Here is a 1,153,433-nt window from a genome sequence, read left to right on the forward strand (position 1 = left end):
TTCAAGATGGACCGAATCACAAGAAGATATGCTCCCTTGAGCCGAGATCACATCCTTGGTTTTCCAAATAAAATTCCAAAGGTAGATTGGTCAAGGAATCTGCCTATATTTAATGATGATAGTAAGAAGGATGCTGCTCTACATCTAGTTAGATTTCATATGCATATTCGCAAGTTGAAGGTGGTTTTTCTTGAAGATTGCTTGATGAAGATATTCCTGGCCACTCTGGAAGGTGCAGCTCAATCCTGGTATGAAAATTTGCCGCAGGCCTGTATTTATTGTTTAAAGGATTTTCATGCCTTGTTCATTGAACGATATAAGGACTCTTATCCATCATTAAATTTAGTTCAAGACTGTTGCAAGCATGCTTATAGTTTTATTGAAAGCCTTGAGAAATATTATGAAGATGATAATTTTATGGATGTTGAGATCATGGAGGCTCTGTACGAGAATCCATTTCAGCAACATGAAGAGAACCTAGAGGATTCCCATAGAGACGATCATGAAAATTTGCAGCAGGACCAAGATCTTAGTACGGTGGGAAATGAAACAATTTCGCATCTTGACAGTCAACAGGAATTGCATGAAATGGATCAACAGTATGAGGAAAATCTGTATACTCCTTCACTTGAAATCAATGAAGACACTCACTGTGTGAACAAAAGAAAACAAAAGGTATTATCTCCTCTATCTGAAGATGAGATAGATCTACTTTTGAGAGGTCTTGTTCCAGCTCAAGTTAACGCAGATCTGCAGTGTGCACATGGTCAAGAAGGTGATGGTGGACCTTCTTCCTCTTCTGAAAAGGATGACAACCCTATAAGCAGCTTTATAGATCAGCAGGTTGAAATTCTCTATATGGCTGAAATTGATGAAAGAGAAGAGCTTATTTCAGATCTGCCCACAGAAGAAGACAGCATGCAGATTGAAGAAGACAGGACAGCTACTTCAGTTCTACATTCAGATTGTGATGACCAAGCATACCTTATGCCGAATCCTGAAAAGGAGGGTTTTGTTGTTGAGACCATAGACAAAGTTTTTGATCCAAATGTTCTCATGCCATCAGAACAGAGCCTGCATGAGGAGGTAATTCAGTCAGTTCATGAAAAGCAAGATGACATCTTCATTCAAGTAAGTGAAACTGTTCCTTTGGATGAATTTATGGTAGATGATAGAAATGTCATTTTTGCACTTCAAGAATCAGCTGAAGTTTCTTTCCTTATGATTGAATAATGTGATAAGGATCTTGATAATTTGGTTATGATATCATATGAAGATGACCTACCATATTGTCAGACTACAGAAGATCAGAGCATACAGGATTACCTTTCAAATTCTTCATATGTTTTATGTGCTGAAATGTTTTTCCAAGAAGAGATCTGCTCGTCCATTTGTTCGGAGTTTTTTGAAGCCAATGAGCATACTTTTACCGAAGCACATGATGAAGGCAGATCAGAATTTGAAACAAAAGACACCTTGCTCTTTCAGCAGGAGGAAAGACTTTATGTTTTTCAAGATCCAATGGCAGATCTCTTGCAGTCAAAAATTAAGGTGTTTATTGCAGTATTCAGTGATGAAGGAGAATATGGTCAACTATGTTTTTGGATGCCCAGTGATAGGTTTTTACTGTTGACCAGAAGATCTGATCAAGAGAATCAATCAAGAAGGCATCTGCTTGATTGGTTTCATTGGCATTTTGATATAGTTTGATGGTATATTGTCTTGTAAGAAACAAGGTGGTTGTCATCATGATTTCAAATCTTGATGGACTGCTGCCCTTCAATAAGCTTTGTAAGTTCTTGTTTTCTTTAAGTCAGTCATGAGTCATTTTTGAGTCAGTTTTCAGTCATGTAGGTTTCATAATTGTGTCGGCTTGAGTCAGGTTTCAGTCAATAAATGAGTCAAATTTTTGTATTGTTTTTCAAATAATGACTCCATTGCCCAATGGTTGAAAGCACTGGTCTGCTCTCCCAGAGGTCTGCGGTTCTTGGCACCTCCAAGGAGCTACCATCCCCATTGGAGCCGATGTTAGTGTCAGTCTTTCCAGCCTTCCTCCAGTGATCAAATATGCTCTTACAAAGTGATTTTGAAGTGTCAAGGTCAAATTTTGTCATTTCAGTGAGTCTTCAAGCAAAATTTGGTCACTAGGCATTAGGTCTAGGGTTTGCTCTCACTCTTTTCAAAGTTGCCCAAATGCCAATCTATGTCACTATTCAGCTGATTCTATCATCATTCATAGGGTTTTCATTATCATGTCAGTGTCTAATGAGTCATTTTACACCTTGTTCATGCTTCAGTTGCGCCTAGGTAAGGTCATTTCCCTCTCCTAGGGTTTTGAAGGCAATTTCTCTTGGGACGGCCAAATCATTAGCAAAACTTGTATCCAGATGTTCATACACCTTCCCCTATCCTTCATGTACCTTAGTAAACACTTCCCATCCCTTAGATCCGCCAAATTCCTCATTTTTGCACAAACCCTAGTTTCTAGCTACAACCTGGCAATTTTCTAGGTTGGGCATGTGTTTTGCCCTTTTGGACCCCTTCCCCTCACTCAATCTCTGAGATTCCACTTTCCCCTGCTTCCTAACATCCCTCCCTACTTCCAAAAATTTCCCCAAGAATTTAGAAGCCCCTTATCCCCTTCATTTCGCTTCATTTCGACAAAATTCCTTGTTTCACACATCGGGACAAGTTTCACTCAAAAGATGTTTCAGAGAAATCAAAGATGAATTTTGCAAAACTGAGAGGTTTTTATCCAAAACATGCCAAAGAAGAAAAACGTCCTTCACTTTTTGCACAGGTGTCATGGTTTGAGAGAAATGTCAAGAATACCGTTGCCTCAGGAGAATCAAAGACACCTCTAAAGTGACCTTGGGAAAATCAATTTTTCTCCTAGCTTGGTTGGCCAAATGATTTTTTTGATGGATAAACTAATAACTAGACACAAAGATCTTTCCAATGAGCTATCATGAGCTCAATTTGGGGTTGAGGAAGGCATTCAAAAGTTGACTGCAACAACACTCTTCCTTGAGGCAGCCTCATTTGGCACTTTTTGACCAGTCTTGGGAGATTTGATTTTTGACAGCACAAATGAACTCCAAATTGAAAAATTCCAGTTGGGTTGGAAAGTAGACTCGAAGGTCTTTCCAACAAGCTATCCTGCACCCAATTCCGACACTGGAAAGGCCTCCAAAAGGCTCCTGCAAAAGCGCGTGACCTGTTGGGTGCGCGCGACCTATCAGGGGGGTTCAACCAGTTGAAAAAATACACTGGCGCGACCTATTGAGCACGCGCGACCTATCAGCACCTGCGCGCGACCTGTTGGGAAATCATCCACAAAAAATTGCCTGTGAACTGCAAATTGACCCCAAATCTCTTCAAGGTTGCTGGTAGGCCTCTAATCATCAAGGTTTATTGCTTGCTAAAGCTTGCATGAGCATGAAAATGTGTTTTAAAAATGTCAAAGTGCAAGTAAAGCTAGGGTTTTGTTTTACTGCTCTCAAGGTCATCCCTTTCACTCCCATTTTTTCCCCCACATCCCAACCATCTCCCTTATCATTTTTACCTATTCTTCTTACCAAAAATATCAAAGTCCCCCTCCCTAACATCTCCCTTGTGTTTTTTTCCCCTTGGAGTAGCATTTAAACAGTCAAAACAGCAGGGTATCCCATGGGAGGATTTTATCTCTCGGGAATTTTTCACAGCATCAGCATCATTTCCCCCTGAGGTTGTTCATGAGGAGGGAGGGCCTTCACAGCAGCATGATAGTCCTGAGACCGGACATGACAGCTCTCCTCCATTGGTCACTTATCAGAGAGGCCACAGAGCCTTATTTGCATCAGCTAGGCGAGTATTATCTCCACACCAGGTGGAAGGGGTCTCGCCTTCTTCATCAGCACCACGAGTGTTATCTCCACACTAGGTGGAAGGGGCATCGTCGCCGATAGCAGCACAGGTATCAGAGAGGGGAAAATAGCCCAGGATTGATGAGGGGCCATCAGGTGTTCCAGACATAGAGATTGTTGACCTTGATATCAGTTCTCCTAGTCTAGAGTCAAAGGAGATCATTCAACACCTAAGAGCTGAAAATGATTCATTGCAGCGAATATTGAAAGGAGCACAATTGACGATCACATATTTAGAGCAGCGCAACAAGCAGTTGGAGGATGAGCACACTCTTGATGAATTGCGGAGGATTCATGAGGACCGCAACTTGGCTCGAAAGAGACCCGGTGATTTAGTACCCGTTGAGCGAGAGGCTATGCTTCTCCGGGTCAATGCTCATTTGGAGAGGCTGCTGGCTAAGGCCAACAAAGATAAGGACTTGCTCAGGAACATGAAAAATCACTATTGGGCCCGAATGCACGTATGCAAGGCAAAAATGAAGGTGATTCAAGGGTGGTTGGCCAAGGCACTAAAACGACGAAAAAGGCCCGATCCCCTCCACATCTTGGCTGAGGCTTCCTTGAAGGAGCATGATATTAAATGACCTCACTAAAACACAAATTTCAAAACATTTTGAGCATTTTTGGTCATTTATGAATTTTTGGGCAAAAAACAGGTTTTTCTCCCTGATAGGTCGCATGCTGCGCGCGACCTATTCGATGGGCAACTTCATTTTGGGAAAACTCAGCATTTCTAGATTTTTCATGCACAGATACACCTACTCAGCAATTAACATGAGATTTCATCAAGTTTTGAGCCTCTAGAAGGTCAAAAAATATGCAAAAATTGACTTTCTGCCACCTTTTTGATAAACAGGAAGGAGTCTTGGGAGATTGCAATTTTGGAGGGGCCAATGGCCACCAAATTCCGAAATTCCACTTGCGTTGGAAAGATGACATCCATACCTTTCCAACAAGCCCACGTTTGTTTCATTTGGACACCTGGAAGTGCCTCAAACGGAGCTCCAAAGAAGCGCGACCTATCAGGATTAGGGCGCGACCTATCAGACAATTTTCATAATTTTTCATCTACAGCTCAGGAATTCCCCAGCTTTGTCCAGTTTTGACTTGGGATGGGATTTTTCACCCTCTTTGATGTAATTAATGTATTTTCATGTTGATATGACACTTATTTACCTATTCTAGAAGATTCATTCATGAAATAGCAAACATTTAATGAATGAATTGGTTTCCTAGCTTATAGAGGCAAGTTGTTTTGACTTCCTAGATTTTAGTGCTGAGTTTAGAATTGGTTGAAACAGCTCCTAGAAGGATGAGCTCGACCCCTAGAGGCAAGGAAAGATGTTAGATTGCCTATATTATGTACTTTCTTGGTCATTTTCATGGTTGGACTCTTGAGGGAGAAAGCTCTATTGTATTATTCATTGTATCTCTGCAATTTTGGCAAAGGAAGAAAGACCAGGGTTTTGCAGTCTTTTTTGGGATTCCTGTGGTTACATGTATTGATGGTGTGCTTCTCTTTGTACTTGTAAGTGTGTTATGTGAAATCATCCTCTTTCTTTTTCTTCTGAAATTAGGCAAATGAAGTGTTAAAGTAGAATTCATGATTTCCATGCTCTGATTTTAAGTTTGCTTAATATCAATGTTTTCATCTGTTTAAGGAGAACTCAAGGTGATTGCTTGCTCTCCTTAGCTCCTCACCGGTCATTCATACCCATTCACTTAATTTAAAGGCATCAATACAATCTCCTACCTTGCCCCAAAGAACCCCCTGCAAAAACTGTGTCCAATCCCCGCACCCAAAATTGCCTTTCCCCAACTTTCCACCAAAACCATAAAAATCCCAAATCAAAACTTTTCATCAGTTTACTAGCCTAAAATCAGTGTTTCCTCATTGGTTATCTCGCCCGTTGAAGATCCCTATCGAGATAGACTGGAGAGAGCCCTCTCCTACCTCGTAGGGCTAGCTACGAGGCTAAGTGGTTTGATGTTGCCTTGGAGTTTACCTTTCTCAACCTGAGGTGAAATTTCAAGCGCTAAAACATACTTTCATCTTTACCCTTCTTGATTTCCCTCAACTTATTTCTAAGAAACAAAACTTGATTTGCATCATGAACTTTAAATAAACTCACCAGTCTGTCATAGATTTCCTTGGAGGTGTCTAGATCAGAGATGTAGGCCACAAGCGCTTTTCGATAGAGTCCCGGATGATCTTCTTTGTTTTGACTTCTCCATTTTTCCATTTGTTCCAGGCAGCAGCAGATGCATTTGATGAAGGCTCAACAATATTGCCTCTTACATGGTCCAGCACTCCTTGATGCTCAAGGGTTAGATCGATAGACATCTTCCATCCATGATAGTCAGCTTTCTCACGGAGCTTGTCTTCGGCAGGAAAGAGTGTTGAGGACCCCATAGTTCTTTTAGGATAGCCTTGCCAATCTTCTCTTAAATGATTGTTGTTGCTCTTGCTCAGGCTTTGTCTTCACCTCAGCTCCGATACCATGTTAAGTTATGGTATTTTCTATGCTTATAACAGTTTACTTCTTTTTCTTATTATATTCCACCAATTAGCAATCACATGTACATAAAGTAAAGTGTAGATAGAACATTAAACAATCGACAGAAAACAAGCCAAGACAAGAGACACAAGATGTGGCGGCTAGCCAGGGACAAACCCCACAATGTGTGGGGAAACCCTTTGATCAAATCTTCTTTTATCTTCAATAATTCAGCAGAAAGAAATAGTACAATAAATCTGATTCATATCAGCAGTAGCAAACCCTAGATCAGTAGCATCAGCATTAGCGGCTTCATTATCAAACTAGGGCAGACCATATCTCACAAACCGATAGTCGGATTGACTTCATTCCACCACCAAAAGTTTCAGCTTCCAGAGGAGGTTCAGATGAACCTACAACACAGTTCAGATGAGGATATCTTCTAGGCCACGCAAGTCAATCTTTGCTTCTACAGTTGCAGCTTCAGTTTCAGCAGTTTCCGGCTTCAAACTAGGGCAGTCGATATCTTGCAAACCGTTCGTCGGATTGACTTCATTCCACCACCAAAAGTTGCGGCTTTCAGAGGAGGTTCAGATGAACCTACAGCTCAGTTCCAAAGAGGAGATATTCTAGGCCACGCAAGTCAACCTTTACTTCTGCAGTTGCAGCTTCAAATTCAACAGCTTCCGGCTTCACATGTGCGAGAGAGAGAGACCCATTTCAGCGCAGTAGAGAAGAGACTCATATCTGCGCAGTAGAGAGAGAGAGATGTGATGAGATGAGTGAGTCCAAATGAGGAAAATTCCTCTTATATTTATACACAACATTGGTGGGTGAATAGATGCGACTGTTGGGCTTCTGAGCCTACATGAGTTGTAGGTCGGCTTGATAATAATTCCATAATCAAAATAAATTCATATCTCCATGAATACTTATCGGAATCGGATGATCTTTATATCGGATGATGAAGAAAATAGGATGATGAAGAAAATAGGAGCATCCCTTTCTTAGACATTCTTATCATCAGAAAAGAGGATGGCTCTTTGGGCCATAAGGTCTTCAGGAAATCAACTCACACAGAAAGCTACCTTCATGCGGATTCCCACCATCACCCAGCCCAAAAGCTTGGCGTTCTGAACACTCTTGCCATTAGAGCCCTTCGAATTTCTGACCCAGAACATATAAATGAAGAGAAGAGGCATTTAGTTTTAACTTTCAAAAATATAGGCTACAAGGATCATGAGATTAAAAAAGCCATAAAGAAAGCTGAAAAGAGGTTGTCATCTCCCAAACCCAAAGAGGAGGATCAACCTCATGGTGGTAAGGTTTTTCTACCTTATATCCATGGGGTCACGGACAAAATGGCAAAGATCCTAAGAAAGAAAAACATTCTAACTCAATTCTCAGCTCCTGGCACCATCAGACAAAGTTTAAAATCTGTTAAGGATGATATTGACAAGCAGCAGCTTAAAGGAGTCTATAAAATAGACTGTTCATGTGGAAAAAGCTACATAGGTGAAACCGGTCGCTCCCTCCAGACAAGACTGAAAGAGCATGGCGCTGACATCAGGAATGGTAGATCTCGTACCTCAGCCTTGGCAGAGCACTCCTCGAAGACCAAACACCACATCTGCTTAGAAAGCGCATCAATTATCGCGAGAGAGGAGCAGCATCAGAAACGGAAAATCAGAGAAGCCCTCGAGATCCTGAAGCATCCTTGTAATCTGAACAGAGATAGTGGTTTGGAGATTAGCGGAAGCTGGCTTCCCCTGATCAGTGAAATCAAGAAACGTCAGCCCGGCCCCAGGTAAGTTGTCGATCAGGTAAGATAGTTATCAATATAGATATTAACATTAGTTCACACATTATTATAAGCATAGTTTTGATTTTAGTATTAATGTGTCATTAGGTTATTCATATTTTATTAAATCTCTAGTAATTATTAAAACAACTACAAGCTTGGATTTTAATTTAGATATTATTGTTTGTTTTAAAATAGTTAAGATTTTTTTTTTTTTTGTAAGCTGGGGTGGGACTCATACATCATTACTCGCCTGCCTCGGCAGGATTTGAACCTGGGTGGGGGGTGCTACAGCGCACAGCCCTCACCATTACATCGTGCACCGAAGTGCAAAATAGTTAAGATTTTAATATAGGATGAATTTAGAATTTAATATAGAATGGATATAGAATTTAAGTTATATTAATTAATTTATTTATTTATTAATATAGATATTAGGTTTTGTTAATATTAATACTTTTATTTATATTAAGTTTTATAAAAAAAAAAATTTAGGTTAAATATTGGTTAGGTAGGGATCAAGTTTTATAAATATATTAAGTCTTATTGTCTTTAGGTTATAAAATTTTTAATATTATATAGGTATTAGGTTTAAGATTTTAATTCTAATATTCATTTTAGTTTCTTAGATTTTAATATTAATTCAGATTTTATGTTATATATAAAGGATTAGGATATTAATAAATATTAATAAATTTATTAGTTTCTAGACATTGAGATAGATAAATTGCTCTATTCATATTATTCTATTATTTAAATTAAGTTATATATATTTTAGGTTATATAAATATTATATAAATATTATGTTTTTTAGTGAACATGTAATATTAGGTTATATTATAATTTTAAAGTCATATTTTAGGATTTATGATGTTAATTTTAATATATATATTAGTTTTAGATATTATTATCAAAGATTTTAAGTTATATAATGTTTCATGATATTAATATTATAATATATATATTAGTTTTTTAATATAAATATTAATTTAGATTTTAGTGTAATGTTTTTGGTTTTTTAGGGATATTAAATAAGTGATATTATTAATTTTAAAAATTAAAAATAAAAATTAAATAAATGATTTTATTTTTAAAATTAATATTAGGTTTCATTATAAATTTCTCTGGCCGACCTGTGCTGCTCCTTTAATATTCGTCCCTCATGAGTATTTATTTCCTCCATCTGGCTCTTCTTTTTCATCTTTCTCATCATCTTTCTCTTTACCCTGATGATGGATCCCATTTGGGATTTGAAACGTTGGTGTAAAAATTCTACTACTGTGGATTCTCCGGTCAAAAATTCAAGAAGCACAAACCACAGATCTCTGAAATCCAAGATCTTTATATCAATCCTACACCTCTCAACGAGAGGAATCTAATAAAAATATTATCAGCCATGAATAAGATGACCCACATGAAGTTTTGCCCTGGTTTCCAATTTTAACAATTACACTACCCATATTCAGAGGAATAGGGAATGAGGATCTAGATCAGTTCTAGTTTGTGGTAAGAGCAGTGTGGGAAGCACAAGGGGTTATGGACGATAACATTAAGAAGGCCACATTAGTAAGCATGCTACAAGATCGCGCATTGACATGGTATATCAAGCATTCCAATGATCACCCAAATGTAGGAATAGCGAAGATCCATAATATGCTGAACAGAGAATTTAGCGAGCTAAAATGAGAAATGCAGTCAATCATTAGATTTAAAGAGATTGCGATGCTACCAGGCAAGGCCCCATGGGATTTGGATTAGTGACTGAATAGTATGATCTGTGAGGCTAATATGACGCTAATGGATGCGCAGCACTGCGCATGGTTTGTGGCATCTTTGACACCCCACTTGAGGACGGCGCTATCGTAGTATAAGCTTTCAACCCAGGCTGAAGCATTAGAGATGGCGATGAGGTTGCACGAAACACCGATATAGGACCTAGGGTTGGGAGTTCAACAAGTCCACATGCAACTACAGAATCTATGCTTGGAAATGCAAAGTTTGAAGCAAAATAGGACACAGCAGCCAGAGGCGCGCAATGAAGTATGGTGTATAAAATGCAAAGGTCAGGGCCACGACAAGGATCACTGCCCAGTATTCGTGAACTACCTGGCAGGAGGGCGACCGATGCTGTTAAGACCAAAAGCATAGGTAGGGCCGAGTATGACACCCATGTTAATGTGCCTGATCTATTAGAGAGGAGGAAAACACACGACAGACAATTGTCATCTGTTGTAGAAGTATACACAGACTCCATAGTAGCTATTTTGTAATTTCTACAGTTCAATAGGCCACGACGAGCGTAATTGTTGTAGCTACGAGTTAATGATTGATCAGCCCCTAGCATATAGAATGCAGATAGAAATGCAAGGCCTTGACATAGCTGCAGGGATAGCATGCGCTGGATTTCAGGGGTGAGGTCGAGGACAAGGAGGGATGGGCCTAGGAAGGGGCCACAGACAATTGATTTGTTACAATTGCAGAGGACTAGGGCACTATGCCTGTGATTCTACCAACCGAACAAGAGTATCCTATTCATACTATGCTCAATTTGATCATGAAATGATAGATTGTCCTATGTTTATCGCACAGATGCATGAGAAAGGGGTACTCCAACCTACTCCGACCCAAAATATCCAAATGATGAGATCTGAACCATGCGAAGAAGACCCAAATGTGAATATGGTTCTCAGAAGCGGTGTGACCACAGGAGAGGATAAGGGGAAGCAGCCCGAGCAAGATACATGGGTTCGTAAGGCTCCTACAAAGGAACTTGAGTTTGACTTGGAATGTGCAAAGGATACATTTATGGAAGCTAAGAAGAGCTTTGCAGAGGCCTCTACTTCAGGTAGTAAGGATCAACCAGAGCCAGGAATGGATCCTTCTATGCTTACTACCTTTTTAGAGACATGCATGAAACTGCTATGTGATAATAAGACAGTTAAGGAACTACAAGAGTTGATCACCAGGTGCGCGGGATCAGGGGAACCGTGCATAGTCCAGAAATTGGGGAAGCATGAATTGTGCACTGGGAGGGAAATGAGATTAATGGTGCAAATTGGCGAGTACGAAATGGATCAGGTAATCCTAAACTTGGGATCCAATGCGAATGTGTTACCAAAATAGAGATGGGAATGTATGGGCAAGCCCACATTACAATGGTCCCCTATTCAATTATGAATGGCGAACCAACAGAAGATTTTTCCCATAGGGAGGTTGCAAGGGGTGACAGCCGATATTGAAGGCATGAGCATACAAACAGGCTTTGAAGTGATAGAGATTGTGGATGATAGAAATCCTTATCCCGTGTTGCTAGGAATAGACTGGGCCACCGATATGAATGGATTCATCAACCTGAAGAAGTGGAAGATGATATTTGAGAAAAAGTACCTATGCGTAGTAGTTTCACTAGATCCAGCCAAAGAAGCACACTACACTGACCCTGTGCATGACGATGATAGTGATGATGAGTTATATTGTGTTTACCAAACAACAATGCAAGACCAGGATCGGGTGACCCCGAGTGCAGATGGGAGAATATCGCGGGAATGCGATAGTTATTGTACTTTGGATTCAGATGAAGAGGTAGAAAGTTGGCAGAACCGGATGCACGAAGTGACAACGCTGAATTGCAACATGATGATTAGATCACTATGGTGCATGACGAAAGAAGAAAGGGAACTGCCAACCCATGATGGGATAATAGTAGTGGATGAATTATTAGACAAATTTAAAAGGTAGTATTGGAACAACAACGGTACGGTGCGCTGGAATGGGCGTCGAGCACAACACCCACATGATGGTGGAGAACACATTAGAAGACCATGGGGAACTGGCGTGAATGTAGAATACAGATGCACTTATAGTTTGGAAGTCTCCATTGTCGAATGAGAGCTAGGCAGCCAGGATGAAGCATTTTGCACATCCACCTGTGTTGATGGGTTCAGACATGTGTTGTGCAAGCACATCCCAAACTAAGGATCGAAAATCAGAACCAGACACGGCAGCAGGAAAAGAAACATGCACCACAAATATTCCACGTTGAAGCATTCAAAAAGTTATTCGGAATCATGAACAGAGTTTACCAGGTGGAATGAACTAATTGGGACCTGTGCATACCAGCAATCTGATGGGCCTATAGGGCCATGCACAAGAACTTGAGCGGAGGAATGATTCTGAAGATGACGAGTAGAGTCTAGGCCATAGCATGGGAAAAGAATCCTCACTCAATAACTTCCATAATTGGTATAGAACACGAGGACCAGAGCGAAGAGATTATGTAGCCATGCAAGTAGTAACATATGCAGATTCAAGAATCCATTCGGCGAGGGGACATTGAGCTTTGCGAACTCAAAGAAGATCGGGTATGAATGAGGTAGAAGAGCATGTTAATGGACGCTGATATCAGAAAACTGGAAACCGAAATCATGCAAGCATTACGCATTGACTGAAGGATAGGACAATGTATGGGAATCCCTACCACCACACTAGAAGATTGTCACCGAGAGTTTCTAGTTATACTACCATGGTTGTGACTGCACCTTATTAGACAAAGTAACTAGGGAAGTGCACCGCATAAGGAAGAACGAAAGGCACGGACTAGTGCGAGGGTGACTAAGGAAGGCCCACAGATCGGGTTGGAAGGTGACGAGAAGCCTCGCACCGGTGGTGCGACCACCTAACTATCCATAGGAAGCATAGTCTCAGAGCTCCCAGCAGTTGAAAGAGAGCATGGGACTATAAAAAAGTCTGTAGGAGAGCTGCATGGGAAGGAGGTTACGCGCAGGGTCAGTATGTCATAGGGGTCGCAGTCGCGCATAAGGGGCTGCGCAGCTACATGGGTAGGTTCGAAGGTGACCATTGATGTCATTGTTCATGACAAGAGGTCCAATTTAAAGAAGAAAGAAGTCGGCGATGGGAAATTAAGATTTAGATTCGGGACTATCTACCATCAATAAGGTATTAATGACTCAGAAGTGGAGGGAATGGTCGAATTCAAATTCAAATGATACTATAAAATCCCTTAGGTTAGCCTCGAGGCAACACTTAATTGTTTAAGATTTGAGCTAGTACAGAGCATTAACCACCAAGCACTCTTGCCACCCCTGGGTACATGACCAAATGGCTCCAGTGTAGGCAATATGACGGCTGCAAGAACCAGAGTGCGATTCACAGAAGTTACCCCAGAGCACCGTATGATCCAAGAGGAGCTTGGAGAGGTGGCAGCTGCACCAGAGGTTCCAAAGTCACCATGCACACCCCGACCACAGAAATACAAGCAAACAATGGGACCAGTCTAGGTATCACCACGAAACCCATGGTTCAGTAAATTGTCAATGGAAGAGAAGGGCAAAGTCATCACCTTTGAAACAGAGGAGGAGGAGAAAGATTTGCAAGACCTGATCACCCAAAATGAAGCACAGAATGATGAGGCAGAGAATGTCTCCCAAGTGCCTTCAATGATAAAGTTACCCCCCTACATCCCTCTGTGGAAGGGAAAAGCCAAGATACTAAAGGACTTGGAGGCCACGAAGAGTGTGCTCCAAACCCTGCTCCTTCCTAACGAAATAAGGCTTGAAGGTTCGCCATTGGGATGGGTACCTAATATGAAGTTCAAAGATTTGGACCTTGCGGATAGTGAGAAGTTCCCATAGTTGGCCGCGGAGAAATAATTAAAGCAAAAATGGCTACACGGCATAGAGAAGTCTAGGCTACTCCATCTACGATGGATACCCCACTACCACTACGCGCCCATCACTATTTTTGTCATCCGGCAGCTACTGTGCCTAGTACATGATGGGTATCTCTAGCTAGAAGAGCTGATTCCCATCACAACCGATCTAATTCATCGGATTTATCAGCTGTCCATCAAAGGAAATGAACCCACAGCCATAGTAGGAAAGAGAAGCAACTTGGCCCTCGCAAAAGCTATGAAGGCCAAATATAGGCTGGAGAAGATGAAGCGAGGGTACGTAATCACAAGCATCAAAGACCAAGGGGTGTGCCTAGCCACCTAGCTGCTAGTTGGCAAGATGATGAGGAAGTGCCACTCAAATGAGGTGCCATCGTTTGTAACTGCATTAACAGAGCAATGCGCAGATGGGGTCTAGTTCAACTGGGCGCAGTTCCTCTGTGACGAGTTTTTGACAAATTTCAGGGAGGCCCAGGAGCAGGGTAAGACCTTCCACTATGCGTGGTTGCTCTTATCCATCCTATTGGTTGCAGGAGAACTACCAAAGGACAGCCAGTTTCCCACAGTTGAGGGTGACCTACCCGAAGCCCCGTAGTACACCTCACTCTAGCAACGAAAGACACGATGAGGATTCGCAAGATAAAGATGTTTTCGATGTTTGTAGAGTCTAGCATACGAACATGGATCAATCGCAAGCCGTACTTATCTCCTACAGTCCATAATAGCTTACAGAGCATGGTAGAGTTCAAGGCAGATATGCATAACCTATATATCCAGGCACGCAATGACCCCGTATGAACATGGGAAAAGCTCTTGTTCATCGCTACGGATGATGTGATCTTTGTGGTAATGGAATCCTGGCCTCTAGATTGGCATGCCTCGAACTTGGTAGAAATGGAAAAGATCTCAGCACAACAGCGAAAGAGGGAGACCAAGCTGCGTATCGCGCAGCTGGCAGAAAGAAGGTGATAGGAAGAAGAAGTGGCTATGCAGTAGAAGGTGGCTGAGGTAGCAGCAACAACACAGATAGCAGAAACCACAACCGTGGCCACTAAAGAGACCGAGGAAGGCCAGGAAATGTCCATAGCATAGGACATACAGGGGGAGGTAGAGATAGAGGAATGCATGAACCTGGCACCAAAATCAACCCAACTCAAGAGGTCGCGCATCCATGAGAAGCTAGCCTCACGGAAAAAGACAAGGGCCACAAAGACCTCCACCGACCCAATCTAGCTCACCGAGGGAGACCTTCTTGACATTCGTGAATCAGTTTGCGATGTCACTAAGGATGATTTTGACGAACTAGTGATGGAGCATGGGGGCACTTAGAGCGTAGTTGTAGGCATTATAGGTGTGACCCCCAAGAATGATGGAACCACACATTGTGGCAGGTACATCGGAAGTTGAGCCGATGTTGTGTGCCCGCACTATGAACACTCTTGTATTACTAGAGGGTGCATTGTTAGCAGCTGCTGAGTGCGACAGGGCCATGGAAAGTCAAATGAAGGGTCGGGGGTTGAATTTGGCCTCCCTTCCCAGAGAAACCCTATACCAACTATAGGGTGGGGTAACTGCTAAGCTTCATGCCAGGGAGGCCCACGCCCTCCAGTTCTTGAGTAAGTAGAAGTTAAATTTAGAACAGCTCAACCTACAGTGTGAAAACCTAGTTGCACACACCCAAGGATTGGAACAGGCCGTGGAGGAGGCTTGTAGCAAAATATTGGAGTTGGCTTTGCTGGAGGTACCCCCAACAGCAGAAAAGATTCACCAACTAGTGGTTGGAGTCTGCAAGACCCAGGAAGAGGCCGTGAAGGTTTAGTTGGAGTTGAACTTGCAGATTGCTGAGCTGTGGGTGAAGGCGTAGCCCTTTACACCCCCGGAAGTCAGAGAGTAGTGCCACCGTACCATTCAATCGGGGTTGGAAGCGATAGAGCACATTGTACAAGACTGAACAGGATTTTTGGATCAATCCCTCTTCACGCTCACCTTACTGTAGGAATATCCAACCATATAGCATCTAGAGATAGAAGCATGGTAGTTACAGTAGGCCTATGACAATATTAGGGGGACTGCACAGACGGTCGCCCTTACTCAATGACTTGCCAAGATGAAGGAGGCCCAAGCTCTAAAGGAATAGGTGGATGTCGTGTGCCAGAAAGAAGCAGTGCTTAAAGCGTGCATCTAGCCTTGGCTCGAGGAAGCATTCACGATCACCACCACGGTTGAGGAAAATTTGTTACAGATGCAGAGTACATATGCACTAAGGCAAGAAGGTGCCCCTGACAACAATGCATCAGAGATTCGCACACAACTGATATAGTGGACGGCAGATGAGTGTGTTGTAGACATAAGTGAAGCACAGAGGTTTTTAGATGGACTCCATGAAAATATCACGGCACCAGCCGAGTGACTTGAGACGAGTCACGATGATTGTGTTGGGGGCGTATTGGGTAGCGGATCCCCCCATAGCAAGGTTTTGGGGCTTAAAGCCTGAGTTTTTGTCAACGTAATGTAAAGACCCCACAAAATGTGAGCACGGAGCATGAGAGTCTAGGGTTGTCCACCCTAAAATATTATAATTTAATGTAAAATGTGTTGTCCTACCCATGGTCCACAAACCATGGGATTGTATAAATAGAGTGAGGCTCTAAGTGTAAAGTCAGTTTTTTTAGCTTTGAGAAGTAATATGGGTTTTGAATGAGGAAGTAAGCTCTAAGTCTATAAGTCTGAGTCTTGGGTTGTAGTAGTAGGAAGAGGCTCTGCAGCTAGGTGCGTAGAGGCCTAGTAGAGTCTGTAGTTATGTGTGCGGACCCCTGCAATTGAGTGTGCAAGGTGGAGTTGAGATTGTATCTTAACAGAGGATTAATAAAAAGATAATTTGATTTTGAAATATTGTGCATCTGCTCATAAATCTGTGTCTTTATGCTTCTGTTGTATTTATGCATCGCTTTACAGTTTTATGATTACGTGCACTTGTTATGAATGTTGAATGGATGATAAGAATATTGTGTACACACAATTATGTCAAGATCTATAATAATAGCCTAGTAAGGATACAGGATCTAGATAGCACCTCATAACACTCTTTACAGAGCTGCATGGAAGTAGTCGCACAAGGTGCGAAGGTCAGACAACTGCGCGGAGCACCGCAAGCGCGCAAGTTGGGTTCGCGAAATTCCTAGACCTCATCAAGACATCCCTACGGTGTGGAAACCTAGTTTGAGCACCCTCCCATACTACCTCAGGTGAGACCTCAGTCCGCACAGCATGGGCTATTGCTGAAAGGGTCGGTAGTTTCAGGATTTGTTTGGCTAACTCACTACTGAACCTGGGTCAGGCCCCAACAAGCCAACAACTACAATAGGGCTCTCCATAACTCAAGTAGCCATAGCCCCTTTCAGGTGGGATTAGGATTCCAGCCACTATGTCCCATTGATGTTTCCGTACCATTTGCGGCTACTCAGGCAGATTTGAGTCATGTCCAGTCTAAAGCTGATAGGGCTAACCAATTCATTGAGCACATCCAGAACATCTATCAGTAGGTTCATGACATATTGAACAAATCAAATGATAAGTACAAACAATGTCATGACCAGCATTAGGTACCACACAAGTTCTAGGTGGGTGACAAAGTTTGGTTACATTTGCAGAAGAAGCGCCTTGTTTGGGTGCACTGCAAGCTTCTTCTACCTTTCTATTATACTTACACCATCAATAAGGCTATAGGGGACAATTCTTTTGATCTCTACATTACACCGTTCCTTTGCCTGCACCTAGTATTCAATGTGGATTGGTTGTGGCCATAATTTCCCCCATTATTGGACACATTTTATGTTGTTGAGCAGTTGAAACCAACAGAGCTCAACCCAAGCTGTATCAAATAAGCCATAACTAATAAGATAATGGACACACAAATCAAGAACACTTTCCAAGAGAGGATCCATCTTTATCGAGTTGTCAAATCAGGTTAACTCCTTCACCAGGGCAAGTGGCTCACTAAGGACTAGGTGCAACAAAAAATTACTCACCTCATGGACGCTCTACACGCAATGGGGACCATTGCTTCCTAAGGGGGGGAGGATTGATCCAGGTGAATATTGGTGGTCACCCGCCTATTCCACCTAGACCTCTAGTTGGTTTCATCATTTTACTTTACTATAACAACATTTAATATGTTTAGAATTTTTTTGGATCCTAAACTTCCAGAGCTATTTTGACCCCCTAAATAATGTTTTTTTGAGGTCTGCACCACGTAGGCATGGGCCTGCCACAAATCCTGTACTACTTAGAGAGACCTTTTAATGAGGTATCATATACACCAAATGGAGATCATATTACCAAGTTACGACCCCAAGAAGTTAGCTACCCAACTAACCCCAATGGGGCCGACAATTTTTTTATGTTCCATCTCCTATGGTTAGGGTTTTGGTTGTTTAGGGTTTCCCTTTGTTGTTTAATAATGAAAATGCCCTTGAGCCTCATTGTGAAAATATTTAGAGGCATGTAGCCACCACATCCTTTCTCAGAGATAACCTATCATCGCCTGAGCTAGTTTATTTCCATTCAATATGTAAGCATATTTCAATTCTTTGATATTAATGAAATGAATATTTATTTTTGTTGCATCTTTGTGTTTATGTCTATATTCGTATTCTAATACATTCCTGCATAATTCCAAATCAAGATACTCTGGATGATCGTGAATAAAATCCTCATCCTCAAAAGAAGCCAAGAGACTCCAAGTATGAAGGTAATGTCACTACTTGCCAATCTGAATTCGTACCATAGCTAGTTGGTTGATAGTGGGGCTTGTAGACACCTCACCAGGTATAAGAAATTTCTCTCAAATCTCATTGAGAGGGAGACAAGTTTTAAGATTATTGTTTTGGAAAAGTCTACATATTCAATGATGGGATTTGATACTGTCAGATTTTACTTGGACTATGGAAAATTAATTATTCATCATGATGTAATATATGTTCTAAAATTAAACAAGAACTTGATAATTATTTCTTCCCTAGAAGATAAAGGTATGCGAATAGCCTTCATTAATGGAAAGACCCTCTCCTAGCCAAAGGGATCCTGTATGAAAGATGCCTTTACTTTGGGATCTAGAGTGGGAGGACTATATAAAGTCATTGGAAGACCTCTTCTATTAAAGGTCCATGACTCCAATCACCAAAGTGAGATTTGACACCAAAATAAAAAGATGTCTAGGGGACCATTCCCCTTTAACAGGATCAAGTCCAATGATAATTTAGAGTAGGATAATGGAGTAGTAAGAGAACAAGTTGTTGAAAAATTGACTAAACTAAGGGATGGGGGTGAATTAGTTTAGTACATTCATGGAAATTAAAACTATTTTCATTAAACTCATTAACTGAAACATTACATGAGCAACTTAACAAATAATGACAAACATATTGGACATGTGAACAACAAGTAATAAGTAAACCAAAAAATCACATGAACACATAATAACAATGTATATTGACACTGGATATAAATGGAAACCCTTAAAGGGAGAAACCTATGATTTTATTATTGTTGTGAAGCAAAGGAAAGCTCCTACTCCTTATTACATCTGATTTTTTGTAGGCTCCAACCTACAGGAGGCTACTACCTCAATTTTTCTGCAAGCTACAACATGCACAGAATCTCCACCTCCCATATGTTTTCTACAGGATACAACCCACAAGATGCTCCTACCTCAACAAACTCCAACTCAATATTTATCAATCCATAACATGAAAGGAGACTCCAATCCCTTGATACAAACAAGAAAAAACAATGTGATGGTTTACTTGGTCATAAATTCTACATATCTCCATCTTCATTTCTACCTCTTCTTCCCTTCAAATCTAGTTCACATAAGCTTCATATGTGCCAGGTAAATAATGCATAACACCTCAATCAAATCTCACACCTTCTCCAACTCTCTAACCAGTTTTTCCTCCAAAATCACATATTCTATAAAGATAGTTTGATGGTTGTTTGTATCCCACATAACAATATGAAGTGGGCATGATTGACTCTTTTCCTTCCACTCATTCGTTTCCAAACTCTTCATATTTTGAATATTAGAACAGAAAATAAATACTCCACCAAATATTATTTTCAACCACATGTAATGATTAAATGCATCAAAATAATGTCAACATCTTGTAAAATTATAGGAATAACATGTGAAAATTCATTCCTCGTGATCAATAACAACATTTACCATTAATGCATCAAAACAATCTTCATGTCATTATCTCAACAACCTTGCCTTTGTTTTGATGGAGTCTTGCCTTTCCTTTGTTGTCATGCAGTCTTACCTTGCTTTTGTTTTCATGGAGTCTTGCCTTGCATCACAACAATTTTCTCCAACAAACTAGTCTTCAAATCAGCCTTATACACAACACATGGAAGCATCAATGTTCTGATAATCCATCAAGGTATTTGTTGCTCCTTTTTTTTACTATCATCAAGCATATCAAGCATAACTTTTTGCTTTGATATTGCTCCTTTCCTTCTTGTTTCTCCTTTGTATTTATTGTTCTTGTGGTTGCCTTGTTGCTTCTCTTTTACCTTTATTTTCCCTGTTGCTTCTTGCCTTGTTGTTGCTCCTTTACCATCACCTCCTTTTTTCCTACTTCTTTGCCTTGCTGCTCCAATCCCACCTCATCTTTTGCTACTCTTTTCCATCAATGAAAACATTCCCATTAATCTCCTCCTTTGGCATTTATGGCAACACATTCCCCTTTTATTCTTGAGAAATATTTATCCTTGCTACTCCTAACCTCTTCCTACCCCCCCCTTTGACATCAATGGCAAGGGGGTTTAAGAAAAAATTCCCATAATGGTTTTCATACAGGTGCTAGATTCTTTGAACAAATACTTTGACAAGCATAGCTCAGCAAAGTTCAAATATTTTCATGTTTGTAGTAGCAATTAGAGGTTGAACAACCACAACATAACTCTGAGATGTTTTCCAATAAAATCTCTAGATGGTTGCAGTAAATAAGTCATATGATTGTTGGGCGCGGGATCCCCCAAGGGAAGTTTGAGGCTTAAAGCCCATATTTTGACTAAATCCAATGTAAAGACTCCACGTTTTGTGGGCGCGGAGCATGAACTTGTAAATGAGTCATAGGGTTGTCCATCCTCATTTTTGTAAATGTGATGTTGGCTTTAGAGATCTACCCATGGTCCACGGTCCATGGGATTGTATAAATAGAGCGAGGCTCTAAGTTGTAAATCACCGAATCAATGGAGGAATGAAAGATGAAAAATTGAGTCTTATCTAAGTGTAGTGTCGACTCTTGGTTCGTAGAGTAGGAGTAAGCTCTGCAGCTGAGTGCATAGAGACCTAGTAGTCTGCAGCTAAGTGCGTGGACCCCTACAGTTGAGTGTGCATGGCGAGTCGAGTCTATAACCTTTGAGAAGTAATAAAGAGAAGTTTCGTATCATTTTTTGTATCTTTTTCATGTTTTGTGCATTGAATGTATTGGGTATAAATTGAAATTTCACTTCTTATATGGTGTGCGAACTTATGTGATTGTGTTGATTAAGTAAATATAAGAGAAAGTATCTTTTTACGCAAAGTTAACTAACAATTATAAGAAGATAAGTCAGATTTGTGGTGTAACTTCGGGAAATAACACAGACCACTACCTTAGCAGCGTGAAAGCACCTCAGCCCCTGGTTAGGGCTACGTGAAGGTGATTATAATAGATCATGAAGGCCTTGGAGGTCATGGAAGTGTGAGAAATAACTTGCATGAAGGTTTTCACAGTTGGACAAAATCGACCCCTTCAAACATCTCAAGGGTGTGGAAACTTGGTTCCAGCATCCCCCCATACTACTTTGGGTGAGACTTCAATTCGTGCTCCACAGGTTGTTGCCAAAAGCGCCAGTAGTGCAGGGATTTGTTTGGCTAATTAACTCTAAACCTGTGTCAGGACCCATCTATTAGGTGTGGAGCTTTCTTATATTCTGTATTCAAAGGTATCACCACATTAGACCCCAATTCGTAATGGGGTAGCAACACCGCCTGTAAAATATTCGCAGAAAGGGGGGTCTGGGGGGGCAGCTACGACCTTTGGGAGCCCCCTCCTGGTGGGGGGATTGGAGGCAGTGCCCCTGAAGCTAAGAACATATGTAAAATTTCCTTGTAAAATGTTGTAATTTCGTAGTCAATCTAGGCCATTCATTAGGCGGAGATCTGACAGTATAAGTTATGTTTAATTTAGGTTTTTTTGCCCTAGAAGGGAACCCCTCGCTATATATGAGGGAATTGTATTGCATCTATGTAGATCTGTATTCTGAGTGAGGAAGAGTGAGGAGACTGAGAGCAAAGAGAGAATTATAGTGGATCTTCTATAGGTTGTATCTCTTCAGTTTGCTGGATAATATAAAAAGAAGGACTAGTTATTTCTCCGTGTACGTAGGCCAAACTAGGTGAACCACGTATATCTATGTCTCTCTTGTTTTATGTGTTTTCTGTGTTTATTTTTATGCAATATTTTATGTGTTCCATTGCTCTGTAATATATAATTTTCTAACAACTAGTATGAGATCCGAAGGTCTATTTGGCTAATAAACTCGCAGGAGAGAAGGGTTCCTGGTTCGAGTGGGAAAAATGGCGGAAGATGGTAGGTTTAGGGTCGAAAAATTTAATGGCCAAAACTACCAGCTATGGAAGATGCAAATGGAATATTATTTATACTAGAGAGATCTGTACCAACCATTGAGCAGAAAGGAAAAGAAGTCGACGAGTATGATGAACACAAAATGGGATATTCTCGACAAAAAAGCACTTGGAACAATACGGCTCTGCCTAGTGGCATCGGTTGTGTTTAATATTTCAAAGGAAACAACAACAGAGGGTTTAATGTCGACATTGGCCAAACTATATGAAAAGCCCTCAATGTAAAATAAGGTATTTCTTATGAAGTTTTTATTTAATATGAAGATGTCAGAAGGTGGATCTATTGCTGATCATTTAAATGAATTTAATACAGTTACCAGTCAGTTAAGTTCTGTAAGGGTAAGTTTTGATGATGAAGTTAGGGCTCTGTTATTTCTGTTTTCATTGCAAGAAAGTTGGAATGGTTTAGTTATGGCCATTAGTAACTCTCTCTCTAGATCTAATACTTTAAAGTTTGATGATTTTTTCGGTGTAATCCTTAGCGAGGAAATGCAATGGAAAAGCTCCAGTGAGACATCAGGTAATGCTTTGACTGCAGAGACTAGGGGAAGAAAAATGGAAAGAGGAAAGAGCCTTGGATATTGCAGTAAGTCAAGAAAAGGCAGATTCAAGTCCAGATCTAGGATAGTGTGCTAGAAATGCGGGAAGAAAGGACACCTGAATAAAGACTGCAAGTCTTGAAAGGGAAAAGAAGGAGACACGCAGCAAGAAACTAATCATGAAGTGAATGTAACAGGTGATGTGTTGCAAGATGCTTTGATTCTTTCATTAGAAAATATTATTGATGCCTGGGTGGTAGATCTAGGGGCCTCATTCCATGCCACGCCTTATAGGAAACATTTTTATGATTATGTTCAAGGAGATTTTGGACAGGTTCAATTGGGTGATGATAAAACCTATAAAATCATTGGAATGGGTATAGTTTTCATAAAACAACAAAATGGAAATCAGTGGCTATTGAAGGAGGTAAGGCATGTTCCAGATCTGAAGAAAAATCTGATTTCAACAGGGCAGTTGGGAGGTGAAGGTTGTGTAACTACTTTCACAGATAAAACCTAGAAGGTCACTAAAGGATCCCTGGTAATAGCGAAAGGAGGAAAGGTTGGTACATTATATTTATGGAATGGTATTTCTAATTTTGTTAATGCTTTAACCTCTATAGGAGAAGATATGGCATTGTGGCATCATAGGATCGGGCACATGAGTGAGAAGGGGATGGAGATTCTTCACTTAAGAAATTTGTTGCCAGGTTTGAAGCATGTTGATTTAAAATTCTATGAGAATTGTGTTTATGGGAAACAAAAGAGAGTTAGATTCCTTAGACTTGGGAAAGAAAAGAAGAGTGAAAAATTAGAGCTTGTGCATATAGATGTATGGGGACCTGCTCAGGCATCATCTCTGGGTGGCTCTCATTATTATGTTACTTTTATTGATGATGCAACTAGAAAAACCTATATTTATCGTATTCGAAATAAATTTGATGTATTTGATGCTTTCAAGAAATGGAAAGCTTTGGTTGAAAGTGAGATAGGAAAAAGGTTGAAGTGTCTTAGATTAGACAATGGAGGTGAATATTGCAGCAAAGAGTTTGATAGGTATTGTTCAGAGAATGGAATTCATAGAGAGAAGATAGTTCTAGGAACACCACAAGAAAATGGTGTGTCAGAAAAGATGAATAGGACAATCATGGAGCGTGCAAGGTGCATTAGATTGCATGTAGGATTGCCTTTACAATTTTGGGCAGATGTTATAGATATTGTTGTTTATCTAATAAACAAAGGGCCTTCAAGTTCCTTGGATGGTGATATTCCAGAGGAGGCATGGACAGGTTAAAAGGTAAACTACTCTTTTTTAAAGACTTTTGGTTGTGAAGCCTTTGTCCACATTAATAAATAAAATAGAACAAAGCTTGAGGCAAAATCAAAGAAATGTACCTTTATTGGATATGGTGTTAATGATTTTCGTTATCGCTTTTATGATTATGAAAAACAAAAAATCATTAGGAGCAGAGATGTCATATTCAATGAAAAGGTTTTGTATAAGGATCAGCTGCAGGAAAAGAATAGGAAAAAAAAACAGAGAATACACAGTGCTTGACGAGATCATAGGAAAAGTGATGGTGCCTAAAAATCATAATGATCAATAGCCAAAACAACGACTACAACAATAACAAGCACCTCAAACACCTTTAAGTGGTGTTAGAAGATCTACCAGGATAAGTAGACCCCCTGAACGATACTCTCCTTCATTATATTATGTATTGTTGACTGATTCTGGTGAACCAGAATGTTATGAAGAAGTAGTGCAGGTAGAAACCAAGAAGAAGTGGGAGCAAGCCATGAAAGAAGAGATGGACTCCTTAGCACATAACTAGGCTTAGAACTTAGTCAGGTTGCCTATAGGTAAAACAACATTTCAAAATAAATGGGTTTACAAGTTGAAGGAAGAAGATGGAGGTAGGAAAAGGTATAAAGCTAGACTTGTGGTGAAAGGATTTTCACAGAAAAAGGGTATAGACTTTGATGAAATATTTTCTCCTATTGTTAAAATGACTTCAATCAGAACTATTTTAAGTCTAGTAGTAGCTGAAGATTTGCATCTTGAGTAGTTAGATGTAAAGACAACCTTTCTCCATGGGGATTTGGAGGAAGAGATATATATGCAGCAGCCACAAGGATATGAGGTAAAAGGGAAGGAGAAACTAGTGTGCAGGTTGAAGAAGAGCTTGTATTGCTTAAAATAGGCTCCAAGGTAGTGGTATCTAAAATTTGACAGGTTTATGTCTGAACAAGGTTATATTAGATGTCACTCTCACCATTGTGTTTATCTCAAAAGGAAAAATGATGGCAACTATTATATTGTTATTGTGTGTAGATGACATGCTTGTTGTAGGTTCTAACATGTAGGAAATAAATGTGCTCAAAAGAAAATTGGAAAACTCATTTGCAATGAAGGATTTGGGTGCTGCAAAACAAAACCTTGATATGAGAATAACTAAAGACAGGAAGAATCACAAATTAACATTGTCTCAAAGTGAGTACATAGAAAAGGTGTTGAAAAGGTTTAATATGGAGAATGCAAAACCAGTTAGTATACCTTTGGCTAGCCATTTCAAATTAAGTAAGGAGGAGTGTCCCAAGACTCAGGAAGAAATGGCTCATATGTCTAAAGTTACATATGCATCAATAGTTGGAAGCTTAATGTATGCAATGGTATGCACAAGGCCTGATAATGCACATGCAGTGGGAGTTGTAAGCAGGTACATGAACAATCCAGGAAAAGAACATTGGATGGTGGTGAAGTGGATTCTCAGGCATTTGAGCAGTACCACAAATCAAGCATTATGCTTTGGTGGTTCAAACATTGATCTATAGGGATATGTTGATGCAGATATGGCGGGTGGTAGAGATAACAAGAGAAGAAAAACAGGGACTGTGTTTACTGTAGGTGGAATAGTTGTCAGTTGGGTCTCAAAACTGCAAAGTGTTGTTGCACTCTCAACAACAGAAGCAGAGTATGTTGCTACTACAGATGCTAGTAAAGAAATTATTTGGTTACAAAGGTTTTTAGATGAATTGGGTAAGAAGCAGGACTTGGGAAAGTTATACAGTGATAGCAAGAGTGCCATACATCTTGCAAAGAACTTTGCATTTCATTCCAAGGCTAAACATATACAACTCAAGTACCATTTCATACGGTCAGCATTGGAAGATGGACAGTTGAAGCTGGAAATGATACACACTAGCCAGAATCATGCTGGTATGTTAACAAAAGTTGTAACCAGGGAGAAACTGAGAATTTTCTCAATTTCAATTGGTCTTCAAGTATGATGAAGAAGACGAGAAACAGCTAGGTCCAAATTGGAGTCATTATCCAACAAATGAAGCAGCGGTGGAGTTGCTATAATCAGTCTCCAGGTCAGAGATTGTTGGGTGTGGAGCCTGATTATCTTCTGTATTCAAAGGTATCGCCGCATTGGACCCTAGTTTGTAATGGGGCGGCAATGCTGCTCATAAAATATTCGCTACAAGGGGGCTCTAGGGGGGATGGCTGCGACCTTTGGGAGCCCCCCCCCGGCAGGGAGATTGGGGGCAGTGTCCTCGAAGCTAAGAACATATGTAAAATTGCCTTGTAAAATTTTGTAATTTCGTAGTCAATATGGGTTGTTCATTAGGCAGAGATCTGACGGTAGAAGTTATGTTTAATTTAGGGTTTTTTGCCCTAGAAGGCAACCCCTTGCTATATATGAGGGAAGTGTATTGTGTCTATGTAGATATGTATTCTGAGTGAGGAAGAGAGAGGAGATTGAGATCGAAGAGAGAATTACAATGGATCTGCTATAGGTTGTATCTCTTCATTTTGCTAGATAATATAAAAAGAAGGACTGGTTGTTTCTCCGTGCACATAGCCCAAATTGGGCAAACCACTTATATCTATGTCTCTCTTGTTTTATGTGTTTTCTATGTTTATATTTATGTAATATTTTATGTGTTCCATTGCTCTACAATATACAATTTTCTAACACCATCAAGCCAACAAATGGTTCTGTTGTCGGGATTGGAATCTGCATAGAGATGTCTGATGTTGTATCATTGGAATCCAACTAAGAAGGAAATTGAAGGCTAGCTGGATAGGAGAATTCATGAGTTTGCAATGGAGGAGAACAGGAATCTGTGACTGACAAAAGAAGAGTGGTTAGATTTCTACCTGTACACAGAAATCCAAGAGATCTTTTTTGCATCTTTCCCTACTGAGTTGTACGAGTGGATCACGAAGCTAGCAGATAGCCAAGGAAGGTGGAAGCTCGATAGTCCTATTGTGTGGACCACGGAGTTGGTGCATAGAGTGGAAGCATCAGAGGATAAGATCTCGCATGATGTTGATCACTGTCTAGATCAGATTATAGAGGGATTCATTACTGAGTTCACGGTAGACACTTCAGTCAGCTATAGCAAGGTAGAGTGATGCTTTCTCAAAGGATCGTGAGGTAAGTATGTAAAGTCTCTGAATACTTGGATTAAAATGCTATTGTGTGAAAATATGGTTATGCAATTACCTTGATGCTCAGAGCTACACGAAGTGGAAAAACCTATAGATACGAAGGAAGTAAGGGACCAGAGAATAGCCCTTTGATTTCACCTCCACGAGGGGACGAAGAAGAACTCACGAAGGTATCTCTGCAAAGTGTGATCCATTTGATAAGGCAGAGGATTCCACACATACCACCCACACCCACACCGCCACCAGCTTCACCGCCTTCACCTCCATCTTCACCCGTACCACCTCCACCACCACCGTGAGTCAATATGGAAAGTGCGATAAAGTTGATTGTGTTCAAGGGAGTAGGAAATGAAGATCTGAACCAGTTTTGGTTTATGCTAAAAGCTGTATGGGAAGAAATAGGAGTTACAGATGATAATATAAAGAAAGCAACACTATTCAGTGCTCTGTAGGATCGTGCACTGACCTGGTATATTAAGCATTCCAATGATAATCTGAATACGGGAATCACGGATATCCAAATTGTGCTAAATAAGGAATTTAGTAGACCGAAGTCAAAGGTGTAGTCGATCATTAGATTCAAAGAGATCACAATTCTACCAGGTGAGACTCCTTGGGAGCTGGATCAGAGGTTGAAATGCATGATTCATGAAGCTAATATGAATCTGATGGATGGATAGCATCGCGAATGGTTTTTAGCATCGCTAATGCCACATCTGAGGAGTGTGCTATTGCAACAGAATTTAACGACTCAGGCAGAGACCTTAGAGATCATGATGAGGTTGCATGAGACCCCGATGCAGGATCTTAACTTGGGAGTTCAACAGATCCACGTGCAGTTGAAAAACTTATGCCTTGAGATGCAGAGTCAAGGTAATGATAAGGATAGCCCGACCAGAAGTGTGGTGTGTAAAATGCAAGGGTCGGGTAATGACAAGGACCACTTCCCAGTGTTCACAAATTACCTCATGGGAGGAGGACCAATGCCGTTAAGGCCAAAAGAACAAGAAGGACCTAACGCAGTGCTTGCTTTGTGGTGCGCGATTTGTTAAATAGAAGGGAAACACACTACATACAACTACCATTTGTCACAGAAGTATACTCAAAATTCGCAACAATTGTTCTGTAACTTTTGTAGATCAGTGGGACACCATGAGCGCACTTCTAGAAGCTATGAGTTAATGATGGATATAATGTTGGGTGTGGAGCCTGATTATCTTCTATATTCAAAGGTATCGCCACATAGGACCCCAGATCGAAATGGGGGCGGCAACGCCGCCTGTAAAATATTCGATGCAGGGGGGATCCAGGGGGGGCGGCTGCGACCTTTGGGAGCCCCCCCCTGGCGGGGGGTTTCGGGGGCAGTGCCCCTGAAGCTAAAAACAGCTGTAAAATTGCCTTGTAAAAGTATAGTAATTTCTAGTCAATCTGGGCCGTTCATTAGGCAGATGATGTGACGGTAGAACTTATGTTTAGTTTAGGGTTTTTTGCCTTAGAAGGCAACCCCTCTCTTTGTATGAGGGTATTGTATTTTGAGGCTATGTGATAGATGTGTATTCTATGAGCAAGAAACAGAAAGGTGAGACTGTGGGAGAAAACAGAGGATATTACAGCGGATTTGCTGTAGGTTGTGTCTCTTCATTTTGCTGGATAATAGAAATTAAGGACTGGCTGTTTGGGTGGACGTAGCCCAAACTGGGTGAACCACGTATATCTGTGTCTCTCTTGCTTTGTGCGTTTTCTGTGTTTATATTTTTGCAATATTTTATGTGTTCCATTGCTCCGTAATATATAATTTTCTAACATATAACTCCTACCTACAGAGTTTAGGCTGAATCACGGTCCCTAGACCCGAATGTAGGAGTGGCACGAATAAGATTTCAAGGGCACGGATGAGACCGAGGTGGAGGAGGACCTAGAAGAGATCACAGATAGTTGATATGCTACAATTGCGAAGGGCCAAGACATTATGCCCATGATTTTATGAACCCAACGCATCCATCATGTCTGTATTGTACCTTTTTGATCATGAGATGGAAGATTGTCCTATGCTGATAGCTAGGATACACCACAAGGGAGTGCTACCGCCTCCTGCGACTCAGAACCTGCAGATGATGAGGTCTTAGCCATGCGAGGAAGATCCAAATGTGAACATTGTGCTCTGAAGTGGAATCGCGATGGGAGATGATAAAGGAAAAAAACCTAAAGATAGTACTTTGGTTCACAAGGCTTCGACGAAAGAAGCATAGTTTGATTCAGAGTGCGCTAAGGAAGCCTTCATGGAAGCTAAGAAGAGCTTTGCTGATGCCTCCATTTCAGGAAGCAAAGATAGACCGGAGCTAGAAATGGACCCATATATGCTTATGATGTTCCTAGAAACATGCATGAAGCTACTTTGCGATGATAATTCCGTAAAAGGATTGCAGGAACTCATTAACAGATGTGCTAGGACCGTGCCAGGAGAACCACACATAGTCTGAAAGATTGGAAATGACAAGACTAGGACAGGGAGATAAATGAGGCTAACCACATAGATTGGAGAATATGAGATGGACCAAGTAATTCTAGACTTAGGATCGGATGCAAACGTTTTATCGAAGCAGACATGGGAGCACATGGGAGGCCTATGCTGCAATGGTCTCCTATTCAACTACGAATGGTGAACCAGCAAAAAATAATACCCATGGTGTGGTTGTAGGGAATCACTGTGGATATTGAGGGAGTGAGCACACTAGCATACTTTGAAGTAATAGAGAGTGTTGATGACAACAATCCCTATCCCACGCTCTTAGGAATTGATTGGGCCATTGACATGAATGGGGTAATTAATCTGAAGAAGTGCAAGATTATTTTTTAGAAGAATTCTTTGCGCGTAGTTATACCCTTAGACCTTGCTGAGGGATCGCCCTACACATAGCCGGTGCATGACTATGAAAGCGACAACGATTTTGACTACATCTATAAGATAACTGCGCGAGAGCAAGACTAGGTAAATCCCACCCCGGATAGATGAATCTCCTGGGAGCGCGAAAGCTCCTGTACTTTGGAGTCAGATAAGGAGATAAAGCGATGGTAGAATCAGTTACACGAGGTAACCACACTTAATTGCAATATGATGATAAGATCACTGGGCTACGTATCGACAGAAGTAAGAGCTATGCCTACTTATGATGGGTTAAGTGAGGTGGATTCCTTCTTGGACAGATTTGAAAGGGAGGTGTCAAAAAAAGAACGTTTCTAGGCCTTGAATTAGGTACTATGTACTATGCCGCAAAGTGGTGGGGTATGCACAGAGGAATCTTTGAATACTGGCGTGCATGTAGGAGGATGATGCACACATGGTTTGGGAAGCCTAGAGTGAGATTGACAGATAAATACAATGGGAAGGATGATCTGCACATACATCTGGACAAGTGGATGCAGGCCTATGGGGAGAAGCCACAACCGGAGTGGGTGCACTTGTTCTGTCACACCCTGGATGTTATACCAATGAATTGGTACATAGAAATAGAGATCCACCATAAGGTAGGTGAATGAGATGTCCTACACGAAGGGTTCGTGATGATATTCAACTTTGAGGATGGATGGGATAGTATTGATGAAGCGCTACAAGAAGTAAAAGAACCCATCCTTAGGATGTCGCAGGAGTTAGTAGAGATGATTCAGCTTGAACGGGCTGCTCAGTTAAGTTGTGCACTGAAGTGTTATAATGTAACTATTGAGGAAGAGGATGAAGATCTTAGGAACATTGATATTCCCAAGATAGAAGGCCAGTGTGAGGTTCAAGGACGACAATTCGAGAACCCTGATATAACCGCGCCATTAAAACTAAGAAGGTAAATATTGGTACAGAGGCAGAACCTAAATTCACGAATATTGGGGACTAGTGGGACGATGCGATGGTGGACAAGATCACTGAACTACTCCATGAATATCAGGACTTATTCCCGACCAAGTTTACAAACTTAACAAGAATAATCAGAGATTTAGGGGTAATGAGGATCATGTTGAAACCTGATGCAAAGCCAGTTAAGTAGAGGCCATATCGCTTAAATCTGAAATACAAAGAAAAGGTCTATGTTGAATTAGACAAGATGCTCACGGTAGGCATCATTGAGCTTGTAAAGGAATCGGACTAGGTAAGTCAGATGGCAGTACAAGAGAAGAAGTAGAAGGATGAAATAAGAATATGCATGGATCTTAGAAAGTTGAACGACGCGTGCGTACATGATCCCTTCCCGACTCCATTCACAGATGAGGTGCTAGACAATGTAGGTGATCAAGAAGCATATTCTTTTACCGATGGGTTCTCAAAGTACCATCAGATTAGGATCGCACCAGAATATAGGAGCACGACAACCTTCGCAATGAAGTGGGGTTACTTTCAATACACTGTCATGCCATTTGGATTGAAGAACGCGCTGGCCATTTTGGCATGTGTAGTTGTTGCGACATTCAGGGAATATATTCATAAATTCTTGGAGGTCTATTTTGATGACTGGACTATATTTGGGTTGGTTAGTAGCCATGTAGTGAACCTGTGCTTGATATTGGATACATGCTGAAGATACAAAATCGTGCTTAACGTCAAGAAGTGTATGTTCCTCATTCCTTTTCAGAACTTGTTGGGACATGTGGTTTGTAAACAAGGGATGATGGTAGACCCCACGAAAATCGTGGTGATTATGAATTTGGAAGAACCGCACAATGTGAAACAGCTGTGCGCTACCTTGGGACATACATGGTACTACAGAAATTTTATCAAAATTTATGCCCAAATCACCGTGCCGATGGAAAAACTATTGAAGAAGGATGTCACATTCTGCTGGGACGATGAGTGTAAAAGAAGCCTGAATATCTTGAAGGAGAAGATGGTGATTGTGTCAATTCTTGTCTTCCCAAACTGGAAGAAATAATTCCATGTTCATGTTGATGCGTCGTGTATAGCACTGGGGGCAGTTCTCATGAAAGATGGAAGAGAGGGCTTGGAACACCCTATTTCATTCGCGAGTCACAGATTATCTAAAGTAGAAAAGAACTATTACACCACCAAATGCGAGGGACTGGCTATGGTGTATGCGCTCCAGAAATATCGACACTATTTTCTAGGACACTTCAAGATGTATACAAATCATTCCGCGCTAAAATACTTGGTCAATAAGCCTGTGTTTGGGGGGCGCATATGCAGGTGGCTTTTATTGTTCCAAGAATACAATTTTGAAGTCGTTGTGAAGCTTGGATGACTGAACGTGGGACCTGATCACCTGTCACGCATTGAGAATGGGGAGGAACCTAACAGCTTGGAGGAAGGACTACCTGGTGTGCAACATTTTGTTGTGCGCATAGCGGATGGACATTTTGAAGATATAATTCACTTTCTAACAAGTGGAACTACGCCAGAAGGTTACTTTGTCTAGTAGAAGAAGGAGCTAGTGGTGCACGCGACAAATTTTTCTGTCATTGCGAGGCAAGATGGGGAACGATGAGATACTGCGAAGATGTGTACTAGAGTTTGAATGAAGTAGTATCCTCGCGGATGTGCATGGGGGCCCCGTGGGAGGTCATTATGCAAGGAGAGCAACTGCGTAGAAGGTTCTCCGTGCAAGGTTGCGGTTGCCGACCCTTCATCAAGATTCAAAAGCACATTGCAAGGCATGTGATGTATGTCAAAGAACACGTAAGCCATCGTGGAGGGATGAGATACCCTTGAATCTGCAAATGACGTTGCAGCCCTTTGAGAAGTGGGTGATCAACTTTGTAGTACTTGTTAAACCGCAAGAAAAGACAGATGCGAAATATATTATTATTGCGACAGAATGCCTGACACATTGGGTAGAAGCATAGCCAGTAAAAGATTGCATGGCCGTGATAGACACGAAGTTTCTACTTGACCACATACTGACACGAATCGGTTGTTCGAAGATCTTGATGAGTGATCATAGTACACATTTCCTAAATGAAATGATCAGCACGCTGACGAAACAGTTTCAGGTGTATCATCAGTAAAAAACATTGTATCACCCACAAGCTAATGGGACCGTAGAAGCATTTAACAAAGTATTGGAAACTGCACTGTCAAAAGTATTCAATGCGCAGCGTAGTGACTGGGACCTGCGCGTACCCACAATATTATGGGCTTATAGGACAACATCGAAGAAACTAACAGGACAGATGCCTTTTAGGCTAGTCTATGGGGTGGAAGCCGTAATTCCAATGGAGTATATCATGCCTAGTCTATGCATAGCAGTGCTCATAGGTATGATGGATTGCGATTCCGTAGAGGAAAGGCTCATGCAGTTGGAGGAACTCGAAGAAGAATGGTTTTTGGCTAGATTCCATTAGTAGGTACAAAAGTAGCACGAAAAGGCCTAGCACGATCGACATATCAAGTTGCGCACTTTTAAGGTAAAGGATTTAACGCTATTATATGACTGCAAGTTTGATAAATTCCCGAGGAAGATCCAAATGCATTGGATGGGACCGTATGCTATTAAGGAAATCACAGATGGTGGCGCGGTGTAGTTGGTGAAACTTAACGGTGAACTCTTCCCAGGAAAAGTAAATGGTAGTCGATTGAAACCATACATAGGTGGCCTGGGCATCTGACTAGCCGCAGGAGGTATAACAGCCAGCCGCTTGGTGTACTGCTGACCTTGCAGCGGTCCTGGCACAGTTGGGAGTTCTCTGCGCGAAGATCTCCACATTGACAGAGTAACTCGAGCGTGAGTCACGATGTTTGTGTTGGGCCCTGTTGGGCCGGGATCCCCCAAGGGAAGTTTTGGGGCTTAAAGCCTAGATTTTAACTAAATCCAATGTAAAGACTCCATGTTTTATGGGCGCGGAGTGCGAACTTGTAAATGAATCATAAGGTTATCCACCCTCATTTTTGTAAATGTAATGTCGGTTTAGAGATCTATTCATGGGTTGCGGACCATGGGATTGCATAAATAGAGTGAGGCTCTAAGTTGTAAATCACAAAATCAATGGAGTAGTGAAAGATGAAGAATTGAGTCTTATCTAAGTGTAGCGTCGAGTCTTGGGTCATAGAGTAGGAGTATGCTATGTAGCTGAGTGCGCAGAGGCCTAGTAGTCCTCAGTTGAGTGCGCGGACCCCCGCAACTAAGTGCGCAGGTGAGTCGAGTCGGTAACCTTTGAGAAGTAATAAAGAGAAGTTTCATATCATTTATGTGTATCTTTTTCTTGTTTTGTGCATTGAATATATTGGGTATAAATTGTAATTTCACTGCTTATATGGTGCACGAACTTATATGATTGTGTTGATTAAGTAAATATAAGATAAAGTATCTATTTATGCAAAATTAACTAACATTTATAGGAAGATAAGTCAGATCCGTGGTGTAACTTGGGGAAATAGTGAAAATTGATGCCTTAGTAGTGCGAAAGTACCTTAGCCCCTGGTTAGGGCTGCGTGAAGGCGATTATAACAGATCGCGAAGGCCTTGCAGGTCAGGGCAGTGCCTGAAGTAACTTGCACGAAGGTATTCACAGTTGGACTAAATCAACCCCTTCAGAAATCTCAAGGGTGTAGAAACTTGGTTCCAGCATCACCCCATACTACTTCAGGTGAGACCTCAGTCCGCGCTCCGCGCGCTGTTGCCGAAAGGGGCAGTAGTGTAGGGATTTGTTTGGCTAATTAACTCCGAACCTGGGTCAAGCCACAACATAACTCTGAGATTTTCTCCAATAAAATGTCTAGATGGTTGCAGTAAAGAAGTCATATGCTGCAAGAAAAAGAAGTTCAATCCATCCAAGGGAAATAATATTGGACATATGGACACAGAAATATAAAATTTGTTACTTTCTCTCCTTATAATGCACTTTTTCATCTCGACCATTATTAATATCCTCTAAGAAAATAAATAATGTAGATATGAATGTCCTTTGTTAGATCCAGGTCTTTTCCTTCAAAAATACCTCTTTAGATTAGATTTTATAAGGCACCATTTCATGAATAGACTTTGAGACTCCCAAAACTTTAGTTAAGTATTTCATAGTGATGTAATAATCATTGTGGCATATTGATATAATAGTGCATGATGTTGGCACTAGCATGTAGATATAATAACCTTGGAACACCAATATAATATATGGCTTGAACGCAATATAAAACTAGGAACAACAAAAAATATAATATAGCACTTTAAATGTAATATAAGAGAACACCATGTCATGCTATTGAAGGAAATATAATTCCATTCCATACTTTTCAACCCAATATAACGCCATTGCATACCATGATCAAAACTTGACTAAACATAATCCCATTTTATTCAAGGATGTTAAAGGGCTATGAATACATGATATGATGCTATATTATTCTCAAAGTGAGATTCTTAATGCATAAGCAGTAAAATGATTGCCCTAAGTGACAACAACTTTGAAATAAGTCACTGGTCATGCACACATTACTATTCATCACTGGTCATAATAACAAACCACTAATACAAGGTGATGCCTGTAACCTTGAGCTAGTCCCCGATAAATGACACCCACAACAATTTTTGTCATGATGGAATCTAGAGTAGCCAATATTTCCTCGACACTTTCACAATTATTCTGCTAGCCCAAAACAGTGGTAAAAACATGTGGCGATGCATCCACTAGTATCAACATCACATATTAATTGATGATTCATGTCCACAAGTGCTTGCTACAACTAGGAACTCCTCTTGGAATATCCTCAAAAGCCAAAGTTGTTGGAAAGGCAGAGGAGACAAAAAATGAATTCACACACAAATCCATGAGTTGTGGCTCTTTTATTGATCACACAAAACATGATACATACAATGAACTCAATGAAGGGTATTTATCCTTTTCCAACTACCGACTTTCCTAAAATATCTTGATATGCAATCACACACTAAAAGTCATCTATCACTTAACTTGACTTGACTCAACACTAAAACACTCAATCACTCAATCACTCAATTAATTGACTCTCTATGTTTAGCCAGCTCCTCATGCAGGAGTAATTATCTTATTTTAACACACCCTCTTAATTACGACTGCTAAACTACAACTTAACTCATGACAACTCAAACATGCCTACTAGTCTATGTCTCAGCTAGGCTTACAACACCCAAGTTTCTTCCATGAAACCTAAACACATCTTTTGCTAACGACTTAGTAAATATATCAGCCAATTGATCACTAGATTTACCAGGCTTCAAGTGAACTCCATTACTCACAAGTTCGCTAATAAAGTGATATCTAGTATAAATATGCTTTCTCTTTTCATGAAACACACTATTCTTGGATAGTGCAATCATTGAGGTGTTGTCACAATATATTGTTGTTGATCCTTGTTGTTTCTTCTTGAGTCCATCAAATACTCTTCTTAACCATACTACTTGACATGTTGTTGATGTTGCTGCTACATATTATGCTTCTGTTGATGAAAGTGTCACAATGGGTTGCTTCTTAGATGCCCATGAAATCACACCTAAACCAAGATGGAACACAAAACCAAAAGTGCTCTTCCTATCATCTAAACTTCCTACAAAATCACTATCTATGTATCCAATCAAATCGTTCTTTTCTGTGCTTGCATACATTATGCCACAATCTCTAGTTCATGTTATGTATCTCAGAATTCTTTTTCCTGCACTCCAATGTGTGTCTTTTGGAGTCTCCATAAATCTTGAAATCAAACTCACTCCTTGCATGATATCTGTTCTTGTAGTTGTGAGATACATGAGGTTGCCAACCAATCTTTTGAATAGATTTGGATTGACATCTGATCCTTCACCATCCTTGCTTAACTTTGTACCTATTACAACTGGTGTAGGGACAGGTTTGCAATTTTCCATCCTAAATATTTTCAACAAATATTTGGCATATTTATTTTGAAAAATAAAAATTCCTTTTTTAGATTGCTCAACTTCTATGCTAAGAAAATATTTCATGAGACCAACATCTTTCATCTCAAATTCTTTCATCATCGTTGCTTTAAATTCATCTATCTCAAAATCACCTATAAAATCATGTCATCAACATATAAGCAAACAATCAAAATCTATCCATGCTCATTTAGCTTTGTGTACAAGGTAGGTTGAATGTTGCTTCTGCAAAATACATTCTTGATTGTGTAGCTGTCAATTCTACTATACCAAGCTCTAGGTGCTTGTTTGAGTCCATAGAGTGCTTTCTTCAACCTGTAAACTTTATCTTCGTTACCCTCAACTTTGTATCCTGGAGGTTGTTGCACATAACTTTCTTCTTCTAGAATACATTCTTAATTGTGTAGCTGTCAATTCTACTATACCAAGCTCTAGGTGCTTGCTTGAGTCCATAGAGTGCTTTCTTCAACCTGTAAACTTTATCTTCGTTACCCTCAACTTTTTATCCTGGAGGTTGTTGCACATAACTTTCTTCTTCTAGAATTCCATTCAAGAAGGTTGATTTCACATCCATCTGATATAATTTCCCCTTGTTATGAGCTTCTATGGCTAGAAATGCTCTTATAGTAACTAATCTGGCTATGGGAGCAAACGTTTCTCCAAAATCTATTCCCAATTGTTGCGAGAATCCTTTTGTTACAAGTCATGCTTTAAATCTGTGAATTTCACCTTTCTCATTCAACTTTGTCTTGTATACCCACTTCACACTAGTGAGATTTTTTTCCTTTGTAAAATCAACCAAATCCCATGTATCATTCTTTTCAATAGCTTGAATTTCTTCATCCTTGCACCCAATTTTCATCGTTGATTGCTTCTTCAAACAAAAAAGATTGGAATGACAATAATGAAAAATTTGAACTAACGTCCAGATCATCATAAATATCTTTCAAACTTATCATATTTCTCTTGATTCATCACTTGATTGATTGCTAGGAGAATCTTGATCTGTTGATCTTCTTGAAGATCCATGTTGCTCTGGAAATATTGGAGTCCTTGTTGGTGTGTCTTTGTTTGGTGTTTTCACCTGTGATTCTTGTTGCTCATTTTCTGCTACATCATCTTCTTTCATCAGTGGCACTTGTGCATCAACTGTTTTGTCTACAATTCCATTCCATGACTCTTGTTCTTTGAACACAACATCTATGATAATTATGGTCTTGTTTGTGATAGGGTTATACAATTTGTAATATTTTCATTTCTCACTATAACCAGTAAATATGCATTTTTCACTTTTATCATCCAATTTTCCTCTTCGCTCTTTAGGCATATGTGCATAACCTACACATCCAAATACTCTGAGATGAGATATGTTGGAAGACATACCTGACCATTCTTGTTTTGGTACTCTATTCATCACACTCTTTGTAGGAGATATGTTGATCACATAAATAGCACATGCACCTACTTCTACCCAATACTCACTAGACAAGTTTCTTCCTTTCAACATGCTTCTTACCATGTTCATAATTGTCCTATTATTTCTCTCTGCTACACCATTCTGCTGCGGTGTGTACTTGGTTGTAAATTGTCTTTTGATTCCATGTTGTTTGTAGTAATCATGAAATGCCTTTGCATCATATTCTCCACCACGATATGACTAAAATACCTTGATCTATCGATCACTTTGATTCTCTACTAAAGCTTTGAATTCCTTGAACTTTGCAAAAGTTTCAAACTTCTGCTTCAAGAAGTAAACCCAAGTCTTTCTACTATAATCATTAATGAAAGTGAGGAAGTAACAACTTCCACCAATCGACTGTTTCCTCATAGGTCCAAACAAGTTTGTATTCACTAGCTTAAGAGGTTGCTTTGCTCTGTATGCAACACCCTTTGGAAAACTTTCATAGTGTTTCTTTCCCAAGATGCAAGACTTACAAGTACTAGTGAGTTCTTTGATGGGAGGTAATCCTCTGACCATCTATTTCTGCTACAACAATCTTAAACCAGAAAAGTGCAAGTGTCCAAATCCAAAGTGCCATAACCAATAATCATCAGAACATGCAACTGTAAAAGATCTGACCTGATCATTGTAATTCATAACTAGAGGAAATAGTTTGTTCCTCGTCATCTTCACCTTTGCTATTAGCTGTTTACTTGGGGAATTTTCATATATAACACATTCTTGACCTTGAAAGATAACTTTGTATCATTTTTGTGTCACTTGACCAACACTTATAAAATTATGTTTGAGACTAGGAACATAATATACCTCTGAGATTGTATTCAACTCCCCTTGCTTGGTCAGAATGTTAACCACTCATTTACTGTCTACTTCCACAGTCTTTTCAGTCCACAACTTCACCTATGTTTTCACGGATTGATCGAAATTTGCAACCTAATCCTTGTTGCCTGTCATATGGTTACTGCAACCACTTTCTAATAGCCACACACTAGCAGAAGGTTCATGCATGGTATGGAAAGCTAGGAACATGGAGTTAGTACTCTCTGTAGTGACATTAGCTCTCTTGTTCCCTTGATCAGCTATCTTCTTCCTGCAATCATGAGTATAGTGACCAAATTTATTGCAACAATAACATATCACCTTTGATTTGCCAACTCTTTGATTATTGTTGAAGCTTTTGTAGTTGCTTCCACTTTCATGTTCATGCTCTTCTCGATCATCTCTCTGACCACCATATCTTCCTCTTCATCCTCTGCCTCTCGATCTACTTCTACCTTGACCTCTATCTCTTGAAATAGAAACATGACTTTTGAAAGTGGTCTCTAAAGTGGAATCCTTATTTCTGTCTAACCTTGCCTCATGCAATAGAAGTGATCCCATCAACTCATTAACTGTCAATGGTACCAAACCCTTGGCTTCTTCTATGGCTATTACCACAACATCAAATTTGGTAGACAAAGATCTGAGGACCTTCTCAACCACTGTTTGATCTTTAATTTCTTCACCATAAATCTTTAACTGATTTACAACAGTTATGACCCAATTCATGAAAGAATCAATGTCCTTTGTCTCCTTCATCTGCAAACTTTCAAAATCTCTCCTAGTATTCTGTAACTTAACAATATTGACTTTGGCCATACCTGTATAGTTTTTCGCCGAAGTTTCCCATGCTAATTTTGTTGAAGACATGATCATAATCTTCTGGAACACTCCTTGGTCTACTCACTGTTGGATAAGCTGCAATGTTTGTGCATTATTCTTCTTGTCTTTCTTCCACTGTTCCCTCTCTGTATTACTGAGAATGTGTTCTTCTGGTTCATTCTTAGGTTCTAAAAACCCAAACTGGACATAATCCCAAATATCATGTGTCTGCAACATGGTCACCATCTTAATCGCTCACACATCATAATCCTTCCCCATAAACGGTGGAAACTGGGACTGGAAATTTGAGAAGTCCATCTTTCTCTAAAAAGTTATCTTCAAAAAAAATTCCCCTTTAATAAACATTTTTAACAATACCCTTAAAGAAACCCTAAATTTTAACTTTATAAAAAAAACTTATGCAAAAAAATCCTTTTTGAAAATCTCTTAATTATTTTTTATATATAAACGAAATCCTTAAAAAAAAAATCTTTATACATAAATAATAATAATAATTAAAAAAAAAAAAAAAAACAAAAAACAAAAAACCAAAGCCTTTACAATACGCCCCCTTTCACGAATTAAAATAAACTTAAACAAACTCCGTTAAAACTTAAGTGTCACCTTAAGAATGTTTTTCTTTTACGAGACAAAACTTTTTAACTCCTTAACAAACCCTCGTAAAATATGTTACTCCGCTTTAAAACAAACAAACTTTCGAATGTTTTTAAATCGTCGACTTTTTCCACACTACCACGCTAACGCGTTTCTCGTTATGAGAGCATGCGACAAACGCATGTCACGATGATCAGCTATAGTGTTAGTCCGCTAAGGCCACGAAAAGAAGCTGACCCGCGTTTAAATGGTGTAAGTTAACCATGGTTAACGCCGCTCTCTTCTGAGGTCACCAACGTTATAACGCCCTGTAGATAACTTACAAGTGCGTCATAGCATTAACCAGCAGAAAATATGAATTTTTCTCCTATCACACGGATTACTATTGATCTTTTTGTAACCTCGTTTACTACTGATATTTTTGTAACCTTGTTGGGATACCAATTTATGGGAAAGGCTAATGATACAAAAAATAAATTACCAAATGTGACTGTGACTGATGCATAAAACATGATATATACAATGAATGAGGTATTTATTCTTTTTAAAGTAGCGACTTTTTTAAAATATTTTGACATGAAATCACAAACTAAAAATAGTCTATCACTTAATTTGACTTCACTCCACATTTAAGTTAACTGACTTTCTGTGTTTAGCTAACTCCTCAAACAACAGTAATTATTTTATTTTAACAAAAGTGACTGTATGATGACATTAAAGAAGCAGTTACATTCCCAGAAGCATATGAATGTTTGGGCTCAAGCTCCAATGTTTGAGACTGGTAAATCGAATACGCGAGCGGTGTGTGCGATGCCTTGAAGTTGCGCTTCATCGTGGTTTTGATTATGTTCCTACAATTCGTGGTCGTGCCCTCACAAACATGGCTCAATATCTAGAGCTGCTCTCAGCTAATTTGAGGCATCGTCTCTATTTACAAGCATTAATGGGCTTACAACATATTTAATTTACAATCCTTTGCACTGACATAACCGAAACAAAGAATTTCACATCAAATTCCTTCGGTGAAGCTCGAATAAAAATCATATTTTGGACATTTCCCAGATTGTAAAGAAAACTTGAGACAAATCAAAATCTCGACCTTCGAGGAATGATGAAAATTCAGCGATGTATAGTGGCCTACCGCTCTTCAATTGTGACGCTGGACCATGTAAAGCATTGAAAACACTAGGGCACAAAACCCTAATCTACAAAAGTACTTCAACGCTCTCCGTAATATATCATTCAACGAATTGGTTGTCCGACATATGTACCATTAAGTCAATCTTGCCATAAATTATATAATCAATTTCATTTATATCAACGCCATATCAATATACTATTTGTAATGATATAACGTGCGACAACACCATATAATTTCAACGCCATGAATAAACGTTAGAGATAATAATATGTGTAGCATTGTGCTGATACTAGGCAAGACTTGAAGGTATTCCAAGATCACCCAACGATATCAAAGTTATTCAATAATTAATGTTCTGACACCATTGGCACCTGATTCAACGGTTTGATAGAAGAAAACTTTTTCAAGGCACCACAAGCAATGACCTATGACGGTATCTTCAAGGCCATGCTAAGAGAAATTTTCTTCACACCCAATCGCACTCTATCATCGCCTCAACGATTGTTCATTTTCCTCCACAATTTTTCCATGCTAATATGCTTTCCAACAACATTAATTCCAATATTGCTACTCCAGGTTCAATGAGTTGTATAAGAGGAAATAGGTTGTTGTATAGAATGTGAATAGAATTTGTTTTTTTTTTCTCTTTTTCCTTTTAAAGGAGCACTTATTGTTGTAACTGAATCTTGTCCCAAGATCTGGATTCACTGAGAAGGAATAGTGGTTTTCAACCATGTAAATGTTGAAATGAAGTTAATTCCAAGTTGTCGTTATAAATATATTAACCATATAATGCCATATCACTAATGCAAATCCAATAGATATTATCACTAACCATAGTTTGTATCACTACCAAATGATAACGTTGTCGTTGTAACATATTGTGGAATGTGTAAGAAAGAAATCCATGCGTGTTTGTTGTGCAACATCCTATTGTAATAACTCTGACACTGTTATGGCGCTTTAACCAGCAAGTTATGTAACACATTTCATGCATGTGTTTCCTCAGATCTAGAGTTAACGCATATGTAGATTATTTGTCATAACATACTTATTGTTGTAAAATTAATAACGTGTAAAGAACCTCTTTCATTTGAATCTGCTTCATCTGCAAAAGATTTGGGATATCATTGCAACACATCCCAATTTATCGCATAATCTAGCACCTCGAATATTATCAAGGCATCCATAATGTCTGCTCTTCATGTATTGAACAATGCTACTCAATTATTTCCAGCGATGCAATATCATAACACTGCTACCCTCTTGTGGATGCCAACCTGAGAATGTCATATTATGTGAATATGTGACTGATATATCGCTGGAAAATTCCATCCATTGAGAATAATGTGTAGCATATCGTTGGCCATTAACGCATTGGCTCTATAACTGGCACTGGTTATGTAAATGTTCTGAATACAAATTTGAAATGCCAAGTCTATCTCTACTGCCAGAGAAACCTGCTTCCATAATTTCGCCAACTTTCTCTCTACTAGGCAATGTAACATACTTCGACAGATAATACTTTAATATCCATTACTCCACTACTATGCTAACCTCAACCAATTTAGCATACATAACTTACTCGACTTCCTTTGCTAGAGATGATACAGATGTATGTGATGCTTGCTCATCAGATTGTTTGACAAGGGTTACTAGTACATTCAGTTGATCACTTAGACTGCATAGATCCCTTTTGTTTCTTGCAGCTTCCTTTTTATATTACTGGCTTGATATTCTAGAAATTGTTAAAGCTTAGTGGTTCTAGTTATTGTAGATTTTGTAGTAGCCTTTTTGAAAAAAAAAATCTCTTGTTATCTTCCAGCTTTTCTTTTGGATTGCTTCAAGTATCACTTACTATTACAAGTTCTCAAAGAAGTGTCACAGTCCCTTTTGTAACTTGCTTCTTTCCAATATAATGATAAATTTCTACATTGGAAAAAATCAATTCCTGATTTAAAATCCAGTTGGTGTAGCCCAAACCTAGTATAGCTCCTCAATTTCTTATTAAAATTTGAACCATTCATCACTCTGCAACCTTTCTTTTCCTTTCTTTTCTAAGCATTGCATTTGAAGATGATCTTAATTATTTGAAACTAGATAGTGCTTCCTCAAGCACAATGTTTGCCTCTTTCATCTGCTGCAACACCTTGTTTGACATAGTTGTTTCAGAAGAATTGTGATGATTTATTTTGCAATTAGTACAACCTTCTTTTTCCTTACAAAAATATTCAACATTATTAAATTTGTGATGGAGCTACTATACACAGCTTTTAGATTCTATACTTATGTTTGCCCAACATATTGCAAAATTGTTAGGCCCCTATACTATTAGTGTAACCCCTTATTGTTATTAGTATAACCCACTTATTATATTGATGTACCCATCTAGTGCCCATATTGTTACTATTGTGCCCATAGAAGCCCACTATTGCTATTATTGTGCCCTTACATTATTATTGTTATGATTATGTTATGACCCCTTAGACTCCTATATATAGAAAGGAGGTCTTTTCATTTGTATCATCCAAGAATTGTTCATTTATGTAATGTAAAGGAGGTTGCCCCCTCGAACAGCCTGAATCTATCTTTTCTATCTTTTCTTTTCTATCCTTCTCTCTGAATCCTTTTTGAGATATTTCTGAATTGATGGAGGATGCATCACTGAGTTCAAATTATTTCTAAACATTATTTCTAAGACATTAGAGATAGCTTTGCAGTGGGGTTATTTTTCTTTTTCTTTAGGTGCAATTTAGATATAGTATAGTGAAAATTCTATCCACTAAATCGTCTTTTATTATCCAATATGTTTTCAAGAGTATAAAAGTATTTCACACTTACATATTGAAGGCTTTATTGTCAATATTGGGGTTTCTCTCCCCCTCAAGGTGTGCTAGTGATCTAACACTGACAGACTCTTGCTTTCTTTCTTGAGTAACTCCCCCTGACACCAAGCTAGGTCAGTGGTTGTTATTTATTCTTTGTTTTCCACACTTTGGTAGGTCATATTCTCTTTTTTGCATTTATTTCATAGTTTTCTCTTCTTGAAGTTGATCCCATATTTTGTCTAGTGCTCTTTAGAATATATGGCAGCTTAGCCAATATTATTTGTAGAAATTTTGAATAATATGACACATATTCACAGAGATTATCCTGATCATACAATTATAAGCGGAACATGTATAATACATAATCTCCTCTACGTTGATCATCAATTTACAGAAGCAGAAACATTCACAGGCACACATAGAAGCATCAATCAAACTCATAAACACAGTATGTATCCAGGGAAAGCATCTCGCTAAAAACCCCAACTATCTGTATATTATATTGATTGAATCATGTAACAATACATAGTACAATACTCATCCCAAGTACTCAGTACTATCTCCTCATGCTACACACAATACAGCTCAGATTTGATCTCCAAATCTCCCCCGCTGCTTGCCTGCCTCGCCAGCTCAATACCTGCTCAAGAACTGATGAGAATGGCTTACCAAACTCGTATTTCACCTCAAAATAATCACTCACACTTTGTTGGACGTGAGCAAAGGCTATAATACTGGGCAAATACATGAGCAAACTCATTGGCATACTCAATCCCTTGATTGTGCAAGATCTGGTGCACAACTATAGTCACAATTGATAGCAATCTGATTCTCTACCACTTGTCCCTATTGAACTAAACATGCACTGACATGCAACTGAGTTAACTGATGTATTATATAGTTGTATTATGAGTTAATAATTAGTTTAACAACTCATCATTAGTCTATCTGCAGTTAGACTAACTACAACTAGTTTAACTAAGTCAAACTGAACACAACTCCATCAACTCCACAATCAACTCCACCAAACTCAACTGATTGAGTTCTAACTGAAGTCATGCATGCAACAACTCAACTGAGTCATAAGAAAAGCGTATTTCCTTCTGACAACTGCATGTGCCACCTCTGTAGCTCAAACTGAAGTGCTCCAAGAGAATAAGATCAATTTTATAGTCCAAATATTATTATGAGACAATAATATTTGACTTTTCTATTTTTGACAACCAGTCTAAAAATAGACTTTGATCACTCACACTGTGATCACTCACACTTTGATCAAAAATAGAAGTCCATCTATTTTTCCCAACTTGACCAATCATCCATAAACAGCAACCTGCAATCCATAGACATGATCCATATGTCTAAAAATAGACATAGTCTAAAAATAGACTTGCGCCAAAAATAGCCTGCGGGCCCACTTAGTGAAGGTGAATCTTTTCACTAAGCTCCATCATCTTGTTGCACTCTCAACAAGCATTTCTTGTTGCACACTTTTCAACACTCCCTCTCAACAAGAAAGGCTTCCTCTCAAACCCGATCCTGTAACTCTATAATGTTCTCCATGCAACACATCTGGCCGGTCCACTTGCTCTGTCATCAAAGTCTCTGACTGCTATTGCCTCTGTCGACTGAAACTCTGCATCTCTGTGCTCTTCAGTATCTGACTGCTCTAGCCTCTGTCACTTTGATCTCTGACTGCATCCGTGCTACTGCCGGTTCTATCTCCCAGCATTGCATCCACACTGCACCTCCCAACTGACCTCCCTGTTGGGATAGAAACACCCTCTGATGCTGAAGCTCTACCTGCTGCTGACAAGTGCTCCCTCTCTGACATCTGCGCTACTGCAACATCTCCATGCATCTCGCACCATTGCACACCTCTCTATGCCACCTAGCACTATGCAAAACACTTGTGCCTCTTGCATTGCTACAGCCTGCTAGCTATGCGCTGTCCTGGGATTCCCTGCATTGTCACTCTCTCTGCCGCTCCATCTGCATCTGTCTCTACCCAATCAGTCAGTTCCTGCTACTACACATCGGGGCTCCCGTAGCAAGGTCTCATCCAAGAGGTTGGGTACCTCAAGGATCTTGCCCCTCCTCCTTGGGACAATCAATCCACATCACCCCACCTCCTACCTGGAGGTATGCCTGCATGCAATCCTTCAGCCCATCTGGCTCGAAGTTTCCCCCTACTGGAGGTCTCTGGATGAGTAGATGTCTCTACTCTATCTCCTCTCAGCTTCCCTTGTTGTGGCTCCTCCACAACCTCCTGAAGCTGCTGCACCAATCGTGGCTCCTCCACAATCGTCTGAGACTTCTTCTGGCTCTGCATGTTGAGAGGTAATATACGCTCCCTCTCAACCACCAAGTCTCCATCAGTTGCCTCGCTGCTCAAGGCTTCACATGCATCTTGAACCTCAAGAGCATACAGGTTCCTGACCCATGAACCAATCTCATGACAATGAAAGCATCTCACCTTCAACTTGTCAACCTTCTTCCCATCACTGGAAGAACAAGATTCGGAAAGAGAAACCTTCTCCTTTCCCTTCTTCGCCTTACTCGCTAAGGCACAGTTCTCCTCATCATGCATAGATGAAGAACTGTCTCTGGTGCTCCGTCTAATCTCCTCCTGCATCAAATCCGACCATAGTCGTTCCAAATTTTGCAGTTTCTCCCTTCCATTCACCGAGTCCTGGTAGCTATGACAACTCTTAGGAAGGTCAAGGAGTGCTCGACTCACCATCCTCATCCGACAGTCACCCCCACACTTCCCAGCTCATCCCGGCATTGGGTGAACTTCGTGAGATATTGGGGCATACTGTCTTCATTCTCACACTGAATGTTTCTGAGTTTCGCTCCTGCTTTGGAATTTAATTCGAATTCCACCAGCTCAAAACTCAACCACTTCCGATCTAGAATTAGTGAGAACAAGGTATTTCTTGTACAGAGATTGACTGTATGGGCATTCACCGGATATCTCATCTTCCAAAAGAAGGATGAATCCAGAGGCTACCAGGCCCGATTACAGAATCTGCCTGAAGAAATAAAATGTAAACACTACCTGAATAGTAGATCTGATGATCAATCCTCGCTTGATATCCTGTAAAAATCTCCTCTACAAATCAAGCAGCTTTGATACCATGTAGAAAATTTTTCTACAATTATCTAGCTCCGATACCATGTAGAAATTTTGAATAATATGACACATATTCACAGAGATTATCCTGATCATACAATTATAAGTGGAACATGTATAATACATAATCTCCTCTACGTTGATCATCAATTTACAGAAGCAGAAACATTCACAGGCACACATAGAAGCATCAATCAAACTCATAAACACAGTATGTATCCCGGGGAAAGCATCTTGCTAAAAACCCCAACTATCTGTATATTATATTGATTGAATCATGTAACAATACATAGTACAATACTCATCCCAAGTGCTCAGTACTATCTCCTCATGCTACACACAATACAGCTCAGATTTGATCTCCAAATCTCCCCCGCTGCTTGCCTGCCTCGCCAGCTCAATACCTGCTCAAGAACTGATGAGAATGGCTTACCAAACTCGTATTTCACCTCAAAATAATCACTCACACTTTGTTGGACGTGAGTAAAGGCTATAATACTAGGCAAATACGTGAGCAAACTCATTGGCATACTCAATCCCTTGATTGTGCAAGGTCTGGTGCACAACTATAGTCACAACTGATAGCAATCTGATTCTCTACCACTTGTCCCTATTGAACTGAACATGCACTGACATGCAACTGAGTTAACTGATGTATTCTATAGTTGTATTATGAGTTAATAATTAGTTTAACAACTCATCATTAGTCTATCTGCAGTTAGACTAACTACAACTAGTTTAACTAAGTCAAACTGAACACAACTCCATCAACTCCACCAAACTCAACTGATTGAGTTCTAACTGAAGTCATGCATGCAACAACTCAACTGACTCATAATAAAAGCGTATTTCCTTCTGACAGCTGCATGTGCCACCTCTGTAGCTCAAACTGAAGTGCTCCAAGAGAATAAGATCAATTTTATAGTCCAAATATTATTATGAGACAATAATATTTGACTTTTCTATTTTTGACAACCAGTCTAAAAATAGACTTTGATCACTCACACTGTGATCACTCACACTTTGATCAAAAATAGAAGTCCATCTATTTTTCCCAACTTGACCAATCATCCATAAACAGCAACCTGCAATCCATAGACATGATCCATATGTCTAAAAATAGACATAGTCTAAAAATAGACTTGCGCCAAAAATAGCATGCGGGCCCACTTAGTGAAGGCGACTCTTTTCACTAAGCTCCATCATCTTGTTGCACTCTCAACAAGCATTTCTTGTTGCACACTTTTCAACATTATTACACACAAAACATCTTGTGTGGCCAAGAAATGGAGAAAATGATGTGTTTTTTTGCGTTCATGTTTTTCTTCATATACACTTTGAATTCAACAAATAATGTCCAAATTCATTACAGAAATGACAGTAACCATAAAATTGATTTGTGTACCTAGTAGTTGATTAGCTTTTGTGATTGTTTTCCTAAGGGATCCTTCTGGTTTGCTGCATCTCCTGATTTATTTTGATTTTATTTCTCTTACATTTAGCTATCCATATTCATGGTGAGGAAAGAAATTTGTGTTCTTCAAGGGAGCAAAAAATCTCCTTTGGGATCTTCCAGAATTGTTCAGCTTCTCATTAGGTGCAAATAACCTTTTTGCAAAGGACATTTTCTTCAATTCATTCTTTCCACTTTGATTTTGTTGCTTATCCTTGCTTATTTCTTTTCCAATCATGTTGTTGTTGGATTCTTCTCCTACAGGTCCTTTATGGTTTCCTTTGAGTTATTGATCTTATCTTTTGAGTCCTTCATGGATACATTATCCTCTTCTAGCTTAATACACAGAGTTTTATTTTCATCTAGATCACTTCTAGCTAAGACAATCTCAGCGTCTAATCTTCCATATTGTACCTCTTTCTCCTTCAGCTGATTGTTCATAACCTCTCCTATTCTCCTTGCTTCTTCAAGACATGTCTTTACTAACAATTTCTTCCTTGTACTCATGCTCTTTCTCATAGATATCTCCAAAACTTTCTTTAGGTCTTTGATTTCATTCTTTAATATTTCTATTTTATTTAAGGCTATGTCAAGATTGGCTTGATCTTTTGCTAAATTTATTTTTGACAAGAGTTTTTCTTCTTTCTCTTTTCCTTCTCTTTTTCGATAGTACAACTAATAGTGTCTACATCATGCATGAGCTACAATCTATCCCAAATTTCTTTTACAGAATTTAAGTCTATTACTATATCAAAATCCTTATTATGAAGATTTTTATACATAACACATTTTCACTTACAATTCCATTGTTGTTCTTGTGCAGAGGGAGAGTCTTTATAGTAGCAATCACATACTAGTTTCCGTACACTAGACCCATAAGCTATCAATTCAAATTTTACGTTATCTCCCCATTCATGAAATTGTATTGCATTCAACACAAATACACTTTTATAGTCCATGACTCAACCAAAAATACCTTCACAATATTAGGCTTACACCAAAGGAACTTGGCTCTTATACCAATTGATGAAAACTCGACTAAACTGAGAGGCTGGGTGAATCAGTTTAGTCCATTCATGGAAATTAAAATTCTTTTCATTAAACTTATTAACTAAAACATTACATGAGAAACTTAACAAATAATGACTAACATATTGAACATGTGAACAACAAGTAATAAGCAAACCAAACATCATAGAAACACATAATAACAATGCATATTGACACCATATATAAGTGGAAACCCATAAAGAATGAAAAACATGATTTTATTATTGCTGTGATGCAAAGGAAAGCTCCTACTCCTTATTACATTTTATTTTCTATAGGCTCCAACCTATAGGAGGCTTCTACCTCAATTGTTTTGTAAGCTACAACATGCAAGGAAGCTCCAGCACCCATATGTTTTATGCAGGCTACAATCCACAAGAGGCTCCTCCCTCAACAAACTCCAATTGGATATTTATCAAGCCACAAATTGAAAGGAGACTACAATCCACTGATACAAACAAGAAACAACAATGTGATGGTTTACCTGGTCATAAATTATGCATATCTCCATCTTCATTTCTACCTCTTCTTCCCTTCAAATCTAATTCACATAAGCTTCATATGTGCCAAGTAACTAATGCATAACACCTTAATCAACTCTCACACCTTCTCCAACTCTCTAACAAACATGCCCTCCAAAATCACATTTTTTTAAAGATAGTTTGATGTTTGTTTGTATCCCACATAAGAATATAAAGTGATCAAGCTTGACTCTTTGCCTTCCACTCACTCGTTTCCAAACTCTTTATATTTTTAATATTAGAAAACAAAATAAATAAGCCACCAAATATTAATTTCAACCACATGTAATGATTAAATGTATCAACATAATGGAAACATCATGTAAAATTATAGGAATAACATATGAGCATTCATTCCTCAAGATCAATAACAACATTTAACATTAATGCATAACAATAATCTTCATGTCATTGTCTCAACAACCTTGCCTTTGTTGTCATGGAGTCTTGCCTTGCCTTTTGTTATATACCTAAGGGGGATAATATGGGGTACCAAAGGAGGTACCCAAGGTAATAATGTAATAATGGGATGGCCATAGTAATAAATAAGGTGGTTAACTCATATCATGTAAGGGACCACAAGTAGTTAATAATAATGTAATGGGCCCATGGTATTAGGGAACCATGGTAATGATCCATGGTATTGTATGTATGAGGCCTATATAGAGGCTAGAGACTGCACATGGAGAGATAGTCAAGGATTATTGTATGAACAGGCATATGGCTTGTGGAGTATTCTCCTTCCTTAAGGAGTGAATGTATGGTGTTGCCCTACCTTAAGGGTTTGATCAATAAAGAAGCATTTCTATCTATTTTGATCTTTTTATTCTTAGGTTTATTTATATTATCATATATTTTTGGGTTAGATCCATAACAAGTGGTATCAGAGCACTTTCTTGGGCACAAAAGTGGAGAATTTTTTTTTTATTTCTTGCAGGATTGCGGGGGCGGCGAGTTTGCAGATCAGATCTGTATGTTTTGGTGAAAGATCTGCAAAATCTAATTGTAGATCTGTATTCTTTGTGAAAAAATAGCTGATTTCAAAAAAAATCGGTTGAATCGGAGTCCAGATGAAGGAGATATCGCTGATCTAAAAATCAGTGGGGTTGTAGACAATTTTTCAAGACAGCGAGTTTTCAGCACAGATCTGGATGTCCTGGTGCAAGATCTACAAAATATAATTGTATATCTGGATTCTATGGGAAAAAATAGCCTATTTCAAAAAAAAAATCGGTTGAATCGGAGTCCGAATGAAGGAGATATTGCTGATCTAAAAATCAGTGGGGTTGCAGACAATTTTTCAAGGCAGCGAGTTTGCGGCACAGATCTGGATGTCCTGGTGCAAGATCTCCAAAATATAATTGTAGATCTGGATTCTATGTGAAAAATACCCGATTTCAAAAAAAAAATCGGTCGAATCAGAGTCCGGATGAGGGAGATATCGCTGATTTAAAATCAGCCCTTTTTGCAGAAATTTTGGTGACGGCGGGAGATTTGCAGCGCAGATCTGAAATTCTAGTGCCTGGATCAGGATTTCTAACACATGGGCAGATGCAGAATGATTGTTCCATTTCTGAAAACAGGTCATAATAGGGATTCTGAGCAATATTGACGAAATTGTGACAATTTCAAATTCTCGCCAAGTAAGTGAATTTTTCTCAAACCTCTTCATGGAGATGCTATATTTTACAGGGAAAGATAATGGTCCTACTATTGAAGAATTCATACAGAGATACAAGTACATACATGGGACACATTGGAAGATTCTAATGAAGCTTAATATGAGAGATGAGGCTGAAAAATGGTGGTTATCACTTGACCACAAGCAGTTGACCAAACTTTCAGATGCAGAATTTGAAAAACTCTTTTTGGACAAATGGTCTCGGGCTAGAAAAAAGGAGAATGAGACACATAAGGGGTTATTTGCTACAGGTGTCTCCTTATTGCAGGTTCATGGATTGATTCAGAAAGAGAAGATCATTGTTTCTATAAATCCTAGTTGCAAGCATAATTTTATCAATGTTAATTTGGCAAAAAATTGCAAGTTCCAGCAAAACAAATTGAAAATACACAGGTTGATCATGAGGCTGTTCAAATTTATAAGGATTTGAAGCTTTCTATGGATAAGTATGTGTTGCATGGTGATTTTTATACTTCAGAGATGGATGATAGGGATGTTGTTTTGGGATACCCTTGGATGGAAGCAGTGGGTACTATCAATATTAATGTACAGAAGAAATTCCTGAAGCTCTGGTATAAAAAGAAGAAAATTACATTACATGATATTTCCATTAATAAACAGGTAGAGTGCAAGGAGGCTGAAGCAAAAGATGTTCCAGGGTCTGACATATTAGATGATGAGCCAGTGATGATAGACAATCAAACACAAACAGAGGCGGAAGCAGAAAAAGTTACAGGTGCTGATACATCAGAGGAGGGCTTAGTGGTTGAAGTCATATTGGAAAAGAAGACACCACAACAGACACCATAGCAGGGTGAATTAAAGAAAAAGACACCGTGGGTTAAAACTTCATGTATTAATTTCAACCACATGTAAAATTTAATTTCACCAAGACAACCAAATATTAATTTCAACCACATGTAATGATTAAATGTATCAACATAATGGAAACATCATGTAAAATTATAGGAATAACATATGAGCATTCATTCCTCAAGATCAATAACAACATTTAACATTAATGCATAACAATAATCTTCATGTCATTGTCTCAACAACCTTGCCTTTGTTGTCATGGAGTCTTGCCTTGCCTTTTGTTATATACCTAAGGGGGATAATATGGGGTACCAAAGGAGGTACCCAAGGTAATAATGTAATAATGGGATGGCCATAGTAATAAATAAGGTGGTTAACTCATATCATGTAAGGGACCACAAGTAGTTAATAATAATGTAATGGGCCCATGGTATTAGGGAACCATGGTAATGATCCATGGTATTGTATGTATGAGGCCTATATAGAGGCTAGAGACTGCACATGGAGAGATAGTCAAGGATTATTGTATGAACAGGCATATGGCTTGTGGAGTATTCTCCTTCCTTAAGGAGTGAATGTATGGTGTTGCCCTACCTTAAGGGTTTGATCAATAAAGAAGCATTTCTATCTATTTTGATCTTTTTATTCTTAGGTTTATTTATATTATCATATATTTTTGGGTTAGATCCATAACAAGTGGTATCAGAGCACTTTCTTGGGCACAAAAGTGGAGAATTTTTTTTTTATTTCTTGCAGGATTGCGGGGGCGGCGAGTTTGCAGATCAGATCTGTATGTTTTGGTGAAAGATCTGCAAAATCTAATTGTAGATCTGTATTCTTTGTGAAAAAATAGCTGATTTAAAAAAAAAATCGGTTGAATCGGAGTCCAGATGAAGGAGATATCGCTGATCTAAAAATCAGTGGGGTTGTAGACAATTTTTCAAGACAGCGAGTTTTCAGCACAGATCTGGATGTCCTGGTGCAAGATCTACAAAATATAATTGTATATCTGGATTCTATGGGAAAAAATAGCCTATTTCAAAAAAAAAATCGGTTGAATCGGAGTCCGAATGAAGGAGATATTGCTGATCTAAAAATCAGTGGGGTTGCAGACAATTTTTCAAGGCAGCGAGTTTGCGGCACAGATCTGGATGTCCTGGTGCAAGATCTCCAAAATATAATTGTAGATCTGGATTCTATGTGAAAAACACCCGATTTCAAAAAAAAAATCGGTCGAATCAGAGTCCGGATGAGGGAGATATCGCTGATTTAAAATCAGCTCTTTTTGCAGAAATTTTGGTGACGGCAGGAGATTTGCAGCACAGATCTGAAATTCTAGTGCCTGGATCAGGATTTCTAACACATGGGAAGATGCAGAATGATTGTTCCATTTCTGAAAACAGATCATAATAGGGATTCTGAGCAATATTGACGAAATTGTGACAATTTCAAATTCTCGCCAAGTAAGTGAATTTTTCTCAAACCTCTTCATGGAGATGCTATATTTTACAGGGAAAGATAATGGTCCTACTATTGAAGAATTCATACAGAGATACAAGTACATACATGGGACACATTGGAAGATTCTAATGAAGCTTAATATGAGAGATGAGGCTGAAAAATGGTGGTTATCACTTGACCACAAGCAGTTGACCAAACTTTCAGATGCAGAATTTGAAAAACTCTTTTTGGACAAATGGTCTCGGGCTAGAAAAAAGGAGAATGAGACACATAAGGGGTTATTTGCTACAGGTGTCTCCTTATTGCAGGTTCATGGATTGATTCAGAAAGAGAAGATCATTGTTTCTATAAATCCTAGTTGCAAGCATAATTTTATCAATGTTAATTTGGCAAAAAATTGCAAGTTCCAGCAAAACAAATTGAAAATACACAGGTTGATCATGAGGCTGTTCAAATTTATAAGGATTTGAAGCTTTCTATGGATAAGTATGTGTTGCATGGTGATTTTTATACTTCAGAGATGGATGATAGGGATGTTGTTTTGGGATACCCTTGGATGGAAGCAGTGGGTACTATCAATATTAATGTACAGAAGAAATTCCTGAAGCTCTGGTATAAAAAGAAGAAAATTACATTACATGATATTTCCATTAATAAACAGGTAGAGTGCAAGGAGGCTGAAGCAAAAGATGTTCCAGGGTCTGACATATTAGATGATGAGCCAGTGATGATAGACAATCAAACACAAACAGAGGCGGAAGCAGAAAAAGTTACAGGTGCTGATACATCAGAGGAGGGCTTAGTGGTTGAAGTCATATTGGAAAAGAAGACACCACAACAGACACCATAGCAGGGTGAATTAAAGAAAAAGACACCGTGGGTTAAAACTTCATGTATTAATTTCAACCACATGTAAAATTTAATTTCACCAAGACAACCAAATATTAATTTCAACCACATGTAATGATTAAATGTATCAACATAATGGAAACATCATGTAAAATTATAGGAATAACATATGAGCATTCATTCCTCAAGATCAATAACAACATTTAACATTAATGCATAACAATAATCTTCATGTCATTGTCTCAACAACCTTGCCTTTGTTGTCATGGAGTCTTGCCTTGCCTTTTGTTATATACCTAAGGGGGATAATATGGGGTACCAAAGGAGGTACCCAAGGTAATAATGTAATAATGGGATGGCCATAGTAATAAATAAGGTGGTTAACTCATATCATGTAAGGGACCACAAGTAGTTAATAATAATGTAATGGGCCCATGGTATGAGGGAACCATGGTAATGATCCATGGTATTGTATGTATGAGGCCTATATAGAGGCTAGAGACTCCACATGGAGAGATAGTCAAGGATTATTGTATGAACAGGCATATGGCTTGTGGAGTATTCTCCTTCCTTAAGGAGTGAATGTATGGTGTTGCCCTACCTTAAGGGTTTGATCAATAAAGAAGCATTTCTATCTATTTTGATCTTGTTATTCTTGGGTTTATTTATATTATCATATATTTTTGGGTTAGATCCATAACAAGTGGTATCAGAGCACTTTCTTGGGCACAAAAGTGGAGAATTTTTTTTTTATTTTTTGCAGGATTTCGGGGGCGGCGAGTTTGCAGATCAGATCTGTATGTTTTGGTGAAAGATCTGCAAAATCTAATTGTAGATCTGTATTCTTTGTGAAAAAATAGCTGATTTAAAAAAAAAAATCGGTTGAATCGGAGTCCAGATGAAGGAGATATCGCTGATCTAAAAATCAGTGGGGTTGTAGACAATTTTTCAAGACAGCGAGTTTTCAGCACAGATCTGGATGTCCTGGTGCAAGATCTACAAAATATAATTGTATATCTGGATTCTTTGTGAAAAAATAGCCTATTTCAAAAAAAAAATCGGTTGAATCGGAGTCCGAATGAAGGAGATATTGCTGATCTAAAAATCAGTGGGGTTGCAGACAATTTTTCAAGGCAGCGAGTTTGCGGCACAGATCTGGATGTCCTGGTGCAAGATCTGCAAAATCTAATTGTAGATCTGGATTCTATGTGAAAAATACCCGATTTCAAAAAAAAAATCGGTCGAATCAGAGTCCGGATGAGGGAGATATCGCTGATTTAAAATCAGCTCTTTTTGCAGAAATTTTGGTGACGGCAGGAGAGTTGCAGCACAGATCTGAAATTCTAGTGCCTGGATCAGGATTTCTAACACATGGGAAGATGCAGAATGATTGTTCCATTTCTGAAAACAGGTCATAATAGGGATTCTGAGCAATATTGACGAAATTGTGACAATTTCAAATTCTCGCCAAGTAAGTGAATTTTTCTCAAACCTCTTCATGGAGATGCTATATTTTACAGGGAAAGATAATGGTCCTACTATTGAAGAATTCATACAGAGATACAAGTACATACATGGGACACATTGGAAGATTCTAATGAAGCTTAATATGAGAGATGAGGCTGAAAAATGGTGGTTATCACTTGACCACAAGCAGTTGACCAAACTTTCAGATGCAGAATTTGAAAAACTCTTTTTGGACAAATGGTCTCGGGCTAGAAAAAAGGAGAATGAGACACATAAGGGGTTATTTGCTACAGGTGTCTCCTTATTGCAGGTTCATGGATTGATTCAGAAAGAGAAGATCATTGTTTCTATAAATCCTAGTTGCAAGCATAATTTTATCAATGTTAATTTGGCAAAAAATTGCAAGTTCCAGCAAAACAAATTGAAAATACACAGGTTGATCATGAGGCTGTTCAAATTTATAAGGATTTGAAGCTTTCTATGGATAAGTATGTGTTGCATGGTGATTTTTATACTTCAGAGATGGATGATAGGGATGTTGTTTTGGGATACCCTTGGATGGAAGCAGTGGGTACTATCAATATTAATGTACAGAAGAAATTCCTGAAGCTCTGGTATAAAAAGAAGAAAATTACATTACATGATATTTCCATTAATAAACAGGTAGAGTGCAAGGAGGCTGAAGCAAAAGATGTTCCAGGGTCTGACATATTAGATGATGAGCCAGTGATGATAGACAATCAAACACAAACAGAGGCGGAAGCAGAAAAAGTTACAGGTGCTGATACATCAGAGGAGGGCTTAGTGGTTGAAGTCATATTGGAAAAGAAGACACCACAACAGACACCATAGCAGGGTGAATTAAAGAAAAAGACACCGTGGGTTAAAACTTCATGTATTAATTTCAACCACATGTAAAATTTAATTTCACCAAGACAACCAAATATTAATTTCAACCACATGTAATGATTAAATGTATCAACATAATGGAAACATCATGTAAAATTATAGGAATAACATATGAGCATTCATTCCTCAAGATCAATAACAACATTTAACATTAATGCATAACAATAATCTTCATGTCATTGTCTCAACAACCTTGCCTTTGTTGTCATGGAGTCTTGCCTTGCCTTTTGTTATATACCTAAGGGGGATAATATGGGGTACCAAAGGAGGTACCCAAGGTAATAATGTAATAATGGGATGGCCATAGTAATAAATAAGGTGGTTAACTCATATCATGTAAGGGACCACAAGTAGTTAATAATAATGTAATGGGCCCATGGTATTAGGGAACCATGGTAATGATCCATGGTATTGTATGTATGAGGCCTATATAGAGGCTAGAGACTGCACATGGAGAGATAGTCAAGGATTATTGTATGAACAGGCATATGGCTTGTGGAGTATTCTCCTTCCTTAAGGAGTGAATGTATGGTGTTGCCCTACCTTAAGGGTTTGATCAATAAAGAAGCATTTCTATCTATTTTGATCTTTTTATTCTTAGGTTTATTTATATTATCATATATTTTTGGGTTAGATCCATAACAAGTGGTATCAGAGCACTTTCTTGGGCACAAAAGTGGAGAATTTTTTTTTTATTTCTTGCAGGATTGCGGGGGCGGCGAGTTTGCAGATCAGATCTGTATGTTTTGGTGAAAGATCTGCAAAATCTAATTGTAGATCTGTATTCTTTGTGAAAAAATAGCTGATTTAAAAAAAAAATCGGTTGAATCGGAGTCCAGATGAAGGAGATATCGCTGATCTAAAAATCAGTGGGGTTGTAGACAATTTTTCAAGACAGCGAGTTTTCAGCACAGATCTGGATGTCCTGGTGCAAGATCTACAAAATATAATTGTATATCTGGATTCTATGGGAAAAAATAGCCTATTTCAAAAAAAAAATCGGTTGAATCGGAGTCCGAATGAAGGAGATATTGCTGATCTAAAAATCAGTGGGGTTGCAGACAATTTTTCAAGGCAGCGAGTTTGCGGCACAGATCTGGATGTCCTGGTGCAAGATCTCCAAAATATAATTGTAGATCTGGATTCTATGTGAAAAACACCCGATTTCAAAAAAAAAATCGGTCGAATCAGAGTCCGGATGAGGGAGATATCGCTGATTTAAAATCAGCTCTTTTTGCAGAAATTTTGGTGACGGCAGGAGATTTGCAGCACAGATCTGAAATTCTAGTGCCTGGATCAGGATTTCTAACACATGGGAAGATGCAGAATGATTGTTCCATTTCTGAAAACAGATCATAATAGGGATTCTGAGCAATATTGACGAAATTGTGACAATTTCAAATTCTCGCCAAGTAAGTGAATTTTTCTCAAACCTCTTCATGGAGATGCTATATTTTACAGGGAAAGATAATGGTCCTACTATTGAAGAATTCATACAGAGATACAAGTACATACATGGGACACATTGGAAGATTCTAATGAAGCTTAATATGAGAGATGAGGCTGAAAAATGGTGGTTATCACTTGACCACAAGCAGTTGACCAAACTTTCAGATGCAGAATTTGAAAAACTCTTTTTGGACAAATGGTCTCGGGCTAGAAAAAAGGAGAATGAGACACATAAGGGGTTATTTGCTACAGGTGTCTCCTTATTGCAGGTTCATGGATTGATTCAGAAAGAGAAGATCATTGTTTCTATAAATCCTAGTTGCAAGCATAATTTTATCAATGTTAATTTGGCAAAAAATTGCAAGTTCCAGCAAAACAAATTGAAAATACACAGGTTGATGATGAGGCTGTTCAAATTTATAAGGATTTGAAGCTTTCTATGGATAAGTATGTGTTGCATGGTGATTTTTATACTTCAGAGATGGATGATAGGGATGTTGTTTTGGGATACCCTTGGATGGAATCAGTGGGTACTATCAATATTAATGTACAGAAGAAATTCCTGAAGCTCTGGTATAAAAAGAAGAAAATTACATTACATGATATTTCCATTAATAAACAGGTAGAGTGCAAGGAGGCTGAAGCAAAAGATGTTCCAGGGTCTGACATATTAGATGATGAGCCAGTGATGATAGACAATCAAACACAAACAGAGGCGGAAGCAGAAAAAGTTACAGGTGCTGATACATCAGAGGAGGGCTTAGTGGTTGAAGTCATATTGGAAAAGAAGACACCACAACAGACACCATAGCAGGGTGAATTAAAGAAAAAGACACCGTGGGTTAAAACTTCATGTATTAATTTCAACCACATGTAAAATTTAATTTCACCAAGACAACCAAATATTAATTTCAACCACATGTAATGATTAAATGTATCAACATAATGGAAACATCATGTAAAATTATAGGAATAACATATGAGCATTCATTCCTCAAGATCAATAACAACATTTAACATTAATGCATAACAATAATCTTCATGTCATTGTCTCAACAACCTTGCCTTTGTTGTCATGGAGTCTTGCCTTGCCTTTTGTTATATACCTAAGGGGGATAATATGGGGTACCAAAGGAGGTACCCAAGGTAATAATGTAATAATGGGATGGCCATAGTAATAAATAAGGTGGTTAACTCATATCATGTAAGGGACCACAAGTAGTTAATAATAATGTAATGGGCCCATGGTATTAGGGAACCATGGTAATGATCCATGGTATTGTATGTATGAGGCCTATATAGAGGCTAGAGACTGCACATGGAGAGATAGTCAAGGATTATTGTATGAACAGGCATATGGCTTGTGGAGTATTCTCCTTCCTTAAGGAGTGAATGTATGGTGTTGCCCTACCTTAAGGGTTTGATCAATAAAGAAGCATTTCTATCTATTTTGATCTTTTTATTCTTAGGTTTATTTATATTATCATATATTTTTGGGTTAGATCCATAACAAGTGGTATCAGAGCACTTTCTTGGGCACAAAAGTGGAGAATTTTTTTTTTATTTCTTGCAGGATTGCGGGGGCGGCGAGTTTGCAGATCAGATCTGTATGTTTTGGTGAAAGATCTGCAAAATCTAATTGTAGATCTGTATTCTTTGTGAAAAAATAGCTGATTTAAAAAAAAAATCGGTTGAATCGGAGTCCAGATGAAGGAGATATCGCTGATCTAAAAATCAGTGGGGTTGTAGACAATTTTTCAAGACAGCGAGTTTTCAGCACAGATCTGGATGTCCTGGTGCAAGATCTACAAAATATAATTGTATATCTGGATTCTATGGGAAAAAATAGCCTATTTCAAAAAAAAAATCGGTTGAATCGGAGTCCGAATGAAGGAGATATTGCTGATCTAAAAATCAGTGGGGTTGCAGACAATTTTTCAAGGCAGCGAGTTTGCGGCACAGATCTGGATGTCCTGGTGCAAGATCTCCAAAATATAATTGTAGATCTGGATTCTATGTGAAAAACACCCGATTTCAAAAAAAAAATCGGTCGAATCAGAGTCCGGATGAGGGAGATATCGCTGATTTAAAATCAGCTCTTTTTGCAGAAATTTTGGTGACGGCAGGAGATTTGCAGCACAGATCTGAAATTCTAGTGCCTGGATCAGGATTTCTAACACATGGGAAGATGCAGAATGATTGTTCCATTTCTGAAAACAGATCATAATAGGGATTCTGAGCAATATTGACGAAATTGTGACAATTTCAAATTCTCGCCAAGTAAGTGAATTTTTCTCAAACCTCTTCATGGAGATGCTATATTTTACAGGGAAAGATAATGGTCCTACTATTGAAGAATTCATACAGAGATACAAGTACATACATGGGACACATTGGAAGATTCTAATGAAGCTTAATATGAGAGATGAGGCTGAAAAATGGTGGTTATCACTTGACCACAAGCAGTTGACCAAACTTTCAGATGCAGAATTTGAAAAACTCTTTTTGGACAAATGGTCTCGGGCTAGAAAAAAGGAGAATGAGACACATAAGGGGTTATTTGCTACAGGTGTCTCCTTATTGCAGGTTCATGGATTGATTCAGAAAGAGAAGATCATTGTTTCTATAAATCCTAGTTGCAAGCATAATTTTATCAATGTTAATTTGGCAAAAAATTGCAAGTTCCAGCAAAACAAATTGAAAATACACAGGTTGATCATGAGGCTGTTCAAATTTATAAGGATTTGAAGCTTTCTATGGATAAGTATGTGTTGCATGGTGATTTTTATACTTCAGAGATGGATGATAGGGATGTTGTTTTGGGATACCCTTGGATGGAAGCAGTGGGTACTATCAATATTAATGTACAGAAGAAATTCCTGAAGCTCTGGTATAAAAAGAAGAAAATTACATTACATGATATTTCCATTAATAAACAGGTAGAGTGCAAGGAGGCTGAAGCAAAAGATGTTCCAGGGTCTGACATATTAGATGATGAGCCAGTGATGATAGACAATCAAACACAAACAGAGGCGGAAGCAGAAAAAGTTACAGGTGCTGATACATCAGAGGAGGGCTTAGTGGTTGAAGTCATATTGGAAAAGAAGACACCACAACAGACACCATAGCAGGGTGAATTAAAGAAAAAGACACCGTGGGTTAAAACTTCATGTATTAATTTCAACCACATGTAAAATTTAATTTCACCAAGACAACCAAATATTAATTTCAACCACATGTAATGATTAAATGTATCAACATAATGGAAACATCATGTAAAATTATAGGAATAACATATGAGCATTCATTCCTCAAGATCAATAACAACATTTAACATTAATGCATAACAATAATCTTCATGTCATTGTCTCAACAACCTTGCCTTTGTTGTCATGGAGTCTTGCCTTGCCTTTGTTGTCATGGAGTCTTACCTTGCCTTTGTTGTCATGGAGCCTTGCCTTGCATCACAACAATTTTCTCCAACAAACCAGTCTTCAAATCATCCTTATGCACAACACATGCAAGCATCAATGTTATGCTAAGCCATCAAGGTATGTATTGCTCCTTTATTGTACTATCATCAAGCATATCAAGCATAACTTTTTTCTTTGTTATTGCTCCTTGCCTTGTTGTTTCTCCTTTTCCTTTATTGTTCTTGCTATTGCCTTGTTGTTGCTCCTTTGCCTTTATTGTTAGTGTTGCTCCTTGTCTTGTCGTTGCTCCTTTACCATCACCTCTTGTTTTCCTGCTTTCTTGCCTTGCTAATCCATTTCCACCTCATCTTTTTCTTCTCTTTCTCGATCAATGACAACATTACCATCATGGGTTTGGAAGGATACTATGGCCGAAGAATCTATTATGAAGAAAGACTTTTGGGATATTGGATTTTAACAGAAAAAGGAGGACGTATGTATCGAATGATCTCAAAGGTTTGATGTACATGATAGGAGGTCTCTCATTAGTAGTTTTAAGAAAGCACCCTGAATCTATGCATGTATTAACAGTTACTTGGTGAAGCTTGATATCACATGAAGCAATATGTTCTAAGGTATGACTTTGACTTTGATCTTATATATTGACGATCTATTCTTGATAGATAGCAAGCCTTTGATGATCAAGCATAAGAAGTATTGTGGTCGAGGACATATTTACAAAGATATGAGTCTATATAGACACATCATATTTCATCATACTTCGATTGATGAGCATATTGCAACATGGATAGATGTGACCCTTCTAAGCAAAGGGCTGGGGTGATTGAGGACATTGATCTAGATCTTCCCCCATGTCTCAGCTCCAAGAGTGAGGAATTGAGATTTAGGGTTCCTAGGGTTGAGGGATCTCTAGAAAATAGAGTATCACCCCTATCTATCACCCATACAGTCAGAGATTTTTCTCCCATATCTTGGTCTAGGCATAGTATACTTGAGTTGGCATTTTTTTCCCACCCATCTAACCAATGGGTGTTGCCTACCTGAGTTAGGCGTGATCCTTACGACTTATGGTAAGTGCCATCTCGCTCAAGCTAGAGATGTAGGTGTTCTACCACTTGACTCTTCAGGGTCATGTTGGGAAGGTTAGCAGAGGTTTCTCATGTTGTAGCATTGGCTTCCCACTGGCATAGGCATTGGCACCCAGCTAGTAGAGGTTTCATGGGATGTAGCATTGGCTCCCTGCTAGCATAGGTTTCCCAAGTTATAGCATTCGATCCCCACTAGAAGAGGCTTCCCTGGTCATAGCATTGGTTCCCCATTGGCAGAGGGTTTACTGGGTTGTATCATTAGCTCCTGGTTGTCAAAGGTATCCCAGTTTGTAGCATTGGCTCTCCATTGGAAGAGGTTTATTGAGTTGTAGCATTGGCTCCCCGATGGTAGAGGTTTCCTGGTTCGCAACATTAGCTCCCTATTAGAAGAGGTTTCCCAGATTGTAGCATTAGCTCCTCATTGGAAGTGGTTTCCCAGGTTGTAGCATTGGCTCCCCACTAGCATAGGTTTCCTGGGTGGTAGCATTGGCTCCCCATTAGTAGAGGTGTCTTCTGTCATAGAATTGACTCTTCGCTGGCAATGATTCCGGGTGGTAGCAGTGGTTCCCTGATGGATAGAGTGTGGTGGTAGCTAAAGCTCCTCTATGATTCTTCTTCCTTAGATTCGAGAATGTTTCAACTAATAGAGTCGAGTAAAGATGAGACATGATAGGATGACAATGTACTTGCGATGATTAAATTATGCAGTTGGAATTTCTCCTTAGCTAAGAGGGAGTTTTAATTTTTGGCAACTCAGTGATAAATTCCAACCATGGAATGGAATTCCGCTTTTCGAGAGGACCAATTTTGAATATTGAAGCACTCAACTTGGACAAGGGAAAGTGTACTTTTGAAGAAAATCCCACATGTGCACATATGGATAGGTCAGCCCTAACAAGAAAATGGAAACCCTTGGAAGTCTTTAAATATAAGTGACCTAAAGCTCATTTGGACATCATGAAGCATCTTATTCTTCTGTTCTTCATTTACTAGTTTGCATAGGTTTGAGATTGGGCCAAGAAATTTGGTTCATACAAGTTTGAGATTACAAGGTTTCGAAGCTCACACATGTTTTAAGGTTTTTGTTTTTTACTGCAGGTTCCACATGAGAAATTTTCAACTACAACCACAAGCTGACAAGCTCGTCCATGCAGTTGGAAGGTCTCAACTACATGCATACCTCTTTCTCCATGTGGTTAGACTCTACAATCGAATTTTGGCATTTGATTGCAGTTGATCAAAGGAAGGACAAGTTGATTCTAATATTGCTTGATGTTAGGAACATATTTCTAAATATTGTTGGGTTAATCTTGCTAGATGATTCTGTATTTGGCTCATTGCACTCTTTGCTAGACATTTTATGATAATCTAATAATAAGAAGAATTTCAAAGGGTTTTCCTCGTAGTGAATTTTTCCCTCGTTTTTGACCAATTATGGTGTCTCTTTTTTATGTGTTGATTGTCTCCTTTATCATTGCATTTATTGTTCTATCTTTAATTATTGTTGATTTGGAATACTATAAATATTAATTACTTTTGAAAGATTGCTAATTGAAGAATTGAATTGGGCTAAAGTAATTGAAACAACATAGAGCAATGTGAAAATTAACAAGGAACTATTTAACCAATGTGTCAAAATGGACATCACAACCCCTCCAATGAAATATTACATTGATGAATGGCTAAAGAAATTTCCCCCAAGAAGTCATCAATCCAAGTTAAATTTCAACTCGTTATCTTAACGACTTCCACAGTAGCAATAAAAGGCAATAGACACTTCAACAATGAGAATCCATTGTTCCGCATTTTGTGAGTATTCTTAAATGTTGAAGCATTCCCTTTTCTTCTTCCTAGTCTTTGATTATTCAACTTTATTCTTTGTTTTATCCATCACTTAAGTCGATCCCTCATTGGAGTTCCTCCTTTTTCTTCTAGGTACCTTATTTACATTATGTTTCATGGGATCCCAATCCCACCCCCCTTGAGACAAATGCATTTAATTTTTTGATTAAGTATCAAGATTTTGATGAGTGTTTTAGGCACCAAACATTTTAACATTTTGAATTTATAATATTTTCTACTCTTACAAAGAGCTCCCTTTCGAAGAGGAATTTAACTTATGATTCATAAGCTTATTTAAATTTGTATGAGTCTTGTGCATGTTTTCCTATGCTCTTTATGATTTTACTTGAATGAAAACATTTTTTAGCTCTCTCATATTTGAAACATGTTATCTCATGCCTATCCTTCTATATGCTTCAATGATATGTTCTCACTATCATGGAATGGATGGATGTCACACTTAAATTTTCATCATTATATATTTTACCATTTTCTTTCTTTGCATATTTGAGGAAAAACACATGGTCCACTCATAGGCACATGGTTTAATGTTTTAATTCCATTTCAATTAATTGCGGGTGTCCACAAAGAGGAGTACCACCTCTATTAAAACATACATGGACTTCATGTCATACCCTAGGAGATTGACTTTTTCCTTAACATGAAAAAGGTCAACAGGAGAGCAATACTATGATTTACATATATGGATTTTAAGATAATCCATTAATCTTGTCCAATTTCTTTTTAGTGAACTATTTTGTTGTAGAGTATTTGTAGATAATACCACCCATGGTTAAGTTTATTAGAACAAACTTAAGAAAAATAAATTCATTTCCTTGTCAATTTTTGTTCGAGAAGTGATTGTAAAGAATGGGATCCACCTTGTATAGTTTGCATAGTCTTTAAATTTCTTTAATTTAAGTGAAGTTGAATTCATTCAAGGTTTTGATCTAGAAGGGATATTTAGTAGGCATCTGGCTATAGTCATATGTGGGAATTTGTTTACAAGGACTATCTCAACAATTATCTAAAGGTAGTGTATACTTCAATAACATGAGATCCATATTTCCACATTTTGTAAGTATTATTAATTATTAAAGCATTCCATGCCTTCTTCTCAATCTTTGATCATTCAGTTTTCTTTGTTGTGTTATCCATTATTTAAGTTGATCTATGATTGCAGTTCCCTTTTTCTTCTAGGTATCTTATTTATGCTACGGTTCACAAGAGCCTAATTCCAGCCCCTCTTGGGACGAATGCATTTACATTTTCGATTAAGTATCAATATCTTGTTGAGTTCTTTAGACACTAAACATTTTTAAAATGTATATTTGTAATATTTTTAACTCTCATAGAGAGTTCCTTTCGAGGAAACAATTCATTTGTGGTTCAAAAACTTGTTTAAGGTTATATGAATCTTGTGAATGTTTTCCTATGCTCTTTATGATGTTACATGAATAAAATCATTTTATATCTCTTTGACATATGAACCTTGTCATTTTGTCTTTGTCCTTTGATATGCTTCAATGATATTTCTCTTACTGTGATGGAATGGATGGACATTTGTATTTAAATTCTACTTTTGACTCCTTATTATTTATTTTGGTTGCACTATTGAAGACACCTAGTCTACTCATAAGTGCATGTGTTGAAACTTCAATTTTATTTTTGTGAATGTTTGCATAAAGAGGAGTACCACCTCTCTAAAAAAATAGAGGGACCTGCATTCAAGCCCTATGAAGTTAACTTTTTCCCTTAACTAGAAAAAATATCAATAGTTCTGAGCAATGGAACCTGCCCTTTTACCTTCACCCATTCTTTGCCTCCGCACATACTTTACTTCCACATAGACTTTAGCTCTGCACATGCCTTCCTTAGTATATGCCTTTACTTCCACCAGTTTTAGACTTGGTAAGATTTTTCCAAGCAGGAGACTTATCATACATGCCTATAAACATAAATATATGTGCATACATATTTCTATTAATGCATCAAACTACTTAGTTTATCTTCATGTAACCCGAAAATGAATTCTATGACTGAGAAATCATATAAGTGTGGTATTTATTAATTCCTTAACATATCCATAATATGCCTTAATTTCTCCCAATATACTAGGTGTGAGATCAAATGAAATAAAATAAAACATAAAATATTTTAATTTTTTCATGTTTTTGGAATATTATGGAAGGAGTCAAATGATACTTACCCTTTTACCTCCACACATATTTTACTTATGCATAGACTTTAGCTCTGCGTATCATGTGCATTATTTCTACATATCCCTTAAGTCCACCAAGACTTATGACACAAGTCCATAGAAATTAATATATGCACATATATATTTCCATTAATGGAATTAATAAATCTCATTTCCATAAATTAAAATTTTATTTCATAAGAATAAACTTTCTCTAATTCTTAGCAAGTAAAAACACAAAAATTACATTTTGACATACTATCTTCTTTTACACATGGAATAACTTTAGCTGACCAAAAATATGGGAAAAAAGAAAGGCTTCCACCAAATGAGGGAGAGTGTCATTACTCACTTTATGCTTGATTTTCATATAAATACAATTGGAAATATTTTCGCTGCCTATATCAAATTTAATAAATTCTTCCAAATAAATAATTAATGTGAATTTAAATCAAATTTACTACTTTAGGCTCTATATTTGTGTTATATGCATCGAAGTACCTTCATTTATCTCCACATAACCAAAAAACGAGTTCTATGACTAGATAAATCATATAACCATGATATTTATTAATTCCTTAACATAGGCATAATATGCTTTAACTTCTCCCAATATATTAGGTATGAGACCAAATCAAGTAAAATAAAACACAAACTATTGTGACATATATGCTTTTACCTCCGCACATGTTTTACCTTCACCCATACTTTAGGCTCTATATTTGTGTTATATGCATCAAAGTATCTTCATTTATCTCCACATAACCAAAAAACACAGAAATAGATAGACAACAAACATATTTCCTTTAATGGAATTAATAAATCTTGTTCCAGAAATTTAACAAATACGAAAATTACATTTATGTTGAACACTCCATGCTTTTCATCTATATGTTATATTTTTTTTCCATATTTTAATTGCATTAACTTTATAAATAAATTTCTAGCTACCTTATTGTATTATGTTTTTGCCTATCCAATCTATTTTTTTGCACTGTCTTTGTTTTTCTATCAAATCTTAAAATCATATAATTGATTAAACAAATTATAACAATTTTTTTTTTTTTTCATTCTTATCAAATTACAAATCATAATCTAATGATAAAATTAGCACTTTGTAACTTTTATTCATATTTGGCTATTATATTATTTGTTGATATCAAGCATTCACTTATTTTATTAATATTTAATCGTTTTCTCATATTTTAAATCTTCTATTCGTCGTTCACTTTTAACATTTTTCTCATTTTTATTTTTACTTTAGTAATTTATATCTTTAAATTGATTTGTCTTACCCTCTCTTATCCATATTTTAATTATATTTTCGCTAAATAATAACAATCTCATTCCTTAAATAATTTTTATTACTAATTCACATCTATTTTATTTTATTAGTTTTTAACAATATATCCCAAATCCTAAATCATATTCAACTCCGAAAATCTCAAACTCTATAATAACCAACTCTACATACATTTGGATTTTTAATTCAATGTTCAAACATTAAAATCCATATTATTAAACCATAAATATTCAATAAACTATGAAAAAAATAGCTTTTTCTAAGTCAATATTTAACCTCGTTCTAAATCCATTTATCACATTGTATAATATATATAAATAATACTTTATATACGAACAATTTGATACTTATATTTTATTTGAATTTTATATTCATATAATTTTTTATTTTAAACGTTATTAATATAATTATATAAATTGAATTTGTCTAAATTTATTTTAATTTTAGATTTGTCTAGTGCTAAGAGGGAATTTATCCCTTGTGCAAATTTATTTTTCAATACAAAAGCAATTTACCCTTAGACACTTATGGATCCAGAGTTAAAATAGATCTAGGCTAGTTTAATTTTTATAAATAAACAATCTCTCCCTTTAAATAAGCTATATTCTATATAAATACTATGGGTGAATAATATGGATCAATATATTATTTTTATTTTAACATCAAGTTAGTTTGATTATTTTTGTTTACATAAGATAAGATAACATAATATTACAACATATTGGGCTTAACGAAATGTTTAACATTTTAACTAAGTCAAATTACATAATAAAAATAAAACGAATTAAATAAATAAAAAGATTAATGTAATGTAATATAAACATTTTAACTTGGTCAAAATAATATAAAGAAATAAAAATAAGCCTATAAAAATAAAATAAACTTAAAAATGATCCATGCTATTCACTTTTAGTATTGAGAATCCATGGTATTGACACATGGTATTCATTTGGAATGTAGCCTATTTAAAGGGAGAAATTAAACCAACCTAGATCCATCTTATCTCTAGATGGTCCATGGTATTCATCTTTGTTATTGAGAATCCATGGTATTGACCCATGGTATTCATGTGGAACGTAGACTATTTAAAGGGAAAGATTAAACCAGGCTAGATCCATCTTTCCTCTAGATCTACCAAGCCTCGAGAGGGACCAAATATTCATAACATATCAAGAGATTTGATCCCTCTTAGGACTTGGTAGATCCAAAATTAAATTCGAATTCTTCTCATCTTATTTTTTGAATCCTTATTATTATTATTATTTAACAATGGTTAATTATTATTATTATTATTATTATTATTATTATTATTTAACAATGGTTATGGAGAGCAGCGTTATAACCCAATATGTAAGAGATGATGTGATATCTTGTCCTATAAACATTTTGAATCACTCAAATTACATTAAAAAAATGTGTATTGTAATGTAATATAAACATTTTAACTTAATGAATATAAGATAAAAATAAAAATAACCCTACATAAATACTTTTACTCGGTCGAAATAAAATAGAAATAATTAAAAAAAATAACATTAAAATAAAAATAACTTCATGATATTCACCCATGGTAATGACCATGGTATGAGAACCCATGGTATTCATGTGGAATATATCCAATCTAGGCCAGTTAATAAAATAATTAATCATTTCTATTGCAACACCCAAATACTATATTTTATTTTTATGTTTATTAATTATTATAATTTATTATTATATAAAAATTTCATATATAATTAAATTATTATTTCAATATTTAATTTTTATTTAATTCATTTTTTAATAATTTATTCCTAATTAATAATTTATTATTTTAATATATATTTTTAATTACAACTAAGTTTTAGTTGGGAAATGAATGATAGGTATTTAACACTCACAAAATATCCCAGAATATTCTTAGTAGTAGTCATATATGAAAGGTTGAGATTTATCTGAAAATTAATTATGCCCTTCCATCCTTTTAATTAAATTGATTCATTAAAAATTTTAAGTCATATGGAAAAAAATTATTATTTGTTAGACATATGGTATTATTAAGCCATGGTATTGTAATAAAGCTTATTTAAAGGTTAAGAATCTCCATGATAAAGTGGCGATGAACCTCTATGGTTAAGAATCTCCTAAGAGGCCCTCTCCAACCCAGTATGGTAGAGGCATTGTAATGTAATGTAATGTCTTGTAAACATTTTGACTCAGTCAAAATAAAATAAAAATAAAAATAATGCTATGTTAAAATAAAAATAACGTCAAAGTAAAATAGTTAAAATTAAAAGTATACATTATTTTACTATTATTAATAATTTTTGATAGGTGGTTAAGGTAAACTTGACTTAGTAAAGTTAGCTGAAGGGTTAGATCAATTGGTTGAGTCCTTGTGATTAAAGTACTTTTTCTATTGAGAGGTCACAGATTCAATTCTCTCAACACCCTCGAGGTCTAAGTGTTATCTTTGGGTGGATTTTCCTAGCATAAATATTCTATGAAGTCGTGTTCACATGGTTGAGCCCATAAGAAGTGATCTCTGTGGGTGCTTGAGCCCATAAGAAGTGATTTCTTTGGGTGAACACGGTTGAGCCCATAAGAAGTGATCTCTTTTGGTGGATTCCCCTAGTACAAATATTCTATGAAGTCACGGTCTCTTTGGGTGGATTCTCCTAGTACAAATATTCTATGAAGTTGCGATCATTGATAATGACATGACCTCTGGGATGGTTGAGCCCACAAGAAGTGATCTCTTTGGGTGGATTCTCCTAGTACAAATATTCTATGAAGTCACAGTCATTGATAATGACATGACCTCCCGGTCCATGAACCACATAGAAAAAAATCTCTCGAGTGATCTCTTTGGGTGGATTTTCCTAGTACGGTGGATTCTCCTAATACAAATATATTATCAAGTCGCGGTGATTGATAATGACTAGTACAAATATTCTATGAAGTCGCGGTCATTGATAATGACCTCTGGGGTGATCTCTTTAGGTGGGTTTTCCTAGTACGGTGGATTCTCCTAGTACAAATATTCTATGAAGTCGTGGTCATTGATAATGGCCTCTGGGGTCCATGAACCACATAGAAAAAAATCTTTGGGGTGATCTCTTTGGGTGGATTTTCCTAGTACAAATATTCTATAAAGTAGCAGTCACATGGTTGAGCCGACAAGAAGTGATCTTTTTGGGTGGATTCTCTAGTACAAATATTTTATGAAGTTGCGGTCACTGATCTCTGGGTCTTGAACCACACAGTAAAAACTCTTTGGGGTCCGTGAACCATGATCTCTTGGGGTGGATTCTCCAATACAAATTTTTATGAAGTCGCGGTCACCAATCTCTAGGGACCTTGAACCACACAATAAAAACTCTTTCTGGTCCATGAACCACATAGAAAAAAACTTGACGAACCACATAGAAAAAAATCTCAACCCATGGTATTTAAAGGGGGAAATTAAACCAGCTTAAATCCATCTTAACTCTGTATCTACCAAGCACCAAGAGGGGTAAAATATCTTGAGATGCAAACTTATTTTAGAGTGAAAAAATATTTGATCCCTCTGGCACTGTAGATCTAAATATATACATGTTTAACTCATACGAAAATTTTTGTTTCTATTTTTTTGGCTTGGCCCATAAGGAATTTGAGCATTGAATCTCATGGTTTTACATAATGCTTCAAACATGGTGATTGCCAATTGAACTACACCATGTGGGTCATACATTAATTATTTTTATAATTAATAGTAATTGAAAATAAGTTATAATTTAGTCAACTACTTCGATATGCATGTATGATTTGGAATAGGACCTCCTGGGAAGTCCTGGTTACCGGGTGCAAGCCCCGGAAGTGATGATTGATGCTATGTGATTCATTCTCCACATTTCACTAGTTTCAATCCCACTTCTTCACCCATGTGAGCATCACCCGATGCAATGAGTGCTAAGTGAACTATTCAAAAATCATGAGAAATTAGTCAGTTACGACTACCTCTCATGGAAATGGTCATACGTTTGAATGACTTACTTAACGCAGTTGAATCCCAAAAATGATATCTAATATAATGCACTGCGTAAATCCCCCAACTTAAATTCAAAAAGAGTCAAGGGATCTCTACTTGAATGGTTCATGAGGCACAATACTTGCTAAGGTTTTGCAAATGGGGTAGCAAGCTAAGTGGGCTTGATTGTGGGGAAAAACTCCACAGTTAAGCGCGCTTGAGCCAGAGGAGTTCTGGGATGGGTGACCTCCTGGGAAGTCCTGGTTACCGGGTGCAAGCCCCGGAAGTGATGATTGATGCTATGTGATTCGTTCTCCACATTTCACTAGTTTCAATCCCACTTCTTCACCCCTGTGAGCATCACCCGATGCAATGAGTGCTAAGTGAACTATTCAAAAATCATGAGAAATTAGTCAGTTACGACTACCTCTCATGGAAATGGTCATACGTTTGAATGACTTACTTAACGCAGTTGAATCCCAAAAATGATATCTAATATAATGCACTGCGTAAATCCCCCAACTTAAATTCAAAAAGAGTCAAGGGATCTCTACTTGAATGGTTCATGAGGCACAATACTTGCTAAGGTTTTGCAAATGGGGTAGCAAGCTAAGTGGGCTTGATTGTGGGGAAAAACTCCACAGTTAAGCGCGCTTGAGCCAGAGGAGTTCTGGGATGGGTGACCTCCTGGGAAGTCCTGGTTACCGGGTGCAAGCCCCGGAAGTGATGATTGATGCTATGTGATTCGTTCTCCACATTTCACTAGTTTCAATCCCACTTCTTCACCCCTGTGAGCATCACCCGATGCAATGAGTGCTAAGTGAACTATTCAAAAATCATGAGAAATTAGTCAGTTACGACTACCTCTCATGGAAATGGTCATACGTTTGAATGACTTACTTAACGCAGTTGAATCCCAAAAATGATATCTAATATAATGCACTGCGTAAATCCCCCAACTTAAATTCAAAAAGAGTCAAGGGATCTCTACTTGAATGGTTCATGAGGCACAATACTTGCTAAGGTTTTGCAAATGGGGTAGCAAGCTAAGTGGGCTTGATTGTGGGGAAAAACTCCACAGTTAAGCGCGCTTGAGCCAGAGGAGTTCTGGGATGGGTGACCTCCTGGGAAGTCCTGGTTACCAGGTGCAAGCCCCGGAAGTGATGATTGATGCTATGTGATTCGTTCTCCACATTTCACTAGTTTCAATCCCACTTCTTCACCCCTGTGAGCATCACCCGATGCAATGAGTGCTAAGTGAACTATTCAAAAATCATGAGAAATTAGTCAGTTACGACTACCTCTCATGGAAATGGTCATACGTTTGAATGACTTACTTAACGCAGTTGAATCCCAAAAATGATATCTAATATAATGCACTGCGTAAATCCCCAACTTAAATTCAAAAAGAGTCAAGGGATCTCTACTTGAATGGTTCATGAGGCACAATACTTGCTAAGGTTTTGCAAATGGGGTAGCAAGCTAAGTGGGCTTGATTGTGGGGAAAAACTCCACAGTTAAGCGCGCTTGAGCCAGAGGAGTTCTGGGATGGGTGACCTCCTGGGAAGTCCTGGTTACCGGGTGCAAGCCCCGGAAGTGATGATTGATGCTATGTGATTCATTCTCCACATTTCACTAGTTTCAATCCCACTTCTTCACCCCTGTGAGCATCACCCGATGCAATGAGTGCTAAGTGAACTATTCAAAAATCATGAGAAATTAGTCAATTACGACTACCTCTCATGGAAATGGTCATACGTTTGAATGACTTACTTAACGCAGTTGAATCCCAAAAATGATATCTAATATAATGCACTGCGTAAATCCCCCAACTTAAATTCAAAAAGAGTCAAGGGATCTCTACTTGAATGGTTCATGAGGCACAATACTTGCTAAGGTTTTGCAAATGGGGTAGCAAGCTAAGTGGGCTTGATTGTGGGGAAAAACTCCACAGTTAAGCGCGCTTGAGCCAGAGGAGTTCTGGGATGGTTGACCTCCTGGGAAGTCCTGGTTACCGGGTGCAAGCCCCGGAAGTGATGATTGATGCTATGTGATTCGTTCTCCACATTTCACTAGTTTCAATCCCACTTCTTCACCCCTGTGAGCATCACCCGATGCAATGAGTGCTAAGTGAACTATTCAAAAATCATGAGAAATTAGTCAGTTACGACTACCTCTCATGGAAATGGTCATACGTTTGAATGACTTACTTAACACAGTTGAATCCCAAAAATGATATCTAATATAATGCACTGCGTAAATCCCCCAACTTAAATTCAAAAAGAGTCAAGGGATCTCTACTTGAATGGTTCATGAGGCACAATACTTGCTAAGGTTTTGCAAATGGGGTAGCAAGCTAAGTGGGCTTGATTGTGGGGAAAAACTCCACAGTTAAGCGCGCTTGAGCCAGAGGAGTTCTGGGATGGGTGACCTCCTGGGAAGTCCTGGTTACCGGGTGCAAGCCTCGGAAGTGATGATTGATGCTATGTGATTTGTTCTCCACATTTCACTAGTTTCAATCCCACTTCTTCACCCCTGTGAGCATCACCCGATGCAATGAGTGCTAAGTGAACTATTCAAAAATCATGAGAAATTAGTCAGTTACGACTACCTCTCATGGAAATGGTCATACGTTTGAATGACTTACTTAACGCAGTTGAATCCCAAAAATGATATCTAATATAATGCACTGCGTAAATCCCCCAACTTAAATTCAAAAAGAGTCAAGGGATCTCTACTTGAATGGTTCATGAGGCACAATACTTGCTAAGGTTTTGCAAATGGGGTAGCAAGCTAAGTGGGCTTGATTGTGGGGAAAAACTCCACAGTTAAGCGCGCTTGAGCCAGAGGAGTTCTGGGATGGGTGACCTCCTGGGAAGTCATGGTTACCGGGTGCAAGCCCCGGAAGTGATGATTGATGCTATGTGATTCGTTCTCCACATTTCACTAGTTTCAATCCCACTTCTTCACCCCTGTGAGCATCACCTGATGCAATGAGTGCTAAGTGAACTATTCAAAAATCATGAGAAATTAGTCAGTTACGACTACCTCTCATGGAAATGGTCATACGTTTGAATGACTTACTTAACGCAGTTGAATCCCAAAAATGATATCTAATATAATGCACTGCGTAAATCCCCCAACTTAAATTCAAAAAGAGTCAAGGGATCTCTACTTGAATGGTTCATGAGGCACAATACTTGCTAAGGTTTTGCAAATGGGGTAGCAAGCTAAGTGGGCTTGATTGTGGGGAAAAACTCCACAGTTAAGCGCGCTTGAGCCAGAGGAGTTCTGGGATGGGTGACCTCCTGGGAAGTCCTGGTTACCGGGTGCAAGCCCCGGAAGTGATGATTGATGCTATGTGATTCGTTCTCCACATTTCACTAGTTTCAATCCCACTTCTTCACCCCTGTGAGCATCACCCGATGCAATGAGTGCTAAGTGAACTATTCAAAAATCATGAGAAATTAGTCAGTTACGACTACCTCTCATGGAAATGGTCATACGTTTGAATGACTTACTTAACGCAGTTGAATCCCAAAAATGATATCTAATATAATGCACTGCGTAAATCCCCCAACTTAAATTCAAAAAGAGTCAAGGGATCTCTACTTGAATGGTTCATGAGGCACAATACTTGCTAAGGTTTTGCAAATGGGGTAGCAAGCTAAGTGGGCTTGATTGTGGGGAAAAACTCCACAGTTAAGCGCGCTTGAGCCAGAGGAGTTCTGGGATGGGTGACCTCCTGGGAAGTATTGGTTACCGGGTGCAAGCCCCGGAAGTGATGATTGATGCTATGTGATTCGTTCTCCACATTTCACTAGTTTCAATCCCACTTCTTCACCCCTGTGAGCATCACCCGATGCAATGAGTGCTAAGTGAACTATTCAAAAATCATGAGAAATTAGTCAGTTACGACTACCTCTCATGGAAGTGGTCATACATTTGAATGACTTACTTAACGCAGTTGAATCCCAAAAATGATATCTAAATAATTTAGTTATCAATAATTATTAGATAGATGGTAGAAATTTAATCTCCACGCAATAATTTAGAATATTCTTTGTAGTAGTCATAAATCAAAGGTTGAGATTTATTTCAAAAGTAATTATGTTCTTTTTGTCTTTCTAATTAAATTAATTAATTAAAAATTGTCATATGAGCACGTGCCATATGAACATGACTTATGGTTTTTGAGCATGTGGTATTAGTAATTCATAATATTGGCTCATGATATTGTAACAAATCGTACCTAAAGGTTAATAATCTCCTCCATCTGAGTGAATCTTCATGGTTAATAATGTTTAATTCATATATTTATCCTTTGATGATAATGATAGTAATAATAATTCAAAATAAAATTATGATTTTTTTTTTAATTTTCACAAGGTGAAAGTGTATCATGAGGTAAGTGTTTTGATGTTTATCTATATTTACCGTCTATTTAATCTATATAGTTGTGCTAGTTTATTTTTTCTTAATCTTGGAAATGTGAGATGTGTCATAATGTAAATGTTTTGAATATATATGGACATTTATTAGTCATTCAATTTATATACCTACCATAGTTTTATATATTAAATATTTATCAACACTAATTATAAAAAGTAAATCAATTAATTTGTATAAAATTTAATTGACATTAAATCAAAATTAAAATCCTATAAAAAAAATTGAAAATAAGATTAAAAAAACCTCATAATCTTAATAACAATATTTACTTATTTTAAATTATTATTATTATTAACTATAAAAAATAATATATAGCTTTGAGGGTTAACCAATTGGTTGATTCCCATTATAGGGGAGATGTGTAGGTGTAATGTAAGAAAGTAAACATTTTACATGTTGGCTCACTATGTTGAATTTATATCAATATGTTCAATCTATATGAGGTAAAATATTTGTAAATATTTACATGTAACTCAACTAAATAATAAAAATGTTAAAAGTTATATAAAGCCCACTATGGGGAGATATTGTAGTGTACTAAAAAATTAAAAATAATAAAATTCAATTTATTTTATTGTAATTTTGTTTTTATTAATTAAACTATGAATAACATTTTATATATATATATATATATACACACACGTACTTACCATATTTAAACTTAAATAATAAACACATAAAACTTTAATACTTATAATATAACGATACTTTTAACCATGGATATTCACGTCCACTTTACAATAGATATTACTAACTCATAAATAGGCTTTGTTACAATATTATTGGTCAATACCATGGCTCATCAATACCACATGTCCGAAAACCATCTCTGATTTCACAATGAAATTATTTTATTTGAATTTAATTGTATATTGTTCTTTTAATTAAAATATAAGATATAAATATGTAGCTATAAATTAAGATCCATTTTACCATATAAAATTAAAATAATAATTTCATAACTATATTCAAATTTCATTAATAAGAACATAAGGACTTAATACTTACAATATAACAAAAAATTTAACTATGGATATTCATCCCTACTTCAGCATGGATATTACTACTTGTAGATAGACTTTGTTACAATACCATGAATCATCACTACTACATGCCCAAAAACCATCTCTTATTTCACAATCAAAATATTTTATAAATATTTTCTTAAACTTAATTTTATTACATTTTTGGGGCGAGAGACTCTATCTAGCCCAGTATGGAAGAGATGATGTAATGTCTTGTTATGTTATGTTATTTAAACATTTTGACTCATTCAAATTACATTAAAAAAAATTATAGCTATAATTATTAATTAAAACATTTTCAAACATTGAAATTACATAAAAATTAAAAATTAAATAAAAAATAAAATAAAATAAATGCTAGATCTTAGACTTTTGTGATCCATAATGATAATGATATTCTTGATAGGATTTGTATTTGTTGTTTTAAGTACCCTAAATTAAATCATCAACCAAGGATCATAATCTTTGAGTCACACTACGTTCTGATTCAGGTTCCAAAATTAAGTACATAATTCTTAATTCCTCCTTTCCATAAGTGCCACAAGATGAAGTGAAGAAACCTATTAAATCCAAACTTTATCATATTTAAAATTTCAATAATAACTGACCTATACTAAGAATATGCTCATAAATGAAATAGACAAACAAGTCGATGCAAAGGCTTTATATAAATTGCTTCAGGATTTACAATTCAAGTAATATGGATCATTTTTTGTAAAAGAATGTCAATCATTATTTAAATAACCCAATCACTACATAAATTGAACCATGATATCAAGGTTGACTTTACTAATCATAATGTAAACAAAGGAGAAGCTATTGCTTAAATTAAAAGATCCTAATCACCACCTGAGAGAAACTTATCACTAATAACTACAGTTCACCACTCACCACTCAGAAACCTTCTAATCACTACTCACAAATTAAAAGATTCTAATCACCACTCGGAAATCTTCAATAAAGAAATTTTTGATTCAAAAAGGATAGATCACTCAGAAAGCTTAACTTCTTCGAAATAATGGAAATAACACAACCCAAACTCCTATTGTATTCATGCATTTACTATAGAACCAAAGCCACATCAAATTTAATCCAAATACAAGTGACACTCGGAAAACTAAATGGACACTCATTACAGACTAGAACTCTTACAAGCCACTTAGAAAACCTTGCATGATAAATATTAAACTACAATCTCAATTCAATCCTCTTCAATCTGTGTTAAGTTTAGAATCAACAAATCCAAACTTCATTATCATGAGCATTTTTCGTATAAGCATAATGCTACAAGATAAAATTTGAACAGAAAACAAAATTAATTTCGAGACTTAAACCATGATGGTCAATCCCTGTACCTTTCCAAATTAAATGCATTCCTTAAACATTTTGCGACATGCAACCACATTAAAGGACCATTCATATGTCAAAAATAATCATTCAACGAAATCCTTACTGATTTTTAAGAGATCTGTGGCTTGCATCTTTTGAATCAGTGATCAGAGAATCCACAGTTTGAGCATTTTTATACCAACGTTTCGAATCCCAAATGGGATCCATCATCAGGATATGAGAATGATGATAAACGAAGAGCAACTCAGAAGGAATAAATAGTGATGAGAATTAAATTTTTGAGAACAACACACTGTCGGCTCTAATTCATGGCAGTATCACCTGTAACCATTCAAAGAATGTCAACTGCGCAGATAACCATTCAATCGTTGTAAACCCTGGAGAAAGCTACGCAGTTATTAATATGACACCTGTTCATAATATATTGAGTGGTCATAATCCGAAAATGAGTGGCAGCCACACCTACGACAGCAATTCAAATGCTGTCCATTTCGAGAGCGTAACCTTGAAGAAGGGCAGTAATAAACCCAAGGTCATGAGCTCCGGTTACAATAATTTAAAGAGTATAGACTGTGCAGGTATTAGGATTAATAAAAACGAGTTTTCAAATGATGTAAACTGCGCAGACAATATTAAGTGTAACACGTTGATACCTGGACTAGACACGTTGAGTGGCAGCAAAATTCACGAAGATATGAGTACCTATGATAACCATTCAGATGTTGTCAGCACTAGAGAAAATTGTGCAGTCATCAGTATTAAACATAATAAGTTGATACCTGATCTTAGCACGTGGGATAATAATTCGAAGGAAGAAAACTGCGTAGATATCATTAAACCTGATCCAAATATGGGGATAAACAGTGGTATTGGTTATGATAACAAGTTGGATAGGACGCAGAATGCTGAAGCCAATTCGTTGAATTCCCATATAGATGACAATCACAACATAGGTGGTAGGAGGCACTCGACAGTAGCAAACACTTGTGAGTCAAAATCAAAAAGAAAAGTGGTCAACCTGTCCTCCCTGGATTTAGATCCTGTAGTCATTAATGTTCTCAGCAAAGGTTTGGGGTTTGCGGTGGTTCCTAAAAACCTTCCCATTGAAAAGATGATTTGTAGCATAGAGGATGGGATCAGTAACCTTACTGTGGAGGATAAAGAAACATTGAGGCAAGAATTTTCTCTCATCATGAGGAAAGCCAAAACTCCCAAAAGCAACCTGAGTAAAGAAGAACATAAAGCCTTCAATTCCTTGCGAAGCAATGACAAGGTTGTGGTTCTTAAAGCAGATAAAGGAGGAGCAGCGGTCATCCTGGATAAAGAAGACTATGTCTGTAAAATGAATGATCACCTGAATTGTGGCAGTTACAAGAAGCTGAGCAGTAATCCCATCCCCAAGATCATGAAGGATGTAAAAAAGATCATCTCAGACTCCAACCTTGACGAAAAATTAAAGAAGAAGTTAATCCCCTCTTGTGAAACGGTCCCTAGAATCTATGGATTACCCAAGATCCATAAGGAAGGGGTCCCCCTTAGACCAATTGTTAATACTATTGGTTCCCCAACCTATGAACTTGCTAAATATGTTGCTAAAATTCTAAAACCCCTTGTCGGAAATACTGATTCCTTCATCAAGGACTCCCAGGACTTTGTGAATCTTATTAGAAATGAGAGGTTGGAACATGATGATATCCTGGTCAGCTTTGACGTAGTATCCTTATTCACAAAGATCCCTCTTGATGAAGCCATTCAGGTTATAAAAGATGTGACTGATCCAGGGACTGCAAAGCTAGCTGAGATTTGCTTAAGGTCAACAGTGTTCACTTTTCAAGGAATATTTTATGAGCAGACTTCCGGTGTGGCAATGGGATCACCCCTTTCGCCAATCGTGGCCAACCTATACATGGAATACTTTGAAAAGAAGGCCCTGAATTCATATCCTTTAAAACCAACCTGGTGGAAGCGGTTTGTCGATGATACCAATATAAAATGGACTCATGGTAAAGCAGAACTCGACAAGTTTTTCATTCACTTAAATTCTATCTCTCCCGAAATAAATTTTACGATGGAGCTTGAAGAAAAAAAGAGCATCCCATTTTTAGACGTTCTTATCATCAGAAAAGAGGATGGCTCTTTGGGCCATAAGGTTTTCAGGAAATCTACCCACACAGAAAGTTACCTCCATGCTGATTCCCACCATCACCCAGCCCAGAAGTTTGGTGTTCTAAACACACTCGCCATTAGAGCCCTTCGAATTTCTGACTCGGAGCATCTGGACGAAGAAAAGAAGCATCTAGTTTCAACTTTTAAGAGTATAGGCTACAAAGAGCAGGAAATTAAAAAGGCCATAGAGAAAGTTGAAAGAAAGTTGTTATCTCAGGAGCCTACGGCTCAAGACCAACCTCAAGACGGTAGAGTTTTTCTTCCCTATATCCATGGAGTTATAGACAAAATCGCTAAAATCTTAAGAAAGAAAAACATTATCACACATTTCTCAGCCCCTGGTACTATCAAGCAAGGTTTGAAGTCTGTAAAAGATGATATTGACAAACATCAGCTTAAAGGAGTCTATAAAATAGATTGTTCTTGTGGAAAAAGCTACATTGGTGAAACAGGTCGCTCCCTCCAGACAAGACTCAAGGAACATGGCGCTGATATTAGGAATGGAAGATCTCGCACTTCAGCCTTGGCAGAGCACTCCTCGAAGACTAAGCACCATATCTGTCTGGAAGGCGCATCAATTATTGCAAGGGAAGAGCAGCACCAGAGACGAAAGATAAGAGAAGCACTTGAAATTATCAAGAATCCTCATAATCTGAATAGAGACAATGGTATGGAGATCAGCGGGAGCTGGCTTCCCTTGATCAGGGAAATAAAAATCGCAAACACATCCCCAGGTAAACCCCTCAACATGTAAGTTTTTCCCTTTCCCTCTCCTTTCTTCTGTTTTAGTCTTTCCTTCTATTAATATCTAAGTAGATTAACTTCCATTAAATTCTTTTATTATATTAATTTCTATAGAACCTTTAAGTAATATATTAATTATTATATTAATTAATTATAAATATTAGTTATTTATAATGGTTAATATGATTTATTTAATATATTAAATAAAATTATATAGGAATTAATATATTTCCCTAGTTCTTATATAAAAATAAAAAATTAATATTTTAGCCTAATTTTGTTTTAGATGTAACCTTAATAGTTAGCTTTATATTGTTGTAAGATAATCTTCGGCAAAATCACATAGCGAATCTTTTGTCGACGCGTTTCGAACCAACCAGTGTGGTTCATCGTCAGGACAAGTTGAAGAACCAATCTAGCTTAGCGTGAATAAATAGCTAATTCTCTAAGAATATTTAGATTATTATTTACTTATATAACTGATTGATTTAATGGACCAATCTAACTAAAAATATTAAATATGATATAGATCTTACTTACCAAAGACCATGAATTAATGACCCCATCTTAATTAAATATGGACATAATAAGAATAATACACCTAATGATTTACCTAATTATTTTAAAATTTACCAAATATTTACCTATTTTTAACTTTTTAGAGAAATATTAATTGAATAATTTAATAATAATTTTTTAATAAAAAAAAAATAAAATAAAAAAATTTTAGTAGTTTGACCAGGGTCTCTTGGTCAAATTAGCCGTTAGAAATGTAGCGTTGGGATCTCTGCACACTCTATTTATTCACGCTAAGCTAGATTGGTTCTTCAACTTGTCTTGACGATGAACCACACTGGTTGGTTCGAAACGCGTCGACAAAAGATTCGCTATGTGATTTTGCCGAAGATTATCTTACAGCTTTATATTGATTGAATATATTAATTTCTATATATCTATTAATTAATGTATTAATTATTATATTAATCAATTATAATTATTCATTATTTATAATGGTTAATATAAGTGAGTTTAATATATTATTTTAATTTATATAGAAACGAATATATTTTAGTTTAATAAGCTAATCTGAGTTTTTAGTTCTATCCCTAGTTTAATCTTAGGTTTGTACTATATATTAACTCCTCCAAAATTCTTAATAAATTATAATAAAATAAAAATAATAAGTAATTTATTAAAGCAAAGCAATATTAGTTTATAAAAATTAATTAATTTTAGAGCCGACAGTGTGTTGTTCTCAAAAATTTAATTCTCATCACTATTTATTCCTTCTGAGTTGCTCTTCTTTTATCATAATTCTCATATCCTGATGATGGATCCCATTTGGGATTCGAAACGTTGGTATAAAAATGCTCAAACTGTGGATTCTCCGATCACTGATTCAAAAGAAATCCTTACTGGTCTTTATAGATTTGAGGAATGAAATCTATTACATTCGGTTCAGACTTATGAAACAGGGTAAAGATTTTAAGCATGAAATGAAATAGAAATTCTGAAATCCAAACAAGATTCACGCTGCTAAAGGATGATCAAATATAATTCTTAATATCTATACTAAGTACAAAACTTGTTTCTAGGTGGTTGTGGGCCCTTGCCACACCTGGAGCAAGCTTAAATTAATTTAATATTGGTTAAAGAATGAATGAAACCATGACACTTATAGGAAGCTTAATGCCGAATCAAAATTATATTGAAGTTCAAAATGCAGTTTCAAATGTCATATACATCATTATATTGTCTCCTGAGCAAAGCATACTGGCATAAAAACTAATCAACAATATGTTTGATTACTCCTTTTGTTAACTTAGATGCAGAGCACATCGGGCCTTAAAAAGACTGATCGATGGAAACTAGATCTAACTAATTAACCATAAAAAGTAAATGGATAATAATCAAAACTAATCTAGGCTATATGAAATCTCTGTGATCGATTCTCCAGATGGATCTCAGATTAACTAGGCTGGGTCCTGTTTTGGAAAAACTGATCTTTTTTTTCAAACATGAAGAGATTCATCTTAAAATGTTTGATATATCACTTGAATATCAACTGCTAAATAAGGTACAAAATCATAGCGCAGAGTTAGGTGCAGAATGGTGGATGATCAGTTGGGTGATGAGCTATCCATCTTCATGTGTGAGACTTCTATTACCAGTCTACATGCTTCCAAGTCTACAAGTCCAAGTAATAATTAGTTTGAAATAATCCAATGGATGTGATCTTGTTAATATCTACGTAAACTTAATCAAAAGCAATGAAAATATCACTAAGTAAGTATTCTACCTCTAGTTACAAAATATCATAGTTTGATGATGATGGTGAAGTACAAAAAGGGTAAAAATGGACTAAATGTTGGTAAAAAAGGTAAGGAAGTAGGTGTAAATGGATACAAAAGTGGGTACCAAAATCCCCCTATGCCTAAAGGGATGCATGCCCTCATGCATTTTTCACTTAGTCACTCTGCCAACTTTGACTAAAAATTCCAAGCCATGATTGTCTTTTACCAAAGGTTTATGAAAATATAAGAATACCTTCTTAGCATTAGGCTTCTTGACAAGCCTAATCCGAGCCAACTTCCAATGAACTAGATGCTTGTTTCTTAACACGAGTGCATCATTCTTGGACACCAAGGAAAGGTTCGTGTCTCATTATTGGTTGTTGACATCCCCCACATAGCGAAATAAGATCTTATACTTATGTGCCTTGTCCTTCAGTTTCATATTCTTCTTTTGTAGTTTAGCCACAAGGAGTTTCAGATCCTCTTCATCATGAATAGAGGGTGTTTTGACTAGTATCATGGGTTGTTGGGAATTACTTTAACCATGAGCAGAGCTGATGTTACTCCTGTTGGGGTTAGATCCCTATTTATTGTTGCTTGCACTTTTGCTGGGTAGGTTTTCAGGTGGGGAACTACTCAGCAGATCCTGGTCAATTGCCTGTGGGATACGTTCCTCAAATAGGTGATATTCTACTTATTTATTCATTGCAAAAGACTTCTCAGTTTCCTAATCTGGAGGAGACAAAACATCATCAGGTTCTTGGTTTTGACTACCCGAAATAGACAACCCTTGTCTATACATGCTCCTAGTATGATGCCGATTTTGGAAGACAGTCAGGTTTTCTACTGCTTGTTGAAGGGGAGTAGAAGACACAGTTGTTGATCCTAAGTCAACATGGAAACGTTTTCGCTTCCTTTTAAGAGTAGCTTTAGCCTTTTCGTCTCGTTATTCAGTGGCTTCAATAATGGGTTCAATAGCCTTTGGGGAAGGTTTCTTCTTTCTGTTGACTTGCGATTTCTTAGCAAGCACTTCTTTATGTCTAGGTTTGCATTTACATTCCTTATTCCTCTTACATTTCTTCTTCTTCTCGAAGGTTGGGGCTGCTTTCTCAACCGAAATACTAGGATTTACTGATACCCCCAGAGGTTTTTCCACAAAGTTTCCTTCTACACTGGTGGTAGGTACTATTGTTGGACTAGGGTCTTTGCCAAAAGCTAGAAATTTAAGGAGTCTCAACCTTAAGGCTTGAGTGTTTTGACACAAGACTGATAAGTCATTGTTGCCCCTTCATTTGCGTTTCTTCTCCTGGGGAATTTTTGGTCAAAAAGTCTTCCCAATACTTTTTTCTTTTGCTCAACTCTGCTACCAGTAACATCTTAATTAAGCTATGGTGGCATGTACCAGTCTCAGTATTTTTACTGGATGATTAAACCCCTCTTGCCATGTTATGCAGACTCTTATGCAAAAAGAAGGGAAAGTTAACCTCTCGGCTCTCTATGAAATGTAATAGCCACCTGATATGGTAGAGAAAGATAGTGGTGTACCTACCTTCTCATGTGATGAACCTTTGTAACACCATGACCAACAGGTACCAATTTTCATTGAGACAGTTGCGCAAGACCCATTTGACCAACTCACCGTTGGATATGCAGGTTTAAGGAATTTCGCACAATTTGATAAGTCTATGGGTCCTCCCTTAAAGAACCTTTCACCTATCAAATGTAATCATGTTACTTTGCTGATAGACTCCTTTGTAATTTTGAATTTAAGGTTCATTATCTCCACAACCTCTGCAAGAAGGCCCAGGCCACTTTATCATTATACCCTTGAAACTTCCAAAGAAACCTCATTCAACTGTCCTCTTCTAATAATTATCTACAACTCTCATATTCTAGGCTCCTGGAGAATTGAAAAAAGGTGGGCTCATGTCGATCAACCCCCATGCCTGAGTGAAGACAAGTTCCAGGAGTTTTTGTCACAATAATGGATACTCACAGTCATCTTCTTTATCACCCCGAGCTGAAAATTACCATATTGATTCTTCGACCTTGAAACATTTTAAAAGGAAACTGTTTGGAAGACTAAAGTGACAACCTACATTATGATGATCCGGTACTCAACAAGAAACCGTACGAGTGAGGGGATGGACGAAATGGCAGTGGTAAGGGAAATAGGGATTGGTTGTTATGATGGTAAATTGGCAACCAACGGGTTGTCCCATATTTGAAATTATAGGAAAGTAGCTGTGATAAGGATAAATCAATGACTAGCATGTGGCATTATAATTAGAACAAGCAGAAGGGCGAATGGGGATTAATCATTCATCGAAATAGGGAAGGATGGTGGAATGATAGTGGATAATGGAGATAAATTACTATGTAGCGTATAATTCATATGCTTCTAATTTAGCCTAAGTAAATAAACATTCACATACCTTGGTTCTAACTTATAATAATGTTGGATATCGAAAACAAGGATAGAAATAGCAATTTCCATTGTTGAAGATGCATGAGCCTCATAACTGAACTTGTAATGATGAATTAGCTCAGGGTACAAAAATAGTACCAAAATGTCATTACATTATCACCTGGAGTGCTGCTGGGCAGAAATTATTCTTTGTAATTCTTTTAAACCTTTTTCAAAATTTCTAGGAGAAAAAAACTTTCGAGCCCTTTGAAAATTCTCACCGGATCAGGAGCTCTATTTCGTTCATAACAATGCCATCTTAAGTACATAATCCATTTGAACTGAATTGAAAATGACAAAAATTTCTTCTTGGAATATCCCATGCAGCTTGACTGGAGACTTTGCCTACTGATACTTATTCAAAACCTGAAAACATCATCCCATGGACTTTTAACCGGGCCTGTAATGATTATTGACTGGGGCATTTCATTTTTAGAGAGTTTGAAATGCACAAAAGAAGACTCCGAAGTGTTATTTTCCATCCTTATTTTGTTGAGCCTAAAAAAGGATAATTCAATGTTCAGCATATCCCTAACTATTGCCACCTCATAAGTTTATCAAGCTTGAGTTAGCCATTGCTCAGGGTATTCTTGTTTAGAGAGTCTAAAAAACCCGAAGTAGACTCCAAGTGGTTTATTTTCCATAAATATTTTGCTGAGCCCAAAAAAGAATAATTATGTACTCAACAGATCCCTAGCTACCATTGTTCCATTAATATTTACGATCCTGGATCAGTCTTTTCTTGGAACATTCAATTTTTGGAAATCTGAAACATTTAATAAAGCCAGAAGGTCCTTTTCCATAAATAATCCGCCAAGACTGGTTAAAGGAATAAACTTACCCTTGACAGATTTTCCTTTTATTTATGTGAGCTGTGAGGGAAAACAAAAAGAGTCAATACACTATTATTTTATACTATGTACATAAATATAAATGTAAATATACAAAAAATCAATTTGAGGAACCAATAGGAACTCGATCCTTTCCTTGAACCAACTCCATATCTGGATCTCCTTTTACTTTCTGCAAAAATTCTTGGCGAGAGAGCGGTTTGTGGAATATATTCAAATGATGACCATTCACCACAAATGGGGTTTGATCAACATCAATGATTTTTATTTTAATAGAGCCATTATCGAAGACCTCTTCCACCTCATAAGGTCCATCTAGTTAATTTAAAATGTTTAAATTTATTGTCATATAATAGTGCCCAATCTCATGATCGAAAAACATTCTTCTTGATGTACTTATCATTCCACCGGGCTCTCTCATCCTGTACTAACATGGTTCACTGAAATGCATCCTGCCTGATTTCATCAAACTCATTTAGTTGTAGTAACCTTTGCTTGTGGGCTTCATTCAGATTCATTCCCAATTGAGTGGCAGTTCGGAATGTTTTTACTTGAAATTCAATGGGGAGCAGCACTTGTTTCCCATATACTAACTCGTAAGGAGTGTGTCCAATCACATTCCTCCAAGTTATCCGGTAAGCCCACAATGCATTGGGTAGCTTGTCAACCCAATTGCCATGGTGAAGCTAAATTGTCTTAGTGAGGATAGACTCCAAGAATTTGTTTGTAGATTCCACCTGTCTGTTTTCTTGGGGGTGGTAAGGGGTAGACTTCCGATGCTTGATCTTATATTTTTCAGTAAGAGACTTCACTAGTTTGGATGTGAATTGTGTGCCTTGATTTGTAACTATCTCCCTAGGCACCCCAAACCGAGTGAAGATATCCTCAAAAAGGAAATCTACCACTTCTTTCTCTTAAGCAGAATACAAGGCCTTGGCTTCTACCCACTTTGTTACATAATCAATGCAAACCAATATGTATCTATTTTTCTTGGATGAGGGAGAGATGGGCCCCACAAAATCCAATGCCCACTTCTCAAAGGGTTGGATAGATATTTGCATTTGAAGGGGCATTTCATCTGCCGGAACTGGTATTCCCATTCTCTAACAAGCATCACAATTTGAAACAAACTTTCTAGCATCCTTGAAAAGTGTGGGCCAATAGTAGCTTTCATGTAGGACTTTGTAGGTTGTTCATTTATCTACAAAGTTCCCACCATAGGTCTCACTGTGGCAAGATTTAAACACATCAACAATTTCATCCTCCCGCACACACCTTCTCATGATCAAATCGGGTCCTGTGTGGAACAAGTCCCCATCTATCCAAGAATAATTGGCACTCTACTACACAATATTATGTTTTTCTCTATTGGAAATATTTTGGGGCAGCCTCCTTGTCACTAAGTAGTTAGCCATGTCAGCAAACCAGGGAGTGAATGTTGAAATAACAAACCTATCTTCATTTGGAAAACCATCTAGAACTGGTACTAGAGCTGGATTTTGGGAAAGATTCATTTGGGATAGGAAATCCGCAGCCAAATTATCTCATCTGGGCCTATCAATCACAATAATGTTAAATTATTGTAACAAAAGTAGCCATATTGTAATTCTTCCATTAGTAATAGGCTTATTCATAAGAAATCTAATGGCAAAATGATCAGTATGGACAAAAGTCTCATAGCCAGTAATATAATGTCTAAATTTGTTAATGGCATGAACAACTGCTAATAATTCCTTTTTAGTAATTGTATAATTTAATTCTGTAGGTGAAAGATTCTTGCTAACAAAGTAAATAACTTAAGGAAATGTATCCTCCCTTTGACCCAACATCGCTCCAAGAGCAATGTCTGATGCATATTTACAAATGTGGAACGGGAGAGACCAGTTAGGCCCTCACAACACCAGAGAAATAGTCAATTTATCCTTTAGTTCCTGAAAAGCATTATGATAGTCAGTATCCCATAAAAAATCAGCATCTTTGCTAAGCAATTTAAACATAGGTGTTGCAATTTTAGTAAAATTTTCGATAAATCTCCTATAGTACCCTGCATTTCTAAGGGAACTTCCTACCTTATTTTTTTACGTGGGAGATGGGATATGTGATATTACCTCTATTTTCGTTGGGTTGACTTTTATCCTGTCATGTGATATGTGATGTCCCAAGACAATCCCCTTAGTTTGCATCATTTTACATTTAATACTACTAAGGGCCAAATGGGCTTCTTGACAATGAATCAATACCTTTTCCAAGTTTTCCAAGGCTTGATGAAAATCATCCCCATATACCGTGAAGTCATCCATATAGAGTTCATAGCCATAACAACTCACTGAAAAGTAGTTGGAGCATTTCCTAGACCAAAGGGAAGAACTCAGTAGGCATAGGTGCCCCATGGGCAGGTAAAGATGGTCTTCTCTTGATCTTTCAGGGCTATTTGAATTTGACTATAGAAGCTATATCCATCTAGAAAATTAAAATACGTCTTCCTTGATAATATATCAAGTACTTGATCAATAAAAGGTAAATGAAAATAGTCCCGCAATGTATCCTTATTCATCTCTCGATATTCTATGCAAATTCTCTATTTCCCAGATTTCTTTGGGACCACCACCAAGGGTGACACACATTTTCTGTCGGAAATAGGGTAGTTGAAATTTGCACTCAAGAGTTTCTGCAACTCATCTTTAACGATCTCTTTTAGAGCTAGATTCATACAACTCTGTGGCTGCCTAATAGGTCTAATTTATTCATTTGTATAAATATGGTGTATACATGTGTCTGGATGAATACCTTTCATGTCTAAGTAATCTCAGGCAAATGCTTCGGATTGCGTTTGAATCATGCTCAATACTTGCTTCTTCTATTCTATACTTAACTTAGTGCCAATGTACAATGTCTTTCTGCTCAATAGGTTTAGTACTTATTTCATTGCTACCTTCCAATGATGCCATAGTGAATGTTGCAAATACAGCTGGATGACAGGTTTCCTGAAATTCATTGCTAAAAACATGTCGATAACCATTAAAAGAAACAAGATAATTAATGCAAGTAATATCAAACAAGAACTATTGTAAAACATGATCTTATGATTGTTCCTAGAGTCCCCGTGATTGTTCTAAAGTTAATAAGGGAAACATACAGTCTTCGTCCCCATAAGGACTTTCCAACCATAGAGGTACTTCAGCAGCCATTTGGGTAGGTGGAAAAATAGTCAATGTCTGATTGTGTGATCCATTTGAAATAATCATTTCTCCATTTCTGCACCCAATGACAGCATCAACAATGGCCAACCAAGGTCGTCCTAAAACTACTGGATGTCTGGGTTTAGAAGTTTTTGGAGAAATCACAACAAAATCAATTGGATATTGCTAGGAGGCTATTGTCACCACTATGTCTTCTAGGATCCCCATGGGTTTGACAATGGATTTATCTACCAATTCCAGTACTATAGGTGTAGGCTTAACTCCTTGTAATTGTAATAGTGTCATAGTATCGACTGTCATAGCATTAATGGTTGCTCCTAAATCTACAAGGGTGTTTGGTAAAAGATTTCCATTGATTTCTATTGTAACTACGGGGTTCCCTGGATCATTATACTTGAGTGGAAAATCAGATATCATCTCTGTCATTTGACTCATTATTTTAACATTCTGATTTTTATGTCCCTTCCTTCCTGGTTTCTTTATGCATATATCCTTGATGATCTTGGCTTAAATAGGAATGTCTTTAATAGCTTTCAACAACAATATTTTGATACAAACATTTCTTAATTCAGATTCTAGACCATATTCCAAGGGACTTTCAGTTTTCTTAACAAACAATCTTTCTGGGTAGGGAGGCTCCCTTGGTTCTTCTAGTTCACTAACTTTTTTATTTTTTGTTTGTTGGTGAATTTAATCCTTAGGTTTCACTTGAGGATCCTCCTCTTAAGTGATTACAACCGATTTCTCTTTGTTGATTGTTTTCCCTAATCTTAATTGAATTTCATTGACAGGGACAACAATAATAACATATGTAGGGAAAGGTTGTAATTCAATGTTTTTCACAGGTTGTGGAGTGTTAGATAATCCAAAAATAAAATATTATCATAGGTTATAAAGTTGGAATAAAATAATTATTAATTTAAGATATTAAATTTATAATTATTATTCTAGATATTTAGAATTAGTATATTGTTGTAACAAGGTATGACTCTTCAAATGTGTCATATCTTAGGTTCTATTTTAGGAGATTTGTTAGCTAGTTGTCTGAATAGAATTTATTGTAAGTGGACACTTGTTATTTAATAAGTGATCCATAATTAGAGGTATTTAGGAGATTTGAGCTTATAAATAGCTCATTGCAAGAGTGTTTTGTTGTTCGGGTGTGAACTCTTGCAAAATCAATATGTAATTGTTTTTTTTTTTCTGATTAATAAAATTACGTGTCTGAGGACACTTCTGCCATTATTGTGGTATTAGAGCTCCAGTAATGCTGCAGTGGATGTGAGAAGGAGATTCCAGCTCTACAAGTTTTTGGAAAACTCCATTGAATTGATCAACAAATGATTGGTATGAAATTGTCCAATTTTGTGTTCAACAAAAAAAAAAATTATTCTTATTGATTTTAGATTTTTAATCTGCAAATCAATTTGTATTATAATTAGATTTCTTTTACTGCTATTGTGAAATGGTTGTGGAAATTGTGAGCCGATCAACCTTCATCCTCGCAAGGCATTCCGCAAGACACATCTGGCGACCCTGAGGCCCATCGCTTTGACCCTTCTAGAAAATCACCTTTGAATTTATCACTTTCACCTTTAGTGTATGTCCGTATGTGCCTGGCCACAGCTCCTCAACTTTGATGAATTCTGGTTTTTGAAGCCCTGCATTTGCCTCAGCCATTGTTCTTCGTAGTTTAACTTTACCAACTTAGAAAAGCAGATCTCAAAACCGGCTCCCTTACAAACTAGAAAAATAATAGAACACAACCAAATCAGTGTGAAGGATACTATATATATTTTTCTATATCTGGGATTCTAGATCTTCCATGCCCTCAACACAAATCAAGCATAAAACCCCTAAAACGACAGTAAACATAAAAATCCAGACAACCCACACTACATTTAGCATTGGCAGAAGCGAGTAGATGGATAAATTCCCATGGTTAACGGGTCATCCTACGAATATGTACAAGCTATAATCACAAGAGTCATGACGTTGAAGGGATGAAGTTGATTCTTCAGGGCACTGTGGTTTAGTTCTTTACAACTTTCTTTCTTAGAAATGGTTCCACATCCCGAGAGCCAATTTTTGTTGCAAGTATAAAGTCGTTTTCAGATTAACCCACCTGTCCATAAAATAGTGAAAATTGCTTTCATTGTTCTTCATTGGAATACTAGAGGTATATTGTGATCACCAAAGTTGCTATCTGATGCTCATGGGAAAGGATTAAGTGAAACTATATGGAAACAGAGTAGTTTATTGTAAATTTTGCTTGACAAAGGTTGTGAACAACTATCAGCTTTTTGCGTTGATTTCCTGGGAGATTGTGAAAACAGAAATCTAACAAATTTTAAAGTGATTTATATAGTTCTTGGTTTTGCTATTTGAGAGACTCCGGCACCTTTTTTCTGGACATCACCATGGGCCTGTAGCTTAGTGGCAGAGCATTTAACAGCTTCATATTTTTCTGATTTATCTTCTGACAGAGGAACGACCTGCTTTTCGTGTGACTCAGGGCACTTGCTTATGACATTCTCCGGTAGATCTCAAGAACTTCTCAGTCTCACACTTGCACCTCATTCATTTTTAACGCAGGTTTTAAAGACTTTCATAAAGTTTTAATGGAGAAATAAAGTTGTTTTTGGTCTATAATATGTAATATTTTTTTTGGAGAAATAAGGTGTAAGCAAGTGTATTGTTTATTTATAAATATTGGGGATATTACATTCAGTAAATTTTTGGAGTAATAAGGTGATTTTATTTGTAATTTATTTTTGGAGAGATAAGTGTGGCATTGTAACTCAAAGTAATTTTACTTTGAAGGGGGGTAACTTTTTTACCAGGATTTGCATGAGCATTGTAAAAGTCAAATTTCGAAAGTTACCTTGTAATTTTTTGAGAAATTGACTAGAGCCAAGTGCAAATCTCAGTCATTTTTCTCCTGTTTCAATGACTATACGAGGGTCAAGGCCAAGCCCTGATAGATCGTTTTTTTTTTTGCATAGTGTGTTGTGTGTTGTGTTGCCCATCTTGATATTTTTTCTCTGAGCCTGATTCTTGGTGCGAAGCTTCAACACTACAATGTCAAAGTTGATTAATTTGTTTTCTAATTCCAACAAACTTGAAGGTTCAAAATCTTATAAAACATGGCAATGCCTCATCGAAAGCACTCTCATTTATAATGAATTATGGCAGGGTATATGTGGTGGTGATATTAAGCCAAATAAACCCACAGATGCAGCTGCGCTAGCAAAATGGGAAGTTAAGAATGCCAAAGCATTAGTTCTCGTTAAATCTTCTGTTAATGATGAAATGTATGTCCATATAGAAAATGCTACCAATGCATGGTCTGCTTTGAGAAATTTTAAAGACTTCTTTGATACTCAGCCTAAATCAGAAATTTGATCTACAATTAAAATTGTTGCAACAAAAATTGACTGAAGGAGGTGATGTTCTTGAATATATCTCAAGACTTAAGAATATTAGGCATGGAATCATTAATGTTGGGTTTCCAACAGTAGATGATAGTTTGATGGTCACAATTTTAATTGCTAGACTTCCTTCTTCCTACACACATTTTTTGGAGAATCTACAATTAACTAGAAAGTTAGAAAAACTAAAGTTTGATGAGCTCTGTGAAATTTTGACCCAACATGATAAAACCTTTGGGAAGAAAAAGAAAGTTGGTGAATATGTTTTTTTCACAAAGGCCAGCGCTAGTAAATCATCAACTAACAATTCTAGAAACATAGGCAGAGGGAATTTCAATCAGAATCAAGCCGCACATAATGTACAAAGTCGAGGTTGGAGCCAAAGCAGAGGAAACAACTTTAATAGAGGCAATAGTTTAGGCAAGAGTAATTTTCAAGGTATAGGAAATAATCAAGGAAGAGGCTATTTTTAGGGACAAGGAAATAATAATCAAGGTAGAGGACAACCTCAAAATAGAAGTCAAAGCAAAGGCAAAGGAAAATCTTCAAGAAGAGGAAGAGACTTAAGTCAAATTGTGTGTTGAATATGTAACAAAGTTGGACATCATGTTGAAGATTGTCGAACTTCTCTTAATCAAATTCCCAAGTTTCATTAGCACTCAGCACAATTTGTAAATGATCAAGATGATGATAACTCAAAATATGGTTTTACTTCCTCGTCGGCATTACAACTTTCATCCCATCTTAGAAGTGATTATGAAGATGTCTGGATCTTGGATTTAGGGGCAACTCAACACATGACTTGTCGACGTGATTTCTTTTGGAATTATTAAGATTGCCAACTTAATTCCATTTTTCTTACAGATGATACAAAACATACTCCTTATGGAAAAGGAGCAGTTAAATTTTTTCTCCCTCGCATTAGAGAAAAAATGATTTCAAATGTATGGTATGTACCAACCTTTAAGAAAAATTTGTTATCTTTAGTCACGATTCGACAAGCAGGACATCAGGTCATTATGGAAGATGGCCTAGTTAAGATTAATTCAGTCAAACAGAGCTTGAAAACTGTGATGATAGGTTATGAAGATGGAAAACTGTTAAGGATGAAAGGGATAGTTATTCCAAGGCATTCTGATTTTGTAGGGGTGGTGACTACAGGAATTTCACCTTTAAGATTATGGCATGTAAGATATGGACATTTAAATTTTGATAGTATTTCTCAATTGCAGAAACACGGGATGGTTAAAGGACTTCCCACTTTCAAAAAGGAAAATGCAAAATGTGAAGCTTGCATTTATGGAAAACAAATTCAAGAAATCTTTCCAAAAAGTTCATGGCACGCAAACAGGCATCTACAAATAGTTCACAGTGATGTTTGTGGACCACTACAAACTTCATTTGGTGGTTGCAAATATTTCTTACTATTCATTGATGATTTTAGTAGAATGACTTGGGTTTATTTCTTAAAGCAAAAGTCAGAAGCATTTGAAAAGTTTAAAATTTTTCGCCAACTTGTTGAAAATGAAGTCAAAGAAAGCACTTATTGGGGTTAGTGATAGGTTGTGTAGTGTAGACATTTTGAATAATATGACACTTATTCAACAGAGATTATCCCGATTATACACTATTGTGGAAAACATACATAATACATAACCTCCTCTACGTTGATCATCAATTTACAGAAGCAAAAACAATAACATGCGCACATAGAAGCATCAATCACACATATCAACACAGTATTTTCCCGGGGAAAGCATCTCGCTAAAAACCCCAACTATCTATATATTATATTGATTGAGAACATGTAACAATACATAGTACAATACTCCTCACAAGTATCCAGCACTATCTCCACCTGTTACACACAATACAACTCAGATTTGATCTCCAAATCTCCTCCGCTGCTTGCCTGCCTCCACTGCACAATACCTGTTGAGAATGAATGAATCCAAACTCGTTCCAAATTCTATTTACCTTGGAGAAAATCACTCACACTGGAAATCACATGAGCACAGGCTATATTACTGGGCATTCTCATGGGCATACTCAATACATTGCTTGTGCAAATCCTCATGCACAACTATAGTCACAACTGATAGCAATCTCAACCTCTAACACCTGTCCCTATTGAACTGTACATGCACTGAGTTAACTGATGTATTCTTCAGTTGCATTATGAGTTAATAATTAGTGAATTAATTAATAACTATTTCACACAACTCATCACTTAGTCTATTGATCAATTAGACTAAATACAACTAGTTCAACTAAGTCAAACTGAACACAACTCCATTAACTGCTCATCCAACTCCACAGAACTCAACCACTTGAGTTCTAACTGATGTCCTGCATGCAATAGCTCAACTGACTCATAAGAAAAGCGTATTTCCTTCTGACAGATGCATGTGCCACATCTGTAGCTCAAACTGAAGTGCTCCAAGAGCATAAGATAAAGTTTATAGTCTAAATATTATTATGAGAGAATAATATTTGACTTTTCTATTTTTGACTAGCAGTCTAAAAATAGACTGTGATCACTCCTGCTGTGATCCAAAAATAGAATTTTCACCATAATTTTCCTGCGGGCCCACTTAGTGAAGGCGACTCCTTTCCACTAAGCTCCATCATCTTGTTGCATTCTCAACAAGCATTTCTTGTTGCACACTTTTCAACACTCCCTCTCAACAACAAAGGCTTCCTCTCAAACCCGATCCTGTAACTCTGGAATGTTCTGCATGCAACACATCTTCCCAGTCCACTTTGCTCCAACAACACTTGGAACAAAAACACTCCCAACTGACCACTCTGTTGGGCTAGGAACATACTCTAATACTGAAGCTCTACCTGCTGCTAACAAGTGCTCCCTCTCTGACATCTGCGCTACTGCAACATCTCCATGCATCTCACACCATTGCACACCTATCTGTGCCACCTAGCACTGTGCAAAACACTTGTGCCTCTCGCATTGTTGCAGCCTGCATGCTATGCGCTGCCCTGGGATTCCCTGCACTGTCGCTCTCTCTGCCGCTCCATCCGCATCTGTCTCTACCTAATCAATCAGTTCCTGCTACTCCACATCAGGGATCCCGTCGCAAGGTCTCATCTAAGAGGTTGGTTACCTCAAGGATCTTACCCCTCCTCCTTGGGACGATCAATCCACATCACCCCACCTCCTACCTAGAGGTATGGCTGCATGCGATCCCTCAGCCCACCTGGCTCAAAGTTTCCCCCTACTGGAGGTCTCTGCATGAGTAGATGTCTCTACTCGATCTCCTCTCAGCTTCCCTTGTTGTGGCTGCTCCACAACCTCTTGAAGCTGCTGCACCAATCGTGGCTCCTCCACAATTGTCTGAGACTTCTTCTAGCTCTGCATGTCGAGAGGTAATATACGCTCCCTCTCAACCACCAAGTCTCCATCATTTGCCTCGCTGATCAAGGCTTTGCATGCATCTTGAACCTCAAAGCATACAAGTTCTTGACCCGTGAACCAATCTGCTTCACCTGTCTAGTGATGATGTGTCTAAGGAAAACCTTTCCCTTACTGAAGACTACATCATAGCCTCTGTCTTCCAGCATCGCAATCAACACCAAGTTTCTCTTTAGTCTTGGTACATCCTTGACATCGGTCAAGGTAAGGCAAGCTCCATGCTCCCTCTAAAAAATAACCGTGCCTACACCTGAGACACTATACTTCTCATCATTACCCATCGCTATGAGTATCTGGAGATCTTTCTCCTCCAAAGTACTGAACAAACTTTTGTCACCGGTCATGTGGAAAGAAGCTCCACTATCAAGAAACCAACCACTTCCCACCATGGATGAAACCATGCATGTGAAGAGTGTGAAATCCAACTCAAACTGTGAAGTAAGTGCCTCACCTTCAGATCCTTCCCCAGATCCCTTCTTGAACTTCTTCTTTGGGCAATTAGTAGCATAATGGCCCAACTCATGACAACGAAAGCATCGCACCTTCGAATTGTCAACCTTCTTCCCATCATTGGAAGAACTGGATTCGGAAATAGAAACCTTCTCCTTCCCTTTCTTCGCCTTACTTGCTAAGGCACAGTTCTCCTCATCATGCATAGATGAAGAACTATCTCTGGTGCGCCGTCTAATCTCCTCTTGCACAAGATCTGACCAAAGTCTCTCCCATCCTAGCAATTTCTCCCTTCCATTCACCGGGTCCTGGTAGCTATGCCAACTCTTAGGAAGGCCAAGGAGTGCTAGACTCACCATATCCTCATCCTCAACAGTTACCCCCACACTTCCCAGCTCATCCCGACATTGGGTGAACTTCGTGAGATACTGGGGCATACTGTCTCCATTCTCACACCTAATGTTTCTGAGTTTATCCTTGAGCGCCAACTTCCTCTGGTTGCTCTTGCTTTGGAATAATTCTACCAACATTTTCCACATCAAATATGGAGAAGCCTTTCCATGGAGGCTGGACACAATGTGATCCCTCACACCCTCCAACAGAATCCTTCGACACTTTGCTATTTTCTTTTGCCAATCCCCGACTTGAGTAGCATCAGTAGGTTTTGGGACATCTGCATCTATGAACTCCTTCAACCCATTATCATCTAACATTGCCTCCATCCTATCCTTCCATGCAATATAGTTCAAGCTGCCCTCAAGGGCATACCTCAATCGCAATCCGTTGAAAGACATTTCAACTTTGACACCAAGAAAACACTGCTACAAATTCGAATTCCACTAGCTCAAAAAAATCAACCGCTTCTGATCTAAAATTCATGAGAATAAAGTATTTCTCGTACAGAGATCGACTATATGGGCATTCACCAGATATCTCACCTTCCAAAAGAAGGATGAATCCAGAGGCTACGTGGACCGATCACAAACTCTGCCTGAAGAAATAAAATGTAAACACTTTATGAATAATAGATCTGATGATCAATCCTCATTTTGATATCCTGTAGAACTTTTTATACAAATCAAAGAGCTCTGATACCATGTATAAATTTTGAATAATATGACACTTATTCAACAGAGATTATCCCGATTATACACTATTGTGGAAAACTTTCATAATACATAACCTCCTCTACATCAATCATTAATATACAGATAGTGTGGGGTTTTCAGCTGTAAGCTCTCCCCGGTTACATACTGTGTTAATGTGTGCATGCGATTGATGTTTCATTGTTTTTGATGTTGCTAAATTGATGATCAAAGTAGAGGAGATTATGTATAGTGCATGTATTCCGCAATAGTGTATAATCGGGATAATCTCTGTGAATAAGTGTTTATTATTCAAAATTTCTACATGTAGGAAGATGAGTTGCTTGAGGTGAATTAAATGTTTGAGGTACCTGTTGTGGGGGGAAATTAGAGCTCGAAGGTAGAGGTAGGAGTTGTTGTAATGGAGGTGGTGGCAATGAGGGTTGCTGAACATAGGTTAGATTATATGCCTACTGAAATGGCAAAATGTTGGATGCATAAAGCATATTAGGTGTGCATTGATACTTGGAGTATGGTTGATTTTGTGGTTGGAATAAATTCCCATAAAAGTTTCCTCTCCATCCCTAGTTCCAAGGTGAGTTTTGAGGTGGTTGTGGAGGCCATGGAGGGTATGATGGTTGAGAGTTCCAAGACTGATTTTGGGGAAACCCTTGTAAATTAGGTTCTTGAAAATATTTTGGTTTGACCCTCTCCATGTTGGCTTCCTATTTACTTGTGGTAAATCATTAGTTTCAACACCTCCTTTGAAAATGGCTTGTAGACCAGGAAGGGATGGGCATTGATCGATGGTATGTTCTCATGTGAAAATTCCATAGACCTCAACCATATTAATAGGACATTCTCTTTCAGCATGCTTATGCCTACATTTAGGATAGAAAATTTCCAAAGCATCTTTTTCCTCTTCTTGTTTTCTTTTGATTTTTAAAGTATCAAGTTGGTCACTGATGGTGTTTAAGATGTCTGTTTTAAATTTTTCCAAAAGGTTTCCCAACTTAACCCTAGTGACAACATTTTGTACAGATTTTGAATTCTTAGGCACATAATCTCTTGAATTGTCTTGGGTTCTTTTGCCTACCTTAGCTTGGCTTCTAGAATAAGTTCGACACAATTCAACTATTTCAGCAAAAGGATTTTTATAAATATCCCTGGAACCTAGAAGATTAAGTGTTTCAATGCACTCTTCCCTTAACCCCTTCAAAAAGGCAGTCCTAATAGTTTTCTCATCCAAACTTCCCATTCGTGAGTTGTGATAATTATAGAGGAACCTTTCTAGATATTCCTCCAAATCTTCTGACTGTTGCATCCTAAAGATATCGTTAACATCTCTACTTTTACAGTAGTCTTGGTATTTCTTAAGGAAGACAAATTTCATATCATCCTAGGAATAAATGGTATGTTCTCCTAGGGTCATGAACCATCTTAGGGTTGAGTCTTTTAGGGTGGTAGGGAATAATTTCAATTTGTGTGCATCATCATAATAATTGTAGCTTCTGCAAAGAATATCAAATTCAAATAAAAATGCGTTGGGGTCTTCGAAAAACATGCCATGAAAAAGTGGAAGTGATGCCAAGGGTATATTCTTCATGGTAATATTTTTGGTAATGTCCAAAATAGGAAATCAAAAAGTTGATATGCTTCGTCTTCTTGGTCCTTAGGACCTCCTCTTGGTCCATCCCTCTATTCATTATTTCCTCCAAATAAGGTGTGTACTATGTTGTTATCTCTATAATTTTCCCCAATGTTTTTGTTTTCCTCCCCTCCTCCATTGTTAGCCATTTTTAATATAGGTTTACGAGCAGTCTTTGGTGCAGTGGTTCGATTGAAAGAAGATTCAGCTGGGTTGATCTTGATGCCACCCAGCCCTAGGTCCCTGCGAGGTCCAGAAGCTATTGATTCTAGGTGTGGAATTAGTACCGGTCTTGTGCCCATTATGGTTCCTAGAACATTTTTCACCAGCTATGGAAAAATTGGTGGTTGTTCAAGCCCCTTTCGAAGCAATATTTCTTTCGTTGATGCCACCTTGTTGTTGGTGCCTCCTCCCTCTCTAATACTTATATAACAATTAACTAGATTATTCAGGCGTGTTTTTGTGGGACCAAATAGTTCTAAAAACTATTGTGTATTTGAAATAAACCTACCCTTTCTATCCCTATGCCTACTTCTACTTCTATGCATATGAAAAGAGAATACTACAAAGATTCATTAGAAACAACCAGACTTTGGGGCAACCCCACCATAGTGGATGCATGGCTCTTCACTCACATCTTACCATACACTCCTCACCCTCTGCTTGTCCTACAAAATATTCAACACTCACGAACTCAAAAACACAAATTGTTACCTCGACCATTTGCAACTCCCCGACAATGGCGCCAAAAATGTTAGGAGTTTTATTTTTTGTTTTAAGTCCCCTAAATTAAATCATCGACGAAGTATCATAATCTTCGAGTCACACTACATTCCAATTCAGGTTCCAAAATTAAGTACAAAATGCTTAATTCCTCCTTTCCATAAGCGCCATAAGATGAAGTGAAGAAACCTATTAAATCCAATATTTATCCTATTTAAAATTTCAATAATAATTGACCTATCTTAATAATACACTCATAAATGAAACAGGAAAACAAGTCGATGCAAAGGATTTATACAAACTGCTTCAGGATTTACAATTCAAGTAATATGGATCATTGTGTAAAATAATGCCAATCATTATTTAAATAACCCAATCAATGCATAAACTGAACCATGATATCAAAGTTGGCTTTACTTAATCATGATGTAAACAAATGAGAACCCATTGCTTAAATTAAAAGATCCTAATCACCACCTGAGAGAAACTTATCACTAATAACTATAGTTCACCACTCACCACTCAAAAATCTTCTAATCACCACTCACAAATTAAAAGATTATAATCACCACTCATAAATCTTCAATAAGGAAATCTTCGATTTAAAAAGGACAAATCACTCAGAAAGCCTAACTTCTTCGAAATAATGGAAATCACACACAACCCAAACTCCTATTGTATTCATGCATTTACTATAGAACCAAAGCCACATCATATTTAATCCAAATACAAGTGACACTCAACAAACATATTCTTATGCTAAGAAAACTTGAAAGATTTAACTAAGTTGAACTCTATTTGTTGGGCCTAGATCCTAGGACATATGAAATCATGACTTTCCATCTTAAAAACTAAATGCACACTAACTTTATTTAATTCCACACTAATTGTATTTAACTCAAAAATTCAACCACTCATTCTAGATTAAGGCTATTACAAGCCACTCAGAAAACCTTGCATGATAAGTATTAAACTTCAATCTCAATTCAATCCTTTTCTATCTATGTTAAGTTTAGAATCAACAAATCCAAACTTCATTATCATGAGAAATTTTCATATAAGCATAATGCTACAGGATAAAAAATGAAAAAAACACAAAATCAATTTCGAGACTTAAATCATGATGGTCAATACATGTACCTTTCCAAATTAAATGCATTCCTTAAAAAATTTGCAACGTGAAACCACATTAAAGGACCATTCATATGTCAAAAATCATCATTCAACGAAATCCATACTGGTCTTTGCAGATTTGAGGAATGAAATCTATTACATTCGGTTCAGACTTATGAAATAGGGTAAAGATTTTAAGCATGAAATGAAATAGCGATTATGTAATCCAAACAAGATTCACATTGATAAAGGATGATGAAATATAATTCCTAAGATCTATAAGATCTATACTAAGTACATAACTTGTTTCCAGGTGGTGGTGGGCCCCTTCCACTCTTTGAGCAAGCTTAAATTAATTCAATACTGGTTAAAGAATGAATGAAACCATGACACTTACAGGAAACTTAATGTTGAATCAAAATTATATTGAAGTTCAAAATGCATATTCAAATGTTATATACATCATTATATTGTCTCCTGAGAAATTAGTGTATTGGCATAAAAACTAATCAATAGTCTGTTCAATTACTCCTTTCACTATCTTAGATACAAAGCACATCGAGCCTTAAAAAGGTTGACCGATAGAAATTACATCTAACTAATTAACCATAAAAAGTAAATGGATAATCATCAAAACTAATATGGGTTGTATGAAATCTTCATGAGTGATTCTCCAGATGGATCTCGATTAACTAGGTTGGGTCCTGTTTTAGCAAAATTGATCTATTTTTCAAGCATGAAGAGATTCATCTTAAAATTTCTGAGATATCACTTGAATATCGGCTACTAAATAAGGTATATAATCATAGTGTAGAGTTAGGTACAGAATGGTGGATGATCAGTTGGGTGATGAGTTGTCCATGTTCATGTGCTGAGACTTTTGTTCCCTATCTACATGCTTCCAAGTCTACGAGTTCAAGTAATAATTAGTTTGAAATAATCCAATGAATATGATCTTGTTAATATCTACTTAAACTTAATCAAAAGCAATGAAAATAGTGCTAAGTATTCTACCTCCAGATACAAAATAACATAGTTTGATGATGATGGTGAAATAAAAAAAGGGTAACAAGGGATAAATGTTGGTAAAAATAGTATTAACAAAGATGTATCTAATTCTACAGTTAGCTCTTAAGATTAGTCATTATGAATTAGTTGTTAAGAATTAGTTATTGAATTAATAAATTTATTTATTTATTTATTATTTTTTAATTAAAATAATATTAAATTAAATTAAATTAATAATAATAGAATGAGGTCTGCCTCGGGTAGCTCAAGTGGCAATGGCCGAGGAATGAAGTATCACCGAACCGGAGATCTCGGGTTCGAATATTGTGCTGCCCTCCCTATAGTGTGGTGAATAATGTACATGTAAACTTGAAAATCAGAGAGTCCTACCAAGTTCACAAAAAAAAAATAGAATGAGAAATATATATTTATAAATGTATATTAATAATTAAAAATAAGTTTAATATTTTTTTAACAAATATTTTTTAAAAATAAGATTAATATTATTGAACAATTAGTTATACAAATTATTATATTAAAATATTGGAGAATAAAAGGATATATATATAGACACACACACACACACAGTAATAAAAAAAATTCAAGAAGAGAGGGCAGAGATCTAGCTCCAACTTAACTTCCAACTATCTTCCTTATTTATGGATTTCTGAAGATTCATAAGGCTGGGATCCCCCTGAGACCTATTGTTAACACAATAGGTGGGCCCACTTATCTTCTTGCTAAATTCTGGCTTAGAAATTCAAACCTCTTGTTGGTCACACATATTCCTTTGTTAAAGACTCTTCTTCCTTGGTTAAATATTTGAAGGCTAGAACGTGGGGATCTGTTACTAAGCCTTGACATTATTTCCCTATATACTAAAATCCCTTTTGAGGAGGCCATCGATGTCATTAATCGGATCACTAATCATGACACTACCAAATTAGTTGGGCTATGCCTTACCTCTATTTTTTTCAGCTTCCAAGGTGAGTTCTATGAACAAAATGTTGGGGTAGTGATGGGTTCTCCCCTTTCCCCTATAGTTTCCAACTTATTCAACGAATATTTTGAGACCAAAGCTTTGGCCTCTGCTCAATTTTTCCCTAAGCGATGCAAGAGATTTGTTGATGATACTTGCATTGTGTGGCCCCATGGTCATGAAAAAATAGATTTATTTCTCAACCATCACAATTCTCAATCTAAATTCATCAAATTGACGATGGAAGTCCAAGTATATTGGGTCCTTCCTTTCCTTGATATTCTCCTCTCTAGAATGAATGATGGTTTTGTTTCTCACCAAGCTTTTTGCAACAAAACACACACATAACAATATCTTCATGTCATTTCTCATCATTTTCCGGCACAAAAACTCATAGTTCTTAACACCCTTGTTACTCGTGCTTTAAGAATTTCTGATAAGAATCACTTAGAAGAGGAAAAATCTCATCTTCTGAAGATTTTTAAAATAATGGTTATAGCAGGCAACAAGGCTTCAAAGCTTTTCAAAGGGTTAGTAAAGAATCAAAGGTTAAAAGTGCTCGTGATGATAAAATCTCCAATGTTCCGCTTCCGTTTATCCAGGGAACCACCGATAAGATTTCTTATATTCTAAAAAATATTAAAGTTTCTACTACCTTCAAACCCCTTAATACCATTAGAAATTCTCTTATATTTGTTAAATACCATGCAAACACTAAATACATGAAAGAGGTCTACTCAATTCCTTGTTCTTGTGGGATTCCCTACATCAAGGAAATTGGTCACTACATTAACCAAATAATCCAAGAACATGCAGTAGATATTAAGGGCAACCATTCATGTTCCCCAGCTGTTAGCCTCCTATACCAATAGGTTTCATTTTTCATGATTGGCAAGGGAAATTCCAAATATGTTCTACTTTGATGATGCAAAGATCCCATATTTCTGTGGAAGAACATGTCTGTATATAGTTTGGATAGTGTCTTACTTCTGGATGGGTGATCCAACAGCCTAATCTGGATCATGCCATGTTTAAATTGATGTTGTAGAATAGAGAAAGAGAATCTGTCCAAACTATCTAATCTTGGCAGATTAGTAGATTAGATAGAGAATAAAGGTTCCCAACTGCTTAATCTGGGGCCTTGGAAGTGATAAGGGTAGTTGTAGATAGAAACTCAAAAGGAAAAGAAAAGAAAAGAAAGAGAGCAACTGAGGGTTTGCAAGTCTAAATGCACCCTCCTTGAAGTAATAAAAAATTCTAGGCACTAAGATGGGTAGGTAGAAAGGGGTTGCAGAAGCTTGTTTTCCTTTATATTTGCTGGCCTTGACACAAAGCATATATTGGCAAGAGAAGGTTCACCTATTTCAACATTTTGGTAACAACACAGTGAAGCATGTCTAACTCCCCAATCATTCCTCACAAAACTTCTTTCTAACATTCCCTAAAGGTCCAATGGGATTTCCTCATTGAGTACTAACATCACCTTTTGATTATGGCAACATCAAGCCAAGGTGTTGATTCCTATTACACAAGAAAGCCACACTTCCTGTGTAAAATCCTTGATCATTTTCATCTATTTCTGCACCTAAGTTTACTCATCAAACTTAGTATTCAGTTCCTCTCTCTCATCTCAAATCCATATTAACCCCTAATTTTACTATTTAGCTCCCCAATTTTCCCCTTTTCCCTATTATTATACCATTTTTTGTGCAAAAATCCCATAAAATATATATCCCCCCCCCTCAGGAAATATAGCCTTAATACTCTAAAAGGCGAAGGCATGATAAAGTCGGGCGCTAATGCAAATGTGCATGCATAGGTTATTTTGGGGGATTAAAACAACATCTGGTTGATCTAATAGCCCTAGCGCACTTTATAAACCTGTACATAGTTTACCCGCTGATCCCTAAAACTTCATAAAACCCACAAATTCGGTTTATCCAAAGTTTATCCCGGCGCAATTTTCCAGAAATAATAAATGTTTATTGGACGGGCCCCGCCGTATCGCTCTGCCATCTCCGCGTCCCGTCGTCCGTCGGATCCGGGCCCTCCCATCTGACGGTCCTCGACGATTTCGGACCGCCCCCGATCGATGTCCTTTAGAGCCCGATATTGTCAGAATGATGACGTCTGTCCGTGGATGCGTGTCGACTTTCGATTGTATCGGGCGGCTTCCGACACAAACTGAGCCCGTACCAAAAGCGGTCCGATAAAACTGCTTACCACCATTGCCTTTCCACCTTACGTCATCCTTGCATCACCACCACGTCATTGCCGCATCAGCGTCATGTCAGCTCCCGTTTCGCCATGGTTCTGACAGCTCCGCCACGTCGCTCGTCCAGGTCAGCCCACTCACCGGTTGACACGTCATCCCGCCGTACTCGACCCCACCAGCGACGTCATGCTGACGTCATCCGTCAAAAAGGCGCCAAAAAACTAATTTTTCCATATTTTGCCCAAAAATCATGTTTTTTTGTATTTTTCATGAGTTGGAGCACTCTGTTGATTGCATGCATTTTACGACGTTTTTCCGCCAACCTCCATAAATTCGTCCTTGAGCTGCTGCCGCCCAGAATTCCGCATGGTCATCCCTCCCCGTCACGTGACAACCAGGTATTTACCCGTTTCTTCCACGAACTGGTTTTTCAGTCTTCCTCTGCTAAAAATACAAAATAACCAGTTTCCAACATTCTGAACTCCTGTACCTTCAAAAACTGAACTAGTATCCATTGGAGGGCCCAAATTCATCTAATCCCATCACTCACTGCATTGTGCTCAACCCAGACCCGTTGCAAAGTTTTTTCGTGTCACAGGGCGCACCACAGCTAGATAATTCACCCTGTTTCACCCCCTTTGGCAACATTTCACCTTAATTTTTCCAAAGCTACCCTGTTTCTCTCTGTAAATCTCTTTCTCTGTCAAAATTCACCACATTCATCCACAATTCAAGTATAAATCTAGTTCAAAGGACAAGTGAAGCATGGAGACCCCTGTGGCCTTGAATATTACTCCTCTGAGTGCCCCACAGAGGAACCTAGACTGGCTGGCCCTTGCTGACCGGGATCATCAAATTAAAGAAACAGTTGAGATAACTACCAAATATCACATACACATTGTTTGTGAGCTGAAGGAGAAATACATGAGTGGTGCTGATGACATAGGTATCTAGGAGTCTAACTTGCCCATTTATTACCTACCTCAAGTCAATGTGTTCCCAGACCTCATCCATCAGTGTTGTGAACACTATGAACCCTCACAAAAAGCAGTTTTGGGTTCATCTAGGAATATTTTATTCCACATCACTCCTCAATCCATAAATCAGATGGTGAACTTTAAGCCAACTAAACCTCTGGTCCCCCTATCTATGAATTTTCTGCTCCAAGAAGCTTCCAAGTTGCCCAGCTCAGAGGTCACAAAGATTGGCCAGTTATTCATGAAGCCAGAATATCAGCCCCGGAAACCTCCTCCTTATCTACATGTCTAGTTCAATGATACAGGGAGACTGCTAGTGGATATGATATCCTGCATTCTAGGATTCAATACCAGTGAGTTTGTGGATGATACAACCTTGGTAATGTTATCCATGTTCACTCCAGGGCAGCCTCCTGCTGCCCAGTATGATTTTGCCACATTTATTGCTGACAAGATTCATGAGAAATTCATGAATTTGTAGAGGGAAAGGGTATTCAAGTACACCTCCTACATATATCACTTGATATTATATTTTCAACCTGATAGTTTCCCTGTTTCCTTGAGAAAGCTGGATGCAAAAGGAAACAGGAGGTCAGTGGTATTTTGGTCATCAATTTGTCACTATATCTCTTGCTCCCCATACAGCTATTGTGAGTTCATTGATCTGTTCATCTATCTGGCCTTGTCTCTGCTACAGAGTTCTCCTCTTCCTAGACTCACCGACGAAATGCAGAAGATCCTCCAGCTTTCAAAGAATTATAGCATTAGAGATTGGTACTTCTACCAAGACCACACAGTAATTAGAATATATGGCTGTGAGCTAGCCCCTTACAGACTGCCAAAGTATGTCCCCATGAGACTTTTTGCATTAGAATATTTCCGGCAATTTGGAAATGCAGACATGATTCATTTTCATAGTAGAAATAAAAAAGCACAGATGAAAATCAAACACCAACTGGGCCCATTCATTTTCAACAAAAGAGAAGAAGCATGGCAAGAAGCAGATAAAATTCTAAAGAGCTTCCAGCTGCAAACAAGCTTCCTTTGGTCACCCTATGACCCCAATCATTTTATAAGTCTTAGAAGAGTCAGATACAGACTTGCCAGCTATGACCATGTCAGAATCCCACACATTGAAAAATATGCAAATCAGTTAGAATGGAAAGAGGGCACCCTAGTGGAGGCATGTTCTAAGGAAGAAATGGCACAAATAACAATGAAGCAGTTAGAAAAAGCAGTTGACTTAGAATTTTTTGGACAGGTTTGCTCCCCAGTACTCAAGCATCTTGGAGTAGCTGCTTCCTCTTCTACTACTCCCCAGCAATCTGCCCAAGCCACTACTCAAGCAGCAACTACAGCTAAAGGAAAAGAGATGCAACAAGAGGAGCCACTTCCTAATGTAGAGCAGCAAGCAGAACAACAAGAAGAGATGGCTGAGGCACCTTCAAATACAGAGCAACAAACTCAGGAAAAGGTCCTTCCTAGACAGGAGGTAACAGTGGAAACCTCGGTGCTACAAACTCCAGCTAATGAAGAGAGAACCAGGAAGAGAGATAGGCAAGAGGAAACTCCTCCCACTACCTCAACAGATCAGCAAGGTGAGAAAGGTGAGAAAAGACAAAGGCTGAATCCATTTTCTGAGGAGGAGATGCCTGAAAGACCCACTGATACCATGCTCCCTCCCAACATTGAAACATCGGCCAGTTCCTTTCAGCAGGAATAAGAAATGCATCATGGAGGAGAAGTTAGTTCATCAGGACAGCAGACAAGATCCGAGCCTAGCATCAAGAAACAGTTTATAGAGATAAAAGCAAGAAATGAGCCAATCAGAGTCCAACTCTATAACCAGCTGCTCAAGATTGCGCCAACTAATCAAGAAAGGCTTATGTCGGCCTACGATATCCAAGAGGGAAAAATGACTTTTAGTCATTTTAGGCCCACCATGCTGTAGCCCCAGTCAGCTGCTGACTATATCAGGACTAACCTAGAGGTCTTTGCCAAGGACATCCATCCCATGGATCAGATAGAGCTGCACAAACAAACAGGGGAGATGGTTTATGCCACGTTGGCTGATAAGACTCTATTGGCACATAGGTTGCAAAAATCCCTAAATAACACTACTGCTCAATTGGAGCTAGAGAAAGCTTCCTCTCAAGCCAAGGACAACAGAATCAAGTCCTTGGAAGAAATTATCATAGAACTGGAGCATGATCCAAATGACCCTAAGGGAGTGCAAGCATTAATGAAGAAGAAAGATGAGGACATAGCAGCTTTGAAGAAGCTGGTTAAACTACCACCAACCCTTCACCCTCAAACTGAAGATGTTCCCCAACAAAGAAGAGATCAGGATGTGACGGCCATGCTGGTGGCCTTGCACAAAAGGCTAGTGGAGACAGAGGGTGCCTTGGAGGCGGCCCTAAAGCAAAAGGAAGGAGAACAGGTGTCTCAGCCACCTCAGCAAGTTATAAATCTTGAGGATGCTCCTCAAGTAATAATTCCTCCCCCGGAAAAGACATCAGAAGCAGGCCCTCCAACACTAGCACCAAATGTGGTAGCACCAGAGCAGGCACCCAGCCTTGACATGCAGAATATGAGGAAGGAACTGGAGGCTCTTGAAGCACAGATGGCAGAACTAAAGGTAGCAAAAGAAAAATTGGCTAAACTGGAAGAAAAATATGATAAATCAAAGCAGAATGTGGCTGAAAGGACAAGAGAAATAAGAACCCTGGAAAGGAAGATAAAGGAGATGGAAAATGAATTGACCATGAACAAAACTATAGCTGATGTGAAGAAAATTTTATGGGCTAAAATTGGCCAATCCATTACAGACCAATGGCAGTCCATTGAAACAATTCATGAGCAAATGGATCTTCTAGGCAGAGCTCAAGCTGAAAATCAAAGAGACAGGGCATCTTTAGGGAGTACGTCTGAAATAGCCAACAGAATTATAAATGTCCTTAACAATCGGACTGGCCTTCAGCTAGCAGGAATGGGCATTAGAGACAGGACTGATACTATTCTGCTGATAAAAAGAGTGCTTACCCTGAGAAATTATGTCCAGACATTGGAGAGAAAGTGTCAAGAAATACAAGCAGAAGTGAATGGATTTATTGCAAAAATCACAGTTTTACATAACAGGGGCCTCCCCAGTTTGGTGACTAGTGCAGGGAGATTGTTATCACATGAACATTATGCCAAAAGGGTCAACAACTTTGCAACAAATCAAATAACAGCATCTGCAAGCACTCCAGAGGAAGCAGGGCCCCCATCTGGGCAGGATCTTTATGATAAGCTAGAAAATCTATTTTTTATTGAGCATGAGATCAGGCACCTTTTTGCAGTTCCTCCCAATTATTACAAATACACTAAAGCTAATGAAACTCTAATCAAAATACAGAGGCACCAATTGCCCACTGAAGAATGGTGGAGGAGTATGATAGAAACTTTACTTTGATAAATTAATTTTGGCCTAAGGTCAGCATTTTCAAATGGCTCATGTATTAAATCTACCTGGAGAAATAGTGGGAGACAATTAGATGAAAAGGAAAGTGTCTGGGTACAGCTGGATAATGCAATTGATGTGTCCAATGCAGCAACATCATGACAGGGCAGCATAAACACAAGTATTCTCAAAATCAATGCAAAGGTGCTCAGCCGTCCCAAGACGCTCCAAAAGTCAAGGATCTCTGACAGGAATGACTAGCTGTAATCAACCTGCTTTAATAGCAATAACTATTGTATCCACTATTTCTGAGAGTTGGTAGAGAAAGTTATGAGTCAATGACTCATTTTTGAGATATTTTGTAAAGATAATTTTGTATATATACGCCCCGCTTAGCTTATTTGGGGGTTGTTGTTTATTTGTTCTGAAGAACTCGGTTGTATATTCTGAGAAGTATAATACAAGAAGTTGCTGGTTTTCTCAACTTGGCTATGCTTGGACGTGTTGTGATGGGATTGTTGGCTGTTGCAGAACTCTCGTGTTTTCTCATGATGCAATAAGTGTTTTCCTAACTGTGTCTATGTTTTATATGTTTACATAACTCATCTATGCTATATGTTTGATAATCTTAGTAGGAAGGAAAATGAATAGTTCAGGATTTGTCCAGTAAGACACCCTAAACTCAATCATTCCTGCTAACTATGTTTTCTTCAAGATTAGCTGTAAATATGGAATTCTTAAATGCTCCTGTTTACTCTAATTTTATGGTAAATTCTATTCGGGAATTCTCTTTTGCTCTTGAATAGGATTCAGCCCTTTATTTCCTGTATCACCAAGAAAGAAATCTTTGTTGCCTTTCATGGTGTGATTCTATACTGTTTCTTCTTAAATCAAAAGTTCGTATCATGAATACCTATCTAGCTCTACAGTAACACTCTTTTTATCACAGGCACTAAGTAAAAATCAGTCATGGACTCCAATTGCTCAATGGAATAAACCCTCTTTGATCATTGCAAAACCTTCTTCAGACAACAGATGACAACCAAAATTTAAACAAAATTTTATACTTCATAACTAGCCTAAAATCCCAAACAAATAAAGCTAAGAGAGAGCCCTCTCTGATTGCAGGTAGGCTAGAACCTGTAATCCAAAGTTGGTTTGTGGTTACCTCGGCCGTATTCCCTTGGGAGTCAAAGGGAACAACCTAAGTGTTAACACCAGCTTTAGCAAAACATGTTGTAAAATCCAAGCATCATGTTTTCATTGAGAATTCTCAGGTCATCATAAGAGTTGATCACTTCCATCATAGGAAGCTAAGAGAGGCCATTGAGATTGAGAAACACACATCATAAGAGTTGATCACTTCCATCATAGGAAGGTAAGAGAGTCTTAGGAAGCTAAGAGTGTCCATTGAGATTGAGAAACACACAATTAATATTAACATGGATGATGGTTGGAAGTTGAGTAGGAGTTGGATCCCTACCCTCACTTGGATTTATTATTATTATTATTATTATTATTATTATTATATATATCTTTTTCACTTTCCTATTAAAATATTTTCCAATATTTTAATATAATAATTTTTATAATTATTGAATAATATTAATCTTATATTTAAAAATATTTGTTAAAAAAATATTAAACTTATTTTTAATTACTAATATACATTTATAAATATATATTTATTATTCTATTATTATTATTATTTGCTAACATGGTTAATAATCCACCCAAAGGGATCTACCCTACATCCATAGGTAATAATTCGTGCAGATCCACCCGAAGGGATCTAGTTGCCGCCTTATCTAGTTGGACCTAACTCGAAGAGCGTCGGGGAGATTTGACCCCGTGACCTCCCAATTGGAAATGTACTTAGCAACGGGAACTCGACCAAGTGAGCTATCCTTGGGGCTACATATTTGCTATTTAAACATTTGGATTGATTGATTTTTTTCACCTTTGTCTAGAGGATGAACCACATTAGATGGTTTGAAGCCTCAACCAAATCTTAATGATATGATTAATTGGAAAGACAATCTCATTATAAATAAGATTAGTACTTATAATTATTAATAATTGAACCAGCTTAAATCTGTCAAATAATAATATTCAATTTGTTATATTGTAATTTTTTTTAATTAATAAAAAAATAACTTATATGTACTAGCTATAAGTTAAGATTCATTTTATCTTATAAATGAAAATAATTATTCTCTAACCATATTTAAACTTAGTTAATAAACACATTAAAAAATTAATACTTAAAATAAACTAACAATATAACAATATTTTTAACCATGGATATTCATGCTCACTTTACCATAGATATTACTAACTTGTAAATAGGTTTTGTTACAATACTATGGGCCAATATCATGGCTCATCAATACCATATGCCCAAAAACCATTTTTCACTTCACAATCAAAATATTTTATAAATATTTTATTTGAATTTAATTTTATAACATTTTTTAATTAATTTTAAAAGCAAAAAGTTTATAATTACTTTTGTGATATTCTATCACATTAAAATATAAGATATAAATAGTAGTTATAAATTAACATTCATTTTACCATATAAAATTAAAAAGCAATTGTGTAACCATATTTAAACTTCATTAATAACCACATTACAACTTAATACTTACAATAGAATAAGATTTTTAACCATGGATATTCATCTTCACTTTACCATGGATATTATTAATTTATAAATAAGCTATGTTAAAATATTGTGGACCAATACCATGGCTCATCAATACCACATGTCCAAAAATAATCTCTCAGTTCACAATCAATTTTTTTTTTAATTTAATTTTATTACATTTTATAATTATAATTATTAATTAATTAATATATATATATATATATAATAAAAAAATAAAATAAAATTAATACTTATAATTATTAATAATTAAATCATTATATATTAATTCCAAATCTATCAAGCCTTGAGAGGGATTAAATCTCTGGAAAACTTTTCCTCGGGTTTTACTCAAAAATGAGGTGTCTTATAGGCTATCTGTGCACATTAAAATAATTTCTTCTTTTTAGGCGTTTGACAGATCCATCTTATAAATCCATAGTTAGGATAGATCTAAATTGGTATATAAATTAAACATATATATACATTTGAAAAAACATGAAACAAGATTCTTATCCATAAAGATTCTTACTCCACTTTACCATGGAAATTCTTAATATGTAAATAAGCTTTGTTACAATACCATGGCCTAATAAATTATTAATATCATAAATTAATAATATCACATGCCAAATAATCTAGTGCCCAAATAATACCATGGATTAAAAAAACACATATAAACTCTATATTCAACAAAAAAATCACATAATCCTCATACTAATTTAGAATGCACCTCTTTAACACTCTCTCTACCTTCACATGTTTTACGTCATTCACATCCAAGCACATTGTTTTCTCCAGCGAGTGGCTTGTCCATCACAGCCATCTTTAAATCAATTACAGATTCCCCAAATATTTGAGAATTCAACAAACATGAGCGCAGTCATCAATTTTTTTTATCGCACCTATATCCTTAAGATTCCCAAATATTCGGGAAATCTGCCATGCACTTAAACTCACCGCTCAATCGCAATTTCTTACGTCGGCCCAAAACTGCGGGCTAACTCCTCCATTTATTGCTCCAACCTTTTCTAGGCCTACATGGTCGTTCCAGGACTCTCTCGATGTCACGCTATTTCTACTAGTCATTCATCTCCCTCTCATGCGCGCGCTAGAGTACCATGCAAACCATGTACCCGGCGGTATATCCATTTGGCTTGATTTAAGGCACCGACTAGTTCATTTGATCATATGAAAAAAAACCATGTCAGTGCTTCCGTTTTATGGACACTTTACCTCATCATACTCTCACGACACGACGACCATTTCTGTATAACATCCTCTTTTCCTTGAACTGTGAGACTATCTAATTTTTTATCCATTCTGTGCAAACGGTAATGCAGGCAGCGAATCTGCTGCACACGGATTGAAGTTTTCTCATAAGGAGAGAGAAAGAGATGTGTCTCTGTTAACGTAGATTTGTGCAGACATCCGTAGATTTTAGGCAGAAGGTATCGCTATCTGTTATAGCCATGGACGAAAGCGGGGCAGAAAAATGTCTGTTTTGCGTTTGTTATTTCCGTGCACCTCATGAATTGTGTAATCTGTCCCCACTTGGCGTTAATGAGTACAACCGGTGAATGAGACCCAAAATCTGAACACCACGAGATTTACAGTCACAGTTTGCCTTTAAGGGAAAGGGCTGTGCTGCTAGGTCATCAGCTATCTATGAATCATGAATGAATGGATCTCTTTTGCTTTTCGTAGACAACGACCCCACATTCACGCTCGCTACTACCTCCATTAATTGAAACCTGTAGCAATCAATGACGATACATTAATCATGAATGTGGCCATTAACAGTGATGGAGATGGACCAGCAGGTTCCCACTCCGTCTCCTGTTTCATTACCTTTTGAACAATTCATAAATAGAGCCTAAAAAATTTGTTGGCCTGTCTATGTACAGGCCAAAACTATACATAACTTTTGAAAATTTTAGGCGACCAAATTTTATATTTTCTGCAAAAATCTAAGTACATGGCAGCTTTATAATTTAAAAGAAATCCCTTATTCATTGTAGACAAGACTCCAACATCCAAACACCATATTAGACTGCATATTGGACTGCCATAAAGTAAAGGTGAAACGCACATCTCTACCCACTCACAGGAGTGTTTGAATATGTGAACACCCCAAGTTCAACTCCATGCTTGACTAAATCATATCTTCCATTTTGTGGGTCAAATATAAAGCTGATACAATTTTGGGTCAAATATAAAGCTAATGCAATTTTGGTTTCTTAGTTTTAGTTAACAATTGTGTAGATTTTGAGATATTTTTAGGTAAAAATAGTATCACAGAAATTATGTTTATTTTTTAAATCATTAATTGTGTTTCATCTTGAGGAAAAATTATTAAATTTTATGATAAAGATATATTGACTAACTTGTTACATTAATCACATAATTTTTTTAATGATTAAAGAGTAAAAAAATATTGTTCGCATCATAAAAGGAGGGAGATCCAATATTAGATCTATTGAAAATTAAACACACTTGTTTTTTAGTATAGGAGTAGATTCTTACAAATTGCTTATTCAAGAGAATAAAGGCAACAAACAATTCTAAGATTTGAGCAAAATTGACCCCCCACTAGATTTAGTGGAGGGGAAAGAATGTTTGTGGGCATTTCTTGCTTGGATCTTTTCTACTTTTTGTTAATTGAAAGAACCTTCAATGTCTTTTAGAACATATGAATAGGCACGAGATTAAGAGGAGAGATTGACCACCTCTTTTTCATTTGCTCTTAGCTTCTACTTCCTTCTTTTTGAAAGATGCAGGTTCTTGTTGTTTTTCCTAAATGAAACCTCTTTCAGTGAATTGATGTTCTATGTTAAGACATTGTTGTTCTCTGTTAAGACTTGATTTGCACTTGGTTTTTCATATAGGGGTGCTAAATGAGATTAGGCTTCTTCAACCTTTACTTTTGCCCCTAAAGGTTGCAAAAATTCAAATCTATTACTAGAGGCAGAATGCTAGTGAGACTAGAGCTTACTAGAATGAGGCCTCTTAAACAATGGATTATAGTCTTTCCTTGAAACTGGTTTGAACACTCCTTGCTCATCATTATTTTGAGAAGATGAGGATAGGATAGAAGGAATTTGAGATGCTAGAGATTTTGGAAAACTTTTTCCAAAATGCCCATGCTCTATCACATGGATAACATATAAAAGGAACTTGCTCATAATCCAAACCATGAAGATGTATCCAACATTCCAAGCCACGTTGAATTACCTATGGGAGTCCTTTTGTAAAATAGTTTTCAGCACAAATTCTTGCACATGAGAAGTATTCTCAGTGGATCATGAACTAATAATATAGTAGTCCAATTTGTCACCAATGGCTTAAAAATACCATCACCTTAGGAAAGAAGAGGAAGATAAGAAAATCTAATCCAAATAGGCATAGAAGAAATTTCCATGTTGGGATTAAAATTGAGAATCCTTTGAGTGAGAGAAATACTCGTAGTGCCCATGAAATATGGCACAGATCTAAAGACGAGATCCCTATCATCCTTGCTTTCAAAAATAAAAGCATAACAATTGTTTCCATAGTGAAGAGTACAACTCCGCTCATATTTTTGCCTAATTATCAGAAATTCATTTTAAAATAAAGCTATAACTAGGCCAAAGGATGGTAAACTTACCCATCAACCATTTTTATTTTAGAAATATGAACATTTTTCTTCACAAAAGAAAAAAAAAAATCTCAAATCAAGAAAAAGATTTGTATCCACCCTTTTTATAAATCTACTTTGGTAACTCACTAGCCGCATGACAAAGTCATGATCATTCACGCCAAAATTAGAAAGACCATCCATTAAACCTTCAAGAAAATCTTCAAATCAACCAATCTAAATTAAAAACAAACTCTTAATCCTAGGCCACGTAAAACTAGGTTACATAAATTAAGAACCACATAACAAACACTACCCAAAAAAAACAATAAAACTACAAACCATAACCTGCACCAAATAGAGAAAACCTAAAGTGGTGGCTAAAACTACAAACCATAACCTGCACCAAATAGAGAAGACCTAAAGTGGTGGCTAAGGTTACCTTAGCTATCAAGTGTAGAGCCACTCCTTCAAACCCATCGTTTCTAAACCCAATATTACCTCCCCCGATACAAAGTTTCCTTATATCGTTTCCGTTTACCATTGACAGAGTTTACTTAAACCATTGGTAGAGTTTATTAAACCATTTCCATTTAGTTCTGTTTAATTAAGAATGGGTAGAGTTTATTGAAACCATATCTATTTAGTTGTTTTAATTAAAAATTGTATATTTTTGAGTTGTGTAATTTTGTATGTGAGTGATCAAAATTGAAATTTTGCTCATATTAACCAATATTAAAAATCTAAAAAATATTAAATAATCATACAATAAGTTTAAATAATATTGAGTCCTATTAAATTATATTTAAAATAAATGAGTTAAACTCCTATCTTTTAAATTATTAAACTTTATCAACCTAAACTAAACCATTTAAACTAATAAAATAATTACGTAACAAAGTATCAACATTGCATAGTTTATTTCCATCTCAAACTTCAAACTAAGATGCTGGAAATTAAGAGGAAAAACTTACGTTTTTGGTGTAACTCGGTAGAAAAACATGGTGTAAGGATAATTTTAGAATCAAACATGACGTGGTCTAATTACGTACTGTCGTATATGCTTTAGTTTAAAAATTGAGTAAATATATTCTCCTCAAGTTCAACTGACTCTTAAATTTATCTTTTTATATTTTTCGTATAATTAATAGACCATGTAATTAATAAACCATGGCCAGTTTTTACTTCGTTGTTCTTCAAAACAGAACAGGATTAAAGTGTCATTTCAACTTGATTATTCTTCAAAATACGATGTGAAGATGATTTATTATATATAATTTATAAATTATAAATGGGAGGTTTTAGGTTCAAGTTTATAAATCAATATAATTGAATTTTAATTCATATTGTAAAATAAATTAGGCGCTGCATACTTTATTAGAGGGTGGATGTGTGGGTATTAGATGTGAGATGTTAGATGTTAGATGTTAGATGTTATATATAGGTAGATGTGTAGGCATGAGATGTGATATATTTTTTAAATTTAATTTTTTATATTGTAGTTTTATTTTTTATTAATAAAATTACGAACATCCATGCTCCTGAACACCCATGCATGTGAAGCCTGTAAACTAGTGATGAACTGTGGGAGTTCCTCATAGTTCCAGATTTGACTCTGGATGCGTGCCTTCAACTCCACCGCCTTCGACTTCATCATCTTTGGCAAGTGAAATGGGGCTCCCTTGTACCTCATTGTCCATTTTTGCATGTGCTCGACAGTAGTGTGCAAATCTAACAAGATGCGTGCTCTCTTAGCATAATGCTGCTGCCAATTGTTGAGATGGACAACTGACTTATGCATGGTGATGAATCTGGAATACAACGCTCGCATGAATGTCTCAAGAGATCATTTAGTATCGCTCTCCTCAACTCTGCTCTAGTAGATGTTGTAACCTGTTCTCCTCCCTACTTGGCCGCTTGTAATTCCTTAGCCATGCACTCATTCTTAGCTATCAGGAATCTAACACTCGAGTTGGTGGCTTTGGCATATGCTTTGGTAGCACTGTCCAATGCAGCTGGATGCTTGCGCACATCAAACAATCACTCACTCTTCAAACTGCGCAGGACATACATGGGCATCCGGAGTAGGCACTATGCATGACTGCACAACTCTGTGTTGTGACTTGTTGAAAGATATGTTGTACATCTCCACTTCCGGATTGTCTTGAAGGATCTATGTGTCTCCTTGATCGCTTGGGACTTGCTCTGCTTTCGGATCTGTTGAAGTTAGTGGGGTGACCTCTTGGTCTTGAGGCATGATGTCAATATCCTGATCTGACTCTCGCTAAACCAAATCCATGTCCATCTCCTCTACCATTTGTTCAATATCTTGAGCAAGGTCCTACTCATGTGACTGCTCACTTTGTCTGCTTTGTGCCAGCTGCTCGTATGAGTCTATAACATGTATGAGCGCAATTTCATTAATCTGTGCATGTTGCACCTCCTGTTATACCTGTTCCTACTGCGCTTCCCTCTCTCCTCTGCGTAGATCCTGTTCTTCCCTAAGTTATCGCTTCAACTCCTGCAACTCCTTTTTTGTTTCCTCCATCCTCTGTTTCCCTCTTTGCCTTTGTGCAATCCTTGTATCACACTGTCACCTCTTAGCCTCAATCTCCAAAGTTCTTTTCAACACAAGTGGATCTTCTTTGAACTTGCAGCTTTGCTCTGCCTCTACGTTGTCAACAACCTTTCTCTTACCTTTGTCACGCATAGGTCTGCTACCCTCTGTTGCTACTAATGATGCTGCTCTCTGAGATGTCGCCGCCTTCTGCTTTTCTAACAGCTATATAGCTATGTTGACCGGTTCATTGAGCCTGGAGAAGCTATAGTGGTATCTCCATGAGTCTTCCTTAGGCCAATGACACACCTCGTGGATCCAAGGTTGTTGCACTCTCACACACTGGTCCTTCACTAAGAAGTGTGGGTCATACGAATTGAAAATTCTAGTGTTGAAGGTGAATCTTTTGAAATCCTCTGTCTCAGCCTCAGCATGCTTGAGATTTCGTATCTCATACAACTTGATCCGCAAAGGAAAAGCGGGCCAAGGTGCCTTCGTTTTCATGTGCAGTCTCGCTAGAAACCCTGTCGAGATGTGATATGACACTTCTTGCATGACGCGCTTGTCCATGGAAAACTTCGGCAAAACATGCGGAGCCTTCTCTCCGTTGTTCATCCGTATGAAGGTGCCAAGGGGTGAGGCATACCAATCTGTTATATCGATCAATGCCTCCATCATTGCCTACGACATGCAAGGTGGATCTTGCTCAAATATCATTGTGTACATCAGGGTGACAAAGTGGTCTGATAACTGTATGATAACTCCATGGAATCTACATTCAGAGAACAACTTGCAATAAGTGTGCATAGAGGTTTTCGAAGGTGTTTATGCCCAACCCAAGCCCGGGAATTGCTGATGGGCATAGACTACATCGAGTATGTAAGCGGACATGTATATCTTTGCTTGTTGACCCTTGGGTGGATGTCGGGCTTCTGTTACCTGTTCCTTCAACCTGATAACCAACATGTCAGACCAGTTGCAAGGTATTCCTTTCGTTCACCAATTGATCCAACATGATCACCCAACTTTGCGGGAAGGTTTCTGTGCTCTCTTGGCTGTATAAGCGGCATGCAAAGATAACCAAGAGCTTATATTCCTTCTGCAGTATCTTCATCTTGTAAAACTGGCTAGGTGTTGTCCTGAACTTGGCTAGCTCTTTTACCCATCTCTTCAAGATATCTCTTGAGTTTGCACTGCTGCTGGGTCTGCTGAAGGGTTTATCCATCGCGATCATCAGTTGTGGCAAGTGATAAATCTCCTGAAAGTCCTTCACCTTGAAGGTAGCAAGTTGTGTTTTACTGACAATACTCAACACCATTGTCTCTGGATCAATATGTGAGACAGTCTAGTGGATCATGTTTGTGCATGGAAATGTGAGATACCTGCATGCAATCTGATACAAGCCAGACATGTGAATGTTGACATAGACCCTGCGGTCTTCCAAATCTTCCTCAAATGTGCCCAAGAAGGTGTCATTGGTTTCCTGCCATTTCATCTTAATATCCTTGTCTATGAACAACTTGATGTCTTCATAGATGTTCAAGCTCATAGACACTTTCTCAACTACATCTCTAGTTGCACTCTCAATAATGTTCTTTGACCCCGCTCTCTTGGAAGCCATCGTACCTGTATTGGTGAGAGACAAACGAACACCTGTGATACCTGGAGACATAGAAACACTCATGGAAAGCAATCTATTAGTTGAAAACCAAAAGAAACCTGAGGGCTGTCATGCAACACACCTCGGTGACTAACTGGAAAGATTGCGTAATTTTCACCTGGAGGCTAGGGGACTGTCTACCAAAACTATGAAATGCATAGTTCAGGTTGTTAGGAGGTTGATTGAATGAAAAAACTACGCAATGCATAGTCCAGCCTAGCCTGTTGAGGACTAAAATTGTAGAATGTGCATTTTCAGTCAGCAATGATTGCAAACCAGGAACTGCATTTGCGCAATTTCTTGGGCCAACAAGGCATTGCCTCTCAGAATTGCATAGAGAAAGCATGTAGACTAGTGTTGGGCCATCTTTGCGCAATTTCCTGGAGGAAGGTTGATCCTTCACTCTTAGAAATGCACATTTCCAGCTGGGCAAGGCAAGGTCAGGCGAAGGCAGCCCAAACCCACCGATAAGTGACTGAAAACATGAAAAGTATGAATGCATGGTGAAGCTGAGTGCAAACAAGAGTGAATGATCATGCATGCAAACAATGAGTGCAAGATTCAGAAAATGAGAAAACAAGCATGTGTGTGAATTGAATCGCCGCAAAGGCAACTGTAAGTGCAAAAATAGTTTCATGCATGCGACAACAGTGAGATGTGATGAAAAAATTGAGACAATGTTTCTACAAGCTAGCATGCACTAAAATGACAACAAGCATTCAACAAAACCAAGCAGACAACATTCACACAAAAAGAAATACAAAAAGCGATAGAAAAGAAGAAAAAGACGTGAAAAGTGGACTTACCCAGAAAAAGCTAAGTTGAATGTGCCAAATGGTTCTAGATGTGATGTGGGATGTTGAGCTCTAAGATCGATGTGAGGAATGAGCTCTGAATCATCGAATAAATAAGTTTTGATAAGGTCGAGGCTTATGGCGCGTGATGAGCCTCATCATTGGGTAGCTATATGGACTTTAATGCACCTCCTAGGTTATTTAAATCAACTATTCTCATAATTTATTACATATTTTGATTGTATTTTTCTTAATGAGATGAGTCAAAGTGAGATATTATGCCTAGAGGACTAATATACATTGATTGCAGGTTTTTGAGAGAAAATCATGGAAATTTTGCCTAATTAAGGGCTGAAACTTGAATGAGACAAGGCGGAGAGATCGTAGGAGATAGTTCCTCCTCATTTACTCCTCACTCATTTGAATATTCCTCCATCAATCACATTAGCTTAGAGTTACAAGCAGCCAAGTCATGGAGATCAAAAGGCAATCGAGAAATTGACAGTTAAATAGCCAGTTTATCTCGAGTTCTGGAGTCAAGCCTCCCTAGATTTAAGGAATTCATTGGAGACTTCAGTTGTATAAGTAAAGAGGCGAAGAGCCTCATTAGGATTCAAATTTTTGTTGTAAAAACATTAATCATTTTTGAGTTCAAGACTTGTGGAAGACATTGTTATGTAATTTTATGATTTGATAATGAGAATGAGAATTTCCTTGATCTAGCACTGAGTTGACTCAGAGGGTTGAAGCTCTTGGGTTAGGGCCTAACCCTACAATAAAATGCTCCTCTTCTTGTATTTTTATGCTTAGTTGATTTCATAGATTAATGGTTGAATTGTCTTTAGAATTATTTCATTGCAAGTAGTTTTAAATTTGATTAGTTTGCTTCCATTTGTGCTTTACTTCAGTAGTAGCTTAGAAGAGATAAAGGAACATCAAAAGGCTATTAGTGGGTGGATTTGGCCTCACTCCTCCCTTCAGGGATCATGGTTTGAGGATAGAATCCCTATGCAGCCCCAAAAAGACAGAAATATAGTTTCTCATGGAATTTAGGGTTTTCTGTACTTAGGCCAGCATTTGATCAGTTTTCCAGAATAGGATTTAGTCATAATTTCTTATATATTTAGTCTTACATTAGATCTCATCAATGTTTCATATTATTCAGCAAGTTTTCACATGCATGAAATAAGCAGCTAGCTCATGAAATAATGTTTTCCTTAGTTAATTGAAATCATTCTTGTTTATATGATTTTTGGATAAATGTCAGTGGTTGATCCAGCGCAGGATTTTCAGAAGTACAGAGAGATTTCATGATCAACAACCTCATTCCAACTTCATCCATCCATGGCCATCACTTTCTTTCACTACAACCCTCACCAATTTCATCATTTCACAAGAATACTTCTCCAAGTTTGTTGAACAAATCCAGCCATCTCCCTGTTAGAAACTTATATATTACAGAGCAATGGAACACATAAAATATTGCAGAAATATAAACACAGAAAACACATAAAACAAGAGAGACACAGATATATGTGGTTCACCCAGTTTGGGCTACATCCATGGAGAAACAACCAGTCCTTCTTTTATTATATTATCTAGCAAACTGAAGAGATACAACCTACAACAGATCTGATGTAACACCCTCTTCGCTCTTAATCTCCTCTCTCTTCCTCACTCAGAATACCGATCTGCATAGATGCAATACAATTCCCTCATATTTAGTGAGGGGTTTCCTTCTAGGGCAAAAAACCCTAAATTAAACATAACTTCTACCGTTAGATCATCCCCCTAATGAACAACCCAGATTGACTAGAAATTACTAGACTTTTACAAGGAAACTTTACATCTATTTTTATCTTCGAGGGCGCTGCCCCCAAAGCCCCGCCGGGGGACCGCTAGTCCCTGGACCCCCCAGCTGGGGGGGATTTACCCCCCCCCCCCCGCACCCCCCCACGTGGAGGGGTGTACAGTCTTCCTGGGGTATACATCTGGCTTAAACCTTTGAATACAGAAGATAATCAGGCTCCACACCCAATAATCTCCCACTTGGAGACTGATTATAGCAACTCCACTGCTGCTTCATTTGCTAGACAATGACTCCACTTTGGACCTGGTTGTTTCTCATCTTCTTCATTATACTTGAAGACCAAATGAAACTGAGCAGGTTCTCAGTTTCTCCCTGGTTACAACTTTTGTTAGCATATTTGCAGGATTCTGGCTAGTGTGTATCTTTTCCAACTTCAACTGTCCATCTTCCAATGCTAACCATATGAAATGGTACTCGAGTTGTATATGTTTAGTCTTGGAATGAAATGAAGAGTTCTTTGCAAGATGTATGGCACTCTGGCTGTCACTGTATAACCTGCCCAACTCCTGCTTCTTACCCAATTCATCGAAAAACCTTTGTAACCAAATCATTTCTTTACTAGCCTCTGTAGCAGCAACATACTCTGCTTCTGTTGTTGAAAGTGCAACAACACATTGGATTTTTGAAACCCAACTGACAGTTGTTCCACCTACAGTAAATACATATCCTGTAGTGCTCCTCTTGTTATCTCTATCACCTGCCATATATGCATCAACATATCCCTGTAGAGAAATGTTTGAACCACCAAACCATAATGCTTGATTTGTGGTACCTCTCAAATACCTGAGAATCCACTTCACTACCATCCAATGTTCTTTTCCTAGATTTTTCATGTACCTTCTTACAACTCCCACGGCATGTGCTATATCAAGCCTTGTGCAGACCATTGCATACATTAAGCTTCCAACTGCTAATGCATATGGAACTTTAGACATATGAGCCATTTCTTCCTGAGTCTTGGGACACACCTCCTTACTTAATTTGAAATGGCTAGCCAAAGGTATACTAACTGGCTTTGCATTCTGCATATTAAACCTTTTCAACACCTTTTCTATGTACTCACTTTGAGACAATGTTAATTTTTTATTCTTCCTATCTCCAGTTATTCTCATACCAAGGATTTGTTTTGCAGCACCCAAATCCTTCATTGCAAATGAGCTTGCCAATTTCCTTTTGAGCACATTTATTTCCCGCATGTTAGAACTTGCAACAAGCCTATCATCTACATACAATAACAATACAATATAGCTTCCATCATTTTACCTTTTGAGATAAACACAATGATCAGAGTGACATCTAGTATAACCTTGTTCAAACATAAACCTGTCAAATTTTAGATACCACTGCCTTGGAGCCTGTTTTAAACCATACAAGCTCTTCTACAACCTGCACACTAGTTTCTCCTTCCCTTTTACCTCATATCCTTGTGGCTGATGCATATATATCTCTTCCTCCAAATCCCCATGGAGAAAGGTTGTCTTTACATCTAACTGCTCAAGATGCAAATCTTCAACTGCTACTAGACTTAAAATAGTTCTGGTTGAAGTCATTTTAACAACAGGAGAAAACATTTCATCAAAATCAATACCTTTCTTTTGTGCAAACCCCTTCACTACAAGTCTAGCTTTGTACCTCTGTTTTCCTCCATCTTCTTCCTTCAGCCTGTAAACCCATTTATTCTGCAATGCTGTTTTACCTACAAGCAACCTGACTAAGTCCCAAGTCTGGTTATGTGCTAAGGAGTCCATCTCTTCTTTCATGGCTTGCTCCCACTTCTTCCTAGTTTCTACCTGCACTGCTTCTTCATAGCATTCTGGTTCACTAGGATCAGTCAACAATACATAATATAATGAAGGAGATTATCGTTCAGGGGGTCTACTTATCCTGGTAGATCTTCTAACACCACTTTCAGGTGTTTGAGGTGCTTGTTTCTATTGTGGTTGTTGTTCTAGCAGTTGATCATTATGATTTTTAGGCACCATCACTTTTCTTGTGATATCGTCAAGCATTGTGTATTCTATGTTTTCTTTTTCCTGTTTCTTTTCTTGTAACTGATTCTTATACAAGACCTTTTCATTGAATATTACATCTCTACTCCTAATGATTTTGTGATTTTCATAATCATATAAGCGATAACCAAAATCATGAACACCATATCCAATAAAGGTACATTTCTTTGATTTTGCCTCAAGCTTTGTTCTATTTTCTTTATTAATGTGGACAAAGGCTTCGCAACCAAAAGTCTTTAAAAATGAGTAGTTTACCTTTTTACCTGTCCATGCCTCCTCTAGAATACCACCATCCAAGGAACTTGAAGGCCCTTTGTTTATTAGATAAACATCAGTATCTACAGCATCTGCCCAAAATTGTAAAGGCAATCCTGCATGCAATCTCATGCACCTTGCACACTCGATGATTGTCCTGTTCATCCTTTCTGACACACCATTTTCTTGTGGTGTTCCTGGAACTATCTTCTCTCTGTGAATTCCATTCTCTGAATGGTACCTATCAAAATCTTTGCTGCAATATTCACCTCCAATATCTAACCTGAGACACTTCAACCTTTTCCCTGTCTCATTTTCAGCCAAAGCTTTCCATTTTTTGAAAGTATCAAATTCATCAGATTTATTTCGAATACAATAAATCCAGGTTTTTTTGGTTGCATCATCAATAAAAGCAACATAATAACGAGAGCCACCAAGAGATGATACCTGAGCAGGTCCCCATACATCTGTATGTACAAGCTCTAACTTTTTGCTCTTCTTTTCTTTCCCAACTCTAAGGAATCCGACTCTCTTCTGTTTTCCATAAACACAATTCTCACAGAATCTTAAATCAACATGCTTCAAACCTGGCAACAAATTTCTTGAGTGAAGAATCTGCATCCCCTTCTCACTCATGTGCCTGAGCCTATGATGCCACAATGCCATATCTTCTCCTGTAGAGGTTAAAGCATTAACAAAATTAGAAATACCATTGCATAAATACAATGTACCAACCTTTTCTCCTTTCGCTATTACCAGGGATCCTTTAGTGACCTTCCAGGTTTTATCTGTGAAAGTACTTACGCAACCTTCACCTCCCAATTGCCCTGTTGAAATAAAATGTTTCTTCAGATCTGGAACATGCCTTACCTCCTTTAATATCCATTGATTTCCATTCTGCTGTTTTATGAAAACTATACCCATTCCAATGATTTTATAGGGTTTATCATCACCCAATCGAACCTGTCCAAAATCTCCTTGAACATAATCATGAAAATGTTTCTTATTAGGTGTGGCATGGAATGAGGCCCTTGAATCTACCACCCAGGCATCAATAATATTTTCTAATGAAATAATTAAATCATCTTGCAACACATCACCTGTTACATTCACTTCATGATTGTTTTCTTGTTGCGCATCTCCTTCTTTTCCCTTCCGAGACTTGTAGTCTTTCTTCAAGTGTCCTTTCTTCCCACATTTCTAGCACACTATCCCCGATCTGGACTTGGATCTGCCTTTTCTTGACTTACTGCAATATCCAAATCTCTTTCCTCTTTCAATTTTTCTTCCCCTAGTCTCTGCAGTCAAAGCATTACCTGATGTTTCACCAGAGCTTTTCCGTCGCATTTCCTCACTAAGAATTGCACCGACAACATCATCAAACTTTAAAGTAGTAGATCCAGAGACAGAGTTACTAATGACCATAACTAAACCATTCCAACTTTCTGGCAATGAGCACAGAAATAACAGAGCCCTAACTTCATCATCAAAATTTACCCCTATAGAACATAACTGACTTGTAACTATATTAAAATCATTTAAATGATCTGCAACAGATCCACCTTTTGACATCTTCATATTAAATAAACACTTCATAAGAAATACCTTATTTGAGGCTGAGAAATTTTCATATAGTTTGGCCAATGCCGACATTAAACCCTGTGTTGTTGTTTCCTTTGAAATATTAAACACTACCGATGCCGCTAGGCACATCCGTATTGTTCCAAGTGCCTTTTTGTGGAGAATATCCCATTCTGTGTTTGTCATACTCGTCGGCTTCTTTGTCTTTCTTCTCAATGGTAGGCACAGATATCTCTGATACAGATAATCTTCCATCTGCATCTTCCACAGCTGGTAGTTTTGGACATTAAATTTTTCAACCCTAAACCTACCATCTTCCACCATTGCTCCCACTCGAACTAGGAACCCTTCTCTCTTGTGAGTTTATAAGCCAAATAGACCCTCGGCTCTGATACCAGTTGTTAGAAAATTATATATTACAGAGCAATGGAACACATAAAATATTATAGAAATATAAACACAGAAAACGCATAAAACAAGAGAGACACAGATATACGTGGTTCACCCAATTTGGGCTACATCCACGGAGAAACAACCAGTCCTTCTTTTATTATATTATCCAGCAAACTGAAGAGATACAACCTAAAGCAGATCCGCTGTAACACCCTCTTCGCTCTCAATCTCCTCTCTCTTCCTCACTCAGAATACTGATTTGCATAGATGCAATACAATTCCCTCATATATAGTGAGGGGTTGCCTTCTAGGGAAAAAACCCTAAATTAAACATAACTTCTACCGTCAGATCATCCCCCTATGAACGACCCAGATTGACTAGAAATTACTAGACTTTTACAAGGCAATTTTACATCTATTTTTAGCTTCGGGGTCACTGCCCCCGAACCAGCCAAGGGGATTTTACCCCCCCGCACCCCCCCTCGTGGAGGGGTGTACAGTGTTCCTGGGGTATACATCCGGCTGAAACCTTTGAATACAAAAGATAATCAGGCTCCACACCCAACACTCCCAACTCTGGTTTTGAGTGTTGAAGTGGTCCTAGGCACTCCCTTGCCTCATTCCATCTACCATCCACCTTCCCTAAGCCTTCCATCACCTTCAGCATCCATCCTTTTTCTCTTGGTTGTATCTTGTAGAATACAGGGGATCCTGTAGAAATTCAGGACATCTTGTAGAATGCGTTAGGACATCCCATAGGTTGACCTGTAGTGGCCTGTTTTGAGGCCAAATTGTGGAAAAAGACCCTAGGAGGCTAGAAAAGGACCCCTACTTGTCTCCCAAAACTTATAACCATTCACCATCATCCCTAAGCCCCCTGCAACATCACCAAAAGAATTTAGCTTTCACACTTTCACACAAACAAAAAAGATGGAAAGAAAAACAGAGTTATTTTGGTCATTTACATGCACAACAGTACTATGTCTGATGTTTCAATTTACATGCTTAGGATAGTGGGATTGCATACATGTTAACTTAACATTCTTTTGAAGAAAATCCTCTTAGTAGTTAGTTAGAAAAATGGTGTGTTTTATCATTTGATTTTAGTCTTTTTCTTTACTGCAGTAGGCAAGGTTTCTCTTAGTGTCGATTTCTCTTTTCCTCATTGGTAATCAAGCTTCTTCTGAATCCATAGAAATCTAGTTTGAAAAACCTTAGTGTTCTTTCACCAACTTAACAGTGACAAAGAGCAGACCCATCACATTTACTTGTGTATACAACATTGTCACCTCCAAGTTTGTACGGACGCCAGGTTGATAAAGTAAAGTTGGTATCCTTAGGAGTTGTAGAATTCTTGTTGCAATACTGGTGCATATCACTTTTTGGTGCCAGGGAGGTGTCTGAGTAATATGTGATTTCTACTTTCTTTCTTCCATTTCTTATCTCTGACATTCTGTCGTTAGCTTCATTTCTGCAAAAGTAATCTAGCTTTCTTTCTTTTCCATTCTGCAAGTGAGATTTCATTCAAGCAATTAGTTTTCATTCAGTCAATTAGTTTCCATTTAGTTTCTAGTTTCAATCCTGCAATTATTTTCAAAGGTTGAGAAAAACGCAAAACAAAACAAAAACATTTATTTCATGCCTCATAGGAATATGGATAACTTAGGGAAATTTCTACCAAATACCCCCACGACTTCAAATAGCCAACCTTCCCTCTTCTTCGGTGGCTGTGAATTGGAGGAACCCTTATGTGAACAACCTAAGATATTTGAAGAACCTACATGGGGAGAAGAAGAAGAAAAACCCATTCCAACTGACCTAATGGCTGAAAGTAGAAATGACTAAGGAAATAGAGAAAGAGTTGAGGGTGCCTTTCCCATCAGAGAAACTAATGGAAATACCAATATGAAGAATATAAGCCCCTATGCTATTTCTCATTTCCATGGCCTGACCTCAGAAGATCCATACACTTTCTTGTTTGAGTTTGTTGTCATATGCATAACCTATGATTACACAAATCATGAGTAGAAGTTGAAACTACTCCCATCCACTCTCAAGGATGCAGCTTTGCGCTGGTTCATGGGTTTACCGGGGGATAGCATCATAACCTGGGCTCAGATGCAACAAGCCTTCATAAACAAGTATCGAGACTACTATAGGTCCAAAGACACTAAAGAAGAAAGTTTTAGGATGACATTAGGGCATGATGAATCCCTAGAGGATTATAAAGAAAGATTCCAGCTTAGCTATAAAAGGGCTAGGTGCACACTTAATTCTGAGTCACTAAAGCTAGTCCTGCTTAGAGGGGTAAGGGAAGATCTTCTGGATACCATAAACCTGCTAGCAAGAGGGTCTACCAGCTACCCTATGAAGATATCAAGATTTTCTTTAGGAACCATTCTAGGGCAGCTAGGAAAAAGGGTAGGGGTAGTCAACCTATGGTAAGTCCATCCTCTTCCAATATATCCATCAAGGGTGAAATTTGAAACATGCTAGAAGATTTTAAGAGTGATATGCTGCAAATCCTTCCCCCTATAGATGGACACTATGCACATCAAGAGAAAGTAGTGTTTGTTAATCTAGGTTGTCATTGATGTCAATATAGCAGTGTTTGTGATGGCAAATTCCCATTGATGCCCAGTGATCATAATGCTCATAGTGATGAAATTTTGATATGTGATGATATGATGAGATGGAGGACCCAAATCAATTGAACAACAAATGACGCGGGAGGTCAATTGACTAGCAATTGAACAACAATTGAACATCAAGTGACGTAGGAGGTCAATTGATCAGCAATTGAACAACAATTGAACAATGATAATAGAGGAGTAAACAGAATAACCCAACCCAACTCAATCATGGTGATGGAGTGAAAGTGTCATGTTCAAGAGCGACCTGCTACCAATAAAGTTTCTTCAAGTTTTCTTCCAAAATTTTCCCCAGTCATTTCTGACCAGTACCTCTTTATTTTTGTCAAGCTTGAGGAGGATAACATATGCTTGTTCTATACTTTGCCCTTCGGGAAAACCCGTTGCTATGTTTTAATGAGTCTAGCGACAGCGAGACTCGCTCTTGTCTGCATGGACAAGTTTGTCGCTATTGTTTTAACGAGTTCAGTGACAAGGATAACTTGGTACTTTTCAATTTTATAGAGTCTGAAAAGAGACGGAAAGGAAACTCCAATATTCCCTTTTTGTAATATAACCCCTTAAGTCTGAAAAAGTATAAAATAATACGAAAGGGATGAATTTCTGATAGTTTTAATGAGCCGAACAAGACAAGCTCTCAATCTTTTTGTGTAATGATCCCTCAGGTCCAAAAAGATTAAAATCTAGAGGAGGGATAGCACTTTCGATCGCTTTAATGAGCTAGAGAGGCCAATTGCTCAGTAATCTTTTCGTATTTTACGAGTCAGATGAAAAGAGCTTAAAGAAGACTCATTTTTTGAGGAATGACTGATATTTTCGGGTAGTAGCTAGTTCCAGGTGAGGTTTGGAACTTTTCCAATCATGGCAGTGTAGAGAAGGAGGCTAATAGGATCACTCATCATAGTTGTTCCTCAAAAGGGGTAAACAATCATATGGAGGCATATGATCGGCTAAAAAAGAGTGGAGGTGATGGTAAGAACACGACCAAGGCTCAAAAGCTGATAATAATGCGATCACAAATAGTGATATGCCATGTTTCTCAGCATATTTTTCTTGTTGATGGCCTTCTCTAGCACCCTCTCTAAGTCGATATTAGTCCTCTCCAACCAAGACTCACGATCAACTTTGATTTCTTGCTCAAGTGTTGTGAACTTAACTTTCCTCCTTTTGGGATCTTGCTGGTTTTCTTGTATGTTTCTTAGCTCCATTATGGTTTGCTAATCCTATAGTTGTTTGTTTCTTTGCTCCAGATATTTGATGATCCACTTGGCTCTTTGTAGGTTGAGAGACAAATGTTGAATGTCATCTTGTTGCTCCTGAATGACTTCTTTGGGCTTTAAGCTTTGTGAGCCCAAATATGTGTCCTCATCCTGAAGGAGGATGAAATCTGCCTCTGGACCTCTTGATGGTCCCTCGTCATGCAAGGACTTCTTACCGTTGTCCTGTACCTACTCCACTGATGACGAAAACAAGAACCCTTCCACCCCGGGTGGGGATAGTACTCGTTTTGCTGCCACCGCAACTCGGCAAGTGAAGTGGGCTCCTCCCGATTATGTTTTCCACTTTTGCGAGGCCTCCTTGGTGCATGCATTTCTCTAGAAGAATCACTGACTGTCTACTCATCTTTGACTCCATGTCTGCTAATGTGTGAGTTTTCTTGATGAGTATGAAGAGATTTATGGTGTTTTTAGTTTTCTGCTACCAAGGATGATAATGTATGAGGGACAGTGGAGGGAGAGGGTATGAGGGGTTTTGGGAAAGTTATTGACAAGTTTTTTGGGAAATAGGGGGTTTAGGGAATAGTATGTAGCCTTAGGGACAACAATTAGGGTTTAGAAATTTGTAACTAGGGTTTGGGATAGTGGGAGTTTGGGATATGGGTTTAGTGAATTTTAAGAATATGGGAATTAGGGAATGAGTAGATGAAACTAGAAAATAAATAGAGGAGTCAAAAAGTGAGCAAAAACAAAAATGCAAACCCTAGGCAATTGTTTTTGAGCAAAAATTGCAAGGAGGTAGGGTTTGAGTTTTATCTCACTAAATCACCATAAGCACCAAGAAAAATTCATTCATTGGTCATGGAGGGATGTTAACTTAATTTGGGCAATGAAGAATTTAGCAATTTGAGAGTCTTTGGAGGAAAATTTGAATGGATTTTAGGCTTTTTAGCACAATGCGCTACACCATCTCAATGCGTCGCGCGAGTTCATTTTTTACATTGCAGAGGGTTGCCCAATGCGCCGCGCCATCTCAATGCGTAACACCTTTTTGCAGGAGAATTTTGGAGGGATTCCGGTGTTAAAATTGGGTGCAGGATAGCTCGTTGGAAATATTATTAATTCTACTTTGAACCCAACTTTAATTTTTCAATTTGGAGTTCATTTGCCTTGTCAAAAATCAAATCTCCCAAGACTGGTCAAAATGTGAAAAATGAGGCTGCCTCAAGGAAGGGTGTTGTTACAGTAAACTTTTGAAGGTCTTAATAAACTTCAAATTGAGCTCATGATAGCTCATTGGAAATATATTTGTGTCTATTTATCATTTGACTCATCAAGAAAGTGATATGGCCAACCAATCTAGGATAAAACTTGATTTTCCCAAGGTCACTTCAGAGGTTCATCAACTCTCCTGAGGCAACTGTATTTTTGACATTTCTCTAAAACCATGACACTTGTGGAAAAAGTGAAGGAGGTTTTTCTTCCTTGTCCTATTGTTGAAAACAACCTCTCTCAATGTTCCCAAATTCATATTTTCTTTCTCAGAAACATCATTGAAGTAAAACCTATCCCAATGTGTGGAACAGGGGATTTGTCGAAATGAAGTGAAATTAAGTGGATAAGGGGCTTCTAAATTCTTGATAAAATTTTGGGAAGTAGGGAGGGATGTTAGGATGTAGAGGAAAATGGAATTACAGAGATTGAGTGAGGGGAAGAGGTCCAAAAGGGAAAAACACAGGCCTAGCCTAGAAAATTGTCGAGTTGTAGCAAGAAATTAGGGTTTGTGTGAAAATGAGGAATTTGAGGGATATCAATGATGGGAAGTGTTTAATAAGGTACATTAAGGATAGGGGAAGGTGTATGAACATTGGGATACAAGTTTTGCTGATGATTTGACCATCGAAGTGAAATTACCTTCAAAACACTAGGAGAGGGAAATGAACCTTACCTAGGCACAACTGAAGCATGAACAAGGTGTAAAATGACCCTTTGGAAACTGGCATGATGATGACAACCCTCTAAACTATGGTACACGCAGCTGAATGGTGACATGGACCGACATTTGGACAACTTTGACAGGAGTAAAAGCAAACCCTATACCTAATACCTAGTGACCAAATTTTGCTTGAAGACTCACTGAAATGACAAAATTTTACCTTAACACCTTAAAATCACTTTGTAAGAGCATGTTTGATCACTGGAGGAAGGTTGCAAAGACTGACACTAACATTGGCTCCAATTGGGATGGTAGCTCCTTGGAGGTGCCAAGAACGACAGATCTTTGGGAGAGCAGACCAATGCCTTATCTATTGGGCAATGGAGTCAAAAACTCAAGCCAAAATGCATGACTGAAAACTGATGACTTGACGACACAAAGTGACTCTCACTCAACTAAAAACTGACTCAATACTTAAAGACAATCGACAAACTGGAAATGATGCTCAAAACAGAGCTTATTCATCAAAATCTACTCTAACAGTTTCATTCATCACCTAATCGAGTGAAATGAAACAACCAATGCAACCAAGTAAGTATTCGGCTGCTATTTGAATTCTCTGCAAGTGCTTGCTTATGAAAAACAAGAGAGAACTACTAAAAGGCAACTCCAGTGAAAACTTGTGAACAGATCTGTTGAATGATATGGATTCTCTATTTGCTTCCAAAAACACTACATAAGGATCTTGAAATTCATGCACACTGGGACTTAGCTCATCCAATGGATTACTTTTCTTCTTCTCGTACCCTGAATGCAATCTTTGATCTGAGCTTTGTGACGAGACTCCTGCTGAAAATGACAAAGAAACCAGTTGTCGGGTCAAGTTTATGTCAATACACGTTTCAGGCTCACATGTAGTCAATGGAGAAGGACTTTGACTACAGACATCATATAAAACATCAGCTATTGGATCATGAAAATCATGAAAAGATTGTTGCAATCCATTTTCTATTGGATCTGATGAGATTGCATGATTTTCTACAGGCTACTCATTTGAAGATATACTATGCAAATTTCCCTTCAAAAACTGAAATGATTCAAAATAGAATGGAACAGAATAATCTTGCATCATTTGATCATATAGTCCAGTTTCCAAGTCTTCATCTGCAGCTTGACAATCAATGGCATTTAGGGGATACAAATCTGGATATGAAAATTCTTGAACAGGGTTTTCATTGCTCTCATGATGGTCCAGAACAAGACTTGTCGACAGTTGATTTCTGATTGCATGAAAGTTGTCTCTAACGAACTGAAATGAAGCAAAACAAAAAGGCAAAGACCCTTCACTTACTTCAAAGTTTTCTGCACTTTCCTTGTCATTTTCAAAGTTGATAAATGATGGCTAAACATTGTATTCGAGCTGCTGAAAATGAACTTCCTCCTTCCACAGACTAGCTATTGATTTGTCTGCAAGATTAGCTTCTGTTTGGAGAACATAATCATCATCATACTGATCAAACTGAGGCAAATCATCAGTAAAAAATACATCATGAAGCATACATGTCATATCAACAGATCTCTCTTCTCCAAGATGATCTACAAAACAATCATTATCAGATCTATGACAACTGGTATAAGAAAGAAGATGTTTTGGATCAGCAACTTGTTCTTCTTCAATCAGCGAGCGATGGGCTTGAACACTATACTCATTCCTTGTGATGATATTTTGCATCATCTCTTCCACGACACTTACCAATATGTCAAGCTTTACCTATAGAGATGTCGATTCCTCTGGATCTATGTTTTTCATCTCTTTTTCCTTCAACTTTGCCCTTCTGATCAGAAAATGAGCCTTTACATCTACTGCACTATTCTGCATCTCTTCAAGTGTTGCAATATTCCTTTCTCTCAGCTGAAACTCCATTTCTAGATCAAAGGCACCCGGGTAGTGCAAGAGAGCGGATCCAAGAGGAGGTCTTATATTAACTGGCATTGAAAAATAAACTTGGTTAAATCTGGCAGAAAATTGGTGTACTGTCTCCCCTGGAAATCTTTTCAGCTGGTTATACTCTTCTATAATCAAGAAAGGGTTTTGTCTGATCATCCACCTATCGAGGAAAACTTTAACAAACTGCTGGAAATCTGAGATGCTCGCATCAGGCAAGGTTTCGAACCAACTCTTGACTTTTCCTTGCAAAGAAAGAGCAAAAAGCCTAATACTGACGTCTTCTTCATCAACTTCAAAAAGTTCGAGAAAAGAATCAAAATTCTGTACGTGTCTCTCAGCAGTGATGTGGTCACATTCACCATCAAATCTTGGTAGATATAGGTCATGAGTTTTAGGGAAAGCATGGAATATAGGAGGTAAAATCAGAGGCTTGTATCGATCTGGAATTTTACAAGGTATAGGGGTATGTATAGAAGGTATAGAATCAATCTTGGTCTCTTGAGGCTCATCAGTTTGAAGACGGTCATCACAAGGTTCAGAAAAAGGGTCTTGATCAAGCTCAAAGGCATGCAAATCTTTGGTATTCAAAATATTCAAAGGGAAGGAATCAAATGCAGGCTGAGGATCTTTTCTCATATACAATATACTTTGCAAAGCCTTCTTGACATTCTTGGGAAAAGAGAAGAAATAATTTATGACAAAGAAAAAAAAAATTGGATGAAATTCCAACTTGAATACCTGATCTTTCCACATTGTCCTTTCATGTTTTTGTTGGTCGGGTTAATCCTCCAGTGGAGTCCTTGGATCTGATCTTGGAACTAACTTAGAGTCACCAGGTGAATGATTTCAGCCTTGCGGTGTCTAATTGTTTTCCACCATCAACAATCAAATTTGAAATTGATTACATTTTGTTGAGGAAACTAGATGTTCAGTTCATAAACTAGAACGGAGATTGACTGAAGCAACATTCATCTACTTTCGCTAATGCAAAGCAAGAGCATTTTGAAGGTTACCTGGCTAACTTCAGGTTTCGTCTGTAGTTTATAAAGCAAACAACAAACTTTTCTTCCCCAATATGGTCGCCACTATGTTAGTGCCTAAATCTACCTCAGGCTGAGAAAGGTAGGATCTAGGGTAACATCAAACCACGCTTAACCTGGTAGCTAGCCCTACCAGGTCGGGAGAGGGCTATCTCCTTATCAATCTCAGGAAAAGATGGCTACTATAGCTTGAGATGACTAATGTGATGACTGATTTTAGGCTAGGTATGAGTACAAAGGTGTTTGTTTGAATTTAATGATGTTTTATTGGCTCAAATGTGAAAGGCATATTTGGGCCTGGGGAATGAGGCTCAGTTTTGCAGAGATCTCTATGGGACGAGGTAGGAAAGTGATTTGGTACTTCAAATTGAGTGAGACAAAGAGGTTTTAGATAGATGAGGAGTTGAAAAGGGTATGAAGAGCTCAAGAATCCTTTTCAATCAGCTGAAAACATAGATAACTAAGAAAACCCTAGGTAGAGCACTGCATTTTCAATGTATTCTACCTTTATCCTTGTTTGTTTAGTTAAGAAGAAATAAAGAGAGATATGGCATACATAAAACACATGTAAATTTACAATTATAGAGGAAAGCACAATAACAAAGTAAAATTCCACATGAATCCCATAAAGTGCTGCAAACCACTGGTCTATTCCTTAGCCAAACTGCTGAAATGAGTATACAATGAAGCTCCAATCTTTCCCAAAAGTCCAACCATGCTAATGACTGAAAATTTACAAGATATAGGCAACCAAAAAATCATACTAGCCTATAGGGGTCGATCTCATAAGATTAGGAGATGTTCCAACAAAATCTAAGCTGAGAACTAAAATGTAGGCAGTGGAACAACTTGCCTCTAAAAACTAGGAAACTGATTCATTCAGTTGTAAACTACCTTTTGATGGATGAATCTACATCTAAGAGTGAAAATGTAGCATAATTACATCAAAATCCATCAATTCATATTAAATTACATCATGAGTTTTACATTTAGAAGAATAAAAGTCAAACTATCAAGAAACTACAAGAAAAACAGAGTATTTTTGGTCAAACTGAGCAAAATTCCTCCAATGCGCCGCACTGATTTCCCTATGTGTAGCGCCTTTTGCAGCTACTTTTGGAGGCCTTTCCAAAGTCCAAATTTTCTCCAAGTGGGCGTGTTGGAAAGGTCTACCTGTATATTTTCTAACACAAGTGGAATTTTTGAATTTTGCCTCCATTTTACCTTCCAAAACTGAGTTCTCCCAAGACTGCTTCCTTTGTGTCAAAAAAGGGGAAGAAAGGTCATTTTTAGGGTGTTTTTGACCTTTTTGGGGGCTCAAAACCTGTCAAAATTTCTTGGTCATTGGTGAGCATGCATATTTTTTCATGAAATATCCAAAAATGCTGAGTTTTCATCAAAAGGAGTCCCCCACCAAAAGTGAGCGCCAGGTGGCGCGGCACATTGGGCAGAAAAACCTGTTTTTTGGCCCAAAAATTCCAAAAATGAAAAAAGTGTCCCAATTTTTTTGAAATTTGGGCTGAGTGTCCTCCATTAGGTGCTATGCTGGGCCAAGGAAGCCTTGGACAAGATCTGAAGTTTATCTTGCGCTTTTTGCCTCCTCGATATCTTCTTCAACTTGGCCTTCAAGTTCCTGATTCTAAATTGGCACACCATATTCCTTGACAAATAGTGATATTCCATGTTTCTCAAAATATTTTTCTTGTTTATGGCCTTCTCCAGCATCCTTTCCAAGTGGATATTAGTCCTCTCCAACCAAGACTCATGATCAGCATTGATTTCTTGCTCAAGTGTTGTGAACTTGACTTTCCTCCTTTTAGCAGCTTTCCAGTTTTCTCGTATGTTTCTTAGCTCCATTATGGTTTGTTGACCCTCTATTTGTTTTTTTCTTTGCTCCAAATATTTGACGATCCACTTGGCTCTTTGTAGGTTGAGAGACAAATGTTGAATGTCATCTTGTTGCTCCTGAATGACTTCTTTGAGCTTTGAGCTTTGTGAGCCCAAATCTGTGTCATCATCGTGAATGAGGATGAAATCTACCTCTTAAACTCCTGATGGTCTCTCATCATGTAAGGACTTCTTACCCTTATCCTGTACCTACTCTACTGTTGGGTTGGGTTATTCTGTTCACCGGTTAGGAAACCACGCAGAGTGTGGCTAAAGTAGTAGTTGTGCAGGTGGAGTTGGGGGATCTTCATAGCAAGATCACCACACCAGCCGAGTAACTCGAGGGAAAGTCACGACCTTTGTGTTGGGGGCCTATTGGGATGGGGTCCCCTGGGTCAGTTTTGGGGCAAAAGCCCAAGCTTTGATGTATAGTATGATGAGAAGATGTAAAGTCTTCGTGAATTGTGGATGCAGAGTGCTTAGTTAGTTAGAAGTCAAAAAGGGTTTTTACCCTTGTTTATGTAAAGTTGAGTCGGTTCTTGAGATCTACCCATGGTCCATGGACCATGGGATTGTATAAATAGGTGTGTCTTAGAGAGTCTGAGGCAGATCTATGTCTTTGCCTATGGGTACGATGAATGGATTCTTAGAAAATTAGTGCAAAGAAGTAAGTCTTAGAAGAGGAAAAGGCTCTACAGCTAAGTGTGCAAAGGCCTAGAGTAGTTTCTGTAGTTGAGTGCATGGACCCCTGCCATTGAGTGCGTAGGGAAGTTTTGAGTCTGTAACCTTATACTGAAGATCAATAAAGAACATTGTTGGAGAAATTCATATGTTTTATCTGTTTATTTATATTGTTATGTTTACGATATATATTATGGTGAAGAAATGTCTTTATGAATTAATGGTGTATTGATGCATGAATATATTGGATGAATCTCTTTAATTGAACATGATTCATGTTAAGTGTTTACGCGAAGAATATAATACCTTTTGTTAAGTTTATTAAGCACTGAAGAAAATATGTGTGGAGTTTGATCTAAGATTAGTCTATGATGCGTGTAAGTAAATAATGTAGTTTTTAAAGATCCACAGAAGTTGATCGTAGACCTTCGCGGAGGTCTAGGGGCCAATTGAGGCAAATTACAGCGATAATCCTTAAGGGCTTAAATATCTGTGCAAAGGAAAATCTAGGTCATAAAAGGACATCACACTAATCTTAGGGTGCGGAAACTTGGTTCCAACATCCCCCCATACTGCTTCAGATGAGACTTCAGTCCCCGCAACATGGATTGATACCGAAAGGGCTAGTAGTGTAGGCTTTTTTTGGCACAATTAACTCTAAACCTGGGTCAGGATCCACTAAGCCAACACTCTTTCACACTGAAATCTAAAACTAAACATTGTTGAAGTGAAATACTTGTCACTGCAAATTAAAATAATCACAAGAGTGCCTAATTCATCGAGCTAAGGATTCAATTAGTTAATCAACAATAATTTTACTCCTTTTAATCCCTTGGAAGTCATTGCACTCAACCAAACCAAACTTGATACTGCAAACTTGAATCATAACTGAAACAACTATTGATCACATTGAAAATGAAAATAACTAATGAATCCCACACACCTTTATCTAACTGAACTGAAAAAAATTACACTGTTAGGTGTAATCTGCTTTCCAATGTAACCAAGTGAGGAGTGGGTTTATTGACAAACCACATTTCCAGTAGCTAAAAATCTGAAATATATGTACAATATAAACATCAAATCCCACATGAAACTTATACTCATAGGTGATCTTTAACAGTTGCATCCTCTGTCGACATCTTAGATTTATAATCATGGCTAAGAGGAAAAGAGATATATTGTTGATTGCAACTATCAACGAACCTTTCATAGCAGCAAAAGCAGCTAAAATCTTGAAACAGTGGAATCGGTAATCCAGTGGAATCGCCATATGACAAAGTGGAGTTTCCAGGTGAAATAAATGCAACTAGTAACAAATTCCTCTCCTTGTTCACTAGCAATGAATAGATCTAATCTTTATCGTTCTCCGGAGAAAGATCTCTTCGTTACTTCACTCCTCGGTAACGGTGCCAAATGTTGTATGTGTTTCACATAGACAGTCCTTGGCTGCAAAAACTACGCCAGGAAACCAACTCAACCAACCTTTAGGTTCAAGTTGGCCCTTGAATCAGAGGGGGCTCCCTTAATTGTTACGAGGCTTTGTTTAACATTGTTCACCTGTCACTTAACAACAGCCTTTGAAGCACAATGGCCAAATTTATGGTTTTAATAGGATTCAAGATGATGATGTCAACCATGGGGGATGATTCACCATTTTTGGAGTAAAAAAGTACAAATATTAAAAAATAATAAAATAATAAAACTACTTTTTCAACTCGTATTTTGTACTTATATCCCTAAGCTTTTACTCAAATTTTGAGTGGGAGTACTCATTGGATGCAAAATTTAATTCCTCATCCAAGGAGTGCCCATGCTGCATACTTTTGATGGACTCTACTACACAAAAAATGAGAAATACATGAAAAAACGTGATTGCAATCATGTTTTTCATGTATTTCTCATTTTTCATGTAGCAAGGCCCATTGAAAATATGCAACATGGGTACTCCTTGGATGAAAAATCAAATTTTGCATCCAACGAGTGTTTCTGCTCAAAATTTGAGTAAACCCATATGGAGATAAGTTGAAAATACGAGTTGAAAAACCAGTTTTGTCTTTTTTCCCTCTAAAATTTGTTGATCTAATCTAATATTATTTTATTATTTCCAATATTATTTTATAATTTCCTTAGGAGACCCATTTTAGACCTCAAAAATCCCCTAATGGGGCCTCTCTCACAGGGTCCCTTCTCAAAGTGTCAGCTTCTAGCCTCACATAATGACTTAGCTTTTCAAGGATTATGATAGAACAATGTACGAAGATTCCTAATAATTGAGCAGTGAGCCTGACTACTTAACAACTAGGGAAATTTGGATGCATGTAGAAGATTTCTACAGCCCAACAAAACATATTCAGGAGAAGATAAAAGGAAAAACAATAATTATTTCAATGAAGAGCTAACTCAGACAAATGGTCTAATACTCTAATCTCTTTAAATGATTATTAATCTGTAGGGGATTTCAGAGAGATTGAAAATCAATCTATTCTTACCCAGATCGTATACAATACTTTGAACATGTTCAGAAAACAAGTTATGGATACATTAGAAAGACATAATAGAAACAAAAATTCTGTCATAAACTAGAGCCGTAAGGCTTTCATTAGAAATACTATAATAGAATCTATTACAAAGTCAAGAGCCTTGGCATCAAAATCCAACCACTATCACTTCAATTGATGAAGTATTTATACCATTGCTTCACACAATCTCTTGATAGAAAATATCAAGAGCTATTAAAAATATTTGAAAAATGTATTACAAAATTAGAACACAAATAAAGGAAACTATAACTATTTGAAGAGTTCTGGCACTATTTCTAGGCATTCTGGTGGTAAAGAAGAGAAATTTGAATTTGATTGCAACTCTTATTTGATGATGTGGCATCCAAGTCACTAATTGTCCATGAGCGTTTTCCTCCCGAAATTCTGAAACATACAGTCCAATGATCCATTTTCATATCCCAAACCATAATAGATATTATAAACCTGAGAGAGGTTGTTGTACATGAGGATGTTAGAAACAAAAACCTATTTCCGTTATTGAAACTTCATTTCCACCTGCTCAGAAAATGCATTTGAAAACACTAACTAAACATAGGAAAATTCAGGAAAATATGTCTGCGAAGATTCATCTGAATCTCTGAAAATATAATAGATGTTAGAAAAATGAGAGCGGTTTTTGTACATGAGGATGTTAGAAACCAAAAAATATTTAATATTTTGAAATTTTGTTTTAATTTGTTTTCAAAATATGTTTTAATTTACTGTTTTGTGTAAAAAAAAACCATACTTTTAATTGATCATGAAACGAACATATGACATGGAGGCGGGAGGAGATATGGAGGTGGGAGATAACGTGGAATCACATGGTTGGTGGAAATAGTTGACATGTAAATGTGGAAGGAAGGTGCAGGATTAGAGATGTAGCGGGGAAAATGATGTGACCAGGGGTAAATAGATGTTGGCGGGAAGGAGAGGGTTAGGTAGTTTTCAGAGGGAGGGGGAGAGTGTTTCAAGTGTGGGGGTGTGAATTGATAAGAGGACACCACGTTGCATGGGGCCCACAAAAATCGATACCACATTTTGGACCCCCCCCCCCTTAACGAGGGGGTGTGAAATAGCTTCCTCGTCGTTGATCTGGGCGGGGAAGATCTTAACTGTGCAAAAATGCTCAAACTTTTGTGAAAGCAACAAGATGTCTTATCAATCCTTGATCATAGGTAAAAAATCAGATTTAAACATTATTACAACATTTAATCATGTTTGGATGCATGATTAACTAAATCAACCTACTAATGAAACTTAAATTTACAGTTTTGATGGCGCATTTACTCTTGCAGACCCATTTATTATTTCTAAACTACTAAAACCTATCCTATCAACTACTTTAGATGGAATTTGACTGATGATTTAATTTATTCCCTAGTCTAAATACATAAAATTTAAAATCGTTTGATCATGATTAAACTATATGATACAAACAAAATGTTTTTCTAGTGGCATTTTGGCTTGTTCACTGATACATTTTCTTTTCTTTTCATGGGGTTTCTTTTCATCATTTTTTATTCTTTTGTTTTATTTAGTTTTTATCTTTTATACCCTCTTTTATAAGAATAAAAATTATCAAAACTTATCATGTTACAACAGGTATTATCATTGAGTCAAATGTTGCCATGTCATTTTTTTGTGTCGCCAATATGTTCAAGAGAATTCTAGACCTTAGTTCAAATTACCTTTCATTTGTAACCTTCAATTGCGTTGGCCATCCATGAGTCAGTCCTTGCAAACTATTTTCCAAAACTTGACATTGTGTTTCGCGTCGTAGGCTTTCCTGCGACAGATCGCTTCCTATCGACTTCAGCGCATTATCTAGGAAGTTGTTCTAGAAACCTTGAGTACCTTGAGTCCTACATGCCTTAATGGCAAGTTTCTCAGCTTCGATGATAGGATCTCATCATTAGCCTTCGATCAAATGATTATATGAGTGTTCAACTTTAGATCACCTATTCACACTTCATAGATTGTACTGGGAGTACCTTGAAATCCATTGTTATTATTGGTGGTTTCTCTCGCACTTGTTAATGATTCACGTCATTGACAGGTAATCACGTGGTTTTTACCATGTTATACTTTGATACATTTACTCACATGGTTAGATTTGTACTATGGATCAAGAGATCAAGATCAAGACTGTGGATCTAGTTTCATCCATCCAGGTTGCGAGCAGTTTTGTATTCATGATTATATAGAGATTTGTATGTTTGATGGTTGCGTCTATCCCATATCTACTTTGACATGATATATTTCCATATTGTGCTTTAGACTTTCATGTTCTGAGTATGGGAATGCCTACCTTAGTGATGATTATTATATTTCATTGTATTCCTTGATTGATTGTTGCAGGTTTCCAACCATGATCTCCAATCCAATCCTTGATATGATAAATTACTTTAGTCCTCAAACCTTTTGAATTTGCACTTTAGGGGGCCATTTTTTACACGTCATTTTGTCGCATTAGGTAAATAATCATCAAATTGGATCTCTCACCATCCATCCAAGTCTCATGAAGCACTCCCTTGCAATTCAACAACTTATATACCTGTAATAAAGTGGAATTTCTGGATCTCATGGTACAAAACCCTGTTTTTGAACATCTGCGTAGTTTTTTTGAACAAAAACCACACATGTGCAGTTTCTTCCACTATAAACTGTGTAGATCTGTGCACTTTCTTACACTATAAACTGCACAAATCTATGTATTGTCTTCCACTATAAACTGTGCAGGTAAATCAATAAAAAGTAAAAATAAAAAGTGAGATCTAGAAGCATTGTTGAGCGAATCATTCCAAATAGAAAGCCTTGAAATTATGTTTATTTGAGCCTAACCTCATCTTTTAGGGAACTAATTACCATTCTTCAAGGATCCCTCGTCCCTCTTTTAGTGGATCTCATCCTTGGACTAAGGATCTTAAACTACTTCCTTTTGGCCTATTAATCAAGCCATAGGTGGGGGAATGGGGAGGGGCTGATGAGAATAAGTTTATGCTGGTGGGAAACAGGTTGGAGAGCTTATCATTCTTGGACAGGATTGAGATTAATGGGAGGATCTTCACAACATCAAGGCACAAGTTTTGTAGCTCCTTTATGTTTCTAAAATTAATACAAACAAACATTTCTTCTCACTTCATTGTTTAATGGATTAATTGATGAATTTCATGGATGGTTTATGTTATTAATATTTGTCCACTAGAATGATGTTATTTATATTTTTCCATTGGAATGATGTTTGTTACTAGTCTCCTTGATCACTAGTTTGATTTCATGAATCATTTATGTTGCATATGCCTTTCATCCTTTGTTGTTTCCATGCATGCAAGTCTAGATTCAAGCATAGAGGAGATACACTAAAGCACAAAGGGGGATCATCACCAAGCATGTCATAATAAGGTATGAATTTCCTTTAACCACCTTGTTAGGTCATGATTCAAGAAATGATAGATTCAGGGATGGAATTAGCTTGATTTTTTGTTTGTTAGTAGTTTACTTTTAGGATCTAGGGAGATCTCTCCTGTCTACAAGAGGGATTTACCTGTCAAGTGGTTTCTGTCGTGTTTGATTCGTACTATGGATCGAGAGATGGAGATCAAGACCCTCAATCTATTTTCATCCATCTAGGTTGCGAGGATTTTTATATTCATGATTATACATAGAATTTTGTGTTTCATGGTTGCATCCATCCTATATCTACTTTGACATGATGTATTTCTATACTATGCTTTAAGACTTTTATGTTCTGAGTATGGGAATGCCTACCTTAGTGATGGTTATTATATTTCATTGTAATCTTGGATTGATTGTTGCAGGTTTTCGAGCATGATCTCTGATCCAATCCTTGATATGATAAAGTGCTTCATTCCTCAACATTTTCTGACTTCGCACTTTAGGGGGGGATCTGTTACACTTCATTTTGTCACCATGACAAATAATCATCAAAATTGGATCTCTTGCCATCCATCCAAGTGTCATGAAGCATCCCTTGTAATTCAACAACTTATTAACCTTGAATAAAATGGAATTTTTGGATTTCATTATACAAAACCCTTTTTTTATCATTTTCGTAGTTTTTCTCAATAGAATCAACACATGTGCATTTTCTTCCACTATAAAATGTGCATATCTATGCAATGTATTCCACTATAAACTGCACAGGTAAATCAAAAAAAGTGAGATCTAGAAGCATTGTTGGGCGAATCATTCCTAATAAAAAGCCTCAAATTCATATTCATTCGAGCCAACCCTCATTTTTTATGGACCTAATTCCCATTCTTCAAGGAGCCCTCATCCCTCTTTTAGTGGATCTCATCCTTGGACTAAGGATCTGAAACTACTTCCTTTTGGCCTATTAATCAAACCATAGGTGGGGGAATTGAGGGAGGTTGCTGAGAGTAAGTTTATGTTGTGGGAATCAGGTTGGAGAGTTTATAATTCTTAGAAAGGATTGAGATCAATGGGAAGAGTTCACAACATCAAGGCACAGGTTTTGTAGCTCCTTTATGTTTATGAAATTAATGCAAACAAGCATTTCTTCTCACTTCATTGGATTAATTGATCAATTTCATGGATGGTTTATGTTATTAATATTTTTCCATTGGAATGATTGTATTTATATTTGTCCATTGGAATTTTGTTTGTTACTAGTCTCCTTGATCACTAGTTCGAATCATTGAATGATTTATGCCATGTATGCCTTTGATCCTTTCTTGTTTCCATGTGTGTGGGTCTAGATTCAAGCATGGAGGAACTTCAGTGAAGCACAAAGGGGGATCTTCATGAAGCATGTCATAATAAGGTATGAATTTCCATTTCTCACCTTGTTAGCTTATGATTCCAGAAAAATAGATTCAGGGAAGGAATTAGCTTTATCATTTGTTTGTTTCTAGTTTCCTTTTAGAGTCTAGGGAGATTTCTTTTGTCAGCAAGAGGGATTTATCCTCCTGACAATTATGCCTTCAATATTGCTACTACAAGACGTCTTTGAAAAATGATTCTATATTTCTCATAAGATGTTTTCGACTTGCTCCAAAAGGGTTCCCAAAGGTTTCTTCTTGAGCTCTAGACTTCAAGAAGAGATCTGCAACAAAGGACTACTTCAAGGTTTGCAACAGGTCTTCAAATATTCCCTTAAAAATGATTTACTTCAAGATTCTTCCACAAGATTATTTAAGTGTTAACATTAAGATGCTTCACTTTAAGAAACTCCAGCAAAATTAAAAAAATTATTTTCCTCTATTGAGGATATATGCCAGCTGCTACAAAAGAATCAGTCAATTCTGCAAGGTCTTCTTCAAGGATTCTTCAAAGCACAAATTTTAAGAAATCTAACACTAGCTTACTTCAACAGATGCCTAATAGAACACTTCAAGTATACTCCAAATAGTGTCTTCAAGTGAGCTGAAAAAACTATCCTTATAATTGTAAGTTCGTCACTATACTGCTCCAACATAATGTCCAAATGACTACTCTTAAAAAAAAAACAAATTGTCAACCAGGTGCTTCAGATGTTATAGGTCCAGTTGATGCCACAATTTGTTTTCCTTATGCTACAAGTATATAGGTATGCTTATAAGTTATCACATGTTTGAAATGTTTAAGAATAAATCATAACCACATTTGGTCAAGTATTATAGGAGAATCAAGTCCAAATTGCAGGCCTATTCTAGGAAGATTTCATATCCAAATTGCAGGTTTGTTACAGGTGAATTGAAAGTCCAAATTGCAGGTATTCCATAAAAAAGTTGCAAGTCCAAATTGCAGGTATGCCACAGAAAAGTTGCAAGTTCAAATTTTATTTTGTCTACATATGTCACAGGTCCAAGGATACTGGGATTTCTGCAATTGTGTCACAGGTCCAAAAACTTTTTACCACTGGCCTGAAATTTGTTGTACATTCAATCTCATTTTTTCTTCAAACAAAAAATAGAAAAATCCAATGAAAACCACTTCCAAACTCTTCCCGAGGTGTATATTTTTTACTCTGTGCTTGACCGAATTTCTTACTAAACTTGATCGAAAATCTTTGTTGAAACGGATGAGTTTTAAGTTGTGTTTATAGTGGTTTTCCCATATTTTGAATAGACACATCCTTTGGTTATGGAGCCGACACTTTCTAGTGATCCTACTCAAGTCGACTAGCAATCTTTTAAATTTTTTAACATACTCAGATTTAAAAACTTAAAATCTCTATAATTACAAGGAATTAGGAGGTGTACAAATATTCATTCGAAATAGGTGAAAGCCCTCTATGAGATGGTATAAGACTCACTTCAAGATGATGTGTCTAATGAAAAGAGAAATTTTCTTTTATGATAGATCTTAGGATTTATGACAACTTATTCGAATTAGGTATGGTTTTCTAGATTAGGGTTCCTTCACATGGCATGGTCTTAGGATATTAGGATTAGGGTTTTATACATCTTCAAAAATGCCATATTGACATCAATGACAACTTTGACCAACAATTCTACCATTCCAAATCTTTCTAGTAGCTTAACAACATATTTCCCTTGAGAAAGGAAAATCTCACTAGGTCTCTGCCGCACCTCTAATCCCTAGGATGAGTGCATCAAAACAATATATTTCATTTCAAATTTAGTGGCTAACTCCCTCTTACACTCGAGAATAAGAGGCTCTCCACCTATCACGAATAAATCATCAACATATAATACCAAAATCAGCGACATACCTTGGACAACTTTAAAGTAGAGATTCTAGTATGCATTTCTTCTCGTAAATTTAAGCTTCATCAAGTATATCAATGTAGGAATAACAATCCCCGAGCGATTGCTTCAATCCATAAAGTGTTTTCTTCATTTAACACACATGAGTCTTCCTACCATGCTCCTCAAAGCCCTGTGTTTGGTCAAGAAATACTTCTTCACTAAGAATGCCATGTAGAAATGAAATTCTCACTTCCATTTGGTGAAGTGTCCATCCCTGGCTAGTAGCAAGGGAAATGATAGATTGAATAGTAGTGTAGTGGAAAACTAGTGAAAAAGTGCCATCATATTCCTCTCTCTTTCTGGGAGAAACCTCTAGATACAAATCTCTCCTTGTCTTTATCGACACTTCCATATGCACCATGCTTAATCTTGTAGAACCATTTGAATATTATAAGAGAATTTCCCTCGGGTCTTGGAACCACTTCCCACACATCGTTATTCATGATGGATTCATATTCCTCTGCCATAGCATCCTTCCATACTTTTTCTTTCATTTCTTCTTCAAAGGTTCATGGTTCAACTTGTATCATGTTGCTCACTACTACAACATATCCCTGATATCATCATGGATTCTTGTTTTCCCTAAAGGTTCCTCTTGTAGTAGCATGTCTCTCAGCATCTTGTAAAGTGTCATGAGGCCATATTGGTCTCTCCCTAATGGGAGGATCACATATAGGTGGATCTAGGGGGTCCATGGGTTCCATGAGATCATCAACATGTCACTCTCAAGCTCAAGAATAAGAGAGTCTTCCATGGCATCATCCTTTTTCTCAACATTGGTAGGGGGAGGAGTGTCCCTTAATTTCCCAAGGGTAGCATATTCATTAAATGTCACATATATACTAAAATACATACTCCTTTGACTAGGTACATATATTCTATAATATTTAGAATTCTCGCAATAACCAACAAACACAACTTTCTTCCCTGAAGCTTCTAGCTTTTTACTCTTGTCCTTTGGCACATGAAAGTAAATGGGGTGGCCAAAAATCTTCAAATGTACAACATCTAGTTTTACACTTGTGAAAACTTCTTTGGGAGTCTTTTCACCCAAGGTTTGATGAGGAGTCCTATTTTGAATGTAGACAACAATGTTTTCAACTTCTCCCCATAGAAACTTTATCAAATTTTGATCATGCAACATGGCTTGAGCAACTTCTATGAGAGTCTTATTCTTACTTTCGAACACATCATTTTATTCAGGGTTGTAAGGCATGATGGTCTCCTTCTTTATTCCTACTTTCTTGAAAAAATCAATGGACTCAACTAAAATTAATTTTCCTCCATTATCAAACTTCAAGATTTTGATCCTTTTCCCTATTTGACTCTCTATCAGGGCCTTGAATTCCTTAAACATGTCAAATGCTTGGTCCTTGTGTTTTAAGAAGAAAATCCATGTCTTGTGAGAGAAGTCACCCACAAATATTATGTAGTACATGTAGCTACCAAGAGAATCGACTGGCATGGGTCCACATAGATTAGAATGTATGAGTTGAAGTATATAACTAGTCCTACTCCTGCTTGAAGAGAATGGTCCCTTCTCCTTATTTCCACTTGCACATCTCAAAAAATCCCCATCATGGTTTATTTGAACCTCAAGCATTCTGAAAAACATATTTCCTACCTTAGGAAAGGATTCATAATGAGGGTGAGTGAATATTCAGTGTCACAACTCACATTGATGATTACTATCATGAACCAAGGCCCAGATCGGTCTTCCATTGAATTTGTAAAGGCCTTCAATTCTTGATTCTAGGTTGAAGGTATCCCTAAAGTGAGAATCCATTGTCCAAGTGAGGACCTTCCCATTTATGAAGGCAAATTTCATTCCTTTGTCTTCCAAGGAAGATATAGATACAACATCCTTTTCAATCACGATACATATAGAACATCTTGTATATGCATAGTTTGACAATAATCCAAATGAAATGAAATAGAATGAGGGACCCCAATAATTATCTTCAAATTTTTCTCCCACTTCACGATAACTAATAAAGTGTCTAGAGGCCTCACTATCCACTAACCAATTATCAAACAAATTAGGATTAGAGGAACTTAAAAGTATAAAAATGAGAAAATATTCAAGTTGAGTAGTAGTTGCATTATTTTCATACCTTCAGTTCCTTGATCTCTTGGTTTGACAATGGATTTATTCATGGGAAGCAATGGATTCTATTTTTCTTCTATCATTAGACCTGTAGTTGTTGTAGCCATGATTGTTGTAGTTGGACCTTAGAGAAATTCACTTTTCCAAAAAATCTCAGGCATAGTGACCATGCTTGTTGCAATTGTAGCATTCAACTTGTGGCCTATCCTTTCTATATCTTCTCTTGGAGTCCCTGTATTTAGGAGCATGATTTCTTTAATTATATGGTGTTCCTCTTCCTTTTCTCTTCATCTTTAGTAGAAAATTCAAAGCGCTATCCTTCTTCTTGATTTTGAATTCTTCCTCTAGAAATCATCCTAGTCTCCTCTTGAGTACACTTGTCCAACAACTCATCAAATGAAGGAAACTTATCATTATTTCTAATATTTATAACGAATGTATCCCAAATCAGAGGAAGAGCTCCAAGTCATTAGCGGAATTTTGAGGTCTAAAATGGGCCTCCTACAAAAAATCTACAACCAAAATAAAATTAATAAGAACCAATAGGATTGAAGAAGATGATGTCAACCATGGGGGCTGATTCACGATGTTTGGAGTAAAAAATTAAAAAGATTAAAAAATAATAAAATGATAAAACTATTTTTTCAAATTGTATTTTCAACTTATCTCCCTAATGTTTTACTCAAATTTCGAGTGGGACTTGTTAGTATCAGTCTTTGCAGCCTTCCTCCAGTGATCAAACATGCTCTTACAAAGTGATTTTAAGGTGCTAAGGTCAAATTTTGTCATTTCAGTGAGTCTTCAAGAAAAATTTGGTCACTAGGTATTAGGTCTAGGGTTTGCTTTTACTCCTGTCAAATTTTTCCAAATGTCGGTCCATGTCACCATTCAGCTGAGTGTACCATCATTCAGAGGGTTGTCATCATCATGCCAGCTTCCAAAGGGCCATTTTACACCTTGTTCATGCTTCAGTTGTGCCTAGGTAAGGTTCATTTCCCTCTCCTAGGGTTTTGAAAGTAATTTCTCTTGGATGGTCAAATCATCAGCAAAACTTGTATCCTGATGTTCATACACCTTGCCCTATCCTTAATGTACCTTATTAAACAATTCCCATCATTGATATCTCTCAAATTCCTCATTTTCACACAAACCCTAGTTTCTTGCTACAACTTGACAATTTTCTAGGCTAGGCCTGTGTTTTGCCCTTTTGGACCTCTTCCCCTCACTCAATCTCTGAAATTCCACTTTCCCCTGCTTTCTAACATCCCTCCCTACTTCCCAAAATTTTCTCAAGAATTTAGAAGCCCCTTATCCCCTTCATTTAGCTTCATTTCGACAAATCCCCTATTCCACACATCATGATAGGTTTTACTTCAATGATGTTTCTGAGCAAGAAAACATGAATTTGGGAAAAATGAGAGATTTTTTTGTCCACAATAGGCCAAGGAAGAAAAACCTCCACTTTTTACACAGGTGTCATGGCTTTAGAGAAATGTCAAAAATACAGTTACCTCAGGAGAATTGATGAACCTCTGAAGTGACCTTGGGAAAATCAAGTTTTCTCCTAGCTTGGTTGGCCAAATGACTTTCTTGATGAGTAAAATGATAAATAGACACAAATAGCTTTCCAATGAGCTATCATGAGCTCAATTTGGAGTTGAGTAAGACCTTCAAAAGTTTACTGTAACAACACTCTTCCTTGAGGTAGCCTCATTTTGACATTTTGACCAGTTTTGGGAGATTTGATTTTTGACAAGGAAAATGAACTCCAAATTGCAAAATTAAAGTTGAGTTGGAAAGTAGACTCAATAATATTTCCAACGAGATATCTTGTGCCCAATTTGGACACCGGGAAGGCCTCCAAAAGTCTCCTGCAAAAATGCGCTATGCATTGAAATGGTGTGGCACATTGGGCAACCCTCTGCAGTGTAAAAAATGAACTAGCGTGATGCATTGAGATGGCGTGGTGCATTGGGCTAAAAAGCCTGAAATCCATTCAAATTTTCCTCCAAAGACTCTCAAATTGCTAAATTCTTCATTGCCCAAGTAAGTTAACATCCCTCCATGACCAATGAATGAATTTCTCTTGGTGCTTATGGTGATTTAGTGAGATAAAACTCAAACCCTACCTCCTTGCAATTTTTGCTCAAAAACAATTTCCTAGGGTTTGCATTTGTGTTTTTGCTGCCAAGTCCACTCCATCACTCCCTCACTCTTTGACTCCTCCATTTATTTTCTAGTTTCATCTACTCATTCCCTAATTCCCATATTCTTAAAATTCACTAAACCCATATCCCAAACTCCCACTATCCCAAACCCTAGTTACAAATTTCTAAACCCTAATTGTTATCCCTAAGCCTACATACTATTCCCTAAACCCCCTATTTCCCAAAAAACTTGTCAATAACAGTCCCAAAACCCCTCATACCCTCTCCCTCCACAGTCCCTCATACATTCTCATCCTTGGTAGCAGAAAACCAAAAACACCATAAATCTCTTCATACTCATCAAGAAAACTCACACATTAACAAGCATGGAGTCAGATATGAGGAGACAATCAATGATTCTTCTAGAGAAATGCATGCACCAAGGAGGCCTTGAAAAAGTGGAAAACATAACCGGGAGGAGCCCACTTCACTTGCCGAGTTGCAACAACAACAAAACGAGTACTATCCCCACCCGGGGTGGAAGGGGTCTCGTTTTCTTCATCAGTATAGTAGGTACAGGATACGGGTAAGAAGTCCTTACATGATGAGGTACCATCAGGAGGTCAAGAGGTAGATTTCATCCTCATTCAGGATGATGACACAGATTTGGGCTCACAAAGCTCAAAGCTCAAAGAAGTCATTCAGGAGCAACAAGATGACATTCAACATTTGTCTCTCAACCTACAAAGAGCCAAGTGGATCGTCAAATATTTGGAGCAAAGAAACAAAAAAATAGAGGATCAACAAACCATAATGGAGCTAAGAAACATACGAGAAAACCAGCAAGCTGCCAAAAGGAGGAAAGTCAAGTTCACAACACTTGAGCAAGAAATCAATGTTGATCGTGAGTCTTGGTTGGAGAGGACTAATATCCACTTGGAGAGGACGCTGGAGAAGGCCATAAACAAGAAAAATATGTTGAGAAACATGGCATATCACTATTTGTCAAGGAATATGGTGTGCCAATCTAGAATCAGGAACTTGAAGGCCAAGTTGAAGAAGAGATCGAGGAGGCAAAAAGCGCAAGATAAACTTCAGATCTTGGCCAAGGCTTCCTTGGCCCAGCATAGCACCTAATGGAGGACACTCAGCCCAAATTTCAAAAAAATTGGGACACTTTTTGCATTTTTGGAATTTTTGGGCCAAAAAATAGGTTTTTCTGCCCAATGCGCCGCGCCACCTGGCGCTCACTTTTGATGGGGGACTCCTTTTGATGAAAACTCAACATTTTTGGATTTTTCATGAAAAAATATGCATGCTCACCAATGGACAAGAAATTTTGACAGGTTTTGAGCCCCCAAAAAGGTCAAAAACACCCTAAAAATGACCTTTCTGCCCCTTTTTTGACACAAAGGAAGCAGTCTTGGGAGAACTCAGTTTTGGAAGGAAAAATGGAGGCAAAATTCAAAAATTCGACTTGTGCTAGAAAATATACAGGTAGACCTTTCCAACACGCCCACTTGGAGAAAATTTGGACATTGGAAAGGCCTCCAAAAGTAGCTGCAAAAGGCGCTACACATAGGGAAATCTGTGTGACGCATTAGAGGAATTTTGCTCAGTTTGACCAAAAATACTCTGTTTTTTGCGTAGTTTCTTGATAGTTTGACTTTTATTCTTATAAATGTCAAACTCATGATGTAATTTAATATGAATTGATGGATTTTGATGTAATTATGCTACATTTTCACTCTTAGATGTAGATTCATCCATCAAAAGGTAGTTTGCAACTGAATGAATCAGTTTCCTAATTTTTAGAGGCAAGCTGTTCCATTGCCTACTTTTTAGTTCTCACTTTAGATTTTGTTGGAACATCTCCTAATCTTATGAGATCAACCCCTAGAGGCTAGTATGATTTGTTGCTTGCCTATATCTTGTAAATTTTCAATCATTAGCATGGTTGGACTTTTGGGAAAGATTGGAGCTTCATTGTATACTCATTTCAGCAGTTTGGCTAAGGAATAGACCAGTGGTTTGCAGCACTTTATGGGATTCATGTGGCATTTTACTTTGTTATTGTGTTTTCCTATATAATTGTAAGTTTACATGTGTTTTATGTATGCCATATCTCTCTTTATTTCTTCTTAACTAAACAAACAAGGATAAAGGTAGAATACATTGAAAATGTAGTGCTCTACCTAGGGTTTTCTTAGTTATTTATGTTTTCAGCTGATTGAAAAGGATTACTGAGCTCTTCATGCCCTTTTCAACTCCTCATCTATCTAAAACCTCTTTGTCTCACTCAATTTGAAGTACCAAATCACTTGCCTACCTCATCCCATAGAGATCTCTGCAAAACTGAGCCTCATTCCCCAGGCCCAAATCTGCCTTTCACATTTGAGCCAACAAAACATCATTAAATTCAATCAAACACCTTTGTACTCATACCTAGCCTAAATCAGTCACCACATTAGTCATCTCAAGCTATAGTAGCCATCTTTTCCTAAGATTGATAAGGAGATAGCCCTCTCCCGACCTGGTAGGGCTAGCTACCAGGTTAAGCGTGGTTTGATGTTACCCTAGATCGTACCTTTCTCAGCCTGAGGTAGATTTAGGCACTAACATGGTGGCGACCATACCGGGGAAGAAAATTTTGTTGTTTGCTTTATAAACTACAGACGGAACTTGAAGTTAGCCAGGTAACCTTCAAAATGCTCTTGCTTTGCATTAGCGAAAGTAGATGAATTCTGCTTCAGTCAATCTCTGTTCTAGTTTATGAACTGAACATCTGGTTTCCTCAGCAAAATGTAATCAAGTTCAAATTTGATTGTTGATGGTGGAAAAAAATCAGACACCGCAAGTCTGAAATCATTCACCTGGTGACTCTAAGTCAGTTCCGAGATCAGATCAAAGGACTCCACTGGAGGATGAACCCAACCAACAAAAACATGAAAGGACAATATGGAAAGATCAGGTATTCAAGTTGGAATTTCATCCAAAAAAATTTGTTCTTTGTCATAAATTATTTCTTCTCTTTTCCCAAGAATGTCAAGAAGGCTTTGCAAAGTATATTGTATATGAGAAAAGATCCTCGGCCTGCATTTGATTCCTTCCCTTTGAATATTGTGAATACCAAAGATTTGCATGCCTTTGAGCTTGATCAAGACCCTTTTTCTGAACCTTGTGATGACCGTCTTCAAATTGATGAGCCTCAAGAGACCAAGATTGATTCTATACCTTCTGTACATACCCCTATACCTTGTAAAATTCCAGATCGATACAAGCCTCTGATTTTACCTCCTATATTCCATGCTTTCCCTAAAACTCATGACCTATATCTACCAAGATTTGATGGTGAATGTGACCACATCATTGCTAAGAGACACGTACTGAATTTTGAGTCTTTTCTCGACCTTTTTGAAGTTGATGAAGAAGATGTCAGTATTAGGCTTTTTGCTCTTTCTTTGCAAGGAAAAGTCAAGAGTTGGTTCGAAACCCTGCCTGATGTGAGCATCTCAGATTTCCAGCAGTTTGTTAAAGTTTTCCTCGATAGGTGGATGATCAGACAAAACCCTTTCTTGATTATAGAAGAGTATAACCAGCTGAAAAGATTGCCAGGGGAGACAGTACAACAATTTTCTACCAGATTTAACCAAGTTTATTTTTCAATGCCAGTTAATATAAGACCTCCTCTTGGATCCGCTCTCTTGCACTACCCGGGTGCCTTTGATCCAGAAATGGAGTTTCAGCTGAGAGAAAGGAATATTGCAACACTTGAAGAGATGCAAAATAGTGCAGTAGATGTAGAGGCTCATTTGCTGATCAGAAGGGCAAAGTTGAAGGAAGAAGAGATGAAAAACATAGATCCAGAGGAATCGACATCTCTATAGGTAAAGCTTGACATATTGGTAAGTGCCGTGGAAGAGATGATGCAAAATATCATCACAAGGAATGAGTATAGTGTTCAAGCCCATCGCTCGCTGATTGAAGAAGAACAAGTTGCTAATCCAAAACATCTTCTTTCTTAAACCAGTTGTCATATATCTGATAATGATTGTTTTGTAGATCATCTTGGAGAAGAGAGATCTATTGATATGACATGTATGCTTGATGATGTATTTTTTACTGAAAATTCGCCTTAGTTTGATCAGTATGATGATGATTATGTTCTCCAAACAGAAGTTAATCTTGCAGACAAATCAATAGCTAGTTTGTGGAAGGAGGAAGTTCATTTTTAGCAGCTCGAATACAATGTTCAGCCATCACTTATCAACTTTGGAAATGACAAGGAAAGTGCAGAAAATTTTGAAGTAAGTGAAGGGTCTTTGCCTTTTTGTTTTGCTTCATTTCAGTTCGTTAGAGACAACTTTCATGCAATCAGAAATCAACTGTCGACAAGTCTTGATCTGGACCATCATGAGAGCAATGAAAACCCTGTTCAAGAATTTTGATATCCAGATTTGTATCCCCCAAATGCCATTGATTGTCAAGCTGCAGATGAAGACTTGGAAACTGGACTATATGATCAAATGATGCAAGATTATTCCGTTCCATTCTATTTTCAATCATTTCAGTTTTTGAAGGGAAATTTGCATAGTATATCTTCAAATGAGTAGCCTGTAGAAAATCATGCAATCTCATCAGATCCAATAGAAAATGGATTGCAACAATCTTTTCATGATCCAATAGCTGATGTTTTGGATGATGTCTGTAGTCAAATTCCTTCTCCATTGACTACATGTGAGCCTGAAACGTGTATTGACATAAACTTGACCCGACAATTGGTTTCTTTGTCATTTTCAGTAGGAGTCTCGTCACAAAGCTCAGATCAAAGATTGCATTCAGGGTACGAGGAGAAGAAAAGTAATCCATTGGATGAGCTAAGTCCCAGTGTGCATGAATTTCGAGATCCTTATGTAGTGTTTTTGGAAGCGAATAGAGAATCCATATCATTCAACAGATCTGTTCACAAGTTTTCACTGGAGTTGCCTTTTAGTAGTTCTCTCTTGTTTTTCATAAGCAAGCACTTGCAGAGAATTCAAATAGCAGCCGGAATACTTACTTGGTTGCATTGGTTGTTTCATTTCACTTGATCAGGTGATGAATGGAACTGTTAGAGTAGGTTTTGATGAATAAGCTCTGTTTTGAGCATCATTTCCAGTTTGTCGGTTGTCTTTAAGTATTGAGTTAGTTTTTAGTTGAGTGAGAGTCACTTTGTGTCGTCAAGTCATTAGTTTTCAGTCATGCATTTCAGCTTGAGTTTTTGTCTCCATTGCCCAATAGATAAGGCACTGGTCTGCTCTCCCAAAGATCTGTCGTTCTTGGCACCTCCAAGGAGCTACCATCCCCATTGGAGCCAATGTTAGTGTCAGTATTTGCAGCCTTCCTCTAGTGATCAAACATGCTCTTACAAAGTGATTTTAAGGTGTTAAGGTAAAATTTTGTCATTTCAGTGAGTCTTCAAACAAAATTTGGTCACTAGGTATTAGGTATATGGTTTGCTTTTACTCCTGTCAAAGTTGTCCAAATGTCGGTCCATGTCACCATTCAGCTGTGTGTACCATCATTCAGAGGGTTGTCATCGTCATGCTAGTTTCCAAAGGGTCATTTTACACCTTGTTCATGCTTCAGTTGTGCCTAGGTAAGGTTCATTTCCCTCTCCTAGGGTTTTGAAGGTAATTTTTCTTCGATGGTAAAATCATCAGCAAAACTTGTATCTTGATGTTCATACACCTTCCCCTATCCTTAATGTACCTTATTAAACACTTCCCATCACTAATATTCCTCAAGTTCCTCATTTTCACACAAACCCTAATTTCTTGCTACAACTCGACAATTTTCTAGGCTAGGCCTGTGTTTTTCCCTTTTGGACCTCTTCCCCTCACTCAATCTCTAAAATTCCATTTTCCTCTACTTCCTAACAACCCTCCCTACTTCCCAAAATTTTATCAAGAATTTAGAAGCCCCTTATCCACTTAATTTCACTTCATTTCGACAAATCCCCTGTTCCACACATCGGGATAGGTTTTACTTCAATGATGTTTTTGAGAAAGAAAATATGAATTTGGGAACATTGAGAGATGTTTTTTTCAAAACTAGGCCAAGGAAGAAAAACCTCCTTCACTTTTTACACAGGTGTCATGGTTTTAGAGAAATGCCAAAAATACAGTTGCCTCAGGAGAGTTGATGAACCTCTGAAGTGACCTTGGGAAAATCAAGTTTTATCCTAGATTGGTTGGCCAAATCACTTGCTTGATGAGTCAAATGATAAATAGACACAAATATATTTCCAATGAGCTATCATGAGCTCAATTTGGAGTTGATTAAGACCTTCAAAAGTTTACTGCAACAACACTCTTCCTTGAGGCAGCCTCATTTTGCACATTTTGACCAGTCTTGGGAGATTTGATTTTTGACAAGGCAAATGAACTCCAAAAGTCTCCTGCAAAAAGGTGCTACACATTGAGATGGCGGGGCACATTGGGCAGCCCTCTGCATTGTAAAAAATGAACTCGTGCGACGCATTGAGATGGCGCAGCGCATTGTGCTAAAAAGCCTGAAATCCATTCAAATTTTCCTCCAAAGACTCTCAAATTGCTAAATTCTTCATTGCCCAAATTAAGTTAACATCCCTCCATGACCAATGAATGAATTTCTCTTGGTGCTTATGGTGATTTAGTGAGATAAAACTCAAACCCTACCTCCTTGCAATTTTTGCTCAAAAACAATTTCCTAGGGTTTGCATTTGTGTTTTTGCTGCCAAGTCCACTCCATCACTCCCTCACTTTTTGACTCCTCCATTTATTTTATAGTTTCATCTACTCATTCCCTAATTCCCATATTCTTAAAATTCACTAAACCCATATCCCAAACTCCCACTATCCCAAACCCTAGTTACAAATTTCTAAACCCTAATTGTTGTCCCTAAGGCTACATACTATTCCCTAAACCCCCTATTTCCCAAAAAACTTGTCAATAACATTCCCAAAACCCCTCATACCATCTCCCTCCACAGTCCCTCATACATTATCATCCTTGGTAGCAGAAAACTAAAAACACCATAAATCTCTTCATACTCATCAAGAAAACTCACACATTATCAAACATGGAGTCAGAGATGAGGAGACAGTCAGTGATTCTTCAGTTCACAACACTTGAGTAAGAAATCAATGATGATCGTGAGTCTTGGTTGGAGAGGACTAATATCGACTTAGAGAGGATGCTAGAGAAGGCCATCAACAAGAAAAATATGTTGAGAAACATGACATGTCATCAATTTGGATAGTCTTGCCTATAGCATGACTACCCCATCTACAATGACGCTTATAAAACTCCTCAATATTCCTCCCACGAGGTAGCACTAGATGTATCTCCCATACCACCCCCAAGGGGGGTTGTCCAATGAAAAAGTATATATCCTGGATCGTGAGCTCGATCTGGTGCCCTTGCACTACAAAGGCCTCCTGATCCAGATCCCAATAGCTCACTATCCTCGATAGCAAGGGCTCACCAACCCTCATCAGTGGGTTCTCCAAGAACTTTAGCACGCCACATCATGTTAGTATCCCTCTCACTACTTGATTCCCCTGAATCTCAGCACAGAGGGTATCAAACTCTCTTTCTTGCCATGATATCTTTAACTCTACCATACCTACAAGACACCATTAAGTTTTGTCAGTTCAGAATACAAAAGACAGTCATGGATGCACTTAACCTCAATTCCCAGCAAACCACAGTCCTACCCACCCTCTCAGTCTAGAGCGTGGTTTTTCCCTCAAAAATTGCGTTGAGTTCACTTGTAGGCCCCATTTATACACTCCAAAGTACATATTTGGCCCCAAAATGTGTGTTACAGCCATAATGGAAGGGAGGGGTCTCCCAAAAAAAACTGAGGACCTAATCTCAAAATCTAAACCACTAAAATTGATAACTATGGTTACACCACCTACCTACAACTCGTAAATCCTATTTCCGATGGTTGGTTTACTTGCTACGATCTCCACAAGATTTAGGGCCTTCTCATCCTCTCCAAATTCTCCACAACTCACTATGAAAATGAATTGGATTTGTAGGTAAGAAGCCCTTTTATACGAAAAACCCTAGTTTTTTCCATCGACCACTGCAACCAAACCGTAGCTTCACTTGAAAAACCATCAACACTGTTGGAAATATCTCACTGAGTTCTATAATGGGTCTCTCTTGGCTTTTGGTAATTTGACTCTTCACTAGGAAGCCATTTTTTCCATGAAGTTTCACTTTGTCGCCCTTTAAAATCGAATCTCTTCATTTTAGCCACCTGTTCTTTGGTACCACTTTACATTTGCATTGGTTGACTTTCATGTCAATTGTTTTCATGAGTAACCATCATTTACTCATGTTCTTATGGTCCCAAATGGGCCTCCCCCATGTGGCATCATCATTGAGTCACCCTTGTTCAGAGCATATGAGATGTGTCACCTTTATACTTATGGAGTCTGTTATGAGTCCACATTGCATCCCATTACAACGTTTCATTTTTCATTATGCTGCATTTCTTCCATTATATTTATAGTTGGCATCCAATCCTTCTACTTCATCTTTTCCGAACCCCTGTTTGAGTCATTAACCATCCCCTCTAGATTCAATTCATTCATTTCTGGGTCAACCATTTTTATTATGTTCTAAAAAGGGAAGTTGTCAGTATGCCATCCATCATTATCATCCCTGGTGTTAGTCCATCAATCATTATGCTATGTTACCTCGTGCCTTTGTTGAGGATTCTTCATTGCCTCAACTCTAGCAGGCCCTCTTTTGTTGACTTCAGTACATTTATTCTAAAAGAGTAGTCTAGAGGGTGGTGTACTTTGATTCTAGCTTCCATCATTATTTAGTGTATGGGATCAGGAAAAGGGACTCATTATTGCCCTTTGACTTTGTTTTTTCTCACATGCTCGACATCACCTCCTTATCCTACAATTGAGATTCGTATGCTTGCCAGTTCAATGATCCAGACGATTGTCCCAGTGATTCTCGGGTGTGTGTGAGATGTTCCAAACCTCATGAGGGAGTGGCCCTTTAGGTAGGCCCCCACATGCCCGAATGACCACATATGTTGATCTAACCTCTGTATAGGTTTTAACCCCATACAAAAATTACCTACATACGAATTCTAAAAACTAGAAAATAAACAATGGTGAGAGCATAACCCATAAAACAAATATACACAGAGATTGTCCCCTAGATCCGAAAACTGGGACTACCATATTGATTTTTCATTATTTTCATTTCAATGTTACAATACATATATATGCATGTCAAAGCATCCATAAAACCCAATCCATTAACCCTGGATTAGAATATAATCGTAGTTCCCTTGACCAGATCTACAAAATACCATGGACCGAAAACCATCACACCCAAAACCATGTACGAGAACCATGCACAAAACCATAGGTAGGCCTGCCCACCTAATATAGGGTCCAAAAAAAATTTCCCCAAGGGGCTATTGCCCCCCCCAAACCCCCTGACAGGAGGGGATGCTGCCCCCCCATGACCCCCCCGTTGTGCATCGGTGCAACAAAGGGGGGGCTCCACCCCCCCTCTAACCCCCCAGTTTCACTGTTGGGGCTAGTCGTGGAAATAATATAACACAACACAACACAACACTCCAATGCAGTTCTATAGATTTTATGGGTTCATTTTCCACCACTTGCAGCACCCACAACATGCGTGTCTCCTTCAGATGATGCATTCATATTTTCAAAGCCCTTTCCTATTCAATAGGGCTTCCTTGGTTGTGATCCCCCCTCCCCATATTAGTTTGAGGGGCATTGTATCTCATGTACTCATATATTATTGTATTCAATCCTAGCCTATGTTTTTTCTAGGTGCATTATGTATATGGATTCGTTGTATTATTTTCTGGCCCATTGATGCCAGTGTATCATGTATCATGTATCATGTACTTTATAGCTCAGTCCCACATTGTTGGGCTCACCATTATTCTTTGTACTCAGTTATCTTAGTGGGTATGGGTATGCCTCCCCCGCCTCATTTGAGATCATGTACTACCACATAAAAGGAGACTTCTATCAGTATTGTAGGTCTCACCTCCTCCGTTATTTGTCCATCCTTGATTCAGATCTCTCTCTCTCTTTGACTCCCATTTTTGGTGTCTTTTGGAAGTGTAATCTACAGTATTTCAGTCATACGATTTTCTCCTAACACTCATATGTGTGGGGGCAATTTGTTATCAAAAAAAATGATTACCTAGCCATTTCTAACTAGGTGGATCGAAATACATCATGTGGATTTAATTTTACCATAGTAAAATCAATTTCACCATAGTAAAATCAATTTCACCATGGAAAATAGTTCAGTAAACCACTTAATTTTTTTTTTATTTAAATCAAAAAACACATGGGAATAATTAGATAAATCATTATTTATAATCATTATTTAATAATTATTCCTTGTCCCATTTGACTAAATCCCTTAGGAATATTTAAAGAAATCATTATTTATTTGAATTTCCTTATTTTTTTATTAGAATAATTATTAAATCACTATTTAATAATTATTTTGATTTCATACCTTTCTTTTTTCTCGCTAAATAGTTAATAAATCATTTTATTTGTTAATTATTTCTAAATAAAGGAATTTAACCATTTTAAATTCCTTTTCCCTCTCCAATAAATATAATAAAGTATTCCAAGTAGTTAGATCTAAATTTGTTCAATAATGTTTTATTATTCTCCATTTTCGAGATTAACTCCATACTTTGTTATGTAAAGGATGGTTTTTCATTCATTCTTGACCATGATCATTATCATTGTCAACATTATTGTCATTTTTTTTCTTGAGCTCCCACTTGAGTTATTCACTTTGTTTGCGTTTTTCACATGATTGAGAGAGAGAATCTACTTCTGAAGCATCAAGGATATCAAAGAACCCATGCCACATAAACCTATCAAATTTTAGATACCATTGCCTTGTAGCCAGTTTCAATCCATATAAGCTCTTCTTGAATTTGCCCACTAATTTCTCCTTCCCTTTGACCTCATAACCTTGTGATTTCTACATATATATTTCTTTCTCCAAATCCGCATGGAGACAGGTTGTCTTTACATCTAATTGTTCAATATGAAAATATTTTGATGCCACTAAACTTAAAATAGTTTTGATTGAAGTCATTTTAACAACAAGAGATAAAATTTCATCAAATTCTATACCTTTCTTTTGTGCAAACCCCTTCACCACAAGTCTAGCCTTATACTCTATTTACCCCCATATTCTTCCTTCAACTTGTAAAACCATTTATTTTACAGTGTTGTTTTACTTGTAGGAAACTTGAATAAGTCCCAAGTTTGGCTATGCATCAAGGAGTCCATCTCTTCTTCCATGGATTTCTCCCACTTCTTCCTATTTTCTACCTAAATTGCTTCTTCATATATTTTTGGTTCACCAAAATCAATCAACAATACCTAATATAATGAAGGAGAGTATTGTTCGGGGGTCTACTTATCCTGGTAGATCTTTTAACACCACTTTCAGGTGTTTGAGGTGCCTGTTTTCGTTGTGGCTTTTTGTTGTTGTTGTGGCTATTGATCATTACTATTTTCAACCACCTTTACCTTTTCTTTGTTTTCCTTTTCCTATTTCTTTCCCTGCATTTGATCCTTATACAAGACTTTTTCATTGAATATGACATCTCTACTCCTAATGATTTTGTGATTTTCATAATAATATAAGTGATAACCAAAATAATTAACACCATATCCAATAAAGGTACATTTCTTTGACTTTTCCTCAAGCTTTTTTCTATTTTCTTTATTAATGTGGACAGAGGCTTCAGAACCGAAAGTCTTTAAAATGAGTAGTTTACCTTTTTGCCTGTCCATGCCTCCTCTAGAATACCACCATCCAATGAACTTGAATTCCCTCTGTTTATTAGATAAAAAATAGTATCTACAACATCTTCCCAAAATTTTAAGGGAAATCCTATATGCAATCCCATTCACCTTGCATGCTCCATGATTGTCCCATTCATCCTTTCTGATACACCATTTTCTTATGGTGTTCCTGGAATTGTCTTCTCTCTACAAATTCCATGTTCTGAATGGTATTTATCAAACTCTTTGCTACAATATTTAACTCCATTTTCTGATCTGAGACACTTCAACTTCTTTCATGTCTCATTCTCAACCAAAGATTTCCATTTCTTGAAAGTATCAAATACATCAGATTTATTTTGAATACAATAAATCTAGATTTTCCTAATGCATTATCAATAAAAGTAACATAATAGAAAGAGCCACCAAGAGATGATACCTAAGAAGTTCCCCATACATATGTATGCACAAGCACTAATTTTTCACTCTTCTTTTCCATCCTAACTATGAGAAATATGACTCTCTTATGTTTTCCATAAACACAATTTTCACAGAAACCCAAATCAACATGCTTCAAACCTAGAAACATATTTCTTGAGTGAAGAATTTTCATCCCCTTATCACTCATGTGCCCGAGCCTATGATACTATAGTTTCATATATGCTCTTGTGGAGGTTAAATTATTAACAATATTAGAAATAACATTGAATAAATACAATGTACCAACGTTTCTCCTTTTTCTATTACTAGGGCTCCTTTAGTGACCTTCTATGTTTTGTATGTAAAAGTAGTTACACAACCTTCACCTCCAAATTTCCCTTTGAAAATATATTTTTCTTTAGATCTAGAACATGCCTTACCTTCTTTAATAGATATTGGCTCCCATTTTGTTGCTTTATATAAACCTTACCCATTCCAATGATTTTACAGGGTTTATTATCACCCAAATGAACCTGTCCAAAATCTCCTTGAACATAGTCATGAAAATGTTTCCTATCAGATGTAGCATGGAACGAATCCCCTGAATCCACCACCCAAGCATCAATAATATTCTCTAATGAAAGAATCAATTCATATTGCAACATATCACCTATCACATTTGCTTCATGGTTGTTCTCTTATTTCCCATCTCCTTCTTTTCCCTTCCAAGATTTGCAGTCTTTCTTTAGGTGTCCTTTCTTCCTTCGCTTCCAGCACACTATCCCTTGTTTGAATTTGGATTTTCCTTTTCTTGAATTATTGTGATTTCTTGGGCTCCTTTATCTTCCATTTTCCTTCCCCCAGCCTCTACAGTCAAAGCATTTATCAATGTATCAATGGAGCATTTCCATCACATTTCCTTGCTAAGGATGACAACAACAATATCATCAAACTTTAAAGTACTAGATCCAGAGAAAAACTTACTAATAGCCATAACTAAGCCATTCCAACTTTTTGGAAATGACCACAAAAATAGCATAGCCCTAACTTCATCATCAAAATTTATCCCTACAGAATTTAATTGACTAGTAACCATGTTAAATTCATTTAAATGATCAGAAACATATCCACCTTCTGACATCTTCATATTAAGTACACACTTCATAATAAATACCTTATTTGAGGCTGAGGGTGTTTTTTATAGTTTGGCCAATGTCATCATTAAACCTTCTGTTGTCATTTCCTTTGATATTTTGAATGCCATTAACGCTACCAGACACAACCATATTGTTCCTAATTCCTTTCTATTGAGAAAATTCCATTCTTCATTTGTCATATTCATTAGCTTCTTTGATTTTCCACTCAATTGTAGGTAAAAATATTTTTTATATAGATAATCTTCCATCTGCATCTTCCACAACTTGTTGTTTTGGTTATTAAATTTATCGACCTTAAACCTACCATATTCTGCCACTCGAACCACAGACCCTTCTCTCCTGCGAGTTTATCATCTAGATAAACCTTCAGATATGATACCAATTGTTAGAAATTAATTAACGAAGCAATGAAACATATAAAATATTGTGGAAACAAAAATATAGAAATAGATAAAACAAGAGAGACAAAAATATGTGTGGTTCACCTAATTTAGGCTACATCCACAAAAAACAATCTAGTCATTCATTTTATATTATCTATAAAAATGAAGAGATACAACCTACAACAAATCTTTTGTAGTTTTCTCTTCACTCTCACACAGTCTCCTCTCTCTTTCTCACTAAGAATAATAATATGCAACCGCAATACAATTCCATCATATAAAATGAGGGTTTACTTCTAAGGAAAAAACCCTAAATTAACATAACTCTTACTGTCATATCATCTGCCTAATGAACGACCCAAATTGACTATGAAATTACAATATTATACAAGGAATTTTTTCGTCTATTTTTAGCTTCAAGGGTTCTTCCCCCAAACCCCTACCAGGGAGGGCTCATAAAATCATAGTCGCCCCCCCTATACTCCCCTGACAATGATCATATGGGTGGTGTTGATGCCCTGTTAGGAACAAGGATCCAACACAGCTGAAATGAAAACCTCTGAACACTCAGGAAGATTATTAGGCTCCTCACCTAACATGTATCTAGTCAACACTAGGCCAGATATATGCTTTCCAGTCAATACTCTAAGTCAGTTTATGGTGGAACCAAATAGAGTGCATTAGAACAAGGCACATTTTGAGGTATGTTTGCAGCACAATAGAGTTTGGGTTGAAATATGCTTAAGGGGATGGCGTCACACTATGTGGATTGATAGATGCAGATTGGGAAGGAAATTAGGTGGACAAGAAAAGTACCTTTGGGTATTGCTTCGACGTTGGATCAGGCTTGGTTTCTTGGTGTAGCAAGAAACATAAGTTAGTAGCACTAATCTCTACAAAGGCAGAGTATATGGCAGTTACCACATCTACATGCAAATCTATATGGATTTGGAAGTTGCTTGTAAGTTTGTTTAGAAAGAGGATGGAGGTGACCAATGTCTATCGTGATATTCAGAGTTGCATCAAGATCTATAAGAATCCAGTGTTTCATGACAGGTTGAAACACACAGATGTTCGATGTCATTTCATTAGAGGTTGTGTGCAATGTGGAGTAGTCCAGCTATAGTATGTTCCCATAGAAGAACAGGTTGCAGATATACTCATGAAAGCTCTAAGGAGAGCTAATTTCATCTATTTCAGAGAACAAATGGGTATAGTGGAGAACCCGTTTTAGTATTAGGGATAGAGTATTTTGGATTTTTCTCAGTTGTAGTTGTTACAATAGAAACAACAGCTTGAGAGGGAGTGTTAGTGGGGTTGTAGTGCAGATGCAGAGTTGTCAACAGTACATGATGTATAGTGTAGTTTTAGTAGCATAAAAGACACAACAATGTGGTTCAAATACAATTAGTGGCAAATGAATTAGGGTTAGCGCAGTAGTCGGTGGATAGTGTCAGGAAACTACAGTTTTCACACTTCAACAACGTGGTTGGAGGATGTTATAGAGCCATGGTGTTGTGACAATTGTGCAACCTAGTTGGATAGAAAACCTTCCTTGCTAAGCGGGAGTGTTATTTTTTGTAGCATCATATGGTGTTGTAGTCTCAAAAAATTGTGGAGGGGCTAAACCATATGAGTTCTCCAAAACCTAGACATCGTTTCTAGAAATTCCACCTAGAGATAACTCAACTAAATTAATTGACCATAGTTAAAAATTTCCTAAGTATAACTTAGGAAAAATGGTCAATTAATAGTAATTAATTGAGAAAGGTGAGAACTCTCTAGAAGCTCACACATAACAACTTGGTGATGATCTCAACCATCGATTAAGTTTTAATTGCGACCATTGGAGTCCCAACTAGATATTATAAGAAGAGTTCGATGGGTAGATGCAGAACACACAAGTGCAGATACTCAGTTTCCTAGGCATTTCGAATTCCCAGTAGCAGGAGTTATTCAACAGTGGATATCGAGCCACTGGGTGAGTAGCAGGTGGTAAAGGAGCAGTACAGCATTATTCCGGAGGAGGTTCCACTTCCAAAGAGTCAGAAAGAGGAGGTTGAAATTTTCTCCAGAAAGCGGTGCAGGAACTACGCATTTGCTTCAACAAACTAGGTCAATTGGGTTGAAGGGAAGGCCGTTTTCAGTTCCAGAGGCTAGGAATATTTTCCAAAGTGTCAGAGAGATAGTTTCTCAGTTAAAATCAAGTAGGACAACTTGATTTACAAGAATTTTGAGCTGAGCATGTAGAATATTGTGTAGGAGTGACGTAGAGGCTACGCAAATCATCTTAGATGACTTGCTTTTTAGAGACATTCAGGTGTCAAGATTGCTTGGAGAGAGGGTAAAATCCCCTCAATATATTTTTTCCAGTATTTCTCTTAGCTATAATCACTAGTTTGGCAACATTTTTTATTATGCTCATAATTTTTGCTACAACATAATAAGAAAAACCCTCGCTACTGCTTTGGTTTTCCCACATTGGGTTTTTCCGGGGACATTTATCCAAAAATAACGATGTCATAATTTGTGTGTGTGTTCTAGAATTTCTTAGTTTCCAGTATTTTTTATTTACGCAAAGTTTATTTTATTTGGTGAAAAAATTGTAGTGTGAATATTTCGTTATTTTGTCTTTTACAAAATAAATTGCATAATTAATTTATCAGTTAGAATACATATTTCCAGTTTTTTCATTTGAAGGACTTTTCACATTCCAACACTTGTAATGCCTATGAAAACATTAAAAACACCTCAATAACATGTCACCAAGCCTCTGATCTCATGAAAAGACCTCCAAACTTGTTAACATCAATTCCAACACAATTAACTCTAGGATTGAATCCTTAGGTAGACATCCTAGGTTGACATAAATTCCAACACCATGAGGCAAACACGCCCAACATGCTCCCCCTTTGGTTTTGATTTTTACCTACAACCACAACACCAAGATGATCTCCATAATACACTAATTGTTGGTGTCAATATCACTCAAGTGGTTGTGTAACTCCCCCCCTGTGACATTAACAGAAAAGGGTGGACAAGTATCGTTGATCCATATGTTGAACATGGCTGATATCAATTGATATGCAGATGAAAAGTGTTCACCTCCTCATGTAAAAAACCCAACACAATGCCAAAAAATGATGCCTCTATGCCAACACCATGTGCTTCCTTCTGTTGCTAGGTTGAACATGCTCCCCCTGAACATGTAATGGGGCTACAAAACATCTATCCTTGATTGTGCATGTTATTCACTACTTCCATTTCTTCCTTTTCATATGCAAGAGACTACACCTCAACATGGGCTAAATCTTCAAACAACCATGGAAGAGTGATATACAATGCATTATAGGGCTTCATGATGATGATACATGGCTATATCAAAGAGATATAATAACCCACAAATGGCTGAAACAAGTTACATCCAATAGCACATCCATGGTTGAACAAATTTCAAGACTCTTTCACATGCTTGACTAAGACTCATATCACTCAACCAATGGCCCATAAGAAAAACATGATAGTACATGGTTAGAAGAAATAATTTAAGCTCTCACATGCCTGAAACACATGACATCTACTAGCCCAAACATGGATGTAACATGACTCTAAAAATCCATACATGGCTACCACAATACTTAAGACTCTCTCTATTGCATGCTAGGCATCAAGATGACTCCATGGAAAAAGCATGACTCTCACTCATGACCCAACTATAGAATACTCAACCACAATATAAAATGAGCATATATGGCTAAAGAAAAATCTCATGAAGACACTCTTCAATGCATGCTTAGACCAAATTACTCTTAAACAATAGGCCCAATGATGAAAGAACAAGGAACATGGCTTCATAATGTGATTACATGGCTGAAATAGTTTAAAATGATGATATACAATGTGAAACACATGGTTTTTACATCATGCTCATGAAGGTGTTTTCATGGCCAAAATAATGTCTCCTCATAATGCATGCCAATCATCAAGTGCTACTAAACTAATTATCCAAATAAAATGCATCTACATGGGCCATTTCACCCTAAATATCAATGAGAACATGTAGAAACATATGGATTAAAGTATCACCTTCTTCTACACATGGCTAGATCAAAGATCATCTTCTATGCATGGTTGTACATGAACTTTTCAACCAATTGTTAATAATAACCAAGAACATATATATGGCTCAAAATTGTACTCTTTCACTCATAAAAACATATGTAAGACAACTACCAACAAATGAGTGAAAACAATGAGAAAAATGTATAAAAATCGTGAAACTCTAAAACCATGCATAGCTCCCCCTGAGCTCATTATACGTCCAACAGGTAGGTTGATCCCGTGGACTTGAATGTGCATGAGGCTCATGAATATACAATATTGTTGCTAGTCATCTCCATTAACTCATCAAGCTTCCATGTGCTCCCCCTGAGGCTACACACCTCCCATGTACTTTTGAAGTCAATCATAAATATGCATCATATAACTATTGATTGCAAAGGGGGTTAATCCTTCTACTTCACTGGTTGTTTTTCCTTCTTCTTCCACATGGTCCTATACTTCTTATTTTCTTGGAAATTATCCTTGGTCTTCCTACCAGGCCTACTCTGAATCTATTGTTACTTTTGCTATTTCTACCTTGAAGAACTGAATAACATGTAATATCTCACTATGTGGCTGAATTTGTGGCGTGTCTAACACTCCACATGACCAAGATACAATGCAAGGCGATTAAATCTTCTGATAACCATGTTATATCTCTACCTTTCATAAGGCATGTCTCTCCTTCATGGGCTAGATCTACAATCGATTGCCTTACAACTAAATAGGTTACATGAGAAAAAAAATCCATTAAATGCATAGGTATACCTGATGGTTGATCTCCTTGGCTTTTCATATTGTTGCAAGGTTTGTTGACTAGATATGTACACTTTTCTCTTATAGTTGGCTGCAACATGCCCGTAATTCTTGTAGGCATAATGTTACACTAAAATTTGTCACCATGACTATTTGCAGTTACTATGGCTCCATCAACTGTCATACTATCCTCCTTGGCAAGCCTCATACCTCTGCTCTCCATGTCAAACTCCAAGAAAGAGAGAAAGTCATTAAAAATCTATATATCTCTGGGTACGCAGTTTCTCTTAGCCTTACCTGCGTGTACGCACCTCAAGTTCGCAATACCTGCGTACTTGTACGCTCTGTATATAAAGCAATGGGTGCGTACTCCTGTAAAGGTCAAAAGGCGCAAGTTTCACTCCAAAAAAGTTACTTGTGGTCATTTCTAGAGCATTCTAGAAGCTTGTTTGACGTGTATGGAGCGCCTCCAGATGGTTCATGTATCCCTATCAAAGAGGAACTTATCCCATCAAGAGGGGAGCTATCCCATCCAAAGAGGGGCTTATCCCATTGATGGTGGACCTGAATAACTTCCTCTAGAACACTATAAATACAGGTATTGGGCCAGAGGGAGGGAAGGTTGAAGGCTGAACATTCCTAAGGGTAGATGCTACTGGAATTAGGACTCCCTTATAAAGCTTGAGAGGAGAGATTCCCATCCTTTCCTAGCCTTATTTGAGAGTGGGTGAGCTGATCAAAGTAAAGGAAAACTCTTGCTAGACCCTAGGAGGGACTTGCACAACACCAAGGCTCAGGTTGTAATGGTTCCTTTTGTTTCCTCTTAATACAAATGAACTCATTTTTCTCAACAGATTGTTATTCATGATTTGTTTCATATACTCCTTGGTCTGTATGGTAGATATGTATTGTTTTATGAGTTTATCAGGTGCTATTTAATCTTTTGGCTTGTTAGTGAATGCAGGTTTCTAAGAGAAGGAGGAGCTCATCTGGATCGGCGAGACTGGACTACTACAAAGTGTTGGACTAAAGGTATGTTAAGATGCCCTGATTACTTGTATTCTCAATGCATGTTTAGAGAAAGGTAGTGTTTATTTGTCTTGTTTGTCACTAGAAAGCTTTTGCTTCTAGGGAGGTCGGTTGTGTCCGCACTATCGACTCTTTCCACATGACAAAATGGCGACTCCGCTGGGGAATCCATTGATGTGAATGATTTTTCCTTTGTGTGAAACTTTGATTTGAGAAAAGTCGTTTGTTTTCTGGTTTTTGGCTATTTGACTGTGTATTTGGGTGGGATAGCTTAAGGTTAAATTAGATTTTAGTTTTTCTTGGTTTTGCTAGCAGTACGCACCCTCTGAGTTAAGCACAGTGCGTACCTGTACGCAATGCAGCTTTGTGCACAGAGCGTACACGCACCTGTGCAAATAGGCTGCCTGTGTACCCCTGTCAAAAGCCTAGAAAATTTCAATTTCTTCTTTTTTATCTTTTAGATTTTGTTTATAGCTTGTTTTTGCTGCCCAGATTCATTGTTCACCTGTCAGAAGCTTTCATCTTGGCTAATTTCATTGGCATTCCTACTCTAAGCTTTCATCAATTGGGTGTTTTGAGTCTCTTTTGAGAAATTCTTGATTTGTTTTCCTTTGGTCATTACTTGGAGGTTTGTCTCAGTATTTTCACAATTTTGCATCTTTTTGCTTCTGTTTTTGCAAAAAAATTTCCCCCTCATTCGCCGGGGGGGGGGCTAAATTGTGTATGAGTGTTAATTGCCTTTGAGTGTTTTTATTTTTTGATCTTTGGAACTCTCACCCAATTTTCTCGACTTGCACTTGATTGATTCTTACATTACATTAGAATCATCTTGTGTTTGAGAATTCTCTTGCATAGATCACATTTGCGTAATTAGAATTCTCATTTTCAGAATATGAATGAAAAATGTGCATAGATTACATTTGCATACTTTTCAAGTGAATTGTGCTTAGATTACCATTGCATAGTTTACATTCTGAAAAATCAATCGTAGATTTAGATCAGCTTTCTTTGATTTGAATTTACACAAAAAAAAATATATATTTTGGAATTGATTTGCATTAGTTTTTCTTGATGAAATTAGTGCATTAGAGAATTTGTTATATTTTCTCTTAGTGATCAATTTTTGCATTGTTGGAAGTGAATGGAAACTCTCTCCTTACTTTAGTTAGGATTCATCGAATTGAAAAGATCACATTATCATACTCGATTGCATTCAGTTGAGTCGGGTCATAACACCATTGGTTTCATATCCATTTACCCCTTTGAGTAATAACAGCCTTAATAACACAACGCTTAATTAAAATTCATCTATTAATTTTTACATTTCTAGGGCTCTGATACACCAACATAGCTTAGGCTAGTGTCTTGGAGTAGGAGAGTAATTAACTCTCCAAGACAGCAAAACCAAAAAAGTAGCTCATCTTGTGGTAGGATAAATCCAACTGTTACATTTACGCTCTGGGAAAGCTCCTCTTAAAGGAGAAGCACGAGACCGTGTCCGAACCAGTGAGGGGATCAATTCTCCTTCATTGGGAAAGACGCCAGATACGCACGTACTACAAACGGTAAACCTCGGATTATTGTCGAGGAGCCTGGGGTCACTTGTCGGTAAACCTTGGATTATTGTCAAGGAGTCAGCAAGGGGATTGAGCTTGTTACTCTGCCCTTGCATGCTATCGGGTCGTAGACTGTTCCCCCAGGTGTATTTGTTGCTGTTGGTGACCTTAGTGACCATTATCTTTAGGGTTCTACCCAAGGTGATGGTGGAGGGAAGATCCCACTGTACCTGGAGCAGACGTCGGCTAGACTCACTTGGATTTTCTGGGGGGTTCACTTCACTGGAGACGGTTAAAGTGGAGGAACTTGGTCCAGTCTATTCATTAAGCAGGTTGCCAGGGTAACTGTTCCACCTGCCACTTCTGTACTGAATTCTGCGATGTTGGATTTCATCCCCAACTAGTGTTTTCGGTCCAGAAGGTTACTGTTTGTGTATGGTTTGACTCCTAGATTTGATAGCGCGTGTTAATTTGTTTGTTTTTATTTTTAGAGACCATAGGTGTGAATTGTGAGTTTTAATTGTTAGGTGTGAATTGTGAATTGTTAATTTTAGTTTTAAATTGTTAATAAAATTCACTAAAGTTGAATATAATGGCAAACGTTCCGAAATTTACCAACCTAGGAACCCCTCCTAACGAGAATCCTAGTACTTTTCCTTACTTTGGAAATGTTGGTCCTCCTTATATGGCTACTTTGTCATTACCTGGATTTACAATAGGATTACCGATATGGTTATTTTCAACTTCGTTGGCCCAAAGTACTCCAATTGTTCCACCTCAACCGGATGCTTCACCTCAACAGAGTTCACCATCTCAACATCACCAACCTTCTGTTGACCCTTTACCTTCTTCGCCTAATTTTTCTTCCTCCATTTCTTCCTCTTCGCCTGGTAAAAGCCTTGATGCTAGTAACCAGGAGGCTAAGAAGAAGAAGAAAGGGAAGAAGAAGAAGAAGAAGAAGAAGCAAGATAAGAAAGAAGTCAACCAACCAACCACGACTGTAAGTGTTAGTTGTGTTGAGGAAAACTCCGACATGCATCGTAAACCCAAATACCCTTGCAGGCTTTGTAAGGGTGACCACTTCCTTGTCAATTGTCCTGGTATTCCAAAGGTCTTGGAAGTATGGTCAGAAAAATCTCATCAACCTTCCGTTGATCCATCAACCAGTGATAGTCAGGTTCCTGGGAAAAAGGGTAAAGTTAGGTTTCCTTGTAAGTTATGCAAAGGGAGTCATCAAACTCACATTTTCCCTCACATGGATGAAGCCTCAAAATTGTTGGAAAACCTTACTGTTCCATAGCAAGAATTTCCAACTGGTTACCGTAAACTTTCTCCCAACCTACCATCAAATGACGGAGTGATTGATCTCATTTCAAGTACAGTAAATCACTCTCTTCAATTGGAGAGTGAAACTCATGTCACTCAGGTTGATGATCCATTAGTTGATAAAGTGGTCGATTCAATTTCATATTCGGTCGATCCCACTTTCCCTTTAGAAAGTGAACTTCATACCACTCAGGTTCTTCTTGTTACATCAGAATCTTCTATGTCGGGGGGCATTTACCTGTTTCTACAGAACCCCCTCCAAGTACTGAGGTCTTTTCCTTTGATTGGAATAGACTGACAGAACCTCGTCTTCCTTCCTCCATCCCTTTCCAAATCATTGTCAAGGTTGGTGGTAGGGACATACATCGTACTCAGGTAGATGAAGGTGCTTTTGTTAGTATTTTATCCTCAACTGTTTGGAAAGCTTTGGGTTCCCCTCAGCTTGCGCCTATTACGTAGAATCTGAAAGCTTTTAACCAAACCATTAGTGAACCTTTAGGGATCCTTCCTAAGTTTTCTATTACCTTGGAAGGTAAAACTGTCTGTATTGATCTTATGGTAGTTACAGGTCCCTTGGATTTCAATTTACTCCTTGGACGAGACTATGTATATGCAATGAAAGCTGTCGTATCGACACTCTTTCGCATGATGTCTTTCCCTCACAATGGCAGTATTGTGACTGTAGACCAGCTTTCGTTCCCTAGTCTTGTTTCAACTACCAATAATATGACACCCCTAAATGTTCCTGATTCTAAAGTGGTATCTACCCTGCCACGGGTTAATTATGTGGCAACTGGTCCCATGTTTTCAGTTACCGATGTAAGTGAGCCTCTCACTGTTTGCTCATCTTCCTTTGATTTAGATCCGGTAATTGACATGGAAAACTCTATGGGATTACTTGAACACGATTTTCTTATCCCTTTTGAGTCCCTTGACATGTGTTCCTTCTAGAGAACTATTCTTCCTTCTGATGAAGACCTCTTGGAAGCCATGATCAAGGTGTGTCCATTGACATGTTTTTCTTCCAGTTGGAAGCCATGATCAATGTAACAAGGATTTTGAGGATAGTTCCTATTACTGAGTCAACCTCGTTAAAAAATGAATCAGGTATGAGGATAGTTCCTGTTACTGAATCAACCTCGTTAAAAATGAATCAGGTATGAGGATAGTTCTTTTCTTGTGTCAACCTCCTTAAAAATGAAACAACTCCCTTTTCAAGTTAAATATTGAAAGTAAACCTTCATTCCATCCATCTGGTTGAATGCAATGAAGCCTGGGGGGGCATGTACCTCGCTTTGCATCATTATACTGGGGGCATGCGAACTTTTTCAGCATAGTTCTTTTCCAGTGTCAAGCTCGTTAAAAAATGAAACAAGGGTAGGTTAAGTAGGTAGATTGTAGAGAGTAGTCAAGAGCATAGTTCCTTGTCTTGTGTCAAGCTCGTTAAAAAATGAATCAAGGATTTTAGAGCATAGTTCCTTGTCTTGTGTCAAGCTCGTTAAAAAATGAATCAAGGTTTTTAGAGTAAAGTTTTTGTTAGGTAGATTGTAGAGAGTAGTTATGAGCATAGTTCCTCATCTTGTGTTAAGCTCATTTAAAAAATGAAACAAGGGTTTTGAGGATAGTTCTTTTCCTGTGTCAACCTCACTAAAAAATGAAACAACTCCCACAAGTCTTTCCAAGATCTTGAAAGTAAAGCTTCATTCCATCCACCTCATTGAATGCAATGAAGCTTGGGGGGCATGTACCTCGTTTTGCGTCATTATGCTGGGGGCATGTGAACTTATAACAAGCATAATTTTTCGTTTCAAGCTTGCGTAAACATGAAACCGAATCCGAGCATAGTTCTTTCCCTGTGTCAAGCTCATTAAAAAATGAAACAAATCCTCCTCTACTTGAGTCGAGAGTTTGACTAGATCTCATAAATGTTAAGTTTAGGTTAGTTATTTTAGTTTTTGCATAATTTTCTTACAGTTTTAGGTCGAGTCTTTCAAATGATCTCGTAACTGAACCTTCATTTCATCCAACTGGTTGAATGAAATGAAGCTGGGGGGCATGCGCTCTAACAGTTATGCTTAGGGGGCATCAAGCACAGTTTTCTCTCTGTTTCAAGCTTGTGTAAAAATGAAACTACTTTGAAGCATAGTTTTTCTCTGTTTCAAGCTTTTGTAAAAATGAAACCTATCTCGAGTCAATTTCAGTTATTTTCAAGACTCGTTAAACTCATGAAAATCCCGAGATTATTTTGCTATCTTTCATTCTCGTAAAACAAATGAAAATACCGAGTTCTTTTCGTCTTTTCCTGCTCGTAAATTAAATTGAAAGTCGGCCATATGAGTACATTTTTATCATTTTTTCGAACTCATTAAAACTTACGAAAAAGTGAAAACCATGAGTACATTTTTATCATTTTTTCAAACTCTTAAAACTTACGAAAAAGTGATTCCTTGGAGTTCTCTTTTAAGCCCTTTTCAGACTCCTAAAACATGAAAATATTGCCGAGCGTTTCTTTTACACTCGTTAAAACGGAATTAAAAGACGGTCCCCTTATAGCCCTTTTCTGACCGTAAAAACAGGAAAAGATTGTCGGGTTTTTGTCGTTTCAAACTCGATACTGGAAATAAAACGACGTGTCCTTGATCGCTTTTTACTTTTCAGGTCAGAGGCACTAATCATGAAAGTACTCCTTGGTCGCAAGATCAAGCGGTTCTCTCAAGTATTATTTTATACTTTTTCGGGCTTGGGAGACACAACTTTACGAAAAAGTTCAACCTGGAGCCTTCTTAAGTTTTTTCAGACTCTCTAAAAATGAAAAACACCAAGTTTCTCCTATACTGGACTCATTAAAATTTCACAGTAAAGGACCTGTTCGATTACAAACAGGAACGGACCACTCCTTCTTATGGTTCGAATCAAAACTAAGTTGGACTCATCCGAAGGATGAGCTTATAATCAAGCATATGTTATCCTCCTCAAGCTTGTAAAAAATAAAGAGGTACTTGCCAGAAATGGTGGGGGAAAAGAGAGAAAAACGAGCCCATTTGTTATCCATTGTCTCAGAAGAAGCCTTATTACCACTCTTGAACACGACACTTTTCATTCACCTGGGTTGGGAAATCCTTTGCCTCACAGTTAATCAAACCACATTGAAAGTCTTTAGCCGGGTATTAACTTTGGGTCAAATGTCACCAAGCCATCTGTCGTGTCGTTATGTGTTCAAGAGGTCTCTGCAATAAACATTCATCTGCAAAATACTCGTCATCTATTTTGACCATCCCTGAGTCAGTCCTTACAGCTACATTTCTTCAACTTGATCTATGATTTCGTGTTGTGGGCTTGCCTGCAACGGGTCGCTTTCTATCGACATCAGCACATTATCTAGAAAGATGACCTAGGAATCGTCAGTACTTTGAAGTCTGCATGCATCAATGGCAGGTTTCTCGCCTTTGACGACAGTTTACATCATTGACTTTCGATCGAAGGGTTCCATGAAATGTTCGACATCAACTCATTCATTCACATCTCATGGATTGTACTGGGTACTTTGAGAACCATATACATCACTGGTGGTCTCTCTCACGCTTGTTAACAGTTTACATCATTGACTGGTAATCAAGTGGTTTCTACCATGTTCGACATCAACTCATTTATTCGCATGGATAGAATCGTACCTGTTCAGGAAGTAGAAATGAAGACCCTGGATCTAGTTTCCACCATCCAGGCTGTGAGGAGTTTTGTATTCGTCATACAGTAGACTAACTATAAACAAATGGCTGCGTCCATACTGTGTCTACAAAAGTCTATGATTATTATGTACTGCAGAATCATTCCTGTATCAGAGCAGTAGATAGTCAATTAGTTAAAGTTTTCAATCTGAGTATGGGAATGCCTACCTCAGCGATGATATGATCTTATATATGTATTTTGTGTTGAATAATTGCAGGTTCTGACTGGGATCTCCACAAGATAATCCTTGAAATGATAAAGTACTTCACCCTTCCTAGATGATATGAAACCCTTATCTACTACAGGCTTCGCACTTTAGGGGGCAATCTGTTACACTAAAATTTGTCACCATGACTATTTGCAGTTAGTATGGCTCCATCAACTGTCATACTATCCTCCTTGGCAAGCCTCATACCTCTACTCTCCATGTAAAACTCCAAGAAAGAGAGAAAGTCATTAAAAATCTATATATCTCTGGGTACGCAGTTTCTCTTAGCCTTACCTACATGTACGCACCTCAAGTTCACAATACCTGCGTACTTGTACGCTCTGTATATAAAGCAATGGGTGCGTACTCCTGTAAAGGTCAAAAGGCGCAAGTTTCACTCCAAAAAAGTTACTTGTGGTCATTTCTAGAGCATTCTAGAAGCTTGTTTGACGTGTATGGAGCGCCTCCAGATGGTTCATGTATCCCTATCAAAGAGGAACTTATCCCATCAAGAGGGGAGCTATCCCATCCAAAGAGGGGCTTATCCCATTGATGGTGGACCTGAATAACTTCCTCTAGAACACTATAAATACAGGTATTGGGCCAGAGGGAGGGGAGGTTGAAAGCTGAACATTCCTAAGGGTAGATGCTGCTGGAATTAGGACTCCCTTGTAAAGCTTGAGAGGAGAGATTCCCATCCTTTCCTAGCCTTATTTGAGAGTGGGTGAGCTGATCAAAGTAAAGGAAAACTCTTGCTGGACCCTAGGAGGGACTTGCACAACACCAAGGCTCAGGTTGTAATGGTTCCTTTTGTTTCCTCTTAATACAAATGAACTCATTTTTCTCAACAGATTGTTATTCATGATTTGTTTCATATACTCCTTGGTCTGTATGATAGATATGTATTGTTTTATGAGTTTATCAGGTGCTATTTAATCTTTTGGCTTGTTAGTGAATGCAGGTTTCGAAGAGAAGGAGGAGCTCATTCGGATCGGCGAGACTGGACTACTACAAAGCGTTGGACTAAAGGTATGTTAAGATGCCCTGATTACTTGTATTCTCAATGCATGTTTAGAGAAAGGTAGTGTTTATTTGTCTTGTTTGTCACTAGAAAGCGTTTGCTTCTAGGGAGGTCGGTTGTGTCCGCACTATCGACTCTTTCCGCATGACACATAACATTCTACATCATTCATAAAAAGGAACAAAGGGGCTTTTATTCCTTTGAAATTTGACATATCTACCACAATATTTAACCCTAGGAGCGAAAAATATTCTATTGTTAGATTCTCCTTGAGGTTTTCATCTCGACTCTTGATGGATCTGCTGCTTCATTCCTCCTTTTCTATTTTTGTTGTTGTTATTGTTTACTACAGGCCCTTTTTCTATACATAGTTGTTCTTGCCTACATGCATGTTGGACTCTACCTTTTGAAAATGAATACTAGATCTATTCAATGGAGACCTTTGGTTCTCAAGAAAATTGTCCAAGGCTATGGTGCTATTTTCCATCTTTAATTTCTTCTCTTTTTATTCCAATTTCTTCCTTAACATGATAGCTTCACCTTCAAGTTGGCCAACTCTACCCTCCACTTTTTGATGGTTGGTCATAAATTTTTCAACTCTTTTCGATTCTTCCAACTGCGTCCCCAAACTGATAATCTCCTCCTTGAGGTACTTCTCCTTTTCATCACAAATATGTAAAATATTATCTTGATCTTTGCATGAAACTATTAACCTATTAAATTCAATGGATAATTTTTCAACAACACCCATGGAAGACTTATATACATATTTAAGAAGCTTAACATTATCCTCATCTTCACTAGGTGACTTAGCATGACTAGAATAGAAACCATCAAAAGCTTAACTCAAAATAAACTCATTAGTATTTATACCTTTAGATTTGTTGTATGGGAGAAAACTATGTTTTGTTGAAGCTTCATTTTTTGGATTTTTAGCTCCACCATTCACACTAGGGGGATTGATCTTCTTGGGCTGAGATTCTTGGTTCTGTGAAGCATTCTTCTTTTTCTTATTCTTACTCCTCAACCTCTCCATTTTTTTGTTATCACTTCCAAACAATTATTGTAGTATATCCCATATTTCCTTGGTAGATTTTAGATCTCCTATTTTCTTCAAATCTGCATTATGGATATTTTCATAAATAATGCATCTCGCTTGAGAATTTTGTTTCATCACCTTAGGTTCAAGTGGATCCTCACCACATCCTTAACATGCTAGCTTTAAAATTTTAGAAGCATAAGATAATAATTGAGATTTTACATTTTCATGCCATACCTTGAAATTTGTAGTAGTGAGGACAAAATATCTTGGAGGATTCATTTTGGAAAAAGAAATTCAAATTTTTACCAACATTCCCTAGATCTACTCTCCAACAATTAAGTTGCAACCAATATCCCCTACTTTGATACCAATTTTTGGAAGTGTTGACGGACAAACGTGGCTCCTAAGGAAACATTAGAGAGTCTCTATATTGAAGAGACCATGATAGGTAATACAGACAAATGAAAGTCTCATCAAGTGAGCAATATTAGCCATCTAAAGAAGTTTTAGTATGATGGGACCAACCCAACACTTTATAAACTGTCGTAATTGAAATGATGTTGTAATGTTTATATGTTTGATTGAATCATTCGGTGGTGTTTACATGTGGATGAAATGCACCGTCGGATATTTTGGGTTTTATATTATATGGCATTCAATTACACAGTAATGAATAGGTACTTGCCTCGGTTTTTAGATTCCCACTCAGTCCAATGCTTGAACCCTTTGTTCGTCATTCATTTTGGTCATTTGCTGTTGGTTAGTCGAGGGTTTCCTTCACTGTGCTCTACAAGGTTTTGGTGGGTAGCTCTGCTGCAAGTCTTGGGCGTGCCTCTGGTTGTTCTTTGCTATGAATGTGATTGTCCTTAATCCTTGGTTTTTTGGCAGTTTTGGTTTGCCCTGTAGCTGCCTGGGTAAGTGACCTCTGTTGTGTTTCGTTTTCCTTCCGCCGTGGGTTCAACAGGCTGCCGTATTTCAACTCATGCACTGGTATTTCCCATTCTCATTGGCAACTCAATGTTTGCTTGTTTCCAGGTTCAGCTCGATGGCTTTCTTTCATCCTCGACTTAATACACAAGTAATTCCTCTTTCTCTATTTCAATTTATGGGTCTCTGTCCATAGTTTCTGACTTGGTCTGCTCCTTCGTCTCCACAGTTAGTCGAAGCTATTGGTGGAATACTGGTCTTTGGTCTCACTGCAAACTCTTAGGTAAGACGAATGCAACTTTCACTGTTTTTTTCCCTTTCCAGCTCTGTATTTCACTTCTGCTACAATTTATGCTCTAACACCTGTGTATCATGGTTGTGCAAGTGTTAAGGGTTTGCAGTTGGAGGGTTTGGCCATATACGTCTCGGTCTTGTCCGGTAGACTCTGCCTCTTCGAATTTCTTTTAGTGTTCGTTTTGGTTTTTAACTTACGCCTTCGGGTTGTATGTATTTTCACCCACGTTGCTTGTCGAATGGCTCACATTGTGAGTGATGCTCTGCTACTTTGGAATTTCGGGCTTCCACTATGTCTTGATTACAATCTTCTGTTTATAGTTGCAATTTCTACCGAAACCCTCACCTAGGGTTTGTCGTTCAAGGGTCTGTGTGTCTATGGATGTGTATGAATATTTGATTGAAACCCTCACCTAGGGTTGGTCGTTCACGGTTTGAGCATTCATGGCTTTGTTTTTTCAGTTCTATTATGTAACTGTGATATGTTGGACTCTGCAATTTTTGAAAGGAAAATTCTTCAAGGAGATATAATAAGATTAGGTTTGATTTACTTGAATAACGTTCGTTGTTATGATTCTTCTGTTTTCTTGAGATTTGATGTATAACTGTGCACGAACCTTGTAGTTATGCTGGCAATTTTATATGGCTGTCAATTTAAATGTATGGTGGAAACTTTCGTCCGGCCTATGGGTGTTTGGCCTATACCGAATTCTGGTTGTATCACTCCTAGTTTATTTTCGTTGTTTGCTTCAAACGAATTACAAACCCTCGTATTGTATTTGCTCTTCGGCCTCGCTATGAGAACTGGTTCTTTCTCTCAGGAAACAAAAAGAATTTATTATCAAGAATCTGTGTAGAGTTAGTTGTATGCTGAGATAGTCATCAATTGGAAAACATAATAAATTACAATAGACATACAGATGGACAGAACTTAATTTCTCTATTCTTTCTATTATTTGAGTGCGAGAGGTACTGAACTCCTTACATGATTTGTCCTGTTACATTTATATGTTCCTTGTTCCAGTTAATGAAATTGTATAGTTGGTTTTCAGTTATAGACTTTACAGTTACATGGTTATCAGTCATTCATTATATCTTATGACAAGATTTTCCTTTAATATACATTTGTCTTTTTCCTTTTAAAATAGTAGGACAATCATTAATCCACGACTTGTTAACAATAGACAAACAAATAATCCTAACTGATCAACTACCCTTGATTAATTTAGAAATTAAGATAAGAATAAAAAGTTCTACCTACTATTCTGTCAACTAACTCAAAGACAAATAAAAGTAAACTCAACTCTTTGACCTGGCAGAGACCGACACCCGGTCATGGTGCCTGAGTTGGATGCTCCTGCATCAGGCTCTCGGGCAAAAGAAAATTATGACTCCGGTCCATGAGCTCGTCAACTGAAGAACCTGTCTGCTCAATCTGCCTGGCATGAAGCCATGAACTCTCCTCAATAGGACGGTTCTTCCACTTGACCAGGTATTGTAGATACTCCTTCTTCCGAGTTCGTTTGGCCACCTGAGTATCGAGAATGCACTCGATCTTGGGAGGCTGAACGTAAGGAATCTGTCTCATCCAAACTTCTCCTCCATCCTGGGTATTCCATGTAGGCCGCTTGGTTCCATCTTCTTCCTTCACCTTTGGGTCAACCATGTAGGGAAACAGGTCTGCTATGTTAAAGATAGGTGAAATGCCTATTCTAGGTGGCAACTATATCTCATAGGAATTTTCCAAAAATTTCCGGAGGACTTTGCAGGGTCCTATCTTCTTATACTTTAATTTATTGTATGTACCCCTAGGGAAGCGTTCCTTGTGCAAATGCGCAAGGACTTCATCTCCCACATTAAACTGTACTTCCCTTCTCTTCAAATCTGCTTGCTATTTATACTTTAGGCTGCTATCCTGTAATTTGATTTTTACCTGCTCATGCAAATCCTTCATCGTGTTAGGGAAATCTTCTCCATCTGCGCTTCGCCTTTCTTACAGTCCAAGATCCCGCAACTCATGCACTCCGCGAGGATGCATGCCATACAGGATTCGAAATGGACTAAAGCCTGTGCTACAGTTAGGTGAGTCGTTATAAGCGAACTCTGCCTGTTCTAGCACTCGATCCCACATCTACTAATTCTCTCCAACCAGACTTCATAGCATGTTTCCTAGACTCTTGTTCACAACTTCTGTTTGTCCGTCAGTTTGCGGATGATAAGCAGAACTGTAACTCAACTATCTATCCATTTTCTTCCATAGGGTACGCCAAAAGTGTCCTATAAACTTCACATCCCTGTCTGATAGAATAGATTTAGGCAACCCATGTAACCTAACAATCTCTGTGAAAAACAAGTGGGCCACGTGAGTGGCATCACTGGTTTTCCTGCAAGGGATGAAATGCATCATTTTCAAGAATCTGTCCACTACCACCATCACCAAGTCATAACCTCTCTGTGTCTTAGGTAGGCCTAAGATGAAGTCCAAGCTGACTGAATCCCACAGTCTGCCTGGAACAGGTAACGGTGTGTACAGTCCCGTGTTTTCACTATGACCCTTTGCCAACTGGCACACTTTACATCTGGCCACAAATTACTGCACATCCCTCCACATATTTGGCCAAAAGTAGAAATGACTAAGCTGCTCGAGTGTCTTTTCCATGCCGAAATGTCTGGCTAGACCTCCACCATGCTTCTCCCGAATAATATTCTCTCTCATCAAGCAGTCAGGTATGCATAGCTGTCCTCCCTTAAACAACAGTTTCTCCTATAGGTTGTAGTCCAACCATGGATTGTTATCTCTCACCAAGGGATTTTGACATGCCTCGTAGGCCTCCTTAAAATCTGTATTAGTCTAGTATAAGTCTTTTAAGTGCTCAAAACCCAGCACTTGCACAGTACTTTCTTGTAGAAGTAAAGCCCTTCTACTTAGTACATCCGCCACCTTGTTGGCCTACCTGCTAATATGCTTCAATATGAATTTGAAACTCTGCAAATACTCCACCCATTTGGTGTGTTTGTGGTTCAACTTGTGTTGTTGCATTACATACTATAATGCAGAATTATCTGAGAACAACACAAATTCGTTTCCCAACAGATAATGCCTCCAGTGTTTTAATGCCTGTATAACAACATAGAACTCCTTATCATATCATGAATATTTCTGTCGACATTCATTCAGCTTCTCGCTAAAAAATTCTACAGGCCTATCCCCCTGGCTGAGTACAGCTCCAATAGCCATACCGCTAGCATCACAGCGAACCTGAAAAATCTTCTTGAAATCTGGGAATCTCAAGATCGGCCTCTCAGTAATCTTCCTTTTTAATAACTGGAAACTTCTCTCTGCTGCATCTATCCATCAAAAAGTTTGACTAGCCTTTTTAATGGTGTCCAACATAGGTGCACAAATTTCATTAAAATTCCTTATGAATTTCCGGTAAAAACTCGCTAGTCCATGAAAGCTACGTACCTCGAATAAATTTTTCAGAGATGGCCAATTAACTATCGCCGCAACCTTCTCCGAATCCATCTTCAGTTCATTTTCTGTTATTACAAAGCCCAAATAAATCAATTCCTTCTATAGAAAAGTACATTTCTTCAAGTTTATGAGAAATTTATTCTGCTGTAATTTTTCCAGCACCTTCCATACATGTTGAAGGTGTTCTTCCCTTGTCCTACTGAAAATTAGTATGTTGTCCAGGTATACTATCACAAATTTCCTGATGTGCTCCTTCAACATCTCATTCATCAACCTCATAAATGTATTGGGCGCATTTCTCAGTCCAAATGGCATGACCAGCCATTCGTACAACCCCTCATTCGTCTTAAAGGTTGTCTTCCATTCGTCCCCCTCTCGTATCTGAATCTGATGGTACTCGCTCTTCAAGTCTATCTTAGAGAAATATGCTGCCCTTCTTAAACAATCCATCATGTCATCCATCCATGGTAATGGGAACCTATACCGGATGGTGATTTTGTTGATGGCCCTTGAGTCCATGCACATCTGCCACACTCCTCCCTTCTTAGGGGCAAGAACCATTAGGACTACACAAGGGCTCAAACTTTCCCTTATCAATCCCTTGTCTAACAATTCTTGCACCTGCTTTCTAATCTCTTCATTGTCCTTGGGGCTCATTTGGTATGCCGCTTCGTTCGACAAACTGGCTCCGGCTATGAAGTCAATATGATGACTTATGCTTCTTTTGGGGGGTAATTTGTCTGGCAAGTCATCCACCACTATATCTGTAAATTCCTGCAACATCTGCTGGATTTCTATAGGTAAATCTGATACCTCTGTATGCAACAACATTGTCCTTGATTTCTTTACAACTACGTAACCCATCTCACTGTTTCAGAAACTATTTTCCACTAACCAACAATGCTCTTCATTCACTTGTCCCTGCTGTCCCTTCTTCCTTGATGGGCACAAGCGTATGCTTGATTCCATCCTTAACAAACTTATAACAGTTCGTCAATCCATCATGTACCACTTTCCTATCATACTGCCAAGGCCTGCCTAGCAGTATGTGACATACATCCTTCAGCATGATGTCACAAACAACTTTATCCTTATATCTGCCTATTTGAAACTCCACCTCGTACTGTTCATCCAACAACAACTAATGGCCTTTTTGTAGCCATGAGACTCTGTAAGGGTTGGGATGTTTCAAGCGCTTCAACTCTAACTTTTCTACCATCTTTGTAGACACTAAGTTATCAATACTACCACTATCAATAATTAACTTACAACACTTACCTCGTGACTTACAAACTTTTCTAAACAAAGGCTTTCATTGTGTTTGTTTGATGACCTCCTTGACTGGTTTTAATAATACCTTGTGTAGCACCAGGGCTTCCCCTGTCTTTGGAGCATTTTTTGCTTCTTGGGGAGGTGCCACTGCTTCTTCTGGTTATGCAACATATGCACCCCGCTGTCAAGCTTGTTCTGCTTCTAGACATTCAAATGATTGGTGTCCCCTTTTATGACACCTGTAACATTGATAACCAGCCCCTCTTCCTCGGCCATTTCCCCTGCCTCGTTGGGATGACCTACCGCCTCTCGCATTATCACCTTTGTCCGCTGATCCAAAAGCTCTAGAACTATTGCCTTCCTTATTATTATTAGCAATTTGACCTCTGCCATATGACTGGCCTCTTCCCCAGCCGACTCCTCATCCTCTCTGGGAATTCTGCCTTCTAGTAATTTTCTCTTTAGCTTTCATCACACTCTGATACGCTTCTTCAGTGTTCTTTGGAGATAAAATACTGATTTCATCTAAAAATTTTAATCTTAACCCATTCACATACCTGGCTGTTCTTTCCGTGGTATCCTCTGTATATCCGGCTCGCAAGTTCACTCGATAGAACTCCTTCATGTACTCCCTTACCGTCAATCCTTTCTGTCTCAGATTCTGCACCTGCCTGTGCAGTGCAATCTGATAGTCTTTCGGCAGAAATCTACCCTTTAACTTGGCCACCATCCTTGACCAGGTTTTAATCGGTGACTTGTTCAATCTTTTTATCTCCGTCTGGACACTATCCCACCATAGGGCTACGTGTCCCTTCAATTTCGTTGCAGTGAACCTAACTCTGCGGTCTTTTTTGACTTCCTTGCACTCGAAATACTTATCCATCTCGCTGATCCAATCCAATAAAACCTTGATAGACAGACTGCCATCATAGGTTGGGAGTTTTGGATTGGGTTTACTGCTTGCCACTAAAACAGATCTCAACAATCTCACTTCTGGGCTCTCACCCTCTGGTCCATCTGTTACTGCTTCAATTTCCTCTTTGCTATCATTACCTATCTTCGGGTCTCTTCTTCTCCCTGCCTCCACTGCCTCCAAACGGGCAGCAAGAATTCGGATCTCCTCTCTCAATCCTTCCTCCACTATCCTTCGAGCACCTCTACCATGACCTCACCTTCCTATTTCCATGTCTTCAATCAATTTCACCTGCTCTGGTACCACTTTGATGGGACCAGCCCAACACTTTATAAACTGTCATAATTGAAATGATTTTGTAATGTTTATATGTTTTATTGAATCATTCGGTGGTGTTTACACGTGGATGAAATGCACTATCGGATATTTTGGGTGGTACTTGCCTCAGTTTACGGATTCACGCTCAGTCCAATGCTTGAACCCTTTGTTTGTTGTTCATTTTTGTCATTTTTTGTTGGTTAGTCGAGCGTTTCCTCCACTATGCTCTGCAAGGTTTTGGCGGGCAACTCTACTGCGAGTCTTGGGCACGCCTCTGGTTGTTCTTTGCTATGAAAGTGATTGTCCTTAATCCTTGGTTCGTTAGCAGTTGTGGTTTGCCCTGTAGCTACCTGGGTAAGTGACCTCTGTTGTGTTTCATTTTCCTTCTGTCGTGGGTTCAACAAGCTGTCTTATTTCAACTCATGCACTAGTATTGCCCATTCCGGTTGGCAACTCAATGTTTTCTTGTTTCCATGTTTAGATCGATGGCTTTCTTTCGTCCTCGACTTAATACACAGGTAATTCCTCTTTCTCTATTTCAATTTATGGGTCTCTGTCCATAGTTTCTGACCTGGTCTGATCCTTTCTCTCCACAGTCATTCGGAGCTGTTGGTGGAATGCCGGTCTTTGGTCTCACTGCAAACTCTCAGGTAAGATGAATGCAACTTTAACTGTTTTGTTTCCCTTTCCAGCTCTATATTTCACTTCTACTACAATTTATGCTCTAACACCTGTGTATCATGGATGTGCAGGTGTTAAGGGTTTGCAGTTGGAGGGTTTGGCCATATACATCTTGGTCTTGTCCAGTAGGCTCTGCCTCTTCGAATTTATTTTAGTGTTCGTTCTGGTCTTTAATTTACACCTTCGGGTTGTATGGGTTGTCACCCACGTTGCTTGTCGAATGGCTCACATTGTGAGCGATGCTCTGCTACTTTGGAATTCTAGGTTTCCACTATGTCTTGACTGCAATATTTTGTTTATAGTTTCAATTTCTACCGAAACCCTCACCTAGGGTTTGTCGTTGAAGGGTCTGCGTGTCTATGGTTGTGTATGAATATGTGATTGAAACCATCACCTAGGGTTGGTTGTTCACGGTTTGAAAATTCACGGCTTTGTTTTTTAAGTTTTGTTATGTAATTGTGATACATTGGACTTTGTAATTTTTGAAAGGAAAATTCTTCAGGGAGATATAATAAGATTAGGTTTGATTTATCTGAATAACATTCGTTGTTATGATTCTTCTGTTTGCTTGAGATGTGATGTATAATTGTGCACGAACCTTGTAGTTATGCTGGCAATTTTATATGGCTGTCAATTTAAATGTATGGTGGAAATTTTCATCCGGCCTGTGGGTGTTTGGCCTGTACTGAATTCTGGTTGTATCACTCCTGGTTTATTTTCGTTGTTTGCTTCAAACGAATTACAAACCCTTGTATTGTATCAACTCTTTGGTCTCGCTATGAGAACTGGTTCTTTCTCTCAGGAAACAAAAAGAATTTATTTTCAAGAATCTGTGTAGAGTTAGTTGTATGCTCAAATAGTCATCAATTGGAAAACATAATAAATTACAGTAGACATACAAATGGACAAAACTTAATTTCTCTGTTCTTGCTATTATTTGAGTGCGAGAGGTACTGAACTCCTTACATGATTTGTCTTGTTACATTTATATGTTCCTTGTTCCAGTTAATGAAACTGTACAGTTGGTTTTCAGTTATAGACTTTATAGTTACATGGTTATTAATCATTCGTTCTATCTTATGACAAGATTTTCCTTTAAGATACATTTGTCTTTTTCCATTTAAAATAGTAGGACAATCATTAATCCATGACTTGTTAGCAACAGACAAACAAATAATCCTAACTGATCAACTACCCTTGATTAATTTAGAAATTAAGATAAGAATAAAAGTTCTACCTACTATTCTATCAACTAACATAAAGATGAATAAAAGTAAACTCAACTCTTTGACCTGGCAGAGACTGACACCCGGTCATGGTGCCTGAGTTGGATGCTCCTCTATCATAGTACCTTCAAGACAAGTCTAAATTGATCTATGAACAAACACATTGAGAAGAAGTTTTTTTGCATTGCGTGGAATTCTTGTTTGGTAATTTGGAGGAGCACAAGTCTAGCAAGGACCCTCAAGTCTATTTTTGAGAAAAGAAGGAGCATTGTATCCCTAGTAAAGGGTCGTAAGACCTTATAATTCTGCCTAGAGGAGGCAGAAGTACTATACAGGTACATCGAGAAGATTATCTCCATTCGTAAGAGGGTTTAGACCAGGTTGAGAAACCTCAGGGTCTAAGACAAAATCTTTGAAATATGTTCTGATGCAGGTTGAGGACTCTTACAACTAGTCGAGGATCATGAGACCATGTGGAAGGATGGTGTAAGGTGTTTTCCGAAGATTGTGTGGATAGTAGCAAAGACTGAGTGAAGAGGGATAATGAAGGAGGTATGTTAGGTCAAAGGAGAGACCTAATAACAAGGTTGAATGCTAATATATGCAGTGAATTTGAAGGGATTAATTCACTGTGAGCAGTTGGGTAAGTAGAGAATTGCCCCCGAGGGATAGCTCAAATGGTCGAGTTCCCGTTGATAGTACTCTCCCGGTTTGAGAGGTCACGGGGTCAAATCTCCTCGACGCCCTCGGGGGTAGGCCTGATGGCCGTGCCTGTCTACGTGGACGTAGCGGCCCACCTCCGGTGCCCCGTGAACCACATCGAAAAAAAAAAAAAAAGTAGAGAATTTAAAGGAGTTATTTCTTTCGTGTTTTTGGAGTCAAAGGATAGTTATGTAGATCAAGTGCAATATGATAGAAAGGGATGTAAGGCAGGGGTTGCTACAACAAGTAAGTCAAGTATTTTCTTTCGTGTTGTTTTGGGAAGATTGAAGGTCAAAGGTAGTTGACCTGAAGCCTTAGGAGAATATTCTTGTTTATTATGTCATGTATCAGGTTTCTAAAGGGTCGTAATCCTTGGTACGTGAGCCCTATGTTTGTTTTATTGTAGGAAAAATGACAACTTTTTGGCCATATACATATACATATACATATATACATAGATATATATACATAGATATATATATATATATATATATATCTATATATATATATATATATATATATATATATATATATATATATATATATATATATATATATATGCACTTTAGTTTTTCACTGTTGTTATATTTCCATTGTTCAAAGTTGGCTTCGTTGAATGCTCCTAGTGTGTTTGAGTGGTAGTCTAAGCATAGACCAGACCATAGATGCAAGTAAAATTCAACAAACTCTATGAATTCGACTTCGCTTAAATTGATTTTCTTTTTCCAAAGGCGAAAGGGTTCTTGATTTAGGAGGAAGAATAGGGAAAATGGTGAGAGAAAAAGGGAGATGATTTTGGGAGACGTGTGAGAGGAAACTAGGAGAGAAAGTAGGATAGAAAATAGGGAATGAGGAGAGAAAATAAGAGATAATTTAGAAAAAGAAAATGAATAAGGAGAAACAAAAATATTTTTTCTCAATTTCCATGTCAATTCATCCTATGCTATGTCACTAATGAGTCATCTAAATTTTCACTACCTATGCACTCTAAATTATTATGATGTGTCAACCCCAAAACTACCACCTCATGCTCCTAAAAATAGACATGCCAAAAATAGCCCCCCCCTAAGAACATTAAAAGGTATCAAATGTCTAAAATAGATAGAGGGACCCTATTATATTTTGTTAGGTAAACTTGACATAGGGAAAAAGTCAAAGTTGATTGGGTCAAATGGTAGTGGTTTCAAGCACATTGTTTTGTGTACCCAATGTTTTCTACCCATGGATTTCATGTAATGGATCCTTTAAAAGGCTGGGAATCCTCTAATGTAAATTAGCTAGGGAATGTGAGCAACGAAGATTCACTTGGCCAGATTGACCAAATTTTGGCCACATGATCTAATGAAATTTCATTATTTAGGTTTTTCCCTGGATTTGAGGTTGTCCAAGGGACATTGTGTGCATTATGTTTATGCTATATGCTTAATGTTGGTGTAATGTTTCACTCAATAATTATTTTATGTCTATTTGGTTAATTCTTTAACAATTGAAATAAAAGCCAAAGGTTTAATTATATCTTCAGTACATGAATGTGATGGATATATCAAAGTTGAGTTTTGGCTTCAAGAGGATGCCTTTGTTGTCAAGGTTTTATTTGGCTTGCTAGATGTCAAGGTTAAGAACCACAACTAGTGATATGAAGTGGTTGTTCTATTGTAGATCAAAAATTTTGCATGGATCAAGTGATCAAGGAAAAGGTTTGATGATGTGAGAAGAAAGTGGAAATTACATTGAAGTTCAATTGGGTTTTGATGAGTGGGCATGTTGCTACATATTGAAGTTAGGGTAATCATTGTGTGAGAGGATATTTTAATTGCACAATGAGAGAATGGAATTTAGAATAGAAACAACTAAAAAAAACTTATAATGGAGTTGAAAATTTATTGCATGTAAATGGGAATATGAATATAAGATCTCATAGGGAATACATACTCTAAAGAGATTATTGGTAAATTCTATTGTTATACTTAGGTGTTAAAGGGGCATGCAAATACCCTGGGTATAAAATTTGAGGGGGTTAAGGAGTGGAGGTGAGTGTTGTTGACTTGTTTGGCCATTTTGACTGCGTTTGGTCAAGGAAACCCCAAGTCAAGGTTTAAGGGGGGATTGTTAGGTAAACTTGACTCAGGGAAAGAGTCAAACTTGACCAAGTCAAAAGGTAGTGGTTTTAGTCACATGGTTTATCATACCCATAATTTTATGCCCATGGATTTCATGTAATGAATCCTTTTGAAAGGTTGGGAAGACTCTATTATAAAGAGGGAAGGGGATGTGAGTGGTGAAGGCTCGCTTGTCTAGCTTTGTCGGGTTTTGGCCAAGGAATCTAAGGAATTTTGTTAGATCGGTTTTCCCCAGAGTTGGGGGTTTTCCAAAGGTAAACATTGTATGCATTGCGTTCATGTTTTATGATTGTTGTCAGTGTAATGTTTCTCTTAGTATCTATTTATGTCTCTCTAGCTAATTTTTTAACATATATAGTACGCATAAAAATATGTACTGCTAAAAACAAAAATCTCAATGAATGCCCACAATATTATTCTCATTAGACTTAGAATATGAATGGGAATCCAAATACACTATCAATACTCCCATGACATCAATGCTAAAAATAGAAAGTACTCAAATTCTAATAAAACCACCACCATTAGACTCATATTTCAATGAGAATCTGATAATGTTATCACCACTATCGTGCATGATTTGTTAAAAATAAAACTATCTCAAATTTGGATGATGTAATTAGAATTTGAATGTTGTGGGGAACTTGAATGTGTAATCATAGCTGATATGCCACCCATGCAAAAAATAGAACCATCTCAGAATTAGATGAAAACAATGCCATTTGATTCAGAATACAATGGCAAATCTGAATATGTAATTAGAGATCATGTGCGATTGTCAATAAAAATAAAGTCCTTGGAACCTCATGAAATCAAACTCATTGGATTTGAATTTTAGTAAGGAATCAAAATCCATAATTAGAATGTACATGCAAATATTGCTAAAAATAGAAAGTTATCGCATGTCACCTCTAGGTAACCCATTGGACTCAAAATATCACAAGTATTCCAAATATACCATTATATCCGAGAAGTAAATCTTCAAACAAAACCTACTAAAAATAATAAGTTACATATATGTCAATTAGAGAAGCCTCATTGGAATCTCGAGTTCATAAGGAATCCCAATATGTGATCAATATTGTTGTACCATCCCTAGAACTCTACCTTCTACAAAGTAGGGGACCTACTAAAAATAAAAACTTTCTTCAATCCACGCAAAAATGTGCCTAAATCATCATTGAATCAATCTAAAAATAGTTTCCCTAAGAACCAATACATAGTATGTATTTGCATCTGTATATGAGCCTCCAACCTAATGAAATGTATGGGTAATTAACCCTCCAAATTTGTAAAGGGAAAATTAAGGGGTTAACACCACCCCTTTACAATTTTCTTTTCTTATTTAATCTATTTGGATTTTTTATTTTTATTTTGATTTTGTTTCACTTATTCATTTTAGATATGCATTCATTGCATAGGACTTAGAGTAATGGTCTCATAGCAAGGGGGCATTACTGATGCTTAATTTTCCTATTTTTTAACATTTCTTCATTTATGTTAGACCGAGTCTAATTGAACACAAGAAATAAAGCATGGAATATATTTCCTTATAATACTCCTAATATGTTTGTGTGATAGTCTATCCATAAACCAAACCTAGGTTATAAGGAAAATAAGCATGATATCATAGCCAGGATTGAAGGGAAAGTTGAATCACAATGTGCATGGGAAGAAACCTAAGAGGGAGCTAGATCCTTTTTTGTGGAAGGAATACCATGGAAAAGTTGATTTCTAGTCTAAGGTATGAGGATGGTTTGGATGGGTTGTTCAACTATAGCCCTTGGAAATAAAGGATCGGGATGGTCTTATTAGTGAACAAGATATGAGAGTTTGCTCACAAGGATATTTCTAAGCCAACAACTCCTAAAGAGTTGGCTGAATTTGAATAGTTGGATGCGAAGGCCAATATGATCATCCTAGATAGAGTAAAGGATCACTTGTTACCTCATATTATAAAAAAGAACAATGCAAGTGATATGTGGAAGTCTCTTTAGGATTTGTTCCAGAATAAGAATGAGAACTCGTTAATGGTATTGAGAGAGAAGCTCAAGAACACCAATATGTTGAATGGCAAGAGTGTAGATTCGTATATAATGAGGGTTTTTTAAGTTCGTAATGATATTAGTGCCATTCGTGGTAACATTCCTGAGTCATAATTACTAAGGACTACCTTGAAGGGCTTCACCGAGGAATGGAAGCCATTTATTAAAGGAATAGTTGCTTGAGACAAGTTGCTAGGTTGGAATAGGTTATGGGATGACTTAATCCAAGAGGAACTATAGGACAAAGAACTTCATAAGAAGAAATATGATGTATAAAATGCGGTTCTCAGTAGTAAGATGAAGGAAAAGTGAAGAAGGACTTGGGAAAGGTGAAGTGTTTCACATGTGGCAAGCATGGTCATTATGTAAGTATCTGCATCAGCAGAAAGGAGATAATGAAAATAAGAAAGAGATTGTGATGGCTGCTACATCCAAATATGAGTAAGATGACTTGACAAGAAGGTTATAAGAGGATTTTTCTATATTCTCTCATTTCTCTGAGGGTACCATTCATGAGGGGGCATGGTTCATAGATAGCAAAAGCATTGAAACATATGAAAATATCACAGGAAGTATTTGAGACTCTAATCGACGGGACTCTAAAATGAAAGTGGAGGTTGGTGATATGAGTCAAAAGCCTATCAAAGGATCATGTATGGTACTGTTCAAGATGGAGTTAGGATGGTTGCTACAAGTTTAGGATGTATTGTAGGTACCAGAGCTCAAGTGAAACATGTTATCTGTCTTAGTGATTGAGGTTAAGGGGTTTGCAGTATTGTTCTGGAATGAAAAGGTGATGCTCAATCACAGAGGCTCTAACTATACAGGAGCAGTTATTGTACTTATGGAGAGTGGTCTATACAAGATGAAGGGAAATCATATAAATCAAGGGAAGACATAATTTTTTGAGTCTCAAAGGAAGTTGAGTTTGAGTGAGATTTTCTAGAGTGAGAGGGAGGCTCCAGAACCCAAGAAGAGTGCATGGATAGTGGGAAGTAAGGAGACTTCTATAGTTGGAAAGAAGGAACCTTGGAATGGCCTGAAGGCCTATTAGCCATAGAATATGTGAGAGGCTTCTAGTGGAAGAGACACTTTTGAGGAAAGTGTTGTACATTCTACAAGATAATGTTGTAGTGATGGATGCCAAATATTGGGATTGTGTTACCTACCTAGTTACTTTTGCGGAATGGAAGTACCTCCCTCACTTAGAGGGAGTGTTGAAAATAGTGTCGATTGGGAAGTACTCCTACAAGTCATTGGTACTTGACTTGTGAGTATTTGACACACTTTGTGGAAATAAGTACCAAAGCCAGTGGATTTTGGAACGAAAGTCATGGGCTTAGAACCCAAATAAATTATTTTTTGATTATAATTGTTGTGGAGGACACCTTTGATGGGCAAAAGCGGTTCCTAAAGAAACATTAGAGAGTCTATATATTGAAGAGACCATGAGAGGTAATACACATGAGTGCAGGTCCCAGCAAGTGAGCAATATTAGCCATCTAAAGAAGTCATAGTACCTCCAAGAGAAGTCTAAATTGATCTATGAACAAAGACATTGAGAAAAATATTTTTTACATTGCATGGATGGTTTGCTTGGTAAATTGGATGAGCACAAGTCTAGCAAGGAGCCTTAAGTCTATTTTTTAGAAAAGGAGGGTTGTATCCCTTGTAAAGGGTCGTAAGGCCTTAGAATGCTTCCTAGATCAAGCTGAAGTAGTGTACAAGTAGATCGAGAGGATTATCTCTAGTCATAATAGGGTTTAGACCAAGTTGAGAGATTGCAGGGTCTAAGATAAAAGCCTGGAACTATGTTTCTATGCAGGCGAGGACTCTTACAAATGGTCGAGGATCATGGGACCATGTGGAAGGATGGTGTAAGGTGTTTTCTGAAGATTGTGTGGATAGTAGCGAATACTGAGTGAAGACAGATAATGAAGGAGGTTTGTTTGGTCAAATGAGAGACCTAACAACAAGGTTGAATGCTAATGTATGTAGTGAATTTGAAGGGCTAACTTCACTGTGAGAAATTGGGTATGTGGAGAATTTAGAGGAGGTATTTCTTTCTGGTTTTTCAAGGCAAAGGAAAACCAGGCACATCAAGGGAAAGAGGATAGAAAGTGATGGAAGGGAGGGGATGCTACAACAAGTAAGTCAAGTATTTTCTTTTTTGTTGTTTTGGGAAGATTGAAGTTCAAAGGGAGTTGACATCAAGCCTTAGGTGAATACTGTTTTATATTGTTTCATGTATCAGGTTTCTAAAGGGTCATAATCCTTGGTACGAGAGCCCTATGTTTGTTTTATTGTAGGAAAAATGGCAAGTTTTCAGCAATATATCTATATATGTACTTTATTGTTTCATTGTTGTTATAATTCTGTTGTTCAAAGTTGTTTTGGTTGAACACTCCTAGTGTGTTTGAGTGCTAGTATATCCATAGACTAGACCTAAAGTGTAAAGAAAATTAAAAACAATCTCCTATATGAATTCGACTTGGCTTAAATTGATTTCTTTTTCTTTTCCAAAGGAGAATGGTTTCATAATTTAGGAGGAAGAATAGGGAAAATGGTGAGAGAAAAAGGGAGATGATTTAGGGCAACGAGTGAGAGGAAAATTAGGAGAGAAAGCAGGATAAATGATAGGGAATGAGGAGATAAAATAAGAGATAATTTAGAAAAGGAAAATGAATAAGGAGAAACAAAAATAAATTTTCTCAAGTTCCATGTCAATTCATCCTCTACCATGTCACTAATGATTCATCCAAAGTCTTACCACCTGTACACTTTCAATTATTATAATGTGTCAACCCCAAAACTACCACCTCATGCTCCTAAAAATAGACATGCCAAAAATAGGGGTCCCCCTAACAATAAAGAAAAGGTATCAAATATCTGAAATAGATAGGGAGACCCTATTATATTTTGTTACGTAAACTTGAATTAGGGAAAAAGTCAAATTTGATTGGATAAAATGGTAGTGGTTTCAGGCACACGGTTTAGTGTACCCATGGTTTTCTTCCCATGGATTTCATGTAATGGATCCTTTAAAATGCTGGGAAGGTTCTAATGTAAACTAGTTAGGGAATATGAGCAGTGAAGATTCACTTAACCAACTCGACCAAGTTTTGGCTAAGGGATCTAATGAAATTTCGTTAGCTAGTTTTTTCCTTAGATATGGAGTTTTTCCAGGATAAAAATTGTGTGCATTATGTTTATGTTTTATAATTGATGTTGGTGTAATGTTTCTCTCGATAACTATTTTATGTCTCTCTTGTTAATTTTTTAACAATTGAAATAAAATCCAAAGGTTTAATTATATCTTGACAACTATAATGTGATGGATATATCAAAGTTGAGTTTTGGATTCAAGGGGATGCCTTTGTTGTCAAGGTTTTATTTGGCATGTTAGATGCCAAAGATTAAGAATCAAAACTAGTGATAGGAAGTGGTTGTTTATTGTAGATAAAAAAAATTGCATGGATCAAGTGATCAAGGAAAAGTTTTGATGATGTGAGAAGGAAGTGGAAGTTGCAGAGAAGCCCGATTAGGATTTGATCAATGAGCATGTTGCTACATATTAAAGTTAGAGTAATCATTAGGTGAGAGGATATTTTAATTGAAAAATGAGAGGATGGAACTTAGAATAGCAACAACTAAAAATAAATTATGATGGAGTTGAAACTTTATTTCATGTAAATGGGAATATGAATATAAGACCTCGTAGGGAGTAGATACTCTAAAGAAATTATTGGTAAATTCTATTCTTAGACATAGGTGTTAAAGGGGAATGAAAATACCCTAGGTATAAACTTTGAGGGGATTATGGGGTGGATGTGAGAGATGCTAACTCACTTGGCCATTTTGGATGCATTTGATCGAGAAAATCCCAAGTCAAGGTTTAAGGGGGAATTTTTAGCAAAACTTGACTCAGGGAAAGAGTCAAAATTAACCAAATCAAATGGTAGTGGTTTTAGGAACATGATTTAGCATACCCATTTATGCCCATGGATTTCATATAATGGATCATCTTAAAAGGTTGGGAAGACTCTATTGTAAATAGTGCATGGGATGTGAGTGGTGAAGGCTCGCTTGGCTAGCTTGGTCAAGTTTCGGCCAAGGAATTTAATGGAATTCTGTTAGTTTGGGTTTCCACATATTTGGGGGTTTTCCAAATGTAAACATTATATGCATTATGTTTATGTTTATGATCATTGTCAGTTTAATGTTTCTCTCAATATATATTATGTCTCTCTAGCTAATTTTTTAACATATATAGTACAACTAAAAATATGTATTGCTAAAAATAAAAATCTCACTGGATGCCCACAATATTATTCTAATTAGACTTAAAATATGAATGGGAATCAAAATACACTATGAATACTCCCAAGGCATAACTGCTAAAAATAGAAAGTACTCAAATTCTAATGAAACGATCACCATTAGACTGATAATTCAATGGGAGTATGATTATGTTATCACCACTACCATGCACCAATTATTAAAAATAAAAATATCTCAAATTTGCATGAAAACATTGTAATTAGACTCAGAATGCAGTGGAGAACTTGAATGTTTAATCACCGCTAATATGCTACCTATTGTCTCTCCTAGAGACAACCTTGGATTGCTTACAAGACCAGTTCCTGGGCACATCTAAATTATGTGTATCTCATATGATCCTCAAGAAACCGAAGGCATCATATGCATCTTCTACACATAGTAATTACAAATATACAAATATACACCTGACAACATGGGTTGGTTCCTTCATCCAAGCATATAAGCCATGTATTTATGGTATCCTTTCACATATACAACTCACAAGAATAAGGCAAAAACAAGTGGAGGCTGAGTAATCAAGGATTTACAGTTTAATTAGATTTTGCAGAATAATGAAAGAAGAGAAAGAGAATAATAACTCATCACATAGAGCTTGAAACATCAAGAGTTATATACTTATCTGAGCTAAATATAGATAGGTGGATGTAAGAAGAGTGAATTCTATGGTTTCAGGCAGTGAATATTTAAAGATATAATCTCAAACTTGCATACAGGCATATGTATTAACTAGTTAACACCAATGAATTTGTAAGAATATAAGATATATTTCTGGTAGCTACAATTGCTTGAAATCAGAGAGGAAGTGCGAACATAGTGGAAGTTTAACAAAGAAACAACATATTGTAATACTCGAACATGGGAATCACCACTGTTTCATTCATATTAAGTAAGATGTAGATTTGGAATCCATACAACTTCAGAAGTGTTAGTGCCTACATCTACCTCAGGCTGAAGGAAGGCAGGTCTAGGGTAACATCAAACCAGGCTTAACCTAGTAGCTAGCCCTACCAGGTCGGGAGAGGGCTCTCTCCTTGTTAATCTCAATTAGAATATTTGCCAATTAGGGCTTGAGATGACTGAAATGAATGTTTATTTTAGGCTAGGTATAGTAGATTAGGGTTTCTGGTTTGATTTTAGGTTTTGGTTGTTGGATCAATTGGAGAAGGCAGATTGGGTCTGGGAAATCAACTCAGGGATACGGTCACGTTTTGTGGGGCGAGGTAGTCAAGGGCTTATGTACTAGAAATGGATTGAGATGGTAGATTAAGAGAGTTGAGGAGTTGAGGAGGGCATATAAGAAACTATGAATCCTCTTCAAACAGTTGAAAACAATGAAAACCAAATGCATTCCCTAGACAAAGCACAACAGTGTATTTTGTCTATTCACCTTGATTCATTTAGTTTTAGAAGAGAAAGATAGATTTGGATACATATAAAACATAAGAAAAACTCATTACAAAGAAGAAACAATACATAAACTCACTGTCATAAGAATCCCACAAAAATAGCTATGAAACCTAGTTTTATTCCTTGCCAAACTGCAGATACAAATGTTCAATGAGTGCCACCACTTCCCCAAAGTCCAACCTTTACAAATGAATCGAAAAGTACATGATATAGGCAAGGAAACTAATCAAGCTAGCTATCAAGGTCGAATCCATGAGAAAAGGGGTGGTTTCAACCATATCTAAACTAAGAACAGGAATATAGGCAGTGGAACAGCTTGCCTCTAAAACCAAGGAAACCAACTCATTCAATTCAAAACCACCTTTGACTTGATGTATCTACCCTATTAAGTGTTTTAAATACATAATTTCATTGAGTTACATCATTTACCATGCTAATTTCACCAAGAGAGCAAGAAAAAGTCAACTGTAGAGAAAACTAGGCGAAATTTGGAAAATCAAGCAAAACTGGCAAAATTCATCCTATGCGCAGCGCCACTGATCCTATGGGTAGTGCCTTTTCTAGGCCAATTTTGGAAGGCTTCTCGGAGTCCAAATCAGGTGCAGGATAGCTCGTTGGAAAGCTTGATGAGTCTACTTTCTGGAAACACTTGAATTTTTGAATTTGGAGTCCATTTCCCCTCCAAAAAGTGGTTCGCCCAAGACTGCTTCCTGTGTGGCAAAAAAGTGGCAAAGAGGGCACTTTTCGGGTGTTTTTTGCCCTTTTGGAGACCTAGAACTTATCCAAAATTCTAAGCCATTTCCAAGCTTCCATATTTTTCCATGCTAATTCCAAAAATATAAATTATTTTGCAAGAAAGTGTCCCCAACAAAAGCACCTATTGAAAAAGCCTATTTTTTACATTAAAAATTTCAAAATTGACAAAAATTTCTCCAAATTTCTTGAAATTTGGCATGATTGACCCCTGTTAAGTACTTTGATGAGCCAATGATGCTTCACCCAAGATCTTGAGTTTATCATGATCTTTCTTGGCCCTCAAGGCTCTCCTTAACCTAGCTTTTAGCCTCTTTACCCTTGTTTTGCAAATTTTGTTCTGAGTTAGGTAGTGATAGGCCATATGACGCAACATTTTCTTCTCTTTGTTAGCTTTCTCAAGCATCTTCTCAAGGTGAATGTTTGCTCTTTCCAACCATGATTCTCGGTCAGCTTCAATTTCTTGCTCAAGGGAAGTCATCTTAATCTTTCTTTTCTTTGCCTCTTGCCTATTTTCTCTAATCATTTGCAGCTCCATAATAGCTTGCTTATCTAACAGTTGCTTGTTTTCCTGCTCAAGAAAGTTGATGATCCATTTGGCCCTCTCAAGGTTAAGTGATAAGACTTGAATTTCAGCTTCCTTCTCTTTGATAATCATGTCATTGAGTCTTGAACTTTGAGAGCCCAAATCAGTGACATCCTCCTCAATCAAAATAAAATCCCTATCTTTCCCTTCAGGAGGGCTCTTCTCATGCATCTTTTGCTTTTCTTTGTCTCTGCCCTGTACCTGTTTAACTGGACAAGAAGGCAAAGCCCCTTTCACCCCTAGTGAAGATAGCATCTGCCTGTGACATCTAGGCTTAATGTAAGGCTCATAATGTTCTCTGTCCACATGCTTCCCCTTTTTCCACTGTTCACCTACATTAGGGATGCCTGTTGCTGCTGAAATGGTGGCAAGTTTCAAGGTGAAAGAGACACCAGCAAGGTTCACATATCCATTATGCAGATGAATAATAAACAACCTAGCAAGCTCATGATGAAATTTCACCCTCTCTACCATTTCACAAAATTGATAACAAGACTGGTGTTTAAAGCTAGTTACATCAAGAGGGCAAGCAAGTAATTCTGTAAGAGTGGTGGGATCTTCCCGAATGATCTTTCCCCCTTTGTGTGGCTTCTTCTGCTACAAATTCCTTTCCCTAGAACTATCACTAAGGGTATCTTCCTCTGTTTCATAATCACTATCCCTCTCCATTGATTTTGATGACTGTGAATATTAGTGGTGGAATGAAGACAAAGGGTGAATGAAGATGAGTATGAAGAGATTTAAAAAGGAAATTAGGTGAGGCGAATAAGGATATGAAAGGGATTTAGGGAGTGAAGGATTTGGTATGTAGGGTTTAGGGTTCTAGGAATAGTGCGTAGAAGGGTTCACATGTGGAGGGTTAGGGTTTAGGGAAAATAGATTAAGGGAATGGAAACAACAAAAAACAAGTACCCTTTGCAAACCTATGAGGCAGTTTGGAGGATACCTAGGGTTTAGTTTTTTGAGATATGAAAATCACCACAATTGATGAAAAACCCTTCCTAAACTAGGTGGGAAGATTTACTTACTTGATGAGAGGCCAATTAAGGAATTTGAAGTGAATTAGGGTGACTTGAGTCGTTTTGAAGCTCAGTGGACAGGTGCGCAGCGCTGCCTCTCAGGTGCACAACGTTCTTTGTATGCGCAGCGCCCGTTCAATCTTCAACTGTGAGAACTCTACAGGTGCGCAACGCTCTTTGTATGCACAACGCCAGCTGCCAGGTGTGCAGCGCCTTCTGTTTTTCCACAAACTTCTATAATTTCTTCCCTTAGCCCAATAACACTCAAAATCGTGTTTTTTTCTCTCCTTAGCACTTACAATTTCAAAAATGAAGTGAGATAACACATGGATGACCTTTTTATGGCTTTCATTTTTTTTATTTTCATTAATCAAAACCCACTTTATAAAGTTCTTGGGCTTTGTCAAATGCTTTGTTTTTTAGTTGTGGATGCTTGACCCTTTTTCCTTGAAATCTGATAGGCTGATGTTTTGATTTCTTTGACTTTGAGGCAGCAGGAGTTGGCAGTGTGACCAAGAGTAGCTTATGAACACTTATTACATATAGGAAACATAAAATTTACAAATATAAACAAATGCTCTGCTTTCACCTCAAACTGAGTTTGAAGTGAAAAACTTATTAAATTTACAAATTATGAAATTTAAAGCTTTTCCAATAATTTTTGTCTTCCTCAAGTGTCTGCTTACCATTATTCATCAATGATTTTTGGACATTTGACAGGGTGAAACCTTAATACCTAATGAGATTGAAACCCTAAAACCTGATTTTTATAAATGAAGTGAAACAGGATGACAACAAATGACCTAAAAAAAATGTGTGAACAAGTCAACAAGTGAATGTCATGAGGAAAATTGACATGAAACCACTACCATCAGTTGATCCATGACCTAATGGAATGTAGATGATCGGATGAAACACCTAATATGTGTGCAAAAGAGAAATTTAATCACTGATGGAAGTGTGAAGATACTAACACTAACATTGGCTCCAATGGGGATGGTAGCTCTTGGGAGGTGCCAAGAACCACAAATCTTTGGGATAAGTAGACTAGTGCCTCTTCCATTGGGCAATGGAGTCAAGATACTTCAAAAATTAAAACTGACACTATGACTCAAAATGACTCAAAACTGAACTAACTAAAACAAAAAATGACTCAAGACTTACTTAACTGAAACAAGAACTTACAAAGCTTTTTAATGGCAGCAGACCATCGAGATTTCAGAGCTTCAAATCATGATGAAAACCACCTGCCTACTGATGAAATATGTACAATCATGTGAAGTGGGCCTTCTAATGTAACCAATCCAGCAGATGGATACATACTGAAATTCTGCTCTCATTTTCCCCGAGCAGGTAGAACGATGTACATGTAGGAAAATCACAATAACAACTGAAACCAATTCTTATGCTAACGAACCAGGCAACATTCATCTTTTCTAATACTTGCAAAAGAATGCCGAAGGGATCTTGAAAATCCTAAAGCACTAGGTTGTCTTGAGACCTAGTAGCAAAAATACAAGTACTCCCTTCATTCTGATCTAAAAGAAAAATTGGTTACTGATTGATAGGAAGGCATAGAGTAGTATAAGCTTTTTCTATCTGAGTGTTGGCTGTAAATTCCTCGACCATGAGAAATTCTGACTCAAATTCTAGCATATTATATCTCTCAGGCTCATACTCCTCGATTTCATAGTCTAAGCCTTTCTTAAACAGAAAACAATCTTCAAGATTATCAAACATGATAGCCTTATCATCTTCATGAAGGAAAACAATATATGTTCATTGATCTATAAATCTAATTTCAAGATTTTCCTCACTTTCAAAAGTGGAAGAAGCTTCACCAACACCTTCTTGACCATGTGCACACTACAGACCTGCATTAGCTTAGGCTCTAACATGACCTTTCAGGAGTTGATCTATTTCATCTTCAGACAGAGGAGATAAGACTTTTTGTTTTCGTTTGCTCAAACAAATATTGTCTTCTTGAAATAGCATTTCAAAACATGAAATTCCCTGGTCTTCTGTAATTTGAAAACATTGTTGCTCATCTTCATATGACATGGCAATCAAATACTCATCAGAAGATTTTTCACTTACATGAACAAATATCTCATCTTGCTTTTGATAAAAGGACTGGATTACCTCCTCATGAAGACTATGTTCTAATGAAGTGAGAAGACTTGGGTCAATAACTTTGTTTTATTCATTCCAGATGATCTCATCAATAGAGCTATCTTTCATGGGATTCAGAACAAGGTATTCTTGATCATCACAATCTGAATCTAGATCTGAAATAGCCAACCTGATTTAATCACAATCTGAAATTGAAACTTGATTTCCCTACATACTATCTTTTTCTATGCGCAGATCTGAAATAAGCCCTTATCTTTCATCATTTTCACTTGTACTAAAATCTTGAACCTGCTGCAAAGTTTCCTGAGCATTTTGATAAGTGTCCTCTAAGCTCAGTTTATGCTACTGAAATGGATTTTCGTACAGAGCCTCCATGATCTCATCATCCATGAAGTCATCATCTTCATAAATTTTCTCAAGATTTTCAATAAAACTATAAACATGTCTACAACAATTCTGAACTAATTTTAAGGATGGAAAAGATTCTTTATACCTTTCAAAGAACATGGTATGAAAATCCTTCAAACAGTAAATACTAGTAGGCGACAAACTTTCATACCAAGATCGGGCTTCACCTTCTAGAGTGGCCATGAATATCTTCATCAAGTAGTCTTCAGGAAAATCAACCTTCAACTTGTGAATATGTATGTGAAATCTAACCAGATGTAAAGCATCACCATTCCTATCATCATCTTTAAACATAGGAAAATTCCTTTGCCAATCTACCTTAGGAATTTTATTTGGGAAACATGGAATGTGATCTCGGCTCATGGGAGCATAACTTCGAGTAAACAAATCCATTTTGTTAACAATTAATTCACCAAGAAATTCTTTAGGCTACTGGTTCTTGAACAGTAGAGCTTCCATAAAAATTTTGAACCTTAGGATTCTTCGACACTGGAGTCGCCAGGTGAATGATTTCAGCCTTCCAGTGTCTGATCGTTGTCCACCATCAACAATCAGATCTAAAATTGATACTTTTTACTGAGGAACATAAAACTACGTTCCCCACTATGGTCTCCACTATGTTAGTGCCTAAATCTACCTCAAGCTAAAGGAAGGAAAGTCTAGGGTAACATCAAACCACGCTTAACCTGGTAGCTAGCCCTACCAGGTCGGGAGAGGGCTCTCTCCTTGTCAATCTCAATTAGAATATTTGCTAATTGGGCTTGAGATGACTGAAATGAATGTTGATTTTAGGCTAGGTATAGTAGATTAGGGTTTCTGGTTTGATTTTAGGTTTTGGTTGTTGGATCAATTGGAGAAGGAAGATTGGGTCTGGAAAATCAACTCAGGGATACAATCATGTTCTGTGGGGCGAGGTAGACAAGGGTTTATGTACTAGAAATGGATTGAGATGGTAGATTAAGATAGCTGAGGAGTTGAGGAGGGCATATAAGAAACTATGAATCCTCTTCAAACAGTTGAAAACATTGAAAACCAAATGCATTCCCTAGACAAAGCACAACAATGTATTTTGTCTATTCACCTTGATTCATTTAGTTTTAGAAGAGAAAGATAGATTTGGATACATATAAAACATAAGAAAAACTAATTACAAAGAAGAAACAATACATAAACTTTCTTTCACAAGAATCCCACAAAAATAGTTGTGAAACCTGGTTTTATTCCTTGCCAAACTGCAGATACAAATGTTCAATGAGTGCCGCCACTTCCACCAAAGTCCAAACTTTACAAATGAATCAAAAAGTACATGATATAGGCAAGGAAACTACTCAAGCTAGCTATCAGGGTCGAATCCATGAGAAAAGGGGTGGTTTCAACCATATCTAAACTAAGAACAGGAATATAGGCAGTGGAACAGCTTGCCTCTAAAACCAAGGAAACCAATTCATTCAGTTCAAAACCACCTTTGACTTGATGTATCTACCCTATTAAGTGTTTTAAATCCATAATTACATCGAGTTACATAATTTACCATCCTAATTTCACCAAGAAGCAAGAAAAAGTCAACTATAGAGAAAACTAGGCGAAATCTGGAAAATCAGGGAAAACTGGCAAAATTCATCCTATGTGCAGTGCCACTAATCCTATGTGCAGTGCCTTTTCTAGGCCAATTTTGGAAGGCTTCTCAGAGTCCAAATCAGGTTTAGGATAGCTCGTTGGAAATTTTGATGAATCTACTTACTATAACAACTTGAATTTCTAGATTTCGAGTCCATTTTCCCCTCCAGAAATTGATTCTCCCAAGATTGCTTCCTGTGTGGCAAAAAAGTGGCAGAGAGGGCACTTTTTGGGTGTTTTTTTCCCTTTTGGAGCCCTAGAACTTATCCAAAATTCTCAGCCATTTCTGATCTTCCATATTTTTCCATGCTGATTTAAAAAATATAAACTTTTTTGCAAGAAAGTGTCCCCAAGAAAAGCGCAGCGCCACTGGCACTGCACACCTATTGAAAAAGCCTGTTTTTTACATTAAAAAATTCAAAATTGACAAAACTTTCTCCAAATTTCTCTAAATTTGGCATGATTGACCCTTGTTAAGTACTTTGATGGGCCAATGATTCTTCAACCAAGATATTGAGTTTATCATGCTCTTTCTTGGCCCTCAAGGCTCTCCTTAACCTAGCTTTTAACCTCTTTACCCTTTTTTTGCAAATTTTGTTCTGGGTTAGGTAGTGATAGGCCATATGGCGCAACATTTTCTTCTCTTTGTTGGCTTTCTCAAGCATCTTCTCAAGGTGAATGTTTTCTCTTTCCAACCATGATTCTCAGTCAACTTCAATTTCTTGCTCAAGGGAAGTCATCTTAATCCTTCTTTTTTTTGCCTCTTTCCTATTTTCTCTAATCATTTGCATCTCCATAATAGCTTTCTTATCTTCTAGTTGTTTGTTTTCTTGCTCAAGAAAGTCGATGATCCGTTTGGCCCTCTCAAGGTTAAGTGATAAGGCTTGAATTTCAACTTCCTTCTCTTTGATAATCATGTCCTTGAGTCTTGAGCTTTGAGAGTCCAAATCAGTGACATCCTCCTCAATCAAAATAAAATCCCTATCTTGCCCTTCAGGAGGGCTCTTCTCATGCATCTTTTGCTTTCCTTTGCCTCTACCCTATACCTATTTAGTTGGAGAAGAAGTCAAAGCCCCTTTCACCCCTGGTGAAGATAACATCTGCCTATCATATCCAGGCTTAATGTAAGGCTCATAATGTTCTTTGTCCACATGTTGCCCCTTTTTCCACTTTTCACCTATAGTAGTGATGCCTATTGCTGCTGAAATGGTGGCAGGTGTCAAGCTGAAAGAGACACCAGCAAGGTTCACCTGTCCATTATGGAGATGAATAATAAACAACCTAGTAAGCTCATGATCAAATTTCACCCTCTCTACCATTTCACAAAATTGATAACAATACTGGTGTTTAAAGCTAGTTATAGCAAGAGGGCAAGCAAGTAATTTTGTAAGAGTGGTGGGCTCCTCTCAGATGGTCTTTCCCCCTTTGTGTGGCTTCTTCTGCTACAAATTCCTTTCCCTAGAACTATCACTAATGGTATCTTCCTCTGTTTCATAATCACTATCCCTCTCCATTGACTTTGATGACTGTGAATACTAGTGGTAGAATGAAGGAAAAGGGTGAATGAAGATGAGTATGAAGAGATTTAAAAAGGAAATTAGGTGATGTGAATGAGGATATGAAAGGGATTTAGGGAGTAAGGATTTGGTACATAGGGTTTAGGGTTCTAGGAATAGTGTGTAGAAGGGTTCACATGTGGAGGGTTAGGGTTTAGGGAAAATAGATTAAGGGAATGGAAACAGCCGAAAAAAAGTACCTTTTGCAAATCTATGAGACACTTTGGAGGATAGCTAGGGTTTAGTTTCTTGAGATATGGAAATCACCAAAATTGATGAAAAACCCTTGCTAAACTAGGTGGGAAGCTTTACTTACTTAATGAGAGGCCAATTAAGGAATTTTAAGTGACTTAGGGTGACTTGAGTCATTTTGAAGCTCAGTGGACAGGTGCGCAACATTCTTTGTATGTACAGTGCTCGTTCAATCTTCAACTTTGAGAACTCTACAGGTGTTCAGTGCTCTTTGTATGCACAGTGCCAGCTGCCAGGTGTGCAACGCCTTCTGTTTTTCCACAAACTGCTATAATTTCTTCCCTTAGCCTAATAACACTCAAAATCGTGCTTTTTGCTCTCCTTAGCACTTAAAAATTCAACAATGAAGTGAGATAACACATGGATGACCTTTTTATAGCTTTCACTTTTTTTATTTTTCATTAATCAAAACACACTTTATAAAGTTCTTGGGCTTTGTCAAATGCTCTATTTTTTAGTTGTGGATGCTTGACCCTTTTTCCTTGAAATCTGATAGACTGATGTTTTGAATGCTTTGACTTTATAGTGGCAGGGGTTGACAATGTGACCAAGAGCAGCTTATGAACACTTATTACATATAGGAACCATAAAATTACATAAAATTTACAAATAGTAAACCAATGCTCTGTTTTCACCTCAAACTGAGTTTGAGGTGAAAAACTTATTAAATTTACAAATTATGAAATTTAAAGCTTTTCTGATAATTATTGTCTTCCTCAAGTGTCTGCTGACCATTATTCATCAATGATTTTTGGACATTTGACATGGTGAAACCCTAATACCTAATGAGACTGAAACCCTAAAACCTGATTTTTATAAATGAAATGAAACAGGATGATAGTAAATGACCTAAAAAAAAAATGTGTGAACAAGTCAGCAAGTGAATGTCATGAGGAAAATTGACATGAAACCACTACCATCAGTTGATCCATGACCTAATGGAATGCCGCTGATCAGATGAGACACCTAATATGCATGCAAAAGAGCAATTTGATCACTGATGGAAGTGTGAAGATATTGACACTAACAAGAAGCACATATATTTTTTTCCTAAAATTCATAACATATCTTCAATGTCTCTTCCTCCCTTTTATAATGAGAGGGAGGGTAAGAAAATCAATTGCAGAAATATCTTCAGGTGGAAATTTACAAACGTCTGTATGAATGGTTGTCTTGGCGTAAATCCTCTAACTACTATAGCAGTGAGATTCCTTTCTTGAAGGAAAAACAGAATAAGAATAAAATGATCAAAACAACAAAACAGAATTAATTCATCGCAACTGAAATGATGGTTTTTGGAAATATATTCATGTCACTCTTCTTTGCTGGCATTTGGTCCTGGTGTGTTCTTGCTAAGTCATGGTATGTACCTATAGACCAGTAGTCTTTCCTTCCATTGGGAATGGAGTTATTCTTAAACAGAATATAATTCCATGAAAAGGAATTTTTTGAAAGTAAACTAAAAAATTCAAATAACAATCTCAACATACACATCAGATATTTACAATGAGAAAGAGACAGATATCTCTAATTCTAAAAATAAAGTTTGAGAAGCTTACCATTTACAGGAAGTTCCAGCAGTTCACCATCCAATTTTTCAAACATTTAGGTGTTGTTTCCCCTTTCTTCTGTGATCTTGAAAGGGTCGAACCATAGTGGATCAAACTTCCCATGTTTTCCTTTGTCTTCTCGCTTGGCATCCCATCTAAGAACTAAATCTCCTTGCTGAAGAGGTTTTTCCTTAGCCTTCTTTTCAAACAGATATTTCATCCTTTATTGGAAGTTTGACAGTTTGGTCCCCACCTATTCTCTGTTCTCGTCAAGCTCCACCAGCTGATTCATTCTTCTAGTTAAGGTGCTTGGTTCTTCCTTGGCTTCTTGTAGCAACTTAGCTGATGGAATTGCTAATTGGATAGGAAATACAATAACCTTACCATATACTAGCTCAAAGGGTGATTTCTCAGTGGATATTTTGGGTGTGATATGGTTAGCCCACATAGCAAACTTTAGTTGAGCGTCCCAGTTCCTTTGATTTTCAGTGATGGTATTCTTTAGAACTCTCACCACAGTTTTATTATAAGACTCAGCCAAGCCATTCACTTGAGGTTAGTATGTAGTGGAGTGTCCATTAATGATGTTGAATTTGTGGCAGAAGTTGGTGAACTTGAAATATTTGAAGACCTATGCATTATCAATGATTATTTTAAAAGGAAACCTGAAAGATGACAATATCTTCTCCTCCATGAATTTTATCACCACTAAATCAGTAGCATTCCTAGCTGGGATAGCCTCTACCCACTTAGCGAAATAATCAGCGGTTGTTAAAATCCATTTGTGTTGGCAGCTAGAAGGTGGGTTGATTTCTCTAATGAAGTCCAATCCCCACTATCTAAAGGGCTCCTCTGCATGCACATGACTCAGGGGGAGAGGAGCAAACTTCTGTCTTTCAATAAACAACTGGAATTTTTGGCATGACCTAACCTTAGAATAAACATCTCCAAACAGTGTGGACCAGTAAAATCCTGTCTTGAGCATTTTGTGTGTTGTTTCCTTCCAACTATAGTGTTCGCCAAAGAATACCCCATGGAAATTCTCAATCACTTCATGGTTTTCTCCCTCAACCAAACACAATACTAATACCCCCACCGGGTCCTTCTAGTAGAGTAGTCCATTGGATATAATTTATTTTTGTGCCTACATTCTCATACTCTGGTATTTTGATCTATCCAGTCCCAATGGGCATTTTAGAAATAAGAGGTAATGAACAATGTTCTTATACCTGGGCGATCCCTCATACTTGGCATAGATATTTTGTTCAACCATTTTAATTCTACTATGTTCATCATATGGGCTACCCTCCTCTGTGATCAGGCTTATCCCTAGAGCTTGGCAGTTGGATTCAGACAAAATCTTGGCCAACCCATGGCCTTTGATGGGCTTGGGAGGCTTGATTTCCATCTCATATTCTTGTATTTTGGCTATCCATATACCACTCTTTCCTTTGTTGTCTCCCTGCATCATAATGTCTTTGACTACAGTCGTTGGGACAAATGCTATGATTTTGGATTGCAGTATATACATACGGAATGACTTCAACACCTTGACCATTGAATAATCTTGCTTCTCCAATATATCATACTTTAGCTTAGCATCCCTTATGACTTGGCTAAAAAAGGATATGGGTTGCTCGTAACCTTCTTTATTTTTCTGTAATAGCACAACAACAATGGTATGTGGAGAGGCGAAAGAAAATATGTAGAAGGGCACTGAATAATTGGGGTTGACTAGCATTGGGGCCTCAGCCAAAGCTTCTTTGATCCTTGTGAAAGAATCACAAGGGATGGAGCTCCACTTAACTTCGTTCTCCTTCTTGATCATATATGTGATACCTTTAACTATCTCAGCATAGTTGGGTATGAATCGCCTTAAGAAATTTATCCTCCCCAAAAAGGCTTGGACTTCTTTTTTGTTTCTAGGCAGGGGAATAAGGCTGATGGCTTTGACTCATTCAGGATCAATATTTACTCGTTCCTACGCTACTATGTGTCCAAGTAGCATCCCCTCACTTAGGGAAAATTGAGATTTCTTCGGATTCAAGTAGATGCCATACCTTCCTGCGCTTCTCGAAAGTGACTTTTAAATGAAGGATATGCTCTTCATCAGTGTTAGAAAAGATTGTGATGTCATCTAAGTAGAATACCACAAATTTATCTTTCTAGCCCATGAAAGATATGTTCATTGCTCTCTGAAATGTGGCCCCTGCATTTATCAACCTGAATGACATGAGCGCTTACATGAAGGTTCCCCATGAAGTGGTGAAAGCAGTCTTTCTCTGGTCTTCAGGGTAGACCACTACTTGGTTATATCCTGAGAATCCGTCCATCATGGACATTCTAGCTGCACCTACTACCTTCTGAAATATATTATCCATCTTGGGTAGAGGGTAGTTATCTTTTAGAGATGACCTGTTTAAACTCCGGAAGTCTGCGCATAACCTTATCTCTTCACTCTTTTTATGGATAGGGACCATATTAGCTACCCACTCAAAGTATCTTAGAGGGACTATGATCTTGGCCTGCAGCAACTTCCTTAACTCCAGAGTAAGAGTGGGTTTATTTGTCTGAGTTTCTATTTGCATGGCTTTATCCCACCCTTAAGAGGAATTTTATGCTGAATAATATTTGTATCAAATGATTTCTCATCATTATAAGACCAAGCAAATACATCTTTGTAAGTTTTGAATAGATCTAAATACTTTTGTATGTATTTCAAGTGGATTTCTTTCGATAGCCTGATCATCTAGGGTTCCTCGTTTGATCCGATGTTGCAGTCCTCTACTTGCTCATCCTTATCTAGGGCCATTTGTTTGGATGCTATGTCATCTTTATTGAAAATTCTTTCAAGTGGAACAAGTCCACAAGGGATGGTGTTCGCTTTTAGTTGCAACTTCTTTCCCAGCCACAGTGTCTTTCCACAAAGTGGCTTCTTGTTATGCTTCTTCTTCTTGGTCGATGGTGGAGTGGGAAAACTCCCCAGCAAATTCTATGAATATTTTGACCTGCTCGTCATCTTCGAATCCCTACCAATGTTTGACATTATCATGTATTGAAGGCTAGTGTCTGACTTCTATCTCATATCTGAGGAGTGGATTATGTGGGGGCCTAAAAGTGCTTGCAGCTACTACAAGAGAGTCAACCATCTTGTTTTATTCCTTGGGAAAAAACTAGATGTTAAAGGCCAGGAAGACATTGTCGATTAAGTCCCACACCTCATTTTGGTACATCCTCAGCCTAGGGTGTTTTGCCTGGCATTGATTTCTAATTTTCCTTACAACCAGTTTAGAATCTCCATAGACTGTTAGGCATTCAATATTCATCTTTTTTTTTTTTGTAACCCCAGGAGCAATGCCTCATACTCCACTACATTGTTGGTTGCCTCAAATTCAAGCTTGAACGAGAGGGGTATAATGCTTCCTTCTAGGGATACCAACAATATTCCAGCTCCATTTCCCCCTTTTTAGTTTGCTCCATCAAAGTAGAATTTCCATACTTCATTTTCATTTAAATGTTGGTATTTCAACTACCTTGTTAGGTGCATTGATGCTTCTTCTAAGAGGTTCTCATCTTCCTCTAAGAATAAGCAGGAGATGTCAGTGTCTTTCCCATGTACTGGGGAGTTTTTTGAGCCTTTAGCTCAGGTCACAATTTTCACAAACCAGGATTCTCTGTAAAACCTTCTTTGTTCACCTCCAAAAGTGGGAATGGTGGCATAAGTCAAATCTAGTTTGATAGAGTCACGCACCTTGGAACCCCAATATCTAGATAAGAGAATTCCAAAACGAGGAGGTATATTGGCCACCACTATATCCATAGCCACACTTTTGATCGGGATCTAAGCCAAGTTTACCACCAGATCCTTTATCATGCCTAAGAACTTGACTCTCTTGGAGTCAAAGGAGTACAAGTCTTTGTATGGTCTAATGATCTCCAAACCTACTTGTTCCATTACTAATAACGGCATGAGGTTGTGGGAAGATCCTAAATCCAGCATGAAATTATGCAGTAAAAGGTCATGGATCATCAAAGTCACATAAAAAGGCGTGGTAGAAGGATCCAACTATTCCACATGCGGTCCAAAAACAATCATTGGCCTCATTTTATTACTGATAGAAAACTGGTAATTACAAGAACACTCGAAGAGTCATCTCTCCCTTGAGAAATTACAAGATTTAGAATGACAACATGATCCTTAATGAGATTGACTACTGTGGCATTTAACAGATATATATCCTTGCATAGAAAGAGAAATCTGTAGGCTACCTGGCACACAAATCAGACTCAATCTAAAGATTGAAACAGACACAAAACATCCTAAAATGATTCGGCCACTTTAGGTTCTTACCAATGCCAAGCACACTGGTACGCAGGCTCCCAAATCACCTAATGACTTGAGTTCTTATCGTGATGCAAGTAGATCAGACTGAATGTCCGCAGTTGCAGAGCAGGAGAGGTTCTCGACACAATGACTTCCTAAAACACTCTAAGAATAGATCCAAATGCCTTCATCTGGGCATTCCCCTTCTTTATATAACCAATTCTTGGAGAAAAATCTTCCCTCGTGAAATCCCTAACTTCAAAAGTAATATTCCTTCATATTGATTTTCCGTGCAAGGAAATCGTCCAAAGAAAGAAGGATTTGATAGTCCCATGCAAGGGTATCAGAATCCTTGCAATTATTATTTGACATAAAGAAAGTAAAATGTCAGGAATCATTGCTTTTGGGTAACCTTGGAAGGACATCCGCACAGAGATTCTCTGATATATCTAATACTATGTGCTGATGTGTACAAAATGGAGATTCTTTTATGAAGAACCCATGAAAGAAATGTCTAACACCATTGTCGGTTGGAAAGACTTTACAGTACAAAAAATGACACCTGTGGGTGTGTATAGTAGCTATGTCGGAAATGATCGATGAGACTTGTGGAGAAGAATTGAACCATAACCTCTTTTTCAGATTCCCAAATCTGATCTTCATGATTTTCTGGTGGTTGAAGAAAGTTAATTTCTTCAAAAGGATTATTGTCTAGATCTGATTGATGATGAAATTCATTGTATTCCATTATGGTCCCATCAGTGCTGGAGGCAAGTTGTCTCGCACAAATTCTCTGGCTTACGAACCAGTGAGTATGACCACATCTCCTTAATGCATTTAGGAAAGTGAGATCTTCTATTTCCTTGACATCTTTAAGACTTTTATACAGAACTCTAGTATGGAGTGAGCCGGGTACTGAAAAACCATCAATCTTCAATCGTGTAAACTGATAGGGCATGGTAAGGATAGCACTGAGACCATAGATTTTCCACCAATCCATAAACCAATCTGGGAAAGGATCTTCACGATTCATTCTTTTCGTTGGCCAATCTTCATAGGTAAAATCAAATTGGAGATGATAGAAAAGATTGGAGGAGATATTTTCTAAATTCATCATTTGGAAGAAAGCAGACCTTTGTCTCTCTGGATCAAAATCAGCCCTTCTAAGAGGATTGTTGAATTGTTTAATTGTGAGTTTGCAATTTCCAATCCTGTTATCATCTTCATAATAAATTTCATAAGCGATGTTTCTGATATGAGCCAAATAATCAAGTTCTTGAATGGCCAGATCATTTTCAACTTCTTGATCATCCAAGTCTAGAGATTAGGAATACCTTCTCTCCACCTTATCTCCTTTACTGGGTACCATTCATCATCATGATCAAATAGCATGGTATGACTAATATTGGGATACCTGACCCATCCATAAGGGGTTTCAATTTCAACACAATCTTCTACTCTTCTTATGAAATTGCAAGTTAAAGAATGAATAGAATTCTTTTCTAAGAATTCCCTGGATAGCATATCAGCAAAAGAATTCTTGTGGCCAGGGATGAATTCAATTTCAAAATTATATTGACTGAGTGTCATCATCCATCTTACCATTGCAACATCTTCAAAATCACATCTTTGGATGGAAAATTATAATGCTTGACAATCAGTCTTTACCAAAAACTTTGTATAAATAACAAAATCTTTGAATTTTTCAATTCCCAGACAGATTGCTCTGAGTTCTTTCTTGAGGCTTCCCTAGTTTTTTTGAGTTGTAGACCATAATTCAGAGGCATATTAGCAAATTTCTAGAGGTTCTTTCTTTTTCTCTGGATTTTCTTGGAAAAGAACAACTCCCCATCCAATATTACTAGCATCTGTCATGATTACCTTTTTCCAGTTTTCTTGTATGGGACTTAAAGGCTGGATTCTGCGGATCCTTTTTTTTATTCTCCGGACAGCTTTGGTGCATTCTTCATTCCATGGGATTGATTCTTTTTGTAACCTTTGGTTCAAAAGTTTTCTTTCTTGGGCACAATGCTAAACAAATTTAGATACACAATTAAGGCTTCCTAGAAACCTCTGCAGCTGTGTCTTATCTAAAATTTCATCAGGAAAATTATCAATAAAATCCAGACACCTCTGGATTACATGGTAGGAGCCAAACTGTACATTGTATCCCAGAAAATCTATCATGTCTTAAATAATTTCATCTTTGATTCAGAAAGAACTATTCCTTTTTCTTTCACTCTCTAGAGGAACATATTCAAATGCTTGATATGAGCAGGAATATCTTCTGAATGAATTAAAATATCATCAATATATTTCTTAAGAAAATCTTCCATACCTTCAAAGGTTTCATCCATAATGCTTTGAAAGGCCGAAGGGGAATTTATCAATCCAAAAGGCATTATTTTCCATTCAAAATGGCCTTCTGGTACAGAAAAAGCAGTCTTCCATTTGTCTGATTCTTTGATCCCTACCTGCCAAAATCTTGATTTTAAGTCAAATTTAGAAAAAATATTTGATTTAGAGATCTATGCCAAGATGGTGGATGGTTTTGGAAGAGGATAGGCATCATAGTCAAGTAAATTTTTCAGAGGTTTATAATTTACTACTAGCCTAGGCTTTCCTCTGGCAACTTCAACATGCTTTTTAACATAGAATGCAAAGCAAGCTATTTAACTCTTACTTTTCCTAATCAAACCTTTTTGTAAGAGTTCTCTGATCTCTTTCTTGTAGAGAGTTAACTACTCCTGATTCATTGGAATGGCCTTTGATCTTCTGAGTTTTCCATTAAAATCCTTTTTTAATGGTAGCTCAACTTCATACTTATGTACATGCCAAAAAGCATTAGGATCTTCTGAGAAACATTCCAAAAACTTATTTCGAAGACTCATTATTTTAGATATCATTTTTTGGGATTCAACTGCGTTAAGTAAGTCATTCAAACGTATGACCATTTCTTTATCAAACTTTCCCTGTTCCATATTTTCATCTATCCTTAGGATTTCTTTCTTCTTTTCCATTTTTTCCAACAAATTCTCTAATCTTTCAATTCGTTTTATCCTATTAGGGGAGCTTGAATTTATGAAAGGGAAAAATAATTCCTTACCTTCCAATTCCAGAAAATACCTGAACCTCTTTGTTTGCTAGTCAAACTTTGCTCCATGCTTCTGGAAATTTTGAAAGAAAGGTGTTCCCAAATACATTGCACAATCCATACCTGTGACAATTAGACAAACAACTTTGATTCTAATGGATTCTGTAAGAAAGATATCCACTGATACTTCTGAAGTGGTCTTGGTATCTCCACTGGCTGTCGTGACTTTTGGACAACTTGTAGGCCTTAAAAGATGAGATTCTACAACTGAATTATTTACAATATCAAGCCTAGAACCAGTATCCATGAGAAATTTCCAGTATTCAAATCTAGCACCAATTCTGACTTTAAGCTTAATACAATACATCACACCTCCAGTGATTTGATTGCATCCTAGACCAGCCCGATCTATTTCTTCATCATAATTTTTCTCATGAATTTCTACTCCTTTAAACGATTTCTGATGATAAGTATAATTCTGTGTCTGGGCTGAGAAAATAGGTTGCTTTGAACTGGATCCTTGTTCATTCATTCCTCTAAGTTGATAGTCCTGATGAATTTCAATACAAAGCCTTCGATTCTCCTTCAATATCTTTCTCAATTCCTTTACTGCTTTATGGATGCTAAGCAAGGTTTGTGGTAGATCTTCACCAAAGTCTTCATGCCTGAAGTGCGTTGTTAAAGCTTCTACTGAGAAAAGAGAAGCTGGTGGCACATTCCCTCTGTTAGGATTATTCTGCTTTTCTGGTTTTGAACTTAACTGATTTACCAGCAATTCTTTATACATTTATTTCAACTGGGGATCTGTGGCTGCCATCATTTGTGCGAATAAATTCCTAGTTTGTTCTTCTGTCTCAGGCTGCTTAAACATATTAAGAGAATGACACTAGCAGACATCTGGATCGCTGCAATCACAATTGTCTTTGAAACATTCTACACAATGGGGATCATTACAATATTCATCCTCAGAATCAGAAGTGTTAGAGTCAAAATTAAATTTATTTACATAATCTGATTCTTCTTCACTAGTGATTTCTTCACAACTTTCAGGCAAATTCAAATAATTTACCTTTCCAGATTTATTTATGTAGAAGATTTTTTTCTTACCTTTCTCTAGTTTATTTTTCTGTAAGTCTAGACAATTTGGAGAGATATTTCCTTTCTTATTGCAATGATAGCATTTGACTTCTTTCTTTCTGGAGTATAGTTGTGTCTTTTGTAGTCCTTTGGTTTTTTCTAATGGATGACTCTTTTACTAGAAAAATTCCTTGAAGAGTGCTTCTTTTTCTTGTAAGCACTTTGTTCTCTCCCCCCTAAATTTTTAGGGGCAAAAAGATGCCATTTTTTGCATAATTATTGATAGCCATGCGGATTTCTTGGATTTGTGGCTGCTCTTGCAATCTTCATTTGTGAGTAGAGTTCAACAATTATTGCCTTAATTGCTTGCCTTATCACTCCAAATTTGTAGTCACCAATTTTTCCAGGTAATTTGGTGACTATGGCTTGTGAAACCCATAATGGTAAAGGGGAGATGAATATTTCTTTCCATTTTGGTTCAAGGATGAGTTCAGGGGATAAAGTATGCAACCTGTGTAGGAACTCATTAAAATATTCATCAAAATGCTGCATGTTATGGAGTTTCATAGCAACCAAAGTGATAGCAATTAAATCATTGTTAATCTGTAGAAACCCAATGAAATTTACAGTAATGCCATAAAGTAAACAACCAATCATATTGTTTACAGGGAGTGACGTTGTCGGGTCCATGTACACACTTCCATCTGCATATAAAACCTGTGAATTTTCCCACATTTTTAATAGGGCAGGATCTTTCAGTGTTTCAACTTTTAACCATGAGTCTAAAGATCCTTCGAACCCACCTATAATTTTTCTGGTAGAAGTAATGGGTCCAATGTCATCAGCCAAATAAGTTCTATAAAAAATAAGCATAGAATGCATGACTGACAGAATTTCTGCCTCAGTGCAATTATCTATATTCCACGAATATGTGGAAGATGTAGACCAATCTTTATGATATTCAAATTTCATCAAATCTCTTCTGTCTGGGGCAGGGCTCTAGGTAGAGTTCCAGGTAGATCTGAATGTGGTCGCATTGACTATATGGTCTTCAGGAATGTTAAACTGAGCTTTATCTTGAGGAGAAAAATTCTGTACATACTCCTCAAGTTGTTCTAGGGAAGGTTCTTCATCATCTACCTCTATCTTGTGCAACTCGGTAGCTTCTTTTTCTTCCTCATCATACCACTGTCTTCTTCCTGTTTCTTCCTCTTTTACATTTTCCTCCTCTTCTTTCTTCATTTTAATCCATTCTGTCAGAGAGGAGCTGGTTGATGTACTAGAATGTGAGGAAGTTATGGGATTGGATTTTAAATGTCCAAAATAACTTGGGGTAGCAAAAAGACTGTATCGATAAGAGGTTCCTGGTTTGGGAAATTCTATTTCTACAGGCTGCTTTATAAGGCTTGATACTGAACCGGAGATAGTGTAGGGCATCTGTGAGGATGTTTCACTGAACAAGTTAGTGGATTTGTAGGAATCTGATGAAGGTTTTTTCTTCAATAATTCAATAGAATTGGAAACATTCAAAACTTGCTTCTTTATAATTTCAAGACTAGAATTTACTCCAACAATTTCTTTTCCATTGACCATAGCTGCATCAACTATCTTTTTTTCTGTAGATATCCTAAGTTTATCCAAATTTGCAGCTATATGTTTATCATTTTCTGCTAGAGTCTTGACATTATCATTCAGACAAACCAAAGCATAATCCTGATTTTGCAACATTCTATTCATTAAGTCTTTCAGAATGTCATTCATTTCTTCTATGGACTTATGCCGGTTTCTCAGATATTTTTCCAAACTAGAAAGAGCAAGATTAGTCCAATTTGTAGCAAGGATGGAGTCTTTCACAGAGTCCTCTGTCTGGATTGGGAAAAGTTTGAATATTTTCCCATCATTTTTTCTGATGACAAAGTTTTTCCAAGGTGGAAAATCATTGTCAGTTTCATAGATTTGTCCATCAAAAAGTTCCCATTTGTGTTTTGCAGGGGAACCAAATCTGATCATGTTTACCTGCAAGCAACTGCAGATATCTCTTATCAATTTTTCTCCTTTCACCCTTATGGCCTGAAAATCCCTGGGCAGGTTGGGTTTGGATATCATACTTTGTATTTTTGGAGAAAATTCTGGAGCCACAAGGGAAGATGGAATAGTAACAGGATTGGATTCCATCTTTTCTGCTACAAAATCATCAACATTTAGAATTCTCTTTTGCTTGGCTTGATTTAAGAAACTTTTTCTCAAGGATTCCTTTATTTGATTAGAGGCAGGATAATACCATTCATAAAAGGAAATCCATTGATTGTTGGATTTCATCCATTTCTTCCATTCTTCATTTTTCTGGATGTTGAAATTTTTCCTTTCTTCTTTAGGCAGCAGTCTGAGTTCTTCAACATATCTGCTTTCAGATTTATGTGTGAAAATGTCCCAGTTAAACATTTCCTTTTTCCATTGATTGTCAGGATCATATGGACTAATTCCTTTATAGATTTTTAGAAAGGAAGAACTTTCATTATCTGAAGGAATTTCCACATTCCTTGGAATTTTGTTTTTGGGAATTTTCTATATGATGGAATTTTTTATCCATCCGTGAAACCTAAAACCTGATGGCTATTTTTCTTTGTTGACTAAATCATTAGTTCTTCATGGATGCTAAAGAAATTTGTCTTAGTATATTCTTCTTCAGATTTACTTTTATCTGGTATAAAAGTAATCATGTTTATTCTCCTTCTGTCATCTTCAACATCACCATGTGGATTTGGTGGAGGTGAAGAAAATTGACAGAAAGTTTTAGAAAAATGTGGATGCTCATAGACAGCAGCGAGGGAATTACTGGAGGAAGCAATTTCACTCAGAACTAATTTTTTATAGAATGGAGAAATGTAGGATCAACTGAAAATGTGGGACTAGTATCTACAGATGTGGAAATATTTACAGAGCGTCCACCACGCTCAACTCGTGACTCTGGAAGGATAGTATGGACATTACCATCTTTGGTGGTAAATATTGTGGAGGAATTGATAGGAGAAGGTCGAGTTGGTTTTCTGATGGATTCCCATTTAGTAACCCATTCGGAAGGAGGTTTCAATTCAGACTGGGGAATCATCTGGGGTGCAGTAAGATTCATGCCATAATCATGGGTGATTAAAGTGGTGAATTCAGATTGTGATGAGATAGATTTAACCATAGAAGGAGTAGTCTTTTTATAGAATTTGACTACTGAGGACCACCATATGGCTATGTTTTTACTATCATCCTCAAAATCCTCATAACCATGTGTTTGTAAGCCTAACATCAAAGCATTTATAGCATTTGGATCTGTCAAGGCTATGGAGAAATCAGGAAAGCATGACCATGAAGTTGGGCCATAGGCAAGGGTCCCTCGGCATCCACCAATAAGGGCTTTAGGGAGAGTTTTCCATCGTTGATAAAAAACACAGGAGAAAAATGCAACATCTTGGCCTTTCCGGTGTAGAGGCTGGATACCTATTTGGACAAGGCCAAAATGGGAAAAATTATAGCCTACTTTTCTGGCAACATCAAACTCAGACTGATTTATGATATTCAAAGAATGGAGGATATTGTTATTTGAGGTTGTTTGCAGGACTTCTTCTTTGACCTTATATCTCCAGAACTGGATGGAGTCCAGTAATCCTAAGTTTTTGTAAACATTTTTCGGGTCTACTTTTGGAAGAGTCCAAGAATTAGATGCAACAGGTTCTGAAAATAGATTAACAGACTTATCAAGAACTATAGACTCTGTAACAGATGATTTTCTTTTCCCTATATTTGCTTCTTCTTGTTCTTTTAGAATTTCTTCAAAGGATCTATCCCCAAATTCATGACGAGAACTAGATGCAGATAAAGAGTCCATGACAGCGTGAAGAAATAAGAATAGTGGAAAACAATTAAATTATGCAACTTCAGAGTAATAGATATAGATCTTCAGAGTGTTGTGTACTAGATTTATCAGTATTGCGATCGTAAGTAGAGCAGGCTTCGCGGCTCCTCCTAAAAAGAAGTTCTAATCTCCTAGGCTTCAAATGCCATAGATGCCATCTTCGGCTTTAACAGGCAACAGACATTATTGAGACTCAAATATAGAGAAAAGAAACTCATATAGTTTTGAATGTTTCCAATTCTATTGATTATTATTGAAGAAAAAACTTTCATCATATTCCTACAAATCCACAACCTTGTTCAGTGAACCCTCCTCACAGATGCCCTACACTATCTCCGGTTCAGTATCAAGTATTATAAATTAGCTTGTAGAAATAGAATTTCCCAAACCAAGAACCTCTTATCCATACAGTGTTTTTGCTGCCCAAGTTATTTTGGACATTTAAAATCCAATCCCATAACTTCCTCACATTCTAGTACATCAACCAACTCCTCTCTGACAGAATGGATTAAAATGAAGAAAGCAGAGGAGGAAAATGTAAAAGAGGAAGAAACAGGAAGAAGAAAGTGGTATGATGAGGAAGAAAAAGAAGCTACCGAGTTGCACAAGATAGAGGTAGATGATGAAGAACCTTCCCTAGAACAACTTGAGTATGTACAAATTTTTTCTCCTCAAGATAAAGCTCAGTTTAACATTCCTGAAGACCATATGGTCAATGCGACCACATCCAGATCTACTTGGAACTCTACCTAGAGCCCTACCCCAGACAAAAGAGATTTGATGAAATCTGAATATCATAAAGATTGGTCTGCATCTTCCACATATTCGTGGAATATAGATAATTGCACTGAGGCAGAAGTTCTGTCAGTGATGAATTCTATGCTTTTTTTTATAGAACTTATTTGGCTAATGACATTGGACCCATTAACTCTACCAGAAGAATTATTGGTGGGTTTGAAGGATCTTTAGACTCATGGTTAAAAGCCAAAACATTGAAAGATCCTGCCCTGTTAACAACATGGGAAAATTCACAGGTTTTAAATGCATATGGAAGTGTGTACATGGACCCGACAATGTCACTCCCTGTAAACAATATGATTGGTTGTTTACTTTATGGCATTACTGTAAATTTCATTGGGTTTCCGCAGATTAACAATGATTTAACTGTTATCACTTTGGTTGCAATGAAACTCCATAATATGCAGCATTTTGATGAATATTTTAATGAGTTCCTAGACAGGTACCATACTTTATCCCCTGAACTCATCCTTGAACCAAAATGGAAAGAAATATTCATCTCCTCTTTACCATTATGGGTTTCACAAGCCATAGTCACCAAATTACTTGGAAAAATTGGTGACTACAAATTTGGAGTGATAAGGAAAGCAGTTAAGGCAATAATTGTTGAACTCTATTCACAAATGAAGATTGCAAGAGCAGCCACAAAACCAAGAAAGCCACATGGCTATCAACAATTATGCAAACAATGGCATCTTTTTGCCCCTAAAAGATCAAGGGGGGAGAGAACAAAGTGCTTACAAGAAAAAGAAGCACTCTTCAAGGAATTTTTCTGGCAAAAGAGTCATCCATCAGAAAAAACCAAAGGACTACAAAAAGATACAACTATACTCTAGAAAGAAAGAACTTGCAATAAGAAAGGACATATCTCTCCAAATTGTCCAGACTTATAGAAAAATAAACCAGAGAAAGGTAAGAAGAAAATCTTCTACAGAAATAAATCTGGAAAGATAAATTATTTGAATTTTCCTGAAAGTTGTGAAAAAATCACTAGTGAAGAAGAATCAGATTATGTAAATAAATTTAATTTTGACTCTAACACTTCTGATTCTGAGGATGAATATTGTAATGATCCCCATTGTGTAGAATGTTTCAAAGACAATTGTGATTGCAGCGATCTATATGTCTGCCATTGTCATTCTCTTAATATGTTTAAGCAACCTAAGACAAAAGAACAAACTAGGAATTTATTCGCACAAATGATGGCAGCCATAGATCCCCAGTTGAAAGAAATGTATAAAGAATTGCAGGTAAATCAGTTAAGTTTAAAACCAGCAAAACAGAATAATCCTAATAGAGGATATGTGCCACCAGCATCTCTTTTCTCAGTAGAAGCTTTAACAAGGCAGTTCAAGCAAGAAGACTTTGGTGAAGATCTACCACAAACCTTGCCTAGCATCCATAAAGCAATAAAGGAATTGAGAAAGACAGTGAAGGAGAACGAAGGCTTTGTATTGAAAGTCATCAGGACTGTCAACTCAAAGGAATGATGAACAAGGATCCAGTTCAAATCAACCTATTTTCTCAGCCTAGACATAGAATTATACTTATCATCAAAAACCGTTTAAAGGAGTAGAAATTCATGAGCAAAATTATGATGAAGAAATAGATCGAACTGGTCTAGGATGCAATCAAGTCACTGTATATGTGATGTATTTTATTAAGCTTAAAGTCAGAATTGGTGCTAGATTTGAATACTAGAATGTTCTCATGGATACCGGTTCCAGGCTTAATATTGTAAATAATTCAGTTGTAGAATCTCATCTTTTAAGGCCTACAAGTTGTCCAAAAGTCATGACAGCCAGCGAAGATATCAAGACCACTTCAAAAGTATCAGTGGATATCTTTCTTACAGAATCCATTGGAATCAAAGTTGTTTGTCAAATTGTCACAGGTATGGATTGCGCAATGTATTTGGGAACACCTTTCTTTCAAAATTTCCAGAAGCATGGAGCAAAGTTTGACCAGCAAACAAAGAGGTTCAGATATTTTCTAGAATTGGAAGGTAAGGAATTATTTTTCCCTTTCATAAATTTAAGCTTACCTAATAGGATAAAATGAATTGAAAGATTAGAGAATGTGTTGGCAAAAATGGAAAAGAATAAAGAAATCCTAAGGATAGATGAAAATATGGAACAAGGAAAGTTTGATAAAGAAATAATGAATCTCTGAAATAAGTTTCTGGAATGTTGCTCAGAAGATCCTAATGCTTTCTGGCATGTACATAAGCATGAAGTTGAGCTACCATTAAAAAAGGATTTTAATGGAAAACTCAGAAGATCAAAGGCCATTCCAATGAATCAGGAGCAATTAACTTTCTGCAAGAAAGAGATCAGAGAACTCTTACAGAAAGGTTTGATCAGAAAAAGTAATAGTCCAATAGCTTGCTTTGCATTCTATGTTAACAAGCATGCTGAAGTTGCCAGAGGAAAGCCCAGGCTAGTAGTAAATTATAAACCTCTAAATAATTTACTTGACTATGATGCCTATCATATTCCAAAACCATCCACCATCTTGGCACAGATCTCTAAATCAAATTTTTTTCTAAATTTGACTTAAAATCAGGATTTTGGCAGGTAGGGATCAAAGAATCAGACAAATGGAAGACTTCTTTTTCTGTACCAGAAGGCCATTTTGAATGGAACGTAATGCCTTTTGGATTGATAAATGCCCCTTCGGCCTTTCAACACATCATGGATGAAACCTTTGAAGGTATGGAAGATTTTCTTAAGAAATATATTGATGATATTTTAATTCATTCAGAAGATATTCCTGCTCATATCAAGCATTTGAAGATGTTCCTCCAGAGAGTGAAAGAAAAAGGAATATTTCTTTCTGAATCAAAGATGAAATTATTTAAGACAATGATAGATTTTCTGGGATACAATATACAGTTTGGCTCCTACCAAGTAATTCGGAGGAGTCTGGATTTTATTGATAATTTTCCTGATGAAATTTTAGATAAGACACAGCTGCAGAGGTTTCTAGGAAACCTTAATTATGTATCTAAATTTCTTCAGCATTGTGCCCAAGAAAGAAAACTTTTGAACCAGAGGTTACAAAAAAAACCGATCCCATGGAATGAATAATGCACCAAAGTTGTCCGAAGAATCAAAGAAAGGATCCGCAGAATCCAGCGTTTAAGTCCCATACAAGAAAACTGGAAAAAGGTAATCATGACAGATGCTAGTAATATTGGATGGGGAGCTGTTCTTTGCCAAGAAAATCTAGAGAAAAAGAAAGAACCTCTAGGAATCTTCCAATATGCCTCTGGATTATGGTCTACAACTCAGATAAACTGGGCAAGCCTCAAGAAAGAACTCAGAAAAATCTATCTGGGAATTGAAAAATTCAAAGATTTTGTTATTTATACAAAGTTTTTGGTAAAGACTGATTGTCAAGCATTAAAATTTTCCATCCAAAGATGTGATTTTGAAGATGTTGCAATGGTAAGATGGATGATGACACTCAGTGAATATACTTTTGAAATTGAATTCATCCTTGGCCACAAGAATTCTTTTGCTGATATGCTATCCAGGGAATTCTTAGAAAATAATTCTATTCATTCTTTAACTTGCAATTTCATAAGAAGAGTAGAAAATTGTGTTGAAATTGAAACCCCTTATGGATGGGTCAGGTATCCCAATATTAGTCATACCATGCTATTTGATCATGATGATGAATGGTACCCAGTAAAGGAGATAAGGTGGAGAGAAGGTATTCCCAATCTCTGGACTTGGGATGATCAAGAAGTTGAAAATAATCTGGCCATTCAAGAACTTGATTATTTGGCTCATATTAGAAACATCACTTATGAAATTTATTATGAAGATGATAACAGGATTGGAAATTGCAGAATCACAATTAAACAATTCAACAATACTCTTAGAAGGGCTGATTTTGATCCAGAGAGACAAAGGTCTGCTTTCTTCCAAATGATGAATTTAGAAAATATCTCCTCCAATTTTTTCTATCATCTCCAATTTGATTTTACCTATGAAGATTGGCCAACAGAAAGAATGAATCGTGAAGATCCTTTCCCAGATTGGTTTATGGATTGGTGGAAAATCTTTGGTCTCAGTGCTATCCTTACCATGCCCTATCAGTTTACACGATTGAAGATTGATGGTTTTTCAGTACCCAACTCACTCCATACTAGAGTTCTATATAAAAGTCTTAAAGATGTCATGCAAATAGAAGATCTCACTTTCCTAAACGCATTAAGGAGATACGGTCATACTCACTGGTTCATAAGCCAGATAATTTGTACGAGACAGCTTGCCTCCAGCACTGATGGGACCAGAATGGAATACAATGAATTTCATCATCAATTAGATCCAGAAATTAATCCTTTTGAAGAAATTAACATTCTTCAACCACCAGAAAATCATGAAGATCAGATTTGGGAATCTGAAAAAGAGGTTACGGTTCAATTCTTCTCCATAAGTCTCATCGATCATTTCCGACATAGCTACTATACACAACCACAGGTGTCATTTTTTGTACTGCAAAGTCTTTCTAACCGACAATGGTGTTAGACATTTCTTTCATGGGTTCTTCGTAAAAGAATCTCCATTTTGTACACATCAGCACATAGTATTAGATATGTCAGAGAATCTCTGCGCGGATGTCCTTCCAAGGTTACCCGAAAGCAATGATTCTTGACATTTTCCTTTCTTTATGTCACATAATAATTGTAAGGATTTTGATACCCTTGCACGAGACTATCAAATGCTTCTTTCTTCGGACGATTTCCTTGCACGGAAAATCAATACGAAGGAATCTTACTTTTGAAGTTAGGGATTTCGCGAGGGAAGATTTTTCTCCAAGAATTTGCTATATAAAGAAGGGGAATTCCCAGATTAAGGCATTCAGATCTAGTTTAGATTGTTTTAGGAAGTCATTGTGTCGAGAACCTCTCCTGCTCTGCAACTGCGGACATTCAGTCTGATTTGCTTGCATCACGAGAAGAACTCAAGTCATTAGGTGATTTGGGAGCCTGCGTACTAGTGTGATCGACACTGGTAAGAACCTGAAGTGCCCGAATCATTTTAGGATGTTTTGTGTCTACGTCGATCTTTAGACTGAGTCTGCTTTGTGTGCTAAGTAGCTTATAGATTTCTCTTGCTATGCAAGGATATATATCTGTTAAATTCCAAAGCAGTCAATCTCAGTAAGGATCATTTTGTCATTATAAATCTTGTAATTTCTCAGGGGAGAGATGACTCCTCGAGTGTTCTTGTAATTACCAGTTTTCTATCTTTCCTCCTAGAGGTTTAAACTATCATGGACTGGTGTTGAGATAGAAGGATGCATAAATTGAGAGACTTGAGATTAATAAATAGGCTTCTTTGGAAACTCAGTCAAGGGAACATGATTTTTTACCTTCTCAAGCTCCTTTTGGAGATTGAATGCAAGTTGGACCTTTTCTGTACCTCCTGGCTCTGTTCCTTCTTCCTTACCACAGGCAGGTTTTGGCAGAATAGGTGTCTCTTGTTCTATGTGTCCCTTTGAACTAGTTCTTTACTCATTAGAGGAGACTTTTATCTCGGAAGGGTAAAGATTCATCTTACCCTTCCCTTTATTTAGTACTGGGGGAGAAACTTGGGGAGTAACTTCCCTTTGTTGTTTTGGTTCTCTAGTCTGGTTGACCTCCTGGTGAGCCATAGTCTCATATTCTTCTTCGGTAAAAGCATAATACATATTTCCTTACATCTCTTGTGTATCCGATGATTATTCATTGGGACCATCTTCTAAGTATAAAGGATGATGGATCTGATCAAGTTGTTCCTTTCTATCCCTTGAAAGTAGCTGTAATGGAGGCCTTCTATATTAAGAGTTATAGCCCCAATTGTTGAATTGAGCGTTCTGTCTAGAAAGGTTCTTGTTCTCAATTTCAATATTTCCAACCTTTTATGTTAAACTCCTGATGAGTTTCTCCATCTCATCCCACTTCATTTCTGATGATTCTTTATCTTGACCAGAGGAGGATGCCTCCTCTTTCCATCTTTTGGGTTCAGTAGTTTCTTGCTTTACCCTTGACTTTCCTGCCGAGACCAGATTGGCATCCACTTCAAGAGCATTGATCTGATGTTGGTCTAGAGTGAGAGACTTCCTTTATCTCAGGGAAAAACCAATGTTGGACTCAAAACCTCCCAGGAAAACCACATGAGCTACAGTTTTAGAAGGATTAATGTCAGCAGGTAGGTTATTGTACTGCTTATTGAATCTTTTGATAAATTCTGAAGTATCCTCCTTTGGATTTTTTTCTTAAGGCACTAAACTCAGTGAGGATGTACTCATGATCCCTCTTTTCTCCCCATTTTTGGCTGAAAGCATTTTCGAGCTCCTCCTAGGTCGCGATGGAGGCATTGTGTAGATCTTTGAACCATTTTCTAGCTTCTCCCTCAAGACTTTTTACAAAAAGTCTCATGACCACCTCTAGCTGATCCACATCTAGGATGTGAGTAAAAGAATTGAAGGCTTCAATGTGACTCTTTGCAATGCTATCGTCTTCCCCATTGAACCTAGGAAACTGCTTTAGGTGGTTCTATGGTATGGCATCACACTCCGAGGCTGAGGTAAATTAAGAGGTGCATATTTATTTAGAAAATATCTCAGAAGAGCCATTTGGAGGAGGGGGATTAAAATTTTCTTGAGGAACTGGGGTCAAGACCAAAGTGGTTGGAGGAGAATTAGGTTATGTCAAGGCCTTAGGAGTAAGTCCTGAATAATGAGCAATAGTGGGCTGAGAATTGGAGGTGGAGATGGCAGTACAAGCTGGGGGAGTCTTCTCTTTCCTGACTTTCTTGGAAAATAACTTTTCTGGATCAGATATAAATGGGAATTTCTTTTGGGATGTATCTAAACGATTATGAATCCTTTTAAAAGCCAGGGTTATGAATGATAATATTGGGGGTGTGGAGTTGCCAAGGTGATATGAATGAAATCATAACAGACTTTTCTCACCTACATGAAGGGTGTTCAATTTTTCATATCACTGGGGAAAATTCCTTCAATAAGCTCCTTGACAATGGCGTCAAAATATGTTGTCTCTCCAAGAGACATCCTTGGATTTCTTACAAGACTAGTGCCTGGGCACATATAAATTCTGTGTATCTCATATGATCCTCAAGAAACTGAAGCCATCATATGCATCTTCTACACATAGTAATTACAAATATACAAATATACACATAACAACATGGGTTGGTTCCTTCATCCAAGGATATAAGCCATGTATTTCTAGTATCCTTTCACATATACAACTCACAAGAATAATGAAAAAACAAGTGGAGGCCAAGTAATCAAGGACTTACAGTTTAATCAGATTTTGTAGAATAATGAAAGAAGAGAAAGAGAATAATAACTCATCACATGGAGATTGAAACATCAAGAGTTTTATACTTATTTGAGCTAAAGATAGATAGTTGGATGTAAGAAGAGTGAATGCTATGATTTCAAGAAGTGTATATTTACAGATATAATCTCAGACTTGCATACAGGAATATGTATTAACTAGTTAACACCAATGAATCTGTAAGAATATAAGAGATATTTTTGGCAGCTACAATTGCTTAAAATCAGAGAGGAAGTGAGAACATAATGGAATTTTAACAAAGAAACAATATACTATAACACTCAAATATGGGAATCACCACTGTCTCATTCATATTAAGAAATATGTAGATCTAGAATCCATACAACTTCAGAAGCACATACAATTTTTTCCTAGAATTCAGAACCTTTCTTCAATGTTTCTTCCTCCCTTTTATAATGAGAGGGAGGGTAAGAAAAGCAGTTGCAGAAATATCTTCAGGTGGAAATTTATAGTTGTTTGTATGAATGGTTGTCTTGGCGTAAATCCTCTAACTATTACAGAAGGGAGACTCCTTTCTATAAAGCAAAACAGAATAACAATACAATGATCAGAACAACAAAACAGAATTAATCCATCACAACTGAAATAATGGTTTCTGGAAATATCTTCATGCCACTCTTCTTTGCTAGAATTTTGTCTCGGAGTGTTCCTACTAAGTCATGGTTAATCCTCTCATGGCTAGTTCTGGGTCACTCCCAATCTTTAACATCCTCTGACACAACTACTAACTCATACGCCCTTTTAACTTTCTGTTAGATAATATCAGTGCCCTGAAAAGTCTAGTGTCATGTTTCATGGAGTACCGTAGAGCCTTTCAAACACTGGCCTTTTAACACAGGAACATTGTGAAATAGGCAAGCCCGATTACCCCTTACACCCTTGGGAATATAGTCCCCTTCCTCTTCTTCTTTTATGCGACAGAGGGCTTGAACCGAACACTTAGTCCTTTGGGCACTAAGGCTTTCAATTGTCGTGCAGGAGCCTTTTCCTTTGTTACTTGAAAAACATTTAATAAACCCTTACATCGCATCAGCTTATATCCCAGACATGAAAACCTTATGAAATACAACCTATGGAACATCGCATCTAGGGGGCCCTTTTTCTTATTGCAATCGCAATCTCACATCTGACACTAAATACATTTTCCCTTTAGTTTTTCTGCTAAGAATTTGCGATCATCGATATGTGGGATGATGTCATCTTTGCCACGTGTCACCCTATGAGTGGTGACATGTGTCACCTGGAAATGGCCCCATAAGACACCTGAAAACGCTAAAACCAAGTGACACATGTCAGCCTGCCACGTCAGCATCTGTACTGCCATGTGTCCTCGATACTACCACTTGTCATCCATCCTGCCACGTCATTGGTAACATCAGCTACCATGTCTGCTCCGAGGACCAATCAGAGGTCGCCACATGGCCCCCGGGAGGAGAGAGAAAAGGGTCTGCCTGACCCTGTTTTTGTTTGAAATACTGAGAGGGGGGTGAATTAGTAATTATTTTCAATTGTTATTATTACCAGTTTAGATTCTTTGGAATTTTAATCAAAGAAATGATTTTATTAAATATAGAAAAAGATTGAATACAATATCTGATGATTTTTTCCGAGCACCAACTTGGACTTTGATGAGGATCCAACCTCTAGGGATCCAACCTTATCTTACTCCAACTCTAGGAGCACCAACTCCAAGGACACCAATCCTTCCAATTCTGAGGCACCAACCCCAAGGGCTATGACCCTATAGATTTATTATCTCAAGAAAAGTTTGATTGTAATATACTACTTCCAAGGACTTCTTTACAACATCTTGTCCTTGTATCCTTTGTAACAGGTCACTTGTCTGCGCTATGGGTTCACTCCGGGTCTAAAACTTCGAAGATGGATCAGTTCAAAATATTGTCCTCCCACTCTATCTTCTGCTTCCTTCTTCATGCGACCTTCGGCTTCTGGTGCACCTTCATCATTGACTAGACCTTTAGCTTCTCGACCTTCCACTTCCTTTGTCTCTTCAAGTCCACAAGTTGTGAACTTATTTAATTATTCTTTGTGATGATGCCCAAACTCTCCTTAAGGTGAGGGTTTATAACTTGTATTTATATGGGTTTCCCCAATACTCAAAAGACACATTCATTTGAAAGGAGAGGATGAATTATGGATATTAATCCAATTACTCATAAGCCTGTTTTATTTACAAAAGATTTCATAGGAGAGACCGTACCCCAAATAGGTCCCAAATCCACGTCATCAATCGCAATCGCAACTTTCGGAGGTCCCACAATCGCAACTCTTAACATCACCGATGTAACATGGCCGATATTCATACTGTCGATGAAATGAACATGAAATAATATTAAACCATCGTCAATATATATTTCAGGTCCATAGCTAATATCGCAATCGACAGCTGGGTTCACAAGACTTATCACAATTATCGGTTGGGTTCACAAGTCTTCTCGCAATCAGCAATCTAACGGTAACAACCCTTATGATTTGCATAACTTCCCTGGTACCTGGATGTAATATTACATAAAGTATATTCTATGGAGATATCAGGTCTACGTATTATATCGCAATCGGCGGATTTGTATGTGACAAGGTTTTAAGGTTTAGCGATATGGTGGATGCAATATTTTTTAGGGCGTGTTGTAATGGGACTAACGGGTCTGTAACTCATATCACAATCAGGGGTTTGAGTAGTGCTTACATAACTTAATATAATAAAAAAATCGATAAGATTTTTTCGGATATTATATACTGTCACTTCCTCCAATATGGCTCTTACTCTTGGCATATGTGATTGATCTACATTGTCTTGGCTCGTCGCTCTTGAGGTTTCTCTTTACTCCTATGACTTCTAATAAACTGATCCAATAGCTCTTCTTCTCATTAGCTCTTCTCTGCTCCAATAGGTCTTCTTTGATGTATTCTGATGAACTCTTTCTGCCCCTGTTACTTCACGGATCTGCTATGCTTGGCTTCACATCATTATTTACTGTCCATAATATTTCGATATTGACATCAATGACAATCTAGATCAACAATCTCCCCCTTTTTCATTGGTGGCAATATTCTTCTTCTCTCCCCCTTTGACATTAATGGCAAAGGAGTGCACAAGGACTCCCCATGTCGAACTACTCCCCCTGTCATGTGGCATCTTAAGAATTGGTTTAGTGTGATGCTAAAGCAATAACCCCCATCTTTTGACAGAGATGTTCAAATGATTCTCAAGGAAGAGGTTTGGTGAAAATATCTGCAATCTGTTCCTTGGTATTGATATATTCCAACTTGATGTTTTATTCAACCACCTGTTCATGGAGAAAATGATACTTGATTGGTATATGTTTGGTTTTTGAGTGCGTCACTGGATTTTTATTGATACTGATAGCACTTGTGTTATCACAATGGATGGTGATTCACTGTTTCGTTTCTATGTTGACATACTTCAAAGCTTCCTTCATCCGTAGTGTTTGTGTACAACAGTCAGTTGCAGCTATATATTCGTCTTTAGCTGTAGAGAGAGATATAAATGATTGTCTTTTGTTGAGCCAAGCTTCCAGGAAATCTCCCATAAAAAAATGCATTTCCACTGGTGCTTTTATGATCATCCACGCTTCCAGCCTAATCAACATTATTATAAGTTGTCACTGTAGTATTTTTGCTTTTGGGAGACCAAAGGCCAAAATCAGAAGTTCCTTTCAAGTATCTAAGAATTATTTTCACAACCAACATGTGGGATTTCTTAGGAGCTGATTGAAATCTTCCCACCATTCCCACTACTTGCATACTATCGGGCCTTGTAGAAGTTAAGTATAAGAGAGCTCCAATTATTGACATGTAAAGAGTTGCATCTACCGAGGGGGAACCATCGTCTTTGCTTAATTTGCAGTTTGTGGTCATCGGAGTGCTCATAGGTGCACATTCTTTCATTCCATAGCTTTTAAGCATATCTTTGAGATATTTTGTTTGATAGATAAACATGCATGTTGTGGTTTGCGATACTTGTAGTCCAAGGAAGTAGGATAGATCACCAATCATTGACATTTTGAATTCTTTTGACATATTTTGAGAAAACTCATGGCTCATTTCATCATTATTGCTAGCAAAACTCAGATCATCAACATATACAAAGGTTATTAGTAATTTATCCTTAAACATCTTCATGTAGAGATTACTTCTCGCCACCCCCTTTTTGAAGTTTTGTTGTTGTATATAGTGATCCAATCTTGCGTACCACGCTCTAGGAGCTTGTTTCAAACCGTATAATGCCTTTTTTCATCTTACATACAAAGTCTTTTCCTTATGCTAGATCAAAACCTTTTGGTTTCTCCATGTAGACTTCTACCTTGAGTTCCCCATTCATAAATGATGATTTTACATCCATTTGATAGACTTTGGATCCTTTTGAGCATGAAAATGGCAAGAAAATCCTTATAGCTTCCATATGAGCTACTGGTGCAAAGGTTTATTCAAAATCAATTCCTTCAATTTGTGAATAACCTTTATAGACAAGTCTTGCCTTATTTCTGAAGATTTGTCGATCTTCACTCATTTTGTTTTTGAGCACCCACTTAGTTCCAATTATATTTTTATCCTTTGGACGAGGTACTAGCTCCCATGTCTCATTTTTCTCGATTTGAGACATTTCTTCTTCCATGGCTTCCACCCAATTAGGATCCTTGCTTGAGTAAAAGTTTTTGGTTCTATCATAGATGGGAGAGCAATGCCATTTCTTTTTGGTGTACTTGTCATCCTTATTTGGGTATGTATTCCTTCATCTACATTTCCAATAATATGTTCTTCTAGGTGATTATTTTGGAGGAATTTCACTTTTAAAGGAGTTCGAGATGATTCTTTTTCTTTTTCTTTTTCTTGATATTTTTCTTCCTTTTTAGGTTCTTATTCACTTTCTTCAATAAAGGGGTCAACTTCATGATCTTCAATTTTCTTTTCTGGAAGCTCTTCATCAATCTTCACATCAATACTTTCCATTGTTTTCCATAGTCAATTATTGTTGCATTTGTAAGCTTTGCTTCTGGTAGAATTCCCAAGAAATATTCCTTCGTCAACCTGAGAATCAAATTTTTCCTGGTGAGTCATCATTGATCTTTAGGAAGAATTTACTTCCAAAAATCTTGAATTATTTTACTGAATCAGGTTTTCCTTTCCATAATTCATAAGGAGTCTTCTCATTTTTTGGTCTTAGTTGAGTTCGATTTAAGGTATAAACTATTGTCCCGACTGCTTCCTTCCAAAATTTTGGTTGTAAGTCAACTGCTAGTAACATAGTTCTGGCCATTTCTTGAACAGTTTGGTTTCTCCTTTCAAATACCCCATTGTTCTTAGGTGTTCTAGCATCGGAGAGCTCTCTTTTGATTCCATGTTCTTTACATAATTCATCAGATTCTTTTGATGTGAATTCTCCTCCTCTATCCATTCTAAGACATTTAATTTTGGAATCCTTTTCATTTTCTACAAGAGCTTTAAGATTCTTAACACATTCAAATGCTTCAGATTTATATTTTATGAAATATACCCACATCATTCTAGTATAGTCATCAATAAATAAAGCAAAATACATTTTTCCTTGGAGTGCTAGAGTTCCGGTTGGCCTACATAAATCTACATGAATGATCTCTAGAGGATTTGATGTGGAGAACTCCTTAGTCTTGTGGCTGGTTCTAGTTTGCTTACCATGTTGACATGGGCCACATACAACTTGATCTAGTTTTGACATCTTTGGAATGTCCCTTACTGCATTGATTTTGCTGATATTGATCAAGTTATCAAAACTTATATGCCCTAGTCGTTTATGCCACAACCAACTTTCACCTGTTGACTTAGATAGCATTTATCTTCTTGAATTTTGTTCAAAATGTAGACATTAACTGATGTTCTAACTCCTTTCGCCACAAGTTCTCCTGAGGAAGAGTTCCTTATTTCACAATTTTTAGTGTTGAAGACAACATTATGTCCTTGATCACAAATTTGGCTAACACTCAATAGATTGTATTTGAGCCCATCTACCAGCAAAGCATTTTGAGCCTTTCCTTTTCCATTAATAAGGGTAATGGTTCCTTTTCCAGCAATTTTGGCAGACCCACTCCCAAAGGATGCATTTCCTTCCCTTTTTTTTAATGAGACAAACATCATTTTGTTCCCTGTAATATGTCTGGATCACCCACTATCCACCAACCAAAGATTTTATTCATTGTGAACACATAAATCCAGACCACATTTATCCATATTGGGATTTTCATCTTTTGCTTCTCTACTTTTGAGGGGGGAATTTTGTTCGCTATGTCCATTATCATTACATAATAATCAAATTGGATCAAATTAGGCGAAAGGATCAAACAAGTTGAAAGTCTTCATTTGTCCTTGTCATTTGAGACTACATGGTTTGTTTGTCTGATTCTTCAATATTGGTGCTTCATTCTTACAAGCCATGCAATGTTTAGCTTGATGACCTAAATTTTTACAATAATAACACTGTCCAAGAAAGATAGTTTGGTACCAGTTATAATAGCCAGGATTTGAATAAACCTTCTTCCTTGGAGTTTCTCTTTCTTCATTCTTTGGATTTGAATCGGGCCTTTGATGAGATGATTTTTCTTCTTTTGGATTTCTGCAAAGTACGTCGGCATAGATTCTGGTATTATCCTTGGCACTTGATGAAAAACCGATCTCGGACTTGTCACTTTGATATTTTTGAGTGTTGAGAATGTGATCAAATGTTTGAGAACTTTTCCAAATTCTTTTGATTTGTTCCACTTCCTTTTTGAGAAATACTATTGCAACTTCATGTCTTTCACATATAATGTCCTCCCTTCTTTTAGCTTCCTCTTTATCTGTTTTAAGAGAGATAGCCTTCTTTTGTAACTCCTCATTTTCTTCAATGGTACTTATCACTAATTCATTTGTATCTTCCTCGTTTTCCTATCTTGGTTCATCATCTTTAGTGAATGCCATAAATAGTACTTCCTTTCTTCCAGCATAGTCATTTTCTTCATATGATTCATCATTACTTTCTGTGATGGAAGATATCTTTGGATGATTTATTCTTGATGACCACATATTCATCCTCATCAAATTCATCTTGTGTAGAGAGGAAATTCTTCTTAGTAAGTCATTTCTTTTTGTATATCCTTCCTTCCTCATTATCACCGGCATGCTTATGAGGACATTTTGTCGCATAATGACCTATTCTTCCATAGTTGAAACAAATAAGAGGATGCTTACCTTTTAGCTTGAATCCTTTCTTTAGTCTTCGTACAAATTGCGCCAATTCGAATTCAACATCGAAGTCATCACCACTGGTAATCCGCCCAGTTACCTTTTTTTGATTTTGAGGCCTTGAATGCTACATCTTTGGAACTTTGGATTCCTTTTCTCATCTCATAGGCAGTGAGGATTCTATGAAGTTCATCCATTTTGAGAGTGTCTAGTTCCTTCGTTTCTTCTATAGCACTTTTTTGGAGTCAAATATGTCTGGGAGAGATCTTGTTGGACACCTAATCCTCAATGGGTTAGTGTGGAAGTCGAATGGAAAAAAGCAGTCCAAGAGACCTTGGGATCTGAAACCCAAGAGTCACATAATGTACTATAAATGTATATCTCCTGTTAATAAAAAATGTATCACATGATTTATCTTTCATATCTTTCTTTGCTGTCCATGTGTGTTTAACATGGTATCAGAGCAGGCGAATTCTGGCCCTGCTCATATTTGAGCCACTTGTTTTTGTGGCCTATGTAAACCAACGCTTCTATGTCTTAATGAAGCTTGTGGGTTTGTGATTATTTGTTAGGATAAATTCATATTTCTCATTGAGATTGAAGTGTGTAGTATGGCGTGAGTGCTGGTTCATTGGTTCAAATATGCTTTTCATATCTGTGTTAATTGATTTGCATAAAACGTTCTCTGCAATTATGCGTACAGAAATCTTGGGAAATCAATGCGCCCAAATCTGAGGCACACGTTGCACTGCCAGCCACTCCATATTCAAAACGTTGCACTATCCTCATTCTGCCATTTCTGTCTACAAACGCAACGCATCCGCCATCCTATCAACGAGAAGCTGGAGAGCCACCTTGCTGTTCCTGGTTATTTTTAAACTGAAATTATAACACCTCTGGTCCATGTCTGCTCCTATTTCATTGATGCGCAGAGAAACGCTCCTTCACTCAGCGATATTTGTGCCATACTTTACCTGTGCCCTCTGTCTTTTACAGTCCAGACTCTTGAAATTTTACCTGCGCTCTCATTCTCTGCCATTTCCTGCGCTCTCTGTCCATAAACGCTCCATTTAAAAGCACTGCTCCATCTGCATTCTCTGACATTCATCTGACAGTCATACGTTTCATACGTTTGAACGCTGTTGTAATTGATTGTCCTTAACGCTTGCTCTTAATCGAGTGGCCAATTCTTCACAACCTTGGCTTTGTGTAATGGACGAAATGGAAATACTGTGGAAAATCTTGTTATCGCGAAGACATTTCAGCTCCCTTTGGTTGCATTGATGAGCTCTCTGAATTCAATTCTGATGCCACTGCGATGTTGTATGCATAACTCATGGCTTTGCTTCCAGGCTAAGGCCGTGGATTGGGTGCCCATTTCTTCAAAGAGTTAAGGATCCGAGATTGTTGTGCGAATGCTTCAGTTGAGAGGCCGAATGCCATTCTCTTCCAGAGCAGAAGCCGCATCGCTGGTAGAGGAACGAATTAAAAGCAGGGGACCGAGTTCTTAAAAGAAGCCGAGTTCCAATTGCTTTCAGTGGCTCGAATTGAATTGCTCTTGGGAGGATCGATCTTCCTCAACGTAGGGTCGTGGGGATTGTGATTGTAAGCTGGTTCTTTTGCGGCGTGTCTCTCTCTAAATTTCACGCACAAGATACCTGCTTTCACACACAAGATACCTGGGCATATTTTCTTTGTGGATAGATTAAGGTTCCACGCATATTATGAAAGCGATTTTCATTGTATGGCAGTCAAAATTATTTAGATTGAAGCCACTCTCTCTTTATCTCCTGGGCCAAGTTATCCACAGAGAAATTCTGAGCATATATCTCATTCTCAATCAAACATTCCAGATTTGAGATCAAAATCGTGAATTTTGAGGCACATTTCTTGAACACTGTTGAGACAGTCCCTCATAGCAACCGAATTTATCTTGCAAGAAGAAATTATCCTTTTCATGAGGTTGAATTATTAGCTCAAAAGGGAGACGAGTTCTTCTATTTCAGAGTCACGACCACCTGCAGGTCCTAGTCCGATTTATGGCATCTGAACCACAGTCATTTCCATGTGCTCTGACTGAACGTTGTCATTTAAGGGACTGAGTTTAGTTCTCTAAGAGCTGTGTGGGACAAATTCCGTTGCGGAAGGTTGCTGGAAAATTCTTAGTTGGCCATCGAGATAGCTGCTAATACCATACCTGTGCGTATAGAGCCTAAAGGCCAGATTTCCAGTGAAGGCTCGAGTTGCTGGGAGCACACTGCTGAGGAAGAGAAGACTGATACGCAGAAGGGAGATGTCTGGAGCAGAGTACAACCAAGCTGAGTATTATTCTTCATTTCCAGAATTGCATGGACCAAACACGCAGTTGAATAAGTGGTTCGACTTACATCAGTTCCTGCTTGCTCCGGCTCTTGGCCTCATCAAGCAAATCTACAAGGCGAACGACCTCTGAACTACGAGTCCGAAAGCATTTACCATCTGAACCAAGAACTAGGCCAAATCCAACCTGCCTTGCTTTTGGATATGGTAAATGCAACGATTGACCAACATCTGTCACGTATATGATCCACTGTGCCTTCTCTTCATTAAGCCGCTACCACAGTGCTGTCATATCAGTCGAAGCATAGTTGAAGCCACCATCCCTCTTTACAACAATTAATGGAATGTTTTGCCCTTCGATTTGGATTACTTTGGCACCGTCACTTTCCATGCTGGTAACAAGTTAGTGAAGGATTGTTGCTGATTAGTGGAGGTCAAACTACCCTATGAAATGCCCATTCGAGCTGCCTCTTAAATCTGGGTTATTTGCTGAAGTTGGGGTCTCTGATATACATATATTTCTTGCTCCAAAAGCTTGCTGCTGATTCTATAAAAGGAGGACTATAAACTCAGATCTTTATAGTGCCAGAAAGTGCCCAGTTGGATCCTACTGAAGAATGGAGCTTCTTTGATGTTATAACACTTATCTACAGCCACTGTTCTTCCTAACATTTGCTGGTATATTCTACTTCAGATCTCTGTTAGAGTTGATATATCAGAGGTATATGTAATCCATTCCTGTAGTTGAAGTTCGAATTTCAAAGAAGGAAGAAGTCATTTAATTATGCATCCATACAAAGCGTATCTTGGTATACCTGAGCATTTTAAGGGTGAAACATATCTATTGTATCTGTGTTGGAAGGACTTTGAGCCTCTTATTCTTGTTGGACACAAATCTATTAGTGATTGGCTAAATTCTTAGCTGGAATTAGTTGAGTGCCTTTTCAATAGCTGGGGTTTGTCTAGACTTGCTGAGTGTTTATTTCTTTGTTAAGACAATGGCTAGATTTGATGATGTATTAGAGTTACTGAATACACTAATACACTCCACTATTGGTGGGAAGGTAAATCTTAGCAAAGACACTCTTTGTGACATTCAGACCTGCCTGCATGATGCACAAGAAAAGATCGATTTTTTGCAGCTTGAATCACAGCTACAGCAAGAAGAGCTACGTCAAAATAGACACCATTCTGAACCTGTTTCTGTTCAGAACATTGAGACAACCACCCATCAGCAGCATATTAATAATGGTACAGTTCATTCAAGTAAAGCAGCAGTTGTATATGCAGATGCAGAAACTCAGTCTGCACTTCCCAAGCCCATCATCAGACCTTGGGAACAGCTTGTCCACAACAAGCACAGAACTGGTCTTGGATATGACAAGGACTTGTCCTTTCATATTCCAGACTATGCCAAGCCCATTCAGTTTCAGAGTGCTGGATTCATTCATGACAGTTCAGCTGCTCCTCATGACAGTTTAGCTTCAGCTGTTCCAGACTCTGCCCCTCTTCTACAGCAACAACAACAACAACAACAGATTGTGAAATGCCAACACTGTGATCGAGTTGGCCATTTGAAAGATCACTGTTTTGATCTTCATCCATGTAAGCACTGTCATAAAACTAGCCATTCTTCACATAGATGCTTCAAAAACAAACGTCCTGCAAGAACAAAGATTCATCTTGGATGGATCGCTTCTTGGCAATGGGCATCAACAGCCAAGAAGATATTTCAAACACATTTCAGAACTTGTTCCAGAATATTGAACAGTCTTGCAGTTGAGTTTTCTCCATCTTCTCACCTTGTATCTGACAGGGGGGGAAATGATGGTCATCTACAAGCTTCAAAGCCACATCAAGCGAGCCTGAGCCACAACCTGCCACACCAGTTTCAGAGTTGTAGCCAGAGACAAGATGCCTGAACATGCCTTCAGTTGGCAATCTGGGACTTCCTCTAGCAGAAGACTCCAGCTTCTTGCCAGTTTTGGAAGAGTTCCAGGAATTGCATTAAGCATTCTAGAGTTGTTGGTCATCCTTAAACCATCACAGATTAAGAACACTTCCTCTAGCAGAAGACTCCAGCTTCTTGCCAGTTTTGGAAGAGTTCTGGGAACTGCACTAAGCGTTCCAGTGTTGGTGGTCATCCTTAAACCACTGCCCTTTATACCAACATTTCATAGAGCACATTCAGCCTAGTGCTGCCATGCATTTTTTGCACATTTTGTATTACAGCTCTCTTCTTGGACTCATACATAACCCTTCGGATTAAGGGGGGGAATGTTGGACACCTAATCCTCAATGGGTTAGTGTGGAAGTCGAATGGACAAAAGCAGTCCAAGAGACCTTGGGATCTGAAACCCAAGAGTCACATAATGTACTATAAATGTATATCTCCTGTTAATAAAAAATGTATCACATGATTTATCTTTCATATCTTTCTTTGCTGTCCATGTATGTTTAACAGATCTTAAGACCTTTTGAACAACAATTCTTTCTTCAATCCTTTCTCCCAATCCTTTAAGAGAGTTGACTACTTCAGCTACTCGAAGGAAGTATGATGCAATATCTTCTTCATCATCCATTTTCAGACTTTTGAATTACCTCCTATGAGTTTGAAGCTTTTCTTTCTTAACCTTGGAGTCCCCATCATATAAGCTAACCATTTTATCCCATACTTCCTTGGCCAAGTCACAATTCAAGACTTTCGTAAACTCAGAATGAGTAATTCCACTGGTAATGGAATTTAGTGCTTTGGCATTGGCAATGTGCACCCTCCTTTCATCTTGATCAGTAGGTAGAGTGGGAGGGGAATTGTACCCATTCAAAACAACATTCCAAACTTTAGGTCCAATGGAAATTAAGTATTAAGACATTCTCTTTTTCAAAACGCCAAAATTAATACCTTCGAACAAGGGAAGCCTTCCTGCCATCATTTCTTGATTCTTCATTGTAAGTAAGAATCCTTCTTCCAGATGTTAGGTTGATTCTGAAGAAGCCGTCTCTGATACCAATTGTTGGAAATACTAAGAGGGCAGTGAATCATTATTTATTTCCAATTGTTATTACTACTATTATGAAACTAGCTCACAAAAAGATGAAAATATAGATCAACGCCTTATAATTCAACCTCTTCGAGGGGGCAACCTCCTTTACATTACACAAATGAACAATTCTTGGATGATACAAATGAAAAGACTTCCTTTCTATATATAGGAGTCTAAGGGGTCATAATATAATCAGAGGTGACATAACAATAATAATGTAAGGGCACAATAATAACAATATGGGGACTACATGGGCACAACAATATAATAAGGGGGTTGTACTAATAACAATAAGGGTTTACACTAGTAGTATAGGGACCTAACATGCCCCTCTCCTTCAAAAAGTGTTGTCCTCAATGCTTGAGTAGTTCTTGATGCTCCTGTATAAAATTTTTGTCCTCCCATGTGGAATCTTTAGCTGGTAAGTTCTTCCACTTGATGAGATACTCTGAAATTGATCGATTTCGTAGCTGTCGGGTTCTTATTTCTTTGATTTCTCCAGGATCCAATATGATTTTTCCTTCCTCGTCATGTTCTGGAAATATTGTTTGAATCGGGATCATACCTTCTTCATCCTTCTTCCACTCATACCTTGTTTCATTTATCCAATCTGGTTGGATAATAGAAATAGCACAAAACAATGCTTCCACATCCTCATCCTTTCTTGAGAGTGCACCTGCCACAAAATTTTGCTTCCCTTTTTCATAGATGATTTCAAAGTCATAACCTAACATCTTTGTGGCCCATTTTTGTTGCTCTTCAGAGGATAATCATTGTTCTAAAAAGTATTTAATACTATCATGATCTATTTTTACCTTGAAGAGTCTTCCCATTAGGTAAGGTCACCATTTCTTAAGTGCATGTAGTATTGCCAACATTTCCTTCTCATAAATAGCTTTCTTGAGGGACATTTCTTTGTGTGTATGTAACCATAAAAATACCCAATCACCTACATGAAAACTGCTTTCATTGTGATGTTGATCTGCCTGTTGTTTCATTCAGTTCTGCACCAAAGTGGCGTTATCCTTTAAAAGTTGGAGAACTTGTTGTTGATGCTCGATGTGATCTTTCACTGCTTGAATCTTTTTATTCTTGATATGTCCTTCTATATTGACAGTTTTAGGAGTGGTAATTTCATCCAGTGCATTACAACATATGGTCAGATTCATTTCTTGATGCTCTATGTGATATTTCACTTCTTGAACATTTTTCTTCTTGATATGTCCTTCTATCTTGATAGTTTGAGGAGTAGTAACTCTGGCCATTGCATTACAAGATATGGTCAGATTCATTTCTTCTTTCTTGATGTGGTCTTTCACTTCTTGAACCTTTTTCTTCTTGATATGTCCTTCTATCTTAAGAGTTTGAGGAGTAGTAATTATTTCCAATGCTTTACAAGATGTGGTCGGGTTCATTTCTTCTTTCTCCGGGGTTGGTTCCTGGAGTATATATTCTTATTTTGACGTTTCTTGATCCTTTTCTTCCTCCTCTCCACAATCAATGTAAAATAATTTCTTCTCAGCACACTTATGACCTTTAATGTATTTTTTATCAAAATTGTAACATAGCCCTTTTTCTCTTTTTTCTTCCAATTATTGTGGTGTAACCCTTGTAGGTTGTGGAAGGCTAGGAGAAACAACACTTACATCTTTATAGTTGTGACGGGTAGACTTCCTTGTTGCCATAATTTTTCTTTCCACTTTGTAACAAAGACCCTTTTCTCTTTTTTCTTCCAATTTTTGTAGTGTTGCTCTAAAGAAGGTGTTGCTCTTTGTATCCTCATAATGTGCTATAATTTCCTCCATGAAAATTGACCATGTAACAAGTGGTTTACGAGAACAAAGCTGTTAGGATATTCCAACACATAGGAAATAGTTAAGTTCAACTTGGTCTAGTATAGAGTTAGGTATAGAGTTAGGTAAGTGTGTTTCTTTACCGTTGTACATTTTGTAACTTACAATCCGACGGTCACGATATGTAGTGATCCGACGGTTCACTCTCTCCTTGGTATTACCGACACTTGATCTGTGGCCTGACACCCGATTGGTCCATGAGTTCTATTTAAAGCGCATGGAGGGTCATTGTTCGGGTAATCCGTGCATGAGAGCAGCTTATGTAAATTTTCATTCTTTGATTAATAAATTGCATGTAGTAGCCACGTTGGCGCAGGCCGTGGACTGTTTCCCTCTTTGAGGGTTTTAACCACGTCAAAAATACTGGTGTATTGATCTGTGATCTGGTTGTGAGCGGTGTCCTTTTGGTGTTCTTTCTGAGGAACTTACCCTGTAAATTCCTACATGGTATCAGAGCTATTTGAGGGCCGCGTCCGTTGGTGATCCAAATCTGAAGCCGGTAGAACTGCATCCGACTGCCGTTTCCTAGATTTGCTGTTTCTGACTGCTTTCGGGTCGAGAGGACTGCTCTGTTGTGTTCGGAGCATCTGTTCCAGTGAGGAACCCCTTTCGTTTCACGCGAAAAGGTTTCCGGTAGCCCTAGCTGCGTCATTTTTAAGATCTGGAGGTATACAGTCTTTATTTGCAGTTTACTGTTATTTTCTCTCTGCTTATTTCGGTTTCAGTTTATTTAGCTTTTTTTAACCGGATCTATACCTTTCATTTCTGCGTATGCTCTTTGCCCTGCGACTCTGTGCGATCTGGGCAAATCAGAAACAGAAAGGAAGAATTTTTCTCATGTGTATGCTCTTTTCCCTGCACCTCAGTGTGATCTCGGAAAATCAGAAACATTGAGAAAAATATTTAGTTTTTCGGCTAAAGCTAACTTTGAGCCGCAAGGTTCATTTTTTAAAAAATATCTAGTTTTTTGGCTAAAGCTAACTTCGAGCCATAAGGTTCGTTTTCTTTGCATGTCCGTGTTGGGTTTTGTGTTTTGTGTTTTGTAGGGAAAAAGAGCTTTCTCAAGGCAAGCACGCAAACCAAGGCCCCCCCCCCCCTCTCTCTCTCTCTCTCTCTCTCTTAAATTTTTTGTATAGATCAATTGGTTCAAAGCTATTTTAAGAGAGTAGAGGTCTTGGGTTCAAGTCTCCATTTTGTGGGGGCGGATTATTTCATTCCCGCACATTCGCGCACTTTGCCGACAACTTCAACAATTTTTTTTCAAAAAGCCATAACTTCTTCATCCGGAAGCCTTTTTCAGAGCCGTTTTTTTTAAAACAGCCTAATTTTTCGAGATCTATCCATTGGAACACTTACTTTCAACATCTTCAGCTTCAGTTTTTTTTAAAAATGGAAAGTCCATGCCAAGTCATTCTTGACAGCACTAACTACTTCCAATGGATATCCTACATGGAAGATTTACTTAGAAGTAAATGTCTCTACAGAATAGCCACAGGCCAAGAGAAGAAACCAAAAGATGAAGACAAGGCTACAAAATGGGAAAATAGACAAGATCAAGCACGTGGTTTGATAGGGATGTCTATTTCTCCTGATCTTAGATTCCATATTGCAGAACTTGATACTCCTCATGAAGCATTGGAACAAATCACTAAAGTTTTTGGGATTAAAAATGAAATTAGAGCCCATCAACTTGAAAATGAGTTGCTTACATTGGATCCTAATAATTTTTCTTGCATTGAAGATTTCTTGTCCAAATTCAAGACCCTTAGATATCTCTTGGAAGGTGTTAAGGTTAAGAAAGAAGATAGTAACCTTATTTATTCCATCCTTACTAAGTTGGGACCAGCATACTTTGTATTTGTTTCCACTTTCCATTCTACAAGGGAAGCCTTCATTTGTCAAGGAAAAGACTACAAGGCCCCTTCCTTTGACTCTTTTTGTGATTCTTTAATAAGAGAACAAGAAAAACTCTTACACCTTGGTCTTCTCAATCTTGGAAACTCTTCCAAGAAAGCGTTAGCCGCCCAGCAGCAACCAAATTCAAAGAATCCTAAGAAGTCCTATCCTAAAAAGAATGGTCCTAAACCAAACAAGGGTCCTAAGCAAACTCAGCCTCAAACTGAAAGATTATTTCAGCAAAATGATAAGACCAATAAAAACAAATGGAAGAAGACTTATAGACATTGTAACTTTTGTAATCGAGATGGCCACTTAGAATCTAAATGCTTTAAGAAGATGGAAGCCTTGGAAGCCGCAATGAAGAAATATAACATCCATGTGGAGCATACTTCAACTTCAACTTCAGGAATGGCACTTTCTGCATGTTGTTGTCAATCATCTCAGTCTGGTTATGCATTAAATGTATCTTCTTCTTCTCATTCTCATGAGTGGCTCATCGATTCTGGAGCCTCTTATCACATGGCCAAAAACCAAGCCATGTTTTCTTCTTTAAATGATTGTAACACCAAAAATATATATGTTGGTGATGATAGATCTCTTAATGTTGTAGGGACTGGAACTGTTCATCTAGACAATGGTCAGTTTAATGATGTATTATGTGTTCCAACCTTATCCTGCAACCTTCTATATGTATATCAGATAACTCATTCAGGTGAAGGTAAAATTGTTGAATTTTCACCTCATGATGTTGTAATCAAGGATCTGAGAGATCCTAAACAGATTCTAGCTACTGGTATTGCTGATGATTCCACAACGTTGTATAAATTTCACAACTTTGGGTCATCAAATCTTCCCTCAGTATTTGTTGCTCATAATGATGAAGTGAGCAAACTTTGGCATGAGCGATTTGGTCACTTAAACTATCGCTCCCTTCAACATCTATGTAAAGAAAATATGGTGACAGGTCTTCCTATGGTATCTTGCAGAGATGGTGTTTGTTCCGGATGTGTACTCGGAAAACATCATCAGGACAGTTTTGAAAAACGTGCCTCTTGGCACGCCTCAGCCCCTTTACAGCTTGTGCACAGTGATTTATGTGGTCCACTCCCTGTTGCTTCATTCTCTGGCTGCAAGTATTTCTTAACTTTCATTGATGATTTCTCCAGACGCACTTGGGTATACTTCTTAAAACTCAAGAGCGAAGTATTTAACACATTTTTGGCCTTCAAAGCCTTTGTTGAAAAACAATCTGGACATCAAATTCTTAAGCTAAGAACTGATAATGGTGGAGAATATGTTAAAAACACATTCATCAACTTTTGCACCGAAAATGGAATTCAAATGCAACATACTGTTCCATACACTTCACAACAAAATGGTGTAGCTGAAAGGAAAAATCGCACCTTAAAGGAAATGGCTAATTGTATGCTGCAATCTAAAGGACTCAGTCTTAGTTTTTGGGCCGAAGCAATTAATTGTGCAAATTATATAATCAATCGCACTCCTACTAAGGTTCTAAAGAATATCACTCCAGAAGAAGCTTGGAGTTCCATTAAACCAGATGTAAGTCACTTTCGTGTTTTTGGAAGTGAAGCATGGGCCCATATTCCAGATGAAAAGCATAAAGCTTTAGAACCTAAGAGTGAGAAATGTACTTTTGTTGGATATTCTGAAGATGTAAAAGGTTATAGACTTATTCCATTTAAGTCCAAAAATGTTATCATTAGAAGAGATGTAAAATTTGATGAAAATAAATCGGCCTGCGAGCCTAGTCTGGCGGATGTGCCACCTCTTCCTATCTCTTATACTTTTGAAAACATTTCTTCTTCAGATGATGAAAGTGAGGATGACAATCCTCCCCCACCTTCTCAGGATCCTCAACTTCCAAGATGGGTCCGTGCTACTCGGGATGCAGCAGGTGATCTTGCCGGTGATCCTACAGATCAGCGACGTACACGTTCTCAGTTTGAAAGAGCCTCTTCTTTACTGGCTCAAGCTCCAGTAAATCATGATCCTGACACTTTTGCAGAAGCTTCAGGCCATCCACATTGGGAAGCAGCTATGAATGAAGAATATCATTCATTGTTGGCAAATGATACATGGGATCTTGTTCCTCTACCAAAGGGACGCAAACTTGTTAGATGTAAATGGGTTTACAGAACCAAGTATGGACCAGATGGGAAAGTTGATAAACATAAAGCTCGTCTTGTTGCTAAGGGCTTTTCACAGGTTGAAGGCATTGACTACACTGAAACCTTCTCCCCTGTTGCCAAAATGAACTCTATCCGCCTTGTTCTTTCCCTTGCTGCCTCTTTAAAATGGGAAGTCCATCAGATGGATGTTAAATCTGCCTTCTTGCATGGGGACTTGCATGAAGAAATCTATATGGAACAACCCATTGGCTTCATCCAAACAGACTCCAGCCTTGTATGTCGACTTAAGAAATCTCTTTATGGTCTCAAGCAAGCTCCTCGGGCTTGGTATGCCAAAATGGATAGCTTTCTTTTAGAATCTGGCTTTTCTAGGTGTTATTCTGACAATACTGTCTACACCAAGAAAGTGGGCAACTCTCTTATCATCCTTGTTCTTTATGTTGATGATCTTATTCTTACTGGTAGTGATCCCAACCTTATAAACCATGTGAAGTCCAGCCTTAAAAAGAAATTTGAAATGACAGACTTAGGACACTTACACTATTTTCTCGGTCTTCAAGTCTTGCAATCCAAGGAGGGTATTTCCCTTTCCCAGTCCAAGTATGCTTGTGATATTCTTCGTCATTTTCACATGGAAGACTGTAAGCCAGCCCCTTCTCCCTTTCAGTCTGGAGTCAAACTTTCAGTCTCTTATACTTCTCCTGAAGTTGATGCTACCTTATACCGTCAACTTGTAGGAAAAATCTTGTATTTAACCCATACTCGTCCTGACCTTTCCTTTGTTGTTGGCCTTGTTGCTCGTTTTATGCAAAACCCCCGTGAAAGTCATTGGAAAGCAGCCAAAAGAATACTTTGTTATGTTCGAGGTACAGTACAGTTTGGGATTCATTACAGTGCCAAAGCAGCTCCTCTATTAGTTGGTTTCACTAATTCTGATTGGGCTGGTGATCCTGATGATCATAAGTCTACTGCCGGTTATGTCTTCACTCTTGGTTCAGGACCTATTACATGGGCTTGTAAGAAACAGGCTGCCATTTCTCTTTCGTCAGTAGAAGCAGAGTATCGTGGTGCTGTGGAAGCGAGTAAGGAAGCCTTGTGGCTTCATCAGATCCTATCAGAGTTTGGCTTTGAGCAGCAGCATCCAACCACACTTTGGTGTGATAATCAAAGTGCCATTCAGCTATGCAAAGATCCAATCCAGCATCAGCACAGCAAACACATTGAACTACACATGCACTTCATCAGAAAGCTCATTCATGACCATGTTCTTGAAGTGCAATATTGTTCAACAGATGATCAGGTTGCAGACATCTTCACAAAGGCTCTCACAGAGGCGAAGTTCACTAAACTTCGATATATGCTTGGAGTTCAGGAAGTTGTCACTAAGGGGGGATAGGCTCTAGTGCCTCCTTCCTTCTCCTATTGTGTCATATTTGTAAATCCTTCAATCCTATCCCGAGTTGTTCTTAAGGGGGGATGTTAGGATATTCCGACACATAGGAAATAGTTAAGTTCAACTTGGTCTAGTATAGAGTTAGGTATAGAGTTAGGTAAAGTGTGTTTCTTTACCGTTGTACATTTTGTAACTTACAATCCGACGGTCACGATATGTAGTGATCCGACGGTTCACTCTCTCCTCGGTATTACCGACACTTGATCCGTGGCTTGACACCCGATTGGTCCATGAGTTCTATTTAAAGCGCATGGAGGGCCATTATTCGGGTAATCCGTGCATGAGAGAAGCTTATGTAAATTTTCATTCTTTGATTAATAAATTGCCTGTAGTAGCCACGTTGGCGCAGGCCGTGGACTGTTTCCCTCTTTGAGGGTTTTAACCACGTCAAAAATACTGGTGTATTGATCTGTGATCTGGTTGTGAGCGGTGTCCTTTTGGTGTTCTTTCTGAGGAACTTACCCTGTAAATTCCTACAAAAGCCCTTTATACCATAAAAATTGATCTTTTTCTAAATATGAAGAAGCAACACATACTTTTTGTAACAGTGGTACACCATGTAGATCAAAATATTTCTCCATCTGTAGTATCCAATTTACCAGATCCTTGCCATCAAACTTCCTCATCTCGATTTTTCTTGATTTTAGGAGCTCAATATTGAAACGACTGTAACTTTGTAATTTTAGATCTCCAAGTTCTGAAATTTATTCTTGTGGTAGCTCTCTAAGTTCTCTTTCTAACCCCGCAAGTATGGTCAGAATTTTATTATCCAAGAAATAGGCATGCCAAATCTCCCACGGTGACCTGATTATAGACTAGTTTAGTAGAGCAAACTTGTATGACATGTCACATGTCACTGTTTTGAGCTTAGTACCTGAAATTGATACACAGAAAAATACAGGAAGTCCTCTTTCTGAAAATTCTTACGAAATTTCAATTTGATGCTCAAAACAAAAGTTATCATGATTTTCCCTCGGTCACCTGTTTGGAATGTAATTCGGGAGTCTGCAAAATCTCTAACTTCCTCAAATCATATCTCTGCAAATATAGCGAGACAAGCTCTAAAATTCGGACCCAAAGTTCAAAACGATTTCGGCTGAAATGATTTTTTTTTGTAGCTTCTAAAATATCGCAGAAAAAAGTTATAGCAAAAAATGCCACGATGACTTGTTTGGAGCAGCGAAACCCTAGAATCCAAAGTTCTGATACCAAATGTTATGAAACCAGCTCACAAAAAGATAGAAAATATAGATCAACGCCTTATAATTCAACCTCTTCGAGGGGGAAACCTCCTTTACGTTACACAAATGAACAATTCTTGGATGATACTAATGAAAATACTTCCTTTCTATATATAGGATTCTAAGGAGTCATAATATAATCAAAGCCGACATAACAATAATAATGTAAGGGCACAATAATAACAATAGTGGGCTTCTATGGGGCAAAATAATAACAATATGGGGACTTCATGGGAAGAAAAATATAATAAGGGGGTTGTACTAATAACAATAAGGGGTTACACTAGTAGTATAGGGACCTAACAACTACCAGTTTAGATTCTTTGCAATTTTAATCAAAGAAATTATTTTATTAAATATAGAAAAAGATTGAATACAATATCTGATGAGTTTTTCCAAGCACCAACTTGGACTTTGAGGAGGCTCCAACCTCTAGGGCTTAGAACCTATCTTACCAAGGCACAACCTTGAATTTAAGAGCACCAACTCCAAGGACAACAATCCTTCCAATTCTGAGGCACCAACCCCAAGGGCTCTGACCATATAGATTTATTTTGTCTAGAAATGTTTGATTGTAATATACTACTTCCAAGGACTTCTTTACAAAATCTTGTCCTTGTAGTGTTTGCAACAGGTCGCTTTTCTGTGTTATGGCTTCACTTCATGTCCGAACCTTCCATGATGAATTAGTTCAAAAGATTGTCCTCCCACTCTATCTTCTGCTTCCTTCTTTGCTCAGCCTTCAGCTTCTGCTGCACCTTCATCATCTGCTAGACCTTCAGCTTCCTCTGTCTCTTCAAGTTCATGAATTGTGACCTTATTTAATTCTTCTCTATGTCGATGCCCAATCTCTCCTTAACGTGAGGTTTTATAACTTGTATTTATACGAGTTTCCCCAATAATCAATATACGCGTTCATTTGAAAGGAGAGGCTGACTTATGGATATTCATCAAATTATTCATAAGATTGTTTTATTTACGGAATATTTTATAGGAGAGACCGTACCCAAAGAGGTCCCACATCCACGTCATCAATCACAATCGCAACCTTCGGAGGCCCCGCAATCACAACTCTTAACATCACTGATGTAACATGGCTGATATTCATACTACCGATGAAACATACACGATATAATATTAAACCATTGTCAATAGATCCATCAAGTCCACGACTAATATCAAAATCAGTGGTCGGGTTCACAAGACTTATCGCAATCGGCAATCGAGTTCACAAGTCTTATCGCAATCGACGATCGGGTTCACAAGTCTTATTACAATCGGCAATCCAGCGGTAACAACCCTTATGATTTGCGTAACTTCCTTGATACCTGGACGCGATATTACATAAAGGTATATTCTATGGATCTATTGGTTCCGTGTATTATATCGCAATCGACGGATTTGTATGTGAAAAGGTTTTAAGGTTTAGCGATATGGCAAAAGCGATATTTTTTAGTACGTATTGTAATGGGACCATCAGGTTCGTAACTCATATCACAATCGGGGGTTTGAGCAACGTTTACATAAATTAATATAATAAAAACACCGATAAGATTTCTACCTATATTATATATTGTCACTTCCTCCGATATGGCTCTTACTCTTGGCATATGTGATTGATCTGCATTGTCTTCGCTCATTGCTCCTATGATTTCTCTTTACTCCTATGACTTCCAATACACTGCTTTGATAGCTCTTCTTCCGATTATCTCTTCTCTGCTCTGATAGCTCTTCTTTGATGGCTTCCAGTGAACTCTTCCTACTCCTATTGCTTCACAGATCTGCTCTGCTTAGTTTCACATCATTATTTACTATCCAAAATATTGCCATATTGACATTAATGACAATCTAGATCAGCAATTTTTTCATGTTTTTCCTTTATATTTGGTTTTCTCAACCCCCTGGTGATGCACCACTTTATCGTGATATCGGCGGTTTGTAGGTATTTTTAAGTTTAAACCCCATCGATCCGCCGATCTTCGATGCCATGTGGAGGAGAGAGAAAGTGGGCTGCCCACATTGGTTTTGTTGATCGTTTCCTTTGTTAACATTTTCAATCCTTTCTAGATGATAAAACATTATATCACAGATCGTCCCCCATAAGTCTTTGAAGTTTTGGATTAAGAATGTCCCCTGGGATCCTAATGATAGCCAATTTTCAATTGCGATCGGCTCCTCGGACCTCTGATTGTAATTTTCCCACCGTACTCAATCATTTTTGGTTTGCTAGGCTTCTCCAAGCTAGACCTTCAAAATGCTTTATCTTCTTCTCTAGGAGTCCATTTTTGGACTTCCATATACCGTTGGAAAGGTATTTCCAAGCACTACGCAATGGAGAGGGTTTGATTCAGCTCTGAGATCTTCAGTGGCCTAAGAAAGGGGCTCTAAATTTCACTACACTTGGGAAACTTTGACCATTTGAAACCCACAATGTAGTGAGTGACAACACCATCCCTGTAAAAATACAACCATGTCAAAGTTGGATGAAAACACTGCCATTGGATTCATAATACAATGGGGAATCTGAATATGTAATTAGAGCTAATGTGTGATCATTGATAAAAATAAAGTCCTTGGAACCTCATGAAATCATACTCATTGGATTCATATTTTAGTAAGGAATCCAAATCCACGGTTAGAATGGACATGCAGATACTATTAAAAATAGAAAGTTCTTGCATGTCACCTATAAGTAGCTCATGGGACTCAAAATATCACAAGGATTCCAAATATACCATTATATCTGAGAAGCAAATCTCTAAACAAAACCTACTAAAAATAATAAGCTTCATACATCTCAATTAGAGAAGTCTCACTGGAATCTCGAGTTCATAAGGACTCCCAATATGTGATCAATATTGGTGTACCATCCCTAGTACTCTACCTTCTACAAAGTAGGGGACCTACTAAAAATAGAAAGTCTCTTCAATCTATGCAAAAATGTGACTAAATAATCATTCAATCAATCCTATCACTAGTTTCCTTAAGAATCAATACATAGCCTATATTTGCATCTATATCTGAACCCCCAACCAAATCAAATGTACAGATAATTAACCCTTGAAATTTGTAAAGGGAAAATTTAGGATTTAACAACAACCCTTAAATTTTTCTTTTCTTATTTAACCTATTTGGATTTTGGATTTTGGATTTTATTTTGATTCACTTATTCATTTTAGATATGCATTCATTGCGTAGGACTTATAGTGATGGCCTCATAGCAAGCGGGCATTACCGATGCTTAATTTTCCTATTTTTTAACATTTCTTTCTTTATGTTAGACCAAGTCTAATTGAACACCAAAAAGAAAGCATGAAATATATTTCGTTAGAATACTCCTAGTATGTTTATAGTCTAGCCATAAACCAAACCTAGGTTATAAGGAAAATACAACATAGTATCAAATCTAGGTTTGAAGGGATAATTTAATCATAGTGTGCATGGGAAGCAGCCTAAGAGGGAGCTGGCTTACTTGTTGTTGAAGGAATACCATGGAAATGTTGATTTCCAGTCTGAGGTATGAGGACGAGTTGGATGGGTTGTCCACCTATAGCCCTTGGAAATAAAGGATCAGGATGGTATTGTTGGTGAACAAGATATGGGAGTTCACTGACAAGGATATTGTTAAGTCAACAACTCCAGAAGAGTTGGATGCGAAGGCCAATATGATCATCCTAGATGGAGTAAAGGACCACTAGATACCTCATCTTATCGAAAAGAACACTGCAAATGATATGTTGAAGTCTCTTCAGGTTTTGTTCCAAAATAAGAATGAGAATTGGTTAATGGTATTGAGAGAGAAGTTCAAGAACACCAAGATGTTGAATGGCGAGAGTGTATCTTCGTATCTAAGGAGGGTTTGTTAAGTTCATGATGATCTTAGTTCCATTTTTTATAACATTTATGAGTCAAAATTACAAAGGACTACCTTGAAGGGATTCACCGAGGAATGGAAACCATTTATCAAAGGAATAGTTTCTTAAGACAAGTTTCCAGGTTGGAACAAGTTATGGAATGACTTCATCCAAGAGAAATTGTAGGATGAGGATCTTCATCAGAAGAATTATGATGGAGAGAACGTGGCTCTCACTAGTAAAACGAAGGCAAAGTGAAAAATGACTTGAGCAAGGTGAAGTGTTTCACATGTGGAAAGCATGGTCATTATGTAAGTGTCTGCATCGGAAGAAAGGAGATAATGGGAAGAAAGATATTACAATGGATGCTACATCCACAACTGAGTAAGATGACTTCACAAGAAGGTTTGAAGAGCATTTTTATCTAGTCTCTCATTTCTCTAAGGGCACAATTGATGAGGGTGCATGGTTCATTGATAGCAAAGAATTAAATCATATGAAAAGATCACAGGAAGTATTAGAGACTCTTATCGATGGGACTCTAAATTGCAAGTGGAGGTTGGCGATATGATTCAAAGACTATCAAAGAGTCAGGTATGGTACCACTTAGGATGGAGTCAGGAGGGTTGCTACAAGTCCAAGATGCATTGTGGGTACTAGAGCTGAAGTGCAACATGTTGTCTATGTCAGTGATTGAGGTTAAGGGGTTTGAAGTATTGTTCCGGGATGAAAATGTGATGCTCAATCCCAGAGGCTCTAACTCTACAGGAGTAATTATTGTACTTATGGATTCTAGTCTATACAAATTGAAGGAAAGCCTATAGATAAAGGGAAGACACAAGTTTTTGAGACTCAAAGGGAGTCAAGTTTGAGTGAGTTTTTTCAGAGTCAAAGAGAGGTTCTGCAACCCAAGAAGAGCACATGGATAGTGGGAAGTGCAGGTTAATTGATAGCAAAGCATTGAACCATATGATAAGATCATAGGAAGTATTCGAGACTCTAATTGATGAGACTCTAAATTGCAAGTGGAGGTTGGCGATATGAGTCATAATACTATAAAAGGGTCAGGTATGGTACCGTTAACAATGGATTCGGGAGGGTTTCTCCAAGTCCAGGATGTATTGTGGGTACCAGAGCTCAAGTGCAACATGTTTTCTGTCTAGGTGATTGAGGTTAAGGGGTTTGAAGTATTGTTCCAGGATGAAAAGATGGTGCTCAATCCCATAGGCTCTAACTCTATAGGAGCAGTTATTTTACTTAGGGAGAGTGGTCTATACAGGATGAAGGGAAAACCTATAGATCAAGGGAAGACACAAGTTTTTGTGACTCTAATGGAGTCAAGTTCGAGTGATATTTTTCAGAGTCAGAGGGAGGCTCTACAATTCAAGAAGAGTTCATGGATAGTGGAAAGTAAGGAGATTTCTATAGCTAGAAATAAGGAACCATGAAATGCCATAAAGGCCTATCAAGCATAGAATAAGTGAGAGGCTTATGGTGGTAGAGACACTTTTGAGGAAAGTGTTGTTCATTCTACAAACTAATGTTGTAGTGATCGATGCCAAAGGTTGGGATTATGTTCCTAATGAGTTACTTCTGAGGAATGGCAGTCACTCCTTCACTAAGAGAGAGTATTGAAAATTTTGTAGCTTGGGAGGTACTCCCACAAGTCATGGGTACTTGAATTTTGAGGATTTGACCCACTTTGTGGAAATAAGTACCCAAGCCAATGGGTTTTGGAATGGAAGTCATGGGCTTATAACCCAAAGAAATTATTTTTTGATTCTAATTGTTGTGGAGGACACCTTTGATGGACAAATGTGGCTCCTAAGGAAACATTAGAGAGTCTCTATATTGAAGATACCATGACAGGTAATACACACAAACAAAAGTCTCATCAAGTGAGTAAGATTAGCCATCTAATGAATTCATAGTACCTTCAAGACAAGTCTAAATTGATATATGAACAAACACATTGAGAAGAACATTTTTTTGCATTGCGTGGAAGGCTTGTTTGGTAATTTGGAGGAGCACAAGTCTAGCAAGGACCCTCAAGTATATTTTTGAGAAAAGAAGGAGCATTGTATCCCTAGTAAAGGGTTGTAAGACCTTATAATTCTGCCCAGAGGAGATGGAAGTACTATACAGGTACATCGAGAAGATTATCTCCATTCGTAAGAGGGTTCAAACCAGGTTGAGAAACCTCAAATTCTAAGACAAAATCTTTGAAATATGTTCTGATGCAAGCTGAGGACTCTTACAACTAGTTGAGGATCATGAGACCATGTGGAAGGATGGTGTAGGGTGTACATATTAGCACCAACAAATAGCAATATAATCTGAAACACAATCATGTTAGACATATAGATACACTACATCTCCATCATCTTCTAACATATTCTCCAAATTTGATCTTTGATTTGCACATTATCTCTGCATTTTTGTAGCTTCCTTTCTCATACTCTCTAACCCATTTTATCACACACTCTGACATTTTATCAACGATGAAATATGAAACCAATACAAAGGTCTAATCCTCATTATCTTTTACTTGATCACCTTCTAGAATGTGGAGAAACTCAATTTGACTCTAAACCATCAAAAATCTTATGCAAATACTCATGGGAAATTATGTGTGTGCACAAATCATAATTTTCCCTATACAGCTATTTTTGTTGGGACAGTAAAGGCATCCCATAGAATATTTCCACTTGGATTCTATAGGCTTCTCGATGAAGATAGAAACATCTTCGCTCTATGTGTAACTTCATAGAGAATATGCCCTAACTCATGCAAAATCATCTCCTCTTTCCCTAGAATTTTTCCATTTGTCTTCAATTCTTCTCCAACACATGTAGATCATATGCAAACATTAGAAATAGCTCAAAAACATTTCATCAAGCCTCTGATCATCATGACAAGGCCTCCAAACTTGTTGACATTAATACCAATATAATTAACTCCACGATTGACTCCTAAGGTAGACATCCTTGGTTGACATCAACACCAACACGATGAGGCCAACATTCCCAACAACACCTAAAAAATATAAAAAAAAAGATGTAAAAGACATAGTAGAGGGGTGGAAAAGGAAGATGGAGGAATGAGGTAACTCATGCGACTAGGATTCCTCCCTCCTACATCTATAAGCTTGGGGCATATTTAACACTTATGGAGGATGACGTCATAATTGAGGATGTTATTTCCTACATGTGTCAACTATTTTGGAATTTATTGTGATGTTTTTGAACTATATTGAGTCCCACTTGTGAACTCACACTTGTTGAACACTTAATAAAAAATTGTTAAGGTATTTTCTTGAAAAAGTATAAAAATAAGAGTTGTCAAATCTCATATAAGTAGAGGTAGCCTTATTTCATTTTCATCATCACTCACTCAGGTAGCCTTATTTCATTTTCATCATCTCTCACTCATCACTCTTCTAAAAGAGTTTGAAGTAGTCCTCTTGCTTCTAATTAAGTTGAAATGTTATATTTTATGGTGCAAGTTTCTCTTGAAGATGACTTTTGCATGGCAATGATTTTTTATAATAGATTGAAGTGCTTCTCTTAGAAAATTTTGTAAATTTATTGTCTATATTCTATATCTTGCATTTTGTATTTGTGCAGTAGGGTTTCTATTTGTGCCATGAACTATTGCTTAATTTATAGTGAAACCTTACTCTTCTATGACATGTAAAAAAATATTCCTAAAATCCTTTAGGGAAACTCCGAGTTTATATTCCTTAAATTTAAAATTTCTCCTCACAAGGAAATTGCTAGGGTTTAAAGTGGATTCCATAGTCATCCTCACATACTCGTGAGAAGGTTGTTCTTATCAATTTAGCCTTAGAAGAATATATTTTCCCATTTAGGACAAAGCACTAGCCAAAGAAGTGTTGGAAAACCCTCTTTATTTTTAAGTTTTCTCCTCCTTTTATTTAATTCCTAGATACCTAGGGGTTAAGGCTAGGGTTTTATGTCAAAAACTACTATATATATATATATATAATCTAGCATTATGGCATGTTAAAATCCTATATTTTAGGGTTGACATAATCATTCCCTTACTATTTATGCATGATTCCAGCCATAAAATTCCATTCAAAACCTTGTATCCTAAGTATATATTTGAAGGTCTTGCCTCCTTTGTTAATTAACCATTACATTCTCTCTAGGCTGTTATAGGACATGACACACTTTATCATTGAAAAGTTGCAAACTCTAACTTATAACTCTCTTATTGGTCTACAAATAGAGTACCTGCAATTTAACATAGATTACATAGGAATTCTAGGCTTTGTTGGTACTATATTCCAATTAGTATACCTTATATTATTCACCTTGAGCTATTCTCATTGAATATATTTTGGGTGATCATTTAGGGAAGCATACCTTGTGGAAAAACATCACTAAAGAGTAGAGGAAATGTTTCTAAGTTGACAATGGAAATGAATTCTCTTGTTTGCCTTAGGTATAGTTTCGCCTAATGGGGATTTTCCCTAAGTTGGGTAAATTTTGCAACAATAGGGACTAATTTAGAAAATTCAACTTAAGTTTTTTAGTAACATTTCCTCATTATAAAAATACTCCAAGTGAATTTATACAATTTGATTTGGCTAATTTTCCTCTAGAAAGTTGACTTTAATTTTCTCTTCTGCTTTTTCTTATCTATTTGATTTTTCTTAAATTTCTCCACTCCGTTGAAAATAGTGTTGCTTGGGAGGTACTCCCCTAAGTCATGGCTACTTGACTTGTGAGGATTTGATCCACTTTATGGGAAAAGTACCCAATCTAGTGGGTTTTGTACCCAAAGTCGTTGGTTCAAAACCAAAAGGAATTATTTGTTTATTCTAATTGTTGTGGAGGACACCTTTGATGGACAAAAGAGGATCTTAAGGCAACATTACAAAGTTTATATATTTAAGAGACCATGAGAGGTCATACACACAAGTGAAAGTCTCATCAAGTGAGCAATATTAGCCATCTAAAGAAGTTGTGGTACCTCTAAGAGAAGTCTGAATTAATATGTGAAGGAAGAGGTTGAGAAGAAGTTTGTTTACATTAAATGGAAGGTTTGTTTGGTAATTTGGAGCAAAAAAGTCCAACGAGGATCCTTATGTCTAGTTATAAGCAAAGAAGGAGGGTCGTAACCCTAGTAAATGGATATAAGGCTTCAAAATTCTAACTAGAACATGCTGAAGTATAACATAGGTAGACCAAGAATAGTTTGTCTGATTGCATGAGCGTTTAGACTAGGCTGAGAGACCTCAAGGTCTAGAACAGAAGGCCCGAATTATGTTTTTAGATAGGTTGAGGACTCTTATAGTTGGTCAAGGATCATTAGACCATGTGGAAGGTTGCTTTAAGGTGTTCGTTGATGAATATGTGGACAACAACAAAGGTCGAGTGAAGAGGGATAATGAAGGAAGTCTATTAGGTCAAAGGAGAGACCGAACAACAAGGTTGAATGTTGATTTATGCAATGAATTTGAAGGGCTAAATTCATTATGATAAATTGGGTATGCAAATAAGTTAAACGAGTTATTTATTTATGGTATTCAGAGGAAAAGGACAACTAGGTACATCAAGGGAAAGAGGATAGAAAACCCTAGAAGCAAGGGACTGCTGCAACAAGTAAGTCAAGTATTTTATTTTTTGTTGTTTTAGGTAGATTAGAGGTCAAAGGGAGATGAACTCAAGCCCTAGGTGTATATCGTTGCATGCTTTCTTATATGAGGTTTCTAAAATGATATGAGCCCTAGTATGGGATCCATATGTTTGTTTTATTGAAGGAAATATAAAAATAAATTTTGGGCCATATATCTATCTATGTACTTATTATTTCACTATTGTTATATTTCCACCATGAAAAGTTGTTTTGTTTGAATACTCCTAGTATGTTTGTGTGATACTATAGACATAACCAAACCTAGGTTATAAGGAAAATACAACATGGTATCAGAGCCAGGTTTGAAGGGACAATTGAATCATAGTGTGCATGGGAAGCTAAGAAGGAGTTAGTTGATTTGTTGTTGATGGAATACCATGGAAAACATGATTTCCAGTATGAGGTATGAGAACGGGTTGGATGGGTTGTCCAACTATATCCCTTGGAAATAATGGATCAGGATGGTCTTGTTGGTGAACAATATATGGGAGTTTGTTGACAAAGATATTTCTAAGCCAACAACTCCTAAAGAGTTGACTGAGTTCGAAGAGATGGATGCGAAGGCTAATATGATCATCCTAGATGGAGTAAAGGATCACTTGATACCTTATCCTTTCAAAAAGAACACTGCAAATGATATGTGTAAGTTTCTTCAGGATTTGTTCCATAATAACAACGAGAACGCGTTAATTCTATTGAGAGACAAGCTCAAGAACACCAAAATGTGGAATGACGACACTGTAGCTTCATATCTAATGAGATTTTCTTAAGTTCGTGATAACATTATTGATTCATAATTACTAAGGACTACCGTGAAGGGCTGCACCAAGGAATAGAAGCCATTTATCAAAGGAATAGTTTCTTATGATAAGTTTCTAGTTTCAAATAGCTTATGGGATGACTTCATCCAAGAGGAACTGTACAATGAGGATCTTCATAAGAAGAAGTATGATGGAGAGAATGTGAATCTCACTAGTAAGATGAAGGCAATCTGAAGAAGGACTTGAGCAAGGTGAAGTTTTTCACATGTGGTAAGCATGGTCATTATGTAAGTGTCTGCCTTGGAAGAAAGGGGATAAGGAGAAGAAGAAATAAATTGCAATGGATGCTACATCCATAGATGAGTAAGATGACTTCACAAGAAGGTTCGAAAAGGATTTTTCTCTAGTCTCTCATTTCTCTGAGGGCACCATTGATGGGGGTGCAGGTTAATTGATAGCAAAGCATTGAATCATATGACAAGATCATAGGAAGTATTCGAGATTCTAATCGATGAGACTCTAAATTGCAACTGGAGGTTGGAAATATGAGTCAAAATACTATAAAAGGGTCAGGTATGGTATCGTTAACGATGTATTCAAGTGGGTTTCTCCAAGTCTAGGATGTATTGTGGGTACCACAGCTCAAGTGCGGCATGTTTTCTGTCTCGGTGATTGAGGTTAAGGGGTTTGAAGTATTGTTCGAAGATGAAAAGGTGGTGCTCAATCCCAGAGGCTCTAACTCTACAGGAGAAGTTATTGTACTTAGGGAGAGTGTTCTATACAGGATGAAGGGAAAACCTATAGATCAAGAGAAGACACTGGTTTTTGAGACTCTAAGGGAGTCATGTTCAAGTGATATTTTTCAAATTCAGAGGGAGGCTCTGCAATCCAAGAAGAGTTCATGGATAGTGGGAAGTAAGGAGACTTCTATAGATGGAAAGAAGGAACCTTGAAATGGCCTAAAGGCCTATCAGGCATACTGATATAAAATGAGATCTAAAAACAATTAATAAGGTATTACAAACTTATATGCATGGATTAGTCTATGTCATTATATGCAATGGATCAATAAGATTGCAAAATGAACAGACAATGAAGCAATAAACATACATAATAGATAACACATGACACAACAAATTTAATAAGGAGTTCATCCAATACTCCTAGGCTACATCTCCTGGTCTAGCCTGTGGAGTACTAAAGAAGGTATGTTTTTGGTGATTATTTCAGCATCTTTTCATTAGAACTTACAAACCTTTTGCATCATGAACTAGGAAAATGATAAAGGATTGTAATAAAACTTGTGAGATTAATGTGCAAAACAAAAACACTGACAATTTTCATTTTCTTATGTAGGAAGAAGGAAAAATGAAAAGTTGTCATTCCAAAGGAGAGGACAAGGATGGGTTAACCGCTGTCCCTTTGACAGGGAACCGTATGCAAACAAGGCAAAACAAATCAAAGCGAATCAGCCCTAGAAAGGAAGTGGAGATATCAGATCGGCGCAAGAAAGAAAAGAGATAACTAAGGACTAACAATTCGGTGAATCCCTCAAGATCCCTTGATCCTGAGGGATCTCTCCTTTAACTATTTTTTGCACCTAGACATCTCCGCCTTCACCATTATAGAAGGGGCAACACTATTAGCTCGGGGGGTCTGTCGAGTCCTTATGTTTTATGTAATTTCTCTTAAGATTGAAACTTTGATCATCGAGTCTCGTTGAGAACTGATCTGTTGTAATTCCGCCTTATGCATTAATACAAACTCGGTTGCTATTTCATCTCTGAGTTTGGAATAACTTCAAGCGGTGTACCCCTGGAGGACACTTGCTCCTGTACTATTATGTTTGGTTTATGCGTGGTTTTATTATCAGCGTTATTTGGTAATCTGATGTGTTTTGTTAGTTTACATCACATGCTCTGTTATGTTTAATTTACTAAGGTTTCTAAAGACAGAACTCTTGCATTAACTCTGCAACGTATCACTGTTCTTTGAAGTGTTAATATAATATTGTCAGTCTTTATAGAATATTGTTGCTGTTCAATTATAGAGCCTTTGTGCTATGCACTTATTCATTGATATTACGGAATTCATCTTAGTGATTATGTTCTTTGCGATTGTTGGATATATAGACATTGTTGTTCCATTCTGAAACACAGTCGTAATATCTTATAACTGAGATTTATAACTAGTTTACCAAGATCAGGTTACTATTAAGGTGTGTCGTGTGCATATATGGTTTTCAAGCGTTGTTCTATAATTCATCATTAATTAGTGTTGTTCCATTTTGGTGTGTTGTTCAATTCGTCCTTAAGAGTGAAGGATTGCCATTTGATTCCTGTAGGTCACTATTCGTGCATTTGATCCTGTAGATTAAGGTGTTACTGCTTGTTAGACTTAGTTGTTGTTATAGTTTCCTGTTTGATGTTCCATTTCATATTTGTTGTTCTATTTCTTATTTCGTTATTCCATTTCTTATCTACCGTTCCATTTCCTGTCATTTGTTATTTTGGTGTGAAGAACGATCCAAGGCTGTAGTGAGCACTGAAATTTACTGCCTGGCTCCCAGATCCACGATCTATTCTTTGATTTACTTTAGTTCCATAAGTTTACAAAGGGATGAGTTACTGCTACTGAACCGTTGACTGATAAATTGCTTAGTTTTCCGAATGTGTGGTTTAATCTTTTGAAGTAGTTTATTGAAAACAAGCATCCGTTTACTCTTGTATTTTTGAGCACTGTACTACTAGCATTACTCTGGCAAATGATAGCCTTAGACTGAGACACTCTTTGAAATAACAAAACGTTCCTGGATTGACAAACTAATGTGAGGTAATTAGAGGTGAAAGAGACCCTTTTTATAGCTCGACATTTTGGTGCCATTGCCGGGGAAAGAGTGTAGCCATTTGTTTCTTTCCAGAGTAGTGTAAGAACCTGTTATGGAAGAATTGGGTTTTAAAAATGGAAGGTAAGAACCTACGTGTGGAGCATGTAACAACCCTGCTCCCCTGCTCGCTTTCCTACAGATTTGTTGTTATTTTGTTTGGGTAGAATCTAGCAGTTGATTTGTGTGCATGACTAAGCAGAAAAAGCCAGAAAAGAATCCCAAACCTCTACCCAAGCCAGAAAAAGCTAAGGGGCCAGTGACCCTTGGCCGATCAACCTTCATAGACGAAATCTTCAAGAAAGCAGAATCTCAGCCTTCAGTAGGACCCAGAAAAGTTATTTCTAGACAGCCTACTAGTTCCCTTCAAGCCACAAGATCACCATCTGTAGCCTTTGCTGAGGTGCATAGTTAAACTAAAAAGCAGGACTTTCAAGAAATTGAAAATTCTACTCCAAAACTATTGCAAGAAGGGAATTTCAGCAGTCTTTGTGAAGGAGGAGGAGAGATAGGGGAAACTGAAGAACCGAGGAATCCTCTTGGGACAACTCAGCCATTGAACAGCCCAGACAAGGGAAGTGCTGCAAAAATCATTATTGAAGAAACTAAATCTTTGCAGACATTAGGCACTCTCATTATCCCAGACAGAGGAAGTGCTATTAAAACCATTCCTGTTAGATCCATTCCTTCTCAACCTAGGAATACCCTCCTAGATATCCCAGAAGGTTATTGGCATATATTCGACCAAATGGCTCAAAACCAGCCAAACACCCAAACCTCTACATTGCAATACCCCCCAGTGGATACTGCAGCAAATGCGCCCATGAAAGCAATCCCTCTTCAACATATCCCTACATTCCATGGTCTTACATCAGAAGATCCGAATGCATTTCTATTCGAGTTCGATGTGCTGTGTAGGGGATATGATTACACCACCGACCCCTAGAAACTAAAATTATTTCCCTCTACACTAAAAGGGGCTGCCTTAAGATGGTTTATGGGATTAGGTGGCGGGGTTATAAATAACTGGGATCAAATGAAAGAATCTTTTCTAAAAAAATATCAGGACTATTGCAGGTCTAGAGAACTGAAGGATGAAATATTCCAGATGGTAGCTAGACCAAATGAAACATTAGAGGAGTATGTGGAACATTTTCAGTATAATCTTCAAAGATCTCCTTTTGAATCACTACCTTTACCTGATAATGTGTTAAAAAGAACATTAATTAGGGGCATGAAGAAACAATGGATTGAAACATTAAACATTATGGGAAAAGGAGATATTTATGAGGAAAATTTTGCTGACATTATTGACTTATGTATCAGGAGCTCGAGAGGCAGCACAAGATTAAAACCAGCAGAACATGATCGGTTTGTAAGAGATAATAAAATTTCGACAGAAGGAGTAACGCGTGCAGAAATTGGAAATCTATTGGAAAATTTTAAAACTGATATACTAGGGACGCTAACTACACAACTTGATGTTATGCAGGCCAAGCAGAAGCAAATGGAGGCAGAGCAGAATTTGGCAATCTTCTGTCCCCGATGCAGGAAGAAACATAGCCATAAGGAGTGTCCACTAGATGTAGTCCAAACATGCGCCATCTGCACAAAAGATCACCTTACGAAAAGTTGTCCCTCACTTCCCGGATTAAAAGCAGTATATAAGGAAGCAGGAGAAGAGCCAGAATCGATATATTTGCTCAACCAATGCCATCAATGGAAGCAGCGACAATCTGGTATGTTTTCGGATGCAACCTCTTCTTTTTAGTCTCCGTAGTATAATGCTCAACAATATAATATGTGGCAAAGTCAATCCAAATCCCCATTTCCAAACTGGTCACCACAATCGTTTCCTTCATCAACCCCATGGCTGAATCAGGCAAGCCAATCCGATTGGCCGAATCTTCCCTATACCCCTCCATATTGGCAAAGTAATGCATACCCACCACAATGGACTCCCCCTACTTCACAAATTTCAGCCTGGCAGACAAATTGGAAAAAATCGATGCATCAACCAGTAGGAACCATGCCGCTCCCTCAACCTACAGTGCCAACCTTACAACAAAATCCCCAGTGTAATTTGAGACCGCAACTCCCAACCCAACCCAACCCCAATCCAAATAACAGACCAGTCCAATCTGTCCAAATAGTAGAAACATCAGAAATAGGAGCTGATCTGAGGGAGTGTAATGATCTTCAGCTAAGATCTGGGCGTATTATTGAAACTGAGGGAGATACGACAGCCCATGTTGAAAATCAGTTACTAAGAGAACATCTGTCACAAGAAGAGGATGTGAACAAACAACAAACTCATAACCAAACAATCGCATCCTCTCCCCCGTTCCCAGAATGATTAATCATACCTTGACCTACACAATATCCTGATTTTGACATTCTAGGAGAATTACAAAATTTGTACATAAAAATTCTATTCCTCCAAGCCATTCAAGACATCCCGATATATGCAAAGACTATTAAATAATCGTGTGTAAAGAAATCAAGGAGGAATATGGCAAATAATCCAAGAGTCCAAATAGTTGGCACTCTATCTGACTTGTTATCAGGAAAAGAAACACCCATTAAATACGAAGACCCAGGAAATCCAATAGTCACCGTGCAAATTTATGGTCAAACCTTCCCTAATGCCTTAGTTGATCTAGGAGCTACAATCAACATATTAACAACTACTACTTTCCAAAAGCTAGGCATTACATCTATAGAACCCACTTCTACTTTGCTAGAGTTGGCTGACCGATCTATGGTTAGGCCAGAGGGCACACTACATGATGTCATGGTATCTGTTGACTCCTGGGAATATCCGACAGATTTTCTGATAATAAATCCCAAAAGCCGACTTGATGGACACCCATTGATTTTAGAAAGACCTTGGCTTGCAACTGCCGATGCTTATATTGGCTGCCAACAAGGTAATATGACCATAACGAGGGGAGCGAATATCAAGAACTTAGCCTTATATCCTCCAGTACAGCCAAGTGTCACAATGATCAAAACTAATAAGCACCCTGTATCATACCTTACTGACAACATTAGATCTCCATTAACTATACAAGAGGCACTTGATTTTAAAGATTAGACAGAGGACAATTCCATTAATAAATTTATTAGTCAAACTGAATTCAGATCCCGCACACAGTGTCACATGATAGAGGCAACATTTGATAACGAATTAGAAGAAGATCCTCTTAAAGATACACATGATCAAACGATACCTGTTACCTCTGTTGCAAATAGTAAAATTGTGGAAATCGAACCAGGAAAAACCTTAAACATTATTGCCAAGCTCACCTCTGAACAAGAAACGAAGCTCATCCATCTGTTGAGGAAATATAAGGAAGCATTTGCATGGGACTATCCTGATATGAAAGGAATTGACCCCCAATTATGTACCCACCACATTTATATAGAAAAATATGCGAGACCTGTTCGCCAGCCTTAGAGGAGACTTAATCCTCATCTAAAAGATGTGGTAAAAGCTGAACTTCAAAAACTTTTAGATGTCAATTTCATCTATCCTATTTCCGATAGTAAATGGGTCTCTCCACTTGTGTTGGTACCAAAAAAGAATGGGAAATGGAGAATTTGTGTGGACTACAGAGAACTAAATAAAGCAACACAAAAAGACCACTTCCCTCTCCCATTCATCGACCAAGTATTAGACACTTTGGTAGGAAAGAAATTCTTTTCTTTCCTTGATGGCTTCAGTGGATATAATCAGATTCAGATTTCCCCTGAAGACCAAGACAAAACCACTTTTACTTGTCCTTGGGGAACATTTGCCTACAGAGTTCTACCTTTTGGCTTATGAAATGCTCCTGCCACATTCCAAAGGGCTATCCTCAGCATTTTTGCAGACTTAATAAATGAAGGAATTGAAGTATACATGGATGACTTTACACCGTATGGAGACGATTTCGATCCAGCACTGGATACACTAGAAAAAGTCCTACAATGCTGCATTGCTACCAGGCTTTGTTTAAGCCATGAAAAATGCTATATGATGATGACTGAAGGACTTATTCTAGGACACTATATTTCAGCAGCTGGCATTCAGGTAGACCCAACCAAAATCCAAATAATTTTTCTTATTCCCACTCCTACCACTCAAACGGAGGTACGCAATTTTCTTGGATTTTCTGGTTATTATAGGAGGTTTATAGACCATTTTTCGTATATTGCTGCACCTCTGTATGCATTAACTAGTAACATTGATTTTCTTTGGACAGAAAAATGTGAACGTGCTTTCCAGGATCTAAAGAAGCTTGTGTCCACAGCCCCAGTCCTTCGAGGACCAAATTGGGATTTGCCATTTCAGATATCATATGATGCCTCAGATACAGCCATTGGAGCAGTCCTTATGCAGGAAGAGGATAAAAAACCATATGCAATTTATTATATTAGAAAAAAATTATCCCCTACTAAATTAAATTACACTGTTACTGAGAAAGAATTTCTAGCTATAATACATGTTGTCAATAAGTTTAGACATTACATTACTGGATATCCTGTTATCTTGTATACAGATCATTCTGCCATCAAATATTTAGCAAGCAAGCCTATCACAAATGGCAGAATAACTAGATGGCTGATTTTATTGCAGGAATTTGATATTACAATCAAGGATCGACCTGGAAAAGAAAATCCTGAAGCCAATTTTCTCTCAAGGATGCCAAAGCCAATCGATGCAGCAGCAGTTGAAGATCAATTTCCGGACAAGAATCTGTTTGTTGTGGCTCTTCAAAAACCCTGGTATGCTGATGTTGTCAATTACCGAGCAATAGGTAAACTATCGAAACATCTAACCCCTAATGAGCAGAAACAAATTGTTCAAAGGAGTGCTCGATTCTCGTGGGTTGGAGGCTACCTGTTCCACACAGGGGCAGACATGCATATCAGAATATGCGTTCGAGAGGATGCAATATTCGACATTTTAAAAGCCTGCCATGACGGACCATGTGGCGGACATTTCGCTGATCGCAGAACTAGACATAAGGTGCTGCAAACAGGGTATTATTGGCCTACAATTTTCAAAGAAGCAAAGAAATTCGTCCAAGCTTGTGACAGTTTCCAGAGAGCAGGACGCCCTGGTCAGTCCGATGAAATTCCCTTGAACCCACAGTTAGTCATTGAACCATTCGAACAATGGGCCCTTGATTTCGTTGGACCAATTAACCCACCCTCAAACCAGAAAACATATATTCTGGTGGCAACAGAATATATCACCAAATGGGTTGAGGCAGAAGCGTTGCCGAGAGCTACAGAAGATTCTGTCATATAGTTCTTGTTCCATATATTTGTGCGTTATGGCCTTCCAAGAGATATAACTACAGATGGTGGACCACATTTTGCTGGGAACAAAATAGCTGCAACACTCAAAAACTATCATTTCCAACATAAAATCACTACTCCATACCACCCACAGGCAAATGGTCAGGTAGAAAGTAGTAATAAAATAATAGAAGAAATCCTAACAAAAACAATCGCGTCACATAGATGTGATTGGGTTTCCAGAATACCAGAGGCAATGTGGGCTTATAGAACAACATGGAGAAGTACCACTGGTTACTCACCTTATCAATTAGTATTTGGCAAGCAACCCATTTTTCCCATAGAATTCGAAATCCAAACACTGCGAACAGCACAGGAAGTTGGCTTAGATTTAACTAAGGCACAGATCAATCGATTGCAGAAGATCAATGAGCTCGATGAAATCAAGCTCTCTGTACTCCAAAATACTACACTTATCCAACAGTAGCGAGCTAAATGCCATGATGCTCTCATTAAAAATAAAGTCTTCCACGAAGGAGACTGGGCACTTTTGTACGATTCCAGGTTTCAGGACTTTCCCGGGAAACTCCAGATTCGTTGGTTGGGACCTGTTGTGCTCCACAACAACCCCCCATTTCATAACATTTTTATTCCCAAAATTATCATATGAAATGGGTCCCTTAGAGTTTAATTGGTATCAACATTGTATCTTTCAAAATGGTCCGAAAACCAAATGAATACATTATAAAAAACCTTTTGAAAAACCCATGTGATCAAATAAAACAATCCTTTTTCATTGCGATAAAGCGATCGCAAGATCGCATATCGCAATGACATAAGGGAGCATAAATAAGTGACATATGGGTTCTCGCCGATGCGATAACACAATCGGCAATATCCTATGCACAATAATAAGGCGCCCAGGTCATACCCCCGATGCGATGCGATATCGCAATTGGCAATCGGTGATACACTATCTATGCACATTGTTATGCCCATTCACCCCGATGCGATGCGATTTCGCTATCGGCGGTTGGTAGTATGCTATCCATATGATTATATAACACCAATTCTCCCGATGCGATGCGATATCGCTATCGGCGGTCGGGGTTTCATAATTGTCGACATAAGGATTTAGGTGTTCCCGACGCCCGATTATGATATAGCGCGGATTTCAAAAAAAGTCGTTAAATGGAGGGATATTACGATCCATGCATATTTAAAGCTTGTTCTCTTAAATAGTCGATCACCTGCACTCACCCACCAAAATATCCATAGCACGCTTAAGCGGGCCATTCAGCCGAATAATGGTATAATGAGCATTTAAAGGATGGCGGGTCTTAGACGGCCATTTAATGTAATTGTAAGATCTTCCCATGGATTGTATCCGCAGCCATTTTTAAGAGTTAATCTCTCAGCACGCTTTGATCAGTATATCTTTCCCATATTGGATTTTTCATTAGCATATCTCTGTGTTACGTTTATTTTCGCTGCTGTGCAGAATTCATCCATAGGAGAAAGCTCAAGCAAGATGGGGAAGAAATCTAAGAAGACCACAGGCACTTCCGCTACACCAGCTGCAGGACAAGCTGTTGTGGACAAAAAGAAGGGCTTGATATCTGATACTACATGTACGGGTCTCGTCAGAGTTACTTGGCAAGGCACCTACAACCTGATTGAAGCCGAAGAACCAGTAAGGACAATAATCGAAGCTACTATGGATCCAACTCGAAAGTCTGAGAGTACTCTCAAGGATTTAGCTGACTCTTTCCTTCACAGGATAGTGGCCAGGGAGCAAATTCTCCCATACACAGATGTAGTGCGGTGGGCGATTGAAGAAATTCCAATCTTGGATAGAACCTTCAGCACCAGATACGGGAGAATTTTCGAGTCATTCAGGGCGGATGATCTAAGGCAAATGTATCATTTGCCCGAGCCAAAGAAGATATATAATAAGGCGTTCCTGGAGAAATTTGCAAATGAAAATGAAGTTGAATCCGAACCCATCCGGGATTGGAGACAAAATCCGGCCAAGCACAAACACGAATCTTCCGGTAAGTACTCGGTTGATTCTCTAGCTTCGCCTTATTGCTATGCTGGAATAATGATGTGTAGATTATGGGGATTGCATGACTCTGCTAATTTTACCATAGAAATGGTCCCTCTAATGGAAGCAGCATGCAACAGTATAATTATGGATTGGGCCACTATCCTTTCTGACAAATTAGCACAAGCTGTGCTTGAGTTTAGAAGCAAAACCCGTGTTTCCGAAAGGGTAATTCCCTCATTTTATTACAGTGCCTATATTCTAGATACACTCTGTTTTAACTCTGAATTCCTCGTACTCGGCTGGAGGTGGACTGCACAAGACCCCACGCCTATTCATATATATCATCAGAAACTGTTGAAATCTTCTTATAAACATCATCTATACCAAGTCTGTAATGGCTTTATGTTGCCCATTTATTATTCCATTTTCGATAAACCTCCTCCCAAGATTTCTTATCAAGCCCAATTTGATTTAACCACATTAGGTAGATGGTTTGGAGAGGAGAGATTTACCTACATAAGAGTTTTCGGCAGCAAAGCCAGCCCCCATGTCCTCCCTTTATACATACCTGATAAACTGCTGGCAAGGGAAATCGCTTACCAGATTATGGCTGAGAGTGTTACACAGACTCTCAAGAAAGAAAAGAAGAGGGGCTGGCCCTCCTTTCCCTTGAGGTGTGGTGTCTATACTCTGCATGATCTCAAACATGCAGAAAAGGAAGCCACAAAGATTCAATCCTTAACTCTGGCGACTATCCCAAATAGGCCATTTGATCCAAACAAGGTTGTCTATAATGCACTAGAACAGGCCAAATTGACAAGATTTGACCATAAGGAAGATATATTTGACGACCTGTTCTCTTCAGCTGAGTCAATAAACCAGGTTAGAGCATTCGCCAAGGAAAAATATAATGATGAAGGGTTAACTGAATTTAATAAACTTAGAGAACAGAGGTTGCAAACTCTGCCTCTAGATTTACTAGCAACAACCCCAGCAACATCATCAAGCGAGCCTGGTCGGCAACAGAGAAAAGAACAGGAAGAAAGTCAACAGAGAGAACAGGAGGAAAGACAGAGGAAAGAGAAAGAGGAACAGCAAAAGAAAGAGCATGAGGAAAGGCAAAAGAGAGAACAAGAGGAACAGTAGAAGAGAGAGCAGGAAAAAGTACGGAAGGAGTCCTAAGCTGAAAAGGAAAAACAAACCACCATTGATGTCAATATAGATACTCATATTGACCCTAAATTGCTCCAGGAGTGGAAACAGTTTGATTCCATTATCAGTGGTTTGGAATGTTCAAAAGATACAGACACTTCCAAGACTACAGACACACCGGAAATCACTTCATCACAGGTTCTGAGTGGAACCAGCGGCCCACCCATTTCTAAGGATGTTGAGGTAATACCAAAAGACCCCTCCGACCAAATCATTCTCCAGGTAGAAGATATTCCTCCCCTGGATGTTTTCTACAGCCCAAGGCATAAAGCAGTGGTTAAACGACAAAGGAAAAGAAGAAGGATTGATCAACCTTCCCTTTTCCCAGAGCAAACTGTTACGGGCAGCGTGGTTTGGAAGGAGGAATTCGACCCCTTCGATGACCTGACAAAACTATCACAGTATGCGGGAGCCTATTCGGTAGTGATAATCGATAAGGCATCGGAGGTAAGTCTTCTACTAAAAACCAAGGATCAAGAAATTTTCGCATTACAGGCAGAATTGGCTGAGACAAAGCAGAAGGCAGAGCAGGCAGAATAGCAATTGTCGACACAACAACAAGTGAACAGTCAATCAACTCAGCAATTGCAGGCAGAAAAGCAAAGGATCGACCAAAGCGCGATCCAGAAACAGAAGGAATTATTAGAGGCATTGGCACAATTAAGGGCAGCAAACGAGAAAATGATGAAAACAAAGGATGAGCAAATCGCTCAATTGTCATCGCAGCTCGAAATAATAAAGGGCGCTCCACAAGTGGCTGAATTCAGAGCATAAGCATTACAAATAAACACTGCATTAATATCTCAAATTAGGCTTCTGTGTCAACAAATCGCTCAGGCAGAGCCACTCTGTGAATTAACGACATCCATAAATCAGCAGGTAGAGAAGGCCAGAAATGAATTAGATCAAGCCGAAGAGATCATAACTGCATTTCTTGACTGGAAAGATTCTAATCAAGGGAGAGCAGCAAATTTTCCCAGGATCTCAGAAACACATAAAGATATACTCTTCACAGAATGGCAGTCTCAGATGATGAAAGCAGAGAGGGCAGCTTCAAGATGTAAATCAACGTCCAACAATTTAGTTGAACTAGTTAACAACACTCTCTACTTATCAAATATGATTTGCCAATGTACACCAGGAAAGTTGACAACAACAAACACATTGGAGCAATCATGTTATCCTGATTTAGAGGAAAAGGGGAGATTAATCGTTGGGATTAACAGTTTAACTATGGAAGCATATTGGCTCTTCCTGGTAAAGCCGCATACACAGAGAGCCGCCCTTAAGTGCCTAACAGATGCGATCGGGTATATAATTCCCGATATTCAGGATGCCACCTATGCTGCCCAGCTCAGTTCGCGCCTCAACAAACCTCCTGAAGTAGAGCCAATGCTTGCGATAAGTCAGCTCAGATTTAAAGGCAAGCAGCCTACTTGATGAATCATGCCGCCGATTGCCAGATCGCTGAGGAAAATAGGATCAAAATTTATTGATACCGATTTAGTAGGATTTCAGTTTAGTAGATATTTAGATTAATTTAGTATTTATAGACCCTTTCATTGTTTTGGAAAGGGTCGTAAAGTTTTGTACCAGACTTAAAGACTGAAGTTTGCACTATTGTGCTTCAGTCAATATTCTTTTATGAAACTGGACCAGTTGTTCTTAATTCAACAAGGACGCTTTTTATGCAATTGTGCACTATTGTCTTTGTTGAGAATGTTTCTGCGTTGAAGAAAGAATTACAAGTAGCAATTGATATCGGGAGTGTTAAAGCAGCTCATATGGTATTTCTATCTATGTCTGAATTCATTCCTGTTATGTGAATTGTTATTTGATTATCCTTGCTATTTTTTATTATATGCATGCGCTTTAACAGCAATTCTACATTCTTTCCACTATTGGATGTTTTACGATATGCTTTCCTTTTAATCATGTATATGTCGATAATATAAATGATGAGTGTGGTAATATCACTTTAATCGCTTTGCTTAACTATTTAGGCACAGTAATCTTGAATGAATTAATATCTATGTCTGTTAGATTGAGTCATCTATATGCCTGTCTTTAGACACAGACCATCAAATGCTACACTTTAAAGCTCAATAGATTCCCGGGATAGTTCATAATTTTTGTATTCTTGTCAATAGTTTAGTTATTTGCTCACCGCTAGCTTAGTTTATAAATCATCCATTCATCCCGTTTATCCACTTCTGGGAAACTGGTCCCATTTTCCCCAGTCGGAGCCACTATTCCAAACGGAAAAGGAGTTGTACTAAGGTCCGGACCGGGTGGTTATCCCCGATGTTGTTGCAGCGATTTTCGAGGCCTCAACATTTTTGGCGCTAGAAGGAGGGCTGACTGTGAATGGAAAACAAACCCAAATCTGTAAGCCATTCTATGAGTAATTCTCCCTCCAAATCCCCTCGATCTTCCTATTTGCATACTGGTTCTCCAGTATCCAAACAAGAAGAAGAGGAATCAACTACCACTGCTCAAACCCATCATACTCCAGAACAATTAAGTCTTGAATCACCTGAAGTACAGTCTCTTATCCACAAACTTTAGAGCTTCTCGATTTCACCACAGAAATCTGAGGTATCACAAAGCAGTGCGACTTCGCAGTTCAATTTATCTCATCCTCTCACCAGACTTCAGAGCGAAAAGCTCGGTATTGAACCCACTGAGTTCCCTTTACCCAAAAGGAAAAAGGCGAAGAAAAATACTGAAGGATCTGACAGTGAAGAACTTTCATCCATATCCTCCATTGCATCTTCCCCTCTGCAAAGTCAACCATCCACTCCCCCATTACATATTGTTGTTCACCAGGGATTAGAAGCTTCAACATCCTAGCCTGCTCACTCCTCAACATTATTTCCTTCCCAGACATCTGGAATTCCAGCGGTAGTATCAACCATTACTGCTATTGTAATGGCAGATCCATGGACCAGACCTGGTGCAGTCAATATGCCTGCGCCATTGCATCCATTACCAGATTATCCTGAAAAATGGCTACCCAAGTTTAATCCAGATGATGGAACCCAGGCTGAGGAACACATCAATAATTTCATGTTAGTAGTCAACTTGAAAGGAGTAACAGAACAAGATGTTGTTGTTAGACTTTTCCCTTACACCTTGCAAGGATCAGCAGGATCCTAGTATTTCTCTTTTCCCTCTGGTTCCATTACCAGTTGGAACACTTGCCAAGAGCAGTTTCTTACCAAATATGGAGATGATAGGTCTTTGGCTACTTTAATAAACGATCTCTCCAATCTGAGAATATAGCATAGGGAACCAATTAAGGAATTTAATGCTCGCTTCAATAAACTCCTGAACAAAATCCCTACAACTTCCAAACCAAGTGAACAAATTCGAAGCGAATGGTATATCACCGCCCTACCTGCCAATATAGCCATTTTTGTAGATAGGTCTGGGAAACCTACCTTAGCCGAAAACATGAGAGAAGCACTTGCTGTGGAAAAGCGCATAAATGCTCTAGAGAAGAAGGCTGCTCTGGAAGACAGAAAAGCCAAAAAAGTCTCTTTTAAAGATGACTCGAAAAAGAAAACCCCAAAAGACCCATACGACATGGAAGGTTTGCAAAAGGTCCTAAAAACTTTATCAAATGAAATGGTTGAAATAAAGAAACAGGTGGCCGAAACCTCAACCAAAAGACCCTTTAGGACTTATAAGAAAAATGAATCAAAGCCCCCAAATGTCATATCTAATGCAGACTCAGAGCAAGAAGAAGAAGAGGAAGAGGAAACAATCACACCGACTGATGATGAAGAAGAAGTAGTAGAATGTCATGGAATGTGGGATTTTATACTCCCCAACTCCGATACTGATAATGAAGAAGAAGCGTTCCCGGTCACTACTAGGAGCAAAAGTACTTCTGAACCTGTTCAGGTATCATCAAAGAAAAGGAGTGCAGGTGCCGCTACAACCAAGGAAAATGTACTTGCAAAGAAATCGCCTGCAACAGTTCCCCAAAACCAGCCTTTAACTTCTAATACTCCTTCAACATCTAAAACATTAGTGGTATCCGATTCAATGGAATATAACATTGTTGATGACATGAAGAAAACTAAAGCAAACATTACTATGTTTGAGCTTAGTAAATTAAAGCATCAGCAGAAATTACTTCTTAAGGAATTGAATGTTGTTCCTTCTACACCTCTTCCCAGTGCAAAAGCTGCTAATGATTCAGGCCAACCTCCTCCAGGTATGGTTGAAGCTACCGATTCAGTTCTGATTGGAGATAGATCAAATTCTCATACTCCACCCTTCCTTCTAACCTATGAAATCTATAACAGAAACTTGCACAACTGTTTAATTGACTCAGGGGCATCGTCCAACATAATGCCAGCTTCAGTTTGTTCTAAACTGAACATTGAACCCCAGAAGTCTGCTATCCATATTGTACAGTTAGACAGGACCAAAGTGCAAGTTGTGAGAGAAATTAATTCCGTAACTATCAGGTTGTCTGCTGATCCCAGAGTAGTACAAAGGATTGACATCCTAATAGCCGATATACCTGAATTTTACGGTCTAATTTTGAGTAGGGATTGGTCCGAAAAATTGCATGGGTATATTTCCACTGATTGGTCACATATGTGGCTTCCCTATAAGGGTAAGCCAAATCAAATAAGGATCGATCGAGAAAAACATATGACCCATACAGTTACTGAATTTGAGCAAGAAAACCAACCCGTAGCGTTCAACAACAACATTTTGGGGAATTATTCATCAGAGTCATTCTTTTGCAACTTTGTTGCCCAGCCATCCCCTTTCTCAGTCAATCATTTTACATCTCAGATTGAGAATTTTCCACAAACAGATAGGTCTATATGTTTCAATGATACTGAGAAAACTGTAAATACAATTGTTAATACTTCTTTATTTTGGTCTTTATATTTTGATGGCTCTAAGTCCAGCGAGGGCTCAAGAGCAGGTTGTATTTTGGTTAGTCCACAAGGAGAAAAGACAATGCTGTCCTGTAGGCTGGAATTTGAATGCACTAACAATACAGCCGAATATGAAGCCTTAGTCCAGGGACTGTATAAAGCGATCGGTCTTAAAGTACAATATTTGAAAGTATTCGACGATTCTGAAATTATTGTTAAACAGGTGAGGAATGCAATCCATTGTCTTTCAAATCACCTCAAGCATTATCAATCGCTAGTACAAGAACTTACTTCGCACTTTTCCGCATTCAACATTTCCTCCATCCCCAGGTCTCAAAACTCGGCAGCCGATCTCTTAGCCAATGCAGCTTCCAAGCTTCTACCTTCTGAAGACTACAACCTAGATAGATTTTCCGTAGAATTGCTTTTTAGGCCCTCAATTCCTGACAATGTCACTAATTGGAGAGTATTCAACCATGATGAGGATATTTTACAATTTCTAACTTCTGAAAAGTCCTATGACGATCAAATTATTGAGGAAAATGACCATGATTTACAAATGAAAGAAACACCTCAGGAAAATTCCATTCCTAAGCCAGTGGTAAAGCTCGAAGATCTTTATGATATCAAAGACAGGTTTAAACCTGTAACTAATGCAAAGCTCCAAAGTTCTACCCTTAGGTTTGAATTGATAAATCTAGGTACTGAGCATGCTCCTCAAAATATTAATTTAGGATTAGGACTTTCCTTGGAAGAGAAGGAGGCATTCATAAGACTATTAAGAAAAAATAAACAGGTCTTTGCTTGGAGATACGATGATTTGAAGACATATGATACATCCATTATCCAGCATACCATTCCTATGCTTCCCGATCAGAAACCGATTCAGCAGAAGTTAAGAAAAATACATCCAAACTTAGAGAGCCAGATAAAATCGGAACTTAACAAACTCTTGAAAGCCAAGATTATTTTTCCTGTCCGACACTCAAACTGGGTCTCTAATATGGTGCCAGTCAGAAAGAAAAATGGCGACATCCGAATTTGTATTGATTTCAGAAATTTGAACAAAGCGAGCTTGAAAGACAATTTCCCATTACCTACTATGGAGCAAATACTCCAATCAGTAGCAGGTTCTGAATTGATGTCCTTTCTTGATGGTTTCTCAGGATATAACCAAGTTTTGGTTCATCCTGATGACCAGCTTAAAACCACATTCAGAACAAAATGGGGAACATATGCATATCAGAAAATGCCTTTCGGACTTATAAATGCAGGGGCAACATTTCAAAGAGCGATGGATACAGCTTTTAGAGGGTTGATTAATAGAACAGTAGTCATCTATCTAGATGATATTACTGTATTCTCTAAGGAGAGGTATAATCATTTGCATGATCTAAATCAAATCTTTCAACGTTGCAAAAGATATGGTATTTCTCTTAACCCTAAAAAGTCTTTCTTTGATCTTGATCAAGGGAAGCTCTTGGGTTTTATTGTGTCCAAAAATGGCATTTATATTGATCCTGATCAGATCAAAGAAATCTCTGAAATCCCTTTTCCACACAATAAAAAATCGATGCAGTCATTTTTAGGCCAGATCAATTTTGTTAAAAGATTTGTCCCAGATTTTTCTCAAATTATTTTGCCACTTCAAATAATGATTAAGAAAAATTCAGTCTTTAAGTGGGGATCAGCAGAAAAAGAAGCTTTTGATCTAATCAAGCAATCAATAATCAATGCCCCAGCATTAAATACTCCAAATTTTTCTAATCATTTTACATTGTATACAATCGCATCCAACTTGTCTTATGCTGCAGTACTCACGCAGCTAAATGATCACAATCTTGAAGCGCCCATTTCGTTCTTTAGTTCAAATCTTCAGGGTGCCGAATTGAATTACTCCAAAGTAGAAAAACAAGCCTTTGCTGTATTTAAAGCAGTCAAACATTATAGACCCTTCCTTTTGAAAACTCACACAAAAGTTATAGTTCCTTTCCCAGCAGTTAGGCAACTATTAATCCAAAAAGAACTAGGTGAGAAAAGGGCAAATTGGGTCACAGTGCTTCAAGAATATGACTTAGAAATTAGGCCAGCAAAGATTGTTAGGGGCCAAGGTTTTTGCAGGTTACTGGCAGGAGCATCCAATATTCCAGAATCAAGTGATACAGGTCAAACTGAAGAAATCAATCAGATAAGTGTTACTGATTCTGAATCTCAATATGCAGATTTAATCTTTTATTTAAAGAATGGTTATGCACCTCCAAACCTATCTTACAAGAACAAAAGGGCCATTAGGTTGAAAGCAAAGAATTTTACAATTATTGATGATGTGCTTTTTAAGCAGAATTATGATTCCATCTTATTGAGATGCCTTGAGAAAACTGAAGCACAAAAGGTTTTGCAGGAGTTACATGATGGACCAGCAGGAGGAGATTTTGGAGCTGGTACAACAGCTCACAAAATTATTCATACTGGTTACTATTGGCCCACTTTGTTTAAAGATGCCCACGAGTATGTAAGGAAATGCCTCAATTGTCAAACTTCGAGTGGAAGACAACGTAAACCAGCTCTCCCTCTGCAACCAGTCAACATTGAACAACCATTTGAGCAATGGGGATTGGATATCATTGGGGAAATTACTCCATCGTCTTCCAAACAACATAAGTATATCCTTACCGCTACCGATTATTTTACTAAGTGGGTTGAGGCAATCCCTTTAAAGACAGCAAATTCTGAAGCAATTATTGGATTCATAGATCAATTCATCATTACCAGGTTTGGTGTCCCAAATGCTCTTGTTTTTGATAATGCATCTTACTTTTCAGGCAATGCTATGTTTGATTTCGCTATTAAAAGAGGATTTAAATTAAAATATTCTGCTAATTACTATCCCCAGGGTAATGGTTTAGCAGAGTCTACTAATAAAAATCTGATCAAGATCATTAAGCGAACTATCAAACAGAATCATAAAAACTGGCACAAATCCTTAATGTTTGCATTATGGGCTGATAGCATAACACAGAAAGCTTCTATAGGATCTTCTCCGTTCAATCTTGTGTATGGAAAAGAAGCAGTGCTACCCACAAATCTTATTCTTCCTTCACTAGCCCTAGTTCAATTCATTGAGGAATGTCCTTCCTCTTCTATTCAGCTTAGACATGACCAAATTCTAAAATTAGAAGAGGAAAGAGAAAAAGCCAGGGTTATTCATGCCAAACATCAGCAAGTCATCAAGGCAGCTTTTGATTCAGTCTCATCCGGTTCAAAACAATTCCAAGTCGGTGATTTAGTTCTGAAATGGGACAAAGCCCATGAGGACAAGGGTAAACACACCAAGTTCCAGAAGATGTGGCTTGGACCGTTTCAGATCTGTGAAAAGATAGGCCATTCGACCTTTATATTGCAAGATTTATCAGGTTCGAGAGATTCTCTCCCTGTTAATGGCCTGATCTTGAAAAAATTCTTCAATTGAGGAGGTAACCCCTTCTCCTTTTATTTTAATAGGATTTTGTAGTTTGTAGAATTTTTAGGAAATAAAGTTGTAAGGTAACTTCCATTGACCTTTTGCTGTGTTTGAAAAGTTGTCCCACAGAAGTAGTATGGATATTTGCTTTTAAATAATAGAACTCTTAACCAAAAGGGATAATTTCTAGAAAATTAGGTATCATTGTATTCTGAAAACATACTTCAAGTTTTGTGAACTCCTTGAAAGTATAGAAGTATTGTAAATCATTTTCTGTTTTCAAATTGGTCTCAAAAGGTTATCAATATCAAGATAGAAGCTAATCCAATTTCAGCATCTTCAACTCTTACCCTGTCATCCATTTACTCTTAAGGAGAAAATTGTTCATCCCATTCACTAAAGTTTATGATTACTCAGAGTGTAATTCTAAAATATTTGATAGAAAAGATAAGAGGTCTTATTACAAGCCTACTTACCATGTTCATAGGGAAATAGTTTAACCGACATTACCAATACTGCACACCAAAACAGGGTAATGGCTTGAAATTATAAGACAAGGGGTCTCATCACGAGCCAGCTTGTTCGGTTAGATTACTACCAGTGAATGGCATTGTCAATAGCTGGCCACCAAACCAGGACAATGGATTTTTATCTTATCAATAACAGAAAAAGGAAATGAAATACAAAATATGAAAACATGTTTTGAATTCATTTTGTTAATCACACTCTTAATTGGATGGAACAATGGACAATAGCATGGTTAAAAGGTATCCCTGTCGAAACCATAAACATTTGCTGGCAACAGAGGCTCTACCTATGACAAATGAGTTTACTATAAAAGCCGATTTGGAAAGGTTTTCTGTTTTATCATTATAAACCAATAAAGGCCTATTAAAAACTTAGAATGTATTTATTTTCTTAAAAAAGAAAGGAAGTTAGCAAAATAGTTTCATTTTACTCGGAATGCATATATACCTAGTTATATTAGAATTTTCCCATTTGATTAGAACTCTATTGTGAAAAAAGTTTAAGTGTTTCTATACTTTTCAGAGATAACTGTTTCTTCCAGCGAATCGCCAATTGTTGTGCTCCACAACAACCCCCCATTTCATAACATTTTTATTCCCAAAATTATCATATGAAATGGGTCCCTTAGAGTTTAATTGGTATCAACATTGTATCTTTCAAAATGGTCCGAAAACCAAATGAATACATTATAAAAAACCTTTTGAAAAACCCATGTGATCAAATAAAACAATCCTTTTTCATTGCAATAAAGCGATCGCAAGATCGCATATCGCAATGACATAAGGGAGCATAAATAAGTGACATATGGGTTCTCGCCGATGCGATATCGCTATCGGCTATCGGCAATACTCTATGCAAGTCTTAAAGCACCCCAAGCCTTTACCCCCGATGCGATGCGATACCGTAATCGGCAATCGGCAATCGGCAGTATCCTATGCACAATAATAAGGCGCCCAAGTCATACCCCCGATGCGATGCGATATCGCAATCGGCAATCGGTGATACACTATCTATGCACATTGTTATGCCCATTCACCCCGATGCGATGTGATTTCGCTTTCGGCGGTCGGTAGTATGCTATCCATATGATTATATAACACCAATTCTCCCGATGCGATGCGATATCGCTATCGGCGATCGGGGTTTCATAATTGTCGACATAAGGATTTAGGTGTTCCCGACGCCTGATAATGATACAACGTGGATTTCAAAAAAAGCCGTTAAATGGAGGGATATTACGATCCATGCATATTTAAAGCTTGATCTCTTAAATAGTCGATCACCTGCACTCAACCGCCAAAATATCCATAGCACGCTTAAGCGGGCCATTCAGCCGAATAATGGTATAATGAGCATTTAAAGGATGGCGGGTCTTAGACGGCCATTTAATGTAATTTTAAGATCTTCCCATGGATTGCATCCACAGCCATTTTTAAGAGTTAATCTCTCAGCACGCTTTGATCAGTATATCTTTCCCATATTGGATTTTTCATTAGCATATCTCTGTGTTACGTTTATTTTCGCCGCTGTGCAGAATTCATCCATAGGAGAAAGCTCAAGCAAGATGGGGAAGAAATCCAAGAAGACCACAGGCGCTTCCGCTACACCAGCTGCAGGACAAGCTGTCGTGGACAGAAAGAAGGGTTTGATATCCGATACTACATGTACGGGTCTCTTCAGAGTTACTTGGCAAGGCACCTACAACCTGATTGAAGCCGAAGAACCAGTAAGGACAATAGTCGAAGCTACTGTGGATCCAACTCGGAAGTCTGAGAGTACTCTCAAGGATTTAGCCGACTCTTTCCTTCATAGGATAGCGGCCAGGGAGCAAATTCTCCCATACACAGACGTAGTGCGGTGGGCGATTGAAGAAATTCCAATCTTGGATAGAACCTTCAGCACCAGAGACGGGAGAATTTTCGGGTCATTCAGGGCGGATGATCTAAGGCAAATGTATCATTTGCCCGAGCCAGAGAAGATATATAATAAGGCATTCCTGGAGAAATTCGCAAATGAAAATGAAGTTGAATCCGAACCCATCCGGGATTGGAGACAAAATCCAGCCAAGCACAAACATGAATCTTCCGGTAAGTACTCGGTTGATTCTCTGGCTTTGCCTTATTGCTATGCTGGAATAATTATGTGTAGATTATGGGGATTGCATGACTCTACTAATTTTACCATAGAAATGGTCCCTCTAATGGAAGCAGCATGCAACAGTATAATTATGGATTGGGCCACTATCCTTTCTGACAAATTAGCACAAGTTGTGCTTGAGTTTAGAAGCAAAACTCGTGTTTCCGAAAGGGTAATTCCCCCATTTTATTACAGTGCCTATATTCTAGATACCCTCTGTTTTAAATCTGAATTCCCCGTACTCGGCTGGAGGTGGACTGCACAAGACCCCACGCTTATTCATATATATCATCAGAAACTGTGGAAATCTTCTTATAAACATCATCTATACCAAGTCTGTAATGGATTTATGTTGCCCATTTATTATTCCATTTTCGATAAACCTGCTCCCAAGATTTCTTATCAAGCCCAATTTGATTCAACCACATTAGGTAGATGGTTTGGAGAGGAGAGATTTACCTACATAAGAGTTTTCGGCAGCCAAGCCAACCCCCATGTCCTCCCTTTATACATACCTGATAAACTGCTGGCAAGGGAAATCGCTTACCAGATTATGGCTGAGAGTGTTACACAGACTCTCAAGAAAGAAAAGAAGAGGGGTTGGCCCTCTTTTCCCTTGAGGTGTGGTGTCTATACTCTGCATGATCTCAAACATGCAGAAAAGGAAGCCACAAAGATTCAATCCTTAACTCTGGCGACTATCCCAAATAGGCCATTTGATCCAAACAAGGTTGTCTATAATGCGCTAGAACAGGCCAAATTGACAAGATTTGACCATAAGGAAGATATATTTGACGACCTGTTCTCTTCAGCTGAGTCAATAAACCAGGTTAGAGCATTCGCCAAGGCAAAATATAATGATGAAGGGTTAACTGAATTTAATAAACTTAGAGAACAGAGGTTGCAAACTCTGCCTCTAGATTTACTAGCAACAACCCCAGCAACATCATCAAGCGAGCCTGGTCGGCAACAGAGAAAAGAACAGGAAGAAAGTCAACAGAGAGAATAGGAGGAAAGACAGAGGAAAGAGAAAGAGGAACAACAAAAGAAAGAGCATGAGGAAAGGCAAAAGAGAGAACAAGAGGAACAACAGAAGAGAGAGCAGGAAAAAGTACGGAAGGAGTCCCAAGCTGAAAAGGAAAAACAAACCACCATTGATGTCAATATAGATACTCATATTGACCCTAAATTGCTCCAGGAGTGGAAACAGTTTGATTCCATTATCAGTGGTTTGGAATGTTCAAAAGATACAGACACTTCCAAGACTACAGACACACCGGAAATCACTTCATCATAGGTTCTGAGTGGAACCAGCGGCCCACCCATTTCTAAGGATGTTGAGGTAATACCAAAAGACCCCTCCGACCAAATCATTCTCCAGGTAGAATATATTCCTCCCCTGGATGTTTTCTACAGCCCAAGGCATAAAGCAGTGGTTAAACGACAAAGGAAAAGAAGAAGGATTGATCAACCTTCCCTTTTCCCAGAGCAAACTGTTACGGGCAGTGTGGTTTGGAAGGAGGAATTCGACCCCTCCGATGACCTGACAAAACTATCACAGTATGCAGGAGCCTATTCGGCAACGACAATCGATAAGGCATCGGAGGTAAGTCTTCTACTAAAAACCAAGGATCAAGAAATTTTCGCATTACAGGCAGAATTGGCTGACACAAAGCAGAAGGCAGAGCAGGCAGAGCAGCAATTGTCGACACAACTGAACAGTCAATTAACTCAGAAATTGAAGGCAGAAAAGCAAAGGATCGACCAAAGTGCGATCCAGAAACTGAAGGAATTATCAGAGGCATTGGCACAATTAAGGGCAGCAAACGAGCAAATAATGAAAACAAAGGATGAGCAAATCGCTCAATTGTCATCGCAGCTCGAAATAATAAAGGGCGCTCCACAAGTGGCTGAATTCAGAGTAGAAGCATTACAAATAAACACTGCATTAATATCTCAAATTAGGCTTCTGTTTCAACAAATCGCTCAGGCAGAGCCACTCTGTGAATTAACGACATCCATAAATCAGCAAGTAGAGAAGGCCATAAATGAATTAGATCAAGCTGAAGAGATCATCACTGCATTTCTTGACTGGCAAGATTCTGATCAAGGGAGAGCAGCAAATTTGCCGAGGATCTTAGAAACACATAAAGATATACTCTTCACAGAATGGCAGTCTCAGATGATGAAAGCAGAGAGGGCAGCTTCAAGATGTAAATCAACGTCCAGCAATTTAGTTGAACTAGTTAACAACACTCTCTACTTATCAAATATGATTTCCCAATGTACACCAGGAAAGTTGACAACAACAAACACATTGGAGCAATCATGTTATCCTGATTTAGAGGAAAAGGGTAGATTAATCGCTGGGATTAACAGTTTAACTATGGAAGCATATTGGCTCTTCCTGGTAAAGCCGCATACACAGAGAGCCGCCCTTAAGTGCCTAACAGATGCGATCGGGTATATAATTCCCGATATTCAGGATGCCACCTATGCCGCCCAGCTCAGTTCGCGCCTCAACAAACCTCCTGAAGTAGAGCCAATGCTTGCGATAAGTTAGCTCAGATTTAAAGGCAAGCAGCCTACTTGATGAATCATGTCGCCGATTGCCAAATCGCTGAGGAAAATAGGATCAAAATTTATTGATACCGATTTAGTAGGATTTCAGTTTAGTAGATATTTAGATAAATTTAGTATTTATAGACCCTTTCATTGTTTTGGAAAGGGTCGTAAAGTTTTGTACCAGACTTAAAGACTGAATTTTGCACTATTGTGCTTCAGTCAATATTCTTTTATGAAACTGGACCAGTTGTTCTTAATTCAACAAGGAGGCTTTTTATGCAATTGTGCACTATTGTCTTTGTTGAGAATGTTTCTGCGTTGAAGAAAGAATTACAAGTAGCGATTGATATCGGGAGTGTTAAAGCAGCTCATATGGTATTTCTATCTATGTCTGAATTCATTCCTGTTATGTGAATTGTTATTTGATTATCCTTGCTATTGTTGATTATATGCATGCGCTTTAACAGCGATTCTACATTCTTTCCACTATTGGATGTTTTATGATATGCTTTCCTTTTAATCATGTATATGTCGATAATATAAATGATGAGTGTGGTAATATCGCTTTAATCGCTTTGCTTAACTATTTAGGCACAATAATCTTGAATGAATTAATATCTATGTCTGTTAGATTGAGTCATCTATATGCCTGTCTTTAGACACAGACCATCAAACGCTACACTTTAAAGCTCAATAGATTCCCAGGATAGTTCATAATTTTTGTATTCTTGTCAATAGTTTAGTTATTCGCTCACCGCTATCTTAGTTTATAAATCATCCATTCATCCCGTTTATCCACTTCTGGGAAACTGGTCCCATTATCCCCAGTTGGAGCCACTATTCCAAACGGAAAAGGAGTTGTACTAAGGTCCGGACCGGGTGGTTATCCCCGATGTTGTTGCTGCGATTTTCGAGGCCTCAACATTTTTGGCGCTAGAAGGAGGGCTGGCTGTGAATGGCAAACAAACCCAAATCTGTAAGCCATTCTAAGAGTAATTCTCCCTCCAAATCCCCTCGATCTTCCTATTTGCATACTGGTTCTCTAGTATCCAAACAAGAAGAAGAGGAATCAACTACCACTGCTCAAACCCATCATACTCCAGAACAATTAAGTCTTGAATCACCTGAAGTACAGTCTCTTATCCACAAACTTCAGAGCTTCTCGATTTCACCACAGAAATCTGAGGTCTCACAAAGTAGTGTGACTTCGCAGTTCAATTTATCTCATCCTCTCACCAGACTTCAGAGCGAAAAGCTCGGTATTGAACCCACTGAGTTCCCTTTACCCAAAAGGAAAAAGGCGAAGAAAAATACTGAAGGATCTGACAGTGAAGAACTTTCATCCATATCCTCCATTGCATCTTCCCCTCTGCAAAGTCAACCATCCACTCCCCCATTACATATTGTTGTTCACCAGGGATTAGAAGCTTCAACATCCCAGCCTGCTCACTCCTCAACATTATTTCCTTCCTAGACATCTGGAATTCCAGCGGTAGTATCAACCACTACTGCTATTGTAATGGCAGATCCATGGACCAGACCTGGTGCAGTCAATATGCCTACGCCATTGCATCCATTACCAGATTATCCTGAAAAATGGCTACCCAAGTTTAATCCAGATGATGGAACCCAGGCTGAGGAACACATCAATAATTTCATGTTAGCAGTCAACTTGAAAGGAGTAACAGAACAAGATGTTGTTGTTAGACTTTTCCCTTACACCTTGCAAGGATCAGCAGGATCCTGGTATTTCTCTTTACCCTCTGGTTCCATTACCAGTTGGAACACTTGCCAAGAGCAGTTTCTTACCAAATATGGAGATGATAGGTCTTTGGCTACTTTAATAAACGATCTCTCCAATTTGAGAATAGAGCATAGGGAACCAATTAAGGAATTTAATGCTCGCTTCAATAAACTCCTGAACAAAATCCCTACAGCTTCCAAACCAAGTGAACAAATTCGAAGCGAATGGTATATCACCGCCCTACCTGCCAATATAGCCATTTTTGTAGACAGGGTTGGGAAACCTACCTTAGCCGAAAACATGAGAGAAGCACTTGCTGTGGAAAAGCGCATAAATGCTCTAGAGAAGAAGGCTGCTCTGGAAGACAGAAAAGCCAAAAAAGTCTCTTTTAAAGATGACTCGAAAAAGAAAACCCCAAAAGGCCCATACGACATGGAAGGTTTGCAAAAGGTCCTAAAAACTTTATCAAATGAAATGGTTGAAATAAAAAAACAGGTGGCCAAAACCTCAACCAAAAGACCCTTTAGGACTTATAAGAAAAATTAATCAAAGCCACCAAATGTCATATCTAATGCAGACTCAGAGCAAGAAGAAGAAGAGGAAGCGGAAACAATCGCACCGACTGATGATGAAGAAGAAGTAGTAGAATGTCATGGAATGTGGGATTTTATACTCCCCAACTCCGATACTGATAATGAAGAAGAAGTGTTCCCGGTCACTACTAGGAGCAAAAGTACTTCTGAACATGTTCAGGTATCATCAAAGAAAAGGAGTGCAGGTGCCGCTACAACCAAGGAAAAGGTACCTGCAAAGAAATCGCCTGCAGCAGTTCCCCAAAACCAGCCTTTAACTTCTAATACTCCTTCAACATCTAAAACATTAGTGGTATCTGATTCAATGGAATATAACATTATTGATGACATGAAGAAAACTAAAGCAAACATTACTATGTTTGAGCTTAGTAAATTAAAGCATCAGCATAAATTACTTCTTAAGGAATTGAATGCTGTTCCTTCTACACCTCTTCCCAGTGCAAAAGCTGCTAATGATTCAGGCCAACCTCCTCCAGGTATGGTTGAAGCTACCGATTCAGTTCTGATTGGAGATAGATCAAATTCTCATACTCCACCCTTCCTTCTAACCTATGAAATCTATAACAGAAACCTGCACAACTATTTAATTGACTCAGGGGCATCATCCAACATAATGCCAGCTTTAGTTTGTTCTAAACTGAACATTGAACCCCAGAAGTCTGCTATCCATATTGTACAGTTAGACAGGACCAAAGTGCAAGTTGTGGGAGAAAATAATTCCGTAACTATCAGGTTGTCTGCTGATCCCAGAGTAGTAAAAAGGATTGACATCCTAATAGCCGATATACCTGAATTTTACGGTCTAATTTTGAGTAGGGATTGGTCCGAAAAATTGCATGGGTATATTTCCACTGATTGGTCACATATGTGGCTTCCCTATAAGGGTAAGCCAAATCAAATAAGGATCGATCGAGAAAAACATATGACCCATACAGTTACTGAATTTGAGCAAGAAAACCAAACCGTAGCGTTCAACAACAACATTTTGGGGAATTATTCATCAGAGTCATTCTTTGGCAACTTTGTTGCCCAACCATCCCCTTTCTCAATCAATCATTTTACATCTCAGATTGAGAATTTTTCACAAACAGATAGGTCTAGATGTTTCAATGATACTGAGAAAACTGTAAATACAATTGTTAATACTTCTTTATTTTGGTCTTTATATTTTGATGGCTCTAAGTCCAGCGAGGGCTCAGGAGCAGGTTGTATTTTGGTTAGTCCACAAGGAGAAAAGACAATGCTGTCCTGTAGGCTAGAATTTGAATGCACTAACAATACAGCCGAATATGAAGCCTTAGTCCAGGGACTGTATAAAGCGATCGGTCTTAAAGTACAATATTTGAAAGTATTCGGCGATTCTGAAATTATTGTTAAACAGGTGAGGAATGCAATCCATTGTCTTTCAAATCACCTCAAGCATTATCAATCGCTAGTACAAGAACTTACTTCGCACTTTTCCGCATTCAACATTTCCTCCATCCCCAGGTCTCAAAACTCGGCAACCGATCTCTTAGCCAATGTAGCTTCCAAGCTTCTACCTTCTGAAGACTACAACCTAGATAGATTTTCCGTAGAATTGCTTTTTAGGCCCTCAATTCCTGACAATGTCACTAATTGGAGAGTATTCAACCATGATGAGGATATTTTACAATTTCTAACTTCTGAAAAGTCCTATGACGATCAAATTATTGAGGAAAATGACCATGATTTACAAATGAAAGAAACACCTCAGGAAAATTCAATTCCTAAGCCAGTGGTAAAGCTAGAAGATCTTTATGATATCAAAGACAGGTTTAAACCTATAACTAATGCAAAGCTCCAAAGTTCTACCCTTAGGTTTGAATTGATAAATCTAGGTACTGAGCATGCTCCTCAAAATATTAATTTAGGATAAGGACTTTCCCTGGAAGAGAAGGAGGCATTCATAATACTGCTAAGAAAAAATAAACAGGTCTTTGCTTGGAGATACGATGATTTGAAGACATATGATACATCCATTATCCAGCATACCATTCCTATGCTTCTCGATCAGAAACCGATTCAGCAGAAGTTAAGAAAAATACATCCAAACTTAGAGAGCCAGATAAAATCGGAACTTAACAAACTCTTGAAAGCCAAGATTATTTTTCCTGTCCGACACTCAAACTGGGTCTCTAATATGGTGCCGGTCAGAAAGAAAAATGGCGACATCCGAATTTGTATTGATTTCAGAAATTTGAACAAAGTGAGCTTGAAAGACAATTTCCCATTACCTACTATGGAGCAAATACTCCAATCAGTAGCAGGCTCTGAATTGATGTCCTTTCTTGATGGTTTCTCAGGATATAACCAAGTTCTGGTTCATCCTGATGACCAGCTTAAAACCACATTCAGAACAAAATGGGGAACATATGCATATCAGAAAATGCCTTTCGGACTTATAAATGCAGGGGCAACATTTCAAAGAGCGATGGATACAGCTTTTAGAGGGTTGATTAATAGAACAGTAGTCGTCTATCTAGACGATATTACTGTATTCTCTAAGGAGAGGTATAATCATTTGCATTATATAAATCAAATCTTTCAACGTTGCAAAAGATATGGTATTTCTCTTAACCCTAAAAAGTATTTCTTTGCTCTTGATCAAGGGAAGCTCTTGGGTTTTATTGTGTCCAAAAATGGCATTTATATTGATCCTGATCGGATCAAAGAAATCTCTAAAATCCCTTTTCGACACAATAAAAAATCGATGCAGTCATTTTTAGGCCAGATCAATTTTGTTAAAAGATTTGTCCCAGATTTTTCTCAAATTATTTTGCCACTTCAAATAATGATTAAGAAAAATTCAGTCTTTAAGTGGGGATCAGCAGAAAAAGAAGCTTTTGATCTAATCAAGCAATCAATAATCAATGCCCCAGCCTTAAATACTCCAAATTTTTCTAATCATTTTACATTGTATACCATCGCATCCAACTTGTCTTATGCTGCAGTACTCACGCAGCTAAATGATCACAATCTTGAAGCACCCATTTCATTCTTTAGTTCAAATCTTCAGGGTGCCGAATTGAATTACTTCGAAGTAGAAAAACAAGCCTTTGCTGTATTTAAAGCAGTCAAACATTATAGACCCTTCCTTTTGAAAACTCACACAAAAGTTATAGTTCCTTTCCCAGCAGTTAGGCAACTATTAATCCAAAAAGAACTAGGTGAGAAAAGGGCAAATTGGGTCACAGCGCTTCAAGAATATGACTTAGAAATTAGGCCAGCAGAGATTGTTAGGGGCCAAGGTTTTTGTAGGTTACTGGCAGGAGCATCCAATATTCCAGAATCAAGTGATACAGGTCAAACTGAAGAAATCAATCAGATAAGTGTTACTGATTCTGAATCTCAATATGCAGATTTAATCTTTTATTTAAAGAATGGTTATGCACCTCCAAACCTATCTTACAAGAACAAAAGGGCCATTAGGTTGAAAGCAAAGAATTTTACAATTATTGATGATGTGCTTTTTAAGCAAAATTATGATTCCATCTTATTGAGATGCCTTGAGAAAACTGAAGCACAAAAGGTTTTGCAGGAGTTACATGATGGACCAGCGGGAGGACATTTTGGAGCTGATACAACAGCTCACAAAATTATTCATGCTAGTTACTATTGGCCCACTTTGTTTAAAGATGCCCACGAGTATGTAAGGAAATGCCTCAATTGTCAAACTTCGAGTGGAAGACAACGTAAACCAGCTTTCCCTCTGCAACCAGTCAACATTGAACAACCATTTGAGCAATGGGGATTGGATATCATTGGGGAAATTACTCCACCGTCTTCCAAACAGCATAAGTATATCCTTACCGCTACCGATTATTTTACTAAGTGGGTTGAGGCAATCCCTTTAAAGACAACAAATTCTGAAGCAATTATTTGATTCATAGATCAATTCATCATTACCAGGTTTGGTGTCCCAAATGCTCTTGTTTTTGATAATGCATCTTACTTTTCAGGCAATGCTATGTTTGATTTCGCTATTAAAAGAGGATTTAAATTAAAATATTCTGCTAATTACTATCCCCAGGGTAATGGTTTAGTAGAGTCTACTAATAAAAATCTGATCAAGATCATTAAGCGAACTATCGAACAGAATCATAAAAACTGGCACAAATCCTTAATGTTTGCATTATGGGCTGATAGGATAACACAGAAAGCTTCTATAGGATCTTCTCCGTTCAATCTTGTGTATGGAAAAGAAGCAGTGCTGCCCACAAATCTTGTTCTTCCTTCACTAGCCCTAGTTCAATTCATTGAGGAATGTCCTTCCTCTTCTATTCAGCTTAGACATGACCAAATTCTAAAATTAGAAGAGGAAAGAGAAAAAGCCAGGGTTATTCATGCCAAACATCAGCAAGTCATCAAGGCAGCTTTTGATTTATTCTCATCCGGTTCAAAACAATTCAAAGTCGGTGATTTAGTTCTGAAATGGGACAAAGCCCATGAGGACAAGGGTAAACACACCAAGTTCCAGAAGATGTGGCTTGGACCGTTTCAGATCTGTGAAAAGATAGGCCATTCGACCTTTATATTGCAAGATTTATCAGGTTCGAGAGATTCTCTCCCTGTTAATGGCCTGATCTTGAAAAAATTCTTCAATTGAGTAGGTAACCCCTTCTCCTTTTATTTTAATAGGATTTTGTAGTTTGTAGAATTTTTAGGAAATAAAGTTGTAAGGTAACTTACATTGACCTTTTGTTGTGTTTGAAAAGTTGTCCCACAGAAGTAGTATGGATATTTTCTTTTAAATAATAGAACTCTTAACCAAAAGGGATAATTTCTAGAAAATTAGGTATCATTGTATTCTAAAAACATACTTCAAGTTTTGTGAACTCCTCTCAAATTATAGAAGTATTGTAAATCATTTTCTGTTTTCAAATTGGTCTCAAAAGGTTATCAATATCAAGATAGAAGCTAATCCAATTTCAGCATCTTCAACTCTTACCCTGTCATCCATTTACTCTTAAGGAGAAAACTGTTCATCCCATTCACTAAAGTTTATGATTACTCAGAGTGTAATTCTAAAATATTTGATAGAAAAGATAAGAGGTCTTATTACAAGCCTGCTTACCATGTTCATAGGGAAATAGTTTAACCGACATTACCAATACTGCACACCAAAACAGGGTAATGGCTTGAAATTATAAGACAAGGGGTCTCATCACGAGCCAGCTTGTTCGGTTAGATTACTACCAGTGAATGGCATTGTCAATAGCTGGCCACCAAACCAGGACAATGGCTTTTTATCTTATCAATAACAAAAAAAGGAAATGAAATACAAAATATGAAAACATGTTTTGAATTCATTCTGTTAATCACACTCTTAATTGGATGGAACAATGGACAATAGCATGGTTAAAAGGTATCCCTATCGAAACTATAAACGTTTGCTGGCAACAGAGGCTCTACCTATGACAGATGAGTTTACTATAAAAGCCGATTTGGAAAGGTTTTCTGTTTTATCATTATAAACCAATAAAGGCCTATTAAAAACTTAGAATGTATTTATTTTCTTAAAAAAGAAAGGAAGTTAGCAAAATAGTTTCATTTTACTCGGAATGCATATATACCTAGTTATATTAGAATTTTCCCCTTTGATCAGAACTCTATTGTGAAAAAAGTTTAAGTATTTCTATACTTTTCAGAGATAACTGTTTCTTCCAGTGAATCGCCAATTGTTGTGCTCCACAACAACCCCCCATTTCATAACATTTTTATTCCCAAAATTATCATATGAAATGGGTCCCTTAGAGTTTAATTGGTATCAACATTGTATCTTTCAAAATGGTCCGAAAACCAAATGAATACATTATAAAAAACCTTTTGAAAAACCCATGTGATCAAATAAAACAATCCTTTTTCATTGCGATAAAGTGATCGCAAGATCGCATATCGCAATGACATAAGGGAGCATAAATAAGTGACATATGGGTTCTCGCCGATGCGATATCGCTATCAGCTATCAGCAATACTCTATGCAAGTCTTAAAGCACCCCAAGACTTTACCCCCGATGCGATGCGATACCACAATCGGCAATCAGCAATATCCTATGCACAATAAGAAGGCGCCCATGTCATACCCCCGATGCGATGCGATATCGCAATCGGAAATCGGTGATACACTATCTATGCACATTGTTATGCCCATTCACCCCGATGCGATGTGATTTCGCTATCGACGGTCGGTAGTATGCTATCCATATGATTATATAACACGAATTCTCCCGATGCGATGTGATATCGCTATCGGCGATCGGGGTTTCATAATTGTCGACATAAGGATTTAGGTGTTCCCGATGCCCGATTATGATATAGCGCGGATTTCAAAAAAAGCCGTTAAATGGAGGGATATTACGATCCATGCATATTTAAAGCTTGATCTCTTAAATAGTCGATCACCTGCACTCAACCGCCAAAATATCCATAGCACGCTTAAGCGGGCCATTCAGCCGAATAATGGTATAATGAGCATTTAAAGGATGGCGGGTCTTAGACGGCCATTTAATGTAATTGTAAGATCTTCCCATGGATTGTATCCGCAGCCATTTTTAAGAGTTAATCTCTCAGCACACTTTGATCAGTATATCTTTCCCATATTGGATTTTTCATTAGCATATCTCTGTGTTACGTTTATTTTCGCCGTTGTGCAGAATTCATCCATAGGAGAAAGCTCAAGCAAGATGGGGAAGAAATCCAAGAAGACCACAGGTGCTTCCGCTACACCAGCTGCAGGACAAGCTGTCGTGGACAAAAAGAAGGGCTTGATATCCGATACTACATGTACGGGTCTCGTCAGAGTTACTTGGCAAGGCACCTACAACCTGATTGAAGCCGAAGAACCAGTAAGGACAATAGTCGAAGCTACTGTGGATCCAACTCGGAAGTCTGAGAGTACTCTCAAGGATTTAGCCGACTCTTTCCTTCACAGGATAGCGTCCAGGGAGCAAATTCTCCCATACACAGACGTAGTGCGGTGGGCGATTGAAGAAATTCCAATCTTGGATAGAACCTTCAGCACCAGAGACGGGAGAATTTTCGGGTCATTCAGGGCGGATGATCTAAGGCAAATGTATCATTTTCCCGAGCCAGAGAAGATATATAATAAGGCGTTCCTGGAGAAATTCGCAAATGAAAATGAAGTTGAATCCGAACCCATCTGGGATTGGAGACAAAATCCGGCCAAGCACAAACACGAATCTTCCGGTAAGTACTCGGTTGATTCTCTGGCTTCGCCTTATTGCTATGCTGGAATAATGATGTGTAGATTATGGGGATTGCATGACTCTGCTAATTTTACCATAGAAATGGTCCCTCTAATGGAATCAGCATGCAACAGTATAATTATGGATTGGGCCACTATCCTTTCTGACAAATTAGCACAAGTTGTGCTTGAGTTTAGAAACAAAACCCGTGTTTCCGAAAGGGTAATTCCCCCATTTTATTACAGTGCCTATATTCTAGATACCCTCTGTTTTAACTCTGAATTCCCCGTACTCGGCTGGAGGTGGACTGCACAAGACCCCACGCCTATTCATATATATCATCAGAAACTGTGGAAATCTTCTTATAAACATCATCTATACCAAGTCTGTAATGGCTTTATGTTGCCCATTTATTATTCCATTTTCGATAAACCTGCTCCCAAGATTTCTTATCAAGCCCAATTTGATTTAACCGCATTAGGTAGATGGTTTGGAGAGGAGAGATTTACCTACATAAGAGTTTTCGGCAGCCAAGCCAACCCCCATGTCCTCCCTTTATACATACCTGATAAACTTCTGGCAAGGGAAATCGCTTACCAGATTATGGCTGAGAGTGTTACATAGACTCTCAAGAAAGAAAAGAAGAGGGGCTGGCCCTCCTTTCCCTTGAGGTGTGGTGTCTATACTCTGCATGATCTCAAACATGCAGAAAAGGAAGCCACAAAGATTCAATCCTTAACTCTGGCGACTATCCAAAATAGGCCATTTGATCCAAACAAGGTTGTCTATAATGCACTAGAACAGGCCAAATTGACAAGATTTGACCATAAGGAAGATATATTTGACGACCTGTTCTCTTCAGCTGAGTCAATAAACCAGGTTAGAGCATTCACCAAGGAAAAATATAATGATGAAGGGTTAACTGAATTTAATAAACTTAGAGAACAGAGGTTGCAAACTCTGCCTCTAGATTTACTAGCAACAACCCCAGCAACATCATCAAGCGAGCCTGGTCGGCAACAGAGAAAAGAATAGGAAGAAAGTCAACAGAGAGAACAGGAGGAAAGACAGAGGAAAGAGAAAGAGGAACAACAAAAGAAAGATCATGAGGAAAGGCAAAAGAGAGAACAAGAGGAACAGCAGAAGAGAGAGCAGGAAAAAGTACGGAAGGAGTCCCAAGCTGAAAAGGAAAAACAAACCACCATTGATGTCAATATAGATACTCATATTGACCCTAAATTGCTCCAGGAGTGGAAACAGTTTGATTCCATTATCAGTGGTTTGGAATGTTCAAAAGATACAGACACTTCCAAGACTACAGACACACCGGAAATCACTTCATCACAGGTTCTGAGTGGAACCAGCGGCCCACCCATTTCTAAGGATGTTGAGGTAATACTAAAAGACCCCTCCAACCAAATCATTCTCCAGGTAGAAGATATTCCTCCCCTGGATGTTTTCTACAGCCCAAGGCATAAAGCAGTGGTTAAACGACAAAGGAAAAGAAGAAGGATTGATCAACCTTCCATTTTCCCAGAGCAAACTGTTACGGGCAGCGTGGTTTGGAAGGAGGAATTCGACCCCTCCGATGACCTGACAAAACTATCACAGTATGCGGGAGCCTATTCGGCAGCGACAATCGATAAGGCATCGGAGGTAAGTCTTCTACTAAAAACCAAGGATCAAGAAATTTTCGCATTACAGGCAAAATTGGCTGACACAAAGCAGAAGGCAGAGCAGGCAGAGCAGCAATTGTCGACACAACAGCAAGTGAACAGTCAATTAACTCAGAAATTGCAGGCAGAAAAGCAAAGGATCGACCAAAGTGCGATCCAGAAACAGAAGGAATTATCAGAGGCATTGGCACAATTAAGGGCAGCTCAATTGTCATCGCAGCTCGAAATAATAAAGGGCGCTCCACAAGTGGCTGAATTCAGAGCAGAAGCATTAAAAATAAACACTGCATTAATATCTCAAATTAGGCTTCTGTGTCAACAAATCGCTCAGGCAGAGCCACTCTGTGAATTAACGACATCCATAAATCAGCAGGTAGAGAAGGCCAGAAATGAATTAGATCAAGCCGAAGAGATCATAACTGCATTTCTTGACTGGCAAGATTCTGATCAAGGGAGAGCAGCAAATTTTCCCAGGATCTCAGAAACACATAAAGATATACTCTTCACAGAATGGTAGTCTCAGATGATGAAAGCAGAGAGGGCAGCTTCAAGATGTAAATCAATGTCCAGCAATTTAGTTGAACTAGTTAACAACACTCTCTACTTATCAAATATGTTTTCCCAATGTACACCAGGAAAGTTGACAACAACAAACACATTGGAGCAATCATGTTATCCTGATTTAGAGGAAAAGGGGAGATTAATCGTTGGGATTAACAGTTTAACTATGGAAGCATATTGGCTCTTCCTGGTAAAGCCGCATACACAGAGAGCCGCCCTTAAGTGCCTAACAGATGCGATCGGGTATATAATTCCCGATATTCAGGATGCCACCTATGCCGCCCAGCTCAGTTCGCGCCTCAAAAAACCTCCTGAAGTAGAGCCAATGCTTGCGATAAGTCAGCTCAGATTTAAAGGCAAGCAGCCTACTTGATGAATCATGCCGCCGATTGCCAGATCACTGAGGAAAATAGGATCAAAATTTATTGATACCGATTTAGTAGGATTTCAGTATAGTAGATATTTAGATTAATTTAGTATTTATAGACCCTTTCATTGTTTTGGAAAGGGTCGTAAAGTTTTGTACCAGACTTAAAGACTGAAGTTTGCACTATTGTGCTTCAGTTAATATTCTTTTATGTAACTGGACCAGTTGTTCTTAATTCAACAAGGAGGCTTTTTATGCAATTGTGCACTATTGTCTTTGTTGAGAATGTTTCTGCGTTGAAGAAAGAATTACAAGTAGCGATTGATATCGGGAGTGTTAAAGCAGCTCATATGGTATTTCTATCTATGTCCGAATTCATTCCTGTTATGTGAATTGTTATTTGATTATCCTTGCTATTGTTGATTATATGCATGCGCTTTAACAACAATTCTACATTCTTTCCACTATTGGATGTTTTATGATATGCTTTCCTTTTAATCATGTATATGTCGATAATATAAATTATGAGTGTGGTAATATCGCTTTAATCGCTTTTCTTAACTATTTAGGCACAGTAATCTTGAATGAATTAATATCTATGTCTGTTAGATTGAGTCATCTATATGCCTGTCTTTAGACACAGACCATCAAACGCTACACTTTAAAGCTCAATAGATTCCCGGGATAGTTCATAATTTTTGTATTCTTGTCAATAGTTTAGTTATTCGCTTACCGCTAGCTTAGTTTATAAATCATCCATTCATCCCGTTTATCCACTTCTGGGAAACTGGTCCCATTATCCCCAGTCGGAGCCACTATTCCAAACAAAAAAGGAGCTATACCAAGGTCCGGACCGGGTGGTTATCCCCGATGTTTTTGCAGCGATTTTCGAGGCCTCAACAGGACCATACAAAATCCAGAAGGTACATGACAATGGTACTCTTACTCTAATCACTATTGACGGTTCTGGATATGCCTTCAAGGAAAATGGCCACCGAGTTCGCCTTTATCGCAAACCACTCACTCAGGAGTCCTTCTTCCAGTAGCTACGCCAAGACTCTGATATGGAAATTTTGGGGGAGGGAGAGAAGTCTTCCTCACCTGTGATTCATTAAGTAATTTATCTCTTTTCATAGATTGTACATAATTTCTTTTGTTTTGTTTTTGTACATATTTTTGAATCAAACGCTTTGCCGTTACTTTTTGAAGCAGCAGCAATGTTATTATTTTTGTTGTTCCTTTTCTCAAAGGGAAAACATTTTTCGTTCTTTTGTTCCTTTTTCAAAAGAACAACACCTGTTGGATCAACCATCATTCTGCTTTAATTTTGTTCTTTTTCTTTATTTTTGCTTTCTGCTGTTCCAAAGGAACGCCATTTGGGTATTTTGTTGTTCCTTTTCCAAAGGAACAACATTTTTTATTTTCACTGTTCCTTTTCCAAAGGAACAACATTTTTTATTTTTTTTGTTCCTTTTCCAAAGGAATGACATTTCTGAGTTCTTCTGTTCCTTTTCCAAAGGAACAACATTTTTTATTTTTGATGTTCCTTTTCCAAAGAAATGGCATTTATGAGTTCTGCTGTCCCCTTTCCAAAGGAACAACATTTTCGATTTTTGTTGTTCCTTTTCCAAAGGAATGACATTTCTGAGTTCTGTTGTTCATTTTCCAAAGGAACAACATTTTCGATTTTTGTTGTTCCTTTTCTAAAGGAATGGCGTTTGTGTGTTTTGATGTTCCTTTTCCAAAGGAACAACATTTTCGATTTTTGTTGTTCATTTTCCAAAGGAACGACATTTGTGTGTTTTGTTGTTTCTTTTCCAAAGGAACAACGTTTTCGATTTTTGCTATTCCTTTTCCAAAAGGACATCATTTGTGTGTTATGCTGTTCCTTTTCCAAAGGAACAATGTTTCCGATTTTTGCTGTTCCTTTTCTAAAGGAACGACATTCGTGTTTTCTACTGTTCCTTTCCCAAAGGAACAACATTTTTGATCCTTGCTGTTCCTTTTTCCAAAAGGAACACCACTTGTATTCTTTTGCTCTTCCTCTTCGAAACAGCAACATCCTCGTATTCCTTTCACTTATGCTTGCTCCCCTTGCTGTTTTAAATCAAGGATGTTTACTGTTCCTGTTCTTTCAAGTCTTTTGGAATACAGCTATGAACTTATGCAATGGATACGAAATCGCAACATACTGAAATCAGGTAAATTATAAAATCATTATTTTTATAAGAAATTGCTCTGAATTGGTAAAAGGGCAGAGGGAAGGACACACTTACTCATTATCTTTTGTTGTCATTGTTTCGCTAACTCTCCTCTGATTGGTTATCTTTATCATGTTGGTTCCTTTTAAATCCTCTTTGATTATTATTCAGGAATAGGAGCAAAGGGTTTATATCTTCCTATTGAGATGTTAAGACTTCTTCCACCATTCCTACTCTTAAGGAGTGTTGAACCACCCTTTGTGTATAAATGGGAAAGTACTTTTAAAAAAAAGAGCAAACTGACTTGTTTATATAAATATGTCAAATGCAGGATAGGGGGTCTCATCAAGAGCCAGCCTACCATGATCATGAGGAAGAAAGCGAAGTGGCATTCCCACGATGGCCACCACACCAAGGATATGGTCCAAAAGGTATATCAAATAAAGAACCCTTGGAACAGGAGGTCTCATCACGAGCCGGCCGGCCCCCCTTTCGCTCCTTCCTCGTGAATGGCATTATGGCTAACTGGTCACCAAGCCAGCATAATGGCCTACATTTTGACATCACACAACACTTCCTAAGCATACACAAAGGATCATGGTTCCATGGGTGAAATAAACAACTCTGCCAAGGTTATGGACACCTGTCGGCAGCAGAGCACTGTTAATGGTATTGAAGTCACATTATTTACACCAATAGGTAGTTATTATCACTCTTCTGTTTCTTATACCTTAGTAATCAATCACATAAGATGAATGCATATTATTTTCCGAACCATACAACGCATGTAAATATATTATCACCAATCATGACAGAACAATTGACAATGACTGCATGAGACTCAGTATGTATGGTAGATGTCCTATCCTCCCAGCCTCGCATCATATCACAACAGTCTCTTACGTATTAAGTGATCCAACTTGACACCTCGATTTCAGTAATCTGCTACTTTTGTAAACATGGCATATTGCCATACGCTGTTCCTTTATGACTCTACTTCAGAACAAAACGGCACGCCACTCCTTTATTTGATGGCTAGGATGGCCTGTCACATTGCGGGGGCGGAGGTTAACCTCATCATTCCTTGGATGACGTGTCAAACAGTTATTCGGGAAACTGCATACTTGGGAATAGCATGGCTCAATGATATACTATTTTTTATTTTTTGCATGACTTGTTGTTCCTAAGCCATTTCCATTGTATATCCTGCAGCATTAGATTTTGAGCGATTCTTGCGTCTGTCAGCCTCTCTATGTTTTTAACAGCGTGAACAACTACCGTTCCATTATCAAAATTCTGAGATTTTACAGCAAAACCATAAACATGGGAGGTAGATAGATTCGGAGAGAACCACTGGTGTTAACAGTCTCTGATGCTGCATGGGAAATCCTAGCAAGAGCCGGGTGGCTAACTTATCTCAATCGCTTACAGGAATCCAACGAGACTATAGCAATTGAATTCTTGTAGAACTTGCAAGAGGATCACTCCACAGTGAGGGGGAGACACATAGCAGTCACTGATGACATAATCGCAGAGGTCTCGGGATTGCCAGCCACTGGACTTGTATGGACGCTAAAGAAGGAGAGATTGCAGAAGATTATAGAAACCTTCCAGGAGGAAGGCCACAGCATGAAAATTAGAGGAAAGGGGGTTCTACCAGCAGCATTAGGAGAACCATGGGTGGAATTGGCAAAGACCATTCAAAGCTACATCACCTGTGAAGGAAGAAAAGACGTGGTAAGACCACGGCACCTTAGACTTTTAGCTGTGTTAAAGCAAAAATGCTCCGTAAATTTAGCTGCATTTTTGAATTCATTACTGCATGATGTTGCATGAAGTATGAAAAAGGCACACCATGTAGAATCAGTTGTTAGCCATCATGGGTTGATACACTTAATAGTCAGCCATAGCCTTACCCAGCAGCAGAGCAACTGAGAAGATGTTAGGCCCCTATACTACTAGTGTAACCCCTTATTATTATTAGTATAACCCACTTATTATATTGATGTACCCATGTAGTGCCCATATTGTTACTATTGTGCCCCATAGAAGCCCACTATTGTTATTATTGTGCCCTTACATTATTATTGTTATGTTGGCTCTGATTATGTTATGACCCCTTAGACTCCTATATATAGAAAGGAGGTATTTTCATTTGTATCATCCAATAATTGTTCATTTATGTAATTTAAAGGAGGTTTCCCCCTCGAAGAGGCTGAATTCTAAGGCGTTGATCTATCTTTTCTATCTTTTCTTGAGCTGGTTTCATAACATTTGGTATCAGAGCTTTGGATTCTAGGGTTTCACTGCTCCAAACAGGTCATCGTGGAATTTTCGCTATAACTTTTTTTCTGTGACGTTTCAGAAGTAGAAAAAAAAACCCATTTGAGAAGAAATCGCACTGAACCTTGGGTCCGAATTTCAGAGCTTTTCACGTGATATTTGGGAGATATGATTTGAGGAAGTTGGTCTTTTTGCAAACTCCTGAATTACATTCAAAACAGGTGACCTGGGGAAAATCGTCATAACTTTCTCTCTGGGGATCGAATTGAAATTTCGTAAGAAGGTACAGAAAGAGGACGGACTCTAGTTTCTTGTATGTGTTTTCAGATCCAAAGGTTGAAACAGTGACTCGTGGAACATCGTACAAGTTCGCTCTACTGAACTAGTCTATAATCAGGTCATCTTGGGAGATTGTGCATAACTCTTTCTTGGAGAATCCAATTTGGATCAGACTGGTGGCATTGGAAAGAGGACACAGAGGGCTACTACAGGTCATAATTTCAGAACCTAAAGGTCCGAAAGTACAAAGTTACAGTCGTTTCAAGGTCGAGCTCCTAAAATCAAGAAAAAGCAAGATGAGGAAGTTTGATGGCAAGGATCCGATAAATTGGATACTTCAGATGGAGCAATATTTTGATCTACATGGTGTACAACTGTTACAAAAGGTATGTATTGCATCTTCATATTTAGAACCAGATCAATTTTTATGGTACAAAGGGCTTTGTTCTCGTAAACAACTTGTTACGTGGTCAACTTTCACGGAGGAAATGATAGCACATTATGAGGATACAAAGAGCAACACCACAACAATTGGAAAGAGTAAAAGGGCTTTGTGACATAGTGGAAAGCAAAATTATGGAAACCAGGAAGTGTACCCCTCACAACTATAAATATGGAAGTGTTGTTTCTCCTAGCCTTCCACAACCTACAAGGGTTACACCACAACAATTGGAAGAAAAAAGAGAAAAATGGCTTTGTTACAATTGTGATAGCAAATGCACTAAAGGTCATAAGTGTGCTCAGAAGAAATTATTTTACATAGAATATGAAGAGAAGGAAGAAAAGGATCAAGAAACAACAAAAGAAGAAGATATACGCCAGGACCCCACCCCAGAGAAAGAAGAAATGAATCAGACCATATCCTGTAAAGCATTGGCAAGAATTACCACTCCTCAAACTCTCAAGATAGAAGGACATATCAAGAAGAAAAAGGTGCAAGAAGTGAAAGATCACATCGAGAAAGAAGAAATGAATCCAAAAATATCTTGTAATTCATTGTTCGAAATTACCACTCCTCAAACTATCAAGATAGAAGGACATATAAAGAAGAAACATGTTCAAGAAGTGAAAGATCACATCGAGCATCAAGAAATGAATCCAACCATATCTTGTAAAGGATTGGAAGAAATTACCACTCCTCAAACTCTAGAGATAGAAGGACATATCAAGAATAAAAATGTTCAAGCAGTGAAGGATCACATCAAGCATCAACAACAAGTTCTCCAACTTTTAAAGGATAACGCCACTTCGGTGCAAAATCAAACGAAACAACAAGTAGATCGACATCGTAGTGAAAAATGTTTTGATGTAGGTGATTGGGTATTTTTACTGCTACATCTCAAGCAAGCTATTTATGAGAAGGAAATGTTGGCAATACTACATGCACTTAAAAAATGGCGACCTTACCGAATGGGAAGACTCTTCAAGGATGAGGATGTGGAAGCATTGTTTTGTGCTATTTATATTATCCAACCAGATTGGATAAACGAAGCAAGGGATGAATGGAAGAAGGACGAAGAAGTATGGCCACTTATTCAAAAGTTTCAAAAGATCCCAATTCAAAAAATATTGCCAGAAATTGAAGAGGAAAGAAAAATCATATTGGAACCAGGAGCAGTCACAGAAACAAGAACCCGACAACTACGAAATCGATCAATTTCAAAGTATCTCATCAAGTGGAAGAACTTACCCGCTGAATATTCCACATGGGAGGACAAGAATTTTATACAGAAGCATCAAGAACTACTCAAGCGTTGAGGACAACGCTTTTTGAAGGAGAGGGGCATGTTAGGCCCCTATACTACTAGTGTAACCCCTTATTGTTATTAGTATAACCCACTTATTATATTGATGTACCCATGTAGTGCCCATATTGTTACTATTGTGCCCCATAGAAGCCCACTATTGTTATTATTGTGCCCTTACATTATTATTGTTATGTCGGCTCTGATTATGTTATGACCCCTTAAACTCCTATATATAGAAAGGAGGTATTTTCATTTGTATCATCCAAGAATTGTTCATTTATGTAATGTAAAGGAGGTTGTCCCCTCGAAGAGGCTGAATTCTAAGGCGTTGATCTATCTTTTCTATCTTTTCTTGAGCTGGTTTCATAACAGAAGAGCTAATTTCCATGATAGATGGAGGATTGACCACATCATCCCCAAAACGTAAACATGCCACTAGTACACCTGAGCGTCCAGAAAAATGAAGGAAATCAGTCCGACTAGCACGAGTACGAGGGAGGCTGGAGAAGCCCCAAGGAAATACCAACCAACCAGTAGAGATAGAAGATACAGGGGATGAGCAACCCCCATGATTAGAAGGAGAAGACAATGAGAAAGTAATACAGGAAAACGAGGAAGGAGAAATGGAGGAAGAAACCGAGCAATCTGAGCAGGAGGAGGAAACGAAATAGCAAGAAGGCAGCCCAGTGCAGGATCCATTGGGAGAAGACGAATTGGCCAAAGTTTTGGCCAATATGGGTGAATATGGCCAATATTCCAGCCCATCAGGCCTCCATGCTGAAGAAGAACCAAAATAACACTCTGCTCAGGAGGGAAATGCACTTGAAGAATCACATGCAGAGGAAGTAGAAGAGGAGAGTCAGCCCCTTCATGATGAAAACATGACAGGAGATGCAGAACAGGAACAATCTATTCCTAGCTAGATGACACCAGAGGGAACTCCAGAGGAAGGGGGGGCAGAAAAGGAAGTCACCCAAGAAATAACAGAACCAGCTAGGGTTCTTGCCCTGGAGCAGCCAGAGTAGACCAACAAAGAAGCACCCCAGAGAGAAAATCAAGAAATTAATCCAGGTCATAGTCCAGGCCGCAGCGAACATTTTCTTGTTCCCTCTAAGGGAATTAAGGAAATTAGGAAATTATGGAAAGAACATCAAAGACTACTGAATGTGATAGTTCAACTTCGACAGCAGATTAGGATTTTGAAAGCAAGGAAAACGGTAAAAACGACTTCAGGAAGGAATCATGCAATCGCTCCAGCAAAACCCCTCAAGACAAAGGATCGAAGGACCAGAGTCAACCCTGCTATTCAAAACCCTGTCGAAAAGTGGGCTGATGTTCCAAGTGTTGTTGAGAAGCAGATTACCGTTCAAATTAAAAAGGAAAAACATTTGACTGATACCCACGTTAAGATAGAAACGGATGATATATTGACCTGCGATAAGGAAATTCAGACAGAGGCACCACCTTCAGGAGTGATAAGGGCCATGAACACAAGACAACGCAATAGGAAAATTCAGGTAAAACTCCCGGTCTCCACTGCCGCATGGGAAAGAGATCCGAGAACGGTAGCCCTACGGGAGGGTTTGACGCAAGCCCAGCAAGCAGCAGAAAATCTCATAGAGCCCTCAAGAAAGTTATGAAGAGCTATAGTAACAGCTTAGGAACATCAATCTATCCGAAAGCGAGGCCTTTGAAGGGTGGTAAAGGGAAGAAGAAAAAGTCGCGAAGGTAACTCGTAGGTTAGATATAGTTATCAAGCAGATGGATACCTTATGTTCTTTGTACAATGACATCCTAGCATGTAGAGCCCCTGCTAAGAATTATGCCTTGTTTTTAATGGAACGATATTTGCAATTGAAAATAAAGGCTGTTAAAGTAGGTGCTCTCATACAAATTAATACCATCGATGATTTTATAAATTGCTGTAAGCACTATGGGATAAAAGTTCAAAGACTACTGTGTGAGTTTTATTTACATAACCTTATATTAGACCAGGAGACCGAGCTGAACCCTGGCCCTTTTGTTGGGGATATCCAATTATAGGCATTTATTTTGTTTGGGGTTAATCAAATTAAATGGCTTAAAGCCTATAATGCTTTCCAAAGGCAAGAAAACGGATTAGATTTGTGGGTAAGAGCTGAGCCTAGGAATCTAGTACAGCTGTGGAGAGAACATTGGAACCTCATGAAGACTCCAGGTGTAATTGAAGCATTAGGACCCATTCATACAACAATCAATCAGCAAGGAATAGAATACTTTTTCACTATTAAATACCTTGCCATTGATGCGGCTAAATTTCGATATCAGTTCTCTAATCCGAATATCCAACTCATGGAGCCATTTAAGTATGAAAATTTTAAGTTAGCCACCAATCGCTTGCACCTCTATGGTGAAGTCATTTTGAGGGCAGGGCCATCCTGGTTAGGATATAGGTTCCAGAGTCCAATTATTTGGAACCTTGCACCTGGGTACCAAGCCCTGTATGAGATGCCTGAGGGTCAGACAGGCCATTTCTTTGAACACCTAGTTACGCATCATGGTTGTAGACCTCCACATGAGATTCCATCTCCAGCCTACTCTCTCACTACCTTACATGTCAACTACAATGTTTTCATGAGGGCATGAAAAGGGTAAGCAGGGGGGTGTGTGGAGTACTAAAGAAGGTATGTTTTTGGTAATTATTTCAGCATCTTTTCATTAGAACTTACAAACCTTTTGCATCATGAACTAGGAAAATGATAAAGGATTGTAATAAAACTTGTGAGATTAATGTGCAAAATGAAAACACTGAAAATTGTCATTTTCTTATGCAGGAAGAAGGAAAAACGAAAAGCTACCATTCCAAAGGAGAGGACAAGGACGGGTTAACCGCTGTCCCTTTAATGGGGAACCATATGCAAAAAAGGCAAAACAAATCAAAGTGAATCAGCCCTAGAAAGGAAGTGGAGATATCGGCTCGACGCAAGAAAGAAAAGAGATAACTAAGGACTAACGGTTTGGCGAATCCCTTAGGATCCCTTGATCCTAAGGGATCGCTGCTTTAACTATTTTTTGCACCTAGACATCTCCACCTTCACCATTATAAAAGGGGAAGCACTGTTAGCTCGGGGGCTCTGTCGAGTCCTTATGTTTTATGTAATTTCTCTTAAGATTGAAACTTTGATCATCGAGTCTCGTTGAGAACTGATCTGCTGTAATTCTACCTTATGCATTAATACAAACTCGGTTGCTATTTCATCTCTGAGTCTGGAATAACTTCAAGTGGTGTACCCCTGGAGGCTAAGGGCCCGGCCCTGGAGGACACTTGCTCTTGTACTATTACGTTTGGTTTATGCATGGTTTGCTTATCAGTGTTATTTGGTAATCTGATGTGTTTTGTTAGTTTACATCACATCCTCTGTTATGTTTAATTTACTGAGGTTTCTAAAGACAAAACTCTTGCATTAACTCTATAACATATCACTATTCTTTTAAGTGTTAATATAATACTGTCGGTCTTTACAGAATATTGTTGCTGTTCAATTACAGAGCCTTTGTGTTGTGCACTTATTCATTGATATTACGGAATTCATCTTAGCGATTGTTGGATCTATAAACATTGTTGTTCCATTCTAAAACACGGTCGTAATATCTTATAATTGAGATTGATAACTAGTTTACGAAGATCAGGTTACTATTAAGGTGTGTCGTGTGCATATATGGTTTTCAAGCGCTGTTCTATAATTCATCATTAATTAGTGCTGTTCCATTTTGGTGTGTTGTTCAATTCATCCTTAAGAGTGAAGGATTGCCATTTGATTCCTGTAGGTCATGATTCGTGCATTTGATCTTGTAGATTAAGGTGTTACTGCTTGTTAGACTTAGTTTCTGTTACAGTTTCCTGTTTGTTGTTCCATTTCAGATTTGTTGTTCTATTTCTTATTTCGTTGTTCCATTTCTTATCTGTCATTCCATTTCCTGTCATTTGTTATTTTGGTGTGAAGAATGATCCAAGGCTGTAGTGAGCACTGACATTTAATGCCTAGCTCCCAGATCCACGACCTGTTCTCTGATTTAGTTTAGTTCTATCAGTTTACAAAGGGATGAGTTACTGCTACTGAACCCTTGACCGATAAATTGCTTATTTTTCTGAATGTGTGGTTTAATCTTTTGAAGTAGTTTGCTAAAAACAAGCACCCATTTACTCTTGTATTTTTGAGCACTGTACTACTAGCATTACTCTGGCAAATGATAGCCTCAGACTGAGACACTCTTTGAAATAAAAAACGTTCCTGGATTGACAAACTAATGTGAGGTAATTACAGGTGAAAGAGACCCTTTTTATAGCTCGACACAGCCTTCAGTGGTGGCCTCTCTATTATGTCTTCAAGTGGAGTTTTGTTTACAATAGTGAGCTCAGTTTGAGCCTCACACACAAACAGATTACAATAACAAGAGCTTCACTTGAATCCCTCAAGCTTCCTCTAAGTAAAAAGACTCCCACACAGCTCTCAATCTGCCCTAAAACTTTGTCTCGCATTTGCTTTTGAACACTGCCTCCCCCATGCTCTCTGTCTGTGGCTTTTCTTAAAGCCAATGGTGCCTGTTCGTTTCATCTCTTCAGTTTCTTGGGCCTCTGTCCATTCGAATCCCTCTTCCAGCGTTTCCCCAAGTATGGCATAATGCCTGAAGGGGAGGTGGCCACCGATTTCGTAACGTAAGAATGCCTGGGTCCCCTTGAAATCCATCGGATTCCCAAACGCGGCCATTTTTCAAAAACACAGAGAAATATGCATAAAACAGGAAAATTCACCAAAACTCATATATCGAACTTGAAAAGTCCTTAAATATGCTTCATTACCCTATCGGGTCCGTTCATAAGTCACAATCGCATCCCTGAAGGGCTCCATCTCTGTGTATTTTGTTTAATACGAAAATACACTAAAAGCACTGTAAATCCCCGCCTTCTGGATTTGAAATATTGTTTAATATGGTTAATAAACCCTTTTGGGTCCACAACATCGCTGCCTTTATTGTTATTGGCCCCACTCCACTGCATAGTTCTGATGCGATGTGGTGACGCGATATATCGCAATCGCTCATCGCAACAACCCTTAGGCCATTATAAAGCGCTCCTATGCATGTTTTGACAGTGATCCCGCGATGTGATATGGGTTGTCAATCTGTGTGCTTGATCAACAGTTCAAATTCACATCGCCATTCGCTCATTGTAGTTATATACATACATATATATATATATCTATATATATATATATATAGATATAGATATATATATATATATATATATATATATATATATATATCTATATATATATATATATATATATATATATATATATATATATATATATATATATATATATATATAGCGTCGATCCCCGCTGATAGTCTCCACTGATAGCAATCCGTTGATCGCAGTCGCAAGACCCTTGTGGATCCTGCCAATCTCTGTCAAAGGTCACTGCCAATTGCGATTACCGATCCGATCTGGACCGTTGATCGGCCAGATCAGACGGTTACTGTGCATCACTTATTCCACTTGTCTTTTTATTAATTTCATGGGTTTTGGGCTGTCCGAAAATGTTTTTCCGCCCGACCAAGGGTGTCCCTCTTTCGTTGTTTTCAATCGTTTAAGGGATTTTTGGCTTTGGCATGATTTTTTTAATAATTTTATGAAGACTTAGAGGCATTTTTGGATCCATTTGGATCACATAGAATAATTGAGAGGCTTATGGTGGTAGAGACACTTTTGAGGAAAGTGTTGTTCATTCTACAAACTAATGTTGTAGTGATGGATGCCAAAGGTTGGGATTATGTTCCTAACGAGTTACTTCTAAGGAATGGAAGTCCCTCTCTCACTAAGAGAGAGTGTTGAAAATTTTGTAGCTTGGCAGGTACTCCCACAAATCATGGGTACTTGAATTTTGAGGATTTGACCTACTTTCTGGAAATAATTACCCAAGCCAATGGGTTTTGGAACGAAAGTTGTGGGCTTATAACCCAAAGAAATTATTTTTTGATTCTAATTGTTGTGGAGGACACCTTTGATGGACAAGCGTGGCTCCTAAGGAAACGTTAGAGAGTCTCTATATTGAAGAGACCATGACAGGTAATACACACAAATGAAAGCCTCATCAAGTGAGCAATATTAGCCATCTAAAGAAGTCATAGTACCTTCAAGACAAGTCTAAATTGATCTATGAACAAACACATTGAGAAGAAGTTTTTTGCATTGTGTGGAAGGCTTGTTTGGTAATTTGGAGGAGCACAAGTCTAGCAAGGACCCTCAAGTCTATTTTTGAGAAAAGAAGGAGAATTGTATCCCTACTAAAGGATCATAAGACCTTATAATTCTGGCCAAAGGAGGTAGAAGTACTATACAGGTACATCGAGAAGATTATCTCCATTCATAAGAGGGTTTAGAGTAGGTTGAGAAACCTCGGGGTCTAAGACAAAATCTTTGAAATATGTTTTGATGCAGGCTGAGGACTCTTACAACTAGTCAAGGATCATGAGACCATGTGGAAGGATGGTGTAAGGTGTTTTCCAAAGATTGTGTGGATAGTAGCAAATACTGAGTGAAGAGTGACGATGAAGGAGGCATGTTAGGTCAAAGGAGAGACCTAACAACAAGGATGAATGCTAATATATGCACTAAATTTGAAGGGATTAATTCACTGTGAGCAGTTGGGTATGTAGATAATTTAAAGGAGTTATTTCTTTCTGGTTTTTGGAGTCAAAGGACAGTTATGTAGATCAAGTGCAAGAGGATAGAAAGGGATGCAAGGGAGGGGTTTCTACAACAAGTAAGTCAAGTATTTTAGTTCGTGTTGTTTTGGGAAGATTGAAGGTCAAAGGTAGTTGACCTGAAGCCTTAGGAGAATATTCTTGTATATTATGTCATGTATCAAGTTTCTAAAGGGTTGTAATCCTTGGTATTAGAGCCCTATGTTTGTTTTATTTTAGGAAAAATTACAACTTTATAATCATATATGATCATCCTAGCTAGAGTAAAGGATTAATTGATACCTCATATTATCGGAAAGAACAATGCAAGTGATATGTGGAAGTTTCTTTAGGATTTGTTCCAAAATAAGAACGAGAACTCGTTAATGGTATTGAGAGAGAATCTCAAGAACACCAATATGTTGAATGGAGAGAGTGTAGATTCGTATCTAATGAGGGTTTCTTAAGTTCGTAATGATATTAGTGCCATTCATGGTAACATTCATGAGTCATAATTACTAAGGACTACCTTGAAGGGCTTCACCGAGGAATGTAAGCCATTTATCAAAGGAATAGTTACTTGAGACAAGTTGCTAGGTTGGAATAGGTTATCGGATGACTTAATCCAAGAGGAACTGTAGAACAAGGATCTTCATAAGAAGAAGTATGATGGAGAAAATGTAGCTCTCACTAGTAAGATGAAGGAAAAGTGAAGAAGGACTTGATAAAGGTGAAGTGTTTCACATGTGGCAAGCACGGGCATTATGTAAGTATCTGCATCAGAAGAAAGGAAATAATGAAAATAAGAAAGAGATTGTGATAGATGCTACATCCAAAGCTGAGTAAGATGACTTGACAAGAAGGTTAGAAGAGGAATTTTCTCTATTCTCTCTTTTCTCTGAGGGTACCATTGATGAGGGTTCATGGTACATTGATAGCAAAGCATTCAAACATATGAAAATATCATAGGAAGTATTTGAGACTCTAGTCGATGGGACTCTAAATTGAAAGTGGAGGTTGGCGATATGATTCAAAAGCCTCTCAAAGGATCAGGTATGGTACCGTTTAGGATGGAGTTAGGATGGTTGCTACAAGTTTAGGATGTACTGTAGGTACCAAAGCTCAAGTGAAACATGTTATCTGTCTTAGTGATTGAGGTTAAGGGGTTTGAAGTATTGTTCTAGGATGAAAAGGTGATGCTCAATTCCAGAGGCTCTAACTATATAGGAAAAGTTATTGTACTTAGGGAGAGTGGTCTATACAAGATGAAGGGAAAGCCTATATATCAAGGGAGGGCATAATTTTTTGAGTCTCAAAGGGAGTTGAGTTCAAGTGAGATCTTTCAGAGTCAGAGGGAGGCTCCACAACCCAAGAAGAGTGCATGGATAGTGGGAAGTAAGGAGACTTCTATAGCTGGAAAGCAGGAACCTTAGAATGGCCTGAAGGACTATTAAGCATAGAATATGTGAGAGGATTCTTGTGGAAGAGAAACTTTTGAGGAAAGTGTTGTACATTCTACAAGATAATGTTGTAGTGATGGATGCCAAAGATTGGAATTGAGTTACCTACCTATTTACTTGTGAGGAATGGAAGTATCTCCCTCACTAAGAATGAGTGTTTAAAATAGTGCTGCTTGCGAGGTACTCCTACAAGTCATGGGTACTTGACTTGTGAGGATATGACACGCTTTGTGGAAATAAGTACCAAAGCTAGTGGGTTTTGGAACGAAAGTTGTGTGATTAGAACCCAAATAAATTATTTTTTTATTATAATTGTTGTGGAGGACACCTTTGATGGAAAAAACATTTAATGGACAAAAGGGGTGCCTAAGGAAACATTAGAGAGTCTATATATTGAAGAGACCATGAGAGGTAATACACATGAGTGCAAGTTTCAGCAAGTGAGCAAGATTAGCCATCTAATGAAGTCGTAGTACCTCCAAGAGAAGTCTAAATTGATCTATGAAGAAAGACATTTAGAATAATTTTTTTTGCATTGCATGGATGGTTTGTTTTGTAAATTGGAGGAGCACAAGTCTAGCGAGGAGCGTTAAGTCTATTTTTTAGAAAAGGAGGGTTGTATCCCTTGTAAAGGGTCGTAAGGCCTTAAAATTCTTCCTAGATCAGGATGAAGTAGTGTACAGGTAGATCAAGAGGATCATGTCCAGTCATAAGAGGGTTTAGACCAAGTCGAGAGACCTCAAGGTCTAAGATAAAAGCCTTGATCTATGTTTCTATGCAGGAGAGGACTCTTACAAATGGTCGAAGATCATGAGACCATGTGGAAGGATGGTGTAAGGTGTTTTTTGAAGATTGTGTGGGTATTAGAAAATACTGAGTGAAGGGAGATAATGAAGGAGGTTTGTTAGGTCAAATGAGAGACCTAACAACAAGGTTGAATGCTAATATATGCAGTGAATTTGAAGGGCTAACTTCACTGTGAGAAATTAGGTATGTAGAGAATTTAGAGGAGGTATTTCTTTGAGTTTTTTCAAGGCAAAGGACAACCAGGTACATCAAGGGAAATAGGATAGAAAGTGATGGAAGGGAGGGGCTGCTACAACACGTAAGTCAAGTATTTTATTTTTTGTTGTTTTGGGAAGATTGAAGGTCAAAGGGAGTTGACATCAAGCCTTAGGTGAATACTGTTGTATATTGTGTCATGTATCAGGTTTCTAAAGGGTTGTAATCTTTGGTACAAGAGCCCTATGTTTGTTTTATTGTAGGAAAAATGACAATTTTTCGGCCATATATCTATCTATGCACTTTATTGTTTCATTGTTGTTATATTTCCGTTGTTCAAAGTTGTTTTGGTTGAACACTCCTAGTGTGTTTGAGTGCTAGTCTAGCCATAGACTAGACCTAAGGTGTAAGGAAAATTAAACACACTCTCCTATATGAATTCGACTTGGCTGAAATTGATTTTTTTATTTTTATTTTTTTGAAGGAGAATGGGTTCGTAATTTAGGAGGAAGAATAGGAAAAATGGTGAGAGAAAAAGGGATATGATTTAGGGCAACGAGTGAGAGGAAAATTAGGAGAGAAAGTAGGATAGATGATAGGGAATGAGGAGATAAAATAAAAGATAATTTAGAAAAGGAAAATGAACAAGGAGAAACAAAAATAATTTTTCTCAAGTTCCATTTCAATTCATCCTCTGCCATGTCACTAATGATTCATCCAAAGTCTCACCACCTATGCACTTTCAATTACCATGATGTGTCAAACCCAAAACTACCACCTCATGCTCCTAAAAATAGACATGCCAAAAATACGGGTCCCCTTAAGAACAAGAAAAGGTATCAGATGTCTGAAATTGATAGGGGGACCCTATTATATTTTGTTAGGTAAACCTGAATTACTGAAAAAGTCAAATTTGATAGGATAAAATGGTAGTGGTTTTAGGCACACAATTCAGTGTACCCATGGTTTTCTTCCATGGATTTCATGTAATGGACCCTTTAAAATGTTGGGAAGGCTCTAATGTAAAATGGCTAGGTGTTATAGACATATTTGGGCACTTCAACCCCAATCTTATATACCGATAAACTAGGGCTCTTTAATCCCTAAAGGAGTTGTTTCATACCTTAAAAGAACATGGTCATCTGATTACATCATTCCCCAAAAGTTCCACCTAAAAAGCCATCCAAAAATGGCCTAAACTAGACCATACTGACTGCTCCACAGTCAGGGTGTGATGCATACTGACTTCTACACTAGCCAAGTGTGATGCATACTGATGAGGCCTTCTATAGGGTGCAATGAGCGAGGATGGACAAATGTCCGGGACAATTTTCTTAGTGGATGCTCATATAATCTTCTAGAAACTTCCCCTCTGACACTTACCTTTCTGAATTCGCCCAAGGATGAGTAAGAGATCTAAACTTCAGTTATCTCCCCTCTTGTGGAACCAAATGTAACAAGTGGAATGACACTAACCAAACCCTAGAGATGACTCACACCCTTGCACACATCTATAAATAGATCCCCCATCTAAGAGATCCAACGGCTCGAATATTGTGAATTGCAAGTAAGTGCTGATAGTTTGAGGAAAGAGAATTGTATTTTTGGTGTGATCTTGATATTTCATGAGGTGAAGAGGGCTTGATGTTGGGAGGATGATGCTGGATTAGACAACTAGGTTGTAATTCTCCCTTCTATTTAATAAAGTTCTTCGAGTTTTCTTCCATATAACTGTGCAATTGTGAATGTTATTATTTGTGAATTCCATTGTATGTTCATTATATTTCTGATTCTATAATGATTATGATATAATAGATCAAGATGCTTTGACGGTTCTTTGTTACTGTGTTTCTACAAGTACTCTCCAAGCGGGATAAGTACGGAGAGGAGTTACAAGTTCTGTCAAGGGGGAGAGAGATCAAGCAAGGAGTTAAGTGGAAGATCTAGGTCAGTTCCTTTGTCCTTCTCTTATCTATTATACATAGAAGAAATCATGAATTGTTTTAAACTGTTGTTTCTAGGATAGCTGCCAAACCTAGATGGCTAGTCGATCGAGAAGACACTAGTTTTCTTAGAAACAAATTGGCGACTCCACTGGGGATCGAATAGATGTTTATTTGTTGTTATTGTTTGTTTTATAAACTATAGATGGAGCCTAAAGTCAGCTAGGTAACCTTCGAATTTCTCTTGCTTTGCAATTGCATAGTAGATGAATGCTGCTTCAGTCAAATTCCGGTTTAGTTTATGAATTAAACATTTGACTTACAAGAATTCTAGATGCCCTTTTGGTAGCTCAGTAACCTCTCAAGATCATTCCTCTGTACTTTTCTCTTTACTGTCCATCATAGCTTAGCTTAACTCACTGAAATCAACTGCAAATTTGAGCCAAAACCCAGTTCAATTGTGCTCCCTGGCCCATCGCACTGTCTGTCACTGTGAACCAGTATGAATCACACTTCCCAAGTGTAGCAGGTGCGATGTGTTATCACTCAAGTTGTCTCTTGGCTCCTTAAGGGATACGGCCAAGGTAACCATAAACCAATCTTTGGATTACAGGTTCTAGCCTACCTGCAATCAGAGAGGGCTCTCTCTTTATAATTTAGCTTTGTTTTGATATGATTTTAAGCTAGTTATGGTGTACATGGGTTTTGTTTAAGATTTTTTGGGAAGGATGATGCTTTTCAAACAGAGTTGGACTGCAAAGTGTGAGAAGTTCAAACCATTGGGAATGGAGTCAAGGATAAGGGCTGCTGGTGCGTTTTCTTGGTCACAAGAGGAATACAGAGCAGGATAGGTACACATAGAACAATATCAAGCTGGAATAAAGATGGAATGAAGGTCAGAGATGAAAGGCAACTAAGAATCTTTCATCAACTAACAGAAGGAGGGAGAATGAACTTTATCTAGGAGCAGTCAAGGATTCCTAAACCATTATTCATAAATGAGAGAAACAATGTAAACATGATCATTTAAGTATGCATATTCATAACTATTTCTGAGGAAAAACATGTAGAAATAACAGAAATTGAGCATAGAGTGTTGCTAAGCAAAGTCTAAGCTATTCTTCTTTCCTGCTATTTAGATGGTGACACAATGGTGGCATAAACACATATAAACTGTAAACAGAGGTAAGAAACACTTATTGGGCCATGTAGAAGCATTAGAATTCCATAGTTCACTCTTCAGCCATTAAAACACAACAGACAGTTCATCATCCAAGCTTTCCAGTGATCTTTGATTATAGAGGCTCTCAAAGAATACAGAGCAAGTCTCGAGAGGAGTTATCAACCAACCAACCCTTTAAACAATGAACAAGGTGGTTTATATAGAAAAAATATTCACAAAATATCTACAATCAACAGATCTTAAACAGATCTCAGGGAATAAGTGCCTTTAACCTAACTTATCCTGAAATAAATGCATAAAAGATCTATCTAACTGCTGCACTGGGGCAGCTGCCTCAAAAATGAGTAAATATGATGTCCTTTGAGCTCTGTGCTGTTCATTTGGCCATTACTGTGCCTCGGCTTTTGATCTGTTCCTTTTAGCCGGTTTCAATGTTCATCGATCCTGATTAGATTTAGCTTTTAATAGCCTTTAACTTTGTACTGATACTCATTGACTTTGCTGGATGTTCTTTAATGTTCCTTTGATGTGGCTTTAATTTTCCACTGATTTTCTTTAACTGATACTCTTTGCCGCTTCATTGATACACTTTTAAACTGAATCGGGGCCTTTTCTCTCCACTGATACACTTTGCCGCTACAAAATTGCCCTTGCCTACCACTTTATGGCGAGATTTGACTGCTGTTGTGCCTTCCGTGGCCTTTAGAACTGTTTTGACGCTTGGCCAATCAAAACATTATCAAAACTGAAGAAATATTGCAAAAAAAAAAGTAGGAATGGACGCTGATAGCCTGTTGAGGCAAAAATCCTGTTGTTTAGAGCCAATCTGTGATGGAGCGATCCAAAATTGATGCAGAATGATCAAGCTTCCTTTGGAGCTGAAGCACGCGCGGGCGCCGAACAAAACCATGAAGAAATGTCCTTTTCCCTATATAAAGTGAAAAACCACTTTAAATGTGAAATTTGGTGAAAAATAGGGCGGGAGCGACACTGTAGCAAAAATTAAATCTGGGCCGTTGGATCGCACAAAGGTAGATCCAATGGTTGGTGCACAATCGGCGATCGGCGAATCTCCAAACCATAATGCCTCCGAAATGCAATGAACCCTGCAGACCCGACGCACTATAGGCTTTCTTTCTTATGATTTCGGGTACGGCCTATCGGCGATCCCTCATCGGCGGATTTATAATGAAATGGGTCTGCGGACCCGATAGCTCCTTCAAAACTGTTCTTGATAGCTTTTTGGCTCTGGAATATGGAGCGCACAGTGCCAATCCCTTGTGGAACCAACACCCATTAATCTCCATTCTATAGTATTTCGGCTCCGGAATATCGGAGCACTCCCACTTTGCTGTACAAAGGCTCCTTTCAGACTCGAAATTTTTTGTATGCTACACTTTATAACACTTCGGCTCCATAATATCGGAGCTATATATGGGGCCGCGACTTAATGAGGACCATTGATCTAAGGGCCCGAATGGGTGGCTGTGATTAAATCGGCATTTTGCTATCGGCAGGGACATGGGGGCGGGGCTTTATACATATACGATTACCGAAATGGGAGCGATGCGATAAGATCTGGGCCGTTGGATGGGCGGGGTGATCGGATGGCTGGCTTGCAATCGACATATGGCATCGAGGAAAATGGATCGGAGGAATATTTAAAGGGGCCAATACTTGTGACTGCCACCTCCGACAGCGATATCGCGTCGCAAGGGGGGGGAATGCAATCGGAGGCATGCCTTATGAGTCGGCAAGGGCCACTTGTGATCAGAGGAAGGAAATAATGGCATCGGAGGGGTTTTTGCATGATTGGAAGGGTTCCGTTAACAAAAAGAGGGTTTATATGCATCGGAAGGGGTCAGAAGCATGGAAAAGAGGATTTTTATGGAGCAATAAAGGGGTATTATGCATTGGAAGATGGTTTAAGGAGGAAAATGAGGGTTCTTACTAAGTTTCAGGCAAACTTAGTAATTCCCAAGCATACTTATGGTTATTTTTCAACCAGAGGGAAGGGATATGTATATGAGGGGATATTTAACATATTTTTAATAGGGGAAGGGGAAATAAGAAGGGATTTATATAATAGAGTTAGGAATTAATATGGATCTTGTGAAGAAAGCACTAATTATAGAAATATTAGGCTACAAAGGGGAAATAGGACTTGTAGAAGAAATAAGAGCACTCCTAAGCGAAGTATACCTTTACTTAGGCAAATGATATGAAAAATGATGATTTTTTAAAGATATCAAGCAGATCTTGACCTCTTTAAGGGAAGTTAGTGAATGATTTTGGGGAAAAGGAAGAAGGGGAAGTTAGACACGCCTCTCTTGAGCTGCTCCAAATGGATTTTGCCTTATACTTGTGATCTGAATAGATTTAACACTTGAAATACAAATTTGATCACACTTATTGATTCTGCAACCTCAAAAACTACCTACCCAGCCTACTTATCCTAACATTTCTTCTTCTTTTTGTTTGGGTGCACTTAGACTAGCAAACCCAGCTTTTCATCTTTTCTTTTGGCTATCCTCCTATCTAACTCTATCCTTATTTCTGCCAGGGGCTCAGATTAAACAGTTGAGCACCCTTGTTTCTCTACCTATCTAATGATCTGCCAAGATTAAACAGTTTGGACAGATATTTATTCTCTATCTCTACAACAAGCAATTTAAACCTAGGGAAGCCAAGATTAAGCTGTTTTGCCTTCCCTTAACTGTGAAATCCTTAAAAAATGGAATAGTTCTTCAAAAATGGAATATAGTAGTGGCATTTGAGCTAGCACACTTTCCTGGCCTTTTGTTTGGAGTTCATTTCATTTATTTTTCTCTTTTCCCAATTTATTCTTTTTGCCCTTTGATTTTTCTTTTAGGGCATACCCTCTTTACATTTTTTAAATTTTCTGAGTTTTCTTGGAAATATGGAACCTTTGTAGCATGGAAAGAATGACATATTTGGCATGTAAACAGTCAATCATGAAATATGAAACCTATTGCAATAGGAGGCTAACAGTGGCTCCACTTGGGGATGGCTTTTCCTGATGAAAAGCCAAGAACAGTAGGTCAAAATGCCTTGGTCTTCAATTGTTGTTGTAATCTGAAAACTTCCTTCATCTTTGATGCTTTTGACTGGATTCTTGTAAGCTGTTATGCAGTATTATTTTGAGCTGATTTGCAGAAAAATTATAGCTCTGCTTCTTGCCTTTTGGGTGCTTGTAAACATATTCAAATCTGCCTGAGCACTTATTTTTGAAATTAATTCAAAACAGAGATCAAATGGTGCATTTGCTTTGATCCTTTCTTCAAAATTTGCTGCGTTATTCCCTTATCGGACCGCTGTAAATGAAAATGCTGAAAATACAAATAATAATGTACAAAAATAATATACAGCAGCATTATGTACATCAAAAGGGGTCATGATAGTGCTTGAGCATTCGGCCATTGACAGGGCCTTCTTCAGCTTCTGTGCCATCCAAGATCTTGATAAAATATGTGTTATTGCCTTGCACATCTTGAATAACATATGGCCCTTTCCACAGGAAATTGAATTTGCCATGCTTTCCTTTGTCCTCTCTCCTTGAATCCCACCTTAGCACTTTGTTGCCTATGTAGAAATCCTCGACCTTTGCTCTTTTATCAAACAATTTCTTCAACTTCTCTTGTAAAAGCTGAGCTCTGATATACACTTGCTCCATTGTTTGTTGTAGATGGATGGTTTGATTGATTCTTCTTTGGATATCATTGGGCTCAGCCTGAATCTCTTGCAGTAGCTTGATCACAGGGATCCCCAAAGATGAAGGAAATCTTGCCTCCATTCCATAAACTAACTCATATGGGCTTACTCCAATGGATCTCTTAGTTGTCAATCTATCAGCCCATAGTGCATTTGTGAGCTTCTTGTGCCAATTCTTTTTATTCTCCTCCAAGACTTTCTTGATGATATTGATGAGGCTTTTATTGGATGACTCGGCTAGGCCATTACCTTGAGGGTAATAGGTTGTGGAGTGACCTAAGGAAATGTGGTATTTGTGGCAAAAACTGATCATTTTCTTGGATTTAAAGGCAACAGCGTTGTCTGTAATGATTTTTTCGGGACAGCCAAATCTGGACAGAATGTTGGTTTCAAGGAATTGGATGATGGTGGAGTCATTGGCTTGCCTACATGGGATGGCCTCAATCCACTTGGTAAAGTAATCTGTAGCTGTTAAAATCCACTTGTGCTGGCCGGAAGAGGATGGGTGGATCTCACTAATGAAGTCTAAACCCCACTGTTGGAATGGTTTCTTAGTTGAAATGGGCTTAAGGGGTAAGGGCAGCAACTTTCTTTTGCCTTCAAAGATCTGTCACTTATGGCATGAAACAACAAATTTCTTGACATCGGCAAATAAAGAGGGCCAATAGTAACCAACCCTTAGTATCTTATCAACAGTAGACTTCCAATATAAGTGCCCTCCACAGTCCCCTGCATGAAATTCTTTCATAACATTGCCAGTTTCATTAAAAGTTAGACAATCAAGCAATATTCCTTCATGATTTTTCCAAAACAGGGCACTATCTAAGACACAAAACTTTGATGCTTTCATTTTTAAGAATCTCTTTTTGGTTCTGGACAACCCTAGGGGAGCAAACAGGTTTAACAATATAAAACAAATATCAGCATACCAAGGTGATTGCAAGAAAGCTTGACTGCTCTGTGGAGTCGCCAGATCCTGTTCGTTGTCCAGTTCGTTTATGTCTAAGGCTTGGAAATTTGTTTCAAACATCAGTTCGGCTAAAACTTGTCCCTTTATCAGTTTAGTGGGCTTTATCTCAATGTCATACTCAAGGATATTGGCAATCCATTTACCTCTTTTTCCTTCAATCCCTTCTTGAGTTAATATGTCTTTTACAACAACATTTGGCACATAAGCAATCACATGTGAATATAAAATGTAAACTCTGAAATCTTTGATGGCTTTTACAAGGGCATATGCTTGTTTCTTCATGATTTGATATTTCAAGGGGACATCTCTAAGGGCTCGGCTAAATAAAGAAATGGGCTTTTCATTTCCTTGGTCATCTTTCTGTAATAGGACAACAACAATGGTGTGTTGAGAAGCAAAGGAAAAAATAATGAAATCTTTGTCAAAATTGGGGCTTGTGAGGACTGGTGCTTAGGTTAATGCATTTTTTATGCCCTCAAAGGCTTGCTTAGCTTCTAAAGACCATTTAACTTTAGAATCTTTCTTTAGCATGTTATTTAACAGTCTTATCAGCTCAGCCAAGTTTGGGATAAATCTTCTTAGGAAATTGATCTTTCCTAGAAAAGCCTACAGTTCTTTGATGTTTCTTGGATAAGGGATTTGAAGAATGGATTGAATCCTTTCCAGATCGATTCTAATTCCGTCTTTTGAGATAATATGGCCCAAAAATTTGCCTTCTTCTAGGCCGAAGGGAGACTTCTTAGGATTTAAGGAAATGTCATATTTCCTACAAGTTAGGAATACTTGCCTTAGATGCTTTAGATGTTCTTGGTCTGATTTTGAAAATGGGGTAAGATCATCAAGGTAGACCACTAAGAAATCATGGATTTCTTTGGCAAAGGCTATGTCCATGGCCCTCTGAAAAGTGGCACCTGCGTTTTTTAGTCTGAAAGGCTTTTTGACATATTTAAAGGTTCCCCACGGTGTTGTAAAGGTTGTTTTATCCTGATCATCTGGGTGAACTAATATCTAATTGAAACCTGAGAAGCCATCTAACAGTGAAATTATGGAAGACCCCACTACCCTTTGTAAAATATGGTCCATCTTGGGTAATGGGTAGTGGTCTTTGAGAGAGGCTTGGTTCAAATTTCTTAAGTCAACACACAATCTAATCTCACCTGTTTTCTTCCTTGTGGGCACTAAGTTGGATACCCATTCTGAAAATCTGATTGGTGCAATGATACCTGCTTCAAACATTCTCTTCACTTCTTTCTCAATCAAGGGGAGAAGCACATGATTGATTCTCCTTAATTTCTATTTGAAAGGCTTTTGATTTGGTTTCAAAGGGATAGTATGTTGAATGAAAAAGGTGTCATAGGACTTGAGGTCCCCATAACTCCATGCAAATACATCTTGGAACTCTTTTAACAAGTCAACGTATTTTGGCTTTTGATCGGGAGGCACAGATTTGGACAGTTTAATCATTTTGGGCTTTTCTGCTGTCCCAATATTACAGTCTTCAATTGCAGCGTTTAAGGGTTGCATTTTTGGCATTTTGGGAATGTCATTTGAATCGAATATGTCTTCTAAGGGAGTCAAGCCTGTGGGTAGGAAATTGTCTTTCAGTTCAATAACTTCAGCCTCTTCCTCAGCTATGTCATCCAAATTCATTTTTTTCAGCTCTTGTATGTTTTTGTCATCAAAAATGGTTGGGTGCAGCATTTGATTTGCTGCTTCAGCTGTTATAGTCTGCTCATTTTGGCTCATTTGCTGTTGTGGGTCATCCATGGCATCTGTATCAATCTTTAGGCTTGAAAATTCTTGCTGTAAAGTGAGGAAATTATTGATCTGTGCATCATTTTCAAAGACTTTCCAGTCTTTGACATTGTTAGGGACAGCAGGCCTGTGCTTTATCTCAACTGTAAAGTGGTGATTGGGCTCAAAAGGCAGCTTACAAGTGCTAGCAAAAGTAGCTAGACTATGCGCATGGAGATTATGGCTTCTTGGAATTTTGGCAAGTTGGGATTCTGTGAAGGTATTGAGTATTTCAGTGGCTGCCTTCCTATAAGCTCTTAGCCTATTGTCATTTATAAGAAAGCTGCCTTTCATCTGTTGTATAATCAGGTCAGAGTCTCCTAGAATGGAAACTTTTGCAGCTCCTTGAGATTTGATTAGCTTGAGGCCTAAAAGGAGGGCTTCATACTCTGCCATATTGTTGGTACATCTGAAATTTAATCTATAAGCATGACCCTTTGCATGGTTCTTTTGCTTTTTGTGAATCCATACTCCTGCCCCTGCTCCTAGCTTATTTACTGAACCATCAAACTCCAAATACCATAGGATTTCCTGGTCCTTACTAGTATTGGGAATTTTAGTCATTGTCAGAGTGGGCAGATTTGAATTTTCTGTTTCGTTGAGTTCTTCTTGTGTGCTAGTTTCATTGATTGTTTTGACAGTTTGTTGGGTATGGGAAACCGATTCCTTACTTATGCATGTTTCTTGTTCTAAATCCAAAGGCTTATCAATAGTGGGAGGAGACATATCATCATTAAACAAGATAAATGAATCCCTATCAGAATGGATTGAATAAATAGGAAAGTTTTGGTGCTTTTCCTCACTACTTACCACATATTTCATCAGTGTTTCCTTATACAGTCTCTTTGGTTGCCCAAAGACTGATATAGTGGCATAAGAGAGGTCTAATTGGAGAGATCCTTGGAGTTTTTCTCCCCAAGATCTTGATAAGAGCATGCCATACTTTGGTGGAATGTCAACAACCACCATGTCCATTAGGATTGTTTTGTTGGGATATTGGACTAAAGACACACATAAGTCTTTGATTAAGCCTAAACACTTGACTTGGCTAGAATCGCATGAGAACAGGTCTTTGTATGGTCTAGTAACATCAAGGTTTAGATTCTCCGTTACAACTTTGGGCATTAGGTTGTGTGAAGCACCTGAATCAAACATTGCATTGTGCAAGACTTTATCATGTATGTGCAAACTGACATAAAAGGGTAAAACAACTCCATTTGCTAATTTTCCATCGACTTATGGACCAAAAAGTAGCTCAGGTTGATCATCTAGGAAATTAACATCATCCCTATTCTCTAGCATTTGCAGCGATCTCTTGATTTGCTGTCTGTATACATCATGTTTAGCAAGCTCAGAGAGAGGAATAGGTATCTTTAATTTACCAATTTCTCCCTCTAAATCGAAGGGTTTCTCTGATTGGGTTTTAGTATTGTGACTGGCAAATTTTCCCTTTTCAATTGCACTTTCAGCGATTTTCTCTTGGTCTTGAGTGTTATCTTGAAGTATTTCTGCTTTGGAAAGGCTTTTAGGAGTGCTGTTTGAATTCTCTTTTGAGGGAAAGGATACAAAAGGCTGCTTTTTAGAGGGCTGCATGTCAGATACATCCTCTATGGTCACTTCTTTTAATTTTGGGTCTGTTTTATCAGCAGGTTTTGTGATAACAGCCTTGTCTTTTGCTTTCTTAGGCTGCTTGGCATCCTTTGGCTTGATGGGATCAGACACATCAATGGTTCTTGTTCTCAATTTGTATTGTTTGTGGACTTCATATATTGCTGCATCATAGCCTTCTCTAAAGTCAAATGACTGTCCAGATTTAGTTTGAAATTGATTGATGTCATGATCATCTTGGTCTTCTTGGGTTAGAAAAACTTGTTGCTCACTCTTCAAACCCATCAAGTTTATGTGAGAGTCCTCGGTTGGCTCACTAGATGTGGATGCTTCAGCATAATTATCTTGAAAAGGAGGTCTTATATCATGGTCGGGGCTAGTCCTTCCAACGTTTGGATTTTGGTTTTTTCTAAAATTTGGGTTTCTGATAGTATTAGCTTGTTATCCATCCCATGATGTCTTTCTTTCAATAGTTTCCATTCTATCTCGAATACTGTGCACAGTATTGCTGATTGCATCCAACTTTTGCTCAAATGCTGAAGGTTCTTCTTTAAAAGTAGTTCTTCTCTCAGCTCTTGCTCTATTTCTCTTGGCAATTAGGTTTGCCTCCACACTAATAGCTACATTCTGCATGTCTGCTAAGCTTTGAGGGGCTCTTTCCCTCAGTTGATATGCCATGTCAGAATCAAATCCATCAGGGAATTTGTATAAAGCTAGATCAGGTGGAGGTCTAAGGTTTTGTGGAATAGCATTGTAAACATTGTTGAACCTAGCACAATAGTCTAAGACAGCTTCTTGAGGGCCTCTTTTGATAGTGTCATATTCGGATAATATGTGCAGAGGGTCCCTCTTCTTCTCCCATCTGTTGAGAAATGTTTGGTAAAGGGCCTCTGGATCAGCTATGGAATTTGCAGGAAGAGCTCTAAACCAAGGCCTTACATCACCTGTTAAACTTTGGACAAAAATCTTCATTCTTACATGATCATCATCTATTTCATAACTCCCAAAATAGTCCTGCATTTTCTTGGTATGTTGCAGGGCAGTGTTAGAACCAGTACCATCAAAATAAGTGATTTTGGTTTGATAATCCTGAGGCATAGCCCCAGGATTTGCAGGTAACTGTAAGGGTGCATATCTATTAGCCATATTTACTGGTATAAGTGGAACAACAGGGATAAATGGAACGACTGGAACATCAGTAATAACAGTGGTAATGGGAGTAGTATTTGTAGTGAATGGAGGAGTGGAAAAGGTGCTTTGAGAGGTGGATGATGAACTCGGGGAGGTGGGGGCTGAACGAAATAAAACTTTGACAGAGGTTAGAATATAGCCTTGGGGAATTGCTTCAGGACTCGATTCAGCAATATCCTCTTTTCCCTCTTGTTTCCTTAGAAACTTTGGGATTAAATTTGGAATTTCAAAAACAGCTGGGGGATTTGGGTCTGGATTTGACCTTGTATAGCATGATTTCTTCTTGGGAGCCAACTTCTAACTTGTTTTTTGGAATTTTCTGAAGATTGTCCCCAGCGGAGTCGCCAATGATGTTATCACTCAGGTTGTCCCTTGGCTCCTTAAGGGATACGGCTGAGGTAACCACAAACCAATCTTTGGATTACAGGTTCTAGCCTACCTGCAATCAGAGAGGGCTCTCTTTTTATAATTTAGCTTTGTTTTGATATGATTTTAGGCTAGTTATGGTGTACATGGGTTTTATTTAAGTTTTGGTGGGAACGATGATGCTTTTCAAATGGAGTTGGACTGCAAAGTGTGAGAAGTTAAAACCATTGGGCATGGAGTCAAGGATAAGGGCTACTGGTGCGTTTTCTTGGTCACAAGAGGAATACAGAGCAGGATAGCTACACATAGAAAAATATCATGCTGGAATAAAGATGGAATGAAGGTAAGAGATGAAAGGCAAATAAGAATCTTTCATCAGCTAACAGAAGGAGGGAGAATGAGCTTTATCTAGGAGCAGTCAAGGATTCCTAAACCATTATTCATAAATGAGAGAAACAGTGTAAACATGATCATTTAAGTATGCATATTCATAACTATTTCTGAGGAAAAACATGTAGAAATAACATAAATTGAGCATAGAGTGCTGCTAAGAAAAGTCTAAGCTATTCTTCTTTCCAGCTATTTAGATGGTGACACAATGGTGGCATAAACACATATAAATTGTAAACAGAGGTAAGAAACACTTATTGGGCCATGTAGAAGCGTTAGAATTCCATAGTTCACTATTCAGCCATTAAAACACAACAGACAGTTCATCATCCAAGCTTTCCAGCAATCTTTGATTATAGAGGCTCTCAAAGAATACAGAGCAAGTCTTGAGAGGAGTTATCAACCAACCAATCCTTTAAACAATGAACAAGGTGGTTTATATAGAAAAAATATTCACAAAATATCTGCAATCAACAGATCTTAAATAGATCTAAGGGAAAAAATGCCTTTAATCTAACTTATCCTGAAATAAATGCATAAAAGATCTATCTAATTGCTGCGCTGGGGCAGCTGCCTCAAAAATGAGTAAATATGATGTCCTTTGAGCTCTGTGCTGTTCATTTGGCCATTACTGTGCCTCAGCTTTTGATCTGTTCCTTTTAGCCAGCTTCAATGTTCATCGATCCTGATTAGATTTAGCTTTTAATAGCCTTTATCTTTGTACTGATACTCATTGACTTTGCTGGGGCTCTTTAATGTTCCTTTGATGTGGCTTTAATTTTCCACTGATTTTCTTTAACTGATACTCTTTGCTGCTTCATTGATACACTTTTAAATTGAATCAGGGCCTTTTCTCTCCACTGATACACTTTGCCGCTACAAAATTTCCCTTGCTTGCCGCTTTATAGCGAGATTTGACTGCTGTTGTGCCTTCCGTGGCCTTTAGAACTGTTTCGCCGCTTGGCCAATCAAAACATTATCAAAATTGAAGAAATATTGCAAAAAAAAAAGTAGGAATGGACGTTGATAGCCTGCTGAGGCAAAAACCCTATTGTTTAGAGCCAATCTGTGATGGAGCGATCCGAAATTGATGCAGAATGATCAAGCTTCCTTTGGAGCTGAAGCGTGCGCAAGCGCCGAACAAAACCATGAAGAAATTCCCTTTTCCCTATATAAAGTGAAAAACCACTTTAAACGTGAAATTTGGTGAAAAACAAGGGGGGAGCGACACTATAGCGGAAATTAAATCCGGGCTATTGGATTGCGCGAAGGCAGATCCAACGGTTGGTGCGCAATCGGTGATCGGCGGATCTCCAAACCACAATGCCTCCGAAATGCGATGAACCTCGCGGACCCGACGCACTATAGGCTTTCTTTCTTATGATTTCGGGTCCGGCCTATCGGCAGTCCCTCATCGGTTGATTTATAATGAAATGGGTCTATGGACCCAATATCTCCTTCAAAACTATTATTTATAGCTTTTCGTCTCCGGAATATGGAGCGCATAGTGCCAATCCCTTACGGACCCGAAACCCATTAAGCTCCATTCTATAGTATTTCGGCTCTGGAATATCGGAGCACTCCTAATTTGCTGTACAAAGGCTCCTTTCAGACTCGAAATTTTTTATATGCTGCACTTTATAACACTTCGGCTCCAGAATATCGAAGCTATATATGGGGCCGTGACTTAATGAGGACCGTTGATCTGAGGGCCTGAATGGGCGGTTGCGATTAAATCGGCATTTCGCTATTGGCGGGGACATGGGGGTGGGGCTTCATACATATGCAATTGCCGAAATGGGAGCGACGCGATAAGATCTGGGCCGTTGGATGGGCGAGGTGATCGGATGGGTGGCGTGTAGTCGGCATATCGCATCGGGGAAAATGGATCGGAGGAATATTTAAAGGGGCCAATACTTGTGACTACCACCTCCGACAGCGATATCGCGTCGCAAGGGGGGGAATGCAATCAGAGGCATGCCTTATGAGTCGACAAGGGCCACTTGCGATCGGAGGAAGGAAATAATGGCATCAGAGGGGTTTTTGCATGATCATAAGGGTTCTGATAACAAAAATAGGGTTTATATGCATCGAAAGGGGTCTGAAGCATGGAAAAGAGGATTTTTATGGAGCAATAAAGGGGTATTATGCATTGGAAGATGGTTTAAGGAGGAAAATGAGGGTTCTTACTAGGTTTCAGGCAAACTTAGTAATTCCAAAGCATACTTATGGTTAATTTTCAACCAGAAAGAAGGGATATGTATATAAGGGGATATTTAACATATTTTTAATAGGGGAAGGGGAAATAGGAAGGGATTTATATAATAGAGTTAGGAATTAATATGGACTTTGTGAAGAAAGCGCTAAGTATAGAAATCTTAGGCTACAAAGGGGAAATAAGACTTGTAGAAGAAATAAGAGAACTCCTAAGCGAAGTAGACCTTTACTTAGGCAAATGATATGAAAAATGATGATTTTTTAAAGATATCAAGCAGATCCTGACCTCTTTAGGGGAAGTTAGTGAATGATTTTGGGGAAAAGGAAGAAGGGGAAGTTAGACACAACTCTCTTGACCTACTCCAAATGGATTTTGCCTTATACTTGTGATCTGAATAGATTTAACACTTGAAATACAAAATTGATCACACTTATTGATTGTGCAACCTCAAAAACTACCTACCCAGCCTACTTAGCCTAACATTTTTTCTTCATTTTGTTTGGGTGCACTTAGACTAGCAAACCCAGCTTTTCATCTTTTCTTTTGGCTATCCTCCTATCTAACTCTATCCTTATTTTTTCCAGGGGCTCAGATTAAAAAGTTGAGCACCCTTGTTTCTCTACCTATCTAATGATCTGCCAAGATTAAACAGTTTGGACAGATATTTATTCTCTATCTCTACAACAAGAAATTTAAACCTAGGGAAGCCAAGATTAAGCTGTTTGGCCTTCCCTTAACTGTGAAATCCTTCAAAAATGGAATAGTTCTTCAAAAATGGAATATAGTAGTGGCATTTGAGCTAGTACACTTTCCTGGCCTTTTGTTTGGAGTTCATTTCATTTATTTTTCTCTTTGGCCAATTTATTCTTTTTGCCCTTTGATTTTTCTTTTAGGGCATACCCTCTTTACATTTTTTAAATTCTCTGAATTTTCTTGGAAATATGGAACCTTTACAGCATGGAAAGAATGACATATTTGGCATGTAAATAGGCAATCATGAAATATGAAACCTATTTCAATAGGAGGCTAACACGATGCATCCCTATTTCTGTTAAACCCAGGTGCGATGACTGATTGAACCTATTTCCATTCTTGAAATTTGGGGGTTTTGTCCTTGTTTTCAGTTCTGTTTAGATGATTTGCTGCTCATGAACAATGCCTCCTTACTGAAGCCTACTTACATCACATAGATCAGCCTCCATTGATTAGGATTAGTAAATGTTTTTATGTATTTTTCCATCATTTACAATCCTTTGTTGAAAAGTTGCTTAAATCGATCTGTCGTTTTGGTACAAAAAGTGTCGTAACTGTCATTTTGTGTCAAAAAGAGAAGTGTCGTGGAGTCTTCCTTCCCTGGATAGTCAATTGAACTTTTCTTCAAGTATTTGATTTGATTTTTTGATATTTGAAGTGTCGAAAACATTTTCTATTTGAAATTGAAAAGTGTCGTTTAGTCTTCCTTTCTATTTTGAAAAAGAAATTGTTGAAAATGTCGCTTTGAAAGAAATATTTCAGATCTTTGCTACATTTAGTTTTCCTTTTTGGAATTTTTCACATTAAAGAGAATGAAAAACAAATACATGCATTTGCATTTGCAATTAGTTTGTGTGCGAAATATGATTTAGGAAAATGCACTAGTGTGTGCTCTTTGCTATTTGTTTGAAATAATTGTAATCTTCTTTCCCTAGTAGCTAGGATTTTCAATGATCGAAATAAACATAATTTGTTTATCATTATATATATTGCATTTTTAGGAATTTCAAATCAACATCACGTGGTGAACCATTGAAATGAAAACTTTAAACAAGATCAAATCTAAAATAAATTTCAATGAACTTAACAACGCTTTGGAACTTAACGCAACATATCTAGAGGTCTAGGATATAGAAGTGTTTTGGCGTCGTAAAATCTAGTAACTATCATTTTCATTGAAGGTTGGGTGATTCCTCCTCCTTGATACGACAAGTGCTAGCATGGACTTGTGCTCCCCGTACCATCGCGTATATATTAGGAGAATATAATAGGCTTATATCCTTTATCCATTAATTGCAATGCACTGAACACAACATTCAGGAAGATTGACTGCCGTACATAAGTCCTTGGTAATTCCTCTTTAATTTATCACCAAGGTGTATTTTGTAGTTTTATGATTTGTTTGGTAATCCCTCTGTCCATATTTTCCAGAGTAGTCACTTTCGTTTCTTTTCGACTCTTTAAAATAAAAGGTCCATCTGAGCACTTGTCACTTCAGGCTCATTAAAAATCGGAGGGGACTAGAGTCATATTTAGCTTTTTCTCAACTCTTAAAAACTAAAAAAGCAAAGTTGTGTCAAAGCTTCATTAAAATTTATTAAATTCGGAATAACATCCTTGTTCCTGCATTGATCTTAGGTTGAGATAATGGAGTCCACCAATCAAGGAATCCCTTTTGAGGGGAGTCCTAGTCCTTTTACTTCTTGGGGAAATATTGGTGCTCCTCATACGGCCACATTGTCCCTTCCAGGACTTACCATTGGCCTGCCAGTATGGCTGTTCTCAACCTCTGTGGTTTAAAATACCATGATTCCTCTGCAATCGAATCAGCATCCAGTTGATACTGAAGTTGACCCTTCACCTTCTTCTTTGTTTGTTTCTCCCTCCCCTTCTTCCTCTTCGCTTGGTGAAAGTAGTGATGCTAGTAACCAGGTGGCTGAGAAGAAGAAGAAAGGGAAGGAGAAGAAGAAGAAGAAGCCAATTCAACAAGGGGGCAACCATGAATCATCTGGTGAAAATATGCACATTAAATCTCCTAAACCCAAATTCCATTGCATAAATTATAAAGGAGACCATTTTCATCGAGACTGTCGTTGCCTTCCTCGGATCTTGAGAGAATGGTCTCCTCGTTCACACCGTCAGGTGTCATCAATCTCTGGTGATCATGTTGATAGCACACCATCAACTAGTAATAGTGAAATTCATGGACATGAAGGAAAGGTCAAAATTCCATGTAGGTTATGTGAAGGAGACCATACCCTTCACTGTTGTCCTTTTTTGGATGAAGCCAAAAGAGTCTTGGATAATCATCCTGCTTCACCGTAGCGACTCTCATCTAGATACAAAAAACTCTCCCCAAGTCCTTTACTAGTTGAAAAACCGACTGACTTAACTCAACCATTAGTCAAAACACCTATCACTAAAAGTGAATCTTCTGAGTCCATACCCGACAAAAGTCAACAGGTCGAGGTGACAGTTGACCCAATTTTACCTTTAGAAGATCATACCCTTCCCGAAGAGAGTAAGAACGATACTGTTCACATTCTTTTTGTTGCTTCAGAGTCAGATGAACTTGGGGGAAATCCACCGGTTCCTTCACAACAAAAGAAAATCCCCCAGTTCCCGCTACTCAAGGGGTTAATTCAACCATTTATTCGATACTCCCTCCAAGCAGTCTAGTCACTTCCTTTGATTGGAATCGACTAGCAAGATCCTGCCTTCCATCTTACGTGCCTTTCCGAATCATAGTACAAGTTTACAAAATGATCCTGTTTGCCACTATCATAGATGAAGGGGCATCAGTGACTATCCTTTCCTCAACTGCTTGGAAAGTGCTTGGTTCACCATCGCTTATACCTATTACATAGAATTTTTCAAGATTTAAAAAAGGAACCAGCCCACTGTTAGGGATCCTTACTAAGTTACAGATAACTTTGGGAAGGAAAACTGTTCACCTGAACATGATGGTAGTCCCAGGGTCGTTCGATTACAATCTACTCCTTAGACGTGACTATGTTTATAACATGGAGGCTATCATTTCAACACTCTTCCGGGTGATGTGTTTCCTGCATGAAGGCAAAATTGTCATTATTGACCAGCTTTCATTTCCCAGTTCAAGCATAGCTCCAAGTCGATCATCATCCCTAAATGGTCCTTATACATCAGTAGTGTCTCTCGAACTTCCATTCCATCCACCTAATTACCGCGAGTAGTTTGGTGAATGTAACGAAGCTTAGGGGGAATGCACCCTTGTCTATTTGGCAAATGAACCTAGCTGAAAAGATAAGTTTCCCTGTAGGTTATGTGATTGGTCTGACACACCATTCACCTTTGTCTATTCTGCGGACAAAGCCAAGGAAGTGTTTTGTCTATTCTACGGACGAAACCATCCTGCATAACCATAGTAAGTTTCCATATAGCTACTAGAGACTCTCCTTTTCACCATGCTGGGGGCATGAAAACATTTCATTTCTTTTTTCAAATTTCATTTTCTAGCTTTTTTTAGCTTTGTTGTTTCTAGCTTTTTAGTTTTAAGCTTGCGTAGAAATAGAAACTTAACCAAGAATATGTTTGTTCATTTCAAGCTTATAAAAACAATGGAATCCACACCAAGCATATGTTTGTTCGTTTCAAGCTTGTAAAAACAATGAAACCCACACCGAGCATAGTTCCCCCCATGGTTCAAGCTCGTTAAAAAATGAACCCACCTTCAGTAAATAACCTTTGTGATTGCTATGCTATCAGCCTTTTGAGCCTTGGCTATGTACCTTTCATCACCTCCATTCTTTTAGCTGATCATATGCTTCCACTTGGTTGTTTACGATTTTGAGGAACAGCTGCGACGAGTGGTCCTGTTAGCCAACCTCTTCCCAGAAATCACCATTTTTTAGAAGTTCCAAGCTTACCCGGAACCAGTTGTTACCCTAAACACCACTTGTTCCTTAAAATTGAGTCCCTGTTAACCCCTTTTCAAATTCATTAAATATGAAAAGATTGTCGAGTCCCCGTTAAACCCTTTTTAGACTTGTTAAATATGAAAGATTGTCGAGTCCTTGTTAAACCCTTTTCAGACTCGTTAAATATGAAAATATTGTCAAGCAATTGGCCTCTCTAGCTCTTTAAATTGATTGGAAGTGCCATCCCTCCAGTATATTTTAATCTTTCTCATACTTGAGGGATTATCTCACGAAAAAGTTCAAGCGCTTGTCTTTTTCAACTCGTTAAAGTGATCGAAAAGTCATCCCTTTTGTATTATTTTAATCTTTTTAGACCTAAGGGATTATTCTACGAAAAAGAACTTCTGGAGTTTCCTTTTCGTCCCTTTTCAAACTCTCTAAACATGAAAAGGATTGAGTTATCCTTGTCGTTAAACTCGTCCAGACGAGATAGAGTTTCCTTTTCATCCCTTTTCAAACTCTCTAAACATGGAAAAGACCGAGTTATCTTTGTCGTTAAACTCATTAAAACAATAGCGACAAAGTTTTCCACCTAGACAAGAACGAGTTTCATTGTCGCTAGACTTGTTAAAACATAGCGACAGGTTTGTCCGAAGGGAAAATTATAGAACAAACATATGTTATCCTCCTCAAGCTTGAAAAAAATAAAGAGGTAGTGGTCAGCAATGACTGGGGAAAAAGGGAAGAAAACTTGAAAAATTTATGGTAGCAGGTTGCTCTTGAACATGACACTTTCACTTCATCTTCGTGATTGAGTTGGGTTGGTTTATTCCGTTCACTGGTCGTCTCACCATTGGTCTTTCACACCATACATTTATGGGGTTAACGCTACCAATCCATCTCAGTGTCGCTGATATGTTCAAGAGAAGTCATTCAGTTGAGAATTCACCATCCAGTTAATGCCTCATCCACTACAATACCTTCAACCTCCATTTTTCATGACCGCCATTCCTGAACCTTGTGTCGTTAGATCATTTTCACCTCCAGAAAATCATTTGCCTCGTTTCGGGTCGTAGATGTGGGATACATCAAGGCCCTCCTACAATGAGTCACTTCTTGTCGACATCAGCTCATTATCCAATAAGTTGACTTAGAAACAACCCTTTCAGTGCTTTGAAGCTTGCATGCCTCAATGGAAAGTTTCTCACTTTCGGCGATAAGTTGACATCAATGGCCTTCGACCGAAATATTTTGCATGGTGTTTGACATCGAATCATATATTCACACCACATGAATTGTACTATAGTACCTTGAGGGTCATCATCATTATCAGTGATTCCTCTTGCATCTGTTAATAGCTCACATTATTGGCTGGTAATCAAGCGATGTCTTTCCATGTTCAACTTCAGAACATCTTTTCACATGGATCGACTTGTACATTGGGTGAAGATTGAACGAGTTTAAAGATCCCAGATCTAGTTTCATCCATATGGGCTACGATATATTCATGGATATAAAAACATCAAATGTACAAAGCTGCAACACAGATGGTCATCCAAACCAAGGATGATGACTCTACATATGAAGAATCCCCAGTCTACATCTGTCGAGGACTATCCAATCTATGTACATGAAATGAATTTATAAAGCTAAGCATGGGAATTCCCGCCTTAGCTAGATCATGAAAATTATATTATGATGATGTATTATATTGTATCTTATACAGGTCACCTTCGAGTTTTGAAACCTTGGATCCTCATGATAAAGCATTTCACCAGACATCAAAGATTTAGGACTTCATGCTTTAGGGTGCAACTGTTATAGACATATTTGGGCACTTCAACCCCAATCTTATATGTCAATAAACTAGGGCTCTTTAACCCCTAAAAGAGTTGTTTCATACCATAAAATAACATGGTCATCTGACTACATCATTCCCCAAAAGTTCCTCCTAAAAAACCATCCAGAAATGGCCTAAAATGGACCATAATGACTGCTCCACAGTCAGGGTGCGATGCATACTAACTTCTACACTAGCCAAGTGTGATGCATACTGATGAGGCCTTCTATAGGTTGCAATGAGCGAGGATGGACAAATGTCCGGGACAATTTGCTAAGTGGATGCTCATAGAATCTTCTAGAAACTTCCCCTGTGACACTTTCCTCTCTGAATTCGCCCAAGGATGAGTAAGAGATCTAAACCTCAGTTATCTCCCCTCCTGTGGAACCAAATGTAACAAGTGGAATGACACTAATTAAACCCCAGAGATGACTCACACCCTTGCACACATCCATAAATGGATCCCCCATCTAAGAGATCCAGCGACTGGAATATTGTGAATTGCAAGTAAGTGCTGATAGTTTGAGGAAAGAACATTGTATTGTTGGTGTGATCTTGCTATTTCATGAGGTGAAGAGGGATTGATGGTAGATCAAACAACTGGGTTGTAATTCTCCCTTTTATTTAATAAAGTTCTTCGAGTTTTCTTCCATATAACTATGCAATTTTGAATGTTATTATTTGTGAATGCCATTGTATGTTCATTATATTTCTGATTCCGTAATGATTATGATATAATAGATCAAGATGCTTTGATGGTTCTTTGTTACTGTGTTTCTATAGGTACTCTCTAAGCGGGATAAGTACGGAGAGGAGCTGCAAGTTCTGTCAAGGGGGAGAGAGATCAAGAAAGGAGTTTAAGCGAAAGATCTAGGTTGGTTCCTTTGTCCTTCTCTTATCTATTATACATAGAAGAAATCATGAATTGATTTAAACTGTTGTTTCTAGGATAGCTGCCAAACCTAGATGGCTATTCGATCGAAAAGACACTATTTTTCCCATAAATAAATTGGCGACTCCACTGGGGATCAAATAGATGTTTGTTTGTTGTTATTGTTTGTTTTATTAGCTATAGATGGAGCCTGAAGTCAACCAGGTAGCCTTCGAACTGCTCTTGCTTTGCAATTGCGTAGTAGATGAATGTTGCTTCAGTCAATCTCTAGTTTAGTTTATGAATTAAACATTTGAATTACAAGCATTCTAGATGCCCTTTTGGTAGCTTAGTAACATCTCAAGATCATTCCTCTATACTTTTCTCTTTACTGTCCATCATAGCTCAGCTTAATTCACTGAAATCAGCTACAAATTTGAGGTAAAACGCACTTCAATTACGCTCCCTGGCCCATCGCACCATCTATCACTATGAACCAGTATGAATCGCACTTCCCAAGTGTAGCAAGTGCGATGCATCCCTATTTCTGTGAAGCCCAGGTGTGATGACTGACTGAACCTATTTCCATTCTTGAAATTTGGGGTTTTTGTCCTTGTTTTCAGTTTTGTTTAGTTGATTTGTTGCTTATGAACATCGCCTCCTTATTGAAGCCTACTTACATCACATAGATCAGCCTCCATTGAGTAGGATTAGTAAATGTTTTTATGTATTTTTCCATCATTTACAATCCTTTGTCGAAACATTGCTTAAATCGATCTATCGTTTTGGTACAAAAAGCGTCGTAACTGTCGTGGAGTCTTCCTTCCCTGGATAGTCGATTGAAATTTTCATCAAGTATTTGATTTGATTTTTTGATATTTGAAGTGTTGAAAGGATTTTCTATTCGAAATTGAAAAGTGTCGTTTAGTCTTCCTTTCTATTTTGAAAAGGAAATTGTCGAAAATGTCGCTTTGAAAGAAATATTTCAGATTTTTGTTGCATTTAGTTTTCTTTTTTGGCAATTTTCACATTAAAGAGAATGAAAAACAAATACATGCATTTGCATTTGCATTTAGTTTGTGTGCGAAATATGATTTAGGAAAATGCACTAGTGTGTGCTCTTTGCTATTTGTTTTAAATAATTGTAATCTTCTTTCCCTAGTAGCTAGGATTTTCATTGATCGAAATAAATAAAAATTGTTTATCATTATAGATTGCATTCTTAGGAATTTCAAATCAGAATCACGCGGTGAACCATTGAAAGGAAAACTTTTAAAATCAACTCTAAAATAAATTTCAATGAACTTAACAACGCTTTGGAACTTTACGCAACATATCTAGAGGTCTAGGCTATAGACGTGTTCCGGCGTCATAAAATCTAGTAACTATCGTTTTCATTGAAGGTTGGGTGATTCCTCCTCCTTGATACGACAAGTGATAGCATGCACTTGTGCTCCCCGTAACATCACATATATATTGGGAGACCACAATAGGCTTATATCCTTTATCCATAGGAAGCCGAGTCTGCCGCCCTATCGATCGCAATGCATTGAACACAACATTCAAGAAGATTGACTGTCGTAGATAAGTCCTTGGTAATTCCTCTTTAATTTATCACCAAGGTGTATTTTGCAGTTTTGTGATTGGTTTGGTAATCCCTCTGTCCAGATTTTCCAGAGTAGTCACTTTCATTCCTTTTCGACTCTTTAAAAGAAAAGGTCCATCTGAGCACTTGTCACTTCAGGCTCATTAAAAATCGAAGGGGACTATTGTCATCTTTAGCTTTTTATCGACTCTTAAAAACTGAAAAAGCAAAGTTGTGTCAAAGCGTCATTAAAATTTATTAAATTCGAAATAACATCCTTGTTCCTTCATTAATCTTAGGTTGAGATAATGGAGTCCACCAATCAAGGAATTCCTTTTGAGGGGAATCCTAGTTCTTTTACTTCTTGGGGAAATATTGGTGCTCCTCATATGGCCACATTGTCCCTTCCAAGACTTACCATTGGCCTGCCAGTATGGTTGTTCTCAACCTCTATGGTTCAAAATACCGTGATTCCTTTGCAATCGAATTAGCATCCAGTTGATACTGAAGTTGACCCTTCACCTTCTTCTTAGTTTGTTTCTCCCTCCCCTTCTTCCTCTTCACTTGGTGAAAGTAGTGATGCTAGTAACCAGGTGGCTGAGAAGAAGGAGAAAGGGAAGGAGAAGAAGAAGAAGATGTCGATTCAGCAAGGGGGCAGCCATGAATCATCTAGTGAAAATCCCCACATTAAATCTCCTAAACCCAAATTCCATTGCATAATTTGTAAAGGAGACTATTTTCATCAAGACTGTCCTTGCCTTCCTCAGATCTTGAGAGAATGGTCTCCCTATTCACACTGTCAGGTGTCATCAACCTCTGGTGATCATGTTGATAGCACACCATCAACTAGTAGTAGTGAAATTCATGGACAGAAAGGAAAGGTCAAAATTCCATGTAGGTTATGTGAAGGAGACCATACCCTTCAATGTTGTCCTTTTTTGGATGAAGCCAAAAGAATCTTGGATAACCATCCTGCTTCACCACAACGACTCCTATCTGGATACAGGAAACTCTCCCCAAGCCCTCTACTAGTTGAAAAACTGACTGACTTAACTCAACCATTGATCGAAACACTTATCACTAAAAGTGAATCTTCTAAGTCCATACCCGACGAAAGTCAACAGGTCGAGGTGACAGTTGACCCAGTTTTACCTTCAAAAGATCATACTCTTCCTGAAGAGAGTAAGAACGATACCGTTCAAATTCTTTTTGTTACTTCAGAGTCAGATGAACTTGGGGGCAATCCACCCATTCCTTCACAATAGGAGGAAAATCCCCCAATTCCTGCTACTCAAGGGGTTAATTCAACCGTTTATTCAGTACCCCCTGTTACACAGTAATTTGTCACTGTCTCCCTGTCAGTCTTCCTACTGTGTCATGAGTTCAAATTAATCATGCTCATGCTCTCTAATGTTGCCAAATGACCCACTTTGCCAAAGTTTTACTATCATCGCGACTTTTGTCAAAATAACCGCGCTGACTGGCGCCTCATAATACAACGAATGCGCTGCCAGCATGGAAGCACACGTGTCTCCCGCGCTGGTCGAATTTCATGAACTAGCGCATCTTCTATTCATATTGGGTCGCGCTGACATAACCTTCCCTGTTATTCAGATGCGATGTCAGCGCTCCAGTGCAGTTATACACCCGCGTTGATCTTGTTTGGGCGAGTTTGTTCTAACAGTCAGCCTTCCAGATGACTCCAGACCTGGTTGTTGGCCTTGTAAATGTCGCCCTCCCTTCTCTGGCATGTCTGTTTCATCATTTGAGCCATATTCCTTGGAGATAAGCTCATCCTCCCACCATTCATGGAGACTCCTTCTCCTATTTCAGCCTCTACCATTTCCATGAGTAGCTAGTTTTGGATAGTGTGGAATTGATAGTGCTTAGAGTGCTGCTGCTAGTAGGTAGTTGGTGTGACAAGTGTGGGATTGCTAGAGATCTTAAGGAAGGTTGTGAAGTATTGCTTGTGTGAGAGAGAGTTTTTGTCTTGGGAGATCTACCTCCAAGGGTGAATGCTTAAGAGACTTGCTGGCTGGACCCTCCTGAGAAGGATTCAACGTCAGAACTTTGGTTGTACTCCTCTCTGTTATTGATTAATAATAGATGACTACTATTATGGTTCCACTCTCATTTGTCTTTGTAATGGTTAATGTGAGTTATGTCCTTTCTGACTGATGTATAATTGCATTTATTAGATTTCACGCTTGTGTTTTTGTTTCTCTTTGTGTGTGCAGGTGTCTATCCACGAGGATTGTGGAGGATCGTGACCGGCCAAAGCAAAGGAGCGAGAGCGGCATCTCTTCATCAAACAATAGCGTTGGAATCCAAGTAGGTGTTCATTGCCTATCTTTTATTTGCAATTAGGAACTTGCAATTACGCGTGGTTTCTGGTCAGCGCTCTGTTGCTGTGTATCACCCGCGTTGATCCTGTAGAATTGAATTTTTTTTCAATTTTGCCTCCTGAGCCTGTTGGTTTGACTACCCCCTGCTCTTTCCACCTGGTTTATGACTTGATTTCTATTGTCTGAACATTGAAGCATTTGCTTGTGAAGTCTTGTTGGGCGGATCTTGTTTTGTGTCTTGTGACCTGGTGTTATCATCCCGATTTCGTTGGATTGGCTTTGTTTCGTTACTCGTTCACAAAGATTCGTTACTACTTGCTTTTGCTTTTGCGAAAACCTTCCTCTTTGCTTTCTTTGCTTGGTTGTTTGGGTGATTGTTATTGAATCAGTCTTTGTATTGTTTTGATTACTTCTCACTACCCAGACACGGATTACAGTTGATTGGGCTCAACCGGTTCTTTTCACATTTTTTGTGTTTTTCATTGAGTGATTTTATATCTTTTACTCGGTGTTGTTGTCTCTCAAAATTCATTTTAAGTGCATTGTGCCATTGGAAAAAGAAATCGAACTAATATCTTTTGCATTCAATAGTTAATGGGAAAAAGAGCATTTCGTTGATTTGTGTTCTCAAAAGAAAAAGTTTCATTTCCTTGCCATTAGCTGCATTAGATTGTTTGATTGATTGTGTTCATTTTGTTTGATTGAAAATTCTTAACCCTCTCATAGTTAGAATTCATCGAACGAAATGGTATTCTTTGGCATGTAGTTTGCATCTAGGTAATTGTGAGAGATCACACGGTAGGACTTGAAACCGAAACTTAATTCAAGATCAACCGTAAAATGAACTGAATGAACTTAAAAACGCATTGGAACATAATGCTCACTGTTTAGAGGTCTAGGCTAGAGATGTGCTCCGGCGTCGTTAAACCTAGTCACTGTTGTTTCACATTACGGTTGGGTGATTCCTCCTTTTGTGACTCGATAGTGGTCTAGCACGGACTTGAGCTCCCACGTACCGTCGCGTATATAGGGGAGACCCCACTAGGTTATCATCCTTTATCCACAGGAAGCCATGTCTGCCGCCTTACAAGCTGTAACACACCGAACACAGCATTCGGGAAGATTGACTGTCGTACGGGAAGTCCTTGGCTTTCATATGACTGCCAAGGTGTATATGCAGTTTTACAGATTTGTTTGGTAAACCCTTTGCCTAGTCTCTCCAGAGTAGTCACTTTTGATCCTTTTCGGACTCCTTAAAAGAAAAGGCTCACTTGAGCAGTTTGTCACTTCAGGCTCACAAAACATTCGAAGGCGACTAGAGTCACCTTTTTGTCCTTTTCTCGACTCTTAAAACATGAAAAGGTCAAGTTGTGTCTTTGCGTCTTAAAATTTATTCGGCCACGATTAACGTTACCTGGTTAGATATTGTGTGCGTTAGCTTGAGTAAGCTTCTTTTTGTTTGCCATGGCAACTTTTCCGGGGTTCACCAACCCAAGTTCCCCTCCTGACGGGAATCCTAGTCATTTCCCTCCTCTCGGGAATGTTGGTGCTCCTTATATGGCAACGTTATCCCTTCCGGGGTTAACTGTCGGGTTGCCTGTTTGGTTGTTTTCAACCTCTTTGGTCCCTGCCGTATCGGCTGCTAGTCCATCAGTCCCTCCACCTGAACAACATCATGTTGATCCTAAGGTGGATCTCTCCCCTTCGACGCCTACTTCTACGTCTTCCTCTTGTACTTCGCCTGGTGAAAGTCTCGATTCGAATAACCGGGTGGCTAAGAAGAAGAAGAAGAAGACCAAGAAGAAGAAGTCTCCTAAGGGAGAGGCTACAAGTATAACTGTTACTCCCTCGAGTACACCTGAAGTCGGGCCCCCTTCCACTCCTCTGCGGAAGGTTAAGTTTCCTTGTCGATTATGCAAGGAGGACCATCTTCTTCGCGATTGTCCTGGCATTCTCAGGGTACTAGAAGTATGGTCTCGTGATCCGGCCCACCCCTCATCGTCCTCTGAAGCTCACAGCGATGATACCTTATCAGTTGGGAATGATAAGGGAAAAGGGAAGATTCGAATCCCCTGTAGACTTTGTGAAGGAAATCATCCCCTTCACCTTTGTCCACTCATGGATAAAGCCTCCAGTGTCTTGGAAAGTCTCCCAGCTCCCTCACCCCAACTCCCCGTTGGATATCAATGTCTTTCTGCAGCTGTAGATCATTCGCCTCCCGACAATGAGATTGGTTCACATTCTTCTCTTCCCGAACCCGGCTGTGTCCAGCCTGTTCCAGACCAACCATTGGTCGGAAAGAGTGTGGACTCGAGTCCGCCGCTCGCTCACTCTGTCTCGGAAGAGAATCACGCCCATGTTCTTCTCGTCTCTTCAGATTCTCCTGAGTCCCGAAATGACTCTCCTAACCCAGCTACTCCCGAAGATTCTCCTTCGGTTCCTTTAGCACATGGGGGCAATCATACGAGTCCCCCACCAAGTAGTCTGGTCGCTTCCTTTGATTGGAATCACCTGATCGTCGGTCGCCTTCCATCCCATATGCCTTTCCAGATCACAGTACATGCCTGTGCTAAGGCAGTACCTGGCACTGTCTTGGATGAAGGGGCGTCTGTCAGTCTTATGTCGTACACTACTTGGCAAGCCTTAGGTTCCCCGCAGCTTGGGCCAGTCACTCAGAATCTGTTGGCCTTCGACGGAGGAGCATGTCCATCTCTAGGAGTTCTCCCGAAGTTCCCTATTACTTTGGGAGGAAAAACCGTCTATATAGACGTCTTGGTTACCGAAGGTGTTTTAGACTTTAGTCTTCTCCTTGGTCGCGACTATGTTTACGCCATGGGGGCCCTCATTTCTTCGCTTTTCCGTGTGGTTTGCTTTCTGCACGATGGAAGAATTGTGACTATCAATCAAGTGTCATTCGTTAGTCCCCCGATGCCTCCTGCGTCGTTGTCGTCCCCTCCTAGTTTTCATCCACCAGTTGCATCTCCCCCACCACAGATCAACTACGTGGCCACCTATCCCATGCCTGGATCCAGTGATGCCGCCATCGTGCATAATGTCTTGGGGGAATTGGGTCCCGACATCCAAGATGTTTCCCTTCCACCAGGAGTGACAATCTTGGAAGCCCCGACTTTCTATTCATTATGATGAAATTCGGGTGGAGCATAGTTCCTTTCCTATGTCAAGCTCCTTAAAAAATGAAACTAGGCTTGGTCCGAGCATAGTTCCTGATCTTGTGTCAAGCTCATTAAAAAATGAAACAAGGGTTATGAGGATAGTTCTTTTATTGTGTCAACCTCATTAAAAAATGAAACACCTCCCTTTCCAATCGAGTCTTTTGATTAAGATCTCCTAAAATACAAGTCGAGTCTTTCATCGATCTCGAGAGTGAACCTTCATTCTATCCACTTTGTTGATTGCAATGAAGCTTGGGGGGCATGTACCTCGATTTGTGTTATTATGCTAGGGGCATGCAAACTTATAACAAGCATAGTTTTTCGTTTCAAGCTTGTGTAAACATGAAACCGAATCCAAGCGGAGTTCTCCATGGTTCAAGCTTGTGTAAAAATGAACCCATACCCGATTTACATCTCGTGATTGCCATTTTTATCTGCTGAATTCTGCTAGATGAGCCTTGGTTTTTTCATTCCATTGCTACCATCTCTTTGGCCGATCACATGCTCTCACTTGGTTGTTTATCCTTTCCTGAGGAACCGCAGCGATGAGTGGTTTTATTAGCCAGCCTCTTGACCATTATATGTTTGAGCAGTTCCACCATTGCTGGAACCAGTTGCTACCTTTTATACCACTCGTTCCTCTAGGATGAGTCACCTCTAAGCTCTTTTCTGACTCGTAAAATGTGAAAAGATTGCCGAGTATTTTTCCCTTTTTGACTCGTTAAAGAGAATAAAAATGGAGGTCTGCTTTCAGCCCTTTTCTGACCGTTTAAAGATGAAAATATTGCCTAGTCCCCCTCTCGACTCGTTAAAGAAATGAGAGGCGGTCACCTTTAAAGCTCCTTTTTCGACCGTTTAAACTAAAAAAGATTGTCGGGTTTTTGTCGTTTCGAACTCGTAATTGGCTCCAAAATGACGTGCTTCTCATCGCTTTTCTATTTTTTCGGGTCGAGGTCACTACTTACGAAAAGTACTCCTCGATCATACTGGTCGAGCGGTTCTTTCGAGCATTGTTTTATACTTTTTCGGGCTCGAGAGACACAACTTTACGAAAAAGGACCCCCCTGGAGTTTTCTTTTCCGTTGTCTTTTCAGACTCTCTAAATAAGAAAAGACGCCGAGTTCTTCCTTTGTCAGACTCGTTAAAACTTAATGACATCGGACACCGTCGAAATGACGCTTTCCAAGCATATGCTATCCCCGTCAAGATTTTCATCCAAAAATAATCGGGGTACCTGCCATAAATGGTGGGGAAAATGGAACTGTAATAATCGTCGTGTCGGCAGTATGTCGCTCTTGAACATGGCACTAGTCTGCATTAGTGTCTAGGTGGGGATTTCTCATCTTGGTTTAGACTAGCCTCCGTGGGTTTAGGTTATCCTATTTGACCTCTCATCTACTCATTGCCTTGTCGCCATGACCTTGGCTCATTTGACGTCAGATACTGCCAAATCCACTGTCGTGCCGTTGATATGTTCAAGAGAAGTTGACCTCTGCATACTTACAACCTCCTTCTGATACCTCACACAAAATATTTTATCCTTCTCTGTCTCGTGTCGATGATGTGGGAAACATTATGGCCCACCTTCGATCAAGGTTACCTCCTGTCGACTCTGTTAGTGTCAGTCTTTCCAGCCTTCCTACAGTGATCAAATATGCTCTTACAAAGTGGTCTCAGAGTGTCAAGGTCAAATTTTGTCATTTCAGTGAGTCTTCAAGCAAAATTTGGTCACTAGGCATTAGGCCTAGGGTTTGCCCAAATGTCAGTCCATGTCATCATTCAGCTGAGCCTATCATCATTCATAGGTTTTTCATTGTCATTTCAGTGTCTAATGGGTCATTTTACACCGTGTTCATGCTTCAGTTGTGCCTAGGCAAGCTCATTTCCCTCTCCTAGGGTTTTGATGGCAATTTCTCTTGGGTGGTCAAATCACCGGAAAAACATGTTTCCTGATGTTCATACACCTTCCCCTATCCTTAAAGTACCTTACCAAACACTTCCCATCCCTTAGATCCGCCAAATTCCTCATTTTTGCACAAACCCTAGTTTCTAGCTACAACCTGGCAATTTTCTAGGTTTGGCTTGTGTTTTTCCCTTTTCGACCCCTTCCCCTCACTCAATCTCTGATATTCCACTTTCCCCTGCTTCCTAACATCCCTCCCTACTCCCCAAAATTTCCCCAAGAATTTAGAAGTCCCCTATCCCCTTCATTCCGCTTCATTTCGACAAAATTCCTTGTTTCACACATCGGGACAAGTTTCACTCAAATGATGTTTCTGAGCAATCAAAGATGAATTTTGAAACATGAGAGAGTTTATTGTCCAAAACATGCCAAAGACGAAAAACCTTCTTCACTTTTTACACAGGTGTCATGGTTTGAGAGAGATGTCAAGAATTCCGTTGCCTCAGGATAATCAAAGACACCTCTAAAGTGACCTTGGGAAAATCAAGTTTTCTCCTAGCTGGGTTGGCCAAATGATTTTTTTGATGGGTAAAATGGTAACTAGACATAAATATATTTCCAATGAGCTATCATGAGCTCAATTTGGGGTTGAGGAAGGCATTCAAAAGTTGATTGCAACAGAACTCGTCTTTCAGGCAGCCTCATTTGGCACTTTTTGACCAGTCTTGGGAGATTTGATTTTTGATAGGTCAAATCAACTCCAAATTGAAAAATTCCACTTGGGTGGGAAATTAGACTCAAATACCTTTCCAACGAGCTATCCTGCGCCCAATTCCGACACCAGGAAGGCCCTCAAAAAAGGCTGTGAATGTGCGCTACCCGTTGAGAGGTGCGCTACCCGTTGAGAGGCTGCCCGCAGTGTTAATTTTGAACTGGCGCTACCCGTTGAGAGGTGCGCTACCCGTTGAGCTGTAAAAGCCAGAATCACCTCAAACTCACTCAAATCTTCTTCAAATTTGCAAATTGGGTTGAGGTAGGCTCTATACATGTTGTTTGATGGGTTGATGATGGTTATGGGTCTACATGCTTGCGATTATGCCTCCAAGAATACAAGGGAAAAAGATATTTGTAACTGTTTGTCAATGTGGGCAGAATGTTAGGGTTTTATGTTTGTTTCAAGGTTTTTTGGTCCCATTTGATTCCCTCCCTTGTTCCCCCTTTTCTTCACAAAGTCATGCTTATGTCTCTGCCCTTATTATTTGCAAAGAAATGTAAATTTCCCCCCATGGCCTAATATGTAAACCCTATCCCTCCCCCAAGTCCAAAGAAGGTTGTCCGAGGCCCTCAAGAGGAAGAAGAAGACCAACCCACTCCGTATCTTGGCCGAGGCTTCTCTCACTCACCATGATACTCATTAGCCTTTTCCTAGCAGCTAGCACAAGAAATTTTGAAAGTTTTGAGGCATTTTTGGCATTTTTGGGAAATTGACAGGTTTTGGCCTTTTAACGCGTAGCGCCCCGTGCGCTACACTACATGGGGGCAACTCAGAACGGGAAAAACTCAGAATTTTTGGAATTTTCATGCAAAGTTACACCTACCTATGGATGGACTTCAGTTTTTATGGAGATTTGGGCCTCCAAAAGGTCAAAACACACGCAAATTTTGACTTTCTGCCCCTATTTTGAGTTGCAGAAAGCTGTCTTGGGAGAATTGAGTTTTGAGGGGTCAAATGAACTCCAAATTCAAAAATTACGGTGGGGTTAGCAAGAAGACTCGCAGACCTTTCTAATGAGCTAGCTTGCACCTGATTTGGACACAGGGAAGGCCCTCAAACAGGCTTCTCAATGTGCACTACCCGTCAGGCACATGTGCGCTGCATGTCAAGGAATTTTGCCTATTTTGACCAGTTCGGCCAGAAAAGTACAGTTTTGACTTGGGTTACCTTTTTGGGCATGTAAATCATGGATTTTTATGTAACTTTCATGGCTCTAAGATACTTTTACTCTCCTTGATCACTTCTAGAAGATTCTTGAATGTAAATGGTAAAAATTTAATGCATGGATAAGCTTCCTAAGTTTTAGAGGCAAGTTGTTTTGACTGCCTAGGTTTTAGGGCTCAGTTTAGAATTGGTTGAAACAGCTCCTAGAAGGATGAGCTCGACCCCTAGAGGCAAGGGGAGAGGTTGGACTCTTGAGGGAGAAGCTCCTATTGTATATTTTACTTGTATCTCTGCAATTTGAGGAAAAGGAAGACCAGGGTTTTGCAGACATCATTGGGATTCTTGTGGACTCTTGTGTTGATGGTGTGTTCTCTTATTGTAATTGTAAGTGTGTTTATGTGTTCCATCTCTTTCTTTACTACATCTTATTAAACAAATGAAGTGATAAAGTTTGAATTCATGCTTGCCATGCTCAGCTTTCAAATTTGTTTAATGTTTATGTTTTCCACTGTCTAGAGAGGATTCAAAGTCATTGTTTGCCCTCTTTAGCTTCTCTTTTTTCTTCCTTGATCATCCATCTCAGCTAAAGGCATCAGCACAAACTCCTACCTTGCCCCAAAGACCCACCTACAGAAACTGTGTCAAATCCCCGCACCCTAAAATTGCAGATCCTTAATTTGCCACCAAAAAACCCCAAAAACCCCCAAATCAACCTTTTAATTAGTTTACTAGCCTAATATCAGCGTTACCTTTTATTTGGTCATCTCATCCCATTGAAAATTTGCCGAGATAGACCGGAGAGAGCCTTCTCATACCCCGTAGGGCTAGCTACGAGGTGAAATGGTTTGATGTTGCCTTGAAGGTTTACTTTCCTCAGCCTAGGGTGAAATCTCAAGCGCTAACAGACTCCAGCTCATTATCTAGGAAGGTGACTTAGAGACTCCCTTCAGGTTCCTTAGAGCCTGCATGCCTCAATGGCAGGTTCTTCGTGTTCGACGTGAGGTTTTCATCATTGGCCTCCGATCGAATGATTCTGCGGGTGTTCGACACCAGCTCATTGATTCACACGCCGCGGATTGTACCTAAAAGTACCTTGAGGACCATTGTCATTATTGGTGGTACCTCTCGCATCTGTTAACAGTTTTCATTATTGGCTGGTAATCAGACGATGTTCATGCATGTTCGAATTCAGCTCATGTATTCACGTGCTTGGACTTGTACTTTGTTCGGGTCGGGTTGGAGCGCAAGACCCTGGTTTTTGTCTGTTGCAAACCAGGTTGCGATTTTGTGGATTATTATTACATGACTCATTGATGGATGGCTGCGCCCATACCTGAGTCTTTTGGGATGGTTGCGACCATACCTTATTATCATCATGGTCTCTTCAGCTGGGTGGCTGCGTCCATACCACAGACCTTCTTCGTATGTCTTTTGGATGGCTGCGCCCATGCCTGGACTACGTGTGATAGAGATATCAGTTGTACATACGTGCAGATTCTTCCTGGTGGTGTTCCAGTTCAGTGAGTTTTGTAAAGAATTTCACCCCTCCCACTCTCTCGGGCTTCATGCTTTAGGGGGCATCTGTTACACAGTAATTTGTCACTGTCTCCCTGTCAGTCTTCCTACTGTGTCATGAGTTCAAATTAATCATGCTCATGCTCTCTAATGTTGCCAAATGACCCACTTTGCCAAAGTTTTACTATCATCGCGACTTTTGTCAAAATAACCGCGTTGACTGGCGCCTCATAATACAACGAATATGCTGACAGCGCGGAAGCACATGTGTTTCCCGCGCTGGTCGAATTTCATGAACCAGCGCATCTTCTATTCATATTGGGTCGCGCTAACATAACCTTCCCTGTTATTCAGATGCGATGTCAGCGCTCCAGTGCAGTTATACACCCGCGCTAATCTTGTTTGGGCGAGTTTGTTCTAACATCCAGCCTTCCAGATGACTCCAGACCTGGTTGTTGGCCTTGTAAATGTCGCCCTCCCTTCTCTGGCATGTCTGTTTCGTCATTTGAGCCACCTTCCTTGGAGATAATCTCATCCTCCCACCATTCATGGAGACTCCTTCTCCTATTTAAGCCTCTACCATTGCCATGAGCAGCTAGTTTTGGATAGTGTGGAATTGATAGTGCTTAGAGTGCTACTGCTAGTAGGTAGTTGGTGTGACAAGTGTGGGATTGCTAGAGAGCTTAAGGAAGCTTGTTAAGTATTGCTTGTGTGAGAGAGAGTTTTTGTCTTGGGAGATCTACCTCCAAGGGTGAATGCTTAAGAGACTTGCTGGCTGGACCCTCCTGAGAAGGATTCAACGTCAAAACTTTGGTTGTACTCCTCTCTGTTATTGATTAATAATAGATGACTACTATTATGGTTCCACTCTCATTTGTCTTTGTAATGGTTAATGTGAGTTGTTTCCTTTCTGACTGATGTATAATTGCATTTATTAGATTTCACGCTTGTGTTTGTGTTTCTCTTTGTGTGTGCAGGTGTCTATCCACGAGGATTGTGGAGGATCGTGATCGGACAAAGCAAAGGAGCGAGAGCGACATCTCTTCATCAAACAATAGCGTTGGAATCCAAGTAGGTGTTCATTGCCTATCTTTTATTTGCAATTAGGAACTTGCAATTACGCGTGGTTTCTGGTCAGCGCTCTGTTGCTGTGTATCACCCGCGCTGATCCTGTAGAATTGAATTTTTTTTCAATTTTGCCTCCTGAGCCTGTTGGTTTGACTATCCCCTGCTCTTTCCACCTGGTTTATGACTTGATTTCTATTATCTGAAAATTGAAGCACTTTCTTGCGAAGTCTTGTTGGGCGGATCTTGTTTTGTGTCTTGTGACCTGGTGTTATCATCCCGATTTCGTTGGATTGGCTTTGTTTCGTTACTCGTTCACAAAGATTCGTTACTACTTGCTTTTGCTTTTTTGAAAACCTTCCTCTTTGATTTCTTTGCTTGGTTTTTTGGGTGATTGTTATTGAATTAGTCTTCGTATTGTTTTGATTACTTCTCACTACCCAGACACGGATTACAGTTGTTTGGGCTCAATCGGTTCTTTTCACATTTGTTGTGTTTTTCATTGAGTGATTTTATTTCTTTTACTCGGTGTTGCTGTCTCTCAAAATTCATTTTAAGTGCATTGTGCCATTGGAAAAAGAAATCGAACTAATATCTTTTGCATTCAATAGTTAATGGGAAAAAGAGCATTTCGTTGATTTGTGTTCTCAAAAGAAAAAGTTTCATTTCCTTGCCATTAGCTGCATTAGATTGTTTGATTGATTGTGTTCATTTTGTTTGATTGAAAATTCTTAACCCTCTCATAGTTAGAATTCATCGAACGAAATGGTATTCTTTGGCATGTAGTTTGCATCTAGGTAATTGTGAGAGATCACATGGTAGGACCTGAAACCGAAACTTAATTCAAGATCAACCGTAAAATGAACTGAATGAACTTAAAAATGCATTGGAACATAACGCTCACTGTTTAGAGGTCTAGGCTAGAGACGGGCTCCGGCGTCGTTAAACCTAGTCATCGTTGTTTCACAATACGGTTGGGTGATTCCTCCTTTTGTGACTCGATAGTGGTCTAGCACAGACTTGAGCTCCCACGTACCGTCGCGTATATAGGGGAGACCCCACTAGGTTATCATCCTTTATCCACAGGAGGCCATGTCTATCGCCTTACAAGCCGTAACGCACCGAACACAGCATTCGGGAAGATTGACTGCCGTACGGGAAGTCCTTGGTTTTCATATGACTGCCAAGGTGTATATGCAGTTTTACGGATTTGTTTGGTAAACCCTTTGCCTAGTCTCTCCAGAGTAGTCACTTTTGATCCTTTTCGGACTCCTTAAAAGAAAAGGCTCACTTGAGCAGTTTGTCACTTCGGGCTCACAAAACATTCGAAGGCGACTAGAGTCACCTTTTTGTCCTTTTCTCGACTCTTAAAACATGAAAAGGTCAAGTTGTGTCTTTGCGTCTTAAAATTTATTCAGCCACGATTAACGTTACCTGGTTAGATCTTGTGTGCGTTAGCTTGAGTAGGCTTCTTTTTTTTTTCCATGGCAACTTTTCCGGGGTTCACCAACCCAAGTTCCCCTCCTGACGGGAATCCTGGTCATTTCCCTCCTCTCGGGAATGTTGGTGCTCCTTATATGGCAACATTATCCCTTCCGGGGTTAACTGTCGGGTTGCCTGTTTAGTTGTTTTCAACCTCTTTGGTCCCTGCCGTATTGGCTACTAGTCCATCAGTCCCTCCACCTGAACAACATCATGTTGATCCTAAGGTGGATCTCTTCCCTTCAACGCCTACTTCTACGTCTTCCTCTTGTACTTCGCCTAGTGAAGGTCTCAATTCGAATAACCAGGTGGCTAAGAAGAAGAAGAAGAAGACCAAGAAGAAGAAGTCTCCTAAGGGAGAGGCTACAAGTATAACTGCTACTCCCTCGAGTACACCGGAAATCGAGCCCCCTTCCGCTCCTCCGCGGAAGGTTAAGTTTCCTTGTCGATTATGCAAGGAGGACCATCTTCTTCGCGATTGTCCTGGAATTCCCAGGGTACTAGAAGTATGGTCTCGTGATCCGGCCCACCCCTCATCGTCCTCTGAAGCTCACAGCAATGCTACCTTATCAGTTGGGAATGGTAAGGGAAAATCGAAGATTCGAATCCCCTGTAGACTTTGTGAACGCAATCATCCCCTTCACCTTTGTCCACTCATGGATAAAGCCTCCAGTGTCTTGGAAAGTCTCCCAGCTCCCTCACCCCAACTCCCGGTTGGATATCAACGTCTTTCTGCAGCTGTAGATCATCCGCCTCCCGACAATGAGATTGGTTCACATTCTTCTCTTCCCGAACCCAGCTGTGTCCAACCTGTTCTAGACCAACCATTGGTCGGAAAGAGTGTGGACTCGAGTCCGCCGCTCGCTCACTCTGTCTCGGAAGAGAATCACGCCCATGTTCTTCTCGTCTCTTCAGATTCTCCTGAGTCCCGAAATGACTCTCCTAACCCAGCTACTCCCGAAGATTCTCCTTCGGTTCCTTTAGTACATGGGGGCAATCATACGATTCCCCCACCAAGTAGTCTGGTCGCTTCCTTTGATTGGAATCACCTGATCGTCGGTCGCCTTCCATCCCATATGCCTTTCCAGATCACAGTACATGCCTGTGCTAACGCAGTACCTGGCACTGTCTTGGATGAAGGGGCGTCTGTCAGTCTTATGCCGTACACTACCTGGCAAGCCTTAGGTTCCCCACAGCTTGGGCCAGTCACTCAGAATCTGTTGGCCTTCGACGGAGGAGCATGTCCATCTCTAGGAGTTCTCCCGAAGTTCCCTATTACTTTGGGAGGCAAGACCGTCTATATAGACGTCTTGGTTACCGAAGGTGTTTTAGACTTTAGTCTTCTCCTTGGTCACGACTATGTTTACGCCATGGGGGCCCTCATTTCTTCGCTTTTCCGTGTGGTTTGCTTTCCGCACGATGGAAGAATTGTGACTATCGATCAAGTGTCATTCGTTAGTCCCCCGATGCCTCCTGCGCCGTTGTCGTCCCCTCCTAGTTTTCATCCACCAGTTGCATCTCCCCCACCACAGATCAACTACGTGGCCACCTATCCCATGCCTACATCCAGTGATGCCGCCATCGTGCATAGTGTCCTGGGGGCATTGGGTCCCGACTTCCAAGATGTTTCCCTTCCACCGGGAGTGGCAATCTTGGAAGCCCTGACTTTCTATTCATTATGATGAAATTCGGGCGGAGCATAGTTCCTTTCCTATGTCAAGCTCCTTAAAAAATGAAACTAGGCTTGGTCCGAGCATAGTTCCTGATCTTGTGTTATGCTCATTAAAAAATGAAACAAGGGCTATGAGGATAGTTCTTTTGTTGTGTCAACCTCATTAAAAAATGAAACACCTCCCTTTCCAAATCGAGTCTTTTGATTAAGATCTCGTAAAATACAAGTCGATTCTTTCATCGATCTCGAGAGTGAACCTTCATTCCATCCACTTTGTTGATTGCAATGAAGCTTGGGGGGCATGTACCTCGATTTACGTTATTATGCTGGGGGCATGCAAACTTATAACAAGCATAGTTTTTCGTTTCAAGCTTGTGTAAACATGAAACCGAATCCAAGCAGAGTTCTCCATGGTTCAAGCTTGTGTAAAAATGAACCCATACCCGATTTAAATCTCGTGATTGCCATTTTTATCCGCTGAATTCTGCTAGATGAGCCTTGGTTGTTTCATTCCATTGCTACCATCTCTTTGGCCGATCATATGCTCTCACTTGGTTGTTTATCCTTTCCTGAGGAACCACAGTGATGAGTGGTTTTATTAGCTAGCCTCTTGACCATTATATGTTTGAGCAGTTCCACCATTGCTGGAACCAGTTGCTACCTTTTATACCACTCGTTCCTCTAGGATGAGTCACCTTTAAGCTCTTTTCTAACTCGTAAAATGTGAAAAGATTGCCGAGTATTTTTCCCTTTTTGACTCGTTAAAGAGAATAAAAATGGAGGTCTGCTTTCAGCCCTTTTCTGACCGTTTAAAGATGAAAAGATTGCCGAGTCCCCCTCTCGACTCATTAAAGAAATGAGAGGCGGTTGCCTTTAAAGCTCTTTTTTAGACCGTTTAAACTAAAAAAGATTACCGGGTTTTTGTCGTTTCGAACTCGTAATTGGCTCCAAAATGACGTGCTTCTAACCGCTTTTCTACTTTTTCGGGTCGAAGTCACTACTTAAGAAAAGTACTCCTCGATCATACTGGTCGGGCAGTTCTTTCGAGAATTTTTTTATACTTTTTCGGGCTCGAGAGACACAACTTTACGAAAAAGGACCCCCCTGGAGTTTTCTTTTCCGCTATCTTTTCAAACTCTCTAAATAAGAAAAGACGCTAAGTTCTTCCTTTGTCAGACTCGTTAAAACTTAATGACATCGGACACCGTCGAAATGACACTTTCCAAGCATATGCTATCCCCGTCAAGCTTGTCATCCAAAAATAATCGGGGTACCTGCCAGAAATGGTGGGGAAAATGGAACTGTAATAATCGTCGTGTCGGCAGTATGTCGCTCTTGAACATGGCACTAGTCTGCATTCGTGTCTGGGTGGGGATTTCTCGTCTTGGTTTACACTAGCCTCCGTGGGTTTGGGTTATCCTATTTGGCCTCTCATCTGCTCATTGCCTTGTCACCATGACCTTTGCTCATTTGACGTCAGATACTGCCAAATCCACTGTCGTGCCGTCGATATGTTTAAGAGAATTTGACCTCTGCATACTTACAACCTCCTTCTGATACCTCACACAAAATATTTTATCCTTCTCTGTCTCGTGTCGATGATGTGGGAAACATTATGGCCCACCTTCGATCAAGGTTACCTCCTATCAACTCCAGCTCATTATCCAGGAAGGTGACTTAGAGACTCCCTTTAGGTGCCTTAGAACCTGCATGCCTCAATGGCAGGTTCTTCGTGTTCGATGTGAGGTTTTCATCATTGGCCTCCGATCGAATGATTCTGCGGGTGTTCGACACCAGCTCATTGATTCACATGCTGCGGATTGTACCTAAAAGTACCTTGAGGACCATTGTCATTATTGGTGGTACCTCTCGCGTCTGTTAACAGTTTTCATTATTGGCTGGTAATCAGACGATGTTCATGCATGTTCAAATTCAACTCATGTATTCACGTGCTTGGACTTGTACTTTGTTCGGGTCGGGTTGGAGCGCAAGACCCTGGTTTTTGTCTGTTGCAAACCAGGTTGCGATTTTGTGGATTATTATTACATGACTCATTGATGGATGGTTGCGCCCATACCTGAGTCTTTTGGGATGGCTGCGACCATACCTTATTATCATCATGGTCTCTTCAGCTGGGTGGCTACGTCCATACCACAGACCTTCTTCGTATGTCTTGTGGATGGCTGCGCCCATGCCTGGACTACATGTGATAGAGATATCAGTTGTACATACGTGCAGATTCTTCCTGGTGGTGTTCCAGTTCAGCGAGTTTTGTAAAGAATTTCACCCCTCCCACTCTCTCGGGCTTCATGCTTTAGGGGGCATCTGTTACACAGTAATTTGTCACTGTCTCCCTGTCAGTCTTCCTACTATGTCATGAGTTCAAATTAATCATGCTCATGCTCTCTAATGTTGCCAAATGACCCACTTTGCCAAAGTTTTACTATCATCGCGACTTTTGTCAAAATAACCACGCTGACTGGCGCCTCATAATACAACGAATGCGCTGCCAGCGTGGAAGCACACGTGTTTCCCGCGCTAGTCGAATTTCATGAACCAGCACATCTTCTATTCATATTGGGTCGCGCTGACATAACCTTCCCTGTTATTCAGATGCGATGTCAGCGCTCCAGTGCAGTTATACACCCGCGCTGATCTTGTTTGGGCGAGTTTGTTCTAACAGCCGACCTTCCAGATGACTCCAAACCTGGTTGTTGGCCTTGTAAATGTCGCCCTCCCTTCTCTGGCATGTCTGTTTCGTCATTTGAGCCACCTTCCTTGGAGATAAGCTCATCCTCCCACCATTCATGTAGACTCCTCCTATTTAAGCCTCTACCATTGCCATGAGCAGCTAGTTTTGGATAGTGTGGAATTGATAGTGCTTAGAGTGCTACTGCTAGTCGGTAGTTGGTGTGACAAGTGTGGGATTGCTAGAGAGCTTAAGGAAGGTTTTGAAGTATTGCTTGTGTGAGAGAGAGATTTTGTCTTGGGAGATCTACCTCCAAGGGTGAATGCTTAAGAGACTTGCTGGCTGGACCCTCCTGATAAGGATTCAACGTCAAAACTTTGGTTGTACTCCTCTCTGTTATTGATTAATAATAGATGACTACTATTATGGTTCCACTCTCATTTGTCTTTGTAATGGTTAATGTGAGTTATGTCCTTTCTGACTGATGTATAATTGCATTTATTAGATTTCACGCTTGTGTTTGTGTTTCTCTTTGTGTGTGCAGGTGTCTATCCACGAGGATTGTGGAGGATCGTGACTGGCCAAAGCAAAGGAGCGAGAGTGGCATCTCTTCATCAAACAATAGCGTTGGAATCCAAGTAGGTGTTCATTGCCTATCTTTTATTTTCAATTAGGAACTTGCATAGTAGCATTGACTGATTGTTGCTAGACCCATTCTGGGCTAGTAGGGATCGCCTCTATCCGTAGAAGGGATTTACCTCTCCAACACCCCCTCCAAGCAGTCTAGTCACTTCCTTTGATTGGAATCGACTAGCAAGATCCCGCCTTTCATCTTACGTGCCTTTCTGGATCATAGTAAAAGTTTACAAAATGATCATGTCTGGCACTATCATAGATGAAGGGGAATCAATGAGTATCCTTTCCTCAACTGCTTGGAAAGTGCTTGGTTCACCATCGCTTATGCCTGTTACATAGAATTTGTCAGGATTTAACAAAGGAACCAGCCGACCATTAGGGATCCTTCCTAAGTTACCGATAACTTTGGGAAGGAAAACCGTTCACCTAAACGTGATGGTAGTCCCATGACTGTTAGATTACAATCTACTCCTTGGACGTGACTATGTTTATAACATGGAGGCTATTGTTTCAACACTCTTCCCAGTGATGTGTTTCCTACATGAAGGCAAAATTGTCACTGTTGACCAGCTTTCATTTCCCGATTCAAGCATAGCTCCAAGTTGATCATCATCCCTAAATGGTCCTTGTACATTAGCAGTGTCTCTTGAACCTTCATTCCATCCACCTAATTATCACGTGTAGTCTGGTGAATGTAACTAAGCTTAGGGGGCATGCACCCTTGTCTATTTTGCAGATGAATCCAGCTGAAAAGATAAGTTTCCCTATAGGTTATTTGATTGGTCTAACACACCATTCACCTTTGTCTATTCTGCAGACGAAGCCAAGGAAGTGTTTTGTCTATTCTGCGAACGAAATCATCTTGCATAACCACAGTAAGTTTCCATATAGCTACTGGAGACTCTCCTTTTCACCATGCTGGGGGCATGCAAATGTTTCATTTCTTTTTTCAAATTTCATTTTCTAGCTTTTTAGCTTTGTCATTTTCTAGCTTTTTTTTAGCTTTGTTGTTTCTAGCTCTTTAGTTTTAAGCTTGCGTAGAAATAGAAACTTAACCAAGCATATGTTTGTTCGTTTCAAGCTTATAAAACCTATGAAACCCACACCAATCATATGTTTGTTTGTTTCAAGATTGTAAAAACAATGAAACCCACACCGAGCATAATTCCCCCCATGGTTCAAGCTCGTTAAAAAATGAATCCACCTTCAGTAAATAACCTCTGTGATTGCTATGCTATCAGCCTTTTGAGCCTTGGTTGTGTACCTTTCATCACCTCCATTCTTTTGGTTGATCATACGCTTCCACTTGGTTCTTTACGATTTTGAGGAACAGCTGCGAGAAGTGGTCCTGTTAGCCAACCTCTTCCCAGAAATCACCATTTTTTAGAAGTTCCAAGCTTACCCAGAACTAGTTGCTACCCTAAACATCACTCTTTCCTCAAAATCGAGTCCCCGTTAAACCCTTTTAAGACTTGTTAAATTTGAAAATATTGTCGAGTCCCTATTAAACCCTTTTCAGACTCGGTAAATATGAAAATATTGTCGAGTCCTCGTTAAACCCTTTTCAGACGCGTTAAATATGAAAATATTGTCAATCAATTGGCCTCTCCAGCTCGTTAAAGTGATTGGAAGTGTCATCCCTCCTGTATATTTTAATCTTTTTCAAACCTAAGGGATTATCTCACAAAAAAGTTCGAGCACTTGTATTTTTCGGCTCGTTAAAGTGATCGAAAAGTCATCCCTTTTGTATTATTTTAAACTTTTTCAGACCTAAGGGATTATTCTACAAAAAAGAACTTCTGGAGTTCCCTTTTTGTCCCTTTTCAAACTCTCTAAAGATGAAAAGGACTGAGTTATCCTTGTCGTTAAACTCGTTAAAACAATAGCGACAAAGTCGTCCAGACGAGACATAGTTTCCTTTTCATCCCTTTTCAAACTCTCTAAACATGAAAAGGACCAAGTTATATTTGTCGTTAAACTCGTTAAAACAATAGCGACAAACTTGTCCACCTAGATAAGAACGAGTTTCACTGTTGCTAGACTCATTAAAACATAGCGAAAAGTTTGCCTGAAGGGCAAATTATAGAACAAGCATATGTTATCCTCCTCAAGCTTGAAAAAAAAAAGAGGTACTGGTTAGCAATGACTGGGGAAAAAGGGAAGAAAACTTGAAAACTTTATGGTAGCAGGTCGCTCTTGAACATGACACTTTCACTTCATCTCCGTGATTGAGTTGGGTTGGGTTATTCCATTCACCGGTTGTCTCACCATTGGTCTTTCACACCATCCATTTTTGGGGTTAATGCTACCAATCCATCTCAGTGTCGCCGATATGTTCAAGAGAAGTCATTCAGTTGATAATTCACCATCTAGTTAATGCCTCATCCACTGTAATACCTTCAACCTTCATTTTTCATGACCTCCATTCCTGAACCTTGTGTCGTCAAATCATTTGCCTCGTTTTGAGTCATAGATGTGGGGATACATCAAGGCCCTCCTACGACGACTCACTTCTTGTCGACATCAACTCATTATCCAAGAAGTTGACTTAGAAACAACCCTTTCAGTTCTTTGAAGCTTGCATGCCTCAATGGAAAGTTTCTTACTTCCGGCGACAAGTTGACATCAATGGCCTTTGACCGAAAGATTTTGTGTGGTGTTCGACATCGGATCATATATTCACACCACGTGAATTGTACTGTAGTACCTTGAGGGTCATCATCATTATCGGTGATTCCTCTTGTGTCTGTTAACAACTCACATTATTGGCTGGAAATCAAGCGATGTCTTTCCATGTTTGACTTCAGAACATCTTTTCACATGGATCGACTTGTACATCGAGAGAATATTGAATGAGTTTGAAGACCCCGGATCTAGTTTCATCCATCCGCGGTGCAATATATTCAAGGATATAAAAACATCGAATGTACAAAGCTGCTGCACAGATGGTCCTCCAAACCAAGGATTATGACTCTACATATGAAGAATCCCTAGTCTGAATCTACCGACAACTATCAGATCTATGTACATGGAATGAATTTATAAAGCTGAGCATGGGAATGCCCGCCTTAGCTAGATCATGAAAATTATATTATGATGATGTATTGTATTGTCTCTTATACAAGTCACCTTCCAGTTTCGAAACCTTGGATCCTCATGATAAAGCATTTCAACTGACATCAAAGATTTAGGACTTCATGCTTTATGGGGCAACTGTTATAGACATATTTGGGCACTTCAAGCACAATCTTATATGTTGATAAACTAGGGCCCTTTAACCCCTAAAAGAGTTGTTTCATACCTTAAAAGAACATGGTCATATGATTACATCATTCCCCAAAAGTTCCACCTAAAAAACCATTAAGAAATGGCCTAAACTAGACCATACTGACTGCTCCACAGTCAAGGTGTGATGCATACTGACTTCTACACTAGCCAGGTGCAATGCATACTGATGAGGCCTTCTATAGGGTGCGATGAGCGAGGATGGAGAAATATCCGGGACAGTTTGTTAAGTGGATGCTCATAGAATCTTCTAGAAACTTCCCCTCTGGCACTTGCCTCTCTGAATTTTCCCAAGGATGAGTAAGAGATCTAAACTTTAGTTATCTCCCCTCTTTTGGAACCAAATGTAACAAGTGGAATGACACTAATCAAACTCCAGAGATGACCTAAGGGCTGGAATATTGTGAATTGCAAGTAAGTGTTGATAGTTTGAGGAAAGAGCATTGTATTGTTGGTGTGATCTTGCTATTTCATGAGGTGAAGAGGGCTTGATGCTGGGAGGATGATGCTGGATCAGACAATTGGGTTGTAATTCTCCCTTCTATTTAATAAAGTTCTTCGAGTTTTCTTCCATATAACTGTGCAATTGTGAATGTTACTATTTGTGAATACCATTGTATGTTCATTATATTTCTGATTCTGTAATGATTATGATATAATATATCAAGATTATTTGATGGTTCTTTGTTACTGTGTTTCTACAGGTACTCTCCAAGCGGGATAATTATGGAGAGGAGTTGCAAGTTCTGTCAAGGGGAAGAGAGATCAAGCAAGGAGTTAAGCGGAAGATCCAGGTTGGTTCCTTTGTCCTTCTCTTATCTATTATACATTGAAGAAATCACGAATTGCTTTAAACTGTTGTTTCTAGGATAGTTGCCAAACCTAGAGGGCTAGTTGATCGAAAAGACACTATTTTTCCCAGAAACACTAGGGAATATAAGCAGTGAAGATTCACTTGGCCAGCTCGACCAATTTTTGGCCAAGGGATCTAATGAAATTTCATTAGCTAGTTTTTTCCTTAGATATGGGGTTTTTCCAGGATAAACAATGTGTGCTTTATGTTTATGTTATATAATTGATGTTGGTGTAATATTTCTCTCGATAACTATTTTATGTCTCTCTTGTTAATTTTTTAACAATTGAAATAAAATCCAAAGGTTTAATTATATGTTGACAACTATAATGTGATGGATATATCAAAGTTGAGTTTTGGCTTCAAAGGGATGCCTTTGTTGTCAAGGTTTTATTTGGCTTGTTAGATGTCAAAGATTAAGAATCAAAACTAGTGATAGGAAGTGGTTGTCCTATTGTAGATAAAAAAATTGCATGGATGAAGTGATCAAGGAAAAGGTTTGATGATGTGAGAAGGAAGTGGAAGTTGCAGAGAAGCCCAATTAGGCTTTGATCAGTGAGCAAGTTGCTACATATTAAAGTTAGAGTAATCATTAGGTGAGAGGATATTTTACTTGCACAATGAGAGGATGGAAGTTAGGATAGCAACAACTAAAAATAAATTATGATGGAGTTGAAAATTTATTTCATGTAAATGGGAATATGAATATAAGATCTTGTAGGGAATACATACTCTAAAGAAATTATTTGTAAATTCTATTCTTAGACATAGGTGTTAAAGGGGAATGAAAATACCCTAGGTATAAACTTTGAGGGGATTAAGGGGTGGAGGCGAGTGATGCTAACTCACTTGGCCATTTTGGCTACATTTGGTCAAGGAAACTCCAATTCAAGGTTTAAGGGTGAATTTGTAGAAAAACTTGACTCAAGGAAACAATCAAAATTGACCAGCTCAAATGGTAGCAATTTTAGGAACATGATTTAGCATACCCATTTATGCCCATGGATTTCATATAATGGAGCCTTTTGAAAGGTTGGGAAGACTCTATTGTAAATAGGGCATGGGATGTGAGTGGTAAAGGCTTGCTTGGCTAACTTGGTCAAGTTTTGGCCAAGGAATATAATGGAATTCTGTTAGTTGGGTTTTCCAAAAGTAAACATTATATGCATTATGTTTATGTCTATGATCGTTGTCAGTTTAATGTTTCTCTCAGTATATATTATGTCTCTCTAGCTAATATTTTAACATATATAGTACACCTAAAAATATGTATTGCTAAAAATAAAAATCTCACTGGATGCCCATAATATTATTCTAATTAGAATTAGAATATGAATGGAAATCAAAATACACTATGAATACTCCCAAGGCATAACTGCTAAAAATAGAAAGTACTCAAATTCTAATGAAATGACCACCATTAGACTCATAATTCAATGGGAGTATGATTATGTTATCACCACTACCATGCACCAATTGTTAAAAATAAAACTATCTCAAATTTGCATGAAAACATTGTAATTAGACTCAGAATGTAGTGGGGAACTTGAATGTTTAATCATAGCTAATATGCCACCTGTTGTCTCTCCTAGAGACAACCTTGGATTACAAATATACACATAACAACATGAGTTGGTTCCTTCATCCAAACATATAAGCCATGTATTTCTGGTATCCTTTCACATATACAACTCATAAGAATAAGGCAAAAACGAGTGGAGGCTGAGTAATCAAGGACTTACAGTTTAATCAGATTTTGTAGAATAATGAAAGAAGAGAAAGAGAATAATAGCTCATCACATAGAGCTTGAAACATCAAGAGTTCTCTACTTATCTAAGCTAAAGATAAACAAGTGGATGTAAGAAGAGTGAATTCTATGATTTCAGGAAGTGCGTATTTAAAGATATAATCTCAAACTTGCATACAGGCATATGTATTAACTAGTTAACACCAATGAATATGTAAGAATATAAGATATATTTCTGGAAGCTACAATTTCTTGAGATCAGAGAGGAACTATGAACATAGTGGAAGTTTAACAGAGAAACAACATACTGTAATACTCGAACATGGGAATCACCACTGTTTCATTCATATTAAGTAAGACGTAGATCTAGAATCATAGAACTTAGAAGCACATACAGTTTTTTCCTAAAATTCATAACATATCTTAAATGTTTCTTCCTCCCTTTAATAATGAGAGGGAGGGTAATAAAATTAGTTGTAGAAATATCTTCAGGTGGAAATTTACAAATGTTTGTATCAATGGTTGTCTTGGTGTAAATCCTCTAACTATTACAGCAGGGAGATTCCTTTCTTGAAGGAAAAACATAATAACAATACAGTGATCAAAACAGCAAAACATAATTAATCCACCGCAACTGAAATGATGGTTTTTGGAAATATCTTCATGTCACTCTTCTTTGCTAGCATTTGATCCTGGCATGTTCCTGCTAAGTCATGGTTAATCCTCTCTCAGTCAGTTCTGAGCCACTCTCAGTCTTTAACAGCCTCTAACATAGCTACCAACTCATACGCCCTTTTAACTTTCTGTTAAATAATATCGGTGCCCTAAAAATTCTGGTGTCGTGTTTCATGGAGTACCTAGGAGCCTTTCGAATGCTGACCTTTTAACATAGGAACACCATGAAACAGGTGAGCCCAAATTCCCCTTATGCCCTTGGGAATACAACCCCCTTCCACTTCTTCTTTTATGTGATTAAGGGCTTGAACCGAGTCCTTAGTCCTTTGGCCGCTAAGGCTTTCAATTGTCACATAGGGGCCTTTTCCTTTGTTACTTGAAAAACCTTTAATAGCCCCTTACACCACATCATTTGATATCCCGAATGTGAAAACCTTATGAAATATAGCCAATGGAACATCACATTCGGGGGGGGCCTTTTTCTCATTGCAATCACAATCCCGCATCCGGCACTGAATACACTTTCCCTTAAGTTTTTCCACTAAGCAGTGATGATTGATGATATGTGGGATGACAAAATCTTTGAAATGTGTCACCCTATGATTGGTGAGACATGTCACTTGGAAATGGACCCATAGGACCCCTGAAAACGCTGAAGCTGAGTGAGAGGTGTTTTCCTGCCATGTCAGCATTCATAATGTCGTGTGTCCTTCGTACTGCCACTTGTCATCCGTATTGCCACATCATTGATGACATCAGCTGCCATGTCTACTCTAAGGACTAATAAAAGGTTTCCACGTGGCCCCCTGAGGAGAGAGAAAAAGGCTTGTCTGACCCTGTTTTTTCATGCTTTTCCTTTGCATTTGGCTTTCTCAGCCCCCCAGAAATGCACCATTTTATCGTGATATCAGTGATTTGAAAGTATTTTTAAGTTGAAACCCTGCCAATCCACTGATCTTCGATGCCACATGGAGGAAAACGAAAGTGGGCCACCCACCTTGGTTTTGTCGAGTGTTTCCTTTATTAACATTTTCAATCCTTTCCCGACGATACAACATTATATCACAGATCAGCCCTTGCAAGTATTTGAAGTTTTAGCTTAAGCATGTGCCCTGGGATCTCACCAATTTCTGATTGTGATCAGCCCCCTGGACCTCTGATTGCGATTTTCCCTCCACACTTAGCCATTTTTGGTTTGTTGGGCTTTTCCAAGGTAGACCTTCAAAATGCTTTATCTTTTGCTCCAGGAGTCCATTTTTGGACTTCCATATATCGTTGGGAAGCTCTTTCCGAGCACTACACAATGGGGAGGGTCTGATTTAACTCTAATATCTTCTATGGCATGAGAAAGGAGCTAACAATTTCACTATTCTTGGGCAACTTTGACCATTTGAAACCCACAATGCAGTGAGTGACAATATTGGCTCCAACTGGGGACAGTGCCTTGCTGGCAAGGTGCTGAGGAACTGTAGATCAATATTATTTCCTTCCATTGGGCATGGAGTTATTCTTAAACAAAATATAATTCTGTGAAAAGGACTTTTTTGAAAGTAAACTGAAAAATTCAAATAACAATCTCAACATACACATCGGATATTTACAATGAGAAAGAGATAGATATATCTAATTATGAAAATAAAATTTTAGAAACTAACCATTTACAGGGAGTTCCATCAGTTCACCATCAATTTTTTCAATCATGTAGGTGTTGTTTCCCCTTTCTTCTCTGATCTTGAAAGGGTCGAACCATAGTGGATCAAACTTCCCATGTTTGCCTTTGTATTCTTTCTTGGCATCCCATCAAAGAACTAAATCTCCTTGCTGAAGAGGTTTGTCCTTATCCTTCTTGTCAAATAGATATTTCATCCTTTGTTGGTAGTTTTACAGTTTGGTCCCCACCTACTCTCTATTCTTGTGAAGCTCCACCAGCTGATTCATTCTTCTAGTCAAGGTGCTTGGTTCTTCCTTGGATTCTTGTAGCAACTTAGCTACTAGAATTGCTAATTGGATAGGGAAGACAATAACCTTGTGATATACTAGCTCAAAGGGTTATTTCCCAATGGATCTTTTGGGCGTGACATGGTTAGCCCATAGAGCAAACTTTAGTTGAGAGTCTCAGTTCCTTTGATTTTCAATCATGGTCTTCTTTAGAACTCTCACCACAGTTTTATTAGAAGACTCATCCAAGCCATTCACTTGAGGGTAGTATGTAGTGGAGTGTCCAATAATGATGTTGAATTTGTGGCAAAAGTTAGTGAACTTGACATATTTGAATACCTATGAATTATCAATGATTATTTTAAAAGTAAACCCAAAATAGGACAATATCTTCTCCTCCATCAATTTTATCACCACTGAATCAGTAGCATTCCTAGCTGGGATAGCCTCTACCCACTTAGTGAAATAATCAGTGGCTATTAAAATACATTTGTGTTGGCCACTAGAAGGTGGGTTGATTTCTCCAATGAAGTCCAATCCCCACTGTCTAAAGGGATCCTATACATGCACATGAATCAGGGAAAGAGGAGAAAACTTTTGTCTTTCAGTAAACAACTGGAATTTTTGGCATGACCTGTTCTTGGAATAAACATCTCCAAACAGTGTGGGCCAGTAAAATCATTCCTTGAGGATTTTATGTGTTGTTTCCTTCCATCTGTAGTGTCTGCCAAAGAATCCCCCATGGAAATCCTCAATCACTTCATGGGTTTCTCCCTCAACCAAACACAACAGTAATACCCCCATCGAGTCCTTCCAATAGAGCAGTCCATTGGATATAATGTATTTTTCTGCCTGCATTCTCAGAATATGGTATTTTGATCTATCCAGTCCCAATTGTTATCTTAGAAATAATAGGTAATGAACAATGTTCTTATACCTGGGTTATCCCTCATACTTGGCATAGATCTTTTTTTCAGCCATTTTAATTTTGCTTTGTTCATCCTATCGACTGCCCTCCTATGTGACCAGGCTTATCCCTAGAGCTTGGCAGTTGGATTCAGACAAAATCTTGGCCAATCCCTAGCCTTTGATTAGCTTGGGAGGCTTGATTTCCATCTCATATTCTTGTATTTTAGTTATCCATATACCACTCTTTCCTTTGTTGTCTCATTGCACCGTAATGTCTTTGACTGCAGTCATTGGGATAAACGTTGCGATTTCGGATTGCAGTATATACATACAGAATGACTTCAGCACGTTGACCATTGCATAAGCTTTGTTTTCCAATATATCATACTTCAGTGTAGCGTCCCTTAGGACTTGGCTAAAAAAGGAAATGGGTTGCTCGTAACCTTTATTTTTCTGTAACAATACAACAACAATGGTATGTCGAGAGGCGAAAGAAAATATGTAGAAGGGCACTGAATAATCGGGACTGACTAGCACTGGGGCCTCAGCCAAAGCTTCTTTGATCCTTGTGAAAGAATCATGAGGGATGGAAATCCACCTAACTTCGTTCTCCTTCTTAAGCAAATATGTGATACCTTTAACTATCTTAGCATAGTTTGGTATGAATTGCCTTAAGAAATTTATCCTCCCAAAAAAGGCTTGGACTTCTTTTTTGTTTCTGGGTAGGGGAATAAAGCTGATGACTTTGAATCATTCAAGATCAATCTTTACTTCTTGCTATGCTACTATATGTCCAAGCAGTGTCCCCTCAGTCAAGGAAAATTGAGATTTCTTCATATTCAAGGAGAGGCCATACCTTTTGCACTTCTGGAAAGTGAGTTTTAAATGAAGGATATGCTCTTCATTAGTATTAGAAAAGACTATGATGTCATCTAAGAAGACTACCACAAATTTATCTTTCTCGCCCACGAAAGCTATGTTCATTGCTCTCTGAAATGTAGCCCCTGCATTTATCAACCCGAATGACTTTTGTGCATACATGAAGGTTCCCCATGAGGTGGTGAAAGCAGTCTTTCTCTGGTCTTCAGGGTGGACCACCACTTGGTTATATCCTGAGAATTTTTCCATCATGGACATTTTGGCAGCACCTACTACCTTCTCCAATATATTATCCATCTTGGGCATAGGGTAGTTATCTTTTAGAGATGCCTTGTTTAAATTCTGGAATTCCATGCATAGCCTTATCTCTCCGCTCTTTTTATGGATAGGGACCATATTAGCTACCCACTCAAAGTATCTTAGAGGGACTATGATCTTGGCCTGCATCAACTTCCTTAACTCCTTTCCAATGGAGGGGAGTAAGAGTGGGTTTATTTTTCTGAGTTTCTATTTGCATGGATTTATCCCACCCTTAAAAGGAATTTTATGTTGAATAATATTTGTATCAAATGATTTCACATCATTATAAGACCAAGAAAATAAATCTTTGTAAGTTTTGAATAGATCTAAATACCTCTGTCTATATTGCAAGGGAATTTCTTTGGACATCCTAATCATCTAGGTTTCCTCCTTTGATCTGATGTTGCATTCCTCTACTTGCTCATCCTTCTCTAGGGAAATTTGTTTGGATGCTATGTCGTCTTTATTGAAAATTCTTTCAAGTGGAACAAGTCCGCAAGGGATGGTGTTCCCTTTTAGTTGCAATTTTTTTTCCCAGCCACTGTGTCCCACAAAGTGGCTTCTTTTTCTACGTCAACTTCTTCTTGATCGATGGTGGAGTGGGAAAACTCCCCAGCAACTTCTATGAATATTTTGACATGCTCATCATCTTCAAATCCTTGTCAATTTTTCACATTATCAGGTATTGAAGGCAAGTGTCTGACTTCTATCTCATATCTGAGGAGTGGATTATGTGGGGGCCTAAAAGTGCTTGCACCTACCGCAAGAGAGTCAGCCATCATGTTTCCTTCCCTGGGCAGAAACTAGATGTTAAAGGTGAGGAATAAATTTTTGATTAAGTCCCACACTTCATTTCGGTACATCCTCAGCCTGGGGTGCTTGGCCTAGCATTGACTTCTGATCTTCCTTACAACCAGTTCAGAATCTCCATACTCTACTAGGCATTCAATATTCATCTTTTTTGTTGTTTGTAACCCCAGGAGCAATGCCTCATACTCCACTACATTGTTGGTCGCCCAAAATTCAAGCTTGAATGAGATGGGTATCATGTTGCCTTTTGGGGATACCAACAATATTCCAGCTCCATTTCCCTCTTTTGAGTTTGCTCCATCGAAGTACAATTTCCATAATTCATTTTCATTTAAATGTTGGTATTTCAACTGCCTTGTTAGGTACATTGATGCTTCTTCTAAGCGGTTCTCATCTTATTCTAAGAATAGGCAGGAGATATCAGTGTCTTTCCCATGTACTAGGGAGTTTTCTGAGCCTTTAGCTAGGGTCATGATTTTCACAAACCAAGATTCTTTGTACAAACTTCTTTGTTCACCTCCAAAAGTGGGAATGGTGGCATAAGTTAGATCTAGCTTGATATAGCCACCCACCTTGGAACCCCAATATATGGATAAGATCATTCCGAAACGAGGATGTATATTAGCCACCACTATATCCATTACCACACTTTTCACTGGGATCTGAGCCAAGTTTACAACTAGATCCTTTATCATGCCTAAGCACTTTACTATTTTGGAGTCAAAGGAGTACAAGTCTTTGTATGGTCTGGTGACCTCCAAACCCAGCTGTTACATTACTGATAATGGCATGAGGTTGTGGGAAGCTCCTGAATCCAGCATGAAATTATGCATCAAAATGTCATGGATCACCGCAGTCACATAAAAAGGCGTGGTAGAAGGATACAACTATTCCACATGTGGCCCAAAAACGACCATTGGCCTTTCCTCCTGGAGGTTTCAACTATCATGGGCTGGTGTTGAGATAGAGGGATGCATAAATTGAGAGACTTGAGATTTATAAATAGGATGCTTTAGAAGCTCAGTAAAGGCAACATGAACTTTTACCTTCTCAAGCTCCTTTTAGAGATTGAATGCAAGTTGGACCTTTTCTATACCTCCTAGCTCTGTTCCTTCTTCCTTGCCACAGGAAGTTTTTGGTAGAATAGGTGTCTCTTTTTCTGTGTGTCCCTCTGAACTATTTATTTCCTCATTAGAGGAGACTTTTATCTTGGAAGGGTTAAGATTCATCTTACCCTTCCCTTTATTCAGTACTGGGGGAACAACTTGGGGAGAAACTTCCCTTTGTTGTTCTAGTTCTCTAGTCTGGTTGGCCTCCTGGTGAGCCATATTCTCATATTCTTCTTCGGTAAAATAAAAATACATATTTCCTTGCATCTCTTGTGTATCCGATGATTGTTCATTAGGACCATATTCCAAGTATAAAGGATGAGGGATCTGATCAAGTTTTTACTTTCTTTCCCTTGGAAGTAGCTGCATTGGAGGCCTTCTATATTAACTGTTATAGCCCCGATTGTTGACTTGAGTGTTCTGTCTAGAAAGGTTCTTGTTCTCAATTTCAAGATTTCCAACCTTTTATGTTAAACTCTTGACGAGTTTATCCATCTCATCCCACTTCAGGTCTGATGATTCTCTATATTGACCAGAGGAGGATGCCTCCTCCTTCCATCTTTTGGGTTCAGTGTTTTCTTGCTTTACCCTTGACTTTCCTGCCAAGACCAGATTGGCATCCACTTCAAGAGCATCGGTCTGCAGTTGGTCTAAAGTGAGAGACTTCCTTCCTCTTAGGGAAAAACCAACGTTGGACTCAAAATCTCCCAGGAAAACCACACGAGCCACAGTTTGAGAAGGATTTACGTCAACAGGCAGGTGATTGTACTACTTATTGAATCTTTTGATAAACTATGAAGTATCCTCCTTCGAATTTTTTCTTAAGGGATTAAAATCAGTGAGGATGTACACATGATCCCTCTTTTCTCACCATTTATGGTTGAAATCATTTTCTAGCTCCTCCCAGTTAGCGATGGAGGCATTGGGTAGATCTTTGAACCATTTTCTATCTTCTCCCTCAAGACTTTGTACAAAAAGTCTCATGACCACCTCCAGCTGATCCACATCTAGGATGTGAGCAAAAAAACTGAAGGCCTTAATGTGAATCTTTGCAATGTTATCGTCTTCCCCATTCAACCTAGGAAACTGCTTTAGGTGGTTCTATGCATTACACTCAGAGACTGAGGTAAATTAAGAGGTGCATATTTATTTAGAAAAAATCCCAGAAGAGCCATCTGGATTGGTGGAGGGGGATTAAAATTTTCTTGAGGAACTGGAGTCAAGACCAAAATGGTTGGAGGAGAAGTAGGGTATGTCAGGGCCTTAGGAGTAAGTCCTAAGTAGTGAGCAACAGTGTGTTGAGAATAGGAGGCGGAGAAGGCAAAGGCTCACGAGATGGTAGTACAAGCTGGGAGAGTTTTCTCTTTCCCGACTTTCTTGGGAAATAGCTTTTCTGGATCAAATACAAATGGGGCTTTCTTTCGAGATGTATCTGAGCGAGTACAAGACCTTTTAAAAGCCAGGGTTATGAATGATAATGAGGGGGGTGTGGAGTCGCCAAGGTGATATGAATGAAATCAGAATAGACTTTTCTCACCTACACAAAGGGTGTTCAATTTTTCATATCATTGGGGAAAAATCCTTCAATAAGATCCCTGAAAATAGCATCAAAATATGGTGTCTCTCTGAGAGACAACCTTGGATTTCTTACAAGACTAATGCCTGGGCACATCTAAATTCTATGTATCTCATATGATCCTCAAGAAACCGAAGGCATCATATGCATCTTCTACACATAGTAATTACAAATATACACATAAAAACATGGGTTAGTTCCTTCATCCAAGGATATAAGCCATGTATTTCTGGTATCCTTTCACATATACAACTCACAAGAATAAGGAAAAAACAAGTGGAGGCCAAGTAATCAAGGACTTATAGTTTAATCAGATTTTGCAGAATAATGAAAGAAGAGAAAGAGAATAATAACTCATCACATAGAGCTTGAAACATCAGGAGTTACATACTTATCTGAGCTAAATATAGATAAGTGGATGTAAGAAGAGTGAATGCTATGATTTCAAGAAGTGGATATTTAAAGATATAATCTCAGAATTGCATATAGGGATATGTATTAACTAGTTAACACCAATGAATCTGTAAGAATATAAGATATATTTTTTGCAGCTACAATTGCTTGAAATCAGAGAGGAAATGTGAACATAATGGAAGTTTAGTAGAGAAACAACATACTATAATACTCAAACACGGGAATCACCATTGTTTCATTCATATTAAGAAAGATGTAGATCTAGAATCCATACAACTTCAAAAGCACATTCAATTTTTTCCTAGAATTCAAAACCTTTCTTCAATGTTTCTTCCTCCCATTTATAATGAGAGGGTGGGTAAGAAAATCTGTTGCTTAAATATCTTCAGGTGGAAATTTACAGTTGTATGTATGAATGGTTGTCTCAGTGTAAATCCTCTAACTATTATAGCAGGGAGATTCCTTTCTTCAAAGAAAAACAAAATAACAACAAAATGATCAAAACAACAAAACATAATTAATCCATCACAACTAAAATGATGGTTTCTGGAAATATCTTCATGCCACTCTTCTTTGCTAGAATTTTTTCCTCAAGTGTTCCTGCTAAGTCATGGCTAATCCTCTCTCTATCGGTTCCAGGTCACTCCCAATCTTTAACATCCTCTGACACAGCTGCCAACTCATACGCCCTTTTAACTTTTTGTTAGATAATATCGGTGCCCTGAAAAGTCTAGTGTCGTGTTTCATGGAGTACCCAAGAGCCTTTCGAGCACTAGTCTTTTAACACAGGAACACTGTGAAACAGGTAAGCTAGAACACCCCTTACACCCTTGGGAATATAGCCCCCTCCCTCTTCTTCTTTTATGCGATCGAGGGCTTGAACCGAGCGCTTAGTCCTTTGGGCGCTAAGGCTTTCAATTTTTGCGCGGGGGCCTTTTCCTTTGCTACTTGAAAAACCTTTAATAAACCCTTACACCACATCGATCGATATCCCAAATGTGAAAACCTTATGAAATACAACCTATGGAACATCGCATCCGAGGGGCCCTTTTTCTTATCGCAATCACAATCCCACTTTCGACACTGAATACACTTTCCCTTTAGTTTTTCCACTAAGAAGTTGTGATAGTCGATATGTGGGATGATGTCATCTTCACCACGTGTCACCCTATGAGTGGTGACATGTATCACCTAGAAATGGCCCCATAGGACACCTAAAAATGCTAAAACTAAGTGACAAGTGTCTACTTGCCATGTCAGCATCCGTACTACCATGTGTCCTCCGTACTGCCACTTGTCATCCATCCTGCCACATCATTGGTGACATCAGCTGCCATGTCTGCTCCGAGGAACAATCAGAGGTCACCACGTGGCCCCCTAGAGGAGAGAGAAAAAGGTCTGGCCGACCCTGTTTTTGTTGGAAATACTAAGAGGGGGGTGAATTAGTAATTCTTTTCAATTGTTATTATTACCAGTTTAGATTCTTTGGAATTTTAATCAAAGAAATGATTTTATTAAATATAGGAAAAGATTGAATACAATATCTGAAGAGTTTTTCTAAGCACCAACTTGGAATTTGATGAGGCTCCAACCTTAGGGCTCCAACCTTATCTTACCAAGGAAACAACCTTGAATTTAGGAGCATCAACTCCAAGGACACCAATCCTTCCAATTTTGAGGCACCAACCCCAAGGGCTTTGACCCTATAGTTTTATTTTGTCAAGAAAAGTTTGATTGTAATATACTACTTCCAAGGACTTCTTTACAAAATCTTGTCCTTGTAGCCTTTGTAACAAGTCGCTTGTCTGCACTATGGATTCACTCCAGGTCCAAACCTTCGAAGATGAATCAGTTCAAAATATTGTCCTCCTGCTCTATCTTCTGCTTCCTTCTTCGCTCGGCCTTCGGCTTCCGCTGCACCTTTGTCGTCTCCTAGACCTTCGACTTCTCAACCTTCTGCTTCCTTTGTCTCTTCAAGTTCACGAGTTGTGAACTATTTAATTCTTCTTTGTGCTAATGTCGAAACTCTCCTTAAGGTGAGGGTTTATAACTTGTATTTATATGGGTTTCCCCAATACTCAAAAGACACATTCATTTGAAAGGAGAGGATGACTTATGGATATTCATCCAATTACTCATTAGCCTATTTTATTTACAAAAGATTTTATAGGAGAGACTGTACCCAAATAGGTCCCAAATCCACGTCATTAATCGCAATCGCAACTTTTGGAGGTCCCGCAATCGCAACTCTTAACATCACCGATGTAACATGGCTGATATTCATACTGTCGATGAAACAAAAGTGATATAATATTAAACCACCGTCAATATATAATATCAGGTCCATAGCTAATATCGCAATCGACAGTCGGGTTCACAAGACTTATCGCAATTGTCGGTCGGGTTCACAAGTCTTATTGCAATTGGCAATCCGACGGTAACAACCCTTATGATTTGCATAACTTCCCTGATACCTGGACATGATATTACATAAAGTATATTCTATGGAGCTATCAGGTCTATGTATTATATCACAATCGACGGATTTGTATGTGATAAAGTTTTAAGGTTTAGCGATACAGTGGATGCGATATTTTTTAGGGCATGTTGTAATGGGACCAGTGGGTTCGTAACTCATATTTCAATCAGGGGTTTGAGCAATGTTTACATAACTTAATATAATAAAAACATCGATAATCTTTTTTCCAATATTATATACTGTCACTTCCTCTGATATGACTCTTACTCTTGGCATATGCGATTTATCTGCATTGTCTTGGCTCGTCACTCTTGAGGTTTCTCTTTACTCCTACGACTTCTGATACGCTGCTCCAATAGCTCTTCTTCTAATTAGCTCTTCTCTGCTCCAATATCTCTTCTTTGATGTCTTCCGATGAACTCTTTCTGCTCTTGTTGCTTCACAGATTTGCTATGCTTGGCTCCATAATATTTCCATATTGACATCAATGACAATCTAGATCAACAATCTCCCCCTTTGTCATTGGTGGCAATATTCTTCTTCTCTCCTCCTTTGACATCAATGGCAAAGGAGTGCACAAGCATTCCCCATGTCAAACTGCTCCCCCTATCATGTGGCATCTTAAGAATTGGTTTAGTGTGATGCTAAAGCAATAACCCCCATCTTTTGACGGAGATGTTCAAATGATTCTCGAGGAAGAGGTTTGTTGAAAATATCTGCAATCTGCTCCTTGGTATTGATATATTCCAACTTGATGTTTTGTTCAGCCACCTATTCATAGAGAAAATGATACTTGATTGGTATATGTTTGGTTCTTGAGTGCATCACTATATTTTTATTAAGACTGATAGCACTTGTGTTATCACAATGGATGGTGATTGGTTGTTTAGTTTCTATGTTGACATCCTTCAAAGCTTCCTTCATCCATAGTATTTGTGTACAACAGTTAGTTGTGGATATATATTCGGCTTCAGCTATAGAGAGAGATATAGATGATTGTCTTTTGTTGAGCCAAGCTACCAGGCAATCTCCCATAAAAAATGCATTTCCACTGGAGCTTTTATGATCATCCACGCTTCTAGCCCAATCAACATCAGTATAAGTTGTCAATGTAGTATTTGTACTTTTGGGAGACCAAAGACCAAAATCGGGGGTTCCTTTTAGGTATCTAAGAATTATTTTCATAGCCAACATGTGGGATTTCTTAGGAGCTTATTGAAATCTTCCCACCATTCCCACTTCTTGCATAATGTCGGGCTTTGTAGCAGTTAAGTATAAGAGAGCTCCAATTATTGACATGTAAAGAGTTGCATCTACCAAGGGGGGATCATCATCTTTGCTTAGTTTCCAATTTGTGGTCATTGGTGTGCTCATAGGTGCACATTCTTTCATTCCATAGCTTTTAAGAATATCTTTGAGATATTTTGTTTGAGAGATAAACATGCTTGTTGTGGTTTGTGATACTTGTAGTCCAAGGAAGTAGGAAAGATCACCAATCATTGACATTTTCGAATTATTTTGACATATTTTGAGAAAACTCATGGCTCATTTCATCATTATTGCTAGCAAAAATCAGATTATCAACATATACAAGGGTGGTTATTAATTTATCGTTATCCATATTCATGTAGAAATTACTTCCCACCACCCCCTTTTTGAAGTTTTTTTGTTGTAAATAGTGATCCAATCTTCTGTACCACACTCTAGGAGCTTGTTTCAAACCATATAATGCCTTTTTTCATCTTACATAGAAAGTCTTTTCCTTATGCTAGATGAAAACCTTTTGATTGCTCCATGTAGACTTCTACCTTGAGTTCTCCAATCAAAAATGATGATTTTACATCCATTTGATAGACTTTGAATCCTTTTGAGCATGTAAATGGCAAGAACATCCTTATAGCTTCCATACGAGCTACTGGTGCAAACGTTTATTCAAAATCAATTCCTTCAATTTGTGAATAACCTTTACAGACAAGTCTTGCCTTATTTATGAAGATTTGTCGATCTTCATTCATTTTTTTTTGAACACCCACTTAGTTCTAATTATATTTTTATCCTTTGGACAAGGTACTAGCTCCCATGTATCATTTTTCTCGATTTGAGACATTTCTTCTTCCATGGCTTCCACCCAATGAGGATACTTGCTTGAGTAAAATTTATGGTTCTATCATAGATAAGAGAGCAATGCCATTTATTTTTGGTGTACTTGTCATCCTTCTTTGGGTTTGTATTCCTTCATCTACATTTCCAATAATATGTTCTTCTAGGTGATTATTTTGGAGGAATTTCACTTTTAAAGGAGTTTGAGATTATTCTTTTTCTTGATCATTTTCTTCCTTTTCAGGTTCTTCTTCACTTTCTTCAATAAAGGGGTCAACTTCATGATCTTCAATTTTCTTTTCTAGAAGCTATGCATCAATCTACAGATCAATACTTTCCACTATTTTCCATAGTCGATTATTGTAGCATTTGTAAGCTTTGCTTCTGGTAGAATACCGAAGAAATATTCCTTCGTCAACCCGAGAATCAAATTTTCCTCATGAGTCATCATTGATCTTTATGAAGAATTTTCTTCCAAGAATCCTGAATTATTTTACTGAAGCAGGTATTCCTTTCCATTATTCATAAGGAGTCTTCTCATTATTTGGTCTTAGTTGAGTTCGATTTAAGGTATAAAATGTTGTCCCAACTACTTCCTTCCAAAATTTTGGTTGTAAGTCAGTTGCTAGTAACATAGTTCTGCCCATTTCTTGAACAATTTGGTTTCTCCTTTCAAATACCCCATTTTTCTTAGGTTTTCTAGCAGTGGAGAGCTCTCTTTCGATTCCATGTTATTTACAGAATTCATCAAATTCTTTTGATGTGAATTCTCCTCCCCTATCCATTCTAAGACATTTAATTTTAGAATCCTTTTCATTTTCTACAAGAGATTTAAGATTCTTAACACACTCAAATGCTTCAGATTTATATTTTATGAAATATACCCAGATCATTCTTGTATAGTCATCAATAAATAAACCAAAATACCTTTCTCCTTAGAGTGCTGGAGTTTTGGTTGGCCCACATATATCTGCTTGAATGATCTCTAGAGGTTTTGATGTGGAGAACTCCTTAGTCTTGTGAGTGGTTCTTGTTTGCTTACCATGTTGACATGGGCCACATATAACTTGATTTGGTTTTGACATCCTCGGAATGTCCCTTACTGCATGGATTTTGTTGATATTGATCAAGTTATCAAAACTTCTATGTCCCAGTCATTTATGCCACAACCAACTTTCACCTGTTTGACTTAGCTCACATTTATCTTCTTGAATTTTGTTCAGAATGTAGATGTTATCTGATGTTCTCACTCCTTTCACCACAATTTCTCCTGAGGAAGAGTTCCTTATTTCACAATTTTTAGTGTTGAAGACAACATTATGTCCTTGATCACAGATTTGGCTAAAACTCAAGATATTGTGTTTGAGCCCATCTACCAACAAAGCATTTTTAGCCTTTCCTTTTCCATTAATAAGGGTAATGGTTCCTTTTCCAAAACTTTTGGTAGACCCACTCCCTAAGGATGTATTTCCTTCTTTTTTGGTTAATGAGACAAACTTCCTTTTGTCCCCTGTCATATGTCTAGAGCACCCACTATCCACAAACCAAAGATTTTCTTCACTGTGAACACATAATGCCAAACCACATTTATCCATATTGGGATTTTCATATTTTGCTTCTCTACTTTTTAGGGGGAGATTTTGTTCACTATGTCCATTATCATTACATAATAATCAAATTGGATCAAGTTTTGCCAAAGGATCAAACGAGTTGAAAGTCTTGATTTTTCCTTACCATTTGAGACTACATGGTTTGTTTGTTTGATTCTTAAATATTGGTGTTTCATTCTTACGAGCCATGCAATGTTTAGCTTGATGACCAAATTTTTTACAATAATAACATTGTCTAAGAAAGATAGTTTGGTACCAGTTATAATAGCCATGATTTGAATAAACCTTCTTCCTTGGAGTTGCTCTTTATTCATTCTTTGGATTTGAATCGAGCCTTTGATGAGATGATTTTTCTTCTTTTTGATTTCTACAAAGTACGTCATCATAGGTTCTGGTATTATCCGTGGCACTTGATGAAAAACCGATCCCAGACTTGTCACTTTGATATTTCTGAGTGTTGAGAATGTGATCAAGTGTCTGAGAACTTTACCAAATTCTTTTGATTTGTTCCACTTCCTTTTTGAGAGATACTATTTCAACTTCATGTCTTTCACATATAATGTCCTCCCTCCTTTTAGCTTCCTCCTTATCCGTTTTAAGAGAGATAACCTTCTTTCGTAACTCCTCATTTTCTTCAATGGTACTTATCACTAATTCATTTGTATCTTCCTCGTTTTCCTATCTTGGTTCATCATCTTCAGTGAATGCCATAAATAGTACTTCCTTGCTTCCAGCGTCGTCATTTTCTTCATATGATTCATCATTACTTTCTGTGATGGAAGATATCTTTGGACAATTTCTTCTTGATGACCACATATTAATCCTCATCAAATTCATCTTGTTTAGAGAGGAAATTCTTCTTAGTAAGTCATTTCTTTTGTATATCCTTCCTTCCTCATTAACATTTTCATGCTTATGAGGAAATTTTGTAGTTGAATGACCTATTCTTCCATAGTTGAAACAAATAAGAGGATGCTTACCTTTTAGCTTGAATCCTTTCTTTAGTCTTCGTACAAATTGCGCCAATTCGGATTCAACATCAGAGTCATCAATACTGGTAATCCACCCTTTTCCATTTTTTTATTTTGAGGCCTTGAATGCTACATCTTTGGAACTTGGGATTCCTTTTCTCAACTCATAGGCGGTGAGGATTCCATGAAGTTCATCCATTTTGAGAGTGTCTAGTTCCTTCATTTCTTCTATAGCACTTATTTTGGAGTCAAATCTGTCTGGGATCTTAAGACCTTTTGAACAACAGTTCTTTCTTTAATCTTTTCTCCCAATCCTTTAAGAGAGTTGACTACTTCAACTACTCGAAGGAAGTATGATGCAATATCTTCTTCATCATCCATTTTCAGACTTTTGAATTGCCTCCTATGAGTTTGAAGCTTTTCTTTCTTAACCTTGGAGTCCCCATCATATAAGCTAACCATTTTACCCCATACTTCCTTGGCCAAGTCACAATTCAAGACTTTTGTAAACTCAGAATCAGTAATTCCACTGGTAATGGAATTTAGTGCTTTCGCATTGGCAATGTACACCTTCCTTTCATATTGATCAGTAGGAAGAGTGGGAGGGGCATTGTACCCATTCAGAACAACATTCCAAACTTTAGGTCCAAGGGACATTAAGTATTAAGACATTCTCTTTTTCCAAAAACCAAAATTAGTAACTTTGAGCAAGGGAAGCCTTCCTGCTATCGTTTCTTGATTCTTCATTGTAAGTAAGAATCCTTCTTCCAGCTGTTAGGTTGATTCTGAAGAAGTCGGATGTGATACCAATTCTTGGAAATACTGAGAGGGCGGTGAATCATTATTTATTTTCAATTGTTATTACTACCATTTTAGATTCTTTGCAATTTTAATCAAAGAAATTATTTTATTAAATATAGAAAAAGATTGAATACAATATTTGATGAGTTTTTCCAAGCACCAACTTGGACTTTGATGAGGCTCCAAACTCTAGGGCTCAGAACCTATCTTACCAAGGCACCAACCTTGAATTTAGGAGAACCAACTCCAAGGACACCAATCCCTCCAATTCTGAGGCACCAACCCCAAGGGCTCCGACCCTATAGATTTATTTTGTCAAGAAATGTTTGATTGTAATATACTGCTTCTAAGGACTTCTTTACAAAATCTTGTCCTTGTAGTCTTTGCAATAGGTCGCTTGTTTGTGCTATGGCTTCACTTCAAGTCCGAACCTTCCACGATGGACCAATTCAAAATATTATCCTCCTGCTTTGTCTTCTACTTCCTTCTTTGCTCGACCTTCGGCTTCTGCTGCACCTTCATCATCTTCTAAACCTTTGGCTTCCTCTATCTCTTCAAGTTCACGAGTTGTGAACTTATTTAATTCTTCTCTATGTCGATGCCCAATCTCTCCTTAAGGTGAGGTTTTATAGCTTGTATTTATATGGGTTTCCCCAATAATCAAAAGACGCGTTCATTTGAAAGGAGAGGTCGACTTATGGATATTCATCCAATTACTCATAAGCCTGTTTTATTTACAAAAGATTTTATAGGAGAGACCGTACCCAAAGAGGTCCCACATCCACGTCATCAATCGCAATCGCAACTTTCAGAGGCCCCGCAATCACAACTCTTAACATCACTGATGTAACATGGCCGATATTCATACTGCTGATGAAACATATGCGATATAATATTAAACCATTATCAATAGATCCGTCGAGTCCACAGCTAATATCACAATCGAAGGTTGGGTTCACAAGACTTATCATAATCAGCAATCAGGTTCACAAGTCTTATCGCAATCGACGATCGAGTTCACAAGTCTTATCGCAGTCAGCAATCTGGCGGTAACAACCCTTATGATTTGCGTAACTTCCCTAATACCTGGATGCGATATTACATAAAGGTATATTCTACAGAGCTATCAGGTCCGCGTATTATATCACAATTGATGGATTTGTATGTGACAAGGTTTTAAGGTTTAGTGATATGGCAGATGCGACATTTTTAGGGCTTGTTGTAATGAGACCATCAGGTCCATAACTCATATCACAATCGAGGGTTTGAGAAATGTTTACATAGCTTAATATAATAAAAATACCAATAAGATTTCTACTGATATTATATACTATCACTTCCTCTGATATGGTTCTTACTCTTGGCATATGTGATTGACTTGCATTGTCTTGGCTCATCGCTCCTGTGGTTTCTCTTTACTCCTATGACTTCCAATACACTTCTCGGATAGCTCTTCTTCCAATTAGCTCTTCTCTATGCTGGAAATACTGAGAGGGGGGGTGAATCAGTATTTCTTTTCAATTATTATCTTTATTAGTTAAAAACATTTATATTTGGAACACAAAAATAGATAACAGGAATAGATGCTTTTATTAATGTGATCTTTGCAATAAATCAAGTACTATATATATATATATATATATATATATATATATATATATATATATATATATATATATATATATATAGATAGATATAGATATATATATATATGGTTTCAATCAGTTGCCAAGCACCAACTTGGACTCTTTGTGAGGCTCCAACCTCCAGAGCACCAACTCTGTCTTGTCAAGGCACCAACCTTGAATTTAGGAGCACCAACTCCCAGGACACCAATACTTTCAGTTCTAAGGTACCAACCTCAAGGGATCCAACCCTCTACTGTAACTGTCTGGATCTGTTTGGTTGTAATTCTCCCCCTGTTCCTTCCACTTCTTCCAGAACTTCGGCTCCCTTTTTTTCTTACAGTTCACCAGCAACATTAAACTTTCTTTGTTCTCTGTTTTATTTGCCCGATACACCTGACCTTTGTCTTCCTCCTTGCTTGCTTGAGGTTCAGCGTCCTCAATACTCGCTTGATCTTTCAGCTTCCTCTGCGCTCACTCTTCGGCTTCCTATGTCTCTTCGAATTCATCAATACTCATAGGACACGTTAATTAGGAAGAGAGGCCATCTTTATTATTATTCAAACAATAGACTTATTCTTTACGGCAATCGCAACATTCACGAATAGTCGGAGTTATTCCTTTAAACCCACAATCACCTACCAGAAGCGTTTATATGTGTATTTACATTAAAAACCTGAACCATACAAAAAATCGAATATAAAGGAATACATGGGAAACCTGCTCTGAACACATAAGCTAGACTTCAAATGCATTAAAACTGCATATACAAATCTCTCAGGTCCACTAATACCAAATCTTTCCGCTTTATTCCTCTTTACCTTTGTTATCTCCGACCTCCGATCTCTCTTCATCGCTATCAGCACATCGGCCCATCGCATATCGGTATTCCACCATGCTATCACTTAACCTTCCCGAAATGCGATCAGCGATTAAATCTCGACCCTCAATCTGGTTTCTGATCCAATGGTCCAAATTTCACCCAATAATCAGAACTGATCAAAAGATCTCTGTCATTCAATCAAACCTGCTTGATCTGATAGTTGATATTGATTTCAGGTGGATAACTTGTGAGAGGAATACCCACCCGATAAAGCAATTTTCTCTCTCCAGTCTCCTGCACACGTCAGTTGATGAATGCTATCGGGTGATTAGCCCTAAATACCACTTACAGCCTTGAGTTCACCTAATGAACCCACTTACCGCTTATGGAAACTATGCTATCGGCGGTTAATCTGGGTCGTCCATCCTCCAGTTTCAACGATATGATTTAATCTTCACCGTCCATTGCCCTTCATTGGTTTCTTGGCCTTTCCTTAGGAATTTTAGGAAAAGTCTGCATTCTCCATTATAGTCAGATATTCTTGGTCTTCCTCTGTTCCGCTGTAAAACTCAATTGCGCCTGCTTCCGACTGATCCTTCCATCCATTCACATGGAAATCCTGATTTCTACATGCCTAGATCCAATATAATGCTCCTAGTCTGACAACTTCCAATATTCTCTACTCTGATATGTTCCTCTTTGCTTCTTTTGATGAATTCTTCCTCTCGGTTATTCTTGGGCATACATTACACGCGATACTCTCAATATAGCACCCCCGATGTGGCTCATCCTCAATATTCCGCTCTTGCACTTGCTTCTCTTCTCTGCTTTGATAGCTTTTCTCTGATAGCTCCTCGGCTTCATATTGCCATTAATGACAATCTAGATCAACAATCTCCCCCTTTGTCATTGATGGCAATATTCTTCTTCTCTCCCCCTTTGACATCAGTGGCAAAGGAGTGCACAAGGACTCCCCCTGTCGAACTGCTCCCCCTGTCCTGCAACATCTTTATGAATCAACTTAAATGATGTTAAAGAGATAACCCCCATCTTTTGACAAAGATATTCAAATGCTTCTCGAGAAAGAGGTTTTGTGAAAATATCATCTATCTGCTCCTTAGTATTGATATATTCCAAGATGATGTTTTGTTCAACTACTTGTTCACGAAGGAAATGATACTTGATTGGTATATGTTTGGTATTTCAGTGCATCACTGGATTTTTCCTGAGGCTGATCGCACTTGTGTTATCACAATAGATGGTAATTGGTTGATTTGTACCTATTTTGACATCTTTCCGAGCTTCCTTCATCCATAGTATTTGAGTACAACAATATGTGGTAGCTATATAATCGACTTCAACTCTAGATAGTGATATGGATGTCTATTTTTTGCTGAGCCAAGATACTAAATAGTCTCCCACGAAGAATGCATTTCCACTAGTACTTTTCCGATCATCGAAACTTTCGGCCCAATCAACATCGGTGTATGCAGTCAAAGTAAGAGTTGAGCTCTTAGGGTACCAAAGACCGAAATCAGGAGTTCCTTTCAGGTATCTGAGAATTCTTTTGACAGCCAACAAATGGGATTGTTTAGGAGCTGATTGAAATCTTCCCACCATTCGTACTGGTTGCATAATGTCGGGTCTCATAGCAGTTAAGTATAGAAAGGCTCCAATTACTGACCTGTAATGAGTTGCATCTACCAGAGGGGAGTCATCATTTTTTCTCAATTTTAAACTTGTGGTCATAGGTGTGCTCATGGGTGCACAGTCTTCCATCCCATATATTTTAAGCATGTCTTTAAGATATTTGGCTTGAGATATAAACATGCCTGCCGTGGTTTGAGATACTTGTAGTCCAAGGAAGTGAGATAACTCTCCTATCATTGACATCTCGAACTCTTTTGACATATTTTGAGAAAAATAATGGCTCATCTCATCATTAATACTAGCAAAAATCAGATCATCAACATAAACAAGTGTGACTAGTAACTTATCCTCATCCGTCTTTATGTAGAGATTACTTCATGCCACCCCCTTCTTGAAGCCTTGTTGTTGTAGATAGTGATCCAATCTTGCGTACCAAGCTCTAGAAGCTTGTTTCAACCCATATAATGCCTTTTTCAACTTACAAACAAAGTCTTTTCCTTTTGTTAGATTAAACCCTTCTAGTTGCTCCATGTAGACTTCTTCCTTGAGTTCCCCATTCAAAAATGTTGACTTTATGTCCATTTGATAGATTTTGAATCCTTTTGAGCAAGAAAATGCCAAGAACATCCTGATAGCTTCGACACGAGCTATTGGCGCAAATGTTTCTTCAAAGTCAATTCCTTCAATTTGTGAATAACCTTTACAAACAAGCCTTGCCTTGTTTCTAATGATTTGTCCATCTTCATTCATTTTGTTTTTAAACAGCCACTTGGTTCCTACTATTTTTTTGTCTTTTGGACGAGGTACCAGCTCCCATGTCTCATTCTTCTCAATTTGAGACATTTCTTCTTCCATGGCTTTTACCCAATGAGGATCCTTACTTGCTTGAGAAAATGTTTTTGGTTCTATCATGGATAAAAGAGCAACATCATTCTTCTTTGGTCTACTAGTCATCCTTCTTCGGGTTTGCATCCCTTCATCCATATTGCCAATAATATGCTCTTATGGGTGATATTTTTGGAGAAATTTCATCTTTGAAGGGGTTTGAGATGGTTCTTTTTCCTTGGTTTTTCCTTGGTCTTTTTCTTCTTTTCCAGGTTCTTCTTCTTCAATGAGGGGATCAACTTCATGTTCTTCAATTTCTTTTTCTAGAAGTTCTTCATTAATTTTTACGTCAGTGCTTTCCACTATTTTCCGTAGTCAGTTATTGTAGCACTTGTAAGCTTTGCTTCTTATAGAATATCCAAGAAAGATCCCTTCGTCAACCCGTGAATCAAATTTTCCTGGTGAGTCATCATTGATTTTTATGAAGCACTTGCTTCCAAAAATCTTGAATTATTTGACTGATGCAGGTCTTCCTTTCCATAATTCATAAGGATTCTTTTCATTATTTGGTCTCAATTGAGTTCGATTCAATGTATAGACAATTGTCCTAACTACTTCTTTCCAGAATTTTGTCTACAAGTTAGCTGCTATTAACATTGTTCTTTCCATTTCTTGAACTGTTTGGTTTCTTCTTTCAATTACCCCATTTTTCTTTGGTGTTCTGGCAGCAGAGAGTTCTCTTTTAATTCCATGTATTTTACATAATTCATCAAATTCTTTTGATGTGAATTCTCCCCCTCTATCTGTTCTTAGACACTTAATCTTAGAGTCCTTTTCATTTTCCACAAGAGCTTTAAGATTCTTAAGACACTCAAATTCTTTGGATTTATATTTTATAAAATATACCCACATCATTCTAGTATAGTCATCAACAAATAAAGAAAAGTACCTTTCTCCTTGGAGTGTCAGAGTTCTAGTTGGTCCACATAAATCAGCATGAATGATATCCAAAGGCTTTGATGTAGAGAACTCCTTGGTCTCGTGACTTGTTCTAGTTTGCTTTCCATGTTGACATGGGCCACATACTCCTTGATTTGGTTTGAATAACTTTGGAATGTCTCGTACTGCTTTAATCTTGCTAATATTGATCAAGTTATTGAAGCTTGTATGTCCAAGTTTCTTGTGCCACAACCAACTTTCATTTGTTTGACTTAAGTAGCATTTATCTTCTTGAATCTTGTTCAGAATATAAATGTTGTCTAGTGTTCTAACCCCTTTCGCCACAAGTTCCCCTAAGGAAGAGTTCCTTATTTCACAATCTTTGGTGCTAAAGACAACATTATGTCCTTGATCACAGATTTGGCTAACACTCAGGAGGTTGTGTTTGAGCCCGTTTACTAGAAAAGCATTTTGAGCTTTTCATTTTCCATTAATAAGAGTAACAGTTCCTTTTCCAGCAATTTTGGCAGATCCACTTCAAAAGGATACATTTCCTTCCTTTTTGTTCAATGAGACAAACTTCCCTTTGTCCCCTGTCATGTGTCTGGAGCACCCACTATCCACAAACCAATGATTTTCATTATTTTGAGCACATAGAGCTAGGCCACATTTATCCGTGTTGGGATTATCACTTCTTGCTTTTCCTATTTTGAGTGGGCAATTTTGTTCATTATGTCCATTATTATTACATAATGAGCAAATTAGATCAAATTTGGCCAAGGGATCAAAAGAATTGTAGGCCTTGATTTGTCCTTTCACTTTGGGGCCATATGGTTTGTTTATTTGATCCTTAAGTTTTGGTGTGTCATTCTTACAAGCCATGCAATGTCTAGCTTGATGACCAAAATTTTTACAATGGAAACAATGCCCAAAGAAGATAGTTTTGTACTTGTTGTAATAGCCATGATTTGAATCAACATTCTTCCTTGGAGTTACTCCCGCTTCATTCTTTGGATTTGAGATGGGCCTTTGATGAAATACTATTTTGTATCTGTTGTAACATCCATGATTCGAATCAACATTCTTCCTTGGAGTTACTCTCTCTTTATTCTTTGGATCTTGGATAAGCCTTTGATGAAATAATATTTCTTCTTTTGGGTTGCTAGAAAGTACGTCAGCATAGTTTTTCGCATTATTCTTAGTACTTGATGATTCTCCTTTAAAACTTATTCCAGATTTTTCATGTTGAGGTTTTTGATTATTTAGGATAGTGTCATGTATTTGATAGCTTTTCCAACCCTTTTTAACTTGCTCCAATTGCTTCCTCAAAGATACTATTTTAGCTTCACATTCTTCGCAAGCTTCTTCTTTTTCTTTTAGCTTATTTTTGAATAGATCTTCCCTTCTTTTTGTTTCCTAATTTTCTACCTTGAGAGAAATGATTTTATTTCGTAATTTCTCATCTTCTTCAATGGAACTTATTAACAATTCATCTACATTTCCATGTAGCCCTAAGTCATCATCATTTGTGAATGCCATGAATAATACTTCTTGGCTTCCAGCATGATCATTTTATTCATCTGATTCTTCATTACCTCCTTTGCGGTGAGGGAACTGGTTATTTGATTTCTTTTTGATGAATAAAAATTCATCTTCATCAAACTCATCTTGCTTAGAGAGGAAATTCTTCTTACTAAACCATTTTATTTTGTATACCATCCTTTCATATTTTTCTTCATCATCACTATCATGCTTATGAGGACATTTTGCAGCATAATGACCTATTTTTCCACACTTGAAACAAATAAGAGGGTATTTACCTTTTAGCTTAGATCCTTTCTTCAGCCTTCATACAAATTGCGCCAATTCATATTCAACATCAGAATCATCACTACTCACAGTCCTTTCTTTCCCCTTTTTTGATTTTGAGGCCTTGAATGGTGCATCTTTGGAACTTGGGAAACCTTTCCTCATCTCATAGGTAATGAGGATTCCATGGAGTTCATCCATCTTGAGAGTATCTAGATCCTTCATTTCCTCTATGGCACTTACTTTGGAGTCAAATCTGTCTGGGAGAGATCTTAAGACCTTTTGAACAATGGTGCTTTCTGTTGGCATTATGATACAGATTTGGCACTATGACACAGGTGTTGTCCTTGATGGCAACTCACTCAGATGACACATCAAAGTTCAGGATCATATAATGAAGAAAGAGAGGTATACACAGGTTCCCCATTTTCCAAGTCACGTGTACATGTGGGTTCGCAGAACAAAAGGCGCGTACAGTGTACACACGCACTTTCACGCAAAGAAATGCGCATACATGTTGGAAAACTTAGTTTTGGTTTGTGGTATTTGGTCCATGGTATTTTGATCCATGGTATTGGTCCAAGGTATCCTGTCCAAAGTGTTGACCCTAGGTATTTGGTCCAAGGTATTGCTTCTAAGTGGTTTTGGACCATGGTATTGAGTAAGGCCTAAGACTATAAAAGGAGGAGAAGATCATTAGGCAAGGGCACTTATGAATTGAATATCTAATGAAGAGCAAGATCTAAAATACAGGTTATTGGGTTATGGTGCACAGCTGGATCTAAATCAAGGATGAACCTGAGTGCTTGATGAAGGATAAGTTCTATTGATGGGTCAAGATCTTAGGGCTTGAAGAGAAGTATCTTTCTGTGGTTTTGATCTTTTATCTGAACAACTGATGCACGTTGTAATCTATAAATATGATGATCTAGGTATAACTAATGTATGGAATTGTTGTAAAGTTTAAATCATCATTTACAGATCTGTACGTAGGTTCACTTTAGAAAAGGCATGTATACATGCTGGTTCTGCATATCCAAACAGCGTATACGCAGGTTTGCCTTGGGAAAACAACGTATGTACGCAAGTTCGACACATTGAAGTAGTGTATACCTAATAAAATATGCTTTAGCTACTTCTGTTTGTTCTTGCAGTGTTCTGGGTTCTAGCTTGGGTTCTGGTTACTGTTACTGTATTCTAGTTACAACATTCTGAGAAGTGATTCAGTTTTGGTTGGTGCAAAGGAGATTGATTGATGCAGATATATTTGATATTTGATTGATGATGTTGATGGATCTAGTCTGAAAATTTATGAAACGTGGTCCCTGGAAGACAAGAGAAGGTTGTAGCCATCTGTAGGTCAGCACCTACGTACTAGTAAACACATCAGCTAGTACAAGAGCTAGGGGGTTGTAGCTCCCTTCCAGGAGAAGCTGGAGAACGAGAGAAGGTTGTAGCCTTCTACAGGTTGAAGCCTGCGTACTGGTATAACACTGCACCAGTACAGAAAATTTGTAAAAATAAGTTTCTTATTAAAAGAAGATAGAGATGATTGCAGCAGGTGGTTTTCACTCACATTGGGTTTCCACCTTATATCTTGTGTTCTTGTGTGTGATTGTCTGCTTTGTTTTTACTGCACCTAGTTACTGTTTATATGGTTCTCATGCATAGATTAAAGATCAACGTATGATGAATTAACTAAATTATAAGTTTGCAAGGTATACACTAGTTGCATTAAATACAGTTGCATATATACGCAAGTTTCATTAACTGAAGTAGCATATATGAATCAGATTGTGAAATGAAATATTATTGACTTAATAATATTGATTCACCCCCCCCCAGTATTATTTCCAACAATTGGTATCAGAGTAGGTCCTTCAAAAGACGCTTGATCGCTTGAAGGAAGATCTATCATCATGAGTAACTACGAAAGAGAGGGATCCATTAGACCACCAATCTTTGATGGCAGAAACTTCGTCTATTGGAAGGTAAGAACCACAACCTATCTTCAATCTCTTGGAACAGATGTCTGGTAAATCGTAGAAGGAGGCTATACATTTCCATCAACAATTCCTAGAAATACAGCATGTAAAAATCAATATGAAACCAATGCCAAGGCTGTTAATACATTATTGGGGAGTCTATCACAATTAGAATTTGTCAAAGTTATGCAACTCAAGACCACCAAATAAATATGGGAAAAGATCATTCTAAGCTATGAAGGAGACGATCAGGTAAAACGTGCAAAACTGCAATCTCTCAAAATTTAATATGAAACTCTCAAAATGCACAATGATGAAAGTATAGCTAATTAATTCTTACGTATAGATGAGATTGTTAATTGCATGAAGAACTTGGGTGAAGAGATAAAAGAAGTTACTTTAGTTGAAAAGGTTTTAAGATCCTTGTCTACTAAGTTTGAATCAAAAGTTTCTACCATGGAAGAAAAGCAGGATCTTCAGAGTATCATTATGACACAGCTGCACAGAATCTTAACTGCTTTCGAAATGAGAAAAGGAGGTCCATCGGACATGAGAGAAGCCACATTCAAAGCTTCAGGAAGAGAAGAAATCAATGAATCAAGACATGTTTGAGAAGAAGAGGAAGAAGCAAACTTTGTCAAGAACCTTCAACGGGGTTCTGGAAGATTCAGAGGTAAACTACCTTTCAAATGTTTTTCTTATGGAAGAGTCGATCACTATGCTGCCAAATGTCCTCATCAAGATAAGCTTGATAAAGGTAAGGAATCAGCAAAATGGAATAGGAAACAAAGTGTAAATAAGAAGAGCTACTATATGCATGAAGATAGCGATGGTTTATCAAATAGTGATGAAGATAATAATGACTATAGACTTCTGATGGCTTTTGAAGATGATGATTTCTTGGATGCTTTAGATGAAGATAATCTTCATGAAGAAATATCTAAACTCAAAATCTGTTTAGAAGAAAAGAATATGATTATAGATACTCTGACAGTCCAACTTGCTGACAGAGAAAAACACAATGAAAAACTAGAATGTGAAATTGTGGGTCTAAGGAAAGATATTGAGAAAACAAAAGCTCTTGATCTTAGATTTGCTAAAGGATCATAAAATTTAGATGAAATTATCAAAGTGCAGCATTCTCCTCTGTTAAAGACGGGTCTTGGATATATTGAAGAAGCATCTCAAGCATGGAAGCCGTCAACCTCCACTAAAATCTATCTTGATCTAGCAAAGAGAAGTGAACAACTTGAAAATCGTCAGCAAAGGCATAAAGCAGTTCATTAAGTAAATCGAGTTCAATATACTTAAAGGATGAACAGAAGTTACAACCAACCTTAGGTAAATCATACTCAATTTGCATCAAGAATGAATGTCAATGGAAACTACAATCACCAAGTCAGTAGATTCGATAATCGCAGAAACTTCTTTAATGGCCAATGTTTTTCATGTCATAAATTTGGACACAAAGTTGCTCAATGTGTTGTATACAAAACCATCATGACTAGAGAAGCACAAAATCAAAGGAATGTGACAGGGATCATGAAAAGGACCTAAAATAACTTTTCGCTTCTTGAAAATGGAATAGAATGCTCTATCTGTAACAACTTCAGTCATGAATATTCTGAATGCAGGAGTAAATTTCGAGAAACATCTCAGAAGGAGAAAACTTCATTGAGTCCCAAAATATGGAGAAAGAAAGAACCACAAACAAAAAGATGTGGTATAGCCTTGTATGCAAAAGGACAAGAGAATCAGTGGTCAATTGACAGTAGATGCTCGAAACACATGACAGGTGATAAAGATAAACTTCAGTCATACAATGCCTTAGAAAAAGAAAAGAAGGTCTCGTTTGGAAATGACACTCCTATTGTCATAAAAGGTAAAGGTTATGTTCTCTTAAAAGAAAAGGTTAAAGCTGGGAATGTTATGTATGTTGATGGTCTAAAGCATAACCTATTGAGTGTCAGTCAAATGTGTGATCAAGGAAATGAAGTAGTATTTCGATCAAATGGATGTGTTGTTCGTGAGCTTGATACAGGAGAAATCGTGATCAAAGGCATAAGAACTCCAAACAACTTATACATACTCAAGGGAGGACAACAACAATGCTATCTAAGAAAAAATGATGAACACTGGCTATGGCACAGAAGATTGGGGCATCTAAGCTTCCCACAAATAAGGAAAGCATGCAAATTCCAGGTTGTTCGTGATCTTCCTAATATCAGTATTCCAGAAAATACAATATGCAAGTCATGTCAATTTGGTAAGCAAACCAAAGCACATTTCCTGGAGAAGGGAGGATCACCTAGTAAGCCTTTGAACTTGTTCATACTGATTTATGTGGTCCATCAAGGAAAAAGTCACCTCATGGAGAAGAATACTTTATATTGTTCATCGACGATTTTTCCAGAATGTGTTGGATAGGACTCCTAAAGCATAACGATGAAGCATTTGGAAAGTTCAAAGCCTTCAAATCTTTGGTTGAAAATGAATCAGATCGCAAAACCAAATGTCTCAGATCGAATCGAGGAGGTGAATTTACCTCGGATGAATTCTTCGACTTTTGTGAAGAACATGGACTAAAAAGAGAATTCTCCACTGCAAGGACTCCTCAGCAAAATGGAGTGGTAGAAAGGATGAATAGAATTGTTCAACAAATGGCTTGTGCCATGCTAGATGAGTCTGGAACTCCTACAACCTTCTGGGGTGAAGCTGCATTTGCTGCTGTCACTATCCTCAACAAAGCAAACTTTCGGGTAAACAACACTCAAACTCCACATGAACTTTAGTATGGTAAGACTCCTACTATAAAATACTTCAAAGTTTTTGAAAGCAAATGTTACATCAAAAGGACTGATTAAAAACTTTGCAAGTTTGAACCTGGAGCAGATGAAGGCATTATCCTTGGTTACTCTTCCCGAAGTAAAGGATATAAGTGTTATAATAAAAGACTTGGGAAAATTATTGAAAGTATTGATGTTGTGGTTGATGAAGCAGGAAAAAATTCAAAGCATGTAAAAACCAAAGATTGTGGAGTAGATGAGGATTATCCGTCCACATCAAATCAGACTAATTATGAAGAAGAAGAAACCAATGAAGCACCAAAAGAATAGATAATGGCAGAAGAAAAGATTCCATCCAGGTATGTTCAGAAAAATCATCCAGAGACTCAAATTTTGGGACAAAAAGAGGCAGGTGTGTAGACAAGAAGAACCATTACAGAAGCTTCAAGCTATCTAGCATTGATTTCCTCCATTGAACCTCAAAATGTAAATGAAGCATGCAAAGATGAATGTTGGGTCAAGGCCATGAATGAAGAACTTGAGAAAATTGAAAAGAATAATACTTGGGAATTAGTTCCTAGACCTCATGATAAGAATATCATAGGAACCAAATGGATATTAAAAAAAAACTGAATGAAAATGGTGAAGTTATCAGAAACAAGGCTAGACTTGTTTGTAAAGGATATGCTCAATAAGAAGGTATATATTTTAAAGAAACTTTTGCTCCTATTGCCAAACTTGAAGCCATTAGAATGTTCCTTGCTCTTTCCAACTTTCAGACATTCAAAGTATACCAAATGGATGTAAAATCTGCCTTTCTTAATGGAGACTTAGAAGAAGAAGTATATATTGACCAACCAGATGAATTCATCATTGGAAATGATCCAAAACTTCTATGCAGACTCAAAAAAGCTCTCTATGGTCTAAAAGAAGCTCCAAGAGCTTGGTATTATCGTCTTGAAAAATACCTCCATTAACAAGGGTTTTCAACAGGATCAGCTGATAACAATCTATATACAAACATTGATAATGATAAATTGCTAATAATCATAGTATATGTTGATGATATCATTTTTGGTAGCAATGAAGAAGCCATGAGTCAAAACTTTGCTTTGGTAATGCAGCAAGAATTTGAAATGTCCCTGCTTGGTGAGCTCACATATTTTCTCGGCCTACAAGTTCAACAAAATAAAGATGGTATTTTTCTATCACAAACCAAGTATCTCAAGCAGATCTTGAAAAAACATGGCATGGAAGAATCCAACCAATATGTACCCACATGGTAAAAGGATGCCGTGATCATGTGCTCATGTCCCAAGTGTCGTAAAATGCTCAAAAATGAAAGTGCTCAAACCTAGTTCAAACTTAAATGAATGAAAATATCTCGTCCTCCTGATTCCGGCACTATAAACGGTTCGAAAAACGGTCTCCGTATGAGGAAGTTATGCCAAAAAGGAAAATTTCCCAATAACATTGAAATTTTGAATTTTTTTCAAAAAAAAAAATGAAATAGAATATTCCCAAAATATTCCTTTCAGGTAGCGAATGGTAGGCTTCCACATGGCAGGCTCGGAGGCCACCACGTGGCCCAGGATGACATCATCATATCTATATTGGGCGCATATATAAAACTTTTGGTGTTGGTAAGTTTTGAACACGGGACCTCCCTCGCATCAATGGACAGTGTTACCGTTAGGCCAACGCTGTGGGTTTTGATATGGAGGCGGCAAAAACTATTTTTAAAAGTTTGAATTGTGTTGAAGCGGGGCCTGAAGGGGGCCAGCCCCCACGTAATACAACCTCACGCCAGGAACCGCAGGCCTAACTCCTAACCGCACGCCTAAATTCAAACGGTCACGCTGATGTGTTCACATATGCAAGAAATCCGAAGGTTAACACTTAATTTTATTAACCATTCATTAAAAGGCATGGCACGGAATCCGATGGAGAGCCTAACCACCACCGAACTTCGTTCACATGCATTAAATCAAACGGATAACTGGCGGGTAATGTGCGGTTAGACTGGCAGATTTTTGGCAGACTGCCAAATTTGGGCGATCCCACCATAATTGGCGGAGTTAACTGGACTCAACTACAGTTAGCTGGAGTGATTCTAGGCCCAATTGGTAGAAAACTTCAATGAGCCATAACTTTGGCTAGGGAAGTCCTTTTTGGATGATTTTTATTTTTTTTTACTATTCAGATGATTTTGAAGCCATTGGCACAGGTTAGAGAGAAATCAGAGGTCGTTTGCAGGTGTTTTTGCTTCGTGGAAGTTCTAGGAGCCACTAGGGCCCAGTATTGTGGGAGCTGTATAGGGTTGCAGGTACCCATTGGAGGAGAACCAATAGTCATTCCTGACTGATTTGAGTGTTCTGAATCCAGTTTTATAGTCTATTTCACCTGTTGAGGCTTTTATTCAGTTGTATATTCATTTTGAGCTTTTAATCAAAACGAGGACATGCCCAGTTGGGAGCCTTGGACCCAGCAGATGTAGCCCAGGAGGGGTGAACTGCTTTATCAACTTCTTTTGCATCTGTGGTTGAGTTATTTTGCAGAACAAATTCATTTTAGTGTGTTAAACAGTAAAAGGAACTAATTCTTCTATACTTAAATGGGTCATGAACAGCTAAAAATTTCATTTGTTTTTAACTGCAAGACATGTACATCTTTTAAACATGTATGTTACTAAATTGAATACCTTGCAAAGCATTTACAAGTAGTTTCAAATTCAGATCAAGTTGGTATCAGAGCTATGTTGTTGTTTCTTTGTATTAAAAGTAATCATATAAACTATAGACAGAGCCTGAAACGAGCCAAGAAGCCTTCGAAATGCTCTTGTTATACAATTGCAAAGTAGATAAATTCTCTTTCAGTCAATCTCTGGTGTAGTTGTCTTTTGATTGTTTTTGTGCAAAGATCTTCTAACTGTCTTGCAAGTATTGATGCTTACCAGGTTGAAACTTAAAAGAGGGGAAGGATAATTGACTAGAGAACGAGAGAATCCTCAATCAAGGAAGGCCAGAGAGCCATCACCTCCACCTTCAATTTCACCCTCAAGAGTCTCAACAAAAGCTTCAAGAATGTCTGAACAGGAAGGAGAAATTCCTGCAGACATGGATCCAAAAGAATAAGAAAGAGTCTTAAGAAAGGTTTTCTTGGACCTCACTGAAATGGTGAGGATATTGTACCAAGAAAGAAATGAGAAATTGGCTGGAGAAGGGTCCAAACCTCCACATGAAGGAGAGGGCTCTTCAGGAGGTAAGAAGGATGATGATCATTCCAATAAAGGACATGGAGGTAATGGTGATACACCACCCCCATCGTCACCTTCTTCCTCTTCATCCTCGTCTTCTTCTTCTGTGCATAAGCATAGATCCTCTGGAAAAAGTCCTTTTTTGAAGCTTGATGTAAAATTCGAATTACCTATGTTTAATGGTGAAGTGAATGCAGAAAAGCTTGACAACTGGATTAGGCAGTTGGAAGTTTACTTGAGGATCTAGAATATGCATGATGATGCCACCAAGATTCAGTTGGCTTCTTTGAGAATGGATGGAGCAGCATTGGTCTGGTGGGAGGCCAAGACTAAAGAGGAGATCAAGAAATTTGGTAAGGTTACCTTAACATGGCCTGAATTTCTGTTAGCCATTAAAAAATAGTTTTATCCTCTTGCTCACATGCAGAAAACCATTATGAACTGGCAAAATTTTAGACAACTTAAGGGTCAGAGTGTCCAAGACTACACCCAAGAATTCAGGAGAAGAGCTCTCTTGTTAGGGGTAGATTTACAGACCCAGGAAACCTTGTTGAAATACATTGGTGGCTTGCATAGCTACCTTAGACACACCATATTGATGTTTAACCCTACTAGCCTGGACGAGGTTTGTGTCCAAGGTACCCATTTAGAGGCAAGGGGAAAAACACATTTGAAGAGGGTAGAAACAAGCCCCCCAAGGGGAAAAACAAAGAGAAAACCTCCAAGGGAAAGGGAAAAAAGAGTGCATCTGCCAAACAGGAGAGTGAGAAAGTGATCTGTAAACATTGTTCTAAACCAGGCCATGAGGAGAAAAACTGTTGGAAATTACATCCTGAAAAAAGACCTCAATTTAACAAATCCAAAGGGAAACAGAAAACTGCTGCTACTACATCTACACCACAAGATTTAGGGGATGATTCAGGTGATGAAACCAAAATTGCAGCCATGGGTTTGAAAAACTTGAAGGGAAAATAAATTGAAACTCAAGCGAGCACTAGTACCTCAAACTGTCATGTACAAGCTGCTAATGAGGAAGAAATAATTTCAAAACATACTAAGATTGACACACTTTTTGATAGTGGGTCACAAGCAAACCTTATATCAGAGGACTTGGTCAAGCAGCTTAAACTTGAGACTGTTCCACATCCGAAGCCATATCCACTTGGATGGATTTGCAAGGATGCAAATTTACAAGTTTCAGGAAAGTGCACATTGCGCTTTGCAATTACTGCACATTTTATAGACACAAAGTTGAAGAAAAGTACTACTTTCCATCCGTAAACAGATGGAAAAACAGAAGTTGTGAAAGGAACCATTGTGCACCTCTTGATAGGTTATTGCAGCAAGCATCCCAAGCTTTGGGATGAACATTTGCACTACATACAACATGCTTACAATCGTGCCAAGCACTCTTCCACAAACACCTCACCGTTTGAAGCTTGTTTTGGTTACTTGCCAAAATCACCTCTTGATTTCATTCTTGAGAAAGATGTTTCCATTGAGGGACATAGTGATATTGACAAATCTCGTTCATTCATTGAAAGAATTCAGCAAATTCAAGAACAGCTTGAGAAGAGTCAAGGCAAGTACAATGAAAGACACGACAAACATAGAGTTGATCACAAGTTTCAAGAAGGGGATGAGGTATGGCTGTACATTAGTAAGGAAAGGATGCAAGGAGAAGGTAAAAAGTTGAAGCCTATTCATTATGGTCCATTCAAAATCCTCAAGAAGGTTGGAAATAATGCTTTTCAATTAGATTTTCCTTCCTACATGCAAATCTATTCTGTTCTCAATGTGGAGAACTTACGTTTGTATGAACCTCCTTTGATTGTTGATCATGAAAGTGTTGTTTAGCTGCCATCTATAGAAGATTTCTCGCCAGAATTCTTAGATGAGTTGAAAGAAGATATAATCCTTGACAGAAGGACACACACTTCAAGGAGGGGCAATGTAGATTATGTTCGGGTTGGTTTCAAAGGCAGCAAACCGAACAAGGAAAAGTGGATGGAGGTGGAAAGAGTGAGGGAGCTGTACCCTCACCTCTTTAACAGGTAGTTGAAGGCTTTTGGGGTCCAAAAGCTTCCTAATGGGGAGGCGTGATTAGGTGCTCATGTCCCAAGTGTCGTAAAATTCTCAAAAATTAAAGTGCTCAAACCTGGTTCAAACTTGAACGACTAGAAAGAGCTCGTCCTCCTAATTCCGGCGCTGCAAACGGTTCGAAAAATGGTCTCCGTATGAGGAAGTTATGCCAAAAAGAAAAATTGCCCAATAACATTGAAATTTTGAATTTTTTTCCAAAAAAAAAAATTGAAATAGAATATTCCCAGAATATTCCTTTCGGGCAGCGAATGGCAGGCTGCCACGTGGCAGGCCCAGAGGCCACCACATGGCCCAAGATGACATCATCATATTTATATTGGGTGCATATATAAAACTTTTGGTGTTGGCAAGTTTTGAACACGGGACCTCCCTCGCATCAATGGACAGTGTTACCGTTAGGCCAGCGCTGTGGGTTTTGATATGGAGGCGGCAAAAACCTTTTTTAAAAGTTTGAATTGTGTTGAGGCGGGGCCCGAAGGGGGCCAGCCCCCACGTAATACGACCTCGCGCCCGGAACCACAGGCCTAACTCCTAACCGCGCGCCCAAATTCAAACGGTCACGCTGATGTGTTCACATATGCAAGAAATTCGGAGGTTAACACTCAATTTTATTAACCGTTCATTAAAAGGCATGGCGCGGAATCCGATGGAGAGCCTAACCACCGCCGAACTTCGTTCACATGCATTAAATCAAACGGATAACTGGCGGGTAATGTGCAGTTAGACTGGTGGATTTTCGGCAGACCACCAAATTTGGGCGATCCCGCCATAATTGGCGGAGTTAACTGGACTCAACTACAGTTAGCTGGAGTGATTCTAGGCCCAATTGGGGGAAAACTTCAATGAGCCATAACTTTGGCTAGGGAAGTCCTTTTTGGACGAATTTTTTTTTTATTTTGACTATTCAGATGATTTTGAAGCCATTGGCACAGGTTAGAGAGCAATCAGAGGTCGTTTGCAGGTGTTTTTGCTCCGTGGAAGTTCTAGGAGCCACTAGGGCCCAGTATTGTGGGAGCTGTATAGGGTTGCAGGTACCCATTGGAGGAGAACCAGTAGTCATTCCTGACTGATTTGAGTGTTCTGAATCCAGTTTTATAGTCTATTTCACCTGTTGAGGCTTTTATTCAGCTGTATATTCATTTTGAGCTTTTAATCAAAACGAGGACATGCCTAGTTGGGAGCCTTGGACCCAGCAGATGTAGCCCAGGAGGGGTGAACTGCTTTATCAACTTCTTTTGCATCTGTGGTTGAGTTATTTTGCAGAACAAATTCGTTTTAGTGTGTTAAACAGTAAAAGGAACTAATTCTTCTATACTTAAATGGGTCATGAACAGCTGAAAATTTCATTTGTTTTTAACTGCAAGACATGTACATCTTTTAAACATGTATGTTACTGAATTGAATACCTTGCAAAGCATTTACAAGTAGTTTCAAATTCAAATCATGCAGTCTCAGCTCAAATGATGAATTAGTAGCAGTACATCAACCAACCTACAGATCCATGATTGGCAATTTGCTTTATCTAACAGGTACCTGACCAGACATCATGCATGCAGTGGGAATAGTTGGAAGATTCCAAGCAAATCCCAAGGAATCAGAACTTTAGGCAGTCAAAAGGATCTTCAAATATCTTCAAAGAAATTAGAATTTTGGTTTATGTTATCCCAGGGATACAGATCTCACACTTCATGCATATACAGATGCAGATTGGGTAGGTAGTGTGGATGACAGAAAAAACACTAGTGGTGGTGCATTCTATATGGGTTCCAGATTAGTATCTTGGTTCAGCAAGAAACAAAGTTCAATTGCATTATCTACATCTGAAGCAAAATATGTGGTTGCTGCATCATGCTGCACACAACTCCTTTGGATGATGCAAAAATTGCAAGACATTCAGATCACATGTACTCCACCCATCTCCATTCTATGTGATAATACAAGTGCAATCAGTGTTTCAAAGAATCTAGTCATGCATTCCAAGACCACGCACATACCCATCAAATATCATTTTCTACGTGAACAAGTGCTTGAACAAAAGGTCAAATTGGAGTATGTTCACTCCAAAGAATAGGTTGCTGATATATTCACCAAACCACTACCCAGAAAGACATTTGAATATCTCAGACAGAAGCTGAGAGTAGTTGATGCATCATCTTGCTGTCAAAATTTATTTATTTCAGAGAAAAGTGGTTGTACACGAGTTTCATGTGGCATATCCACGTACATACGCAGGTTGCTGTGGATACAGTGACCGCGTATATGTTGGTTTGAAGAAAAAGTGTATGAAAGGAGTCAGCTATGGGTCTGACAGAGATCATCTGGCACAAGTTCAGGGGGAGAATATACTTATAGTAATGCATTGTTGGCATTATCTTAGAAGATCTTGGTACAAATTCACAGTTGTTTTTTATTTCGGTGGAACAAGTTCAGGGGGAGATCATGATTGTTGGTCTGGATGGCGATTGACAGATGTTGTTGATGATAGTTGCTGATAACTATCTTGTTTTAGATATTTGGTCTCTATGTCATGTATATCTTTTATTGTCAAGGTCATGAAATGACCTATCTTGTTTCCCCACTGTGCATGGGATGAATGATGTAATGTTCTTGTTTTGACATGTATAAACATTTGGTATGAACCCACTTGGTTGGGTGGATGAGTCAAAATTGATATATCCCCACTTGGTTGGGAGATGGATGTATGTATGAGTCATTGGTGATAGGAAGGTCATTTATGATGTATGTATAAAATCATCTTTTCGCAGACCTTTCTTATATTTAGGGGGAGCATGGAAAACACACTTCAGCATATTAGAGAATTCAGCATGTACTCAGGGGGGGCATAACCCTTTGCCCTTGATGAAAAAGGCGGAGAGTGACTTGGGGTTGCCATCAAGTCCAAAGGGGGAGATTGTTGGCATTATGATATAGATTTGGCACTATGACACAGGTGTTGTCCTTGATGGCAACTCACTCAAATGACAAATCACAATTCAGGATCATAGAATGAAGAAAGAGAGGTATACACATGTTCCCCATTGTCCAAGTCGCGTGTACACGCGGTTCGCAGAAAAAAGGCACGTATAGTGTACACACACACTTTCACGCAAAGAAAGGCATGTACATGTTGGAAAACTTTGTTTTGGTCCATGGTATTTGGTCCATGGTATTTTGATCCATGGTATTGGTCCAAGGTATCCTGCCCAAAGTGTTGACCCCAGGTATTTGGTCCAAGGTATTGCTTCTAAGTGGTTTTGGACCATAGTATTAAGTAACGCCTAAGACTATAAAAGGAGGAGAAGATCATTAGGCAAGGGCACTCATGAATTGAATATCTAATGAAGAGCAAGATCTAGAATATAGGTTATTGGGTTATGGTGCACAGTTGGATTTGAATCAAGGATGAACCTGAGCACTTGATGAAGGATAAGTTCTATTGATGGGTCAAGATCTTAAGGCTTGAAGAGAAGTATCTTTGTGTGGTTTTGATCTTTTATCTGAATAACTGGCACATGTTGTAATCTGTAAATATGATGATCTGGGTATAACTAATGTCTGGAATTGTTGTAAAGTTTAAATCATCATTTACAGATCTGTACGCAGGTTCACTTTAGCAAAGGCGTGTATACACGCTGGTTCTGCATATCCAAACAACGTATACGCAGGTTCGCCTTGGGAAAACAATGTATGTACGCAGGTTCGACACATTGAAGTAGCGTATACCTAATAAAATATGCTTTAGCTACTTCTGTTTGCTGTTGCAGTGTTCTGGGTTCTAGCTTGGGTTCTGGTTACTGTTACTGTATTCTAGTTACAACATTCTGAGAAGTGATTCAGTTTTGGTTGGTGCAAGGATGCATATATATTTGATGTTTGATTGATGATGTTGATGGATCCAGTCTGAAAAATTATGAAACGTGGTCCCTGGAAGAAAAGAGAAGGTTGTTTCCTTCTGTAGGTCAACACCTACGTACTAGTAAACACATCAGCTAGTACAAGAGCTAGGGGGTTGTAGCTCCCTTCTAGGAGAAGCTGGAGAACGAGAGAAGGTTGTAGCCTTCTGCAAGTTGAAGCCTGCGTACTGGTATAAGACTGCACCAATACAGAAAAATTGTAAAAAGAAATTTCTTATTAAAAGAAGATAGAGACGATTGCAGCAGGTGGTTTTCACCCACATTGGGTTTCCACCTTATATCTTGTGTTCTTGTGTGTGATTGTCTGCTCTATTTTTACTGCACCTAGTTACTATTTATATGGTTCTCATGCACAGATTAAAGATCAACATATGATGAATTAACTAAATTATAAGTTTGTAGGGTATACGCTAGTTGCCTTAAATATAGTTTCTTATATATGCAAGTTTCATTAATTGAAGTAGCGTATATGAATCAGATTGTGAAATGAAATATTATTGACTTAATAATACTGATTCACCCCCCCCCCCCCTCAGTATTATTTCCAACACTCTCTTCAATGTTTTCTTCCAATCCTTTAAGAGAGTTGACCACTTCAGCTACTCGGAGAAAGTATGATGCAATATCTTCTTCATCATCCATTTTCAGACTTTCAAATTTCCTTCTATGAGTTTGAAGCTTTGCCTTCTTAACTTTGGAGTCCCCGTCGTATAAGCTAATTATCTTATCCCATACTTCTTTTGCAGAGTTACAATTCATGACTTTTGTAAATTCAGAATCAATGATTCCACTAGTGATGGAGTTTAATGCTTTTGCATTTGCAACGTAGAATTTCCTCTCGTCTTGATCTGTTGGAAGAGTGGGAAGAGCTATGTACTCATTTAAGACCGAATGCCAAACTTCAGGTCCAAGTGACATTAAGTAGTAGGACATTCTCTTTTTCCAAAAACCAAATTTTGTGCCATCGAACAGAGGAGGTCTTCATGACACTTCTTGATTTCTCATCATGACTAAGAATCCTTCTTCAAGTTGTTAGGCTGATATGAAGAAGCCCGCTATGATACCAATTGTTGGAAATACTGGGGGGGGTGAATCATTATTTCTTTTCAATTATTATTTTTATCAGTTAAAAACATTTATATTTGGAACACGGAAATAGATAACAGGAATAGATGCTTTTATTAATGTGATCTTTTCAATAAATCAAGTACAATATATATATATATATATATGGTTTCAATCAATTGCCAAGCACCAACTTGGACTCTTTGTGAGGCTCCAACCTCCAGAGCACCAACTCTGTCTTGTCAAGGCGCCAAACTTGAATTTAGGAGCACCAACGTCTAGGACACCAATCCTTTCAGTTCTGAGGCACGAACCTCAAGGGCTCCAACCCTCTGCTGTAACTGTCTGGATCTGTTTGGTTGTAATTCTCTGCTCCCGACCCTGCTGGACTGATGACTTACTTCTGTCTTCCTATTCCTTCCACTTCTACCAGAACTTCGGCTCCCTTTTTTTCTTACAGTTTGCCAGCAACATGAAACCTTCCTTGTTCTCTGTTTTATATGCCTGATACGCCTAACCTTTGGCTTCCTCCTTGCTTGCTTGAGCTTTAGCTTCCTCAACTCTCACTTGATCTTTCAGCTTCCTCTGCGCTCACTCTTCGACTTCCTCTATCTCTTCGAATTCATTAATACTCACGGGACACGTTAATTAGGAAGGGAGGCCATCGTTATTATTATTCAAACAATAGACTTATTCTTTACGGCAATCGCAACATTCATGAACAGTCGGAGTTATTCCTTTAAACCCACAATCACCTATCGAAGTGTTTATATGTGTATTTACATTAAAAACCCCAACCGTACAAAAACTCGGAATACAAAGGAATACATGGGAAACCCACTTCGAACACATAATCCAGACTTCAAATGCATTAAAACCGAATATACAAATCTCTTGGGTCCGCTAATACAAAACCTTTCTGCTTTATTCCTCTTTACCTTTGTTGTCTCCGACCTCCGATCTCTCTTCATCGTTATCGACACATCGACCTATCGCATATCGGCATTCCACCACGCCATCACTTAACCTTCCCGAAATGTGATCAGTGATTAAATCTCGATCGTTGATCTGGTTTCCGATCCAACGGTCCAAATTTCACCTGATCATTAGAACTGATCAAAAGATCTCCGTCGTTCAATCAACCCCGCTTGATCTGATGGTTGATACTGATTTAGGGTGGATAACTTGCGAGAGGAATACCCGCCCAATAAAGCGGTTTTCTTTCTCCAGTATCCTGCCACGCATCGGTCGATGAATGGTATCGGGTGATCAGCCCTAAATACCACTTACAACCTTGAGTTCACCCGATGAACCCACTTACTGCTTATGGAAACTATGCTATCAGTGGTTAATTTGGCCATCCATCCTCCAGTAGAAAACAATATGATTTAATCTTCACCGTCCATTGCCCTTCATTGGTTTCTTGGCCTTTCCTTAGGAAATCTACAAAAAGTCTGCATTCTCTGTTATAGTTAGATATTCTTGGTGTTCCTTTGTTCCACTATAAAATTCAATTGCGCCTGCTTCTGGCTGATCCTTCCATCCATTCACATGGAAATCCCAGTTTCTACATGCCTAGATCCAATATAACACTCCTGGTCTGACAACTTCCAATATTCTCTGCTCTGATATGTTCCTCTTTGCTTCTTTTGATGAATTCTTCCTCTCGGTTCTTCTTGTGCATAAATTACACGTGATACTCTCGATATGGCTCCTCCGATGTGGCTCCTCCTCAATCTTCCACTCTTACACTTGCTTCTTTTCTCTTCTTTGATAGCTCTACTCTGATAGCTCCTTAGCTTCATATTGCCATTAATGACAATCTAGATCAACACTCTGCTCCGATAGTTTTCTTTGATGGCTTCTGATGAACTCTTCCTGCTCCTGTTGCTTCACATATCTACTCTACTTGGCTTCACATCATTATTTACTATCCAAAATATTTCCATATTGACATCAATGACAATCTAGATCAATAGTTTTTTCATGCTTTTCCTTTGTATTTCGTTTTCTCGACACCCTGGCAATGCACCACTTTATTGCGATATTGATGGTTTGCAGGTATCTTTAAGTTGAAACCCCATCGATCTGCCAATCGCTGATTCCATGTGGAGGAGAGAGAAAGTGGGCCACCCGCGTTGGTTTTGTCGAGCGTTTCCTTTGTTAACATTTTCAATCCTTTCCCGACGATAAAATATTATATCGCAGATTGGCCCCCACAAGTATTTGAAGTTTTGGATTAAGAATGTGCCCTGGGATCCCGCCAATAGCCGATTTGCGATTGTGATCACCCCCCCGGACCTCTGATTGCAATTTTCCCACCATACTCAGTCATTTTTGGTTTGTTGGGAGTTTTAAGCTAGACCTTCAAAATGCTTTATCGTTTTCTCTAGGACTCCATTTTTGGACTTCCATATATCATTAGAAAGGTCTTTCCAAGCACTATGCAATCAGGAGGGTCTGATTCAAATCTAAGATCTTTTGTGGCCTGAGAAATGGGCTCCAAATTTCACTGCACTTGGGCAACTTTGACCATTTGAAACTCACAATGCGGTGAGTGACAACACCAGCCCTTCAAAAATACAACCATGTCAAAGTTGGATGAAAACAATGTCATTGGATTCATAATACAATGGGGAATCTAAATATGTAATTAGAGCTAATGTGTGATTGTCGATAAAAATAAAGTCCTTGGAACCTCATGAAATCATACTCATTGGATTCATCTTTTATTAAGGAATCCAAATCCACAGTTAGAATGGACATGCAGATACTATTAAAAATAGAAATTTCTTGCATGTCACTTGTAATTAGCTCACCAAACTCAAAATATCACAAGGATTCCAAATATACCATTATATCTGAGAAGCAAATCTCTACACAAAACATGCTAAAAATAATAAGCTTCGTACATCTCAATTAGAGAAGCCTCATTGGAATCTCGAGTTCATAAGGACTCCCAATATGTGATCAATATTGGTGTACCATCCCTAGAACTCTACCTTCTACAAAGTAGGGGACCTACTAAATAGAAAATCTCTTCAATCTATGCAAAAATGTGACTAAATAATCATTCAATCAATCCTATTACTAGTTTCCCTAAGAATCAATACATAGCCTATATTTGCATCTATATCTAAACCCCCAACCTAATCAAATGTATAGATAATTAACCCTCCAAATTTGTAAAGGGAAAATGTAGGGGTTAACAACACCCCTTAAATTTTTCTTTTCTTATTTAACCTATTTGGATTTTTTATTTTGGATTTTATTTTGATGCACTTATTCATTTTAGATATGCATTCATTGCGTAGGACTTATAGTGATGGCCTCATAGCAAGCGGGCATTACCGATGCTTAATTTTCCTATTTTTAAACATTTCTTTCTTTATGTTAGACCAAGTCTAATTGAACACCAAAAAGAAAGCATGAAATATATTTCGTTAGGATACTCCTAGTATGTTTCTATGATAGTTTAGCCATAAACCAAACCTAGGTTATAAGGAAAATACAACATAGTATCAGAGTTAGGTTTGAAGGGATAATTGAATCATAGTGTGCATGGGAAGCAACCTAAGAGGGAGCTGGTTTACTTGTTGTTGAAGGAATACCATGGAAATGTTGATTTCCAGTCTGAGGTATGAGGACGGATTGGATGGGTTGTCCACCTATAGCCCTTGGAAAGAAATGATTAGGATGGTCTTGTCGGTGAACAAGATATGGGAGTTTGCTGACAAGGATATTTTTAAATCAACAACTCCTAAAGAGTTGGATGAGTTTGAAGAGTTGGATGCGAAGGCCAATATGATCATCCTAGATGGAGTAAAGGATAGGATATTGTTAAGTCAACAACTCCTAAAGAGTTGGATGAGTTTGAAGAGTTGGACGTGAAGGCCAATATGATCATCCTAGATGGTCTAGTAAAGGATCACTAGATACCTCATCTTATCGAAAAGAACATTGCAAATGATATGTTGAAGTCTCTTCAGGTTTTGTTCCAGAATAAGAACGAGAATTGGTTAATGGTATTGAGAGAGAAGTTCAAGAACACCAAGATGTTGAATGGCAAGAGTGTAGTGTCGTATCTAAGGAGGGTTTGTTAAGTTCATGATGATCTTAGTGTGATTCGTGATAACATTTGTGAGTCAAAATTACAAAGGACTACCTTGAAGGGCTTCACCAAGGAATGGAAGCCATTTATCAAAGGAATAGTTTCTTAAGACAAGTTGCCAGATTGGATAGCTTATGGGATGAGTTCATCCAAAAGAAATGTAGGATGAGGATCTTCATTAGAAGAATTATGATGGAGAGAATGTGGCTCTCACTAGTAAAATGAAGGAAAAGTGAAGAAGGACTTGAGCAAGATGAAGTGTTTCACATGTGGCAAGAATGGTCATTATGTAAGTGTTCGCATCAAAAGAAAGGAGATAATGAGAAGAAATATATTGCAATGGACACTACATCCACAACTGAGTAAGATGACTTCACAATAAGGTTCAAAGAGGATTTTTATCTAGTCTCTCATTTCTCTAAGGGCACCATTGATGAGGGTGCATGGTTCATTGATTGCAAAGCATTAAAGCATATGACAAGATCATAGGAAGTATTCGAGACTCTAATCGATGGGACTCTAAATTGCAAGTGGAGGTTGGTGATATGATTGAAAGAATATCAAAGAGTCATGTATGGTACCGTTCAGGATGGAGTCAGGAGGGTTGCTACAAGTTCAGGATGCACTGTGGGTACTAGAGCTCAAGTGCAACATGTTGTCTGTCTCAGTGATTGAGGTTAAGGGGTTTGAAGTATTTTTTCAGGATGAAAAGGTGATGCTCAATCCCGGAGGCTCTAACTCTACAAGAGTAGTTATTGTACTTATGGATTGTGGTCTATACAAACTAAAGGGAAATCCTATACATAAAGGGAAGACACAAGTTTTTGAGACTCAAAGGGAGTCGAGTTTGAGTGAGTTTTTTCAGAGTCAAAGAGAGGTTTCGCAACCCAAGAAGAGCACATGGATAGTGGGAAGTAAGGAGACTTATATAGCTAGAAAGAAGGAACCTTGGAATGGCCTCAAAACCCTATCAGACATACAAGAAATGAGAAGCTTTTGGTGGCAGGGACACTTCTGAGGAAAGTGTTGTTCATTCTACAAGATAATTTTGTAGTGATGGATGCCAAAGATTGGGATTGTATTCCTAACGAGTTACTTCTAAGGAATGGAAGTACCTCCCTCACTAAGAGGGAGTGTTCAAAATAATGTGGCTTGGGAGGTACTCCCATAAGTCATGGGTGCTTGACTTGTGAGGATTTGACCCACTTTGTGGAAATAAATACCTAATATATGCAGTGAATTTGAAGGGATTAATTCATTGGGAGAAGTTGGGTAAGTAGAGAATTTAAAGGAGTTATTTCTTTCTGGTTTTTGGAGTCAAAGGACAGTTATGTAGATCAAGTGCAATAGGATAGAAAGGGATGTAAGGCAGGGGTTGCTACAACAAGTAAGTCAAGTATTTTCTTTCGTGTTGTTTTGGGAAGATTGAAGGTCAAAGGTAGTTGACCTGAAGCCTTAGGAGAATATTCTTTTATATTATGTCATGTATCAGGTTTCTAAATGGTTGCAATCCTTGGTACGCGAGCCCTATGTTTGTTTTATTGTAGGAAAAATGACAACTTTTCGGCCATATATATATATATATATATATATATATATATATATATATATATATAGCACTTTAGTTTTTCACTGTTGTTATATTTCCATTGTTAAAAGTTGGCTTCGTTGAACACTCCTAGTGTGTTTGAGTGTTAGTCTAAGCATAGACCAGACCATAGATGTTAGTAAAATTCAACAAACTCTCCTATATGAATTCGACTTCGCTTAAATTGATTTTCTTTTTCCAAAGGCGAAAGGGTTCTTGATTTAGGAGGAAGAATAGGGAAAATGGTGAGAGAAAAAGGGAGATGATTTTGGGAGACGTGTGAGAGGAAAACTAGGAGAGAAAGTAGGATAGAAAATAGGGAATGAGGAGAGAAAATAAGAGATAATTTAGAAAAGGAAAATGAATAAGGAGAAACAAAAAATAAATTTTCTCATCCATGTCAATTCATCCTATGCCATGTCACTAATGAGTCATCCAAATTCTCACCACCTATGCACCTTCAATTACTATGATGTGTCAACCCCAAAACTACCACCTCATGCTCCTAAAAATAGACATGCCAATAAAAGGCCCCCTCCCCCCTAAGAACAAGAAAATGTATCAAATGTATGAAATAGATAGGGGGCCTATTATATTTTGTTAGGTAAACTTGACTTAGGGAAAAAGTCAAAGTTGATTGGATTAAATGGTAGTGGTTTCAGGCACATGGTTTAGTATACCCATGGTTTTACATCTCAATGCATGCCCACAATATTATTCTCATTAGACATAGAATATGAATGGGAATCCAAATACACTATCAATACTCCCATGGCATCACTGGTAAAAGTAGAAAGTACTCAAATTCCAATAAACCACCACCATTAGACTCATAGTTCAATGGGAATCTGATAATATTATCACCACTACCATGCACGATTTGTTAAAAATAAAACTATCTCAAATTTGGATGAAAACATTGTGATTGGACTCAGAATGCAATGGGGAACTTGAATGTGTAATCATAGCTGATACGCCACCCCTGCAAAAAAATACAACCATCTCAGATTTGGATGAAAACAACGCCATTGGATTCAGAATACAATGGGGAATCTGAATATGTAATTAGAGCTAATGTGCGATCATCGATAAAAATAAAGTCCTTGGAACCTCATGAAATCATATTCATTGGATTCAACTTTTAGTAAGGAATCCAAATCCACGATTAGAATGGACATGCAGATATTGCTAAAAATAGAAAGTTCTTGCATGTCACTTGTAAGTAGCTCACTGGACTCAAAATATCACAAAGATTCCAAATATACCATTATATCTGAGAAGAAAATCTCCTAACAAAACCTACTAAAAATAATAAGTTCCATACATGTCAATTAGAGAAGCCTCATTGGAATCTCGAGTTCATAAGGACTCCCAATATGTGATCAATATTGTTGTACCATCCCTAGAACTCTATCTTCTACAAAGTAGGGGACCTACTAAAAGTAGTATCTCTCTTCAATCTAAGCAAAAATGTGCCTAAATCATCATTGAATCAATCCTATAACTAGTTTCCTTTAGAACCAATAGATAGTCTGTATTTGCATCTATATCTAAACCTCCAACCTAATGAAATGTATGGGTAATTAACCCTCCAAATTTGTAAAGGGAAAATTTAGGGGTTAAAACCACCCCTTTACATTTTTCTTTTATATTTACCCCTTTTGGCTTTTGGATTTTGACGTTTATTTTGTTTCACTTATTCATTTTAGATATGCATTCATTGCATAGGACTTAGAGTGATGGCCTCAAAGCAAAGGTTACATTACTGATGCTTAATTTTCCTATATTTTAACATTGACAATGTAAACTTTGAAATGAGAACTATAAACTCAAAATGGGAACTCTGGCCAAAAACCCCGAAAAAACATGAAAACAAAGTGCTAAAAATGAAAAGTGTGTATACTGGAACAATGTTTTTTTTTTAGGGTCAATTTTGAGCATGTTTTAAAAATGGAAGTGAAAATGATTTTTTTGTGCAAAAAACACCCTGAAAATGAAAAGTGTTGATATTGGAACGATGGTTTTTTTTAGAGTCAATTTTCAACATTTTTAAAAAATGCCAGTAAAACCGAATTTTTATGTGCAAAAAGCACCCTCAAAACGAAAAGTGTTGATGCTGGAATAACATTTTTTTTCTAGGGTAAATTTACAACATTTTGAAATAATAGTGTAAAAGATTTTATCATGACTCCGAAAAACATCAAAATTTCAAAAGAATAATGAAAACATAAAATTAGAAATAAAAACAAAAATTAAAACAATGGAAAAATAATAAAAATAAAAAGTTAAAAAAATAGCAAAACATAAATAAAAATATATATTTTTATGAGAAAATTCTCCGGTGTAAATCACATGATCTTACATTTGTCGACGTGTTTCGAACCAACCATTGTGGTTCATCGTCAGGACAAGTTGAAGAATCAGATCTAGGCTGCAAGTTAAATAGTTAGAGCAGGACCTCCAACGGCTATATTTGACCAAGCAATGACTAAATTGACCAACTAACGGCTAATCTTGACTTGGAAACGACTAGCAGGATAGGACCAAGGGAAAGGAGAACAACTTAATTAAAAATTAAAATAAGTTAAAGTTAAATTCAGTTAAATTAGCCATTTCAAATTTGTTTTAATTGTAGAGTTTAATAAAAAGAAAATCCTATTGTTAGGATTGCTATAAATAAATATAGTAAGAATTTATAATTTAATTTAATTTAATTGTTTATTTATTTATTAATTTGTTTTCAAAAAATAAATAAATAAATAAACTAAAATAATAAAATAAATAAAAATAAATATATAAATAAATAAAATAAAATAATAAAAATAAATAAATAAATAAAAAGTAAAAATAAAAATAAAAATAAATAATAGATAAAATTAAAATAAAATAAAATCTTATTATTAGAATTGTTATTTTTAAAGTTTAATATAATGAGAATTTATATTTAAAATAATAATAATAATAATAATTAAATTCTACTCTTAGAATTGTTATTTTAGAGTTTAATATAATAAGAATATACATTTTAATTTTATATAATTATCAGTTAAAAAAAAAAAAAAAATATTTGAATATATATAAACAAACACTCGAAGAGGAACAAAGAACTATGGTAAAAGACATAGGTTGAAGGATAACAAGGAGAACCTAACAAACAAAACAAACAAAACAAGCAATAAAAAAATGGGAGGGGAGGAAGGGAAGAACCTGACTAGGAAGCAAGGGCTAGGACCCAGAAGTTACTGATCTTCCATCGATCCTCTCTATCAAGATTGCTTGGCCTTTTCTTGATTTCAAGGACTTCCCTAAATTTTCGATGATGGAATTGCGAAACCCTGGCAATAACACTGGCCTCCTCGATACAAACATGATGTTTGGTTTTCTCTGCATGCTCTGCAAGTGCGGAAGATTTGGTTCTCCTATGTTTAAAGTCAGTTGTGTGCTCACTAATCCTCTAATTAATAGAGCACCCAGTTTCACCAATATAGGGGGTCCCACAGGAGCAAGGAATAATATAGACCCCCTTCATGTCCTTGGGGTCGATAGGATCCTTTACTGATCAGAGGGACCTAAGGCCCATTATCAACACTATTGGAGGTCCTACCTTCTTGCAAAATTCCTTGCCTCCAAGCTTAAACCCTTAGTTTGCCATACAGAGTCCTTTGTCAAAGACTCTGCTTCCTTTGTTGAGGAGCTTAAGGACATTAAGCTTGACCCTGGGGACATTCTTGTGAGATTTGATGTAATGTAGTCTCCCTTTACACATGCATCCTTATAAAGGAGGCCATGGAGGTGATGAACCGCCTAACGGATCCCGATACTGCTAAGTTAGTTGAGATCTATCTCACTTCCACCTTTTTCAGTTTTGAAGGGGAGTTCTTTAAGCAAACCTGTGGCACTTCCATGGGCTCACCCCCATCCCCTTTCGTTGCAAACCTCTTTATGGAATATTTTGAACCCAGGGCTCTAAGCTCAGCCCGCCTCCTACCTAAACTTTGGAAAAGATATGTAGATGACACTAATGTCATCTGGTCTCATGGCCAAGAGGAGTTAGATCTCTTCTTCGATCATCTCAATAGTCAATCCTCAGCCATTAAGTTCACCAAGGAACAAGAAGTTGATGGTTGCCTCCCATTCCTTGATATTCTTATTTCAAAGAATAGTGATGGTTCACTCTCCCACCAAGTGTTTCGAAAGAAGACACATACGGAGCAGTATCTTCATGCCAATTCCCACCATTTCTTGGCTTAGAAGTTGGGTGTTCTCAACACCCTTGCTACTCGGGCCCTAAGGATCTCAGATAAAAAGAGCTTTGAGAAAGAGAAATCCCATCTCCTTAATGTCTTTGTTGAGAATGGGTATAGTAGATACCTAGGTCAGAAGGCTTTCCTCAAAGCTGCCAAAAATTTGTTGACTAAAAAAGATCCTAAAGAACGAGTCCCAGGGGTCCACCTACCTTTTGTGTAAGGGACCACGGATAAGATAGTGAGGATTCTTAGGAAACATAATTTTCCCTCAACCTTTAGACCCCTTAACACCATTCATAATTCCCTCTGATCAGTAAAGGATCCTATCGACCCCAAGGACATGAAAGGGGTCTATATTATTCCTTGCTCCTGTGGGACCCCCTATATTGGTGAAACTAGGTCCTATATTAATCAGAGAATTAGTGAGCATGCAGTTGACCTTAAACATAGGAGAACCAAGTCTTCCGCATTTGCAGAGCATGCGGAGAAAACTAAACAACATGTTTGTATCGAGGAAGCCAGTGTTATTGTTAGGGTTTCGCAATTCTATCACCAAAAATTTAGGGAAGCCCTTGAAATTGAGAAAAAGTCGAGCAATATTAATAAAGAGGATGGCTGGAAGATCAGTAGCTGCTAGGTCCCAACCCTTGCTTCCTAGTCAGGTTCTTCCCTTCCTCCCCTCCGGTTTTTTATTGCCTGTTTTTGTTTTCTTTTTTGTTAGGTTCCCCTTGCTATCCTTCAACCCATCTCTTTTACCATAGTTCTTTGTTCCTCTTTGACTATTTGTTTATATATATTCAAATAGTAGTTGTTTTTTTTTTTTAAATAACAATTATATAAAATTAAAATGTATATCCTTATTATATTAAACTCTAAAATAACAATTCTAATAGTAGAATTTAATTTTTATTTTTTACTAATATAAATTCTCATTATATTAAACTTTAAAAATAACAATTCTAACAATAAGATTTTATTTTATCTATTATTTATTTTTATTTTTATTTTTATTTTTATTTTTTATTTATTTATTTTTACTTTTATTTTTATTTTTATTTTTATTTTTTATTTTTATTTATTTTTTTATTTTTTTGAAAACAAATTAATAAATAAATAAACAATTAAATAAAATAAAATTATAAATTATTGTTTTGAGGCTTCTACGATCAGTGCTTTGTGTGTTGTTTTCTTCCAGAGTTTTTGCATCCATGATTTGTTTGCATCGACGTTTCGAGCCCTCCACTGTGGCTCATCATCAGGATAGATCAGTAATTGATCTATCCTGATGATGAGCCACAGTGGAGGTGTCACGCCCCCAAGCCGGCGATAGTTTTTCAACCGCTCTTAGCGAGGTGCGGCACCACCAAACACTTTCTTTTCACCAATACTTATGTTCGTGGACTACGCCTAACCACTTACTCCTACTTAGTTTGTGTTTCGCAACCAAGTATTATTAGTGTGCCTTTATACCAATGAACACCCATACACATTCATTATCAACAACAATTATAAATGATGAACACAATTGGATAGTATAAAGGGAGGGGCAACTCCCTGAACAATGAGTCTGCCCGAATCAATATATTATACAACAGTTTACAAAGCTTTACAAGTATACTTGGAAACCCCAAGTTTCATACTTAGCCAAATTTACAATCCAAGGCAAAGCTCGGTTGCCTAGCTCATCAGCACCTCTGCACGGTTGCCGCACGACTCACCAACGCTTCGTTCACCTTGTCGCACGATCATGTTGTTTGCCCAACTTGGGCGCACCTCCAAGTTACCACACCCGGGCACCTCTGCCCGAGACACACCTCCATTCACAATCTCAACACTTCACCAAGTCACCGTGCACACTTGCATGTCGGGCGGGCGCTCACCCGAGTCGCCAAGACACCCACGCCAAGTCGTCGCACAAACCGGGCACCACACACCGTGCATGCCTCAACCGTCTGTTGGGCGTCACACACCCGTGCATGCCCTCACCCAACCACCGGGTGCTCCTGCCCGCACCTTCACCCACAACTGAGATAAAACGAGTCACCTCTGTGCACACCTACCCAAGAATGGGCACATACTAGAATCTGCGCCTTCCCTTAGGCTTGCGCACTAAAACTGCGCATTACCTCTTTAGCGAAGATGTTTTGAGTGAGTGAGTTGATGTCAAATGAGTTCCACGCTCTTCCCACTTATATGCATTGTAGGGAGAGGTTGTGGCTTGCCCAGCCGACCCTTCATTTCAAGTCGGCCCCCTCATCAACCATGGGTCGGCCTCCACATATGCTAACACACGCCATCATGTGTATATATACATCGCTCGCCTTCCATATGTGCGCATAATACAACGCACACTCCAAAAGAGCTCGCACAACACATAACCGCAGTCACACTTCCTTTGTTCGTTCATCGTTCCAACCGGTCACTCATCGTTTTGACGCGGTCGCACTTCGGGCAGACGTGCCTAAGGACAGTAGGTCCTTACATCCTCCTCCACCTGAAGTCGTTGTCGTCCTCGACAACATAACATCCTGGTAGCTATCCACCAAGATCATCATATCTGAACAGTCTTATCCATGATATCAACTCCTCCACATACTGCAAACATCCCTGCAACATATGTAGAACCACTGTCTCCATCATGTCTCGCCCCTCCGTAGGCTACTTGTCAAGATACTCCACTTGATATGAACACATCTCTGCACATTGGTACCCCTCATGACTCGAACTAGTCGGGTGATCAATCTAACCATACGCCCAAATCATAAGAATGCACATCCTTATGCCCCCATTAGTATTTCCCTGACTTCTGTTACATCTCGAACTTCATCAAGAATCTGTCCAATTCCCATGCTCAGGTCCATGGAAACTCCATCCCATCTGCAACATGTCCAAGCCATGGCTTTGTTGCACAAGAGTGTACAACCTCTCCACCAGCTCATATGTCTCCATGGCACGATAGCATCTGCACAACATCTTTGCTTCGACATTCCCCATAGAATGTCCATGAATGACACCTCTACACATGCTCCTGCATAATGTCCCTGCAAAACTGTCATGCTCCATGTCTCCAACCTGATGTCCATGATGTCCAACGTATGTAGATTCCATCCCAACATCTGGCCATCTGCATTCAAGTCTGCAATCTGTCATAAAGAAGCCTTTTCCCAAGGCCCCTTGCTAAGTTGGTGTAGCCCCTCCTAAACAAGGTCCCTACACCAACCCTTCTCCAAGGTTGTCTATAGAGAAAGGAGGGCCAGGAAGTTTCCTCCCTTACTCTCATCCACCCATGTATCAAATTGATGTTGTGTCCTCAAGTATTTATGCACAGCCTCAATCTCCTCACTTGTACATCTAAGCTCACCTAGCTTGTCCTTCGTCAACTAAAAGTCATATATGCCCATAGCATACCTGCAAAAGTCCACTATACCAGCAGGATCTCTACCTCCATAATCCTCATCAACCACTGCCTCTGAAGTAGTACTCGGACTCCCTTCATTCGCAACTCCATTGTGAAGATCATCAATAGAAGATGTCTCTGTCAAGTGCTTCAAGGTTCATGAGATTGCCCTCTCACTTACTTCATTCTTCCTCGCTCTTGCAACGAAGTCAATCAGCTTCCCTTCCTTCGTTGTTTGAGTCATACTCCCAAGTCCTCTTTGCTCCACATCCTCATGCTTCACATTTGGATCTTTGGGATACAAGGTCATAGAATTCATCCTCGGTCTATACCCCAAGCAACTCCTTCTATTCATCGGAACCATCATGGTTCTTCCTTCAGCTGTGATCAAGAGAATGTCCCGGTCCACCATTGGTATGGCTTGTGCAAGTTTCATGAAATCTTGCCCCAGCACCATAGAATGATCATCCATGTCCACGATCCTCAAGTCCAACTTTCCAAACCACGATCCCACTCTCACCTGAGTGTTTTCCATCACACCAACAACAACTTTCATGGTAGAGTTGATTGCTTTGAAAGCACTCCATTCCCTCTCCATCTTTGCTTTCTTCCCAAAAGACTTTGTTGCTTTCCTTCTTAAGAAGCTATGAGTAGCCCCCGTATCCACCAAAGCTGCAAATCTCTTGCCCTTCACGGTCACCTGCATAAAACTCAGCTTCAACGAATCACCTCCTTCTGTCGGCTTTGTCTTGTGTCTCACATCAGCAACCTTCTTCAAGAATTCAGCCTCAGAAGTGTCAATTGGCTTGTGCTCCAACTTGACATTCCTCCTAAGGTACTTCACCTCCTTGCTTGGCTCTTCTAAGCAACTCGATCCCGTTCTAGCTTGACTTCCTTCAAGCTTGTCCTCCATCACATTATGCTCAAGTGCACCAACCAAGTGTCCATTGACTACCTTCATAGAACTAAGCTTCCGAATATCCTCTGGATTGTCTCGGTAGTGAGTTCCCAGCCTGTCAATGTAGTCGAGCTCTTCTTGCTCAATCACAACAATCTTCTTACCAAGAAGCTTCTTCTTTATTTCTTCCTCAACTTGCTTGATTTCGGCTTCCACCATGGCACTTTTCCTCCTCAATCGGGCTCTTTCATCCAAGAGATCTTGAAGACCAAGACCACTTTGTCGGATCTCCACATCAAGTTCCTTGAGTTCAACATCTGTCGTACCTCCGCATTGGCTCTTGAGTTCTTCAAGTTCCTTCCTTAGTTCCGAACAGCTTTCCCGAATCTTCATGTTCTCAGCCTTCATCGAAACCCAATTAGAACTCCATCGACCCATCTGTTCCAACACTTTGTACTAGAAGACTTCACCTGCATTCATGGCTAGATTCACCTGCCATAGGTTCATCCACCATCCTTGCCTTTCAGCCTTCTCCAAGTTCCCTGCAAGACATGAACCAGCTCTTGTCCCACTTGTATGTGAAATTAGCTTCCTTCACCTGCAAGTACTTGTCACGAGCAACCCTGCTCAATCACCAACTGTCAAGCTTCTTCAACCCTGAATCAGCTTCAATGTTTGCACTTCGTCACGAACAACCCTGCTCCGATACCAACTGTCACGCCCCCAAGCCGGCGGTAGTCTTTCAACCGCTCTTAGCGAGGTGCGGCACCACCAAACACTTTCTTTTCACTAATACTTATGTTTGTGGACTACGCCTAACCACTTACTCCTACTTAGTTTGTGTTTTGCAACCAAGTATTATTAATGTGCCTTTATACCAATGAACACCCATACACATTCATTATCAACAACAATTATAAATGATGAACACAATTGCATAGTATAAAGGGAGGGGCAACTCCCTGAACAATGAGTCTGCCTGAATCAATATATTATACAACAGTTTACAAAGCTTTACAAGTATACTTGGAAACCCCAAGTTTCATACTTAGCCAAATTTACAATCCAAGGCAAAGCTCGGTTGCCAAGCTCGTCGGCACCTCTGCACGGTCACCGCACAACTCACCAACACTTCGTTCACCTTGTCGCATGATCGTATTGTTTGCCCAACTTGGGCGCACCTCCAAGTCGCCACACACGAGCGCCTCTGCCCGAGACACACCTCCGTTCACAATCTCAACACTTCACCAAGTCACTGTGCACACTTGCATGCCGGGTGGGCGCTCACTCGAATCGCCAAGACACCCACGCCAAGTCATCGCACAAACCGGGCGCCACACACCCGTGCATGCCTCAATCGTCCATCGGGCGTCACACACCCGTGCACGCCCTCACCCAACCACCGGGCGCTCCTGCCCGCACCTTCACCCACAACCGAGATAAAGCGAGTCACCTCCGTGCACACCTGCCCAAGAATGGGCGCATACTAGAATCTGTGCCTTCCCTTAGACTTGCGCACTAAAACTGCGCACTACCTCTTTAGCGAAGATGTTTTGAGCGAGTGAGTTGATGTCAAATGAGCTCCATGCTCTTCCCACTTATATGCGTTGTAGGGAGAGGTTGTGGCTTGCCCAGCCGACCTCTCCACGCCTTCATTTCAAGTCGGCCCCCTCATCAACCGTAGGTCGGCCTCCACATATGCTAACACATGCCATCATGTGTATATACATCGCTCGCCTTCCATATGTGCGCATAATACAACGCACACTCCAAAAGAGCTCGCACGACACATAACCACAGTCGCACTTCCTTCGTTCGTTCATTGTTCCAACCGGTCGCTCATTATTTTGACGCGGTCGCACTTCGGGCGGACGTGCCTAAGGACAGTAGGTCCTTACAGAAGGGCTCGAAACGTCGATGGAAACAAATCATGGATGCGAAAACTCTGGAAGAAAACAACACAAAAATTATAAATTCTTACTATATTTATTTATAACAATCCTAACAATAAGAGTTTCTTTTTATTAAACTCTATAATTAAAACAAATTTGAAATGGTTAATTTAACTGAATTTAACTTTAACTTATTTTAATTTTTAATTAAGTTGTTCTCCTTTCCCTTGATCCTATCCTGCTAGCCATTTCCAAGTCAAGATTAGTCATTAGTTGGTCAATTTAGCCGTTGCCTGGTCAAATATAGCCGTTGGAGGTCCTACTCTAACTATTTAACTTGCAACCTAGATCTGATTCTTCAACTTGTCATGACAATGAACCACACTGGTTGGTTCGAAACGCGTCGACAAATGTAAGATCATGTGATTTACGCCGAAGAATTTTCTCATAAACTTGATATGGATCGCAAAAGCCTCAACTCAACAAAAATATATATTAAAAATAAAACATAAAATTAAAAATAAGAAATAAAAAATCCAATATATTAAAAAAGACAAAAGAAAAAGAAGCAAACATAAAAAAAAACTAACAAAAAAAATCAATCATAAAAATGTAAAAAACAAGAAAAACAAATTAACCTATTAAAGATAAGAATTAAAAAACTAAGCCCATGGGGCTTTCGATTGACAGTGAATGGGTGCATTGTTAAGGCACTTCCTCTGAGTGATAGGTCACTGGTTCAATATATATATATATATATATATATATATATATATATATATAAAGAATTAAATAATAAAAAAAACATATTTTCAAAAAAAATTACATTTTTTTTAATCACGTAAACCATAAAAAAAATTGGGGAAAAAATAATTTAAAAACTATAAAAGTAAAAAAGTAAAAATAGAAAAATTTTAAAAAGCATATACAAAAACTAAGAAAAACAAATTAAAACAAATTAGATTAAAAAAAAATATAGAATTAAAAAAAAAAAAACAAAAAAATAAATAAATAAACTACTAAAATTAACATTAAAAACATTAAAAATTTAAATTTAAAATTAAATTTTTATTTAAAAAGAAAGGGCTCAATTTAGCCGCAGTCAGCAACACGTAGGGGTGCGGCCTGGCGGTACAACTGCTAACTAATTATTTTAAAACAAAAAATTAAATGTATGTGCGCTTTTAAAAATAATATATATATATATATATATATATTTTAATATTTTTAATCTCAATTTTAGTATCTTTTAATTTTTTTTGTTAATTTCTAATTTTTTCTAAATCTAGTATGTTTTTAATATTTTTTTTCTAGTTTTTGTTATTGTTTTTTTTTAATTTTTCTATTTTTACTTACTTAATTTCATAGTTTTTTCAAAATTTTGTTTTATTCTTTTCTAAATTCTTTTAATATTTTCTTTTGAGTTTTTGTTATTGTTTTTTAAAAATTTTCTATTTTTACTTACTTAATTTTATAGTTTTTTTAAATTTTGTTTTATTCTTTTTTAAATTCTTTTTTTTGTTTACAAGAATTCTTTTTTTGTCTTTTTTATATTTATTTTTATATTTGTTTTTTTTTTTTTTTATGTCAAAAAAATTGACATAAAAAAATTTAAAGTGTAAACAATAGAAATTTAAAAAAAAATATGCACATTGAATACATTAACAAATTTATAGTGTCAAAAATTGTTAAATTTAGAAAATAATTATTTACATTTCATACATTAGAAAATTTAAATTAAAAAAATAGGTCTTTTAAAAAAAGGCCATGATGCAAAATCACCACTTTTTTAATTGAGCATGCAAATCACTAACATTCTAAAATGTAATGTACATAAAAATATTAAAGTGCCAAAGACTATGCTCTAAGAAAATGTGTGTTCTACATCACCCCTTTTCAAAATCAGGTCACTTTTTTGCTATTTCTACGAAACGGGTAACAGTATCAGTTCCCATTTCAAAGTTTACATTGTTCATTTCTTTCTTTATGATAGACCGAGTCTAATTTAACTCTAGAAAGAAAGCATGGAATATATTTCGTTAGAATGATATAGATATAAATACAACATTTATGACGTTTGAATTCAACTTCCAAGGTCTCTTGGACTCCCAATGATGGTTTATATTCCTTCACACCAACCCTAATGGGTTAGGTGTCTAACATTCCCCTCCGTAATATGAAGGGGTGTATGTAATTCCAAAGAGAAAGATTAGGACAATTACCAGTTGTTTAATGCGGTCTCTGAATTTGGTGGTTTAAAGAATACCACAAACCAAGTGGGTAGCACAAGTTGAAGTCTTCTATTGAATGGTGGTTTAAGACTGACCACCAACTTTGTAACTCAACTCTAACGCATACAAGTTCCTACAGCGTTTCCAAAATTGGCTATAAGTTGGTGTCTTCCACTAATTGAATGTGCTCACAAATGGTGATTTGAAAATTACCATTATTTGTTGGAACTTGGCTCTAATGCTCAACAATTCGCAAAACATTTCCTGATTTAGCTGGAAGTTGATGTCTTTTGCTAACTAGAAATGCTCGCAAATGGTGATTCGAGGATGACCAAAAACTAATAATGATTTGAAGATGGTCGTAAAATGAATCACATTTATGGCTTTGACTGTGGCTACACCTTTAACATTAGCTCAAGCTCGCTTGCACATGATTGATTAATAGGACTTCAAAACTAGAAGTTTAACTATGAATCACATGTACAATTTAATAGAAGATCAAAGGATGATAACATCCATCCAACTCTTATTCACTATTCATTTGATGACTCGTGTTAGTATCAAGAAATGTGTATTGTTGTAAGTTGCACAAAAATTGACTAGTGAGAATAATATTAGTTATATTATAGTTCGCTTAAAAGGTCATGCATATGAATCTTGACCAACACTGTTGTAAATTGTCTGCACTGGTAACTCCCTTGTCTTGAGCAAAATAGAGATGTTCAATCTCTCATTTTTCATGCGGGTACAAGTAGCATTGAAGGCGAGTGAGTAACAAGACCCTTCCTTTTACTCTACCTTAATGTTTTGGCTCAAATTTGCCACGTTTTTTAGTCTAACTTGTGACCTTCAAATATAACTACATGCACCATGTTGCTTTGCTTTTGTTCGATTGATATGTATTCAATTAACTCGTCGAACTGCCAAATGGAAATGGAATTTGATTTGATGACCACCTTGTTCACAATGGAGGGATTTGGGGGGTGATCAAATTTCCTATTCATGAAAAGACCATCTCTAACATGTTTTTCCACATTTTGTTCCACGCTCCAAAACACTACCAAGATAAATAATACAAATTAAAATCTTGGTAGATAACTTCCATCTAGATATCTTAAACTAAAATTTGAGCCCAACTCTTACTACCATTCGAATTGATCAAACACTACTTGCTATAAAAATACTATATGATTTTGTCTTTGTTAATGATTTTTTGTGAGTGATAATTTAAGGGATTGTACAAGAGAAAATGGAGTCTCAAGCAGACATAGGAGGTGGAAGATAGGAAGCAAACAAGAGTTTCCAACTAAGAACCTCTACTAAGTAGAGAGAACAAAGTCTAGGAAAATAGCAATGCAATGAACATAATGCCAGATTAAATAGGTTTGAATGCCCAAGATGAGGAGGATCTCTACATGGAAGAAGCACCTAGGTCACGAACGACAAATCATGTACTTTGATACAAATGTTAGATTGACTTTCACTGGACACTAGAGAGATAAGCATGGAACACATTTCATTAGGATGATATAGATATAAATATATTGTTTTTGACCTTTGGATTCAACTTCCAAGGTCTCTTGGACTCCCAATGATAGTTCATATTCCTTCACAACCACTCTCAAGGATTAGGTGTCTAATACTTTATTATGCTTTGCATTTTCTTTTTCCTTTGATTTTCATTCAATTTAGTTGCATCAACCTCAAGCATTCAAACTCATCCTCATGGGATTATGAAGCATGAACCTATGTGTGACATATGACAACCAACCCATGGGCGAGGCAATGAAAATAGGAAAGGATGGAAAATGTTGAATATGGATTGGGACATGGACATGATACCCCTCTCAAACCCCGCTAGAGGTACAAATCCACCCATGAGTGACGACACTTATCTGAGAAATGATTATGACCGCCAAAGGTGAAACAATGAAAAAGGATCGGATTTAGAGCATCATGATCCATTGCCTGAATCAATCAATGGTCACTATTTTCATGTCAAATACATACATCATTAACCCTTAATATGATGCAATGAAAAAATGTACCTCATGTATGCCACACACCATAATCATCAAAATTAGTCACCTAAGTATTATGTGGGAAACATCATTGGCAAATTGTTTATGGAGAACTATGGATGTTATATGAAATGTTGTCTATGATTAGGATCATAGTAGAAAACATTATCCTCTATTTACTCCTTAGATGTAAGGGGTAACAATGTGAAATTTACTAGATAAGGATGTGATGTGATGCAATAGACAAACTACCTAGGAAGAAAGACAAAGTGCGATGAAAATGTAAGGGTGAAGTGAGTTACATAGGAAAATAGTGAAAATATTCTAGTGATAAACAAATTACCTAGTTGAAATTATGAAAATGGTTTGGAACACAAATGAAACTAGAAAAACAATGGGCAAGTATATCACCATGCAAGAGGACACTCGTAACTAAGGCATGAACTAACCATGCAACACAAATTGAAAGTGATAGAACATGATTTGGTAACCACCATAAAATTGTTCCATGAAAAACATAATGTACAACTAAAGTAGCTACCACCATCATGCAAGATGACACTCATAACTAAGACATGAACTAACCATGCAACACAAATTGAAAGTGATTAGAAATTGACTATGTAACCACCATAAAATTGGTCCATGAAGAACATGTACAACTAAAGTAGCTACCACCATCATACCAAACTGCAGAAAATCTAATTCATGTGATCAAAATCACATGTGTAACCCTCATGCAATGCAGGTGGTAACATGTCATTTGCTAAACACCACTTGAGTTTATTTGATTATTAACCATTATCTAACCATATTTAAACACAATTTGGCTTTATAGAGCTATTTTAGAAGTATAACATGCATGTCTTTTGGAAAATTCCCCACATACCATCTGTCAGCTTTATATGAGACAGTATTATGCTTTTCAATACATTTGAAAATATCATTATGAAATGTTTCACAATAGCATTGCTGAATTGGTTAAATGGAAATAATTGGGTTTGTATGAATAGATTGTGGTGGAATGAAGTTGATAACGCTTGTACCAAATTCAGGATGCAAACAAATATTTAATCTCATCACCTTCAGTCTTAAAGTTAGGGATTATTCTCCCTTTTAAGGTTCACAGAAGGCTCCTACAAGAGAAAACTTGAATGAATTAAAGATATAGCAAATTTAGGCACCAAATGAATTTCATTTATTATTTATATTTCCCAAATATCTATATATTATAACAAGCTTGACAACTTCACACCAATGGGCATTGATAAAATAAATTTTCCCAGAAATGCAAGGTGATCAAAAAATGGCTTGGTATTGAATACCACTAAAATTTCAATGTTTCCAATTGGCCACCAAAAGGTGCCCATAAAATTTCAGTGAGATGATTTTGCTAAGGCAGCTTGGATAATCTATATGGAGTAAAGAATGTCAGATATTATATTCTAAGTGAATAAAGAACAAACGTGTCTGCCTTGTTATATCTTTTAGTAAATATAACAAATAATTAGGCCCCCCTTGAAGAGGCACACTTGCTTGAATTAACTGATAACCACAGCCACTGGCTTAAGCCAAACCCTAACGGCTAATCGTGCATGGTGTCCTTGAAAGAATCCTCTAAGATGTCTAATGACTTTTTCATAACTGATTTGGCAGATTCATTTTTCTCCACATTATATAATTGCAATAGTTCCCTGTACAAAGATGACGGAGTCTTCTGAGCAGAACAAAACACTTCTACCATATCTGCCAGGCACTCGCATGCTGCCAAATGGACCTGCATTTCATACAGCACCCAATCAGTGAGACGTAGACCTTATTCATATAATCCTTGCATTGGTTTTAGCAGGGTAATTAAAAACCAATATAGCTAGTCTTAAAGGAAATAAAAGAAACAAATATTTCTATATTCAGTGATTGCTTTGGTCATCAGTAGAGATTTTTTTTTCAAATAGGCTCAAAATTCATCAATCTCAAGCATTGGAATATTTATTGGTAAATTGAATCAGCTAGGGAATTTTTTTTTTATAAAATTTTCATTAAGATTCAAATTTTGCTGAGCTTAAAGAGGAAAACACACACACGATTCAAGCATTGGAATGTTTATTGGCAAATTGAATCAGCTAGTAATTTTTATTAATTAAATTCATAAAATTTTCATTAAGATTCATTTTTTTCTGAACTAAAAAGGGAATACAAGTACACAAACAAAGGCATATGAACCTTTTTTCTGAATGTCATTGTCACCGAATTTGAACAATACCACAAAGTGTATGACTTAAATAATTGCTAAAACTGTCTATCATAATGCAAGTATTTCATGACATATTTTCCCTTGATCAAAGAAAGGATTATAAGAGTTATTAATGAAAGTAGACTAAAATATGCATCTGTAAGAAAGCACCTGAAACATACACTCAAGATCAAGTGAGATCAACATCATTAGGTAAAGAAACCATTACAAGTATCATAGTGCACCATATTCAATGCTAGGGGCACAAAATATTTCACACAAGCGTTGCCTTCAAACATCTTTCTATATGATGATTTGTAAGGAAGTTACCACATTTGTTTCAGGGATGATTATACAATTTTCCCTATTAGGTGCTTCCAGCCCCAAGGGGAGGAAAATTCCTAGGTAGGCCCATCAATCCATAGGTGCATGCGATAAATTTGTACATGGCATGGGAAAAACTTCAAGAAAGATACATGTTACCCACCAAAAGTGGGTGACCCCATAGGAGAAAATTTTCTCCCATCATCTCTTCCAGCTGGCCAACCAGCAACCCTTGACAAAATTTTCTCCCATCATCTCAACCAACCAGCCAACCAGCAGCCCCTAACAGCCACTATTGGCCAATGTTGACGTGCCACTCATATCTCCGCCACCTACATCAGTCATATGTTTCCTTGCCCATTTGGAAAGAGCAAATGTTTGAAGGTGGGCTTCTAATCAAAAGGTACTTTATTCATTTTTGCAATCGGGTTCTTATGCTTGTTTGTATTTGGGAATTTGACATGGATTATGGAGTAACGTGGAAGGATGAAGGAAGAGGGGTTTCAGCCGTAAACTTGTTCCCTCACCTTAAATAAGAGGTTAATCTTTCATGCTAGTCCAGTGGGACCTCCCCTAATGGCCCAATGGGTATAGGAGGGGCATTACTTGGGAAACCTCGATTGAGATAGCGTAGTCCTATCTCTCCCTATTCCATACTTATCACTTTCCATCTTACATTATAAGCCCTATACTCCACCTGCTATATTCAGGTTAAACTGACCATTGTTTCTCTAGGATTTGGCACCTTACATCCTCACACGTGCATAGGGTCCAAAATTTTTCCCTGGAAAGTTGATGCAACTAAAAGAACAAGAAAAAGTATATGATGGCCACAAGGAAAAACAAAAGAAGATCAAAATGCAAAAGATGGTTGGGACATACACATTCGTGTGTGGGAAAAACCCTAGCATGAGCTCTACCTTACTCATTATGGTCATCACCTGGTTCTTGAGCAAATGTTGCTCTTTATATTATGAGAAGGAACCTTTGCATGTCCCAACACCTGATGGACAATGAACTGCCTCATGATTAAGTGGGTAATCATTGTTATGCATCATACAAAGCAAGCTCTAACCCTTTGAGCTACGAGCAGTAATACAAAGAAAAATCAAGAAAAAGAATAAGGTGCACAAGAGGGGTGAAAAAACGAAGGCCAAGCTGGTAACTCATGCATCCATGATTGCTCCCTCCACACATCTGTACAATTAAGGTGAGCTAAAGCTCACTGCTCTTTACGGACTTTCACCGATGGGAGGAGTGTTGGTATTACATAAATCACTAGGAGAAATGTAACAATGGTGTAAAGGCAGTGATTCCAAGGGCCTATTCAAAGGAGAGACTCTAAGGATATGGATTGCTTGCTTTAAAAGCAAGATGAGTGGCTCTCCTAGAAAGGCTAAAAGGAGACCTAGACCTAGGGTTGAGGAGTATCTTTTGATAAGAATAGCCCTAGATCAAAGAATCACGAAAGAATAGGGCTTCAAAGCAATCCTTGTGAAATTGGAGTGACAAGGTTACGGGGCCGCAAAGAAGCTCTAGTGGACCCAAACGAGGTCAAGGATTTGAGATGAAACTTCAAACAAAGGGGCTTGACGAAGTGAGGGAGGAGAAGAAGGATCAAAATATTGGATATGACTTGAGACTTTAATACAATGATCCTTGGTAAAGCCACTAACCAAAGGAAACCTAGGGAGAATGGTTTGTGAGCTAGGGCTTGAGATATCTCGAGATTCCACCATCGGAATGGCCTTAAATTTGAAGGACCTCTTGAGGACTCACCAACACAACTTTAGGCCAAGTTTCATCATTTTTTGAAGGCTACAATAGAAATTGTATGATGTCCTAGATAGCCCTATAGGTTAGGGCGAGGAAGGTAAAGGAATGTTTGTTTAGTGATCACCTAGGACTAGACTAGTGCCCAGCCTATTGGGAGAATGGTGTCAATGTAATCCAATGTTTATAGGTAAATTATACCCTCAAGGAGTCTCTTAGCAACTTCGCATGGCCTAGAGGCAACTACTAGGTCACTAGGAAAGTTTATACTTCTTTGATGTTGCAATTGATGACTTATCAAGGTGATAATGAACAATCATATATCCCTAGGTCATTTATTCACTCTACCTTTACATGAAACATATGAAAAGCCCTTACAAAAACAAATTCAACAAATTTGCATTTCATTAAGGAAACTACACCAGCTTCATGAGCGAAAATCTTCATACATTGCACAAGTCACAAGACATGTGAAATAAAACATGAAAATGACACTTACAAGTATAGAGAAATTCTCCAATCATCAATATGCAAGAAAATCAAAGCTCCAAGATAAAAGATAAGCTCTTCCAAACATCAAAATGCATCAATAATCCAATTCGTCCATCAAAAAGGCTAGCAAATTCTCAAGAAGAGATACAAGTCCAAATCCAAGTGATGATCAAATGAAACGATCATCACATCAATATATATCCTCCCTAAGGTGTTCGATTTGCCTAATAAGGCCTAATAATGCCCCAACTAATAAAATAATGTGCAAACATATCATTCCTTCGTCAAATGCCCACAAAGATAGCTCTAGAATACAAAAATAAACCTCCCAAAAGGGAAAATTAATAGATACAATAGGTCGAAGGGCCATTGAAGAGGCCAAGTGGAGTCCAATGTGTGCCAAGAAGAATGAATGAGCTTCGAAGACAATGATAAAGGGGTTCGCCCCTTGATATCCAAGCAAATGACTTGTGGTGCCCCCAAGTGGCTATGGGGGCATAAAATATCCTCATGGGTCTCCAAATGAATCGAACAAGCTTGTATCCCATCTGTAAGGGCTAGAAGAACGATGCAAGCCCTCCCATTGTCTCTCATGGCGAGACACATCCTCATCAGGGCTCTGGATCAACTGCCAAGTGTGTAGTGCAAGAATGGAGTCTGTTGGGCAAGGTGGTCTAAGCGCATCATCATCGTCCAATAGGTGGAACCCGAGAAAATGAATAAGTGGAACTGAAGGATCCCATGAAGTGGCAATCTGCTCTCTTTTATGGTGGAGTCCTGTGGCTCTCAACACTCACGCTACAAACGCTAATATGATTCTTTGGAGGGCTTGGACCTCGTATAGGGAGATCAAACCCCAGATGAAGACCCACCTTCAATCCTGTATAAGATCCAATGCGTCTCCTCACCTTCCAGTACAACTAAACATTAGTGCAATTGAGTAAATGAGCTTACAAATCATGGAACCAAGTGGAAACTTCATAGTGGCATGCCCTTCCATAAGGGGCTTCAGAACATACAAGTGTCTCCAAGTTCAAGAGAAAGGTTAACCAAGGACACTATTAGGTCGTTTCAGCCTCTAAGGGGGTGACATGTCCATGGTACATCCATCAATTGGCAGGTGATATGTGAAATAATGATGGAATGGAGTGGGGCATTAGGGGAAGGCTCCAACCACATGCCACAGTACAAGGGTAGCTAAAATAAGGGAAGCCCACATTTGAGTATATGAATGCAAAAGGGAGCAATTGTGGAAAATGAGTTACCCCGGCCATTGTTTTTCTACCCTTCTTCATATAACTTTTTCCTTTTATAGATTTTTCTTTTGTAACTGCTTGGGGCCCCAAGAGATGAGAGCATGATATGTAAGATATAGCAACGAATACCCCTTAAGGTGGGGTAGTTTATCACCCACCAGGGGCTAGGATAGTTATGGGTTCCTTTATGGGGCCAATGTGAGGGGCCCTAGGAACCAAGGTGATGGCCATGATGATAGGGGCATAGATCATGTTTGGCTTTTGCCCACATGCTAAATTTGTATGTCCCGACCATGTTTTGCATTTTATGGTATATTTCCTATTAATAGTGGCCAAATTATGCTTTTTCTTTTCTTTTTGCTACATCAATCTTCGGGGCATCGTTCTAGGTCCAACCTAAAGTGTGGGCAAGGGGAAGGGGAGGCTAACCCCTTATGGACCCAATGGAAAAATGTGGACCTGGATGGGAAATATGGTGAATAGGATTATAATGAGTGGAGGGGAGTGATGTATATGGTGCCAGAAAGCGAGACCATGCAACAAAAATCGAGGTTTCCCATGTAGCGCCACCCCTAAAGCTAGTAGCGAATAAAGGAGATCCCATGGGACTAGGATACAAAGTTCACCATCAAATTGGACAAAGGAGACAAGAGTACAAACCAAACCCACTCTTCCCGTCGAATTCCCTCACTAATCCATGCCCAAAAGTGTCCATGATAAGTAAACAAACATACCAAACTACACAATGAAAAGCCATACCTTCAGGGTTGGAAGGCCCACCTTCAAACATATGATCATAACAGATGGGCAAGGGAGCATAGGGCTACCTCAAGTGGCATAGATAGTGGCACATCAAACTATTTGGTGGCTGCAAGGGGCTGTCGGTTGTTGACTGAAGGACCATTTAGGAGAAAAAAATTTCTCTTATGGATACCACCCACAGGTGGTGGGTAACATCTGGCGCCCACTGGGACATGATCTCTCAAAAGAGTGCAGAAACCTACTCAAACGGGGAAGTCATGAGAACACCAACAATCTCTTGGGGACTGCAGACCTGTTACCTGCACATATCAAAGACCAAGCACATAGAGAAGCATGCTTTTGCGGTGTCTTATGATCACCCATTCTTAATATTAGGCCATAAAATCAACAAGAAATAAAATTTACTTCAAATGCAATTTTAATCTAAATGCAGCTAATCTAGAATGATAAAGAACATGACGTTAGTTCTAATGAGAAAATCAACATGCAATGCATCCTACTCTAACATGCATTTTATTTAAGGTGAATACTAAGTGTAATCATAGAGCCAGTGCAACCAAAATATCATTAGATCAATATAAATATGCCTGCCTATATGATTACCCATGCAATAGATCCAAAAACCAACATAAACACAATCACATGGATGATGTGGGTGGGAAGCAGGAAAGTATGATATCCATATGACGTAGAAAGGAGTCTGGGGTGAGGGGAAGGACACCATTTTATAGGTCCAGAGATTTTCTTACAAACAAAACATGGATGAATGATTGACCAAGCTCAGGAACTCCCCATCATGATCATTGTTCATGATATCGTGCTTTTTGGATGTCACCAAGTCATGATGGGAGGGGAAGGAGACTAAGGAAAGGAAGGAGTGCAACACATAGGTTGCTCAATGTGATGGTCACATTAGAGAGGGGCAATGTTAATTTTAGATCACAATGGTATGTTTTATGCTTTAGCACAATTTCCTTCAATGTTCCTTTAACAGCCCAATGACAATTTCCAATTATATCCAACAACAATCACATTAACTTAAACACATTGACAATAAATGCAGATAGAACATAAAACCATGTGCAGAAGACAAGCCAAGACAAGAGGACACAAGACATGGAAGATGCTAGGGACAAACCCCAATGTGGGGAAACCCTTTGATCAAATCTTCTTATTATTTTTCAATAGTTCAGCACAGAGAGAGAGTACAAATATCAAATTAACTTGTCCAAAAACAGTCCTATCAAATCAACAGTCAACACCAATCAACTGCAGCCCTAACCAGAAAGTCAATGATGGTCAAAGAAGCTCCAAAATGTCCTCCAAGTAGCTCGGTCAATAGCAAAAGAATTCAGCCTTCCAAGAGGGTCAAAGTTAGCCCAAAACAGATCCTCTGTCAAACCAGTCAAAGGAGAGAGAAAACCCTACTGTAATTCTGTAGTCAAATAAGAAAGTCAACATTGAAGTCAACTAGGTCAAATCCCAAACACCTTGAAAACTGTGGCAATCAATGTGTCATTCATAAATCAAAATTCTACCCTCTGGATTGAAGTCAAAGCATGGTCAAACAATCCAAGTCAACATTGGTCAACGCTGCCCTATTCCCTGAAAATTTCGGCCTCCAAAATAGTGCAGAAATTTGGCCTCTTACCCCACGTGCGAAGAAGAGAGAGGTTGTCTTTGAGTTGTACGAACCAATCAAGAGAGGAGAGAGATGATGATGTGATGTGTTGAGATGATATCCAAGTGAGAGAGAGGTCACTCCTATTTATAAACCTCGTTGAGGGTAAGGAGACACATCAATTGGGCTTCATGAGCCTACATTTGACGGAGGCCGACATTGATAATTTGTCCATGAGAAATAATAAATTCAAAATTCCATTTCTGCTTGTCAGAATGAGATGATCTTGATATCAAAATTGGACCTCTCGAAAAGAGGAATCTAATGCAATAATCATCTCCATCATATGAGTTGTCCTATGGTGGAATTCGGCCATAGTTTCCAATTTTAACAGGTAATGATGGTGTGCTAACAATCCTGAGGGTGTATTCGAGGAGGTCAAATATATCCAATGAGGGGCTCTTCTTTGACATTATACTCAGGGGCGGTGAAGGGGTCATGGTCATTTGAGATCATCTGAAAAGGGCTGAGGGAATCACTTGTGGATGACTCAAAATGGTGAGCAAGAAAGAAAGGTGATGGGGAAGGTGAAGTATTATATTTAATGGCCTTATTTTCCTCAAAATCATAATGTAAAGGCTCCTCAACATCGAGGAAAGAGCCCTCAAATGGTTCAAATATATTCCAAGAATCACAAGGAAGGCAGGTAGGGGCAGTGGCCCTATTGATTTCAACATCATTAGTATGAAAATTAGGGTCTTTCCTAAAAGGAGAATCAATTGCTTCCAACTTCCCTCTTTCATTCAAGGGAAAATAATGATCCTCCTTCCCAAGGGTACCAATATACATGTCATCATAAGTAGCGCCCAAGAGAAAGGGAAGACCAATCTTAACTTCATTCTCCTTGTCAGTATAATAAATGGGAGCACAATCAAATGGAGGACCAGTGATTTCCCATTTCTCCTTTTCAATACGGAAGTAATCCCCAATGCCATCCCCTTCACCAAGGTTCTCAAAGGGAGAATCATAAAGAATAATATCTGTGAAAATTCCTAAATCTAACACATTAGAAACCCCTTTTGCAATTACTGGTTTACAATCTCCTACTTGTTCTTCACATTAACAAGTTATTTAATTGCATAAACATCGAAGTAAACACTATTGCAGCCTTCACAAATATATAGATCATGCACTGAAATAAACTGAGACAATAACACAAGGGCCACCGTTATTTTTGGACAATTGTCCCCGGAAAAACCCAATTCGGGAAAATCAGTGTAGCATATAGAGGGTTTGTATTATTAAACAGATTTCGTGAATACAACTAGGGTGCTAGAAGAGGCTCACCCAACAAATAATATCCTAAGCAGTAGTGCCTCTATCCAGAGGTAGATATTCCACCAAATCAACAACCAGATGATCAAACCCCACAGTGACTTCAGTTGTTCCCTATGCTGGATAGTGAAAGCTGCTCCAAGCACTGCTCTGGAACTACGTCACTCCTCCAGGAGCTGCGTCACTCTCTCTCGGCTCAAAATCTGTTGATTTGCTCCCAGTCTACCACACAAAATCTCCCCAGCGTTGCCTCTGATGCCCAACGTCAGCCTTTGCAGCTTTTGCATCTCATTGTGTTAGCCCTCTGCGTCCTCTGCGTTAGCTTTACGGCCTCTAGGTGAACCCTTCTAGGGCCTGCGTTGTCTCTCCCGACACTGTGTTGCGTCTTTGTTATGTATTCTTCAGACTCTGATGAAAATCCCTTGCTGAACTGCCCCTCACTGCAACTCTGATCCTAACTCGATTTCCTCAGCAAACCTCACCCTAGAAAATTGAATTCTTTGATCACTTGGTGTGTCTCCAACTGACCCTCAAGCCTCCTCTTATACTTTTCCTGTTGATAAATCAATGGTCGAGATTAAATCTCTAATCAATAGCTAAGATTAAAACTGGCTTGATCCTCGTCACTTAGAACTTTCTCACCCATATTTTTATTAATACGCATTAATAACGATTTTCGTGTCTTCGAGATCTCATGTGCCTTAGCCTCTCCACCAATTTTCCAGGCTAGAGCACATTAGATGCTACGAAAAATCAACACTCCCTCTTAGCGAGGAATGTGCTCTAGCAATGCTTCACCATAGAAGCATCACACTGATCCTCCGCATCGGTCCTCTGTGTTGATGCTTGGCCTGCTGCCCCACATCCACTGCACTGCTACTTCCTGTATTGCTGCCCATGACACTGCCACTGATACATTTGTACTGCACCTTTCTCTCAACATGCTACATATGCTGCCCATAACACTACCACTGCTAATTGCTTGTAGTATACCTAAGGGGGGTATTATGAAGTACAGAGGGAGGTACCCAAGGGAATAATGTAATAATGTGATGGGCCATAGTTAATAAATAAAGTAGTTAACCCACATCATGTAAGGGACAACAAGTAGTTAGGAATAATGTGATAAGCCCATTGTATTAGATATATGGTATTGAGAGACCCATGGTATTGTATGTATTAAGCCTATATAGAGGCTAGAGACTCCCCATTGAGAGATGTCGAGGATTATTGTATTGGCAAGCATATGCCTTGTGGAGTGTTCTTCTTCCTTAAGGAGTGATTGTATGGTGTTACCCTAACTTAAGGGTTTTGATATTAATAAAGAGAAGCATTTCTACATTTTGATCTTGTTATTTTTGGATATATTTTACATTTTTATATATTTGTAGGTCAGATCTATTACAGGGGGTATCAGAGCACTTTCTTGGGCAAAGCTGAGAGATTTTTTTTTTGTAGGAACTTTTTGGGGTGGCGAGTTTGCAGAGCAGATTTGAAACTCCCTGGTGCCAAATTTGCAAAAACAAATTGCAAATCTGTATTCTTTGCAAAAAAATACCCAAATTCAAAAAAAAAAAATCAGCCAAATTGGAGTCTAGATGAGGGAGATATCGCTGATTTAAAAATCAGTTGTGTTGCAGAAATTTTTATGACGACAATTCGTGGATGGCGGATCTCCAATCAATTTTTCCAGTTTTTGTGAGGAATTTTGAGAAACTAATTGCCAATCTGAGATCCTCTTGAAAAATTGCCCAATCTGAAAAAAAAAAATCAGTCGAATTGGAGTCTGGATGAGGGAGATATCGTTGAGTGCCCAGATTGGGATTTTTATCACATAAGTAGATGCAAAATGGTTGTTCCATTTCCGACAATAAGCTATAAAAAGGATTCTAAGCCATATTGATAGAGTTGTGGCCGTTTTAAATTTGCCGCATAAAGTAGGTAAATTTTTCAAAACCCTCATTCTACTTCATGGCTTCCACTGAACTGATTTTTACAAGAAAAGATGATGGCCCTACTAGTGAAGAATTCATAAAAAGGAAAAAGTCGGCAATTGGGAAATATTGGAGATCTTCAACATGGCTTCTTTTGAAAGACGAAGTTGCCATATGGTGGAGCTCACTTGACAACAAGAAGTTGTCCAAACTTTCAGAGGAAGAAATTGAAAAACTATTTTTGGACAAACAGTCTCATGCTACATTACAGGAGAATGAAATGCGGAGAGGGTTATTTTCTGATCATATCTCCTTATTACAGGTTCATGGATGTATTCAGAAAGGAAAGATAATTGTGTCTATCAATCCTAATAGCAAGCATAATTTTATTAATGTTCATTTGGCTAAATGATTGCAAGTCTCAGCCAAACAAATGGAGCACACACAGGTTAATAATGAGCAGGTGCAAGTTTATAAAGGTTTGAAGATTTCTATGGATAAGTATGTATTGCATTGTGATTTTTATGCTTCAAATATGGTTAATGTGGATGTTGTCTTGGCATACCCTTGGATGGAATCTGTTGGTACTATAAATATTAATGTGTAGATAAAATTCCTAAAGCTCTAAGATAAAAAGAAGAAAATTATATTACAGGATATTTCCATCAATAAATAGGTAGAGTCCAAGGAGGCTAAAGTAGATGATGTTGCAGGTACTGACATATCAGATGAGGAATCCGTGGTTGAAGTAATACTAGAAGATAAGCAACAACCGCAGGTGCCACAACATGTACCAGATATCAATCAAGCTCCATTAGGTGGTGAATTAAAGATAGATACACCACTGGTTAAAACTTCAGCATATCACCACTCACATCACCCAGCAAGAAAACAACCAACAAGATGGCAACAAATCAGCAACAAGGACAACAACCCCTGCATGACAAATAAAGAAGTGTGACAATCCACCCACAACACATCAACACAGAGGAACCGCCAGGATCAACTCCCATCTCAAGCGAGCAAGGTACTGGCTAAATCGTGTAATCACATGTCTCTAGGATGGCTAGATGCACGTGCATGGTACTAGTGGACTACTCTTTTGAGTAGATCTTATTATTTGTGTTCTTCTTATGTTTCAGGGACGAAATAAACACTGAAATAAACACAATACAGTCTCAACCATCAAAAGGTCAACAGCTGAAAGAAATAGACAAACACACAAGTGACATCGTTATTTTTGGACAATCATCCCTAGAAAAAACCAACTTGGGAAAACCAATGCAGCAGTAAATGAGAGTTCTATTATTGAGCAAATTTTCTTGAGTACACAAGGTGCCAAACTGGCTCACCCGAAAGAGATACAAAATATAGTAGTAATACCTCTCTTCGGAAGCAGATATTCTAAAGGTTTCCCCACGAAACCCTCTCTAGCACAATTTGAAGCACTGCTTAGCCCTCTTGGCCTTTGCGTCACCCTGAAATTCTCTACGTCAACCCTCTCAGGCTCTGCGCAGCCTCTCTGGCTCTTTGCGTCACTCTTGCACGCTCTGCGTGGATGACACAGGCCCTTCTGCCCTCTGAGCAATCACTGCTAGCCTCTCCATGGCTCCCTCTGGCTCTGCGTCTGCCTCTCTGCTTTTGTGCTGGTCTTCCGGCACTATCTATGCCTCTCTGCCTCGTACTCATTGCCCCTCACTGCAAATCTGATCACTAATTCGACTTCTCTTAGCAAACTCCGTTATAGAAAATCGAATGCCTAATCACTTTGGTGTGTCTCCAACTGATCCTCAAGCCTCCTGTTATACTTTTTCCGTTGAGTCTTCAATGGTCGAGATTACATCTCCAATCAACAGCTAAGATTAGATTTGGCTTGATCAATATCATTTAGAACCTTCTAACCCAGTTTTATATTAATACCCATTAACATTTTTATTTTCCTAAGTTTAGGCTTAGGAACCCATTAAAAATATTAATTACTTTAATATCTCCTTCGTCCGGCATAATTTCCCCAAACCATTTCTAGGTCTTGGAGATCTCATGTACTTTAGCCTCTCCACAAATTTTCATGGCTAGAGCAAATTCAATGCTACCCCAAATCAACACTCCATTGTGACAGCCTCAAGGAGGCTTATCTCTGGCTTGCTACAGGCCTACAAGGCTCTACTCCTCTGATCCATAGCCTTATTAGGCCTTAAGCCCTTAGTCGAGGCCTTATCCAAGGCTCCTAACCTCATCGTTGCCCTCTTCTAGCCATCATTCAGTCATAAATTGGTCATCACTTGGTTTGCATTGGTATTTTTAACCCGAATCTTTGTTTTACAAGTGATTCCAAGTGGTTTTGGAGCTAACTCTTGTGGTTGTAGGTAGATAAACTCATTGAGAGTCCTAGCAGTCAAGTTGGTTACCAACAAGGTCATTAGACCAAGTGGTTTCCCTCCTTAACCTCTATTTTCTCCTCACTGTTTCATTACAGCTTCAAGACGCATAACTATGGCAATAAAAATAATTATCAATCCTATTATCTCATTGGAAAATCATTTACATTATTGAGCATTCACTCTTTGAATCTCTTGCATCTTTGGTAATCGTCTTGGTGTTGATTAGGCTACTTCTCTTAATGTTGTGATCATTCGTCTCTCGCATCTATCTATTGCACTCTTGCATTCATAAGTAGTTCACTGTTAGCAATATCATCCAATTAACAAGATATATGTGAACTCACTAATTCTCTAAAACATAATTGGCATACTTGGACTGAATTTGCATTTCTTACATAAGATAAGCGTGTTGCTCTCGTAAGTTTTCTCTAGCTCTTTTGATGTCATCAACATCAAGTAAAGAATAATATCATTGAGCATATCATCATTTGAAAAGTTGCCACGTAATCCTAATTGCAAGCATTTTTACATGACATTGGTTATCAATCTAGTAAGTATTATTGTGTTGTCTAAAGGATTGCTATGTGAAAATTTCATATATCATAACAACTGGAAATTATTTTTCTAATTGTTAATTTATTTAACAATTTATTTACAGTTTCCTGTGGCAAATACCAAATAATTCTCATTGTGAGTTTCATAAATAAATACTGCAGAAGAAAAATAGCGCTAGAATCTTAAAAAATATAGCACACACACACATAATGACACTGTTATTTTTGGACAATTGTCCCCGGAAAAACCTAACTTGGGAAAACCAGTGCAATAGTTGAGGGTTTTATCATTTATGTAGCAAAAAAATTCTGAGTACAATAAAATGATGCCAAACTAGCATTTCTATCTAAGAAAAATATTGGAAAAAATCTCTAAGGGAATTTACCCTCCTCCTCAAGCAAGCCCGCAACAAACTAAGCCTCAGAACTGGCTCTGGAACCCTCAGCATCATCCTTCTGCACAGGCTCCACTCGTACTTTCTGCCAGCCTGTGGTCCAAAACCCCAAGCGCAGCTGAAGCCATAGTTTTAAAAACCAGTCAGTCTGAACCGGAAACCGCTCAAACCGGCTGGTTAACTAGCAAACCCAGCTGAACCGGGCAAAAAAACTAGGTTTATGGACCGATTTCTCCTTTATTCCACCATAGTCAAGCCTAACCAGCGGGTTCCATCATAAACCGGCTAGTTCAATGGCACGCTTGTCGTAGACCCATCGGGAGGCTGTTTTGCGGCTTCTAAGGTGGTTTGGAGGGAAACTAAGGGTTGCTCCCTCCAAAAACATTTCCTCCAAACCAATAAAAGGAGGTGTCATTTGTCTCACACATCTCATTTGGAGTTATTGTGAGTTTAATTGGAAGCTTGGAGCTGTTAGTAGATTTGGCGTCTTCAAGAGGAGGCTAACGAAGCTAGTTTGCATTTCCAAGTAAGGATTTTCACTTGAAAAAATCCATATTTCACTATTGTTCATGTATTTAAATTTTTTGTGTTGTATGCTACATTGTTATCAACTCTGTAGTACTTTGCTATCAAATTTTGTAGGCTAAATATGTCCAATTTTTTCGCAATTTTATCTTTGGTTTTCCATTTTTCTTCGCTGCAATTTTTTCTAATTATTGATTTCTTTGCAAATTTCAAATATTTGTAGACACCATGCCTCCAAAAGCCAAAAACGGTGCATGAGCTCATTGTGATGTGATTAATGGAAAAATGATATGCAAATTTTGCAATAAATCTATTGGAGGTGGGGTATTCTCAGGTTGAAACAACACTTGGTTGGGATAAGTGGCCAAGTAAATCCATGTGATGCAGCAAAGGAAATGATAGGTCATATTAGGGCAGAATACCTTGTCAAGTTTGAGGAGTTTGAGGAGAATAAGGCTAGGGAGAAGGCTATCCAAGAAGAAATTGCAAGGAAGAAGGAAATTTTACAAGCCATGAAAGAGAGTGGGTATGATGATTTTCAGATTCAAGACTCCTCTTCTATCCCTTCCACCAATGACCCCTTTCACTATGTTTTTCCCGCTCTTGAGTCTTATCATCAAGGCCAACAATCTAAAGGAACAAAGAGGCTGAACATCCATAGTTATTTCTCATCCTCTGCTACCACTGCCTCTGCTAATCCCACTTCCTCCTAGCCAAGTTGTCAACCCACTTTGGATGAACATTGGAAAAAACAATGCAAAGAATCTTCTTTTCAATATATTGCTAGATGGCGGTATGATGCAGATATCCCATTTAATGTTGCTCGCTCAACTTATTACCAAGTTATGTGGGACTCTGTTATAGCTATAGGAAAGGGCTTCAAAGGCACTGCGACGCATGACTTGAGGGGAGCTCTTTTGCAAAAAGAGATTTCTTCCATTGATGAGTATTTGGTTGAGTATAAAGAGTCATGCGTCAAAACAAGTTGTTCAATCATGTCAGATGGATGGACCGATGGAAAGAACCACACTATCATTAATTTCCTTGTTTCTTGCCCTCAAGGAACCATGTTTGTGAGATCAGTTGATGCATCTGATAAGGTGAAGGATGCAACTTTTCTATTTGAGATTTTGGATGAGATTATTCAGGGAGTGGGGGAGCAGAATGTTGTACAGGTCATCATAGATAATGCCTCAAACTATGTTCTTGCTATAAAGATGATTGAGTCCAAATATAAGACCATATTTTGGACTCCATGTGGTGCACATTGCATAGACCTCATGCTTCAAGACATAGGCAAAGTGGAGTGGGTAAAAAACAATGTAAAGCATGGCAAGTGCATTACAAAAGACATCTACAACCACTCATGGGTATTGAGCCTGATGAGGAAAAACATTGGGGGCCTTGTTAGGCAGCAATTACGAGATTTGTAACTCACTTCCTCACATTGCAGAAAAAATTACGAGAAAAAATTGCAGAAAATGTTTTCTTCTAATGATTCGACTTCATCTCGATGGGCTCATAGGCAAGATGGCAAAGACACCAAAAAGAATTTTTTCGACAATTATTTTTGGAAAACATCTGTAGAGCTTGTGAAAATTATTGAGCCCCTTGTTAAGGTGCTACGGATGGTGGATGGGGAAAACTTGGCCATAGGCTACATTTATAAGGCTATGGATCAGGCAAAGGAGTAGATACAGGAAGCTTACAAGGATAAGTTAGCTAAATATGGGTGTATATGTGCGATCAATGATAACAGATGAAACAATCAATTCCATCATCCTCTCTACATGCAGCTGGGTATTTTTGGGACCCACAGTATCATTATAAAGCTCGGCTAAGAGATCTGCAGGTTGGGGAGGTCAGAAATGGATTGTATGATTGCTTGGAGCGCATGGTCCCTAGCCATGCAGACCAATTGGAAATACATAAACAACTTATTCTTTTCAGTATGGAAATAGGTATCTTTGCCAAAAACTTGAGAAAGATGGAAAGAGATGTGGATCAACCAGGTAAGCAATTCTATTTTGTTTTTATTTTAAAGTTCAATTGTTTACAAATTTACAATTCAAATTGTCTATAAATAATTGTAAAAAAGTAATGAAGTGAACTAAGTTACTAATTAATGTCTTTTTCTTTGCAGCACATTGGTGGGAGTCATTTGGTGACCAATGTCCTCAATTGCAAAAGTTTGCAGTTAGAGTCATCAGCAACACTTGTAGTTCTTCAGGGTGTGAGTGCAATTGGTCTTCTTTTGAGCACATACACACGAAGAAGAGAAATCGTTTGGAACAAAAACGGTTAAATGATCTTGTCTTCGTGCAATACAACCTTTGACTAAGGCGCAACCAAATGATGAACAAAAGCCCTAATCTAGATCCCATTGTGTTGGACTATATTGATCCAACATCAAAATCGGTGGAGGAGAGTTTGAGGCTGATTTTGATATTGACATGGTGTTAAGGGGGTATGAAGCAGATTTGGTAGCGCCATCGGAAGCAGAATTAGTAGCCACATCAAGTAAAGGCAAACAACCAATGTAAAGCACTAGTCATGCAGCTCAACCAACTCGCGCTTCCATTAGGTCCACCTCTATTGTTATTGGTGGCAATGCTACTACGGAGGTTGCAGATGAGGCTGAGGCATCCTCAAACTCTGATCCAGATGATATTTATGTAGCTCCTGTTGATGATCCTGTGTCTAGTAGTGGTGATGAATTTGAACATGATGAGGAATGATCATGTTAATCACTGATATGTACCAGTGGACTTGTAGTAGGCCAATGTCCCCATAGCTTGTAGCATTGTTTTTGGACTTTATAGGTCATTTAGAGCCTCATTGCTTATGTATTTTGCTAATGATATGTATTGCACTCGGTGCCATTTTGATATATTCACCTTTAAATGGTATATAGATTAGCAAACTTTGCATGTTTTGTCTCTATTGGCTTGGAATCATGGTTTTAAATCTTAAAAATAATTTTTTCATTAAAAAATAATTATTTCATGTATTTTTTGTTGATTTTTGGTAGCATCGGATGTGCTCTAGCTATGAAAATTGGAGGAGAGGCTAAGGCACATAAGATCTCCAATACCCAAAAATCGTTTGGGTAAATTCCACCCGGATGGAGAGATATTAAAATAATTAATATTTTTAATGGGGTTCCTAAGTCTAAACTTAGGAAAATTAAAATATTAATGGGTATTAATATAAAATGGGCGAGAAAGTTCTAAATGACGAGGATCAAGCCAAATCTAATCGTAGTCGTTGATTAGGGACTTACTCTCGACCGTTGAATCATCAACAGGAAAGTATAAGAGGAGGCTTGAGGGTCAGTAGGAGATGCACCAATTTGATCAAGAATCCGATTTTATTGGGCAGGGTTTGTTGAGAAATTGAGTTAGTGATCTGTTGCAGCGAGGGGCAGCTCAGCAAAAGGCTGAGAATACATATCAGAGAGGCAAAGAAACTGTCGAAGAGACAACGCAGAACCTTGGAAAGTTGGTGCAGAGGCAGCCAGGACGGACACAGAGGCTGAGCAGGCCAGCGCAGGTGACGTAGAGGCCAAGAGGCTAACGCAGAAGTAACAGAGGCCGCGCAAAGGCTAGCAGAGTTGACATTGGGCTAAAGAGGCAGCACTGAGGTATTTTTGTGGGGCAAACTAGGAGCTAAGAGGTTGACGCAGAGCAGAAGAGGGTGATGCAATTCCAGAGAGAAGCTTGGAGCAGCTTCCGCTATCCAGCTAAGGAACTATCGAAGTTGTTGTGGGATCAATCATCTGGTTGCTAATCAGCTGGAATATCTGTCTCCGAGGAAAGGTACTTCTGGCAAGGAAATTCTTTGAAGGGTGAGCCATTTCTAGCACCCTAGTTGTATTCAGAAAACTGCATAATAATAAAACCCTCATATCTGCTGCACCGGTTTTCCTGCATTGGGTTTTTTCCGGAGACGATTGTCCAAAAATAATGGTGTCCCTTGTGTGAATGTCTCAGTCATTTCAGTCGTTGAGCTGTATATGTGTTAAGGTTGCATTTGTGTTTATTTTGGTATTTATATTTATAAATAACTTGTTAATGGAAAGAACAAGTAGGGGACAATTAACCAGATAATGCAGTAGGGATTTTTGATGTGTCAGCCTTAGAAATTTCAACATGGCATCAGAGCATTGCAGATCACAGGAGGAATGAAGATACCAACAAAGATCTGAAATTTGCAGCAATAGCAGTTGTCCCGAGAGACAACGATGTTCCAGAGCAGAAGCAACAAGAGAGGAAGTGACGCAGATCCTGTGTCATCATTCAAGCCAGGAGGTGGGTTAGCGCAGAGACAGAGAGGGGTAGATCAGACCTATGCAGTGCCTAGTCATCTTTCTCAGCCAGGAAGGATCAACGTTGTGGCCAAGAGTTACAGATTCAATCATTGTCGGGATTGCACAGAGCCTGAAAGGCTCAGTGTCTTCAATTGTCGGGGCTTGGGGAGCTGTGGGCAGATTGTGACTTGAGGAGCTGGTGGGACGTTGTTTCGGTCAAAGCAGAACAATGTCTAAGGAAGTAGGACCAAGGTAGAGGGAGTCACTACCTCGACGGATTTATAGCCAAGGAATCCAAATCTGAGTTGCAGTGGCAAGGAGGATTGGAGAGGAGCAGTTCGACAGTTGGCTAGAGGATTTCTAGAAGGGAAATCAGGTCTCAGAGGGAGTCTATAAGAGGAGCTGAAATGGTAGTCAATGGATTGAGGGATTAGGACAGGTTGGACAGGGCTCCCAACTTTGTCATTTGAGGTCAGGATCCTAGCAATCCTGGACAGACATTGCATCAAGGACTTTGCCTTGAAAACCGTAGCTATCCCAGTTGACCCAGCTGCTAATGAAAAGTATGAGGAGGCCGAGGCGAAGGCAAAATGCTTGATCCTAAACGGGGTCAAAGATCATGTCATACCACATATTGCTGAGAAGAACACAATAAGGGAGATGTAGGAGTCGCTGACCACCTTATACCAAGGCTCTTCCGTGCAGAGGAAGATGCTATTGGAGAATCAATTGCGGTCATATCAGATGCAAAAGGGAGAGAAAATAGATCAGTTCCTTCTCGGGTTGCAGGAGATTCGTGACCAGCTTACTTCCATGGGGTCCTACGTATTCAACTTCTTTTTGCCCAAAGGTACATTTTGATAACTTGGCATAGAACTGTTCTTCTCTAATACAAATAGTACTTCCTCCAAATGCTTGAGGTGAATGCTTGAGGTGCTCCTTCCATGTCTTACTGTAAATGAGAATATCATCGAAGAAAACTAATACAAACTTCTGCAAATATGGGTGGAAAAGTTGATTCATGGTTTCTTCAAAGATGGTTGGCGCGTTTGTTAATCCAGATGGGATAACCTTGAACTCATAGTACCCTTCGTGAGTTTTGAATGTTGTTTTTTCGACATCTTCAAATCTTACCTGTATTTGGTAGTAACTTGATCTCAGATCTAATTTTGAAAAATATTCTGCACCATGTAGCTCATCTAGCATCTCATCAATGAACGGGATCGGAAACTTATGTTTAATAGTGATTTTATTTAATCCTTTGTAATCTATACATAATCAGAAGGATCCATCTTCCTTCCTGACCAATACTATGGGTGCAACGTATGGACTTCTACTTTTCGTAATGACTCCATGTTTCAACAGGTCTTGTATCAATCGTTCTATTTATGTTTTGTGATGATGGGGGTAATGATACGGTTTAACGTTTATTGGTGTCAAGTCTGGTTTGACTTCAATGATGTGTTCAATTTTCCTTTCAGAGGGTGATTTCATTGGCAAATCTTGAAAAGCCTTCTCATAAATCTTGAAAAACCTTCTCGTATTTATGGATCAAGGACGAAATTTTTGATGGTTGGTGAGTCCATTCCATGTTGATTTGGGGTAGCATCGGATGTTCTCTAGACACAAAAATTGGTGGAGATGCTAAAGCACATGAGATCTCCAATACCCAGAAATGGTTTGGGCAGATTCTAAACAGTTTGGGAGATATTAAAATAATTAATATTTTTAATGAAGTCCCTAAGTTTAGACTTAGGGAAAATAAAATATTAATGTGGATTAATATAAAACTATGTTAGAAGGGTCCAAAAGTCATGGATCAAGACAGAGTTAATCTTAGCCATTGATTAGGGACTTAATCTCAGTCGTTGATTTGTCAACGAGAAAAGTATAAAAAGAGGCTTGAAGGTCACTTGGAGGACACAGTGAGGGAGACCAGTCAGTTCAATTTCTGGAGTGGGGTTAGCTGAGAAATTCGAACTAATGGTTTGGTGAGCAGTTACGAGGCAGCAAGTACGGAACAGAGAGAAGGAATCAGCCACTGGGGACCAATGCTGAGGCAAGAAAGGCAGACACAAGGCATTTCAGGCAGACGCAGAGGCAGCAGGAGATTGTGCAATCACTAGAGGGCATGTGTGGGTGACGCAGAGAGCCCAGGGTTGATGCAGTCAAGCAGCCACTGACGCAGAGTGTCTGGGAGCCACGCAGAGGTCAACCAAGCTAACACTGGGACTAGGAGAAGTGCTGGAGAATTTTTCTCTATGTGGGTAAGCCAGTTTGGCACCCTGTTGTACTGAAGAATTGCTGAATAATAAAATCCTCCCTTGTTGCACTGGTTTTCCAACATTGGGTTTTTCCAGGGACTATTGTCCAAAATATCTATGTCAATGTGTTGATTCTTGTACATGTGTTTGTTTCTATATTACAGTGTGATATCTGTAGCAGAATTTATTTTAATGTTTATTGAAGGAATTTCATAAATAACTTATTGAAAAATAAATAGGAAAAGTAAATCAGATGTCGCAGTGATAGAATTTTCACATGCTGTCAAAGTGAGTAATTAGAGATAGGAAGGGAAAATCAATTATGGGTTGAGACCATGATGCAGAGGCATCCACGTCAGGGGACTCGCACAAATTTTCAGAAGATTGCACAAGAGAAAGAGACTTTGATTTCTCTATGTTGGCTTCCAGGATGGAAGAAGAAGTGGCTTGTATGACTAGTTCTGCATCATCAGAAGTGTGGTATATAGAGAGTGGAGCCTCGTGGCATATGACGGGAATCAGGGAATGTTTCTCAGAATATCGAGAAGAGAAGATGAACTTTCAAATCACCATGGGGAACAAGGAAAAATGTACTCCAGTAGGGAAGGGTACCATAGTTTTTCAAACAGAATCGGGAGAACGGTTTCGTGCTACAAATGTGCTGCATGTACCAGGATTGGGGATGAACTTACTTTCTGTGTCGCAACTTCAAGGCAAGGGATATGACATCTACTTCATCAAGGAGAAGGTATAAGTCAAACACCCGAGATGGAAAAAGAAAGTGCAAATTGGGATCAAAAGTAATAGGTTGTATAGATTACAACTAGAATCACCAATGGCACTAATAGGCAGTCATCAAGACAAGGACTTGAATGAACTATGGCACAGAAGAATGGGTCATTTGCACCATGGAGCTCTGAGAATTCTCAGGAGCACTATAACAGGAGTTTCGGATCTGAGTACAGAACGAGATGATGTATGCAGAGGATGCACTCTAGGAAAGTATGCCAAGGCAGCGTTTCCTAGGAGCAAACACAGGGCCAAGAGTGTACTAGGATTGATACACTCATGTATCTGTGGACCTATGTCCGTCAAAGCTCTCAGTGCTGCCAAGTATTTCCTTACCTTCATTGATGACCACTCAAGAAAAACTTGGATTTATTTTCTGAAAACCAAGGACGAGGTTTTTTGTTGATTTAAAGAGTTCAAGGCTCTGGTGGAGAATCTGACTAGGAAGAAAATAAAAGTGTTGTGCTCAGATAATTGTGGAGAGTATGTCGATAAGGACTTCACTGATTTTTGTGCTAAGGAGGGCATTAGAAGAGAGTGGACAACTCCCTACAATCCAGAGCAGAATGGAGTAGTAGAAAGAAAGAATAGGACTATTGTAGAAGCAGCTAGGGCCATCATGTATGATCAGAATACGCTGAAATTCCTGTGGGCGGAAGCATGAAACACAACAATCTATGTTCAGAACAAGACTCCTCATCGAGAGTTGGGCAAGATTACTCTAGAGAAAGTTTTCACAGGGAAGACACTTCAAGTCAGTGATTTCAGGATATTTGGGAATTTAGCATATTGCCGCATATAAGAGGAAAAGAGGAAGAAGCTGGATCAAACTGCGGAAAAGGGATATCTGATGGGATATAGCGAGAACGCTAAGGCATACAGAATCTACCCTCTAGGGAGAAGGAAGGTAGTAGTTCAACGAGATGTAAAGTTCATGGAAGACAGGGCTTTCAGAAAATCTCGTGAGATGCCTTTCGAGGAGCAGTCAAAAGAGGAGCCACTGGTTAAGCCTCTTCAACCAACGAAAGTAAAAAATTCTTCCTCGGGTCAGGAAGATTCTCAAGATGATGAGGAGGAGCTAACAGAAGCACCTGCTAGCAGAGGAAGAACTAGCAGGGAACTTCGTCAGATTCTGTGAGAAGCAGAGGACTTCATCGGTGCGCCAAGAAACAACAAGAGGGAGCGAAAATAGCCAAATAGATATCAAGCATTAGTAACTCAAGACGGGGAGCCTGCCAGTTTCAAGGAGGCAGCTCAACATCAGGTTTGGCTAGAGGCGATGGTAGAGGAGTACAACTCTATAATCGTGAACGATGTATGGGAGATAGTGCCAAGGCCTCAAGACAAATCATTGGTAGGTTCGAAATGGATCTAAAAGATGAAATACGTTGCAGACGGCAGTGTCAAGAAATACAAGGCCAGGTTTGTGGATAACGGGTATGCTCAAAATGAAGGAATTGACTATGAGGAGACCTTCGCCCCGGTAGCCAGGTATACATCTATTAGGATCGTGACATCTCTTGCAACTCAGATGGGATGGGAGATTCATCAAATGGATGTTAAAACGGCTTTTCTGAACGGGGTAATAAAAGAAGAGGTATACATTGAACAACCAGAGGGCTTTAGAGAGACATGAGAAGAAGTCTCATGTATGCAGGTTGAAGAAAGCCTTGTATGGGCTGAAACAGGCACCTATAGAATGCACCGCTAATCTTAGTATTGTACGTAGATGATCTCTATTTGACAGGATCATCCAGGCTCATCGAGGACTCCAAGAAGAATCTAGCCACAAAATTCGATATGAAAGATTTGGGACGAATGCATTATTTCCTAGGGTTAGAAGTTTGGCAGCAAAAGGGAGAGATCTTCCTTGGGCAAGGGAGATATGCTACAGAAATCCTAAAGAGATTCAAGATGGAGGACTGTAGACCCATGGCTACTCCAATGATCACCAACTGGAAGAAGATTGATGCATCAAAAGACAAGGATGTTGATCCCACCTTATACAGGCAGCTCATAGGGTCCCTGATGTATCTGGTCAATACCAGGCTAGACATTTGCTATGCTATCAACACCCTCAGTCAGTTCATGGTGGAACCGAAGAGGGCGCACTGGGCAGCAGCCAAACATGTTCTCAGGTACTTACAAGGACCAGTCAATTATGGACTCTTATACACCAAGAGTAAGGATATCAGATTGACTGGATTTACTGATGCAGATTGGGTAGGAAGTCAATGGATCGGAAAAGTACCTTTGGGTACTGTTTCAACATTGGATCAAGAATGACCTCCTAGTGCAGTAAGAAACAGAAGTTCGTGGCTCTCAGCTCATCTGAGGCAAAATATATGGCGGCAATCACAACTTCTTGTGAGGCAATATGGCTGAGAAAACTACTTGTGAACCTATTCAGAAGGAATATGGAGGCGACCAGGATCATGTGCGATAATCATAGTTGCATCAAGCTCTCTAAGAATCCAGTGTTTCATGATAGGTCGAAGCATATTGATATATGGTGTCACTTTGTCAGGAACTATGTCCAACAAGGAGCTATACAGTTGAGCTACTCCTACAGGAGAACAAGTGGTGGACATCTCACCAAGGCCCTTGGAAGGACAAAGTTTAACTACTTCAAGGAAAGATGGGGATGGTAAAGAACGCGTTTTAGTAGAAGAAATGGGAGTGATAACAGCACGGATGCAGAGGGAGTTGCAGCGCAGATGCAGTGTTGGGAGAAAGGACCAGCAGCAGCACGAATGCAGAGGGAGTTGTCGTACAGATGCAGCAGTGGCAATAGTAGAGCCATGGGCAGCAGTACAGGATGCAACAGTGCAGCGGATGTTGGGCAGGGAGGCTTAGCATCAGCACAGGAACCGATGCCAGATGATCTGGGTGATACTCAGTAAGGAGTATTACCAGAGCACAGTCCTCGCTAAGATGGAGTGTTGATTTGGGGTAGCATTGGATGTGCTCTAGCCACAAAAATTGGTGGAGAAACTAAAGCACATGAGATCTCCAATACCCAGAAATGGTTTGGGCAAATTCTAAACAGTTTGGGAGATATTAAAATAATTAATATTTTTAATGAAGTCCCTAACTCTAAACTTCGGGAAAATAAAATATTAATGTGGATTAACATAAAACTGTGTTAGAAGGGTCCAAAAGTCATGGATCAAGCCAGAGTTAATCTTAGCTGTTGATTAGGGACTTAATCTCGGTCGTTGATTTGTCAATGAGAAAAGTATAAGAGGAGGCTTGAGGGTCACTTGGAGGATACACTGAGGGAGACCAACCAGTTCAATTTCTGGAGCGAGGATAGCTGAGAAATTCGAACTAGTGGTCTGGTGAGCAATCAGGAGGCAGTAAGTACGGAACAAAGAGAAGGGATCAACCACTAGAGACCAGCGCTGAGGCAGGAGAGGCAGACGCAGGGAATTTCAGAAAGACGCAGAGGCAACAAGAGACTGCGCAGTCACTAGAGGGCCTGTGTGGGTGACGCAAAGAGGCCCAGCGCTGACGCAGTCAAGCAGGGGCTAACGTAGAGTGTTTGGGAGCCATGCAGAGGTCAGCTAAGCTAACGCTGAGACTAGGAGAAGTGCTGGAGAATTTTTCTCTCTGTGGGTAAGCCAGTTTGGCACCCTGTTGTACTGAGGATTGCTAAATAATAAAATCCTCCCTTGCTGCACCAGTTTTCCCACATTGGGCTTTTCCGGGGACTATTGTCCAAAATATCTGTCTCAATGTGTTGATTCTTGTACATGTGTTTGTTTCTGTATTACGGTGTGATATCTGCATCATAATTTATTTTAATGTTTATTGAAGGAATTTCATAAATAACTTATTGAAGAATAAGTAGGAAAAGTAAATCAGATGTTGCAGCGATAGAATTTTCACATTCCATCGATAATAACTCCAACTGTTGACATTGTGCAACAAATGCTGGGGCTCCCTTGCGAATAGGTTTCTTCATCTATTGAGCAGAGATGACTTGAGTAGGTGGTGCTTGGAACCCAAACAACTTATACTTCCTTCCATAAGATTTGAATTTAGTGAACTGCTTTTGGTGACTTGTTGAATAAGTGCCTAGTGTTTGCAACCATTGTATTCCTAAAACAACGTCTACTCTTCCTAGGCGGACTATATAAAAATTGGACTCCATTTCGTATTCGCTCAGTTGCAATTTGACTTTATGGCACTTGCTTAGTCCATCTATTTGTTTCCCATCTGCTACCATAACTTATGAATTATGGCACAGAAAAATGGGACATCTACATCATGGAGCACTCAGGATGCTCAAAGAAACTGTAATAGGGGTTCCTGAACTAGGGACTAAACACGATGATGTGGGCAGAGGATGTGTACTTGCGAAGTATGCTAAGGCGGCATTTCCAAGGAGTGAAAATAGAGTTGATGCGGTGTTAGGACTTATACGCTCAGATATTTGTGGCCCGATGTCCACTAGATCTCCCAGTGGTACCGAATATTTTGTCACCTTTATTGATGATCATTCCAAGAAAACCTAGATCTACTTCTTGAAGACCAAGGATGAGGTCTTCGATCGTTTCGGAGACTTTAAAGCTCTCGTGGAGAATGCGACAGGGAAAAAAATCAAGGTACTTCGCTCAGATAATGGTGGAGAGTATACTGATAAAGATTTCACAGATTTTTGTGCAAAGGAAAGCATCAAGAGAGAATGGACAACTCCATATAATCCACAATAGAATGGTGTAGTGGAGCAGAAAAACAGAACCATAGTTGGAGCTGCAAAGGCTATGTTATATGACAAAGATCTACCAAGATTTTTGTGGGCAGAAGCATGTAACATAGTAGTGTTTATTCATAATAGGACTACTCATAAAGCATTAGGGAAGAAAACGCCAGAAGGAGTCTTCACGGGGAAGACACCTGGAGTAAGCCACCTCTGAATTTTTGGTGGCGTTGCTTATTGTCATGTGCTAGAAAATAAAAGGACCAAACTGGATCACACTGCAGAGAAGGGATTTTTCGTTGGGTACAGCAAAACCCCAAAGGCATTCAGAGTCTACATTCCTAGCAGTCAGAAGATAGTAGCAAGGCAAGACGTGAAGTTCATGGAGAATCGAGCTTTCAGGAGGTCTCGTGCTAAGTTGCACGAAACACCGAAACGTTTCGGAGTTTCCAAAACGGGTATGTTTAGAAACGTCACCTCCCAAAAATGGAAACGTCAGCGGAAACATCATATATGTATATGTATATCTACATCTATATATATATATATATATAAAGAAATAAGTGAATAACACATTATCTTACCAGAAAAAAGGGAATGAGACCCATATATGAAAATTTAAAAGGAAAAAGAAGTCTATATTAACTCTATTATATGATTACATGATGGTCAAGTTTTGATCGAGTTTCGACCAAGTTTCGGAGTTTTGGGTACGGGTACGGCCTGAAACATCTGGTTCTTTGAAGTTTCGTGCAACATAGGTCTCGTGAGATGCCTGCAAGTGATCAGAAGCATTCAACAGAAACTTGTTTAGTCCAGCAGAAGGGGCAGCCACAGGAGCAACTAGTGGCACAAGCAAGAGGACAGTCACAACGGTCGAGCACTGTGACCAGTACCGGTATTTGCTCAGGTGCAGGAAATCCGAGGAGTTCTCAGCAGATGGAGCAGCAGAGCCAAGATGAGGAGGAGCTAGCAGAATCTCCCACAACTAGTGGTCAAGCCAGCAGAGACATGATGAGGAGCAAGCAAAACCTCCGACAACTAGTGGTTGAGCCAACAGAGAGGTTTGTCAAACATCAAGGGATGCAAAGGAGTTTATTGGAACTCCTAGAATGAGCAAGAGACAACACAGAAACCCTGACAAGTACCTTCCAGCTTTAAGGAGGTCGCACAGCAGCAGGTGTGGATAGATGCCATGGTAGAAGAGTATAGCTCTATCATGACGAATGATGTTTGGGAGGTAGTGCCCAGGCCAGAAGACAGATCAGTTGTAGGTTCAAGCTGGATCTATAAGATCAAATATGCGGTAGACAGCAATGTGGAAAAGTATAAGGCTAGGTTCGTGGCAAAGGGGTATGCACAAAAGGAAGGGATAGATTAGGAGGAAACCTTCACCCCAGTTGTTAGATACACCTCTATCAGTCAGTTATATCTCTAGCAGCTCAGATGGGATGGTAGATTCACCAAATGGACGTCAAGACAACCTTCTTGAACGGAGTGATAGAGGACGAAGTGTACATAGAACAGCCAAAGGGCTTTGAGACTCAAGATAGGTGCATGTATGTGTGAAAATTGAAGAAGGCCCTATACAGGCTCAAGCAGGCTCCCAAGTCATGGTAAGGTAGAATTGACACCTACTTGCAGCAAATGGGATTCATCAAGAGTGACGCAGATCCCAACCTTTGCTATTTGATGGTAAATGATGAGCCCTTCATTCTAGTTTTATGTGTGGATGATATATTCTTGACAGGATCATCAGGGCTCATAGAGGATTACAAGAGGAACCTGGCAGCAGAATTTGACATGAAGGATTTGGTGTTAATGCACTATTTCCTAGGATTGGAGGTGTTGGTAGAAGGATGGGGAAATCTTCCTTGGGCAAGGAACATACGTTATAGATATTCTAAAAAGGTTCAAAATGCAGGATTGCAGACTCATGTCTACACGCATGATTACCAACTGGAAGAAGATAAATGCATCAGATGACAAGGATGTCGACCCCACCTTGTATAGACAGCTCATTAGGTCTCTCGTGTATCTGGTCAACGCTAGGCCAAATATTTGCTTTGCAGTTAATACCCTTAGTCAGTTCATGGCGGAACCGAAAAGCTTACATTGGGCAACAACAAGGCATATTTTGAGGTACATTCGAGGCACAGTCAAGTATGGATTGAAATATACTTGAGAGCATGACGTCAAACTTTGTGGGTACACAGATGCAGATTGGGCAAGCAATTCAGTGGATAGGAAAGTACCTTCGAGTATTGCTTCAGTGTTGGATCAAGGATGGTTTCTTGGTGTAGCAGGAAACAGAAGTCAGTAGCACTGAGCTCTGCAGAAGCAGAGTATATGGCAGCTAGCACAACTACGTGCAAAGCTATATGGCTTCAAAAGATGCTAGTAAGCTTGTTTAGGCAAAGGATGGAGGCGACCAGTGTCTATTGTGATAATCCAAATTGCATAAAGCTCTCTGAGAAACCAGTGTTTCATGACAGGTCGAAGCACATCGATATTCAGTGTCACTTCATCAAAGATTGTGTATAGCGAGGAGCAGTGCAACTACAGTATGTTCCCATAAAAGAGCAAGTTGCAGATATACTCACGAAAGCTCTAGGGAGAGCTAAGTTCATCTATTTCAGAGAACAAATGGGTTATGGTGGAGAACCCGTTTCAATAGCAGGGACAGGCTATTTTGGATGTTGCAGATGTTGCAGTTGTAGCAACAACATACGAGATGGAGTTGCAGTGTTGGCAGCAGTATGGTAGGGTCAGCAACAGCACCGATGTAGCGTATCAGAGTTGCGTAGTAGTTGGTGGGGAAACAGTGGCCAGACATCAGCTATGTAATAGTAGATGATGCAAAGACAGAGTGTTGCTACAAGAAGAAGTAACGCTGGAACACATTCCTTGCTAAGAGGGAGTGTTAGTTTTTGTAGCATTGGATGTGTTCAACTACAAATTTTGTGGAGAGGCTAGAATACATGGGATCTCCAAAACCCAAAAATCGTTTCTAGAAATTCCGCATAAAAGTGTCTCAATTATATTATTAACCAATTTTTAAATATTTCCTAAGTCTAAACTTAGGGAATATGGTTAATTAATCAATATTAATTGAGATAAGGCATGAATCATCTAGAAACTACACGCATCGACCCAAAAATGATCCTAGCTATTGATTAAGTTTTAATCTTCATCGTTGGTGCTCCAATAGTGGATTATAAAAGAAAGTCGATGTGGTGATGGAGATCATCTAGTGTAGTGTAACAAATACAATTTATATAAAAATAAAATAAATATGAGTGAATAAATAATAATCATAATTATAGTTAATTAATGATTAGTTTAATGAGGCATGTCTTAATGGACATGAACATTCGTGAAAGGACACCTGCCTAAGTTTATAAGCAGGCCCTCATTGTAACATTCAACACACTTGTACGTTTTATCTTATTAATAAAAGATATTACTTGCTATACTTTGTGTATTTTACATTTAAAGCACAAATATTATACGTTTTGTCGCTTCAATGGTATTAGAGCCATGCGAGCCTTTGGACATTATCCACCACACAATATGCCATTAAGTTTATGTCCCGAAATCGTGAAATGAAGCGAACCTTGTAAATCTATAATTGAGCAGTTAAGTGAAATTCAAGAATCATTATGACAAATAAAAAGATCATTTATAGAATCATTAGAGGTTTTCAAAACACTGGATTCAACACCTACAATAGAAGTTGACATTAATGACAAAGAGGATGAGCTTGAGCCAAGTGTTTTGACAAAGAAAAATATGACAACTGAAGATGAAGAAGCTAAGGATGAGCTTGATAGTCGAAACACTGTTATAGAAGGTGACAAAATTGACATTGCAAGTTGGGGAACCATGGATTCTGATCTAGTTAAGTCAATATCCAATGCAGTTGAATTGCAACAGACAAAGGACAAAAATACAGTGCATAATTTGTCTAGCAGTAGTTGTCATGCCGCAGGTCACTTTAAACATTTTGAGTGTAAAAGACCCTATGTATCACTTGAATAAAACAAGCCAACCTATAGAAGAGGAGGATGTAGAACAAAATAACGAAAATTAAGTTGATATAATAACCTCTCTTGTTGATTCAAGCATAACTTGCAAAAGAAAAATAACCTCTCTTGTTGATTCAAGCATAATTTGCAAAAGAAAAAAAACGATGTCTATGAATATACCCATATTGACTAGAACTCTGATAAATTCATGAGGCAAACAAGATAAAAGGACAGTTAGAGTAACTACAATAGAAAAGGCCTTTGAAATTTCTGTTGGGGAAGAAAAAGATAAGTTGCATACTAATGATCTAGACATTAATGTTGTGATTACTCCACCTAGTAAGGATCTACTAGAAAATGGTAGAATATTTCATGTAGATGGCCATGAAAATATTGAAGATCCAACCACACAAGAATTTGTGCAAACAACTTCCAACAAAAACTTGGATGGAGAGGACAGAGACGTAAGCAGTTTTGATGAAGCCCTCATTGAAACCTCAGGAATAAAAGAGGATCCCAAAAATATTGTTTCCAAGAGAAAATCCGATGAAAATGTTGATGAGGGCGATACTAGGGAGACAAGACCAGAGCAACGGGGGTGGCCTTATATCGAATATGACAAATATTCAGCGTGGAAGGACGATGCAACTTTTTACCTTTCAAATGACTCTTACCTCTCTTATGGTGATAGTGTAGGCCATGAAGCTCTGCTTCAAACCAGCCCTTTGAAGTAGAGACCTATTGGTAATCTATATAATGACAAAGAACCAATTACTCCTTGTGCCCAATTTGGGCAACAACGAGTTCGTTCTCGCTCTCCACCGCATCAAAGGCTATCAGAACGACGATTAGGGCACGTAACGACTTCTAGTAGCATTCAATCTCCCAAGCAATTTCAAAGTGTACCTTATCAATTGAAGTTTCATGGCAATTTTCAAGAGGCCAGAGCTTGGGCCCAAAGAAATGATATTGTCCGTGAACATATTATTTTCTGAAAGATTTATGATTTTTTTGAGGAAGCAGAAAATCTGACCGACTAGTACAAGATCAACCACAAGCCATCTATTCCCATCACAAATCCTCACACAGAACACAAAATGCACCATATAGAAGGCAATGTTGATGCACAAAGGATGATAGAGATTCTGAGCTTGTACATTGAGAAAGGACCTATGGATGGCAATGTGAATATTTCCAAAGATAGAAATAATCAAGTTGTCCCTTCTTCTCAGGATTATGTTGTACTTGAAAAACGAATATCATCTACAGGGATTGAATATCAAAAACTTCTACTAGAACCCGCTACAGGCACACCTAAAATTGTAAATATAGCAATTCGATTGCCCTATGGGGGAAGGATTCAGAGGGAAAAGTATTTTTGTTCGTCTCTACTATCTCCGAAGTAAAATTGAATTATGATGACAAAACTCTGTTAACGACCGACTTCAATCCACCAAACTGCCACTAGCCTTCAAACTATCGTCACACCTCTCCAAATCGCATTCGGGTCAACCCTGGCGGCGCCCCTCCATGCAAAAGTCAACTGGTCCTATCGGCGTGCCGAATTAATAAGCCATTTTGAAGGTGAGCGTTTATGTAATTTACATACATATCGGTTGGTTAATTAATATACTATAATCTTGAAAGAAAGAAAAAATATAGTTATATAAATTATATAATAATTATAATTGTTATAAAAATAATTACAATTGTTATATAATTATAGTTGTTATACTTATTTAATTAAAAATTAATAATTAAAACAAATGGGTTATATAAAAAAATAAAAAGTCCAAAAAAAATTGGAATAACCCTAATTCTAAGGTGATACTAATGACGATTACACATGTCGAAATAACGTTGACGAATGAAGAAATTAATAGCCGATTAAGCTTTGAGGACAAAGCTTCTTGAAAAGAGAGGCAATGTTACAAATACACTTTATATAAAAATAAAATAAATGAGCGAATAAATAATAATCATAATTATAGTTAATTAATGATTAGTTAAGGAAGAGGCATGTCTTAATGGACATGACCATTCATGAAAGGACACCTGCCTAAGTATATAAGCAAGCCCTCATTGTAACATTCAACACACTTGTACATTTCATCTTATTAATAAAAATATTACTTGCTATACTTTGTGTATTTTACATTTAAAGCACAAATATTATAAGTTTTGTCGCTTCATGCAGATACTCAATGGTCCAGGCAATTCAATTTTCTCAATAGAACAACTCAGCAAAGAAGATAGAGCCAGAGGGTGAGTAGCAGGTGGAAGAGGAGAGCAACAACATTCTGGGAGAAAGTTTTCAGTTCCTAGAAGAGTCGAAGGAAGGAAGGCCGAAATCTTCAGAGGGCCAGCATAGGGATTGCACAGAGGCTGACGCAGGCATCTCAACACAGAGGTTGGGGAAGCTATTTCGAAGGCAGAAAATAGTTGTGGGGTGAGAGAAAATTCTCACAATATTTTTGCCAGTGTTTTCTTCAAATTAGATTGCCAGTTGGGCATCTAAATTATTGTACTCAGAATTGTTGTTGAACATTAATAATAAAACCCTCATCTGCTGCACCAGTTTTCCCAAGTTGAGTTTTTCTGGGGACAATTGTCCAAAAATAACTATGCCAATTTTATTATGAGTGTACTAGAATTTCTCAGTTTCTTGTATTTTATTTGCCACAATATTTTTATGGTGAAAATTGCTGCTATGATTTTATTTGTTATTTGTCGTAGTAAATAAACTGCAGAATAAATTCCTGAGTTAGAAGAATAATCTCCAGTAGCTACAATAGATATAATTTAGCATCACCGAGTATGCAAACTTCATAGGAATGAAGAAATCAAACTCTGCAAAACAAATCGCTTATATATTTTGCAAGAATGTCTACAAATTACATGGGTTTCCCAAATTCATTATTAGTCATAGAGACGCCAAATTCAAAGGCAATTTCTAGAAGGAATTTTTCAAACATATAGGAACCTACCTCAAAGTGATTTTAGCATACCATCCTCAAATATATGGTGAAACAGAAGTCGTTAATAAATATTTAGAAGCCTACCTATGTTGTTATGCAACAAACAAACAAAATAAGTTGCCTCAATGGTTACATCTTGTCGAATGGTGGTACAATTTTGCTTATCACACTTTAGTGAAATGACTCCATCTCAAGCTCTGTACAGTTATGAACCTCCTAAATGGAAGGACATTGCCATTATCGAGACCAGTGTTACTTGGGAGCGGGAGCGGGAGCGGGAGTGACCATTTTCAGAAGCTCCCGGTTTGGGAGCGAATCCCGGAGCGATTTTTTAAAAATATATATATTTTTTATATTTTTTAATTTTTGATACATATATGTCAGCAAAAACATGTAGAATGATGAAATAGACATAAAAAACATAAAAAAACATAAATTGATCATTGAACCATATCACATCAATCATCTAGAAATTATAATCGTCATCAACCTTAGTAAAATAATAAATTAAAATAACATTCAATTCAATAACATTTATCATCATTGATCACCAAAGTAACAAGTTGTACTTGTAAGCCAAGTTTAACCATTACAAGAAGTAATATCGAAGATATTTCTAAGTCCTAACTTCTAACTGTTAACATGATATGAAATGTTAAAAATTTATAAAATGAAACATGAATAATGAGATGAAATGAAACAACTTTAGTCTTTCACAAAGCATCATATTCATAATTCACAATCATTACCAATGAGTTATAATTGCCAAGGCCCAACTTCAAACTTCAAATTTTCATTGTCACAGTGATATAATGTTTACAAAAAATATCATAATGTCATAATGATATGAAAGAGTCAAGAGTCAAGAGTCAAGGACTCAAAACTCAACACTGAACAGTTATGAAAACTAAAGTGACAAGTCTAATAGAAACTAAAAAAGACAAGTAAACTGTAAATCTACAAGTGGCCCTTGCCACGAGAGTCTCCAGGAGTATAAGTAGGTCTTGGCGGTCTTCTAGGAGTCTCCCGCCCAGACCGACAACCAGAACTAGAGCCTCCACGCGAGGGTGTCGATGGAGGTGGTGACAGCAATGGAACAAGACTCGGGCCCCGAGAACTGCTACTGGATGGTGGAGGTGGAGGTGGCATGGCTGCTGCAGCTGCTTCAGCTTCATCCCGTACAAGCTCATCTTCTAGTTCTTCCATATGTACAATGCCATCCTCTAAATTGTCGTCCTCAAGGTGATTGTCCCAAATTTTATATGTGGGATCTTCATTAGCCCGATCACAGTAATGGCTCAACAACCTCAAATTGTAGTGCACATAAACCAAGCTTTCTGCTCGGTTTTCGTTGAGCCTGTTTCTTTTCACATTATGTATATAACTGTAGGTGCTCCAACACCTCTCTGCAGAAGAAGAATTTACAACCTGTGCAAGAACTTTCAATGCCAATTTTCGCAAAAGTCCGTCGCCGCCATATGTTTCCCACCATGTGAGAGAATCAAATTTATCTTTGTCGTCCATTGCATGGAAGTTACCATACAAACCACTGCCAGTGAAGTATCTGCCTATTTCAAGGCGCACAGCTGCACATTCCTCCCTGTCAGGCACCAACTTTTCTAATGCATCCAGATATCCTTTAGTTACCTCTCGATCTAAATGGGGTTTGGTCCTAACACCACCCCCTGCTGCAGGTTTGCCCAACCAAGAATCTGAGTAGTATTTTGGCGTAAGGATATACGCCAAGCAATGTAGTGGAAGGTTAAGCCTTTTCCACCGTTCACACACACAATCGTGAATCAGATTGTACAAGTCGGGATCTCTGTTATTAACAATGTCTTTTATTTCCCCCAACATGGTATCCATTTGCTCATACACCTCGCCAATCACTGGTTTGTCTGTATCTGCAAACCGAATCATGTTATAAATTGGCTTGGTGAAATCCAATACCTGTCTCACAGCTGTCCAAAACTGCCCATCAAGAGCGGCCTCCTCCACCGTTTCAAAACCTGCAATGTCAGCTACATTTGTAGCCCTTTCCTTTAACACCTGCCAATTTGGACTTGATACCATGCTAGCTAAACCCTCTCTTACCTTCAAAAGGCGCCTGAAGGTGAGGTAATAGCTACCAAATCTAGTCCTCGCAATCTTCAGCAACTCCAATCTCGAGTGACTGCGGAAAAGGCCATGGGTATTGCTATGATTTGTAATAAATTTTATCATTTTTTTTCCTCTCTTGTACAAATCCCCAATCCATTGGTATTGTTCATTTTTGTTTTTGACAATATCATGCAACAGAAGGTTAAATGTGTGAACCAAACATCCAGACCAAAATATGTTCGGGTATCTATCCTCAATAATTGCTCCCGCTGCCTTACAATTAGGAGCATTATCAGTGATGACTTGGATGACATTGTATGGGCCAATACGCTCAATTGTTTCAAGCAATGCTTCTGCAATGTTGATAGCGGTCTTGAACTTGTCTGAGTAATCATGTGCAGCTAGAAAAATGGGACCAATTCGGGACACAACAAGAACACTTATCAATGGCTTGCCTTTTACATTTGTCCATCCATCAGATACAATGGACACCCCATTGTCAGTCCAAGAACTTGTCATTTTATTCAAAGAATGTGATATTTTTGCTTTTTCATGATCAAGGCCAACTGTTCTTGCCTTGTCATACCCAGGGCTCTTGTATCCTTTAGGGGCATCATTTATGGCAGAAACCATTTCGTGCCAATAAGGTGAGCGTAGAACATTGAATGGTATCCCATTTGCATAGAGGAACCTGTAAATTTTTGAATCCACATCATTCCTACACCCCTCATCAAGGAAATCTGATATGGTTCTACGGCGTAAAGATGATGACCCTGAGCCTCCATGTCCATATCCACTGCCTTGGGAGGATGCTGAAGGAGTTCTTTGTGAGCTTGGTTCAAAGAAACCCCTTGATCTTTTTGCTTTGTATTGGGCGTCCTCCTCTTCCTTTATGTATTTGGCTCTATCAACTGTTGACACCGCGTCGCAAGTTCTGATTCTTATTTGTTTCTCTCCATCCCATGCCCTTTTCCCGCAAAGGTGTCTTCTCAAACGGGTGTATGAGCCTGTGAAATCAGTGTTGCAATGGGGGCAATGAAATTTAGTGGTTCCACCCCCTCTCCCTGTTTCAGGCCTCTCAACATATTTCCACAATGGAGTTTGGTCTTGTTTAGTTTTTTGACCCTCATGTTCACCCTCCACATCCTCCTCACTGGGGTTTTCACCTATTTGACTTCCTCCGGCTTCTTCATCCACCTCTTCAGTTTCAGGCCCCCTCCGTTTCCTACTCTCCACCACCATAATAACCAGAAAGGGGACCAGGAAGAGGAAAATGCCAATAAAAATGCTCAGGTCCATCGTGTTTGATGTTGGTAGGGTTTGAGTCTTGAATCTGCAAATTAATTTAGTTTATTGGGATTAATTCATTTAATTTATTAATTTAATTTAAATTAATGATCTTTAAACTCAAACAGGTAAATGAAACTAACCAAATTAACTACCTAACCAGCTAAACTAACTAAATGATTAAGTTACTTACCTCTGCAAGCTTGCTCCTCGCTCCTTGGCACTTGCTCCTCGCTCCTCAGCTCTGGCTCCTTGCTCCTTGCTCCTTTGCTCTCAAACTCAAGCTCAATCTCATTGAAATGATTTTGTTTTGGCCCATTGGGCTTATAAATCCAAAAAAATTAGTTTAATTTTTTGTTTTTTTCGGGTCCGCGGAATTTTTTTCCGCCGAATCGCTCCCGGAATTTTAAAATTCGCTCCCGGAGCGTTTTTTAATGCCCGGGAGCGATCAGGGAGCGATCGCTCCCCGATCGCTCCCGGGCATTAAAAAGCGCTCCGGGAGTGCGGGAGCGATCGCTCCCTGAAGCGCTCCCTCACAGACCAGGGAGCGCAAATTTTTTTACGGGAGCGCGCTCCCGAAAATCGCTCCCGTCCGGGAGCGATTTGGGGAGCGCGCTCCCGAGCCGCTCCCGCCCGGAGCGCGCTTCGGGAGCGGGTTCGAAGGGGGGGGGGGGCGCTCCCCCGCATCACTGATCGAGACAAAATTTCCAGCAGTTAGAGATCAGTTAGAAGAAACCCAAAAAGTCTTCCAAGCACTAAACGAAAATCTAAATATTGCAAGAAATCGTATGAAGCATGAGGCCGATCGAAACAAAATAGAGAGAGAATTTGAAGTTGGGGAACGGGTATTCGTTAAACTTCAACCTTACAAGCAATTGTCCTTAAAAAAGAAGGGAAAAAAAATTGGCACCAAAGTTCTATGGACCATACCAGATTAACAAAAAGATTAGTCAAGTAGCATACAACTTAAGCCTTCTTGATAAAAGTCATGTTCACAACGTCTTCCATGTATCTTGCTTTAGAAAGACACTTGGCAAACACCAAGTGGCACAAACAACACTTCTAACATTAGAAGAAGAAGGGAAGAACATTTTAGAACCAAAAGGAGTCGTCACCGTTAGGGAAAAGAAGTTGCAATCACAAGTAATCAAAGAATACCTGATTAAGTGTAAGGACCTACTAGAAGAAGAGTCTTGGGAGACCGAAGCATTTCGTCAACAACATCCCTCATTACCTATGCTTTGAGAGCAAAACATTCTTTCGAGAGGAAGGCAATGTTATGTATAAATTTATTTAATTTTATTTATAAACTAAAGGGCACAATCAAAGATCATGCCCCCTCATGTAATAGCTCTTGGGTTGTACTTAAGCCCGAGTCTTACACCATTGTAATCATCATTCAACTTATTAATAAAATATAAATAATACTTGTGTCGATTACTGCGTGTGATTGCTCCAATCAAACATTGGATGAATTAACCAATGGATGGATTGATCCATTGATACAAATATGGTTGGATTGATAGACAAGAAAACAAATTGGAAGAAAGGCAATATAGACAGAGATAGGCAAATGGACAAAAATAGATAGCATGCAAACAAATAGATATAGACATATTATTAGACAAATAGGCACATAGACAAGCAGATATATAGATAGACACGTGGATAGATAGATAGACATATGTGACACACCAACAATTTGTTTTACATTTCAGGGCATTGAATTTTGGTTGTGTTGCACTCAAATTGTCAAAGTTCCAGGGTAGCGGAAGTACCAACTTTTCCAACAAGGATCGGATCACATATTAGCAATCCATGTGTCATGGTCATCCCATTCTGCAAATTATATATTGTAAATGATCTTAGTAAAACCTTGAGTCTATGTAATAACCTAGGTAAGCCTATAATTTGATGATAAATTCCATCCTAGGAGGTTTTCTAACCTCATTAATAAACCCCCAAATCTAGGGTGAAATTTATTGTTGAATTATCAAGTGAGTCCTAGTGTTTTAGTCGAGTCTAATGTAAAAGTGATTTGGAAATAATTTAAAATTATTGGCTAAAAAATTTTATTTTAAGTCACTTGATTTATTAAATCATATTGTGTTGCAAAAGGGTTATGTGTCTTGAGGGTCTAAGACGAATGTGTATTCCCTCTGAGTCTTGTAACTAAAAAATCTTATATGAGGGTTGGAAAAATAATTAATCCCCTCAGGTGTAAATTAATTAATTTTTCTGGCAAATAAAATTAAATCCTAGGCCAAAAAATTAATTAATTCGAGTCAAGTTAAATTGTCTTAGGAAAATAAATTCTCCAAATGGAAAAATTCATGGGTCTTAAAAGAGTGAATTTGTGAAGGCCCTCCACCAAGGGAATATTGTCTTTTTCAAGAAAAATTGGACCCTTGGACTTTGGTGGTTAAGTCAAAGTCAAATTTTTAGAAAATTAGCTCTAAATAATTAATTTTGAGCTAATTAAAATAGAATTAAATGATAAACTCGAAAATTCCTCAAAAAATAAGAAATCGAGGGTCAAGATTAAAAGATCTTGAAGTGTTTATCAACAACCAAGATTATTTTGACAAGGATCAAAGAAACTAGCTGTTATTTTTCCATTTAGAGGATTTATCTATAAATTGGACAGTCATTTAAGTATCTGGTCATTTTGATCTTTGGCTAGAATTGTTGTTGAAGTATTTTGTAAACTATTGTCCCATTGGGAACTATTTTTTCTACTATAATAAAAGACTTTGGGTGCAACTCAAAGTGTTCTTGTCGTTGATCTGTGGTATGTATTGACTATGGGCTTCCTATGTGGTGCCTTATATTGTTATTTTGAGATAATACATAGTGTGTACAGATAATTCAATCCTTGGTTTCCAAGTTCACAGACTGTGGGCAAGGGTTACTTTGCTTAGATCTCTAGTTTTTATATGGTGGATTGAATCTTCCCTTGGGCTATAGTGAACATTAATTTTTCTGAACGTTTTAGTCATTTTTTCGAGGAAAAAATATCATAATTTTTTTTTCTCAAAATCCATTTGAAAACCCATGTATATTTTGTAAATTTAAATTTGTAAATTATTTTTCTAATTGGGGTTGGGGCTTTAGTTTTATCTTTTGTATATATTGGGATATGGGTGTGTCTATTTTCATTTTTGCAAGTTAGATCGAGAAACCAAATGGGAGAAGAGCTAGATCTAGGCCCTTAAGGGTAAGATCTAGTCTCTTGGAAATTTTTGCAGGTTCCCCACGGAAAAATTTTGGAAAAAATCAAAGGAGCTGAAGCATAAATTTTTTGAGCAAGGGTTTCAGCCTTTCTAGGACTTCTAGCCCCAGCCTCAGCGTCAGCCTCTTTTCCCTCTGCGTCTTGGTTTTCAACCTTCCTAAGTTTGGTCGTGACAATTAGGGGTTGCGGCCTCCCTTCCTCTCCCTCTCGGCCCTTAATCGATCCCTCTCCTCCTTCGCTCCCTCTCCTCTTGGCCTCCTCTCTCTCCTTCCTCCCTCTTTCCCTAAGCCGCAACCCCTTACGGGCTTGCAACCCTTCCTTTTGTGGCCTTTAGGCCCTAAGCCATAGGCCTTAGGCCTTTCCTAAGCCTCTAATCCCTCCTCATCCCTAACACTAGCCTTATTAAGCATAGCATTGATCTCTTATGACCATATTCTTCATCCTTGGGCCCCAATCTATCATCCTATCCCATTTATCCCCGCAAATTTGCTTCCCTTAGCCTTGTTCTCCAATTATTGGCCTCTTTTGCCCCAAAATTGACCTAAAACCCTAAATTGAAGATTTAAAGCTACATACATGGCAATTTTGCAGGATTAAGGTCTCAGAATTTTTATTGTTCAAGCAAATAAGTGATCCCAAAGTTTCATCGATTTTCAATAGTGGGATCTTCAAGGGCTTTGCCCTAGGGTTTGACCTCTAAACCCTTGTTTTCTGCAGTTTTATTACAGCAAGCAAATTACTAATAATTAGGCCCTAAAATCACAAACTAAATTATCAAATTCATTGCAAAATCTTCATTTTCACAAATTTTGGCCTAAATCTAACATTTAAGCTTGTTGGATTTTTCTGCGTAGCTGAAATTTTTTGCAGTTTTAAAATTTCTAAATCAAATACTTAATAACGGGGCCAAAAACGGAAATTTTCAATATCCAGAGAAATTTTCTATTTTTTGAAATATTGGGCATCTATTTTTGGCTTGATTAGTTTTCCAATCTGTGGTTAACTCACTGCTGTAATAATCATATCAATTCTGAAAATTGCTAAGCCAACCTCTCTTAAAGCCCTAAAATTGAAATTTTCAAGTTCTAGTGCATTTTACTATTTTTTGGCATATTGGCCATCTACTGTTGGCAGTTTTATCTTGCTGATCTATCTTTAATTATTGTTGCAAATTAAGAAATTAGATCTGAAATTGTATTGAATACATCATCTTGAAGTGATCTAAACAAGCTGAATTATATTTGCTGGTCATTAGAATTTCAGTGTTTTATGTGTTGAACAAGTTTCGTCATTTGAAGTAGTTTATGAATTGTTGTTACAACATTGATAAGATCTAATTTTTCTGAAGTAGTGTTGCTGGTATAAGTTGTCATATATCTGTGATCAGCGTCTTGATTGACTACTTTTAGCATTTGGCATCTTGGGTTACTTGATATCTCATGGCATATTGTTGAAATTTACACTTGTACCTCTAAGCATTTTATCTTGTCTAAGATTGTAGTTCATTATTGTTAAGCACTCTTAAAAAAATTATAATTAAGTACTTTAACAACTTAAGAAAATCTTAACTCAAGATAAATCTCACTCATAATCTCTTGCATAAGCAAACTAGATCTAGATTTGCATTAATAATTTACCTACTAGCATAATCTAGGTTGATAGAGATACAGGACAACTCTTCTTATCTCGCTTGAGAGGCCTCGGCGACTTTTCAATGGTTAACACGGTGACCTTGCAATCGTCAAAGCCACATTCTCTGCAGCGTCGAAGGCATCGGGTGATAGAAGCCTAACAAAAGGTATTGTTAATCAGGCCTTACCCTGCTTCTTGTTAACCTCCATCCCACAACCTACCTTGGAGCCAAACTTCAAAATAATTAAAGGAAGGTTACGTTTAGTGTTAGGATATTCCGACACATAGGATATAGTTAAGTTCAACTTGGTCTAGTATAGAGTTAGGTTAGAGTTAGGTAAAGTGTGTTTCTTTACCGTTGTACATTTTGTAACTTACAATCCGACGGTCACGATATGTAGTGATCCGACGGTTCACTCTCACCTCGGTATTACCGACACTTGATCCGTGGCTTGACACCCGATTGGTCCATGAGTTCTATTTAAAGCGCATGGAGGGTCATTGTTCGGGTAATCCGTGCATGAGAGAAGCTTATGTAAATTTTCATTCTTTGATTAATAAATTGTCTGTACCCACGTTGGGACAGGCCGTGGACTGTTTCCCTCCTTGCACTCTGAGGGTTTTAACCACGTCAAAAATACTGGTGTATTGATTTGAGATCTGGTTGTGAGCGGTGTCCTTTTGGTATTCTTCTGTGGAACTTACCCTGTAAATTTCTACATGGTATCAGAGCTATTTGAGGGCCGCGTCCGTTGGTGATCCAAATCTGAAGCCGGTAGAACTGCATGCGGCTGTCGTTTCCTAGATCTGCTGTTTCTGACTGCTTTCGGGCCGAGAGGACTGCTCTGTTGCATTCGGAGCATCTGTTTCAGTGAGGAACCCCTTTCGTTTCACGCGAAAAGGTTTCTGGTAGCCCTAGCTGCGTCATTTTTCAGATCGGGAGGTATACAGTGTTTTTTTTTGCAGTTTACTGTCATTTTCTCTCTGCTTATTTCGGTTTCGGTTTATTTAGCCTTTTTTTTTCCCGGATCTATACCTTTCATTTCTGCGTATGCTCTTTGCCCTGCGACTCTGTGCGATCTGGGCAAATCAGAAACAGAAAGAAAGGATTTTTCTCATGCGTATGCTCTTTTCCCTGCACCTTAGTGTGATCTCGGAAAATCAGAAACATTGAGGAAAATATTTAGTTTTTCGGCTAAAAGCTAACTTTGAGATTTTTTTTAAATTTCTAGTTTTTTGGCTAAAGCTAACTTCGAGCCGTAAGGTTCGTTTTTCTTTGGATATTCGTGTTGGGTTTTGTGTTTTGTGTTTTGTAGGGAAAAGAGTCTTCCCAAGGCAAGCACGCAAATCGAGGCCCCCCCCCCCCCCCCTCTCTCTCTCTCTCTCTCTCTCTCTCTCTCTCTCAAATCTTTTGTATAGATCAATTGGTTCAAAGACCTTTTAAGAGAGTAGAGGTCTTGGGTTCAAGTCTCCATTTTGTGGGGGCGGATTTTTTCATTCCCGCACATTCGCGCACTTTGCCGGCAACGTCAACAATTTTTTTTTAAAAAGCCATAACTTCTTCATCCGGAAGCCTTTTTCAGAGCCGTTTTTTTTAAAACCGCCTATTTTTTCGAGATCTATCCATTGGACCACTCACTTTCAGCATCTTCAGCTTCAGTTGTTTTTCAAAAATGGAAAGTCCATGCCAAGTCATTCTTGACAGCACTAACTACTTCCAATGGGTCGCCTACATGGGAGATTTACTTAGAAGTAAAGGTCTCTTCAGAATAGCCACAGACCAAGAGAAGAAACCCAAAGATGAAGACAAGGCCGAAAAATGGGAAAATCGACAAGATCAAGCACGTGGCTTGATAGGAATGTCTGTTTCTCCTGATCTTAGATTTCACATTGCAGAAATTGAAACTCCTCATGAAGCATTAGAAAAACTTGCTAAAGTTTTTGGGATTAAAAATGAAATTAGATCCCATCAACTTGAAAATGAGCTGCTTACTTTGGATCCTAATAATTTTTCTTGCATTGAAGATTTCTTGTCAAAATTCAAGAACCTTAGATATCTCTTGGAAGGTGTTAAAGTTAAGAAAGATGATGGTAACCTTATTTATTCCATCCTTACTAAGTTAGGGCCAGCCTACTCTGTATTTGTTTCCACTTTCCATTCTACCAGGGAAGCTTTCATTTGTCAAGGCAAAGACTACAAGCCCCCTTCCTTTGACTCCTTTTGTGATTCCTTAATAAGAGAACAAGAAAAACTCTTACACCTTGGTCTTCTTAATCTTGGAAACTCTTCCACAAAAGCGTTAGCCGCCCAGCAGTATCCAAATTCAAAGAATCCTAAGAAGTCTTATCCTCAAAGGAATGGTCCTAAACCAACTCAGCCTCAAGATGAAAGATCATTTCAGCAATATGATAAGCCAATAAAAACAAATGGAAGAAGACTGAAAGACATTGTAACTTTTGTAATCGAGATGGCCACTTAGAATCTAAATGCTTTAAGAAGATGGAAGCCTTGGAAGCCGCAATGAAGAAACATAACATCCATCTGGAGCCTACTTCAACTTCAACTTCCGGAACGGCATTTTCTGCATGTCATCGTCAATCATCTCAGTCTGGTTATGCATTAAATGTATCTTCTTCTTCTTCTCATTCTCATGAGTGGCTCATTGATTCTGGAGCCTCTTGTCACATGGCCAAAAACCAAGCCATGTTTTCTTCTTTAAATGATTGTAACACCAAAAATATATATGTTGGTGATGATAGATCTCTTAATGTTGTAGGGACTGGAACTGTTCATCTAGACAATGGTCAGTTCAATGATGTATTATGTGTTCCAAACTTATCCTGCAACCTTCTATCTGTCTATCAGATAACTCATTCAGGTGAAGGTAAAATCGTTGAATTTTCACCTCATGATGTTGTAATCAAGGATCTAAAAGATCCTAAACAGATTCTAGCTACTGGTCTTGCTGATGATTCCAAAAGGTTGTATAAGTTTCACAACTTTGGGTCATCCCATCTTCCCTCAGTATTTGTTGCTCATAATGATGAAGTGAGCAAACTTTGGCATGAGCGGTATGGTCACTTAAACTATCGCTCCCTTCAGCATCTCTGTAAAGAAAACATGGTGACAGGTCTTCCTATGGTATCTTGCAAAGATGGTGTTTGTTCCGGATGTGTACTCGGAAAACATCATCGGGACAGTTTTGACAAACGTGCCTCTTGGCACGCCTCAGCCCCTTTACAGCTTGTGCACAGTGATTTATGTGGTCCTCTTCCTGTTGCTTCATTCTCTGGCTGCAAGTACTTCTTAACTTTCATTGATGATTTCTCTAGACGCACTTGGGTATACTTCTTAAAACTCAAGAGCGAAGTATTTACCACCTTTTTGGCCTTCAAAGCATTCGTTGAAAAACAATCTGGACATCAAATTCTTAAGCTAAGAACTGATAATGGTGGAGAATATGTTAAAAATGCATTCATCACCTTTTGCACCGAAAATGGCATTCAAATGCAACATACTGTTCCATACACTCCACAACAAAATGGTGTAGCTGAAAGGAAAAATCGCACTTTAAAGGAAATGGCTAATTGTATGCTGCAATCTAAAGGACTCAGTCTTAGTTTTTGGGCCGAAGCAATTAATTGTGCAAATTATATAATCAATCGCACTCCTACTAAGGTTCTAGAGAATATCACTCCAGAAGAAGCTTGGAGTTCCATTAAACCAGATGTAAGTCACTTTCGTGTGTTTGGAAGTGAAGCATGGGCCCATATTCCAGATGAAAAGCATAAAGCCTTAGAACCTAAGAGTGAGAAATGTACTTTTGTTGGATATTCTGAAGATGTAAAAGGCTATAGACTTATTCCATTTAAGTCCAAAAATGTTATCATTAGAAGAGATGTAAAATTTGATGAAAATAAATCGGCCTGCGAGCCTAGTCCGGCGGATGTGCCACCTCTTCCCATCTCTTCTATCTTTGAGAACATTTCTTCTTCTGATGATGAAAGCGAGGATGATAATCCTTCCCCACCTTCTCAGGATCCTCAACTTCCAAGATGGGTCCGTGCTACTCGGGATGCAGCAGGTGATCTTGCCGGTGATCCTACAGATCAGCGACGTACACGTTCTCAGTTTGAAAGAGCCTCTTCTTTACTGGCTCAAGCTCCAGTGAATCATGATCCTGACACTTTTGCAGAAGCTTCAGGCCATCCACATTGGGAAACAGCTATGAATGAAGAATATCATTCATTGATGACAAATGATACATGGGATCTTGTTCCTCTACCAAAGGGACGCAAACTTGTTAGATGCAAATGGGTTTACAGAACCAAGTATGGACCAGATGGGAAAGTTAACAAACATAAAGCTCGTCTAGTTGCTAAGGGCTTTTCACAGGTTGAAGGCATTGACTACACTGAAACCTTCTCTCCAGTTGCCAAAATGAACTCTATCCGCCTTGTTCTTTCCCTTGCTGCCTCTTTAAAATGGGAAGTACATCAAATGGATGTTAAATCTGCCTTCTTGCATGGGGACTTGCAGGAAGAAATCTATATGGAACAACCCATTGGCTTCATACAAACAGACTCCAGCCTCGTTTGTCGCCTTAAGAAATCCCTTTATGGCCTCAAGCAAGCTCCTCGAGCTTGGTATGCCAAAATGGATAGCTTTCTTTTAGAATCTGGCTTTTCTAGGTGTCATTCTGACAATACTGTCTACACCAAGAAAGTGGGCAACTCTCTCATCATCCTTGTTCTTTATGTTGATGATCTTATTCTTACTGGTAGTGATCCCAACCTTATAAACCATGTGAAGTCCAGCCTTAAAAAGAAATTTGAAATGACAGACTTAGGACACTTACACTATTTTCTCGGTCTTCAAGTCTTGCAATCCCAAGAGGGTATTTTCCTTTCCCAGTCCAAGTATGCTTGTGATATTCTTCGTCATTTTCACATGGAAGACTGTAAGCCAGCCCCTTCTCCCTTTCAGTCTGGAGTCAAACTTTCAGTCTCTTGTACTTCTCCTGAAGTTGATGCTACCTTATACCGTCAACTTGTCGGAAAACTCTTGTATTTAACCCATACTCGTCCTGATCTTTCCTTTGTTGTTGGCCTTGTTGCTCGTTTTATGCAAAACCCCCGTGAAAGTCATTGGAAAGCAGCTAAAAGAATACTTCGTTATGTTCGAGGTACAATACAGTTTGGGATTCATTACAGTGCCAAAGCAGCTCCTCTGTTAGTTGGTTTCACTGATTCTGATTGGGCTGGTGACCTTGATGATCGGAAGTCTACTGCCGGTTATGTCTTCACTCTTGGTTCAGGACCTATTACATGGGCTTGTAAGAAACAGGCTGCCATTTCTCTTTCGTCAGCAGAAGCAGAGTATCGTGGTGCCGTGGAAGCTAGTAAGGAAGCCTTGTGGCTTCGTCAGATCCTATCAGAGTTTGGCTTTGAGCAGCAGCATCCAACCACACTTTGGTGTGATAATCAAAGTGCCATTCAGCTATGCAAAGATCCAGTCCAGCATCAGCGCAGCAAACACATTGAACTACACATGCACTTCATCAGAAAGCTCATTCTTGACCATGTTCTTGAAGTGCAATATTGTCCAACGGATGATCAGGTTGCAGACATCTTCACAAAGGCTCTCACAGAGGCGAAGTTCACTAAACTTCGATATATGCTTGGAGTTCAGGAAGTTGTCACTAAGGGGGGATAGGCTCTAGTGCCTCCTTCCTTCTCCTATTGTGTCATATTTGTAAATCCTTCAATCCTATCCCAAGTTGTTCTTAAGGGGGATGTTAGGATATTCCGACACATAGGATATAGTTAAGTTCAACTTGGTCTAGTATAGAGTTAGGTTAGAGTTAGGTAAAGTGTGTTTCTTTACCGTTGTACATTTTGTAACTTACAATCCGACGGTCACGATATGTAGTGATCCGACGGTTCACTCTCACCTCGGTATTACCGACACTTGATCCGTGGCTTGACACCCGATTGGTCCATGAGTTCTATTTAAAGCGCATGGAGGGTCATTGTTCGGGTAATCCGTGCATGAGAGAAGCTTATGTAAATTTTCATTCTTTGATTAATAAATTGTCTGTACCCACGTTGGGACAGGCCGTGGACTGTTTCCCTCCTTGCACTCTGAGGGTTTTAACCACGTCAAAAATACTGGTGTATTGATTTGAGATCTGGTTGTGAGCGGTGTCCTTTTGGTATTCTTCTGTGGAACTTACCCTGTAAATTTCTACATTTAGACTAGGCATTTAACAAAAATTTACCAAGATCACTGCATCTCACATAGGTCCTAGGACTTGCACATCATATAGGTTAGTCAATCATTCAAGTAGCGGGTGTCCATCTGGTCATTTGGTTCCAATTCATAAGAAGCAAGAATTTGTGACTCCATTAAGGCACTGGTCTCATAATAGAAAATTTAATTTAATCAATAATCTTGTTTAATTTCAACCAAGTGGCTAGGCCACTCATCCGTGTTTGCCAAGTAAGTTGATTCTCAACTTGCTTTCCTTTACTTCATTCCATAGGGACTACCCCCCATAGCCTGCTGTTGGGAGACAACTAGAATGGAGTGGGCGGGGATCAGAGTGACAACCCCCGTCCTTAGTGTTGTCGCGGTGCCTGTACAATCCGGGCGACAACAGGTTGAATAATGGAAATGGATTTATGATAACTGTAGAGGTTCCATTGAAAGCACTTAGGTGGTACAACGCCCCAAGAATGAGGAAAAATCAAATGAATGTTACTAAGATGGAATGAACTGCCGACCTCTTGAAAACATTGCAATTTAATAAAATGTGGGAAGACAACATGAAAAGTCATTCATAATGTTTGTTTTCTTTTCATGTAGTTATGCTTCTTATTTTATGACCCTAGGTCTTCCAAATAAATTATTTTATTTCTTGGATTTTTTTTATTTGAAAAAAAAAATCATCGACATACCATGTCGAAAACAACAATTTGTGCAAAGTAAATTAATATTAGAAATCTAAAGATAGTGAAAAAAACAAACACCATATGTAATATCAAAACCATGAAAACAACATTAAAGATGGCGTATTAAGTACCTGTGCAATCTTTATGCTGTTGATGCATTCAAGTATTAGCGGAGACAGGCTCTGAAAGGACTGGAGGTGTGGAGAACATAGGAATAAGAGAAGGATCAATTTCTATTACCAGTTTATGACAACGTGCCAAAAATAGGGCTTGTAACATCAATCCTATTGCTAAGCTTACCTCAGTGATCAGGTTCTGTTGGACAGCTGCTTGTTCAGAAGAAATGCTGGAAGCTTGTGAAGCATCTACACGAAGTCTTCCATAGAATGCTCGAATTGTGGAAAAGGCTGATAATTTTACTGCAATACACACAAAAGAGCTAGAATGTGTTTAAACTTTAAAGAATGGCAAAACATACTACATATGCTTGGGTATCTAACAAAAAAATTATGGTAACAATATATGATGTCTTCTTGTATCTTATACCTTGCCATGAAAGCTCCGGACGAAGAGAATTAAGAAATGCTGCAATCATGTTTTTTCCATGTTCAAGTATATCAGGTAGTTTTGCAACAGTTACAATAGATGTAATGCAGTCTAGAACCTTTCCTAGAGGTGGGAGCAGATCTCCATTTTCCTCTGCATTCACAATCAGAAATAAGAATTTATAATTGAGTACAATTATACTATGACACATCTTAATATATAATCAGCATAATGGCATCAAGATAAGCACATATAACAGATACTTTAATTTCTGTTTTCTTATAATTTTATTGGTTTGAACTTTGAATAACCCAAGCGAGAGATGAGATAAATACATGTCTGGTGCATAAGAAGAATGATTACAAATATTTCTATGAGAAATACTGTCAAGGCAAAAGCCTCCAATACAATAATGTGAAGAAGATAATAACTTCAAGGTTGAGGCCCACGTCTTGAACACAATTTCCATAGTAACGGATCTAGATGAATTTTGAACATCGAGAAAGGGGAATACCAGGTATTCAAGTATATATACATGGGGTGAAAATGAGGTGAGTAACATATGCACACTCTACAGGTAATTCATGGCAATGAAGTAGAATATTTACACTGAGGACAAAATTACACATGCATAACATAGGATAACCACTACAGGATGCATAAGCAAAGATAATGCGAACATTCCAGTGTATTTTAAAGTATGTGATAACTACATTATGCAGCATGTTACCCACCAAAATGGATAACACTAGAGGAGAAAACTTTTTCTCCTATCTTGGATAGCCAGCCAGCCAGCAGCCCTAAACATTGCTTGGTGGTGATGTTATGCCACATTCCTCTGCCATTTGCACAGGGCATTCACCTCTCACCATCTGGCACTCCTCATGAATGAAGGTGGGCTACCACTGAGCAGGCAGTTTAACCATTTTGAAATCAAGTTCTTTTACTTAATGTTTTAGGCATTTTAACATGGATAAAGGGGTGATCCAAATGATTGGCCAATCTTGACTGTAAACTTGTTTTCTCACCTTACCATGGGAGTTATCCTTTAGCCTTTTGGGGCTTCTTGACCAATGTTGCAAGAAGCGTCCCCCCCCGGTTCCAAGGCCCGAAGCGCGTCCCGTAGGGATGCGTCCAGGAAGCGTCCCCGGAAGCGTGTTTCTACCTGTTTTGGACGCTTCTTGGAAATTTCGGAAGCTTTCTTTGAAGCGCGCTTCGTACGGCGCTTCGCAGTACGAAACGTGGCGCTTCGGAGGGCGAAGCGTACGCTTCCCACACACTTCCGTATGATTCCGGAAAAGCGCCGCGCTATTTAGGAAATCGTTTTTTATTTTTATTTTAGGTGAGTTTGCTTGTTGGAGGTGGGTCCACCTTGGGTTAGGGTGAGGAATGAAGGCAAAAAAAATATAAATATAGTAGATGCTCCCTCATGGTAATGTTAAATTCTTAAAGTAAAAGTGACATTCTCCTTTATTTTTCATTTTTATCCTTTTACTTAAGTTTTTAACATTACCATGAAATGACTCAGGATGTTTGAGAGTGGTTCCAGCGTCATTGGACTTCATATGGAGAAAATAGAATTTCATATCCTATTCAAAATTCAGCAGACTTAACAGTTTTCACGAATTCAGGATCAATGAGATTGTGGCATTGCATTAGATTATATCAAGTATGAAGGTATGCGATTAGCATTTAATCAAGAGCACCAAGCCGTATATGTACCCTAGTGTTGGTGGTGTTAATTGTTGAACTCCTTTGTCACGCGGCACGCCCTTAGCAAAAAATTACCTTTCAATCAAGTCAAAATCATTGATCAAGCATGTTAAGCTTTTTCTACCATATTTTAAGTCTCGAATTAGATAGTTTGATCAAAATTGGGCAATGTTGACTAATATCCCTAGACAATCGAGGTAGAGGCAAAGGCTAGACAAGAGGAGAAGAATCTAGATTCTAGATGGTTGATGCATCTAAATGGTTGATGCTCGAATAATTAATCATTAATGTACAATGGATGTTATATCTATCTTGATTTATGCAAAAATATGCATGTTTTCATGTCTTCTACAACTAATTTGGTATTTTGGATGTTTGTTATGAGTATAAATGCAAAAAAATATAAATATAAATATATATATATAGCAGACGCTTCCGCAAATGCTTCGCTTCCTAGATTTTTGGAAAATGACGCTTCCGCGTCCCCACTTCCAAAAAACGTCCCCGCTTCATGCAACATTGTTCTTGACCAAAAATGGCTCTCCAACATTTCTAAAGGCGTAACTCCTCAACCGTGAGGAATTAGAAGACGTACCACCTACCATTGGAATCGGCATCACAAGGAGAATCAAATGATGATGATACTAAACCCAAAGACTTTGATATTCCTTGTCATTTTTGTCATCGAAAGTGGGGCTTCTTCTTGCCCCCTTCCTAGTTGAAGCTCCCTATTGGAATGGCTCAATCCTTGTTGGAACAACCCACCTACAATGAAAAGGCAAAGTGGGATTTTTCCTTAGTTACCCCTCTTCACATAACTATGCAGCCCCTCAATGCTTCAATCCTCTAGCTTTTGTCTGATCTTACTAAGTTTAAAAATTATTAAATTAAACCGAACACCATAATAGATCAAGAGAAGAAAACATAGATCCAACCCACACAAACGCAAAAACATTACACAAGATGTCAAATGAACTTTCTTTATTAATGGCAGTAATCTCACAAGACAACAACAACATTTGATAGAGAGAAGGCAAGCCTTCTATAAAAAAAATTAATGGCTAGTTGGATGACTCCTCTAGGAAACTATTTTTTACTAGTCATCCAAATGATGGGGGCTTAGCAATTACATAAAATATCACATTACAAGAATAATTTTTCACACCAAGGGGTTGAATTAGTTCACAAAGCCCATATTGGTTCGTGGTTCCCATTGCTTGTGGTCCAGATAAATAAATGAGGAAGAATAGTAACCATAAGTAGCTCAATATCCCATCCCAATATCCTTAAGGGAACTCAAGTTGGCCAATAATAGTTCGACTTGGTATAATAGTTGGTCCTTTACTGAATTTCTTTGTCCAAGATACCTCCAATGACTAATTTGACGTTTAAAACAACTAGATGACTCTCCAAATAGCGAGTTTGCTTGACTTTTCCTCTTTAGTAAACCTGACTTTCCCACCTGTGCTCTATATCTCCAACACTTTGATGATTTTGACCATTCGGCCCCTAGGTTTGCTATAACTTGCCCTAATTTGAACTAGATATTCCTTCAATTTCCCATATCCTACATAGCAGTGCCACATCATCATTGTCCTATAATCACCATGCCCCTGTGATCGTTTTCTAATGCCCTACGACATCTAAGGATTCTGAGATTTGGACTTTTTCCTCTTCTTTTCTAGACTATTTATGATGTGATGAATGCCTCAAATTGTCCAACACTGACCTTGTTCTTGTTAGTTTTTGTAGCATCAAACAAGTGTTTTAGTCTCAACTTTGGTAAGAGAGGTTAAAAAAAACAATATTTCCAAAACCTAGAAAGATTTTCAAGAAAAAAACACCCAAAGACAGCGCAATTAAGTTAATTGATCAATAATTAAATAATGCCTAAGTCTAACTTAGGAAAATTGATTAATTAATAGCAATTAATTGAGAAAGATTGAGAACGCTCTAGAAACTCATATAGATTGAGTTTGAGATGATTTGGGCCATTAACGGGGATCTAATCATGGTCGTTGGTTCACAAACGAGAGAGTATAAAAGCAGGTCGAGATAGACACACCAGAGACACATTGAGTGAGTGGGTGATCTAGGTAGATCAAATTTCCCAAAGAGCGGAAATTTAGCTAGGGAAGGAATTTGAGCCTCATATCGAGTAGCAGAGGCTGACGAGCAGCAACAAAGAGATTCTGGAGGAGTATCAAGTTCAAAAGAGGCAAGAGCATGAGACTGAGATTTTTTCCCTCAGTGAGGTTGTGTAGGGACTGCGTAGGCAGCTTCAGAGGAGGGTTCGATCTAGCTGGAGAGAGGGTTGATTCAGTCGCTAGTGGCCGGGAAATTTTCCAAAAGGCGAAGTAAGTCATTCTTAGAGGCTGAGTTGGGAAAATCAACAACATTAGAGCAGTTTTACAAGCAATCTAAATTGGCTTGCGCAAAGGTTGATGCAGGGGTGTTCAAGCAACTTATTTGAGCCAGTTTCAAAGCTGAGATCAGTGTCAGGTAAGACAAAAATTATCTCACTAATTTTTGGCTAGATTATTTTGCTAAGGATTGCCAATTCGACATTCATATTTTTGTACTTAGATTCCATTGTTGCATAATAATAATAAAACCCTCATTTGTTGCACTGGTTTTCCCCCATTGGGTTTTTTCGAGCACATTTGTCCAAAAAAAATGGTGTCAATTTTATTGTGTGTGCTCTATTACCACACAATCTACCAGGGGTCCTAGGAGGAGTTCTAAAGTGACTTCTACTATACCAAGTGGCAACAATGGGACAAGAACCCATTGTCGCCTAAGTTAATGTCCCCTACACTTTACGGACTTTCACCGATGGGAGGAGTCCCGGTATAAAGGAAATCACTAAAAGGGGTAAGCCATTGATGAAGAACAATGTAATTTCCGAATGCCATTCAAGCGAGAGACTCAAATGATAGCAGACTCAAATGATAGCTTGCTTGCTTGAAGGGCGAGGTAAAGGGCTCTCCAAGAAAGGCTTAGAAGGAGAATTCAACCTAGGGGATAGAGATATTCTCTTATGAAGTAATATCTTAGACCTAAGACACTAAAGGACAAGAATCCTTAATGGCCCTATGACAAAAAGAATAATGAAGATGCGGGGCCACAAAGAAGCCTTAGCATTTGGGAAGATCCAAGCTTGACCTAAGGTTTGAAAGAACCTTAGGAGAGTCTCTACGCTAAGCAAGGATATAGGAAGGTCACAAAAATGATTAACTTATGTTGAATTTTTGAGTAGATGGACCTTCCAAATGTGACTAACCAAGGAAGACCTAGACCAAAACAATTTCGGAGGTAGGACTTGATGTTTCTCACAAACCAATCATGGGATAGGCCTTAAATTTGGAGGGCTCGAAGGAGACACCCCAGCGCAATTTCTCACCAACTTGCTCACCAAGAGGATGGCTCTAACGGAATTTGCTTGATGCCCTAGCTGGTTCGTCTAGGGTTAGGGCAGAAAATTGTGGAAAGTAGAAAAGATGAAGTTTAGGGTGATCAACAACGACAAGGATCAGTGCCTACCTAATTGGGATGGATGGAGTCAAGGTAAGTTTGATTTTTGACACTTCCGCGTTACCAAGGAGTCCTTGCAGCTTCGCTAGCCTAGAAAGGTACTAGTTAGGTCACAAGAGGAATTTATACTTCGGTTTGTAGAATTTGATGGAGTTTCAAGATGAAAGGTGCACAACCCACACCTACGAATATGCATTCTTCTTGCCAAGATGAATAACATAATCATTAAGAAATTTGCATGAAAAGAGCACTTACATGACAAAAGAGTCTATCCATCCATCACATTTGCAAACATGAAGCTCCAAGATACGACAACAATAACCCAAACATCAAAACGCATCAAGAATACTCCAATTCGTCCATCAATTGCAGGTCCAAACTCTTTTTAAGAGAAGAAATCCAATCCTAGTGATAATGAATGTTAAAATGAGGCTCTCCATGTATTTATATGAGCCTTTTAGGTATATGAATGGTCTAATTTAGACTAATAACGCCCCTAGAATAAAATAATGTGCAAAAAATAACACTACTTTGGTGAAAATCCCACCAAATAGCTCCACAAACTGAATAATAAGCCTCTCAAGAGGGTCGAAATGCTAGAACAATAGCTAATGTGGTTGTTGGGAGGCCAAATCAAGTCCCTCGTGTCAAAATGAATAGGAGGGCTCCAACAACAAATATGAAGGAGGTGGCCCCTTCATCTCCAAGAAAATAACCTATGGTGCTCCCAAGTGGTTGTGTGGGCACAAAGAATGGCCTCATCAGTCTCCAACTAAATTGAACAAGCCTGTGTTCCATCTATAAGGGTTGTAATGATGATGCAAGCCTTCCCTTGTCTCCCTAGTGTTGAAGAATGTTACTAGGTTCGAACTTCATAATTGTACTTGAAGTCAAAATGTAATATATTTGTCAAAAGAAAAGCTAAAAGAATTTTTATTATTATTGAATTGACTTGTTAAAGCATGGCTTTCATGCTTGGGTCAATTGTTAAAAGTCAAGCCTCCACTGTAGGCTTTAGGATTGTTTATTTGGGTCAAAGTCAATTTGTTGATTGGTCAAAGACTCCTCCATCAAGTCTCCTTCTGTTGGCTTTAAATAGATCGTCATCAAGTAGGCTTCGTTCAAGTGAGATCATGTTAGCCTAACCTTAAATGAAGACACAACCGTTCATGAAGTCATGTCAGCCTATTTCAAGAAGAAGCCACTATAAATACAAGCCTAAGGCCTTCGCTCAGATTATAAGTTCACACAAGAATTTAGAAGGAATAGGTTTCAGTATTTACAGGGAAGAGCTCGAATAGGGTACAGAGACGATATCGGTGCTACCACAGTAACCACAGTTCGATAACCACAATTCAGAGCTACCACAATGATAAGGGTTTGAAGGTCTCACAATTTCGGTGTCATTACAGTTTGATTCTACCACAGTGAGAAGGGTTTGGTGCCTCACAAGTTTGGTGCCATTATAGCTCAGTATTACCACAGTGAGAAAGTCTCTATACTACCACTGAGAAAAGGTCATGGTGCAACTAGAGTGATGAGGTCTCATTATAATTACAATGATAAGATCTCGGTGTTATTATAATGATGAGATCTTGGTGCTATTGTAAGGTCTACGTGCATCACAGTGACAAGAATTCAATGCTAACAAAGTGACACGGATTTTGGAATGCAAACACAGTGCAAGGAAGAACAAACAAGGATGACTTGACGGAGGTAGTCTCGAGTCTAAGTTGTAAGGATCTTGGTTGTCTCATCTTGAATTTACTAAAGGAAGAATTTTGACTGGGTTTTCCCCTCTAGTGGGGTTTTGCCCTGGTAGCGTGCCTACATCTTGTGTTCTCTTCTATTTGTTGCCTGGCATTAGTCTTAATGATAAGAAAAGATAATTCAAAAGAACAAATAATAATAATGAAAAACATCACAAGATAATGTCATAATAAGAGAAATTGCTCAACTGCCACTCTTTGGATTTCTCAACATGGTATCGGAGTGGTGGTCGTAGTCAAAGGCAATTTGAAAACCGCCTATACATCTTTGAAGTATTCTCAGTGATGTCACATTAATGAATTTCGGTACACCTTGATAAGATAAGTTTCGATCAGTTTCAGAGAGAAGAATTTGTAGAAATACAGTGACAAGATCTTAGAAGTGTGGTAAGAACACTACAGGTGTTAGTTCAGTATAAAAATCATAGTGAGACAGTTCAAAGAATGGGCGATCAAGTTCATTGCAATACAAGTTCAGTGCATCCTCAAAAAACTAGTTTAGTGGAAAGGTCAATATAATTCAGAGAGGAGTTTCGGTAAAATCAAGTGGCAGACTACAAAGGAGTCAAATTCGGATCAACTTCAGTGATGAGTTTATGTGAACTCAGTGCAAAGATCAATGTAAATCACAATCAAAGTGATAAAGGAGAATTCGGGCTCAGTGATATATGGTCAAAGTATTGATATGTATAAGAGTGAAGCATTGTTATGTGTAAGGTCAAAACAATGAAAAAGTATATTCTATCTTTCACTTGTTGAAGAAATGGAATTTGGTACAATTTCCTGTAGAGATCTATCAAATACAAGCACAAGCTACCAGCTCAAGGAAATCAAACATTTAACAAGATGCACTTGCAACAAATCGAATGAGCTATTAGATGAAAGGTACGTAAACACACAGTACATTTATGAGCTTTTAGATTTCTATTATCTCTAATAATCCTTGTTTATAACTAGTCTAGGATAAAGATTGTACTCTCTAGATAACATATTAGAACATTAATCCTTATCTTCTAGGGTTTACTAGTAATCTAGGATTTCAAGCAAAAGTCCTTGGTTGAAAGAAGGAATAACTTTTCAGAAGATTCCATCCTCCATGGTTATGTAGTAGATCTAACTTGAAAAATTAAATCATGTTCTTGGTACCATATGTTTTGCTTGAGAGTATGTATTACAGGTATAAAAGATCAAAGTTGAATACAAGGTTAACACTTCAACGAATCCTTCCAAGGTTTGAACATTTCGAGGAATGTCTCAGGCTATGCATCTTATAAAATCTCTTAATATAAAAGGTATGTTCATCTTATTTTGAAATTTGCATTAAATTACTAACATAATTATGTCTAGTTGTCTTGAATCATAAAGATTCTTGTTTAGGGTGATTCATCTTTTGATAAATCTACCCTCCTCATATTCTTGATTGATTTTATAGAACCCTAGACAGGTTCTCTGGAAAACCCTAACCTAAGGGTATGCTAATGTTAATGTCTGAATTCCTAAAACTGCCTAGGGTTATTAGGAAATGCTATTTGAAGTTTTGTTGATGATGTCATGTTCGGGATTTCGATATGATCATGAAAACCTAACTTGTTAGCGTTGAATGATGTTGTCTGAAATCCCGAACCTTTGAAATTTTGGTATAGTAGGGTTTGCATTGCTATGTTGTGTAACCCTAGATCTTTAGGGTTTGGTTGGGCATATAAGCAAAACCTTTTTATGTAAGATCCTAGGAATGAAACCCTAGGTATGTGTCCATTTGGTCAAAATCCTAGCTTGGTCTAGGTCGATATATGTCTAATGTATTAATTTGCCTAACATATGATGTGCTTATGATATGTTGATGAATTCCTAGATATATGTGTTGACCTGAGTGTTGATTTTCATGAGTCCTAGGGTTTGGAAACAACCCCTAGTCAAATTTTGATGTTCTAGGATGATGTTTGGTAAATCTAGGGCTTTGCAACTAAACCCTAGTAGTAGTTAAAATTCTCTAGTATGTGTGATATGACAATCTGGAATCTATGAATCTATATAGTGATTGTTGAGAATTTGTAGATGGAAATATAGGGTGTACATCAAACCCTAGTAGAAGATAATTATGTTGTTAATTAAGTTGTGATCAATTTTGATTGTTGAAGCTCATATATAAAATCTAGGATATGTATGAAATCCTAGTGAGGAGTTTAACATATGAATTTTGAAAGTTGTTAAATTCAATGATCTAATTTGTTTCTAAGGTTTGCTTTATGAAAGAACTTGTCATGTCATTGAAAGAATAGTGAAACCCTAGATATAATGAGTTGTGCAAGTGATTTAGAGTTTGTAACAAAAACTGGGCAAGAAGTTGAAGTATTAAAGTATAGTCTCTTGTTGATTATGTTTGTAAAGTCTAATGCTTCCGTTACTATAAGATTTTGATATGTCTAATGACGCAAGAAAATCCTGCTTCACCCACAGTATGCATATTGTTGACCACTACGGGTCAACTACCCATAGCAATACACCCCCTTTTCTTTGCAAAAAGGGGTAGCGCTTGATCGACATGTTCGTGCCATTCTGCAGTCATCAGCAGCTTGATCAATTTATTTGTAAACCTAGTCTGCATGTATAAATTTGTAAATAATCTTAGCAGATGTGAGTCATGTCTGTAAATTGCCTAGGTGGACCTAATTTTCTAAGTGATAATCTATGTTCTGGAAGGTTTTTCGTCTCACCGATCCATCATCGGCAGAGTTTTCCTTCAGCCTAACCCCAAATTCGGGATGGATTTTGTCACTAGAATCTTAGGAGAATCCTAGTGTGTTAATCTGCTAGATTATAGTTGTGTCGCAGAACTGGGTGGTTTATGAGGGTCTATGTTAAATGGGTTTTTTCCCCTTAAGATGTAAAATTGTAAAAGTCATGATCTAAAGTGTCTTGAGGTTTAGAAAATGTTTTAATCCCCTCATAAGTCCTAAGTCCTAGGTCCTAGGTGATTTTTCCAAAGCCTAAGTTCGAGGATCCATTTAAAAATGAATTAAAAAATAAAAATAAATAAATAAATAACTGAAAAATAAAATAAAAAATAAAAAATAAAAAATAAAAAATAATAATAAAAAATAAAAATAATAATAAAAAATAATAAAATAAAGCAAAAACCCTAAAAATAATAATATTTTGAGTAAATACATGCAAAATTTCATTTTTTAATGAATTAACAAATTCGACGGATGAGATTAAGAGATGTCTTGATCCTCATCGACGGTCGAGATCATTTCGACATGGATCACTCAAACTAGCCGTTGGGATCTTTTCCTTTAAATAGGGTGCTAGGAGTCATTTGAGAATAGAAGATCTGTGAGTCTTGTGCTGAAGAAGCTCTCTTGTAGTTCATTTTTTTTGTGCAATAAAGAAGAGTTTGGGGTTAAAAATCTTGTTGGTGTTACTCTTCTGAAAATGTTGTAAGATTGTTTTAGTTTTTCTGCATAATTTTATTTTCAGCCATTGATGATAGCTTAAAGAAGATTGATCTAGGCACAGGTATCTTGTCTGATCTTTGGGGTTTGAATGATAGTTTAGATTCTGAAATATATTGGCAGGTATCTCCATTTGATCGGGGTTTCACTATTGTTTTCTCCTTCTACATTGATGGTTGATTTTAAGCTGTGCAGGAAATCCTTTTTTCAGATTACCGGGCGTTAGGGGAAGTTCTCGGCTGAACCAACCAACTCCCGGGTTGTGTTTTCTGAAAGAGCCCAGCCAGTTCTTGATCCCAGGCTTATCATTCAAAATAATTTTATTTTTTTATGAATGCATGCAGGGCTTTCTGAAGCGTTTTACATTTAAATTAAATTATAATAATATTACTATGATTATTGATAAATCTGGCTACTAAAGAGCCTTAGATCTGTAAATACTGTAAATTTTTTGCTAGGTTTAGGGTTTTACTTTAAAACTTTGGATATATCTGTCGGGTTTTCGTTTTCTATTTGCAGGTTACTGGCCTAAGATAAGATCTAGAGGAAAATTTATTTTTGGCAGGGTCTCTGTTCTGGTTGTTCAAGGGTTCTAAATACTGTTGCCTTCAGATCTGTAATTCATGTGCGAGGGTTTGATCTGCAATAAATTGAAGATATAAGCTCAGGTTTCTCCATCTGCTCTTCAGCTGATTCATGCGTTTCTCACTTGTTGTTTTCGACGGCTCTTCTCCACACTAAACCGGGAGACCCCTGCGTCTTACATTGCCAAAAACTTAGCAACCATCCATTCGATTTTCTTTTTGCCCACGTTTTCTCCCCAACCTGCATCCTCACGCGTCCTTTTCTCTTGAACCCGCATGTTAACCTGCAGACGTTAAACCAAAATCGATTTGTATATATCGTGGGGATTTTCTCCTGCCGCTGTGCTGCCTCTATCTGTCGTCCAAGCCAGGTATTGTTTCAAGTGTTTAGCATTACAAGTGTTGGGTTGCAAGTTGCGCCCACGCACCTACAGAAACAATCGGTCAGAGAAAACATTTAAGATTTTTTCTGCCTCGTTACCGCCGTCAAACTCCGTGGGTTGGCATCTGAGGAACGCAGAAGTCGTTGAAGCTTTACGTGGATGCTGGTAACTGCAAACTTGTAAATGATTTCCATTCGCCTTCAAGGGAACCTGCAAACAAACAAAAAAAACGTATTCCACTTCTCGAATCAGCTAGCTGTTGCGCGTGAGTTCCTAACGTTTGAAGATCTTGTTTCGGGCCAGGTATGCGGAAGTCATTTTTGTTGCTTGCGTGGTAAGAAAGTTTTTTCTTTGGTTCTACGGCTTCATTTGAAAATTTCAAGTTTCAAAATCACGCAAACAATAGATTCGTTTCATGCTCACGTTTGTTTATTTCTCATTAGCGTAAAAGTTTTTAGCATATAGTTTTAGATACATTGCGTAGGTTAATTTTAGATTTAGGTTTTTGTTAAGTTACAATTAGATTTTAATTATTTCAAAGTTTCGTTTTAGTTTAGATTTTAAAATTTTATTTTTGATTGAAAAGCATAAAATATTTATTTTTGGGAAATATTTTGCTATATGAAGTCTTAGCTCGGGAACTCATCGTGTTCTATCTTGCTTGCTGAGGCTAATATTTTGGCGTGGGAGTTAGTTTTTATCGTGTTTAAATGTTCAATTAAAGATTGACTGCATATATGTGATCTTTGGTGGTTGTTTAAAGCATTTACTCTTTTAAGTTGCTGAGCTATTGAGCCTTTATGGTTATCTTGTATCTGGCAAAAGTTAAGCTTTTCATGATAAATGATTGCTCTTCATGGTTTATATTTCTGCAGCATCTGATAATTAATTGTTTAAACATTAACTCCACAAGGCACTGGTCCGCTAAATTAATAAAATCATTTTAGTGCTTCGTGTCTCCCAAACCAACTGGTCGACAGTTGGTCTCCTTCATTTCATAGGGTCTACCCCCTTAGCCGCAGGAGACAGGCTTAAACGGAGAGATCGGGGATCAGAGTGACAGCCGCCGGTCTGAGCGTTATCGTGTCAATCTGTGCGACAACATTTTTTGGCGCCGTTGCCGGGGATACTTTGTTCTCGGTGTTTCAACGACTTTTCATCATTCATCATTCGTCTTTCTATCATTCGTTTGAGCCGGCAACGCCAACATTTTTTGGCACCGTTGCCGGGGACAGAGTTTTTCGGGCCCTGGCGTTTCAACAACATTTATGATTCATCTTCTCATCTTTCTCATATCTCATTTGAGCTGGCAGATTCAACCTTTGGGGTTATCATTTGGATCTTTTATTGCCTTATTTTTCGTCATATCAGCAGCATCTCTTCGGTTTGTTTCTTGTTTGGGTGGTGACTCCATTTTTCATTTTTCCCAGACAAGAAGCCTTCCTCATATCTGCTTGTGTTTCCTTTTTGGATCCTAGAATTAAACTCATTGTTCAAGTGGCGACTCCATTTCTTTCATCTATTGATTTTCTTGAAAAGAGATCTCGTTCTATCATCCATTTGATCCCTTATTATTCATCATGGATTATTCATTTAAACCATGTCATTTTACTGACCCTCTCCATGATTTTCCGGAGGAGGCCATTTCCAAATTACCCGTGTTCTCGGGTGGTGATTCAATCGTTGTTAAAAGGCATCTAGGCTTGTTTACTCGTATAGTGATCATATATTGTAGACCCCCTTAGTTTAATCATGAAGATATCAAAATGCGTCTTTTTGTCTTTTCTTTAGAGGGTGACGCTTTGAATTGGTTTAACAATTTTCCTAAGGATTCTTTCACTTCTTTACAAGACATTGTCAATGCTTTTAAAGATAGATATGGTAATCCAAACAGCTTGCCTTCTGCCCCTAAAATTGTGCAACAGAATGAAAGTAATTTGATAAAAGGTCCAGCTGTCGGTGAAAGATTCCAAGACGATTCTTCATATCAGAATGTGTCGTCCACCTGTACTATTTCAGATCAAGGCCATGATAGTGGAAAAGCAGGGACAAATGACAACGAAGACGAAGATCAAAAGCAAATTATACAAGAACTAATGCTGCTGGTAAAAAATATGGAGATCAATCAAACTAATTACGTCAATGATGTGAGAACTTTATGCACCCACCTTGAAAAACGTAATAGGTAGATAGAGATTATGCAAAATCAGCATGCTAAATAAATTGAGGCCATGAAGACTAATCATGACACAGAAATTAGATTCATGCAAAGCAAAATGTCAAGCTTAGAAGAAAATATGATGACCATGAAAGTTGATCATGATAGGGAAATTAATTCTATGCAAAACAATTTATTAACTATGGATGAAGAAATGACTATCATGACGTTTGATCATAATAATCAGTTGGCTACCATGCAAGCAAATCATAAAGAAGAAATAAACTCCATGCAGTATTGCTTGATGAATATAAAGGAAAAGAATGATAAAGTAATAAAAGATATGGAAGAACACCATGTCAGGCAAATCAGTGCTATAAAAGTTGAACACTCTAGTCAGATGGATGCCATTAAAATACAGGTTCAAAAGTTTCAACAATGGTCAAAGGATGAGAGAAACCAGGGGACATCAACAGATCAGGAGCCTTCTCATTTGTTGCAACAAGCTCCATCTTATTATGAGGAGGCCATTGGTTCGATTGAAAGATGGTTAATTGAAGGTGACCCAGATAGACTTAAAAATGATAAAGATCAGATGCAAGATAAAGAAAGACATGTCACGCATATCTTACATACTTCATCTGATAGCTTTGAAACAGAAAGTTCCATGTCATCAGTGATACAACCTGCCACAAAGAAAAAGCGCAAGAGAAAGAAAATGAAAAGAAGATTTGATGCATCAGACGGCCGTGAACAGCTTGATTTTCGGATAGGAAAAAGTCCTACCATATGCAGAATTGCACATGGCACATCCGACAAGCAGCCGACAGATTTGCCTGAAAGCAAGCAAATGCTCAGTACACACTATATTGAACACATCTGATGCCATGGGGCATCCTTTGTATTGTATTTCTAACCTTACTCCTTGTCATTTCAGCATTTTCATTTCGGTTTTAGGATTAGATTTGCTTTTTTAGATTAGTTAATAAATGAAGAGCTTATATCTTTCCTGTGCTTAATGTTATATGATGATTTTTTGGATGGACGCTACTTATGTCTTTTTGTGTGTTGCATGGGTGCAGATTCTGGATTCTCACATTCCTACAGTGTAGCAACGTGTCCCCAAGTGGAGCCAGACGTTGACCACTATCGGTCAACTACCCATAGCAGTACACCCCCTTTTCTTTGCAAAAAGGGGTAGTGCTTGATCGACATGTTCGTGCCATTCTGCAGTCATCAGCAGCTTGATCAATTTATTTGTAAACCCAGTCTGCATGTATAAATTTGTAAATAATCTTAGCAGATGTGAGTCATGTCTGTAAATTGCCTAGGTGGACCTAATTTTCTAAGTGATAATCTACGTTCCGGAAGGTTTTTCGTCTCACCGATCCATGATCGGCAGAGTTTTCCTTCAGCCTAACCCCAAAGCCGGGATGGATTTTGTCACTAGAATCTTAGGAGAATCCTAGTGTGTTAATCTGCTAGATTATAGTTGTGTCGCAGAACTGGGTGGTTTATGAGGGTCTATGTTAAATGGATTTTTTCCCCTTAAGATGTAAAATTGTAAAAGTCATGATCTAAAGTGTCTTGAGGGTTAGAAAATGTTTTAATCCCCTCATAAGTCCTAAGTCCTAGGTCCTAGGTGATTTTTCCAAAGGCTAAGTTCGAGGATCCATTTAAAAATGAATTAAAAAATAAAAATAAATAAATAAATAACTGAAAAATAAAATAATAAATAATAAAAGAATAATATTTTGAGTAAATACATGCAAAATTTCATTTTCTAATGAATTAACAAATTCGACGGATGAGATTAAGAGATGTCTTGATCCTCATCGACGGTCGAGATCATTTCGACATGGATCACTCGAACTAGCCGTCGGGATCTTTTCCTTTAAATAGGGTGCTAGGAGTCATTTGAGAATAGAAGATCTGTGAGTCTTGTGCTGAAGAAGCTCTTGTAGTTCATTTTTTTTGTGCAATAAAGAAGACTTTGGGGTTAAAAATCTTGCTGGTGTTACTCTTCTGAAAATGCTGTAAGATTGTTTTAGTTTTTCTGCATAATTTTATTTTCAGCCATTGATGATAGCTTAAAGAAGATTGATCTAGGCACAGGTATCTTGTCTGATATTTGGGGTTTGAATGATATTCTGAAATATATTGGCAGGCATCTCCATTTGATCGGGGTTTCACTATTGTTTTCTCCTTCTACATTGATGGTTGATTTTAAGTTGTGCAGGAAATCATTTTTTCAGATTACCGGGCGTTAGGGGAAGTTCTCGGCTAAACCAGCCAACTCCCGGGTTATGTTTTCTGAAAGAGCCCAGCCAGTTCTTGATCCCGGGCTTATCATTCGAAATACATATATATATATATTTATTTTTTTTTTATGAATGCATGCAGGGCTTTCTGAAGCATTTTACATTTAAATTAAATTCTATTAATATTACTGTGATTATTGATAAATCTGGCTACTAAAGAGCCTTAGATCTGTAAATACTGTAAATTTTTTGTTGGGTTTAGGGTTTTACTTTAAAACTTTGCATATATCTGCCGGGTTTTCATTTTCTATTTGCAGGTTACTGACCTGAGATAAGATCTGGAGGAAAATTTATTTTTGGCAGGGTCTCTGTTCTGGTTGTTCAAGAAGTTCTAAATACTGTTGCCTTCAGATCTGTAATTCATGTGCGAGGGTTTGATCTGCAATAAATTGAAGATATAAGCTCAGGTTTCTCCATTTGCTCTTCAGCTGATTCATGCGTTTCTCACTTGCTGTTTTCGACGGCTCTTCTCCACACTAAACCGGGAGACCCCTGCGTCTTACATTGCCAAAAACTTAGCAACCATCCATTCGATTTTCTTTTTGCCCACGTTTTCTCCCCAACCTGCATCCTCACGCGTCCTTTTCTCTTGAACCCGCATGTTAACCTGCAGACGTTAAACCAAAATCGATTTGTATATATCGTGGGTATTTTCTCCTACCGCTGTGGTGCCTCTATCTGCCATCTGAGCCAGGTATTGTTTCAAGTGTTTAGCATTACAAGCGTTGGGTTGCAAGTTGCGCCCACGCACCTACAGAAACAATCAGTGAGAGAAAACATTAAGATTTTTTCTGCCTCGCTACCGCCGTCAAACTCCGTGGGTTGGCATCTGAGGAACGCAGAAGTCGTTGAAGCTTTACGTGGATGCTAGTAACTGCAAACTTGTAAATGATTTCCATTCGCCTTCAAGGGAACCTGCAAACAAACAAAAAAAACGCATTCCACTTCTCGGATCAGCTAGCTGTTGCGCGTGAGTTCCTAACGTTTGAAGATCTTGTTTCGAGCCAGGTATGCGGAAGTCATTTTTGTTGCTTGCGTGGTAAGAAAGTTTTTTCTTTGGTTCTACGGCTTCATCTGAAAATTTCAGGTTTCAAAATCACGCAAACAATAGATTCGTTTCATGCTCACGTTTGTTTATTTCTCATTAGCGTAAAAGTTTTTAGCATATAGTTTTAGATATGTTGCGTAGGTTAATTTTAGATTTAGGTTTTTGTTAAGTTACAATTAGATTTTAATTATTTCAAAGTTTCGTTTTAGTTTAGATTTTAAAATTTTATTTTTTATTGAAAAGCATAAAATATTTATTTTTGGGAAATATTTTGCTAGATGAAGTCTTAGCTCGGGAACTCATCGTGTTCTATCTTGCTTGCTGAGGCTAATATTTTGGCGTGGGAATTACTTTTTATCGTGTTTAAATGTTCATTTAAAGATTGACTGCATATATGTGATCTCTGGTGGTTGTTTAAAGCATTTACTCTTTTAAGTTGCTGAGCTATTGAGCCTTTATGGTTATCTTGTATCTGGCAAAAGTTAAGCTTTTCATGATAAATGATTGCTATTCATGGTTTATATTTCTGCAGCATCTGATAATTAATCGTTTAAACATTAACTCCACATGGCACTGGTCCGCTAAATTAATAAAATCATTTTAGTGCTTCGTGTCTCCCAAACCAACTGGTCAACAGTTGGTCTCCTTCATTTCATAGGGTCTACCCCCCTTAACCGCGGGAGACAGGCTTAAACGGAGAGATCGGGGATCAGAGTGACAGCCCCCGGTCTGAGCGTTGTCGTGTCAATCTGTGCGACAACACATATAAAATGAATAATCTCGTCTGTCCCAGTTATTTCAATGGCCTGAAAGTCAAACCTTCATTACTTAAGGTTTAAGGCCCCTTAATTGAAACTCATGCGGAATGAGTTAATTACTAACCCAAGTCTGACCCTTTGGTAATCCTTTGTCGCAGAACATTATAACTCAACCGTTCAACTTTTATAACAACCTTGGTTAATTCTTAAACCGGGTAGATTAACCAAACCCCACTCTACGTGCCAGCTCATCATTTATCACAGTCGTAGAGTTTCAAGGACTCAATAGCATATGCATTCAGAACTCCCGATTTGCGATGCAATTGCCCTTTTCCACCATTGATTTCGTCCATCAGATCAACGACTGTTGCAATATCGCATCACACCAACATGTGACTTCATCGCCTCTCGCATGCGATATGCGATAACACAACCGGACTCCAAATAAATTAAAATCGCACCTATAACCTCCTCAGGTCCGCTCTCCAGAAATCTTATGACTCAATCTCCATCATCGATCTTACCTTTAATCCAACGGTTGATGTCTTCCCCGATCAACAGAGTTGCTCAGTGATCCTGCGTCGTAGATCAAAACCATTTGATCTGACAGTTGTTAAAATTGGCAACTAGGGCGAAACTTCATGTGGGTCATCTTATTCATGGCTGATAATATGTTCATTAGATTCCTCTCGTCGAGAGGTGTAGGATTGATCTAAATATCATCCAATTCCGATAAGTATTCATGGAGATATGAATTTATTTTGATTATGGAATTATTATCAAGCGGACCTACAACTCATGTAGGCTCAGAAGCCCAATAGTGGCATCTATTCAAACATCATCAATTGTGTATAAATACAAGAGGACTTCTCCTCATTTGCACTCACTCATCTCATCACATCTCTCTCTCTCTCTACTACATAGAAAAGAGTCTCTTCCCTACTGCGCAGAAAACGGTCTCTCTCTCACATATGTGAAGCCGGAAGCTACTGAAACTGAAGCTACAACTGTAGAAGTGAAGTTTGACCTGCATGGACCAGAAGATCTCCTCATCTGAATTGCATTGTAGGTTCACCTGAACCTCCTCTGAAAGCCGCAACTTTTGGTGGTGGAATCAAGTCGATCCGACGGACGATTTGTGAGATATCCACTGCCCTAGTTTGAAGGAAGTTGCTGAAACTGAAGCTGCAACTGCAGAAGTGAAGCTTGACCTGCGTGGACTAGAAGATCTCCTCATCTGAACTGTGTTGTAGGTTCATCTGAACCTCCTCTGAAAGCCGCAACTTTTGGTGGTGGAATCAAGTCGATCCGACGGACGGTTTACAAGATATCGACTACCCTAGTTTGAAGGAAGCTGCTGAAACTGAAGCTGCAACTACAGAAGTGATGTTTGACCTGCGTGGACCAGAAGATCTCCTCATTTGAACTGCGTTGTAGGTTCATCTGAACATCCTCTGAAAGCCGCAACTTTCGGTGGTGGAATCAAGTCGATCTGACGGTCGGTTTGTGAGATATCGACTGGCCTAGTTTTGATGAAGAAGCCACTAATGTTGATGCTGTTGATCTAGGGTTTGCTACTGCTGATATAAATCAAATTTATTGTACTATTTCTCTCTACTGAATTATTGAAGATAAAATAAGATTTGATCAAAGGGTTTCCCCACACATTGTGGGGTTTGTCCCCGGCTAGCCGCCAAATCTTGTGTCTCTTGTCTTGGCTTGTTTTCTGTCGGTCGTTTAATGTTATATCTGCGCTTTACTTTATGTACATGTGATTCCTAATCTGTGGAATATAATAAGAAAAAGAATTAAACTGTTATAAGCATAGAACATACCATAACTTAACAACGGTCCGCAATGATGTCGCACAAACCACTTGCACGACGTTTAACTGCCATACGGAGCCAATAAGGATTATACAACCTTAATCTATAAATGTTTGGGCCCGCCCTTGAGGTTAAAGTTTGATCTCTTTACGGCCTGATATCCGTTGGATGACAAAATCCATCAAATCCTACGGTCTGCGGCCCTTCAACTAGCACACGGATTATCAAGCTCTCAACCCCCGTAGTTGACTATGACATAAGCATCTGAATTTTGCAATCGACGGCTAATAACAATTGCGGGCCTTCAACCACAATCAAGGCATCCCGTAATCTCTACCCCCGCTGCGGTTACTAATCACTGTCAATCTGACGGTCCAAATCGATTCCCGCCTTTCACCTTCTCCAAGTACTTGGATTGAATCTCCGCCATTCATTTCTTTTACTTATATTGTACGACTTAATCTTGGTCGTCCATCGCCTTCAACCTCATTCGTTGATCTTTCAATCCAACGACTCATGTATGTCGTTACCTCAGTTCTTCGTCCTTCTCTTTACGTTGGTTTTATGCCATTCTTCAATGTTCTTTTGTGATTTTGGTTTCCTTCAGGGTTCTGGTCCTTCACTATTCTGCCACATAACTCTCTCCTTAACTCTGCTCGCCATTATGCTCCTCCAGCTTCACTGTAATACTAAAGGCTTCCTCCTGTACTGTCGGCGTGTACAAGCTCGTAACAACTCTCTATTACTCTTCTTTGTATTTCGCCACTGACTCTGCTCATGCAAATTCTGTTGCATAGAACTTACTCTAGTTCACACATAGATTATAACTAAATTACTCCATACACACACATAAACTTAGAATCGAGTTGTTTGTATTTATAAAAAAGTATTTACACAGTTTCTTCTCTCAGGCCTGATTTCTAATATCAGTGGCCTCTATTTCACAATCTGCCCGTAGGCTTACAATCAAACCTCTAAATACTAACTTGACTTGACTAACTGCCTAACCCCTGACTATGCTTTTTAGGCTTACATTTATACAAAAGGAGACTATAACCAATTTCTGGTTCAGGTCCTTAATAATTTAAACTAAAACCTAAAAATCCTCTCAATCCTATAAATCATGAACTAATTCCCAATTCAAGATCTACAATTAATTTCCAAAGCTATCAATTCCTATGAACTCTCAACTATCATGATTCTCTCATGTTCCCCTTCATTATAGAACATTTACAATATGCCTCACAATACTTAATTAATTCCTATTTTCATTAAAATCACTCAAAACCTAAGTATTTACATTAATTCAACACTTAGGAAACCAACTTCCTTAAAACATAAGACCCCCCTATGTCTACTAAAATACAATGATTCTTCTGAGCTGAATGCTCCTGCATCAGACTCCCAAAGTAGAAAACATTCATGATCTCCTAATCATGTGCTTTCATATGTTGATAAAAAACCTCCAGGGTCCCAAACTTTAGTTTGTAACTGCCCAAATGCCTTGCACCTTTGTTGCTGCTGCAGGCCTGTTGTCTTCTGTTTCATCTTCTTCTCCTTGTCAATCAGGTTCAAGTTCTGATTGATCATACTTCCTGCTGTCATTTTCCTCAGCCTGCACTGTTTTATCATCAACTGCCATAGTTCTTCAATCTCCATTTCAAACACATCCTTGGGCTGGTCCATACTTTGCTACTTACTGTTACCTCTTTCTCTTTGTTTTAGGTTGTTGTTGTTGTCTACTAACTCTTCAAACTGTCATTCTCCTCTTTGAAGTTGTCGAATTCTATCACTTACTCTTTTTCCTACGCTTACTTTTTCTTCACTTATTTTCACTTGTTCGCTCATTCTTACTTGTTCTACCTCCCTTTCATCCTTACCCTCTTTCATGATTATCTCTTTCTGTATTGAATCCTGACTTTACAGCATTCTCTCTAGCAATTGAACATCTCTGTTCCATGGATTAAATACTTCCACAGAATCTTCCTCTCTCATTTTTACTTGGCTACTCATCTGTGCCCAATTTCTCCAGCATCTGCAACTAAACCTGCACTCACCAAACAATTATAAAAAAAAACCATAAGACTTTTGTTCCTTTTCTTCCTTTGGCAACACATCAATATGCCGCTCTGATTTTTCCTCCTCTGTCAGCACATCAATATGCTGATTTGAATTCTCAACAAAATTCACGAGACTGTCAGCTAGTCTCTCCTCCACACCATCTGTTTTAATAATGTATCCCTATCCTTGTCCACTGTAGTGAGCTTCTTCATTCTCATTCAGTTCTGATTTTACAACCTGAACACTTACTTTTTGGTTTTCTAGCCTTTTCTCCAAAAGACTTAACTCATGCCATAAATTTGCCATCTGACTTGGAATTTCTCCTAAAAGCTCTGTACAATCCTCACTATCTTCCTCTTTGTCACAAGTATAATTTCTTGTTAACATTACTTCATTCTTGATTAGAATATTATTCTGATCCTCCATATCTGTCATAGTTTTAGATGTATGTCCATCACTCTCCCTTTGGCCATTTAAGAAAATCAATTCCTCTTTGTCCTCATCAATAGAAAATTCCTTATCATAAGACATAACTGTCTCATCTCTACTGAAGATATCTCCTCCACTAAGCAAGGAATTTATGAACTCCTTCTGCTGTAATAACTCAACTTGATCTTCATTTGAAAGACAGTCATCATCATACTTTACTTGGCAAATTTCAGCTTCATTCAAGACAGTTCCATAAAATGGTTTGTCTTCTGCAATACCTGCATTCACACACAACTTGTCAATTGTAAAACCACAAGACCTCATGATCTCATTTGATGATTCAATCACCAAGTCCTCCTGTTGTTCCAAGTCCTCTACATGACTTAGAAATATTTCAATGGTCTTCTCTTCAATCTCATCAAGTCCTTCACTTGATTGCTTGATATCCTTCTCTACTTCTTCTTTCAGAGCAGAATTTAGATTATGCCTATCTTCTTCCTCCTTTACGACATTATCAGCAAATTGTCCTTCTTCACATGTTTCACCTGCAAAGATACGCAAATTGTCAGATTTAAACTCATGTGACCCTTTGGTCTTACTTAAAGTTTCAGTCTTCAAGTCTTCATCTTCACCCAGAACTTCACCCTGCTCTAGTTCACAAATGGAAACTTCCATTTCCAACTCAGTTTCTCTGATTTTTCCCATCAACCACTTTACTTGCCTCTGTTGTAGCCTTCTCTGTAACTTATGCCATTTCACTGGCTTTTTCTTCAACACCCAACCTAGTCTCTGGCTTTCCTCAAGTATCATCATTAACACATTGAGTTGTTCTTTCATCTCAACAATCTCTTTGTCAATTTCCTCTTGACTCATTCTCTTGCCATTTTCCTTGGTATCCTCCTCCTTCACTTTTCTTCTGCTATGGTCTTCTTCAAAACCTCCACTATGACTATGAGTAGTCATTTTCTCCTCCATCTCTATGAGTTCCTCACTCACTCACTATGAGCTGCATTAAAGCCTCTGCAACAGCAAGTCCTCCCTGCTGCCACTTACCTCACCAAGCTTTCCTCTGTACTTGGTCTTTTGGCAAGCCCTTGGTTCTCTATCTCTGGAACCTCTTTTGAGCACTTCTCTCTGCTCCTTCTAGGCTTCAACTCATCTGCATCTTCTAAGAACACAATTGTCCTCTTGTATTTCAATCACAATGAAATACTTGGTTCTGACCACCTCTTCTTTCACTTAGAAAGTCTTATCAGCTTCCTTCATTACTTAGCAATTCTACCCACATCCTCTATGGAATTGCCTTTGTGAGCTGCAACAATACCTCTGCAATAACAAGTCTCCTTCTTGCTACATATGCCTCACTAAGCTTCTCTCCTTTGAGCTCAGTCTTTTAGCATTTCTCTGGTTCTTTCCTCTGGAACCAATTGAGCACTCCTTGCTCTAGGTTGTTGCAATCTTCTCACCTTCTTTTGTTGTCACCTGTGTATCAATATAAAGACCACACACTCCAATCTTCAAATCAAATTAAAATAAAAACATACCATCTCACCTTCAAGATCTCTGCACGATCTTGTTCTACCATTCACCTGTACTTTGAATGGATTGTCCTTTTTTCCCTTGCATCTACAATTCTCCCAATATTCTGCTATACTTCATCTCTGTGTGCTTATTGTTTGTCAGATTAGAATCGATCTCCTCTTGCCTACTTTCCTCACCATTCACCTATATACACACCTTCAAAAAATAACTCTGTTCTAAGTTCTTTTCAAAGAAATTTTCACATAGAATTTCTTTGTGTTGCATTAATATCAAAGGTTTCAATCACAATTCTGCTCTGATACCACTTTGACGCAGAAAAACCCTGCTTCACCCACAGTATGCATATAAAATGAATGATCTCATCTGTCCCAGGAATTTTAATGGCCTGAAAGTCAAACCTTCATTACTTAAGGTTTAAGGCCCCTTAATTGAATCTCATGCCAAACGAGTTAATTACTAACCCCAGTCTGACCTTTGGTAATCCTTTGTCGCGGAACCTTATAACTCAACCCTTCAACTTTTATAATAACCTTGGTTAATTTTAAACCGCGCAAATTAACCAAACCCCACTCTACGTGCCAGCTCATCCTTTATCGCAGTTGCAGAGTTTCAGCAACTCAATAGCATATGGATTCAAAACTCTCGATTTGTGATATCTGATTGCCCTTTTCCACCGTCGATTCCGTCCATTAGATCAACGGTCGTCGCAATATTGCATCACACCAACATGTGACTTCATCGCCTCTCGCATGTGATATGCGAAAACACAACCGGACTCCAACTAAATTAAAACCGCGCCTATAACCTCCTCGGGTCCGCTCTCCACAAATCTTATTGCTCAATCTCCACCGTCGATCTTACCTTTAATCCGACATTTGATGTCTTCCCCAATCAATAGAGCTGCTCGATGATCCTATGCCGTAGATCAAAACCCATTTGATCCGACAGTCCACAATGATATTGCACAGACCACTTGCACAACGTTTAACTGCCTTACGGAGCCGACAAGGATTATACAACCTTAATCTATAAATGTTCGACCCCGCCCTTGAGGGTAAAGTTCGATCTTTTTACAGCCCGATATCCATTGGATGACGGAATCCATCAAATCCTACAGCCTGTGGCACTTAAACTAGCACGTGGATTATCAAGCTCTCAAACCCTGTAGTTGACTATGACGTAAGCATCTGAATTTTGCGATCGATGGCTAATAACAATGGCGGGCCTTCAACCGCGATCAAGGCATCCCGTACTATCTACCCCCGCTGTGGTTACTAATCACCGTCGATCTAACAATCTGACAGTCTAGATTAATTCCCGCCTTTCACCTTCCACAATTACTTGGATTGAATCTTCGTCGTTCATTTATTTTACTTATATTGTATGACTTAATCTTGGTCGTCTATCACCTTCAGCCTCGTTCATTGATCTCTAGATCCAACGACTCCTTTACGTCGTTACCTCAGTTCTTTGTCCTTCTCTTTACTTTGGTTTTATTCCATTCTTCAATGCTCTTTTCTGATTCTGGTTTCCTTCAGGGTTCTGGTCCTTCGCTGTTCTGCCACATAACTCTCTCAACTCCGCTCGCCTTTATGCTCCTCCACCTTCACTGTAATACTAAAGGCTTCTTCCTGTACTGTTAGTGTGTACAAGCCCGTAACAACTCTCTATTACTCTTCTCTGTATTTCGCCTCTGACTCTGCTCATGCAACTTCTGTTGCATAGAACTTACTCTAGTTCACACACAGATTATAACTAAATTACTCCATACACACACATAAACTCAAAATCGAGTTGTTTGTATTAATAAACAGGTATTTACACAATTTCTTCTCTCAGGCCTGATTTCCAATATCAGTGGCCTCTGTTTCACAATCTGCCCGTAGGCTTACAATCAAACCTCTAACTACTAACTTGACTTGACTAACTAGCTAACCCCTAACTATGCCTTTTAGGCTTACATTTATACAAAAGGAGTCTATAACCAATTTTTGGTTCAGATCCTTAATAATTTCAACTAAAACCTAAGAATCCTCTCAATCCTATAAATCATGAACTAATTCCTAATTCAAGATCTACAATTAATTTCCAAAGCTATCAATTCCTATGAACTCTCAACTATCATGATTCTCTCATGTTCCCCTTCATTTGAGAACATTTACAATATGCCTCACAATACTTAATTAATTCCTATTTTGATTAAAATCACTCAAAACCTAAGCATTTACATTAATTCAACACTCAAGGAACCAACTTCCTTAAAACATAGGACCCCCCTATGTCTACTAAAATACAATGATTCTTCTGAGCTGAATCCTCCTGCATCATCTAACTTCATGCTTCTATAGTTTTGGTTGTACTCGCTATCTAAGATTTGCAGGTACATCATCTTCAAAATGGTGAAGATGCTTGTAAAGTAAAGTTGATGTGATAAGCATGACGTGAATGGTGATGGTAATGATAACTCTGATGAGCTGATTGGACTGTTGAAATTTCTAACTATTACCTGTTAGAAATGTTATCTATATTCTCTGGTTTATTTTGCCTACTTGTTTAATTACTAACAAGTTATCTAACCATATAAACACTGAAAAAAACACAATATAGTCTCAACCATCTACAGATCAACAGTTGAAAGAAATAGACAAACACACCAGTAACACCGTTATTTTTGGACAATCGTCCCCGGAAAAACCCAACTTGGGAAAACTAGTGCAGCAGTTCTGAGGGTTTTTATTATTAAACAGATTTTCTGAGTACACTAGGTGCCAAATTGGCTCACCCAATAGAGATAAAAAATCTGGCAGTAATACCACTCTTCGGAAGCAAATATTCAGAAAGTCTGCCCCATGAAACCATTTCCAACACAATCTTAAGCACTGCGTCAACCGTCCTAGCCTCTGCGTCAACCCTCCTGGCCTCTGTGTCATCCATTTAAGGCTATGCACAACCTCTCTCTATGTCACTCCTACAGCCTCTACGTGCATAACGCAGGCCCTTCTAGCCTCTGCGCAGTCAATGTTGGCCTCTGCGTGGCTCCTTTTGCCTCTACATTTGCCTCTTTGCCTCTGCGCTAGTATTCCGGCACTATCTCTGCCTCTCTGCCTTGTACTCACTACCCCTCGCTGCAACTCTAATCACTTATTTGATTTTTCTTAGCACACCCAGCACTAGAAAATCAAATGACTGATCACTCAGGTGTATCTCCAACTGACCCTCAAGCCTCCTCTTATACTTTTCCTGTTGAGTTTTCAACAGCCGGGTTTACATCTCTAATCAACGGCTAAGATTAGATTTGGCTTGATCCATGTCATTTAGAACCTTCTAACCCAGTTTTATATTAATACCCATTAATGTTTTATTTTTCCTAAGTTTAGACTTAGGAAATCCATTAAAAATATTAATTATTTTAATATCTCCTTAACCAGGTAAAATTTCCCCAAACCCTTTCTGGGACTTGGAGATCTCATGTTCTTTAGCCTCTCCACCAATTTTCATGGCTAGAGCACGTCTAATGCTACCCCAAATCAACACTCCCTCTTAGCGAGGACTGTGCAATAAAAATACTCCACCACTGAGCATCACGCTGATTATATGGCATCGGTACCTATGTTGATGTTAGGCCTCCCCGCCCAACATCCTCTGCACTGTTGCATCTTGTACTGCTACCCATGGCTCTGCCACTGTCACTGCTACATCTGTAACGCAACTCCCTCTGCATCCGCGCTGCTACTGGTCCTTTCGCCTAACATTGCATCTGCACTACAGTTCTCCCTCATCATGTTGCATCTTGCTACTGCTACTGCTACTGCACTCCAACTCAATTACTGAGAAGTAAGTAACAGATCCACCCAACTACTCACATCCTTGTCAGGCTAGAAACCCTCTCGATACTGAAGCTCTCTCTGTCGCTATTTTGTGCTCCCTCTGTTGTCTCTGCGCTGCTGCAACAACTTTGTGCCTCTCGCACCACTGCAAACCCCTTGGTGCCTTCCTGCACCGTTGCAACCTCCTTTGTGCCTTTCAAACTGCTGCAACCCTCTCTATGCTACCAGGGACTACTGCACTCTAGCACTCTCTGTCGCCTCATCCACATCCGCTTCTACCGACATCCGCCATCCTGCTACTCTCACTTCGGGACTACCATCGCCAGGTACGATCCAAGAGTTTGGGTACCTCAAGGATCCTGCCCCTCATCGTCTGTAGTCCTCCTGACTATAGCTCGATGTCTCCCCACCTCTTTTCCGGAGGTACATGAGCACTCATGGCACAATCGTCATCATCCTCTACCTCCTTTTCCACCTTCACTGGCGCTGCCTTGGAGTCAAACGCCTCTCCCTTACTCTTCTTCCTCAGACACTAATTCGCATAATGACCTAGTTCCCCACAGTTCAAGCACTTTTTCTTGGAGAGGTCCTTTTTCTTCCTCTTCTCCTACTTCTCCGCAAATGCCAGAGCTACATCCTCTTCCTCCTCTTTCTTGACCTGTGCTCCTTTGTTGTTGCTTCCCACCTTGGTCTGCCCTCTAATCTCTTCTTTGCGAAGAGCTGCCCACAAGTCTTCCCATCCTGGAAAAATCTCTCTGCCCAAAATACTTTGGACGAATGTTTCCCACTCCTCGAAGAATGTGCTTAGGGCGGTCTTCACCATTAATTCCTCATCTGACGTGGCCCCTATGGAAGTCAGTTGGTCCCAAATCCACTGCAACCGGCTGAGGAAGTGATCTACCTGCTCCCCCTTCTGCATCTAGTATGACCGCAACTGATTCTCCAGTACCATCTTCCTCTACACAGAAGTGCCTTGATACAACTTCGTCAAGGTGTCACACATTTCCTTTGTTGTGTCCTTCTCGGCAATATGCTAGACGTCGTGATCCTTGACCCCATCAAGGGTTATGCATTTCGCCTTGCCCATACTTTTTGTTGTCAGTTGGGTCGACTGGGATGACCATGGTTCTCAAGGCGAAGACTTTGACGCGATGTCTATCTAGAACAGACAGGATCCTGGCCTTCCAGATCACAAAGTTGGACGCCCCGTCCAGCCTGTCCTGATCCCTCAGTCCATTCATGGCCATCTCTCTGCTCTTCTTTTCGACTCCTCTGAGTCTGTACTTCCCTCCTGGAAGTTCTCTCTTCGACTCCCTCTGAATCGCTACTTCCCTCCTGGAATTTCTCTGCTAGACTGCCTCTGAGTCTCGATTTCCCTCCTAGAAATCCGCCTGCCAACCGTCGAGTCATACCTCTCCAATCTCATATGCACCTGCAACATTGATCTGGATTTCTTGGCTAAAAATCCGCCTAGGTAGCGACTCCCTCTACCTTGGTTTTTCCCTATTAGGTATTGTTCTGTCTCGGCAGCAACAGCACCCCACCAGCTTCACTCTCTCGAATCTGCCCACAGCTTCCTATGCCTCAGTAGCTAAAGAACTGAGCCTCTAGGCTCTGCGCAATCCTGGCAAGGCTAATTTGCTCCCTTGGCCATCTGTGTCAACCATTCTGGTCTCTACGTGGCTCTTCGTGAGCCTCTTCTGTCTTCCTCAGCCTCTGCGCTGGCTTCTCTCTGGCTCAAACTGATGACGCAAGCCCTCTGCTTCAAACCTTCTTTGCTACTCTCTACCGAGGAACAGCTTCTGTCAATGGGGCCAATTGTTTCTGCTGCAAATTCTTTGATTTAGTTGGTGCTTTCAGCTCTCCTCTGATCTGCAACACTCTGATACCATGTTGAAATTTCTAAGTATTACCCGTTAGAAATTTTATCTGTATTCTCTGGTTTATTTCGCCTACTTGTTTAATTACAAACAAGTTATTTAACCATATAAACACTGAAATAAAAACAATACAATCTCAACCATCTACAGATCAACACCAGAAAGAAATAGACAAACACACAAGTGACACCATTATTTTTAGACAATCGTCCTTGGAAAAACCCAACTTGGGAAAACAGGTGCAACGGTTCAGAGGGTTTTTATTATTAAGCAGTTTTTTTTAGTACACAGGGTGCCAAACTGGCTCACCCGACTGAGATAAAAAAAATCTGGCAGAAACACCTCTCTTCAGAAGCAAATATTCAGAAAGTTTGCCCCACGAAACCCTTTCCAGCACAATACTTCTATGTCGCTTCTTAATGCATATCCATATACATATTTAGACACACAGAAATCTTTTTGTTCATGACGTTCCAAATCCTCCCGAATCTGCATCTAAGACAACACATCATGAGTCATATTTGTTGTCATAAATCTGTAGCAGAAGGTAAATAGAAGGTTGTGGAGGATCCAATGTTTTTAAAACCGGAACCGGTGACCGGACCGGTCCACCTGATGAACCGGTTTACCGACCGGAACCGGTCTAACCGGGACTGGTTTGGTCTAAACGAACCGGTTTTAAAAAAATATATTAAATAATTAATTTTTAATGAAACAAAACTATTTTTAAAGATGTAAAACCATGATTCCAAGCCAATAGAGACAAAATATGCAAAGTTTGCTCATTTATATACCATGTAAAGGTGAATATATCAAAATGGCACCGAGTGCAATACATATCATCGACAAAATAGCAAAATACATAAGAAATGAGGCTCTAAATGGACTATAAAGTCCAAAAAGAATGTTGCAAGCTATGAGGCCATTGGCCTACTACAAGTCTACAGTGTACACATGATCAATCATCAAGTTCATCACCACTACTAGACACAGGATCATCATCAGGAGCTACATAGACATCATCTGGTTCAGAGTCTGAGGATGCCTCAGCCTGATATACAACCTCAGTATCAATGCCACCAATGACAATAAAAGTGGACCTGATGGAAGCACGAGTTTGTCAACCTGCATGACTAGTGCCTTCCATTGGTTCTTTGCCTTTCCTTGATGCCGCTATTGATCCTGGTTCTGATGCCACCACATAATCTGCCTCATCCCCCGCTAAAGCCATGTCGATATCAAAATTAGCGTCAAACACAGGGTCTTCAGTCTCCTCCACCCATTCTGATGTTGGATCAGTATCGTCCAACACAATGGGATCTAGATCGGGAGTTTTGCTCATCATTTGGAGCTCCAATTGCATTTATTGTTTACCCCCAAACCATGAAATCCTGAAAACCATTAAGTGTGCTGAATTTTGAGTGAAATCTAAAATTCTAGTTTCTCCATATGAAATCCAATGAGGTCGAAACCACTCTCAAACATCCTGAGTCATTTCATGGTAATGTTAAAAATTTAAGTAAAAGGATGAAAATGAAAATTAAAGGAAATGTCACTTTTACTTTAAGAATTTAACATTACCATTTATTGCCAACATTGTTAGGGTTGAAACACCCTTAGTTTCCCCCCAAAAACCTTAAAACACAGTCAGAAATATGCTTTTTTAACTTTACGGTGGGCGTGCCTAAAACCGGCCGGTTTAGGACAAAACCGGCCGGTTCCGTCCTAAACCGGCCGGTTTTCACCGGTTAGGGCAAAAAAATGGAGAAATGGGCATTCAAACCAGGTTTTTTGGCTGGTTTAGACCGACTGGTTTGCTAACCGACCGGTTAGACCGGTAACCGGTTTTTAAAAACGGGTTTTAAAACATTGGGAGGATCAACTCCTTATGAATGCAAAAATTGTTACAAAAGAAATGCCTCTTCTAGATAGTAAGTCACAATGTTCTCAAGTATGCAATCTATGAGATTTCACAAGAGTCAGAACTTTTCTTGCTTCATTGTTGGTTCAAAAGAGACACAAAGTTATCGAATTTGGCCAGCAAGTACGCATATCATATTTCTTCTAGGACATGGAGGTAATAGTCATCTGCTTTAAAAGGAGTTTCGGTCTTGGCTTTAAGGGAGGTCGAGAGGTTACAGTGGTGCTTAGTCACCTTTGTTCAAAAATATCCTGCAAATTAATCAAAATCTTTTCATGTTGCTTCAAATCTTGAGAAGTGTCCTTGTTTCCATTGCTCAAATAATATTGAGTCTTCAATTTATTGTGCTTCGTTTCATGACAGATTTGACCCTTCCTTTATTTGACTTCAAAATATAGAGAACATGCTTCAAAGAGAGAGCGTGCTACTTTTGTCTTCAATATTTCCCTTTCTTTGGTATAGAGGCCGCAAAGGTGCAACTCCAGATTATACCACAAGAGATAGACTTATACTTCTACCCTAAAATGCTTCAGATCATGCTTGAGATCTTCACTGGTCCTTGGAACACTTCAAAAACGTTGAGATAAATCTTTGAGATGTAAGATAGAAGGAACCGCAGAAGTATAGGGTGCTTGATAGCTAGATCAAACAAATTTCGTAGAAATTAGGCCACTATTCAAGGTCTAGAGCTCCAACAGTCTTGCAATAATCCTTGTCCACATATGAATCCTTATTGGAGGACCGAAGTCCTGAAGTAAATTTTGAGGTCTGAAATTAACTTGTTTAATGAAGACTGAGATTCTTCAATGAAAATCCTGTACAACCCAGCATATCACCATAACCCCATAAAATATTTCCAAAAAGGACTTCGATCCTGGCTACAAAGGAAACTTCGTTCATCTTCATTCCAACGCTAATACAACCTTTCAACGCACCAAAAAACATATAACACTGCTCTCAACGCTCATGGTTTATCAAGGCACCAAACAACATGTTCGCAAGAGTAATACGCTATCATATGCCACACCATACACCATTACACAGCCTTGTGTACTGAATGCAACATACCATACGGCCATAGTTTAGCACAGAGGGGTAACATTGCCTTCGACTTTACCATATGTCTTTCACACCCAGCATGTGCAATAACACATAGGTCACAACAGATGTAAAGATAGTTCACAACATAGAAACAAAACGTCCAACATATAATAAGAAGAGAGTTGTATGGTGGGAGAGCAATGTGTAGCAAACCATTCAAAGGAGGTATTACGACCAATACAACAGAGGTACTGAAATGACTAATCAGTTTCTTCAGACTTGGAATGGAACAGTAAAAATATTGGATCAAGCATGAATGTGTGGGAATACCACCAGATATCTCGACCAGTAAATAGTGTTACAAGGCATACCAACTACATACAGTGTGCCAAGGAAGGCGTAACATACCGAATGGTGTGCACTTCCGGTTTTAATGCACAACGTTCAACAATGTTCAACCTCTAGTTTCAATGCATAGCACCTCCAGTCAACACAGATTTCAATGTAGATTAGCTCTCCCCGCAGACCCACCAGCTCACTGTATCAGCCACACCATGCCATGACAGCGTTGTATGGAGGGATTTTAAAAATGATTATTATTAAAATCGATTGTGGAGAGGGAAGTGGAGAGATTTGAATGGCAGAACAGAGGTGTCAGTCTGTAGAATATAGGCAAGACAAAGGCAGAGAGGCAGAAAATTTAGCTGGAATATAGCTTAGAGGTGCAGGACTAAAATGCACAGAAAAGACCACAAAATTAGTGGTTCAGATTTAAGCAGGGCCAGAATTGGTCGGCTTTGATACCATACTAAACTCACATGGAATGTAAATAGCTAATGTGGAAGATAAGCATTGAATACATATATTATTGACATGATATACATTTATAGCACATTGGAGTGATCGTTGGATTCCATATTCCAAGGTCTCTTGGACTACGGTGGTTGTTCACTTTCCACACCAACCCATAGAGGATTAGATGTCCAACAAATACAAGCCTAAGGCCTTCGCTCAGATTATAAGTTCAGACAAGAATTTCATAAGAATATGTTTCGATATCATTAAAGGGAAGAGCTCGGATAGGGCACAAAGCTGATCTCGGAGCTACCACAGTAACCACAATTCGATAACCACATTTAGGAGCTACCACAATGAGAAGGATTTGAAGGTCTCACAGTTTCGGTGTCATTACAGTTTGATGCTACCACAGTGAGAAGGTTTTGCTGCCTCATAGTTTGGTGCCATTATAGCTCGGTGTTACCACAAAGAGAAAGTCTCTATACTATGACAGAGAAAAGGTCACGATGAAACTACAGTGATGAGGTCTCAATATAATTACAGTGATAAGATCTTGATGTTATTACAATGATGAGATCTCGGTGCTATTATAAGGTCTCGGTGCATCACAGTGACAAGAATTCAATGCTAAAACAATAACATGGATTTTGGAAAGCAAACACAGTGAAAGGAAGAACAAACAAGGATGACTTGATGGAGGTAGTCCCGAGTCTAGGTTGTAAGGATCTTGGTCATCTCATCTTCAATCTACTTAAGGAAGAATTTTGACTGGGTTTTCCCCTAGAGGAAGGTTTAACCCTGACAACGTGCCTACTGTGAAAATTTTTGAATCTACACATCAGAAATCCTACTGCAATCACTGCTTTATCATCTCCTACTTGTTATTACATTCAACAATTTATTTAATTTATAAACAATGATGAAAAACACTATTGCAGACTACATTGACATACAGATCATAAACTGAAATAGATATGAGACAAACACACAAGGGATACCGTTATTTTTGGACAAATGTCCCTGGAAAAACCCAATGAGGGAAAATTGGTGCAGCATCTTTGAGGGTTTTCTATTATTAAGTAGTAGTTTTGAATACAACTCTAGATGCCCTCTTGGCTATCCAGTTACAGAGATAAAAATATAATGGCAGAAAATTACGTGAGATTACCTCACTTCACCCAGAAAAATCCCTCTGATCCTGCAACTGGACTGACTATCCCCGGCTAGAACTGCGTTGCCCCTTTGCAGTGGCTGTGTGGACCTGCATGGAGCACTTTAAGACTCTGCGTCAACTCTGCGCTACCTCCTTTGCCTCCTGGAGCTTTGATGTCAGCCTTCTTGGTTGACCCTACTGCTCCTTGGCTGAATTCAGACTTCTGCAAGAGGGCAGCTCTTCCCTTGCGTTGGCACTGCGTCAAGCAATGTGTGGGCCCTCCTAGCCCAATGTCAGCCTCCCTTGGTCTGCGTTGCCTCCTCTGGTGTATCTCTGCCACTCTCTTTGAGTATTCAGGGTACCATAGAATATCCTCCAACCCCAACTATCCCTGCCCCTCTGCTACAACTTAGATCACTTGTTCGACTTTCTCAGCAAACCTCGCCCCAGAAAAATCGAACACATTGATCAATAAGGTGTATCTCCAACTGACCTTCAAGCCCCCTCTTATACTTGTTCTGTTGATGATTCAACGGCCGAGATTAAGTCCCTAATCAACAGCTAAGATTAAAACATACTTGATCCTCGTCTCTTAGAAGTTTCTCACCAATATTTTATTAATACCCATTAATATTTTTATTTTCCTAAATTTAGACTTAGGAACCCCATTAAAAATATTAATTATTTTAATAACTCACAATCCAGGTGGAATTTCTCCAAATGATTTCTAGGCCTTGGAGATCTTATGTATTCTAGCCTCTCCACAAAATTTCAGAGCTAGAGCAAATCCGATGCTACCCCAAAATCAACACTTACATCTTGTGTTCTCTTCTATTTGTTGCTTGGCATTAGTCTTGATGATAAGAAAAAATAATTTGAAAGAACAAATAATAATAATGAACAACATCACAAGATAATGTCATAATAAGAGAAATCGTTTAACTACCACTCTTTGGATTTCTCAACACTTCGGTGAGACAAAACCTCATTTGGGACCTGGACCAACAACCAAGTTATCAAGTGCCAATACCAAACAATCTTATGACCAAGAAAGTGCCAATACCAAACAACACAAAGATAAACCTCTCCAAGGATAGCAAGATTGCAATACTTAACCCACAATCACAATTTAAGATGCCAATGATCAATAAGAGATACTAATATGCTTAAGATAGACTGATTAGTGTGTTTAGCAATTATCCAATAGTTTCCTTAGCAATACTCTAAAAACAATGATGTCAATCATAAATGTTCCAACAATGATTAGTGATCTTATTACTTGAATAACCTAAATCATCAAGCTCAGATGTTTGAGTGATTTACTGCCAAGTTCACAAGATTTTGATCTAACACAAGACAAGTAAATGTAAGTTGATGAACTTTTAGCCCTCTTAAGATGTATTATTCAGAAAATATTAGACCTTATTATACTTTTTATGCAGAGATAATAGCCACGAGAAATTAGAGAGTTGTGCCCAAAAATTGATGCCCAAGAGACTTAGATGTTATGGCAACATGCTAGATATCACATCAATTAATTTCATGTCTTTTAAAGTGCTCTTTTCAGATTTACATCAGATCTGATATAGTGATTATGCAGAGATATTCCAGCAAACAAGTGACTAGATCTAAGTTAGATATTCAATGCCCAAGTAGCCAAAACACTAACAAATTTTTACTATGAAATTATTAGGGTGTTTAGACCACTTAGATATGAATTTAGCGCATTTAATTCACTGTTATGAAATGAATATGACAGCTGAAGCAAAACAATGAAAGTAATGGTCGAGAGAGCAAACCCTAGGCCCAATGCCTTGAAGGTCACTTGCCCAAAATGCCATAAATTTCGCCAATGATTATGCCACCTGAAAACATAGATTTTGGACCAATTCTCTCTACAAAACAAACCAAATATTCAGTCACAAAATCAAACTTATCCACAGAGATGGAAAAGACGTCAAAGTAGAGCTAAGAGAGGCCAACACTAAGCCCTAGAGGGCTAGCATTGAAGGGAAAAGGCCTAGATATGCCTACGGCTAAGGGAAAAGGCCAAATAGGCCTTTGGTTGAGGGGATAGAGGCCTAGAAGGCCTGTCACAAGCTCTAAGAGGCTTGCGACTTGGAGGATAAGGGAAAGGAGAGGAGGGAGGCTTGAAAGGGAGGACAGAAGGTTGAGCGAAGCAGAGAAGGGAGAGCGGAGCGAGGAGGAGAGATTGCGGAGGAGGGCCAAGAGGCACGGAGGGCCAAGGAGGGGAGGTCGAGGCTAGGAGAGGGGCTAGAAATCCCATAACAAGCCTTAAAGGATGTTGTCTAGGGTCTAGGAGGGGGGCCGAGCAGGCCTAAAAGACCCTAAAAAAATCAGACACAAGGGAGAAAGAGGAGGCCAAGGAGGGTCAATGTTAGGATATTCCGACACATAGGAAATAGTTAAGTACAACTTGGTCTAGTATAGAGTTAGGTAAAGTGTGTTTCTTTACCGTTGTACATTTTGTAACTTACAATCCGACGGTCACGATATGTAGTGATCCGACGGTTCATTCTCTCCTCGGTATTACCGACACTTGATCCGTGGCTTGACACCCGATTGGTCCATGAATTCTATTTAAAGCGCATGGAGGGTCATTTGTAGGGTAATCCGTGCATGAGAGAAATATATGTAAATTTTCATTCTTTTATTAATAAATTGCCTGAAGTGGCTGCGTTGGCTCAGGCCGTGGACTGTTTCCCTCTTTGAGGGTTTTAACCACGTCAAAATACTGGTGTATTGATCTGCGATCTGGTTGTGAGCGGTGTCCTTTTGGTGTTCTGTCTGAGGAACTTACCCTGTATATTCCTACATGGTATCAGAGCTATTTGAGGGCCGCGTCCGTTGGTGATCCAAATCTGAAGCCGGTAGAACTGCATCCGACTGCCGTTTCCTAGATCTGTTGTTTCTGACTGCTTTCGGGCCGAGAGGACTGCTCTGTTGTGTTCGGAGCATCTATTCCAGTGAGGAACCCCTTTCGTTTCACGCGAAAAGGTTTCCGGTAGCCCTAGCTGCGTCATTTTTAAGATCTGGAGGTATACAGTGTTTATTTGCAGTTTACTATTATTTTCTCTCCGTTTATTTCGGTTTCGGTTTATTTAGCCTTTTTATTACCGGATCTATACCTTTCATTTCTACGTATGCTCTTTTCCCTGCGACTCTGTGCGATCTGGGCAAATCAGAAACAGAAATGAAGGATTTTTCTCATGCGTATGCTCTTTTCCCTGCGCCTTAGGGTGATCTCGGAAAATCAGAAACATTGAGAAAAATATTTAGTTTCCGGCCAAAGCTAACTTTGAGCCGCAAGGTTCATTTTTGAAAATATTTAGTTTTTCGGCTAAAGCTAACTTCGAGCCATAAGGTTCGTTTTCTTTGCATGTCCGTGTTGGGTTTTGTGTTTTGTGTTTTGTAGGGAAAAAGAGCTTTCTCAAGGCAAGCACGCAACCCAAAGCACCCCCCCCCCTCTCTCTCTCTCTCTCTCAAATTTTTTGTATAGATCAATTGGTTCAAAGCTATTTTAAGAGAGTAGAGGTCTTGGGTTCAAGTCTCCATTTTGTGGGGGCGGACTTTTTCATTTCCGCACATTCCCGCACTTCGTCGGCAACTTCAACAACTTTTTTTCAAAAAGCCATAACTTCTTCATCCGGAAGCCGTTTTCAGACCCGTTTTTTTTAAACCAGCCTAATTTTTCGAGATCTATCCATTGGAACACTTATTTTCAGCATCTTTAGCTTCAGTTTCCATTGAAATGGAAAGTCAATACCAAGTTATCCTTGACAGCACCAACTACTTCCAATGGTTGGCTTACATTGAGGATTTACTTAGAAGTAAAGGTCTCTTCAGAATAGCCTCAGGCCAAGAAAAGAAACCGAAAGATGAAGATAAGGTTGCTAAATGGGAAAATAGGCAAGATCAAGCACATGGACTGATAGGGATGTCTATTTCTCCAGATCTTAGATTCCATATTGCAGAAATTGATTCTCCTGATGAAGCAATGAAAAAAATCAATAAAGTTTTTGGCATTAAAAATGAAATTAGAGCCCATCAACTTGAAAATGAGTTGCTTACATTGGACCCTAATAATTTTTCTTGCATTGAAGATTTCTTGTCCAAGTTCAAGACCCTTAGATATCTTTTGGAAGGTGTTAAAGTTAAGAAAGAAGATAGTAATCTTATCTATTCCATTCTTACAAAGTTGGGACCAGCCTACTCTGTGTTTGTTTCCACCTTCCATTCTACAAGAGAAGCCTTCATTTCTCAAGGAACAGACTACAAGTCCCCTTCCTTTGACTCTTTTTGTGATTCTTTAATAAGAGAACAAGAAAAACTCTTACACCTTGGTCTTCTTAATCTTGGAAACTCTTCCAAGAAAGCATTAGCCGCCCAGCAGCAACCAAATTCAAAGAATCCCAAGAAGTCATATCCTAAAAAGAATGGTCCTAAACCAAACAAGGGTCCTAAGCAATTTCAGCCCCACAATGAAAAATCATTTCAACAAAATGATAAGACAAATAAAAACAATGGGAAGAAGACTGATAGACATTGCAATTTTTGTAATCGAGATGGCCACTTAGAATCAAAATGCTTTAAGAAGATGGAAGCCTTGGAAGCAGCAATGAAGAAGCATAACATCCATTTGGGGCAATCTTCAACTTCAACTTCATCTTCAGGAATGGCACTTTCTGCGTGTGGTTGTCAAGCATCTCGGTCTGGCTATGCATTAAATGTATCTTCTTCTTCTCATTCTCATGAGTGGCTCATTGATTCTGGAGCTTCTTATCACATGGCCAAAAACAGTGTTGCGGGGGAGCGCCCCCCCCCCCCTCGCTCCCGCTCCCGATCCGCGCTCCGGGCGGGAGCGACTCGGGAGCGGGTCGGGAGCGCGCTCCCTAAAAAAAATTTCGCTCCCTGCCTTTTCGGGAGCGTTTTCGGGAGCGTTTTGCCTTTTTTGCATTTTTTTTTTGTAGTAATGTTCGAAATGCAATTTTTTTTGAAAGAAACAAATAGTTTTTGAGTGGGGCAACTTAATGATCAAGTCTAGGCCCTAGTATTGATATGCTATTCATGGTAATGTTAAATTCTTAAAGTCAAAGTGACATTTTCTTTAATTTTCATTTTCATCCTTTTACTTAAATTTTTAACATTACCATGAAATGACTCAGGATGTTTGAGAGTGGTTTCGTCCTCATTGGATTTCATATGGAGAAAGTAGAATTTTAGATTTCATTCAAAATCCAGCAGACTTATCACTTTTTCAGGATTTCAGGATTGGGGGATTGCAATGTTTCCATTGAATTTTGTCATGTATTAGGGTATGGAACTCATATTTAATCAAGAGTACCAATCCCTCTATGTACCTTGATGTTAGTGACATTGGTTGTCGAACTCCTCTATCATGACCCTTCTAAAAATGTACGCATCACTCAAACAAAATCTTGACTTGACATGCTATGCTTTTTCTATCTTATGTTAATGCTTAGAGGGTGATATTAATGACAAAGATCCATATACAGATACAAAGGTAATGACAAAGATACCTCTGGATATTAATGCTTGGAGGGTGATATTAATGACAAAGATCCTGATTTTGCAACAAGACTAAAAAATTAGACATTTCTCGTGGTGGCAAGAGGCCCAAGCATAAGAAATAGATAATAGATTTACTTCTCTTTTCTAGTTTCTAGTAGCTTTTATAACTATTGACTCTTTCATATTTATTATGATATTTTTTTAAACAATATATGACAATTTAAGTTTGAAGTTGGCAATTATAACTCATTAGTAATGAATTATGAATATGATGCTTCATGAAAGTTGAAAGTTGTTTCATTTCATTTCATTTTATAACATTTCATTTCATGTTAGATATTATTTGTTGTAATGGTTACAATTAGCTTACAAGTACAACTTTGGTGATCAATGATGATAAATGTTATATATTGAATTTTGAAAGCTTGAAACTTTAAGATTGATGAATCATGAGACTCAATATGTTGTATGTTACTATGTTACTAACTTGCGGACGTGGTTGATGAAGATTATAACTTCTAGATGATTGTTGTTATATGGTTCAATCTATGCTTTTTTATGTTTTTTATATCTAATTCATCATTCTACATGTTTTTGTTGACATATATGTATCAAAAATTAAAAAATATAAAAAATATATATATTTTTAAAAAATCGCTCCGGGATTCGCTCCCAAACCGGGAGCTTCTGAAAATGGTCGCTCCCGCTCCCGCTTCCGCTCCCGCTCCCAAGTAACATTGGCCAAAAACAAAGCCATGTTTTCTTCTTTAAATGATTGTAACACCAAAAATATATATGTTGGTGATGATAGATCTCTTAATGTTGTAGGGACTGGAACTGTTCATCTAGACAATGGTCAGTTTAATGATGTATTGTGTGTTCCAACCTTATCCTGCAAACTTCTATCTGTATATCAGATAACTCATTCAGGTGAAGGTAAAATCGTTGAATTTTCACCTCATGATGTTGTAATCAAGGACTTAAGAGATCCTAAACAGATTTTGGCTACTGGCATTGCTGATGATTCCACAAGGTTGTATAAGTTTCACAACTTTGGGTCATCAAATCTTCCCTCAGTATTTGTTTCTCATAACGATGAAGTGAGCAAACTTTGGCATGAGCGATTTGGTCACTTAAACTATCGCTCCCTTCAGCATCTATGTAAAGAAAATATGGTGACAGGTCTTCCTATGGTATCTTGCAGAGATGGTGTTTGTTCCGGATGTGTACTCGGAAAACATCATCAAGACAGTTTTGAAAAACTTGCCTCTTGGCACGCCTCAGCCCCTTTACCGCTTGTGCATAGTGATTTATGTGGTCCACTTCCAGTTGTGTCATTCTCTGGCTGCAAGTATTTCTTAGCTTTCATTGATGATTTCTCCAGACGCACTTGGGTATACTTCTTAAAACTCAAGAGTGAAGTATTTAACACTTTTTTGGCCTTCAAGGCCTTTGTTGAAAAACAATCTGGACATCAAATTCTTAAGTTAAGATCTGATAATGAAGGAGAATATGTTAAAAACACATTCATCAACTATTGCACTGAGAATGGAATTCAAATGCAACATACTGTTCCATATACTCCACAACAAAATGGTGTAGCTGAAAGGAAGAATCGCACCTTAAAGGAAATGGCTAATTGTATGCTACAATCTAAAGGACTTGGTCTTAGTTTTTGGGCAGAAGCAATTAACTGTGCAAATTACATAATAAATCGCACTCCTACTAAGGCTTTAAAGAATATCACTCCAGAAGAAGCATGGAGCTCAATCAAACCAGATGTAAGTCACTTTCGTGTTTTTGGAAGTGAAGCGTGGGCCCATATTCCAGATGAAAAGCATAAAGCTTTAGAACCTAAGAGTGAAAAATGTACTTTTGTTGGATATTCTGAAGATGTCAAAGGCTATAGACTTATTCCATTTAAGTCCAAAAATGTTATCATTAGAAGAGATGTAAAATTTGATGAAAATATATCGGCCTGCGAGCCTAGTCCGGCGGTTGTGCCACCTCTCCCTATCTCTTCTACTTTTGAAAACATTTCTTCTTCAGATGATGAAAGTGAGGATGACAATCCTCCCCCACCATCTCAGGATCCTCCTTCAGCTCCTGAGCTTCCAAAATGGGTTCGTGCTACTCGAGATGCAGGAGGTGATCTTGCCGGTGATCCTACAGATCAGCGACGTACACGTTCTCAGTTCGAGAGAGCCTCTTCTTTACTGGCTCAAGCTCCAGTAAATTATGATCCTGACACCTTTGCAGAGGCTTCAGGCCATCCAGATTGGGAAGCAGCTATGAATGAAGAATATCATTCATTATTGGAAAATGATACATGGGATCTTGTTCCTCTACCAAAGGGACGAAAACTTGTCAGATGCAAATGGGTTTACAGAACCAAGTATGGACCAGATGGGAAAGTTGATAAACATAAAGCTCGTCTTGTTGCTAAAGGTTTTTCACAGGTTGAAGGCATTGACTACACCGAAACCTTCTCCCCTGTTGCCAAAATGAACTCTATCCGCCTTGTTCTTTCCCTTGCTGCCTCTTTCAAATGGGAAGTCCATCAGATGGATGTTAAATCTGCCTTCTTGCATGGGGATTTGCATGAAGAAATCTATATGGAACAACCCATTGGCTTCATACAAACAGACTCCAGCCTTGTATGTCGACTTAAGAAATCCCTTTATGGTCTCAAGCAAGCTCCTCGGGCTTGGTATGCCAAAATAGATAGCTTTCTTTTAGAATCTGGCTTTTCTAGGTGTCATTCTGACAATACTGTCTACACCAAGAAAGTGGGCAACTCTCTTATCATCCTTGTTCTTTATGTTGATGATCTTATCCTTACTGGTAGTGATCCCAACCTTATAAACCATGTGAAGTCTAGCCTTAAAAGGAAATTTGAAAGGACAGACTTAGGACACTTACACTATTTTCTCGGTCTTCAAGTCTTGCAATCCAAGGAGGGTATTTCCCTTTCCCAGTCCAAGTATGCTTGTGATATTCTACGTCATTTTCACATGGAAGACTATAAGCCAGCCCCTTCTCCCTTTCAGTCTGGAGTCAAACTTTCAGTCACTTGTACTTCTCCTGAAGTTGATGCTACATTATACCGTCAACTTGTAGGAAAACTCTTGTATCTAACTCATACTCATCCTGACCTTTCCTTTGTTGTTGGCCTTGTTGCTCGGTTCATGCAAAACCCCCGTGAAAGTAATTGGAAAGCAGCTAAAAGAATACTTCGTCATGTTCGAGGTACAGTTCAGTTTGGGATTCATTACAGTGCCGAAGCATCTCCTCTATTGGTTGGTTTCACTGATTCCGATTGGGCTGGTGACCCTGATGATCGGAAGTCTACTACCGGTTATGTGTTCACTCTTGGTTCAGGACCTATTACATGGGCTTGTAAGAAACAAGCTGCCATTTCTCTTTCATCAGCAGAAGCAGAGTATCGTGGTGCCGTAGAAGCTAGTAAGGAAGCCTTGTGGCTTCGTCAGATCCTGTCAAAGTTTGGCTTTCAGCAGCAGCATCCGACTGCACTTTGGTGTGATAATCAAAGTGCCATTCAGCTATGCAAAGATCCAGTCCAACATCAGCGCAGCAAACACATTGAACTGCACATGCACTTCATCAGAAAGCTCATTCACGACCATGTTCTTGAAGTGCAATATTGTTCAACAGATGATCAAGTTGCAGACATCTTCACAAAGGCTCTCACAGAGGCGAAGTTCACTAAACTTCGATTTATGGTTGGAGTTCAGGAAGTTGTCACTAAGGGGGGATAGGTTCTAGTGCCTCCTTCCTTCTCCTATTGTGTCATATTTGTAAATCCTTCAATCCTATCCCAAGTTGTTTTTAAGGGGGGATGTTAGGATATTCCGACACATAGGAAATAGTTAAGTACAACTTGGTCTAGTATAGAGTTAGGTAAAGTGTGTTTCTTTACCGTTGTACATTTTGTAACTTACAATCCGACGGTCACGATATGTAGTGATCCGACGGTTCATTCTCTCCTCGGTATTACCGACACTTGATCCGTGGCTTGACACCCGATTGGTCCATGAATTCTATTTAAAGCGCATGGAGGGTCATTTGTAGGGTAATCCGTGCATGAGAGAAATATATGTAAATTTTCATTCTTTTATTAATAAATTGCCTGAAGTGGCCGCGTTGGCTCAGGCCGTGGACTGTTTCCCTCTTTGAGGGTTTTAACCACGTCAAAATACTGATGTATTGATCTGCGATCTGGTTGTGAGCGGTGTCCTTTTGGTGTTCTGTCTGAGGAACTTACCCTGTATATTCCTACAGTCAAGGCCCTCTGGGGCCGACGACTAGCCCCCAAAGAGGCTTGGAAGGGTGACATAGGCCCTAAAAGAGCTGATGTTGGGCCAAGGAAGGCTGACGCTAACCTTGGAGGAGGACGTTGGGACAGGAGGGCCCTAAAAAAAATGAAACCCCTACTCCAAACAATCAATTTGCTTCAAATCTACAATTTACTGCAAATTTTCTTCAAAAGTTGGCCTTGAAAAAATTTTGGAAACTAAATCTTACTCTCAAGGGCCTAGATCTAGCTCTAATCCAGTGCTTCTCACTTGATTTCATCTGCACAAATGAATTTACAAATACCCCAAACCCCAATATGTACAAAAATCTCAAAACCCCAATTAGAAAAAATAATTTGCAAAATATGTTATACAAATGTACAAATATACAATGCTTTTAAAAGGATTTTTTAGAAATAAAATTTTTAAAGACTTTTTGATAAATGGTTGAATGTACTTTGAAGAATAAATGCAAACTATAGCCTTAGCGAAGTTAGATAAACCACAAAAATATTTGAAGTCCAAACAAGGTCAGCCTACGTGCACAATTTGTGAACGTGGAGCCCAACGACTGGGGAACCTGCAAACACTATATAATTCTTCACATATAAACCATTAGAAAAACAATGAATCGGATCATCTAAGATAAGCCCAAAACTTATCAATACAGCGTTCCTATCATCTACAATGAAATAACGATTTAATTAAAATTTAAACACAATATAGGAATGCTCGTACCCAGCACATACCACAATTCTGAAGACAATAGACACCATACCCAGCACATACCACAATTCCGAAGACAATAGACACCATGAATTGTACCCCAAAGTCTTTATTATGATTCAAAAAATGTTCCCAGCGGGACAATAACATTACATCAGCCTTTCTACAGAATTATATTAGCCAAACATCTGATGGCTTGAGACACAAATTACTCCTAATTTATAGGTAAATCCTCCAAGTGGAAAAATAATATCTAGCTGGCTTGATCCTTGTTAAAATAATTTTGATCGTCGATAAATCCTTGATGATCTTTTAATCTTTGCTGTTGAAAATATTTATTTTGAGGAATTTTCGAATTTCTCATTTAACCCATTTTTTATTAGCTCAAAATTAATTATTTTGAGCTAATTTCCTCAAAAAATTGACTTTGACTTAACCACCAAGGTCCAAGGGTCCAATTTTTCTTGAAATTTCCAATATTCCCTTGGTGGGGGACCTCCAAAAATTAATTTTTTTGACACCCAGAAATTTTTCCACTTGGAGAATTAAATTTCTCTAGGACTCTAATTTTGACTCTAATTAATTAATTTTGTGGCTTAAGATTAATTTACTTTTTGCCAAAAAAATTAATTAATCAACACTCGAGGGTATTAAATATTTTTTCCACCCTCTAATATTTTAACCATGGTGTCTAAGTATGCGGGACCATGCACTAAAATATTTTTTACATGAGATAATTACAATTCAACCCTCAAAAGGGGAACACCTTTTCGGTATAGACCCTCAAATTACATACCCAATTTTGTAATACAATACAATCTAGTAGACCAAGTGATTTGTAATAAAATAATTTAGCCAATTAACTTAAAATATTCCCAAATCACTTTTACATAAAACTTGATTAAAACACTAAGACTCATCTAACACTTCGATGATAAATTCCACCCTAACTTTGGAGTGAGTTTGGAGGGAAAAACTTTGTCAATCACCCGTGTTCAGAAACAAAAATGAATCAGTGAGACGAAAAACCTTCTAGGATGAAATTCGTTGTCAAAATAATAGGCTTACCTAGGTTTTTACATACATACACGATCTTATTAGCATCATTTACATTAAAAATTCACAAAATGGGTTTACAATGACTTGAAATGCTGATGGTTGTTGATTTCAATCATTCGAAAAAATTGGTACATTTGCTTCCTTGGAACTCTGACGAAATGTGTGCAACATGTCCTATAATGGGTATTTACATATAGCAGATCTTCACAGTATTCTACTGTATATATGAACTTTATTTGTTACATTGGAATCAAGGCATTCCTCTGAGTATACGAACTTTGTTCATTACGCCGACCTAGACACATGGACAAGGGGAAGGGGTCTGCAAGTGCCTTGTGGACCCAGAAAAGAAAAATGATGAAATAGAGCTTGCAATGTGCAGAGGGAGTGAAAAATGAGGAATGAGAAAACAGGACTACACTACCAAAATCAAGGTTTCCCAAGTAGTTGCCTTTTGGAAACCATACGTCAATAAGGGAGATCCCACAAGACTAGGATTGAAGATTAATCCCCATTGAAGTTGAGGGAACAAAAGCACCATCAAAACCCTTCCTTCTTCCAAGTCACCAATAATCCATGCCCAAAATACCCAAAAAAACCAAGCATAAGCACCCAATTGCACAACGAAAAACATTCCTCTCAGGATGGATTGCCCACCTTCTAACATATGCTCTTGACAGACAAGTGACAGGAAATATGACTGATGCAGGGAGTGAACATCAAATGGCACAATATATAAGCTACATCAGTCGTTGTCAGGGATTGTTGGTTTTTGACCGAAGAGATATCTAAGAGAAAAATTCTCCTATGAGTTACCCACTTTTAGTAGGTAACAAGATGCATATGAGATATTAAAAGCATACAAGGGAAAAATGAAGATCATCTCACAGAGGTTAATGAAGTAGCAAACCTGTGAAAATTTGGAAGCCCAAATTTCTACTGCAGCAACTGATTACGTTTCTTCTATTTGTTAATTACTTAACAAAATTATTCACTGTTCCCTACAATAAACACCAAAACTAGGACACATTGCAGGCTTCACCATTTAAACAAAGTGTGGAAACAAGAAACTGAACAAGAAAGAAATACAAAACACAACTACACAGTTATTTTTGGATAAATGTCCGCGAAAAAACCCAATGCGGGAAAACCGGTGCAGCAGCTAAGGGTTTTATTATTATGCAGTAAGTTTTCTGAATAAAATCTCTGGATGCCCGGCTGGCTATCTAGTACAAAGAATATTACTGACAGAGAGATCAATGAGATTACCTCACACTATCACTAGAGACCCTGGCTGACCCAACCACTAAATGGCCAGACCTTGGTTGCCTCTACGTAGTCTCTACGCAATCACTGCGTAGGCCCTGCATCACAGCTACTAGGGTCTACATCATTCCTCCCAGCTGATTGATTTGCTTCTTAGACTTCGACTTTTGCCCTCCCAATCTCACACCCTGGCTTCTGGCTCTGAAAATCGATTCTCCAACAAATTTACAAACCTCCTCAAGGCTCTGCGCTACATCCACATCAACCTACGCTGGCCAGCTTAGCCACAGCATTAACTCTCATGGATCTCTCTCTACCTTCTTTGTTGAGTAATCCCGGATCAGAAGAAATCTCCAACTGGAACTATCCCTGCCCCTCACTGCAAAAGAGCACTTTGATTTCTCTCCAACAACTGCTCTGCTTCAGAAATTCGATCTTCTGTTCTCTACTCAATGTGTCTTCCAAATGCTGCCCATCAAACCTCCTCTTATAATCCCTTTGTTGAGAACAAGCGGCCCAAATTAGATCCTAATCAATGGCTCATATCATTTTGGCTTGATCCTCGTCGTCTTCTAGAAGTTTCACCCACAGTTAAATTAATACCCTTTAATTATTTTAATTTCCTAAGTTTAGACTTAGGCACCTATTAAAAATAATTAATTATTATAATAAAACTGTCTCTGGGTGGAATTTCCCAAAACGATTTCTGAGTATCGTCGAATGCATGTGTACAAGCCTCACTGCAAATTTTGAAGCTTGGAGCACATCCGATGCTACCATAAATCAACACTCCCTCTTACGAGGAATGTGCTCTAGTAATGCAACCTGCTGAAGCATCACCCTTCTCTGTAACATCTCCCTCTGTGTTGCTAATGTCTGACATCGTTGCCCACCAAGTACTGCGCACATGTTGCATTTGTACTATTGCCGACACTACCACTGCCAATACTGCATCCGTACTGCAACTCCCTCTCAAATTCTGAATCCATGATGCTATTGGCCCTGCCACTGCCAACACAGAATCTGCACTGGATCCTTCTCCAATTATTGCTGCTGCTGCATTAGCAACAGAAAAGCATTCCAAAATACTGAACTAGTGTTCAGCATAATGCATCTTATTGCTGGAGTTTTGACTACTGCTAGTCTCTGCACTGACCCTCTAAAGCCTTTGTGTTGTTGTTGACTCTACTCTGTGCCAGCTGCACAGCTACCAACTCTAGCTCTGTGCTACTCAGTGTTTAGCGCTCCTAGCCACTGCAATTGTCACTCCGACACTTCTCTGCATCAACTGATCCTAGTCCATCCTGCTACTTCTGATATGGGCTCCCGTAGCAAGGTATTGATCCAAGAGGTGGACTCCTCAAGGATCCTACCCATCTGCAGTTCTTTCGAACTACAGTTCTATATCACCCCACCTCTGGGCGATCATGGCAAACTCCTCCTCGATTTGTGCGGATGCAGCCTTTAGGTCATGCTTCTTGCCCTTCTCCTTCTTCTTGAGAGGACATTGTGTAGCGTAGTGACCTAGTTCGCCACACCCGAAGCACTTGATCTTCGAAATATCTTTATTTTTCTTCCGCTGCTTCTGCTGCCCCTTAGATGTGAACGCTGCATTTTCATCCTCCTCCTTGGGCTTTGACCCACTGTTGTTGTTGCCAATTTTTTAAAACTCTGACTCGGCCGAGGGTCAACTCCGACTCGGCCGAGGGTCGACTCCGACTCGGTATCGACTCGGCCAGCTCGATTTCAATGACTCGGTCATTGTAAAAAATACATTCAATATTTATTTTTTATAAAAATACATAATTTTAAAGATTTAAATTCATGTTTCCAAATACACAGCATTAGAATATAGATATAAGGCAACATATGATCAAAGTAGGCTCATGAATATATCCATTATATCAAAATGGCACCCAATGCATTGTCTAATACATACACGATGATGATATAGAGATCAAAACAAAAACACCGAACCAAGGAGGCTAGAAATGGCCTCTACAACAAAAGTCTGTGACCAATACTATTGGTTACTGCTAGAGTTGCCAACATCATCTGGCTCAGTGTTACTTGGGAGAGGGAGCAAAAGTGGGGAACGGGACCGAAAATGGGAGCGGGAGCGACATTTTCAGAAGCTCCGGGCTTGGGAGTGAATCCCGGAGGAGTTTGACAACCAATGTCACTAACATCAAGGTACATAGAGGGATTGGTGCTCTTGATTAAATACAAGTTCCATACCCTAATACATGACAAAATTCAATGGAAACATTGCAATCCCCCAATCCTGAAATCCTGAAAAACTGATAAGTCTGTTGGATTTTGAATGAAATCTTAAATTCTACTTTCTCCATATGAAATCCAATGAAGCCAGAACCACTCTCAAACATCCTGACTCATTTCATGGTAATGTTAAAAATTTAAGTAAAATTGACATTCTCCTTAATCTTCATTTTCATCCTTTTAGGATGAAAATGAAGATTAAGGAGAATGTCACTTTTACTTTAAGAATTTAACATTACCATGAATAGCATATCAATACTAGGGATCAGAGTCAGACAGGGAAACCCATGAGTCAGACAGGGAAGCCCAGGGAGTCCCTAAAAATGAAATTTCAAAAAAAAATGCCGCTAAAGTGACTTGACCGGCCGCTATTACCGAGTCAGCCGAGCCAGTCGGGTTGTTACCGAGCCGGCCAAGTCGTTAGCCAACTCAGCTAGCTCGGTAACAACCCGGCCGGCCAGTCCGGTTCAAAGGCCGAATCGACCCGGTTGGGCTATGACTCGAACCAACTCAGCCGAATCGACCCGGTTGGGCTCTGACTCGGACCAACTCAGCCGAATCGGAGTCGAAACGGCCGGTTTTTAAAACAACTTGTTGCTACTGTCAAGTTTGCACTTGACTAAGTCTCTCCTCCTCTCTTGTTGCTAAAGAGCTGCCCACATCCCTTCCCAATCTATCAATTTCTCCTTGCCTAGGATGCTCTGGACAAATACTTACCCCTCTTCTGAAACTGATTTTAGGGCCAACCTCACCATCTCGGTGGGCTGAAGTGTTGACCCCACAGCTGCTAACTCGTCATGGGTCTCTTGAAGCTTTGCAAGGAACGGATCAATGCATTCCCCCTTTTTCATCTACGTGGATCTCATCTTCTACTCCAAGTACATCTTTCGCTGCTCGGAAGATCCCTAATATAGCGTGGACAAGGAATCCCGCATCTCCTTGGCAGTCCCTTTGTTTGACATGTGACATACTACATGATCCTTCACTCTGTCAAGGATCATCTGCTTGGCCTTTGCCATCTCTTCCTTGTACTTCTTGAGCGGACCTAGATCCGTAGGCTCAGTTACCACATTGTCGACTTAGATCTTGAGAAAATGTTCATCCAGAAGGCGTGACATCTTTACCTTCCAGATCACATAATTGGATGCACCATCCAACCAATCCTGATCTCGTAACCCACTAGCTACCATCTCTACCAAGAAAATGTCGAACAACCTCCTCTCTCCTCTGCGCAGCACTAGGTTGGCCTACGCACTCCCCGCTGGAGTCGGTAGATTTGTTGCCCCTTGTTGCTGCTCAGCAAAGGAGAATTCAAATTCCATGGCTAGGAATTCTCTGAGGAAGAAATTCCCTCGAGTGTCTCTCTTCTTCCTTCTAACATCTTTCTGCCCAGCGACTGCTTGCTAAAACTATGTCACACCAGCACCCCTCTTCGTTGAAGCTCTTGCTCTGCTCCTTGTATTGCTGAAAAATTTCGATTTGGAAATCCTACCTCTCTATCAACTCACCCAGAGAGAGATTTTCCACGAAGATCTTACCCTCCTGGCCGGGACTACGCAAACCCTCTGGGGATTCAATTTGCTGCCTATGCAGCACTTTCACTTTCGTTCTTCATTCAACATTGGGTTCTTCCGGCTCTATTCTCTTGTTTCACCTGCAGCTCTGATACCATGTGAAATTTTGGAAGCCCAAATTTCTACTGCAGCAATTGATTATGTTTCTTCCATTTGTTAATTATTGAACAAAATTATTTACTCTTTCCTACAGTAAACACCGAAACTAATACACTGCAACCTTCACCATTTAAATAAAATGTGGAAATAAGAAAGAAATACACAACACATCTACATAGTTAATTTTGGACAAATTTCCCCAAAAAAACCCAATGCGGGAAAATCGGCGCAGCAACTGAGGGTTTTATTATTATGCAGTGGTTTTTTTTAATACAATCTCTGGATGCCTTGTTGGCTATCTGAAGCATAAAAACTGATAGCTTGAAGACTTGAATGTAAAAATACACGAGAGGTATTTAATAATAATAATTTATTATATATAAAAATTGTATATGTGATATGAATGTTACAATGAGGCCCTGCTTTTACACCTCAGCAGGTGAACTTTCATGATTAGGTATGTCTTTTAGACATGCCTTTTAACTTAACTTAATGACTATTTAACATAATTAACTTTTTACTATTAAATATTTACATTTATTTTATTTATTTACTTGTTATGAATTATATTCATAACATAGCCCCTTCCATCGGAAGCTTTGTCCTCAAAGCTTTTAATGTTGTGGATTTTCTTCACTTAGTGTCTGTCGTCTCAATGTGTATAATCTGGTCATCCTCTCGTCTTATAGTTCATCGGTAATATTTCCTTTGGAATATTTTTTTTTAATAATAATTTTTTTAACAAGTCTAAACTTTTTTTTTATAACCCAGCATTTTTTTTTAATAACTCATGTTTTTTTTTTTTAAATAACTATATATATATATAGTTATTTTTAATATAATAATTATATTTTTGTTTACTGAATTTTTTTTCAAATACTAATCTTTATTTTTATTTAATATTGAATATTTTATTTTTGTTTATGCCCTGATTTTATTTTTTTATGTGTTTTAATTAAACGTTATATACATAAAACCTATCAGTGGTCACACCGTATATAAAATATTTGTTTGATATACGGTTATAACCTTATTAAGTTGTAATGTGATATAGTATGGAGATATACGTCGGCAGGAACACGTTGACCCGTGACGTTATAATCCAACCAGCGTATCAACATTGATCATCAATGTTGCGTGTTTGACCGTCTATTGATTACGCCAGCGTCCTTTTCCCTGAGCTACGATTGGTGTCGCTACACAAATAACCACGATTGGTGCCCGATTTGGTGTCGCTCCCACAATAAACCACGATTGGTGCACGATTTGGTGTCGCTGCCACAATAAACCACCGAGCACAAGAGATTTGTTGATTCTGCAGAAATTGGAACCGAGGCCTTGGCAATTGTCTGATCCGAGCGCAGGAACCCACGAGGAGGATAGGTCGATGCAGCAACGAGGATGCAGGGATACAGGCAGGGACGCAGGGAGCCAACAGTCAAGGAGCACGACAAGAACGCAGGGACGCAGGCAGGCACACATGTGGAAGAAACGAGGCAGAAGCAAAGATGGATCAATCGCGATGAATGAGATTATGTGAAGGAAAATTTCAGGCAAATCAAACCGTTGAGTGTTAAACATGGCCTCGGCAATGCGCACGATTCTCGGAATGTCATGTTTGTAGCAGCCGCTAAGGTAAAACACACGCAGTATGCCACAGAGACCCTCGGCGCAGGATTGCGTGCCCGTAATAGAAACACCATTCTCTGCATTGAAGCCTGTAATCTCCACAAGCGTAACTATATCCTGACAAATATTCACAGTGTCCCTGCCAACCGGGTTACCAGTTTCGCCCTTCCGTCCGTTTATATAGAAATGTTGGCTCAGGGTTTCAATAAGTGTCACGAATCCATTTGTAGAATGAAACAATCTTTTATTCACGACGCTATACCGACAATTAAGAAGAAGGAGATTTAAACTTTTCCACAGGATTTTTGATTCTCGCGGTAAACTTGGTTGATGATCAAGTTGGTCCACTTTGAAAGATTTTTCTTGTACACGAGAATTGGAATCTTCAACATCTAGCGTATGCCCATGAGATCTTTGTCGATTTATCATCTCAAGAGTTACTGAGCGAAAAGTGAAGCCCACAGGACACTCACTCTGATCAGTAGCACCACAAATATGCTGGACGCTCACTCTGATCAGTAGCACCACAAATACGCTGGTCTTTTTCAAGTCCAATCAAGAAAGATAATTGTAATGTGCGAATATATGATCCAATAGCCCCAGATGAAGAAGGCAAGGCATCACAACTCGTCTGACCTGAGGAATATTATTTATGCATGTCTATCCTATGACTTGATTGAGGAGAACCTGGAATTGTAGAGGTAACACAGAAGATGAAAGAGAGTTTTCCATAAAACCACTAGAATGTGAAGCAGTGGAACCTTGAGAGGGACTTGTCGCTGCTAGAGTGTTAGTACTCTTATTTTTTCCAATATCAGCCATTTTGTATGATGGAGGCACCTATGAACTTTGAGACAACAACATGCTATTTGAAGCCATAGAATCTCCAACTCCTAGTCTTCCTGATGCACTGATAGACCGTGACAACAAAGGAATAGTTTGAATGGATACAATAGGAACAACGGGTCTTGGGTCTACAGATATCAATAGAGCACTTGATGGCCTTGATATGCCTTCATCATAATATTGAACATTATAATCATCTATTCCTTCATCTTCTCTCTTTTCTTCACTGTCATTATCATTTTCCTTACTATCGATTTCCTTTCGACATGCTTTAACTTTTGCACATGACTTTTCTAGTCGTTGAAATACTTCTTGAATTTTATTAAACTGCTCAACGCAATCAGGACGTGAATGTAATGGCACATTGTGCAGCGAACAACATTAAAGACTTGCATGATTATATTGTGCACCATGGCTCTCATACCACTGAAGCATAAAAACTAATACTGAAGCAAGAAAACTGATAGCTTAGAGACTTGAATGTAAAAATACACAAGAGGTATTTAATAATAATGATTTATTATATATAAAAAATGTATATGTGATATGAATGTTATAATGAGGCCCTGCTTTTATACCTCAGCAGGTGACCTTTCATGATTAGGTATGTCTTTTAGGCATGCCTTTTCACTTAACTTAATGACTATTTAACATAGTCAATTTTTTATTATTAAATATTTACATTTATTTTATTTATTTACTTGTTATGAATTATATTCATAACACTATCCAGTACAGAGAATATTACTGACAGAGAGATGAGTGAGATTACGTCACACTATCACTAGAGACCCTGGTTGATCCAGCCACTGAATTGCCAGCCCCTAGCTCCCTCTGCGCAATCAGTGCGTAGGCCCTGCGTCATAGCTGCCTGGGTCTGCGTCACTCCTCCCAGCTGATCGATTTGCTTCTGAGACTTCGACTTTTGCCCTCCCAGTTTCACACCCCGACTTCTAGCTCTGAAAATCGATTCTCCAGCAAATTTACGGACCTCCTCAAGGCTCACTGTCAGCCTATGCTAACCAACTTAGCCACAACGTCGCCTCTCCTGGATCTCTCTCTGCCTTCTTTGCTGAGTATTCCCAGATTAGGAGAAATCTCCAAGCAAAACTATCCCTACCCCTCACTGCAAAAGATCACTTTGAATTTCTCTCTGGCAACTGCTCTGCTTTAGAAATTCGATCTTCTGATATCTACTCTATGTGTCCTCCAAATGCCCATCAAGCCTCCTCTTATAATCCTTCTGTTAAGAACCAACGGCTCAAATTACATACTAATCAATGGCTCAAATCATTTTGGCTCGATTCTCATCTTCTTCTAGAAGTTTCACCCAAAGTTAGATTAATACCCTTTAATTATTTTAATTTCCTAAGCTTAAACTTAAGCACCCATTAAAAATAATTAATTATTTTAATAAAACTATCTCCACGTGGAATTTCCCAAAACGATTTCAGGGTATTGTGGAATGCATGTGTCCAAGCCTCTCTGCAAATTTTTAGGCTTAGAGAACATCTGATGCTACCATAAATCAACACTCTCTCTTAGCAAGGAATGTGCACTAGTAATGCAACCTGCTGAAGCATCACCCCTCTCTGTAACATCTCCCTCTACGCTGCTAATGTCTGACATTGCTGCCCACCAACTACTTCGCAAACACTGCATTTGTACTGTTGTCAACACTGCTACTACCAATACTGCATCCATACTGCAACTCCCTCTCAAATTCTGCATCCGTGTTGTTGATGGCCTTGCCACTACCAACACTGCATCCTTCTCCAACTGCTAATGCTACTAAATTAGCAACAGAAAAGCATTCCAAATTACTGAACTAGTGTTCATTATGATGCATCTTGTTACTGGAGTTCTAACTGCTTCTAGTCTCTGCGCTGACCCTCTAAAGCCTATGTGTTGTTGCTGACTCTGCTCTGTGCCAACATCACCACTGCCAACTCTAGCTCTGCGCTGCTCAGTCTCTGGCACTCCTAACCACTGCAACTATCACTCCTTTGCATCAACTGATCATGGTCCATCCTGCTACTTCTGATATGGGCTCCCGTAGCAAGGTATTGATTCAAGAGGTGGACTCCTCAACAGGGAAAATTTAAGGGGCTAATATTCCATGCTTTTTCCAAAAAAAAGATTTGCTAATTTCCATTTTTCTAAAAATGAATTCGCCCAAATTTTATAGTATAGAATTATTTTACCTTAAAAGTCACCAATATTATATATTTTATAATATAAAATAATTAGAAATCTAAACATGTATTAGGGACTAGTAAGATTCGCCAAGGTTTCTAAACTTTAAGATAAACTTCCATCCTTAAAATTTTCGTTGCTCCTCAAAGATCCTTCCCATCTGCAGTTCTTTCGAACTACAGTTCTATATTACCCCACCTCTAGGTGATCATGGTAAAATCCTCCTCGATCTGTGCAGATCTAGCCTTCGGATCATGCTTCTCATCCTTGTCCTTCTTCTTGAGAGGACACTGTGTAGCGTATTGACACAGTTCGCCACACGGGAAGCACTTGATCTTCAAAATATCTTTCTTTTTCTTCTGCTGCTCGTGTTGCCCCTTAGATGCGAAGGTTGCATTCTCATCCTCCTCCTTGGGCTTTGACCCACTGTTGTTGTTGCTACTGTCAAGTTTGCACTTGACTAAGTCTCTCCTCCTCTCTTCCTACTGAAGAGCAGCCCACATCCCTTCTGAGTCTGGCAATTTCTCCCTACCCAGGATGTTCTGGACAAATACTTACCACTCTTTTGAAACTGAGTTTAAGGCCAGCCTCAGCATCTTGGTAGGTTTAGGTGTTGACCCCACAGTTGCTAACTCATCACGGCTCTCTTGAAGTTTTGCAAGGAACGAATCAATGTGTTCCCCCTTCTTCATCTGCGTGGATATCATCTTCTTCTCCAAGTACATTCCGCTACTCGGAAGATCCCTGATATAGCGTGGACAAGGCATCCCACATCTTCTTGGCAATCCCTTTGCCTAAGATGTGACATACTACATGATCCTTCACTCCGTTGAGTATCATCCACTTGGCCTTCGCCATCTCTCCCTTGTTCTTCTTGAGAAGATCTGGATCGGCGGGCTCAGCGACCACACTGTCGACGTAGATCTTGAGAAAATGTTCATCCAGAAGGCATGACATCCTTGCCTTCTAGATCACATAGTTGGATGCACCATCCAACTGATTCTGATCTCGTAACCCACTAGCTGCCATCTCTACCAATGAAAATGTCGAACAACCTCCTCTCTCCTTTGCGCAACACTAGGTTGGCCTACGCATTGTGGCACTCCTCGCTAGAGTCAGTACATTTGCTCCCTTCGTTGTTGCTCAGCAAATGAAAATTTGAATTCCCTGGCTAGGAATTCTCTGAGGAAGAAATTCCCTCAAGTGTCTCTCTTCTTCCTTCTCACGTCTTTCTGTCCAGCAACTGCTTGCAAAAACTGTGTCACACCAGAAACCCCTCTTCGTTGAAGTTGCTGCTTTGCTCCTTCTGTCACTGACAAATTTCGATCTGGAAACCCTACCTCTCCATCAACTCACTCAGAGAGATTTTCCGCAAAGATCTTGCCCTCCTGTCCTGGACTGCGCAAACCCTCTGGGATTCGATTTGCTGCCTATGCAGCACTTTGAATTCCCTTCTTCCTTCAACACTAGGTTCTTGCGACTTTATTCTCTTGTTTCACCTACAACGCTGATACCATGTGAAAATTTGGAAGCCCAAATTTCTACTGCAACCACTGATTAGGTTTCCTCTATTTGTTAATTACGAACAAAATTATTCACTGTTTCCTACAGTAAACACCGAAATTAATACACTGCAGTCTTCACCATTTAAATAAAATGAGGAAATAAGAAACTGAACAAGAAAGAAATACACAACACATCTACAGAGTTATTTTTTGACAAATGTCCACGAAAAAACCCAATGCGGGAAAATCAGTGCAACAGCTAAGGGTTTTATTATTATACAGTAGCTTTTCTGAATACAATCTCTGGATGACCTGATGGCTATCCAATACAGAGAATATTACTAACAAAGAGATGAGTGAGATTACCTCACACTATCACTGGAGACCTTAGTTGATCCAGCCACTGAATGGTGAGCCCCTTGCTGCCTCTACGCAATCACTGCGTAGGCCCTATGTCATAGCTACTTGGGTTTGCGTCACTCCTCCTGGCTGATCAATTTGCTTCTGAGACTTCTAGTTCTTCCCTCCTAGTCTCACACCCTGCGTCTGGCTTTGAAAATCGATTCTCCAGCAAATTTACGGACCTCCTCAAGGCTCTGCGCTGCCTCTACATCAGCCTACGCTGGCCAACTTTACCACAATGCTACCTCTACTGTATCTCTCTCTACCTTCTCTGTTGAGTATTCTTGGATCAGGAGAAATCTCCAACTGGAACTATCCCTACCCCTCATTGCAAAAGATCACTTCGAATTTCTCTTCGCCAGTTCCTCTGCTTCAAAAATTTGATCTTCTGATCTCTATAAGATGTGTCTTCGAAATGCCCATGAAGCCTCCTCTTATAATCCTTCTGTTGAGAACCAATGGCCCAGATTAGATCCTAATCAATGGCTTAGATCATTTTGGCTTGATCCTCGTCTTCTTCTAGAAGTTTCACCCACATTTAGATTAATACCCTTTAATTATTTTAATTTCCTAAATTTAGACTTAGGCACCCATTAAAAATAATTAATTAGTTTAATAAAATTGTCTCTGGGTGGAATTTCCAAAAAGGATTTCTGGGTATTGTGGAATGCATGTGTCCAAGCCTCCCTGCAAATTTTGAGGTTTAGAGTACATCCAATGCTACTAGAAATCAACAAAACCTAAACCAAATACAACATTTCCGAATGGAAACGACTTTATCCCCTCACTCACTCTTATCCAGGCCTTAGAGAAGTCATTGGAGACTGACAAACAAAAATCGCTGGAAATATCAAACATCACAAAGAAAGTTACGCACGAGTACATAGAAGGGCTTGTTGACCATAGAAGTATTTTGGTTCATTATGGTCCAACTATAGGTCACATTACCATGAAAGTTTCATTCTAAAACCTTCTTAGTGGTTCGCTAGCCAAAATCATGACCTAGCTGTATGAAATTTGGTTGTGAGGGATGGCATGTTGTAGATGAGGACAACAATATTGAGTTTCGACATGTCATTAGAAACGAGTTACAGCGAAAACCATTAAGTGTGTCTACCATGGGAGATACATCAAATAAAATGTCGAAGTCTTCATTGCCATAGAAAACAAAGATCCCCACATACAGGAGGATGGTTGTAGCAACATAGTTAAATGACAAGCGAACGTGCTTGTGATATTACAAGTATTTAGAATAAGTCATAAGGCTCTAATAGGTCATTCAAGCAACCAATGTACAGGATGAGGCTCGACCATAAATTAACTCAAACCATTTACAACAAAGCATATGTCAGGTCAAGAGTTTACCAAGAACATCAGAGCCCCCACAAGTTGTATATATTAGGATTTGCCAATTTAGGACCAGTAGCAATTTCACATAACTTATTGAATTTTAGTTCCATCAGTGTAGACACAGACTTGCATTCCACCATCCCACATCTCTCTAACAACTTCACAATGTATTTCCCTTGAAAGGAAAATCTTGCTTGCCTTTTGCCAAACCTCTAGGTCTAGGAAGTAATGCATCAGTCCTAGGTCTTTCATCTCGAATTTGGAAGTCAACTCCCTCTTACATTGATAAATGACAGGGTCTGCACCAGTCATAAATAGATCATCAACATACAAGACCAAAATAAGTGGCATGTCATTTTCAACCTTGAGGTATAGGTTTAGATCAGCGTAGCTCCTTGTAAATCCCAACTTCATAAGATAGTTATCAATCCTCTCATACCAAGCCCTAGCGTTTGCTTTAACTCGTAGAGGGCTTTCTTCAACCTACATACATGTGTCCTCCTATCTTGTACTTCAAACCCCTGAGGTTGTTCCAAGTAGACTTCCTCCTTAAGTGAGCCATGCAAGAAAGCGGTCTTGACGTCCATTTGATGTAGGCTCCACCCTTCATTGGCAGCTAGAGCAATTATGGATCGAATAGTGGTGTATCGAGCAACTGTTGCAAATATTTCTCATAGTCAACTCCTTCCTTTTGAGAGAAACCACAAACCATGAACCTAGCCTTATATTTTTCAGCACTTCCATTAGCTCCATGTTTAATTTTGTAGATCTAATTTGAAGTGACCACAGACTTGTCCTTAGGTCTAGGCACCACTTCCCAGACATCATTCTTCTTGATCGATTCATATTCCTTAGACATAACATCTTTCCAAACGTGGTGCTTCATGACCTTTTCGAAAGTGCAAGGTTCAGTTTCAATGATAGTACTCATGGCAGCCAAGTAGCCTTGATACCTTTTGGGCTTCTTACTTTCCCGAAATGTTCCTCTTGGAACGGTATGCTTTTCAGCATCTTCGAGTGTATCTTTGAGCCATGGAGGTCTTTTCCTTGAGGTAGTGGGTTCACAAGGAGGTGAATCAAGAGGATCCATTGGACCATCAACATTGGGCATAGGTTAATTCATCGAAGGTTCCTCTTGCTTTTCAACAACATCATCATCCTTTCTTAAGATGGGGAGATCTTTGGCTTTCCCGATGGCAGTGTCTTCATCAAAGGTAACATCTCTACTTACTTCTACCTTTCTTTGACCAGGTACATAAATTCTATATGCCTCTGAATTTTCATTGTATCCAACGAATACACCTTTCTTCCCAGAAGCTTCCAACTTATTCCTTTTATCTTTATGCACATGAAAATACACAAGACAGCCAAATATTCTAAAATGAGAAATATCAAGTTTCTTACCAGTGAAAACTTCTTCAGGTGTTTTCAAATCCAAGGCTTGATGAGGGCTCCTATTTTGAACATATACAACAGTGTTAGCATCTTCTCCCCACAAAAATTTCAATAGACCTTGATCATAAATCATGGCGTGGGTGGCTTCCATAATAGTTGGATTCTTTCTTTCAGCAACAACATTTTACTCTAGAGTATATGGTGTTATCACTCCGTAATTTCCTAAGGTTGTAAGAAAAATCCAGATGTAACCACATAACCACTTGTAAGCTTAGAAGCTAGCCCCTCTAAACTCAGAGAAGGATCTCTCTATTGGATTTAGATTTGTTGCTTTGAGATTTTATGCTACTTATTAGGTTCAAAGTTCGGTTTTTTCAAATGTTTGGTTGAAATTGCATGGAAAGGTCATTGGGCAATGGAGTCGAAAAATATTAGGGTGATCAGATACAAAAATAATAGAACAAATTGTAACAGGGCAAGGTAGATAGGCTATTGGATCTTTGGAGCTTCGGTGGAATGAAAGGCAGGAAAAGATTGAGATTCAATTAAACATAAGAGCATTTTAGAATGAATTATATATTTAATCTCAGTTTGAAAACATAGATATTGTTTATAAGCCAGAGCAGAGTGTAATTAAACAAGATCAACCCTTAATTTTCTTTAAACAATACAGATAGGAAAAACATATGGAAAAACAGAGAAACAACAATTACGCAAGAGGAAAAACATCACAAATTTGCTTGACACATGAATCCTGGAACGACTTTCTGTATTAATGAAATAATCACTTTAGCTCAGTACACAGCTTTACATCAAAGATCTTCTTTCTCGGTACAAGTTCCAACCCTTGTTCCAGCTTTATTACAATATATCTATAGACTTTATGCTAAACTAATATCAAATTCCAAAAAGGAACTAATTACAAAATAATATCTAACAATTTTTCTGCAAAAAAGCTGAGTAATAGACTAAAAATAACATTATTAACTAGAAATCTGCAGGAAATATGGAACTGCTGGAAAATCTTCAGCTTTCAAATCTGGAAATTGGTTTTTAAATGCTAATTCTCTGCCTTGGAATCTGGAAAGGTTGAAGTTGTCTTCACAAAACCTGCTAGCTGCCCTCGCAAATCTGATTAACTCTGCCACCTAAATCAACTAGTTGTCCCTTTCAGTTCTATTTCCGTTGTTTTTTGCCTTTCATATCTTTTGAAAACTTCATTATTGTCACAAAATATTTGGGGAACAAAATATATTTTGAATAATATTTTCCAAATATTTTGATTAAACCTGCAAATGAATTTCATAACTAAATTTCAACATATTTGTTTGAATGATTTAATAAACCAACTTGTTTTGAAATTCATGTGTTGTTTTGCCTTCTCATGGATTTCCAAAACTATGTGTTGATTTTCCTTCCCATGGATTTTTAGAAACCATGTGTTGTTTTGCATGGTTGGTAAAGTATTTTTACTTTCCCCTTTTACTTTCACCTGCAACTTCATTTTACACCTGTAAATTAATTTCACCTACCCCAGTAAATTCATTTCACTTGCCCCACTAAATTCAAATTCACATGTGACTGTAAATTCATTTCACCTGTACCTGTAAATTTATTTTACACCTTAGCCTCATTTACCTTAGCCTCCCATTTGTAAAACTCATTTACATGAGTGTCATTTTTTCTCAGCCTCCTATTCGTAAAAATCATTTCATAAATGTATGAAATATTTCCTTTATATACTTTCCTGCCACTTTTATAAATGTATTTCCGCCACAATTTAAATGAATAGGAATAATGGTATTTCGGGGAGGGGGGTAGGTAGTAAGTGGTTTAAGAGGAGGGGGTCTGAAATTAACAAGAAGATAACAGTGGTAAAAAGCGATAAAATGAAAAACCTCTTTTCGAACCCAGCCACCCCCCCACCTTGATTAAATGTCGAATGGGCTGGGGGGATCCGAACTCCGAAATATATCAATAACCATTGATTTAACTTTGCACATATCTCGAGGCATGAAAGATTAGGGTGATTTAATATTTAAGTGCAGGGTGGGGACATAAAGGTGATTTGACTTTTTGATTTTGACTTTGGCTGACGCATGAAATTAAATGTGGTTCTAATGTTTTAGAAATTAGGTTACAAAGTTATTTTTGAATTAATTTTAATAATTCAAATAAATAATTTCACACTTAGGCCTTTCTCTTTGTTTTGTGGTTTTGAGTAGACTTCAACTTCCTCTATCTTTTGATCGGAAAGTCAGTTTGAATTACCAGATATACCATTGAAAAGCTGCTTCTGAGCACTTTCCCATGAAAACACCTACAACATGATCTACCCTGGAATTTATATCCAAAAACTCTCCCAAACATTCAGACTTGTCTTGACCACAATGCTTCAAGAACTAAATGGTTCCTTGGACAAACAAATCTTTAGGATATGACACCTACTGATTCATAGGCTAAACTTTACCAACAGATTCCCAAAATAAATAACCAGATAATCATCAATTGATCACTATAAATTATAGAACCCTAACATATGGAACAATTGTCTTCCTCTTAATACCAGTCTCTCTACTGATGTCATTGAATTCATTAGATTCATATTCAGTTCCATTGTCAGTCCTCAACATCTGTGATCTTTTAGAATCTACACTCGAATATTCCACAGTTTTCATTTTTGCTTTGTCAACATTTCGAGTCTAGACCAAGACTCATCATCAGGACTTGATTTACAAAGGAGAGAGACAGTAGAGATAAATAGGGTTAAAGTTGAGATGTTAATTCAAATCATTAGGCTGGTCAGCTCACATGGCTGGTCGGCTCACATACTTGACATCTCAACCTTAACCCTATTATCTCTATTGTCTCTCTCCTTTGTAAATCAAGTCCTGATGATGAGTCTTGGTCTAAACTCAAAACGTCAACAAAGTAAAAATGAAAACTGTGGAATATCTGAGTGTAGATTCTAAAAAACCTAAACACAGAAATCTACAATCCATTATCTTTGATCTTCTTCCTCGTTTGATTCTCCACCAATGCTTTGAAAGAACGGAACCATTTGAAGACTTCATCCTTCCTCTTCAAGAAATAAATCCCTATTTTGCGTGAGAAGTCATCCACAAAAATTGCATACAGTGTTCCACATGGACGCGTCCCCCAGGGTCGGGTGCACGCACCCCTCGCACCCATGCACCCGGGACGGGGGGACGTCTGGGGAAACGTTCCCCACGTCCCCTTTTTGGGGAGACGCGGGGAGATGAAGGGGGGACGTTTCCCCAGTGTGGGGGACGCGACTCCCCAAAAGGGGGATGCCTGGGCGTCCCACCTCAATATGGGCTATGCGTCCCCCCTTAAATTTGCTTGTAAACAATGATTTATAACAGGGAAAACCTAGTATCTGACCATATTTCCCTACTAATGCTATGCAATTCATGGTAATGTTAAATTCTTAAAGTAAAAGTGACATTCTCCTTTATCTTTCATTTTCATCCTTTTACTTAAATTTTTGACATTACCATGAAATGACTCAGGATGTTTGAGAGTGGTTCCGACCTCATTGGATTTCATATGGAGAAAGTAGAATTTTAGATCTCACTCAAAATCCAGCAGACTTAACAGTTTTTCAGGAATTCAGGATTCGATGGATTGCACTGTTTCCATTGCCTTTTGTCATGTACAATGGTATGGAATTTGTATTTAATGAAGAGCACCAAGTCCTCTTTGTACTTTAGAGTGACTTTTAGACCCATCACTCCATTGTTTTTGAGTTTTAGTTATATCAATTTACTATTCCAGTATTCAGATTTCAGTGTCTATTATAGTCTATTTTGCTTAGTACTAATTAGATTCTAGAATGATGAATTCTGAATTCTGAATTCTAATTTTAAATCAATTTAGAATCTAGAATTATGAATGATGAATTTAATTTTTAAATCAATGTAGATTCTAGAATGGTGAATAATGAATAATAAATATGGATTGGAGTATTTCATTATTGAATCTCGTGGTCTATGGATGAATCATGTATGTATTAGTAAGGATGATGAGTATGGATCAATGTATTTCATTATTTAATTCAATTATATATGTATCATTGTATTTATGCTTTCATTATTGAATATGAATTTGAAATATATATATATATATATATATATATATATATATATATATATATATAAAAAAGGAAAAAATATATATACCCCGACGTCCCCCCACCCCCCTAAATTTTCCTAAAATTTGAGGGTACTCCCACACGTCCCCCTTGTGCGTCTCCCCTCACCCGCGTCTTCCCATCCCGGAGTCTTGGTGGAACATTGATTGCATAGTATGAGTATCCTCCTAATGAAGTTACGGGTAAGATACCAAATTAATCAAAATGGATCAATTGAAGAATATCAGTTGTTTTTCTTTCACTAAAAGGGAATGGTCCCTTTGTATGTTTCTCAAATGCACAACCTTGACAAACTCCTTCATGGTTCATATGGAACTCGTGCATTCCTATGACCATATTCCTTACCCTAGGTAAGCCTTTGTAATGTAAGTGGGCAAATCTTCGGTGCCATAACTCACAATGAATAGAGGTATCACTTGATAATGCTCCCAAAAGACTTCCACCAACTTGATAAAGACCATCAACCCTAAATCCAAGAGTGAAAGCATCTTTGAAGTTTTATTGCAATACAAGTACCTTTCCGTCAATGAAAGTTACCTTGAAGCCTTTGTCTTCCATCGCAAAAAGACACCAAATTCTTCTTCAAATCAGACACATACAAGACTTCCTGAAAATGTATGGTTTGACATTAGTTCAAGTGAAGAGTGACAATTCCTATCCCTTTTACGGAGTAGGTGGCATTATCTCCAAGAATAATCTTTAGATTACTTTTCCTCTCAACTAGATTTGAGAGGACCTCCTTATATCCAGTGACATGCCTTGAGGCTCCACTATCAATTAACCAATGATCCAAAGTATCCGAAGTATCCGAAGGAGAGGCAGTAGATAGAGCAGAAATAAGATAGAACTCATCTTGTTTTTTTCTATAACATTATTTTTATCATACCTGGCATTCCTTGTCATCTTAGGAGGTCGATTATTTCCTTCTCGGGCAACGAGAGCATTCCCTTTTCCCTTATTGTTGTACCTGTTCTTTCTTTGATTGTTATTTCTTTTGTAATTGTTGTTGTTGTTGTTGTCATCCCTTGTAGGATTTTTTTGTGAGGACACTCTCTAGCATAGTGGTCAAACTTATTGCAATTGTAGCATCTTCCTTTGCCACTTTTTTTGAATCCCTTCTGAGATCCTTGACCCTGTCACCTTGAATCGTTCTTCCTTTTAGCATGTGCAGAGAAAGCGGTAGGTTCATTTCCATTGCGGGACTTATCTCTCTCCATCATCTTTGTTTCTTCTTGAGTGCATCTAGCCAATGGCTCATCAAAACCGAGTATCATGTAATTATTGAGAATGGTGGTGACAAATGTATCCCAAGGCCTTGGAAGACCTCCAAGAGCAATGAGAGTGAGTTCCCCATCAGCAGTAACTTCTCCAATAGATAGTAGGTCACTCTTCACTTGAGTTATTCTCATAAAATAGGATTGGATAGACTCCCCTTTATCCATCTTGATGTTGATTTTTGGTAACATCGGATGTGCTCTAGCCATGAAAACTGGTGGAGAGGCTAATGCACATGAGATCTCCAAGACCCAGAAATCGTTTGGAGAATCCACCCAGATGAAGAGATATTAAAATAATTAATATTTTTAATGAGTTCCTAAGTCTAAACTTAGGAAAATTAAAATATTAATGTGTATTAATATAATATGGGTGAGAAAGTTCTAAATAACGAGGATCAAGCCAAATCTAATCTTAGTTGTTGATTAGGGACTTAATCGCAGTCATTGAATCGTCAACAGGAAAAATATAAGAGGAGGCTTGAGGGTCAGTTGGAGATACACCAAGAGAGATCAAGAATTCGATGTTCTGAGGTTGGGTTTGCTGAGGAAATAGAATTAAAGATCAGTTGCAGTGAGGGGCAGTTTAGTAAGGGATTTCGATCCAAGGCTGAAGAATACATATCAGAGAGGCAGTAAAGTGCCGGAAGAGTCAACACAGAGCCTAGGAGGGCTGACGCAGAGGCTGAGGAGGCCAGCGCAGAGGACACAGAAGCCAAAGAGGCAGATGCAGAGGACGCAGGGGCTGACATAGAAAGCTGCAGAGGCTAACACAGGCAGCGCAGAGGCCTGTAGAGGTTGATGCTGGGCTGAAGAGGCTGCGTTGAGGAGGTTCTATGGGGCAGACTGGGAGCGGATCAGCCGGGAGAGGGTGACGCAGTTCCAGAGGACTACTTGCAGCAGCCTTTGTTATCCAGCACAAGGAACAGTTGGAGGCACTGTGGGGTTGATTTGCCGATATATCTGTCTCCGGAGAGAAGCAATATTGCCAAGGATATTCTCTGAAGGGTGAGCCATTTATGGCACCCTAGTTGTATTCAAGAATCTGCTTAATAACAAAACCCTCATATATGTTGCACCGGTTTTCCCAAATTGGGTTTTTCTGGGGACGATTGTCTAAAAATAACGGTGTCCCTTGTGTTGTCTCAGTTTATTTCAGTTGTTGATCTGTATATTTTTGAAGGCTGCAATTGTGTTTACTTCGATGTTTATGTTAATAAATAACTTGTTAATGTAAAGAACAAGTAGGAGATAGTAAACCAGATATTTCAGTAGGGGTTTCTGATGTGTTAGATTCAGAAACTTTCACATTTGATATCCTTCAACTTGTTCTTGAGAAAGAGGATTTGATTTGAATCGTTCACTTTGAAGATCCCAACCAACTTATCATACATTTCCTTGGAAGTTCCCAGATCAAAAATATAGGCAACCAAATGCTTTTGAATGGAGTCAATTATAATTTCCTTAGCTTTAACCTCACCTTTTCTATACTTCCTTCTAGGAGAAGTAGGTGCATTTGAAGAGGCTTCAGCACTTTCCCTTGCACCTAGTCCAATACTTCATGCTCCTTCAAGGTCAAATCAAAAGTCATCTTCGAGGCATGATAATTTGACTTGTCATTGAGCTTATCCTCAATCTTGAAATATGAAGTAGCAGCCATGGAGACTAGTCCTTGTCAACAAAAATCTTGGTCATTGCTTTTCTCTTCCTTGGGCTTGTCCTCACCCTGCCTCTGATGCCATGTTAATTTTAGATAACAATGGTATGTTCTATGCATGCAACAATTACTTCAATGTCTTTTTATTAGCCCAATGACAATTCCACTTTAATTTTCAATAGCAATCACATAAACCATTAGTTCACATTGACAATAACTGTAGATAGAACACAAACAGTGAATGCAGAAGACAAGTCAAGACAAGAGAACACCAACATTTGGCTAAGGCTAGGGAAAAACCCAAGATGGGGAAAACTCTTAATCAATTCTTCTTATTACCAAATATCAAATATTCAGTAGAGAGAGAATCCAATAATGTACAATGATGATGAAGTCAAAGTCAAGCCTTTGACTGTCAAACAGTCGACAAAAACCCAACCAACAGTTGTCCAAAAGAGAAGCAGAGAACCAACCAAATGCTGCCAAGAGTCACCTATGAAATGCCTTTTAAGTCTGAATTTCATACTGTTATAAGTCTCTGAAACTCAATCAACTGTTGCAGAGTTGACCTGCAGTCAATGCAGTTCAACAGGGATGGTCCGACCTGTGAAGAGATGCCCAGAATCTCAGTCATTGTGCCCAGGAGCTCGGTCAAAAAAGTCTTCCAAAACAGCCTTGCTGAACTCGGTCATACAGTGAGAGAAAGTGGTCAGTCAACTAGAGTCAATGGAGAGAGAGAATGGTGGTCAAAACCCTTCACACATGCCTCAGAAAATCGTCTACTTCTGCCTCAGAAAATTCATCTTCCTCTGCCTTAGAAAATTCATCTTCTTCTGCCTCAGATCCCAGCTTATTGTGATGAGATGATGTGATGTGTAATGTGCCAAATGAGGTGAACAAATAGCCCTATTTATAGTTGTTGGAGTGGGGTGAAGAGACATGTCTTTTCATCCATGAGCCGACATGAAGAGGAGCCAACTTGAGCCAACCTGAAAATGAAGCATTTGTAGGAAGACAAAAATTCCAAAATTCCCAATGATGAATGATGCCATCAAGAGCTCTTCAAGGGTGAAGGTTATCATCAAGAGGAGCCTTCCAAATGAGGGAATTGATCCCCAGTTGCTAACTTTAACACTTCTAGAGTAATCCAAATATTTAACATTCTCTTTACGAGAAAAGTGTTTACACCAAGACCTATCGATTCCATCTGCAACTGCACCAAACTTGCTATCTGCAAATCAATTCTGGATGCAGTCCCAGAATCAACCACTGTCACTCACAACACTGCCAATCATGCTATCGTAGCATCTCATTCATCCAATGAATAATGAGCATCTGTGAATATGAAGAAGTATCTCTCCAACAGAAAAAACAACATTCCAAACTCCATCATTCTGCAAGTCAGTGTCACAATCCAATATCAACAAGCACCGCATCATGAACTCTCTAGGACATCCTGCAAAGACAATCACATCTCCATACAAGATCAAGTCAATCTTGGAATATAAAGCTCGTGGTATAATCATCAAACTATGCAAGGTCATCATTAACCTGTCAACATGAGAATCCCTCTCATGTATATTTAAAACCCTTTGGCAAATGAACCAACCAGAACGAGGTACAAACACAGATAGAGTACCGTAGAGTACCTAAAACTTAGAGAACAAAGTCAAAAAAGAAAGCGGATATCTCAAAAAAAGCCCACTATAAGTACAAACAGAAGTGGACTCTAAGATAGTCTGTGAAAGAGGAGGATAAGTCACCATTACCAACACCCTTAGGTCCAGAAATGGCAATGTCCACCCCAAGAGCTTGTCTAATAATGCTCTGATGACTGTAGAAACTGGTGCTGAAGTGCAAGTTTGAACCCAGGGCAGAACCCGTCCTAGCATCCAAGGCTAGATGACTCCAGATATTAGCTAAGGAGTTCTTCAGTGTTCTCAAGTTGGCCTTGTCTAAGTTTAACGAAGCTTAAGTTATATGTTAGCCTCTAATAGAAGTACATACATATTATTCAAGAATCCATTTATTTTGTTCGAGGCACATCGCACTTGATTTTAAGAAGTAATTTTCGATTTTTTCATTCTTAAATGTCAGATGCTACAGCCATAATGAATCACAATAATAGAACTGTGGAACTTAAATACATATTCTTTAACATCCTCCAGCATAGACCTTTGATACAGCGGCATACAATATTGAATGGCCAGAAGAATAAAACCAGGCATAGAGTTACATACTAAAAAACAGAGAGAATGTAGGCAAATTTATTTTCTAGCAATTTGCCTGTAGATAGCATATCCTTACTATTCTGTTGCAAATGAAACTAAAATTTACAATGGATAGTTATGCATTTACAAAATTCATTTAGAATCAACTTCATCTCATGGTTTTCTTCATTTGCAGGAACTGGACCTATTTTCTTTCATTAGCTATTTTGTGCTCAAACCGAAAGTAAGGAAGTGACGTTGATGATAATTGGATATAAGAAACTGTTAGAGATGAGGGCATTTTACCTGCACTAGAACCATCCAATGATGAACCTCCGTGATCAACTTTCCCAGAAGACTTTTGAGTGCAGCTCTCCAGTAGAAAAGGCATAACCATATTACAAAACTCTGGCTTACCAAAGGCCTTGATTATCTAGAAATAATTTAGCCAATAAATTACAGTTAGGATGTTGTAGTAATGATTTAAAAAAACCTACAACTACAAGAGAATCTGATCAGAACTTTAGTGTACTATTGAGAAAGAAAATTGTTCTGCACAGAATTCAAGGGGAATAAGCATCATTGAATATAGTACATTTACAACATACTTCAAGAAACACTATAAAATATTTGTAGAAATATCGACAGGTTAGAATTCACCAAGGCTGTTGGGAGTGGTGTTACTGAATAATCTAGCACCTTAGTGCAAAGCCTCACTAAGAACTCTATATTAACGGAAACAATGGTATCAGCCACAACTCTCACCTTTGTAATTGTTCCCCTATTGTTCTATGGATGAAGCTCCATCCCTTGAGGTACCTAAGGAAGAGGCGGGTGAAACCCAAACCGACCCAAACAATGATCTCACAGCTACGCCAGATGAGCCGGTTATATCACTACATGCCTTGGCTGCAATTTCTTCGCCCCAGACTCTCAAAATCCGAGGTTTTATTAAACATCGGCCAGTAGTGTTATTGATTGATAATGGCAGCGCTCATAACCTTCTCCATAAGAGAGTTACGGTCGTTGTTCATTGATTTGTACGGGCGGTATCTAATTTCCAAGCCCTTATCGCTGATGGGGGGACCATGAAATGTGAAGGACGTTGTCAAAATATTAAGCTTCAGATGGGAGATTACTACCTAAAAACCCACATGTTTTCCACTGAAATGGGTGGTTGTGACATTGTCCATGGCGCTAAATGGCATTGCACATTGGGCCTTATCACAATGGATTTCCAGGAGTTATATATGCGCTGTAAGCAGAACAACCACACTCATACACTGAGGGGACTCCAGGAAGGTTGTCCTACTATAATCAGCTCACATCGAATGGAGAAGCTTTTAAAAAAGGACCATCATGGAGTAGTCACCCAATTTAATGCCATCCAGGCCATTAAATCCACTACTCGTATTCATCCCAAGATGCAACAGGTACTAGATCACCACCAACGGGTCTTTGACAAACCTAAAGAGTTTCCACCCTCTAGGGGTGAACATGATCATAGCATCCCTTTGGTCCGGGTGCCCAGCGTTAAATGTCTGCCCATATCGATATCATTTTCCCCAAAAGAATGAAATTGAAAAAATCATCAAGGAACTCCTTGAAGTTGGTGTTATCCGTCCCAGCACCAACCCTTATTCATCTCCAGTGGTCATGGTTCTAAAGAAAGATGGAGAATGGCGCATGTGTCCTGACTTTCAGGCCCTTAACAAGCTCACTATCAAGGACAAATTTCCTATTCTAGTTGTTGATGATCTGCTTGATGAACTACATGGTGCTAAATTCTTTACCAAGCTAGAACTCTGATTGAGCTATCACCAAATACACGTGAAGGAAGTGGACATCCCCAAGACAGCCTTCCGAACTCATGAAGTCCATTATGAATTCCCGGTCATGCCATTTGGTCTCTATAATGCTCCATCCACTTTTCAAAGCCTCATGAACCACCTTCTGAAACCATATCTCAGAAAATTTGTCTTGGTCTTCTTCGATGACATTCTCATCTACAACATAACATGGGACAAACATCTTCAGCATGTTGACCAAATATTGCAATTGCTCCAAGATCACAAATTATTTGTCAAATTATCGAAGTGCTCCTTTGGCATGGAAGAAGTAGAGTATTTAGGACACACTGTGGGTCGTGACAAAGTGAGAGTTGATCCGAAAAAGATTCAGGCAATGGAAGATTGGCCCCAACCAAATACTTTGAAGAGTTTGAGTGGATTCTTAGGTCTCACAGGCGACTATCACAAATTTGTCTGCAATTATGACGCATTGCCAGACCCCTCACTAATCTTCTCAAGAAAAAATCATTTCTCTAGATTGGCGCAACTTAGCAAGCCTTCTTAGATCTCAAACAAGCCATGTGCTCCACTCCAGTATTGGCCTTACCAGAGTTCACCAAATCTTTTGTGATTGAATGTGATGCTTCAGGTATGGGTATTGGCGCAGTATTAATGCAAGAAGGTAAACCATTGGCTTTCACTAGTCAACAACTCAGTGGAAAACATCTGGGTCAATCTACATATGAGAAAGAAATGATGGCCATCTTACATGCTGTAGACAGCTGGCAACCATACTTATTAGGCAGATGTTCCCCAATCCGAACAAACCATCATAGCCTAAAATATTTTCTAGAGCAACATTTATCGTCGCCACAACAAAATAAATGGCTTGCAAAAATGCTAGGATATGATTATGAGATAATTTACAAGGGGCGTGAAAATGTAGTGGTTGATGACTTATCGCGCCCATTTGAGGATGAGGGCACCCTTCTATAACTCTCTCTACCATACCAAATTGGATTGAAGGGGCCCGCAATGAATGGTTCTCCCACCCCTCTCTATCCCAACTCATTAATAACTTAAGAGCAAATCCTAATTCCTCATAAGACTACACTTGGAAGGATGAGATTCTTCGCTACAAGGACATCCAGGCTTTAAGAAGACTTATGCACGAGCACGTTGTTCTTTCTTTTGGACTGGCGAACGACATTCTTACTTTTGTAGCTAAATGTGATGTATGCCAATGCAACAAAGGGGAAACGATCAAGCTACAGGGAACCTTACAACCATTTCCACTCCTTGCTTCCGTCTCAATGGATGTTTCCATGGATTTCATTACTGGTCTCCCAAAGTTAGGCAACAAATCAGTCATCATGGTGGTTGTTGATAGAGTTTCCAAATATATTTTTGCGCTCTACCACACCCATTTACCGCAGCATTGGTGGCTCAAGTTTTCTTGGACCAAATCTTCAAATTGGATGGTATGCCGACTTCCATTGTGTTTGATCAAGACCCCACTTTCAGCAGCAAATTTTGGCAGGAACTTTTTGTTGGAATTTCTAAGTCTAACTAATAGAAATCCTTCATGTACTTTCTGATTTATTTCTTCCTACTTGTTCTGTTAATTAACAAGTTATTTACCATGTAAATACTGAAAATAAATACAAGTACATGCTCAACACATTACAAATCATCAACTGAAGGAAAGAACAAGCACTCAAGTGACATTGTTGTTTTCGGACTAATGTCCTTGGAAAAACCGAATGCAAGAAAACCGGTGCAGCTATCTGAGGGTTTTATTATTAAGCAGTTCATAATACAATCTAGGTGCCAAACCGGCTCACCCAACAGAGAATCATCTCGGTAGTAGTACCTCTCAGTTGGAGACAGATATTTCGGCTAAAACCCTGGATCAACAATCCCACAGCTCTCAGCTCCAATCTGCACCACAAAATCTCCCAACATCTGCCTCTAGGGACTGCGTCAGCCTCTCTGGCCCAACGTCAGCAAAGTGCCAGCCCAACAAGCCCTGCGTCAACCTCTGGAGGCTCTGCATCAGCCTCTAGAACCTCTGTGTCACCCATGTTGGCACTCTCTGGCACTGGGCAGAGCCTAGCTGCCTCTGCGTGGGCCCTGACTAGCTCTGCGTGGCCTCTAGCTGTCTCTGCATCCCTCTCTCCCAGATTCTGCACTGATGCTCCCAGCACTATCTCTGCCTCTCTGCTTCTGTATTCATTGCCCCTCAGCTACAACTCTGATCACTCCTTTGATTTCCTCAGCAAGCCCTGCCCTTGAAAATCGAATTCTTGATCAACTCAGTGTATTCTCCAAGTGACCCTCAAGCCTCCTCTTATACTTTCCTCGTTAACATATCAACGGCCAAGAAAAAGTCCCTAATCAACGGCTAAGATTAACTCTCGCTTGATCCATGACTTTTGAACCCTTCTAACACAGTTTTATATTAATTCACATTAATATTTTATTTTCCCTAAGTTTAGACTTAGGGACTCCATTAAAAATATTAATTGTTTTAATATTTCCCAAACTGTTTAGAATCTGCCCAAACTGTTTCTGGGTATTGGAGATCTCATGTGCTTTAGCCTCTCCACCAATTTTCGTGGCTAAAGCACATCCGATGCTACGCCAAATCAACACTCCCTCTTAGCGAGGATTGTGCTCCATTAATACTCCTCACTGACCATCACCCTGATCATCTGGCATCGGTCCCTGTGCTGATTCTAGACCTGTTGCCTATCATCCGCATTGCTGCATCATGTATTGCTACCCATGGCCTTGCCACTACCACTACTGCATCCGTACGGCAGCTCCCTCTCATCCTGCTGCATCATGCTGCCCATACCACTGCCACTACTAACTCCTACACTGCAACTCAATTACTAAGAAGTACGTAACTGTTCTCCCAACTCTGACATCTCTATCACGCTAGAGACACTCACGATGCTAAAGCTCCCTCTGTCACTGACAAGTGCTGCTCCCCTCTCTGACCTCTACACTACTATAGCGACTCCATGCATCTCATACCGCTGCCTCACATTGTCCTGGGAATCCTGCACTGTAGCTCCCTCTGTCGCTCCATCTGGATCCGTTTCTACTAACATCCGCCAGTACTGCTACTCCTCTTCGAGGGTCCTGTAGCAACGTATAATCCAAGAGGTTGGGTACCTTGAGGATCCTGCCCCTCATTACCTGTAGCCTGTCTGACTACAGCTCGATGTCTCCCCACTTCCTCTCAAGTGGCGTATGAGCACTCATGGCACAGTCATCATCTGTCTCCACTTCTTTCTTCGCCCTCGCTGGCGTAGTCTTGGTCTTGGAAGCCTCTCCCTTGCTCTTCTTCCTTGGACACTGGCTCGCATAGTGACCCAGTTCCCCACAATGGAAGCATTTGACCTTGGAGAGGTCCTTCTTCTTTCGTTTCTCCTACTTTCCCTCAAATGCCAAGCAGCATCCTCCTCTTCCTACTTCTTGATTCTGACCCCCTTGCCTCTGCTTCTTGCCTTGGTCAACCTTCTGATCTCTTCTCGAAAAAGATCCGCCCACAGTTCCTCCCAATCTGGAAGGGTCAGCCTGCCCAGTATGCTCTGGACAAACACCTCCCAGTCTTCTGAGACTGCGTTCAATGTGGTCCTCACCAACATCTCCTCATCTGGCATGGCCCCTATGGAAGTCAGTTGATCCTAGATCTCCCTCAATCGACCGAGGAAGGTGTCTATCTGTTCTCCCCTCTGCATCTGGTATGACCGCAGCTGATTTTCTAATAGCATCTTCCTGTGCACAGAAGTATGTTGATACAATTTTGTCAGGGCCTCCCACATCTCATTTGTCATATTCTTCTCAGCAATATGTGGTACTACATGGTCCTTGACCCCGTCAAGGATGATGCTCTTGGCCCTTGCCATTGCATCCTTGTACTTTTCCTTCTCAGCTGGGTCAACTAGGATTGCTATCATCTTAAAGGTGAAGTGCTTGAGACGATTCCTGTCTAGAACGAATAAGATCTTCGCCTTTCAGACTATGAAGTTTGAGGCTTCGTCCAGTCTGTCCTAATCTCTTACCCCGTTCACTGCCATTTCGCTACTCCTCTACTTCCCCCCTAGAAGTTCTCGATGTGACTCCCTTTGAGCCTCGATTTCCCTCCTGGAAGCCCCTCTACAAATGTTGAGATGCCCCCACTCCAATCGTTAGTGCAACTGCACCACTAATCTGGATTTATTGGCTAGAAATCCTTGGCATCAACTCCCTCCTCCTTGGTCTTTCCTTGTTAGGTATTGTTCTGACCACAGTACCCCACCAGCTTCACTCCGCAACTTACCCACAGCCTCCTAAGCCCCATCAAATTGAAGGTTAGAGCTTCTAGGCTCTGCACAATCCCAGCACCAGCAAAATCCGCACCTCTTGGCCACGGGCATCAATCCTTCCTAACTAAGAAAAATGACTGAGCATTACATAGGTCGGGTCTGCTCCTCACTGCCACTGCATTGATCCTCTTCCCAGCTCAAACTTGATGACGCAGGCACTACGTCACCCCTTCCTTGCTGCTTCTCTTCTAGGAACAGCTTTTGTCACTCGGGACAGTTGTTTTCTGTTGTTGCTGCTCTGCTCGGTTGATGCCCTCAGTTCTCCTGTGATCTGCAACTATGCTCTGATACCATGCTGGAATTTCTAAGTCTAATTGTTAAAAATCCTTCATGTACATTCTAATTTATTTCTTCCTACTTGTTCTGTTAATTAACAAGTTATTTACCATGTAAATACTGAAAATAAATACAAGTACATGCTCAACACATTACAGATCATCAATTGAAGGAAAGAACAAGCACACAAGTGACACCGTTGTTTTTGGATTAATGTCCCTGGAAAAATCCAATGTGGGAAAACCGATGCATCTATCTGAGGGTTTTATTATTAAGCAGTTTCATACTACAATCTGGGTGCCAAACCGGCTCACCCAACAAAGAATCATCTCAGCAGTGCTACCTCTCAGTCGGAGAAAGATATTACAGCTAAAACCCTGAATCAACAATCCCACAGCGCTCAGCTCCAATCTGCCCCACGAAATCTCCCAGCATCTACCTCTAGGGACTGCGTCAGCCTCTCTGGCCCTATATCAGCCCAACAAGCCCTGCGCCAACCTCTGGAGGCTCTACGTCAGCCTCTAGAGCCTCTGTGTCACCCACGCTAGCAGTCTCTGGCACTGCGCATCTCGTGGCTGCCTCTACATGGGCCCTGACTGGCTCTGCGTGGCCTCTAGTTATCTCTGCGTCCCTCTCTCCCGGCTTCTGCGTTGATGCTCCCGGCACTATCTCTGCCTCTCTGCTTCTATATCCACTGCCCCTCAGCTACAACTCTGATCACTGCTTCAATTTCCTCAGCAAGCCTTGCCCCAAAAAATCAAATTTTTTATCAACTTGATTTTTTCTCCAAGTGACCCTCAAGCCTCCTCTTATACTTTTTCGTTGACAAATCAACGGCTGAGATTAAGTCCCTAATCAATTACTAAAATTAACTCTAGCTTGATCCATGACTTTTGGACCCTTCTAACACAGTTTTATATTAATTCACATTAATATTTTATTTTCCCTAAGTTTAGACTTAGGGACTCCAATAAACATATTAATTATTTTAATATTTCCCAAACTATTTAGAATCTGCCCTAACCATTTCTAGGTATTGGAGATATCATGTGCTTTAGCCTCTCCACCAATTTTTGTGGCCAAAGCACATCTGATGCTACCCCAAATCAACACTTTTCAAGCGCCAGGGCATGCAGCTCCAACTAAGTACAGCGTATCATCCCGAAACAAATGGTCAAACAGAAGCAGTCAACAAATGTTTGGAGACCTATCTAAGGCACTTCACTTCAAACAGGTAGCATCAATGGGTATAGCGGTTGCCTTTAGCTAAATGGTGGTATAATACTAACTATCATGAAGCCACCAAGATGATGCCATATGAGGCAGTGTATGGCCAACTCCCACCTTCACCAGAGCCTTATACCCCTGGACGTTCTGAAGTACAGGCAGTTGATCAACTCCTATGGAATTGTGCTGCCATGATCGCCCATATCAAAGATAATCTACATCAATCTCAGAATATAATGAAGCAATAGGCTGACCAACATCGTCCTGAGCGCTCATTTCAAGTAGGAGACCAGGTATTCTTGCGACCCCAACTGTATAAGAAAACCTCTCTCAATGAAAAGGGCTGCCAGAAACTAGCACCAAAATTCTATGGGCGTTATTAGATACTTCAGCATATAGGAGCAGTCGCTTACAAATTGGCCTTGCCAATTACTTCAAAATCCACCCAATCTTCCATTTATCATGTCTCAATAAAGTGGTAGGGAACAATTGCAAGGTTCAAACAAGTCTGTCGAAACTAGAAGAGGAAGGCTCACTTTGGCTCCGACCAGAATAGATCCTTGATACTCACAAAAGACATCTCCGCGGTCGTGCGATCAAGGAAGTCCTCATCAAGTGGAAAGACGCCTCTCCAGAAGATGAGACATGGGAACTGTCGACCACTACGTGTCAACTACCCATAGCAGTACACCCCCTTTTTTCGAAAAAAGGGATAGCACCTGAACAACGTGTCCGTGCCATTCAACTATCATCATTAGCCCAAACATGTTATGTTGCAAACCCAGTGTGCATGTGTAAATTGTAAATAATCTTAGCAAATCTGTATCATGTATGTAATTGCCTAGGTAAACCTAATCTTCTAATGATGACCTACGTTCCAGAAGGTTTTTTGTCTCACCGACCCATGGTCGGCAGAGTTTTCCTTCAGCCTAACCCCAAAGTCGGAATGGATTTTATCATTAAAATCTTAGCGGACTCCTACTGTACTTTGTTAAGTCTATGTAAAAGTGATTTGGGAATAGTCCTAACTATTTGGTTAGGCTATCCTATTACAAATTGCTTGATCTGCTAGATTATATTTGTGTCGCAAAACTGGGTAGTCTACGAGGGTCTTTGTCAAATGGGTTTTCCCTACTGAGATGTAAAAATGTAAAAATCATGTCTTGGGGGTTAGAAAAATAATTAAACCCCACATAAGTCCTAGGTCCTAGGTAATTTTTTCCGAAGGCTAAGTTCGAGGGTCCAATAAAAATACTAATAATAAAAATACAATAAAATAAAAAATAATAATAAATAATAAAATAATAATAAAAAGTCAAAGTTCTGAGGAAATAAATGCAAAATTTTAATTTTCTAATCAAAATGCATTTAAAATTTCGACGGATGAGATTAAAAGAGATTTTGATCCTCATCGACGATCGAAATCACTTTGACATGGATCACTCGAACTAGCCGTTGGGAAATTTACCTTTAAATAGCGTGTCAGGGGTCATTTGAGATCATTCAATCTTAGAGTCGTGTGCTAAAGAAAGCTCTCTTGTAGTCATTTTTCATGTGCAATAAAGAAAGACTTTGGGGTTGAAATCTTGCTGGTGTTACTCTTCTGGAAATGTCGTAAGATGTTTTATTTCTATGCATGATTCTAATTTTAGCCATTGATAATAGCTTTATGAAGAGTGATTTTAAACACAGGTATCTGGTTTAGTCGCTAGGGTTTGAATGGTAGTTAAATTTCTGAATATGATGGCAGGTATCTCCATTACATTTGGATTTTAGTATTGTTTTCTCCTTCTTCGTTAATGGTTGCAGTAAGTTGTGCAGGAAAATCTAGATTTCGAAGATCAATGGGCATTTCGGGAAATTCTCGGTTGAACCAGCCAACTCCCGAGAAAGCAATTTCTAAAGAGCCCAACCAGTTTTGATCCTGGGCTTATCATTTGAATTTTTCTTGTGAATGCATGAAGGGTTTTTCTGAAGCATCTCATGTTAAATTTAAAATTCTGAAAATATATTTGTGGCATACTGACAAATCTGGCTATTTAAGAGCCTACAGCCTATGAATATTTTAATTATTTAGCTAGGGTTTTTTAAGGTTTCATTACTATTTTGTTTCTGGGTGTCGTTTTTTGTTATTGCAGGTTGCAGGTCAGAAGAAAACATTTTGTCCGAAGCCAGATCTAGGCCCTGAAGGGTAAGATCTGGCCTCAGGATTAGCTCTAGCAGGAATATTTGCTTCAAAACCAGCTTTTTGCAAGTGTACAGTTCTGCTGCTTGGGGTTTCATTGTGTTTTTGGAAAAAAAAATGAAATTTTTTTAAGCAGGTTGTGTAAAATTCCCACGCTGCAAAATCTCGCGGCATCCATTATTTCTGCCTATGTTGGCCATCTCACTCCATTCCGCAGCCAGCAATCTTCCACGTATTCATCATCTGCTACCAAAAAACCTGCGCAGCCATACTCTTCGCTCTACCTACCCACGTGTTTCTCCCTTCCTCGCTACTTAACCTGGCTCATCTATGCGTGATCTCCACAGCTCCAGATCTGCGTCTAATCACCCTCACGCAGATTGCAACTCCTCTCATCGCTGCTCTTCGAAACCCTTGCTACGTCGTTGCCTGCGTGTTGCTACTCCAACGCCCTCAGCCCACATCCATCCTACGCATCACCTTCCTTCAGTTGCCATCGAAATTGTACATCCAAGCTTCCCTTCTCTGGCTTTCCCTGCACTCGCAGTCACCTTCGCTAGAACCCGCATTTCCATCCATTCGCACGCTCCTCTCAACCTGCAGCCATCACATCGATACCCTATCTGCGTCCTCTGCTTTGCGTCCTCTGTGTTGTTCCAAGCTGCCAAACCTTGCGTACTCCCCTACCTGCAAGCAAAATCCTCAGTTGCTCCTTTCCGCCGTCAAGCTTCATTCGACCTGCAGCTGCACATTAAAACACGATTTCATCTTTTGCATATTCGAGTTAAGGTTAGTGTTGATTTCCATATAGCATTTCTTTTATTTATTTTTTGTACAAGGTCCCATTTTGGTCCGAATAGGTTTAGTGTAGGCATTTTTATTATGATATATGCGTGTGTTGTTTTAGTTTTAGGCTAGTTTAAATTTTTATTTTGATTTAGATTTGAGTTTCTAAAATTCAGATTTTATATTTTTTCCCTTTTTTTATATATATATGATAAGGTGTTAGCTTTAGATTCAGATTTTGATTTTTTTTTTAATTTTTTTTAAGTTAGGTTTTAGTTTTAGTTTAAGTTTCATTTTTATTTAGTTTAGGTTTAGTTATACTTTTGCTTATTTTCTATTTCATTTTTATATTTTTTGTTTTGACTTAACAAAAAAAAAAATCATTTAAAAATTTCAAATCTAAAAGTTAGACTTTTATTTGTTTTATTTAGATTTAGATTTATGTAAAAAATAAAAAAATAAAAAATTCATAAAAAGGTTTTTAGGTTTTTTTTGGTTTGGTCTTAGTTTAGAATTTAGTTTTTATTTCATGATTTTGATTTTAATCATAAAATAAAAAATCATTAAAAAAAATGAAAATATTTAAAAATAATTTTTTTTTAAAAAAAGACTAATTAAATTGGAAATTCTTTCTGATGTCTTCTTTCTGTTGTGGTATCAGTATTCATCATTTTACTATAGTTGAATAAACTTAAATTTTTATCTAGAGTTTAACTATTGGAAAATGATAAATCTCATAGTTTTAGAATTTCAAGCATAATCATTTTAAATTCTAGGTGGTTAGCTTTTAAGTTTCGTGGTTATTTAAAGTATTCGATCATTTTGAAATTTAATTGCTAGGAGCTTTGTGCATCCTTTGAACATCTTGCATCTGGTGAAATTAATCATTGCTTGGATTATATAATGCTCGTTATATGTTGGATATTTTGTAAATATTTCCAAGCAATCATTAAATTACTTCATAAGTAGCAGCAGCTAATTAATGACTTGGTTTTCATTAACTCTATAAGGCACTAGTCTTAAGCATTTAAATATCTAATAAAATTCTAAAATCGATCAAGTGCTAGTTTTCCCCTACTGTGTCTCCTAAACGAGTTGATTCCCAGTTGGTCTTCATTTATCCCATAGGGTCTACCCCCCTTAGCCTGCTTCAGGGAGACAGCTTAAACGGAGAGATCAGGGATCAGGGTGACAGCGCCCGGTTTGAGCGTTGTCGCGCTACCTAGACACTCTATGCGAGAACATTTTTTGGCACCGCTGCCGGGGATATTTTATTCTCAGTGTTTCAACGACTTTTCATCATTCAGCGTTCATCTTTCTATCATTCATTTGAGCCGGCAACGACAACATTTTTTCGCGCATCTCATCTTTTTCGCCATTCATTAGCCTGTCAAACGGCCAACATTTGTTGGCGTCATTTGATCTTTTCATCACCCTATCTTTCATCTATACTTTTAGCACCTGGACTTCTCAGTTCGTTTCTTGTTTGGGTGGCGACTCCTTTTCTTTTCATTTATTTTTCCCAGACAAGAAGCCTCCCTTATATCTGGTTGTTTATTGTCTCTTGGATCCTAGAGTTAGATTTGTGTTCAAGTGGCGACTCCACTGCTTTCATCTCCTGATTTTCTTGAGCAAAGATCTCTCTCTATCATCCATTTGGTCCCTCATTATTCATCATGGATTATTCGTTTACCCCGTGTCATTTTACTGATTTTCTCCATGATATTCCGGAAGCTGCCATTCATAAATTATCTTTATTCTCAAGTGGTGATTCAGTCACTGTTAGAAATCATTTATGCAAGTTTACTCATATAATGCTGATATATTGTAGATCTCCTCAGTATGATCATGAAGATGTCAAAATGCATCTATTTGTCCTTTCTTTAGAGGGTGATGCTTTGAATTGGTTTAATAATTGTCCTGAAGATTCTTTCACTTCTTTACAAGACATTGTCAATGCTTTTAAACATAGATATCGTTATCAAGACTGCTCGCCTTGTGCCCCTAAAATTGTTCAACAGAAAGAAAGTAATCTTATGAAAGGTCCAGCTGTCAATGAAAGATTTCAAGACAATTCTTCATATTAGAATGTGCCATCCACCTGTACCGTTGCAGATCAAATCCATGATAGTGGAAAAGCAGGGACAAATCATCAAATCAGTGTCGACAATGAAAGGGAAAATCATAAGCAAATTATAGAAGAACTAATGTCGCTGGTTAAAAATATGGAGATTAATCAAGAAAAGTTTGTAACTTATTATGCCAATGATATGAGAACTTTATACACCCACGTGGAAAATCGAGATAAGGAAATGGAAACCATGAAAGCTAATCATGATAGAGAAATTAATTCTATGCAAAGCAAGTTATTAACTATGGATGAAGAAATGACTATCATGACATTCGATTATAATAGTCAGTTGGCTACCATGCAACAAAATCATAAGAAAGAGATAAACTCTATGCAGCATTGCTTGATGACCATAAAAAATAAGAACGATAAAGTAATAAATGATATGGAAGAAGACCATGCCAAGGAAATCAGTGCTATGAAGCTTGAACACTCTAGCCAAATGGATGCCATTACAATACAAGTACAGAAATTTCAACAGCGGTCAGAGGATGAAAGAAACCAAGAAACGTCGACAAATCAGAAGCCTCCTTATCTGCTACAACAAGCTCCATCTTATTATGAGGAGGTCATTGGTTCGATTGAAAGGTGGTTAATTGAAGGTGATCCAGATAAAATTAAAAACGATAAAGATCAGATGCAAGATGAAGAAAGACATGTCACGCATATCTTACATACTTCAACTGAGAGCTTTGAAGCAGAAAGTTCCCCGTCATCAATGACACAGCCTGCCACAAAGAAAAAACGCAAAAGAAAGAGAACGAGAAGGCGATTTGATACATTAGATGGCCACGAGCAGCTGGATTTTCGGATAGGAAAAAGTCTTACCGTATGCAGAATTGGACATGGCACATCCGAGAAGCAGCCGACAGATTTGCCTGAAAGCAGGCAAATGTTCAGTATACACTATATTGAACGCATCTAATGCCGTGGGGCATCCTCTATATTTCTAACCCTACATTGTCTTTTCAACATTTCATTTATGTTTTAGGACTAGATTTACTTTTCAAGTTACTAGATAATTAATAAATGAAGAGCTTATATCTTTCCTGTGCTTAACGTTATATGATGATTTTTGGATGGACACTACTTATGTTTTATTGTGTGTTGCGTGGATGCAGATTCTGGATTCTCACATTCCTATAGTGCAGCAACATGTCCCCAAGTAGAGCCAGATGTTGACCACTACGTGTCAACTACCCATAGCAGTACACCCCCTTTTTCAGAAAAAAGGGATAGCACCTGATCAACGTGTCCGTGCCATCTGACTATCATCATCAGCCCGATCATGTTATGTTCTAAGTCACATGACACGAGGACACGAGACACGAAGGACACGTAAATACGAGTATTCAATACAAAATGCAGCGACCTGGAAATAGTACACGAGGGACACACTTTATATATATATTTAATAAATAAAATATATATATATATATATATATATATATATATACTGAAATATAGTTTTTAATCCATATTCAATTGCAGGTTGCAGCGTATCTAATCAAATTAAAATATAATTACTTCAAAGTTCACATTTCGTCGGCTTAAGTCGAGGAAGTTGTTCCAGATGATGTTGGGCTTATACAAGAGCTATCCTCTTTTCATAAGTGTCTTTGCATGAGTATGTGGAGAAAAATGATAAGAAATTGGTATAAATCTGCCTTAAATCCTAAGTATCTCTCACACTTTGGGGTAGTAAATAATTATACATTGGAAATGATTCCTCTTGCAAGTTAAATGGATTGGTTAGTCAATGAATTAATACTAGTATAGGAAGGGATTTGGAGTTTAACTAGCATGACATTAAATAGTATCATGGAATTTCAGTTTGAAAGAGGGCACAACCACAACATATTTCCATATTATTACACTTTGTGATGTGGAGGAATTGTGTAAAGGATGAAAGAAATGCAAGAGTGATGTGGCAAATTAAATGTAGTGTCTGATTAGTGATGAGAACAATAGTTTGAGAGAGTAATAAATATGATCACATGCATTCACATAAATACTAGTTGGTTGGTTATAGAAATACCTATGCCAAATGTAAAATTAAAATAAATCACAAATATAAGAAAGAATTAAAGATCAATAGTCATATTAATGGCTCCATGCACTTGTTTATAAATATAATAGTGATTGACCTAGCTATATATCAAAACTTTTTCTTGACTTTCATGGATCATTCTATGCCATATGCAAACCATGATCCTCTCTCCACGCTCAATTTCTAGAATATAGCCCTAGAGGCTACCAAATTCAAATAAACTATGGTATTCACACAAGTATATCACGATATGGATGAAATTCATTGTCGACTATATTATGCTTATCAATTATTAACCTTCTACCTGTATAATAAATAAAAGAGAAATGTCTACCTGTTTGGTCCGAGGAGGGTATCACATTTGCAGCAGGTGGGTGGACAGAAACTGAATGCGTTGCATCCAGTGATTGGACAGAAACTGATTGCGGACAAAAACTGATTGCATTGGTGCCAATTGTTGAACAGAAACTGATTGCGTAGTTGTTGATTCAGATATTGCAGGCATTTGTTGAACAGAGACTAAAGGCGTTTCAGCCTGTGGTTGAACAGAAACTGAAGATGTTGCAGCCGGTAATTGAACAGAAACTGAAGGTGTAGCAGCTAATTCAGATGTTGGGCTTATACTCGAGGAAGTTGTTCCAGATGATGTTGGGCTTATACTCGAGGAAGTTGTTCCAGATGGGCTTTAAACTACACATTTCGTGGGGTACGTATTCAACCGGAGGAAAAACGTTAGGGCAACGTTTTCGATCAACCGAATACTCATTTTCCAGATGAAGGACATGACAAAAACGCCATAATACATTTTACGTTTTACAGGACACGATGAAAAATGTTTTAGACGCGTTTTAGGGACGTTTTCGTGTCTAGCACGTTAAATACAGGACACGGGACCTTGGAGGACGTGTCCTGTGACTTAGGTTATGTTGTAAACCCAGTCTACATGTGTAAATTGTAAATACTCTTAGCAGATCTGTATCATGTATGTAATTGCCTAGGTAAACCTAATCTTCTAGTGATGATCTATGTTCTGGAAGGTTTTTGTCTCACCGACCCATGGTTGGCAGAGTTTTCCTTCAGCCTAACCCCAAAGCCGGAATGGATTTTATCATTAGAATCTTAGGGGAATCCTAGTGTACTTTGTTGAGTCTATGTAAAAGTGATTTGGGAATAGTCCTAACTATTTGGTTAGGCTATTTTATTACAAATCGCTTGATCTGCTAGATTATATTTGTGTCGCAAAACTGGGTAGTCCATGAGGGTCTTTGTCAAATGGGTTTTTCCCCCTGAGATGTAAAAATGTAAAAATCATGTCTTGGGAGTTAGAAAAATAATTAAACCCCTCATAGGTCCTAGGTCCTAGGTAATTTTTTCCAAAGGCTAAGTTTGAGGGTCCAATAAAAATAATAATAATAAAAATAAAATAAAATAAAAAATAATAATAAAAATAAAAATAAATAATAAAATAATAAAAGGTCAAAGTTTTGAGGAAATAAATGCAAAATTTTAAATTTTTCATCAAAATGCATTTAAAATTTCTACGGATGAGATTAAAAGAGATTTTGATCCTCATCGACGGTCGAGATCACTTTGACATGGATCACTCGAACTAGCCGTTGAGAAATTTACCTTAAAATAGGGTGTCAGGGGTCATTTGAGATCATTCAATCTTAGAGTCGTGTACTAAAGAAAGCTCTCTTGTAGTCATTTTTCATGTGCAATAAAGAAAGACTTTGGGGTTGAAATCTTGCTGGTGTTACTCTTCTGGAAATGTCGTAAGATGTTTTATTTTTGTGCACGATTCTAATTTTAGCCATTGATAATAGCTTTATGAAGAGTGATTTTAAACACAGGTATCTGGTTTAGTCGCTAGGGTTTGAATGGTAGTTAAATTTCTGAATATGATGGCAGGTATCTCCATTAAATTTGGATTTTAGTATCGTTTTCTCCTTCTTTGTTAATGGTTGCAGTAAGTTGTGCAGGAAAATCTAGATTTCGAAGATCAACAGGCGTTTCGGGAAGTTCTCGGTTGAACTAGCCAACTCCCGAGAAAGCATTTTCTAAAGAGCCTAGCTAGTTTTGATCCTGGGCTTATCATTTGAATTTTTCTTGTGAATGCATGAAGGGTTTTTCTGAAGCATCTCATGTTAAATTTAAAATTTTGAAAATATATGTGGCATACTGACAAATCTGGCTATTTAAGAGCTTGCAACCTGTGAATATTGTAATTATTTAGCTAAGTTTTTTTAAGGTATCATTATTATTTTGTTTATGGGTGTCGTTTTTTGTTATTGCAGGTTGCAGGTCAGAAGAAAACATTTTGTCCTAAGCCAGATCTAGGCCCTGGAGGGTAAGATCTAGCCTCAGGATCAGCTCTAGCAGCAATATTTGCTTCAGAACCAGTTTTTTGCAAGTGTACAGTTCTGCTGCTTGGGGTTTCATTGTGTTTTTGGAAACAAAATTTGAAATTTTTTTAAGCAGGCTGTGTAAAATTCCCACGCTGCAAAATCTCGCAGCATCCATTATTTCTGCCTATGTTGGCCATCTCACTCCATTCCGCAGCCAGCAATCTTCCACACATTCATCATCTGCTACCAAAAATCCCATGCAGCCATACTCTTCGCTCTGCCTACCCATGTTTTTCTCCCTTCCTTGCTGCTTAACCTGGCTCATCTATGCGTGATCTCAACAGCTCCAGATCTATGTCTAATCAACCTCACGCAGATTGCAACTCCTCTCATCGCTGCTCATCGAAACCCTTGCTACGTCGTTGCCTGCGTGTTGCTACTCCAACGCCCTCAACCCACATCCATCCTACGCATCACCTTCCTTCAGCTGCCATCGAAACTGTACATCCGAGCTTCCCTTCTCCGGCTTTCCCTGCACCCACAGTCACCTTCGCTAGAACCCGCATTTCCATCCATTCGCACGCTCCCCTCAACTTGTAGCTATCTCATTGATACCCTATCTACGTCCTCTGCTTTGTGTCCTCTGTGTGTTGTTCTGAGCTGCCAAACCCTATGTACTCCCCTACCTACAAGCAAAATCCTCAGCTACTCCTTTCCGCCGTTAAGCTTCATTCGATCTGCAGATGCACATTAAAACGCGATTTCATCTTTTGCATATTCGAGTTAGGGTTAGCGTTGAGTTCCATATAGCATTTCTTTTATTTATTTCTTGTACAAGGTCCCATTTTGGTCCCAATAGGTTTAGCGTAGGCATTTTTATTATGATATATGCATGTGTTGTTTTAGTTTTAGGCTAGTTTAAAATTTTATTTTGATTTAGATTTGAGTTTTTAGAATTCAGATTTTATATTTTTTCCCTTTTTATATATATATATATGATAAGGTGTTAGCTTTAGATTCAGATTTTGATTACTTTTTTTTTAAGTTAGGTTTTAGTTTTAGTTTTAGTTTCATTTTTATTTAGTTTAGGTTTAGTTATACTTTTGCTTATTTTCTATTTCATTTTTAGATTTTTTGTTTTGACTTCAATAAAACTAAAAATAAAAATCATTAAAAATTTGAAAAAAATCCTTAAAAAAAAAATTAAAAATTTTCAAAATAGACTTCTATTTGATTTATTTAGATTTAGATTTATTTTTTTAAAAAATAAAAATAAAAAATTCATAAAAAGGATTTTAGCTTTTTTTTGGTTTGGTCTTAGTTTAGAATTTACTTTTTATTTCATGATTTTGATTTTAATCATAAAATAAAAAATCATTAAAAAAAATAAAAATATTTAAAAATTAAATTTTTTTTGAAAAAAGACTAATTAAATTGGAAATTCCTTCTGATGTCTTTTTTCTGTTGTGGTATCAGTATTCATCATTTTACTATAGTTGAATGAACTTAAAGTTTTATCTGGAGTCTAACTATTGGAAAATGATAAATTTCCTAGATTTGGAATTTCAAGCATAATCATTTTAAATTCTAAGTGGTTAGCTTTTAAGTTTCGTGGTTATTTAAAGTATTCCATCATTTTGAAATTTAATTGCTAGGAGCTCTATGGATCCTTTGAACATCTGGATCTGGTGAAATTAATCATTGCTTGGATTATATAATACTCGTTATATGTTGGATATTTTGTAAATATTTTCAAGCAATCATTAAATTACTTCATAAGCAGCAACAGCTAAGTAATTACTTGGTTTTCATTGACTCCATAAGGCACTCGTCTTAAGCATTTAAAGATCTAATCAAATTCTAAAATCAATCAACTGTTGGTTTTCCCCTACTGTGTCTCCCAAACCAGCTGATTCCCAATTGGTCTTCATTTATCCCATAGGGTCTACCCCCCTTAGCCTTGCTTCAAGAAGACGGCTTAAACGGAGAGATCGGGGATCAGGGTGACAGCTCCCAGTCTGAGCATTTTCGCGCTGCCTAGACACTCTGCGCGACAATAGGAACCAACCACTATTCTTCGGTAGTTTCCGCAGCTTCAGCCTTGAGGACAAGGCTTCTTTTGATGGGGGAGGGCATATTAGGGTCTAACCCTAACCCCTTTGTTTATGTAATAAGCCCAAGGGACCTAGTCAGAGTCATAGTTAGTTAGAGAGTCAATAAAGTCTGTAAGCAGTTATCTGCGATAATAATAAATGTAAGTGGTTGACCGGCATTATAGAAAAGGGACCACTAGTAGTTAGGGTTTTGGATGTCATTAAGCTATAAATAGTCTTAGAGAGCAGGGGAAGGATCATGGAGTCTTACTGTAGTTGAGCTATGCTCTGTTGGGGGTTGCCCCCTCGAAGAGGCAAGTGAACATTGTATTTTTCTTCTGAATAATAAAATATCTTTGCAGCGTGTCTCATTTCATGTGATCTTTCTGTGTTTCGGGCTCTATTGTTTTGTATTGCTGGTGCTCTAGTTTTTCTCGGAGGTCAAGAGCATAACACTCATAGCTCATGACTGTCAGTACTACCCCATGTCATCAACATCACTGCCACTGCTCTCTCCTCCATCCTCCTCTATATCCAATGTAATCTCTGCATCTGCTGACATGGAGGACGACCCTTCAAGAGGATCACCATCATCAAAATATGGCTGGAAAATCCAGTTACCAATACTGTGAATCTCCTCTAACACTTGTCACTCTCCCTTACTCACACTCCAAATCCTCCCACGGCTCCAAAAACTCAACCGAATTAGTGAAAGACAAGGATAGAAACAGGTTTTAAAGCGCGTGGAGGTCACTTTTCTATGGACATGTATCCAAAAAACATGACACGTGTGTCAATGGTGTTTGACACAAGTTTGACTCATGTCCTACACAGGACATGAGTCAAACTCATGTCAGACACGTGTTATGCTCATGTCGTGTCTGACATGAAGAATACGTGACACAACGGGGTGTAGGGACATGTCGGGTAACTTAGCCCTTTATATGCCTGTCCTAGATACACTACAAAAAATATTTGCATGACAACATAGCAAAGCAATCAGACCTCTAAATTAATTATTTCATGTTCTCTTATGAATGCCTAGTCTAGTTACATTAGAGAGAATGTGGATAACATAACAATGCAACCATACCTTCTCTAAATTACGGAATGCTGCTTCACAATAAGACTTCTTTTTCTTCGTGCACGCAGAAGAGACAAGGGCGACTAGAATATCAGGACCAACAGGGTCATCTCCAGATATTGCCTTATGGCAGGCTTGACAAATAGCGGCTGTTGCATCCAAAACAACCTCTTTTCCCTGTAGACAAGTTATAATCTTAATTAAGATCTAAACCTCTAACAATCGGTTGATTTCAATAAAGAAACAACTTTAGAATTACAATTTTGTGAATTCTGTATTCATTGGCATAACCATCAAATTAGTTTCCAATTGCCTCTATTACGATGCATAAAATAATATACAAGATTCATTTGGTATGATCTTTAAGATAAATGATATCCATACCTCCCATATGCGTCCAGGTACTTCTTTCACAAGAAATTTTAACAGTTCTTGTACAAATGGTGCTAAAGATTCACCCAGGGTTTCTGCCAGCATTATCACTGCCTTTGCAGACTGCAAACAATAACAGAAGAAGGGATCACAACTTCACTATACTTAAAGATTACACTCAATGAATGCATAAATGAAAAAAGAAGAATAATCTCGAAATCAAATATATCTCACTACTTTAATTGTATTTCTATAACTCAGAGCATGATCAGATCCCAGCTACCATCATTAAACTGATGAGCCTATGTTTTCTACATGGTTGAGTAAATCCCACAAGTATTGAAGAACTAAAAGCCTACTAATATGCATGCTCTTAATCATAATACAATAGCTGAAGACATAAAGGAAAACGCTTAAATTCGTGTTTGTGCTTTTCAGACCTTTTTCTTGCTTGCCCATGATGAAGATAACATCGTGTCGCATAAAACAGCAACAATCTCAGGCAGATATAACTGAAGACTAACACTTTCACTACTTGAGTTTTCCTCCCATACCTCCTCGAAAAGACTACTTACCTCATTTTCATCATCAAACCTGCAAACATAATATCCATTTTCAGAATCTTTTTGTCGCCAAAAAAATAGTTTTCAAAGCCAGGGTTATGACTCCCAATGGACAAATACATCATCAGGACCTGTGTAGAAATGTACAGACTGAGAAAAACAAATATAACCAAAACATCTGAATCAAAAGCAAAACGATACCTTCAAGTTTCTACTCCCAATGTAATGCGAATGATATCACATAGATATTTTCTTTGCTCAATGTTGCAAATGTCAGTATTGGATAGACAATAATGAGGCCCATAAACTTGGGATATAGAAAAGCTGGGAAAGCATTAAAATATACAAAATATATTGTTTTCATTTTTTTCATTATTTTAAATATAAACTAACAACATGAAATAATTACATAGCAAATTTTCCGGCTCAATATGAAAAGCACATTGATATGTAAGATGTATTAGATGTCAAATGATATTAGTGTTGTAAATATCACCATCTTAACGGACATATGCTAAATATTTCTGTTTCAGCCTAAAATTTATGTTGTTTGCAAAAACTCAAACGACTTAAATTGACCAATTAGAATGCTCAAAAGTTGACTTCCCTTGAAGATAGGCTTGAAATCATGCTTGAAGAAGACCTTTCCCTTGCAACATCTCACTTTGGAAGTTTCCATGACCTTCTAAGACGGCTCGGCCTCTTCCTTGGACCAAGAATTTACCAACAGCTTCATTGTTTAAGGAAGCAACACTTCAAATTTGGTTTAATTTGACTTCAAATTGCTTGAATTAGCCCTTGGGGGCTTGACTTCTTCCATAATTAGCTCAACGTTCACCTTGGATTTTCTTAATCTTCCTTTAGGAGGGCATGGCCTCCTTTTCTATGCTTAATGTACTAGCAGCTATGCTGACTTGGAGAGAATTTAACCTTTACTTATGTGATTTGAGTTGAAATGTTGACATAATTAGCCTTTGGGACCTTAACTTGCAAAGAGAACCTCCAATGTTCCAATTCTTCGTTGACTTTTCCTTCAAACTTCATCCAACGGCCAAAAGAGAGGTGATGCCATGCCCCACGTGTATTTAATTCTTGAAAGGCTTGATTTGATGTCTTCTTGCTTGAGCATTGAGATGACGTGGCTTAGTGATGACCTAGACTTGATACTTGGGTGATGATGCCTCTCTTCCACCTCATCATTTGCTCTCAAAACTTGCTTTCTTGGATGCCACATGGAAGCCCACCTTGCCCCAACAACAGCCCAACAATGGACACCCTCTCTGCCTCAGTGGACAAAGGATGTTGCCTTAAGAGACACAAATGCATTGGGAACCATGAGATTATTAGGATGCAAAGACACAACCAAATGGGGGTGCAAAATACATCAGAGATGCCTGGTTCATGTCGGGTAGGAGGTGCACTCAGATCAAAAGCAATATCATAAGGGAAAAGTACAAATGGTAATCACCTTTATAGGGCTTTATGACGCAAGTGCTCCCTTAAACCATGAGTCTTAGTAGAATCTAATCCATGATACTCGACAAAACATCCCCAGTTATAAGAATACCCATCAAGGCAGGGAGTTACCCACCACTAGGGGGATGTCAATAGTGCCATAAAACCATACATGTCATGAAAAATATTAAACCAAGAGTAGCCATGGTTGTCCACGCCAACAGGGATTTGAGTGTCACTTTCACAAAAGAACATAACACCTAGATGGATTTACAGGGCAACAAGGCACATCCTTTAGGCTTACATGGCATGGCCAAAAAGTTCTAGAGTACCCCTACTAGAAGAGGGATGATAGGTCCTACCCTTCTAATCACTCCAACCATCTGACATCATAGTGCATCTAGTGTGTTCCCATGATCCCTTAACTCCTCCAATCTAAGAGTCCAATCAACCTCTTCATTTTGAAGAATAGGCCCTCTCAACTCATCATACAAAGGTGCTTCATATCCCAAGCCAACAATGTTGAAATTTGATTACAAGTTGAATTTACGATCATGATGATTACTTGTGAAGGTGTTATTGTTCTTTTGGCTCTTCTTTATTCTTCATCAAATCTTCATCAAGCAGTTATACTTCAAAAATTTAAGCATTCAAGTACAAGATAAAAATCACAGTGCACAAGAGAAAAGAGACACTAGAAATTAGGCCAGTGGCCAGGGTAATACCCACAAGGGGAAAACCCAACAATCCTTTCCCTTAGATAATCAATGCAACATTAGATACATCAAAGTCATAGCTATGAACAAACTTACCAGGAAGAGCTCCACCAAGTGACCAAGTCAACCTTATTCAATCTTATTGCAATCTCACAGATAGCATAGAGAATTAAGCTCACTTTTTACACTGGAACGCATCACAATAAAACAAAGATAAATCACATATGATCTGCTCCTTTTCCATGGAGAAGCACCTTAGGGATCCCGGCCCTATACACAGAAATTAGCCTCATATCTTTGCCCTATGCACTGTTTAAATTTGATGACTTAAAATTTTCCTGCAATCCCAACCCGGTTTTAATTTCACCGTATCACTCCCATTCAATTAAATGCCCTTTCCCATAAACATACATTCAACATATAGAATTCTGAAAATGAAATTTTTAGATTAAAACACATGGCACTGTCAACATAGCTGAAAATAAATATGGACATAAATAGACTAGCAACACACATAAAAATAGATAGATTTTTGGTCAACTTAGACCCAGGGAAAACGCCTTCAATCTTCTCCGGGGAAAACCTGTCAGAGACGTCTTCAAATTTATTTATCTTTCAAGTTCAGGAAAAATACATTTGCAAACAAAACAAAACAGAAAAATACAACTTATCTCTTCAGCCCAAAACTCCTTGAAAATCGTGCCCACTTTGCCTCGATTTCCGTGCCCACTTGAAGTTGAAAATATGTATTGTATGGATATGGGTTGTATAGCTGTACTATATGGATTTCAGTACCACTGTACGAACTGTAACAAATTTCAAAAACTTCTCTTGAATGGCATGCAGCTCACAACGTTAAATGTTGTTCGTATTGTACCTTATGTTGTCTTCTATGCCTTGATTTTCGTGCCCAGCTTTGCCCAGAAATCACTCCTACAGGGTGCTGCAACAAATTTCTCCTTCATAACTTTTCTCCAGCTCTCAGCGTCCTTTCTCCAATCTGCTCATGAAGAATGAATATAGTCTCTCTTTTCTTTTCTCCCTTTTGTTTCCCTAAATGACTTTTGGGCAACCCTAAGATCTAATGGCTCAAATTCTTTTAGATCAAGGGATGAGAATAAATGTGCATTTAATTCTCACTTTCTATTTTTTGACTCACCCATTAAATAAAGTACCCACATTGTACTTTGTCTAAAGCCACTTTTCACTTTATAATTTAACATTAACTTTATCACTTATAAAGTCACTTTCACTTTATAAAGTCACACTTATGAAAAGAATTATTTTAGACACTTTTCCCTGGGTAGAGACTAACCAATGGGAAACCACTTGTCCAAGGTACATTAAAATCAACATGCACAGAGATTAGCCTCAGAGAACTCGGCCCTATGCACAGAAACTAACCTCAATGATCTCAGCCCTCAACACAGAAAAACCCCAAGATACTTCGGCCCTGAAATACAAAGAAGACAAATCACAAAGAATGCGGAGATAACCTCAAGTATCTTAGCCCTTAAACACAAAGAAGGTTGTCACGGAGTTTGGATTATACTACTAATTTTTTTATGCCTCAGACATGTGTACCAAATCACATATCCCAAGCAAGTATTCCTCTTCTTCTCTTCCTCCTTATACTCCTTGTATCCTTCGCTTAAACAGAGATAAGATGTGTGTGATGTATGTGCCTTTGGAGGAGAGCAAATAACTTATTTAGAGTCTTCTTCTCAAGAGAATAGGTGTGTCCCATGGGCAAGCTGACTTGACATTAGGAGGGCCGACTTGGTCACTTGTGATGGCAAATACACTAATTTGAATTTCGTTTTTCCTGCTCTTGAAGAGCATACAAGTAAATAATTTCCCTTTCTTGCAAGCGTGAAGAACATGTTTCATATAAATTTTCTTTTACAAATATAATTTATATTTCATCTTTTACATGTACAAAAGAACATTATGAAGACTGACCACAGCCACAAAACTCAACAAACAATAGCAATAGCATCAAACATAGGCTAGTAGAATGGATCGTTTTTGGCAATGTTGAAAGGAATGTCACTCCATAGAAAACACCTATCCACCAACTTGTTAGCTTCTTCCTTCACACTTTTTTAATTGTTCACCTAATAGAAGGTTGTGTACCAGGTGTGGTTCTAAGAACAAAAAATGATGAGGTAGCTGAGGGGTTGGGCAATGTGGATGTGGAAGGTGATGATGAAGAAGCACTTTCTCTTTCCCCCTATTAATTTGGTAGCGCAATGACAAATTCCAATCATTGGATTAGATTCCTCTTTCCAAGAGGACCAATTTTGACTTTCGAAACATTGGATTCGGATAAGGGAAAGTGTATTTTTTATGTTAACCCCACAATATGACATTTGATCGGGTCGTCCTAGAGGCTAATTAGCCCTCCTACAATGTCTATAAATTAAGGACACCTAAATCTCACTTGGACATCATCACAACTAAACATCTCTTCCTCTCTCTCTGAAATTGATTGGTTCGTACAAGTCAAGGGCAGCTAATTTTTCACACGTGCAAGGGTCCAAGGAGACAATTTCTGCGTTGACTTTTCATATGGACAGTTTGACTTCAATTTGACCGCGTTTGACTTCATCATTTGACTTGCATTGAGTGGGAAAATTCTGATTTTCAGAGGCCAAGTTGATTGGCACAAAAATCGAGATTTTTTGGGTTGTTTGACTTGCGTCGATGACAGACTTTGACCGCAGTAATTGAAAACTTTGACCGTAGATTCTCTCTCATTTGACCGAGTTTGACTGCACTTTTGTTGACTATTTTGGGTTGACCTTGACGAACACATGAGGCCGCATTTATTGTTGATTTGGTTGAGCTGTTTGGAAGGGTTGACCATTGACTTTGTTGACTGGTTAGGGCAAACTTTCACTGTTGTTGACTTGGATAGATTTGCAAATTTGAGTGTTGACCAAACTTGACTATTTGACCATTGGCATTGGATTTTGGGTTAGTTATATTGTTGGGAAAGTCAAGGCTTTGACTTTAACTCTTATTGTTGAATTTGGCTCATTGTACTCTCTGCTAAACATTATAAATAGAAGAAGAATTTCAAAGGGTTTTCCCCCTATGTGGGGTTTTTCCCTTGTCTTTGACCAAATTGGTGTGTATTGTTGATGTGTTGATTATCTCCTATTGTCATTGCATTTACTATTATATCTTCAATTACTATTGATGATTGGAAGTATTATTTATTGTTAAAAAGATTGTTAATTGAAGAAGCAAATTGGGCTAAAGTAATTGAAATAGCATACATAGAACAGTGGAAAATTAACATGGCATCAGAGCTAAGGTGAGCAACAAGCCCAAATGAGAAAAGAGCATGTAATGAACAAAGTTCAAATACTCAAAGGAATGCTCTGATAACAATATAACGAACTAAGTTCATATACTCAGAGGAATTCTTTGATACCAATGTAACGAACAAAGTTTGCGTACACAACAAAATACTAAGAAAATCTAGTATATGACATATATTATATAACAAATGTATAAAAGATATCATATTGCTACAAATGAGGCCTACTTATATGCCTAGGCAAGTCCCTCTTCATGGAAGGTCATGTCCCGTTAGACATGCCTCTTCAGTATTAATTACTAATTAATGTTCACTAATTAATCATTACTATATTTACATTATTTTTATATAAATTATATTCATAACATTTCCTTCCTCTTCTAAAAGATTTGTCCCCAAAGCTTATTATTGACAAGGCGTGTCATTTGTTCTTTGTCCTTGTAATCTATTCGCATCTTTTGGAATTCGTCGATTTTTCATCTTCGTTGATACAAGATGATAAGATCCGTGGAGTGATAAATAAAATTGATGAACTAAGAAAGGCTCTAACCATCCTAAACTAATCTTCCGTGGAAACTTGCAGTTGCTGGAAACGTGTGATGAATTGTTCTAACACGACTGGATCATGAAAACTTCAGTATTCTTTGGACCATAACTATGTTGTTTATGTTCTGAGAGATACAGATTCATAGATTGACTGAGATGTTTGTTATTGTGATTCGGATGTATATAAAGGGTTATTTTAGTTTGTCTTCCCCTTATCATGTGTGTGGCAATATTCTGATTTACTTCTGGTTCTAGTGTTGTTGAATTGGTTACAGAATCTTCACAAAGGATTTTCATCATTTAAATTTTAAACTGCAACATCTAAGTGTGTTTTTTCTTCAACTGGCTTATCATCGTTTTGAGTTGTGATATTCATTGCATTAGTATTCATTGCTTTTTCTTCAACTTGAATTTCTACATTCGATGTGTCCTTCTCGATAAGTTGTTGTAGCTTGTTTTCCAATGATTTATTGTCCTTCTTAAGCTTTTTAATTTGAGTCAATAATTTCATTATGGTCTTTACGCTGAGAAACTTCTTTATTTTTGTCAGTGGCGATCTTTTCTACTTCTCTTTGCATATTTTGTAGTACTTTTTTATCTTCTTGAAAAATCACTTTTGAAATATCTTGTATGTCTTCTGGTGTTACTGAATCTGAATTCAATGTAATGTCTTATAGTGTTATTTTTTTCTTCTTGTAGGAAAATGTCAAAAACTTATCTTTCGTATTTAGGATAAAAGACCCTAGTGATTCCATCCAAGGTGAACCCAGGATAATATCACTTTGATCCTCCCACAAGGATCGAACAAAGAATTGCGACGTAAAAGTATAATCAACAACGTTTAATTGTAAATTAGTTATGTCATATTTTTTTCTATCACAGAGGTCTAATTTTTCAATTACATTTGACTCAGGAATCACCCATAGTTAGCAAGGTTAGAGTTTATATAATTTTTTCCTTCAACGGGAAAGATAGAAATAATAACATCTTTTCCTACAAGAGTCCCTTTAATTATGAATAGCACTCTGCTACGTGAGGTTCCTAAAAATCTCCCTTCCTTCAATTCCGAATTAGACTCCATTTTTCTATCGTCAACACTTGACTTCAACTTGTGTTCGTTGAGATTTTGTTAACGATACTTTGGCGAAGAGTTTATATATTCTCTATATGAAATAACAATCTATTCCTTTTGACTTTTCCCAAATATTTTCCTTATGATTCTCTTAAACCCTTTTTGAATTTTGCAATGTACCCTTCTCTTTTTTTCTTTTTTTGGTGAACTTTGGAAAAAAATTAATTCACCTTCTCTTTTTTTCTTTTTTTTGGTGAACTTTGGAAAGAAATTAATTCACTTTCTCTTTTTTTCTTTTTTTGGTGAACTTTGGAAAAAAAATAATTCACTTGAATATTTAAAGGAGACCTATTTTAATAAAAATTCCCTTTTATAATAAATATGTATATATTTAAATCACCCCTTTAATATAATATGAAACCTTATAACTCTAATATTTTTATAGGACTTTTATACTTCACAACCTTGATATACTATATTGTTTCTCTCCCATTTACTAATTACTTAGCTTGTTTTTATCGAAAATATTAATCTCCCTGACTGTAGTGAATAGTCATGACTTTTGATATGATATTTGTGTTAATATCTTCACTAGTCAAATTTAATTAAAAAACGAAGGCAACGAATGCGGTAAATTGTGAAAATAGGTGTTGTGTCTTTTTCACCCAACGATGTGTTGCCGGAAATTTAGATAGATTTGTATGGCGTAATAAAATTTCAAATATGAGGTGGTTGGTTGTGCCTCCTTCTAAACGGGTGCAACCTCTTTTAACTAAACCCATTATCATATATGTTTGCCACAGCCACAACATAGCCGCAGGTATATCTTTCATCTTCTCTCATGCAATGATGGGTGGAAAAAATTTAAACTGCAACCCTAGCTCACGAAATTCCAAACGGCCCTTATATGCATTGATGGCTTACAACGACAAGCTTGAACTCGATTTCTTAAGTGCAAGCAATGGTCTCTGGTAGCTGCGTTGAGGTGGAGGAGCAAAAATGTATTGAGGAGAGAAAGCTAAATGAGGGTGAGGTATGACTAGTTGGGCATGGGGTACGCTGTGGACGCTAACAGCTATGGATGGGACAGGCGAAACTCAGCTGGAAATCAAAAGCGGTGGAAGAGGCGTTAGTGGTGTCATGACGTCGAATATGCGGCACCCTGTCGAGGCTACGTAGTAGAGGGTGGTAGGGCAAGCGGCAATGGTCACGGGTTACAGACGGTTGTCTAATGGAACGGATGGCAGCAGCGGTTTTGGCAGCTACGGTCACAGCAGCGTCTTATTTTTTCGTGGTTTAGTTTTTTAATATATAATTTCCCTTTTTTTTTTCAATTTCTCTTTCTATAAATATGTTTCCTCCTTTTCTATATGTATATGTACATATATTGGATTTTTTTTTAATATGAATTTTTCATTAATATATGAATCTCTTTTTTTTTTTTAAATATATATCCTCTTTTTCTTTTTTTCTTTTTTTATAAATTGTCAAAGGCCTTTGACGAAATCAGTAAATGGAAAAACACCAAGATATGTGTAGCGAAGCGCTTCAATTGCGACGGCAACAAAGTTGACGAAAAATGATGGCCAAAGGCCGGATCAGACTGGCCCTGTGCAGCGGTGAAGCAGCCAGAGGATTGAACAACTATGATAACAATGGAACAAACAAAGTTCGTATACTTCAGCGATATGCTCTGATACCAATGTAACGAACAAAGTTCGTATACTCAAAGGAATGCTCTAATACGAACATAAGTTCGTATACTTCAAAGGAATGCTCTAATACGCAATGTAACAAACAGCTTAGAGGAATGCTGTTGATAATACCAATGTAACGTTTGTATACTTAGAGGAATGCTTTGATACCAATGTAACGAACAAAGCTTGTATATGTAGCGGAATACTCAGAAGATCTAGTATATGTAAATATCCATTATAGGATATATATTATATAAGAATTGTACAGAAGATTTGAGATTGCTACAAATGAGGTCTACTTATATACCTAGGCAGGTTCCTCTTCATGGAATGTCATGTCAAATTAGACATGCCTCTTCAATACTAATTACTGATTAATGTTCACTAATTAATCATTAGTATATTTACATTATTTTTATATAAATTATATTCATAGCAAAGCTAAAGAAATCATCTTTGGAAAAGTTGAAGGAGCCTATCTAATCAACTCAAGATGTCTACTTCTTGCCTCAAGGAAAATGAGAAGTTGGGTGACTCATCTAACCTTGCTACTTGGAAGATCAAATTGGAAATTATAGTTGATGACAATGATGTCTGGGAATACATATAAGAAAAAGTTCTTGAGCCTCGGCAAAATTCTCCCGCTACTGCCAAGAACAAATACAAGAAAGGTGAGTTAAAAGCAAAGAAAATTATAGTTGATGGTTTACAAGATCATTTACTTGCCTATGTTGGAAATTTGAAAAAGTCTAAGGACATGTATGATAAGCTAGTTGGCATGTATGAAGTCAATAATTTGAATGAAATCATCTCCTTGAAAGATCAACTTAAAGATATGAAGATGAATAAATGAGAATCTATGCAATCCTTCATTATGAGGATATTTCGTCTACGAGATCAATTGCAGAGAGTTGGGGAAGTTGTTCTTGACAGGGAGTTGGTAGTGGTAACCCTTAGAGGTATCCTCCAATTTGGAAAACCTTCATTACCACTATAAGCAATAACAATGTTTTCCCATCATTTGATGAGCTTGTTGAAAAACTCACTCAGGAAGAATCAAGGATGATCTCAAGAGGCAAGATACAAAAGCATGAAGAAGGAGAGTTTGTTTCTTTTGTCACTCATAATCATTCATAACAAGAAGAAAAAAGGGAAAGGAGGTTCATCAAGTTTAAGGATGCCTCCTCCACGAAATTCTAATGGAAGGAATCGTCACAATTTGAATGCTACAACTGTCACAAGAAAGGTCACTATCCTCGAGATTTCCCTGACAAGAACAATGCACCATGATACAACACTAGAAGCAACAATAACAGGTTTAATAATTGAAGAAGAGGTGATGATCGAAGGAAGGATCGTAATGGAAGAGATTAAAGAAGAAAAAGAGATGCTCTGAATGATCATGATGAAGAGCACCATCCTCAAAAGAAGTCAAAAATTTCATGGTATGAAAGTTATGTTGCTAATCAATCTGAATATATCCTTATTTCTACACTTTTTAGTTCCTCTCCCCCAGATACTTGTGATAGTTGGTTGGTTGATAACGGGGTCTCTCATCATTTCTCTGGGTATAAGGAAGTTCTCTCTAATTTGGTAGAGAGGGAGACAAATCTAAAGATTGTTATTGGAGACAACTCCAAGCGTCCCATTAGAGGCTTTTCTTCTGTTAAATTTCATTTGGACTCGGGGGAGTTTGTTTTGCATAATGATGCAATGTATGTGTCGGGCATTGCACACATTTTTCCAAAGTTCCAAGGAAGCAGGTGTGCTAGTTTTTTTCAAAGATCGGGATCATCAGACAATAGCTTTCTGAATCATTATAAATCCATTTTGCAAATTTGTAATGTAAATGATGCTAGTAAGACCGTGTATTTATGTAACAACCTACGTAAGCCTATTATTTTGGCAACGAATTTCATCCTAGGAGGTTGTTTGTCTCACTGATTATTTGTGTTTCTAAACATGGATGAGTGCAAAGTATTTCCCTCCAGCCTCACCCCAAAGATAGGGTGGAATTTATCGTCAAAGTCTTAGGTGAGTCCTAGTGTTCTAGTCAAGTCTTCTGTAAAAGTGATTTGGGAATAATTTAAGCTAATTGGCTAAATTATTTTATTACAAGCCACTTGATCTATTAGATCATATTGTGTCGCAGAATTGGATAAATTATTTGAGGGTCTATAACAAACGAGTATATTCCCCCATTGAGGGTTGAGTTACTGTAAAATATTATGTAAAAAATATTTTAGTGCATGGTCCCTCATACTTAGACACCATAGCTAAAATATTTGGGGGTGGAAAAATAATTTATCCCCTCAACTGTCAATTAATTAATTTTTCTGGAAAAAAATAAAATTAAATCCTAAGCCAGAAAATTAATTAATTAGAGTCAAAATTTAAAATGTTAGAGAACTTAAATTCTCCAGGTGAAAAAATTCGTGGGTCTTAAAGAAGTCAAATTTTGGAGGTCCCCCACCAAGGGAATATTGGAAATTTCAAGAAAAATTGGACCCTTGGACCTTGGTGGTTAAGTCAAAGTCAAATTTTTGAGGAAATTATCTCAAAATAATTATTTTTGAGCTAATAAAAAATGGTTTTAATGAGAAACTCGAAAATTCCTCATAAATAATTATTTCAACGGCAGAAATCAAAAGATCATCAAAGATTTCTCAACGGTCGAGATTATTTTGACGGGCATCAAGCCAACTAGTCGTTATTTTCTACTTGGAGGAATTTCTCTATATATAGAAAGTGTTTTGCTCCTATTTTCATCTTGATCTTGAGCTCTGCTCTAATGTAACTTTGTAAAAGCTGGTGTAAAGCCATTGTCCCGCTGAGAACATTTTGATTTGTTAAAATTGGCAACTTGGGGCAAATTCCACCATTGGACAGCTCATGTATTGGAGATGATTATTGCATTCAATTCCTCTTTTCAAGAGGACCAAAATCGACCTAAAGATCATCAAATTCGGACGAGGAAAAATATGTTTTTGAATTTAATCCCTCACATGAACAAATTGTCAAGGTCGGCTTGGGCTAAATTATACAAGAGGAACCCCTCCGCAAACCCTATAAATAGAAGTGTCCTCCAACCATATTTGATCATCCATATCTCACTCTAATTCTCTCTGAAATAGTTACAGAAGAAAAAGGTCTCTAGGGAAGGTGGTAAGGGCAAAAGTTAGCATCTTCTTAGACTCCTTGATGGGCCGAATTCCACAGGCAGGAGACCGAAGTTGCTTGGAGAGAGTCTGGGTTCATTTGTGAATGGATCTGGGGCTTATGTATCCTCCGTTACCGGTCCGAATTTGGAGCAGAGGCTTTCGTTGTGTATGATGTTGAATTTTCTAAGTCTATCTGTTAGAAAATTAATCTGTATTCTGTTGGTTTATTTCTTCTACTTGTTTAAATTCGAACACGTTATTTAATACATTTAAATATCAAAATAAACACAATACATCCACAACATCTACAGATCATCAATTGAAAGAAAGCAAGCACACAAGTAACACCGTTATTTTTGGCAAATGTCCCCAGAAAAACCCAATGTAGGAAAACCGGTGCAGCTATTCAGGGGGTTATATTATTATGCAGTTTATCTAAGTACAACTGGGTGCCTAACCAGCTCACCTGACAAAGAAAAATACGCAACAGCAATACCTCTATATTCGGAAATAGGTATTCAGAAAATATGTTCCATGAGACCCTCCCCAGCACAACTGAAGCTCAGTACTGGCCCTTCTGGCATCTGCGTCAGCCACAGGACCCTCTGCGTCAACCCTCTGAGGCACTGCGCAGCCTCTGGGACCCTTTGCGTCACTCCAGCAACCTCTGCGTGGATGATGCAGTCCCTCTAGCCTCTATGTTGTCTCTGATGGGCTCTGCGTGGCCTGAACTAGCTGCTACTCTCGCTCTCTCTGCTTCTATGCTAGTCTCTCAGTACTGTCTCTGCCTCTCTACCTCATACTCACTGCCCCTCGATGGTGATCACTAATTCACTTGTGCTTAACATCCCCACTCTAGCAAAATGAACGATTGATCACTCTGGTGTGTTCTCCAACTGACCCTCAAGCCTTCTCTTATACTTTTCTCATTGGTCCTTCAACGGCCGAGATTAAATCTCTAATCAACGGCTAAGATTAGATTTTGCTTGATCCATGACTTTTGGAACCTTCTAACCTAGTTTTATATTAATACCCATTAATATTTTATTTTTCCTAAGTTTAGACTTAGGAACTCCATTAAAAATATTAATTATTTTAATATCTCCCAAACCGGGTACAATCTGTCCAAACCATTTCTGGGTCTTGGAGATCTCATGTGCTTTAGCCTCTCCACCAATTTTCATGGCTAGAGCACATCTTATGCTACCCCAAATCAACACTCCCTCTTAGTGAGGACTGTGTTATAATAATACTCCTCGCTGAGCATCACTCTGATTATCCAGCACCGGTACCTGTGCTGATGCTCGGCCTCCCCGCCCAACATCCTCTACATTGCTACATCCTATATTGTTGCCCATGGCTCTGCCACTTCCACTGTTGCATCCGTATGACAGCTCCCTCTACATCGGCACTGCTGCTGATCCATTCTCCCAACACTGCATCCCCCTCTCATCATGCTGCATCGTGCCACTGCATTGCAACTCAGTTACTGAGAAGTAAGTAACTGATCCACCCAACTTTTGACATCCCTGTCATGCTAGAAACACTCTCGATGTTGAAGCTCCCTCTGTCGCTCACAAGTGCTCCCTCTACTAACCTTTGCGCTGCTACAACAACTCCCTACATCTCACACTGTTTCAAACCTCTTTGTGCCATCCTACATCGTTGCAACACTCCCATGCCTCTCGCACTGTTGCAGCCTGCTAGCCTCGCGCTGCCCGAGGACTCCTGCATTGTAGCACTCTCTGTCGCTTCATCTGCATCCGCCTCTACCAACATCCCCCAGTCCTGCTACTCCTCTTCGGGGCTCCCATAGCAAGGTATAATCCAAGAGGTTAGGTACCTCAAGGATCCTGCCCCTCATCACCTGTAGTCCTCCTTACTACAACTCGATGTCTCCCCACTTTTTCTCAAGTGGCACATGAGCACTCATGGCGCAATCGTCATCCTCCTCGACTTCTTTCTCCGCCGTCGCTGGCGCTGCCTTCGAGTCAGAAGCCTCTCCCTTACTCTTCTTCCTCGAACACTGGTTCGCATAGTGACCCAATTCCCATAATGGAAGCACTTGACCTTGGATAGGTCCTTCTTCTTCCTCTTCTCCTACTTTCCCGCAGATGCTAGAGTCGCATCCTCTTCCTCTTCCTTCTTGATCCTGACCCCTCTGCCGCTACTCCCCACCTTGGTCAACCGTCTAATCTCTTCTTGACGAAGATCCCCCACAGTGCTTCCCAATCCGAAAGACTCGTCCTGCCTAGTATGCTTTGGACAAGTATCTCCCAATCCTCAGAGACTGCGTTAAGTGTGGTCCTCACCATCAATTCCTCATCCGGCGTGGTCCCTATGGAAATTAGTTGGTCACGGATCTTCTTCAACCGACCAAGGAAGACATCTATCTCCCCTCCCTTCTGCATCTAGTATGACCTTAGTTGATTCTCTAGGAGCGTCTTCCTTTGCACGAAAGTATGCGAGTACAATTTCTTCAAAGTGTCCCACATCTCCTTTGTCGTTCCCTTCTCGGCAATATGTGGTACCACATGATCCTTGATCCCATCAAGGATGATGCATTTTGCCTTAGCCATTGACTCCTTGTACCTATCATTTACTGTTGGGTCAACCAGAATAGCCATAGTTCTCAAGGCCAAGCCCTTGATGCGATGTCTGTCTAGAATGGACAAGATCCTAGCCTTCCAGACCACAAAGTTGGACGCTCCGTCCAGCCTATTTTGATCTCTTAGCCCATTCACGACCATCTCTCTACTCTTCTCTGTCGACTCCTCCGAGTCTCTCTACTTCCCGCCAGGAAGTTCTCGGTTCAACTCCTGCTGAGTCTCTCTACTTCCTGCCTGCAGTTCTCGGTTCGACTCCTCTGAGTCTCTCTACTTCCCATCTGGAAGTTCTCTTCTAGACTCCCTCTGAGTCCCAATTTCCCTCCTGGAAATCCTTCTGCCAATGTTAAGCGGCCCCACTCCAATTGTCTGTGCAACTGGAACACTAATCCGGATTCCTTGGCTAGAAATCCGCTTCGGCAGCAACTCCATCCACCTTGGTCTTGCCCTGTTAGGTATTATTTTGACCATAGTACCCCACCAGCTTCGCTCTGCAAACTACCCACTACCTCCTATGCCCTAGCAACTGAAGGATTGAGCCTCTTGGCTCTGCGCAATCCCGGCACTGGTAAATCAACTCCCTCAGCCAACTGCGGCAACCCTCCTGGCCTTTGCATGGCTCTGCATGAGCCTAATTCTGTCGTCCTCAACCTCTGCGTTGGCCTCTCTTTGACCCAGACTGATGACGTAGTCCCTCTGCGTCACTCCTTCCTCTGTCACTTTCTGCAAGGATCAACTTTGTCACTCAGGACAGCTGAATCTGCTGCAAATTCTCTTCTTAGTTGATGCCTTCAGTTTACCTGTGATCCGCAACCATGCTCTGATGCCATGTTGAATTTTCTAAATCTATCCGTTAGAAAATTAATCTATATTCTGTTGGTTTATTTCTTCTACTTGTTTAAATTTGAACACGTTATTTAATACATTTAAATACCGAATTAAACACAATATAGTCACAACATCTACAAATCATCAACTGAAAGGAAACAAGCACACAAGTGACACCGTTATTTTTGGACAAATGTCCCCGGAAAAACCCAATGCAGGAAAACCAGTGCAGCTATTCAGAGAGTTACATTATTTTGCAGTCTATCCAAGTACAACAGGGTGCCTAACTGGTTCACCCAACAGAGAAAAATACATGGCAGCAATACCTCTTTATTCGGAAACAGGTATTCAGAAAACCTGTTCCACGAAACCCTCTCCGGCACAACTGAAGCTCAGCACTGGCCCTTCTGGCCTCTGCATCAGCCTCCTGCTGACCTGCGTCAGCCCCCGAACCCTCTGCGTCATCCCTCTGAGGCACTGCGCAGCCTCTGGGACCCTCTGCGTCACTCTAGCAGCCTCTGAGTGGATGACGCGGTCCCTCTACCCTCCGTGTTGTCTCTGATGGGCCCTATGTGGCCTGAACTGGCTATTGCTCTTGCTCTCTCTGCTTCTACGCTAGTCTCTCAGTATTGTCTCTGCCTCTCTGCCTCGTACTCACTACCCCTTACTACTGATAATTGATTCGCTTTTGCTTAGCAACCCCGCTCTAGCAAAATGAATGATTGATCACTCTGGTGTGTTCTCCAACTGACCCTCAAGCCTCCTCTTATACTTTTCTCGTTGGTCCTTCAACGGCAGAGATTAAATCTCTAATCAACAGCTAAGATTAGATTTGGCTTGATCCATGACTTTTGAAACCTTTTAAACCAGTTTTACATTAATACCCATTAATATTTTATTTTTCCTAAGTTTAGACTTAGGAACTCCATTAAAAATGTTAATTATTTTAATATATCCCAAACATGTACAATCTGGCCAAACCATTTCTTGGTCTTGGAGATATCTCATGTGCTTTAGCCTCTCCACCAATTTTCATGGCTAGAGCAGATCTGATGCTACCCCAAATCAACATATGAGGGATGATCCTTAACGTTTTCGGCATGATCCTCGTGTAAAATCCCTTCCAAAAGAAGGTCGCACTTCATTAGGCCATCTACATCTAGGTTGCAAGCCTTAATCCTCAGTTCAGGAGACTGAGAAGATACAAAAGGGATGACGCTTTCTGTCATACTTGAACAGTGAGAAGTATGGTTCATTTTGTAGGCCCAGAAAAGGATTAAAGGATAGCATGTTGATGGAGGGACCACATCAAGGGAGGCCGCAGTCAAATCAAACGTCTGTTGTGTGTGAATAAGGTGTTTTTCCCTAACCAGTATTTAGAACTACAGAGAAGAGGTCATCAGCCTTTGGAGCATGCTAAGAATGCCAAGATTACAGATTTACTGGATCGTCCTATTATCTAAGGGAAATGTTGTTAGATCTTCAATTGGCAAGTCAATTTTATTGTACTCTCTCTCTGTCGAACATTTGATATTTATAATAAGAAGAATTGAAAAAGGGTTTTCCCCATCTAAGGAATTTTCCCTAGCTTGAACCATATACTTGTGTTCTCTTGTCTTGGCTTCTCTTCTGCTTCAATTGTTTATGTTCTTTCTTCAGTTACGAGTTATGTGATTATTAAAGGAAATAAAATGGAAAGTTAAATGGGCTAATATAGATCTCTGCGTAATTGTCCTAAGCAAAGAACATGTTAAAATTTAACATGGTATCAGAGCTAGGATGGGACAAGCCCAAGCAAGATTGTAGGAGAAAGCAAGTGAAGTTTGTTGACTAGTCTCCACAAAAGTAGAAACTCAAGAGCCCTGTTCATGAAGTATCTCCAATCTCTATAAATTTGGACAACAGGTCTGACGCAAGGACGTCTGTGGTAATGAAGCAAGTTTAGGACAGAACTTGGTGCAGATCTCTTGCATGTGAAAATTTCTAAACAGAAATTTTATCACTACAGCAACTGATTTATTTTACCTACTTATTTCTCAATAAGTTATTTATGAAATTCCTTCAGTAAATATTAAAATATATTCTATTGCAGAGATCACACGATTATACAGAAACAAATATATGCACAAAAATCAAACACATCAACACAATTATTTTTGGACAATTGTCCCCAAAAAAACCCAACGTGGTAAAACCGGTGCAACAGAGGAGGGTTTTATTAATCTTCAGTAACAATCGCTTTTACAAAAAAAATTGCATAGAAACTAGGAGAAAACACCTAGGACTTTTCTCCGAGACTTTCTAACACCTTGGAGGACTTCCTTTCCCTACTGCATCAGCCCTGCGTCATTCTACGTGGCTTTGCTTTGCTCTGTCCTTCTCTGCGTCATCCACTGAATCTATGTGAACTGCATCTCCTTCTTCGTTGTCTCCTAGAGTCCATGCATCACCTCTTCTAAGCTCCTTGACTGTTGCTAATCACCCCCTCTTCCTCCACCCTGCAACTCTCCCTCTGAAATCGATTTCACCCTCTCTGAAAATCAATTTTCCTTGGGATATTGAGTATCTGCTAGTGTCTTTCCAAATGACCCTCAAGTCTTCTCTTATACTTTTCCTGTTGAGGAATCAACGGCCGAGATTAAGTCTCTAATCAACAGCTAAAATTAAAACAGACTTGATCCTCGTCTCTTAGAAGCTTCTCATCCTTATCTTTATTAATACCCATTAATATTTTTATTTTCCTAAAATTAGACTTAGGAACCCATTAAAAATATTAATTATTTTAATAACTCTTCATCCAGATGGAATTTCTCAAAACGATTTCTGGGTCTTGGAGATCTTATGTGCTTTAGCCTCTCCACCAATTTTCATGGCTAGAGCACATCCAATGCTACCACAAATCAACATTGCAGCCCTGCAGTCATTAAAGTTGGATCTGATTTCTTTGCTCAATTGAATTTCCTGTGGAAGACGTTTTGCATCTTTTGTAATGAGAAATTTCCAAACTTCCTTCAGACCTAAGGTGAGGGCATCCTTTAGACAATGATAAATTGAAGTGGTTATCTCTACATTGATCCATGGTGCATTGCGGCCTTGCATATAAGGTATGTTATCAAAATTTTTGCACGAATCTGTAAGCATCATCCATTAAAGTTGCTCTGAAGTTTCGGCTTAGGTTTTCTGCACTAATTATTCATTTCAAAATCAGCTAAGAAACCTTATATCTCCTGCGTCCATCTAAATACAAGACCTAATTCTTCTGAAGTAAATGTAGTGTTCTTGGCCTGATTGGAAGCTATTCCAGCTGTCTTTCTATACAGTCTTATTCCTGGAAGTCTTGATCTCAGTTTTCAGAACATCTTTGATAGATTTCAGCCTTATCAGTTTTCATTCAAATACATTTGTGTGCTCCTTAATTGTTGAAGATTGATTATAAAGGCACACACATTTATGTAAGAATCAAGATGCATCTGCGGCCCAAGTGCACATATACGTATACTAGAGCTGACCTCTATAGAATGATCAGAGCAATCTAACACTTGTTGCTTATCATCTGGAGATTTGAATCAGTATTTTTGTTTGGGATATAGCAGGCAGTATTCGGTCCAAGGTAGAAGCCAAATTGAAGGAAGAATCTGACCTTTGGAATTCGCTCGTATATCAGAAGTTTTCATTTTCTTTTGAAAAAGGGAGATACAATGATTCAAGTTTGATCAATCATCTAAGAAGCCAACCTTGTGACGCTTAGTCTGAGCATGTACATTCTCCAAATCTAGACAGTATGACAAAATTCTGAATTTACATCTGTTAATAATTAGTCCTATATTGATTTTGTTGGAAGGGCATTATAAGCATGAATCTGTTCATAATCTTTTGAGCATGAGATCCAAGCTACCCTTCAAAATTCTGATCATTCAAATAACGGCTGAAAAAGAAGAAGCCCAGCTCAACTATATTTCACAAGAATCTAATTCAAAGCCTCTGTCACAAAGGAAGAGGAGGTGAGACTCCTGTTACATTTTTTATAAAAGAAATCTAGGAAGATGGATCATTAGGTTATCATCCAACAAGTCTAGCCTCATCACCTTGCTCTCAGTCATTGAAAAGCATTATCCTACAGTGAGAAGAATACTCGCAGTCATGTGGACAAGGTAAGATTCTTTGTCTTCAGCCGTCAAATATATTCATACACGTGGTCAGATCGGTTGAGCCGACCTGTAGAGATTTCTCTTTATTTACAGTGACAGTGTTATTAATGAATGAGAATGCATAAAATCCCAAGGGTATTCACATCAGTAAATATTTGGAACAGTGATGATAATATCGGCAATATATCGCAGAATATCGGAAATATCATGATATTTTCTCGGTTCGCCGAGAAAATATCACGATGTTTTGGCTCCCAAAAATATCACGATATTTCCGAGATATCGTCGATATCTCGACAAAATATCGTGCGACGATATAAAGTATCGTCGGCCCACCTGGGCCACGGCTAGAAAAGGGAAATTTGCCCTTTTTTTTCTCGTTTCGGTTTCTGAGCATTGGAGAAGGAAGGTAAAGAGTTTTGTTGGTTGTCAAGGAGAGATTGAGGATCAAACAACCATTATCACCACCAACTAAGAATTTTTTGTGGATCAAAGATTGAAGAACAGTGAGACAAACTTCATTTCTTCCACTAACAGGTATGTTCTTAAAAACTCCTATGTCAATAATTTTTTCATAGATTTAAGGTTATGCTTGCTTGCCTCTTTGCCTACCAACATTTTGTTTCTTTGTTTTTTTCCATTTGCTACGATTTTCATGCCCATGAACCAATGCAAGGGTTTTCTCCATATTTGGACAGTAAGCTTCATTTTTTTTTCAACTTTCTTATGCACCCTCTTATTGCCATTTTTCATTCACATTGCAAATAATGTAGTAATTGTTTTTTAAATGAGGTGGTTATTACTTATTTTTTTTGTGTTGAGGGGTTTAATGCCAATCTTTTGTTTTTTTTGGTGCCCTATGTTTTAATTAGTTCACTACAAATATGCCAAAAGCCTTGGACCCATTTTGGGAGTATGGCGAGCCTGATGGTGGGACAAATCAGGCATACCTATCATGCAAATTGTGTGGAACCAAGATGTCAGGAGGGGTTATGCGATTGAGATACCATCTGGCTAGACTCCCTGCACATGATGTAATGCCTTATACGGTTTATGTGCAGAGGTTATACAAAAAGCTCTTGAAGCAATTGCTGAAAAAGACAGAAAGATAGCTACTAGGTCTCAGATAGATAGCTGCTAGTTTTATTTATTTTGCTACAGATAAGTTTAAAACTAATGATGATGAGCTACTTTTATATATGTGATGTTATTTTGTATTGGTTCTCCACATTTGAGTCCTTGATTGCACAATTATCAAGGATTAGTAGGATTTGGTATCGTCTTTGATGTATCATTTTATTTTACATCTACTACATCATATATATCAGTGCTTTCTTCATATTTATGTGCCAATGTGTTTATTTCATGTTGTTATTGCTTTATATGTTTAAAAATCAGAAGAAAAAAAAAAATATATATATATATATATAATGCATTTTTTATGTTTGTCGATATTTGCCGATATTGCTGATAAGATGTTTCTTGGACCCTTGCAGATATTTTGTCGATACCGATATTATCAACATTGATTTAGAAAGCTTTGGGCATGTAGTGAAATTTATTTTGAAGCCCTATAACATTGAAAGAAGCAACCTTGTATAGTTGTAGCAAAGATGTGTTCAAATTGACAGTGAAGTGCGGATCAGCAGACTTGTGGGCATTGTTATTGGTATACCTAGCAGGCACCTTCAATGGAAAATTTTGCATAAGATATCTTCCGGGGTTACAGGTGCACAATGTCAGGTCTTGATGAGCGGTCATTTAGCTTTGCATCATTGCAAAGAGCTTATGATGCCACTAATATCCTTATGTCAGAAATTTATTCTCTTAAGGAGTTAGCATGGACTACCCATTGGCTGGAAAGATAAGTTAACATTGAATTGATAATCACCGTGTCGCTAATTCTAGGCTTCTGCTAGTGTTCATCCACCAAATAACCAATATTAGAACCTTGAAAGCAGATATCAGTTTTTCATCAAGAATATCTACAGCATTTGATGGTATGCATTAGATTCCAAAGTGTGGCAGAAGATGTCAGGAATGGTGCTAATGACAAGCCTGGGATCTGAATCAAGGTTGCATAAGTAACCCTGACATAATCAAATTTGAAGCTAGACTACTCTAGGTCCTATTAAGAAGTTGGATAAATCTATGATATCTTTATTTAGTGTCTAAGGAAGTCATGTAGTAGGTCAGTAATATAGAACCCAAGTATGATAATGAAGGTTGCACTATGAGCACCCTTGAAAATTTCTTACTTTTAAAAGGAACCAGAACCAGACCATTGCAGCAAAATCCTCATTGAAGAAGGAAACTGAGACGACCTCGATCTTGAACCTTTGGAGAAGGATGGTTGTATTCAGATGCCTCGGCCCTTTGCATATTGGATTAGTAGCTGTCATGAAGCAGCTGGATGATTGGAAGGATTTCTTCAGCCTGGTTGAAATAGGACAGTGAAGATGATTTTTCTCTCAGATATGAAGGATAGCATTTCTAAAATTCTCTGACACAATTGTAAAGTCTCATCTTAAAGATGAGGATCAGATTGATGAAGTCTGCATAACTATCTGAAGCAAGGCTTCAGAGGGAGCCATAGAATCCTTGATCAACTGTATAGATGACGATGGCACATGGACCAAAAGCAGAATAACAGCAAAAGTAGCAGGTTGTAGATAGGTCAATGGTTATGACTTGGGCAAGGTCACTTTCCCAAAATTTTGGGAGAGCAATGATTGAAAATGCAGTTTTAATATCTGGAAATCCTTGATACACTATTTCTTGCACTTAAAAGCCTAATGAGATGGAGAAACTGCTGATCCCTGGTTTTCTTGATAAGCACCTGTCACGTGCCTTTAAGTCAAGCTATGAATGTGCCTCATTTATTGATAGTTGATTGCTACTAGTTGTGATTAGAAATTCCTACCAGAATATGAGACTCCATGGATATTTTGATATTGTCTCAGTTAGCAGAGTACATCTAATGCTATATTACTTGATTTTGTTGCTCTCAAAGCACTATTGAATTTGAATCCATGACGTACTATGGAGACGGTTGTTGAAGCTCCTCAGTGAGCTATTTCGGCATTTGCTGGACACCGCCGTTGTATATTGCAACGTTGGAGTCACTTTTCAGAGAATCATATTGGCACCCAGTATCACTTTATTCGGCATATGTTACTGGAGTAAAAAAAATTCTGATACGCAGAAATTATATATAAATATTTTATTAAAGAGATGAAATTACAGATGATGATCATTTACAATGGGTTGCCTGGCTTATATACCGCCATGGGCACCCTTTGGGAAAGGGCATGATCTTATGATCGTGCCCTTTCGTCTGGCTAAACCTAAATTTAAATAATAAACCTAAAATTAACTAATTTTTTACATAACATTGCCTTCCTCTCGAAAGAATGCTTTGTCCTCAAAGCATAAGCAACGACGGATGTTGTTGAAGAATGATTCATTCTCCCAGGAAGCGTCTTCTTGGGGTAAGTCCTTCCACTTGATCAGATATTCCAAGATGATCAAGGTCCCACATTTTAAAAGGTCTTGGATTAATCTTGCAATTTCCATTTTTTGGTGATGTGGATATCGGTATGGCTTGATGTTGACAGGACCTGATCTTGCCTTGACTTCTATTGTATGCTCAATTTCCCTATTAGGCGGCCTCTTCATAGGTAGGTCTTGAATTACTTTTTCATGCTTCCGAATCAGATCTTGTATCCCTGGTGACTCTTCTCTAGTCATATCTGCAGATAACATTTCTAATTGGTGACATTGTATTACATAAGCAGGTGCTCCATTTCGACTCAGCTTCATCATCTGGGATGATGATGTAACTTGATTTTCTGGTGCTTGGAATCCGTGTAGCTTGTACTTCTGACCCCCCCATTTTAATTTTATAAATTGTACTTGATGGTTGGCGGAATAAGTACCTAAAGTTCGTAGCCATTGGATACCTAAGACTACATCTACTCCTCCTAATGGTACCGTGAATAATGGAGACTCTAGATTAAAGTCTTGAATCTGCAAATTGACCTTATGGCATTTCCCTACCTTTTCAATCTTCTTACCATTAGCTACCATCACTTTCATGTTTGGTAAGGGAAACGAAAAGATATTGAGTCTCTTTGCCACGGTTGCATCTAAAAAATTGTGTGTGCTTCCAGAGTCGATGAGAACCACTACGTTGTTCTTCTTTATGTGTCCTTTTAATTTTAAAGTCTGAGGTTGTGATATCCCTGTCATAGCTGATAATGACACTTGTGGAATACTTCCATCATCTAATTCTGGTGAGAATTCTGGGGCGTCTTCTGTGTCTTCTATGTCATAATCTTCACTGTTTGAATCATTGGTTGCTTCACAATTATATAGGTTCTTTGGTTCTTTTCCTTTACCACATCTATGTTTGGGGTCCCACTTCTCACCACAGCGTTTACATTTTCCCTCGTTTATCCTTTGCATTTCCACATTGGATTTTTCATCTTCACGACGATGTGGTGGAACATATCGTGCATTATTTGAGTCCACATACTGGGGTATCCTTCGTCTTGCATAAGTTTTTTCCACTGTTGACCAAAATATTGGTTCGGATTTCTTTTCGGTTGTTTTTGCTTTTCGTCTTGCTACTTCTATAGATGTAATGTCATGCATCTCAAGTTCTACTTGTAAATGGGTTTTGAGTCCCAAGATGTATGATTGAATTAGACGAGATTCGATAACCCAGGTACTCGTGTTACTAAGATCTACCATTCTTGAGTGTATTCGTCCACACTTCCTTTTTGTCGTAGTTTGATGAGTTTTGAAAAGAACTCTTCTTCCTTTACACCTTGGAATCTTTTGAAGAATGCATCTTTAAATTTCCTCCAGCTAATGACATGTGTTGTCTTTTTCCACCACATATACCAGTTATATGCTTCTCCCTCCATTTTCATGGATGCATGTCTGAGCTTTTCATCATCGTCAGTGATGTCATATATCTCAAAATATTCTTCTGCTTTATTTATCCATGCAACATTGTTTTTTTCGTTTCCATCGAATTTAGGCATCTCGACCTTTGCCCTTCGCTGGTATGTTGCTACTGGTTGAGCGAAAAAAGGGTGTTGATTGGTAAAGTTATCCCAGAGTTGCTTGTTTGTAAAGGCTGTGCTACTCGCTTCTTGGTGGGGTGTCGCTGATTTTTTGGGGATTCAACTTTGTCATGAGAGTCTGTGGACTTAGTTGAATCTGACGAGATGTGTTCTTGATTCTCTTCACCTTCTTTTAGTAGTTGTTCGGGTGTACAATTCGACCTTTTACACAGACTTTTCAGCATTGTTAAGACCTCTCTGATCCCTGCTTCTGCCTGGACATGGTAATTTTCCATCTTTATTTCTATTCGATTTGTCGTATCGTGAAGATTTTTTATTTCATCAGCTTGCTCCCCAAGCTTGATCTGGAATTCATTTAATCTTTTATTAACCTCATCGTGGTTGCTATTTATCTTATGCTCTGCATCCAACAATTTTTTTTGGAAATCCGCCATTGTCATTGTCGACATTGAGCGGGTTTGCGGGGGCGTGTATTTATTTGCCAGCGAAAATATTTTTCCTCTTTTTTTTTTATTAGCTAAAATAAATTTTATACATATAAATTTTAATTAATTAAAATAATTTTAATTAATTAAATTAACTTATATGTATATATATATATATATATTAAAACTACATAAAATTATAATTCATATGTATTTATATATATAACGTGTATGCGTATAATGGATGGTCACGTCTCAAGGAAGGGTCACGTTCTGTTTGTGTATTAACGCAATGGTGGAAACCTCTTACGGATATATGTTACGGCTATTACGACTGTTATATGCAATTATTACTTCTTCCTTTCATAAATATTTCTAGTATCCGAGATCTACAAACCTACCGCAGCTGCAATTTCTGTATTACAAAGACAACCTCGTTCCGACGATTTGCTATTCTGCCTCTTGACTGAATCTCGCCGTTGCCAACCTCTAAGAAATACGCGGTGAAAGCGGATGAGAGGTTGCGACTGTGAATAACGTTGGAGAAAGCAAGATATAATGTTCTTGCAGTTGGAGACTGTGCGGCTCAGGACAGATCGTGGTCGATGAGAAGGTGACAGCGGGGGCAATCGAAGTCAACGGACAATGGTGGTTGTGTGAAGTGTGCAGCGGAAGAATTATTAGACGGCGTTGCAGACGCAGGTATGCTGACCATAACAAAAACAATAGTAATCAACAGCAAACAAGATAGATGATAACAATTAGCAACCGCTCGAATGCTAGTAATGGCAGGTCAAGTTGCTAGATACGATTGTCGCTCGAGTAGCACAGCAGAGCAACCGAGGATCGTACGCTCTGATACCAGATGGAGTAAAAAAACTTCTGATACGCAGAAATTATATATAAATATTTTATTAAAGAGATGAAATTACAGATGATGATCATTTACAATGGGTTGCCTGGCTTATATACCGCCATGGGCACCCTTTGGGAAAGGGCATGATCTTATGATCGTGCCCTTTCATCTGGCTAAACCTAAATTTAAATAATAAACCTAAAATTAACTAATTTTTTACATAACAGTTACAGCAGGGATCAAACAAGCTCCAACATTGCAGGATGGATGTACAGGTTACCTACATCCTCTCAAAGCCTCTTGATCTGTTGGAATTTCTAAGTCTAACCCATTAGAAACCCTTCATGTACTTCCTAATTTATTTCTGCCTACTTGTTCTGATTAATTAACAAGTTATTTACCATGTAAAAAATGAAAATAAATACAAGTACATGCTCAACACATTACAGATCATCAACTGAAGGAAACAAAACAAGCACACAAGTGACACCGTTGTTTTTGGACCAATGTCCCCGGAAAATCCCAATGCGGGAAAATCGGTGCAGCTATCTGAGGGTTTGTATTATTATGCAGTTTTTGAATACAATCTGGGTGCCAAAACTGGCTCACCCAACAAAGAATAATCTCGATAGTACTACCTCTCTACTTGGAAGCAGATATTCCAGCTAAAACCCCAGATAAACACTCTGACAGCCCCCAGCTCCAATCTGACCCACAAAAACCCCAGGGTCAACCTCTAGGGACTGCGTCAGCCCTGTCTAGCCCAGCATCTGCCCAACGTCACCCTAGCTCGCCCTGCGTCAGTCTCTGGAGGCAATGCGTCAGCCCATAGAACCTTTGTGTCACCCATGCTGGCTTTCTAAGGCACTGTGCAGCTCCTGGCTGCCTCTGCGTGATCCCTAGTTGGCTTTGCGTGAACCTTTGGTTGGCTCTGCATCCCTCTCTCCCAGCTCTCTAGGCACTGCCCAGCTCCTGGCTGCCTCCGCGTGATCCCTGGCTGGCTTTGCGTGAACCTCTGGTTAGCTCTGCGTCCCTCTCTCCCGGCTTCTGCATTGATCCTCCTAGTACTATCTCTGCCCCTCTGCTTCTCTATTCATTGACCCTCGGTTGCAACTCTGATCACTCTTTCGACTTCTTCAGCAAACTCTGCCCCAGAAAATCGAAATCTTGATCAACTCGGTGTGTTCTCCAAGTGACCCTCAAGCCTCCTCTTATACTTTTCTCGTTGAAAATTCAACGACCAAGATTAAGTCCCTAATTAACGGCTAAGATTAACTCTCGTTTGATCCATGACTTTTGGACCCTTCTAACACAGTTTTATATTAATTCACATTGATTTTTTATTTTCCCTACGTTTAGACTTAGGGACTCCATTAAAAATATTAATTATTTTAATATCTCCCAAACTGTTTAGAATTTGCCCAAACCATTTCTAGATATTGGAGATCTCATGTGCTTTAGCCTCTCCACCAATTTTCATGGCTAGAGCACATCCGATGCTACCCCAAATCAACACTCCCTCTTACCGAGGACTATGCTCTAGTAATACTCCTCACTGAGTATCACCCTGATCATCCAGCATCAGTCCTAGTGTTGATGCTAGGTGTGTTGCCCAACATCCTCTGCACTGCTACATCATGTACTACCACCCATGGCCATGCCACTGCCACTACTGCATCTGTACGGCAACCCATCTTATCATGTTGCATTGTGTTTCCCATAGCACTGCCACTACTGCATCTGTACGGCAACCCATCTTATCATGTTGCATCGTGTTGCCCATAGCACTGCCACTACTAACTGTTGCACTGCAACTCAGTTACTGAGAAGTAAGTAACTGATCTCCCAACTCTGACATCTCTATCACGCTAGAAACACTCCTGATGCTGAAGCTCCCTCTGTTGCTAACAAGTGCTCCCTCTCTGACCTCTGCATTGCTGCAACAACTCTATGCCTCTCGCACTGCTGCCTCACGTTGTCCTCGGACTCCCCCACTATAGCCCTCTTTGTCGCTCCATCCGCATTCGTCTCTACCGACATCTGCCAGCACTGCTACTCCTCTTCGAGGCTCCGTAACAAGGTATAATCCAAGAGGCTATGTACCTCGAGGATCTTACCCCTCATCGCGTGTAGTCCATTTTACTACAGCTCGATGTCTCCCCACTTCCACTCAAGTGGCGTGTGAGCACTCATGGCACACTCATCATCTGTCTCCACTTCCTTCTTCGCCTTTTCTGGCGCAACGGAGGTCTCCAAAGCCTCTCCTTTGCTCTTCTTCCTTGGACACTAGCTCGCATAGTGACCCAATTCCCCACAGTTGAAGCATTTTACCTTGGAGAGGTCCTTCTTCTGTTTCTCTTGCTTTCCCTCAGATGCTAGGGCTGCATCTTCGTCTTCCTCCTTCTTGATTCTGATCCCCTTTCCGTTGTTTCCCGCCTTGCTTAGCCTTCTGATCTCTTCTTGGCGAAGAGCCACCCACATTTCCTCCCAATCTGGAAGGGTCACCCGACCCAGTATGCTTTGAACAATCACCTCCCAATCATCTAAGACTACATTCAGGGTTGTTCTCACCATCAATTTTTGATCCGGCGTGGCCCCTATGGAAGTCAGTCAATCCCATATCTCCTTCAATCGACCGAGGAAGGTGTCGATCTGTTCTCCCTTCTGCATCTAGTATGACCGCAGCTAATTTTCTAGTAGCATCTTCCTCTACACGGAAGTATGTTGATACAACTTCTTTAGGGCCTCCCACATCTCATTTGCTGTATTCTTCTTAGCAATGTGTGGTACTACATGGTCCTTGACCTCGTCAAGGATGATGCTCTTGGCCCTCGCCATTGCATCCTCGTACTTATCGTTATCAGTCGGGTCAACTGGGACCACTATTGTCCTCAAGGCGAAGTGCTTGAGACGGTTCCTGTCTAGAACGGATAAGATTTTGGCCTTCCAGACTACGAAGTTTGAGGCTCCATCCAGTCTGTCCTGGTCTCTTACCCCGTTCACTGCCATCTCGCTGCTCCTCTACTTCCCTTCTGGAAGTTCTCAGTGTGAAACCCCTCTGCCAATGTCGAGATGCCCCCACTCCGATCCTTAGTGCAGCTACACCACTAATCCAGATTTCTTGGCTAGAAATTCTTGGTAGCAACTCCCTCCTCCTTGGTCTTGCCCTGTTAGGTACTGTTCTGACTACAGTACCCCGCTAGCTTCACTTTGCAACTTACCCACAGCCTCCTAAGCCCCAGCAAACTAAAGGTTAGAGCTTCTAGGCTCTGCGCAATCCTGGCACCAGCAAAATCCGCACCTCCTGGCCATGGGCGTCAATCCTTCCTAACTAAGAAAGATGATCGGGCACTGCGTAGGTTGAATCTGCTCCCCTCTGCCACTGCGTTGATCCTCTTCCCGGCTCAAACTTGATGACGTAGGCACTACGTCACCCCTTCCTTGTTGTTTCTCTGCTAGGAACAGCGTCTGTTAGTTGGAACAACTGTTTGCTGCTGCTGCTGCTCCGCTCGGCTAATGTCCTCAGTTCTTCTGTGATGTGAAACCATGCTCTAATTTCATGTTGGAATTTCTACGTCTAACCCATTAGAAACCCTTCATGTACTTTCTGATTTATTTCTGCCTACTTGTTCTGATTAATTAACAAGTTATTTACCATGTAAATACTGAAAATAAATATAAGTACATGATCAACACATTACAGATCATCAATTGAAGGAAACAAAACAAGCACACAAGTGACACCATTGTTTTTGGACCAATGTCCCCGGAAAAACCCAATGTGGGAAAACCGATGCAACTATCTGAGGGTTTGTATTATTATGCAGTTTCCGAATACAATCTGGGTTCCAAAACCAGCTCACCCAACAAAGAATAATCTCGTCAGTATTAACTCTCTACTCGGAAGAAGATATTCCGGCTAAAACCCCAGATAAACACTCCAACAGCGCCCAGCTCCAATCTGCCCCACGAAAACCCTAGCGTCAACCTCTAGGGACTGCGTTAGCCCTTCCTGGCCCAGTGTCTGCCCAGCGTCACCTTAGCTCGCCCTGCGCCAGTCTCTGGACGCACTACGTTAGCCCTTAGAGCCTTTGTGTCACCCACGCTGGCTCTCTGAGGCACTACGCAACTCCTGGCTGCCTCTGCGTGAGCACTAGCTGGCTCTGTGTGAGCCTCTGGCTGGCTCTGCATCCCTCTCTCCTAGCTTTTGCGCTGATCCTCCTGGTACTATCTTTGTCTCTCTGCTTTTGTATTCACTGCCCCTCAGCTGCAACTCTGATCACTCTTTCAACTTCCTTATCAAACCCTACCCCAGAAAATCGAAATCTTGATCAACTCGGTGTGTTCTCCAAGTGACCCTCAAGCCTCCTCTTATACTTTTCTCGTTGACAATTCAACAGCCGAGATTAAGTCCCTAATCAACGGCTAAGATTAACTTTGGTTTGATCCATGATTTTTGGACCATTCTAACACAATTTTATATTAATTCACATTAATATTTTATTTTCCCTAAGTTTAGACTTAGGGACTCCATTAAAAATATTAATTATTTTAATATCTCCCAAATTGTTTAGAATCTGCACAAACCATTTCTGGGTATTGGAGATCTCATGTACTTTACCCTCTCCGCCAATTTTCGTTGCTAGAGCATATCCGATGCTACCCCAAATCAACATGATCAAGTCCTCAGAAAGAGGTTGGAATCATGGAAAGACCCTACTATGAGGGTCTCAGTTGAACATTGAGCTCTGGGAGCTCCTGGGGGCTTGAGGTACTTCTTGATACTATAAGCAACCATAGGGTGAGTGGTTCACCTTCCCCTATAGGTATGCTAGGTACAGGGTGAGTAGCTCACCTTCCCCAGTGATACCTCATGTTGATATATGACGCATAGGGTGAGTGGTTCACCTTCCCCTATGATGGTTGTCATGTGTGTAGGGTGAGTGGTTCACCTTCCCCTACGATTGATGAGATATGCATAGGATGATTGGTTCACATTCTCCTGAAGAGATGCATATAGGCATCTGCTTGTTGTCACATGTGGACATGTCGGTGCGACGTGGTTCATCCTTTCCCCGCGTGTAGGATGCTCATTCCCTATGATATGTGGTTGACATGTCGGTGGGAAGTGGTTCATCCTTTCCCGACGTATAGGATCCTTCCTACGACTAATGATTGGCATGCATTTAGGACGTGGTTCATCCTTTCCCTAGTCTCGGTGGTTTGCATGCATGTAGGACGCGGTTCATCCTTTCCCTACTTTCGGTGGTTTGCATGCATGTCGGATGTGACTCATCCTTTCCCTACGATGGTCATGATGTGTGACTACAGGATGTGGTTTATCCTTCCCTATGTGTGGTTGTAAGTAGGATGTTATATATTCTTTCCTTGCTATTGATTCAATATCATCCTAGCCATGTAGTTTGGGAGACATGGGAAGTACCTCTCATCTGGCCAATGAGTTGGGAAAAGTGGATAGGGACCATAGCACTACCAATGGACGCATCATGTATTGTCGTACTCCCTATATCTAGTATGCATGATGTTCAACAACTTGATCTCAAATCAAGCCTAACTGAGGTTCTACCTCTGAACCGACTTTTGTCAGTGGAGAGTGGTAAGGTCTTGTGACACACTCTCGATCAATTCTTCTTCATTATTCTTATCAGTGTTTAGTAGAGCAAAGAAGAGATGAGATTCTGAGATGAGACGAGATGCAGAGATGGTTCATGATGAAAAGATTGTATGATGATGGGCAGATTTGCAGGTGGAATTCTCCCTAGTTGAGAGGGAGTGTTAAAATTGGAAACTAGGGCCAAATACCCCCATTGGACAACTCATATGTTGGAGATGATTACTGCATAAATTCCTCTTTTCGAGAGGACCAAAATCGACCTAAAGATCATCAAATTTGGACAAGGTAAACTATGTTTTTGAATTTAATCTCTCACATGAACAAATTGTCAAGTTCGGCTTGGGGTAAATTATACAGGAGGAACCCCTCTCCAAATCCTATAAATAGAAGTGTCCTCCAACCATATTTGATCATTCATATCTCACTTTACTTCTCTTTGAAATAGCCACAAAAGAAGAAGGGCTCCAGCGAAGGTGGTAAGGGAAAAGATTGGCATCTTCTTAGACTCCTTGATGGGCCGAATTCCACAGGCAAGAGACTTAAGATGTCTGGAGAGAGTCTGGGTTCATTTGTGAATGGATCTAGGGCTTATTTATCCTCCATTACAGATCTGAATTTGCAGCAGAGGCTTTCACTGTGTATGAGGGTTGATCCTTAATGTTTTGGGCATGATCCTCATGGAAAATTCCTTCCAGAAGCAGGCCGCAAGCCTTAATCCTCAGTTCAAGAGAACGAGAAGCTATAGAAGGTTGGTCGTTCTCTGTCATACTTGAACAGTGAACTATAATGGTTCATTTTTTAGGCCCAAAAGAAGATTAAAGTACAGCGTGTTGATGGAGAGACCATATGAAGGGAAGCCGCAGTCAAATCAAAGGTTTGTTGCGTGTGAATAAGGTGATTTTCCCTAACCAGTGTTCAGAACTACAGAGAAGAAGTCATCAACTTTTGGAGCATGCTATGAATGCCAAGATTCCAAATTGACTGGATCATCTTATTATCTAAGGGCAATGTTGTTAGATCTTCAATTGGCAAGTCAATTTTATTGTACTCTCTCTCTCTCCGTTGAACCTTTGATATTTATAATAAGAAGAATTGAAACAGGGTTTTCCCCATCTTGGGGTTTTGCCCTGGCTTGAGCCCAATACATGTGTTCTCTTGTCTTGGCTTGTCTTCTACTTAAATTGCTTATGTTCTTTCTTCAGTTACGAGTTATGTGATTATTAATGGAAATAAAATGGAAAGTTAAATGGGCTAATATAGATCTTTGTGTAACTGTCCTAAGTAAAGAACATGTTAAAATTTAACATGATCATCATAATAAAAGACTTTTGGGTGCAGTTAATCGTTGATTTGCGGTATGTGTTGGATACGAGAATTCCTATATTGTGCTTCAAATATAAATTGAATCGTTATTTCATTTATAGATCATAGGAACATTCTATTGGTAAGTTTTTGGCTTATCTTAGGTGATCCGATTTATTGTATGTTCTAATGGTTTCTTCTTGAGAAAATATATAGAATTTGCAAGTTCCTAAGTCCTTGGCCTCCAAGTTCACAAATTGTGGGCACAGGCCGACTATGTTTGGATTCTAAATATTTTATGTGATTTTCTAACTTCGCTAAGATTGTGGTTTGACCTTTATCTTTCGAAATACATCTAGCCATTGTCAAGATCTACAAAAATTCTATTTTTCAAAAACCTTTCAAGCATTGTATATTTGTATATAACTTGTAAATAATTTTTATTTATAATTTTTGTAAATAATTTTTCTAAGCCTTGTTTTGCAGCTATTTGGGTTTGGGGTTTTATTTTAAATTTTATGTTTTGCGGTTTTTAGCAGACTTGTAAAGATTCTTTAGATTTATTTTATTTTGTAAATAATTTTGAGATTTCAAAATTGTAAATCTTTATTTTGATTTAAGTTTCAATTTTGTAGTTTAAAATTTTTAATTAGATTTTACTTTTAATTTGGAATTCAAATTTTACTTGTAATGTTTTTATCCCACCTTCAAAATTTGAAAATAGTTTCTCTAATTTGTGTCTATATATACTAACCCTTCACCTTATATACTAACCTTTCACCTTGTATTTTCTATTATGCAAATAATTTCACTAACCCTTTGCATTTTCATTTTTTCTTGCATATAATTTCTTGAGGTTTTTATTTTATTTTTGTATATATTGGGTGTTTTTGGGGAAATTTTATTTTTATTGTCCAGGTGATATCTCTCAAGAGATCAAAGAAAGGAGTCAACTTTTGAAGTTTCCAACCCTTAAAAACGCTAGAGGTCTAGGGTTTTTGAGCCCATTTTTGAAGGTTGCTTATTTTCAAATTGGGGAAGAAACCCATTTTCTGAAGGCCCTAGCCCTTAAGTCCTACAAGGGCTAGATCTCATTCCAAATAAAAGTTTCTTCAAGGGATTGGTATTTGATCTCTAATAATTTGTGATTGCGGCAGTCATAAAGGTCTGATCTTTGGGTTTGAGCTAACAATCTGTGAGTGCAGGTGTTGAGAAGTGATTTCTCCCACATCTCCAAACTTGGCATGGGCCATTACGCCTTGGGTTTTGCTTCTATTGCCTTCATCTCTCATTTTAATTCACAGCATAGTTTATATCAAATCTGATATCTTGATATAACAATGGCATAATCATCATAATACAAGCCTAAAGAACTCACACATTAAGCTAATAACTCATTATCAAAATAAATTACAAGGGTTTGATCTATCAATTTTATTGTTTTATGTTGGCTGTCATATAATTTTCAACCTTTGATTTGAAAATTGCAGAGGTCTAATCTGAAAGTTTCAGGTCTGATATATGTGTTACATCAGTGTATTCTAGGCATAAACACACATAAAATAAGCCTAAATTCAACAAATCACTTAAGTCATTGAACATTAATCTTGTGGTTAAATTGATTGCATACAAGTTATTTTTGAGGACTGTTGTGCAATTTCCAGATCTGATATATTTGCTACAGCCATTTATGCAGTCATATAAACTAAATAAGAATCATCAAAATTGACTGAAGATCATCTAAAAATCACTCAAATTGATTAGTTAATCATTGGAGCTTATTTGGCATTAATATTTAGGCACCTTGTTAGTGTTCTGGCTGTGGCTACTGAAAACTGCCTTTTTACTCCATTTTCTTCACAAAAATGCTGAAATGTTTTGGAGGTAAATTTGAAGTCATTATCAGATCTCAAACATTTAATCTTTAAATCAGTTTCATTCTCAACAATTTCCTTGTAGATCTTGAAACATTCAAATGCCTTTGACTTTTTTTTCAAAAGACATCATGTGATGTGTTCTTTTGCCTTGAATTCAACTTTTGTCTGTTTGTCATGCCGATAGTGTTCACATACAACGTTGGTTGGTTTTCAAATCAATGGCATCTCTCTCACAGCTTCCTTTTTGTTAATTCTAACAAGGTTGTCAAAGTTTATATGTCTCATTCGTCTATGCCATAGCCAACTCTCATCTTCTTTTGCTAAGAAACATCCTTTAACGACTTCATCCAAGCTGTATATGTCATTTGGAGCTCTACTTGCAGTAGCCACAAATTGACCGGATTTTTCTTTTCTTCTTTCACATTTCTTTGAGTCAAATAACATTGTGTGTCCTTGATCACACATTTAACCTACACTTAGCAAACTGTGATATATATTTTCAACAAGAAACACATATTTTGCTATAGCATCCTTGCTTCCAAGCTTGACAGTACCTATTCCTATGAAATTTGAAGATCCGTCATTTCCAAAGGATATTGTTCCATTTTTTCCTTCCTTTAAAGATATAAATTTATTCCTACCTTCAGTCATGTGTAGAACAACCGCTATCGACATACCAAACATTCTTTTTACTTTGAGCCTTTAATGCAAGAGCGCACCTTTAAGTTTTCTTCTTCCATACTGTTCATTCTGATTCTGTTGTGATTCCCTTGAGGGGAGCATAAACATGCAATCGTTAGACAAATGTCCAAATGTTAATTTTAGGTACTTTCTATGCTAGAGCAATTTATTTAAATTTTCACAGCTAGCAATCACATCAGCATTAAAGTAAACTGCAGATAGAACATAAATATAAATCGCAGAAGACAAGCCAAGACAAGAGGACACAAGATGTGGCGCTAGCCAGGGGCAAACCCCAATGTGGGGAAACCATTGATCAATTCTTCTTTTATGTTCTTCAAAGTTCAGCAGAAAGAGAGAGATAGTACATTTATAGCAGAAGTCAACACTTTGACTTATCTAGATCTGAGCATAGATCATCTCCTATAACGATGAGATCAGTTGAAGACATTCTGCTTCAACTGATTATCCAAGGTGACAGCTTCACCTATCATAGTGCTGCCTTTCGTCCATTTGCTGCACATAACTGTGTGACACCATGTTGTACTGTCACATGTGTTGAACCTTAATGACTGCGCTGCTCCTGCTCTCATCATCATGTTGCTCATTATTTATCATGCCCACTGTTTCATTCATCATCATGCTGCCCTTGCTAATGTGCATCATTCATCATCATGTTGCTCCTTGGTCATGCTGCCCTTTACATTATCATGATCATGCTCATATACATATATATGATGATGATCTATAATTAATGTGATCCTTATCACTGAGATCATTGATGTCACATTTCTTCTGCACCTTGTTGCACTGAGATCATCACCCTGAGATCACAGGAATACAAGATCATGATTCTAATACTGTGACAGCTAATAAGACTGTATGTCTCCCATCACAAGTATGCTGAGAATCTATCATCAACGAAATCTTGTTTTATCTTCAGGTTGTGACAAGACTGTACCATATATATATATGAGGTTAAGTTAACGTTTGACATGGTCTTCATTAAGCCAAGAGAGAGATCTATCACTGGTGTTCAACGTGTCTAGGCTGCTATAGGAGATCAATTGAGATCTAATGCCAAGGCGGTTCCTTGTTAAGCCGAGATTGGTCTATCACTATAATGCCAAGTCTAGACCTACAGCATTCATGATAGGATGTCTTAACCCACTGATCTGCGGCTCCTTAACTGCGGCTCACTGCAACTGCTCTTCCTTTTATGACTGCGGCTTCTTAACCCACTGATCTGCGGCTCATTAACCCTACTGCAGCCCACTGATCTGCGGCTCCTTAACCTCACTGCGGCCCACTGATCTGCGGCTCCTTAACCTCCATTGGCTGTCGTTGTTCCTTTTATGACTGCGGCTTAGGGTAGCAGATTAGAGCATCACGTTGACTGTATATGACTGCGTGTAAAGAGTATCTCAGACCTGTGTATAAATGTCTTCTAGAACAGTGTATTAGAGCCTCCATCTTTTGACTGTGTTTAAGTGCTATTGGACAGCGTATTAGATTTCCTCATAAGCCTGCGGCTTACTACTGCTAGGGCATCACGTGGTTGTAGTTTAGGGCTGCGTTTAATACCTTTTCCTCCACTGCGTTTAATACCTTCTTCTCCAAGACTTGTAGGCCAGCGTATTACTCTTGGTGTCTCTCTCCTTCTCCAAAAACCCAAGACATGGAGAGGAGGAGATCATCTCAAGAATGTGTGTCCAAAATGACTTCAAGTCCACACCAATTTATACTAAAACGTAGATGATGAATAGACACGACTATTGGGCTTCTGAGCCTACTCAAGTTGCTGGCCGACTTGACAATTTGTCATATAACATAAATAAATTCATAACACCATGAATACATATTGGAATCAGATGATCTTTAGATCAATCCTACACCTCTTGATGAGAGGGATCCAATAAAAATATCACCTGCCATAAATAAGATGACCCACATGGAGTTTGGCCCTAGTTGCCAATTTTAACACTCCCTCTCAACTAGGGAGAACTCCATCCGCTGATCCATATGTCCAACTGTATTATCTCTACCATCAGTGCCCTGCACTGCTCTGCTCAGCTCTGCTAGCTCTGCTCAACTCTGCTTAGCTCTTCTGGCTCTTCTCGGCTCTGCTCTGCTCAGCTCTGTTCAACTCTGCTGGCTCTGCTCTGCTCAACTCTGCTGGCTCTGCTTAGCTCTATTGGCTCTACTCTGCTCTATTGAACCATGAAGAAGAAGAATTGATCGAGAATGTGTCATACCATTCTCCACTGACCCGAAGTTAGTGTCATAGTGGGTACAACTCCTACCACTGGTCCCAGACCAGTATCATTGATCCCAAATCAATGAAGGTCATCCTAGCATAGGGAGTACGGTAGATACAACGATGCATCCATCGGTACTACTATGGTCCATATCCTCATTTCCTGCTCATTGATCAGATGAGAGGTACTTCCCATGAGTCCTGGACTGCATGGGTAGGATGCCTTGACAGGAGAACTAATCAATACTGTCCACAAGAGAGCGAATCATCCTGTCCCACAAGAGAGCGAATCATCTTGTCCACAATCGCCGTGGAGAACACATCATCCAGGCCTCACAAGAGAACTAAACATCCTGCTAAACAATCGTCATGGAGAACACATCATCCAGACCTCACATGAGAACTAATCATCCTGCTACACAAGAGAGCGAATCATCTTGTCCACAAGAGAGTGAATCATCCTGTCCAGTGCGCACCACCAGGGGACGGTGAGTCACCCTATGGTCGTATGTTGCTCCAATAAGAACCTAGAGCTCCCAAAGCTCAATGTATGCAACATGCAGGACCCTTGTACAAGGGTCTCTTGATGACTCCAAGTCATTCGGGAAAATCACAGATTTGATCTTTCCCCCCGGGCTTAGACAAAGTGTAGCGACCTATACATCATCTCATAGCGATGGAGCTTCCTTGCTCATAGACTTACCATATCCTAGATAAGGTAGTATCTGATGTCTACCTGCTAGAGCAATCATCGAATATGGGATTCCTCAATAATCGAATCGCACCTCTGGTTGTCACAAAGAATCACAGTGGTATTCATCATGTGTACAAATAGCTCACTAAAGAGCTTCCCCAACCAGGCAACTACATACGAGATCATATTCGTAGATATGTATCTGGTCTCGGCGGTGCTTATAACAACCGACTTCTACTTCCTGCTCATCCATGATATCGAAGCAGAATCCAAAGAGAAACAGCACTAAGAAGTGCTCTAGTGATCCTCCACACTACCTACCCAATCAGCGTTTGAATAATCATCCAGTTTCATATTTCCAATAGTGTATCTCAATCCATGAGAGATTGTGCCTTCAAGACATCTCAAAAGATTATTGGCACCAATCCAGTGACGCTCAACCAAATATGAGCTCCTTGTGCTAACTGCAAAACATATGTCCGGACGGAAGTTCACCAAGAACTTTCCCAAGTCTGGTCCAACATCACTACCGTATAGCTTCTGAAAGTTAAGATCCTCGAGGTAGTCATAGGCTTGCAATTTATCATTTCACATCCAGAATCCAACTCTCTCTTACTTCTGCAAGTGAGAGGGTCTGCATAGGTTGTCCTCATAAGGTGCTGGTATGAGAGGTCTATCATCCACAACCTTCGGATGGTTTGGATCTGTTTCACTCCTAGTGAATCTTAGCTTTATCTGACAGCTGTCGATCCTCTCATACTATGCCCGTGGTGTTTTGCTTCAAGCCATCGAGGGCTTTCTTCCACCTACATATGCGAGATCCCTGATTATCAATCTCAAACTCCTCGAGTTGTTCCAAACCTATGGACCAGCTGTATGAGGGGAATGGTCCCCTTATAAGATTTTCCTTCGGTACATCTCAGACATGTACCTTCATGCTCTTTTTGAATCCAGGCATCCTTGTCACCATTTGACTCACAGGCCTCCAATGTTAGTATCAATGGACATGGTCCCCAGTGGATTTCCTGCAACTTGATACAACCCTGAACTCAAAAACATCTTTGAAAAATCTATTTTCAAACACGTACCTTTCCATCGATGAGTGCCATCTTGACTTCCATTTCCGAGATGGACACCAAGTTCTTCTTGCAATCAGGTACATAAAAGAGATTCTGGGGTTCCTTGCTTTCTTTGAAGAGTCGTCCATTTCCTTGATGACCTGCATTATCAGTCATTCCTTTCATCATTGAAGATGTCCCTGGAATGATTGTTATCTTCATCAAGAGATGTGTCTCTGCCATTCGGACACTCCTTTGCATGATGGCCGAACTTATTGCAACCAAGGCATTTGCCTTTCCTTCCACCCTTACTGAATGAGAAGAGGGATAATGATCCCATTGATCCTTTTGTCTTGTCCCAACTGTCTTTGGTGATTGCTCTTTCACTCTCGCTTGGGCATTGTCTTCACCTCAACTCCGATACCATGTTAATTTTAGGTATGTTCTATGCTAAAGCAATTTATTTAAATTTTCGCAGTTAGCAATCACATCAGCATTTAAGTAAACTGCAGATAGAACATAAATATAAATCGCAGAAGACAAGCCAAGACAAGAGGACACAAGATGTGGCACTAGCCAAGGACAAACCCCAATGTGGGGAAACCCTTGATCAATTCTTCTTTTATGTTCTTCAAAGTTCAGCAGAGAGAGAGATAGTACATTTACAGCAGAAGTCAACACTTTGACTTATCTAGATCTGAGTATAGATCATCTACTATAACGATGAGATCAGTTGAAGACATTCTGCTTCAACTGATTCTCCAAAGTGACGGCTTCACCTATCATAGTGCTGCCTTTCATCCATTTGCTGCACATAACTGTGTGACACCATGCTGTACTGTCACATGTGTTGAACCTTGATGACTGAGCTACTCCTGCTCTCATCATCATTCTGCTCATTATTTATCATGCCCACTATTTCATTCATCATCATGCTGCCCTTGCTAATGTGCATCATTCATCATCATGTTGCTCCTTGATCATGCTGCCCTTTACATCATCATGATCATGCTACCCTTTACATTATCATGATCATGCTCACATACATATATATGATGATGATCTATAATTAATGTGATCCTTATCATTGAGATCATTGATGTCACATTTCTTCTGCACCTTGCTGCACTGAGATCATCACCCTGAGATCACAGGAATACGGGATCATGATTCTAATACAGTGACAGCTAATAAGACTGTATGTCTCCCATCACAAGTATGTTGAGAATCTATCATCAACGAAATCTTGTTTTATCTTCAGGTTGTGACAAGACTGTACCATATATATATATGAGGTTAAGTTAACGTTCGACATGGTCTTCATTAAGCCAAGAGAGAGATCTATCACTGGTGTTCAATGTGTCTAGGCTGCTACAGGAGATCAACTGAGATCTAATGCCAAGATGGTTCCTTGTTAAGTCGAGATTGGTCTATCACTATAATTCTGAGTCTAGACCTGCAGCGTTCATGATACGATGTCCTAACCCACTGATCTGCGGCTCCTTAACTGCAGTTGCTCTTCCTTTTATGACTGTGGCTGCTCTTCGTTTTATGACTGCGGCTTCTTAACCCACTGATCCGCGGCTCCTTAATCCTACTGCGGCCCACTGATCTGCGGCTCCTTAACCTTATTGCGGCCCACTGATCTGCGGCTCCTTAACCTCCATTGACTGCAGCTGTTCCTTTTATGACTGCGACTTAGGGTAGCAGATTAGGGCATCATGTTGACTGTATATGACTGCGTGTAAGGAGTATCTCAGCCCTGTGTATAAATGTCTTCTAGAACAACATATAAGAACAGCGTATTAGAGCCTCCATCTTTTGACTGTGTTTAAGTGCTATTATACAGCGTATTAGATTTCCTCATAAGCCTGCGGCTTACTACTGCTAGAGCATCACATGGTTGTAGTTTAGGGCTGCGTTTAATACCTTATTCTCCAAGACTTGTAGGCCAGCGTATTACTCTTGGTGTCTCTCTCCTTCTCCAAAAACCTAAGACGTGGAGAGGAGGAGATCATCTCAAGAATGTGTGTCCAAAATGACTTCAAGTCCACACCAATTTATACTAAAACATAGTTGATGAATAGACACGACTATTGGGCTTCTGAACCTACTCAAGTTTCTGGTCGACTTGACAATTTGTCTTATAACATAAATAAATTCATAACTCCATGATACATATCAGAATCGGATGATCTTTAGATCAATCCTACACCTCTCGATGAGAGGGATCCAATAAAAATATCAGCTGCCATAAATAAGATGACCCACATGGAGTTTGGCCCTATTTTTCAATTTTAACACCAAAGTTGTTGCATTTATAGCATTCTACTTCATTTATTAACTAGTCAAATCTGTTATAATTTTGCCTAAAGTTTGTTTGCAGATTCTTGGAATAGATATTCCTAAAAGATCTTCCAAAGTTGCTTTCATAAGTACGACAATCTATAGCTTTATGCCCAAACTTTCTACATGAATAAAAAAACCATCAAAATTGGGTTGATACCTAGGAGGAAACCTTCTTCGTGGAATTGTTTTCCAATAGCTTTCGTGTCTATCTTGAACCTTTGGTTTGGCTGGGAAACATCCTTGCTTGGTAGATCCCTCAGGATATGTTTTCTATGCATTTTCACTTTCAGAGTTTGAACCCTTTTCAATTATTTCTTTATAGGCTAGACCAATTTGTCATTGTATGACCTTTGGTTGTTGATGAGCTCATCCAAGTTTTAGAACTGTTACCAAACTTTTGCAGAACATTTCCCCTTTTTACTTCCTTTCAAAGGGATACTATTTGGTCTTCTAGTTCTTCCCTTGCCTCATTGCTTTCTTTTAACTCAACCCTGAGAGATTCTTCAATTCTTTTGGCTTCTTCAAACTTTACTTTGAGGTTGATGATTTCTTCTTCATTCCTTTTGTTGAGATTCTTTACCTCCAATTCGGTTTCTAGAGAATTAACACTTTTCCTTTCTTCTTTGAGTTCTTTTATAATTCTGACAACTTCATTTTGAAATTCGATTTCAATCATTTCTTCTTCTTCATCTTCTTCTTTGTCAGATGCTTCCACCTTGTTATGCTTAGCCATAAATAATACTCTTTCTTTGCTTTCTTCATCATTGTCACTTTCTTCTTTAGATGACGGACTATCTTCCTTGGAGAGGAAGTTTTTCTTAAACCCTTTCTTCTTACCTTGGTTGTTGAAATTTCTTTCACCTTTCTTTCCTTCTGCAAATGTTTTATTCTTATGAGGGCACTTAGTAGCAAATGACCTATCTCACCACAGTCAAAACATATTAATGGAAGTTTGTCTTTATACTTACATGTTCCTCTTTTCATCTTCCTTCTAATGTACGCAAATTCTTCATCTCAAAGTCCTACTTCTTCTTCTTCCTCTTTGCAACAACTAGATCTAGGTTTGAATACCTGTTTGCGCTTCCTGGTTTTCTTCGATGTTGTGAATGCAGTTTCTATATTAGATGAGCCATCTTCTTCTTCAATCCTCATTTCATAAGTTGTAAGTATCCCATGTAGGTCGTCCATACTCAAGTTGCCTAAATTTGATCTATCTTCTAATACCGAAACCTTAGGATTAAATCTTGATGGAAGAGTTTTGTGGACTTTCGAAACAATGACCTTCTTATCAACTACTTCTCCTAATCCTTCCAAGGCATTTGTTATTTCATCTACATGTTGAAAGTAAGTTGCGACGTTCTCATCTTATTTCCTTAGTTGTTCAAATTGAGCTCTGTGAATTTGAAGTTTTGCTTCCCTAACCTTCGAGTCTCCTGCATATATATTCTGAAGCTTGTCCCATACCTCCTTAGTTGTTTTACAACCCAATACCTTAACATAGACAGATTGAGTAAGTCCACTTATAATAAGATCCTTTGCTTTAGCATCATCTACGATATTTTTCTTACCTTGCTCATCTTTTGTTGTTGTGTAGCCCTGCTCAACAATTTCCCAAACTTTATATCCTTGCGCAAGTAAATGAACTTGCATCCTTCTGCTCCAAATTGCACAGTGATCTCCATTAAATAGAGGAACTCTATTCTTGGTGTACTCCATGATCTCCTTCTAGTGGTTAAACTGCTACGGAAGGAACCAAGCTTTGATCCCAATTGTTAGAAATACTTAAAGAGGGGGTGAATTAGTATTTCTTAGCAATTAGCAATTTATTAATCTTTTTCAGAGCATTAGTCAATCTTCAGTTATTATTATTATTGTTCAATAAGAGCAGTAAACAACAATGCAAAATAGAGATAGTAGGCACAAGATTTTTAGGTGGAAAACCCCCTCCGGGTCAAAAACCACCGAATGCTTTTCTAATAATTTCTTTAATCTTCAGCCCCAACTGAAAAGAAAGTTACAACTTCCTAGAACTCTAGAAAAATATTCTTCTCCAGCTCCCACTAGAAGGACGCCCAATGCCCTAGTTTTATCAAGAGTCAGCTGAAAGGATGCCCAACACCCAAGTGAGCCACAACTCACCCTAACCACCACCCTACCACCCTGAAGTGTTTACAGGCCCCAACCTAAAGGTGACTTCATTCACCAACCTAGCACCACCCTACCACCCTATAAAGACAAAAATTAAATACAAAAGTGTGGACTCTTGTACCAGGGACAATGATCCACGTTACAATGATATTACAATGATTTTCTTTGACTAACTGACACACTAGGACCTAAACCCTTGTCCCGACAAACTAAGAACCCTTGTCCCAACAACAAACCAAAGCCCTTTTCCCAAAACAAATTTGCCTTCTTCAACTCTAGGCAATGACACAAACTTTTTACAATTACAATGATGTACACAGTTTGACTTCAATTGACAAAAAGGACTCTAGAACAAACTCTTTACAATGCTTACAAGACTTGACAACTACTGTTCAAACTATCCTTGATGCTGATGATGAAACTTGTTGTAGAGGGTGGACTATACTGCTTGCTTATTCTTGATGTTGCTTACTTAATAGCTGGGGCATTCATTGAACCTTGATATTCTGCTTTTACTGCTTCAGAGTTCTTCCCTTAAAGATCTGCAATTCTGGTGTTGAGCCAAGAGAAGTTGTAGACGTACTGTACCCGTGAGAGAATATATCCAACAAACCCAATTCCCAAAAGGAAACAATAAATAAACCCAAACCAAGAGTTCTTGCCTTTACCTGCAAAACAAAGTTGTCAAATAGATTCTATAGACATACATTAGTGCAAAAGTCATATGATTTTGAATGACAATGCAATAGACTTAAAGGTTAAATCTAATCAAGAACTGCCTTAAGAATTCTGGACCTTTTGCTGCCCTAGATGACTAACTAATTGTTGTTCTTGTAGTCAGTAAAACAATTACTCAAAACACCTGCAACAAAAGGAATAGAACCAAACAATTGGACTGCACAAAAACTTAAGTCTACAGCAATATCAAAATGGCTTACCTCAGAGTTGAAGATGAATCGAACATACCTCATGTAATTTGATTGTGGACGCTTTAGCATGTGCTAACTTCCAAACAATAATGTGAATTTTCCCTAGATAATTCGCTCCTTTTCCAAGATTTGGAACAAGGGACCTTGACTGCAGCACTGTAGATGAGTTATGTGCTAATTAAGAGATCTGATGCACATGTTGACCTGTTGTATGCCTTAGGTATGAGCAATGTTTTAAAACTACGACTCCCACTCTGACTCAGCCGAGGGTCGACTCCGACTTCGACTCCGACTCGGTATCGACTCGGTCGGCTCGATTTCAATGACTCGGTCGTTGTAAAAAATACATTAAATATTTATTTTGTAATAAAAAAATATAATTTTAAAAATTTTCATTCATGTCTCCAAACACACAACATTAGAATATAGATAGAAGACAACATATGATCAAAGTAGGCTCATGAATATCTCCATTATATCAAAATGGCACCCAGTGCACTGTCCAATACATACATGATGCTGATATAGAGATCAAAACAAAAACACATAACCAAGGAAGCTAGAAATGGCGTTATCCTCCAAAATAGATTGTAAGTCATCAAGGAACTAATACAAGGGTCCAAGAGTGTTCCTCACTCCAAGAAAGTCCCAAAGTGCATGTGTACATCTTCAAAAGGTGCATCCTCCACCATGATGTCATCTAGGAGAGACCCTATGTCACCCTTTTCAAGCATGTGAGTGACATGGCACCCCTAATGGTAAGCATTGGCATCAAAGAGGGATGTGCTAGCCCTCCTAAGTCATCTCAATGATAACCATCCCCATCTGTGCTTTGGAATAAGGCACCATACACCAAAATAGGGTCAAGGCCAGCTGGGGGGCATCTTCAATCCATTTGGGCATATCATCAAATAGTCCAACGTCCAAGCTTTTAAGTTTAGTGTTTTAGCATTTGGAGGCTCATCAAGGGGTGTAGCATCACGTGGAATCAACTCAAGGCTCGATGCTCATCTTTGGAGGGCCAAGGTTGGGGCCACAAAGTTAGGTTTGCTTTAAGAAAGGGGAAAAGAACCTATTGGAAGGTTTTGAAGAAGAATGAAGCTATCCCTTAAGGAATCTCTACTACATATGTGATACCACCTAAACAAACCTCTCAAGATCAAGCAAGATAAACTTATTTAGGGACAAAAAACCATTAAAGTATCATCATGAAAACCTTGGAGTCCCCCAAAAGCAAAAAAATTAAAAAAAATCGTTGTTTTTTAATTCACGGGCCGCTGTCATCCAACCCGGCCGAGTAGGCTCGGACTCGGCCGAGCCAGCCGGGTTATTACCGAGCCGGCCGAGTTGTTAGACAACTCGGTTGGCTTGGTAATAACCCGGCCGGTTGAACCGGTTCACTGGCGAAGTCAACCCAGTGAGGCCTTGACTCGGATCAACTCGGCCGAATCGGTTCCGAGCCAGCCGAATCTTAAAACATTGGGTATGGATGCCCTAGAGGGTCATTAATTTCTTTCCCTTTGTGCTGCCCATTGCAATGATATATTTGTGCAAAAAAACAGTCCTCAATATACCTAACACTAAGCCCTAACTTGACTAGTGTTATGCCCAATCCTTCGCTTCCCTAAAACAAGGATGATCTGCTTCAAGCAATGCGAAAATATGCCCAGCAAAGACCTAATACTTGCCTTGAGACATCGCTCCAAAGACCTATAGTGAAAGAGCCATAGAGATAATCTTAAAACATAATTCGAAGCCCTCTTTTGGATATCTGTGTTATTAGTTCTAGGGAAGCCAAAAGATTTCAGAGCTAGTCCTTTTAGAATATCCGTTCAAGTCAACTTAGGAAGGAGATAAGTACTACTATGGAAGGGCTTTCTTAATGGTGACCATTGTAAGTTTCTTAAGGCCTTGAATCAATTAAAAATTTAAATAATAAATACCTAACATACTAAGTAAAGAGAGTCGATGGCCATGAGGGAATTAATAAGGTTCTTATTATGTTTTGTTATTTTAAGATCATAAATTAATACCCTTCCTAAAATTATGTTATGTCAAAAATCAGTAAGCACATTTTAGTAATTAAATAACCCTTAAGAGCCTTATTTAATATTTGAAATCAATGATTGGCTTGGTGCATATGGTCCCACTTGAGTGTGAAGTCAATGATTGACTTACTACCTTTGGATCTTGAAGTGGTTCAACTTATATGTGGTGAGATTACGGTGAGAATCACAGTCATATATTGACAACCATTGGTGAATAAAGCGTCATGTCTCTACCCCTTGGGGTTTTAGCCCACAAAACTAGATCTTCAACCTCAACATTAATTTTCTCTCAAACCAGGAGAAACCACGAGGCGTACCATATATCAACGGAAACATCTCGTCGAGGAGAATCTATCTAGGAGGATCTTGCCACAAGATTCCATGAATTGCCATGTCAAATTTGCCATGGAAGATCAAGGTAGCTCCTAGTGTTTCTTGGGTTGACATCGATCACCTATCAACAATCTCCACCTTTAGCATTGACGACAACACAAGTACGCCCCCTACAATCATAACTCCCCCTGACACCATGTTTTTAACTTTCCTAACGCTTTCTCTCCCCCTTTGACATCAATGGCAAAGGGTAACTCCCCCTAACAACCTGCCTCTCCTACGGACCTATAATCTACCTCAACTCCCCCTATCTACTTGACTAGAGAAAAGAATAGTCTAATGGGAACTTGGGAGAATCCCAAGCTTTTGGCGAAGATACTCAAATGCCTCATGTGGTAAAGGTTTGGTAAAGATGTCAGCGATTTGTTCTTTCGTCCCAATGTATTCAACCTTGATGTTTTTCTCGGCAACCTATTCTCTAACAAAATGGTACTTGATCGAAATGTGTTTCATTTTTGAATGCATCACAGGATTCTTGGAGATACTGATGGCGTTGGTGTTATCATAGAAGATTCGAATGGGCCCATCAAAGTTCACTTGAAGATCGTGCAAGGTTTGTTTCATCCAGAGAACTTGGGTACAACAAGTTGTTGCTGTTATGTATTTTGCTTCCACTGTGGATAATGACATTGAAGATTGCTTCTTGCTCAACCACGAAACAAGACAACCCCCTAGATAGAAGGTTGCTCCACTAGTGCTCTTACGATCATCAACACTTCCTACCCAATCTGCATTGGTATAAGCTTAGGCATTCATCATTAGTGAATATTCCAAACCCCCACGTCATCCTTCATAGGTCTTTCTTGGGAAGCCTTTCAGATTTTATTTAAGCATTTGAACCATTAATTGAGCTTCTCCTTTGAATGGGCCTTGGAAATCACGTTATACCTTGCGATTGATCCTATCATTCAAGTGATTTCCTCCATACCGAGACTCCTCCCATCGGTGAAAGTCCATAAAGAGCAAGGGACATTGGCTGAGGTGACAATGGGTCCTTGTCCCATTGTTTACATTTGGGCTAGTAGTTGCCCCTTTGGAACCCCTACTAGATTGACAGGTAACAAGGCCTTAGCCTCCTTCCCCATTCATTCTTTCTACAACATTGTTTATGACTTGTTTCAAAACAATTGACGAGAAGGCTTTCATCTAGATTAGGCATCTTAGTTAAAATCATCCAAGATCTTGCATCTCACCTAGCTTAGTCTTGCATTCATTCTAACTTCCTCTCATTGGGGATAGTGTTAACTATCAGCATTTAATCTTTTCTTGCAAATCACAGCTCTAATACATGTCACTTAATTTCCTTGCTCGTTTTCCTTGTGATATCATCATATTTTATTTCAGCATCTCTTATGAATAAAGTACAAGTTTCTTTCATTTTGCAAATTATATTGTTCTGCTCATATTTTCAATATTGTATCGTCTTGTACTAACATTCTCTCTTCCAAAATTGTTATTATTGTAACTTGAGATATCTATCTATTTGCAAGTATCTTGATTTACATTGGGCATTGTTATTAGGCACTGGTCTATCATCTTTACATCTCGTGTTTGCCTTGCCCTTAGATCTCCTAGACTTGGTTATTCAACAAGTTTTCCTTCACTATCCATCCTTTAGGGTCTACCCCCCTTAGCTTGCCTAGGAGAGAACTTAAATGGAGTGAGTAGGGAATAGGTGACAGCCCTACTCTCAGGGTTGCGCCTCTAAAATTACACTTGGTGGGATTGGAATTTTGTCCACATTGAGGTGTACATTTTAGGCAACAACAAGACTATTCTTTATTCCTCTTGCACGAATATTTGAATACCTTTTTTACTAACTTCTTGGTTAAGGAAAGTTGATCCTTCTTAAAAAAACATGATGCGGAGCATTGCAGGAAGAGTTAGCAGTAGCACTCAGAGGGAGTTGAGAGCCTACTACAATCATATTAAAGATAAGTACTTTGAATACTTATGTCATTTATTTGTGTCACTGTTCTTATCAAATTTATTCTTTTTTATTCTTTCTGCATCAGTATTTTATTTGTTTCACTAACTTCTAGAGATGAGGATGTGATCCATCTCGAGGAATATCAAGATGTATAATAGTGCAGAAAGGATTAGCTCCAAGAGGGAGCTGGTGGAGAAAAATGAGGGAGCCACTCTTTCATTAAGAAAAGAAAGACAGTCTTGCCTCATCACCAAGTACACATACATTATGTTTATTTACTTTGCTATTATTGCTCTTGCTCTTGTACTGGGGTTAGAGGCACATTGGACGATTGTGAGGATCGTGTCCTTTGTATCAAGATTGAGGAAGATATAGAGTCATCCCATGACTGAGTGACACATGAAGTAGACAAGAACTCAAACCTTGAAGGAAGGATCCTAGGTTGATATCTATATTCGAAAAAGCTTCCTATTCAGAGGGAGTAGATTGCCAAGTTGAATGCAATAATTTGATAAGAGCTATATGCCCATCATGTAAGGACCATTCTAGATGACAAGATACAATAATATCAAATGCTTCTGTGATATTAAATTCATCAGTAATAAGGAATATGTACTCAGAAAGAGAGGATTGTAGCTCTTGTTGCTGGATGTACTATTATGAGATGTATGTGAAGATGACTTCCTCTGTGATATTTAAGAAAGTAGCATACTTGAGGCCATTTTGAGGCTTTGAGGTACATGAGATAAGATTCATGATCACAGATGGAAGAAAGTCCCAATGGGAATGAAGTTAGTCCTTGAACCTTGCATTCTTGGATTGATGGACGCCTGATGTAGTTCCCGACATATCCTCATAGTTGAAGGTATGTCTTTGATATTTGGTTTTATATGCTAACAATTTATTTCTGATAGGATCAAAATCATCTTAGCACTCAGTGTCAGAGGGAGTTGACTCTTGAAACCAAGATCATCCACTTCTTGAGAATAGAAGTGTAACAGAGAGATGATGAAGACTTCCTTGTCAAGGGAAGTATGATGTCAAAGACTTGGCATGATGATTTACAATAAGTTTTTTGTTGTTTTTCCACGATATTAGAGTCTAGGATGGAATCTTAAATCACTGACGCTACCAATCTAAGTATCACAACAAGTCTACTTTGCAAAGCGGAATAATATACAACAATAAATCTACTAGTGCACAAAATATACACAAATTTTTACAAAATTACACAACAACCCAACTTTGTTATATTAATCAAATTGATAATACAACAGTCTAGGGCTCCCATATAAGGGATAATGGCCCTCATACATCCATTAGTACAAGAATACAAGATACAAGATACACTAACGGTCTAGTTGATGTAGCATGAAATCACAGCTTCTTTGTCGTATCTTGTACACAATGGGTCCTTCGCTTCCATTCTGCAGCACCTGCCTCTATCAATGCACCAACTCCTTTAGGCCATTAAACTCAGTCTCTACAATCTGCCCTCTAACTGATCATAAGTCCACCTATAACCAACACATAGGGTCTTCACGCTTACTAGCTGCTCCTTCGTCCTTCAAGGCCACAACACTTGAGACTTCTGCCCACTACTACACCTCAACTCTTTTGGGACTTTTCTTCCTCCTGCATTGCTCCAATGCAGACTAACATAGGGCAAGAGGGTTGCCACCTATCATCATCTAATGTGTCGCTTCTCCAACAATGAACATGGGCTATAAAAAACTGCTCTTGGTTGGCCAAACCTTGAGCTCCTTCAATTTGCCACTCCTAGCAGCCACCTTAGTCCATCAAGGTGCTACTCTCGGCTACTCTTGGTCCACTCTCACGCTGCCCTCCAACAAACCATGAGCATCCAATACAAATGTCCAGACTAGGACCTCTCATCCACTAGCATCCAATTCAACACAAATACATCAACACATCACATACCTACATTCTCAAGGGCTGGTGTCTTCTTGATGCAAGTATGATCTCTGGTTAGGGTTGTTGGCAAGCTACTACAACACCCTTTTCTTGCCTACCAAACCTCCTCAAACACTGCGACCTCCCTTCAAACACTTTTGCTCCAACTCGTTGTTGTCCTAGGCTTAATACCAACCCTCAAACATGTGCCACAACCTCCCTGTGCAAGAGAACCAAGGCCTGCGGCCTCCTACCAGCCTCTCGGCCCCCTGTCCAAGGTGATCTAGGCCTGCGGCCTACCTGTAGCAGCCTCCCAAGGATGTGTCCTGCTGATAGGAAGAGAAACCACCCAAAATCTGCCCCAAGACACCATCCAATCCACCCTCAACAAATGCAGCAACCTCTTGTAGCTACTCGGCCCTGTAAGAGACACAAAAAACACATACAAACAGTCCCAAACAAACTCGTTTAGCCTCCTTCTCTAACTCAGTTGCCTCAGAGATGTATTCTCTATCAATGGAATGCACTTGGATGATGACAAATGACCTCACACATCACTTGTATTTATATCTTTCTTTGCACAGTGACCTCTTGACAGTGGTTTGACAATATGTTGGACTGTGGTCCACAAGACAGAAAACAGTGATAGTAAAATACCTCAGTAAACATGAGAAGTGACAGTGATATGTGCCTGTGCATGCATGACAAAATTATGTGACATTGACCTAATAATGTATGCAGTATGACATGGTGAATTGTGATGATATGGCAGTGAGATATATGGCAGTGGTTGAAGTGCAACAGTGGAAGAAGCAGATGTAGCAGCAGATTGAGGTACAGTAGTAAGTGGCAGCAGTGTAATAAGTATAGCAGTGGAAGCGGTGAAAGCAATGGAAACAGTTACAGTGTGTGTGGTGGCAGCAGTAGGAGAGGTAACAGTGACAGAAGCAGTGGACAGTGGCAAAAGCAGTAGCAGATGAATGGACAAGTGGTAGTAGAGCAGTGGGCAGCAAAACAAAGATTGCATAGCGAGAGTGACAGCAGAAATAGGGTACAGCAGTATAGTGGCACGTTGATAGAAGTAGGCAGCAGTGGGAACAAGTATAGTGCCAGGTACTAAGTTACCAGGATTCGGATACAGATACGGATATGGATTCGGATTCAGATCCGCCAATATTTTGAAAAGTCAGGATCTGGATACGCGAAGAAAAACGGCGAGTACAAATAATATAAATATTTTTTTATAATTTTAAAAATAAGAATTATAAATTTTATAATATATAGTTTATATATATTTGTAAAATGTAATACTTATTTAAAATAATTAATATATTCCATTAATAAGCTTAGAATTAATATATTATTTATGTATTAAATAATAAGTATTCATACAAATTAAATAGTTTATAATTAACGTAAAACATAATATAACTATTATAAAAATTATTATTATTATAAATTACCTATTGAAAAAAATTAATTATTATAAATTAAATTAAAGAACAAAACTATTAAGATTGGTTTGTAAAGTGAATTGAATTAGAAATTTAATAATATAAAGTATCGGAGACCAAACGCTCGGGAGCTGGGAATTTGAAATATTTAATTATCATAAAATAAATTAAAGAACAAAACTATATAGATTCATTTATAAAGTGAATTGGATTAGAAATTTAAAAAGATAAAGTATCAGAGACCAAACACTTGGGAGTTGGGAATTTAAAATCCACGTAAGTGTTTTGTGGGCAAAATAAATTTACGTGGGACCTGAAGGCTAACAATTGCGTGACGGACATATGTTCCAACAGACATTTATCAATGTTAAATAATATGTTAAAATGCCCATTTGAATAATCGTTTGACACACATATGTTCGGACAGACTTTTGTTACCCAACTGGTCCAACCAACGCACCTTCATTTGCAGAATCGATCAAGCCACCACCATAGAACACATGATTTTGTAGGTTTGGATTTACTACAAAAGGTTCATTATTTTTGAAAGTGACTCTTAAAGCGCACAGTGCGGATCCCAATGGATCAGTGGATCTGGATCCGATCCGCGGATCCAACTACCTAGCCCCACGGATCCGGTAACATAGGGAAGGTATAGTTAATGAGGCCTTAGTCTCCTTCCCCTAGACTTCTTTCTACAACCTTGTGTGACTTGCTTCAAGACAATTGAGGAGGAGGCTTCACCTAGAATAGGCATATAACTAAATCAACCAAGATATTGCATCACACCTAGTTTAGTTTTGCATTTCATCTATCTGAATTTTTCTCTTCTTGCAGCATTGTTAGTATTGTGACTTGAGACATCCATTTGCAAGTTTCTTAATTCTCATTGAGCATGGTTAAGGCACTAGTCTATCATATTTATCTTGTATCTGCCTCATTGATCCTAATTGAATCCATCTTAAAGCACATTGCTCATAAATATTCACACTTGCTCTAATCATAATCAAGTTGCATTAACAGCAATTGCCTTGCCCTTAGATCTCCTAGACTACTTGTTTCAACAAGTTTTCCTCCATCATTCATCCTTAGGGACTACCCCCCTCCATCATTCATCCTTAAGGACTACCCCCCTTGACTTAGCTAGGAGAGAGTCTAGACTCTAAACAGAGTGAGTAGGGATCAAAGTGACAGCCCCTACTCTAAGCATTGCGCCTTAGGTGTACACTAAAGCACTAAGATACTCATCTTGTTACCATGGTTATATCGTGAGATCAATATCATGTTGAGCTACATACCTATCCAATAGGTAGTCATTAAAGTATGGAGCCAACCCTTATCGTAAGAGCTCTACTGGGAGGTTTGCAAGTGAACCATATAACTTTGTTTAAAGATCAGCAATGCTTTACCATGTAAATATTGTGTGACCAAACCATCTGTAATTGAATGCAATTCACATTAACTGTCATATCTACCACTTTCTATTTTGGCCTTGTGCTTAAATTGGGGAGAACCAACACATTACTTGTATATAGATTTACATGTCATCAATGTACTACTTCAGTCTTGATTCTTGAAGGCGGACTTCTTTGTTTCCTCGCAGATTTTCCATTCTTGATCCTGCAAATTTTACTCTAAGACATGATGCTCATTATAAGAATAATTGCATGAGGAAGACTAAAGCAGAGACAAGCATGCAAGAAATGGATGATTAAAGTTCCTGCCTGGCACTCGACACAGAATATAATACAAATCCATGTATTTAAAAGCTAGTAATATGTCAATCAATATTTCTCTTGAGATGGCATTGAATCCAAAGGAAATGTGGGTACAAATTAAAGTTGAAAAGTGTATGATTAAGCAGCATGCATTTTCATCAAGGGAAAATGGGAGTGATGAGAAAACCTGGCCATAAAAACTACAGGAAGAACTATTGTGTGATATCCTTTCACAATATCAGCAGCCTGTTGGGAAAACGTCTTAAGTAGTATAGCACTTGCCACCTGAGTTTCCTTGTCACCAACCGAAGTGTACAATGCAATAGAATCCTCAATCATCTTCTGTGCCTGAGCAGACCCGGCATATTTCAGCAAACCTCCACAAGCTGCTGCAAATGCTTTCTTTGATGCTGAACTTTTCTCTCTCTCAACAGCTGGAAACAAAACTTTGACTAGGGAATTTATATATGGCTTTATATCTGAACCTACATTTTGAACAAGAAAACTAATAAACCTTGCAACACCAACCCTGCAATAAAAATGGATATTAGAATTAAATGGATTTTCAGGAAGTGAGAAAATAAAATGCTGTACAAAATGCAAGAACTTGAGATTCTAGAAATATGTATAGAAAAGGAAAAAAATAGCAGTGTGCTTCACAAAGATGTACGCAGCAGCACATGTACACATATCAATAAGTAACACACTAATTCACGTTATAAATATAAGCCAATGCTTTGAATATTTTAGGTTAATTTGTGCACTTCCACTCCTAGCTGTGAATGCATATTAATCAGTCTTAGACTCTTATATATCAACCAATGCTCAGAAAAATTCCTGCCTTTTCTTCTAAGTTTCAACTGTCGTGTCTATTAAACTTAAACGAAAAATACATTCATTTCAAACAACTCTTTAGGAATTGTAAATGTCAATTTGCACAATAATTATTACTATACACTATGTTGCACAAAATGGGGGAACAGCTACAAGTTTCCAGACAGGTAAGCTGCAGAAATGTGACCGTTCCCCAAATTTTTGAAACACAATATTTAAAAAATTAAAAATGTACAACTATTTTGAAATATAGATTTTTTAAAAGAAGAAATTATCTTTCAGTAAATGATCAAGAAAAATAGAATGATAAAAATAAAAGACAATTTAATGGTACTCATGTCTATTGTACATATTAATTCCCATACATACATTATGAAAAATCCAAAAATGGCATTGATATATGAGGCTATTCCTTTATTGGATATCCAAATCAGCGTTTTTCCAGGAACAAGGCCATTTTCCAGGAGGAATACCTATCCCCACCTCAAGTCTTCAATATGATCAATTACTAAGATGATGAATTGAAGATGCCTCATGTTGCCCTTTCAAGGTAAACTACCTCTAGAGACACACTCCTTTGGGTGTCGTGATGCTGTTTTGATGAGATTCTTGCTCATTTTCTCAAATTCACACCTGTTCTTCCACTTCTTTCCATCAGATACATACCTGAGCTCTTTCAGATGATTTTACCATGATATATTTGTTGAGGTGTTGTCACTGATGTCAAAGCACTGGTCAAGCATGGCTGATATGCTGATAGGTTCATCATTGATAGTCAAAGGTTTGTAATTGATGTCAAAGAAAGAGAAGCCCATTAGTCCAGCTGAGGTGGTGCAAAAGGACTTGAAGCCCTCAATGTTCAAATGAAAGCCAGAAGCAGCCCCTGAAGTAAACAAGATTTTAGTGAATTGAATCAAGGCAAACACGAGGATGGATTACAGCATCTCGTAGAGTTCGTCGAGACCTTTCCAACAGTAGGTGGCATGCCTCATAGTTCTTCACAGTTGAAGAAACGTCAAGTTTTAAAGATGGATGTGTGAATCTAGTCTCAGTACACATTTCGGCCTTTACACAGTCTTGTATTAAAAAAATAAATTAATATACAAGTCAGATCCAACTAAATGCACAGGTCGTCACCAACGAGCCCTCTCGGTTAGTATAAATAGCACAATTAATTCACAGATTAGATGAGAATCAACTCACTGAGATTGAAAGGAGATAGCTGCGATGAGCTGAATAAGTCTACAGAAGTGGTAAATGGGTCTGCAATGAATTGAACAGGTCTACGAAAGAGATTAAGTCATGCAAACAAGTCTGGGTTCAAGGAATAATTAACCCTGTGATTTGATGTGAGTTTGCGGTCAAAGAATAATTAACCCTGTGATTTTGGTGGCAGTTTATGGTCAAGAATCAAATAACTCTGTGGTTTTGGAATTAGTCTGCAATCAAGGGAAGATCAAGAAGCTTGTTTAGATCCAGGATTAAGTGATACCTTTTGTATATCTCGACTCTCTACAACGGGAAACAGAACTTGTAGAAGACTAAATTGAAGGAGTGCAAGTGACAGGTGGAGAGTGATCTCGAGTTTTCAGTGGTGACATTCACGGGAAGTGGAATCGTAGCTAACAACTTCTTCAAACGAACATGTTGATTGAACTTGCAAGACACCACCTGATCAGCAGTCGATGAAGGTGGGAAAACGAAAGTTGTAATAACTGTTGATTTGGCGTAGCATTGGATGTGCTTTAGCCACGAAAATTGGTGGATATGCTAAATCACATGAGATCTCCAAGACCCAGAAATGGTTTGGGCAGAATCTAACCGGTTTGGAAGATATTAAAATGATTAATATTTTTAATGGAAAAATATTAATAGTTATTAATATAAAACTGGGTTGGAATGGTCCAAAAGTCATGGATGAAACCAAATCTAATATAAGCCATTGATTAGAGATTTAATCTCGGTTGTTGATGGACCAACGAGAAGTATAAGAGGAGGCTTGAGGGTCAGTTGGAAAACACATCGAGAGATCAAGAACTCGATTTTTTGGGGCAGGGTTTGCTGAGGAAATTGAGTGAGTGATCAAAGTTGCAGCTGAGGGGCAGTGAATACCTAGCAGAGAAGCAGAGTTAGTACCAGGAGGATCAACGCAGAGCCGGGAGAGGGACGCAAAGCCAGCTAGAGGCCATGCAAAGGCATCCAAGAGTTGCGCAGAGCCAGAGAGAGCTAGCGTGTGAGACGCAGAGGGTCCAGGGGTTGACGCAGAGGCTCCAGAAGCTGACGCAGAGCCCAGAGAGGTTGACCCTGGGGCAGAGAGGCTGACGCAAGGCCTAGAGGCAGCACTGGGAGCATTTCGTGGGACAGACTGAGAGCTGAAGAGCCGAATAGGGTGACGCAGTCCCTATCAGAGTGACGCAAAGTAGTAGAAGCTGCATTGTTGCAGTGGGATCGTTCATCTGGTGTTTTAGCCGGAATATCTGTCTCCGACTAAGAGGTACTATTGCTGAGGGCATTCTTTATTGGGTGAGCCAATTCTAGCACCCAGGTTGTATTCTGAAACTGCATAATAATAAAACCCTCTGAATACTTGCACCGGTTTTCCCTCATTGGGCTTTTCCAGGGTCATTAGTCCAAAAACAACGGTGTCACTTGTGTGCTTGTTTACTTTCAGTTGATGATCTATATGTGTTGATATTGTACTTGTATTTATTTTCAGTATTTACATGGTAAATATCTTGTTAAGAATTGAACAAGTAGGAAGAAATAAATCAAATAGTACAGGAAGAATCTCTAATGGTTTAAACTTAGAAATTCCAACAGTAACCAGTGTTTTGCTCCTGTGGACATTTAATGCTATCCTGACAAACCAGTGTTAATTGATATTGTATAATAGTGCCAGCTTTTCTCGTGAGCCATCAGGACAAAAAATACCTTTGAAGAACTCGATTAATAGATAGAGCAGTGAGAAGTCATCCTATTTGAAGGATCTTGACTATGCAAGAGGCTTATAACAACACTAGTCCAAAATGTAGAGACCAAGGTGCAACAAGCTAAGTGACAGTGTTAGTGACAAAGACAAGGATTCCATTGACACTTGCAGACCTATGACCTGCAAGGTATAGGCCAGGATGAGCTGAGAACATCTGAAGAAAAAAGTCAAGTACAGGTTAGGTGGTTGTAGTCAGAGTTTAGAGTGCAAATCTGAATATTGTGTGATGAAGTGACAAACAGTTGAGATAGAAGGAATTTTTGAAGACCAAAACATTAAAGATAGATCCAAAGTACAACTTGGAGTAAGTTGGTGTGGAAACTCAACCTTAATCTCAAGTTGCGTGCTTCTCTCTTAGCATGGAAACTCGTGTCAGTTTGGTGGTCTTATTGCTATAGTTTCTCTCTTTAGAAAATGGTTGTCTCAACCTCTTCAGCTCTGCTTCTCCTCCTCAGCAGAAGCTATCTCAGCCTCCTCTTCTCTAACTCTACACTTGAACAATGAGAATTTTCTCCTTAGCCTTTTCTCCCTTTTTAGTCTCCTTAATCATGAGAATCTCTAACACTATGATCAATGGCTAAGATTAGATCTCAACTCTCCTTGATCAAGGGTGGAGATATGATCACCCATTGACCCCCTTTTCATGTCTCCCCCTTCATTAATGAACCTCCCTAGTCACTTTATTAAGTTGTTGTACCTTGTACCTTTTTCCATAAAAAGTCACTTTAAAAACATAAAGTAACTTTAATAATATAAAGTACTATGTACTTTTTGTCCCTTATAAAGTGACTAAAATTCACATGAATTTAATAACTCATAAAGTCACCCACTAAAAAGGTGTCACGTGTGTTTTCCTAGGCTAAAGGCAAAAAGCACTAGGAAACACCTCCCTGGTACCCTTTTTCTCAACACTCCCTCTTACCGAGGAAGGTGTTTCTCACCACTCCAATCTTATCCCTGAAGCAGACATGCTTGCCCCTTCTCATCACGTTGCCATCCACAGCATGTTTGATCTTATAAAGCCACTTGGAAGTCACCATTAACTTCCCTCAGGCCTCGACACTATCTCACAAACATCTATGCTCGGTGATCTTGTAACTTGGGACCTCGTCACCCTAAAAGCCGGTGATCCACCCGATCCCTATGCACTTCTAATGTGGCAGAATCTAGCTCCTTAGTCATATGGCGACTTTCAAGTTGGTTCTCTCAGTCCAGTCTGGCCTTCCAGCAAGCCTCTTCAATATTATTTTTTGTGTCGATGGCAGAACTGTGTCACAGGGCCTTATGGGTCGTTGCGCACCAGTTTTGCTTTCTCGCAAAATAGTTATGTAATGCTAGATCTTAGGAGCATGGTTTTGGTTAAATGTCAGTTTATTTTTTAAAACTATAAGATCTTCGAGCTCTAGTTTCTCCTTCTTGGGGAAGAGCCCTTTAGTTTCTGTCTTCTAGTTTCATCACACTAAGGTAGAGAATGCACTCTTGGATGTAAAGTATGTAAATTTTTTGCCTATTAATATAATGTAGATACATTTGCTTACCAAAAAAAAAAAAAAAATCAACACACCTTCATATTCCTCCTTTTTTTTTCTAATATAAAAACTCTTCTTTCACTTATACGAAAAATCGTAAATATATTTACACTTATACTTTTTCCCTTCTATTTATATAAAAGACTTTGAACACCTTTCATCAAAATGAATTAATTTATTCCACTTTTAAAAGACAACTTAAATCTTCTTAATCAAGTCACGACTCACAACTGTTGGTTAATGTTACCCTTTCGAACCAATCTTATGTCTAGTAATTCGAGATTGGAGCTTACAGGTACGAACATGAATGGAAAATTCGTTGTGCGGACTACAAATTGTGTACGGTCGTTGGAGTCAGAAGGCCACAGAAGCACTAGCGATGATGTGGGGAGGTCAGACAACGATTGATGGAGTGTGCTCGAGTCGTAGTGGAGGAGAAGATCGTTGCACCTATCGTGGTTGTGTGCGGCGAGGGCATTGTAGTGATAGGGGTTGCTTCAGTTCAAACCCACAGAGCAACGAATGGGGACAGAGCGGCAGTAGGGGCAAGGTGTCTGGTGTCAGTGGTCGTGGAACAGGGTTTGGTGGATGCAACCAAGGTGATGTCTGCTACAGGTCGATTGACCGCTTACGTGGATGCAGCGGAGCAGCAAGTCCAACAGCGGTTGCAGACGTTGTGGTTGTGGTTCGCTCTTGCTCGGTCAATAGTCGACGGCTGAGGTGGAAGCAACGAGTTAGATGCGGGCTAGGTAAGTTGTATTTTGCTCCTTTTTTTTCTTTTTTTTAATTGAATTATATTTTTATATGATTTTTTTTAATTTATTTATTTATTATTAGTATTAGTATGATATATATATATAGATATATATATATACATCTGTATTTTTTTAACTGTTCTTAATTTCCAATAAAAAAAATTTAATTTCTACTCTTTTTTTATATTACTTTTATTTTATTTTATTTTATTTTTTAATATAATTTTTTTCTTATATATATATATATATATATATAAGAAGATCAATTTTAGGGGAGAACGAGGAGCGGGAGCTGTGCGGCGGCGATCCTAGGGTTTCTCGGCTCTGGTAGCTGCCTGAGCCTGCGGCGGCAGGCCTACTGCTGGTGGGGGTTCTGGTCGCCCTTCCGGCTGCCATCGCCTGGTATTACGTGCTGCCAGTCATCGGCTGTGGACGGGATTTTCTTCTGTGCTTTGAGCTTCGCGGCGGCGGCGTTTTCCTCTCGATCCTCGGCGGCTCTCTGCGCACCATCGACCCTCCGACTTGGGGTTTCAGTTAGGGGCTTTGGCCTTTGGTTTTTGTGCTGCGTTGTTGTGCAGGGACAAGGGTTTTGGGCTTCTGACTTTCTTCATGGGGGCGAGGTGGCTGCCCTAGCCGCCTCTGCCCCCGGAACCGACCCGCCTCAGCTCGTTACGGGACCTGTTGGCCTCCCTTGCTGATGCTGGTACTTTTTTGGTCCTTTGCTAGTTACCAATGCAGCTATGGAGAGTGTTGAGGGATCTGAGGTGTGGAGTCTGTCTCTGCATCGATTCGTGCTGCTTTTCTATGGCTGTTGCTGGCTAGCTTCTTTTCTGGCTCCTCTGGTTTTATGGGTGGTTTTCTTCCACTGGCTTCTGCGATTTTTGGTGGAGAGTTGAGGGGATGGGGGTGCCTCCATTTCGTGCCTCTCCCCTCTGTCCTTTGGCAGCCATTTTGTATTACTGCTCATTCCACAGGAGCTTTCGTTTTTATTTATGTTTATCAGCTTGTAAGGGTAGGAGTATACTCTGTTGGGGTTTACATACCCTGTTTCTGGATGCCCTGTCTGAGGGCTTTATCTGCATACTTCCCTGAAGTATTGGTTTTTGTAAGTGGTTTACCCACACTACAGCATATGCGTTTCAGCATCTACAACATGTAATTTTCTGAAATTAATGGAAATTACGCGTTCTTTTCTTCGGAAAAAAAAAAAAATATATATATATATATATATATGCTCCTCTTTTTTTCTTCAACCTTTTTTTATACTATACTCTTTTCTTCTATTTTTATTTTTTTTCTAACATAAATTTATGATTTTTTTAACATTTCTTTTCTCTTTTTTAATATTTTTATTTTTTTAAATTTATTTTTTTCAATGGCCAAAGCCCTGACGTCGAATCCAACAAAATGTAGAACCTCCAACTATGTAGCGAAATGCTTGAATTGTGGCGGGAACAATGTTGACGAAAATTGATAGCCAAAGGTCAGATCAGACTAGCTTTGTGCAACAGTTGAACGGCCAATGGATAAAACAACGCTGATACCAATGTAATGAACAAGGTTCGTATACTTAGAGGAATGCTCTAATACCAATGTAACGAACAAGATTCGTAATAGCAAATTAAACACTCCAAAAGACTTGGAATATGAAGATCTCCACTGAACATACAAGAATATATATTAAAATGTATAAATGAGAATGATCATGTTACAAATGAGGCGCTCGCTTATATATCTACGCAAATGCCCTTTCCCTGAATGGTCATGTCCTTAGAACATGCCTCTTCATTAACTAATTACTAGCTAACCAATCATTAATTACGATTATTATTGTTTACATTAATATTATTATTTTTATATAAATTATATTCATAGCAATTTAGCCTTTCAAAGATTTATTGTAAGACATATTCTTCATGTTGGATTTAAAAGAGAAATTTTCAAAATTTGAATTTTTGGTTCCAAGTTAGTCAAGTAGGCCTAGTGAAAAGACACACCTATTCATGAAGGAAAAGCATCTATATAAAGGCAATTGACCTCCTCCACAAGAGCACCATTCAATCTCATCACAAAACAATAAGTTATGGGCACCCAAGCGAAGGCTGAGAGGAAGAAGAAGGATGAAGATCTCTCTCTAATTCTCTAGCTCGCATCTCTCTCTCTCTCTCTTAGTTTTCACACATGTGACATTTTGTTAAAATTGGCAACTAGGGCCAAACTCCACCTTGGACAGCTCATATGATGAAGCTAATATTTTTATTGGATTCCTCTTTTCGAGAGGTGTAGGATTGATCTAAAGATCATCTCATTCTGACATGTACAAATGGAATTATGAATTTATTTCTTTTATGGACAAATTGTCAAGGTCGGCCAACAAACTAATGTAGGCTCAGAAGCCCAAAAGTCATGTCTTTTCATCCTCAACGTTGCATATAAATAGAAGGAGCATCTACCTCATTTGGACACTCATCATCACTCACATATCTCTCTCCTCATCTGATTGGGTCATACGGATTTTTGGGCAGCTTCTCTCCTCCACACGTGTGAAGTGTTGACTGTACTTTTCTATTTTCTGCATTGACCAAATTGCAGCAAGTTTGACCAAGGTTGACTGGGCAGCAATTGACCTTTTTGATTGTGTTTTTCTTGGGAGAAATTTTGTTTGCGCAAGCTACATTTGTTGGCACAAATGTCGAGATTTTTTAGGTTGTTTGACCAACATTGACTGCAGGTTTGACTCTGCGTTGACTGAGTTTGACCAACTTTTTCTAGACTATTTTGGGCTAATTCAAGCGGTTCTTGGAGGTTGAATTCACTGGGTTTCACTGAGCTGATTTGGAGGAGTAACTCTGTTGATTTGAATGGTGTTGACTTTCTGGTTAGAACATCCTGTTGACTACAGTTTCACTGGATAGATTTGACACTCTATGGGCAAGTGAATTTTGTATATTGTACTCTCTCTCTCTACTGAACTTTTGAAGAATAATAAGAAGACTTGATCAAAGGGTTTCCCCACATTGGGGCTTTTCCCTGGCATCCGCCAAATATTGTGTCCTCTTGTCTTGGCTTGTCTTCAACGTTTTATTTATGTTTTATCTGCATACTATCATGTTAATGTGATTTCTAATCTGGAAATTGATATTGTGCTAATAAGAAAAATTGAAGTAAATTGCTCTAAAGCATAAAACATACCATTGTTATCTAAAATTAACATGGTATCAGAGCTGAGGTGAAGACAAAGCCCAAGCAAGAGTGAGAAGAGCAATCACTGAGATTTGTTGGACAAGGACAAGATTCAATGGCCTCCGCATCTTACTTCAAACCTGATGACAAGCTCAATGATAAGTCTGATTATCATGCATGGAAGATGTCTCTTGATTTGACTTTGGAAGAGCAGGATGTTATGGACTATGTGCAGGGAAAGATCACTGAACCTCCTTCAAATGCACCGGCTACCGCTAAGACAAAGTACAAGAAAGGTGAAGTCAAAGCTAAGAAGATCATCAGGGATTCTATTAACAAGCATTTGGTTGCATACATCTCCAATTTGAACACATCTAAGGAGATGTATGATAGGTTGGTTGGCATGTTCAAGGTTAGCAATGCAAACCAAGTCCTCTTTCTCAAAAACAAGTTGAAGGACATGAAGAGAAGAGTCGAAGATATCCAATCCTACTTCATGAGGATTACCAAGATCAAAATGATCTTCTTTCAATTGGAGAAGTTATCGCTGATAGGGAACTCACTCTCATTTCCCTTGGAGGTCTCCCTCGTGAATGACGTGTTCAACACTAGTATCTTCAACAATGACAGGATTCCAAGTTTTGAAAAATTGTTGACTAGATGTACTCAAGAAGAAACAAGGTTGATGGAGATAGACATGCCTTCAAATAGGAATGAACTTACTACATTCTCCGCTCATGCTAAAAAGAAGAACAATGCAGGTTCAAAGAAGCAATATCAAGGAAGACCGGATTCAAAGATGGAAGGAAGGGAAGATGCTTCATTTGTAACAGGTTTGGCCACTATGCTAGGGAGTGTCCTAATAGAAGGGATACACCTCGGGATGATGACAACAACAACCACAACAATTTCACAGGCAACGACAATCAAAGGAATGGCAGATTCAACAACAAAGGAAAAAGGAATGCTCCCGCTACTCAACATGGAAATGGTCGACCTCCCAAAAGATTAAGAAACTCCAGGTATGATGAATCTAATATTGTAGATAACAATCAAAAATAATTTTATTTTATATATGCCCTCTCTACTCCCTCTCCACCGGATACCTTGGGAAATTGGTTGCTTGATAGTGGTGCCTCAAGGCACTTCACTGGGTATAAGGAAGCTCTTTCAAATCTGATAGAAAAGGATACAGCTTTGGAAATCATTCTTGGGGATAATGCCACCTATCCCATGAAGGGAGTTGGGAATATTGCTCTTCAATTGAATCAAGGTAACACCATTCATCTACAAGTACTATATGTACCTGATCTAAATAAGAACATGGTATCTATCTCGGCGATGGACGACAAAGGATTCAAGGTCGCATTCATTGATGAATAGGTATGTGTTCGGAAAAGAAATTTCAAAGAAGCATTTACTCTTGGATTCAGGATTGATAGCCTATATCAAGTTGGAGGAAGCCCCTTGGGAGCTATGTCTTGCGACACATCACTTCAATCTGAATTATGGCACCGGACGTTTGCTCATCTACATTATAAAGCTCTACCCAATGTGAGGAAGATGGTGAAAGGTATGCCCAAATTTAAAGTAGAATATGAAGGTGTTTGTCAGGGATGTGCCGAAGGAAAACATACAAGGGTACCATTCCCCTCAAGTGATAACAAGACTACCGACATTTTGCAATTTGTTCATTCTGATCTATCTGGTATGTTGCCCGTGACATCTTTGGGAGGATATTTATATTATGCTATCTTTGTGGATGACTTCTCTCGCAAAACTTGGATTTATTTCTTGAAGAAGGACAAAGTGTTCACATGGTTCCGTCTTTCAAAACCTTGGTTGAAAATCAAACAAGAAAGAAGATCAAAATATTGAGGACTGATAATGGAACCAAGTATGAATCAAATGAGTTCAATGACTATTATAGAGAAGCTAGCATTAAGAGGGACACTACTACCGCATATACTCCTGAGAAAAATGGTGTTGTTAAAAGAAAGAACCATTCCATTATAGAAGCCACTCGTGTCATGCTTCATGATCAAAGCATTCAGAAGTTCTTATGGGCAAAAGCTACCAACATTACCGTGTATGTTCAAAATAGATGCCCTTATCAAGCATTGGACTCCAAAACTCTCGAAGAAGTTTTCAGCGGTAAGAAACCTGATGTTTCTAATTTTAGAATTTTTGGTAACCCCGTGTACTTCCATGTGCCGAAAGAAAAGAGAAGCAAATTGGTTGCATCTGGGAAGAAAGGAACATTTGTGGGCTACAATGAAACTTCTAAAGCATATAGAATCTACGTGCCTGGTCAAAGAGAAGTGGAGATAAGTCATGATGTCACCTTTGATGAAGATGCTGCCCTTGGGAAGATTAGTAACCTTCCTATTCCAAGGAAGGACAATGAAGCAAATACAGGAAAGAAAGGAGAACCACAGGATGAGCTGATGCCCGATGTTGAAGGACCAATGGATCCCATTGATCCACCTCCTCATGAGCCCTCCTCCTCAAAAAGGAGACCCTCATGGCTTAGGGAAACTCTCGAAGATGCTGAGGGACATATTGCACCAAGGGGGACATTTCGTGAAAGTAAGAAGCCGAATGGGTACCAAGGGTACTTAGCTACCATGAGCACCATTGTCCAAACTGAGCCTTGCACATTCGAAGAAGTCGTGAAACACCAAGTTTGGAAGGATGCTATGAACGAAGAGTATGAGTCGATTATGAAAAATGATGTCTGGGATGTGGTCCCTAGACCCAAGGACAAATTTGTTGTCACCTCTAAATGGCTCTACAAGATCAAGCATGGAGTTGATGGAAGTGCTGAAAAGTTCAAGGCCAATATTGTTGCTCGAGGCTTCTCTCAAAAGGAAGGTGTGGACTATGATGAGATATTTGCGCCAGTTCCTTGATATACCACCATTCGTTCGATTATAGCCCTTGCTACCTCGCAAGGATTGAATCTACACCAGATGGATGTCAAAACCGCCTTCTTGCATGGTTCAATTAAAGAGGAAGTCTATGTAGAACAACCTGAGGTGTTCGAAGTTCAAGATCGTCAGACACATGTATGCAGGTTGAAGAAAGTCCTATATGGGTTGAACCAAGCTCCTCGGGCTTGGTATGAGAGGATTGACAGCGATCTAATGAAGCTGGGATTTACAAGAAGTGAAGTTGATCTGAACCTTTACATTAAGGTTGAGAATGATAGACCTCTCATTTTGGTACTTTATGTGGACGATCTCTTTCTAATAGGTGCAGGCCCTCTTATTCATCAATGCAAGAGGGAGTTGGCTTCCGAGTTCAAGATGAAGGACCTAGCACTGATGCATTATTTCTTAGGGTTGGAGGTCTGGCAAAAGCCAGGTGAGATTTTCCTTTCTCAAGGAAAATACATTGTGAAGCTACTTGAAAGAATTGGGATGGTGGATTGCAAGTCTGTGACTACTCTGATGGAACTTAACTTCAAGAATTTATGCGGAAGTGTTGGGCCCAATTTGGAAAATCCTTCTGAGTATCGTCAACTCGTGGGGGCCCTGATGTTCTTGGTGAACTCTCGTCTGGACATATCCTTTGCAGTGAATACATTGAGTCAATTTATGGTTGAGCCTCATCACATACATTGGATTGCTGCCAAGAATTTTCTGAGATATCTTCAAGGCACAATCACCTATGGACTGAGATACACTATCAGGAATGTGAGGCTCCATGGTTATTCTAATGTTGGTTGGGTTGGCAGTGTGGTGGATCATAAGAGCACATCAGGATATGCTTCTCACTAGGTTTTGCTTCGATATCCTGGATAAGAAGGAAGCAGAAATCGGTTAATTTGAGAACCATCGAGGTTGAATATATTGCTGCTAGTATGGCCTCCTGTGAAGTTGTCTGGTTGAGGAAGCTCTTTAGTGAGTTGTATGGACATGTGTTGGATACCACCATGATCTTTTGCGACAACCAAACTGGGATTCGTCTTTCTGAGAATCCCATGTTTCATGACCGTTCCAAGCATATTGATATTAGGGACCACTTTATTCGAGATATAGTACAACGAGGAGCAATAAGGCTCCATCACATTGGGACTAGTGATCAGGTCGCAAATATTCTTAATAAGAAGCCCCTAGGGAAGGTCAAATTCTTAACCTTCCGTACTTCTTGGAGCAATGAGCGACCATAGGGTGGGAGGTTCACCTTCCCCTTGTGGTGCATTATGTACAGGGTGAGTGGTTCACCTTCCCCTGTGATACCCCATGATGGTTGATATATGCATAGGATGAGTGGTTCACCTTCTCCTATGGCATATGAGCATGATGAGTGATCCACCTTCTCCTACCGATACATCCTACCCATGTAGCACGGGACTCATTGGAAGTACCTCTCATTTGGCCAATGAGTAGGGAAATGAGGATAGGGACCATAGTACTATCGATGGATGCATCGTGTACTATTGTACGCCCTATGCTAGGATGTTTGATATTGATTTGGGATCAATGGAGACTGACTTCGAGTCAGTGGAGAGTGGTAAGATACACTCTCGATCATTTCTTCTTCATTATTTCTTCATAGTTCAGCAGAGCACAGCAGGGATGAAAGGAATGGTATAGATTGTCAGATGGTTTGGCAGGTGGAGTTCTCCCTAGTTGAGAGGGAGTGTTAAATTTGGCAACTAGGGCCAAACTCCACCTTGTACAATTCATATGATGAAGTTGATATTTTTATTGGATTCCTCTTTCCGAGAAGTGTAGGATTGATCTAAAGATCATCTCATTCTGACATGTACAAATGGAATTATGAATTTATTTCTTTTATGGACAAATTGTCAAGGTCAACCAGCAAACTAATGTATGCTAAAAAGCCCAAAAGTCATGTCTTTTCATCCTCAACGTTGCATATAAATAGAAGGAGCATCTACCTCATTTGGACACTCAACATCACTCACATATCTCTCTCTCCTCATTTGATTGGGGGATTTCTGGGCAACTTCTCTCCTCCACACGTGCAATAGGTTGACTGTACTTTTATGTTTTCTGCGTTGACCAAGTTGCAGCAAGTTTGAGTAGCGTTGAACGGGCAACAGTTGACCTTGTCTGACTGCGTTTTTCTTGGGAGAAATTCTGTTTGGACAAGCCGCATTTCTTGGCACAGATTTCGAGGTTTTCTGGGTTGTTTGACCAACATTGATCGCAGGGAATTTGACCGCAGGTTTGACTCTGCATTGACTGAGTTTGACCGACTTTTTCTAGACTGTTTTGGGCTAATTCAGACTATTCTTGGAGGTTGAATTGACTGCGTTCGACTAAGCTGATTTCGAGGAGTAATTCTGTTGATTTGACCAGCGTTGACTTTCTAGTTAGGGCATCCTCACTCCTAGAGGTGTATCGGTGATCTAGCATCTCCACTAAAGTCACATGACTCTAATAACTAACTCATAAAGTCACCCACTAAAAAGGTGTCTCATGTGTCTTCCTAGGCTAAAGAAAAAAAGAACTAGGAAACACCTCCTCGATACCTTTTTTCTCAGCGATCACTTAGACTTGAGACAGGGGACTTAAGTTTCAAAGAATATCGATCTCAGCACAATTCAGTGTTATGATAAAATTTCATCCCAAGTTTCCAGTAACCAAAGAATTCCACATAAGTTAATTTGGGATGCTAGATCATTTTACTATGCAACAATTTTGTACCACACTCAAAAGTTCATATCGTCTTGTATCATCGAAGATAATAGTTCCACAAGTTGAGAAGACGAACATACATTACGAGACAGAAAAAAATATCAAGCCTTTTCATCAATAAGCTTCAAGGACAAATCTTTTCTAAAGGGGAAGGCAATGTTATGAATGTAAATAATTAATAATAAATAAGTTAACCGTGATTAGTCTTTGAGGAGGCATGTCTCAAAAGACATGACTGTTCATGCAGGGGTACTGTTGATTTGGGGTAGCATCGGATGTGCTCTAGCCACAAAATATGGTGCAAAGGTTGGGGCACATGAAATCTCCAATACTCGGAAAGAGTTTGGGCAGATTCTAAACAAATCAAGAAATATTAAAATAATTAATATTTTAATGGAGTCCCTAAGTCTAAACTTAGGGAAAATAAAATATTAATGTGTATTAATATGAATCTGTGTTAGAGTGGTCCAAAAGACATGGATCAAGCCAGATCTAATCTTAGCCGTTGATTAGGGGCTTAATCTCGGCTGTTGAGATATCAACAAGAAAAGTATAAGAAGAGGCTTGAGGGTCACTTGAAGAGCACACTAGACGATCAGTCATTCTATTCTCTAGAGCGGGGTTTGCTACGAGAGATAGAATCAGTGATCGGGAGAGCAGCTGAGGGACATTGAGTACAGAGAAATAGACAAGGCAGAGATTATGTCGGAAGAGCAGCGCAACAACCAAGGAGGGCTCACGCAGGGCCACGCAGAGGCAGCCAAATGTTGCGCAGAGTACCAGAGGGGCCAGCACAGTTGACACAGAGGCTCCCAGAGCTGACGCAGGGCCTCCTGGGGCTGACGCAGGGCCTGTTGGGGCTGACGCAAGGCTAGCGTGGGATAGACAGGGGCTGACGCAGTCCAGATTTGGCAAACGCTGGGGTTGCAGGAGTAGTTTTGTGCTAAGGAACTGCCATAAGGGTTTTCCGGGGTTTCAGCAAGGAGATTTCTCTCAAACTATGAGGTATAGCTGCTAAGGAAATTCTCTATTGGGTAGGCCAGTTTCGACACCCAGATTGTACTTTGATATTGCTTAATAAGAAAACCCTCAGATAGTTGCACCAGTTTTCCCACATTGTAATATCCCGTTTCCGGAATATTCCTCAAACCCAAGCAGATTCCTACCAAACACGTCCAAATGATATAGTGACCGGGAAACTCAAAGTGATAAAAATAACAGTGGTACAACATATAATAATTGTTGAAATTTGGTACCAGAGGACAGGTGGTTCCTTAAGGCTTTGATCTTTGGCCTAGGGAAAGGTGTCCAAAAGAATTTAATTTTTCTCCTAAAGTAACTTTATAATTTTTATAAAGTTAAATCTAATTTAAAAGTGACATTAAGTGATAAAGTTATTAAGTCTAATTTTAAAGTGACTTTTATAAAGTCAATGAAAAATTAGAAAGGAAAAGTGACTTTGGAAATAAATGACTAAGTGCGACTTTATTAAAGTGGGGTGAATTAAAAAATAAAAAGTGAGATTTAAATGAGCATTTAATCTCAGCCTTAGATCTCAATCTATTTCAGCCATTGGATTTAGGGATCACCCAAAAGTCACTTGGGGTTAGATTAAAGGAGGAAAAGGTCATTCATTCTTTCATGAGCAGATTGGGAGAAGGAGAGCAAGAGAGCAAGAGAGATTTCTGAGCAGGGAGGAGAAGGAGACAGCAGCTTGGCACACATTCCAAGGCAGCAATTAAGCAGATTTGTACAGCTGATTCAGCACACAGTGAAAGGCAGATTTTGGCACGATTTTCGAGGAGTGGTTTGCACAAAAATTGAGGAGCAGTTTGCTGATTTTTCTGCATGCAAAACGAGGGCCGTACAGCGCATTTATTGCAGTCCGTACAACGCATTTAATGTTGGTCGTACAGCAGCATATAATGCTGAAAGTGGGCACGAAAATCGAGGAGGCCGTACAGCATTTATTGCTGTCCTGTTTGATGTGCTTTCTAGTTTGCTGTGAGCTATGTTGCCAGGAAACGTGGGTGCGGAGACGGGGACGGGGACGAGGACGGGGACGGGGATGGCATTTTTGGAAACAGGGTGTGTGGGTTCGTCGAGTAATATAATAATATTAAATTTTATAAATTATAAATGTATAATTTATAATTAATAATATATATGAAATTTGAATTTGTATATTTTTTCAACTTTAAATTTTAAACAAGAAAACTTTAATGATAATCATTTAAACATGCATATTATTAATTAATATTTCATATATATATAATTAATAATATATATGAAATATATTAAAGTTGAAAAAATATAATTAATAATATATATGAAATTTGAATTTGTATATTTTTTCCAAACCCATTCTGATAATGCATAAATGGACCTGCTTACCATTTTCATCTGATGGCAGTCTGGCACATGCCTTCAGAATAATAGTGAAGATCACTTGGTTTGGATTTATGCCAAACCAAAGCATTCTGCCACAAATTGGAAAGCATCCATGCAACAGTTGTGGTCAGCATATCCTACTGTCATTGAGTTCCACGAAACCACATACCACGCGTGACGCAAGCATCCTATCAAATACAGTTTTGGAGGTCAAACTTGTTCCCTAACTCTATATTGTCATATTAACATTGCAGGCATCATTGTTTGTCTGATCACACTGCTATAATGTCCATCCTTTTCCATGCTTCCAATTTCTCTTCCTATGCTTATCTTTCATTTTATTTTCCAAATCCAACAGAATTTCAGACCTTTCTCAAATGTTATGTTACCTGTTTGACCCTCAAACACAAGTCCCTAGTATTAACTACCATAAAAAAGAGTGAAGATATTAACTATTGTTTTATACAGACAAGCATAACATATGTTGCTTGATGCACTTAACTTATTCAATTTAGAGCTGCACCATATTTTCATCCAAAAATGAAACACATGAAATCAGTACAAAGTCAATTATACAACTTGCTGGCAAGCATCTTTTGTCAAGCCAACATATGGAATAATACATTACAGCTATAAACTATAATTCTTGTGTGCATCTCTCTATGTCCATTAATGTCTGTTCTCTCTATGTCCATTAATGTTTGTCTATGTGTATGCATCGATTTGTGTGCATACATCTACATCTTATATGTATTTATGTGAGATTTGAATTTCAACACTTCTCATCATGAGCAAAAATAGAACAAGAGTGTCTCTGAAATGCCTTTACTGCTATTTATAAGTCATTACCTGAAGCTCCAAGGAAAAAAAAAGGTCTCTAACTGAAGCCTGATCCCTATTCTGCCCAGACAAGCTCTCTGTAATCATATATCCAAGGAGGTCGATAGTCCACTCACATCTTTTGTTCACTTGAATATCTTGATGTAACTTCAACCTAAAATTTTTGAAAATACCCATGCTACTTCAAACTTGTTGTATGGGCTCTTGTCCTTGAGAAATGCCCTAGGGAGATATAGCCTTTGGCATGATACATGAAAACAGTAAACAGTCATCAAACCTCCACTCCCTTTGTAGAGACACCAACAGAATAATATAGCACTTCCAGCTAACTTATTTTACTTAATCCTCAATATAAATCCCAAAAAAACAGAGTTGAGGAAATAATGAAGTGGATTAAATCACTCAGGACGGTTTCCTGCATGGTGACCTCATTTATGAACTTGGCAGAATAGTGGCAATTATGACATATGCACTTCTTGCGCTTTTGATGCGACTTAAGTGGTCTTTACAACTTTCTGAAAAGCACAAACAAAATATAAGCTTCTTCCTCTTGTAAAACAATGCAAATTCCCACCACTCCTATTGCACATCATGTGATGATCACTACCACCTGCTCCTGTTTCTTATCATCCAGCATATAATGCACATCAGGTGCATCCCCTGCTTCCTTCATCAACCCTGTTAGTCACTGCAATTCTGCATAGATCTCCTCTGTCTGTGGGTGTGATCTATCTCCTACAACAAATGTATGCACTTTTTTCTTAACCTCAATCCAACTATATATTATTAATTATATTTTAATATATATTTTTTTATGAAGAACCCAACCCGAAGAACCCAAGAACCCGTTAAAGGAAAGGAACCCAATTTTTTTTTTTGAAGAACCCGGTTCTTCTGGGTTCGTTTGGGAAGAACCCGTACCCGAATCCGGTACTTGGGTGCGGGAACCCAGGACAGGTTCGAGAACCCCACCCCTGGGTGCGGGTACCCGTGCAACACAGGCTGTGAGGCATGGGAAAAGAGATAAGTTGTAAATTTGCTTGTTGATTTTTTGCTGAATATTTCTCACTGTCAAAAGGCAATTTTTAGAAATAAAGAAGAGCTCTCAAACTGGTTTTCCCCAAGAGTTGTAGGGGGTTTTTCCAGGGTCAAGTTGACCAAAAATCTCAGTGTTTAAATGTGTTTTAATGGCTGTTTATTACTACTGATTTTTATTTCTGCAATTTCCATCATTCTGTAAAATTTCCAGAATTTGTGTTTTTAGCAATATTTATTTTTTCAGCTTGTTAAATGTATGGTTATGGGAAAGGGCATTTAACTACATGGGAGAAATAAGGTGAAACTGAAAACCGGGGTGGGAAAACAGAAATTTCTACATGGTATCAAAGCTTCAGTGCTGAAGGGCAGTTTGGGGCAGCAAAAGGAAAAATTACAGCTGCTGATTTTTCACTCAGAAAATTCCAGCAAGCTGATTTTTTCATAAACAACAGTTTTATCTTTACTACAGCAGTGCTATTTTTCAGTTTTAGGGCAGCATGATGTCATTGGGATTGAGGATGGAGGATAGGATGGATGGGCATATAAATTACAGCGTTTGGAAGGAGAGAATGCAGAGTATCTTTGAGGAGGCAGAAGTCTGGGATATCATGGTGCATACCACACAGAACCCTGTTGTTGTGCCTACTGATGCTACTCAGTTGGCTGAGTAGAATAAGAAGAACAATAAGGGTAAGAGGCTGATTCTAGACGGAATCAAAGACCATTGCATTCCTCATGTGAGAGGAAAGAGCAATGCCCATGAGATGTGGACAGCATTGTCCAATCTCTACTAGAGTACCAATGAGAACCGGAAGATGGTCCTGAAGGAGAAGCTGAAAAACATTAAGATGGGTAATAATAGTGCAGCTGGATATCTCACAAAGATTACTAATGTGAGAGATGAGTTGGCAGCGATTGGAGAGGCCATTCCACCCACTGAGTTGGTGCGGATTGCAGTGAATGGCCTCCCCCGTTCATGGTTGAACTTTGCTGAGGGGGTTTGTGCACATGAGACCCTTACCACATGGGAGAGGTTTTGGGATGATTGCATTCAGACAGAGATCAGGAAAGGTCAGCTTGGGGCAGCCAAGCCAGTTGAGCAGGATGAGGATGTAGCACTGGTGGCAGGAGGCAAGAAAGGCAAAGGGAAGAAGCAGGCTTCCACAAGCAGTGGTGGGGGCAAAGGCAAAGGTAAAGGTAAACAGGGGAACACACAGAAGGACTATTCCAAGGTGAAGTGTTGGAATTGTCAAAAGATGGGACACTATGCAGTTGTGTGTCCGGAGAAGAAGAAGAAGAAGGGGAAGAACCAGGACGTGGCAGCTTCAGCAGAGATTGAGGACTTTGCAAGTCGTTTGACCGGGAGTTTGCATTCACTACGTGTGAGTCCTCTAGTGCAGGATCACCTGCCACACAGGTTCAAAGGGAGCATGATTTTCCCTCGATTAGCGGAGCATCTTCAGGTATCTGGTATGTGGACAGTGGGGCTTCACGTCATATAACAGGAGTCTGTGAGTACTTTTCAGAGCTTTCAGAGAGTGGCACTGATATTGAGGTAGTACTCGGTGATGACAGAGTTGTTAGAGCAGTCGGGGTGGGGACACTGACATTTCAGAGGGAGTCCAAACCTCCCATGAAAGTGTCAGATGTTCTTTATGTGCCAGGGATGAGGAAGAACCTCATATCCGTCTTAGCTTTGGAGGACAAAGGATATGAGGTACTGTTCAGGGGAGGACAGGTGTTGATGTATCCCAGGGGCACTCCAGCTGATTCAGCTAGAGTGATAGGTGTACGCCATGCAAAGGTGTACAAGTTTGCATTCCAGCCCCTTTTGGCATTGAGTAGTAGTACCGACAGCAGAGCTAGCAGTTCTGAGCTGTGTGAGATTTGGCACCGCAAAATGGGACATATGTATCATGGAACCTTGAGGACATTGCGGGAGTTCACTACAGGTGTGCCAGATTTCAGTACTGATCACTTTGATATTTGCAGAGGTTGTGCGATGGGCAAGTTTGCCAAATCCCCTTTTCCCAGCAGTGACAGCAGAGCGACTGAGATACTTGATTTGATTCATTCCGATGTGAGCGGTCGGATGTCTCATGTTTCCTTGAGTGGATATGAGTACTATGTTTTATTCATTGATGATCACTCCAGGAGGACCTGGATTTATTTCTTGAAGACCAAGAGTGAGGTCTTCAAGCGGTTTCAGGAGTTCAGAGCTCTTGTGGAGACACAGATAGGTCAGAAGATCAAGTCCCTGAGGTCGGACAATGGAGGAGAGTACACCCTGGAGAGTTTGTTGATTATTGTGCGGAGGTAGGCATTAGGAGGGAGTTCACTGTTCCTTACAACCCCCAGCAGAACGGGGTTGCGGAGAGGAAGAACAGATCCATCATAGGGGCTACCAAAGCCATGTTACATGATCAGGGGTTGCCATTGTTCTTGTGGGCAGAGGCCTGCAACACAGTTGTTTACTTGCAGAACAGGAGTCCTCATCGTGCCTTGGGGCACATGACTCCGGAGGAGGCTTTCTCTGGGAAGAAGCCTGATATTGGTCATCTTCATATCTTTGGATGCATTACATACTCCTATATACCCAAGGAGAAGAGGACCAAACTAGAGCCCACCGCAGAGAAGGGTATCTTTATGGGCTACAGTGAGACCTCAAAGGCCTTTCGGATTTACATTCCTGCACAGAGGAGAGTTGTTGTCAGACGGGATGTGAAGTTCGAGGAGGTCACGGGAGTTAGAGTATCTGGATCAGCCAGACCCTCAGCAGCAGTTGAGTCAGTCGCAGGGATCCAGTGGGCAAGGATCAGGAAGATCCGGAGGTACATCTATGAGGATGTCAGGTCCGTCAGTGAGCAGTGGCTTGCCGAGCCAAAGGGGTGGTGCTCCGGGCAACATGCAGAGCAGTTCACTAGGGAGTCCACTGATGGACAGTTCACACGGTACCTCAGGTTCTACAGGTTCAGGTGTAGGCAGGAGGACAGCAGACAGACAGTCAGGAGTTCAAGCTACTGATGGTGATGAGGAGGAGGAGTTTCATTCTCCTATGGGAGAAGCATGCTCAGGGAAGAGAAAGCCCAAGTGGCTTCAGGACACCTTGAGAGATGCCACATCTGTTGCTGAGCCGAAGAGGCCGGTCAGAGAGAGTAGACCACCTGAGAGGCTTTGTAGCTATATGGCGATGGTTACCAGCATCCTTGACTCTGAACCTTCTAGCTATGAGGAGGCAGCTAGCCAGCAGGTCTAGAGAGAGGCCATGCAGGAGGAGTATTCTTCTATCATGAAGAATGATGTTTGGGAGGTGGTGCCGAGGCCTGAGGGCAAATCCGTGGTTACTTCCAGATGGCTTTACAAGGTAAAGCATGTTACAGATGGCAGCATTGAGAAATTCAAAGCAAGGTTTGTGGCTAGAGGGTTCTCCCAGGTAGAGGGAGTTGATTATGAGGAGACATTCGCTCCCGTGGCTCGATATACTTCGATCTGCTCCATTATATCGATAGCAGCAGAGGTGGGTTGGAAGATCCACCAGATGGATGTGAAGACTGCATTTCTCATTTGCTTCATACAGGAGGAGGTGTACATTGAGCAGCCACAGGGCTTTGAGGTGCATGGGAAGGAGTCCCATGTGTGCAGACTGAAGAAAGCCCTTTATGGCCTGAAGCAAGCTCCCAGAGCTTGGTACTCCAAGATAGATACATATTTGCAGGGGATGGGTTTCACAAAGAGTGAGGCAGATCCGAACCTTTACTTTATTGTGATTGGTGACGAGCCTCTCATTCTGGTGTTGTATGTGGATGACTTAGTCATTACAGGTGCAAAGAGACTCATAGAGCACTGCAAGAGAGATCTTGCGACGGAGTTTGAGATGAAGGACATCGGCTTGATGCATTACTTTTTGGGTTTGGAGGTGTGGCAGGAGGAGGGGCATTTCTTCCTGGGGCAGGGGAAGTATATTGTGGACATCCTTAGCAGATTCCACATGGAGGATTGTAGACCCATGTCGACACCGATGATCACCAACTGGAAGAAGCTTCATGCTTCGGATTCCGAGTTGGTGGATCCCACATTGTACAGGCAACTGATTGGTTCCTTGATGTATTTGGTCAACACTAGACCAGATATTTGTTTTGCAGTCAACACGATGAATCAGTTTATGTGTGAGCCTGGGAAGGTTCACTAGGTGGCTGCAAAACACATTTTGCGGTACTTGCAGGGGACAGTGGATTATGGTCTGGACTACAGGCAGGGAGATGGAGTGAGATTGGCAGGATACACTGATTCTGATTGGGCAGGTTGTGCTTCTGATAGGAAGAGCACTTCAAGGTGTTGTTTTGGGTTGGGTTCAGCAATAGTGTCATGGTTCAGCCAGAAGCAGTAATCAGTAGCACTAAGTTCAGCGGAAGCAGAGTATATGGCAGTCAGTCTAGCTAGTTGTGAGGCTATCTGGCTTCGCAAGATGTTGTTTGGCTTATTTGGTCAGCCGTTGAGACCTTCAGTGATTTACTGTGATAATCAGAGTTGCATTAAACTCACGGAGAATCCAGTATTTCATGACAGGTCAAAGCATATCGGGATCAGATATCATTTCATCAGAGACTATGTTCAGAAGGGAGCTATGAAGCTTGAGTATATTTCCACTAATGAGCAGGTTGCAGATCTTCTTACCAAAGCCTTACCACGGGGCAAGCATGTCTACTTCAGAGACAAGATGGGTGTGGTGAGGAACACCTTCCTCGGTAAGAGGGAGTGTTGAAATTTGGTACCGGAGGATAGGTGGTTCCTTAAGGCTTTGATCTTTGGCCTAGGGAAAAGTGTCCAAAAGAATTTGATTTTTCTCCTAAAGTAACTTTATAATTTTTATAAAGTTAAATCTAATTTAAAAGTGACTTTAAGTGATAAAGTTATTAAGTCTAATTTTAAAGTGACTTTTATAAAGTCAATGAAAAATTAGAAAGGAAAAGTGACTTTGGAAATAAATGACTAAGTGGGTCTTTATTAAAGTGGGGTGAATTAAAAAATAAAAAGTGAGATTTAAATGAGCATTTAATCTCAGCCTTAGATCTCAATCTATTTCAGCCATTGGATTTAGGGATCACCCAAAAGTCACTTGGATCACCCAAAAGTCACTTGGGGTTAGATTAAAGGAGGAAAAAGTCATTCATTCTTTCATGAGCATATTGGGAGAAGGAGAGCAAGAATGCAAAAGATATTTCTGAGCAGGGAGGAGAAGGAGATAGCAGCTTGGCACACATTCCAAGGCAGCAGTTGAGCAGATTTGTACAGCTGATTCAGCACACAGTGAAAAGCAGATTTTGGCACGATTTTCGAGGAGTGGTTTGCACAAAACTCGATGAGCAGTTTGCTGATTTTTCTGCACGCAAAACGAGGGCCGTACAGCGCATTTACTGCAGTCCGTACAGCGCATTTAATGTTGCACGTACATCAGCATTTAATGCTGAAAGTGGGCACGAAAATCGAGGAGGTCGTACAGCATTTATCGCTGTCCTGTTTGCTGTAATTTCTAGTTTGCTGTGAGGCATGGGAAAAGAGATAAGTTGTAAATTTGCTTGTTGATTTTTTGCTGAATATTTCTCACTGTCAAAAGGCAATTTTCAGAAATAAAGAAAAGCTCTCAAACTGGTTTTCCCCAAGAGTTGTAGGGGGTTTTTCCAGGGTCAAGTTGACCAAAAATCTCAGTGTTTAAATGTGTTTTAATGGCTGTTTATTACTGCTGATTTTTATTTCTGCAATTTCCAGCATTCTGTAAAATTTCCAGAATTTGTGTTTTCAGCAATATTTATTTTTTCAGCTTGTTAAATGTATGGTTATGGGAAAGGGCATTTAACTACATGGGAGAAATAAGGTGAAACTGAAAACCGGGGTGGGAAAACAGAAATTTCTACAATAATGTGAACATGAAATATAAGCAAATACTCAAGAAATGCTAAGCCATTTTATTATACTGAGTAATGGAAAGAGTACAAGAGGTGATCAGACAGATAGCACCTCGACTTGCACAAGGCAAGTGAAGAAATACACTTAGAAAAACAAAGGAATGGCCTCTCTCTAAACTACGTCCAAGCTGCTGGAGAACTGTCGTGTTGCTGCCACTGTTGGAAATCAAATAAAGATTTGGGGTTGTTCCCCTCCTCAGAAAATGCTGAAACTCTGGAATCAGACTCCACTCAAGAAACCCAAAAAGCTTTTCTAAAATAGTCGACCCCCGAAAATCACCCCCTTGGGGATCTATGCTGTCCCTCAAGGCTCTGCGTTGCCACTGAATAGAATCCTCCAAAACTCCGACTAAAACTCTACCAAAATTCTCCAAGATGCAAGGGCTGATCCCTTGTACAATCTCCCAGCTCAAATCCTCCGCAAAATCCTCAATCCGGAACTCCCACCAAAAGAACTGCGTCCCTCTCTCAAGACTGCGCAGTTATCCAAAATGCTCAGTTCCTCCTCCCTCCAAAGATCAATCCTCCTGCCTAAGACTGCTGAAAACTACCTTTCCTGAGCAGGCACTCGAAGTCCCCAGGGGCTAAGGGTTAGATATCCGAACAGAGACACTCGGTGCACCAAACAGTGTTGCAGACCAGCTAAACAGCTAGCGTGCTCTAAGTCGAAGTGACTAGCTCAAATGCACATAATCGAATGACAAAATGAGGAGGCTCCCCTCTCCTTTATAGCGTTGGCCTCTCTCAATCCCAAGGCCCACCTCCTCCAACGCAGTCCCTTTCTTGCCACGTGTTCCTTTCCATCTGCGCAGTCCCTCCAAGTGTCTGCGTGGGCCCCATCTCTGCGTGGTCCTTTGGCCCCCTTGGCTCCCCTTTAAGTCACAACGTTGTGCTACTAGGAAGTGACTTTATTCTAAAGGTGAGTTATGTCCCCCTTTTCCTCACTTTTTATTTATAAGTAACTATAGAAGGCAAAATTGAGCAAAATCGAATGTTCCAATTAGCCATGGCTAATTAGGAATATTACACACATTGGGTTTTTCCAGGGACATTCGTCCAAAAGTAATGGTGTCATGTGGTATGTTTGTTCTTATTTCTTTCAGTTGTTGATCTGTAATATGTTGAGCATGCACTAGTGTTTATTTTCAGTGTTTACTTTGTAAATAACTTGTTAAAGAAAAATAACAAGTAGGTAGGAATAAATCAAAAAAAGTGCATGAAGGGTTTCTAACTAAGGAAAATTATAAACTTCAACATGGTATCAGAGCCTAATTGCAGATCATAGGAGGACTAAAAGACATCAGCCGAACGGAGCAATAACAACAGAAAACAATTGTCCCGAGGTGACAGAAGCTATTTCTAGCAGCGCAGAAGCCAAGTGTGACGCAAAGCCAGCCAGAGCCATGCAAAAGAAATCAAGAATTGCGCAGAGCCTCGGAGAGGCCAGCGTTGCTGACATAAAGGGCCAGAAGGCTGACCCAGGGCATCCCAGGGCCGACACAGACCCATCCGGGGTGACGCAGAGCTAGCGTGGGGTAAAGAGGGGCTGACGCAGTTCACAAAGAGGCAGTTGTTGGGGTCTAGAAGGCTGCAGGAATATTGCAGAGTGGAGCTGTTGAGGTACTGTACTCAGAACGGTACCTAGCAGAGCAGGGCCAGAGGAGTTGTTACCGAGGGTTTCTAGCCGAGGAACCTGAATCAGCAGTGCAGTTGCACAAAACGATCAGAGTAGGGGGCATCTCGACAAGCAGTAGGAGGATTTCCAGGAGGGAAATCAAGACTCACAGGGAGTCCAAAAGAGAACTTCCAGACGGGAAGTAGAGACTCAAAGGAATCAAACAAAGAACTTCCAGGAGGGAAGTAGAGGAGCATCATGGCACTACACGGGGTAAGAAACCAGGATAGACTGGACGAAGCATCGAACTTCGTAGTCTGGAAGGCCAGAATCTTATCAATGCTTGACAAGAATCGTGTCAAGAACTTCACCTTGAAGACAATAGCTATCCCAGTCGACCCAAATGATAATGAAAAGTACGAAGAGGCAATGGCGAGGGCCAAGTGCATTATCCTTGACAGGGTCAAGGATCATGTGGTACCACATATAGCCGAGAAGGAAACAGCAGTTGAGATGTGGGAGGCTCTTAAGAACCTGTACCAGCATACTTCTATGCAGAGAAGAATGCTGCTCGAGAACCAGATGAGGTCGTATCAGACGAAGAAGGGTCAATCAATTGACACCTTCCTCGGAGGACTAAATAAGATCCGATACAAGTTGACTACTATAGGAGCGACACCGGATCAGGAGCTTATGGTGAAGACAGCCCTGAATGTTGTCTCAGAAGATTGGGAAGTGTTTGTCCAGAGTATCCTGGGCAGAGGGACTCTCCTACCTTGGGACGAGATGTGGGTAGCTCTTCGCCAGGAAGAGATCAGACGGCAGTCAAAGACAGGTAGCAGCAGCAAAGGGATCAAGGTTCAGCAGGAGGAGGAGGATGTGGCCCTAGCATTTGAGGGAAAGCAGGAGAAGCGGAAGAAGAAAGATCTCTCCAAGATCAAGTGCTTCCACTGTGGGGAGATGGGTCATTATGCGACCCAGTGCCCAAGGAAGAAGAGTAAGAGAGAGTCTTCCGAGACTAAGGCAGCACCAGCACGGGCAGAGAAGGAATTTTTGAGTCTTGACAGGCGATGATTGTGCCATGAGTGCACACACGCCACTTCAACGGAAGTGGGGAGACATCGAGCTGTAATCAGGCAGACTACAAGCGATGAGGGGTAGGAGCCTTGAGGTACCCAGCCTCTTGGATTAGACCTTGCTACGGGAGCCCTGATGAGAAATAGCAGGATTGGCTGAGTGGGTAGAGATGGATGTGGATAGAGCAGCAGTGAGAGCTACAGTGAAGGAGTCCCAAGACAGCGCAAAGCTAGCAGGCTGCAGCAGTGCAAGAGGCACAGGAGTGTTGAACAAGTGCAGGAAGGCACAGAGAGGTGTGCAACGATGCGAGATGCAAGGAGTTGTTGCAGCAGCGCAGAGGTCAGAGAGAGGGAGCACTTGTCAGCAGTAGAGGGAGCTTCAACATCAGTGGGTGTTTCTAGCCCAACAGGGAGGTCAGTTGGGAGATCAGTGACTTACTTCTCAATAACTTAGTTGCAGTGCATGCAGTGGGCAGCACGATGCAACATGATGAGAGGAGTTGCAGTGCAGATGCAGCGTTGGGAGAAAGGACCAACAATAGCACAGATGCAGAGGGAGTTGTAGTGCAGATGCAGTGTTGGGAGGAAGGACCAGCAACAGAACAGATGTAGAGGGAACTGTCGTACAGATGCAGCAGTGGCAGTGGCAGAACCATGGGCAATAGTACAAGAGGCAGCAGTGCAGAGGATGGTGGGCAGGAAGGTCTAGCATCAACACAAGTACCGATGTCGGATGATCAAAGTAATACTCAATGAGGGGTATTGTTAGAGCACAGTCCTCGCTAAGAGGGAGTGTTGATTTGGGATAGCATTGAATGTGTTCTAGCCATGAAATTTGGTGGAGAGGTTGGGGCAAATGAGATCTCCAATACCCAGAAAGGGTTTGGGTAGATTCTAAACAGACAAGGAGATATTAAAATAATTAATATTTTAATGGAGTCCCTAAGTCTAAACTTAGGGAAAATAAAATATTGTTGTGTATTAATATGAACTGTGTTAAAGTGGTCCAAAAGACATGGATCAAGTCAGATCTAATCTTAGCCGTTGATTAGGGACTTAATCTCGACTGTTGAGATGTCAACAGGAAAGTATAAGAGGAGGCTTGAGGGTCACTTGGAGAGCACACCAGATGATCAGTGATTCGACAAGAAAGTATAAGAGAAGGCTTGAGGGTCACTTGGAGAGCACACCAGATGATTAGTCATTCTATTCTCTAGAGCGGGATTTGCTAAGAGAGATAGAATCAGTGATCGAGAGAGCCGCTGAGGGGCATTGAGTACAGAGAAACAAAGAAGGCAGAGATTGTGTCAGAAGAGCAGTGCAGCAACCAAGGAGGGCTCATGCAAGGCCACACAGAGGCAACCAAGTGTTGCGCATACATAGCACCAAAGGGGCCAACGCAGCAGACGCAGAGGTTCCCAGAGTTGACGCAAGGCCTCCTAGGGCTGACGCAGGCCAAGAAAGGTTGACGCAGGGCTAGCATGGGACAGAGAGAGGCTGTCGCAGTCCAAATTGGGAAGATGTTGGGGTTGCAATAGCAGTTTTGTGCTAAGGAACTGCCGGAAGGGTTTTCCGAGGTTTCAGCCAGGAGATTTCACTCAAATTGTGAGGTATAGCTGCTAAGGAAATTCTCTGTTGGGTAGGCCAGTGCCGGCACCCAGATTGTACTATGATATTGCTTAATAAGAAAAACCTCAGATAGCTGCACCGGTTTTCCCACATTGGGTTTTTCCAGGAACATTGGTCCAAAAATAATGATGTCATGTGGTGTGTTTGTTCTTGTTTCTTTTAGTTGCTAATCTGTAATATGTTGATCATGCACTGGTGTTTATTTTCAGTATTTACTTTGTAAATAACTTGTTAAAGAAAAATAACAAGTAGGTAGGAATAATCAGAAAAAGTGCATGAAGGGTTTCTAACTAAGGAAAATTAGAAACTTCAACACGTACCCACCTAGGTATATATATATAGGACCCTCAATTGTAATCATATCATATTCTCATTCATACATTTTATATATACTTGCATCCTCAATGGACATTTTACTATTCCAAGTGTTCTCGAGTATTTTACTTGTGAAAAGTACAAATTTGTTTATTACAGTTGGTGTTCCAGGCTTTCTTTTTCAGTTGTAAGGAAAATTCTTTGAATGCAGATCTGTGTCTCATGTGGATGTAAAACTTCAGCAGGAATGTGTCACCCTACTCTCATATTGCCCATGTAATGCTGCAAAGCACTAAACTAATACAAGCATGGTTGATGCCATTATATATAACGTGTGATTCTATTTTTCAGAATATAGTATCTTCTTTTAAAACGTGATCAAAGCAATCTAACATGTCTTTTCACCCTCAAAGTATTTTTTCAAAACTTGTCAACAAAAGGTTTTCACTTTCCAGCAGAACCAACTACAATATGGATTTTCAAGAAATAAATAAAAATTGTGAACATCACAAAAAGAATAGGTTTTAAGTTCAATACCTTGTGTTCAGTCCCACTCCTGAACGAACAAGCTGAACAAGACGAGGAACCAGTAGTTCTAATGTAGGGGGGTCAACATGTTTCAGGCACAGATCAAGAGTTTCCCACATAGGGGAATCCTTTGCAACTGCAATACGCAAGTTTTCAAACTTCTCTTTCTGAATACCAACACTCTCTGCATGTAGCTGTGGAAAATAAGCCAACTTTCAAAACAATAACACAGCAACAAAGAATCAAAAAGAAAACACCGCAAATTCTTAAATTCAACACTCTTCAGTTTTTAACAAATCTAAGTAGTTTTGTTTACAATTATTACAGAAACAACAAAAGCTCTAGAATTGAGATTTGAGACTTTGATCTCAGAAAACACTAGTCAATAGGTCATAACTTGATCAAAGTACGTGCAAATAAATTCATAAAGCCAGTTGGTATAGTAAATAAACCTCAGCATAATTAAGCCTCTGATCTTCTAAACTTGAAAGACTTTCTAACATACAAAAAACCAACTCTGGCAAATGGGGCCGAATAGCATCTCCAGCAGCCTGCAAAAGTAGAAATGCATAAATAGTATAAAAGAAAAAGATTGCAAAATGCATGTAATTCTAAGTTTAGGGGAAACTGTATAAGAATTTACATATTTAAACTGTCTCAGTATATAATTTCATATCATGTAAAAAAGCTTATAATCAGCATCCAAGCATACACAAAATACAAAGTTAGTTTTTGATTGTGCATCAAAGATTATTGAGCCAGAAAGAACCGGATTAATCAAGGTAAGGTTCATCTTCAACAACCTTATGACATGAAGGAAGACTGATTAGGCAAAAAGCACCCTTCCTCAAGAATGACTTTGATATAACATTTGACAAAATAGAGTGGGAATACATTTCAGCCATGTTTCGTGAAACTGACAAGGGTTAACACAACACCTTCTGAAACTGATATGTGAGCCTTGTATTTGATAAGATTTTCCTTTATGTCTAATGTATGAAATATTTTGGTTATCTAGGGCTCTTTTATTGTGCCCTAATTCGTTGAAAATTGATTGTATAGAAGTTAGATATCATTGTTTCATCCATTGCTCATTATATAACATGTGAATGGAATTCCCCTTGGGAACTCATGTTGTAGCTCTCCCAAGTGCCTTTGATCCCTCACAAAGATAATATTTAGGGTTTTGATGCTAGGGAATCAAAACATCCTTAATCCTCGGCAAAGATTAGCTAGCCTTAGACATCCATAGACTCCATTCACCTTAGGGCTAGGCACTAGCCATCCTTTGTTGGTGATCCATTCAACTTTTATCCATAACGTTTTCTCTTTTCTTATCTTGCCTAATTCGGCTCTCTCACAGCCAAGCAGCCAACTACAGTGGTTGCCACAAAATCACTCCTTTTGGTGGGCATTCACTTCAATTTCGTCCATAATTTTCTTTTCCCTAGTTGTTTGCCCTAAGATAAACCCTAGTTTCATTTTAGCTTCATCTTGGGGGCTTATTGAGGGTTTCATGTGCCTTATCCTTGTTGGAATACCTTGTAGGAAACCCTTTCTTGGCATCTTGACCTTTGGATATCCCAACCCTCAACCTACCAATCAAACCCTAGGTCTTGTATTGCCCTAATTTGCTCCTCTCAAGGAAAGTGAATTCCTCCTCTGGGAGCCTTATACCTAAAATTGTGTCTTTCCCTTGGAGGCCTCTTTATGTCACCTCATACCTCAAACCCAGAATACCTGTTATGTGACCTATACACATATCGGAACTCCTCCCATTGGTGAAAATCCATAAAGAGAAAGGGGTTTTGGTTGTGGTGACAGCGGCCCATTACCCCATTGTTTTCACTTGATCTAGTGCATTGCCTTGAAGGGTTCCCCTCTACAAGGCCTGGTAGATTTTGTGGCAACCAGTGTTTTCAAAAAACGGTCAGCTCGGAACCGACACGGCCGAGTTGGTCTAAGCCAGACCCTCCCCAAGTCAACCCAGCCTAGGAAACCATTCGGTCGGCCAGGTTAATACCGCACTGGCCGGGTTGTCTAACAACTCGGTCAGCTCGGTATTAACCTGGCCGGATCCACCAAGTCTGAGCCTACTCGGCCGGGTTGGAAACTACGTCCTGTAAACCCATAGAACAACGATTTCTTTTAAATATTTGTTTTGGGGGACTCCAAACAGGATTATAGTTAGTCTATTGTGTATTTGGGGTCCATTCCCCTCTCCTAAACCCTATTTAACCCACCCAACCCCTCTCATTTCCTCGCAGCCATCTCATGCATTTGAGTGAGAATTTCAGTGAGTTTGTGAGGAGTTATTGAGTTTGTTTTTGGAGCAGTAGTGAGGGAGTCTTGGGCAAGCATTGTAGCTGGAGTGAGGAGCTTCTTGGGCAGCCATTTGGAGCAGCATTGAGGAGTTGGTTTCTTGGAGCAACCTTGAGGAGGCAGTTTGTGCCTGGAGGTATTTTTTTTCACTTGTAAAAATCTGTTTTTGCTTATTCAATTTTATGTGCAAATTTGGAAATTGAAAAAAGTGTTTTTTGTGAAAGAAATGAACATTGAATCAATGCAAATTTTTTGGTTTTCATTTTCAGATTTTTTGCTTTCATTTCCAAGTCAAAAAATGGCACCTAGAGTGAAAGATGTTGCTTGGGCATATTTTGAAATGGTTGATAGTCAAATGCATTGCAAATTTTGCCATAGAAAAATTAAGGATGGTCCTGGGGGCATTAATAGATTGAACAACACTTGGCAGGGATTAGAGGCCAAATTACTCCATGTACCTCACCAGAAATTTGGGAGATTAGGAAGGATTCGTTACCCAACTATGAGAAGTTTAAAGAAGATAAGGCTAGGCAAAAAGAGTTAGAAGCTGAAATTGGGAGGAAGAAGAATATATAAAAAAATGCGGGCTACCAACCCCCATTTTGATTTTTGAGGGTTATTCCTCTATCCCTTGTACTGATGCATCCAACCCCTTCCGATATGTTCCTCCCTCTTTTGAGTCTATTCAAGAAAAGGGTAAGGGTAAAATGAAAAAGGGTGACATGAATATCATAAGTTATTTCACTATCACACCCTCCTCTCCATCAGATGCGCATGGTCCTCAAGCTAGTAGAAGTCATATGCAGCCCACTTTGGATGACCATTGGAAGAAAGAATTGAGGGAGACTGCTTGTGATTACATATGTAGATGGTGGTATGATGCTGATATCCCCTTCAATGCTTCCCGTTCACCATATTATGAGCCTATGTTTGATGCCATACATGTTGTTGGAAAAGGCTTCAAAGGCCCTACTATGCATGAGCTAAGGGGGTATCGTTTGCAGAAAAAAATTGCCTCCATTAAAGAGTATTTGAAATATTTCAAGGACTCATGGGCAAGAACAAGATGTACCATCATGTCAGATGGATGGACTGATCAAACAAACCATACCATCATAAACTTTCTTATCTTCTGCCCACAAGGAACCATGTTTCTAAAATCAGTTGATGCATCTGATAAGTAAAAGATGGACAATTGTTGTTTCAGCCATTGGATGAGATTGTTGAGGAGGTGGGGGTAGCTAATGTTGTTCAAGTCATCACAGATAATGTCTCTAACTATGTTCTTGTTGGTAAACTATCAGAGGAAAAACACAGAACCATCTTTTGGACCCCATGTGTTGCACATTGCATAGACCTCATGCTTGAGGATATTGGCAAATTAGATTGGGTCAAAAACATTGTAGATCATGCCAAAAGCATAACAAAATTTATCTACAATCATTCATGGATTTTGAGCCTGATAAGGAAACACACAGGGGGCAGGGATATTATTAGGTCTGCCATCACTAGATTTGCTACTCATTTTTTGACATTGCAATCTATGCTTTCACAACATAGAAACTTGCAAAAGATTTTTCCAGTGAAGAATGGAATCAAAGCCAGTGGTCTCACAAACTAGAAGGCAAAGAATTGAAAAAGAAAGTTAATGAAGAAATATTTTGGAGAAAGGCAGCAAAGATTGTGAAGCTTGCTGAGCCACTGGTTAAGGTGTTGCGGTTGGTGGATGGGGAAAGATTGGCTATGGGCTTCATTTATGAGGCTATGGATCAAGCAAAGGAGCAAATAAAGAGGGCATACAAGGATAAAGTGGCTAAGTATGGGCCCATTTGGGCAATCACTGATGAAAGATGGAACAATCAACTCCATCACCCTATACATGTAGCTGGGTATTTTTTGAACCCGCGGTATCATTATAAAGCTAAGGTGACCGGAGCTTTGAGGGGGGAGGTTAGAGATGGATTGATTGACTGCATTGGTTGCAGGATCCCATTGGAGTGTGATCAGTTGGAGATACACCGACAGGTCACAACCTTTAGCATTGCCTCAAGTACCTTTGGGAAGAACCTACCAAAGATTGCAAGGGAAGCAAATGAGCCAAGCAAACAAAAATTTCAATTTTCAAATTCTTAATACTTATTTTGTTAAATCGTTTATAATTTGAAAGTTGGATATAATTTGTAATTTTGTTGAGCTAACTCATTACACTCCTATGTTTTTTGCAGCACAATGGTGGGAGGCTTTTGGTAGCCATTGTCCTGAATTGCAGAAGTTTGCAATTCGTATTTTGAGTCAAATTCGCAGTGCTACTGGGTGTGAGCGCAATTGGTCTGTCTTTGAGAGGTGCTCCTCAAAATCTGACTGCCACTAGTATGTAACTGTCACTAGGAATCTAACTGCATCATTGACACTGATACATCCTAGTACTGAATACTGTGGGGCCCCCCATACCAAGGTAATGATCCATGAGGGAGACACCTCAAGGAACCTTCCCAAGTCTGCACCTCTCGGACTATAGCTCTAGATCGCCCCACCTCTCTCCTAGAGGTATGGCTGCAAACATGGCAAACTCTTCCTTCAGCCTAGAGGACAACTTATCAATCTCCGCAAAACTTGTTGCCTAGTCCTGCTTCTTCTGCTTTTCCTTCTTCCTGACGGGACATTGTGTGCTATAGTGGCCAAACTCACCACATCTGAAGCACTTGAGCTTTGACATGTCCTTCTTCTTCTTTTGCTCCCCCACCCCTAACTGTGACCCTTGGATGTTAGGGCCACATTCTCCTCTTCCTTCTCACTCTTTACGCCCTTGTTGTTGCTTTTGCGGATGATACTCTTCAATAGAGCACGCCTCAACTTCTCCTGCTGCAGATCGGCCCACATCCTGTCCCATCTTGGCAATGTGTCTTTGCCCAAGATACTTTGGACAAACACCTTCTAATCCTCTGAGACACTATTTAGTGCCAGTCGTACAAGCTTTGCGGGTTGGGGCACCTCCCCAATGGCTATTGGGCTGGTCACGGACCTCCTAAATCCTAGTGAGGAAGCCATCTATGGTCTTGCCCTTCTGCATCCTTATGCTTCTTAGCTTCTCCTGGAGAAACATCTTCTGCTGCTCAGAAGAACTCTAATATAGCGTGGAGAGAGCATCCCACATTTCCTTGGCAGTGTTATTGCCAGCTACATGTGAGACTATATGATCTCGAACTCCATCTAAGATTATCTGCTTTGCCTTCGCCATTTCTTTTTTGTACTCCTTCTGGTGATCCGCATCCTAAGGTAGTGCTACAACTTTGTCCACATAGGCTTTCAGGCCATATTCATCTAGAAGGAAGGACATCCTAGCCTTCCAGACAACATAGTTGGAGGCTCCCTCCAACCTATCCTGGTCTCTGAGCCCAGTTGTGGCCATCATGAATCTGGTCTAGAAACTCCCTCTTCCTCTGCTCAGTTGTTGCTCTGCTACTTGCACTCCCTTCTGGAATGTGCAATCCTAATAGCTGCTACTGCCACTTGCAATAGGGAAAATCAGATTTCTTGGCTAGAAACCCTCTGAGAGAAATATCCCTTTATGTGTGCTTTCCTCTTCCACCCAATGTTGCTTCTGTTACTGCAAAACCATCTACGTCCAACCAAGGAATCTGCTCAATGAAAATATGAGTTGTTGTTGCTCCCTTTGCCTGCCAGAATCACTATTCTGGGCAAATCGAATCGGTTGCCACCCTACAACTAAAAATCAAACCTTTGCTCGGCAATTTGAACTGCCTGGCTAGGCACTACACAACACCAAAAAGATTATGTTAAATAGTCATTAATTAAGTGGAAAGGCATGTCTAAAAGACACACCTAATCATGAAAGGTCACTTGCCTAGGTATAAAAGCAAGGCCTCATTGTAACATTCATCATCACTTATACACTTCTATATATAATAAATTATTATTATTAAATACCTCTGGTGTATTTTTGCATTCAAGTCAACAAGCTATCAGTTTTTATGCTTCAGAGCATCACCCTGATCATCCAACATCGGTCCTTATGCTGATGCTAGGCCTGCTGCCCAACATCCTCCGAAGTTGCTGCATCATGTATTGCTACCCATGGCCCTACCACTGCCACTGTTGCATCTATACGAAGGGTGCGTGCACCCAACCCTAGGGGACGCGTCCCCATGGAACACTGGTAGAAAGATTGCGATCCCACCAATCTTGAAATCCTAAAGACTGTTAACTCTGTTGGATTTCGAGTGGCATCTTAAATTATACTTTCTTCATAGAAATCCAATGAGGTCAGAACCACTCTCAAACATCCTAAATCAATTTAATATTACCATTAGCTATTAAGGTATGTATCTCATGAGATGAATCTTGGGAAATGAAAGCAATAGATTTCTCCTTGTTTGCTTGATGGAAATAGGAAGAATATCCTCACAGCTCAATCCCCTAAATCATTTTTAAAAAACTAGGGTTAAAAAAAAAAAATGATAATATGTTGAAATTGACAAATAGGATGATAATTCTGAAATTATCGCAATAATTACCCAAATTATCACGATAAATTCAAAACAGGGAAATTATTGTGATAGGTTGTAGCGATAATATTGGCAAGGGGCAGTTTGGCAATAATATCGCGATAATTCCAATATTGTCGGTATATGTGCAACACTGATATATGTGTGTGTGTGTGTATTTCGGATTTCCTTCCTTCCAATCACCCATATGGATTGGATGTTCTTATAACTTATCAAAAAGGTTTGTTCATAACATTAGTATCATAGCTGCTCTTCGACACTGCTTTGCTGACCAAGTTTGAGGCTCATTTTAGAGGTATCCTTCTAAAATTAAGATGCCTACCACTGACATTATAAATAGACCTGTGAAACGATCTATACATATATATTTAATCATTTAATGTACAACTATTCCATAACATGTTCGGTCATCTGATAAGCTATACTTTTCACTCTACCTCAGCTATACTGAGCGTTCCAGAAAATGAATACATGCAGAATATTACTTTTTTCTTTATCCAAGACAATTGAAGAGTTCAGAAGCATAGCTAACCTTTGCAAACTTCATAACCAAATTGATTGAAACTTTCTGAACAGTTGCAACTTTGCTCATTATACCATTAGAAAGCATAAATGGTAAAACAATGGCCATTGCTGCACTTGCATCAGACCTTTCGGTGAGGGACGAGTCACATAACCTTAAGCTAAGTGAAGTCGCTGCACGGCAGAGACTGTCACCAGCATTCCGAACACTTTCCTTTATGTCATCCATAGCTCGAAAAGCTGTGATCCAGACTCTCTCCAGGTACTTTCCAACCTGATGCAATGAAATACACATAATCCAATGATTTGGTAAGAAAATAATCATGAAACTGTAATGCCATAAAAGCTGAATTTTTATGCACACATTCTTGCTATTTCAAAATTGTCGAAGCAAGATACAGAAATGTTCTGCCAACTAAAAATTAGCATGACCAACAAGCATATGCCAGGACTAAAAACATGTTTGTTTCCAATATTTCCAAAACTTTTCTGATATTTTAGTTCAGCCCAGCTAACAATTTGCATGCACAGTAACACTTTTCTATAGGTAAAAACCAGTTTAGAGGATTGTTTATTGGAAACAAATGATATCGATGATACATGCGAAAAAGAAATTGCTTCAATCCTGCATTATAATAGGGCAGTTCCTTTGCAGAAAACAGGAGAAATTGCTACAATCCTGCATTATACTAGGCCAGTTAATTTGCAGAAAACAGGATATGCTAATTAAAAAGGTAATGGAAAGTTTCCAGGGAAACCTGTTTCAAGGTTTATATTTGGATTGCACTTCATAATAACAGTGTTACACAGGGACCCATTCTCTAAGCTAGCTGGCACACTTGTGGGAGAGTGAATCTTTGTGGTAAACATTTTCCCATGCTCCCTTCTTTTGGGGAGTGGGGAAACACATTGGGAAACATTTCACCTAAAAAGGAAAACATTCCCATTTTTCCAAGGATGCCAAGACAACTGCCCTTAAAAATCGGGATGCCTTGGTGCTCCCCTTAAAAATGCCCATTGCCGATTCCAAAAAGCTCATCAAAAAAAAATTATTAAACAATCAAGAAAAAAATACATAAACAAAAAACTATATCATTAATCAGATTTTTCATTGTTTTTCATATGTTAGCACTTACAGTAAGATGTATCATTTGTGTTTTCATATATTTAATATTTTATTGTTTTAGGATTTTGAACAAGGTCCCCTTTGGAAGGGACCCTGACATTCCCTATGATATTCCCTAAAAAAATTTGGAGGCTCTCTACATGTTCCCCTAATGGTTTACCCATTACTGAGCTAGACACTTATTTAGACCTAGTGGTTTGCTGGGCTAGACACTTATTTCTGTTACACCCTTTTTCACTCTTTCTCTTGTTTTTCGGCACTGCCTAGGAGTTGCTATGGCTCTCCCACTTGGTAATTCACACCAGTGTTATAAGGGACCGAACCGGACCAGCCGGTTCAAACCAGTCCGACAGTTTTGAGGCAAAATCCGGTTCAAACCAGTCCGACCGTTTTGAGGCAAAATCCGGTTCGAACTAGTGACTTGAACCATTTTTGTCAAATTCAGTATGGTAAAGCCACGTAGAACGTAACAAGTAGGACCTGTTTTGCTTTTTTTCTTTTAATGTTTGTCGTAGATGGGCACTAGCCCAGAATAGGTGCCTAATATTCAAGCATACGGCCCTACTATCCCTATGCATTTCATCGTATTGTTAAATTCTTAAAGTAAAAGGATGAAAATGGTATCTTTCATTTTCATCATTTTACTTAAATTTTTAACATTACCATGAAATGACTTAGGATGTTTGAGAGTGGTTTTGACCTCATTGGATTTCATATGGAGAAAGTAGAATTTTAGATTTCACTCAAAATCCAGCAGACTTAACAGTTTTCAGGATTTCAAGAATGGGTGGACTGCAATGCTAAATGGGATTTTCTCATGTACGAGGATATGGAACTAGTATTTAATCAAGAGCACCAAGCCCTCTATGCACCTTGATGTTAGTGGCATTGGTTGTTGAACTCTTCTATCATGAGCCTGATAAAAAAAAATAACCATCACTCAAACAAAAGCTTGACTTGACGAGGTATGATTTTTATATCTTATTTTAATGCTTAGAGGGTGATATTGATGACGAAAATCCCAATATAGGCAATGATTTTGATGATATGTAGGTATTTGTTATAGCATAATTTTGTTTGGATGCTAGAGGCCATGTGTAACTTGTTTGTTGATGTAATTTTAGTTTAGAGATGGGTTGCACTCGGTGTTATTTTGGTTATGTGCACCCTTACATGCTATATAAATAAGAACTTTTGCTTTATTTGTGTATAAATGGTTTGGATTCATATGGATGCACATGGATATATATATTTTTCTTTTAATTTTGAATATTTTATTTGTTTTTGGTTGACTGGTTTTTTGGTCTAGCTTTTTTACTGGTTTTCACCACTTCCCAGTCCGGGGGGTCTACCGGTTCAATCACTGGTCCGGTTGTAATAACTATGATTCACACTGGATGTAATTTTTAGATGCATTGACTAACCTAAATGATTGAGTGATTCCCTTTAATACCACGTTCCTTCTAGGACAGGCTACATAGATGTTGAAGTCTCTCAGATGCAGAAGTAACGTCAGTGACTTGCTTCAAACAATCTTTTCTGCAGGGTCTCTTATTGGTTGAGTGTGTTTGCAGGGTTATTACTCTACCAGAGCTGCCCTCTAAAGAGTGATTTGTGTCATACATGTCTTACAGATATTATTTTTCCCCATGGCGTAGAGGCAAAACACTATCTGCCATATTTTATGGTGCTGCAAGTGTGCTTGAGAGGGTACTGACTTTGACTTGGACAATTGGTGTCATCTACATTACAATAAGATTCTTTGGAAAGTTGTTTCTTAGGTGATGTTACACTATTGATGTACGTGACAATGTATATGAGTTGTTATTTTGTATATTATGTGTAAGGTTCTCTCTGAAGCTATATATATATATATATATATCAGTGTTGAAAACAGCAGTGGGAAAAAATCGGCGAGCGTCCTATTGCCTCAAAAATCTAGCATGCCTTGTGAAATACCTCACAACGCAAGAGCTAGACTAAGATACAATAATGAGGTGGTTGTCACTATCACCTTAGCACTCCACCTCCTGCTCTTTAGTGGAACACGGGAGGCTTCCCAGTGTATATCACCTAAAAGGGTATTCTATGTTAATAGGTGCAAGGTGATGTAACAAAACGGCTTGATCATGGTACTTCTTACGTGGATTTGGGCACAATCTTTTAGGTCAAGGAATAATGTCTCATAGAATAAGTCTAGACTCTAGAGAAGAGTGCTTGAAGCCAAGGGTTTAAAGGTTTGATTTAATAAAAGTACATATGGGCATACAAGAACAAAGAAAAGGTCTACTTTAAGGATATGATGGTCATTCTGCAAGAGTAAGTTGGCGGATCCCACTTTGTAAAAGAAATTGATTGAGTCAATGGTGTATCTAGTCAATACTAGATTAGATATTTGTTTTTCTACAAACATACACAGAACAGGAGGAATCTCAGGAAGAAGAAGAGCTGATAGATGTGCCTACTACCAGTGGAAGAACGAGCCGGGAACTCCGACAGATTCTATGGGATGCATAGGACTTCATTGGTGCACCCGAGAATAATAAAAGGGAGCGAAGACAGCTAGACAGATACCAAGCCTTAGTAGCTCAAGTTGGGGAACCTTCTAGTTTTCAGGAGGTCGTTCAGCATCAAGTATGGGTAGATGCTATGGTGGAGGATTATAGCTCTATAATGGTCAATGATGTCTGGGAAGTAGTAATTAGGCCTCGAGACAGGTCAGTAGTAGGTTCGATATGGATCCCCAAGGTCAAATATGTCGCAGATGGCAGTGTGGAGAAATACAAAGCTAGGTTTGTGGCTAAGGGGTATGCTCATAAGGGATAAACTACAAAGAAACCTTCGCCCCAGTAGCCAGGTATACTTCTATTAGAACCGTGAAATCTCTTGCAGCACAGATGGCATATGACATCAAATGGATGTCAAGACGACATTCTTGAACTGGGTAATAGAAGAGGAAGTATACATTGAACAGCTAGAGGGTTTTGAGACACATGAGAAGAAATTTCATGTATGCAGATTAAAGAAAGCCTTGTATGGGCTTAAACAAGCACCTAGAGCATGGTACGGTCAAATTAATGGCAACTTGCAGAAGATGGGGTTCGTCAAGAGTGACGCAGACCCTAATCTCTATTATCTTGTCGTAGAGAATGAGCCTCTAATCCTAGTGTTATATGTGGATGATCTTTTCCTGACAGGATCATCCAGGCTCATCAAAGACTGCAAGGAGAACTTAGCCACAGAATTCGACATGAAGGATTTGGAACAGCTGCATTATTTCTTGGGATTGAAAGTTTGGCAGCAGAAGAGTGGGATCTTCCTTGGACAAGGGAGATATGCTACAGAGATCTTGAAGAGATTCAGGATGCAGGACTGTATACCTATGGCTACTCCAATGATCACCAACTAAAAGAAGATTGATGCATCAGAAGATAAAGACGTTGATCCCACCTTGTACAGGCAACTTATAGAGTCCCTGATATATCTGGTCAATACCAAGCCAGACATTTGTTACGATGTCAACACCCTCATTCAGTTCATGGTGGAACCGAAGAGGGCGCACTGGGCAACAACTAAACATGTTCTCAGGTATATACAAGGAATAGTTGAGAATGGACTATTGTACACCCAAGGTAATGACATCAGGTTGAGTGGGTTCACTAACGCAAATTGGGTTGGAAGTTCAGTAAATTGAAAAAGTACAACTAGGTATTGTTTCAACATTGGATCAGGAATAACCTCCTGGTGTAGTAGGAAACAGAAATCCGTGGCTCTGAGCCTAGCTGAAGCAGAATATATGGCAGCTAGCATAGCTTCATGCGAACCCATATGGCTTAGGAAATTGCTTGTGAATCTGTTCAGGAGAAGGATGGAAGCGACTATGATCTTGCGTGATAATCAAAGTTGCATCAAGCTCTCTGAGAATCCAGTATTTCATGATCGGTCGAGGCACATTGATATCAACTGTCACTTTGTCAGAGGCTGTGTCCAACAAGGAGTTTGAAGCATAAAAACTTACGCTGAAACACGAAGACTGAGAGCTTGTAGACTTGAATGTAAAAATACACACAGTTATTTAATAATAATAATTTATTAATATATAAAATTTTATAAGATGATTTGAATGTTACAATGAGGCCTTGCTTTTATACCTCAACCGGTGACCTTTCGTGAATGGGCATGTCTTTTAGACATGCCTTTTCACTTAATTTAATGACTATTTAACCTAAATAATATTTAATTATTTAATTATTTATATTTACTTTATTTATTTAATTGTTATGAATTATATTCATAACATAGCCCCTTCCTTGAGAAGCTTTGTCCTCAAAGCTATATTGTTGGCAATCATCTTTGCGGTTGTTGTCTTGGCATATGGAAGGTGGAAGGTCTCCGTCAATGGTGGCTCGCAACTCTATTTTGAGTCCAAGGTTGTCTTCCTTTTTCTTTTTTTTTCTTTTCTTTTTTTTTTCCTTCCTTTTTTTCTTTTTTATTTAAATTTTTTTTTTTAACAAGTTTTTTTTTAATCATATATATATATATATATATATATATATATATTTCTTTTGTTTTGTAAATAATAACTTTAAACTAATTTTTTTTTAAATACTTTTGTTTTTTATAATTATTATGTATTAATTAATTAAATTATAAATATATACATTATATCTATATATATATATATATATATATATATCTATATATATATATATATATTCAACTTATGTAGTGCCCGAACGACTACATCTGACCCTCTGACCGTCACGCCAAGTCGGAGAGGTGGTTGGACGCGTTTGATAGCCGAGTTGGCCAACCATCTTTGGTTCCAAACGTGACTGGAGCCGAGCACAGGTGGATAGATTAGTCCGTGGACGACAGCACAGGATGGGCGGTGGACGGTGGCACAGCATGGGCGGTGGACGACTGCAGCACAGGACGACGATGGACGACAAAAGCAGAATAAGGTGGCAACAGCAGGCAGTGGATGCAGACGTGGACGAAAGAAGGATGCAGTCGAGAGGAGGAAGGCACCAAAGGCGGACACGACACAGTTGTAGTGGTCGTTGTGTTCGAAATAAGAACCATCCACGATACGCATCGTATCAGGATGACTGTTTAGAGCATTAATTAATTTATGCAAACAAACATGGTCGTAATTGCCTGAACCATGCCCGTCGTTCAAATAGTTATGTGCCCAATGTGTTGGTTGCCGATGCATGTCTTCGTCATCGTTGTTATCGCTATCACCATTAGCATCATGATACAAATCGCAACCCACTACCTTGAAGATCTTGGATAACTGAGAATAGTAATTACGCATCGTTCCTAAGGACAGAGGAAGTTGGGCAACTAGAGCCAAGAAATGAATGTCCTCTACTGTGCGGAAAGCCTCTTGCCATTGCTCGAGCTCCACTGCAATACACAATTGCACCAATCTAGTCATTAGATAATTATGAGCAGTCCGGACATCTTTCAAGGAAATAATTCTTAGCCCGCACGGTGAGGTTCAGATGATAACGAATTATAGTGCAAATGTCATAAATTCATCCACCAGCCTCTATGTCAAACAGAAATTGAGCACATGCTGTACAGTGATATTATAAGCAGATTCAAAAACAAAACAATTTTTGAATACATCCAAGAGCAGTCGATGAACTTCCCATGCAAAGAAAAACCAACTCGTAGCCCAACTCTTGGTTGCAAGGTTGCATTGGTGACCCTCAAATAGAGCAAAATGATCTTGGCGCGTGAATTGGTCAAATATGGCCCCCAAATTCTCCATATTTAACTCAAGCCCTTGGCGTTTCAATCTCTTCAGGCCCTTGTAGGCCTTAATACGACATCCCTCGAGAATATATTTGACCACAGGATCCACAGAGGCATTGCCTGCCACACAAATGCACCAATATCGAGCCAATGCCCACCTCGCTTTCCATGTATTATGCATCCCCACACATCCCTCTAACAATGTTATCAACAAATCCTAAAGATCTTTTCCCCATCCATCCAATTGCTTTTTTGAAATCTCTTCATAATGCTTAAATGCTTCTTCATCCTTGGGAAGTAAACGTGCATATATGTTATCAAGGTCAATAAATTTTGCCTTCAACAGTTCTGCTACAAGTCTGTACAGTCCATCAAGTACAAGCTCATTTACATCTTGACGTTGGTAGTACTGGAATTTAAATCCAAGAATATGTGCAGCATGAGACTTTGGGAAGATAGGTATTAGTTCAACAAAAGCATCATTTTCAGGGTGCAGCTCAAAACATTCCAAAACAACGTCAAAAACACGGTTTGGGTCCAAATCAAAGTGGCCAATTAATGACTTGATTGTGTTGATCACTGCAAATGTCACTAATTTTGCATAGCCTTCAGTCTCCTCTCAAAGAAGGTTAAACTTTGTTTGTTGATATAAAAGACAAGTGTTCACCCTAACCTCAATAGCTTTTAACTCAGCTGCCTTTATTTTTATCATCTCATATTCCCACAGAAATTCAGCCTCACTTCTTTCTTGTCTCTCAAGATAGTCCTCATCCACATCATCTTCATCTGGATCATCATCTTGATTTACATAATCTTCATCTACATCATTTTCATCTAGATCATCATCCTGATCTATATCATTCTCATCCACATCAAGATCAACTTTATCTAAATCCTCATCTTGATCTGTATAATCTTCTTGAATTTTACTAAAATTCTCCATGGATTCAAGATGTGAACATAATGGCATATTGTGCAACGAACAACGTTCAAAGACTCACATGATACCACTGAAGCATAAAAACTTACGCTGAAACACGAACACTGAGAGCTTGTAGACTTGAATGTAAAAATACACACAGATATTTAATAATAATAATTTATTAATATATAAAATTGTATAAGATGATATAAGATGATTTGAATGTTACAATGAGGCCCTGCTTTTATACCTCAGCAAGTGACCTTTCGTGGATGGGCATGTCTTTTAGACATGCCTTTTCACTTAATTTAATGACTCTTTAACCTAAATAATATTTAATTATTTAATATTTATATTTATTTGATTTAATTAATTGTTATGAATTATATTCATAACAAAGTTGTACAGTTGAGGTACTGTTAAAGTTTAAATATGTTCTATGCTTAAAGCAATTTATTTCAATTTTCACAGTTATCTCAATATCTTTTCCAAATTGGCAATCACATCAGCATTAAAGTAAACTGCAGATAGAACATAAACATAAATCGCAGAAGACAAGCCAAGACAAGAGGACACAAGATGTGGCACTAGCCAGGGACAAACCCCAATGTGGGGAAACCCTTGATCAGTTCTTCTTATATGTTCTTCAATAGTTCAGCATAGAGAGAGAGAGAGAGTACATATACATCAGAAGTCAACATTTTGACTTGTCAAAATTAAGAGCAGAGATCTTCTCTAAGAAGATGTCACATGAGGTAGCTGATCTAGACTCAGGTGATTCCATCACCTTGCTGTACCTATCATTGTGATGCACCATCATACTATGTCCATCATCACTGTGTTGCACCATGCTACACCATCACCATGTCCATCATCACTACGTTGCACCATGCTGCACTATGCATCATTGTGCTGCACCACTGTCACTGTGCACCATCACCATGTCCATCATCACTTTGCTACACCATGTTGCACTATGCATCATTGTGCACTACGCTGGACCATCACCATGTCCATCATCATTGTGCTGCACCATGCTGCACTATGCATCACTCTATTGCACCACTGTCATTACGCACTATGTTGCACCATCACCATGTCCATCATCACTACGTTGCACCATGTTGCACTATGCACCACTATCACTATGCACTATGTTGCACCATCACCATGTCCATCATCACTGCATTGCACCATGTTGCACTATGCATCACTATGTTGCATCACTGTCACTGTGCACTATGTTGCACCATCACCATGTCCATCATCACTATGCTGCACCATGTTGCACTATGCATCACTGTTTCAGAGATTACCATTGATGTAACCTTCATTGGGATCATGATCTTCAACTCCAAGATCATATCTTGTGCCTGTGCCTCACTGTAGAGTGAGACAATGTATTGTATCAAGGCTAAGGTTGTTACTATCTCGGGAAGTACATCAAGACTGCATCATACTAGATCCGAATGATACCTCTTGAGACTGTCTGTCTCCATTCATAGGTATGCCTAGGATCTCTTTTACATCTCCAAGACCTATTACACCTTTAGAGTTATGGCAAGGTTGTAATACATATACATATACATAGTCTATTATTCACTGTCTAGTCTTCACCGTGATCAACGTATGTCATGACTGCTGCTATATCATTGTTATACTGAGATAGATATGTCGAGAATATCAACTTGTTGCTATGTCCTTACACATGATCATGACTGCACCTAAACCCAAGACATTGGTGCAGTCAATACCCTTCGGTTGCTCTCTGTTTTAGGACAGCATATAGGCTTCATTTGGACAGTGTTTAACATAAGGATGACAGTGTATAGTTTAGGCATCCCTTCCATGACAATGTATAGGATTTAGGCTCATTTCATGACAGCATATAGGATTTGGGTTCCATAACAGCGTATAGGAGTTAGGCTCATTTCATGACAGCGTATAGGATTCTCTATTAAGACAGCGTAGATGCTTAGGGCACTCATTCTATGGCAGCGTATACTCTTAGTGATTCTTCCTTCCACTAAGACCCAAACGAGTGGAGAGGAAGAGATCACAAGAGAAAATGTATGTTGCTCAAATGACTAGCAAGCCACCTCCTTTTATACTAAAACGTTGAGCACAAGTGGGGGCAATTTGATTGTTGGCCAACCTTGACGAATTGTCCCTAACACAAATAAATTCATATCTCCATGAATACTTATCGGAATCGGATGATCTTTAGATCAATCCTACACCACTCGATGAAAGGAATCCAAGAAAAATATCAGTTGCCATGAATAAGAAGACACACATGGAGTTTGGCCCTAGTTACCAATTTTAACACTCCCTCTCTACTAGGGAGAACTCCATCCACTGATCCATCTGTCCGACTATACTATCTCTGTCATCAGTGCCCTGCACTACTCTGCTCTTCTATGCTCTGTTGAACCATGAAGAAGAAGAATTGATCGAGAATGTCACATACCATTCTCTACTAACCCGAAGTCAATTCCATATGAAGAGAGTGTGTCATACCACTCTTACTGACCCGAAGTCAGTTTCATTGATCCCAGATCAATATCACAAGAGAGTGTCTCAAGCCACTCATACTGATCCCAGATTAGTTTCATTGATCCCAGATCAATGGAGGTCATCCTAGCATAGGGAGTACGGTAGATACAACGATGCGTTCATCGATAGTACTACTATGGTCCCTAACCCCATTTCCCCGCTCATTGGCCAGATGAGAGGTACTTCCCATGAGTCCCACTCTTCCATATGAAGAGAGTGTGTCATGCCACTCTTACTGACCCGAAGTCAGTTTCATTGATCCCAGATCAATATCACAAGAGAGTGTCTCAAACCACTCATACTAATCCCAGATCAATGGAGGTCATCCTAGCATAGGGAGTACAGTAGATACAACGATGCGTCCATCTATAGTACTACTATGGTCCCTAACCCCATATCCTTGTTCATTGGCCAGATGAGAGGTACTTCCCGTGAGTCCCAGACTGCATGGGTAGGATGCCTTGAAAGGAGAACCAATCATTTTGTCCCTAAGTCGCCACAGGGTATCACAAGGGAAGGCTAAACCATTCACCCTGTACACGGCGCACCATTAGGGGAGGGTGAGTCGCCCTATGGTTGCTTGTTGCTCCAAGTAGTACCCCAAGCCCCCTGGAGCTCCCAAAGCTTAATGCATGCATCATGCAAGACCCTCATAAGAGGATCTCTCAACGACTCCAAGTCATTCGGGAAAGTCACAAATATGACCTTTCCCCGGGGCTTCGACAAAATGTCTACGACCTGTACATCAGTCTCAATGCGATAAAGCCTCCTCGTTCATCGATGTACCATATCCCAAATAAGATAGCATCTGATGTCTATATGTTGGAGCAATCATAAAATACGGGATTCCTCAACAATCGAATCCCCCTATGGTTGTCACAGAAAATCACAATGGTATCCATCATGTGTCAAACAGCTCACTGAGGAGCTTCCACAACCAGGCAGCTTCATACGAGCATACTCGTAGCTATGTATTAGGTTTCAGCGGTACTTATAACAACCGACTTCTGCTTTTTGCTCATCTAGGATATCGAAGCATGACCTAAAGAGAACCAACACTCAAAAGTGCTCTTGCGATCCTCCACAATGCTTGCCCAGTCAACATTCGAATAATCATGCAGCTTCACATTTCCGGTAGTGTATCTCAATCCATGAGAGATTGTGCCCTTAAGATATCTCAGAAGATTCTTGGCACCAGTCCAGTGAGGCTCAACCATATATGAGCTCATCATACTAACTGCAAATCATATGTCCAGGCGGAGGTTCACCAAGAACATCAACGCGAATGAGTTTATGAAACTCGGAGGTATTTCCCAAATCTGGTCCGGTATCACTACCATATAACTTCTGAAAATTAAGATCCTCGAGGTAGTCACAAGCTTGCAGTTTACCATTTCACTTCCGGAATCCAACTCCCTCTTACTTCTGCAAATGAGAGGGTCTGCACCTGTCAGAAATAGGTCGTCCTCAGAAGGTGTCGGTATGAGAGATCTATCATCCACAACCTTCGAGCAATGGTTTGGATCAGCTTCACTCCTAGTGAATCTCAGCTTCATCAAACAATTATCAATCCTCTCATATCAAGCTCGGGGTGTTTTGCTTCATGCCATAGAGGGCTTTCTTCCACCTGCATACATCAGATTCCCGATCATGAATCTCAAACCCCCCAGGTTGTTCCAAACCTGTGGACCTGCTACATGAGGGGAATGGTCTACTTGTAATAGTTTTCCTTCGGTAAATCTCAGACATGTACCTCATGCTCTTCTTGAATTCAGGGATCCCTGTCACCATCTAACTCATATCGGGTGGGGCCCCATAATAAGTAGACCTCCGGTGCTATAGATGAGATGTGTCAACTGACATGGTCCCCAATGGACTTCTTACAACTTGATACAAATTGCCAACCCTAAACCCATAAGTAAAAGCATCTTTGAAAATTCTATTTTCAAACACGTACCTTTCCATCGATGAATGCCTCCCTGAAACCTTTGACTTCCATTGCCGAAATGGACACCAAGTTCTTCTTGTGATCAGGTACATAAATAGATTCTCGTAAATGAATAGAGTTACACTCATTTAATTGAGGGCTAACATTCCCTACACCCTTTCCGGGATAGGTGGCATCAACTCCAAGTATAATCCCATGACTGTTTCCATCTATACTAAATTAGAGAGATCACCCTTCTATCCAATGAAGTGCCTTGAAGCACTACAAACAATAAGCCAAATTCCCATAGAATCTGAAGGAGAGGGCCAATACAAGATAACGCTTCTTTATCTTATCAGAAACAACATTTAATTCTTCATACCTGGGGTTCCTTGCTTTCTTTGAAGAGTCAATCGCTTCCTTGATGACCTGCATTACCTGTCATTCCTCCGATCATTGAAGATGTCCCTGGAATGATTTTTATCTTCATCAAGAGATGTGTCCCTGCCATTCGAACACTCCTTCGCATAATGGCCAGATTTATTACAACCAAGGCATCTGCCTTTCCTTCCAGCCTTAGATCCGGACTTCCCATTGAAGTGATCTTTAGGTAGGCCATCAAAAGCTTCCGCTGCGCCATTCTCATAATATTCTCTGCTTTGATTTCCCCTCGATGAATTCCAAGAGGGATGAGAAATCCATTGTTCCTTTTATCCTTTCCCAACTATCTTCGGTGATTGCTCTCTCACTCTTGCTTGGGCTTTGTCTTCACCTCACCTCTGATACCATGTTAAGTTTAGGTATGTTCTATGCTTAAAGCAATTTATTTCAATTTTCAGAGTTAGCTCAATATCTTTTCCAGATTAGCAATCACATCATCATTAAAGTAAACTACAAATAGAACATAAACATAAATCGCAGAAAACAAGCCAAGGCAAGAGGACACAAGATGTGGCGCTAGCCAAGGACAAACCCCAATGTGGGGAAACCCTTGATCAATTCTTCTTATATGTTCTTCAATAGTTTAACAGAGAGAGAGAGTACATATACATCAAAAGTCAACATTTTGACTTGTCAAAATTAAGAGCTGATCTGGACTCAAGTGATTCCATCACCTTGTTGTACCTATCATTGTGTTGCACCATCATACCATGTCCATCATCACTGTGTTGCACCATGTTGCACCATCACCATGTCCATCATCACTGTGTTGCACCATGCTGCACTATGCATCACTGTGCTGCACCACTCTCACTGTGCACTATGCTGCACCATCACCATGTCCATCATCACTGTGTTGCGCCACTGTCACTGTGCACTATGCTACACAACCACCATGTCCATCATCACTGTGTTGCACCATGCTGCATTATGCATCACTGTGTTGCACCACTGTCACTGTGCACTCTGCTGCACCATCACCATGTCCATCATCACGGTGTTGCACCATGTTGCACAATGCATCACTGTGCTGCACCACTATCACTATGCACTATGCTACACCATCACCATGTCCATCATTACTATGCCACACCATGCTGCACTATGCATCATTGTGTTGCGCCACTGTCACTGTGCACTATGCTACACCATCACCATGTTCAACATCACTGCGCTACACCATGTTGCACTATGCATCACTTTGTTGCACCACTGTCACTGTGCACTATGCTGCACCATCACCATGTCCATCATCACTATGTTGCACTATACATCACTGTTTCAGAGATTACCACTAATGTAACCTTCATTGAGATCATGATCTTCAACTCCAAGATCATATCTTGTGCATGTGCCTTACTGTAGAGTGAGACAATGTATTGTATCAACGCTAAGGTTGTTACTATTCCTGGAAGTACATCAAGACTACATCATACAAGATCCGAATGATACCTCTTGAGACTGTCTGTCTCCATTCATAGGTATGCCTAGGATCTCTTGTATATCTCTAAGACCTATTACACCTTTAGAGTTATGGCAAGGTTGTAATACATATACATATACATAGTCTGCTATTCACTGTCCAGTCTTCACCATGATCAACATATGTCATGACTGTTGCTATATCATTGTTATGCTGAGATAGATATGTCGAGAATATCAACCTGTTGCTGCGTCCTTACACATGATCATGACTGCACCTAAACCCAAGACATTGGAGCAGTCAATACCCTTCTGCGGCTCTCCGTTTTAGGACATTGTATAGGCTTCATTTGGACATCGTTTAACATAAGGATGACAATGTATAGTTTAGGCATCCCTTCCATGACAACGTATAGGACTGAGGCTCATTTCATGACAGCATATAGGATATAGGTTCCATAACAGCGTATAGGATTCTCTATTAGGACAGCGTAGATGCTTAGGGCACTCATTCTATGGCAGCGTATACTCTTAGTGACTCTTCCTTCCACTAAGACCCAAACGAGTGGAGAGGAACAGATCACAAGAGAAAATGTATGTTACTCAAATGACTAACAAGCAACCTCCTTTTATACTAAAACGTTGAGCACAAGTGGGGGCAATTTGGTTGTTGGCCGACCTTGACGAATTGTCCCATAACATAAATAAATTCATATCTCCATGAATACTTATCGGAATCAGATGATCTTTAGATCAATCCTACACCTCTCGATGAGAGGAATCCAAGAAAAATATCAGTTGTCGTGAATAAGAAGACCCACATGTGGTTTGGCCCTAGTTGCCAATTTTAACAAGTACACTCCCACCGGAGAACAAGTGGCAAACATCCTCACCAAGGCTCTAGGAAGAACAAAGTTCGTTTATTTCAGAGAGAAGATGGGGATGGTGAAGAATCCATTTTAGTAGCAGAAATGGATAAGTGTTAGGAGTTGCAACGCAACAGTTAGCAGTGGTAGTGCTATGGCCAGCACGATGCAGCATATTGAGAGGGAGCTGCAGTACAAATGTAGCAGTGGCAGTGGCAGTGGCATTGTCATGGGCAGCAGTATAGGAAGTAGCAGTGCAGTGGATGTGGGGCAATAGGCCAAGCATCAGCACAGGCACCGATGTTGAAGATCAATGTGATGCTTCTATGGTGAAAGCATTGCTAGATCACATTCCTCGCTAAGAAAGAGTGTTGATTTTTGGTCGCATCGGATGTGCTATAGCCCTGAAATTTGGAGGAGAGGCTAAGGCACATGGGATCTCCAAGACCCAGAAATCGCTTTGAGAAATTTCACCCAGATGAGGAGTTATAAAAATAATTAATATTTTTAATGGGCTCCTAAGTCTAAACTTAGGAAAATAAAAATATTAATGGGTATTAATAAAGATAAGGTTGAGAAGCTTCTAAGAGACAAGGATCAAGTCTGTTTTAATCTTAGTCGTTGATTAGAGACTTAATCTCGGTCGTTGATACATCAACGGAAAAGTATAAGAGGAGACTTGAGGATCAACTGGAGACACACTAGCAAATACTTAGTATCTCAAGGAAAATTGATTCTCGAGAGAAGGAGATCGATTTCAGAGGGAGAGTTGCAAGGTGAAGGAAGAGGAGGGCATCAACAGCAAGCGGTGACAAAGGAGGAAATGACGCAGGGACAGTGGGAGACAGCACAAAGAGAGACGCAGCCCTCACGCAAGGTAACGAAGAAGGATGCAGAGCCATGTTGAGCCACGCACAGTGACGCAGAGGTGACACAGGAGTGGGTGCAGGGTCTCCAAAGTGTCAGAAAGTCTCGAAGGGAAAGTCTCAGGAGTTTTTCTTTCAGTTTCACTGTAAAATTATTCCTCGTAAAAGCAATTGTTGCTGAAGATTAATAAAGCCCTCATGTGCTACACCGGTTTTCCTGCATTGGGTTTTTCCGAGGACAATTTTCCAAAAACAACTGTGTTGATGTGATTGGTTCTTGTGCATGTATTTTTCTCTGGGTAATTGTGTGATAACTGCAGTAGAATTTATTTTAATATTTGTTGAAGGGGTTTCATAAATAACTTATTGTGAATAATAAGTAGGTGAAATAAATTAGTTGCTGCAGTAGAATTTCAGTTTAGAAATTTTCACATGTTGTAGCTGATGCACTCTCATGAAAGGATGAGAACACAATATGCGTCGCCTTGGTAATTGTTCCTGACTGGCTAGACGAGATACGAGATGAGTATGCCAAAGATTTTGACTATGGTGCTATGATTGAAAATATCAGTCAATATCCCAACTTTGAATGGAAAAATGACATATTATGGTACAAGGGTAGAATCTATCTAATTCCATCGTCCAAATTTAGAATGAAAATTCTGAAAGAATCTCACAATTCCCTAGCAGCTAGGCATGTTGGATTTTTCAAAACATACTACAACGTTCGGCAATCATTCTACTGGAAAGTTATGAGTAAGGAAATCCAAAAATATGTCACAGAATGTGATGTTTGACAGAGAAATAAGGATGAAAATATCCCAACTCCTGGTTTACTACACCCATTACATATTCCAAATCAAAAATGGGAGGAAATCTAGATGGATTTCATTGAAGGACTACCTATGTCTGATGGTAAGTAGATGATATTTGTCGTAGTTGACAGACTCACCAAATATGCCCACTTCATGGCGGTCAAGAAAACTGACACAATTAACCAAATTGCAGATGTGTTTTGTAAAAATATTTACAAACTACATGGTTTTCCCAAGGTTACTGTTAGTGATAGAGACGCAAAATTTAAAGGCAATTTTTGGAAAGATTTCTGCCACCAAGCAAGAATATCCCTCAACATGAGTCTGGCTTATCACCCCCAGACAGATGGTCAAACTGAACTTGTAAATAAATGTTTGGAAACATATCTCTGTTGTTTCGACATCGATAAACAAAACAAATGGTCTGAATGGCTACATCTGGCATAATGGTGGTGCAATAACACCTATCATACTTTAACTAATATGACTCCCTTCCAAGCCCTATATGGCTATGAACCACCCAGGTGGAAGGATTTTGCGCTGCACGATTCTAAGGTTCAAGCAGTGAGAAACCACTTAGAAGAAAGCCAAAGAATAATTAACTTGTTAAAAGAAAATCTAACAGTGGCACGTAATAGAATGAAGCAACAAGTCGACCAACACCCCACCAAAACAAAGTTCGAAGAAGCAAATTGGGTCTTTGTTAGACTTTAGCCCTATAAGCAGTTATCATTAGAATAAGAAGGAAAAAATAAGTTATCTCCTAAATATTATGGACCATACCAAATATTAGAATATATCTCTATTTAGTAATGCTCAGTCTTTTAGCTGTTTCTATTTTTTCTTTTAGCAGTTTTTTAGATGAAACTGTTTGTTCTATATTCTACATAGAAACCTGATGTTTCTATTATTGTAAATATCTTTGTATTATCATTGAGCTGTTTGCTCCAGGTTAATCAATTCATTGAACATTCTTTTATGGTATCAGAGCAAGGTTAAGAGATTCTTCTTGAACAGTAATTCTCTTTGCATCGTAATCTCTTGAGTCCTTTCTAAGGTCGAGCCCTCTGTAAGCCAGGCAGCCTTCACTGAGTCTTAGCCTCGGCTTTGCTCGCTGTGATAAAAGCTTACAGTCGTCCATCTCGATACAGAAATGGATTCTTCTCTTGCATGATCATTTTATTAAAGAAATAACTTTGTGGCGGTGACTGTTTTCGTGGGAGCGGGATTTTTTTTTGGCTGGTCAGTTTTGCTTGGAATCGCGGATCCGGCTATCTTCTTCTTCACCTGGCGGCTACTCGACCACACCGTGGAATTTCTCAGCATTCGTGATCCAGGTGTTCTCCTTTCAAAACTCATTTGTTTGTTTGAAAAACGGAGTTGTGGTTTGAAAAGTCGATCTGCGAGCATCTGTCAATTTGTTTTTAACTGCTGTTAAGCGCTGTCAAACTTGTGAATTATGTATCCGTGGTTATACATTTTGAATCCCGTGATATTCATTTGAAACCCGTGGTTCATTATATATCACGCAACCTGAGTATATTGCAAACACCCGGGGATCTGAAACCCGTGGTTCATTGTAACCTGTGTATTTTGCAAACGCCGTTATATTGTCACAGTCAAACCCGTGGATCTGAAACCCGTGGATTTATAAGTCAAACCCGTGGTTCATTGTAACCTTTTTTTTTTTGCAATCGCTGTTATATTGTCACAGTCAAGCCCGAGGATTTACGTAACCCGTGATTATAAAACTCATACGCGTTACTTCTGTGCAACTTTCTGTGTTTTATTCTCATATCATACGCGTGATATATTCTCTGTCATACGCGTGATATATTTTCTGTAATACGGTGATACGTTTTAATATCATACGCGTGATATATTCTCTGTCATACGCGTGTTATAAATCTCGTGGTTATATTCACCTGTGGCTTTTATATACACGTATATAAACATAGCTGAGACGGAACGTGCAGTGTTGATAACTCACGTGGTCCAATTTCAAAAGCATATGACCGGTAGCTGAGACGAGAAGTAACGTGAAGCTTGGATAGCTCACGTGGGCCATTGTTTAGATCTACGTATTTTTTTTTTTTTTCTGTGGGCCATTTTTTGATACCTGAAGACGTATATATATATCCGTGGTGTTTGCTGGCAGTGGGTTACCATTCAGCGGAAGCGTGAAACTGAGACAGCACATGTGGGTCCATTTTTCAACATTTGTATTTGCTGTATTTGTGGTTCTGGTTGCCGGGAGTGTGTTCCCAATCAGCGGAATTTTTTTCTTGTGATCCTGACAGTCTTCATTACAAACTCAAACCTGTGACATCTGTTTATTGCATCAGTATACTCTTATGGTAGACCGACATTCTCTTGTGGAAAACTGTATTCTCAGAACTGTATTAGCAGTATTACTATTGTTTTAGACAGCAGAAAGTCTGTTCTTTAAATTTTCACCAGCATAAGCAGTTAGCTACATTGTTCTTGTGTGTCATACTTTTGTATTCTCTTTGAGAAAATGGCCACGCTCACCAATCTGATGTTAGAAGGAAATCAAGCCTTTTACGCCTTTATGGCTAAAAGGTCTTCAGATCATGTTCCTTCTTCTGCATGGTACATTGATTCTGGTGCATCACGCCATTTCTCTCACAAGCGTGACTGGTTTATTGACTTCTCACCTTTCAGTGATTCCGTGGTATTTGGCAGAGGTGAAAAGTACACAGTAGCTGGCAGAGGTACAGTTCAAATTCAGTCTGGTGGGCGCACACTCATATTTCTGAATGTATACTATGTTCCTGGTATGGAAATTAATCTGCTGTCTGTCAGCCAGATTATGAGGAATTCTCCTCAGCTTGATGTTGTGTTCAGTGCACACAAGTGCTCTATTATTGACAGAGAGACTAGTCTAACAGTTGTTGTTGGCTTAGAGGACCATGGTCTATATAGGCTACTTGACACCGGTGACTCTCCAGAAGTGGCTCTAGCAGCACGTGTCTCTCCCATCAGTACTCTTTGGCATCAGCGATATGGGCATCTAAATATGCAGTATCTCTCTCAGCTCTCCCGGGAGGGACTTGTGTCAGGATTACCTGATATTCAGACTCAGCAGTTAGGGGTATGCGGCGCCTGTCAAGCAGGAAAGCAACATCGGTCTTCATTCAAGAATGGAGAATCTTGGCGTGCATCTAAGGTACTCCAGTTACTTCACGCTGATATTTGTGGTCCTATGAATACAGCTTCTATCACTGCTTGCAAATATTTTTTACTTATTGTAGATGATTTCAGTAGAAAGATGTGGGTGTATTTTCTAAAAAATAAATCTGATGCACTTAGTACTTTTCAGAAGTTTAAAACCTTAGTTGAAAAAGAGTCTGGCTGTAACATCATGACTCTTAGGACCGACAATGGGGGGGAATTTTGTTCTTCAGCTTTTGCCAATTTCTGTGATATTCATGGCATCAAACATCAGTTAACCGCACCCTACACTCCTCAGCAGAACAGTGTTGTCGAGCGCCGCAACCGCACGGTTGTTGAAATGGCTCGTTCCATGTTACAACACAGGAGTGTTCCAAACAGATTCTGGGCTGAAGCAGTATTTACTGCTGTTTACCTTCTTAACAGATCACCCACTCAGGCTGTTACAGGGAAGACTCTTGAAGAGGTTTGGTCTGGCCGTAAGCCTAAGATCAGTCATCTCAAAGTATTTGGCTCAGTTGCATATGTTTGGATTCCAGCTGCTAAGCGCTCTAAGTTGGATTCCAAAAGCCAAAAACTCATGATGACAGGGTACAGTGATCATCACAAAGCCTATAGGCTGATAGATATAGCTACTGGTCGTCTTAGCTTCAGTCGGGATGTAGTCTTTGATGAGGACAGAGGATTCTTTCAGCAATGTTCTGAGGATCAGCCTCACAGTGTTCTTCTTCCAGTCGGTCCACCTGATGGGAGGGATGATGTAGCATCAGTATTAGATAATACTCTATCTGAGCTTCCTCCAGAAGCTAACCCTCCTCTTGCTGTCCCTATTGCTCTTGAGCCTTCTCCACCTCCTTCTGATATTGGTTCCTCTGCTCCTGATATTGGTTCTTCTTCTCTTCGGCCTAAATGGTGGGCTAAAACCATAGGTGATCTCCGGGATGATGAGCTCCTTGAAGGTAGAACTTCTAGACATAAGAACAGACAACAGTCTACAGTCAATTTTGCTCTTATGGCTAACATACACAGTATTTTTGAGCCTCAAACCTATTCAGAGGCTAAGGGTACATCTGAGTGGGAACAGGCTATGGAAGCCGAATTCCAAAGTCTTCAGAAGAATCATACATGGACACTTTCTGATCTTCCTGCAGAGAAAAAACCCATAGGCTGCAAATGGGTGTATAAAGTGAAATACAAAGCTGATGGAACCATAGACAAGTATAAAGCTCGTCTTGTGGCTCGAGGGTTCTCACAGAAGGAAGGCATTGACTATGAGGAGACTTTTGCTCCTACAGCCAAGATGAGTACCATAAGGCTTGTGCTTGCCCTAGCAGCTCAGTTCAATTGGAAAGTTCATCAGATGGATGTAAAGAGTGCTTTCCTAAATGGTGATCTCCAAGAAGAAGTCTACATGACGCAGCCTCCAGGATTCAAGGTTGCTGGTCAAGAACAGAAAGTGTGTCGGTTAGTTAAAGCAATCTATGGATTGAAACAAGCTCCTCGGGCTTGGTACATGAAAATTGATCAGTACCTGACAGATCAGGGTTTTCAGCGGAGTCCATCTGATGCAAACCTGTATATCAAGCATACTGGTGATGATATCTTGTTTGTAGTTGTCTATGTGGATGATCTTATCATTACTGGTAGCTCTGCACATTTGATCCATGGGATCAAACAAGATCTATGCAGAACTTTTGAGATGACAGACTTGGGACTTCTTCATTACTGTCTGGGGGTTGAAGTGTGGCAGACTGAAAATCAGATCTTTCTTTCTCAGTCCAAGTATGCCAAAAATCTTGTGGAAAGGTTCAGAATGCAGGATTGCAAACCGGCCACGACTCCTATGGAACCAGGGCTCAAACTTTCAACACAGTCATCCTCTCCTCTTGTGGATGAAACTTTATTCAGGCAATTAGTGGGCAGTCTCATCTATCTTACTGCTACCAGACCTGACATCAGTTTTGCAGTAAGCTACATTTCTCGCTTTATGTCAGCTCCTAAAGCTGATCATTGGATAGCAGCAAAGCGGGTGCTACGATATGTGCGTGGTACTTCTGATTATGGCCTCTTATATACTCGCAGCTCCAATCCTATTCTCAGTGGCTACACTGACTCTGACTGGGCAGGTTCGGTTGATGACCGTAAATCTACAGCTGGGTATGTGTTTAGTCTAGGATCTGGTGCTGTTACTTGGACTAGTAAGAAGCAACAGGCAGTGGCTCTCTCCTCAACAGAAGCAGAGTATCGGGGAGCAGTTAAGGCAGCCTGTGAGGCAGTTTGGCTTCGTCGTATGCTTGCAGATATGCATGTTGTTCAGACAGGGCCTACTTCTTTGTTTTGTGATAATCAGGGAGTGCTCAAACTTGCCAAGAATCCAGTCTTTCATGAACGAACAAAGCATGTGGAAACTCACTGCCACTACATTCGACAGCTGGTTGAAGACGGCTCAGTTCAGTTGCACTATGTTCCTACAACAGAGCAGCCCGTCGATATTTTCACCAAGCCTCTTGGTCCTGATAAATTTGTAAAATTTCGCGGGTCTATTGGTGTTGTAAATAGATTGAGCATTAAGGGAGGGTATTAGAATATATCTCTATTTAGTAATGCTCAGTCTTTTAGCTGTTTCTATTTTTTCTTTTAGCAGTTTCTTAGATGAAACTGTTTGTTCTATATTCTACATAGAAACCTGATGTTTCTATTATTGTAAATATCTTTGTATTATCATTGAGCTGTTTGCTCCAGGTTAATCAATTCATTGAACATTCTTTTACCAAATAATCAAAAAAATAAGTAGCATGGCTTATGGACTGAAGCTACCAGACAATTGTCGAATCCACAACACATTCCATGTATCAAGTCTCAAAAAAGTACTGGGGCAAAACAAAACAATTCAGACAGTGATACTTGAGACTGATGAACAAGGAAGGATCATCTTAGAACCTGAAGGCATACTCGCTACCAGAGAAAAGGTACTACGATCCAAGACCATTAAGGAGTAGCTTATCAAATGGAAAAAACTACTAGAAGAAGACTCGTCATGGGAGACAAAACGTTTTCTCCAGCAACACCCAACATTGCCTATGCTTTGAGGACAAAGCAATTTTAAGGGAGAGGCAATGCTATGAATTAAATATTCATAACTATATATATAGATATAGATATAATAAACGATAAAATAATAAAATAATAATAGATAAATAATGATTAATAAATTAATTAAATTATCCAATTAGTTTTGAAAAGGCACTTAGTTCAAAAGATGTGTCTTTAGGCTTGTGGCCAGTCAACTCCTATAAAGGAGAACCGCCCGAGTCTTGTAAACTCTTCATCTCATATCGAATAATAAAAATATATTGTTATATATACAAACGTGTATTACATTGAATACAAGTGAACAAAGAAGTTGTTTCATCCTCCCTCTATGAGCCCCTAGCCCTCTGTCGTAGGCCTTAGGGCCTCTCTTTTCCCTCTTGGCAACCTCCTAGCCCTTGACGACAGGCCTATTGGGCTCTTTCCTAGTTGCCATAGGCCTATTAGGTCTTGAAACCTAAGCCACTGCCCTCCTTTAGGCCTAGTGTTGGCCTCTAGCCCTCATCTTTGTCGTCTTCCATCCCTCATTTCCCCATTTCAGTCATCATTTGGATTATCATTGAGTTTTTGTCACTAATACTTTGTGGTTGCAGAGATATTCAAGAGAATTTTGAGCTAACAACTGTGGTTGGAGGAGGTCAAATCATTGGAAGAGTTTTGGGCAAGCAAGCTAGTCATTTTCAAGGCTTAAAGGCCTATTGTTTTCCCTGCTCAAGCCCTCATTTTCATCTTTGGTTTACTAGCAACCTCTGATCACTTGCTTACAGTGGTATAAACTCATCTAAGTGGCATAAATCTAACTAACAAATACATTAACTATTAAAATTGGCAACTAGGGCCAAACTCCATGTGGGTCATCTTACTAATGACAGTTGATATTTTTCTTGGACTCCTCTCATCGAGAGGTGTAGGATTGATCTAAAGATCATCCGATTCCAATAAGTATTCATGGAGATATGATTTTATTTGTGTTATGGGACACTTCGTCAAGGTTGGCCAGCAACTAATATGCCCCCTCTTGTGCTCCACATTTTACTATAAAAGGAGGAGGTTTTCAAGTCATTTACACACTCACTTCTCCTAAGATCTCTCTCCACTCGTTTTGGGCTTGGTCGCTAGAAAGGTCAAGAGCGAGAATCCCTAGACGTAGTCAAGAAAGGGTTCTATGTGCCCTAGAGCAGTTGAAGAACGCAGCCCTAGCCGCAGCCAAAGGGAGCTCCAATACGCAGCCCAAGCCACAGTCAAAGGGAGCTCCAATACACAGCCCTAGCCGCAGTCAAAGGGAGCTCCAATACGCAGCCAAAAGGAGCCCTAACAGTTGTCTAAAAGAGGCCCTATACGCAGCCAAGTGGAGGCCCTAATCCGCAGATCTAAGGAGCCCTATATGCAGCCAAGTGAAGGCCCTCATCCGCAGCAAAGAGGGAGCCCTATCCGCAGCCAAGTGAAGGCCCTCATCGGCAGCAAAGAGGGAGCCCTATCCGCAGCCAAGTGAAGGCCCTCATCCGCAGCAAAGAGGGAGCCCTATCCGCAGCCAAGTGGAGGCCCTAATCCACAGCAAGGAGGGAGCAATATACACAGCCAAGTGGAGGCCCTAATCTGCAGTTAGGAAAGGTCCTAATACGCTGTCCAGTGATGCGGGGGAGCGCCCCCCCCCCCCTTCGAACCCGCTCCCGAAGCGCGCTCCGGGCGGGAGCGGGTCGGGAGCGCGCTCCCCAAATCGCTCCCGGACGGGAGCGATTTTCGGGAGCGCGCTCCCGTAAAAAAATTTGCGCTCCCTGGTCTGTGAGGGAGCGCTTCAGGGAGCGATCGCTCCCGCGCTCCCGAAGCGCTTTTTAATGCCCGGGAGCGATCAGGGAGCGATCGCTCCCTGATCGCTCCCGGGCATTAAAAAACGCTCCGGGAGCGAATTTTAAAATTCCGGGAGCGATTCGGCGGAAAAAAATTCCGCGGACCCGAAAAAAACAAAAAATTAAACTAATTTTTTTGGATTTATAAGCCCAATGGGCCAAAACAAAATCATTTCAATGAGATTGAGCTTGAGTTTGAGAGCAAAGGAGCAAGGAGCAAGAGCTGAGGAGCAAGGAGCCAGAGCTGAGGAGCGAGGAGCAAGTGCCAAGGAGCGAGGAGCAAGCTTGCAGAGGTAAGTAACTTAATCATTTAGTTAGTTTAGCTGGTTAGGTAGTTAATTTGGTTAGTTTCATTTACCTGTTTGAGTTTAAAGATCATTAATTTAAATTAAATTAATAAATTAAATGAATTAATCCCAATAAACTAAATTAATTTGCAGATTCAAGACTCAAACCCTACCAACATCAAACACGATGGACCTGAGCATTTTTATTGGCATTTTCCTCTTCCTGGTCCCCTTTCTGGTTATTATGGTGGTGGAGAGTAGGAAACGGAGGGGGCCTGAAACTGAAGAGGTGGATGAAGAAGCCGGAGGAAGTCAAATAGGTGAAAACCCCAGTGAGGAGGATGTGGAGGGTGAACATGAGGGTCAAAAAACTAAACAAGACCAAACTCCATTGTGGAAATATGTTGAGAGGCCTGAAACAGGGAGAGGGGGTGGAACCACTAAATTTCATTGCCCCCATTGCAACACTGATTTCACAGGCTCATACACCCGTTTGAGAAGACACCTTTGCGGGAAAAGGGCATGGGATGGAGAGAAACAAATAGGAATCAGAACTTGCGACGCGGTGTCAACAGTTGATAGAGCCAAATACATAAAGGAAGAGGAGGACGCCCAATACAAAGCAAAAAGATCAAGGGGTTTCTTTGAACCAAGCTCACAAAGAACTCCTTCAGCATCCTCCCAAGGCAGTGGATATGGACATGGAGGCTCAGGGTCATCATCTTTACGCCGTAGAACCATATCAGATTTCCTTGATGAGGGGTGTAGGAATGATGTGGATTCAAAAATTTACAGGTTCCTCTATGCAAATGGGATACCATTCAATGTTCTACGCTCACCTTATTGGCACGAAATGGTTTCTGCCATAAATGATGCCCCTAAAGGATACAAGAGCCCTGGGTATGACAAGGCAAGAACAGTTGGCCTTGATCATGAAAAAGCAAAAATATCACATTCTTTGAATAAAATGACAAGTTCTTGGACTGACAATGGGGTGTCCATTGTATCTGATGGATGGACAAATGTAAAAGGCAAGCCATTGATAAGTGTTCTTGTTGTGTCCCGAAGTGGTCCCATTTTTCTAGCTGCACATGATTACTCAGACAAGTTCAAGACCGCTATCAACATTGCAGAAGCATTGCTTGAAACAATTGAGCGTATTGGCCCATACAATGTCATCCAAGTCATCACTGATAATGCTCCTAATTGTAAGGCAGCGGGAGCAATTATTGAGGATAGATACCCGAACATATTTTGGTCTGGATGTTTGGTTCACACATTGAACCTTCTGTTGCATGATATTGTCAAAAACAAAAATGAACAATACCAATGGATTGGGGATTTGTACAAGAGAGGAAAAAAAATGATAAAATTTATTACAAATCATAGCAATACCCATGGCCTTTTCCGCAGTCACTCGAGATTGGAGTTGCTGAAGATTGCGAGGACTAGATTTGGTAGCTATTACCTCACCTTCAGGCGCCTTTTGAAGGTAAGAGAGGGTTTAGCTAGCATGGTATCAAGTCCAAATTGGCAGGTGTTAAAGGAAAGGGCTACAAATGTAGCTGACATTGCAGGTTTTGAAACGGTGGAGGAGGCCGCTCTTGATGGGCAGTTTTGGACAGCTGTGAGACAGGTATTGGATTTCACCAAGCCAATTTATAACATGATTCGGTTTGCAGATACAGACAAACCAGTGATTGGCGAGGTGTATGAGCAAATGGATACCATGTTGGGGGAAATAAAAGACATTGTTAATAACAGAGATCCCGACTTGTACAATCTGATTCACGATTGTGTGTGTGAACGGTGGAAAAGGCTTAACCTTCCACTACATTGCTTGGCGTATATCCTTACGCCAAAATACTACTCAGATTCTTGGTTGGGCAAACCTGCAGCAGGGGGTGGTGTTAGGACCAAACCCCATTTAGATCGAGAGGTAACTAAAGGATATCTGGATGCATTAGAAAAGTTGGTGCCTGACAGGGAGGAATGTGCAGCTGTGCGCCTTGAAATAGGCAGATACTTCACTGGCAGTGGTTTGTATGGTAACTTCCATGCAATGGACGACAAAGATAAATTTGATTCTCTCACATGGTGGGAAACATATGGCGGCGACGGACTTTTGCGAAAATTGGCATTGAAAGTTCTTGCACAGGTTGTAAATTCTTCTTCTGCAGAGAGGTGTTGGAGCACCTACAGTTATATACATAATGTGAAAAGAAACAGGCTCAACGAAAACCGAGCAGAAAGCTTGGTTTATGTGCACTACAATTTGAGGTTGTTGAGCCATTACTGTGATCGGGCTAATGAAGATCCCACATATAAAATTTGGGACAATCACCCCGAGGACGACAATTTAGAGGATGGCATTGTACATATGGAAGAACTAGAAGATGAGCTTGTACGGGATGAAGCTGAAGCAGCTGCAGCAGCCATGCCACCTCCACCTCCACCATCCAGTAGCAGTTCTCGGGGCCCGAGTCTTGTTCCATTGCTGTCACCACCTCCATCGACACCCTCGCGTGGAGGCTCTAGTTCTGGTCGTCGGTCTGGGCGGGAGACTCCTAGAAGACCGCCAAGACCTACTTATACTCCTGGAGACTCTCGTGGCAAGGGCCACTTGTAGATTTACAGTTTACTTGTCTTTTTTAGTTTCTATTAGACTTGTCACTTTAGTTTTCATAACTGTTCAGTGTTGAGTTTTGAGTCCTTGACTCTTGACTCTTGACTCTTTCATATCATTATGACATTATGATATTTTTTGTAAACATTATATCACTGTGACAATGAAAATTTGAAGTTTGAAGTTGGGCCTTGGCAATTATAACTCATTGGTAATGATTGTGAATTATGAATATGATGCTTTGTGAAAGACTAAAGTTGTTTCATTTCATCTCATTATTCATGTTTCATTTTATAAATTTTTAACATTTCATATCATGTTAACAGTTAGAAGTTAGGACTTAGAAATATCTTCGATATTACTTCTTGTAATGGTTAAACTTGGCTTACAAGTACAACTTGTTACTTTGGTGATCAATGATGATAAATGTTATTGAATTGAATGTTATTTTAATTTATTATTTTACTAAGGTTGATGACGATTATAATTTCTAGATGATTGATGTGATATGGTTCAATGATCAATTTATGTTTTTTTATGTTTTTTATGTCTATTTCATCATTCTACATGTTTTTGCTGACATATATGTATCAAAAATTAAAAAATATAAAAAATATATATATTTTTAAAAAATCGCTCCGGGATTCGCTCCCAAACCGGGAGCTTCTGAAAATGGTCGCTCCCGCTCCCGCTCCCCGCTCCCGCTCCCGCTCCCAAGTAACACTGACGCTGTCCAAGAGAAAATCATATGCAGTCCAGGAGGAGCCTTAATATGCTGGCCCTAATATGCTGCCTGAAATAGCCCTTATCCGCAGTCCTAAGGGAGCACTCATTCACTGTCAATAAAGTCCTAATTCAGCAACAAACACAGCAATGTTTGCTTTAGGTGATTGTGTGTTGAAGGAAGCTGATATAGACATTAAGCCACAGTTATACAGTGAAGGAAAGTGTTGAAGTCTCCTCCTTTGTGTTGCTGTGTTAATTTACTTCAGAGTTGCTATGTGCTAGGCCATAGGCCATAGCATCATAGCCAGGGTTTCTTAATGATTGCGTGGAGGGTATTTAAATGCTACAGCTAGGCCGAGTTTGAAGAAAGGAGGACGCAGGTCTGTGTGGGCGGTTTTAAGGTAAGGGAAAAAGTTGTTTTGGTTGGTTGTAAGTGACAACTAGTGCAGCAGCATGATGATATGGTGCAGCAGCATGATGTGTGCAGCATGATGATCTAGATGCAGCAGTTGGATGCAGCATGGAGTGAGAAGCAGCAGGATGATGAGGTATTGCAGCATGCATTTGGATGCAGCTTAGTGCAATGAAGAGCTCAGCATGAGGAGATGCAGTACAGTGATGGGTACAGTCATGATTAGTGAAGCATGATGAAATGCAGCAAAGTGATAATGGATGCAGCATGGTACAGCACAGTGAAGTGCAGCATGATGACGAAATGCAACACAATGATAGGTGAAGGAGTCACCTTGGAGAATCAGTTTAAACAGCATGTCTTCAACTGATCTCGTGTATCATCATCCTAGGAGATGATCTATGCTCTGATCTAGATAAGTCAAAGTGTTGACTTCTGTTGTAAATGTACTATCTCTCTCTCTTTGCTGAACTATTGAAGAACATATAAGAAGAATTGATCAAGGGTTTCCCCACATTGGGGTTTGTCCCTGGCTAGCGCCACATCTTGTGTCCTCTTGTCTTGGCTTGTCTTCTGCGATTTATGTTTATGTTCTATCTGCAGTTTACTTTAATGCTGATGTGATTGCTAATCTGGAAAAGGTATTGAGCTAACTATGAAAATTGACATAAATTGCTCTAAGCATAGAACATACCTAAAATTTAACATTAACAAGTGATTGCATCAATTGAGTAATCATTGTTTAGCATATTTCAGAATTTCTTATGACTGTCACAATGTTTGGAAAGCATCATAAAGTCTGATCATACATAACAGTGACATTGGAAAAGGATCCTACACTCAAGTAAGCATTTATCTCTTGGTTTCCTTTGCATCATTATTTACAATCTTGTGTTCGCAAAGTAGCTTGACTAGGCTGCCTTATCGTCTTCCTTGGCTGCCTCATTTGCATTTTGCATGCATTTTTCTCTTGCATTCATAGGCATTTCTCATTGGTTGCATAAGTTACACAAAGGTTCCTAACATTGGTTAATGCTCCATTGATAAGCATAGCACATTGTGGAAAGGATTGGATTGTTGAAGTGATTTGACAATTGGTTAAGTTGTTGAATACCAACACATTGTTTTCCTTGTGAGTTTCATAATCTAAGAGATTATAACTTTGCACTAAATAACTCACTCATAAAAGCACTTGACATAATCTCAAGATCTAATATCTTCTTGAATGGTTAATATTGTTTGAATTGATCATTGGACTTGGGCATATTCGCATTTCTTGTTCTTTCACATTAGCATTGGAGATCTAATTGTTCTACATGAAATTGGCATTGTGATAATTTGTTGTCATAAATTCGAGAGTTGCTAATTGTGTTTAAAGAACATTAATCATCTAAATTGTCAATCTCTTGAGCAATTGTTTATTGGTACCCTTTTCATTCTTGTATTGTCTCTAAAGAACCTTGGCTAATTGTTCTAAGTAATATCGTGGATAAGTGCTCTAATTTTTCTTATTCGCCATTATTGTTATTAAATTTATTGTTCATGGTTGATCTATTGTGATAATCTAATTCTATCTTTGACATATTGGTGAATTGTTATAAAGAGCATTGGTATTGTCTTTTATTTAGTGCTTGAGCAATTATCTCTTGGTTACATTGAATATATCTTTTGGGCACTGTTGAATTTTGAGCGCTCTATCTTGTGGTTGATATTATCCATCATCCGTCACTTAAGTACTCTTTTGTCATATCTAAAGAGCATTTGTAATTAAGAACTTCAAGAGCATTAAATAATCTCACCCTAAGAAACACTCAATCATCTTGCATTTGGATCCTAGGAATAGTCTTGAATTAACTAACAAACCTCCAAGCATAACCATGGTTGACAGAAAGATAGGGTCACCCATCACCTTATAGCTTGCAAAGTATAGACCCTCTCTAGTAGTTAACACAGTAACCTTGCAGTCATCAAAGCCACAGTCTCTGCAGTGTTGGAGGAACTAGGTAGTTAGATTTCAAGGGGAGGTATCATTAACCAAGCTATTGCTTGCTTCGACTTGACTTCTCTCTACAACTTACTTTAGAGACTAGCCTCAATACAGCGAAGGATTAAGGGATTCACCTAGTTAGGAATTTAACTAAAATAAACCAAGATCTTGCATCTCACCTAGATTATAGGATTTGCATAACATATAGGATAGCAAAGCATCTCCAAGCAACAACTGTTCATCCGGTCATTTGGTATATAATTGATATAAAGCAAGTATTTGACTCCATAAGGCACTGGTCTCATGCAATAATCTAATCTAATCTCTAAAACTTGTTAAATCAACCAAGGTCATTCAATTGTGTCTCCCAGATTTAATGGTTGCCAACAAATATCGCATTCTCACATTCCATTGCGACTACCCCCCATAGTTTGTTGTTGGGAGACAACTAGAATGGAGAGGGCAGGGATCGAAGTGACAACCCCCGCCCAAAGTCATCGCACCGTGTCTGTACAATTTCAGTGACAACAGTATCGTTTTCCCATTCCACATTTTTCACTCCCCTCCGCACATTACATGACCTGTTTCATCGTCTCCCCTCTTTGGGTGCACATGACCACCGAATCCACAAGCATCTAGTATCCCCCTCCCCTTGTCTGGGGCGGACCTAGAACGTTGCTCTTGAGGTTGATGTAGCTAAAAAAAAAAAACATGATATGGCCACATACAAAAGGAAATGTACCACAAAATGCAAAAGATGGTCGAGACAATAAAATTTAGCATGTGGGGAAAAAGCCAAACATGAGCTCTACCCCTTATCATTATGGCCATCACTCTGTTTCCTAAGGCCCCCTATGAGTGACCCCTGCATCATAGAGGAACCCATGTATGCCCCAACCCCTAGTGGGCGATGAACTACACCACCTTAAGGGGGTAATCATTGTTATATCATACACATCATGCTCTCATTCGCTGGAGCCCAAAGAAGTAAAACAAAGGAAAAATCAACAAAAGGAAAAAGGAAAATGAAGAAGGGTGGAAATACAAAGGTCAGGATAACTCATGTACCACGATTGCTCACTCCTACATTCATACACTCAAATAGGAAGACATCCCTCACCATTGCCACCCTTGAGCCCATGGAATTTGGCCTTGAGACCCCTGTGTCCCCATCCACCTCATCATTATCCACATGGAACTTACCACTTGACAGATGTACCTTGGACATATCCTTCCTTTTAGGGGTTGGTAACACCTGATAGGGTTGTTTATTTACCACTCCTACCTAGGGATGTAACACCATTACATGTTCAAAGCCCCAAATTTGAAAAGGAGACCCACTATGAAGTCTCATTTCTTCCCTTAATTAACAAGTTTATTCACTCAATTACACTAATGAATTATTATATCTGAAGGTGAGGAGACACATTGGAACTTATACAAGATTGGCCAAAGGTTTCATCATGGGTTGGGAAACTTTACTGGGGAGAGGATCATATCGAAACCTATAGGGGATGCATTGGGAGCCATGTTAGTTTTTGTAGCATCAGATGTGTTCTAGCCACAAATTTTGGTGGAGAGACTAGAATACATGAAATCTCCAAACCCCGGAATTCATTTCTGGAAATTCCACCTAGAGATGACTTAATTAGATTATTGACAAATTCTTTAATGTTTCCTAAGTTTAAACTTAGGAAAACTGGTTAATTAATTAGAATTAATTAAGTCAAGGTGAGAATTCTCTAGAAACTCACACGAATCGATCCAGAAATGATTTGAGCCATCGATTAAGATTTAATCTCAGTCGTTGGAGTCTCAACAGAAACATATAAGAAGGGATCGATGTGGTGATGGAGAAAACACCAGAGTCACTTGGAGAATTTGATTTTCCAAAGTAGCAGCATTCAGTTTCCGAAGAGTTCGAGCTTCGGTGAGGAAGCAGAGAGTGAAGAGAAGAGACAGTGCTCCAAAGGAAGTTTTCCAGATCCGGAAAGGCGGCAGCAAGGAGGCCGAGTTATTCCCAGTGAGGCAATGCAGAGGATTGCGTTGTTGCTTTAGAAAATAAATTCAATTTGGCTAGAGGAAAAATTGATTCAACTTCCAAAGGCCAGGAAAGTCGTCTAGAGGGCCGAAGAATCAATTTCCTCAGCAAAGACAGGCAGAACGACTTCATCAAAGGCAGTTCCAGGCTTAGACGTCCAAGGGTCTACACAAGCACTACGCAGAGGGTCCAGGAGGACGAATTTTTGAAGGGAAGTTCTGTCGGGGTTGCTTGTGGAGGAAGAGAAATTCCATTAGATAATTTTGATCATATTTTCTTGTTGTGGATTACCAATTTCAGACATCCATATTGTACTCAAAATTTCACTATTGCTTAATAATAAAAACCCTCAGCTGCTGCACTGATTTTCCCAAGTTGGTTTTTTCCGGGGACAATTGTCCAAAAATAGCACTGTCAATTTTATTGTGTGTGCTAGTATTTTCTCAGTTTCCAACGCTATTTATTTCTGCAGTTTTATTTGTTAAGGTTGCAGTGTGATTCATTTGGTATTTGTCGTAGCAAATAAATCGTTAAATTAATTAACAATTAGAAAAATTAATTCCAGTGGCTGCAATAGGATTTCAGTTCTGAAATTTTCACAAGCTATGGGTTTCCATCATGTGACAGAGTATTATCTCATGCCATGGGCAGCCTCAGCACCTTCAACAACTTGTTCATTGCCCCACATTATATGCGAGATGATGCACTTGGACTAGCAGTGCCCCCAGTCGGCTTAGCAATGTATACAGGGTTTGGCAGTTGATCTAAGGCCCAAAGGAGGTTTGTCTCATCCTTGAGACATGGGAGGGAAAGCACCATCTTTTGTGCCCTCATTTGGAGCAGTCTACAGGCTTATTTTACACCAGGAGACCCATGAGACCACTACTTGTGCCCCAAAGCCACTTTGGAGCACCACATGATGTTTTACTTGGAGATCAAGGGGCCACCCCCTTGACCATCATTCATGGAGCCCTCTTCTTCATCTTGGCACCTTGAGGACTCGATCAAGCCTTCCAACGGTCCTCCTACACCATTGCTTCATCATTTCAGCTTCATTTTGGATGGCTTATTCTACACTTTATGAGTTATTTGGTGGGCTTGTCACCAAAGTTATGTTATTTTGCACATTAAAATATTTTTAGGGGCATCTTAGGCTAATTCGAATTAGAAGAGGCTCATATAAATAAAGTTAAGAACCATTTATATCAACCATCATCATCACACTTGGATATCTCTCTCTTAGGAAATTTGCACTTTTTCATGGATGTCTATCAGAGCTCTTTTGATGCATTTCGATAGTTTTGGGAGTTGAAATCTTGTTCTTCCTTAAAGCTTCTCTCTTGATCTTGGATTATATATCTCTTGCTATCTTGTAAGTTCTTTTGTTGAAGATTTTCCATGTAATAATGTCTAATGTGTGGAAGTTTTGCAACTAACTAATTCTTCTTGTGCCCTAATTATTGAATATCATTAAAAAGATTGTTGGATTAAAAATTTGTGCATGTTTCTCATTGGTTAGCAAGTAGATGAATGATCCTAGTGGATTAAAACTTGTTTTTCTTCCATAAAAGTCCATTGATCTTGGGTGGGTAAATGCTAAAGAGTGATAGCTAGGGCATCATAATTTAGCCTCCTTGAAGACAAATTTTAGCCAAATTTTGAATCACATAGACTCCATAGCCCAAGGGTAAGGCACTAATCCAAGCAAATTTGGTGGTCACCCTTCTTTTACCTCTCTTTTTCTCCTCCTAAAAATTTTGGCCTCTCTCCTAGATGGCCTAGCTAGGGCTGCATGTGAATTCCTTTAGAGGAGGGCTTTTTCTATTCTGACTGAACAAGGTGCTACGTTGGTGTCTCCTTTAGGAACCCTCAAAGTCTCATGCAATTCACATGGTTCATTTGAGAAGAAACTCAAGCCCTAACTCGATCTTTGGATGCCCATCTTGGATGTCATAGTGAAAGGTCTTCTTGAAGGTTTTTGCATATAGTATTCAGTGGAATAAATCTCTTTAAAACCCTTTCACTATACTACCTTGACCTAGTGAGCTCCTTGGAGGGTCTCCTCCCACGATTATTCATAAACCCTAGATCTTGTGTGGTCCCATTCTAGGGTTCTCAAGAATAGCGAAAGCCTATTCAAAGGTATATAATAATCATACAAAGTTTCTTGAGAGGTCCTAATCATATTTGGAGCCTTGACCTTAGACATCCTTGTCATTATTGAAAATCCTTAACCCTAGGTCTAGGCTTCCTCATAGGTCTTTCCTAGAGAGCCATTAGCTTGAAGCACTGAGCCTTAATTGAGCCTCTACTTCGAATGGGCCTTGGAAATCACTCAATATCTCATCATTGATCCCAACATTATAAGTGATTTCCTTCATATTGGAACTCTTCCCAGTGTTGAAAGTCCGTAAAGAGCAGGGGGCACTAACTGAGGTAACAACAGGTCTTTGCCCCATTGTTGTCATTTTGTCTAGTAGTTGTCCCTTAGGTATCACTCCTAGGAACCCTACTAGATCGTGTGGCAACAGGTTGTTCAAGAGGAACAACTAATATGATCTCCTTCCTAAGTTTTAACTTAAGAAAAGTACATTGATTAATTATTTGATTACTGTAGACTTAGCGCTAACATTTTTATGAGGATCAATAATTAATTATTTGACATAGATCTAATTTCCATCATTGATCAGAGAAAGCTAGGATTCAATCCTAGCCCTCAATCTGTTTGGAGATAAGGGATTTGGGCTACGGAGAATTAGAAAAGAAACCCAAGGGAGAGGATGAAGACACAACACAAGAGAAATTCAGAGAGAGATTTTCTAAAGAATTTGCATGAGTCATAGTGCAGATCTGGTGAGTGAGAGATTCACAGGGTAAAGAAATCAAAAGAATGTGCAGTTTCAGGTTCGAGTTAGAACAATTGTGCAGGTGGAGCACACAAGAGGAGGGTCGAGATTCACTTAAGGGTGAGGTCAAGGTGTGCTGCGAGCTTGGAGAAGCCGAGACTGTCGGGATCGAGTTTGTGAAATGGTGCTACAAGTGTGGTCAGGCTGAGAGCATTGAGATCGCACTAGTGGAGTCGTCGAGAAGCTTCAAGAGTGTCAAACATATGAAAGATAGCCAGAAAAGCGCAAGCCAAATTTCTTGGGGGGGGGGGTAATTTTTCTAGGTTGTATTAGTTGTGTATTTTCAAAGGGCCTTTTTCCTAGTAAAGGAGCCCGTAATTTCTCTGAGAATTTTAATGAAAAGAGATGGAGAGTTTAAATAATTGTTTTCTTGTCTGACTTTTTTAGGTTATTTTCTGAAATATTTTCCACTGCTATTTGTTGAGTTAAAGTGCCAAAAAAATTTCTGTTTGTTGTTTTCAGATTTTTTTTACTGCAGAAAAATTCATTTAGTGGCTAAAATAATTTGTGAGGGTAACATAATTGCCTGAGACATTAAATCTGAAACTGGCACTTGAAAACTAACACTACTTTCTATTATATGACTTAAAAAATGGTATTTTGTCTGTAGTTGATAGAATCTAGATTCTAGATGGTTGGTGCTCAAATAATTAGTCATTAATGTACTATGGATGCCATTTCTATTTTGATTTATGTACAATTATTCATGCTTTCATATTATGCAACTCATTTGGCATTCACGGTGTTTCTTTTTAATATAAATGCAATATAATATAATAGATTCTTTTGAGATGCTTCAATTCCGAAGATTTTTGGAATATAATGATTTTGACGCTTCGCTTGTCAAAACCACACCTGATTCATCCCCTCTTCATGCAACATTGCTTCAACTCAAACTAACATCAAAGGAGATTGAAGAGTAATGAAGTTGGTGGCAAAACATGTGATTCCAAGACGTTGCAACCCTCTGTTTCTGGTGCATCTCCTCATGAGGCTAAGAACGAAAGCATGGTTATATATGAACTTGTGGATGCTCTTAGCCATATCAATCACCTCCTTGATGAACGAGTGCTCTCGAAACTCAAAATAGATCTCCCGCTGATCCTCTAAAACTGGGAGGTAATCTGACAGGCGGGAGGTGCCCTACAATGGATCCGTCTAGAGCTGATCCCTCTAATACTTTGAGGATGTGTGGACTGATAAAAAAAGTTGTATTAATAATATCTCTATAGATGAGAGTATCACAGCCAGGGAAGCATAGAAAGAAGAATATAAAAGAAAGAAATAATTTCTTTCATAAATATTTGTTGGCAAACCAAGGCAAGTTTTTTCACCCACTCAGATACTGAACATACATTTTTTAAAATGGTTAATGTAATTTCTCGTTCTGCTGTCATTATGTTAAGCCTTAGCATGCTACTAAACACATTTTACTTTTCCGTTGGTATATATGGCTGGTCTATGTTAAATGATTGAAAATTATGGATTTGTGAGGTAAATAGAATAAAAGAATATTACAGTTCAGAAAGCATGGAATCAATGAGGAATTCATCAAAAGAATTGTTTTGTATTCTTCAAGATATTAAGCTATTTCACCTTGTTAGACATAAACCAACCAGTTCTGATCAACTTTTCTATAGGATTTAGAATAAAATTGAGAACCAATTTGATTCACTTCCACGACACATACATTTCTCTCAAATTATATGAAATTATATGGTAATGTAAATTATATTTTATACCATGGAAGATTGTGATATCTACAACTATGTACACTTGCGAATTTTTCTATTTGTATTATATTTTCCTATATTCATGCTATTTTTTGCAAATGAAATCAGAGAGAAATTCCATGAATGGAATAACTATTTAAGATAAGGCACCTAACTTTTTTCTTGTAAAACTTTGTCACTCAATTTTCAAATCTCAGATAGAATCTTTTATTTTCAGTAATGAAATAGGGAAAAAAATACCAAAATGAATACAGAAAACAACCTGATCAAATTTGCGCCCCTGTAAGAGATCTGAAAGAGCAAGGCATGAAGACTCACGAGAACGCCAAAGTCTAGATCCACTTTGTGTCAATAAATCCACAATTATATCATCAAAGAATTCATTGATGGTCTTCTTGGGATCTGCCATCAGTGAACGCCAAATGTTCTCCATTGCCTCCTACAATAAACCAACTACAGTTATCACTGCCATTGCATAGCAACACAAACATATATGATCAGCTTCCACTGAAGTGGAAAGGAATACAGAAATTCTTTAAAATTCAAGCGTAAGAACTCTTGTAAAAGATAAAATTCATGCAATTTGAAGATGCCAATTAATGGAGACAGAATCAGAGATAGTAACAAAATAAAAGAAAAACACTTTCACGAGAAAGAAAACTCATGAAAGACATTCTATTTGAGCCTGCAGGTTTTCACAGTTGGTCATAATTGTTTGAGATTTTCTGGAGTAATGCTGTGTTCAATCTTAGAGACATCCCAACATTTCAAGTGGACACTACACCCATCATCAGGGGATCCAAACAAAGCTGACTCTATCTTTCATTGGCTTTATTTGGATCCCCTAATGATGTCTGGAATGTCCACTCGAAATATTGCAACATTTCCAAACTCCACAGCATTATTCCACAAAATCTCCCACAATTAAGGAAATTCTAATTGAAAATACAATAATGGGAATATGTGAAAGAATATATATTGCCTTATATGCTACAATAATGATGTTGTCAATTGGGTCTAGCCTAAGTGGCTCTGTGATGGAGTGTTACCCTCCCCACCCAAATTCTATTCCTGAAGTGACATATACAAATCTTTGTGCTTCAACGAGATCTAGTTTTCTTATTTTGTTGAATATACCTTGATAAATCATCAAACATTGCACATCGAAGCATAAAGTCCTTGGATAGCTGCTCTCATGCCCTAATTGCCATGCGAAGTTGCCTAGAAGCCTCCTTGATTGGGTTAATTCTCTCGAAATTACAAATTCAACTTGACTCCATCTCTCCCAAAGGCAAGGCACTGATCCAACCACTGGTGGTCAACTTAAACAATTATTCTTTTGGCCTTCTCCTTCTCTTTCTAGGCCTAGCCCTAATAGGTCACCTAGGGCATCAATCAAATTCCCTTCTAGCCAATCAATCACCTCGATTTTTGGTCCACTACTACGCTAGCGTTTTGTCTAGAGGTCCTCCAAGTTTCAAGCAAATCCAACAGTGGAATCTCGAGATATAGCAGCAGTAGAGAAAGCAGCAATGCAATGGATGTGGGGCAGCAGGCCAAACATCAGCACAGAGGACCGATGTAGAGGATCAGTGTAATGCTTCTATGGGGAAGTATTGCTAGAGCACATTCCTCGCTAAGAGGGAGTGTTGATTTTGGGTAGCATCGGATGTGCTCTAGCCTTAAAATTTGGTGGAGAGGCTAAAGCACATAAGATCTCCAAGACCCAGAAATTGTTTGGAGAAATTCCACCCGGATGAAGAGATATTAAAAATAATTAATATTTTAATGAGTTCCTAAGTCTAAACTTAGGTAAATAAAAATATTAATGTGTATTAATATAATATGGGTGAGAAAATTCTAAGTGACGAGGATCAAGTCAGTTCTAATCTTAGCCGTTGATTAGGAACTTAATCTAGGTCGTTGATTCATCGATAGAAAAAGTATAAGAGGAGGCTTAAGGGCCAGTTGGAGACACACCAAGAGAGATCAAGAATTCGATTTTCTAGGGCGAGGTTTGCTAAGGAAATCGAGTTAGTGATCAGTTGCAGTGAGGGGCAATTCAGCAAGGGATTTCCATCCAAGGCTGAAGAATACATAACAGAGAGGCAGTGAAGTGCCGGGAGAGACAGCGCAGGCCCTAGAAGGGTTGACGCAGAGGTTGTAGGAGTTGACGCAGAGGACGCAGAGGGTTGTAGAGGCTGCCGCAAAAGCCACAGAGATTGACGCAGAGGTCATAGAGGGCTTCAAAGGCAGCGCTGGGAGATTCTGGGGGGCAGACTAGGAGTAGATTAGCAGATTCTGACCCGGGATAGGGTGACGCAGCTCCTAGAGGACTGACGCAGTTCCTGAGCAGTGCTTGGAGCAGTTTTCACTATCCAGCATCGAGAACAGTCGGAGTCGTTGTGGGGTTTGATCATCTGGTTGCTGATTTGTCGGAATATCTGCCTCCGGATAAAGGTACTACTGCCGAGGAAATTCTTTGTTGGGTGAGCCATTTCTGGCACCCTAGTTGTATTCATGAAATCTGCTTAATAATACAAACCCTCTATATGCTACACTGATTTTCCCAAATTGGGTTTTTCAGGGAATTTTTTACAAAAATAACGATGTCCCTTGTGTTATTGTTTCTGTTTACTTCAGTGCATGATCTGTATGTTTGTGAAGGTTGCAATAGTGTTTACTTCGATGTCTATGCAATTAAATAGCTCGTTAATGTAAAGAACAAGTAGGTGATTGTAAACCAGTAATTGCAGTAGGGGTTTCGGATGTGTTAGATTTAGGAATTCTCACATGGTTGTCGCAAAAGATCACGGTGGTATCCTGCACGTGCAATTACCATGAAAAACTGAAAAACTAATAAAACTGTTAGATTTTGAATGAAATCTAAAATTCTACTTTCTCCATATGAAATCCAATGAGGTCAAAACCACTCTCAAACATCCTGAATCATTTCATGGTTATGTTAAAAATTTAAGTCAAAGGATGAAAACGAAGATCAAGGAGAATGTCACTTTTACTTTAAGAATTTAACATTACCATGAATCGCATATGTATACTAGGGCCATAGACTTGATCATTAAGCCGCCCCACTCAAAACTTATTTGTTTCTTTGAAAAAAATTGCATTTGGAACATCACTGCAAAAAAAAATTGCAAAAAAGGCTAAACGCTCCCGAAAAGGCAGGGAGCGTTTTTCTTTTTTAGGGACCGCGCTCCCGACCCACTCCCGAGGCGCTCCCGCCCAGAGCGCGGATTGGGAGCAAGATTGGGGGGGAGGGGGGGGGAGGCGCTCCCCTGCAACACTGTTTTGTAATGAAGGTAGGCAAATCTCCAATGCCATAATTCGGATTGAACAGAAGTGTCGCAAGACATGGCTCCCAAAGGACTTCCTCCAACTTCATAAAGACCATCAACCCTAAATCCAAGTGTAAATGCATCTTTAGGGTTTCTTTGCCAAAGAAATATCGTTCCATCAATGAATGCTACCTAGAAGCCTTAATCTTCCATCACAGAAATAGATACTAGGTTCTTCTTCAAATTGAGCACATACAATACTTCTTGTAGATGAATGGTTTGACCTTGATTCAAGTGAAGAGTGACAGTACCTATTCCTTTCACGAGATAGGTGGCATTATCTCCAAGTATGATTTCCAAGTTAGTCTTCTTTTCAACCAAATTTGAGAGGGCCTCTTTGTACCCAGTGAAGTGCCTTGAGGCTCCACTATCAATCAACCAATGATCCAATGTATCTAGAGGAGAGGCAATAGATAAAGCAGAAATAAGATAAAATTCATTTTGTTTTTCTACAACATTACTTTCCTCATACCTGGAATTTCTTGATCTTTTGGGAGGACGACCATTTCCATATCGAGTAGCGGGAGCATTCCTCTTTCCTTTATTGTTGAACTTGTTGTTCCTTTGATTGCCATTGCCTTTGTAGTTGTTGTGGTTATTGTTGTCATCATCCCTTGGAGTATGCTTTTTGTGAGGACATTCTCTAGCATAGTGGCCAAATCTGTTGCAATTGTAACATCTTCCTTTTCTTCCTTATTTGAATCCCGACTTAAATCCTTGACCTTGTTTCCTTGGACTAGCATTGCTCTTCCTCTTAGCATGAGCGGAGAAAGCAGTAGGATCATTTCCATTTAAGGGCTTATCTCTTTCTATCATCCTTATTTCTTCTTGAGTGCATCTAGCCAATAATTCATCAAAATTCGGAAACATGTCATTGTTGAGGATGGTGGTGTTAAACACATCTGATGCTCTTGTAAGACCTCCAAGTGCAATGAGAGTGAACTCCCGGTCACCAACAACTTCTCCAATAGATAGAAGGTTACTCTTGATTTCGATAATCCTCATGAAGTAGGATTGAATAGACTCTCCTCTATCCATCTTGATGTCCAACTTGTTCTTGAGAAAGAGGATTTGATTTGCATTGTTTACTTTGAACATCCTAACCAGCTTATCATACATCTCCTTAGATGTTTCCAAATCAGAAATAGAGGCAATCATATGCTCTTGAATGGAGTCTACAATAATTTTCTTAGCTTTGACCTCCTATTTCTTGTACTTTGTCTTTGCAGCGGCAGGTGCATTTGAAGGAGGCTCCAGCACTCTTCCTTTACATAGTCCATAGCATCATTTTCTTCCAAAGTCAAATCCAAAGTCATCTTCCATGCATGATAGTCGAATTTGTCCTTGAGCTTATCCTCGGATTTGAAGTATGATGTAGTCGTCATTGAAGCTAGACCAATATTCTTCTCAAACAGCTTTCCTTAGTGATTGCTTTCTCACTCTTGCTTGGGCTTTGTCTTCACCTAGGCTCTGATACCATGTTAAATTTTGGTCAACAATGGTATGTTCTATGCTTAGCACAATTTACTTCAATGTTCCTTAGTAGCCCAATAACAATTTCCAATAGCAATCACAATAATCACATTGACAGTAAAAGCAGATAGAACATGAAACAAAATGCAGAAGACAAGCCAAGACAAGAGGACACCAGATTTGGCGGATGCCAGGGAAAAACCCCAATGTGGGGAAAACCCTTTGATCAATTCTTCTTATTATTATATCAAAAGTTCAGCATAGAGAGAGTATAAAAGTCAAATTGACTTGCCCAATTCAAAGTCAAAACAGCCCTATAAATTTTTGCAATCAAACTTCAGCCCTAACCAAAAAGTCAACGCTAGTCAAAACAACAGCAAATCATCCTCAAAGCAACTCAGTCTTCCTCAGTCAAACTCGGCCTGATCAGGAGGTCAAAGTCAGCCCAAAACAGCTCGATCAAACTCATTCAAAGGAGAGAGAAAACTGTTGTAATTTTTCTGTGGTCAAGCTACAATCAACCCTGAAGTCAAGCTGGTCAAACTGTCCAGAATTCCTTGATTTTTGTGCCCATAAATGCGGTCTAAAAAGATCAAAATTTTAACCCCAAAAACACAGTCAAACTTGGTCAACAAGCCCTCGGTCAATGTTGGTCAAACCTGTCACAAAACTTGGAAATGTTGGTCTACAATTTAACCCAGAAAACTCATCCTCCTCGCCACACATGTGAGAGAGAGCAGCTTCCCAATGTTGTACGAACCAATCAGATGAAGAGAGAAGAATGTGTGAGTGATGATGATGCCAAATGAGGTGTGAGGTCTCTTGAATTTATACAATTCATTGTGGGTGAAGAGACACATCCATTGGGCTCCTTGAGCCTACATGATAATGTGGCCGACCTGAACAATTTGCACGTGTGGGCATAAATTCAAAATCACACTTCTGCTTGTCTGAATGAGATGATATTTATATCAATCTTGGTCCTCTCGAAAACAGAAATCTAATGCAATCATCATCTCCATCAAGTGAGTTGTCTCAGGGTTGAATTTGGCCCCAGTTGTCGATTTTAATAGGAGTAACGAGCTCCTGCTAGGTTTTGCCCACGCGCTATCATATGTCTTGGTCATCTCTTGCATTTTGATTTTCCTTTTTCTTTTATTGTGGTCACGTTATATTTTTCCATTATTTTCGCTGCATCAACCTGCAGGACCATGTTTTCCAACCAAACTCAAGGATGTGGATAAGAGAGTGTCAAATCCTAATGAACCAATGACTGTTAAACCCAAAGAATGGAGATGGTATTAAGGGCTAATAATGTGATATGGAAAGTTGTAAAAAGCGAGAATCAACACACTATCTCAGTCCATGTTTTCCAAGTAGTTCTCTTTGTATAACCCTATTGTCATCCAAAGTGTACACCAAGGGCTACAACGCTCAAGGCAAGGGCTGTCACTCTAATCCCTGCCCACTCCGTTCTAGCTATCTCCTAGACAAGCTAAGGGGGGAGTCCCTAAAGGGTGAAAGGGTGGATGATGAAGGGAAACTTGTTGGGAGCCAACAAGTTCTAGGAGATGCACTTAGGATTATCTTAGTAGCTTGACTTAAATTAGATGCAAGTGTGATTAATTGAGCAGTGCTTAGGCTATTCAATCAGATTGGACTATTTAGATTTAATGTTATGAGACCAGTGCCTTCAATTCAATGCTTAAAGAAACTAACTTGCAGAATAAATGGTTTATCAAGTCAGAAGATAACAAGTGCTGCTTAATGAGAATGAGTTAGAGAATGCAATGCAAGCCGAGTTAGGCTGAAGATGCAAAAGATAAGTTGCAGATGCAAGAATGCCTTTATCAGTGAAATGTTGCAACTATACTCTTCATGAGATACTAGAGTTATAAAAAATGCAATGGTGCAGATTAAATGGTGAGATTATGTTCCAACACTAAACCACCTGTAAGCAATTAAAGAAGTATTTTACTTAATGAAACCAGTGATACTAAATCAGCCAACTGTGCCTATTAAGGATTATATGAGCACAAGTTAAACTTTCAATTATTGTGAGCACATTGACTGAAATTGCTAATAGTGGTTTGATGAGAAATGTAACAAGACCAAGATTTGAAATCTAGTATGGACTTCAGAGATAAAAGAATCTGATCTTACAGTCACTATATATCAGCTCAGACTTCTGTAAACAATTATATCAGACCTCTGTTGAGGAACCTCAATCCATAAAGAGTGCTAAAAAGTGAGAACTGCTAGCTATTTTCTGCTATGAATTTATTACCATTGTAAACAATGTATTCAGAGATTTGTAATTAACACATCAGCCCATAAAGATGCCCAAAAATAAATGAACATATCAACCCAAGTGATTATCCAATGACTTATGCTGATTATCCATTACCTTCATGCCATTCTAGACCTCTGAAATCAATTATAGCAGACTTGGTTTCACTAAGAAAATTAACAAATCAGTCCTCAAAATTATGAGAAGTGCCAAAAAGTGACGAAAAAAATGTATGCAATCAATTTCCCAATATTCTGATGACTTTTCAGTTAGTTTTGACAACTGTTAGGTGCGTTTATATCATTGATGTATAATTTTCAAATGCTGCAAACATGAGACAATGAGCTTATGAGAAACAAACCAATGAGGATGCCCACAGCTTCTCCAATAGTAAGACCACTTCTAAGCCTGTAATGACACCACTGTCTCATCAAAAGATCAACACAGAAATTTTATTAATGCCTTCAGAGATGAATAGAGGCAGGTAAGGTAAAAATAAGCCCACGCAGCAGTGAGGGAAGGCAGAAATATGCCTGCAATAGAAGGAGGGAGGAAATGGAGGCATGAAGAAAGTTAAAGGAAAGGCCAGCAGAGGAGAAGAGAGCCCGCAAAGGAATTAAGGTAGGCCGAGGAGGAGAAGGGAGCTGGACGGAAAGGATGAGAGGAAAAAGGGAAGAAGAGGAGGGGAGCTGAGGGTCAAAAAGGAAAGGAGAGGTTAGTGGCAGAGGTTTAGGGTTGCTACAGGCAGCGTTAGGCTGTAAGAGAGAAGGAGAAAGGAGCTAAAACAACAGCAGGGAAAGGCTAAGTGGAGGGTTTGGAGAGGGCTAAGGACTGAGCCTTCAGGCCTCAAAAAATTAGTTTTTCCCTTTTCTTTGAAAACTTTGATGAAGATTCCGAATTGAAGTTAAAACCCTCAAATGCGAATATTTTTCTGAATAATTTTCTTTGACAAATTTCGTTGAGGCCAAATCCTGCCCTCCAGGGTTTACATCTGGCTTCAAATCAACTTCTTCTTTCAGATCTACACTTGCAAAACAAAAAACAAAAAATACCCAAATCCCAAATATACAAAAATGAACAAAAAACCCCAAACCCAAATGTTAGAATTCAAAATTATGTTACACGAATCTCAGATCTACGCAAATAAATTATAGATCTATACAAATAATTTACAGATCTATACAAATAATCTACAGATCTGAGGAGTATGAGTCCAACTCCGCTCTTAGATATGTAGATCTAAGTCTCTTTCTAGCCAGATCTACCATTTAGCTGCACATAAATTAAAAGATTTTTAAATTTTAAAAGTGATAACTCAAAATCCTCATGCATTAATAAAGCAAAAAATCTTATGATAAGCCCGGAATCAATTTTGCTGGCCTCTTCAGAAAACACGGATCGGGAGTTGGTTGATCCAATTGAAAACTTTCCCTAATGCCCGAGGATCTAAAATCAAGGTTTCCCTGCAAAACTCAATCCAGCCATTTAAAATAGAGCGAGAAAATAATAATAAAACTCAAACAAAGAGAGAAGTAATTGCCTTGCCTCAAATCTCCTAGAACTTGTTGTTCCAATAAGTTTCCCCTTTCATCTATCTTTAGGGACTACCCCCCTTAGCTTGTCTAGGAGAGAGCTAGAACGGAGTGAGTAGGGATCAGGGTGACAACCCCTACTCTGAGCGTTGCGCCTTAGGTGTACACTTGGGCGACAACACTTTTTGGCTTCGTTGTCGGGGATATGTTATTCTCGGTGTTTCAATGACATTTCCTCATCATTCTTCTCATTTCTCATCTATCAACACTTCTTGGCATTGCCACCAAGGACCAATTTATTGGACTCTGGCTTTACGACATTTCATCTCATTTTTCTTGCGTCATTTCGTCTCTTCATTTCTCACCATCCTAACTCTCATCATCTCTCTCATCTAATCCTTTCATCTTCACTTTTTGCACCTGGACATTCTGATTGGTTTCCTGTTTGGGTGGCGACTCCACTTATTCATTCATTTAATCCCAGACAAGGAGCCCTCCCTGAATATCCATCTGCCTCCATCCACTAACTTTTTGGTTTCACCTTTGGAAACTTTGTGAGAGATTCATGCTCAAGTGGCGACTCCAATTCTTCCATTTCTTACAAGAATTTCTGCTAGAAGCCCACTTCTTGTAGATGTTTTAGTTTTCTTGAGTAGGGATCTCTCTCTCCCTGATATCCATTTGGCTCATCTTTTTCCCGTTAAAAAAGTCATCATGGATTTTGACTTGTTTGCTCCTTGTGATTTTACTAATATTCAGGGCAGTGATGATAATATCGCCGATATTTCGGCGAAAATCGTAAATATCGCGAGATTTACATTCAAACGAAATTTCGGCTGGTATATATCGCGATATTTTCCGATTTTTAATTTATCGCGATATTAACGATATTTCGGCGATATTTTGTTAAATATCGCGCGACGACGGTAAATATCGTCGGCGGGCTTTATAAATTGGGTTTAGGGTTGTTTCACCGTTCACCAATGCGATTTCGTTTTCCGGTTTTCGTGAGAGCTGCCTGCTGGAGACGGTGCGAAGGAGGCCCGAGCGTTTGCTGCGAAGGAGGGTTCCGGTTTACAGGTATGCCGGCAGCAGATTTTCGTTCTCATTATTATATATATAATTGTTGTAAAATCAAAGTCCCTTAACGCAGAGGAGCACAAGACCAAGATGGAGTTGGTCAAATATGATCGTAGGCAAGCCGCAAGGTTGAGGACAGTGTAGAAGCTTAGACTCCAAATGCCCTCACTAGAGATAACCTTCCCTGTCTGAGTGCTATTATTTTCATTCGTTCCAACCAGATTTCTAATACCTATCAAGGTAAGGTAAGATCGCCTATGACATGTATACATGTGCAATAAATTGAACAAAAGCGTATGTCACTACTTATGCAACAAGGGTACTACAGCAGATCATATAAGCCTTAAAGCCATAATAGAGAATTACCCATCTACAAACAAGACATAGTTTGAGCCTTGAGGTCAACGTTGATTTAGTTTCCATTGAAGAGACTTGCTGATGATGAATACTTCAAACTTCTAACTATTCTTGCTGCTGTGATGAACTTGCTGTAGAAGTGATAATGATTTGCTTTTGTTCTTGATGCACTGATAGTTTGTCCTTTCACTGCTTCATTACTTGAGTTCTTCTTTAGTCTTCACTGTTTACTGATTGTGCCTTGCTTCCTTTGATAATGTGTCCACCCTGTCTTTAATGGTGTGGCTATATACTGAAATGAAGACAGTCCTGTAGGTCTCATTGCTTGATGGGTTGTAGTTGTTGGGGAAAATTCATTGCTTAGAGAGACAGTAGATATTGTAGGTGATGAGAATGTTCTTCTCTTGAAGAATGCTTATACCTGCATTGTGCAATAGAGAATATTCCCAAGCGAATCCCAATTCCCAAAATAAAAGAAAATCACCCTTGACTACATGCAATTAGGCTTATGACAAAATTCTTAAACAAATTGGGCCTATATGTGACTTTACTTATGCCTAATACAAATCCAAAATGCAGATGCGAGTTATAAATTATCTGACCTGTGGATGCATCTCCATGTGATCTCTTCTACCTGCAACAAAGGACACAAGACAAATCCAAAATAATATATATAATATATATATATATGCCAAATAAGGCTTACCTTGATGAAAAACAATCTTATGCCTGAAGAGATGAAATGTTGTTGATAACGCTGGAGTAATATTTATTATTGACAGATCCTCAAAACAAATGTGCCTTTATTGTTTGAGATTCGTTGAAGTAAACTGCTCCAGGATGTCACAGTCCAGGATATTGTCAACTGAAGGTAAATGATCAATTCTTAAATCTGGAACAACAAGATTCGAAATACTTCAAGGTAGAGCTCGGCCTTTTGGATAGACCAATTAGGTGTGTGTATCTTGATTAATCCAGTTGCTTTAGGGATCAATGATAGGACTGTGTGGAGACTTAGTGTGACGGATTGATCACTTGCGACTTTCTTCTCAAGCTACAGAACACTCAACTATATAACTGCTTATTAGCCCAAAGTTTATACATGGTACAATTGGGACAGCAAAAGCCCTTCTCTCTGTGTGTCACAGTTCACTTGGGTTTGAATTGTAGCAATATGTAAATAGAGTTAAAAAGAGAACAACATTCATTGAAGGGAAAGTACATTAGATCAAAAAATTTAATCAATTGGGATATATCTTTAGCTCTCAACCACATACAACAAACTTACATACCTGTTGTATAGAGTCCAAACAGTTCTCTGAATTTGATAATGTGCTACCAAATTACCAATAGTGTTCTCCCTATTTATGGATGCGAAAGAAAATAAAATCTGAGTCCAGCCACCTATTTCTACTCATTAATACAGAGATATACACTTATTGGCCCAAAATTTATGTTGATTTCTTTTCTTTGTCCATGGTCTTGTTTGTCAAATTGATTCAACTGTGTTGAAAATATTGGATGCAACTATTATTGTAAGACATATCCATTGTGCCAACTTCGCTAAAATACTTTTCCCAAAATTTGATAGGAGTTATGGTGCCCTGCTACTTTACAGTCCACTAAAAATGAGAAAGGACAAAGGGGAATTCCTATATAGGTTTACTTGCCAATGGGATGTTGATTTAGTAGTGAGAAAACAATAGTTGGTTATGTCATAAGCCATACACCAAGTCTCCTATCGAGGGAAAGTCCTCCCATCATCGACTATGTAATTAGGATTGGATGAAACTGCCAAGTGACTTTGATGGAACAACTCCCCTAATTTCTTTTAGATCTTAGATAAATATAAGTTTTTAAGTTTTTGATTGCTGTCAGAGCTTTTCTTCATAATTTTATAAATTTATATATTAAAAAAACAAGGGTTATATATTACTTAATAAGTTATTAAGTTACTAATTCCAAATTTGTTTTGGTGCTGTAGGTTTCCTTTTGAGTTAGCGGCTAACAGCAATACAAAAATACAAATATGCCAAAAAACTTGGACCCATTTTGGGAGTATGGGATCCCTGATGGTGGGACAAATCGTGCATATCTTTCATGCAAATTGTGTGGGGACAAGATGACAGGTGGGGTTACACGACTGAAATACCATCTTGCTAGACTCCCTGGACATGATGTTGGCATTTGTAGAGTTTCTAGTCCGGAGCTTATACGAAAAGCTCTTGAGGCAATTGAAGAAAAGGACAGAAAGAAGGAAGAGGTGGAAAGAAACAAAGCTGAACGTGCAGGTAGATCCCTTGGGATATCTTCTCATGATTTTGATGTTCAGGGTAGTGGCCCTACTGGCGCTAGTGGGAGGGGCTCCACAACTGGCACACCATCACATGCTAGTGTGAATGCGAGGTCATCATTTTTTGTTCCACGAACAGGAGCTGGAGCACAACCTGGCATAAAATCGCTTGTCAAAAAAAAGGAGAAGGAAGAAGCAGATAGAGTCATGGGGAGGTGTATTTATTGGAGCGACTTACCTCTCAGCATCACAAAAACCAATCCATTTTGGCAACCAATGTGTGATGCTATTGCTGTTGTGGGCCCAGGGTACAAAAGTGCCACATATGAGGAGTTGCGGGGGCCAATTCTTCAAGCAGAAAAAGAGGACATCAACTCTAGATTGGCGGAGTTGAAACAGACATGGGAAGTCACTGGATGCACAGTGATGTCTGATGGTTGGACAGATAGGAAGGGTAGGACCCTTCTAAATTTCTTGGTACATTGTCCTAAAGGTACCATGTTTATTAAATCGTTGGATGCATCAGAACATATCAAAGATGCAGCAACGATATGTGAGTTGTTAGATGGGTTCATTCAGGAGATTGGTGTGCAGAATGTGGTGCAAGTCGTAACAGACAATGCAGCTAATTATGTGTCTGCCGGCAGAATGCTTATGGAGAGGCATCCCACATTGTTCTGGACTCCATGTGCAGCGCATTGTCTTGATTTGTTGCTTGAGGATATGGGGAAACTCTCCTTCATCAAGGAGGCAGTTCATATGGCTAGGAGCATCCCCAAGTTTATTTATAACCATGCTATTGTTCTTAGCCTTATGAGGAGGTTCACAGGAAACAAGGAGTTGCGGCGTCCTGCCATCACACGTTTTGCCACAACCTTTATTACTCTTCAGTCTTTGCTTCGATGTCAGTACGAGTTGAAGCAAATGTTTGTCTCTAATGATTGGCGTGGTTGTAGATACAGCAGGAGACCTGATGGGAAAGCCATTGAAAAAATGGTGTACTCTGAGACATTTTGGCGTGGAGTAGAAGAAGCATGTGCAGTTAGCAAACCTATAGTAAAGGTTCTTAGATTGGTGGATGGAGAGAAGCCTGCAATGCCTTATTTGTATGAGGCCATGGATAGGGCCAAGGAGGCCATTCGTTCCTATTATGCAGACAAGGGTTCTGCTGGCCTTAATAGGCAGATGATGTTATGGGATGTGATCGATAGTCGGTGGACAGGGATGCTTCATCGACCCATTCATGCAGCAGCACTCTTCCTCAACCCTGCATTTGCATACAAATGCAATTTTCGTTTTGATGGCGAGGTGATTGAAGGGCTCCATTCCTGTATTGAGAGGATGGTACCTGATTCTGAGGTTCGTCTCAAAATCAACCGCGAGATACATAATTATCAGGATTGTGTTGGCCTATTTGGCTTTCATAATGCCATTAAGGAAAGGGCCCTCTTCATGCCACGTAAGTGACAAGTCATCACTCATTAGAAATTATAAATTTGAATTTAATTATGTTTTAACTTTTAAGTTTTTGAATTTTTTATTTCATTATTTTGTTGTAGATCTTTGGTGGCGAAGCTATGGTGCAAGGGTACCAAATTTGCAAAATTTGGCTATGCGAATCTTGAGTCAAACATGTAGCTCTTCAGGGTGTGAGCGCAATTGGAGTGTATTTGAGAAAATACACGCCAAAAAGCGCAACAGGTATAACTTTGAACTCAAGCCTTCAGTTGAGCAATTACACTTATTGTAATTTTTAATTTTTAATTTATGACCTTCAAGTGTCAAGACTCAAGAGTCAAGAGTCAAGACTCATTACTTTTTTTGACACTCTTACAGGTTGGAGTTCGCACGCCTCAACGATTTGGTGTATGTGCATTACAACATCCGACTTCGAGTGAGGCAAATAGAATCACCAATGGATCCAGATGCCATTTCCTTAGACAATATTGATGTATTGTCTCCGTGGAGGGTGGAGTCTCAGGAGCCCATATTGGAGGAGTCACCTTCATGGTTGGAGGAGCCAGTGGCAGATGATCCATTAGAGCAGGGGCAGCAAGAGGAGGACTCGGAGTCAGAGGAGCAGCAGCACTTAGAGGAGGAGCAGGAGGAGCTGGAGGAGGACACTGCGGGAGCATCAGCATCAACACCATCTGCTATAGATATAGGAGAGCATAGCTCCATGCCTATCACTCATTATTTGACATTAGGTGCAGAGGCAGTGTCAGGGCCTTCTACTACTAGGGGCAGGCCTGACAAACAACCCATCATGTTTTCCCGTAAAAGGGGGAGAGGGCAGTAGATAGATAGCTGCTAGTTTTATTTGTTATGCTACATGTAACTCATGATGATGAGATACTTTTATTATTATATGTGATGTTATTTTGTATTGGTTCTCCACATTTGAGTCCTTGAATGGACAATTATCAGGGATTAGCACGATTTGGTATCGCCTTTGATATATCATTTCTATTTGACATCATATATATCAGTGTTTTCTTCATATTTATGTGCCAATGTGTTTATTAACTTTATTTCATGTTGTTATTGCTTTATATGTTTAAAAATCTGAAAAAAATGAATATAGTATGCATTTTTTATGCTTGCTTTTGTTGTTTAAATTCTGAACATGAAGATGTTGCTTTAAAAATTAAAATAGTTTCTTGAGTGTTTGTTGGGCACTGTATAGTTATACTCATTTAATGCCAATTTTTTGTTTTTTTTGTGCCCTAGGTTTGAATTAGTTCACTACAAGTACAAATGTCAAATATGCCAAAAGCTTTGGACCCATTTTGGGAGTATGGGGAGGCTGTTGGTGGGGTAAATCAGGCACTTATATCATGCAACTTGTGTGGGACCAAGATGTCAGGAGGGATTACACGATTGAAATACCATCTGGCTAAACTCTCTGCATATGATGCACCAGATGTGATGCCTTGTATGGTTTCTAGTGCAGAGGTTATACAAAAAGCTCGTGAAGCAATTGCTGAACAAGACAGAAAGAAAGCTGCTAGGGAGAGGCCAATGGTCTCAGATAGATAGCTGCTAGTTTTATTTGTTTTGCAACTTTTGCTACATATAAGTTTATAACTGATGATGATGAAATACTTTTAAACTTTTATATATGTGATGTTGTTTTGTTTGAGTCCTTGATTGGACAATTATCACTATCAGGGATCAGTAGGATATGTGATGTTATTTTAATTTTTGTTTGAGTCCTTGATTGGACAATTATCAATTTATCACTATCAGGGATCAGCAGGATTTGGTATCGCCTTTGAAGTTTGATGTATCATTTCTATTTGACATCATATATATCAGTGTTTTCTTCATATTTATGTGCCAATGTGTTTATTTCATGTTGTTATTGCTTTATATGTTTAGAAATCTGAAAAAAAATGAATATATTATGCATTTTTTATGCTTGCCGATATTTGCCGATATTTTGCCGATATTTTCGCCGATATTTCCGATAAGATATTTTCCGGACCCTCGCCGATATTTTCCCGATACCGATATTATCAACACTGATTCAGGGAGCTCCAAATAGTTATTCTTATGTTTTGGGTGAAGCCATCAATGAATTTCCTCCTTTTCTAGGTAACAATGCTTTTACTACCGAAACGCACCTTCAGAATGTCAACCTCTGTATAAGCAAGTGTTGCCCATATTCTAAATATGAAGATGTGAAGATGAAGATTTTCGTTCTCACCTTATCTGGAGATGCTTTAGATTGGTTTGTTAAGTTCCCTAATAACACTTTTGATTATCTCCAATCAATCATTGATGCCTTTGAAGATAGATATGGAGATAAAGACAAGGTCAAAGTGAAAGCTAAAGTAAAGGAAACTATAGAAGTTGAAAATAATTTCGAGTTAATTCAAATGTTTAAAGACATACAGTTAAATTAGGCTCAAGTAATCAAGAATGCAGAAGTTAATCAGGTTGAACTTATTAAAGATATGGAACTTAATCAAGCAAGATTAACAATTGATCATGCCAGGGAAATTAATTTTATGCAAAGCAAGTTATTAGCCGGGAAAAGATGACGATCGTGGAATTCAATCATTCAAATCAAGTGACTGCCATGGAAGCAAGTTATCAAGAAGAAATAAGTTCGATTCAGAACAGATTGTCAACTATGGATGAAGAAATGACCATCATGAGATTCGATTATAATAATCAGTTAGCTACCATGCAAGCAAATCATAAGAAAGAGATAAACTATATGCAAAACTGCTTCATGGGCATGAAAGCAAAGAATGATAAAATTATAAAGGACATGGAAGCTGGTCAGATATGTCTTCAGAATAGGTTATTGACCATGGAGGAAAACCATGCCAAGGAAGTCAGTGCTATGAAGGTTGAACACTCTAACCAGATGGATGCCATAACAATGGAAAAGATACAGGTACAGAAATTTCAGCATCGATCAGAGAATGAAAGAAACAAGGAAACATCAACAAATCATAAGCCTCCCTCTCTGTTGTAGCAAGCTCCATCTTATTATGAGGAAGTCATTTGTTCCATTAAAAAGTGGCTAATTGAAGGTGACCCGGATAAAATGGAAATTGATAAGAATCAGGTTGATGCTTACATGGTTGATCCACCAGTCATAACAAATCAAGTTCATAAAGAAGCGCAGGTCACAGAAGTCTTGAACATTCCAAATTTTCCATATGAGCATTTTTCAAATCAAGAAGGAAGTTGTGCACCGACCACATCATCATCAACATCATAGCCTGCCACAAAGAAAAAGCGCAAGAGAAAGAGAATGAGAAAGCGGTTTGATCCATCTAATGGTCGCGAGTAGCTTGACTTTCGGATAGGAAAAAGTCCTACTGTATGCAGGATTGGACATGGCACATCTGAGAAACAGCCAACAGATTTGCCTAAAAGCAGGCAAATGCTCAGCATGCACTACATTGAACGCATTTGATGCCATGGGGCATCCTTTGTATTGTATTCCTAATCCTACACCCTTTTATTTTAGTATTTTATTTCTGTAGGTAGATGTTTTTCATGTTATTAGGATAGTTAATAAATGAAAAGCTTATATCTTTCTTGTGCTTAATGTTATATGATGATTTTTGGATGGACGCTACTTATGTTATCTTGTGTGTTGCGTGGATGCAGATTCTGGATTCTCACATTCCTCTAGTGCAACAACGTGTCCCCAAGTAGAGCCAGATGTTGACCACTACGTTTCAACAACCCATAGTAGTACACCCCCTTTTTTCGCAAAAGGGATAGTGCCTGATCAATGTGTCTGCGTCGTCCAGTTATCAGCATCAGCTTGATCATCATGTTATAATGTTGTTGGACACCTAATCCTCTATGGGTTAGTGTGGAAGCGGAATAGACTAAGGAAGTCCAAGAGACCTTGGGATGTGAAACCCAACGATCAAACCATGTACAATAAATGTATATGTTTTGTTAATAAAAAATGTACTCTCATGTTTTATCTTTCCTATTTGTCTTTGCCATGTGTGTGTTTAACATGGTATCAGAGCAGGCGTATTCCTGCCCTGCATAATTACTTTGAGCCATTTGTTTTATGGCCTTTATGTGCAGGTCATTTCTGCCATCACTTATGCATTTCATGAATATTTTCTCAGCTAAATTCTAGTTGCAACCTTTGTCATTTCTCCAGCCCTATTTTTAGCATTCCTGCCCTTGTAACTCCCTTTTCTGCCTATTTGCCTATTCTGCCTATGTTTTGCCCATATTGCAGAAACTGACATCACTGACATGGTATAGAGCTAGAGCGCAAGTTTCGAATTTAGGTTTCTGCATCATAACTCCTCTGCCATTTTCTTTGCCATTTCCTTTCTGCGTAGGTTGTTTCCCTGACTTGGAAGTTAGAAACTACAATTTGTTGTACACTTAGTCTTTCCTCGACCCCTGTCGAGACAGTGGTGCGTTGAACGCTTGTATTGTGCGTTCGTTGATCCCAAATGACATTTGAATCATTTCATACATGTTGCAGTTCGTTGGTCGAGAGTCTATGTTAAAACACAGTGCACTGCTATCCATATCTGCATTGAAATTTTTATGAGGGCTACATTGGATTGAGCCATTATATACCATTAAGTGATGAACGCTACATTAAATCTGTTGAGGTTGAGACCCTTCATCTCGACTATATGTGGTCTGCTACCTGACGGTGTAATGTTGTGTATTGAATTTCATATGCAGTTTGTGTGTTTGACTACGTTGAATAGTTTTGAAAATCGTGATGTTGCGTGGTTGTGTTGACTGATAGATGCTTGAACTATGCATTGGAGAACGATTTTGAACTCTCTACAAGTGAAACATTAATCTTGGTAGTATGTAAATATGTCTTTGATTCCCTGCACTATGCATTGAATGCTCTGCTGCAATTGTTGGTCCGACTGAACAGCGCCGGCTTGCTGCTGGGCAATCTGCTGCAACTGTGGTTGCGATACTGCGTACATTTTTATGGCCTTGCAACCGCTGAATTTAAAAGCCCTATCGAGCTATAATGACACTATGATATAAGCCAAAAACCCGCGCGGTGCATTGAATGCTCTATCTCCTCACCGTTCACTATTTTCTGTGTTGAGGACTGTTGATATTCACCGAAGCAACATTACAAGGCAGCAATTGATACAATGGTGGAGGCTCGTTGCAGGCAAATAGAAAATTCTTGTGGGCTCTTAATATTCACTGAGATCGAAGGAGTTGAATATGAATGATGAACTCGTGTTGGTCGCTCTTAGAACTGCGGTGAACGCTGACTACATTAAATTGAACACCGGACAAAGATGGTATGTTTTAAAATTCGTTGAAGTTTGCAATGTGCTAGTTGTTTTGTTTCAATGACTGAGTTCAAGCCCGAGCAGTACACCACATTGCGGTGAAGCCGATAGATTGACTCGAATGCTAGGTTCCTACATTGGTTGAAGGGAAAACAATTGTCATTGGATTGAATTGACATTGGAACAGAGAGTGAAACACTGATCATTGTTGCATTGTTCATGAATTTTATGAATTATGAATCGATCATTGCTACTTTTGCAATGAACCTGAACCTGAGCTGAATCATTCTTTAAAGATTTGAAGGTCGAAGGAATACAAAACAATGTGTGATCTCCATGCATGACTCCTGGTATTTTGCGTTGAAATTTTAAAGGGCCGCATTTGGTATTGGTAAAATTGACTGTGCATTCCCGTTGAGTGAAGTATTGCAGTCATTCCTGGCAATAAGCGTCAACAGGGAATTGAAATCAAGTCTCGGAGGAGCAAGCCATGATCGAGGAGGAATTTTCGCCTCTTCTGTTGTAGCCTAATAAACATCCACGTCACCCATCTCTTGCAGTGGCCTCAACCCACCTGTGGTGACCCTAGCGTTGGTGTAAAGATTACATACTTTGAAAATCTTGCATACGCTCTCCCCCATCCACGCTGTACGCAAGATCAAAATTAACTGGTCTTCTCAGCCAGAGCAGAAGCTGGCTTTGCAAGTCTGGGCGCCTCTCGGTACATTGTCCATCGCTTCTACTCATTTATTCCTTTGTTTATTCATTCACATTCGATCCACAAGTCACCTCTATTAACATCGACATTTAACAAACCTTGGTTCTTCACTTATATGACCGCTTTGAGGGATTCCATTGCTATGACAATTCCATTTTCTGCTCGAGCTTGTCTATTGAGGGAATGAGCATGGCCTGTGGCAACATATCTGCCGAGGACGTAATCATACGAATCAATTTTCTAATAAAAAGATTGCACGGGCTCCTGCATTTCTTGGAAGCAATTATTGAAGATTTGTATAAAGTCTGCGGGAGAGGAAGATCCCATGGAAGCTGTCAAATCGCTTCATGAATCCATACAGCTTTTCATAGTCGGTGATTGTGTCTATCTTCGACCCCAACAGATGTCAAGGCCAAAGGCAGAAATTTATGCACTGTTTTGATAACTGTTGTTTTGATATATATACGTTGTTTTCATAACTGTTGTTTTGACATATATATGTTGTTCAACTTTGGCACACCACAGCAAGCAATTTGCAGTTTATGAGATTATGTACAGCGAAACAGTTGTTTTGACATATATATGTTGTTCAGCCTTGGCACACCACAGCAAGCAATTTGCAGTTTATGAGATTATGTACAGCTCTTTCTCTGGCGATCTGTAATCCCACAATTGCAACTGTTCCACATGCTATCATCAATGGTTACAAGAATGTATTAGCAATCGCTATTGAACTTGACTATTCTTTTCCACTGGCCAAGAAAGTGAAGGAGTATTTGAAGGATCCAAGCAAGTTTGCAGTTGTTGCTGCCCCAGTGTGGCATTGTATTTAAAACTCATTATAGTTTTTGTCTACATATATATGCATTGATTCCTTGATTCGACTACTGCATAAGAGTTTGGTGGGTTGTATAAAGGCAATGATTGCTTTGACAAATAAAAGTATCTTTTGTGGAGAAAAGTTTAGTCGATTGTATTGTCAGAACATAGCACTGGTCATGAGTAAACTCTTATTTTTATGTAATGGATTGTAATTGGTGCTTGTTGGTTGCACACTGATCATTTGCTGCACATTTATAAAGGATATTGCTAGTGGGTATTACTTTTCTGCATTGAGTAGTAGTTGTGATTAGTATTTAAGGTGTAATTCTGACATTAAAAGAAAAAATGGCCAGAATCAATGAAGTATTAGAGTTCCTCAAAACTCTGATATTGTCTACTACTCATGATACATTAAAAATCAGCAAAGTTTATCTCACAGACATTCAAGTCTGTCTACAAAATGCATAAGAGAAAATTGATTTTTTGCAACTCGAATCTCAACTACAGCAAGAAGAACTAAAACAAAGGAATCATTCTGAACATGTTTCTGTTCAGAAGATTGAAACAGACTCCCATAGAGCAACAAGGTTACATGTTGATGCAGAAGTTCAGCTTGCACTTCCCAAGCCCATCCTCAGACCTTGGAAAGAGCTTGTCCACAACAAACACAGAACTGGTCTCAGATATGAGAAGGACTTGTCCTTTCATATTCCAGACTACTCAAAGCCCATTTAGTTTCAGAGTGTTGGATTCGTTCATAACAGTTCACCTCCAGCTGTTCCAGATTCTACTCCTCTTCCATAGCAACAACAATAGATTGTGAAATGCCAACACTGTGACCGAGTTGGCCATTTGAAAGATCACCGTTTTGATCTTCATCCATGTAAGCACTGTCATAAAACCACCCATTCTTCACACAGATGCTTCAAAAACAAACGTCCTGCAAGAACAAAGATTCATCTTGGATGGATCGCTTCTTGGCAATGGGCATCAACAGCCAAGAAGATATTCCAATCACATGTCAGAACTTGTTCCAGAGTATTGAGCAGTCTTGCAGTTGAGTTTTCTCCATGATCTCACCTTGTATCTGACAGGGGGGGAATGATGGTCATCTACAAGCTTCAAAATCACATCAAGCGAACCTGAGCCACAACCTACCACACCAGTTTTAGAGTTGTAGCCAGAGACAAAGATGCCCCTGAGCATGCCTTCATTTGGTAATGCCTCTTCAAAGAATCTGGGACACTTCCTCTAGCAGAAGACTTCAGCTTCTTCCCAGTTTCGAAAGAATTCCAGGAACAAAATTGGGGACACTTCCTCTAGCATAAGACTCCAGCTTCTTGCCAGTTTCAGAAGAGTTCCAAGAATTGCATTAAGCATTCCAGAGTTGTTGGTCATCCTTAAATCATCACAGGTTGAGACTTCCCTTTTCAAGTTGAAGTTCTCCATTTTATGCAAGGTGAGACCTCCCTTTCATGGTTGAAGGTTTCCCTCTTCAAAACAATAGGAGCACTTCCTCTAGCAGAAGACTTCATCTTCTTGCCTGTTTTGGAAGAGTTTCGGAAACTGCACTAAGTGTTCCAGTGTTGGTGGTCATCCTTAAACCACCACCCTTTATACCAACATTTCAGAGAGCACATTCAGCCTAGTGCTGCCATGCATTTTTTGCACATTTTATATTACAGCTCTCTTCTTGGACTCATACATAACCCTTCGGATTAAGGGAGCAATGTTGGACACCTAATCCTCTATAGGTTAGTGTGGAAGCGGAATAGACTGAGAAAGTCCAAGAGACCTTGGGATGTGGAACCCAACGGTCAAACCATGTACTATAAATGTATATGTTTTGTTAATAAAAAATGTACTCTTGTGTTTTATCTTTCTTATTTGTCTTTGCCATGTGTGTGTGTTTAACAAATGTAAATCCATTCTTCATTGTATATGATGTAAATAGTCTCAGCAGAACCGTGTCATGTATGTAATGACCTAAGTAAACCTACCTTCCTAGTGATGATGTAAATAATCTCAGCAGAACCGTGTCATGTATGTAACGACCTAGGTAAACCTACCTTCCTAGTGACGATCTCCATTCTAGGAGGTTTTTCGTCTCACCGATTCATTCTCGAATGGTCGGCAGAGTTGTCCCCTCCAGTCTTACCCCAAAGCTGGAATGGATTTTGTCACTAGGATCTTAAGCGAGCCCTAGTATTCTAGATCAAGTTTATGTAAAAGTAATTTCAGAATAATCCTAACTATTTGGTCAGGTTATTTTATTACAAATTGTTTGGTTTATATTTGTGTCGCAAAAAATGGGTAATCTGTGAGGCTCTATTACAAATGGGTTTCCCCTTTATGATGTACAAAAATAAGAGTCATGATGTAAAGTGTCTTAAGAGTTGGAAAAATAATTTATCCCCTCATAGGTTAATTAATTAAATTTTCTCGCCAAAAATTAATTAAAACCCTAAACCAGAAATTTAATTTATTCTAGGTCCTAGGTAAATTTAAATTCTCCAAATGAAAAATTCGTCAGTCCTAACAAATTAAATTTTAAAAAATCTCAGGACTAAAGTAAATTAATTATTCTGTTAAATTTTTAACCTTTGATCCTCGAGGGTTAAGTCAAAGTCAAATTTTTTGGGAAATTAACTCAAAAATTTTATTTTTGAGTTAATTAAAATGCATTTAATGAAAAATTTCGGATTTCCCCAAATATTTAAATATTTCGACGGATGAGATTAAAAGAAATTTTAATCTCCATCGACGGTCGAACTTGCTTTAACGAGGATCACTCGAACTAGCCGTTGGAGGATTTATCTTTAGAGAGGGAGTCATTTGTCAGTCGATCCATCAGATCTTTTGATCATGTGCTTAGCAAGAAGCTCTGATGTAATCTTTTTCTAGATAATAAAAAAAGACTTTGGGGTTAAATTCTGCTAGTGTTACTCTTCATGGGAATACTATAAGAAGTGTTGTTTCATGCATAATTTTTTCTAAAGCCATTGATGATAGCTTCTGAAGAGTGATTTGAGTACAGGTATCTTGCTCAGTCACTGAGGTTTGAATAATAATTTAAATTTTGAACGTAATAGCAGGTATCTCTATTTGTCTGAATTTTATTATTATTTTCTCACTCTATTTTTTATGGTTGGATTGAGTTTTGCAGGGAAATCTTGATTTTAGATCCTCGGGCGTAGGGGAAGTTTTCAGTTGGACCAGCCAACTCCCGATCTATGTTTTCTAAAGAGCCCAGCTAAATTAGCTTCGGGCTTATCATAAGATTTTGTTGGTGATACACAGAGGGTTTTGAGTTAGCACCTCCTTTTAAAATTTAAAAAATCTAATTTTTTGTGGAAAATTTGATAAATCTGGCTATTAAGAGCCTTAGATTATCATATCTGAAAGCGGAGTTGGACTCATACTCCTCAAATCTGATAGATCTGTAAATTATTTGTATAGATCTATAAATTATTGGTATAGATATGTTATTTACTTGTGTAGATCTGAAATTTTGTAACATAATTTTGAATTTTAACACTTGGGTTTTGGGGATTTTCTCTATTTTTGTACATATTAGGTAACGGGTTTTTCTCTTTTCACTTCTGCAGGAATAGATCTGAGAAATCAGCCAAGGAAATCTTCAGATCTGAGCCAGATCTAGACCGTGGAGGGCAAGATCTAGCTCAAAGATTGTTTGCAAACATAGATCATCTAGACCCTCGAGGGCAAGATCTGGACTCAAAAATTTGTTTGCATGGCCATAACAAGCAATTATTCAGTAAACATTTGATTGAATCAAAGATCTGAAGAGGAGTTTTATTCATTAAAAGTTTTGAAAATTTGGGGCATCTAAAACCTTCACACCACCTCCTTCTAGCCTTAAAGCTGCCTGTAGCAGCCTCTTTCCCTAGTCGTTGTCCCTTAAGCCTATCATTTAATCCCTGCTGCTGCCAGATTTGCCTTATGTTGCTCTCCATTGTAGCCTTTTCGTTGCCCATACTTCAGATCTATGGCATGTTGAAATTTGGTACCGGAGGACAGGTGGTTCCCTAAGGCTTTGATCTTTGGCCTAGGGAAAAGTGTCCAAAAGAATTTAATTTTTCTCCTAAAGTAACTTTATAATTTTTATAAAGTTAAATCTAATTTGAAAGTGACTTTAAGTGATAAAGTTACTAAGTCTAATTTTAAAGTGACTTTATAAAGTCAATGAAAAATTAGAAAGGAAAAGTGACTTTGGAAATAAATGACTAAGTGGGTCTTTATTAAAGTGGGGTGAATTAAAAAATAGAAAGTGAGATTTAAATGAGCATTTAATCTCAGCCATTGATCTAAATCTATTTCAGCCATTGGATTTAGGGATCACCCAAAAGTCATTTAGGGTTGGGTTAAGGGAGGAAAAGGAGAAAAAGATCATTCATTCTTTCATGAGCAGATCGGGAGAAGGAGAGCAAGAGAGCAAGGGAGATTTCTGGACAAGGAGGAGAAAGAGGCAGCAGTTTGGCACACACACCAAGGCAGCATTTCAGCAAATCTGAACAGCATAAAGAACAAGCAGAAAAAGGCAGATTTAGTGAGCAAAACAGTGAAAAAATTATTTTTCAGCACGAATATCGAGGAGGCGATTTTCTGCACTTTTCCCGAGGGCTGTCCGTACAAGTCCGTACGGTCGTCCGTACAGTCCGTACAGTCCGTACGGTCCGTACATCCGTACGTCCGTACAGTCCGTACATCTGTACGGTCCGTACAGCTCTTCCAGCAGTTTTCAGATTGTCGTTTGGGCTGAAAACAGATAAGTTTTGCTTGCTGGAAAAATTTCTGTTTTGCTGATTTTTTGCTGAAAATATTTTCTCTGTAAAAGGCATTTTCCAGAAATAAAGAAGAGCTCTCAAACTGGTTTTCCCCAAGAGTTGTAGGGGGTTTTTCCAGGGTCAAGTTGACCAAAAATCACTGAGTTTAAATGTGTTTTTATGGCTATTTTAATTGCTGATTTTTTATTTCTGCAATTTCCAGCACTCTGAAAAATTTCCAGAATTTGTGTTTTCAGCAATATTTATTTTTTCAGTCTGTTAAATGTATGGCTATGGGAATGGGCATTTAACTATATGGGAGAAATAAGGTGAAACTGAAAACCGGGGTGGGAAACAGAAAATTTTACATGGTATCAGAGCTTGAGTGCTGAAGGGCAGTTTGGGACAGCAAAAGGAAAAAAATACAGCTGCTGATTTTTTCACTCAGAAAATTCCAGCAAGCTGATTTTTCATAAACAGCAGTTTTATCTTTACCACAGCAGTGCTATTTTTCAGTTTTAGGACAGCAAGATGTCATTGGGATTGAGGGTGGAGGATAGGTTGGATGGGCATACAAATTACAGCGTTTGGAAGGAGAGAATGCAGAGTATCTTTGAGGAGGCAGAAGTCTGGGATATCATGGTGCATACAGCACAGCACCCTGTTGTTGTGCCTACTGATGCTACTCAGTTGGCAGCTTATAATAGAAAGAACAACAAGGGTAAGAGGCTGATTCTAGACGGAATCAAAGACCATTGCATTCCTCATGTGAGAGGAAAGAGCAATGCCCATGAGATGTGGACAGCATTGTCCAATCTCTACCAGAGTACCAATGAGAACCGGAAGATGGTCCTGAAGGAGAAGCTGAAGAACATTAAGATGGGGAATGATAGTGCAGCTGGATATCTCACAAAGATTACCAATGTGAGAGATGAGTTGGCAGCGATTGGAGAGGCCATTCCATCCACTGAGTTGGTGCGTATTGCAGTGAATGGCCTCCCCCGTTCATGGTTGAACTTTGCTGATGGGGTTTGTGCACGTGAGACCCTTCCCACATGGGAGAGGTTTTGGGATGATTGTATACAGACAGAGATCAGGAAAGGACAGCTTGGGGCAGCCAAGCCAGTTGAGCAGGATGAGGACGTAGCACTGATGGCAGGAGGCAAGAAAGGCAAAGGGAAGAAGCAGGCTTCCACAAGCGGTGGTGGAGGCAAAGGCAAAGGTAAAGGTAAACAGGGTAACTCACAAAAGGACTATTCCAAAGTGAAGTGTTGGAATTGTCAGAAGATGGGACACTATGCAGTTGTGTGTCCGGAGAAGAAGAAGAAGAAGGGGAAGACCCAGGATGTGGCAGCGTCAGCTGAGATTGAGGACTTTGCAGGTCGTTTTGACCGGGAGTTTGCGTTCACTACATGTGAGTCCTCTAGTGCAGGATCACCTGCCACACAGGTTCAGAGGGAGCATGCTTTTCCCTCGATTAGCGGAGCATCTACAGGTATCTGGTATGTGGACAGTGGGGCTTCACGTCACATGACAGGAGTCCGGGAGTACTTCTCAGAGCTTTCAGAGAGTGGCACTGATATTGAGGTAGTACTCGGTGATGACAGAGTTGTTAGAGCAGTCGGGGTGGGGACAGTGACATTTCAGAGGGAGTCCAAACCTCCCTTGAAGGTGTCAGAGGTTCTTTATGTGCTAGGGATGAGGAAGAACCTCATATCCGTCTCAGCGTTGGAGGACAGAGGATATGAGGTACTGTTCAGGGAAGGACAGGTGTTGATGTATCCCAGGGGCTCTCCAGCTGATTCAGCTAGAGTGATAGGTGTACGCCATGCAAAGGTGTACAAGTTTGCATTCCAGCCCCCTTTGGCATTGAGCTGTAGTACCGACAGCAGAGCTAGCAGTTCTGAGCTATGTGAGATTTGGCACCGCAGGATGGGGCACATGTCTCATGGAGCCTTGAGGACATTGCGGGAGATCACTACAGGTGTGCCAGATTTCAGTACTGATCACCATGATACTTGCAGAGGTTGTGCGATGGGCAAGTTTGCCAAATCCCCTTTTCCCAGCAGTGACAGCAGAGCGACGGGGATACTTGATTTGATTCATTCCGATGTGAGCGGTCGGATGTCTCATGTTTCCTTGAGTGGATATGAGTACTATGTCTTATTCATTGATGATCACTCCAGGAGGACCTGGATTTATTTCTTGAAGACCAAGAGTGAGGTCTTCAAGCGGTTTCAGGAGTTCAGAGCTCTTGTGGAGACTCAGACAGGTCGAAAGATCAAGTCCCTGAGGTCGGACAATGGAGGAGAGTACACCCTTGGAGAGTTTGTTGACTATTGTGCAGAGGCAGGCATTAGGAGGGAGTTCACTGTTCCTTACAACCCCCAGCAGAACGGGGTTGCGGAGAGGAAGAACAGATCCATCATAGGGGCTGCCAAAGCCATGTTATATGATCAGGGGTTGCCATTGTTCTTGTGGGCAGAGGCCTGCAACACAGCTGTTTACTTGCAGAACAGGAGTCCGCATCGTGCCTTGGGGCACATGACTCCGGAGGAGGCTTTCTTTGGGAAGAAGCCTAATCTTGGTCATCTTCATATCCTTGGATGCATTACATACTCCTATATACCCAAGGAGGAGAGGACCAAACTAGAGCCCACCGCAGAGAAGGGTATCTTTGTGGGCTACAGTGAGACCTCAAAGGCCTTTCGGATTTACATTCCTGCACAGAGGAAAGTTGTTGTCAGACGGGATGTGAAGTTCGAGGAGGACAGGGCCTTTAGGAGGTCACGGGAGTTAGAGTATCTGGATCAGCCAGACCCTCAGCAGCAGTTGAGTCAGTCGCAGGGATCCAGTGGGCAGGGATCAGGAGGATCCGGAGGTACATCTATGAGGATGTCAGGTCCGTCAGTGAGCAGTGGCTCATCGAGCCAGAGGGGTGGTGCTCCGGGCAGCATGCAGAGCAGTTCACAGAGCAGTTCACTAGGGAGTCCACTGATGGACAGTTCACACGGTACCTCAGCTTCTACAGGTTCAGGTGCAGGCAGGAGGACAGCAGACAGACAGTCAGGAGTTCAGGCTACTGATGGGGATGAGGAGGAGGAGTTTCATTCTCCTATGGGAGAAGCATGCTCAGGGAAGAGGAAGCCCAAGTGGCTTCAGGACACCTTGAGAGATGCCACATCTGTTGCTGAGCCGAAGAGGCCGGTCAGAGAGAGTAGACCACCTGAGAGATTTTGTAGCTATATGGCGATGGTTACCAGCATCCTTGACTCTGAGCCTTCTAGCTATGAGGAGGCAGCTAGCCAGCAGGTCTGGAGAGAGGCCATGCAGGAGGAGTATTCTTCTATCATGAAGAATGATGTTTGGGAGGTGGTGCCGAGGCCTGAGGGCAAATCCGTGGTTACTTCCAGATGGCTTTACAAGGTAAAGCATGCTGCAGATGGCAGCATTGAGAAATTCAAAGCAAGGTTTGTGGCTAGAGGGTTCTCACAGGTAGAGGGAGTTGATTATGAGGAGACCTTCGCTCCCGTGGCTCGATATACTTCGATCCGCTCCATTATATCGATAGCAGCAGAGATGGGTTGGAAGATCCACCAGATGGATGTGAAGACCGCATTTCTCAATGGCTTCATACAGGAGGAGGTGTACATTGAGCAGCCACAGGGCTTTGAGGTGCATGGGAAGGAGTCCCATGTGTGCAGATTGAAGAAGGCCCTTTATGGCCTGAAGCAAGCTCCCAGAGCTTGGTACTCCAGGATAGATGCATACTTGCAGGGGATGGGTTTCACAAAGAGTGAGGCAGATCCGAACCTTTACTTTATTGTGATTGGTGAGGAGCCTCTCATTCTGGTGCTGTATGTGGATGACTTGATCATTACAGGTGCAGAGAGACTCATAGAGCACTGCAAGAGAGATCTTGCAGCGGAGTTTGAGATGAAGGACATCGGCTTGATGCATTACTTTTTGGGTTTGGAGGTGTGGCAGGAGGAGGGGCATTTCTTCCTGGGGCAGGGGAAGTATATTGTGGACATCCTTAGCAGATTCCACATGGAGGATTGTAGACCCATGTCGACACCGATGATCACCAACTGGAAGAAGCTTCATGCTTCGGATTCCGAGTTGGTGGATCCCACATTGTACAGGCAGCTGATTGGTTCCTTGATGTATTTGGTCAACACCAGACCAGATATCTGTTTTGCAGTCAACACGATGAGTCAGTTTATGTGTGAGCCTAGGAAGGTTCACTGGGTGGCTGCAAAACACATTTTGCGGTACTTGCAGGGGACAGTGGATTATGGTCTGGACTACAGGCAGGGAGATGGAGTGAGATTGGCAGGATACACTGATTCTGATTGGGCAGGTTGTGCTTCTGATAGGAAGAGCACTTCAGGGTGTTGTTTTGGGTTGGGTTCAGCAGTAGTGTCATGGTTCAGCCGGAAGCAGCAGTCAGTAGCACTGAGTTCAGCGGAAGCAGAGTATATGGCAGCCAGTCTAGCTAGTTGTGAGGCCATCTGGCTTCGCAAGATGTTGTTTGGCTTATTTGGTCAGCCGTTGAGACCTTCAGTGATTTACTGTGATAATCAGAGTTGCATTAAACTCACGGAGAATCCAGTATTTCATGACAGGTCAAAGCATATCGGGATCAGATATCATTTCATCAGAGACCATGTTCAGAAGGGAGCTGTAAAGCTTGAGTATATTTCCACTGATGAGCAGGTTGCAGATATTCTTACCAAAGCCTTACCACGGGGCAAGCATGTCTACTTCAGAGACAAGATGGGTGTGGTGAGGAACACCTTCCTCGGTAAGAGGGAGTGTTGAAATTTGGTACCGGAGGACAGGTGGTTCCCTAAGGCTTTGATCTTTGGCCTAGGGAAAAGTGTCCAAAAGAATTTAATTTTTCTCCTAAAGTAACTTTATAATTTTTATAAAGTTAAATCTAATTTGAAAGTGACTTTAAGTGATAAAGTTACTAAGTCTAATTTTAAAGTGACTTTATAAAGTCAATGAAAAATTAGAAAGGAAAAGTGACTTTGGAAATAAATGACTAAGTGGGTCTTTATTAAAGTGGGGTGAATTAAAAAATAGAAAGTGAGATTTAAATGAGCATTTAATCTCAGCCATTGATCTAAATCTATTTCAGCCATTGGATTTAGGGATCACCCAAAAGTCATTTAGGGTTGGGTTAAGGGAGGAAAAGGAGAAAAAGATCATTCATTCTTTCATGAGCAGATCGGGAGAAGGAGAGCAAGAGAGCAAGGGAGATTTCTGGACAAGGAGGAGAAAGAGGCAGCAGTTTGGCACACACACCAAGGCAGCATTTCAGCAAATCTGAACAGCATAAAGAACAAGCAGAAAAAGGCAGATTTAGTGAGCAAAACAGTGAAAAAATTATTTTTCAGCACGAATATCGAGGAGGCGATTTTCTGCACTTTTCCCGAGGGCTGTCCGTACAAGTCCGTACGGCCGTCCGTACAGTCCGTACAGTCCGTACGGTCCGTACATCCGTACGTCCGTACAGTCCGTACATCCGTACGGTCCGTACAGCTCTTCCAGCAGTTTTCAGATTGTCGTTTGGGCTGAAAACAGATAAGTTTTGCTTGCTGGAAAAATTTCTGTTTTGCTGATTTTTTGCTGAAAATATTTTCTCTGTAAAAGGCATTTTCCAGAAATAAAGAAGAGCTCTCAAACTGGTTTTCCCCAAGAGTTGTAGGGGGTTTTTCCAGGGTCAAGTTGACCAAAAATCACTGAGTTTAAATGTGTTTTTATGGCTGTTTTAATTGCTGATTTTTTATTTCTGCAATTTCCAGCACTCTGAAAAATTTCCAGAATTTGTGTTTTCAGCAATATTTATTTTTTCAGTCTGTTAAATGTATGGCTATGGGAATGGGCATTTAACTATATGGGAGAAATAAGGTGAAACTGAAAACCGGGGTGGGAAACAGAAAATTTTACATGGCATACTCATCACAGACTTTAAATTCATGTTTAAACATGTAATAATAAGTCTGAAAACATCCTAAAAAATTCACTGCATAATTATCACAGCAATAACCTAAGTATCGTGGCTCTTATTTTATGCTTCTTCAGTGATAAATCTTGATATTGAGTGACTGATAGTATTATTACAATGATTGGTTGCATTATTCCAGTGGTGTTTTCTAAGCGTACAAGGTTTCTATATCAACCTTCTTTTATTTTCTACAGTTCAACTTTCTTTCTCATCACATTTTGATAACTGATCTGGCTTTGGTAAACTGATATACTTGTTAAACAAGCTACAGCCAGCTTATTTCTTTGATCTTACAGCAGAATCATTACAAAAGGGATCTGAAATTCCAGGGGTATCACCATTTGTTTTGGAGGATCAACTATAAGTGTTTGGCTATAATTGCATGCATATATGGGTGACTTGATTTCACTGTTAGAAATCTGATATACTCTTTTTCAGAGGTCTGACATAGGTCTGATCTTGACATTACAGTGATATATTACCTTTTCATTTGGCACTAAGCTTGAATCTAGATCATTAGTACTCTTTATCTTGCATTCAGTGATCATTTGAGAAGTGACTTGGTGGACTGATTGGATCATCTAGTGACTCACATCACATCGCACTTTTGCTTTAATTGGTTATTGAATGTTGGTATCTAAGGACTGATATATTCTTGGCAATAAGCTACAACAGTCGGATTTCTTGACAGCAGAATAACGTTGGTATATCTTAAAGTTTGGTGCATTCATTAGTCCCTCGTTGCTTTTCTCATGCATCATTGTGCCATTTTGTAGACAGCAGATTGATATTTGCATTAGTATTGGAATGAGCCTCCTTTCTTATTTCTTCTCTGGTTTGGATACCAACCTTTTCCTCTGTGGTTCTCTGCTCTCATTAGAATCTCATTGCATGGTAAAATCATTGATAGAAATCTCATTTTCTTGAGTTGTTTGTGCTTGCATCCTCTTACAATTTTCTAAACGCTGTTTCATAAAAATGAACAGTGCTATAATCAACTACAGCAGTTAAAGTTGTGACAGTGCTTCACTAATCTAAGAGTTTATTAATTCAAGATGTTGCTCACGTAGCTCTCTGTGGACAGCTTGTTTATCTCTAGCTACTTGTGCTTGTACACTATAGATTTCATTACAACCATATAACAAAGCGAAATTCTAAATGAGTCACATGATTAAAGGTATATAGTTTTGTTGTAACTCATTGATTCATTGGAAGAGGTTTTTTGTAATCTTGTATTGCAAGTGTTACTTTCGCAAATTGGATAGTAGGTTATTCAGTACTCTTGATCTACATTGTCTCATTAGAGCATTTTCATTGCATATCAGTCTTGCATCTTCCACTAATTTCTCCTTGCAATATTGCCTATCTTGTTGCTCAAGGAATATTTCATCATTGAGCAATTTCTCTAATTTATTTGAGCATTGTATAGAGGCACTGTTCTTTTATGGTCTCATCTTAAGTGTCATATTATTTTAGTTGAGGTTATCTATCTCACATTGTTCAATTTGATAACAGAACTTTCCCTTTAATCTTAATTCAAGCTGCATAGACAAGTAATTGCCTTGCCTCAAATCTCCTAGAACTTGTTGTTCCAATAAGTTTCCCCTTTCATCTATCTTTAGGGACTGCCCCCCTTAGCTTTTCTAGGAGAGAGCTAGAACGGAGTGAGTAGGGATCAGGGTGACAGCCCCTACTCTGAGTGTTGTGCCTTAGGTGTACACTTTGGGCGACAAACCCTAAAGCCTTAGGGGAGGCCCCACTGGACTAGGGCTAAAGATTAACCTCTTTAGTAAGGTGAGGAAACAAATTTATACTATATAGTCAAGATTGGTCAATCATCCAGATCACCCCTTTATCCAAACCAAATGCCCAAAACATTGAGTAAAAGCACTCAATTGCAAAACGATCAAACTCCCTGTTGAGTGGTAGCCCACCTTCATTCAAGAGGAATGTCGGATGGTGAGAGTTGTAATGACTGGTGCAGATGGTGGAGGAACTAGCATATCATCATCATCATCATCAATCAAATGTGTAGGGCTGCTAGCTGGCTGGCTGTCCAAAATAAGAGGGGAATTTCTCCTGTGGGGTCGCCCATTTTTGCGGGTAACAAGGCCCTCAACTTGAAATCCCTCAACATAGACAGCCTTCACAATGTTCAACTTTGAATCTCTCCTAAGTTGCAGGAGAGGACACAATCACCAAGAACTGGTAAATAATATCAACAAGAGAGGACGGGATAAGAAACCCAAGTTTGAAAATCAAAGGAGAGCTTTTCTAGAAAGGAAGGTAGGCCAAAAGGTCATAAGGGGAAGTGTAAAGGGCAGAAAGAAGTTCAAGATCAAGCCTTCTTGACAGAATGAAATTTTATTTGTAGGGAGTATTTCCACCTCCTATGATGTAAGAAATTCTTGCATCTCAATCTAAGAAGATCAAGCCTTCTTGATAGAATAACTTTCATTTGTAGGGAGTATTTCCACCGCCTCCAATGTAAGAAATTCTTTCATTTCACTCTATGAACCCCAGTTTTCAAGACAAGACAAAACACCCATACCTAGATATAAACTAAATCCATAAGAAAAACAAATTAGGGTTTGCATTAGATACCTGATATATTTCATTTTCAATTAGTTTACTAAGCAAGGGAAAATAAGACTACAAAAAAAATTCTTCTGCAATATAGGACATACTATGTAATTTAAAAAAAAAATAACTAGGATAAGATGTGCACCCGGATTTTTTTATCTGGATCGTACTGATAGCGGACAAGCTTTGGCACAAGCGAATGTAAATGAGGCTTAAGTGCATCACCAGCCTGCTTTGCAATTTTAGAAAATCCAAAAGCGGCACCACGTTTAGAGTTCAGAGAGGCCTGATAATTGGCCAGATCCATGAACTTATAAATCAGATCAGGTTGGCCCATGTCAGTTGCTAGACTGCAGAGTTCCTTATATGTGCTTAGTTTCTCCCCACCAGGTCTTTCTCCAATGCTTCCCTCTTCAAACACTTCAGAATCCTCTGTCAGCTGCAGAAAATTAAACATGCTTAGTAAAATTTGAAGAAAAGAATTGCAAGATGGATTTCAAGAGAAGCCCTGAGTGTTTTTCCTTTTTCCATCGATGTGTACAATGTAAGATCCTGTTGGAAACAAATAGAAACTAAGCAACAGATTTTCTGATACCTTGACAACTTGTTTCCTCTTTGCTGTGCCGGTCAATGTACTGACAAGAGCTTGGACTAGTTCACTCTTTGTATTAGAATTGCCAAGGTCATAGACAATGCTCATGCCACGTGAAGCCATCTCTTGTGTGAGTTCATTCTGCTCTGCTAGTAAATGAGAAAAGGCTTCCTGTAAATGTCAACAACTGTATGGTTAAAAAATTTATAGCACATAGCCCTCTTTTTATTACTGTTACACAGTAAAGGCACACATCTTCAATGATCAGCTGTCCAAGTATTGTATACCAGTAACCATATATAATAACCATATACCATTCCTGTGTGTTATATTAACAAATATACAGTGTATACAATTGCAACATGTTCCATACACCCAAGTTCAAAACTGAAGCATATAGACAATGCACCCAAGCCACAATTATGTTTGGAGATGATTAAAATTTGCAGTGTTAGCTTTTTCAAATCAACATAATCAGTTGGTCTCATATTTATAGTCATTTTTAGAGATATATATATTTTTATTAATACCTGAATGATTGAATGATTACAATGGTGGAAGACCCTGGCTTAAATACAGCCCAGGAGGGGGCATGATCTTTGATCATACCCTTTAGTTTAGAAAATTAAATTAAATAATTTTTTACATAACATTGTCTTCCTCTCGAAAGAATGCTTTGTCCTCAAAGAATAGGTAATGAAGGATGTTGCTGACGAAATGTTTCAGTCTCCCAAGAGGCTTCTCTTCTGGTAGGCCCTTCCACTTAATCATGTATGCTTTGATTACTTGTGATGTCCCTTTTTCTAGTGTTCCTTATGCCATGGTTAGGATGGACTTTCAGGGTTGGAGGCAGACAGGTCACATGTGCAAGTTTACTTCATCGGTGGGCCCAGGGACTTTTGGAGATGTTTCATGGGGTTTTGAAGAGTTTCTATGGGATCCGATGGCATTCTCTTGGCATATTCTATCCTCTGCACAGTTTGTCTTTCGTTCCATTGCATTCTAACAACTTTCAGGAAACAGGATTATTATTGGGCATAACTCAATTAGTTATGCTTAAGGTGACATTCTGAGAGGAATACTTGACGGAACACCTTAATGTAATAGCTTGTTGAAACCGGAACAAGAAGATGTATAGGATGGGATGGTTAGAAGTGAATTTCAGTGACCTGAGGAGGCATGGTAGTCAGTTTACCATTTTCCCGCATTAAAAAAAATTATTTTAAATGACATAAAAAGAGGGAAATGTGCTCAATGGTTAAAATAATAATAAAATAGGAGGTTCTAGAGGGGTCCATCAGATTTATAAAAGAAGAGGAAGACATTAGAGGACATCATGGATTTGATTTTTCTTCTTGTATGAGAAGTTTGAGAACCCAGATCTCTACTTCATTTGTGGCCCCGGGACGGAAACCCTCGGGTGATTCTGTCAGATTGGGCAAGCAACCATCTTCCCTTGGTGAATTCGTCTAGAATTCACAGGAGAGCTTATAAGTTGTATCTCAGTTCAGTTTTGGAGGGTCGGTTTCAGCATTGGAGTAGATTATTTTTGGAGACCAGATTATCTATCTCAACTATTTTAGTGGTATCATCACGTACACTCTTTCCAGTTATTTTAATGAAAGATTAGATTATTTCTGCTCATTGTATTATTGAATTTCATGCACTCTATTGGTTATATTTTGCATGGCAATTTTATGTTAAAAGAATGGTAATTTTATGGAAAAATTTTGGTTGAATTAGATTTTTGCAAAATTAGTCAGATATCTCGTATTACAGTGTTATCAAAGCCTTGGTCTTGGCTCAGCCTATGGGTTTTTCAGTTGTGCCTATCATGGTTTGAGGGTTTCGGGGTTATTCGCAATAATTCCGCAAGTGTCAGGATTCTCCAAATTGTGTGCTTACCTTGGGAAACAAATTCTTCAAAGCTTTAGATCAAATTTCCATTATATTCAGTGGCTCGAAAATCAAAAAATATTGTTATGCCAAAAGATGTGTACATTTTTGTTGTAGCCAAGTGCATGTCTTTCATTTCAAAAGGAGAGTTCCCACAACCAGAAGTTGCCTATGGTTTGTGACCGGAACATGATAAGCGCATATGTGACACTGACCAGTGTAGCCAATCAAAGGTCTGAGTATTGAGTGTGTGTGTTGGACAAAAGTTTGAATATTGATAGCAGTTGTGGTCTGTGACCGGAACATGATCTACGCATAAGTGGGACTAACCAATGTAGCTAATGGAAGGTCTGAGCACTGAGTGTGTGCGTTGGACAAAGGTTGAATATTGATAGTAGTTAGCGTATAATTGATTGACAAATTTGAGCAATTAATCAAGTGAAATATATACATGTTTGATCGATCAAAAGTTTTTAGACTTGTTGACTATGCATAAAGGTCAAATGATGAGGCATCTCTCAGTGTGGATGTACGTTTCTATGTCCTAGTGTCTATGTCTACACTGGAAGGAACTAAAAGATATGAATTGAGGGAATGGAGCTCGTGCTTGCCGCATGCCCAGAGTAACAGGCATAGAATATTCGTGTGATCAAAAGAACCATGAGAGGGACACAGGCCAGACACCAAGCATTGTTTCCAATCACACAGATCGAATAGGAATATTTCAAGTGTTGGGGGTCGAATCTGAGTCTGAGCTAAAGTCGAGATGCAACGTCGAATTGATCGTGGCTGCCATTTCAAAGAGTCAACGTTGATTTGAACGAATTACAGGAGAATGAATTGTTCGCCAATTACATCTATGCTGAATTCGTATATTTGTTTGGACCCACAGTGACGTAACACAATTGGGGAGGACACGAATTGCAGGCAATCACTGCACAAGACCGATTAGAAGTGTGCTTGTGAATTGCTTGATTGCGGTGATTAGCAGTGACAGAGCCGAAGTAACCTATGCATTGGTCCAACAGGGAGTTTAGTGATTGTTGTGTGTCACGAAAATTGAACGTTGGCCGAGGAACTCATAATAGAAAATGCATGTGCATTGTGAACCATGAGTCCAGCGTATATGCCATGCATTGTATCGTAAAGAAAAGGGTGTCTGATGGTTTGTGGTGTCGTGTGCATATTGTAAAAAGTAAAGCCACAAAGTATATGCACTGATGCTGGAGCGTAGACACAATGGTTTTCCTACAACAGATCAGGGGTGAGAGCTGACTAGAGTCAATACAATGCTCATTCGCACAAGTCAACTAGAGGAAGAGCAAGCTCATATCTTCATAAGGGCTGAATTGCAAGATTGGGAGAAGGTCAAGTTCTTTCTAATTGATAATTAGACTGCCATTTCTCTTTATTCGCTAAAATGTGGGCCACGTATCACTATGTTGAGGAACGTTGGTATTTTCATATGTTGAAGCAGAGATGTGTGAGTGTAGTTGGACCGTTGGTTGATTGAGCTAGTGTGTGCTGGAACAATCAAAACGCCTATAGCAAAAGATTAACAAGGATACTCTGTGGGTATGAGATGTATTACCATATATATTGATGCCAAGGTCTGAGGCCAGTGGTCTATAAAAAGAGAAATTGCTTGTATGGTTGGAAAAGTGTGTAGTAGTGTGTACATTGTTGTAGCAGAGGGATGCATTTCTGATTTGCAGAAAAGTACATTTATGCCAAGGGGTGGTTCGGCTTAGGTGCATCTCAAGACTTTATCATTCTCATCAAAGGGGTCGAAACTACCACAGTGGAGGCAGAGTTATCACACCAGGACATTGAACCAAAGAAGGAACGTATATTCTCAAAACCAAATTATATCTCAGGTTTCTCTATTGCATTACGATTTAGAATGGTTGCATGCTTGTCTACAGTGAAGTCTATGTTGGGACTAGAACCATTTACAAGCTTACTTCATCAGCAGGCCCAAGGGCTTTTGGAGATGTTTCATGGGGTTTTGAGGAGTTTCTATGAGATCTGATAGCATTCGCTTTGCATAGTCAATCATCTGCATAACTTATCTTTCATTCCGTTGCATTCCAACAACTTTCAAGAAACGGGGGTATTATTGGGCCTAACTCAATTAATTATGCTTAAGGTGGCATTCCAAGTGGAATACTTGACGAAACACCTTATTGTAATGGCTCATTGGAACTGAAACGAGAGAATCTACAAGATGTGATGATTAGAAGTGATTTTCAGTGACCTAAGGAGTCATGGGGGGCAATTTACCATTTTCCCACATTAAAAAGAATATTTTAATTGAAATAAAATGAGGGAAATGTGCTCAATGATTAAAATAATAATAAAATATGAAGTTCTAGAGGGTTCCATCACATTTATAAAATAGGAGAGGCCATTAGAGGACATCTTGGATTTGATCTTTCTTCTTGTATGAGAAGTTTGAGAACCCAATTCTCTACTTCATTTGTAGCCCCAGGACAGAAACCCTCGGGTGATTCAGTCAGATTGGGCGAGTACACATCTTCCCTTGGTGAATTCATCCAGAATTCACAAGAGAGCTTCGTAGTTGCATCTCAGTTCAATTATGGAGGGTCAATTTCAGCATTGGAGCAGATTATTTCTGGAGACCAAATTATCTATCTCAGTTATTTCCGTTGTATCATCATGTACACTCTTTCCAGTTATTTATTATAATGAAAGTTGAGATTATTTCTGCTCATTGTATTATTGAATTGCATGCACTCTATTGGTTATATTTTACATGGCAATTTTATGTTAAATGAATGGTAATTTTATGGGAAAAAATTGGTTGAGTTAGATTTCTGCAAAATTAGTCAAATATCTCATTTGGGATATTACATTACTCGTCATCACAACTTCTTTTCCCTGACAGTGATGACTTCTACTGGTTGTAAAATGATCTTCCCTTCATCATCTAATGTTGGAAGTGTTGTCTGTGCCGCTTGGTGTTTGCCAAGTTCATTTTTAAGGCTTACATGAAGACGTTGTGAACACAACTTTTATCAGGAAGGCTTAATATGTATGCTACTTGGCTGATCCTTTTGTAATCTAGTACGGTCCATAGAACTTTGGTGTCAACTTTTTTTCCCTTTTGTTTTAAGGATAATTGCTTGTAAGGCTAAAGTTTAACAAATACCCATTCGCCAACTTCAAATTCTCTCTTTTGTTTTGGTCAGCTTGTTGCCTCATACGATTTCTTGCAATATTTAGATTTCCCTTTAGTGCTTGGAAGACCTTTTGGGTTTCTTCTAACTAATCTTTAATTGTTGAAGTTTTGTCTCGATAATGGCAAGGTCCTTTCAATTAGGGGGTTCATAACAATACAGAGCTTGAAATGGGATCATTTTTGTTGAAGTGTGGTAAGTGGAATTGTACCACCATTCGGCAAGATGTAACCATTGAGCACACTTATTTGTTTGTTTGTTGCATAACATCGAAGGTAGGCTTCTAAACATTTATTGACAACTTCTATTTGACCATATGTTTGAGGATGGTATGCTGACTAAGTTGCAGGAAACATTGGAGAAGGGTCCGTTTCCGGCCAGAAACGAAATGGAATGTAGAAATTTCTGTTTTCCCACCTCGGTTTTCAGTTTCTCCTTATTTCTCCCATGTAGTTAAATGCCCATTCCCATAAACATACATTTAACAGATTGAAAAAAATAAATATTGCTGAAAACACAAATTCTGGAAATTTTTCAGAATGCTGGAAATTGCAGAATTAAAAATCAGCAATCAAAAACAGCCATTAAAACACTGATATTTTTGGTCAACTTGACCCTGGAAAATCCCCCTACAACTCTTGGGAAAAACCAGTTTGAGAGCTCTTCTTTATTTCTGAAAATTGCCTTTTTACAGTGAGAATTATTCAGCAAAAAGTCAGCAAGAAAATTTACAACTTATCTCCTTTCCCGTGCCTCACAGCAATCTGGAAATTACAGCAAACAGGACAGCAATAAATGTTGTACGGCCTCCGTTTTGTGCGCAGAAAAATCAGCAAACTGCTCCTCGATTTTTGTGCAAAAATCTGCCTTTCACTATGTGTTGAAACAGCTGTACAAATCTGCTCAACTGCTGCCTTGGAATGTGTGCCAAGCTGCTGTCTCCTTCTCCTCCCTGCTCAGAAATCTCTCTTGCTCTCTTGCTCTCCTTCTCCCAATCTGCTCATGAAAAAATGAATGACCTTTTCCTCCTTTTCCTCCTTTAATATAACTCCAAGTGACTTTTGGGTGATCCAAGTGACTTTTGGGTGATCTCTAAATCCAATGGCTGAAATAGATTTAGATCAATGGCTGAGATTAAATGCTCATTTAAATCTCACTTTCTATTTTTTAATTCACCCCACTTTAATAAAGACCCACTTAGTCATTTATTTCCAAAGTCACTTTTCCTTTCTAATTTTTCATTGACTTTATAAAAGTCACTTTAAAATTAGACTTAATAACTTTATCACTTAAAGTCACTTTTAAATTAGATTTAACTTTATAAAATTATAAAGTCACTTTAGGAGAAAAATTAAATTCTTTTGGACACTTTTCCCTAGGCCAAAGATCAAAGCCTAAGGGAACCACCTGTCCTCCGGTACCAAATTTCAACATGGAAACGAGGAAACTCGTACAGTACGATTTGGAAACTCATTTCCCGCCGTACTGGCCCGTTTCTCGAGGAGGAAATGTGGCCAGTACGGCCAGAAACGCGTTTCCAGGCCGTACAGTGGAGTTTCCTCTTCTAACTTGACTTTTTCTTGTATTTTATTTTTATTTTTTTGCTTCTAATTTTTTATTGGGCGACTAAAATATCTTCTGGATACTTCTAGATGCCTCACAAGTTATAAAAAAGAGGATTTTTTGAGTGGGGCAGCATAATGTTCATCCTTTTACTTAAATTGTTTACATTACCATGAAATGACTCAGGATGTTTGAGAGTGGTTTCACCCTCATTGGATTTCATATGGAGAAAGTAGAATTTTAGATCTCACTCAAAATCCAACAAACTTATCTGTTTTTCAGGATTTCAGGGTTGGGGGGATTGCAATGTTTCCATTGGATTTTGTCATGTACTAGGCTATGGAACTTGTGTTTAGTCAAGAGAACCAAGCCCTCTATGCAGGGGAGACTCCCAATAATCAAGAGCACGTAGGGTAGTAGGGTATGGAAGTTGTATTTAATCAAGAGCACTAAGGTCGTTCGATTATGTAGGAGGAGACTCCCAATCAAGCACAAGACAAGAAATTAGAAATTTCTCGTGGCTGATTTTGGATATTGCTATTTTCATTGTGATCATTCATGAGTAAATGTGATGTAAATTTAGAGACTTATAGTTTATGTATTGACAATTGACAACTTAATCATAATGTAATAAATTAGAATGTATCATATATGCTTTATGACTGCACATATTTCTTAAATGTCCTAATATATATATATATATATATATATATATATATATATATATATATATATTGTGTTTCCCCGTTTCCAAAACTTGGGGGGGTCACGTTTCGTACTCGTGCCCATTTCGGAAACTCGTACCCGTTTCCCCGTTTCGTGCAACTTAGTATGCTGAACTCATGTTGAGGTATGTTCCTATATGTTTGAAAAACTCCTTCCAAAAATAGCTTTTAAATTTGGCGTCTCTATCGTTGAGAATGAATTTGGGAAACCCATGTAGTTTGATGACATTTTTGCAAAATATCTCAGCGATTTGTTTTGCTGAAACCGATTTCTTCATTGCTATGAAGTGTGCATACTTGGTGAGTCTGTCGACTGCTATGAGGATTTTGTCTTTTCCATCTGATATGGGTAATCCTTCGCTAAAGTCCATTGATATTTCTTCCCACTTCTGGTTTGGAATATTTAAGGGATGGAGCAGTCTGAGGGTCATAATGTTCTCATTTGTGTTTCTCTGACATTGATCGCATTTTGCTACATATTTCTGAATATCATTATTCATTCATTTCCAGAAAAATGATTGGCGTGCATTATAGTAGGTTTTAAAGAAACCTACATGTCCTGTTGATAGTGAATCATTGGACTCCTCAAGAACTTTGGACTTAAATTTGGAATTTGAGCTTAGGTAAATTCTTCCTTTATACCATAGAATATCATTTTCCATTCAATTTTGAATATTGAGGAGGATTATTAATTATAGCACATGTTTCTGGATCATTTCCATGCTCACTTTGAATTTCATTAAGCCAATATGGAATTACAACCGAAATTGCAGGTAATGACGATTCTTCATCTTTATTGGACAGAGCATCTGCTACCACGTTGTCCTTTCCTTTCTTATGTAATATATCCATGTTGAAGGCCGCAATTTTTTCGATCCATTTTTGTTGTTCTGCAGAAAGTGTTTTATGTTGTAGGAGGTGTTGAATATTATGGTCTTCTTTGTATTAAGAACTTACTTCCAAAAAGATATTGTCTCCATTTGGCTAATGCATGCATAATGGCAAGCATTTCCTTGTTGTATGTAGACTTGAGACATTCTCTCTTATTGAGTTTCTTGCTTTCAAATGCAATTGGATGACCATCATGCATCAATATTGCTCCTATTCCAAAACCTGAAGCATCGCATTCAATTACAAAAGGCTTTGAAAAGTTTGGAATTGCTAGTACAGGTGCATTGGACATAAAGTCCTTTAAGTCTTCAAAACACTTTTCTACCTTATAATCCCATTGAAAAGTGTTCCTTTTCAAAAGGTTTGTTAGGGGTGCGGATACATGAACATAGTTTCGAATAAACCTTCCATAGCATCCCGTCAACCCTAAGAATCCTCTTAATTTGGAGACGTTAGCTAGTCTAAGCCATTCTTTTATAGCTTTAATCTTATTATGTGTCTGAGGCACTCTACCTCTTCCTTTCCAAAGGTGCACTTGGACATCTTTGATAAAACAAAGGTTCTTCTAATATAGCAAGAACTTGCTCCAGATATTGTACATGCTCCTTCCATTGTTTTACTACAAATTAGAATGTCATCAAAAAATACTAACACAAACTTCCTTAGATATGGGCGGAATACCTCATTCATGGTAGCCTAGAAGGTTGTTGGAGCATTAGTTAATCCGAAGGGCATTACCTTCAATTCATAATGACCTTCATGTGTTCGAAAAGTAGTCTTCGCCATGTCCTCTAACCTTATTCTGATTTGGTAGTATCCAGATCTCGAGTCCAATTTTGAAAAGTACCTAGCTCCATGAAGTTCATCTAGCATTTCATCTATAAAAGGGATCGGAAACTTGTTCTTAATCGTTATCTTCTTCAACCCTCGATAATCTACGCATAGTCTAAAGGATCCATCCTTCCTCCAAACTAGAACCACCAGAACAACGTAAGCGCTTCTTTTTGTGATGATTCCACGCTTCAAAAGATCCTAGACTAATCTTTCAATTTCATTTTTTTAATGACGTGGATATCTATACGGCTTCATGTTGACAAGGTTTGACCCTAATTTGACTTTGATTATGTGCTCGATTTCTCTTTCAGGAGGCAACTTCATAGGAATATCTTTGAACACCTTTTTTGTATTTTTGAATCAGTTCTTGAACTTCAAGTGGTAGTTCTTGAACTTTAGGTGGTTCTTCGCTAACCAATCTTGAAGCCAGCATCTCCATTTGATGACACTGCGCTACATATGCTGGTGCTCCTTTCCGAATCAGCTTCATCATCTAGTAGGATGATACAATTTGATTTTGAGGGAGTTGAAAACCATATAACTTGTATTTTTGCCCCTCCCATCTAAACTTTATAAATTTCTTTTGATGGTTCGCAGAGTAAGTACCTAAGGTTTGTAGCCATTGGATACCTTAGACCACATCCATTCCTTAGGCCTAGTGGTTGGAGCCGTGGAGCCCTAGATCAGAGATGGATTTGGATTCGGATCCACGAAGATCCGCCCTACATCTGCCCATGTGCAAAATTGTTCGACGTTAGCACAAAATTCCAAATTAGATGTTAACAAATGAATCACGCAATAATGGAAAAATCAATGGAGAAAATAATTAACAAGGAAGTCGGCTGCGATAATTCATTAATTTTTCCTTGGTTGGCCATATTATGAACTTTAATGCAAGATTATAAGCTACGGATGTTTCGATATTCTAATTAAGTTTTATGTTTATTTTAAGTGTAAAAAAAGAGTTTCATAAATAAGTTTCATAAAGTAAGTTCTATAAAGTAAGTTTAATAGTCATTTAATTTAAATATAATAACTAGTAATTAATAATTTAATATTATTATACATTACTTTTAATATAATTATATTAATAATTATTTTAAAAGTATTATATAGAAGTTTTATATTTAAAATTTAAAATAGAGTTATAACTTTTATATTTTATATAAATTTAATTAATATTTATAAACCATATATTAATTCTGATACTAGTCATCTAATAAATATTTTTATAAGTATTATATGCAAAAAATATATATTTAAAAATTAATATATGTTTTTATTTTATTTTTATAAATTTAATTTTTTAAAATTATAAAATATTTTACATTGTTTGTACTTGCCGTATCCAGATCCTGGCTTTTCAAAAAACCGGCGGATCCGTATCCGAATCCAGATCCATTTCCGTATCCAGATTCGAATCCTGGTAACTTAGCTTCCAGGCAGTCATCCATTCAAATTTCAGAGATACTTTATCTTTCCCTTGAATAGTACAAGGGTAGTACATTCGGCTTCAAAGAAGGACATCCAACACTTTCCTTTTCCAGTGAGAGGCACTTGGAGCTCTGAGACTCTTTTACTTGTACTCTTTTCCAGAGCAATCTATTTCCTTTCGTGTTGTGCCTTTAGAAATTAGATCTGATAGAGTAGTTTTGCGCTTTGCTTTTATAGGATTGGACTTCATATTCCCACTATGTATTGTTGCTTATGTACTGAGCAGTCCTGTTGACCTACTTTTGGTGATTTGTTGGACATAAACAAGCTCATCTTATGTTACCTTATCCTATTACAATGTAATAAGCAATTTCCAGGAATTGATTATCAGAAGCCAGCATCAAAAATTGAATTCTCACCAATAAATATGTATACATAGAGTAGCAGTATTGTTTCAAGCGAAATGAATGTATTGAGTTCTGATCCATGAAACAAAAGAACTGTGTTTCTGTCATAGATTAAACAGAAAAATATTTCCTTAAAATCATACAGAGTGAACTCATATTTTGATCACTGGCAACTGTTTTATTTTCTTTCTTTACATTGGGAGAGCATGTTTATCATTCTCAGAATACTCAATCATATATTAATCTGCATAAATAAGAAAGATCCAAATTCATTTTTCAAACTACTGAAACAGTTTAGTGGACAATACCTGAATTGCAGGAAGCAGTTCTTGGATTTTTGGATGCTGCCCACAGTAAGTTGTTAATGACAACAACCAAACAGAACCTGTACAGCGCTCTTCCTTTTTGTTACTATATAGAAGGTCATCAAATAACTTTTTTGTTATTTTCTCTCTAGCTTTTGCACGGCCATTTATAACCTCAGTTTCTACAGCCGTACTATCAGTAAATCGTTGTGGAGCAATTTCACCCGTGAGATAATTTGAAGATGTAGAAAGAGAAGTATAGCCTGACTTAAGTATCTCATCAACACTAATAGGCACCCCACCCCAAACAAACGCCAAAGCTTCTCCTGCAGAAAATAACACATCTTCAACCTGCAAAATTTCAAGTCATTTGAAGTAGCTGAACTGCTTCTTTCGATTAGCATAAAGACATATGCCAAGAATGAAATCTGTTAATGTATATATGCTAGAGAGAAAAATAAATAAATGAATCATTCTAGAACATCTCCACATGAATATTAGATCAATATTCAAACTGACATACCTTTGACCTGCTCAAACTGAAAAGTGCATCAAGGGCCATGTCCACAAGCCTCGGGGATGTATCTCCATGACAAATATGACCAAATGCAATCACAACCTTTTGGACAACCTTGATATCATTTGAACCAAGCAATTCTTTCATACGCTCAATTAAAGAGCTTACAAATCCATCATTTGAAAGCTGTCCAGACACTTCCTCCATGGAAGGTTTTACCTCATGTATTCCCTTTGTCAATGGCTCCATCTCTGCAGGTTCACAGGAATTATGGAATTGATAATCCTGCCCAAAATCAGTCAGACGACCCCGCAAACATACATGACCTAATGCCTCTGCAGCTGCTCCAGCCAATGATAAAGTTTGGGACTTGATTGTGTCCACCAAAACCATTACAGAAGTTTCTAATAATTCTCTGCCAACCTATTCCCATACAGAAATGACAACCAAGGTTAGACAGGAAAAACATATTAAGATCTGAAATCCAAAGAACAGACTAAACAGAGAGAAACTCATATAACATAAACAGGTAACATAAGAGCCTTGTAACAATGAGATGAATACATAGTACAAACATCATAATATTATAATATTATATGGGGATGCCAAATAACAATCTATGTTCACAATAGCATATGAAGTCCTCTGCTAAACCAAGCCCACTAATTTAATTTCATTTAGCATAATTTATTTTAAACAAGGATTCGATCCTCCAACATCTAATCCACAAGGCACTTAACAACTAGAATTCATTGGCAATGTCATAAAAATATAGCGGAAGCATTGTTGGTCAGATCCCCCTTGCCAATGTGAGGGACCACTTTATGCAATAGTAGATCATCCAGGAATTGGGCCTACATGAGAAAGGGTTGAGAAATTAGTATAAATAGGAGACCATTATATTCATTCACACATTTATATGATTATTTGACATTGTTACCTTATGGGTTTACTGAGAAATTTTCCTCTATTTCTTCGAAGTGCAACTCAACATCACTCACATACTTTGGAGCAATGCTCCTCATCTATATTTGGTGTATTCAGCATGTACTGTGCTGTTTTTGGTAAATTGGACCATTACATCTGTGCTTTCAAAATTTAAATGAAGGTGTATGCCTTGCACTAATAAGCCTATGTTGTTGAGCATGTTTCCCCATCAATAGCTCAACCAAGCTTAATTATTGTTAGTCACACTTACGAGTGTTAGTAAACAGAATTGGCATCACATTAATATTTTTAATGTGCTAAAGCAGAGCATAAAATCAGAATAAAAAGTATTAATTCAGCGATAAATGTAGACTGACTCAATCTAGAAGTGTGGCATGACCCACATTTAACTCTACAAACAGTGTCCTATAGTAGATTGCTAAGCCAATCTAAACAAGACCTACCTATTAGAACTTTTCTTGAGGTTATAGGTGATCAATGCAGTAATAATATAAAGCAAAAAACATAATGATGCCTCTGCTCAAGATGATAACTCTATTTGACAAAAAGGGGCCTCTTATAAACATTGAGGTCATTCATACACAACAATTGGAGAACCAACTTCAAAAACTGTCAATGAAGACATCTTAATGATAACTTCCTACAACATTAAGACGCATTGACAAAACCCATAAAATAATTATAATTTTTTAACACACTAGAAATTCAATAACTACGTGTGTTTCTATAACAATGCCAAAGCTATTACAGGAGATAATAGACAAAAGGATAATAGAACTTAGGAATGAAACATGGGTTGACATCTGCCCCCCAGGGTATTCTTAAGCATATCACTCAAGCAATATGTCAATTGTTGATCTTTCCAGGCATACTTTCTGAATTCTGATTCCTGCAGTGGCGTAGTGGTTGTTACTAATGTTAGTGTTGCTGTTGATTATATCAGTATGATGTTGCTAATTAAATTCCATGGAACTCTTTCTCAGCTTCTCCAATCTTCCACATATTCTTGGTACACTTCTTTTGCATATTTCTTTACCTTTTCATTCACCACTTCCACCTGCTCCTCCTCCCTGATAATATCTTCATTTTTCCATTGCTTTCTCTTGTATATGTTTGTTATCAATAAAATATATATATAAATAATACAAATAATGTAAATAGTAATAGTCATAAATAATGATTAATTAACTAGTAATTAGTATTGAAGAGGCATGTCTCTAAGGACATGACTGTTTGTGAAGCGATACTTGCTTAGGTATATAAGCAGGCCCTAACCCTCATTTGTAATAATATCATATCTCATATCTTCTATGCATTTTTATCTAAATATTACTATTCCTATAATCGATATTTGCATATACCAGATCTTATGAGTATTCTACTGCGTTTACGAACTTTGTTCGTAACATTGGTATCAGAGTTGTTCGATCATCTGGCCGTTCAACTGCTGCAGATGTAATGACTCTATACTACTACTACAATTTTTATTTTTATTTTTTTAAAGAAAACATAAAGAGATATAAAAGACAGTCTACCGCATCATGTCTATATAGTCGTATGGATTTTCTTCACAACTGTATAAGTCTGGGCCTTTGGCAAAGATCACCATTGTCTCCTTTAGTAAAGGAACTGATTCATATTATTTTCTAATAAAACTCATTGTATGTACTTGATTCCTTACATATAGATGTGCATGGCTTGTACCTGTATCTACATATATGTTAAAATATCCTAATATCATACAAAGATACATAAGTGAGTTTATTTTTGGTTGCAACACCTCCCTTATAAGGGTTTTGCAAAATGTTGCTCATAAGTCAATTACATACTTAATGAATGTTTCGGACTATATTTCCAGAATGCTTAACTTAAACCATTAAAATATGGGAGCTCTAATCTAACATAAGGTACTATATGAGCTTATATTATTAACATGTCAATGCTTCCCCGGCTTCAATGATTCCACAATTTATTACTTGCAACCACAAACATAGCTTATTAAAAAGGCATGTCTACTTTTTTTTATTCTGATGTGGGATTAATTGTTATACCTCTAGCCTCTGTATAAAAATGATGAAATGATGAACTTCTGGAGGGTTCCATTCGTGGCAGGAGGTCTTATTTACTAGCCATGTATATGCTTCTCTGTAACAGTTGTGCCGACAGTCCAAATTGATTTCCACCAAATCAAAGGTTTTAGTTGAGTTCGGGTTCCCGAGAGAGTTTAATGACCTTTGGCATTTGGCATTACCAGATTTCATTTCGCCTCTCAAGTCCTCTCAGTTGTTGCTTCTTGTGGTTAGGGTTTGACCTAAACCCTCAACAGCACTTGCCGCTCTTGTGGTAATTTGTTAACAGATGTATGTAATTCCTTTGTTTTCTAGCATATGGCTCCCATCTGTCATATGTTGACAGCATAACTTAACCCTTTGTCAAGTTGGTGTTAATTTTTCTTAGGGCTATATTGGTCTTTGCTTTGCTAATTGCATTTCTTCATTTACACATTGAATTCACCCCATAACATCATAACATTATTCAGATTTACATCTTTATTCAGCAACATATGCAACTATGTAGTATGTAGAAAGAACAATACCATCATCAATGTAGTGGAACATAAAGGAACAATAGAAGACATGCATTCCCACATAGAGACACCAGGAGGACCAGGGCAAAACACACTATGGGGCAAACCCTTGCAAATTCTTCTTCTTATTAGATCGTCATTGAATGATACAGTAAATGTGAGTACAATAATTCATATCTTCAATCATAAACCTATCCAACAATAATCAACTAAACAATATCCATGAAATGAACCCAATCATGTGTATACTCAAAACCCTTATTCAGAAGATTGTAATGAACTGTCGTTGTCTACAATCAACGAGCGAAAACTTCGGACAACTAAAGAACCAAGCCCTAGATGTCGGTCACATGAAGAACATGGTGTGCATGCGATTGAAAGGATTCAGTCACACGGATGAGCTTGGAACTGAGCGACTGTAGTCAAGATATCTTTGTGGCATGCTTGTGATTGAGGCCCAAAACCCTAAAAAAAAGATGCGAACTTTGGACCCTACAATTTCACCTTCGTGCGAACCCATTCCTCCGCTGACCTGCCTCAGACTTGTGCAAGCCAAAAACAAGAAAGAGAAAATGATCCAAGATGATTGTCCAATTGAGCTAGAGGTCACTTGCATTTATAGACTTTCAAGGGTGTCCAATTTGCTTTAGGGCTAACCTGATCAAATATGCACATGTGGACTTATAATTCCAAAATACACTTTCCCTTGACAAAATTCGATGATCTTTAGGTCGCTTTCGGTCCTCTCCAAAAGAGGAATTCAATGCAATCATCATTTCCATAAAATGGGCTAGCCAAAGTGGAATTTGGCCCTAGTTGCCAATTTTAACAATTGGAATGGTTTCGAATCCGATTACTTTGAGTTTACTCCAAGGTATCATGTTCTTTTAAAGAGTTCTTAGTCAATATTGTTATTTCAACTCTTACCTTTTTGTATTATATTTTGCACATGTTTTCACTTTGTATACCTAATGTTTGAATGTTTCCCGTTCCAGACTATTAACTGGTAACCCCTATGCGAATAGATTCGGGTACTACCACTATGTGGATTACTAAGCATTCTCGATAAGCACCGAAGCTTGTACATTTTTTTATTATTTCTTTTTACATGAAGTTCTTGTTTGGAAACTCAAGTGTATTTTCATCTTTTCGCTTTTCCCCAATACTAGGGAGTTATTCGAGGGTATTATTTCTATTTTCAATTTCCTCACCATATAGAGTTTTTCACAAAATGTTGGCATCATTAAAACTTTCTTTCTCAGTAATTGTTGTCAATATGAATTCTATGACAGTTTATGGCAAGGTGGATTTCGCCTTCAAAACCCATCAGGGTTATAGGAAGGATTCTTCTTCTCTGTCAAACCCTAAGGTTCACCATAAAAGTTTTGACATATAGACAGTGTAATTAAATATTATATTGGGATTTACAGAAATCATTATGACTCTCATGCATTCATTTCGAGAATTGCATTGTTCTCTCTTCTATATCTTAGGAATTTAATTTATCATTCTAGTCCAATTGCTTTTTAATTTGGTAAATTATAGTTACAGTTATATACTCTCTTAGACCATATAGGTTTATTACTTACTCTATTCTATTATTTAATGTATAAACTCTTCCATAAGCTATGTTTTTTTGTCGCCTTACCAAACAAAAATCTCGAGTGACCCATCAGTTATTCGAGGTAGTTCGTCTTTTACCTCCCATCTCTAAGCAAAGTTATTAACTCATCAATATATATATATATATATATATATATATATATATATATGTTGTTGGTGTTTACCATAGTATTCCTCAACTTGTATTTACTCTATTTCGTCCCCCTCACGGCTTCAGAAGTTTTAGCTCGAGTTCTTCCACAAGTTAACATATCCATCTTTTGGTTTTACCAAACGCAAGGCAGGTTTATTTTATTGAGGAAGATTACATCCATTACTCTGTCTATTTTCCTCTAAAGTTGGTTTGTCATAAATTATGGGAAATTTACCATCTCCTGGAGGATCTTTTATTTAATGGAAGGCCTATGAGCCTAAACAACTGTTATTTTTCTTAAATGTGTATTAAGACCATCTCTGTCAGGTTTTTTAAGTGATTGAACTTGTATATAGTCACATATTTGTTTAATACAGACTTAAATTATGTCACACTTTCAATTTAAAAGTTTTTTTCCAAAGAAATATAACTACTAGTGTACTTGTATTTACATATTCTCTGTTGTTGATAAGTTATGTCACTTGTATAGATACTCATCTAAGATGTTTCTGGAAAATTCCTCTGTGTATGTAACCATTCGATACTAGAACTCTTTCCTGTATGTGGTATTTGATTATGCTTTTATATTAACATTTTTCGATTTTATAAACAGTTTCCTCTAATTAATATCGCTCCTGCCTTTTTTGGTACATCCATAACTACTAATATTATATAACTACAGGGATTTCCCTTCTTAACTCTGTATGAAAAATAACTATAAACTCTCTTTCACAGTATTGCTCTTCCTATTCACATGCAAAACTGTAAGCTCTTAACAAAAGTGTAATGAACTATATAAACTATATTCTCGTTTTGTCGTCGCACAAAGTGTCTAGGCACCGCGACAACACTTAGAGTAAGGAGTGTCACTCTAATCCTTACTCACTCCATTTAGACTCTCTCCTAGACAAGTCAAGGGGGGTAGTCCCTAAGGTGAAAGAATGAGAATAGCCTGTAAAACACAAGCTCTAGGAGACTTAAAGATGGACAACATGATGAATTTAGAACAAATCTTAGTCAACTGAGATGGATAGATTAAAATAAGACACAACCACAAGATAAAAATAATCATAGACCAGTGCCTTTATATTCAATTAACCATAGACAAAACAGAAACAAGTTATCCCGAGCAGTTTATAAATGTGGCAAAATTGACGGTCATGATGATTAAATGTGAATGCTCAAAAATTTATCACGCAATCAATTAAATCCTGTGAAAAATTATGAAATTTAAATGCTAAGCAATGATTCCAGATTTAAAATGATTTTCATTAATAACCAAATCTCGAATAATTTATCATTCTCCAATAGTCAATGGTTTTAAAACATTAATCACACCTGACAATAGAGAAATCACTACCACGAAAAGCCGCCAAGGAACTTTAGGTTAACAATTTAATTATTCCTTAAGCAATTAATTTAATGCGGTAAAATGAAGAAATTAAATTTTTTAATGTGACCAAATATAAAACAAATCAAAAAGGGTTAATAGATTGAAATTTTAATGGGCCATAGGCCACATTAAAAAAATTTAATGTGAAAGCGCAAATCCTCTTTGGATTTAATTCTTTTAGGAATTTTAAAATCACATAAATGAAATTTTTTAATATTTAGATTTTTTTATGTTTTTTAAATTTTTTAAAGCAAAATCAAAAATAAAAATAAAAAACCAAAAAAAAGGAAAGGGAATCAAAATCAAAATCAAAAAATCATAAGAAAAAATAAAAAAATCAAAAATGTGAAATCAAAACAAGACAAAAAATCAAAATCAAAAATCAAATTTTAAATCAAAACGAATCTAAAAAACAAAGTAAAATAAATCTAACTCAAATCCTAATAAGTTAAACAAACTAAAAAAAATCAAATGAAACAAAAAAGGAACTAACTAAACTTAAAAAAATAAAACCTAAACTTAACCTAACGCATAAACAAAACAAATGAAATAAAAATGGAAATATGAACAAAAAGAATCAAACCAAAAGGAAAAATAAAATAAATCTAATGCAATCTAAACCTAACCTAACGCATATGAATGAAATAATAAAAAGAAAAGAAATTGAAATGCTTGGGTTTGTTGTGCAGGTAGAGCTCGACGGTGGCGGAATGGAGAGAAGCTGCAGGTCGACAAAATGAAACGAGTGCAACTTTGGATGGAGGGAAAGGCTGCAGGAGAAAGGGTGTCATGTAGGAGGAGGATGCGGGTAAAGGAGAATACGATAGTGAGGGCTCGGAATGGACATGGGGGTCGTTTGTTGCATGTCAGGGCTTGGACGACGGTGAAGGATGGAGCTCGAGTAGGAGAGATGGTGGAGAGAGATGCAGGTTTGGCAATCAACGAAAGGAGAGGACAGCAAGAGATGAAACTCGGGCAATAGATAGAGGATATGCAGCAGTGAATGGAGAGGTGATTGCGTGCAGGAATAGGGAGTACAGCAAGGAGAAGGGAGGAGAGATAAAATAAACGCAGAGATTAGGAGAAACCCCAAAAGACAGGCAGTAAAAAAAACATTCGAAAATTTCAGGAGGAGAAAAACAAAGAAGAAATTGGAAGATCAATACGACAGCAGACAGAAACATGGCAACTAAAAACCTAAGAAAATTTCTCAAAATTTTCTGATTAAAATGATATATTCTTCTACTTAAACTTTCCTTTCACAAAACTTATGAATTCCTCAAAAAAATTGAAACCCTTCAGACTATAAAATCTTTTGAAGAATATCCCTGCAAAAATCGTATTGAGGCCAAATCTCACCCTCCAGGACCTAGATCTAACTTCAAATCAAACTTCTCTTTCAGATCTGCAACCTGTACCTGCAAAAAACTGAAAATAAAAATACCCAAAACCCAAATATACAAATATAAATAAAACCCCAGAAACCCAAGAAAAATTACAAATTTATGTACAAAATGGTAGATCTATCAGATCTGAGGAGTATGAGTCCAACTTCGCTCCTAAATCTAATAATATAAGGCTCTCAACAGCCAAATCTATCAATTAAGCCGCACAAAAAATTAAATTTTTAAAGGAGGTGCTAACTCGAAACCCTTCATGCATCACCAACAAAAAAGAAAAAAATTTACGATAAGCCCAGAGCTAATTTAGTCAGGCTCTTCCGAGAACACAGATCAGGAGTTGGTTGGTCCAACTAAAAACTTCCCATAACGCCCGAGGATCTAAAATCAAGATTTCCCTGAAAACTCGATTCAGCCATTAAAAATAGGGCGAGAAAATAATAATAAAACTCAGACAAATAGAGATATCTGCTATTACGTTCAAAATTTAGATTATTATTCAAACTCCAGAGACTAAGCAAGATACCTGTACTCAAATCACTCTTTAGAAGCTATCATCAATGGCTTTAGAAAAAATTATGCATGAAAACAACACATCTTATAGTATTATCATAAATAGTAACACCGGCAGAATTTAGCCCCAAAGTCTTTCTTTATTATCCAAAAAAAGATTACGCAAGAGCTTCTTGCTAAGCACACGACTCAAAGGTCGGATGTATCAACTGACAAATGACCTCCTACTTAAAGATAAATCCTCCAATAGCTAATTCGAGTGATCCTCGTCAAAGCAATCTCAACCGTTGATGAAGATGAAAATTTCTTTTAATTTCATCCGTCGAAATATTTAAATATTTGGGGAAATTCGAAAATTTTAATTAAATGCATTTTAATTAACTCAAAAATAAAAATTTTGAGTTAATTTCGCCAAAAATTTGATTTTGACTTAACCCCAGGGATCAAAGGTTTAAAATTTAGCAAAATAAATAATTTACCTTAGTCCCAAGAGCTTTTAAAATTTAATTTTTAAGGACCGACGAATTTTGTCTTTGGAGAATTTAAATTTACCTAGGACCTAGAATTAATTAAATTTTTGGCTTAGGATTTTAATTAATTTTTGGCCAAAAATTAATTAATTAACCTATGAAGAGATAAATTATTTTTCCAACCTTCAAGACACTTTACATCATGATTTTCATATTTTTTACATCATAAGGGGCAAAACCCATTTGTAATTGATCCCCATAGACTACCCATTTCTGCGACCTAGAGCAAGCAATTTGTAATAAAATAACCTGACCAAATAGTTAGGATTATTCCCAAATTACTTTTACATAGACTCGGTCTAGAACACTAGGACTCACCTAAGATCTTAGCGACAAAATCCATTCCAGCTTTGGGGTAAGACTGAAGGAAAACTCTACCGACCATCCGAGAATGGATCGGTGAGACAAAAAACCTCCCAGAATGGAGATCGTCACTAGAAAGGTAGGTTTACCTAGGTCGTTACATACATGACACAGATTTGCTGAGATTATTTACATTACACACATGCAGAAAGGGTTTAAATAACATCTTGAAAGTCAAGCTGATGATAATAGCTGGACAGAATGGAAACATCGATCAAGTGCTATCCCTTTTGCGAAAAAGGGGGTGTACTACTATGGGTCGTTGACACGTAGTGGTCAACCTCTAGCTCTACTTGGGGACACGTTGTTGCACTGGAGTAATGTGAGAATCTAGAATCTGCATCCACGCAACAGACAATATAACATAAGTAGTGTCCATCCAAAATTCATCATATAACGTTAAGAACAGGAAAGATATAAGCTCTTCATTTATTAACTATCCTAATAACATGAAAAACATCTACCTACAAAAATAAAATACTGAAATAAAAGGGTGTAGCGTTAGGAATACAATACAAAGGATGCCCCATGGCATTAGATGTGTTCAATATAGTGCATGTTGAGCATTTGCCTGCTTTCAGGCAAATTTGTTGGTTGTTTCTCAAATGTGCCATGTCCAATCCTGCATACGGTAGGACTTTTTCCTATCCGAAAATCAAGTTGCTCGCGGCCATCTGATGCATCAAATCGCTTTCTCATTCTCTTTCTCTTGCGCTTTTTCTTTGTGGTAGGTTGTATCACTGATGATGTGGAACATTCTGCTTGAAAACTCTCAAATGAAGTATGTAAGATATGTGTGACATGTATTTCTTTATTCTGCATATGCTCTGTCAAGAATGATGGATCAGTCTCACAAGTGCCATGAGTTATAACTTGAACTTTTTTAATTTCTTCTTTGATCATGTCATTCTTAGTTAAATCTTCGTTAATGGAGTTATCCCTTTTCTCAATGTTTACAACAACAAGACGGGACCTGTGATTTCCTCTCTTCCAACCTCTTATGTAATGAACTCATTTCTCTGGCATGCCTTACTATTAACTTCACTTAATTGAGTTCAGTTTTCATGAATCTTTCTTGCAAAGTGACATGATTAGCTTGCATAGTCTTTATTAGATTATGAATAATGGAAATTTGATTAGAATGATTAACTTCCATTATTTTTTATCTTTTTTCAATGATATCTATTCCCTATGTATTTATGACACACGGTACCTGCCTTTTCTCTATGGCCAACAATCTATTCTGAGGAGATATCTGATCAGCTTCCATGTCCTTTATAATTTTATCATTCTTTGCTTTCATGCCCATGAAGTAGTTTTGCATATAGTTTATCTCTTTCTTATGATTCGCTTGCATGGTAGCTAACTGATTATTATAATCGAATCTCATGATGGTCATTTCTTCATCCATAGTTGACAATCTGTTCTGAACCGAACTTATTTTTTCTTGATAACTTGCTTCCATGGCAGTCACATGATTTGAATGATTGAATTCCATGATCATCATATTTTCCTCTAGGGCTAATAACTTGCTTTCCATAGAATTAATTTCCTTGGCATGATCAGATGTTAATCTTGCTTGATTAAGTTCCATATCTTAAATAAGTTGAGCTTGATTAACTTCTGCATTCTTGCTTACTTGAGCCTGATTTAACTGTATGTCTTTAACCATTTGAATTAACTCCTTGAAATCATTTTCAACTTCTATAGTTTCCTTTACTTCAGCTTTCGCTTTGACTTTGTCTTTATCTCCATATCTATCTTCAAAGGCATCAATGATTGATTGCAGAGAATCAAAAGTGTTATTAGGGAAATTAACAAACAATCTAAATCATATCCATATAAGGTAAGGATGAAAATCTTCATCTTCACATCTTCATATTTAGAATATGGAAGACACTTGCTTATACAGAGGCTGACACTTTGAAGGTGAGTTTCGGTAGTGAAAGCATTGTTACCTTGAAAAGGAGGAAATTCATCGATGGCGTCACCAAAAAAAGAAGGATAACCATGCAGAGCTCCCTGAATATTAATAAAATCACAAGGAGCAAACAAATCATAATCCATTATGACTTGCCTAACGAGAAAAAGATGGGCCAAATGGATACCAGAGGGAGAGATCCCTGCTCAAGAAAATCAAAACATCTACAATAAGCAAGCTTCTAGCAGAAATTATTGTAAGAAATGGAAGAAGTGGAGTCGCCACTTGAGCATGAATCTCTCACAAAGTTTCCAAAGGTGAAAACGAAAAGTTATTGGATGGAGGCAGATGGATATTCAAGGAGGGCTTCTTGTCTGAAATTAAATGAATGAATAAGTGGAGTCGCCACCCAAACAAAAAACCAACTAGAATGTCCAAGTGCAGAAAGTGAAGATGAGAGGATTAGATGAGAGATGATGAGAGTTAGGATGGTGAGAAATGAAGAGACGAAATGACGCCAAAAAAATGATATGAAATGTCGTAAAGCCAAGGTCCAGTAAATTGGTCCTTGGTGGCAATGCCAAGAAGTGTTGGCTTTGTCGGCTCGAATGAGAGATGAGAAATGGGAAAAATGTTGATGAAATGTCATGAGGACCAAGGACAGAAAAACTCTATCCCCGACAACGACGCCAAAAAAATGTTGTACCGCTTGACGAGCTGATGAATGGTGGAAAAGGTTAGATGATTAGAAAAATGTCGCGAGGACCAAGAAAAACTTTGTCCCCGGCAATGGCTGTAGGAATTTACAAGGTAAGTTCCTCAGATAGAATGCCAAAGTACACAGCTCACAAACAGATCACAGATCAATACACCAGTATTCTTGACATGGTTAAAACCCTCAAAGAGGGAAACAGTCCACGGCCTGAGCCAACGCGGCCACTTCAAGCAATTTATGAATAAAAGAAAGAAAATTTACATAAGCTTCTCTCATGAACGGTCACCCTACAAATGACCCTCCATGCTCTTTAAATAGAGATCATGGACCAATCGGGTGTTAATCCACAGATCAAGTGTCGGCAATACCGAGAAGAGAATGAATCGTCGAATCACTTCATGTCTAGAACATATCGTGACCGTCGGATTGTAAGTTACAAATGTACATAGTAAAGAAACACACTTTACCTAACTCTACACTAGACCAAGTTATACTTAACTATTTCCGTTGTGTCGCAATATCCTAACATCCCCCCTTAAGAACAACTTGGGATAGGATTGAAGGATGTACAAATATGACACAATAGGAGAAGGAAGGAGGCATTAGAACCTATCCCCCCTTAGTGACAACTTCCTCAACTCCAACCATAAATTGAAGTTTAGTAAACTTACCTCTGTGAGAGCCTTTGTAAATATGTTTGCAACTTGATCATCAGTTGAACAATATTGCACTTCAAGAACATGGTCATGAATGAGCTTTCTGATGAAGTGCATGTGTAGTTCAATGTGTTTGCTACGCTTATATTGGACTGATCTTTGATATTGGACTGGATCTTTGCATAGTTGAATGGCACTTTGATTATCACACCAAAGTGTAGTCGGATTTTGTTGCTAAAACCAAACTATGACAGGATCTGACGAAGCCACAGAGCTTCCTTACTAGCTTCTACGGCACCACGATACTCTGCTTCTGCTGAAGAAAGAGAAATGGCACTTTGTTTCTTGCAAACCCATGTAATAGGTCCAGAACCAAGAGTGAAGACATAACCTGCAATAGACTTCTGATCATCAGGGTCACCAGCCCAATCGAAATCAGTGAAACCAACCAATAGAGAAGATGCTTCTGCACTGTAATGAATCCCAAACTGAATTGTACCTCAAACATAATGAAGTATTCTTTTAGCTGCTTTCCAATGACTTTCGTGTGAGTTTTGCATAAACCGAGCAATAAGGCCAATAGAAAAGGAAAGGTCGGGATGGGCATGGGTCAAATACAAAAGTTTTCCTACAAGCTGACAGTATAAGGTAGCATCAACTTCAAGGGCAGTACAAGTGACTGAAACTTTGGCTCCAGACTGAAAGGGAGAAGGGGCTGGCTTACAGTCTTCCATGTGAAAGTGGCATAGAAGATCACAGAAATACTTGGACTGGGAAAGGGAAATACCTTCTTTGGATTGCAGGACTTGAAGACCAAGAAAATAACGCAAGTGTCCTAAGTCTATCATTTCAAACTGCTTTTTAAGGCTAGCCTTCACATGGTTTATAAGGTTGGGATCACTACCAGTAACGATAAGATCATCAACATAAAGAACAAGCATGATAAGAGACTTACCCACTTTCTTGGTGTAGACAGTATTGTCAGAATGACACCTAGAAAAGCCAGTATCTAAAAGAAAGCTATCCATTTTGGCATACCAAGCCCTAGGGGCTTGCTTGAAACCATAAAGGGATTTCTTAGGCCGACATACAAGGCTGGAGTCTGTTTGTATAAAGCCAGGAGGTTGTTCCATATAGATTTCTTCATGCAAGTCCCCATGCAAAAAGGGAGATTTAACATCCATCTGATGGACTTCCCATTTGAAAGAGGCAGCAAGGGAAAGAATAAGGCAGATAAAGTTCATTTTGGCAACAGGGGAGAAGGTTTCAGTATAGTCAAAGCCTTCACCTTGTGAAAACCCCTTAGCAACAAGACGAGCTTTATGTTTATCAACTTTTCCATCTGGTCCATACTTGGTTTTGTAAACCCATTTGCATCTAACAAGTTGTCGTCCCTTTGGAAGAGGAACAAGATCCCATGTATCATTTGCCAATAATGAACGATATTCTTCATTCATAACTGCATCCCAATCTGGATGGCCTGAAGCTTCTGCAAAGGTGTTAGGATCATAATTCGTTGAAGCTTGAGTCAGTAAAGAAGAGGCTATATCGAACTGAGAACGTGTACGTCATTGATCTGTAGGATCACCTGCAAGAGCACCTGCTGCATCTCGAGTAGCACGGACCCATTTTGGAAGCTGAGGAGCTTAAGGAGGATCCTGAGAAGGTGGGGGAGGATTGTCATCCTCGTTGTCATCATCTGAAGAAGAAATATTTTCAGAAGTAGAAAGGATAGAGAGAGGTGGCACATCCGCCGAACTAGGCTCATAGGCCAATATATTTTCAGCAAACTTTACATCTCTTCTAATGATAACATTTTTGGACTTAAGTGGAATAAGTCTATATCCTTTTACATCTTCAAAATATCCAACAAAAATACATTTTTCACTCTTAGGTTCTAAGGCTTTATGTTTCTCATCGGGAATATAGGCTTGTGCTTCACTTCCAAAAACACGAAAGTGACATAGATTTGGTTTAATTGAGCTCCATGCTTCTTCTGGAGTGATATTCTTTAAAACCTTAGTAGGAGTGTGATTTACTATGTAATTTGCATAGTTAATTGCTTCTGCCCAAAAATTAAGACTAAGTCCTTTGAATTGAAGCATACAATTAGCCATTTCCTTTAAGGTGCGATTCTTCCTTTCAGCTACACCATTTTGTTGTGGAGTATATGGAATAGTATGTTGTATTTGAATTCCATGCTCAGTGCAAAAGTTGATGAATTGGTTGTTAACATATTCTCCGCCATTATCAGATCTTAGCTTAAGAATTTGATGTCCAGATTATTTCTCAAAAAAGGCCTTAAAGGCCAAGAACATGTTAAATACTTCACTCTTGAGTTTTAAGAAGTATACCCAGTTGCGTCCGGACAAATCATCAATGAAAATTAAGAAATACTTGTAGCCAGAGAATGAAACAACTGGAAGTGGACCACATAAATCACTATGCACAAGCTGTAAAGGGGTTGAGGCATGCTAAGAGGCACATTTTTCAAAACTATCACGATAATGTTTTCCGAGTACACATCCGGAACAAACACCATCTCTGCAAGATACCATAGGAAGACTTGCCACCATATTTTTTTACATAGATTTTGAATGGAGCGATAGTTTATGATGCAGAAGCATGTGACTTGGAGGGAAAAATCTTCAAACCTAAGTCACAGGACACGTCCCCTAGGGTCCCGTGTCTCGTATTTTGCGTATTGGACACGAAAACGGCCCAAATACGTGTCCAATACGATTTTTGACGTTTTCTAAAAATAGAATACGTATTCTACGTTTTCCCTTCGTGTCATGAATTTCGAATACGCGTATTTGGTACATCGAATACCGTTGCACTAACGTATTTCGATTTTTGAATACGTATTGGAAAAAAATGCGGTTTATAACGTCAGCGTCGGTCTATTCTGGGGTTTTTTTCGGTTGTTTGGAGCCCACCGGCAGGGTTTTTATACTTACATTATTCTGTAACAATAACAAGCAGTTACGCAGTACTTCTGGAGTTTTGATTTCTAGTGTCTGCTCAAGGCTCCGATAAAGGGTTTCCTGACTTTCCTCTTACCATACGAAGACTGATTTTTGTATTTTACAAACAAGTATAGGCTATAGCCTATAGCTAAACAAGGATGGTAACTTTAGATTCAACGTCGTTGTTTATACAGTTTCCCCACTTCACCGTTACAATCCCATATGAGATTCAGATATCTGTGGCTACAAGAGACAAATCTCCATTCGTTGGATTCTGAAGGACAGCAAGGCTATCTTAAAGGCCAGTGAAGAAGTAATTCACCTTTGTGGATTGTTTGAGCATGAAAAAGAGGCCCTCGGTTCACTAGGGTGAGGGCTAGTTGAGTAATCAAAGTCTTTATTCCATACAAGACTTCATTGAAACCCTAAAGAGAATGCAGATTAATAACTGGACAAATCTGGCTCGTTTTTGGCAAGGCAGTATTTACTTAAGTAAATTGGCTCCCAAATCTGTGATTGGCATTTTTTTGTTCATTAATTGGAGCTATCTCCGCGGTCTCATTTAGCAACTTTGTAGTGGATCTAACCAAGTACTTCAAGAGTGACTCACGCCTATTTTGAAGGAGATGATGACCGTCACTTTTGCCAGACAGTGACATGCTTCTGCACATATAAATATATTTTTAAAAGCAATCTAAACACAGTGACAGTGTGACACACTGATATTAATATAATTTTATAAACTGTCAAGACTCAATACTAAATAGTAAATACTAAATACTTAAATCCATTGTGAAGAGAGACATCAACAGAAGTGCCTAGCTAGAGCCATGTGGGGAGAAGAGAGGGCACACAGCCAGGGGTGCCTAACACTGGCAAATATTTATGAAGGGATGGCCTGTAGTCCAGAATAGTGTAACACCATTGCACCTGTTAATTTGATTAGATAAGCTGCAACCTGCAATTTAATATGGATAAAAAACTATATTTCGGTATATATATATATATATATATATTTTTATTAAATATATATAAAACGTGTCCCCCGTGTCCTGTTTCCAGGTCGCTGCGTTTCGTATTGAATACCACGTATTTACGTGTCCTCCGTGTCTCGTGTCCTCGTGTCATGTGACTTAGCTTCAAACTTATTCCAAAAAAATCCAAAAAGATCTACAGGCAAAGGAGTGGGGTCCTTTAGCCATCAATTTCCATGCTTTTCTAGTTTAGGATAGGGATAAAATTAAGAATAAGATCATGATGGAAATAATTGTTGGATGGATAAGCTGTAGTGGAGGTTCTCGAGGGGATATCTCGTAGAACTATTAAATCATAATAAATAAGTTTCTGTTTTAGAAACTGGTTGCTAAAATGAACCAGTAGATATGTATTGGCATGCTTTTGTAAAGGGATAAGGACTAAGTAAGCTTTATCTATTATTTTATAAAAAAAAGAAGGAGACTTCTCTAGGGGGGTTGGCCCGGAGACATTGTGATCTTGAAAAATATCTCTCTCTGTGCATTGGAATTTATGGTTCTTTGTTAACTGGTAATTGTATGCGCGTATCAGTTTTAGTCGCCTCTTCTAAGTCTGAATATCAATTAATTAGCCTTATTTTCCAATTAATACTCCCGCTGAAGCCTTTAGACTGTGTTTCCTTCATAATATCGGCGAGCCCTGGCTTCTTTATTTGCTTTACAGAGTTCCGCGGGCAAAACTCTGTTTTACACAAAGAAGAAAATACTTAGCCGAAGCAGAGTTCTAGACTTGAAATTTTATTGTACAGGGATTATACCCTCGTCAGGTCGAAACCTTTATCGCATCGCTGAGTTGGAGTGGGAAAGAAAAACCTTTGGAGCGCCGAAATCCGATAGCGCGACACTACCAGAGCCAAAATATTATAGGGAGGCTTTGATAGCATATCGGGTCCGCGATTGTTATCGCATCGCAAGATCGGAGCGGGAGGAGAAAGCCTTTAGAATATTGGAGTTGCCGATTGCGATCTCCGATAATACCATGTGTTATCGCATCGGAGGAAGGAGCGTTGGAAGGTCGATGGTTAACCGCCGATAGTGTTAAATTGCGTATAACGCATCTCGTTGAAATCTTGCCAATAGTGTAATTCTTTAGAATTAACACTATAGTGGTTTTAAAGCGCCAATAGTGTATTTCCATTCCTTTGGAACGAAAGCCCTCCGACTATGTATATCGCGTTTTAACCGCACTTTCCTCATTTTAAAGCAACGCTAGTATATTATTATAATTCCTATGGAATTATAGTCCGAAGGAGGAAAACAGGCCATGATACGATTTGTGCCCGATGACAAGGATAGGGGTGATCAGAGGAAAAATTCATGAAGCAATCAATCTAACAATAGATGACTGATACACCAATGAAACAGAAGGGCAAATTCAGCCAGAGTTAGAAGAAATTATATTAGGTCTCAGCCACTGGTCCATATCGCCTGCACCCAGGCCACCATTAGTGGTATCAGAGCAACCTGTTGACATTGAATTGAATCTCAGAAGCAGGAGAAGGAAAGTTAATATGGCTTTCAGATTTGGAAGAGGACGAGGATGTGGTGGAAGAGGACGGCCTATTGCAAATGCTGAAGTAATGGACGTTGTACAACAGATGCAAGCTAGATTGGATGCATTAACAACAGATAGAAATATAGATGATGGAGATGTTAGTGAGCCTGAGGTTGAAGCTACAGAGGAAGAAGCTGTAGCAGTTACTCCTAAGATGAGATTCTTCCAGTGAGTGTTGAGATCCATAGCTAGGCCAAAGACCAAGGTTTCAATATATGAAGGAGGACTGAATCCAGAAGAATTGATAGACTGGATTAATGGCATGGAGAAATTCTTCGACTATGAAGAAACAGAAGATGAGAAGAAAGTAAATTTTGGTGTCACCAAGCGAAAAGGCCATGCAGCGCTTTGGTGGGATGGTGTGCAAGCATAAAGAAAGAGATTTGGCAAGCAACCTATCAAGAATTGGAGCAGGATGGTAGCAAAGCTGAGAGGTAAGTTTTTACCAAGTAACTATCAGCAAACCTTGTTCAAACAGATGCAAAATCTTAGACAGAGATCTATGACAATGAAAGAATACACAGAGGAATTCTATAAGGTAATCATAAGAGCTGGAGAAACTCAGGATACAGATGACAAGGTGGCTAGATATGTGAATGGTCTTAGGATGGACATTCAAGATGAGACAAGTATACTGTCTCCTAAAACAGTAGAGGAAGCTTATCAGATGGCACTGAGAGCTGAAGAAAAACTCATGAGGAAGCAGTCTACCAGAGGGAGAGGAACTTTCCGAGGAAGGGGAAATCAAGGTGGTAGAGGAAGATCTACAGCACCCAAAGATGGAGCTAGCAGCAGCTCAACCCAGCATGCACCCACAGGAGGTGATGCAAGACGCAGAGCGAGTTTTTCTAGAAGAAGAGGAGGCAGAGGAAGAGAAGTAAGATGTTACAGGTGTAACAAACTGGGACATAGGGCTTTTGAGTGCCCAGAGAAAGCATAAACAAATCGGAGGAATGTTATTGTTGCTCAAGTTGATGGAGAAGCAACAACGACAACAGTGACAGAAGAAGAAAATATACCAGAGAGAGGAGAATCTTTGGTAGTTAAGAAAGTTTTGCTCAAGCCAGCAAAGGTGAGAGTTGAACCATCACAAAGAAAGACTTTTTTCAGGACAGTGTGTAAAGTTCAAGGGAAATGCTGTCAGATGATCATTGATAGTGGCAGCACTGATAATTTGGTCTCTACAGAAGTGGTGGAGAAATTGAAGCTAAAGACAATGAAACATCCAACACCTTACAAGGTGTCATGGTTACAAAAGGGGCATCAACTATTAGTGAATGAATAGTGTGAAGTGGAGTTTCAGTTGGGTAAGTATAAAGATAAAATTGTATGTGATGTGATGCCAATGGATGTGTGTCACATATTGCTTGGAAGACCTTGGCAATATGACAAAGGAGCTATGCATGATGGGAAAAGAAACACCTACAAGTTTAGAAAGGATGGTGTAAATCATACGTTGCTCCCTCTACAAAAAGAAGATGCATCAGGAAAGAAGACTGATCCAAAAACTCTGTTACTAGGAGGAAAAGAATATTTGAAGCAAATTGAAGAGAATGAGGTAAATTTTGCAATAATTTGCAAGCCCAAGGTAATAATGATTTCTACTAAAGTTTCTGATTTACCCATTGAAATTCAATAAATGTTGGAGAACTATTGTGATATTATTGTTGATGATTTGCCCAATGACTTACCACCCATTAGAAGAATTAGCTATCATACAGATTTGATTCCTGGAGCAAGTCTACCTAACAAAGCAGCTTACAGAATGACTCCTACAGAAAATGAAGAGGTTAGGAAGCAAGTGTAAGAGTTCCTTGACAAAGGGCTGATCAGAGAAAGCCTGAGTCCTTGTGCAGTACCAACAGTGTTGAGTCCAAAGAAAGATGGAGGCTGGAGAATATGTACAGATTCAAGAGCCATCAATAAAATCACAATCAAGTACAGATTTCCATTACCTAGAATTGAAGATTTAATGGATTGCTTGAGTGGAGCAAAGTATTTTTCAAAACTAGATCTTGAAAGTGGGTATCATCAGATAAGGATAAGAGAAGGGGATGAGTGAAAAACTACCTTTAAGACAAATGAGGGATTGTATGAGTGGAGAGTAATGCCTTTTGGGTTGTCAAATGCACCAAGTATGTTTATGAGACTCATGAATGAAGTTTTTAAAGATTTTATTGGTAAATTTGTAATAGTATATCTAGACGATATATTAGTTTATCGCAGGTCTAAGGAGGAGCACATGAGACATCTGAATTATGTCTTACAAAGGCTAAGGCAAGAGAAGTTATTGCTGAATTTGAAGAAGTGTTCATTCATGAAAGAAGAACTAGTGTACTTGGGTTTTGTTATTTCTGCTAAAGGACTGAAGATGGATCCAGAGAAGATCAAGGCAATCATGGAGTGGCCTTCACCTAAAAGTGTTTTTGAGGTAAGAAGTTTTCATGGTCTTACTAGTTTTTATAGGAAGTTTATAAAGAATTTTAGTAAGATCAATGCTCCTATTATTGAGACCATAAAGAAAGATAAAAACCATTTAGATGGACTACTGAAGCAGAAAAAAGTTTCAGTTGTTAAAGAAGAAGATCACTAAAAAGCCTATTTTGCTTCTACCTTATTTTAGTAAACCTTTCCAAGTGAAGTGTGATGCCAGCGGAGAAGCAATTGGAGGTGTTTTAAGTCAGGAAGACAGACCTATAGCTTATTTTAGTGAAAAGCTAAATGATTCAAAGAAGAAGTATTCGTCTTATGATAAGGAGTTATATGCAGTTGTGCAGTCATTGAATAAATGGAAGCATTATCTAATGTCAAAGGAGTTCATACTTTATTCGATAACCATGCACTACAGTATATTATGCAGCAGCCAAAGCTTAGCTAGAAACATGCTAAATGGGTAGAGTATTTTCAAGGTTTCCATTTTGTCTTGAAGCATATAAATGGCCAATCAAATAAAGTCGCAGATGCATTAAGTAGGAGAAGTGTATCATTTCAAGAGAGTCAAGTCCAAGTGTTGGGTTTTGATTTTTTTAAAGAATTGTATGAAACAGATCCAGATTTTAAAGAGGCATTTGAAGCTTGTAAAAATCCTGTTTTGGTGGATAGGAGTAAATGGTTGGATTACTTCTTACAAGATGGACTGTTGTTTAAGAGAAATCAGTTGTGCATACCAAACAGTTCTATGAGGGAGAATTTAATCAAAGAGAAACATAGTGGAGGACTTGCAGGAAATTTTGGTGTAAAAAAGGCTTATGAGCAGTTAAACAGATTTTATTTTATTTCTGGCCGAAAATGAAATCTGAAGTGGGGCAGTATGTGAAAACTTGCAAAGTCTGTCAATATGCAAAGGGAAAGAGCCAAAACACAGGTTTGTGTTGACACCTAATCCGAAACGGATGGGTGAACTGGACAGTCATCTAGAAGACGAACTGATCCGTTTTATTTTTGTATATAAACATGAGTTAGTTAACGAATAATATCATCAGTTCTTTTCTCCCGCTCATCCTGGAGTTACCCTGGCCTGACATGGTATCAGAGCTCAGGTCCCAGTCCCTAAAATAGTTGTAACTCCTGTCTTGAGAGCTGCTCAGTCCTGAGCGCTACTCTGACCTTGATTCCCTGGCTCTGCCTCTGCCTGACTGCCAGAGACTGCGCATTTTTTTTTGTATAAATGTTTGCTTGAATTCGCTGCCCCTCTGACCTGACAACGCATCTGTGCATCCGTTTTTCTTGAGTACGCTGACATATTAGAGTTTCCCCTCTCTGCGCATGAATCCATGAATGTATCGGTTATGTTTTTGAGAGCTCCCTTGCGCGTTTCAGATGAGAACGATTGACCTTCTTCGATTTGATGGTTCTCTCATCCATATTCTTCTGAGAATTTGAGCTTAACATGCTCTGAGGACCTGAGAGAGAAACTTGGGCATTTGCCTCCTCTGCCTCCTTGTCAAAATCGTTGTCTTCCTCTCCAGCCACCACAGATTCCGAAGATTTGACCCTCGCCCTTAAACGGCCAAAACCATTGGAAGCTATTCCGGCAGAACACCTGGTGTTTTCCCCACAACCTGATGAATTCTGCAATACCAGTTGATTCATACAAGGTTTTCTGATTGAGCCAATTTTGAATTTGAGCTTGTTTCTCTGGGAAACAGTACATATGAATTGACTTATCTGATTATTGCCCAGCAGCAATGGATTCTGCAGACATTGTGAAAACTCAAGTATTATCGGCTGAAACTGAACTGTATACATGACCGGGATATCGTGAAATGTTTACTGTCTTCTGTTTCCTGAAATTCGACTCTTCGCGGAAATAAATAGCAAGCAGCTTCGTCCAGTGATTGTTACTGCTGTTTTTTACAGACTTGTGCTGCGTCTGAACATTTCTAGTTTAGAGTTTTATAGCGCTGCCCATATTCGAGAGTGAATCTATTGCTGCGTTCATTCCAGCAATCCAGCGTTCATTGCCAGATACTTGTGGCAACGAAGAGGTGGTGAGGGAGCCTGACGGTGTTTTGAGGCTTGTTTCTTTGAATAACACGTTTGTAATGTGCAAGCTGTCATCCAGCAGCGGAACAAGTTATTGTATGACGCATATTACAGTATATACTTGGAGCGGAGTTTTATATATTGCGCTGTTTTTTTTTTTTTAACAGTCTTTGCATTGATATATATTGAAGTGATATATGTTGAAGAGATCCCTTAGCGCCTTTTTTTTCTTTCTCAAAACACAGTAGTGTGGCAGTAATATAAGAAATGGTGATGCTGATGCCAATGTTAGAAGAAAAATAAAATGCATAAGGCTATGATATAAAGTTTTTTTTTCAACAGAAGTTTTTTGGCAAAGATATTTTTTTTTTACAGAATGCATTCAATCATTTCTATGGTAGGAATAGTTCTCACTGGCAAGGAGAACTATTCAGAATGGTCTCGAATGGTAAAACACACCCTCATCTACAATGAGTTGTGGAAAGGAGTGTGTGTCGAAGAAGAAGACAAAGACCCTGTGCAGCCTACATCAGATAAAGAACTTGTCATTTGGGAAAACAAGAACAGCAAAGCCTATGCATTGATCGCAGCATCTGTAAATGAGGAAGTAAGTCGTCATATTTCATCCTATTCCACTGCCTTTGAAGCTTTACAAAAGCTGAAAGAACTCTATGATACACATTCTGCACTTGAAGTTGTTCAGCTCATGATTAAACTCTTCACTCTTGAACTGAAAAATAATGATCCTCTTGCTCTTGCATCTGAAATAAAGTCTATAAAGCATGATATTAAATCCACTAAGGTTGAGCTGGATATCTCTCTTATTGCCTTTCTCAAAGCACTCTATCCTACCTACTCTAATTATCTTGAGTCTTTACAAGCAAATGGAAATCTTAAAGATATAACCTTTGACACTCTTGTGAAAAAGTTTGCTGAAAGAGAGAAAGCCTTTGGAAAGAAAACAGTCCCTGAATCTTCTGAAGAGACTGTTTGCCTTGCTCATAAAGAAAAGCATCCTGCTCAAGATTCTACAAGAGGAAGAGGTGGACGAAGAGGAAGAGGAAGATACTTCAGAGGCAGGGGGGGCAGACATCCTCAAGCAGAAAAGGCAGATCTGCATTGCATTCGCTGCAAACGAAATGGATCACATGATGCTTCTACATGCAAGCTACCATGGGACAAAGTTGAGCAGAGAAGAAATCAGCAGAAAGGTAAAACTGATGACACAGACAAAGGTAAAGCACCTGAATCCGCTCACTATATTGAGGCACAATGTAACATTGGAGTAAATGAAGATTTGTTTAATGCTTCACTTGCTTCTTCGAAAAATGACTGGTTGCTTGATTCAGGAGCAACCTGTCATATGACTCATAGGAAAGATTTCTTTGAAGATTTCACTGACAATGTTGATGGAGTAGTATACTTTGCAGATCAGTCAAAAATCAAGCCATCAAGGCTTGGCACAATCAGGCTTAAACTGCCTGGTCTTCCAGACTTTCTTCTGGATCATGTTCTATATCTCCCACAGCTCAAGAGAAACTTGTTGTCCCTGGTCCACATCCGCCAGCAAGGTCACTCCATTCACATGTTTGATGGCAAGCTTGAGGTAAGAAAGGCATCTGACCACTCACTTGTCATGAGGGGTATAGAAGAAGAAAGACTTCTTAAACTGCAAGGAACCTCTGCTCATGCACAACATTTCTCATATATTTCTCATCATGAAGAAGGTGCACTTCCATCAAGTTTATTATGGCATGCTAGATTTGGACATTTAAACTATGATAGTCTCCGCTTGTTGAAGAAAAATGTGTTGCTGGTTTGCCTACAATTCCTAGAAAACATAAACAATGTGATGCTTGCATTCTAGGAAAGCATAGCAAACAGTCTTTTCATGATTCACATTCAAGAGCACATAGGAAGCTTGAACTTATTCATTCAGATTTATGTGGTCCAATGCTTGTTCCTTCTGCAAATGGAAATAAATATATCATGACATTTATTGATGATTACACCAGAATGTGTTGGGTTTATTTTTTGAAGAACAAATCTGATGCTTTTCAAACATTCAAGAATTTTCATAAATGGATTGAAAATGATGCACAATCTCATATTGGGTCTATTCGCACTGATAATGGAAAAGAATATACATCAAATGAATTTGAACACTATCTTCGCCAACATGGGATTAAACATCAAACAACTGTGCCTTATAATCCTCAACAGAATGGTGTAGCTGAAAGAATGAACAGAACAATTTTGAATATGGTATGATCCATGCTTTTCTTCAAAAATGTAAAGACAATGTTTTGGGCTGATGCTGTTCTATGTGCTGCATATATAAAGAATAGATGTCCATCTAGTGCTATAAGAAACAAGACTCCTTATGAATTGTGGTATGGACATGTTCCTTCGGTAAAACATCTCAGGATTTTTGGTTCCACCTGTTATGCTTTAATACCAAAGGTACATAGAAACAAACTTGGTGCTAGAAGTCGTAAGTGTATCTTCCTGGGGTATTCAAACACATCTAAAGCATACCGCCTCTATGATGAAGTAAATAAAAAGTTTGTTTTATCTAGAGATGTCATTTTTCTTGAATCATCCAAATCTGACAGTGTTGTTGAGCGGCAACTTGATCGCTTGGATAGATTCACAAAACCAAAATCATTCCAAGAGTTTGATAATCAGATTCCACATCTTGAAGGGGGGATTCCTATAATAGATCAACATGTGGAATCTTCTTCTGAAAAACAATCTCCCCTGCATGACACTCCAACAACGGATGATGCTTTAAGTGATGTAATTGATAGAATTAGGAGACTTAATCTTGATTCAGTCCCAACTCAATCAACAGAACAGCCTGGACCATCTCAGAAAGGTCCCCCAAAGTGGCTGACAAAGACACTTGAAAGTGTTCATCCTGATGAAATTGGAAAAACAGGAACCAGAAATACAAACCGACAAGATGGAGGTGATGTAGATAACTCTAATTCACGTGTTGATATGGATGTTACTTATGATTGTGAATTGAACTTGTCTACAGATTTTGAACCAACTTCCTTCAAAGAAGCTGCTTCTCATGATGAATGGAAAGAAGCGATGCAGAAGGAGTATGATGCCCTCATAAAGAATGGCACTTGGAAGCTGGTTGATCCTCCATTTGGAACCAAACCAATTGGCTGCAAGTGGGTCTACAAGAACAAGTACAAAGTTGATGGCTCACTTGACAAGCACAAAGCTAGGCTTGTGGCAAAAGGTTTTGCACAGAAGGAAGGGGTCGATTATGAGGAAACTTTTGCTCCCACAGCAAAATGGGCCACCATCCGGACACTCTTTGCACTAGCTGCTCAGAACGGTTGGAAAGTCCATCAAATGGATGTAAAAACTGCATTCTTGAATGGAGATCTAAAAGAGAATGTTTTTATGTCCCAGCTTGAAGGATTTGCTGTGAAAGGACATGAACACAAAGTATGCAAACTTGTGAAGTCCTTGTATGGCCTCAAACAAGCACCACGAGCCTGGTATGAAAAACTAACTGAGCATCTTCTGAAACTCAACTTCAATCATTTTGATCTTGATGATGCAACTTTATTTGTCAAGAAAGTTGGCAAAACAGTTGTATATCTTGTGGTATATGTAGATGATCTTTTAATGACAGGGAACAATGAAAGCTATATTGCATCCATAAAGAAAGAATTAGGAAAAATTTTTGAAATGACTGATTTGGGCTATGTTCATTACTATCTTGGCATTTAACCCAACATCCAAAGTCCATATTTCTTTCTCAAAAGAAATACATTGGAGATTTGTTAAACAGATTTGGCATGACAGAGTGCAATCCCCTTTCTACTCCAATGGAACAAAACTTGAAGCTCACATCTATTGAAGGAAAGGAATTTGAGGATGCAACAAAGTATAGACAGCTTGTAGGAAGTCTCATCTACCTCACTACTACCAGACCAGACATTTCATTTGTTGTTGGAATCCTCTCCAGGTTTATGCAAAAGCCTTGTGAGGGACACTGGTCTGCTGCAAAAAGAGTTCTAAGGTACTTGAAGGGAACTCAAGACCTTGGAATCAAGTATACACAGGTGGACGACTTCAACTTGATTGGATACTCTGATTCAGACTTCGATGGAGACAAAGAAACTGGGGTATCTACTTCAGGATATGCTATGAGTCTTGGATCGGGAGCTGTCTCCTGGAGATCACGCAAACAATCAGTACCAGCAGATTCCACAACAGAAGCTGAATATGTGGCAGCAGCTGAAGCAACGAAAGAAATTGTGTGGCTCAGGAAAATTCTTGAAGATTTGCAGGTAAAACAAATACAATCAACTCCACTCATGATTGATAACACATCTGCAATAAAGTTGGCCAAGAACCCAAAGTTCCATGATCGTACTAAGCACATCAATACTAAATATCATCTGATCCGACATCATGTTGAGGCCAAAACAATCCATCTCCGTCATTGTTCCACAAACGAGCAAATTGCAAACATCTTCACCAAAGCGCTTGGAAGAGAAAAGCTTGAAAGATTCAGAACGATGCTTGGACTCACCAACATCCCTTCAGATTAAGGGGGGGAATGTTGACACCTAATCCGAAACGGATGGGTGAACTGGACAGTCATCTAGAAGATGAACTGATCCATTTTATTTTTGTATATAAACATGAGTTAGTTAATGAATAAGATCATCAGTTCTTTTCTCCCGTTCATCCTGGAGTTACCCTGGCCTGACAGTTTGTATACCCCATTACCAATTCCAGATAGGACTTGGGATATGGTAAGTATGGATTTTGTTTTGGGCTTACCAAAGACTCAAAGAGGTAATGATTCAATTTTTGTTGTAGTGGACAAATTTTCAAAAATGGCACATTTTATTCCATGTTATAAAACTAGTGATGCTTCTCACATTGTTAATTTGTTTTTTAAGGAGGTTGTAAGATTACATGGATTGCCCAAGAGTATTGTCTCAGACAGGGATTCCAAATTTGTTGGACATTTCTAGAGGACATTATGGAAAAAGTTGGGAACTAGACTAAGTTTCAGCTATGCTTATCATCCACAAATTGATGGACAGACTGAAGTTGTGAACAGGAGTTTGGGAAATATTTTAAAGAGCCTTACTACAGAACATCCAAAGCAATGGGATCAAGTGTTGGCACACGCTGAGTATGCATATAATGACTCACCTAACAGGAGTACAGGACAGAGTCCATTCCATATTGTTTATGGAATGCATCCAAGAGGAGTAACTGAATTAAGAAACTTGCGAAAAGATGAGATGAGAAGTGCAAAGGGAGAAGATTTTGCTTCAGAAATGCAAGCAATACATGAACAAGTGAAACAGCAGCTACAAGATAGTAACATTAAGTACAAAACCAGAGCAAACATGAAAAGAAGAGAGGTGAACTTTGAAGTTGGAGATCTAGTTTTAGCACACCTCAGAAATGAGATGTTTCCAAAGAGGGAATATAACAAATTGAAGTTCAAGAAAATTGGACCATGCAGAGTGTTGAGGAAATTTTCTGCAAATGCCTGTGAGATTGAGCTACCCCCTGATGTTGGAATATCACCAATTTTCAATGTTGTTGATCTATACAAGTATGAAGGTGAAACTGTAAATGATACAGAAAAGGATCAAGAGACCCAAGAGATTGACTGGGTAAAACAGTTACCCACAACAAAAGAATTGCAGCCAGAAAGAATTTTGGACAAGGTGTTTAAGAAAACAAGAGGACGAGAATACTTCTAGTATTTGGTAAAATGGAAGGATCAGCCAATCGTTGAAGCTACTTGGGTTACAGAAAACATAATACAGAAACTGGGCAGTTCTGTAGATGAGCTCATGGACAGGAGCCCATGAAGAATTTTTTCCTCGGGAGTCTAATGCAGAAGCATGTGACTTCGAGGGAAAAATCTTCAAACTTGTTCCAAAAAAATCTACAGGCAAAGGAGCGGGGTCCTTTAGCCATCAATTTCCATGCTTTTCTAGTTTAGGATAGGGATAGAATTAAGAATAAGATCATGATGGAAATAATTGTTGGATGGATAAGCTATAGTGGAGGTTCTCGAGGGGATGTCTCGCAGAACTATTAAATCATAATAAATAAGTTTCTGTTTTAGAAACCGGTTGCTAAAATGAACCAGTAGATATGTATTGGCATGCTTTTGTAAAGGGATAAGGACTAAGTAAGCTTTATCTATTATTTTATAAAGGAAAGAACGAGACTTCTCTAGGTGGGTTGGCCCGGAGACATTGTGATCTTGAAAAAAACCTCTCTCTATGCATTGGAATTTATGGTTCTTTGTTAACTGATAATTGTATGTGTATCAGTTTTAGTCGCTTCCTCTGAGTCTGAATATCAATGAATTAGCCTTATTTTCCAATTAATACTTCAGACGAAGCCTTTAGATTGTGTTTCCTTCATATCGGCGAGCCCTGGCTTCTTTATTTGCTTTACAGAGTTCCGCGAGCAAAACTCTATTTTACACAGAGAAGTCGTGAAAATACTTAGCCGGAGCAGAGTTCCAGACTTGAAATTTTATTGTACAAGGATTATATCCTCGTCAAGTCCGAAACCTTTATCGCATCGCTAAGTTGGAGTGGGAAAGAAAAACCTTTGGAGCGCCGAAATCCTATAGCATGACACTACTGGAGCCGAAATATTATAGGGAGGCTTTGATAGCATATCGGGTCCGCGATTGTTATCGCATCGCAAGATCGGAGTGAGAGGAGCAAACCTTTAGAATATTGGAGTCACTGATTGTGATCTCCGATAATACCATGTGTTATCGCATCAGAGGAAGGAGCGTTGGAAGGGCGATGGTTAACCGTCGATAGTGTTAATTTGCGTATAACGCATCTCAATGAAATCTTGCTGATAGTGTAATTCTTTAGAATTAACACTATAGTGGCTTTAAAGTGTCCATAGTGTATTTCCGTTCCTTTGGAACGAAAGCCCTCTAACTGTGCATATCGCGTTTTAACCGCAATTTCCTCATTTTAAAGCAACGATGGTATATTATTATAATTCCTATGGAATTATAGTCCAAAAGGAGGAAAACATGCCATGATATGATTTGTGCCCGATAACAAGGGTTGGGGTGATCAGAGGAAAAATTCATGAAGCAGTCTAGATGACTGATACACCAGTTGAAACAGAAGGGGAAATTCAGCCAGAGTTAGAAAAAATTATATCAGGTCTCGGCCGCTTGTCCATATTGCCTGCACCCAGGCCACCAGTTTAAGTGACCAAATTGCTCATGCCAAAATTTGTTCACTTCACTATTATGAACAACAAATACTGAGGGAAGAGTTGATGACCCAAAGTTGTTAAACTTATACAACCTTGTAGAACCGTCAACAATGCCAGTAGCTAAAATCTGTCTAGGATCTCTTAGGTCCTTAATTACAACATCATGAGGTGAAAATTCAACGATTTTACCTTCACCTGAATGAGTTATCCGATATGCAGATAGAAGGTTGCAGGATAAGGTTGGAACACATAATACATCATTAAATTGACCATTGTCTAGATGAATAGTTCCAGTCCTTACAACACTAAGAGATTTATCATCACCAACATATATGTTTTTGGTGTTACAATCATTTAAATAAGAAAACATGGCTTTGTTTTTTGCCAGGTGAAAAGAAGCTCCAGAATCAATGAGCCACTAATGAGAATGAGAAGAAGAAGATACATTTAGTGCATAACCAGACCGAGATGCTCGACAACCAGATGCAAAAATTGTTATTCCTGAAGATGAAGTTGAAGTTGAAGAATACTCCAAATGGATGTTATGCTTCTTCATTATTGCTTCCAAGGCTTCCATCTTCTTAAAGCATTTGGATTCTAAGTGGCCATCTCGATTACAAAAATTGCAATGTCTATCAGTGTTCTTCCCTTTGTTTTTTTTTGCCTTATCATTTTGTTGAATTGATTTTTCATTTTGAGACTGAAATTGCTTAGGACCTTTGTTTGGTTTAAGACCATTCTTTTTAGGATACTGCTTCTTAAGATTCTTTGAATTTGGTTGTTGTTGGGTGGCTAAGGCTTTCTTAGAAGAGTTTCTAAGATTAAGAATACCAAGATGTAAGAGTTTTTCTTGTTCTCTTATTAAAGAATCACAAAAGGCATCAAAAGAGGTGGACTTGTAGTCTTGTCCTTGAGAAATCAAGGCTTCTCTAGTAGAATGGAAGGTAGAAACAAACACAGAGTAGGTTGGTCCCAACTTAGTAAGAATGGAATAGATAAAGCTACCATCTTCTTTTTTAACCTTAACACCTTCTAAGAGAAGTCTAAGGGTCTTGAACAAAAAATCTTCAACGGAAGAAAAATTATTGGGGTCCTACGTAAGCAACTCATTTTCGAGTTGATGGGCTCTAATTTCATTTTTAATTCCAAAAACTTTAGTGAGATGTTTCATTGTTAGAGGTATCAAGTTCTATGATATGGAATCTAAGGTCTGGAGAAATAGACATCCATATTATCCCGCGTGCTTGATCTTGCCTATTTTCCCATTTGGCTACCTTATCTTCATCTTTAGGTTTAGTTTCTTGGCCTGAGGCTATTCTGTAAAGACCTTTACTTATAAGTAAATCCACAATATAGGACCACCATTGGAAGTAGTTGGTGCTATCAAGAATAACTTGGCATGGACTTTCCATTTTAACAGAAACTGAAGGTGTAGATGTTGAAACTAAGTGTTCCAATGGAAAGATCTCGAAAAATTAAGCCGATTAAAAAAAAAGACTCTGAAAACGACTTCCGGATGAAGACATTATGGCTTTTTGAAGAAAAGTTGTTGAAGATGCCAACGATGTGTGTGAATGTGCGGAAGTGAATGATAACGTTATATTAAAAAAAATCCCCAACTCCCCCGCTTTCCAAACTTAATCTAATTAGCTCACTTTAAAAAAGATTTTATCTGACCCACTTTTATAAATAAGTGAAAGTCACTTTTACAATGGTACTTTATGAGCTACTCACTAAATTGTAACTTAAATAAAAGATAAAGAAACTTTAGAATTATAAGTGACTCACTTTTTATAATGGGTGAGAACACTTTTACATAAAGTAATTTTAAAACATAAGATACAAGTGCTTTTTCAAAAAGTAACTCAACAAAAAGAAAGACTTGAACCCAACACCTCTATTCTCATAAAGTAACTTTGGACCAAGTGATCTAGTTTAAAAGGTTAGTAATTTTTTGAAAAGAGGAAGGTTTTTTTTTTTTTGTCACTGAAGCTTTGGAGTGCGTGCTTACTTGAAAAAGCTCTTTTTGTCTGCAAAACAAAAAACCACACAATCCAACACGGACATGCAAAAAAAACCAAACCTTATGGCTTGAAGTTAGTTTTCGCAGGAAACTAAATATTTTCCTCAATGTTTCTGATTTTCCAAAATCACAATAAGGCGCGGCGGAAAAGAGCATACGCATGAGAAAAATCCTTCCTTTTTGTTTCTGATTTGCCCAAATCGCACAGAGTCGCGGGGCAAAGAGCATACACAGAAATGAAAAGTATAGATCTGGTAATAAAAAACAGAGAGCTAAATAAACCGAAATACACAGAGAGATGAATAACTAAAACTGCAAATAAAGATTGTATACCTATAGATCTTAAAAATGACGTAGCTAGGGCTACCGGAAACCTTTTCGCATGAAACGAAAGGGGTTCCTCACTGGAACAGATGCTCCTAACACAATAGAGCAGTCCTCTCGGCCTGAAAGCAGTCAGAAGGGGTAGATCTAGGAAACGACAGTCAGATGTAGTTCTACCGACTTCGGATTTGAATCACCAACGGATGCGACCCTCAAATAGCTCTGATACCATGTAGGAATTTACACAGTAAGTTCCTCAGATAGAACACCAAAGGACACCGCTCACAAACAAATCACAGATCAATACACCAGTATTCTTGATGTGGTTAAAACCCTCAAAGAGGGAACCAGTCCACGGCCTGAGCCAACGCGGCCACTTCAAGCAATTTATTAATAAAAGAAAGAAAATTTACATAAGATTCTCTCATGAACGATCACCCTACAAATGACCCTCCATGCTCTTTAAATAGAGATCATGAACCAATCGGCTATTAAGCCACGGATCAAGTGTTGGTAATACCGAGAGAATGAACCGTCGGATCACTTCATGTCTAGAACATATCGTGACTGTCAGATTGTAAGTTACAAATGTACATAGTAAAGAAAAACACTTTACCTAACTCTACACTAAACCAAGTTATACTTAACTATTTCCTATGTGTCAGAATATCCTAACAACGACGCCAAAAAATGCTGTCACGCAAAGTGTCTAGGCACCGCGACAACGTTCAGAGTAAGGGGTGTCACTCTAATCCTTACTCACTTCGTTTAGACTCTCTCCTAGACAAGTCAATGGGGGTAGTCCCTAAGGTGAATGAATGAGAATAACCTATGAAACACGAGCTCTAGGAGACTTAAAGATGGACAACTTGATGAATTTAGAACAAATCTTGGTCAACTGAGATGGATAGATTAAAATAAGACACAACCACAAGACAAAAATAATCATAGACCAATGCCTTTATATTCAATTAACCATAGACTAAACAAAAACAAGTTATCTCGAGCAGTTTATAAATGTGGTGAAATTGACGATCATGATAATTAAATGTGAATGCTCAAAACTTTATCACGCAAGCAATTAAATCTTGTGAAGAATTATGAAATTTAAATGCTAAGCAATGATTCCAGATTTAAAATGATTTTCATTAATAACCAGATCTAAAATAATTTATCGTTCTCCAATAGTCAATGATTTTAAAACATTAATCACACCTAACAATAGAGAAATCTCTACCACGAAAGGACACCAAGGAACTTTATATTAACAATTTAATTATTCCTTAGGCAATTAATTTAATGTGGTAAAACGAAGAAATTAAACTTTTTGATGTGACCAAAAATAAAACAAATCAAAAAGCGTTAATAGATTGAAATTTTAAGGGAACGCTGCTATCAGGTCAGTGATGTCAGTTCTGCAATATGGGCAGAACAAGCAAATAGGCAGAAAAGGGAGTTACAAGGGCAGGAATACTAAAAATAGTGCTAGCTCTGATACCATGTCAGGCCAGGAGGTAACTCCTCAAAAATGAAATTGTATATTCATTTAGGCTGTTCATTATTATATACATGAGGGAGTGATTGTTGAGTTTCATCTCCCGATGACTCTCCATTTTCTCTATTATTTATTTACATTATTTACAGTTGTTCACCCAATCCCTATGTCTAGGTGTCAACAATATGTCAATGAAATAAAAATAAAAACCTTATTACTCCAAGGTTACTTCATCCCTGACACATTCCTAACAAAAAATGGGAAGAGATTTCAATAGACTTCATTGAAGGATTACCCATGTCTGATGTAAAGGATAAAATCTTTGTTGTGCAATGTGGTTGAAAGATTTGTTAAGTTTCTAATACCAGAAGATTTATTTTCTCACAACAATTTAATTTATCCCTATTTATTATTTATTTACCCAAATAATAATTGAATCACCGAAAAATAAAATAATTGGTATCTTTAACTTCTAGAATTAAAATATGCAGCCGAGAAAAAACAGAGAGATCAATCACACATTGCAAAATTTATTAACCCACAAACAATTCTCTCACATTTCATTATCTAGATAATATGGGTTTTTCAACCGACAGAGATACAAGAAAAATACAATTTGGAACTTGCAACTTGGCTCCCTCAAAATGAATTAAGCCTAGGTAAATCGACCTCAAGGAAATTTGCCTCCAAATGAAATCGCTCTTAAGAAATCAGCCTCCAACAATCAAATATGCGCCCTTCAGCAACTCGATCTGTGCCTTGCCACTAATGGGCACTGAAAAAACCCAACACTCCAGCAACTCAACCTCCTCCAGACACACTCGATCTCCTTCTAACAACTCGGCCCTACAATCTCCTCCAAGTCGACCCTACTATGTTCACTCAAACCCACTCGCACTTCTCTTATGAGCACTGGTCACCAAGCCACTTGCACTACAAAGAGAATCACTCTCTCTTGTGATGTCCCACTCACACACTTATGCTCTTCATTGTGTCTTCACCTCCATCAAAAGTCTCCATTAATAATCTTCATTGAGTCCAAATCTCTAACCCCAATCTCCCCTTTAAAAACATCTTGAATCTTATTTCTAGAAACATCTTGAATCTTCCTTCTAGAAATAACTTGAAAATTCCTTCTAAAAACATCTTGAAGATCAATGGTTGAGATTATTTCTAAGTCACTTAAATAATTAAATTATTAATCCCTAGAAAATAACCCAATAGTCCACAATAATTAATTTACTTTAATTTGTGTACTTTCCTAAGTTAAACTTAGAAAAGAAAACATAAATCACTAGAAGAGGGAAATAATGTCTTCCACATGCTGAGACACCAAGCAATTGTAGAAGACCTTATGATGCTAGTCACATCAACTCTCCCTCCTAGCAAGGAAGGGATTCTCCACCACCCCTAGCTTATCTCGGTACTTCACAAACTTTCCATTCACTAGAGGCTTTGTGAGAACATGCACCAAGTCTAGTATACCATTAAACCTAGTCTTACTATGAGGATCGCATTCTTCGCTTGCTTGCCAAGTGCACATCCTTTACCCCCAAGTCAGTCCAATGCTCCAAGCTACCAGCTGAAATCTCAATCATTGTGATGAAAATCACAAGCTGGAACCTCATACAATACTAACCCCATGAGCGGCTAGGCCCATTACATAAGAACATGATGTAGCACATCCAAGACATACAAGTAAACCAGGACCACACCATAATGAGAGAGCATGCTCCCAGATGCTAATAAATATGTAACCAAGGGGTGATCAACAAGGCAAGCACGTGTGAGAAGACCACCAAACCAACAAGAACAATCATCCAACCAAGAAGAACTGAGGCTCCCCCAACCAAAACCCTCCATCCCCAAGATCCTCCACTACAAAATCAGAGCCCACTACTTCATCCGTAAAACAGGAGGGAATTGACAGTGGCTACATTTATATTAGTGCTTAAATATGTAATGTTGTTTGGACTTCAACTTTTTACTCTGACCTTAGCCAACTAACACAGTTAATATATGCTGTACAGAGTAGGACATCCTTGTTATAATAACAATGATCATCTGATATTGTTTAAGTTTATATTAAATTAGTTGAAAAATAAATCAAATTTTATGAAAGTTTTAGTGTCCACTGATCTTGTGCCAAGTTTTTCGTGAGTCAATGATTTCAGACACTGGCCAAGTAATCAACAAGTCAACGTTCTGCAACAGTACTTCAGATATTATGGTTTTACACAAAAGTTCAGTTTAATGACTTCAATTATTAGTGCACATTATAGTAATTACTTCTCTTGATAGATTGCATTATTTGCAGGTAATCAGAAAATCTTACTACATGCGAACTTTTACTCAAACTAACATCTTATCCAAGTGAATACCACTGATGGCATAGTATTTAGCAGATAGCCTTTACAAAATTCTGACAAGGAAGCTTGAGGCCTGCATAAAATATTAACACATGGGAAACAATATCCAACCCTATTTAGTAGAAATGTGTTTGTTTTCTCAAGAAGTAGGAAACAATGATATTATTAATCATCCACTCTTATGGCTTATGTAAAATTTCAGAAGCATAACCTAAGATCCTAAGTACTTAAAATAAAAATATGACAATGAAAAATACCAAAAGATGGAGTCTGATGAGCATGAATTTAATTAAAAACCTATTAGGTCCATGGCAAGAAACTTACAGAAGGCATTCCTGTCATGCACTGGGCTACCACATATCCAGTAGCACAGATTGCTCCATGACTATCCTCAAATCTGCAAAATCAAGCAAGCCATTGCTAATAACCAAAAGTTGTTTTTAAGCAGGCGCAGTGTCCAATTCTGAGCAACACATTAGCATATAACTTATAACACATCCTGCACAGAGAACTTCAACTAACCTGACTTTGTTGAGAACTTTAAAGGTGGAGCAAAGTTCGTGAATCAAAACAGATGCTGAAGAAATTGATAAGGCTGAACAAGTAATACCCAATAAACGAGATATGGATTCCCGAGTATCAGCATCTATGTGACCTAAGAATTGTCTAAGCCATGGAAGACGTTCAGCATATCGTGAAGCAATCATCTGCAACTCAAGAAACACAACACCTTATATGTATTAATAGAATGGCATGAAATTAAAGTTAGTTAATCAGGACGAAGTCATATTATTTTGACAATAATACATTCTCTAACTAGGAATATTTGAATTTAATAGATCAAACCTGAGGATGCCGAGAAGCAACATTTAGTAGCCCCTTTGAGGCAGTTGCATGCAACTCAACAGATCCTTCATATGCCATAGCATGCTCAAGTAACAAACATAACAAGATCACTGAATCAGCATGCTGTGGAGAATTTCCTCTAGCAGCTAATGAAGCCTGATGACAGTCAGCCTCATAACATTTCTGCAGAAATCTGATCATTGCTACATACATCTTTGGTGGGAATAAAATCTTGCGTTCTCCAATCTCTGAAACTTCTAGAACCTGTGGCTGATACTTCGATATATAATCTAGCATTTCCTTCAATGGAGGATAGTTGTCTGGTACAGATTGACTAGACTGGTTGACAGTTCTGTCAACTTGTTTTTGTGGGAATAAACCCTCAAGGGCCATCTCCCTGTAAATTTGAAATATTTAAAAAGAGCCTACTTTCTGAGCAAAGATCAAGCATATATATATGCATTCCAAACAGGTGTAAAACAGATAAATTTATAAAATAGGCATAATAATTAATTATACTAGAAATACATGCCAAAAATAACATGTGTAAAACAGATAAATTTATAAGATTGCCAAAATAATTAATTATACTAAAAATACATGCCAAAAAATTTAAATCAGAAAAAGACGAAATATAAAGAATTTACAGCGTGTTGAATGACTGAACTAGAGTCAATAGAGGAAGTCAAGATGAAAAGTCAATCCTACCTCAATAGTTGATGCTTAAAAATCAATGTTATCAGAACCAGACCGGTCATTGAACCAGTCAACCCAAAAAATGTGAACAGGACCGAAACTGGGAAAAAACCGGTTGACCAAAATATGCATAAATTTTGGCCAACTACCAAAATTTATGATAAGAGTACCATAAATATACAAAAAAATTGTATTCTTTCTTGAGTAATACAACATTTGTGGTACTCCTATCATAAATTTTGGCTGTTGACCAAAATTTATGTATATTTTTGTCAATCGTTTTTTAGGTCTGGTTCTAACAATATATTGGTTCACAATGTTATTTTTTGGAACCGGACTGGAACCAGGAAAAAACCAGTTGATCAAAATGAAAACCAATTTTTTGGTTAACCAGTTTTTATAGTGTGTAAAAGTAAAACTGCAATTTTTACTTTTGGTTTTCTATTTCCAAATGAAAACCGGACCAAAAAACTGGTTGACCAAAAAATACATAAAAATTCAAATTTTGTAAATTAAAAATGAAATAAAATAAAAACATATATATTCTTATGCATTAATATGAATCCAAATCAATATAAACAAACATGTAAAGTTTCTCATATTTATAGCAAGGGTTCATATAACCAAAATAGCAGAGTGCAAGCCATCTTTGAACCAAAAGATACATCAACATAGAGGCTCTAATGACCTCTACAGTCCAAAAAATCATGCTACAACAACTAACTACATATCATCCAAATCATTGCCTATGTTGGGATCTCCATCATCAATATCAACCGATAAGCATTAAAATAAGGTAGAAAAAGGTTAGCATTCCAAATCAGTGATTTGCATATCATCCAAATCATTGCCTATGTTGGGATCTCCATCATCAATATCAACCGATAAGCATTAAAATAAGGTAGAAAAAGGTTAGCATTCCAAATCAGTGATTTGCATATCATCCAAATCATTGCCTATGTTGGGATCTCCATCATCAATATCAACCGATAAGCATTAAAATAAGGTAGAAAAAGGTTAGCATTCCAAATCAGTGATTTGCTTGATTTGCTTGAGTGAAGGGTTCATTTTTACAAGGGTCACGACACAGGAGTATGTATATGTATATAATATTATAATGTAGGGTACAAGGGTTTCACTAGAGGTGAATAGCCACGTTTCACTAAGATTGTAACTTTTCAAAAAGAAAAAAAAAATATAAATATATATAGGAAAAAAAAGTTTATTAAAAAAAAAAAAAATTGTAAAAAAAAGAATAGAGTCTAAGAAAAAAATTTGTTGAGAATATAAATATAAATATATATATATATATATATATATATATATATATATATATATAAATTAAATTAAATTAAATTACCAAGGAAGATTATCAAGTCAAAAAAAATGGAGCCTAATTCGAAAATAATGAAGTAGTCAAGATGAGTCCCACATAACAATCATTATTATGGACTAAATGTCCAAGTTGTCTAGATGAAATTGGATATACATATATTCAAAAAAAGTGCAATTTACGTTGTCCAAGGTGTGGAAGAATGACAAGTTAGAACAACTTCAAAACACAGTATTGAAGTGTTGAACAGTGTAACTAGGTTCGGTCTTCATAATGACATGTAATTGTGATTTTTGTAAATGATGAAAAGAAGATAATAAAATTATTATTGTAAGACTTGCTTCATGGGTTTCATAAGCAAGGGATTTATTCAGATGGCTTCCATTGAGAGCCTTAGGATTTGTCATTAAAGTCAAAAAAATTAATGTCATGTATGAAGAGCTCTTCTTGAGCATGTGCCAAATATATATGATTCTAGTGAAGTCTTTTGAAGCCCTGCCAAGACAAGCACAGTCCTCTTCAACTCGGCCTCCAAACGAATGAAAGTAATCATGTCGGCTTACCTATTTAAGAGACACACCTATTCGATGCTCAAGTCGGCTTATTTTATAGTCGAACTACTATATATACAACGGTAGGCTCTTCGCATTTACACAGTCAGAATTCAGACATCTATCTCTGAAATTTCCGGATGGGTAGAACAGAGAAAGGCTCGGATCTCTAATACAATGAAGACAGTTTGGATGAGGCAGCAAAGGGACAACAAGGAGTAATGAAGGGCCAGCAAAATATTGTCTAGGAATGCACAGTTCGGATCTCTCTAAAGCTCAGTTCATAGTGGCAGCAAGACAAATTCGGATATGATCATAGTTAAGAAGTTCGGATGAATTTCTAAAGGAAGATGAAGGGGCAGCGAGATTCTACATTACTATGAAGAGTCTCTCTATCTAGGTATCTCATCAAGTGCAGAAAAGCAGTATTAGTGACATAACAGTTTGTTGGTGATACTGTTATGATGAGGTATCATCTTAGTGATATGGGCTCGGTAAAGGAAACAATGTTGTCAAGGTAGTGATGAAGATCTCAGTATCAAGGGAATGATGAAGATCTCGGTGGAAGAGAAGTCAAGAAGAGGATTGACTAGAGAATGGGTGTCTTGGTCTTGGAGTGGCTAATAGGTCAAGGGTCTTGGTCTTGGCATTCATCAATTGGAATCTCTATAAGAAGAATTTGTGCAGGTTTTCCTCTCAAAGAGTGAAAGGTTTTGACCTTGGTTGATAGCCTACATTCTGTGTCTCTTGTCTATTTTATGTTCATGCATTGGTTATTGTTTGATGAAGAAGAACACTAATAATCTAAGAAGAAGAAGATCCTAATCTAAAGAAGTAAAAAGCATTCACAATCAGTTATTAATCGAAGAGAAATCACCTAATACTAATGCCCTAGATTTCTCAACATGGTTTCAGAGCTAAGGTGTCAAAGTCAAGGAAGGGCATCTTATCAAGGGACACTCAAGGATCGAATCTCGAGAAAGGCATCAAAGCAAAAGTTGAAGGATATCAAAGCAAGTTGAAGGATCTACATTATAGAATCAAACCCTAGATCAAAAAAGAAGTCTACTTCAAAAGAAGTCTTGGGATCATCAAATAATCAAGGCCAAAACCTTATTTCTACTCAAGGCGAATAGATCTACAAATCAAGGCAACTAGAAGACTACACCAGCAAGAGTGTTGGATCCTATAGTCTTTAGCACAACTCACCTGACACGGGGATTCGGGATTCGTAGGATTCGGGATTCGTGGTGTCGGATTCGGACACGTTGACCCCCCGGAATAGGACACGTAGGATTCGTTATATATTATTTTATTAAAATATATATATATATATATATATTAAAAATTAGATATTTCTTACACAAATTTTAATTAATGATACAAATTTATTGATCTCAAATATAGATCTTCATCTATAGCTATTAGCATGCATAGTACATACAAAATTCAAATACATGTCAATCTATTATCTATTTCTTATGCTTGGCCCTCTTGCCACCACTAGAAATGTCTAATTTCTTAGTCTTGTTGGAAAATCAGGATCTTTGTCATTAATATCACCCTCTAAGCATTAATATCCAGAGGTATCTTTGTCATTACCTCTGTATCTGTATAGAGATCTTTGTCATTAATATCACCCTTTAAGCATTAACATAAGATAGAACAAGCATAACATGTCAAGTCAAGATTTTGTTTGAGTGATGCGTACATTTCTAGGAGGGTCATGATACAGGAGTTCGACAACCAATGTCACTAACATCAAGGTACATAGAGGGATTGGTGCTCTTGATTAAATACGAGTTCCATACCCTAATACATGACAAAATTCAATGGAAACATTGCAATCCCCCAATCCTAAAATCTTGAAAAACTGATAAGTCTGCTGGATTTTGAATGAAATCTAAAATTCTACTTTCTCCATATGAAATCCAATGAGGCCGGAAACACTCTCAAACATCCTGAGTCATTTCATGGTAATGTTAAAAATTTAAGTAAAAGGATGATCCTTTTACTTTAAGAATTTAACATTACCATGAATAGCATATCAATACTAGGGCCTAGACTTGATCATTAAGCTGCCAAAACACTTGCCAAATGAAAATATGTGTGGCTGTAATGACCAAATGCAGCCTTTTCATACCCGTGCAGGTCACTTTTGCCGCGTAACGAGTCTTGGAAAACAGGACACGTTGCCAAAATCGTGACACGCAGTCGAATTCGACGTGTCAAAATAGGACACGACGTGTCATGGTTTTTGGACACGAATCTCGAGAGAATCGTGTCAGACACGATGGATTCGGGATTCGTGGGGCCTATAGGACGAATCCGATTATCTGGTCTTTAGCAAAAGACCACAAAGACCCTCATCAAGATGAAGATATCTATAAAGCAAGGCAGCCCAAAGTATAAAGATGACATCATCTTGGAGATCCTAGAAGCATTTCTGATTTACATTCATTCACTACCAAAGAAGTCGAAGTATCTTGAAGGTGAGAAGGCATTATCATATTCAAAAGCTATAAGGCAATCTCCCCATCATTGCAGCAAGGATCCCCTCCTTATCCTTGAAGAAAATCATCCAAGGAAGCATCAAAAACATCCTCATCAATCACCATCAACAAAGGAAGCTAGATCTAAAGGCGTTGACATCATAAAAGGAGCAATCTCCTTTATTGAAGAAGGGCTTTTCATTTGGAAGAAGATCATCCAAAAGGAGCACTAATCCATCTTATCCTTGTCAAGTAAGTATCTTCCATTCTATAACCAAATTTGGTAAAATGACTTCGTTTTGCAAGGAGATCTATAAGCTGGTTGGGTCATCGAAATTCCTTGCATGGAAAAGGAGGATAGACATAGTCCTTGAAGAAAGTGAAGTCATTGAACATATCAATGAGAAGGTATCCTCTAAATACATGGAAAGTGATTCTTATGAAAGGTCCCCTCATATAACAATATTGGAGACATCAAAGAGATATATACATGATAAGTTGGTAGAACTATTCTCTGAAGATGTGATAAAGAAAGGTCATATCACTTAGATCTGATCTCAACAAAATTGATGGTATCAAAGGATGAAGGGATATCTTCACAAGATCTCAACTGCAAGATCTAGGAGAGATGATAAGGAGATAATCATCATTGTTCTAAATGCATTAACTGATGAACAAGTTAACAAATGTCTATGAGGATAAGAAGGCTATCCCATTCAACAACTTGTGGTTTCTATGCAAGATAGGAGATGACAGGTTGAGGGCAAAAGTGTTGAAGGATCAAATGAAAGGATTCAAACATTTTGTCGAAAGGAAAGAAGAACATAGCTAAGATTCAATGTTGTGAGCATTATAGGAAAGATTGTCCTAAGCTTAAGAAGGGCAATAACAAGGAAGATAGAGAAGAAGTCCATTTCACTGAAGAAGTGGAGGAGGTTGAAAGAAGGAAGTCCAAGGAAGAGGAAAAGCATTAGAACTAAGAGCTCGTGACATCACTATAGGAAACATGAAAGATGTCTGATAATCAACTATGAAGGTTATAGCTCTTGAGAATCTCATTGGAAACTTAAGAAAAGGAAGAAGTCATCCAGGACAAGTCTCATCATACATCAAGTCAAAAGGAAACATCTATTAGATAGGGATATGCAAGATCCTCAAGATTCTCTAATGGAATCCTCATCAGAGGATTCACTGATCTAGAGTGGAAGCAAGTGTTTCATCAAGAACTCCAACTTGTGGAGTTCATGGGATGATGGTATGATGACATAAGAGATGTAGCAAATAAGGGGTTTGCAGATTTTTTCAAGAGATGTGGCAAATAAAGGGGTTGAAGATTTTTTCAATCAAGGAAGTTGTTGAAAGAAGCCTAGATGACCTAAAGGTAAATGAGGTAAGTATGCTTGTATTTAATATTATAATGACATGTTGTATGGTTGCAAGTAACATGGATCACTACTTCTATCTTGAGAAGCATAATCAAGGGAAAAAGATCTCCTCCTCTAAAAGGATGCAAGAACGCATAAGTCACACTAGATGAAATCAACATAATATGTCCTCATATGAAGTATGAGGTGGTTGACTACAATTGTGGAACTCTGATTGGAAGCTCTTGGGAATGAAATGTGTGAAGAAAGGAAGGAAGAGGTCGTGAGATATCCAATCATGGTAAAGGCAATCAACATCCAAAAGACCAAGAAGATTTGACTAGAAAATCTCCTGGAAAGATATGAAGACTCTGATGGAAGTCTAGAAAAGATGGAGACCCTTGACAATGGACATATTTGAAAGATGTGTCAAAATGTATGCAGGATGCTGATACCTACAGGAAGATGTCATGATGAAATACCATCACAAAGGTAATCTTGATTTAAGTGTTTATTTCTTATTTTTGAACAAATATCTAGATGGGCTTATGCAGGACTGCCAAAGGGAAAAACTATGGATGACTTCCAAGAGAACCATATAGAAAGATGTAAGATCCTTCTGAAAAATATGGCATGAAGCAACATGACATGAAGCAAGGCTAGATGAAGACTAATGGATCACTTTCTGATGAAAGGAGTGTTGTCACATAAAGCGTCTAGGCACCGCGACAACGCTCAAAGTAGGAGTTGTCACTCTGATTCCTACTCACTTCGTTTAGACTCTCTCCTAGCTAAGTCAAGGGGGGTAGTCCCTGTAGGCAGATGGATGATGGGAGACCTGTGGAACCACAGGGCCTAGGAGATCTATGGCAAGGAAATTTGTTAATGATGTAACTTGGTTATTAATTAAGGCAAGTATTAACGATATGAGCAATGTTAAGATATATTAAATTAAACATGATTAGGCAAACCACAAGATAGAAATGATAGACCAGTGCCTTTAGACAACAATACTCAATGATAAATCGATGTACTTGCTAAGAAATGATATCAAACTACAATATAACAATGTTGCGAAGAGATGTTAGTATGATGAAGATGAGTTGTATGATGCAACTAGCAAATGGATACGAGATGATCAAATTAGAAATATTTTTAACCACAAGCAATGATCCAAACAGTTATCAATCTACTTCTTTAAATGCCTTTGTCGATGAAATGAACCATCATAGCTAATAGATCAATTTGCTATGGAAAGAGGAGAAAGGAGCTCTACGGTTCGGAGGAGGGTTTCGAAACTCGGCAGTCATGCAAGTTGCGCAATGTGCAATGATCTTGTGGGTCTCCAATGATGTGTTGAAATTTGGTACCGGAGGACAGGTGGTTCCTTAAGGCTTTGATCTTTGGCCTAGGGAAAAGTGTCCAAAAGAATTTAATTTTTCTCCTAAAGTAACTTTATCATTTTTATAAAGTTAAATCTAATTTAAAAGTGACTTTAAGTGATAAAGTTACTAAGTCTAATTTTAAAGTGACTTTTATAAAGTCAATGAAAAATTAGAAAGGAAAAGTGACTTTGGAAATAAATGACTAAGTGGGTCTTTATTAAAGTGGGGTGAATTAAAAAATAAAAAGTGAGATTTAAATGAGCATTTAATCTCAGCCTTAGATCTCAATCTATTTTAGCCATTGGATTTAGGGATCACCCAAAAGTCACTTGGATGACCCAAAAGTCACTTGGGGTTAGATTAAAGGAGGAAAAGGAGGAAAAGGTCATTCATTCTTTCATGAGCAGATTGGAAGAAGGAGAGCAAGAAAGCAAGAGAGATTTCTGAGCAGGGAGGAGAAGGAGACAGCAACTTGGCACACATTCCAAGGCAGTAGTTGAGCAGATTTGTACAGCTGGTTCAGCACACAGTGAAAGGCAGATTTTGGCACGATTTTCGAGGAGTGGTTTGCACAAAAATCGAGGAGCAGTTTGTTGGTTTTTTGCACGCAAAACGAGGGTCGTACAGTGCATTTATTGCAGGCCGTACAGCGCATTTAATGATGTTCGTACAGCTACATTTAATGCTGAAAGTGGGCACGAAAATCGAGGAGGTCGTACAGCATTTATTGCTGTCATGTTTGCTATAATTTCCAGATTGCTGTGAGGCACGGGAAAAGAAATAAGTTGTAAATTTGCTTGCTGATTTTTCACTGAATATTTCTCACTGTAAAAAGGCAATTTTCAGAAATAAAGAAGAGCTCTCAAATTGGTTTTCCCCAAGAGTTGTAGGGGGTTTTTCCAGTGTCAAGTTGACCAAAAATCTCAGTGTTTAAATGTGTTTTAATGGCTGTTTATTACTGCTGATTTTTGTTTCTGCAATTTCCAGCATTCTGTAAAATTTCTAGAATTTGTGTTTTCAGCAATATTTATTTTTTCAACTTGTTAAATGTATGGTTATGGGAAAGGGCATTTAACTACATGGGAGAAATAAGGTGAAACTGAAAACCGGGGTGGGAAAACAGAAATTTCTACATGATGGCAGGCCTGCTCGTCTTTCCTTCTACGGACTGGTTAAGGAAATCCTCGGAATACCTGACGAGCGATATTGCAAAAGAGCGGCGTTGGCTGCCCAGCCAACGGGAAATCCAGATCTGCAGGGTTATAGAGTGATGGCAGCTGACTACGATTTGATTATTATCAGAGCCGGCATCGGTGGCCATGAAGCTGCTCTTCATGCAGTCACAAAGGATACCCTTCGTGGTGGGTGGACAATGGAGAGGGTTTCTGAGATCGCGCATTGGGATGGGGCTGTCTTGAGCAATAATGGAGTTCGCAGGACGAGCAACCGCCGTCACTGCCAAAGGTATGAGGAAATATTCAAGTTTTGTGCATATCAGTCCACCGATCTGTACTATTATGATGCAGATCAGGACCTCCACCTGTTCGCGCAATCGCCATTGAGCCCTGTTTGGGTAACTTTTCCCCTGATCCGTGGCATTAAGCACAGATCGAGTTTTGGGTTCCTCGATTCAAACCCTCATATTGTAGATAGACCCCTTTTCTGGTCAGATCTGGAAGCCCACTCACTGTATAAGTTGTTTAGAGGTGAGCAAAAGACGCAGAGCAGAATCACAGGGTTAGATCTACCGAAAACAAGAAATGGATCCCTGGTAAGAGTTCACAGTTTCCAAGTATTTGTAAAAACCCCGGATGGAAAATCGAAACTAATTTGGATCAAAGAGACAGACTTCCCCTACTAATAAGAATGGGTCGCTCCACCTTCACTGAATAACCTATCGAAATTGGAACAAGACTTGATGATGGCCCACTCGATCCAGTCATAACAGCTGCCTTTAAACAAATGCACGAAATTATTATGCAACAGCTGGGATAGCCCATCAGATCACAAAATCTGATACATGGGGGCAAAGTGTTACAAGACACAAAATACCTCTAGGAATACAAAATCGCAGCCCTGTCAACAATCATCCTCAATCTGAGAATTAGAGGGGGCGCAACTGTCAACGGCAGGAATCCTCACAGGGTGGAAGGAAGTGGTACTGGTTCAATAGGGAAAAAACCAGGCAGTACTTCCTTCAAAAACATCCTACAAGGGAAAAACACAGAAGGAGCAGCACCGAATCAATCAGGTATGCACGCTAGGCCATACATTGTGGAACAGCTGAATCATACCCCAGAATACAACATAGATACACCAGAAACAGATGAGCACTGCACTACATATGAAAGACAAACAATAATATGTAGATTTAACTGCTTTTGGCCCAAACCGGTTGACCTATTTCATTGGATCTTCATGAACTAGACCACACAATGCGAAATACACCTCTGTTCCAAGGGTTTCTTCATAGTGAAATTTCTATCAACAATAGATAGAGACATAGTAATACAAGAAGGACCTTGGTTCTGGGGATCCACTAGACTTTTCATCACACCATGGTTCCCAGATTTTGATGCAAATACAAAGGTCATTTCCAAGATGCTAGTTTGGGTGTGGCTACACAATCTCCCAATACATCTCTGGAATCATACATTACTAGCTGGAATTGGAAATACTATTGGGCGCTACATCAAAATGGACACCCAGCGAGTGGAGGAAAGAATTTATACCTTTGCACGAATATGTGTGGAAGTAGACCTCAGCAAAGGCCTGCCAGACCAAATTCAGCTGAAGCATAGACAGAGGAGCTAGACACAAGTTCTAGAATCTAGACTATGAAAATACTGCATTCAAATGCTGAATTTGCCGACAAACAGGACACCTACAAAGCATGTGTCCAACAGCCAAAAAAGACAACCGCAGAAAGAAGAAAACGGAGAAACAAGTAAAGGGGTGGCAATTTCCTCCACCTCCCCCTGATGACGAGGAGGAAGAAGAGATGGATTTTGCTAACCCCAATGAACAAAGAATCAGCAGTAGAAGACACAAATCCACAGGAACATATAGACACAGCATTGGCAAGGATATCAGATACTATGGATATGGGCAGAACTAGACGTCAACACATATCAGACTCATCAGACTCTGATAAAGACAATCCACAACCTGTGACTGAAACAGCACTAGCACTTATAACTCCAACATAGTCACAAGGGGGTTGGAGAAAGGTTGAGAAGAAAAAAGGGCGAAAAGTCTGACTTTTCCCCACATGTTCATAAATTTTTTGTTTTACATGTTTATTTCTTGAAATCCGTACACCCTGCGTGGCGTTGAAGGATCAATGTATCTTTTTTGAGCACCATTATTGAAATCTGTTTACAGCATATGCCAAAAGGCATCTACAACATGTAATTTTTCAATCATAATGAAAGATTACGATTTTTCCAGTGGAAAAAAGATCAATTTGCTATGGAATAAAATCCGAACTTTAATACTTATGAACAAGATGAGCACTCACTCAAAAAAAAAAAAAAAAGATAATGGATTCTTAAAAGAGATATAACAGTCATGGAACAAGCCTAATAACTTATGCCCAAATAAACAATGCAGTCATTGTTATGATGAACCTTAAATCTGAATGCAATGTTAATGACAGCAAATTGCATTCATGATGATGCTCTCACTTGGATGATATAATACAACAAGTTAAACTTTGACCGAGATTGCTAACAGTGATTCAATAATGTAATAGAATATATATCAATTAAGTGTGGTAGCAACCAATAGTACTTGCCCTTTCACTGTAATGCTACTTGCTGCCCGGATGAGATTAGTCACTGCACATAAATGTAAATCAGACCTCTGCAAGAATGATATCAAAACTTTAATAGCTTGAGGTCAAGTATATATACTGAATTCAGTCCTCAAATCATAAGAAAATCAACGAGTCCCTTTCAGATTTCTTCCAGAAATAGTCCTCAAATACTCCAGATCATCAGAAAATGGAAATATTATCAATTGGAAGGTAAGAATTGCAATTTTCATTACTGCTTTGGTGGAGATGAGGCAGCAGAAGACAGCGAAGGGTGGCTAGGAGAAGGTTGTTGTAGTAGGTTTAGGAGCAGCGTTAGGCTAGCAGCTAGGGAAATAGGATAGCAGGCTAGTCAAGACGCAGCGTAGGGTTGTAGGATAGGTGGAAAGATTTGCAGCTTAGGGAGATAAGGAGCTGGAGCAGATTAGGAGAGAGATAGAGGTGTAGGGAAGCAAGGAAAGGCCTGCCGCAGGCAAGACCTGAGGGAATAAGGCCTGCAGCCTTAGGAAAAGGTTGCAGCCTGTTAGGAAAAGGAAAGATAAGGGAAGAAAAGGCCAGCGGGGAGGAGAAGAAAGAAGGAAGGAGGAGAGGAAGAAAAGGGAAGAAAAAGGAGGAGGAAAAAGGTAGGGGAAGAGGGACGCAGGCCAAAGCCTAAAAGGAGGAGGACACAACCAAGTAGGGCTGCCCCTAGGGCCTAAAACCCAGAAATTTCACCTCTTTTACCTTTCAAAAAAAAAATTAATTTTTTATGGAGATCTTTAATCAAAATTTTGATTGTCCCTTCTAAATAATTTCTGGATGACCCCTTCTTGGACAAATCACTGAAGGCCGGATCTTTCCCTCCGGGGTCTAGATCTAGCTTCAAATCCTTTTCTTATTTTAGATCTACACCTGTAAAACAAAATCCAAAAACACCCAAATCCAATATATATAAAAACTAAACAAAACCCCAGAAATGGAAATTAGAAAATCTTCAAAACTATACAAAATATCTACATATCTATGCACAAGAGTTGCGGTTCTGTCAGATATGAGTATGAGTCCAACTCCGCTCCCAGACCTGAAAATCTAAAGCTCTTACTAGCCAGATCTTTTACCCTGACCGTAGATCCAACTTTGAGAAATACTTGGTGCCATGGAGCTCATCTAACAATTCATTTATAAATGGTATTGGAAATTTGCTTTTAATAGTTAATTTGTTCAATCCACGGTAGTCTATGCAAAGTCTAAAATACCCATCCTTTTTTTGAACTAGTACTACTGGAGCGACATATGAGCTTCTACTATTCGTAATAACTCCACATTTTAGCAAGTCTTGAATTAGCCTGTCTATCTCTATTTTGTGATGATGAGGATAGCGAAACAGTTTGACATTCACAAGTGCCACATCTGGTTTGACTTCAATGATATGTTCTATCTTTTGTTCTAGAGGTAATTTCATAAGCAACTCTTGAAATATCGTGTTGTATTTCTGGATCAAGGTTGTAACCTTAGTTTGTTGGTGAATTCCTTCTGTAGATAACAATTCTAATTGTTGACATTGTGCAACGAATGCAGGTGCTCCCTTTTGAATAAGTTTCTTCATTTGTTGCACAGATACGATTTGAGTAGGAGGAGCTTGAAACCTAAACAATTTATATTTCCTTCCAGCCCATTTAAACTTTATAAATTGCTTCTGGTGATTTGTGGAATATGTTCCTAATGTTTGTAACCACTGTATTCCCAATACAACATCTACACCTCCCAAGGGCACTGTGTAAAGCTAGATTTCATTTCGTAGTCACTTAATTGCAATTTAAATGTGACCTTTCCCTACTCCATCTATTCTCTTACCATATGCCACCATAACTCTTATATTTGTTGTAAGGTATACAAATAGATTTAGTCTCCTTGCTACATTAACATTTATGAAATTATGGGTGCTTCCTATGTCTATTAATACAATGATGTTTTCTTTCTTAATATGTCCTTTTAGCTTTAGGGTTTGTGGTTCTGCTATTCCCGTGATTGCAACTAGGGAAATTCTCGGCATAGCCTCTTCTTCTAGCTCTATGTTTGGAGCATCATCTCCCTCTTTAGTATCTTCATCTAAGTCACTACTTGAGGAGTCCTCTTCTTGTTCTGCTTCACAATTGTAGAGTTTTTGCGTGTTGCATTTGTGTCCTAGTGAAAATTTGTCCCCACACTTCCAACATTTTCCATCCTTCTTCTTTTTAGAGCTTGAATATTGGTTCCCTTCTTCTCGTAATTGAGGCGGAATATACTTGTTAGGATTGTCCAAAGAATTCTTACTTGATTTTCCCTTCGAGTAATTGCTTGATTTTTCGGAAATGGTATATGATGACTTATTGAATTTATGCTTTTGTTCAATAATCTTTGTTGCATGTCTAGCTTCTTCGATAATTTTGGGTTTGTACAATTTCAATTCTGCATGAATATAATCTTTAAGTCCACATCTATACATTTTAAGTAGTTGTTCATCAGTAAATCCTCTGTCTTGTAGCCAATACTTCCCATTCGTGGGTGTATTCACTTACATATCCTTTTTGCTTGAGATGAACAAATTTGTCGTAGACATCATCTTCTTCTTCATCAAAGAACTTTTTAGCAAAGCATCCACAAAACTCTTCCAAAGGAAAGAACGAGCATCACATTTATCGGAGCACCAGAGGAACGAATCAGAGGTCTCTAATTGTTGGATGTGATCATGATTTTCTCTCATTCACCTATTAACGGGTTTGATTCAAAAATGGCTTCCATTTTATTAACCTAAACAATAGTGCCTCTATGGTCTTTACCATCGTATTTTGGAAGTTCCTTTTTAATCTGTTGATAGTCCTTTTCTAGAAATTTGGTGTAATATTGGGTACCTTAGAAACATATCTCAGGTGGGTCAACAGGTTCATCCACATTCCTACAAGCATCACATTTGTCGGAGCACCAGAGAAACGAATCAGAGGTCTCTAATTGTTGGATGCAATCATGATTTTCTCTCATTCACCTATTAACGGGTTTGATTCAAAAATGGCTTCCATTTTATTAACCTAAACAATAGTGCCTCTATGGTCTTTACCATCGTATTTTGGAAGTTCCTTTTTAATCTGTTGATAGTCCTCTTCTAGAAATTTGGTGTAATATTGGGTACCTAAGAAACATATCTCAGGCGGGTCAACAGGTTCATCCACATTCTTATTTTATGGGCTGGATTCTGGGGTTTGAAAACTTTGCATTGTTAGTATATCCACCTTCTCCATTAATTGATTAAGTCGTTCGTTATGGTCCTTAAGTCTTTTGGTGGTTTCGTCAAATTTGTCGTCTCTTTGCAGTATTTTTTCCATCATTAATATTAACTTCTTTTGACCTTCGTTAATTTTTGTTTGCGTTTTTTGTAGATTACCAATATGATATTGCACGCCATTGATGTCGTCTCTGCAACGACTAATATCATCTTGTAATTCTTCCTTATTTACCATTTTGCCCTTTTTCTTGGTGGAACCAATGTTTTTTTAAATTAATTATTTTTCCCCTTGGAAAAATCTGGGCAGATCAACCCCGAAGGGAATCTTTTAAAGCCCATCGGCCAGACTAGCAGGGCCTAACCCCAAGGGTGTCGAGGAGAATTGACCCTGTGACCTCCCGATCGGCGAGGTACTTAACAATGGGGACTCGACTAGTTGAGCTAACCCTTAGGGCTTTTCTAAAATTTATTATTATTATTATTATTATTATATATCTATATATATATATATATATATATATATATACAGTATAATAATTGATTATATAATAACTATTATATCACTTATTATATAAATTATATAATAATTAATTATTATATGACTTAATATATAACAATGATATGTATGGAAGGTATTCGACAGAAGGAACGAAATGCTTGACTAGCACGAGACACGAGGATTTTGTCAAGTAAGAGAGGCGGTTGGTTGGAGTGTCGAACTGTAAGGGCAACGGCAGCAGGGAGACAATAGAAGGAATGTGATTGAGAGGGAGTTGATGGTGAAGAACATCATGACAAGGATCAGAGGTGGTCGAAAGAATGGTGTCGAGGGATGGTTGCTCAGGACCGGGCTCAGCATGGGAGAGAGTTGTGGCTGCAACAAAAGGGATGACAGGAAAGAAACAAATTGCAGTAGGGAAACAAGGTTGATGGTGGGAAGAAAAATTTGTCAAGCGAACGGTGACTCGGCAAGCAGACAAGGGAAGCAAGGGAAATGGGTGGCAGCGATTGCGAACACGATGCAAACAATTGTTTGTGGCTAGTGATGGACAGCGAGGGTATGGAGTGGAAATTTGGATGCGGTTGGAAGTAAAGAATGATAGCAGTGAATGAAATGAACTTGATTTGCGCAACGATGCCTTTGATACCATTGTTGCAAGCGAAAGCTTGATTGCAGAAACAAATATATATATATAATGATTTAGGAAAAATAAAAAGCTTTGCTTATTGTTGACGTCAAACGTGTTTAATATTCAATGAACAAAATGGAATCAATCACTAGCGAGAAGGAAATTGAGTCTAAGTCAGAAACGAAAGAGGGAAGATTTCCTAAAACTTTTAGTATATGTGTTGGTGCGCTATTTAAAATCAAAGGATCACTTTCGGGAAAGGATGTTATCATCTTTATCAATCCTACTCAAAATAATAATTATGTTAGCACTGAATGTGCTAACCAATTAGTGATTCCTGAATTGAATATAATTGAAACGAATTTTGTTGACACAAGTGACAAACAATACGACATAAGCAATCTACAACTAAGTATTGGAGACTATACTTTTGTCTCGCAATTCACTGTTAAAACCTTATTTTGCGACAATAGTGATATAATTTTGGGTTCGCCTTGGATGGAATCACTAGGGTCCTTCATCCTAAATACGAAGAAGAAATTTTTGACATTTTCTTACAAAGAGAAAAAAATAATGCTACAAGATGTTACAGGGAAGTCGAATTCAGTGTTACCATAAGACATACTAGATATATCAAAAGTAATTTCTCAAGAAAGTAAAAAGGCGATACAAAATATGCAAGGGGTAATTGAAGAAATCACCACTGACAAAGATGAAGAAGTTACTCGCCTCAAGGACCACAACGAGAAATTATTGACGCAAATTAAGAAACTTAAAAACGACAAGAAATCCTTGAAAAATAAATTAGAAGAACTCATCACGAAAGATGTATCAAAGTCGTCAAATGTAGTTGCCCAAATCAATGTCACATGGTTCAGATTCGAATTCAAGTTCGACAATGATTAAGTTCGATTAGAATTTGAATTTTCTGATAAAGTTCGAATGGGGTTCGCCATTAAATTCGAATATATATATATATATATATATATATATATATATATATATATTAAATTTGTAATCCTTTATATACACATAAACATTATTATATTTAACATAAAATTTATTTGAACTTAATATGCATCTCATTATAATATTAATATGTTATTTTTTAATATATATAGATAAAGAAAGTAAATTATTTATAAAACAATTTTAATGAGAAAATATATTCAAATAAAATTTAATATATAATTCATTATTATGAATATATTATTTTTTTAATATGTATAAAAGAATATGTATCTAAAAGCAAATTATAAAATTATATGAATGTGATTCAAACTTTAAAAAAAGGGGCAAAAATGAAAAAGTTAAAAGCTTGTTGATTAGCTTACCGTCGTGTCTTTCGAGGGCATAACCTACCAAAGTTTGCAGTTGTGTTGTCGACAGCAGTTCCGTCAATAGTATTTTTTTATTTTTTTATGTACAAATCGTCGAAGGCTGACAAGTTGAAGGCTCTCTTATAACAGCCTGCGATTTCTGGGAGAACCGCCCGATGGCTTCAGAAACTGCCGGAGTTTTCATGATGGCTCCCATAGAGGATATAATAGATGTATGTGCACGTTTTCATTTGCATGCTTGACAACCCAAACGAAAAGAGGTTGGAACTCTAAAATTGAAATATGGTGGGCAAACCCTGTGACGCGAAGAGATTGGAACTCCAAAGTTGAAATACGACGAACCCTACAACCCAAAATAAAGCACGAAAAAAATCGAACATGAACCGAAATTTACTGAACTTAACACACAAAATAAGGCATGCAAAAAATCAAACATGAACCGAAATTTATCGAACTTAACCCGAACCTGAAATTTTTTTTGAGGTTCGTCGAATTTCGAACCTCAAGGTTCAAATTCGGCGAACCCTGTGACACTGGCCCAAATTGAAGATAAGGGAACGAATATCGATCCAATGAATATCAAAACTCAAGAAGAAAACAAGCCAAATGAAGAAAAGACAGACTTAGATGTTGCAGTCTAGACGATGAACATCCCAAGTAAAGGTTTTGTAACTAACTCAACAACATCGTCACCTGAAGTAAATCAAAATATTACCACATACATGATAAAGGGAAATCAAACCACAAGAACTCCCTAGCGACATTCGAAGCACAAGAGCAGACAACTCAATCAAACTTCATATATGTATCACTCAGATCAAAAACAACAAACTTTTGCTCCAAAGACTACTAATGTCAGTGCAATTCAGTTTTGTGATAAAAGTTCACACAAAGTATCCAGTAACCGTAAGATTCCACAAAAGATTGATATAGGATGGTCAGATCCATTGTCAATCCTATAATTTTGCTTATCACTAAGAGCATCATATCAACTTGTATCAACGAAGATGACAATTCTGTGACGAAAAGACGTTTGAGCCCACAAAATAGATCAAGCCCTTTCATCAGTAAGCTTTGAAGACAAAGCTTTTTGAGAAGGAAGGCAATGTTATGAATAAAATATAAATAATAATAATACATCATAAATAATGATTAATTAGTTAATGAAGAGGTATGTCCCTAAAGACATGACCATTCATAAAGAGACACTTTCCTAGGGTATATAACAGTGTTACTTGCGAGCAGGAGCGAAAGCAAGGAGCGGGAGCGAAAATGGGAGCAGGAGCAACATTTTCAGAAGCTCCCGGTTTGGGAGCGAATCCCGGAGCGTTTTTTATAATATATATATATATATATATATATATATATATATATATATATATATTATATTTTTTATATTTTGATACATATATGTCAACAAAAACATGTAGAATAATGAATTAGATACAAAAAACATAAAAAAACATAGATTGAACCATATAACAACAATCATCTAGAAGTTATAATCTTCATCAACCACATCCACAAGTTAAAAACATAGTAACATACAACATATTGAGTCTCATGATTCATCAATCTTAAAGTTTCAAGCTTTCAAAATTCAATATATAACATATATCATCATTGATCACCAAAGTTGTACTTGTAAAGTAAGTGTAACCATTACAACAAATAATATCTAACATGAAATGAAATGTTATAAAATGAAATGAAATGAAATGAAACAACTTTCAACTTTCATGAAGCATCATATTCATAATTCATTACTAATGAGTTATAATTGCCAACTTCAAACTTAAATTGTCATATATTGTTTAAAAAAATATCATAATAAATATGAAAGAGTCAATAGCTATAAAAGCTACTAGAAACTAGAAAAGAGAAGTAAATCTATTATCTATTTCTTATGCTTGGGCCTCTTGCCACCACGAGAAATGTCTAATTTTTCAGTCTTGTTGGAAAATCAAGATCTTTGTCATTAATATCACCCTCTAAGCATTAATATCCAGAGGTATCTTTGTCATTACCTCTGTATCTGTATAGGGATCTTTGTCATTAATATCACCCTCTAAGCATTAACATAAGATAGAAAAAGCATAGCATGTCAGGTCAAGATTTTGTTTGAGTGATGCATACATTTTTAGGAGGGTCACGATAGAGGAGTTCGACAACCAATGTCACTAACATCAAGGTACATAGAGGGATTGGTGCTCTTGATTAAATACGAGTTCCATACCCTAATACATGAAAAAATTCAATGGAAACATTGCAATCCCCCAATCCTGAAATCCTAAAAAACTGATAAGTCTGCTGGATTTTGAATGAAATCTAAAATTCTACTTTCTCCATATGAAATCCAATGAGGTCGGAACCACTTTCAAACATCCTAAGTCATTTCATGGTAATGTTAAAAATTTAAGTAAAAGGATGAAAATGAAAATTAAGGAGAATGTCACTTTTACTTTAAGAATTTAACATTACCATGAATAGCATATCAATACTAGGGCCTAGACTTGATCATTAAGTTGCCCCACTCAAAAATTATTTGTTTCTTTTAAAAAAAATTGCATTCGAACATTACTACAAAAAAAAAAATGCAAAAAAGGCAAAACACTTCTCAAAACACTCCCGAAAAGGTAGGGAGTGAAAAAAATTTTAGGGAGCACACTCCCGAAATCGCTCCCTTTTCGGGAGTGATTTTGGGAGCACGCTCCCGACCCGCTCCCGCCTGGAGCGCGGATTGGGAGCGGGATCGAGGGGGAGGGGGGCGCTCTCTCGCAACACTGGTGTATAAACATGCCCTCACGCTCATTTGTAACATTATATTCTCATTCATACATTTTAATATATATTCATATATCTTCAATGGAGATATTTATATTCCAAGTCTTCTAGAGTATTTAACTTCTGAGTATACGAACTTTCTTCGTTACATTGGTATAGAATTTGTATCAGAGCATGATCGTTTGTGAAGAGGTATCAGCCTAGGTATATAAGCAAGCCCTCACCCTCATTTGTAATCATCTCATCAATTCTATTATATAATATTCAATATACGGTTACTTGTCCTACAATGGATGTTTTTGTCATCGAAGTATTCTAAAGAAGACTATTGCAGGTATACGAACCTTGTTTGTAACATTGGTAGCAGAGCATTCCTCTGAGTATACGAACTTTGTTCGTTACATTGGTATCAGAGCATTCCTTTTAGTATAAGAACTTTGTTCGTTACATTGGTATCAGAGCACTTCTCTGAGTATACGAACTTTGTCTGTTACATTGGTATCAGAGCACTTCTCTGAGTATACGAACTTTGTTCGTTACAGATTTCTTGGAGGGCTCACTGTTGATTTGTGGTAGCAATAGATGTGCTCTAAGCCTCAAATTTTGCAGGGAGGCTTGGGCACATGTATTCCAAAGAATCGTTTTGGAAATTCCACCCAGAAGAGATTTTATTAAAATAATTAATATTTTTAATGGGGTTCCTAAGTCTAATCTTAGGAAAATTAAAATATTAATGGGTATTAATCTAATCAGGGGTGAAACTTCTAAAAAGGACACAGATCAAGCCAAAACGATGTGAGCCTTTGATTATGATTTAATTTAGGTCGTTGGTTGTCCAACAGGAAGATATAAGAAAGGGCTTGAGGGTCATTTGGAAAACACCAAGAGAGATCAGAAAATCGATTTTCTGAAGTGAGAAGTTCTCAAGAGGAAAATTCGATTGAGGAGATTTCTTGCAGTTGAGCGGCAGGGATAACAATTTCCAGACAGAGATTCTCAGCCGGAGAGTCATTAGTAGAAAGAGGCAGAGAGTGATCCAGTAGCCTTGACGCAGAGGCTAATGTGGGCCAGAAGGGCCACGCAGAAGCAACGCAGAGGGAGAGATAGAAAGTCGAAAATCAAAGCAGAGAGTCGGTTTCAACAGCCAGAGGCCAGGGTGTGAGATTGGGAGGCTAAGAGCAGTGACTTTGGGCTACTGATTGATTCCCCAGTTGGGTGACATTGTTCTTGAGAGGGTTGATGTTGGGACAGCGTAGAGGCAACGCAAAGACAGCGCAGGGTCTGCCAGGGGCACCTCATCCAGCAGCTGAAACAGCCAGGAATTTTTCTCAGTGATTGTGTGAGGTAATCTCACAAAGCTTCTGCCAGTGTTTCTCTCTGTAACTGAATAGCCCTGTGAGGTATTTAGAGATGTATTCAGAATTTGATACTGCTTAATAATAATAAATCCTTGGAGTTGCTACACCGATTTTCCCGCATTGAGTTTTTCCAGGGACATTTGTCCAAAAATAACGGTGTCCTATGTGTTTATATTTCCTTGCTCAGTTTCTAACTTTCTATGTTTCAAAATCATATTTAATTTGGTGTAAGCTACTTCAGTAATTTACTTCAATGTTTCAAGAAGAAATCTGAAATAAGTTTGTAATGTAATTTACGATCTAGGTGAAGTAGATTCAGTTGGTTGCAGTAGGATTCCAGAGATTGTTAGATCTAGGAATTTTCACATGGTATCGGAAGATCTAGGGCCAACTTGCTGCAGCAAGCAACAGTTCGAATCCCCTGAGGGATTGCGCAGTTCTAGCCAAGAGGGTTGTATTTTCGTGGGTGTCTCTCTCTGAGTGAGCCGACAGAGAGGTAAGACTGTCGGATCGAGAATTTGTCGAGGCAGAGGGAGCTACGTAGACCCACGCAGATCTAGAGAGATGCAGTTTTCTGCAAGCCGAGTGCTGGGTGGAAAAGTCGTCAAAAGGAGGAAGCAAATCGCATAGTGAGGGAATACTTCCTCAATGATTTCTTGCTGAGGAAATCAGCATTTCTCATTTGCTGAGCAGTAGAGGAGCAACAGTTTACCAGCCCCATCAGGGAGTGCATAAGTCAGCCTAGGAGCTATGCAGTAGGGAGAAAGAGGGACTTGTTCGACATTTTTCGGAGGACATGGCAACCAGTGGCTTGAGGGATCAGGACAGGTTGGATGGGGCTTCTAACTACGTCATCTGGAAGGCTAGAATGTTTTTCCTTCTAGATGAGCATGCCCTTAAGACGTATGTTGATAGTGTGGTAGTTGTCCCTGCGGATGCAGATCCACTAAAGAAGCACAGAGTTGAGATGGCTAAGGCGAAAAGGATGATTCTGGATGGAGTCAAGGATCACGTGTTGTGCCATGTTGCTAGCAAAGGAACTACTAAGGAGATGTGGGATGCCTTGGCCACATTGTATCAGGGATCTTCCGAGCAGTAGAAGATGTACTTAGAGCAGAAGTTGAGATCTGCTCAGATGCAGAAGGGAGAACGTGTGGATCCATTCCTCACAAAACTAAAGGAGACCCGTGATGAGTTGTTGGCTGTGGGGCACACACCTCAGGATTTGGAGTTAGTGAGACTGGCTCTAAATTCTGTCTCGGATGAATGGCAAGTCTTTGTCCAGAGTATCTTGGGCAGAGCAGCATTGCCAAATTGGGACGAGATGTGGGCAGCTCTGAAACAAGAAGAGCTGAGGAGAGACCTGCTCAAGGTCAAACTTGATGGAAGCAGTAGCAGCAGTGGGTCGAAGCCCAAAGTAGAGGAGGATAACGCAACCCTTGCATCAAAGGGACAACAGGGGCAACAGAGACGAAATAAGGACGTCTCCAAGGTGAAGTGCTTCAAATGTGGCGAGATGGGCCACTATGCATCCTATTGTCATTTGAAGAAAAAGGACAAGGATGAGAAGCATGATCCTAAGGTTGCAGCAGCAAAGATTGAACAGGAGAAGTTTGCCATGACAGTGAAGATACCTCCAGGAGGGAGGTGGGCTAATATAGAACTGTAGCTCGATAGAGCTGCAGATGGGTAGGAACCTTGAGGAGCCCACTTCTTGGATCATCACCTTGCTACGGAAGCCCATGATCAACAGTAGCGGGATGGAGGAGTTTTCAGTTGATGCCATGGAGTGTTGATTCGACAGATGCAATAGTTAGTAGCGCCAAAACGTGAGCAGTGCATAGCAGAGAGGCAGCAATGCATAGAGGCACAGTGCAGAACTCCAGCAGCGCAGTGGCTTCAGAAGACAGCTTGGGACTAGCAGAAGTCAGGCTTTCAACACCGAGGTATATCCACTGGATAATCCAATTTTTAGGTGTTTTCAGTTGCTTCTCTCAGAAACTGAGTTGCAGTACGGATGCAATGTTAACAATGGCAGTGCTAGCAGCATAGCAGATGCAACATTTGAGAGGGAGTTGCAGTACAGATGTAGCATTGGCAGTGGCAGTGTCAAAGGCAGCAGTACAGTAGCAGCAGCAGCGCAATAGTTGGTGGACAGCATGTCAGACATCAGCAGCGCAGAGGACGATGCTTCAAAGTCAGAGCAGTATACATTCCTCACTAAGAGGGAGTGTTGATTTGTGGTAGCATCGGATGTGCTCTAAGCCTCAAATTTTGCAAGGAAGCTTGGGCACATGTATTCCAAAGAACCTAGAAAGCGTTTTGGGAAATTCCACACAGAAGTGATTTTATTGAAATAATTAATATTTTTAATGGGGTTCCTAAGTCTAAACTTAGGAAAATTAAAATATTAATGGGTATTAATCTAATCAGGGGTGAAACTTCTACAAAAAGACACAGATCAATCCAAAACGATCTGAGCCTTTGATGATGACTTAATCTAGGTCGTTGGTTGTCCAACAAGAAGATATAAGAAGGGGCTTGAGGGTCATTTGGAAAACACCAAGAGAGATCAAGAAATCGATTTTTTGAAGTGAGAAGTTCTCAAGAGGAAAATTCGATTGAGGAGATTTCTCGCAGTTGAGGGGCAGGGATAGTAGCTTCCGAAGAGAGATTCTCAGCTGGAAAATCATCAGCAGAGAGAGGCAGAGAGTGATCCAGTAGCCTTGACGCAGGGCCAGAAGGGCCAAAAAGAAGCAGTGCAGAGGGAGAGAAAGAAAGACGAAAATCAGAGCAAAGAGTCAGTTTCAGTAGTCGAAAGTCAGGGTGTGAGACCGGGAGGCTAAGAGCAGTGACTTTGCGCTACTGATCAATTCCCCAATTGGGTGACATTGTGCCTGAGAGGGTTGACGTTGGGATAGCGTAGAGGCAACGCAGAGGCAGCGCAGGGCCTGCTAGGGGCACCTCATCCAACAACCGAAGCAGACAGGACTTTTTCTCAGTGATTGTGTGAGGTAATCTCACAAAGCTTCTGCCAGTATTTCTCTTTGTAACTGAATAACCTTGTGAGGTATTCAGAGATGTATTCAGAATTTGCTACTGCTTAATAATAATAAACCCTCAGAGTTGTTGCACCGGTTTTCCCGCATTGGGTTTTTCCAGGGACACTTGTCCAAAAATAACGATGTCCTATGTGTTTGTATTTCCTTTCTAAGTTTCTATGCTTCAGAATCATATTTAATTTGGTGTAGGTTGCGTAATTTACCTCAATGTTTCAAGAAGAAATCTGAAATAAGTTTGTAATGTAATTTATGATCAAGGTGAAGTAGATTCAACTAGTTGCAGTAGGATTCCAGAGATTGTTAGATCTAGGAATTTTCACATGGTATCGAAGTCGTTGATGTGAAACAGCAAGAGCAGATCTAGCACTGAAGCAAGGGCAACTTATCATAAGCTCCTATATCTTGTGTTATAAGATATGACAATGATAATAAGATGCATCATGGGCCATGGCATCATGAAAGCATTAGAAGCAAGAGCTCGTGACATAACCATGGGAATCATGAAGGACAAAAAGGACAAAATCCATGGCAGTCATGAAGGATATAGCTCTTGGGAATCACATTGAACATTAAAGAAAAGAAAGACGTCATCCAGGACAAGGCTAATCATACATCAAGAAACATCTGCCAAATGGGGATGTGCAAGATCCTCAAGGTTCTCAGAGGGAATCCTCATCAGACGGTTCACTAATCTAGAGAGGAAGCAAGTGTTTCATTAGGAACTCCAACTTATGGAATCCATGGGATAATGGTATGATGAAATGAAGCAAATCAAGGGATTGAAGATCTCTTCAATCAAGGAAGTAGCTGGGAGAAAACTAGGTGACCTAAAGGTAAAATGAGGTATGTATTCTTGTATTTGATATTACAATGTCATGTCATATGGTTGCAGGTAACAATGGATCATTACTTCTATCTTGAGAAGCATGATCAAGAGAAAAAGGATCTTCTTCTCTGAAAGAATGCAAAAAGGCATAAGTGACACTAGATAAAATCAACATAAAATGTCCTCATATGAAGTATGAGGTAGTTGACTAAGAAACTCTGATTGAAAGCTCTTGGAAATGGAATGTGTGAAGAGGGAAGAGATCGTGAGATATGCAACCATGATGAAGGAAATCAACATCCAAAAGACCAAGAAGATTTGATTAGGAAATCCCCTGTAAAGATATGGAGACTCTGATGAAAGTTTGAAAAAGATGAAGACCCGTGACAATAGATATATCTGGGAGATGTGTCAACATGTATGCAGGATGCTAATACCTACAGGAAAATGTCATGATGAAGAGCCATCTCAAAAGGTACAATTTGATTTAATGTTTTAATTTCTTGAATAATATCTGGATGACTTCATGCAAGGTTACTGGCACAAAAGTTGTAAGTACAAGTACAACTAGCATTCATGTGGAGGATGGAAATTCCTGAAAGAAACATGATGAGTAAGAAGTAGCCATATGACAAAGGATCCAAATATGTATCAAGAAGGCCACTTTCCATGAAGAAAGGAATGACATGACAAACCAAGAAGGAAAGTGATGGATGGCTAATGCCCTACAACGAAGAAGCTCAACTAAATTTCATGACATCAAGAAGAGAAGTTGATCAAGCAAATGAAGAACCCACGAAAAAGAAGTTGTTGATATATAAGAAGAGTCCCTAGCTAAGAGGGAGCTCTGATGGATCCCTAATCAAAGGAGAGTTTGAATTAGATCACCCCTAATTACAAAGGAGTGACAATTGTGTTTTTCTATTTCATGTGTCATGCGCTAGACCAGGACTAACAGTCGTAAGTCTAGATGAAGGCCATGAATGGAAATGTAGACACATGACAGACACATCATTCTTGTCTTCACCTGGGAAGAAAGAATGGAGGGTTGGGTAATCATCTGGCATCTGATACTCTTTGCAGATGTGTAGGGCATCCAAGATAAGAGTAAGCAAGAGGACCAATATTCTTTGAGGGTTGGGAACCTAAGATAAGAATAGTCCTAGAAGGTCATACTCAGTGAACACCCAGGTGGGTATGTACCTTGAGCAACAATGATGAAGGTGTTTATAAATCATTGGTCTCGCCAACATTGTAACTCATGAAATCGTGGAGAGCTGGAGCTGTTAGTCAAGGCCTTTTCACTATTACAATGTTGATTGATATGATGTTATACAGATGGGATTACTAATCCGATTCTTCTTATGAGAAATTCTTAAGATTGAGAATAACCAAGTACGATTGTAAATACCTCCCTAGTTAAGAGGGAGTGTTTAAGAGAAGGGTAACTAGGTTCGGTATTTGTCAATGTAATTTTGATCTTTGTACTTGTGAAGAAAAAGAATTATTATTTTTATAAATTATATGTGTTGTAGGCTTGTAGCATTTTTGGGTTTTGGTAAGTTAGAATCAATTAGTCAAAAAATGAAAATATATTTCAAAAAATGTTAAATTAAGATATGGACAAAAAAAATATTGTTTTAAAAAATGTTAGGGATTTTTAATAAACAAGTCCATATCAAATAAAATGTTAGAACAGATGCCCTAAAAATTGAAAGGCAAAAACAAAATGTTAGGTTAGAAACAAAAGCTAAAAAACAATAAACTCTTAAAGTGTTGCAAAACTAAATGCCACTACTCTTAGTCTAGTTCAGTTTTGCAAATAATAGTTGTGTGCAGTTTGTTTAAATGCCACACTAGTTTATTTGATCCAATTATACAGTGTAATCATGATTGGATTTTATTTAAATTTGATTGTAAATAGGTAGAAAATAAAATTGGCTCAACAATTTAATCTGAGGTAATGGAGAAAATAAGGGATAGAGGTAGATTAGTCATAAAAAGGAAATATTAAGTTTCTAGCTTAAATGCACTTAGATAAATAAATGAAAATGTTAGGAGTAAAAAGGTAGGTAGACATCTGAAATGTAATTGGAGCATCAAATTGATTTTATCCTAAGTTGTAACATTGGAAAGCTATGCATTCAACAATGGGTTTTAATTAACCGTAAGTTTTAAAAGCATCCATGTTGTTTCATAAATCTCTCCATTTATTCTTTTATTCGCCATAACCTGCAGCTATCACATCCACCCCCAAAGTCATGACCCCACCATCACTTCCGCCTCACTATTAAACACCCCCCACCTTACCTTTCATCCCGCATACTCGCACAAGATTTGATGGCCCACGTCCCTCCTCGGCCCTCATTCACCATCCGAACTTTATCGGCGCGGGGGGTCCGAAATGGGCAGTTTCCTAAACCGCCGTCATAAACAGCCTTTTCCATGTTTTAGTGTTTCAGGACTTAAAATCCCGAAACTACTTACCGCCTCACCTTAGTCTCGAACGCAGTATATAAGCGATCGTTTACCGCCGCTCCACGTCACACTCCATCTCATGTCTACCGTCCAATCAACTGTCGCCTATCCGTTATCCATTCAATTCCGCTCCCGCAAATTTATGATTCAAAGACCCGTTAATTAATCCCGTTGGATAATTAATGCAAAATTTAACCATTCATTGCCACCCCCGCTCCAATTTTTCCATTATAAACCCTGTTAATTCATGAAAATGGTTACACAATCCATTTCTGTAACCAAAGCTGATCATTGAAGGTTTCTTCCCTGCAGCTCGACCACTGTCCGACATTAAGCAATTATTTTTCTTGTTCAGGAAACTGACATCCAGGTCCACTTGCTTCTTTTACAGTTATACTGTTTTGACTGTGATCACTCTGTTTCAAGCCTATTTCCATCATTCTCAATCTGCAATTTGTTTGACAAAATGCCTCCTAAGGGAAAAGAAATTGCAGAAGTCCCAAATCCCCTTATTCATCCACAGGTCGACTTCCATCATACCCCACTGGTCGACAGAGATTGTAAAATCGTTGAGACTTCTTCTCAATTTGATTTATACGAAATCTATTGTTGGATGGAAGATCAACTAATTGATCAGACAGATGAGATAGGGCTCTGGGACTCCCAACTCCCTCATTATATTTTCCCTCAAATACACAGAGCACTTGATTTTGTGAGGAAATGCCATGAATCTTATGATCCCAGCTAGAGACCAATTATTTCACCCACAGGAGAAATCCTTTGTTTAATCAATTCTAATTCCATTGAGAAAATGTTGCAGGCCCCTTCTACTACACCAACTCATCCTTTTTCCCATGAGAACCTGATAGAAGCCTATCAAAAACTAGACTTTACTAAAAGATCCCAGACCCTTGAAATTTTCCTAGCTGTTGATAGTCATCTTCCTAAAAGGAACCCTCCTTATGATTCATCCATGTTCCCTGATAGAACCAAGCAAATCACCTCTATTTTGTCCTATTTGCTTGGTTACAACTCTGATCAAAATGTTAATGAAGCCATCCTTGGTTTCTTGTCCATCTTTTCTGTTGATTCTAAACCCACTATTATTTATGATTTCAGTCAGTTCCTAGCTAAAGCAATACATGAGCAATCAGTGATATCCTGGACTTCAATGGGAATCAAGGAGAAGGAAGATTTTACATATAAACATTTCATAGAACTATTTATTCATCCAGCTATCAGTCTTATGAGCAACACTCCAGTACTAAGGATCAGTGAGGAGATTGTCAAAGTATTACAATTGGTTGATCAAGCTGCAACAGGGGATTGGTATTGCTACCAAAACTATACAGAGATCAGGGTTTATGGTTGTGAGCTTCCACCTTACAAACTGCCCAAGTACCTACCTATCAGAATCTTTGCACTGGAATACATAAGACAGAGGTTAAATGCAGATGAAGTGCACTTTGTGGCTACAAAGAAGAAATCACAATTCAAGCTGAAAGCCCAAGTTGGTCCATTCATCTGTAACACCAGGGCAACAGGAGAGGAAGTAGACAAATTATTAAAGGAGATGAAGTTTGGTCTCAGTTTCACATGGTCTTATGACCCAATGGGAGTGGTTTCTAAACTCAGGCTAGAAAACAAGTTCACTGCATATCACCATACAGCCAGGCCTGAAATAGAACAATATAAGAATCAATTGGAATGGACAGAGAACACCCTCCAAGAGGCTGAAGAGCAGGCAGTTTCTACATCAAATGTGCAAACTCCACTTGCACAAGAAAAGTCAGCAAAAAGAGGAAGGGAAGAACAGTCTTCTCCTACAACTGAAGCATCAAGCCAAGGCTTCAGAATAGTGCAGAGAAAGAAGAGACCAAGGATCTCTATGATTGTTGGTGCAACAAATGAACCTCAGAAGACAGCATTAGATGGACTTGGAGATACTATGCTTTATACACAATCTAGTGGACAATCTACACAGTCCCCAACTCATTCTACTACTTCTCATGAACAGCAGGTAATTCAGACTAGTGGAGACATTCCGAAGGATAAGGAGGAAGACATTTTCCATGTCTTCAGTGAGATTAAAAGGAGGAATGAAGAATTGAAGCTGAACACTTATACCCAATTCTGGAAGCATTCTTCCAGCTCTCAAGCCAGGCTTCTCTCAGTCTTTGACTCTGAGAAGGGAAAGATGCAGATGGCTTTCTTACAAGCCCAAATTCCACAACCTAGGACTGTTACTCACTATCAAAAGCATACTTCTTTTGAGTTCAATGTGAAGGATGTGCATCCAATTGATCAAATTGAGATGCACAAACAAACTGGGCAGATGATTTCTTCCACCTTGACTAACACTGCCATGAGTTTGTCAAAAATGCAGGTTACCTTGGCCAACACTCAGTCACAACTTAAGTTGGAGAAAGTCTCCTCATTAGCAAAGGACACCAAGATTCAATCCTTGGAAAATCTAGTGCTGAAGATGGGATATGATCCCTCCAACATAAACGTTGCAGAAGAGCTTATTAAGAAGAAGAATGTTGAAGTTGTAGCATTAAAGAAGCAGCTCAAATTGCCAGCCTCTGAAGATCAAATGGCTAAAGAAATTGAAGAAACAAAAAATTAGAAGTCTGACATGATGAAGCTCATCATACAGCTCTGCAGATAAAATAAATGGAGGAGCAGATGGAGAAATTGGTCAAGGAAAAAGAGCAAGTTGTTAGAAAGACTCAAACTCCAATGGATATAGTCCCCCTTACAGCGATTCCCACCACCAAAGTTTCTACTCCAGCTACAACATCAACTACAGGTACAGTAGAAGGAGTTGAACAGCGTGTTGAAGTTGTTCAGAACCTGTCTATCCAGACAGGAGAAAATAAGAAACTAAAGGATGAACTCAAGGAGTTACAGCTTATGAATTCAGTAACAGACAGTTCACATGCAGCTGAGTTGAACAGAGTCAAAGGTCAGATTGAAGTACTATAAAGGGAGCTCAAGGAATCTTTCATTGGAAACAAATTGGGTTTAGCAAAGGAAATTTTGTGGGAAGAAATTATAGAATCAATCAAGGATATTTGGCCCTATATCAAGATAGTGTTTGATCAAAAGGATCTCTTGGAGAAAGCTCAGGAAGCAGTTGAAACTATTACTAAGCAACTTGAAGACATGCCAGAAATTGCTTCTGATATCATCAAGTTCCTGAATTCCAAAGACAGCTATGAGCTTGAGGAATTAGGCATAAGTGACATAATAGCAACTATTGGAGGTAAAGATGATCATCACCAAGAAAAACCTCATCCTTCAGCTGCAGGAAAAGTGCAGCAATGTCAATACCATAGTTCAGCGGTTTTTCAGCAGGATAGAACCCTTGACCAGCAAGGGTTTACCCTCCATGCTTGTGATTAATGACAAACTGATGCCAATTGAGGATTATGTTCAGAAGTTGACAGAGGTGGGCAAACATGCAGCTTCAGTTTCAAACATAAGAGGTTCAACGACACCAGCACTTATAGTAAATACACTCAGGGATACTTTCTTTATTTTGAATGCGATCAGACACATATTTTTACTAAATATACAAAGATGGATGAAATTTACAGAAGAGTAACTAAGATATCTATCCCAGAAAAGAAACGTTGGGAAGAATTGACAAATTTACTTGACTGAAGGGTGATCTAACAGCATTCAGCTTTTAAAGGAACAGTCAGCATAGCTTCAACAATTTTCAATATTTCCAATAACAGTCATCAACAGCTCAGCAACAAAATAGTGCCACATCAACTAGCAGTTTATATTTCTGATTTTGTAATCATCTATTTTTGTAAAACAATTTGAGATATTTTCTTAGTTCTATTATTGTATAAATAACTCTCTTTTACGAGTTATTAAGGGTTGCACCCTTGAAGAAGCATTTATAGACATTAAATGTACTTGACTTTTCTGAAACATTAATACAAAGTTGAGGATTCTGAATTCTGGTTCATACAGTTTCGTTTTTCCTGTAAGTTTTTCCAGTTATATTCACAGTGTTTTTCTTCATACTCTTATGTTTTACAGAGATAACTAGGTAGGAATAATTGAGTTTCAATCTATTCCTATAAGCTTCTGAAGTGATCATCTATAAAGAGAATGAATTTTTTTTTTTTTTTTTTCCTACTGGTTCGCGGGCCCTGGTCAGTGAGTCCGCTACGTCCAGGTTCGAGAAATCTGGGTGGACCCCACCCGAAGGGGGTCCACCCCTCGGTCACCACAGACCTAACCCCAAGAGCTTTCGGGTTTCGACCCTGTGACCTCCCATTGGCGAGGCCCCGACTTGACCGATTGTGCTAACCCTTGGGGCTTATAAAGAGAATGAATTATATTAACTGTCTGTTTAATTAATTCCTTCTTAATTATTAAATCATCGGCATCTTTTGTAAACTTATGCATATTCTGTGAAACCTTCTGAACATGGTTTAAAGGTTTTCATACTTATGATTGTTTGATGTTCAATTTGAATATTGCAAAAATCATATCATTTCTTTGTTTCTGCTCACCAACATACAATCTATATCACTATGTGAATTTTAATAACATCCCTCTGTTTTAATATTAATATTACTCAAAAGGTTAGGCATCACTATTTTACATCTGTTTCATACATTGGTCCTCCAAATTAAAACAAAACTCCCAAAGCAATTATCTTAGATGCCTTGGCATGATAACTGACAATTATCATCTCAGAGATACAACAATATGAATGAGTTTCTTGCTCATTTTATAGGTCTAGGAAAGTCAAAGAGTAAAAATTATATTGAAGAGCTCTTCTTGAGCATTTATGTAATGAACATGAGTCAACCTAGTGTCAAGCAGCGCTCCAAGACAAGCACCATCCTTCAAAGAAGAAGCCTGCAAACAAAGCGATGAAAAGACATCATGTCAGCCTGCAAAAATATATTAAATAACTAAAGGATGACATGTCGGTTCACCTGGATAAGTCAGCTCAAACTAGAGACATAACCACTATATATACCCAGCTGGGGTATCCGCAAAAGACACAGGAAAAATCTCGGATATCTCTGAAGTTTTCGGAGGTATAGTTCAGGACTTCAGATGGCACAGTAAGACAGAAAATCTCGGATAGCTCAGTGAAGACAGTATCTCGGACTTGTCTGAGATATCTCACAGGATCTTGGAAATGATGACAGAGCCTCCTCCTTGATGGCACAGTCTCGGTGAAGGAGAAAATTGTTGATTTTTGGTAGCATCGAATGTGCTCTAGCCATGAAAATTGGCAGAAAGGCTAAGGCACATGAGATCTCCAAGACCCAGAAATCGTGTTAAAATTGGCAACTAAAGCCAAACTCCATGTGGGTCATCTTATTAATGGCAACTGATATTTTTCTTGGATCCCTCTCATCGAGAGGTGTAGGATTGATCTAAAGATCATCCGATTTCGATAAGTATTCATAGAGATATGAATTAATTTGTGTTATGGAACAATTCGTCAAGGTCGGCCAGCAACCAAATAAACCCCTCATGTGCTCCACGTTTTTTTATAAATAAAGGTGCCTTGAATCATTTGAGAATACAACTCTCATGATCTCCCTTTCTCCACTTGTTTCGGGTTTGTCTTCTCTCAAGGAAGACGCAGTGGAGAGGGTCATCTAAAAGAGCCCTAGACGCAGTCATATAGGAGAGCCCTAGTCGCAATCTTGGAAGAGATTTGGCCACGGATCTAAGAAGCCCTAGCTGTAGGCAATAGGAGTTCTAATGCGCAGTAAGGGAGCCCTAATCCGCAGCAAAGGGAAGGCTCTAATCCGCAGCAAAGGGAGCTCTAACCGCAGCAAAGGGAAGGCCCTTATCCGTAGCTAATGGGAGCCCTAAACCACTGTGAAGAGGAGGCCCTAAACTGCTATCAAGAGGAGCCCTGAGTCAAGGCCTTAGTTGCAGCATAAGGACTTCATCCACAGCAAAAGGGACCTTATCATAGCATGAAGCAACATGGGCATGGACAGCAACAAGACAGGGAAGCTGCAGTCACAAGGAGGAGAGATTTAGGGCTATATATGTATGCGTTTGAGTGCAGGTAAGTGTTGTCAGCTTGCCCGAGTTCATGAGGAAAGAAACGTTGTTTTTTGGGTATCATTTGGAAAGGCGAAGTGCTACAATTAGCCGTTGTGTCAGGCTGCAAGCCAGAGCACACAGTTGAGGTTGTGTCAAGGACTGTTAAGGGTGGACAGCACCTTCAAAGGGCAGCGTGACATGAGGGAAAGCTCTTATCTCCTTACTGTGTGGTAGCCCTAACCTGAACACAGTCATAACAGCAACAGGCAGCAATACATATGATCAGTATTGCTAGACATAGGTGCTGCAATGGGACAACATGGCAATGATGAGGTATTATAGCATGCATGGTAAAACATAATGTAACAAGGGCGCAACAAGATGTGATGCATAGTAGAGCATTATGTATGATGCAGCTATATGACTAGATCAGTGATGAGTGTAGCATTGGATGTAAATCCATGATGAGAGCAGTCCAGTGATTGAGAAGCACAGTAACAGGAGAGCAGCATGAAGTGCATGGCATGGTCATTAGGTCCAGCACTGTGATGATGAGTGCAGCATGGTGCAGCACGGTGAGATGCAGCATATGGACGAGATGCAGCACAATAATAGGGGAAGGAGTCATGTCTTCAACTGATCTCGTGTAGAGATGATTGATTCTCTTATCTAGAAATTTGAAGTGTTGACTTATGTTGTAAATGTACTATATCTCTCTCTCTGCTGAACTATTGAAGAACATATAAGAAGAATTGATCAAGGGTTTCCCCACATTGGGGTTTGTCCCTGGCTAGCGCCACATCTTGTGTCCTCTTGTCTTGGCTTGTCTCCTGTGATTTATGTTTATGTTCTATCTGCAGTTTACTTTAATGCTGATGTGACTGCTAATCTGGAAAAGATATTGAGCTAACTGTGAAAATTGAAATAAATTGCTCTAAGCATAGAACATACCTAAAATTAAAAAATCGTTTGGAGAAATTCCACCCGAATGAAGAGATATTAAAATAATTAATATTTTTAATCAGACCCTAAGTCTAAACTTAGGAAAAATAAAATATTAATGTGTATTAATATAATATGGCTGAGAAATTTCTAAATAACGAGAATCAAGCAAAATCTAATCTTAGTCGTTGATTAGGGACTTAATCTTGGCCGTTGAATCGTCAACGGGAAAAGTATAAGAGGAGGCCTGAGGGTCAGTTGGAGACACACCAAGAGAGATCAGTCAATTCGATTTTCTAGGGCAAGGTTGGCTGAGGAAATGGAACAAGTGATCAGTTGCAATGAGGGGCAGTTCAGCAGGAGGCCAAAGAATACATATCAGAGAGGCAACAAAGAGTCAAAAGAGGCAACGCAGAGCCTAAGGAGGCCAGCGCAGAGGACATAGAAGCTGCAAAGGCAGACGCAGAGGACACAAATAATGCAGAAGTTGACGCAGAGGCTGACGCAGACAACGCAGAGGGATGTAGAGGCTAACGCTAGGCTGAAGAGGCTGCGCTGAGGAATTATATTGGGCAAACTGAGAGCAGATTAGCCAGGAGAGGGTGACGCAGTTCCAGAGGAGTGCTTGGAGCAGATTTCACTGTCTAGCACAAGGAACTGTCTCACTATGGGGTTGTTCATCCGGTTGCTGATTTGCCGGAATATCTGTCTCCAGAGAGAGGTTCTACTGCCAAGGAAATTCTCTGAAGGGTGAGCCATTTCTGGCACCCTAGTTGTATTCAGAATCTGCTTAATAATAAAACCCTCATATATGTTGCACCGGTTTTCCCGCATTGGGTTTTTCCGGGGACGATTGTCCAAAAATAACGGTGTCCCTTGTGTTGTCTCAGTTTATTTCAGTTGTTGATCTGTATATTTGTGAAGGTTGCATTTGTGTTTACTTCGATATTTATGCATTTAAATAACTTGTTAATGCAAAGAACAAGTAGGAGATAGTAAACCAGAAAATGCAATAGGGGTTTCTGATGTGTTAGATTCATAAATTTTCACAAAGATTTCATTGAAGTAAACCATAGTGGCATAAACCATCTCAGCATAAACCTGATTTGAAGATACTCTGTCTCAAGGGTGCAATAATGTGATCTCAATGAAGACACAGTCATACGACTATAATCTTAGTTAAGGGTGCAACCATGAGACAATTATGATCTCGGTGAAGTTAAGGACAAACATCAGTCATATATGTGGAAACCTCGTTGAAGATTTTGATAAAGGAGCAATCCTGAAGCAGCTATGATGATGATCTTAGTAGTAACAAAGGAAGAGGATTGGTGTATTGGTCTTGGAGTGGCATAGAGGGTCAAGTATAATGGTCTTGGTGTTCATCAATTAGAATCTCTATAAGAAGAATTATGTGCGAGAGGTTTTGGCCCTGCCAGAATGCCAACTTCTTGTGTTCTTGTCTCTTTGTTTTGGCAGAAGTTTGATGAAGTAAACACACACACTCATAATATGAAGAAGATCAAGATAAGATAAATAGTAAAATAATTTCATAAATTTTTATCAATTGTAGAAGAATCTATCTAATGCTAACTGCCCTAGATTCTTCAAGAAATTAGGGTATTACAATCTTCTATCTGGTTAAAAAATTCCACAGATAGGGTATTACACCTTCCAAATGATTATGCTATGAGTAAGATTCTGATCTTCCAGGGGAACAATGTAGTCAACGTTGATACTCACATAAAAAAACTTCGCAACTTTTGATGAGGAGGATGATGCAGCAGAGGAGAGCAGTGGTGAGCATGACCGTGACGCTGATTTTGATGATGATATTGAGGATTGATGAGCTACCTACTACCTTGTAGTTGTTTTTTATTTGCTATTTCTATTTTCCATTGGCATTCCTACTACCTACGTAACACATTTTGATTTTGATGACTTGATGAGAAAATTGCAATTTCTTTTCTTTCTCCTATTGGATCATTGATGAATCTGTCACAATTATATTTGTATGCATAATGTTACTTCGTAAAACTTACAAATTTTAAATTTACAATGTCGAATTTAGATCTATGTCTAAATTTGTATCATGAATGAGAATTTGTGTAAGAAATATCGATTTAGTATTAATTTTTAATATATATAAAATTTGAGTGTCCAACACGGGGACGTACACCCCCCAGAACAGGTCACGTAGGGATATATCCCTACGTGTCCTGTTCTGGGTGGTGTACGTGCCCGTGTCGGACACTCGAATTCGTGTCCTGTGTGTCTCGTGTCCCCGTGTCAGGTGACCTAGGTTATGGTCTTGGTATAGTCGAAGGGCATCAAGCAGGTCCACCACCACCAACCCCCTTCTGGGAATATAGGATCTTTAACTCAAAAGTACACATCATACAATTGAATACTATTTTTTCTATCATCATTGCCTGTGCAGCCCTTTGAGCTAGTAGATAAGATAGTAGAGATTATGTATCTTATAAATGTGGGTAAGACTTCCATAGAATGGAATGAAGCATATGGTAGTCAATGATGCTTGTAGAACCCCGTTGGGCACAAGGATGAAGCTAAAAGTGTCACTGTCATTAATAATTCTAACATTTATACCATATACTACTAATGGTCTGAGTTGAATTGAGTTGAGTTGAGTTGAGTTGTAACAGTATTTAGAATGTGTCTTGCTAGCAAAGAGTATGAATTTGTAGATAAGCTCATCCCTTGCATTTGTGTTTATTATGTCTTAGGTTCTATATTGTTTAGAGGTGCCATTCCTGTATATGCAAAATAGAGGAAGCTGAAATTGGGTATATACAACTCAAGTCAAACCTTCCCAATGAATACATCCAAAAGAAGCAAGTTTATTCTCTAGGCATCATTATTCCTCCTATTTCCAGTCTATCGTTATCTTGTTTATTGAGCATGTAAGAAAAAGGCCAGAGATTGATAGACCTTATATCCAGTTTTGTATCAGCAGCTCCAAGCATGCAAATAAACCGGCTTGGACAATGATCAAGACCATACAAAGTCGTAGCCCACCGGACAGCGCAAAATCTTGCTTCACTTTCCACCTTGCATACCAAATACAAGTACACATCCAATGTTTAACAGCTAGCCACTTAGCAGTCTTTACAATACATAGTACATATCAAGTAGTGTCGATTTACCATGTGTGAACATGTCACGCACTGTAAACTTAGCACTTGCAAACATGTCAACTTACCACTTGTGAATTCTCCAATAGAAGTGCTTCAAGGCCTTTCGAGACCAACTCATTACAGTCCTGAGTTTAGAAAAAATGCAGGGATAAGGAACAGGTAGAAAGATTAAAGTTAAAATTATTTGTTGAAATGCATAATGCTTCAAGTACAGTGATGATGATGATCATACTATACACATTCAAGTCAAAGACATATTTGTAACTAATTGATACTTGTAAGGAAAAATAACACAGCTGAATGCAATGCCATGCACAACAAAAAATTTGCTTGGTAAAATATTTTACACATAGTAAAGAGAAAATAATCTCATTTTATCTCTAAATTACTCTCTCTAACAATGGAAAAGGAGATTTACAGCATGCAAACAGACAAATATACTAAGGATTGTGATGTAAAATATACTCGTGTCTTGTCATTGTATGTACAGAACATCCAAAGAACTAGTTCTATATCAAGAATTTCCTACTAAATTTACATTAGATAAATCTGGATTAACAGACGACAGATGTTTAATATCCCACATTATGGAGAGACAGTGACACATTTTCTGGGAGTGTCTGTATGCCAAGCAGTGTTTGAATATTGTACAGGTAAGATTCAGTTCCTTTCAGGGAACGACCCATTGATGTGCTGCTATTCTCAGTGTCTGCATCTGTCTTGTATTGAATCATTACTGTGGTATCCAACAACATATACATTGCTCATTATAGTAATCTCTCCAGCGAAGATGTATAATTTTTTAATGGTCTGGTAGTCTCAACTCTCTACCAAGTCCTTCAGAATAACAGTGTTTGGTGAGTTATCTACTCATGTTCGGGCCAAAGTGTTTCTGTTGACTCAAGATGCTAAGAATATTGCTGCTAGGGCTTATTCTGATCGTATTGCAGTTCTGCCAACAATAAGATAGATTAGACCCCTACTTTCATATTAGTATACAATCACATATGATATAAGAAGTAAAATGTCATTAACTTAAACTGAACACAAGTAAACCTAGCCAATCTAGGACTCTTCTTGTATACACGAATGATAGAGTTTTTACTAGCCCAAGGTATAAAAGAAATCAGTAGATAATGAACCATACCTCACACCTTCAGTATGTAAATAGGGCTGATATTAAATGTCAGTAAAATAAATACTCTGGTCAGCAAATAGCAACAATTACAGTACCTTGGCCCAAAGGGATTGGATCAAATGGTGGAAAGCGAGGAGTTTTTCATGATTGGGCAAGGTTCAATTCCCATGAGGGCTTAACCTGGAGCCATGGGGGCATCTTGAGGTAGTGGTCGAACCTGTGGTTGCACCCAGTGAGACCGTATTAAATAGTTTTGCGACTTGTCCTCCTTTTCTTGCAGTCCACACCCCAATGTCCTCCTTTTCTTGCAGTCCGCAGGCATGCAGTTTGATTGGCAATCACCATGCTATGAAGACATTGTGCAAATTTGAGATTCGACGTTCAAATTCCCTGATTAACTGTGTGGGCAATGGGTGGGGGCACGTATGGGTTCATTGAGAGGTTATCGTGGTAGCAGTTCGAATCGACCCTGTGTCATGCGAGTATGAACCCAGACCAATTGCTGATTCCTCTAGATACCATTTCCAAAAAAAAAAAAAAAACCACAGTACCTTTAAATAAATTGCAACAAAAAAGCACACTAGAAAAAAAACTCCTATCAAATGTGATTCTAACAACACTGTAAAGAAGAGTATGGACAGCAGGTAGAAATCTTATTTTGGGTTGGAGAATATAGATGCAAATCAGCAGATTTTTGCATATTGTCAAACTAGTAAGTTCTAAATGCCACTATGTTAGAATCAAGTATGTGATGCAGTCTATGAAAGTAGGAATGGAAACTGATCCAACAACTATAAAAGACACCCATATAAAACGCAATCAATTTGAAAACAAGAGTCCAATTTTACACACCCATCTTGTGCCTACAAGCATTGGCACAGGTTAGAAAACCTACGGGTACTTTAGCTACATCAATAAATGATCACATTAGCAACCTAACATTTATGTAATCAAGGATTCCAAACAAAAGTAGGCCGTTACTTATAACTTATTAAGCACCTTGTAAGCTGTAGCAAGGGAGTTAACAGCTTCTTGCACTGTGGAACGACTAGATGGATCCACCTCCTTCAGAGCTTGAAAAAGACGCACTGCCATTTCTACATTTCCTCTGCACAAAACCAGAAAATATACAAAATACTCAGACTACTGATTGCTAAATTCCAAAATAAATGTTCATCTGTCTTCAATGTGCCATTCTTGATAATATCGATTTATAAGACTTTTAAGAGATTTTCCTAAAAAAAAGTCTAAATGGAAGACCTGAAAAGCTGTGGTGCTCGTTGAGCAAGCTGCCCAATCGCTTGATATGAAAATGCTCTAAGCTCTCGCGAGTAAACCTCTGGAAATGTCACCCAGCACATTCAGTGTAATAAACATTACTTCAAACACTAAGTACAAAGGACCTGATGGATATTCAAACTCCACTACTGATTGTTGATATTAACAAAACAAATATCGTAAAAGCCTGCACCCATACTGCTAATAAGATAAGCTAAAATAATACAATTTTATTAATGAATGACCATGATAGGTCAATGGGGCAAAAAAGCACAACGACTGCCGAAACATAGAGGAAGTGCAAAATAGACTCTTATAACTAATATATTTATTTCCCTCAGCCATTTGCGCATGTAAACTTAGATATAAAAGATTATGACAAACCAAAGCAGTAAAATGGGAATACACATGGCAGGCAAATAATCATGGGATTATTGCTCAATCAAGGCATCAAACAGACCTGACTCAGCAGCCACTTGTCCATCAAGAAACTTCAAAATCCCACTTAAAATGACAGGTCCCATGAGCTTCAACTGTTCCATAGAGGCCTGCAAATCGAAAACAAAACCACAACAAATTTGTTCATCTGAATCTCTAAGACAGAAATTTATAATATCATCCTTGAAGTCAGTTCAAAGTTCAAACAGGATAAAGTATAACTCTTTTCCATGAGTTTTAACAATAATTTATTAAGTTGTGATTTGCAAGGATCCTTTACAATTTCAAAAAAAAAAAGTTTAACAGTTAATTGTGAATGACATGTTGAGAACCGATTTCTCACTGAATTTCCCACCAGGAAATAATACAGAGGAGAGCTTGTTAGAACAATAGGTAATACCCAGTGCCACCAATCCATTATTGTTCTAGCAAGTTTCCAAGAATTGGCGTGCATTATAGTAGGTTTTAAAGAAACCTACATGTCCGGCTGACAGTGAATCATGGGACTTGTTACCCACCACCTGTGGGTAGTGTATATGGGAGAAAAAATTTCTCCCAGATGATCCTCAGACAGCAGCCAGCAGCCCCTTGCAGCCCCCAGATAGCCTGATGTGCCACTTTTTCCACCACCTGAGCCAACCATGTGGTCCCTCAACCATCTGTCATGAATGTATGTTTGAAGGTGGGCCTCATGACCCCACAAGTATGGCTTTTCATTAGTATAGTTGAGTAGTTTTCCTTACTTGTTATGGGCACTTTTGAGCATGAATTGGTGGGGAGATTTGGCGGAAAGAGTGGGTTATGTTTTGTATTCTTGTCTCCATTACCCGATTTCATGGTTACCCTTGTATCCTAGTCCCACGGGATCTCCTTTACAAGCCATTAGCTTTAGGGATGGCACTACATAGGAAATCCCAATTTTGGTGTGTTGTCCCGCTTCCCGACACCACCTACTATACCCCTTTCCATTTATTTGAGCCGCATTGATCTCTTTTCCCATCCGGGTCCACATGTGTCCACTGGGTCCACATATGGTTAGCCTCCCCCTCCACTTGTCCACACCTTGGATCGGGCCTAGAACGATGCCCCGGAGGTTGATGCAGCTAAAAAGAAAATTAAAAGCATAATTTGGCTGCTCTCAACTAGAAATGTAACACAAAATGCAAAAGATGGCCAGGATATGCAAATTTAGCACGTGAGCAAAAGCCAAACAGGAGCTCTACCCCTTATCTATGGCCATCACACTGGTTCCTACAGGCCCTAGATGAGCCCCTTCCATCATTAAGGAACCCATGATTGTCCCAACCCCTGGTGGGCGGTGAACTGCCCGAACTCAAGGGGGTATCCATTGCTGCATAATATTACACATCATGATCTCTATCCCTTGGAGCCCCAAACAGTTATGAAAAAAATAAATTGAAGGTAAACGGCATATGAAGAAGGGTGGAAAAACAAAAGTCATGGTAACTCATGCACCACGATTTGCTCCCTCTTACATTCATACCTAGGTGTGGGCTTCCCTTATTATAGCTACCCATGCACCTTGACATGTGGTATGGATGATTCCTTTGATCCCCCACTCCATTCCATTATTATATCACTTGCCACCTACCTCTTAAAGGATGTACTATGGACATGCCACCCCTTTAGAGGTTAAAACCACCTAATAGGGTCCTTGGTTAACCCTTTATTGAACTTGGAGACACTTGTACATGCCAAAGCCCACTATGAAGGGCATGCCACCATGAAATGCCCCATTGATCCCATGATTTGTAAACATTATTACTTTTTTATTCTAATCATTTGTCGTATTGGAGGTCAAGGGGACGCATTGGATCTTATGCAGGATTGCAGGTTGGTCTTCATTTAGGGCTTGGTCTTCCTATACAGGGTCCTAGCCCTCCAAAGGGCCACATTAGCACTTGTAGGGTGAGCATTGATAGCTAGTGTTCCACCATTTCGATAAGGATGATGCACCTAGTCCATAATGCCCAATCGGCTCCACGGTTGCACCATACACTTGGTAGATGTTCCAGGATGCCTCCCGCTACAGAGGGAGGGCTTATGTCATTACTCCAACCCTTACAAATGACCTATAGGCATATTTGATCCATTTGGAGACCCACAAGGATGTCCTTGTGCCCCCACACCCACTTGGGAGAACCACAAGTTCTTGATTGGATAACAAGGGGCCAACCCCTTGTCCACTATGTTTGGAGTCCATTTCTTCATTATGGCACCCCTTGGACTTCATCAGGCCTCCTTAAAGGCCCAACGAATCACTTTGTTGATCCTTTGACCCTCTTAAGAAGCTTATCGTTACATTATTGAGCTATTTGGTGGGTTTGTCACCAAAAGTTATGTTATTATGCACATTATTTTATTTGAGGGGTTAAATTAGGCCTAATTAACTAAATTGAATTCATTAGGAAGTGTATAAATACAAGTGTGATGAATCATTTTGATCATCATCACTTGGATTGGATCATTCTCTCTTGTGAGATTTTTGTTTGTCTTTTTAAAGGGCAAAATTGGATGAATGGATGAATTTTGATGTTTGGATCTCTTTATTTATGTCTTGGACGAGGAGAAAGTGGCCTGTTACCCACCATTTTGTGGGTGATATCCCTACGAGAAAAAATTTCTCCAAGATGGTCCTCAGCCGGTAGCCAATAGCCACCAACTAGCTCTTTGTGCCATTTCTCCGCCACCTGAGCCAGCCATGTGGTCCCTCACTCGTTTTTCATGATAGTATGTTTGAAGGTGGGCCTCCCAAACCTAAAGGTATGCCTTGTCATTTGGTAATTGAGTATTGCAGTTCGCTTATCATGGATACTTTTGGGCATGGATTAATGGGGGGATTCGGCGGAAAGAGTGGGCTAGGTATGTGCTCATGTCCCCTATACCTCTTTTGGATGTTAACCTTGGACCCTAGCCCCGTGGGATCTCTTTTACTCACCTTTGGGATTTAGGGTTGGTACTACATGTAAAACCCTAATTTTGGTTGTGTGGTCCTGCTCCCTCATCCACATCATCACTCCCCTTCCGCTCATTATAACCTCATTCATCATTTCTCCCACTTGGGTCCATATTCCTCCACTAGGTCCACCTCCACTAGGTCCACATAGGGTTAGCCTTTCCTCCCCCATTGCCCACACCTTGGGTTGGGCCTAGAATGATGCCCCGGAGGTTGATGCAGCTGAAAAGAAAAGTAAAAGCATAATTGGCCACATTCAAAAAGAAAATGTACCACAAAATGCAAAAGAATGTCGAGACAAACACATTTAACACGTGGGCAAAATCCAATACATGAGCTCTACTCTATTATCATGGCCATCACAGTGGTTCCTATAGGCCCTAGATGAGCCTCCTTTGTCATTCAGCAACCCATGATTATCCCAACCCCTGGTGGGCAATGAACCACCCGACCTTAAAGGGGATATCCACTGTTACACCTTACACATCATGTTCTTATCCCTTGAGCCCCGAGCAGTTAATCAAAGAAAAATCATAAAAGGCAAAAGGCATATAAAGAAGGGTGGAAAAATCAAGGTCGGGGCACCTCATGCACCACGATTGCTCCCTCCTATACATTATATACCCAAGTGTGGGCTTCCCTTTTACTAGCTACCCTTGTACCCCAACATGTGACCCAGGGTTGCCCCTTTCATTCCCTACTCCATTCATCTTTTTATCATGTCACCACCCTTTGAAGGATGTACCTTGGCCATACTATCCCCTTTAAAGGTAGAAACCACCTAATAGGGTACTTGGTTAACATCATTTGGAGCTTGAAAACATTAGCACATGCGAAAGCCCACTATGGGAGGGCATGCCATTATGAAGTGCCCACCTGTTGTCCATGGTTTGTAAGCTCCTTAACTCGATTTCCTTAAATGACTTGTTGTACTGGAAGGCTAGGGGATACATTGGATCTTATGCAGAATTGCAAATTGTCTCCATTTTGGGTTTGGTCTCCCTATACGGGGTCCTAATCCTCCAGAGGGCTACATTGGTACATGTAGGGTGTGTGTAGAGAGCCATGGGTCTCCACAACAATAGACAACACTCCATGGATCCCCAGAGATATTCAGAGATTGCTCGAGATTCACCTATTGGACGAGGAAGATGCACCTGGTTCACCATGCCCAGCCGGCCCCACAGTTGTACCATGCACTTCGCAGATAACCCAAGACTTGTATGTTGATGTGGCATCACTTACACCATCGTTTGAGTCCTTACAAATGGTCTACAAACATCTTCGACCTACTTCGAGACCCATGAGGTTATTTGTGTGCCCTCACACCCATTGGAAGCACCACAGGTTTATTATTTAGAGAACAAGGGGCCAACCCCTTGTCCACTAGTTTTGGGAGTCTTATTCATCATTGTGGCACTTATGGACTTCATCAGGCTTCTTAGAAGGCCCAACGACATGTATTATTGAACATTCGACCTCTTGAGAGGCTTTTCTTTTGTTTATGAGCTAGTTTGGTGGGCTTGTGACCAAAAGTTAGTTGTTTTACACATTATTTTATTCTAGGGGCTAATGTAGGCCCAAGTAGCTAAATCGAACTCATTAGAAGTGTATAAATAGAGGTGATGAGGATTCATTTTAGCATCATCACTTGGATTTGGAACTTGTATCTCTTCAAAGATTTTCACTATCCTTCTTGCAGGACGAATTTTTGAAGCATGGAATGAATTTTGATGTTTGAATTATTTTCATATGTCTTGGAGCTTCTTGATGGCAAGTTTTTGGATGGTTGGATATATTCTTATACATGTAAGTACATTTTAATGCTATTCTTGTTGACAAATCTAGGGCATAGCAATTAGGTGATTTCTCTATAATCGATAACTACTTGTGAATGCTTTTTACTTTCTTAGATTAGGATCTTCTTTTACTTAGATGATTATAATTCTATTCTTCATCAAACAGCTACCAATGCATAAACCATAAAGAGACAAGAGACACAGAATATAGGCGATCAGCAAGGACCAAAATCTCTCCCACTTGAGAGGAAAACCCAAACAAATTCTTCTTCTTATAGAGACTTCAATTGACGAATACCAAGACCAAGACCCTTGACCTATTTGCCTCTCCAAGACCAAGTCACAAAGCTTCCTTGATAAGATCTTTCTTCCTTGAGTCAACGATAATCAACTCTCTTGCTTCTTCCTCCTTCTTGGCTACCCTTCAAAACTTTGGTCCCTTGAACAAATCTGAAACTTTTCAGCCCTAATTCAGAGAGCCCTAGATTCGGTCCTTGAGCAATTCTGACCTTCAATCTTCTTCGTTGGAGAGAGAGAGACTCACCTTCCTTAACTCAGCTAGAGGATCTATTAGGCTTCCCCCAAATCTGCCTTCTTCATGATGACTGTAATACCTGAAGTATCTCGGCTCTTTCTACAACAGAGGGTTTTGAAATCTTGCACGTGTGAAGTGTATATTACCCAAAAACAGTCCCAAAACACTTCGCTTTTTCTTGCCTTCTCTTCGTTGGTTATATGGCTCCTTCTCTAGTGATTTCCGCACTTCTCCTTATTTTAGACCTTGACTGAAATTCTTGCTTCTGAAATGAGGCCAAGCTGCCTATTTATATTTGTTTACCCATGCATATAAGTCAACGTGTCCTTTTGAGAGGTTTCATTATTCCTTCTTGAAGCTGACTTGTAGGATGTACTTTTGCTTGGTCTTGGATGGCCTTCTAATTCATTTAACGACTCATACAAAAATGTAACATACCCAAGAAGGGTCCTTCATACATGACATTGACTCAATTTGACTTTATGACCAATCCTAAGGGCTCACAATGGGAGCCATTACTAAAATAAAATTCCTTGCTCTTGAAACCCATGAGACAAGCATTACAATGATAATTTTATTTTTCTTCTCTGCATCAATTACATAAAATCACAATTACACGTCTTTATGAAGACTGAACCTAGTTACACTTTTCAACAATTCTTTCTTTCTAATTTTGTCACATACATTGTTGTTGGGATTCCGCTATACTAGGGCTTATTTGTTGCATCTCTTATGCGAAGTTGTGGAAATTTTGTTTCTGGAGAGTGAATGCTTCATGTATGGGCCATGTATAATGAATGAATGTTCATAGGATGTTTCATTACTAAAATTCATCTTGATAAGTCATTTATCTTGCAAAATGAAGTATAAAGTCTTTGAAGTTGCTTTTGTTGTTGCCCTAGTGCCAAGCGAAGTTGTCTTTAAGGCCTCCTTGACCTAGAAAATTCGAAGGTCCATAGTCATAATTCTACCTGACTCCATTTCTCCCCAAAGGATAGGCACTGGTCAACCCAAAGACGATCATCTTAAACCTTCTCATCCAACTCCCTCTCCTTTTCTAGGCCTAGCCCATTAGGCCTCCTAGGGCATCATTTATCTTGCAAACCACCCATCAAAAAGGTTTGATCTCTTGGCCCCTACTGCATTGGTGTGTCTCTTAGGTGCCCTCCAATTTTGAAGAAATTTCGACGATGGGATTTTGAGATATCTCAAGCCCTAACCTCGAGATTGAATCTTTCCCTTGGTTTCCTTAGGCTAGGAGCCTCATCAGGGCCCTCACATAGCCTTGCATTAAAAAATCTTTCTTTGGTACCTTTCCCCCTCCAAAATAGGTCAAGCATATCATTGGTTGCTAAACACTACCCCCTTGACCTACCCTCAAGTCCACTTGGTCCCGCGTGGTCCCATACACTATTAAGGGTAATTCTTCAAAAATCACTGGGAATCCAAGCTTTCACAAGAATTTCAAAGCCTAGGAACCTCCATTATAAGATACATACCCTAAAACTAAACCTTGAAATTACCCTCAAGCTTGAGAGCTTTAAACCTTGCCTCCAAAGCAAGCAAGCCACATATTTGTGCCTCTCTTGTGAATAGGCTTCTAGGATCACCCCTCAACCTATCATTAGTTTATCCATTAGATGATCCTCATCATAACGGGTCTCCTCCCATTAGTGAAAGTCCGTAAAGAGCAGGGAGCCTTAGCCGAGGTGACAATGGGCTATTGTTCCATTTGTTGCCCTTAGCCTAGTAGTAGCCCTTCAAGGATCCCCTTTTAGGACCCCTGCTAGTTTGAGCGGTAATATTTCTGGCACCATTGTCCAAGACACGAGACATGTGTTTTGTTCCCCATACGACATATTGACATATCATTATTGGCGACTCCATTGGAAGAACGAAGCCCTAGTTCTTCATTGAACCTCAAAGTCAATGCCTGTAAGGTGAAGCAAGCATTTGTTAAGGCAATTTTAGTTCCCCCTAGGGACTCCCATGACATCAATATATAAATATCAATGGATTTTAAAAGGCTTCATGAGTGGTTTCTTGTTTTGGATATCACATGAGTTCTAGGATACCCAAATGGCCTGGATTGGAAGCTCATGCAAAATATGGCACAATTTGAGGGTGATCCATCCACAACAATTGACCACATAGCAAAACTTATCAAGCATGCTTCTGAGGTTAATGTGGTTCATCTAGAAATCCTCATGGAGTTATTTATTGCCTCTATTGAATACAAGCACCGAGGTTGGATTGACTCGTGTGAGCCTGAAAGCATTTCATCGTTTATTGGGTTGATCAACAAATTTGTGGAGTACAAGGGACCGAAATTCCAATCTAATGAAGCTGCTTGTGAGAGCCTAGAAGAAGCCCTCCGAAGGGAAGGTCTCATTAGTCAAGATGAAGAAGTTGGAGATAATCTTGAGCATCTAAGTGATGAGCAGGAAGATGAGTCCTCATTAGGTCCATATGATGAACAGGATGATTTTGAGAACAGATGTGTTGGGAAGGATGAATATGCGGAAAGCGAAATTGAGACTAACCTTGCCTTTCTCAAGGATATTACTCCCGATGACTCTTCTTTTGAGAACCTTGAGGAAGGTGATCCCATTAGCCCCTTGGAAGATGACATTAGAGATTACTTCCACATTGAAAAGGAGAAGTGGGAAATCGTTGGTCCTCAATTTGATTGTGATCCCATTTATGACACCAACAAGGAAGATGAGCTTGAGAGTGGTCTCCCCTTTCTCTCAAACATTATTTATGATGACATCCATCAATACCCTTGGGAAGGAGAATTATTATTTTTCCTTGCATGAAGAGGGGCAGTTGGAAGTAATCGATTCTCCTTTTAGGGAAAACCCAATCTTTGATGTTAATAATGAGGAAATTGATAAGGCTCCTACCTATCCTCCTTATGATTCTATATTCAAATCACTTGAGCCTTTAGATTATGATTTTGGGGAAGAAAAACTCATTGAATATGACACTTCACCCTCCCCTTTACATTTTCCTCTTGTTCATCATCTTGAGTCTTCCTCAACTGATTCTGTTACGAATATAAATTACATAAAATAAAGTGAATATAAATAATGTAAATAATAAAAAAATCAAATATTGATTATGTTAAATAGTCATTAAGTTAAGTGAAAAGGCATGTCTACAAGACATGCCCAATAGCGCGATATTTTCATGTTTTTAAATTCTCGCGAGATTTCCGAAATTTCGGCGATATTTTCATAAATATCGCGCTACGACTGTAAATATCGCGGGTTAGGTTTAATCGGGTTATAAAATGGTTATAGTGTTTTGCTTTTCCCGTCACTTTGTTAATGTTTTCGTTCGAGCTGGAGAGAGACGGAACCGGTGGCGGTCGGTGCTGCGAAGGAGGGTTTACCCGGTGCAATCGTCCGAGTCCCGACGTCTTCACTGTTCAATAATACAACCGTCAACGCAACGCTGCAGCCTGCAACACATTATATTGGTAATATGATATATCTATTGAGAAGCATAACCAGAACATACAAATAGCGTGGAGTTTTCTTTATCTTTTGAGTTACAAAGACCAATAATTTATTCTTGTTCATATATCTCTAATACTCTAAGACTATAAGTATGCCGAGACAGAGTGAGCTACTATAGGATCACCGAGATCCTTCTCACCACAATGATGCTTAGATTGTGACTGTCTATAGAGCATGTCGAGAGTGTATCACAAAGATCCTCATAATTATGCCAATGATGTGTGATGTTATTTTAATTTTTGTTTGAGTCCTTGATTGGACAATTATCAAGGATGTGTGATGTTATTTTAATTTTTGTTTGAGTCCTTGATTGGACAATTATCAATTTATCACTATCAGGGATCAGCAGGATTTGGTATCGCCTTTGAAGTTTGATGTATCATTTCTATTTGACATCATATATATCAGTGTTTTCTTCATATTTATGTGCCAATGTGTTTAGTTCATGTTGTTATTGCTTTATATGTTTAGAAATCTGAAAAAAAATGAATATATTATGCATTTTTTATGCTTGCCGATATTTGCCGATATTTTGCCGATATTTCCGATAAGATATTTTCCGGACCCTCGCCGATATTTTCCCGATACCGATATTATCAACACTGGCGCAAAATATAATCATGCGAGTCTTTGAACGTTGCTCGCCACACAAATTGCCATTACATTCACGTCCTGAATTCATGGAGCAGTTTAGTAAAATTCAAGAAGCATTTCGGCGTTTAGAAAAATCATATGCATAAATTAAATCATGTCAAAAGGAAATTGATAATAAGGAAGATGATAGCGACAATGAAGAAACGGAACAAGGTGAAGCAGGAGAAGAATATTTTGACTAGAATGATGATAATGAAAATAAAGATGTTGCAAAAAATGATCAAGATAATGATTCCAATGGATCTTATATAAATCAAGATGAGGATTGTCTAGAGAAACAAGGAGATGTACAATATTATAACAATGAAGAAAATGTCGTCAATGAAAAACTACCATGTGACTTTGGAGAAAGAGCAGGCTATTGTAGATATTGAGAAAGAAAAGCCAAAAGATTCAGCCATGCCCAAAGAAGATGTTGTCAATGAAAAATTGTCATTCGTGACCCTGGAGCAAGAGCAGGTTGTTGTAGATATTGACAATGAAAGGATATTAGATTTATCCTTGTTGAAAGAAGATGTCAATGAAAATCTGCCATCGGTGGCTCTTGAGAAAAAACAAGATTTTGAAGATGTGAAGATCACTGATTTTGATTCTGATAATAAAAGGGAAGTGAAAATGGCTAATCCTCATAAAGGAGAGGTGGTTGCAGAGGAATCTAAACTTACTGGTTCTCACAGGCAGGCGAAGGAGTTATTTTTGAGTCAGACTTCATTATCTACCTCAACAGCTCCTTTAGTGGAAGCCCTACAGAAGACAGTTAAAGTTGTTGATGGAGGGGCTAATTCTGAGCTAGCTATAGAAACAGTTATGCATTCTTCATTGCCAGATCCTGATTCTGCTGCCCATCCTTGTGGTTCATTTAGCAATCCCACAAAATGTGAAAAGATACTATTGCCAAAGAAGTCATCAGGAAGCATGGTTAATGTTGTGGACACTCCCTCCTTAAGGATATCAGGAGTTTCAACATCTGTAGATGAGATCACTGAAAGGGATATTTCTAGGGGAACCTCAGAACCTTTACAAGACTCAGAATCTATGAGTGAATTGATCATTGCGAATATGTCTTCATCTTTGGGGAGCTCTGGTGAGGGATCTGAAGGAAAACAGAAACTTTTGGGCTAGTTACAGAGTTTTCTACAAAGGATGGTGGAGTAGTAAAGAAAACAGCAGTGTAAATGAACTCAAAATTCATAGCAAGCTTGCGGCAGCTTCTTTCTACATTGGAAGATAAGCGCAATGAATTTAAGGATATAGTGAAAATTGGGCATACACATACCCAAGATGCAACACCGTTAAATCTTGGTCAAGAGCTTAGTGGTTATGTTACCCAGGTGAAATATGACATAAAACGTGTTAAAAACTCATTACCTCGTATATATCAGCTTGCACAAGGAGGGACTGCAGTTGGAACTGGTCTCAATACTAAAAAAGGGTTTGACATTAAAATTGCTGCAACTGTTGCTGAAGAAACACAACTACCATTTATTACAGCTGAGAACAAGTTTGAAGCTTTGGCAGGACATGATGCTTTTGTTGAAACCAGTGAAGTTGTGAACATTGTTTCAGTTTCTCTAAAGAAGATAGCAAATGATATACGTTTCCTAGGAAGTGGGTCACGCTGTGGACTAGGTGAACTACTATTATCTGAAAATGAACCTGGCAGCAGCATCATGTCTTTGACATTGCTAGGTGATGTTGCAGCTTCATTTGAAAATAATTGTGTAAAGGGAATTCAGGCCGCCATCGAAGTAGGTTCGGACTATCCACCAAACTATCCTGCGGGACCATCGAAGCTCAATCCGTCATACTAAGGCTTGATATGTCATATCTATCGATTCTTCCAACAACGCACAACAATGTTCCTACCATCGCTTGTCCGCTGCCAGATCGTCTGCCTCAGGTCCACTGCGTTAGAACATATGATATGCCTGACAAAACCCGATAAGACATGCCCATTGGAATTGGAATCGGCTCGTGCCTTTTAGAGTTACAGTTAAATTAGTTGGGAGCGCATATATTAGTTTTGTGCTCATTGAATCGAGTGCACAACAATTTTGCTTGGTGAAGAGACGAGGCTGGAAAAGTCATGCAAATGTAGCATAGGCTATACAGTGACGTCGAAGGGTTCACGGCTTGCAAAGCAATGACGTGGAAGGTTTGTAGCATAGGGTATACAGTGATGTGGAAGGGTTTACAGCTACAAAACAGTGACGTGGAAGGTTTCACAGCTTGCAAGCCCAACCCGACTCAGGTTGATCATCAAATTTTGTATATTTATATGTGGACTTGTGGGTTTAACACTGCAATATGGACCTAGGAGTACATATATCAATTAAAAAAAAAATTGAAAAAAAAGTAATAATGATATATATATATATATATATATATAGATATAGATATAAATATATTGTTGAAAAAATCATTATTATAATAAATAAAAAAAATTATATATTTCAAAAAAAATAAAAATAATAACAGTATTATTACAAAATAAAAAATAAAATATTTAAAAAAAAGAAACAACATTATTAAAAAAAAAAAAAAACCTAGTTCAAGACAACATTACCAGAGAATTCTACATGCTAAGGTACCAGTGACAAATTATACACGTCGAAGACAACCTACACCGATGTGAAGAAAATCGTCAACTACAAGCTTTGAGGACAAAGCTTTTGAAGGAAGGGGCAATGTTACGAATATAAATTACATAAAATAAAGTGAATATAAATAATGTAAATAATCAAATAATCAAATATTGATTATGTTAAATAGTCATTAAGTTAAGTGAAAAGGCATGTCTACAAGACATGCCCAATCGCGAAAGGACACCTGCCTAGTATATATGCGGGTCTTCATTATAACATTTGACATCACTTATACATTTTTATATATAGTAAATTCTTATTACAAAATACCTCTCGTGTATTTTTACATTCAAGCCAACAAGCTACAGGTTTTGTTGCTTCAGATTCCCTCACCTCTTGTCATATGATCTCAAGTGACTATGAGCCCTTTCCCCCTTTTGAGTATAGTGTCAAGGACGAGCCCCTCATTGACTACACTTTATTTCCTTGGACACACCCTCAGGGTTTTGATCACTCCATGACCTCCCCTCTCTAATGGGACCATCACCTTGAGCAACATATTCGTTGCACTCCTCCTTTCCCTCACTCTTCATCCCCATGTCATCACGACCTTGTGGCATCTATAAAGCACAATATTATGAGCAATGATTGTAATAAGTTCTTAAGGGCAATCATTCATTCCACCATTGTGTACTTGGGGGGAAGACCCCGCACTACTACATTGACTCATGTTCCTCCTCTTAGGGATTCCTCTTACGTCGCATGAAAACCAAGAGATATGTGCAGGTAACAAGTCTGCGGTGTACCAAGAGATTGTTGGTGTTCTCGTGACCTCCCGTTCAAGTAGCTTTGCCCACTTTTCGAGAGATCACGTCCCAGTTAGAGCCAGATGTTACCCACCATTTTGTGGGTGATATCCCTACGAGAAAATTTTCTCCAAGATGGTCCTCAGTCGGCAGCCAACAGCAGCCACCAACTAGCTCGTTGTGCCATTTCTCTTGAGCTAGCCATGTGGTCCTTCACCCAGCTGTCATGATTGTATGTTTAAAGGTGGGCCTCCCGAACCTAAAGGTATGCCTTGTTATTTGGTAATTGAGTATTGTAGTTTGCTTATCATGGATACTTTTGGGCATGGAATAATGTGGAGATTCAGCGAAAAGAACGGGCTAGGTATGTGCTCTTGTCCCCTAGACCTCTTTTGGATGTTAACCTTGGACCCTAGTCCCATGGGATCTCTTTTACTGACCTTTGGGCTTTAAGGATGGTAGTACATAGGAAATTCTAATTTTGGTTGCGTGGTCCCACTCCCTCATCCACATATATCACTCCCCTTCCGTTCATTATAACCCCATTCATAATTTCTCCCACTTCAGTCCACATAGGGTTAGCCTCCCTCCCCCTTGCCCACACCTTGGGTCGGGCCTGGAATGATGCCCCAAAGGTTGATGCAGCTAAAAAGAAAAGTAAAAGCATAATTGACCACATTCAAAAAGAAAATGTACCACAAAATGCAAAAGATGGTCGGGACAAACACATTTAGCATGTGGGAAAAAGCCAACACATAAGCTCTACCCCATTATCATGGCCATCACCTTGGTTCCTATAGGCCCTAGATGAGCCTCCTTTATCATTCAGGAACCCATGTGTGTCCCAACCCCTAGTGAGCAATGAACAGCCCGACCTTAAAGGGGATATCCATTGTTATACCTTACACATCGTGCTCTTATCCCTTGAGCCCTGAGAAGTTAATCAAAGAAAAATCATAAAAGGCAAAAGGCATATAAAGAAGGGGGAAAAAATCAAAGTCGGGGCTCGTCATGTACCACGATTAACGTTAACAGAGAATTTTACATGCTAAGGTACCAATGACGAATTATACACGTCGAAGACAACCTACACCGATGTGAAGAAAATCGTCAGCTACAAGCTTTGAGGATAAAGCTTCTGAAGGAAGGGGCCAATGTTATGAATATAAATTACATAAAATAAAGTGTATAAATAATGTAAATAATCAAATATTAATTATTTTAAATAGTCATTAAGTTAAGTGAAAAGGCATGTCTACAAGACATGCCCAATCGCGAAAGGACACCTGCCTAGTATATATGTGGGTCTTCATTATAACATTTGACATCACTAATACATTTTTATATATAACAAATTCTTATTACAAAATACCTCTCGTGTATTTTTACATTCAAGCCAACAAGCTACAGGTTTTGTTGCTTCAAATTCCCTCACCCATTGTCATATGATCTAAAGTGACCATGAGCCCTATCCCCCTTTTGAACATAGTGTCAAGGACGAGCCCCTCATTGACTACACTTTATTTCCTTGGACACACCCTCAAGGTTTTGATCACTCCATGACCTCCCCTCTCCAATGGGACCATCACCTTGAGCAACATATTCGTTACACTCCTCCTTTCCCTCACCCTTCATCCCCATGTCATCACGACCTTGTGGCATCTATAAAGCAGAATATTATGAACAATGGTTGTAATAAGAAGTTCTTAAGGGCAATCATTCATTCCACCATTGTGTACTTAGGGGGAAGACCCCGCACTACTACATTGACTCATGTTCCTCCTCTTAGGGATTCCTCTTACCTCGCATGGAAACCATGTTATGCCACCTCCCGCCCGCATCGTCCTCCATGTGATTGCTTTTGCATTCACTATGGGATTTATTGCATGAGTGATGATATAGGCAGACATATTTATATTGATTTGATGATATGTTGGTTGCACTAGCTTTATGATTACATTTAGTATTAGACTTGCTATATGCATGTTAGGGTAGGATGCATTGCGTACTGATTTTCAAATTAGAACGAACATCATATGATATTTCTCATGGTAGATTAGTTGCATTTAGATTAAATTTGCATATTTTTACTTCCCTGTCGATTCTATGGGTCTAATCCAAGCATGTGCGATCATAAGACGTCATGAAATCATGTTGCCCCGTGTTTTTCATCTATGATAAGTGCTATCATAAGACGTCCTCAAAGCTTGTTAATGAAAAAGGTTTGATCTCTTTTTCGGCTTCAAATGTTTTTTTGTCTCGGGACTACCATCTTTGTCGATACATGTTGATATGATCCTCTAAGTGACAAACAAAACTATCGCACTGAGAAAGGATCAGACCATCCTAGATTATTCTTTTGTGTAATATTCTAATCGCTGGAATTTTGTAACGACTTGTCATCATAGGATTGGATGGAGGTTACATCACTCTTCTCTGGAACATCAATTTGTTGTTTATGTTCTAAATGGTCCTGATATGTAGAATGGTTGAGTTGTCTACTCTTATGATTCGGATGCCCATAGGAAACTTTTTGGTTTGACATTCCCTTATTAAGTGTGTGGAAATTTTTTGATTTACTTCAGGGGACGATGTTGTTGAATTTGTTACAAAACCTTCACTTGGGATATTAATCATCTGAACTGCAACATCTAAGTGTGCCGTTTCCCTAATCATATTCCCTGGATCAGTATCAGTTCCCTTATCTTCAACTTGGGTTGTTACAGCTGGAGATTTCCATACTTCTTCTTGAGTAAATTGTTCTAACTTGTCTTTTAATGCATTCTTATCATCCTTAAGTTTCTTAATTTGAGTGAGTAAACTTTTATTATGGTTTCTCAGACGTAAAATTTCTTTGGTTTCTGATTCATCAACCTTCTTTTCAATGTTTTGACTTTTAAGTTTTTCATATTTCAGATCTCCGATTTGTTCTAATAAATTTTTATTAAGGTTCTTTAAACGTCAAGTTTCCTCTTCTTGTTCTGATAAGTGCTTCTTGAGTTCTTTCTTTGTGACTTTAGTCTTCTTCACTTGTGCAAGTAATTTTTCGACGTGGTTCTTGAGGCGAGAAATTTCTTCGTCTTTTTCCATTATTTCTTTGTAATGCATATCCACAAGCTTTTTATGTTCATATTGTAACACTTTCTTGTTTTACTAAAATTTCATTATTTTGCCATTCTCTTGATCTTCTAGCTGCACTTTCTCGATACACTGGATTACAACGTTTTGTAGGAGTGATGATGGACGTTCAACTTGAAATTTGGATTCCATGTTCTTTTTCTCATCATTTAAATCTGCAAGTTGTTGCTTAAATATTGTCATTAATTGTTCTATATCTCTTGCGATTGATTGTTTTTGTGCATCACTTAGAGATTCGACTAAGGTAAAAGTTTTCTAACATTTACTGCAAACGATTTTTTGATTTATGAATGACTCTTGACAATTAGGGTATCTTTCTAAACAAAAAGGACATATTGCAAGGAAACCACTACTTTTGGTGGACGACATCTTCTTCTTCTTTTTCTCCACTTATTTTATCTCCTTTTTTTTCTTTTTTTTCTTTTAAAAAAAATAACTTTTATTTTTTTTTAAATATAATTTCTTTTTGTCCCTTTTTTAAACTTATAGCAATCTAAATTTAATATGTATTGTTATTTTTTTTTCCAATCTTCACTTTTTATTCCAACTATAATTTATTATACTTAGTGATTGTCTTTACAATTTCAACAACTCTAAATATTTTGTGCCTTTAATATTAATACTCTGTTTATGTGGAATATTAAAACTTGGGGAATATCAAAACCCGGATAACTTGAATATATATATATATATATATATATAAGGTTTTCCTTTCTCTTTAACTTAATATTCTTTTAATATAAAAAAAAACCTTCGATTTAAAACAATTTATAGCAATCGCCTCTTTCAGTCTTGAGAATTAAAATATATATTTGAATATATATATTTTATAGTTTCTTTGATTAATTAACTTATAACTTGGTTATAATTCTCCAATTTGAACCTTTTCGAGAGTATTATACTCAACACCTTAATCGACTATATTTAACTTCCCTTAAAATTAAATCGTTTGATAATGGCAGTTAGGGCTTAACAACTATGGTATGTCACCAATAGTAAACGACGTCTGATCATACCAATGGTTTGCTAAGGTGTGCGACGGACTCGGGAATTTGATTGGTCACAATTGATGGTCACGCCCTTATGAAACAGTACAGACGGACGACACGAAACTATATTGATTTTTTTTTCTTAAGAAAAGGATTGCAACTTCAAATTACACAGTTGCCACAACAACTTCAAAGGCTAGTCTATTGTGGTTGGTGGTTGTCAGTGGGTTGACTGACCAAACAGCGGCTCGCAACTCAAGTGGCAGTGCTTATGTGGTGGGGCAGTTGCGTAAGCTGTATGTGGTAGTTGTCATTGGTCTATCGAATGCTGGTGGAATCTCGAGGATATGTTGGTGTGTTGGTGTTTAGACAAGTATGTCAGGGGCAACGGTAGCTGCAACGAGAGAGTGGCAAACGTTGTTGTAGACTGGGCGTATGGTGTGGATGGCCGACATTGTGGCGGCACTTGTCTCTGTTAGCTAGGGTCAGCGACGATGGTGGCGTCTTGGCCGTTGCATATGACAACTGCAGGTAATTTTTACTTTTTATTTGTTTTCTTTATATGATTTTATTATTATTTATTATTTTGTAATTTTCTATATATTTTTTTTAATAATAACTTCTTTTTTATTATCTTTTTTTTTACTATATTTTTATTTTTTTTAATGGCCAAGGACCTAACAGCAAGCTGGAGAAACTCCAAAATTGGTAGCGAAATGCTAGAATCACGACAACAACACAGTTGACGACAAGTTGATGGCCAAAGGCCTGGTTATCAGCGAAACGTGGCTCTAATACCAAATGAAGCGAACAAGTTCCTTCTTCAGATTAATTACTCCAGAAGACTTGGAAAATAAAGATATCCATGAGGATACAAATATTATATATTAAATGTGTGAATGAGAATGATGATACAATGAGAACGAGAAGCTTGCTTATATACCAAGCAAGTGTCTCTTCATGGAGAGTCATGTCTCATTTAGACATGACTCTTCAACCTAATTACTAATTAATGAATCATTATTTATACTTATTATCATTTACATTATTTTACATTATTTCCTATGTATTTATTCATAACAGCGTCGTCATTATTACTCCCCATTTTTTTCTTTTTCTTGGTAGAACTATTTTTTTTAATTAAATAGTAATAATAATAATAGCAATTTTTTATTTAAACACACACATGGCAGCAACAGAATATTAAAGATAAACAGGAGAGTACCACTATTATTAACAAATGATATACATTTATAGTACATGGTGTGACCGTTGGATTCCACATTCCAAAGTCTCTTGGACTTCCTTAGTCTATTCGGCTTCCACATCAACCCTTAAAGGATTAGGTGTCCAACATTCCCCCCCTTAATTCGAAAGGTTATGTATGAGTCCAAGAAGAGTGTTGTAATACAAAACATGCAAAAATGCATGGCATCACTACGCTAAATGTGCTCTCTGAAATGTTGGTATAAAGGGTGGCGGTTTAAGGATGACCACCAACACTGGAATGCTTAGTGCAGTTCCCAGAACTCTTCCAAGTCTGGCATGAAGCTCAAGTCTTCTGCTAGAGGAAGTGCTTCTGATGTTTTGAAGAGGGAAACTTTCAACCATGAAAGGGAGGTCTCACCCCGCATAAAAGGGAGAACTTCAACCTGAAAAGGGAAGTCTCAACCTGTGATGGTTTAAGGATGACCAACAACTCTGGAATGCTTAATGCAATTCCTGGAACTCTTCCAAAACTGGCAAGAAGTTGAAGTCTTCTGCTAGAGGAAGTGTCCCCAATTCTTTGAAGAGGTGTCACAAACTGAAGGCATGCTCAGGGGCATCTTTGTCTCTGGCTACAACTCTAAATCTGGTATGGCAGGTTGTGACTTAGGCTCGCTTGATGTGGTTTTGAATCTTGTAGATGAGCATCATTTCCCCCCTGTCAGATACAAGGTGAGATGATGGAGAAGACTCAACTGCAAGACTGTTCAATACTCTAGAACAAGTTTAGACATATGACTGAAATTTCTTCTTTGTTGTTGATATCCATTGCCAAGAAGCGATCCATCCAAGATGAATCTTTGTTCTTGCAGGAGGTTTGTTTCTAAAGCATCTGTTTGAAGAATGATTGGTTTTATGACAATGCTTACATGGATGAAGATCAAAACAATGATCTTTCATATGGCCAACTCGATCACAGTGTTGGCATTTCACAATCTGTTGTTGTGGAAGAGGGGCAAAATCTGGAACAGCTGAAGGTGAACTGTCATGAAGAAATCTAGCACTCTGAAACTGGATGGGCTTTGAGTAATCTGGAATATGAAAGGAAACCTCCTTGTCATATCCAAGACCTGTTTTGTGCTTGTTGTGGACAAGTTCTTCCCAAGGTCTGATGATGGGCTTGGGAAATGCAGACTGAATTTCTGCATCTGCATGTAACCTTGCTGCTTTATTGGGCACTATATCTGAATCAACTTGCTGCTTATGGGAGTCTGTTTCATTGTTCTGAACAGAAACAGGTTCAGAATGATGACTCCTTTGTTTTAATTCTTCTTGTTGTAGCTGAGATTCAAGCTCCAAAAATTCTATCTTGTCTTGTGTATACTGCAGATAGGTTTTAATATCACAGAGAGTGTTCTTGCTGATTTTCACTGTATCATGAACTGTGGAGTGTATTACAGTATTTAACAACTCTAATACTTCACCAATTTTATCCATTTTCCAAACAATCAGACCAAAAATGCACTTGTAGAAATAATAATGGTTTTAGAAAATTAATTTGCCAACACGAATTAATTTGCACTAATGTTTGCTCATGTTCTCACTTCACAGTGTCTTGTGCCTCAATTTCTACACAGCAAGCCTAATATTGTTGCCTTAACAAAATGTCCAGCTTGACAAGTTTGCAGCCCACAGGCTCTTCTTTTCCAGCAATAACAAGACCCCAACAGAAATGAGATTAGCTTCTATATTTCATCTACCATACACCATATAACACCCGTGCACAATAGCCTTCAATGCATTCAAAGCAGCATATAGTAGTTCCAGGCCGTGGAATTTTAATCGTCCCCACTCAATTTTGAATAATACAACACCAAGGGGATTGCCTTATGCAATGCTCAACGCTCAATATTAAAATGCTCATGCCAATGTTAAGAAACTTCAAAGATTTCACATCCACTTGTCAACCCTGCTGGCGTGTTATATCATGTTGGACAGTGTTATTATGATGGAAACGCAGTTGAAACAATACAATGGACAGCGTTATTGTATCTCTACAAACTGCGTTATACTAACAACGTTCAACTTATCAACAGCGTATATATCTGGACAGCGTTAATGTATATAACCTGGAGGAGCCTTCTTTGAAATTGGCTTCTTTGCTGGGGCAGCTAGCTTAGCAGCCTTCGTAGACTTGATGGATGGAGCAGCGTTCAATGGATACCAAAAGTTTGAAGCAGAGTATATGAAGACCACGGAGCACCACGTACAAGGACTATGCATTTTAATTCCCAAAGAACCCGGTCAATCAACCAATAGCGGAATACACGTAAACTCACCTTTTCACCAATTCGAAGCTTTTACACAGTTCCCAAGGTTTAACTTTATCGGATTCATTCTACACCTTAGATTTCAACCCCATGATCTGACGGTTGATATCCTTTCCGCAATCAATCAAACTTGCACGACCATCCTCCATCACATATCTGCACTCACAGGATCCGACGATCTTCGGCGATTTCGGAAGGAAAACTTGCGTGACGATTACCCGTCCGAAATGGGCGGTTTTTCGCTCTCCTCTAGTGGCTGCGTGTCAAAAGGTGAGTGGAATCGGGCGGACTCACGAGATTATCGCTTACTACTTTTTATGCCCCCGAAATACCATTTCCTGTGCGAAGACCACCTTTTTCGTTGGCTATCTTCCGCGCACCTTTTCCAAGCGATGACTGTTACATCTATCGATCGGACGGCTGTTGTTCCCCTTCAGCTTTTGACTCAAAATTGTCATGTTTTCCTCTGTTCCGCTATAAATTTAACACTTCCGCCAGTTTATATTGGAGTCATGATATGGAGGAGCTCTGATACTAGAGTGTGAACCAAAGTGGTAGGGACCGGAGTGTGAACGAGGTAATACCACAAAGGAGCGAGCAATGATATAATCAGGCCCGACAGACAACACCACAAGTCAAGTCTGACACACAACACCAAATCACAGTTTAGACAAGTGGTTTGGAGAGCCATGAATGGCGGTTCGCTTCAATGGAGCTGACAATGCATAGGCTGAGGATGACTGTCGTTGGTTCACACAAACGCCCTTCTTGCACAACACCTCCAGGCAGCGGCTTGATGTTCGAGTTGGGGTTATGGTCAATGTGTCAACACAAACATTCAATAGAGAATAAAATTCTCAGTCGAATTTGAATGGACTGACCTTCAAACACACAACAATGATGTACTAGAGTTTCTGCTTATAATGCATGGCTAGTGATTCACGTCTGCCATTGGAATTGGAATTGGAATGAATCGAAATAGAATAGAACAGTGAACCAGACAAGTATTCAAGACTTTGAAGATGCCTTTTCCAGCGTAGGTACGCTTCCATATTCAAAAGGAATGCTTGCCATTACCAAAGGAAAAATTCAAGGCTGCCTTAGAGGTAATAGACAAATAGGCTTAGATGGCAGAGCCCTAAATTTGACGAGACCACAAGTCAATTCCAAACCAAACTCAGATTGGAGCAGCTATGAACCAGATGATATAGTGCTCACAATAATCTCAACGGATATATAAATACAATCGAAATTTATTGCAGGAGTAACACTGTAACTTAGCATATAAACCTTGAACTTCAATTAACACACAGAGAAAGAACGTATATACCAGGAATAGAAATGTCAGAGGAGTTACTCTATATAAAACTAATTTGAGACCTGTGCTCTAACCGGTGCAGATAGATTCTAGAAAGCGTATTAAGGCGGTTCACGAAATTCAGGGTATGGTATAACATTTAACTCTTGACCAACTCATTCGACAATAGAGATTTTACAGAGATGGCAATCTAGAACAAAGGTACAGGACTGATATGTATAGAAAGGCCACATAACAACAAGCTCACATAAACAAGTGGCTCATACTTGAGCAGGGCAGGAGATCGCCCGCTCTGATGCCACGTTAAACACACACATGGCAGCAACAGAATATTAAAGATAAACAAGAGAGTACCACTATTATTAACAATTGATATACATTTATAGTACATGGTGTGACCGTTGGGTTCCATATCCCAAGGTCTCTTGGACTTCCTTAGTCTATTCGGCTTCCACACCAACCCTTAGAGGATTAGGTGTCCAACAGATACAATGAGAACGAGAAGCTTGCTTATATACCAAGCAGGTGTCTCTTCATGGAGAGTCATGTCTCATTTAGACATGACTCTTCAACCTAATTACTAATTAATGAATCATTACTTATAATTATTATCATTTACATTATTTCCTATATATTTATTCATAACAGCGTCGTCATTATTACTCCCCATTTTTTTCTTTTTCTTGGTAGAACTAATTTTTTTAATTAAATAATAATAATAATAATAATAGCAATTTTTTATTTAAATAATTTAATTATATAATTGAATTAATTATAAACTATATATTTATAATATCTAATATAATTATATGGTATATCAATGAATTAAAATGAATCAACGTCAAAAAAACAGCATGATGGCTAGTTGTCGATCAACAAAAAGGCAAAGGTGGTGGCAGTACGGGAGACAGGGACCAGTGGGTCGGACAGGGGAATGGTTGGGGTGGACACGACTTATCGATATGGAAAACGGCCGACAGGGGAGACAAGGGCAATGGTGACGAGGGTTGTCGGGACAATGAAATGAACTGGCAAAGGGCGTCGGGGAACCTGGCGACACATGAATTGGATTAGACAAAGGACGTCAATGGAGTGGAGCGAGAGGAACAGCGCTGTCGGGATGGAGCGATTGTTCACTACAGGTGGTCAAGGCATGAATGACGAAGAATCTGGCAGTGAAATGGTAATAGAATGCGGGTAACGAGTTGATCGGAACAATTTAGCGTGGAACAGAAGGGATGCGGCGAGGAGCAAGCACAGGGAACAGTGAGATGAATAATGGTGGATGGATTTGATGTTGTGGGCAGATGATAGTTGTGAACGCAAAGTGATGTCTTATGCAGCGAAAGAGTGACCGCGGATCAATGCTCTGATACCATTGTTAGAACAACAACTTATTAGCTGGATTTTAATTCCCGAAGACACAATTAAACACTTGGAAATAATATGTATTTTTATTCAATATTCAGATGATGGATTACAATCCCTCGGACGGTATTCCTAAATAGGCAGTGACTGGTCACAAGGTTGATTGGTCACGAATTTGGACCATAAGCCCTTTCACAATTATTATTAATAAAAATATTTAATTATTTATTATTTATTTATTTATTAGTCATTATTTATTTATTTATGAATTAATTATTCATAACAGTATTCACTGGAATAAATCATAAAAAGCTCTTTCTTCTCTTGGGCCTTAACCTTGTGAATACCTATAACCACCCATAACCATCGAGAAACCTCAAAACCCTAGGTCTTGTGCCTTCTTTTCTAGGGTTTTCCTTAAAGAGCCATTCGGTTCTTTGAAACCTCATTCCTTTATTGAGCCTCTCTTCGAATGAGGTCTAGCTCCATCACCTTGAACATTCAAGCCTAGAATATCTATTATAGGTGATCATAATCATACAGGGATTCCTCCCATCGGTGAAGGTCCGTAAAGAGCAAGGGACCTTAGTTGTGGTGACAATGGGCCATTGTCCTCGTTGTCACTTAGTCTAGCAGTTGTCACGTAGGTTTCCCCCCCTTAGGGCCCTACTAGATTTTGTGGTAACACAGTCTATCAAAAGATTGACCCCCTGAAGAATTCGAACTTGTAGAAACTCAAGCCTCCAGCACCAACAAATCATCCCTCTTTTTCCTCCTCATATGACCCCTGCACACTCAAGGAAATCAACGCACTAGTTAAATTGGCCTCCTCTGCGCTTCAGCTACTCGGCCTCTCGAATTCCTAAACTCAACCTCGTGGAATTACTCTCAAAATTTCCCTACACTTTTCCTCCCTTATCTTCAGTCTAGCTCAACCTCTCGCTCTAGATAAAATCACTTCCTCCCATTGATAAAATATCTCTAAATGTTGTGTGGTTGTATTGTGTCTTCAGTGTTCACCCCTCCATTAAGATTATTTTATGAATTCATTTAGCCAAATCCCTAACCCTAATATCGTAAGTCATTAATGGCCAATATTAGATCTCGCTTCACTTGATATCAATGGTTGAGATCATATCTAAGTCACTTAAATAATTTTATTATTTATCCTTAGTACTTTGGCTTAATAGTCCACTATAATTAATTGACTTTAATTATTGCACTTTTGCTAAGTTAGACTTAGGAAAGAAGTCACAAATCACCTACTCCACCACGCAAACACCTAAAGAGGCAGTCGCAATCAACCATCTTCTACATGCTAAGACACCAAACTCATGTAAAAGACCTTCTGAAACTACCAAGAACTTCAACGTTAAAAAGTACATATATGAAAGGGAATTATATTTTTATAAAAGGGGAAAACACCAATATTGAAGCTTATTACAATTATTGAAAATAAAAATAAATAAAAAGGGATAATTCGAAAATTAGGGAAGATTCTCTTATGAAGGTTGCCCAACTATATGGTGAGGATTATTTACTCTAAACGGGAGTATTCAAAGAAAAGAAACTAATATTGTTATCAATGTGAACGAAGAGTAAAATTACATTAATGGTGATTTGGCAAATCAATTATCAATTCCAAAGCCAAATATAAGAGAAAAGGAAGATATTTTTTGCAAGAAACACTATGAAATTAAGGACTTGCAAGTGATAATTGATAATTATAAATATACATCGCAATTCAATGTTACAACTATGTATAAAGAAGAGAACAGCATAATTCACAGTTTTCCATGATTTCGAATACCGGATTCCTTCATATTGAACAGAGAAAAAGTTTTTGACTTTTCCCTTCAGGACATTACAGTTAAGTCAGATTCAATAGTACTTTCATCAAAAGACCTGAAAGATATATCATAGGTGATCACTCAAGAAAATCAAAAGTCAATATCAAAGATGCAAAAAAAAATTAACGAATTCAGATAAAAATGAGGAAATTGCTCTCTTAAAAGACCACAGTCAGAAATTACTTGCACAAGTCAAAAGTACAAGGCTATGAAACAGAGTTATCAAAGATTAGAACAATAAAAGGATGATATTAATGAAGAATTTCAGAAGACCCTATCAGCAAAAGATGAAGAAAATTCTCACATGAAGAGCTTTAATCAAACATTGCTGGATGAAATTGGAACATTAAAAAATAAAGTCAATGAATCAGAAGCTGAGCAACTTTCACGTCTCATTAACAAATTCAAACTATTTTCTGCACCCTTCTTCGATGCCTTCTCTCATCATAGCAGCCCCCCTAGCTCCTTCACCAGCTTCCTCAACTTCTTTTCAACTTGGATATGAGACCGTGTTATTTTTCCACACACAATTGTGGGAAGGAATACACATAATGAAGAGAAAGATTGGATATATTCATGCATTAGATGATACAATGTCTCATCACAAAGTAAGGGAAAAGGAGTACATTGTGTAACTCCCATATACCTAACAATTAACTACTATATTAAATGCCTCATTACTAAATCATTTTATTAATGAGACTTTATTAATTGTCATGGTCCTGATACATCTAAGTTACAAATATGATCGTTATCTCTAATAGTTTAGGCACTTCCTGTTGATGTATTAGTATTACAATTACACTGATCCCAAATTTTTCAGTGACCATGCTTTGACATCTGTAGGCATTAACATCAATTTTCCTTTCTTCTGTGTGTTGTGATCACTATGTGAGATAAACTCTAAATTTAATAAATCAGTTTGAAGTTTGAACAAAATCATCTGTTTGAATTTCTTTACTGAAATGTTAAAGCTGTATTTGTTGACTTGAGAGTTAACCTGCCTCCTTTCCTTTTAGCTTGTCAACCGTTAAGACTTAAGATCATTGATGAGGAACACAAATGGCACAAGATATGAAAAATAGCTCAATATACTTAGCCAATTGTTGAGGTAACACGTATATATGCATGCAGCAAGTTTGGGCCTAAAATGGATGAGTAAACTTCCTAGAATAGGGGCATAACAAATACTTTCTTTGATTTTGATCTCCTGTAGTGAACCAACCAGTGTTATCAATCATAATACCAAATGATTCCATGGTTCCAAGCATTCATTTTCATAGAATCATAGTTAATGTTATTTTAAAGGGTGAATGATGAATTCAATATTGCAGCATAAACAAAAGTAAATGGAGTTTAAAACTTTAAATCACTTCTATGGTGCTTTCGCAATAAAGGAATGAGCTTCCATGGTACCAAAAATTTTCCTGTAATGCAGCACAGTAACGAAAAACTGAAATCACCAAGTTGTCTAGTTAGATGGCTCCCTTACATGCTTGAATACCCAAACGGTGAACTCCATTCCAGCATACTTTAATCTTGAGTTTGTCCCATTCCCTGTGATATTTCATGAAATTGAGTTATCCTCAGTCAAGCTATTGCAAGAAGACCATAACTCTGCTCCTTTTACTCAGGTAAACATAAATGAAGGAATGAAAAATCAATATACATCAGCAAATTCCTTCAAGCATGAAAAATTCCGGTGATGAATAAATGTTCCTTACAGAAAATAGCATACAGCTGGAATGAAGGAAATCTAGGACCATTTACACATGTAGCCACTTCTGAACCAAGGAGAATAGACATCATATAATGAGTCATGACACATCCATTAGCAAAATAAAAATTTAATTTATGAATATCACCAGTTGGCAAATATCTAAGTCATTCAAGCTTGAATAGCACATTCTGCTCCTCTCAAGCCATTTTAGCTTTGCAGACAGATGACAGTTTATTAATAGACATAAAGCATGACCAATGGTCTGGATTCAAGAATACCCTAGATCCAATCGCAGGTGCTTTAGCATACATTTCTGAAACAACTTAATAGGTGCTACAAACTTACAAAGTGATGATTAGGCCAGATAATTCATAGTTTCCATGCTACTGCCCAAATACTGTGTCAATCAAGTTCAAGAAAGAGATTTTAATATGAATCCTAACTCTTATTTCTGCCTTCTCATTCTTACTATGCATAGGAAAACTTTCATCAGCATATCAACACCCTATTTCGTTTATTGATGTCACTATGCATATTCTCAGTCACAATACTTCCTTTACTCTTAGTTACTGTTTGAACTGTACTTAGGTACATCATCAACAATAAAATTACAGCAACAAATATAAATGCTTTTCCCACTTAAGAGGTTCAGTTTAAAGCATTTGCAGTATGACAAATCAATATCGTATATTTTAAGACCATCATGCATGGCCATCCAAGAAAATTGTGGTATGAAATTTTGGCACTTCTATTGAAGTCAGAGAAATTTAATACAGAGAAGCAGTTGTGCACCTGGCAGGAAGTTATTAATCGTTTTTAGGTTACTCCAAAAGAGTTTACTCTGTGCTAGGAGACCCTTCATGTGATGTGGGGTGCATGGCGAAACCCTAACCACTTAATTGTATCTTAGACTTTTTGGTTGATGGCATTTGGAGAGCCTTCTATAGGTGGTTGTTTGACCTTGGACATGGTGCTAGATGTGGCACACTCCTTCAAGCAGTGCTTATTTTATGTGGCACTGATATCTTCTACACACCACAGGTGTTGAGGCAGATGGTCATTTGCATTGGTGTTGGATATACCTTCAAGGAGGAGCATTGGGCACTAGGATGGAGAGCACTTGGCGTTAGCAGCATTAGGACCACATGGCATGCCTTAGGAGGATAAGCATTTGACTTGAGGATGATTGGGTTGAGCGCACACTAATTGGGGTTGTTTGTGGACCTAGGACACACATCCTGAGGAGTGTTAGAGCATTGGATGTTTGTGATGGAGAGAAAGGAGCCTTGCGATGAGGATGGCTTAACACTTAAAGCCCATGCTTGGGAAGTGTTGCACCGATTTTGTCACAAGTCCAAGGAAGCAGTTGTACAAAAAGTTTCAAACTTTAGAATCATCAGCCAGTCGATTCTTATGTCATTGTATACCCAATTTCTACAAATTGTAATGTAAATGATGCTAGTACGACTGTTTAATTATGTAACAACCTAGGTAAGCCTATGATTTTGGACGAATTTCATCATAGGAGGTTTTTCGTCTCACCTCATTATGTGTGTTTCTAAACACAGAAGGTCTTAAGTGAGTCCTAGTGTTATATCGAGGCTTTGTAAAAGTGGTTTGGGTATAATTTAAGCTATTTGGCTAAATTATTTTATTACATATCACTTGGTCTACTAGATCATATTGTGTCGCAGAATTGAGTAAATATTATGAGGGTCTATAACGAATGGGTATTCTCCCTTTTAAGGTTGAATTTGTAATATCTAATGTAAAAAATATTTTAGTGCATGGTCTATCGCAATCAGACACCATGGTTGAAATATTTGAGGGTGGAAAAATAATTAATCACCTCTTGTGTCAATTAATAGTATTTTCTGGCAAAAATAAAATTAAATCCTAAACCAGAAAATTAATTAATTTAGAGTCAAAAAATTAATTTTAGAGAAATTAATAATTCCAAGTGGAAAATGACCAAAAAAATCGTGGGTCAAAAAGAAGTTAATTTTTACTTTTAAAGGTCCCCCACCAAGGCAAAAATGAATTTTTTAAGAAAAATTGAGCCCTTGGACCTTGGTGGTTAAGTCAAAGTCAAATTTTTGAAGAAATTAATCCATAAAAAAATATTTTTGGATTAAAAATAAAGGGGTTTTATGAGAAATTCGAAAATTCCTCAAAAATAAATATTTTCAATAGTGGAGATTAAAAGATCATCAAAAATTTATCAACGGTCGAGATTATTTTGACGAGGATCAAGCCAACTAGCCGTTATTTTCCCTTGAAGGATTTATCTATAAATTAGAAGTCATTTTGCTTCTCAGGTCAAGGATGAGATTTCTGACTCTGATTTATGCAATTTTATAACGCTGGTATTAATCCACTGATATGTCGGGACCATTTGAATTTCATAATAAAAAGGCTTTGGGGTTCAGTTCATGGTGTTCTTTGTCCGATGATTTGTGATATGTGTTGGTTGTGTGCTTTCCTATATTGTGCTTAAATTTTTTATAAACTTGTTTATTCATTTGTCGGTGATAAGAACATTCTATTGGTAGATTTTGTGTCTGTCTTAAGTGGTCTAATTCACCATATGTTTGACAAGTTTGCTTGAAGAAATATATAGAGTTTGTAGGTACACCAACCCTTGGGCTCCAAGTTCACAGACTTTGGAGGAGCACTGACCTTGTTTGGGCTTTGGGTATTTTGGTATATTTTTCTTACTTCGCTAAGGCTATGGGCAATACCATAACTTTCGAAGCACATTTGATCTATATAGAGTTTGTAGGTACACCGACCCTTGGGCTCCAAGTTCACGGACTTTGGAGGAGAGCCGACCTTGTTTGGGCTCTGAGTATTTTTGTATATTTTTCTTACTTCGCTAAGGCTATGGGCAATACCATAACTTTCGAAACACATTTGATCTATTGTCAATATTCATCGTTTAAAAAATTATTTCTCAAAAATATTTTATTTTCACAAGCATTGTATATTTGTATATATCTTGTAAATATATTTTTTGTAAAATAATTTCTTGTAAAATATTTCCTAACCCTTGTTTTGCAGTTACTGGGGTTTGGGATTTATTTTCTTGAATTTTGTATATATTGGGGTTTTCGGTATTTTTGTGCAGGTAAGGTCCAAGCTATTCAAGAACATTTGTTGGGGTTTTGAGCTAGATCTAGGCCCTTGAGGGTAAGACCTAGTCTCCATTTCATTTGCAGGGCAGCATTGAAGAATTTTTCAGTGAAATTGAAAAAAATTGAAGATCTGAAGTGGAATAAAAATTTTGTGAGGGTGAGCCCATGGGGCTTTGGATTGATGGTGAATGGGTGCATTGTTAAGGCACTCCGTGTGATAGGTCATTGGTTCAAATCCCCCATGGGTCTTACCTACCAAAAAAAAAAAAAATTGTGCGGGTTTGCGAAATTTTTTAGGGCCTCAAGGCCCAACGTCAAGCCTTAAGCCCTAGCCGCTATCTTGTTTGGCCTAGTTGCAGCCCTAAAAGGACCATGGCCTACTCTTTAGGCCTTGCCGCAAACCCTTAAGGGCCTCCCTCCTCATCCGCTAGCCCTTATCCCTCCTCTTCTCACCTCTGTCAGTCCTCTTTATCCCTCTGCTCTCTCCTCCCTCATCCTTCTGCTCTTGGCCTCTACTTCACGCCTTGCTGTGAGACAAAACAGGCCTCTCGGCCCTCCCTTTCGCCAAGCAGCAACCCTTCTAGAGCCTATCGTGAGCCTTATTGGCTCTTTCACTCAAGTCGCAGGCCTACAAGGACTTGTCTGCCTCTGTCATGGGCTCCCTTAGCCTCTCTCCAGCCCTTGGCAACCTCCTTCCCCTAGCTGCTAGCCTCATTAGGTTAGTTGTTGCCTCATCTTGGCTTCTAGCCTTGCTCCTTGTCCATACTTGTGTCATTTTTCATTTATGTTTGGGTTATCTCTGATATTTTGCTTCTAACATTGGCTGTTTGCAGAGATTTTGGATGATTTTGGTGATTGCAAATAGCTCCCCCGGTGGGAAAGTTTAGAGCAAAAGGACTACTCTTCTTCTAGGCCTAGAGCCTAAGTGGTTTGCCCTCAAAACCTTTGATCTCCTCACTATTTTGCTACAGACCTCTGATCTTTTCCTAACACTGGTAAAAAAATTATTTAAGCACCCTAAAAATCATTCATGAGTTGTTTAACACACTATGGAATTGATTACATCGAGAGGGCATTCATTGTTTGGCTCATTTCATGGTTTATTGCTGACTGTCATAAGCTTCACAAGGTATGAAAATATATCAGTGGCATAAGCATCTCTTCATTGTTTTCTTTCTATCTCAAGTGCTCTAATCTAACCCAAAAGGAAGTGGTAAATTTAGCATTGTTTTGGCACATTTGTCATTGATTGATTCATCTGTCCTAAAAGTATAATAGTTTCTCATTGAATGTGATTGGAACACAAATAATATAAGGCTTTTATTTGTTTATGCTCATAAAATAATAATTGCTCAATGAGGAAGAAATTGAATACATTGTTTACATTAAATTTCCTAAAAGTGGTTTAACAATTGGTGAAGTATTTCAAGTGCTAAGAAGAAACTAATACATTGTTGTTTCTTGTGAGTTGTTTAAGCTTCATAGTTTCAAATCTTTGCACTAATAAGTGTTAGTTTTTGGTAGCATCGGATGTGCTCTAGCCATGAAAATTGGTGGAGAGGCTAAGGCACGTTAGTTCTAAAGAACCCAGAAACAGTTTGGTTAAATTTCGCCCGGATTGTATTTTATTAAAATAACTAATATTTTTAATGGGGTTCCTAAGTCTAAACTTGGGAAAATTAAAGTGTTAATGGGTATTAATCAAAATATGGGTGAGAATGATCTAGAAGGCGGATCAAATCATGTTTTAATCTTAGCCGTTGATTAGAGACTTAATCTCCTCATTGAAGTCTCAACGAGAAAAGTATTAAAAGGAGGCTTGGGGTTCATTTAGAAACACACATAGAGAGAACATATTGATCTAGAGTTCGATTTCTGGGGCTAGGTGATCAGTTGCAGCAGAGGGGCAGGGATAGTTCGGGAGTACTGACAAAGAGGCAGAGAGAAGCTATCAGAAGCAACGCAGCAGCCAAGAGGACTGACGCAAGGCCAATTTGGGCCCACGCAGGCCTGACGCAGAGCTAGAAGGGCCAGAACAAAAGCAAAAGCTGCCCTCCACGCAGAAAGTCGGAACTGTCGGGGAACCGCCGGAACAGCCGGGAAGGTTAACGCAAAAGGCAGAAGAGATAGCGCAGAGCTGACGTAGAGCGCAGAGGTAGTCGAGGTTAGCTATTTTTACTGTCGGATCAGCCGGAATATGTTGGGTGAAGTGAGGTAAAACTCAATCAGTTTTTCCGCCATTGTATTTCTCTATCACTGGATTGTCGGGAGGGCATCCAGCCATTGTATTCAGAATTACTACTTAATAATAGAAAACCCTCAGAGGAGCTGCACCGGTTTTCCTGCATTGGGTTTTTCCGAGGACTATTTTATCCAAAAATAATTGTCCTATGTATCTTGTTCTTTGCTCAATTTTCTGTTTCATGTAATCAAATATTAAAATAGTGTAGGTTGTGGAAGTAATTTGCTTCAGTATTCATAGAATAACTTGATGAATGTATATTAAAATCAAGTAGGTGAAGTAGATTTAGATTTGTTGCAGTAGGGGTTCCTTGAGAAATAGGAATTTTCACATGGTATCAAAGGATTGATTTTGAAACGGGAAGAGCAAATCCAACGCTCAGCAAAGAGGCCAAAAGCTGCACTTGGCAGCAATTTGAATCCCTTTGAAGGAATTGCGCAGTCCTTGCCGGGAAGCAGAGATTCAAAGGAAATGTCTCTCTGAGAGATTCGACAGAGAGTTACGATTTCCAATTCGTGAGCTTGCAAAGGCAGAGGGAGTGACACAAAGCCTCAACACAGTGCTTAAAGGGCGCAGTTTCTGCCAGGGCAGAAATCCGCCAGAAAAGAGCAAAGACAAATAGAAGGGGAAGTTTCTCCTAAGAGAACTTCTTGCCAAAAAGTTCGAATTTCTCACTTGCTGAGCAGCTAAGCAGTGCTGAGCAGTGACTAGAGGAGTCAGTTCGACAATTGGGTGAGATGGCATCGCATGGGCTCAGAGATCAAGATAGGTTGGAAGGAGCTTCCAACTATGTCATACGGAAGACCAAATCTTAGCTGTTCTGGAAGAGTACGATCTCGAAGCCTGCGTCAAGAGTGTTGTGGATGTTCCTATTGACAATGATCAAAAGAAGAAGTACAAGGCCGAGCAGGGGAAGGCGAAGAGGTTCATACTCGATGGAGTTCGGGATCATGCGGTCTCACACTTGCAGGGCAAGAATACAGCCCGAGAGATGTGGTAAGCTTTGTCTTCACTGTATGAAGGTTCTTCCGAACAACAGAAGATGTACCTAGAACAAAAGTTGCAACGGACATTGATGCAAAAGGGAGAAGGGGTTAACTCCTATCTTCAATATCTTCAGGACACCAGAGACCAGCTTGCTGCAGTTGGGTCTACTCCTCAATCTACCGCGATGGTTAGGACAGCCCTGAATGGAGTCTCGGATGAATGGAAAGTCTTCGTCCAAAGCTTATTGGGCAAGGAAAAACTACCTTCATGGGAGGAGATGTGTGCATCTCTTCAACAGGAAGAATTAAGGAGGGATCTGATTAAGGTCAACCTCAATGGCAGCAATGGGAGTGGCACGAAGACCAAGGAGGAGGAGAAGAATGCAGCTCTAGCATCAAAGGGACAGCAAAAGCAGAAGCGAAAGAAGGACATTTTCAAGGTGAAATGTTTCAGATGTGGCGAGAAGGGCCACTTTGCATTCTAGTGTCCTTTGAAGCAAAAGGATAAGGATGAGAAACATGATCCTAAGGTTGCTCCAACAAAGATTAATGAAGATGAGTTTGCCATGAGTGCCCACCCATCTCTAGGAGGGAAATGGGGAGATATTGAGCTGTAGTCGAGAGGACTTCATGTGGGCAAGATCCCTGAGGAGTCCACCTCTTGGATCAATTCCTTGTTACGAGAGCCCAAGATTCAGTAATAGCAAGATGGACTTAGTGTCAGATGATGCAGTGGATTGTTTGGAGAGACAGATGCAGTAGCTGGAGATCAGAGACTGATCAGCACAGAGCAAGGTTGGCAACAGTGTAGTTGGCATGGTGCAGAAGTCAACAGCAACGCAGAAGATTCAGAGGGTCAGAGACTAGAGCAGTCATATTCCAACATTCATGGTATTAAGTTGAATACAGATAAGTTCAGTTAATTTTGGATGTTTTTCAGCTGCTTCTCTCAGCAACTGAGTTGCAGTACGAATGCAGTGTTAGCAGTGGCAGTGCTAGCAGCATAGCAGATGCAGCAATTGAGAGGGAGTTGTAGTACAGATGCAGCAGTGGCAGTGGCAGTGTCATGGGCAGCAGTACACTAGCAACAGCAGCACAGTGTCGGTGGCAGCATAGTGTTTGTGGCAGCAACAGTGCAGAAAGGAGATGCTTCGGAGATAAGCAACATGCAGTTGGACATTGTTGCTAGAGCACTTTCGTCGCTAAGAGGGAGTGTTAGTTTTTGGTAGCATCGGATGTGCTCTAGCCATGAAAATTCGTGGAGAGGCTAAGGCCCATTAGTTCTAAAGAACCCAGAAACCGTTTGGTGAAATTTCACCCAAATTGTATTTTATTAAAATAATTAATATTTTTTAATGGGGTTCCTAAGTCTAAACTTAGGAAAATTAAAATATTGATGGGTATTAATCAAAATATGGGTGAGAATGATCTAGAAGGCAGATCAAGTCATGTTTTAATCTTAGTTGTTGATTAGAGACTTAATCTTGGTCGTTGAAGTCTCAATGAGAAAAGTATAAGAAGGAGGCTTGGGGTTCATTTAGAAACACACACGGAGTGAACAAATTGATCTGGAGTTCAATTTTTGGGGCTAAGCAGCTGAGAAATTCGAACTACAGTTGCAGTAGAGGGGCAGGGATAGTTCGAGAGCACTGACAGAGAGGTAGAGAGAAGCTACTGGAAGTAGCGCAGGAGCCAAGAAGACTGACGCTGGGCCAATCTGGGCCCAAGCAAGCCTGACGCATAGCTAGAAGGGCCAACACAAAAGCAAAATCTGCCCTCCATGCAGAAAGTCGGAACTATCAGGGAACTGCCGAAACAGCCGGGAAGGTTGACGCAGAAGGCAGAAGAGACAGCGCAAAGCTGACACAGAGCCTGTAGGGCTGACGCAGGGCCAGCGCAGAGGTAGTCGGGGTTAGCCAGTTTTGTTGTCGAATCAGCTAAAATCTGCCAAGTTAAGTGAGGTAAAACTCACTCAGTTTTTCCGCCATAGTATTTCTCTGTCACTGGATTACCGGGAGGGCATCCAGGCATTATATTCAAAATTACTGCTTAATAATAGAAAACCATCAAAGCTGCTGCACCGGTTTTCCCGCATTGGGTTTTTTCGGGGACTATTTTGTCCAAAAATAACTGTCCTATGTATCTTGTTCTTTGCTCAGTTTTTTGTTTAATGTAATCAAATATTAAAATAGTGTAGGCTGCAGAAGTAATTTGCTTCAGTATTCAGAGAATAACTTTATGAATGTATATTAAAATCAAGTAGGTGAAGTAGATTCAGATTTGTTGCAGTAGGGGTTCCTTGAGGATTAGGAATTTTCACAATAAGCTCACTCTCTAAAGCACATCTACTTAAGATCTAATATCTTGTGAATTGGTTAACATTGCTCAAATTTATTGGATATTGGCATCTCTAATTGGCATTGTTGTCGCGTGAAGTGTACACCTAAGGCACAACGCTCAGAACAGGGGTTGTCACTCAATCCCTATTCAATTTGTTTAGACTCTCTCCTAGCTAAGTCAAGGGGGGTAGTCCCTAAAGGTAATGATGAAAGAGAAAACTTTTTGGAACAACAAGTTCAAGGAGATTAAGGGCAAGGCAATTAGTATTAATGTAACTTGATTATTAATTAAAGCAAGTGTGAGAGTATATGAACAATGTATATTAAGATAAATGCAATTAGGATCAATAAGGCAAATACAAGATATAAATGTAACAGAGCAGTGCCTATACAATGCTCATTGGAAATTTAGAAACTTGCAAGAAATAGATACTCAAAGTTACAATAACAACGAGGAGGCAGGAGCAGGAAGGGTGCTTTAAACCTCGAAGAAAAAACTGAGGAAAAAAAAAATACACCTAGGGACTGGGGAAAGCCTCGAACAATCAAGTTGAAGCACTCTCGCTATGGCAAGGCTTGAAGATTAATATCTCCAAAGGCATTAGGAAACTGATTATTGTCAGTGACTCAATGGTGGTAATTCAAAAGTGCACAAGGCTCTCCAGGAACGAGCATCTTATTGATTCTGATCCCTCTCCTTTGATTATAAGGATAATGAATCTTCTCAGTAACTTAGAGGAATACAATTTTTTTCATGTTAAAAGGGAAAATAACCATGAGGCAGACCTTCAAGCCAACAAGGGCGCGGCATTTGTCACAAAGATTTAAGGTCAAACATAGATTGCTAACTAGAACTTCATTGAGCTACCAAATCAAAAATAAGATCTAATCTCCAATAATTTCACTGGCACGAGCATGAACATTGAAAACTCTCACGCTTCCTAATTTCTCGTCCATGATCTATGGTGGCTACTTAGATGGCCATATCAATCTTTGTTTTAAGTAAATTTTTGTACATTAGAAATATATAATATTTTCCCTTGATAGAACTGTGGAAGTAGATATAACCATCGACCTTGTCCATTTTTAATTAATGCGAGCTTTAAATGAAATTGACCGAAAAGTCAAGTAAGTTTATATTTGATGAAGTCGTATTGGACCTTAAGACAATTGTGTTCAAGGGCTTTCTGTTTCAACCAAAACACACAAAGGGAAACATCAACGCCTTTGCTTTGGAGCCTGGGGATTGCAATGTGCATACGAACTCAAAAAGTTGATTTTGTAGCATGCTCCTGCCCCAAAATAGCTCCTTCGAATGCCAGTCACAAAATAAAATTTATGCCCAGAATTTTCATCAAAACTTCGACCTACTTAAGATAGAATTGACTGCTTCGGGCCGCAAGAAATTCTATTCAAGGATATGCGAATTGCTTACCTCAAAATTACATGTGCCTCAACTAGCGAAACTCACATAGAATGTATCTTAGACTCTGCCTCACTCCAGATGTACATTCTGCTCCTGGCCTCTTGTTCTCTCACGAATTAACGTCAACCATATTCACAGGGATCTTAAATGATTTGCCCACAGCACACTTCAAAAAAGGTGCTCAAAATAGCTCAGAACGAAGGTTGAATGGCCTTGGACAGATCATACCTCCAGCGAATTCTTCACATGGCATTAGATAGCTTCAGAGCCATTAACCCAATGAATAAACAAAACCCAAAATGAAGAAAAAATGATCAAGGCTTTTCTTCAAACTTTTGACCTGCACCACAGATTTTGATGACTACACAAGGGCTGCAAAGATCAATCACAAATAGGAGCGAGTTAATTCATGCCCTCTTGTGGAGGATTCGACCAACATTTATAGATGTTGCAAGGGTATCATTAAGAGAGTCGGCCTGACAAAAAAGGAGGGAAGTCAACCTTAGATTTGAAATTCAAATTTTGAATTTCAAATTTCATTTTGGAGCCAAAATCCCCAACAACCTTTAGGACGTGTTGTCCACAGATTTTGCACACCCAAAACTAGTGGGAAAAATCGTCAACCCCACAAGGTGAGTTCTTTGTGGCAATGCTCAGAGAAGGGGTTGTCGCCTATTCCCAACGCTCTTCGTCTAGGCTCTCTCCTAGCTAAGCCAAGGGGGGTAGACCCCAAGAAATTTGCTAAAGATAAGTTCTAGGAGATTATGATGTTAATTAAACCAATTAAGTATTCACCATTCAAATAACTTTAAATGAAATTGATTAGCAAGTACAAATAACTATGAGCATAAAAACATCGATGATATGGATAGATCAAATCATCAACTAGATTCAATAAGATAGATCCTACAAGGAAATTATTTGTGAGTAGCCTAGTGCCAATATTATACTTGCAAGAAATATATGCTCAAAAATGAAATCACAATACTTGCAATAAAATATATCTTTCAAGTTACAACAAGTTGCAAATATGGGAAGCTACAAAACACGTGCTAGTGAATCAAGACAAAACCACAATAGCAAAAATTATATACAACTTTGAAAGATGAGCAATTGAAAGGTAATAGAGATCGCAAGTGAATAAAAACTTGTACTTCAAAGTGAAATTGCTCAAATGCGATTCAATGACATCAAAGAAAACTTAATATGAGCATGTAAATGAAATGGGCAAGTACAAAAATATAAAATGGAAGTCTTGCAAGTAAATGTAGATGCTCACAATCCAACTTGTATGTATTTGAGAAAGAGCTTAAATGATAACCAATTACATGCAAGTGCTTAGTGAACCAAAGTTGTAGGTGAGTGTGTGAAATAAAGTGATCTTGGTTAATTTTATTAATGTCTATTCTAGGGTGTTACTTCCCCTCAATTCCTTTAACTTGGTAATATTTCTGCGTGCATGTGTGAAAATTGGTTTCATTTGTTTCTGCTGTATTTCTCCAGTTAAAAATTGAAGTTAGTGCATTTTATTTAGTGAGCTAAATTTAACATTTATTTTTAGCCAGGAAATCACTAGGAAGTAATTTGCCTTAGTACTAGGGTTAGAAAATTCACACAAGCGGGAAGAAAGTCTCCAGCTGATTTGTTTTTCAATTTCGGACCATCAAAACATATGACGAAAAAAAGAAGTTGTCTGTGAAGTTTGTCAAGGAGCCATGACAAATAAAAGTCAGAAACAGTAATTTTGAGTGATGGCATACAACACTATGTTGGAGGCCCAGGGAATGTCCAGATTAAATTGTTGGGACATAAGATCTTTATTTTTAAGAATGTTCTTTAAATACTAGGTTTAAGTAAGAATCTTCTTTCAGTTACTGAGATAATCAGGCAGAGTTCACAATTAAATGTGATTTTCAAAGGTGACAATCGCTTTATGAAAGATGAGAGAAAGCAAGTTTATTAAATGTACTCAAAATAATAAAGGAATGATGTAACAGAGGAGCAAAATTTTAGCAGTGCTGTAAGGTGCATAAATGTGTACCATATATACAATGGAAAATGCATCGTAAGGTAGCTGGAAATAGGTTTGCCGCTTGAACAGAATGGCTGAACACAGACATTAAACGGGCTTGAAGGGCAGGACTAGCAGGAGATATTCTTTCCTCTGCAGGGATTCTTTCTTCACTCGCTGTACCTACAAAATAAAACCCAACTTACTCCAGATTTCCTTCAGACATTGATAAAATACGATACATGATAATAAATTGCTGATGAACTTAATGACATTAAAGTCTACTGTAAATGTTGACACTGATTTAGCAACCATTTTACCATCCACAAAATAGAAGAATATACACTTCAATAAAGACCTTATACGCATAATCTTAATTATAGCAGTTAATGAGCAAACAAAACGCTTCAGCATAGCCTATTGTAAGAGTTCTATGAAAATTGACATACATGAAAATATAGACTCTATATGAAGAGAAGAACAATGTAACTCATATTAATCAAATGCCGCAGTAAATAGATCACACAACCTAAGGTAGGTTACTTACATCTACATAAATACCCCTCTCTGATTATCTCAAGATGGATTCATTAAGTACTCTTAGATGGTTAGGTCATCGAAGCACCTAATTATAACTTTATGTCAACTTTTTTCTCCAAGGAAAACTCATCGGAAAACCAAAGGGATGCTTTTGCGGATAGCATCCCTAATCAACCCATCGGCATAGACTAGTGCAGCTAAAGCAGGGAATTATAAACAGCCAACTTTAATGTCAACTTATATTACATGGTCACTTTAATTAGTACTAACATTGGTGCCTGCCATTTGCTTGAAGATATTGTGATGAGGATTTTGGTTTGGAGATCTTGTCCTCATCTGGTGACTCCATGAAGGGAAGAAGCCCTTTTCCTTGCAGATTTTGAAGACTTATTGCTTGTAGGATTAAACAAGCAATATTGTGAAGGAATTGAAGGTTTGTCCTGTCAACCTCACTCTATCTTCTATGGTATAAGGTATGATGGTATTTTGCAAATTTCATGTTCAGATTTGAAGATCTAGAAGTAACGAAGCATATCAGAATTACAATTTGCAGCAATGGAATTATTTGTAAGCTCCACTTGATTTCTCAGGCATTCCAAGGGGCTATAAATGATGGCTATAATTCAAATTCATTTGATTCCATTGGATTATTTTATGGTTATCAAGATTCATACTTATTACATATTGAATCCTTAATTAAGGTCATGATTGAATCTCACATTGTTCATGAAGGCATTTGAATGAGAACTTTTATATGCACATTTGAGAACAAAGCAAATGATTTGTTCTATGATCTTGGTAAGGAACCTATTTATCTATTTGCAGATTTTTTGAGGTTATTCCTCAAACATTGGGATCCTCATTATGAAGATGAGGAACATGAAAAAATTATTGAAGATACCATGGAAACCATGCCTAGGGAAGAATAATCATCCACTTCATCTCCTATGGAAGATCCCTAGGTCCTCATTATGAAGATGAGGAAGATGAAAAGATTATTGAAGATATCATAGCAATCGTTCCTAAGGAAGAATAAACATCCACTTCGTCTCCTAGGGAAGATCCAGCATATGAAAAAGGCATACATGAAGAACCCACTCATGTTCCCCTTGAAGAGCAAAAACAAATCCATGATTCTATTGAAGATAGAAGGTATGAGGAAGGGTTTGATGAAGACCTTGATAGTGAGAGCATCAAGAATTCATCCATCCTCCCCAAGAAGACAAAGGTTGGGTGAGTTATACTCTTTCCCAAATTTCTGAATGATACATCATTTTCTGATTTAGAGAAAGATTGAGATTGAGATTGAGATTGATAGCAGCCATGAGATTGATACCCTCTTCTATGTTGAACAACCGATAAGATAAAAATTGTTTCCATTTTAATGGGGATCCTATCTATGACATGGATGATGAAATCTCCAAGGCCAAAAATGCAGATTTTAGGCCCCTTGGGAAGCCACATAGGATGAAAAAATTATAGAAAATTTAAAGTGTCTTTTTTGGTCATATGTGATAACTAATAGTGCAGATTTAGGGCAGCATATGGATCACCCATAGGAGAAAGCAAGCAACCATAGAAGAAACTTTTTCTCCTCATTTGTTAGCCAGCCAGCCAGCAACCATATTATGTGTTGATTTGGGGTAGCATCGGATGTGCTCTAGCAATGAAAATTGGTGGAGAGGCTAAAGCACATGAGATCTCCAAGACCCAGAAATTGTTTTGGAAAATTCCATCTAGATGAGGAGTTGTTAAAATACTTAATATTTTTTAATGGGTTCCTAAGTCTAAACTTGGGAAAACAAAAATATTAATGGGTATTAATAAGGATAAGGATGAGAAGCTTCTAAGAGACGAGGATCAAGTCTATTTTAATCTTAGTCATTGATTAGGGACTTAATCTCGGTCATTGATTCATCAACAGGAAAAGTATAAGAGAAGACTTGAGGGTCATTTGGAGACACACCAGCAGATACTCAGTATCCCAAGGAAAATCGATTTTCTCAGAGAGGAAGAAAAATCGATTTCAGAGGGAGAGTTGCAGGGTGGAGGAAGAGGGGGTGACTAGCAGTAGTCAGGAAGCTCAAAAAGGGTGACACAGGGGCTCTGAGAGACAGCGCAAAGGGAGATGCAGATCAGGGATGCAGTGGATAACGCAGTGAAGGACGAAGCAGCGCTGAGCCAAGCACGATGATGCAGGGCTAATGCAATTAAGAAAGGAAGTCCTGTAGTGTGTCAGAAAGTCTCAGAGAAAGGTCTCAGGTGTTTTCTCCCAGTGTCTTATGTAAAAACTTTTTCTAAAAGCGATTGTTGCTGAAGATTAATAAAAACCCTCCTCTGTTGCACCGGTTTTCCCTTATTCGGTTTTTCCGGGTACAATTGTCCAAAAAATAATTGTGTTAATGTGTCTGGTTCTTGTGCATATATTTGTTTCTGTATAATGGTGTGACATCTGCAATAGAATTTATTTTAATATTCACTGAAGAGATTTCATAAATAACTTATTGAGAAATAAGTAGGTAAAATAAATCAGTTGTTGCAGTAATAGAATTTATGTTTAGAAATTTTCACATGGTATCAGAGGAAAGATTCAGAGACAAGAATGGAAAATTAGTGATGGGTCAAGAGCATGATGCAAAGGCATCCACGTCAGGAGACTCGTGCAGATTTTCAAAAGAATGCAAAAGAGAGAGAAATTTCGATTTATCTATGTTGGCTTCTAGATTGGAAGAAGAAGTTGCTTGCGTAGCAAGCTCTGCATCGTCAGGGGTATGGTATATAGACAGTGGAGCCTCTTGGCATATGACAGGAATGCGGGAATGTTTCTCAAATTATCAGGAGGAAAGAATGAATTTTCAGATCACCATGGGGAATAAGGCAAAGTGTACTCCAGTAGGGAAGGGTACATAGTTTTTCAAACAAAGATAGGAGAGTGATTCCGAGCTACCAATGTGCTGCATGTGCCAGGACTGGGGATGAACTTACTTTCTGTATCTCAACTTCAAAGCAAGTGTTATGACGTTTTCTTCATTAAGGAGAAAGTATACGTCAAACACCCAAGTTGGAAAAAGAAGGTACATATCGGAATCAGAAATAACAAGTTGTACAGGTTGCAGCTAGAATCACCAATGGCACTGATAGGTAGTAATGGAGACAAGGATTTGAACGAACTATGGCACAGAAGGATGGGACATTTGCACCATGGGGCTCTGATAATTCACAATCAAACTGTAACAGGAGTTCCAAATCTTAGTACGGAACGAGATGATGTATGCAGAGGGTGTACTCTACGCAAGTATGCCAAAGCAGTGTTTCCTAGAAGTAGCAATAGGGCCAAGAGTGTACTAGCATTGATACTGTTGACCTCTACTGGTCAACTACCCATGCAGTACCCCCCCCTTTTGCTGGCAAAAAGGGGCAGCACCTGATCAGCATGTCCGTGCCATCCTGCCATCATCAGCAACTTGATCTTTTTGATTGTAAACCCAGTCTGCATGTATTAATTGTAAATAATCTTAGCAGACATGAGTCATGTATGTAATTTGCCTAGGTGGACCTAACTTTCTGATGATAATCTACGTCCCGGAAGGTTTTTCGTCTCACCGATCCACGGATCGGCAGAGTTTTCCTTCAAACCTGACCCCAAAGCCGGGATGCATTTTGTCATTAGAACTTTAGGAGAATCCTAGTGTGTTGATCTGCTAGATTATAGTTGTGTCGCAGAACTGGGTGATTTGTGAGGGTCTGTATTAAGTGAGTTTGTCCCCTTAAGATGTAAATTTGTAAAAGTCATCATGAAATGTGTCTTGAGGGTTGAAAATGTTTTAAATCCCCTCATGAGTCCTAAGTCCTAGGTCCTAGGTGATGTTTCCGAAGGCTTAGTTCGGTGATCCATAATAAAATGAATTAAAAAATTAAAAAATGAATAAAAATAATAAAAAAATTAAAAAATAGAGCAAAAACCCTAACTAATAAAATAATAATATTTTAAGTGAATGCATTTTTTAATAATAAATCGACGGATGAGATCAAGAGATGTCTTGATCCTCATCAACGGTCGAGATCATTTCAGCATGGATCACTCGAACTAGCCGTTGGAGACATTTCCTTTAAGTAGGGTGCTAGGAGTCAGTTCAGATCATCTGATCTGTGAGTCTGTACTGAAAAAGCTCTCTTGTAATCTGATTTTCTGGTTAATAAAGAAGACTTTGGGGTCCAAATCTGGCCGGTGTTACTCTCTGGAATTGCTGTGAGATGTTTATTTTTCTGCATATTTCAGTTTTCAGCCGTTAATAATAGCTTGTTTTCAGAGTATTGTGAGTACAGGTATCTTGCTCACTTGCTAGGGTTTGAATGTTGTAGGGTTTCTGGAAATAATGGCAGGTATCTCCATTATTTCCTGAGATCTAGCAGCATTCTCTCTCTCTTTGCTGATGGTTGCTTGAGATGTGCAGGAAAACCTTTCTGAAGGAAATTGTGGGCGTTTGGGGAAGTTCTAGGCTGAACCAGCCGACTCCCACAGGCTTTTCTTTGCAGAGCCCAGCTGATTTTGGCCCTGGGTTAATCATTTAAAATTTATTTCCTGTTTTGCATGAGAGATTTTCTTTCTGTTCACAGCAGAATTCAAGTTTTCTAATATTTCGAAAGTATTACTGTTGTTATTGCTAAATCTGGCATTTCAGGGGCCACAAATCTGTAAATTTATTAGCTGTCTTAGAGTTTCAAATTTTTGATCTAGGGTTTTAAATTTTGGCTTTTCACAAATTTTTCATTAGGGTTTTGTCTTTTTTGCAATCACAGGATCACCGTCAAGGTTGACACGCCGACACACTGTGCATAACCAGCAGATTTCAACGTGATGCATTCTTTGGTTGCTGGGTCTTGAGGTTCTCCGCCAGCTAAAGGAACGATTATTTTTTACGCTGGCCTTTCTCTTCATTACGCAGACGTTGGATATCAGACGCAAGCTTGCAGAAAATCATATGCTGGGTATCATTACGGCTGTATAAAAGGTTATTCCAACATCAATTTCAAGCCGCCAGCAGTGATTAACGAGTTCTGGTGAGGTGATTCACGAAATATTTGTTGAAGTTTCTCTCGTCAAGCGCCAGGAGCGTGCCAAGACCTCCCTCAATCCAGACGAGGATACCCTTCGGCTTGCTGGACATTCAAACAAATCAACGTGGGCTTCAGCAATACGCATTTCTGACTCACGCCAAGGAGGTTTCACGTTTCATCATCACAGCTAGCCATTGATGGTTTGCAGACTCGGTATTCACCCTCGGCCCAGGTAAGAGTCTCTCATAAAATTGATTGCCGTCTGTTATCGTAGAAGTTATAATTTTCATCGTGCTCCAATCCTCGCCGGCAGCAGGGTTCCTCGTCTGCGTTTGCCCAGGTAAACGTATGTATCCGCAGGCAAATCGTTTTCATTAGTCATACAACATTTTTTATAGTTTGCGTAGGATTTTTTAATGTTCATGAGGTTACGTTAGATTAGGGTTCCGATTTATATCATTTTAGTTTCGTTTCATTAGTTTTAGATTTAATAATTTTTGATCATATGAAAATAAAAAATGCGATTGGCCTTTTAATGTAGATTTTTAATATTCGTATGGTGTGTTTTATATAGATTTTAATTAATGTTCAAACTTAGCTTTTGTTAGACTTTACCCTTATTAGATTTTATTTCTTTTTAATATAGTTACGTATTTCATTTCTTTTTTTTAGATTTTAATTCTTTTCTTTTAGGTTTAGTTTCGTTTTTGTTAAATTTAAATTTATAAAAAATCAAAAGAAAAAAAATATATATATTTGTGTTTTTTTTTTAGAATCTAGATTTAGTTAGAATTCATTTTAGGTTTTGTTTTTTTTTTTTTTTTTTTTTTTTTTTTTTTTTATTTAGTCTTTTAAATTTTGCTTTCAAATAAACAAAAAAAAAAAAAAATATTGTCGAAAATCAGTTTTGCCAGATCCAGTCATTTTCGGGATTTATCATCTTTCATGCTGAGATCTAAAATTTTCAAGTCGAGATGCGAATATGATATCTAGTTAACAATTCATGATTCTCGTGGTGGTTTAAGGCTTTCATCTTTTCAAAATTTTCAGTTGCTGGATATCGTTTTGGTCATTTTAAGAGCATTGTGATTTAGCTGATGACAAATGATTGCTGTTCACGATTTACGTTTCTATATCATCTAACAAGTAATCATCTTAACTATAATCTCTTAAGGCACTGGTCTGCTAAATTAATTAAATCTTTTTAGTGCTTATCTTAAATCGTATCTCGTGTCTCCCAACCAACTGGTTGACAGTTGGTCTCATCATCTCGCAGGGACTACCCCCCTTAGCCGCGGGAGACAGGCTTAAACGGAGGGATCGGGGATCAGAGTGACACCCCCCGGTCTGAGCGTTGTCGTGTCAATCCGCGCGACAACAGATACACTCAAACATCTACAGACCGATGTCCACAAAAGCTCTTAGTGGTGTCGAATACTTCGTCACCTTCATCGATGACCACTCCAGGAAGACTTGGATTTATTTTCTGAAAACCAAGGATGAGGTTTTCGGTCAATTCAAAGAGTTCAAGGCTCTAGTGGAGAATCTGACAGGAAATAAAATAAAAGTGTTGCGCTCAGATAATGGTGGAGACTATGTCGACAAGGACTTCATCGATTTTTGCGTTAGGTAAGGCATCATAAGATAGTGGACAGCTCCCTACAATCCGGAGCATAATGGAGTAGCAGAAAGGAAGAATAGGACTATTATGGAAGCAGCTAGGGCTATGATGTATGATCAGGATATGCGGGCTATGATGTATGATCAGGATATGCCAAAATTCTTGTGGGCAGAAGCAAGCAGAACGGCAATCTATGTCCAGAATAGAACTCCTTATACGGCATTGGGCAAGATTACTCCAGAACAGGTCTTCATTGGGAAGACACCTGAAATCAGTCATTTTAGGATATTTGGGAGTTTAGCATATTGTCGTATACCCGAGGAGAAAAGGAAAATGTTAGATCACACTGCAGAGAAAGGATATCTTGTGGGACATAGCGAGAATGCTAAGGCATATAGAATCTATCTTCCAAGGAGCAAGAATGTAGTAGTTCGGCGAAATGTGAAGTTCATGGAGGATAGGGCCTTCAGAAAATCTCGAGAAATGCCTTCCGAGGAGCAAACAAAAGATAAGTCATTGGTCAAACCACTTCAACCAGCAGAAGCCAGTACCAGAAATTCTCCCTCGGAACAAGAGGAATCATAGGAAGAGGAAGAGCTAACAGATATACCCACTACCAGAACAAGAACGAGCCAAGAACTCCTACAGATTCTACAAGATGCAAAAGATTTCATTGGTGCACCCAGGAACAGTAAAAGGGAGTGAAGACAGCCAGACAAATATCAGGCCTTAGTAGCTCAGGTTGGGGAACCTTCCAGTTTTCAGGAGGTTGTTCAGGATCAAGTTTGGATGGATGAGATGGTGGAGGAATACAACTCTATAATGGTGAATGATGTTTGGGAAGTTGTACCTAGGCCTCAGAACAAATCAGTGGTAGGTTCGAGATAGATCTACAAAATCAAATACGCTACAGAAGGCAGTGAGGAAAAATACAAAGCCAAGTTTGTGGCCAAGGGGTATGCTCAGAAGGAAGGAATAGACTACGAAGAGACCTTCACCCCAACAGCCATTATACATCTATTAGAACCGTGATATCTCTTGCAGCACAGATGGGGTGGGAGATTCATCAGATGGATGTCAAAACGGCATTCTTGAACGGGGTGATAGAAGAGGAAGTATACATTGACATTCAGAAGGCTTTGAGACACATGAGAAGAAATCTCATGTATGCAGATTGAAGAAAGCCTTGTATGGGCTCAAACAGGCACCTCAAGCATGGTATGGTCGAATTGATGGCTACTTGAAGAAGATGGGGTTCGTCAAGAGTGATGCAGATCCCAATCTCTACTATCTGGTTGTCGAAAATGAGCCTCTAGTCCTAGTATTATATGTGGATGATCTCTTCCTGACAGGATCATCAAGGCTCATCGAGGACTGCAAGAAGAATCTAGCCATAGAATTCGACATGAAGGATTTGGAACAGATGCATTATTTCCTAGGGTTGGATGTTTGGCAGCAAAAGGGTGAGATCTTCCTTAGACAAGGGAGATATGCTACAGAAGTCCTGAAGAGATTTAGGATGCAGGATTGTAGGCCTATGGCTACTCCAATGATCACCAACTAGAAGAAAATTGATGCATCAAAATACAAAGATGTTGATCCCACCTTATATAGGCAACTCATAGGATCCCTGATGTATCTGGTGAATACCAGACCAGACATTTGTTACGCTGTCAATACCCTCATTTAGTTCATGGTGGAACCGAAGAGGGTGCATTGGACAGCAACCAAACATGTTCTCAAATATATATATATATATATAGGGAGCAGTCGAGTATGGACTCTTATACACCAGAAGTAATGATATCAGACTGAGTGGGTTCACTGATGCAAATTGGGCTAGAAGTTCAGTAGATCAGAAAAGTACCTTTGGGTATTGTTTCAACATTGGATCGGGGATGACCTCCTGGTGCAGTAGGAAACAGAAATCCGTAGCTCTGAGCTCAGTTGAAGCAGAAAATTGCTTGTGAACCTATTTAGAAGAAGGATGGAGGCGACCAAGATCATGTGTGATAATCAGAGTTAAATTGAGCTCTCTGAGAATCCAGTATTTCATGATCGGTCAAAGCACATTGACATTCGGTGTCACTTTGTCAAAGACTGTGTCCAACGAGGAGTTGTATAGTTGAGCTACACTCCTACAAGAGAATAGGTGGCGGACATCCTTACCAAGGCCCTTGGAAGAACAAAGTTCGTTTATTTCAGGGAGAAGATGGGGATGATAAAGAATCCATTTCAATAGCAGAAATGGATATGTGTCAGGTGTTGCAGTGCAGCAGTTAGCAGTGCTATGGGCAGCATGATGCAGCATTTGAGAGAGAGTTGCAGTGCAGATGCAGTGTTGGGAGGAAGGACCAGCAGCAGCACGGATGCAGAGGGAGCTGCAATACAGATGTAGCAGTGGCAGTGGTGGAAGCCATGGGCAGCAGTACAAGAGGCAACAGTGCAGAGGATGTTGGGCAGCAGGCCAAGCATCAGCACAGGTACCGGTGTCGGATGATCAGGGTAATGTTCAGTGGTGGAGCATTACTAGAGCACATTCCTTGCTAAGAGGGAGTGTTGATTTGGGGTAGCATCAGATGTGCTCTAGCCATGAAAATTGGTGGAGAGGCTAAAGCACATGAGATCTCCAAGACCCAGAAATTGTTTTGGAAAATCCATCCGAATGAGGAGTTATTAAAATAATTAATATTTTTTAACGGGTTCCTAAGTCTAAACTTAGAAAAGTAAAAATATTAATGGGTATTAATAAGGATAAGGATGACAAGCTTCTAAGAGACAAGGATCAAGTCTATTTTAATCCTAGCCATTGATTAGGGACTTAATCTCAGCCGTTGATTCATCGACAGGGAAAGTATAAGAGAAGACTTGAGGGTCATTTGGAGACACACCAGCAGATACTCAGTATCCCAAGGAAAATCGATTTTCTCAAAGAGGAAGAAAAATCGATTTCAAAGGGAGAGTTGCAGGGTGGAGGAAGAGGGGGTGACTAGCAGCAGTCAAGAAGCTCAGAAAGGCTGACGTAGGGGCTCTGAGAGACAGCGCAGAGGGAGACGCAGATCAAGGACGCAGTGGATGACACAGTGAAGGACGGAGCAGCGCAGAGCCAAGCAGGATGACGCAGTTAAGAAAGGAAGTACTCCAAAGTGTCAGAAAGTCTCAGAGAAACGTCTCAAGTGTTTTCTCCCAGTGTCTATGTAAAACCTTTCTGTAAAAGTGATTGTTGTTGAAGATTAATAAAAACCCTCCTCTGTTGCACTGGTTTTCCCGCATTGGGTTTTTCTAGGGACAATTGTCTAAAAATAATTGCATTAATGTGTCTGATTCTTGTGCATATATTTGTTTTTGTATAATGGTGTGACATCTGCAGTAGAATTTATTTTAATATTTACTGAAGGGATTTCATAAATAGCTTATTGAGAAACAAGTAGGTAAAATAAATCAGTTGCTGCAGTAATAGAATTTCTATTTAGAAATTTTCACATTATGGTCCACAGAGAGCTTTACATCAGAGCTCTCCACCTATGCTCTAATCAGTAATCTCCCAATTGGCATGCTTCTTGAAGGAAGTTGGGCCCATTTATCGAAAGGTACATTAACCATTTTTGTAATCATGTGCTTTCATTTAATGTTTTGAGGCATGCTAATATGGATCACAAGCCAAGTTGGATGATTGATCACTCTTGATTGTATTGTTGTTCCCATGCTTCACCAGGAAAGTTATATGTTGCCCCTAGTCCAATGTGACCTCCCCTAAGCTCCTCCCTTCAAGAGGGGCACTAATAGGAAGCACTGATTAAATTAGCATGCCCAATGTAATCCATACTTACACATTCCAAATTTCCCTTATTGTCCACATTCATTCTTAGGGTTGATTGTCATTTGTCATTGGGATTAGCAACTTATCTCCTCATCTTTGAGTTAGGGCTCAAAAATTTTCCCTAAGAGGTTGATGTCTCATTGAGTTCTTGATTGTCTTCCATTGTGCATATGGTTTATATGGTTTATGTTCTATCTACAATTACTTAACTTATTTTGCAGCATAATGAAGTTTTGGATTTAGGTGATTGTAATTTGTAACATTATACAAAATCATAATTTCAACAATCCTTTCTCTTCAAGAAATAGATCCAGGTTTTCCTAGAGAAGTCATTGATGAAGGTTACGAAATACTCATTACCCCTAAGAGATCTAGTAGACAACGGGTCACAAATAACTGAGTGTATCAATTGAAGCATGCCACTGGCTCTACTATCACTCCTTGGGAATGTTGTTGTTGCGAACTTCCCAAGCACGCACCCTCTAATCACATTATCATGTTCCGTGCTCAATTTTGGAACTCTTGTCACAGTCTCCCAGAGCAACCTGAGTGCTCCATGATGTAGATGTCCCATCCTCATATCCCATAGTTCTCTCAAATCTCGACTACTACTACTGCTACTACAAATCAATGCCTCTGGAGAATCGAAATGCAACTTAAACACTTTGTTGCTTCAAACCCCAATTTGTTTGACCTTCTTCCAACTCTGGTGCTTGATGTACACCTCCTGCTCCACGAAGTAGACATCATACCCCTTATCCTATAGTGCAGAAACTGAAATCAAGTTCATGACTAAACCTGGCACATACAGCACATTTATAACGTTGGTGCTCTTGCTTGACTCCCTCTTTAATGTTGATGGTATCTCTCCCGACTGGAGTACATTTAGTCTTGTTTTCTATTTGTATCTAGAAGTCCATCTCCTCTTCCTTGTAACTAGAGAAATATTCTCTAGCCCATGTCATATGTGTTGACATTCCATTGTCAATACACCAGACATTTGTGGATGTACAGCTAAAGAGGCAAGCTATGAGAGTGAATTCATCTTCCAGCTTAGAAGACAAATTCTCAATGTCCACTGAAGTCGTTGTCTAATTCCCCTTTTTTCTCCTTTCTTCGGGTTAGGATATTGGCTAACATAGTGTCCTAGCTGAGCGCAACCAAAACACTTGATCTTACTCAAATCCTTCTTCTTATTTTCTCCTTCCCGACATGATCCCTTATTGGAACCCTTCTTTGCCTTCCCTTTTCCTACAAAGGCTTTTTTTTCTTGTTCCGTCTCCAGCTTCAAAGACTTGTTGCTGCTACTAGTGCCATTGACCAAGCTGAGCCTAAGCTCCTCCAAAGGCGATCCCATCCTGGAAGTGTATCTCACCCAGAAATCACTTGGACGAACATGCTCATTCCTCGAAAAACCCATTCAGTGTTATTCACTCTAGCTCGTCATCACTTGGCTTGTCTCATCACAGCGAATTCATCTTTGGCAAGTTAAACTCGGGTGAGATAGGATACAACATCCTCACCCTTATGCATCTTGATGGTCCTTAGCTTCTCTCGGAGAATCAACTTCCTATTCTCTATAGGATTCTAGTATAGATTGACAATCTTGTCCCACATCTGCTTCGTTGTGTCCTCTACAATATGCGGAACAATGTGGTCCTGAACTCCATCAAAGATAATCCTCTTCGCTTTGGCATTCTCCTTTTTGTAGGCGATCAGTTGTTGTGGATCTATTGGTATGACAATAAGTTATAACACTCTCTGCATACTCCTTCAATCCATACTCATCCAATAAGAATGTCATTATGGCTTTCCAAACACCAAAATTGGAAGCTCCATCCAATCTGTACTGTTCTTCAAACCTACTACGGCCATCTCTAGAAATCTGGAAATATAGTGAAGCCTAAATAAATCTAGAGAATAATAAACTGGGTTATAATTTATAAACCATTGGCTTTCTTTTCCTGTGCCCTGCGCTGATTTACTCCTAAAAACCCTTTGCGATTAGATCTTCTCTGATGCCATGTGAAATTTTCTTCATAAAAGCAATTGGAATTTAAACTTCTATCTACTCAGATTATATCTTCAGAAATTTATTACGACAAATAACGATTAAATCACTACTGCAATTTTCACAAATAAATACAGGAACTAAGAAATAATGCACACACACAAAATAGATGACACCAATATTTTTGGACAAATATCCCTGGAAAAATCCCCAGTGCGGGGAAAACCAATTCTGCAGATGAGGGTTTTATTATTAATTCTTCAGCAAAATCAAGAAATACAATGAGCTTGCCTCTCACTGGCAAAGCTCTAGCATATAATATTGAAATTTCTAAATGTTACCCATTAGAAATCCCTACTACATTATCCGGTTTATTTCACCTACTTGTTTATTCCCTAACAAGTTATTTATTCATATAAAGACTGAAAATAAACACAAATGCAGCCTTAACTCGTATACAGATCAGCAGCTTAATTACTAGACAAATACGCAATGGACACCGTTATTTTTGGACAATCGTCCCCGGAAAAACCCAATGCGGGAAAACCAGTGCAACAGTTCTGAGGGTTTTATTATTATGCAGATTTCTTGAGTACAACTAGGGTGCCAAACTGGCTCACCCAACATAGATTTCTACACGGCAATAATACCTCTTCTCAGAGACAAATATTCAGCTTCTCAGCAATAGTCTGCCCCACAAAAATCCTTCGACGCTTCTCCAAGGCTCTGCGTCAACCCTGCTAGCCTTTGTGCAGCTCTAGAACCCTCTGCGTCAGCCTTCCACCTCTCTGTGTCACCTCTCTGGCCCTCTGTGTCACTCACGCAGGCCCCTCAACCTCTGTGCAGTCTCTAGCTGCCTATGCGTGGCTCCTGCTGCCTCTGCGTTGCCTCCTCAGTCACTGTGCTGACCCTCTGGCACTATCTCTGCCTCTCTGCTATGTACTCATTGCCCCTCGCTGCAACTCAAATCACTTGTTTGAATTTTCTTTGATCTGGATTTAAACAAGAACGCAATAAAACACAGAGATAACCATAAACATAGATATGCAGCGGAAATAATACTTCACTTCATTAATGTAAAACACTGAAATATGATTACAATCAGAAATGGAAATAAACCAGCTAGGGTGATGGTAGCTTATCTCTGAGAAGAGATGTGGTGGCTACATGCCTCTGAACTGTTCTAAACTGTGTTACAATGAGGCTCGAAGGCCTATTTATTGTTGAGAAACAATGGAAAACCTTTCGCATCCCGAAACCTAACCCTAGAAGATGAAACGCCAAATTGTGGGCCCCGTTTGGGTAAATTGGTACATCAATTTCCCAGGGTCGTAACTTTGGCATACGATCTTCGTTTGACGCGTACAATAGCTCGTTAGAAAGATCTATCCGAGCACTAGCACTATGGGAGGCAACATGGGTCCGCCCCAGATTTCCCAAAAAACGTCATTTAGGGCCTCAAAACGGCTCCGGAAGTTTAGGACCCGAAAAAACTGCTAAAAATAGTAAATTGTGCTACAATTTAGGAAACTGAAAAAGCTGAAAGAGACAGTTGTGGGGGTCCAAATGGGATAGGTGGGTGGTCACCAACATCCACCTAGATCATTCCTCCCCCCTCAGGAAGCAATGGTCCCCATTGCGTTGAGTTCCTCCCTGAGATGAGGAAGCTTCTGCTGAGCTGGTTCTCCAGTGAGCTGTTCTGCAATCTCTGCTGTGACCAGAAATGGTGGGAAGCATGGTCGACGATGGTCCACATTGAACACTCGGTGCAAGCGAAGGAATGGAGGAATGTTGTGCTTCCAAGCATTGTTGCTCGTAGCCTTGGTACTAGTGTAAAGACCATGTCGGAGTGGTCTGAGTTTCTGATGAGTTCTGGTAAGGCGTTCTTTCTGTAGATGTAACCAAACTTTGTTGCCCACCTGAAACTTGTGTGGTACCCTTGTGGGTGAGGAGAAGTTGTTCCTGTGTCTGGTCATGACTGTATCCCTTTGCTGCTGCTGCTGCATGGAGGAACCCTTCGTGGGGGTCATGGATGTGATGACAATCTTCCCCTTACTTTGGGAGTGAACCAGACAAATGAATTTCCTGGTCTGGGAGATGAGCTTGCTGCCTTTCTTAGCGGTGATCAAATATGTGGCAGTAGGTGGGGCTACCTCCGGTATCCTGTATAATGAATTATTCAAAGAAATAATGACAGCACGAGGCCTTGACTCATACACAGCATGTCGCCTCCACAAGTATGGTTGGCCTGGTAATACATCACAAACATCCAGAGGTGTAACATCACACAATACCTCCTCTGTGAAGGGTTTGATGCTGTAGGGAAGGCGGCATTGCTGGCGAACTTTTAGATCTCGTCCTTCATGAAGCCACCCAATACTGTACGGCTGCGAGTGCGGTGTAGTCGGTAGGCCCAACCGCTTCACGACCTCTGCTGAAATGAGGTTCTTTTGGCTGCCACTGTCGACAATGAATTGCAGCGGCAAACCCTTCACCCACATCTGTGAGTGGAAAAGGCGTTCCCCCTCTTCTGGATCTGCAGGTTCATTCTTCTGGATCTTGGCAGTGGCAACAGTGGCGCTGGGATCCGCATCAATGATCTGCTTCCCTTTGCCATTCCCCTTGTCAGGTTCCGGCTCAGGGTCAGAACATGCATCTGATTCGGAAGCCTTCAACTCGGCCACCAGCGACTGCTTGGTCCGACACTCACTTGTGTTATGAGTAGGACTCTTGTGGAACTCACCACTTTCCTGTGTCCTTCTTCGGCTTCGTGGTGTTGTTCTTTTCTTGCGGCTTCGACGGGTTGTCTTGGATCACCCCGCCTTGGCTTTGTCCTTTGGGCTTCGGATTTGCAGATCCAAAGTCTCGCTTCTTCTGTTTTAACTTTTGCTCGATTTTGACAGCGTATCGGTATGCTGTGCCGAGTGAGGAGATGTTCAAGAACCCCATCTCTTCCTGGATGTATCTGTGTAGGCAGCCGCGGTATTTGAGTACCAGATGCAGCTCAGAATCTTTGATACCCAACTGTGTGCGAAGGGTATGAAAAATGTTTGTGAACTCCGGCACATCTTGGTCTCGTCCCTGCCGCAGTGTGGTCCATTTGATGTATTTGTCCTCATAGCTTCCGACAGGGTAGTACTGCTCCTTGATGGCCTCCCGGAAGTCATTCCAAGTGGGTGCAGCTGAAAATAGTGAGCCTATACTTTCATCCTTCTGCTCGCAGTAGGTTTCCCACCAGTCCTTGACGTGGGGGGCTGCTTTGAGAAGAGCGAAAACAATCTTTTCCCGACTTGAAAATTCATGAACAGAAAAATACCCATCTAATAGATTTAAACATTTATCTACGGCATCTGCGTTTATTTGACCCTCGAAGATGGGGATTTCAAAATTAACTTGTACCTTAAACGGTGTGGCGTTTCCAGAGTACCTGTTCGAAGCCGATGCGTCGCCTCTGGGTAGCCGCTGAAGGATCTGCGCAAAGCTATCCATCATCGCGTTCCTTTGCTGCTCGAGCGCTTCTTCGAGCAAGATTTTGATAGGATCTCATGCCCCCTCGTCTTTCTTCTCATCCGCCATGGGAGGCTGTCGGGATTTGTGACGCTGGTCTTGCAAAGGTTCGACCAGTTCAAGCCCTAACTCCTTATATCCCGACCTCGTTGGGGACATGCAAAGAAAAACAGAGAAAACGCAGACCGCTCTGATACCACTGATCCGGATTTAAACAGGAACGCAATAAAACACAGAGATAACCATAAACATAGATATGCAGCGGAAATAATACTTCACTTCATTAATGTAAAACACTGAAATATGCTTACAATCAGAAATGGAAATAAACCAGCTAGGGCGATGGTAGCTTATCTCTGAGAAGAGATGTGGTGGCTACATGCCTCTGAACTGTGTTACAATGAGGCTCGAAGGCCTATTTATTGTTGAGAAACAATGGAAAACCTTTCGCATCCCGAAACCTAACCCTAGAAGATGAAACGCTAAATTGTGGGCCCCGTTTGGGTAAATTGGTACATCAATTTCCCGGGGTCGTATCTTTGGCATACGATCTCCGTTTGACGCGTACAATAGCTCGTTAGAAAGATCTATCCGAGCACTACCACTTTGGGAGGCAACATGGGTTCGTGGACCCATGTTGCCCCAGATTTCCCAAAAAACGTCATTTAGGGCCTCAAAACGGCTCCGGAAGTTTAGGACCAGAAAAAACTGCTAAAAATAGTAAACTGTGCTACAATTTAGGAAACTGAAAAAGCTGAAAGAGACAGTTGTGGGGGTCCAAATGGGATAGGTGGATGGTCACCAACATCCACCTGGATCATTCTCAACAAACCTTGCTCCAGAAAATCGGACTAACTGATCAATCTTGGTGTATCTCCAACTGACCCTCAAGCCTCCTCTTATACTTACTGTTGAGTCTTCAACGGCCGAGATTAAGTCTCTAATCAATGGCTAAGATTAGATTTGTCTTCATCCATGTCATTTAGAACATTCTCACCCAGTTTTATATCAATACCCATTAATATTTTAATTTTCCTAAGTTTAGACTTAGGAACCCCTTTAAAAATATTAATTATTTTAATATCTCTCTAACCGGGTAGAGTTTCCCCAAACCATTTCTGGGTCTTGGAGATCTCATGTGCTTTAGCCTCTCCACCAATTTTCATGGCTAGAGCACATCTTATGCTACAACAAATCAACATATAATATCTCCACTAGCAAAATCGATCTGGAAACCCAAGTTTCCTTCTGCAAAAACAAATCATCCACCTTAATGCAATTCGCACTCCCTGCCTGCGATATGCACTGGCTATTCTGGAAATGTGTATGACCCTATTTGGAACTCGCACTGCCTTTGGAAATGAGTTTCGACAATGATGCCTGCCTCCTACAATTCGCTCGAGCAACTCGCACCTCCTCTGGCACCTGTCTCCCGCAACTGGAATCGAATTATTGCCTAGCTATTCGCACTGCCTCGTACGTCCTCCCTATAGAATCATTCGACCTCCCTAACTCTCTTGGAATGCTAGAATCTCTGTGGAGAATTTTTCCGGAAATTCTCTTCCCAATCTCTGCTAAAACCCTGCCACTGGTGTCTCCCTCTGTGCCCTTGTTATCACTGCAAATCGCTATCTTTGAGTGATCTCCAATGCCTCATCGAGTTGCTCTTATAATATCTCGTTGAGCAACCAACAACCACGATCTAATCTCAATCAATGGCAAAGATCATTTTAACCCCATCAAGTGACTTTTTCATAGCTCTGTAGAGCAAAATCAATTTACCTCAATTAATCTGATTTTATTAACCAGATTTCCTAAGTTAGACTTGGAAAAATATTTAAAAATTTGCAAATTAATCTAATTAAGGTATTTTCCTTCAAAACTTTTTCTAGGTCGTGGATATTATTATCCTCCTTTGTTCCCAGCCTCATAGACACCATAGAGACTAGAACACATCTCCGCTGCTACCAAAAACTAACATTGCATGTACTATTGACTAGGTTTGATCAAGTTTTAACTGGCCACCAAATGCTCAAATTGGGAAAATTTCATGTGGCATGGAATCCTCTCATTATTAGAATTCCTACAAACCTAGAACCTGACACTTAATTCCGAGCAGATTAACGATCTATTGATTAATTGCACATTTAGGTTCTTTACCCACCATTTTGTGGGCAATATCCCTAGGAGAATATTTTCTCCAAGATGGTCCTCAACCGGCAGCCAACAGCCCCTTGCAGCCACCAACTAGCTCATTGTGCCATTTCTCTGCCACCTGAGCCAGCCATGTGGTCTCTCACCCATCTATCATGGTCATATGTTTGAAGGTGGGCCTCCAAAACCTAAAGGTATGCATTGTCATTTGGTAATTGAGTATTGTAGTTTGTTTATCATGGACACTTTTGGGCATGAATTAATGGAGGGATTCGGCAGAAAGAGTGGGCTAGGTCTGTGCTTTTGTCCCCTAGACATCTTTGGGATGTTACCCTCGGATCTTAGTCTCGTGGGATCTCTTTTACTAACCTTTGGGTTTTAGAGTGGTACTACATGCGAAACCTCGATTTTGGTTGAGTGGTCCCGCTACCTCATCCACGTACATTACTCCCATTCCATTCATTATAGCCCCATTCATTATTCTTCCCACGTGGGTCCACATTTCCCCACTAGGTCCACACAGGGTTAGCATTCCCCTCCCCTTGCCCACATCTTGGGTCGAGCTCGGAATGATGCCCTGGAGGTTGATGCAACTAAAAAGAAAAGTAAAAGCATAATTGGCCACATTCAACAGGAAAATGTACCACAAAATGCAAAAGATGGTCGGGACAAACACATTTAGCACGTGGGCAAAAGCCAATACATGAGCTCTACCCCATCATCATAGCCATCACCCTGGTTCCTACAAGCCTTAGATGAGGCTCCTTTATCATTCAAGAACCCATGATTCTCCCAACCCCTTGTGGGCAATGAACCGCCCTACCTTAAAAGGGGGAATCCACTGTTATATCTCACACATCATGCTCTTATCCCTCGAGCCCCAAGCAGTCAATTAAAGAAAAATCATAAAAGGCAAAAAGCATATAAAGAAGGGTGAAAAAATCAAGGCCAAAGCACCTCATGTACCATGACTGCTCCCTCCTATACAATATATACCCAAGTGTGGGCTCTCCTTTTATTAGCTACCCTTATACCCCAGCATGTGGCCCAAGGATGTCCCTTTTCATCCCCTACTCCATTCATCTCTTTATCACATGCCACCACACTTTAAAGGATGTACCTTGGACATACTATACCCTTTGGAAGTAGAAACCACCTAATAGGATACTTGGTTAACCCCGTTTGGAGCTTGGAGACATTGGCACATGCCAAAACCCACTATGGAAAGGCATGCCATTATGAAGTGCCCACCTGTTGTCCATGGTTTATAAGCTCTTTTACTCAGTTTCCTTGATGACATGTTGTATTGGAAGGCTAGGGGACGCATTGGATCTTATGCAGGATTGCAGGTGGCCTCCATTTTGGGTTTGGTCTCCCTATACAGGGTAATAACCCTCCAGAGGGCTACATTGACACATGTAGAGTGTCTGTTGAGAGGCATGGGCCTACACAACAGTTGACAGCACTCCATGGATCCCCAAAGATGTTCAAAGATTGCTCGAGATTCACCAATTTGACGAGAAAGATGCACCTGGTTCACCTTTGCCTAGCCAACCCCACAATAGTACCATGCACTTGGCAGATGACCCGGGACCTATATGTTGATGTGGCATCACTTACACCATCATCTGAGCCCTTACAGATGGTCTACAAGCATCTTTGACCTACTTGGAGACCCATGAGGTCACTTGTGTGCCCTCACACCCATTGGGAGCACCACAAGTTTATTATGTGGAGAACAAGGGGCCAACCCCTTGTTCATTACTTTTGGAAGTCCTATTCATCATTATGGTACTTATGAACTTCATCAGGCTTCTTAAAAGGCCCAACGACATGTATTATTGATCATTTGACCTCTTGAGAGACTTGTTATTTTGTTTATAAGCCGGTTCGGTGGGCTTGTCACCAAAAGTTAGTTATTTTCACATTATTTTTATTTTAAGGGCTAATGTAGGCCCAAGAGGCAGGGTAACGCTGGGAGAGGCAGCACTGGCTTGAGTGACGCAGACATTGTGCAGGCCAATCCAGAGGCCAAAGAAAGTGACGTTGGGCAAGCCAGAGAGACGCAGAGGGTGAAGGAACCTCTCTCTCGGGTCAGATATTTGTTCAAGAACGTCTGTAAATATTTATCATAAAGCCTTGTTCTATACTGCTGGGTGAAATTTGTACATGTTGATTTTTTACTGAAGAATAATAAAAACCTCATCTGCTACACCGATTTTTCTGGGGACAATTGTCCAAAAATAACTGTGTCATTGTGTTTATGTGCCAACATTTTACTTACATTTACTTTCTGCAATGTTTTAATTTTGAAGGTTGCAGTAGAATATGTTTCAATATTTGTCGTAAGAATACAATTGATAACTTATTTCTGAAGTAATAAGTAGAAGAAATCATATTAATCACTGCAGTAGGATTTCTATTTTAGAAATTTTCACATGTATCTCTCTTGAGATTTTTGCTATTTCCTTCTTGGTGGACGAAATTTTGGAGCATGGATGAATTTTGATGTATGGATTGTCTTTTCTTATCTTGGAGGTTCATGATTGGCAAGTTTATTGGTGGTTAGATATATTCTCTTGCATGTAAGTACAAATTTAATGCTATTTTTTCTTTTACTTTATCACATACATTGATGATGAGATTTTCGCTATACTGGGGCTAGTTGCTACATGCATTTATTGCAAAATTGTGGAATTATGTTTCTATATATCATATCTCTATGCATGGGCCATGTATGTTGAATTAATTCTCCTAGGGATAATTCTATGGTTAAATTTATCTTGACAAGCCACTTCACCTTGCAAAATGAAGTATAAAAGCTTTTAAGGTCACTCCCATTTGCCCTAATGACGAGCGAAGTTGATCTTAGAGCCTCCTTGACCTAGAAATGAAGTCTATCTTCATATTCTTCTTGACTCCAATCTCCCCAAAGAATTAGGCACTGGTCTACCATAAGGTGATCACTTAAATAAACATGTTTCTTCACCTCTCCTTTATTTTAGGTCTAGCCACTTAGGGCTCCTAGGGCATCATTTTCCCAACAAACCACCCATAGAAAAACTTTAATGTCTTGGCCTCTACTGCACTGGTGTGTCTCCTAGTCCTCCTCCAAATTCCGACTCCAGGGTTGTGAGATATCCCAAGCCCTAGCCTCGAGATTGTTTTTTGCCCTAAGTTTCCCTAGGCTAGTTCCTCATAGGGATCATTTTGCACCTTTGAGTGAAAATCACTTCTTTGATCCCTTTCTCCTCCTTGTTTAGTCAAATCTATCATTGGTTGCTAGACTTCATTCCTCTTGACCTAACCTGGGTCCACTTCGTCCCATGTGGTCCCATACCCTTGAAAAGTCAACTTTTCAAAAAACCATTTGGGAAACCAAGATCAATAAGGATTTTAGGGATTTGGAAGCTCTTTTACAATTCACACTCCTTAAACCTAGCCCTTAAATCCTTATCCCCTTCTCCTGGAAAGCCTTGTCCCTTGCTTAAGAAGCAAGCAAGTCCCATTCTTGAGCCTCCCCTATGAAAGGGTCCTCGAGATCACTTTGCACCTATCTTAGTTGATCTATCCTTCATATGTAATTCTCTATATATCGGGTCTCCTCCCATCAGTGAAAGTCCGTAAAGAGTAGGAAGCTTTAGTTGTGGTGATAGTGGGCTTTAGCTTCATTGTTGCTCTTGACCTAGTAAGTGCCCCTCTAGGACCCCCTGGTAGTTTGAGTGGTAACAAGTTCATTAACACAAAAAATCACTAAAAGAAAAATTTAACAATCTCAATCACGAAAAGATGACTCAACAGATTCTACCCAATCACAATTCTTCATTAAATTCTTCAAAACCTACTTGGGCTCCCTTCGTGGAAAAATGGCCCAACTGAGCAAATAATTACAACCACTGGATCTGATCCAGTTGATCAAGCCCTCCTTAATTGATCTGGATCTCCTTGTTATCCTCTCTTCCTCAAACCCAACACACTCACTAAGATGCCTCTCTTAATCTTGTGTTGTTGAACATTGTGTCTTCTCCCTCTCCTTAACATTGCTTTTATAACTTTACATTGAGCTAAATTCCTAACCATAATCTCCAAAGTGATTGACGGCTAAGATTAGATCTCGCCTCACCTGCGATCAAGAGCTAAGATTAAAACATGATCATTAAAGTGATTTACTTTATTTTTCCTAAGTTTACTTTAGCTCAATCAGCCAACATAATAATTATGTGTTTTTCGTAAGTCTAACTTAGGCTAAGTTACAAAAACAACTTGCTCACACTAGAGAAAGTGTCTAAGGAGACTTTGGACGACTTCTGCGCACCTAGACACTTAGGCCTGTTCAAAAGTACTTTCCCAAGCTACAAACATCAACACTCATCATGCTCTATAACATGAGACTAGGATGTCTTTTTGACCACTTGGACCATTTTGCATTGGAAAGGGAATTGCCTCAGGAAACATGAAAGTTGTCACGAGAGACTGTTATGTTGTGAGAGTTGTCACAAGTAATATTGCACCAAGGCCAAGGTCACCTACAGACTCTGTAGACACCAACCATATGGAATGACATAGGTGCACGGGCACCCTGATGCTGGCTGGACTGACCTATACACTGGTGATCACTCCTACAAAATGCAAGCTCCCAAAACACCATGAGTCCTCATGAGAAGCCTACTACAGTCCTCCAATCTGATAAGGGACGAGATCACCTAGGTGAAGCTTTCAAGGCACAGGGCATGGTTTGACCAAAGAAAATAGCACAAACTCAAATTGACAAGACACGAGTCTAGGAGACCTCGTACAGGGCCTCACAAGCTTTCTACATGGCTTTAACTTGTGACCTTGTGCTTACAATGGTGGTGAATGCTGCACTGAAAAAAAAATCTATGTGACCCCACTAACAAAGGGGTAACCGGAAGTCCCTTCCCAATCACATAATAAATGCTGCATCTGAAAATAAGATGTTAATTTGTCAATAGTGGCTCACTGAGTTGGTGAAAGCAAAACATTGTTATTTCCCCCACCAGAGTTCAAGTTTCTCTAATGAAAAGTTAGTCTTCTGATCATGCTTGTTGTGCACTTGTACTTGCAATAGCAATTCGGCCCCGGCACAAATTCTAAATTAGTTTAAATTTCAACATGATTCTTCTCCAAATTGTCTTTAGTTTGAAAGAAAATGTTTTTTATATATATTTGTGTTTCTCTGTTACACTTGATCCAATAAATATCAGGCAAGACAGAAAACTATAAAATGTAGAAAATACAAAATCTACTATAACCAGGAGTAGCAAAAGGAGCAAATCCAGATGCAAATTTAATTTAATGTTGTAATTACGAAAAGACTTGGGAAATTTCATGCAAGGTAATAGGAAAATTCATACCTTGAAAAAGTGAAAATAGATGATTTATAAGAGCATTATCTTCTAAATTGGCACTGGCAGCTTTCCTCTTCAAAAGCTCCTCACCCTTTCTTGATACACTCTCTTGACTACAACCGCAAAGAGAACAAATCATATCAATATTACAGCTTTTCACTGAATTAAGAAAACACTGACTAAATTCCAATTTTCTTGAATTGAAAACCATTTTCATGCAATCTCAAGGTTTTGACTAAATGGCCTTCATATGTTCTTACAATCCAACAACTTAATCCTTTAAAGCCCACCTGTCAATACTAGCTGTGATGTATAAAGGATAAACAAGTTCGGCAGCCAAATTCATGCTCTCTATGACGTTCAGAATTCCTAGCTGATGAAAACAATCGGTAAACTCAGTTCACAGATTGGTGCATAGCAAAAAGCTCTATTCTAGTCTACAGGCAGCTACAAAAGCATGTGTTCAAAGTGTCCATGACAAAAATCAATTCTCATTGAGTATCATGCATAATATTACCTTCCTTCCTGATAGCTTCTCACCCTTAAGCGGATATTTTCCAGTGATACGACGGGTTTGCACAATCGAAAGACCTGCTGAACAAGTCATGCTGCAAAACAAGGTAACACTTGACACACTCTTACCATTTTTCAACCACTCATGGTTAGTAGAAATCAATTCAGGATGTATGCTACAGATCTTACCCTTCAGCACTTGAAGAAGGTGGTTGATATAGCATAGTCTGGAGGCAGAATCCCAAAAGCAAATGGCACTCTTCAGTTACACTGATCTTTCTATACTTTGCAGCAACTGCTTCATCAATTTGGTTGGAGTGGCATTCCATAGCCTGCAACCCAGAATAACAGCATAAGAAAAGTCAATGTCAGATGACTTTTAATTTAATGTCACAACTATGAATAAGAAAAAGTAGAACAGGATTCAAAAAAACAGATATCAGATATACTATTCTGTTACTAGAAGTCCAAAAAATTTAAATACAAAGCCTGCTTTTTTCCATTTGACAACTGATCACACCACATCTAGCATGCAAAATTCCATGCACATGTATTCCCCACACCCCAAAATGCTTCTTGATCCCTTGACACAGCCAATTTGAATACCACATCTCTCCATTGATATTTATCCCCGAAAATATCTCACCCATGAATAAGAGACAGCTCAACATGTTCTGCAAACTAGTGTAGGTGGTAATGCATAATAGGTGGTAATGCATAATATACAACTTTGGTTCTAAAAATGTGGGCGTTCACTCAAATTATGAAATGAGACAATTCATGATCTCTTATCTTTATGTTAATGTTAACATTGAATTTACCCTAGGCCATCTAGATCAGGCCAAATTCCATTTTCACAGCTTTTTGACTGACATGGAAAGCATCAGATTCAGCACTTCAGCTGGGACTTCAAATTCCATTTTCACAGCTTTTTGACTGACATGGAAAGCACCAGATTCAGCACTTCAGCTGGGACTTCAATTTAGGGTTCAGTTCTATGGTTAATGGAATGAACAAAGTTCGTATACTCAAAGGAATATTCTGATACCAAATGGAACAAACAAAGTTCGTTCTTGAAGTTAAATACTCCAGAAGACTTGGAATATGTAGATCTCCATTGAAAATACAAGATTATATATTAAATGCATGAATAAGAATGATGTTACAATTGAGAGTGAGAGTCTTGTATATATAGTCAAGTAAGTACTCTTTCACGAACGGTCACGTCTCCTTAGACATGCCTATTTTTTTTAACTAATTATTATTTAATTACATATTATTATGATTATTATTTATTATCTATATTTATTACTTTTACATAAATTATATTCATAACATTGCCTTCCTCTTCCAAAAAGCTTTGTCCTCAAAGTTTGCCGATGAAAAGGCTTGATCATTTTTTTCTGTTTCGAATGTCCTCTCTTCTCGGAACTGTCATCCTTGTTGATACAAGTTGATATGATCCTCTAAGTGATAAACGAAATTGTCGCACTGAGAAGGGATGAGACCATCCTAAATTAATTTTGTGTGAAATTTGGCAATTACTTGATAATTGGGATAACTTGTTATCGTCAGACTGGATTGTGCTGACATCATTTTTCTTAGGAACATAAGTTTTATGCTTCGAGTGATACGGATTGGTAGATTGATTGAAATGTTTGTTTCTGTGATTCAGATGTAGATAAAGAGTTCTTTTGGTTTCCCTTATCATGTGTGGGGCAAGATTCTGATTTATTTCAGATTCCAATGTCGTCGAGTTGATTACAAAATCTCCACTTGGAATTTCCTTCATCTAAACATCTAAGTGTGTTTTTTCTTTAACTAACGTGTCTTCTTCTTGAGTTGTGATATTCACTGGATCGGTATTCATTCCATTTTCTTCATCTTGAACTGAAACAACTAGAGAATTCGACGCTACTTCTTCAAGTTGTTCTAAATTGTCATTTAGTGATTTCTTGTCATGTTTAAGCTTCTTTATTTGTGTAAGGAGGTATTGGTTATGATTCCTTAGACAAAACCTCTTCGCTTTCTGGATTGTTGATTTTATTCTTAGTAGCCTCATCATCTTTTAAACTTTTGATTTGTTCCAATAATATTTGATTAAGGTTCTTTAAATGTAACTATTCTTCTTGTTCCAACAAGTGCTTCTTAAGTTCCTTCTTTGTGTTCTCTGAGGCGCGAAACTTTTGTCTTTACTAGAGATGACTTCTTCAAGCTCTTTCTACTTCTTTGGTATAGTTTTTTATTATCTTGAAACATTAATTCTCAAATATCCTTGAAGTCTTATGATGAAGGCTTTATCAGTTTTGACTTCATTGTCACATCCAGGAAAGTGGTCATCTTCCTCTCGTAAGGAAACATCAAAATATTTTTTTTCTAAGTTTTACATGAATGCACCCAATTCCTTGAACCAAGGTAGACCGAGAATTATGTCAACCTCTTTGTTAAGCATAGTTACCACACACAATTGAGATATGTACTCATAATAATCAATTGTCACTTGTAAATTATTAATTTCATATTTTTTTCGCTAAAAAGACCTTTTCATTCGCCTATATTTGGCTCTAGAACTAATAATTTATTTGCTAAAATAATACTGATGTAATTATCTTCGATGTTTGGATTAATAGCGATACTAATTTATTTCCTTTGGATACACCCTTTTAATGTAAATAATCTAAGATCTACAATTGGAATACCTTTATAGGAGAAGTTTCCTTCCTTTATTTTCGAATTAGGCTCCATTTTTTTCCTTTTTTCCGAGATTGACTATATTTGTATTAGTCAATAATTTGGTTTTTTCCTCACTTTACTCTTGAAAAATGCTTCCTTAATTTTGATTTATTTAGATTTATTTTAATTACTCCTTTTATAATTGAATTGGAATTCCCCCCCCCCCCCCTTCTTCTTACTTCAACCCTTTCTCTTCTTTTTTTTATAAATTTTTTTTCACTTTCTTTTTCTTTTTTAACTTTTTTTTTTTTATAAAAAAAAAAAAAAAATCTATATATATATTTTTTTTCTTTTTGAAAAGTTACAACCCTAGTGAAACGTGGCTATTCATCCCTTGGGGTATAATATAAAATATATGTCCACTTATGTGCCTTTGACTCTGTTATTTTTCTCCACGTAAAAAATAAAACTTACCATTCACATAAAGAGATTTTGTATTCCTTTTGTTCTTTTACCTTGAAAATACCATGGGCAATTACCATGGGTTGCTAAAACCACGAGCTTGTCAACCGCTTAATGAAGAATCAAGATAATCTTATCTACTCTTCCTTCTCTTACGTATAGTTTTAAAGATATTTGGAGAGATTCCCTTTTGACTGTATCATGCATTTTTTATCAATAATGAAGAACTTTTTTATATATATGAATGTTCTCCTTCAAAATTTACATCGGACTATTTTTTTTTTACTAGAATCATTGAAATGTCAATTGGCCAAAGGCCTTTTTTTTAATTAAATAATTCTTCTTCTTTTTTAACTCTTTTCTTTTATAATCTTTTTTTCCATTTTTTTTTAAAGTGGCCAAGGCCCTGACCAAAAATGGAGAAACTCCAACTCATGTAGCGAAAAGCTTTAGTAGCGACGACAAGTTGATGACCAAAGGTCGTGTAGCGAAACACTTTAGTAGTGATGACAAGTTGATGGCCAAAGGCCGAGATCTGCCAACATGGCTCTAATACCAAATGGAACGAACAAAGTTCGTTCTTCAAGTTAAATACTGCAGAAATCTTGGAATATGTAGATCTCCATTGAAGATACAAGATTATATATTAAATGTATGAATAAGAATGATGTTACAATTGAGAGTGAGAGTCCTGTATATATAGTCAGGTAAGTACTCTTTCACGAACGGTCATGTCTCCTTAGACATGCCTCTTTGTTTAACTAATTATTATTTAATTACATTTTATTATGATTATTATTTATTATCTATATTTATTATTTTTACATAAATTATATTCATAACATTTAGCAGAGATCCCATGCATGCATAAGAGAGTGATAACTTCAAATGGGTACTTCCCGATTTTGAGATATGTTGTTTTGGGGATGTTTCTATTTCTAGAGATTGGTTTCAGTTTTGTGTGCCCATATAGTGCTTTTCCAAAAGAATATTCTTCACTTTTGGAAACCAATTAGGTTTCCAAATACCCTTTTTGGAGGACAGCATATGTGCGACTTACATGAGCCTGTACTAAATTGGAAATTGGAATCAAGGCCTCTATCCATTTGTCTCTTGGTGCTCCTAGCCTATGGGAGCACCGTAAAAAAAGAAATGATCAAATGGTATGGGAATGAAGCCTGAGGACCTCGTACATATACAAGTTCAAGCATCTCTACTTGAGGTACCTAAAAATCTAGAAAGGATCTGTAACTACCTAAACAGATGACTGTGTTCCCCTCATATCTCGTAACAGATGGGACAATGGAAGATAAAGTACTCTTCCATCTCAACCTCCTAAATAAGGCCCAATTGGCAAATCCTGCCTAACCAATCGCACTAGTTCTTGCAATCCCACTCTAAGCTAGCCCAAAGAAATACGAAGAGCATGTGTCCAACAATGAGTCCATCCCTCAATTCCATGAATGTTCAACATAGAAAGATATCTTCAAAAATAACCCACCCAACGGGTTTATCCAAGTAATCTATATGAATTGCCTACAAATGTCATCCTAGATGATTTTGTTCAACTCTTCCCTAGTAAGTAAGAGGCAACCTGTTGCACGAGGGGAGTATTTGAACAGAGGAAGTTGTTCCATCAAAATGCCCATGAATCAGAGGATAGCTATGATGCCTAATTTGGAATTGAGTATTATTTTTGAGGCATCATTGTGTATATGACCCCTTTGGAGGATTCATTCACATAGATTCATCGATGTAAATAATTTTGGAGGCATCTCACATGCTTTTGGACATTAGATTGATGAGGCTCATGAGAAGTTTGACTTTCTTTGACCATCATTCTTGCATCAATGCATCAACATGAGAAGCGTTTTCTTCTGTCACTACAATGGGCTCATGTGACTTCCTAGATGCAAAGTCCTGCTCAAACTTTACATCCCTGGTTACTATTGTTTTCCTCTATGCTGGAATATAGATCCTTTATGTAAATTTTAATTTCACCCAATCACCGACTTTCAATTTCAATAAGTTTTTCTCAGTTTAATGCTTATTTGTAAATGCATATTCATCTGAACTTATAAATGAAAACATTGAGAATTGTTTACTTCAAACACAGAGAGGAAACTTAGAAAATCAATAACATAAAAGACAGAAATTTTGGGCAATGCCCCTGGAAAAACCACGAAGGGAAAAATAGTATACAGCAAACATTTTCCAGCAATAAATACAGTACTTATCTCAAAAATTGTGCCATTTCACCACCTTGATTTTTGTGCCTGAACTGGAAGCAATAAAAGCCCTTGAAATCTAGCAGTCATGCCTTGATTTCCATGCCTAAACTGGCAATCAATAAATACCCTCAAAATTTGTGCAGTGATGCATTGATTTATGTGCATGAAGTGGAAACAATAGTTGCCCTCAAAATCTTTGCAAATATGCCTCAATTTTTGTGCCTGAATCGGCAGCAATAATTTCCCTCAAAATATGTACAATGATGCCTCAATTTCTGTGCCTGAAATGCTAATATATTATCCTTGGTTTACATGCCAAATCTCTTGGAACTCATGCCCCTTCTTGTTGTTCCTCTTCGTTTTTCTTAAATGCTTCTTCTCCTCTCTCTCTCTCCTCAATAAATGAATAATAATAATGGTGCATTTTCCCTATAATATCCTTTTATGTCCCATTATAACAATTGTAACTTAAACCTAAAGATCTAATGGCTCAAATTAAATCCTTGGCCAACGAGATCTATGGTTGTGAATCTGTGATATAATCTCTCATTATCACAAATTAAATCACTCAAGTCACTTTATGTCACTTTAACTTTATAAAATAAAACTAATGTTCTAGAGACCACTTTTGGACATTCTCCCACATGTTAGACACCAAGCCAATGTGGAAGACACTTGTTAGAGCTATAAATTTCAATACTCCCTTTTAGCGAGGAAGGTGTTCGTCACCACTCCCAACTTGTCCCTGAAAAACACAAACTTGCCTTTCATCAACGACTTCATGAGAATGTCTGCAACTTGCTCATTTGTGGATATATATTGAAGCTCAATTGTTCCTCTCTAAACATAATCTCGAATGAAGTGGTATATGGTCCCTACATGTTTTGACCTATCATGAAATACCAAATTTTTTGATTGTTTAATACAACTCTGATTGTCGCAATAAATCACCATAGGCTGCAACAACTGACCAAATAGCCCAAACAGTAACTTGCAAAGCCATATGGCCTCACAATTCGCCTGACTAGCTGCCATATACTCTGTCTCTACAAAACTCAGTGCCATAGACTTTTGTTTCCTACTAAGCCATCACACAATTGTCGAGCCCAAGCTGAAGCAACACCTTGAAGTGCTTTTCATGTCCACTACATTGCTTGCCCAATCTGAGTTTGTGTAAGAACAAGTTCAAAACCCCTTAAGAACAACTTCAGATAAGATTGAAGGATTTACAAAGGCGACACAATAGGAGAAGGAAGGAGACATTAAAGCCTATCACCCTTAATGGCAACTTCCTAACCTCCTAACATACATCAAATTTTAGAAAACTTCGCTTCTGTAAGAGATTTTGTGAGAATATCTACCACTTGATCATCTGGACGAAAAAAGTGCACTTCAATAACTCGATCATGAATGAGATTTCTAATAAAGTGCATTTGTAGCTCAATGTGTTTGTTGCATTGATGCTAAACTAGATCATTGGTGAGCTTGATGACATTCTGATTGTCCCAACAGAGGATAGTCAGATGCTATTACTGGAATCCAAACTCTCAAAGGATTTGTCGAAGCCACAAGACTTTTTGACTTGCATTAACCGTTGCTCGGTGCTCTGAATATGTGTTGTTTTTGGGTAGCATCGGATGTGCTCTAGCTATGAAATTTTGTAGAGGGGCTAGAACACATGAGATCTCCAAGTCCCAGAAATCGTTTGGTGAAATTCCACCCGGATTGTATTTTATTAAAATAATTAATATTTTTAAGTGGATTCCCAAGTCTAAACTTAGGAAAATTAAAATATTAATGGGTATTAATGAAATATGGGTGAGAAGCTTCTAAGAGACAAGGATCAAGTCTAATTTAATCTTAGTCGTTGATTAGAGATTTGATCACGGTTGTTTATTTCTCAACAGGAAAAGTATAAAGAAAGGCTTGGGGTCAGTTGGAGAATACACACAATGAGAGCAGCACTTGAGCTAAATCGAAATTATGGGGCGTGGTTTGCTGAGAATTTCGGAGTAAGCTTCTAGTGCAGAGAGAGGCAGTTTGACAGCGGGACTTTCGTCCAAGGCCGAGAATACATAACAGAGAGGAAAAATAGCACCACGAAGAGACAACGCAGCTCCAGGAGGGTGACGCAGAGGCTAGAGGGCTGACGCAATCACTTAGAGGCAGCGCTGGGGTTTTTGTGAGGCAGATCAGGCATCAGTTCAGCAGATCGATTTCTGAGCCGAGAAGGCTCACTGGGAGGGTGACACAGCTCCTAGAGGAGGTGACGCAATTCCAGCGCAGAGCTGGGAGCAGCCATCATTGCACAGCACTAGGGACAACAAAGTCACTTGTGGGGTTTGTTCATCCAGTTGCTGGATCCGCCAAAATATCTGTCTCCGAATAGAGGTACTTCTGCCAGGTTTATTCTCTGTTGGGTGAGCCAGATTTGGCACCCTAGTTGTATTCAGAAATATGCTTAATAATAAAACCCTCATATCTGTTGCACCGGCTTTCCCGCATCGGGTTTTTCCGGGGACGTTTAATCCAAAAATAAGTGTGTCCTTTGTGTGGTTCTCATTTATTTTCAGTACTTGATTGGTATATTGGGGTAGGCTACAGTGTATTTGCATTAATATTTTTTGAATATTTTTTAAAATAGCTTGTTAAAATGCAGAACACAAGTAGGTAATGCAAATCAATTTACTGCAGTAGGATTTTTGATTTGTTAGATTCAAAAATTTCCACATGGTATCAGAGCGATTGCAGATCAAGGAGGATTGAAGCCATCAGCAAAAGGCCAGAGGAAAATATGTGTGTGAAGACAGTTGTCCTAAGAGACAGCACAGTTTCAGTCCAAGAGAGCAGAGGAGGGGTGACACAATCACCAAGGGAGGCTCACGCAGAGCCTGCGTCAGCCTGATTGGGTGACTTTGTTTGTTAAAATCGGCAACTAAGGCCAAACTCCACATGGGTCATCTTATTTATGGCAGTTGATATTTTTCTTGGATTCCTCTCCCCGAGAGGTCTAGGATCAATGTTTTAAAACTCCGACTCCGACTCTGCCGAGGGTCGACTCCGACTCTGACTCCAACTCAGTATCGACTCAGTCGGCTCGATTTCAATGACTCAGTCGTTGTAAAAAATACATTAAATATTTACTTTTTATAAAAACACATAATTTTAAAGATTTTCATTCATGTTTCCAAACACACAGCATTAGAATATAGATAGAAGACAACATATGATCAAAGTAGGCTCATGAATATATCCATTATATCAAAATGGCACCCAGTGCACTGTCCAATACATACACGATGATGATATAGAGATCAAAACAAAAACACATAACCAAGGAGGCTAGAAATGGCCTCAACAACAAAAGTTTGTGACCAGTACTACTGGCTACTGCTAGAGTTACCAACATCATCTGGCTCAGTGACAAGTGTTACTTGGGAGCGGGAGCGAAAGCGGGGAGCGGGAGCGAAAACAAGAGCGGGAGCAACATTTTCAGAAGCTCTCAGTTTGGGAGCGAATCCCGGAGGAGTTCGACAACCAATGTCACTAACATCAAGGTACATAGAGGGATTGGTGCTCTTGATTAAATACGAGTTCCATACCCTAATACATTGACAAAATTCAATGGAAACATTGCAATCCCCCAATACTGAAACCCTAAAAAACTGATAAGTCTGTTGGATTTTGAATGAAATCTAAAATTTTACTTTCTCCATATGAAATCCAATGAGGCCGGAACCACTCTCAAACATCCTGAGTCATTTCATAGTAATGTTAAAAATTTAAGTAAAAGGATGAAAATGAAAATTAAGGAGAATGTCACTTTTACTTTAAGAATTTAACATTACCATGAATAGCATATCAATGCTAGGGATCAGAGTCAGATAAGGAAACCCATGAGTCAAGCAGGGAAGCCCAGGGAGTCCCCAAAAATGAAATTTCAAAAAATGTCGTTGAAGTAACTTGACCAGCCGTTGTCACTGAGCCGACCGAGTTGGCTCGGACTCGGCCGAGCCAGCCGGGTTGTTACCGAGCCGGCCGAGTCGTTAGCCAACTCGGCCGGCTCGGTAACAACCCGACCGCCCGTCTGGTTCAAAGGCCGAGTCGACCCGGTTGGGCTATGACTCAACCAACTCGGCCGAATCAGAGTCGAAACGGCCGGTTTTTAAAACAGTGTGTAGGATTGATCTAAAGATCATCCGATTCTGACATGTACAATTGAAGTTATGAATTTATTTTGATTATGGTCAAATTGTCAAGGTCAGCCAGCAAGCTTATGTAGGCTCAAAAGCCCAACAGTCACGTCTATTCATCCTCAACGTTGCATATAAAATTATAAATAGAAGTTGACTTAGACTCATTTGGACACACTCATTTTCACACTTCTCTCTCTCTCTCCTCATTGATTGGGTACAGATTTTTGGGCCTCTCTCTCCACATGTCCAAAATTTCAGGAGAGTGAAATTTCAGGAGGTCGAAATCTTAGGACGCTGAAATTTCAGGACGCCGAAATTTCAGGAGAGCAAAATTTCAGGCGGCCAAAATTTCAGGAGACCGAATTTCAAGACAGTTTGACCAAGCATTGACCTCCTTTGACTGCATTTTTGTGAGGGCTATCTCTGTTTGGGCAGGCCGCATTTCTGGGCACAGAAATCGAGGCTAAACGTTGATTGTTGACCAGCGTTGACTGCAGCTAGGGCTGACCGCAGGTGGGTTGTTTGACCAGACTTTGACTGGGCTAAATTTGACTGTTTTGAGGGTTGTTTTATCTTGCTGTTTGGAGGCCGAAGTTGACTAAAGTTCACTGATTTGATAAGGGTCAAATCTGCCCTGTTGACCAGCGTTGACTTTTCTGGTTAGGGCTCTTTTGCTGCTGTTATAAATTATCATATTTGTAAATTGTACTCTCTCTCTGCTGAACTATTGAAAACTAAAAGAAGATTTGATCAAGGGTTTCCCCACATTGGGGTTTGTCCCTGGCTGGTGCCACATCTTGTGTCCTCTTATCTTGGCTTGTCTTCTATTGTTTATGTTTATGTTCTATCTAAATTTTACTGTCATGTTGATGTGATTGCTAATCTGAACACTGATACTAGGCTAATAAAGAAATTGAAGTAAAATTGCTCTAAAGCATAGAACGTACCATTGTTGCCTAAAATTAACATGGTATCGGAGCTGAGGTGAAGACAAAGCCCAAGCGACATGTCTCTTCATCCACCACGATTTATATAAATAGAGGAGGATTCCAACCTCATTACATACATTTTCTTGAGTATTTTTGGAGCTCGCACTTGGAGGGGTTAATCTCTGTTTTGACCGCAGATTAGAGGCAAACTCAGCGAAGGCAGAAGAGGGTTGTTGGAGCACCTCTTGAAGATTGTTTGGGGCTGAAACGATCAGATGCACAGGCTGAGGTTATGGGTATAGTTCTGGGCTGTTTTGAGATGAGTTGTGGCTTATCTTCCACAAGACTGAAGGCCACAGAAGGACTGGTGTATTGCCATGGGTCTGAGCTTGAGATAGGGCATCATTTTGAGAGCAAATCATCCGAGTTTACTGTGGAGATGAAGCCACACCAGCTGGGCAGTCTAGAGGCATGTTACACATATCTTCTATGCATATTTGTGAGGGCTTTTGCCTCTATCCTAAGGCTGTAGGTAGGAGTTGAACCTGTAGCAGCTGGCATATTGTTTGACGGATGAAAGGCCTCGGTTAGGGCCTTCCTTTCTGAGCCGCTGTCATTAAAAGGAGGTCGCAGTCCTTATTGCAGGTAACAGTCAGGTGGAGGGACTGTTTGAGTGGGCCGAGAAGGCTAGGTAGGCTCACACACCCTTGTCGCAGTCACTCCAAGGAGAAGCACAGTGGCAATCACTTAGAAGTTTGTTGATAAGAATTCATGATCTCCTTCTTCTGGAAATCTGAAGGTGGAAGTTGCAGTTCTCTGAAGCAACAACCCTTGCTCAATACTTTGAACAATTCGAGATCCTTCAACTCTGTCGTCTTCAAATCCTGAACTTACTAATCGTATCATTAAATCTGAAGAAGAATCCTGAAGTAAATTGAAGGGCATTGATTAGTTATTCTCATACTGGATTATTTCAAGGACCAAGGGATATATTTTCAGCCTTAGTTATGAACCTAATTTGAGGCATGGATCCATTTCAGATCTCTGAATCATCTTGGGACCACGATAAAGTCATTACAGCTGTGAGCAAATTCTGAAGCAAGTCATGAAAATCAATATTAGAGTTATTCACTTGGCTTGATATTATCCTGGAAATTTGCTTCAATAGAAAAGTTTAGATTTCTTAATAGCTTACATTTATATGCATGCGGTCCCATTGATGTCACTTAGGTGAGACAGTGGTTGAAACATTGAGGGTCAAAATTATGGTATGGATTAGCCCTTAATTACAACAGACTTCTGAAGCAGTCCTTATTGTAAATGAGTCAGAGACATTGTGAATCTATGGACTCCTTGTCACAGCAGGGCTTGAATCCTTGATTGAAGGAATACACACTATTTGATCTACAAATCCTGATCCATAACTGCCATCTGAATTTCTGAAGCATGCATCACCAGGTATGTATTTGAAATTAAAGTTTGTGGTTTAAGAATAAAACATTCGGTCCTGAGATTACATTAAGGCGGCACGTGAAGGCACTGTCACAATAAGCCCAAAGTCTTGTGACAGTCTGGTTTCTCAAGTTTTGTCACATTTCTAAAATTCTTATAGCTACAGTTACCATTTTATTCTACTCTTATTTGAACTCTCCTATGTCACAATCCTGAGCATGAATCTCTTGCAATCAAGGTCAGAGATCAGTACAGGACGGTGGACAACATACCTTAAATTATGGTTTTGGCACTTATGTCATGCTTCTATAGTTAAGCAGAGATGTGTGCATTAATGCCTAAAAGGACAAGACTGTAGCGTTGCCCTATCAATCATCTTAAGGAGGGTTTGTTGGTATCATCATGAAAATTCCCAGTTATGATGACAGTTGAAGATATTTCAAGTTTCAAAGCAAATCTTCAGTTTGTCACTTCAAATTATTCAGAATGTAATCATAATTGTAAAATGCAAGGCATTTCCTGATAATAATAGTATCTTTGACCTGAAAGATATAATTGGAAGTAGACCAGCTTGACTCCTCAGTGACATTCTCAAGTACTCTCTTAGTATCAAGAGTAAGATTGCCTGACATCTCTAAATGACTGAATTTTGTACATCAATCTCCATGATACAGTGTGGTCTATCAGTCAGCTATAACTTTGTTACATTGTTCCTGTGCGCACAAGCTATTGCAGTACCTTTTGGATGAAGTACATTTGGAAGCTTCATTCTTAAAAGAACAGTTACAAGATCTTGGCATCCCATTGTTGGCCTTTGATCATAAAGTACAGAAGCGGATGTGGTGGCAAAGACACTTGGGAGGATTTCTAGTCAAGATGGGGATGTGCATCTTGATTGAAATAATTCAATCCATGATAGCAAGGAAGAACCTCACCATCTGGTGGTTGAATCTGTATCCAAGTCTCTGGAGGAATTCAAAGAAAAAAAAATTGGATCAATAAAGGGATATTTGCTACAACAGCTTCTGTCTGCGCTAGCACCATTATTCTTATCTCCATGACAATAGTTAACCATGACCAAGAAAAGGAGATGGATGTTGTACCCTTGTCCTCTCTGTATGCTAATATGATTGAACCTGAGCAGTAGTCAATGTCAGACCTCTTTCAGCTCTTCCTGGCCCAATCATCGAAATCTTCTTTAAGATATTCAGAGGGAGCTATGATTCAGAGGGAGTCGATTTCTCCCTTAGCTTAAAAGTTTGATGAGATGGAGAAGTTGTTGGTCTGCATCCCTGGTGTTCTTGATAAACACCCTATCAGTGATATGCCACGCTATGAAGTCTCTGAGTTGATCTATGGAAGAACCTCATATACTAAATGGTTGCTTATTGAGATAACTCTGTGATTCTATTTAAGCTACATTGCTGGAATCTAAGATTCCTTGAATATTCTGAAGCTGGCTCAGTTGGCAGTGTGATGGACCAAAAAAGCACATCTAGTGCTATACCTTTCTCATTTGGTTGCTCTGAAAGCATTATTGAGGTTGAATCCTCAACAAACATATGTTTTGCAGTTAACACATTGAGCCAGTACATGGTTGAGCCTCATCATATACATTGGATTGCCGCCAAGAATCTTCTGAGATATCTTCGGGGCACAATCACTCATGGACTGAGATACACTGCCGGAAATGTGAGGCTGCATAGTTATTTTGATGATGATTGGGCTGACAGTGTGGTGGATCACAAGAGCACTTCTGGATGCTGTTTTTTATCTTTGGGTTCTGCTTCAATAGCCTGGATGAGCAGGAAGCAGAAATCGGTTGCCTTGAGCACCGCCAAGGCCGAATACATAACTGCTAGTATGGCCTCCTGTGAAGTTCTCTGGTTGAGGAAGATCTTCAGTGAGCTGTTTGGGCATGTGCTGGATACCACCGTGATCCTCTGCGACAACCAGAGTGGGATCCGATTATCAGAGAATCTTGTGCTTTATGATCGCTCCAAGCATATAGATATTAGGTACCACTTTCTCCAGGATGTGGTGCAACAAGGAGCAATAAGGCTCCATCACATGGGGACTGATGAGCAGGTCGCCGATTTTCTGACAAAGCCCCTGGGGAAGGTCAAATTCTTGGCCTTCTGAGAACGACTTGGAGTCGTGGAGAGACCTTCTTATGAGGGTCCTGTATGAGATGGACATTGAGCTCTGGGAGCTCCGGGGGCTTGAGGTACTTCTTGGAGCGATGAGCAACCATAGGTTGAGTGGTTCAGCCTTCCCCTAGTGGTTTGTTGTGTACAGGGTGAGTGGTTCAGCCTTCCCCTAGTGGTTTGTTGTGTACAGGGTGAGTGGTTCAGCCTTCCCCTGCGATACCCCTCGGCAACATGTAAGCAAGATGAGTGGTTCATCCTTCTCCTACTAAGACATCCTACCTATGCAGTCTGGGACTCATGGGAAGTACCTCTCATTTGGCCAATGAGTAGGGAAATGAGGATAGGGACCATAGCACTACTGATGGACACATCGTGTACTACCGTACTCCCTATGCTAGGATGATCGGTATTGATCTGGGATCAATTGACACTGACTTCGAGTCAGTAAGAGTGGTATGAGACTGTTGGACACCTAATCCTCAATGGGTTAGTGTGGAAGCCGAATGGACAAAAGGAGTCCAAGAGACCTTGGGATGTGAAACCCAACGGTCACAACAATGTACTATAAATGTATATCAGTTGTTAATAAAAATTGTACTGTCATGTTTTATCTTTCCTATTTGTTGTTGTCCATGTGTGTTTAACATGGTATCAGAGCAGGCGTATTCCTGCCCTGCATAATTAATTTGAGCCATTTGTTTTATGGCCTTTTTGTGCAGTTTATTTCTGCCATGAAATTCATGAATATTTTCTCATGAATATTTCTTCAGCTAAATTTTAGCTGCAACCTGTTAATACCGCTGCTAGTGTCTGCTCTCCATATAGAAGCGCCTCCATACTCCTGACACTGCCTGCACTGCTCCTCCATATAATTAGCTGCTCCTGACACTGCATGCGCTACCTCTTGAGAATTTTCTGCCTGAAATCCGTTGTTGACTGACATCTCTGCTCTCTGTCTGCCTGAAGGTCTGTCCATGAACGTTTGTTGTTCTGCCATATTCCATTTATAAGACCTGCGCCTAGCATTAAACCGTCACCTGACCTCTGGCACTGTATATGTTGCACCTGTCTGTCTTTTACAGTCCTGACCCTTGCATTACCTGCGCTCTCTGGCTATCCTGACTGTTCATAAACGTTTCATAAAAGAAACGTTGTCCTGACAAGGTAATTTTAGCGCTGTCCACAATGAAGAGATGCGACTGCGTTTCACCCATTGCACATGTTTTGTTCCATTTCTGCACTGTTACGTTTCCTACCATATCCACCTTTCTGTCAATATAGAAATCCATTTCCTGTGTGCACCCATGATGGGCAGGGAATCCACAATGGTATTTCATAACATCTATGAGTAGTCTTATGAGAAACGACAACTTCCAGTCCGAGTCTCAATCCAGGCATAGAAGCCAACGACATTTATATTTATCTCTAACCCAGTGACGTGAAGGCTCCACGTATTTTTAATATATTACTGTGCCAGAGATTAATATTGTATCCTCCCCTCGGTACATTTTTCCAAAGATTACCAGTCTCACCGCATAGTCGGCCTATGCACAGTCGACCTGTACTGTTGGCTCTAGTCCCCTCCATCATGACTGGTGTTGCATGGTAATATATATACCATATGTTGCATTGTAACCACTGTAAATCTACTCCCGATTTCACTCCTCGGCTCCGGTCCATATTTACCATCATGGCGCTGACAAAGAGTGAGAAAATCAATGGCTGAGGAGGGCGAAGGACTATCCACCCCTTGAGAATCCATGTCATTAGTTCAAGCCATCGCCTTGCTCCTACTCTTTGAAAGGACCAAATTCCCATGAGAGAAGGTATTATAATGCAGAGCAGGATACCATAGTGGGAACGATTAGTATTCTATTCATTCCAATTATTGTCTGCTCCGTGCAAGCTGTCATTTTATATTGTTGGGATTTGATACTGTGGAGTTGGCCTCAACTTTAAGATTGCCTTAACGACATCCATTATGGCATTCGTAACAACAATAGACAATTATCTGAGACCCTGATTTGAACTTTGCGTGGATTGAACCTGCTCCTGGGAGTATAATAACATTATAGTTTTGAAGCAAAAAGGTCGTGTAGGGTTGGAAAAGAAAGGCATATTGAAAGGGTCATATAAAAACAGTTTGACCTGTATGAAGCAGTGAGTCCTGTCCATTGAAGTCACCTTGCCTTAACGACTGTTGGTTTTCCCATCAACTATCATGCTTGATTCTCATATGAATTTTGAATCTCACGTCTCCTCATAGCGCCTTATTATTATAGTGAAAGCTTTGAAGGCCACAAATGTGGTGAAGTGATGACCAAATATCATAGATGCATGAATTCAATTCATTGGTTGATACTTTGAGCCCCAACTTGAATTCCAAACTGCACAACATGGGTCATCAATCAACACAATTTTTGGTTGGCGTTTAAAAAGAAATATGACCTGTGGGATTTACAGTGTTTGTCCCTGCTTTCAAAACGCAAACGCTGGAGCTAAGTGCGTTGGAATAGTAAGTGCGCCCATATGAGCTATGTTCCTCTGAAGGATATTGTTTATTTTTATATATGTGGTATATATTGTATACACCTGAGTTAATTAATTTTCAAGGCCGATACATGTTTTATGGTGAGCATAAAAAAAAAAGGCTAGTATCTTCTGTGTTGTTTCCAATGAGTAAATTACTCCCAGTGACTGATGTAATGTGCTCAGCGGTGATTTAATTTAATGGTGAAATCATTGAATATATCATATTGCTGATTGAGAAGTTTCTGGAGGCATTATACTCTCACTGTGCATCTCAATTTGGAGTAAAACTCAATAAATATATTTACAACTGTCTAGACAAAGAGGAGCCTATTTCAAGAGGTTGAGTTGGTTGTAGCTTATCCAAAGAGGAAAAGTTGGTTTCAAAGCATCTTCAAATCAAGTTCTATCAGTTTGTGTTCGAGTTGTCCTTTGTGGGCAGATTTTATCACTGTCAAAGAGTCAAATCTCCTTAATAATTGGATGCATATACATCTGAAGCAGGGTCGAGTATTCTCTAATCTCCTGGAGGTTTTCCTGAAACTGTGCATAGTTGGAAGGCTCTTGAAAGGTCATGGTAAAATGCTATGGTATATATGACCAGCACTGTACAGTTTGCTAAGTATTTGGACATGTAAGGAGGTCGATCGCTGTTGTTTCAGCATGCTAGAGACTCATTCCCATGCCTATGACCTGAGTAAGTGTTAGAGCAGCATTCTGGGTCTGAAAGTCCTTGCTAGAATTTACTCTCATTGCTTCTCTTCATTGCTAGAAAGTGGCAAGATCAGAGAATATTAATTTGTACCCCAGTCAAAGCATATGAGTATTCAAGTCTTGCCCATGACATGGTGTTATAATTATTGAAGTTTTGATAGTCATCATTTCTGATTTGAAAGTGAAGGAGTACTTGAAGGATCCAAGCAAGTTTGTAGTTGTTGTTCCCCAGTTGTGGTATTAAAACTCATTATAGTCTCTGTCTACATATATATGCATTGATTCCTTGATTCATTTGCTGCACGTTTACAAAGGATTTTTCTGTGTCTTTGTACTGTGAGTGGGTGTTACTTTTACTCATTGGGTCATAGTTGTGATCAGTTTTTTAAAAAGGTGTAATTTTGACAATGGAAAATATGGCTCGAATTATTGAAATATTAGAGTTCTTAAAAACTCTGATACATTCCTCTAATCATGATACATTAAAAGTCAGCAAAGTTTCTCTCACAGACATTCAAGTCTGTCTACAAAATGCACAAGAGAAAATTGATTTTTTGCAGCTTGAAACTCAGCTACAGCAAGAAGAATTAAAACAGAGGAATCATCATTCTGAACCTGTTTCTGTTCAGAACAATGAAACAGACTCCCATAAACAGCAAGACAATATTGTTGAAGTTCATTCAGATCCAGTGCCCAATAAAGCAGCAATTGTACATGCAGATGCAGAAACTCAGTCTGCACTTCCCAAGCCCATCATCAGACCTTGGGAACAGCTTGTCCACAACAAGCACAGAACCGGTCTTGGATATGACAAGGACTTGTCCTTTCATATTCCAGACTACTCAAAGCCCATTCAGTTTCAGAGTGTTGGATTCATTCATGACAGTTCACCTGCTCCTCATGACAGTTCAGCTTCAGCTGTTCCAGACTCTACCCCTCTTCCACAGCAACAACAACAACAGATTGTGAAATGCCAACACTGTGATCGAGTTGGCCATTTGAAAGATCACTGTTTTGATCTTCATCCATGTAAGCACTGTCATAAAACCAGCCATTCTTCACACAGATCCTTCAGAAACAAACATCCTGCAAGAACAAAGATTCATCTTGGATGGATCGCTTCTTGGCAATGGGCATCAACGGCCAAGAAGATATTCCAATCACATGTCAGAACTTGTTCCAGAGTATTGAACAGTCTTGCAATTGAGTTTTCTCCATCATCTCACCTTGTATCTGACAGGGGGGGAAATGATGGTCATCTACAAGCTTCAAAGCCACATCAAGCGAGCCTGAGCCACAACCTGCCACACCAGTTTCAAAGTTGTAGCCAAAGACAAAGAGGCCCGTGAACATGCCTTCAGTTGGCAATCTGGGACACTTCCTCTAGCAGAAGACTTCAGTTTCTTGCCAGTTTCGGAAGAATTCCAGGAACAAAATTGAGAACACTTCCTCTAGCAGAAGACTCCAACTTCTTGCCAGTTTTGGAAGAGTTCCAGGAATTGCATTAAGCATTCCAGAGTAGTTGGTCATCCTTAAACCATCACAGGTTGAGACTTCCCTTTTCAGGTTGAAGTTTTCCCTTTTATGCGGGGTGAGACCTCCCTTTTATGTTTGAAGGTTTCCCTCTTCAAATCAATAGGAGCACTTCCTCTAGCAGAAGACTTCAACTTCTTGCCAGTTTTGGAAGAGTTCCAGGAACTGCACTAAGCATTCCAGTGTTGGTGGTCATCCTTAAACCACCGCCCTTTATACCAACATTTCGTAGAGCACATTCAGCCTAGTGCTGCCATGCATTTTTGCACATTTTGTATTACAGCTCTCTTCTTGGACTCATACATAACCCTTCAGATTAAGGGGGGGAATGTTGGACACCTAATCCTCAATGGGTTAGTGTGGAAGCCGAATGGACAAAAGGAGTCCAAGAGACCTTGGGATGTGAAACCCAACAGTCACAACAATGTACTATAAATGTATATCAGTAGTTAATAAAAATTGTACTATCATGTTTTATCTTTCCTATTTGTTGTTGTCCATGTGTGTTTAACAGAGACACTCTCTTTTGATTGGAACTGACTTCGGCTCAATAAGAGTGGTATGACACACTCTCCTTTGATTGGGACTGACTTCTGGTCAGTAGAGAATGGTATGATACATTCTCGATCACTTCTTCTTCTTCATAGTTCAGCAGCAGTGCATTGATGGCAGAGATAGTACAAATTGGCAGATGGATTAGCAGATGGAGTTCTCCCTAGTTGAGAGGGAGTGTTAAAATTGGCAACAAGGGCCAAACTCCACATGGGTCATCTTATTTATGGCAGTTGATATTTTTCTTGGATTCCTCTCTCTGAGAGGTGTAGGATTGATCTAAAGATCATCTGATTCTGACATGTACAAATGAAGTTATGAATTTATTTTGATTATGGTCAAATTGTCAAGGTCAGCCAACAAACTTATGTAGGCTCAAAAGCCCAACAATCACGTTTATTCATCCTCAACGTTGCAAATAAATAGAAGGTGACTTAGCCTCATTTGGACAAACTCATCTTCACACTTCTCTCTCTCTCCTCATTGATTGGGTACGGATTTCTAAGCGAAATTTCAAAAGGCCGAAATTTCAGGAGAGTGAAATTTCAAGAGGCCGAAATTTTAGGAGAGCGAAATTTCAGGCGGTCAAAATTTCAGGAGACCGAATTTCTGGACAGTTTGACCAAGCGTTGACCTCCTTTGACTGTGCTTTTGTGAGGGGCATCTCTGTTTGGGCAAACCGCATTTCTGGGCACTTAAATCAAGGCTAAACGTTGATTGTTGACCAGCTTTGACTGCAGCTAGGGCTTACCGCAGGTGGGCTATTTGAACAGACTTTAACTGGGCTGAATATGACTGTTTTGAGGGTTGTTTTATCTTATTGTTTGGAGGCCGAAGTTGACTGAAGTTAACCGATTTGCTGAAGGTCAAATCTGCCTTGTTGACCCACGTTGACTTTCCGATTAGGGCTCTTTTGCTACTATTATAAATTATCAGATTTGTAAATTGTACTATCTCTCTCTGCTGAACTATTGAAGACTAAAAGATGATTTGATCAAGGGTTTCCCCACAATGGAGTTTGTCCTTGGTTGGTGCCACATCTTGTGTCCTCTTGTCTTGGCTTGTCTTCTACTATCTACATTTTACTATCATGTTGATGTGATTGCTAATCTGAATATTGATATTGGGTTGATAAATAAATTGAAGTAAAATTGCTCTAAAGTATAGAACATACCATTGTTGCCTAAAATTAACATTGTTGTTGCAGAGGGCAGTGCAATGATCTCTGGATCAGCGCGGAGACTGTTGAGTCTCATTTTTCCGGTTGTCGTGGCTAGAGGTGCAGTGCAGATTTCATCTGGAGTTGCTAGTGGGATGTTGATTCTGTTGGTGCAGAACAGTACCTAGTGGGGCAGAAGCAAAGTAGAGGGAATCAGTTCCTTAGAAGATTTCTTGCCAAGAAATCTAGATCCAATGCTGAGCAGCAGCAAAGAGAGATCAGAGAGGGGTGGTTCGACAGTGGTTGGTAGAAGGATTTCCGTGAAGGAAATCGAAATTCAGAGGGAGCTTGTTCCTTAGAGGATTTCTAGCGCCAAAGAAATCCAGATCTGAGTTTTGTTGGGGCAACAGAGAAAGAGGGAGAAGATAACCAGTTCGACATTTATTTGAGCAGAAATGGTCGTTAACGGACTAAGGGATCAAGACAGGTTGGATGGAGCATCCAACTTCGTCATCTGGAAGGCCAAGATCCTGGCAATTTTGGATAAAAACCACATCAAGGATTATGCCTTGAGGACAGTTATTGTTCCGGTTGATGTTGATCCTCTCAAGAAGTACGAGGAGGCTTAGGCAAAAGCAAAGTGCATGATCTTGGACGGGGTCAAGGATCATGTGATCCCACATATTGCTAAGAAAGACATAGCAAGGGAAATTATTAGGATTTAAATTCATGATCTGATTCTAAAGCTAATGAGATCTAATAATAGTGGCTTCACCAAAACACCTTTTGCAACTTTTCCCAAGCTTCAACAGGAATATTGGTTTCTTGAATATGAAATCGCAAATAAGGAGAAATGAACATTCCAATTAATCCACAGGCTTCGCCATTCCTATTATCCCATTTGGATTTCTTATCAAGAATAGTGGGGGTATTTTCTTGTCTCAAGGTAATATGGTACAATCCTTTACTTAGCACATTATCCATGTGGGATTCCCATGAGTAGTAGTTGGTACCGGTAAACAAAAGTTCACTTGGAGTAGCCATATCAAAATATGAATAATATATGGTTTTAAAATCTGAAACTGATTGTTTGGATAGAAAACTCTCGAAAAAAATAGGTTATTTCAAAAAAATCAACAATGAAAACAAACTTCAGATGTGAAAGTTATGCCCTTTTTAAAAGGACATTAACGGTAGCAAAGAGCCATGTGGCACATAGAAGTTTGCCACGTGGTGATGGATGATGATAAAAAAATTGAAGATATTTTCCTCACTAGCTTTGCTTATAAAGCCCACTTTTACAAATAAATTACTTCATGAAGTAACCCACTTTTATAAAACAAGTGAATCACTTTTACAATGAAATTACTTTATAAATTAAAGTTGCATACAAAAATAACTTTAAAGGAAATATTAAAGTTATTTTATAGTGATTCACTTTTATATGACAAGTGAAATACACTTTACAATAAAGTTATGAAATAACTTAAGTTTGTATGAACTTTTCAAAAAGTAACTTAAAAGGAGATTTGAACTCAAGACCTCTTACTAAATAAAGTAACTTTTAACCAAGTGAGCTAGAGCAAGAAACATAACAATATTAGTGAAGGATGGTAGGGGTGTTGTTGTTGTTGTTGTTGGGGCTCTACCTTGAACTGCATGTCTCCATAAAAGATGTGCATAGAGCGCAGGGCAAAGAGCATACATAGACCAAAAAGAGTAGAAAACCAGGAATATAAACAAAAAACCAAAATATGAACTCTACAAAAATTAATTTAAAAAAAAAGGTGTATTGGTACTATATAGTATATACCACCAAATTTGACGAAAAATATTGTATCTTGGGCAAACGGACACCTTTTTCGATGAAACGAATAGTGTTCTTAACTGGAAAAAGTGTTCCGAACGCAATGGAACAGTCCATTTGGTGTTCTTAATTGGAAAAAGTGTTTCGAACGCAATGGAACAGCCCATTTAGGCCAAAACAGTACAGAAATAACAGATCTCAAAAATGCAATAAGAAGAGCTTCAAGATCTCGATCACCAACAGGAGCAGTTCTTCAAACGGACTTTGATACCATGTTCGAGTAAACAGGGTATTCCATACAAGACGAACACGTTCAATCACCACTCACACAACCAAACCAAAATCACAACACCAGTATGTTTATGTGGTTAAAACCCTATAAGAGAAAAACAATCCACGGCCCCAACCAACGTGGCCACTTGAGGCAATTTTATTAATGCAAAAGAAAATATTTTACATAAGAGAGTTCTCACAATCAATCATCAGCCATGACCCTTCATGCCCTTTAAATAGAGATCATGGACCAATCAAGTGTTAAGCCACGATCAACAATAGTTAATATTGAAGAGAATATGAGTTGTTGGATCACTTGTATGTCTAAAACATATTGTGACCATCAGATTACAATGCAACTAATGCATACTAAAGAAACACACTTTTACCTAATAGACACATTAGACCAAGTTGAACTTAACTAACTCCTAAGTTTTAAAATCTTGCAAATCTGGAGAAATGGTGAAACCATTTGAATTTATAAACATTTAAGAATATTCAAAACAAATAGTTAATTTGTTGATGTCAAAGATAATGAGAACAATGATCATGGGCTTATGAAAAGTGAAAACCACAAAATCTGGATAAGTGAGAACAAGTAATATTATTAACTTGACTAATTTTCACTAATCCCTCCAAGCAATTAAAATAATTGAGATGGGGAAGACTGGTACCAGTGCAACAATTCGCAATAAGATATCTTGATGTTGACCAGGCAACTTTGAAAGACCATTAAGCAATTCAGGAGCAAAATTTATCTTCTCCTGCTTCCATACAATTAAAGAAAAGGGACTATTATATTTTTCAGGATAAATTTCCTTGGGCAAGATTCACTTCCTGGATGATTCCAAAATGTTTATATAATTTTACAAAGAAACTACTGAGCATTAGATACTTTGTATAAACCCAGTGTCACATTGAAAGAACCATAATAAAACAAACCTCCATGTGCAAGCGATCAAAAGCCATCTCAATATAAACAATTGAGAAGTTCTTGACCATTGGTGAATCAGCACTCTGATATAACTTCCACAAGTCCCATACGGGTAAGTGTATTGCCGGCTGGTCTTTTACCCGTTTGTTTATGTGAGTTAGCATCTCCATTACCTGTAACAGTGAAGGAAAAGCACTGCATATAAGAGATCATGGACCTTCACTGCAAGAAAATATGGCCAGTCTATTTTTGCCAACCCTTTTACTTGCATATCATTATAGAATATTGCAAGAGGAATAAGCAGAGATGCAGAAATTGATTTAAAACTTTTAGAACATAAAAAAACGATGCAATAAGTTCATGGACATCAAAATCAATGTGCCAAAAATCACCAGGCTGAATAAGGAAGAAACGAAGCAGCAAGGTACAGTTCCCAATGCCAGAAGATAAGGATAGACAAATGATGGAGCTATTACAACTGGATCACAAACTTGCACCATTCAACAGTCATACTAATCCAGCATTTATAATTTTATACCACTGAAGTCCCACACCATACAATTTATTCAACGAAAGTTGAAACCCTAAACAATTTTGATCTGCACATTATAAATGACACAAACTATTTTCCAATTCATTGATCGAACTTCAAGGTATTATTCCTTCAGTATTTTCATATATGATAGAATCCAGTCGTAAGGTGTCGTAATTCTTCAAGGTATTATTCCTTCAGTATTTTCATATATGATAGAATCCAGTGGTAAGCATAAGGTGTCATGACTCGTAATATTGTAACAAGGAAGGCAACCTTTAAACCTGAAAAGCTCCGATTGCCCATTTTACAATAATCATCAGTGAAATGAACATCATATGATATATGCTTCTTGTGATTATTCTTTTACATATTGCCTTGAGCTTATTCTTTTAAATATAAAATCGGAAGATTCTATGGCAGTACGCTTACAACATCCAAAACCAACAAAGCAAAAAGAAAAATCACTAAAATATGGAGAAAAAAAAAAATCATGGAGATGAAAATGATATTGACCATGAAGAATGGTCACTTATCTTAATGTGGAAAATACACACACACATAGCTTTTTTCAACATTTCTACACTTTAGTAGTAATCAAGTTTAAGAATAGTGGCGTATCGTTGAATTTTCAGATCACTGGCACACAGACGGAATATGAAGAGATCTTGAATAGATATTCAACGAAAGTAAAGAAGTTTGAAACTATTAAATAATAAAAAAGAGTTAGAGAAATGAAGTCCCTCTCTGCTAAGCATGAGAAAATCCAAGGACAAACAAAAAAATAGACTGGAGCAAGCTGACAAAGAATTGAAAAAAGCCAAGTTGCAAAACCATAATGAAACCCCTATTCAAGAAATTATGAGCTTAAAAGAAGAAAGAGAAGGCATCATCTTAAGCAAGATAACTTTTAAGGTTGAAGCAGCCTTCCATACAGATTTAGTTCAATCAACAACGCAAAAAAGGGTTTAAAAACACCAAAGGAAACTGTCCACTGGGTTGATGGTCTAGCAGCAAGTTGCAAGTTAGGGAACTTGTTGTAAAGATGACTCAGAAGGGAATGTTGGAATATTTTGGCACATATTCCTATGCATAGTAATCAAATATCCTGAGATGATTTATCTTTGGTTTCCTACTGTTATCAGAGCAATTGTACTGGTTATGCATGGCTAATCAGCATCCAAGCTGCAAAAGGGTCAAAATCAAGGGTTATGCATCAAGGTAAACAAGTCAAAGGTTTCTGCAACTCACTTAATGCGGGTAAAATAGGCTGATAACAACTACCACTCCATAACTTTTCATGTATAATGTTTCTCATGACCTTAATGTGGCTTTTTTTGAGTGGGTAGATTTTTGTAGACTGCTTAATCCCAAAAATTGTTTGAAAGAGTCTTGTCCTTAGCATGTTCCTTGCCATCTCCACAATGGTCCTATTTTCCTATTTGAAATACCATTATGTTGTGGTAAAATTCATGAAAATACCATTAACTTTGTAATATTTGTAGAAGTCAGTAGATTTACATTCTCCTCCATTGTCTATCCTGGCAACCTTAATTTTCTTGTCACTTTAGCTCTCAATGGCTGCTTTGAACCCTTGAATGTTTCAAGAGCATCTAACTTATACTTGAGAAAATATGCCCAAATTTTTTTTGAAAAGTGATTAACAAATGTCATAAAGTACTTTGCACTTACCAATCATGGAATTCTCACGAGACCATGAAGGTCAATATGAATCAATTCCACTTGTATATCTGCTCACCATGTATCATCTTTGTCAAATGTATCCCCATGTTCTTTATCCAAACCAGTGTAGATAATATCGGTGAAATATCGCCGAATAGCGTAAATATCGCGATATTTTCGGTGAGCCGAAATATCGCGCGGCAAAATATCACTCGACGATATAAAATATCGCCGAGCGTGGTTTTCCGCGGCTACAAAAAAGGAAAAATTGGTTTTTTTTCTTCATTTCTGTTTCTGAGTGTTGGAGAAGGAAGGGAAAGAGTTTTGTGGTGCTTGTCAAGGAGGGTTTGAAGATCAAACAACGATTATCACCACCAATTAAGATTTTTTTGTGGATCAAAGATTGAAGAATAGTGAAACAAACTTCATTTCTTCCATTAACAGGTATGTTCTTAAAAACCCCTATGTTAATGATTTTTTCATAGATTTAGGGTTATGCTTGCTTGCCTCTTTGCCTACCAACATTTTGTTTTTTTGTTTTTTTCCATTTGCTATGATTTTCATGCCCATGAACCAATGCAAGGGTTTTCTCCATATTTGGACAGCAAGCCTCATTTTTTTTCAACTTTCTTATGCACCCTCTTATTGCCATTTTTCGTTCACATTGCAAAATGCAAATAATGTAGTAATATTTTTGAATGAGGTGGTTATTACTTATTATTTTTTCATTTTGTGTTGGGGGGTTTAATGCCAATTTTTTGTTTTATTTGTGCCCTAGGTTTGAATTAGTTCACTACAAATGTCAAATATGCCAAAAGCCTTGGACCCATTTTGGGAGTATGGGGAGGCCGTTGGTGGGGCAAATCAGGCATATATATCATGCAACTTGTGTGGGACCAAGATGTCAGGAGGGGTTACACGATTGAAATACCATCTGGCTAGACTCTCTGCATATGACGCAGATGTAATGCCTTGTATGGTTTCTAGTGCAGAGGTTATACAAAAAGCTCGTGAAGCAATTGTTGAACAAGACAAAAAGAAAGCTGCTAGGGAGAGGCCAATGGTCTCAGATAGATAGCTGCTAGTTTTATTTGTTTTGCAACTTTTGCTACATATAAGTTTATAACTCATGATGATGAAATACTTTTAAAGTTTTATATATGTGATGTTATTTTGTTTGAGTCCTTGATTGGACAATTATCACTATCAGGGATCAACAAGATATGTGATGTTATTTTGTTTGAGTCCTTGATTGGACAATTATCAGGGATCAGCGGGATTTGGTATCGCCTTTGAAGTTTGATCATGATGTATCATTTCTATTTGACATCATATATATCAATGCCTTCTTCATATTTATGTGCCAATGTGTTTAGTTCATGTTGCTACTGCTTTATATGTTTGGAAATCTGGAAAACAAAAAATAAAAATAAAATAAAATAAAATAAAATAAATAAATAAATAAAATAAAATAATAAATAATAAATAATAAATAAAATATAAAATAATATATATATATATATTATGCATTTTTTATGCTCGCCGATATTTGCCGATATTTTGCTGATATTTTCGCCGATATTGCCGAAAAGATATTTTCTGGACCCTCGCCAATATTTTCCCGATACCGATATTATCAACACTGATCCAAACTACAAGCTTTAAGTACACCTTTTTCGAGAATAGGAGGCAACCAAGAACCATGTTAAGTTTCTTAAAAAGAGTAGCATTTCAACAGTTAGGATGTTCACAACTTTAACACTAGAGTTGAATTTTACAGTAGTTCTTGAAAACTATTGTTTGCTATCATGTTGGTGTAGCAATAAATCTATAGAGACCAAATTTTTCTACACCTTGTATACCACTCTATAGTAATACGCTAGACCAGCTTCCTCCATTTAGATATTGTTAACTTCTAAATACCAAGTCTGATCTATTTCACAGAGCAATTATTTTATACCCAGAAATGTATTTAATTAGTAAACTAGTTTTCTGAACTGCTAAAAATACATACAATGGTATTTTTAACTTTTCACAATAAATTTTGCAGCAGAAAATACTCAGAAAAATCATCCAGAAATAGCACATAAATCTGCCCAATCAAAGCTTCCTTCACATTAATTTTTCTGGAAAATTTAGGGCCTTGACCCAAAGAGAAATACACAAATCCTACAATTGCCGTAGGCCATTCACCCCTGATCAAATCAGCATGACCCAGCCAAATCAGCGTGGCTTCTCAGGAGATGGTCTGCTTGATCCTGCAAAGACATCAACACTCCCTCTCAACGAGGGAGACATTCTGCATCACGCCAAGCTTGTCTCTAAAGTATACAAACTTCGCTCTAGATAGAGGCTTGGTGAGAATCCCTGCAATCTGCTCATCTATGGATATGTACTGGAGCTTCACTACTCCCTTATGCACCATGTCTCAGATGAAGTGACCTGATCAAAGAGTCTCGTAAGAAGCTTCTGAAGCCACAATGCTTCACAACTTGCGACAATGGTTGTGATATACTCCGCCTCTATTGTACTGAGTGCGACAGAAGTCTATTGAGTGCGACATAAATCTGCTTCCTAAACCAAGAAATCATAGCCTATCCCAAGTTGAAGCAGCACCCCGATGTGCTCTTTCTATCCTCTACACTCCCACCCCAATCTGAATCAGTATATCCCTACAACCTCACTTCACCACCTAAGGCATATCTCAAACCATATCCAACTATACAACCCAGGTACTTCAACACATGCTTCGTTGCATGCCTTGGCTCAACCATAAACTGGCTAGCTTCCTTCACTGGATCCATCACCACAACTGCTTTCTGATAACCCTGATTGGGTACACCCTCTGACACTAGAGCAGATCCTCCTGTGGCAATCCTGAATGCCTTGTTTGCCACTGTTGCTCCCTCTATCACTGAGTGAATCCTATTTGTTGAAGAATCTAGGGCAATAAGGTGTAGTGTGATTCTTCTTGACTTGATAACAATTTGTGGAGTCTTTTTACTTTTTCTTTTTAGCTTAGTCTTCTTCTTCTTATTAATGCATGTGTGCGTACTTCATCAAATTGCTACCGAAAACATAAGAACAAGAACACAAGATGTTGGCTCTCTGCCAAGGCCAAAACCTCTCTTCTCTTGAGAGGAAAACCCTTTAGTAAGTTTCTCTTATTGAAGCTTCTGCCAAACCCTAGACCCTTGACTAGGATGTCCTCCAAGAACAAGTCAAGTCTTTCCTCTTTTCTGCACTATGTTCCCCGGCACATGGACTTCCTCCTTCCGATACTTTGCTCCCCAGCTCTTGTCCTTTCTCCTCGCTGCTTTGTCTAGAGATAGTAGACCTCGCCTATGTTAGCCTCTTGATGAGATATTCTTCTTCCTTCCTTCGAGATGTTCTTCACTTAAGGAGACACCCTTCTCTTGATCCAACGAAACTCTTCTTGAAGTCTAGGTGTATGATTGTACAACTACCCTAGTTTTCCCACGTGTGATACGTACCCTAGAGAATTAGGGTTCCTTTCCTTCGCTAGAGAGATAGGCTTCTTCGCTTTACTTGAGAGGCCTTGTAGACCTAGTTTCAAGCCCAAAGAACATTACCCGTTGTTTGTTCCTGTTGTCATACCCGCAGACTTGACCACCTTTTCTTCACAGGTGTGATTGTTTCTAGCCCTAGAAAGAGTCCTCTTCACTTCGGTTTTTCTCCTCGTTCCTTCGCTACACTAGGAGACCTCTTCTTCGTCCTTCATTACCCTTTCTCTTGCCTCTTTTCTTCGCAGATTTCAAAGCTACTTGATTGACATTGTAATGGAGTGGACAGACTCTATATATAGAGGACTGTCCCTCCTTTTAGGCCGACTTGTTATGCTTACTTCGAATGGCTTCTTTGTTGGTGTCACATGCTTGGAGGAGACTCTTTGATGGTGCCTTTGCTTTGGAGGAGACTTGACTTTGCTTGGGGGAGTATTCTTTGACTTCTATACAAACATATACATGTTGCAACATGCCCTTAAGGTCTTCAACATTTTCTTTTGACTATTTGACTCACCTATAGCACTTTAACCCAATGTTGATAATATCGGTATCGGGAAAATATCGGCGAGGGTCCGGAAAATATCTTATCGGAAATATCGGCGAAAATATCGGCAAAATATCGGCAAATATCGGCAAGCATAAAAAATGCATAATATATTCATTTTTTTCAGATTTCTAAACATATAAAGCAATAACAACATGAACTAAACACATTGGCACATAAATATGAAGAAGACATTGATATATATGATGTCAAATAGAAATGATACATCAAACTTCAAAGGCGATACCAAATCCTGCTGATCCCTGATAATTGTCCAATCAAGGACTCAAACAAAATAACATCACATATCCTGCTGATCCCTGATAGTGATAATTGTCCAATCAAGGACTCAAACAAAACAACATCACATATATAAAACTTTAAAAGTATTTCATCATCATGAGTTATAAACTTATATGTAGCAAAAGTTGCAAAACAAATACTAGCAGCTATCTATCTGAGACCATTGGCCTCTCCCTAGCAGCTTTCTTTCTGTCTTGTTCAGCAATTGCTTCACGAGCTTTTTGTATAACCTCTGCACTAGAAACCATACAAGGCATCACATCTGCATCATATGCAGAGAGTTTAGCCAGATGGTATTTCAATCGTGTAATCCCTCCTGACATCTTGGTCCCACACAAGTTGCATGATATATATGCCTGATTTGCCCCACCAACAGCCTCCCCATACTCCCAAAATGGGTCCAAGGCTTTTGGCATATTTGACATTTGTAGTGAACTAATTCAAACCTAGGGCACAAAAAAAACAAAAAATTGGCATTAAATGAGTATAACTATACAGTGCCCAGCAAACACTCTTAATAAGTAATAATAAATATATAATATTATAAGTTTTTATTAAACTTATTATATTTTTAAATTCAAAATTAAATCATATTTTTAAATTTAAATTAAATATAAAAATGAATTTTTTTAATTATTTAATTTTTATTTTGTATTTATAATTTTATAAAACTGTCCAGAGAATTTTTAAAGTATTAAATTAATAACAATAATAAAAACAAAATTTTATTTAAAATAAAATAATTCATTTTTAAAATAAAAAATTACAAATACACCTCCAAAATAAATCTATATTTATTATTTATAATTTTATAATATATATTTTTGAGTTAAAGTTTAAAATTTAAATATATACAGAGCATTAATTTTAACATAAGTCGGTAATAAATTATAATAATAATAAGATTTATTTAGTTTTGAATCTTGATTATGAATAGGTTCACCGTTCTACTGTCTTTTTCAATGGAGATACTTAGATAAAGATTTGCAGCGCCACATATGGCGATTGCAGAAGACTTGCAGTGTCTTTTTTCTCTCGAAATCGTCCTTGAGATACACAGTATTATAAGTTTTTATTAAAAATAAAGACAACGATTACAGACTACAGTCTTCGTGGATTTGTCGACGGTTATATATATTATATATTATAGTGGTAGCGGTGATTAAAATTTAAAACGAAAACTGGTAGCGGATTGCAGAGACTGTAGGTACTAGGGCCACAGACAGCGTGGTAATACGTTAACGGTTATGTAATATCAATATGTATTATGAAGTTTGAACTTTAAACTATATGCATTGTATACACTGCCATACAGTAAACGCAGCCGCACTGAACAGTGAAGAGTGTGAAGAGTCAAGACGATGTCGGATTCAATGTTCAAACTTCATACCTTTTAAGATTTCTTGGCAGCCAAACGGTAAACCCTCCTTCGCAGCACCGACCGGTTCCGTCTCACTCTCCAGCTCGCACGAAAACAGAATGACGGGCATCGAAAACTCAAAAACCTTTTTATAAATCGATAAAACCTAACCTGGCGATATTTACCCTGTTCTCACGATTTTTGCTAAAATATCGCCGAAATTTCGGAATTCTCGCGAGAAAATGAAAACATGAAAATATCGCGATTTTTCTGTGGCGATATTTCGGCTCAGAGAAAATATCGCGATTTTTGCGAATATCGCCGATTTTTCGGCGATATTATCAACACTGCTTTATAACCTGTCCTAGACCTATTTCAATAAGCAAGAAACTCATTGACATATATTATAAAAATAATATTTATTTTCTTGAATAAATACAAATATCAAAAGTACATTTATGAAGACTGAACCTAGTTACATTTCCTTCAACATTGTTGTCTAGCATGGTCCCCTCATAGAAGGCATACTATGAAGAAATTTCAAACCCCACTCCGGTTATCAGTTTTCCTTATAACTCCATGCATTTAGTTTTAAATCCAAGCATGATAAAAATTTAAAATCTGAAAATGACAATATTTTCTAAAAACACAAATTTAGAGATTTCACAATGGATGAAATTGCAGAAATAAAACACAACAAAATTATGACAATCACACAGAAAATAACACAATGATTTTTGGTCAATGTGACCCTGGAAAAAACCCCTACAACTCTTGGGGAAAACCAATTTGAGAGCTCTTCTTTATTTCTGAAAATGCTTTTACAAAGAAACTAAAATACACAGCAAAAATTCCAGCAACCACAAATTACAACTTATCTCGATTTTCGTGCTTGAACTCCACCTCGAAAATCATGCCAGTCAGCAAACAACGAAAACAGAAAATTTTCAGCAATAAAACACCATTAAATGTTGTATGGCCTGCCTCGAAAAACGTGCCCATAACTTGTTGTACGAACTGTATGGACCATATAGGTTTCAACAGTATGGTTGCCTCGAAATTCCTACCCTTGTTGTTGTCCCTCTTCCCTGATTTCTGTGTTGTGCCTCTTCTCGATATCTGTGCCTTTCTCCTGCTGTACAGTTTTGCCTTGGGATGCGTGCCACTAAATGTTGCTACCAGGATTTGCTGAAATGTCTTCTTGCTGCTCTCCTTCACTTCCTCACTGCTCAGAAATTTTCACCTTGCTCTCTCTTCTCTTTCTCTCAAATGCTCATGAAAGAATGAATTGATCTTTTACCCTTCTCTTCTCCTTTTATTCTCTAAATGACCTTTTGGATTACCCTAAGATCTAATAGCTGAGATTCATTTAGATCTAGGGATGAGAATAAATGTGCATTTAATTCTCACTTTCTATTTTTTAACTCACCCACTTAAATAAAGACCCACTTAGGCTTTTATTTCCATAGTCACTTTTTCACTTTCTAATTCTTCATTGACTTTAATAAAGTCACATTTAAATAGAATGTAACTTTACCACTTATAAAGTCACTTTTAAATTAGAATGTAACTTTACCACTTATAAAGTCACTTTTAAATTAAATTGACTTTACCACTTATAAAGTCACTTTAGGAGAAAAGTAAAAGATAAATTTGGACACTTTTCCCTAGGCCAAATATCAAAGCCTTATGGAACCACTTGTCCTCTGGCACCCAAATTTTAACATACTACTCCTAGAGACCTCCCATCTTTGAGCATCTAGTCTAACAATCTCAACCCATGACATCCTCTTGGAAGGTTGCTCCTTCCATTCTGCCTAACTGTTTGCTTCCTCAGAACCAAAAGCACTTCCGGTCATCTAGCACGGTCCTAGATGTCCTAAAAATCTATACAATCCTCCCTCTTGAACATCAATCACTCCTGCTGAGTCTATGCTCGAGCTCTTAGGCCATACAAGAACCTGACCATCTGGCAACTGGAGCAAAATCTCCTCATAGTCCACTCCCTATTTCTAGGAGAACCCTCTTGCCACAAACATTGCTTTGTACTTCTCGATGTTGTCATCTACTGCATGAATCATTGCATTGGAAGTCTCCACAATTCTTCCTTTCTGCAAAACTCCACTCAAGAGGCCATGGAAGAAAAAATTATAACCAAGCAAAATATAAGGACAAGAGGCTGACCAAAAAATAAAAATAATAATAATAATCAAGAAAAAAAACATGAAGTACTAATCTCTTGATTAAGGAAGAAACTACTAAGGATTGTCAACTCCCTCTTTGAAAAATTCGTAAGAGAAAATCAGAAATTTGTCATGTGCCTAGAGGCACAGTTGTCCACAAACATTACTAGTCGTAGATCCTAAAGGAAGAATTCTTTTGACTTCATCTGAGGTGGATACTCATTATCATCATCAATATTAGTTGTTGATACATGTTGCTTTTCCTTCCTTTTCCTGTCCAAAATCATGACAAATGAAGCACTTGACCTTCGACATATCCTTCTCCTTCTGATCCTGAACAAGTCTTCTTCCTGTATCCTTCTTATCAATGATCCGTAAACTGCCGTGGATATTCCACTGGACAATTTGTCACAACAGATATGATAATAATATATTAAAATTCTAAATTTCTACACTATTACAATTTTATTAAAACTCTAGATCTGTAAATTTAATTGTAATTAGTGCATGCATGTGAATGGAAATTTTGCGGAAAAATAGAAAACGACAAAATAAGCTCACACACACACATAAGACACAAGATATGCTCTGGGAAACCCCTTCAAGAGAAAACACAATTGGAAGGTGAGGTTGCTTGGCTCTCTTTCTCTGTCTGGAAAATAAGGTTGCAGGTACAAAGAAGTAATGCATGTGTCACATGGGCTGCTACAGTGCATGGATCCTCTCTGTGTGCTCTACCTCCTATCTCTCCTGGCTATCTTTGCTCAACTATGGAACAAAATTCTCTCGAAAGAATGAAATGTCTCTTCCTCCTAGTGGCCTGGTTATAACATAATCTAATAGTCTACTAGTGGTTAAGTTTGACTGCATCAACTCTTAACTAGAGTTACAATATAGACTCTTCTATAGTCTTTTACATCAAAAACACGTGGCTAGCCCCTTTTCCATAATGGGGGTTGACGCATCATCCTCTTGAACCATGGTGGTGAAAACAGGAAGGTCAAATTCTGAGTGGCATAAATTTTGCATACGGAGTTTGATTGACGCGCTTATCGAGTCATTGGAAAGATCTTTGTGTGTAAAACAACATGAAAAGATGTGGGGCTAAAGCAGCAAAGTTTTACCCCCAAAAAACGTCGTTTGATGCCTCAAAACGCTCCCAAGAGGTTTCAAACCCCATTTTGCCAAATTGGGTCATGCTAATAAAAACGGTCCCGTGAGCTAATTCCTCCACTTTTTCCACTCTTAAATGCATCGAGATGGATGACAAACAATAATGATCCAATCAAGATCACACCTCCCCATTTTGGGAGGCTTTTGATCCCCAAAATCTTTTACTAAATGAGGTGAGGAAATTTTTCCTCCACCTTCTCTCTGGTGTACCATTTAGCTTTGCCTGGAAGTTGTCCCTTCAACTCAATCTACCAAAGGTCATGTTGCCCGTGTCTTGTAGTTCTAGACCTCTTTTGCAAAACTATATCTTCTATCAACTCTACCTGAGCATTTAGTGCCAAATCCCTCACAGAAGATAGGACTTTTTCCTATTCCTGATCTAACATGGAAGGCTCATAGAGTTTCAAATTCTCTACATTCACAACTAAATAAATGCGCATATATGGTCGTAAACTAAGTCAATAGGCATTATCACCGACCTTTTCCAATATCTCAAAGGGACCATACCTCAGAGCCTTGATTTTCTTACCAGTCACCTGCAGCCTCTCTTTGTTCAATTGTAGCCATACCCTGTCTCCCATCTTGAACGATTTCTTTGTTTTGCGCTGATCATACCTGACCTTATACTTCTCCTGCAACTTTTGGAGTGTGTCTTGTACGTGTAGATGGATTTGCCTGATCTTCTCTATAAATTTTTCAGCCCTCAAAGCATCTCCTGTAAGATCTTCCCTAACTCCTTGCTGCCCATATGCAATATCCAACAGTGAAGGTGGAAAATATCCAAAACAAGCCTCAAATGGGGACTTTCCTGTAGAAGTGTGGAATGTTCTGTTGTAAGAATGTTGTATATATACCAGATTTTCATCCCAGGTGTTTGGATGCTTCCGGTTGTATCCCCTCAGAAAATGCACCAAAGTCCTATTGACTACTTCTGTCTGCCCATCTGTCTGTGGATGGAATTTTGTAGATCACTTCAACTTTGTGTCCATCTTCTCCCACAATGTAGTCCAAAATGCAATGAGAAATCTTGTATCCTTATCTGAAATGACACTCCTTGGTATCCCAAAGTGCACCCAGACCTCTCCAAAGACCTCTCCAAAGAACAAGTTTGCTACTTCTTGTCTGTTGATGGTCTTTTCATAGGGCATCAGAACACACATATTGTTGAACCTATCAACTACCACGAAGACGAAGTCATGTCCCTTCCTAGTTATCCGTAAACCTCCCACAAAGTCCATAGAAATGCTTTCCCAAGGACGAGTAGGTACAGGTAAGGGATGATATAGACCCTGTTTCATGTTGCTAGGCTTGTTGGTACAACAAAGCATGCAACCTCTTATGAACCTAGCTACCTGCTCTTGCATCTTGGGTCAATACACATACCTCTACAAGTTAGCCACGGTCTTCCCTACACCAAAGTTCCCTGGAACCTCGGAGGTGTGAACCTCTCTAATCAGCAGTAGTCGCTCACCTTTAGGAACACATAGCTTATCTAGCCTGTAGAGTAACCCATCCTAGAGATGGTAGTCAACAGTGTTGTCGCCATCATGCACATGACTCTGATTCTACAACTGCTGATACACCTCCTTGAATTCCTCATCCTCTGAATATGTCTTTGTATGCATCATGGGTGAATGGTTCCATGTGCATAAGAGTCCTCGGAGTTGTGATCTTTGATGTGGGTGGCCTTGGGAGCATGTCGGCCAACTTGTTAGTGATGCCCTTCTTATACGTGATCACCAAATGAAACTGCTGTAAAAACCCCATCCACTTGTAATGCATGGTCCGTTGTAGCTCACTTTGGGCCTGCAAGTATGATAACAGTTGGTGATCTATGTGGATTATTGTCTCCTTTCCCATCAGATAGTGCTTCCACTTCTTCACAACTTGCACCATGGCATAGAGCTCCTTTTCGTAGGTAGGATAGTTAAAAATTGCCCCATTAAATACTTCAGAATGGTAACATACAAGCCTTCCTCCCTGCATCAAGACAACTCCCATGGAATACCCACTCGCATCTGTCTCCACTTCAAAGGGTCACTGCAAGTCTAGTAATGTCAGAACTGGTGCTTGACTGATCTTCTTCTTTAGCTCCTCGAAATCCTTTTGCTGACCTTACCCCCACTAGAAACTCTTGCCACTTGTTGTTATGGCATGGAGCGGTGTTGCTATCACTAAAAATTAGGGTATGTATTTCCTCGAGTACTGTGCCACCCCAATGAAACTCCTGACCTCATAAACATTAGTAGGCACCGACCATTTCATGATGGCCTCCATCTTGGAAGGATCTATCTTCAATTCTCCTCCACCAATCACATACCCTAAATACACCAAGGACTATTGTGCAAACTCACACTTCTTGAGATTTTCTAACAATTGGTGCTTCTTCAATGTTTCTAGCACCTGCGTCAAATGTGAAATATGCTCCTCCCAGGTAGCACTATATACCAGTATATCATCCAAATAGACAATAAGGAATCTATAAAAGGGCATAGTACATCATTCTTTAATCTCATAAACGTAGTTGGTGCATTACATAAGCCAAATGGCATAACTAACCACTTAAACAAACCTTGTCTGGCTTTGAAGGTGGTCTTCCATGTATCTTCTTGTTTGACTCGAACTTGGTGATATCCAGACTTCAAGTCCGACTTGGTGAAGTACTTTGCTTGTTGCAACTGATCTAGTAGATCATCTATCCTGGGCAGGGGGTATCTGTTCTTGAGCGTGATTTTGTTCAATGTCGTGTAATCTATACGCATCCGCCAAGTCCCATCCTTCTTTGGCACAATGATGATGGGTGATCCACATGGTGATGTACTCGGTCGAATGACAACCTGTTCCAGTAGCTATTGCAACTATTTCTTCACCTCACTTGCTTTTATAACAGACTGCTTGTACAACTCAATATTTGGTAAGGGGAGTCTGGAATAATCGAATCTCGTGCTCCACTTCCCTCTTAGGTGGTAACCCTTTAGGCTCTCGGAACACATCCCTATATGCCTATAACAACTCCTCCAATTGTTGTTTTTGTTTCTTAGTACACCCCTCCAGGGATGCCTTGCCTCTTATTGACTCCTCTTCAGACTGACTTTCTCTTAAAAACAATAAAACATACTTCTTGTTGGAACTGATCAATTTCTTGGCTTGGTTGGCACTTACCAGTGAAATTTTCAACTTGCCTTTGTGTGCGTTGATGATGAACGATTTTCCATCCTTGACGAGCCGGTACTGATTGGCTCTCCTCATGAATATTGCATCTCGCATGTACATGTATGGACTCCCAAACACAACTCCACATACATCAAGGGGAACCACATCTAGATCTACTTCATCAATAAAATCAGCACTGATAGCAAATCTAATTTTACATTGTTTTGTTACCTTCAGTTTTGCATCCTTATTTACCCATCCCAGTGGATATGGATTTGGATGATCACGAACTTCCAGCCCCAACTTCTTGACCAACTCTATTGCAATGAGATTCGCCTGTGATCCTGAGTCAAACAGAGCATTAATCTTTGTCTTCTTGACCTGTATCTTTATATGGAAGAGTTTGGTCATTTCTTTCTCTTCTTGTTGTTGAAGGCTACTCAGATTCACCTCCTTCTACACTGACGTGCAGACGATCTTCTCATCCACGTCTGAGTTGCTTTCAAATTAGTTGCTCGAATCTGTGGCCATGAGATTCTTCTTCTTATTATCTTTCTTCTTGTTCTTCGGGTTTAGCTCTAGATGCAACTTCCAACACTTCTCCTCTATATGGCCATCAATGTTGCAGTGGTTGTAGTGGTTGTAAGGTTCTTTGCACTGGTGTGTTGTGGTCATCGTCTTTTTATCATTTCCCCCTTTTTCTTCTTGTTGGCCTCCTTAGAAGTTTCCTATTGCTCCTCGTGCTTTGATCCACTTAATTGCGTTCTCTTCAGACCTATGTTCTCCAGGTATTGTGCCTGTACACAAGCCTCGTCCACCGATTTGGGCTTGAACAGCATCACTTGCTCGTGCATACGGCGGTGTAGACCACCCAAATACTTGAGGAGTACATCTGGGTTCTTTGGAGAGATACCCAACATTATAGCCATCTTCCTAACTTTTGTGGCGTACACCTGCACGCTTTGGCCCGGCTTTTGGCTGAAGTAATGCCACCAAATCCACTAGTCCTCTACATACCCAATGGGATAAAACTATGACTTAATGAGGGTTTTGAAATCTTCCCACTTAGTCACTGGAGGTTCTCCCTCCAACCTCAGGGTTTTCATGTGGCTCTCCCACCAAGTCAGTGCATGGCCCTCTAATTTCAGCACTGTGAATGAGATCTTTTGTCCTTCCTCAATTTGATGGACGCTGAAATAAACTTTCAGTTGCTACAACCAATGATTCAGCTTCAAAGCGACAATCTCGTCGTGGTATGGCTTGATATCAACTTTTGCTTCCATTTTAAACAAGGGTTATGATTGGTTCACGACACTCAAATTGGGTTGATCTTTTTCAGGTTCTTTCTTCGACTGGTTCTCCCTTTCTCCCCGATCTTCTGATCCCCATTCTAATTTGTCCTCTACATTCAAACCCCCGTCTTTTCCAAATATCCCTAGCTTGCTATTCAAGGAAGCCATGAGGAGGTTTACATTGCGATTGATATCTGCGACTTGTTGTTCCATCCACGTAAACATCACCTTTACAGGATCACGAGGTTCGGTTACAGATTCATCAGCCATGATTAGGGTTTTACAATTTTCAACCTCGTCGATCTAGATCCTTGCAATCTCCACAAAATACCCAAAGAAACCTGCCCTAATACCAAATGATCTGTAAACTATCGTGGATATTCCACTAGACAATTCATCACAACAAATTTGATAATATATTAAAATTCTAAATTTCTACACTATTACAATTTTATTAAAACTCCAGATCTGTAAATTTAACTGTAATTAGTGCATGCATGTGAATGGAAATTATGCAGAAAATTAGAGTGACAAAATAAGCTCACACACACATAAGACACAAGATATGCATTGGGAAACCCTTTCGGGAGAAACCCAACTGGAAGGTGAGGTCGCTTCACTCTCTTTCTCTCTCTGGAAAATAAGGTTGCACGTACAAAAAAGTAATGCATGTGGCCCATTGGCTGCTACAGTGCACAAATCCTTTCTGTGTGCTTTACCTCCTATCTCTCCTTGCTCTCTTTGCTCAACTATGGAACAAAATGCTCTCAAAAGAATGGAATGTCTCTTTCTCCTAGTGGCCCGATTATAACACAGCCCGATAACCTACTAGCAGTTAAGTTTGACTACATCAAATCTTAATCAGAGTTACAATATAGACTCTTCTAGTGTCTTTTGCATCAAAAACACATGGCTAGCCCATTTTCCATGAATAATGGAGGTTGACGCGTCATCCTCTCGAACCCTGGTGGTGAAAACAGGAAGGTCAACTTCTGAGTGGCATAAATTTTGCAAACGGACTCTGATTGACACGTTTCTTACGTCGTTGGAAAGATCTTTGTGTGTAGAACAACATCGACATGGATGACAAACAATATAATGATCCAATCTAGATCAATCAAACTTTCCAAAGTTTCATCTTCCTTTTTCTTTCCTTGTATGAGTTTCAAGGGCTTGAGTTTCTTCATCCTACGAATTCTCCAAGTTGTCTTGGACAACAATCTGACCTCCTCTTGGACACAATCAATCCATGGTTTATCAAACATGGGCAGTTTTCTTGTTCACAAATTCCCTAAATAAATGGCTCCCATGAGGAAGGGAATCCATTGAGAGTCATTGTAATAAGGTTTGTATCATCAAAGCTCATCTCTAATCTGGGAGACTCTCATAAGATACGAGACAACAAAATATGATCTAGCCATCATGACACTACGGAGTCGATTTCTCAAGGTTAACTTTCTGCTAGCGTTGTTGCTCTCATAGAACCCTACCAAAGCATCATATACTTCCTTGGCAAGCTTCAATGCAACAACTTTAGGAATCAACTGATACTTTATGGAATCTATCAAGAATCTCTTGGCTTTGGCTTCATTCTTCATAGACTAGGCTTTCTCCTCAGTTCCTTCTAACTCTGGAATAATTTTCTCCACATGATCTTGAAGCTCATTCTCTTCCAAGATAAGGAGAATTATGGTCTTCCAAGATCTGAAGTTGATGGCACCATCTAACCTATCTTCAACTCTGAGACTTGGTGCCATTTTGACTAGAGATCTAAAAATCCAATCAGGTTGTTGGACGCTTATTTCTTACACCGACTTCAAGGTTGCTCTTTCAACAATACTCCGATACCATGTTGAATTTTCTACAAGATGCATAGTAAATACAATATTCTACCAGACAATTACTTCCTAATGATTTACACACAGTATTCTTGTGCCATTGATATCATTGAGCAATTACACTTCAGAAAATATCAATAGTAAATGCAACGGAAACAGTAAAGATCATAAAAAGATAGCCATGCACAACAGGGAATATTTTTACCTTGGGAAACCAAACTTTGGGAAAAAACCCAACAACTTTTCTTTAGGGGAATTATTCTTCGACCAAGTTTACAAAATCAGCAGTTTTCTCTAGAAATTTGTGCCCATAATCCAATTCAAATACTAGTCAAACCTAGTGAAAGTTTCTGCGAGTCAATGCTGGCCAAACCATCCAAAACATTCAAGAGTCAACGTTGGTCAAACAATTAGCCTACGATCAAAATCCGGCCTTACGGTCAAAGTTCGGCCCTGCTGTCAATGTTGTACGATTCTGCGATCAAATCTAAGGTCAAAAAACTCAATCAACGCCCATTCAACTCAATCAAACAAAGATATAACTTAATCAACTGCTCCTCCACACATGCAACCAAGACAAAGAGAAAAGGATGATCTCCAAAACCGAATTTTCTTGTTCAGACTTGCTTTCTTCGATGGTGTAGAAATGAGGCATCACAATGCCTATTTATACAAGTCGAATCGGATGAAATACCCCAAGGGACATGTCCCTTCACCTTCCTGGACCGACTTGAAGCTCCAAAATATAGTTTTTTATTTTTATTATAAGGCACACAATGTAGAAATTCCTTGTAGATTCAAACTGCTAATTGTAATTTACTAAAACAATAACTTGAATCTACTCTACTCATCAGCGGAAACAATTAAATGATCACGAAGCATACAATAGAAAGAATTCAATCAACACATTACACAATGATTTCCTGGGGAACGCCACAGCTAAAAACCCCTGCTATCTGTATATTGCATGAGTCGGAAAATATGAGAAGATTACAATGCTTTGCTCAAACCCAAGCAACCTCTGCACTATCTCTATCTGTCTCACAGCTTCCTAGACAAGCCTAGGCCAATACTTAACCAATTTCTCGTTTGCCCAAGTCCCTATTTCCTTGCATTGTTTCCTTGGGAATTAGCCCCAATTTCTCGTTTGCCCAAGTCCCTATTTCCTTGCATTGTTTCCTTGGGAATTAGCCCCTATTAATTAGGGAAATTCCTCAATAGGAATTGCGCAATCCATCATAGGCCTTCCTTTGACTGCATGCACCCCCTGTACAATTCGGATGATTATACAATTGATAGTACACTATCCCTGAAGTCCAATCTCCACTGGGTAACTCTTAGATCTGACATGCATGAGTTATTTATGAGTGAATCATCAGTTAACTGGCTGAACACATGAAGCAGCACCCCACTCTCTGACCTCTTACTAGTTCCTCCATTAGTTGGAACTAGTTTAACTGACTTTAACTGAGTTAAATTGAATTAATTAATTGCAACTCAAAATAAACTTAACCAGTGCTCCTATAAAGTAGGAGACACTCTACATGACTCAAGTTAGACCCTCAACTCGAATTAACTGAGCCAACTAAGTCAAATTAACTTAATTAACTAATACAAGTTGTCATGTGATGTGGAATTACAATTTTATTCCTAATTTAATTCAAGGACAAAATTAAATTAGGATTTTCTTGTTGCATTTTCAACACACACAATGCCTATTTATACAAGTTGAATCGGATGAAATACCCCAAGGGACACATCCCTTCACCTTCCTATGCCAACTTGATGCTCCAAATTACAATTTTTTTTCTTAGGCTTTGAGAATACCTCCCGATGCTACAAAAAATCAACATTGGCCTTGATGAGGGCTTATAGCACAAATGATGTGACCGTTCTCCAACACCAAGACCTTGGATGTTGATTTTTGAAGCTAGACATTAACTTGGAGAGATGGTGCACCCCTAAAGATGACAAGACACCCCCATGTTGGCATTTTACCTTCTTGATGGAAGTTGTACTTCTCTTGATGGTGATTGATGGTGTTAATCACTTGAGGCCCCTTTGGAGGGGTAGAAGCACCTTCTACCTTGATGACGCCATGCCCTATCTTGATGATGTCATACTGATGCCTCATTTAATGGTGACATCAGCCTTTTGGAGGATAGCATGGGCCTTGGAGGGCTATTTTAGTAATATGCCACCTCAGTTGAATGAACAAGCATGACTTATGGTATAAGATACATCCCTTGAGTTATTCATTGCACCTTTTCATGGAGAGACATGCCTTTTGGATGATGACATAACACTTGTAGGGTCCTAGACTCACACTTGTAGGCTAATTAAGGCTTACTTTCATATTATTTCACTAATTTGGCTATCTTTGGGGCAGGTTTAATGACCTATCCACCTTGTATCATAAATTTAATAATTTTTAGGGCTTTTTAGTAATTAAGGAAAATTGACTTGCCTACCCTCGTATAAATAATGGAGTCAATTTCCTCATTGGATCATTATCACACTTGGAACATAATTATTATTCATTATGACTTTCTCTCCCTTGTGCACAATGGAAGACTAGTAGAGCAACTTTCTTGGGTGGAACTTGTGATGTGATATGATCTCTTTTCATGGATGCTTATGGTGGATCTTGGATGTTGCATGGTGAAGTAAACCAATTTATTTGCTTTATCTTGGTTTTATGTTCCACGGGATGTATGTTCTTATGCTAGTTAGTCTATTTAGTATTTATTTCATTTTCCCTTATTGAGCTAAACCCTTCCTCCAAGTATTTGAGGAACTGAGATAGGTTTTTCTTTCCCATAATTATCCACAAAATTGAGAACATAAATTGCACACCCTACGGTGAGTTAGTTTATTTGCCCTAGTTTTGTTTGGATTTAGAATCACTCCAAAAGAAACCCTATAATAGTTTGTATCCTAGACTTCATTCACCATATATTGAGAAGGCACTAGTCTATCTCACTTGTGGCATTCTTTTAAAACCCTAAAATTGTTTTCTTTTTGTTTTATGGTAAATTAGGGTTAAATTGCAACAAAATATTGTGCTTTTAGCATTTAATGACTTGTTGATGTATGCCCTAGGGCCAGCCTTGTTTAAAAGAACATGAGAGAAGCTAATTTGAAGTTTTTCATGCATTTTCCAACCATTTTCTAAGGCTGACATCAAACTTTATTTGTCATTGTATGCTTAATTAACCATCAAAATTTGTTGTAATTTTGTCCCTAGTTTACTCTCAAATTTAGCCTTCATCTCATATAATTTTTATATAATTTTAATGGTTAAATTTGTTGTTGTTATAAATTATTGTTTTACAACAATTTGTTGGCCTAAAACCCTAGTTTATAGCAGCCTTAAGTTTTTCTTCATTTGGTGTGTTTGGGTAACTTATGTGAGAATCCTTAGGCTAGCCCTAGCCTTGATATTGACCCATAGATCCTTTGAACCCGAATCTTGAACTTACTCCTTCATCCACTACAAACCCTAATTAGTCATACCCTTATCCAATGGATTTTTGTTATAGGATCCTTTGGGGGATTGAGCTTAAGATCCTTTGTTACTTGATTTGTAATCCCTTCCTTGTTGGATTGTGTCCTTTAGTAAAGAGACGGAAGTAATTGTTGAAGTTACAATAGCAACACTACCATGTGTTGCACATTGTCTAGCTCACCTAGTGAGGTTTTGCACTAGGTATTGGATTTCATTTTAAAACTCAGTAAGGGGCTTTTAAGGCTAAGTTGTCCTCAAAAGGATTCCCCACATTCTTTGATGACTTTAAATCTATTTCACTATGCAATACAATTTAAAGTGATAGCAAAATGCCTTAGCCCAATCTTGTCAAAAGCAATCTCCAAAGAATAATTTGGTTTTTTAATTGGAAGACAAATTCACAACGTCGTTGGAATAGTTTAGGAGGCCATGTATACCATTTAAACCAAAAAGACTCTAACTTTCATCATCAAACTAGATCTCTCCAAGGCAAATGATAAGGTAAGTCAACTTTATCTAAGACTTGTGCTTATACAGATTGGTTTCAAGCTTCCTTTTATCAATTAAATAAAGGCACGTCGTTCTTCAATCTCTTTTGTTGTGCTAAATAATGGCTATGCTTCAAAGTTCTTCGACTCCTCAAGTGGATTAAGACAAGGACGCCCATCATCTCCACTACTCTCTCCCTTGGTGACAAAAGGGCTTAGTAAATATATAGCACACTCAGAAGGAACATGGGAAATAATGGAATGCAAATCACCAAGGAATAATCATTGTCATAGCACCTCTTTGTTGATGACATAATCCCATTGGCTAATAGGACCACAAATGATGCAAAATCATATGAAAAAGCCCTCAAAGTATTTGGAACTGCAACATGAATGGTGATAAATACTCATAAATCATCCATCTATTTTGACTAGCTAGCCCTTAGAATGAGCAAGACATCAGGTTATTGTTTCCCTGTAAAATATCTCCTCCACACAAAGGTATATAATATTTTCCCTTTGATTTAAAGTCAAATGACTATGGGGTTAAAGACTAGATGAGTTTATCCCAAAAGATTGAATTAAGAGAAAAGACCTAGTGTTATTAGTGATTGTCCCTAGGAGGAAACTAACTTTGACCAAATCTATACTAGAAGTAACTATAGTATACTAGATCTCAATAGCCCTCATCCCCAAATCAATCATAAACAATCATAAAGATGTGTTTAAAATTTCTATGCGAAGGGAAGAAAGAAAAATGGATCCCCCTTTTTTCAATGGAAGGGTCCAATGGTGGATGGCGCCTCCAAACTCATATTTATTTGACAAGCCACTAACATAAAGAACCATTAGGGGTTGATCTCTACAAAGGGGTACTAGAAACACAATCCAATGAAAAAATACATAGTTCCACAATGAATTGAAGAAAAGATGAGAGACCTTATGAAAAGACACTCCAATGGCTCAATTTTCTAGAAGGTGGTGGTCAATTATTTTCCTCTAGTGGCTAGTGTCCTAGGCTAGACAATAGGAAATAAGAGCGTTGCCCCCTCACTTATTGGGGTAACTATAGGAGATTTTTTCTTCGATAAGCCACATCACAAACAATGGTCCCAATTGCAAGAACTTCCCCCCTTTGGTTCACGAGGCGGATTCGTATCCCAGGCAGATCTGTTGGTGATCGTCAGGCAGAACCACAGTTCCGCCCTTTTTTTGTGGTTCCTATGATCCGAACTTAAACAGGAACGCAACAAATTACAAATATAACCATAAATACAGAGATGCAACAGAAATAACACTTCATTTCATTAATATCAAATACTGAAATATGCTTACAAACAAAATGGAAATAAACTAGCTCGAGCGATGGTAGCTTATCTCTGAGAAGAGATGTGGCGCTACATGCCTCTGAACTGTGTTACAATGAGGCTCAAGGGCCTATTTATTATTGAACAACAAGGGAAAACCCTAAACAACCAAAACCCTAACCCCAAGAGATGGAACGCCAAGAGTTTGTGGGCCCCGTTGGGGTTAGTTGGGCAGCCAACTTCCCAGGGTCGTAACTTGGTCATATTATCTTTGTTTGGCACGTATGATACCTTGTTGGAAATATCTCTTCGATAACTACAAGATTTACGGCAGCCTACGACTACAGGCCTGCTGCAAACCTCAAAAAAACGTCGTTTAGGGGGTCAAACCTGCTCCGGAAGTTTAGGACCCGAAAAACTACCAAAAATAGTAAATGTTGCAATAAACAAGGAAACGGATGAAATCAACTAGAGGTCTAGGTGGAATAGGAGGGTGGCCACCAATATCCACCTGGATTAGTCCTCCCTCCTTAGGAAGCAATGGTCCCCATTGCGTGCAAAACCTCCATGAGGTGAGGAAATTTTTGTTGAACCTGGTCCCTGGTGAACCACTTGCCCTGGTGAAGGAGTTGGCTTGCTTTGACAACTCGATATAGTTGGATCCTCTGTTGGCGAGTGTTCTTGATCTGTGTGTCCATGATCTGATCAGTTGTGGTTTGTTCCATGCAGTCTGGGTTTAGCTCTGTTGGTGTGAGTTGTTCTGCAATGTCGAATGTGTCCAGCAATGGTGGAAAGTATGGTCGAAGGCAGTCTACATTGAACACTGGGTGCATACCAAGGAATGGTGGAATGTTGAGCTCAAAGGCATTGTCCCCTACATCCTTGGTGATGGTGTATGGCCCATATCAGAGCGGGCGAAGCTTGCGGTGGGGTCCAGTGAGGCACTCCTTCTACAAATGTAGCCAAACTTTATCACCCACCTGGAACTTGTGTGGCACCCAATGTTGATCATGGCGTTGCTTGTACTTAGCATTGGCTTTGTCCAATATATCATGGACCTATTAGCGGATGTGTTGAATGCGCTCAATGAAGTTGTTAGCCCTGTCGACTTCGGATTGGACGTGAGCCGAATCTGCTTGAGTAGCTGCAAATGGTATGGCCACATTAATGGGACATAATGGTTGAAATCCCAGCCCTACCTGAAAGGGGTTGTGGCTTGTTGAGCTATGGAGAGCTCTGTTGTAACTGTGTTGGACATAGGGGAGGCTTTCATCCCATGTGCGTAGATGCTTCGAGTTGTACATACGCAGAATGTGTACGATCGTCCTGCTGACAACCTCTATTTGGCCATCAATTTGGAAGTGGAAAGTCGTGGACTTAGTAAGTTTGGTATCCAACATCGACCAGAGACTTGACCAAAATGCACTTAGGAATCTGTTGTCCCGATCTAAGATAATGGACTGGGGGATCCCAAAGTGTACCCACACTCGCTCAAAGAAGGGCTTAGCAGTGACCTTTGTTGTGAACACTTCTTGCAGGCTGCCATAATGGCCATCTTAGAGAATCTGTCGACAACCACGAAAACACAGTCGTTGTCGTGCCTAGTATTCCTGAGGGCGACTAGGAGTAGGCAGAGGAGTATATAGGCCTTGCTTCTTGATGGTTGGTTTGGAAACGGCGCAGGCAGTGCAAGATCTAACGTACTTCCCAACATCCTGACAAAGGTTTCGCCAATAAAAATACTTCTGCAATACTGCCATTGTTTTCTCTACTCCAAAATGTCCAGCGACCCGACTGTAGTGCGCCTCCCAAATCATCTTGGCACGCTCACTTGAAGGAACACAAATGTGTCCCAGGTGGCATAACAGTGCATCCTGGAGGTGAAATTTTGGAACTTGCTTACCTTCCAGGAGTGTCTGGTATGTGTTGTCGAATTCTGGATCGCTCTTGTAAAGATGCAGCCACCCCAAAGTCTCATGCCCACAGGAGTCGAGCACAATGATCAGCACCATGACTGGTGGTCGGCTGAGGCAGTCTGTAACATTATTGGTGTTGCCCTTCTTGTACTTAATGTTCAAATGGAATTGTTGCAGGTATGTGGACAATTTCTAATGGCAATCATTCTACAACTTCCCTTGTGTCTGTATGAACTGCAGGAGTCGATGGTCTATGTGGATGACCGTTTCCTTCCCCAGAATGCAATGCTTCCATTGACAGCAGGTCTGCACAATGAGATACATTTCTTTGTCATAGGTGGGATACTTTCGGACTGTGTCTGAAAGGGTCTCATTGTGGTAAGCCACTGAATGCCCCTACTGAGTAAGAATTGCACCAATAGCATAGTCGGAGGCATCTGTCTCAATCTCAAATGGTTGTTGCAGGTCTGGTAATGTGAGCACTGGTGCAGAGCAGAGGCGATGCTTCAACTCAGCAAACGCCTTCTGTTGGGTTTCAGACCAAAAGAACTTTGTTTTCGCTCCGCCCTTGGTGACTTGACTCAAAGTCCAAGTGATATGAGAGAACCCCAACACGAACCTGCGGTAGAAATTGGCAAGACCCAGAAAGTTGCGGAGCTCTGTTAGAGTGGTTGGGGCTGGACAATCCCGAATGACTTGTATCTTGGCTGGGTCCACATGCACACCCTGCTCATCAATGATGTACCCCAGATATTGAACCTGGGTCATGCCAAAAGTGCATTTCTCCAAATTGGCACACAGCTTGTGTTGTCGCAGGGTTTGGAGGACCTGTCAAATATGGTGGAGGTGCTCTTCCCAACTCTGGCTAAATATCAAGATGTCATCTAAATACACCACCACGAATGCATTGGTGAAGGGTCGCAAGATGTCATCCATCAATCTCATGAAGGTTGCAGGGGCATTCGTCAACCCGAAAGGCATGACCAACCATTCAAAAAGGCCCTCCTTGGATTTGAAGGCAGTCTTCCACACATTAAAGGGTTCGATAGGCACCTGGTGATAATCGGACTTCAAGTCAATCTTGCTAAAATATTTGGCCCCCTTGAGCTGGTCCAGAAGGTCATCAATCCGTGGGATTGGGTACCTATTTCGGACAGTGATCTTGTTCAGCGCCTGATGGTCAATACAGAGTCCCCAGTCTCATCCTTCTTCTGTACCAATATAATCGGGCTCCCACAGGGTCATGACTTTGGCCTGATGTGCCCTTTATATAACAGCTCCTAAATTTGCCTCTTGATCTCATTGTTCTCCAAGACAGAGTGTCGATAGGTCGGTCCATTTGGTAGCAGCACACCCAGGGTCAGATCGATGGAGTGCTTGACCTGACAGTGCAGAGGTACCCTCGTAAGTGAGGCGAAAATGTCCCTGTACTCCTCCACGACCTTGTCCATCTATTGTTGTTGTGCGAAGGAGCCCTGTCTGGAAGTCATGGCCACAATCTTCTTCTTTCCCTAAGGGCGAATCATAAGGAAAACAAATTTCTTGGTCTGGGAAATGATCTTACTGCATTACTTTGCAGTGATCAAAGAGATGGCGGTAGGTGGGGCTACCTCCGGTATCCTGTACAATTTATTGCCCAAAGTAATAATCACAAAGCGAGGTCTAGACTCATATACAACATGTCGCTTCCACAAGTATGGTTGTCCTAATAATACATCACAAACTTCAAGAGGAGCAACATCACACAGTACCTCATCTGTGAAGGGCTTGATGTTGTAGGGAAGGCAACACTGTTAGCTGACGCGGAGATCTCGTCCTTGGTGAAGCCACCCGATGGTGTACGGTTGCAAATGTATTATAGTCGGTAGGCCCAACCGCTTCACGACCTTTGCTGAAATGAGGTTCTTTTGGCTCCCGCTATAGACAATGAAATGCAGCAGAGAGCCCTTCACCCACATCTATGAGTGGAAGAGGCATTCCCCCTCCTCTAGATCTTCAAGCTCATTCTTTTGGATCTTGGTGGTGGCCACGGTGGCACTGGGCTCTGCGTCAATGATCTGGTTCCCTTTTTCATTCCCCTTGTCGGATTCTGACTCAAAGTCGGAACATGGTCTGATTCAAAAGCTTTCAGCACGGCCACCAGTGACTGCTTGGCCCGCCACTCATTTGTGTTGTGAGTGGAGCTCTTACGTAACTCACACCATTTCCTTGTGTCCTTTGTCTTCATGGTGTTGTTATTTGCTTGCAGCTTCGACGGGTTGTCCTGGGTCGCCCCGCCTTGGATTTGTCCTTTGCTTTGCGGTTTAGGGGCGCCTTTGCCTTGCTTCGGATTCGCAAATCCAAAGTCTCACTTATTCTGTTTAAACTTCTGCTCAATCTTGACAGCGTATCGATACATCATGCCAAGCGAGAAGTCCAGGAACTCCATCTCGTCCTGGATGTACCTGTGTAGACAGTCGCGGTACTTGAGTACCAAATGTCTCTCAGAATCCTTGATACCCAACTTCATGCGAAGGGTATGAAAAACACTGGTAAATGTCGGCACGTCTTGGTCCATTCCCTGCCGCAGTGTGGTCCACTTTATGTATTTATCCTCATAGCTCCCGACAAGGTAGTACTACTCCTTGATGGCGTCCCGGAACAAATTCCAAGTGGGTGCGGCTGAAAATAGTGAGGTTGTACTTTCGTCCTTCTTCTCATAGTAGGCTTCCCACCAGTCCTTGACGTGGGGGGTAGCTTTGAGAAGTGCAAAAGTGATCTTTTCCCGGCTGGAAAAATCATGAACAAAAAATATCCTTCTAGCAAATTTAACCATTTATCTACGACGTCCACATCTATCTGACCTTCAAATGTGGGGATGTCAAAGTTAACTTGTACCTTAAAGGGTGTGGCGCTTCCACAGTGGTTGTTGGAAGGAGATGCATCGCCTTTGGGTAGCCACTGATGGATTTGGGCAAAGTTGTCCATCATCGTGTTCCTTTGTTGCTCGAGGGCTTCTTCAAGCAAGATTTTGAAAGGATTTGCCGCCCCCTCCTCTTTCTTCTCTTCCACCATGGGAGGCCATTGGGGTTTGTGAGGTTGGTCTTGCAAAGGTTCGACCAGTTCAAGCCCTAACTCCTTATATCCAAAACTCGTTGAGGACATGCAAAGAAAAAAAGAGAAAGAGCAGACTGCTCTGATACCACTAAGCCAAACTTAAACAGGAACGCAACAAATTACAGATATAGCTATAAATACAAAGAGGCAGCAGAAATAACACTTCATTTATTAATATCAAATACTGAAATATGCTTACAAACAAAATGGAAATAAACTAGCTCGAGCGATGGTAGTGTATCTCTGAGAAGAGAAGTGGCAGCTACATGCCTCTGAACTGTGTTACAATGAGGCTCAAGTGCCTACTTATTATTGAACAACAAGGAAAAACCCTAAACAACCAAAACTCTAAGCCCAGGAGATGGAACGCCAAGAGTTTGTGGGCCCCGTTGCGGCTAGTTGGGCAGCCAACTCCTGGGGTTGTAACTTGGTCATATTATCTTCGTTTTGCGCATACAATACCTTGTTGGAAAGATCTCTCCGACTACTACAGGATTTGTGGCAAGACCCTGTCTATGGCTACGAGCCTATTGCGGACCTCACAAAACGTAGTTTAGGGCGTCAAAACTACTCCAGAAGTTCAAGACCCGAAACACTGCTAAAAATAGTAAATGTTGCAATAAACAAGGAAACGGATGAAACCCACTGGAGGTCTAGGTGGATAGGCAGGTGGCCACCAATATCCACCTGGATCATCCTAGACTTTCGAAACCATGACAGTTCTGAATCGTGGTTCTACATGCTCGAACTATGGTTCCAACACAGTTTTGCAAGGCTAAACCACAATTCCACCACGGTTCCGAAAACTGCTCACACGGTTCTACAAGGCTTTTTTCCTTGAAATTTTTGAATTGTTATGCGAGGAACTATGCTTTCCAAACACTCTCAAAGTGCCCCATTGATGCTCCTTAGACGTTTCCTAGATGCTCCCTAGTGGTAATTTTAAATTCTTAAAGTAATCACTTTTACTTAAACTTTTAACATTACCATGAAATGACTCGAGATGTTTGAGAGTGGTTCCAACCTCATCGAACTTCATATGGAGAAAATAGAATTTCATATCCCATTCAAAATTCAACAACTTAACAATTTTCAGGATTTCAAGATCAATGGGATTGTGGCATTTCATTAGATTATATCATGTATGAGGGTATGTGATTGGCATTTAATCAAGAGCACCAAGCCCTATATGTACCCCAGTGTTGGTGGTGTTGATTGTTGAACTCCTTTGTCATGGCCTTAGCAAAAATGTACCCTTCACTCAAGTCAAAATCATTGATCAGGCATGTTAAAATTTTTCTACCATATTATAAGGTCTGGATTCGGCCGTTTTATCAAAATTGGGCAATGTTGACTAATATCCCTAGAGAATCAAAGTAGAAGCAAAGACTAGACAAGAGGAAAGGAATCTAGATTCTAGATGGTTGATGCATCTAGATGGTTGATGCTCGAATAATTAATCATTGATGTACAATGGATGCCATATCTATTTTGATTTATGTACCAATATGCATGTTTTCATATTTTCTACAACTAATTTGCTATTTTGGAAGTTTTTTTAATATAAATGCAAAAATTATTATTATTACTATTATATATATATACGCTTCGCTTCAAACGATTTTTGGAAAATGACACTTCCAACGCTTCGCTTCCAAAAAAAGTCCCCGCTTCGTCCAACATTGGTCCCACTGATGGCATCCAAAATTTTCGACATATAATAACCCACAAATGCCTTTCACATCATGCTTAGCTCATTCATTTGACGATATTAATGCCCAACACTCATGAGGTACATTTACCCATTGCTTCATACTAAGTGTCAACTTTCAATGTATTTGGCATGAAAGTAAGGATCGTGGATTGAATCAAATAATGAATCATGATGCTTGAAAGTTATGCCTTTTGCCATGTTTCACCTTGGCGATCATCATCGATCTTCCAGTCAGGTGTTGCCACTCTTAAGGAAAGGGGTGTTACTAGGGGACCCTGATAAGAGTAACGTGGCCCATGTATTTTCATACTTAGCATACTCCATCTATTCCTTTTCTACTGTCCTTTTTTTGGGTTGGTTGTTACATGTACCCCACAAAGATTTGTGGTTCATAATCACGTGAGAAGAAGGGACTTGGATACCCCGAGGTTGATGCAGTTGCATATAAAAAAAAATAGAGAGCATGATATGAATTTCAAAATGCAAGAGAAAAATGATAGGGACATTAATGACAAACCAGTCTAGTTCCATCTTAACTTTGAATCTACCAAGCACCGAGAGGGATCAAATTTCTTTTCACTTTAAAAGAGGTTTGCATCTCAAGATATTTCATACCTCTCGGAGCTTAGTAGATCTAGAGTTAAGATGGATCTATGGTGGTTTAATTATTATTTAATTAATTATAATTAAAATATAATTATTAATTTTATGTTTTTTATTTATTTTATTTTTATCGAGTCAAGATGTTGAAGATTACAACATTTCTACCATATTGGGATCAAATGTTTACATAGGAGTTAAGTTTACTTATGAACCTCAAATATAAATATAAATTTTAATAAAAAGTGAATCGGGTGATGGGAAATTTTGGATCAAATATAATATTACAATATTATATGCTACCCAATATTTATTACCACCCCACCTAATAAAAATTTGCGAGGGGAAATACTAATTAAAATGTAATATTATTACATTTTACCTAATATTTCCCGTCACCCTCTAGCCTAAATATTACATTTTACTCAATATTCCCCCTCTCCCCTGCTAATTTTATGGTTGATTTTGTTTACTTTTAAATGTCAAATATAAATATAAATTACAATAAGAAGTGGACCTATTGAGGGTAAATATTGGGTTGAATGTAATATTATAGTATTATATTTTACCCAATATATTTATTACCACCCCGCCTAATAAAAATTTGCGAGGGGTTGGGGGGAAATACTAATTAAAATGTAATATTATTACATTTTACCTAATATTTCCCGTTAACCTCTAGCCTAAATATTACATTTTACTCAATATTCCCCCTCCCCTGCTAATTTTATGGTTGATTTTGTTTATTTAAATGTCAAATATAAATAGAAATTACAATAAGAAGTGGACCTATTGAGGGTAGATATTGGGTTGAATGTAATATGATAGTATTATATTTTACCCAATATATTTATTACCACCCCGCCTAATAAAAATTGCAAGGGGTTGGGGGGAAATACTAATTAAAATGTAATATTATTACATTTTACCTAATATTTCCCGTCACCCTCTAGCCTAAATATTACATTTTACTCAATATTCCCCCTCTCCCCTGCTAATTTTATGGTTGATTTTGTTTACTTTTAAATGTCAAATATAAATATAAATTACAATAAGAAGTGGACCGATTGAGGGTAAATATTGGGTTGAATGTAATATAGTATTATAGTTTACCCAATATAACCTAGTAAAAAGTGGATGGAGGTAGGCAGAAATATTAGATAAGATGTAATAATTATATTTTTCCTAATATTTCCCCCACCTCTGATCATATCCAGACAAATGCCCAGCATGAACATATCCATAAAAATGTTTTACCTTTATAGACTACATGGATTCAATGTCATTTTCTATAGCTAATTATGTATCTAAATATAACATCAAACTAAGATGGATCTAGGCTAGTATAATTTCCCCTTAAATAGGTTATATTCCACATGAATGACATGGGTCAATATCATTGATTCTTAAAACCATGGGTCATTTTTATTTTTATTTTATTTTCACGAGTTAAAATGTTTACATTACATTGCCTTCAGCGATCCCGCGAGCCGCGCTGCAACCCTACTGAGCGTCCCTGCAAGCGCCCTCCCTCATGGAGCCCGGAGGCGGCCCTGCGGCCCCTCCCCCCTTCCCTCCAGAGATCGAAGCCTTCAAGGCTCTGGTAAATGCATCAGGAAAACGTCAGGCCTCAGGCCCGCAGCAGAAATTTGTCAAAAAACTGGACAGTATTCCCAAGGTGGCCCTTCCAGAGGCGGAAATCTGCAGATCTGCACTGAATCTAGCAGAAAAAGGTCTGATCGGCCAGTTCACGGGTTTGTGGCCATCCCCTAGAGCTGTTGAAGAATGGGTCAAAAGGAACTGGCTACCTCTGGTAAATGAAGGAATCAAGATCTATTTTGTAGGCAAAGGATTCTTTGTTTTCCTGTTTGAAAGTTCAGAGGACAGAGGCCTGATTTTCAGAAATGGGCCATACTTCATGGGGCCCCAAGGACTATACCTGAACAAATGGTCTACAGATTTTGACCCAGCGCAAGATGTGCCCAAGGCGGTTCCTGTTTGGGTGCGCCTCCCGCATCTTCCCCTGCATTGCTGGAATCAAAGCTCACTCCAGTCCATCGGAAATGCTCTTGGAAAATACATTGACCAAGCCCCAAGGAAGGACCAGTATTCCTGTGCCCGGATCTGCGTGGAGGTCGATTTGGAAACAGGATTACCCGAAGCGATTCAGCTATCGGTGGCAAACTGGACACACATACAAGAGCTTGATTATGAACAGTTGCCCTTCAAGTGTCGTTTCTGTCACGAGTATGGGCATTTTGCTAGATACTGCAAAAAAAGAAGCGACGAGACAACAGAGAAGGAAAAAGAAGAACAATGGAAACAGGCAAAGAAGACAACATTCAACAGGCAGAGCAACAAAAACAAGGCTAAAGGGACAGAGAACACAGTAGAAAAGGGAAGCACAAGCAACCAAAACGCTGGAAGCAGTGAAGCAAAAGGCAAAGAGGGGGATAAAAACCCCTTTGAAATCCTCACGCCTCCTTCGGATCCTCCGGAAGCAGGGGAAGAAGAACCACCACAGCAGGAGAATATCGAAACTCTAGAACCAGGTAACACCCCAATCTCCTTCCCAAGCAACATTTCATCTCCATCATACGCAGATATAATCAAAAAAAAGAAGAAAACAATGGAGAATATGGGATCATCGGATGATGAAACACTAGAAAGATCAACAAAAAGGGCAGGACGAAGATCAAACAAGGAAACTAGAGAAGAGGAGTCAGAAAGACAAAAAACCCTCGGCAGTCAAGCTACCATCGAAATGACACTAGGGAGGAATATCAGGCCTAGGGCCTCCAAAGGAGGAGGGCCAACCCCTTCAAGTGGTAAATGATGCAGTTGATCTCTTGGAACTGTAGGGGTCTGGGTAATCCCAACAAGGCAGAGGCTATCAAAGACTTATTGAAGATGGAGACCGCGGACATCCTTATGCTCCAAGAGACCAAAGTAGAAGGGGAAACCCTTCTAAACACCAGTACTAAGAAATGGAAATTTGATTCAGGAAAGGCTGTTAGTGCAAGGGGCACAGCTGGAGGATTAGGCACTTTATGGACAAAAGACTTCTCACTAGAACGATTCCTAGAGACTCAACATTGGATTTTTACAGAGCTGCGTCACACCGTAAGTAATCTTACCCTCGCTTTGTTTAACCTGTATGTTCCTGTGCATTATGAAGAAAAGAGAGAGTGCTGGAGGTCACTTATAGAATATATAGCGCAAATCAGTCCCACAAATTTAGTCATAGGTGGAGATCTGAATATAACTCTAGATCCCAAAGAAAAAAAAGGAGGGATACTGTCTAGAGATCCTTTCATCAATACAGTGGGCAATTTGATTCTGCAGTGGGATCTGGTAGACTTCAAACCAGTGAAAGGCAAATATACCTGGTCAAACAATCGAACCGGTGAAAATCATATCTCAGCCAGATTGGATAGGTTTCTTATAAGCAGCTCTTTAATGATGGACAACAGAATAGTTTTTACCAAGATTCTTCCAAAGCTAACATCGGATCATAAACCTATCCTCTTATGTCTAAAAGAGGAAGAGGATTTAGGCCCCCTTCCATTTCGTTTCAACCCTCTTTGGGCAGGCAAAGATGGGTTTTTAGAAACAGTTCAAGCAGCATGGAGGATAGAAGTTCTCGGTTCCCCTAGTTATGTGTGGGAGCAAAAAATGAAAAATACCAAAAAAGCACTTAAAGATTGGATAAAGAAATCCATGCAATCTCCCAATAGGCAGAGGAAGGAGGCAGTAATTCATTTGGAAGGAATACAACTGGAAATGGAGGAGAAAGAACCCTCTTCCACAGATTTAGCCAATGAAAAAACTGCTCAAAGGATGGTATACTGTTCTTTCAGAAATGAAGAGGAATATTGGCGTTTAAAATCTCGAAGTCTGTGGCTCAAATCCGGGGACAGAAATACCTCTTATTTTCATAGACAGTGCAGGGCCCGACTCTCACGCAATCACATAACAGAAATTACCAGCTCTAGTGGACAGATATATAAAGGTTTCACTCAAATCAAAGAAGCAGCTGTAAATCATTTCCAAAACCTTCTTAGAGCAGAAAGAAATGGGAATGAGGAGGATGAAGCAGAGTTCCTCACAACCATCCCAAATCTAGTCAGTGAGGAAGATAATGTCTCTCTGATGAGCCCAGTAACGGAAGAAGAAATAACCAGTATTGTATGGTCCATGGAACCAGATAAAGCCCCAGGCCCCGACGGTTTCACAATACACTTTTACAGAATTTGTTGGGAGATTATCAAAATTGATCTCTTCAGAATGATAAGAGGAGTCATGAGGAAAGCAAAAATGGGAGGTGGAATAAAATCCACATTTCTAGCTTTAATCCCTAAGGAAACAAATCCAAAATCCTTCGACAGATACAGGCCGATTTCTCTGTGTAATTCATCATACAAGATCGTGGCCAAACTGCTGGCAAACAGAATCAAGCCACTTCTTCAAAAACTCATCTCTCCAGCCCAAGGAGGATTTGTTAAAGGCAGACAAATCTTAGATAATGTCATTCAAATCCAAGAGGCTCTTCATTCCAGCCACACACGGAAAGAACAAGGTATGATTATCAAACTAGATATGAGTAATGCTTTTGATCGTGTTAATCGTTCTTTCTTGCTCAGGGTTCTTGCAGCCTTTGGGTTCAGACAGGAATTCATAAACCTTATCAAAGCCTGCATCGAAAATATCTGGATCGCTCCAATGGTCAATGGGAGACCAACAGAGTTTTTTTCAGCCACCAGGGGACTGAGGCAAGGCTGCCCATTGTCTCCCTTCCTCTATATTTTGATGGCGGACTCACTAAGCAGAAAGTTGACACATGAGCAACAAAGGGGCACCATTCCTGGGATTAGAATCGTGCAAGGCGTCGCCCCAGTGAATCATGCGCTCTTTGCCGATGATTCACTCCTGCTCGGGGGCGCATCCATGAGAATCGCTAATTCCTTCAAGACAATCCTCCAAAAGTATTGTAGTGTTACGGGAGCTCTAATTAGTGAGCGGAAAAGCGCAGTTTACGGATGGAATACCGATCAACAAACAATTGAAAGGATAGCCAGTGGACTCGGGTTCAAAGGTTATGCAGAGTGGGATAAAATAAAGTATCTCGGTCTTCCGCTGACGATGGGGTCCAATCGTAATAATATGTGGGAGGAGGTGATCTCCAAGTTCAATAAGAAGATAGCAGCATGGGGCGGAGTCTGGCTAACCACAGGAGGCAAGCTCACTCTCATCCGCTCTGTACTTTCAGCTCTGCCTACTTTCCAAGCCTCCTTGCTGTTGGCTCCAAGGCAAATCGCAGATCAGATCTCCAGTTTAATGCGGAACTTTTTGTGGAATGGTGGAAAGGGGAACAGTAGCCGTTTCCATTTAGTTAATTGGGAAATGGTGAAGCGACCAATTGCTGAGGGAGGACTTCAAATTAGAGACCCCCAACAAGCAAATCTAGCCCTGGGTTGTAAACTTCTGTGGCAGCTAATAACTGAGCCCAGACACCCAATCAGCCAGCTCTTAAATCTCAAATATCTCAGAAATCGGTCGATTATCTCCTTCAATCCAGCGTCTTCTCCTAAAGGAACACAGGCTTGGAGGCTTTGTTGTAAAGGGATAGATTTTTTCAGAACACATTTGTACAAAATTCCAGGGAATGGCAAAAAAACATTGCTGTGGAGAGACCGAATCATGGGCCATCCACCACTCTCGGACATGAATGAAATCGCAGATATAAGAGTTTGGTTGAGATCAAAAGGAGTCAGGAAAATCGAGGACATTGCAGAGTGGGATAATGAAGGCAATTGGCAGTGCTGGACTTTGCCCAACACACCAGCGCACTTAAAAAATCAGTTAAATTATTTCATAGAAGAAATCACAGACTTTACTCCAGTGCATAAGGACGAGGAAGATTCATGGGGTTGGGGACCAACAGGGGTATACACAGCCAAACAAGGGTACATACAGATGCAAAGCAAAAAGGACTCTTTGCACCCGGAAGCAGTGTGGAAGCAGATCTGGGAAAGCTTCAGCATTCCGAAGATCAATTTCTTCTTCTGGACTTTGTTTCATAACAAAATCCTAACTGGAGACAATCTATGTAGAAGGAATATAGCTGGTCCACATCGCTGCGTGTTTTGTAAAAAAGCCTTGGAGACCTCAGCGCATATTTTTATTGAATGTGAGTACGCACAGAAGGCCTGGACTAGCTTCTTGGCTGGACTGAATGTAAGACCCCCAGAGCAATGTTCGATATCAGACATGTTTTTGTCTTGGAAAGATAGGTATCCCTACAGCATCGCAGCCAAATCCCTTTGGTACAAGGTGTGGATAGCAGCTCCAAAATATGTGTGCTGGAAGTTGTGGCTCTCCCGGAACGAAACTGTTTTTAATCAAAAAGAAACGCCAGCTGGAAATGTCGCAGAAAAGGCCAAGAAACTTCTTATAGAAACTCTAAGACAATCCAATGTCAGAGATAATTCCCTAAGAGATGAAGAGAGAGCATGGTTGGGTGACTTCACTTCTACAGCGAGTCTTTCATCAATCATTCGACCAAAGCATAAGGAAAACTGGCAGATTCGAGACAATTTGGAAAGCTTTCAGAAGTGGTGGAAATCTCAAGGAAAATGCACAATCTTTTTTGACGGAGCCTCGAAAGGTAATCCAGGCAGGTCAGGAGCAGGGGGGGTCATTTATCTCCCGAATGGAAGAAAAGAGGAATTCAGCTGGGGACTCGGAATCAAAACCAACAACCAGGCTGAAGCTCTTAGTCTTCTAAAAGCTGGCCAGCTGGCCAGAAAAGAAAACCCAAAGGAAATCTTAGTGTTTGGAGACTCAGAATTGCTGATAAAAGCTCTTCTAAAAATGAAAGGGCTTAAGGATCCAGTTCTGAACAAACAGATTATAAGAGTGAACAGACTCTTGAAGGACTTCTCTTCAGTTCAAATTTTTCATATCCTCAGAGAATTAAACTCAGAAGCAGACAGTCTGGCAAATATTGGATGCAATCTAGAAAAGAACATGATAAGTATAAATGCAGGAGAACCGAGCATGGCAGCCATCCCTTAAAAGGGCAAGTCGATCTAGTAAAAGCAGAAATCATTCTGTTAGAAACAGAAAATGTAATACTTGATATGGCTTAGGCCACTCTTAAATAAAATATCCGTTTCGGTTAAAAAAAAAATGTTTACATTACATTACGTTATATTACACATTTATAGCATACTATAGGCATTAGATCTCAGGTCAATGAAGAAATTACATATATCCCTCATACTAAAAAGTAATTTTTTTTAATTTCAATTCCTTTGTCTCACTTTATAAAGTCTAATGTAAAATAAAGGTGAAAATTTAAGTATTTTATTTATGGCCGACATTGATTTTTTAAAGAAATGTTATTGTTTTTTTTTAAAGTAACATTACACAGAACATCTCTCACATATACATATATTAGCCGACACATATGTTTTTTGTTTTTTAAATGTAACGTTACATGGCAACATCTTCCTCATGTACTGGGCTGTAGAGCACCTCTCAGCGCAATCAAAAGCCAAAGTAAGCTTGAGCTCTACCCTCTCACTATGAGACCATTGCCCCAAGTCTTGTGCAATGAAATGCATAATTAAAAAAGGACTAAGTTGAATTATCTTGACTCCCATGCAAGGAAATGCATATACAAGAAAAGGGGGGTTGTAAAGAAAAATAAAGAATGTAAGAAAAAGGCAAGAAAGGGGGTAGTAAAACACAATGTTGAGGAAAGGGAGACTCAATGCATAAGCACTCCCTCTACAAAGGCACTCATCAAGATGAATATCTTATGTAACATTGCATGTCAACGACACCATTCCCGTGAAGTAAACCCCAAATCATGCCATTGTCTTTTACACTTACACCTTAATTGGTTTGTTGGAAAATACTCCTTTTCCTAGATACCAATACACCTAACAAGGCTTTATGTTGATCCCAATAATTAATTCTCGCTGACCACGTCCAATAGGAATCATGGAATCAATAGCAATAAGCCTCTTTTGAAGGGGTTCATATACGGAATGTCTTGATATAATACCTGAAGCGAGAGATTCAATTAGTCGAAATTTGATAGCTGAAATTTGACCTTTACCATCAATGGGTTGGGCTAGAGCATTTACAACACGACCCAAATACGCATGACTTACTAGTATCTCAGCAATTTTTCATGTTGCTTTAATAAGCGATGGAAAACACATCATCACTTTTACAATTATGCTACAACACATGATTTACAAAATGATGTTATGACAAGCTACCATATCTAGTAATACCATCTCTTACTCATCAAAGTGAATGGGTCATCATCTCCCTGTGGCGGATTCGCTTGTTGAACAAATTTTCCAACTGGTTCTTGCACAGGTGCTTTGTCCTTGAGACGTTGCTTTGGATGGAGCCTCCAATGCCTCCCATACCTTAACTTGGCAAATTGCATAAAGTAATACGCTAGTGTGAAGTTTGAAGATACCTAATGTGATCTACCTAATGGCTTTTACATTGGACATGACTAACTTTTTATGTTACATTAACTCTAGTACATAAGTCAGACGGTCACACTTGGATGCTTGGAGCCTCTCCTTGATAATGATGCTTGCATAGACATGGTCCTATGGAGGATGTTGATGATTTCTTTTTTCCACACTTGATAGAGGTCATTCCACCTTTGGAGAGCACTACAGTTTTTGATGACTTGGCACCTCCCTTGAAATGTCCAACCACCTATATAAGCTAAGATGTTGCACCTTGATGAGGGATATGGAAATTTACATGATTATTGGACACCTTTGATGATGACATCAAACCTTTTCGAGCTTGAGGTGAATTCTTTTTTTTTTTAACCACATGGTGAATCGGTGACTGCCAGGCCTAATCTATGGGAGACCAAGGATCAAACCTCATAGCTGCCACTATAACACCAAGAGCATAACCAACCACCTGCAAGTCGGGTATGCTAAGTTCCTATGATTTTAGCAAGAGCAGACTCACGGGAAAGGGGAATCCGCCCCTCTAGCTGCCACCACAGCAGGTCATTGTACTCAATGAGATTTGAACTTCGGTCTGCGCGGGCTTCGCCCATGTGACTTATCGTCAAACCACACATGATGAAACATTGAGACTTTTGGAGGCAACGTTTCACTTTTGGAGAACCTACACATTACTTGGAGTGAGTCTTCCACCTTCAAAGATCATTTATGTCACACATGGGGCCTTGGAGCACACAATTAAGAGGATGACTTGATATTTTGAGCATTATTCTTCATTTATGAGCATCACTGGGGGTCTTGAGACCTATCCACTTTTGTATCATAGATATTTTATGTGTGTTGCCTTATCTCTAGAGTTTGTAAGAGATAAAGGCATTATTTATGTTTTTAGGCTTTAGTGGATGAGGAAGTGCTAGATCTCTCATATAAATAAGAGAAGCACTCCTCACTTGTAAAATATTGCTACTTGTGGAGATATATCACTATTTGTCTACTTGTACCTTATTCTTAGCTATGGATGGATAACTAAATGCGCCTCATTGAGGAGATAATTTGTGAAGGACTTTGCAACTTCCATGGACTTTCATGGCTAGGGTTTATGGATACACATGATTTCATGAGTCAGTGTTCTCTCTAAGTTTTGTTGGATTTGTTTAAGGATAATTAATCACTACAAATGTACTTATCTAGTGGTGAGGATGCATTCTTTTTATATTTTTCTCAGATGAATCCTTTCTTTTAAACCCTAAGAAGATTTCAAGTGGAGAATCTTACCTTGAATTTATCTTGAAGCTTGTAAAATATGAGGTGGATTTTCTAGGGTTAGTAATGGACAACCCTAGTTATCACCCTAGATCTACTTACATCTCTTCGAAGGAGTCCTTAATTGACACCATAAGCCCCAAAAAAAAATAGAGGTACTAGTCTTGTCCGAATAGTCAATCATAAAAATCCAAAATTTAACTTTTTATTTTGTTGTTCTAAGGTTAAATTAGGGTTTGTAACAGCTATACATACATTTTCGGACGTCTAGGGTAATTGCACTTGTGATTGGTTTAGAATTGATCTTATCATCATATTTTACAATGTTGATTGCGCAAGAGGCACTCTCCAACTCAGTATGGTAGAGATGTTGTAATGTCTAGTTTACCATTTTGACTCGGTCAAAATAAAATAAATTAAAAAACATAAAATTAATAATTATATTTATAATTATACATATAATTAATTATAATTAATAATTAAACCAGCCTAGATCGATCTTAACTCCAGATATACCAAGCGTCAAGACGGATCAAATCTCTTGAGATGCAAACCTCTTTTAGGGTGAAAAGGGATTTGACCCCTCACAGCGCTTGGTAGATCTGGAGTTAAAATGGATCTAAGCTGGTTTAATTTAAAAAGCCCCTCTAGGGCTAGATGTCTTGTTTTCTAGTGTTGTTATATGCTTTTCAATTTTGAGATTTAGTTAGTTAACTAAACCATAGTTTGATTCATTATTTCAGCCCTAGTTTTCATTGATAATTACTTGTTCAAGAACTGCTTTTTTGCTGCTGTTATGACTTGTCTTATTGCAACAATTTATCATCTTCCATTCAAGTTTTGCAATAGCGAATAGCATTTTCTTCTTTTTAGTGTTTGGGGATATTCTTTTGATAAATATTAACTTGTTGAGCCTTCTAAATTGTCCTAGAAGCTCATCCACTCAAATCTGGAAATTGCACTATAAACCACCTTATCCTTGCCTTGAATATTATATCTTAGAGATGGTATTGAGAATAGTGAAATAGGTGTCCTTAGACTTGATTTCTTCTTGCCTTGGGAGACCTTGAAGCTACTAGGGAAGCCTCCTTTGTGTAGGATCCATCCTTCACTAAAGAGAGGGAAGTTGTTGACTAGGTGACAGTAGGAACACTTCCATGCTCCAGTAGACTTAGCACCTTGTAAAAGGCTTTGCCTTACAATACCGGGAAGTAATACTTAAATTAGGTATTGACCATTGGATAGGAAGGAAGGATGTACGCAAACTCTTAGAGCACAGAGGAAAATTCCGCGCTCAAAAATGACACAAATGGCTCATTCTGCTCTATTTTTGCATCTTCCAGATTGGAACTTGGGAACAGCATGCAGGTTTATATGTCTTTAACAGTTTTTAGAAATGATGTTCTTAAGGCAGGATGCCATAATGCTGATGAGTAAATATCCGGTATGTTATGAGAGTCATTTATAGCTCTTCCTAGGAAGCAGAGATTTTTTGATGCATCAGTCAAAGTCATTTATGACCATTACAAGTTGTTACCTATTTCTCCCTTAAATAACAATGTTACCAGTTTTTTCACAGGGAAAAGAAAATTGTTGGTAGTATTCACTATTTACTAACAATTAGTATATTGCTCATCACTAAAAGGGTACAAAATATGGCACAGATAGTAACTTCAATAACCTTTAATATCATTCACAAACTTTATCAATGTATACAATCTTAGGTATTTTACTCTGCAATGTTGCCAGTGGCCACTCTTCTGAATCCACGTCGAGTCCAAACCAAGTATGACTCAGACTTGCAAGTCAAACACTAGGGAAATTGACGCCGTGAGTCTGTTGTCTCTATATAAAAATGAGATGAACGATAAAAATCACTAGTTTTGCTTGATTCTCTAACCTAATTTAAGAGCAGACCACCAAAATACCTGTTTGTCCAAACTCCAGGTGGTTTTGTAGTATGTATTATCATATCTGTACTTAGAAATAAGTTAGTATTGAAAATTGCGTGATATGGACATTGTAAATTTTCATATCAATGAAATAATTTATGTCGGAAATTAAGCCTTTTATTTTCTAATTTATCCAGTAAATTCCCGACTTCGCCCAAGTTAACATTTACTCTTTAATATCACACAGTCATTCTCAGAGCCGAATCTGATAACTCTGACTCTACAAACTCCGAACTTTCGGCAGTAGTTCATCACAAACAAAAAGACTCAAAACAGCAAGGCTCGTGGAAAATGCACCATTAAATCATGATAACGGCAATCATAGAGTTTCCATTGAAGTCCTCAGTTGAAAATTTCCTCAGTTTTATAAGGAAGCCTATGCAGAAAACATTTAAAGAAAAGATAAATTTACATTAGGTTAAAGCATAATGAAAAACCTGCGTGTAATTCATATCATATAGGCCCTACGGGCTTAATCAAACACCACACCCGTATATTAATGAAGTTCTCAGACATCATGAACATTAAACATTGCAATTACTTTACAGAAAACAAACGACTGGAGCTATGAGTAATGGAAATAAATACCTTTTGTCTGGTGGATGGGATAGAAGAAGACAGAGAGGAAATTGCGTAAGGAAGGAGCTTGCCAAGGACAGCTTCCAGCTTGGAGTCGTCTGTGAGCGCTAATCGTGTTAACATGCGATCCAGCATGGCTTCTTTCTCCTTCTCACTCGCAATTTCAGCCATTTTCTGTACTGGGCTGTCGCCTCCTCCTCTGTGAGAATATGAAGAATTTCCTTTTACGGGCAGATCTCCTGTGGTGTTGTAAATTCACAAGCCAACTCGTTGAGTATTTAAGGACCAGTAAAATCTACACAAACCCTGAATGATCTTTGCGCTCGCTCACATTTGTGCAAAAATTTGGACAATCAAAGTGTCAAATAATAATTTAGAATTTTCTTTCCTTCAAATAGGGAAATAATCATTTTACATCTTTATTATATTTTAGTATTCATATGTTCGCTATGGGGTTGAACACGCTACGCTTTTGGATATATGAATTTTTCCGGGGAGGAATTTTGATAGTTCAGTGATGATAAAGAGGACGATAGTGGATATTTTTGTCTCCATTAAAATTGTTTTTCTAGTTTTGGAATGTTTATTCTCAAGTAAATGGGTAGATTAAAGGCAGTTTGTGGTGGGTAAAAAGAAAGAAAGAAAATGTTTTTATCTCACATTTATTTAAAATGCTCTTAGTACTTATTCAATCAAAGATTAAGTATGTTAGTGATCAAAGATTATGTATGTTAGTGATCTGAAGGCTTATATTATTTAGCCCAAAAAAAAATTAATTATTCAAATAATTATGTTTTTATGAATTTTAAGTGACATTTTTTTAAATATATATTGATGTAGTGGTGTGTTGGAAATTAGGTTAATAAAAATTAAATAAATAATTAAATATGGTAAAAAAAATTGATGCAATGATGTAGTGATAGATGAAGGTGTTAAAATTATGTTAATAAATATTAAATAGATGATTGAGTATGGTTAATATATATATATATATATTTCATAGTTTTGTATTGTATTTAGAGAGATTCATTTCATGTGGATGTGTATTATGTTTTATAAAATAATAATAATAAATAATTAAGAGAAAAAATTAATTAACATTAATAAATTAATTTAGATTTATTTTAAGTTAAAGGGGTGGTAGGGCAAGAGGGGCTCCTTATAGCTCCAAGGATAGCAAAGAATTCAAATACACTTGTGGACTTGGTCTCATGACTAATAACCAAGCAGAGATTCATATCCTCTATCAAGGCCTCTTGATAGCCAAAGACAATTAGGTGCATGAGCTCACCATTTTGGGTGATTTGCTACTCATTTTGCAACATCTTGTTAGAGACATGATGCATAAGGAAAATTCCCTATAACATATTATGAAAAGTACGGATTTGTTGAAATCTATCTCATCAAATGCCTTCTTTCATGTCCTCCAAGATTTTAATGCAGAAGCAAATAAGTCGGTTGAGTAGGGCTATCAATTGAAAGTGCGAGATTTGAATATCAATGGCCAAATTAGACCATAAATTATCCCCCAATGAAGTTCAAAGTTTATAATAAAAAAAAGTGAAATCCAAGGTTTGGAACAGGGCTGGAAAAGGGGGGGTTATCCAAACCTCATGACAATCACCATGAAATCTGATCATGTAAATTTTTTTTTTTTCCCTCACATATTAAATCAGCTTACCATCAAGACTCGGAACTATACGATGGCGAAAGCGGTGATTAGGGTTTGCAGAGTGGCCTCTCTGGTATGCGCCGGCTCGGCCACTTAGAGAGCGGGCCGCCTCCTACTCTTGAACCAGATTGGAGACTGGAATCTGCATGTTTGCATACTCCTATTCAGGGACATCCATGGAAGAGATGAAGTCGCCATTTGGGCGGCTACACTACCTGGTAAACAAAATGCATCAAACAGTATTGAAGTCGCCGCCTTCACAGCTGCTTGCTATGCTACAAAGACTCTCCTTGGAGGTTCTACAGATCACACCTCAGCAGAGGCGCCAACGCTAGTCATTCTCATCGACTGGGTAGCAGACTTGGATCTGCAGGCTGCAAGCCCATACATGCCCATGCACAAGGTCCCCTTGGCACAGATAATGTCACCGTCTGTGTGGTTGTTTTCCTAGCTAAAGTTCCAGACGGTCCTACTGCCGCCGCTTTTAGAGCTGCGCACATTATAAACAGGAGCAGCCCTGAAGCTCCCTCAGATCTATTCTCTGCAGCACATATGCAGCGGATAGGCTTCTTGAACCTGCATGACAGGCCTGTAAAGGCACCAAGGAAGGCAATACACATCGACCGCATAGGTGCCCCTCGTCCAGCTCTGGTCAATGCTCAAAGATTGGCGAATCTGGACTTGGATCTGTCTCCTATTTGTTGGAAGCAGTTTCCTCTCTTGAACCAGCTAGATCTGCGTGAAGAAACACTTGAATTTCAGATCCAAGTCAAACTCTCGGGCAAGACGTTGATGCAATGGGTACGCGCAACAGATCTCGTGCAGGATCTTCTGCAAAAACTCGAACGCCGGCTGGGGATCCCCTCCTCTTACCTCATATTGTTATATAAGGGTAAGCAACTTATGAATCCCCTTCCTCTCTCCTCTTACAACATTCATAAGGACGCTTCTTTCTCTTATAAAGATGTAGCCCGCAAAGACGCTGCCCAACCTCAATCCTCTTCGAAAGCAGCCCAACCTTCTGGGGCTCCAAAGCCACTCTTGGTAGACAAATCAGAGGAAATTCCTTCCATCAATTTCTCTCATCCTGAGATTGACGATTGGTACCAGATATTTGCAGAATCCGCACTCATATGCAGATTTAATGGGCTTTGGCCTCGCACATAAGATCTATACCAATGGATCCATACCAATTGGACTAAAAAAAGTCAGATCTACTTATGTTTAAAAGGATTCTTCATTGTGGTTTTTGACTTAAATGAAGATTACCAGAAAGCCTTAACGGGAGGCCCTTGGTTCTGGGGTACAGCTGGGCTTTTCCTTACCCCTTGGTTTCCAGACTTCGACCCTTCTACAGCTGTCATCACCAAGCTTCCCATTTGGGTCAGGCTCCCGAATCTTCCGGCACACCTATGGAGTATTTTTGTCTTCTTGGCCATTGGAGACACTTTAGGACGCTACCTGGCTTCAGATTCTTCAAGAAAGGAAAATGGACTCTACACCTATGGCAGACTTTGTGCAGAGATAGATATCAGCAAAGGACTGTCGGATCAGATTAATCTCAAGATTGGAGATTTCCACTGGACTCAAACCTTGGATTACGAGAATACAGCCTTTCGTTGCCGCCATTGTCATCAAGCGGGGCACCTCCAGAGTACATGTACCCAGTTCTTCGACAAAAAGAAGAATCTGAATCGCAAACCCAAATCCAAGAGCTGGAATCCTTGTGTACCGCCCCCTCCTAGGGACGATACAGATTCCTCTAGTTCGAATGAGGAGGAAATTGAAGCAGATGTGCAGAATGATGAGATTCCACTGGACGCTCCCTCAGTCGGTCCGGCAGTCCCCTCTGGCCCTCAGATCTCTCAGAAACATTCTCATTTATCTTCGTCCTCAGACTCTGATAAGGATATTCCGCCGCCAGTGCAGAATAGTCTACAACTTGTTATGGCTCAGCCAAACTCCAATGGATGGGTCAAAGTAAGCAAGAAAAAAGGCAAAAAATGTCGTGTGGCAGAAACTGACCCTTCGAGGTAGACTTCTCTGCTTAGTTCTAGCTTTTTGTATTCCCGTGTTTTCTTTGGCCCTTTCCTTGTTTGTCTCTTGGGAGCGAGGTTGATAGACAATCACCTTCGGCTCCCTTGCTTCTCTGCTTCGCTTGCATGCAAGCTTGATTGTACTATACTTTTCTTATCTTAATAGAATTAGTCTTTATTCAAATAATAATAATAATAATAATAATTCAGCTTACCATCCCATTCATGAAGGTGGTTAATGTAAGCACAATGCAATTAAACCAGTGCCCCCATTCTCCGCCTGCGGTATTGTGCATCCGTGGGAGCACAATTATGAACAAAGTCTATCTGCATATCTGAAGCAGATGTGGGATTTTTTGGAAATGACAGTTGTTATCCCTACCTTCTGGGAGCCTAAAGGTTTGGATACCAAGCAAGCCAAAGGGAGAGAGTTTCCCTTTGGATCCTAGGCAACTCTTGTTGCATGATGCTAGTCCATTGTCACAAACTTGTTGCCAATTTTATTATCATGCATATATTATCGGTTTGGTGATCTATTTCTAGTGGAAGTTATGCCCTTCTTACAGAGGTAATTGTGATCCTCGCCCATTCAAAGGAAAGTCTAGTATTGTTTTAGAGACTAGCATACATATGAATTTTATGGTTGTTGATGATATTTGTTGGCCTCTTAGTTATTCTCATAAGACAAGCCTGGCAATCAATTTCGATTGGGGGCTCTACCCTCCTGATAAAGTTGGCAGAGTGCCTAGCTCATTCTTAGAAAAAATAGGTTTGGAGTTGGTGTTATGGGGATGGGACTTTTGCGTTCTTAAGGTGGCCAACACAAGTCCTCTTGCCCTTGGAATTTATAGAAATAGTTTGTTCCAATCTTGTGCAATTGTAATTACTATAATCTCCTAGAGAAAAAGAGACCCAACTCAGGGAACTTTAAGCAAATTTCAATTACCTGTGAGCATTGTGTTCTATCTTGTTTTCAATATGGAAGAAGATTCAGCAGGGGTCCTAAAGATATGGAGCAGCCAGTGATGGTGAATCCCATTAGGACAATCAAAGGCTGCAAATGTAGAGCCTTCATTGACTCTCTAGTTTCGCAGGTTGAGGCTCTCCAATCAACTATCCTCTTGCTCAAGCTAGTGTAAAAATCATAAAGAGCAATCATCAATGACGAGTTGGATGAAATTCAGATGTTGAAGCATTAGGCAGCTTATCAAGAGGACGAGATGGGTTCTCTTCGCCAATAAATTTCATACTTAAAGGAGTAGCTCAAGCAAAGGACCAAAAATATCAATGAGCCAATCAATTCTAGCTCTCAGCCAACAATTCTTTTCTTGGGACAAAATGAAGCATTTCTAGTAGGAAGTCAGTCTAGTGTAGCCAAGGAAAACATAGACTCGCGATAATATATGTTCTTCTTTTATAGTTTTTGGATGGGGCAATTTTGCAATATATAGACATGTAGAATCCCCAATTTTGATGTGCAAAGGAGTATCGTAGTTGTAAGTTTTGCTTTGTATATCGAAAAATGATGTAAGCAAAAAATCTAAGGCAAAAAATGATTTATCTCCTTATGTATTTGTATGACCAAGCATAAATTTATATTATAATATAAATATTCTTTCTAATTTAAAAAATGTTTGATATATATATATATATATATATATATATAGTTGAGGTTTATTAAAGCTATAAGAGTTGTAAAGCTCAAATCTTTACTCCCTTGAAAAGGTTTGCACTTCAAAGGAATTTCATCAAGTTTATATATATATATTTGTGGTTTATTAAAGCTCTAAGAGTTGTAAAGCTCAAATATTTACTCCCTTGAAAAGGTTTGCACTTCAAGGAATTTCATCCCTCTCAACATATTTGGAATTAAGATGGATTTAAGCTAGTTGTATATGAGAGACACATTTTACAGTGCATGTTCATGTACAATGTGTTTCACAAAATAATAAAAATACAAGTCAACTAAAAAAATAATTAATATTAATAAATTAGCTTAGATCTATCTTAACCCAAGATATATTAAGCAACAAGAATGATCAAATCCCTTGAGGTTCAAACTTGTGCAAACCTCAAATCTTTAAACCTCTACCTCAAGGGCTTTGATCCCTCATGACACTTAATAAACCCAAGGTTAATATGGATGTCGGTTGGTTGCATCAAGAATAAACATTCTATAACCCAACTAAATGTGTAACACGTGCCACAAAATTCAAAGATGGAAAGGTGCATCTTTCCAAGACTATGCCTACAATACAACACTTAATATTTTAGAAGTACAATGGTGTGGTAGTTGCGTTGCCTAGACTAGTGAACTCATCCACCCAATGCTTCAAAACATGTATTCATGCCCGACACTCTCGACCTACCAAGAAACCCCAAAATTTCCACCCCCAAAAAAAACCCCAACAAAGTTGCCCAAGTTGTGCGAGCCTCGCCTTGCCCTACAGTCGTTTGTTATGTTCTCCCTGCGTCGCGCGATCTATCTTGAGTTTCTACCATATAGCAGACTCACCCCTTCTTGTGCGACCTATTTCTATGATCTTCCTTTGCTTGGTCAAACTTGCTTGCTTGTTGCCTTAGTCGATTGCCTCTCCCTTATATTTATATGTGTTCGACCTATTTCATTTTCATGGGTTGACACCCCTTCATTCAAAGAGCCTATCCTTCAATTTTCATGGGTGACCCTTGTTGAGTGGGTGCACCCTCAGACGAACATGCCTACGGATGTGCGAGCGCCCCTCACTGGGCGAGGGGGTGCTTTCTTGGTGCTCCATGCTACTGCTCTCCATTTTTGTCGTGTCATTCATTTCATGTCGCACTGGCCCTCAACTCGCCCTTGCTTGCCTTGTTTGCTATGTCCTTCCTGTCATGAAACTCGAGCACCCCTATCTTGGGTGCGAGCAAGCCCATGGGCGCAGTTTGCTGAGTTGGGTTGTCGTCATGTTTTGTGTGTGCTCTCCCTCACATCCCCTCCATTATGCCAGGTTTTGTGGGCGGGCGAACCTGTCGTGACATGCCTGCAACATCTTTCCTAGCACAACGCCCTATGCCTCGCCATCATGCGGGCGCGCCCAAGGTGTGCGCCCCTTCAACTCATACATGTTGCCCCTATGTGAACATGGGAACCCCTCCTCCATGTGGGTGCGCTCACCACATAGGCGTGCTCGTCATGCCTCCAAGTCTTCACTAAGTCGCTCCTCATCGCATGGGCTTGCCTTGTGCGGTCGCGCCTCATCGTGCGATCTCCTGAACTTGGTTCCATATCGATTTTTCGCCACTCCAATTGTTCATGGGTGCCCGTTGGCTTTGGTGCTGACTCGAGGTCCTCACATCTACTTTTCCATGTGTGTTAACTACACCTGAATGCATACCCCAACAAGTTCCTTATGAGTGAATGTGGATTTGCATTTGAATATCAAAATGGTTGGAATCAACATTTGGTTTGCCAAATTCTATAAATTGATGTGTCATATAATATATCTTAGGCGGTGGATCATTTTACGTTACAATGATGAGTTATTATAGACAATTCATTAGATAAAATGCTTCCTCCACCCTGCATTAGACCATAGATTATTATTTTTCTTATTTTGGCCTCTGCAAGCTAGCCAAAGCTCTTATGAGAGGGTCCTTCTTATTTAACTATTACAAGTGTTGATGTTGAGGCTCCATTCTTCACATTCCATTCTAAAGTTTTTCTTGGCTTTGACCTTGAACCCTTTCTCTTGTCAACCCGCCAACATGCTATCAGCCTTTCCCATATGTGAAAGTTTGTCTTCCACCCCGAGAATCAACACCATGAGTGAAAGAACTATCACAAACATCTTGATGGGACCTACCTGTGAAACCTCTGAGAAGAAAGGTTGGCCACAATTAAAGCACATGACCAAGGAAAAGGAATCCACCAAGATGGTTGTCATAGCTGAAGAGGTTGAACAATGCAGGGTAGCTCCTCTATTTATTGATGATAAGATTGTCGAGCTCTCAAACAAGGCCTTTAAATTTGGACCCAAGGTTGTCACATTCTAGAAGGACGACGAGCACTTTCCTTTCTTATTTCTTTCCTAAGCACTAGACTTGACATCTAACGAGTCTAGTAGAATCATCATCATGGAGATTTTATGCAACGTGTTTGAAACCGTGATCACCACAATGTCAGGAGATTTGTTCCCAGTGGTTTATCTTTCTGTGAATAAAGTGGCCCATGCACATGAGGGGGTGGAGCTTGGAATTGGGGATGTTTCCATTATTAAAGCCTTCATGGAGGCTTATGGGAGAAAGCAAGAATAGGTCAGGAGCTAGATGAATTCCTTGGGTGACTTGGTTCTTGTTGCAAAGGTGAGTCATTCAACTCATATGTTGATGGTCAAGCCAGATACTTTAACTTGTGAACCTTGAATGATTTTGTTTCATTGCTAAGGATTATGGGAAGGAAAGTCAATACAAGAAAAGGGCAAGCATAAAGGCTCTTCTTGTAGCAGCAACGAACTATGAACCCCAATATTTGGTTAGCCTTCTCCAGAAAAATATACATATAATAATGGTAGAACAGATTGTCTTAGATGCATTGGGATATTCAACCATCTATTCTAACTAGATGCCAATTACCCATTCTTGAATCAAAGAGGTTGGCATGATAGTGAAGCAAGTACACTCAATATTTCCAATATATGATCAAATTGTTTTAGCTTTACTAGATGTGGGTGTTTTTAAGTTGCCTAAAGTTTGTACATTTACCTTGGGGTGTCTATTGGTCATATTATGGCCAAACCTACAAAAGGAGGAAGATCTGATCTCCACTATATTCATTGTAGTAGAGATGGACATGATGCAACCATATGCAAAATCCATTTGGGAAAGAATCAAGCAAGAATGAAAAACCCCTTTGGAAAGAATCAAGAAAGAATGCAAAGAAGACGAAGGTAAAACACCAGATCTAGGGAAGGTAAAGCACCTAAATCTTCTCATTATATTATTGTTGATTGTAATATTGAAGAAATTGAAGATCTATTTCATACATAATTTTCTTCTTGGACAAATGATGGTTACTTGATACCGGTGCAACCTACCATATGACCTTCCAGAAAAACATCTTTGAATACTTTAGTGACAATGTAGATGGATCAATTTGCTTTTCAAACAAGTCAAACCTTAAGACATCTGGACTTGGTGCCATCGGGCTTAAACTTCATGGATTTCCTGACTTTATTTTGAATGATGTACTCTACCTTCCAAAACTATAAAGAAAATTTTCCCTTGTTCATGTTCGCCAACAAGGACACTTCATTCATATGTCTGATGGAAAAGTAGAGATAACAAAAGCTTCAAACAACATAGTTGTCATGATTGGAATAGAGGAGGAAAGAATGTTAAAGCTGCAAGGAACATATGCTCATGCAGAGAACTTTGAACACAGTTCTCAGTACAATGAAGGAATATTGCAATCAAGTCTTCTGTGGCATGCAATATTTGGACATCTTAACTATGACAAACTACATTTGTTGAACAGAAATGTTGTTTCTGGTTTTCAAACTATTATAATTAAATTGAAGTAATGAGATGCTTGTAACCTAGGAAAACATGGCAAACAACCATTTCATGATTATGCTTCTAGAGCACATAGAAGTCTTGCACTTATTCATTCTGATTTGTGTGGCCATATGCCTATTTGGGATGGATTTATTTTGGTCATTAGAATTTCTAGATGGAATCAGATGCACATTGGGAGTGTGCCCTGGAACAATGAGTCTAACTATTCACTGAGAGGACAAGTGGCGCAGGATTGTAGCCCTGGACATTGGATGCAGTTTTGACTTTGCCAGTGGATTATGGACTTCCTGGGAAGGAGGTGAATCCTGGTATTACTTTGAGGGTGGAGGTGTAATCCTCTGGATTCCCTTGTTGTGGATGCAAGCATCGTATCCTTTTATTTGTTGGTTGAGCAAATGTACATATGTGTATATGTGTATATTATTGTAAATATTGTATCGAGCTCGATTTATAAATCTTCATAGACAGTATGGTTATTTGCTTGTTGAACAAAATGTGCATGAGTATATGTGGTTATTATTGTAAATACCCTAACGAGTTGTGTTATAAAGCTCATGTAAGCGGTATGTTGTTATGTTTTCAATAGGATGTCATTGTAAATACTGCAACGAGCTGTATTATAAAGCTCCACAGGCAGTATGTTTTGTTTTCAATGGTTTGTTGGTTTGTAGGTGCCATTGAACACTAATGACGGTATTCCCCTAAGGGGGAGAGTTCTATAACAACCTTGGTTAAAAATCCATGTAATAAAGTTAATAAAGGCAAATAATAACCATAGTCATGGGACACGTATTCCAAGTTGAATGGTGGGAAAAACATCCTAGTGGGTGTTCATTTCGCTGTATTATGGCTAAGGAAATTGGCAAAGGATTTGGAAAGGCATGAGGCATTAATTGCCATTTTATTTATGAAAATAATGGAAAATAGGAGAAAAGGAAAGTTAAAGGTTACATGTTGCATGTGAGGAGGAAAATGAAGGAAAATAATGGAAATTGAAGAAAATAGAGGCCTCATGAATAAAAAGGCTTCTGAGGATAAGTGGGCAAGCTTTTGTCAATTCAATTTTGGAGCTCTTTATTATAATCTCTCTCTAATACTCTTGGACACTTAGAGTTTTCTTGGAGCACTCTTGGAGGAGTGTGGCATACTTGGAGCTTAGAGAACTAAGGCAAAGGAAGAGCAGGAAACTGCACGAGGACATCGGGATCAACAACTACAACGGGTTTTGCTTATGGGTACCGAGTTGCATATATGATTTCCTTACTAGTTTTGGCATGCATGGCATATGCATGTGGTTTATTTGTCATGATCTATCATTGACATGGAGGATTGCCTGGATTGACAGTGGTTTTTCCTAGCCCTGTCATTTGCTCGATAGCCATGGTGTTGTGGGAGTCTTTCCCTTTTGTTTTTTGGTTGATTCTCAAGTTCCTTTGGTTGTGGGTTTAGTTATTACTTTCTGGAGGCTTGGCTGGAAAAACTCTCTAGAATCCTTGGTGGGTTGAGTTATTAGTCCTGGAGCCTTGGTTGGACAAACATTCTAGAGCCCTTGGTGGGTTGATTTAATAGTCCTAGAGCCTTGGTTGGAAAAACACTTTGGGGCCCAACAACAAATTTGGGTTGAGTTACTAGTCCTGGAGCCTTGGTTGGAACAAACTCTCTAGAGCCCTAGACAACTTGGGCAGAGATCAATCTTGTGATGGTTAGTGATGTATGACCATGGGGTGGAATCATTGGTTGAGGGTTGAGGTGGCTTTTCCTCTGGAAGCCCTAGTTTGGTTTTGATGGATTTGTTATATGAGATCCCACATTCATGTTTGGAATATGGCACGGGGGTGATTGGCTTAAGAGAGATTTGGTTCAACCAATCTATGGTTGGGTGGAATGTGGAAGTCCCATACTTGGTCGGGTTATGCAATCATCAATAGGAGCTCTTTCTTGTTGGCATTTAATTGGTAAATATACTTATTTATATGTGGCTTATATGGATGTTTTATCCTTTATATTTTTGTTGGTTATGAGTGAGTTTTAAGATAGTGATAATGTATGGCTCTCATCATGTTTTGGTTAATCACTGGATGTACAATGAAAATATGGCTTAATAAACGGTAATTCAGTTATTGTGATGAGGCATCAATGCTTCTTAGTGATTCTCAAATAAGTATGAGACCCCTATGCTCAGATATGTTGTTTAAACCTGTAGAATGCATATTGTTTGACGAAATCCATCTCATGGCTAGTAGGGTTCCATTCAAGTCCTCGTTCAAGTATTTGCATTTGTATCACTATTTTGATGTTAATCAATTTTGGAAGTTTCATGGAGTTATGGGTAGTGGCCTGAGTCCTGGCCCTGAAAAAGTGGCACAAAATCTGGAGTTGTTGGCATAGAACAACTTGGAAAAGTCCCCAATCACAGGCATGCCTTGCTGTGGGAGCGACTTGAGGTTCCCAATCGCATGCATGCCCATTTCAAGGGAGCGATTGAGGCTTTAATGAAGAAAAATGTCAATTTGTCTCAGGGGCTAATCACCTAGATGGGATGGATGGCTCATGGGGGTTCTGTTGCAGGTGTAGAAGGTCAAGTTGTTTGTGTTCTGTCAGTTCCACTTACTTAACTGATACATAGGGAGTTGAATCATATCATAGTAACTTTTTGTCACATGTTTACTCCAGTTGGTCAGTTACTTGGGTAGATGTGGGAGGAGGGTGTTACATTGGTTTTTTCCATGATTGTTTGTTGATTGGCGTTCATAATTCCTTATGGATGTGGGTTAGAACAAAGGCTTTAGAAGCCCTATAACAACTTGGGTTGAGTTACTATTCCTAGAGCCTAGGTTGGGACAAATGCTCCGGAGCCCTTAGTGGGTTTAGATACTAGTTCCTGGAGTCGGTTGGACAAACTCTCTTGATCTGTGGAAGGTTATGGATTGAGTTACTAGTTCCTGGAGCCCTGAATAGCTTAGGTAGAGACCGATCTTGTTGGTGTTAATGATTTCTGACCGTGAGGTGGAATCACCGGTTGAGGGTTGAGGTGGTTTTGCCTTTGGAAGCATTGGTTTGGTTTATTCCATAAAATCCCACATTCATGCTTGGAATATGGCACGGGGGTGATTGGATGAAAGAGAGATTTGGTTCAACCCAATCTATGGTCGGGTGGTATGTGGAAGTCCCTGACTTGGTTGGTATTTTCATGTGTTAATAAGAGCTATTATTCTATTGTGATTCATGTATATTTTTAGCGATTATTTTGGTGATATTATGAGTTTCCATGGTTTACATGTTGATTATTTTTTGTTTATATGTTGATTATATGATGATTATATGATGATTATCATCTATGACTCTTATCATGAATTGTATAGTTATCGATCATTTGATGAATGCATGGACTAATAAATGTTGTTGTAGATATTGGGAGAGGGCATAGGGCCTTCTCAATGATTCTCAGATGAATCTAAAACCTTTAGGATCATATATGCATTCATGACCTGTAGCTTACATGTTTGCCATGTGTTTGACGAAATGCCTAGTATGTTTTGGTCAGTTTAGATCAAGTTTTCTATTAGAGTTTGAATGTTTAGCTTTATATTCATGTTAATAATGATTTTGAGAAGTCTTAGGTAGTTCCCAGCAATGGTCTAGAGGCTGACCTGGAATAATGGCTCAGATCTGAGGACCACATCCTCTGAACTGGGCAATTTGGGTCACAATCGCATTTAGGCAGTGTTGTGCATGCGGTTAGATGCCTTCAAGATCACCCAGGCCTTGTCATGCATGCGATTGGGGGTTAATTTGTGATAAAAGAAAACCCCAGCTCAAGGTTGGGTCACCTGAGGTGGTCCTATGGCCCCTGAGTGTCCTGTAGACCTGAGGGATGTTGTGAGTTGTCAGTTTATGGTTAGTTTATAGGTCTCACTTCCTTATCTGAAGCTTGGAGGTCGAGTCATGTCATAGTAACTCTTTGTCTCATGTTTACCCTAGAAGACCGATGAAATTGGGTAAATGTGGGTAGGGGTGGTTACAGATTAGTATCGGAGCTCCCAGGTTCAAACACTTGGACTAGATGGGCGGAATCTATTGGTCATGCATACATGTTAGTTTTCTATGTGAAGCTATGCATGCATTGTGATAGTCCTTGTTGTAGTTGTGTCATCATGTAGAGGTTGATGATGTTGATGTTGAGATGATTGATATGTTGATTTCTTTATATGTACATATGTTGTGCTAATCTGAATTGATTGTGCATACGAGATAGCCTCCCCTGAACATGAGGAAGGTTTTATCATGTTTATATTTGGTTTCTCTAACATGGTATGTTTTCAAGAAGAAGAAGATCAAGATGACAAGCAAAATGGTGGACTACAGTTCACGTGATTCTCCCTACAGATTAGATGAACAACATGGCAATGAGTATTCCCTTGACGTAGAAGATACATTGAGAAGTTGGAAAGCAAAGATCAGAATTTGTAATGCAGATAATGACATAATCATTCAATCATAGGAAAGATTTTCTAGAGCATGAGAAAAACAAGTGGAAGTTAATGTAGTCATCCTTTAGAGTCTATCAAATTCGCAGAGACAAGGATCACTTAGAATCAGTCATGGACAGGAGGAAAGGACTAATGGGGCATATGGCAGTAGGTCTCAAGTAAGATACATGCTTGGTAGGATGACACAGTCATAGATGGTAGGTTCTTTGATACACCTAAAAGGAGGGATGATTACTGTGGGTTCTGTTATAGTTCTAGTTCAGAGAGACATCATCGTCATCACTGCCACCGTCCGTATATGAGCAGTGAGAAGCAATACTTGCCAGAGGATTTCAAGAGAGCAAAGCCTCCTACATTTTATGGAGAAATGCATAAGTCACAAGATGTAGAAGCTTGGTTGCTTGGGATGAATAGTTTTTTGAGATTGCATGATTATTTTGAAAATATGAAAGCCATGATAGCTACTTTCAACCTTAAAGGAAAATCAAACATTTGATGGGAAGATGTAAAGAATGTTAGAGGCATTCAAGAAGAGGAGTTGACTTGGAGTGAGCTAAAGAGAATTTTCAGGAAGAAGTATCTATCAAAAAGATACTATGATGACAGGGAAAAGGAGTTCTATGAGTTGAAGATGAAATCTATGACCAATGAGGAGTATACTAGCATATTCTTGGATTTGTTGAGATATGTGCCTTATCTTAAGGAGAAGAAAGAAAATATTCAAAGATTGATCAGTGGGTTTCTAGTCTCGTTCAAAGACAAGATTGAGTTTGATGAGCCTAGATCATTGGAGGAAGCCATCAAAAAGTTGAAGCACTATTATGAGCAATCGAAGCGCAAGACTGAGTCTAATAAGGTTTGGAAAAGTAAATAGAGTAATAAAGGAAAGTGGTATAAGAAGAGTGGAAAAACTCAGGATACAATGACAAGGTGAAGGTAGTGTTGCATAAGAAGTTCAATGCAGTTAACAAAGGATAGGGATTTCAGTCTGAGGAGCAAAACAAGGGAGATAGCAGGAAACCTTTACAGTGTTGGACTTGTCGCAAGGATCATTATAGGAGAGATTGTACACAACATCAGGGTGATAAACCGCAGATATACAGTGCTCAGGAAGCACAGACAGTTGGGGATGCTGGACAGAGTATTCCTCATATTTATGTAGCGTTGGATAATAGCTAGGTTGATCATTAGTCATCTATTATCGATATGGAAGGTAAGCTTTGTGATAAAGTTGTTTCTATTTTGATTGACCTTGGATCTAGCTATAGTTATATCAGTCCGTGGATAAGTGTTGCTTGAATAAATGAGTGCATGCAGAGTCTTGGTTGGTGTAGTTGGCTACAGGTACCAAGAAAAGAGTTCATCATTGGGTAAGATCTTGTGCATTTGAGCTGAATGGTATGTCTATGTCAGTGCATCTAAATGTGCTTCCATTAGGATCATACAATATGTTGTTCGGTATGGATTAGTTGTACATTAACAGGACTAAGGTAGATTGTTATGATAAGGATATTGAGTGCTTGGATGATGATGGAGAGAGGTGAATATTACCAGGTAAGAAGAATCCTACATCAATGAGAATGGTTACAACTATGTTGGAAAAGCGTGGTAGTAGGAAAAGGTGTGTGATGTTTGCAGTTCATATTTCCAGTGACAAAGGGAAGGATGTTGAGGATGCTGAATTCTTAAAGGGGTATCTAGTTTTGCAGTAGTTTCAGGATGTATTTCCAACAAAGATTTCAAAGTTAATTCCTCACGGGGAAGTGGAATTTTCTCTTGAGTTGACGTCGGGAGCAGCACCAACATCAAAGGTACCTTACATGATGAGCACTCCAGAGTTGGTGGAATTAAAGTTGTAGCTTAAGGAAATGCTTGACAAGGGATAGATTAGGCCAAGTGTATCGCTAGGGTGGTACTCTCAAGTTATGTATTGATTACAGGCAGCTGAACAAGGTGACAATAAAAAACAAGTATCCTTTGTCGCAGACTAATTTGATCAGTTGAAGGGAGAAGTAGCGTTCTCGAAGATTGATTTAAGATTAGGGTACCATCATGTACATATCAAAGAAGAGGACATCTACAAGACTACTTTCAAAACCAGGTATGGGCATTATGAATTTGTTATGGTTCCTTTTGGTTTCACTAATGCTCCAGCTACTTTCATGTGTTTGATGAATAGCGTCTTTATTTGGACAAGTTTGTGATGGTTTTCATTGATGACATATTGATATATTCTAAGAATGAATAAGAGCGTGCAAAACATTTAGTAGCAGTGTTAAGATTGCTAATAGAGTATTGGTTGTATGCCAAACTTGGTAAGTGCAGTTTCTTTCATACACAAGTTCATTACTTGGGACATGTTGTTTCCAAGGAAGGCATAACAGTAGACCTAGAAAAGATTAGAGTTATCATGGAATGGGAAGCACCTAGAAATGTGGATGAGGTTAGATCATTCATGGGGCTAGCAGGTTACTACAAGAGGTTCATTAGGAACATCTCACATATTTCCTATCCTATTACATCCTTTCAATGAAAAGGGAAGAAGTTTGAATGGATAGAGGAATGTGCAAGTAGTTTTGAGTTGTTGAATCAGATGCTTACAAATGCTCCAATTCTAAATATTGCAAGTCTAGACAAAGAGTTTGTGGTATGTAAAATTGCTTGCAAGAGAGGACTTGGTAGAGTTTCCATGCAGGAAGGACAATTGGTATGCTATTAGTCAAGGAAGTTGAATGAGCATGAGAAAAATTATGTGGCTCATGATCTTGAGTTGGTAACGATCATTCATGACTTGAAGATGTGGAGACACTATTTTTTTGGCAGGAGGTTTGTTTTGATGAGTGATCATAGTGGGTTGAGGTACTTGTTTGACCAACCCAATCTGAATGCCAGACAAGCTAGGTGGTTGGTTATGCTCTGTGAGTTTGACTTCGAGATTAGGTACATTAAGGTAAAAGAGAACAAGGTTACGAAAGCTCTTATAGGAATAGTGCAGGTAAATCACATTGCGACTATGAGTTCATATGGGATAGACTTGCAGGATCACATCTTGCAAGCCTGAAAACATGATGATAGGTACCATCAGCTTAAGCATAGGTTACAATAGCAAGGTACAGGTGATCAGGATGTGGATTATCCTCTCACGGTAGACGGTTTGGTTAGATTTAGGGACAGGATATGTGTCGGAAAACAACGAGCTTAAGATGCTTATCTCGAGGAAATTTCATGTTAAGCCATATTTAGGTCACTCGGGATTCCGAAAGACATTGATAGCAATTAAAAAATTCTACCATTGGCTGAACTTGAAGAAATAAGTGGTTGAGTTTGTTACAAGATGTTTGGATTGTCAATAGGTAAAAGCATAGTGTAAGCATCCAAGCGGTTTATTGTAACCAATTTCGATTTCGGAGTGGAAATGGGAGGTCATTTCCATGGATTTCATATAGATTTGTCGAAGACATCTAGACAACATGATTCTATTATGGTTGTGGTTGACAGGTTTACTAAAGTAGCGCATTTCATAGCAGTTAATTCTATGAACTCATCTAGTGACATAGATCAAATTTTCATTAGGGAGATAATGAGGTTGCATGGTATTCCTAAGAAGAGTGTGTAAGACAGAGATGCCAAATTCACTTCCAGGTTTTGGAAAGAGTTGTTTGCAGGTTTGGGGATAGAGTTAGCTTTCAGTAAAACTTATCATCTGCAGATAGTTGGATAAACAAAGAGGGTTAATAGGATTCTTGAGGACACTTTGACGATGCAGGTCAAGCATCGACATCGGAAGTTGGAAGAGTATCTTCCACTGGTTGATTTTGCTTCTAAAAAAGGGTATCAAGAATATTTGAAGATGAGTATATTTGAGGCACTTTATGGGTAGAGTTGTAATACTATCATCAGTTGGAGTTATCCGGTGAATAGGGTATTGATTGGACCAGATATGTTGGCAAAGATGGAACAGGAAATGCAGGTTATCCAGAAGAATCTAAAGGAAACACAATATAGGTAGAAGATTTATGAAGATCAACACAGGGTATTTAAGGAGTTTCTAGTTAGGGATCATGTGTACTTGCGCATCAAGCCCAAGAGGATCTCCTTGAGGATTGGATCATGTGCCAAGATGACACCTCGGTATTGTGGGCCTTTAGAGATCCTTGAGAGGATTGTACTAGTGGCTTACCAACTTGCACTACCTCTGACTATGAAAGTCCATGATGTTTTCCATGTTTCATTGCTTAAAAGATACGTGAAGGATGTTGATCATGTGATTGACTGGTCTATATTGCAGGTGGAACTAGAAGGAGAATTGCAACTGAAACCTTAGTGCATTTTTCAGCAAAATATGCTCATGCTCTGGAATCGAACAATCAAGCAAGTTAAAGCGGAGTGGAAGCACTTTGGGGCCGATGAAGCTACATGGGAGATGGTTAGTCAGATGTGACCTATGTAAGCTTCTCTATTCGCCATTTAAGCATATGTATTTTGGTATATGTGTTTGATGTTCTGTTGGTTATATGTATATGCATATGTATGTTGTAAAATATTGCATCAAGTTGTGTCATAAAGCTCTAATAAGCAATATGTTGTTCATGTTATGATGGTCATGGTCTTGGAAGTATGATATGATGTAAATGTTGCCTGAATTTGTGTTATAAATCTCCATGGGAAGCATGTGTTTTGTTGGTTTGCAAGTGTCATTGAACACTGAGGACGATGTTCCCCTAAGGGGTGTTGAAGAATCTAGGAAATTAGATGTAATGTGATTCTACATGATGTGATAACAGTTTGTGGAGTCTTTTTACTTTTTCTTGTTATTTTAATCTTCTTCTTATTATTATTAACGCATGTGTGTGCACTTCATCAAACTGCTACCAAAAACATAAAAACAAGAATACAAGATGTTGGCTCTCTACCAGGGCCAAAACCTTTCTTCTCTTGAGAGGAAAACCCTTCAGTAAGTTTCTCTTATTGAAGCTTCATATTGATCATTGCCAAACCCTAAACCATTAACTAAGATTTCCTCCAAGCACAAGTCAATTCCTTCCTCTTTTCTGCACTTGGTTCCCCGACACATAGACTTCCTCCTTCCGACACTTTGTTCCCCAGCACTTTGTCCTCCTTCTTTGTTTCTTGTCTAGAGATAGACCTTTCTTGAGTGAGCCTTCTAGGTGAGATGTTCCTCTTCTATCCTTTGCTTAAGTAGACTTCTTCTTTTGTTGACCAAACAAGATCCTTCTTGAAGTATGACTGTAATACTGTTCTATTGCCCTAGTTTTTCCCACGTGAGGTAGGAACCCTAGAGAATTAGGGTCATTTTCCTTATCTAGAGGGATAGGCTCCTTTGTTAGGCTCGAGAGTCCTTGTAGACTTGATTTCTCACCCAAAAAATAATATTTCATGGATTCTTCTCTAGTTGTTGTAATGTTGCAGACTTACCCTCCTCTTCTTCGCACGTGTGATTGTTTCTAGCCCTAGAAACAGTCCTCTTCACTTTGGCCTTCTTCCTCCTTCCTTCGCTTGTCTTGGAGACCCTTTAGACTAGGCTTTCCCTTGTCTTTTTCAACTACTTCACTTCGTTGATTTTAGAGATGTATAAGTGCGTTATAGTGGAGTGGATAACCTCTATATATAGAGGACTGCCCCTCCTTTTAGGCTGACTAGAAGGCCAACTTGAGGACAATTTGTAGGCCGACTTGTTATGCTTTCTTCAGACGGCTTCTTGTGGAGGTAGTTGCCACATGGAGAGGAATTGGACTTTGATTAGAGGTATTCCTATGACCTTTATACTATTTTATACATAGTGTAACATGCCCTCAAAGGGTCTTACATAAATACATTGACTCTATGACTTTATAGAAGCACTTAAACATGTGCTTGACCTAATTCAATGAGCAAGAAACTCATTGAAAAATATCGTAAAAATAATTTCTCTTTTCTTGAATAAGTACAAAAGTCAAACTTACATTTATGAAGATCAAACATAGTTACACTTCCTTGAACACTCCCTCTTAACTAGGGAGGTATTCATACAACATTACAAGGTGTTTGGCTATGTTTCAATCTTGAAGAATTCACATAAGAGAAACCGGATTTGTAATCCATATGTTACAAAATTATATCAATCAACATTGTCATAGTGCAAGGCCTTGACTAACAACTCCATCTCTCCATGAGATCATGAGATACAATGCTGGAAAGACCAATGATTTACAGACACCTTCATCATTGTCTCTCAAGGTACATACCCACCCGGGTGTTCTCTAAGTATGACCTTCTAGGACTATTCTTGTCTTAGGTTCCCAGCCCTAAAAGAATATTGTTCATGTTGCCTACTCTTGTCTTGGATGCCCTACACATCCTCAAAGAGTATCAGATGCTAGATGATTACCTAATCCTCCCATTCTTTCTTCCCAAGTGAAGACAAGAATGTTGTGTCTATCTTGTGTCTACATTTCCATTCATGGCGTTCATTTAGATTTACGGTTGTTAATCCTGGTCTAGTGCATGACCCATTGTCACTCCTTTGTAATCAAGGGTGATCCGAAACTCCCTCTTGATCAAGGACCTGCTAGAGCTCCCTCTTAACTAGGGAATCTTTCATTCATCAGCAACTTCTTCTTCGTGGGTCCTTCAACTACTTTATCTCTTTCCTTTATTTTTATTCTTCTTTGATAGATTGGTCAACCACCTTATGCTCCTTGTGAGATCACTTTTCGTTGCTTGCTTCCTGGACTAGTAAGCATTTCTTCTTGCTTCTTAGTCAACAATCTTATACTCCTTATGTGAGAATATCCTTTTGTTGACCTTCATTGCATTGTAGTACATGCCTTCAAACATGTCCTTGGTGAAAGATATTCTTTCATACTTTATCATGTTATAGAACTATTCCCATGACTCAATAATATAGATATGATAACATTACTAAACTTTGATGCATACATACCTCATCTTGATTCTCCTTTGATCATCTTAGGTTCATTTGGTTGTCCTTGGTGTGGCCCTTCTTGCTTCATCTTATCTTGCCTACATATCATCCTTTTCTTGAATCCAATGAATGAGATTCCTAATGAGACATTTGCTTTGGTCCATGAACCTTCTTTTGAAGATTCCATCATAGGATCTTAAAGACCCTTGCCTTGCAAATGTTTCTTTTCTTTTGATGATGGAGGTCTTCTAAGATTCTTGATCATGATCAATTTTCTTTCATCGTGGATGAGATCCTATACTAGGTATGCTCCTTATACATGAATACCTTGAGCTATATCTACCATGCTCCGATATTCTAGAAGATATTTTTGACCATGCATTTTGTTCTTATTATAAATGCTACTCCTACATGAGTATCTAGACCTCTATGTACTTCATGCTTCTAGATTCTAGTCATGCAATTTCATTTTATTCCTACATGCTCCTATCCACTTTAAATCTTGAAAGAAGACTTGAAGTAAAGAGTTTGGATTAGTCATGGTAAAGATCCAGAGGATCTTCCTTCTTTTGCTTCTTTTCCCTTTCTTTCACCTCTTGATTCATGTGAGCTTCTTCCCTCTTTCTTTTGTTGTTGTTGTCCTTCTTAAGCTTAGGACAATTCATTTTGTAATGTCCATATTATTGGCATCCATAACATTGGATTTTGGGCATATCTTTGTTGTTTGTTCTTCGCGGACCAAATTTGCCAAATTTTCCCTTTCTCTTGGCCATGGTAGCAAATTCTTTCTCCTTTGATCCCACATGTTCCTTTGCTTTAAGTTTGGTTTCCTCTATCTTGCATAAAGACCACATTTCACTGAGTGTGGTTGCTTCCTTCTTGGCATCTATGCTTGATGTGAAGTTGCCCCAATCCTCAGGTAGAGCATTGAGTACTACAGTTGTCATTTCTCTATCAGAAATTACTTCCCCAAGCTCTTGAAGTTGACCCCTCCTCTCATAGATCTTCATGAAGTAGGGAGCTATTCCTTCCTTGGATATCTTCATCTTATACAATTCATTTCTTAGAGATATCACTTCTCCGGTTGTGCATATTGAGAATAACTCTACTAGCTTATCATAAATTTATTTTGATATTTCAAATTTGGAGACATGAGGAATGAGAGAGTCCTTGATAGATTTTATTAGAATCCTTTGAGCTCTTGTCTCATCCTTATTATACTTGGCTAAGGCTTGAGTTTGTTCCTTAGCAAGAATAGTAACATTCCCTTTGATGTGTTATAGGAGTTCATTCTCCTTGAGAAGTAAATAAGTCCTCTTATTCCATGCAAAAAAGTTATTGGCACCTACCAATTTGTTTCTTTCCTTGTAAAAAGACATTGATGTATATCTAGAAGGGTACATACACTTACTTGATAGACTTTTAGATGTAGTGGATTTGCTTTCTCCTTAAAGAATTGATGGCTTGCTTTCCTAGGATCTTGATGTTCTTTAAGTTTCCTTCTCCAAGTGGACTTGATTCAAGTATACTTGATTGATGGCTTGGCTTGTGGTGTAGGTCCCTTCTTGATCTGCTCTTCTTTGTAGGTGCCTTTTTACAAAAGGCTTCACCTTTTGCTTAAGCCTTTTGCTTTATGGTCTTTCTTGATGAAAGATAGATGGTAGGCCTTCTTGTCCTTGAAGTGATTGAGACTCCCTGGCTTGATGCTTCAACTTTGTAGATGTCCTTCCTTGATGAGTCACCTTATGAGTGTTCTTGAGATGCCCTTTCCTTGATGTGTCACCTTAGCTCCGATACCATGTTGAAGAATCTAGGGCAATTAGATGTAATGTGATTCTTCCTTGATGTGATAACAATTTGTGGAGTCTTTTTACTTTTTGTTGTTAGATTAATCTTCTTCTTATTATTATTAATGCATGTGTGTATACTTCATCAAACTGCTACCAAATACATAAAAACAAGAACACAAGATGTTGGCTCTCTGCTAGGGCCAAACCTCTCTTCTCTTGAGAGGAAATGTTTAGTCAATTTAATGTTCTTAAATTGTAATCATAAATTATCGACAAGGGTGGGTAAATTGATGAAGTACAAGTGCACTGTATGTGCTAGAAGACACTTATGTCGTTAAGGTGTTTATGTTATGGTTAATCTCTAAATCTAGAATCAGTATGGAGATGGTGTTACTATCTATATTAGAGTATTATCCTTGAGATTTGCTAATTGATTATTCTAGAATTAATCCTAATGGAATTGAGGTTTGTAGGATGGTTGAATAATGATTTTAACTCTTTTCAATGAATCTACTCAGTTAAACTGTTTTTAATTATTTTTGGATTTTTATGCTACAACTAAACAAGGCTAATTATGAAAGCATGGAATGATGTGAAGGAGATCCTATTTTATCAAATTGGAAAATGAAGGATGCTTGAATTCAGATGCTAAGAAAAGATTGTCACTCTTAACTACTGCAACTTCATTCAATGCAAAAGTAAAACAAGAACGAGATTGCTAAGCTATGAAATAACTAAACTATGAAATGAAATGATTGAGTTATACTAGGTATAAAGCAAACAAAATGATTGATTTATGCTAGGTACAAAGAAAATGAAATTAGTGATGCAGAGATCAATTTAATCGCGAACTCCATTGAATTGCATCCTAAAAATATAAAAACAGAGCATCCACAAATTAATCTAAGAAATAAAAGAAAATCTACTTGCAGTGAGTCAAAGACCTGATCTGCACGCAGGGGCCCTCCACGAGGCAGTCAATAGCTTTAATCTATGCAACATAAAATGTATGAACCAAGATCTATTAATCGGAAAATATTTTCTATAGGATGCTTTCAAAATTACATATGGTGGCGCACCCTTAACATAGAGCGGCCATTGTTCTTTTAGAGTTTTTAATCAACAACATAAGAAATTCAAGTCTAAGGATCTTCGCTACAATCATTATCAAACCAAATCATATCGCTTATTCATCGATTTGCTATTGAAAAATCAAATCGATAATATCTCTTGAAACTCGGACTTTGTTCCAGCACATTATCTTTCGGTTGACTGTCATGGTTGATCGTGTTGTAGTGCGATCATCTTGATGGATTGGCTCGAGTAAACATGAAGAAATCCATGAGAGGATCATTCTCTATCTACCCATATACTCCTTTGCTGAGCTAGCGCACTTGAACCCTGTCAACAATGGAAGTAGTTGTGGATCTATGGATTAGCTGTAGAATCAGGTCAATTCTATAGTTGAATGCAAACTTTAATAAAACAATAAGGCATATTGACAAAATATGAAAAAGAGGACATATGAGTGCTTACCTTAACAAAACCTTATATTTATTGCATTTATTTGGATGATAGCTATAGGAAAAAGGAGAAAATATGGGCAAAAAGGGTGTCAAGGTAAAGCAATTCTTGGACTCTACAAAAGCCTTCAGTAAGTTTCTCTTATTGAAGCTTCCTATTGATCACTACCAAACCCTAGAACCTTGAATAGGATGTCCTCCAAGCACAAGTTAAGTCCTTCCTCTTTTCTGCAATTGGTTCCCCGACACATATACTTCCTCCTTCCAACACTTTGCTCCCCATCATTTCGTCCTCCTTCTTTGTTGTCTAGAGATAGACCTTTCTTGAGTGAGCCTTCTAGGTGAGATGTTCCTCTTCTATCCTTTTCTTAAGTAGACTTCTTCTTTTGTTGACCAATGAGATCCTTCTTGAAGTATGACCGTAATATTGTTTTGTTGCCCTAGTTTTTCCCACGTGAGGTAGGAACCATAGAGAATTAGGGTCCTTTTTCCTTCGCTAGAGGGATATGCTCCTTCGCTGGGCTTGGGAGTCCTTGTAGACTTGATTTCTCACCCAAACAATAACATTTCATGGATTGTTCTCTAGCTGTTGTAATGTCACAGACTTACCCTCCTCTTCTTCACACGTGTGACTGTATCTAGACCTAGAAACAATTCTCTTCACTTTGGCCTTCTTCCTCCTTCCTTCGCTTATCTCGGAGACCCTTTAGACTAGGCTTTCCCTTGTCTTTTTTGGCTACTTCCCTTCATTGATTTCAGAGATGTATAAGTGCGTTATAGTGGAATGGACAACCTCTATATATAGAGGATTGTCCCTCCTTTTAGGCTGACTAGAAGGCCGACTTGAGGACAAATTGCAGGCCGACTTGTTGTGCTTACTTCTTGTGGAGAGGACATTGTTGCATGGATGGGACTTGGACTTTGCTTGGAGGTATTTCTTTGACCTTTATACTATTTTATACAAAGTGTAACATGCCCTCAAAGGGTCTTACATAAATACATTGACTCTATGACTTCCTAGAAGCACTTAAACATGTGCATGACCTAATTCAATGACTAAGAAACTCATTGACAAATATCATAAAATTAATTTATCTTTTATTGAATCAATACAAAAGTCAAACTTACATTCATGAAGACCGAACCTAGTTACACTTCCTTCAACAAGGGGCGGGGCGAGGGGGGGGGGGGGGTTTGTTATAGCCCTTGGTTGATTTCCTATGTAATAAAAAAATAAGACCAAGGTCATGGGACATGTATTCCAAGTTTAGTGTTGGGAAAAACATAGTGATGGGTACCACTTATGATTAATTTATGGTTATGGAAATTGGAAAAGGAAAAGTGGAAATAATTGAAATTGTATTTATGAAATAAAGGAAAATAGGAGAAAAGGAACGTGAAGAGACACTGATTTGCATGAAAGGAAAAAATGAGTAAAATGAATTAAATAGAGGCCTCAATGATAAAAAGGCTTATGAGGATCAGTTCACAACTTTTGCTGGTTTAGCTTTTATCAGTTGAGCTTTTGTTGGTTATGTTTTTGTTAGTTTAGTATTTGCCTCTCTCATTCTCTCATACTCTTGCACACTTAGAGCATTCTTGGAGCACTCTAGTTTCACTTAGATTGGAGAAAGAAGGAAAATGAAAGCAGGAAAGTGCAAGGAATAGGTGGATCAGCAGCTACAGTTGGATTGGTTTGCAGGTAAGAGGCTGCATTTGTGATTTCCTTGTTGATTTCTAGATGCATGGTATAGGCATGTGGTTTTCTGGTTATTTGTTTTCATTGGCATGGAGGATTGCCTAGATTGATAGTGGTTTTATACATGCCTTTCCATTTCTAGATAGCCATGGTGTTTTGGGTCTTTGCCACTTGATTGTTTTATAATTGGTGCTCATAATTCCTTATTGTTGTGGGTTGGAACAAACACTCTAGAAGTGTTGGAATAACTTGGGTCGAGTTACTATTCTTGAAGCTTAGGATGGGACAAACGCTTTGGAGCCCTTGATGGGTTGAGTTAGTATTCCCTAGAGCCAGGTTCGACAAACTATCTGGAGCACTGGAAGGTTGTAGGTTGAGTTACTAATTCCTGGAGCCTTGGACAACTTGGGTAGAGACCGATTTGGTTGGTGTTAGTGATGTTTGACCCTGAGGTAGAATCCTTGTTGAGGGTTGAGGTGGTTTAACCTTTGGAAATTTTGGTTTGGTTTTGTTTGGTTTATTCCATGAGATCCCACATCCATGCTTGGAATATGGCACAACGATGATTGGTTGAAAGTGAAATGTGGTTCAACCCAATCTATGGTCAAGTGGTACGTGGAAGTCCCTGACTTGGTTGGTATTTTCGTATGTTAATAAAAGCTATTCTTCTATTGTGATTCATGTATATTTGTAGCGATTATGTTGGTGATATTATGTCTAAATTTCATGGTTTATCTGTTGGTTATCTTTTGGTTATATGTTGATTATATGATGTGTATCACCTATGGCTCTTGTCGTGAATTGTTTAGTTATTGATCGATTAATGAATGTATGGACTAATATGATCCAAACTTATGTAGGAACACAATAAAGTATAGATACAAACATAAACACAGATATGTAGCATAAATACATCTTCGTTTCATTAATATCAAAGAACTGAAAGATGCCTACGAGCAAAATGGAAATAAACCAGCATGAGCAAAGGTAGCTTATCTCTGAGAAGAGATGTGGTGGTTACTTGTCTTTGAACTATGTTACAATGAGGCTCAGTGGCCTTTTTATTATTAAGAAAAAATGGGAAACCCTAAACATCTAAAAACCTAACCTTAGGAGATGAAGCGCCAAACTCTTGTGGGCCCCATTGGGGTTAGTTGGAACGTCAACTTCCCGGGTCGTAATTTGGCATATGATCTTCATTTGACTATCATAATACCTCATTTCGAATATCTCCAAGAAGAGGCCTAAAAAAATAGTTAAATTAGTTTAGCACTTTTCTGCTCTATCTGTTTTCCCAAAAAATGTCTTTTAGGCCCTCAAAGCGACTTCAGAAGTCCAGGACTAGAAAATTTGCTAGAAATAGTAAGTTGTACTATAATCAAGGAACTTGTGTGGCACTTAATGTTGACCATGACGCTACTTATACTTAGCATTAACTCTATCCAATATATCATGGACCTGCTGGAGAATGTGTTGAATGCACTCAATGAAGTTGTTAACCCGGTTGGTTTCGGACTGGACATGAGACGAATCTGCATGAATAACTACTAATGGTATGGCCACATCAATGGGACATAGTGGCTGGAATCCCAACCCCACCTAAAAGGGACTATGGCCAGTTGAGCTATGGAGAGCTCTATTGTAGTTATGTTGGACATAGGGAAGGCTTTCATCCTATATGTATAGATGATTCAAGTTGTAAATGCGCAGAATGTGCTCAATAATCCTTTTGACGACCTCTGTTTGGCCATCAGTTTGGGGGTGGAAGGTGTTGGAAAAGTAAATATGTTCGGTCTTCAATAATGTACTTGAGTCATCATGTAATGTACTCGTCAAAAGAATAAATAAAATAAAATTTATTATTATTGTTGTGACTTATTAAAGCATGGGTTTCATGCTTAGGTCACCATGTTTTAGGCCAAAGTCCCCATCGAGGACTTCTAGGATTTATTTCGAGTCTATAGAGTTACTGTAGATTTAAAGAGACCCTTCTTGGGTTTTTGAATCATCTAAATTAGTTTAGTATTGAGTCAAATATGAATTATGGAACCTTCACACCATGTCGGCCTAAGGACCCATTTTACCCCATAAGAAGCCTATAAAAGGAATAACTATGAATTCATTTGGAGCATCACTTCTCATTCTCTCTCTTCTGGGTAGAAGTGTGAAAATATGTTTGTCGGGCAAAAGTGCGAAGTAGGAGGTTGGGAAATTCTGCTGTTGAGAAGATGAAGTGAATGCAAGTTTGGGGGAGTAAAGGAAAATCAAAATTTTGGCGGTGGTCTCTCTCTGTTTCGTGCTCTAGATTGGGAGAATAAAGTCTCCCAAATTGGACTGTTGCCGGAAGCGGTGAACTACCACAAGTTGTTGGATAGTTGAAGTTGCTGGAAAGAGATCAATATTCTAGAGGCTGACTTGGTGTGGAGGGAAGGTTTGGTCAAGGTCTAGGGTTAAGAGTATCAAAGAATACTATTGAAAGGAAGAATTACTTTGACTGGGTTTTCCCCTTGAGGGGTCCTAGCATTTGCCTACATCTAATGTTCATTGTTTTATGTGATGTTGCTTTCTGTAATAACTTGATGAACTAAATAAAGAAGATATAAATAATCGTAATAACAAGTAAAATCACAAGTAATTATCATGATCAAGAAAATATTTACTGCCTTTCTGATTTTCCAACATGGAATCAAAGCTTTGGTGAAGAAAGAAGAAAAAGGCAAATCCATTCATGGGCACTATCTCATGGAAGGAATCTATCATATTCAAGGAAGATGCCTAACTCTATTAAGGGTGAGAACAAGCTTGAAGGAACATCTAACTTTAGATCCTGGAAGAAGAGGATTGACTTAATCCTCGAGAAGAACAAGGTATTAGATCTGGTAAAAGGAAATGTAAAGAAGCCTACCGAAGAAGCCAGTGATGCCGACAAAGTGAAATTCAGGGATCTAGAATTGGTGGCTATGACTTTGATGGTAGAAAGGATCTCTATGGCTGCCAATCCTGAAGAAGTATCAAATGCTTACGCTGCTCATCATAAAGAAAAGAGATCGAAGGGATGAAGGAAGAAAGTTGACATTTCTCAGATAAAGTGCTATTAATGTCATAAGAAAGGTCACTACAAGAGTGATTGCCCCGAGAATCCAAGGAATAAGAAGAGAGAAAGAGATCAAGCCAACTTTGTTGAAGAAGGAGACTCAAAGAAAGTCAAGCCTGAAGAATTCAACATTAGGGACTTTCACTATTAAGTCATTTGCTTTACATAACTTGTTTTATATAAAATTTATAGGTTTTTAACATATCTTTGGAAAATATATTTTTTGTATTGCTTTAAGTTTGTATGTTTCCCTCAAGCTTTGGAGTGAGATCCCAAAAACTCTCAAAGATAAGTATCTCATATCTTTTCAGTTTTGGGTTCATGTACTCATTTAGTTTTGATGATATTGAAGTACTAATCACCTTTCTCTCTTTGTTGTCTTGAGTAGGAAAACATCCATAAGAAGGAGGGTCTCTCAAGACAAGGTTAGTCAAGAAACAAAGTTATGCTTTGAATTCATTGATTAAAAGGATTATTCATTTGATGATATATTACTAACCTTGTTACGAATAGCAATATTGAATCCTAGTAATTCTTATTTGGATGATTCATCTCTTGATAAATCCACCCACCCCACTCTTATATGATTTGGTAGAACCCTAGACAGGTTCTGGAAAACCCTAATTGAAGGGTATGATGTTGTGAATGTCTGAAACCGTAAACTAATTAGGGATATTGTGAAATGCTAGTTGAAGTTTTTATTGATGATTTCATGTTTGGGATTTTGGTATGATCAGGAAATCCTAACTTTTTAGGATGGAATGATAAGACCTAAAATCTTGGAACCTTTGAAGTTTTGGCAATATAGGGCTTGCTATGTGTTCTACATTGGAACCCTAGCTCATTAGGGTTTGGTGGAATGTGTGTTCTACATTGGAACCCTAGCTCAGTAGGGTTTGGTGGAATGTCTGAGCAAGACCCTTATATTGTCTTATAATTGATTTATTTGGTATGTGTGTGTTGTCTGATCAAACTCTAGTGTAATCAAAATGATTATGTGTCTAACTCTTATTTTATATTGTTGTGAAGTTGGGTTTGACTAACACATATGAAATGTATGTTTCATGATGATGAATAGAGATATGTCCTTTTTGTTGAATCCTTAGCTTGGTCTAGGTTAGAGGTATTTATGTTATTAGACATATGATATGTTGATGTATGGTTATGATTCCTAGATATATGTACTGACCTAGTCATTGATGGTCATGAGTCTTAGGATTTAATGGAAGTCGTTGTTTGAGATTCTAGGATGATGATATTTGGAAATATAGGGTATTATAGCTAAACCCTAGTAAAGTAAAATTGTCTAGTATGTGTAACAATCTGAAATCTGCATCGCTGATTGTTGGGAAATGAAAAATCTAGGATTTTGCAGTTAGATCCTAGTAGTGACATTGTCTAGTGTGAAATGTAATAATCTGAGATATGTGTAAGATTATTGAATTTATGAAAATGGAATTCTAAGGTTTTGGAGTTGAACCTTAGTTGAATTAGAAATATATGATGAATATGATAATTTGAGATTTGTGAAATTAGAATTTTGGTTGAGTTTGATGATTGATTGGAAATCTAGGGTCTGCAAACTAACCCTAGTGGTAGTTGGTCATGATAGTGACTGATTGATGGTTGATTGAAAATATAGGTGTTGGAACTAACCCTAGTGGAAGATGGTCAAGTTAATGACTAAGCTGTGTTTGACTTTGATGGAATGAATGTTATGAAATAGTCTAGGGTGCATAACAAAGTCCCTAGCAAGATGTTGAAGAGTATATGTCTCTTGTTTAAAAGTTTGGATATCTGATATGAATAAAATTTGAAATGCTTTTGTGATTTTGATATGGCTAGCATCATCCTTCTATAGACTTGGTTGTACTTTCTATATATGCTGTGCAGGTACATAATCTTCAACTTGGTGAATATGCTCGATGTAACAAGCAAGCTGTGCAGGTACACAATTTTCAACTTGGTGAAGATGCTCGATGTAACAAGCAAGTTGTGCTGGTACACAATCTTCAACTTAGTGAAGATGCTCGATGTCACAAGCATGATGAGGATAATGATAACTCCTTTGAAATGGTTGGAAGCCATGAAATATTCTCCAATGTCAAAAAGAAGTTGATCTCCCGGAGGAAGCATGAATAGAAGATATCTCCCTAAGATTAAGAGGAAGTCCAGATATAAAGGTGCTTCTAGTTGAGATGGAGTGACAAATATTGTTTTTTGCTTCATGTGTCATTCACTAGACCAAGACTGACAGTTGTAAGTCTGAGTGAAGGCCATGAGCAGGAAAAGGAATTTGGAGAATTCATTTTGAAGTGTTGTTGAAAGAAGGAAAGCAGAGTCTAAATAAAGAAATGCTTCCTAATTGAGAGGGAAGGCATAACTTGGTATTTCAGAGGATATGTTGTTGCATGAGAACTAGGAAAGGAAACATATATGATTAAGGAATATTTTTTCAAAAATTTGATTGATAGTCCTACTATGGAAAGTTGAGAAGCAACATCTGTTGCCTGGAAGACCCCAGAGGTTTGTATTTGGTTATGTACATGCAAAAGTATATTATTGATTGGGGTTGTGTTTGTACAAGTGAATCTCGTGAAGGAAAGCATGGTGGTTACCAATCAGTTTGATTGGTAAAGATTGGTCATTCTTGATCTACTGGATCAAGGGTTGTTGAGGCTTTATGAGTGAAGCATTGCCTCAGAGGACATCTGGCTGGCACATTGTGTTGATGTTTAGAAGTTGGAAAGGTGGTGTTGATCATTGAGCTCTGTTTTGGATACACACCTGGATTTTTGGGTTTATGGTTTGCAAGTAAGCCTAATGGTACCTAGAGGGGCTGAAAGATTGAGTCCATCTTAGTCCTACCTGAATAGATTTCACTGCTCAGGAATCTAGTCCATGACATTGCGGTGCCTAAACTATGAGTGACGGGTTGGATATATTGCCCTGGTCAGGAATATAGTCCATGGCATTGCGGTGCCTAAATTTATTGATTGGTTGGATAGATTTCCCTTGTCAGGAATCTAGTCCATGGCATTGTGGTGCCTAAAGTTCTTCATGGTTCATATAGTTTGAGATCTTCCATTGTATATGTACATTATGAATACCTCCCTAGTTAAGAGGGAGTGATGGAAAAAGTAAGTGTGTCTGGTCTTCAATAATGTATTTGAGTCGTCATGTAATGTACTTGTCAAAAGAATAAAGAAAATATATTATTATTATTATTGTTGTGACTTATCAAAGCATGGGTTTCATGCTTGGGTCACCATGTTTTAGGTAAAAGTCCCCATTGAGGACTTCTATGATTTATTCTGAGTCTATAGAATTATTGTACATTTAAAGAGACCCTTCTTGGGCTTTTGAATCATGTAAATCGGTTTAGTATTGAGTCAAATATGAATTATGGAACCTCCACACCATGTCGGCCTAAGAGAAGATCAAGTCAACCTAAGGACCCATTCTACCCCACAAGAAGCCTATAAAAGGAAGGACTACGAATTCATTTGGAGCATCACTTCTCATTCTCTCTCTTCTGGGCAGAAATGCGAAAATATGTTTATCACGCAGAAGTGCGAAGTAGGAAGCTGGGAAAGTCTGTTGTTGGGAAGCCGAAGTGAATGTGACTTTGGGGGAGTCTAAGGAGTCAAGGAAAATCGAAATTTTGGTTGTGGTCTCTCTCTATTTTGTGCTTTATATTGGGAGAATGAAGTCTCCCAAGTTGGATTTCTGTCGGAAGCCGTGAACTGCCACAAGTTGCTGCATAGTCGAAGTTGTTGGAAAGAGATCAATCTTCTGGAGGCTGACTTGGTGTGGAGGGAAAGTTGGGTCAAGGTCTAGGGTGAAGAGTTTGGAAGAATACTATTGAAAGGAAGAATTAATTTGACGGGGTTTTCCCCTCGAGGGGGGTTTTTCCTTGGCATGTGCCTACATCTTGTGTTCATTTTTTTATTTGTTGTTGCTTTATGTAATTGCTTGATGAACTAAAGAAAGAATATATAAAGAATCGTAATAACAAGTAACATCAAAAGTCATTATCAAGATCAAGAAAATATTTACTGCCTTTCTGATTTTCTAATAGAAGGCCATGGACTTAATGAGCTTGGTATCCAGCATCGACCAGAGGCTCGACCAAAATGTACTCAGGAACCTGTTGTCCTGATATGAGATAATGGACTGTGGGATCCCAAAATGTACCCACACTCGTTCAAAGAAGAGCTTAGTAGTGGATTCTACTATGATATTCTTCTTGCAAGCCGCCTGAATGGTCATCTTAAGGAATTTGTTGATGACCACAAACACACAGTCGTTGTCATACTTAGTAGAATGAAAGCCTAACATGTAATCCATGGAGATGGATTCCCAAGGTTAACTAGAAGTAGGCATAGGAGTATATAGGCCTCACTTCTTGATTGTTGGTTTGGAAATGGCATAGACAGTGCAGGATCTAATGTACTTCCCAACATCTTGTCAAAGGTTTGGCCAATAAAAATACTTTTGCAACACTGTCACTAAATTATCTACTTCAAAACATCCAGTGACCCGACTTTAGTGAACCTCCCAAATCATCTTGGCATGCTCGCTTGCAGGAACATAGAGGTGTCCCAATTGGCATAGCAGTGTGCCCTAAAGGTGAAATCTGGAACTTTCTTGCCTTCCAGGAGCATCTGGTATGTGTTGTTGAATTCTGGATCGCTCTTGTAAAGAAGCGGCCACCTCGAAGTCTCGTGTCCACAAGAGTCGAGCACAGTGGTCAACGCCATAACCGGTGGTCGGTTGAGACAATATGCAACATTATTGGTGTTTACCTTCTTGTACTTGATACTCAAATGAAATTATTGTAGATATATGGACCATTTCTGATGGCGATCGTTCTGCAACATCCCTTGCGTCTGTATGAACTGCAGGGGTCGGTGGTCTGTGTGGATGATCATTTCCTTCCCCAGAATGTAATGCTTCCATTGTCGAAAGGCTTGCACAATAGAATATATCTGTTTGTCATAAGTTGGATTCTTTCAGACTATATGTGAAAGTGTCTCATTGTGATATGTCACTGGATGCCCATGCTAGGTAAGAACTGCACCAATAACATAGTCGAAGGCGTATGTCTCAATTTCAAATAGTTGTTGCAGGTTTGGTAATGTGAGCACTGGTGCAGAGGAAAAACGATGCTTCAACTCAACAAACCCCTTTTGTTGGGATTCATACCAAAAGAAAATTTCTTTCGCTCCACCCTTGGTGACTTGACTAAAAGGCCAAGTGACATAAGAGAATCCCAACATGAACATGCGCTGGAAATTTGCAAGACCCAGAAAGTTACGAAGCTTTGTTAGAGTGGGTGGGGTTGGCCAATCCCGAATAACTTGTATCTTGGTTGGGTCCACATGCACACCCCTCTCACTAATGATGTAACCCAAATATTAAACATGTGTCATACCAAAAGTGCATTTCTGCAAATTGTCACACAATGTGTTGTCACGGGGTTTGGAGGACCTGTCAGATATGGTGTATGTGCTCTTCCCAACTTCGACTGAAGATCGGGATGTCATCCTGGTACACTACCAGGAACGAGTTGGTGAAGGGTCGCAAGATGTCGTCCATCAAGTGCATGAAGGTTGTGGGGGAATTCGTCAACCCGAAAGGCATGACCAACCATTCGAAAAGGCCCTCCTTGCATTTGAAGGTAGTCTTCCACACATCAAAGTGTTCAATTGTTACTTGGTGATAACCATACTTCAAGTCAATCTTGCTGAAATATTTGGCCCCCCTTGAGCTGGTCCAAAAGGTCACCAATCAGTGGGATTAGATACCTATTCTAAATAGTGATCTTATTCAGTGCCCAATAATCAATACAAAGTCTCCAAGTGTCGTCTTTATTCTATGCCAACTCGATCAGGCTCCCACAGTTTCATGAACTTGGCATGATGTGCCCTTTCTGCAACAACTCCTGAATCTACCTCTTAATTTCACAGTTCTCAAGAACATAGCATCGGTAGATCAATCCGTTGGATAGTGGCGTGCCCGAGGTTAGATCAATGGAGTGCTTGAATTGGCAGTGCGGGTGTACCCCTGTGGGTGAGGTGAAGATGTCCTTGTACTCTTCCATGACCTTGTCCATCTGTTGTTATCGTGCGGAGGAGCCTTGTCTGGAGGTTGTGGATGTGGCCACAGTCTTCTTCTTTCCCTGAGGGCGAATCATAAGGAAGACAAATTTCCCATTCTAAGAAATGATCTTACTGCATTTCTTCGCAGAGATCAAAGAGATGGTGGTAAGCGATGCTACCTCTGATATCCTATATAACTTATTTCCCAAAGAAATAATAATAGTGTGAGGCCTAGACTCATACACAACATGATGCCTCCACAAGTATGGTTGACCTAATAATACATCACAAACTTCAAGAGGTGCAACATCACAAAATACTTCATCTATGAAGGGCTTGATGCTATAGGGAAGGTGACACTATTGGTTGACACAGAGATCTCATCCTTGGTGGAGCCACCTGATGGTGTACCACTGCGCGTGTGGTGTGGTTGGTATGCCCAACCGCTTCATGACCTCTCCTTAAATGTGGTTCTTTTGGATTTCACTATTGATAATGAATTGTAGTGGAGAACCCTTCACCTAGATCTATGAGTGGAAGAGTCGTTCCCACTCTGCTGGATCTTCGGGCTCAATCTTCTAGATCTTGGTGGTGATAAGGTGGCACTAGGCTCCGCATCAATAATCTGCTTCCCTTTGTCAGTTTCCGCCTTAGAGTCGGAACATGCATCTGATTCAAAAGCCTTTAGCTTGGTCACCAGTGACTACTTGGCTCGTCACTCACTTGTGTTGTGAGTGGGGCTCTTATGGAACTCACACCATTTCCCTGTGTACTTCTTTATATTTGTGGTGTTGTTCTTTGATTTCGACTTTGGCGTGTTATCTTGGGTTGCCACGCCTTGGCTTTGTCTTGTTCTGTGGTTTGGGGGCACCTTTCCCTTGCTTCAGATTCATAGATCCAAAGTCTCTCTTCTTTTGTTTAAATTTCTACTCGATCTTGATAGCATATCGATAGGCGGAGCCAAGCGAGGAGATGTCTAGGAACTCCATCTTGTCCTGGATCTACTTGTGTAGAAAGTTGCGGTACTTGAGTACAAAGTGTAGCTCAAAATCCTTGATACCCAAATTCGTGTGAATGTTATGAAAAATATTTGTGAACTCCGACACATCTTGGTCCCTTCGTTACCACAGTGTCGTCCACTTTATATATTTATCTTTATAGCTCTTGATAGGGTAATACTATTCCTTGATGGCATCTCAGAAAGAATTCCAAGTGGGTGTGGCTGAAAACAATGAGGGTTCCCTCTCGTCCTTTTGATCACAATAGGTTTCCCACCAGTCCTTGACATGGGGGGCGGCTTTGAGAAGTGAAAAAGTAATCTTTTCCCGATTGGAAAAGTCATGAACCAAAAATTATCTTTCCAACATATTTAACCATCTATCTACGATGTCTGCATCTATCTGACCTTCAAATATGGGAATGTCAAAGTTTACATGTGCCTTAAAAGGCGTGGTACCTCCAGAGTGGTTGCTGGATGAAGATGCGTCGCCTGTGGGTAGTCGCCAAAGGATCTAGGCAAAGTTATCCATCATCACATTACTCTATCACTTGAGGGCTTCCTTGAGCAATATTTTGAAAGGATCTCCTACTCCCTCATCTTTATTTTCTTCCGCCATGGGAGGCCATCGGGGTTTGTGAGGCTCCTCTTGCAAAGGTTCAACCAATTCAAGCCCTAACTCCTTATACCCTGACCTCGTTAGGGACATGCAAAGAAAAATAGAGAAAGAGCAGACCGCTCTGATACCATTGATCCTGACTTATGCAGGGACACAACGAAATAAAAATACAAACATAAAAACAAAGATGCAACAAAAATAAATATTCATTTCATTAATATCAAAGAAATGAAAGATGCTTACACGCAGAATGGAAATAAACCAGCACAGGCGATGGTAGCTTATCTCTGAGAAGAGATGTGGCACTACATGCCTTTGAATTGTGTTACAATGAGGCTCGATGGCCTTTTTATCATTGAGAAACAATGGGAAACCCTAAACATCCAAAAACCTAACCCTACGAGACGAAGTGCCAAAAGATTGTGGGCCCCGTTGGGGTTAGTTGGAACGTTAACTTCCTGGGGTCATAACTTTGGCATACGATCTTTATTTGATTATCATAATACCTCGTTTTAAAGTTTTCCGAGAGGAGACCAAAAGCAAATGAAGAAATTAGTTTATCAATTTACCCATTTCTCTATTTTCCCATAAGACGTCTTTTAGGCCCTAAAAACGACTCTGGAAGTTTAGGACCTAAAAAACTGCTAAAAATTAGTAAGTTGTACTAAAATCAATGAAACTGAAAAGAACAATTAAGGAAACTAAAGAGAAACAATGGGGGTCCAAGTGGAATATGCAAGTGGCCACAAATATCCACCTGGATCATAATAAATGTTGTTGTAGCTATGTGGAGAAGGCATAGGACCTTCTTGATGATTCTCATATGAATCTCAGACCTTTATGATCAAATATGAATTCATGACCTATAGCTTACATGTTTGCCATGTGTTTGACAAAATGCCTAGTTTGTTCCGGTTAGTATAGGTCAAGTTTTTTATTCGAGTTTGAATTTTTAGCTTTGTTGTAATGTCAAGATTGATTCTGAGAGGTATCAGACAATTTTGGGAAGTGGAATGGAGGTTGACCTAGAATAATAGCTCAGATCTTAGGACCACACCCTCTAAATTGGACAATTTGGGTCACAACCACACTCAAGCGTTATTGTGCATGTCGTTGGAGGCCTTCAACGGCACCCAGGGCTTTTCATGCATGTGGTTGGGGGTTGAGTTGTGACAAAATAATCCCTAGCTCAAGTTTTGGTCACCTGATGTGGTCCTACGGCCCTTGAGTGTCCTGTAAGCTTGAGGGCTTTTGTGAGTTTTCAGTTTATGGTTAGTTTGTAGGCCTCACTTCTTTAACTAAAGCTTGGAGGTTGGGTCATGTCATAATAACTCTTTCTCTCATGTTTATCGTGGTATACTGATGAAATTGGGTAAATGTGGGAGGGGGTGGTTACATGTAGGAGGCTCATTCCCTACATTAACTCAGCAACCGACTCTTCTGCCTATGGAGAAGTTACTCCACTCAACATTTGTGAGGATATCGGGAGGCTATATCCTCTTTTATAGGGATTTTGGAGGGAAACAACCCTCCTTCCAAGGAGGTTTCCCCCTCACTCATTTTGTATAAATAAAGGAGCCCAAGAGCTCAGTAGGATTCAAAATTTTTAAGACGAGAATAGTGACTGTTAGAGCTAGGAGTTTATACTTGTCACTTTCATTTCCATATCATGTACTTGAGAATTTTTTGAGATCAATGAGAAGAATTGTGTTGCCTTTGATATGAGTTTTCTCTAGATGGTTGAGTACCCTTGGGTTAGGGACCAACCCAAGCACTCTAGTCTCTCTCCTCTGTACATTTTTATCATGCATTTTCTCTTCTGTACTTAGGTTAGCAGTATTTCCTTTCTTGCAAGTTTTATTTATATGAAAAGTTTCCTTTGCATATTTGTCAATCATCTCTCTTGGAAAGTGTGGTTGTAGGCCTTGTATTGGAAAACACAAAAAGATAGGTTTCCTTTTGATGCAGTAGTTAGATCTTGAATAAAATTCAACTCATCCTTTCTTTTCTAGTTTAATTTTCTATGATTAATATTGTTAGCATGCTTTAGATTTTTTGCAAGATTGAGTAACCTTTATGGTGTGCAGGTCATACTATTGGTTTTCAAGGAAGAACATTTTCATTTTCACTTTTAACCCTATCATCAGTACCCTCTTTCCATCTTCATCAACTCCTTCAACTGGTTTGCATATGGAAAGGTTAGGACAAATTTGTTAGAGGTCATTATTTGCATTCCCTCCATGTGCAAGATGGGCTCCTAAGGAGTACCAGGCTTGGAAAGGACCTACATAACCTTCTCCCACCTCCCACTACCCTTCCTCACCTTAAAATCACCTTTTAAGTCCTCAAAATGCTCTCAGATTCAATCTTGTAACAAAACACGACAATCCTATAGCATCTTGTAGCAATCCTGTAGCACCCATAGAAGCCCTAAAATATTGATTGGAATTGCTCTTTAAGCTTGATTTTTCCTCTTACCCCTTCATAATGTCTCCTAGGCCTTGGAACCAAACTTGAGGAAGACTAGGGACCACTTAGGACTTTTCTTTTCATCTCTACAATTAGGGTTAGTGAATGAGTTCATGAATTTAATAGCACAAATATATTTTACTTTGTCACTTCTGAAGCAGTTATTGAATTTTTCCATTATCATAGAATCTCATTTGAATGCAGTAGTTTAGGATTGATTTCATGCTATTTACTTTATGCAATCTAGATTAGGTTTATTTTCTACAATAGGTTAGGGTTTTCATTTCAAGCATTTTCATTTCTTGCAATTAGATTATAATTTCCTTTATTGCAACATTTACATTCCTTGCAAGTAGATTAGACTTTCCTTTTATGTAGCATTTTCATTTCTTCCAAGTAGATTTGGATTTCATTTTGTGCTTTCCTTCTGCAAAATCTAGATTTAATTTGAAAAATGGCCTTTGTATACCCTAGTTTAATTCAATGTCTTTGAGCAGCTAAAGTATAACTTATCTTACTATGCATACAACATTGCCATCTGTAAAGTTTGTATGAATCCCAAATTTATAAATAAAAGTTGGTAGCCTTGGGAGTTGAAACATTCTTCTTGCAATACCAAATCTCATCAGAGGATACTATTGAGAATGATGAGGATGAATTTAATTTTTTTGAAGATGATTATGGTGAGGTTGGGGAATTTCTTCCCGGTGGGAAATACAGAGACACCAATGGGGATGATGTTGGTCTTGTTCAAGGGAAAAATGGTTCTGCGGGAGCGACGAAGCAAAGGAGGAAGAATAAATTAGGGTTTTAGGGTTGTTGCAGGGGCGGTTCTCCATGGAAGGGTGAAAAGGAGGGAGCTCCACTCCCTCCTTCAAACAAGCTGTGACCAGCAGGGGTAAAAAACCAATGGAATATGACAGAGGCTCTTCAAAGGGAAGGAATAGGAACAGTGAAGAGGAACAAGATGGACAGAAGTCAAAGGAGAACAACATCACTAAAGAAAATGAGGAAGAAGACAAGGAACAGAGAACAAAAAACAAAGCACACATGGGTCCATGTAAACCCAAAGTTGTTATTACTCCCAGAGTTGTTTTAAATGAGCCTGCTCTGTAGGCGCATAGGGACCATATGCAAACTTATGCTATCATTTGTAAATTCATGGGTTTATGGCCCACTGAAAAAGCCTTACAAATGTGGATAAAATATCATTGGAAACCAAAAGGAAGCATTGACCTACACCTTGGGTCAAAGGGTTTCTTCACAGTGGTATTCGCAAACATCGAAGACAAGGATAGAGTTTTTGAAGGCGGGCCCTACTTTTATGCTGCAGCAGGTCTCTATATGAGACCTTGGATCATGAATTTTGTTCCAGAATGTGAGACCTTTACTTCAGTCCCAGTTTGGGTAAGACTCTATTCTCTTCCTCTTGATTATTGGCAAACAGAGTCCTTATCGGCCATAGGAAACAAGTTAGGACGTTTTTTCAAAGCTTCTGAAGCCACTAGGAGGGGAAAGTACACTTCCTTTGCTAGAATATGTGTGGAGATGGATCTCTCTGGAGCTCTACCAAATGAGGTAATCTTAGAAGTATTTGATGAAGAATGGGTGCAAACTGTGGATTACGAACATATTCCATTCAGATGTCACAAATGCCATGAGCATGGGCACCTATTCAGGGACTGCCCTCTCACTAAAATAGAGAATAAGAGTAAAACTACCACAATGAAAGACTCTGAAAGCTTTCACAAAGTGGCAAGCAAAGGAAAAGGAAGCAAGAGGGGGTCAAAGATACAAAAATCTGATGGGCAACAAGCCAGTCAAAACAGGTTCCAAGTCCTAGAAGTGGAGGAAGGGATTACTACTGCAGACCAGACGAAGGGAGAAGGTTTAATGGAGGAAGGGAAAGAAGAGGACAGGGAACAAACACCAGATAAAAATCAACAGACAGAAACGATGGTGAGTGATGCAGAAACAGAAATGGATCATGAGATGACCCAAAGTGAGATGGAAATGGAGGACCAAGAACTTCAGGAGATTCTTGAGAAAGAAAATCTAGATTTGGAGGATTTCTTGATTCAAGGAACCAAAGAAGGGATAGACTCTTTACCTCTAGAAGAGTTTAGCAGAGTCCAACAATTATTTATATGGAAAACCCAAAACAAAGGGCCGGAGAGGCAAAGAAACAAGGAAAAGCAGAATAGCGAAGGGGTAAAAACAGTGAAAACCACACCAGGGTTAGCACCTAGAAACCCAGGAAAGAAAAGAGGCAGGAAAAGGCAGAACGAACTATTGATGGAATGTGGAAAGCTAATGATAGACTCAGGTAAGATGAAAGACCTAACTAGCTACTCTTTTACCAATCTTTAATAATGAAGTTTACTTCTTGGAATATTAGAGGTCTAGGTAGTAAAAGAAAACAGAGACTGATTAGTAATAGAATGAAACAAACAGCACCGGATGTGATCTTCATCTAGGAAACTAAATGTTCCATTCAAAAAAAAAAAGAGATTCATAGCAAATGGCTCAATCGTTATGAGTTTCTGGAAGTCAAAGCAGAGAATACAGCAGGAGGTATACTCACCCTTTAGAATCCAAAAAAAATATACATTTTAGATGTTGAGGCATCTAGAGAATATTTATCAATGGTCATACAGCCTGTAGGAGATAAGGAAACCTACCTGGTCACAAATGTTTATGGCCCCCAAAGACTGGAGGGTAAACTCAAATTTCTAGATTCTCTGGAGAACCTCAGAGATAGACATTCAGGCATTCCTTGGATATTGGGAGGTGATTTCAACATGATCAAATCACTTTCGGAGAAAAAAGGTGGAACCAAAGTTCTAAACAAAGACTCTCTGAAGTTTCAGACTTTTATAGATACTATGAAGTTAGTGGATATTGTAACGGGTAATGGCATATTTACTTGGAACAACAAAAGAGGAGGAGAGTCTCAGGTGGCTTCAAAATTAGACAGATTCGTGATCTCAGAAGACCTTATGCTCAATGACAAGGAAATATCAGCAAGAATTCTCCCCTTTGGAGGCTCTGATCACTGGCCAGTTCATCTGGAGGTGCAGAGTATTGGTACACCCCGGAACAGACCTTTTCGATTTGAAAACATCTGGCTTTCCCATCCAGATTTCACCAACAACATAGCCAAGTGGTGGTCAGAGGATTTGAACATTCAGGGCACAAGAATGTTCCTTCTTCAGAAAAGACTAAAACATATCAAGCTCCAGCTCAAAGATTGGAATAAGAACGAATATGGCAACATTTTTTAGGCTAAAAAAGTTGTGGAGGGTAAAATGCAGGAACTCAACCAAGCCCTTATCATAGATGGCTTCGATGAAGCCAGAAATGATCAGGCTACTAAATATAATCAAGACTGGGAGAATTTATGCAAACAGGAGGAAATATTTTGGAGGCAAAAATCTAGGGTTCAATGGCTCAAAGAAGGAGAACGCAATACCAGATTTTTCCACAGATCCACTATGGCGAACAGAGTGCACAACAGAATTTCACTGATCAAGGATGAGGGAGGTAATCTTCACAACTCTCATGCAGAGATAGAAGCAGTTCTTGTTAAGAACTTTCGAGGCATAGCCAAGGAAACCTGTCATGACAGAGAAAACTCCATCAGGGACTTCACCAGACATATTCCTAGGCTGGTGTCCAGAGAGGACAATTTCAACCTTAACAAGCCAGTAACCGAAGAAGAGGTCAGTGAAGTGCTCAAAGAAATGCAAAATGGTAAAGCACCTGGCCCAGATGGGTTCAATGTAGATTTCTTCAAGGCTTGCTGGAATATTGTAAAACAGGATATTCTGCATGTTGTAGAAGATTCTAGGATGAACAGAACTATTTTGAAAGCTCTGAACACCTCCTTCATCGCCCTGATTCCTAAACAGGAGGCAGCCCAAACTCCTGACAAGTTTAGACCAATAGCTTTATGCAATGTGGTTTACAAGATTATCTCAAAAGTGGTGGCCAATAGACTCAAACCTCTCCTTCCTACCCTCGTCTCTATGGAACAATCTGGGTATGTGGAAGGAAGGCAAATTCTTAATAATATTATTCAAGCTCATGAGGTGGTACACTCTCTGACTAGCAACAGAAAGGTTGGTATGATCATGCAATTGGACATAGCCAAGGCCTATGATAAATTGAATTGGAATTATATCAGGAAAATTCTTATTGCTTTTGGGTTTGATCACAACTGGGTGAGATGGGTCTTGGCCCTGGTCACTTCCTCCAGCTTCTCAATTCTGGTCAATGGCTCTCCATCTGAAACTTTTCTTCCTTCTAGAGGCCTCAGACAGGGGGACCCACTCTCTCCCTTTCTCTTCATCCTCATGATGGAAGGACTGGGTCGGTCTATCAAGCATGCTAAAGAAGTTGGTAAGATCAAAGGTCTCAAACTTTCTGATAGGGGATAGGCTTGGACACATCAACAATTTGTGGATGACACCATGCTGCAGGGAATCCCCACAGTCAAAGAAGCTCTCGCATACAAACAAATTCTAAATGACTTTGCCAGGGCTTCAGGTATGGAAGTTAATCTCTCCAAATCTAAGATTTTTTTCTTCAATACTAATATTGCCATTCAGAGGAACATTGCTAAAATTTTGGGCTTTCAAAGGGATTCTCTCCCCTCAAAATATTTGGGGGTTCCTCTAACTGCTAAGCCATTACACAAGAGCATCTGGGAGTCGGTCATTAATAAATTGCAAGACAAAATTAGGAAATGGACTATGAGGACCTTAAACTTGGCTGGCAGGTTGGTGCTCACAAAGGCTGTTCTACAATCAATCCCAGTTTTCATGCTTTTCGCTCTCCTTGCTCCTAAAGGAGTCTTGCATCTATTCAGAACCATACAGAGAGACTTTCTCTGGGGCAAGGGGGAAGAAAAGAAGAAATGGGCCTTGGTAGCTTGGGAAAAAATCTGCAAACCTAGAAAACATGGGGGTCTTGGTTTGGATGATCCTAAAATTTTAAGCAAAGCTTTAGGGGCTAAATTATGGTGGCACTGGATAAAAGAACCAAAGGCTCAGTGGGCTATAATTTGGAAAGAAAAATACGCCAGCTCATGGAAAAGTAATGACCATATTCGAATGGATGGAAATATTAAGGGATCTCACATTTGGAACAAGGCCTGGGATAATAGAGGACTAGTCCAAGATAATGGCTTCTGGGAAATTAGAGAGGGAAACTTAGCTCTGTTCTGGGAAGATAGATGGCAACAAGAACCCATTCTATTAAGAGAGGAATTGAAGGATCTTAAGGCAGAGACGGATGCTAAAGGATTATACAAGGTTAAGGATTTCTAGGATCAAACCAACAGTATAGGAAAATGGAGAAAATGGAGGAAATTTGATTTTAGGGATGACAACCCCTTAAAAGATAGAGTTGAGATGCTAATGCAAGAGTTAGATCGAAGGAAAATTTTAGTGTCAGAAGGGAATGACCAGCTGAGATGGGGCAACAACAATGAGGGCACCTTTAATCTTAAGGAAGCTAAATTCATTCTCCTTGGTTTGGCCTCCCACGCTCCGGACACAGCGTGGCAAAGACTATGGAGGCATCAAGGTTGGATGAAAATTAAACTCTTCATGTGGCTGGTCCAGCATAGGAATATTTTGACTTGGGACAACATCCAGAAGAGGGGAGTTTTGGGGCCTTCCAGATGCCAGCTTTGTGAAGCTCAAGAAGAAACAATGGAGCACCTCCTCAACAACTGCACCTTTACCTCCAGGTTGTGGGATTCTTTTGCCACCATTTTCCAACAGTCAGATAGGGACAAAGGAAGCATCATCAATACCCTAAACAAGTGGAGAAGTAATTTTTCGAATAATGAAGTCCTTGGCTCAGCTTGGGCTCTTACACCAAGCTTCATTATCTAGAATATTTGGAAAGAAAGGAATAACAGAATCTTCAAGGATGTAAAAAAACCATCCCTTTACCTTTTGGATCAGATCTTAAAATAGCTTCAGGAGACCGTGGGTACTATAGTCTGAAATCTCCCTAAGAATCCACCTTCGGCTCCAGAATTGAGGATTCTCTGTCAGCTAGGGTTGCAGGGTCTCGATCCTCAGGGCATGGAAAGGAAGATTCTCATTAAAGACTCTGAGCTTGATTTTTGGCAACCCCCCCCCCCAAGGGTTTTTTAAAATTCAATATTGATTGTGCCTCAAAGGGGAACCCGAGTACTGCGAGTCATGGCGAAGTTTTAAGAGATGAAAGAGGAGATATTCTGTTCATTTTCCTATAACATGGCAGAAGTTATGGCTATGGATCAATGTTCAGAATTCATGATTCAGGATAATCGACACAATGTGATTGTGGAAGCAGACTCCGAGTTAATCATTAACTCGGTCAAGAGAATCAGTTGGGGTACAACGCCAGAAAAGGCCTCAAGGAACTGGAGGCTGATACAGATCTTTCAATGGATCCACAGCCACCTTCTAAGCCTCCGCACAGTTAATTTTAAACATGTGCGTAGATCAACCAATAAACTGGCGGATCTTCTGGCCAATCAAGGAGTGAACTGCACAGAAAATAGGTTTGCAATGAAATGGCAAGAACTACCTCAGCATAGGCTAAAAGCGAAGTGCCATGATCAGGCTAAGGAAGATTGGTTGGTGTTTCGGAGCAGGGCCATGGAGGATAGCATAGATGACTCAGAAGTGTTATGATCAGTGGAGTGTACATAATTGATTATCCAGCGAGTGTTGTGCTTCAGAGGACCTTTGTTGTTCGAAGTAATACACTCAAACAGGTTATTAGTGGTTGTAGAGCGGGAGTTTTATTTCTCTGGGTTTCAGGTAGGCTGGCGAAAGCCTCTTCTCACAATGGCACAGGTAAAGCAGATATCGCAAGCGATTGGATGCTGGGAACCCGTGGTGTCCCCGAAACCTTGATTCTTTCGCCTTTGTTCGGAATACCATGGCTAGGGCGGTTTTGGGATGATCGCAAGCCTCGCGAGCAGGAAGCAGTTTTCCCTTTTTTGCAGTGATCCCATTCAGTGAACACCACGTGGCAGTGGGGCCGGATGAAATACCGCTCTGATCGCACGCTAATGTTCGATGATGTTGATCGGAGTGATATGAACCTCAACCGTAGGATTTCGCGAGGAGGATCTACAGTTCGTATGGATCGAGCAAGTTGGTGGGTCCACAGGGGTAAATGGCGGCCGTATTACCATGGGTTATCCGCCCGAGAACGTTATACCGGATCAGGGGCTGTTTTCTGGCGATCGCGGGCCTCGCTAGCGGTAAGTGGTATTTCTGTTTTGGGTGCGATCCCATACAGTAGGCTACACGTGGCGGTGGGGTTGGCTAAAATACCGCCCTCATCGCAAGCTAAAGTTCAGCATTTTGGCTGACGCGATATGAACCTCTACCGTTGGATCAAGCGAGGCAGATCGATGGCTGCGATTGAACGAGCAAGTTGGCTGGATTGGCGGGTAAGTTTTCCACTTTTTAACTGGGCGAATTAGTCCTCTGCCGTCGGATTGGGTTAGTGACCTATTCAACAACAGTTTAATGTGGCTTATTTCAGAGTTAGTGAGAAGTGTTTGAGCTCCTCTTCTTGTCGGGAGGTTTTGGTCTCAAGCGAGAGGCTATTTGTTTTGGCTTTGCTGCAGGCTTCTTCTTCATTTTGATTTTAAGAGTTTAGATGTAGGGTTTTCAGGGTAGGGGCTTTTGCCTCGGGCCCGTTCTCTGTTGGGTTTGGGGGTCTCTTCCTTGGTCCACAACTCCTTGTGGACAGTTGTAAATTTTGTACTTTATTAATGAATTGAAGGTCCGACTCTTGCATTAGCAAAAAAAAGATGTTGGTCTTGTTCAAGGGAGGATTTTAAAGACATTGATGATGATGATGTTGATCATCAAGACATTCCTCCTTGAGAACAATTTAATGGCACTATTAGTTGAGATTATCTTGTTGAGTTTCTTAATAATGTTGAGTATGATTATAATGAGGATAATATTCCTCCTAATGCTTAGGAAATTTCTTGTAGCAAGGATGATGAAATGATGAGACATTGCAAACAAATATTGTATATAATACTAGGACTAACCTTTTTACATCAATTTAAATCATTTCAGTTATACAAGTTCTAGGAAATATTTTCTCACAATATCAATTTCCACTACTGATTTGATTTCAGGTGAATGTTGTCAAAATAATTGGTTGGAAGTTATAGTACTCATGTGACATATTTACAATGAAAAAAACATGCAATATTCATATTTAATAGGGTGCATGATATTTACAAAGAGAAGCTATGACAATCACATTGGGAATATTTTACTCTTTAGAAAGGCTTTCAAGATTTTTAATTCAGTTGGTTATCTTTGTCTATCAAGAATCCAAACAAGATTGGAAAACGATCCTACATTTTATTCAAAAGTACATCATAGATAAGAGATTAGGCCATTAACAAACAATACATTGTAATGGATGCAACACTTCTTTTCCAAACATGGATAATGCATACAAGATAAATATGCAATACATATTCCTGATAATTTCTCGAGATGGGAACTCTACAAAATCCACAAATTATGCAAATAATACATAAAAGGTGTTAAAGGAAGTGGTAATACATACACATGTTTTACAAGGAAATGGAAGAAACAATTCAAAAATGTCCATATTCCTAAGAAGTCAAGGATGGGGGGTTTGTGTTACTCATGTTTCTCTATAATAAAAAGGGATAAATGTGAAGGGGAAGAAAGAGGCATTTATTTAAAACATCATTTGTTATGATTGAATAGTTCTCAGCTACAAAAATTTATTATCAATGTTTTGTTTTTATGATATGTGTGGATTCCATTGTCAAAGCACTTCAAGAGCATCATAATCAAAAGTTAAGTGAAATGAAAAAGTTCTACAAACATTGAGATAAGTGTTACAACATTCCAAATAAATATTTAGGTTTGATAAATAATGACATGGACCAAAAGAAAACACTTCTACCACATTTTGTCCACACATCAAAAAGTTTACAATAGGATAATTATATTTAGTTTCACTTGCGTGGTTGTATGGTTTTTAATGGGAAAATATTTTAAAGGGTTTACTTCACATTTCCAAAGATTCATAATGATGTAAATCTAACCATCAACACAATTTATCATGTGCTCACTCATTGGTTTGTTAATCATTCACAAATTTTATATCTGCAATTAGACAACACTAGTTGTGAAAAAAAAACCAAATTGTATATGGATGTCTAAGCATGATTGCTAAATTGGGAATCTTTCAAAAGGTAAAAGTTAGTTTTGCTTCTTATTGGGCAAACATATGATCATATTGATCAAATGTTCACTTGTGTTTCACTAACATTGATGAGGAATAATGTTGGGATCTTTCCATCATTAATTGAACATATTAAGAAATCATATGTTCCTTTTTCATGTATTCGAAGAAACTATTGACATGTGAAAATTTATTCTTTGATCACGTGGTGAGGAAAATTGCATTAAACAACTTAATGACATTAGCTTCCAAAATCCATTGTGTATTAAGAAAAATTGATGGGAAATCATTTATATGGGGCAAGAAGTATTCACTACTAAATGTGGTCCTTCATCAAGTTTAGCATTTTGAAGTCCACTTCAAATCGTTCAATATTTGCATCAAATTTATTACAATCTCTTGCTGAAAGCCATAATGTACAAAGGCATAATAGGGATGATAATATAGATGTAGGTTATTGTGAATGCTTTGAAGAAATTGAAAAATATATTAAAGATACATATGAGAACTTTTATGTTGTTGATTTGGTTTGGTGGGAATCTTTTTTCAATAATAAAAGTAAGATGATTTCAAGCTCAAGAAATGAATATGAGGAAAGAAACATTGTTGAACATTAATAATCTCAAGGTATATTAATTCTTCACAAGTAGAGGAAAGATAAATGTATATTGGTTTCTAGAAGATCACATGCCCAATTTGAAGCCTTGGAATTCCTTTGTGAGGGTTTTTATACATGATATTAATGAGGGTTGCACGATTTTAGTATTAGCAGATGAAGATCCACATGGTTATCAATTATGAGTTTCCAAGGTTATAAAGGTCATTTAATAAAATTAAGATGTTACAACAATTGAAGCGCATTGATATGAAACATATACACGGTCATTCACTGGTGTGTACAAGCTATGTTTAAAATGCAACAAGAAAATCTTAGTTTGACTTTGCCTTGGTCAAACTAGAGAAAATTGAAATTTCTATTTCAGCATAATTCTTGGCAGTAGTTAACTGAGGTGACATGGCACTTGTCACTCAGTTAACTTAGTTAATTCGAGTTGGGGAATATTGAGTTCAGTTTAGTATGTTTGATTTCTTTTTTTGTAGCAATCTATTTTAGTTAATTTGAGTTTTTATAAGTTTTACTAGTTCTAACTGTTAGAAGAACTAGTGGAGGTCAAGTTGTGGAAGTGCAACTTCAACCACACTGAGTGATCAACTAGTTAACTGATCAATCAACCCAAAATAATTGTTGTATGCCGAGAATTTGAGTTACCCGGTTGATATGGAGATTCCAAGGCAGTGTATTATTAGTTGTAGCATATTCCAATGTGTACAGGTGGTGCATGCAGTCAAAGGAAGCACCCCAGGCAATTGCACAATTTAATAGTGGGGTATTCCTAAATAATAGGGGCCAATTTCCTAAGAGAACGACACAAGGAAATAGGAGCTTGGAGGGCTTGAAAATTGGCTAAGTGTTGGCCAGAGTCGGTCAGTCAGGCAAAGGGATATACTATACACTTGTAGGGTGCACTCATGTTTGAGCAAGCATATGTATTTCATCTCTATTCTTTGATTAACGCAATACATATAGTAATGGGTTTTGAGCATTTGCTTTCCCTTAGATAAATCTTTGCGCATGAGTGTTGTTTCCTTTTGCATGTCTATGATTTATGTTTTAGATGGTGAATTCACTTTCGTAGATCAGTAGAGAAGATTCAAGTCTTGTGATTTAGTGAATTTCATGAGCAGTATTGAATCTACACATTAATTTCTACAAGCTAGAGATGGTATTTGATAAACAAATTTGTAGAAAGAGAAAAAGAAAGGGTCCAAATATAAATCATTGCCACACTGACCTCCTAAAATTAACTTATCTTGACCTACTTGGTTATAACTTCAATTTAACAAAGAAATGAACTCTTCGCTCCAGGGCCATAAAAATTATTAAGAGGTTGCTAACACAGGAAATAGTGGAATATGGGAATCTGTTGAACCTAATCATAGATCTAGAAGGATTTTGATATCTGCAATGCTAGTGTAGACTTATATGAGGAAATAGTTGATAATATATAAGAGTGTGAACCATTTAGTACATCTTCATCCAATCATTCATCTAATGATGATGTGGATTATGATGGTGTGGCATAATCCATAAGCCAATTTGTTGTATAAAACATTTTAGGTAACTTTGACCAACATGATGTTTCCATGGTAAATTGAAAGAAATATATATATATATATATATAATTTTATTTTTTATTTTTTATTTTTTTTTAAACTTCCATACGATCTTACGATAAGTTATTAGTAATTTCTATGTTTTTTGGATTATATGTTTTAATTATGAAATTGTTTTGGCTATCGACCATGCAACAATTACTTTGAGAAATAATTGATGTTTCATTAAATATGATTAGTATTAATATTTTAAATAAAAGTAAAAAGGTGTTTAGAATTAATGTTGAATATTTAAATTGTATGGCAATTTTTTCATGGTGTTATGTATTATTTTGTGCTCGGAGTGATAAACAAACTGTAAAGGAGTGAACATTTTAGGGTTAATTTTATGATTTTATTTACATTAGCAATGATCTTCCAGGACATAGCTAAAAAACATGTTGCAAATTTAATGCCCCATTGAAAAGGGGGTTAAATTGTCTTAGGCTAATATTTCAGATGAGCTATACTTTTGACCTTGAAAAAGAGTGTGCTTGGTAGAGCCACTCTCTGATTTAGATGTTGATTTTTAAGGCCGTTTGTAATCATGATATTTGGATTTTAATCCCATGGTTGAATATGTTGGAGTTTTGAGGCTTTTTGTACTCAATATATTTGGTTTTTAATGCCATGGTTGAAAAATGTTGAAAAATTAAGGTATTTTGTAGTTATGATATTTGGTTTTCAATGCTATCTTTGAAAAATGTTGGAATTTTAGCCCTAAAAAAAGGGTGTTATTGGTGGCACCACTTTTCGATTTACGGGTGCGTTTTCATGCTTTTTATGAAAATAATGGTCATTCAAGGCTAGATTTCTCATTTTGAGGTTACAATTCTCGTTAAGTTGGTAACTTTGTTGACGTCCTAAGAGAAATATTGAAGGTTGAAAGATTCATTGACAAGATTAGGAAGATCCATTTGTAGGTACATGAAACATTAAATAAGCCATGAGAAAAGTACAAGGCTAGCATGTTTAACTCACAATTGACAAGCATTCAAGATAGAAGACCAAGTTTGGTTTCACCTAAATAAAAAAGACACTACAAAGTCTTGGTAAAAACATGAAGGCTCTGCATTATGTTCCTCTTGAAGAGTTGGAACGGGGAAATGATAATGCCAAACTCAATCTAACTTTTTACATAAACATTTACTCAGTAGTGAATCTAGAAAATCTAAAATTCTATGAGCCATGCATGCTATATTAAGAAAATTAGGGCCAAATCTTACCTACCATAGATAAATTAGTAATAGATGTTCAAGTAAAGCTAGTAGAAGATACAATTTTATAGAAGATGTCTAAGACAACGAGATCATGTGTCAAGAAATTTGACAAGTTGGGTCAAAAGAACAACTTCTAGATAAAGTGGCACTACAATGAGAAATTTGAGGAAATGTTTCCTCATCTCCTTTGGTGAAGGATTTTGGGGACTAAAATCCTCTCAAAATGGGGAAACATTTTAAGAATTGCTTAAGAATAGAATCCTCTCATAATGATCAATCATTTATCACTATATAATTGTTCATGTGTTTTGGTACGTTATGGAGTGGATGCATGCTAAGGTATTTAGACAATTAGGATTTACTTAAGATCAACTTGGTTTGATGTGTCATTAGGTAAAATGTGTTTCTTGTTGGAAACTTGACTAAATTGAGCAGGGGGGATGAATCAGTTTAGTGCATTCATGGAGATTTTTTCTTTTTCTTTTTTCCTTTTAATCTTTATCTGAGCTATTTAATGAGCAACATAACAACTTATGAACAACAAATTTAATATATAAATGACATGTAATAAGTAAACCACAATATCAAATTAGCACATAAAAGCAACACATATGGACACCGAATATAAGTGTAAACCCATAAAGGGATAAAACCACGAATTTGTTATTGTTTTGATGTAAAGGCAAGCTCCTACTTCCTCTATTACATCAAATTTTCTGTAGGCTCCAACCTACATGAGACTACTACCTCAGTTTCTTTTGTAAGCTTCAACTTGCAAGGAGGCTCCAACTCCCATAAATTTTCTACAGGCTACAACCCATAGGAGCCTCCTACCTCAACATGCTCCAACATGTTATTTTTAAAGTTACACCTTGATGGTGAGCTTATGATGCCAATAACAATACAAAATACTTCTCTTAATAAACTAAATAAATAAGTTCGGATCCTCCATTGACTTGAGAAATAAGTCAACGATTGTATTATCTCCATATCACTGATTCTTGGCAACTATAAGTGTTCATCATCCAATATCAAATTCTAGAGTATGGCTGAAGATGTTAGATCAGTAAGGACCAGGACTCTAGATCAGAAACCTTGTCATAATCAGATTTGAAGTTGTCTACATCAGTATGTCCTATCAAGAATATGGAAAGATAGATATTTCTTTGGAGTCTAATAAAAAGGAAGTCTTGAAGCAGTCAAATATTATAATGAAGGATTGCAACCTTGGAAGTTTCCTTGTTTTTTTAAGGACATGGACCAGTGCCTTGCAACAACCACTATAATCATAAAGAACAGTGGGAGGATCATTGACTTCGTGAAGAATGGTTGCATCAATTCAAATGCCTGGATGAGAAGGACCTCTGTATGATGGATTGGTAGCTGTGATGAATCATCTGGTTGATTAGATGATCTCATGGGAGGAAATCTTCACCCTGGGTGAAGAAGGACCATGATGTTAATTTTCTCTATGATTTGGATTAGAGGGATTTATAGATGCAATTTTTGTACGATAAATCTTCATATTAAAATTGAGGGGTAGATTAATGAAGACTTGATTTCAAACTAAAAAAATACTTCAATGGGAGCTACAAAATCCCTGGCAGAATGTCTTATGTTTAACTTTGATGATTAGCTATATCTCCAAATATCCCCTAATACAAATAGGAAATAATATGTTGGTTTAACTGGTGTATGACTCTGCATACCTCCATCTTTGTCTCTACTACTTCTTCTCTCCAAATCAGCTTCACATATGCTCTATATGTGATCCAAGTGGATATTGGTGGCCACCCACCCCATTCCACTTGGACCTCCATCACTATTTCTTTCAGTTTTCAGTTTCCTTAATTGTAGCACAATATACTATTTTTGGCAGTTTTTCGGGTCTTGAACTTCTAGAGCCGTTTTGAGGCCCTAAACGACGTTTTTTTGGGAAAATGAGCTAACATGAGTTTTTAGCTCATGTTTTCAATCAAAAGTTGTAGTCCTTAGATATATTTTTATAACGAGGTTTTGTGCACGTCAAACAGAGATCGTATACCAAAGTTACGACCTCGGAAGTTGATGTACCAATTTAACCAAACAGGGCCTATAATTTTGGCGCTTCATCTCCTAAGGTTAGGTTTTTGGATGTTTAGGGTTTTGGATTTATTCTCAATAATAGCTAGGCCTTCAAACCTCATTGTAACACAGTTTAGAGGCATGTAGCCGCCACATCTCTTCTTAGAGATAAGCTACCATCGCCTGAGCTAGTTTATTTCCATTATGTTTGTAAGCATATTTTAGTTCTTTGATATTAATGAAATGAAGTGTTATTTCAACTGCATATTTGTATTTGTGGTTATATCTGTATTTTTTTCATTTCTATTTAAGTTCAGATCAGTGGAATCATAGCAATATGCTCTTTCTCTGTTTTTCTTTGCATGTCCACAACGAGGTTGGGGTATAAGTAGGTAGGGATTGAATTGGTTGAACCGTTACGAGACCAGCCTCGTAAACCCCGCTAGGCTCACATGGCAAAAGAAAAGAAAGATGAGGGAGCATGAGATCCTTTCAAAATATTGCTCGAAGAAGCCCTTGAGCGACAAAGGAATGCGATGACGAACAACTTTTCCCAGATCCTTCGGTGGCTACCCACAGGTGATCCAGGTGGATATTGGTGGCCACCTGCCAAGTCCACCTGGACCCCCACCATTATCTTTCTCAGCATTTTTCAGTTTCCTTAATTGTAGCACAACTTACTATTTTTAGCAATTTTTCGGGTCCTAAACTTCCGGAGCCGTTTTGAGGCCCTAAATGACGTTCTTTGGGGAATCCGGGGGCAACATGGGTCCATGGAATGGACCGATGTTGCTTGTTCCAACAATGATAGTGCTCGGATAGATCTTTCTAATGAGCTATTGTACGCGTCAAACGGAGATCATATGCCAAAGTTACGACCCCGGGAAGTTGATGTACCAACTTACCCCCAAACGGGGCCCACAGTTTGGCGTTTCATCTCCTAGGGTTAGGTTTTGGAATGTTAAGGGTTTTCCATTGTTTCTCAACAATAAATAGGTCTTCGAGCCTCATTGTAACACAGTTCAGAGGCATGTAGCCATCACATCTCTTCTCAGAGATAAGCTACCATCGCCCTAGCTATTTTATTTCCATTTCTGGTTGTAAGCATATTTCAGTATTTTCCATTAATGAAATGAAGTATTATTTCCGCTGCATCTTTGTGTATATGGTTATCTCTGTAATTTGTTGCGTTCCTGTTTAAATCCGGATCAGTGGTATCAGAGCGGTCTGCTTTTTCTCTGTTTTTCTTTGCATGTCCCCAACAAGGTCGGGATATAAGGAGTTAGGGCTTGAACTGGTTGAACCTTTGCAAGACCAGCCTCGCAAATCCCGATGGCCTCCCATGGCGGACGAGAAGAAAGACGAGGGGGCAGGAGATCCCATCAAAATCTTGCTCGAAGAAGCCCTCGAGCGACAACGGAACGCGACGATGGACAACTTTGCCCAGATCCTTCAGCGGCTACCCAGAAGCAACGCATCGGCTTCCAGCAGCTACTCTCGAAACGCCACACCCTTTAAGGTACAAGTTAGTTTTGAAATCCCCATATTCGAGGGTCAGATAGACGCAGATGCCGTAGATAAATGGTTAAATCTGCTAGAGGGTTATTTTTCTGTTCATGAATTTTCGAGTCGGGAAAAGATTGTTTTTGCTCTCCTCAAAGCAGCCCCCCACGTCAAGGACTGGTGGGAAACCTACTGCGAGCAGAAGGATGAAAGTACTGGCTCACTATTTTTAGCCGCACCCACCTGGGATTCGTTCCGGGATGCCATCAAGGAGCAGTACTACCCTGTCGGGAGCTATGAGGATGAATACATAAAGTGGACCACGCTGCGGCAGGGAAGAGACCAAGACGTGCTGGAGTTCACCAATCTTTTCCATACCCTTCGCACAAAGTTGGGTATCAAGGATTCAGAGCAACATTTGATACTCAAATACCGTGGCTGCCTGCACAAGTACATCCAAGAAGAAATACAATTCCTAAACATCCCCTCGCTCGGCGCAGCATACCGGTATGCCGTCAAGGTCGAGCAGAAGTTTAAACAAAAGAAGCGAGACTTTGGATCTGTGAATCCAAAGCAGGGGAAAGGTGCCCCTAAACCACAGAACAAAGGACAAGCCAAGGCGGGACAGCCCAAGACAACCAGCCGAAGCTGCAAGCAAAGAACAGTGCCGCGAAGCCGAGAAAGGACACTGGAAAATGGTGCGAGTTCCATAAGAGCTCCACTCACAACACAAGTGAGTGTCGGGCCAAGCAGTCACTGGTGGCTGAGCTAAAGGTTTCAGAATCAGATGCATGTTCCGACTCTGAGTCAGAACCCGATAAGGGGTATGAAAAAGGGAAGCAGATCATTGATGCGGACCCCAGCGCCACTGTTGCCACCACGAAGATCCAGAAAAATGAACCCGAAGATCCAGAGGAGGAGGAGCGTCTCTTCCACTCCCAGATGTGGGTAAAGGGCTCCCCGATACAGTTCATTGTTGATAGCGGGAGTCAAAAGAACCTCAAATGGCAGAGGTCGTGAAGCGGTTGGGCTTACCGACCACAGCACATCCACAACCATACACCATTGGGTGGCTTCACCAAGGACGAGATCTTCGCGTGAGCCAGCAGTGTCGCCTTCCATACAACATCAAGCCCTTCACAGATGAGGTATTGTGTGACATTGCTCCCCTTGAAGTTTGTGATGTATTACTAGGACAACCATACTTGTGGAAGCGACATGCTGTGTATGAATCAAGGCCCCGTGTTGTTATTATTACATTGGGAAATAAGTTGTTCAGGATACCAGAGGTAGCACCACCTGCCGCCCTCTCTTTGATTACTGCAAAACAATGCAGTAAGATCATTTCCAAAACCAGGAAATTTGTTTTCTTGATGATACGCCCTCAAGGAAAGAAGAAGACAGTGGCCGCGGCCTCCAAACGGGGCCCCTCTGCACGACAACTACAGATGGACAAGATTGTGGAGGAGTACGAGGACATCTTCACCTCCCCGGCAGGGGTTCCTCTGCACTGTCAAGTCAAGCACTCCATCGATCTGACCCCAGGTGCGCCGCTACCCAATGGGCCAATTTATCGGCGCTCCGTTCTGGAGAACGATGAAATCAAGAGGCAGATTCAGGAGCTCCTGCAGAAAGGTCACATCCGTCCGAGTTCATCGCCCTGTGGGAGCCCGATCGTGTTGTTACAGAAGAAGGATGGGACGTGGAGACTCTGTATTGACTATCGGGCGCTGAACAAGATCACTGTCCGTAATAGGTACCCGATCCCGCGAATTGATGACCTCCTAGACCAACTAAAGGGGGCAAAATATTTCAGCAAGATCGACCTGAAGTCGGGATATCACCAGGTACCAATCGAACCCTCCGATGTGTGGAAGACTGCCTTCAAATCCAAGGAGGGCCTCTTCGAATGGTTGGTCATGCCTTTCGGATTGACGAATTCTCCTGCAACTTTTATGAGGCTAATGGATGACATCTTGCGGCCATTCACCAACTCCTTTGTAGTAGTATACTTGGATGACATTCTGATCTTCAGCCAGAGTTTGGAAGAGCACCTCCACCACATCCGACAGGTTCTCCAAACACTGCGGCAACATAAGCTATGTGCCAATTTGGAGAAATGCACTTTTGGCATGACCCAGGTTCAATATCTGGGATACATCATTGATGAACAGGGGGTGCATGTCGATCCAGCCAAGATCCAAGTCATTCGGGATTGGCCCTCTCCAACCACTCTAACAGAGCTCCGCAGCTTTCTAGGTCTTGCCAACTTCTACCACAGGTTTGTGTTGGGGTTTTCTCATATTTCTTGGCCCTTGAGTCAAATCACCAAGGGCGGGGCGAAAGCAAAATTCTTTTGGTCTGAATCTCAACAGAAGGCATTCAGGGAGTTGAAGGATCGCCTCTGCACGGCACCAGTGCTCGCGTTACCATATTTACAACAACCATTTGAGGTCGAGACAGATGCCTCTGACTATGCTATTGGGGCAGTCCTTACTCAACATGGACATCCAGTGGCATATCACAGTGAAACACTTTCAGACACAATCCGGAAGTACCCCACTTATGATAAAGAGATGTATTCCATTGTACAGGCCTGCCGACAATGGAAGCATTACATTTTGGGGAAGGAAACGGTCATCCACACAGACCACCGACCTCTGCAGTTCATACAGACCCAAGGGAAATTGCAGAATGATCGCCATCAGAAGTGGTCTACATACATGCAACAGTTTCACTTGAACATCAAGTATAAAAAGGGCAGCACCAATAATGTTGCAGATTGCCTCAGTCGACCACCGATCATGGCGCTAACCACCGTGCTCAACTCTTGTGGGCACGAGACTTCTGATTGGCCACTTCTCTACAAAAGCGACCCAGAATTCGGCCACACATACCAGACACTCTTGGAGGGTCGGCAGGTTGCAGATTTTCACCTCCAGGATGCCCTATTATGCCACCTTGGTCACCTTTGTGTTCCTTCAAGCGAGCGTGCCAAGATGATTTGGGAAGCACACTACAGTCGGGATGCTGGGCATTTCGGGGTCGAGAAAACAGTGGCAGTACTGCAAAATTATTTCTATTGGCCGAATCTTCGACAGGATGTTGGGAAGTACATCCGATCATGTACTGCCTGTGCCATTGCCAAACCGGCCATTAAGAAGCACGACCTCTATACCTCGTTGCCTACCCCTAGTCGACCTTGGGAATCCATCTCCATGGATTACATGTCAGGCCTTTCTTCCACTAAGCATGGAAATGACTGTGTTTTTGTGGTCGTCGACAGGTTCTCGAAGATGGCCATTATGGTGGCCTGCAAGAAGAATATCACAGCAGAAGCCACTGCTAAACTCTTCTTTGAACGAGTGTGGGTGCACTTTGGGATCCCACAGTCTATCATCTCAGATCAGGACAGTCGGTTTCTCAGCACATTTTGGTCCAGTCTCTGGTCAATGCTGGACACTAAACTCACGAAGTCCACAGCCTTCTATCCTCAAACTGATGGCCAGATAGAGGTTGTCAATAGGATGATTGTGCACATTCTGCGCATGTATAACTCAAAGCATCCACGCACATGGGACGAGAGCCTCCCCTATGTTCAGCACAGCTACAACCGAGCTCTTCACAGCTCCACTGGCCATAGCCCTTTTCAGGTGGGTTTGGGATTCTAGCCACTGTGCCCCATTGATGTGGCCATGCCACTTGCAGCTACTCACATGAATTCAGCTCATGTCCAGTCCGAAACAGATAAGGCCACCAGCTTCATTGAGCGCATCCAACATATTCGCCAGCAGGTCCATGACATTCTTGAGAAATCAAATGCCAAGTACAAGCAGCGACATGATCAACATCGGGTGCCACACAAGTTTCAGGTGGGCGACAAAGTCTGGTTGTATTTGCAAAAGGAAAGCCTTACTAGAGCCTATCGGAAATTGAGACCACTCCGATATGGTCCTTACACCATTACTAAGGCTATGGGAGACAATGCATTTGAGCTCAGCATTCCCCCATTCCTTGGCCTGCACCCAGTGTTCAATGTGGACAGCCTTCGGCCATACTTTCCACCATTGCTAGACACATCCGACATCGCAGAACAGCTCAAACCCACAGAATTAAATCCAGATTGCATGGAACAAGTTGCAACTGATCGGATCATGGACACACAAATCAAGAACACTCGCCAACAGAATATCCAACTGTATCGAGTTGTCAAAGCAGGCCAACTCCTTCAGCAGGGCAAGTGGCTCACCAGGGAACAAGTTCAACAGAAGTTTCCTCATCTCATGGAGGAGCTCAACGCAATGGGGACCATTGCTTCCTAAGGGGGGAGGAATGATCCAGGTGGATATTGGTGGCCACCTGCCAAGTCCACCTGGACCCCCACCATTGTCTTTCTCAGCATTTTCAGTTTCCTTAATTGTAGCACAACTTACTATTTTTAGCAGTTTTTCGGGTCCTAAACTTCCGGAGCCGTTTTGAGGCCCTAAACGACGTTCTTTGGGGAATCCGGGGGCAACATGGGTCCATGAGATGGACCGATGTTGCCCGTTCCAACAATGATAGTGCTCGGATAGATCTTTCTAATGAGCTATTGTACGCGTCAAACGGAGATCATATGCCAAAGTTACGACCCCGGGAAGTTGATGTACCAACTTACCCCCAAACGGGGCCCACAGTTTGGCGTTTCATCTCCTAGGGTTAGGTTTTGGAATGTTAAGGGTTTTCCATTGTTTCTCAACAATAAATAGGCCTTTGAGCCTCATTGTAACACAGTTCAGAGCCATGTAGCCATCACATCTCTTCTCAGAGATAAGCTACCATCGCCCTAGCTAGTTTATTTCCATTTCTGGTTGTAAGCATATTTCAGTATTTTCCATTAATGAAATGAAGTATTATTTCCGCTGCATCTTTGTGTATATGGTTATCTCTGTAATTTGTTGCGTTCCTGTTTAAATCCGGATTAACAGGTGATGCATCTTCTTCCGGAAGCCACTTTGGGAGCGCTACTCCCTTTAAGGTACAAGTTAAATTTGAAATCTCCATATTTGAGGGTCATATAGATGCAAATGTTGTAGATAAATGGTTAAATATGCTAGAAGGATATTTCTCGGTTCATGAATTTTCCAACTGGTAAAATTTTACTTTTGCACTCCTCAAATCCACCCCCATGTCAAGGACTGGTGGGAAACCTATTGTGAGAAGAGGGACAAGGGTGAACCCTCATTATTCTCAGCCGCACCCACTTGGAATTATTTTCGAGACGCCATCAAGGAGCAGTATTACCCTGAAGGGAGCTATAAAGATAAATATATAAAGTGGACCACACTGCGGTAGGGAAGGGACTAATATGTGTTGGAGTTCACAAATATTGTCCATACCCTTCGCACAAAGTTGGGTATCAAGGATTCTAAGCGGCATTTGGTACTCAAACTTTGCGGCGGTCTACACAAGTACATCCAAGACGAGATGGAATTCATGGACATCTGCTCGCTCGACGCTCCCTATCAATACACTGTCAAGATCGAGCATAAATTTAAACAGATGAAAGCATACTTTGGATTTGTGAATACAAAGCAAGGGAAAGGCACCCCCAAGCCATAGAACAAAGGACAAAGCTAAGATAGGGTGACCCAGGACAACCTGTCAAAGCTCCAAGAAAAGAACAACACCACGAATACAAAGAAAGACACAGGGAAATGGTGTGAGTTCCATAAGAGCCCCACTCACAACACAAGTGAGTGTTGGTCCAAGCAGTCACTGGTGGCCGAGCTGAAGGCTTTCGAATTAGATGGATGTTCTGACTTTGAGTCAAAACCTGACAAAGGGAAGCAAATTATTGACGTGGAGCCCAGTGCCACTGTTGCCACCAAGAAGATCCAAAAGAATGAGCTCGAAGATCCAAAGGAGGGGGAGCGTCTCTTCCACTCCTAGATGTGGGTGAAGGGTACAACGGGGAGACAAAAGAACCTCATTTCAACAAAGAGGAAGTTATAGTTAAACTAGAGGAAATATGTCGAGACAATACTTCAGAGGTTTAATATGCACGATAGTAAATCGGTGAAGGGTCATATTCCTATAGGTGTAAAGTTATCTATTGAACAATGTCCCAAGACACAAGAAGAGGAAGTGGACATGTCCCTGTGTTCCATACGCAAGTGCAGTTGGTAGCCTAATGTATGCAATGGTTTTTACTAGACCAGACATTGCACATGCACCGGAAGTATTGAGTAGGTTTATGTCAAAACCAGGGAAGGAGCATTGGATAACATTGAAGTGGGTTTTTAGGTATTTATGTGGCACTAGTGATTATGATCTGTGCTACCAAGGAAGACCAGAATTGGACAGAGTTTTGGACATCTGTGGATTTGTTGATGCAGGCTGGGCTGGAGATTTGGATCATAGAATATCTACAAGTGGGTATGTGTTTAACCTGTTTAGAAGTGCAATCAGTTGGATGAGCAAGAGACAGTCTGTAATGGCACTTTCAAATACCAAGGCATAATACACGACAACCACTCATGCAAGACATGAAGTAGTTTGTGTGCAAAGATTGTGTTCAAGTATGGGGTTAGTACAATGAGCTATAAGGATAGGCTATGACAACCAAAGTGAAATTATCTTGGCAAAGAACCTGTTAGCGCTTGAGATTTCACCCTAGGCTGATGAAGGTAAACCTTCAAGGCTACATCAAACCATTTCACCTCGTAGCTAGCCCTACGAGGTATGAGAAGGCTCTCTCGGGTCAGATTCGATAGATCTTTCAATATGATTAGGCTGACCAATTAATAATAAAGATTTTAGGCTAGTAAATTGATAAGGGGGTTGATTTAATGATTTTTGGGGTTTTTGGTGGCAATTGGTGGAAGTGCAATTCAAGGTGCGGGGATTGAGCACAGTTTTCACAGGGGGATCTAAGGGGCAAGGTAGGAATGAGTGCTGATGCCTTAATCTGAGATGGATGATCAGAGATGATAGAGGAGAAGCTAAAGAGGGCAAACACACAATTCGAATCCTCTCTAGACAGTAGAAAACATTAAAATTGAACAAACTAAAAAGCTGAGCATGTCAAAACATGAGTTCAAACTTTACCACTTCATCTGTCCAATTTAGAAGCATAAGAGAGATGTGAAACACATAAACAAACTTACAAGAACATGTAGAGAACACACCATCAACAATCAGATCCACAAGAATCCTCAAAGATGTCTGTAAAACCCTGGCTTTCCTTGCCTTCAATTGCAGAAATAGATGCACAATATACAATAAAGCTTCCTTACACAAGAGTCCAACCATCAAAATGAGAAGGAGAGAGCATAATATAGACCATCTAGACCATCTAACTCCTTTCCCCACCTCTAGGGGTCGAGCTCAGCTTTCTAGGAGCAGTTTGAACAAATTCTAAACTAAGAACTAGAAAATAGGCAGCCAAACAACTTGCCTCTATTACTTAGCTAACTCATCCATGCATTAATTTTTCACTTTTTACATCATGGAAGCTTCTAGAAGGGTAAAGAAAGATAAAATCTACCAAAGTGCCATGAAAATATTACATTTATCCATCATCTACAAGTAAAAATAGTCAACCATAGTCAAAACAGTGTTTTTTGACCAAAAATGTGAATTCTGGCAAATCTGGAAGTTCTGGTCGCGCCCCTGGAAGTTCTGGTCGCGCCCCTTCACAGCTGTTTTTGAGTGGGTTCCACTGGTCCAAATCAGGTGCAAGATGGCTCATTGGAAAGCTTGGCCTGTCTACTTTCCATCCCAAGTGGAATTTCTGAATTTGGTGTTGATTTGACCCCTCAAAAACCATTTCTCCCAAGGTCACTTTCTGCAACTCAAAAAGTGGGCAGAAAGTCATTTTTTTTGATGTATTTTGAGCTTTTGGAGGCTCAAAACTCAAAACCAGGCTTCTCCCAAGCATTGGTAATTTTTCTTTTTGCATGCCCTTTCCAAAAATGCCAATTTTTCAAAATTCCGAGCAGTCCTCCAAAATGGTCTCACCCGGGGTGAGACCAAACCGTGGGCAAAACCTGTAATTTTACCAAAAATTTCCAAAATGCTCCAAAATTCTCAAAATTTTCACATTTTGATGCTAGATCAAGGCTGATCAGTACCATGATGAGTGAGGGAGGCTTCAGCCAAGATACGGAGTGGGTTTGTCCTTTTCTTCCTCTTCCGGGCCTCAGACAGCTTCCTTTGGAGAATTTTCATTTTAGCCTTGCAAACATGTAACCACTATGATGACCACCTTTGCCACCCTTACGAGGCCTCTGCTGTGTCTCAACCTCTGTAGAAGAAGACCGGTCATCACCTTGCTCATTAGTCTCATTGGTTGACCTGATGTTATTGAGAAAGGTGGAATCAACAAGTCAAAATGACCGCTGCCCTGCCTGCAAAATGCTGTGAAGTATGTTGTTTTCAAGGGGAAACATCATGAGGGATATGTTAGGGGAGGGAATTTACATATAGGAAAGGGAAAAATATATATAAGTAGGGAATTTTGAAGGAAAACATCACATAATGCTAAACATTTCATTCCATCTCTCACCATTTGCAAATCAATACTTTATTTAGGGAAACTGTGTTATGATCACCAAGGGAAAGGACAATATAAATTTTCATGATGGAGGGAATGAGAGCATTGATCATAGGGATATAAGGTAACATCAATAATGAACAATCAACAGGCTGCTCTTTTAATTTTGTCTTTGAATGTACTTTACTCTGTTTTTCCAACATTTTAAAATGACTTTGGATGCTAAGGGAAAAAGAGGTTTTGCTTGTATTGATCATAGGGGAGGGGAAGGGTTTATATGACAGATTTTGAAAGGGAAAAGAGATGAATGGCATGAAAGGGATTTAGGGAGATAGATGGAGAAAGGAAATTAGATTTTGGGACTAGGAAATACATTAACAATCCTTTGCCAACCATACTCTATAACAGCAGGTCTTTAAACAATACTTGCAGCTTCATGAATGCTTTTTGTCATAGGGGAAATAAAGCTTCATTTACATGTTGACAAAAGGGAAGAGGGATTTCAATTGCACTGGGATTTTTAGGGAAAGGATAAGCAATTGAATTAGGGTTTTAATGAAGGGAAGGGTAGGAAAACAGAGTTTGAGGTTAGGGAAATATACCATGTTCTTATGCAAACCTTACCACAGCAAAATGTTCATTTTGACAACATGTACAGCTGTATATTGTTAACTTTGTCATGACAGCCACCTAGTTACCTTGCCTCTGATTTTTACAGAGCAATATGTCTCTTTTGCTCCTGTCTTGTCTAGGCTATGCATAGTGATATTACTCTGTTTTTTGTGATATTCATATGCATGCATTTGCCATCATATTCCTTTTTCTTTTCACAATGTTTCTTTTTCATTTTGCTGTGTTTTTTATACATAAATTTGCTATGTGACAAAGTGTTAGGGTTTGAGTAGGATGCATGGGAGAAATTAGGATTTGAAATAGGGTTTAGGAGGGGTTAGGGTTTTTAGGAAATTGGGATGGGGTCTAGCATTAATTTGCAAATGAGATCAATGAAAATGACACTCTAACACATGTGAATTTATAATGGGAAACTAATGGAAGGGAATAAAGGAAAAATTACCTTGAAAAACAAACAATACAACCTAACATAAGCTTGCAAAGACATCAAGTCACTTAACCTATTTTTCATTAATTTCTTGCATGATAAAATGACCATAACCCTCCTTATTCATCCATGGCATGATTATAAACATCATAAGGGAAGCATACCTTGAAGAAATCCGAGCAAATTTGAAAGAAAATTGAAGTTTGGGTGAGTTTTTGTGAAGGCAGACCAAATTGTCGCGCACCACCCTGGAATGGTCGCGCACCATTGGAATGGTCGCGCCCGTGTATTTTAACACAGCGCACTGCCCTCCGTTTGGTCGTGCACCACTCCAAGCCCTGAAACTGCATAAACTTTGCCAAAATCGCCTTTCAATCTCTCTTACTCGTATTCTCTTGCCTTTAAATGCATTATGATGACCTCCATGGAGGGAATTTACCTTTATAAGCTCATATTTAAACAAATTTAACTCAAAAACTCACTTTATAATGTCTTGACTTTTGCATTTCTCTTTAACACTGTTTTAGAGTCTTTTTGTCCTGAAATGAGCCTTTTGACGCGTTTGACTCCGTTCTTTTTGCAGGTTGACCATCTGATGGACTGTGGCGAAGGAACCAGGGCTGTTGCCGGCACTTTTGCAAACTTTTGAAAATTTCTTTATTTTTACAAATTTGACATGACCTTGGACTTAAAATTTTTTAAATCCAAGGCATAAAATGAGCTGTAGCTGATGAAAATAATAATGAAACATATGTACATACCTCCTTCTGGCTTGCTGGGCACTCACTGAACTTGAACTCATGACCTTGCAGTGATTTTGACTCAGAATCCTAGACCTAAGACCTGGGACCTCAAGACAAAAATAAAAACAAACATGACTCAATTTCATTGTGGTATGACCTGATCCAGCAAAGCCAAGAAGGGAACAAAGACCAGCTCCTCCATTCAGTGTTATGGCATGCCTAGTGGGATGCAAAACTGACACTGATGAGACACCTATAAATGCATATGCAAAGAGTTATTGATCACTGATGGAGGGCTCAAGACCGACACTAACAGAACCCTGCTTATCATTCAAAGACAAAAGCATTGATGTTCAAAATCACTTTGTGAGGGATATGGTTGAGGACAAAAAGATGTTGCTGGTAAAGGTGGACACTTTGAAGAATGATGTAGATGCATTGACGAAGTCTGTGAGCATTGAGAAGTTTTCTTGGTGTAGAGAAACAATGGGCATTGCAGGGTTGGACCAATGACTAAGCTCTCCTGCGACCCCCTATGTGGAAAAGAAAACAACAAGTGGGAGAATGTTGGGCATGTGTTATATTCTTTCCACGAGTAGTCACACGCATAGGGGGGTTGTAGGGGGGATGAGAGCCCTTTTTGTTCACTGCGTCGGGTATAACAGGGGGGCACAACCCCCTATCAGGGAGTTTCATGGGGACGGTATCCCCCTTATACAAGGTTTTTGGGGAAATTTTGTTTGGACAGTATATTGGGTGGGAGGACCTACCTATGGTTTTGTGGATGAGTTTTGCACATGGTTTTGGGCATGATTGTTTTTTGCCCATGGTATTTTGTAGGTCCGGTCAAGGGACTATGATTATGTTCTAATCCAGGGTTAATGGATTAGGGTTTAAGAATGCTTCGATATGTATATATATATATATATATATATATATGAATTGTAGCATTAAAAGGAACATAATGAAAATCAATACGGTAGTCCAGATTTTGGGATCCAGGGGAAAATATCTATGTATTGGTTTTGTATTCTCGTCATTGTTTATTTTTCTGTTTTTAGAATTCGTCTGCATGTAATTTTTGTACAAGGTTAAAACCTACGCTGGGAAAAGATTACTTTTGCACTCCTAAAAGTTGCCCCACACGTCAAGGACTAGTGGGAAAGCTACTGCGAGAAGAGGGACGAGAGTGAACCCTCACTATTCTCAGTTGCACCCACTTGGAATTCTTTTCGAGACGCCATCAAGGAGTAGTATTACCTTGTCTATGTTGGAATACTGAGGGGGGCGAATCAATATTCCTTAGCAATTAGCACTTTTAAATCTTTTCAAAGCATTAGTTAATCTTCAATTATTATTAATGTTTATGCAGTAATAACGGTAAATAAAAGAATGCAATAGACACAAGAATTTTAGGTGGAAAAACCCCTCCAGGTCAAAAACCACTGAATGCTTTTCCAATAAATTATTTAATCTTCAGCCCCAACTAAAATGAAAGCAACAACTTCCTAAAATTCTAGAAAAACATTCTTCTCCAGCTCCCACTAGAAGGACGCCCCAACACCATGGTTTCTTTAGTAGGCAACTGAATGGATGCCCCAACACCCTGGTTTCTTTAGTAGTCAACTGAATGGATGCCCCAACATCCTAGACCAATCGACCACCCTGAAGTGTTCACAGGCTCTAATCTGTAGGCGACTTCATGCACTAGCCTAGCACCTCCTTGCCACCCTATAATGACTGAAATGAGACAAGAGTGTGGATTCCTGTCCCAGGGACAACGATCCACAATACAATATGATTTACAATTATTATTACTGAACACCAATCACATTAAGACCTGCAACCCAACCATGAAATTATCCTAACAAAGACTCCTATATGTCCCAATAATGCCTTTTTGACTCTTTTACAATAATGACTCTTCCAATGATGACACTTTTAAAAATGACTCTTTTACAACTTTACAATGATGACTTTTGGCCTTGACACTTCTTCACAATATACAGATGGTTGTCATGTCTTCAAAGGATGTCCCGTTGCAATGCTTCCTTTGATTTGATACTTCTGGTCTTGAATTCTTGCTTGAAGTTGTACTTGAATCTTCTTCTACCTGTATGCAAAATTTGCCGAGTGAAACCAATCCCAAAACAAAACAAAAAACCCTTCAACTTACCTCTGCGTGCAAAACACATGTAAGTGCATAATAATGAATAAATACAAATTAAAATTACAATGCGTACCTGAAGTGTGCTTGTCACTTTTGTTGTTAACTTGTTGTAGTAGTAGACAAAGACTCCCACTCTTGATATAGGCCTGGACTCTATGCAAGACTATATCCAAAACTAACCTAAAGATATACATTAAAAACTTATGATAGTGTTGAAAATAGCAACAAGAAATGATAAAAATAGAATCCAGAATATTCCAATTTTAATTTGTCCTTGAATTAAAATAGAGCTTAGTCTCACCAGTTGATTAGAAATAATTAATTAATTCATTATGGATTAATTAGTTGGAGAAATTCAACTTAGAAGTATTTCTGAAGTCATGCAAGAGTTATCCCTTAAATTAAGGAGACAAGCCTTAATTAGGGAGATAAGATTGATTTATATTTGAGTTGTAATTAGTTAACTCGGTTTACTGAGTTAAGTCCAATTAAATTAGTTCCAAACTGTTTGAGGAACTAATAGAGAGTTATTTGTCAGTTGATGCATGCATGCACTCAACTAGTATACTCCAGATAACTGAAGATTCCCTCATTAGTAACTCATGCATGTCTATTATGAGAAAGGCCCAGTTGAGATTAAAGACAAGGACAATGTACTATCATTTGCATGTGTTTTCCTATAAAGAAAACTCATGCATGCAGAAGGAAAAGGTTCCTTGAGGATTGTGCAGTTCTGACAGGGTGTGAAAGATCAGTGTTCCACTCGGTTGAGAGTCTTCCACTTAGTAACAGGGGGATCACCCAGGAGAAACAACGCAAGGAAATAGGAGCTTGGAGGGCAGAGAGGAAGGCTTGTGAGAAGCTTTGATTGCCTGTGAGCATACAAGAGGATTGTAATGAGAACTGGCTAGCTGTGAGAGCTAAGGATTTGTATAATTCTTACGTATTTCCACCTTGTATGATAATACAGATAGTGGGTTTTTTAGTTGAGGTTTTCCCTTGAGTATTGTCTGTGTTTCATGTTTATTGATTCTTCTTCTTATGGTTATATGTGTTCAGCTCTGATTCAGCTCGATCTTTAAGCTTCCGCAAGTTTGATAGTAGAAGTAGACTATAGTATTTTGCTTTGGTATATTGCATTATCGGGTTAATCTACCGTCAGATTTTCTACATGGTCTTAGAGTGAGATTTGTAGAGAATTTGCAGAATTTATACATGGTATCGGAGCCAAGTTTATCAGAGCTGTGAACAGTATACGGAGGGGAGAATTCGAAGTTTCAAGTTCGGGGTTGCAGGTGCAAATCGAATTCTTATCATACTTCAAGGTTGGCTAATGGCGTTCTATGGCTTGAGACTCGAGTATGCCTTGGAAGGTAGCTCAAATTACATAGCATGGAAAGATGGCATGGAGGCTATATTAGAAGACAATGGCTTGAAGGATTTCATTGATCAAGAAATCCCATATCCAGGTTCAACTAATGCACAAGAGTTGGCTGAGTGGAAGAAGTGTGTGGTGAGGGCGAGACGGATCATCCTTGAGGGAGTTCGAGACCATATTGTCTCAAGTCTCCATGGGAAGGATAATCCATATTCAATGTGGAAGACATTGAAGGACCTTTACGGGAACAATAATGACCAGAGGAAAGTGGTGCTCAAGGATAAGCTTCGAAGAATCAAGATGGAGTGGGGTGAAACTATTTCTACATATATGAACAAGCTCACCACCTGTAGAGATGAGCTTAGCAGTGTGGGAATAACTACTGCCAATGATGATATGGTGAGCCTCACTCTCCTTGGCCTTCCAAAGGGTTGGAATAACTACCAGGACTTTGTGAGTGGAAGGGAGAAACTACTGGATTGGGAAAGATTGTGGTTGGATCTGATGTAGGAGGAGATTAGGAGGAGCACTCGAGATGGTTTTTCATCCAAGGATGATGATGAAGAAAATATGGCCTTAGCGAGTAAGGCAAGGAAAGGGAAGGGGACAGATTCCCATTCCAAATCGAATTCTTCTCATGGAGGGAAGAAGGGTGACAAGTCTAAAGTGAGATGCTTTAATTGTCACGAGATGGGACATTATGAGACTAATTGCCCATCGAAGAAGTCCAAGAAGGGATCCTCGGAAGAATCAGAAGGTGAGGCATTAGCCTCTTAGTTCAAAATGGAATTTTCTCTCATCGCATGCATGGTGTCATTGATGATGGGTTGTGGTTGGTATCTTGACAATGGAGCCTCATTCCACATGACCGGCAATAAAAGTTTATTCAGTGCCTTGGAGGAGAAAGACCTCAAGATGTGCATAGAGAAGGGTGACGATGAAAGGTTTAATGTTTCAGGAGTGGGCACTGTTGCTTTTCAGAGGGAGCATGGAACTTCTATCACCCTGACCAATGTGACGTATGTGCTTGGACTAAAGAAGAACTTTTTATCGGTCGCGATGTTGGAGGACAAAGGCTATGATGTTGTTTTTAGCAAGGGAAAGGTTTTCCTTAGACACATCACCACCAGACAGGTGAATCAGATCAGTTCACGAGTTAAGAACTTGTATGCTCTTGAGGTTCAAGATGCATGCAAATATTTGAGGAGCAAGGTAAATGTTAGAGACTTGGTGGTTGAGAGGGAGAGTACATTACCTCTCAACATGTAGTCCTAGAAGAAGTCTCAGACAATTGTGGAGGAGCCACAATTAGAGTCAGGAGAGGGATCACATGCAGCCATACCTCCAGGTGTGAGGTGGGGCGATGTGAAGTGATATTCTCAAGAAGGCTGAAATTGGGCAGGGTCCATTGAGAGGTTTTATCTCATGGATCATACCTTGCTACGAGAGCCCAAAGTACATAGTAATGGGAGGAATTAGTGGGATTGATGCAGTCAAAGATCAAAGTGACAGAGGCTAAAGCAGTCTGATACTGAAGAGCACAGAGAAGGTTTGACAACAATGCAGAAAGGCAGAGTCAGCAGAAGCGCAAAGTTTTCTGCTGACAGAGGCAATAACAGTTAGAGACTTTGATGACAGATGCATCATACTGATGCAGGTTGGATGTTTTATTTGTTTCTGAAGTTGTTGGAGCAACAACACTAGAGAGAAGTGTTGCATGCATAACATTCCAAAGGTTCACGATCGAGATCGAGTTGAATTCCTTTCTTGTTGAGAGGGAGTGTTGAAAATAGCAACAAGAAATGATAAAAATAGAATCGAGAATATTCCAATTTTAATTTGTCCATTAATTAAAATTGTGAATTAAAATCAAATTTAGTCTAACGAGCTGCTTCGAAATAATTAATTAATTCATTATGGATTAATTAGTTGGAGAAATTCAAGTTAGAAGTCTTTCTGAAGTCATGCAAGAGTTATCCCTTAAATTAAGGAGATAAGCCTTAATTAAGGACATAATATTGAGTTCTATTTGAGTTGTAATTAGTTAACTCAGTTTACTAAGTTAAGTCCAGTTAAATTAGTTCCAAACTGTTTGAGGAACTAATAGAGAGTGATGAGTCAGTTGATGCATGCATGCACTCAACTAGTGTACTTAGATAAGTGAAGATTCCCTCATCAGTAACTCATGCATGTCTATTCTGAGAAAGGCCCAGTTGAGATTAAAGACAAGGATAATGTACTATCAGTTGCATGTGTTTTCCTATAAAGAAAACTCATGCATGCAGAAGGAAAAGGTTCCTTGAGGATTGCACAATTTTGACAGGGTGTGAGATTAGTGTTCCACTTGGTTGAGAGTCTTTCGCTTGGTAACAGGAGGATCACCCAAGAGAAACAACACAAGGAAATAGGAGCTTGGAGGGCAGAGAGGAAGGCTTGTGAGAAGCTTTGATTGCCTGTGAGCATCCAGGAGGATTGCACTGAGAGCTGGCTAGCTGTGAGAGCTAAGGCTTTGTATAATTTTGATGTATTTCCACCTTATAATGATAATACAGATAGTGGGGTTTTTAGCTGAGGCTTTCCCCTGAGTATTTTCTGTGTTTCATGTGTATTGATTCTTCTTCTTATGGTTATATGTGTTCAGCTCTGATTCAGCTCAATCTTTAAGCTTCCACAAGTTTGATAGTAGAAGTAGATTATAGTATTTTGCTTTGGTATATTGCATTATCGGGTTAATCTACAGTCATATTTTCTACATGGTATTAGAGCGAGATTTGTAGATAATTTGCAGAATTTCTACAGATAGACCCTAGACTTGTGATGGACCAAGTTCTAAGTACAACAACAGAGACCATTCTATCAACTATGACAAGACAAGTAACATGAACTTACTCAGCAGTGGTTTTGATCCTTGAGAACCAACACGAGGGAAAGAATAACAATCAAGGCAGATAACAAGACACCTGCTAGATAAGGAGACGGGATGACAAGGGGGTAGGTAGGCGGACGGTTTCGATGGTAGGGCTAGGTTTTTATCAAAGTTTTTTACAGTAAACCCTACGTGGACAATGCCATTGCTGTTGACTGTCACCTGGTTTATCTATTTGCCTTGGCTTTTTCACAGAGGCTCTACTATTTTATCTGTCGTTCCCACACCTGATGTGATTCTAACTCTAACCGGTGCTTGGTCTCGAGGTTCTTATCCATTGTTTTTACAAAGAGTTGGAGGGGCGGTCATCCTTTTGGTCGCCACGAAGTTTCCTGTGACATTGTCAACAGTTGAAGGCGTTTTTCTCACCGGGTTATTCGCCTGAATGGTTATGGTTTCTCACCCTAAAGGTTTCTAGACTACCGGTCTCAGTGTTCAGTGATTTATTTTTAGACCCTAGTCAGCGGGTAAGAGGTTTCATTACCCACTATTTTCTTGGAACGACCCCCAATATTTTTTCTATGGCAGCAGGCATCTGGATGGAAGAAGAGATCCTAGACTACTCCTCAGACTCTCTGACCCCAGAAGACATCTGGGTCGATTACTCACACCCGTCATTAGCCATGTCTGTGTAGGTTTTAACCCCGTACATAAATTACCTGCATACAAATTCTAAAACACATAAAATAAACAATACGAGAGCATAACACATAAAACACATATACACAGAGATTTTCCCCTGGATCCCAAAACCGAGACTACTAGCTTGATTTTTCATTATGTTCCTTTCAATGTTACAATACATCTTTATACATACCGAAGCATCCAATACCATGGACCGAAAACCATCGCGTCCAAAACCATGGACCGAAAACCATCGCGTCCAAAACCATGGATCGAAAACCATCGTGTCCAGAACCATGTGCGAAAATCATGCACAAAACCATAGGTAGGTCCGCCCAACCTAATATAGGGTCCAAAAAACAAAATTTTGGGGGGTTACCTTCACCCCTCAAACTCCCTGTGACCCCCCTGCTACGCAATCGGCGCAACGAAAGGGGCCTTTGCCCCCCCTCTAACCCCTCGGTTAACTACGTGGGCTAGTCGTGGAAAGAATATAACACAACATTCTCCCACTTGTTGTTTTCTTTGCACAAGGGGCCACAAGAGAGCTTAGTCATTTATCTAGCCCTGCAATGCCTATTGTTTCTCTACACCAAGAGAACTTCTCAAAGCTCACAGATTTTGTCAATGCATCTGCAGTATTCTTAAAGGTGTCCACCTTTACCAGCAACACCTTTTTGTCTTCTATCATATCCCTCACAAAGTGATACTGAACATCAATGTGCTTTGTCTTTGAATGATATGCAAGGTTCTTTGCCAAGAAAATTGCACTTTGGCTGAACACAATCTTTGCAATCAAACTACTTCCTTGCTTGCATGAGTGACTGCCATGTATTCTGCCTCTGTAGTTGATAGTGCCACTACAGATTGTTTCTTACTCATCCAACTAACTGCACCTCTAAATAGGTTAAACACATACCCACTTGTAGAGCTTCTCTGATCTAGATCTCTAGCCTAGTCTACATTGAATATCCAACAATCTGTCCAATCCTGGTCTTCCTTGGTAGCACAAACCATAATCACTAGTGCCACACAAATACCTGAAAACCTGCTTCACTGCTGTCTAGTGCTCCTTCCCTGGTTTGACATAAACCTGCTCAATACTCCCATGGAATGTGCAATGTTTGGTCTAGTACAAACCATTGCATACATCAGGCTACCGACTGCACTTGCATATGGAACACAGGACATGTCATCTTCCTCTTCTTGTGTCTTGGGACACTGTTCAGTAGATAACCTCACACCTACAGGAATAGAAACCTTCACCGGTTTACTATCCTGCATATTAACCTCTGTAGTATTGTCTTGACATACTTCCTTTGGTTTAACCAGAGCTTCCTCTTTTCCCGGTCTCTTTTAATTTCCATGACCAAAATATAGTTTGCAGCACCAAGATATTTCATGTCGAATTTGGGTCTTCAAATCCTGGATAATTTCTTTGTCATTTCCAACCAACAACATATCATTCACATACAAGACTAGATAAATAACACGGTCACCAATTAATTTAAAATACACACAGTGTTCTGCTTTGCTTCTGGTGAAGCCAAGTCCACGTATAAATGTATCAAATTTCTGATACCACATCCTTGGTGACTGTTTTAACCCATACAGACACTTCTTTAACTTGCATACCATTTCTTTCTTACCCTTTACTGCAAAACCTTCAGGTTGCCTCATGTAGATATCCTCTTCTAGATCCCCGTGAAGAAATGTTGTCTTCACATCTATCTGTTCTACCTCAAAATCAAAAGCAACAGCAATAGATAAAAGTAATCTAATAGAAGCCACCTTGGCAACAGGAGAAAAAATATCACCAAAATCAATTCTTGGCACCTGGGAATAACCTTTTGCTACCAACCGAGCTTTGCATTTCTCCACCTTTCCTTCTGCATTTGTCTTCTTGTTGAACACCCATTCGCTGCCAATGGGTTTCCTTCCAGCCAACAACTCCACCAGATCCCAAGCCTCATTTTTGTGCAAGGATTCCATTTCATTAACCATGGCCTCTTTCTAGATTTTGCCATCCTCTGAATCTACTGCTTCCTTCACAGTTCTGGGATCATCATCAGTAACAGATAACGCAAAATTTGAACAGAAAGCAGATGGACTATACCTTTCTGGCTGCCTTCTTTCGCGAACTGATCTTCTCACACCCAGAGTTTTTGGCTCTTCATCTTCTGATTCCTCCTCTGCTGTAGAGTTTGATTCTTCTTCCTTAAGCTCAAACTCTATCTTCTCAGGTTCCTTTGATTGGAATTCATGTTTAATAATATATTTCACTTCTCTAAACACCACATCTCGGTTGTACATAACCTTCCTTGTTACTGGGTTCCAAAACTTATAACCCTTTAAACCATCCTTATACCCAATAAAGATGCACCTTTCAGATTTACTATCCAACTTGGTTCTTTTCTCCTTTGGAATATATACATATGCATCACATCCAAATACCCTCAGATGTGAAAGAGAGGGTTTCTTACTAGTCCATACCTCTTGTGGAGTCTTATCCTCCAACACTGATGAAGGTGATCTGTTGACCAGGTAACATGCTGTCTCCACTGTCTCTGCCCAGAATTCTTGTCCCAACTCGGCACCACTAAGCATGCTTCTTTCCCTTTCCATCAACGTCTTGCTCATTCTTTATGAAACTCCATTTTGCTCAGGTGTGTATGGAGTAGTCTTCTGCCATGCTATACCACACTTCTTACATAATTCTTCAAATTCCTTACTACAAAACTCTCCACCATTATCTGTCCTCAACACCTTTATCTTCTTCTTTGTCTGGTTTTCCACGAGAGCCTAAAATTCTTTAAACTTGTCAAAGATTTCAGATTTCTTCTTAAGGAAATATATCTACACTACATTGACAAACACTTTAATTTCACCATAACACACTGATATCTAGCTCCTCTTTATACTTGTCACTGCATACTTGAAGCCTTGACCTAATTACCTACTCTAATCCCTAGTCCAGCAAACCAAAAATCCTAAATTTACAAATACTCAAACAAAACTTGTATATCTAGCCTAAAACCTATTTATTTTTAGTTATTCATTGACAAATCCTTAGAGAGATCCCTCTCTGGTTCAATGGCGCTAGTTATTGAATTAAAAGTGGTTCAAGGTCACCTCTTTTGATCTTCTCCTCAGCCTAGGAAATTGTAGGGGATAACAACAGGCAAGTCAACGATTCCTTGCACTTTCAGCGGATCAATACAAATTCCTTGTTTTAAAATGAAAAACCCAAGATTCGACTAGAACTAACACAGAACACACATTTGTGTGGGTTAATTAAAATGTTATAATGTCTACAATGAAGGTAAATAGCCCTTAAATGCATCGGTTGATTAGCCCGATGTTTGGAATGAGCAGGGAGATCATCTAAATAGGGTTGCACGATATGTTTAATATCATGAAAAGTGTAATCCATAGCACGTTGAAACATGGCGCCAACATTATTCAAACCATATGGGAGATTTCGATAAGGAAAAGTACCCCGGGGACAAATAAATGCAGTATTAGGTTGGTCCATCAGGAGAATGTTGATTTGATTATAGCCCGAGAATTCATCCATGAACGAACAAATCTCGCAGCCAGTGTAGTCATCAACCATCTAGTCAATAAAAGAGGTCGGATAGTTTTCCTTAGGACAAGCACGATTCACGTCCTGGTAATCGACACATACTCGGATCATGCCCTGTTTTTTCATAACAGGGACAACATTCGATAGCCAAACAGTTAAAGGAACAGGGTATATGAAACCAACCCAAAGAAGGTTTTCAACTTTAGCCTTAATAGCGACAACCTTCTTGGGATGGACCAGACGAAGGTGCTACCAGATGGGTTTGGCATTAGGATACGTTTTAATCTCATGCACTGCTTTGTTTGGGTCGATACCTAGCATTTCTTCATAATTCCAGGAAAATACATCTCGAAACTTGTGGAAAACAGTTCTATAGATTTCGATCTCAAATGGAGAACAAGATGCTCTAATATATAGATTTTCGACAATTCCTGGTTTGATCAAGATATCGAGAGGTATGGTCTCCTCGATATTCGAAATGTTCTTTTCGGAGTTGATCTCATGAATGGAGACTGAATTCTTAAAAGGACAAACAAAATTAGGTAAATATACATCACTGAGATTATCCTCAATGTGATATGGTAAGGAGGAATGATGGTGATGTTGGTCCCACGGCCTGTGATTTGGCATCATGATCTCCATGATGCTCTCGTCAATAGAGAATACTCGAGAAAAAGGATCAGAAGACGTGCCATAATCTAGTGATCGATCTACCCAATTAATCAAAGAAAAGGTGTAAGCCACACAAGACAAATAGATGGCTTCGTAATCTAGATCAACGGGGCTAAGAGGAATTTGGTTGCCAAAACTTTGGATGTTAGTTTCATCAAGTACAATCCAGGGATCAACCAAGATAGTAGAAGATGATATCATGTTGATATAAGCAATCAAAGATGAGCTATCGAGAAGGATAGGAGGAGGGAGTGAAAAGGTTCCCATAAGTGAAGAATCCTTCAAAAATCCAACTCCAACGCGTTGACAGGAATGTATAGTTTCCCCTACATGAGGGAAACTTCCAGTAACATGAGAATTAGAGGTGAAAAAAGTGAGTTGATATATGGCTACAATCCCACCTTTATGAGGAAAGGTGATCATACAGAAGTAAGTCGAAACGAAAAAAACCATGGTGTAAACCCACGTACATCCCAATAGAAGATTATAATCGAGAGGTTCATCAATAACTTCGACTTCTATGGAAACGATTTTTCCCCCGAGTTCTACTTGAAGGGAATTCAAAATCCCACAAGGTTTGTATGTTCTTCCATCAAAGGATTTCAATGTGGTGGTTGATTGACTCAGTTGAGGTGAACCAATCACCTTCCAGCAAGACATGGACATAATGCAGGTCAAGGCTCCCTCGTCCACAATAGAGCGATGAATGTTCTTACCATGGATGATGACCTAGATTATAAAGGCTAACTAAGCTAGAAGTCGAGGGGTATAGTTTTCATGAGAGAAAACCACTAGGTTGGAATATGATGGATCCACACATTCGATAGATTATAACAAGGCCTTCCTTTAGGCAGGGCAATTCTGCAACACTTGAAGAGTTAACATAATTGATGGAGACTAAGCCAAGTCTTCAACTACATTATAATTTTGGGAAACTCTTGAATAAAGGTTGAAAGCACACTTATGAATAACGCTCTTCAAAGGCTTGATAGTTAATTCCATAGGAATTAGAGGTGGAGTAGGATCAGATGAAGGTGATGTCGAATTGGAAGGTTGATTAGTAGCCTGACCGTTCAGTGGATTCATATTACCATGGTCCTTTTTCTGAGTGGCCACCATAACATTGGATTTCAACTTTGATGAGGAAAGCATCAAAACCTTGTTAGAGGAAGAAGGGTCATGGGCAACCATATGTGACTCCTGATTGGAAAATGAGTTGATCAACATAGCGAGAGAAGTGGAAGATTTAAGAAATTGATTCACTTCAGCGGGGTGCCAACAATCATGTGTAAAGTGATCTTCATTGAAAATCAAGCATGGGTATTGATGCCTTCGTTCGGTGGATTCGTATTACCATAGTCCTTTTTCCGAGTGGCCACCATAACATTGGATTTCAGCTTCGAGGAGGAAAGCATCAAAATGGTGTTAGAGGAAGAAGGGTCCCAGGCAACCATATGTGTCTCCTGATTGGGAAATGAGTCGGTCAACACAGCGGGAGAAGTGGAAGATTTAAGAAATTGATTCACTTCAGCACGATGCAAACAATCAAGGGTAAAGTGATAGTCGGTGTACATCAAGGATGGGTATCGAGGCTTTCGTTTCTCATCGGATGAATGATTTGTTTGTTTATCATGCGGTGAGGGATCCTTATTTTTCTTACCTTTTCCTTTCTTCTTGCTTCCAGGTTACTGTTGAGACTTGTCTTTATCAAATGAGACAACATTTATCTCAGAATCAGAAGCTACAGGAAGATGTGATTGAGGGTTTTGATTAGGTGAAGAAAGAGCAATACCAGATGGTTTACTTACTCACTACGAACTGGCAGATTCAATCACACCATCAACGACATGATATTCTTTACCAGGTGGAGGAGGAACAATATTCAAAGGTCTCTGATCATTTGGTCTCGATTGGGTATAAACAAGGTCCAAATATTATGCATGAGCAATCACTTACTCTTCGGTTTGTTAGTGTCAATGTTGTTAGCTTGTCACCTGGATCAAATATGCTTTTACCATGCTTACTAGGTTTACACAACAAAATTTGGTCAGTCTAAAGATTAAGTCAATCTTTTGGAAATTCACTCATGTTGGTCACCTATCACACTTTATGGAGGTGTCACAATAAATTTGGGTCATTCATCAACATAATTCCATTTGGTCTGAGGTCATCCATTAGGTCGCTAGGGTTTCCAAGGTCCATTGTTTTCATGAATAAAACCAGCAGTGAATAAAACATGACAAACACCTCTTGGGATTGATTTTTGAATTTTCACACATTCCTCGTACTCTCATGTTCAAAAAGCTCCAAAAGAAGGAGTTCCAACACTCAGGAAAGTAAAATTCAGCTCAGGTTTTCTGTGGTAAAGGTAACTCTCTTTCATAAAGTGAAAAATCAGTTTTAGAGGAAGGTGGGTCCCATTTCTTTTGAAAAAAGTGAAGTAACTTTCCCTATAAAAACTCAAAAGCCCCCAAACTCCTTCATTTACCTCCTATTCACTCTTTGTTATCGAGCTATCCCATCCAAGAGAGAAAAAAAGTTGGTTTCCTGGGTAAAATTGGAAAAAAAAATCAGGCGTTGTGCTTAGAAACACTGTGCTGCACTCAAGAGACCGGCGCTGCGCTCAGAAGAACTACGCTGCGCGCAGGACAAAGTGCCCAGAAATCATTCAAAACTCTCCCAAATCTCAATTTTTCACTTGCAAGCCTGATTTTATTGACTTCTAAGCCAAGGGACAAATAATTACATCATCATTATCCCTCTTTTGCTTTTCCAAATTCATCTCATGTCAACGATTCTTCAAATTAGGGTTTGTAGTGAAATTTACATGGGAAATGATAGGGTGAAAATGGCCATCTTTATTTATGGTTTCTATCCTACAGCTGCATACATGTTTAATAAACCATTTTAACCATTTAACCCACCTCAAAACAAAGTTTTAACACTCAAAAAGCAAAACCCTAGCTCATTCCTAGAGGCTATTGAGAAAGTTTCATTATATACCTTGTTGTTTCTCCTTGAAAGAAAATCATTCTTCCACTATTTCTCCACTTACTTTCATCAACTTCCAAAGTCCATATTCACGTTTCTTAAGGCTCCTCCATAATTTTGTCAAAAACCACCTTTATATCACTTCATTTCCATTCACACCTCACGTTTTATTTTTCACTGCCCGCTGCTAGGATTTTGTGTCATCATGGAGGCAGAATCTTCGCCAGAGAGAAGAAGACAACATAAAGGAGGGAAGATCCTTAGATGTGAGCCATCATACTGCAATGCAATCAACTCCTATCCTTTCATCAAACAATGCTTTGAGGATGTACATTGCCTGGAATTTTGCAAAAGTGTGAGCAAGGTGGGATTTCATAAGCAATTAACAGCTTGGGTGGCAACTCAGTTGAAAGGTGGAATTGTTGTCATTGCTGGTGTTGAGTTCAGTTTTTCAGTGACCTCCATCTCACTTGCAACAGGGATACCAAACAATGGCGAATATTGGTTCAAAGGAATGAGCCTAGATCTTGAACACTACAAGCCTTTCTTAAAGACGCCATACAGAGAAACATGTACTCACCTTATGCCTTTCAGATATTTAGTGAAGAAATATGCCCCTTTGATGAAGATTGTCATGAGGTTCTTCACTTGTGAAGGTAGATTCTCCAGGTTGTATGCTTATCATATTCACCTCCTGATGCATTTCACCTCTCAAAATCCACTCAACATGTGTAACTATCTAACCAGGAGCATTTCAAAAATGTTTGAAAAAATACAATTGAAGGACAAAGAGAACTCCCCAAGCTTATTTCATCATAGTCTAATAAAAAACATTGTTCTTTACCGGCTGGCAGAGAAAGGTATGGCTTGGGAAGCCTTTTTGGAAACAACCCTGAAATGGCATGAAGCAAATGCAACATCTCAGTCTCCCAGTGTGCCAAAACAACAAACAGAGGTGGGGTCCTCTACCAAAACAGTGGAGGAGACTCAACTACCCAAACCTGAGGTGACTAAAGTGTATAAGAAAGAACAGAGGCTTGTGTTTTCTTCTCATGGAAAGAAAGGGGCCAAGCCTTCTTCATTGACAAAGCAGGAACCAACAGCAAAAGAGAAAGGCACAGTTGAGCATGAGTTTGAACTGGTTGATTCAGAGGTTGAGGATCAGACTTCAAACATGCAACAAACAATCAAGGATAAGGACTATCAAATCAAGGAGCTAACAATCAATTTGGAAAGATCAAAATATGTCATATCATTCCTTGAATAGGAAAATAGTCAGCGCAAAGCAAAGGAGTTGATCCTAGAAAAGGAAAAAGCCAAGTTATTGCATAAAGTTGGCAAAGGCAAGGAGATCATAGAATCAAGCGAGCCTGAAGCATCAAAGGGGAAAGGAAAGAGGAAAATACCAAGAACAAGAGGCCTTAAGAAATATTTGCAAGAAGAGTAAGAACAAATTATGTTGAATGAAGACCTAGACCTAGAGGATAGGATTGCTCTTGAGGTTAATCCAGACAAGGAATATTGACTCAATAGGGTGAATGAACACTTAGATAAGCTCCTTGAGAAGTAAAACAGAGATAATCAGTTGCTCAGACACATGGCACACCACTACCAAGCTCAAAACATGATCACCAATGTCAAAGTAAAGCAACTTGAAAATAAGCTCAAGGAGGCCAAAAAAGACCAAAAGGATGAGGGAAACTTGGATATTCTTACTGAAGCATCTATGAAGCTTTAAAAAACATGTTTTTACACCTTCCATCCAATTTTGAGCACATTAAGTTTTTTGAGAAATTTTGGTCTAAATTCAGAAATTTAGCTGCTCCAGAAGTGCAGTGCCTTGGCACTGCGCTTTTTCCTTATGCATCCATTTGAATAAAGGTCTACATTTTTGGAAATCTCTTTCCATCCTCTAAGAACCCATTTGCTCAAATTTTGCAAAGGTGGCTCAGTTTTGGAGAAAAATGCAAAAAAAGTGGCAAAAAATAGCATTCTAGACCATTTTTTGACAGGCGCTACACTTATGGAGTGACCTTGGGAGAATGGATTTTTGAAGGCCTTCCCATGCTCCAAATTCAGAAATTCAGATAGTTTTAGAAACTAGACTTGAAGGGATAGTTGACCATTCTCTCAGTTTTACATTTTGACCCCTGAAAGGCACCGGAAAATCAACTCAAAGTCGGCACTGCGCTTTTGCACTTTTTTGTGTGTTTAACTTGTAAATTTCACTGTGTAAAATTCCTAGTTTCTAGTTTGACCTAGTCAAAGTCAAGATTATCTATGTAATGGCACTATTTTTTAGGCTAGGTGATGTAGGCATGAATAAATGTACATCATAGGTTGTTTTTTATGTTTATTAGGCTTCATAAAAGAAGCAAACTCCTAAACAAACTCTCCATGAAGTGTTTGAGTTTCACCTTCTCAATCTCACCTGTTGGTTGAGAGAATCTTGGAGTGAGTTCCTCCACCAAGGAATTAGACTCCTGAAGGTGGAAAAGTGGTCTAGGAGAGTCTATATGTATCATTTCTCTTGAGGAGAAGAGGGTTTAACTTTTTGTGAAGGAAGCTTGCATGTAATCATCTTTTCAGCTAATACAGAGACAGGTTGCAACTATTTTCAAGGAACTCTAGCCCAGTGAGTTCATGGTGATTGTACTTCATTATTTTTGTTTTCTAATGGCCTAAAATATTTATCTACATTATATCTCTTCTTTCTATGGATGCCTTATAGTAAAATACATAGAATTCTTGTTTTTCAAGCTCTGTTATCTGGTTTTCATAGTTATGTGTATGTCTTCTTGAGCTAATGAAATCATGTTTATTTATGCTCATTAGTTTCTTCCACACTATATCCTCTATACTACACTGACGATATTCAAAATACACCATGGCTTCTGATATCTAGCTCCTCATATTTTCTCCTGCAAGCCTACAACCTAGACCTATTTGTGGCTCCAAACCCTAAGTTCAGCAAACCCTAAAAAACCAAATTTTCACAAACAAACAAACAAATATACAGATCTAGCCTAAAATTCATTTGCTTTAAAGTCATATCACTATTAAGAGACTTAGAGAGATCCTTCTCATGCTCAGTAGGGCTAGCTACTAAGCTGAAGTGGTTTGAGGTTACCCTTCTCGGTTTCCTTTTCAGCGTAGGAGATTGTAAGGACTAACACGGTCACGACTCCACCTTTATCCACATCTTCTGTTATAGGGGCTAATAAAGATTTGACAAACCATTCCGCTAAAAATTGATCAAGAGCATAAGTCTTAACCAATTGACGACGTCGTCTCCACTCATGACGTGATCTGAGATGTGAGTGGAATCTGATTGTTTGAATTCGGTCAAGAGTTTCGTTCTAGTTTTGTATCTAATGGGAAAATGGAAATGTGTGAGGAAGGTAGTGGCTAAACTGTTGAAATCATGGAAAGAAGCTCTAGGTAATTCAATATACCATTTATCTGTGGTACCTGTAAGCGTTCATTGGAAAAGACGAAATCGAATAGATCATCATTAAGAGAGTTTGAAAAATTCCATAGGTGATATGCCATAACGTGAGTCGACGAGGATTCTCCTGGGTCTTATTGAATTCTGGGATATCATAAGGCAATTTAGTGGGAATAATCGACCACCATGTCGAAAGAGAAATGGGGCCATCAGTGAGCCTAGCTAAGTGTGGCAATTCGAGAGTAGCCACAAAAGGCAATTGTCGATTAAAGCCTAGAGGAGGATGACCTGGACATGAAGGACTAGCTTGAGCAACATGCACTTTCATACTTGGATAAGATGATTATGATAATAAGGAACCTGGGTAACAAAATAGGGAGGATTCTGATAACTAGTATACAAGTGACCTTGTTGTCCAACCCCAGGATGACGATAAAGCTGCTGGAATGGTTAGTTTTGGGTTTGTTGGCCTTAAAAAGGCACTTGAGGAATACCTTGGTACGATCCATATTGTTGCTTTATGGGGGTCTGAATTTCCCCATGGTAAGGTGGGTTCGATTGGGATTGCACCATACAATATGACTTATCAAAACTTGAGGAGTACCCTGTCCAAGTGATTGAGAATGCAAGGTACCTTGTACAGGCTGGGTAAGTGGAACCTGGGAAGTGCCAGATACTGTGGAAAAAGGTTGTAATGGAACAACAACCTGTAAAGGTTGGCTCACATGTATTTGAGCTTGTTGGGGTGTTGATGGATGGATAGGACTTTGAAATGAAGATGGTGCAGGTTGAGGATTCAACAATTGTTCCCAAAATGAACTAGGTCGAATGGGAAAAGTAAGTTTCCAAACAATAGCAACCATTCTAGGATAAGGAGGAATATAATAAGTTTGATTACCAATTTGAGGTATACCAACAACAGGTTTCCCCCCTGCCATAGGAGGAGGGGATGATGGAGGCAACTGTGATCGAGATGGAGGGTAACCAACATAAGAAGAGTTAGATTGTTGAAGGTAGCCTTTGCCACTAACATAAGGGCCAGCCTGCTGCTCAATCGTGGGTGTAGATGGAGGAAGAGGAGCATATTGTGAGGAACTCATAAGAGAAGTACCAAATGTTATTCTCGAATTAGATGACATGGATAGGTCCAAGGACTGGAAGATGCACCAAAAAAGGTACCAGATAAACACTGATAACTAGGTGGGATGGACGAACCACCATACAAATGTGTTTAAGGTGATGTTTCAAACATATATTAGGAAGCAACATTTGATGTCTCAACCATAGTGGCAGACATAGGCTGAGAGGTCAGATTAGTTCCAGTCATGGTTAACAATCCCAATGAATATTTCCGCAAGATATCCATGGGTAAGTCTAAATAATCAGGTAACGAAGTTTGTGTCGGATTAAATGATCAATTAATAAAAATGGAGTCCTTCCTAATGAATCGGAGTAGAAGGACGAGGCTCTTCCTATGGGATCTATTCAATACTCACAAGTCTGTGTGGAAGGGGTTCACCATCAGGTCCAAGATATATAGGTTATGTCTGAGACAAAGGAAGAGAGGAGGAAGGTACTGAAGTAACAGGTGAATATGGATGAGGCTCCTCAGGTTCAAAAACATCAGGAATCAAAGTGTCTGACTCAAGAAGTTTAGATTCAATAATCTCAGGCAACAGGGTTTCAAGGACTTCTGTTTCGATTGTGTCAGTGTCACCGTTAAGAGTAGATGTAATATCGAGCTTGGAACTCAAAGGGATAGATGATTCTGGTGGATCAATATCATGAGGAGGGCCAAAAGTATTTCACTAAGTTTTCAATTCGTAGTTTGCATCTTCTTATGCTTTTGGAAATGGCCAGGAGTAGCCACTAATGGAAGAGGAGGCTTATTTTGCATTCTACGTGAAAGACGGGGTGGGGGATTTTGTTCTTCCACATTGGATTGTAAATTTTATGAACACAAAAATAAATAAATCAAATAGAGGGTAATCTAGGCATAAAGGATTACCAAGCAACCGTGAACTACAATATACACCTTAGCGAACCAAGGACTTAACGTATGACAACCAATCTCCCTGAATGTTGTGTTTGGTGTATCACGGTATACAAGGTGGAAGACTCAATTACATATGGATGGATAACAACCTATAGGGGACTCCCAAAAAATACTCGACGGTATGTGGGAGTGCAGTCCACAGTAGTGTTGTCTAATATGTAACTGTTCGATGAGAGTGTTCCCATATATTTTATGTGCATGGAGCACCATCCAATATACCCAAAGGTACGTGGAGAACGATCCTATACACTCACATACATGGAAGGGGATTTCACCCTCGGGATGCAACACTGGCAAACGACGACGACTCATATGTTTAACTATGTCGGAACATGTCTCTAGTGTAGACCTCTAGATGTTTGTGTTCATGTTACAAATTATACTTAGGTTGATTCAATAAATTTTACTGTTTATCTTTGATTAAGTTTCAGTTTTGGGCTCACCACAAATGTCACTTGAATATCCTAAAATGGAAATCTAGCATGAGAAAACGAAAATCTTTCTCTTTCAATGAAAATCTAGCAAAGGAAGGGAAGAAACAATCAATATGCAACATATAACATGCAGTATATAAGATGTAAGATGCAATTTCCCTTTTGTTATGAAACCAACTCACAAAAAGATAGAAAATATATTTCAACGCCTTAGAAATAAGCCTCTTCGAGGGGGCAACCTCATTTACATTACACAAATGAACAATTCTTGGATGATACAAATGACAAGGCCTCCTTTCTATATATAGGAGTCTAAGTGGTCATAATATAATCAGAGCCGACATAACAATAATAATGTACGGGCACACAAATAACAATAGTGGACTTCTATGGGGCACAATAATAACAATATGGGGACTACATGGGCATAAGAATATAATAATGGGGTTGCACTAATAACAAGGGGTTACACTAGTAGTATAGGGACCTAACATGCCCCTCTCCTTCAAAAAGTTTTGTCCTCAACGTTTGAGTAGTTCTAGATGCTTCCATATAAAATTGTCATCCTCCCATGTGGAATCTTCAATGGGTAAGTTCTCCCACTTGATGAGATACTCTGAAATTGATCGATTTCGTAGCTGTCCGATTCTTATTTCTGTGACTACTCCAGGTTCCAATATGATTTTTCCTTCCTCGTCAAGTTCTGGCAATATTGTTTGAACTAGGATCTTCTGCAACTTTTGAATGAGTGGCCACACTTCTTCATCCTTATTCCATTCATCCCTTTCTTCGTTTATCCAATCTTGTTGGATAATAGAAATATCACAAAACAATGCTTCCACATCCTCATCCTTTCTTGAGAGAGCATCTACAATAACATTTTGCTTCCCTTCTTTGTAGATGATTTCAAAGTCATAACCCAACATATTTGGGACCCATTTTTTATTTTCTTATGAAGACAATCTTTGTTCTAAAAAGTATTTAAGATTATCATGATCAGTTTTTTTGAACTGTCTTCCCATTAAGTAAGGTCGCCATTTCTTAAGTGCATGTAGTATTGCCAACATTTCCTTCTCATACATAGATTGCTTGAGGGACATTTGTTTGTATGGATGTAGCCGTAAAAATACCCAATCACCTACATCAGAACTTCTTTCACTGTGATGTTGATCTGCATGTTGTTTCATTCGATTTTGCACCAAAGTGGCGCTATCTTTTAAAAGTTGGAGAACTTGTTGTTGATGCTTGATGTGATCTTTCACCACTTGAACCTTTTTCTTCTTGATATTTCCTTCTATCTTGAGAGTTTGAGTAATGGTAATTTCTACCAATGCATTACAAGATATGGTCAAATTCATTTCTTGATGCTCGATGTGATCTTTCACTTCTTGAACATTTTTATTCTTGATATGTCCTTCTATCTTAAGAGTTTGAGGAGTGGTAATTCTTGCCAATGCTTTACAAGATATGGTCAGATTCATTTCTTCTTTATCTGGGTTTGGTTCTTGGTGTATATCCTCTTCTTTTGATGTTTCTTGATCCTTTTCTTCCTCCTCTTCACAATCAATGTAAAATAATTTCTTCTTAGCACACTTATGACCTTTAATGTATTTGTTATCACAATTGTAACAAAGCCTTTTTGCACTTTTTCCTTCCAATTGTTGTGGTGTCAACCTTGTAGGTTGTGGAAGGCTAGGAGAAACAACACTTCCATATTTATAGTTGTGAGGGGTAGACTTCCTTGTTGCCATAATTTTGCTTTCCACTTTTCTTGCCAACCTGAATGCCTTCTCCAATGAATCAGGTTCCCAAAGACGAACCTCATGTTGAATGTTATCCTTTAAAGTCCCTATGGAGACATCAATCCTTTGCTTCTTTGGAATATCATTTTCCCTTATATTAAATTTTTGAAAGTCCTTAATGTGCTCTTCCACTGAACACTTTTGTTTGAGATTTATCAATTGGCTAAAGAAGGTGTTTCTCTTTGTATCCTTGTAATGTGCTATCATTTCCTCCATGAAAATTGACCACGTAACAAGTGGTTTGCGAGAACAAAACCCTTTATACCATAAAAATTGATCCAGTTCTAAATATGAAGATGCAATACGTACCTTATGTAACATTTTCACCTCATGTAGATCAAAATATTGCTCCATCTGTAGTATCCAATTTACCGGATTCTTGCCATCAAACTTCCTCATATCGCCTTTTCTTGATTTTAGGAGATCAATATTGAAATGATTGTAACTCTGTAACTTCAGATCTCCTAGTTCTGCAATTACAACTTGTGGTAGCCCTCTGCATCCTCTTTCCAATGCCACCAGTGTGATTGAAACTGGATTCTCCAAGAAAGATCTATGCACAATCTCCCAAGATGACCTAATTATATACCTTTTCATAAGAGTGAAATTGTACGAAGTGCCACGTGTCAATGTTTTGACCTTAGGTTCTGAAACTGATACCCAATAAACTAAAGTCTGTCTTCTTTTTGTCACTTCTGACAAAATTTTAATTTGATTCTCCAAGAGAGACTTATGACGATTTTCCTAAGGTCACCTATTTGACATGTAATTTGAGGGCCTACAAAAACCCTAAATGTCTTGGACTATATCTCCGAAAATATAGCGACACAGGATCTAAAACTCGAGCCCACGCTGCACCAAGTTTTCGGTTCAAATGGGTTTTACTTTCAAAGTCTAAAACTTTGTAGAAAAACAATTATAGTGAAAATTCCACGTTGACTTGTTTGAGAAGGAATTTTGAAGCTTGCAAAAACCCTAACTTCCTCAGATGATATCTTCGAAAATATAGAGAGACAAGATCTGAAATTTGGACCCGAGGTTCAGCAAGATTTCTTCTCAAATGGGTTTTTTAGCTTCTGAAACGTCGTAGAAAAAAAAAAGTTATAGTGAAAATTCCACGATGATCTATTTGGAGCAATGAAACCTTAGAATCCAAAGCTCTGATACCAAATGTTATGAAACCAGCTCACAAAAAGATAGAAAAGATAGATCAACGGCTTAGAAATAATCCTCTTCGAGGGGGAAACCTCCTTTACATTACACAAATGAACAATTCTTGGATGATACAAATGACAAGACCTCCTTTCTATATATAGGAGTCTAAGTGGTCATAATATAATCAAAGCCGACATAACAATAATAATGTAACGGCACAACAATAACAATAGTGGGCTTCTATGGGGCACTATAATAACAATATGGGGACTACATGGGCACAACAATATAACAAGGAGGTTGCACTAATAACAATAAGAGGTTACACTAGTAGTATATGGACCTAACACCTTTCAATGCAACTGTTCTTATATCAATGCACATACAAAACCCTAAATGTCAATGCAATTTTTTTCTTTTCAACAAACTTAATTTTTGAAATGAAGAAAACTAAGATGCAAATGTTTAATCACTGATTCAAATTCACTTTCAAAATGAGGAATGAAACAACAATTCATCCATGCGACCAATGACCAAACAAAATCAGTTTGCAAGCGACCAAATGATAAGAACAAAGAAAAATCAAAACTAATTCTTACCAAAGGCAATCAAACATAAATGCAAACCAAAAGGAGGCTTTTAGCATTACATGTCATTTTGTCGCATTAGGAAATGACCATCGTTTTGGATCTCTCACTATCCACACATATGTTCCGAAGCATTACCCTACAAAGTTTGAAACTAAATCATCCCAAAGAAGGTGGAATGTCTAGATCCTATGGTACAAAACCCTAATTTTGGTTATGTTCACAGTTTCCTAGCCACTTCTTATGCATACATAGGGAGGACCATTAATATCTGTGCATATGTATGCATTGTCTTCCACTATGACATGCGAACATGACTTGAAGTACGTAAAAGTAAAAAGTAAAGTCTAGAAGTATTGTTGGCAACATCCATCCCAACCAAAAAGCTTCAAATGAGTGCCTATTCAGTGTTGATACCTCCCATCATGGATTAAATCCCCTTCCTTTGTAGTACCTCTATCCCACTAATAGTGGATCTCATCCCTTAGAGGATAGATCCATAACTTCTCATCCTTGACCTATATATCCATTACAACTCTAGAGTTTGAGGGAGGGCTATTGGAAGTAGGTTTATGCTGTTGAGATTAGGTTGGAAGGCTTGTCTTGCAAGGGAGAGGGTTGGAGATTGCAGAAAGGGCTTGCTACATCAAGGCTACATGGTTGTAAGGATTTTCTCCAGTTTTATGAATATAAGCAATTGTTCTTTCTCAGTTAAATCTCTATTGATTTGATTTGTAGGATTCCTTGATCACCTACATGAGTTTTGGTTGCATAATTGATCAGTTTGCATTGTATAATTGGTTAATTAGTTCATTATCTCTTTGATTATATCATGTATGCTTTGATCTCTTGTTTGTCTTTGTCTTTGCAGATCTCTTTTAGAACATTGCGGAGAAGTTGTTGGGAGCAATGAGAGGACATTTGGAGCATCAAAGAGCGAGTGATCAAAATATTTGAGGGACTTCATCAATCAGTTCGCTAAACTGGTAAGAGGCCTCTTTCATTTTATTGCTTTCAAACGATAAGAACTTAGAGAAAGGTAGCAATTACTGTGTGTTTGTTACTAGGATTCTTAGAAACCTAGGGAGATCGTTCTTGTTTGCAAGAGGGATTTGTCCTCATAACAAATTGGTGACTCCACTGGGGAATTGTTTGAATCTCTATATTTTCCTTATTTGATCTTTTTAAACTGCTGCAAAATCCTTACTTGAGTGTTTGGAAAGTTTAAAAATTTGGATTTTGGACTGGATTTGGTTTATTTTTATTTTTTCTTGAATTTCCCCGTTGTGGTTAACTCCAGAGATCGTGCACATGCCTGGAACTAACCAGTGTGCATGCGCTTTGTTGCTAAAGGTTAAGTGCGCAGATCTACACACTTAACCTTTAGCAACAAAGCGCGTGCGCACTGGTTAACTCCAGAACTTGCACACATGCCTGGAACTTTTGAAAATCTCACTTGCTTCCTATTCAAATCTCAAATTTTTATTTTTTCCTGTTGTTTTACACCTATTAATACCTTCTGTGGGTATTTATTAGTTTGGTTGAATGATATTTTGTTCTTTTCCTTGTGATTAGTCTTATTTTGGAAATTAGGGTTGAGACTTGCCTTATGAATGGTTGACCTATCAAGAGAAAGATTTGTTGTTCCTATTGAGTTGATTGTCTATCTTTCTTCTGTCAATTAAATCAAGTTTTTAGTCCAGATTACTCTTTTGCATAAGTTGATTTTCAATGTCAAAGTGAACGATTTACATGATTAGTTTTGGTTTGTGAAAATACTTCATATGCTAATTTTGCAATGAAAAATCACTTTTCATCTATTTTCTGGAAGTGTTTATGAACTGAATTAGTGACTGCAAACAGAGTTGTAGCATTCAATTAGGGAAACATTTGTTTTTAATCATCGTTTGTTTCTTGTTACATTGTTCGAATTTTGAGTGCTTGTATGAAAAGAGATATTTTTTTGGTTTACTTGTATTATTTGGAAAAAATGAATATTTGAAACTATTTTCAATATTCGGTTGGTTTGAAATTGGTTAGTTGCATTTTAGGGAAAATATTGTAATGGGATTTTGAGTTTCTGTCAATATTTCAGTTGAAAAAAGTGAAAAACTCTTTCCCTATTGTAGATAGATTTTCATTGAAACAAAAAGATCATATCATCATTTTCGATTGCATTAGAATTGTGTCAAGTCATAATTTCATCAAGTTTCACATCCATTACCTTTGTGTAACAACAACCATTAAAATCAACACTAATTAAAATCAATCTAGAAAGTTTTATTCTTATGGATCTTTACCACCTACCGTAGATTAATTGTAGGGATTTGGAATATGGAAGTGAGTAAACTTTCCAAAGCTGCAGAGAAACACTAGAATCTTGCAATAGGGAGATAAATCCAGTTATTTTATTTTTTCTTTCGGAAGCTCCCCTTACAAAGGAGTCAAGCACGAGATCATATCAGACCTGGTGAAGTGATCATACTCACTTCATTGGCTATGATAGAGTGATTTACACATATTACAAACGTGTCGAAAGGTACTTGGGGTAACTTGAAAGTAAACCTCCAATTAACCATATTGAGGAGCTTTCAAGGGGATTGAGCTTTGTTACTCTGCCCTTGCATGTGCGTCCAATTTACAACTATCCCCCGAGGTATAATTGTTGTATTTGGTAGCCTTAGTGAACATAATCCTAGGACTATTACCTGAGGTGACGACAAAGGAAAGGTCATGTTGTACCTGGAACAAACGTTGACTAGACTCACTTGAACATTTTAGAGGGTAATCTTCACTCGAGATGACATAAGTGAAGTTACTTGCACTAGATCATTTCATTAAGAATGTTGTCAAGGTAACTGGTTCCACTCGCTCATATCTACAACCACTTTTCACTTCAATTTCTGCAACGTTGGATTTCATTACCAACTAATGATTTTACTAAGAAAATCTTGTTTGCATGGTTTGAATCCTTAGAGTTTTTAGCATGTGCTAATTGTTTATTTTTACTTTTTAGAGACCTTAGGATTAGATAGTGAATTTTGTTTAATTTTTTGATAATTTTTAATCCTAGCTAAATCATCAAGACATTCACGTAGAATGTGAGGTCAACCTCCTGAATATACACCAAGTCATTTGGAAAAAATAAAAATAGAAAGGCCAAAATCAATAGGATCAAAAGCCTCACATGAACCTGAAGCATCAACAATTTTACATTTTAAGACAATTGAAACTGCTTTGAATCTGATACAGGAAGTAGAATCAAGTTTAGTTCACTCTGGTCCAGAGATTACCCAAGTAGTTCATACAGAATCTGACACCAGTGAAGTTTCAGACAATGAACTTACTGAACTAGATGAAGAACATCCTGAATCTGAACTTTATCAACCTGAATCACCTTCGGATGTTATAGCTCTTACTCCCGAGCCACCTTCACCTCTAAGGAAGTTGATAATAATGGCTGAATTACCTCCTGGGTTAATTAGTATTGAATACGTTGCCAAAGAAACAAAGACACCTCATTCTCCATTTACTGGAGCTGTAACTTTTGACCCAAGAGTTCCTTTCTCTCATGTCCAACCTAACCCTTGGTATTATACAAATTTGAGTTTTTTAGGTGAGAATTTTTCAGTGCCATGTATTCCTTTTTATTCACCACAAGTAACTATGTCATAAATTCCTATTGGGAGCGAACCTATTGATTCATCTATGTTTACCATCTCCCAAAAATCATCATTGTATGGTGGTCCTTCAGTTCCTCCTAGGTACCAATCACTTGCTGGAACTTTTTCAGGAGCTTCTTCTTCTCCTCGACCTTCTACTTTGTCATTTGGTTTATCTACATCTATTGATTAGAGCATGAATTCCACGCCTGGAGCATTTATGACATCAGATCAACATATTCATATGGTGTATGGTAATTCAAGTAACCCTCAAGTAACCCCGACTAGTGTTTATTACTAGCCTAGGGGGAAACCACCTTATCCTCCACCTAGAGGACAACCTATTGTTGGGGGTCAATGTTTTACTGGAACCTATGGTCAGATACCTCAGCCTAGCCTTGGTCAACCTACTGTAAATCAACCTTTAATTGGTACTCCTTATCTTATGATGAACACAATTTGGAATCCTGATTTTAATCAACAATATGGTATAGGTGCTCCACAAGTGTTGCTTTATGAACCTGTTCAACCTACTAGACAAGTTATACCTCAGATACTTTTTCCTAGTATTGTTGTACCTGTCCATCAGCCTGTTAAGGGAATTCCTCAAAAATTTGTTCAACAACCTATTGAGGGAATTCCTCAAACACTTGTTCAGCAACCGATTCAACAACCTGTTCAGGGTTTGACACAGACCCCTGTTCAAACAACTGTTTCACAGCTAGTTCCAAGTTCTCCTCAAACACCTATTTGAGGAGTATCACAAACAACCGTTCCAGTAACCCCTCAAATATTCGTTCCTCAAACTACTCAGGAAATCTCGCAGCCTTTTGCTTATCAAACTGTTCCTATGGTCCAATCTATAACATAGATTCCTATAAGGAACCCATTTTCAGAACAGGGCAAACACCTTTTCAAGGTCAAGATTTCCAAAACCAACCTTTTCAAGGTTAAGCCTACTAGGTTCCACCTTTTCAAAGACAAGTTTTTCAAAGTCTGCCTTATCAAGGCCAAACTTTCCAAAACCCACCTTTTCAAGGTCAATTTATTCAAAGTCAACCTATTTAAAGTCAATTTGTTCAAGGTCAACCTTTGCAAGCACAACATGTGCAGGGGCAATATTACTTAGGTCAAATGGGTCAATCTCAACCTTTATAGAGTCAATCATACCCCGGTCACACTTATCAAGTCCCTATTCAACCTCAACCTGGTATAGTTCATCCTGGTTACCCTGGTGGAATTCCAATTCCAACTGCTCATGCTATTACGGGATATCTTGGATATCCCCTCCAAAGGTTGGTCTTAACCCTCAAGGTTATCAGGCCTTACTACAAGATCCTAGCCGACAATTACCATTTATTTCAACGTTATATCTACCATATTTATTCCAGTTAACTAATGATCTTATTTATTACTATCCTTTTTGGTCGGCGATTCCTACCAAGTTACCAAGTGACATACCTAAATTCGAAGGGAAATCAGGAGAGGATCCATCCAATCATGTGATGACATATCATCTTTGGTGTGCATCGAATTATTTAATCGATGATTCCATCCATCTATGCCTTTTCCAACGAACTTTAACCGGTTCGGCAGCTAAATGGTACATTGAGCTACCTCGTGCCTCTTTCCATAACTTTAACTCCCTAGAAATAACATTTTTAACCCACTTTAAACTACCAATCCATTATGATACTAGTACCGAACTATTGACTTCTTTAAAACAATCAAATTCAACTCACATCTTCGATCATATCCATGAATGGAGATGTAGACGTTGCTTAGTCAAAGTTTTCATTCTAGATCAATTTTTCGCTGAATAGTTTACAAACTCTCTTCTTCCCATTATCACGGAAGATGTTTCCAAGGGAGGTGTCATCACAGAAGATCAAGTAATTCCTCGTTCCTAGTACATAGATATAGTCTACACTCAATCTGGCACTTTGTACGTAAAAATCCCAAATTTACCTCACCCTGCGGGTGAACCCATTACTACATCTCCTACAGGATCATGATCTAATGTTGTTGATGGCATTATGGGTTCTGTTAGCCAACAATCTAAAAAAAAAGATACTTAGACTTTGGCCATATAGGATACACCATCTGAAAGCCTTCCTCCATAACTATTTCCAAGATCAACGTTATAGAATCATCTGTTGGCAAGACAAAATCAACCGGAAATAAGAAGAATGGGAAAGGTAAATTGAAACAAAATGTTGCTCCAAAGGAAAAACCTATTAAAATTGAACCTACTAATGAAAAACATAAACCTCACTATCCTTGCCTTATTTGTAATGAGGATCACTATACAAAGGAATTCCCACATTGGGTAGAGGTTTCTAAATTCATTAAAGGTTCTCCAACTCCTGTTGTTTTGAAGGAATCATTTCCTTCTCAAGACAACAATGTTGGGTGTGGAACATGATTATATTTATTTATAGGTATCACTGCATTGGACCCTATTTCGTAATGTGGTGGCAATGCCGCCCGTTTATGTGCACTGCTAGGGGAGGCATGACGATTCTTTAGAACCCCCCCCCCCCTCTTGCCAAGGGCTGCCCCCGAAGCTAAAAAAAGATGTAAAATTTCCTTGTAAAATGTTGTAATTTCGTAGTCAATCTGGGTCGTTCATTAGGTGGAAATATGATGGTATAAGTTATGTTTAATTTAGGGTTTTTTGCCCTAGAAGACAACCCCTTGCTATATATGAGGGAATTATATTGCGACTATGTAGATGTGTATTCTGAGCGAGAAAGAGAGAGGAGACTGTGTGAGAGCGAAGAGGGAATTACAACGGATATGTTGTAGGTTGTATCTCTTCATTTTACTAGATAATATAAAAGGAAGGACTGGTTGTTCTCCATGGACATAGCCCAAACTGGGTGAACCACATATAAGTGTCTCTCTTGTTTTATGTGTTTTCTGTGTTTATATTTCTGCAATATAATTTATGTTTCCCATTGCTTTGTAATATATAATTTTCTAAAAAGTAAAATGGTTTCTCATAATACATATTCCTCTTCCACATCGCAAGATATCCTAATGATGTCTTCACGAGGAGTTTTGGTAGCTACAAGATCCAAAGATTACGACTCTCAGCATCCTATAGAAAATGGAAATGAAGCTAGTTCATTTGGCCAACCTCCCAATTCAATTCCTCCTTCTCCTTTTGAACCATTATAGATCAAGAAGCCACATCTTGATATGATGATTCGAGCACATCCCAAAGGTGTACTTCAAAAATCAACTTTCAACCCACATGCTAGAGATGCACAAAATTACAACATTGTTGAAGAGCTAGCTATATCTCCTTTTGCTATGTCAGCTCTGGAAGTATTACAAACATGCCCGACACAATGAAAGATTTTATTCTTAGCCATAAGAGCTATTGATATGCAAGATTCTAACTTAATTATCTTTGACCTTTAGAGTCATATTCCGAGACTACCTCATCAACTGGAAATTCAAATTCTAGTTTTTGTTAAAACTAGACGAGTATTTCGTACAATTTTTTATGAAGGATCTTCTATGTGCATTATGGTGATTACTTTTTGGAAAGAATTAGGTTCTCCAACCATTAATGAGTCGCCTAGCACTCTGCAAGCCTTTGATGGAAGAGGTTTTCATCCATATGGGATCCTGAACAATTTAACCATAGAGATAGAGGGTAAAACATTCACAATCGAAGTTGAGGTTGTGGATGCTCATCTAGATTACAACCTTTTTCTTGGTCGATGTTAGACCTATGCTATGTCAGCAATGGTCTCGTCACTTTTTCGAATGATATAATTTCCTCATAAGGGAAAAATTGCCAAAGTAGACCAGTTGTCTTACTACACTTCATACCCTAACTCTACGAGTAGCATATCTTTTGCCGGTAAAACGAATTCTCCTTATGAGGATATTGGTGTTGGTTTACTCAAAGACTCATCATTGATGGGAACCTTTGTGATGTCTCCACCAAATTTTCCTTCTAATTTTGTTGAGGTTGTTAGCGCTTGAATTTGGCCTCAGGCCGAAAAAGACAAAATCCAAGGCAACATCAAACCACTTAGCCTCGTAGCTAGCCCTACGGGGCAGGAGAGGGTTCTCTCCGGGTTTATCTCGGCAAAAAGTCTTCAAAGGGCAGAGATGACCAATAAAGAACACTGATTTTAGGCTAGTAAACTGATTGAGAAAGTTTGATTTCAGATTTTTAGGGTTTTGGTGGAAAACAGGAGGAGAGCAATTTTGGGTGCGGGGATGGGACACAGCTTTTGCAGAGGTCTTTTTGGGGCAAGGTAGGAGATTGTCTTGATGCCTTTGATTTAAGTGAATGGATAGGAATGACTGGTGAGGAGCTAAAGAGAGCAAGAAACTTTCGAGAGTTCTCTTTAGACAGAGGAAAACATAGATATTAAGAAAACTTAAAGGCAGAGCATATAAATTATGAATTCTACCTTAACACTTCATTTACTTAATGTGCAGAAAAGAAAAGTGGGAAAATGATACACATAACACACTTACAAGTACATGAGAGAAGCACACCATCAACACAAATAACCACAGGAATCCCAAAAAGTGCTGCAAAACCCTGGTCTTTCCTTTGCCAAAATTGCAGAGATACAAAGTGTAATACAATAGAAGCTTATCCCTCAAGAGTCCAACCATGAAAATGACTAAGAAAATACATAATATAGGCAAGCTAACACCTTCCCTTGCCTCTAGGGGTCGAGCTCATCATCCTAGGAGCTGTTTCAACCACTTCTAAACTGAGCACTACAATCTAGGCAATCAAAACAACTTGCCTCTATAAGCTAGGAAACCAATTCATTCATTAAATTTTTGACTTTTTATGAATGAATCTTCTAGAAGAGATAAATAAGTGCCATTACATCATAAAATTACATCAATTACATCAAGGAGGATGAAAAACCACTCCAAAAAGTCAAAACTAGTCAAATTTGCGTTTTGCTGAGCTATAGGTGAAAATCTGGCAAACTTCCCTGATGCGTAGCGCCCCAATCCTCAACGCGTAGCGCGCCTTTGAGCCAACTTTTGAGGCACTTCCCAGCATCCAAATGAGGTAAAAGTAGGCTTGTTGGAAAGGTCTGGATGTCTAATTTCCAGCCCAAGTGGAATTTCTCAATTTGGTGGTCATTTGCCCCTCCAAAATCACAATCTCCCAAGACTGCTCCCTGTGTGTCCAAAAAGTGGCAGAAAGTCATTTTTTGCATGTTTTTTTGACCTTATGAGGGCTCAAAACCTGATGAAATGTCTTGGTAATTGCTGAACAAGTGTAATTTGTCATGACAAATCCAAAAATGTTGAGTTTTCGAGGAATGGACTTGCCCATCTTCAGGGTAGCGCGCGGCGCGCTACGCGTTGAGAGCAAAAACCTGTGTGTGGCACAAAAAAGTCAAAATTGCTCAAAATTTCCTGAAATTTGAGCTGGAAGTGCATCATTGAGCACCATGCTCCTTCAAGGTAGCCTCAGCCAAAATATGAAGGGGATCGGGCCTTTTCCTCCGTTTTAGTGCCTTGGCCAACCGTCCTTTGAGCACCTTCATTCTTGCTTTACACACATGCATTCGAGCCCAATAGTGATTCTTCATGTGTTGGAGCATGTCTTTGTCCTTGTTTGCCTTTGCTATCAACCTCTCTAGATGTGTGTTCACCTGAATGAGCATAGAGCTTTTCTCCTTAGGTGTCAAATCACCGGGTCTCTTGCGAGCTAATTTCCGGTCTTCTCGGATCCTCTGCAACTCATCAAGAGAGTGTTCATCCTCTAATTGCTTGTTGCACTGCTCCAAATAAGTAACTGTCCAATTTTCCATCTCCAATTTTTGCTGCAACAAGTCATTTTCAGCTCTTAGCTGCTGGATGATCTCCTCTGACTCTAGGCTAGGAGAAATGATATCAAGGTCAACAACATCTATGCTTGGAACACCTGATGGCCCCTCATCAATCTTGGGCTGCTTGCCTCTCTCTAGTACCTGTGCTGCTATCGAAAGCGAGGCCCCTTCCACCTGATGTGGAGATAACACTCGTTGTGCTGATGAAGAAGGCGAGACCCCTTCCACCTGATGTGGAGATAATACTCACCGTGCAGATGCAAATAAGACCATGTGGCCTCTCTGATATGTAACATAAGGAGGAGTGCTGACATGCTCGGGCTCTGGAATATCAAACTGATGTGAAGGCCCTCCCTCATCACGGACAACCTCAGGAGGTGGCTATGGCACTGTGAACAAGTCACGAGAAATGAAATCCTCCCATGGAATACCCTGTTGTGCCAACTGATGCATGACCACAATCTTGATCAGTGCATAATGATAGATGCTCTTGTGTTGTTGTGCTGGGCTCTTTCTTTGCACCAAGGGCACCATCCTCTCTATATTTCGGCACATGAAGAATGGAATGTTCATCATTCGTACCCGTGTGAAATGCATCAACAAACGGATATGGTACGAATACAAACGTGAAAATCTGCCCTCACAAGTGAAATAGCGAATGATGATCCTCATCAAAGGTGCATACTCGTCTCTTAAGAATCTGAAGGGAAAAACACCAGTTAGGTACCTCATATATGCAGGTTTGATATATGGATCATAATGAAATCTGTCCAACTGCTGGCGTTTGTTCCATTCTTCTCCAATATTGGGTATCCCTGTTGCTTGAGCAACAATCTCAGGTGACAATGTGAAGTCCACTCTTGTAAGATTCACATGCCCATTGTGAAAATGTAGGACAAACAAGCGGGCCAATTCCTTGTGGTGTTGAATTTGGGAGATTCTCTCACAATATTCATAGCATGATAGATATCGAAAACATGACACTGCAAGTGGACAAAGAGGTGGGTTCCTCCCTGACATGCTGACCACCCTTACCACCCCTGTGATGCCTCCTTGGCACCTCTACCTCTGGTGTTGATTCACGGTCATCACTTTGCTCATAATCTGTTTCGATTTCTGACATGGTTTTGGAGGCAAGTGACTGAAAAATAATGCTGACTGTGCACCCAACTGCTGTTTTGACTTGTTTAAATGTTGTTACCAAGGGGACAAACACACATGGGAAATGTTAGGGAAAAGGGAAAATTGAGGGGATTAGGGAAAACAAATGTGAAAGGAAATTTTAGGAAAGGAACATAGAACATATATAATCATAATTTTGTAGGATTGTAATGGGAAGTGGGGTTTAGGAAATTTACATAGGATTTTAGGAATTAGTAGGGTTTGGGGGATTTTAATGATTTTTAGTAGGGAAATTATATGATTTTCATGGAAAATGTCAAGGAAAATGGTGAGGAAAATATGGGGAAAGAGGAATGGGAAAATGGGTAACCTTGGGCAGCAAATTTCAATGAAACCCTAGCACATTTGCATTTTTAAAATTTGATACAGCAAGATAGGGTTTTCACTTCATATTAACATGGCATTTTTTGCATTTTCATTGCTCATTCATCTTAGCCAAACCAAAAATCACCATGATTAGAGGCCTACCTGAAAAGATTTGGAGAGAGAAGCAGTTTTGATGGCTTGCTGGCGATTTCCTGAGCAAGAAACCCAATGCGTAGCGCACCCAGCGTGATGCGTAGCGCGCCTTCAACGCGTAGCACCTGAGTTAATTTGAACTGGAAAATGCGCGCTGATGCGTAGCGCGCCTCCTCTGATGCGTAGCGCGCTGCTGCAACTGCTCAATTCGCCCAATGAACTTTGAAATCGACTTGACAACTATTCTCTTGGAGTGTTGAGAGGCAAATGAATTACCAATGAGGGATGGCATGCTTTTATAGGCTTCCTTTTAATTTTTTACTTGCCCAAAACCCACTTTGTAATGTTTGAATGTTGACACTTTTTGCTTTAATTGGCTCTGACCTTTAATTTCATTTCTTTGAAAAATTGGTTGAAATGATGATTTCTTCTGGAAATTTTTGCAGGGATAGCTTCTGGGATGCTTTGGCAAAGGAGACCAAGGCTGCACTTCGACATTTGAAGAATTTGAAATTTTGATAATTTTTACAAAAATGGGATAATGACCTTGTTTTCAAAAACAGAGTTTTTGAGAACAAGGTAAAAATTTAGTTGTACAATGATGAGAAATGTTTAATGAAGGACATCCCTCTAGCCTGCTGGTCCTTGATGACCTCTCAAGACAAAATTAGACTCAACCCTAGACCTAAAACCTAAAAACTTAAAGCAAAATGAATGACCCTTTGAGGACTTTATTTATTTGAACAAACCTGAACCAGCAGTGCCAAACAAGAGGGGAATAACGACATAAACTCCTTCCACCGAGATTATGGCATGCCTAACAGAATGCAACATGATCACACTGATGAGACACCTAAATATGAAATGCAAAGAGCTTTTGATCTCTGGTGGAGGGCTACTAGACCGACTCTAACAGAGGTAAACATGATTACATCAAGCACTATGTAATCTCCTAATCTGTGGATAGTGCCTTTAGAGTTTGAATTATCCTCCTATGGCAGTGAGATGCATTTAAGCCCTTTTGAATTGGCTTATCAGGCAATCAATCGCTTTCTGACCTAGAATCTAAAGATATTGATCGAGTGGATATGATCAATGAAGATTATTCTCCTTTGCCTTGGTTAGAATTGATTTCATTCTCTGATCCTTTCGATGATACGTTCCTGACTGACGAAAGTATCATGGAAATTATGACTTCAAACGAAATGCCATGGAATGATCACCATCATTGTTCATCGTTTCTACCTAGCCCTAACAAAATTGCGAACAATTTTTTGAATATGTTTTCACCTGAGATAGTAAATAATCCAGAATCACCCATTTCAATATTGCAATGTGAATCCAAAAAAAAAAAGATATATATATACGACCATTGCAATTGACATCTCAGTTAAAACAAGGATTGTTGAAAATATTCACATAGGTGCCTCGTTCTTAATCGAAGAAATTCAAACATATAAGGCTCTATTTCAAGAATTCTGTGACATTTTTGCCTAGTCATATGAGGAAATGATAGGAATTGATCCAAGCATTGTACTACATGAAATCAAGAATTACCAGGATGCCAAGATTGTCAGACAACGATTACGTCTGGTGCATCCAAGAAAGGTTGTTGCGATTAAAGCCGAGGTCTAGAAACTAATCAAAGCAGGTTTCATCTACCCAGTTCCCTTAACTGATTGGGTATCCAATATCGTGCATGTTAACAAGAAACAAGGAACCATTAGAGTATGTGTCGACTATAGGGACTTCAATAAGGCTTGTCCGGAAGATAATTATATGACTCCATATATCAATCAAATCATTGACAAATGTGGTGGAAATGAAATATTTTCATTTATGTATGGATTTTTCAGCTACAATCAAATCAACATACTCCCAGCTGATCAACATTAAACTGCATTAATTCGCCCATGAGGAACTTTTTCCTATCGAAAACTCCCATTTGGTTTAAAGAATGCAGGTGCAACTTTTCGACAAGCTATCTCTTATGCATTTCACGATATCAAGCATATTGTTCAACCGTATTTGGATGACTTTCCAGCTCATTCACAGAGACAGGAAGACCATCCAATACATTTGAGGGAATTTTTTATCAGATGTCCCTATTACAATATTCGCTTGAATCCACATAAGTGCGTTTTATGTGTGCAATCTAGCTGATTTCTAGGGTTTCTTGTTTCAAAGGAAGGCATTTGGGTCGATCCATTGAAAGTTGAGGCTATCTTGAATTTACCTCCTCGTTCCAATCCAGACAACTCCAAAGTTTGCAGGGGAAAGTAAACTTTCTATGTCGATTTATCCAAAACTATGCTGAGTTGACAAAGGGTTTTACTCTACTTTTAAAAATGGCATCCCATTTATTTGGGATGAAGTGGCTAAAAAATCCTTTGATGCACTTAAATATGCATTGACCCATACACCGTTGTTGCATCCTCCTGATTATCACCAAGATTACTTTTTATACTTATCAGTGTCTGATGCCACCATTAGTATGGTCCTAGTTCAGGAAGATGAGTTGAATTAAGAGCATGTGATATATTACTTAAGTCGTAATTTGACCAAAAATAAATCAAAATATGCACATGTGGAGAAATTGGCCCTAGCAGCTATTCAAGTCTTCCAATGTTTCCATCAGTACATTTTATTGCGCAAAACTACTTGTTATAGACATATTTGGGCACTACAACCCCAATCACATATGTCCATAAACCAAGGGCTTCTAAACCCTTAAAAGTGTTGTTTAATACCCTAAAGGAACAAGGTCAGCTGATTACATCATTTCCGAGAAGTTCTCCTTGAAAAACTACTCAGAACTGGTCACAACTGGACCATACTGACTGCTCCATGCATAGGGTGCGATGCATCTCACCTATTACACACAAGGGGTGCGATGCATATTGGAAATCCCTTCTGTAGGGTGTGATGAGCGAGAGCAGACAAATGGCAGAAGCAGTTTGCTAGGTGGACACTCAAAGAATCTTCTAGAAACTGCTCATATGACATTTGCCTCTCTGAATTCGCCCAGGGATGAGTAAGAGATCATGAAATCTCCAAGTGGAACCAAGAACTATCAATGAAATGACACTAATAAAAATCCCAGAAGCTGACTCCCTCTCCTGTAAACATCTATATATGGATCCCTCATCTTAGAGATCCAAAGGCTGGAATTTTGTAATTTGCAAGGAAGTGCTGTTGGTTTCTCTTTGAAGACATTGTTGGGTGATCTTGCTTTGTATGAGGTGAAGAGGGCTTGATGATGCTGGATCAGACAACTTGGTTGTAATCCTCTCTTGTACTACTTCTATCAATAAAGCTATTTGAGTTTTCCTCCATATGCTTGTATATATCTGAATCTTGTATTTGTATATGCATTTATATGGTTAATGTACATCTGATCCTACATTGTTTATGGTTATAGATCTCTATGCTTTGATCCTATTTTGCTGCCTTGACTCTATAGGTGTTCTTTGAAGCGGGACAAGTGAGAAAGGAGTGGCAAAAGCTCTATCAAGGGAGAGAGGAAACGAGTAAGGAGACTAGCTAAAGACTGAGGTTGGTACTCTCTGATTATTTCTCATCTATCTCTCATAAAGGAAAATACAAGTGACTTTAGTTTGTTTGTTTCTAAGATAGCTACCCGTCTTAGTGGGACTAGCAACTCTGAATGGACACTAGTTTTCCCGATAACAAAATGGCGACTCCACTGGGGAACGAATAGTTTGTTTGTTTTGTTACTGTTGTTTGCTTTATAAACCACAGATGGAGCCTGAAGTCAAGCCAGCTAGCCTTCAAACTGCTTTTGCTATGCAACTGCAAAGTAGATCAACGTTGCTTCAGTCAATCTCCGGGTTGGTTTATGAACTGAACATCTAGCTTGCAAACATCCTAAGTGCCCTGGTGGTAGCTCAAATAACCTCATTAGATCAACCCCTATACTTTGTGTTTAATAACAATCATTAGCCCAGCCTAAACCCCTGAACTTAGCTGCAAATTGTGAGTGAAAACCAAGCTCAGTCTCGTCCCTGGATCATCGCACTGTCTCTTCTTGGAAATCTATATGCATCGTACCTCCTGTGTGTTGCAGGTGAGATGCATCCCTGTTTCCCTGTGTTATAGGTGCGATGATTGAATGAGACTGTTTTTGCCTCTAGATTTTGGTTTTTTCTTCATTGTCTTTAGCTTTGTTCAGTAGTTTTGTTGTCTATGATCAATATATCTCTGTTGAAACCATCTTCCTTTGCATTATTCAACCTCCATCAGAAGGAATTGTGAATGTTTTTTTAATGTATCTTTCATCATTTACAATTCTCCTTTGCAAATAGTAGCTTAATCGAACTGTCGTCTTTTGATTTGAAAGTGTCACAAGTGTCATTTTCAGTCAAGAAAAAGAGTGTCACAATGCATTCCTCTTTTAAATAGTCTATTACACTTTTTCCATTGTATTTGATTTGAATCATTAGTATTTAAAGCGTCAAAAGCAGTTTTAAATTCAAAATCGCAAAGTGTCGACTTGACCTTACTTTCATTTTTTGAAAAGAAAATTGTTAGTACTGTCGCTTTGAAAGAAGAGAGTTCAGATCTATACTTAGTTTTGTTTTTGTCATTCTCACGTTAAGGAAACTAAAAAAACAATACATGCATGTGCATTTGCATTAAGACTACACGCTGAAGTTGATTTAGGAAAAGTGCATCTAGTGTGTGCTCTCTGCTCCATGTTTAAAGAATTTCATCTCTCTTTCCTTAGTAGCTAGGATTTTCATTGCGAAAAGAAAGTAAACGACTATTTATCATCTTAGATTGCACATTTAGAAATTGTATATCTACATCACGCAGTGAACCTTAAAGGCAAACTTCTTAAGAAAGATCAATTGTAAAATAAACCTTAATGAACATAAAAATGCTTTAGAACCTAACGCACAGCATTTAGAAGTCTAGGCTAGAGACGTATTCCAGCATCGTAAAGCCTGGTAACTATCGCTTTCATCGTAAGTTGGGTGATTCCTCCTCTTTGAGACAACAAGTGCCAATACGAACTTGTGCTCCCATGTACCCTCGAGTATATATTGGGAGACCACAATAGGCTACATCCTTTATCCTTAGGAAGCCATGTTTGTCGCCCTATCGATTGCAATGCACTAAACACAGCATTCGGGAAGATTGACTGCCATACCGTAAAAAGTATTCTGCAGTTTTGCAATTGGTTTGGTAATCCCTCCGTCTAGATTTCCAGAGTAGTCACTTTCGTTCCTTTTAAGACTCTTTAAAAGAAAAGGTCCATCTGAGCACTTGTCACTTCAGGCTCATTAAAAATCGAAGGCGACTAGAGTCATCTTCAGCTTTTTTCTTGACTCTTAAAAATTGAAAAAGCAAGTTGTGTCAAAGTGTCATAAAAATCATTTAATTCGGAATAAATTTTTCCCCTTTTTATTTTGAGTTGATCAAGTAATCCGCAATTGTGGAAGAAAATCAATCAAAACCTCGTCGTTCGCGGAGACTAACGAGTCAACCGTCTTTGACTCCGGAAACGAAACCATTCTGGGCCAAGCAATCTCATTTAACTGGGTCAAAGTCTCCTAGTTTGTTTGAAACTTGTGTTTCAACATCTTCAAAAACTCCAGTTACTCCAACTATTTCTGGTATCCCTACCTCTACAGAAGAAATTCCACAGTTACAAGAGGACACTAGAATTGATCCTACTGTAACGATAAACACATCTATTCTTGAACCAGCTCCATCTCGGACTGATTCGGAAGGTGTTAACCCTCCAACATCTGTCGCTGCAGAGTGTGTACCTTCTTCGGCACCAGAGATATTTTACAAACCTAACCGTTTGCCTCTTCCACCTGGACTGATTGCAATAGAAGAGATTGTGGAGGATATTCCACCCAGTACCCCATTGCATTTTGGCACTGGGATCCACCTATATCCTTCTAATTCAAAAGATAGTCAACCTTCATCGCAAGTTCCTGTAGAATCGCTAGGAAGTCTTTTGGATAGGCTCAATATGTTTGAACAACCATCGACAGCTAGGATTGTGTCATCGGATACAGCAGCAACAGAACTTCCTGCCACTACTCTGACAATGTTCGTTGGTATACCATCTATCCCAACTAGCTCTCAACTGCTAGATGGAGTCCACCCAAGGACTGTTTCGACAGTATGGTCTGTTCCTGTTTGTTCGTCCGGAATAATATCTGGAATTTCTTATGTTGAGTCTCAGTATGCCTTTTCATTGTTCCCTCTAGGAGGACAACTGTTAGGCTCCTATACTACTAGTGTAACCCTTTATTGTTATTAGTACAACCCCCTTATTATATTGATGTACCCATGTAGTGCCCATATTGTTACTATAGTGCCCCATAAAAGCCCACTATTGTTATTATTGTGCCCCTACATTATTATTGTTATGTCGGCTTTGATTATATTATGACCCCTTAGACTCCTATATATAGAAAGGAGGTCTTTTCATTCGTATCATCCAAGAATTGCTCATTTATGTAATGTAAAGGAGGTTGTCCCCTCGAAGAGGCTGAATTCTAAGTTGTTGATCTATCTTTTCTATCTTTTTCTTAAGTTGGTTTCATAACATTTGGTATCAGAGCTTTGGATTCTAGGGTTTCGCTGCTCCAAATAGGTCATCGTGGAATTTCCGCTATAACTTTTTTTATGCGACGTTTCAGAAGCTTAAAAAAAACCCATTTGATAAGAAATCGCGCTGAATCTTGGGTCCAAATTTCAGAGGTTTTCGCGCTATATTTACGGAGATATGATCTGAGGAAGTTGGTCTTTTTGCAGACTCTTGAATTACATTCCAAACAGGAGACCTGGGGAAAATCATCGTAACTTTCTCTCTGAGCATCGGATTGAAATTTTGTAAGAAGGTACAGAAAGAGGACGGACTGTAGTTTCTTGTATATATTTTTCAAAGCCAGAGGTCGAAACAGTGACTCGTGGCACGTTGTACAAGTTCACTCTACTGAACTAGTCTATAATCAGGGCACTGTGGGATATTTCGCATAACTCTTCCTTGGAAAATCCAATTTGGATCAGACTAGTGGCCTTGGAAAGAGAACATAGAGGGTTATTGCAGGTCGAAATTTCAGAACTTAAAGATTCGAAAGTATAAAGTTACAGTCGTTTCAAGATCGAGCTCCTAAAATCAAGAAAAAGCAAGATGAGGAAGTTTGATGGCAGGGATTTGGTAAATTGGATACTTCGGATGGAGCAATATTTTGATCTACATGGTGTACCACTATTACAAAAGGTATGTATTGCATCCTCATATTTAGAACCAGATCAATTTTTATGGTATAAAGGGCTTTGTTCTCGTAAACAACTTGTTACGTGGTCAATTTTCACGGAGGAAATGATAGCACATTATGAGGATACAAAGAGCAACACCACAACAATTGGAAAGAGTAAAAGGGCTTTGTTACATATTGGAAAGTAAAATTATGGCAACAAGGAAGTCTACCCCGCATAACTATAAAGATGGAAGTGTTGTTTCTCCTAGCCTTCCACAACCTACAAGGGTTACACCACAACAATTGGAAGAAAAAAGAGAAAAAGGACTTTGTTACAATTGTGATAGCAAATGCCCTAAAGGTCATAAGTGTGTTGAGAAGAAATTAATTTACATAGATTATGAAGAGGAGGAAGAAAAGGATCAAGAAACATCAAAAGAAGAGAATATACGCCAAGACCCAACCCCAGAGAAAGAAGAAATGAATCAGGCCATATTTTGTAAAGCATTGGCAAGAATTACCACTCCTTAAACTATCAAGATAGAAGGGCATATCAAAAAGAAAAATGTTCAAGAAGTGAAAGATCACATTGAACATCAAGAAATGAATCCGATCATCTCTTTTAAAGAATTGGAAGAAATTAGCACTCCTCAAACTCTCAAGATAGAAGGACATGTCACGAAGAAAAATGTTCAAGAAGTGAAATATCACATAGAGCATTGAGAAATGAATCCAACCATATCTTGTAATGCACTAGAAGAAATTACCACTCCTAAAACTCTAAATATAGAAGGACATATCAAGAAGAAAAAGATTCAAGCAGTGAAAGATCACATCGAGCATCAACAACAAGTTCTCCAACTTTTAAAGGATAATGGCACTTTGGTGCAAAATCGAATGAAACAACATGCAGATCAACATTGCAATGAAAGAAGTTTTGATGTAGGCGATTGGGTATTTTTATGGTTACATACATACAAACAAATGTCCCTAAAGAAAGATATTTATGAGAAGGAAATGTTGGAAATACTACACGCACTTAAGAAATGACGACCTTACCTAATGGGAAGACACTTCAAGGTAATAATGAATCACAATAGTATTAAATACTTTTTAGAACAAAAATTATCCTCTGAAGAGCAACAAAAATGGGTCACAAAGGTGTTGGGTTATGACTTTGAAATCATCTACAAAAAATGGAAGCAAAATGTTGTGGCAGATGCACTCTTAAGAAAGGAGAGGATGTGGAAGCATTGTTGTGCGCCATTTCGATTATCCAACCAGATTGGATAAACGAAACAAGGTATGAATGGAAGAAGGACAAAGAAGTGTGGCCACTCATTCAAAAGTTGCAGAAGATCCCAATTCAAATAATATTTCTAGAACTTGACGAGGAAGGAAAAATCATATTGGAACTTGGAGCAATCATAGAAACAAGAACCCGACAACTACGAAATCGATCAATTTCAGAGTATCTCATCAATTGGAAGAACTTACCTACTAAAGATTCCACATGGGAGGACAAGAATTTTATACAGAAGCATCAAGAACTACTCAAGCGTTGAGGACAACACTTTTTGAAGGAAAGGGGCATGTTAGGCTCCTATACTACTAGTGTAACCCCTTATTGTTATTAGTACAACCCCCTTATTATATTGATGTACCCATGTAGTGCCCATATTGTTACTATTGTGCCCCATAGAAGCCCACTATTGTTATTATTGTGCCCTTACATTATTATTGTTATGTCGACTCTGATTATATTATGACCCCTTAGAGTCCTAGATATAGAAAGGAGGTCTTTTCATTTGTATCATCCAAGAATTGCTCATTTATGTAATGTAAAGTAGGTTTCCCCCTCGAAGAGGCTGAATTATAAGGCATTGATCTATCTTTTCTATCTTTATCTTGAGCTGGTTTCATAACAACAACCATATGAGAGTTCACAACAGAATTTAGGTCAAGCTGGAATTGCATCCAGTGGTTGGGTGCCAATACTGCCTCAACAGCCAAGAGTTGTATATTCAATGCAACCAAATCCACTTGTGTCAAATATTCCCACTACACCGGCTATTGTAACGGTGTCGCAAGTACAAGCGCTGCCTATTGTATGTCAACCTCAAGTCTCTCAGGTCGTAATACAACAGCCTCTTGTCTCAACAACTCAACCACAATCATCGATTAGTGGCTCCTTAACTGAAGTGACTCAGTCTCAAACGAGTGCTATCACCCCTCATCTTGGTCAAACATCCAGTATTAGACAACAACAAATGGCTTCATAACCATGGTTGGTGCAATATCAACAACCGCAATTCTAGCAAGCTTACCGAGGACGTGAGCAACAAAGCTTTGCGGGTAATGGGCAGCCGTATATTCAAAACGGTCACCATCAATCATATCATAATGTTTATGCCCATCAACCTTATCAAAGTTATCAACATCAAATACATTATGCTGGTATGCAAAGACCCACTGCTCAAGCGATCCCATCTTATCCTGGATATGCTTCGCCAAACCGGAATCAACAGTTGCCTTTCTTCGCAACCTTGGAATTACCAGATCTGAATCGGCTAACAAATGATCCAATTGCTTACGCCCCTTGGTGGCCGGCGATTCCTCATAAACTTTCGTCAGATATTCCTAAATTCAATGGAAATCCGGGTGAAGATCTGTCGAATCATGTGATGACCTTTCATTTGTGGTGTTCGTCCAACACTCTCAATGATGATTCAATCAGGCTTCGCCTATTCTAGTGAATTTTAACTAGTCCGACAGCAAAATGGTACATCGAATTGCCTAGAGCTTCATTCGATAAATTCATCACCCTTGCCACAACCTTTTTAACCCATTTTCAGTTACCCATAAGGTAAGAAATAGGAACAGAGCTTCTTACCAATTTTAAGCAGACAACAACCACTCAGATATCTAATCATATTCATGAGTGGCGACGTCATCGTCGAATGGTAAAAAAATATGTTCCTGATTAGCTGCTAGCTGAATGGCTTATTAAGTCATTATTACCTTCTATTACAGAAGATGTGGCTAAGGGGGGGGGGGGTTGTCACTGAAGAGAAAGTCATTGCTCGTGCGCAATATCTAGACTTGATTTATACTCAGTCTGGCATGCTCTACGAAAAAATCCCTGATGCTCCTAGATCATAGTTTTTCGTTCCTCCTCCTCCTAAATCAAACAAAGACTCTCATGCCGGTGATGGCGTGATAGGTACAACCAACACAAAAACCGAAAAGGCTACATCTAAAAAAGCCCGTATGGTTTCTGGTTAAAATGCAAATGAAGAACTTCTTGCCTCGGAAGTTAATGCTGTGTCGGCCGACAAAGGCAAAGAACCAAAGCAACCAAGGGACAAGAAGAAAGGGAAAAGCAAAAAGAAGAAACAGGATGATTCGTCTCCTGAAAATATTCTGCAAACCCTTATGGGAAAAAGAAACCTCCTTCGCCATATCACATATGTGAGGAAGACCATTGGACGAGTGATTATCCAAATAGAGCTGAGATTAAGAAGTTCTTTAAGACTTCAAAAACCTCAGCAATCTTAACGGATCCGTTTCCAAACCTAGAAACCAATCTGGTTGCTAGTGACAATGCTTCCCCATCCCAAGTGCTTATGTTTTCCATTTCGAAACAGCAAAATGATGCTTTGATATCGACAAGGAACAAAGATTACGGGAATCCACAGTTGTCGAACAACAAGGTTGCAGATCAACCTAGTAGTTCGACAACAACTTCAACCGAAGTTGTGCCACCCATCATTCCTTAGCTAACAATAAAGCCGCCAAAGGGAGTAGTACACAAATCGACATTTAATCCTCGTGCCCGAGCAGCATAGAATTATAATATAGTAGAGGATCTGGCCCAATCGTCGTCCGCTATGTCAACACTTGAAGTACTGCAAAATTGCCCCTCCCAAAAGCAGGCTCTATTATCAACAATAGGTGGGATTGACCCAACGGATTCCAATCTTGTGGCCTTTAATCATAAAGGATTTGAACCTTAGTTACTAGCTCAACTCGCTTTCCTCATCCAAGTGAAAGCCCTCAACAAAACTGTTCATCGAACAATTATTGATGAGGGGGCATCTACCTGCATTATGTCAATGAGTTGCTGGAAAAATTTAGGATCACCACCCTTGTCAAGATCATCAATGACATTAAAAGCATTCGATGGATGAACATACACCTTGTATGGGATTTTAAGTAACTTGCAAGTTGAACTGGGGGGCAAGACAGTAGAAATTGACGTCGAAGTTATCGACGAAAACCTCGATTACAATATCTTACTAGGAAGGTCCTAGATTTATGCCATGGCTGCTGTTGTATCAACTTACTTTAGAAAGATTGCATTTCCTTTCCAAGGAGGAATTACAATTGTTGATCAACAAACCTTCCTCCCCAGAAGTTCACAAGTTACAGGAAGCATTCCAATGATCCATGGAAGCTCTCATTTGCTTCAAAATGTCGAAGTAGGCCTACTGAAAGGCCCTACCTTGATGGGTACTTTTTCCCTACCGCCTCCGAATAATCTGGTGGAAGTGGCAACAGTAGGAACCTGCAATATGATATCTTCCATTCAGAAGATTTATGAACATTTTGTTAGCATGGATCATCAACAGGTTTTTCCTCCAAGCCGAATAGAGATTTTGTAGCAATTAATTTTCTCAGCCTGGGCGGCAAACCCAAATCAATGCTCATCGAGTGTTTGGGTAGATAGGTTAAAGGAATATTGCACCTCTTGAGATCCTTGGTCACATGTACATTCTACACATGAAGGAATTATTCAGTCAATGATGATAGGAGAGGCACCATGGGAAGATTACCACCATCGTTCCCATCTTCCGGATAACAACGAAGATTATTCCAACGACCTTGATCAGCCTTTAGTTTTTCATTTTCTATCAAATATTGTAAATACGGTGAATTCCGAGTCAAATCTATCCAATATTGAAGAAACTATCGCCATAAATATCTCGATCAAACCTAATGTTCTAGAGAATATTCATGTCGGTAAATCTTGTTCTTCTTCAGAACTGGAAATATATTGCGCTCTCTTTCGCGAATTCAGAGATGTCTTTGCATGGTCATACGAATAAATGCCAGGCATTGACTCGAGCATAGTTGAACACAAAATCAAGATGTATCCAGATGTCAAACCGGTACGACAACGGCTTCGGCAGGTTCACCCGAAAAAAGCCGCTGCCATCAAGACAGAAGTTGAAAAAATTTTACACGCTGGTTTCATTTACCCGGTTCCTCTAACTGATTGGGTATCGAATATTGTTCCTGTGATGAAAAGCAATGAATGATTAGAGTGTGCATTGATTACAGAGATGTAAATCAAGCTTGTCCAAAGGATAACTACCCTACACCCTTCATCAACTAGAAAATTGATGAATGCGCCGGATGCGAAATCTTTTCATTTATGGATGGATTTTCTGGGTATAATCAAATAAATATCCGCCCACATGACCAGTCAAAGACTGCATTTATATGTCCATGGGGCACATTCGCGTACAAAAAATTACCTTTCGGTTTAAAGAACACAGGGGCAACCTTTCAGAGGGCTATGAATTATGCCTTCCATGACATCAAGAACATCGTTCAACCATATCTCGACGATCTTCCAGGTCATTCGCGAAAGCGGACAGATCATCCGCAGCATTTGAGAGCTATATTTCTACGTTATCGTCACTACAAGATACAACTCAATCCACACAAGTGTGTGTTTTTTGTCGGTTCTGGTCATTTACTTGTCTTCGTGGTTTCTAAGGACGGAATTCGACTCGACCCATATAAGCTTTAGGCAATCATAGATATGCCTCCACCTTCAAATTTGTTTCAGATTCAAAAACTCCAAGGAAAAGCAAACTTTCTGAGGAGGTTCATTCCAAATTACGCCAAACTTGCTAAAGGTTATACATGTCTTCTGAAAAAATAAGTACCCTTCAACTGGGATCAGGTTGTGCAAGCTTCCTTTGATGCTCTAAAGGAATCCATAATAAAAGTATCATTAATATACGCTCCTGATTATCAAAAAGACTTTAACCTGTATCTAGCCGCAACAGATACAACCATCGCAATGGTTTTAGTTCAATAAGAAAATGGCGAACATCCTGTCTATTATTTAAGCCAAAACTTAAATGATACAGAAAGCAAGTACTCCTATGTTGAAAATCTGGCTCTTGCAGTTGTTCAAGAAGTACAGAGATTTCGACACTATATCCTCTTTCGCAAAACTACCATTTTATCAGATTGCAACCCTATGACTTACATTCTATCGCGTCAGTTACTTGGGGGAAAATATTCGAAATGGATAGCTATTTTGCAAGAGTTTGATATGGAATTTGTAAAATCCAAATCAAAGAAATCTCTAGTTTTCGCGAAGTTACTATGCGACTTCCCATCGTTGTCCAACGATTCAACATCCAAAGCAACAATCGTGGATGAATCTTTGTTTCTGATATCGTCAAGTGATCTGTGGTACAGAGATATAATCATCTATCTCCAAACCCAAACATACAGGCCTAATACCTCTTGCTCTGAACAACGACGTACTCAATACCAAGCAAAAGACTACATGATCGTCGGTGATACGCTTTACCGTCGCGGTATCGATATAGTTCTGTGAAGGTGCCTCACCCATGAGGAGGCCGAAAAAGTCTTGAATGATTGTCATTCAGGCGCGTGTGGGGGGCATCAATCTGGTTACGCTATGGCACAAAAGATTTTACGAGCAGGTTACTTCTGGCCAACAATGTTCAAAGATTGCATAACCGCAGTCAAAAGTTGCCATGCTTGTCAAATCTTCGACCGCAAAACCAGAATACCACCCGCACCTTTGCAACCAGTAGTTGTTGTTGGGCCATTCACCAAATGGGGCATAGATTTCATGACATGTAACCCCACCTCGGCCAGGGGGCATGGGTATATCATAGTCGCAGTTGACTATTTTACGAAATGGGCCGAGGTGATGCCTACATTAAACAATAGCGGCGAAACGACTGCTCTTTTCTTTTTCAATCATGTAGTCTCCAGGTTCAGTGTTCCACAAGCTATAGTCACAGATCATGGATCGCATTTTCGCAATCACATGATGGTCGAATTGGCTGCCAAACTAGGATTGTCCCACGACAGTTCTACTCCGTATTATCTGCAAGCTAACAGACAAGTTGAGGCCATCAACAAAGTCCTAAAGCGCATGCTGCAAAGGATGATTGGAGTCCACAAACGGAGTTGGCACCTAATCCTGTACTCAGCCTTGTGGGCATACAGAACCTTGGTAAGAAACACGACCGGGTTTGCACCCTTTCAGCTAGTGTATGGCCTAGAAGTCGTCTTACCAATTCAATGTGAGATTTCATCTCTCAAGCTCGCAATCGACCTTCTCCCCAGAACTTCAGAGGAAGAAGCTCGTTTCTTGGAAATAATCCAATTGGATGAAACCCGTCGTGACGCCGCCTTGGCTAACGAAGCCCATAAGAAACGAGTTAAGGTGCAGTTTGAAAAAAATGTCAAACCCCATGTCTTCTCAGAAGGTGACCTAGTCTTGCTTTACGATTAGGAATCCGATAAATTGGGAGTAGGTAAGTTCCAATCTTTGTGGATGGGTCCCTACATTGTTAAACGAGTGTTAGCAAAAGGAGACTACGAGCTAGTAGATTATGATGGAATTCCACAAGCACAACCCCGAAACGGGTTGTACCTTAAGCGTTACTCTACTTGACTAAGTGTAGTAACCTTTTCATATTCTTTTGTTACATTTTTGTTTTCGTCAAGAGTGATCGTTTTGGTTAGGTAATCCACTTTTACATTTGTTGCAGATGTCGAACCTATTGGAATCATTTGTTGGATATGCCGACGGAGCTAGCCGTAGTAGGTGAAACCTATCTTCTGTAGCATGGGCCATTTTTTATCCAAGCGGCGAATTAGTGAGTTTCAGAGGAGTATGTATTGGTCGATCAACGAACAACATCGCTGAGTATAGTGCGTTGATAGAAATTCTCTTTGATGCCATCGCACGTGGCATACGCCAACTTTTTGTCATGCTAGACTCACAACTTGTCATCCTACAGCTTACTAGCATATATTCTGTTTGGAATCCAGCTATCTATCGTATGTTCCTAAGGGTCAGGATTTTGGAAAGGCAGTTTGATTCTATTCAATATCAACACATTTCCAGAAACTTAAACACATTAACTGATTCATTAGCAAATTATGTGTTAGATAGACATTTGCAGCATTTATAAAAGAAAGCATTTCAATCAACATTTGCAGCAAGATCATATAACTTAACCAAAATAAAGCTCTGAAAATCAAAAATATATATAATTGTTTATAGTTTATCAAAGATGTTCTATGTCCAAGACAAAATCGGTCACATGACCCAAAAACTCAAAAATGCAGAAAATCACCCTAGACTAATGGTGCTGGTGATAACAAGTCACCGCTTGTGCGATCATACGTAAGAGCCTAGTCCATCGACTTGGCACGCCAGTAGTATGGCACTGTAATCTCAGAGGTAACTCGTCGGTCCTCACATCCTGGATACCAAGAATGAGACCCTCGATCTGATCCTGCAATACTGCAAGGGTCTCGGCTACGTCCAGATTGCGAAGGACAACCCTCCCTACAGCCTCTCTTGCTAGAATGGCAGCTGCTACCCTCGGGCACACTGTTGGTCGCACTGGTCCAATATCTGCACGAATATATGGGTTTGATTAGTCTTGAGAACATTTAAAACACACAAGAACATTATAAAAACAATAAACAACGATATGGTCAGATCTTTTTACCTATAACACCCCACTGCTCGCTAGCCAGCAGCACCAAATCTAGGTCACCCCGGAAATCCATCCCAGCATATGGATACTCAGCAAAGACCATCTCCTGACGGTCGAACCACTCAAAGAAGGCATCAGAGAATGTAATCTGTGACTGACCACCATGTCTGGCCATAAGATCGACCCATCTCTACATCCGTAGTTCCGTCGGTACTGGCGGTCCGAGTGAAATGTGTTGTGGCTGCATCAGTGGGATCTTCTCCAAGGCAAAAGCGGTCAGAATAGAACCATAACCAAAGCTCTTAGACCTTCCGTTCTTCGCCTTGGTAAGCTATTCTTTTATAACTGGAAGCACTACATCACACCAGTTGAATACCTTTGGTTCAAGGCATTCCAGAGCATAATGCATATAGGACCTGTTTGCCAAATGAAGAGCTGCACTACCAGCCAATCTAGCAAAGGTGAATAAGATAGTCCTTGAGGACCGGTTAGTGACATCTTGAATACTGATCTTGCCGTCTCTACTCAGCTGAGATCCATCTCTACAGAATCGGCAAATATAATCCCTCATGGATTCACCTCCACGGGCGGATCCTGATAGTGAGAGAAGGGCACCATGCCTCGATAAACCAGTCAAGAAGTAGATATCCTCAACTATCAAACGGATGGATTTACCTCGAATCTGGAACACTTGGTTGGTAGGATCCCATGCATCGAGAAAATATTGCAACAAGTTCATTTGTTGTCGCATGCTGGATATGTAGAAGAATTTGAGCAAACCACAGTTCCGCAAAGCAGTCACCATACCTGGATCATGTAAAGCAACCATGTCCTCTTCTTCATGCTCGCGTTCACACCATGTAACGACCATCTTGATCCAATGAATCTCTGAAAAACAAACAAGAGAAGAATTAGGATCCTGATTCAGGCAAAACAGGAAAAATTTCCATGAAAAAACAGTGCATAAACTTTCCTTTTTGCGCCCATCGCACCCCAGCTGTGTACTAGGTGAGATGCATCCTGACTCACCAATGGCCAGCTCAGTATGCATCACACCTTTTGATGTACATTAGGTGCGATGGGGAGAGAACGAATTGTTCAAACCCTAGAGGCCCACAAGAACAGGAAAACATGCTCAAAATCAGAAAAGGAAAGAATGCAATTGAAGAGCTCAGGGTTAACTCCTACCAAGTCCAGATGGCGCCGAAAATAGTCCACAGAATCTCTCGGAATCAGCTGGTGAAAATCAAAGGGGAAAACACCTCCAGAGCTCCAAAAATCCCAAATTTGAATGAAATGGTAAAAATGAGAGGTAAAAATTATTTTTATGTTACTATTCACGTAGTTCAAGCAAAATATTGTTGTTTAACTCATTTTTCAAGAATGTATTTACATTTCTAATCAATTTGATGGAGTAATTGAACAGGCAGCACGACCGTCAAAAGAACATAGTGTTAATGGTGAAATCAACGTTTCTGACAATTATCACGAGTAGTTTTACGTGAAGTTCAAGCTCGTTAAAAAATAAACCTAGCCACGAGCAGTTTTACGCGAAGTTCAAGCTCGTTAAAAAATAAACCTAGCAATGAGAAAATGTTCCCCCAAAGTTTAAGCTCATTAAAAAATGAACCCACCTTCAGTAAATAATCTTTGCGATCGCATAATTATGAGCTTTTGAACCTTGGTCATGTTCTTACCATCACCTCCACTCTTCTTTAGTCGATCATACGCCTCCATTTTATTGTTTACCCCTTTTGAGGAACAGCTGCGACAAGTGATTCTATTAGCCACCTTATTTACACTACCGTGATTGAAAAGTTCCAAACCTTACCTGGAACCAGTTGTTATCCAAAAACATCACTCGTTCCTCAAAAAACGAGTCTCCTTTAAGCTCTTTTCATCTGACTCATAAAATATGAAAATATTGCCGAGCAATTGGCCTCTCCAGCTCGTTAAAGCGATTGGAAGTGCCATCCCTCCTCTAGATTTTAATCTTTTTGGACCCGAGGGATTATTACACAAAAATATCGAGCGCTTGTCTTGTTTGGCTCGTTAAAACTATCGAAAATTCATCCCTTTTGTATTATTTTATACTTTTTCGAACTTAAGGGATTACATTACGAAAAAGGCCTACTGGAGTTGCCTTTCCGTCCCTTTTTAGACTCTCTAAAATTGAAAAGGGCCGAGTTATATTTTTCGTTAAACTCATTAAAACAATAGCGACAAACTTGTCCATGCAGACAAGAGCGAGTTTCACTATCACTAGGCTCGTTAAAACATAGTGACAGGTTTGCCCGAAGGGAAAATTAAGAACAAGCATATGTTATCCTCCTCAATCTTGACAAAAATAAAGAGGTATTGGTCAGCAATGACTGGGGAAAAAGGGAAGAAAAATTGAATAGCTTCATTAGTAGCAGGTCGTGTTGGGTCCCCATAATACTAGTGATTACCCCATTACTATTGTTATACCCCTTATTAATATTGTTGTGCCCCTATTGCCCCCATATTGTTATTACTGTGCCCCATAGAATCCCTCTATTGTTATTTTTGTGGCTTTTATTATTATTGTTAGGTCGGCTGGATTATATTGTGACTCCTTAGACTCCTATATATAGAAAGGAGGTTTTGTCATTTGAATCATCCAAGAATTGTTCATTTATGTAATGTAAAGGAGGTTGCCCCCTCGAAGAGGCTAAGTTATAAGGCGTTGATCTATCTTTTCTATCTTTTCTTGAGCTGGTTTCATAACATTTGGTATCGGAGCTTTGGATTCTAGGGTTTTGCTGCTCCAAACAGGTCATCGTGGCATTTTCGCTATAATTTTTTTCTGTGACGTTTCAGAAGTTGCAAAAAAAACCCATTTGAGAAGAAATCGCGCTGAACCTCGGGTCAGGAAGTTGGTCTTTTTGCAGACTCCTGAATTACATTCCAAACAGGTGACCTGGGGAAAATCGTCATAACTTTCTTTCTGAGCATCGGATTGAAATTTCGCAAGAAGGCACAGAAAGAGGACGGACTGTAGTTTTCTTGTATGTATTTTTCAGAGTCAAAGGTTGAAACAGTGAAACGTGGCACTTCATACAAGTTCTCTCTACTGAACTAGTCTACAATCAGGTCACTGCGGGAGATTGTGCATAACTCTTTCTTGGAGAATCCAATTTGGATCAGACTAGTGGCACTGGAAAGAGGACACAGAAGGCTACTACAAGTCACAATTTTAGAACTGGATGATTCAAAATTACAGAGATACATCAGATTCAATATCAGGCTTCTACAAAGTGAAAAAAAATGTGTAGTTTTTTTTAAATTTTTGCATAAGCTTGGTTTGAAGGAATTCAAAGGGCATAGTAAAGCATTATTATCGGTTATTGATGCCCCGAGGAAAGAAAATGCAAACACCTAGTAAGCAACCTGAAAGCTCTAGCATGACTTATGAAGAAGAGGAAGAAATGCAACATGATATAGCAAAATTACGAGACCAAGTGCAACAAGTGTCACTTGCACAAAAAGGAACAGAATCTAAGATGGATGGTTTAAAGAAAGATGTAGAAGCTAAGATTGATGGTTTAAAGAAAGGCATAGAAGCTAAGATGGATGATTTGAAGATAGATTTGAAGACAAACATGGAAGAATTGAATAAGTTGCCACAAGAAAGGGTCACTAATGGTGAAAGGGTAGTAAAGGAAACTCATGATGAGAACAAAAGAAATGTTAATCATGATTCCATAGACTCTAATGTTGGATCGAAGACCCACCATATTCCAAAAATCGATATGAGGAAGTTTGATGGCAAGGATCCCGCAACATGGATATTATAGATGGAGCAATTCTTCGATCTCAATAATGTGCAAAACACACAAAAGGTACGTATGGCAACTTTATATTTGGAACCAAAACAGTTTGTATGGTATCAATGGCTTTGCTCTCGTAAACAATTTATCACTTGGGCAATTTTTACGGAAGAATTGATAGCACATTATGAGAATACAAAAAGCAACACTTTTTTTAGCCAATTGATAAGTCTCAAACAAAAGGGTTCAATAATGGAGCACATTGAGGAGTTCCAAAAATTGAACATAAAGGTAAAAGATATTCCAGATGAGCATAGGATTGATGTGTTCATAGGGTCTTTAAAGGATAATATCCAACATGATGTTCGCCTTTGGGAACCTGATTCATTAGAGAAGGCATTCAGGTTAGCAAGAAAAATGGAAAGCAAAATTATGGCAACCAGGAAGCATACCACTCACAACTATAAAGACGGAAGTGTTGTTGCCCCTAGTCTTCCACAACCTGTAAGGTTGACACCACAAAAATTGGAAGAAAAAAGAGCAAAAGAGCTTTGTTACAGTTGTGATAGCAAATACACTAAAGGTTATAAGTGTGCTGAGAAGAAATTATTCTACATAGATTGTGAAGAGGAAGAAGAAAAGGAGCAAGAAAGGTCAAAAGAAGAGGATATACTCCAGGAACAAAGCCTAGATGAAGAACAAATAAATCCGACCATATCTTGTAATGCATTGGCGGGAATTACCACTCCTCAAACCATCAAGATAGAAGGACAAATCAAAAAGAAAAAGGTAATAGTGTTGATTGATTCAGGAAGCACCCACAATTTTATTCATTGTAAGGTAGCAAAAGAATTGAATTGCTTCCTATATCCAGCACCAGAGTGTCAAGTGATGATTGCAAATGGAGGAACAATAAATTGCTCTGGAAAGTGCCATAATATCAAGCTATCCATGGGAGAATATGTATTGACTAGCCCAATGCTTTCCATTCCAATGGGAGGTGCTGATGTTGTACTAGGAGTCCAATGGCTACAATCCTTGGGTACAATAGCTTTTAATTTTCAAGAACTTTTCATCAAATTTTCTACGGAAGGAAAGGAAGTTGAATTAAGGGGTATTGCAGGGAAACCAGGAAAGATAATCAGCTCTAATGGTATGACAAAGCTTCTAAAAAAGGAGCAAAGAGGTGTAATTGCACAATTATGTTCGCTAGATGTTTCCACATCGGAATCATCTATTTCTCCAGATCTCCAAAAAGTCCTAGACAATCATTCCAAGGTATTTGAGATTCCCAAAGGTCTCCCACCTATGCGTGATCATGATCATGCTATTCATCTGATTCCAGGAAGTGTTCCTCCAAACATCAGGCCGTACAGATATCCCTATGTCCAAAAGAGAGAAATTAAACGTATGGTTGCGGAAATGCTAGAGGCTGGTATAATTCAACCGAGTCAAAGTTCTTTCTCTGCTCCAGTAGTATTGGTGCACAAGAAGGATGGATCATGGCGCATGTGTCTGGATTATAGGGAGCTCAACAAGCTCACTATTAAAGATAAGTTCCCCATTCCTGTCATTGATGAATTACTGGATGAATTGCATGGATCAATTTACTTCACCAAGTTGGATCTTTGTTCAGGATATCATCAAATCAGAATGAAGATTGAAGACATTCCGAAAACAGCATTTAGAACTCATGAGGGTCATTATGAATTTTTGGTCATGCCTTTTGGCCTTACCAATGCACCTTCAACATTTCAAGGTTTGATGAATTCAATTTTCAAACCATTCCTTAGAAAATTTGTGTTAGTATTTTTTGATGATATACTAATCTACAGCAAGTCTTGGAAGGATCATGTTGAACATGTTGACAGGATGCTACAACTATTGGAGGAGAAACAATTATATGCAAAAAGATCCAAATGTTTCTTTGGAGTCCAGGAGGTGGAATATCTGGGTCATATTGTATCTCATGAAGGAGTTAAGGTAGACCCTAGCAAAATTAAAGCCATTAAGGAATGGAAAATCCCCACATCCATAAAGCATCTGCGAGGATTTCTCTGGTTGATAGGGTATTATCGCAAGTTTGTTAAGAATTATGGGAGAATAGCAGCACCTCTAACAACATTATTGAAGAAAGATGCATTTTCATGGACTCCGGAAGCAACAAAGGCCTTTGAACATCTTAAAGAGGCAATGTGCCAAGCACCGGTCTTAGCTACACCGAACTTCACAAAGACCTTTATTGTGGAATGTGATGCTTCTGGAAATGGAATTGGTGCTGTTCTAATGCAAGATGAAAGACCCATTGCTTTTGAAAGTCGTCCAATCAAGGGAAAGTTTTTAAGCAAAGCTATTTATGAGAAGGAAATGTTGGCAATACTCCATGCACTTAAGAAATGGCGACCCTACCTAATGGGAAGAAACTTCAAGGTAAAAACGGATCATGATAGCCTTAAATACTTTTTATAACAAAGATTATCCTCTGAAGAGCAACAAAAGTGGGTCACAAAGATGTTGGGTTATGACTTTGAAATCATCTACAAAAAAGGGAAGCAAAATGTGGATGAGGATGTGGAAGCATTGTTGTGCGCCATTTCTATTATCCAACCAGATTGGATAAATGAAGCAAGGGAGGAGTGGAAGAATGACGAAGAAGTGTGGGCATTTATTCGAAAGTTACAACAAGATTCCAGTACGTCTGATACATTTAGCTGGCAAAATGATTCATTATGGTACAAAGATCGCTTATACCTCTGTAAGAATTCCCAGCTAAAACAAAAGATTCTTATGGAATTGCACACTTCTCCCTTAGGAGGGCACTCAGGATTTTTAAAAACTTACCACAGGGTTAAGAAGGAATTTTTTTGGGATGGCCTTAAATCAGATATTCAAAAGTTTATGGCGGAATGTTTGGTTTGCCAACAAAATAAATTTGAAACAATTAAAACACCGAGTCTATTACAACCTTTATCCATTCCAAGCCAACGTTGGGAGGAGGTTTCAAGGGATTTTATCACAGGTTTACCCAAGTCTGAGGGAAAGAGTGTCATCATGGTGGTAGTTGACAGACTTACCAAGTATGCACACTTTTGTGCATTATCACATCCATTTGCCAGTACAGTTTCTACTGCATTTATGGAAACAATTCAAAAGCTACATGGAAACCCAAAGATTATTGTAAGTGACAGAGATCCCATTTTCACTGGAAATTTTTGGACAGAATTATTTTCTTGTCTTGGTACTCAGTTAGCTCATAGCTCATCTTATCATCCTCAATCTGATGGGCAAAATGAGATAGTAAACAAATGTTTGGAAGGATATCTTCGTTGCTTTGTATCTGATAAACAGACACAATGGGTCAAATGGTTGCCTCTGGCTGAATGATGGTATAACACTTCCTTCCATACAGCAACAAAAATGACCCCATTTATGGCACTTTATGGGTATCAACCACCATCCATCACATCATATTTAAGAGAAAATTCTAAGGTTCAGGCAGTGGAACATCACATTGAACGTCAACAACAAGTCCTCCAACTCTTAAAGGATAACCTTGTGTTGGCACAGGATAGAATGAAACAACAGGAAAATCAACATCGCAGTGAAAGAAGTTTTGATGTAGGTGATTGGGTATTCCTATGGCTACAACCATATAAGCAAATGTCCCTCAAGCAAGCTAAGAAGGATGATAAATTATCACCAAAGTATTATGGTCCGTACAAGGTGTTGCAAAAGATTGGTACTATGGCATACAAATTGGAGCTTCCTGCAGCTTCTCGATTGCACCCAGTTTTCCATGTTTCATGTTTAAAGAAGGTTATAGGCGACAAGCTCCCAGTTCAAACAATATTTCCAGAACTTGACGAGGAAGGAAAAATTATATTGGAATCGGAAGCAGTCATAGAAACAAGAACTCGACGGCTATGAAATCGATCAATTTCAGAGTATCTTATCAAGTGGAAGAGCTTATCCGCTGAAGATTCCAAATGGGAGGATGATAATTTTATGCAGAAGTATCCAGAACTACTCAAGTGTTGAGGACAACACTTTTTTGAAGGAGAGGGGCATGCTGGGTCCCCATAATACTAGTGATTACCCCACTACTATTGTAGTTATACCCCTTATTAATATTGTTGTGCCCCTATTGCCACCATATTGTTATTACTGTGCCCCATAGAATCCCTCTATTGTTATTTTTGTGGCTTTATATTATTATTGTTAGGTCGGCTGGATTATATTGTGACTCCTTAGACTCCTATATTAGAAAGGAGGTTTTGTCATTTGAATCATCCAAGAATTGTTCATTTATGTAATATAAAGGAGGTTGCCCCCTCGAAGAGGCTGAATTCTAAGGCGTTGATCTATCTTTTCTATCTTTTCTTGAGCTGGTTTCATAACAGGTCGCTCTTGAACATGACACTTTCACTCCGTCACCATGATTGAGTCGGGTTGGGTTATTCCATTCACCGGTCATATCACCATTGTTCCATCGTACCATCCACCTTGGGTTTAACGCTACCAATCCATTTCAGTGTCGCCGGTATGTTCAAGAGAAGTCGCTCAGAGAATTCACAACCTAGCTAACGCCTCATCCGCTGCAATACCTTCACTCTCCATTTTTCATGACTGCCACCTTGAACCTTATATCATCAGATCGTTTTCACCTCCACAAAATCATTTGCTATGTTCCGTATCGTAGATGTGTGATTCATTAAGGCCCTCCTACGACGGGTCACTTCTTGTCGACATCAGCTCATTATCCAAGAAGTTGATTTAGGAACAACCCTTTCAGTACTTTGAAGCTTGCATGCCTCAATGGCAAGTTTCTCACTTCCGGCGACAGGTTTACATCAATGGCCTTCGACTGAAAGATTTTACGTGGTGTTCGACATCAACTCATGTATTCACACCACGTGAATTGTACTGCAGTACCTTGAGGGTCATCATCATTATCGGTGATTCCTCTCACGCCTGTTAACAACTTACATCATTGGTTGGTAATCAGGCGATGTCTTTCCATGTTCGACATTAGAACATCTTTTCACATGGATCGACTTGTACTTCGGGCGAAGATTGAACGAGTTTGAAGACCCCAGATCTAGTTTCATCCATCTGGGTTGCGATATATTTAGGGAAATGAAGACATCAAATGTACATCACAACTGCACAGATAATCATCCAAACTAAAGGATGATGGCTCTACCAGAATCATCAGTCTGCCACACGGACGATTATCTGTCTTATGTACATGAATATGAATTTATAAAGCTGAGCATGGGAATGCCAACCTCAGCTAGATCATGAAAATATTGTGAAGATAATGTATTGTATTGTATCTTATTATAGGTCACCTTCCAGTTCAAAAAACCTCGGATCCTCATTATAAAGCATTTCACCCGACATCAGAAGATTTACGACCTCATGCTTTAGGGGGTAATTGTTATAGACATATTTGGGCACTGCAACCCCAATCACATATGTCGATAAACCAAGGGCTTCTAAACTCCTAAAAGTGTTGTTTCATACCCTAAAGGAACAAGGTCAGTTGATTACATCATTTCCCAGAAGTTCTCCTTGAAAAACTACTAAGAACTGGTCAAAACTGGACCATACATACTGCTCCATGCATAGGGTGCAATGCATCTCACCTATTACACACGGGGGGTGCGATGCATACTGGAAAACCCTTTTGTAGGGTGCGATGAGCGAGAGCAGACAAATGGCAAAAGCAGTTTGCTAGGTGGAAACTCAAAGAATCTTCTAGAAAAGGCTCATATGACACTTTCCTCTCTGAATTTTCCCAGGGATGAGTAAGAGATCATGAAATCTCTAAGTGGAACCAAGAACTATCAGTGAAATGACACTAATCAAAATCCCAGAAGCTGACTCACTCTCCTGCAAACATCTATATATGGATCCCTCATCCTAGAGATACAAAGGCTGGAATTTTGTAATTTGCAACGAAGTGCTATTGGTTTCTCTTTGAAGACATTTTTGGGTGATCTTGCTTTGTATGAGGTGAAGAGGGCTTTCATGCTGGGAGGATGATGTTGGATCAGACAACTTGGTTGTAATCCTCTCTTGTACTACTTCTATCAATAAAGCTATTTGAGTTTTCCTCCATATGCTTGTATATCTCTGAATCTTGTATTTGTATATGCATTTATATGGTTAATGTACATCTGATCCTACATTGTTTATGGTTATATATCTCTATGCTTTGATGGTATTTTGTTGCCTTGACTCTACAGGTGTTCTTTGAAGCTGGACAAGTGAGAAAGGAGTGGCGAAAGCTCTATCAAGGGAGAGAGGAAACGAGCAAGGAGACTAGCGAAAGACTGAGGTTGGTACTCTATGCTTCTCTCTCATCTATCTCTCATAAAGGAAAACACAAGTGACTTTAGTTAGTTTGTTTCTAAGATAGCTACTCGTCTTAGTGGGACTAGCAGCTCTGAATGGACACTAGTTTTCCCAATAACACTACTGTAATTTCTTATTGCAACCCCATGATTTACATTCTTACTAGACAACTGTTGGGGGGAAGTATTCCAAATGGATAGTCATCCTCTAGGAATTCGATTGGGAATTCATTAAATCCAAATCTAAGAAATCATTAGTATTTGCTGAATTATTGTGTGACTTTCCCTGTGCTGAAAAAGAAAATGTGGCAAAAGATTCTCTTCCAGATAAATCTCTCTTTCTAATCAGTACTTTAGATCCATGGTACAAAGATATCATCATGTATCTCCATACCTAGACATTTCTACTAAAACTGAGTCGAATTGATCGTCGTTGAATCTGGTACCAATCCTAGCAATACAATATTGTTGGCGACATGATTTATCGTCGTGGTGTCGATTCTATTTTTCGACGATGTTTTTCTTATGCAGAAGCCGAAAATGCATTAAATGATTGCGATTCTAGAGCTCGTGGCGATCATATGTCAGGGTTTTACACTACTCAAAAGATCCTACACACATGGTATTTATGGCCTTCTATGTTTAAATATTGTATAACTGCGGTCTCGAAATGCCATAATTGTCAAATTTATGACGGAAAATGCATGCACATCCAACTCCTCTTCACCCAAACATTGTTGTCAGTCCTTTCTCTAAATGGGGCATTGACTTTCTTACACGCAGCCCTCACTTGACTGGGGAGGCATGGGTATATTATCCTTGCGGTAGATTATTTTACAAAATGGGCCAAGGCGATGCCTACATATAAGGATGACAATGAAACATCATTCATTTCGTGTTCAAACATGTAATTTCTCAGTTCAGAGTACCACAAGCTATCATCACAAACCATGGTAGCCATTTTCGAAATTATATGATGACCGATCTTACCACCAAACTAGGCTTGCATCATGACAATTCTACCCCATATTACCTGCAGGCAAATGGCCAAGTGGAAGTCATTAACAAGGTTTTAACCACCATGATTAAACAGATTATCGAGACTCATAAACGAGAATGGCATCTAATGCTACATCCATCCTTGTGGGCATACCGCACTACAATAAAAACTTCAACTAGTTTTACTCATTTTCAATGTGTCTACAACATGGAAGCAGTTCTATCGATTGAATGTGAGATACCGTCTTTGAAACTGGAAATTGAATTATTACCAACTACTTCTGCTGAAGAGGAACACTTTTTGTACTTAGCACGTCTCGATGAGACTCGTCATGATGTTGCATTAGCTAGCGAGGCCCAAAAGAAATGAGTTAAAGCACAATATGATCAGAATGTCAAACCTCATTCGTATGCAGAAGGTGATTTAGTCTTGGTCTATGATCAAGAGCACGATAAGTTAGGTGCTGGAAAATTCGAGCCTATGTGGCATGGCCCTTATATTGTAAAACGTGCACTAGCAAAAGGGGCCTATGAACTAGTGGATTATGACAAAATTCCTTTGGGAAAGCCCATAAATGGTCTTTACCTAAAGAAATATTATGCTTATATTGTTTGGTGAAACATTTGTATATTACTATACCATAATCTTTCATATGACAACTTTTAGCGGTTCTGTGATTTTTCGCTACTTCGTATGCTTATCTGGTGTTACATTGATTTGCAGATGTTGAATTTCCCCTAGACTTACATTGGCTTCGCTGATGGCGCTAGTTGTAGTACTCGGAATTTCTCTTCCACATTTTGGGTCATCTATTCACCCACAACTGAGTTAGTTTCTATTCATGGGATATGTATCGGTCAAACAATGAACAATATTGTAGAATATAGCACAGTGATTGAGCCATTATCTAATGCCATTGCATTTGGTATTCTTCAACTAATTGTTAGGTTAGATTCACAATTCGTGGTATTACATTTGAATGGTGTTAATTCAGTTATAAGTGCTTCCATGTTACATATGTTTTTTTGGGTTCATCTCTTGGAACAAGAATTTGATTATATTGAGTATCAACATATTCCGAGAAATTTAAACACATTAGTAAAATACATTATCTTATTATGTGTTAAATTGGAACTTGTAAAACATTTGTAAAGAAATCAATGCAATATTCATTCACATATTGTACAAGATAATCATAAATAGAAGTAGTAGGTTTTTCATTAGATAAAAGTCTATAAATAAGTGTGGCTTTTACAAAAAATGTCATCCAATGACATGAGGCCATGTGGCTTTTATTTTATGAACATTCCAATACATCATAAAAAAATAAAACATGTGGCCCTCAGGCTAGTCACTACGCATGATGGTGATCATGGTAACATACAATAGCACGTGCTACTCGTTGTAGCAAATGGCTAATAGGACGAGGAACTTTTGCAGTATGCCTATGCTAGCGGAGAGGTAGATCATCTATAGCGACATATGGAATGTCCAGTGTCGACCTCTTAAGTTTGTGCTCTATCTCTGTCAGTGTATTTACGGAATCTGGGTTCTGTACTATGGGAGCAACTAGCTGCTCATCACGTCGGTCATATCTACGTAATCCAACTGGTCTCACTGGGGCCACATTTGCATGATCATTTTGGATAATTAGTTGGATGCCAAAAATAATAAAAAATATATATATTAAAATCAACCAAAATGTGAAGTTTTACCTATAGCACCCCACTGCATCCTAGGAGGCAGTGGTTATTTAGATCTCTTGTGTAGTCCATGCCTGCATACGAAAAGTCCTCGATCATGATGACTTGTCTTTCCAACCACTCAAAGAAGTCAACAGTAAACCTGATAGTTGGTTCTTCGCCACCTCCATGGTGTGTCATAAGTGTACCCCATTTTAGCATGCGAGGGTCACGAGGCCCTCCTCTCTCTATAAATACCTATGGAGCCAAAAGAGGAATCCACTCCAAAGCAAACAAAATAACGAAGGTACCATACCCAAAAAAAAATAGTCTGCTTGTTCTGACCCTAGTTAGTTTCCCTTTCAAATTGGCCACTATAGCCTCACACCAGTTAAATATGGTACCATTAAAACAATCCACAGAAGTCTGCATCTGAGCCTTAGTGAGCAAATGTAATGTTTCACTACCACACAACCATGCAACAATAAACCTGATGAATTTCAAAAGAATCTCACATATGGTCTCGATATCAATTCAACCATCTTTAAGAGCAGCCCAATCAGTGCAATGTTGTATCAAATAGGTAGCAGTAGTCTCACCACTGAGACTATGGCCATACAAGCTGATTTCCTTGCCACAATGTGTAAGTCCACTCAAGAAGTAAATGTCATCAACATCGATGTCAAATCTGTGGTCTCTGACTATAAAACACTCTTCCTAAACACTCCACTTGCCTACCATCCATTCAAGCAAGTCTAGTTGGGCCATCATGCGTGAAATGGTGAAAAGCTCATATCCACAATTTGTTAGGGTTTGTATGGTTGTTGGGTCATTGAGAGCAAGTATATCTTGTTCTTCATGATCACGCTCTCTCCATTCCATGTTTATGGATTAAAAGCCTGCAAATAAACATTAAAAATAATTAGAAATAAACATGGAGAGATTTAGCAAAATTTTGGGGTGTTTTTCATTCATTTTTCTTTGCCCTTTATGCTGTGTGCAACTGACTTCAATGAATAGTGCACATGTGCGCAATTTATTTTCTTGAAACCGTGCACATCGCATTAAAAATTATATCAGTGTGCGCAGGAACGATGAAGGGTACCTGCGCACATCAAGCGCAATTTTTTTTTTTTTACAAAACCCTCCCCAAAAATCCAAAATTCACAATGAAAAGCTAAAAAAAATGATATGAAAATCAATAGCTCGGACAGACCATTTACCTAGCGAAAGCGGCTCACAATTTCGTCTAACGTTTTGCTCGAAATCAGCTTCGGAAGTTTATGGTAAAAAATGGCTTCTATCTCTCACAAAATGGTAAAAATGAAAATGGTGAAAACTTTTTACTCTTTTGGATTTTTTATAAGTTTTTAGGGCTAATTAAATATTATTTTACACCTATTAAACTTTTTTAAGTATGATTTTATAAATGTTTTTGTTTTATTGTTGAACAAAGATAATTATTTTGAGTTTAAGTGTGCAGGTTACGAGATAATTACGTAAACAGATAATTTTGGTACTGAGTAATGTTATCACTTTTTCAAACTCATTAAAACTTGTGAAAAAGCGAAACCATGGAGTTCTTTTTACACCCTTTTCAGACTCCTTGAAAACGAAAAGATCGCCAAGTACTTGATTGTTCGAACTCATAAAAGTAAATGAACAACCCTCCAATCAGTATAAGTTTACCTCTTTTACAGACTAAACCAGAGTATTTACGAAAAAGGTATACCTTGACTAATCATGGTCAATAAAGTTCTCTCGTGCATTATTTTATCCTTTTTTTTTTGGGCTTGAGGGACTAAATTTACGAAAAAGAACATTGTGGAGTTTACTTACATTTTTCTTCTGACTCTCTAAAACTGAAAAACACCGAGCTTTACTTTCTCCAAGCTCATTAAATTTTTAGGGTAAAAGAACTAAATGAGTTTTCTTTTCATGTCTTTTCAAACTCTTTAAAGATGAAAATGGAATCAAGTTACCCCTTTACTGGACTCATAAAAATGAAACAATATATGACTGATTAAGCATGACGAGACCGAACCACTCCTTCTTAGGGTTAGTTAAAAATACTTTGGAGGACTCGTCCAAAGGATGAGCTTACAAGACAAGCATATATCCTCCTCAAGGTTGTAAAAAATAAAGAGGTACTTGCTAGTAGTGGTGGGGGAAAAGTGAGAAAGAATCTCTGTTTTAGGCAGTATGTTGCTCTTGAACATGACACTCCGTCACTTTCGTGTCTGGGTTGGGAAATCGATTTGTTACTCAGTTGACCATACCTCATTGAAATTCTTCAGTTAGTTTGGGTTTTATTTTTCTATTCAAATGCTACCAAGTCATCATGTCGTGTCTCTAATTTGTTCAAGATAAGTTCAACCTCAATCAAAATTACTTTTCCAATCTTCACATTTAATTGCGTAGGCCATCCCTGAGTTAGCCCTGAATTACTCTAAATTGTTATTCCTCAAAACTTGACACAAGTTTCGTGTCATAGGCCCTCCTGCAACATATTGCTTCCTATCAACTTCAACTCATTATCTAGGAAGATGATCTAGAAACCTTCAGTGCCTTGAAGCCTACACACCTTAATGGCAGGTTTCTTGCCTTTGATGACATTTTCTCATCATTGGCCTTCGATCAAATGATACTATGAGTGTTTGACAACAAATCATCTATTCACACTTCATAGATTGTATTGGAAGTACCTTGAGAGCCATTGTCATTATTGGTGGTTTCTCTTGTGCTTGTTCACAGTTCTCATCATTGATCGGTCATCAAGTGGTTTCTACCATGTTTGACTTGGAGACATTCACTCGCATGGTTAGATTTGTAATACAGATCGAGAGATGGAGGTCAAGACCCTGTATCTAGTTTCATCCATCCAAAATGCGTGGATTTATTAAATGTTCATGATTGTAAACATAGATCCACTGATGGTTGCATCCATTCTATGTCATCTTTTGACATGGATCTTCAGATGTATTTTTGTACTGTGCTTTGAGACATTTATGTTCCGAGTATGGGAATGCCTACCTCAATGATGATATTATATGTTGCATTGTAACATTTGTCTGATTTTTTTAGATCTTCAACTACAGTTTATAACCCAAACCTTCGCATGATAAAGCACTTTAGTCATCAAAATATTTCTTTTTAATTTTCACTTTAGGGGGCAATATGTTACATGTAATTTTGTCGCATTAGGAAAATGACCATTGGTTTGGATCTCTCGTTGTCCACACATATGTTCCGGAGCATTACCCTGCAGAGTTTGAAACTAAATCATCCCAAAGAAGGTGGAATTTATAGATCATATGGTACAAAACCCTGCTTTTGGCTATGTTCACAGTTTCCTAGTCACTTCCTGCACATATGTCGGGAGGACCATTATTATTTGCGCAAAAGTACGCACTGTCTTCCAGTATGACCTGCGAACATGACTTGAAGTACGTAAAAATAAAAAGTAAAAGTCTATAAGCATTGTTGGTAGCATCTATCCTAACCAACAAGCTTCGAATGAGTTCCTATTCAGTGTTGATCCCTCCCATCGTGGAGTAACTCCCCTTCCTTTATGGTACTTCTATCCCACTAATAGTGGATCTCATCCCTTGGAGAATGGATCCATAAATTCTCATCCTTGGCCTATAAAGCCTTTACAGGTCTAGGGTTTGAGGGAGGACAATTGGAAGTAGGTTTATGCTATTAAGATTATGTTGGAAGGCTTGTCGCGTAAGGGAGAGGGTTAGAGATTGCAGAAACGGCTTTCTACATCAAGGCTACATGGTTGTAAGGCTTTTCTTGGTTTTATGAATATAAGCAATTGTTCCTTTTTAGTTAAATCTCTATTGATTTGATTTGTAGGATTCCTTGATCCCCTACATGAGTTTTGGTTGCATAATTGATCAATTTGCATTGTATAATTGGTTAATTAGTTCATTATCTCTTTGATTATATCCTATATCATTTGATCTCTTGTTTATCTATGTCTTTGCAGATCTCTTTCACAACATTGCAGAGAAGTTGTTGGGAGTGACGAGAAGATATTTGGAGCATCAAAGAGCATGTGATCAAAAGCTTTGAGGGACTTCATCAATCGGTTCGCTAAACCGGTAATAGGCCTCTTTCATTCTATTGCTTTCAAACGATTAAAACTTAGAGAAAGGCAACAATTACTGTGTGTTTGTTACTAGGATTCTTAGAAACCTAGGGAGATCGCTCTTGTCTACAAGAGGGATTTGTCCTAATAACATTTAGAGAGACCTCAAGACACTCAAGACTCAGGGAAGGTCAGCTGGAAGTAGGTTGATCAAAGAGAGACTCAAAACAAGGGCAAGTTTTGTGCAAAAACAGGTGCCAACGCTAGTGCAGAAGAGGCACCAGTGCTTTGCAATGCAGGTACAAAGTGGGCGTAGGTGAGGTGCAACGCTTTGTCAGAGGCACTAGGGGTGCATTGATCTAGGGATAGAGGATTCAGACACAAAAATTACAAAAGAGACTCAATGAAATCACTTATTAGGTCTGTTCTTGGCTGGGTAAAGCAACAATGGTCTATGAAGGAGGTAATTAAACACAATGGACAAAGGAACCACCAAGGGAATACATTGATCCCTAGTATGGTCGTTAATTTGTTATACAATATTTATGATTGCGGACATAAGTATCTCCCCTAGGTTTGGTGGCTAACCTAGAACAACAAAGAGATAAGGAACCCAATGCTTTCCTTAAAGTAAATAGATGACGGTATGAAGCCTACCTGAAATCGCTGCTAACTTCGCTCCTTCTTTAGCTTGAATGCTCCAATTCCAGTTCTGATTGCCAAATTAGGACTTGAACAGTCAGACAACACAAGCCAAGAAACTGTGAGATCTATGCAATATCATCTATATACTCTATTCAATAGATCAACATGGTATTGAAATATATGAAATAAAAACATCACATATGGGAAAATAGAGAATAATATAAATGGAAGGACTTTACAACCATAAATAGGTGTTGATATTGTAGAAGAGCTCCTCCAAGGCTGAATTGTCCTTTCCTTGTCACAATATTCACCTCCAATCACCCTAAATGCATGAAATGAAACCTCTCACACAACAACATAAGGGTAGAATCACCCTCCAAAAGGAAACCTCTTGCATATGGAAGGCTTTAAATATATAGAGGAGTGGGGTAAGTTGGGAGTTCTTATCCAGTTACCAATCTAAGGTTTTAGATCCATCTTTGATAGGAGGATGGGATCAAAGGATAAGGGATGGAAACTCCAAAGTAGGGTAGGATAGGATCCATATGTTTTATCTAAGGTAAATGGTTGTAACAAATTCTGGAAGCTTCTGGAAGAAGAGGCTTTTGGAATTTATCTTTTTTTTTCTTGAATTTCTAGAACCAATGCAGGTGCAAAGGGGAGAAACCTATAGGTGATCAACGCAGGCCACAATGGAGAAACCTATAGGTGAACATTGTCCTACAAGAGGCTAGGGTGTTTTGGTCCTAAAATTGGTTCAAATGATGCAGTTTCACGTAGAAACTTTGGGGAATGAAGGAGGCATGCTTAGGGCTTTGTGTAATGATGATGACAAGGGGGAATAGGATGTTGATTGATCCCATTAGGAGGCCTATTGGTCGGATGCGACAAAATGGCCTCTAGCACCCCTTAGACTCCTATACATACCAAGGAGGTCTTATCATTGGTATCATCCAAGAATTGTTCATTTATGCAACGTAAAGGAGGTTTCCCCCTCGAAGAGGATAATTTTAAGTCATTGATCTATCTTTTCTTCCATTTTGTGAGTTGGTTGCATAACAACCCTCGCCATCCTCAAAGTCCAGATCCCTGGATGCGAATAACTACGAGGTTAATCTATACCTAGCGTAATCCAACATCTGCATAGAAATATTGGCCCTTGCCACAATTGGATCCCCAAATCCCGAATGCTAAGCACACTAAACAAGAGAAATTCAGCCCCGACGTAATTTGACCTCCACACAATAGTAATGGCCCTTGCCACCATTAGACCCCCATATCTTTGGATATATCTCTTGCTTGAATGTAATCTATCCTGGATCACATCCAGGCCTTTACATATGTATTGCCCTCGCCCAACCCCAGATCCTGGATATAATCCTCGCCTAGAAAGAGATATCTAACCTGAGTGAAATCTAGGGCTTTACATAAGATGTTGGCCTTGCCCAACCCCAAATACCCAGATCTCGGATATAATCCATGCTTGGAAGGAGATATTCATCTTGGATGAAATATGGGTCGCTATAGAGGGAACTACTCCATGCCAGTCCCATACCCCAAATCACCAAATTCCTCCAAATGTCGCTAAGAAATAAGAAGGAAATATGGGAAATTCCTTAAGGAAAGACAACTGCTTGAACACCAAATTTCCTGAACATAAAGGCCAAGGCCCAAACATGGTTTCTTAGAAGTACTATGCCATATCCAGAGTGAGAAAAAGGGTGGCACTAACAAGGTCCAAATTACATCAAATCTAGAATAAGAGAAAGACATGGCTCTAAAGGCCAATTCACCCAAATTCAACACTATACAAGGCAAAGTATGCAAAGCAATCCAACTTTGTTATCTATTTTGGGTTAGTTAGCTTCTTCAAGGAGACATACAGGTTTGTGTTTCCACTCAAGGGGGGTACAAACCATGTTTAAAACATTGAATTTCGTGATATTAAGCTAATTACAGTTCTCAGTCACAAAAATAATATGAATGCACACAAACCCATAGATTTATGACATCGATCATGAATTAAGTAATCACCAGTACCATTTAGATATTCATTAAACTCATAACATATAATATAACCTACAAATCATGAGTATGGAAACAAAATTAACAATGCAAAACATTCCGTATGAACAAATACATATAAGATAGTTGTTTACCATGAATATAATAGTGATTTCAAGCATTCTTTCATGAATAATACAAAAGCAAAAATCAATTAATAACATAGCAAGTATTGTCATAATCCATAATCCAAGTATGCATAAGTACTTATACTTATTAGAGTGTGTTAAAATAGCTCACAATTGAACGAGGAACTTCCACTCCCCACACAACCATAGGCCAACTATGTTGCAATCTCTCTTGCAGTTGACCACCCCCAAGACAAATCCAGAGTCCAAGGAATGCTTGCACATGGGAATTCACACCAATGACTTGGTCACACAATTAGGAGATGGACTCCATTGTCTAGGTGGTTTATCAATTGTTCTCTAGCAATAAGCACCACAATGGACAACTTATTTCTCTAAGTTCATCATATGGATTTTCCCATGGTCCAGATGGGGATGTTGCTTAGTTCAGGAGGTTGAATCAATTGTCCATGTGGTTTCACAACAATATTTTCATAACAAGCACCACAGGGGTCTACAATTCATTGTCTAGGTGGCTAAAAAATCTCCAATAAGCACCATTGTTGGGCATGGAATCCCCCCACTGTAGGTTTTGGGGCTCAAAGCCCAAGTTTTGGTCAAAGATGTTGTAAAACACCGCGAATTGCGGGCGCGGAGCACGAAGTGTACAATTGAGTCACAGGGTTGTCTGCCGTAAACATTGTATTGTAAATTAGTGTAAAGTCGGCCTACCCATAGTCCACGGACCATGGGATTGTATAAATAGAGCGAGGCTCTAAGTTGTAAAGATAGTTAATAGTGATGGATAAGGAGAGTAGTGAAGGAATGGTTCAAGCTTAGAGTAGAAGTCTAAGTGTCTTGGGTTGTAATAGTAGGAAGAGGCTCTCCAGCTGAGTGCGCAGAGGCCTAGTAGAGTCCATAACTGAGTGCGCGGACCCCTGCAGCTGAGTGCGCAGGGCAGAGTCGAGTCTGTCATCGGGACTAAAAGCTAATAAAGAGAAGTTGATTCCTAATTCTATGTAATTGTTGTGCATATCTTCTTTATGTTTATATTCATTTATGTACCGCGTGCATTGATATAAATGTTGAATATGTTGTAATAACCATAAATCTTACACACACAACCTAAGTAATTGGTTAATAAGCGAGGAACTTGGGTTTTATACGGGTCGCGCCTCCAGTAGGGCTACGCGGAAGCCGCACCACAGGTCACGAAGGGATCGCAAGTGCACACAGCGACAGGTCAGGCCGTGGACCTCCAGAAGTTCATCAGACTTCCCAAGGGTGCGAAAACCTAGTTCTAGCACCCTCCCATACTACTTCGGGTGAGACCTCAATCCGCGCTCCGCGAATTGTTGCCGAAAGGGCTAGTAGTACCAGGATTTGCTTGTCTAAATCACCTCTGAACCTGGGTCAGGCCCCACTAAGCCAACAAATTGTTCTGTTGCTGGGACCGGGATCTGCATAAAGGATGTCTGGTGTCGTGCCACTGGAACCCTACAAAGAAAGAAATTGAAGAGTGGTTGGACAAGAAGATTCACGAGTTCGCGGTAGACACGATTGTCAGCTACAGCGAGGTAGAGTGACGTTTTCTCAAGGGACCACGAGGTAAGTATGTTAAATCTTTGAACACTTGGATTAAGATGTTATTGTGTGAAAAGCGGGTTATGCGAATAAATTAATGTTTGGGACTACGCGGAGTGGAAAGATCTACAGAAGCGGAAGTAGTGAAGAGTTAGAAAACAGTCCCTTAATTTCACCCTTGCGGGAGAGCGAGGATGAGCTCGTGAAGGTTTCTCCGAGAAGCGCGGTCAGTTTGATAAGGCAGCGAATTCCGCGTTTACCACCTCCACCCACACCGCCACTCGCTTCACCCCCCTCACCTCCATCTCCACCCACTCCACCTCCGCCACCTCCACAATTCAGTATGGCGAGCATGATCAAACTACTAGTATTTAAAGGAGTAGGGAATGAAGATCTGGACCAATTCTGGTTCGTAGTAAGAGCAGTATGGGAAGCATAGGGCATCGTGGATGATAATATCAAAAAGGCTACACTGGTGAGCGCGCTGCAGGATTGCCATTAACGTGGTATATCAAGCATTCTAATGACCACCCGAACGCAGGAATTGCAGAGATCCAGAATGTGTTGAACAGGGAATTTAGCAGGCCAAAATCATAAATGCAATCAATAATCGGGTTTAAACAGATCACGAGGCTCCCAGGCTAGACCCCTTGGGATATGGACCAAAGGCTAAAAAGTACAATTCGCAAAGCCAATATGACGTTAACAAATGCACAACATCGCACATGGTTTGTGGCCTCACTTACGCCACACTTAAGGACGACACTGTCACAGCAAAAGCTTTCCACCCAGGCCGAAGCATTGGAGATGGCAATGAGGTTTCATGAGACCCCTATACAAGACCCTAGATTGGGAGTCCAACAGATCCACACGTAGCTATAAAATCTGTGTCTGGAATTGCAGAGTTTGAAACAGGATAAGGCATCTCGGCCAGAGGCGCGCGAGGAAGTATGGTGCATAAAATGAAAAGGCCAGGGCCACGACAAAGATCATTGCCCAATGTTTGCAAACTACTTGGCAGGAGGAGGGCCAATGCCATTAAGACTAGAGTCGCAGGCGGGGTCGAGCGCGACATCAGTGTTATGTTGTGCAATATGCCAGATAGGAGGAAAACATACACGAATGATTGTCATCTGTTGCAGAAGTATACGCAGACGTCCCAACAGTTGTTTTGTAATTTCTGTAGGTTGGTAGGCCATGACGAACGCACCTGCCGAAGCTATGAAATAATGATGGATCAGACTCCTGCCTACTAGGTGCAGGCCGAAACGCGAGCCCTCGACCCAAATGCAAGGATGGCGCTCGTTGGGTTTTAGGGGCGCAGTCGAGGTCGAGGTGGAATGGGACCAGGAAGGGGTCGCAGACAGATTATTTGCTACAATTGCGGAGGGCCAGGGCATTATGCCCGCAATTGTACGAACCCGACTAGGATATCATGTTGGTATTGTAATCAGTTTGATCACGAGGAGGAAGATTTCCCTTCGCTGATAGCGAAGATGCGTGAAAAGGGGGTACTCCAGCCCCCTCCGACCCAGAATTTACAAATGATGGGGTCTAAACCACGTGAAGAAGACCCAAATGTAAACATGATGCTCAGGAGCGGTGTGACAACGGGAGATGATAAAGGGACACAGCCAGAAGAAAGCGCGTGGGTTCGCAAGGCTCCTACAAAGGAACCCGAGTTTGATTTAGAACGCGCAAAGGAGACATTCATGGAAGCTAAGAAGAGCTTCATGGAGGCCTCCACTTCAGGTAGTAAGGATCAATTAGATTCAGGGATGGATCCTTCCATGGTCACTACCTTTCTGGAGACATGCATGAAACTGATTCGTGACGACAAGGCAGTAAAAGGGTTGCAGGAACTTATCACTAGGTGCACGGGGCCAGGAGAACCGCGCGTGGTCTGAAAACTGGGAAAGCATGCATTGTGCACAAGAAGGGAGATGAGGTTGACTGCGCAAATAGGCGAGTATGAAATGGATTAGTTAATCCTGGATCTTGGTTCGTACGCGAATGTACTACCAAAGCAAACATGGGAATGCATGGGCAGACCCACGTTGCAATGGTCCCTTATTCAATTATGAATGGCGAACCAACAGAAGATTTTGCTCATGGGAAGGTTAAAAGGGACGATAGTCGACATTGAAGGCACGAGCGCGCAGAAATATTTTGAAGTGATAGAGATTGTCAATGACAACAATCCGTATCTCGCGCTACTAGGAATAGACTGGGCTACCAATATGAACAGAGTCATAAATTTGAAGAAGCGCAAAATGATCTTTGAGAAAAAGTCATTTTGCATAGTAGTACCACTGGACCCAGCCGAAGGAACGTGATACATTGAACTGGTGCGCGACGACGATAGTGATGACGATCTCGACTGTATTTATAAAATAACTGTACAAGGCGAGGATTGGGTGAATCCGACTGCAGATGGAAGGATTTTGTGAGAGCGCGAAAGCTGTTGCACCTCAGATTCAGACGAAGAGATAGAACGATGGCAGAATCGGTTGCATGAAGTAACAACGTTGAACTGTAACATGATGATCAGGTCATTGCATTGCGTAAAAACATAGGCAAGGGAGCTGCCGACATATGATGGATTGTCGACGGTGGATGAATTTATGAGCAAATTCGAAAGTGTAGTACCAGAGCAACAGCAGTTCGATGTGCTGAAGTGGACACTACACGCAACACCCGCACGATGGTGGGGTATGCACCAAGGAACTTTTGAAGACTAGTGCGGATGCAGAAGGATGATGCGCCTACATTTTGGAAAACCCTAACTTTGAATGAAAACCAATTAGCTGGGGCAGAACAACTTGTGCGCCTACCTTTCCCGATGGGTATAGGCATATGTTGTACAGTCCGCACAAGTGCACAACCTAGAGAATCGGAACAAACCGTAGCAGCAGGAAGGGCTACGCGCGTTACCAATTCTCCACAACGAGGCATTTAATAGGGTGCGCAGAGTACTAAACAAGGTTTACCAGACAAAACAAACTGATTGGGACTTGCGCGTGCTAGCAGTTCGATGGGCTTATAGGACCATGTGCAAAAATCTGAGCGCAAAGTTGATTCCAAAGGTGTGAAATGGAGTAGAAATCGAGATTTCAGAAGGGAATACCAAAAGGAATCCACACGTAAAATCCCTTGCAATTATGACAGCGCGTGAAGACCAGGACGAAGGAATCACACAGCTACGCGAGGACGACCGTATAAGGATTCGGGAAACCATTCAACGAGGGAACCTTAGACTTCGCGAACTCAAAGAAGATTGGGTACGTTTGAGGGAGAAAATTATGTTGAAGGATGCTAAGATCAAAAGACGGGAAAACGAGGTCACGCAAGCATGTCTCGTCGATAAACCAAGGATGACAAGGCAAGATACGGATGGTCATACCACTGCATTGGAATATTGTCGCCGAGAACTTATGATTCTATTACCATGGCTGAGACTGCACCCTACCAAATGAAATAACAAGGAAAGCGCACCACATAAGGTAAAGCACGCGGCGCCAGCTATCACGAGGATAAGTGAGGAGTGTCCACGTGCTATGCTAGAAGGCGAGTTGCAGTCTCGCACAGGTGGGGGACTCTAAATAAGTCTATTTGGGAATTGCACGGCGAGGGAGGTACGCACAGAATCAACATGGTACAAGGTTTGCGCCCGCGCATGGGGGGCTGCACTACCGCGCGGGTGGGCTAGGAAGTAACCGTTGACGTCACTGTTCATGATGAGATGTCCAATATAAGGCAAAAGGGAGCGGGCGATGGGCAATTAAGACATGAATTAAGAGCTAGATTTGGGACGATCTTCCGCCAAGGATGCATTAATGACTCAGAAACGAGGGGAATATTCAAATTCAAATTCAAAAGACGCTATAAAAGTCCCAAGGCTAGCCACGAGACAACACTTGTTCGTTTGATATTTGAGCTATTATGAAGAGCACATAGTGTTGAGTGCCAAGCGGTATTTGAGCCCCCAAGTTCGCGAACAACCCCAGATAGCTCGAACAAGATGACAACTACTAGGAGAGGTGTGGGATTTGTAGAGAGTACCGCCGAGGAAGCCGCGTAGAGCCCTATGGTGCAGGTGGGGGATGCGCTGGGAATTTTGAAATCACCTCAGACACCGAGGCCCAAGAAATATACACAGGCAGCGGGACCAGTCCGCATGTCCCCGCGAAATCCTCGGTTTGGTAAACTTTCCATGGAAGAAAAGGGAAAGGCTGCTAATCTTGAGACAGATGATGAGGAGGAGGACCTCTAGGCATTTCGTAGAGGAGATAGAGGCTGATGAAGAAAGGGAAGAAGACATCCAGCCAGTGCGCGCTGCAATAAAATTGTTCGTGTATGTTCCTCCGTGGAAAGGGAAAGCTAAAGTACCTAAGGATTTGGATGCCGCTAAGAGTGCACTCCAAACCCCGCTCCTCCCATATGGAATTCTATTTGAGGGCTCGACTCTGGTCTGCGTGCCCACAATGAAATTTGAAGACTGGGACCTTGCGGACAGCGAAAAGTTCCCACATTTACAGACTGAGAACCTCATGAAACAGAGCAAGGAGGGGTTAGTTACAGCACTAGAGCCACAGAAATGGCTGCGCGGTGTGGAGAAGGCCAGGCTACTCCACCTACTATGGATTCCGCATTTTCACCGCGCATCGATCACGATCTTTGTCATCAGGCAACTGCTTTTCCTGGTGCACAATGGGTATTTATGGCTGGAGGAGCCTATTCCCATCATGGCAGAGCTTATTCACAGGATTTCTCGACTTCCCTATAAGGGAAAGGACCCCACGGAGATAGCTGGCAAAAGCGAAGATTTGGCGCTCGCAAAGGCCATGAAGAAGAAGTATAAATTGGAAAAGAAGAAGAGAGGCTACGTAATCAGTAGCATTAAAGACAAAGGGGTGCGCGTAGCCACCCAATTGCTGGCCGAGAAGGTGATGAGAAAATGTCGCAGAAATGAGGTACTAATGTTGGTCGTTGTGCTGACAGAACAATGCGCGGAGGGGGTCCAGTTCAACTGGGCCGCATTCCTCTATGAAGAATTCCTAACCAATTGCAAGGAAGCTCAGGAGCAGGGCAAGACCTTCCACTACGCGTGGTTTCTCTTGTCTATCTTACTGGTGACAGGGAAACTGCTTGAGGATAGTCAGTGCCCTCATCTTGAGCAGGACTTGCCAGAGGTTGCAAAATATGCGTCGCTATGGGCTACGAAGGACGCCATGCAGATCCGCGAGACTAAGATCTTCTGGGTGCTCATGGAGGTGAGCATCCGGATGTGGATTAACAGAAGGCCGCACCTATCCCCCATAGTGTACAGCAGTCTGCGGAGCTTTGCAGACTTCAAGGTGGATATGCACAATGTGTATATCAAGGCGTGCAAGGATCCGACACAAAACTAGACCAAGCTGCCTTTCATCGCAATTGATGATGTCATCTTCTCCGTGCTCGACTCATGGCCTTCCGAGTGGCGTGCCCCGGATCTGGCAGAAAGGGATAGAATAGTAGCACAGAAGCAAAAGGATGCAACCAAGTTGCGTGTCACAAAGTTGGCCCAACAAAGGCGAAACGAACACGCAACCACGGAGGTAAGGGCCGCCTGCGAAGCAGCAAAGGCAGTTGCGGAACAAGCAAAGGCCACCAAAGCAGTAGCATAGGCAACAGGGGCCACCGCAATACAAGAGGAAGGAGGCTAGGACATGTCTACAAGACAGGGGCCAAATGCAACAGAAGGAGCAGACCCGAGCACAACGTCCACTCAACTGAAACGACTGCACGTCACGGAGCGGTGAGGTCCACGAAAGAAGGCCAAAGCTTCCAAATTGGACATTGAGCCAATTACGTTGACAGAGGGTGACCTCTATGACATCGGCGACACAGTTCGCGAGGTCACCCGGGAAGCACTCCAGGAAGCTATGACAGAGCAACAAAATGTGTTGGGGGCCCTAAGGGCGCAACTGCAGGAACTTCAGGCGCGGGCAACCCAGGAAGGAACAGTCGCCGCCTACTGTGCCGTAGGTACATCAACAGCGGAGCAGCTGCTGCGCGCAAGAATGGCCAACACCATAGTGTTGCCGGAAGGAGCGCTAACAACGGAAAGTGAGGAGGACCAAGCCACGGTGGGCAGGATCAAGGGACTTGGCCTAAACTTGGATGCCCTTCTGCGGGATACATTATATCAGCTGCAGGACGGAGCAACAACATAACTCTGCGCTAGGGAAGGACGCGCAGTGCAGATGCTTAGCGAACAGAGAATCAACATTGAGCAGCTTAGTCTCCAGCGCGATGAAGTGCTTGCGCAAAAGTAGTAGTTGGAGAAAATGGTAGAGGAAGCATGTCGCCGCGTTCTAGAGCTAGAACTCGTGATAGACCTACCTGTTGGAGTGCGAATCCACAAATTAGCCAGTGGATTTTGCGAGGCAAAGGAGGAATCAACGAGGGTACAACTGGACCTCAATCTTCAGATTGTCAAACTACGATTAAAGGCACAATCCTCTATGCCCCCGGAAGTTAGGGAACAACGCGTTGGCGCTATTCCGAAAGGGCTGGAGGAAATAGGACAGGCAGTATAGAACTACACTACTATGTTGGAAGAATCCTTCGCGGTCCTCACTTCATTACAGGAGGCCCCCAACATATAGCGCCTAGAAACGGAGGCACGGGAGCTTCGGTGCAGTATGATAGTGTGTACGGAATGGTGCAGATAGTTGTCCTGACCCAGTGACTTGTGAAGCTACAACAGGCAAAGGCGTTGAAGGAACAAGTGGATGTCGTGCGACAGAAAGAGGCAGTCCTTAAAGCACGCGTCTAGCCTTGGATTGATGAGGCCTTCCTCATCACGACAGACATCAAAGGAAAGCTCGCATAAATGAAGGCGATGCATGCCTTAAGACAGGGAGTTGCCCCTGACAGCGAGACTTCAGCCGAGAGAGTGGAGCAGATCCAACAGACTGCAGATCAGTGCACCGCGGACCTCCGGGAAGCGAAGGAACGGTTGGAGGGGCTCCGTGCCAAGATCGTCGCACCAACAGAGTGACTCGGGACGAGTCACGATGATTGTGTTGGGGGTCTGTTGGGCATGGAATCCCCCCACAGTAGGTTTTGGGGCTCAAAGCCCAAGTTTTGGTCAAAGATGTTGTAAAACTCCGCGAATTGTGGGCGCGGAGCGCGAAGTGTACAATTGAGTCATAGGGTTGTCCACCCTAAACATTGTATTGTAAATTAGTGTAAAGTCGGCCTACCCATGGTTCGCGGACCATGGGATTGTATAAATAGAGTGAGGCTTTAAGTTGTAAAGATAGTTAATAATGATGGATAAGGAGAGTAGCAAAGGAATGGTTCAAGATTAGAGTAGAAATATAAGTGTCTTTTGTTGTAATAGTAGGAAGAGGCTATATAGCTGAGTGCACAGAGGCCTAGTAGAGTCCACAGTTGAGTGCGTGGACCCTTGCAGCTGAGTGTGCAAGGCGGAGTCGAGTCTGTAATCGGGACTGAAAGCTAATAAAGAGAAGTTGATTCCTAATTCTGTGTAATTGTTGTGCATATCTTCTTTATGTTTATATTCATTTATGTATTGCGCACACTGATATAAATGTTGAATATGCTGTAATATCCATAAATCTTACACACACAAGCTAAGTAATCAGTTAATAAGCGAGGAACTTGGGTATTATATGGGTTGCGCCCCAAGTAGGGCTGCGCGGAAGCCGCATCGTAGGTTGCGAAGGGATCGCAAGTGCGTGCAGAGACAGGTCATACCGCGGACCTCCAGAAGTCCATTAGACATCCCAAGGGTGCGGAAACCTGGTTCTAGCACCCTCCCATACTACTTTGGGTGAGACCTCAGTCCGCACTCCGCAGACTGTTGCCGAAAGGGCTAGTAGTACCGGGATTTGCTTGGCTAAATCACCTCTGAACCTGGGTCAGGCCCCACTAAGCCAACAACCATAATGACTCAGATTACCCTATCCAGGTGGTTAATAACTACAACAACACTACATTTATTAAGTCAACCATTGAGCCTCCCACTGACCACATAGACTTAAACAACACAATCTAGTGGCCTCAAATGCACATTCACATGGATTAACACATAAGGTCACAAAGCACAAGCTCAATAATTATCTCTAGCATTGCTAGGTCATCGAGGTCATACTCCACAGCTCCACACTGTCCCAAATCAATCTTGAAGGTATTATAAATAAAGCATAGGAAGTAAAAGAACTTGTATTTTATGATACAATTTTTTTTTTTTTTTTTTCACTTTATAATGGGTCCATCTTTCACACTCACAAACACATACACACATATATATTTAGGAAAAGAATCAACCTCCCTAGAGTGAGGTTGTCGGTACCAAGCCAACCCACATGTATACTTACTTGAGAGTTCACAAGGCTTGAAGCTAATACAACAATATTCATAGGCACCAAGCTCGAAGACAATGCAACAATATTCATAGACATAAAGACAATACAACAATATTCATAGGCATAAAGGCATTACAACAATATTCGTAATCATGAAGCCAATACAATAATATTTATAGACACGAAACCATTACAACAATATTTTTCAAGCTACTATAGCTCATCATGTCACTAGCAGGGAATTGAACTTGAGTGAGGAAGATAACAACCATTCCACCCAAACACCCATGTATGATCACTACGATTGAGTTGCACTGGAATAAAATCATATTCGATAGTCAGGTCCAAAATATATGATAGGTGGTGCACAAAAAAACAACAATGAAGGAACTCAACTCAGAAGATATAAAAAAGAACAAAATAATTCCATTCAAAGGCTTGGGCCTTCTTTGATGGAGCCAAAAGTCATATCGGGCCTGTATGTGGAGCGAGAGCTGCATTTCACCTGAACAACCATCACGCTTTCCTCCTTAGCCCAGGGCTAGGGCTTGGAACTAGTAATAAAGCAAAACTAATTGGGCTTTGGCTCGTTCTTAGCTGTGCAATGTCCAGACAGGTGAAGTGCTTACAAATATTTAGCGATTCTCAAGTGATTATTGATTGGTTCTTGGAGATCGATACTTTACACAGCTTGCCCCTAAGTCCTTGGCAACAAAGAATTCACTAATTACAAGAACCTTTTGAGGTGTTGGAGGTATCACATATACATAAGTGACACAATATTGATGCGAATAAAAGATCAAAGCAAACATTCCTCTAGCCTATAGAACATTTAGTGATTACAGAAAAACTCGTTGATATCCTTAGGGTGAATACCAATAATAATTATTGATACTGAAGCTGTTGAAATTGTTGGGACTTTGCCTCTTTATATCTTTGTCTATTCTAGGTTATGGATTGTTAGAATGCATAACTCTTGACAGACTTGTCCGGTAGGTTGTAATTGAATGGTATTTTGTATACTTTGATTTCAATGAAAGAACAACTGTATATATATATATATATATATATATATATATATATATATATATATATATATATATATATATATATACTTTCTCCCCATGAGAAATATTTTAATTTTTTCTCATAAGAAATATCTTTATATTCCATAAGAGAAATATATATGTTTAGGTCTTAGGGATTGCACAAAGTCACTACAAGAAATATTTATTATGAAATCACCATGTCACATGTTAAAATTAAATGTACATGAGGAAGATAACAACATTTCACTCCAACAAAACTTAATCAACCAATCAATTATTTTATTTCTTCCCTTCTTTCGTTTATTCAATGCATTTGGATTACATATCTTAAAATTAAAGTACATGCATTCTCCCCCTTTATTGATATAGGCATGTCTATCTTAAAATAGGGTTGATAGGGATATCTATCTTAAAATAGGGTTGAAATCGTTGCGACTTTACCTCTTTTTATCTTTGTCTATTCTAGGTTATGGATTGTTAGACTGCCATAGCTCTTGACAAACTTGTCTGATAGGTTGTAATTGAATAGTATTTTGTATTCTTTGATTTCAATGAAAGAACGAGTATATGGTTTTTTCCATGGGATATATATATATATATATATATATATATATATATATATATATATATATAATCTTTCTCCCCATGATAAATATTTTAATTTTCTCTCATAAGAAATATCTTTATATTCCATAGGAGAAATATATATGTTTAGGTCTTGAGGGATTGCACAAAGTCACTACAAGAAATATTTATTATGAATTCACCATGTCAAATGTTAAAATTAAACATACATAAGGAAGATAACAACATTTCACTCAAACAAAACTTAATCAATCAATCAATTCATTTCTTTCTTTCCTTCTCTCATTTATTCGATGCATTTTTTTTTTGGGATTACATATCTTAAAATTAAAGTACATGTGTTCTCCCCCTTTTTAATTATTGCTATAGGCATGTCTATCTTAAAATAGGGTTGATAGGGATGTCTATCTTAAAATGGGGGTGATAGGGCTTCGCGAGTTTTAAATTAATTATCAATAATTAATAAATGAATGATAGGAATTTAACCTCTATGAAATATAATGGAATAATTTTAGTAATAGAGAAAAGAGAGGGTTCAAAGGTGGTTATATCCCTTTTATTTTTCAATTTAATAACACACACACACACACACATATATATATAATTCAATTAAAATAAAATATATATAAAATATTTTGATTGTGAAATGAGTTATGTTCATAACTCAGTTATCAAACAAGTAGTGGGGACAACCATCACTTGTTATTATTTATTAATGCATGCTGACTCATCAATGTTATTCAAGGAAAAACACACACTTGGATTATCGGGTGGTACTTTGTAAGGGGGCAAACTTCCACTCCTTCGAGATGCCTTTGGGTCTTTGGGCTATTAAACTATTTCCTTACATAAAAGATGAGCTCTTAACCAAACAAAAATAGTTTTACAAAATACTCCATATATATAGTTAATGTATATGCCTTTTAGCTTTGTATCTCAAGATATTTGATCCCACTTGGTCTCGTGTATATTTTGAGTTAAGATTTAAATTTTAAATTTTATTTTGATTAAATCAAAATGTTTAATAAAACATTACATGTTTAACAAAATAACATTTCTACCAAAATAATTCTGCAATGAGAAAATAAGTGTTTTTAATGAATTTCATAAATTAATTAATATTTATCCATATTTAACAACCATTTATTTTATATAACTAGCTTAATATTACATTAAAATAAACAAACATATATATAATTTTTTTTTTTAAATAACCTTTTCTATCTTTTTTATATGGTTAAAAATCTTCTTTTAAACAGCGAACTAGTTTAATATTAATATATATAAAATAAAATTTTCTATTTATTTAATAGCGGTAGTCTAAAAATTATGCTTTTTTGCCCTTAAAGTTATGGAAATTCGGGTTGAAAAAAAATCTAGTAGGGCTTTTTGTAAATCGAAGTAAAAACTGTCAAAATTCATAATTTTAGATGTGTTAGACTTTTTTGATGGTGCTGAATCTATTTCCACCATCAAAAACATGATTCAAACACTGTATCTACAAGATTTTTTGAAATTTTTTACACAAATTTAGACGACTTTTAGCCGTACCAACAATTCCTTGGGTTTAATAGACGACTCCAATTTTATAAGGTTAAAAATCCCTTTGAGACTGCTGCAAACTGGCGTGATGCAAAATTAATGGAACGAATAGAATCAGTTCAGTCGACATAAATTTGGCGACAGACCCCAAAAGAAACCTCCCGTGACACGCCAAATTCTAACGCAGCCAGCAACGGCTACATCCTCCATGAATGCCAATTAACTACAAAATGCAGTGAGCGTGCACAAGAATATTTCAAATTTCAAAAGCTTCTCGCCTCCCGCCGACATTGTTTCTCCGATACTTCGTTTCACACTTAGGAACCCTCCATACTTATTCCTTTGGCTTATTCGATATTCAACGGTAGAGCCCAGAAAGGGTGCGGGGTATCGAATCTTGACTAAACATATACCAGTTTAAGTTTTACAGAGCACAACAGACCTAAGAGCAGAACTGCAAGGATGGCTGACCTGGGCTTTGAAGAAGCGGACGAGGAGGTCGAAAACTTCCTGGAAACCCAAAGCTCCGACAACAACTACATGGTCGGCTTTGTCCTGGCCAATGTCGTGGGATTGCAGTACTACACGGGCACCATCAATGGCCGTGAAATGATTCGACTAGTTCGCGAGCCTGAAAATCGGCACGACCCCAACGCCATCAAAGTCCTCAACATGAGCGGCCAGCAGGTCGGTTACATCGAGCGCGTTGTGGCGCTGGCACTGGCGCCCCATGTTGATCAATCCCTAATTTTAATCGAAGGAATCGTGTCCAGGGCTCTGCATAAAGGTGCTTACAAGTTACCTTGTCAAATCTACATTTTCAGTCACAGGGATTCGATGGGCATGGTTCGTCAGTTGCTTAAAGGGGCCGGATTGAATGTTATTACTGCGGAGGACCAAGAGTTTTTAACGGCGGAATCCATTGCTGCAAAAGAAATATATGAAGATCCAGGGGTGAAGGAGGTTAGAAGGGTCGATGATATCTTTGGGTCTCTTAATAATCCCAAGAAGAGGCAGTCGATGGAGGCTTGCGAGCTTGTAACTTCGACACTGTTACAGCACCAGAAGGAGGCATTGGCTTGGATGGTGCAGAGGGAGAATTCTTCCGAACTTCCGCCCTTTTGGGATGTTTGTGACAAGACGAGTAAGTCACAGCAGCTCAGATATAAGAATGTTTTGACAAATTTTGAGACGAATGGAAGGCCGAAGCCTTTGAGAGGTGGAATTTTGGCGGATGATATGGGGCTTGGTAAGACGCTGTCATTGCTTTCGCTCATTGCAACGAACCGTCCCGGTGCCAAGCTCCCTCCTGTTGTAGATATTGCTCCCTCTTCCGAAAGCTCTGATGCAGAAAACCCTAAAAACCCTGATTCTGATAACTTTAAGAACCCTAATACTGAAAATCCCAAGAGCCCTAATCGCAAAGGAGCCAAGAGAAAGAGGAGTGGCAGTGATGGCTCTAGAAGCGTTACCATGGGAAAGGGTCAAGCGCACAAAAGTTGCCAGGAAATTGTATTTGAGCCCCCAGATCCCGATGGGCCCAGGGCAACCCTCGTTGTCTGCCCGCCCTCCGTGCTTTCGAACTGGGTGGATCAGCTCGAGGAACACACTAAGCGGGGAAGCTTGAAAGTTTATCTATACCATGGAGGTGGTCGCATGAAGGAAGCCAATGAAATATCTAAATTTGATATTGTTCTGACAACCTACAGTACTCTTGGTTCAGAATTAAATAATCTGAGCTCACCTATCAAGGAAATCAAGTGGTTGAGAATAATTTTGGATGAGGCACATTTCATAAAAAATGCTGGTACTAAACAAGCCAAGGCGGCAATAGCTTTAAATGCTGAAAGAAGGTGGGCCGTTACTGGTACTCCGATTCAAAACACGGCGTTTGATTTGTTTACACTGATGGCATTCCTGCATTTTGAACCATTTTCAATCAAATCCTATTGGAACAGCTTAGTTCAACGCCCGCTATCTCAAGGCAACAAGAGTGGTTGTTCACGCTTACAGGTGACTTATTGATTTTTATCACCTTTTGCCTTAGTTTTTGACTTGCATGAACATATTTAGGGGTTTGATTCTCTTTGATCGACAGGCTTTTCGATCATCAAGGGTTTTGAATGCACTGGAAGACAATTATTTAATTAGCCTAGTTAATGATTTCAAGGTCATTGCTGCATGATGAAAATAAATCACATTCTTCATTGATCTATTCCTTTACGTTCTTCTGTCATAGGTAATAATTAGCTCATATCTTGACAATGCTTTTAAATTGTTCACCTAATATTGTGGGACAGATACACCTACATGGTATAATGATGTCAAGGTGAACACGTACTTGACTTGCCTTTCAGTGATAGCAATGCAACACATAGAATGGCATTTATATAGGTTTGATGCAATGCTTTGCAAGGAGTACAATGTTTAAGGTGTGGCCATGGTGACGTGTTATTCTAAACCATCATAGGATTATACACAATAAATTTGATGAATTCACCGTCTGATTCTTGCCCATTTTGCTGTTTCTTGATCTCCTTTAGATTTACCATACGGCATTTGCCTTGTAGAAATCAAAACAAATGTGCTGGCCTTCTTGTACCTCAAGTTAGTGCTAGAATATGATAGCGAAGGCCTTACCTATTATCTTAATCTATATTTTGAGCAGAGGAATGGGCCCCAAATTGGTGATTATTCTAGAATTGACTGGTGTGGGTAAGATTTATGATGCCTTATTGATGATGTCTTTTAATGATTGATTTTTAATGCTGTCTCAATAAACTCTTGAGACTTAATGAAGTTAAGCACTGTAGGTTCCCTGGTTGGTTTGTGGAATTTAGAAGGAAAGCAATTCAGTCATAAGGCTTTGTCTTTTGTCATCATTGTAACTGCTTCTTTAAGCTCATCAAGTAAAAGAAAACAATCACAAAATGTGTTTTGAGAAGCATGTAAATTTATTTGGATGATTGACTTGTAAGTTTGATGAGTAGCCTTTTTCTCTAAAGATTTTACCTTGAGATCAAAGAATTGTATAAAACAGTTCACAAAGTCCTCAGCTATCATTGCTTGGGAAACACTTTTGCCATGATTGGAAAGAAGAGTTCAACATCTCTTAATATTGTGTTTTCTATTTACTGCTTTAAAAACTCCAGCTTAGTGCAGTCAAACCCTAATTAGGTAAGCGCTAGCTTGTTTATGGTTTGATTTCATGACATGGTTGGCACATGTTGGCTTTGTTACTCATTCTAACAGGGCTTCACTAGTGGGATGCTTCAAACTTCTAGAGTTTGCATTCTAAAGACTCTATGAACACTTATTCTTGTATTACTAATGTTTTATTTATGTATTCAATGTTTTATTTACATCATTAAGATACATTAAGAATGAGTTGAGATACAAGACATTAAGATTTTGAGCAAAATACATCATGGCCTTTGGGGTCGAAAATCCTCAAACCTATAATATAATGAGTAAATGCTGAGATATTTGGAGATGACACTTGGCCAAATTGGTTTTGATTCTTGAAGCATTTAATCAAGAGTTTGTCTCATTAGACTGACCAAGCCAAGTCTAGGAATCTGAATTTTTCTTTTGTTGAATCGTTTGGCATTTCATGTTTAAGTTGGTTGGTACACTTGGGCAAGGTATAATATTCCTAGAAATATGCCCTAAGCAGCTTTTCAGCCTATGTATCTCCCTTATTATCCTTAAATGATAGTTCCATGTAGGTTTGGTGATTAGCGGCTAGCCAGTTGAGGGAATGCATTTTTTAGACTGAAATTTGTATAGTAATGAGGTGGCTAAAGTCATTACAAGTGCATGCTTCCTCGGGCATTCTTTGTTTCTTGTAAACAAATGTTTAGTTTTAGGTTTCAGTCTTTCCCACAAGGTCTAGTGCAAGGAGCGTAGGAGGAATGAGCACAAGTTCTTGTTTTGCCTATATGTTTAAATGTTGAAAGTTTATAAACACTGCAACTTCTCGATGTGAGGTTCAGTGGGTTTGAATCCAGTACCAAACATCAATAAGTTTTCTTTTTAAACAGGAATAAATAGTTTTTATGTTAACTGTCCAGCCTTTTAATACAAACCAAAAAGGAGATCTAGTGCAAAATTCGCCATAGATATCTAAAAATGAAGGGCTAATAGGTAATCCCTGATTTCCCTATGTTTAAAAACCTGCTACAACTACTAATTGATTGGCTTGTATACAGTCTTACAAAATATGTAAAGTCCTTAAAAAGATATTAAACATTTTAAGTTGTGAGCCCAAATTGGGCTGATGTCTTTATTCTGGTGTTGCAAACATCCCGATTTTGTTGTGAAAAAATTGCAAAATCGCGATATTTTGGCCTAGCTAATGTTTGTTGATTTTTATAGATATTTTGGTGGTATCTTAACTTTGCTGGTATTTGCCAATTTTTAGTGATATTTTCTTGATTTTATGATTTTTTGGTTTTCCAGATCCTTGTTGATTTAATCCTGATGCCAATGTTTGCAACATTGCTTTCTTCCCATTATTGAAGATAGAAGAAAGGGGTCTACAGTCCTGGCCAGTTGCATATGTTGCTCCACGATGTCCTCTTCCATGGCTGCTGTTTGGTCATGTCCAAAAGAATTAACTGAAGTTGTAGTTATCCTGAAGTTCCTTGGTCATGCCTTCCTCCAGCTTCCTGTGTTGCTTTCCCTAACTTCCAAAAGAACAAATTTCCCTTTGTGTTTATCCAACTGGGCCGTCATCTTGATGAATTGCCTTTAAATCGTGTGCATAATTGTGTTCCTAATCATTTTTCTAGATTTCCCATCTTCCTATTGTTATAGCCAAAGTTTTTTTGACAAAAAATGTTATGTTGTTCACACCTTCAAATTGAATCTTACTTGGATGGTTGTGGATATTCTTTTCACAATTTCCAGAGATTAATTTGAGAACAAAGACCTTGTGCTCAGTGCTTCTCAAACTGATCTAAACAGATATTAGTGTTATGCCTAAATTCAGAATTGAGCGAGTACCCTAAAGACTTCCATATTGGGAACATTGATAGTTAGCTCACTCCTAGTGCTAATATCTGAACTTCTTCCAACTATCTCTTTGGGATGAAAGTGGAAGGTCAATTTTAATGGAGTAAGCCCCAAACGTATGAAACAACACCTGAGACCTGAAAGATAGGAAGGGATGAAAAATATACCTGCAAATGAGACTTGTGGTCGCAAGACATTCTGCCAATTCTGATCCCCACCATTAAATGCCCATAATTCTTTCAGAAGAGATAAAAAATGAAAATTGTTAAAGAGTCTCTCAATGGCATTGCTTTCCAACTGGAGGAATAAAGCTCCGGCAAAACATGATGAGATAGGGACTCAAGTCTCTCCCATCCAAAGGCTGTACAAAGATTTCTGGGTACTGTGTTAAATCACGTACATAAACCCACATGCTCTGTGCCATACTATCTTTCTAGACTTAATAAAGGTGAGAGCCCTTGTGAATGTTTGAGCAGCATGGCTGACAGTCCCAAGGAAGTTGGAACAGATATGAATGCATGTTCATGTGGCTTTTCCACTCGTCTTGGCATATTGATTGGATCATTGAGGAGGTTAAGGGATACAAAATTTAGGTGAGGTAGCAAATTCCTCTACCCCTCATTTTTCCAAAGAATTCCAAAAGCTAGGTTGCAAGTCGTATTGGCCATAGAATCCATCTTATTGTTTATCCCTCTCAATGAGTGGCAGAACTTGAAACCTTCAAATCTTTCTATCAGATTTTGAATGCGATGAATCAACTTGTTCATATGAACTTCCTTTGGAAGAGTTTTGAGTATTATGTGTTGAATGACAACCATTGAATCCCCAATTACAGAATCATTTTTCATGTTTTGACTCTTCATTATCAAGAGCCCTTTCTAAAGGGCCATGGCTTCCACCTGGTTGTTTGTTGTTTCTTCAATCCCCTAGGCAAGTAAAGTTTCTTACTTTCCTTTGGGATTGAAGACAATCCCCTTTGCGCTTGCCACCCCTCACCAAACTTCAATAATTAAAATCCAATACCCTAAAGGTACCCCTCACCAAACTTCAATAATTAAAATCCAATACCCTAAGACCTTTAACATGGCCTATATTGAATAGTTTATACTTATAATATATTTACTATTGAGGGGGGCCTGATCGGACAATGAAAGTGGGGTGTTGTTACTGCCATTGCCAAGGTTTAAATGTCCTTGACGACATGATTGTTTACCCCTTATGGGATGCTTGTGCTTACAGATGAGGCGAGGGGCAAGCTTTGGGCAACTTTGGCAGAATATATGCCCCCCACTTGTAGCTTTGTAGTTAAAAGTTTACGATTTGGATGTTTCAAGCTGTTTTCATTCATTTTCTACTCCCAAATTGGGGAAGGGCAAACTTTCTGTATTGGATAAGAGAGAGATAGAAAAAAATTATAACCTGACCTTCCTGCATTGCATTTCACCCTGTTGTAAACAAGAAGTTAGAATAATCATTTGGCAACCATTCAGTGAAATTACATAATTTTAGAGAACACAAATATTAACCTTCAAAACAACAAGCGGTTAAACAATCAGTGAGTAGCCTAAGAAGAAAACAAGTGAGCTGTAGAGGGCATCCATTTACCATGAATTTAGTTGTTTCTACTTATTTAGATGTATCAAGATTTTGTTTTTTTTAATAACCATCTGCTACAACTATGACCACTAGGAATACCATGCTTGCCTATAATGTGGACATGGGTTAATCAGGAAGATTGAACCAAAGGCCTCAATATTTTACTTAACACGTTTACATGCTTTGCCAAGTGAAATAACTCCCAGGGGCTGTGTCAAGGGGGATTCTAATTCAATGCCAATATATAATTCAGTTTATTGTACTCTGTCTGCCCAAGTTCTATAATTGATATCATAGTAGCCTAGCAATATTTGAATACAAATACATTTTGGTGTGGAAAAAATATGTAACAAAAAAAGGCATGGAATTTTGGCCTCAAGAATGGTTTAGAATAATTTATTCCCTAAAAGTTTTGCAATGTAGTTTATATTTAATATATATAGTATTTTAGTGTTTTCTTAAAATTATTTGTGAGGTTATTGGCTGTTTTTTTTGCTCTTATAACTTGACTGGTATCATTGACACCAAAAAATAGGATGACTGTATCGCATCATACTATATGGAAAATTTGCTGAATTTTGTACCATGTCCCAAATTTTTGTACAACAAAGAGCAATATGGTGAATGTTCCTACTATGCTTGGTGTATTCTCTATGAGTAACACATTTTTTTGTTCTCGCATCTTCTTTGTGTTAAAGGCTTGAATCATATGGCAGTGGGCCACTTTAGGATATGTTTGGACCAAATGTATGGTTGGTTTAAAGTCTATCTAAGTAATAGGGTGATAGAAAGTTGTCACATGGAACTAGGCATACATGACAGATGCTATGCAACTAGGTAGCCTATGCAATTCTTAGAAATGAACCTGAATGCAGTATAGCTGAGGGATTTAATTTTCTGACATTGACATGGTTTTCTGACACTTTGAGATAGTTTTGCTCGTGTACATTTTTTTTAATCCAGGCTTTATTGGAGACCGTTGCTCTCCGAAGGACCAAAGATATGAAAATCAATGGGCAGTGCTTGGTGGAACTTCCACCTAAATATGTGCAGATCCATCCGGTAGAACTGTCTCACGAGGAGCGTGAACTCTACAATAACGTGGAAACAGAAGGCAGAAAAGTGGTTCAAAACTTCATTAATTCAGGCACCGTGCTAAATAATTATTCTTCTATCCTTCAGATAATTCTACGGCTACGTCAAATTTGTGATGATGCATTGTTGTGCCCATCTGATGTGGAGTCATTGTTTTCGTCTTTCAAATTAGAAGGTATAGTATTCACATCTTTTATCTATTGTCAATATTCATAAGTGTGCCCATGTTGTGAATTTGTTTTTATAGTTGACTAAGCACATTCCAAGGCTAGAGACTCATTATATTACACACATTATTCTCTCATTAGAATATTTTGCATGCTGAATAAAGAGTCAGGCAACTTGTTATAACACTTGGCAGTAATATTATTACACTGAGAGCAGTGAGGAACATCTACAGCCCAGTATGATAGAGATGTGTGGGCAATGCTTACACCATCATATGTTGGCTTAAAAAATTTATAACTAATAATTTTTTCCATGTAACCAAGCACCCCACCCTTAACCCTATAGGCAAGGGTAAGACATTCCTCAGGCCTGAAGGCCATTCAACTAGGCTGAAAGTCATTACAACAGTATACTTGATCTGAGCTAAACATGTCACTTGCAGGAATTTAATTTGGGTGAGTAATGGTATGAAATTTGATTTTTTACATTTACATATCTGCAGTTGAGTGAGACTACAATCAGCCTAAATCCATCTTAAATCATTGAAAAATTTATACTTCTCAGTGATTGATAGATCTGGGGTTAAAATGGGTTTATGCTGGTTTAAACAAGAATCATTTCATTCTGTCAGTCTCCTGTTGTTAGCTGTAAGTCACTTTGGCAGATAACTTATAGATGAAATGCAGCCTGATGAATATTCCATACATAATATTTATTGCAATGGTTAAGTTTGGCCCTTACGTCTTCCTTAGGATCCATTTTAGAATACAACTAACTCGTTGATCCCTTGGGAGTCAAGGAAAGTGTTACACACATTGAATTCTACTTGCTGCAATGATATTTATGCTGCGTATATATTTTCTATGTTTCTCTTTTGAAGTGAAAATATCCTTTTATCTTTATCATAAGCTAATCCTTACATTCAAGAGGATCGTTTTGACAAGTTCCTATTATTTCAGTTTCATACTTGTTCTCTGCATTTGATTTGTTGTGGGAAACTCTGCAGATTAGAGACATTTCGAGCCTGGGGAATTACTTCTGGCATTTGCGAGACCCAAATCCTGAAAATGTGAACTTCCAATTTTATGACCTTCTAAATGTTTGTATTGCATAATGAAAAACAATAAACACAAGCAGCATCATTTGTTCGGTTAAAAAATAACAAACAAAAAATGGATCAAATTAATCAAAGGTGCAAACAAAGTAGCTTATAAAAAAATTAAAAATTGAAGCAATCCTTTGGAAAAATGTATAGTCTTATGATTCATGGAGGTAATCAGCGCAATAATAGGAGCTATTCTTGTAAATATACGTTTATATTAATTTAATCTACACATTTCAGTTCTTGTTACAACCGTTCTGCACTGCTGTAACCAATAAACGTATAATCAATTCCCTACTTCTGGCATTTGTCAGCCCCAAAACTGAAAATGTAAACTTCCAGTTTTTTGATCTATTGAATACTTGTATTGCATAACGAGCAATAATAAACACACGCAGCATCATTTGTTTAGTTCAAAAATGTTAAGTTAACATGTTCTTTGCTTAGGTTAGTTACTCTATACATCCATTTGCCCATTAATCCATTGGCAATCACACAGTAACTAATGAAAGAACATAAGTGATAAACGCTGAAGACAAGCCAAGACAGAAGAACACAAGAATATATGGCTCAAGCCAGGGAAAAACCCCAAGATGGGGAAAACCCTTGATCTAATCTTCTTATTATTAATCATCAAATGTTCAGTGGAGAAAGAGATAGAGTACATTGATTTAAAGTCAATACTGACTTTCCAAATCGAAGATCTGACATCAAAGCCCTTAAACATGAAGATGACTCAATGAAACTGTAATACTGGTACCAAGGGCTGGAGAGTTCTATACTGCAATTCTGAATACAGTTTAGGGCACAAGCACAGTTAGCTACAACACTCTATCCATACTCGTCAGACCTTCTATGAACAGTGGCCTTCCTTCAAACAGATCTTCCAACAATTTGATGCCCTTTAACTTTCTTCTAAGGTTCCAAAATGGACCATATAGCTAGCTGATCTAGCATAGCAGACTGCGGCCTCCCTTCTGTAGATGCTTGGCCTCCAGAACAGAGATCTCAAGGCCTGCAGCCTGGCTGGAGGTAACCTAGATAAGTGCGGCCTGCATCAAGGAGATATAAGCCCCAAGGGCTATGCCCAAAACACTGTAAGATCAACCCTTATGCAAAAGGGCAATCTCTGCTTCAGACTTGGACCTGAAATGAGTCCAGAATTATTCCCAAGCTTTCTCCATACAACTTCGGTTTCCCTTTCTGCTATTGAACTTGAACTAGCATGTAAAGGTTGCCCAAACAAATCTGTCCAGACCTGCGGCTGTCCATCATGGAGAATTTTGGCCCTAACCCAAAAACAAACTGTTTGTCAACCTCCATCAAGACCTTGGCTGCCTCAGACACATATTCAAGCAAGTTGATGTGTGTGAAATGAGGGAGAGAGCACCTCTATATATATCATTCGGTGGGGGTCAAGAGATGCGACCATTGGACTAGGTGAGCCGACATATTGGTGAGGCCAACCTTGATAATTCACATGTGAGAAAACCTAAATTCAAAAACCCACTTTTCCTTATCCAAATATGATGATCTTTAGGTCGATTTTGGTCCTCTCAAAAAGAGGAATTCAATGCCATAATTATCTTCCCCAAAGGAGCTGTCCAAAGTGGAATTTGGCCCTAGTTGCCAATTTTAACACTCCCTCTCAACTAGGGAGAATTCCACTTGTCAAACCAACAGCTATGTCACTGATCATCATGCCATCATGAACCATATCTGTATCTTGACTTTGGTCTGCTCTGCTGAAATTGAAGTAATAATGAAGAAGAATTGATTGAGAGTGAGTCACAAGACCTTACCGCTCTCCACTGACAAAAGTCAGTCCAGAGGTGAAGCCTCAATCAGACTTGAACCCATATCAAGTTGAAGAACACCAAGCATCCTAGTCATAGGGAGTACAATAGTACCCGATGCATCCATCAGTAGTGCTATGGTCCCTAACCACTTTTCCCAACTCATTGGCCAGATGAGAGGTACTTCCCATGTGTCCCAGACTACATGGGTAGGATGATATTGAATCAATAGCAGAGAAAGAATGTATCACATCCTGCTCACAACCACACGTAGGGAAAGGACAAACCACATCCTACAATCACACATCACAATCACACGTAGGGAAAGGACGAACCACATCCTACATATGCAAATCACCGAAAGTAGGGAAAGGACGAACCACATCCTACATATGCAAATCACCGAAAGTAGGGAAAGGATGAACCACATCCTACAAACATAAGTTACAATCACATGTAGGGAAAGGATAAACCACATCCTACAAACACAAGTCACAGCAATCAATCGTAGGAAGGATCTTACACGTGGGGAAAGGATGAACCACGTCCCATTGACATGCCACTAATCGTAGGGAGTGAGCATCCTACATATGGCGAAAGGATGAACCACGTCCCACTGACATGTCAACAGATGCCTATATGCATCTCTCACTAGGGGATTGCAGGAGAAGGTAAACAACTCATCCTGCACATATGCCATAGGAGAAGGTGAACCACTCACCCTACATACATGTGTCCGGGTAGGGGAAGGTGAAACACTCACCCTACGCACATGTCAACCATAATGGAGTATCATAGGGGCACGTGAACTGCTCACCTTGTATCTAGCGCACCACTAGGGGAAGGTGAACCACTCACCCTATGGTCGCTCACTGCTCAATAAGGTACCCCAAGCCCCTAGGAGCTCCCAAAGCTCAATCTTTAGCCAAGGATCCCTTCATATAAGGAATAGTGCCAAGCTGCTTTCTGAAAGATAAGACTAGATCAATAGGAGCCTCATAGCTCCATTCAGCAGCATATAGATGTATGTATAGCAAACATATTGATTTATAGCAGAGATCTTGGTAGCACTTAGCAATCCTCTGCTTCTTGCATTTCTTGATGAAGAAAATATTTGACTGATCTTACTCCCTCTTGCTCAGGGAGACCACAGTCTAAACGTTTCTTTCCATGGTGCATTGTGTTAATCAGACAACCTGCTCATCATAGGATCTGTCCACCCAAACATGCCATAGAACAGGAATGTCCTTTGCTGTACCATACTGTCTGGCCATCAAAATTTCAGCAATGTATTTTAGGCAACGGAGTCACAGACATATCTTAGTAAGCAGCAATTTTTTGTGGGTGTTATCCATGGATCCACTCATAAGATGACTGTCCGAATTAGCAGCATCTCCATCTTATCAAACCTTTTAATCTTAGGGCCCTTCATCTTGACCCCTTAAGAAAAGCTCCCTCTTACTTTGATAAAAGGGAGGGTTAACAACTTAACATCTGTTGGACAGATGTTATCGATAGCTGTATCAAATCAAATTCATCAGTCTGTCTTCAGCCAGCTATAAATCCCGAGATTTTATAGCTCTCACTGGAGCCTAGCTTTGTTTAATCTTCTGAGCTTCCCATATGGGTCAAGGAAGTTCCAGGTCATAGAGGAACATTCTGAAGAATTGACAAGGTTCTTCTTTAAGCAGGAGAAGACATCTTTCTTTGAGATTATTTCAACAAAGGCCATTCTGATCTTTAAGAATGAAAGCTTCAAGTGTAGTATCTCTTATCAGAGTCAAAGGTGATTCAACGGATAGTCTTACCAATGATTGCATCTGTCTTGTTCACAGCTTGATTGTGAACAAGACTATGATACAGGCATCAACATACTGGGCCTACAACATGACACCAGCGCTACTATTCTTGTAGTGATATCATACAAAATGTTGGGCTGACAAGAGAACATAAATGATGTTGAGCTGTGATAGTGCCACTGATATCATATATAAACAAGAAACTTTACTGCACAAGATACTATCCTTGATAGCTACAGATCTTCATACTTTCAGGATGACCCCAACATTACCCAATATATCAATATGGTAGGTAATCATCATGGTCCATACAAACAAGGCTTCTTAGCATTATCCCTCAGATAATAGTAATACATGTCCAGAAATAACGAATCTCTAGTAACATTGCCCTATTCTTGTTTAACCTGTGAAGCAAGGTCTGTCCTTGATCTGAATGATACAGCCTCTGACAAGGTCACTGCAACATTCTGCCGATAATGTGTATCAGTGATGCAACTTAACAAGAGGGAAACCTTTTCTGCTTATTAATATAAGTGATCATGTTGCCGTGACAACTTCTGCAAGCAGCCAATTTTCAACCCAAATCTATATCTCCAGAAAACTACCTTAATTCAGTTGATGATTTCTAACTGATTTTATATCAAGCTGATACCTCTGCCCTTTGACTTTGTTCATGAAGATGTTTCATTATAAACTGAACTTTGAATGATTTCAGTATTTCAAACGAGAGAGGAGGTCAAATAGATCTATCAACCAAGAGTCAAATTTCACAATAAAAATGACACTACAATTTGATATCAAGGTCAGAGTAGTGGATAGGATAAGGTTGACGAAACATTGAATAAGAGATGAGATGTTATAGAACTCCAGATAATAAAAAGTTCCGATTGCTTGACTTTAAACTTCAAATTAGTGCACTGAACCCTTAGTACAGAGTATGGGCTGCCTTACAAAACAACAATAAAAAGCTTAATAGATCAGACTTTAAGTATAGCCCAGAATTCTTTTCAGACAGATGTATATTGTGAGGAAGTTAATTGTCACGGTTTAATGAGCCGAGATACCTTCTTGAAGAACACCAATCAAATGTTGTCAGAATTACATCATTATTAGAGATCAAGATTCTCAGAGATATGCAATGAACCAAAAAGGGATGAGATGGACATACCTGTCATCTGAAACATTCCAGGGATCTTAAAAAATACGAGAATCTCAGAGAGAAATTATTCTTTTAGGAATGATACAGTCCTCTGAAACGAGGGTTGCAATCCTTCAAACAAGGATCAACAATGGTTTGGCCCTATATCCAGGGATCATAGAAGATTTTTATCTTTAAGTATATCCTCCTATATGCTTATGATGATGATACAGTCTCAAGCTAGGACCATAGTTTTAAAAACCGGCCACAAAAACCGGTAACCGGTCTAACCAGCCGGTTAGAGGCCTGGCCGGTCCGAACCGGCCTAAAAAACCCGGTTCGATACTTCATGTGCCCGAAATCTGGCCCTAACCGGTCAAAACCGGCTGGTTTAGGGCGGAACCGGCCGGTTTGTAGCAAACCGGCCGGTTCCATCCTAAACCGGCCGGTTTATGGACAGCCCACCGAATTATGACAAAAAGTGCAGCGGTTTTGTGGTTTAGGGGTTTTGGGGGTGAGGGAAAGGTATTTTCCCTCCAAAAACACCCTCACACTTGCTACAAGAGACCCCTCTCACTCTCATTTGTCTCACACAACTGATTTGGAGTGTTTGTGAGTTTGTTTGTGAGCTTGGAGAGTGTGGAGTTTTTGCTGAAGTAGTCATCTTGGAGTTGGAGTTGGAGCTATTTTGGAGATAGTGTGTAGCTGTCAGTGGAGTTGCCATCTTCAAGAGGAGGCTAAGGGAGCTAGTTTGCATTTCCAGGTAAGGATTTGCACTTGATAATTCCTCATTTGAGTCTGCTGTCCATGAATTTTTTATTTGTGTTATAAACTTCTCACTTCTATGATCTACCATCCAGGGAGTCATCATGCCTCCAAAAGTCGAAGATACTGCATGGGCTCATTGTGATATGATTGATGGCAAAATGATCTGCAAATATTGCCAAAAATCCATTCAAGGAGGGGGTATTAACAGGTTCAAGCAACACTTGGTTGGGATAGGAGGCCATGTAAAGCCATGTGGAGCACCAAATGAAATAATAGGGCATATTAGGGCAGAATACCTTCAGAAGTTTGAGACTCAAGTCACTGAACCAATAGAGAAGTTTGTGGCTACACAGTTTGGCAGTCGAGACTCAACCAACTGAGTTTGATCATGATGACTGAGACTCATGAGAAGTTTCAACTTCAAGTGATAATGTTGATCACTATTATAGTATTACTATTATCATATATGTAGAGTCTAGACTGAAGTCTTGTAGTAGGCCACTGGCCCCATAGTTTGTAGGCTTTATTTTTGCACTCTAGTGGCCATTTAGAGCCTCATTGCTTATGTATTTTGTCGATGATATGTATTGCACTCGGTGCCATTTTGATATATTCACCTTTAAGGCTTTACATGGTATATCAATGAGCAATCTTTGCATATTTTGTCTCTATTGGCTTGGAATCATGGTTTTAAATCTTAAAAATAGTTTTTTTCATTAAAAAATAATTATTTAATGTATTTTTCTAAAACCGGTTCGTTTAGACCAAACCAGTCCCGGTTAGACCGGTTCCGGTCGGTAAACCGGTTCATTAGGTGGACCGGTCCGGTCACCGGTTCCGGTTTTAAAAACTATGGCTAGGACTGCTAAATAATCCACAGAAAATATCTTAACATTACTCAAAACACATCTTATGAATACAGGAACATACCTTGATGACTTCCAAACTTTGCCTGTGATGATCGAGTAGTTCTTGGATTGGTGCCCATGATCTTAAGAGAATGTCACAGATTTGTCATTCTTGAACTCAGACTTACCACAGAGGGCTGAAGGTTTAATTCAAGTCAATGAAATTCCTCAGATGCTTCTTGGTGATTGCAATCTCTTATGCTTGGGCTTGTCCTCACCTGTGCTCTGATACCATGTTAATTTTTAAGTTAACATGTTCTTTGCTTAGGTTAGTTACTCTATACATCCCTTTGCCCATTAATCCATTAACAATCACACAATAACTAATGAAAGAACATAAGTGATAAATGCTGAAGACAAGCCAAGACAGAAGAACACAAGAATATGGCTCAAGCCAGGGAAAAACCCCAAAATGGGGAAAACCCTTGATCTAATCTTCTTATTATTAATCATCAAATGTTCAGCAGAGAAGGAGATAGAGTACAATGATTTAAAGTCAATACTGACTTTCCAAATAGGTCTGACATCAAATCCCTTAAACACAAAGATGACTCAATGAAACTGTAATACTGGCACCAAGGGCTGGAGATTTCTATACTGCAATTCTGAATACAGGTTAGGGCACAAGCACAGTTAGCTACAACACCCTATCCATACTCGTCAGACCTTCTATGAACTGCGACCTTCCTTCAAATAGATCTTCCAACAATTTGATGCCCTTTAAAATTCTTCCAAGGTTCCAAAATGGACCATATAGCTAGCTGATCTAGCATAGCAGACTGTGGCCTCCCTTCTGTAGATGCTTGGCCTCCAGAGCAGAGATCTCAAGGCCTGCAGCCTGGCTGGAGGTAACCTAGATAAGTGCGGCCTGCATCAAGGAGATATAAGCCCCAATGGCTATGCCCAAAACACTGTAAGATCAACCCTTATGCAAAACGGCAATCTCTGCTTCAGACTTGGACCTGAAATGAGTCCAGAATTATTCCCAGGCATTCTCCATACAACTTTGGCTTCCCTTTCTGCTATTGAACTCGAACTAGCAAGTAAAGATTGCCCAAACAAATCTGTCCAGACCTGCGGCTGTCCACCATGGAGAATTTTGGCCCTAACCCAAAAACAAACTGTTCGTCAACCTCCATCAAGACCTCGGCTTCCTCAGACACATATTCAAGCAAGTTGATGTGTGTGAAATGAGGGAGATAGCACCTCTATATATATCGTTCGGTGGGGGTCAAGAGACGTGACCATTGGACTAAGATAGCCGACATATAGGTGAGGCTGACCTTGATAATTCACATGTGAGAACATAAATTCAAGAACCCACTTTTCCTATCCAAATATGATGATCTTTAGGTCGATTTTGGTCCTCTCAAAAAGAGGAATTCAATGCAGATAAAGTGAGTTATAGAAATTGAGGCAATACTCTGAAAAATTGCCACTGTAGGTGTACAGTGTTATGATTAGGAGGCAATCAGCGCAATAATAGGTGCTGTGCTTATAGATATACATTTATATCAATTTACTCCACATTTCCGTGCTCTTGTTACAACCCTTCTGCACTGCCCTGACCAATAAAAATATAACTCATTCCCTACTTGTGCTCCAACTAACAAGCCGGAAGCTTATTCTGTAGATAATTTTTACCAAGTTTTATTCACCTTTATGAAATGCTTTCAGTTTATTGGGAGCACATTTGATTGGTATTTACTATTTAAGACAGTTGAATTTATAAAAACCCACTAATAATGATGCTCTTTGGTCATGTGTTAAATATGATTTGCTATCTGTGGTTGTGTAAAAGGCTCACTGATGAAGGACATCAATTTCTTTTGTGTCTGTTGCAGATGCTTCAGGCAATCCCAATTTGCTGAAGAAATTACTTTCAGTTTTGCAAGCTGGAGATGACTTTGACTGTCCAGTATGTTTATCACCACCGTCAGAGGCTATCATAACCATCTGTTCACATGTGTTCTGTAAGAAGTGCATTGAGAAGATATTGAAACATCTAAAGCCACAGTGTCCATTGTGCCGTAAGCAGCTTACAACATCTGATCTTTTTAGTTCACCAAAGGTTGATGACGAGAATGAAGTTACATCAGAAAAAGTAGCCAAAACTGGTTCAAAAATTAATGCATTAATATCTCTATTGAAAGAGTCCCAGGATCGTGATCCAACTACAAAATCTGTTGTATTTTCACAGTTTCGAAAAATGCTGGATCTCTTGCAGGAACCTTTGGAAAAGTCAGGCTTCAAGTTTGTCCGTTTGGATGGGTCTATGCCTCCAAAGAAGCGAGCTGCATCCATTACAGCATTCATGTCAAACAAACCAAGCAGCCCAACCATCCTCTTGGCAAGTTTGAAAGCTGCAGGAGTAGGGATAAATCTAACTGCTGCTTCTGATGTCTACATGTTTGACCCTTGGTGGAATCCTGCCGTGGAAGATCAAGCAATGGATCGAATACACAGAATTGGGCAGACAAGGTCTGTGAGAGTGCTCAGGTTAGTTGTAAAGGACAGCATTGAGGAGCGCATATTAGAGATGCAAGATGGGAAACGGAAGTTAGCTAGCTCTGCATTCAAAGACAAGTCTGACAAGGAGCAACGCAAAATGCGTGTGGAAGATGTACAGCGTCTTATGCGGTTATCATAGATTGAATTCGTGTATTGTAATTCTACACTTCGTTTTTGTAGGTGTCAAGATCGTGACTGCCTTTTGGCCTGAATAGGGTAATTCATTGTCCAGATGAAGAATACTTGTGATTCCCCAAGCATTTTGTACCAAGGAATATTCAAGTCAAATATTCCTTTTGGATATTATCTCTATTTTGCACAAGATAACATTAAAAAATAGTGACTTGCATAATATAAATGCCATTGATAGCCTTTTAAGTAGCCAATTATAAAATATTTGTTTTGAAATTGGAAATCTTGTCCAACTTGTTCACTAATTTATATCTGTTTGTTGTTTCGATTTTCAGTAATCTAATTTCTGGTTCCTCCCTTAGTTATGTCCTAAAAGTTTCCACTGGGTTCTGTTCCCTGATTGTAGGGCATAGCAGAAATCTTAGTGGATATACCTGGCATGTATGCACTACAAGTTGGTATTCAGCTTGGCAATGCTGTGCTTTTTGGTTGACGTAAGTTAACAGTCTCATACATATCTAATCTGCACCTTCATGTCAAACATAGTGATTTTTATTCGTTAGAATTATATCCAGTTATGTATTGAAGTCTGGTTAGATTGCGACTTTAAATTAAATGATGATTACTATTATGGGAACCTTTTTCTCATGATGATTACAAAGTTTCTCATGACGTTAAATCTACTATTTTCAATTAAAGAAGTCCAAAGCTTCCGTAAAGACAACTGCAATACTGAGACTAGTTTGTAGCTGAGAACTTTATAAATAACCAAACCATGCAACCACAGAAACTTAAAATCTAAACGATTATCCCCGTGACACATAACTGGGACCTAAAAGGACTGAACCAAAGCCTGTTACTGCTAGAGTGAACTCCCTCATTGGTTTCCAAACAATATTGAGGGTTTTGGTTGAAACCACTGCCCCGCTTATCTTTGAAAGTGCCTCATGCAGCCTTGAAATAGGCCATGATAGACTTGAAGACAAGTGAAGTTGGTAGTTAAGTGCAATATTTTTGTTATTGAAGATATTAAACAATGTCATTTAGTTCTTTTAAGGAAAATAATTCAGGGAAAGTCAAAAACTATTTCTCCATGTAAATAAATTGTTGGTTCTTATTACAAAGCTTGAAGTGAAGGGGATGAAGAGAGTCGAGCTCCTCAAAGTTGGGCAAAGTGATTTCATATCCAATGCAAGGTCAGATAAACAAACCCTTTAGGTTAATTTGCAATTGTTGAACACTTAATCTGCTAAGGGTTATAGTGTGGAATGTGAAAACCAAGGGTCATAAAACAATGTCTAAAATGTATATCTTTGTGAATAATATGTATTCAATGATAATTTAATTTGTCTACATTTTCATTTTCATGTGTATTTAACATGATGATATTACACTGAGTGAATTCCTACCCTTTGCAAATTTGAGCCACTAGTTTTGTGGCCTTTGTACGCATGCCAGTTTTGCCATATTCTTCCACTCAGTTTTGCCATATTCTTCCACCCAGTTTTGCCACTTGCTCAGAGCTGTCTGTATATGTTTGCCATTTTCAGCTTAGCTTGCAAAATGCCCTTGCTCACTGTGCATTTGGCCGTCGCAGGCCTCTAAATCATACTGCTCCCTGCAGACCTGTTACAAGTATAACCTCCATGCTAGTCTTGCCGTCGCATCATTTCCAAGCTGGTCAGACCTACCCAACAAGTTCGTTACCTAGTGCTCTATGCGTTCACTACATTATTCTATGGCCTTGCATTTTGTGGTAGAATTGCACGGTTTTGTGCAGCTCAGTATGGGTTTCATAAGGTTTCGTAGTGGAATTGAGCTTTGGAATAAGAGATGCGGGGTTAAGATCTTATGAAGCGTGCAACCAAACTATTATTTATCGTGATGAGAAGCAAAAGTCACATTGTATGGTGATTTGTCTCCGGCCAAAAGCATTCTCTATTGTGGAAAGCATCCGAGTGTCATTTTGGAGATGGGTATTATAATCGTGGTGGATAGTAATGACCAAATGTTTTACAACCGCTGAGTCCAAATGACCAAATGATGCATTTGAGGCCATCATCCAGTCAAGAGCCGACATCAAAACTATTGCTGGCGTTTCTTGATTCGGAATCCCGTTCGAGCAGCTCATCCACGTTGTGGTAGTTGGTCAAACCAGATTACAATTTGATTTAGGGCATCAAGCCCACCCCCTTTAATCCCTTGTCACTCTGCACCTGTGATTTGTGCCACCATAGCTAGACTCCTGCAACCACTGCATGATTGCTTCACTGACAAGTTCGAGCCATGACTTGTTTGGGCACAGTTTTCAACCATACGCAGGGTTGCCAGTAAACCCTACTTTGCTCATGCACATCGAAGCTAAGCTCACCTTGGTTTTTTTTGGTTATTATTTATTGCAACACTTAATTCGCACACCATTCTCACTGGCTTGAGCCATTGAAATCTCCGGTCAATTAAAAGAAAAACGAGTGGTTATAGAGGCAAAGGCTGTATTGTGTTTTACTATTTATTCAGTCAATGCACAGTCTCGAGTATGTGTAAGGTATTGGTTTAAAAAAAACCAAAGTAGCAACATAAACTTATGGGAGTAAGAAAATGGCAGTGTTGATGTAAAGATTTGATAGATATATATGAGCAGCAGGAGCTTAAGCACATTTATCAGCTGATTTGGAACAAGCATAAGAAGAAAAGATAAAGATATCTTCTTCTATTTTTGAGCCTAGCACATTTATCAGCTGATTTTGAACAAGCATAAGAAGAAAAGATAAAGATATCTTCTTCTATTTTTGAGCCTAGCACATTTATCAGCTAATTTGGAATCAGCATAAGAAGAAAAGACAAGGTATCTTTTTCTATCTTTGAGCCTAGCTTTTTTGGTCACTCTATTTACACTTATTGCATCTGAAAGTTTGTTCATAGTTTTTTGATACTTGCAGTTTTCTCTCCTTAATATCTTAACATTGATACGCTACACTGCCGAGTATGGTACTGTCAAAATCAACAAAACTACTGTTGTTGATATTCAAATATGTTTGTAGGATGCACAAAAAAGATCAAGTTTTTGCCGCTTGAATCACAACTACAACAAGATGAATTACAATAGTGTAGTCATCATTTTGAACTGGTTTTTGTTCAGAACATTCCTCTGCTTGAGATTGGAACAAACTCTCATCCGCTGCTAGAAAGTGATCAAATTAGTAAAGTGGAGGTGGATTCAGATCCAGTGCCTGCTTTAAGAGCAAATTTGCTTGAAGATGTTTTTCAAAGGTTCAACCTATGCTTCCCATGCTCATCATCATACCTTGGGAAGAAGTTGTCAACAACAAGAACAAAACCAGCTTTGGTATGACAAGGAGGTGCCTTTTCATACTCCAAACTACTCTAAACCCAATCAGTTTCAAAGTGTTGGGTTTCTTTAAGGCAACTCTATTTTACCTACTGCTCCTCTTTCATAACAACCACAAATTGGCAAATGCCAACACTGTAATTGAGTTGGCCATGTGAAAGATCATTGTTTTGATCTTCACCCGTGTGAGCATTGTCATAAAAATACTCACCATGCAAAGAGATGCTTCAGAAACATGCCCGCTGCAAGAATGAAGTTTCACCTTGGATGGATCGTTTTTTAGTAATGGGCTTCAACAACCAAGAAAATATTTCAGTCATACTTCAGAGTCCATTCTTGAGTATTGACACGTCTTGTAGTTGAGATTTCTCGCCTTGTATCTGACAGGGGGGAATTGATGGTCATCCACAAGCTTCAAAGATACATCAAATGAGCTTGAGCCACAATCTGAGTCTACTGTCTGAGCCTACAACGAGAGTTAGGCATACCCAGATTCAGAGTTGTAGCCAAATATAGAGCAATGCCCCATGAGCATACTTTTGGTTGGTGTCTTTCCTTAAACCACCATAAGTAGAGACCACAATGCTCTCCCTTTTCATAACACTTCCTCTAGCAAAAGACTTTAGCTTTTAGCTAGATTTGACACTGTTCTAGGAACTACATCACGTTCCAGGAATTGCATCAAGCGTTTTAGGTTAAGACGTCAATGGTCTCCCTTTTTAGACAAATAGGGAGCACTTCCTCTAGTAGAAGATTTTAGCTTCTAGCCAGATTTGGAATTGTTTTAGGAATTGCACTAAGTGTTCAATGTTGATGCTCATCCTTAAACCACCACTGGTTGAGACCTTGAGTTCTCCTGTCTTCTACCATTATTTCAAAGCGCATATTTAGGCAATCATCACCATGCATATTTTGCATTTTTGTATTACAACTCTCTTTTTGGACTCATAGATATCCCTTCGGATTAAAGGGGGAAGGAGAATTTTAGATACCTAATCCGCTAAGGATTATGGTGTGGAATTTGAACAGTGATTGGTCTCCAAGAGACTACTTGGAATATCAAAACCAAAGTTCATAAGACAATATATAAAATGCATATTTTTGTAAATAATATGTATTCAACAACTATCTAAACTCTGTCCACATTTTCATGCGTTTAACATCAATAATCCAAAAATCATTTGTAAAATTAGCCTAGATCCATCAGTCATTGGAGTCCAAGAGACCACTCGGAATATGAAAACCAAAGTTCATAAGACAATATATGAAATGTACATCTATGTAAATAATATGTATTCAACAATTATCTAAACTTTGTCCACATTTTCATGTGTTTAACATCAATAATCTGAAAATCATTTGTAAAACCATCCTAGATCCATCTTAAACTCCAGATCTACTTAGCGTCGAGAGGGATCAAATTAGGTTTGCATATTATCTCTCTTGACGCTTGGTAGATCTAGAGTTAAGATGGATCTAGGTTAGTTTAATTTCCCCCTTTATATGAGTTATATTCCACATGAATACCATGAGTTTCCAATACCATGGGTCATTTTTATTTTTATTATTATTTAAAATGTTAAACACTACATTACAACATCTCTATCATATTGAGATGAAAAGCACCTCTTGGCACAATAAAAAAGTATTTTCAAATACTATTAATAATGTGAACATTGTTATACAACTATAGATAATTATTAATAAAAATACTTAATTTGAACTTTTACTAGTTTTTTAACAACTAAAATTATATTATAATCCAACTATTGTAACTATCTAAATAATACAAACCACTTCTGATCATTATTGGGAGTTGAAATTTATATTGTTAGAAAGGAGTAGTTTTTAAGTGAGATTTTTATGAGTTTTTGGTGTTTTTTGGTTGTAATTTGGTGAAAAAATTTGTGGCCAAATCTTGATTTGCTTTGTTTAATTTGGTTTTTGACTATAAATATGGATTCAACACCCTAAAAAACCCTTGGGGCACTTGGATTACGAAGAGTTCACCTTTCAAACTTGTGATTTCAATAAATCCCTATTGAGTTTTAGACAAATTAAATCGGAAAATAAACCAAAAACCTTCCAAAAAATCTCACTTCACAAAAACTAATGAGTTAGAAATAAATTTTTGTTGGCCATCAATATTGCAAATCCAAGTGAGTTTTGTTAAATTTAAATGTGCAACTCATATAAAGGAAAATAATTTCTTTTGAAAGAAGAGAAACAAAACATTGTTAATAGTTAACCTTGACAAATGGTAACTTTAATTTTAATTCAATTTAGTATATATTAGTGTTTATGAGTGACTTTGGAATAAATACATTAGAAAAAGTATGTGTTAAGTAATTTTAGGGAATTACTTAACACTTACCTTGATTACATTAGAAAAAGTGTTGGTGACATAAATTTTATATTTGTTTAATATTTTTACAAGTAATTCTGTGTTGGATTTTTTTAATGAAAGTTTAGATTTGTTTAATGATAATGTTTTTATTTTTTTAATAATTAATACAATAATTTAATTTTAAGGTTATGGTTAAGTTAGATACCGAATTGGATTTGAATTTATGATCAATGTTTGAGATAAATTTTAAAATATCAAAAATGTCAAAATGAGTGTTTACTATCTAAGCTATTCTTATTTTCCTAGAAATATAGCTATATAATTCACTAGTATGATGCACATCAAACTAACTTAGCAATAAAATTATCTCACATTGCATTAATGAAATCTTGACTTTAGATCAAAACATGTCCATTAAGGTGTTTTTGTTTGATGTAAACTTGAAGAATGTACTCCAATGCATTTTTGGTCACCATCTCTACTTGTGCTCATTAATGTTCCACCAAGTTTTTAGGATAGGGGAGTGTGGGAGTGGGGCGATGCATAGGGGGGATGTATCACAACACCACCAAACTTTAGGGAAATTTAGGCGCAGTGGATGAATGTTCTAGTCCTGTTACTGCTCAAACTAACAAGGGGCATAAAGGGACTCGTAAAGGGACAACTGCTAGATCAAAGGGCAACGATGGAGGCTTATCCCATTGTCACCTCAGCAAAGACTCCCCACTCTTTACAAACTTTCACAGATGGGAGGATACCTGTTGTATAGAAAGTCACTTGTGAAGGATAAATCAACCAATTGATATGACGTGACCCTTATAATCCTTTTTCCTAGAAGGGGTTTTAAGAATAGAGCTTTCTTGCTTATCAAGTAAGGTAAAAAGATTTCTAGGAGAAGGAGGTGAGGACTTGAGGATTAGCTTAGAGGAACATGCCTTATGAAGGAGCTTCCCAATCCTAAAATCATGATTGGACTTGACTTACCAAATGGTTATTGAAGATTTGACTTTTCAGAAGTACGAGACCACACAGGACCAAGTGGACCCAACCTAGGTGAAGGGGGAAGAATCTAGCAATCAATGATGTTCTTAACCCAGACAAGGAGGGGGAAAGTATCAAAGCAATATTTTTACTTAAAAGTGTTAAATTTATCCTATGAGGCACTAGCCTTGGGAATACTAGGGCAAAGTTTGATCTCAGGGCTAGGGCTTAGGTTATCTCACAAATCCACAATTGGAATGTGTTCAAAATTGGAGGAGGCCTTGAGGACACACCATCGTAAGAGAGGCTAGGAGATCGAAATTTTAGGAGGGCTACTTCGTTGGGAAAGTGACGCCCTAGGTGACCAACTTGGCTAGACCTAGAAGAAGGTGAAAGGGAATTGATTTTTGAGTGACCACCTCTTGGTAGATTAGTGCCTTAGTCTTAGGAGAATGGAGTCTAGGATAAATATGAATGAGGACCTTGTTTCTTGGTCAAGGAGGCCTTAAGATTACTTTGTTTGTCTTCTAGGGAAAATGGAAGGAACCTTACAACTTTATACTTCGACTTGCAAAAGGTGATGGCTTATCAAGATGAATTTAATGATAGAATTATCCATAGGAAATTTCATTCAAAATTACATGGCCCATACATTGAGAGATGTTATATAGAGACAAAATTTCACAATTTAAGCTGTAAATGCATGCAACAATTAGCTCTAAAAATAGGGAAATTCCCAATCCAATGTATATGACAAAGAAAAACAAGAATAGCATTAAAAGCATGTACTTACATGTAATAAAACATATTCAACTATCAACAATTTGACAATAGAGAAGCTCCAAGATAAGATAAACCAAATCCAAACATCAAAATTCATTCATGCTCCAATTCATCTTGCAAGAAGAAGTGCAAAATTCTCAAGAGAGAAAAGAGATCCAATCCAAAGTGATGATGAGAGAATGACTCATCTCACTTGTATTTATACACTAATGAAGAGTTCGAATTAGTCTCTTAAGCTTACATACTCCCCAAAAATAAAATAATGTGCTAATAAGCTAACCTTTGGTGACAAACCCACCAAATTAGCTCACAAACGAAATAATAAGCCTCTTAAGAGGTCAAATGATAAATAATGCATGTTGTTGGGCCTTACAAGAGGCCTGATGAGGTCCATAGGTGCCATAATGAAGAATAAGACCCTCAAAAGCGATGTACAAGGGGGTGACCCCTTGTTCTCTAAACAATAAACCCATGGTGCTCCCAATGGGGGTAGGGGGCACAATAATAAAATCATGGGTCTTCAAATGAGTCGAAGATGCCTGTAGATCATCTGTAAGGGCTCTGATTGTGGTGTAGGTGATTCCACATCATCCTACAAATCATGGGTCAGCTGCCAAGTGCATTGTGCATCTGTGGGGTTTGTTGGGAAAATGTGAACTAGGTGCATCTTCTTCGTCCAATAGTTGAATCTTGAGCAATCTGTAAACATCCTCGGGGATCCATGGAGTGCTGTCTACTGCTGTGGAGGCCTATGGATCTCAACACACACCCTACATGTGCCAATGTATCCCTCTGGAGGGTTAGGACCCTGTAAAGGGAGACCAAACCCAAGATGGTCTCCATTTGCAACCCTGCATAAGATCCAATGCGTCCCCTATCCTTCCAATACAACAAGTCATTAGAGAAATCGAGTAAAAGAGCTCACAAAACATGGACCACATGTGAGAAATTCATAATGGCTTGCCCTTCCATAATGGGCTTTGGCATGTGATAATGTCTCCAAACTCCAAATGGGGTTAATCCATAAGGTACATCCTTTAAAATGTCGTGGTATGTGATAGAGAGGTGAATGAAGTAGGGAATGAGAAGGGGCATCCCTGTGCCACATGCTGGGGTACACGGGTAGCTAATAAAAGAGAAGCCCACTGTCTGGCTTGGTTGTGACCTTAAACCTTAAAAAGGGACCCACAAACAAGGGGGTTTCATACACAAATAATGTATAGGAGGGAACAGTCATGGTAAATGAGGTTCCCCAACCTTGGTTTTTCCACCCTTCTTTATATGCCTTTTTCCACATGCTAAATGTGTGATATATAATAGTGGATACCCCCTTTTAATGTGGGGTGGTTCATTGCCTACCAGGGGTTGGGAAAATCATGGGTTCCTATATGATGAAGGAGGCTCATAGAACATGTAGGAATTAGAGTGATGACCATGATGATGGAGTAGAGTTCATGTGTTGACTCTTTTTCCACATGCTAAATGTGTTTGTCTTGACCATATTTTTCATTTTCTGGTACATTTTTTTGTTGAATGTGGCCAATTATGTTTTTTCTTTTCTTTTTATTTGTGTCAACCTCTAGGGCATCATTCCAGGATTGACCCAAGGCGTGGGCAAGGGGAAGGGAGAACTAGCCCTGTGTGGACCCAATGGAAGAATGTGGATGGGGTAATAATGAGTGGAAAGGGGGTAATATATGTGGATGAGGGCGCAAGACCACAACCAAAAATAGGATTTCCCGTGAAATACCATCCCTAAAGCCAAATGATTAGTAAAAGAGATCCACTAGATTAGAATCTAAGGTTAATATCCAAAAGGGGTCTAGGGGACAAGAGCACATACTTAGCCCATTCTTTCCGCCGAATCCCCCCATTAATCCATGCCTAAAAGTGTCCATGATAAGCAAACTACAATACCCAATTACCAAAGGCACACCTTAGGTTCGGGAGGCCCACCTTCAAACATATGACCATGGCAGATGGGTGAGGGACCACTTGGCTGGCTCAGGTGGTGGAGAAATGGCACAATGAGCTAGTTGGTGGCTGCAAGGGGCTGCTTGTTGTCGACTTAGGATCATCTTGGAGATTTTTTTTTTCTTTTTTTCTAAGGATATCACCCACAAAATAGTGGGTAACATTTGGTTCCAACTGGGATGTGATATCTCGAAGAAGTGGAAGAAGCTACTTGAACAGGAGGTCACGAGAACTCCAAAAATCTCTTGGTGATCGTAAACCTTTTACCTGCACATATAATAGATGAAAAACATAGGGAAGCATGCGTTCATGACGTTTCATGATCACCCATGCTGGATTGGGCCCATAAAATCGACTCATAGAAGTAAAAATGTAGTTTTAAAATCTAAATGCCGCTAATCTATCATGAGAAATACCATATGTCATTAGTTCTAATGCAAAACCAACATGCAATGCATCCTACCCTAACATGCATATAATAATGCTAATGCTAAGTGTAATCATAAATCCAGTGCAACCAACATGTCGTCATATCAATATACATATGCATGCGAGTATGACTACTCATGTAGAAAATCCCAAAGTGGATGCAAATACATTTGTATGGAGGATGAAGTAGATGGGAGGTGGGAAAAAATGATCTCCATTTGATGTAAAACGAAGCCCTAAGAGAAGGAGAATAGGTCAATATATAAGTGCAGGGATTTCCCTCTAAGTACACAATGATGGTATGAAAGATCACTCTCAAGAACTCCCTATCACAATCATTGCTTATAATATTATGCTTTGTAGATGTCACAAGGTCATGATGAGAGGGGAACGAAGGGTGAGGGACAAGAGGAGTGCTGTTGACACCTAATCCGAAACGGATGAGGTGAAGCTGGACAGTCATCTAGAAGATGAACTGATCCGTTTTGTGTATGTATAAATAATAGTTGGCTAATGAATAAGATAATCAGTTCTGTCTTGCGCTCATTAATTGCTAGAGTTACCCTGGCCTGACATGGTATCAGAGCACAGGTCCCAGAAATAACTCCTGCCTCTGCCAGGTTTCTGCTGCCTCATGAAACCTCTGTCCTGAGAGACTGCGCATCCGTTTTCATCTGTGCCTCTGTCCTGGAGACTGCGAATTCTTTTATAAAACGTTTGCCTGAATTCGCTGCCCCTCTCTGCGCTGCCAACGCATCTGCCTGAAACGTTCTTTGCCTCTGTCACTGCCCAGAGATTGTCGCTGCCCAGATATTGAGCTTGGTCGAAACTTGGACGTGCTATGTTGAACATAGTGACTGCGTTGAAGACTGAAGACTGCGCTTTTGGTGAAAATGGTGACTGCGTTGAAGACTGAAGAATTTTGATGGTGAATGCATATATGGTAATAAAACGAGTGCGTTTTAGATTCTGCTGCCGCATATAATGTTAAAAAAATTTGCAAGTGATCCTGAGTACTGCCAGGTATTTGAGTTTTTAAAGCGAGAATTCTGCTGTTAGGTGATAAACTGTGGATTAATCCCGAGGCGTGCCAAGTCTGTTATTTTCTTTCCTGCGTTTCTGATTCAAATTGCTTCGCTCTTCTTCGTCCCGCCTAGGGTTTCGAGGGTTCCAAAGCAGTAAACCACGCCTATCCTCGGCTTCCTATTCCTGTATATTGTATATTATATGTGGGTTAATATTACTATGCGTTGGCATCATTGCTAACTTCAAAAATCTGATTGAACGAGTTGGCAGAAGCAACAACCATCATTGTACCAGCGCAACTCCACGAAAGTGCAGCCCAATCAACACTTGCGCCACTATCGAGAACAAACCCTGCTCCAGAAGTTGCCACAACAAGCATGCTTAATCGGGCTTTGGATAGCTCCCAAAAGCACTGTCCATGATGTTGAATAAATTCCACCAGCCCCTTTGATTTCATCACTACGGAGTTGTCACCCCCTTCAAAGAATGTGTGAGAGTTCTCAAAGAAGAATCGAACAAGGGGGAATTCCCACGTTGCGGACTTGGCATGGTTTGTCAAATTCTTAAGCTCTAATTCAAGCATTTGCTGTGAAGACTGTTGATCAAAGCACCTGCCGGATTCAAGGCCGTCTTGCTGGTTCTCTACACCAGTAAATTAAAAACGTTTGAAGTATTTTACGTTGCTTTCAAAATAGTGATATATTAATACAGAGAAATGATATAGTCATATGCTGCATTGTATATATATTGAAGTGATATATGTTGAAGAGATCCCTTGAACGTTTTTTTTTTTCTCTCAAAACATAGTAGTGTCACAGTGATATAAGAAATGGTGATGCTGATATAAGAAATGCTGATGCATATGTTAGAAGAAAATAAAATGCATAAGGCTATGGCATAAGAATTTTTTTTTTCCAGCAGAAGTCTTTTATCAACAGAAGTTTTTTTTTAGCAGAGATATTTTTACAGAATGCATTCAATCATTTCTATGGTCGGAATAGTTCTCACTGGCAAGGAGAACTATTCTGAATGGTCTCGGATGGTAAAACACACCCTCATCTACAATGAGCTGTGGAAAGGTGTGTGTGTCGGAGAAGAAGACAGAGACCCTGTGCAACCCACATCAGACAAAGAACTCGCCATTTGGGAAAACAAGAACAGCAAAGCCTTTGCATTGATCGCAGCATCTGTAAATGAGGAAGTAAGTCGTCATATTTCATCCTATTCCACTGCCTTTGAAGCTTTACAAAAGCTGAAAGAACTCTATGATACACATTCTGCACTTGAAGTTGTTCAGCTCATGATTAAACTCTTCACTCTTGAACTGAAAAATAATGATCCTCTTACTCTTGCATCTGAAATAAAGTCTATAGTGCATGATATTAAATCCACTAAGGTTGAGCTGGATATCTCTCTTATTGCCTTTCTCAAAGCACTCTATCCTACCTACTCTAACTATCTTGAGTCTTTACAAGCAAATGGAAATCTTAAAGATATAACCTTTGACACTCTTGTGAAAAAGTTTGCTGAAAGAGAGAAAGCCTTTGGAAAGAAAACAGTCCCTAAATCTTCTGAAGAGACTGTTTGCCTTGCTCATAAAGAAAAGCATCCTGCTCAAGATTCTACAAGAGGAAGAGGTGGACGAAGAGGAAGAGGAAGATACTTCAGAGGCAGGGGGAGCAGACATCCTCAAGCAGAAAAGGCAGATCTGCATTGCATTCGCTGCAAACGAAATGGATCACATGATGCTTCTACATGCAAGCTACCATGGGACAAAGTTGAGCAGAGAAGAAATCAACAGAAAGGTAAAACTGATGACACAGACAAAGGTAAAGCACCTGAATCCGCTCACTATATTGAGGCACAATGTAACATTGGAGTAAATGAAGATTTGTTTAATGCTTCACTTGCTTCTTCGAAAAATGACTGGTTGCTTGATTCAGGAGCAACCTGTCATATGACTCATAGGAAAGATTTCTTTGAAGATTTCACTGACAATGTTGATGGAGCAGTATACTTTGCAGATCAGTCAAAAATCAAGCCATCAGGGCTTGGCACAATCAGGCTTAAACTGCATGGTCTTCCAGACTTTCTTCTGGATCATGTTCTATATCTCCCACAGCTCAAGAGAAACTTGCTGTCCCTGGTCCACATCCGCCAGCAAGGTCACTCCATTCATATGTTTGATGGAAAGCTTGAGGTAAGAAAGGCATCTGACCATTCACTTGTCATGAGGGGTATAGAAGAAGAAAGACTTCTTAAACTGCAAGGAACCTCTGCTCATGCACAACATTTTTCATATGTTTCTCATCATGATGAAGGTACACTTCCATCAAGTCTATTATGGCATGCTAGATTTGGACATTTAAACTATGATAGTCTCCGCTTGTTGAAGAAAAATGGTGTTGCTGGTTTGCCTACAATTCCTAGAAAACATAAACAATGTGATGCCTGCATTCTAGGAAAGCACAACAAACAGTCTTTTCATTATTCACATTCAAGAGCACATAGGAAGCTTGAACTTATTCATTCAGATTTATGTGGTCCAATGCCTGTTCCTTCTGCAAATGGAAATAAATATATCATGACATTTATTGATGATTACACCAGAATGTGTTGGGTTTATTTTTTGAAGAACAAATATGATGCTTTTCAAACATTCAAGAATTTTCATAAATGGATTGAAAATGATGCACAATCTCATATTGGGTCTATTCGCACTGATAATGGAAAAGAATATACATCAAATGAATTTGAACACTATCTTCGCCAACATGGGATTAAACATCAAACAACTGTGCCTTATAATCCTCAACAGAATGGTGTAGCTGAAAGAATGAACAGAACAATTTTGAATATGGTACGATCCATGCTTTTCTTCAAAAATGTAAAGACAATGTTTTGGGCTGATGCTGTTCTATGTGCTGCAAATATAAAGAATAGATGTCCATCTAGTGCTATAAGAAACAAGACTCCTTATGAATTGTGGTATGGACATGTTCCTTCGGTAAAACATCTCAGGATATTTGGTTCCACCTGTTATGCTTAAATACCAAAGGTACATAGAAACAAACTTGGTGCTAGAAGTCGTAAGTGTATCTTCCTGGGGTATTCAAACACATCTAAAGCATACCGCCTTTATGATGAAGTAAATAAAAAGTTTGTTTTATCTAGAGATGTCATTTTTCTTGAATCATCCAAATCTGACAGTGTTGTTGAGCGGCAACTTGATCGCTTGGATAGATTCACAAAACCGAAATCATTTCAAGAGTTTGATAATCAGATTCCACATCTTGAAGGGGGGATTCCTATACTAGATCAACATGTGGAATCTCCTTCTGAAGAACAATCTCCCCTGCATGACACTCCAACAACGGATGATGCTTTAAGTGATGTAATTGATAGAATTGGGAGACTCAATCTTGATTCAGACCCAACTCAATCAACAGAACAGCCTGGACCATCTCAGAAAGGTCCCCCAAAGTGGCTGACAAAGACACTTGAAAGTGTTCATCTTGATGAAATTGGAAAAACAGGAACCAGAAATTCAAATCGACAAGATGGAGGTGATGTAGATAACTCTAATTCACCTGTTGATATGGATGTTACTTATGATTGTGAATTGAACTTGTCTACAGATTTTGAACCAACTTCCTTCAAAGAAGCTGCTTCTCATGATGAATGGAAAGAAGCAATGCAGAAGGAGTATGATGCCCTCATAAAGAATGGCACTTGGAAGCTGGTTGATCCTCCATTTGGAACCAAACCAATTGGCTGCAAGTGGGTCTACAAGAACAAGTACAAAGCTGATGGCTCACTTGACAAGCACAAAGCTAGGCTTGTGGCAAATGTTTTGCACAGAAGGAAGGGGTCGATTATGAGGAAACTTTTGCTCCCACAGCAAAATGGGCCACCATCCGGACACTCTTTGCACTAGCTGCTCAGAACGGTTGGAAAGTCCATCAAATGGATGTAAAAACTGCATTCTTGAATGGAGATCTAAAAGAGAATGTTTTTATGTCCCAGCCTGAAGGATTTGCTGTGAAAGGACATGAACACAAAGTATGCAAACTTGTGAAGTCCTTGTATGGCCTCAAACAAGCACCACGAGCCTGGTATGAAAAACTAACTGAGCATCTTCTGAAACTCAACTTCAAACATTTTGATCTTGATGATGCAACTTTATTTGTCAAGAAAGTTGGCAAAACAGTTGTATATCTTGTGGTATATGTAGATGATCTTTTAATGACAGGGAACAATGAAAGCTATATTGCATCCATAAAGAAAGAATTAGGAAATTTTTTTGAAATGACTGATTTGGGCTATGTTCATTACTATCTTGGCATTGAAGTAACCCAACATCCAAAGTCCATATTTCTTTCTCAAAAGAAATACATTGAAGATTTGTTAAACAGATTTGGCATGACAGAGTGCAATCCCCTTTCTACTCCAATGGAACAAAACTTGAAGCTCACATCTATTGAAGGAAAGGAGTTTGAGGATGCAACAAAGTATAGACAGCTTGTAGGAAGTCTCATCTACCTCACTACTACCAGACCAGACATTTCATTTGCTGTTGGAATCCTCTCCAGGTTTATGCAAAAGCCTTGTGAGGGACATTGGTCTGCTGCAAAAAGAGTTCTAAGGTACTTGAAGGGAACTCAAGACCTTGGAATCAAGTATACACAGGTGGACGACTTCAACTTGATTGGATACTCTGATTCAGACTTCGATGGAGACAAAGAAACTGGGGTATCTACTTCAGGATATGCTATGAGTCTTGGATCGGGAGCTGTCTCCTGGAGATCACGCAAACAATCAGTACCAGCAGATTCCACAACAGAAGCAGAATACGTGGCAGCAGCTGAAGCAACGAAAGAAATTGTGTGGCTCAGGAAAATTCTTGAAGATTTGCAAGTAAAACAAATACAATCTACTCCACTCATGATTGATAACACATCTGCAATAAAGTTGGCCAAGAACCCAAAGTTCCATGATCGCACTAAGCACATCAATACTAAATATCATCTGATCCGACATCATGTTGAGGCCAAAACAATCCATCTCCGTCATTGTTCCACAAACGAGCAAATTGCAGACATCTTCACCAAAGCGCTTGGAAGAGAAAAGCTTGAAAGATTCAGAACGATGCTTGGACTCACCAACATCCCTTCAGATTAAGGGGGGGAATGTTGACACCTAATCCGAAATGGATGAGGTGAAGCTGGACAATCATCTAGAAGATGAACTGATCCGTTTTGTGTATGTATAAATAATAGTTGGCTAATGAATAAGATAATCAGTTCTGTCTTGCGCTCATTAATTGCTGGAGTTACCCTGGCCTGACAAGTGCAACAAATAGGTCACCCACGGTGATGGTCACATTGGGGAGGGGAGGTCACGGAGTGGTCATAATCCTGAGGATGAGTCAAAGGGGATAAAGTATTTTCAATGAAGGGTTCTTCCTTGACACCATATTCAGAAGTGGAAAAGGGTCATGGTCACTCGAGATCATACCCAAAGGGACTCACTTGAGGAAGACTCAAGATGATTAACAAGAGGGAACGGTGAAGTGTCTTCCACAAAATCATAATCTAAAGGCTCACGTGATTTGACTATATAACCATAAGGTGGGTAGGTAGGTGCCTCATTTATTTCCACAAATATCGAGTTTTCATTAAAAGGAGAAATAATTACTTGCAACTGTCCCTCTTCATGCAAGGGAAAATAATAATCCTCCTTCCCAAGGGTATTGATGGATATGTCATCGCAAGTAGTGCCTGGGATAAAGGGAAAACCAATCTTGGCCTCATCTTCTTTGTCGATATCATAAATGGGAGCACAATCAAACTGAGGGACAACAACTTCCCATTTCTCCTTTTCAATGCGAAAATAATCTCCAATGTCATCTTCTAAGGGGATAATGGGATCACCTTTCTCAAGGTTCTCAAAGCAAGAATCATTGAGAGTACTATCCCTGAGGAAGGTAAGGTTAGTCTCAACTTCACTTTCCATAGACTCATTCTTCCCAACACACGTCCTCAAAATCATCATTTTCATCATGTGAACCCAAGGAGGACTCATTGATGAACCCCAGAAATGGGTAACTATATGGGCTCATTCTACCTATTATTTTCATTTAATCCACCATTCTCAATAGTTTTGTGCATGTTTTTGAATATATTTATGTCAATAGAGTGAATGGGGATAGTCACTTTGCCATGTAGTCTAATGAGTGTTTATTGCAAATTTTTTAGATAGTTTTGGACAAGGACCAAAAATTTATGAGAAAAATGGCAGCCAAACTCGAGGAAACAGGGATGAGGACTTGTAGGAGGGGTGTCTCTTTCATTAATGACCCCTTCCTCGAATTCTCCATCAGCAGCTCGAAGTACAAAGGCCCACATTGATGATTCCAAGGGGCAATGGAGCAAGTCAAGTAGGGTTGCTGTTATCTTCAGTTCTAGACAACCGAGTTCCTTAAGTTTAAGGGGACTGTTGGGAGTCCCCACTTGTATAAATAAGAAGGCTTCAAGCCTCAGTAGGTTAGCCAGTTCTTAGTATATTTTCGCACTTTTGTGCAGCATTATACTTAGCTCATTTTCGAGCTCTTTTTGAAGACAATCTTGTGATGTAACTGCTTTTTTTTTATAAATGAAGATGAACCAAGTTTTGAACCAGCGTTGATCTTTTCTAGAGGGCTGAAGATCTTGGGTTAGGGCCCAACCCAAGCTGCCGAGCACTTCCTTTGTGTATTTATATGCTTTTGCTTTCATTCATGAGATAATTTCTGTTGTTTAGGTTAATTTTGCTTCATTAAATTAGGTTGCTTTTGATGGTTAGAATAGTTGTTTTTGCTTCAAGTTGCTTAAGTAGTTTGCTACAGTGACAGAAAAAGATCCAAAAAGGTCAACAACAGGTCTTGATCTCCTTTCTCCCTCCTTGGAACCATGATTTGAGGTCAAGGCACTACTGCTGCCACCAAAAACACAGTTTTTGCTCTTCCAATGCAACTGCTAGTGTGATATTTCGAGTTGGAGAAGTTGACATTAGTTTAGATTCACATGCTTAGATCGTTTCCTGTTTATTTACCATGGTTTTCTCACATGATTTCCTGTTCATAAGATACTGTTCAACATTTCTCTGGTTTTAGGTCAGAAATTAGGTTAAGTTAGACAAAACTCTGTTTTTTTGTTCTTTCTATGTTCAGTTTTGTTAAGTGAATGTGCAGATCTATTATAAGACATCTTAGCTCACTATCCCTCCATCAAACAGCCAACACCAACTCACTTCTCCAAGATTTCCCCACTCATTCGCCACATTTCGCCTATCTGTCCTAATTTATGCATTTTTCCACAAAGTTGCTTTCTTGACCTTTGAACAAATCCAACCATCTCATTCATCCTTGATCTTCTTTGACAAGTTCTAGACCCCTCAACACCTCCATCCAGCCTTCATTTCCCTTTTTCCATCATATTTCCACCTTCACACCTCCAAAAGCCACTTTCGGACTCCTCCTATAGAACCTCCTGTAGATCCTCTGCAACCTCCTGTAGAATTTTCTATGAGTGATTTTTCGAAGTCTAAACGCAATGGAAGTCATCAGAAGGGTACTAGGGGCTTCTTAGGACCTCTCCATACCTTCCTCGCCTTCTGCAAATGACAACTCCATCTTCCTTTTCCACCAACCTTTTGCACAGTCACAACCAGTCAAATCACAAACATAATAATTCCATATAAAAATACTCAAAAGTACAAAAAGATGATTTCTTCTCATTTCTCTTCAGAAGTAGCGTGAATAAATGCAATTTACCTTTTCAATAGTCAATGACACCCATTTTAGTAGTTTCCATCTCTTTTCTTGCAAAAGTAGGGTTAGTGGGTAAACTAGGGTTTGTTAGGGTTTGCATTTCATTTTAGTTTTCCTTCTCTTTCTGCAAATAGGATAACCTCTGTAGAGTTAGCTTTCTTCCATCACAATTAAAAGCTTCTTCTGATAACTCATAGAAGTTGGCTTAAGCTCCTAGCAAACTTGCGTCAGCTGATCAATGACAGCTTGCCATAAGAGCTAGTACTTGTGCATACAGCACCGTCAGTTCCAAGTTTGTTACGAACTACCGGGTTGATAAAAGTGAAGAAGGGAGCCCCAGGAGTTGCAGCATTTTTGCTGCAATACTGGAGCTCACCATCTTTTTGGCACCGTTGCCGGGGAAGCGTCAGAGTACTTTGTGATTACTGCTTTCTTCTATTTTTTACTGCAACATTCTGCTAAGTAGTTTATTTCATTTCAATTCTGCAATTTTCATTTCAGCAAGCGTAGATTAGACGTTTCCTTCTTTCATTTCAGTTCTGCGATTTCCATTTCAGCAAGCGTAGAATAGTCATTTCCTGCTTTCATTTCAATTCTGCAATTTCCATTTCAGCAAACATAGATTAGGCATTTCCCGCTTTCATTTCAATTCAGCAATTTACATTCCAGCAAAGTAGATTAGTCATTCCCTTGCTTTCATTTCAATTCTGCAATTTCATTCAACAAGTTCATTTCAACTAGTTACAATTTGTTGTTCAATCAATTTCAGTTTTGCAGGTACACGCAGAAAAAGCAAAAATCACCCAAAAAGAGATTTCCTTTCATGCCTCGTAGGAATAGAGACAATTCAGGAAAATTCCTACCCAACACCCCCACCACATCACTAAGTCACCTTTCTCTCTTCTTTGGTGGCAGTGATCCAGAAGAACCTATAGGCAAACCTCCAGAGATATACGAAGATCCTATAACAGAAGAAGAGCAAGAAACCATACCTCCTGAGACTATGGCTGATAACAGAAATGTTAGAAGAAATGGAGAAAGAATAGAAGGTGCCTTTCCTATCCGAGAGACCAATGGGGGCATAAAAATGAAAAACATAAGTCCCTCAGCCTACCTCACTTCCATGGATTGACTACCGAAGACCTTGATACCCTCTTGTTTGAGTTTGCTGTTCTTTGTCGAACCTATGACTATGTAGAAGACGAGCATAAGTTGACAATGTTTCCCTCTACCCTCAAGGATGCAGTGTTGGTTCATGGGGTTACCTGGAAACAGTATCAAAACTTGGGCTCAGATGCAGCGAGCATTTAACAACAAATACCAGGAATCTGTAGGTCAAAGGATACCAAGGAAGAAATCTTCCGAATGACCATGGGAAGTGATGAATCTTTAGAAAACTATAAAGAAAGGTTTCAACTCAGTTATAAAAGGGCCAGGTGCACACTTGACCCCGAATCTCTGAAGTTGGTTCTACTCAGAGGAGTCCCTGAAGACCTTCTAGATACCAATTGCCTTATGATGGAGACATCTACCAACTGCCTTATGATGACATAAAGACTGTGTTTAGAAACCATTCTAGGGCAACCAGAAAGAGAGGTAGGGGAAGTCAACCTTTAGCCAGTACACCCTTATCTAGTTCATCCCTTAAAAACGAACTTGAGAATTAGCTGGAAGATTTCAAGAGCGAGATGAGGCAGACTCTTGCCATGAAAATGGATACCTTGCGGATCCAAAGGAAACAAGAGGAAGCCGAGAGGGCTTTGGCCATATTTTGTCCTAGGTGCACTAGAAAGCATCCTAGGAACGAATGTCCATTGCACTCTATAGAAGTGTGTTTAGTCTGTGAAGAAGACCATCCTACGAATCAGTGCCCTTCCTTGCCCGGAATTAACGCTGCATATCAAGGGGCTGAAGGAGCCACTGAACCACTCTATTTCATGAACTAAAGGAGGCCACATGGTCCCAGACCTTACCAGCAGGGAATGCAAGGGACATCCCAGACTTATTACAACCCTAATCAAGCCACTTATATGCCTTCTTGGGGTTCCCCTGCTCATCCTTCCTGGTCCACACCCCTCCTTGGTCATATCCTCCTCAGTACCAGGGTCCGCCAGTTGCTCATCCGTTTCACTCTTATGCTCAGCCATAGCCTCAGTGGAACGCACCTCATCAGGGGTGGAGGCCCTAGTACAACTCTCCTCCCACTCTTTTGCCTCCACCACCTGTTCAACCGCAAGCATTACCTCCTGCGCCACCAAGACAACCCCAAATACCTGCTCAACTGAACCCGAACCCCAATAACAGACAGGCCCAACAGGTATATAGTGGAGAAACATCATGCCCGACCTATGCTGTGGAGATTTAAGAGATTAACCTATGATCTGGGAAGGTTCTCCCAGATAGCCAACCTCCTCCTAAGGAGGATGAGGAAGAAAAACAGGAAAGTGAACCAAGAGTCATTCCACCATTTCCTGAGAGACTAACTAGAACCACACAACTGACCCCAGAAGAAACTGAACTTCTGGGAGAATTGAAACAATTATGTGTAAAAATACCACTTCTCCAAGCCATAAAAGATGTGCCTATATACAACAAGATGATCAAGGAGAAGTGCTTCAGGCACCCAGGTAGGCACAAGAGAGATGCTCCAACTATCAATGTCATAGGGCAACTGTCCGACCTGATGTTGGGGCAGGTAATCTATCTGAAATATCTAGACCCTGGGAGTCCTGTGGTCGATGTCCACATCAATGGCACTGTAATCCCCCATACCTTGATTGATCTAGGGGCTGCCATTAATGTGATGACCAGGGACACTATGCTCAAACTAAACCTTCAGGGTTCCCTGAGGAAGACCACAACAATATTGTAGTTAGCAGACAGCTCCACTGTGACCCTTGAGGGGATTGTGGAAGATGTAATGGTCTTTATTGATTCTTAGGAGTACCTTGCTGATTTCCTGGTTCTCCAGCCAAAGGCAAAGCTCACTGGGTATCCTCTCATCCTGGGAAGGCCTTGGTTAGCTACTGCAGATGCCTACATTAGTTGTCGTGCTGGGAACATGACAATCAAGAATGGGAATATGTCCAAGCAGCTAGTCCTATATCCTCCTGCCCAGCCTCTGTTAGAACATGATTTACCTCTCTGGTTGGAGAAGGAAGATGAGGATGAAGTATATTCCACACCATTGTGTACAATAGAGGCTACCCTGGGGGGTCCACAAACCGAGGATGATCTTATTGAGAACTTGATTCAGAATCCACCCGCCAATGAGTTGCCATTAGAAGATTTGGTGGAAGAAACCCAAGCCAATCCTTTAGTTGATCTCCGTGTGGCTGATCCGACCCCTCTCCAAGTTAAGAATGTGGAATTCGGCTCAGAAAAAAACTTGAAGATCAACTCATCCCTATCCACCTCTCAGGAGAAATAATTGTGTAGCTTATTGAAAAACCACTTGGATGCTTTTGCTTGGAGCTATAAGGAGATGAAGGGAGTCCACCCTTAAGTTTGTACTCATCACATTTACATTAAAGAAGATTGTAAACTAGTTAGACAGCCTCAAAGGAGGATGAATCCAGCCCTTAAGGACATTGTCAAAGAAGAACTGAAAAAATCGTTGGATGCAGGATTCATCTACCCCATCTCTGACAGTGAATGGGTCTCTCCTTTGGTGCTAGTGCCAAAGAAAAACGGGAAGTGGAGAATATGTGTAGATTATCAGGAACTAAACAAGGCCACCAAGAAGGACCATTTCCCTTTGCTTTTTATAGATAAAGTGTTAGATGCCCTGGAAGGGAAGAAGTTCTTCTCCTTCCTGATGGGTTTAGCAGGTACAACTAGATCCAAATCAGCCTGAAAGACCAAGATAAGACCACTTTCACTTGTCCTTAGGGTACTTTTGCATACCGGGTCCTTCCTTTTGGGTTGTGCAATGCTCCCACCACTTTCCAGAGAGCAATATTGAGCATATTTGCTGAACTGGTTCATGATTCAGTGGAAATCTATATAGATGACTTTACCCCTTATGGTTCTAACTTCTAGGAAGCTTTGACTAACCTGAGGAGAGTTCTAGCCAAGTGTATTGAAATGAACCTATCCCTCAGTCCTAAAAATGCGAATTCCTGATGACTGAAGGGATCGTGCTAGGTCATACAATTTCTCACCAAGGATTATAGGTCGGTCCCAACAAGATTTCTATCATCCAAAGGGTCCCACCTCCTCAAAAGGTAAGAGATGTTTGGAGTTTTCTAGGCTTAGCAGGGTATTATAGAAGATTCAGTAAGGATTTTAGTAAGCTAGCCTCTCCATTGTTTGGTCTTTTGGGAAAAGATGCCGAGTTCATATGGACTGACAACTGTCAAGAGGCTCTGGATGCTTTGAAAGGTAAACTGGTAACTGCCCCAATTTTGAGAGGTCCAAACTGGGCCCTACCTTTCCACATTCACACAGATGCCTCGAACAAAGCGATAGGAGCAACCTCAGGGCAAGTTGATGAGAAGCTGCCTTATGCCATATATTTTATCAGTAAAAACTTGTCCAAGGCAAAATTAAACTACACTGTAACCGAAAAGGACCTCCTAGCTGTAGTCCATTCCCTAAATAAGTTCAGACACTACATCACCGACTATCAAAAATTCATACACACTGATCATGCTGCAATTAGGTATTTTATGAATAAACCGGATGTAAATGCTCGTATCATTAGATGGTTTCTTTTATTGCAACAATTTGATTTGACTATTGTTGATAAGCCGGGCAAGGAAAATGTTGTTGCCGATTTTCTGTCTAGATTAGATCTGCCTGCAGGTGAAGAAGAAATGGTGGATGATCAAATGCCAGATGAACACCCATTTGCTATTTCAATACTCTCTCCATGGTTTGCTGATATAGTAAATTATTTGGTTTCAGCACAGTTTCCGCCACACCTGTCCTCAAAAGAGAAGAGAAAGATCGTGAGGAAAAGTGTCCCATTCACTTGGATTGGGGGCGATCCTTTTAAATCTGGCCCAGATCAGATTTTGAGGCGATGTGTCAGGGAGGAGGAAGTTTTTGACATCCTCATAATCTGTCATGATGGGTCTTGTGGGGGTCATTTTGCAGCAAAGAGCACTGCCTTCAAAATTCTGCAAGCAGGTTACTATTGGCCCACTCTTCATCAAGATGTCAGGAGATATATCAACGAATGTGACCGATATCAAAGGATGGGGAAACCTACTCCAAGGGATGAGATGCCCCTACAACCTCAAGTGACTTTCGAGCCATTTGAGAAGTGGGGCACGAACTTTGTGGGTCCTATCAACCCTCCTTCAAAACATAAATATTACATCGTTGTGTGTACTGATTATCTGACAAAATGGCAGAAACAAAGGCGATCAAGGCAGCAACAAAAGAAAAAGTAGCTGAGTTTTTGAGGGAAAATATCTTCTACAAGTTTGGTTATCCAGGAGAATTAGTCACAGATGAAGGAAGTCAGTTCACCTCTAATCTGATTGAAGACCTGCTCACACATCACAAGATTAAGCATAGAACTTTCGCCCCTTATCATTCGCAAGCAAATGGACAAGTGGAAGTCACTAACAGAGCTTTGGAAGCGATTTTGACTAAGGTAGTGAGTAGCAACAGAAAAGATTAGGCAGATCGATTGGTTGAGGCCACCTGGGCCTATAACACCACCTGGAAAACCACCACAGGGTTCACACCCTATGAGATGGTCTATCGGAAGAAGGCTCTGTTGTCAATAGAATTTGAATATAACACATTAAGGATGGTAGCTCAGCTAAACCTAGATCTCAGCCATGCACAAAAAGAAAGATTGCTTCAGCTAAATGGATTGGATGAACAAAGATTACAGGCTCTTCTCCACTCAGAGGTAGTCCAACTTCAAAGAAAAATATGGCATGACAGACACCTCAAAGAAAAACAATTCCAGCAAGGAGATTGGGCGCTATTGTATGATTCAAGATATAAAGATTTCAAGGGCAAACTGAGGACAAGATGGCTGGGACCATACACAGTAGAAAAATGCAATGACAATGGTTCAGTCCTGATCCGGACCATCGATGAAGAAGCCATCCCCATGCTCGTCAATGGGCATAGGTTGAAGATCTATAGGAAGCCCTTTTCGAAGCAGGAATTCATTGAGAATCTGAGGAAAATAGTGTTGGTAGTGGAGCAGGTCTCTGCCTCCACTCCACCCACACCCTGAGTTTAAAAAAAAAGAAAAAAAGAAGAAGAAAAAAACAAAAAAGAATAAAAGATCCCTGGGTGAAAACCTCTTGGAGGCGCCCAGGGCAGGCAGTGAGGGTGAAAACCTCCTGGAGGTGCCCCAGCTGTCTCAAAAAAAAAAAAAGAAACAAGAAAAGAAAAAAGAAAAAAACTAGAAAACAACCTAACTTCTTTTGAATGCATTGCAGATTGTAGGAGGGTCACACAAGAAGAAAAGGACATGGCCAGGTTGCATACACCCTTGATAGTTCATTCTTCCATCGCCACTATCTTTTCCCAGGCCTTGGTCTCACTTGTTCTGAAAATTTCGCATCCTACAGGAAACTTTGTGCATTCTACAGGAGGCTCCTGTAGAAATCACAGAGAGCTCAAAATCGAGTTTAGGAAAGAATCCGAGGGCTAGAAATTTGTCCAGAAGGCCTGTGGACCTCCCTGCCACCATCCATACTCCTAATTCTCCATTCCATCCCTGCACACCCACATTTCCACTCGCTTTTTCTTCCCTGCACAGAAAACACAAAATTCTGTTTCTGTTGTCTTAAAAAAATGATGAATAAAACAACAACAATCTTCACTTGTTTCTTACCTGATGCATTCCAGCTATTATTCCTTTCATTCAGAACCTTCTTCAACTATCTCTTTAGTCCCTGCTCAAGCATCAGCCTGAAATTTCAGAGGGAGAAGCAGCTACAGGAAATCCTGCAGGATTCTTGTAGCAGCTGATCCCTTTAAAAAACAAGCTCCAGAGACAGGGTCGGCGCAACCAAGATGTATGCAACATGCAAGGAGCAGAGCCTGATCGAAAAATCACCAGCATAAGCCACCAGTCTGAGCATGCAAAGCACCAGCAACAACAACAATGAGAAAATGAAGTGCCAAAGTCCGAGCATGTAGAGCACAACAACAACTAACAGGTAAGTGGCTAAACCTATTCCTCTGTTGAATGAATATTATTTAGGAACTGCATGAACTATTGGGATGGTCACGATTAAATGAAATCGGTGGCCAGCTGATGGGCCACCCTCGTTCAGTTCAAATCACCCTTGTTGAGTTGAAACAAGCTTTGTCCCATTCAAACAGCAATTCAGATACGCAGTCAGCACGTGTGGCCCGTCAACTCAGGAAGAAAAAAGCTCAGAACCGGTAGTGGCGACGACGTATACCATAATGGCACTGGAGTAGGACCAACGATCTGGATGGGGATAACGTACCCATCCTGCCACCTCAGCTCGTCACCGCAGATCACACCATCAACTTAAGTACAATGCAGTCTAAGCCTCCACCACCTTTTGCTTTCATTTTCATCGACGAGTTCTCGACTGCAGCACTCACCTACCACCTTCAGAACAATGAACCAGTCGTTCTCTGCCAGTTTTCAAAACCCTCTTGCTTATCGGGCTCTACAGTTCATTATTGTAGTCTACAGGAGCAGGAACACCGTCTACAGGAGGCTTTCTCTGGGAAGGCCAGAGCGCAGTTCTGCAGAGGAAAAAACCAGAATTTTTGTCAAATTCGAGCTTGAAAGGAGGTAGGCTCAGAAACCCACTCTGCATATGATATATCTATACAAGGTGGTGGTTTAGAAGCAAAGTATTGGGTTGAAAAAAAAGGAAAGAGAACTCAAAAGTCTGCCTGTGTTTTCTTGAATTCCATACAGTCTCTCCATTTTCTTCTCTGCACTCAAAATTTGTTTTTTTCCCTTTCTCGTATTCTTCTGTAAAAAAAGAAGAAGGGGGATGCAACCATAGAAACCAAGCCTGTGAAAAAAACGAAGTTGCAAGTTTGTTTACTCTGTGAAAAAAAACTGTTTTATATTCTCTGTTCTGTCAAAATATTGAGTTCCTCCAAAAGCCGAGAAGTAAATTTAGGTTGAAAACAGTTTGAAGGGAGGGAAGAATTGCAAATTGATGTTGTGAAAAAAGAAGAACACGAGAAATTCCCTCTCTGGTTTCAGAAAGACAAACATCAGCTATTCCTCTGTTTCCAGTTTTGAAAGTTGTTGCCTTCTTCCTCACCTGAGCATTTTCAGAAGTCACTAAACACCATGCCAGGAGGTTTTATGAGAAAGGAGCCTTTGAACTCCAACAAATTGCATGAGCACCTAGAAGTGGTGGCCCTCTTCACCAGGGCAAACTGGATGTCTTTCTTTGAGAGAATTCATGGATATGATGAGGAGGTGACCGAGGAATTTTTAATGTCCTTAAGACCACATTCAAAAACCCATGCTACAGTCAGTTTCAGGGGTTTGACCATAGAGCTTACACCATAATTCATCAGCAGAGTCACAGATCTTCCACTTGGGCTCCCCTGGAGCAAAGAAGAAAAACCATTAGGACAGGTTGCTAAAAAGACATTTTTTCAGCTTGATGAACATCCTGTAGAGGATAAGAATGGGGTCAGAAGGACAAGTTTACCTCATCCATGGGGTGAGGTCAGCTACCAGATCATGAAATATATCTCTTGTGAAGGAAGGTTCAGTATAGTTTATGGTTATCACTTCAGATTATTGCATGAATTAAGATATGGAATGGACTTACCTACAGCTAGAAAACTTAGTCTGCCATATTTTCTCCCTTAGTCTTTGATAGAGTGTGGCACCAAATTGAATGCAGGGGTTCCAGACCAATTGGCCCACCATGGGCTCATCAAATTGTTGGTAGAGGATGCCCTACACACATACACCATCCCTATAGCCTGGGAAATTTTCAGGAACATGTCCAGAGAAGATGACATCAAAACTCTTACTGATGACCTTAGCCCATCTGGCAGTGAAGAGGAGGAGCAGACAAAGGAACTTGGAAAGGAAATTCATGAGGAAGAAAAAAATATTCAAATAAAAGAAGAAAAAGAGGAACAATAGAAAGAAGAAGAGAAACCGGACAAAACCACAGTTGAACCTAAGGTAGAAAAGAAAACAACATCAAAAGCAGAGAAGAGGAAGAGGACAAAAGCTAAGAAGAACAAGCCCAAGAAAGCTCAGAAAAAGACTGCCATAGGAAAGGCAGAGACTCAACAAGAAAAGGAGAAGACACCACCAGAGACAACAGAAACAAAAATAGAAACAACAGACACAGGAAAAACTGCAGAGGATGAAGAAAAAGAACAACAAGAAGAAGTGTCTCCTGAGACACTAGCAAGGGAAGCAGCAACTGTCCTTGCTACATTGAGCACTCCAGCTAAGCAAAAGGGGAAAATAAAAAGATAGACATCTATGTATTTCAAAGCCCGGAGGAGCACCAGAATTAAGGTAGGCAAGCCACAACCACCATCAAAAGAACCCATTATCATTGAGGATGCACCTACTGTGACAAGAGAGGAATCTCCCTCCAAAATCTCTATCACCTATGAGAGAGGGAGTCCTAAGACCTCTGCCTGGAAGGAAAGGGTTAGATTGATGGACTCTAAAGAAGTCCTACAGGAGGCACAAACCTCTCTACAGGAGACACTGGCCAAGCTCAAAGAAACTGAAAAATTGGAAAAGAAGGCAGAAGAACAGTCCCAAGAGGAAGGTAAGGCAAAAGAAATACCTGAGCCAAGCCCTCAACCTAATTTAGGCTTCTATTACAATCTACTAGAAGGTGGAAAGATCATCCCACAAAAATTTGCAGTGCCTCTTTTCTTCGAACTAGAAAAAGAAAGAGTCAGGACCCACACCTGGATGCAGATTGCCAAATCTAAAGGGGTCGAAGATATAGGGCACATGGAAAACAGGTTGAGAGAGATGAGCAGAGAATTGGGCATGGTAAGGCACACAAAGAGAATTAGAAGAGCTCAACTACAGGAAGAAAATGAACTGTTGAAAAAGTAGTTACAGGATAGGGGACCGCAAGGAGGAGATAAGCTGCCAATTTTGGAAGGACAAAAACACAAAGAGGGACCCCAAGCAGATAGTGAAGCAGCAGAGAAACAACAACAAGAAGAAGAACTACAGACAGATAGTGAGACACTGTTGAGATAGTAGCAAGAAAAAGAATCTCAGGCAGCAACTGAAGTGTTGATTTTGAAAAGACAGCTGCAGGAAAAGGAAGCCCAGATGGCCTGCATGGCCAGCTGGGCAATGGAGGCCTTACAGTGCAGACAACCAGCTAGATCATATGCACTGTATCTCAAAGATCAGTGGCTCCAATTCCAGATTAACACATTGGCCCAGAGGGGCACAACACCATTTCAAGATTATGGCCAATTTATGCATTTATGTGATAATAGTTCAGCCAAGGATAAAGCCAAGCTAGCAGAATTTTACCTTCACAACATGGCACTTCCTGACATGAATTTATGGGATCCAAATGCTGCATTGGGAGACCTACAGCTCATGGCTATGGCTTCTTGGTTGAACCATGAAGAAAAGAGGGCAGTGGAAATTCAAAAAATCATGGCAAAGGAGCTAAGTGAGCCCCTGATGATAAGGGCAGAACCAACAGAACCATTGGATCTCATTTATGCCCACTAGCACCTTGCAGCCAATCCTCAAGTTGCCCTTGACTATGTTGCCAGGCAAGCACATGCTATTGCTCACTTTGAAGATATGGAGAGATTGTTTGGTGATGACTGCCTTCATGCCTGCATGAGAAGGTGGAATACATTATCACATAGCCTAAAGATCAGGGAGTATCACTCCCCAATCAGAATGAGGGAAGCCATGAGGAGAGTGCCCCTATATAAACAATCAATGCAAAACTTGAAAGCCAATTGGATTGGTCTTAAATTCAGTCCTCCACTACTGTTAGGACTGTTGGAAGGAGTTAAGGAGGAGGAAGAACAGAAACAATGGGAGGAAGTGGACAGGAAAGTAGGTTTCCATGACTAACATCAGAGGCTTGGGATGTCAGGGAATCTGTTAGACCTATTAAAGATGAAGAACTAGATTAGTTGCTCAGAGGATGAACAACCCATTCAACAGGGGGGTGATGATGAGCCCCAACAAACGGGTAACTATATGGGCTCTTTCTGCCTATTATTTTCATTTAATCCACCATTTTCAATAGTTTTGTGCATGTTTTTGAATATATTTATGTGAATATAGTGAATGGGGATAGTCACTTTGCCATGTAGTCTAATGAGTGTTTATTGCAGATTTTTTGGACAGTTTTGGACAAGGACCAGGAATTTATGAGCAAAATGGCAGCCAAACTCAAGGAAACAGGGATGAGGACTTGTAGGAGGAGTGTCTCCTTCATTAATGACCCCTTCCTTGAATTCTCCATTAGCAGCTCGGAGTACAAAGGCCCACATTGATGATTCCAAAGGGCAACTGAGCAAGTCAAGTAGGGCTACTGTTATCTTCAGTTCTAGACAGCCGAGTTCCTTAAGTTTAGGGGGATTGTTGGGAGTCCCCACTTGTATAAATAAGAAGGCTTCAAGCCTCAGTAGGTTAGCCAGTTCTTAGTATATTTTCGCACTTTTGTGCAGCATTGTACTCAACTCATTTTCGAGCTCTTTTTGAAGACAGTTTTGTGATGTAATTGCTATTTTTTGATAAATGAAGATGAACCAAGTTTTGAACCAAAACTGATCTTTTCTAGAGGGCTGAAGCTCTTGGGTTAGGGCCCAACCAAGCTTCCAAAGACCTCCTTTGTGTATTTATATGCTTTTGCTTTCATTCACGAGATAATTTCTGTTGTTTAGGTTCATTTTGCTTCATTAGATTAGATTGCTTTTGATGGTTAGAATAGTTGTTTTTGCTTCAAGTTGCTTAAGTAGTTTACTGCAGTGACAGAAAAAGATCTAAAAAGGTCAACAACAGGTCTTGATCTCCTTTCTCCCTCCTTGGGACCATGATTGAGATCAAGGCACTATTGCTGCCACCAAAAACACAGTTTTTGCTCTTCCATTGCAACTGCTAGTGTGATATTCCGAGTTGGAGAAGTTGAAATTAGTTTAGATTCACATGCTTAGATCATTTCCTGTTTATTTACCATGGTTTTCTCGCATGATTTCTTGTTCATAAGATACTGTTCAACATTTCTCTGGTTTTAGGTCAGAAATTAGGTTAAGTTAGACAAAACTCTGTTTTTTTGTTCTTGCTATGGTCAGTTTTGCTAAGTGAATGTGCAGATCTATTATAGGACATCTTAGCTCACTATCCCTCCATCAAACAACCAAAACCAACTCACTTCTCCAAGATTTCTCCACTCATTCACCACATTTCACCAATCGGCCCTAATTTTTGCATTTTTCCACAAAGTTGCTTTCTTGACCTTTGAACAAATCCAACCATCTCATTCATCCCTAATCTTCCTTGACAAGTTCTAGACCCCTCAACACCTCCATATAGCCTTCATTTCCCTTTTTCCATCATTTTTCCACCTTCACACCTCCAAAAACCACTTTCGGCCTCCTCCTGTAGATCCTTCTGTAGAACCTCCTGTAGATCCCCTGCAGCCTCCTGTAGAATTTCCTGTGAGTGATTTTTCGAATTCTGATCGCAATGGAAGTCTTTAGAAGGGTACTAGGGGCTTCTTAGGACCTCTCCACACCTTCCTCACCTTCTGCAAATGCCAACTCCATCTTCCTTTGCCACCAACCCTCTGCACAGTCACAACCAGTCAAATCACAAGCATAATAATTCCACATAAAAATACTCAAAAGTACAAAAAGATGATTTCTTCTCATTTCTCTTCAGAAGTAGCGTGAATAAATGCAATTTACCTTTTCAGTAGTCAATGGCACCCATTTCAGTAGTTTCCATCTCTTTTCTTGCAAAAGTAGGGTTAGTGGGTAAACTAGGGTTTGCTAGGGTTTGCATTTCATTTCAGTTTTCCTTCTCTTTCTGCAAATAGGATAACCTCTGTAGAGTTAGCTTTCTTCCATCACAATTAAAAGCTTCTTTTGAGAACTCATAGAAGTTGGCTTAAGCTCTTAGCGAATTTGTGCCAGCTGATCAAGTGACAGCCTGCAGTAAGGGCTAGTACTTGTGCATACAACACCGTCGCTTCCAAGTTTTTTACGAACTACCGGTTTGATAAAAGTAAAGAAGGGAGCCCCAGGAGTTGCAACATTATTGCTGCAATACTGGAGATCACCACTCATCTTCTTTCTCATTACTTAGATTCTTAATGTCTTGGTGATGCTCGATGAAGGATTCCTCTTGGGTGCTTAATGCAGGGTGTACTTGAAAGTGTCTAGGAAAGCCATCAATGAACCCTTCAATAAATGAGATGCTCCTAGGTTCATTATCATGTAGGCATGAGTTATGACCATCGAGAGATCCCATGAACAATAAAATAAGGACATCGTAGTGAATAACCTTCTCTCTTGAAGCATGTGTATTAAATATTTCTACATGGTTAATTGTGGAGAGTGGATCACCATCAAACATGGGCACCCCACGTACCATCCTTCCCGCAACATGATTAGGATGCCTAGAGATGCTAGCAATGTCCAAAGTGGGAAATTTATCAAAGAAAGGCAACCTATTTGTGATATACATGAAAAATATGTGGGAGTTGCTAGGGTGAATTTAAATATGCCTAGAAATATGTTTGCTTCACCTTACAAGCATCGACCTTAAAGTTCAGTGAAGAAATAAGGTTTCATTCTTCCAATGGAGTCGCCAATAAAGTTATGTCATATGGGGAATAAAACACACGTTTCGTGTCCACGACAATGACGCCAAAATGTTACGACTCAAACTAATAGGGGGCATAAAAGGGAATCTTAAAGGGACAACTACTAGATCAAAGGGAAACAATGGAGGTTTAGCCCATTGTCACCTCAACTAAGACTCCCTACTCTTTATGAAATTTCACCAATGGGAGGATACCCGTTATATAGAAGGTCTGATCTGATTGGGAAAGTTAGTTTTGCTGTGCTAAAATTCCTTTTCAGAATATGTTAAATGTGCTTTATGGTTCACGAAATTATTTGCAAGTTTAAACATGGGTTTTTGAGTTCTTTGTGTAAATTTTATGTGCAAATTAACATAAAAAAATGACTGAACAACAACATATAACAAACATAAACATCATCATAAACAATATCACAATAACACATGATGAAGGAGTTCACCACTTTTGGGCTACATCTCATTGGTCCAGCTTTCAATGGCTTGGCCCTCTCTATTAAGCTAAAAAATGTGAATACATTAGTTTACAATTCTCAAAAAGGTCTGAAACCTGTTCCAATGGCTCCAGAATGCCCAAAAATGTTTGTGTAGCCTCTTTTTGCTCTTGATTTGGTTAAAAAAATGAAGAAGTTATGGCCTTTTCCAATTTTCTGCTAATCGCACTGCAAATTCCCCAAAATATGGCACCATCCTATAAATTTTCCCCAAAACGCAGTAATGGAGCAACAATTTTGCCAAATTTTGGGTAAAATTGTTGGACACTTTAAATAGGCTCCAACGCCTTAATTCCGAAAAATGTGGCCATATGGCGGCCACATGCCTAGGGCTATGACCAATGGCCCATACCCATTGGCTGGGCCCCCCATTCCTCTCTGCCGGTGGTCGTGCGTTGGTGGTGCGACCAAGGGCCGACCCCTCCCTGAATGGCGTGAATGTCAAATAATAAATGGAGGTCGCAACCATAGTCTATTAAGACTCATGGTTGTGGCTAATTGGTAGGAGATTTTGTTATGTGCTTGGAGGTCGTGGGTTCGACCCTCGTTGCCTCTGATCGGACTTGACCCATAATTTTGGTGGCCCTGGGCTACCACGTGGCGGCGTCTCGCTGGGCCACGTGTTAGCCCGTGGTTGGCCACCAATCCAACCAATCAAAAACTACCAAAACTGAACCAATGAGAATGTGCCACTTGGTACAATATGATTCACCGAAGAATGTTGACTATTCAACCTATCACATACACCTGCCCAGTCAGTGCCATGTCAATAATACAGACTGTTGACTAGGCTGTCAATTTTTTTCAAAAATTCCCCTGTTCGGGATAGTGAACAAAACATGATTCTGGGACCATAAGGTGTCTGTTTTGTGCGAAATGAGTTGTGCCAAATTCAGGATGACAAGCACTACGCGGTTGTCTAGGTTACACATTGATCCGACAACTTTGAACTTTGAGCTATTTTTTTGAGCACTTGATTATTTCTCCCCACTGGAAGCCTTCACTTTCAGTTGTCTAGTAGATGAGGGTACAATTCCCTCACCTTTCCAATCTTGATCCATTCATCATCGACTTGGAAGTTGTGATCTACAAGATGCATGTTGTGCCTTTCTTTGTACTTTCCTTTGCTCTTTTCAAGCTAATTTTGTAGTGTTTGATGTACCATTTACAGTCGTTCAATGAACTCCTTAGCTTTGTCCATGTTACTATCAATAACAACATCCTTCTGACCAAAATGATACAACAC

At 38.9% G+C, this 1,153,433-nt stretch overlaps 3 protein-coding genes and 1 pseudogene across 3 annotated transcripts; 3 read left to right on the plus strand and 1 right to left on the minus strand.

The window, feature by feature from the left end:
• Positions 1 to 427,931: 427,931 nt before the first annotated feature.
• LOC149233914 (ARM repeat superfamily protein) lies at positions 427,932 to 952,129 on the minus strand. Its single transcript, XM_089371682.1, has 34 exons — positions 951,757 to 952,129; positions 909,226 to 909,390; positions 908,958 to 909,047; positions 885,813 to 885,955; positions 885,628 to 885,718; positions 885,401 to 885,483; positions 885,117 to 885,223; positions 861,061 to 861,213; positions 848,665 to 848,729; positions 822,116 to 822,203; positions 821,638 to 821,716; positions 821,377 to 821,485; positions 819,305 to 819,364; positions 819,034 to 819,152; positions 781,241 to 781,637; positions 780,917 to 781,101; positions 780,719 to 780,791; positions 744,099 to 744,515; positions 743,579 to 743,926; positions 732,324 to 732,491; positions 731,874 to 732,167; positions 697,905 to 698,081; positions 660,096 to 660,359; positions 653,168 to 653,266; positions 652,725 to 652,909; positions 622,546 to 622,887; positions 567,918 to 568,071; positions 567,490 to 567,600; positions 567,115 to 567,282; positions 547,063 to 547,189; positions 477,045 to 477,197; positions 476,799 to 476,917; positions 476,630 to 476,689; positions 427,932 to 428,412 (listed from the first exon to the last, which is right to left on the minus strand). The coding sequence occupies exons 1-34, from the start codon at positions 951,916 to 951,918 to the stop codon at positions 428,221 to 428,223; spliced, it is 5,547 nt and encodes a 1,848-aa protein (XP_089227808.1). The 5' UTR covers positions 951,919 to 952,129; the 3' UTR covers positions 427,932 to 428,220.
• On the plus strand, positions 709,636 to 713,352 carry LOC149233915 (uncharacterized). Its single transcript, XM_089371681.1, has 3 exons — positions 709,636 to 711,482; positions 711,583 to 711,724; positions 711,860 to 713,352. The coding sequence occupies exons 1-3, from the start codon at positions 709,760 to 709,762 to the stop codon at positions 712,320 to 712,322; spliced, it is 2,328 nt and encodes a 775-aa protein (XP_089227807.1). The 5' UTR covers positions 709,636 to 709,759; the 3' UTR covers positions 712,323 to 713,352.
• Positions 832,758 to 833,393, plus strand: LOC149233916 (fumarate hydratase 1, mitochondrial pseudogene; annotated as a pseudogene).
• Positions 952,130 to 1,101,290: 149,161 nt separating the features above from the next.
• On the plus strand, positions 1,101,291 to 1,119,459 carry LOC149233917 (DNA/RNA helicase protein). The gene is made up of 3 exons (XM_089371684.1): positions 1,101,291 to 1,103,189; positions 1,108,752 to 1,109,058; positions 1,118,407 to 1,119,459. The coding sequence occupies exons 1-3, from the start codon at positions 1,101,639 to 1,101,641 to the stop codon at positions 1,119,210 to 1,119,212; spliced, it is 2,664 nt and encodes an 887-aa protein (XP_089227810.1). The 5' UTR covers positions 1,101,291 to 1,101,638; the 3' UTR covers positions 1,119,213 to 1,119,459.
• The last annotated feature ends 33,974 nt before the right edge of the window (positions 1,119,460 to 1,153,433 follow it).

This window comes from Pinus tabuliformis, chromosome 8 (genome assembly GCF_031772625.1).
Source record: "Pinus tabuliformis cultivar Carrire ecotype Pingquan chromosome 8, CPIR1, whole genome shotgun sequence".
NCBI lineage: Eukaryota > Viridiplantae > Streptophyta > Pinopsida > Pinales > Pinaceae > Pinus > Pinus tabuliformis.

Excerpts from the sequence above, each read along its gene's own strand:
- LOC149233915 (XM_089371681.1), top strand. The coding sequence starts at position 709,760 with ATGCCAAAAAACTTGGACCCATTTTGGGAGTATGGGATCCCTGATGGT. Across the intron at positions 711,483-711,582 it reads AAGGGCCCTCTTCATGCCAC|ATCTTTGGTGGCGAAGCTAT; the intron begins GTAAGTGACAAG and ends ATTTTGTTGTAG. Across the intron at positions 711,725-711,859 it reads CACGCCAAAAAGCGCAACAG|GTTGGAGTTCGCACGCCTCA; the intron begins GTATAACTTTGA and ends ACACTCTTACAG.
- LOC149233917 (XM_089371684.1), top strand. The coding sequence starts at position 1,101,639 with ATGGCTGACCTGGGCTTTGAAGAAGCGGACGAGGAGGTCGAAAACTTC. Across the intron at positions 1,103,190-1,108,751 it reads GTGGTTGTTCACGCTTACAG|GCTTTATTGGAGACCGTTGC; the intron begins GTGACTTATTGA and ends TTTTTAATCCAG. Across the intron at positions 1,109,059-1,118,406 it reads TTCGTCTTTCAAATTAGAAG|ATGCTTCAGGCAATCCCAAT; the intron begins GTATAGTATTCA and ends TGTCTGTTGCAG.
- LOC149233914 (XM_089371682.1), bottom strand. The coding sequence starts at position 951,918 with ATGGCTGAAATTGCGAGTGAGAAGGAGAAAGAAGCCATGCTGGATCGC. Across the intron at positions 819,153-819,304 it reads TATTGGAGAATTCACAAGTG|GTGGAAAGTGAAGCAAGATT; the intron begins GTAAGTTGACAT and ends TTGGTATGCAAG. Across the intron at positions 622,888-652,724 it reads GGAGTGGGACTGAACACAAG|GGTTGGTGTTGCAAGGTTTA; the intron begins GTATTGAACTTA and ends TTTTTATTGCAG.